This window comes from Saccopteryx leptura, chromosome 8, assembly GCF_036850995.1.
Source record: "Saccopteryx leptura isolate mSacLep1 chromosome 8, mSacLep1_pri_phased_curated, whole genome shotgun sequence".
Taxonomy (NCBI): Eukaryota; Metazoa; Chordata; class Mammalia; order Chiroptera; family Emballonuridae; genus Saccopteryx; species Saccopteryx leptura.
The window spans coordinates 60,595,708-61,749,140 of NC_089510.1; the positions used below are offsets into that span (position 1 = coordinate 60,595,708).

Sequence of the window (1,153,433 nt, forward strand, 5' to 3'; positions counted from 1 at the left end):
TTCCAACAGGCCTCTATGCTAGTTGTAATAAGTTCTCTGCTCAATGTGGTGTTAAGACATAAGAACCAGTAACTAAGTACAAGATATTAAGTGCATTGCAAAAATGCATAAGAGGCTGTAGAAATTCAAGAACAGTGGCTAGAAGGATGGACAGGTGGTGGAGGGCTTTATATGTGGGTGACATTGATACCAGACCTTAGAGAATGACTAGTAAGAGAAGGAACGGGGAGAGGTTAAAGTATATGTTGAACATCTAGGCGGTGGTGAGCTGCTTGAACTGTAATGTAATGTCCATGTGAGGAAGTATAGAAGACAAGATGGTCAACTTTCCATTGGTGCATCTGCCCTCTATACATAATATCTCCGAAGATAAGGTCTATGAACTCCCTTCATACATATCGCTGGTTTTCACGGCTCCTTGGGGTTCTTAAGAGAGTGAAGATTAATTTTGTTTGCAGAAAATTGGGAGGTTTTATTAGCTTGTTGAAGCCAGAAAACTCCAAAGGACATAAGCAATATGAATCCTCACTCTGCTACAACATTGTAAGCCAAGAAACATGAGAATTGGAAGGAGGATCTTTACTAGGGAAGATAAAAAATACTAACTCTTCATACAACCTTTGTTCTTTGTTCCCCTGCAGCTTCTCTTTGTGAGCCTTAGGCATATTGAAATTCTCAGGCTTGGTATTGAAGGATACAAGGTTTCTCTATGTCTTGGTCTGGGTACTTCCCCCTCACTATCAATAGATCAGACAAATATCCAAAGACACATAATCTTACAAATCAGTTAGTGGAGAAGTGATGTACAATCTATGAAAAAGTTGGTGTGGGTGATCATCACTGGTTAGTTCGTTTGATATTTGATGTAATGGGGGGCGGGGTTTAGTAACATTGCTTGATTCTAGAGTTAAAATTCTAGATTCCAAGTGCCTAAATCAGGGGTCCCCAAACTACGGCCCGCGGGGCCACATGCGGCCCCCTGAGGCCATTTATCCGGCCCCCGCCGCACTTCCAGAAGGGGCACCTCTTTCATTGGTGGTCAGTGAGAGGAGCATAGTTCCCATTGAAATACTGGTCAGTTTGTTGATTTAAATTTACTTGTTCTTTATTTTAAATATTGTATGTGTTCCCGTTTTGTTTTTTTACTTTAAAATAAGATATGTGCAGTGTGCATAGGGATTTGTTCCTAGTTTTTTTTTATAGTCCGGCCCTCCAACGGTCTGAGGGACAGTGAACTGGCCCCCTGTGTAAAAAGTTTGGGGACCCCTGGCCTAAATTAAAAACCCAGAACCTCTCCTCAGTTTCATTTGCAACAATATTTAGACTGTCATCAGTGCCTGGCACAGAATAAGTACTTGGTCAATAGTTGGCAGATAGAGAAGTATATAAATGAACTCATCAATCAATCAGTTGGACTATATGAAAACAAAGACATTTAGGAGTGTTTCTAGCCCTGGGTTGATTCTCTCTAGCCTTGTCTTTAAAAAATTGAGAACAATGATACTTGCAAAAGAAAGTCATAGAGATATGCTACTCTTTTTTTTTTTTTTTTTTCTGAAACAGAGCTTTCCAACCTGTATACTCTGAACAGTTTAATGCATGAACTGTAAGAACCTGATCAACTTACAGCTGATCAGGCTCTGCAGCAACTGAGACTCCCTCGCCAGTTGCCTCAGGTCAGAGGCTCTTTAGAGGGCAGCATGATGGGATAAGAATTTAAGGGTATGCCCCATGGCGCCCACAAACCAGAAGAGTGAAAGCTGGCATTCTCTGCTCAGACAGACAAACCTGAGTGTCCAAGGAGGTACTCCTCCACCTAGATTTCTATCTTAGCTGCCAACTGCAGAGAGCAGCTGACCATTTTGGGCAAAAGGAATGCAATGATGCAAGAGGTCATGTTTCAACCAACTGGAAAGCGTTACAGATGTTGCCATGGTGCAGCCAGCTAGGTTTGTGGGGGGCCAACTATGGGCTCCTGATGATACAGTTTTCAAATCTGTTTTTCATGAATATCTGATGCTTTTGTATTTTTTGAGGCCTTGTACCCTTTTTAGTATAACTAGCTTCAGTGTGACTGTTCAACAGTGCGATGACGATCTGCAAGTAAAACATTATTGCTATTTTGAAATTTTTTTTTTTTTTGTATTTTTCTGAAGCTGGAAACGGGGAGAGACAGTCAGACAGACTCCCGCATGCGCCCGACCGGGATTCACCCGGCACGCCCACCAGAGGCGGCGCTCTGCCCACCAAGGGGTGATGCTCTGCCCCTCCGGGGCATCGCTCTGCCACGACCAAAGCCACTCTAGCGCCTGGGGCAGAGGCCAAGGAGCCATCCCCAGTGCCTGGGCCATCTTTGCTCCAATGGAGCCCTGGCTGCGGGAGGCGAAGAGAGAGACAGAGAGGAAGGAGGGGGGGAGGTGGAGAAGCAAATGGACGTTTCTCCTATGTGCCCTGGCCGGGAATCGAACCTGGGTCCCCCACACGCCAGGCCGATGCTCTACCGCTGAGCCAACTGGCCAGGGCCTGAAATTTTTGATATGAAAAAAATGTTACTGCATTTAAATCCCTCCTACAAGCCACAAGAAAATTCACTATTACATTTAATAATGGAAGTTAAAGGAGAGTCTTTAAAATTAATTTCAACTGTTTTAAATATTTAGATTGCTTTAAAAAAACAGTAGCTTTAAATTTTTTATCACCTACTTTTTCAAATGGTTTCTCATCAATGAGGACTATCAAGAGTTTGAAGAGTTCATCCTTAAAACATCCTTTCAGGAATCGCGTGTCAGTCATCTAAAGCATAGAACTCAAATTAAAAGTTTTATGTTCACTAACAAAATTTCAACTTTCTCTTCAATTTTTTGAAAATATTTGATTCATACATTTTATCAAACTTAATATTTAATATATTTTTCTAATATATTAGTATATTTATCTGATGATTATCTATTAAAAGAAAATATAACAAAAAAATTTCTCCAAACCCTTTAGAGAATCTCCAAAATATTTTAGTGTGCCATACCAATATAATCATTTACTATGAGGACCAGTATGTGCATAATGACCTCGCCATGCACACATAAAGGAGGAAAACAAGCTCTAAGTCTCTGAGACTGGTTAGCACTCTTACCTTGACTTTGTTTTTGGATCCTGAAGAGCTGTTTTCAAGCCTTATAATTTCCTTCTTTACACTGGATTTATGTCAAAGGTCAGAAAGTTGCTGTATTTTCAGTGTTTTAGATATTGCTTATTAAATTATCCAGATTGCATGCGATTGGTGCCTTTTTGAATGTCTTAGTCTCTGGTGTAACCTGATATGATTTCATTTTGTATTTTTCTGAAGTGAGAAGCGGGGAGGCAGAGAGACAAACTCCCACAAGCATCTGACTGGGATCCACCCAGCAAGCCCACTAGAGGGTGATGCTCTGCCCATCTGGGCAATGGAGCCATTCTAGCACCTGAGGTGGAGACCATGGAGACGTCCTCAGTGCCCAGGCCAACTTTGCTCCAATGGAGCCTTGGCTGCAGGAGGGGAAGAAAGAGACAGAGAGAAAGGAGAGGGGGAAGGGTGGAGAAGCACATAGGTGCTTCTCCTGTGTGCCCTGGCTAAGAATTGAACCCGGGACTTCCACACGCTCTACCACTGAGCCAACTGGCCAGGGCCCTGATATAAATTTGTTTTATCATCTAGTCAGAACTGAGCAAGCTATTGGATTTACATTTTCCACTGGTTTTCTCACTGCAGCATTAGCCCAAGTTCACTGTTATTTTTCAATTATTTCAGATACCCCCCAAAATAATTTTCCTCTTGATTTCAAGCACTGACCTTGTACTCAGGCAATTTAGAACCTCACTGATGGAATAAAAACCTAGAGATGGTCTTCTAAGAACCCATTTTCTGTAATTGTTTTTTTTCTCATCAATATGCTTATTAGAGAAGTACAACATTAGTGTCAGATCCTAACCATTGACCCCAAGTATTTGGTTTAGAAGTGGGCGTACATAATGCAAGCTGGGTCAGAGTCACTCCTCTTGAAGATATTTAGTCTTAGGGCTGAGAAGAGATTTTTGTTTTTCTGCGTGCTGAAAGGTTAGCATGTGAAAATATCATTAGTGTTCACAGCCATGTTTCCCAAAGTGTGGGGAAAGATGGTCTATTATAAGAGGAGACTGAAGCTATCTTTAAAGAGAAGCAATAAGGAGAGGTGGAGGGTGTTCTGAGACTCTCAAGTCCCTGATTCCAGCTATTTGTGAAGCCAGCTATGGCTCTGTTGCTCAATTATTTTTATAAGATACTCATGTATTTTTCTGATATAGTCTCATTTTGCTTAAGTCTTCTGAGATTTTGTCACTTATACCAAATAGAATCTAACACAGTTCCTTTTTATTCTCTTGTATCTGATTACCAACAGTGTCTATGGAGCTGGACTGAAATGCCATGTTACTAAAAGTGATATTATGTAACATCTATGGTTTCTTTAGCATGGGCTAAGAATGAAGCTGAAGATTGTAAAAACTAGTGTACCAATAATTCCTTATTTTTCAATAAATTCATGATTTGGAATATGAGTTAATTTAGAAGAGTAAATATAAATACTCACACATGAGGAAAAATACAGATTTGTATGTGAATCTATGTATGACCTAATTGCCCATCTGTTTAGGGGTGAGAAAAACTAATTAGAAGTGGGAGTTTTCTTAGAAGTCATCTAATTCTAATTTTGTCACGTGGATAAACTGAGGCAAGAAGAGAAAATTGGTTTATAGACATTAGCAATGTAACTATGTTTTTGTTTTGTTTTGTTTTTTTTTACTTCTAAAGCAGTTCTCTATTGAATTCTCGGTGAAAAGGAGACTAACTTGCTATATGACCTTTTCTCTCTGGTCTGTCTGTTCTCCACTCACTGAGTGAATTATGCCAGATAATCGCTATGATTTACTCCAGCTCTAATATTCTATGACTCAATGATTTTATGGATGCGTACTAATCATTACATGATGTTTATATAATGTCAGAGGACTTTGATTTTGTTTGGAAATCTGAATTGAATTTTATTTAGAAAAGGGAAAGAAAAGACTCAGAGAGAAGAGCTAGGACAGAAGGACCCAAACCCAGACGTGATATAAATTAAGACCAAAATTTAGTTGATTTATTTGTTGGCAATTTACAAGTTGAGGCTTTTTCGGAGTCATCTTGCCACAGGTTCAGAGAATAATTCAGTGAGGGACACTTGGAGCTTTAGCCTTGAGGGTGAAATATATTATATGTTAAAAAAGCACAGCTATAAAAACGCTATTAAATTAGTCACATCTTAAAGCAAGTTATAGGGAGACTATTAACAATAATGTATTTCTGAGTAATGTAGAAATTTCTATGACATTTTAGGAAAGACAAATTCAAACACACTTGTTTTATTGATAGACTTTGGTTTGAACCTAGGTTCTAGGACTTATTATCTGTGCGTCCTTGAGCAAGTTATCCAATCTTTCTGAAACTCAGCTCTCTTTTGTGTAAAATGAAGATGTTATTTGTGCTTAATTCAAAGGGTTGTTGTGTGTATTAAGTGAGATAATAGGTAAAAAGGACTTACTGTAGGGCTTGGCATGTAGCAAGTCCAGTGGCTACGCCTAGTAGTGGGCTCTGTTGAAATATGACATTTGAACTGTAGATAACTTTGACAAAAGGGAAAATCTTCAAGCAAGGGGGACTTCAGGTTTCTGTTTGCATTTCCATGCATAAATAACCTTAACAAATCAAGCACACGAGTCTGACATTAAATGGGAAGGTTTCAATAAAGAAAACCAGTTAGAAGGTGACAGAAGACAATTGGACTTTGGGTGATGGGAATGCAGCATAATCAAATGTCAAAATAACCTAGAGATGTTTTCTCTGAACATATGTACCCTGATTTATCAATGTCACCTCATTAAAATTAATTTAAAAATAAATTAATTAATTAAAAAAACCCCATATATTTTAGATTCTTGAAAATAGTACTTAATATTTACAGAGTTTGCAGTTTACAGTATTTTCAGATATAAATAAAAGTGTGTGTGCATAATTTTGACTTTTTATTTGTCCCCTAAATAGCCGCGTTGTTATTTTAACTCTTTAGATGAAGAAGCTGATTTAGAGACTGTTAATATAGCTAGTCAGTGTTAGAACTGGCACTTTAAGTCAGATTTTCTGACTTCTTCTGGCATAGTGCTCTATTTAATGGATGCTTATTGAACATTTAGTAGAAACAAAGCACCATGATGGGCACTAAGAGAGGTACACAGGGTGGGGTAAAAGTAGGTTTAGTTATGAGTACATGAAACACAGAGTTTATTCTTTTTTTTTTTTTTTGTATTTTTCTGAAGCTTGAAACGGGAAGAGACAGTCAGACAGACTCCCGCATGTGCCCGACCGGGATCCACCCAGCACGCCCACCAGGAGCGAAGCTCTGCCCCTCCCGGGCGTCACTCTGTTGCGACCAGAGCCACTCCAGAGCCTGGGGCAGAGGCCAAGGAGCCATCCCCAGCGCCCGGGCCATCTTTGCTCCAATGGAGCCTCGGCTGCGGGAGGGGAAGAGAGAGACAGAGAGGAAGGAGAGGGGGAGGGGTGGAGAAGCAGATGGGCGCTTCTCCTGTGTGCCCTGGCCGGGAATCGAACCCGAGACTTCCGCACGCCAGGCTGACGCTCTACCACTGAGCCAACCGGCCAGGGCCCAGAGTTTATTCTTGTATTATTACTTATTAATTGTTATATTATTTACTTGTATTACAACTGTAAGCCTACTTTTGTCCATCCCTGTATTGCAATGTGTATCCGTGTTTTCTCATCCAGCACTTCTCCCACCAACTGTCCTTTATAGGGATTTCCCAGAGTTTTCTGAGAACAGCTGCTCTTCTCCAAACTCTACACAGAAGGTGAATGAGAGAACTTCCTTAACCTCAGAGTCAGTTCATGGATGAGAGAGAGAAAGAGCGAGGATATGAATGTATTTGTATTGTGCTTATTTTGAGGAGAAAGGACACCTGATGTTGCTCAATTCAAATTCTCTTCCTGAGAGTTTGACTTACAGGAGGGAAAGTTATCTGGGTCTATGGGCTAAAACATGTCTCATTTGGGAAATGATTGTAGCCACATTCTGCCACTGAGGAGAAGGGGGAAGTCTGGATGAGTGAGAAAGGAAAATGAAGTAGAAATTCAGAAGCCAGTTGAGATGTGAGCCAGAAGGAATTATAAAGAGACCCTGGCCAGGTGTCTCAGTGGATAAAGCATTGATCCCATGGGCCAGAGGTCATGGGTTATGCCAGATAATGAGGGCAAGCATGAGAAACAATCAAACAGCACACAATTAAGTGAAACAGTGAGGTGATGCTTTTTTTTCTCTCTCCTTTCCTCTCTCTCTCACTCCCTCTCTCTCTCTCTTTCATATCAATGGAAAAAAAAGTCTTTAAAAAACAATAACAAAACAAACAAATGAACAAACAAAAAAGCAAGTACTGGAGGTAACTTTCTAGTTGTCCTGTATTTTAACAAGATTTTAAAGTAATTCTGATCCACAGTAGGAATAAGAAACCTCTGGCAGAAATATTTTGCAAATGCTTTAGGGACATGGTGATGTAACTAAAGATGGTGCAGGTTAGCCCTGGCTGGTGTGCTTAGTGGATAGAACATTGGCCTGGTGTGTGGAAATCCTGGATGCCATCCCTGACCAGGGCACCCAGGAGAAGCGACCCTCTGCTTATCTTCTCCTTCCTCTGCCCGTTCTCTCTCTCTTCCCCTCTTGCAACCAGTGGCTCGATTGGTTGGAGTGTGGCCCCAGGCCCTGAGGATAGCTCGGTTGATTCAAGGATCAGCCCCAGATGAGGGTTGCCAGGTGGATCCCGGTTGGGGTACATGTGGGAGACTCTCTATCTCCCTTCCTCTCACTTAAAAAAAAAAAAAAGATGGGCAGGTCATATCAGCTATAATACACCAGCTATATTGCAGATTGAGCATGGCTGAGATGATAAATTAAACATTTCCTTCTATGGAGTTACTGTGTCATTGATGTGTTGGAATGAGGAGAAGGGAAAAGGCAGTGCAGTCAGACTTGGGGATAAAGGGTTTGGTGGAGAACACTGAGCTGAAGGTCAGCGTGGATTGTTCCATAGGAAAGGAGTAAGGAGTGCTGGGTGGGCAGAGGAAGCGGAGTCACTCCTGCCTGACTCACAGGGGCTATCACAGTATCAGGCCTGTCTGGTAAGAAGCAAAGGGAAAGCAAAAACAGAACTAAAGCTCTTGGTGGAAGACATCATTTCCATATCTTTGTGTCTCCTTCCTTGACCTGGCCTCAGCTGGGGAGGTAGTTCATTGTGTAGAGGATAGTTCCCTGATCTTTTCTTCCTCCTCTCCTGGGCTACTACCAGATGGACATCCTTGGAAGAATTACTTCCTACCCCTAAATTAACCCTGCTGTGATTTACATTTACTTTCACATCTTTCTGAAATGCAGGTTATTGGCAATTTACGGAACAACTTTAACCACAGTCATGTTGCAAGGACGCTCCTGAGTTTTCTATCTGAGAAACACAAGCAGTTCCATCGATCTTACTAACACTCTAGAGGTAAGTGTGAGAACAATAAGAATGGTCTTGGGGGTGGAGTGGGAAAGGGCTGGCATAATGATTCTCTAGAGTTGTTCCCTGGCTTTGCCAAAAAGCATTACTGGGAAATGGAAACAGGGTGTGGTTAAATGCTCAATATTTTCAGATGTCACTGCAAGAAGAAAGTTTAGAGATGACCCAGTCCATAACTTCCTGAGCCTCAGAGAAAGGAAGTGACCTGCCCAGGTTCACACATCTAGTAGGTGGCAGAGCCAAGTCACAATTTTAGATCACCAACACCGAGCTTAGTGTTCAATAAATGCTCCACAGAAAGCAAAGCCTTGTACTGTGTACCCCAAACCAAATTACTAAGAGTAAAATTTATGACTGTGGATAAGGCCTGAGAAGGCAGCCGATATGAAAGGTAGAATTGTAACAGTAATTGTATTAGCTTGCTTTGCAATGACAAAATACTACAGACCAGGTGACTTTAACAACTGAAATTTATTCCTTACAGCTCTTGAGGCTGGGAAGCCCAAGATGCAGGCACCAGTCAGTTTGCTTCCTGGGGAGGACTCTCTTCTTGGCTTGCAGGCAGACAACCACCTTCTTGCTGCATCCTCACATGGTAAGGAAGGAGATTGGAGAGAGAGAGAAAGAGAACACTTTGTATCTCTCCTTATAAAGGAGACCAATCTCATCAAATTAGGGCCCCACCCTAATATAACCTCATCTAACCTAATTATCTTTTTGTGAGCTGTATCTCCATGTACAATCACGTTGGAGGTTAGGGCTTCTGCACATGAATTTTGAAAGGGTACAGTTCAGTCCCTAACGATAATCATGTATATACTTGCCCTCCTCCTTCTATCTTTCTCCATGTCCCCTTGGTCACGCTGATGATTTAGGTGGAGGAAGGTACTTGCTCTCACTGCCAATAACAAAGATGCTGCTTTTGAAAGGAAAAGGAGGAGGCAAAAGTATTTATTAAAAATGGCACCTTATGTCTATTTTCTGTGGTGTTTCCTTATGATTTCAGGAAAAGTCCATAGGAAAAATCAACTCAGTACATGTCAACTAACATTGATGACTCCCTATGAGAGACATATGGAAATATCAATGTTAGTTGAATTGAACTGGGTAGTTCAACTACTGAGAAGTTGTACAGATTCACAGTTTCCTATCTGCAATTCCAGAATCCAGAAAGCTCTGTAATCTTATTGTTTTCTGAAAATGTGCAGCAAACTCACTTGGTGGCAAGACCTGCCCTGCCCTGATGTGAGGCTGTTTATAGTCTTTACTGTCCCACTTACTGAGACTATTCCTGTGTTTTGCTGAAGAAATATAAAAGCATTTGACTATGGGGTCCTGTTTCAGATCCTGCTAACTAAGGTATTTGTAATATATTAAGAAAGGTACTGAAATATCTTTCTAAAATCCAAATGAGTATGAATTCTTGAAACACGTATGACCCCAAAGGTTTTGGAAAGAGAAATTAAGAGTTTGCAGTAAAGTGAATCTTCTCCAAGGACTGAAATTATGGTAGGGGGAAAGCAATGTGAAGCAGAGGTGATTGTTTGCCTAAAGTGCCCACAGAATGAGCTGCAGCCATCAGAACATGCATGGGTGAGAAAGTGACTGAGTCATGCCGAACTGGCAGTTCTACATCAGCCCGACTCCAGTTACTGCAGGTGGGGTCATGAAATTCTTCATATGAAAATTTTAGGTTCAAATATGTATATGGATCTGTATTTTGTAGCATTCTGGAGGGGAGAGCCATGGATGGTGATTTGAAACAGCAAGACAAGGCAGTCATTTCAGGAGTTTGGTGACACCATCTCTTCTGGAAGACTGATCTTCAAGGAAAAGGCTATTTTATGTTATTTTCTTTTTTCTTTCTTTCTTTCTTTCTTTTTTTTGAAAGAGAGAGACAGACAAGAAGAGAGAGAGATGAGAAGCATCAACTCATAGTTGTGGCACTTTAGTTGTTCATTGATTGTTTCTCATACATGCCTTGACTCAGGGGACTCAAGCTGAGCTAGTGACCCCTTACCCCAGCCAGCGACCTTGGGTTCAAGCCAATGACCTTGGAATCATGTTGACATCCCACACTGAAGCTGGCAAGCCTGTGCTCAAGTCGGCAACCTCGGAATTTTGAACCTGGGACCTCAGTGTCCCAGGTCAACACTCTATCCGCTGTGCCACCACTAGTTAGGCTTTCTTCTTATTCATCTCATCCTGTTGGAGCTTGGCCAAATCACTTGATCTATGTTCCTCCTTTATTTTTATTTCAGTGTGGATGGTGTGAATAACTTTTCTTATCGAGTTTTGGATCAATGCATAAAATATCATTTTAAAATGACTTCAATTCTTACACAAGCCTTGTTTGGGAGGTTACTTGATCATGCAGTCTTTGGTTTTAGTAGAGAGACTTCTGGGTGTGTGGAGGGGAGTTGAGAGTCATGATGTTACTTTCAACCTTGGTATTAATTTCCAGTATAACCTTGAGCGTATCACTTCCCCTGTCTAGACTTGTTTCCTCATTTAGAAAACAAGAGACTTGGAACTAATAATCTCTGAGGTCTCTTTTATGGATCATGAGGTGAATCATGACCATTATAACAGGACCCCAGTTTTTTAGCAATTTATAGTTTATAGATAACTCACATCCATTAAGTTACTGGATACTTACAATAAACCGATTAGTATATATGGGGCAACTTGATATTATTAGTTCCTTCTAACAAGTTCAGAGAGAAGAGAGTGACTTGTCTTAGGTCATAGCAAACTAGTTTTTTTGTTTGTTTGTTTTTGTGACAGAGACAGAGAGAGACAGAAAGAGGGACAGATAGGGACAGACAGAAAAAAAGAGAGATGAGAAGCATCAATTCTTTGTTACAGCACCTTCGTTGCTCATTGATTGATTTCTCATGTGTGCCTTGACCAGAGGTCTACAGCAGACTGAGCAACCCCTGGCATAAGCCAGCGACCTTGGGCTCAAGCTGGTGAGCCTTGCTTAAACCAGATGAGACCGCGCTCAAGCTGGCGACCTGAAGGTTTCCAACCTGGGTCCTCTGTGTCCCAGTCTGAGGCTCTATTCACTGCGCCACTGCCTGGTCAGGCCAAACTAGTTCTAATAAAGAAAGGGCCAGACCCGATCTTCTGACTCCCTAAGTACCTAGCTTGTACATTTCCACTCTGCCTCACTACTTCACTCATTTCAGAGATGCCTTGCTCAACAGTTTCATGAACACGTAGGCACACTTCTTTGTTCAACAGAGAAGAACACTACTTAAAACCAGTTATATGCAGAAAAATTGCTTATACCTTGTTTGGAGTTATACCTTCTTGGCACCAGGCTCAGAGCAGGGGCTTGGGTTCTTACGAGTGATGTGAAGGTGACTGAGTGTGACAGCACCAATGACCTGCTTACCCAGAGCACACTGGAAGCAATCGGAGGTGAGGAGACTCGGTGCAGGACGAGGCGCCATGGTCAAGTGGAGACAGCTGGAGCCTTCCCAGGGAAAACACACTCGTGATCTGTGTTGCAATCTAAGCTTTCTAAAGCCCAGTGTGCATCTAGTTTGAATAGCATTTTCCCCCCTTTTGACAGTATTGTATTTGGAGAGAAAATAGCCTGGAAATGTTTTAATTTTTGTAAGTCAAGATACTGGTTTTCCTTGTTAGCTGATAAGATATTGGCAGGTGCAATTTCAGAAATGTATGAGACAGAAGAGCAAAAAGAGGAGGCCATACCTCTCTGGGCTTCAGGTTGCTGAGCAGTAGATAAGTCCGCAGGCAGGGCCCTCGGCTGCCGGCTCAGCCTTCTCTGAGACCACTTCCCTGCGTGCTCGACACCAGAAACCCAGCTTCTCTCTCTTGTCCACAGGCGACTGGACGCTGCTTTCGCTTCACTTAGCCATTCCCTCCTCGGTTTGTTCTCCTCCTGATTCTAATTCTCCCTGCTTTTAAGACCAGCACAAAATGCCATGACGCTTCCCCTGAACTCTGTGAGTGACAGTTGGCACTCCTTGCTAACCTACTGGTCACTTGTATGACATGCAGATGACACTTAAAAATTTTTACCATGTCAAAAAAATTTTTTTACCTTGTTGTATAGTTGTTTGTAACATATCCTATGCTGTAGACTGACTGGGGTCCTTGATGAAAAAACATATCACGGGGTCCTATCGCCTCCCCTGAGCTGTTCATTTGCTTAACAATGAAGGAAGAGCTTACTAAATATCTGAAGGAATGGAGGGATGAGTGAGTTCTAAGGCCCTCTATCACACCAACTCTATGATTTAAAAGTAACCTGTTGTGAAGCAATGCTCACAAAAATCTATTTATAAGTAATATATTCATAAAGTTAAAATTGAGACTTATTCAATCAAAAAGTAGTTTGGCCGAATTACTGTTTTGTTTTGTTTTTTTTTAATGAAATGCATTTAAAAGTAGGAGCCATGAAATCCAGAAAAAAATAGGGGATTTTTCCTGGGAAGAGTTAATTTTGAGATAATGTTCTATTCCTTACTAGCTGTGTGACTTAAGTCACATCACTTTCCTGAGGCCAATTTCTTCAACCTGAAGGAGTGAGATTGCTTTCTCAGGGCTGTTGGGAGGAGTTAAGTGATAACAGATGTGAAAGTGTTTTGCAAATTGCAAAGAACTCCACACTTAAAAGGGGTTACTATTATCATTACCATCATTATTATTTTAGCAGTCATTTCTCTGGAACAGAGCTGTGGTCTCTGGAACTTCTTTGAGCCTCTAAGTGTACAGACTGTATTTAGAAGTTTATATCATACCCAATATGGGGTTGAATAACAGCCAATCAATGCTAATAGCCTTGGGTCCTTATTTACAGAGTGCTCTTCCTCTGAGCTCAAGAGCTGTTAAAAAGCTGCAATTCCTCAGTCAATTTCCATTCAATCATTTATTTAGCAAATGTTTTTTGTATGCCTACTATGTGTCGGTAGGCAGTATTTTTGTCAGTGACTGGGTTGCTGATATTGTTAATGCCCTATTATGTTATAGCAACTGCAGATCCATAGAAGAAAAGGGACCTTTACAAAGCCCCATGCACAGACGGGGTGGAGGCCAGGGGTGCAGCCCAGAGCTTAGGGTGGGCAGAGGCCGGCATTGTGCCCAAAATAATGGTTTTACTGAAGCTGGGCCCCTTGGCTCTGAGTCACAAATCTTCACCTACAGTAAATTGAGCTTTTGCCTTATTTGCTCATGATGAGAAACGATGTCAGTGGCTGAAAGGCACATTGTGTGACCCAAGTTACATGGGTTAGGTTTCTGAACTCCTTTGGTCGGCTCAATTTCAGACACTTTGGAATGAAAAGTTAAATGTAGCTATTGATTGAGAGAGATCTGCGCCCCATCCCAAGTGCTGACTCCTGCAGAGGCTGCACCTGGCTGCAGACACGTTTCACAGAGTTGCAATTTCACTTTCATCCTCTGGAGAGACTCGGCTCCTTTTTTTCCAAGTGGAGGATTTCTGAGATGCTGCGATGAAAGCTCCCCTTTCTTGTGCAGGTGACTCAGAGAGCAGGGAGTCAGCAAGGATGGGGTAAGCCAGCCCAAGTTGCTACAAGAGAGTTTGAGGTATATCTTCCTTTTTCATCTTTGTAGCCTCTTAAAGAAATTTCTTACAAGAGCTCAGAGTGAGCTTCCCCAGCGTTGAAACAGCCCTAGCAGTTTTAGCCAGAACAGGAATATAACATAGGTCATTTGTACCATTTTCAGTGATACGATCATTTGACATCTCTAGGGAATATGAATGTGACTGGTCCTTCTCTCTCAAAAAGCTCACTATGGGGTGATTAAGAGCATAAATATAATTAAAAGGAGTTACTCATTCACAAATGGTTTGTGACAGAGTATCTTTACCCAAGTCATACAAAGAGTGAAAAGGATTTGGTGGAACCAGAAAAGGTTTTACATTTTGTTCTATTTCTAGAACATAATATTTGCAATAGTTTTATAAATAATTAAGAAGAATTTTGGGGAAAATGATTGTTTGATTGATATAAAGTTTCAACCATGCAAGATAAGTTCTGGAGATCTGCTATACAACATTGTACCTATAGTATAGTAACAATAATAGATTGTGTACATACCCATGAGTGAAGAGGATAGAATTCATGTTAAGTGTTCTTCACACACACGCATGCACACACGCACATACCATACAACAGGAATAAAGAAATTCAAAGAAACTTTTCCATGTAATAGTTATATTCATTACCTTGATTTGACGATGGTTTCAGGGGTGTATGCATATGTCCAAATTCATTAAATGATATACATTAAATATGTGAAATTTTTGTATATGAATTATACCTCAATGAAACCACTTTTAAAAAAAGATAGTTTGCGAACAATGTCTAAGACACAGAGAGGCAGAAGCCACTCCTGCGCACCCAGAGTGCCCACTGGACAGACTGGAGGGTACAGCAGGCAGGAGCAATGGAGAGGTTCCCCTCGACGGCCAGCTTAACTTCTGTTTACTTGGATACACAATAATGTAAAACTTTGAAAGTGCTATTTGAAAACATTTAATGATGACCCATCACAAACTAAATCCTTGGTCTATAATTACAATTTCACAATTCACCCAGTCTCTGTTATGTCATAGGTTTCTCTGAGCAACTGGAAATTCAGCCTCTTCTCAAATTATAAATTACATTAAAATTCATGATGAATGAAAGCTTGGAAAAATCTAACCACAACGTTAGCTGGTATTTGGTATAAATACCATGAATACTTTTCTTGCTTTTGGCAAAATGGCCGTAAAAATTCAATAACCATATGGGTCATTAGTTTTATTTGATAACTAATATTTTGCCTTGAATGAGACCAAAAAATAAAAAGGAAATTCCTTTATCTTCTTTTTGACTATTTTCCTTCAAATCACAAAATCATGTTTCTCTTTGGTTTAAATATGAGTAAATATATAAGTATATTTTTAGAAGTAACTTCTTCTTGTTCTTCATTTTATTGTAAAGATTACAATAGATGGATTGTAATATTCCTAGTTATTTCAGAATTGCTACATTTTTCTAGTTGTCTAGTTTACATCCAAGTAATGTATTCCCTTCTAAGTATTTGTTTCAAATTCCTTAAGAAGTTCATCAAATGAATGCATATTTATTTTAAAAATTCTTTTAAAAATACCCAGATCCCCAAACTAGTGAGCGTCAGGGACGTGTGGACGAGAGAACTGGGCTTGGCCTAGGGATGCGAGAGGAATGTATTCACAGGGACTCTGCCACTCAGCCAGCTTTGTGACCTGGGCAAGTCAAACACCTGCTGTGAGCCTCAATTTTGCTTAAGGAACACCCCCTTTCCTGCCTTCAAGTGGTATTTATTGTTGTCTGTTCTGTGTGGTGCACTATGCTACGTACTGTACATATGATTCCATGGTTCTTTCCTTCACAAAGGTCAAGAAGTCTGAAAGGAGGACCTCAGGTTAACCAGAAATTTAAGTCACAAAAGAGGAATGTTCAGGATTCTATATGAGCCCAGGGTGAGGAGCATTCGATCACATAGGATGAAAGCTCCCTGGAGGGGAAGACATCTGTGCTGAATTTTGAATGAACTAGAAAGAAAAAGAGGAGGACATGGAGTGTTCACAGGCGGGGAGAGTAGAACAGATGAATGCTCAGGTACGGGACACAGAATGACATACTGAGGAGCAATGGACAATTCATGGGTGGAGAGAAGGATAAGTGTGGGCAGAAATGCGACATGGGCTGCAAATGTAGCATTGAGAATACCTCTGCTGCCAATCATAACTAATTTTGTTTACTGTATTGGAAATGCAACTTGGCCCTGACTGGCTGGCTCGGTGGATAGAGTGTCCTTCCAGAGCACTGAGGTTGCTGGTTCAGTCCCTGGTCAGGGCATGTACAAGCAACCAATGAGCACACAAGTAAAAACGGAACAGCTAAGTGAAACAAGTTGATGCTGCTCCCTCCCTCCCCCCTCCCTTCCTCCCTCCCCCCTTCTTCCCTTCCTCCCTATTTCTCTCCCTCCCTCCCTCTTTCCCTCTTTCCCTTTCCCCTTCCTTCCTTCCTTTCCTTTTCCTCTCTCTCTCTCTCAAGTCAATGGAAAAACTAATAAAGAAATCCAAAAACCCACCAAATTAAGCATATTTGCAGAGTTTAAAGATTGACAAAATTAGCATTTCAGAGTGCCTAGGTTTTTGGCAAATAGTAACTTGTAATGCTTATCATACCATTTCTCAAATGTAAACAAGTATTAAAAAGATTTGGTGGCTTAACTGAGACCTAGTAACAAAGTCAAGTTTTACAATTAGACATTTAAATATTCACAAAGTGCTTTAATAAACTAGTTCAAATATTAACACATTCTTGAGAATAATGAAAGTTCAACTACTTGGTAGTATTTATCCTACTTAAGTTCTCCTGAGCATAGGCATTCAGGATATTTTTTATTTCTCTGCACAATTTCATAAGCATTCAAATTAAAACAACTTTTCATGTTTATTGTAGTAGTAACATATTAAAAATTAAACAAATAAATAGGAGAAAAAACTGAAAGTTAGAAATTGCCATGGGAGAGAAGTGTTGCAATTCAGTTCACCAATGATTACCAAAGCCAATCACATGTGAAGTTCACCACATTTGTTAGCTTTATTTACTTGTACCCTTGTGAACCTTAGGAATAATCATTCACAAACTTGAAGTGTTAGAAGAGTTGAATATAATATATACAAAGTGCATAGAATGTATCACAAGTGGTAAGTAAATTATACTATCACTTTTCAGGCTATGTGCCAAGTGCGCTTCTGACCATGCAGGTGGGAGAGGTGAGCCAATGGTTCATGTTGGGGAGCAGAGGGCCTGGAAGAGGTAGAGCTGGAGGCTTTCTGAAGGTTGTTCTAGAACTCATGGAGTTAAGGAAGAGCGTTTAAAACGTGGCTGGTAGGTCAAAACTTGGATCTTGCATCATGCTGATTAAGGAGGTAATTAAATGCAAGTCAGATGGAAAGCTCCAGGCGATGTAGAGAAAAAGACTCCAGGATCAGATTGCTGAGTGGATGAGGTCAGAGGATGAAGATCTAAATTTGCCTGTGGCCACGTTTTGTTTTGTGCAGTCTCAACAACACAGAAAGTCAAGGTTGTACCCTCAAAGAAGCAGCCCTGACGAGGGTAGGTCTGGAAGAAAAGTTATGTGCCAGGTGCAGTCTTTGCAGTCAAAGAGGTACATCAGAATGATCAAGGAAATATGAAAACAGTAAATGCTGAGTTCAAGGGAGAGAACATGCCAAGAGCTTTAATAGAGGGAAATAAGTTACCTTGGAAGGCTCTTCCATTCATTCAATCTCTCTGTTCCAACATTGTAAAATGTACCTGAAGTGGTCAAGGCCATTGAGGGAGAAATTACAATTGGCCCCTCAGACGTGATAATGGTGATGTTCTAGTGGGAATCCTGAATGGTAGGTCCCCATCCTTAATTCAGTGCCTCTGTTCTCCTCATCTTCTCAGCACTCCAGCAGCACCAGGCTAGTTTCTTCACCTCCAGTCCACGTGACAGTCTCTCTCCACTTTGAGTTTAATGCTAAAACTTCTGCCAGACATGCGATTCCCTTCTTCACTGGGATGGCCTTTCCACCCTTCAGGGTTCCCTGCCCCTTCTCCAGCTGGTACAAAAATGCACTCCCTCTCTGGAGCTCCTGTAGCAATAGTTTATCCAAACACTAGTCAGGGAAGATGTACTACCTAACAAATATCTGTCCCCGAGGGCTGTGCAAAGGCCAAACATTTAAATTCTGAAAGCAGCTAGTTGATTTTCTAACTCTACAGCACACTGGCTGTGTATTTTGTGTAAATAATATATCTTCTTGGAACCTCTGTCCCTTATCATTCTTATTATGGAAATTTAATTAGGTAGTGCATATAACCCAGCATAATGTTACACAAAAATTAAGATGTTTGTTAAATTCAATGTATAGAATCCATAATATAAATAAATATAAACTAGCCACATGTCTTAAAATGGGTTTTAGGGGCTACCTTCAACTCAAGAAAGAAGTTTGATTTCCTACATTGTCACACTGTCCTTTTGATAATTTCTCTGATGCCATAAGAAACATGTCATGCACCTCCCTTAGCAATTTTATGAGAGTGATAAAATGGTGACATTTAAATCTGCTTAGATACCTAATCCACAAAGAAAGATGCTTAACTTAATTTCAAAACTTACATGATTTTCTCAGTATTGATATTTCTTCTGAATTCTGATTTTCAGATTATAATTAAGATAGGTGAACTATTTCATTTTTAAAAAATTTTCTTTTATTTCTGTTGCATTTCAACTCCCCTGGTCCTCCATTCAGAGCCTAAGTGATACTTGTTACATAATCTCTACCCTTTAAAATAATTAAGAAACAATTCAAGTGGAAGAAGGCACCATTCTGCTGTTGAGTCTCCCATCTCTATCTGTGCTGCCCCCAAATGTTTGCTTTCTGTACTTATAAGACATTAGTCGTTTGGCACTATTATCTGAAGCAAATAATGCTGAATGTAATAATAGCAAATGATTTGGCACATGCATTAATGTAGAAATGAGTTTACAAATACACAATAATGTATCCTACAAGAACACATCATCTTTTTTAAATGCTTTTCTAACATACTTATATCCAGTTGAGAAAACACCACATCCATTATTAGAAAGGTAGAGTGGTTCTTTGTATTCTGGGAGGATTCTTGATAGATGATTGCTATATTTAGCCAGGGAAGCTAACATATCACTGAAGGGGGGGGACTCTCTATTCAGAGAGAAAACAAAGAATTGAGGTATTTTAAGTTCCCTGCTTAAAATGAGAAATAATATTTGGAACAAAACTCAAGGAAGTGGTCTTGACCGGTTGGATCAATGGTAGAGCATTGGCCCGGTGTGTGGATGTCCCAGGTTTGATTCCTGGTCAGGACACATAGGAAAAGCACCCATCCTCTTCTCCACTCTCACTCCTATCCCCATCAGTCTTCCCCTCCTGCAGCCATGGCTCAACTGGAGCAAGTTGACCCTAGGTATAGAGGATGGCTCCATGGTCTCTGCCTCAGGTGCTAAGAAGAGTTCAGTTACTGAGCAGTGGAGCAATGGCCCCAGATGGGCAGAGCATCACCCCCTAGTGGGCTTGCTGGGTGGATCACAATTGGGGTGCATGCAAAAGTCTATCTCTGCCTCCCCTCCTCTCACTGAGTATAAAAAGAAAGAAAACTACTCAAGGAAGTAGCTAACAAGAACAAACTAACATGTACATTCAGAACTTTATACTAAAAATCAAAACCCGTGGAATATTTTTTATGAGGGCAATGGTTAATGAGAAGTGTGTGTGTGTGTGTGTGTGTGTGTGTGTGTGTGTGTGTGTAAGTGATAGTAGGGGTGGGGGGTGAGCAGTTAGGGAAGTGGAAAATCTCAAGACTAGAGGGAGAGGAAATAAAGAGTGAAGAAAGCTTAAGTCTAAGAACACAGAAGTGGAGAACTGTTTCTCCAACTTGGAGATTCGGAGAGAAAAGAGCAAAAAGTAGTAGATCCAGTGTAGAACAAGCTCATTTTTATTTGTGTCTGGGGCATAGTGAATGAATGAGACAACTGAATTAAAGTTTTAGAAACAATCTGGACCTTTATCCACTTGTTACTCACTGATTGAGTCATTATTACTCTATGTTTATCATGTGCTGGGCACTCCATTGTGTGATAGAGAGACAGGTATATAAATAAATAATAGACATGAATGAGAAGTACTGAAAATACTATGATTCAGAGGTTTCTTGTGTGTGTGTAGGGGGGAAACTTAACTAGATATTGAAGAATAAGGAAGTTTCCTTGGCTGAGAAAGTGTGATCCCAAAGGTTTCATCCAATCCTATAGCTCTATATAGCTCCATGAAACTGAGTTTGTCCTCTTTTATTTATTATAGCCCTGAGTCATCTGACAACTTTGGTTGTGGTGTGATGTAGGGGTGAAAAAGAAAGGAACAAGTGAAAAGGTTAGGAGAGAAAGGGGCAATGAGGCAAGTGGAAAGAGACTATTTGGATGGAATTTGTTACTCTTTGGTCAGTGATTGAATGGCATTAATGGAACCTAGTAGACAACTCTTTCTTCACTTCAAGCTAGTCTCTATTTTGTACTCAACTGCTTTGTACTTTGTCAACAGGGGAATAAAAAGACTGTAAGATAATGGTTAAAAAGACTGACTTTGTATTAAAAAAAATTCCAAGTTCATATCCAAGAGTCTTATCCTCCATGGGCCTCAGGTTTCTTGAAAAACTAAAAGAGCCCTAGTGGTCCGTTGAGCTCTGACACTGGTGTCTAAAGGAATGTGACATTCTGTGTGGTAGCCAAGAGCCAGCTTCTTCTCTAATGACACAGAAACTCCTAGTGTTAAGGATGGAAGGGCCTTACAGAATGTTTTGTCCAACTCTTTCTCTTACAGAGGAAGAAACCAGGATTAAGTCTCAACCCTCTCCAATATCCATCTTGTAACAGTTATTAATTATTAGCTATTAATACCCTATGGTCTCCAGAGAGAAGGGAAAAAATGTTTGTTGAACGACTTTGGAAGAGACTGGGGAGGCTGAAAGACATGTTTGCCAGTCATAATGGATAGGCATAAATTTAAAACCAGATGAAAAGCAATAGATATTTTACATTGAGACAGACTTCAGGTGACTGAGAGAAGGTGTGAGAACCTTAGCAGCATCATGATCTCACAACGTCAGGATCTAGAAACCAGTACACAAGAGAACCCTCTGTTCAAAGTGGCAATCTGGGTTCCACCTCTAACTACAACCCTTGTCTTTGTTTCCTTAACAGCTAGTTCAATAGAGTTAACTCGGTGGGGTAAAATCATTAAAGAGGAAAGAAGACAATTTAAAGAATTCTGGAAAATACAAAAATCCATTTGTCTTTTTTTTTTTTAATTGTGGAGTGTCAGTATTATCAGCATTTGGTCATGATCCTCCAAGTCCCTGTTAATAATCCCCATGGGTTAATACACTTGTGGGACCCATTATGCTATTGTATTTTTTTGCTGTTATTTAATTTCAGTTGGCTAAAATTACTCATTAATTTCTTCCTCTCTTTTTAATATCATAGTTTTTGGCACTAGTAACACGGCTAATTGCTTAATATCTTCATTTTACTTAGCCTGGGTAGCTGCTGTCACTAGTGAAAAAGGATTTGAATATAAACATAAACCAGAAAAAATTTTAACCAAGTAAGAGCACTGAAGGTGAAAGAAATCTTTGCTCTTGCTCATCCCACCAGAGATACACTTGTGCCACATGAATCTGGCATCATGTAGAACACATTATGGAGGTTATTGCTGGCAACGCATTTATTGTAGTTACCATTGTTCAGTACTCCAACAAGGCCTTCCGGTTTTGTTTACTAAGTGAAATTTCAGGATAGAGTTCTGAAACAACAGTTTGCAGGGTAATACAAACAGGACAAGTCCTCCATCCAAGCAATGAACACAATGTACATACCATTATGGAAAAAGTTGTAAGGAAATGGAGCATGAACAGGCTTGGCTTATAATCTTGTTTGTAACTTGCCACTTGGGCAAAGTTGTTTTTTCCTGATTCTGAACCTCAACTTGATTTTCACTTGTGTTTGGAGTATAAGATTTATGAAGTTTCTTCTCATTGTGAGACTGCAATATAAACACTGTGAGTCCACAGACTACTGGTATACCCTAACACCTAGAATAAATATTTATTAAATGAATTAATGTTGACATTTTAGAACTTCTTATTCATGTGCTATTTTTACCAGAAAAAAAAAATCAAGCACCTATGCATTTGAGATTTGAGGGTGTAGAGAGTATAGTGTGAAGAAATGGCTTTATTGTGAATGTCTACATTCCTTTGAGGCAGTAATGTAATGGTGCATCTTTAGACTAAAAAACTTCATGTACATTTGGCCTACTCCGACCACAAAACTCAAGGATCGCATTGGTCTTCATAATGACCCCAACCAGATTCAAGAGGTTACTTTTGCAGGTCATTTTGCCAGGGAACTTCTTATCCTCAGAGTGAAAGGGGGCAATTAGTTGAAAAGTGTTTTTATCCCCCTAGTATTCTGTTTGGACTGATTATTCCAATCTGTGTTTACTTGGGACTTAAACATTAATGAGATTGGCACACCCCATTTTAAGTAGGCATCATGCCATTGTAACAGATGGTCCTGGAAATTGTCAGTTGATGGTTTATGTATAAATCTCTAATATTGTCAAACGGGCAGAGTCCTTAATAAGAAATGTAAAAAATGTTTGTCAGTTGGCCTCCAGATGCCTTACCTATGCATCATTACTCTGCCTCACCACTCTGCAAGTCTCTTCAGACTCTTAAAGCCTCCAGAGAAATTACTGTTAAATGCTGTAGATAGGCGATTCCTTGGCAAAATACACCAGATGATCTGCATCCTCTTTTGCCATTTCCTACCTTTTATAGACTGTTCCTTACCTCCATTGCATACCTGATACTTGAATCATACTTTATCGTTTGCTATCTTCTCCTTGGGAAGACTGTTATTTCACCCTCACATAAGGAAGAGAATAAATGCCTCACACATAGTATGTAATCAAGATAAGTTGGTTTTCTATAGCATTGTTACTCTCACATGGCTTTGCCATGTTGACTCATCATCATTTTTCCTTTGAAATTTCTGACATCTACTATATTCTCCCAACCCCCTAGATTCTTTGGGAAGGCATGGTCCACCTATTAGTCTGTCTAAGAGATACTTGAACCTAGGTTGATAATTTATGCTTTTTGACCAAGAATAAACACTGAACACATTTGTCAACTTCCTCTCAATAATCCTGCTGCCTCTTGCATGTCATTTATGATCTTGTTTATGTCCTCAGGATTGCTGATTGATGCCTCTCACTTGCCAAGTGAACTGGTTTTGTGGCCCTGGTAAAAGCTTTATTTCCTTAGACTTATTTACTCATCAGGTATAAAATTAAACCTTCTAAGTTCCACACACTGTTCTAGATGCTGGAGATACAACAGTGAATAAATGGACAGGGTCTTTGTCTTTGTAGAGTTTACATTCTGATGACAGCTTGGAACTGACATCCTCAGCAGAGACTGTAAAATGATCCACCTGTTCTATCTTACAGTGATTACTCACTTGTAGTGGTGAATTGACCTCACTGTCGTCAAGAAAAACAGTTCTAAAAGTCAACTGTTATTTTCTTTACAATATTTATCCAAGTATAACAGATGAATAGTAAGAAAATAATTGGACACAAAGAAAAGGTCAAAAATTCCTCTCAATTTATATCCAGTACTTCTGGAAGAACAGTGTGAATATATGGGGAATAAAAATCTATGTGGGCTTTTAATTGAGTTGACATATTATGGAGACTCTTTAAATTGTTAATTATAATGTAATACATTACTGTTAAAATCATTCCCACTCATTTACATTGTTTCTGTACATTCTAGTAGGAACCAAAGCTAGAGAAGCTGAGTGTGCACTCATAGCCCATCTAGTACATAGGTTAACTAGAATTAGCCTGCAGTGTCAGTGTCGGCGGGGCTACTTTGATTCAGCTGGGTAGTATAAATACTATGGCCATTTATTTTATTGTCCAAAATAGGACAGTTTTTGATGGTGAAAGGAGAAATACAAGGGGTCTAGTTCCACCTAACCCTGGCATTTTCAAAGAGCAAATGACCAGGCTGCTAGTGTATTTCCCCCTTTTTAAGTTCACCATCAAGCAGGTTCATCATAACTAGGTCAAATGATTTCTTATTGATACTTCTCAGAAAGCAGCTCTGCCCTTAAATCCTCTCCCACTTTGATGGTAGAGATGGTGGGGAACCCTGTCTTTTTTAACAAATAGGGAAGACCTTGAAGGCTTCCATCCTCTAATTTTTAAACCCACAGGCTGGCTAACTGCCCAGCTTCTTCTGTGCTCTCACTCCAACTGGGATTGTCTATATTGTACCTTACTATATCTTTTAAAATTACTTGTTTCCATCAACTTTAGTAAGCTTTATGCTTCTGTAGGGAAGAGGTCATGTTATTTATCATTTAACCTCTCTGTGCCTCTAGTTGATCATTTGTAAAACACAGATAATAATAGTACTAACCTCATAGAATTTTATAAAAATAAAATGAATTAAAACATTTGTAATCCTTATAATAATGCCTGGTACATAGTAATCTCTTAGTAGTGTTAGCTCAATATTATTATCATCATTACTTGTTATTATAGAACCTGTAGTCAATGTCATATGCACAAAAACATGTATGCTAAATATTATTAATTCACCCAACATTTATTATTTTTCCCTGTATTCAAGACAATCTATTCACTACAAATATGAATCAGGAACCCAATCTTAGTAAGGCTGGGAACAGTAATGATATATGCACATAAATAATTATAATACAAATAGAAAGTAATAGGTAATATAAGAAATGTAAAGATCTAGAAATATTGTTATTTTAAATAGAGAAATATTTCAAATTGAAAGGATCAGGAAACACTGTAAGAGTGAGATAGAATTTTAGTTTAATCTTAAGAAAAATATAGTATTTGGATATGTCTATAGAAATTTGTGTTAGAGGTGAAGATATTCCAAGGATAACTATGTAAGTAAAGGTATGGAAAAAGAAAATCTTGACTTTTTTTTTAGGCAAATGGCAAGTATTACCTAGAAGTTAAGCTTGGAGAAGACTTGAAGGGTAGTCTGGAACAAGATAATGGAAAGGTCTTGAACATTAGACCACAGATTTTGTGTTACATTTGATTTATTTTCTATTTAATAAAGCATCTGGGTTTTTTAAATTATGACTAAAAATTATGAAAATTCATGAACTAGGAGGCTCTTCCTGTTCTTGTCTACTGTAGATAATGGGGAGGTGGTTACATAAGACACCATCTTGGAGTAGATGGACCAGCTCTGCAGATTCTGAGCCTGGTTCTGCTCCGCTATCAGACTCTTATCATCTCTACCTCTCCACCTGTAAAATAATAAATATTAAGGATGTAGGTAGGTGAACTTTAAAGGTATATCCTTCTCAAAAACTTTGGAGAAGGAAAGAGGATATAATAACAGGGTACAGTGTTAGGAGCAGAAATTATTTATCCCAGTGAAATAGACTAATTGTTCTAATTTTTTTTTAAAAAGCCAGTCTTAGTAGTTGCTCTATTATAATTATTTTTAAAAGAAACAATATTTGCAAATTATAGAAAAAGAAGATAAGGAAAGATGAAAACATAAAGCCACCAATACTACAGTCCCTCAGAGATCTATACATATTCTGCTCCAATAGTTTTTGTCAGAGTCCAATGTATCACCTCCTAGCCCCCTTTTCTCTGTTACCCCCTTCCTCACCCCTTGTTTGATGGGTCTCTCTCATGTATATTTTTGGTATATTTCTCTTTCTAACCATTCATCCTCTTTTTTTTTTTTTACTCTGACCATCTGTCTCTTCATCCACCTGTCTTCATATATATGTATATTAATTATAATATTTTACAAGATTGTAAGAGTGAGAAGAAGAGTATCAAATGAACTTCATTAAGAACAAGTTTAAGAAAACAATAGACTATTGTTTTTAAAGAATAAGTCTACTCTTACCCTTAGCCTACTTCCTAAACCTATCAAAATTTTAAAAAATTCTGAGTTTTGTTATTTTTCCAAATATTGACTTGGGCATGCAATTGGAGAGCCCAAAGGTTAGCAGACCCTAGGTTTTGGCCTCTGTAATCCCACACTCTAGTGGTTTAATTCTTCAGTGCTGCATGGAGGAGGCTTTGCTGGACCACAGCAGTTCATCAACAGGAATCCTTCACTAATAAATGTCCAAGTCTGGCTGAACCACCATGATTAATATTTGTAATAAAGGCTTTTAGGCATTGGAAAATCCCAGGATGCCTTCTGAATCAACAAAAGATTGAATTATAATCAGCCTCAGGTTTCTTGTTGGGAGTACTATACTGTATTATAGTTCAACGTTTTGAAAATTGGGATTAGAAGTCTACTCTGGAGGGATCTTTGTGTAACCTGGAGTGTGTGATTAATCCACACATCTCTCTCCTGAGCCATCCCAGATAATAGTTTTCTATATTTGTTGTTATGCTTGAGAATAAGGAATATTCTCTCAGGGGCATTTGGACTATGAAAGAAAAACAGGTAGTAAACACACGTTTATTTCTTATTAAATATTTTGCAGATAAACTAAATATAGTGTGAGCTTTTAAAAATATTGTGGTATGAAAGTGGTACTTTAGGGAATTTTTCACTTTACGTTTTTCCTTAGAGCCTTATACATGAAAAACATTCTCCCTATGCCCCTTTATGAAAATGATTATATGTAAAGTTTTAAAGTATTTATATCAATAAGGTGACTCCCCACCTTTGGAGACTCTACTTCTTGGTAGAGTGTTGGAAATAAGCTAAAAAGAGAACCCCAGAATGTCCTCAGTGGCTTTGTTTGGAGAACTTTCTAAGCCTTGGAACCTGTTTATGGAAGTTTTGGGGTGGAGGCAAAGGGGGTCTCAGGGAAGCAAGAAAATTCAAGCCTGAGTATTGAAGAAGCAGGAGAATATTAGCCTTTAATAGCTATGGAACTACTCGGATCCCATCTCCTAAAAAATAAAATAAAACAAATATGGGAATGCAAGGAGAAATATAAAGCCAGTGGGGGAAGTAGGTTCTCGAGGGGGAAGTGTGCACCCGGGAAGTTACTGCAGCAGAGAGTAAAGAAACCCAAATTATGACCCTCAAGTGGGACTCGTAAATTCCCTTCTCTTCCTTTCCACCCCCTGCCTTCTGAGTAAGATTGTACCCAGCTCAGGGACCATCGTCTCCTCCAGGGCTTCTGTAATCCATCCTGGAAAATCATATGGGATCCCAATCCAATCCATTTTCTAGTTCGCAAAGGAAAATCCAGTCCGGCGCTTACTATTAGCAGCGCTTCCCTGTGACCAAATGCTACAGCTCTTCGGCGGGGATAACTGGGACCTTATTGGGGAGAGCAGCGAAGGGGGCAGGAGCGGGGGGAGCGGGAGGTAGCGAAAAGGGGAGGGGGGATGCTCTGCGCATGCGTGCCAGCGCCCATGCAAATCGTACATCCAGAGAGCAAAGTGGGATGATCTGTCACTACACCTGCAGCACCAAGATCGGAGGACAGCTCCTTCTTGCAGCTTCCAGACCCAGGTAAAACATAAGCTGAGCCGGCACTGTGTATGCATTTCAATGCCAGATGTGCTTCGCAATCTATCCCCCATAGAGGCAATTGGCTGCTGCCGCTAAGTGTCCTTTGGTGGCTGATTGCAGCTTCAAGGTTTAAGAAATCCCATTTTTCAGGAAGCCTGAGGGAAAGGAAGGAAGTACGGGCGAAATCATCAGATTGACTTCCCAGATTTGGGAACCTGAAGCGGGCCCACATCTTCCGGCCAACTTCCATTGAACTTCACAGCAGTCGAAGGGGACCGAAATGGAGAGCAAAGGTATGTAGCTGTCCCTATCGGGGGACTTCCCACTGCATGTGCGTGTGGCCAGAGCAGTCCTCAGCGAGGGGACTGCAGTGCTCGGGGAGCCAGCTTCGTATTAGGTCGATAGGAGGAGATGCTATGTCCGTTGCAGCACCGGGGAATCCTGGCAGGAGGGCCACTTCTTTTTAACTCCCACAGCTTGGAGGACAGTGTTTAATACTCCATCAGTTGCTTAGTGAAGTGTGACGAGTTGTTTGTATTTATTTATTTTTTGGGGTGGGGGAGAATCTTTAGATGATGGGGAAGGAGAGATGTGTTGGTGAAGCAATTTCTCTTCTATGGAATGGATGGGCTTAAATAAATATATATCATTTGCCTTAGGATTGCTAATGGGAATGTTTGTATTCAATATCCAATAATGCACTGCTATAAAAAATGTTTGGATTCCCCACCCTCAACCCACGAAGATGGTATTTCTGGGTGTGTATGACCACATCCTACTGCATTTTCAATATATATCAGCAGAGAAATTGGGTCTATTTGAAACAGTGTGCGTTAGAACTGACCTCTAAGAAGAACAGTGTATCGGGAGTATTGCTTGACTCCCAAGCATGATGCATTTACTAGTTGTGGACATGTATATTTTAATAGTCTCCTCCTCAGCAATTCTGTATGATGTACACATACTAACTGGGAAATGAACTGTAAAATTCAACTTCTGATGGCATATTTAATTCACATAAGCAAAATGGCTATTAAAATTGTAAGGTTGGATATTCTCTGAATTTAACTCCATCTATGCAGCTCTCTTCTTTCTCCTCCTCTTCCTCCTCCTTAAAACACCCACCTGGTTGTAAGAACCTTGAGTGATGTGGTCAGATATTCAGTGGAAATACTTAATTCTGTTCAAATGAGAAAAAATGATGTCAACTTTTATGAAACTATATTCATTACCCAGCACTCGAGAGCTATATTTGAAACAAGGTTTTATTTTTAAACTAGGAATGTCAGTCATTGTGCTAATGTGCCCAGGATCAGGGAATGGTGGTGGGTTACCTATTTCTGGGCTGATTAATAAAACTAGCATGTTGAATGATAGCAGTTGTATGTTCAAAAAAGTATTTTAAGTATTTGATTAGTAGAGTTAATTATTTGAATGTAGGTAAGCGTTTAGAGCACGAAAAGAACTGAATTGACATGGATTTAGACTAGCTGGCAATTTTTAGTTTAGACAAATTATTCTTATAATTTGCTGGTGGAAGTTTCCATGACTAACAATGATGCATGTATATGAGAAAATCCATGTCTATAAATATAATGAGGTATATGTTTATTAAGTCTATAGTTGAATCCATTTTAAAATGAGAAGCCAGTCTTAATTCATAGAGGTCTGTAATATTCCAGTTGATTAAGTATTACTGGAACATGAAATTAATAACAGATATAGAGAATATAATTTTATTAGAAAATAGTTTTTTGTAAGTGTGCTTAGATACACCTGCTATTTAGTTACTATTACCTTTATTTTGCAAGAATTCTTGGTAATATGTTGGCCTCAAATTTATATACTAATTTCTGGCCCATGATAAAGAGGATGTATCTCTTAGCAACCAATTTTTATTTCCCTATTTTGCTCATAAAATATACTACATGTCACTCAAAGTTGTAGGTGGTTTATACTATATCTCAAACTGACAGCAATAAAGTTCTAGTCTTGGGAGTTTTTAAAGGAGAAATAATCTGAGAAATATATTTGTGAAAAATCTGGCCAGAATTTCTATGCCTATCTAGATACAGTGATACAGGCATGAATAACAGCATTGACCAAAAAGCAATAAATACTTTTTCCTGAGCAAAATTGTGGTAATTTTACAAAAGTACCATAATTGCCTCATGCAAAAGACATGATGAAAATCGTCATGCGTGTTAGTTCTTGGAGTTTCTTTACAAAGCTGAATTAGTCAGGTAGTGATCACATTAAAAATGGCTAATTGTTTTACATATTGGCCTTATTTCCTAAGTTGAGGCAAATGGCACAGCTAAAAATTGTAGCTAACTTAAAGTGTTTATTATAGAAGAAAAAGAGAATATATTAAAAGGTGCCTATCTATATTCCATTCAAATTGGTGCATCTTTCATACTTTATGCTGCCATGTACAAAATTCTTTCTCCGACAGATTCAAAACTATTTCTAGGAAGACATTCCCAAATGTAAGTACACATAATTATTTCTTTCTACTGATAAATCTTTTAGGGTAGATTCAAAGAGTATAATGACATGATTCAGTTGGAGGGTTTAAAAGTTCTTCATCCCCTCCAAAAATCCAATGGCCCAGTTAATCTTGAGTCCTGTCATTGACAGTCGACAACTTTCACATTACCTCCAGCATTTGAAAATCTTCCTTAGAACATTCATTAAAGTCCCCAGCAAGTTAAACTTGTTATTTACAAGTAAGATAAATTTTCTTTTGCTTCATTGCTTATTGCTTTGCATCACTTCCTGTCATCCAGAGTAAAGAAGAGAGAAAAATAAATCAATTGACCTAGCAATCAAGTCACCATCTAATTTCAGTGATCTTTATGTATCAGAGTAACTAATATTGCTTCAAAAATTTGCTTTGGTTGGTGCACAGTCTGAACAGCCTTGACGGAATTTTACCTTGCAGTAGTAGTTCATAAATTTTGCTGCACGGTAGAATCATCTGGCATGCTTTTTGACCAGCTTCATGCCTAAGTTTCACCACATACCAATAACATCACAATGTTAAAGTAGAAGAGAGATCTGAGGAGTTTGAAAAGATCCCAGATGCAGCAATGTTAGGGAACCACTGATTTAGGCTGTTGATAATCAAAATGTGGTTTGAAAACTAGTTTTCAACTGCAGAATCTTACTCTTTACTCCAGGACTATTGAGTCAGAATCTTAACAAAATACCCATATAATTTTTATTCACATTAAAGTTTGAGAAGCATTGATTTAGAGTGAGGAAAGAGATTTGTTCTATCTATCTATCTATCTATCTATCTATCTATCTATCTATCTATCATCTATCATCATCATCATCATCCTCCCTCTTTTTTGCATCTCCTAAAAACTATATTACATCTTTCTTTGTCTAGCTATGCTATCAACATCAGGCTGGCATGTTAAAAACACCTGTAGAACTTTTAAAGCATAAAGATGCATAGGCCACATCTCTAGACATTCTGGTTCAATTGCTTCTGGAGTGAAACTTGGGCATAGGTATTTTGAAAAATCTCCCCAACTGATGTTAATGAATAGCCAAAGTTAACCACTGGTCTAGGCCCTTGCTACTCAATTTGCACTCCACAGACCACAGACCACATTAACAGGAGCATTAAAGCAGCATTAATTTCTTAGGAACTAGTTAGAGATGCAGAATCTCAGACTCCACCCTAGATTTACTGAAACAAATATTTAGTTTATTAAGATCTGCTGGTCATGTATATACACATTAAAGTTGAAAGGCACAGGTCTAGATCTTGGGAAACTGATTATATCTGAAGTGACATCACTTCGGGTACCTCAGAAGAGAAGATTTGATATAATCTCACTGTAGTCAATATGGAAACCCCTGGATATGTAATCATGGTATAGGTCTTCTTGTTGTCTTTGGATAGAATGCAAGTGAAAGAAAAAGAAATTGCCTGCCTCATGAGTAGGTCAAAAAAAGAACTCACTTTCTAAAAAAATTGTATTAAATTTATTGGGGAGACATTGGTTAATACAAGTATATAGCTTTCAAACTCACTTTTAAATACCCTCTCTGCTCGTCCTCAAGCCATTTACTTTTACCACCCAATTATCTTTAAACACTTATTTACTAGGTCCATTTTGAGCTCCTGACGATGTCCTGATATATACTGATGGTAGGGTGATATTAGACTTCTTAATCAAGGTACATCTTAACAGAGTGAATATAACTTTACCCTTTTCCCATTGTCATATGTCTCTGTTCAGCTCTCTTGAGATTCATTTGATATGGCCTTTGTTTCATAAAATCTTCCCTGACCTACCCTATATCTAAATAATATTTTATTGGAATACTTCATGTGACCTAAGTACTTGCTTGTCTTTTATATACTGCAGTTCTTACAACAGCATTGTAATTCTTGTGTTCTTTATTCAAACAAATTTTTATTGAGCACCTGCTATGTCCCCAATGTGCTTAGTTCAGAGAATATAAAAGAAAACCAAGATGCAATCTCAGATCTAGCTACCCATGTGCCTGATTCAGATAATTTACCTATAAATGGTACTCTAGGGACTCAAATTGTATATGTTGAATTGAATGGCCTTAATTAGTTTATCATGCCATGTTTGTGCACCAGAAGAATATCAATTAGGAGAGGCAAAATAAGTTTGGCTACCAGGAGAGCTATAGAAACGTCAGTTTTATTCCAGAACATAGAAGTCAGTAACCTGACCTGCTTTTTCTATACAGAACTGCATATGTGTTCTCAAGGATGATTCAACTCCGTTCTGGGTTTCACACCCCCCATTAGAGTCCAGCCAGGACCATGAGCTAGTGCATTTCATGAATAGAGCAGTCATTTCTCTGAAATAGGTATGGTTCACCCTACAGAAGAAAAAGAAAATGTCTGTGTGGTAACTCATTTAGGGAACCAGGAAGCGATGTTAAGAAAACTACTTTGTGGTTAGAAACAACAATCAAAAAACTGAGGCCATTGTGGTGGGATAAGTAAAATAAAACACATAAATAACTTAATATAATACATACAGTAGGCACCGGACATAGGAGATCCCTGTTATTAACCCAGTTTTAATGGTATTGCATCATTGGACAAATCATTTTTGCTCTCTGAGTCTCAAAATTCTTAAATATACAGGAAGTTCATTTTATTTAATTCATTTACTTAGTCGCCACATCATTTCAGGCACATTGTTAAAAGCAGGGAATAGAGATAAAAATAGTGCTTGGCTTGCCCTCCAGGAGCTTACATTCTAGGGAGACATGGACAGGTTCAGGACTTCTAACATTGTATGTCTCTTACATATGTCCAGCACTGTATAGCATTTATCTTTCAGAATGTGAGTAGGTTACCCAGCAGGCTAGAATATGAAGTCATATGGTAATTAGCGACCACCACAGAGGCACTTAACATTCCACAGCAACAGTGCCTGTCTTCTGTCCCCCCTTTGCTTTCTTTAAACAAAATTGTTGTGTGGGAGAACATTTGAGCTCAAGCTAACTATCTACTCTAAAAGCTGTTCCAGCTGCCTAGATACCTAGCTAGTAACCTATCGTCTGACTTAGGTGGCTGTTATGAGGCTTGTTAGCATGAGTAGCGAGTCCAGAGGTGGCCAGTTCCCTCCTGTCATTCTCCTCTCCCTGTTCTTTTCTGCCTTTACGCTTCTGAAGTACTAACCCTTCTAGGCATGGGATTTTGTGCCTACTAAGTGACCAGTAATAATATATGAGATTTGTTAAAATTTGGTTTTCTGATTTTTCATGTATTAACAGCCATAAAGAACATTCTTAAGACACTTTGTGTTTTTTTCCAAGGGCTTTTTATTAGGTATCTCCTTTAAAACCCAGAGATTAGACATTTTAACTTCTTTTTATAGATAACAAAACAGAGGCTCAGAAAGACTAAATGATTTAGGCAACTCAACTTTGTTTCTCTGTAAAATAACAATTATTGCACCCACGCCAAGCCCCATACCATAACATCATGAATACAAAATTAAACTCATAGCAATAAAGCATTTAGAGTTCTTTAGAATCATTATTCCATCGCTATTAGCTGTGTTTGTCTTTTCACTAGACCGTGAGTGAGATCCAGGAGGGAGAACTCGGTCCCTCGCCATCTTCGTAGTTCTAGCAGCAAGCACACTGCGTAGACACGGAACAAATCATCAGTATTGACTTCCACAGAGGCTTTCATTTACCAAAAGGGATTGTTTGGAGCTTATTGTTTATATTTTATAATAACTCCTAGAATATCTCAATTTATTTTTATGTTGCTCAGACTTATTTTATTTATTTATTTGTTTGTATTTTTCTGAAGCTGGAAACAGGGAGAGACAGTCAGACAGACTCCCGCATGCGCCCGACCGGGATCCTCCCAGCACGCACGCCCACCAGGGGGCGACGCTCTGCCCACCAAGGGGCGCAGACTTAGTTTTGACAGTCATATAACCTCTGTGGAGTTGGGGATGGAGATGTATTGGGTCAAGTATTGTACCTTGGCTGGGTTTTAAATATAAACTGTGTAAAATCTGGCCATGAACAGAGATTCTCAGTCAGGGGTGCACATCAGAATCACCTGACCATGGTACATGGGACTCAGATATTAAGAAACACCTCAAGTGGTTAGGATGTACACTCTCATTTATGAATCAATAGATAAACTACAGGGTGGTCGGGGTGGTTACTATGCAACTCTAACATGGACTTGTGTCCCTTATCAGGAACACTACAGGATTCCTACGGTCAGGGCCTCGACTTTTATTATCATCCTCCTTAGTGTTAAGAAAATGTACATGTAGGAGAAAAAAAAGAAAATGTACATGTAGAAAAAAAAGAAAAGAAAATGTACATGTAGAAGAGAGGCCTAATTTTTGTGCTACAGCCTTGGGATAGAAACTAGACATGGTGAGTGTCTGAGGCTAAGATGACACATGGTTTCCCCAGCGTCTTCATCCTCATCTCCTTATTAGCATCCTTGTGTCAGAGCCCGGTGGGACTTTTTTCCAGGATCTATGTCTATAATTCTAATTTTAGTTTGCTCTCCTCTTCAGCTACTTTTTGAAACAGCCTCTGTCTCCTTGTCCCTGGGAATGTAGGACTCCCACCCAGGCAGACCACAGTATTTTGGGACGGTGATGCAATGGATGGGGCCTTGGCAGAAGTCTCAAAGGACACCTGTTGTCTCTCTACAGAAATTGTCATTCTTTCTTTAGCACATACTCTGTCTTGCATTTTACCTGAAACAAACCCTACCGCCAGTGACTCAGAGAGGACAGATAATTGAAAGCAAGGCTTTAAACTCTGTGGAAAAAAGTGAAGGGAAGCTGCCGTTCTGTGGTTAGTTTTTTGTGTCTCCTCTTCCCTTTGTGGACTGGCCGTTAGCCTGAGAAGCAGCCCAAAGGGACTAGACTGCAGGAAAAAAATCCAGAAGCTTTCAGAGGCTACTCAGAAGATGACTAAACACATCAAACATTCCCTTCACCAGCAGACAGGAGGAAGCAGCGATGCCAGTCTGCCAAGTGTCGGTCTCCTCTGTCCCATTCAATCCTACACTTGTCATCCATGTGAAACAATTAAGTTTTTCTCAAACCCTCAAACGCGTCTCATGTAAACAGGGCCAGCAAACCTCGGCACGAGGCAAAAAGGAGATGCCTTTCAGCTCTTTACATACTGAAATTTTAGATAGGTTTCTGACTGCAGAAAATGTTGGGATGTTTTTGCCCTTGGTTTTATTCACATACTAAATTGGGCTTAGAGGCTCTACAAATAAGATAATTGCACAAGATTTATTACATGATCGTTGTAATTGTTATAATCTGGATTGTTTGAAGTTATATTATTTAAGCAGTTTTCTCCAAAGTCTCTTCTTCCACTTTAAAATATTTTCAACATTTCCAGCACAACTTAAAATTGAATTTGGTTTACTTATTCTCTTCTGGAACTTAAAGGAAAAGCATTTGCTATGTATCAAAAGAAAGGTTGCCGTGTAAATGCCACTTTATTTGCAAGCCTACAGATAATTTAAAATGAGATGATACAAGTCCTTTTTATTTATGGACTTTGCATCAACATCAGTACCAAAAAACAAAACTACTAATGCAAATATAGCAAAACCCTCAATAATACTAAGGCAAAGGAGTCAACCACAGTGATTTGGAAACAAGATGATTGATTGCTTTATGTAATAAGCAGCATTTATTGAGTACCTACGTGGTCGATTCTCTAAGGCCAAGCTTTTCAAACTGGGGTATGCATATGGTTGGGATTTTGAGATTGTCTAGTGGGGTGATTCACTGAGGCATAGAAAATGTTCTGATAAAATAAAACAAATATTAGATGATACCCTGCAAACCTGGGTTCAGGTTTTATTCTCTATTCAATAGTGGAAACTGGGGGAAAAAGTCTTTTTCTTCTTTCTCTGGAGTTCAGTGTCCTAAGCTACTTTTTAACTCTATTTGTCTATTGATTTCTACTCTCTTATTATAAAAGAACTGCTTATTTAGCTTGTTGGTATTCTTCCTTTACTTGATTCTTTTTATTCTTGACATCTGTAGAAAATAAAACAGGGTTGTCATACTTGTCACATTCATTTTTAAGGACCCCACTGTAGGTTTGAATTAAGCATTTTGATGCTGTGAGTTGTGTGACTGAAGTTGTTCTGTCTGTATCTGGTTTGAGCAATTGAACTGGGCTGAACAATGAATTTGGTTCCAAGTGAGAAAGCACTATGACTGCAGGGAAATTGCTACTTGGCTGTTTGTAGATTGCATGATTGTGACCACAATGGAAGCCCAACTATGTCTGAACTTTGTGGAAAAGATCCTGGCTTCTGGAGACTTGGATTGGAATCCTGATTCCTGCCTTAGCTCACTGTGTGAGTGAGGTGGTCATTTCCTTTCTCTATTCTTGTTTCTTCACCTGTGAAACAAGGGTAGATTAGAAGCAAGATTCTTTTCACTTCTGAGTTTGTAAGGACAGCATTTGTGATGTGTTTATATAGGAACTACAGTAGGTATGTTCTGGTTAAGGGTTTACGGTTGGCACCTTGGTCTCTCCTATTTCTTTGGCTAACTCAGGCGCATTTTTGCTCAGCAGATTGTACATTATGTTTTTCTTTCTTTCTTTTTTTTTTTTTTTTTACATTCACACGTGTCTTCTTTACAATTAAGATTAGTTTATTTATACAGCAGTCATATGTAAAGTTGATTTGGTGGATATAGTTTTCTCCTCCCTCCCAACCCTAACCAGCATGTCCCCCTAAAAAAGGAAAAGAGAAACAGAATAATGCCAACAGTTCAAGAGCTGAGAGTTTTAGTGTTTTACTGACATTATGGAAAGGACATTTGATTATCTTTCAGTTCTCAGTCATTAGCAACATACTGTTAAAAAATAATTGCTCTTGATCCCTCATTGTATCAAACAATTTAAAAACCAATAATCAAAAAAAAAAAAAAAAGCCCCATGGTCATATTTTCTGATGTTTTGATTGTCTACTGATCCTTTTAGATAGAAGAAGCTTATTTTGTTTGTTTGTGTCCAGGTGAAAGTTATCCAAAGTATAAGAGTTTATGGTTAGTAAGCTCAATTTCTTGATCATACAAATAATAATAAAATTTAGTGAGGTGAACTATTCAACAGCCATTAACATGTTTATATGCAGGAGTTGTAATAAGAAATACTTGTGATATGATAATAATTATAAAAAAACAATGATGTGGATATAGGTATTGATCACAATAATGTAAAATTTTTATGTCCCTGGACAAAGGGTAGATGGTAATATAAAAAAGGTGGCAATATTTAAATAATGGTAATTGGATAATAGTAAATTCTTTTCCTTTTCCAAATCTTTATCAATAGATTAATATAATTTTTAATAAAGCATAGTACACTAGATATTAGACTCAGTTATAAATGTTTAAACAAATCTACTTAGACTGAAACCCAGCCAATCTCTTCATGTTTCATCATTTCATGCTTTATTCCTGTGAAACAGTGAAAGTGTAGTTGAGGAGATGGCTGCGTCTCTTGAAATAATGCTTATGTATCTTTTACTATGTACCAAACACTGTGCCTTTATATATAAGTATATATGTTGACTCATATATAAATTTAAATATATATTATATGCATGTATAGACCCATTTTATCTTGTTACAATTTAGTCAGGCAGGCGCTGTTGTTATTTCTATTTCAAGGAGAGGACAACAGGCACAGAGACATTAAGTAACATGCCCAGATCACACAGCTAGTCAATGGCAGACCAGCTTCAGAGTCCATCAGCTTAACCATCAGTGAACATCTATGTTATGCTTTTTTCAAGTTTGGTAGGTCAATTAGTTACTGAAAAACTAATCTAGCTGTTAACATACACCTAACATTTAGTGTACACTTTAGTAACCTTCAGGATGTCTGATCTCTGCAGGCTCAGTCTCCCCCCAACCTTGGACCAATGAGAGCCAGGCTTGGGAAAACAGCAGCAGTTCCTGCCTGCTCTCAGGTGGGTTGAGAAAGAGCCCACTGTTCTCCTGAGCCTTAGGCTGCTTCCAAACCCAGGGCTAAAGTAAGCATGGAGTTGCAACCTCCTTTCCTCAGCTCACCTTTTGTTTTGTTTTGTTTTTAATTTTTTATTAAGTGAGAGGCAGGGAGGCAGAGAGACAGACTCCCACATGCGCCCCAACTGTGATTCACTTAGCAACCCCCATCTGGGGCTGCTGCTCTTTTGCTCAGCAACTGAGCTATTTTAGTGAATGAGGCAAGGCCTTGGAGCCATCCTCAGCATCCGGGGCCAACTTGCTCAAACCATTTGAGCCATGGCTGCAGGAGAGTGAGTGATAGAAAAAGAGAAAAGGGAGGGGGAAAGGTGGAGAATCAGATGGTCACTTCTCCTGTGTGCCCTGACTGGGAATTGGACCTGGAATTTCCACATGCCAAGCCAACTGAGCTCTACCACTGATCCAACCACCCAGGGCCTCAGCTCACCTTGAATAACTGCTTGGTCTGTCTGGGAAGCTCATTTGTGTGGTAGAAAGATTACAAAATTTGAAATCACATACACGTCTAGAAACTTGCTAATGACTTCGGTAAGATATATCTCTGTGTCTTTGAGTCTTCATTTGTACAATGGCTCTTTCAAGGTTAATGGGACAAATAAAGAGAAGATATATAAAGAACCAAATATAAAATCGGTACTCATAACAATAGCTTCTGCTTTGGTGGTTGTATCTGACCCTTAGGCTTATTCTTATGTTCCTGTGTGGGTTGGATTCTTGCCTTAAACTCCTCATTATCATGGTAGCCCCTTTGCTTTGAATTAGATGCAGTATTTGGTGTCCTTTGACCACAACATGTGACATTCCTCACGCATGACTAGATTCCTACCTGATGCTGGAAGCTGCTGCCCTGTTTACTCTCACTATCATATTCCTTCCTTCCCCTCCCAGTACCTCTCCCCACTCATTTGACACCAGCTGTGATTGGTCCACAACTAGTTCCATTCCTTCTTACTTTTCTATGAACTGCTGGCCCTTGCTGCTCTCATTAGTTTTCTCCATCTTTTCTGGTTCCAATTCACTCATTTTCCTCTGATGCAACCACCAGAATGACATGCATCTTTGGGATATTATTTCAAATGATAGTTTTTAAGACATACTGTTTGTCATGCTATAAAAATTAGAGTAGTGACATCAGTGGGTTAATCCACTGATCTTTTGTTCAGGATTTACTAATTTGTTTCTGTTGGCTCACCTAAAATGAAATCTGGCTTCCTCAGAAGAGAAAACTTGACTCCTGTGATAGGAATGTTGACACTGTTGGTTAGATCTAGGAAGCATTCTGTTGTTTATGTCAGAATAGTGATAACAACTTTCTGCCCAGTGTGCCCAGTCAGGGGTTTGCATACTTCAGTGTGCATCACAATAACCTACAGGCTCATTAGGATACATATTTCTGGGTCTCACTTCCATAGTTTCTGATTCAGTGGGTCTGGAGTGGGCCCGAAAGTTTGCATTTCCAACAAGTTCCAGGGGCTGCTGCTAGTCTAGGGGCCACATTTTAAGAACCACTGGTATAGATGCACTTGGGTATAAATGTATATTTTACTGATTATGGAGAAATGTCAGAATTAGGGGTCATGGGGTAGCATTCTCATGAGGGAACTCCACAGTTTAAAAGAATAAACAAGATTACTTCTAGAAAATCTCCCAAACACACTGGTTAATTAATTAATAACAGAGCTATCTTGGGATGTATGCATTAATCCATTTATCTGTGCCATGCATATTGCTTGTCACTGGGACTCAACATGTAAAGTGACACAGTTTCTGACCTCATGGAAACTTCATAGACTAGCTTTTGAAGATAGACACAAACAGAAGCTTAAGAAAAGCTGACAGCTGGCAATGTCTGTGAAATTTAGATTAAATTTTACATTTACTGTCTTATCTGTGTGAATTGTTCTAGGTAGGTGTTAAAGGTCAGGAAGCAATGAGTGAGACAAGGGTTATATCCTCTACTATTTTACCAGATATGGAAATATAATCTGTAGGAATACAGAAAAAGGAGTTGGCATGTGAGCTTGGTCTTACAGAAAGGATGGGACTGAAGCATTGGAAAAGTATTCAGGATGATGGAATAGTATAAGCAAGGATAAAGTGTCATTAATATATCATACATGCAGCAACTAGGAAAAGATTACGTGATTGGTCAACTCATTCATTTAGCAAAGTTTTGTTATGCTGGACACTAATCTAGGAGCTGAATATAGTAGTGACAAGACAAAGTCCCGGCCCTCATGAAGCAGTTAGGGTTGGGGATAGGATACAGTGAATGATAAATCATGAAAGAAAAATTGGGAAAAATTGTGGAGGTCTGTTACAAATTATATAATGTAGGTAATAAATTGCATTTCAAAATGTTAATTAATAAAATTGTCTTTTAGAAATTTGATTCCCAGGGTTTTTAGACTACAATCCTACTTGCAAATCTTTAATTAATCCCTAGGTTTTGAAGAAAATAGCTATTGTACAAAGCAAGGCATATCTGTAAGCACACTTCCATGGCCGGAGGATATGTTGTGGTCCAGTATTTCATTCTGTGACTGTTTCCAGCTTTTGCTGCTGACACAATTCTTCTGCTTAATGGAATAGTGAGTTTCATTTCTGTTCATTTTTGGCTCTCAATCCCCCCAAATTTTTACATTAAAACTTACAGTTTGGTATTTTAGGGTAAAGGTCCAAAGAATCTTTTTGAAAAGAGTTCAGCTCAAATATTGTTCTCTGAAGACCTATAAATTATTAAGTCTCAGAATTAAGTGATAAGGCAAAACTCTGCAAGTACTAATATAATGAATGCTGTAACTATTTATATGAAATTCCTGAAACTCTCTGATGTTTAAGTAGATGAAGACTCACGTAAGAAATATACTTGTCTTCAACTGTACCATCACCTTTTCAATGGTATGTTCTGGTATTCTGGCTCTCTTTCTTTAGAGAAGATACAAAAATTAAAAAATAGCAGTTCCTGAGCCGAATTCTGGTTTTGATGTTTGTTTGTATACTTTCTAGCTGAAGATATTGGGCAAGGTTACTAATCTCTCTAACCCTAGATTTTCTCATTTATATAATGGAGATAATAATAGTACCTTTTCATACCATTGTTTTTTTTTTCATACCATTGTTTTGAATATTAAATGAGATAATACATATGAGTGCTTATTACTGCCTAGCATATATTAAGCACTCAGTGAAATGTAACTATCAGTAAATAGCTCAAAACTGACTTATTATAACCTCTACAAAATCATAGCTATGGGCTTTTGCCAAGTCTGATAGGTTCAGGTTTACTTAACTGTTTAAATGAATCCCAATAGTTTCTGGTCTGAGCATTTATTTAGTGGTAACTCAACTTAGAGCTGTAAAATATGGTAACCCCACAAAGATATTGCTTTCAGCTCAAAGTCTTAAAACTGTTCTGGGGAGACATTGCCAAGCTGGACAGCCATAATCAATGGTTAAAATTCAGAATACCACCTTGGAGAGAGAAGGTCACAGCCTGGCTAGTGAAAGATTTATGAACACAATTCTGGAAATGAAGGTCAGCAGATGATTTTCGTCTAATCACCATAAGGAGCAGTTAGACAGAAGGCCAGGGCAGCCTTGTCTTTTCTCTGAGCAACCTCTTTTGATCTCTCCTGACCATTGAATCTGGTCTTAGTAAGGCTGTGAGGGTGTTGAGAGCACACCACAGCCCCGGTGCTTCTCAATCCTTCAGCATTGTTTCTGGAGCAGGACAGGTATAAAGACAGCTCCTCATGAGTAAAATCTGAGGTGGTTTTCTTCTTTTCTTTTTCTATTTTTTACGTTGTTTTTGTCACACAGAAAGTATATTATCAATGTTCCTTGTCCCCTCCCTCAATTTTGTTTCTCTCCAGAGATGAACACTTTCAACTCTTTTGATACTTACCTCCATATCCTACATAATATTCTTTTTTACTATCTCTCAATTTCTTACCTATTTTTCATGTCCCACCATAGGAATGAAGTTTTTATCTCTTTCTATCATCATCACATGCTCACCACATAGGCATGCTTTCCATCACACCATCTTCCCAGGGCTGTTACATTGCTCTTTTGGGTGCATCAGTAGATAGCAGTTACATTATTTTGACTAGGTAAATACTTTTCATGACTAAGCCAAGTTACACTGTGATTATTCTTTCTTTCCTCTTAAGATTTTGTTTTCTTGTGGTTGATAATAGTCTTATTTATTTATTTATTTATTTTTGTTTGCTTAGCTTTCTACATACTTTTCATTATTTAGGTCCGAGTCTCTGCCAACAGTGTGAGCCTCATGTGTCTCTTAGAAGCTGCTGACTTCCTTCCATGCACTGGTTTGATCCTGGGATCTCCCTTTCCACTATCTGGAACAATCTCTGCAGGATTCTTTGTATAAATGTCTAGTTTTACTGAATTCTCTGTATTCTTTCCTAGTTCATTTTTAATTTTTTTATTTCTTTTGTATTTTTATGAAGTGAGAAGCGAGGTGGCAGAGAGACAGACTCACACATGCGCCCCACCAGGATCCACCCAGCATGCCCACCAGAGGGTTATGCTCTGCCCATCTGGGCCATTGCTCTGTTACAACTGGAGTCATTTAGTGCCTGAGGCAGTAGCAATGGAGCCATTCTCAGCGCCCGGGCCAACTTTGCTCCCATGTAGCCCTGGTTGAGGGAAAGGAAGAGAGAGACAGAGAGAAAGAAAAGGAGGAAGGGTGGAAAAGCAGATAGGCGCTTCTCTTGTGTGCCCTGGCTGGAAATCAAACCTGGGACTTCTACACGTGGGGCCAACACTCTGCCACTGAGCCAACCGGCCAGGACTTCTCTTTGTCACCTTAGTTGTTCACTGATAGTTTTCTCATATGTGCCTTGACCGGGGGGGGGGGGGGGGGAGGAGCTACACAGACAGATTACCCCTTGCTCAAGCCAGCGACCTTGGGCTCAAGCTGGTGAGCCTTGCTCAAACCAGATGAACCCACGCTCAGCCAGCAACCTTGGGGTCTCGAACCTGGGTCCTCCACATTCCAGTCCTATGCTCTATCCACTGCGCCACTGCCTGGTCAGGCCCGGACTTTTCTTTGAAAACTTGTAAGATTTACACTGTTCCCTAGAATTTTGAAAAACGTTATAAGGATTTTTCTTGTACAGTTTTTTATTTCACCCATTATACTGGGTACATAGTTAGCTTCTTTAATGTGGAAACTCATAGTCTTTACATCTAGACAGTTTCCCTAAATTTATTTTTCTTCATGATTTTCTATTTCCTGTTTCGTCTTTTTTTTAATTGTTAGTTGGTTTCACCTTTTTGGAAATCTTGTTATTTAGATATTGATATCCTACATTTATTTGTTTGTTTGTTTGTTTGTTTATTTCTCCCTCCCTCCGCCCCTCCCCCTCCCTTTATCACCCCTCCCTCCCCCTCCCCCTCTTTCCCTTTTCCTCCTCCCTTCCCTTCTCCCTCCTACCTCCCTTCTTCCCTCTCTTCCTCCCTATCCCTCCTTCCCTTCTTTCTTTTTGTGAGAGTAGGGGGATAGAGAGACAGACTCCCACATGCACCCTGACCAGGATCCGCCCGGGAACCCCCGTCTGGGGCCAGTGCTCTGCCCATCTGGAGCAACTCCTAGCCAAGCTATTTTTAGCACCTGAAGCAGAGGCTCCACAGAGCATCCTCAGTGCCCAGGCTTGATGTGCTCAAACCAATTGAACCATGGCTGCAAAAGAGGAAGAAGAGAGAGAGAGAGAGAGAGAGAGAGAGAAGGGGGAAGGGGAGGGGTTTAGAAGCAGATAGTCACTTCTCCTGTATGCCCTGACTGAGAATCGGACTCAGGACTTTCACATGCTGGGTCAACACTCTACCGCTGAGCCAATTGGCCGAGACCCTAAATTTGTTTTTTAATGTTTCTATTTTTTATATGTTTTATTTCACATTTTTCATCACTATTACATTTTTTTCCTGTATTTTCTAGGTAATAAACTCTATCTTCTAGTTTTTCTCTTAGGTTTTGTTTTTTATTTTTGAGGTTAGATTTTTAGATTCCAAGATCCTCATTTGTTAGGTTTTTTTAAATATTTGATTTTACATTATGCTTTTTTGTTTCACTAAGGCAGTATTTTGTAATACCTTGCTGAAAATATTAATGATATATATTTTAAAAAATTTTACCTACTTCCAGAGCCTTTGTTTCCAGTAAACCTTTTTCTTTACCATACATAGTTGTAGAATTTTTATTTCATTTTTATTGAGTTTATTGGAGTGACATTGGTTCATAAAATTATATAGGTTTCAGGTGCACAACTCAATAATACATCATCTGTATATTGTATTGTGTGTTATGTTCATTATCCCAGGTCAAATCTTCCATTACCTTTTATGCCCCCTTTAGCCACTTCTACTTGTCCCCACAACCCCCCTTTCTCTCTGGTAATCACCATACCATTGCCTGTGTCTGTGAGTTGTTTTTGTTTTATTTGTTTTTTGCTTAATTTCTTCACCTTTTTCACTCAGCTTCCCATCACCCCTCCCCTCTGACAGCTGTCAGTCTGTTCTCTGTATCTATGTGTTTGTTTCTATTTTGTTTGTTAATTTATTTTGTTCACTAGATTCCATATATAAGTGAAATCATGTGGTACTTGACTTTCTCTGACTGGCTTATTTCATTTAGCATAATACTATCCAGGTTCAATTATGCAGTCGCAAAAGGTAAGATGTCCTTCTTTTTTATGGCCAAGTAGCATCCCACTGTGTAAAGGTACCACAGATTTTTTTATCCACTCATCTACTGATGGACATTTGGGCTGCTTCCAAATCTTAGCTATTATAAATAATGCTGCAATGAGTATGGGCTTGCATACATTCTTTTGAATTACTGTTTTGGGTTTCTTTGAACATATTCCAAGAAGTAGAATCACTGGGTCATAGGTAGTTTCATTTTTAATTTTTTTATATAACTCCATACTGCTTTCCACGGTGGTTGTACCAATCTGCATTCCTACCAACAATGCACGAAGGTTCTCTTTTCTCTACATCCTCGCCAACACTTGTTGTTTGTTGATTTGTTAATAAAAGTCATTCTGGGCCCTGGCCGGTTGGCTCAGCTGTAGAGCATTGGCCAGGTGTGTGGAAGTCCTGGATTTGATTTTTGGTCAGGCACACAGAAGAAGTGACCATCTGCTACTTAATCCTTCCCCCCATCTCTCTCTCTTCTCCTCCCACAGCTATGGCTCAAATGGTTTGAGCAATGTTGGTCCTGGGTACTGAGGATGGCTCCATGGCCTCACCTCAGGTGCTAAAATAGCTAAGTTGCTGAGCAGCAGAGCAATGGCCCCAGATGGGTAGAGCATCGACTGGTAGGGGGCTGGCCAGGTGGATCCCAGTCTGTCTGTCTGCCTCCCTGCCTCTCACTAAATAAATAAATAAATAAATAAATAAATGTAAAAACCATTCTGGCAGGTGTGAGGTGATAGCTCATTTTGATTTTAATTTGCATCTCTTTGATGATTAGTAATGTTGAGCATCTTTTCTAATGTGTTTTGGCTATCTGTATGTCCTCTTTGGAGAAATGTCCATTCAGGTCCATTGTCCATTTTTTTTACAGACATTTTTGTTTTTGTTTCTATGTTTCATGATAGACTTTCTGCTGATGTTTCCATATGCAATTACTTGCTCATATTTAAGAGTGAGTAGAGGGGGCTAAAAAAGTTACTGGAAGCTCTTTGCATATAGGTGGGGCTTATTGACAGTGATCTTAGTTGTAGGGAGATCTTGGTGGGCTTTTCATTGTGAAACTCCTGATATCAGTATCTTTAGGTCTTGCCTCTTATTATTTACAAGATTCTTCAAAGAAGACTCTTTCCCCTACTTGGATGGTAAAGACCTGGCTGCCAGGATTCTGTGGGTCTCAGTAATTAGTGTATAAATGTTCCCTTAATCTCCCAGTTTTCTGTGTGGATGCACTCTTCCTTCTGTATACTTCTGTTCTATCTTCTGCAGAGGGTAAATGTCCAGTCTTCTGCTGGGATTGGGGACGACAGTTGTCTACATGCTCAATGTTTAGGACAGGGTTTGAGATTATAATATCTTCTTAAAAACAAACTTTCCACCAATCTTGCATATTTTATTTCTTTACTCTTCACCCTACCTCTAGACAAAGCTGGTGCTACCGCTGTGTAAACTTTCAAGGATTCTGCAGTCTCAGTTAAGCTGTTGATTGTCTTTACCCACTGCTGACTTAGAATTCAGCTTTCTCCAGCCTGCTAAGTTCTTTATATCCTCACCAGCTAGTTTCCATTTCTAAAATATGGTTATTGTCTTCTCGCCCTTTTACTTCATCTTTTTAGATTTATCAAGCATGTACACACACACACACACACACACACACACACACACACACACATATACCTTTCTTGTATGTTTAATGGTGTTTTAAGTAGGAATAAAATTAAAAGCCTGTGTTCAATCTCCCCATTTTTACTTAGAGGTCTCTTCACTTTCAAAAGATATTAAATAATTCTACAAAAAAGATCATCTCAGTTTAGAGGGCCTGGAGATAGCATTTTATGTAATTCTCAGCAGGGCCCTGGTTGGCTGCCTCTGTTTATTCAACATACTTAGATTGTTAAACATCGGGGTCATTCAAGTAGTCTTCCCATGAAAAAGCACTTGTAAGTACTTTAGAAGTGTTATAAGATTAAGAGACTACCAAGATCATGTCTATATAGTTTTTAAAAGTTGCCTTGACATATTAACTCATTCATCTTCTGCTACCGAGCATTCATTGGACACTTACCTGAGGCATGCATTCCTGGGCATCAGCAAAACATTGAATTGAGACATTTAATTGAACCTTCTACAATAGCATGTGAGATAGACATCACTGCTCAAGATGCAATATTGTAAATGCCATAATGGAGTTATTTAGAAATGCTAGAGGTGCAAAGAAGTGGGAGTGATTAAATTTACCTTTAAACTCATGATTCAAAATTAGTCTCAGCTCTCACAATTCAAGCAATAATTTCTCAGAAAAATCCTCTTAGGAATTGCAGCATTGTGATAGAATTTTTGTGGTCAAAAGGGACTTTGGAAATAATTTTTAGATTCTTCTTCTTTTTCTTTTTTTGACAGAGAGAGACAGAGAGACAGAGACAGACAGGAAGGGAGAGAGATGAGAAGCATCAATTCTTTGTTGTGGTACCTTAGTTGTTCTTTGATTGCTTTCTCATAAGTGCCTTGACCAGGGGGCTACAGCAGACAGAGTGACCCCTTGCTCAAGCCAGCAACCTTGGATTCAAGCTGGTGAGCCTTGCTCAAACCAGATGAACTCACATTCAAGCTGGTGACCTTGAGTTTTGAACCTGGGTCCTTCACATCCCAGTCCAATGCTCTATTCACTGCATTACCATCTGGTCAGGCTCATTTTTAGCTTCTTGATTTTACCTGGAAAAATTGAGGCTAAGGGAAAACGTGACTCAACCCTACTAAAGTCAGGACTGAAACTCAGGCTTATTGATTCTTATATTATTTTTCTATTCACTAAGTCAAATTGCACCCTATCCTAAAGCCCAGTTATCATAAATAGGATAAAATTATTAAGTCATAGTTCTGAGTCTCAGAGATCTAGAAGTACCCATAATGGAAATCCCTGAGGATTTCTTTAAAAAGAGTAATTCAAATAAAGGAGCTATGCTTAAGACATAGGTGCAGGACTCTAACTCTTTCATGTAATGTCATAAAGACAGAATGACCTAGAGTTTTCATTATGTCTTTTGAAAACAGGGCCACCGGTCTTAAACTGGAAGAAAAAGGCTCTTTTTATTTGCATGAGTTAATACTTATTAAATTCAAACTCACCCAACACATTTAGGGGATAGCTTCCTGAATGAAGGTTTGGTAATGTATGCCATTTTGCAATATATTTTTGAGATTTTTCCATGTTTACATTGTCTGGAAAGCACACACAGATGTACAAACATAGAATTTAAATATTTTGAAGAGGCGGAAAATGTTGTCTTCAGTGAACACTTAAGAATGTAATGTATTCTGTTAAATTTATGGTTTTATAACAACTATTAGCAAATGGTATATTATGGGGCAGCTAAGAACTATAGAAACATATTGTTTAATAGCAAGTTCTTTATCAGTATTATAATGCTAACAATAACCACATTACTCATTAAAACAAAACACAACCTGAAAGAGATTTTTATAATATTTTCCCAAAGTACAATGTGGGACAAATTAGGTTTACAGTTGTGAGTATGCAAAACACAGAGTTTATTATTATTTATTATTTATTAATTATTATATTCCATATAAACTACTATAAGCCTATTTTTGCCCCACCCTGCACATTAAATTCTTCTATCCAGAAATAATGAGATTGTGATATCCTCAATAAAGTGGGGTGTTTTTTTTACCTCTCTGACGAGAAAAGTCTTTCCCTCCTCTGGTCCAATGAACCCCACCTTACCCACCCCACAGTGTTGATTTCTTTCTACACTGTAATAGAGTTCTTGGTCCATGACAGAGCTTCTTTCTATGCTATAGGTATCATGAAAGCAAAGGCTGTGTTCTACTACTTTGTAATCCCAGTGACTTGATACATATTAAGTATACAGTAGAACTTAGTTGAGTGAATAAAAATATAAAGGCTTGATATATAATATTATTTAGTTAGTTTTTATAACACTTCTTATCCTACTCACACAGACATAGACATACATAGCACAGACGTGTTCTGACTCACATGTAGCACACAGTCTTCTCTTATCCGTCCCTGGTTTTTGAAACATCACTCAGATCTCATCCTGAGCTCAGATGCCCTGTGAATTAGGCATCATATTAACTGTGACTTAACTTCCTGTTGCCCACGGGAGAGGATGATCGATCTTCATCCCCAGGAAATCTAGTTAGGCATAAAAACTTCCTTCTTCACTTTGTTAGAAGCAATTTCTCTGCTGTTTCTAAAATAAGAAATTATGCAGTCTCTTCTCTGTTGTTCTCATCCTTGTTCAATGGGGAGTGGCATGAGTCTTCATTATTGTCTGTGCGTGTGCCTTGTCATCAGTCTTCTGCTTCTCCTTTCTCCCGTTAGAGCCCATCAGAGCCTGGAGAGCTGTTCCCTATCAGCTCCCTTGTAGAAAGCCCTGAACACCTTCATACATTCTAATGCTTGTCTCTAGTTACATCCCTAGCCTTAGGGACCCAGGGATACAGACTGTACTTCTTGAGATCTTTTTGAATGTCAAAAAAGAGACTTCTGTATTGGTTTATATGGATGCATTTCTGGAGCAGCCACACTACCATAGGTTTTGTTCTTCAAGAACCCTTGGGATTCCCACTTTCTGGGGACTGGTGGTAGAGGTGTTTCAGCTCCTACAGCTCAAAAGTGGAGGCTGAAATAAATAAGAAAGTCCTTTCTTGTCCTTGATGTCTAAATCATTTTGCTGGACATGTATTTTGGTGGCCATCCTGTTCTTTTTTTCAGTTCATCTATTCCTTTTTATGGGTTACTCATCTTGTTAGTGTTAAAGTTGTTTTGAAATCAACCTTTACATTGATAAACACTTCACAAAGTTACTGAGGAAGGCCCCTTAGTATCTGGCTTGATTTGATGCAAATAAGGATTCTAGTGGAATAATTCTTTTCTTTACCTGATTGTACGAATTTACACACAGAGAACTAGGTTGGTAGTAAGAAAACCTGGGTCCAAATTTAGCTCTATGCCCTGGCCGGTTGGCTCAGCGGTAGAGCGTCGGCCTGGCGTGTGGGGGACCCGGGTTCGATTCCTGGCCAGGGCACATAGGAGAAGTGCCCATTTGCTTCTCCACTCCGCACCCCCTCCTTCCTCTCTGTCTCTCTCTTCCCCTCCCACAGGCTCTATTGGAGCAAAGATGGCCCGAGCGCTGGGGATGGCTCCTTGGCCGCTGCCCCAGGCGCTGGAGTGGCTCTGGTCGCTGCAGAGCAACGCCCGGGAGGGGCAGAGCGTCTCCCCCTGGTGGGCAGAGCGTCGCCCCTGGTGGGCGTGCCGGGTGGATCCCGGTCGGGCGCATGCGGGAGTCTGTCTGACTGTCTCTCCCCATTTCCAGCTTCAGAAAAATACAAAAAAAAAAAAAAATTAGCTCTATGACCTTGACGTATCACTTTACCTTTCTGGGCCTTAGTTTATTGTAAAAGGAAGTGCATGCCCTGTCTCTGGGTTTTTAGAAAGGATTTCAAGGAAAGAGTCTATGGAAAGTGACTTGTAAACCATATAGTACTGTAACAAATCGAGTTGTTTATTAATGGAGATCTGACTATTCCCAGGTGTTTTTGCTTGGTTAGTTCTAGATGCATTGAGTGGGGAGAACAGGAAAGAAGGAAACAGCACTGGGCTGGAGTCAGGTGATCTGAAATCTATCCTGGGGTTTGTTCAGCACTCAGTCACTGATTTGCTGTGACCATGGCAAAGACACTGTACTTCATGGGCTTCTGTTACATCATCAGTAATATAAGGTGGGCTAAAGAAATGATGATCTAGAGCAGGTGTCCCCAAACTACGGCCTGCATGTGGCCCCCTGAGGCCATTTATCTATCCCCCGCCGCACTTTCGGAAGGGGCACCTCTTTCATTGGTGGTCAGTGAGAGGAGCACTGTATGTGGCGGCCCTCCAACGGTCTGAGGGACAGTGAACTGGCCCCCTGTGTAAAAAGTTTGAGGACCCCTGACTAGAGATTCTCTTCCAGCTTAAAAATATTCTAGGCTTTTTGTTTTGTTTTTTTAAGTTATTTTCACCAAAATGTCTTGCTGAAGCACAAAATCAGGATTATGGACCCTGGCTGGTCGGCTCAGTGGATAGAGCGTTGGCCTGGCATGTGGACATCCCAAATTCTATCACTAGTCAGGGCACATGTGAGAAGCGACCATCTGCTTCTCTCTCCCCATCCCTCTATCCCATCTCTCTCTTCCCCTCTGTAGCCAGTGGCTCAGTTGGTCCAAATGTGGCCTTAGGTGCTGAGGATAGCTCAGCTGATTTGAGCATCGGCCCCAGACCAGTGTTGTTGGGTGGATCTTGGTCGGGGTGCATGCGGGAGTCTGTTTCTCTATCTTCCTTTCTCTCACTTAGAATTAAAAAAAAATCAGGATTCTAATCATGGTGTCTGGGAGCAGTTTCTTTGCTCCCATACACAGCCCGGGGACTCTTTAAAGACTGCAGCAAGCAGACTTCCATCTGCTATGAGAAATTACTAAAATGCAGTCTCTGTTTTGCTGTTCACACTGTATTATTCCATGAATGCTTTTAAAAATAATTAACGCTGTATCCAAAATTACTAATACTGTTCAATGCTAACATTTCAAGGAAGCATGACTCTTTTGTGGCACCAAATGCTTTTAAAAATGTATCTGCTCAAATATGTTAAGTGATTTCCACTTCTAAAATGAGGACACGCAGTGCTGAGAAGCCATTGTTTCATCTCGGCATCATTTTCAGTGGAAAGTCTTTTAGAAATGAAATACATCTTTTTATTATGATGCTACAAGACTTTGTTTCATTGCCAAATGAAATTCTAATTTTATTTTATGTCAGCCTGTTAAATATAACAAGTCTTTTTTTTTAATTTAAAGGAGTATAATTTTCTGGGTTCATGAATGTGATCTATGGTTATTTTCTATATTACTTGAATATTTTGAAAGTGTTATGTCCAGTTTGAACTCTGCAATTTGTTTGTTTATTTACTTGAAGTTTTATGTGCACAAAAACATTCCTTTTTTTAAAAGTTTTAATATATTGATTTTAGTGAGAGAGGAAGGAAATGAGAGAGAGAGAAAGAGAGAGAGAGAGAGAGGAACATCGATGTGTTCCTGTATGTGCCCTGACTGGGGATAGAACTAGCAACCTCTGGGCTTCCAGACGATGCTCTAACCAACCAGCTATCTGTCCAGGGCAGAACTCTACAGTTTAGAAGAACCTAGTAAAAACAGAGAGTGTTGACATATAAAACGAGCACTTCAATAACAGGTTAAGGAATTGAAGTTGCTTAAATTGAAAAAGATAAGAGTTCAAGAAATGTGCTAATGACCACCCTCAGGCTTCTGACATGACTTTATGAGGAGCCCTGCAGTTTCCCCTGCCATCTTGGGAGGAGAGATTTCAGTTCGGTGTTAGCAGTAATGTAGTCATGACACACAGCAGAGATTCAGTAAAGTCCCTTCATTTCTTAAGACAGGAATTGGTGACCATTGGGTTTTTAAGTTAATTTTTGTTGTGTCTGAACAAAATGATCTCTCAAGTTATCTTTAAGTTCTGTTGTTACTTTTGGAGCAAAGACATTCTAATTATTATTGTTGTTATTATTATTATCATTAATATTATTTGCAATGAGAGTGATTAGGGACAATAAAATAACTGACTCAAACAATGTGGGAATGGTCTTGCCAACTCCTCATCCTACCGAGAAGGGACTGGAAACCCAGAGAGAACGGTGGAGAGAGAACTTACATGAAAGTCTGCTGACACTTAAGTCAAGGTGTTTTCATCTTTCTGCAATACTTCTAAATACTTACTTGACTTTGTGACCTAACATGCAATGGATCTGAATGGTCATTAGGGTGATGACTGGGATGGGAGGGCAAGCTCATGATAAATTGAGAAATGCACCTTCTTCTTCCACGTATCGCAGGTGATGGCTTTGTCTGTCATATCAGTGGCTTTCTGCCAGTGTGGCTAAGGAAGAATAGATTTCTTTATTGTGGATGATAAGCAGTTAGAAATTATAGGACACGTTTGTGACGTGTCCTATTGTGCTCTTCTCTCTCCCGAGCTAGAAATCAGTGAGTAGCAGTGGGTATCTTGCACCCCACCACAACGGAACAGTTATTACTTGAAAATTTTCACATCCAGAAGTGGTGTTAATGCCTCGTTAGGTACAGCTCTGCGAGAGACATGGTCACCACTGACTCAGTCCTCTTGTACAGCTTCAAATTGTGTGGGAAACAAAAGAGCAGTGAAGTCCAGATGGGTTTCCTCATTGTGAAAACCACTAAGGCCTAACAAAATCACCTGGGTGTTATTTTGCCCAGCCCCTCAGCATACTGCTGTAAACCTGAATCTGGAAAATAAGATGTGGCTGGCGTTTTGTGGCGGGTAAGGATTAGAAACCAGAAATAAGAAGGAAAAACACATTTGAAAGTCACAAATGAGTTAGTTATAGGACTTCATTGGGAAAAAGTGACTGCGGTGTTTTAAGAATAAAGACAAAGTTATCACACATATCTTTAGACAGGATGAGGGAACACGTCTTTCTCATGGCACATAATTCTCTTTGTAGCATTAACATAAAAGAGTTTTCTAGAAGGGACAAAGGTACTACTATTTACAGAGGAAGGGAACAGTACAATGGTCACCCTGAAAGGCTTAGGAGCTGTTAACAACTCAGGTTTTCTTATTGTTGTTTTACAGTTTATCTTTGGGAAGTGGGAGTGATCACCACCTTTTGGAAGATGATTAAAAAAAATACTAAGAACCCTGTTACTATGTGTTCATCTTTGGCAAATATTTATCTCTTTCAAATCTCCAGAGAACCAAAGGCAAATTATAGAGCTGGCAGGAATATCAGAATTTATCATTCCTGCTCAGTGTGGAATCTAATCTATCTTTTGGATTAATATTTAACTTTTCATTAAATTTTTGTCTTTTCTGTTCTTGTGGTTAGTGGTGTAAGTCATTGGAGCTGAAGTCTATGTTTAGCTGTTTTTCTGGCCTTCAAGTCCTACACACACAGTTAACACTCAGTAAATATTTTTATTGTTATCGCTATGAATAAAATTACTGCTATTCTTACTTTTAGTATTACATGATGTAGGTGTTTGGAAGAGACATAAGAATCTGATGTAATTCTTCCATTTTGCAGTAGAGACTGAGGCTAGGAAAGGGATCACTATAAATTTATATAGCTACGTAGCTGTTGACCACAAACAGAACTTAGACATACTAGCATTGTTTATCTCCCAGACCAGAACACTAAATTTTTAAGTAAATAACTTTGTTAGAAATGTGGCTTTGATGAGTAGCCACATTATGAGAGTCAACATTTTAGTAACCCCATTATTAATTAATCAGGTAACGGATTAAAAGATATATTTATTTATTCGCCAGTATTTCTGCAGACCTATTGTGTTCTAAACACTACTACACAGAAAAGTGAAGAAAACCACGAAAATTTCCTGACTTCATGAAGTTTATCCTGGTTGTAGAGAGACTACCAAATGAGTAAAACATTTTATATCAGGTAGTGAAAAGTACCATGAAACAAACAATGAACAGGAAGGTGGGTAGGGAATGAAGGTAAATATTCGGAGATAATTTAGGATTAACTAGGTAGGTCACGGAAGGCCTCACGTTAGAGGTGACACGTGAGCAAGAACTGGAATAGAAAAGGGATCAAGCAATGAGAAAGCAAGGATCCACTTAGGGGAACAGCATTCCCGGTGGGAGACAGCAAATGCAAATGTTCTGAGGTGGGAGTGAGCCTGGCAGCTTTGCCCAGCAGCGAGAAGGCTCATGAAGGCAGGCAGAAGAGAGGGTTGGAGAGGAGATCTGGTGAGCCCAGGGTTCATCTCCATCCTCGTGTCCTATTTCTCCTGACTGGTGGCTTCCATCACAGTCACGTCTCAGATGTTCAAGGGGACACCCCGGGACGAGTCAATGCACTAACACATCCCTAACGTAGGGTGCCTTCTACCATAACCCGCTCCTTCAGACAACTGACATCTGAGTCTGTCAGGTTCAGACAACTGACATCTGAGTCTGTCAGGTTAACTGTGAGTGTTCTGGAATTCTAAGCTGAGGCTGAGAGTTAACCTACTGTTAATGCCCTTTTATACCAGAAATTGGGGACAGTACCAATCATTTTTTACCTTAGAAAATGTGACCATCTTTTCCAAAGTTACAGGAGCCTCACATTGCTGATGTAAGAAACAAAAATGCAGATTAGCTTGCAAAAGGTAAAATTCTCTTGGTCCTGTTTCCAAAGGCAATGTGAACAGTGGTGGGATTCAGCCGATTTGCACCGGTTCAGCAGATCCCATACCTAATTTTTTGTTGAGTTCGGCACACTGGTTGAGAAAATGGCACTTCTAATCATGGTCCTCTCTAAGGTGGGTGCCTGGCAGGTGCCCAATGTGGAAATCACAAATTTACATTCCTTACTGTTTTTTAACATTCATCTGCGCAACAGTGTATTCTAAGCACCCATAGTAATGCTCATTCCGTCCATGAGTGAAAAGTAATTGCAGGTGAGGATGCCAATCAAGAAGCAATATGAAAATACCTTAAATAACAGTTTTATTGTTTTTTGTTAGGTATTATTTAATATTTTTATTAATATTTTAAAACTCATAACAATCTAGTTTTGTGTACCTCTTTTATTGTTCTATTTAAATATTTAATTATGAAATAATAAACTACCTTTCGGTATATCACTTTTTTGTATTTAAAATGGTCATTAGGCCTGACCTGTGGTGGCGCAGTGGATAAAGCGTCGACCTGGAAATGCTGAGGTCGCCGGTTCGAAACCCTGGGCTTGCCTGGTCAAGGCACATATGGGAGTTGATGCTTCCTGCTCCTCCCTCTTCTCTCTCTCTGTTTCTCTCTTTCTCTCTCCTCTCTAAAAATGAATAAATAAATTTAAAAAAAAGTGTGTTTAAATTCTAAAAAAAAATAATAATAAATAAAATGGTCATTAGGGCCCTGGCTGGTTGGCTCAGTGGTAGAGCATCGGCCTGGAGTGCAGGAGTCCAGGGTTCAATTCCCAGCCAGGGCACACAGGAGAAGCATACATCTGCTTCTCCACCCCTCCCCCTCTCCTTCCTCTCTATCTCTCTCTTCCCCTTCTGCAGCCAAGGCTCCATTGGAGCAAAGTTGGCCCAGGTGCTGAGGATGGCTCTGTGGCCTCTGCCTCAGGTGCTAGAATGGCTCTGGTTGCAACAGAGCAATGCCCCAGATGGACAGAGCATCGCCCCCTGGTGGGCATGCCGGGTGGATCCCGGTCGGGTGCATGCGGGAGTCTGTCTGACTGCCTCCCCATTTCCAACTTCAGAAAAATACAAAAAAAAAAAAATGGTCATTAGGATAGAGAGCCAGTTGTTAAATTATTTGAACCCCACCACTGAATGCGAGTCCAGTGAATCAGTGGGTACCCCTGAAGAACTGCTGGAAATTCAGGCCCTGTTTCACTTTTAAAGGAGCTCTGTGTTTTCCCACAGGGCTCTTCAGAGATGGCCCCCACCCCCACCCCTCTAGTAACCTTTGGGGATTCATTGAGTTGCTAAATCACTACATTAGCCTGCTACCTTCTGGAAAAGCTAATTCCACTGCTTCTGTCCCAGGGAGAAGTCCACCTCTGGATGGAACCAACCACATGGAAAACAAACTGCCTGTGGGGTGAGGAGGTGGGAAACCCTCAAAAACAGGTTCAGATCTTCAGGGTAGGGTGGGATGCAAGCATCTTCAGGAAACCCCATATTGAAATAGACCCAGAGAAATCCCCTGTTTCTATTATTGCTAATCTTAATAGCTTTCCTTAATGCATTACAGTTTATAAAGCATTTCCTTATCCCTTCCCTCATTCAGTCTCCTCTGCAGTCCTATATGACCTTGTTATCAAAATGAGGTCCACAAACCAAAAGATATGTATCACCCAGGAGCTTGTTGGAAATGCCCCACCCAGACCTGCTGAGCTAAAATTTGCATATACTAAGACCTTTAGCTCCTTAAAGTTTCCAAGGCATTGCTATAAGGTCCATAGGATACTTATCTCTTCTCATTAAAGTAAAGAAATAGAGGACCTTGCTTCGGTCACCCACTTCAGTAAGTAGTGAAGTTGAGCCTTTATACCCAGGCTTTGTGCCTCCTGGCCCAGTAGTCTCTGGGCTGCAGTCACTTCTTTCCATTTTAAAGTCCCTTTGTGGCTTACTTGTAGGACATACTAGCTTTTGAAAGAAAAGCAACCATTCTTCTTTGAATCTAGACTATCACTTTCTCTTATAATCTCTACCAGCCACCCTGGCCCCTCCCTCATTTGCTTGCTGGTACTAGAAATTCACACCCTCAAAAACTGCAGCATTGCCTGTGTGGAGCCAATGAGTGTATCTGATAAGAGCTGCTGGCTGGCATCAGTCACTTGCACTGGGCTTCTTTGCAAAACCATTCCAGCTTCGCTGAAATAAAGGGGTACGGATTCAGAACAAGACAACTGAGGAAGGTAGCTGGGACATTCTGATGGGTGCAAATGGGTTTTTCCACTCCCACTCTCGCTCATGGTTATAGGATGACAGATGACATTTAGCTTAGTACGACAGGAAAACACTTGTATAAAGCTCTTGCATGTCTGCAGAGGTCTTCCCAGCCCACCACTACCCATAGCCCACTGTAGTATTGAAAATACTACTATTTGCATTTTCAGGATGTAGAGCTATGCCTTGATGTCACTTAGATGACACTCAGAAAGTGGGTGATTCATCCTTTGCTGACTAATTACCCTGACAGTAGGCAAAACTGAGTCTGCTGGGCAAACAATTCTTTGTGTATAGGAATCATGCTTTGGGTAAGGGAAAGTTTAACAGAATTTTAAAGATGTGACTTAAATCCTGAGCTAAATTTTTAAGAAACAGAAGCTCAGTAATCTCAAATTGAATCTTCATATTTTATTAGTCAGTTCGTTCAGTGAAATATGATATAAGACATCTACTATGAACCTACTAGGTGCATGAAAGTCACTATTGAAGGTGGTTCAGTAATGACTGAAACCCTCTTGAAGAGCCTTACAGACCAGTGGACTATACATACATGTGTAGGATAAACTAGAATGAGAGACCCTCCTCCCCCTCACAGAATGAAGGCTCAACCTAGGAGGTGGCATTTGAGTTCTTTCTGGACAGAAGGTAGGCTTTGAACACTTGGAGCTTGCAGAGTAGGGCAAGTCATTGGGGTAGGGAGGCAGTGTGAGCAAAGACACAAGATGAAAGTGCCATGTTTGTGTTTAGAGCAGCAAGCGAACACTGTATTGAATCTGGATTGTAACCTATTTACTCAGAAGCAAAGGAATATGTCTTTCTTTTTATTTTTTTTTCACTTCAATCAACTTAATCTGACTTTGATTCCATAAGCCTGGTGGTAAATGTATTATAGGGCCTTATCCCCTCTCCCAGTAGGGCCAAGGTCCTACCTGTGTCGTATGAGCCTCAGAGCCCTTGCCAAAGGCCACTGTTGTGCGGTGGAGTGGATGCCGTGCCTGGGGCATGAGAATATTTATTGCTACCAAGAACTATTCTGTGCCTGGGGATCAAGCACCCAGCAAGCCAGGCTGCCTGCGATCCCCAGGGATGCTGCTCCCCTCAGCAGTCTACTTTGTACATTTAGAGTCCCAAAGGAAAGTTTCCTCCACTGGGATGCTCTTACAAGACCCCATTTCATGGTCTCCTCAAGGACTCCATTCTTTCCTAAGGGTGGTGATCTTGCGATAACACCGGTTTTCCTCACTGGAAAAATGCCTGAGTCAAAGAAATACTCCCTCCATGCCCCACTTCAAATAGCAATAGCAAAGGGGATAAATCAAAGTTATCATTTTAATAAAAGTTACGCCACATTCAGAGAACCCGGGGCATAAGGTGGGTGAAGGAGATGTGGGTGTTCCCCACAGATTCATTACTGTTGTGAGAGAGAGAGAGTGGAGGGGGCACCGTCCACTGACTCCAGTGACTTCCCAACTAAGGTCATAGGGCCCACACTTTGGTCTGGACCCCAGCTTTCCAACTCCTTTCATTGTATAAGAACTTGCCTTCATTTGTGCCTATCTTCCCCTCTTCCTTGTTCAGAACAAGAGTTGACTCTCTCTTTATCCTAAGCTGGTCAACTTTCCTCCTGAATCCTGTCACCTTCTGTGTCTTGTGGGATGGATGGTGTCAGCACTTATTCCTAAATGTCTGATGTTTTCAACTTCTCTCTCTACTGACTTCTCAGTAGATCAGCATGCTGAAGCCTATCCCACTGAAACACAAAACTAACACATGGCAAGTCCTTTTCTTTATCTTCCATCTCTTTCTAGCTCCTTCCTTATCTCTCTCCGTTCTTCAAAAAATCCTTGATTATGCCACAGACTTTTGTGTCTCGGCTGAGGAGTGCCAGGAAGACAGCCTGTGCTTCGTTCTTGGAGACAGATGGGCGCTGCCATTTACTGTATATTCTCAAACACTATACTGTGAGCCTTTCTAAGTCCCAAGTTCTTAATTTCTAACATGATAACAGGGAGGCCAACCTTGAGGTACTATTGTCAGGATTCAGTAAAATGTGGGTAATTCACTAAACACAGCCTTGTTTATAACAGATATTAGAGAGATGAAGGTATTGTTATTATTAATACGTATTGCACCCTTGGCCTGAAAACGTACTCTCTTCCACTCCTATCTTTCCAGTTTACCTGGAAACTTCAGCTCATGCTTTAATACCAGCTCCCTGTGTTGGTACCCACTCCCCTCCTCTCCCCTCCCCTCCCCTCCCATTCCTTTCCTTTCCCTTCCCTTCTTTCCCTTCCTTCCCTTCCTTCCCTTCTTTCCCTTCCCTTCCCTTCTTTCCCTTCCCTTCCCTTCCCTTCCCTTCCCTCCTTCCCTTCCCTTCCTTTCCCTTTCCTTCCCTTCACTTCCCTTCTTTCCCTTCCTTCCCTTCCCTTCCCTTCCCTTCCCTTCCCTTCCCTTCCCTTCCCTTCCCTTCCTTTCCTTCCCTTCCCTTCCTTTCCCTTCCCTTCCCTTCTCTTCTTTCCCTTCCCTTCCCTTCCCTTCCCTTCCCTTCCCTTCCCTTCCCTTCCCTTCCCTTCCCTCCCTTCCCTTCTTTCTGTTCCCTTCCCTTCCTTTTCTTTCCCTTCCCTTCCCTTCCTTTCCCATCTTTTCCCTTCTCATTTTTCCCTTCTCTTCCCTTCACTTCCACCCCTTCCCTTCTCTTCCCTTCCCTTCCTTTCCCATCTTTTCCCTTCTCTTCCCTTCACTTCCACCCCTTCCCTTCTCTTCCCTTCCCTTCCTTTCCCTTCCCTTCTTTTCCCTTCTCTTTTTTCCCTTCTCTTCCCTTCCCTTCCATCTTCTTCCCTTCCTTTCCCTTCCCTTCCCTTCCTTTCCCTTTCCCTTCTATCCCCTTCCCTTCCTTTCCTTTTCCTCCCCTTCTATCCCTTTCCTCCCCTTCCTTTCCCTTTCCCTTTCCTTTTCTTCCCTTCCCTTCCCTTTCCTTCCCTTCCTTCCCCTTCCCTTCCCTTCCCCTCCCCTCCTTTTCCCTTCCCTTCCCTCCCCTTCCCTCTATATTTCCTCTACTCTTTCATGTACCCAAGAAAATGTTTAATATTTGCTGAATCTTCAGCCTTCCTCTCAACATGACTCTGGGAGGTCCTTGACCACAGCAATCGGGTGTAAATCTTCCAACTCTGGATCCTCATTCAGAACCTGATATGTGGGAATATTTAAATGCTTGTGAATTTAATTTTATTTCACAAAGTTTATAATAGTGCCTATTATGTGCCAGGTACTTTAGAAATATTAATTTGTTCATCTTTAACACGACACTATGAGGTGGGCCCTATTATCTTTATTCTGCAGAGAAACAAAATTGAGGAAGGTAGAGTTGCCGAGTAGGGGAGCTGAGGTCTGAATGCAGGCCGTAACTCTGGTCCATGTCGAGGGTCAGTACTGCCTGCCCTGGGTAAGTCACGTGCCTGTCTTTTTGAGGGATGGTCCTGAAGACTATGAAAGATGGAAGTGAATTTTGTGAATTGCAAAATGTCAAACGAATAGGAGATATGTGTTCTTTGATTCATGTTAAAAGCGCTATAAAATGTATCTCGTGACAATGACAAAAAGAGCATTATAAACATAACGCTATAAAAATTTGATGATTATCATCAAAATATTTTTTACCTTGATTTTGAATTATAGAAAGAAGACATTACCATTTGTATTTTCTTTTCCATAAAGGAAAGCATAAATAAAAAATAGTCTAACATAGGCCATCTCTGGAGTGTGATCTCCCAGTCATTTTTTTCAAGAACCAGTTCTATGTGAGAGCAGCTGTTTGGAGCAGATGAACTTCCTAAAATGGCCCTGGGGAGAAAAAAGCAAATGGACAGCTGCTCGACCTTTTTCCAAGTGAAAAAACAAGCCCTGATCTGTTGGTCTTGAGTGTCATGTGCAGAGTTAAGGAGTCTTTGATCAGTTTTTATAAGGATTCACCCATGATGATTACTCACAGCTCACTGACATTATACTACTGGGCTGGTGGGTCTGATGTGTGTTTCCATTTTAGCTCCATAATCACAGTCAGCTGTACATGGCATGGCTGGTGCCATGACAGTGGTGCCCTATGGGAGAAGCAGTAGAAAGTGTTGAAGTGTTTCTATCACTTGTGTTAGGAGTACCAGGAGGGGTTACATCAGGCAGGTTTATGAGCTCCAACTTGGACCTACTGATTTGGTCTCTATTTAAGGTGCTGCATTGAGAGCAAGTACCCCAAAGTGACTTGTAGAACAACAACAATTTGAGTGTCACTGTCTTAGCTTGGGCTCTCTTAACAAAATACCACAGACTGTGTGGGAAGTCCAAGATCAAGATGCCAGCAAGACTTGGTTCCTGTGGGGGCTTACTTCCCAGTTTCCTGGTTACAAACAGCCACTGCTTTCTGACTGTGTGATTACATGGTCCTTCCTTAGTGTGAAAGCATAGAGCAGGAGAGAGCGAGGGAGGAGAGGGAGACAGAGAGAGAGAAAGAGAAAGAGGGAGAATATCTTCTTTTTCCAAGGACACTAATCCCATTGTGAGAGCCTCATCCTTGTGACTTTATCCAAAGCAGTGGTCCCCAACCTTTTTTGGGCCACGGACCGGTTTAATGTCAGAAAATATTTTCACAGACCGGCCTTTAGGGTGGGACGGATAAATGTATCATGTGACCGTGACAAGCATCAAGAGTGAGTCTTAGACGGATGTAACAGAGGGAATCTGGTTATTTTTTTTTAACATTTTTAAAAAATAAAACATTGTTCAGACTTAAATATAAATAAAACGGAAAAATGTGAGTTATTTATTCTTTCTCTGTGGTCCGGTACCAAATGGCCCACGGACTGGTACTGGTCCACGGCCCGGGGGTTGGGGACTACTGATCTAAAGCCAGTGACCTCCCAAAGGTCCCACCTCCAAATACCATCACTTTGAGGGGTAGAACTTCATCATTTGAATTCTGAGAGGGACACAAACATTTAGGTTGTTACAACCACTGAGGTGAGACCATCTTTTACAGTGTCATGGAGGGAAGGGCTCTAGAACTTAGCTTGACTGTTCCCAAAAAGTTGCTAGATTCTTTTTTTTCTGCTGGCTGTGATCAATTAATTGATGTTTATAGCTGCACAAGAGCTTGGAGATTGAATTTGCATCATAACAAAAACGTTCTTAAATCTGTTTTGGCTCAGTTGCATCAGTGATTTCAATTCCGTTCCCTATGCCCATAGGAAGGAAAAAAAAAGAATGAATGTTCTGGATGGCCAGTGTTTGAATTGTTTGAGAATGATAAAAAATAAGCCCCACAGAACAGTGGTTAATGAGATGATATATTAGGCAGGGCTTTAGTAAACACCTGAATGACAGCAGCTGCCCCCCAGAATTCTTTTTTTAATTTTGTAACAGCTACTTAATATCACAGGACGGTGTTTGTTTGTTTGTTTGTTTGTTTGTTTGTTTTGAGCCCTGTTAGGAGCTGCCGGTGCAGATGAGTCTGTCCTTTTTGACATCTTGAAACAATTTTTCATGTCATTTAGTATACCAGCAGAACCTGATTTCAAAATGATGGCAGCCACAGATCTCTTGTAATCATATAACAACCATGCTGCTGCCAGACCACACCACCAACTGTAAGCCACAGAGCACTTGTGGCATATGTATAAGGACATATGTGAATTAGAATTATTGTCCAATGGCTTTGTTGTATGGAATACAGAAATTCAATTATGACATTAACCACATGGAGCAGGCGTCCCCAAACTACGGCCCGTGGGCCACATGCGGCCCCCTGAGGCCATTTATCTGGCCCCCCGCCGCACTTCTGGAAGGGGCACCTCTTTCATTGGTGGTCAATGAGAGGAGCACTGTATGTGGCGGCCCTCTAATGGTCTGAGGGACAGTGAACTGGCCCCCTGTGTAAAAAGTTTGGGGGCCACATGGAGTGTATTCTAACTCCACAGGTGAAGGGCACAATCCCCAATAAAACTGCTCTCACTCAGAAGCCAGCTGCCCATTTGGAGGGGGGTTTCCTATGAACCCCTCAGATTAGATAATTTGCTAGAACAACCCACAGAACTCAGTAAAGCACTATACTTAAAATTATTGTTTTATAATAAAGGCTACAAATCTGGAGTGGTCAAATGAAGAGACACATAGAGCAAGGTCTAATGCTTTCTGTCCCTCTTTGGAATCAGGGCATGCCACCCTCTTGGCACGTTGATGTGTTCCCCTACAAAGAAGCTCACCTGAGTCTCAGTGTTCAGAGTTTTTAATTGGAGTTTCATTACATTGGCAAAATTTACTGAGCCATCGGTCAACTGAATAAACTCACTCTCCAGCTTTCTTCCCCTCTTGAGCTTGGGCACAAAGCCCCAACTCTCTAATCACATAGTTGGTCTTTCTGGCACAACCAGCCCTCATCATGACTTATCTCTATAGCTTAAACTCAGTTGTGATTCAGGGATCCACCATAAATAACAAAGACATTCCTACTGTTTAAGAAATTCCAAGGGTTTAGAACCTCCATCCCAGGAACCCATGAAAAAGAGCAGACATATATTCTTTATTGTTTAACACTTCAAGTTCCAGAAAATTTTATTTCAGGTAAAATAATCTTAGTCATAGGAACCTCATACATTGTTAGAGAAGGAATGAATCTCAGAAATGATTTAGTCCAAACCTCTCCCTTAACAGATGAAGAAACTGAGGTCCAGAGGTGAAGGGCAGTCCCCAAATTCGTAACTAGTAACCAGTAGGTGTAGGACTGCAATCTTATGCCAGGACCAGATTTGAGACTAGAATGGAAAGTGTTTCAGGGAATCTATATATCCCTGTGGGCAACCATAGGGATTGGAGGCAGGAGGGGGAGACACACATATGTTTGCATGTGTACTAGCATGTGTTTGTTAAGGGTCTTGGAGTCAAGGATATTGGGCACCTACTGTTTACCTTGCGTGTACCAGGGCTGCCATTGGCTAATAGCTCTTTAGACTACTGCTGGGAGGAATTACTGAAAAAAGACTTGAGGTGTCTGTCATCATTTCTCCTGGCCAAGGGAAACCTTTGAATGAAAGGGAAGTCAGGAGCTAGGGTCTGGCTCTGTTCTGAATCTAAGTCAACTCATGAGAAGACAACCAGGAAACAGTTCTACCTCTCATCGTCTTAGCTTCTCCATTTTTACAAAAAAAGAGGAGAGAGAATAGCAGCACATTTTAGCATTACAGAATGTCTTAAGTGTTTGTTTTGAGGAAGAAATAAAAATAAATATAAAGAGAACAAATCTGATCATCATATTGTGACCCTGGGCGTGTCCTCTTTCAGGTTTAGGGATTGGCTGACTAGATGATATTTATGACCCTAGCCAGCTTTTATAGTGAGTGTGTGTCTAATTGTCTTTGCTCCCTGCATCCCTGTATAGGCACTTTCTTAAAATTAAAGGAGGATTTGTGTAATGCCTGGAAAAGAAAAAAAAAAAAAAAACCCAGCAACTAAAAAGTGCCTTCCAGCTAGCGGACATTTTTTTCTCCGTTATGAACTTTCTTGCTTTTCAAATTGCTCAGGTCAAGGAGCCTCTTTGAAGTTTGGGTGCTCTCTGCTGCTAAGCTTTGTCTTTCTTAGAGAAGGGACAAGGGAAAATGAAGACTTCAGTGGAGCCCCCCCCCCACTCTATTTTATTCAGTGAGAAGAGAGGAGGCAGAGACAGACTCCTCCAGGCGCCCCAACTGGATCCGCCAGGAAATCTACTAGGGGGTGATGCTCTGCCCATCTGGGGCCATGCTAGCAACTGAACTCTTCTTAGTGCCTGAGGTAGAGGCCATGGAGCCATCCTCAGCACCCAGGCCAACTCGCTCTAATTGAGCCTTGGCTGCAGGAGGGAGGAGAAGAGAGAAAGAGAGAGAAGCAACAGGGAGACGGGTGGAGAAGCAGATGGGCGTTTACCCTACATACACTTACCGGGAACTGAACCCGGGACATGTACAAGCCAGCCGACGCTCTACCACTGAGCCAACCATCCAGGGCCGAGCCCCTCTCTCTTGAAGATATCACATATTCCTTGTCTTCAACTGCCTTCCATATTCCTATGACTTGTACACCTCTAGTCTAGAACTTTCTCCTGAATTTCAGAACCAAACACCTCCAACTCTACTGGCTCAAACTGAGCTCTTTATTTCCTCCCCAAGCATTCTCCTTCTTCTGTTTACTCAACTTGCCAAATGGCACTACTATCTACCTAGGCACTAAAAGCAGAAACTTGGAGTCATCTTTAGCGCCCACACTTTTTCTCCCACATTCTGACTTCATGCACCCTTTTTATCATCTCTAGTTTAAATTATGATGTCCCTGTGGCTCTCCTCTCTCAGGTCAGACACTCATCACCTCTTACCTTGTCTCCAGTGAGAAAACACCTCATCGGCCTCCCTTCTTTGGACAGTGTCCCCTCTCCCCTCTACTGTTTTCAATAACACGTACATTCTATGCTCTGTATTATATTGAGCCAGCTGGCTTGCATCCAGGAAGAGTATTGAGCAAATAAAATATTTACAAGTGCATTCCTGAGCTGACTATATTATTGAACAGCAGAACAACTTGGGAACCTAGACTCCAGCACCAGACCCTTATTAAATGCCTTTATGTAAATATTACATTATTTAGCCTAGTTGAGGGGAGGCTCCCGGTCTTTCCATTTTGTGATGCTGATAGCTCATGAGCCTGGTCCTTAAAGGTCGGGTCACTTTTGTGTATTTTTATGGGTCCAGCATCAAACTACCTGCACAAAGAAGGAACTTATATTCTTGTGGACTGAATGAGTACAAGACATGTACTTGAAAGCTAGGTGACCCTCACAGAAAAATTTAGAGGATTCATTTGTTTATAAATGTAGAAGCTATGGTTAAAAAAGAGGGAGCAAATCACATTATAAACCTGAACTTGTCTGGCTGGGCTGTTCTGATGCCTCTCACGTCTGGTTGGGTTTCCTGCTGTGCAATCACTGGTCTTTTCTGTTGCTGAGTTTTCTTCTGGCTGCAGCAGACCTCACATCACAGTCTAACCTCTGTGCTTTCACCATGTTTTGACCTGAATAACCCCTGCAATGTCTTTTCTTCATTTTCCTTTCCTACCACCACCCCCTGCTCTCCCAGCTGAGTTCACTTGGGGGTGCAGCTTCTCCAGCTCCTTTTAGGTCGCATCCTGGGCCCTGCGCAGTCTCTTGTCACCCTTGCACCATCTCCTTCTGCCGCACTCATCACCCTTTCTGGTCTTGGTTTGCTCCTGACTCTTCAAATTACTCCTAACTCCCTCTAATTTTCTGTTTATGAGAAGATTTGCAGCAGTGATGCTTACTTCCGGATTTGGCTGAGAGTCCAACAAAATCCCTCCCCGGCCTTTTAAAAACTGACTTCTTAGCATTGAAGGAATGGGAATGAGACATATAGGGTAAGCTATTTTTTCCATGGACAGAAGAAGCCCACAGTGTAGAAATCCTTTGCCAACACAGAGGCCAAAAAAGTTTGTTTTTGTTATTTCCATCTTTTAAACCATGATGTTTTGTCAGCACACATGTACCTGGTGGCAAAGGGACCGGGAGAGACAGGTTGACGCCCCTCCCACTCAGAAACAATTACTCTCTCCTGCCCTGCCTTTCAGAAACGTGACTCCACGCCCAGAGCCCACCACTGCTCCTCTGGGCCTGCGATAGTGCACAGCTAGCTCGATGGAGCAGCCACACAGGCAGCTGTAATGGTTCAGAAGCTTAGGGCAATCAGATGTTTGGCCCTTGTTTCTGATTCCTGGGTGTGGTAGGGGAGAGGGGAGTGGGATCTGGGGCTTCTCTATATAAGAAAGTGAATCCAAATGTTATGGTCTGAAGATGGTGCCGACTGCTTATCTTTTGGGTCAAGTCCGAACGCTCTGCTATCTTCCCATGCCCCACCTCTCACAGCTCACGCTCCGCCTTACCCAGCTGCTCATATTGCCGCACTGACCTTCCGTGCTTCCTTGATTTCCTCCACAGCCTACTCGACCAGGGAGTTGCTTACTTAACTACTTAGTCCTGTTTTATTTGAAATACTGTTCTACAAAGTTGAGAGATCTAGCGCAGTACTTCTCAGAAGACTGAGCTGCACTTTTGCAGCATTAGTTTCATGGGGAACTTGTCCAGAGTACAAATCTCATGCCCCATCCCAGACATCCTGACTCAGAAGCTCTGGGGTGGGGCCCAGCGACCTGTGTTTAGTAAGCCCTCCAGGTGATTCTGAAGCACACTCAGATTTGAGAACCTCTGCTCTGGAATGAGTTCCAAGTCCTCCCCATTCCCCATGAGCACTGTTGAAGGTCCCATTATATTGGATGTTTGAAGGTGAACCTGGGATGGCTTTCTGGAATGCCCTGGATTCTGTGTCATGCCATAGAACTGACCCTGTTTCTATTTATTCTGTAAATGTTATGGAGAAAACTTACTAAAATAATATGGTGGGGGCCCTGGCTGGTTGGCTCAGTGGTAGAGCATCAGCCCAGTGTGTGGATGTCCTAGGTTTAATTCCCAGTCAGGGCACACAGGAGAAGAGCTCATCTAATTCTCCACCCCTCCCTCTCATGCCTCTCTCTCTTCCCCTCCTGCAGCCATGGCTCTATTGGAGCAGGTTGGCCCTGGGCACTGAAGATGGCTCCAATACCTTCACTTCAGGTGCTAAAAAAGAGCTCAGTTGCGAGTTTGGTCCCAGATGGGCAGAGTATCGCTCTCTATTGGCCTTGCCAGGGTCGATCCTAGTCAGGGCACATATGAGAGTCTGTCTCTGCCTCCCCTCCTCTCACTGAATAAAATTAAAATATATATATATATATATGGTAGGATTGGGGGGAGATTTCAGATGTGACTCAACCATGAATTTTGCCCATATTAAACAGTGGGGAAAAGAGGGAGTTTTAAGATTTGCAAAAAACTACGAGACAGAAATTGTCAAGTGATCTAAGAGGAACTGAGAACGTTGAGTGGAGGGAGAGAATGTTTGTCGTTATGGCATAGGGACACCAATGAGTTTGAGACATTCAGCAACAGTCATTAAATGCAGTTGAAGAGGATAAGGCTGAGAGAGGAGTGGTCCTCAACCTCAAGAAGTTTACCATGGAGAAAGAAAAATCAAAGAAAATCACAGCTTCCAGTGTAACAAGCAGTCTAGGGTGGTGGTTAAATGTATAAGCTCTGCCACCAGCTTGGCTCTTCATTCTTCACCTTCCATTGACCAGTTATGTGAATTTGAGCCATTTGCTGCACCATTCTCTCTCTGCTTCAGTTCCCTCATCTGCAAAGGGGAATAATAAAAGTACTTTACAGGGTTGTTGTGAAGAATAGCACACAATAATAAATAAAAGGCATTTGGAACATTTAGCCTGACACATAGTAAGGGCTAAGTATTCAATAGATACTGGTTATTATTTTTTGTCATTCAATATTGTGACAGAACTTGTATATTCCATCCAGAAATGGGTGTTCTATAGTAAAACTGTTCTTGTGATGTTTTATCCATGATAGAATAGCTATAGAAAAGGTTCAGACAGTAAACCTGCCCCACTGGGCTCACTGGAATCATGGGTATTGGTCAAGAATACATTGCCAGGCCCTGGCCGGGTAGCTCAGTTGGTTAGTGTGTCGTTCAATATGCAAGTTTGTGAGTTTGATCCGTGGTCAGGACACATACAAGATTGAATGAATGAATCCACAAATAGGTGAAACAACAAATTGATGTTTCTCTTCCTTATTTCCTTCCTTCCTTCCTTCCTTCCTTCCTTCCTTCCTTCCTTCCTTCCTTCCTTCCTTCCTTCCTTCCTTCTTTCCTTCCCTCCCTCCCTTCCTCCCTCCCTCCCTCCCTCCCTCCCTCCCTCCCTCCCTCCCTCCCTCCCTCCCTCCCTCCCTCCCTCCATCCTTTCTTTTCCTTCTCTCTCTCTCTCTCTCTTTCTCTTTCTTTCTTTCTTTCTTTCTTTCTTTCTTTCTTTCTTTCTTTCTTTCTTTCTTTCTTTCTTTCTTTCTTTCTTTCTTCTCCTCTCTTCTTTTCTCTCTCACCAAGAATCAATCAATAAATTTTTAAAATTTAAAAATAGAAGGAATATAGTGCCAGGACTTGCTTAATTTGGACGTGACGCCAGTGTTTCCTCTTTTGGTGAATGTATTCTCAACCAGTGTGTTTTAAACTTATAAGTTAGTACATATTGCCTAATTCAGTACTTCCAGTGCCAGGTAGTCCACTTAGGGTTCAATCTCTGTGTGAGATTTTTAAAAATGCCAGAAGCTCTTTTGCATCATCTGTAGACCTCTGCACAGGGCAGCTTGCACTGAAAAAGATAAAGAAGAGAGTGAGGTCATATTGCATTCCCACTGGTGCCGAGGCATTCTGCTCAGACACTGACGAAATGGCTTTTTTTGTAATTTTCAAATTTAGACTTTCCTATTCGGAGTCATTTATATCTTTTTGTTAACAAAAGAAAAAAAAGACAATATATTGAACTAGATAGTAAAACAATGGAAAAATATTATTCATAATGAAGCAATTGGAAATACAGCTCAAAGAAAAGGAAATTCTCTTTGTGTATGTCAGACACCCGAGGTCCAAGTTCTGAGTGCATCACTGTGTATCCTAGAGTTTGCCTGATACAACCTCTAGTTCCCTCCTGGCCTAGCCTTCTTCAGGGGTGAGATAAGAAATGGAGAGGCAGGATGACCTGATCTCAACCCTGAAGTTTACAAGTTATTAAAAATGCTGGGCTCAGGTGTAGTTATAGAACTAGGCTCAGGTTTACCTATAGAACTGGGCTCAGGGTTCCCTGTAGAACTAGGCTCAGGCTTACCTATAGAACTAGGCTCAGGCTTACCTATAGAACATGGCTCAGGCTTACCTATAGAACTGGGCTCAGGTTTACCTATAGACTAGGCTCAGGCTTACCTATAGAACATGGCTCAGGCTTACCTATAGAACATGGCTCAGGCTTACCTGTAGAAGTGGGCTCAGGTTTACCTATAGAACTGGGCTCAGGCTTGCCTATAGAACTGGGCTCAGTCAACTCTCACTGTGGGAACCAAGGGAGTTTTGCACTGTTTGTTTGGAGAGTTACAGTTTGAGATGTGAGGTGGCAGTGAGTCCACTGTTTGGAGTGCTGTCTTTAATGTGTGTCATGGTAACGGACTTTTCATCCTACATTAAGTCAGTCTCTGTGACATATGTCTGGGCTGGAGTCAGGATGACAGCCCATCTCTACATAATAAGCAAGTCCACACTAAAGACCTGGGGCTAATTAGGCACTGGAAACACTGTGTGTTTGTCTCAGACTTATTTTGTGAGCTTGCTAGGGCTACTCTAACAAAACACAACAAACTGAGTGGCTTAATCAACAGAAATTGACTGTCTGGCAGTTTTAGAGGCTAGAAGTCCAAGATCAAGGTGGCGGCAGGGTTGGCTCCTTCTGAGGGCAGTGAGGGAGAATCTGTTGATGGCTCTCCCCTCGCTTTCTCTTCCTGGAAGTCTTTGCTGTTCCTCAGCGGGTAGGACCCTCACTCTGTCTCTGCTTCCATCTTCACATGATGTCCTCTGCATGATGTCTGTCTTCAAAGTTCCCCTTATTATTAAAGCTTTTTTTTTTTTTTAATTCATTGATTTCAGGGAGAGAAAGAGATAGGGTAGTGGGAGGCATAGAAAGCATCAACTCCTAGTAGTTGCTTCCTGTATGTGCCTTGACCGGGCAAGCTCAGGGTTTTGAACTGGCAACCTCAGCATCCCAGGTCGATGCTTTATTCACTGTGCCACCACAGGTCAGGCCAAAGTTCCTCATTTTATGAGGATGCCAATCATATTGGATTAGGGCTCATCCTCATGACCTCATTTTAACTTGACAACCTTTGCGAAGATTTTATCTCCAAGTATGATTACACTTTAAGATACTAGAGTTTAGGATGTCAACATACAAAGTTGTGGGAAACACAGTACAACCCACACATCTGTGTATACTGAATCCACTCTAATTGAATCCCATCCACTATTACACAGAGAGAGCTATGATGGATCGTGAAACAGGAAGCTGAGAAGTGATCTGCAATGTGACATGGACACATGGACTCCGAGGCCTTGTCCCATACCTGTAAGGAGAGAGCTTGGTGTTTTTCTCTTAAATTTCTTCAACCCTGCACCTCTTTCTCTGAAGTTCTGCAGATCTCTATAGGAACTCTATGTTGGTTAATAGCATTATGCTTGCCCTTTTGGCTTGTACTAATAGGAGCTGGGCCAGGGACTGCCCCAACAAAGAATTTCAAGCACTTATTATAATGGGAGAGGGAAAAGAATACTTGTCAAAAATACTTTGGCAACCTTCTGATTTTGTGGATGTTTGATGGATTCCCAGCAGTGTCTTCATTATCGTCTAAATTCTCCATATGAACAAGCTTTGTCAAAGTATAACCATTCCAGTCTGACGTTATCTAGGGTATGTCAACCTGGATGAGCCTGACCTGAGATTTCTTCGCTTTAGGACCCTGTGGGAGTATGGACACCGCTGGATCTCACAACCAATGCAAATGATGAGCTACAATGCACAAACCTTAATTGTTTTCATTGTTCTACTTAACCATTCTTGAGTGTCTTATGAAGCACATGTGTGGAATACTGAATTTTAAAAATTTCTGTAACCTATTTTTGTATGCACGGATGACCCTTTGATTCTTTTTTTTTTTTTTTTTTTTTTTTTTTTTATAAATTTTTATTAATGTTAATGGGATGACATTAGTAATTCAGGGTACATATATTCAAAGAAAAACATGTCTAAGTTATCTTGTCATTAAATTATGTTGCATACCCCTCGCCCAGAGTCAGATTGTCCTCCGTCACCCTCTAACTAGTTTTCTCTGTGCCCCTCCCCCTCCCCCTAAATCTCTCCCTCCCTCCCTCCTGCGTCCTCCCTCCCCCCACCCCTGGTAACCACCACACTCTTGTCCATGTCTCTTAGTCTCGTTTTTATGTTCCACCAATGTATGGAATCATGTAGTTCTTGTTTTTTTCTGATTTACTTATTTCACTCCGTATAATGTTATCAAGATCCCACCATTTTGCTATAAATGATCTAATATCATCATTTCTTATGGCTGAGTAGTATTCCATAGTGTATATGTGCCACATCTTCTTTATCCAGTCTTCTATTGAAGGGCTTTTTGGTTGTTTCCATGTCTTGGCCACTGTGAACAATGCTGCTATGAACATGGGGCTACATGTGTCTTTACGTATCAATGATTCTGAGGTTTTGACCCTTTGATTCTTAATTTGTGTTTGATGTTTTTTATGTGTATATATACTTTATCAGAGCATTAATTATCAAGTGTAGTAAGCTTACTCTCTGTGTGTCTTGGCAAGGTGCTTTGTTTCTTTGAGCATCAAATTCCTCCTCTATAAAATAGGCATAAAAAATTTCATTCTGTCCCTGGCTTATAGATGGATCAGGTTAAATGGTGGATAGTGAGCAAAGGATTTTATGCATAGAGAGACTTTATGTCCTTGTTTATATACATTATTTTGGGGTAATAATTAATATAATCTCCTTATACTCGACAATTTTTGAGTTTACATAATAAATTATATAATTGCCCTGGCCAATTGGCTCAGTGGTAGAGCGTCGGCTTGTCATTTAGATGTTCCTGGGTTCAATTCCCAGTCAGGGCACTCAGCAAAAGTGCTCATCTGCTTCTTCACCCCTCCCCCCCCCTCGCTTCTCTCTCTCTCTCTCTCTCTCTCTCTCTCTACCTTTCTGCAGTCATGGTTTGATTGGAATGAGTTGGCCCTGGGCATGAGGATGGCTTCATAGCCTCTGCCTCAAGTGCTAAGAAGAGCTCGGTTGCTGAGCAATGGAGCAATGCTCCAGATGGGCAGAGCATTGCCTCCTAGTGGGCTTGCCAGGTGGTTCCAGTCGGGGTGCATGTAGGAGTCTATCTGTGCCTTCCCTCCTCTCACTGAATAAAAATAATAAATAAATAAATAATATAGTCATCTTATAAAAGGATAAATGTAAGAATTTTTGGTTTTATTATTTATGCCAGTATATAGATGATGTTAAATTCTGGGTTCTTAAAATATATTAGAGTCTTTTTCTTTGAAGACTTTGAAGGAGAGGATAACCAACTGAATATGAACTCTATACATTCATGCCCATTCATGTAATGGTGTCTTGGGCCATGGTGGACCTCAAAGTGGCCCCAGCTGTTACTTTGCTCCAGGACTACCCCAGGCTTTGCCAGTGCTCAAGCTGTTCACAGGCTTCAGGCATTCAACTGATTTCCCCCTATCACTTACGCTGGCCCTAGGCCTGGCCACAAGATAATACTGGTAATTCACCCTTGCCTGTCTGCTCCTAAAGACAAGTACTCAAGCCCTGTCCATTTTGAGGATAAAACCACTGATCACACTGGTAGACAGATGGTGATAAACAGAACAAAAACATGGGAAGGCAACAAAGCATTAAGAAAAGATAGGATGTTCTTATAAAATCCTTGGATTGTATTTCTCTACTGTCTTGATTATGACAGTAACTGCAAACCCCAGTGGGCTTCTATCCTCTGCATTTATGCCTAAGGCTGGAGCACGCTAGTTTTTCTTTTCCTTAGACTCTCTTTTCTCCTTTGGGAAAAAGTACGTCTCCCTTAAAATCTTGTGCTTCAACTAATGCTGAATAATGGGCTAAAGCCTTTCCCTGAATCAGCATTTGTGTCTCTGAGAATTTACAGACTAGAGAATACTCATTTTACATGGACTTTTATTCATGTAATTGCTTCTTTTTTATTACTATCACTCAAATTTTTATCAGTGGAAAGTGATTTAGGGATCACAAAATTTACTGGGCTGCATGCCCCTTTGCACAGTTGAAGTTCATGTATATTTAAAGATCAGTAACCATTCTTAAATTACAGAATAGGCTCATGCTACATCTCCAGACTCAAACTGTCTTCCTAACATACTGTTCACAGTCATTTATTTATCATGTTGGTCTTCACATGATATATTGAATATAAGTGTTAGCTAATGAATAATGGAATTCCAGATGAATTGGATCATTTTTAAATGCTCAGCCCCTTCCTTCTGTGATTATAGTGGGCAGATCTGGCATCAGTACTTTTAACAGTCATGCTGCTTTGATTATTTACAAAGCAACTGACCACAGTATATGGCATATAATTATATAATTCTTATGTAGTAATTATGGCATGTGATAATTTGTCACAAGAACGACAACTACCACTTGGATTGTTCTAGGGATTAAATGAGATAGGGCATGAAAAATTCTGGGCATGAATGTGAATTCTTTGGGCTACAGAGCTGAATATGGAAGTGATTACTTAGTGAGAGAGCCTGTTCATAAAACACCCAGCATTGGCATTTGAATGTATTGGAATCATGGATTGGGTGATTTGGAAAGGTCTCTGGATGTCATCTTCATAAATGTAGGAGGTCTATTGTAATTCTATATACAGTAATAGTGTTCTTTGCATTTTTCTTGCTAATACCATGGCCTCTTTGTGGTCTCCTTCTTTCTGGGGCTCTTTGAGGCAACTTGCTGGCATGAACATGTGACCTGCAGAGAATGAGTCAGAGGTGAGAGCACCTCTTTGTGCACTGAAGGCCCAGGGAGGTAAATGACCTGAAATTACTTATTTCATAGACAAAAACTAGCCCTCTAACCCTTGACTTCCTACCAAGACCTCATTCAATCATGTTCCTAGCCAGAACCTTCAACTTGAAGTGATCACTCATTCCTCCAAATCATGGCAGCTGTATGCTTGCCTCCTCTTACTGCCTTTGACACTGCTCTCTAGTATGTCCTTATTTCGATCTGTATTTTTCAGCATGCCTCGCACAGAAGCTGACTCAGGAAATGTGCACCGGAAGTGAGTTAAGCAGGGAAGATCGGGTGAGGAGACTCAGTGAATCAGGGCCAGCCCATTACTTCTTGTGGAACACTTTCGACTCTTCTCATTAGTGCCAACGGTTCTAAACTTGATCTATTTACCTCGGCTGCATATTTCTGTGACTTTGACACGTTCCTTGGCAGCAACTTGGCAGCAGAGATGCTCAGAAACATTTATAGAAATTTAAATAAATTGGTTAATAAAGGGGACAAAGAGAAGCCCACACCGTTTTCTCTTCTGCTCCATTACTTTTAAAGAAACCTGTTTGTATTATCACTTCAACAGTTTGGTAAATAGCTGTGTCTTCTTGCCGATCTGTCCTCTGGTGCTTGCAGTGGCAAAATGTGTTGGTTAGCCGTGGGCAGAAACTGTATGCCTCTCTCCAAGCTGCGTGGCAATATGTATGCAGGAACTGGGCGTAAATAGAGATGAGTGCATGGGCAGCAGCTTGCAACGACACTTTTAATGTGTTCATCAACTGGAATTATTAGGTCTGTTCATGCTAAACTTCAAAAAACATTCTGACGCCCTAGGGATTTTATTTTATTTGTTTTGGCAGCAGGAGAATACAGAGAACAGACTGTCAGAGGGGAAGGGGCTGGGGGCTGGGTGTAAAAGGCGAAGGAATTCAGCAAAGAAAATAAAAGCTTTGACATAGATAATAATGTGATGTGATGATTACAGGAGGGAAAGGGGTTGAGGAAGGTGGAACAGGGTAAAGGGGAATCATGGGGATGGAGGGAGACCAGACTTGGCGTGGTGGATGTATGGTGCCGTGGACAGATGATGCATTACGGAATGGCACACCTAAAACTTATGTAATGTTATTAACCAGTGTCACCCCCAAAATGTATTTTAAAACAGTTTTAAAAAGAAAAAAATTTAAAAAGAGAGAAATTTTATTTAAAAAAAATTCATAATTCTTAAAGCAGTGGGCCGGGCGGTGTGTGTTGGAGCCGCTGCCTCTTTTATCTTCTTCTCCCACCCGTTTCCGGGCCCTTTCACAACTGCAGGGCTCCCTGGAACACAGAAAACCTCCACATTTCCCCCGTAATGATCACATCCATGCTGTTCATTATAGAAGACTGCTAGATTGGAATTCAAGAAAGACCAGTTCGTTCCCAGCTTGGCCGTTCATTTCCTATAACTTTGAGTAAGCCAAATGCTGTCCCTGGATCTCAGCTTCTTTAGTGAACTAAAGAAATGTATCTACACGAGCTCCTTGGTATGGTGCCCGAAGGGTGCATAGTTTTACTTTCGTCTAGTTTGTAATGAAAACTGATTCATTCCTTTACGATTCACTTCAAGTCATATGATTTTAGCACTGAGGGTGGGCTTGGTTAGCTTCTGATTTTTTACATGATCTTGGAATTTTATTTCTGTTTGTCGGCCAAGATACTTTGCTGAATGCGTCCACTTCACAACTGCCTTCAGCTTCTCACCCAGCTAGAGAAGTATATATTTCTGGTCTGTGAAGGACTACCTCGTTCATCGTCAACTTTGATCTTTATAGAAAGTGTGTGAGGTAGCAGGAAGATAATTTCACATGTATTTTACAGTAGGAGAAAGAGTTAAAGTCGCCAACTGGCCCAAAGTCACGTGGCTGTTAAGAGATGATGGGTATTTTCACCTACTCATCCGGTGATTGTAGAGTATATTGGGGTAACATTTGACTGCTAGAAAAAGTAGTTAGAGAACATAAGTAATCCATGGAATTTCCATTGATGGCACCTGAACTTTCTGTCTTTAATAATTGACCTCTATGATTCCTGTATTCCTAATCCAGAAGAAACGATGAGTGAGGCCTATAATCTCTAAGAGGTCTCTTAACTTTTCAACTAGTCTCTTGACCTCCACTCTTGTCTCCTCCAATGTCTTCTACTTTACAATCAGAGAGATATTTTCTTTTTTTTTTTTCCCATTTCATTGAAGCTGGAAATGGGGAGAGACAGTCAGACAGACTCCCGCATGCGCCCGACCAGGATCCACCCGGCACGCCCACCAGGGGCGATGCTCTGCCCACCAGGGGGCGATGCTCTGCCCCTCCGGGGCGTCGCTCTGCCATGACCAGAGCCACTCCAGCGCCTGGGGCAGAGGCCAAGGAGCCATCCCCAGCGGCCAGGCCATCTTTGCTCCAATGGAGCCTCGGCTGCAGGAGGGGAAGAAAGAGACAGAGAGGAAGGAGGGGGGGGGTGGAGAAGCAAATGGGCGCTTCTCCTATGTGCCCTGGCCGGGAATCGAACCCGGGTCCCCGGCACGCCAGGCCGACGCTCTACCGGTGAGCCAACCGGCCAGGGCCCAGAGAGGTATTTTCTAAAGCACAAAATGATCACATCACTCTATTTTAATGTTTTCCTGGTAGCTCTGTAGGGTAATCTAAATTCCTATACTTGATATATAAAACCATTTATTATCTGGTCTTTGCTTACTTCAATAGAGCTCCCCCTTCCATGTTTCCATTTCCCTTTGTTCAAAACCAACTTTCACACTCACAGCACTGCAGTTTTCATGCAAGGATGGAAATGAAAGCTGATGAAAGAATTTTATGACCTAGATGATGCCCTGTCTGAGATAACCATCTACAGTCCAGCTGAGCTCAGTTCAGTTTTCTCTTTCATTTCCCTCATCCTTCCTCCACCTGGCAAACATCTACTCATCTTCAGGATTCAATCTCTGTCATCTCTGTTGAAGCCTTTTGTTTATTCCAAGGAGATTGAACTAAACTATCCTTTTTGTTCTCATTGTACTTTGCATATATCTCCATGATTGTACTAATAATGCTTTAACCATATTCACTTGGTAAACTAGACTGCAGATGCCTTGAAGGTAAGATAGTCAATAAATATTAATTTAGTGCATTACCAGTTTGTGAGTCATAGTACTGCACACAATCAATAAGCCTCTGCCCAAGAACACAGGACCATTTTACTGTGCTTACATTATTTTTAGAAAGGTTGATCTGCCTGTAGCTATATCCTGGTGTATTATCCTTTGTGTTAGATCATATACTAGGTCACTTTCCATTTTAGCAAATTATATTGAGACTCTTTGGTTTGAGTTAAACTTCAGAGAACCACAGAAAGTGGCAGCTAATGGAGGATTGAACTAGAGCCTTACCTATGCTACAGACATTTATACTTCACATAAACCTTCCTATTGCAGAAATATAAATGCAAAAATAGCTACATACGAGCAGGCTTTATAGTCAAATTAGATTTTTTAGGCCATCTACTATTATCTTACTTAAAAAAGAATAAATGAACATTTATATACAATTTCAACTTTGTTAGAAATGCAAGATTTATCTTTCAAATCTAAAAAATTACTAATATAAAAAAATAACATGCCTAACTATAAGAAAAGAGGATGAAAATGCCAGTATAAAAAAACTGCAATTTAATTCTGACCAGGATTCCTTCTACGCTATTGTTTTTAGTGCATATTAGTCAATGAATCTCTACAAACCTACCTACCTTTCATTTCCCAAAATTATCAAGGAAAACTTGATAGCAAGTGAAAATATAATCGCTATTTGATATTGAAACTCATGCTGTGGATGTGTGCATTTCTAATAGGTGTTTTGCTCTGAATTCAATCCCTACATAAACTTTGTGTATTCAGTTTGGTAATAACCTTTTCTGTTACTCTCTAGACACAGACCCAAAGTCACTTCCTTTAAATGCCTTCCTAATTAACTCACTCATCTCTAAATGCATCCATATCTCCTTAGCACCTGGGGCACTTTTGGGAATTCTAGCCATTCCTGCTAGTTTGCATTCCTGCTAGTTTGCATGCTCAATGTATTTGCTTTGTTTCTTGTTTTCATATTTATTCAATCAATTTTTCACACTCCACCAGAGTAAGATCTATCATGTCTCTGTCTATTTTCTCTTATTCTTGAACAAAATTATGTCCCCTCCCATCCCTGTTAGTCTATAAAACTAATCAAGATTTATAACATTGGCCCTGGTTGGGTAGTTCAGTTGGTTGGAATGTTATGACATATTAGGGTTGTGGGTTTGATCCCTGGGCAGGGCACATACAGGAATCATTCATATTTCTCCCTTTCTCCTTCTCTCTCTCTTTCTTCTTCTTTCTTTCCTCTCTCTCTCTAAAATCAATAAATAAAAAAACAAGTTTATAGCATATTTAAATAGTATATGTATTCGGTTAATTTTAATTTCTTGCTAGACCATGAGGTCCATGTGAGAAGAGATCATGCCTTTTTTGTTTACTACTGCTAGCCCAGTGTCAAAATAACATTTATTAAATAAATGTAATATAGAAAATTTGGAAAATTCATATGCACATAAAGAATAAAGGGAAAAATCACCTAATGGCTAGTAAGTATCAAACAACCAATGTAAACATTTTTGTTTTATATATATAATATATAATATATATAATATATATATTCAATATGATATATAATATGAATATTTACTTAAAAAAACAGGATTATATACTATACATGGTTTGACCTGCTTTGCTTTTTATGCATCAGAGCATGATCTTTTTATGTCAGTATATATTATTTACATTATCTTTAAAATTTAATTGTTTTAAAATATTAAACATCATCAGTTCTCAAACTTTTTGGACATCAGATTTACTAAGGATTCCAGTGAGCTTTTCTTTGAATTATAGCTATTGATATTTACCTTATTAGAAATTAAAACTGGCCTGACCTGTGGTGGCGCAGTGGATAAAGCGTCGACCTGGAAATGCTGAGGTCGCTGGTTCGAAACCCTGGGCTTGCCTGGTCAAGGCACATATGGGAGTTGATGCTTCCAGCTCCTCCCCCCCTTCTCTCTCTGTCTCTCCTCTCTCTCTCTCTCTCTCTCTCTCTCTCTCTCTCTCCTCTCTTAAAAAAAAATTAATTAAAAAAATGAATAAAGAAAATGGTCTTTAAAAAAAAAAAGAAATTAAAACTGAGCAATTTGCAAATAAAAATTTATTTAAAAATAAGTAATAAAAACATGATTATATGTTAATTTGAGCAACATTTAAAAAATAACAATCTTTCAAAACAAAAATATTAGTATGAATAACATTATTTTACATTGTTGCAAATCTCTTTCTATGTCTGGCTTAATAGATTACAGCTGGGTTCTCATATCTGCATCTTCATTCAGTCTGTGGCAAGTACTATGTTGGTTAAAGTATATTTAAAAAACTCAATCAACATGGATGTATAGTTGTAAAATGGAGGAATATTTCTATAGTTCTTTCATATAACTGTGTATTTCTTCCTTAATACTGTATCAGAACACAAAATGTGATGGTTTTTTGTGTTGTTAAAAAGTCAGTTGCAGTAGGGAATTTGAATTCATACCAGTGAACTCTTTATATACTTTCCACATTTTACATTGAATGAATCTTTTATCCGTGCATTATGTTTGTTTTTGTTTTGTTTTGTTTTTGTATTTTTCTGGAGTGAGAAGCAGGGAAGCAGAGAGACAGACTCCCACATGCACCCGACCGGGATCTACCTGGAAAGCCCACTAGGGGGCGATGCTCTGCCCATCTGGGCCATTGCTCTGTTGCAACTGGAGTCATTCTAGTGCCTGAAGCGGAGGGCATGGAACCACCCTCAGCACCTGGGCCAATTTGCTCCAATGGAGGCTTGGCTGCAGGAAGGGAAGAGAGAGACAGAGAGCAAGGAGAGGGGGAAGGGTAGAGAAGCAGATGGGCGCTTCTCCTGTGTGCCCTAGCCCGGAATTGAACCCAGGACTTCCATACACCAGGCCAATGCTCTACCTCTGAGCCAACCGGCCAGGGCCCATGCATTATGTTTTAACATTACTAATCAATAATTTAGAAAATAATTGGTTTACTGAATAATGCACATTTTCTAAATGTTGACACAGTTCATTATACAATGTTGTCACATGCTATGGAGCCTCTAGAAAACACATTATGACAAGAGATTGATAATAAAAAGGGTATATAATACCTTAATATTATTGAAGAAAGAGTTCTGACTGCGGAACCCCTTGAAAGATTCCAGGAACCTTTAGGATTCCCTGAAACACACTTTAAGAGTTTCTGTCAATCAGGTTCATGTCAGTGTTCAACTCTGGAGAATTCTCAGCCATTATAACATTGCTTCCCTTCTACTATTAACTTTGGGAATACCTATTAGGCATACTAGAGTGTATTTACTTGTTTTGCATTTTCTAGCATGCTAATTTGAACCTCCATTTCACCAATGCTAAATTCCACTCTAATTTAGTATACAGGTTAAGCTCATCTGCTAAAATTTTTATGCTAATAACTTTATTTTGAAGATTTTATCTTTTTTTAAATCTTCTTACTCTTGTTTCTTAATTGCCCATTATTATATCCTGAACTTCAGTTCATATGTCATGATTATTAATTATTTTTTTTATTTCTGAGGGTTTTAATTTTTTACTTTTGAAACTCATTCAAATTTATCTATGTTTCTATTTCATGGGTATAAATTACCCTGTTTTTTGGGGTCTGATTATTTTGTGTCACATTTTGAGGATTTTTTTTTTAACGTGCTTTAACATTCTTATTTGAGATTTCTTCTTTCTGGGGATTTGTCCTTAATTTGGAGGAATTTCTCTCCAGTTCCATAGGGAAGTTTGCATTTTCTTGGATCTGGGTTCTATAGAATGCATAGCTCCAAACCCGGTCTTATGAGACTAGCTCAGCTTCAGTTTCCCCTTCGGAGAGAGTACAATCCTAGGTCTTGCATCCATGTGCCACCCAGACCCAAAGCCTATTTTGCATGAGCATGTCTGCCTCTGCTCTCAGAATGGCCCTAGGAGCTTGAGAAGACCTTTTGTATCACATTATTTTCAGGTGGGCAGGACAATCCAAGCTTTTGGAGTCATTTGTTGAGCCCATCTAGATCCCTCCTGCCACGTACCAGTCACATTTGTTCTCCACTGAATGTTCCCAGTATCTATATTTGTTCTTAGTCCCATTTATTTTTTTTTGAGTTGCCTCTATATTTCTGCCATTCAGAATTTGTCCATTCTTTGTTGAGAGTATTCTGTTTTCAGTTATACATAATTTATGTTGTCATTTCTTTGTATTTATTCTATCAGTGATTTCTGAGTTTAGAATGGAAGAGGAAATTTTTGGTGTGTGTTTAAGCTGCCATTTTGTCTCATTTATCTGTAAGAATCTACCAGCATTTATTAAAACCACTTCTCAATTTTTGGATATTTACAGTGCTTCTAGTTCTTGTTATTACAAACATCACAACGATGAACATCTTTATAACTAAATACTTGCATGTATCTTATGACATCCTTAAAATACATTTTCAGAAATAAATTATTGGCGATTTTTACCTTTTTATTATATATGTCTGACCTTCTTCCAGATTTTTATTGGCTTTTTCTTGCCTCAGGATAAATCCTGAATGGCATGATGGAGTGTTAAAATGCATCAATATTTAATACCTACTGACGTCTTTAGCCTTATATTTTACCACTCACTATCTTCCATTCACCACACTTGCAATTCTCAATGCCTTATGCTCTCATTCTCCTGTGTCTTTAACTGTGTTTGCCCTTCTATCAGAGATACTGTCTCTCCATCTCCTTGCACAGTGATCTCCTACTGTAAAACATTGGGGCCCTTTTTGGTGAAGTCCCCCGTAACCTTTCCATAAAGTGTTTCTCTCTTCTACACTTTATAGTCCCTCTATTATAGCATTTATTCCCTGTGTTTGCATTCTTATCTCCACCACTAGGTTGGGAAATTCTCAAAAGTTGTTGTCTGGACCCCAACACTTAGCACAGTACATGGTACATAGAAGGTACTTGATCAATGCGTAATTGAGTACTGAATGATATATAATATGAGTAATATCATGTTGAATCACATGTTTGCTTGCTTTCCTAACCACATAGTAAACTTTTGGGTGAGAACATTTTCTATCTCCTATCATCTATCTATCTATGTATGTACGTACATATGTAAGTATGTATCTATCTGTCTGTCTGTCTGTCTATCTAATCTATCATAGTATCTTTTTATCTCCTATTTAGTAATGCAGTGGCAATCACATTCTTGGCACCCTCAATTGTTTGACTATTAGGCAAAATTATAGTAATAGGTAGGTTGAAAAATATTCATTATGGGCCCTGGCTGGTTGGCTCAGTGGTAGAGCGTTGGCCTGGCGTGCAGGATTCCCAGGTTCAATTCCTGGCCAGGGCACACAGGAGAAGCGTCCATCTGCTTCTCCACCCCTCCCCCTCTCCTTCCTCTCTGTCTCTCTCTTCCCTTCCTGCAGCCGAGGCTCCATTGGAGCAAAGTTGGCCCAGGCGCTGAGGATGGCTCTGTGGCCTCTGCCTCAGGTGCTAGAGTGGCTCTGGTTAAAACAGAGCAACGCCCCAGATGGGCAGAGCATTGCCCCCTGGTGGGCATGCCAGGTGGATCCCGGTCGGGCGCATGCGAGAGTCTGTCTGACTGCCTTCCTGTTTCCAACTTCAGAAAAATACAAACAAACAAACAAACAAAAATAATAAAAAAATATTCATTATGGAGTTCTCTAGGTCTTTACATGCTAGAACTTTGGATGTTTACACTCAATATTGACCTTGGATGAGCCTCTTTCTCTTTCTTAGTTTTGTTGGATTAAACAAAGACTTTATTAGACTTGAAGACTTCCAAGGCTGCTTTGAGCTCTATAGCTTTATTTTCTTACTTAGAATTCCAGCCCTATGTCCAAAGGTAGACTATGGCCCTTGTTCTATAAAAAATGAACTTTATGTTTCATAATAGTTCTTGTTTGTAGTGTATTTTTAGAGTGCTAAAAGAGAAGTCATAACACTTGTATTTATGTTTCAATATACATTTGGAAAAATGACTTATGCAAGTTCTGGAAGAAAGGCTCATAAGCCCTTCTTGAAATATTCTGATTGCAGATGAACACATACCTATATTTCTAGCGAATTTGGAAATGACAATAAAAACAATAGACACTTGACTGCTTTCTAAAGTAAGTTCAGAGTGAAAATAGATTCTTAAATTAAGCAAAGCTGAATAAAACTGGATAGAAAACAGATATAAAACTCAAGATAGCATCTTGAATTGATTGCAGAATAAGAAGGTATAAAATGCCAGTATCTTTTTTCTTTATTCAGGAATATATTTCCTGCATCCAGGAAATATTTTGTCTGGATTTCAGGAAAAATCTCCAGCTCTCTAATACAGAAATCATATTTATGATTATGCTTGGATCAACTGTGGACCTGATTTTGCTGGATTTTCAGGATAAATGCAGTAAAAAAATCTCACTGAAGCCTGGGTATGGTTTTGGATACTTTGTTTCACTTTCTTATGCTTTTCTTTGTTTTACAGTTTTTCTGTAGTAGGGAGGTATTACTTAGCTGTACATAAACTAATGCTACTAAAATTTTGTTAAAGCAGGCATCGCTTAGATTTGTATAGATTCTGTATTCAGAATAACAATAGATAACCAAATGGATGTGGGGATGGCTTTCTGGTGATTGTTTTTTGTTTGTTTTTTAGAGAGAGAGAGAGAGAGAGAGAGAAAGGGGAGGCAGATAGAGACAGTCGGACAGACAGGAAGGGAGAGAGATGAGAAGCATCAATTCTTCATTGCTGCACTTTAGTTGTTCATTGATTGCTTCCCCTATGTGCCTTGATGGGGGTGGGGGGCTCCAGCAGAGCTGGGGACCCCTTGCTCAGGCCAGCAACTGTGGGGTCATGTTTATGACCCACACTAAAGCCGACAACCCCATGGTCAACCTGGATGAGCCTGTGCTCAAGCCGGTGACCTCAGAGTTTCTTCAAATCAAAAGCTATGTAGTCCCAGGACAACTGTGGGGAGTTGTTTGAACCATTTGGTAAATCTGTCACTCATTTAAATAAGAAACACTTACACTCAGTGATGCTCAATTGTTACTACTTGTCTAATTTAAACTGCCAATTTTATTGGGTTAAAATAACTCTTTATTTTATTATGAGATTTTTAAAAAATCTCATGATGGATTTATTTGGTTGTCACAAAGTGAAATATTAAGGTATGTTACAGTGAGAAATACATTGGATTAACTTCAAAATTCCAGCCACTTCCTGTCCTACGTATCTTGAGGAAAGAGGCTTGGAGCACATGTTAGTATCCATGTCTATAGACCCAGGAACTGCTCTGTCATCCAGTGGTAGGAATCGGAGCAGTTCTCATGGCTACTTTGACCCTCAGTAACTTCATATCTAATGTAGGGTTATTACTACCTGCCAGTCTATCTAATAGCATTATGTGTAATGCAAGTGAGAATGTGAGGTTAATTACAAAGCACAGAACAAATGGCTATTGTTAGCATTATTGTAGCATCTATATAAACAGGAAAAAGTGAAATCCTGGAAAACAAGCTGAAGATACTTTTCTTTAGCATCCCTTCTGCCAAAAAATGTATATTGATTGCAGCTGGAAGGCAACCATTCCGAAAGGAAACATGATGTTGAATAGAAGTCAGAGCCTGTTTCATATTCTGACAGCATGAACATGTTTCTTTATGTTTCATAATAATAATTTAGCTTCTAAGTGACTTCTCTGACATGAGAGCCCATTAAATCAGGAAAGCTATAAAATGCCAAGTTTCCCTTCAGGGAGATGACCAAGAAGGGGCCAGTAGGATTGAACAATCTGTTTGCCTGAGGATACTCAGCTGCTTAAGGCTTTATAGACTTCAAAGAGGCCAGTTGCGTGGCATGTAAAAGGTCAAAAGAGTCGGCCCCCTATCAGCAGCCTTGGACCTCATTATTGAGACCCTACTATGTACTAAACTCTGTGGTAGGCTCTTTGACCAAAGGATTAGATGTGACCTTCAGAACAACTCTTTTAGAAGAGTACTACACTGCTCACAAACACTAGGGGATATTTTATCGCTTCATATTCATGTTGAAATATCCCCTAATTTCTGTGAGCAGTATATTATACCATTTAAAAAAAACAGATGCTCAGAATGGTGATGTGACATCCACAATTGTGCTCAGGTCTTCTAATTCTAAATCCAGTACTCTTTTCTTTTTATACACTCACCCCACTCCCCACCACACATGACTGTGTCAGTAACTAGGAACTTACAAAGTCCTCCCACACAAATCATCTCACTTGGTTACTACTTCTCTGTCCCCAGTCTTTCCAAGGCACGCTTGTGTGTTGTTTCTCTGAGTTCTGGAGGATGCCTGGAGAGAGCACTGCATGAGACCCCAGCTCTGGCCTCACCTCCTCCCCGGTGTTACCTCCACCCTGGCGGACAAGGGTCGCCTTTAACCTAGTTAGTCGATAGGAGGATCTGGAGTAAAACTCAGGTTTCCCAAAAACCAGGCCTTCCAAAGTTCTTTGGAGAAAAAAAACAAACAAACATACTAAATAGAGAAGTAGTTGTGCATTTATTGTAGTTGTGCATTTGTTGAGGTTATTACTTAATTAAAAGGCTTTGTTGTGAAGGCTTTATCCCATTGGGTAGTAGATAAAACTGACTCTAAAATGGGACAAGGGAAAACATTGCTAGAAAAAGATTTGCTGTAATGGTTTGGCCCTAGTCTATAAGGAAAGTGAGATTGGGGACCAAGGAGAAGAGCTGCATAAAGCTTGCGTGATTGTAGAAGTCCCAGCATTAAGCATTAAGTCTGGATAAAACTGGGACAGAGCTTAGGTTGTCTTTAAGGGAACATGGTCGCACCAAGTGCCCCCTTTGGTAGAGGACACAGGTCTGCTACCTCTAGAGAGTGAAAGCATGTTAAATGTCAGCCTGTCTCACAGACAAGGAATATGCTAGAAACTTATTCTAACTTAGGTAGTTTACAGGTAAGTCTAAGGGCAAGGCCACATGAGAGTGTTCATTCATAGGGTGGCTAATGGAGTTATTGGAGGCTATTATTTTGGATTTTGCAGTAGATTCATATTTATGAAAGTAAATTTGTGCTGTAAATAAATGGAAGAAAGAAGCTAACAAGGGGATGCCTCCACTACCCAGGCAAAAAGGTCTGTAAACAAGGCAAGGGATCACCTCTGGAGGAGGATGGTAACATGTCTTTGGAAATATTTTATTAAAAGTTAAGTCTGATTCTCTTTTGAGGTCAGTGGCTGCTACTCCAGTGAGGGTGACCTTGAGGCCACTTCCTTGTTCCTCTGGTCATTCCCTTCCCAGCGTGATTCCCTGGACATCCTGGGGAAGGAAGGCTGTGGGAGTTTGAATGAGAACTAAGGAAGCCTGCTCAGGCCAAGTCAGATGCAGCAGGAGATCAATGAAAAGGATTTGTCAGGAGACAGAGGGATGTGTTGGGGTGAGAAAACTTATTGAAGTAGCATTCTGATGTCAAGCTAGAGGTTACATTACTTGCCCATATAAATATAAGTTGTAAGTGGTAAAGTCATGATTTGAACGGGGTCTATCTGGCCTGAATGTAGAGGACCCAAGAAATTACTAGGTCTAATTCTCATTAGTTTGGGGTAGCAGGAGACTGCCCCTTCAAATGCCAGTCATTATTTTATTTGCCAGGTTGATTAAATTTTGTGTGGAATATGGTAATCTTGGACTCTGGTTGGTCTTCGGCTTAAGAACTTTTCCTTTACTTGCTTGAGTTTTATTTTTATTCTATTAAAAATAAATGTAAAGTAAAATAAGGTAAGACTTGTTTTTCAGGGATAACAATTATTTGTAACTATAATATAAATGTACAGACTTGGCTATATTTGTGATCTTTCCTTTCAGACATCTTCGTATTTTCTGATTTGAGGGGAAATCCCTACTTTTATATAAAAGACTTAATTTTTTACAGTGACAATTTTCTTCTTTTTCGTTTGCAACATGGATTTAATTTGGCTTTTACTACCATGCTATTGTCAGTCAGGTTTTTAAATAAATTTAGTGTGAATGTAAATTATTTTTCCTCTCATTATTCATCCCTTACCTTAGCAAGTCTACTAATTCATGTAATTCCCTGAAAGCTCAGAGTAAACATTCCCAGATCATTCCTTTTAATGTTAAATATTTTTAAATACAACTATGCTTTCTTCTGTACCTTCAAAGTAATTCTCTCTCATTACAATTTTGGAGCCTGGGTCCCCCTGGTGTTTTTTCTCCCTCTTTTTACTTTCTTTTGAGCATGGATCCAAGCTCAGAGTTTTTTAAAAACTAGTCTTCTATGTTCTCCCTTATTCCCCAATAATTTTTGTGTGAATGTAATAGATTCCATCTCTTAGGCATTAAGCTGGGGGCTCATTTGATGTACAAAGCCATTCACTAATTTTTAGGAGATCAATTGGTAAGTGTCTGCCTACATAAGGGAGTATCTTTCCCTTCTAATGCTGTGTATTAGGGTTCTCTGGAGAAACAGAATCAGCAGGGTATATATTGGCTTATACGATTATGGAGGCTGCAAAGTCCTATGATTGAAGCTAGTGGTGTAAACTCCCGCATGTGCCAGACCAGGATCCACTTGGCATGCCCACTAGGGGGCAATGCTCTGCCCATCTGGGCCATTACGCCATTGCAACCCGAGCTATTCTAGTGCCTGAGGGGGAGGGCATGGAGCCATCCTCAGTGACAGCACCAGCTTTGCTCCAATGGAGCTTTGGCTGCCGGAGAGGAAGAGAGAGACAGAGAGGCAGGAGAGGGGGAGGGGTGGAGAAGCAGGAGGTCACTTCTCCTGTGTGCCCTGACCAGGAATCGAACCCGGGACTTCCACATGCAGGGCTGATGCTCTACCACTGAGCCAACCGGCCAGAGTCTTTTGTGGTGATATTCAAATCTGATTTGTTCTGTCCTGTGTTCTGCTAAAAACATGTAGGAAAAGAGCTCAGCACCCTGGCTGGCCTGGTGAATCCCCGGAAGACAGGGGTCAAGCGTGACTTCTCTTTGCAGTACTTTGCAAAGGGTCTTGTATCTGGGTTTCTAGAACGTACCAAATTGCGGTTACTCTAGCAAACACAGAGGCCTGTAAACATTTCAAGGGAAAATGAAACCACCTTTTCATTCACATCTTTGACACCCCCCCACCCCCGCTCCCCTGTTGGATAACTATTTTGATATGTAGCCAATGAGTTGGGTTTTTTGTTTGTTTGTTTTTAATCATCTTAACTGCAGTGGTAATTTCACACTAACTCTTCCACTGGAAAAATAAAGTATTTTCATGGGAAAGCTAAGTTATATAAAATCATGCTTTAAGAGACAGGCAGAATTTTCATCTCTTCTTAAGCCCACCCATTATTTTCCAAATAAACCAAATGCCTTGCTTTCCAGGGTAAAGCTAATGCACTCAAAAATTTCATGTGCTAGTGAGCGTGCTCCCAACTTGGCATTGTTCTATTCTCCATGACGATCTTAGTGCCGAGGCCGAAGCTTGCTCCGCTCCTCAAAGTCAGGGCAGAATGTCCTAAAACTGCTGGTAGCAGCATTTAGGTACCCTAGGGAACATTCTGGCAAGCCAGCCGCTGATCTCGAGTTGAAGAAGACAAACGGTGAGCCACCCAAGCCACGCAGGGTTTTGAAATGCCAAGTTCTGAGAACCTGACAACTGGCAATTTTAATACCAGCTTTCAACCAAAAATGGACCTATTTTGTTGACATACAACATTGCAGAAAATCTTTTAAAAAGTGGTATTTTTAAAACAAATGACTGATAGATTACTTAGCAGTTTTGTCATTTTGTGTGTGTGTGCAATATCCAGAATCGCTGATGTGTCCGATTGTATTGTACTCTGTCCTAGTCAGACCTCGCAGCGCCTCTGCCAGCGCACCGTTTGCACCTGCAGTTGCAGCGTGCTGATGAGGATCCACCCCGTTCTCCAAAGGAGCAATGATGGCGTGAAGAAATGCCCCAAAGATCTGTGGGCCTCATTGGAGAAACATAGTTTCCTCAGCGTGAAACAGCCTTTGAAAGTTTAAACTTGCCACATTTATTAGTTTTGAGGATTTTATTAGTATTTTAATCCTTTTTCAATTTAAAAATGGGAGCTGCATGCCTGACCTGTGGTGGCGCAGTGGATAAAGCGTCGACCTGGAAATGCTGAGGTTGCCGGATCAAAACCCTGGGCTTGTCTGGTCAAGGCACATATGGGAGTTGATGCTTCCAGCTCCTCCCCCCTTCTCTCTCTCTGTCTCTCTCTCTCTCTCTCCCTCTCTCTCTCCTCTCTAAAAATGAATAAGGAAAAAGAGAAAAGAAAAGAAAAATTTTAAAAATGGGAGCTGCATGTTTAAAAATTGAAGACATTGTTTGGATACATATAGGACATGTGTTTCTATTGATAAATTTGGGTTTATCTGGTAGTAGACATACTTCATGTGGGGGGAGCATAACACAACATTCTATTAAAGTACAGCCAAACGTAGGATTTTCTAAATTATGATGAATAAAATGTCCATTATCATAGCACCTCATGAATCTGATAAACTCAGCTGACTGAGTCACAGGGAATTTAGAAGAGATAAAGAGATATGTTGAAGGGTACATGTTCTCAGACCCCCCGCCCCACTGTGGGATATTCTTTTACGATTTAATTTAGTTATAGTTCTAATAGACCTGGTGATTATTTTTTGATCCTATGGAAGACAGAGTCTCTGAAGGCAGGCTCCGTGGTTATAGTGAGAAAGGCAGTTACGACTCTGCTAGAAGAGGCAGAGGAAGAAAAATGGTGCCAGTCAGGCAGAAGGGCCCTCAAAGCAACCGGGCATCTGGTGAGGACACAGGAAACCCTGTACGTTTTATTATCCCCAGAGTACATTGCAGTCCAAGACAATGAGGATATTTGTCGTAACCATCCTGACATATTAAGAAAAGATTAAATTTTGTTCACTATATATGCCTAATAAAGAGCAGAAATGTATAGTGCATTTTAGGAAGCACTGTCTGTAGGAAATGTAATGTGTTTATGAACTTAAAAAGGGAAAACTCTCTCGATGCACTAAACACAGGTATTAGAGTAACCCAGAATAAGAGTAATTTCATGATTATACATTAGGCTTCCTGTGGTTGGTACACTCTGGGATTCTTTGTTATTTTTAAGTTCTATGACCTTGGACATTGTCTCTCTCATAGTCTCATAGTCTACAGAATTCTCTCCGTAAAAACGATTATAATCTCATCTATCTTTCAGGAAAAATGTTCTGTAGATTCAATAAAATTGCTTTGTAAAGTTTTTTTTTTCATTGTGCATGCTAAATAATGTGTATTTAATAATTGTGGCTATTTCCAGCCTTTTATAAACAAGGAAATACAATGTCTCAGTAGTGTCTGAAGTTATAGAACATATAGTGCATTTTTATGATCTTACACTGTGAGGTGTTTTCTTGTTAAATACTCTGAAAAATATTCCATGAACTAATTATGAACTACTAAATATTACATGAGCCAAAAGACAGTCAACAATGGGGAGATTCCACCATCACCTTGGAGTAGCTGTGTTTTGGGTGGGATAATCCTTTGTTGAGGGGAGGGCTGTCCTGTGGATTGTAGTATGGTTAGTTAACAGCATCTGCTGCCTCTACCCACTAGATGCCAGCAGTACGTCCCGCTCCCTCCACTTAAAACAACTAAAAATGGCTCAAGAGACTGGTGACAAAATCACTTTGGTTGAGAACTGCTGTACTAGAGAAACAAATGTGGCAGTCTCAAGCATAGAGTTTTAAAAGGGCTTACAAGTTAATGCTGTTTTAAGATTCCCCTTCTTTTGTACAGTGAGGCTTTGACAATGTGTAATTGCTATTTGTACTTACTTCAATGTGTATCTTTTTTTTTTTTTAATTTAAAATTTTTTTCAATTACAGTTTACATCCAGTATTATTTTGTATTAGTTTCAGGTGTACAGCATAGTGGTTAGAGAATTATATACTTCACAAAATGTTCTCCTGATAATTCTACTACCCACCTGGCCCCATGCACAGTTATTACAATATTATTGACTATAGTGCCTATGCTGTACTTTACCTCCCATGAGTACCTTTTCCCCCTTCAGTGTGGTGTTCTTTAGTGACAGCTAAAGGAGTGGAGAAAGGATTGTACTGGAACAGCGTGTCTCATGCAGTCTTTTGAGAATGGGGCTTCCCAGGTGAACTTCAATCACTGGTTTTCTGAATAGCTCTAAATTAACCAACATAAGTTTATTGAAGTTGGGCCTATTTTTAAGTTCTGTGCCAGATATTGCAAGGGAAATAATGTTTGTTTTTTCAGAACTACCAGGATAAGGAAACTTCTTTTCTGGCTTCGTGTTTCTGGGGGCTGATAATGCTAGCCCTTTAAATTCCAAACAACTTGCCTTTCTCTCTACCGCTATTAATCTTTTACTCTAAAGTTCTCATGCCTAAATTTGCCTCTCTACCCTCCACCCTACCTCTCTTGCATCATTATGCAGGTTCCAAACACCATCATCTTCTCTCTGGCATGACTCAGACTCCTGATGAAGTTCCATTTCTGGTTGCCTATTTAGGGAAAATTATCTCCTTCTTTTAGTATGGAACACTGGCCCATCTATTACTCAGTTGGTCTTTAATTCTAAAATGCAGTCATCACATTTTTATGACTCTTTATTTTGTCTATATATGGGAGGGATTCATCAGTTAAGACTAAATTGGTCAACTAGTAACAGAAATCTGAAACAATAGTGACTTAAACTAAACAGAATTAATTTTTTACTTAACATTGAAATCAAGAGGTAGGCTGTACAGGCTGGTCGATAGTGACAGGGTGTTATCTGTCTCTCAGTTTTCCTCCATCCTTCTGTTCTGCTATTCCTATTGGGTAGCTTCCATCCTTAAGGTCATTTCATGGTCAAAAGGCATCTATCGCAGCTCCAATTGTGATGTCTGAGCTTCAGGCAGAGAGGTGGAGAAAGAGAGAAGGGCAGAAAGAGGGCCTGCCAATAGAATACTTTATTTCCCTAAGTCTCTTAATATTTTTTAAAGAGTTTTGTTTAAATTTGAAAATCTATCTACAAAGATATATAGATAGCTAGTCTATGTAGCTGGGCACAGTGCTGCTGCCAATGATATGGAGACTGTGTTAATAAGGAGGAAGTGAGAATAGATATTGATCAGACAGCAGACATCTCTGCCACACAGAGAATTTGGAGAATTCATATCAGGGATGTTATATACACGGATGCACAAAGTAGGACTTTAATAAAAATGTTTTCTATACTATAGAGCAAATATTTTTTATTATGTGAGTTTTGAGTTTTTATTCCTAAGCTGGGTTCCTTATTTGCAAGTACAGAATTGGAAGGCTTCTTTATCATTGCCCCAGGGAACGAGGGGAAAAATAGCAACATTACTCTGTGAAGTGAAAGATGTGGTCAATCAATCTGCTTGACTACTTTTCCTCCACTGATTTGTCAGAAGTGGCTGATGAGCTGTGGGTTTTCTGCACAGCTAGAGTTTATCAGGGAGGCATCATGAGAACACTCTCTTGTCTTGTGAAAACTGAACATTTTGACAGGCGTGATGCTCTGGTCTGTCCTACTGTGGGCGGGTACGGTGTGGGAGAAGGAATGGGCTATGCTCAAGAATCCTCTATTCTGCTCCAAATCGACTATTTCCTGGCTCTTTCGCCTTTTCTGCCTCTCAGCCTTCATTTTTTATATATAAAATAGGGCTAATAACCTTTAACCTTCCTATTATTTGTTTTGTCTTTTCTCATCGGTATATTGAATACCCACCTATGGCAAGAGACGTATGGTAAGATAAAGCTACTGTAAACCTCAATTGAAATATATGTAAATTAAAAATGTTATTGTATTGCTCGTGTTAATTTTATTATGTAAGATCCAGGTCAGATTTTAGCCATTCTTGGCAACAAAAGGCAATAAATCAACTCTGTTTTTCCCCAAAATTATCTTGTAGCAATCAGTTATCTCAAAAAAAAATTTCTTCCTTCCTGTGTGATATTACAACAATGTATTACCTATTAATATTAGTTAAGGAGGACTTAGGATGCACAACCAGAAAATTTACAGCTCACTCCTAGCCCTCTTGCTCCACAAACTTCCAAAAAAAAAAAAAAAAACCCACTAGATTTTTTCATGCCTACTTCCAAGTCTAAAATTCAGAAGTGACGTAATTATCCTTTATCTCTTTATGCAATGGCAAAATCCCGAGATCCTTCATGAATTTGTTATGCAACATGCAGTATTGTAAAGTCTGGGTGGCATGATCACCTTAAGTCCAAAATGAGAAATAGGTATTAAAAGAAAGAAGTTTTATTTATTTATTCTGGTTTAATGAAAATCTGATCCATTGTCTCTTTCTTAATTAGAAATGATCTGCATGAAGATATCCTTCTGGGGCGTACAGGAACTAATTAGAATATTTTTAATAATACAGATCTATGTATGTCCCCAGAAGGCCACGGAGCTCTGGAAAAGAGAAATAATTCTTTGGTCTAGATCGTCTAAAAGGAGATGATATGTGGTTGAGGGGGAAATAGTGGCATTTAAGCCCCGCGTTGACAGGTTTTGATAGGCAGAGACAGTGAGTCTGGGTAAGCATTTGTGGAAGGAGCTCTAATGGTAGGATCCTGAGAAACTCCTGGGGGTCGTTGGGGAAAAGTGATAGCATTTTTGAGCATTCCAAAGAAATAGACCATGAACTCTTTGAAAACAAGAACTGCAACTACCACCACATGCTGCCTAATCACGGTGGTGGTGTAGGGAGAACTTGGTGATTATTTGTCAAATTGCCATCAATTCTGAGCTATATGAAAGGATTGTAGAAGAAATGGGTGTGGCTTCCCTCTCCTCTGTAATTGTCATATTTGACTTTGACCCAAGTGTTCCATAAAAGAGTATTTTTCAATTCCCATTTGTGAGCCATTTGAAATTTGGTGCTATAGAATAGCTAACGTTAAGTTCTGTGTCACAAAAGAATTTTGTCCTAGGGAGAGAGAATAGGGCCATAGAAAGCATCTACTCAAATCAATAGCAGTTCAGCAGAGAGGTGACTTTGTACCTCAGGATAAGATCCTAGTTCATTCTCAAATAGTCCATTTTACTTTTGGTCGTCAGACTTGTGTGTGTCCATATGAGCGTGCGCTCGCACGCGTGCACACACACACACACACACTCAGTCTGCAGACTTAGGGGGGTGGGTAAAGTAATATGGGGCTAGAACTGATGCCTTATGGTAAGAGGTATAGACATCCAATCGGCAGAAGAAATCTTTTCATCTGCAGAACTGTTCAAACAGAGTGCTAGACTGCACTCCCAGAGTTTTTGATTTGATAGGTTCATGACCAGGCCTTGATAATTTGCACTTCTCAAAGTTTCCAGGCAATGCCAATGCTACTTATGTGGACAACACACATTGAGAACCATTCTTTAAGTATATTCTGAAGCCAAAAGCAAGCAGGCATCCTCACAGGGAAAACTTGGAGAATTAAAGGATAGGCAGGCGGTTTTATTTGCAGCCTCAGAACTGGCCTGGCTTTCTCCAAACAAGGTTGGGGCCCACTCCATCTTCATCCTGTCCTGCTGGCCAAAAGTCCTCCCTCCCTAGGTGAGCCTGGCACTCTCACCTGTCTGAGTGTCACACATAATACTCTTCTTTCATATTTTCTGTGTCTACCTATTGAAATGCTTCTCATCCATCAAGGTCCAGCTAAACACCAGAGATTCTCATAGGCAGATGTACCCCATGGCTCCCTGCTTGTATCTGTATATGGCAGATGTAATGTCTGCCTGACCATCTAGTCAATTCTATTCATTTTAATCTCTCCTGTTAAGTGTAAGGGCTGGACGTCCGGGAGGGCTGGATTGGGTGGGGTTTGGTTTTCCCTGGCACCTAGCAGAATGTCTGGCATAGAATAGATACCTGGAAAATATTTCCTGAGTGTATAAATAAATCTTGTATTTCTTTTTCCTCTCACTTAGCAACATCCTTTGCATGAATAGTGTGACTGAAAGGGAGGGGAGCATTGATGCAGCATAAAACTGAATTTGAAATTTAGATGCTGACAATTGAAACTTAACTCTATAGTTATTAGTTGCCTGACATTTTCTGAAATTCCTTCCATTATCTGTCTAATGCAAAGAATATTAACTATGAGAGATTTCTTGAGGATCAAATAAAATACTGTATTTGAATGCTTTGGCAAATCCTATATAAACATAAATACGACGTTAGTTGCTTATAGTTTCTCTGTATAACAAAAGAATGTACATCTTCTAGAATGACCCAGCATAATGGTGGTTTGAATACATTTTAGAAAATTATAAAGCACTAGACTCAATGTTTTACTGATTTATATTATATATGCTGCCTATGGGAAACATATCTGTTTTGTTTTTTGCTTGTCTTCAAAGGTGAGGGGGAGGAAGAGAGGGTTAAATGTAGAAGGAGGTCTGTAATTTGCTGTTTACCAGTAACTATCACTCATCCTCCCTTATCACTTAGTTGAACATGAACCAATCCCAGGACTGATAGGATGGGAGAGCTGAAAGCCCTCGTGTAATGTTATCTAGGCTCCTTATCTTACATTGAAGGAACTGTAGTTCAGACAGACGTCACCTACCTGGGTTCACACAGCTGTTGGTATCCAGTTCACCCCACCTGAAAATCCCTCCCCAAAGGCTGCGATGAGTGTTTATTCGTCTACGATGCTTAGTGTACTGACACTCCTTAGCCCTGGGATTGATTCTACTGGTTCATTGATATGAGAAATTTAGATGTTTTTTGGATTGTGGACATTTGCCTGAATTTACTTTTTTTTAGCTCCTAGTAGCTGTCTTTGTCTAGGAATAGAAATGGCAGGGATAGAAGATTTCAGCTGAAAACTCTTTTTTTAGTGTTCATGTCACCAACATCTTCCTGATAACTTGAGACATTAGGAATAAGTTTAACTTAATATCCTATTCATTGTTTTAGCACTAAGTGCTGATCAATGAAACCTGTTATTTACACTTTTATTTATGTTATTCATATTTCTCTATAAAAATCAGTATATTTCCTAACCATCCTATGGTTGATGATAGGAGAGAATTTTTAAAGCCAAGATTGTCCCATTAAACATCTATTAACAATATATTAGGCATATGTTATTTTATTTTAGATTTTAAAAAAATTTACTGTTTAAACTATAATGTTTTCTCCTTTAGGTCTCAACTTCATTCAGAACCTTCATGTAGAACATTTGCATGTGCCAGGGACATTTCTAATTGCTAGTGATTCAAAGTTGAGCAATAGGTCCTGTTTGGAAGACACAGACTGATGGGAAAAATGTACTTAAACCAATATTACAGTGAAGTATAAGAAATGAAATAATGGAGTAAGTAATAGGTGGAAGGTTGGCACATGCAGTAGAGAGTGGGTAGTTGTTTGGGTGGCTCATGGAAGCACTCCAGATGGGAGCTCTTTTTCAGAATGAGTGGGAGTTCATCAGAAGCCAGGGACTAACGGTGGGGTTGGTGGTTTCAGTAGTGGAAAAAGTAAGTGGAAAGGCATGAAAACGTGGAACAGTACAGCACACTCAGGTGGCCATAGTTCTGTTGGTGGCCCTGGAATACAGAATTTGTGTAGGAAGAAAAGTAGAGGCAGGTTTCTGGAAGATATGTAATTGCCAATAAAGGGTTCCACCATCGTTCGGCAGGGAAAGAGGAGTTTTCCGTGTATGTCGTTTGGGGGACGTGTGACATGGTCAGATTTATACTAAAGAAGGTATGTTTCTCTCTTTGTTGCTTTCCCTATGACCCCCTTTGATTCCTCTTGCTTGTCGTCTATTGCAGAGTAGAAGATGGTTTCCTTCATAAGCTGTGCAAGAGAGGGAGGGCTTTGTATTTTCCAAAGTTACCAAAAACAAACCATTTGCTTCAAAACTTACGATTTCCCCTCCCCCTGAAACTGCTAGTAAGAAAAATATAAGAAACCTTAAACTGCATTTTAAAAAGAATATCATTTCATATGAAGAGCTTTCATCAGTGAAAACATTAAAATGAGATTTTAGTATAATATTAATAACACACAAAACCCAGTATATTTATGACAACCCAAAGGTAAAATAAGAAGGAGAAACGTAATTGTCAAGGTAGTCTATGAGTTAAGAATGAAAACTTAAATTAAGCAGCCAAAATCTTATGGGGAAGTTGATCAATACTGGCATCCATGGCACTTTGGGAGGGCCAACCAGCCTGCCCAGTGAGCACACATTACCACTGAGTCACGTTTATTACAGTTGCTTCTGTTGTGTGGAGTGGCTAAGATATTGGCTTTGGAGATTAGTCCTCTGCCAACAGATAAGGGGCGGGGACAGATAACATCACTTGCTGGGCCGCAGTAATGAACTTAACAGTGTCTGGGGACTATCTGTTTAATCAGATGATAGTCACTTATAGATGTATTGATCCAAGAGCAGAGATATCTGCAACTGGACTGGGTGACTCAAATGTCTTTAACTTTGACACCTGGTTGTGCTGATTTTTAGTATGATCTAGTGACTTTTCAAGATGGAAACCCCCCCTTTCTCCACACTCAACATCTAGTCTATCTCACAAAGACAATAACGAGTTGGAATAATTTCAAGAGTGAATCCATCGATCTACTTGAGAATCTATTTTGGAGATTCATCCACCCCAGCTCCAAAGAAATCCCCAGTAGCCTCCCAGCCCCATGCTATACATTTAGTCCATATTGGGGTATTACTCAATTGAAAGCTTTAATTTGGGGTAAATTATTCTACTTTTGACAAACATCATTTTTCCTATTTGTTTACCTCTGATGCTATGTCTCATTTTCCCTTATTTCTCCTAAATTTTGGAGCATAGAGCAAAGTCATGAGTAAATGACCTCTATCAGTGCAGGTATCATGTATTTGGGAGATGCTAATATAGTTGGAGAAGAAGGACAAACAACAAAAGATGGAAATTTTTGGCCAAAGGGGAAATACCCAATGATGTGACAATGTGAAATTTCAAGAAATTGAAAGAATTCTAAATATTCTTTGTTCCTGTAAGGATGGATGATTAAGACTTGACCATCTAGGGGGGAGTCACTCATCTCATGTATAAATGGATGTCTGAGAGCCCTGGTTATTTTTAATGAAATGAACAAAAGCAATGATAAAACCAACAAAATCAAATATTTTTCAAAAATACATTATTTTCTAGGTCACTAATCAGTTTTTAAGCCATTTTTGTTATACCATAAACTATTACTCACTTTCTGCCTGATACTTGTATATATCTTTTTATCCTGTGATAATAAAAATAACATTAATAATAATACTAAAAATAACGATACAATACTGGGTCATGACAGAAATGCACTAGGCTTGATGCCAGAAGATATGAGTTGGTATGAAACCAGATATGCCACTTCTGAGGAGTGTGAGTCTGCATCATGACTGTACCCTGTTCAGCTCATTTTGCCTCTCTGTGAAATAGGGCTATGTTTCCTGCACTGCTTATTCATAGAGCAGTTGTGAAGATCAAACATGTTAACAGGTATGAAAATCCTTTGAGGGCTATATTGTAAATATTTCCAATCTGCTTCTTCTTAAATAGCTTCTCTATTTAATTTGCTTGCTTGCCTATTTACTTTTTATTTATACTTTTATTTCCATCTTATTTTCTAAGAAATTTACTAATTTGATAATCTCCATCATCTATATTTCTGTATCTATTATATTTTTCTCTAAATATTCACAATAAGTGTCAAGCCATGTTACACAGGTTGATATAAATTTCAAGTAAACATTTGTTAATTATTATCAAGAGAAAATTGCAAAATTAATGAGAATACTTGTTCCTCAATACTTCCTGTACTTGACATTAGGAAAATTAAAAAATCTTGATAAGTCACTGGGTTTCTTTTTTTTTCAATTTCTATTGAATTTATTGGGGTGACATTGGTTAAAGTGTACACTTATATAAACTTCAGGTGTAGAATTCTATAACACGTCTTCTGTTATTACATTGTGCATTCAGCACCCCAAGTCAAGTTTCCTTCCGTCACCATCCATCCCCCTCTACCCTCATCCACCTCCCCCACCCCCTTTCTCTCTAACAGTGCCCACACTGTTGTCTGTGTCTATACATTTTGTATTTGCTTAATCCCTTCACTTATTTTCCCAGCCCCCCAAACCCCTCCCCTCAGTTGTTCTCTGTATCTATGAGTCTGTCTCTATTTTGTTTGTTAGTTTATTTTGTTCATTAGATTCCATACATAAGTGAAATCATATGATACTTGTATTTCTCTGGATGGCTTGTTTCACTTAGCATAATACTCTCCAGGTCCATCCATGCTGTCACAAAAGGGAGGATTAGCCCATTATTATTATTTCTTTTACCACATTTTTTTTTTACCACAGCTTTCTTACCCACTCATCTACTGTTGGCACTTGAGTTGCTTCCAATTCCTGGCTATTATACATATTAGATTGGAAGTATATTCTAATTTTAAATCTTACCTTGGCTATTTTCAAAATATTGGGTAAATTTAAATCTCTGTCCTTTTTCTTGACTGCAATAAACTAGTAGATTAGTACTGGAAGAATAAATTGTATGTAAAACACATTTTCTGTTTCACTGATAAATATGTCATGTGAGTAGAGTTCAAAGCCTCGTTAAAGCCCTACTGTATTATAATTCTGCCTCATTGTTTTAGCTATCATCCTCATCATTCAGCATAAGGGATGAGACTCCTTGATAGTACCTCTATAGGGTAGTAAGTGGTAATGTTTTAGAAGGCACATGAACTTTCTCTTTTTCACATTATTTATGTGATGGATTACTGAAACCTTTTTTCATCAAGTTTCCAGGGGGGAAAAATAGTCTTTTGGAACTAAAACTCCAAAGTCATTATTAAATGTAGACATAATTTATTCAGCCACAGATCATCAAATATAATATAAGCTTTAAAGAAGTCAATTTTGCCTGACCAGATGGTGGCAAAGTGGATAAAGCATTGGACTGGGATGCGGAGGACCCAGGTTTGAAACCCTGAGGTCGCCAGCTTGAGTGCAGGTTCATCAGTTTGAGTGTGGGGTCACTGGCTTGAATGTGGGATCATAGACATGACTCCAAGGTCGCTGGCTTGAGCAAGGTGTCACTCGTTCTACTCTAGCTCCTCCCTCCCCCCCACCCCCCCGCTCCGTCAAGGCACATTTGAGAAAGCAATCAATAAACAACTAAGGTGCCTCAATGAAGAATTGATGCTTCTCATCTCTCTCCCTTCCTGTCTGTCTGTTCCTATCTGTTCCTCTCTCTGTCTCTGTCACATACACGCAAAATAGTTAATTTTGGTAAAATCCTATAAGCAAGCTATCTAGATTGATCTACCTTTATATCTGTTTCTCATTATTGAAACTAACAGAATTTAGGGTGAAGTTCCATGAGAATGGTTTTTTTTTGGTAACATTTTTATTGATATATAATTCACATCCCATGAAGTTCACCCTTTTAAAGTATACACTTCAGTAGTTTTTAGTATATTCATAGAGTTGTGCATCCATCGCCACTATCAAATTTTTATCACTGCAGAAAAAAATTGTATATCTATTACACAATCATTCTCTATTTCCCTTTCACCCCAATCACTGGCAACCATAATCTACTTCATCTCTAAGAATTTTCCTGTTATGAGCTCTTCATATCGCTGGAATAACACACTACGTGACCTTCTGTGCTTGACTTATTTTACATATTATCTTCAAGTTCATCTATGATTTAACACTGGCGGTATTCTGTTCCTTTTTATGGCTGAATATTAGTTTTTCACTGTATGGACATACCAAATTTTGTTTCATTTATTCCATGATATCTTCAGCCTTGCCAAAGTACATAATCACTCCTCTAACTCCCAGAAGAGAAAACTTCTGATGGAGAAATTAACCATGAATGACAGCTCCTTTATTTATATTAATTGAGAGGAAGAGACTCCTTAGTACATACCATACCTTGTTGGGAATTATAAAAACTGTTCCTTTTATAGGCTTTTCTTACCCTGTACTCCTAATTATTATTATTTTTTACCTTTTAAATTTTTTTCTTTTTTTTATTTAGAAAATTTAATTTACATTATACTGAGCGAAATAAGTAAATCAGAAAAAACTAAGAACTATATGATTCCATACATAGGTGGGACATAAAAATGAGACTCAGAGACATGGTCAAGAGTGTGGGGGTCACGGGGTGGGGGGGAGGAGAGGGAGGAGGTTGGGGGAGGGGAGGGGCACAAAGAAAACCAGTTAGAAGGTGACGGAAGACAATTGGACTTTGGGTGGTGGGAATGCAGCATAATCAAATGTCAAAATAATCTAGAGATGTTTTCTCTGAACATATGTACCCTGATTTATCGATGTCACCCCATTAAAGTTAATTATTAAAAAAATAGATGAGAAAAAAAGAAAATTTAATTTAATAGGGTGACATTGATCAACAAGAGTACATAGATTTCAGGTAAACATCTCCACATCATTTAAACAGTTGATTTTATTGTATACCCATCGCCCAAAGTCAAATCATTTTCCGTCACTTTATATTTGTCCACTTTACACCCTTCCCCCAACACCCTCTCCCCCATCCTTCCCTACATCCCCCTTCCTCTGGTAACCACTGTACTTTTATCTATGTCCATGAGTCTCAGTTTTATATCCCATGTATGTGTGACATCATAGTTTTTAGCTTTTTCTGATTTACTTATTTTACTCTGTAAAATGTTCTCAAGGTCCATCCATGTTGTTGTAAATAATACTATGTCATCATTTCTTACGGCTGAGTAGTATTCCATTGTATATATAATTATATATATCACATCTTCTTTATCTAATCCTCTATTAAGGGGCACTTTGGTTGTTTCCATGTCTTGGCCACTGAATAATGCTGTGATGAACATGGGAGTGTATGTGTCTTTAGGTACCAATGTTTTCAAGTTTTGGGAATAGATACCCAGTAGAGGAAATTCTGGTTCTTATGGTAGTTCTATTCTTAATTTTTTGAAGAAACCATTATACTTTCTTTCATAATCGTACTAATTTGCATTGTCACCAGCAGTGAATGAAGGTTCCTTTTTCTCCACAGCCTCTCCAACACTTGTTATTACCTGTCTTGTTGATAATAGCCAATCTAACAGGTGTGAGGTGGTACCTCATTGTAGTTTTGGTTTGCATTTCTTAAATAGCTAGTGAAGATGAGCATCTTTTCATATATCTGTTGGTCATTTTTAGGTCCTCTAGGGAGAAGTGTCTGTTCAGGTCCTCTCCCCATTTTTTAAATTGGATTGTTTGCTTGTTTTTTGCTGAGCTTTGTGAGATCTTTATGTATATTTTGGATATTAACCCCTTATCAGAACTGTTGTTTGCAAACATCATCTCCCATTTAGTTGGCTGCCTATTTGTTTTGTTGTCAATTTCTTTTGCTGTGCAGAAGGTTTTTAGTTTGACATAGTTCCATTCATTTATTTTTGCCTTTACTTCCCTTGCCTTTGGGGTAAAATTCATAAATTGTTCTTTATGGCCAAGATCTATGAGTTTAGTACCTATGTTTTCTTCTATGTAATTTATTGTTTCAGATCTTATATTTAAGTCTTTGGTCCATTTTGAATTAATTTTTGTGCAGGAGGACAAACTGTAGTCAAGTTTCATTCTTTTACATGTGGCTTTCCAATTTTCCCAGCACCATTTATTGAAGAGGCTTTCTTTTTTCCATTGTGTGTTTTTGTTTTCTTTGTTGAAGATGATTTGTTCCATTCATTTGTGTGTATATTTTTCTGCCAATACCATGCTGTTTTGATTATCATAGCTCCGTAGTATAATTTGAAGTCAGGTATTATAATACCTCCAACTTTGTTCTTTTTACTCAGGATTGCTTTGGCTATTTGTGGTTTCTTATGGTTCAGTACAAACCTGGTGTTTTTGTTCTAGTTCTTTAAAAATGGAACATTGGAACATTGGAATTTTGATGGGAATTGCATTAAATTTGTATATTACTTTGTGTACTATTGCCATTTTAACTATGTTGGTTCTTTCTATCCATGAACATGGAATATATTTTCATTTCATTGTGTCTTTTTCAATTTTCTTTAATAATGCTTTATAGTTTTCAGTATATAGATCTTTTACATTCTTTGTTTATTTCTAGGTATTTTATTTTATTTTTTGTTGCACTGTAAAAGGGATTTTTTTTAGTTCATTTTCTGAAGTTTCATTGCTGGTATATATAAAAGCGATAGACTTCTATATATTGATTTTGTATTCTGCAATCTTACTGTATTAGTTTATTGTTTCTAATAGTCTTTCTGTGGAGTCTTGGGGTTTTCTATATATAGGATTATGTCATCTGCAAGAAGTGAAACCTTTACTTCTTTTTTTTCCAATATGAATGCCTTTTTTTAAAGTATTTTTTTAATTTTTTATTTTATTTATTCATTTTTAAAGAGGAGAGAGAGACAGAGAAGGAGAGAGAGGAGAGAGAGACAGAGAGAGAGAAGGGGGAGGAGCCGGAAGCATCAACTCCCATACATGCCTTGACCAGGCAAGCCCAGGGTTTCAAACCGGCGACCTCAGCATTTCCAGGTCGAAACTTGATCCACTGCACCACCACAGGTCAGGCCTATGAATGCCTTTTTATTTCTTTCTCTTATCTGATTGCTCTGGCTGAAAGTTCCAGCACTGTGTTGATTAGGAATGAAGAGAGTTGGTAGCCTTGTCTTGTACCTGATCTTAGAGAAAAATCCTTCATATTTTCACCATTTAGTATGCTATTAACTGATGGTTTGTTATATATGGCTTTTATTATGTCAAGGTATTTTCCTCCTATACCCATTTTGTTGAGTGTTTTAAACATAAAGGCATGTTGTGTCTTATCGAATGCCTTCTCTGCATCTATTGATAGGATCGTATGATTTTTGTTCTTTGTCTTGTTGAATGGTGTATTACTTTAATTGATTTACATATATTGAACCATCCTTGTGCACCTGGAATGAATCCCACTTGATCATGATAAAATATTTTTTCATGTATTGTACTTGATTTGTTTTGTATTTTGTTTCAAATTTTTGCATCTATATGCATTAGAGATATTGGTCTGTAGGTTTCTTTTTTGTATTGTCCTTGCCAGGTTTTGGTATGAAGGTTATGTTGGCCTCATAAAATGTTTTAGAAAGTATTGCTTCTTCTTCAATATTTTGGAAGACTTTGAGAAGCATAGGAACCAAATTTATGAATATTTGGTAGAATTCAGTAGTGTAGTCATCTGGTCCTGGACTTTTATTTTTGAGGTTTTTGATAGTTGTTTCTATTTCTTCCCTGCCTGTGGGTCTATTTAGGCTTTCCACTTCTTCATAACTTAGTCTCAGAAGATTCTATAGTTCCAGGAATTTTTCTATTTCTTCTAGATTGTTAAATTTGGCGGCATAGTTTCTTATAGTATTCTACAATGATTTTTTGTATATATATGATATCTGTAGTAATTTCTCCTCTTTCACTTCAGATTTTGTTTATATGAATCCTTTCTCTTTTTTGTTTAGAGAAGCTAGCCAGGGGTTTGTCAATTTTATTGATCTTTTCAAAAAAACAGCTTTGTTGTATTAATTTTCTATAGATTTTCCGTTCTCTATTTTATTTATTTCTTCTCTAATTTTTATTATTTCCCTTCTTCTATTTATTTTGGATTGCTTTTGTCCTTCTTTTTCTAGTTCCTTAAGATGTCATGTTAAGTTGTATACTTGGGCTCTCTCTTGTTTCTTGATATAAGCTTGTAATGATATAAACTTCCCTCTGATTATTGCTTTTGCTGCATCCCAGAAATTTTGATATGTCGTGTTATTATTTTCATTTGTCTGAATATATCTTTTGATCTTTGCTTTAATTTTTTCTTTGACCCAGTCATTTTTTTAAAGTATGTTTTTTAATTTCCACATTTTTGTGGGTTTCTTTACTTCTTTTTTGCAATTGAATTCTAATTTCAAAGTCTTATGGTCAGAGAATATGCTTGGCATATTTTCAATCTTCCTGAATTTTTTGATGTTAGTTTTGTCTCCCAACATAGGGTCTATTCTTGAGAATGTTCCATGTACACTGGAGAAAAATGTATACTCTGAAGTTCTGGAATGAAATGTCCAGTAAATGTCTATTTTGTTCGTTTAGTCTATCGTCTCATTTAAGGCCAATATTTCTTCATTGATTTTCTGTTTGGATAATAGTTCTAGAGCCAACAGTGGTATGTTGAGATCTTCAAGTGTGATTGTGTTTTTGTCTATTTCTATTTTTAGATCAGTTAGTAGGTGTCTTATATAGTTTGGTGCTCCCTGGTTTGGTGCATATATATTAAGAAGTGTTATGTCTCCTTGATACAAAAAGACAATACTTATCATTATGAAATGTCCATCTTTATCTCTGGTTGCCTTTTTTGTCTTGAAGTCAGCATTGTCAGATATGAGTATGTCTACACCTGCTTTTCTTTGGGTATTATTTGCTTGGAGAATCATTTTCCAACCTTTCACTTTGAGTCTACTTTTGTCCTTTCAGCTTAAATGTGTCTCTTGAAGGCAGCATACAGTTGGGTTTTGCTTTTTGATCCAATCTGCTATACTGTATCTCTTTATTAGTGAGTTCAATCTATTTATATTTTGGGTAATTATTGAAACAAGGATTTCCTATAGCCATTTTATATATTGCTTTCTGATAGCTTTATGTCTCATCTGGTTCTTCTCTTTTGTTTCTCTGTCAATTATTTTTCTTTGGTGGTATTCTATACTTCTTTCCCCTGTTTCTTTTTTTTTTTTTAAGCTATGTGTTTCATTAGTGGCATTTTCATTGGTGGTTACAATTAGGTTATTAAAAAAATTGTCATATTTCCAAGAGTACATTATTATATGAGTGCTTCTGCACTGCATCCTCCTTTGCTTCTCCTGATCTTAATCCTCTCCCCTTTTACATTATTGTTGTCACAGATTATCCTTCTTTTTATTGTGATCTTGTTGTAGCTTTTACTTGTAGTTCTGTCTTGTTTTGTTCTTTGTATCTGGTCGGATAATCACCTTTAGTATTTCCTGCAGTTGGGGTTTTCTGGTGACAAATTGCCTCAGCTTCTCTATGTCTGTAAAAGTTTTTATTTCTTCTTCATATTTGAAGGATAGTGTTGATGGATATTGTATTCTTGGCTGGTAATCTGTCTCTTTCAGTACTTTAAGTGTTTGGGTCCATTCTCTTCTGGCTTGTAGACTTTCTGCTGAGAAATGTGATGATAACCTAATTGGCCTTCCTTTATGTTACACTTTTCCTTTTCTTAGCTACCTTGAGAATTCTTGTTTTGTCATTGATTTGCAACAATTTCATTATGATATGCCTTGGAGTATATCTGTTTAAATTGAGGTAACTTGGTGTTCTGCTTGCTTCCTGGATTCAAGGCTCTCTTTCCACAGGCTTGGGAATTTCTCATCAATTATTTGTTTAAATAGGCTCTCCATTTTCTTTTTCCTTTCTTCTTCTTCTGATATACCTATGATTCTTATTTTGCTCTTTCTGATATAGGCAGACAATTCTTGTAGAGCTCTCTGATTTATTTAAATTTGTGATTCTCTCTCTTCTCTCTGTAGTATCTCTAGTTGCCTGTCTTTAATGTCACCGATTCTCTCCTGTATCTGGACTACTCTATTAGCTAAACATGCTGACTCATTTTTCAGTTTATATATTGAGTTCTTCATCTCTGGTTATTTTTTAAAGTCTCAATCTCTTTGGTAGAGTACTCTTTTTGTTTATTAATTTTTTTGAGCTTATTAAATTTCTTTTTGGTGTTTCTCACATCTCATTGAGTATTTTTAAAACTTTAATTTTGAATTCTCTGTCATTTAACTCCAAGATTTCCATGTGTTTGAGACTTTTTTCTGGAGATTTTTTATTATTTGTGTAAACTACATCTCTGTCTTTTGTATCCATGATATTTAATTTCTTCTTCCTTGATGGCATTTGAGAGTGATATTGTTAAGAACTCTAACGAGAGACAACTAAAAAATAAAAATTTTTAAAAAATACAGTGAAAATTAAAATTCTAAAAATAAGTAGAAAAGATAAACTACAGAAAACAAAGAACAAGAACTGAGGAAAAAGGGAAAAATGAAATCAATAACAAGCAAAACAACACAAACAATAATAGTAAAAATATGAAAATTTAAAGAGAAATGAAATTCATATGAGAAAAAGAGGAAAAAAAAGGAAAAAAGAGTAAAATAAAAAGTATCAAAAGTAAAACACAAAAAATGAGAATAGAAAAATAAAAATTACGGATAATTAAATTCAAATGTGAAAAAGGGAAAGAAGAAAAAATGAGAAGAAAAATACTTTTTTTCAGTTTTGAAAGGTTACTTTTTACTTTTTCCATTAGGTGTCACTATACTACAAGTTTTGGCTCTGTGAATTTCTTGGGCAGAACTCCATTGAGAAGTTGCTGTTCTAATGATGAGAGGCAGGGCTGTAGTCACTGTGGTGGATGCAGCATGTTGTGATTGCTTTACAGTTTCAGCTTTACAGCTTTGCAGTGTTATAACTTTAGCAATGGTGGTTTCAGCTTTCCCTTTGCTCCTCTCCATGTCTCAACAGACAGGGGCATCAGACACTGAGCACCTCAGCTTCTCAGGGGTGAGAGTGGCCCCATAGAATGTCAGCTGTGGGGAGTCTGCCACGCCACCCTTCTTACCACAAAGAGAGAGAGGCAGGATCTGGGAGGCTGGGTGGCCGGTTTTTGGTCTTCTCCAACACTACACAGAGTGTGAGACATGGCAGAGCTGACTGTGTGCTGTGGGCCAAGCATGCTTGAGTGCCACTGTGGCCAAACTCTGTGGGCCGAATGTTCACCGATTGAATGAGCATTGGAGGCTGTGGGCGGCAGAGCACCAGCTGATCACAAACCAAGTGATGCAGGCAGACCATGGGAACCAGGCCATGACCCTGTGCTTAGTTGTGCCCACCTTAGTTCAGTGCCTTCCCCTCTGTCCCTCAATCTCTCTACCTTTTCTGGCCCAAAACACAAGTTGAACAAGCCTCCCTCCCTCAGTCCAGCAAGAAAAGAGAAAATTTTGATCCTCTGGCTTTTCTCCTTTCCAGACTCAACCACAAAAGCATTTTATCTCCACCCCCTCTTTAACCTGTCCCCGCTTCAGTCCCTTCATGTGTGGATATTTCAGGTGTAGATATGAGCCCAGCTGGGATTCCTTTGCTGCACTATATAGTTGCTCAATTTGTTAAAATTTTAAGGGCAGAAACCAAGAGTATCTATCGCACCACTATTTCTTTGACGTTACTCCAATTTTTATTTTTTGAACATGTGGTATGATATACATAATATAAAATTTACATTTTTAACCTTTTTTTTCTTATAGTTCTGAAGTTGTATTCTCTACACACAGTGTTCTAGACCTGCTAAATATATACAGGGTGGGGCAAAAGGAGTTTTACAGTTGTTTTTTATGAAAAATAATACAATAATTAATAAATAATAATACAAGAATAAACTCTGTGTTTCACGTACCCACAACTCTAAACCTACTTTTGCCAAGCTGCGTATTTGTTAGGTGAATGAATGGAAAATAGACCTAGTAGGGACTATAGGAGCTTAGACTCTACTCATCATATAAGGTGAATGCCATCAAAGCTATAAGACCTGTTCCCCTCATTAAGTCTTGATGTCCTATATTCCAAGAATGATTGATTAATTAAGTAATATTGAGTCTCAAGCTACATACCTTCTGTATATGATGAGGTCTGCTTGAACTCATCTTTTCCTGGATTCATGCTTTATATTCCATTCACATCTACCTTCTTTCAGTATTTTGAATACAACTAACTCCAACCCCAGGTTTTCACATATGCTGTTCCCACTTGAAGTGGTCTTCACTTACCTCATCATTTCTCAGGTGTGAGGTCTCAGATAAATTCCCCATACATATCTTAGAAAATCTTTTCCTGACCACCCCAGCCCCCAACCCAGCATAGATTACATATTCCATGTTATTCTTTTTTTATAGTATGCTATACTTTTTATTTTTTACTGTTGTTAAAATAACTTACAATTGTTGATTTATTTGTAAGCTCTAAAAACAGCCTCCAGCAGTATGTTGGCTCCAAGAGAGCTGGACTTTTTTTAAAACTGATTTTTTTAACTGCTTATTCCGTGGCATCTAAAACAGTTTCTGGCACACAATAGGGGTTCAATAAATATTTTTTAATCAAACAATTGACTTTAAATACCTCTTGTGCCCTGATGACTCACTACTTGGTATCTCCCTCCCAGACCTATCTGACCCTTCATTCTCCTGTGAGCTGCTATCTTGACATCTCTATCTGAACATTCCTCATGTACATCCAAGTCAGCACTTCTAAAACTGGGCTCATTATCTTTCCTTTCCAGCTCTGCTTCTCTCTGCCCTATTTAATGATTTCTTATTATCAAAGCCAGAAACCTGAAAATCACCTTAGATTATTTTCATTTTAGACCTTCATATGTAATTGGTCATAAGGGCCATGTGATTCAGTCTGCTAAACATACCTTAATGTTTTATATTTCCACCAAGCACAACCTTAGTTCAAGTTTTTACTTTTTTCTGTTGTGATAATGTCCTAACTCTTTTCTCTCTCTCTCTTCCTCTCTCTCTCCCCCATTCTGGTTTTATTTAATACATAGTTCACACCACGGTGATCTTTTTAAATCTAAAATTTGAGTCTGTCACTCTGCATCAAAGCCTTTGGTGATGATCCACTTTCTGGAGGTGAGGTTCCCACTCCATTGCTTGGCCTGCAAGACCCTGTCTGCCTCTTCAACTTTGGCAGGAGCCATTTCATCACTTATTGCAATCTGCCATACTGCCTTTAGTACCCAAGATGTGCTATTTTTTTTAAAGCATTGCACCTTTTTTCACAGAGGTCCCTCTATCTACAGTGTCCTTTCTCTTGTCTGCTTTGCAAACTTCTAGTCATTCTGCCTGAATGCCTTAGATTCCTTAAAAATTTGTCTAACTATTCTCAGAAGAGTTAGAGGTCCCTCTATGCTCAACGACACTGTATATTTACTTGAATAATAGCTTGCCCCACATTGTTTTATTCCTGATGTTAGACACAAGTTCTTCAAGGGAAAAACTGCTCTCTTGAGGGTTCAGGCATTGGACAATGACAGACTGAGGTTAAAGTTCTGATTCTTATTTTCAGTCCCTGGCTTCAGTTGAGCAGTTAGCATTTTACGTGAGGAGATGTGTGTACGGTGCCTCACACAGTACTTGAGATACAGTGAACATTTACCATTAATAGTAATTATTGATTATATTATTTTTAATAGAAGTGAATATACTGTCCTAAGGTAGGACAGTGACTGATATATAACAACTTTTGTTGAATCAATGAGTAAATAAAAATTTATATTTGCTTTTGATAAATCATGAACAAATGGCAATAACATAAAATAGATGTAAACATAAAGTTGTGAGCTGTATCCAGAAAGACAATTGCCCAAATATGAATGGAAGAGATATGACTTTAACTACCATGGTTAGAGAGAGGGCTGAATGAATCGGGCTCTGTTTCACCCACTCTGCTGAAGACAAGACCTGGACATTTTAAAGAATTCATACTAGACCCCATGATACCTGAAGTATGTCCCAACTAAGCTATTTAATGATGTTATGGTTTCTGAATGGAATCTTCTAAAAATGTGTTAACAGAAGAAAAGCACCCAAATGCATATTTGGGTTTTGGCAATGAACATCACCAAGGAAGACTACTAAGAAAGGCAATATTGATGGCAGAATGGATGTGTATACAGTGCTAAAAGACCTAAGTTTTAGTTCCGGGTAAGTCACTTTACCTCTTTAAATGTCTATATTTTATGTGTAGGACTCTAAGTTTGGCATGGAAGGTCTCTTAGGTTCTTTTAAACATAAATGTTCTAAGGTTGCCTGAGTCACTCTTTCAGTAGGGAGGGTGTCAGTGATATCCCTCAGCAAGAAAACTCCTGTGCAATCAAGACCCACTTATTTTATGAAAACTAATTGATGCTGGTTATTAAAGTGTGAGAAATCAACTATTTTTCATCTTCTATTATTTCACCAAAATTAAGGAACCAGAAACCTTCTAGCATAAAGCAGTCTTTTCTACTGTTTTATTATTATGGTCTAACAACAATAAAAATGTGTAAATTATTCATAATCTTTTTGTGTGTGTGACAGAGACAGAGAGAGACAGAGAGAGGGACAGACAGACAGGAAGGGAGAGAGATGAGAAACATCAATTCTTTGTTGTGGCACTTGAGTTGTTCACTGATTGCTTTCTCATATGTGCCTTGACCAGGGAGCTACAGTAGACTGAGTGACCCCTTGCTTAATCCAGCAACCTTGGGCTCAAACTGGTGAGCCTTGTTCAAACCAGATGAGCCCACGCTCAAGCCAGTGTCCTTGAGGTTTCGAACCTGGGTCCTCTGAGTCCCAGTCTGATGCTCTATCAACTGCGCCAAAGCCTGGTCAGGCAATTATTTATAATCTTATCACTCCTATAGCACAGTGAAAGTGAGATAAATGGATGAGTTAAAACAAGTGTCATGGGAAATGGCCATCAATAAAGTACAGTAAGAACTCAGTGAACTAGAGCCTAGAAGCGTGGGCATGATGTGAATATAAAAAGAAAGAGGAAAGGACACTAATATCATTTAGAAAGAACACGGAGGGAAAAGTATAGTATGACTGTTTGGGAAGTGGGTTGAGAGAGAGTATACTTTACATGAAGCAGAGCTGACACGTGGTGAGGTTAAACATCTAGGTTGAGGCTAGATTGCAGGCCAATCAAATGTATATATATATATATATTCTTTAAGGACTCACATTGGACAAAGTCTCCTTTGGTGGCAATTTCCTCACTGATTAAGACAATTGGACTAGATAATCTTTAATAGTCCATTTAATAATAATGTTCTTTAATTCTATAATTCTCAAGGATGCCTGGATCAATGAATGATAAATATTCCTGATACCTAGAGATGGATGGATGGGTGGATCGATGGATGGATGGATATATAATCTATCTAGAGAATTCCCAATTGTTTTCAGAAGATTGAAAGAATAAAGAATTGATTTAATAATTTTAACTGTAATCAGAATATTTTTTTAAAAATGGTGATGTGAAGAAAATTCTTTTGTGCAACATCATTCCTTAGGTAACATTTATTGATTGTGAATATATTGCAAGGCAGTTTGTTACCAGTATGAAAATGTAATTGACAGCTGGTCTTACGGTAAGTCATGGCATTTAGTACTAAAAAGGAATGGAAAGGAAGAAAGTAAGAGGGCAACTCCAGACGGATTAATAAGGACATCACTTCAAGCTCCTCATCAGCTGCCTGCCAGAACTGGCATGGTGACAGGAAGAGGTGATGTCCTCCATCATTTTCTTTAAGCTATGGCTAAAAATGGGCATCATAGTAAGTGCTACACTGAGCTTAGATTATCATTTAATTGGAAATTTTTTTTCCTTGGGGCCAAATGGAACCATATGAAGTCCCTCCTCAAATAGAAAGAGGTAGTTTAGAAAGAAATGCTACCACCTGGTTATCCTCTATTAGTTTGGAAATATAAAAATCTTATTTTTTGAATGAGTAACATATATGCATGCCACAATTATAAAACAAAAATATAGTAAGTATCCCTTAACTTTCTCTTTAGTTAACCAAATTCTTCCTAGGTATCCCTTCCAAAGACAACTATGCATACATAGGAAAGAATTAGAACTTGTGTTTTTAGTGTCATGCTTATTGCTTATGGCTTTTCCAATCTCAGCCATGACTGTGTTTGTGCTTCAGATGGTGCACTGCTTTCCTGGGGTGCCTGGTTCTGGGTCAGGGCAGGAATTTTTAGCTTAGTGCTTTGTCCTCTCGGAAAGTCACTCGAATAGTCACTCAGTTTCCCCTTCAGGAAAGCAGTTCTTGCCATGGGCACCACATCTGGGTTTTGTGAGAGATTAATGAGCTGATGAATGTGAAAATGTTTTAAACAATAAAGAACTATAACTATATACATCATTTGAGAAGGGAGTAGCGATTGTTGAGAAGTTAGGGAAAACTCTCATGCATTTGATGACATCTCGGGTGAAACTATCTGATAAGCTCATGGGTGTGTAAATAAGATAAAGATAGAAATTGAATTTTGGTTATTTATAAACAAAAGACTCTATTTGCAGACATATAAATATATAACACATCTCTGAGCTTATGTCATTTAGAGGAGTCAGCAAAGCTTTTATATAAAAAATTGGAGAGTGAATATTGGAGGCCAAGTGAACCATGTGTTTCTGTTGCTACTATTTGACTCATTGTGTGAAAGTTGCCATAGACAATGAGCAAACAAATGGACAAAACTGTGTTCTAATAAAACTTTATTTATCACACTGAAATTTGAATCTCACATGATTTTCTCTTATTGCAAAGTATCATTCTCTTTATTATGTTCCAACTCTTTAAAAAAAGCAAAAACTATTTTTAACTCTCAGCCCATAGAAAAAACCTGTTTGGACTTTCACTCATAGTTCACCAACCACTAATTGAGAAAAATTTGTATCAAGAAGAGAGATCTTTCACCAACCAAAATTTTGATTTACTTACTCACATGTTTAACGTATTCTGTGCAAGACTGGCCAGACTGTGTGAAGATGGGCAGGCTGCATCATCCGCTGAGCCCCATTCTGCTTCCTTCTCTCACTTCCATTGGTGTAGAGGTTCTGGATAACGTCCCACTGTTGGGGTCCATCTTTACTTATATGTGATATCCGAAATGCACCTGTGGAAGCCCTTCTCCCAGCAAGCTTTTGGCTTCTAATATTTTTAATGTATTTATAACTAGAGCTTGATCTCTGCATCTTGATGGGTTCTGTTTTTCTTGGTTCTCAAGTTTCTCTGTATTAAATGAGCAGATTTGGACGTGCATTAATTCTTCAGTGCCCTCTGGGTATCACTTGGGGCACTGCCATGTTATCATTGCATTGCCCAGTGAATCAGAAAACATTTTAATTCAATGGAATTTTTCCTACCCAATACTCCCACGAACGTGGGCTGCAACTCATATGAAATGAGCACATCTATGAAACAAGGAACTAATCTCTACCTTGTGGGCATGTGGTGAAACTCAATTAGTTAATGCTTCTAAGGAAATTTCAAATCTGTGGATAAAATGTATTATTCAGTTGCTAAGAGCTATTATTGTTTATTATTTTCTCTAGGTACTTCCCAGCAGGTGCTTTGCTATTAGGATAATGGCAGTAATTTTGAAAGGAGTTGACATTTGAGTTTGTTTGCAGAGTGCATGAAGCTACAGGTTACATTTTAATGATACCTTCTCCTCTTTCACACAAGTCATTATGCCCAGTTACTTCCTTCTTCTCTTAGATGCTCATACAATTTATTAGTATTTAAAAGTATCATCTCTGCCAGAGTAAGACAAAATCAGTAGAAAAAGCTTTTCTAATTATATCAAATGATTTAGTAACATATCTATGTTTATAATTTCATAATGTTAACTAAGGCTGTGTCTAAAGGGAGATAAAAAGTTGTATCTAGTAATTTGCTCATAGTTGTAATTGATTTTTTTCACGGGTCCAGATTGTAGTATGGATAAGAGCCATTGGAGACAGACCCTAAGTCATTCTTCCATAATATGTAAATGAGCAGGAAAAAAATGCAATTTTTAAACATTGTGCTGTTTAATGCTCGCCTGCAAACATGTCAATGCCAGCTAGCATCTTATAGCAGCATGAATACTGAGCTAGAGGCAAGCAACTCCTTTAGAGACTAAGCTTTCCCCTTCTCAACAAGTTTCTTCTCTTTCTGGGTCTCGAGCTCCTTATCTACTTGGACTATACCATTGGTTTTCAATCTGTGCCCTTTGCAATTTAAGACTCAGAACAACAGATGCTTCAGGGTTTCTCCCAACAGTTAAGTATTTTCCAAACAAACATGGAAGACCTATAAGCCCAAAGACCTCATTTATTGCTTTTTCTTCTTATGTATGGTAAGATCCCTTTTAAATTTGCATCTGAACATTTTCATTTGCTTAGGAGAAAACTTCAAAGGCACTCTGTGATCCAAAATATCCCCTCTGGCTCTGACAGACTGTGACCCCGCAGAGCTATTAAAAACAATATTTGAAGCTTTCAATTGTAAGCTCTGGAATCAAAGACAAGTTCAATTCTTGAGGCTTATTCACTATAGAAGCTCCGTTAAATAAATAAACTATTAAATAAATAAATAAATAGCATTTGAAAGGCACACACTCTGTGAAACTGCTCCTGGAATGCTTGGCAAATTACCTGTCTTAATTTTTCTCAATATCTGTTCCTTTCTCAGTATTTGGTGTAGCCAAATTTTCACTTCCAAGCTCTCTGGACTCATTTAAAGTCATGTGGGTGTGGCTCAAGCAGGAAGATCTGGAACACGCCCGCAGGTGCCTGCTGTCCTGCGAAGGAAGGCCGGGAGCAGAGGAGAGTGGAATGCAGTCATTTGTGATACATTACTACTATTTACTCCACAAGGGAGAGGCCTTTTAAATGCTAGTTTCCATGTCTATTTGTCCATCCCCCATGGAAATCTCTTAGTTCTGACATATAGAAATAATTGCAGAAGAAGTAACTATTAAAGGCTGGGCTTTCATTTTTAAATTGCTAAACAGAATAAAATAATAGTAGGTATATATACAGTATTGTATGTATGTATGTGTATCTATACTCACATATATTTGTACATATATTTATATACGCATATACCTGTATATTTGAAAGCAAGAATATTATCTAGTTGTTGTCAGTGCATACATGTTATGCTTTGGTAAATAAAAATATAAGGGCTCAGAAACATATGCAGAATTGTGTTGATATGATAGCCCTCAATCTTGGCTCATTTAGCTTAAAAATATCTCCATCCTTAATATTTTGTGTGGCACGTGAAGCTACCTGTCTTAAAGCTGGACTTCCCAGGATGTTGTCATTATCTGTCATTTGGGAAGATGAGTTCAATGACACTGTGACAGAGGCATGACACTATCTGCTGCTCTTTGTAAGCCTACAAATTTGAGTTGTTTGTCCAACACAGAGAATCCTTCACCTGGCCTTTTCCACCATGTGCGGCCTGTGGCATGTCCTGTAGATCCAAATGGTGAAATGGAAAATCTGCCACTGAGGAGCTCCTGTTCTGTCAATGACTGATTTGTGAACTTAGGGAAAGGGCTGTTTCCTGTGCACATCTCAGTTTCCAAGTGTGGACGTTGTGCAAGAAGATATTTAAGGTCTTCCTATTATCAGGTACAGGTCAGATTTAAGTTTATTGAGTTTATTCTGTATTTATTGAATGCCCAACAATTATTGTTATGAGTATTGACCTTGTGTTATACATTGTGCTAAGAATGTTTACTTTCATTATCTCTTTAAAAATTTACCATAACTTCCTAAGGATATTATCATTCCAATTTAATACAAGAGGCTTAGGGCACAGAGGTCTCTTTCTGAAAGGCACAGCTAGCAAATAGTAGAGAAAAGATTTAGACCAAGGCCACCAGACTCCAGAGCCCACAATGCAATGCCACTGCCATTTTGCCTTCAGCTGTTGGGGGCACTATGCTACACCTGTCATGGGCCACAAAGACCAATATGACACAGTTTCTGTCTTCCAAGAGCTTACAGTTGTGTTTGTGCTGAAAGAAATGTGAGTGGAAGAATTAAGAGGAATGCTGGGCAGCCTGTGCATTGGTGGCCAAAGGAGAGGCCCACAACGTGGCTCTTCAGGGAGTCCTGAGATGACGGCAGTAAGAACTCAGCACTGCTGAGGTGTCATTACAAAACCAGCCAGAAGCATTGTCAGCACTGAGCACGATCCCCATTGCTTTTACAAAGAAATTGGAGCAAAAGAGAGAGGTTATAAAAAGAAGAACAAGGAAACAGCTATTTATCAGATATGTTCTCGGTCATCTATTGTGGGGCTGAGCTGACAACCCATGATAATCAGGTCAGAGGTGGTTTGCCAGGTAATTCTGTGCGAGCCAGTGGGTCTTGGGCTTCCTCCCACCTCCCTCGTCAGTAGCACTCTCTCATTGCTATTGCCCTTGTCCTCTCTCTGATTTTACAAACACCATGGCCACCTAGAATATATCCTACTTTCAATTTGTGTTTTCAGTTTAGGATTATACAATGGCGGAGTTTTAGAACAGGCCTCTCTGATAACATCTTGTTTTTCTCCTGGACACCTGACTCATTGAGGAAAAATCGCCTGAAGTCATCTCTGCTGAGCGTCATGGCTAAGTCACCTCATAGCAGAAGAGGGCTCACTAGGCAGAGAGCCAATAGCTATGGCTTTTCCCCCTTTTTTACATCAAGTTTGACATACCCACGTGCACCCACACATTTGCAGGAGGCCAGTCATTCCCTTATCCCTGACTCATGAAGGAGAAGAGAAACATCATCTTGGAAGAGATTTAGGAACCCATTTATTAAGGGTTGACTTGTCCAGATTTCTTTTTCTTTCTTTTTTTTAAAATTCAGTGAGAGGAGGGAAGGCAGAGACAGATTCCCACATGTGCGAGTGCCCCGACTGGGATCCACCCAGCAAGCCCACTAGGGACAATGCTTTGCCCATCTGGGGTGTTGTTTTGTTGCTCAGAAACCAAGCTCTTCTCAACACCTGAGGTGGAGGTCATAGAGCTATCCTCAGCGCCTGGGGCCAACTCACTTAAATCAAGCCATGGCTTCAGGAGGGGAAGAAAAAGAGAGAGAGAAGCAAGAGGGGGAAGGGTGGAGAAGCAGATGGGCGCTTCTTTTGTGTGCCCTGACTGGGAATCAAACCCAGGACATTCACATGCCAGGCTGACGCTCTACCACTGAGCCAACTGGCCAGAGCCAACTTGTGCAGATTTCAACATCACGAATTGATAATATTTTGTACTGGTTGTTGGACATTTTGTAGTGCTGTCCAATAGGACTTCCTGCAATGATGGAAGTGTTTTGTATCTGCACTGTCCAACATTGTAGTCACTGGCCACATGTGGCAGTTACTCCTTTGAAATGTGGGAGTCATAGTGGGTCTGAGGAAATGAATGTCAGGGTTTATTTAATTTCAATTAATTTAAATTTAAGTACCCACAAGTGAGTAGTGGCTACCCTATAAGATGGAAAAGCTGTGGATCAGAATGTCCAAATATTCAGAACTGATAATATGGGAGGATCTAGTCTACTTGTACTAATATTAACACGGTATATTCCTAGTCATACCACATATTTTATAAAGTGGTTTTCTGTGCATAATTACATGAAGGTCCTGGGTGTATCACAGATTCAGAGTTTGTAAATATTGATTGGCAGTACGAATGTGCTATTTATCCTCCACATCCCAGGCTCAGTCTCAGAATCTTCAATGCATTGGTCCAGGTAATTAGTAACAACTGGTCAAATTTATCAAGGATGAGAAACCTGTTCGCCATCTCTGAGGCAAGGATAAAATATTTAATGTTCTTTTATACAGATATCTTTGATTAAGAGTTGATGACTGGATGATCTTTAAAGTCTTATCATGAAACTATATGATTCCTTTAAAAGATAATAAGTTCTAGATCTCATCCACTCTTCTTTTTAGAAATTCAGCAGAAAAACCATCTCTGCAACAATAAGATGATGGCCCTTTGCTTCCAATAAACCCCTTCTTCCCTCATAAAAATAGAAAAGGAAGAAAAAAATGTACAGCAAAGATTTTAAAGAATTGATTTATTGGCTCAAATGATATCTAATAACTGATTGTTCTCTTGTTTTTGGCTTAGTGCATACATAACCTCAGACTAAGTCATGGCCATTATAAAATTTTATTAAGTTCAAGCACTGTTAGGTCCTGGTGTACCTAGGGGAATAAATGCTAAGTTATTAAAGATTATAAAGTGACATTGCAAAATCAACAGGGCTTTACTAGATTACTTAAGTAAAACACTAATGCATTATGATATATTTGTATATAATATATTAATTTTAGCATCACATCTGTGGGAATTTTAATAATTTTGACAATGATATTCTTAAATACAACCAAGTGTGGCCTGCAGGAAGAAGAGTAATCACTATGGAGGTACATAAAAATATTTCAAATATTCTAACCATTAAAACAGAGTTCAAGTGATTTGGACAGCTTCAAAACCATGCTCTAGTTCGGATTCTTATGACTGTAAGAATGTTTTCCAATTAGTTTGTGATTGTAGTGTTTGGGAACTGAGGGGATAAAGGCCCTGGGCCTTTACAGAAAAATGTGGACTTAGGCAGATTTTGAGCATGCAGACATATACTGGGATAAGGTTATCCCAGGAGAAGAAACAGGGGTATAAAGTTATGAAAAGGCTGAAGAGGATGGGAGCAGTTAATTAACTCATCTTGTTGAGCATCAAGGATGAACATGGCCTGACCTGTGGTGGCGCAGTTGATAAAGTGTCGACCTAGAAATGCTGAGGTCGCCGGTTCGAAACCCTGGGCTTGCCTGGTCAAGGCACATATGGGAGTTGATGCTTCCAGCTCCTCCCCCCTTCTCTCTCTCTGTCTCTCCTCTCTCTCTCTCTCTCTCTCTCTGTCTCTCCCTCTCCTCTCTAAAAATGAATAAATAAAAAATAAATAAAGAAAAAAGAAAAAAAAAGGATGAACATGAAGGGATGCTGAGAGGTGAGAGAGCTTACTGGAAGTGATGGTCAGCTACTGATCTGGACTATCACATGTGTGAAGACCATAAACTTTCTGCTGTTGACTGAAGGAGGCTGTTGGAAGCTTTGTAGACAAGTGTATAGATATTCATTCTGTACTGATCCTTGTAGTCTTGAACAGGTTGAATGAAGCAAGGGGTCCTTCACACAGTGACACAGAATGATCCTAGGGCTGCAGCAGCACATAGGCACTCATTTGACCTGAGCAGCATATTCTAATGGAAGAAGAATGGGATCTAGATACGGCTTTAGAGACCTTTGCTTGGGTCTCAGCTTCACAATTTATTAGCTGTATGACTTTTGGAAGTAATTTAATCTTTTTTTTTAGTGGATTGAATCATATCCTTGCAAACATGTCCATGTAGAATCTCAGAATGTGATCTTACTTGGAAATAGGGTCTTTGTAGATCTTATTAAATTAAGATGAGGCCATATTAACTTAGAGTGGACCTTAAATCCAATGATTGTTGTCTTTGAAAGAAAAGGAGAGGACACACAAAGGAATACACTATATGAAGGCAAAGGCAGAGATTGGAGTGATGCTTCTGCCACCAATGAACACCAGGGGTTGCCGGCCACCTAGCTAGTGGTACTTTGTTCTGACAGCCCTAGGAAACCAATACACCTCCAAACCTTAATTTCCTTCATTGTAAAGTGGAATGATGATGCTTACCCCTTGAGAATTTTGGTGAGAATTAAATAAACCGGAATCGAAATAAGAAGACATTTGTCAATTGTAAAATGGTCTACAAATATTAGCAAGCTCTAATATCAATTTTCTAGGATTGTGAAATAGGTCTAACTATTACGGAGCATACACTGTGTGTCGAGGAAAGTGTTAGGCATCTTATGCCTGTTATCTCACAGTAGAATTAGCAGTACGTATTAATTGTCTAATGCCATTTTGCCTTCTTGGCATTTGAAACTTAATGGCAACAAAATTTTATAGACATTTACTTGCTGGGGGAAAAAGTGAGTACTTTTGCCAGAATGGGAAGGTTAGTGCATTTGTAGTCTTTCTGGTGGTATTTTGCATTTAGTTAGAATCATTTCTTTTCCCCCGAAGATAGACAAATTGTTATGCTATGGTTTAATGAGTAAAATGTATACATTCAGTTAAAATAAAAGTCTACATGGACACTTGCATTTCTTGTTCTACTATTTTAATTGAATTTATTGGGGTGACATTTGTTTGCCTAACCATATGTTTCAAGTATACAACTCAACAAAACATCTGCATACTGCATCATGTGCCCATCACCCAAAGCAAAGTCTACGTGCCCATCACCCAAAGCAAAGTCTCTTTTGGTCCCCATTTCCCTTTTTGCTAATCCCCACCTACCCTTACCCCTTTCCCTCTGGCTATCCCCACAATGACTACTTACTTTTCCTAATAAAAGCACTCCTTATTTCTGCCTGATCTGGATTAGATGTGGGTAAAGGAGCTCCATATGCAAGGAAAATGTGTATGTGTACAGCTATTTAACTCCATTCATTTTCACATGCTTTGGTAAATATTGGCTCACTCATTCTCATTGCTCTCCTGCGAGGTCTATGAGTGGTGTCCTTTTGTGACACAGGGGCTGAACCAGAGCAATTCATTGAGTCAAAGGAATAGGTGTTGCTGCTGGAGCTGAACTCCTGGCCTTTTAGGACTCTGCTTACTAATGAGCTCCATCCCCAGCCCCTGCTGACATGGGAGGACCCCAGGCACCCACATAATTGCCCCTGACCATGCTTCAGATGTTAAAAAAAATTTTTTTTCTAGGCCTGCATTCCATTATTTATTTCAACATCTTTGTTGTCTCTTGAGTCTCCTAGTTTTTATTCCATTGCCTTATATCTAGAAATATACTGGTAAATATAATGCCCCCTGCCTGCAAGGTGCTATGTCTAGTAGGGGATAGAGGCAGTTAAAAGACAGTGTGGGAAGTGGCGTAAAATTTGTCCGAGTTCAATATTAGTTAGACAAGGCTACTTACTTCCAGCAAGATGTGGCAGAAATTAGTAGACTGAAATATCCTGGTCTAGACTTGTCAGCTGGTATGGTACAGGGGTTGGGAAAATTCTTCAGCTTTGGGTGCAAAACAAGGTTCAATCTGGTGAACAAAAGACATTGGCAAGATTTCCAGTTACAGTTAAGCAGTTGCCATGGGAAACCAGGAATGATACGTTGGACGAAGTAGCTTATATCCTGACAGTTGAACCAAATATATTGATGAATGCCCTGGTGTAGGCCCATCTCAAATATCTAGACAGTTGTCATTAGAGCAATAGGGCTTTGCACTGGCCTAAGGTTTTAGAAATAACTTTTCTCTATGAAACAGAAAACTTAAACACAAATTAAGGTCAGCAAAATGAAGGGGGACGTTGCAGTATTAGGCAGGTTCACAGGAAAAGATCCCTGTTATGAGAGCAAAGGCAAAAAAAAAAAAAAGTGGCTACAGCTTGAGAACTGAGGAGTGAGATAAGGAATGAGCTACTCGCAAGAAAGACTTGATATTTGTGAATTACAAAATGGGGACTGGAGACAGTTGAGAAAATGGTGACATGAGGCAAAATTTGGGGCGGGGAGGAAATAAGGATTGGCAACAAAATTGGTGGTATGAAACATAGCCCTAGCCCTGGCTGTGGGGTGGACGAAGGATCAAGTTTAGAATCAGGCTGAGACCATTTTTTACCATTAAAGAAAGGAAAATGAGGCCTGACCTGTGGTGGCGCAGTGGATAAAGCATCGACCTGGAAATGCTGAGGCCGCCGGTTCGAAACCCTGGGCTTGCCTGGTTAAGGCAATTATGGGAGTTGATGCTTCCAGCTCCTCCCCTCTGTCTCGCTCTCCTCTCTCTCTCTCTCTCTCTCTCTCTGTCTCTCTCTCCTCTCTAAAATGAATAAATAAAATAAAATAAATAAAAAATAAAAAAACAAAAAAAGGAAAGTGGATTTTTGTTGTTGTTAGAGAGCATGTATCACAAAGGGTTAAATGCACACACAAAAGATAGCAAGAGTTCTAGTTTCAGCCTTTGTTATTTATTAGATGCATGACTTTGTCTTATTGGGGAAAAATTCATTTTATCCATGATTCTCTATTTAGAAACTAAAAGTGTTGCACTACTATTGTAGTTCCCAAATGCCAGGCCATATACTTACACTGGGTTACTAGTAAGAATCTGCTGGTGGACTTGTTAAAAATGCATGCTCCTGGACCCTACCCTCTAAAATTATGCTTACAATAGTCAGTGATGGAGCCCAGACATCTGTGCTTGTAACAAGTACCTCATGTGATTCTGAAGAAGGAAACTACATAAGACTACATAAAATCAGCCACTGGGATTTCTTCAATCTTCTGCTTTTATTATTTTCTCTTTCCATCATTTGCTGTTATACCTCTTCGTATTCATGGTATGGAATGATGCTCAAAGATTCAATAAAGAAGTTTATTGGCACATTATTTCCAACTGACACTTGAAGTATCTGAGCCCAGCAATGCAGGAAAGTAGTTGTTTGTTGCCTGCTCGGCCCTAACAGCAACACCAGCCATCGCAGGTCTAACCATGGAGGCTGCTCCCATCTGACTCCAGAGCTGACTCTTGCATGCGGCAGAGTTTGGCTTTCTTTAGATCTTGGTGTCCTTTTTTTGTGTCCTGAAGCTTTTCTGAAGCCTAATTAGTAATATCTGGCTATCACTTCAAATTCTTTAGAGAAAAGTCTTCATGAATAAATATAAGATGAAGTTATGGTGAAGATAAGGTCATCTCTATTGCTATATAGGACAAAGAGAAGACTTCCTTGAAGTTCATCTTAGATGAAGTAAATCAACTTGCTATGTGCCAAGGGGTTATTTTGTGGGAAATAATATATATCCTAGGGCTCACATATTCTCTGGTTTCCCAGAGAGACAATTTGCTAATCATTAATCAACTTAATTTTCTTTTTTAGACATCTTCTAGGTTCTAAACCTTCATAATCAGCCACAGAAGTCTGCTTTTATCTCAGAGTCATATCAAATTAAAATTGAAAGGACTATGAGGAATTTTCTAGTTTATGTACAGAAAAACCATGTCCCAGAAAGGAATTGGCTCACTCAAGATCACACACAAATTAATGGCAAGACAATCTCAATCTGTAGTTCTTAGCTGTGCATTCAGTGGCCAAAAAAATATCCTTCACTCCTACCAGAATGGCCAAAATAAAAAATAGCGATAGTACTAAATGCTGGCAAGGATGTGGGCAAAACTGAATTACTTGTATATTATTGGTGGGAATCAAATATTGCACTGCTCTGTAAAAAGTTTTGTAGTCTTTTATAAAATTGAACATTAACTTACCATACAACTCTGTAACTGTACACTTGAGTTATATTGCAGAAAAATAAATACTGTGTTCACTCAAAAACCTGTACATAATTGCTCATAGCAGTTTTTCCTGTAATAGTAAACAACTGAAAACAGCTCAGATATCCTTCAACAGGTGAATGGTTTAACAAACCAGTACATCCATACAATGGAGTAGTACTCAGCAATAAAAAGGAACAAACAGTGATACATGCAACATTCTGGTTGAATCTCCAGGAAATTATACTGGTTAAAAAAATATCTAGGTCCAAAGATACATACTGTATGATTATGTTTACATCACTTTTTTTTTAAATGACATATTTTAGCCTGACCAGGCAGTGACACAGTGGATAGAGCATCAGACGGGGACATGGAGGACCCAGATTTGAAACCCTGATGTCGCCAGCTTGAGCACAGGCTCATCTGGTTTGAGCAAGGCTCACCAACTTAAGCCCAAGGTCTCTGGCTTGAGCAAGGGGTCATTTGGTCTGCGGTCAAGGCACATGTGAGAAAGCAATCAATGAACAACTAAGGAGCTGCAAGGAAGAATTGATGTTTCTCATCACTCTCCCTTCCTGTCTGTCCTTATCTGTCTTCTCTCTCTCTCTGTCTCTGTCACACATACACACAAAATGACACATTTTAGATTTGGAGAACAGATGAATGATTTCCAGGGGTTAGTGATGGTGTGGTAAGGTGGGCAGAAGGGGATGTGGTTGTGGTTACATAAAGGCAATATGAAAGATTCTTTTTTTTTTTTTTTTGTATTTTTCCGAAACTGGAAACAGAGAGGCAGTCAGACAGACTCCCGCATGCACCCGACCGGGATCCACCCGGCACGCCCACCAGGGGGCGATGCTCTACCCCTCCAGGGCGTCACTCTGTTGCGACCAGAGCCAGTCTAGCGCCTAAGGCAGAGGCCACAGAGCCATCCCCAGCGCCTGGGCCATCTTTGCTCCAATGGAGCCTTGGCTGTGGGAGGGGAAGAGAGAGACAGAGAGGGAAGAGAGGGGTAGGGGTGGAGAAGCAGATGGGCGCTTCTCCTGTGTGCCCTGGCCAGGAATCGAACCCAGGACTCCTGCACGCCAGGCCGATGCTCTACCACTGAGCCAACCGGCCAGCGCTTGAAAGATTCTTATAGTAATAAAACTATTGAGTTTCTTGATTGTGGTAGTGGGCACATGAAACTCCATGTGTGATAAAATTGTGTAGAACTAAATACACACAGTATAAGTAAAATTTGGGAGATCAGGGCATTTTTATAAATGACAACATTCTGGCTTGAGACAGTATAATAACTTTGAAAAACGTTGCCATTGGGGGAAATTGGGTAGAGAATACATTATTTCTTACAAGTACATGTGCATTTTCATTTGTCTCACACAAATTTCAACTAAATAAAAGATACTCCAACTTTAATAAGCAAATTAAAATCTGTAGGCCCTGGCCAGTGTATGGACCTCCCAGGTTCAAGTCCTGGTCAGGGCACACAGGAGAGGCAACCATCTGTTTCTCCTCCTCCCTATCCCCCTTCTCTTCCTCTTCCCCTCTCGCAGCCAGTGGCACTATTGGTTCGAGCGTGGCCCTGGGTGCTAAGGATAGCTCTGGTGGAGTACATCAGCCTCACGTGTTAAAAATAGCTCGGTACTTGAGCATTGGCCCCAAATGGGGTTGCCAGGTAGATCCTGATCAGGGTGCATGCTTCACTATCTTCCCTCCTGTCACCTAAAAATAAACAAAGAAGCAAAGAAACAAACAAACAAAAATAAACCTGTTAATACTTTTATTTTGCCAAAATGAATAAACGGGTGTTTTTTATGCTGCTTTAGTGCTGGTGAGGATAGAGTTAAACAAACATTCTCTCCTGTACTTCTGGGAATATAAGTTGCTATCCATTTAAAAATAACTACATATTAAAATCTTTTGATGATCTAGACTTATGAAACTCTTAGAAAATATTCAGAGATATGAATTAAGTTTATGCATAAAAATTTTCACTCTAGTATATAGTAAAATTTATATTATATATTAGACATTTTATGACAGCAAGGAAACTAAAAATAACATAATAAAAGTCTTTTATTTCTACATTGTCTTTTTATGTCTTTAAAATTATTTCCCCAAAATATTTATTAACTGGAGAAAATGTTTATTGCATAATTTAAGTACAAAATATAAGGTATGTTTTTTTTTAATATTACAAACTCTATATCTATATATAGCTGACTCCTATACTTAACAACTGTGTGATCTTGGGTAAATCAACAGTCCTCTCAGTGGAACTTCTATCTGTATAGTGGGGCTATAATAGTACTAACTCAACCTTTTAAAAAAATTATTAAAGGTCTTCTAAGTATACCTTAGCACATAAATTTTAGTTGATATTAAATAATAATTTTATCTGGGTAATAGTACTAATACCCATATTTACATTTTTTTGTATTTAAAAACTATTTCATAATGATTATATAATACTGTGTATTTAAAAAATAATGCTATTTTTAAATTTTTTAATTTATTTTAGAGAGAAAGAGAAAGAAAAACATCAATTTGTTGTTCCACTTATTTATGCATTCATTGGTTGATTCTTGTATGTGTCCTGACCAGGTATTGAACCCAGAACCTTGGCCTATTAGGGCAATTCTCTAATCAACTGAGCTACCCAACCAAAGCAATTGATGCTTAATTCACATCCAGAGTGCCTACAGTTAGTCTATTTCTCAGCAAGAAGGACTTTGCAAACTCCTATCCAACTGTAACTTTCCTTAAAGATTCTCTTAGAAAGTGAGAGAGCCATTGAACTGAGTATTTATTTTTATTTTAACTGTGACCAATTTTAGGGATGATAGTTGAGAAATATGGTTTGTTTTGAAGAACATAAAGTGTTGAGAGATACATGCTGTTCATTTTGGCAGTAGATTATTAAATAATTTCTTGGAAATTAATCATTGAGGCAGCCATGAAATAAATAACATATACTGATTATTTGGAGAAGGTATATATGGTAGTACAGTATATGATATATTGGTGATTAGAATTGAGAATTCCAACCATTGACTGGGTCACGTTCTGAAGAATTTCATTATTTACTTATTCTTGGTGAACTTTAACTTGTCTTTAAAATGGCAGCCACTGTAGCATTATAGTAGGACATTTTGTAAATGGCACACATGGCAGCCATGTCAGAGAACAGGTGGTCTTGGGAAACAAGACACTACACAATGTTCATAAAACTGGCATTAGTTCACTTATCTAACCTAATCTAATGTATATATTCTTATCCCTCAAGCTATTCTATTCATCAATTTATGAACCTACCTCTCTTTAACCTTTTCTCAAACTTAAGAGTCTGTGAAAAAAAAAATATGAAATTAGGCTTTTAAAGTTTAAAACCATGCAATATTTAATAAATTATTTTTCCATTTTTACTCTCATCTTTTATCACTCTCCATATTTAATGTTTATTAAGTGCTATATAATTATTTTATAATGGCAAATGACTTTTTAAAGTTTAAAGAGAAGAATTGAGCTATACAGTGTTAAAATCAGTATATTGTTTCTATTCATATGTGAAAAAATATAAACACCTAAATAAATTAAACCCTTCTTTCTCCACTTCACCTCCTTCTCTTTCTTTTCCTAACACTTGTTTTTGTTCAGCTTTTTTGTAGCATTGATTGAGATTGAGAGGATTTTCAGAATATATCCACCAAAATCTGGGTACATGGATGGCTCATGTGAATTAATATTTATATATTCATTTAAATTATCTTTCATGCTCAGATAGATGGAAACTAAACTTAATTGCCTTTCTACACATATCACCCTCGTTTTAGTAGGGTTTTTACTAGTTCTCAACTTAGTTTCACTTGAGAATTTTTTTTTTTTTTTTGGAACTAGAGAGTATTCCATATTTGTCATTGGATGTGTGCCTTATATATATTTCTATAAAAATAATCAGTGCATTTAACTATTTTTGCTGTAAACTTTTGAGAGAATATGGAAAAAAGGAACTTAAACTACTGAGTCTCATCACTGCATCCAGAACAAGTTGAAAATATAGGGTATTTTCGTATTTAATTAACCTCTGTCTTATACTGTGATAACCCAATCTTACAATTGATTATACACTAAACATGCTTTTGGAGACTTCATAAAATAATTACATTTCAAAATGCAGTTTTAGCATGTAGTCACGATTACTTCTCCCTCTCTTGAGGCCAAGGAGGGCTCAGGTCTGATGCCTCATGAGAATCCTCTAGAGCCAGTGACAGTGAGAGGCAGGTGAAGTGATCAGATTTCCCTTACATTTCTGATTTTCTTGTGCACAGGGGGAGGGGGGATCAATTTATGTTCCTTATATTTAGGAACCAGCATTCTACTCTGGGAAAACATGGGAAAGAACTTAGTGCCCTGATGGCGAACCTTTTTATAAAAACCGCCCACTTTTGCAGTGCTGGTCAACCTGGCCCCTCCCGCCCACTAGTGGGCTTTCCAGCCTTCATGGTGGGCCAACCACTGCGCCCTTTGGTTGCTCCACTGCCGCCCACCATGAAAGATGGAATGCCCACTAGTGGGAGGGAAGGACCAGGTTGACCAGCACTGCAAAAGTGGGCGGTTTTTATAAAAAGGTTCGCCATCACGGACGTAGTGGCTTCCCATGTTCACAATGAGTCAGGCTCTCTCTGCTAAATACTTACAGAAACTTAGTCCATCTGTGCTGTCACTCCCGAATCGGTATTAGTAGCACCTTACACTTGTGTTCAGTTAAAATGTATCAAAAGGTAAGTTGAGCAAACCTTTTAATGCCCTGATCAGAAGTTTAATACTGAGCTATTAACAAAAATCATATTTAGTTTTTTTAAATTTTCTTCTGTCTGCTCAGATATAGATGATAATACTCCCTCGGTCCACTCCTAATTGCTTTAGCATTGACTTCGCTTGTGCCTCATTATCAGTGTTTGCGGTCATGTCTCCCCTTCCCACTAGAATGTGAACAAGGAGAGGGCAGGGCCTCTGTTGTTTCTCTCTTTATCCCCATTGTTCTAGCAGGGGGTGTTGAACATAGCTGATACATAGTTGATATCCTTTTGACGGAATTAAATTATGAGTGACACTTAGAGAGAAGAGGTGGGAAGGGGTAAGCTAGGTATGAAATAAAAATTGGCTGTATTTCTAATACATTAAGCTTTTGCTACAAGTGTTGTAATTTAGAAAGATGTTTGGTCACCCATCAGTGTCTGTGAGAAGAGCCACTACTGGTTTGCTCACCTGTCAACATCTTAGGTTACAATGAAGGCCACCTGAAGAAAACAATAAAGCCCTGATTTTTCCAGAGACCAGTACAAGTGCGCCGCGCGCGCGCGCGCGCGCGTGTGTGTGTGTGTGTGTGTGTGTGTGTGTGTTTGGGTCCTCTCTTGATAAAAAGAGAGACAACCCTGTTTAGTTTTGGATATGGGGCATTTTAAAGTTTACTAAGTGCAGCTATACTTGTTATTACCATAGCTGAGTTTTAAAACAATATGAGAATACTGTCTCTAGTTAATGAGACCAATTAAATGACTTTCCCAGGTCCTCACAGCTAGTAAGGGACAGTAGCAAGACTGGCCCCTGATCTGTTAAAAAAGGGAAGGACAACATTTCATAATTATCTAGAGGTTCTTTCAACGCCACATGCTTCCTCTCTCAGTGGTGTTCCCACTCCCTCTTTCCCCTTATCACTGTTTCCATGACAGGGTTGCATCCCTGGGTGTCTAAGGGTAAAGTGGGGATTGAAAACTTCTGACTCAGTGATCGGACTGCTACTTCAGTGTTTTCTGATCAGAGAATTTTCTACCTAATGACTTAGCCATTGTCCCATGTCTTAAGCAATAATTCTAAAAAAAAAATGGCTCCGGTAGAGATTGAAAGAACACTCGGCTGGATCACTGGGCTCCAGCCTGAGCCTTTATGTCCGTCTGCTCTGCTCCATAGCCTTCCTGTCTCTCGCTCCGTGCATTCGAGCTAATGGAGGGCACGCTGTGCAAAATGATTACACCTACACGCCCGTTGGCAGAAGGAAGCCATGCTGTGCACCCTTACTTGTGCCCATGGCACCTGACAACAGCTAGATTTACAATTTGGCTTGCACTTGTCAAGGAATTGGAAAGGAGGCCTTTTTCTCAGTGGGCTACTCACCAACAACTGTAAAGATCTGAGTTTTCAATCCTAGGCAGCAACAACTTTCTTCGTGTATGTCTGGTAATATTTGACTTCTTTGCACTGAATAGACATTTGGGATTGAAAACATGTACCCATTTTCTTATTGCTCTAAGGAGAACTTGTGGTCACATCATTTCCACTATTAGAAGTGGGATACAGTGCCCAGCATCTTGCTTTTCCTTCCAGATTTTTTGAGGTCCTTTCTGGTTCTGAGATCTATGACTCTTAAGGCTGGAGTCAGGAGGGGTGTGTGTGTGTGTGTGTGTGTGTGTGTGTGTGTGTCTGTATTTGATTTTTTCCTGTGATCTTCTTTACTTATTCAATTTAACCTTGCTATATGCACTTTGTATCAGGCACTGTTCTCACAAGTCATCTACATTATCTCTAATCTTTAAAATGGCCCCACAGTCTGAGGCCTGTTATTTCCAAAACCCAGTGAGGAAAATGAGAGACTATTATATTCTCTAAGACAACAGCAGTAGAACTTGAATTCCATTTCTGATTTTGTCAGATTTCAAAGCCCGTACTTTTATCATATGCAACATTAGATAGCTAAACTAAACAGAAACTAAGTTTTAAAAATGGTAACAATTTTTTTATAGTATTCCTTACTTAACTCACTGTCCACTGGGGAAAACTTTCACCATTTTGAGGATACAGCTTTCTCTATAAAAGTAAATGGCTAATGCCAATGTCCTCTGCCTAGAAATGCCTGTTCTTTGAGGCCAGGCTCAAATGTCACCTATTATGTGAAATCTCTCTTGGGTACCCACCCCTCCCAGAGGATTAAATTTTCCCTCATCTGTGATGCAAGATTATATTTATTGCTCTATTTTAAGTGGTTAGCATGCTCTATTATGTTTTAATTGAATATCTGTCTGCAACCTTTATCTGACTGTAAACCAGGTATTATCTGTTCATCCCAAGCTTCAAGCAGGTGCTAGGCACCTAGTGTGGACTCAGTAATGTTTGTTAATCTGAGGTCCATTTAAAATCATTCTCAGTCAAGGAGAAGATAATCTTAGTGTGTGTGTGTGCATGTGCGTGTGTGCGTGCGTGCATGCGTGTGTGTGTGACAGTCAAGCTTTGATGTATGAAGGCAGAGCAGCATTTGTGATTGAACAGGTTTATTATTTTTCTTTTTTCCATCTGTGAATCTGATCTAAAAGTCTTAGGGGCTTTGAATGAGATTGAAGCTACGATTTTGAAGACTTCAGTTTCTGGGCCAGAGGGATAGAGAGAATAGTATTTTTGGTGCCACTTCTGGGAAAGAAAATATTCAAATCAATCATTAACATGCTACCTTTCTTATATATTACCCAACTCTTCTCATTTTATTGTATATCATACTCTTTAAGTTTATTTCTCCTCCCTCACTTCCTTCTTAGAAATAGTAATTAATTTTCAGAAATCCATCTCAATATTATCATCCCTTTCATCTAACGACATTTATATATTAAAAATTGGGTGGAATCTAAGTTCATGAGATGCACAATAAATTAAGAGACACCTATGGATTTGGAATCCAATTCTATTGGCAGTATTCTTTGCTTAATTTAGCTCATTTTAACATTTTTCTTAGCTTCTCAACATTATCTTTCTTAAAAAAAAACAAGCATAAAAACATAAACTATACGTGTTCTTTATAGCCTGGGTGATTCCATTGTAGAATAAGAAAAGGGTAGAATAAGGAAGGACTTTGTTGCCTGACCAGGTAGTGGCGCAGTGGGTAGAGCATTAACCTGAGGACCCAGGTATGAAACCGAGGCTTGAGTGCAGGGTCATCAGCTTGAGCATGGAGTTACTGGCTTGAGTGTAGGATCATCAACATGACTCCATGGTTGCTGGCTTGAACCCAAAGGTCACTGGCTTGAAGCCCAAGGTTGCTGGCTTGAGCCCAGAGTTGCTGGCTCAAGCCAGAGATCACTAGCTCAGCTAAAGCCCCCTGCCTCTCATCAAAACTCTCATGAGAAGAAATCAATGAATAACTAAAGTGCCACAACTATGAACTGATAGTTTCATCCCTCTCCCTTCCTGTCTCGGTCTCTCCCTCCCTCCTTCCTTCCCTCTCTCACTAAAAAAAGAAGAAAAAAAAAAGAAAGGACCTTGTTAGTCATCTCAACAAATCCTCTATAATTCTTATGAAAGAGTATATTTGGCTTCCTTGTGAACACTTGCACTGAAAGCAATTTATTGTTTACCAAGTTAGCACATTCCTTTGTTTGTCAGCTTTGATTCTTCTTTGCCATCCTGTGTATGCTGATGGAGTCATGTTTACATCAAGCATTCAGATTTATTGGCCTTTCCCATCTATGTGTTCCTGGACTAACTGCAGTTTTACCAGCATTTCTTGGAGTATCTGGATTGTAGGTAGAGGGTAGTTACAGAATACTAACAAAACACCATGTCAGCTTCGGACCCTACCCAATTCTTCGTCTCCCACTCTGGCATCTCCTTGTCAGTTTCTTCTCATTGCAAAATCTCTACCAAAGTCATCCCTATGGGTTGCTGGACTAACACCATCAGCACCACATGAGAATTTATTTGTAATATGGAATCTTGGGTCCCATAGCTCAGTCACACTGAACTGGACCAGCAGTTTCACAAGATCCTCAGGTGAGTTGTTTGTACATTTATGTTTGAGAAGCATTACTCTATCTAGATAGTGCTTTATGATGTGTGGCCTTATCCATTGCAACAGCACCAATGTCCCAACTGAAAGAGGTGCCGCTGAATAATTTCTAATGCAGAATGACCTAGGTGAGGTAAGTTTTGTATAGCAAGTTGGAGATGTCCCCACCCATCTCTTGAGTAAAGGTCTATATAGCCCCTCCCTATGCATCTGCCCCACTTTCTCCTCAGCCTTCCTCTCTTCTTCAGGTCCCCTCACAGAAAAATAAACTACACTCTGAATAGACACCATCATGACCTTTCCAATGATGCTTTCAAACCTCCCTCCAAGCTCCCAATGTATCTCTTGCCCCTTTCTCTCAGCCTGAAATCACAAAGCTTATTTAGAAATCAGCTGATGCCGATGGACCCTTATGGACTCACCAATTGCCAGTAATATATCTGATACAGAATATTCTGCACCAGAATATTCAACTGCACCACACCTCTTCAATTATATTGAACTGACACATACCTTCTAAAACTTCTCTATTTTCTAAGTATTTCCTCCTGGAACCATGAAAAATAAACTTTAAATCTCTTTTCTAAATAACTGTCTTTTAGGGGTTTTAAGAACATTTTTATGCCCTTGTTTCCTAAACCTTCTCATTTTTAGACTAAACTTTCCAACTTCTTTACCCTTTTCTCTTACATTTGATTTTTATTTATTTTCCCAGAATGTAGCTTAATAGAGGATATCCCCCCCCCTCCTTTTAATTTAGTGAGAGGAGGGGAGGCAGAAACAGACTCCCACATGTGCCCCAACAGGGATCCACCCAGAAAGCCCACTAGGGGGCAATGCTCTGCTCATCTGGGGCACTTGCTCTGTCGCAACCTGAGACATGTTTTTTTAGTGCCTGAAGGGGAAGCCATGGAACCATCCTCAGTGCCTGGGGCCAACTCACTCCAGTGGAGCCATGGCTGCAGGAGGGGAAGAGAAGAAAGAATGAGAGAGAAGTGAGAGGGGGAAGGGGAGAGAAACAGATGGGCACTTCTCCTGTGTGCCCTGGCCAGGAGTCAAACCTGGGACATCCACATGCTGGACCAATGCTCTACCACTGAGCCACTGGCCAGGGCAAAAATATTCTCATAATGAATGAGGGTGTAGAGTACAGCAGATGATGTCCACTAGCAGCCAAACTGAAGAACAATTCTGTTACTTTACTGCCTCTCATGGATTTAGCAGAAGAGCTACTGATATTCTCTTCTTAAACTATCATTACCCATATTACCTTTTCCCCATTTATTTATATTCTATATTTTAGTTTCTCAGAGCTCATTCTAGGAACTTTTCAAGCAGTAAAATTCTAGGAGCCTAGACTTCAAAGACTCTTTATATCCAGGGATTTTCAAGTTATTGAATACAAGAAACAGTAAACTTAGGGATTGTGATAAATCTAATGTAAGAATTGTTGTGATAGCTGAAGCTTTTATTAGTTGATGAGATACATATCTAAGTAAACACTAAACTATTTAGAATCATAGGCAAAAATTATTTATGATATTTTTTTACTTTTCAAATTGTAGCTCTTAATACTTTAGAAATAACAAAAAATAAAAGTAAAACAATAAATCATCAGTGCTTTTGAAACTTATCTGAGACTGAGATAAACTAGCACATTTTCTTTTTCTTTTTCTTTTTTTTCTTTTTTGCCAGTGATTCAAATAATCAAGTGGAACCTAAATTTACCCTTTCGGTAAAATTTGCTCCATTAGAAGAGATTACATGTGGATAACTATAGAATATAGTACCTATCAATAGAATACACTTAAGGTTATATATGTTACATTTTAAGATATAAAATTTTTTCTAAATGTAAAATTAATAACTATGTTTTTTTTGTGGCAGAGACAGAGAGAGTCAGAGAGAGAGAGAGGGACAGATAGGGACAGACAGACAGGAAGGGAGAGAGATGAGAAACATCAATTCTTCGTTGTGGTTCCTTAGTTGTCCATTGATTGATTTCTCATATGTGCCTTTGCTGGGGGGCTACAGCAGACCAAGTGACCCCTTGCTCGAGCCAGCAACCTTGGGCTCAAGCTGGTGAGCCTTGTTCAAATCCGATGAGCCCATGCTCAATCTGGTGACCTCGGCGTCTCAAACCTGGGTCCTCTGCATCCCAGTCTGACTCTCTATACACTGCGCCACTGCCTGGTCAGGCAACTGTGTATTTTAGAACATTTAAAAATTAAAATTACCTATAACTCCACTACTCTTAAATAAACATACTTTTGGTGTACTATTTTCTTCTTTATTTTTGTTATTTATTTAGAAAATACATTTAGCCCTAGAGTGATAGCTTGGTTGCTTGGAGAGTTGTCCTGAAGTGCAGAGGTTCCTGGTTCAATCCCTGACCAGGGCACATGCAGGAACAGTTTGATGTTCCTATGTGTCTGTCTGTCCATCTGCCTCCCTTCCTCTCTCACTGAAATTAATAAATAAAATTTTTTAAAAAATAAATTAAATTTAATAGGGTGACATTGATCAATAAGAGTACATAGGTTTCGGGTGAACATCTCTATAGCATTTGAACTGTTGATTGTGTTGTGTGCCCATCACTCATAGTCACATCATTTTTTGTCATCGTGTATTTGTGCCTCTTTACCATTTTCTAATCTTCTTCAACCAATGAAAAATATGAACATCTGCATAGGTATAATGATTGATTATATATGTTTGTATTCTGCTTTTACTACCTGTCAGCTATTATTACCATGTTATTAAATATTCTTTGGTTTTATTGCATAATATTCCAGGATATGAATACACCTTAATTTATTTTACCATTCCCTATTGTTGGACATTAAATTATTTTCACCTTTTTTCCCACTAGAATGATCTCTTTGTATATAAATTTTAAAAACTTTATTGATTATTTCCTCATGATGAATTCTGTGAGTTGGGATTGAAGAGTTAAAATTTATGAACATATCATGTATATCTTTTAAATGTACAGGGTGTTTAGTTTGTCAATTAATTTTTTTTTTTTTTTCTGAAGCTGGAAATAGGGAGTGACAGTCAGATAGACTCCCGCATGCGCCCGTCCAGGATCCACCCGGCACGCCCACCATGGGGCGATGCTCTGCCCACCAGGGGGCGATGCTCTGCCCATCCTGGGCGTCGCCATATTGCGACCAGAGCCACTCTAGCGCCTGAGGCAGAGGCCACAGAGCCATCCCCAGCACCCGGGCCATCTTTGCTCCAATGGAGCCTTGGCTGCGGGAGGGGAAGAGAGAGACAGAGAGGAAAGTGCGGCGGAGGGGTGGAGAAGCAAATGGGTGCTTCTCCTGTGTGCCCTGGCTGGGAATCAAACCCGGGTCCTCCGCATGCTAGGCCGACGCTCTACCGCTGAGCCAACCGGCCAGGGCCATAGTTTGTCAATTAATTAAAATGTCATTTAACACATGTCACTTGGGTAGAATAGGTAATACATTTTTATTAGGGAGTGTGGAGAATTTGTGTTACATATTTTCAGAGAAAGAAAAAGAAAATGATTTGTTATTAGTAAATGGTTTCTAGAATTTACCAGTTAACTAATCTGAAGCACTTAGAAAATATGATTTTTATTATGGAAATCTTAATTCTGTAATTATAGGAAAGATAGAACTTCCAATCTTTTGGTTTCTTAATAGAAAACACACTTACACACTTAAGTGCATAATTAGTGGTTTATTTTTACAGACTGTATTAGTAGATTGAATAGTCTCTTTTAAATTTCTTAAAGGAGGTTTATAAAATTTTTATAATGTCATAAAAGCAAAGACACAGAAAAGCTAGACTCTAAATCCCATAAAGGCAGAGTTGTCAGCTGTCCTAGCGAGTGTATATCTCAGCCCCAAGTAGAGCTCTTGACACACGAGGGTACATAGTTGATATTTGAACAGTACAGAAAATCATTTTGTTATGACAATTTGAATGAAAAATTGATCTGGTCAAGATAATTTTATTTTCATAAAAAGTTCTTAAGTGGAGAGCAATAATATTGGAGAAAAAATTCTTTATAAAAAAATAAACCAAAAAAATAAAAAATAAAAAATAACCCCCCCCAAAAGATCCAAAAGTCCAACCTGAACTTGAGGTCTCCCCAAAACAGGAAGTGCTTCTTTATCTTGAGTTTGGGGCAAATAAAATGAAAGAACATATGGAATTCACAGAAGACCTTTTTCTCTCATTTTTCAAAGGCAAGTTACCTGAAACACTGTTTGCACAGGTCTCTCTGTTCTCCCTGGTCTATTACAACCTAGAAAATCTTCAGCAACACTTTTAAAAGTGTTTCCTTCGAAAATTTAATCTAGTAGTAATGAATAAAAATTACATTAAATTTAAAATATATCTAGCCTGACCAGGTGGTGGCACAATGGATAAAGCGTCCAACTGGGATGCAGAGGACCCAGGTTTGAAACCCCATGGTCACTGGCTTGATCATGGGGTCACTTGCTCTGCTATAGCCCCCAAGTCAAGGCACATATGAGAATGCAATCAATGAACAACTAAGGAACTGCAACGAAGAATTGATGCTTCTCATCTCCCTTCCTATCTCTCTGTCCCTATCTGTCCTCTCTCTGACTTTCTCTCTGTCTCTCTCAAAAATAAATAAAATATATCTAAACCCTAACACCTATAGCAACATGAGGAAAACATATTTTGCTTCATCAACGCATTTGAGGAAATGAGCAATTTAAAGGAATAGTATAGAAAAAGACAGAAGAATTAATTTAAACTAAATGTCTGTCTTGAACTGGCTTAAATTCTTTTCCAACAACTAGGGAAGGTTTTTAGGGGTTAAATGAATGTTTGGGGACTATAGGATTCTTCCCTCTTTTCACTAGTTAAAAACATTCTGAATACCAAGGTCCTTATTCTGTTATCTCCATTTTAGTCTAGATGTGGTGATCAAAGGATCTATACAGTAGGTTTGTTCAAAGAGGAAGGTTTGTACAAAGGAATTTTAGCTTTAACCACAGTGAATATTGACCCTTAAGGAGAAATATTATAAAAAGAAGTTAAAGAAATAAGAAAAGCATAGAGGAAATTACAATTTAGAAGTAAAATAATGTGTAGTAAGAACACATAGAGGACCACATTGCACACTCTTTCTCGTCTCCCATGCCCCTGGGAGCAAGCCTGTATGTGTGGGAGAGATGAGTGATGCTGTCTTTAGGGGAAGCACTGGGAAGAGAGGAATGCTGGAATGCCAGGGGACTGCGTGCCACTGTGACTTCGATCCAATCAGAATCCCATCCATCATTCCAAGGCCGATCATTCTTGCTATTGATGAATGCATTAATTTACATTCCTTCATTTAATGACCTTATTACCATTGTCAATTTGTAAGTCATGTCTGGGATCTTATTCATAATTACTGAGAAAATGTTGGCATTTTGAAGACTGCACATGGTATTGTAACTTTACTCATCAAAGATTCCATTTGGATCTGACCAGGCCAAGACACAATGGATAGAGAGAGTATGGGCCTGGGATGGTGAGGACCCAGGTTTAAAATCCCGAGGTTGCTGGCTTGAGCATGGGCTCACCAGCTTGAGTGCAGTGTCACTGGCTTGAGTGTGAGATCATAAACATGACCCCTTAGTCACTGGCTTGAGCCCAAAAGTTGCTGGCTTGAAGCCCAAGGTTGCTGGCTTAAGCAACGGGTCACTGGCTCAGCCGTAGCCCCTGGTCAAGGCACATATGAGAACGCAATCAATGAATAACTAAAGTGCTGCAACTATGAGTTGATGCTTCTCATCTCTCTCCCTTCCTGTTTCTCTCTCTCTCTCTCTCTCTCTCTCTTGCTAAAAGAAAAAAAAAATTCATTTATGACGGTCTCTATAATATGACTTTCCATGGGAAATGTGTCTTTGAGATTTGTTTATTCAGTGTTCATCTTTCATTCTCCACTTCCCTTAATTAGAAGGTTAATTGGGGAAACTGCTCCATACCTAATATTTTTAAACATGCCATAATTCTTGACAAATATTTGTAAATCTACGGAAAATTGTGTTAAAGGTCTACAGGTCACAAAGCAGTTATTCTACAGTAATTTATTGGACTGCTTATCTGTTGCATGTATTTGGAACCCAAACATGATCATCCATCAGATCAGGAGAAATGAATTGGGTTCCATATTGTTTTGCTTTGAGTCCTCAGTGTCATGTTTTTGCAGTGAACACCTTCTCATCACTGTTCTAGAAAAGTATACTACTCACAAAAATTAGGGGATATTTCAAAATAAATATAAAGCAGTAATAAAAAGAAGTATTTGATAGTTTGTTTTTAGTTGTTTTTTTTTTTTATTTGTTGGAAGTTAGAAGCGGGGAGGCAATCAGACAGACTCTCGCATGCACCTGACTGAGATCACCTGGCATGCCCACCAGGGGTTGATGCTCTGCCCATCTGGAGCATTGCTCTGCTTAGGCAGAACCATTCTAGCACCTGAGTGGGAGACCATGGAGCTGTCCTCAGTGCCCGGACCAACTCTGCTCCAACGGAGCCTTGGCTGCGCGGGAGGGGAAGAGAGAGACAGAGAGAAAGAAGAGGGAGAAGGGTGGAGAACCAGATGGGCACTTCTCCTGTGTGCCCTGACTGGGAATTGAACCTGGGACTTGTACATGCTGGGCTGACACTCTACTGCTGAGCCAACCGGCCAGGGCCCAATAGTTTTAAAAATAAGCACATCAAAGAAGCAAACAACAAGTCAAAGGAAGTTGTTCAATTTTGCAAATGAGATGCAAAACCAACTTTGATTTCATTGGTGAAAATGCACTATACAAAAGGCTAAAAGTACTGGAGTATCTGCACGTTCCCTGATCCCCTAATTTTTGTGAGCAGTGTAAAAGAGCAAACTAATCTGTGCTGCTCCTGTGAGGAGGTTGTCTACATCCCCTCCTCTGCCATAAAAGCCATTAATATAAAAACGCTCATAAACAGAATGAGAAAGAGCCCAGGGAGATCAATAAGGCACAAATTGCACACTAAAGTCACTAATCTCTTTTCTGAGAAGTTTTTCAGCAAGAAAATTGTGCAAAGAAAGGCTTCAAGGAATAATTCACTTCAATAAGCTTTCTACTGGTCAGCAATTTTTTTTTTGCTTTGAAGTAAAAATAAAACAAAAGGAAAGAAAACAAAAAAGATCAGCAAAATCCAGTAAACAAGAGTAATACATCTTCCTAGCAAGAAAACTGAGCAGGGAGAGGTCACTGGTGTGTGTTTCCAGCATTATTTAAGTAGCTCACAGTTTGTGGCTCCTAAGTATTTTTTAAGCATTAATTCATATTGTTTTTTCTTTTAAAATCTGGGAATATTCAACTCAGTGGTTCTGCCACATTAAATCTCAAAATAAAATCTGGCCATTGAGTAGCCTGTTTTTTGAAGGAGGGCTATAAGGAAAACTGATTTCTCTTCACCAACTATCGGCTTTAAATTGTCTTTCTGTTTCCTTTTTGAAATGAATGTATGTTCACCTTAGAAAATTTAACAAATATAGAATAATCAAAAGAAGAAAATAATTAGCACTCATAATCTTATTCTATAACTATAATTTTCATGTCTTATTTTATATCATATTAAAAATAGCTTCATAGCTTCCACTCAAGTATTTTTTTTTTACCATATGGTGAGCTCTTCTCCCTATGATATTTCTAATTCTGCAAAGTATTTCATCACATAGATCCATCATAATTTATTTAATCAGTCTCCTTTATTATTTATTTGCTATTATGAATTAAGAAGCATATCATCAGTTGAAGAAGAAATCAGGCAAGCCAAGCACAGTGATGAAATTCAGATAATGTCTGTTACAGATGTTAGCAGAATAAAGTAAAACTTGAGTTATCCCTCTTCCAAATGGCTTAGAAGGCAAACAAAGGAAACCATATAGCAACTCCATAGGTTAACACGTGCGAAAGTCTGGTCCAAAAATGTGAGGACAATTCAAAGAAGACAGATAGGTAGCAGGACCCGAGGGAAGAGTGATGGGAGGCAAACTAGAACATACCTCATCTGGTTCTTGAAGGATATTTTTCAAACACGTAAACCTTAGTCTATTTCTCTGGCTGGCTTGCTTTTATGGCAAAGATCTGGCTTTGGTTGCAATTCTCCCTTGCTTAGGTAAAGGGTATCTAAATAGAGCTATGTGCCCAACCATCATAATCTCAGAGGTCCTTCATGGTCCTTTTTTAATAGGGGTTAAGCCTAAGAAGAGCTCTTCCTGGAATCTCCACCTCACCTCCCACAACTCACTGTAGGGTAGAGGAGATCGCTGGGACACTGAATCGCTGAGAAGGAAAATGGAAAATAAATAATCCTTTGCATTTATTCAAATATTGGGCTACTTTTTCCTCCACTCCCAATGATTAACTTTTTACAAATGACTGTTGTTCTTTGGAACAAAGTTGAGAAATTTGCTCTGACCAGAAGTGATTGCTCTCTTTCTAGTACTCCTCTACCTGACATCTCTTGTACTCAGAATCTGTCCCTTTCGTGCTATAACCATGGTAAATAGAATCACCTGGGAAATATGTAAAAATTTCGCCTTGCTCTTCTGAACTCTGTGCCAAGCATTGGTTTGTTTTTCAGTTTCATGGATGAAAAACATGTTGAGAACCACTTGTGCAGCTGTGTTGAGAACCACGGCTTGATGGTTCACTTTTCCTTTAAGTATTTAAGGGAATGTGTTTAGTATAGCTTCAGATCCCCTTATAGCGAATGCAGGGAACTTGTAGATAGTAGGTTCTCAATAAATATTTTGTTGAATCGATTAATTCAACCTTAATATAATAAGGTAAAAAGTATTGAAGTGATCTAATATCAAAGCTAGAGAAGTGATCTGTGATTGTTTCCTCCTCTTCTTGGATGTATAGGTTTTAAAAGGTAGAAATAATTCTGAAATGTAGCCATAAATGCCTCCTAAGGATTCTCTGATCTGATCTTTTAGAGAATTACGGAGTTTTAATTTTTTCCCCACAAGCAAAGCAGAAGTCATAATCCTTTTAAAATGTTTAGATACAATCTTGAAGGCAGCCTTGCCCCTTCCTTCCTTCCTTCCTTCCTTCCTTCCTTCCTTCCTTCCTTCCTTCCTTCCTTCCTTCCTTCCTTCCTTCCTTCCTTCCTTCCTTCTGACTGATTAAGTGCTTACTATATGATAGACCCTGTTCTAGGCTTTTAGAAGATGCTAGTGAACAAAAGTTCTGGTTGTTGTAGAAATGACAATCTAGTTGGGGAAAACAATATGTATGTAAGATGATGATAAGGGCTAGAGAGGGAAATAAAGTTGGAAAGGGTATGGGGAATTGGAGTGAGGATGTGATTTTTTAGGTGGGTGGGTCATATTTAAGTAAATAATGGAAGGAAGTGAAGGAATGTCTGGGGAGTAAATTTTCCAGCCCAGGGAAAGAGCAAGAGCAGAGGCTCACACCACACACTTGATGTATTCAGGTGTATCCAGGTAACTAAGAGTAAAGATGAAGCCCAAGGAGAAGCAGTGAGGCCAGATCTTAGAGACCCTCTTCTAGGTGAAGTATAGACACTCGCTTTTATTCTTAAAGAGACAGAATGTCACTGAGGGTATTTAAACAAGAAGTGACCTGACCTGACATTTTAACAAGACCACTCTAGTTGACAGGTTGAATAGACTGAAAGAGATAATGGGTGGAAGCTAAGAGACCAGTTAAGAAGCAATAGTAACAACCAGAAGAGATGGGGATAGTTTGACCAGAGTGTTAATGGGAGATAAAGAGTGGTCAGGTTTTATGTGAATCTCTTCTTTGATCTATGGACCAATGTATTAAGACTAGAGAGAACATACCTCCCTGGGCATCCACTGTACCAACTCTAAACTTCAGGTTTTCTTGTAGCCCTCTGTAAATTTCTAATGATTCTTTCTTTACAATTGCAGTAAATAAATAAATAAATAAAATGGAAGAAAATGTGATTCACTTTCAACAGGTCTTCAGCTTACTTTTCTTGGATGCTCTCTTTGTGAAGAAGCTGAAGAGAGATTTCTGTACCCGTAGTAGAGGGTGGACATAGATGAGCTTGAACATTCCTTTCAATACTGAGATTCGATGATCTGTGATCCTTAGTGACTGTGAACATTAACAGTGACACAAATTGTCACAATAAGATGGAAGTGTATACTAATGATAATGGGTGATAGTCAAAGTTTTTTTCAATCGGCCCAGCACAGACACTGACCAAATCAGAACAGAAGCCAGGTAAAAGCAACAAGTACAGCCACGTCTCTGACTGAACATCAGTTCTGCTTATGCTTGGGTATGAATCAAAGCATACTTTAGCGTTTTTAATCCACTTTAGAAGACGTCACTTTGCACTGAGAACAAATTGAGAATCATGTAACATATGATGCAATAACAACTACCTCATAGGTTCTTGACCTCCTAATAATTTAGGGAAAGTGTTCTTGCCGAAGCCTCAGAGTAGTATAATGAAAGAAGAAACCAAGCTTACTTATAAGATTTTAGGAAGTGTTGTTGACCTTAATGCTGCCTGCAGGAATCATGGGGCAGACATGCAGTGTTTGAAGTGAGCGTTCATCACACGGATTTAGACAGCGCTGACATAGAGTGAGATCCCTTCTCCATAACATCCCCCACCTAGTTTAGCTACTTCCCAGCATTGTAAGAACCAACAATCAGAAGCCAAGAAATATGCGGAGAGTGTAAAGGAGCAGTCCTGCAAATGCAGCCTTTTCACATACTCCCTCCTCCCGCCCCCGTTTATAATTAGTTTAGGAACATCTTTGCAGTATGAGATCTGATTAAGTACATTCAGTGCCTGGATAAGATTCCTCCATTCAGCACTTAAAGCAGATATCTGCCTCAACGTGACTACTGTCCAGAATCAACACACCAGGCCTGTGTAACAAATAGAGAGAATTTATACAATTTTAGTTTACTTGACCTACTTATACCTCAATCATTAAAAGGCGCCCAGGGGCAGAACAGAGTGATAAAAGCTCTATCCAGAAGGAATACAGAGCTGCCAAAGCAAACTAACTACAGATTCTGCCCCTTACGCTGGATGCCAGTTATAGCTCAGCAAATGCCTTTTTTAGTAGCTGCCTCTTTGAGCCAGCCTGCTAAGCCGGTTAAGTGCCAGAATATGTGGAAATGACCATGCCATAATGGACTACTTCTGCATTAAATCTTTCAGAACTGGTAAATTTAGACAACCTAAAAAGCTACGTTATGTCTTTACTGCTTAACCAAATTGGCGTAAGGTTACAGGCTTAAACTGGGACCTGGATTTTCCCAGAGGGCTGAATCATTTAATCGTCAGCAATATTGAGGTTCACAGTAAAGAAGAAATAATGGAATTACCTCCTTCTAGATTTAAAAGCATCTTCCCAGTCCTGAAGGAATATGTAGCCTTTCTATTTGCTGGGAGGTCTAAGTCATGCTCAACGTAAACTTTTATCTGAATGAAAATGTAAGAAGATTCTGTCATAGAATAGGTTCTGTGCAAAGCTAAAAGGCAGGCTCTGCATCTTGCTGATTGCTCCATATAAAGGCATTAAGCGTCAAATTTCTAACATTCCTTTCCTTCTGATAAATATTTGTTAGCATAGCTATGGAGATAAGGAGTCATGTTCTGAATCCTGCATCTACCACCAAATACCTGTGTGACTTGGGCAAATTACTTCTTGCTTGTTGTCACAGTTTCCTCATCTGTAAAATGGGGATGATACTGGCACCTCCCAGACAAGGCTGTTGTGGTGAGGCTGACTTCGGTCTCTTTGGGATGGTGACTGAGAGTAAGTGCTCAGGGAATGTGAACTACAGTGTGTCCATAAAGTCATGGTGCACTTTTGACCGGTCACAGGAAAGCAACAAAAGACAATAGAAATGTGAAATATGCACCAAGTAAAAGGAAAACTCTCCCAGTTTCATGCCTATTCAGTGCAGTTCGATGTGGGCTCATGCACAGATTTTTAGGGCTCCTTAGGTAGCTATCCCGTATAGCCTCTACAGACTCGTCACTGACTGATGGCCTACCAGAATGGGGTTTCTCCACCAAACTGCTGGTTTCCTTCAACTGCTTATCCCACCGAGTAATGTTATTCCTATGTGGTGGCGCTTCGTTATAAACGTGCCGATATTCACATTGCACTTTGGTCACGGATTCAAATTTAGCGAGCCACAGAACACACTGAACTTTCCTCTGTACCATCCACATCTTGACTGGCATGGCCGTGGGCTGCTCCGCTGTATACACGGTGTTACGTCATCATCTGCACATGCGCACATGCTGCCACATCATCCTACAGAAACTGGTGGATGCAGTTTCTTTTATTTGGTGCAGATTTCACATTTCTATCATCTTTTGTTGCTTTCCTGTGACCAGTCAAAAGTGCACCATGACTTTACGGACACACTGTATTCCTATTTGCTGGTGTTAAAATGGAGCTGGCTGACAAAATTTCTACTAACAAAAGATTTATGTCTTTTAATTGTCAAAGTTGTATTGAAATAATTGGAGAGCTTGAATAAAATTAATGAAGCATGCACTGGAGAAACAAGGATAATGATGAATTCATTTTTAAAATGGTGGATTGAAAATGAAGAAAATCTTTTACTCCAAAAAAGGAATGTGTATATTTGGGGAGCATGCTGTATGTCAGGCATGGGTGACAGCAATGACATCATGTTTAGCTTCCCCTTGCCTTGCTCTTTCCATCTGATTTTATAACGAAACTGAAGGGCTAGTGAGGAGCAGGATGAAAACTCACCTACCATCTCTAAAACCCCTCCTTTCCCACTGACTTCAAATACTGTACCACCTGCTTCTCCTTCCTCCCCTTCTCGTTCCAAGTCTTGATTTTCTTTCCGTGATGTTGAGGCAGCCTCTCCCGGTGTTCCCTCTCAGCAGAATTGCTCCTCTGACTCTGCCCCTAAGAGCCCTAACAGGGTCTTTCTGGTTACAGGTGGATTTCCCAGGAATTGCTATAAGATGTGGCAGCTTGGTATGGGTGTTTTACCCCAACCTTAGCCAAATGGCAGGCTTCTTGTATTCTGCTCACAAAAATTAGGGGATATTTCAAAATGAATATGAAGCAATAAAAAAGAAAGCATTTGATTTTTTTTCATTAAACAGGAACATCAGAGAAGCAAATGACAAGTCAAAGAAAATTGTTTGATTATGCAAATGAGATGCAAACCTAACTTTTATTTCATTGGTGAAAATGCACTGTACAAAAAGCTGGAAGTACTGCAGTAACTGCACGTCCCCTGGTCCCCTGATCTTTGTGAGCTGTGTATTTAATAGTCAATGGCTAACTAATGACTCACTCTGTGGTCCCAAAATAAAAATATCTTAAAAGTGACAAAGAAGCAATCAAAAGATGAAAGATAAAATTGTAGCCAAATATGTGTGTGTGCATGTGTGTGAACATGTGTGTGTGTTGTCTGTGAAGCTGTGTCTTTGCATTCTTATTATGTGCCAGTAATAAACCTTTGTGTTCACATGGTTTCCTCAGCCTGCCACTGTGATTGTTCTGAGACAGAGCACACTGTTTGGGGAGGAAGATTTATGTTTCTAAGACGGAGAGAAGACCCACGTTTGCTTGGGGGTGGGGGTCCTGGTCGGAAACTGTTTGGCAGCTTAGACCTGGGAGTAGGGCAGACCTGGGTTCGGATCTTTCCTTTGGGGACTATAAGACCTTGGATAATTTCTACAACTTTTTAAAATTGATTACGTTGGGGTGGCATAGTTATATAGTCTATAATTTCTTTTTTTTTTTTTTTTTTTTTTTTTTTTTTTTTTTTTCATTTTTCTGAAGCTGGAAACAGGGAGAGACAGTCAGACAGACTCCCGCATGCGCCCGACCGGGATCCACCCGGCACGCCCACCAGGGGCGATGCTCTGCCCACCAGGGGGCGATGCTCTGCCCATCCTGGGCGTCGCCATGTTGCGACCAGAGCCACTCTAGCGCCTGAGGCAGAGGCCACAGAGCCATCCCCAGCGCCCGGGCCATCTTTGCTCCAATGGAGCCTTGGCTGCGGGAGGGGAAGAGAGAGACAGAGAGGAAAGCGTGGCGGAGGGGTGGAGAAGCAAATGGGCGCTTCTCCTGTGTGCCCTGGCCAGGAATCGAACCTGGGTCCTCCGCACGCTAGGCCGATGCTCTACCGCTGAGCCAACTGGCCAGGGCCTAGTCTATAATTTCTTAAGCCTCATTTCTCCCTGTGTAAAAAGAGAATAACTGTATTTTTGGTGCAGGGCTCCCTGTGATGAGCAATAGGTAATGAGGGTCAAATACATGGCAAAACCGATTAGTTAGTGCCAGGGGAATGGCAGTTATTATACTGTGCACTGATTTTAATTTAAAAAGTCAGGTAGTCTTAAGCAGCAGTGTTTTGCCTGGTGGTATCCTAGAACTCATTAGTCAGCAGAGCCAAATATCAACAGTACAACGATTGAAATTTCTTTTGAGAGCCAAATTTTTTAAACTTAAACTGTATAGGTAGGTACATTGTTATTAACTTAATTAAGGTACTCCTGTGCTGGCCAAAGAGCCGCTCTCAAGGGGCCAAAGAGCAGCATGTGGCTCGCGAGCCGCAGTTTGCCAACCATTGTCTAGAATCTAGATCATCTCCTCAGCAAGTATCTACTGCGATTCTACCCTTTAGATACGGAGTTTAGATACACACTTACAGCAGCAATTTGTGTATCCCTTAGAGCAGACACGTCTCATCAGCATAATTCAACTCCATGTGGTGCCTTTGAGAATATGTGTAACCTTCACCATGGCCACAGACACGGCTTGAGCTGAAATTTTGAGGGAAGAGATGAGGGATGGGTTTGTATGGTTGGTTCCCTCTGGTCATTCAAGTTTTACACTAATTCCACCTCTCAGAGGGAACTTCCCTGACTGCAACATCTCAAATATCCCTCACCCTACCCACACCCTGCCAACTTCCCCCATCCCCTTAACTCCTTCCTTCCTTCCTTCCTTCCTTCCTTCCTTCCTTCCTTCCTTCCTTCCTTCCTTCCTTCCTTCCTTTCTTCCTCCCTCCCTCCCTCCCTCCCTCCCTCCCTCCCTTTCTTCCTTCCTTCCTTCCTTCCTTCCTTCCTTCCTTCCTTCCTTCCTTCCTTCCTTCCTTCCTTCCTTCCTTCCTTCTACTCTCACTCTCTCTCTCTCAGAGATTTTATTTTTAGAGCAGTTTTAACTTCACAGCAAAGTTAATCAGGAAGTACCAGATACCGCATGGACCCCCTTCCTGCATGCATAACCTCCTCCGCTATCAATATTTTGCACCAGAATGCTAAATCTTTACAATCTACAAACCTACTACATTGACACATTATAATTACCAGAGTTTCACTCTTGGTGTTATGTGTTCTGTCGGTTTGACAAATGTATAATGAATGACATGTATTCATCATTACAGTATCATACAGGTTTATGGCCCTAAAAAAAGTCCTCTATATTTTACCTATTTATTTCTACCCACCCCCAAACCCTGGCAACCCTGATCTTGTTATTGCCTTCTTAGTTGTGATTTTTTTTCCTGAATGTTATATAGTTAGATGTTTCCTTTAAAAAAATTTATCATGATATATATTTATTTATATGTTTCATTATTTATTGTTTTTCTCTCCCACTAGAATGTCAGTTACATGGAGACAGGGTTATTTTCTGACATCTTAAATGAAGGATCCTCCATGTTAGTCAATGCCTGGCTTAGAAGAGCCCTCAATAAAAAGTATCAATTTAGTAAATAAGTAAATCTTCCCCCCATTAAAATTACAGTCTCCTGCGAAGGTCAGAAACTAGTAACTGGAGGCACTTACGTAAATGACAATGGTAATCCTGGCTTTCATTTCTATGATCTCCCACCTGCCGGACACTGAGCTATGAGTTTTAAGTATATTATTAAATTTAATTTTTATAACTACCCCCTGATGTTTAACAGATAATATAGATAGTGTATAGGTAGACTGGCCATTTCACAGGTAAGAAAATGAGGTCAGAAAAGTTAACATATCCAAGGTCACAGTTCGTGAACAACAAAGTTAGGGCCCAGACTCAGTCCGTAGGATTCCAAAGCTGACTTTCTTAAACTGTTGGCATTCAGAGTTGCAGGAAACTTCACTAGTCCATTCTATTCCTTGCACTTGGAATATGGCTGGCTAATCTAAGTGCCATGACGTTCCCTCTGGTCTGCTTAACGCTTGTAGATCATCTGCTATTTGCTGTGCCATGTGCTCTAGGGCATGGCCTGGTATCCTTAGCGATGCAGAGTCTCAGCTTCTACTCCAGAGGTGTTGACACAGAATCAACATTTTAACAAAGTCCCCGGGAGATTTTTATGTGTTGGACTTGCTTGAGATGCACGACTTTTTAAGGATATCAAGGCCCAAGACTCCTGAGCCCCTGACTGAGAGATCAACCAGGGTTTCAGCTTTCAGAGAAGCTTTTACTTTAGAGAAAGGAATAGTCACCCATAGCGCTTCAGAACTTAATATATATATATTTGGAATTATTATAATTGACACCAGGAATGACATATCAGCCAGGTAGAAGAGTTCAATGTAGCTGGATATATCCAAACAAGCCTCTAGGTATAAACTATTCTCTTCAATGATGCACAGGACATGCAGTTTGTTTTCTCTTGCCATGACTCTGTGGTGGTGGTGATTCTGGAGGTAAATATCAGGCTTTTCTAAGTGTAGCTGGTCAGGTTTCTGCAGTACAGAAACACTGTAGCACAGCTGCAATGAGGTGGTCGAGTGTTGCCGACGAGGGCCATTTTACTACAAATCTCAGAAATCCTACTGCATTTCCATCAGGGAAGTTGTGGGTGGTCAGTTTTAGCACAACTGGAGGCTGCTCTGTTCTTAACAATAGGGAACAAAGTCTTATGTGTTTTGTAATATCTCTGTTACAATCAAATTCAACCTTCGTGACTCTGTACTGTTTATGAGCATATACACCAGTGGAAATGCATTTAGCTACTCTAGGTATGTCATCTATCCCAGTATTGTTTACATCAGAAGGCATCATTTACACCAGAGGTTGCCATTCTCTGAGGCTCCCCATTTCTCTGTAAGTTGTATTGGAGACTGAGGATGAATTTTGCACTTTAATCAGTGCATTTGTTTTCTGCTTTGTCATACACATAACTGGCAAGTCTAGCCAGGGCGCTGTTTGCAGAGGAAATCTTCCTGTGTCTGAAATGCAGAGTGGCCAATCTTTCAGATTTCTTTTCTCTTTCTCCCTTGCCACAGCTGCCCTTTCTGTTTGTTTCCAGGTCTATGCAAACGGTAATTATGTATATTTCCTTTCATGCTGCTTAGAATTGTATAACATTTCTGCATCCAGGATGGATGCAATTCATCTCCTTTTCTTTCCCTTTCTCCTTTGTATTCAAGCTGTTGCCTTGTTCTTTCTCTTTGAGTCCCACACCACAATGCAATCAAACGGAAATACAATATGTCGCACCTGACTTATCCAGTTAAATCACCTGCCACATGCTAATGGATGCTGACAATTTCTTATTGTAGCAGCCAATTGTGAATTTTATCTACACTGCAATAATATGACTTTTTCTGGAATATGCTCTGGTTTGATGCTTGAACAATTCAATAGAGTTGTTGGATTCAGTGGGAATGAGCAATAGATACTTACTCAACATCTTTTTTATTATTATTATTTTTAAGTGAGAGGAGGGGAGATAGAGAGACAGACTCTCCACATGCGCCTCAACCAGAATCCACCCAGCAGCCCCTGTCTGGGGCCAATGCTTGAATCAACGAGCTATTCTCAGCACCTGGGGCTGACGCTTGAACCAATCAATCCACTGGCTGTGAGATGGGAAGAGAGAGAGAAGGGAGAGAGAGAGGGTAAGAGAAGTAGATGGTGCTTTTAAAGTGTGCCCGGGTATCGAACCCAGGACATCTGCACACAGGGCTGATTTTCTATCCACTAAGCCAACCGGTCAGAGCCACATCTTTCTTGATCTTAAAATCCTAGTAGTCCCAGTGGATTCTTCTGTTCTTTCAAGCAATTAAGGTGAAGGTAGGAACTAGCCTGTATTGGGCACTCTAAGTGCTCAAGGCCCTGGACTATGTATGCTATATGTTTATGCTTGTTTTTACATGATTTTTTGCTTAATTCTTACAAGAAATTTAGATTTTAATAATGCACATAATTTATTTTATAAGCAAGGAAATTAAAAGTCATAGAGATAAATGTAAGGCAGAAACCACAGGCCGAACCAAAAACACAAGACTAACATATTTCATCAACTTTTTTAAAAAAGATTTTATTTATTCATTTTAGAGAGAGGATATAGAGAGAGATAAAGAGAGAGAGAGAAAGGGGGGAGGAGCAGAAAGCATCAACTTCCGTATGCGCCTTGACCAGGCAAGCCTGGGATTTTGAACCAGCAACCTCAGCATTCCAGGTCAACGCTTTACCCATTGTGCCCCCACAGGTTAGGCCAAGACTAACAAGTTTCAAAAGGAAATTTCATTTTAAGAGAGCCTGAGTGCAGGCAGGCTAAGACCAGCAAAGGCTGTCAGCCCTGAGGGAGGGACAGGGCAGGGGTTATACAGAATAATCAAAGGGCCTGGGGCAGAAGCAGCTGATGTTGCTGCATCTGCTGGAGCAAGACAGGTTCCTCTGTGTGTGGACTGGAGTGGCCACAGCTCCTCAGAATCTGCTTGCACCCTGTCTCACCTGGCTGTGAGGGGGGGTTGGGGTAGGGCATGAAGTAAGCCGGTCCTTCTTCCTCCTCCGGGCCCACATTGTTCTCGAGATGGCAGCTGAGTAGCCATTTTATCTATCAATAAAATGATTTTTTAAGGTTTTGGAGCTGGTCAATGACAGAGTGGAGACTGTCAGCTCTAGCATCAATCCCATTTCCACGCATTACTTTCTCTCAATGAGAAATTTTAAATTCCAGAAAAGTCAGCACAGTCCTTTTCTATCAGAAACTGCTAAATTGGGTGTATAGAGTTCCATTTTTTAAAAATCTTATTCTAAGTGGACACTGCCAAACTGTTGTGGGAAATAATTTGTTGTTGTTGTTGTTGTTGTGGGCCCAACTGTATTTTAAGAATTTTTTAGTTTTCCATAAGCCCTTGTGGCTTTATCAATCTGGTCATTATTGTTTGTCAGCAAATAATTCTGCTGAGCACGACAAAAAGTGAAGTCCTGGCCCTGGTGTTGTCATGCATTTGCTGTGTGTCCTAGGGAAAGCTGCACGACCTCTCTGCGACTCAGCTTATTTCTCTGTAACATACTGTAATATACATGCCCTATTTACCTCATGGGACTATTGTGATATTGAATGAGGTAATGACTACGAAAGGCTTTGGAAGCCACCAGAGTACATAGAAATATATCAATATAAGTCATTAGGTATCTGCCAGGCCCATACTATGAGTTGATATTACTAGGGAGGCTACTGGGACTTTCTTGCCCTCAAAGAAGGTAAAATGAAGATAAACAAAAAATAGAGTCATTCAGGTGGGCCTTGACTTTATAATAAACTTAAAACATTTCTTGCTACTTTTATCCCTTCAGTAGTATCAACAGTTGATTCTCAGGTGGAGAAAGCATCATGCAAAAAGCTCTCCATTATCTGATATATATAGATACCTTTTTTCTCTTTTTTTAGTGAGAAGTGGGGAGGCAGAGAGACAGACTCCTGCATGTGCTTTGACCAGGATCCACCCTGCAAGCCCAGTAGTGGATGATGCTCTGCCCCTCTGGGATGTTGCTCTATTGCTCAGCAACCGAGCCATTTTTTTTTAGCTCCTGAGGCAGAGGCCAGGGAGCCATTTTCAGTGCCTGAGGCCAACTTGCTGGAGCCAATCGAGCCATGGCTTCGGGAGGGGTAGAGAGGAGAGAGAGATGAGGAGGAGGAGGAGTGGAGAAGCAGGCGGTCACTTATCCTGTGTGCCCTGACAGGGAATTGAACCCCAGACATCCACATGGCAGGCTGACACTCTACTCCTGAGCCAATGGGCCAGGGCTCATTATCTGATATTTTATAACTTACATTTTAAGAGTTTTTATAATGAAACTTTACTGTGTCTTGCTTTCAACTTGCCAAATTGTTGCAGTGGAATATATCTTCTCACCCGTCAAACCCACGCTCAGGGCCCACCACTTAACATAGCAATGATTTTACAAGTGCGGCCCAATGCTCCAGCATGGGTAGACCTGCAGGGTATTATGCTGAATGAGATAAGCCAGTCCAAGAAAAGACTAGTACCATATGATTTCTCTCATGTGGAATCTAATGAACCAAATGAACTAACAAGCAAAATAGAGACAGAGTCAAATATGGAGAGCAGGCTGACAGTTGTTAGGTGGGTGGGCTTGGTGAGGGGCTAGAGGGATTGCGTAAAAAAGAGAGAAAAAACTCATGGGCATAGACCACAGTGTGGTGATTGCCTGGGACAGGGGGTGGCGTGGAGGAGGGAACAAGGTGGATAAATGGTGACAGACGAAGACTTGACTTGGAGGACTGACCACACAGTACAGTGTACAGAGATGTGTTATAGAATTGGGCACCTGAAACTTGTACAATTATGTAACATAACTGTACCAGTGTCACCCCAATAAAATCAGTTTTAAAAAATCACCTGAGAACTTGTTGGAAATGAACATTTTTGAGCCTCATCCCATGCCTACTGAGTCAGAGACTCTCGGAGTGAGATTTCTCTGTGTTTTAACAAGTCCTGCAGGAGATTCTGACGGGTGTTCAAGCATAAGAACCACTGCTGCAATAAACCTCAAAGTACAAGTCAGAAGTTACGAAAACATAGACTAATAGGCCAGGGAGATGCATGCATGTGGGAGGGGCTGGGAATCAGACTGTACGGAGGAGCAGGAGGGGACTATTGAACTCAAAAGCCCCCTGCTTAAGGGTGGCAGCCGCTGGTTATTGCCACTTGGGAATGTGAAGCAGGTCCAAATATAATTTTCCAAGAGAGAAAAACATGGCTGTCTTACCAATATATAGTGCACACTTGTCAAAGACAAATTGAAATAAGTCATTAGTAAGAAATCAAAAAGATGATAAATCTTATTCAAAGGAAATAAATTAGACACTGGCATATGTATATGGACATAGGAGAGAGAATACTGAGATAAGATTAAGTTAGCTACCAAACTGGTCATTACCTTACAGAGCAGTAAAACTATTACTTATGCAATTAGTTTTTCTATTGGACAAAAATAATTTGCAATCAATCTTCTACAAGTTAACATCTAGCTTTAAAGGGTCTTGGCCCTAATCAATAGCAAATAGTAAAGCAAACAATATCACATCCCTTGAGTCTGGAGTCAAGACAATTGTGTAAATCTTAGGGAGGATTATTAGACAATGTTCCATTATGACTGAAGGAGCATGTAGGAATCTTTTTGAGTTATTTCCAATGTTTAGATAATTTTTCTTTTACAAGTAAGAACAGCATATTTTTCTATTTTTAAAAGAAGACCAAGAATCAGGACTTACATGTGAAATTTTTCCAATAACAATTATAGACTCAATAAAACATTTCCTAGGACAGATAATGTGGATTGCCACCTTGCAACAGAGGTATAAACCATTGTTGAATTTGTGAACTCCAAAAATAGTTTATTCATCAGTAGGTGCCACTTATTCTATTCATGTTCCCTATTTTGTCCAGTTAAACTCTCTGTATTTTCTTATTAAAGCCTATTATTCAACTTTTGAAAGCAGAGCTAACAGGGCCGTTTCTCGTTCCATGTCCTTACCAGACATTCCAGGCCTCAGCTCCCCCTGCGTTCTTCAGAAGAATCAGTAGATTTGCTCTCTTGTAGCTTGCTTTCTATTTTATAACTTCAACCTAAGATACAAGCTGCTTAGCCTATCAATATGTAATGAGTTCAAGGCAAGATTTAGAATGAAAGAAGTGTCTAGGCTCAGGAAGACCAAAATGACTTAAATCCTTTTTATAACATTCTTATAGGCATGTGATTTGAGGATTTTCATGAAAAGATTTTTCTTTCACTTTTTCCCTTGCTCGTCCGGACTCTTCTGCCCATTGAGCCAGTACCTTTCAGGTCTCAGAGAGAAGACAGATGCAATCTAGAAAAAAGAAATCAATGCTTAGATTTGAGTTACAAAACAAAATTTTTAAAATGCCCAAGAGGAAACAGTCTTGAAACAGAATGTAAGCTTTCTGTGAGATTTTTTTTTCAATTTTGAAACACTGACTTTGCATAAAAAACGTCTGAGGTGGGTGAACTCCTAGTTGAGAATTCATTCATTCATCTATTTATTCACTCATCCTACAATTAGTTATTGAGCATCTAAAATGCACTAACCACAAGGTATACAGTAGTGGGCAAAACAGTGTTCGCATTGCGTTTACATTCTGATAAGTGAAGCTGGACAATAAGTACGTTGCAAATAAATAATAATTCGGTGGTGGTGTCTGTCAGGGTGGGAAAGGGGCAGAGAAAAAGAAACCAAAAGTGTCACAGAGGGGATATGGTCACTATTTTATATATGATTGTGAGGGAAGGTGGGTAGTTCTATCTGTGGTCTCAGCAGAGGGAACAGCCTGTGAGGAAGTGACTGGAACAGAATCAGAGAGAAGGGAAGGGCAAACCACATTGGGTTTGACAGGTCAATGCCAGGACTTTGGATTTGACTCGGTGAAGGGGAAACCAAGGGAGGGGTTTGCTGAGCTGCAGATGGATGGTGTAAAGTTATGTAACTTGCATTTTCAAAGGGAGCACTGTGGTTGCTGCTCTGAATATATTACAGACTCTGGGGAACCAGAGAGGAAGCGGAGAGGCCAGGGAAGAGTCAGCTGCAATGATACAAGTGAGGACTGATGGCGGCTCAGACCATCCTGGTAGTGATGGAGAGGTGAGGAATTATCAGCTTCCTGATGAATTTTAAATAATGAGTTAAAACTATAAAAAAGGGGACAAGATTGTGCCTTAAGGGCTGGAAGAAGCAATTGGAGGAGCTGTGAGTTGAACTGATCTTCCCCGAGGCTCCCAGAATTGCTCAGCACAATTTTCCCTTTGCCTCAGGCCAAGCTCTGGGGGTAAAGGGAAGATGGGACCCTTGGGTTCGTTTTAGAGCACTCTGAAGCAGAAAGGGTTTGTCCGGTGGGGCAGCCCTAAGCCCCATGGAGAAGTGCTCACTCCCACATGGTGCTAGGGTGGCCCAGAAGCGTCGGTGGGCGAGGAGTGTGAGCAGGTAGACAAGAAGATCACTTTTCAGACTCTATGATCACTGCATGGTAAGCAAGCAAAGGTTTCCCATAACCCTGAGAAGGAAATAATGGTAAGAGGAAAAAGAACCAGTGAAACAAAAGGACCTGTGGCCGGGACCTGGGAAAGGCAGTGGGTAAATATTTGTGTACCAGGGTCCATGGCGGGGTTGGAGATGCTGGTAGCAGCCGAGGAAAAAAGATTGGATTCTAACATCCAAGACCAGATAGTTCAAATGATGCCCCAGGCGATGCCAGGAAAGACAAGGGCAGTTCACAAGGTCAGAATTTCCTCTTCCAAAGGAGAGAACTTACCCTAATGGAGCTCTGTACAGTATGCAGTCTGCAACAAGGCTAAGACAACACTGATAGAACAGCTCCAGACAAAATTCCTGTCGACTCTATTAGGGTTGAGTTGAAGGAGAGGCAGCTAGAATTCCAGGGTTATTTGCCCTGACAGAGATTCCCCTACCCCTTGCTTAGTCTATTTTTATTGTCTACATAGCCTGTAGCAAAGTAGAGTGAGAAGAGTGGTCACTTGGTTGTTCTTATAAGTTTTTCTGGCTAAACCATTGTGTTTAGATAATGTGACGAAAAAGCGTTTTCTTCTGATTTTATTTGTGGTAGGAACAGTTTAGTCTCAGCTTCCTGCCTACACACACGTATCCATCCATCCTTCCTCCGGGTCTTAAATTTTCCATCTGTAAAATGAAGGGCTTGTACAGAAAATCTTTATAATTTCTTTAACTCCAAAATTATTGAACTTCCTGCAACTAAACTCTGCAGCCAGCTGTACTTGCGTGTCACTCCCCTCAGCACCTGGCACAGCGCCTTGCTCAGACTGGCTTCTGAATGACTTTCAACCTCATGCGTGCTGATGAACGAGGAGGGTGGCAGTACACCGAGCCCACTGCAGAGCCTTGCTCCAGACGAGGGGCTGCCTGGCCCTGGCTGGAAGCCCTGGGTGATGGGGATAAGGTCGAGGAGCTGGGGGTCAGGGCCAGCTTATTTTATAACCCTTTTCCCTCTGGACTACCAGCTTGCTGCTTTCTGCTTTAGTTCCTTAGAAAATACAGCAAACGCATTTGAAGTCTCCTCATCCTTTCTCTTTTCCTTCACTCTTAGCAATTCTGCGGCATTAAAACTGGAAGCTGAACATGTTCTGAAGCTACAGACCCCAGAGAGTGGCAACCTTAGTCTCCATTTTCATTTGCTTTATTTTTACTATACGTGAAAAGGCTTTAACCAGTCATTTAATGGGCTGACCAGAAGCTTCCAGTGATCAGGGTCATTCACATAGGGGGCAGATAGTACCCTTCTCAGAGTAAAGCCACTGTGTTAGTAAATTTCAATTGTTGTACTGTTGATATTTGGCTCTGTTGACTAATGAGTTTGCCGACCACTGATCCGACTGTGCCTGAGAAGGTCCCCGGGTCTGCCTGGTCTCTCTGGGTGCTGCCGTCCTCGCTGACTCTGTCTCCCCAGCTTTAGTGGATACTCAGGCTCGCACCTCATGCTCTCTACTACCAGGCAGGAAGGGGTAGAGGCAGAAAATGGAGAGAGGAGATCCCACTGGACAGAGAGTTGTAGAGACAGGCTGGTGTTTTGTCAGGACGAGACTGGGAGAGGGAGGTGGAGATGCAGAGAACTGACAGAGCGAGTGTGTGAAGGTGAAGGAGAAGAGCAGGGCCACATGGGAATAGCCAGTATCAAGCCATCGATTTATCTGGAGCCCTGGTCTATATCAAACTGGGACAATAAGCGGACAGTGCCATTTTAGAGAGGTTTAAAATCTGAGGCCAAGAAGTCTACATTTCATAAAGTCAGTAATTCAAGAAAATGTGGCAAGGACCATGTGATTATGCCAGATGTGCTGTACAGAAAGTAGTGGAACATGAGTTGTGACCCAAATCTCCATCTTGGGCCTTCACAAAAGAGGAAGCTGTTTATTTTAAAGATGGACGTGTAAATAATTTTTGACTGGCTTCTGCAGCTGGTTGTTCCCTCCCTCCAACCCACAAAGTGCACTTCACGCCAGTGTAACTTACATAGCAGGTGCTCTGTACCAGACACGCTGGGCTTGCTGATGAGATGCAAGCTTAGAAATAGGCTAATCGAATGTGATAAGAGCTACATATGGAGCAGTATTTTTCTTCTTGTTAGCTGACTTTCTGTTTCATTCTAAACGTTATGATTTGCAAGTCTCTGAGAATTTTATATCTTCTTTTCTTTCTTTTTCGTAATTTTCCGAAGTTAGAAGCCAGGAGGCAGTCACACACCCGCATGCGCCCAACTGGGATCTACCCGGCACACCCACTAGGGGGTGATGCTCTGCCCATCTGGGGCGTTGCTCTGTTGTGGCCAGAGCCATTCTAGTGCCTGAGGTGGAGGCCACAGAGCCATCCTCAGCACCTGGGCCAACTTTGCTCCAATGGGGCCTTGGCTGTGGGAGGGAACAGAGAGATAGAGATAAAGGAGAGAGGGAAGGATGAAGAAGCAGTTGGGCGCTTCTCCTGTGTGCTCTGGCCAGGAATAGAACCCAGAACTTCCACACGCCGCACCAATGCTCTACCACTGAGCCAATTGTCCAGGGCCCGAATTTTATATTTTCTAATAATTTTACACAGTCCACTTGTCAAAATGATTTGTTACCCACTCTTCTCACCATAATATTAGTTTATAATAGTAAATTCCTTCAGGTCATTATGGCTCATTTGTATATTTTAAGTACAATTGTATGGCTAGGCTTTGAAAATAAGCTAATATAACATGAAATTCTTGACCCTGGCACCAGGCTGACAAGGATTTTCAGGGACCTCTATCATATCTCTTAAAGTTTCAGAACTTGGATGTGAAAGATTCTGGCATCAGATATCATGAAGTGATCACAAATACATACAACTGCTAATAAGTAAGATGACAAGATATTTTATTCTTTTAATCATTAGAACACCCTAGATTGGCTTTCTGCATAAAGAAAAATCCCAAGAATTCCAGGATATTTGAATGTAGTGAAAAGAACCCTGAACTCAAATCAGAAAACCTCAATATAAATATTCTTTCTTACTTTCTAGCTGTGTAGAATAACTTTCTGAACGTTAATATCATTATGTATAAAGTGGAGATAATAATCCTTATATCCTAGGATACTGCATAGATGAAAAGAGTTGATATACATAAAATAATATGAAAAGTCTAAAGCACAACAGCTGTCATATTATAAAATAACTTTTATTTTGTTTGTAATAGCACCATTATTGCTATTGCAGTATTTTAATTTTTATTATGTAATACCATACGGTAGATTTCTTAATAAGTCTTTATTTTTCAAAAGTGCTGTAAAATCTAGGAAATCATACATGCCCCCCCAAATCAATAATAATCATTAATGTAAGAACTAAATTAAATACTCTGAAGGGAGAGAACAGTAAGTTTATTTTTTATCTTTTTCAGATATCTATTATAAAGGTGGTGCCCAGCATTTTAAGATTAGAAATTCTCTTTCCTCACATTCATGAGGGTATTTTGAGTTTATTTTGAGCATGAAATTATTTTTTCATCATTATATTTAGCTGGCACCCTTCAAGACTTCTCTCCTGAATGTTATAACCTTGAAACACAACCCTTTTCTACTCTTCCAAAGCTCTTCCATTACTACCACCATAGCCTCTGCCAGGGGTGTCTTTTTAGCCCTCCACAATCCAGGGACTAAGTGGGTTAACTGCTGCAACAGCTGAGGGCCTCCAGGAGCTCACTAACTTGAGCACTAAAGGTATCTCTTCTGATTGATATCTTGTGGTACTGATTGGTAACCACTTTGAATACCACTCTTACCTAAGTCTCATATAGAAGGTTGAGTGGCCCATTACATTCAAAAGGCAGTATCTTTTCATTCAGACAAGTGCTAAGTGGAGAGAATATGAGTAGCTCTTTCCCTTTGTATGCCTTGCTGGCTTTAGTCTTGAAGATTGAATGTGATACTGATACGGATTTGAGACCTAGAATTTTTAAATAGGATCTGAGCCTCCAGAATTTAGACAAGATATATGGTGTTTGTGTGTATAATATACATCTATGTTATATATGCATATATTAATATGCTCTATATATTATAGATAGTATATAAAATATTGTATGTATATTATGTATTTGTAATGTGTGTTTATGTAATATAATAATACAGGGTGGGGCAAAGTAGGTTTACAGTTGTGAGTACATAAAACACGGAATTTTTTCTTATATTCTTATTTATTACTTAATGTATTATCTTCCATATGAATAATTGTAAACCTACTTGTGCCCTACCCTGTATATCAGGGGTCCCCAAACTTTTTACACAGGGGGCCAGTTCACTGTCCCTCAGACCGTTGGAGGGCCAGACTATAAAAAAATCTATGAACAAATCCCTATGCACACTGCACATATCTTATTTTAAAGTAAAAAAACAAAACGGGAACAAATACAATATTTAAAATAAAGAACAAGTAAATTTAAATCAACAAACTGACCAGTATTTCAATGGGAACTATGGGCCTGCTTTTGGCTAATGAGATGGTCAATGTCCGGTTCCATATTTGTCACTGCTAGCCATAACAAGTGATATGAAACGCTTCCGAATCCATGACACATGCGTCCCGCATCACCGGAAGTAGTACTATACATGAGCGATGCTGCACTTTGCGTAGTAGTAACTAGGTCTGAGTCTACTCCACACTCACTGACCACCAATGAAAGAGGTGCCCTTTCTGGAGGTGTGGTGGGGGCTGGATAAATGGCCTCAGGGGGCTGCATGATGCCCGCGGGCCGTAGTTTGGGGACCCCTGCTGTATATTATACACATTAGTTTGAGGCAACCACCAGAGGTGAATGACTCCAAAAAATTTAAGAATCATTGTTTTAGGCTCTTTTTGAAATAATTCATTTTTAGCTTTATAAAAGAAAGACACAGGCAAAAATATGTACAAATGGAAAACCTACTAACAAGAAATGTAATTGTCAAGATTTTCATAGAAAGACCTTTAAAAAGATTTGAATTATTTGAAAAGAATTGAAAATAATTTTAGTTTAATCTTCAGCTGAACATACACACATTTCCATCACACACCAGTGGTTTTCTATGGAGTTACCCAGACTTGCAAGTATATTTACTAAAGTTTCACTAGTAAAGTAAGGGGATAAAATCCACTCATTGATACCTTCATCTAGAAGAAAATAAAGCTCTTCTTGTGGATGCCCTGCTCTCTATCCAGTTCAGGTGAAGTTATATTGCAACAGAGAATGTTTAGGGGCAATGAAGCTCTTCCGGTGATGTTTAACTCAATTTTTTCAAATACCACTTCTGAATGAATTAATAATAATAATGTAATGGTAACAACTAATTTTACAACTTTTATTATTTAATAAGTAATTTTACTACTTATTAGGGAATTACTATGTACCAGGTACTATACTGAGTCCTTTATTTACATTATTTTATTTAATCTTTATGACAATCAATGAGATGGATATTATTATATGTTATATATAGCTGAAAAGATTGGGGTTCAGAAAAATTAACTTTTATGAATTTACAAAGCTGGTAAATAGCAGAGTCATGAAGTCAATGTAGATAGATAAGTCTATCTGCATCAGTATTCGAAATGATCTGATAATTCTGTTGATCAATTGTAGGGATGTTACATATTAGTTATTTCTTTGTTACCTATGCTAGTCTCATTTGGCTTATTCAACCACGCTCCTCAAAAAACTAACAATCACAAGTACATATTTAGCAATGACTACCAACATCGTCATTTAATTTTTGTGTGGTTGCTTTTTACACTTGCATTTGTCAAATGTTTACCTACAGTAATCATGATCATGATAATTATTCTTTTCTTTTATGGGCCACTCTTCACTTTCCAATACTAAGCTCTTATCTTTTGCTAATTTAGGCTCACTATAATACCTACATTAAATTATTATAACACTATATGCTATCTTCATTAGCTCTTAGAGATTTTGCTAGATTTCATTTAGCCAGATATTAGTAATCAAGTGGTTTTATCAATAAAAATTATTTACCAGACATAATATTCAAATATTAAATTTATGAAAAGACAGTCCCCTTTCCCACCTCCATACAGGGCAATTGAATATTGACTCCAGCTTCCTCCTGTGATTATTACTTTTAAGGTCATTGTTAGGTGAGGGATGGTAGGTGTGTGTGTAGGGAGTTCATGAAGGGCAAGAAATGGCAGCTGAAAGTGGGCCCTGGAATCTCCAGAACTCTACTGGCCCAAGCTCTTTGGGTCAACCTGGCAAGACAGGTTCTGAATCTCTGCTGCCGTCTGGAAGTTCCAACCAGCCTCTGGGGCTACAATTCCTATGACATGTAAGGGAAACAGCAAAATTGCCACCAGGTACTGTCAAACCACAATTGAGAGTTGTATTTATATATTTATTAATTATTTTTAAATTTTATTTATTGATTTGAGAGAGAGAGAGAGAAACATCGATTTGTTCACTTTTTTTTTTCTTTTTTTTTTTAATTTTTTTTTTTAAATAATTTTATTTTTTTAATGGGGTGACATCAATAAATCAGGATACATATATTCAAAGATAACAAGTCCAGGTTATCTTGTCGTTCAATTATGTTGCATACCCACCACCCAAAGTCAGATTGTCCTCTGTCACCTTCTATCTTGTTTTCTTTGTGCCCCTCCCCACCCCCTATCCCTCTCCCATTCCCCCCTCCCCCCTGTAACCACCACACTCTTATCAATGTCTCTTAGTTTCACTATTATGTCCCACCTACGTATGGAATAATACAGTTCCTGTTTTTTTCTGATTTACTTATTTCACTTCGTATCATGTTATCAAGATCCCACCATTTTGCTGTAAATGTTCCGATGTCATCATTTCTTATGGCTGAGTAGTATTCCATAGTGTATATGTGCCACATCTTCTTTATCCAGTCATCTATTGATAGGCTTTTTGGTTGTTTCCATGTCCTGGCCACTGTGAACAATGCTGCAATAAACATGGGGCTGCATGTGTCTTTACGTATCAATGTTTCTGAGTTTTTGGGATATATACCCAGTAGAGGGATTGCTGGGTCATAAGGTAGTTCTATTTTCAGTTTTTTGAGGAACCACCATACTTTCTTCCATAATGGTTGTACTACTTTACATTCCCACCAACAGTGGATGAGAGTTCCCTTTTCTCCGCAGCCTCTCCAACATTTGCTATTACCTGACTTGCTAATAGCAGCTAATCGAACAGGTGTGAGGTGGTATCTCATTGCCGTTTTGATTTGCATTTCTCTAATAGCTAAAGAAGATGAGCATCTTTTCATATATCTGTTGGCCATTTGTATTTCTTCCTGGGAGAAGTGTCTATTCATATCCTCTTCCCATTTTTTTATTGGATTGTTTGTTTATTTGTTGTTGAGTTTTATGAGTTCTTTGTATATTTTGGATATTAGGCCCTTATCTGAGCTGTTGTTTGAAAAAATCATTTCCCATTTAGTTGGCTTTCTGTTTATTTTGTTATCAGTTTCTCTTGCTGAGCAAAAACTTCTTAGTCTGATGTAGTCCCATTCATTAATTTTTGCCTTCACTTCTCTTGCCATTGGAGTCAAATTCATAAAATGCTCTTTAAAACCCAGGTCCCTGAGTTGAGTACCTATGTCTTCTTCTATGTACTTAATTGTTTCAGGTCTTATGTTTAGATCTTTGATCCATTTTGAGTTAATTTTTGTACAGGGGGAGAGACTGTAGTCCAGTTTCATTCTTTTGCATGTGGCTTTCCAGTTTTCCCAGCACCCATTTATTGAAGAGGCTTTCTTTTCTCCATTGTGTGTTGTTGGCCCCTTTATCAAAAATTATTTGACTATATATATGTGGTTTTATTTCTGGACTTTCTATTCTGTTCCATTGGTCTGAGTGTCTATTTTTCTGCCAATACCATGCTGTTTTGATTGTCGTGGCCCTATAATAGAGTTTGAAGTCAGGTATTGAAATGCCCCCAGCTTCATTCTTTTTCTTTAGGATTGCTTTGGCTATTCGGGGTTTTTTATAGTTCCATATAAATATGATGATTTTTTGCTCTATTTCTTTAAAAAATGTCATTGGAAGTTTTATGGGAATTGCATTAAATTTGTATATTGCTTTGGGTAATATAGCCATCTTGATTATATTTATTCTTCCTAGCCAAGAACAAGGTATATTCTTCCATCTCATTATATCTTTTTCGATTTCCCTTAACAATGGTTTATAGTTTTCATTATATAAGTCCTTTACATTCTTTGTTATGTTTATTCCTAAGTATTTTATTTTTTTTGTTGCAATCGTGAAGGGGATTATTCTTTTGAGTTCCTTCTCAGTTGTTTCATTGTTGGCATATAGAAAGGCTATTGACTTCTGTATGTTAATTTTGTATCCTGCGACCTTACTGTATTGGCTTATTGTTTCTAGTAGTCTTTTTGTGGATTCTTTGGGGTTTTCGATGTATAGTATCATATCATCTGCAAAAAGTGATACCTTTACTTCTTCTTTTCCGATATGGATGCCTTTTATTTCTTTGTCTTGTCTGATTGCTCTGGCTAGAACCTCTAGTACCACATTAAATAAGAGTGGAGAGAGTGGACAACCCTGTCTTGTTCCTGATTTAAGGGGGAAAGCCTTCAGTTTAGTGCCATTTAATATGATGTTAGCTGATGGTTTATCATATATGGCCTTTATCATGTTGAGATATTTTCCTTCTATACCCATTTTGTTGAGAGTCTTAAACATAAAATTGTGTTGTATTTTATCGAAAGCCTTTTCTGCGTCTATTGATAAGATCATGTGGTTTTTGTTCTTTGTTTTGTTGATATGGTGTATTACATTAACCGTTTTACATATGTTGAACCATCCTTGAGATTCTGGGATGAATCCCACTTGATCATGATGTATTATTTTTTTAATATGTTGTTGTATTCGATTTGCTAGTATTTTCTTTAGTATTTTAGCATCTGTATTCATTAGAGATATTGGTCTGTAGTTTTCTTTTTTTGTGCCATCCTTGCCTGGTTTTGGTATGAGGGTTATGTTGGCCTCATAAAATGTGTTTGGAAGTATTGCTTCTTCTTCAATTTTTTGGAAGACTTTGAGTAGAATAGGAACCAGGTCTTCTTTGAATGTTTGATAAAATTCGCTGGTATAGCCGTCAGGGCCTGGACTTTTATTTTTGGGGAGGTTTTTAATGGTTTTTTCTATTTCTTCTCTACTGATAGGTCTGTTTAGGCTTTCTGCTTCTTCTTGACTCAGTCTAGGAAGGTTGTATTTTTCTAGGAATTTATCCATTTCTTCTAGGTTGTTGAATTTAGTGGCATAAAGTTTTTCATAGTATTCTACAATAATTCTTTGTATATCTACGGTGTCCGTGGTGATTTCTCCTCTTTCATTTTGGATTTTGTTTATATGAGTTCTTTCTCTTTTTTCCTAGGTAAGTCTTGCCAAGGGTTTGTCAATTTTGTTGATCTTTTCAAAGAACCAGCTCCTTGTTCTATTAATTTTTTCTATAGTTTTTCTGTTCTCTAATTCATTTATTTCTGCTCTGATTTTTATTATCTCCTTTCTTCGGCTGGTTTTGGGTTGTCTTTGTTCTTCTTTTTCTAGTTCCTTAAGGTGGGAAGCTAAGTGGTTCACTTGGGCTCTCTCTTGTTTGTTCATATATGCCTGAAGTGATATGAACTTCCCTCTTATCACTGCTTTTGCTGCATCCCATAGATTCTGATATGTCGTATTGTCATTTTCATTAGTCTGTATATATCTTTTGATCTCTGCACTTATTTCTTCTTTGACCCATTCATTTTTTAAAAGTATGTTGTTTAGTTTCCACATTTTTGTGGGATTTTTTTCCTCTTTTTTATAGTTGAATTCTAGTTTCAAGGCTTTATGATCAGAAAATATGCTTGGTACAACTTCAATTTTTCTGAATTTGCTGATGTTGTTTTTGTGGCCCAACATATGGTCAATTCTTGAGAATGATCCATGTACACTGGAGAAAAATGTATACTCAGTCACTTTGGGATGAAATGTCCTGTAGATGTCTATCATATCCAGGTGCTCTAGTGTTTTGTTTAAGGCCACTATGTCTTTGTTGATTCTCTGTTTGGATGACCGATCTAGAGCCGTCAGCGGTGTATTGAGGTCTCCAAGTATGATTGTGTTTTTGTCAGTTTTTGTTTTAAGATCAATAAGTAGCTGTCTTATATATTTTGGTGCTCCTTGGTTTGGTGCATATATATTAAGAATTGTTATGTCTTCTTGATTCAGTGTCCCCTTAGCCATTATGAAATGGCCATTTTTGTCTCTGAGTACTTTTCCTGCCTTGTAGTCAGCATTATCCGATATGAGTATTGCTACACCTGCTTTTTTTTGGATGTTATTTGCTTGGAGTATTGTTTTCCAGCCTTTCACTTTGAATTTGTTTTTATCCTTGTTACTTAGATGAGTTTCCTGTAGGCAGCATACAGTTGGATTTTCTTTTTTAATCCATTCTGCTACTCTGTGCCTTTTTATTGGTGAGTTTAATCCGTTTACATTTAGTGTAATTATTGATACTTGTGAGTTCCCTATTGCCATTTTATATCTTGCTTTCTGTTAGTTTTGTGTCTTGTTTGATCCTTCTCTTTTGTTTTTCTATCTTTTGTTTTTATTTGGTTGTATTCCATACATCTTTCCTCTGTTGCTATCTTTTTTATCTCATGTGCTTCTGTGGTGGTTTTTTCAATGGTGGTTACCTTTGAGCAATGAAAAGGGTCCCTACCCTGTTCATTGTAGCGAACAATTTTGTGAGTACTTTTGCACTCCATCGTCCTTTGCTACTGTTAATCTCCATCTTCTCCCCCTCTTTCTTTTTGTTGTTGTCATAGTTTAAATTTGGTTTTATTGTGTTCTTCTTGGAGCTTTTACTTGTGGCTCTGTTTTTTTTTTTTTGTTCTTTGTATCTGATTGGAGAACCCCCTTTAGTAATTCCTGGAGTGGGGGTTTTCTGATGATAAATTCCCTCATCTTTTCTGTATCTGTGAATGTTTTTATTTCTCCTTCATATTTGAAGGATAGCTTTGATGGGATAGTATTCGTGGCTGAAAGTTCCTCTCTTTCAGGACTTTAAAAATTGGGGTCCACTCTCTTCTAGCTTGTAGAGTTTCTGCTGAGAAATTTGATGATAATCTAATGGGCCTTCCTTTATATGTTGTATTCTTCTTTTCCCTGGCTGCCTTGAGAATTTTTTCTTTGCTGTTGGTTTGTGTCAATTTCATTATGATATGCCTTGGAGTAGGTTTTTTGGGGTTAAGAAAACTTGGAGTTCTGTTTGCTTCTTGAACTTGAGGCTTTAGTTCTTTCCACATGCTTGGGAAGTTCTCATCCATTATTTGTTTGAGTATGTTCTCCATTCCATTTTCTCTCTCTTCTCCTTCTGATATACCTATTATTCTTATGTTATTCTTTTTGATGGAGTCAGATAATTCTTGTAGGGCTATCTCATTTTTTTTAATTTTTGAGTCTCTTTCTTCTTCTCTCTGTTGTGCCTCAAGTTGCTTGTCTTCTATTTCACTAATCCTCTCTTCTATCTGACCTGTTCTATTAGCTAAGCTTGTTACTTCGTTTTTCAGCTCGTGAATTGAGTTTTTCATCTCTGTTTGATTTGTTTTTATAGTTTCAATTTCCTTGGACATATATTCTTTGTGTTCATTGAGTTGTTTTCTGAGCTCCCTAAATTGCCTTTCTGTGTTTTCTTGTATATCTCGGAGGATTTTTAGGAGTTCTATCTTGAATTCTCTGTCATTTAGCTCCAAGGTTTCCAATATATTAAATTTTTTCTCCATAGATTTTTCCTCATCTAGCTGTTACCTCTCTTTCTTTTGTATCCATGATATTCGATTTTCTCTTCCTTAATGGCATCTGAGGGTGGTTTTGTTGATAGTATTAATGAGATTTAATAAAGAATAAAAAGTTTAAAAAAATAATAAAAAAAATAAAAAATCGAAAAAAGTTGTTTTTTTAAAAAAAATTAATAATTAAAGAAAAATATAATAAAATAAAAATTTTTTTTAAAAAAAGGAAATTATTCCCCCCTTCCTTTTTTCCTCTCCTCTCCTCTCCCCTCTTTCTTGATAAAATCTTGTGGTGGACTGTGAATTATAACAAACAATGCCTTTGATGGAGGGCCTGAATTGGGGAAAAGTAATAAAGGGGCAAAAAAAAAAAAAAAAAAGAGCGTATGGACCCACAAAAAGCAAATAAGGAAAAAATTTGGGTCAAGAATAAAATGATTTGCTTTTAGGTGTTGGTTGTCTAAGAGTTATGATGAGAGGATTAAGAGGAAAACGGAAAAATGGGGGGACAAATTAAAAAATTACTATTGTATTTAGTGGAACAAGAACTAGATAATATGGAGAGCCAGGGATGGGAGCACTGCTAGTGAGTTAAAAAGGTGAAGTAAAAACCCCCCAAAATGCCACAAACATAAGTTTGAGTCCCAGATAAGATAATTTGTTTGTTATTGAGGTTTGAATGAGAGGAGATGTAAAGGAGAAAGGAAGAAACTAATATAGAGGGAGAAAAGAAAGAGAGAGAGAGAAAAAAAGAGGGAACCACTAAAAGAAGAAAAAAGAAAGGAGAGAGAGAGAGAGAGAGTTAAGGGTTTTGGAGTGCAACCCTCATAGAGAGAAAGGAAGAGAAGAGAAAAGATAATGGGAGATGTAACACTTATGGGTAGTGTAGTTCAAGGAGAGGAGAGAGTAAGACCGGTAGAGAGTTAATCGGCCAAATTGGAGGAGGAAAAAAAAAGTATCAAGAATGAAGATAAGAGAAACAAACGAACAAATATAATAAAATGGGATAGGTTATAAAGTCTGCAGATTATTCTTGATTTTGAGAGGTTATCTTCTTGCTTTTTCTTTTCTCTCCCTCTTCCTGGTCGGTGACTCTGTACCCCGGGTTTTCCCCTTTGGCACGCTCAGGTGGAGGTTTGCAGTTGATAAGTCTCTATGGCAATGTCATGTATTGTGCTTTAGTCTCGTTGGCAATCAAAGCTCATTAGCATTTATAGGCTCCAACAGTGAGAGAGTCTGTGTTCCTGGAGCCTTTCTCCTAGTCTTTCCTTCCTCAATTAGTAGCCTGATAATCCAGCTATGGGGTTGCTGCTGCCTCTGCCTGGTTAGTAAGAGGCTCAAAGAGCTGGCAACTCCCCACTCTATTTCCACTAAGCACAGGGCTCTGGGTAAGGCTCAGTCAGTCAGAGCTGCTAGCATAATCAGGCGGACTTTCCGGCCACTCAAAGACCTCTGGCTCTGCCACTCTGTCCGGTAACACAAGTGGGCGCCCACTTCCGGGGCACTTGGAGGAAACTCTCACTCACTGGCTGCGCGCGCAGACCAGGATATCCGGCCAGCAGTCTCACGCTCTGAGTGAAACCCCCAACCGCAGGGAAAAGTTGCAGCATTGGAATTGAGTCTCGCTCCGTCCCCTTGCGCGGCTTTTGCAAGGCGCTGGGGCGGCCCGAGATTCCGCTTTGGCCCACACAAAGGCCCCTGACTCTGCCCCTCTGTGCGATAACACGGGCGCACACTGCCGAGGCACTCGGAGGAATCTCTCATTCACTATCTGCGCGCGCAAACCCGGATATGAGGCCGGCCGCGTTTCCCTGTGCGTGAAACACCCAGCAGGACGGAAAATCTCCACCGTTGGAATTAGTTCTCACTCCCTCCCGTGCGTGGCTTTCCCAGGGTGCTGGGGCTGCCCAGAGACTCTGCCCTCGGCCCACAGAAAGGCCTCTGACCCTGCCTCTCCGTGGGGCAACACGGGCACCCACTCTCGGGGCCTAGGAAGAAATTCTCACCCACTAACTGCGCACCAACCAGGAGACCGAGTAAAATGGCCGCGCCGCTTGTCTTTCTTTGTTTGGGTTTGGCGCGAGTGTTAGCTTGTATTGCCCGGGTTGCCACAGGATCAGATTTTCCTCGGCTTGGATCTCCGTGCCACAGCCTGGTTCGGCCGTTTGTGTCGCGGCCTGGATGTATTCACCCCCTTTGCCTGCCTCAGTTTCTATATTCACAGTTACCAGAGAAAGCCGCCCTGTTTAGGTTAGTGAGGAAGGCGGAGCATTTCTTACTCCCTATTTCCTTCGGGGTTTGGTTATATATTTAGCCAATTTTTCACTCAATCATACCTTTGGGTGTATTGCGAAGCATCTGGAAGCTCCAAGTATAGGTTTTTCTGTTTCTGGTTGAAGATCTTGTTGAGTTTTGGGGGAGATTTATCGGTATCTCTTCCTACCCCGCCATTACTCTGACGTCATCTCCCTGTTCACTTTTTTTTTTAAAGATTTTATTTATTCATTATAGAGAGAGGAGAGGGGGGGGGGAGCAGAAAGCATCAACTCCCATATGTGCCTTGACCAGGCAAGCCCAGGGTTTTGAACCAGAGAAACATCGATTTGTTGTTCCACTTATTTATGCATCACTAGTTATTTCTTGTACGTGCCCAACTGGAGATGGCACCTACAACCTTGATCCCTGGGGATGATGCTCTAGCCAACTGAGCTGCCCTGTCAGGGCAAGAGCTGGATTACTGTGTACCTGGAACTGCCCCCACTCCCTCCTTCTGTCCCCCGCTGGGAAGGGGCAAATTTTGATAGAAAATGCAGAAATTTGGAGTTGGACAGCCCTGGGTAGTATTGTCCTGCTTCAAAGGTCATTGCAAACTCGGAAATTAAAGAGTGAAGCTGGTGTGAACAGCGAGGGAGCGCAGCAGCCGGCTTCTGCTAGGCACTCGCTCTGTGTTGTTTGGTCCTGACCCAGAAAGAACTGACGGCCTGCGATTTGTTCCTTAAATGTTGAATTAACTTTTGCCATTCCTACTCTCACATTATTGAAAGTGGAGTGACCTTTCTTCACTTGATGTTGAATCCAAAAAATAAACTTGCTTCCAGAATGAGAAATTGATCTGTCAGCGATTGAACCACAGCTGTCTTTCTGACCCACTGGCTTCCACGAGGCCCCGGCGAGGGCCTGGCGGGAGACGGCTGGAGAAAGGAACGGTGTTCTGCGTGGGGGATCAGAGCTGTGCTGGCAGCTGCGCAGGAATCCATCAAAAGAGGAAAAGCAGTGCTGAGTAACAGCACACGAGAGACACGGGACCTGAGGGGGTGCCTTAGCCAAGCAGAGGGAGCGGAGAAAGGAAAGAATCTTAGAAATGTAACAAAACAGTGTGGGACAGTCTGGCACGGCCCAGATGGGTAGGCAGGAGTACCAGGTTTTGTCTTCAAGTTTTGGTGACAAGGTCAAGGATGGAGGATGAATAAATATAGGAAATGTGTCTGAAATTCTAGTATGTTACTAAAAGAAGCCAAAGCCCCACGTGAGGGAAACATTAAGATGATCCCCTAGATGCAAAGCGCCTCAAGTTCTGAACCCCCGGGCTGGAGTCTATTTCCAGGCCCAGAGGTACCTCTGACTTGCCGTGAGGCCTCAGGTGGGTCTCTGGACCTCCTTGGACCTGTTTTCCACAGGGATAGCTAATGTAACAACTAGTAAAAAAAAATTTAAATAATTGTATATTCAAATGTGGAAAAAATGAATACAAATAATTATGTATGGATAGGTGCAATTTCACAGAAGTTAGAAGAAAACTACAACGCAACAGGAGAAAGGGGGTAGCTTTTTCGTACAAACCAGCTGTGATTTGAAGGGTTAGCAAAAGTGTCAGAGAAACAATAATTGCTATGGCTAATCTCCCAGTAATTTTTATCTTTTCTACTCCTTCTAAAAAAGAATATAGGAAATGTCAAAGGAGCTATAGGTGTGGGTTAAAACCGGCCCAGATCCTTTAAGTGGTTTCTTACTGAATTCAGAAACACCTCAATGATTTAACTCCGTGATTCCATGGCACATCAGTTTGATGTGCCTATGTATTTCTAAAGAGGATTATGAGCTCAGGTTTGGGGTTTTTTTTTTTTTAAGTCTGCAGAACCTTATTCTTCCAAGCAGCTCAGCAGGCATTTTGAAGCTTGTTAGATCAAATTTTCCCCAGGATTAAAATTTTCAGAGAAAAAGATAAAATGATGATTTCAGAAATAGATTTTAAGGCCTCTAAAACAAGCTAAATTTGAAATTCAAAGTTAGGAGAGAAAATTTTTGTAAAAGATGTCCAGAATGTTCTTTGACTATTTGGGAATCATTTCCTGCTCCATCTTCTCATCACCAAACATCCGGGCTGAGATTCCTCTTTGCTTCAAAGCTATTCAGGTCACCTCGGCTCCAGACCTTCAGGACTGCCCTCACCTCGAGCATGGCAGCTGTGCTGGGAGGGCAGTCTTCCTTTTGCTTCTCTTCGTTCTAGACTAGGTCTTGTAATACTTAGCAGTTGGAAGGCTTCATCCTTGTCGGGGCTCAGCTAATCTCCTCCATAGCTGGCTAAGCTATGTATTAAGCTGGGAAATAATAACCCAGGAATAGGAATGAGTGGCCATGATGCTAATACAAACCTTAACTTTAAGAAGTAAATTTTTCCCACCTGTTAAAGGCCAGTTACTCCCATTCGTGTTCATGGAATGCACTTTGGAAGGATAAAAACAAAAAAAAACAGAATAAACCCACCATAAAACTTTTTGTTATATTGTCTTAACAGATCTGCCAGAAACCAAAAAATAACTTTATAGAAATTCTAAACACAGGCCATCATTATTTCTAAAGCTTAAAGCTATTTTATTTATTCATTTCTTATTTAAATTTATTGGGGAGACAGTTGTCATAATTTGAATAACTCTGAAATAAAATGGCAAAGTTTATTGCAAAGGTGAATTATGTGAAACTCAGTTTAGCATCTGCACAGTTTTATATGCAATTGCTTAAGTGTCAAGCATCTAGAAAGACTATTTTTACTGGACCTAATATTTTATTTTTTCATATATTCTAAACAAGTGTAAATATAGCAGATATAATGTCAATGAGTAAACCATTGAATTTGTTGGAACATTTGAATACCCCAAAGAAAATAAAGTATTCATAGGTTAGGCATTTTTTGTTTGTTTTGGTGTAGTCATTTTTAAAAAATGTATTGGTTAATGTTAGAGAGAAGGGAAGGGGTGAGAGAGAGAGAGGGACAGGGACGTGATCTTTTCCTGTATGTGCCCTGACCAGGGATCGAACCAGCACAACTTTTGTGCTTGGCTCAACAGTCTTATCAACTGAGCTATCCTGTCAAGGAGAGTTTAGGCATTTTCATATCTGCTTATAATCTTTTAGTGAATTCAATATGATAATATTTTTGAGGCACATGTGCTCATCACATTGATCGATTAAAAATTCAACATGCCATTTAGATTCAGAAGATGCAGGGAAATTTTGAATTATAGTTTCCTCAGAAGATTAAGAAGCCATTTGGATTCTGAAAGATAGAACATTTTGAATTCTTCTAAATTGTTTATATGTACATTTTAATAAAGATCTTCAAAGGCAATAACGACATATCTGACATTGAATTTTATGACTTGCAAAAAAAAATAGATGTTTATTGAAGAAAATGTGTATAAACTAGAATAAAATAAGACATTTTATTTACTCTTTTCATAGATTCATTTTTGAACATGAATCATGTGTGTTAAACCACATATGTAAGTACCAGAGATTTAAGCATCGCAGTGGAGATCTTTGAGAAGCTGATTATGGTGAACTAACAATTGAAATAAAGTGTGCAAGGGTGGTTTGATTGACAGTGTACCATGGTTGGAGATAACATGAGCACCTGATAAGGTGGAGCCCACTGGGGTAGCAGGGAGATGGAAGTGGGCGCCCGAAGGATGGGAATGAATTCTTTAAGTGAAAAAGTGGGGGGAGTTGAGCACTTTGTCTTGAGGGAGCAGAGCATTTAAAGACCTTGACTACAAAGATCATGACAAAATGGAGGCATTTTAGGATGTCCATTTGATCAGAATTAACATTTTTGACATTTTTACCTATATGATTCCTTTTTTAAAAGACGTGTTGACTATATATAGTGCCAGGTGAGTACTGAAAATATCAGATGAACACTTTGTAAAGTATGTGTTTATCTAACCACTGTGCTGTGTACCTGAAACTGATACAAAATAATATGGAATGAAAACTAATTGAAAAACAATTTTTTAAAGATATGTTGAAATATATTTAAGCACACTTGCAATCATATAGTTTCTTACCCATTTTACTCAGTCATAAATTGTGTTTATGGCCCACTTTATTGAAATTCTTCTTTATCATGTTCAATTGCAGCAAAATGATCTATGTAATTAATCTCTTTTTTTGGTGTGTGTGTGTATGTGTATGTGTGACAGAGACAGAGAAAGGGACAGATAGGGACAGACAGACAGAAAGAGAGAGATGAGAAGCATCAATTCTTCATTGCGACACCTTAGTTGTTCATTGACTGCTTTCTCATATGTGCCTTAACCGGGGGACTACAGCAGACTGAGTAACCCCTTACTCAAGCCAGTGACCTTGGGTTCAAGCTGGTGAGCTTTTTTTAAACCAGATGAGCCTGCGCTCAAGCCAGCGACCTTGGGGTTTCGAACATGAGTCCTCCATGTCCCAGTCTGATGCTCTATCCACTGTGCCACTGCCTGGTCAGGCTATAATTAATCTCTTAATTAACTAGTTTCTGTCACGTTGACTATCCTGTGCCTCTGATTACTTCCTTAGTTTCAGATGTACTGTATATTTCAAATAAACAGCCTCAGTACCAATTAAACACTCACAAAAAGTAGTGTCTCTAAGGCTCTTTATTGAGAAACCTTTACGGAAAGACCAGTCGTCTTCAGCCGGCATAAACTAATTTAGTGCCACACTCTAAGACCCTAGTATGTGATATCATGGCACAGTCTTTTAGCAATTCCTGCTCCAAGGTTCAGCAGTTTCATTACATATTTCTAAAATAAAAATCCTTGATTTGGACTTCAGGGAAAGCTTGAAGTAGTTAGTTTTTATCACTGATTACATATTTAAAAATAAGGAGTTTAGCAACATTTGCAAAATGCAGAAATCTTGGGTCCACAACAAATTTCAGTAGTTTGCTCTAATATCACACATTGGCAGTCATCTCAGCAGCCAGGGATATGGGACAGTTTGGCACTTAAAATGGTTCATTTCATAGAGTGTCTTCACAAAAGAAAGTAAATAAGCAAATAAAGAAGTTGACTCCAACATTGCATGTCTCAGATTTTTAAAAGAGGAAAAGAAAAAAGCAAACACTGAATTGAAAATCGGAAGACCCAGCACTGATCTTCCTTCCTCCCCAGACTGAAAATTCCTTGAGGTCAGGGAGTAGCATCTGTCTACTCCGTGTCCCTCTACTGCCTATGACAGTGCCTAGCAAATGGCACTTAATACAATCAAATTGAATGAATGAGTTAGTTAATAGATGAAAGAAAGAAAAGAAAAAAGAGGAAAAGAAAGAAGGAATTCAGCCTGAGGCTTTTAGAAGAATCAGATGTGGTTTGCAGCTTTGTGGATGTGTTCTATTATGTTCTAAGCTTGTCAACCTGAGAAGGAATATTTCCATAGAAACATAGCGGGGGACACAACTCAACAAGTACCTCTATGCCTTTGCTCAGGGCCATATGTGTACAATTTAGTTTTTAACCTCTTAAATATATCTTGAGGGAATGAGCTTTGATAAGATACAAGAGTTGTCTGCACATTTTTTTCCTTTCTTATGTGTGGATTTTTAAGGGTTATTTTTCACAATGTTATTGCAGCCAAGTCTTATACCTTGAGAGAAGATAGAGCACCCTAATTTCTTTCTTGGAAACAGGCTTTGTACTAGGCTATAAATCAGTGTTTTCCCAAATGGTGAAAATTTTCTCAAAATGAAGACACATAGATAGAAATAACATTGAAATCGTGATCTAAAGATCATTGTCTATTATGGCAAACCTTAATGGTGCACATCAGGTACTTACTTGAAAAAGAATTAGTGAAAATCTTAAAAAGGAAAGTGAGGAAAATAAATCATAGACTTAAAGGAGTCTTGGAATAAAGATTTGGTGATAGACATTTTACAAACCAAGGCAGCGTAGGAGGTCTTCAATTTATATTTTTAAACGTGAGCAGATGGGCTGAGCGTTCTTGAAGAAGGGTATCTGTGTGTCTATATGATGAAAATGTAGTTCATGAAGGCTGTTCCTTTGCAGGTGGGAATAATATGAGTTACTTACTTTGCAATGATAAGAGCTAAAATCAAACCCCCAAAATGATTCACATATGGTGACCCAGTTCTTATTTTCTTGTTAGTTGTCTGGAGAGTTGTTCTTTCTTTACATTTGGTAATTAATTCCATTGAAACGTGTAGTATTTTCGAAAGAAATTTGAATGTCAACCATATAAACATTAGACATGTCATAGCAAAATTCTATCTAGTGTGTGACTTTATCAATCCTGGATGTCATGGGAGTTAAGGAATAGGGAGGGGAGAGTGAGGGCACACTTCTGGCTTCTAGATTTACTTTGAGAAGCAAAACTACCATAGCTGAAGAAATAAGAGCAATGGGTAAACATGTTTGTCATATATGCATAAATTTACATATTGATGTTGTTGCTTCCCCTTGAAAGAAAGTTGAGGGTTAAAAATGCAGAGTCTGGAGCCAGAAGGCTTGTGTTTGAATTTCGGCTCTTCTACTTCCTAGCTGTGTGACCTGGGGCAAATCACTTAGCCTTCTTGTGTCTCTTTTTCCTCACTAGTAGAATGGAGGGAAGGGGAAGGAGAACAGGAGCACCTCTCAGCAGGGATGTTTGGGACAATTAAATTAGTTAATACATAAAGAGTGTTAACAGCAGTGTCTGGCATAGAGTAATTGCTATAGAAACAGTGATTGCCTTTATTATCACATTATTATTCTGATATAATACAGGTAACTAGAGTCTGAATATTTTTCAGACAAATTTACCAAAATGATAGTTTTGTCGATTATCTTTTAAATATCATTCCCCCCACCACCACCCCATCACCAATAAACCCTCTCACCAGACTTTACTACCTGCCTGTACCTTTTTGTGGGGCCAGATATATACTCACATTTACTGTGATGAAAAATGACATTTTAAAAATTAAAACATTTTTAGGGCTTCAATTAAGAACTCCATATTAACATTTTAAGCTTATTGGATAAATTCATGTCTATTCCACCTATAAACTACGATTCAGTCAGGCACCTGCTGTTTGCCAGCATTGTATATGTCACTGTGAGGTTAGAACAGCAAATCAGGCCCTGGCCAGTTGGCTCAGCGGTAGAGCGTTCGATTCCCGGCCAGGGCACATAGGAGAAGCGCCCATTTGCTTCACCACCCCCCCTCCTTCCTCTCTGTTTCTCTCTTCCCCTCCCGCAGCCAAAGCTCCATTGGAGCAAAGATGGCCCGGGCGCTGGGGATGGCTCTTTGGCCTCTGCCCCAGGCGCTAGAGTGGCTCTGGTTGCGGCAGAGCGATGCCCCGGAGGGGTAGAGCATCGCCCCCTGGTGGGCAGAGCGGCGCCCCTGGTGGGCGTGCCGGGTGGATCCCGGTCGGGCGCATGCGGGAGTCTGTCTGACTGTCTCTCCCCGTTTCCAGCTTCAGAAAAATACAAAAAAATAAATAAATAAATAAAAAATAAAATAAGAACAGAGAAACAAACAGTTGTTATTAGAGACATTAAAATCCAGTGGGTTCAGACATTCACATATGTGACAGACTATTTTATAAAGTTCAGTCACTTCATTCATATCTTTGTCTTAGTCAACCTTCATTTAAGATAACTAATTTTTAAGTTTTAAATTTGTGCCATATGAAAAAATTTCCTCTTTCTTTCTTCTCTGTCCCAGCTATTTTTGAAGTTCATTCCAGCTTCCTCTCTCTGACATTGCCAAAATGCACACAGTATTCCAGGTAAATCTGTCAGGATCAGGCTTCCACTTCATTACTAATACTGTTTCTGAGAATTTTGCTGCTGGATTTGAATACAATAGTACAATGAGCCAAGTACTTAGGAAATCATGCACAATGACTTTCAGAACTATTTGTTCATTAAAAACACTAATTCTTTTCTTGTACTTAGAACTGCAATGTATAGTCATAGTTCAAAAGTAAGAAAATAAAAACTAGAATAAAGAGCCCTAGCTGGATAACTCAGTTGTTTAGAGCATTGTGCCAATACATGAAGGTTGCTGGTTTGATCCCTGGCCACGGTACATACAGAAAGATCAATGTTTGTCTCTCTTTTCCTCTCTTTTTAAAATCAATACATTTTAACAAATAAAATAGAATGAAGAAACAAAAAGCCATTTATAGTCTTAACACTGAAAAGAATATATGTTGATTTTTTTTTATATTTTGATATTTGTTCATTCTCTCTTCCCTCCTCTGTCACTTAACAGATATGACACTAAATTGTTCTTATCTGCTTTTAAATAATATTATTAAAATGTGGGCACTTACCCATGTCATTAAGTATTCTTAAAGGACCCATCTGATAGATGGGATTATTATGATTTACTTAATCCTCTTTTTATAAGCAGTGGCATTGTATTCAAATAATGTATCTACCTGGCTTCTCCTCAGCACCTTTATAAAAGATTTCTCTTTAGTTTAAGTCACACAGTACTTTCTTATTTTGTTTTTTTTTTAATCAGTCCTCCTTCTGAAACATTTGAAAGTTATGGGAAATATACAAGATTTAGGATCAGCTATTCTTATATTAGCTTTTGTGGTATTCAGCAGGTCACTTCCTCTGACTTTTGGCTTTCTTATCTTAAAATGGTGTAACAGTCTTTTATTTCTGTGTAGATGAAATGAGATAGTGAATGCAAAATTGTTCTACAAATTATGAAACCAGGGATTCTTCTTTCCATGTGCTTGCCTTTTCTAACAAAAAGCAACACTGATTTTTTCTTTTAAACAGAGAAAGGCTGCATTATGGTTTTGGGGGGGAAAAGAGCATTATTTACCTTATCTCCCAAAAGAATTAGTTAATGTTTAACCTCAACTCACTCCTTTCTCACAGTGACCTGATTTATCTGTTTAAAACTAAGGTTACTTGGATGTTGAAAGTACAATTCTCAAATGTCCATTAAGAAGAGCAAATACCAATTACCTTTCTTATCCTTACCGTAGACTATAACTTTACAGTAATAGCAATAATATTAACACAATAATTACAACCTATTAAACACCTACAAAGTGACAGTGAGTTACTTCATGTATCAGTTGAAATCCTCTCAACAATCCTACAAATTATATATTGTGGTGAAACGTCTATCATTAGGCCAAAATTACTTAGAAAAGAGATCCAGACTAAATCTTAAATGTATCTATCAGTCTTAATTAGAAAAAAACTAAGCTTAAGAGAAAAGACCAAAGCCAAACTGAATGGCTAATGGAACTAAAGAAAAAAGAAAATCAAGACTGCAGAATGGGCACCCTCTAGTGGGAGACAGAGTGCAAGAGACTTCCCATCCCTTTTCCCTTTGCATTGTGGGTATTGACTCTGTGAATGACTTTCATTCCAAACCTTACAGCACAGGGACAGTAACAATGCCATCATCATTTTTCTTAATTATTATTACTATTTTTTAGTAAGGTATAATTTTTTAGTAAGGTATTATTATTTTTTAGTAAGGTATAATTATTTAGTAAGGTATAATTGAAATTGAAGTGGTATAGAGTATGTGTACAGTTTGATAAATTTTGGTATGAAATCATCACAGAAAAATCAATGACTATAACAATGCTGTCTTGCCCTACCCCCACACCCCCCTCTTCACCTCTTTGGCTTCTCTCCATGCCTAGCCCATCGCGATCTGCTCTGTCATTATCGATTAGTTTGCTTTTTTAGAATTTTGTGTAAGTGAAATCATACAGTAATTATTCTTTGTTTTTTGACTAGTTTATTTGCTTCAGTGTAAATTTTTTGAGATTGTAAGCATATTGTATGTATCAATAACTCACTCCTTTTATCTCTTAGTAGTATTCCATTTTATGGATATACCACAGTTTGTTTAGCCACCCATCTGTTGACATTGGATATGTTATCCAATGTTGCAAAATAGTTTATCACAAACTTAGTGGTGTGAAACAAGTATTCATTATCCCATAGTTTTTGTGGGGCAGACATTTGGGAGTGGTTTAGCAGGATAGTTTTGGCTCAAGGTCTCTCATGAAATTGCTGTCAAGATGTTGGCTAGGCATAAGAAATGATGACATTGGATCATTTACAGCAAAATGGTGGGATCTTGATAACATTATACGAAGTGAAATAAGTAAATCAGAAAAAAACAGGAGCTGCATTATTCCATACGTAAGTGGGACATAAAAGTGAAACTTAGAGACATTGATAAAAGTGTGGTGGTTACAGGGGGAGGGGGGAAAGAGAGAGGGAAAGGGGGAGGGGGAGGGGCACAAAGAAAACTAGATAGAAGGTGACAGAGGACAATCTGACTTTGGGTGATGGGTATGCAACATAATTGAATGACAAGATAACCTGGACTTGTTATCTTTGAATATATGTATCCTGATTTATTGATGTTGCCCCATTAAAAAAAATAAAATTATTAAAAAAAATTTTTTTTCACCCCCCCCCCCCAAAAAAAAAAGATGTTGGCTAGGTCTGAAGTTATCTGAAGCCTTTACTAGGACTGGAGGATTCCCTTCCAAGCTGGCTTTTTTTTAAATGGGCAGTGCTGGTCAGAGAAGTTCAGAGTTTTATTTTCTTGGTTTTACCCTTTCAGCAAATATTTCTGTGGAAAGGGTCAGAATTACAGATTTTCATGAGGCATTCACCATATTCCTTTTTTATTCTCGAATCTTAAGAACTTGTTGAGATTGCCAGCCTCATTATAAATTAGGCTTTTCAGACATTAATGATTGCCACGTGGTACAGACAGGTCATTTTGTCCTCTCTGAGCCTTGGCTTCTCCATGTCAAAATAAACAATAATGTCTAGCTAATTTCTGAATTTCTTTTGAGTTTTAGGATTATGTTTTAGGAGAAGTGAGTGAAATTATGAATAGCAGAGCAATCACCAAAATACAAGAGTCCCATGTAGCTGACTTTCATGTGTGATCCCCTTCCCAAAACAGAATGAAGTAGTCACTAGCTTTATGGCTCAATGGTAACATTACATCTAAATGGACAGCTATTTCTCTCCCTCTTATGATCCTCCACTAGAGTGTGACTGGACAGGAGCCCTAAATGCAGATCACCTTAAGCTGGAGAGGCTGGGAAAGGAGAGAAATGGGTTAAACTTTTTGTTCCTAACTCAAATGAGAGAATTCAGTGACGTTTACTAAATATGTAAGTGGCAGGACATAGTCTGATGGCAATTAAACAATGCTGGTCTTTTTAAATTCAGAGCTTTTAAAATATATTCTTGCCCTGTTGTGGGTTGTTGTTGTTTTTTTTTTTTTTTTGGCATATTTTCACAAATCACTATTTTATCAAGTGTATATTATAAAAATAATAGATGCTGTATTAAAAAATCAGTGTTCTCCAGGGAAAAAGAACCAATAGAATATATATGAATAAATATGTAAAAATAAGTAAAAATAAAATACATATAAAGGGAGAGAGACTTAGATGGAATTGGCTTATGTGATTATCAAGGCTGATAAGTCTTTGGTGACAGAGACAGAGAGAGACAGATAGGGACAGACAGAAAAAAAGGGTGAGAGACGAGAAGCATCAATTCTCATTGCGGCAGCTTAGTTGCTCATTGATTGCTTTCTCATATGTTCCTTGACTTGGGGGGCTACAGCAGAGTGAGTGACACCTTGCTTAAACCAGTGACCTTGGGATCAAGCTGGTGAGTCTTGCTCAAACCAGCTGAGCCACGACCTCAGTGCTTGGAACCTGGATCCTCTGTGTCCCAGTCTGATTCTCTATTTACTACACCACCACTTGGTCAGGCTGTATTTCTTACTTTACATAAAAAAACCCAGAATTTTGAATTGTGGTAAATGGGCCACTCTGTGCTTGCACAACTCTTAATAGTCTAGTAGAGAATTTCTAAGCTAATCTAATAGGCCAGTTTGTAGCATTATGTTACTGTGTGTTTGGACCTAATGAGTAGTGCTCACTGGTGTACAATTTTAGCCAAGAATCCTTGCACTTAAACAAAGGGTTAAAATGCCATACTGGCCAACCTTGCACTCCTTTGGATTTGTTGATGATTATAAAGCTTAATGCTCTTGTAGAGTGCATTTTCCTTTGCGGTGTCCTTTTGATGAGTTTTTGTGGTCATCGTTCTCTCCAAGCTCATCATTAAACAATGCAAGGTCCGTAGAGCTTGAATGTGTGGGTGATCATGGTGCATTTTTCCTGGTGACAACACTTTCTCACATGGGCCTCAGGTAGATCACCTGGGTGCTCAGGGAATAAAATCTAAGCACTGAAGACCAAAATTATTGAGAGAACATTGTCGAATACATGATCTGGGAGAATGGAAGAATGAAAAGAGCTCATTCTCTGCAATGAAAAAAAGTCTTTTTTCAAGAAGAAAGGAACATCAAGGAAGAAAAAAATAGATCTATTTATTAATTACTTCCATCCAGGATCTGGATTATGATCCATGAGAATGTGTAATGAATGTGTTTCCTAACGCATTCTGATCATTCTCATTTACTTATTTGTCCAGTAAACAGCCCATCGTACGCTAGGCGCTGTAGACAGCTCAGAGACATGTAAAGGAGATGGCTGAGACTGGTATGGGACACCTGAACTGGTATGGGAAACAGTGCCGGGCACCACTGGGGCCAGGGGGGCGTTCCTGACAGCGGAGATAGCTTGTGGCTGGAGCTCAGTGCAGACCTCCAGGAGGCCTGGGCCCTGGGCGATGGATGGGGAGAGACTGAACAGCGGATTGCTACTGGGGCTGCTGGCGTGGAGGGTGTGATCCGGCCAGGATGAGAGAAGCAGCTCCTTGAGTTCTTTAGTGGTGAACCAACCCAGCAGCGTGCAGGAGCTAAGTAAGTTACTGCACTAGGGGAGCCCCGTCGGAGCAGGGGCAGATTCAGAGGCAGAATATGAATATGACAGATCTCTTTTAAGAGGGCCCCAAGAATCCTATGAAGTTGTCTGTCCTCTGGTAAGGTAGATACTGAAAGCTTTCGCCTTTCCCGGCTGCCCGCGCGCGGGACGGCGGGTTGTGCGGCTCTGCTCGCGTGCACGGCCGCGGGGCCCTGGCAGCGATCCCAGTGCCGCTGACTCAGTTTTGCGCTGCGCCTCGGCAGAATCCGGGAAGGTGCTATTTTGGGAAAACAAGCATATGATCAGCTCTTTTGGGGGGGGGGGCAGATTTCACAGGCCGCTATGTTTGCAGAAAGAAGGACTCTCCAGAATGCCTCCTTTTCTGCGGGAACACAGAAAACAGTTTCATGAAGTCATTGTTGCCTCTGGCAGAACGGGTTTCGCATTGGACACTGACAGCCCATTCATTGTGCTAGCGACAGGGAGAGCTTCCGAGCAGTTTGGGGGAGGATGTTTATGTGAGGTTAATAAGCGACATTGCTCTTTTTCAATGGTACAAATGTACGTGGAGGGTAATTTGGAAGGTGTGAGCAAGCTGGGGAGCACTGGAAGGTCGATGGAATCGTGGAACCCTAAATGAACAGACACACTACCCTGCTCCGCTCCCTTCCCTCTGACCGAGTCACTGGCTCGCCTGCTTTCCGCAGATGCACACCGAAAAGCCAGCTGCCAGCCTAGAAGAGTCATTCAGAAGGACTCTTACAGTAAACATATTCTTTTGGTCATAAGCCAAAACTAAAAAGAGTATTTTATAAAAAGATCAAGTGTGTCTCGATTTTGAGAATTGTGAAGTGTGGAGACCTGCATCCCTCTTATCTTACTTGATATAGACGCTATGAATGCTTTGACTGCAGTAGCTTTTAATCTTATTTCCAGTTGGTGAACCCTCTGGTGTGCTTCTGCCTCTCAGATTTAGTCAGTCATACTTGGGGAAATTTTTGGGACTCAGTCTGAATTAGACTGAGGGATCTCAGGTGACTATAGCAGAATCCCTACCTTCAGAGGTATTTTAAGTCTCTTATTTCATAGAAGTTGCTCCATCCTTCACCCTCCCCCCCCCCGGCAATATCCTCAATCATGTGATCTGTACTACACTTTTGCACACACACACACACACACACACACACACCCCAGCTACTTATGTATAAATAAAGCTTGTTTTGAGAACTTTAAGCAACATAGGCCGACTGTCTGCTGGAGCACTCTACTTGGATCTTTACAGGCAACTCAAATGCTGTAAGTTCAAATTTGAACCCCTAAGCCCCTCTCCTATGGAAAATGAAAACAAATAGACACTATGCCCTCAGGCCTATCTGGCATCCTGCCTGGGTAAGTGGTACTTCGCGCTCCTAGCTGCTCAGGCCAGGGCCCTGCTCATTCTATTCTTCCCCTCCTTCCTTTGTCATCATCCTTGATGTCCATTTATTTATTAAAACCTGTGTACTCTGATTCATCATGTACTCAGATCCTTTGTGTTCTCATAACCCTCGGTCTAAGCACTGCTTATCATTTTCTGCCTGAAAACTCTCAGGGTTCTGTTGTCCTCAATCCTCCGTCTCCTCCCTCGCCAGTCTCTTCCTTCCCCAGTCACTGCTGCCACACTCATCTTATTAATAAAATCCAAATATGATTTATATTTGCCCTATTACAACTTTCCAATAACCCTCTTTTACTTGTGTGATAAAATTCAAACTCATTTGCATGGCATACACATTTCTTAATAAAGAAAAATGTCGTATCTGGAGTCAGACAGATATGAGTCCAAATCCTGGTGCTGCCACTTAGTAGCTGTGTGACCTTGAACAACTTCTCTGTGTCTCGGTTTCCCCATCTGTGAAATGAGAGTAATAATGGTAGCTCGATACCTGTGTGGATGAAGCCTTACTTCTGTTCCCCCACCCTGCTTCTCCTCTGATCCTGGACATTACATTTCTCTCTCCCTTCAAGCTAACTCTGCCTAACTGACCTGCTGAATGAAAGAAAGGTAAGCAGACACGGAACGGGTCACTTGTGCGTGGAGGCATTCAGTAACTGGTACTGGACTCTCCGGCCCACTTTTCCCTTTGATGAATGTGAAAATACATGTTGATATGACAGTGTTGTAATAACTAAGTTGGACGGATGCTAAGCCAACACTTAAAAGACAGCTACCCTGGAGAATGACCTAAGCCCACCAGATTATATGTGAGTGAGAAACAAGCATTCATTGTAAAGCAACAGAGATTTGGGAGTTGTTGTGAGAATTACATAATGCGTGCCAGCATCTGGCATGGTGTTTGGAACAAGGGAAGTGTTCAGGTAAGGGTAGCACTGACAATGATTATCTTTCTAAACCATATTCTTTTCCTCTTTCCTTCGGCCTACTTTATTCCAAAGGCACCTACCTACTGGCAGTTTTCTGTCTTGGCATCTCCAGACATCCTGATTACTCTGTATGTACTGTTTTCTACAATCTTGCTCAGGTGATGACGTTTATTCAACCCTCAAGAACCAAATGAACGGTGTGCCCTGTGGAGGCTTTCCTCACGCCTGCGTGCACATACCCCAGAGTTGATCCTGGGCTTCTTGGCTGATGTCTAGAGAGGACCTGTCCGTCGCACTTCACACCAGATGGTGGTCCTCTGGTTAGGTGTTGGTCTCTCCTGCTGGGTTGTGGATGACCAAGAGAAGGATTCTGTCTTGCTCATCTCTACAGTCCCAGAACCTCAAACACTGTCTGCTACAAAGTAGATATTTAAGAAAATGTAAAAATAAATGAACAGCTAAAAAGGAGATAAGGCAATTCTCCTATAATCTGACAAGTGATTGGCATAGATGTAAGTGCCCTCATTATTCTCTGAAGCCTCCTCTGTTCTTCATTTCCTCTCAGATTCAGGATGTTTTTTACTTGTGACCATTGGCTGGTCTAGCTTTCTTATCTGACAGATGAGGAGACTGAGCCCAAGGAGAGCATACAAGTGCCACAGCAAGAGAGTGTCAGGCTCTGGAGCAGAAGTCAGATGTGTTGCTCTATAGCAACCAAACATGTGGGAGGGTTGAGGTGTCTATGAGATCATCCCACTAATTTTTGTAATACAGCTAGTGCTCGACTTACGACCACAATTGGTTCCGACAAACTGGTCGTAACACGATTTGGTCGTAAGTTAAGTAGGCTATATGTACAGTACTGTGAAATGATGTTATAAAAATCTTTAAGCATATTTTATCATAATTTTCTTTCATTATTGTTATATATCATAATTTTCTTTGTTCATTTTATGCCATTTGTATCATCTCTACACCATTTTGTTTCTTATTTTTACATTCATCAGGTTTAAGTAAAACACTGCATTACCAGTACAACTGGTTTAATATTTGCAAAACATACAAAATTACAAAATACAGGTGCATACAAAAATACAAAATACAGGTGTAAAAAATACCATAGGAAACATTTTCCCAATTGCAAAACATATCAAAATATATAAACATGTACGAAACATTTTATTGGCTGCTGGTGCTTGACTGCGGATCATTGATGTCATCATCTGAGGCAGCAGTTGGGGTTACCGGAGTTGGTTTTTTCATAAACATATGCAATCACATTCACTTTCTTTCCTCCTTTGTACTTGTTCATTGATTGCTTTCTCATATGTGCCTTGACCAGGGGGTTACAGCAGAGTGAATGGCCCCTTGCTCAAGCCAGTGACCTTGGGCTCAAACCAGCGACCATGGGGTCATGTCTATGATCCCATGCTCAAGCCAGCACCCCTGCGCTCAATCTGGTGAACCCATGCTCAAGTCAGATGAGCCCGCGCTCATTTTTGTGTCGAGATCGATGGCCTTTCTTTTCTTCTTGGCAGGCTGAGGCGTAGACAAAGACAATTTCCTCTTGGTAGACATCTTGGGAGAGATTTGATGAAAAATATCTAAGACACAAAACACAAATTGCCATACCGAGTCTGGGATAACAGTTGAAATGGTGCACGTGGAGATGGTAGTGCTGCCGAAAGCTGGTCCGCACTGTCCTACGCCCAGCTGGGCAACGCTTGCGCTGCCAGATGCGGCGCAGTTGTGGCTAGCGATTATGGCTGTAAAGTTGAATAGTCATAAGTTGCATAGGTTGTAAGTCAATATCTGTAATCTGTTACTGTGTGAACTTACCACAATATTATTGACTATATTCCCTTCCACTTCCCAAAGGTTTGTGAGTTCCCCATGGGCAGGTGCAAGTAAAGTCAGGAGAGCACTGTAATGGTGGGAAGGTAGCTCCAAAAAGATATGTGCAAATGCCAAGCCCTGGTACTTGAGAATGTGACTTTATTTACACAAAGGGTCTTTGCAGGTATAATTCTCAAAATGAGGTTATCTAAATTATCCAGGTAGACTCTTAATCCAATGACAACTGTGCTTATAAGAAACACACAGAGAGGAAGGCCATGTAAAGACAGACACAGAGATTGGAGGTCCGGAGCCACCAGGAGCTGAGGAGACAGAGGAAGATTCTTCCTCAGAGCCTCAGGAGGGAGCGCAGCCCTGCAGACACCTTGGCCTGGGAACTAGGCCTCTAGAACTGCTGTTCTAAGCCACCAATATTGTAGTGGTTTGTTACAGCAACCCTGGGAGACTAAGACTAGTATCATTTGCAGTGGTAGTCAACCTGGTCCCTACGGCCCACTAGTGGGCGTTCCAGCTTTCATGGTGGGCGGTAGCGGAGCAACCAAAGTATAAATAAAAAGATAGATTTAACTATAGTAAGTTTTATAAAGATTTATTCTGCCAAACTTAGCAAAAATCTGACATAAAGTACTTGGTAAGTAATTATTATTATATGCTTTAATTTGCTATAACTCTGCTTTATAAATTTTATAAAGTAAAGTTACTTCCTTACTTTATAAATCACCATTACTGTGGAACTGGTGGGCGGTTAGAAAATTTTACTACTAACAGAGATACAAAAGTGGGCAGTAGGTATAAAAGGGTTGACTACCCCTGATTTAGAGGATAAATATGTTTTCTCCCCTGGACATACTTCTTTCAGGTTTTTCTTTTTATAATTGTCTTAGAAAGATAGTTTAGTCTTTGTTATAAAAATAATAAAAGCCCTTTTTTTCTTTTATTCCTTTTTTAACCTTTTTTTCTTCTATTATGTTGAGGGATATCTTAAAGTCTTTGATCCCATAAAGTATTATCAGTTCTATCAAAAATCTTAGATATTTTTCCCTCTGAAGTTGAAGGTACAGTGTCCCATTCATGTTCTTTCCCATGGAGCACACCTTAGTAGAAACAATAACAAAGTTTTTGAGCTTTGCCTTAACTTTGAGCCTCTGAGGCGTTTGTGGTACCTGCAGTAAAACTGCTTCTCATTCTCCTCAAAAGTCAAGATCCTTGTGGATTTCACATAGGGGCGGTGAGGATTAGATGAGAGATAGTACTTGGAGTTTTGTAAACTGTGAGGTGCTATGTGGAAATGGCAGTTATATAGCTGGTATAGATTAATATGTATGAAATAAATACATAATATTTGGAATCTGAGAATATTTAATACAAGGCGCCCTCTGACTGTTGCTCAAGCTGCCTTTATGCTATACTTTGCTGCCATCTTGTGGCATTTCCGTTAATTGTTGGTGATTTTTTTTTCCTAATAAACTTTTCAGAGATTTCATTTAAATACTATATATCACTATATCTATTAACAAACTACCTATCACTATAAGATAGTATCAGAGTTAAATAGTGAGCAATTATGTAGTTTCTCTGTTTCAAGACCCTAATGATATACACTTGCTAATAAAGCACCACCCATGCCCTGAATTTGTATGCAATTGTGTTCACACATTTAAATTTGCCGGCCTCTATCAAGATGCCATCCTCTATATGCTTTCACTTATATGTGGAATCGAAAAAACAAAGAAACACAACATGGGAACAGACACCAAAGTAGTTACCAGACAGGAGGGACTGGGGGATGGGTGAAAAAGGGGAAGGAGGCCTGACCAGGTGGTGGCTCAGTGGATAGAGCATCGGATTGGGATGCAGAGGACCCAGATTCGAGACCCCAAGGTCACCAGCTTGAGCGCGGGCTCGCCATAATATTGCGGTAAGTTTACACAGTGACAGATTATTACTAAAATTAGTGGGGTGATCACATTTAAAGGTATAACATGTCAAAAATCACCATCTTGCACACCTAAAACTAATATAACCAATATAAGATTGTATAAAAACTATACTTAAATTAAAAAAAAATAACAGTGTTAAAAAAGATGCCATTCTCAAACATTACCATTTTTCCTCTTTGGGTTTAGCTTGATTTTATTTATTTATTTATTTATTACCACTCCGGGAAGTGGTAATAAATGAAATTAACCTGGTTCTCCTCAGTCTCCAATATCGAACCACTGGCTGTAGCTGGAAGCAAGCTAGGAGGAAGACAGGGTTGTGTGTGCAAAGTCATTGTGCAAGCACTGCTGAATGTGAGTAGTTTATGTCAGGAAAGTAAATCTTATACTGGTTACATTACCATGATTAGAAGAAGTTCTAGAACTTTATCAGTTTGTTTGTTTTTTTCTTCAAGTGAGGAGGGAGATAGAGAGACAGTCCCCCCCATGCTCCTTGACAGGGATCCACTTGGCAACTCCTGTCTGGGGCCAACACTCTGCCTATCTTGGGCCATGCTCACAACTGAGCTATTTTTAGCACCTGAGTCTGAGGCTTCACAGAGCCATCCTCAGTGCCAGGGTCCAATGCTCTTGAACCAATAAAGCAAGGCTGTGAGAGGAGGAGGAGGAGAGAGAGAGAGAGAAAGAGAGAGAGAGAGAGAGAGAGAGAGAGAGAGAGAAAGGGGCGGGGAGAAGGGGATGGAGAAGCAGATGGCTGCTTGTCCTGTGTGCCCTGGCCGGGAATCAAACCTGGGACTTCCACATGCCAGGTGGACACTTTACCACTGAACCAACTGACCAGGGCCTATCAGTTGTGTTTTTATTTAATGTGGCAGGTACAATCCATTTCTGGCTACCAGGGCTCCTGACTTAGGTGACTCTTTAAATCTCAGTTATATATATTTCAGGGACAGGGACCTCACAGCAGTGGAGCAAAAATTTTGCTATTTTCTTATTAAATTTTTTATTTATTAATTTTAGTGAGAGAGGAAGGGGGAGAGAGAGAAAGAGAGAGAAGGGGGAACATTATTAGTTCCTGTATGTGCCTTTACCAAGGATTGAACCAGCAACCTCTGCGCTTCAGGATGATGCTCTAACTAACCAACCAAACTATCTGGCCAGGACAAATTTTGCTATTTTCTTAAAAGAAACAAAAAGAAGTTTGTGTTCTTTAAAATGTTTGAAATAGTTTAAAGTACTTTTTTTTTTACTTCATTTTGTTAAATCCTTTACAAAATCTTTACTGACTTCTGTTTTTTCTTGAATTAACTCAGAAGTCTTTCGACGTGCATGGCAAATCCTCTATTGTGTAGCTCCCACCCACCTTTCTGCCCTGACCTCCTACGCTCTCTGACCTGATGCTCTAGCCGCATTTGCCTATTTGTTCTTTCAAACCCAAGCCCTCTCTCTCTCTCTTTCTAGCTTAGCAAAGATAATGTGCCATGTTCCTTATGGTTCATTTCCTTTTCTCTATTTTCAAATGTGATTTTACCCTACTTTTATTTTCCATCTATGGTGCTTCACATCTTCTACTGAGAATAGCCATTATTCTATTATTAATAAGAAAAAATTGTCTACACCAGTCTCCTTTTTGAGTTGAGCTCCTTTTTTATGGAGCGTAAAGCCAGGAGCTCGAGCATCACTGCTCCTTCCTCCCTTTCCCTTCTCAGGTGCAATCAGTTTCCAAGTTCTGTCAGTTACATATCCTCTGCATCTCAGTCTGTTCCCTTCCCTTCCTCTCCCCTGTGTTTGCCCTAGTTTAGGTCTGACGGGGTCTTGTCAAACAACTTGCTCTCCTCCATCTTAATACTGGACTTGGAGGCACCCTTTTGAAACATATTTTTGAGTACAGCAAACCTTGAATAAAAATCTTTCAATGGCTTTGATGTAATAAAAAGTCCAGATTTCCTAGCCTGGCCACCTATTACTGTAATTAGCTTGTATTGTGTGGGATGAGGAAGCATAGCGTACAACATCCACTTTTAAGCCTTTTACGAAAAGCAATAGGGGTTTGTGGTAAGAAAGTAACATAAAGATTTATGAAAGGCTTTTTTGGTGGAAACAAACCAAATGAATTTTTATTTTAAGTTTCAAGAATGGTAGCTGTATTTTAATGAGTTATTGCCATAGGAACATATTGTAGACAAGATATGGAAATTAGTTTTCCTTTCTGACGTTTAGGTTAATAGTGTCAGTTGTTTTTAAATATACTTTGTTGTTATTGAGTAAGAATATCAGTGCATGCGTTTGAAGGGCTATAACACTACAGCCTGTCTTTCAATCTGTCTTCTTCTAGCACAGAATGGTGACATTCTTAGAGAATAACTCTCATCAGAATTTATAATAATGCTCAGAATCTGGCTAATGCATACTTGGGTGAATCAGTTGACCCCTACCCTAGGTCTGGTAGATGAGTCATGCTAATAGCAATGTTAATACAAGTGATAGCCACACAGATGGTAAACAAGTAGGAGGAAATGAAACAAAATCCTTTGGAAAGGGATTTAGAAATGAAATGCCTGAAGTCTGTTCCAAGTTGGGTCACTATGTTATTAGTTGTTAATTATCTTGAGTGATTCATTTCCCTTCTCTGGGTCTCAGTTTTTTCCACTTGTACAACAAAGGCATTGGACTGTGTAGCCTCTAAAATTTCTATACATTCTAATATTGTTCACTGAATTTAAACATTATAAAATATATCCACTTCATTATATTCTAAATGTATACCAAAGCTTTGGGAATGAGAGCCTTTAAATTGCTTACTGTGGTCTGTTGTCCAGTTGATGAGGGCTCGAAAGCCTCGCTCTGTGCATTGGAGACCAACCTTCTCCTGCTCTCCCTCAGCGTTTTCCAATACACAACTAGAAGTCTGTGTGTTTTGGATATCATTCAAAATTATTCATGCCCAAATACTGCAATGGCCTGAAAATTTACTTTTTCAGTTTAATTTTTTGGTTCTAGTCATCTACCTCCTGAAACTACAGAGACCTCTAATAAATATTCTAGCCATTATTTGGGAAGTATTTTCAGTGAAATACAGTATTCTCTCCTAGCATATGTTGAAGAAAAAGGTGGCAGAGGCCATAGAGGAGAAAATGATGATTGGGACTGCAGTGACTGAGAGTGAACCCTGGCCAGTGCTCTAGTCAGAATGCTAGTTCAATGGATAAGTGCTGGTTCTATGAACCTAGATCAAATATTTTGAAGAGTTATAGGTTGAAGAATGTTTCCTATTGGTTTTAGATTCAATTTTGTATTCAGCAAGCTGTTTAGAACCTTATATCTTTCGATGTGGTCAATTATACTGCAATGTAAGCCATAAAATATTTGTATAAATACCAAGGTGTGTCATCCACAACATACCTTTGCAAATATTTTAGCTTACTACTAAGTGAAATCATGATTAATTAAACACACTTTCCCCTAAATGAGTTAATATAGTCAAGGAGATGAAAAGAGAGGTGTTCGCTGAACTGAGATTAATTGGGAACTCAGTTTAGTTTGATTAAGGATCTCTGTAGTGTGACTGGTCTCAGGAAGACTGATTCATGGTGACAAATGCACAAAAACAACATTAATAAGTCAGTTGCCCATGGGTGCATTTGCACTGGGCGGAGACCTTTCTTGCTTTATTGCCGTTGAAAAAAGCCAGCCTGTTTTCTACAAAGGGTTTCATGTATAGTTCATGGAAAGCCAAAATAGTAATCCCATGGTTACTTGGAACATGTGTAATTAATACAGAGAGAGTTGGGTATTTCTAAGGAATATTTGTGGAAGTTGAGCTAGAATCTGGGTAGTTGTCTTACCCTTGCCAGTATCTAAAGATCCTCGTTATCAGGTGTATAGTACACAACACCTACTCATTCATTCATTTATTTATGAATGGATATTTATTGAATATAGACTATGTGACAGATATGGTTTTGGTTTCTGAAAATATATTGATTAATGAAATACAGTTTCGGTTCTTATAAAGATAATAGTCTATGTAGAAGAAGTTAAGAATTGAACCACATAACTACTATCAAATTCTTACACTCCAGTTCTGGTATGTTCTTTACCTGTTACAATGTCCTTCTCTCCCCCTTCCCCCAAAGGTAGCAATTTCCCATGGCAATCATTTTACAACTTCTAAGATTACAACCTACAACCTATCTTACACTTTTCTTTCATTTATGAATGTACCTGGAATTCATCTTTCTGCCGATGATCTTAAAAGGTGATTGATGTGATATACACTTACAATATTAATGGTAATAACCTTAATTTATTTAGTTCCTATTTTAAGCCTTACACTGTGCTACACTTAATATATATCTCCTGGGCTCCTTACAGAGCTCTGTAATAAGGTATTTTATCTATATTTAGATAAACAAACTGAAACTCAAAGAGGTTGGGTCACACTAACTGACAAAACTAGGATTCAAATCCAAGTCAGCCAGGATCAAAATCCAGCTTCTTTGCCACTACAGTGGTCCCTCATCTATCGTGGGGTCAGGTTCCAAATCCTCTGGGATAGACAAAAATCTGCAAAGTAGCGACCTTATATTTATTTTATTATTTATATATATTTTAAGGCTTTATAAACCCTCCCCACAATTTTATAAACCTTCCCCACACTGTTATTAACCTTTCCCACACCCTTATAAACACTTCCTATGCTCTTAAACACTTTCTACACTCTTAAGCCTACGTAATTTTATGTATTTTATTTTGACTTAATATTCTTTTTATGTTTTAATTAATATGTTTTTATATTTTTTATATTGTTTTCAATTTTTTAGGCTAGAAAATGCTTACTTTACCACAAAAATAATTAAAATAATAAATATATAAAAATACCTATATACCACAAAATTCTGCTATATAGTGAAAAATCTGTGATACAAAAATTAGATATATAGAATTTAAAAATTCGCGATACAGTGAGACCACGAAAAGTGAACCGTGATAAGGCGAGGGTCAACTGTATTCTGTTCTGTTTACCATTTAATAGAGAAGGTAGGTGTTTTCCCTGGTTTCTTTGGGTAGAACCTGTTCAAGACACAGAGATCTCTACACCTTGAGCCAGTCTGATTGTACCACTTTTCTTGTCAAACTCTCTGAGATCTAACTTGTCTCAGAATTAGAGAACAATTACAATATTATGTCCATAAGTGAGCTATCTGGATGTTTTCTGGGCAATTTTATTTTCTTGTGGGAGCTCTCTAGCTGCTACAGTTTCAGTCTTTTCACTGTGTATCACCTGGTTACTCTTCTCTGTACGGGGGCCAGGAGGATCGCTATGGGACAGAATGTACAGTTTAGCAGGAAGGTAAACAATTTACAAAAGCGACACTCATACTTGTGAAGAGTTTTCTGTGGGAAAGAAAGAGCAATGGTCATGGAGGAAGACCTTTGCAGAGGTTGTTGGAGCATTATTCCAAACATTGCTGTCGAAGACCGTGTTCTTGGTGACACTTGCCGCCTTTTTTTTCTGCGCCCCCCCCCCCCCCCATGCGTGCACATTATACATACCTCTTGGAATCTGATGCCAGGGAAAATGTGTTTGTCATGATGTGTTGGCACACTTATCTCAGTATTAGAGCTTCTATATAAAGTCATAGGGACCAGAGTGCAAGTGTAAGGTTGGTACATATGTAGTAGTATTTGATTTCAGACAGGTGTAGGTGGCACAGGAATTCTGTAGAATGCTACACTGTGGACTGTGTCTTATCACAGGTGTTCCTGGTCGTTGTGCCCACTCCATTGGGTAGGAGTAGATGGTGGGATTTTCTTCCATTGTATCTCAGTTGATCTTGTGTAAGTCTCTGTAACTGCTCACTGATGATTCTCGTTTTCCTCAAGCTACCTCCTCTGACTTCCCCTCCAGCTCCCAGGAATAAGAAAAGTCAAAGTCCCAGACAGGTAGCTGAAGTGATCATACCTGAAATAGATGCCTAGCTCTTACCAGACATACTGACTCACGGACTGAACCAGACCACAGAGGTCTGGAGTTTTAATACTGGTACTGAAAACTAGCTCCAGTTTTGTGCCCTAGCCTCGATCACACAACTAGTAAATGGTTGACTTAGGATATGAGTCCACGCAGGCTGATTCCAAAACCAGTTCTTTTAAAGCCTACAACACATTGTGTCATTAATAATGCTTTAATATAATAAAAGAAATGTGAGATCCACACTGTGCTTCCATGAAAATACCTGTAAAATTCAAAATTATTGGAAAAGAAATCCCACTTGTTGGATATGTGTTCAATGGCTCTTTTTTTTTTTTTTTTTTTTTTTAAAAAAAAGCAACTTAAAATTTTTTATTTACTTATTAATTTTAGAGAGAGGAGAGAGAAGAGAAAGGGGGAAAGAGTGGGAAGCATCAAGTCATAGTTGCTTCTCATATAGGCCTTGACCAGGCAAGCCCAGGAATTCAAACAAGTGACCTCAGCATTCCAGGTCGACACCCTATCTACTGTGCCCCCACAGGCTTCAATGACTCTTCTAGAGAAATTTAACACAGATATTTTAAATTTAGAGTAAAATTCTCAGAAAAATAATATAATTTACATGCACGGATTTTCCAGACATTAAATTTTACTCCATTTATTATAAAGCCTCTTCTAAAAAACAATAAAAAAACCAAAAACATCACTTATTATTATTTTTAACTATTTTTTTAAGTCTCATTTTTTAAAAGATTCTGAACACATTTTATAACTCTAATGGATTTATTAGCATCATTATTATTAATACTAATAGTTGTGCCCCGGCCAAATAGTTTGGTTGGTTGGAGTGTCGTCTGGAAGCACAGAAGTAGCTGGTTCAATTCCCGGTCAGGGCACATACAGAAACAATTCAGTGTTCCTGTCTTTCTGTCTTTCTCTACCTGCCTGTCTTAAAAAGATTAACAATTGTATTGTACTATAAAAATATACAGTCCTTCTCAGAGACTTGTTAAAATGTCTGACACCTTGTCCCCATACCAGATGCCTTTATTACTGTGACTTTTGAGGGGCGAGGTGTCTGATATTTATTGATTTGGTTATTTGTTCACTTTTCCTCCTTAAAATTATTTCTCAGTTTTTAAAAATCTATCTCTTTTATGTCCTTTTTCCTCTTGCTTGTACAGAAGTCAGCAAACTTTTTCTGTAAACAGCCAGGCAGTAAATATCTTAGGCTTTGTGGACTGTACAGTCTCTGTCACAATCATTGAACTCTGCATTTTAGCATGAAGCAGCCCTAGATAACGCAAATGCATTGATATGGCTGTGTTCCAATAAAACTTTATTTACCAAAATAGGCAGTGAACCTGACCGGTGGTGGCACTGTGGGTAGATCATCTACCTGGGACACTGAAGTCCCAGGTTCAAAATCCTGAGGTCATCAGCTTGAGTGTGGAGTCACCAGCTTGAGCTCAAGGCTGCGGGCTTGAGCAAGGGGTCATGGCTCAACTGGAGCCCCTCAATCAAGGCACTTATGAAAAGCAATCAATGAATAACTGAAGTGGCGCAACTACAAGTTGATGCTTCTCATCAATCTCTCTCTCTCTCTCTTTCTCTCTCTCTCTCTCTCTCTTTCTCTCTCTCTCTCTCTCTCTCTCTCTCTCTCTCTCTCACACACACACACACACACACACACATACACACGTGTGCAAAAACAACAAAAACAGTGAGCGGATTTGGTAGTAGTTTACCAACCCTTGTTCTAGACTGTTGAGTGTGGTGAAATAGCTATGTAGAGTGAACATTTTTAAAAGTGCATAGAATTTTTAAAGGAGTAAACAAATGTTGTATAAAAAGTTAATGTTCTCCTATAGACAAAATATACAAAATTTTATGACAATGTTTTAGGCTACTTAGGTGTTTTTCCTTCTCATTCTCCCATGGCATCTTCTTTGGGGTTTGTTTCTATGTTGCAGATATTTGAGATTATTGGATAAGTGAATTCCAGACAACGTGCTTCATGTGAATGTGTGCATACCTGTGTTTGTGCACCTCAGGTAAAGAACTAAAGTGTTTGTACAAGACCTAAATAATATTAGTTTGATCCTCATTTCATGAATTTTGGAGAGCTCAGTGTCCCCACCCATAACACCAGGTTTTATGCATCTTTTCAGGGTGCAGTTCTATTTTTATGGTCACCTCTGGCTCTGATTTCTACTTCTGCCAAGTCAGTTCAGTGTAGAAATTGTTCAGCTATCTCTGCTCTCTAAAAAATTTCTTGGCCATTTGTTCACCTCACATACCAGCCTCCCACCATGTGTCTCAGCTTTGCACAGTCCCTTCCAGATGGCCCCAGGCTTGCCAGACTCTTCTTACTTGGCTACAAATTAAATTCATTTTTTTTCCAGCCTTACTCCCAAACACCTCTCTGATTCTTCTGTATATTTTCTAATCGATAGATTGCTTTGGGCATTCACGACACTTTTAACAATATTAATTCTTCCTATCTATGAGCAGTTATATGCATCCATTATTTGTATTTTTTTCCATTTCTTTCTTCAGTGTCTTACAATTTTCTGAATACAGGTATACTACCCCCTTGGTTAAATTTATTCCTAGGCATTTTATTTTATTTTTTTGATGTGACTGTAACTTGAAAAAAAAATTAAGTTTCTCTTTATGATAGTTCATTATTGGTAAATAAAAATGCAACTGATTTCTGAATATTTAGTTAGAACTAGATTTATATATCAATTCTAGCAGGTTTTTGGTGGGATCTTGAGAGTTCTCTAGATACAGAATCATGTCATCTGCAAATAATAAAAGTCTTCATTTTTCTTTTCAGTTTGGATACCTTATATTTCTTATCCTTGTCTTATCACTGTGCGGAATAAGAGTGGTGAAAGTGGAGATCTCTGTTTTGATCCTGATCTTAAAGGAAACACATTTAGTTTTTCCCCACTGAGTGTTATGTTAACTGTGGGTTGTTATATGTGGACTTTGTTATGTTGAGGTATGTTCCCTCTATTCCCACTCTGCTGAGAGTGTTTATCCTAAATGGGTGCTGAATTTTGTTAAATGCTTTTTCTGTATCTATTCATGTGATCATATGATTTTTATCCTTCACTTTGTTTATGTGGTGTATCACATTAACTAATTTGCAGATATTGAACTGACCTTGCATCCCAGGAATAAAGCCTACTTGATAATGGTGCATGATCTTTTATATGAATTGTTGAATTCAGTTTGCTAATATTTTGTTGAGGATTTTTGCATTTATGTTCATTAGATGTATTGACCTATCAGAGATATTAATATTATTTTCTTTGTAGTGTCTTTATCTATTTTTAGAAATAGGATAATACTGTCCTCATATAGTAAGCTTGGGAGTCTTTCCTGCTCTTGGGTTTAATGGGATTGTTTGAGAAGGATAGATGTTAGTTCTTCTTTGAATATTTGCTAAAATTCACCTGTGAAACCATCTGGTTCAGGACTATTGTTTATTGGGAGGTTTTATTGTTTTTTTTTGGAGGGGGGTTGACTACTGAATCTGTTTTATCTGTTGAAATTGATCTGTTCAGATTTTCTGTTTGTTCTTGATTTCGCCTTGGAAGATTGTCTGTTTCTAGGAATTTATCCATTTTTCCCAGCTTGTTCAATATTTTGGCATATAGTTGTTCATAATATTTTCTTATAATCCTTTGTATCTCTCTGGTGTCAGTAGTTACTTCTCTTTCATTTCTGGTTTTATTTATTTGGGTCCTATCTTTTTCTTGATTAGACTGGCTAAAGGTTTATCAATTTTATTTATTTTTTCAAAGAACCAGCTCTTGGTTTCATTGATCTTTTGTATTTTTTTAGACTCTATATCTTTTATTTTCACTCTGATCTTTATTATTTCCTTATTTCCTTCCTTCTATTCACTTTGGGCTTTGTTTTTTGTTCTTTCTCTAGTTCCTTTAGGTGTAAGGTTAGACTGTTTATTTGAAACTTTTCTAATTTTTTGAGGTAGGTCTATATTGCTGTGAATTGCCCTCTTAAAACTGGGTTGTTATGAAGATTTGACACTGAACACTTTGGTTTGTTTTGGTGATATTCTTGATTTTAATAGACTCATTTCATTCACTTTCTTTTTTCTTTTCTTTTTTTTTTTTACAAAAATACAATGACAGGGGTCACAGTTTATAAAGTCAATGTGAAAATAGGGCTCTTCCTTAAGGAGTTTCTAGTCTAGAGAGAGAGAGAAATACATGCCTACAACATGCCAACAGGTGCTTTGACTTTACACTTTGTGGAAGGGCTGACGTTTGATTTGGACTTTTTAGAGTTTATTAAACTAGAAGAGATGCAGAAGACATTTTGGGCTAAGGAAAGAAAATGAACAAAGTCTCAATAGTTCAAAAGTCTATATTCAATTAAAGCTAGTGCAGGCTCATTATCTATTACCTATAATTTCTAAATCAAAGAAACTCTGAAAACCATTTTTTTCCTTAAGTTTGGAGCAAACTTATTTGGTAGCACAACCTGTTCTGAATTGGCATGAGGCTGTCTATAATCTTTATTTATTTCACTTAGGAGAATTGTGAATTTGCAACAGAAATACTATTTTTTTTTTGTTACAGGTGCTGCCCCAACCTATAAATTGTGCTAATATTTTATTCATGTACTGTATTACTTAAAAAAGTACTCTCTTATTTTCTGAAAACCTGAATTGTAATAAACTCCTTTACCCAAGTGTTTCAGATATGGGATTGTGGACCTGAAGTAATTATGGGATTATGGGTGATGCAATAGAAGCTATAGTCAGAAAGAGAGATAAAGATTTGCTGGTTCTTGAATGCCTGATGAAAAATGCTAGAAATTCCATGTCAGGCTGTGCTATATAGTTTTAAATAAGGTAGTGAAGTATTCAACAATATTTTATCAAAATTAGTTTGTATTCCTGAGTATGGCTCCATTTTAAATTTATTTCCCCAAACAACCACCAGACGTTGGAGGAAATAGTGATGTCAGATGAAATACCTTTCAGAAGTAGATGTTTACATCCATCATTTTTTCCCTTGTGAAGATGTGTGTGAAAAATGAGGCTAGAAAAAGCAATATGAGATTGTGTTTGCCGTGTGCTAAGTGTAATATGATATAAATATGGTCAGGATTTGGGGTGCCCAGATGACTGTGCTTTGAAAATGCAAAAATTGCTTCTTGAAGGAAAAAGTCAACAAGCAAAAAAGCACAAGAAACAGTAATATATTTTACTTTGGGCTACATTACCTACAAAATAATTAGATTTTAATTAGGTTAGGAAAATTATTTGAAAGTAAAAAATGTTGTTGTTGTTGCTATGTGTGTGTGTGTGTGTGTCTGTTTCCTAACAAGTTTCTAAACTGTTAGAAACAGTAAAATTTTGGGAATTAAAAGAATAATTCTGGAGTGTACACGTCTTCTTTTTTCTTTCTTAGCATCTCTGGAAAGTTAGTCTCTCACTTTTCCTGAGTTTTTAATTAATCCTGGACTTGAGAAATAAAATGCATTTTATTTCTATTTTAAAATTTTCATTTGGGGGGCTAGAAGCAGAGGAAGTCATATGTAATAAAACTATAAATTGATATATTTTTCAAAAAGAATAACTGGTGGCTGCCTTAGGAATATTGCTAAATCTACTTCCCAGAAGTCATATTTCAATTTTTGTAAGTCTATGCAGGATATCAGAAAAATCCCACCCAATTCATAGCTTAGCCTTTTCATAAAATCTCAACACTTGACTTTAGAAGTACTGAGAATAATAATAGCATGTTTACAAACATTTCATGGCCCTCACTAAATCCAAGGATGAAGTACATATATTAGGCCATGGAAGAAGTACTTTTTGATGCTATAACCTTAAGAGTTGTAGTCTATTCAGCATTCTTACAAGTTTTGTTTTAATTCTTTATAAAAATTTAAATAAAACAGAAATAGAAATTGATGATGGTATCTGTGGGGTGTTTTAATGTTCCACCAGTACTCTACTTCATGCTTTATATACATTATCTCAGTTAATCTTTACTGTGTGGTTTATTATTGCTCTCATTTCATATAAACAGAAACTGATGCCTAGAGAGGTCAGGTGACATGCATAAAGGTATCATGGCAGGAAGTGTTAGGGAAGAAGTAAAGCCCAGGGAGTCTAAATCCAGAAGTCATACTCTGAACAAACTGTAACCTACTGCCTCCCTTTAGTCTCCTGTAACCACCAAGATATTCACTGAAAAATAGCCACTATTGTATTTTTGTATATACACCTTCTATTTTCCCCATGTGCATATATTTTTCAAACACAATTGAAATCCTAGTGCAGGCTGTTTTTTTACTTTTGTTGTTGCATATTTTCATGGGTCAATCTATTAACTAATAAAATGGCAAAGATGTGTTCTTGGTTTAATCCAGAATGGAGCGCTAATGCTGAGTGTCTAAGTGATGCCTTGGAATAAAAACGAACCAACAATAACAAGGAGCCCACTCTCGTGAATAAGTGGGCCTTGTGCTAACACCTCCTCCTAAGCATCTCTACTTCCATTTCTTGTCTTAAGGTGTCAGTGACAACATAAGGCATGTGGTAGAAAATGGAATAGGGACTGGTTTTCCAAAATTTATCTTTATATTCCTTTCCTTCACACATATGATGATCCAGAACATTCTTAACAACCTTAAAGTTTTAGAATTAGTCATTAAGATAGATATTTGCATTTATAGAGTATAAATTTTATAAACAGGAATGGTCAAGGTGATTTGTACTATGTCTTTATTTTTTTTTCTGAAGCTGGAAACGGGGAGAGACAGTCAGACAGACTCCTGCATGCGCCCAACTGGGATCCACCCGGCACGCCCACCAGGGGCGATGCTCTGCCCATCCTGGGCATCGCTATGTTGCAACCAGAGCCACTCTAGTGCCTGAGGCAGAGGCCACAGAGCCATCCCCAGTGCCCGGGCCATCTTTGCTCCAATGGAGCCTCAGCTGTGGGAGGGGAAGAGAGAGAGAGAGAGGAAGGAGAGGGGGAGGGGTGGAGAAGCAGATGGGCGCCTCTCCTGTGTGCCCTGGCCGGGAATCGAACCCGGGACTTCTGCACACCAGGCTGACACTCTACCACTGAGCCAACCGGCCAGGGCCTGTACTATGTCTTTATATATATATATATATATATATATATATATATATATATATATATATATATATTTTAAAGGTTCTCTTTTAAATATATACAGCTAGTGCTCGACTGACGACCGCGATTGGTTCTGACAGACTGGTCATAACACAATTTGATCGTAAGTTGAGTAGGCTATATGTACAGTACTGTGAAATGATGTTATAAAAATATTTAAGTCATTTTATCATAATTTTCTTTCATTATTGTTATATATCATAATTTTCTTTGTTCATTTTATGCCATTTGTATCATCTCTACACCATTTTGTTTCTTATTTTTACATTCATCAGGTTTAAGTGAAACACTGCATTACCAGTACAACTGGTTTAATATTTGCAAAATATACAAAATTACAAAATACAGGTGCATACAAAAATACAAAACACAGGTGTAAAAAATACCATAGGAAACATTTTCTCAATTGCAAAACATATCAAAATATATAAATATGTACGAAACATATTATTGGCCAGCATTGTCGTACGCCCAGCTGGGCAATGCTTGTGCTGCCAAACGCGGAGCAGTCGTGGCTAGCGATTGTGGTCATAAAGTTGAATGGTCGTAAGTTGCATAGGTCGTAAGTCAATCAATACCTGTACTAGTTCTTGTTAAGGAGATTGCAAATCTTGGGAAAGGGAGCCAAATTTATTTGTGGGGAATCTGTAAGTGCTGAACTTGGCATTAGGCATTTTCTTACCCCCCAACTCTGAGAGGCAGGTTACTAGCCTCACTTTGCAAATGAGGAAAATGAAACTCAAAGAAGTTAAGAAATTTGTCCACGAACAGGCATAGCTGGTAACTAGTAACACTGGGATTTGAACTCAGGGATGTATGTCTCTGACATTTTAATCAATTTTGTATGGATGTGAGGGCAATCTGGCTACAACATCTGTCACCCCATTGATCGCCAGGGTTGATTCGGCTGATCTGGCTGGCTAGGCGGGTGTCTCCTTCCTCCCTCACCGCTCCATGTGCGTCCCTCCCGAAGCTGCGTGCTCGGTGGAAGAGGACGACCTTCCCCGCTAGAGGAGAGGACCGTTCTTCGGTCAAGGGTATACGAGTAGCTGCGCTCCCCTGCTAGAACCTCCAAACAAACAAGTCTCGCCCTGGCCGGTTGGCTCAGCGGTAGAGCGTCGGCCTAGCGTGCGGAGGACCCGGGTTCGATTCCCGGCCAGGGCACACAGGAGAAGCGCCCATTTGCTTCTTCTCCACCCCTCCGCCGCGCTTTCCTCTCTGTCTCTCTCTTCCCCTCCCGCAGCCAGGGCTCCATTGGAGCAAAGATGGCCCGGGCGCTGGGGATGGCTCTGTGGCCTCTGCCTCAGGTGCTAGAGTGGCTCTGGTCGCAACATGGCGACGCCCAGGATGGGCAGAGCATCGCCCCCTGGTGGGCAGAGCGTCGCCCCATGGTGGGCGTGCCGGGTGGATCCCGGTCGGGCGCATGCGGGAGTCTGTCTGACTGTCTCTCCCCGTTTCCAGCTTCAGAAAAATGAGAAAAAAAAAAAAAAAAAAAAAAAAAAAAAACAAGTCTCAAGCTCAATTTTGTAGTTGTACAAAAGGTCCACGAGTTTTTTTTAATTTAGATTTAATTCCAATATCATAAAATTTGTCCTTTTAAAGATTACAGTTGAGAGTTTTATATTTGTGTGTGTGTATTCACAAGGCTGTACTACTGCCATCACTATCTAAATTACAGAATATTCTTATCAGGCCTCAAAGAAAACCCATACCCATTTGCAGTCTCTTTTTCTTTCTTTTTTTTTTTTTTGGTGAAAGGAAGGGAGATAGTGAGGCAGACTACCCTGTGCAACCTGACTGGGATCCACCCAGTAACCCCATCTGGGGCCAATGCTCAAGTACCGAGCTATTTTTTTGTGCCTGGGGCTGACATGCTCCAATGGAGCTATTCTCAGCGACCCTGGTCACGCTCAAACCAATTGAGCCACTGACTGTGGGAGGGGAAGAAGAGAGAAGGGGGAGGGGGAAGAAGCAGATGGTCATTTTTCCTTTGTGCCCTGACTGAGAATTAAACCCAGGATGTCCATATGCTGGGCTGACGCTCTATCCATTGAACCACTGGCCTGGGCCTAGCAGTCTCTTCTTACAGAGTTTTGATGAAGCAAAAATCTTCAAAACTGTTCTACTAAAAGTCTAATTTTCTTAAATTCTTTCTCCAAACAAAAATGGATCTTAGTTATTTATATAGATGTTGCAGAGAAGTTATAAAAATAACCTCAAATAACAGATGATTGATGTTGCCGAATATATTTTTAAATAGGAAAAGGATTACTACTGGAAGACTTTTCCAAAGTTATCAGCGTCAATAAAATCCCCATAACCTCCATGATCATTACCATTACTATTGAGCACTTACTCTCTGGCAGGTGCAATATTGACATATTCTACTTCTTTTCATTCTGACAACAATCCTGTTAAGTATTAATACTCACTCTGTTGTGCAGACAAGAAAAAATAGTTTGGGGAAGTTTATCACTTAAGTGTCTGAGTTCAGAAATAAACCCAGATCCAGTCTTAACCACTGAGCTTATTCAAGGGAGAAGAAATACTGTAAATCAAAAGAGAGCATAGACCTAAAATGTAAATAACATTTGAATCCAAAGGGAAAACTTACACAAGCTCAGGATACTGAAGAAGGTTATTCAGCTCTAACTCCTGGAAGCGTTATCCCAGTGGTTACATATCAACTTGATCAGATACATTCAGTGTACATCTGCTTAAAGCTATAGAAGCCAGATCTTTCAGGTCCTTACTTTAAAAAAAAAACCCTGATAATTAATCTGTCACACTAGAAATAGAAACAGTTGCAAATTTAGGAAGTGTCTGATCCCTTCAGACACTTTAGACAATATAGGAAAAAATACTTTCCTATTTTTCACTAATCACAGTTGCAAATGTTTGTATGATTATTTGGCTGAATTTTCAATAAGTACTTTGGTTCTCCTGTGACTCTATCAGACATAAAGATAATAAATTAAATGAATCAAAGATTGCTGTGTGAAAGTTCTATGCTAAGAAATAAACATAAGAGAGCCCCGAAGAGGAGCAGCCAAACTATTCAGGGAACAGTTTGGTGGAGATGACACGGGACCAGATTTTTGAAGGATGGGCACATGTATTCAATGGGATAAGAAGGAAAGAAGGATACATACACATGAAACAGTGTGCCTCAAGGATATGAGCGGTGTTAAGTTCATGGAAAGAGATGAAGGAAAATTAGGCAAACCTTCAAGGGGGAGCTTAAATTGTTGACTTTATCTTGAATGCTCTTGAAAAGTTTCTGAAGAGCAAAATCCTTCAGGGATTTGGGTTTTGGGGTGATTATTTTGAAGATAGTTGTACTGTCTTTCATTAATCATGTTACAGTAATTAGGCCTTGCCCACTTCTTGCCTGATTACTGTAACATGATTAATGAAGGCTAGAGCCATGGGACTTTAGAGGAAATCACTGTCCCCCGTTTTTGTCTTGATTTCTGTTGAAAGCTGGAGCTAAATATTGACTGTCTTATTTGATTTTTGAAATTTTATTCCACAAATCCGGAATGAAGTCATTCCACAAATAAATTTCACTTTCCTATCAGTCTTTTGGAAAAACTCCGTTCTTGTCAAATGCCACCATATTGGAGTTCACTTTGTTTTTCCTTTACCTCCCTCCTAGGCAAATAAAATCGCTCCCCTCATCTTTGCTCTCACAATAGTTTGCAAGCATCTCTATACTTATCACCATTATTTCTATAGCTATCTGTTCTTCCCCATTCCCCTTAGATATGAGGTCACTGAGAGCAGGGGTTATTTTTATGATTTACATTGTATGCCCAATAAATATGCATTGAATAGAAATTTAAAAGTTTAATTCTTTTTTTTTAAATAATTTTATTTGTTTAATGGGGCGACATCAATAAATCAGGATACATATATTCAAAGATAACAAGTCCAGGTTATCTTGTCGTTCAATTATGTTGCATACCCATCACCCAAAGTCAGATTGTCCTCTGTCACCTTTTATCTAGTTTTCTTTGTGCCCCTCCCCCTCCTCCTTTCCCTCTCCCGTAACCACCACACTCTTATCAATGTCTCTTAGTTTCACTTTTATGTCCCACCTACGTATGGAATAATGCAGTTCCTGGTTTTTTCTGATTTACTTATTTTGCTTCGTATCATGATAAAAGTTTAATTCTTAACAGACAGGTGTAGTATATACTATACAATTTAAGATTTTTATTTGGATAGAACAGATAATGTAAAAGATAAAAGGATTTGGTTGAGTAGTTATTACTGGAGTTGATGGTGGTATTTATTTATTTATTTATTTATTTATTTATTTATTTATTTATTTATTTATTTATTTATTATGCGGGAGGTGGGGAAGCAGAGAGACAGACTCCCACTAGTGCCCAGTTCGGGATCCACCTGGCAAGCCCTCTATGGGGTGATGCTCTGCCCATCTGGGGCTTGCTCTGTTGCTCAGCAAGCAAGCTATTTTAGTACCTAAGGTGAGGCCATGGAGCCATCCTCAGCACCTGGGGCCAACTTGCTTGAGCCATTGGAGCCATGGCTGAGGGAGAGGAAGAGAGAGAGAAGAAGGAGGGGGAGGGGGAGAGAATAAAATAGTCACTTCTTCTGTGTGCCCTGACTGGGAATCAAACCTGGGACTTCCACATGCCGGACCAACACTCAACCACTTAGCCAACTGGCCAGGGCCTTGTTTTCTTTAATATTCAAGACTTTTGAAATTCCACAAGGGCATGGGAAAGTCAAATACACCTTTTTTTTTTGTATTTTTTCTGAAGCTGGAAACGGGGAGAGACAGTCAGACAGATTCCCATATGCACCCGACTGGGATCCACCCGGGACGCCCTCCAGGGGCGATGCTCTGCCCACCAGGGGGCGATGCTCTGCCCCTCCGGGGCCTCGCTCTGCGGCGACCAGAGCCACTCTAGCGCCTGGGGCAGAGGCCAAGGAACCATCCCCAGCGCCCGGGCCATCTTTGCTCCAATGGAGCCTTGGCTGCGGGCGAGGAAGAGAGAGACAGAGAGGAAGGGGTGGGTGGAGAAGCAAATGGGTGCTTCTCCTATGTGCCCTGGCCGGGAATCAAACCCGGGTCCCCCGCACGCCAGGCCTACGCTCTACCGCTGAGCCAACCGGCCAGGGCAAATACACCTTATTTTAATTGCTAATATTAATTGTTTCCCTCCAATGTCACTTAAATTTAAGACGTCACTTTAAAAATTTAGTACATAATTTAAAATTAAAATAAGAGTAATATCTGAGATTATAGCACTTAGAACTTTTCTTGTTTTATTTTTTTCCATGTACCCCCTTCATTGAGGAGGATAAGTCTTATCAATATGTAGTAATAAATACTTTTTAACCAAATAAAAATGTATATATTTAAATAACTTTACATATTCTTTATTTTGAAGAATTAATATATATACATAGTATGAAGTTTAAAAGTACAAAATGAAAGACAGTCTAAAGGAAGTCTGCTCCTCACTCCTGTCTTCAGCATCCTAATCCCTCTTGCTAAGTTTATGATGTCAGTTTCTTGTGTACCTTTCAGGAAGAGTTTGTAAATTTTTTATCACACAAATTATAGTATATTTTAATATTCTTTTACATGCTTGTTAAATTTAATACATTATAAACATTATAAATTAATATAATTAATTTTTTTTTTCCAAATGAGAGGAGGGGAGATAGAGAGACAGCCTCCCACATGCGTACTGACTGGGATCCACCCGGTGACCCTAGTCTGGGGCCAATGCTCTGCCCATTTGGGGCCATACCTGCAACCAAACTATTTTTAATGTGTGAGACAGAGGCTCCATGGAGCCATACTCAGTACCCGGGGCCCAATGCAATCAAAGCAATCTAGCCATGGCTGCGGGAGGGGAAGAGGGGGGCCGGGGGGGTAAGAAGCAGATGTTTGTTTCTCCTGTGTGCCCTGACTGGGAATCAAACCTGGGACATCCACACGCTGGGCTGACACTCTACCACTGAGCCAACTGGCCAGGGCCATTACATTTCAAATAATAAATTTCAGAGCTCTTTCATATCAATTCATATGAAGTTAATAATTTTTTAAGTTGTAAAACATTGTTTTGTAACAAGAGGTGCACCAAAATTCAATTAGTTGCCTATTGATAGATTAGTATTATTAGGATCGAATAGCATACCATCAATGTATTTTTGATACCTTGTGTAGTTGTGACTAATTTATCCTGTGCAACTATATCAGTTAATATCTAGGGAAGGTATTTAGAAAAAGTGGTTTTCTCTGTTGTTGTTTTGTTTTCATTTGATGAAAACAAATGAAGATGAAGACATATCACCAACCATAATGTATTCAATGTATACTCTTTCCAAGAATGTGCGAGTTCCCATTTATTTTGCATTCTTTTCAGTACACTGGCTTATCAAACATTTTTATCCTTGAAATCTGAATAATTGAACAATAGAATAGTATTTTATAATTTTTAGTTCTTTGATTTTGAGTAAATCTTATGAGTTTTCACATACTTAAAAGTGAATTATTTCTGCATTATAGCTTATAACTTTATTGTAAATTCTTGAGGGGTTATTGTTTTTTAATTTGACGCACAGTTGAACAGAATCCCCAAATGAAAAATCCACAATAACATTCCCCATATTCTTTTACTTCAGCAATATGAAATATTAAATGTTAATTTAGTACTAATTTCATCTTAGCAATATTTAATAAATTATTACATGTTCTAGCTACTATGATAAAAAATAAGATATAGATACATAAGTTTGTAGATAAAGGAGCTCACAATCTCTTGAGAAAAGAGACATATGTGCAGGTAGAATAAAATAAACACCACGGGAGAGGAATGATAGTATATTTTGGGAGCTCAGAGGCCATTGTGATTGATTTGAGGTTGAACCAAGTGGCATCAGAGAAGATTTCCCAGAGGAAGCTGGTGGCATTTGTGGTACATTGTGTAAAAAATGTACAGGATTTTTAAGGTCAGTGAAGAGTTAGGTGATAGGAATGAGAATGCCCATTTGGAACTGTGCCTTTATTTTGACTAATAAGCAAATGTTGCTTCACTGAAATTCACAAGTATCAACTATCTTGAATAGATTTTCTTCATATTTCTCACAATAAATAACTCATACTTGGCTATGATAAGGTAAAAATATTATTCTTCTGTTTGACTCATATAACTCATATTTAAAGGTTTTTTTTTTTATAGATGACAAGCTCAGCATTTATTCAAAACAACTTGTTACAGTGTTATTAGAAGAGAATGGCAAACCTCCAACACTCACAGCAAGTTCTGAAGTATTATTTGTTTGAAGATTGAGGTCTGGCTGTGGGAAGGTTGGAAGAAAATACAGGGAAGTCTTATACATTAACTGGACCTCAGAAGGTTTTATCAGAACAGAATTGTAAAAGTAACATTATTTCTTGCCTTTTTTTCTTTAGGTCTGGTAATATAAGAAGTACTTAAGTTAAATGAGAATGATTGCTCTGTATCTCATAGCGATGTGATGGGACGTGGGCTAGGTCTAGAGGTAAATGCAGAGTCTCAATCTGGCTGCTGGTTCTTTCAGAAATGGAGTTTGTACTTTCGCGGATAATTACCAGTACCTATTACTGTAATTGTGGCTAGAAAGTAAATGGTAGCATTTATTAAGCACTGGACATTGTATACTTGAATGAGAGGTACCTTCTTCAGTTCAGCTCACATTTCTTAATCTATATAAAGTTTTTTCTGACTACAACCTGTAGTTTCTCCCTCAAAAGATAGAATGAGCCACTTTTTTTTCCTATGTACCTTCACTGAGCTCCGCAGTGCTACCTAATTTGCAAAGCCGTTTCCTTACAGTTTACTGATTGCTTTTCCTTTCCTAGCTTTCAGGGCAAGGATTTATTGATAGTTTTAGTTTCTAACTACTTGTGGCAAGTGTGAATGGATGAGTGACTGAATGGAAAGTTATCTTAAAACCTTAGCCCTTTTTCCAGTGATATTGCTCTCATTTTGAACTCCTATCTCAAACATTTTTTAATTAATCTAATTTAATTTGATTTTCGTGCTTCCCTGGTAGGAAGTTTTGGTCTTTTAAAAGTGGGTATATTTTTTTCCAATAGAAAAATGGAAAAATAACATGAACATGCAATTTCCCTGAAAAAAATATAAGCTCTCAAACACGTGAAAAGTGTTCAAACTCAGAATTAGAGACATGCAAGTTAGGATGACATTACAATTAAATTGACAAAAATAAAAATGTAGGACAATATGTTCTATTGGTGGGGCTGTGGGGAAACAAGAGCTCTCATACAAGGGATTTCTACAAGGCTCTTAGAACCATATGGATGCTTTACATACTCAAATATGTAATAAAGAAATAACTGAAGTTAATTAATCTTAATAAATAATTAAAATTAACCAGCAGGGAATATAAGTAATAATAAATGGGCATAACTTAATTACAAATAAACTACACTGAAAAGGATAAGAAAGAAAAGAACTAACCTAAGTCACTTTGAAAAATACTATTGTGTGGAGAAAAAAGAACCCTCATTCACTGTTGGTGGGAATGTAAAGTAGTACAACCATTATGGAAGAAAGTATGGTGGTTCCTCAAAAAACTGAAAATAGAACTACCTTATGACCCAGCAATCCCTCTACTGGGTATATACCCCCAAAACTCAGAAACATTGATACGTAAAGACACATGCAAGCCCCATGTTCATTGCAGCATTGTTCACAGTAGCCAGGACATGGAAACAACCAAAAAGCCCATCAATAGATGACTGGATAAAGAAGATGTGGCACATATACACTATGGAATACTACTCAGCCATAAGAAATGATGACATCGGATCATTTACAGCAAAATGGTGGGATCTTGATAACATTATACGAAGTGAAATAAGTAAATCAGAAAAAACCAAGAACTGCATTATTCCATACGTAGGTGGGACATAAAAGTGAGACTAAGAGATATTGAAAAGAGTGTGGTGGTTACGGGGGGAGGGGGGAGAGGGAAAGGGGGAGGGGGAGGGGCACAAAGAAAACTAGATAGAAGGTGACAGAGGACAATCTGACTTTGGGTGATGGGTATGCAACATAATTGAACAACAAGATAACCTGGACATGTTTTCTTTGAATATATGTATCCTGATTTATTGATGTCACCCCATTAAAAAAATAAAATTATTAAAAAAAAAGAAAAGTACTATTTTGACTAGAAACTATAAAATGCTAAAGACAAAAAAAAAAGTCACTTCTGTGGCATTCTTGCCAAAATTAATAACCATTGACTAAGCTTTAGAAAGCACCAGAGAAACTCAAATTGAAAAACATTCAACAAAATATTTTACCAATATTTATTAAAAATGTCAAGGTCCTGAAAGACAAGGAGAGACTGAGGCTCTGTCATAAATTAAAAAAAAATAAGAGGACAACGAAGTGCAATGTGCGTCCTAGGGGGATCTTGAAACAGAAAAAGGACACTTGGGGGGAAATACTGGTGAAAGTTTGCAGTTTATTTAATAGCATGATACCAACGTAAATTTTCTAGTTTTGATCATTATACACTGGTTATATAAATTGTTAACATTAGAAGTTGGATGAGGCGTATACAAGAACTCTATTATTTTGTAACTTTTCTGTAAGTCTAAATTTATTTCAAAATTAAAAGTTTGGAGAAGAAGAAATAGAATAACAAAACAAAAAAAAAAGAACAAGAAGAAGAATATAATCTTTTTAAAAAACCATGTTGTTTGCTGTTTTGAAAATAGTTAAAAGTTATTTAGACCAGATGTCATTAATAAAGCAAGCTAGCTGCTAGGGGCTGTTTTGTCACATTGCCTAATGAGATTGATTTTATTGCTGTCTTTGTGTGTTTGGGCTACTATAACAAAAAATATCATAATCTGTGTGGCTTAAACAACAAATATTTCTTTCTCCTATTTCTGGAGGCTGAGAAGTCCAAGGTCAAGGCACCAGGATCCTGTGTCTGGTTAGGACTCACCTCCTAGTTCATAGATGACCGTTTTCTTGCTGTGTCATCACATGGTGAAAGGGGAGAGGAAACTCTCTGCAGTCTCTTTCAGAAGGGCACTAATCTGTTTCATGATTGTGAAGCTCCCAAGGGCCCTATCCCATAATACCTGAAGGGAGGGGGCACAGCTGTTTAAAAATTCAATATATGACTTCATGAATTTGGATGGGGAGTTGCAGATATTCAGTCTATAACAATTGCCTATCAAAATTGGATTTGAAAGTATTTCTAAGACATGAGGTACCAGCGTGGTTTTTACCCTAGCAGTCAGTGGACCATATATATATGTATAATGTATATATGATAGACCAAAGATATTTTATTAGCTATCGTACTGTTGATCTTTTAGTTTATGTATTGGTTTGGTTTCTTTGAAAATATAAGTTTCTTTCATTTGATAGACACTTTGCCATTAGTATACTCATTAAAATTTTGGTGTGGCAAAATTTTGAATATGTTATTACCAATTCAATATAGGCTTCCAAGCAGATAAATACACTGATTAATTGCACAGCTGATGCCAAGAGTCGACAGATTCCTATGTTTAATATGAGCAGAAAATATCTTAGATAAGTCACCACTTAAAAATCTCAGAATTCCTTTAGTTATTAATTTCTACATGCTGTGAGCAAAGAACTCTTTATAAAAAGGAGAAATTTAGATACTAGGAATTTAAACAAGTTCACCAAACATTATGTACCAGATCTTCTAATCCCTCTTAGAAAGTGATTATTTTATTTTGAAACCACACTGGTGAGTCACTTGCTAGAGTTGGTCCAAGGTCAATTAAAAACAGAAAGAATCCTAACTTAAAAAACAAAACTCAATTAGAGGCAGATAAATAATTTAAAATTTAGTCATTTAATAATAAATCTTGAATTTAAAATTTAAAAATATAATTGCCAGTAAGATTTTGATTTTGGCTTATAAAATAATACATCAAGAAAGCAGGAAATGTGGAAGTTTTGCTTAAACTAAAATTTGCTACATCATTACCATCCATTGTGCTTCTAGCTACTACTATTTGTTTTGTTTTGTCTTGTTTTTGGATGTTATGGTACCGGTAAAAATGTGTTCTCCAAAGATATTTAGGAAGACTACATGTATGTACCTAATTGTGAAACTGTATGTCACCTTAGTAGTTGCTTCAAGAAGCATGTCCATTGAAGTGCTGATAAGGGTAAGAACCTTTATTTAAAAAAAAAAACACAAAAAACTAAGTTTGAGTAATAAAATTCTAGTGATCAATTCTCTTTTATATATACTTTGATCAAGTGTCTGTAATACAGAGTAAGAAACTATTTTGCATTAAAATGTTATGTGCTCTCTTTGGTTTAATCTGAACTCCAGAGTTCAATAACAACAAAAAAATCTGTCAAGGTAATCCTTGTTTTTTCACTGCTGGATAATTCAGTTTCTTTGTAATGAATGCACTTGAGTGTAAGAATCACTTCAAACAGCATTTAAACAAGCAAGCAGGCAATTTGAATGCTAATCATGACAGTTACTTTTCCTGTCCCGCTTTCTAAGAGTTTACAGTCTTGTTGAGGAGAAGGTAGGTTCACAGGTAAACCATCCAGGAGTACCTGGAACCCAGAAAGTTAGAAATAGCACCTTTTTGTGCAAAGATAATAAAAATCTTTAAAGCACTTTCATGTGTTTCATTGCATTGAATTCTTGAAAAGATCTTGCCAGGTATTCAGAGAGGTTCATAATTGTAGGGCCAGTAGCTGCCGCCACCATGGCCATGCACATGCAGGTTCCCATTGAATTCGGACAGATGGTAAAGAAACAGTAGAGCCACAAAATGGTGGGCCATAAAGTCTTGCACCGGCTGACCAGCAAACCCACAGGTAAGACCTCTTTCCTCTCTTTCAGTGGCTTTCAAAGCCCTGACACATTCTCCAATTACACAACCAGGAGAATCTTCTCCAGTTTCTTCTAGAATCAAAGGCCCCTCAGCTCTGGTTCCCCATCTGCACACCTTCTCTTTCCCTGCCAACATGGCTTCTTCTTCAGCAGTCTGTATTCTCTCTGCTCTCACTCTGCAAACATGGCTTCTTTCTCCTTCTCCTTCTTCTCTCTCTTTTCAAAACTTTCTGGCAAGAAAACCTCTCATCCTGCAAACATTAGTAAAACAATGGCCCGTCCCAAGCAGGAAGGTAATTTGCAATTTCACAGATCACATATATACCTGGTGCTGCCTAGTGCCATTTCCTAACAACAAAAGTGAGCAAACTTAAAAAATACAAATTTTACAAACTCATTTGCCCAACAGTAATAAATATGAAAACGGCTGCTCAGGCCATAGTGTGTGTTTTAAAAATCACTTATGGACCTGCTCATGCAGCTCCAGTTCCCTTTAGGGAGCCAGGGTTTTGTCCTATTTTATTTTCTGCTATGTATCAAGGACTAGTATTCATCTCAAAGTAAAGAAATAACTCTAGCATGAGGTTCCAGAGTTGGAGCACTCTACCGGAAAGCCCTCAGCCTGTTCTGCAGCACGGAGGACTATTTTTAGCTGTTTTTCTTCTGCTAATTGCCTCTCCCTCCATGGGGAATTTCTATGGTAGAATCCCCAGATGAGCCAAGTTTCACACTAATTCCCAAAGAGACTGGAAAGACGAAGGCCATGACCAAGGTTGCCCAGTGATGACAGTGTGGTGGCTTTAGCAAGATCGTCAAGGACCTTGCAGCCCACAGAGCTTGGGTGATTCCAGTGAGCAATAGTTCTAAGAATTGACTGGAAGAAAGGCCTGGACGTATCTTTTTCAGTGTTGGAAACTCCTCCAGTGACCTTGCTTGGCTAGAGCTTAATTCTGCAAGGAGTTAAGAGAATGTGGAGCCAGGGTTGGTTGAGGGCTCCAGGCGCTTCAGGTGTTCTGGCTTTCTTCTACCACCTTTGAGAGGAAAAAGGAAAAGACTTCTGAAACAATATCTTTTCAAGGCAACTTCAACCTTACACCTCAACCCTCAGGAAACATCATTGGATCAGTGAAGGTTTAGCCTAGGGAAGAGAAAAAGGAAAATGGTGATGAAAACCATTTTTACTCCCTTGCATGGAAGAGCTAATCAGGTAGTAGTGGGTGGCCTTGAGACAATGGGTGGAACGAAAATGAAGTTTTTGGCTTAGTGTCAGTGGAAACCTTCTGACAGGTTTTATGCATGGAACTGCCTTGGGAACTGGTGAGTCCTCTATACCTGAACTGTTCAAGCAGAAATGTGGACAATAGTATGGACACTGGCGTTCCTTGGACAGTGAAAGTGATTGACAGCCCTGCAGGTGGGGAGCTAAGTAATCATTGTTAACACTATTACAGCACTTATTTTTTATCATGTGTTTGTTACCCTCAAAAAGGGGTATATAGGGTAGATGGTATTAACTCTCTTTTAGAGATGGGGAAACTGAGGCACAAAGAGGTTAAATAATACGTTCAAGGTCATCTATCCCGTAGGATTGAATTTAGGTTGTTTGTCTCCAGCATCTATACTCTTAACCGCTTGCTATATTGCTGTGTCCTCTCTGGTCCCTCTTGCCCTGAGATCCCAGATAGAGTGGAGTCTAGTCCCATGGCCAGCATTCTTTGTCGGCTTTTCCTATAAGATGGTCTTCTCTGGGAATAAACAAATGAACGAATCAACAAATAAATAAAGCCAGAGAGGTTGCTGGTGAAAAAATAATGAAGACCTTTAGACCTACAGAGAAGCTCACTGGTCATCTTTGGAGCTAGGTGATAGCGTCAGAGCTGACCAGAATATTGCTCCAAAGTGAAGTACTACTGCTTTCCGACTTCCTTCCTCGTGGGCCTCTCCCTCTCTATCTCTGGTATCCCCTTCTGTCCTCCCTTTCCCCTGCACCTGCCTTCTTACTACACCTGTGCTAAGCTTTTCCAGGCGACTGGAAGGCACTGGGACGAACAATAATGAAGCTACCAAGTCTCTATTCCACACACTGTCCGCCGCCCTGATTCACAGAGGGTAAGTGACTTACCCAAGGTCACAGGGCCCCTATCAGAAAATCCTGGTGTTCAGACTTCCACATTAGGGCTCCGCCTACACCTAGGCACACCTTCGCTCTCATCGCCCACACCCCAGGGCTTTCTTTATGCCAGTCCGCTCCTCTCCATCCCTACCCCCCCCCCCTCTTCCCTGGAGTCACACCTGACGTTCTGCAGGCTCCAGGGTCAGCCTTCCTGCAGGCGTTTCCCTTCCGCCGGATTCCCACGCCTTCATCCTCCGCACGCGCGCAGCCCGCGGAAGCCCAGGGGGCATCGCCCCACGCTGAGAGCAGGAGTGACTGGGCGCCCTGAACCACGAGCCCAGAAAAGGCCAGGGCCCGTGCAGGACTGCGCCCTCGTCCCCCGCCCCCCAGGAACGGGCACCTGGAAAGGGGCACCGACCCAGGCACCCTCCCTCCCGCAGACCAGTCGCCTCTTGGGAAGTCCCAAGTGTCACGTTCAGTCCCACGGGGGTGTGGCCGTGCCCGTGGCTCCCCAGGGGGCTGCTCTAGCCGAGCTGCACTTCCTCCTCTCCTGCCTGCCGCTGCGGCCACGGTGCCTGACCGGTGTCCCGGGTGGGCGCGGACTGCTCTCCATCTGGGACGCGCGCACCATGGGCCCGGGAGCCGGATTCCCAGCGCAGGCCGCCTTCGGGTTGGACAATTAGCGGAGGTGGGCGGGGAGTCAGCGCACCCCACACACGCGCTTCTCCATGAAGGTTCTTGAGCTTTCTTTGAAGAAAGGAGTGCATATGCTGCAGTGTCTCTGTGGAAGGAGCCTGAGGACCAGCAACAGCCTGAGTGGTGAGGAAATGTTATTTTCTTAGCCCGAAAGCAACCCCCCTCCGTCCCCCTCCTCCCCCCCCCCCCCCCCGCCCCGTCCCTACAACTCTCCCTCCCTTCTTTCATTCAGAGAGGTTGGTGGGAAGGAAGTCGTTTCCTTTCTGGGGTGAGTTAATGGCCCCACCGCGGGTTCTTCTAATTTTTTCTATCCCTGAAGTCATCAGCGCTTTATAGAACGCTTTAGCTGACACCTGGCCCGAACTGGAGCCCGCGGGTCTCGTTTGGAGGGGTGCTTCAAGTGACCTGCTTTTGCGCTTCCTCCCGGCTCTCTCGTGACTTGCGAGGGCGGCGTTGCGACTTTGAGTTGCTCAGTGTTTCTTCTGCGAAGTTGCGGGTGCGTTCCACAGGAGAGGGGACTTTTAAACAGGTGGTCGACGAGGCAGGGATCTTTTATTTTTCTTGCTTTGTCTGAAAAGGAGACATCTGGCCATCACCGGGGAGTGCGTTTCGCCCTGCAGATCAAACAGTTTCTGTCCTCGGTTCGGAAAAAGGGAGTCCTAATTAGCCTGGGGCTTAATCAACCAGGTCCCCCAGGAAAGACACAGGGAGGGAAGAAAAGAAAGGCAGGCCCTTTAAATGAACAGCAATATTGAGAAAAACAATAAAAAATTTAATGAAAAATAATCAAACTAAAAACAGTAAATGTGGTGATTCTTTTCTGCGAAAGCCTTGGAAATAGTGTGCCATATCACATTTTCCATTGTCCATTTCTTATAAGGTGTAAGTTCCCTTTAAAATGATTATGTCTAGCAATTATGCAAGTGCTGATCCACTTGTGTCTGGTTTTCTTTTACAAAATGGGGATAGGGCATAGGGACAGAGGAAAAGTACATTCTATTATGTCTAAACAAGTGTCTCTTTTTAAAGCAATTTTTTAAAATTTATAAAAGTCATGGTCCATGACTTATAAATCACTCTAATGTTAAAAAAATTTAACAATATTATAATAGGTGTCATGTATAAAACTTAATATATTATTCTGGTGGATCTGATTTAGTTGGTTACTTACCTATTTCCACTCTTTTCTGGAGCTATGACTATTATACATATTTGGAAGGACTATATTTTATATAGATTTCATTTATCCTTTCTAAAATTTGCCTTTCTGGTTACTCATCACTCTAAATGCAAAATAAAAACATTTTCAAAGAACTAATTAGATAACTATATGTGAAATATGAGAATATATAATTTTGAAGTGAAATCAGCCATGAGAGCTCATGTTTTTTCCTTTATTCAACTCAGATTATTTAGACATTTTTTTTTTTTTTTTTTTGCAGCCATGTTTATAAGTGCTGGAAGATTCCAAGCCACTACATTCTAAACTACCATCCTTGATGTTAAAGTTTTATGTTTTGAAAATACTATTTCAGGAGGCCAATAGATATGCGAGTTAATATTATTTCAATTTTCCTTTTCTACATTATATGAAATGTGAATTGATTGTAACTTGAATATGTTTCCTACATGTGAAAAGTTTTAAAGTACGTATGGTGTCTAATGAAGATAGGGCACTTCCTCATGTAAAAATAGGCATCGTATTCAATTTAGACATAAAGTCAGTTTTTCAAATAGTCACAGGTCCAAACAGATTTGATAACATGTGATTAGGCAGGCTAGGATGTGCAAGATCATGAGACTTAGAAGACCTAGTTATAAAGCAGTCTCAGTAAAACACTCAAGTTTTTTGAATTTGTTATTATTGTCTGAAAAAGGTAGAAATAATGATGGCTGTAACCTGGTTCCTAAATCTTTTTTTCCCCTCTTTTTAAAAATATACTTTATTTTTCAGATCAAATTTATTGGGGTTACATTGATTAATAAAATTACATAAGTTTCAGGTATATGATTTCAGAACACATCATCTGCACACTGCGCCGTGCGTTCACCACCCTAAGTCAAGTCTCCTCCATCCCCATTTATCTTCCCTTTGCCCTGTTCTACCTTCCCCATCACTACACTGTGGCCTGTGTTTATGAGCTTTTATTTAATTTACATAATCCCTTCACCCAGCCCCCAACCCTCTTCCCCTTTGATTTATTTAATCTTAGATTTAACATGTGATCCCATGAAAACTATTGCACTTTATTTATACATGCATTTTTACTTAATGGGGTAATTGGTTATATTGGGGAACTATCCTTCTAGGGGAATTCTTTTAAAATGGTATAGTCTCAGTAGTGAAGCTAAAGTTTCCTTTACACCTTTTTCACAGACAAAGGTAATATATATATAGATCACAGATTGTTTCTGGGGACTACATTGCCTTTGTTTTAATTGTGACTTTTCATAGTATATGATCTTGGATAACTGACATGTCCCTGCTATTTCTCATTGGAAGTATAAATTACTAAGATAATAGTACATACCTCATAGGTTGTTGTAAAAATGAAATGAATTAATAACAGCTAAAGATCTATTGAGCTCTCACAGTATGTTAGACATTGTTCTAAGAACTTTGAGCTGATCATATATACATGTTGTCTATATTTTAGATATTATCGCATTCCATTTTAAAATTTCTTTCATGTGACTTGTTCCATTAGCATGACATCACAGCAAGGCTGCATGAAATGTTGTTAGGCCTAGTGTGCACATGCAAATTGAGGTAAAGACATCAGGTACAGGTCCATGGAGCAATTTATGAAAATAGAGCTGGAATGCACTATTTTAATATTTTAAACTTACCTAAAGAGACATACAGTAATAATTTTTTAAAACCCTTTCCATTGATTTAAGAGAAAGAGAGAGAGAACTGGGGGAGAGAGAGAGAAAGGAGGAAGAGAGAGAGAAGTATCAACTCATTGTTCCACTTAGTTGTTCCATCTAGTTGTGCATTCATTGGTTACTTTTCATATGTGCCCTGAGCAGGGATCAAACCAGTGACCCCGGTGCACAAGGATGATACACTATCCACTAAGCAACCCATCCAGCGCTAGACATATGATATTTTGAGCTGTGTCAGTATGGGGTAAAAAGTTTTATGGCAGCTACACCTTCCCCATTTCTGTACAGCTGAGGGAAGTGAGAACCGCTGGAGAGAAGTGACATAATTTGTTATAAGAGGCTAAGAGATTCTATTAATGGATTGCTGAATTTTTGAAATTATAAACATTTCAATGTTTATTTACTATTATTAAATAAATGGAGTTAATATACAAAGTCATTATAACTGACATTTGAACTTCTTCGAGTAATTAAAAATTCCTCCTGTCTTTTTTCTACATTTTCAAATATTAATACCTCGTCTAGTTTATTCCTTATATTAGTTTATAAATGTTTTGCACTTCAGTAGGTTGGACCTAGCATGACCTATCAGACAGAAGACAATCTTAGACAAGTTTAAGTGGATTGTTTAAGGCTATTTCTCAGTGTCTTACAATCCTTTTTTTCTCAATGATTTTTTTTTTAAGCAAGGGGAGCCTATTCATTAAAACATACGTTTCAAATTCTACACAATTCTGCTCAGAGTATATGGCACTTCTATTAACCTGATAAAATGCTAAGTTTTTAGTTCAAAGTGAGAGTAAAGCAGCTTCATTTTTCTCTAGAGATAGGACCTTTACAAAGGACATAAACTCACAGAAGAGTAGGGATTAAAACAATGGCTTAATGCCTGCTCCCATTCCTCTCAAGATCTAGTAGGTAAGAAGGCAAAAGCGTTGTATCGCAGTGTTAAGGGTATAGGTTTCTCCTCCCTCGGGTCAGAAAGACTGTTCTGATGTATAGAAGAAGAATTCCTGTCCTAACAAGCAGGCTTCTGAGAGAGCTGTGTTAGGTCTCCACTTGACAGAGGAGGGCAGTACTTTTGATAGTAGGTCCCTACAGAAGTAATTTGTGTGTGTGTGTGTACAGCAGCACAACCAGACAGGGAGAACATGGTGCTCGTCTTACTACCTTAAGTTCTTTCAGAGAATCAGCCAACAGGAATTACAAGTCATACTTCTTCTGTGCTAGTCAGTCAGTTAGGGGCTGCTAGGCCTGGTAGCTTGGAGAATTATCTAGAGATTGAACTCTACAGTCTCATTAAAGGGCCTTGGCATGGGATTGGAACAGTCCAGGTAGAAGTAACTTAACTAGATTAAAGACATATAAACTAAAACCCTGTCACACACACTCTTACAGGTTCAGGTATACAACTGGCATCTAAATTAAAATACCCCCTTACATTAGGTTGTGTCAGCTGGTTGTACATCTAAAGCAGTGGTCCCCAACCTTTTTTGGGCCACGGACCGGTTTAATGTCAGAAAATATTTTCACGGACCGGCCTTTAGGGTGGGATGAATTAATGTATCACATGACCGAGACAAGCGTCAAGAGTGAGTCTTAGACAGATGTAACAGAGGGAATCTGGTCATTTTTTTAAAAATAAAACATCGTTCAGACTTAAATATAAATAAAATGGAAATAATGTAAGTTATTTATTCTTTCTCTGCGGACCGGTACCAAATGGGCCACAGACCGGTACCAGTCTGCGGCCCAGGGGTTGGGGAAAACTGACTAAGGGATACAGGCTACTCCCAAGGAGAGTAAAGTGATCCAAGAAAGAATGTTTGATTGTCAAGTGGCTATTGCTTTCCTCGTTTCTCTGAAGGGATTCTCTAAAAAGGTAAAATTTTGCAGGTGTTTTCAGCTCCACACTACCTTTACTTCTAAGTAAGTATCCATATACTCCTTTAATCTTATTATTTTTCTTCAAAGATGTAGGTAACAGGTGCCCTCCAAAATTGAGACAAATGACAATAATGTGTTTACAAAATGAGGATATTTTAAATTCAAATTCAGTCTTTAGAAACCCAACCAAATAAAAAAAATGACAAAATCCACCTTCTGAAGCCATGTACTCAGGTGTTCACAGTGTTTTAATTTTGAAATATGGGTGACTTCAGTGTGTAACTGCCTTCAATTATTCAATCTTGTAAAGCTTGATTAAAGGATAATTGATGATTTGTTCTTGGCAATGATCTTTGTTGTGTAATCTTCTTTTAAAAGCTGTTTTTATGCCCCAAGCTCAGAATTTTTCACTACTTTAATGATGCTCCAGTGGCTACAATGATATGAATTATGTAATATACAAAGTGTCCATTACTTTCTTATAGCTGTCATTTTCAAAGGGATGTCAAAATGCTCAAGAAGTTGCACTTGTTATTAGTTCATTTGTCTCACTGTGCTTTTTTTTATTATTCATTTTAGAGAGGAGAGGGAGAGACAGAGGAGAGAGAGGAGAGACAGAGAGAGAGAAGGGGGGGAGGAGCTGGAAGCATCAACTCCCATATGTGCCTTGACCAGGCAAGCCCAGGGTTTCGAACCGGCGACCTCAGTGTCTCACAGTGCTTTTAACACGCCATTTGCTAAGTGTCTACTGTGTGCAAATGCAGTAGTTATTACTACTTTTCACCTAATATTTTGGATTATTTTCTTGGGCACATTTTAGAATGGCAGTAGTGTGGTCATCTGACTTGCATTAGTACAGGAAATGTGAGTGAAAGTGACAGACCTCACTTCTCCAGGGAAGCTTTAATAGCTCAAGCACAATTCACCCCGGCCGCTTTCCTTCTGGGGGTGCTCCAGGTCGTGGTTGCTCCATCAGCCTGTGTCCCTGCTTGTCTGTAGTAAACAGAGCCCTAGTATGTGACCCAGGATGAACATTTAGCACAAATGAGAAGTGCACACATCTTTTTGTAAGTAACTTAGATTTTTGAGATCAATCATCATCAGGCCTACCCTGATTGATACAGTTTAAAATAATAAAATTTAACGGAAAGTTATTGGACTTTGTTTAAGGTTCTTTCCAATCAAACACTCCAGTTTCTCTATGCTTTCATCTTTGACATGTAACAAATAGATGTGCTGGTTTCCTTTCATAATCTTAGAATAATTAGTTTCGTTTACCACAGTGTGAGGCTTTGTCATCACCCTTGTAATTAGTGTGTTTTCTGAGCCTAGTGAAGACGTTGTTTCTTAAATGACATTTATCTTTTCCCCAAACATCTGCTGTTTCTGTATTCCTTCAATACTGAACTTTAATTGCAAGACTCTTAAAGACTCAGTTGCCCCTGTCCACTTGCTTTGAAATGTGGAAATTATCCTTTCATGTACTCAAGCATATTCTGGAAGAGAAGAATGAGCTCCATTGCAACCATGTGACAGCTCTTATCTACCATACAACTATTGTAGTTTTGCCAGACACTTCTTGAGGAATAATTGCATGTTTGGTTCTGTGTTAGGTACTGGCGACCAGCAGGGAAATATGAAAGAAGTATAGTAGGAGGCAGGATATGATACATACCAAACGAGGAATACTTGGTAACCTCAGTTCATTTGGTTAATAACCTCTTCCCTGAGCTGATTTCCTGCTGTAAGAATCACCTCAAGTAAGGAATAATCAGTTCTGCCTAGGGTTTATGTTAATTCTCTGAGTTTAGAATTCAAAGCATTTAGAAGTTCAAAAGGTACCAGAAAGGGTCTCTAATGAAAAGAAATAGTAACTCTGGATATTTTACTGGAAGAATGTGTTTGAAATAAAATAAGATGCGGGTATAAAAAAAAACAGCTTTTTTTTTTTTTTTTTACAAAGTTAACTACCCTACAACTGAATTCAAACCTATCCAACACGGTTCATATTCAGATATCCTGCCTAGTTATTTATGTTACACCTCTCCTCTGCACTACTTCAACATAAATTCATTTATTCACGACCAGAGAGAATTCATCAGCTTAAATAGAAAGGTGATACTATTCTTTAGTATCAGAATTAAGAGGGGCCATACAGGATGTACTTACACATCTGTTCCCTCAATTTCCATGAAATATCTTAAAACAATGAAACTTTCCTTTGTACAACTTACTGCATGAAATTGCTACCTTTATGATACATCCTGTTCATTGCACAATACTATATTATATAAACGCCATGCCCAGATAGTTCTCCTAATGCCGTTAAATGTTCCAGGGCATTCGTATTTCATAGGGTGCTAATAAGAAAGACACTGTGAATCTGCCAAGACAATCTCTCTTGCTGAAATGATCTTTCTTGTTTATACGTAAGCTTCTAGTACCTTCCTACCCCCTCCACTCATTACTGTTTATAGAAATGATAGCATTGCAGTTGGTGTCACTGATTGCCCACGTAGTTGTTTCAATGAAGCCAGCTGGGATTCGATTGCATGGTCTTTAAATAAAACTTAGTAGCACAAAATCAATCTTTTTTTTTTTTTTTGAGGGGAGAGGGGTTGTTGCGAGCTGGATCATTCTTTAAGTCCACTTATTTCTTAACTTGGAGGGACTTGAGAATCAGTGAATCGTCATGTTGGTTCAGGGTCTGACCTTGGCATTAGGAACTTGTGGGTAGACAGCATAGTTAAGTCTTCATGAAGCCATTGTCAGCATGACAGTGATGCACCCCTCCCCTCTACCCCACTTTAGCACTCTGTTAGAAGCTCGTTGATGAGAGGTAATGGATGTGCCTGTGATTCCAGCTACTTGAAGGAGAAGATGAACTGAGATCAGGAATTCTAGGCAGTAATGTTCTGTCCATTCTGGTGACAGTCCTGTGTTCACAGGCACCATGGGGAGGACTCTGGTAACAAATAGAATGGAAAGTTGGTGTTGCATTTTTCTGAAACTGCCTTAGATGGAAAATGGAAGCTATCAATCACTTCTTTTGGCCTTTTGACTTCCAAACTTCACTGTGAGATAGGCAGGGTAGCATTCCTCTTTATAGTTAAGTAGGACAGGTTAGGACACTAAGGCTTACGCAGGAGAAGGTTTAAACGTCTAAATATATTTATGTCTTTTCTCCTGAAAACTTTAAATTTATGTGTATCTATATCTAAAATGTGTGTGTGTGTGTGTGTGTGTGTGTGTGTGTGTGTGTGTGTGTGGCAGTTACTTTAGGGAGAGATGGAAGACTTGTTTTTTACTTTACAAATGTCTATATTATTTGAATGTTTATGAAAATGTATTTGTTCTATAATAAAAACCTGGTGATATAGATACCCGATTATTACCATTTTCTGTTCATAGAAGAAAACTTTGAAAATGGAGAATTTCTGTAGAGTTGTAGAATAAGAAAATTACTCATAAACCATAACTCTAGTATAATCCCTTCTATTCTTTGTGAATGAAATTTTTTTTATAATAATTTTATTTTTTTAATGGGGTGACATCAATAAATCAGGATACATATATTCAAAGATAACAAGTCCAGGTTATCTTGTCGTTCAATTATGTTGCATACCCATCACCCAAAGTCAGATTGTCCTCTGTCACCTTCTATCTTGTTTTCTTTGTGCCCCTCCCCCTCGTGAATGAAATTTTTAAACAAAAGTTATGTGGAAATTATGTTTTGCTTGTTTCTTTTCCTATGAGCTTAAAAATTAGTTTAAATATGGAAATATATACTCATACTGAAATATTTGGAAAATATTTTTTTCCGGAAAGAATTACAAGAAGCTGTTCATAATGGTTAGTTTGAGAGACGTACTTGTGGGGCAGTGAGGAGGCAGACTTTCCCTTCCTAGCTCTGTGCTTTCCTGCTCTGTTTCTGTTTTCTTTACATATTGATTTGATGTATATAAATCAGTCACAATTGGATGAAAAATTTTGCACCATTGTATTTTTAAAAAGTTTTACTTGTCTGTATTAAAAATACACGTCATTTTACAAACATTTTCCAAATATTTCAATATGACTATTTCAATATTGAGAGAGAGAGAGAGAGAAAAAAAACAAACCCACACTAGACTAAGCTTCATCTGCCTCATTTTTTTCTTTATGATCTCACCAATCAGATAAGTATTTCCTCTTCTGTGGAAAGGAGTAGAAAAGGCGAGTGGAAGGGGAGAAACTCTCTTTCTATGTTGGAAAAGGCAGACACTTTGTTTTGTACCAAGAGGTAAGCGTAGAAAGTGGGAGTAAAATTTACTCTTAATTTTTTTTTTTTTTTTGTATTTTTCTGAAGCTGGAAACGGGGAGAGACAGTCAGACAGACTCCCGCATGCACCCGACCGGGATCCACCTGGCACACCCACCAGGGGCGACGCTCTGCCCACCAGGGGGCGATGCTCTGCCCCTCCGGGGCGTTGCTCTGCCAAGACCAGAGCCACTCTAGCGCCTGGGGCAGAGACCAAGGAGCCATCCCCAGCACCCTGGCCATCTTTGCTCCAATGGAGCCCTGGCTGCAGGAGGGGAAGAGAGAGACAGAGAGGAAGGAGGGGTGGGGGATGGAGAAGCAAATGGGCGCTTCTCCTATGTGCCCTGGCCAGGAATCGAACCCGGGTTCCCCCGCACGCCAGGCCGATGCTCTACTGCTGAGCCAACCGGCCAGGGCCTTAAATTTTTTTTAATTGATTGATTTTAGAGAGACAAAGACAGAAAGGGAGAAAGAGAGAGACATTCATTTGTTGTTCCACTTAGTTGTGCATTCATTGGTTGCTTCCCATGTGTGCCCTAATGGGGGACAGAATCCACAGCCTTGATATTTCAGGATGACGCTCTAACTGACTGAGCTAACTGGCCAGTGCTGAAAACTTGCTCTTCCAGCATGTAATTTTCAGGGGCATACTATTTTTAAATGTGTTGATATGCTCTTTTGTAACTTGCACTCTGTAGCAGCCATATAATATTTTTCTGGCTCTTTGTGACTGCAGTCTAGTTCCTTGGTCTTGTTATGTCTCATATGCAAAATGGGATTTAATGATAGTGCTTTAGTTTCAGAGCTGTTTTGAAGATCAAGTACTTTCCAGTCTTTAAGGTTCTCAGCCTGTGAAAGCCGGAGCATGTAGTCAGTACTTAGTGTTTTCTGCTCTTTTTTTTCATGCCTTTCATCCCTCCTGGTGCCATAAAATATTAAATGCATGCTGTTTGTGTATGATTTATCCTACCTTATTCTTTCTCTTCACTTAAGGTAAAAAATCTGCACCATACTAAATCTTAGGATATATTTAAAATTTTAAACTGTTAGGTTTATCTTCTTATTAATACTGGCCTTCATTCTGGTAAAAAGCAATAGGAGTCTATATCTAGATAATTACATTTCTGATTATTCCTGTTTATTTCCTTAAATCTGATAATCACCATATTCTCAACAGCTTTAAGAAAACTTCTTTATATTTTATTTCATTGAGGAAAAAACAAATGTAAAATGGTATTAGGGAGTATAATTGAGTTTTTGGATTTGAGCATGGTGGCATTAATTTTATTCTTAATAGTCCTAGATGCCTGTTATGGTAATATAATGTTATGGTAATTAAATACATAGAAATATGTAAAAGATATATAGAAATAAGTTAGAATATAATATTAAAAGCCATTAAGACAAGTAATAAGACTGTGTCCTCTGGGTAAGAGCTAATCTAGTGTGTAGAGACATGATAGGCAAGACTATGCCCTAGACTATGCCCTCTGTGCAGGGCCCAGTTAGTGTGTGTGAAATTATATATACATAAAAGCTGCCTGAGAGGAACTCCCCCAAAGTGACGTGATGTGATAATCCTGTAGATTAACACTTGTTAGAAGGCGTATGCTAGAAAGGGTACTTAAGTCGAGGGGACCCCAGCGGCAGTCAGTCGTCCAGACTCCAACATTGAATGTGGATGGTCTCCACACCACTCTGACCAAGCACAGCCAAGGGGACCATGCCGATGGGGCCCCCTTAAGCTGTACCCAGGCATGCCATAGGATCTGTGAGTAACAAACTGCCTGTGTGATTCTTGCAACTAACTTGTGTGTTGGTTGTGTCTTTCCGCCGATGGCAATTGGTCTTGGTACTGATAAGTAGAATACTCATAGCTGCCACAAGAGTAGTCTCGAAGAGGCCACCAGCCCTGCTGTTAAGCAGGAGTGTCCCACTGCACGGGGAAGTCAAATTGGGGACGCCTGATCAACTTAGAGTTCGGGCTCTCCTGAGACAATACTTGAGTTTCAACTCTGTTGTGTTGTTTGATTATTTAGAAGATCAGGAAAGGAGGCAACCAAAAGTCACATTATATTTTAATCTTATAGGATTGGTGTAACAAAAAAATTCTTGACCTCATCAGGATAAAAAAGTAATTTACTTCTTTTTTTTTAAGTACTGACAGCTAGACTCATTCAGTAGATTGTTGATCTTCTATTTCTTTGCAGTGTTTCCTTTACCAAATAATTTCTAGGAAACACTGAAGAGTCTCACACATTCCACAAATCAGTCCCAGTGTTTATTTGACATCACTACCAGTTTTCTTTAAGGGTTTTGCCACTTGCTCTTTCAACCTTATAGAAAACCAGACTGTGGGTCTTCAGGAAGCAGAGGTGTGCAAATGTGCAGGGAATGGAAATCTAAAGACAGGTATGAGCTATCACTGCTCCTGGAATACATAGATCGTATTCTTTCCTAGGAGAGCCTCCTGGTCATATCGTTCAATCCCTAGCCTGTTTCAGCATAATGGATATTCTCTTTCCCCCAGCAGTTGTTCCTCCCAGTTCCACAGAGACAATGGGGTTATTCCTGCTCCTATTCCAAGATTTATGGTTATGCATATTGCAGGATGATTTAACAGAAACATTCCCAACACAAGTTATGGTCTGGACACTTCTGGTCCAGAGAAAATCAATCATGGTAGTTATTGGTACATTTCTAAATGTTGGGGTTATTTTATTTCGAATAATACAGATAAGGAATGCTAAATGAACAGCCAGGGAGCACTGTGCCTTTCCACCATCTGTGTTTCAAAGTAATTTTCAAAGGGCATTATTCTGGCATGCTGTTCTTGGCATGATCTCTCCTCACAAACTCTCGGGGCAAATAAAGCAGGTCTTCTAAGAATGAACACGAATTTTCATATGGGAAAGCCTAAATGTAAGAGAAAAATTAAAAATCTCCATGAATTTGGTTCTGCTCAAAATATATCCAATTTAAATGACTAAACCAAATACTTAACACCTCACATACAAGCGTCTGCTTCAATGGTGGTTGTTGTTTATTTTTATATAGCAACAGAGAATAGGAAATTGACTTGTATTTATATGTAAGATTAGACGGTCTTGACAGTGTAGTCCCTCAGAACACAAAGGAGATTCTATAACAAAGGGAAATACTAATTTCTAGCAAAGTGGACAAAAATACTAACATCCCCTTCCTCCAAAAAGGTTAAAGAATGCTAAGAATCAGACTATTGCTTAAAGGGTTGAGTTTTTCAGGTTTGGAAAAGCAAAGACATTATGGAATGTAAGATCATTAATATATTTACTCAACTAGCATTTACTGAGACCCATCTGTGCCAAGCAATAGGACTGCATGAACTCGGTTCTAAAAGAACTTATAATTTGATAAGGGAGATAATATGTGAGCACAACCAATCCCAATTTAAGTATTAATGGTGTATATAGTGTGACATTCTTAGTCAGCATTGTCATATTCTAGAAAAGACTGCTGTGTTTGGTGAAGCAATAAATTCTCCCCAGTGTTTTCGTTTTTAGATTATCTTCTCTGGTAATTACTGTCAGCTGCAGTGATTGCATGTGCTCTGTTCAAGTTTTAGTTGAATAAATTGGTTGTGAACTTGTTTTCATCACTCAGCTGGAAATAGTTGTAGTTAACTTGAGGTTAACTAGCTATGGATAGATGATCATTATAATATTGTTTTTCAAAATGCAGTATCATGGAGTTCATGACCTCAGGTGGAAATGGGTGTTCGCCCTGGCCGGTTGGTTCAGCGGTAGAGCATCGGCCTGGCGTGCAGGGGACCGGGGTTCAATTCCCGGCCAGGGCACATAGGAGAGGCGCCCATTTGCTTCTCCACCCCCCCTCCTTCCTCTCTGTCTCTCTCTTCCCCTCCCGCAGCCAAGGCTCCATTGGAGCAAAGATGGCCCAGGCGCTGGGGATGGCTCCTTGGCCTCTGCCCCAGGCGCTAGAGTGGCTCTGGTCGCGGCAGAGCGACGCCCCGGAGGGGCAGAGCATCACCCCCTGGTGGGCAGAGTGTCGCCCCTGGTGGGCGTGCCGGGTGGATCCCGGTCGGGCACATGCGGGAGTCTGTCTGTCTCTCCCCGTTTCCAGCTTCAGAAAAATACAAAAAAAAAAAAAAAAAAAGGAAATGGGTGTTCATGGATTTGGGATTTGGAGGGCACTATAAGGAAAGGAAGAAAAAAATGTAGGTAGCTAATTTTTAAGAATAATGTACAGAAACAATCAGGTATTAATATAACAAACACTAATATATTTAAGACTCAGAATGAACAAACTAACTTTATGCCATATGCATTTCAGGCCTTTTTAAAATGAGGAAGTGCAGCCTTCCTGGTGAAATTCAAATCACTTGGAACCATCCCCACTGCATTCCAGAGGCCCTTCCTCTGCAGGGGGAACAACTCTAAAGATTTTGACAGGTGTCATGCCAGTCCATGTGTTTATATTCTTACTACTGTTTTGGGTGTTTCTAAAATTTATATAAATGGTCTTGAACTGATTTATCTTTCTACATCTTTTTTTTTCACTCAGTTTTATGTTTTTGAAATTGATCCCTGTTAGTGCAGATGTTTGAAGCTCAGACACATGTACCTGGTGTGAGGTGATCTCTGTTGGTACAGCTGTTTGAAGCTCAGACACATGTACCTGGTGGGAGGCAGGCTGCTGAGTGGCTGAGAGCATGGGCTGTGGTGCCGGTTGCCTGGGTTTAACTTCACCTTGAGACTTACCAGTATATGACCTTGGGCAAATTCCTTAACCCTTTAGGGTCTCAATTTCCTTATTTGTAAAATGGTAATAACAATAGCACCTACCTTATGGGGATTTTGGTAAGGAATAAAATGATTTAATATATATGAAGCTCTTAGAATACTGTCTGACACTAAGTGCAACATAAGTGTTTATTATCTGTATGTTCATTTTAGAATGTGTGCTGTCTCACAGTAGGAGGAGCAGCCTTGCTTGGCTAATATTCCCTGGCATTTTACACCCAAGCATCATGCTAACTAGAAAAAGCACCTCTGTGCCCGGGGCTGGATTCCTGTCAGGGGCGACTGAGCATTGAATGGGGTAGAAGGAGAAGTAACAGGAACTGGAGAAGTCAGTGAGCCAGTGCACAACAAACATTTTTTGACTGAGGCTGTTGCACAGTGGACTGGAGTCAAGGGAACTCACAGCACCTGCTGAAGAATTACCTGACTGGGGGTTTGGTTTTACTGTATCAGTGGGGTCCCCGGGACAACTGAGAATTGTTTGAAGTCCAATCTATGTCCCTCTGATTGTATGCCGCACCTTTCTTTCCCTTCTCTTGGGTGCACTTTGTCATCTCACCTTTTGAATCAAGAGGAAGTGATTCGTGGTTGAGCTGGAATCAGACTAAATGCTTAAGAGGTTTAAGAGGAAAATAAATGAAAGAGAATAGGTAAAGCTGAGATTTCCCAGTGGCTTCAGGTTTGTGTCATCCCTATTTTCCAAGCCACCTGACCTTCCTTAGCAGCTTCCTTATAGCTGAGAATCACTAGCCTTCTCAAAAAGATGGGAATGCATTTCTAAGGCAGACATTAAAGCTGAGCTAGGGCTTTGTTCTGATGAGTCTCTCTGCCTTATGGAACTTTTGAGCATGACAGAACGTCGGCGATGCTGATGAATCTTGTCATTATCACAACATAGATATTAAGGAGCAAACATGAAACCTGTGTTGTAATCTTCTAACGAGGGCGGACAAATTATCCTATTATGCATAGAGCATAAGTGATTCAGATATTGAATCATAGTATTTGGGTGCTAGTGATAATTGTAGGAATTTGGCAGATGAAGACACGGGGCCCAGGGAGCTTGAGGCAGCTGTTCAAAGCTCAATGTCTGTATGAAGTGGCAAATCTTTGAATCCAAGATTTTTAACTATTACTGTTCTTGGGATTTGGACTCTAATGACATAGGTTGGAATCTGGTTCTTTCATTGAACAAGATTTCATGAATTTAGGCCACTTCCTTAATCTCTGTGAGTCTCATAATTCTCATCTATAAAGTGGTTATAATATCCTTACCTCCATAAAAGCATTGTTTGAAGGCCAAATGTAACAATGCAAGCGCAAAGCACTAAAGTCTAAATTGCATGATACAGATATAACTTTTTTATTACTATTATTATGTTTGATGCATTTATGACACAAGACTATATCGAAGTTAAATTCATTTTATATTGTCTTGGATAGGGAGTTAGTGTCAAAATAAGTTTTAAGAAAATGAAATTTATTGCTTTATGAATTATATCTTCTAATAGCTATCACATCTTGTTGCATATAAATTTTTTCTGGTCTACACTGTTAGGATAAAAAATGCTGTTCCTATCAATAATATAGGTACTTTTCAGTCTACATTGTGAAATGGAACAACATGATAGAGGGTAGGGCATTTCATTGACTTAAACTTACTTTAAAGTCTTTCACTGATGACTAATAACTGGACTATTGCAAAGGGTGTGATAATAGAATCTAATACCCAGACAGACGTCTATTATTAAAGGTTTGGATCACTCTAATTCTCAGTCAATGGTGAGCAAATATGTACTATATTACAGTGTAATTCTTGAGATCTACAGACACTTTTGTATTGGTAGAGAACAAATTAACTAATGTTAGCTGTATTAACCATATTAATAAATAGCATCTTCTAATTAAAACAACTTAGCACAGACAGGAGAAAATAGAAAAGTCCATGTGAGCACCAGTGATCAGACCTCGTCTAGACACAACTAGATTTCTTTCTGTGCTTGTTGTTGGGGATATAACAATAAATTAACTCTTGCTCCAGGAAGTTTATAGTATGGCTTGGGAGCAAAGATATAAGGAAAAACATCTTTGAGGGTAGGTGCTAGACTAGAGGTAGGAAAAATCTATCCTGGAAGCAGAGAGGAATTAGAGAAGCTCCCTCTGCTTGGTGATATGTGTGTGTGTGTGTGTGTGTGTGTGTGTGTGTGTACTCAGGGAGGCTTATCTGGGAAAGCTTTAGGGGTAGATGTTATCCAAGATGCATGGTAAAGAATAAATAGGCCATCAGCTTGCATAGGAAAGGAGGAAGGGCATTTGTGTAAAGAGGAAAACCTGCACTAAGGCATGGGACCAAGAAAGAACATGTGTTTCAGGCTAAATTTGTTCATGTCTTTCTTCATTTCTTCACTCATTTATCAATAGCCTACTCTTTGCCTGGTACTGTTCTAACTGCTGGGGATTCTGGGTGAGCAAAACCATGTCTATTTTAAGAGCTTTCTAGTGCATAAGTAACATAATAAATAAATAAACAACTAGTCTGCATATAATAAAGTATCAGCTGGTGGTAAGTGCTGTAAAAAGAAATAAATGCATTAAGGGGATAGAGCATGAAAGGGAGAGCTCTCTGGAAAGAGCAGTCTTCTCTGAGGAACAGCTTTTCTCCTAAAGACCAAAGGAAGTGAGAGGAAAGCCTGGAAACACAGAGGGGAAACTTGCTGTAGCTGAAAGGAACAGTGAGTGCAAAGGCCCTGAGGCAGGGCAAGAGTTGGCATATTCAAGGAGGAGCAAAAAGGGCAGTGTGATAGGAGTACAGTGTAGGGAAGGAGATAGTTTGTGGTCTTGTAGGCCTCTGGCAAATATTTTGTTATTTGTTTTGAACATTATGGGAAGTCATAAAATGGTTTTGAACAGAGATGTAATAAGCCATTTACATTTTAAATGGGCCACTCTGACTGCAGAATGAAAATAGACTGTATCCGGGGGACCATTTAGAAGATTATTACAGTATTTCTGGTGAGAGGCTTAGAATAGAGGCACAATGTGTTAGGTTGTGAGACATGGTCTGATTTGGGATATTTCAAGGTAGAGCTGACAGGATTTGCTCAATCAGTTGATTGAGTGGATGAGAGGTCAAAAGTGATTAGGCCTGAGCAACTAGGTGAAGAAGGATATTTTTTGTTAAGTTAGAAAACATGGAAGGATGATAGAGTTGATTTGGAGGGACGAACTGAATTGTTGTGTTGTGCATATGTTACATTTGACATAGAATACAGTAAAGATATTGAATGGAAAGGTAAAGTTCTGGACTTTAGAGGAGGCCAGGTCTGGAGACATAAATGTATGATTCATCAGTATAAAGATGGTATTTAGAACCCTAGAACTATATTCACTTATAAGGAATTAGCGTTGATATGGAATAGAAGAGATTTCAAGAATAAGCCTTAGATACTCCTATATTGAGCCATCAGGAGCTAAATCCTATCAAAGAGACTCAGAAGGAGTAGCTTGAGAAGTGGAGGAAATTCAGGAGAGTGTGGTAACCAAAGAAAGAAGGACCTACTGGATCACATGCTGATGAGAGATCAGTAATATGCACCATGAGGTTGGATCTTTCCATTGGAAATGTGAAGGCCATTTATTACCTTGTTGAGAGCTTTCAGTGGAGAAGTGGTTGTGAAATTCTGATTAAAATGGACTTAAGATACTAGAAATTGAGGTACTGGAGACAATGAGCACAGGAAAAATCTTTCTAGGAGTTTTGCAGTCAAGTTGTGTGAGGACATGAGGGAATGTGGGATCATGGTAGTATTCTTTTTATGAAAACTGTTACAGCATATTCCTGTGCTGATGAGAAAGATTGCTTCCTATGGTTAAATTCCAGGCTTGGACCGGCTACATCATAGTCATGTAAGATTGTTGTTAAAAAACAGATTGCTCTGTCTTATAATAGACCTACTATGTGTTAGAAAAGTCTCTCACATACGTCTGTTTTCAAAAGCTCCCCAGGTGATTATAGGGCAGAGTTAGATTAAGGAACATTTTAGGCAATGATGCCTAGAGTACATTGAGTTGAGGTGGCAGATGACAAGGCTGAAATTTTTGAGATTTTATGAATGCTTAATCTCTTAGCTTTGTTTTTTTGTTTTTGTATTTCTCCTCCTAAGAATGCTGTTAGCATTGGTGAGTGAAGGCTGCTAATAGTTGTTTTTTTGTTTTTTACTTTTGGAGCCTTTGTGGTTTCTCGGGGGGGGGGGGGGTATTACCGGAAGTGTCTGGTGGTTATTATTTGTGATTAGAAATACTTTTATTAATTAAATTTTAGGCAAATAGTTATCCATTGAAAACATGATCATGTGCTTTCTTCTTTTGTAAGAATACATGAAATAGCCAAATCAGCTCAATCATGTTCAAGAAATTAGGTCAAAGAGGACCATTAAGATTTACACCTGATGTATATAGAGTTTGAGAACCAAACTAGATGCTCAGATACCTGATTATTTAGGGAGAATAATACTGCTAAGGAGGATTGGATCACGAATCCAAAGGCTTAGATTATAGTGTTGGCTTTATAATATACAGATTATGTGAATTTTGGCAAGTTTTGTGTGTTTATCTGAAAAGGAACATAGTAATCATTCCCTTAGCCTTATGAAAATCAAATGAGTGGAAAATATTTCATTAGTAATGACTTGTAAGTACAGATTTGTTGACATGAATTGTGAAAAATAACATTTTGTAAACAAAATTTCATATCAGATAACATAAATATCTTGGAAAAACGACTGTTCACACCCATCATCATTTGTGATGCAATATAAGGCTGATGATTAAAATGTATGGGTGTGAAATTATTTATACATATACACACATAAATGCATTTGACGGTATCTAACTTTGCACAGTATTATGTTTGTTAATTTCCTCACAGATTAGGATAATTTTTGTATTAGCATTGAAGAGACTCTAGAAATTATGTTAGCCTGGACCCCAGAACTCTTCTCACGGCAGTTTCAAATATGTAGATAAACCCAAGAGGGCTTCACTGATACCTTTCTGAGCACTATAGCTGTGTTTCAGTCTGAGTCTCACAGATTAAGGGAAATAATTATATATGAGAAAGGGAATGGAATGAGACAGTAGGTTGCACCATTGTATTCCATTCTGGCCGCAAGATGCTTAGCAGTGGAAAGGAGGATATTGTATCTGGTCTTGGGTGTAATGATTCATAAAGGATATTTTTATACTATAGTAATATAGGAGATGGTAACCAGGATATTAATGGGATTTGAAGTCATGACTTGTAAGGATCAAGTACAGGATGTAATGGTATTTAGGCTAGAGAAGGTTGCAGTAGAATAGATATCCTTGTGATTTTACAGAAGTAGAAGTAAGTAGGATGAACTGAGTTTGGAAGGCAACACTGGGATGAACAGAAAGTACAATGACTGCAATTGTAGAGATCACACCTGAGTGTTTTGGCTGCTAATTACTTTCCAGTTATTGTTATTGTACAAGCAGATACCATGTGACTGTAGGGATATTGCAGCAGGATGTAAACATCTGATATGAAGCCAAAATAGGACCTGTGTTGTCTTTCCTAGCTCCAGCACTGTGTCAAATCCAAGACTTTATGTGAGGAAGAGCTAGTTCATTTTTGGAGCTCTAGTGGAGGTTGGGAGGAGGACACAAGAAGACAGAGATGCAAGGAATGGTTGGTTGTGCTAAGCAGTAGGAAGGATTTTGAGTTTCGTTTAGAAGGTGCCAAAGAATACAGTATTTGGCATTTCAATTCTCAAGTCCTCAGGTAAATCCCTGGGTATATGTCATCATTCTTTCGTGATCCAGGAGGTCAGAACAGTGTCATTGATGTGTAGCTTGATCTCTTCTAAATGACAAAGAAAAATGTCAGCCTCTGAGGCTTCTTTAGATCCTCCTTCAGGTCAAATTCACTGTAAAATAATAAAGCCTTTCATACATAGCTCTGAAGAAGAAGGTAACTTGCGTGGAAGAAGCAACAATTTAATTTATGGTCCACCTAGTTAACAATAAATCTATTTCACATATTTAGCAGTCAGCTGTGCTCCTAACACAGAGTTAATGTTTTACTTTAACTCATAGATTGATGTTGCTGGGAGGAACCCTGAAGACAGTTTAGTCCTTTTACGGATGAGCAAGCTGAGGTCCAAGGAGGAAATTTGCTAAAGGCACACATACAGCCTCAGAACTGAGGCAAAGAACTTGGACTCCTGCCACCATTGTCTGAGGCGTGCTTTAGCTCTCCACCCCTCCCCTTGTCTCCTAAATTTATAATTCCCTTAGCCACCTGTTGCAATGATTACTTTTCTGTTTTTCTGGAATTAACTTAATATTAAAGTATTACTTTTAATCTTTACAATCCTGTTAAGACTTAGGATTGTTTTTTGGAACTGATTTAGAGGAAAGCATCATTAAGGGACTTTTCCTACACCTACTGATATGTGAGGAGCAGATATTAACTAATGCAGTAACCCCCAAACTCTAGACATTCATGTGCCTCCTGTAGAGTTCTGCTACATCTATGGGCTCCCTAAAGTATTTTTCATTTAAATCAATACATTAAAAATATCAATTTAGCCTTGACTAAGCAATTATATCTGTAAAAACACAAGTTTAACATTCCGATTTTTCCCTAATATTAAAATAGTAATTTTATAATACTTTAACCATAGTTTCTTAATTTATTGGGATGTCACCTAAAATTATTTTTCATACCACTTTTTGGAAAATGTTAAAGAAAATGACTCTATTTCAGCAAACACTCTGCTAATATAATGAATCACTGTCATTTCTTCCTCTCCAGCTTTCCCATTTTACTACTAACATCTCAGTAATTTGAGACAAAGAACACCAAATCTTACCCTTATGTTTGTGTGTGTGTGTGTGTGTGTGTGTGTGTGTCTGTGTGTGTCTGTGTGTTTCTCTCCCCACAGAAGTGGAGGAAGTGGGTAGGAAATAATTAAGTAATTTGTTAGGAAATGAATGAATCAGGTTATATTCATGCATTAACTAATGATAAGCATCTTCTGACTAGAAAATGTGATTAAGCAAAGCCCTGGTCAGTTGGCTTAGTGGTAGAGTGTCGGCCCGGCATGTGGATGTCCCAGGCTCAATTCCGGCCAGAGCATACAGTGGAAGTGCCCATCTGCTTCTCCACCCTACCCCCTCTCCTTTCTCTCTTTCTCCTCTTCCCCTCCTGCAGCCAAGGCTCCATTAGAGCAAAGTTGGCCCCGGGTACTGAGGATAGCTCTGTGGCCTCCACTTTAGGCACTGGAATGACTCCAGTTGCAATGGAGTAGTGCTCAGATGGGAAGAGCATCGCCCCCTATTGAGTATGCCAGATGGATCCCGGTCAGGTACATGCAGAAGTCTGCCCTTCTGTCTCCCTGCTTTTCACTTCAGAAAAATATAAATAAATAAAAGAAAAGAAAAAGTGAATAAGCATGTAAAATACCAAGTATTTTAGCCTAACCAGTGGTGATGCAGTAGATAGAGCATCTATCTGGGATACTGAAGTCCCAGGTTCGAAACTCCAAGGTCACTGGCTTGAGTGCAGGCTCACTTGCTTGAACATGGGGTCACCTACTTGAATGTGGGATTATAGACATGATTCCAAGGTCATTGGTTTGAGTCCAAGGTCACTGGCTTGAGCAAGGGGTCACTGGTTTGGCTGGAACTCCCTAGTCAAAGCACACATGGGGAAATATGGTATATTTCATTGGAAGCCATTTTGACTTAAAACTTTATTCAGAGCTGTTTCCTGACCTAATTTGTGCATTGCAGTATGAGATGACACAGATGTGATTCTTGCCTTCCGGTAGATCATAATCCTGTGGTGAAGGAGGCATTACATATAAAAAAAACCCTTAATACAGAGCAGCCTAGGATATTTGTTATGAGGTAGGTATAGGCAATCAATGAAAAACTAAAGTGACACAACTATGAGTTGAAGCTTTTCACTTCTCTCCCTTTCTATCTGTCTCTCTTTCTCTTAAAATAAATAAATAAATAAATAAAATAAGTATTTTCTTTCTGTTCAAATATTGATCCGTTGTTTACATATTTTGATTAGAGATGTAAGATAAAATAAAGGCTGCTTAAAGAGTTTTCCTTCCTGTGGTGCCACCAAAAATGTCCACATGGATATAAGTAAACTCAACACTCTAAATTCCATTTTAGGAATTTGAATCTATGGTATGGATGCTTTTCTATGATTCATGATGCTCCTATTTGGCTTTAGATGATACTTAAGACAATCTATCTCATAGACCTACATTTTTGTGCTTGAACTCAATTTACCAGTGGAGATACCTCCACCGGGTTCGGCAACAGGTTCACATTTGTGAGTTTGCAAAACACAGATTATTCTTGTATTATTTATTATTTTATTATTTTCCATATGAACAACTGTAAGCCTACTTGTGTCCCACCCTGTATTGTTTGAAGTAGAAACAAAAAGCCTTGATCCCATATGAGCCAGAATTTTAAATTCTAATAAATTATGGTTTTCTAGAATAGAGCTTTTAAACCAGGGTGCATATTTACTGATCTCCAGCCCTAAGGAACCTTGTTATTCCACTCTAGTGTGGCACAATAATTGTAAATATCTGGTTATGCCATGACATGAGAAAGGCTAGGGAGCACTACAATAAGACAATGAAGTTCAGTGCCTGTAGATTGTATAGTGCTACTCTTCAGTATTCTGTGAGGCATAGTGCTCCTATGAGGCAAACATTATTTTCCCAGATTTCAGGTGAGACAACTTCAGATCCAAGAGCTGAAGCTACCTGAATAAATTTCCACGACTTAAGTGATTGGCAAGTGAACACTTGCAAATGAAGGTGCTGCATCTTTGATCCAATCAATCTTCGACTACACTACAGCCGCCTTCCAAATTTCAAATGTTCATTTTAATAGATTATAAAAAATGTGAAAACACAAAGACAACACATGCAAACAACTGATGTCCATACCATATTTCCCCATGTATAAGACACTCCCATGTATAAGATGCACCTTAATTTGGGGGCCTGAAATTTGAAAAAAAAAAAGTACATACTATATAAAGTTATTGAATTCAAGTTTTATTCATCATAAAATTCATACAACTCCTCATCACTTCAAAACTCCCATCCATTAGTTTGACCTCATTTGTGTCTGATGACGAATCACTGTCTTCAACAATGAGCACAAAAAAAAAAAGCGGGAAATGCAAGTAAAAAAATCTACAACCATTGTATAAGATGCACCCAGTTTTTAGACCCCAAATTTTTTGAAAAAGTGTGCATCTTGTACATGGGAAAATATGGTATATTTCATTGGAAGCCATTTTGAATTAAAATTGTATTCAGAGATGTTTCCTGACCTAATTTGTGCATTGTAGTATGTGATGACACAGATGTGATTCTTGCCTTCCAGAAGATCACAGTCCTGTAGCAAAGGAGGCATTACATATTAAAAAAACCTTAATACAGAGCAGCCTAGGATATTTGTTATGAGGTAGGTATAGGCAAAAGTCTATAGAGGACTAAGAGAGAAAGCAGTTAAATTAAAATGAAGAAGAAACCAGAGAAATGATTATGGGAAAAATGCAGTTATGATCATGACTTTTTGAAATGCCTAAACTCTTTTTATTGTTTCTTTAAACTTTTTAATTTAAATGCTACATGTAAAGAAGTGTATACATAAATCATATATTTGTAGCTTGGTGTGAAATCATAAGGCAAACATGCCCATGCAACTATTATGAATATTTCTAGCTTTCTTCTAGTCATTACCTTCCCCAAGGGTGGCAGTTATTTTGCTGTGACACTATAGACTAGTTTGCCTGTTTTAAAACCTGAAATGAAATAATAAAGTGCATGTTCTTCTCTGTCATGGTGCTTCGTTCAGTGTTGTGTTTGCGAGATCTCTCCATATTGTTGTATGTAGCTATAGTTGCAGTTGGTTCATTTTGTTGCTGTAAATATACCACACATTTATTATCCATTCTACTGTTGATGGTCATTCAGGTTGTTTCCATTCTGTGGTCATTACAAATACTGGTGCCATGAACCATATTTTACTTGTATTTTGTAAATGCATGTAGGCATTTCTGTTGGGAATAAGTCCTAAGAGTGAATTTTCTGAGTCATGGAATATGCTTGTACTAACATAGCTTTTGATGAAGATAAACAAGGATGGCAAACAACTTTGATAATAGAGGAGGAACCATTCAGAAAGACCCATGATGGACCAAAGAGAGAATCTGGAGAGTGATGAGCAATTTGGTTGGCATGAATATATTGTGTTTGAGAGTGCCAGATGAATATAAATTTGGAAAGAAAGACAAGGAAAAAGGGAAATTTTTTGGAGAAACCCTGATCTGTTTTATCAGAAGATAATTATATAAATTAGGAAGGCACTTACCTGAAAGTTAGAGAAGACTTCAGTAAGTGTCTTAGTCAATAAGATAGATTTTTCTCAAATACTAGGAAGTCTGGAAGTAGGCATTTTATTGGATTTCACTCAGAGCTCAACAAAGCCATCCAGGGTCTAGGAACTGTATTTGCACTGTGGCATCCTTAGCATACTGCCGTTCATCTTCTTAGTTCCTACTGGATAGTTTCAAGATAGTTGCTGTAGCTCCAGATGTCAAGTCTCAACTCAAAGTGAGGGAATGATGCCAGCCACGCCAATTGTCTTTTCAACAGGGGAGTGAAAGTTTCTCAAACATTTCCTCCCAAGTCTTATTAGCAAAAGTGGGTGACCCCTAGAGTAAAGCGATGCTGAGAAATTGGGGGCATCACATTAAGATTGGCTTATATTAATTAAAATCCATTGGGTCTAAGCATATCATTGGTCTGAAGTACACTAGAACTCTCTTAGCAAAGAAGAAAAAGAATAGATATTAGATAGGCAATTAAATGGGCCTTCCATAGTGATAATGTCTTGGAGTAAAGAATGGGTTAGGAGAATAGGTTTTATGTAATGTGCAATTTTGCATTCACATAGGAAAATTGAAAATTTTGTGATTTAATCTCACCAAGGCCTTTTATTATTACTATTTGTTTGTGTTGTTTTTATTATTTTTTTATGGAGATGTTGAGGTGCAATATCATCAGATAATATCTTTTAGAGTGAGCTTACCCTAGCAAATTATCAGTTACAGAAAGTGACTTTTTACCAGCTTTTTTATAATAAAGTGAAACCAAAGAGCAGGCAGGCATTATGAGCTGTTGCAATTACAGGCAGACTGGTGTAAAGAGATTTCTACGTTGTATAAATTAAAGCACCCCATCATGAGGCTAACAGATCCAAAATAGTCCCAATTTGGCCTTTCATGTGACTTTATTTTTATCTCTAACCTGCAGTTGTTGCTTTCTGACAAGTTAACTTTTCATGAAACCCGTTGTGTTCGTGCACAGAAGGATATGGCATTGATTAAGATTTTTCAAAAACTTGTATGTATGTATTGCTGTACAGGGAGAAAAATCATCATAGGTGGTTCTTTCTGTTTTAAGCAAGTCTTAGAAATCAGGCCAGTCTATAAATTCAGTTTCTTCACAATTTATTTCTTACCAGCAGCAAAATCAGGTGCTTATTCATTAAAGTTCACAAAACACACACCTGTCTCTAGTAGTTGTCTGTTCATTATTTTGTTTGGTGATATGGTGGCATCATTAATTTAGCAAAAGTTAAAATGTTCTGTATTGGGTAGAATTAAAGAAGTAGAATGAAATCACAACTATGTCATCTCCAATGTGATATTGATAGAGATGGAGCTAATGGACTGACCTTCATTTCATGCCGAGTGTGATGAATGTCTTTTCCATTCAAGAAGTTTGGCTCAGGGAGAAGAAGAGGGAAGGAATGTGAGTGTGGTTGGAAGGCATGCTTCAGACTTCAGTTCAGCCATATTTGGATAATTCTGTGTTCATATGTGATTATTAGTGTTTATATTACTAATAATTTGGATAACTCTGTTTCCATATGTGATAATTAGTGATTATTCTTAATATGGAAACATTGTCAGGATTTCATAATAATGGTATCCATTGGCCTGTTTTAAGACAATTTATAGAACCAGTAGAAATGTTGCTTTTATCAGGAGGCAATTAATGGTCAAATGGATCTTATAGATCCAAAATATTAATAGGGCTAGGAAAATAACACATGAGCTAGAAACCATAGCTCACTGTTAAGTAATTGAGGTGTATTTGGGGAAGTAAGTGATATAGACTATACTTCTATTATTTTGGAGATTTTTATAAAAAAGTACAACCATGTTTTTCCACTTTGTAGCCTCATATGAAGCACAATACTGGGTTGAGTGTTCAGTAGTAGCCTGATGTTCATTTGCAAATGTATAAGAATATTTACTGAAAAGTTTACCGGGTGCTATGTTTCTAGGTACTGGAGGTAGAACAACGAACATATTAAAATGCCAGACCTAAAGCCCCTACATTCTATAGAAGCATATTTTTGCATGACTTTACCCAATTGCTGTGCTTTCTAAGCAGATGAAAGAAAAACATCATAAGCTAATCTCAACCCAAGAGGTTGCATGTAATATGTGATAGGAATTGTACATTCCTCACTCTTAAATTTACTACTAAATTATAAACTAAATAGAGCACTATAAGCAGCATATATTTTTGTCCTACAACACTTGATTGTACATACAGTACAAAATCACTCAAAGGGTCCATCAATGACTTGAACAGTAGAAGTAAACAGTGCCGAGTCCAAATGTGAATGTCTTCAGAGAAAAGCATGGTCAAACAGGTGACCTTGAACCCTAATGGCCTACAGAACTGAAGCTAAGGACCAGGCTGTGGATGAGCACGATGACAGCATACGCTGGTGTTTCACATTTAGGTGTGCTCTTGGGGTGACAGATGGACAAAGAGCCCAGAGATAGTAAATGAACAAAGGTCAGATCTAGGAAAATAGTCAGTAGTCAGCACTAGGGACAGCTCCCAAGGGTTGTGACTATTAGGTGCTGCAGTCCCTAAGAGACACCAAAATAAATGCGTCTAGATATGCTCAACAGATGAGGAAATTGGATAAAGTAGGCTAGTTCTTAGGCAGTGGAAGACTTAGAGAAGTGACAAACAGGAAATTACAGCATTTTCCAAATGGGGAAATGGCACAACTGCTACTCAGCTCAGGCCAGTTGGTTCCAGGCATGAATGCAAGCTTGGTGTTACTGACTTTTCCAGAAATTAAAAAAAAAAAAAATCCCAGGGATGCCAGAAATCCAAATACTTTAGGTAAAAATCTCATCATTTTGACAACTGAAACTGAAACAAAAAACATACTTGTAAGAACTGCCTTGGCGCCTGTTCCTTTAAAGGCAACTTTGCTCCCTAGGGGAGCCTTTGGTGGTTTTCAATGGCATATCCGGCTATCTTGCCCATTTTTGCCTAATCATTTTACATTTTTTCTTTTTCTTTTTATTAATTTGAGAGAGGAGAGAGAGAGAGAGAGAGAGAGAGAGAGAGAGAGAGAGAGAGAGAGAAAGGGAGACACAAGGGGGAGGAGCAGGAAGCATCAACTCCCATATGTGCCTTGACTGGGTAAGCCCAGGGTTTCAAACCAGCGACCTCAGCAGTCCAGGTTGACGCTTTATCCACTGCACCACCACAGGTCAGGCCTATTTTTTTTATTTTTTTTAATTTAATGATAGATTTTAGTGATACAGAGAGGAAAAAAGTGAAAGACAGAGAGAGAGAGAAAGCATTCATTTGTTGTCCTACTCAGTCGTGTGTTCACTGGTTGCTTTTCACATGTGCCCTGATGGGGATTGAATCGGCAACCTTGATGTTTTGGGACAACACTCTTATCAACTGAGCTAACTGTCCAGGGCCACCTAACATTTTAAAATATAAATTACAACGTATTTTTCCACTGCTGTACTCCTAAGTGGCTTGTTATTCCACTGAGAATAAAAAATTCCTAATATGGCTGTCAAGACCCTGAATGATGCTCCATGCCTACCCTTGCAGCCTCATTTTATCCCATTCTTCCTCATGCTCACGACACATTACTCTTATTTTAGTCCCTAGGACATACCAAATTTTTCTACACTAGAGGCTTATAATTTTTATTTGCTTTTCTGAAATAGTTTCCCTTGCTGCCCAGCCTACTCTTTGTTCAGATAGATGGCTTATTTCTCCATCTAGGAACCGTCTTAAGCAATATGTTCTTCAGGAGGCTGCCATGGATCATCTAATCTCAACTGACCCTCCAAGTGTTCAAGTGTTCCATTTATCATAGGACCCCTTGATTTCCCTTACACCATACACTGACGGCAGTTTGAATTATTTTTTAAAATATTTGTTTATATGTTAATTTTCTGTCTCACTTATTTGATTTTAAGCTCCCTGAGGCTAGGGAACATGTCTGGCTTGTTCACTGATATGGCTTCATTGTACAACACATAGTAGGCATTCAAAAATATGAGTTAGGGCCCTGGCCGGTTGGCTCAGCGGTAGAGCGTCGGCCTGGCGTGCGGGGGACCGGGGTTCGATTCCTGGCCAGGGCACATAGGAGAAGCGCCCATTTGCTTCTCCACCCCGCCCCCCTCCTTCCTCTCTGTCTCTCTCTTCCCCTCCCGCAGCCAAGGCTCCATTGGAGCAAAGATGGCCCGGGCGCTGGGGATGGCTCCTTGGCCTCTGCCCCAGGCGCTAGAGTGGCTCTGGTTGGGGCAGAGCGACGCCCCGGAGGGGCAGAGCATCGCCCCCTGGTGGGAAGAGCGTCGCCCCTGGTGGGCGTGCCGGGTGGATCCCGGTTGGGCGCATGCTGGAGTCTGTCTGACTGTCTCTCCCCATTTCCAGCTTCAGAAAAATACAAAAAATATATATAAAAAAAATATGAGTTAGTGGATCGTTGCATAAGAGGAGTTGAAAGATTCATATGTTGAATTGGTGCTGAATTCTTGGACTTAGATCTACTAGAACAGTGTTTCTCAAATTTAAGTAAAGAAGTCACTTCTATTAAAGAAAAACTGTATTAATGACCACCATGTGCAATTTAAATTATTATTATTTTTATTACATATCATAAGCATGTATATATGGATAAAATTTGCTTATAGCGCTTGTAAAATTATGAAAATATAAAATTTACAAGTTATAAAAGTAGTTCTATTCAAATTAATCATTTAATGTTATAAATGATGTTTTGAGGACAAAAAATTGCCTCAGTTTAGATGCAGTTCTATAGTTAATATTTTTGTACTTTAATTTTAATAATACTTGGGCAGAGAATATTGGTTCACATAAGTATATTAAACAGAATTAATAATTTCTTGGGTTTTTTTTTGTTGTTGTTGTTATTTGAAGGTATTTCACCTTATACCTAATCAGATCTCTTCCTGCTAGAAATCTTAAAATGTTAAATTTGATTACATGTCACTTTAAATATGTTTTTCCCACTTGAAGATAAAGTTAATAATTTTAATGTACGTTTCAGTATCATACAACGTTGTGTAAACTAGTTGCTGGAATTGGGGATGGAGAATTTTCATTGCACATTTGCTATTTATTCTTGCTGTGAATGAGTTGTTGCAGAAATGTATGCTCAGAGCTGTGATTTCTGTGCTACATCTACTAGCAAAACAAAATGTCTTGTTACTGCAGAGACACAAGTACTTTTCAGATTTCAAAAGTCATAGGATTACTCCATTTTCCTTTCTTTGAACTAGCACAAACAATGGTTTATGTGATGCATGGTGATTTAATCTCACCTTTACTTTGAGTGGAACAGATTATAATAAAAAACGGAAACATTAGTTCCAAAATTTTGTGTCAATATCATTTATAAAATGATCCAGATGCCTCAGAATATGTCTACCTGCAAATATATAGAGGAACGTACATACATATACAAGTCTTTATATATAATATATGGATATATATGCTTACATGTGTATATATGTATATATATAAATTTAAAATTTAAACTGCCATAAATACTTTCTATACCACCCTTTCCCTAATTTGAGAAATGGATTATTAGAAGGCCCAACTATCTTTCAAGTCCCAGAAGCCTAGGCATTGACAGTGGAAAGTGACACTGGACCAATCTTGAAACATTTAGGCTTAAAATAAAAACATAAATAAGAAGATGAACTTTCTCTAGTAAATGCGTTGTTGTATTTAAACAGAGCTCTGCTCTGGGGAAGAGCCAACAGTTCTTGGGACACTGTTTCAGGAGATGTCATTCACATAAATACAATACGAATAGTGTCCCCTGGAGCTGTGCAAGGTGGACCTGCCCATTCAGCAGTGAGAGAGTGCGTAAACACTCACCCATCTCTGGCGACTGTCCTCTCCTCCCATCCAGAGAAACCTCTACTTTTCCCATTCTCGCTCTCACAGTCAGCCATTCACTTTGTATCAGTTTAAATGAGAATTCCCTCTACCAGAGATATTCACACTCTAAAAATTAACTCCTCTATACAATAAATATTTCTCATTATACATTAATGAAGTTAGAACAACATGCTGCATTTTGATTTTTGTGGGGAAACGTAGGAGGTGGTCAGCATCATTTATACTTTTATCATGAGCAAACCTGAATGGAAAGTCTCTGGTGTTTCAGATTCTGTATTGATAGTTGGTTCTAGAGCCTTTTCCAGAACAGAAAAAATAGATTATTTTTAGGGTGATGGAATCATCTCCTTTTTAGGTTAAAAGAGTATCTACTGGTGGGGTGTTCTTCTGCATGGAGATCAGAATCTTTGCCTGTCAGTGGTGGTGAGAAAGAGAGTGCTTGCTCATGGACACACTCATTCTCCCCAAGTGCCCTTTGTCTTTGATTCAACAAGAACAAACTAGTTTGCCATCTCAGCTACTTAACTGGGCCACCTGAGGGTATTCATTTCCATTAGGGATACGATCAATTGTCTAATCTTCTAGGCTCAAATTCTTGGATGTACTGTTAATACTGGACTTCAGTTTTCTTTGATATTGATAAGTCATATATAATTAATACCTTTTTTCTTCAGTGTATATTGTGCTACACGTGACTTCTCAAGAATGTAATGTTCCTTACACAGGAATAAGGCCAAAGCTCTAGAGTTATTCATAGTTTGGCTTTACAACAGTTCTTATTTCTCATTTATTGTGTCCAGTACAGCCCATGTGATTGTTATTTGAGTTGCTTCTTTATTTCTGCAATATACAAAGCTAATTTTACTCTTGGTCACTGAAAAAAATATATATTGCCTACCTGAAATACCTTTTTCCTCTCCAGAGACCTTGAGCTCAAGCCAGTGACCCTTCACTCAAGCTGGTAAACCCACCCTCAAGCCAACAAGCTCATTCTTAAGCCGGCAACTTTGGGGTTTTGAACCTGGGTCATCTGTGGTGATGCTCTAGCCATTGTGCCACAGCCTGGTCATATCAGACTTTTCTTCATTACTATGATACCTGTCCTCTTCTCATTTGAATTTTTAGTTTTCCAATAAAAGTTTAGATTCTCATTTAAAAAAATAGTTTAAATAATATGTCAAGATCTTTATATATGTCATATTTTACATGCATTTTGCTTAGTACCTTTTAGGTACTAAAACATGAAGAATGTGATCTCTCCTGTGATTGAGATTCAGGATCCAAATTTGTTAACTCATAATGACCCCTGCAATGAGGTGCAGAGTTCTCACCATTCTTAGCAGTGATGAAGTTGCTATGTGATAATCGCATGGCATTATGCTCTTGCGCCTAAAAGAACCCATTAGTGGCAATGTCTAAAATTATCCTACCTTCTTCAGATGGCCCCTTTGAATCTTCATATTTGGGCAAATAAAAATACGCTCAGAATGTTTTAAGAATCAATTTCTTGGTCTCTAAGTGCAAACTCTGAGAGGACTTGAACCACACATATGGTGTAGTAAGAAGAATGCTTTTGACTAGATCTTACAGAAAACATGACTCCACACGATTTAAACACCATGAAGATTATCTGGCTCGTTTTGCTGAAAAAATCTAAAGGAAGATCAGATTTCATGGTTGGTTGGTTAAGTAGTAAAGTTTTCTCATCAAGAACTTTTTTTTTATTTAGAAAATTAACTTTAACAGGGTGAGATCGATCAATAAGAGTACGTAGATTTCAGGTAAACATTTCTATAGCATTTGAACTGTTGATTATGTTATGCACCCATCACCCAAAGTCAAATCATTTTCTGTCACCTTATATTTTTTCCTCTTTACATCCTCCCCCCAACTCCTGCCTCCTACCCACTCGCCCTTCTCCCCCCGGTAACCACTTTTATCTATGTCTGTAAGTCTCAGTTTTATATCCCACCTATGTGTGACATACAGTTCTTAGCTTTTTCTGATTTACTTATTTCACTCAGTATAATGTTCTCAAGGTCTGTCCATGTTGTTGTAAATCTCACTATGTCATCATTTCTTATGGCTGAGTAGTATTCCATTGTATATATATTCCACATCTTCTTTATCCAATCCTCTATCAAGGGACACTTTGGTTGTTTCCATGTCTTGGCTGCTGTGAATAATGCTGCAATGAACATAGGGGTGCATGTGTCTTTGTGAACCAATGTTTTTGAGTTTTGGGGGCAGATACCCAGTAGAGGGATTGTTGGGTCATATGGTAATTCTATTCTTAATTTTTTGAGGACCCACTGTACTTTCTTCCATAATGGTTGTACTAATTTGCATTCCCACCAGCAGTGAATGAGGGTTCCTTTTTCTCCACAGCCTCTCCAACACTGGTTATTACCTTTCTTGTTAATAATAGCCAAGCTAACAGGTGTGAGGTGATATCTCATTGTAGTTTTGATTAGTATTTCTCTCTCTCTCTCTCTCTTTTTTTTTTACAGAGACAGAGAGAGATTCAGAGAGAAGGATAGATAGGGACAGACAGGAACACAGAGAGATGAGAAGCATCGATCATCAGTTTTTCGTTGTGACACCTTAGTTGTTCATTGATTGCTTTCTCATGTGTGCCCTGACTGTGGGCCTTCAGCAAACCGAGTAACCCCTTGCTCGAGCCAACGACCTTGGGTCCAAGCTGGTGAGCTTTGCTCAAAGCAAATGAGCCCATGCTCAAGCTGGTGACCTCAGGGTCTCAAACCTGGGTCCTCTGCATCCCAGTCCAATGCTCTGTCCACTGTGCCACCACCTGGTCAGGCAGTATTTCTCAAATAGCTAGTGAAGATGAGCATCTTTTCATATATCTGTTAGTCATTTGTAGGTCCTCTTGGGAGAAGTGTCTGTTCAGGTCTTCTCCCCATTTGTTAATTGGACTGTTTGCTTGTTTGTTGCTGTGCTTTGTGGGTCCTTTAGATATTTTGGATATTAACCCCTTATCAGAGCCATTGTTTACAAATGTCATTTCCCATTTAGTTGGCTGCCTATTTGTTTTGTTGTCAGTTTCTTTTGCTGTGCATAAGCTTTTTATTTTGATATAGTCCCATTCATTTATTGTTGCCTTTACTTCCCTTGCCATTGGGGTCAAATTCATAAATTGTTCTCTATGGCCAAGGTCCTTGAGTTTAGTACCTATGTTTTCTTCTGTGTAATTTATAGTTTCAGGTCTTATATTTAGGTCTTTGATCCATTTTCAATTAATTTTTGTGCAGGGGGACAAACTGTAGTCAGTTCATATTTTTGTATATGGGGTTCCAATTTTCCCAACACCATTTATTGAAGAGGCTTTTTTTTTTTTCATTGTGTGTTTTTGGCTGTTTTGTCGAAGGTGATTTGTCCATATATATGTGGTTTTATTTCAAGGCTCTTGATTCTGTTCCGTTGCTCTGTATGTCTGTTTTTGTGCCAGTGAATGTGCTGAACCTCATCTCATCAAGAACTTGCTATCTCTTCTTTTACTCAGCCATCTGCAGTGTCGTGTCACCTTAGGCTGGTTCCACCTGTGGCAGGAGACAGGACGCTGCCAGTGGGGCAGTTGGGGGCCCACTGAATAAAACATTTAAAAATTTCTCTGGGTGAAGAATTGCCATTCACTAATTGGTATAGACTTAATTTATTTTAAACAAACGAGGTGGGTAGGATTACCTTCACTGATATAGATTAATTAGGATATATCCCTAGAGCTGGGAGATAGCAGTAAAACTAAAGGACTGTTGTTCAGTGGATACTGATGGATACTGGAAAGAGAAACCAGAGTCTACTATACATCAAGATAAAGCATGTTTTTAACCCATTCAAGACATTTATGCTTTTTTTCCTGATTCAAAGAGTTTTTTCAATTTTTTTTTTTTTTTACAGAGACAGAGAGAGGGTCAGAGAGAGGGATAGATTAGAGGCAGACAGACAGGAACAGAGAGAGATGAGAAGCATCAAACATCAGTTTTTCACTGTGACACCTTAGTTGTTCATTGATTGCTTTCTCATATGTGCCTTGACTGTGGGGCTACAGCAGACCGAGTAACCCCTTGCTCGAGCCAACAACCTTGGGTCCAAGCTGGTGAGCTTTTTGTTCAAACCAGATGAGCCTGTGCTCAAGCTGGCGACCTTGGGGTCTCAAACCTGGGTTCTCCGCATCCCAGTCCGACGCTCTATCTACTGCACCACCACCTGGTCAGTCTGATTCAAAGAGTTTTTGAAAAAGATTATATTAACATACCTTTATATAAAATTTATTTTGTAGTCTGCTGGTGAAGTCATTATTCAGCAAACCTGAGAGGCCTTTGAAATAAAATTCCTGTTATGTACAGAATTTTGAGCTAGACATGCAGTGAGTGAAATATTTCATCTGTCAGTATTAACAGTTACTTTATTTGGAAGGAGGTTAAATTAATCATGTGCTTTCAGAAATATAAATTAAGCATGTGAAGCATTAAACAGTGCTACTCTGTTCCCTGCTCTGTGATTATATCTAACCAGTTATAATGCAATCTCCTTTGATTTAATTTTAAGTGGATATTGGAGTAATTAATCTGTGTTAGCACAACATTTAGACAAAGCAAACACTTTGATCAATCAATAGCAATTGAAAATGTCAAAAGATAATGCAGTTAAGCTGATTTGGATTCCCTCCTAAGTTTCAAAATGTACTGAGCTATCTTTTTTAATGTAGAGTACATAAAAGGCCTGAGACAGTCCATGACTTCTGTGTCCCATATGAGTAATGATTGGGACTTTGTACAGAAACTTTTTATGTTGGTTCCGTTTAGGGAGTGCTGAAGACATGTCTTTGTGTTTCCCCACTTTAAGATACCTGCTTTCTGCATTTAGTAATCTCTCCATTCAATTAGCAACTTTATTTGTGAAATAACTTGTTCTATTGTTTCTATATTTTAAAAAAATGAGAGTCTTGGAAGTGAAGTGATTCCATTCATTCATTCGTTCTTCGTTCATTCATTTGAATAATTCTCTTTTATTTTAATGAGAAGGTGGCAAGGCTCAGACATGTTGCCTGTTCAAAAGAGAATGCATTTCCAGCACCCAGCAAGAGAGGAAATGGAAGGAGAGCAAAATTAAACTTTGGATGAGGACACCTTGATGTTTGACAGTGCTTTTCAATAGCATGCCTCTTTTAGGCTTCCGTATTTTGATCAATGTGGGAAACTAGGGGTTCATTTTGTTTTTATAATGTCTGTTTTATGGTAAGGTGGGTTGAGCAGGTTCTGAGCAGAGGAATTTGTAGTATGAATGAAGATATTAGCAGAACTTCATGACAGCACCATTGAAACGTGGCATGCTTCTTACTGGGGTGTGAGCAATGTTTCTTCTGAGCTTATTCAATCAGCACTCATACTGAGACAGTGACTGAATCCTGAGGGGCAACTAAAGAAGACTGTCACATTAGTGGAAAGTGTATACATTTTTTAGCTTTCTAAATTTTCTTTTTCTTTCAGTCAGTGTTCACTTTTTAAGTACTTCAAGTATGTTGTCCCACAATCTTGTTTTTGCAACTTTTGCCTCAATCACAAGAAAATTATTAATATACAGTAAAGATATTTATATGCGTGAAGCAAATAGTCTCTTTGAAAGTTTTATTTAGGACACAGTGATGGATGTCGGAATTTATAAAACAAAATCTGTACATGTATATACTATATATACTGCTTTACCTTTTCACAGAACGTTTAACATAGGTTTTTTTCCATTGAACCCCAAAGGGCTATTATGACTTAGGGGCACATAGTGTTAGGATGTTAATTTGGAGGAAGAGCAGGGTCTGGGTTCAAATCCTGCACCATCATTGGCTGCGAGACTATAGGTAAATTACTTGACCTAAATTAATAAGATGCATGTTTCTTGTGGGTAAAATAGAGATAGTAGTGAACTCAGCCTACATTTTTTATAAGCCAGTGGAATAAAAGTGTTACCTAATGATGCTGTTGTGCAACACCAATGATAAAAAATTGAATCAAGCAGCTAATTAAATTATTAAAGTACAGTCACTTAGCTCTTAATTAGGAAACACCACAATGGCTGTCTGTGGGGGCTTCCTATTATGTCGTGAACTTTAAAGATAATTGATCAAACATGGGAGCCTTCTATTCTGTCACAAACTTGAAAGGTAATTGATCAGATAGCATGTAAACTACTAATATCAATATTATAGCTTCAAGGGAAGTTAATTCTTAATTATTTGTGCTTGGTTGTCTAATATTAATAACGCTTAGCTAATTTTTCACACTACACCAAATTACCTCGTGTAGATTCTAAGCCAGGCTTGACTCTTTCCCTTTTCCTGTCTCTATTCTCTGTCTGAATAGATGTTGTACTTGCAGAGAATTGAAATACAATATAAATGAGTCTAATGTTTAAAAGTAAATATAATTATTTTACACAATCATTGTGAATAAAGTATCTTGTATCTGGTAATAATTTCAGCTGTTCTATCATTGTTTCTGCTCACTCTTCATGACTGTTAATACAGATACCTAAAAATTATCTGTATACTGCAATAGAATTGTCTACATTATTTGGAAGACTTTGAGCCAGATAGGTTCTGTTTGTGTTTCCAGATCCCCTCCTACTCTCCTACTTCTGCTTCCTACCTCCTTTCTACCTGGCTTTCATGTCTGAATTCTGCCAGGGGCTCATATATTCTGGCTGCAGAGTGGGTTTGCCTAGTGGGGAGACTTGTCGGGAGACGGAAGGGAGAGAGAGTGAAATCAGAATATTTATTCCTTTCCCTCCTTTCTATGACTCTGTCTCTAGCTACCACGACAGAGTGTCACTGCTTGCTTCCGAGTGGCCTTTTTGCACAATTCTTTCTCCTGCTGGGTCTGAGCTAGTACAGCTCTGCTAGGATTCTCCCTGGGTTCCTACACTCTCCCTGTAGTTTCCCTACACACTGCCCTCCTTTCTGTAATTGTCCTTCTGAAGGTAAATTCTTCTCAAATTAGGAGTGAACAAAAAAGAAAGAGAGAGAGAGAGAGAAAGAAAGAACGAAATAAAAAAGTTTCCCTACACATTGCCCTCCTTTCTGTAATTGTCCTTCTGAAAGTAAATTCTTCTCAAATTAGGAGTGAAACAGAAAGAAAGAAAAGAAAGAAAGAAAGAAAGAGAGAGAGAGAGAGAGAGAGAGAGAGAGAGAGAGAGAAAGAAAAAGAGAAAGAAAGAAAAAGAGAAAGAAAGAAAAAGAAAACAAAACCAAAAATATATTTCCTTTTGATACCCAATCTGATACCAGGCTCAATCATTCAAAAGTCTTTATTGGACACTTGTTTATATATTGACTCCAGTCATGTGACTCCTCCATTCAGGAGTCGTTCTTGGCTCTCTTGCTTTCAGAATAAAGATCATCCAAGCCCATTTACAACATAACTATAACCCACCTTTCCTCTTTCCTCTCACAAACCACCCTCCAGATGCTGTGGTATGTCTTCAGTCCTCCACCTTGGGAAGGTCACTTTACCCTTCTGTCCTCAGATCATAAACTTAAAGTTTCATTCTGGCACTTTCACACGAGGGTGGTAATTCCATGAAAAGTCACCATGGGAATTAATATTGCCCAGATAGGGAACATTAATGCAGATGACTGAGGACTTTAGACTTAATGCCATTGATTCATTCATTCATGAAATATTTACCAAGTGCTTCCTGTGTTTTGTGAAATAATGTGAGCACTTCATCTGTGGCCATGTATAGAAGTGATGAGAATCAGGCTTCAGAGACAGACAGGTGGGGTTATATCTGGATTCTACCATTTATTCCTGTAGGACCTCTGAGCTCCATTTTCTCATCTCTAAACAAGAGAATATCTTTCTCACAGGTTGCTATGAGGAATACCTGAGTTATGCCCTGAGCCTTTTAGATATAAACGGATAGAGAGAAGAAATACCGAAACTGTAGCTATCATTATTTTTATATTTTCCTACTCTCTAGAGCAGGGGTCTCAAACTCGCGGCCCACAGACTAATCCACGAAGTTCAAAATATTTTGGATAAAATTAAGTAAGCCTAGGGGCCTACTTGTATTTTTCATTTCTCTAGCATCCTAGCTAGATATTAGCTTAGTTAACAGCAGTTGTGATGCAAACTACAGTTTCTGGTCGTTTTGTGACACTGAGTAAACTGCATGTACGATTGTGCTTGTTGTACTGACTTTTTTGTTTTCAACTGCAGTGAGAAAAGTGTTGCGTAACAGTTGCCTTTTGTAGACCTAGTGCGGCCCGCCGAAAGGCTGTGATCTTGCTCTGCGGCCCACATGCTGAGTTGAGTTTGAGACCCCTGTTCTAGAGTATAGAAGCTCAGATGTGAGCCCTGAAGCCAATGTTTAAGTCATGCGCAGAAGTCCTTTGTATAGCTGAGTCACACTGCATCTGTCTCAACGTTCAGCTTCAGGTGTCACCTCACCTTGAGCTTTGGCTCTCATGGAGATGGAATACTTCTATTTCTCTGCTGTTTGGTGATAGTTTGGGAAGTTCCCAGTTTGTAACAATCAATGACTTCCCTAGGCTATTTTACGGTAGGTTTTCTGTCTGTATCTTCATCTACCTACCTACCTACCTATCTATATACTTACTTTAATAATTTTAGTCTTGCAACTAATGAACTTCTGGAAGCATGTTTTATGGCTATTCAACTAGGACAGTGATTGGCAAACTCATTAGTCAACAGAGCCAAATATCGAACAGTACAATGATTGAAATTTCTTTTGAGAGCCAAATTTTTTAAACTTAAACTATATAGGTAAGTACATTGTTATTAACTTAATTAGGGTACTCTCCTGCATGTGGTATTTTGTGGAAGAGCCACACTCAAGGGGCCAAAGAGCCGCGTGTGGCTCGTGAGCTACAGTTTGCTGACCACTGAACTAGGATAATATTTTCAACACATAGAAGCTGTGCTCTTTCTCTCCAAACTTCTCTGTCATAAGAACAGCTTCTGTGATGATTTGTAATCTTTCCATTTCTTTGTCATTAAAGAATCATAAAATGAGATAATTGGGTCTGGAATAACTGTGTCTGTACTAATGATACTGTTATCTATAACCACTTCAGGAATTTTGGTATTTTCTAGTTAGTTTAGCTTTACGACCTCCCATCAGTGAGTAAAACATCTTTGAATTTGTGTTTTCCTCCAGTTTTCTGCATTTAATTCAGTATTTCTGGGGAAGAAATCTGGAGATAAGCTGATTATTTCAGATCCTCTAAGATTTGCAACTATGGTCTTTGTATCTCCTTATGTACATCATTGGTATCTGCACAAGTTGCATCTTTTAATTTACCAGCCTTTCATGTCTTGATCTTTCAGATTACAGATGAAGGGGAAAGGGTCTTCCCTGGGTGTGGGTGGGAACTCAGTGACCACCCATCCTCAGTCCTAAAACAGACCACTGATGTAGGGCAGTGGTCCCCAAACCCTGGGCCGTGGACCGGTACCGGTCCATGGGCCATTTGGTACCGGTCCGCAGAGAAAGAATAAATAACTTACATTATTTTCACTTTATTTATATTTAAGTCTGAACGATGTTTTATTTTTAAAAAATGATCAGATTCCCTCTGTTACATCTAAGACTCACTCTTGATGCTTGTCTCGTAAGTTCAACAATTATATTTAAAAATACCACAGTTTTTGCTCTGGTTGCATAATTTTATTTTGTGCATTTATCCGTCCTACCCTAAAGGCCGGTCCGTGAAAATATTTTCTGACATTAAACCCGTCCGTGGCCCAAAAAAGGTTGGGGACCACTGAGGTAGGGTTCTCTAACAGGCCCTTGGGATCATCATGTTTTACAAGCCAAGTCCTTGGATTTGTATCCATTTAATGTGTTGCTCTATTTTAGTTTATAAAACCAAGGTTGAAGCTACTTTAATTCAAATTGTCTTCAATAGCATTCTTTTAGTTATAGATGCAGTACCTCAATTTTAATTTATTTAAGTGAAGAGGAAATTTTTAGAAAGATACCAGGATTGCTCGCAGAAAAAAAAGAACTATGTGGTTGAGGTTAGAAACTAGATTTCAGCGACGTGGCAAAGGACTCAGGAGCCCTCAGAACATTCTGTCACCCTCCCCTCCAACCCCTGACCACCCCCCATTTGGGTATGGCTGCAGACTATTGCAGCTAGGAACCCAGAAAAAGAAAAAAAGATGTTCATTTTCTTCATCCATTTCAGTGTATGAAAATATAAGAATGGGCTATCATCTTGGGTCATATTCCTGTCCATGAATTAGTTGCTGTGACTGAGAAAATGGGGTACTATGATTGGCCAAATCTGGGTGTGTGCCTTGTACTGTGTCCTAGGAGGCCAGTGTCTTGCCCCTAAAAGGGATGGATGTTGCTATTGGAAATAGAGGAAGAGATTCTGAACTGACAAAAACAACAGATGTTCCAATCCACAAAGAGAAACTAATTTTTAAACTTTTAATTGCTACATAATTAAACAAAGCCTGTTTTACCTTATTGCAGTTATAGTCATTCAAAAATATTTATCAAGTAGTTTTTATGTGCCAGATTATGAAAAGATAAATATGATATGTTCCTTACCCTTAAATTAAAAAAAAAGTTTTCAGTAATGTACCCTATGTATTAACTAGGTTTTCTTCCATGTGCTTGTTAACAAACACCCACAAACCTCTGGGCCTTATGACAGTCAATATTTAATTCATAGATGCATGCCAGCTCATGAGTCCTGGAGTCAATGTGACTCCACATATACTTTCATTCTAAAACCCATGCTGAAAGAGTGACCCCTCTCTGAGACATGATATTCTCATGGTGGAAGGCAAGAGCAGGAAAGTTTGAGCCAAACCACACTTGGTGTAGAAATCCGCTTAATTAATTACAGCAAACATCAGCTTACAATTCTTTTGGTCAATGCATGCCACATGGCCAACCTCAAAATCAATGAGATAGGAATGTGATCTTTTCCTACAGAATATAGGACAAATCATAGTGACAGTGAGTAGAGATGTATATTCCTGTTACAGAGAGGGAACAAGTGATTGAGGACAATAACACAAACTACTTTACTTTACAAAGCAATATTGTTTTCACTCTTATTCAGTGGTGTTTCAAAAATGAAATAATGTTGAATAATTAATAATTACCATTACTTTTCTTTAGAGCAGATTGAGATTAGCTAGAGTGTAATCAGTCTACCTAGTGTCACTCCCGTATTTCCTGGATTCATCCCCCATGTGGGCTGGCTTTGATGACTATGTCTTTCATTGCCATATAATAATCATCTGCTCATGATAAAAGGTTTCAAGTAATGCCAGCTAGTCTAGAAAACCTGTTGGAAGTAGACATGGAAATAAATCAGTAAAAGCATACATAGATCAGTCTCAGACATTCCTGAGGTTGTCAAACTTCTACAGTTTGGGGGGGGGGTGAGGTGTGGCTGAAAATTTCTCTTTAATGATAAGTTTCAGTTGGTTGAAAAACATACTTTGTATCGTCAGTTTCCTTTGTGTGATCAAACATTTGTTCATTTAGTGAATATAAACTAAGAGTCAGGTTTAAAAAGATGGGTAAACTCATAGACACTGCACTTGAAGAAATCACACTAAACAGAGTGGAAAGCATGTAGATTATAGACTTTTTTTTTTTCAGTACAGACAGCATTCAAGAGAAACAAAATCTCTCTGGAGCCTGGCATAAGAGGACAGGCATGGAGATAGGGAGGGACTTCCTGGACCAGGTGATACTTGAGCAGAATTAAGAGTTACAGTAAGTAAGAGTTACATAGGTAGAAACTGAATTTATGCTTAGGAATTTCCAAGTAGTGGGAATAGAAAATACAAACTTAAAATCATAGAGACATAGACATTTTTTGTTTTTATTTTTAAATACCCTTGGTAGGAATCAAAAACATATCCTAGAAGGTGGCAAGGAGACAGGACTGAGGAACTAAACAGATGAGAGCAAGAGCATCTGAGGAAATGGGATCGTTATTCTTTCTCTCCTTCTCCTCTTTCCTCCTTGGAATAACTGGATGTTCTTTAGGAGTTCTAGGTTTTGGGAGTTACTGGGGAGTTTTAAGTCTTCAGGCTTTTATTTTGGAGCAGTGGGCTTTTGAGGGCCTGGGACGCTAGGAGATGGTAGAAATCTGGGGAGAAAAAGCCAAGTAACAACATAATGGCTTCCAGGTTCCTTGTAAAAGGAAAGTGCTATCAAAGGAAATATTGTTTCATTCTTACTCTTTAAGCCTTCACAATGGTGGAGTAAGAGAGGGGTGTTGGGAGGTTCATTCCTGTACAGGCAACAACAAAAAAAATAAATCCATTTTTCTTATATTATCAGCATGTGTAAGGCAACTCTGAACTGTATCAGAGATGACATACTTCTATTAAAAAGTTTACTGCAGTTGCTTCATGTTGAGTTTTTAATTTTTTTTTCTTCTTTTCCAAGTGAGAGGAGGAGAGAAGACAGAGAGGCAGACCCTTGCATGTGCCCCAACTGGGATCCACCAGGCAACCCTGGTCTGAGACTGATGCTCTGCCCATCTTGGGCCATGCTCACATCTGAGCTATTTTTAGTGCCTGAGGTGGAGGCTCCATGGAGCCATTCTCAGTGCTCTGGGCTGATGCTCTCAAACTTAATTGAGCATCAAGGCTGTAGGAAGGGAAGAGAGAGAAAGAGAGAGAGAGAGAGAAGGGGGAGGAGAAGGGGTGGAGAAGCAGATGATCATTTCTTTTTTGTATTCCCTGACTGGTAATCCAACCTGGGTCATCCACATGCCGGGCCGACGCTCTACCACTGAAATAACTGACCAGGGCCCCTGTTGAGTTTTAAGCATGTACATGTAAGCTTCAAATTAGCACTTTTAAATATTACTTATCCTTTAAAACACTGAATTCTATATGTATACTAATTTGGAGACCTCTCAACAATACAGTCAGCACTAGATACATGTTTATTCAAGATTTACCCGTTTCATTTTAAGAGTAACTTAGTAATAGCTCAGAATAACCAGCTGGTGTTGGGCAATGGGTGCCTACAAATTCCTGGATTTAGAGAATAGATTTGAAATAATAGCAACATGGGGTTTGTAAAGGTGAACAAAAACTGGAGTTACTTCAGTTCTGTGACCGCTTGGAGGAATTTTGTGTCCAAATTTTAAAATAGTGACTTAGAATACAGAATACAGTCTACATTTTCCCCCTTTATAAGAAGCACATTAATGTAATGATTTTATTTTTTATTATTGCATTATTTTTATATTGTTACTGGCTTAATTGTACATAGGGTCAATAAAATAATTTTTCTGCCATTTGCATTTTTTCTATTACTATTAAAAATAATTTTGCAGCATATGGGGGGGGGAATTAAAAAAAGTCTACTCCGAGTGTCAAAGGTGCGAGTCCCGTCCCTGGCTCCTGCGGCTGGGAGCAGAGGCAGGACGCAGGGCCAGCTCTGACCCGGATGAAGACTGTGCATTCCGGTGAAACCTTCTGCAGCGAGCACATCTCCACAGCGCGAGCGAGCAGGGCATCTGTGGAGCATCCAGCCTCGCCAGACACTGTTCCTAGCGGCAGCAACATACAGTGAGCGTGTCGGAAAGGCTACACATTCGAGGAGGGAGAGAGTGGAAATAATCCTGTAAAATAAAATACCTTAAATTGGAACACAAAATGAAACAGCATGCGATGTAGTAAGCGGTGGAATGGAGGTAGTCGAGTTAGGCGTCGGGCAAGGCTTGGGGAGCGGCGCTCTTGGATGAGAAGCCGGTGAAGTGAACGGAGGGCGGAAGAGCAGTCCAGGCAGAGGGGCGGAGGCTGCACAGGCGCAGAGGCCTCATTTGCCCAGAGGTGGAGGAAAGGCCTCCGTGGCTGTTGTAAAATGAACACTGGGAGAGATTTCTTTCCTATTGTGGACGGAACCTGGCGTTTTGGAGTCTATAGGGCAGGAGTCCCCAAACTACAGCCCGCGGGCCGCATGCGGACCCCTGAGGCCATTTATCCGGCCCCCACTGCACTTCCGGAAGGGGCACCTCTTTCATTGGTGGTCAGTGAGAGGAGCATAGTTCCCATTGAAATACTGGTCAGTTTGTTGATTTAAATTTACTTGTTCTTTATTTTAAATATTGTATTTGTTCCCGTTTTGTTTTTTTACTTTAAAATAAAATATGTGCAGTGTGCATAGGGATTTGTTCATAGTTTTTTATAGTCCGGCCCTCCAGTGGTCTGAGGGACAGTGAACTGGCCCCCTCTGTAAAAAGTTTGGGGACCCCTGCTGTAGGGATAACAGATGAACTCTGATAATCATGCATGTCCATCATAGCTATTGAACTCCTCCATTCTAGTGATATATTTAATAGCTCTAATGTTGGATTTTCAAAGCATTTCAATGCGGCCCTGGCCGGTTGGCTCAGCGGTAGAGCGTCGGCCTGGCGTGCTGAAGTCCCGGGTTCGATTCCCGACCAGGGCACACAGGAGAGGCGCCCATCTGCTTCTCTACCCCTCCCCCTCTCCTTCCTCTCTGTCTCTCTCTTCCCCTCCCGCAGCCAAGGTTCCATTGGAGCAAAGATGGCCTGGGCGCTGGGGATAGCTCCTCGGCCTCTGCCCCAGGTGCTAGAGTGGCTCTGGTAGTGACAGAGTGAAGCCCTGGATGGGCAGAACATCGCCCCCTGGTGGGCGTTCCGGGTGGATCCCGGTCGGGCGCATGCGGGAGTCTGTCTGACTGCCTCCCCGTTTCCAGCTTCAGAAAAATACAAAAAAAAAAAAAAAAAAAAAAAAAAAAAAAGAAATGCATTGCTACAGTTCTGACATGCCATTTTGGGTTGAAATGTCCTGAATGCTGAATTTTAAAAAATCTTTCTAACCCTTTAACTTCTTAAGGCTTTGAATGACAATACATTTAATACGAGTAAAAATTTTTTTCAAATTAAATTATTTTGTTATCAGCCATTTTATAATATAACTGACTTCTTATACATTCCCTATTTTTATTATATTTTTACCTTAACTGAGGAAATCAGAATTACTCGCACTCTTCAGTTCATCACACATTTTCATCTTGGTTCAGTAAAAATGTATCTCTCATTTTATTTTATCCTAAAGTATTTTTTTCCTAATATGTGTAATTTCCACTCCCATTCCCCTTCCCATCATGATATGCAAGATACATGTCAACAATATACATATATCTTATTAACATACATAATGTTTTATACAAGTGTATGTTTTAATTTACATACATGACGTTGGTATATATCTTCTTCTGATTTTTCATTCAACACTGTGCTGGAGATCTCCCCGTGTTGTTGGCTGTCTGCATATCGAGCAGGATGGCCCACTTTCTGCATCCATTGCATTTTATGTTTCCATTCTCCCAGTAATGGGCACACAGGTTGTCATCACTCCCAACTACAAACGGCACTGCAGAGACCGTTATCACCCACGTTCCTTTCTAGACCTGGTATACTGAACAGATGAAGTTTTGAGTCATAAGATATGTAACTCCTTAAGCTCACTTAGCCTGGTTTCCATCTTCCTCTATTTTTCATAGTTTGTTAAACACACACCCACATACCTTGGTCTCATTCGAGCAGGTGATTGTGCAGGCTCTGTAATCAGTTGATTTTTGAAGTCAGATCTCTTATCTTTGGAAAAACACTGTAGCTAAAGAAGGAAGGCTAACATGTACCCTGTGATGCTAACTGGATTTAGAGGTAGCAGTAGGAACTTATAGTATTTAATATACGTGCAAATAATGCATAAAGAAATATGGGTGTGGGCCCTGGTTGGTTGGCTCAGCGGTGGAGCGTTGGCCTGGCCTGTGGAAGTCCTGGGCTTGATTCCCCGTCAGGGCACACAGGAGAAGCGCCCATCTGCTTCTCCACCCTTCCCCCTCTCCTTCCTCTCTATCTCTCTCTTTCCCTCTGCAGCCAAGGCTCTATTGGAGCAAAGTTGACCCAGGAGGTGAGAATGGCTCCATGGCCTCTGCCTCAGGTGCTTGAATGGCTCCGACCACAACAGAGCAATGCCCCAGATGGGCAGAGCATCGGCCCCTGGTGGGGATGCCGGGTGGATCCCGGTCGGGCGCATGCAGGAGCCTGTCTGACTGCCTCCCCGCTTCTAACTTCAGAAAAATACAAAAGAAAAGAAAAGAAATATGGGTGTGTAAATATGCATGTGTTAGTAAATGCACACATATTTCCAGCAGCAATGAGCACACTTAGCACAGACTCTAGTATCTAAACATTTTCTAAGAAAGGAGAAAGATACCTTGGAGAAGTGTTTTACCCTAGTGCTCAGGCAGGCTAAACATGAGATTAGCTTGCAATCTTTTGTGATTTCAAAAAATATGAAAATGCTCAAAAATGAGTGAGAGCTTGTCAAAAGAACACAAGAGTCAGTCTGAAGGGCCTTTAATGGCCAATACCGGGAAAATTTGAGCAATACAATAATGATAGTATTATATTTTAATCCATAGGGTAAAATAAATACCCACGAGTCATAGTGATATAAATAAGTAAACGGGGAGAAGGGATTGACCTTCCTTACAGGATTTAATTAACTATAGAGAGAAAGGGGAAAACAGAAAAATCCCAATTGGACAAATTCCACAGAAATTAAGACAGCAGGTAAGGCACCTGAAGGAGGCTAACATCAGTGGGTGAATGTGTAAGGCTAAACAGTGTCTTTGTATAGTTTCAAAGTATTTTCTCCAAGATATTCATTCTTTACAGTAGAGAAATCCAGAAGATATCACCTTAACCAAGTGGTTAGTATCATTACTAGTAATGAGACATATTGGCATCATTAACTCCTTGATGTGATGCACTGAGAAAGACACCTGATTTCTGTGGTTTTCTTTAAAAAAATAAAAATGCATAGCCTCAACCTAATCACGTGAAAACCACAGATAAGCCTAAATTGTGAGACAGTCTACAAAATGACTAATCGACATTTCTTGAAAGTGTCAAAGTCATGAAAGGCAAGGAAAAATTGAAGAACTGTTACAGACTGGAGAAGATTAGGAAGAAATAACAACTAAATGCAATTTGGGGCCTTAAATAGCATTATGGAATAGAAAAAGGACATTAGTGGGAAATCTGGTAAAATTTTGAATAATAGGTACAAATATTAATTGGCTGGGTTTAGCTGCATGGTGTCCCAGTGGACCCAAAAGTTCAGAAGGCTGAAGGCACAGAATTTCTGTGAACCCCTTTAAGTTTTCAGTTTAAATTCATTTCCTGAGAAAGCTTTGCTGTATGTTGAGTCCATGGTATCGGCCTGGGAGTCAAGAGAGCTTCCTTCAAGTTTTAGCTCTACCGTTACCCAGCAGTGAGGTATTGGGCATGAGATAGTTCTTTGTACACATAGTATGCCTAACTTTTAGAAAATTATTTAACCACGAAAGGCCTTATCAGCTCCTTTTTCTATGAATTTACCATCCTCTTTCTACTTCTATAAATTTACAATCATATTTACTCCTATTTTAAAGTAAAAATAGACTGTCTTCTGTGTGGATGTAGCTGTGCTTATCAACACAGCATATGGGAGGCAAATAACATGTAACTGCTTCTTGCTTAGTGAAGGTAACTGCAAGGTAACATAACCATTGTGTTTTCGCTTCCCTGAGTATAGTACTGTGGATGTCTTATCACCCACTCTTTTCACAATCTGCTAAAGTAATACTTTTCTGCCACCTGGTGGCTAACTATAGATACTGTAGGGCCAAGAAACAAAAACAAAACAAATCCAGAAATTACAGAATCACAGACCTGTAGAGGTGAAAGATCCCTCAGAATTCATTTAATTCATTTGTTAATAAGGAAATTGATGCCCAAAGAGTGAGACAGTGACCTGCCTTGTAGTACTTAGTGGCCAGTGGCTGAGAGAGGAGCAGAACCTTTGGGCGTTGCAGATGAAATTAATTAGCCAGACATTTATAACAAGGAGAAAAGATTCCAAGACTTGGAATAACTGAAAATATTCTAAAATCTATTTGGATCAGGTCTCCAAGGAGAATATAATTGCCTCTCTTTTATTTTGTTCTATGAAGATGTTACAAATAATTAGACAAGACACAATTTTAACTGGAAACAGCCCCTATATATTATTTCTACAAGCTTCCAACAGAATTGATATTTTAACCCTAAAAAGGCAGAACATAACTAAGAATATATGGCAGTTCTTTTATGCTGTATCTATTTTTTTCTTGTTTCAGTGGGGGTTAGTGCGACTTCTTTGCTGGTTAAGTGTCCACCAACCAACTACTTTTGCGGGAACTGCTGGTAGAGGAGGAAGAGATGGGTCCTTCATCTCCATTACATTCTGTGAAGTAACATTAGCTTGATCAAAGTACTGGTTTCCTCTTATCTTCCACTTCCTCATCTATAATACCTTCCTCAAAGAAATTTTGTAAAGATTACGAGAATTAAGATAAAATTGAGTATAAACTGTAAAGCACGATAAATATGTTCTTTTTTCATAATCATGGACTGAAGTGAGATGAAGCAAAGAAATCCATCAGTAATATGAATGCCCTCAGACACTGCTGTTTTTCTCCCGCTGAGGAAGGGATCGTTAGGAAACATACTATTTTGCATGTTGTATATAAGTACAAATGGCATATTGTGGTCTGGCACGAGGTCACTGCACACATACGAATTTATTACATCCTTAATTTCATCTCTGAATGTGCATGTGTGTTGTTTAAATGCCCGTTTCAAGGATACCCAAAACTACCCACACAGCTGTGATCCGCTCTGAAGACTCACAGGATTCAGGGTGTAGCTGTACTCACCACTGAAGGTTTTCGCAGGGAAAGGATGCACGATAACATCACCAGGAAAGGAGACAGGCAGCGTCTGTAGAAATCTAAGTACAGGCTTCCAGTGCTCTCTCTGTCCTGTGAAGGAGCGCACCCAGCCCGCTCCTTTCTCCAGCAGAGAAAAATGCCATGTGTCCGCCCACAGAAATTCACTGGAGACTGGGCACCCAAGGATTTTATTATGGGATTTTATTACAGCTTCACTGTTGCCATGCTGAATACTTTTTGAAAACTTTATTTTTCAGTAGATTTGCACATCTGAGAATTTTTGTGATGCCTTCTTAACCAGCTAATTTGCATTTACCTTAACAGAAAGTTCTGCAAGGCCCTGGCCGGTTGGCTCAGTGGTAGAGCGTTGGCCTGGTGTGCAGAAGTCCCGGGTTCGATTCCCGGCCAGGGCACACAGGAGAAGTGCCCATCTGCTTCTCCACCCCTCCCCCTCTCCTTCCTCTCTGTCTCTCTCTTCCCCTCCCACAGCTGAGGCTCCATTGGAGCAAAGATGGCCTGGGCACTGGGGATGGCTCCTTGGCCTCTGCCGCAGGCACTAGAGTGGCTCTGGTCGCAACAGAGTGACGCCCCGGAGGGGCAGAGCATCGCCCCCTGGTGGGCAGAGCATCGCCCCCTGGTGGGCAGAGCATCGCCCCCTGGTGGGCGTGCTGGGTGGATCCCGGTTGGGCGCATGCGGGAGTCTGACTGTCTCTCCCCGTTTCCAGCTTCAGAAAAAAAGAAAAGAAAAGAAAAGAAAGTTCTGCAATGTAAAAATTCTCCCATAACCATTAGTGAATGATGGGGCCTTCCCCCCGTCCCCCCCCCAAGATATAATTCATGTAACACTGTGTAAGTTTAAGGTGTCCTAGGTGTTGACTTGATACACTTAGGTACTGCAAACTGGTTAGCACCAATGAGTTAGCTAACGCCTCCATCACGTCACATAATTACCATTATTATTATTTTTTTGTGTGTGGTGAGAACATTTAAGATCTTCTCTTTTAGCAAAGTTCAAGTATATAATGCAGTATTATTAAGTATAATCCAGGCTGTGTATTAGAGCCCCAGAACTTGCCTTGTAACTAGAAGTTGATACTCTTTAACTGAGACTTAAATCTCTTCAAGTTTAGGTGCCAAAAGGTTATTTACATTAATATACATGCACCAAAATGTCATTATATATTGTTAACTAGCAGTTGTAATATGTGGTATTAATAATATGTGATCGCTAATGAGGAAACCCATGATTAAAAGTCACTGGATACTTTGGTCTTTTCTTACAAACTTCAGAACTATGAAAATGAGCTAGAAAAATTTTTTTCTTTTGCTTAAGCTTTATTCTTTCAGCTGTAGGGCATTTCTCTTCACTGTTAGACCCCTCAGAGACATTTTCAGCACACACTGTCTTCACTTCCACACTTGTCACTCCTTAACACATTCAAATGATCTTGAAACACCCTCTCTCCAGTCCACTGGGGAGAACTGAACTCTGAGTGTAAAGCAGAGATAGTTTCTGCCAAAACACATCAAGAATAAAACAGAAACCACAGTCTCTGCTGTGGTCAAAGTGGGTTAAAGAACTAATACTTCATCTCAGACTCTTCTCCTTCTCCCATGACCCTTTTAGGTGATTTCTTAATATGCCTAGAGCTTCTAGAAACGGTTCCACAAGCACCCATCTAGGTTAGAGCCATTCACTGTATTGGCCTGGAAGATGTCTAATGTGCATTGGAAATCAAATGCACAACTTGAGTGCAACTCCTAGGTTGTGTGGTGTGAACTTTCCTGCATGACTCAGTAAATTTGAAGAGTTCATTCCCAAAGGTAGAACAATAGCCAACCTTCTCAGTGAATGGGAACAAGGTTTACTCTTCCAGTATAGGGAATATCAATTATTCCAATAAGTTGACAGTAGCAACAACAGATCTTCTATCATCCAGAAGTGACCAGTTGGAACAGTTTGGCCTATTTTTTTCAAATCTTTTTTGGTGATATAGTTTCCCCTTCTATACCTGGGGCCGGTTTCTTCTAGTTATAGTTCTGCGTCTCGCCCTTTTCATTTAACAGGCTAGCAAGAGCATGATTTCATATCTTCACAGACTCTTCCAATACCTTATTTTTCATGTGCTGGCAAGCTTTTCATGAGCCATTATAAGAGTAGGGGTTCTATCAAGTACTTCTCATATGGTTGGACGTTTAATTGTTTGCATTTAAATATATATTATTTTCATATTGTATTTTAAATGCAATGATATATATTATTGCATTTGAATTATTTCATATGATTATTATGTGCCACTCAGTTCTCTCTCTCTCTCTCTCTCTCTCTCTCTTTTTTTTTTTTTTTTTTTTTTTTTACTTAAGGCCAGTTCTCCTATGGACACCTAGATCAAAAGTTTGGGAACTTTGTACTTAATACCCTCAGTGAACTCTTTTATTAGAGGACTTTGGTAGTGTCTTCTTGAGTAGGCAGATGCCTGGTAAGACCTCTCTCAAGAGCAATTTATATTTCCATCATTTTATTCACATTAGGAACTCTTATTAATTTTTAATATTTGAACGTATATTCTTTCTAATGTATACTTCTAGTTACTAGTGAGTTTTAAAAATGTACCTTTTAATTTCAAAATGAAACAAAAGCCATGTTTTTAATTAATTTTCTTATTATCCAATAACTTTAAGTAGAAATTGTTTATTTTAAACATTATGCACACACACTTTTAATTCAGGTCAGATGATTGGAAAGTGAATTCAGTTATAATCTCAGTAATATACTTTATAGAGATGAAAACATAATATTTAAGCAATGAGAAGCCACATAGAATAGAAATATTGGTTAGGATTTAGTAGATACTAATTTGTAATTTCTTTATAAATAAAATATAATTCCAATCACTCTTAATCTTTCTCAGGAATTTTTTGTTTTTCTCTTACTTCAAGGTATTCAGTGGAATTTGGGTATGTTCTATAGTACTGATTTTTTTTAAAAAAATATCACAATACTAATATTTGCAATTGTCACTTTAAATTTGGAAAATATATTTCATGAAAATTCTTTTTATTTTTTTATGATATGAAGTCTATATTTTGTGAAGTAGAAAGATGCATATGGTGATGCTTTTGATGTTTTCAACTCTTAAAACATATCTCTGCTGATATACTTTAAAGATATAACATATTTTATGATACTTCTTTAGAACTGTTCTCTTGTTTATATAATTGAACTTTCTGGTTAAGCTTCAACCTGGGGAAAAAATGTGTCCTCAGACTGAGTAAATATTAAGCTCCCGGGCGGCAGAGACTGTGGCTTATTGATTTTTAACCTGCCCTACTCCCTCCCCCATGTCACTTAACACCATTTCTGAAAAATACCAAGCATTTAATAGATAGATGTATTTTGGTTGTAAAGCAAAGGTTAGTAACAGCAGTGCATGATGGGAAGTACATAGGAATTAAAATGCTTGGCTTCTTGTTCCAATTTGGTTCAGGTGACTGGAAAATTCATTTCATCTCTCTGAGTCCCATAATCCTGAACCTTACCACCTCAAAGTGCTCTTATAAGGAGGAAGTTCAATAATAAATGGGAAAGACATCACCAGCGCTAAAGCACTATCTAAATGCAAGGTGCATGTATTTAGGGTAAGAAAAAATTGCACTTTTCAGATTCTCAGGAGAGAGAAAAAGAAATTCCTTCACAGTTCCATCTCCTTTTTTATCTTTTTTTTTCTTTTTCTTTCTGAAGCTGGAAACAGGGAGAGACAGTTAGACAGACTCCCGCATGTGCCCAACTGGGATCCACCCGGCACGCCCACCAGGGGTAACGCTCTGCCCACCAGGGGGCGATGCTCTGCCCCTCCGGGGCATCGCTCTGCCGCGACCAGAGCCACTCTAGCGCCTGGGGCAGAGGCCAAGGAGCCATCCCCAGTGCCCGGGCCATCTTTGCTCCAATGGAGCCTTGGCTGCGGGAGGGGAAGAGAGAGACAGAGAGGAAGGAGGGGGTGGGGGGTGGAGAAGCAAATGGGCGCTTCTCCTATGTGCCCTGGCTGAGAATCGAACCCGGGTCCCCCGCACGCCAGGCCGACGCTCTACCGCTGAGCCAACTGGCCAGGGCCTCATCTCCTTTTTAATGTTAGATTCAACATTCATTGAGCATTGATTGATTGCACCAGTCTTTGATGGGGGGAGAAAGATTACGCAGACCACGCAAGGCACAGCCTCTGAATTCCAAGAGCCCAGACTCCAGTGGAAGAGGACTTAGATCTACAGAGAGATTGGTGCTGTTGCTACATGCACAGTGCAGAGGAGAGAAGAGAGCTTCTGAGGCCCTTTCTTGCTGGTTAGAGAGCACACCCTCTACTTTGGGGTTTAGGAACAGTTGGTTTACATGACATTTGTTTGAGAGTGTCTTCCCAAAGACATATTGGGGTCATATAGTGTCCTGTTTCCCCACATTTGCAGGTCATGCTGCATACTTGTGTGTCATTATTGAGCAAAAAAGTGAAATAGTCTTTATCCAGAAAGCTTCAATTTCTTCCAATTGATAGTCATATCATGTGCTTACAAATATTCCCTGTCCCCAAACCAGCTTCCACAGGTGCTGCTTTGATGGCTTGGGGCTCTTATATTATGGCTGTTTCTTATAGGTTTACAATCCTTTCTTTCTACTTTTCTTGCTTGTTCCAAAGCAACACTCTAGAAACATATATGCAACCATGACATCATAGCCACCATGACATTGTAGCACAACGCTTTACTCACCTGTTTGTGGGATGCTGCTTATAAACCTACTGCCCTGCTTGTCATATCACAGCAGAGCACATGCACTTAGGAACAGTGTGTAGTACTTGATAATGACAAAAGATGAAGATGTTACTGGTTTATGTATTTACTGTACTATACTTTTTATTATTTTAGAGTGTACTCTTTCTTCTTACAAAAAAGGATTTTCCGTACAAGAGTATGCTGTTACATCGGCAGCAGCTTCCTACATCTCCTGTTTACTTCATCTCTTGGTTTCATCATTTTTCTCTAGTGCTTGATGTAATCTTGTGTTTTGTACAGTGACATGATATACAGGCTTGTAGCCTAGGAGCAACAGGCTATACCATATCGATAGGTGTGCAGTATGTAGGCAATACCATCGAGGTCTGTGTAAGTGCCCTCTGTGATGTTTGCACAATGACAACAAAATTGCCTAATGACGCATTTCTCTGTTGTTAACTGGCACATGACTACCCCTAAGGATCTGTCCTGAATTCATTGGGGAATCTGCAATTTCTGGTTGAAGCTTGTTGTCCCAACCAGCTTCTTGAAAACCTCATGTTCCAGGGAGGGAAATGGAAAGCCCTGTAGCAGGCTGCCGTGGTTGGAAGGAAGGAGAACATACTCTCTATCCTGAGAGTGGCCTCATTCAGCAAGGGCTGCCATGGTAACCATGGGGAACTTGTCTCTAGGGACAGGGAATCCTGACAGTGATGAAGGAATGGCAGGAGGCAAGACCCTTGTTGAACCTGGGAGAGGTAGTGTAACAGGAAGTGCAGAGAGTTTATTACAATGAAGGCTCAAACTGCCTACAGGTCTTTATTCCCAGACTGGTTTTCCCCCCAGCACTCTGCATAGTGCCAGTTACCCATCACTGCTTGTGCTTTCTCAGGAAACTGAATGCATTTCTTTGTTAGCCAACACAGATCTAAGGCAGGTATATGCCTAAGGTAAAGCCCATGTCTGGTCTGGAGCACTTTGTGCTACTGTCTCTCCAATGACATGGGTGGTTGAAAGTTGTGAAGAGCAGGGGTTAAATTCCCCTAGGAACTTGAAAAGGCCCCACTCCTTCAACAGTCTTCTGTGGTCCAGCAAGTGGTTAGATCTGACCAGTATATTGGAGTTTTAGCTTGTGATATAAGTAAATATTACCTGGAAGACCCCAAGTATAACTCAAGTCAACTCTTGTGTTCTGCAGGCCTCCTCTTGACACAGATGATCTCTCTTCTGTATCAGAGATGAAATCCTTCTCTGCCAGCCAGGTGGTCCAAGAGCCCTGCATGCTTTTCAGTGGACATTCTGAGCTACATTGTCATTTGTCTAGTGAAGGTCTGGGGCTTTGGACAAAGCTCCAACAGAGAATCCAGGCAGGTGTTTGAATTTAGGGAGAGCCCTCTCTTCCTGCCAAACTTGGAGATAAATACAAATAAATTTATAGGATCCAGTTAGCTAGTACAGTGAGTTCAAGCAAGAAAGGAGATTGGAACATGCTTTGTATTTTCTTTGCCCATCTGACCAAGATCTAATGTTTTTTCTTCTCATTAAGTCCCTACTGGCATTGAGACCTTCCTAACTCTCTCTGATGCATAAGGTAGAGTTGATTGAACCTTCTCTCTCATCTAAACTGTTCCTTGTGTTTCCATTATCACTGTATGTTCAGTGTATTTGTTTCTCCTTCTCCTACAGGACATAAAGGTGGATTTATTTAGTTTGTCTCTATAGCTTAAATATCTAACACAGGCCTCCTTACATAGAAGGTGCTAAATAAAGGTTTTCTGTATATTGAAACATGCGCGCGCGCACACACACACACACACACACACACACGGAAGATATCTTTAGGGTTAGTAAGAATTTTTATTTTTAAAAAAATGCAATTCTAGTTGTGAGCATCAACATCTTTTAATTAATCAGATTGAAGCACATACATTTTGAGTTTGAAGTACATACATTTGAATTGAAGCACATTCAAAATGAATTTATTTTTTCTTTTGGAAATCATGCATCTATTCTAAAATTGGTTCTATTATTAATCCATTTCAACATTGGAATCAATGCACATGGTGTGCCCAAGTGCAAGGCGCATGCAGAATGGTGCTTTGTTCTTTCTTTATAGAAACAAGTTTAAATTCATCTGGTTCCTATGGGAACCAAGCCACAGACTTAAAAGAGATGAAATAAGACTTACACTTTTGTGATTTTCTCTGCTGCATAGAATTTTTTTAATCACCTTTTTTTTGAAATGGCATTCACAATCAGAAGGCGTGAAACAACTTTAGTCAACCAACTTTTGTCTCCAAAGTACCATGCAATTTATTTGAAATGTAAGAGAATCAGAAAATGCCAAATTTTATGTCCTGGCCATTTAGCATTTATGGCAAGACTAAGGCTTACCTTTTAGATCTGATGAGTTTATTACTGAATTAATGAAACCAAACAGCCACTGTGTTTGAGAATTTAATTCTGAATGCCTGTGAGATGTAAGAAATTATAATACAAAAATCAATAAGATGATGTCTCTGCCTGAATGAGTTTTGGTGGGGGTTTTTTTGTCTTATAATCTAAAGGACGGTGACTAGAGTTTGCATGTGGAGGGGTCGTGTATTCCCACAGTGATATCCCTGTCACTGGCAAATGGTTTTCTGAACCCTCGAGATATTTACTAAACATCTATACAGGTCCACACTTAGAGATAAACACTGCAGGGTGTAATACTTGCTTTGCCATCCTTGCCTGCAAAGAATTCATAGACTAGTACAAAAGATTGAAATGTAAACTGACTTATAATACAACCAGACTCTAGTAAGTGCAAACATTTAGGAAGATTTAGGATTTAGGAAGATCACACAGTGAGATTACAAGGAGGGAGGGGCTTGTTCTGGATACCTGGCATTAGTAAATGCTCAGTATTTGTTCCATGAATGAATTGTTTAATAATCATTTGTAATTATAATTTTAAATATTTTTATTAATTGAAGAAATATAAAATAAAATGTAAAAATAAAAATGAGATTATTTTAGTATATACAGTGTATATACTCAGGGAATTCTTTTTTCTTTTATTTTTTTAAACTTTTTGACAGAAAGAGAGAGAAAGAGGAACAGATAGGGACAGACTGACAGGAAGAGAGAGAGATGAGAAGCATCAGTTATTCCTTGCAGCACCTTAGATGTTCACTGATTGCCTTCTCATATGTGCCTTGACCAGGGGGATACAGCAGAGCAAGTGACCCCTTGCTCAAGCCAGCGACCTTGGGCTTCAAGCCAGCGACCATGGGGTCATGTGTATAATCCCACGCTCAAGCCAGTGACCCTGCACTCAAGCTGGTGACCTCAGGGTTTCAAACCGAGGTCCCGGGTGTCCCAGTCTGAGGCTCTATCCACTGTGTCGCCGCCTGATCAGGCAGGAATTCTTTTTTCTTTAAGAATGTATATAATTAACCAATTCATTTTATTTATTTAAAAAAAATTTTTGGGTGACACTGGCTAACAACATTACACAAGTTTCAGGTGCAAAATTCTACAACATATCACTGTACGCTGTATTGTATGCCCCCCCCCCCCCCAGTTAGGTCTCCTTCCATCACCAGTTATCCTCTCCTACCCCCAATTCTTTTCCTTTAAAATGAAAATGCTTATTGTTGATGAAAATACCTAGTGGTGAGAATGGGAAGAGAGAGGAAGAGGGACAGAGAGAGAAAGATATGGAGGGAACAAGAAAGAGAGAAAGAAAGAAGTCAAGTGCTTAACTAGAAAAATATTAATAAAATGTTCAATGTTAATGCTAGGTATCTCTAGGTGCTGGAATTTAAGTGATTTTATTTATTATTAAAATGTTTTATAATAAGCATATATTACATTTATAAGAAATAATTATTTTTTGAAAATATTTGTCGAATACTTTACCCAGAACTGCCACACTGAAGCTTGATCCACTGGCTCTGCTTGGGATGCGGCTTCTGGTTAAGATTTCCCTGAGTTTCAGCAAGCCTTTGTCTCCTAATCTCACATTTGCTCAGTGGTGTAACAAGTTTGGCTTGCCAAACGTTTTATACATAGTCTTGGAAAGCAGAAATGGGTTTCTGATGCCTAGATAGATCTTTAGCATAATAGTAATAATGCATCTCTAATTTTAGAGCACAGCTAAATTTTAGTTATTCTATCCTGTATTCCTTATAAACAACGAAAATGACACAGATACTACCATGGTTTTGGTATTCCCTGAATTTTATGATATAACCCGAAGTCACTTGAAAAGTTTGGTCACACCATGTGTATTATACTTTGTCTCAGTATACCAGGAGATAGTCCCATCTGATGTATCAATCCATTTTTTTTTTCAGAGTTTAGGTGAAGTGATTCAGGCTGAACTGGTAACATACTGTGGATCTGCAGGACTGAGCAGTCACTGGCTGTGGGTGACCACGCTGCAGAGCTGTTCTGTGTTAGTCATTTGGCTTCTGTCTTGGGCATCCCATGAGTTGTGTCAAGTATCTTTTCAACTTTGTGGGCTTTTTTCGCATAAATGTTGAATTGGCTTTGGTGGACCAGTGGAACTACTGACTTTTTAGTATTACAAAGGCATGTGGTTATTCAGAGTGCGTTCTCAATTCTATTTATTCATGCAAAAGAGAAAATCCCAGAGTTCTTTATGATAGTGAAAACTGAAAATGTTCTAAATATGCAACGGTAGGGTAAAGATTGAGTAATTTAGGAGAACAAATCATTAGGATATTATTCAATTATTGATAGTTTTATAAAAACTTAGTCACAACAAAACATGTTTATTATATAATGTAAAATAAGAAAGTTGTAGCCTGATCTGTGGTGGAGCAGTGGATAAAGTGTCGACCTGGAACACTGAGGTCGCCGGTTCGAAACCCTGGGCTTCCCTGGTCAAGGCACATATGAGAAAAGCAACTACTATGAGTTGATGCTTCCCACTCCTCTCCCAACCCCTTTCTCTCTCTCTAATAAATCAATAAATAAAATTAAAAATTAAAGTTGTAAAATTTTATCCATGCCATAAATACAATAGGCTGCGTATCCTTTTTAAGTAGAGATCATGAATGCGATGAGAGGGGGCTAACTGTGTCCTTTTTCTTTCTGAACATATCATTTCTGTTTTGCCGGAGGTACACTGTGTTGATGTAGAGGTTCCCAGAAAGCAGTTTTCTTCCCAGAGGTTCAAAAGAAAAAGAAAAAAAAAGAAAATGAGGTAAAGCCCCATGTCCTTTCAATTTCCTCCTCAACAAGTGTCAGTCTTCCAGCCTTCAGCTTATCCCGAGCTGAGAACCAGAGTGATGGAGGCACTGGAACCCTTGCAGTCCCAGAGAGCTTTGCACCTTCTTCTTGTCCTCTCTAAAAAACTCAGTATTCTTTCTTCAAAATGTTCCTTTCCATTCTGCATGTGATATTTCCCTTTCCTACTCTACAGACTTTTAGTCTAGGAACACTTACCCACTCACTCCTTTTTCTAAGTGACAAGTTTCATGGCTTCACCTTGACGTCAGGAGTTCGATAAAAGTAAATTCCTTACCATTAAGAGAAAATATATTGGGTAGGGAGATTATTTAAAATATATACTCCTCCTTTTAAATTAATAGCTACTAAAATAAAAATAAATATTAGTATATGTTCCAGGGAAATCAATACTAGAAACACTATTGGGAGCTCAGCTTTCCAAGACCACAGTCACCCAGAAAGCTGTAATTTAGTTGTGAGCCTATAGTATCTCTGCTATCATTGTGTTTGCAATCCACTGTCTGGTTATATAGTAGACATTTTCTGAGTGTCACCAGACTCTTTTCTGACTGTGACATCTTCCCCTACTCAGATCTATAGTAATCAGCCATTTGGTTTCTGGTGAGAGTTCACCTCCTGATTTATAGATGGTGGTCTTCTTGGTGTTCCTCATATGATGCCAAGGATAGAGGACATCTCTGCTGTCACTTTCATAAGGGCACCGCCTTCATGGCCTGATCACTTCCCAAAGGTCTCATCTGCAAATATCAACACTCTGGGGATTCATTTTCAACATATGGACTTTGGGGGGGAACATAAATATTGTGTCTATAGCAAGTAGATAAGATAATAAAAAGAAATACATACCTATGCATAATGAAATAATAGAGCACCAAAGAAATTATTGTGAAATTTAAAAAAAAAGGATCTTAGGTACCCAAAGAGGAAGGTTTGATCAGTTCAAATGAATAATAATTAGGTAAAGAGAAAACTTCCAAACAATGGAACGTGGAAGACCAGTGGACCAATATGTCAAAGTTTTGAGGAAATCACAGCAAGGCTACTGTATGTAGCTACAAAGACTGTGTGCTGAACAGCTCCAGGGGGTGCCACTCACACAGTTTTCAGTTTGTATAGAGCTCTCTAAAATTGGCCAAGGCATAGAAAACAGGATTTTAGATCCAAGAAAACTATCATTTAAGAATGACCCTAAATCTTTTAGGAAATAGAAGAAAAAACTATTCCAACTCAATTTATGATGCCAGCATACCCTGTTACTAAAACCTGATAAAACTGGAGATCCTTGCCAAAATACACAGGCAAGGAAAAGAAGATTATTAATGCTGAAAGTATGCATCATCTAATTATTCTGCTTTGAGGCAAATGCTGTATATAAAACTCACATCACTGAGACACACAGGAATGTTTAGACAGCATTGTTTAGACAAGCAGAAGTCTGTAGGCAACCCAGGTTTCATTAACAATGGAATATATAAATAAATTTTAGTAGGTTTACACAATGGAATATTATAGAGCCATGAAAGGAATAAGATATGACTAGTACTACAGAAATGAGAAACAGATTGCTGAGTAAAAAAGCAAATTTCAGAAGATTAAATGCAATCTACTAAATATATATGAAATTGTACTAGATCTTAACACATTCTGTGTATATGGGCTACTTAGTAACCTCTTACCTTTAGTAATCTCCTAAATCCCCTACATTACTTATCTCCAGTTCCTTTGATACTCAGGGGCCTAATAATCATCACAAACATAGCCTTTTATGTGATAGTCCCCTGCTCAATAGTCATAATGACACCAAATAAATTTCAAGTGCTGTGGGCTGGTTTCAATTCTCATGGTTTGGCCATAGCCAGTCTTTCAAAAAATTTTGTTGTTGCTAAGCATAATACATATCCTGCTGTCAAAATAGTAATTCTCATAGTCCTAGCCTTTCAGCTGTTCCCCCAGAGCCTCATGTTATATGTTTAAGTCTTGTCTCTGGGCAATTACAATAGCACAGTACAAAGAGAGTTGATGGAAAGTCAAGGGAGTTGTATTTTATTTCTGATAATTCTGTATGCCTATCATTTGATCATGGAAAATTATCTAAATCCTTATCACTGAGCACTGTCAGTATGGAAACTGTGTAAATTGTGTTTGCAGTTTTGGCAATAAAGCATATCTGTAGAATATTTCCTGTCCCCAAGTAACAGTGCATCCAAAGAGACTCTGGGAGATATGTAAGCGATGACCATTCAAAGCAAACAGAATACACGTTATAGGAGAATCACATTTCCTGTGGTTAGTAGAGACAAGGGAAAGCTTCGTGATTGAGATGTCATTTGAGCCCTGGCCAGTTGGCTCAGCGGTAGAGCGTCGGCCTAGCGTGCGGAGGACCCGGGTTCGATTCCCGGCCAGGGCACACAGGAGAAGCACCCATTTGCTTCTCCACCCCTCCGCCGCGCTTTCCTCTCTGTCTCTCTCTTCCCCTCCCGCAGCCGAGGCTCCATTGGAACAAAGATGGCCCGGGCGCTGGGGATGGCTCTGTGGCCTCTGCCTCAGGCGCTAGAGAGGCTCTGGTCGCAACATGGCGACGCCCAGGATGGGCAGAGCATCGCCTCCTGGTGGGCAGAGCGTCGCCCCATGGTGGGCGTGCCGGGTGGATCCCAGTCGGGCGCATGCGGGAGTCTGTCTGACTGTCTCTCCCTGTTTCCAGCTTCAGAAAAATGGAAAAAAAAAAAAAGAGAGATGTCATTTGAAATGGGAGTAGGAGAGTAGGTTGAACATCATTGGAAATGCATTCCAGGTAGAGGAAAGCTTATGCACAAAGGTACAGAGATGAGTTGACCATATATGACTAGTTGTATCCAAGAGAAGTGCTTTGGATGAATTCTGGAGACTGAAAGAAATACAGGATCAATATACAATAGTTTAACATTAGCATGTTTACTCTATTTGAAATGAAGACCTTTGGGCATAGGAGCTAAATAATCTATCTGTTCATTATCAGAAATTGAGATGGGATGATGGCCAGCTTTGTAAATCTAGACATTAAATCCACTGAACTGTATTATATTGAGTTGTTTAGAGTCTGATTTTGGGAGCCAATTTTTATTTATGTGCCTAGTAAATGAGCCTTGACTACTGTGAAGGGTCAAGTATCTTTTCTCTTTGGTTTATTTGGGTAAGCCATGGGACAAATGCCTGAGTGCATGGTGTTTGCTCTAATTGGGTAGTCATTTCATCAAAAGTTTCGATGTTAATTTACCTGGTGTCCTTTGTTTTACTTGAGTTTTACTTGATGTGCTATGCTCAGTTTTGTCTGAGTATTGCCTGTTAAAATTGGATATAGTGTCTGTCTTCACTTTTTGTTCCTTAATAGGGTCCTTCAAACCTATCTCTTTGTCCCAATAGGATTTACTATGGTATGATTCTTTTGTCCTTGAGTGTCTAAGAGGATGAGATGGAGGGAGGTTGCTCTAAGGTGGCACAGAAATCAATCACTTTATAGAATTAAGAATTTCTTCTTGCCTTGGCTGGATAGCTTGGTTGGTTGGACCATCATCCTCATATGCAGAGGTTACTGGTTCGATCCCTGGTCAGGGAACATATAGGAACTGATTCATGTTTCTCTCTCTCCCTCTCTTTCTTCTTTCCTCCCTTCCAGTCTCTAGAATTAATAAATAAAATTTTAAAAGTAATTTCAATATTTAATATGCCCTTTGTCATGGAAAGAATATTTTGGTGTAGTGGAAAAATAATGGGATTTTGGAATTAAAAATCTGGGTTTTGGTCTTGGCTTTGTCTGGGCTTCACTTGAAGATCTTCATTTTGTATCAATTAGGGTCCAATCAGGAAACAGAAACCACACAGTAAGTTGAAAAAGTATTTTTTTGCATTTTTTATTTTTATTATATATAATTTTATGCTTTAAAAAATATTTTATTTAGATAATTAATTTTAACGGGGTGACATTGACCAATTAAAGTACATACATTCAGAGAAAACATCTCCAGGTCATTTTGACATTTGATTATGTTGTATACCCATCACTGAAAGTCAAATTGTCTTCCATCACCTTCTATTTAACCAAATAGACCCCTTCCCCCTACCCCCTTCTTCTCCTCTCTTTCACTCCAACTGGTAACCACCATACTCTTGTCCCTGTCCATGAGTCTCAAATACAGTTAGTGCTCAACTTATGACCACGATTGGTTCCGACATACTGGTCGTAACATGATTTGGTCTTATATTGAGTAGGCTATATGTACAGTACTGTGAAATGATGTTATAAAAATCTTTAAGTCATATTTAATCATAATTTTCTTTTATTATTGTTACATATTATAATTTTCTTTGTTCATTTTATGCCATTTGTATCATCTCTACACCGTTTTGTTTCTTATTTTACATTTGTCAGGTTTAAGTAAAACACTGCATTACCAGTACAACTGGTTTAATATTTGAAAAACATACAAAATTACAAAGTACAGGAATAAAAAATACCATAAGAAACATTTTCCCAATTGCAAAACATATCAAAATATATAAACATGTATGAAACATTTTATTGGCCAGCACTGTCGTACGCTCAGCTGGGCAACGCTTGCGCTGCCAGACGCAGAGCAGTCGTGGCTAGGGATAGTGGTCACAAAGTCAAATGGTCGTAAGTTGCATAGTTCGTAAGTAGATCAATAGCTGTATTGTGTCCCACCTATGTATGGAATCATACAGTTCTTGGTTTTTTTTTTTTTATTTACTTATTTCACTCAGTACAATGTTATCAAAGTCCATCCATGTTGTAAATGATTCGATGTCATCATTTCTTATGGCTGAGTAGTATTCCATAGTATATATGTACCACATCTTCTTTATCCAGTCATATATTGAAGTACATTTTGGTTGTTTCCATGTCTTGGCCACTGTGAACAATGCTGCAACGAACATGGGGCTACATGTGTCTTTACGTGCCAATGTTTTTGAGTTCTGGGGGTATATATCCAATAGAGGGATTGATGGGTCATATGGTAGTTCTATTCTTAATGAAAAAGTAAAATTTAATATAAGAATTATTAACTATACTAATGTAAATTGAAGTAATGGGGAATTGGCAAGTAAGAAGTAAAGATAGTGCTATAGAATGTAGAAATAGCGTATATAAGGACCAGCAGCTAGCCACAGGCCATGAAATAGCCGCCCCAACCCCAGGCTGAGATTCAGACCCCTTTGGAGAGTGTATGGCCATGTTATGGGATGATAGAAAAATCACTGAAGTACCTCATCATTGGGACTTGCTATAAACCTGCTTTTTGGGATGCCAGGAAAGCAACACATAGGCAAATTCTGAACCACGAGACTTCTTCAAAGCTGTTGGAGTCAGTGCTGGGGGAAGCTGCTTGCTTCTGGGCACTGCTGGCCACTAGATGCTATAAGAACTATGAGATAGAGAAGCTGGCCGCTAGGAACTGGGCATTGGATAAACTGCCCTCTGTAGAATTCTAATGCTGGAGAAAGCAGTTATAATGCAGAGCTGACCATTGGTGGTGCACAGAGAGATTTGGGGTGCCAGAAGCTTGCTCACCTGCAGAGTTATGTAAGACCTGGGGTTCACGGGAAATCCATGCCAAGATGGTCACAATCTCACTAAGGGAATGAACCTTCTGGGCATATGACTTGGGAATGGCACTTGGGCAGAGCACCGCTGGATCCCACGCAGTCAGTGGATGAGTGGATTAAAAAGCAGTGGTACACATACACAATGGAACAATACACAGCCATAAAAAAGAAGGAAATCTTACCTTTTGCGACAGCATGGATGGACCTGAAGGTTATTATGCTAAGTGAAATAAGCCAGGCAGAGAAAGACACATATCATATGATATCACGTATATGTGGACTGTAATGAACACAATAAACTGAGGAACAAAATTGAAAAAGAGGCAGCATCACAGGGAACAAATGGACAGCTGTCACAGAGAAGGGGGAAGAGAGGACAGGATCAAGGAAGGTGAAGGGATTAGCCAAAATTATATATTCATAATACATGGATACAGAGGGAGGGTGGCAATGATGGAGGGCAGGTGGGAAGGAGAGAGACTGTGCATGGGACATGGGAGGGCACGATGCAGTGTTAAGAGGATGTGATATTGAGTGGGACGTTTGGAACCTTGTCAACACAATAAGTTAAAAATAAAAATTTTAAATTAAAAAAGAATAGCCCTGGCCGGTTGGCTCAGCGGTAGAGCGTCGGCCTAGCGTGCGGAGGACCCGGGTTCGATTCCCGGCCAGGGCACATAGGAGAAGCGCCCATTTGCTTCTCCACCCCTCCGCCGCGCTTTCCTCTCTGTCTCTCTCTTCCCCTCCCGCAGCCAAGGCTCCATTGGAGCAAGGATGGCCCGGGCGCTGGGGATGGCTCTGTGGCCTCTGCCTCAGGTGCTAGAGTGGCTCTGGTCGCAACATGGCGACGCCCAGGATGGGCAGAGCATCGCCCCCTGGTGGGCAGAGCATCGCCCCATGGTGGGCGTGCCGGGTGGATCCCGGTCGGGCGCATGCGGGAGTCTGTCTGACTGTCTCTCCCTGTTTCCAGCTTCAGAAAAATGAAAAAATAAATAAATAAATAAATAAAAAAAATAAAAATAAAAAATAAATAAAATAAAAAATAAAAAAGAATAAAAAGATCTGTATAGCATACTGGAAGCAGGAAGAAAATTTCTTCTCCAGCACCCTCTACTGACAAAGCTTAATATTGCACTTGCTACCGAGGAGAGAGATGTAAAGGGTACAAGTCCATTATCACAGAGCAGATTGATAAGCATGAATTTAATCTGATACAATAAATTGATATCTTTCATGGGGGGGCAGTGTCATATCCTCAAAACATCAGGAAGATTGAATTCTCTGAATTTAGAAGCACTTTTGAACTTTCAAACAAAATATAAAAATTCACTGTTGCTACTGTTATTTGCTGTAATTAAACATGACACTGACAAAAGCTGACAGTGCCTAAGTTGGGTTGTGCTGTAGAAAATAGACCAGTCATTTTTAAGGGATATATTTCAATGTTATATTTGAGAAATGTTTCATCTGAATTTAAACTTCTTAGCTCTCTTAAGCTAAAACATTCTGCTTGTTAGTATAAAAAAATAGAATTAATTGAAATCTAATTATATGGCATGCATTAAAATTTATGTAGTCTTGGTAATATTAATATTAATATCCCCATTTTAAAAATGAGGAGCTGCGGCCCTGGCCAGTTGGCTCAGTAGATAGAGCATCGGCCCAGTGTGTGTACGTCCCGGGTTCGATTCCCTGGGGATTGCCCGTGGATCCTGGTCAGGGAGCATGTGGGAATCTGTCATCTGTCTTTCCTCCTCTCACTTAAAAAAAAAAAAAAAAAAAAAAAAAAAAGAGGAGCTGAGATAAAGTAACTTACTGAGACCAGGCATGTAGAAGGAACTGAACTAGAATTCAAATTCAGGTTTTTCTTATTATAGAACCTGTGCATCTAATGGAGAAACAAAGCATAGTATCTCCCAAGTCAAGGATAGTGCGAAAGTGCTATAAGTTGGGTAAAAGGCATATTTACTTTGGAGTTATATAGTCTGTGTGCAACTTACCGTAATGCTAAGGTGTCCCCCCCCCCCCCCCGCCCTCTTTTCCTTAGGGGAATGCTTCCTTCTGTATTTGGTCGCTCCTTCGTAACTCACAAATTGGGCTCTACAAGTAAAAAACAGTTAAGGAGAAAATGATTTAGAATCAGTTGTCTAGCTCTAACATCAGAAGATGATTTATGTACATAGTATAACTGGATGAGGTACGTTCAGGTAAAAACAATCAATCTTCCACAATGGTGGGTAGATTACTGCAACTCATTTCATTGAGATGTGTTTAGGCTAAAAAATATGACTCCATTAAAACACAGTTAATCATAAAAACGCATTTATAATAGTTCTAAGCAAGAAATAAGCCATGTGTCCATCAACAGTGGAATGGATGAATACAGTAGTGTATGTTTAGGCAGTGCAGTCCTTTAAGAAAGTGAATATGAATGAACTGCTACATTCCAACAGCGTGGTTGAATCTCACGGACATAATACAGAAAAGAAGTCAGACACAAAACACTGTGAAGGGCCCTGGCCGGTTGGCTCAGTGCTAGAGCGTTGGCCTGGCGTGTAGAAGTCCCGGGTTTGATTCCCAGCCAGGGCACACAGGAGAGGCGCCCATCTGCTTCTCCACCTCTCCACCTCTCCTTCCTCTCTGTCTCTCTCTTCCCCTTCCGCAGCCAAGGCTCCATTGGAGCAAGGATGGCCCAGGCACTGGGGATGGCTCCTTGGCCTCTGCCCCAAGTGCTGGAGTGGCTCTGGTCGCAACACAGCGACCCCCCGGAGGGGCAGAGCATTGCCCCCTGGTGGACAGAGCATCACCCCCTGGTGGGCGTGCTGGGTGGATCCCGGTCGGGCGCATGTGGGAGTCTGTCTGACTGCCTCTCCCCGTTTCCAGCTTCAGAAAATTACAAAACAAAACAAAAAAAACACCGTGAAGTTCAAATACAGGCAAAACTAATTTAGCAGGTTATAAGTCAGAATAATCGTTACCTTAGGAGGGTGTTGCCTGGAAAAGGACATATGGGAGGCTTTGGGATGCGGTTAACATTAGGTACTAGATCTGAGTAGTAGTCATATGGGAGTCAATTTCACAGAGAAGAACAGTTTAGATGTATGCACTAGACTATATAATATTACAATAAAAAGTTTTAAATGTTTAAAAACCAAAGTTTTTTAAAAATAAGAAACAAGTCAAAATGGTATAGTAATATGAATGTTAGATAAGCCATCGAGTGAAACTTACTAAAGGTTTATAAATGCTAAGAAAAAAAATGCTTAGATTAGAATGTTGATAGGAAACTAGATGGAGTCCAAGCATGAATGTGTTATATGATCACCACTGTGTAAAACAAATGTCTGGAAAATTACTAAAGAAAATCATGTAATAGTACTAGAGAAATGGGTGGTTTTTGCTCTCTGTACTTCATGGAATTTTTCAGATTTTTCTGTGATAAATGCATACATGCTCTTAATAATCAGCTGCAATAGTTATTCATAATATGAATATTTGGGGAGCCTCTTCATCTATAAGGACCCCACTCTGTTCCCATTACCTGTTCAACAAACAAAATCAACTTGTCTGAATGCTCAAGATCTCTAGAAAAAGGTTTCAACTAACTTACTAGCCTAAATTGTCCCTGTTGTTAGAAGCATTCTCTATGCCTTGACCACCTTGTAATTTATCATTTTATTTCCTGATTTAACAGGTAATTTTTAAGCATCATTTAGTTGCCAAGCACTCTAGACATACAGCTACAGATAAGAATGGCAGTGATTTCTGGTCTCTTGGTTCCCATTCCCCCTACTGAGGAAGACAAAACATAAGCAATTAATTATAAGGATTGATTGATTCGGTTGAAGACAGGAGAAATCCAGGGTACTACAAAAGTACAGTACATATAGCAGGAAGACCATGTCTGGTTAAAGGGACAGGATTATTGCTGGAAAAACACTTTTGTTTAGGCCAGCGGTTCTCAACCTGTGGTCCCGACCCTGGCGGGGGTCGAACGACCAAAACACAGGGGTCACCTAAAGCCATTGGAAAATACATATTTATTATACAATACATTTTTATCTAAATCAGCGGTTCTCAACCTGTGGGTCGCGACCCTGGCGGGGGTCGAATGACCAAAACACAGGGGTTGCCTAAAGCCATCGGAAAATACATATTTAAAACACATGGGTTGCCTAAAGCCATCAGAAAATACATATTTAAAACACAGGGGTCACCTAAAGCCATCAGAAAATACATATTTAAAACACAGGGGTCGCCTAAAGCCATCGGAAAATACATATTTAAAACACAGGGGTCGCCTAAAGCCATCGGAAATTAGGCGACCCCTGTGTTTTGGTTGTTCGACCCCCGCCGGGGTCGCGACCCACAGGTTGAGAACCGCTGGTTTAGGCAAAGACTGCAAAGTTGAGTAGAAGTTTGCCAGTTGTGAAGGGATAGGATGTGTGATGGTGGACAGTGGTGAGAACAATGGACTGTGGATCTCAGTGAGACAGGAATTGGGGGGGGGGTGGCAGAAAGAGCTAGAAGTATAGGGGCATCGTGTCAGAGCTGGATGACTGAGGTGCAGATTTCAGAGTGCAAGACCACACGTGATGTGGAAGAGGGTTGGTTGTGTAGCATCTAAGGGCTCATTACATGTGTTGGTGCTCAATAAACATTTGCTGAATTTAATACTTCCATGAGCCATCACTATTAGAAACAGACATGTTGAGCTGAATGAACTCTCTGTTTAATCTGGAACTATTGTTATGTTCCGGAAACTGACTTATTTATTCCAAAGGCAGTTTGTCTAGAGCAGCGATTTTCTGCCAGTGTGCCATAAGAATTTCAGAAACATACAAAACCTGACTTATTAATCAGGGGCACTGACCTCTTTTTCCTTATATTGTCAAATAAGAAAATCGAAAACAGCCAACACAACAATAGCCATCTGGTGTGAATGAATCAAAATTAGACATTTTTTTTGTCACATTGGCAAAACATATTTTTTGGTGTGCTGCAGAATTTTAGCAATTAGTTTACGTGTGCCACGAGATGAAAAAGGTTGAGAATTGCTGGTCTATAGAGAATGACAGTTCATGTATTGAATTTTATATACAACAACATTATTTAGAAAAAAGTTTTCACATACCATTTGTGCTATAAAGGCAAAAGTAGGCCACCCCAGTTGGCTCAGCAGTAGAGCGTCGGCCCGGTGTGTGGAAGTCCTGGGTTTGATTCCTGGTCAAGGCACACAGGAGAAGCACCCATCTGCTTCTCCACCCCTCCCCTCTCCTTCCTCTCTGTCTCTCTCTTCCCCTCCCGCAGCCAAGGCTCCATTGGAGCAAAGTTGGCCCAGGCACTGAGGACGACGGCTCCATGGCCTCCACCTCAGGTGCTAGAATGGCTCCAGCCAGAATGGAACAATGCCCCAGATGGGCAGAGCATCACCCCTTGGTGGGCCTGTCTGGTGGATCCTGGTTGGGTGCATGTGGGAGTCTGTCTGACTGCCTCCCCGCTTTGGAAAAATACAAAAATAAATAATAAATAATAAAATAAAAAGGCAAAAATATGGCTTTTAAGATGTCATTTAATGTTTATACTTTTCTTGGATGTCTAGCTATACTCTCACTTTCCTGTATGTTAACCTCCAACCTCAAATGAAATGCACAGTTCTAGTCAGATGCCTCCAATGTCTGGAATCAAGACAAATGATATCACTTAGCTGTCATAAAGAATGCCTCTTCTGACATTATAGAGCAATTTGTTTAATGACACAATTGCTAGTCTGAGGAACAGATGACTCTCCTTTGTCGCTCAGAATTCCTGGGGCACTGCAGAAAGCCAAGCAGTTGCAACATGATTGGTTTTTCTGGGTAATTCTGTGGGCTGGGTGCCTGGGTGGGGATGCGGGCAATGGCTCTCTGTTCTGCTGAAGGCAGTTGATCTGCTGCTTTTACGGTGGGTGGGAGGCTGTTTTCTAGTGTCTCTAGTCTTCTTGCCTGGCTAATTATTTGAAGCCAGAAGATTCCAAGTGCAGTTTCAAACCTTGCCCATGGACAGTATGCCCAGCAGGTTGTTGTGTGGTCCCATAATGAGATGAGTGAGGGCACTTCCTCCTCCCAGAATGTCTCGGCAAAAGGACAGATCGCTGAGGAGTTACAGTAGAAAGGTGAACCAAGGTGACTTGTACACGTCCAGTATATAAGGCTTTGATTAGGCTGAAGGATTCAGAGGAGGAGGCATCTGCTTCAAATTTCTGAAATTAATTGGGAAAGCCTCCTAGACAAGGTCCTTAGAAACTCCGCTATGAAAAACTAATAGTCCAATCTGCAGGGACAAGGGCAGTTCTCTTCCTCCATTGCTTAATTCCTGGACCCAGTGCAAAGCGTACCGGGGTCTCCAGCTGGAGTACACAGTAGACAAGAGCATGAATTTGGGTGCTAACTTCCCATGCTCATTCCTAGGTTCTAGTCCCAGGAATTCTGATCTAATTGATGTAGGATAGGGCCCAAGAAAGCACATTTTAAGAAAGCATTCCAGGTGATTTTAATGTAAATATGATCCATAAAGCATTCCTTTGACAATCACTGGTGTTAAATATGTAAGGGGAACTGCTTTTTGTAAACTAAGTGGCAGTTCCAAGGAAAGAAGAGATCTCCTTAGGGAAGGTTTAATGGAAAAGTGGTCATTAGTGCTCTACTTTAAAGCATGGGTAGAATTTATTGCTCAGATACTATGCAAATTTTAATTTGAATGCAATCTGCATAATTACTGGGTTGTTTTTTTTCTTTGACTTTCTGGCAGCTCCAAATTCTTTGTTGAAAGAACAGAAGAAAGAGGTGAAAAGATTAGCCCAAAACATATATACATAACACATAGACACAGAAGGCGGGGTGGCTATAGCCAGAGGGAAAGGGGGCGGGGTGCTGGAGGTGGGCAGAGAGGGAGGGAATGGGACAGAAAGAGACTTTGCCCGGGGTGGGGGGGGCCCACGACTGTGGGTGCAGGTGGTGTTTTATTGAGTTGTACACTGGAAACCTGTGTGCTTTTGAAAACCAGTGTCATCCCAATAACTTCATTTTAAAAAAGAAGAAAGAAAAGAAAAAAAGAAAAGAATGGAATCTAGGGACGACTGTCCTTCACCTTAAATTTTTACCAGAGGACAGATTCATTGGACAGATATTTCGGCTACTACTCAGAAAATCCCTAGATTGGAGAATTCATAAATTCAGGCTTCACTTCACCGACTGGAAGGTGTTCACGGCATTTTAAAGTACAGTTCACTTATACGTGTTTTGAGAGCTAAACTTGAAATTCAGTCTAGTTCACAGAACAAAGTACTTCCCGTTGAGTCCACGAGATGGCACTCTCCCACCATCCCTAGCCTCCCCCGCCAGACGCGCCGGCCTGTTGGTGAGTCTGACAGCAGAGAGAACCTGGGGAGACCCCGTCAGCGTTCCGGAACAGGCTCGCTTGAATTATTCTTAGAACATTAAGCATGACAATCTTCTTTGCTCTTTTCCCACTTGTTCCCGTCTTGTCTAATGCTGAAGGTCATATTATCCTGTTCCAGAAACAATGTTAGAATCAATTGGCTAAATAAAGAACACAAACACAAGCTCGCACAAAGACAAGGGGCTGAGGGGAAACAAATGAAAAAACAACAAACAAACAAACAAAAAACGCCAATAAGTGAAATGAGTTCTGAGAGTGAAAAACATAATATTCTAATAAACACAATGAATGGGAAATATTGGGAGGTGAGAGGAGGGAAGGGAAGTGTAGCAGATGGGGAATACAGGTTCAAAGAAATCGAACTCAAATCTTCCCTGCCCTTTCCCCAAGGTCAGCTCTCACGGTCGGATTGAATAGCCCTGGAGGGATCAAGGGCTTCAACAGGCTGGTTCAGGTTCAAGGGCTTGGCTCAAGAACCCAGAGCAGCCAGATGGTTGGTCATTTTCTATTTCTTTCTCACAATTAGCTCGTTAAAGTTCATGCAAATGCCTATGATCTGGTAAAACATTATTTTATAAGGGTTTCTGGAACTCCAGAACTCCACGGTTTGTGAATCGGAACCAGTGCTTCCCAGCTATTACGTCTGGGCCCTCTCACTGCCACCAGCCCACATTGCTGCTCGCCCAACTCCGTAAGCGACAGGGCCGTGCACGTTTGTCGTGGACCAGCACTTGCGTGTGCGGGGCATTTTCATCCAGAGTTACTTTGTGTGAAGCAAATGCCGTAAATATGAGAATGAAGGGCAAAGTCCTCACTACAATGCCAATTTTGCTGAGCTAGAAAATGATCTATAAAACCATTGTTGTTTTCTAAGCTTGTAAAGAAATTTTGAGATGAATTTTGAACTCAGGTGCTAAATAAAACGTCATTTGAAATATTAAGCCAAAATAAAATGATTAGCCGTACATCCTAAAGCAGAATGCTAATTTTGTCACAGCCACTTTTCAAAACCTTCAACAGCCTAAAAGATCAGGTCAGATACGAGGCTAAGTATTCGATGTTCTCCAGCAACTTTTCCAGGCCTACTTCTCACTGCTGCCCTATAATATTTCAACTTATTTCTGTTTTTATGAAATCTCATACAGTCTCATCTGTATTTTCTGAAGATTTTTAAGTAAGAGAAACGAAGACTATTTCATTGTGACTGTCACATTGTGACGTTCACTGATATCTGGATTAGGAGGTCCTGGCACAGAACAGAACTGCATAGAGCAGGGAAAACCTCACTTAAGGTTATGCCCGAGTAACTATAATGTTTACGTGTGCTACAGAGAGCGTGGATATCATCACCAATGTCTGAATTTCTGCACAATAAGTCTTTTTTTTTATTTTAATTTATTCATTTTTAGAGAGGAGAGAGAGAGAGAGGGACAGAAAGGGAGAGAGAGGAGAGAGAGAAGGGGGGAGGAGCTGGAAGCATCAACTCCCATATGTGCCTTGACCAGGCAAGCCCAGGGTTTCGAACCGGCGACCTCAGCATTTCCAGGTCAACGCTTTATCCACTGCACCACCACAGGTCAGGCTGCACAATAAGTCTTAGCTAAAATCCAGTCTTCCTAAGTAAAACTTATCTTTTCAGCTTAATGATAGACCTCATTAGTAATGGAAGGCATGTGGCATCTGTTTTTCTATCTGAAGATAAGAATGGTTTCTTTAGGTAGGACTCCTCTCCAGTACCTGGCAGCATCATTTCGGCACCATTCAGCCACACTCTAATTTTAAACAGTAGACCAGTTTTAGGTTCCTAAAGTGTATATATATTTGATGGGATTAAGGCAAGCTGGCAGTGAAGACAGTTCTTTATTGTCTCTCTCTCCTAGGGAAAAGTAGGTGGTATTGAGTTGTTTGAGCCTAGAGAATATAGTTCTGGTACAACTCTGGACCTTTGAGCTGTGAACAGGGAAATTCTCTTAAGAGTCGGAGAAAGATCTGGGATTTCTCATCAGGAAACCCAGGCCAACGCTTGGGAGGTAACTGGTAACTGCTTGTTCCTGCCCCACGAGGTCTTGGCTTTAGAATTGATGAAGACTCTCTGGTTACACTCTCATGTCTCGTAAATTAGAATGTCTTTTGCTATCTCTTGCAGAAGGGGAGAGGAAGACAGTAATACAGACCTGATCTAAGGGCTAAATCCAAGTGTGGTCATTTCCTGTTTGAAGAAGTCATTTTAGGCCCTGGCTGGTTGGCTCAGTGGTAGAGCATTGGCCCAGCGTGTGGTTGTCCAGGGTTTGATTCCCGGTCAGGGCACACAGAAGAAGCAACTATTTCTTCCCCTTCCCCCCTTTCCCTTCTCTCTCTCTTTCTCTCTCATCCCTTTCTGCAGCCATGGCTTAGTTGGAGCAAGTTGGCCCTGAGTACTGAGGATGGCTCCATGGCCTTGCCTCAAGCACTAAAATAGCTCAGTTGCTGAGCAACAGAGCAACGACCCCAGATGGACAGAGCATCGCTCCATAGAGGGCTTGCTGTGTGGATCACAGTCAGGGTGCATGCGGGAGTCCCCACTTCTCTCTTAAGAAAAAACAAAAGAAGTCCAAGTCCTTTTTTTTTTTTTTTTTTTTTTTTTTGGTAACAGAGACAGACAGAGAGGGACAGACAGGAAGGGAGAGAGATGAGAAGTTTCAATTCTTTATTGCAGCTCCTTAGTTGTTCATTGATTGCTTTCTCATATGTGCCCTGACCTGGGTGCTACAAGCAGACTAAGTGACCCCTTGCTCAAGCCAGTGACCTTGGGCTCAAGCTGATGAGACTGTGCTCAAACCAGATGAGCCCATGCTCAAGCTGGCAAGCTCAGGGTTTTGAACCTGGATCCTCCACGTCCCAGTCTGACACTCTATCCACTGCGCCACCGCCTGGTCAGGCTAAAAGAAGTCTTTTTACACTGGAATTGAACAATGCTCTCAGTTGATTGTTCCTCTCTTCCTTTCCAAAGAGATATAATTGAGTAGGGAGCCTATTGCTGGCTCCCTGGCTCTGAGGCTGTGACAATAGGGTGTAAGAAAAAAGTGCAGCAGCTCTGGGAGAGGCTTCCTAGGGGAAGTACCTGAGGCATAGAGGAGAAGAGACTGATTTAGGATGAGAAAGTGAGTTGGGGAACTCACTAAACTGAGGTTAGGATTCTAGTTCCCTGACAACCTAATTAATACTCTTCTTGTATCTTCTTACACTTCGCTTATTCATATATTCATTCATTTACACCTTTATTTATTCAACATTTACCCAAGAGAGACAGGGAAAGCTGTTATGGTGTCTGTGATACATGCTTATGTGTGAAGGTCCAGGGTCCCACTGATCTGAATCTTCAGAGATTACTAATTGGTGCAGGAAATGACACAGATGGCTCACTTTTGCATAGTTAACTAGGTAAGTGGTGATTCTGGCATTAGAATTCAAATCCCCAAATATAATGCTCTTTTTGTTATGCCATATACCATTACACCTTTAGCAATGCTCAGAACAGTGTTGGGAATTGGGAAATGTATGGGCTGCATTGTATCTGGGTTGAGGTGTTTTATCCTAGAGCATTCTCTACTCTGCCTACTACGTGGAAGCTGTCATTCCTACCATCAGGGGGCTTGCACCTAATTTGGAGAGAGATTCTATATGCATTAAAATTTAAGTAACAGAGTAAATCAAATGGCATTATCAAATTAGTATAATATTTTACAGGCTGGAGAAATTTTATCAGCCTCATAATGGATGTGCATAGGGTCTGGTGAGTTAGACTATGTGGCGGGTGAGTAAGGCATCATTTGTTTTATTTTCAATTTGTTGAGTGATTAACACGTATTAGAAGCATAAATAGAGTTGGATTTTCACATGTGGCAGATGTTTGAAATCCTCTTATCATCTGCCAAACGGATGATTTAAAGAGATACTGCCTTCTATCCTTTTGCCCTCCTTTTTAATGTAGATAGATTTTAGAAGAGAAAGTTTAAAAGATTCTTAAAAACTGGGGAAAAGAAGAGGGTCAGTGGAGAAAAATTTTGAAGTGCAACACATCAAAATTCAAACTTAAGACCTTATTTCTCTGCATCTGTTGGCAGTATTGTTATATTTGGTGAATGGCAGTCAGACTATCTTGTTATTCCAGAAACCTGGAGATCATCTTTGACTCGCTCTGTGGTTCCTACTCCACACTCCATCTGACTAATCATGAGTTGCTGCACTGCCGCCATTTGAATCTTAGTGTTTTTACCTAGGCTGTCACAGAATGCTCCCAACCAGTCCACCTGGGGCTAAATGCCTCCTTGTTGGATATTTTCCCAGATTGCAGTCACAGTGACTTTTCAACTTGCACAGTTTTTCATTTCATCCTATCTAACTCTTTAACACCTTCCAATAGATTTCCCATTGCTCTTAAAACAAAGCCAGTTTTTGCCAGTGGTCTTCAGAGACAACATTTTTCCTTTTTAAGAATTCCTCTCTTCTTCTGGCGCTCCTGGAGCTGCTTGTGTGCTCGTTCCGTGTGGACCTGGTACCTCTTTTGTGAAGGAGCAGCTGAAGAGCCTCCGGCACTTGACATGGCGGATGAAAAGCCCAAGGAAGGAGTCAAGACTGAGAACAACGATCATATTAATTTGAAGGTGGCGGAGCAGGATGGTTCTGTGGTGCAGTTTAAGATTAAGAGGCATACACCACTTAGTAAACTAATGAAAGCCTATTGTGAACGACAGGGTTTGTCAATGAGGCAGATCAGATTCCGATTTGATGGGCAGCCAATCAATGAAACAGACACACCTGCATGGTTGGAAATGGAGGATGAAAATAAAATTGATGTGTTCCAGCAGCAGACAGGAGGTGTCTACTAAAAAGGGAAGCTGCTACTTTACTTCAGAACTCTGTTTCTCCAGACCAAGAAGACATTCTCCATTAGAAAACTGCAACTTGGTTCCACCACATCCTGACTACTACCATATAGTTTTCTCTATTCTTTCATTTCCCCCTTCCCCATTCCTTTATTGTACATAAAGTAACTGATGTATGTGCACAAGCATTTTCATTTTTTTAAAAACTAAATGGCCAATGGTATGTTTTGATTGACATCAAATGGAGATAGGATGGGGAAAAATACTGGTTCTGTGAAAATACCCCCTTTCTCCATTAGTGGCATGCTCATTCAGCTCTTATCTTTATATTCCAATAAGTTATTTTGCTTTCACTGTTTAACAAAAGAAAAGAACAACATAAGAATCCTTGCATACCTTGTTTGATTGGAGAATTTTAATGTTTTTCATTTATCATTGTAAAACCAAGGACAATTTTATAACTTTTTTGTACGTAGCTGTTACATGTAGGGCAATCTGTTTTTAAGTAGGGATAAATTACTCTAAAGGAAATGAGTCCTAGATAGTTTTCCCTTCACATCAAGCGTCTTGTTGTTTAAATAAATGTCTTGTTTAAAATGAAAAAAAAAAGAAAGAATTCCTCTTATTCTTTATACTCCAACAGCAGAGTCTTCCTACATGGTGTCCCTCTACCTGAAAAAAAGTGTTCCCTTAGTCACCTCCATTCTCCCCTTGGACTTCAGCTCAACATTTACGTCTTTAGTAAAGAAACCTCTGGTTGGCTTGTCCTTATGTTATACACAACCATGTACCTGTCCTTCAAAGATGCAATTTCACATTTAACTTGTGTGATGTTTTGATTTCCATCTGTCTCTTCCATCACTAGACTCGGAGCTCCGTTGAAGCAAGAACCAGATCTGCTTTTTCCCACCATTGTGTCCTCATGCACAATACAAAACCCAGCACATAGAAGGAAGTCATTAAACATTGGTTGAGTGAATGACCCAAGAAAAATGGGAATATTTAATTTTAGAACAGGAAGTTAGTAAATGGCTTAAAAGAGATCTTCGTGGGAAGCTGCATTATACTGAAAAAAAATGAGAAGTTCTTTTCAGCTCTACTGAAAATGGGTAAGAAAGCTCTATATTGTGCAGGATGTAAAGAAATATTGGGACGGATTACCAGTGGAGGCTCTGAAATCTGTATAAAGTATATTGATAGTGGCAGAATGTATGTAAGGAGAGAATAAAGGCTGGATCAGTGGACTCCTGAAGGGACTACTGATGAAAACAAAGTTCCTATTTCAATAAAAACCTCAGGCAATTTCACATGTCTGCCTGAGTCTTAGACCTCAGTTCTGAATCTGAGTGCCTTTTCCAACTATATGCAAGAATGTGATAAAGGCAGAAAATGCCATGTTGTCTTGTCTTGGTGATTCTTGAAGATTCACTGCAAAGAACAATCACACTTGCGATTAGACTCACACACTTAGTGTTGCAGTTCAGGACAAAGTGGCCAAACTTTGTGACTCACGGGCCGAAGCTTTATTTCAGATGTAGCCCCGCGAGGTGCTTCTCTCGGGCCAGCCGCCATGCCTCTGGGACCAGAGGGCTCTATAAAGCCAGAGAGGCCTGCAGGCCCGAGGAGCTCTGCAGTGGTGCAGCACGTGCAGACTGAGGTCTCAGCACACTGCCCATGCCACTGTGATGATGGACTGCTCACACCTGGACGTGTTGCACTGGAGTTTTGACAAGATGTCTATCCTTACACGAATGTTTTCCTACTGATTAATACAGCAAACTTGTCTTGCCTATGGGCTCTCTGCTCTGGCTTTTACTCATCTGAGTCTAGAGCAGGAGATTTATTCACTAGTGATCTGACTGCACTTGCATCAGAAAACAAAAAGACTGGGAAGCCCTGGTTCTGCCTCTTGACTGATAAGAAGAGTCAAATCTACTCAGGTTTCCTGAGGATGGCTTCTGGGTTAGCTCTATGTTTTTAGGAAGGCTTACAATAAGCCCTTTGGAGCAGCTTTTACCTTCCTAAATCAATTTAACCAATGACAAGTGCAAACCTCACTGCTGAAGACATGCCAGTGAACAAGGTGTACTCATCGTCCTCGGTGATTTTAATGTCTGAAAGAGAGGTAAAACCATGAACCATTATTATAATGCTCTAGAGGAGTGAAGAAAGCACAAACGTTAAAATCATATCCAGTTAGAATAGGAGATGTTTTCATAGTACATTTGCAATTTTTCTTAATAGTAAGATCATATCAGTGGGTGAAAATGAATAAAATACTACTTTTCAGTTTGAGGTGTCTCAGGGGTAACTTGGAAGGTATGTCTAGAAGCTATTAGAAATGAGAGTCACACTTAGGATAGTTGTAGGTGTTTAAGAAAAGGATTGGCTTCATTGCTGCAGAATATATATATATATTTTTAGTCAGTTAAAGTGATGTGTGTTCCAAAGAAGAATTTCCACAGTGGACTACTACTTGGCTTTAAAAAAGAAGGAAATCTTACCCTTTGCAGCAGCATGGATGAATGTGGAGAGCATTATGCTAAGTGAAGTAAGCCAATCAGAGACAGACAAGTACCATATGATTCTACTCATGTGGAATCTAATGAACGAAATGAACTAACAAGCAAAATAGAGACAGACTTATAGAGAGCAGGCGGACAGCTGTGTGTGGAAGGTGCTGGGTGTGGGGTGGGAAGATTAAGCAAAAAAGGAAAAAAACACGGACACAGACAACAGTGTGACGATTGCCTGGGAATGGCGGCCGGAGGAGGTAGAAGAGGGTACGAGGGCGGGACTGTAAATGATGATGGAAGCAGACCTGATTTGGGATGGTGAACACACAAGACAGTGTACAGATGATGTGTTGTAGAATTGTGCATATGAAACCTGTATAATTTTGTTAACCAATGTCACCCCAATACATTCAGTAAAAAGGGAATAGAAGATTATAATTAAGAGAGTACATTTATTCAAGGAAAAAAGAAAGAAAAAAGGCAGGCCGTGGAGCGAACCATGAGGGTGGAATGGAGTAGGAGGCAGTGCCGAAGCTCAAGGAAGTCGGAGGTTTTATGTAGCAGGGTTATTCGGTGATGTTTCCAGGATGGTGGAGGCTGAAGAAAGAAGGAAATTCGGAATGAGGGTTACTAGCATATCTTCCCTCACTCTTCTCAGAAACTCCGCTGGCTTTGTTTTTGTAAACTTCTGGGTAAAAGGTAATGCTGTTACCCAACTTACTCTTTTTACAGGTAGCATGTTTCTCTCTTATCACCTTGTAGTTCATGGATGACTTTTAATAGCAACGCTGGTATTTTTATTTTCTTTTTACTGTCGCATGTTTCTGTCTTACCACCTTGTAGTTCATGAACGCCTTTCAATAACAACAGTGGTATTTTTATTTTCCTAATGACCTTGAGACTGGGACTGTCAGTGTTTTATTTTACTCTGTACAGCTCTATCAGCTTCTCCTTCTGGTCACCAGCATCCTCAGTAAGTTCCGTTTCCTCCCCCTTTCCCAGAGAGTTCCTCTTCTCCTCAGCATACTCAGCTGTGACCCTCCCTCCCAGCATCTCTTGCTCCAAGGCCCTGCTCATGAATCTAAGTTGCACACTCCAGAGATACAATTCAGATTCTATCACTCTTATCCTTAGAAATTTCCATAGCCTCCTATGTTCACAGAGACAAAGCCGGAGCTCCTTGGCACAGCACAGAGTGAGCACTCAAGGAATGCTGTCTGAGTGAATAAATTAACAAATTAATCTCTGGGTCCTTCCGCACCTGCCCAGGTTGTGGTGGGTCCCATCGTTGTGTTCTTCAGCATCCAATGCAACGTCGTGAGACACAGCACCTTGACTGTAGTCAGTGATAAAACATTATGGGCTGTATTTAGTCTTTTCTGGGAAACGGCATCCTCAGCTTTATGTAGAAGTCTGAACCTACAGAGAAAGAAATCATTAATCAGGCAAGCTACTCAGAAACAGATGTAAACTTAAAACTATCTTGTAAATGCAATGATTTGGGGAAAGTGACGTCATTATCTAATCTAGTGCAGTGGCTGGGAGAGCTCACTGGAATAACGTGGGGAGCTTCTGAACCCTGCCAGGGTCAGAGCCCCATCCCAGACTCACTAGCTCCATTCATGATCATTCCTTTCGACAGAGGTTCTCCAAGTGTGGGCCTCTCATCAGCAACATTAACATCACCTCCGAACCTGTTAGAACTATACGCTCTTGGTCCCACGTTCTGAATGAGCAATCCAGAGGTAAGGCCCAGCAATCTGTTTTAACAAAGCTTCCGGGTGGTTCTGATGTGTATGAACGTTTGAGAACCACTGCTTTTCAGCGCTAAACTCTGACTTGTTCTCCTTATACCAAGGGTCAAAGCTAGACACAAAAGCAAGTATTTCTCTATGGTACCTTTGTACAACAAAGTAGATAATTTTGGGTCCAGGAGGCTTTTTACTCCTTATCAGTTAATGCTGGGTCACCGTCTAGAGTGAGAGTGGGTTCCTGGAAGACGGGAACTATGCTGGGGTTGTGTTCTTCTCTTTCTCTTAGATCCTCAGCTCCTAGCACGTGGAACAGGTGGTCTGTCAGGGTGAGAAGGAAATTCTGAGGATTACTTGGGCTAACTGAAAGAGGTAGATGCATTAATTGTGATTTGTTGTTCTTAAATCATATTGTTTTCGAAATACTCTTTAAAATGCATATTCTCTTTTAAAATACCAGGGAATGAAAAAACTCAGTTAAGTTCAGATAAATGTTATCATCATTTGGGCTCCTGGAAATGTAATCAGGAGGCGTCGCATACGAACACATAGAAAATTACTCTGCACAGGGAAAGTGATAAGACCGGGGTAAGCGAAACCAAACAGAACAAGGAGAAGAATGCTTATTTTGATTAATGCTTGGTATACTTCAGCAGCAAAAGCAATAGCTCATTTCACTTTTCAGAGCAGCTCACCTTCAGGAAACCAGAATTTCCGGTATGGAAAGACCTAAGGAAGTCCTAGGTAAGCGTCTTTCCTTCAGAGACAGGGAAGTGAGGCTCAGAGACCCACCCACAAGCCCTGGCTGGGCAGTGCTGTTCACACCAGAGCCTGACGATCAGCACTTCATCTGTCACAACAGCCTGGTGCGCTGACTTCCTAAAGCCTGCGAGTCAGCGGGAGACCACTGGGCCCAGGGATTAGCCCAGGTAGATGCTCTAGAACAGGGGGCCAGAAAGCCAGGGCTCCTTCAAAGACTTTTGCTAATATTTCCCATCTTTTGTAAGTGACCTTCCATTTCAGAACTGAAAATCCCCCTTGTTTCCTTTCAAAATGTATTCCCCATTTAGCATTGAAAGAAATCAAGGTAGTATTTTTTTTAATCTAGTGTTGCCCTAAATGAGAAAGAGATCTGAGATAAATCCAGGATATCACCCCCACGTCATAGCCATGAATGTTTTTTTTTCCTGATGTTTTCAATTGGTGGTTTAAAGGTAAAAACATACATCATAGAACATTGGAGCAATGAGAGAACCCCTTTCCATTGAGGAAACAGACCAAAAGGTATGACTGCAGTTCTCCAAAGTGTTTAGATAGAGTAATTGTGAGAAAGAGGCATGGAGCCATTTCCTCTAATTCTTTCCTCCGTGTACTTGAAACACTTCAGTCTGCAGGACGTCACCCCTGGGAGACTCCTGAGCTCTGAAAAGCAGCTGGATGAAAGAGTTCTGCTGCCCCGCTAAATGGAGAGAGAAACCATCATGAGTTAGCTTATCAGGATACTTTTGATATCCTGATCATGGGGCTTTTAACTAGCATGCTGAGATCTGGGGGCAAAAGCTTTTAGATAGGCTTTTCAGTGACAGCTGAGTCACAATAACTGTGGGTAGCAGTGACTGCTGTTACGGTCCCTAAAATCAACTTCACAACCCGTTCCCTGTTTCTATAGGTTATAACTGTAATCAAGTAGAACAAATAAGAACACAGAAAAAATCAACTCCCCATTAAGATTGAATCATAGAACACATGCTTCTTTTCCTGTCTGCCAAATACACACACACACACACACACACACACACACACACACAGTCAGAAGCTTGCTCCTATGGCAGTACATGTAGCAGATGGTAAAGAGTGTGGATTCAGGCTGCCTGAGTTCAGTTGCACCTTCACCTATGAGACTTCAGGAAGTTATTTAATTTGTCCATGCCTTATTTTCCTCATTCAACAAAAGCCTTGATTCCTCACAGCGTTCAAGGTAAAGCTGATGTTTAGTTCCTCCACTGATCAGAGGCTAGTCAACCTTCAGCCTCCTGGGTTCCTTCTTTGCACAGACCTTTCCAAGGCCCTGAGAGGGGCCCTAGTAATGTGTTCACATGTTCAAATGTTCACACATTTTTCAATTTGCAAGAGTAAAATATTTTACTACAATTAGTTAGATGACTAGCTTTTTCCTCTTTGCCATCTCCTTTATCACTCGTTCCCTGTTGAGTATAAAGGAGTTGTCACAGGCATTTTTGGGATCTGGCTATGAGGAAGTTAAGTTGGGGATACATTTAATTTGAGCTCAGTAGATTATCATTTATGTTTACAGTTACTTCCTAGTAAATCATTGTTAAGAAGACTCCAGTTGCACATTCTGGTTCTTACGAACACAGGTTCAGCTGCCTGCTGTGACAGTAATTCAATATTCATACGACAGGTGCTGGTAAAAAGGAAAGAGGTTTGTTTAAATGCCGGCAGCCTGAGAAAATGGAATGACTTCTGTTTTCAAAATTCTAACATTTTACCAGCTCAGATGCCTTGGCCAGCTTATATAGGGGACTGAGGGGCTTTGAGAGGGGGAGAACTTCTAGGGGGAGGACCGTCGTGAAGTTTCTCTTGAGAAAAGGACTTTATTTTCATGGCTGGCTGGACTTCTGTGGTCCTCTTGGCCTTGTAACTGAGTTGAAGCTAGCGAGTAATTCATAAACTAGACTTATTCTGAAATGGTGCCTACACATTCCTGCAGTCCAGTTGTCCTTTTGACCTATCTGAGAATCAAAGCTGCAAACCTGAGCCTAGTGGGAGTGAGGGTAGGGCCTCAGGCAGAGTCATAGTGTTTTCCCGTTTGTGTCCAGGTTTTTCACTCTGATGCCATCTCTCTACGTGTGTTAGCCAAAGGCAAACAGGCTGTGCGACTGTAACGAGAACCTGGCCAGAGGTGAAAGCATTAGGTTGATTATATACCTTTCATCTGTTACAGAATACATAACTTTTATTACTAGATTAGTATGATTAAATCATAGTTACAGCAAGCTGGATTTAGTATTTACTAGGGTTAACATGAGTAGCTTTACAGAAATCCTTTTATAAGATTGTTTTATTTTAACTGTATTTTATGGCTAGTCAGACTAATATCAGTAACATAGCATATTTATTCCCTGTTACATGATGGCTCAGTATGTAACATGAGAAAACAGTGCAAGGTCAGGAATTGTGTTGTGACCTAGACTTATCCCACATGAAGGAGAAATGCACAGAAATTAGTCTGTGGAAAATTATTAAAGTTTATAGCTTATATGTAATAAAAATTAAGTTTGCCTTTAAATTAAATTTGATAATAATCCTAAATACCTATATGGCATTAAAAGTGATGAGTGGTAAAGCTGAAATGAACATTTTAAAGTCTTAATTAAAAACAAGCAAGCCAATCAAGTTAGAGACAAGATTGAGTCATCTATTTTCTCTATAAAGAATTTTGCAAAATTGTTATATGAAAAGACAATGAAAGCATATACTGACAAAAATTATAAAGAATAACTATTACAGCTGTGTCTGGGTGTTATGTTTATTTTAATCATATTTTTTTTTTTTAAAAATGTGTAATTTGGCCTGATTTTTAAAAAATTTTAATTGATATTTACTTGATAAGTAATTTTGTATTTGCTCCAAACTGTATAAGCTTCAGGCTACACAAAACTTGGCTGCATTCCTGTAATTGCTAAAATGATTTGACATCCTCAGGAAGTTTAAAAATGCTATAGACCATTCTGGCTCATTTCATTTAGGGAAGATATATTAGTTTTCTCATGTCGCATAACAAATCATCATAAGTTTAGTGGTTAAAACAACATATGCTTATTATGTTTCTGTAGGTTTAGAATCTTGCCATAGCTCAGCTGGGTCCTCTGCTCAAGATCTGATAAGGCTGCAGTCACTGTGTCTGTGGTTCGCAGCTGGAGCTTGGGTTTTATTTTAAGATCTTTCAGATTGTTGGTAGAATTTAGTTCCTTGAGGTTGTAGGACTGAGGCCCCCATTTTCTTGCTGGCTGTCCGTCATTACCACTCTCAGGTCCTCCAAGCTGCCCTCAGGACCATACCATATGGCCATCTCCACAGGTAATTTGCTGTATGGCAGCTTGCTTCTTCAAGACCAACAGGTGGTTCCCTTTTTTCTGCTAAGGAGAAATCTTATGTAACATAACCTAATCCAGGGGCCCTGGCCGGTTGGCTCAGCGGTAGAGCGTCGGCCTGGCGTGCGGGGGACCCGGGTTCGATTCCCGGCCAGGGCACATAGGAGAAGCGCCCATTTGCTTCTCCACCCCCCCCTTCCTCTCTGTTTCTCTCTTCCCCTCCCGCAGCCAAGGCTCTATTGGAGCAATGATGGCCCGGGCGCTGGGGATGGCTCCTTGGCCTCTGCCCCAGGCGCTAGAGTGGCTTTGGTCGCGGCAGAGCGACGCCCCGGAGGGGCAGAGCATCGCCCCCTGGTAGGCAGAACGTCGCCCCTGGTGGGTGTGCCGGGTGGATCCCGGTCGGGCGCATGCGGGAGTCTGTCTGTCTCTCCCCATTTCCAGCTTCAGAAAAACACACACAAAAAAACCCCCCAAAAAACAAACAAACATAACCTAACCCAGGGAGTGTCTATCCCATCACATTCACAGCCCCACTAGTGCTCAAGGGCAGTGGTCCCCAACCCCTGGGCCACGGACTGGTACCGGTCCATGGGCCATTTGGTACTGGTCCACAGAGAAAGAATAAATAACTTACATTATTTCCATTTTATTTATATTTAAGTCTGAACGATTTTTTATTTTTAAAAAATGACCAAAGTCCCTGGCCGGTTGGCTCAGTGGTAGAGCATTGGCCTGGCGTGCAGGAGTCCCGGGTTCGATTCCCCGCCAGGGCACACAGGAGAGGCGCCCATCTGCTTCTCCACCCTCAACCCCTCCTTCCTCTCTGTCTCTTTCTTCCCCTCCCGCAGCCGAGGCTCCATTGGAGCAGAGTTGCCCAAGCGCTGAGGATGGCTCTGTGGCCTCTTCCTCAGGCACTAGAATGGCTCTGGATGCAACAGAACAATGCCCCAGATGGTCAGAGCATCGCCTGGTGGGCGTGCCGGGTGGATCCCGGTCCGGCGCATGCAGGAGTCTGTCTGACTGCCTCCCCCATTTCCAATTTCAGGAAAAAAAAAAAAAAGACCAGATTCCCTCTGTTACATCCGTCTAAGACTCACTCTTGATGCTTGTCTCGTAAGTTCGACAATTATATTTAAAAATACCACAGTTTTTACGCTGGTCGCATAATTTTATTTTGTGCATTTATCTGTCCCACCCTAAAGGCTGGTCCGTGAAAATATTTTCTGACATTAAACTGGTCCGTGGCCCAAAAAAGGTTGGGGACCACTGATCAAGGGGACAGGTAGAGCCATCTTAGAATTCCATTTACCACAGAAATACAAATGCATATTTTTTGAGTACCAACCAAACAATAGCAATAATTCTGTGAGATAGGAATGATTATCTCATTTTTAATGATCACTATACTAAGACTTAAGAAATAGTTTGCCCAGACTCAAAGAGACAAAGTCTGGATTTGAATCCAGGTCTATCTAACTTGAAAGCCTGAGATGTTTGCAACATATCCATGGCCTCAGGAATTGATTGCCTGCTCAGAAAGACCTTTTATGGCCACTCTGAGCACATCAGATCATGTGGAATATATGGTTATCTTGAAGTGATTCTTCCCTCTCTTAAGGGCTAGGGCTTTATAAATATAAGGTGTATGCCTCAGTTAATTAATGTCATGTTTAAGGTACAGTTTACATGCTAAGTATCGCAGCACCACCTCCCTAAAGTTTTAAGTTATCCAACTTTCAATTTTCAATTTCATTTAGCAAATATTTCTTGTGCTTTCCATGTGAAAAGCAGTAGGGAAAATAAAACTTTAGTGGGAACATGTTGTAGGCAGTTGTTTTTATAGAAATCATTATGGCAGAGTGCATAGAACTCGGAATGCAGCCTGGAGACCTGGGCTCAAGTGCCTTCGTTCACCAATCACTTCAGCTTTATTTCTAACCTTCAGTTTCTCTTGTCTGTAAAATTTGTCTCGGAAGGACAGTTGTGATGATCAGATGAAATTTGATTTATGAGACAATATATTTTAAACTGTAAGTTATTACAACGCAGTTTCATGGGCTGTCCCATATAGGCTATTCGAGGTAGTGTGGAAGCATGAGGGAAACGTGGTTCTCCTTGACCGGAGCACTTAGGAGGCTTCTTGGATGAGGTTAAATTGAGCTGGGGTTTGTTTTTAGATCTTAAGACCATGTCTAGAAAGTTGGGCTTATGTAAAATGGAGAAAATGTTTGCCATTTAGTTTGACAATATTTATGAAATTATCTCTGGCTATTGAGACATTTCCATTGTACTGCAAACTTGTGTTTCCTATGTATCCCTGATTCATTTAATACCATAAAATTCACTAGGTGCTTTGCTGTAATTACAGTGATAATCACTTACGTGACTTTCAATTTGGGACCTGTTCCACCAACATTTCTCCCATCCAAGTACTAACCAGGCCCGACCCTGCTTAGCTTCCGAGATCAGACGAGATCGGGCGCGTTCAGGGTGGTATGGCTGTAGACCCACCAACATTTCTAAGCACAGTTTTTTATTTTTATTTTTTTTATTTATTTGTTTATTTATTTATTGTATTTTTTTGAAGCTGGAAATGGGGAGAGACAGTCAGACAGACTCCCGCATGCGCCCGACCGGGATCCACCCGGCACGCCCACCAGGGGCGACACTCTGCCCACCAGGGGGCGATGCTCTGCCCCTCCGGGGCATCGCTCTGCCGCGACCTGAGCCACTCTAGCGCCTGGGGCAGAGGCCAAGGAGCCATCCCCAGCACCCGGGCCATCTTTGCTCCAATGGAGCCTCGGCTGCGGGAGGGGAAGAGAGAGACAGAGAGGAAGGAGGGGGGTGGAGAAGCAGATGGGCGCTTCTCCTGTGTGCCCTGGCCGGGAATCGAACCCGGGTCCCCCTCATGCCAGGCCGACGCTCTACCGCTGAGCCAACCGGCCAGGGCCAGCACAGTTTTTTAAATGTCCAAACTCAAATTATCTTTCAAAGAAACAGAGTTTAAAATCATTTACTTCTCAATATCTTGCTTAGTAAACTTCCTTCCCTTTGAACAACACAGGTGATGGTAGAACTGTTATCTATGCAAGTTAGAAAATGTATTCATGTATGAACAAAGGAAAAGAAAGAACCAAACAAACATAAACCCAGAATTGGCTTTGTTTTGATTCAGCAGGTTGTTTTAGCAGGGATAGTTACAGCACACCATTAGTTTATAGAATACTATATATTTGGAATACTATATACTATTTGTTTATTTGATTTGATACTATGATTTTTAAAAGATTGCTCCACATTTCATTGTGTATATATAAACTTTTAAACTCATTAAAAAAACGATATTAAGATTGTTACCTTTTCACGTTTATTCCAAATCCCAAATTGTCTTCTAAAATGGTTGAACCCATCTTCCCTCTTACCTACCACGCATGCCTCCATACACTTAGCCAACTCTGCCGTTGCCTTTTGAAAACATGACCTGAGAAGAGCTCACTTTAAGTTGTGTTGTGTAGAACATGTCTTACTTTTATTGAAGGCCTAGATTTACTTTTATCCTTTCCTCCATTTGAATCAAGATTCTCACAGCACTTTGAACAAGACCGTATTTGTTTATTCTGCACTGCAGGACAGTTCTTTGTTAAGGTCTATTATCTTCATTAGACTCACAAATATTTGAAGGCAAAGATTATCATTCACTTAAAAAATGTCCGTTTGCACTGAGGGGAGGGGCAGGAGCAGAACAGGTATCAGTAAGTATTGAAAGTTGGTTGTAGATATAAGTCCCTTGAAGAATGGGGACTAAGAGTGGGAACCACAGGCAGGCAGACCGCATGTAAGTGGTACTAATCAGGGGAGTGCTGCTGGAAGGCTGGATGAGGGGGTAGCAGTGGGAGGAGGGAGAAGGCAACAAAGAGACCTTGTGGGGATAAACACTGAGCAAATTATGTCTGTGTGCACGTATGTGTTGTGCTTGGGAAAGGTGAAGGAGAGGTTATAGTCGGAGAGAATGCCTGATCCTCCTTTTTATTGACCCGGTGGAGGTTAATGTTGTTACCTGACAGCTGCTGGAAAAAATGAGGCTGTTTTGACACCAACATTTCTTTCTATGTTTTTAAATTTTTTTATTTATTGATTTTTTTTGTGGGGAGAGAGAGAGAGAGAGGAAGGAAGAGAGAGAAACATTGATTTGTTGTTCCACTTACTTATGCATTCATTGGTTGATTCATGTACGTTCCCTGACTGGGAATCAAACCCGCAACCTTGATGTATGAAGACGACATTTTAACCAACTGAGCTACCTGGTTAGAGCCTCACCAACACTTTTTAGTTAATAAAAAGATTAGTCTAAGTTACACTTTATAATAATCTTATATTGACATATGCACATGTAAGTAATTTATAGCCTTTATAAAGCTGAAGTTTTTAAAAGTCTTTTGAATGAGTAGAGTTGAAATTAACTAGGGCTCAGGGCTAACCTATTTAGAGGTGACAGGGATGTTCAGATTAAGAAAGGTATCTAAAACCAGAGTGCAATGAGGTGGGAGAATCCAGACTGATCCTCTGCGGAGTTGCTGAAAGAACTAAGACTGTTTTGTTAACAGAGAGAAGGAGAAACAGAAAGGATAGCATTGCTCTCTGCAAAAATCTGAAAGGCTGCCCTGTGAAAGAGGTGCTAGAATAGTTCCAAATGTACTCACATGGTGGATCTCAGGCGAGCGGAGAACTGGTTTCTTTTACCTCTTGAAGGACATTTTTATAGCCATAGCTGCCCAAAGATGGAGACGTTTTGGAAGGCTGTGCCAGTCCATCAATAGAAATTGTCAGGAAATTCTTGTCATTGCTGAGGAGGTGGACAGCTTGGCCTTCCAACCTCAGGATTCTGTGATTCTGTCAGAACTGTTTTTAGTTCAACAGGTTTTTGTTTTGAACTAATTTGTCACTTACCCTGTCATTTTTGGTTATAGGAAGTAGAATGGTGTAAATACAGCAGCATCTCATTTTTCATTTGTTCTAAATGTAACAATAGAAATACAGCGATAAAGTGGTATGAGCTTTTAAAATTCTCCTTCACGCTTTTCTTCCTTTTTTTTTTTTTTTTTGTATTTTTCTGAAGTTAGAAGTGGGGAGGCAGAGAGACAGACTCCCACATGCAACCAACTGGGATCCACCCAGCATGCCCACCAGAGGGCGATGCTCTGCCCATCTGGGGCCTTGCTCCATTGCAACCAGAGCCATTCTAGTGCCTGAGGCAGAGGCCATGGTACCATCCTCAGTGTCCGGGGCCAGCTTGCTCCAGTGGAACCTTGGCTGCAGGAGGGGAAGAGAAAGACAGAGAGAAAGGAGAAGGGTAAGGGTAGAGAAGCAGATGGGCACTTCTGTGTACCCTGACCAGGAATTGTACCTGGGACATTCACACACCAGGCAGATGCTCTACTACTGAGCCAATAAGCCAGGGCCCCACACTTTTCTTTTTAATGCAGCTTTACCATCAGGAAATCAAGCTATTTTGCTTCTCCCCTTTACCTAAGATCTAATCAGCCCCTTCTAAGCAAGTCAAGGTGATGTAAATCTTACATTGAAAGGTTTCACCTACTGCATACTGCTGACAGGTGCTACCAAAGTTTCTCTCTTCAGACCCTGGCTCCTGTGTATGTAGAGCCCTTATCTCTGAGGTTCACTGTGGGTGGTAAAGCAGTGTTTCTCTTTGTTAGAGTAATCCATGTAATTTCTCCATCAGATCACATGTGTGTTGGAGTTTATAAGATAACTCATATTATCATTTGTCCCTTCATTCTTGTGGCTTACAAGATTTCTTCAAAATGATATTTGATGTTTGAGGTAAGGGATTTGGCTCCATTGTAGCTTGGGGCTGATGAGCAACCTCAGATACCTCTTGAAGTAAAGAAACCTTCAGTGGAATTTAGAAATTGTCAATATTGTGCATAAACAATATTAAAAACACATATCTTCAGAAATTGAGATATTCAGAAAAACAATATGCCCCAATATACTGGTTAGAGTATAGAAACAGGTTTTTGATTGTGTATCAATAGGACTCTTATCTTTCCTTACCTGTACTCACTAAGATTCATCTAGCACTGTCCTCCTTAGAATGTTTTCCATTAAAAAATAGTAGTTAGTGAAATACTTTTCTTCTTTTCCCTTTTCATCTAGAGCCAAATACATTTACCTTACATACAACAGGACTAAATATATGAATAGAATACCTTCTAGTCAACTTTTAGAAATATATGTACCTGATAAAGTAACTCTGTAGAGAGTGGCAATCAATATTAAATGGTGGGGTGGGGTTGGCATTGTTTCAAGCATTCTGTTTCAAGGAAGATCCAATTTCTTTAAAAATTTTAGTTGTTGCCTGACCAGGTGGTAGCGCAGTTGCCTCCGACTGGCAACACTGAGGTTACCTGCTTGAGTGCGGGCTCACCAACTTGAGCACAAAGTCGCTGGCTTGAGCATGGGATCATAAACATGACCCAATGGTTGCTGGCTTGAGCCCAAAGGTTGCTGGCTTGAGCAGGGGTCACTCACTCTACTGTAGCTCCCCAGTCAAGGCACATATGAGAAAGCAATCAATGAACAACAAAGGAGCCACAAAGAAGAATTGATACTTCTCATCTCTTTCCCTTCCTGCCTGTCTGTTTCTATCTGTCCCTCTCTCTGTCTCTCTCTCTGTCTCTGACACACACATACACACATACACACACACACACACACACAAACAAAATTTAGTTTTGGTAGAAAACACCACAAAATTTACCATGTTCCAATTTTTAAGTGTTCAATTTAGTAGCATCAGAGTTCCATAATTTTTCAACTTGCAAAACTAAAACTTTGTATCAATTGCACAGCAACTCCCCATTTCCCCTTCACTCAGCCTCAAGAAACCATCATTCTACTCTGTTCTTATGGATTTGACTATTCTAGGCGCCTCATATGAGAGGAATTATGTAGCTGTGTGTATGTTTATATGTATATGTGTACGTGGCATAATATACTTCAGGTTCATCCATGTTGTTACATGTGACAATTTTCTTCCTTTTTAAGATTGAATAATGTTTTGTTGTATGTATACTACATTACTACATTCTGTTTATCCATTCATCAACTCATGGACATTTGGCTTGCTTTGACCTTTTTCGGGGTTTTGAACCTGGGTCCTCCGCATCCCAGTCCAACGCTCTATCTACTGCACCATCATCTGGTCAGGTACAAAGAATATTTTAAAATGTCTTTAACCTCATTTTATTTTCCTGATAGTATTTTCTGACACAACATACCAGCAATAATAATATTTCCAGAATGGCATTAACAGATATCTTCTCAAATCCATAAATATTCTTATCTATCTTAACTCATTTGTTAAGATCAATAAACAGCAAAGTGTAGACCAACTTCCAACAAAAGTAATATAGATTGTGTTTTAAACCAGCAAGCATCACACTGACCAGAATTTTACTTTAAGTTAATTTTTATTTTCATGGTATCCCTCATTGAAGTAGACCTGGTCTTTGGGGTAAAGGGCAGGCACAGGGTTCTAGAGAAGGAGTGTTGGATGTAGAAAGTGGGGAGATTTTGTAACTTCTTAAGATACAGCTACTAATACTTCCTCTTTATTGAAGAATAAAGAACACCTGAAGGAAGTGAAAGAGGAAGGAGAGGGGAAAAGAGGGGAGTTCTTAGAAGAAACAAGGCATTGTTTCTTTCGATCCATATCTCTTTCAAAGATACTGGACTATAGAGGACCAGCTCCTGCCCCCTCCCATCACAACATAATCTGTTCTTTCAGTTATCCCACACAAGCCTGTTTTTAAGAAAGTGTTTTTACGATTTAATGTGATTAGCGAGGGCTGTTAGATAGGAGTCCGGGTCCTAGCCTTCACGGAGAGCTGAGCCTCGTGCCAGCCTCTTGGTGGCGTGATGCCCGTCTCCTTCAGTAAACTCGGATATTTCTTTTTTCTTTTCTTTTTTTTTTTTTTGCTTGTAATATTTATTTATTTATTAAAACTCATTATACCTTTGATGAAATACTACATTTTGATTCCCTCATGTCTGTTACTTTAGTCAACAAACATACACTGTAAAGAGAAATGTTGCAGTGACAATGAACTACTGGGAGACTGGCTGAAATGCTCTGAGGGGCTGCGGGAAGGCAGCAGCCTCAGTGAGCAGACCTAATACAGTTATTCTCGTGGAGTGAGTCTCTTCTCCTGACTCCCCCCTTTTCGTTTGTGTAGTTCAGGCTTAAAAAGACTGTTGGCTCTTTCTGTAATACTTGTAAGTTTGGGTGAATTTCTCATGCTCCTGAGGCCCCTAAGAATGTTCTAGTGTTTCTTTTTCTTTTCTTTTTAGAACTGTAGGGCCAGTAGCCACGGCCACCATCATAGCCGCCTGGCCGTGCAGGTTAGCATTTGATTCAGACAGACGGTAATGAAACAACGGAGCCAATAACTAGTGGGCCATTTTCCTTTATTCTAGCCTCATACTGGCCAATGAGTAAAAACAAACACACAGGCACCAAAATCCATTTTTTCCATTTTTTTTTTCTAGAATCAAAGGTTCCCTCCTCTGTTTGCCTCCATTTTGGTTGTCTCCTCCCCTCCAACCACAGCGGATATTTCTTTTTTTTTTTTTTTGTATTTTTCTGAAGCTGGAAACGGGGAGAGACAGTCAGACAGACTCCCTCATGCGCCCGACCGGGATCCACCCGGCACGCCCACCAGGGGCGACGCTCTGCCCACCAGACGGTGATGCTCTGCCCCTCCGGGGCGTCGCTCTGCCGCGACCAGAGCCACTCTAGCACCTGGGGCAGAGGCCAAGGAGCCATCCCCAGCGCCCGGGCCATCTTTGCTCCAATGGAGCCTTGGCTGTGGGAGGGGAAGAGAGAGACAGAAAGGAAGGAGGGGAGGGGGTGGAGAAGCAAATGGGCGCTTCTCCTATGTGCCCTGGCCGGAAATCGAACCCGGGTCCCCCGCACACCAGGCCAACGCTCTACTGCTGAGCCAACTGGCCAGGGCCAGATATTTCTATTTAATATCAATTTGTGAAGTTTTTTTTTTTTTTATATTTCAGGCATTTGCAGGTGGGTAAGATAAACATAGTTCCCGCCTAAAAGAGACTCATGATCTAACCAATATATGTAAGTTATAAATGAAACTCTATAGAAGTGACCCAGGGGGCTTGAAGGAGGATTAATACACTGAGTAAGTGAAGCAGGGGAGGTGTCAAAGAGAAGCTGACATCTGAGTTGGGACAAACACAAGAGACTTAAGTCCTGGCAGGAGGAGGACCACGTGCAGAGTTGCGGTGCTTCAAGGCATACAGAATATTTAAGGAAACAGTCTCAGCCTCAGATCCTGCATGTAAAGTTAAGGTGCTGGAATAATTGATTCCTGAAATCTCTTATATTCTTCCTGTGAGTCTAAAATATACAGATATTGGCTAATGGTATTTTCTCTCTCTCATGTTTTACTGTCTCAAACTGATATTGTCATCGGGTTGGGAAAGTGTCAGTTTTACCCAGATTTGGAGTTCCCTCTGTCGTATCCTGAAACCCAATTGTGAGAAAAAATAAAAAAGAGAGAGAGAGAGAGAGAGAGAGAGAGAGAAAATTCACTAGTTAGAGAAAAAAAGAGAAGATTCTAAGGTTTTAGATCCTTTCTATGTTGGCAATCATCTCAAGTAGTGTTTTTTTTTCTTTTTTATTTATTCCTAATATTCTGAATATTTTGTCATTTTAAAAGGGAACTCTCACTGAATCATTTGCTTGGAGACTCAGAAATATAAATGTCAACATTGTTATCAGAGTGGTTGTTTTAAGTCAGGGGTTGGGAAACTTTTTGGCTGAGAGAGCCATGAATGCCACATATTTTAAAATGTAATTCCGTGAGAGCCATACAACGACCTGTGTACGTTATGCATTGTCCAATAAAAATTTGGTGTTGTCCCAGAGGACAGCTGTGATTGGCTCCAGACACCCGCAACCATGAACATGAGTGGTAGAAAATGAATGGATTGTAATACGTGAGAATGTTTTATATTTTTAACGTTATTATTTTTTTTTATTAAAGATTTGTCTGCGGCCCTGGCCGGTTGGCTCAGCGGTAGAGCGTCGGCCTGGCGTGCGGGGGACCCGGGTTCGATTCCCGGCTAGGGCACATAGGAGAAGCGCCCATTTGCTTCTCCACCCCCCTTTCCTCTCTGTCTCTCTCTTCCCCTCCCGCAGCCAGGGCTCCATTGGAGCAAGGATGGCCCGGGCGCTGGGGATGGCTCCTTGGCCTCTGCCCCAGGCGCTGGAGTGGCTCTGGTTGCCTCAGAGCGATGCCCCGGAGGGGCAGAGCATCGCCCCCTGGTGGGCAGAGCTTCGCCCCAGGTGGGCATGCTGGGTGGATCCAGGTCGGGCGCATGCGGGAGTCTGTCTGACTGTCTGTCCCCGTTTCCAGCTTCAGAAAAAAAACAAAACAAAACAAAACAAAAACACAAAGATTTGTCTCCGAGCCAGATGAAGCTATCAAAAGAGTCACATCTGGCTCGCGAGCCATAGTTTCCCGACCCCTGTTTTAAGTTATAGTAATTTGTTTCTATGATTTTCATACATGTGAAATTTTGTTCCTTCTTCCCTGCTCCCTTTCTTCCAACACACATTAAATTAGACCGCTTGCTTCTAAATGAGGAAATTTGATCCCCTGCCTTTTAGGAAATCAGTTTAGGTGAGGAGATAAGATGTGAATAAGGTATCTGTCAATATCACACAAGACAGGAAGCTGTCTTTGCTATGAGAACTTCAGAAAGTGCTTTCAACACTCAGAAGTGTATTTGTGTGTGTGTGTGTGTGTGTGTGTGTGTGTTGGGGGGGTGTGTTTGCATGGTAGGGGAGTCTGTTAGAAGTTCACAAGAGAAGTTGCAATTGGAAAGAACCTCCAGGGGCTTGAATAAGGAATGCATTTTCCATCTGACCCAACTTTCTACACTATTGACTCTCTTTTGTTTTTAGTTGGAAAAGCACAGTTGAGGTTCTAAGATGCTCTCTTTGGCTAGTGATCTGTGTGCTTTGGGCTTGCACTCTATATAAACAAGTATGAAATTAGTAGGGATATTTTTTCAGATGCTATTGAAGATAAGAAGAGGCTATGTCCCCCATCCCTGCTGTTCTGCAGGTGGCTGCCATAAACAGGCTTTCTCTCTGCTTCTTGGAAATTACAGGAAAGGCGGGCTCTGCTCCGTGCTGCTGTGTCTTAGATACACTGATACTGTCAGGACTGCATCAGTCAGTGCAGTTTAAGAGCTAATCAGAATCTTGTCTTGAAAAAAAATTGTTTCCTCAGTGTGGTACTTACACAGACACATACCATTAAATGAAATGACATGAGAACCACAATACTATTCATACTATTCAAATTATTTTTTCCAAATGCAGAAAATTACTACCATGTTAATTATAATCACCTTTGGATTTTGTTTTGTTTTCCATCCAGATAATATAAATTATAGATTGAATTTTCCTTTTTGATTTAAAATACTGTTTTTAGTTTTTACATTTATTGAGTCTAGACTATGTTATACAAAATCACATGTTATACAAAAATGCCACACTCACCTATTCTACAAATGTTACTGAAAAGCCCCAGGTGATCACATTCTAATAAATAGTTACCGTCTGTGCAGCGCATACTATGAGGCATGAATTATGCCAAGTAATTAATGTATTTTTTCACTTAGTCCTCAAAATAATTACTCTACTAATTAATTTTATTCTCATTTTAAGGTGACTTCCAAGCTAAAGGACAATAAACTGGTAATTAATCTAAGGTTCTATAGTTACTTAGTTAAAAAAGTAAAATTTAAACTTGATATTCTGAGTACAAGTCAAACATTTTTCTGCTCTGGAGACATTTGGTTCTTTTGAATTCTGGGGCTTCTTATGTAAGTGTCTCTCTCTAAACCATAGCTAAAGATAAAAGTAAGTGTGTGCACTGTCTCTTTGGCTTTTAATATAGTTACTGCGGTGTTGCCATCTTCCTTTTGTGTCACACGTTTTCCTGGCTACAGTTCTAAAATAATTTAAGAATAATTAGAAGCCCTGGCCGGTTGGCTCAGTGGTAGAGCGTCAGCCTGGCATGCGGAAGTCCCGGGTTCGATTCCCAGCCAGGGCACACAAGAGAGGCGCCCATCTGCTTCTCCATCCCTCCCCCTCTCCTTCCTCTCTGTCTCTCTCTTCCCCTCCCGCAGCCAAGGCTCCATTGGAGCAAAAGTTGGCCCGGGCACTGGGGATGGCTCTGTGGCCTCTGCCCCAGGCGCTAGAGTGGCTCTGGTCGCAATAGAGCGACACCCCGGATGGGCAGAGCATCGCCCCCCGGTGGGCATGCCGGGTGTATCCCGGTCGGGCGCATGCGGGAGTCTGTCTGACTGCCTCCCCATTTCCAGCTTCAGAAAATACAAAAAGAAAAAAAAAAAAGAATAATTAGAAGCGATATTCATATACATACTGGATTGCCATCCTCTAAATAGGATTATCTGGGGGTAAAATCAATAGTTTATTTGAATAGCCACACAAATGTCTAAATTTGAAGCCTAATATATTTTCAGTTGTCGTAGTCTATTTGGGTTGCCGTAACAACAATACCATAGCAGAACTGGGAATTTTACAAACTACAGAAATTTACTTCTCATCATTCTGGAGGTTGGGAAGTGCAAGTTCAAGGAGCCAGCACTTTTGCTGTCTGGTGAGAGCACACTTCCTAGTTCATAGATGGTGCGTTGTAGAAGGCATGGCAGAAGGAACGGTCTGGGATGCTGTCTGATGTGTCTTTTATAATCATCTCCCAAAGATGCCACCTCTAAATATCATCACATTGGGCATTTGGTTTCAGCATATGATTTTGATGTGGGAGGGTGCAAACATTCAGACCAGAGCATCTGTGTAGCTTCCTTCCTCATCTTTTACTTTATCCCTTTACTTGTTAATTCTTAGACGAATAAATAAGAGGGTGTATTATCTTTCCCTCAGAAGATACTGTGGGTTTCATTACCTAACAAAGTATACCAGCTACTGCTGTGCTAAGTGTGGACACCGATAGGGTCATTTCTGAGGTCCTCAACCCGACTCCCTCATTGGAATCACAGACCATCAGAGCGCTTCGGATTATGGAGGGTCCCAAGCTACCCACTTCTTTTCTAGGTGAGGGGGCTGGGGACCAGAAAAAAGGAAGAAGCGCCCAGGGTCTTAGGAGGCCAATTTAATGGTAGAAACAGGATTAAATCCACCTCTTACACTATCCATCTTGCACTATTTTCCATATATGTCCCTGGGGAAGCTTTGGATAGTGACACCTGTTTTTCTACTTATAAAAACAGACATGTGGTCACGTGAGACTTTTCAACAACATTTATGAAGTGTAATGTCTTAGAATTTGGTCTCTTAGAGCTTTGTTTCATGTGCCCTCTATGCTATTTATATCCATATAAGAAAGTTATAGTAAGACACTTCCATTCCCATATAACTTTAATGTATTAAATTTCAGTTTAATATAATCTAATTTTATGTAATAAATTGAATCTAGTTACTATTAACTCTGTTGTAATACATTTATTCCAGTTAGATGCTTTTATTAAAAGATGAAATATTATGAAACTTTATTGATTAAATTGTATCCATGTCTTTTTTTTTTTTTAACTTTCTTTTTCTTTTTTTTTGAGAGGAAGGAAGATAGTGAGACAGACTCCCACATGCACCCTGACTGGCAGCCCCTGTTTCTGGACCAGTGCTCCAACCAACTAAGCTATCTTCAGCGCCTGGGCCATGCTCAAACCAATTGAGCCACTGGCTGTGAGAGGGGAAGAGAGAGAAGGGGGGAGGGGGAGGGGGAGAGAAGCAGATGGTCACTTCTCATGTGTGCTCTGACCACAGATCTAACCCTGGATATCCGCACGCTGGGCTGATGCTCTATCCACTGAGCAAACTGGCCAGGGCCTTTAAACTTTAAATATCTCTCTGTTACTTTCAAGATGAAATACAAATTCCATAGCAATCGATCTGCTTCCCTAGGGATGTGTTACCAAACTTCCTTTGGAAACTGATTTCTGCAGTATGAAAATACATCTTATTTTCTGAACCCAGTGAGCTATCAATACTCTTCAAATACTGCTTATTCATTTATGGTTTTGTTTTTAATTAATTTAGTTTTATTAACTTTGAGCTTGGCACATAAGATATAATAATGCACAAATTATAGAGTCTTTGACCTGGAGGACTTCACAGCCTGCCTAATGTCAAACGCTTCTGTGTGTTTCTTCTCTTTTCTCTGATTAGAAGGCCTTTCTTCATTCCTTTTATGGGAGGCCACATCCTGCTTGTCCTTGATTGGGCAGTTCTCATGTTGCTTTCTTCTGAAACTTTGCAAGGTTTCTTCCAATTGAGAAGAGTGGTATTTTCTCCTGCCCAGAGCCCAGCTTGCATTGAAATGTGTTTCCTCGTGGATGTTATCTTATAAAATATCAGGCTTATCTACCAGATAGTAAGTTCTTTGCAGGTGTAAACAATGTTTTATTTTATTTCTCCCAGTTTGGCATGTAGTAAGTGCCCTTTAACTGAGGAATGGAGGGATAGATAAAATGCATGGATAGATTAAAATAGAGGTAAATATAGCTGTAGAAGCAAAGGAAAATAAATATTTGGTAGAAAATTTGGCAATAGATCATATTTCATTCCTTCAGTGTCCTTACCTTAGGAATTAAAAATTTTTTCTCTCTTTCTTTTCTCTTTTCTTTTCTTCTATTTCTCTCTCACACTCTCTCTTTCTCTTCTTTCTTTCTTTCTTTCTTTCTTTCTTTCTTTCTTTCTTTCTTTCTTTCTTTCTTTCTTTCTTTCTTTCTTTTTTATTAAGTTAGAGGCAGAGAGACAGACTCCTGCATGCACCCTCATCAGGGTCCACCTGGCAAGCCCCAACTTGGAGATGCTCTGCCCATCTGGGGCCATTGCTCAGCAACTGAGCTATTTTAGTGTCTGAGGTGAGGCCATGGGGCCATCTTCAGTGCCTGGGTCCAGCTTGCTTGAACTAATCGAGCCATGGCTGCAGGAAGGGAAGAGAAGGGGTAAGAGATGGGTGGAGAACCAGATGGTTGCTTCTCCTGTGTACCCTGACTGGAAATCAAACCTAGGACTTCCACACACCAGGCCAACATTCTACCACTGAGCCAACCAGCCAGGGCTTATATATTTCTATAATATAAAATTATATATACACAAAATTTTACATATATATACTGGAAGTGAATTGTTATAGAGAACAAACATGGCCGTTTCTGTACAGACTTTTCTCTTCTGGCATGTGATTCAAATTACATATGTTTAAGATGTAGCCAAATTCATTTCTTCACTGAATTTCCCTAAGCTGTAGTTGTTTTTAAAGATGACTTACAGGCTAATAAACACTCCAGCAGTGAGTTGCAAGTTTTGCATTTAATTTAATCTTTGAAGCCAAAGAAGCACAGGGGGTGAACTAATTAAAGAAATTATTTATGTGACTATAAAATGCTGCAGCATCTTATCCATATATTAAAGGCGGTGCCTGCCATGAAATTACCTGATGGAGAAGATCCTCAGGCGAGATTAGTGGCCTGCCTTTCTGCTCACATGTATTCCTGGCACGCTGCACCAGATGTTTTTGCAAGCAGCACTACCTGGTGAGGAAAATTCTCATTAGCATCACAAAGAATTCTGTATCTTAATGACACATCTGTAGTTACAAAGAGAATTACAACTCCTTTCTCCTATGCAGTAAACCAGTAAGAACAATCCCTATGGTTCTAAAGAATCCTGTTTAATTTGAAAATAATGTTGACCAAAGAGGATGAGGGGGAGTAGGCAGTGAAGAAAAACAAAAGAAATGCCTACCTTGTCTGCCAACTGCAGGCACTATTATTGCTTAAAGAAGATTTTATAAATGATTTTATTTTATCCAAACAGGTAATTTTAAAGAGGAGAGAAGTGAGGAAAGATCCAAAGAAAGAAAGAAAGAATTTCAAATTAAGGAGATCACAGAGAGAGTGCAAATGCCATCATTTATCAGGAATGTGACTATGGTCCACCCCCTTGGCAGCCTGAGCTTCTGTTTATACGTATGTAAATCAGGCATATGATAATAGTAATGCATAAATAACCTGTGGTGTTTGTCAGAACTGAATGAGAAGCTTGTTCTATGTATATGATTTTATTTGTTAGTCTTTTTGTAAAACAAAGCCTAAAATATAACTTTTTTTAATTTTTAATTTAATTTAAATTTTTTTTTTTTTTACAGACTCAGAGAGAGGGATAGATAGGGACAGACTGACAGGAACAGAGAAAGATGAACAGCATCAATCATCAGTTTTTTGTTGCGACACCTTAGTCCTTCACTGATTGCTTTCTCATATGTGCCTTGACCCTGGGCCTTCAGCAGACTGCGTGATCCTTGCTTGAGCCAGTGACCTTGGGTCCAAGCTGGTGAGCTTTGCTCAAACCAAATGAGCCCTCGCTCAATCTGGCGACCTCGGGATCTCAAACCTGGATCCTTCCACATCCCAGTCTGATGCTCTATCCACTGTGCCACCGCCTGGTCAGGCTAAAATATAACCTTTAATCAAAAAAAATCAAATCTCATACTTGAGAGACCACTGACTTTAGCATAAGAAAGCCCAAGCTGTATTTTGGCTTAAGCCACCAATAACTGTGTGACCTAAGGTATGCTACATCTTTTTCAGTCTTCAATTTCAGAAGCCATAAAATAAGGGAATTGGCCTGGGTGATTTCCTAGGATTCCTTCCAGTCTAGTTCTTGTGTTCAGTGGTTCCATATCTAAGTCTTTGTAATGAAAGGCTACTCCTTTCATTTTTTAAGTGATGCTAAAGAATAACAAAAACAAACAAATAAGAAAGGAAGAAAGAAAATAAAAAAAAATAAAGAAAGAAAGAAAGAAGGAAAGAAAGAAAAGAAAAGAAAAGCAAAGAGTTAAGCTGTTTGCCAAGGCTCCTTCAATAAGCAAACAGCAGTTATGCATTAAAAGGCAAAACCCCAGAACTTAGTGACTTAATGCTGTCTTAAATTGCTCTTCTAGATACATACTAATACAGTGGCTCCCTAAAGCTGAATACTCTAAAAAGAAAATCAGAGGTTGGCATTTTATCAATACCGCCAGTATAATTCTCTTTTAGTCTTACCTACATTTTACTGGCTCTAGGAGAATTGATTAGCAAAGCCATACACATTTAAATTACACAGATTATGCAACTGGGGGCTCTCTAACAAAGAAGGAAATTAGTAAAACACACATTTAGGCTTGATTCTGCTTCAGAAGCAGAATAAGTCTTGCTTGCAGTTTTCAAGGAAGAAGTGAGATGCTGTCTGCACAGGGTTCAGTTAGGATTATAAACTCATAGGGATGTCAGTATTGAGGATTACTTTTTGATGATTGCAGGACAACGATGTGATATTGGATGGTTAGTGTTCTGTCTGACAAAGACGGCCCATACCATAAATCCTGGTAAAACATTCTGAGCAAGCACAGATCTGCCAGCATCTGACCCAGAGTAAAATTTTGGGCTGAGCAATAAGGAAAGATATAGAAGGAAGAAGTCTTTGTTCAGTGGTTCAGAGGAAACTGTCCGGCCTGGAAAGAGTCAGTAGAACCGATGTGATAGTGTGGACAAGGACTTCCCTTTGGAAGTCTATACACTTAAGTCCTGACTAACTGAATATACTCCTGTTTCATTGTTTTGTTCTGTTAATAGTATAATAATCATCTCTCTTATGCTTATCTCACAGGATTATTGTGAGGATTAAATAATTTAAAAAACATCACCCTGGCCAGATTGCTCGGTTGGTCAGAGCATTATCCAGAAGCACAATGTATGTGCCCGGTTCAATTCTCTGTCAGGGCACATACAGTGATGTTCTTGTCTGTCTGTTCCTCCTTTTGTCACTCGCCGAAATCAATCAATCAATCAATCAATCAATCAATCAATAAAGAAAGAAATAAAAAGAAAAAGAAGCCCTGGCCGGTTGGCTCAGCGGTAGAGCGTCGGCCTAGCGTGCGGAGGACCCGGGTTCGATTCCCGGCCAGAGCACACAGGAGAAGCGCCCATTTGCTTCTCCACCCCTCCGCCGTGCTTTCCTCTCTGTCTCTCTCTTCCCCTCCCGCAGCCGAGGCTCCATTGGAGCAGAGATGGCCCGGGCGCTGGGGATGGCTCTGTGGCCTCTGCCTCAGGCGCTAGAGTGGCTCTGGTCGCAACATGGCGACGCCCAGGATGGGCAGAGCATCGCCCCCTGGTGGGCAGAGCATCGCCCCTGGTGGGCGTGCCGGGTGGATCCCGGTCGGGCGCATGCGGGAGTCTGTCTGACTGTCTCTCCCTGTTTCCAGCTTCAGAAAAATGGAAAAAAAATTAAATTAAAAAAAAAAAAAAAAAAAAGAAAACACTTAGATCATAAGGTGTAATGTTACTTTTTCTCAATCTAATTTCTCAGTTCATGCATATCCTCAGCTCTCTGGAAGGAGAAAGCATGGGCCAGCTCCCAACCTCTTTTAAGTTGAGAGCATTTTTTATGTTAGATTTTCTAGGCTTTATACTCTTCCCAGCTATGCCTTTTCTTTTCATGGAGGACAATAAGAAGGGTGGCAACAATCATCATTATCACCATCAGAGAACCCTCTACCACCAGCACCACATAACTGGGAGGTGACTGATCTATTAGTGAGAGGCCAGATCCAGACCTCCTGTGTTCCAATCCCGGTCACACCCTTTACTGGCTTATAACCTTTGCCAAATGGCTTAACTTTTTGTTCCTCTGTTTCCTAACTGATAGTAATAATACCTTCTTCATAAGGTTGTTGTGAGAATTAAACACCTTGATACATATAAAGTAGTTAGACCAGTTCCCAGTAAATCATTAGGACTCAAAAAATATTTGCTTGAATTATTATTGCCTTTATCTAGAGTTGTAGAGTAGTGCTTTGTGGTAAAAGACAACAGTTGTGTTTTGTTCTTCCAGGGACTGAAGGCATGTAGTCATGGGCCAGGAGGTGAAGGATAACCAGTCACTCTTTTTACTTCACTTAACTACTCTGAAATTAGGAGAAAGAGAAAAAGGAATGTCCTAGTTTGAGTTATTTAGATAACATGATGTTAGTGAGCATAATAGAACCGTAGAATATTAAAGAGGTGGGTGACCTTAACATTCGTCTCATTTATCTCAGTGTAAGAATGAGAAAATGGAGATGAAATTCCATATTGAGTAACTAGCATGGGAATGAAATTTGAGCTCAGTCTCAGAGTAGGTCTATTTGGAACATATTGCTCTATTGACTCTCCTCCCTGTAGAATTATTTCTTTCCTTGATCTAAATTATTATAAAACTACCTATTAACAGTCACCTAAGACATTGCACACCGAAAAACACCATACACTTCTGAAATCTTCATATGATGGAAACAGCATTTGTTTTATGCCATCTCTACAACTAACAGACCATCCATCACCACTCAGAGAGAGAGGGACCCAGACTGAACTAAAATTGGAAGAATTTAACAGCTTCAGAGAGTATTTCTGGGATTAGAGTCATTTGTTCTCATGACAGTCTTTGCTACAGCTACTTCTTTTTCAAGTAAGTGGTCACATTGAAAACAGTTTGTGTACTTAGATTATGTACTTTTTTACTTGTTTAGAAAACCTAAAACTAAATGTCACTCTTGGTTTCAGGACCTTTCCAAAAGTAACCTTCCATTAGAGGACTTCAAACATACAGGGTGGGGCAAAAGAAGGTTTATAATTGTGAGCATGTGAAACAGAGTTTATTTTTGTATTACTGTTTTTTAACTATTGTATTATTTTCCATACAAACAGCTGTAAGCCTACATTTGCCTCACTCTGTTTAGATCATCCGTTATTCTTTTAAAATTTTCTCATTTGGTAAATGAGTAAAGCTGATGCACAGAGAGGTTAAACGACCTCTCCATGGACATGCAACCTTCTTCTCAGAAATGTCTCATAGTGAGCCATTTCTCTCTCCAGTTTTGAAGATTATACTGTCTATACAGTAAGTTAAAAATTGTCAAGCAGGAAACAGGATGGCTGCCTTTCAGAATTCCTAGCTTCACAAATGTGACAAGTGTTAATTGTCCATCTAATACCTCTTTATCTTCCTCATTGTGCTTTGGAACATTTTGTTGAGAAGTCATTTTGTAAGAATTTTTCGCAGTTTATCATGTTTTTTTCAAATTGGTTTTTGAGTTTTCCAAATTTGTGATTATTTTTCTTTCTAAAAAACAAAGTCAATGTTAAAAACTGTGAATGTGTACATAGATTTAAATATTTCCTTTGTTCCACCATAAATTGAGTCTTCAGAGTTCTCTGTGATTCCTGAGAAAAGCTATGGTAGATGTGCAGGCAGCTGCAGCCTCAGCCGATGGGAGCATTTGCTTTTCACACTCCATTATGAGCCACATTTCACCAACAGAAGTCCTTCTATTTGGGGCACCATCCTAGAGCTCATAGTTCTTTGCCCTCCTAACCATTTTCCTCTGGTTCTCTGCTCGCCTTTAAGCTCATTAGCTTTGGTTACTTTCAAGTCTCTTACCTCAATATGGGACCTTTCCTCCACAGGAATCGGGAAGGTCAAAGACCATCCTCCACAGAATCCACTGTGGTTTTGATTAAACCCTAGGGACTTGCCTGAGGAGCTTTCCTTACTTACATTTTAATAGGTTCATATGTTTTCTTTTCCTCACTCTAGAATGCCACAGCTCAGAGAAATATTATCACTTAGCGTTTCAACTGTTCATACAGAAGTAAACCCTTTAATCAGCTGTGTCAGCCTTTGCAACACACGTTGACACCATACAAAAGAAGTGTTAGCCCTGCACTTTCCCCGCAGGGATAGCTAAGTACGCTTTCCTTGCCAGTCTCCTTGGATCTTCCTCCATTCTGCTTTTGTTTTGTTCAACCAGCAATCAGTTTCATCATTTATTCATCCTTACCTTTTTACTTCCTTAAAAAAATAAAGTTTTGCTAAGTATTGCTTTGGATGCAGTGTATGGTGATTTGATTCTTTCTCCACCCTAGCAGTGCTGACTGTAACCGTTTTATAGAATAGCCTGCTCAGCTCTGGGGGGCCTCCTCCCTTCCCATTGCTTCTGATCTTGACTTGAATATCAGTGATAAGGGGCAACTCACTTCCCCATTGTGTGAAGCAGTTTCTTTCACGGTTGGTCTGCACTTCCTTATATATCACTGCTTAACCGGATCCAGGTTTGCATCTAGACAACAGGATACCTCATTTTTTAGCAATAAGGAATGGTCAGACACTTGAAGATAGACATCACTTTCCTCAGTTTCTCTTTTCCTGCCTCTGCTTATTAAACTAGGTCTTCAAATGAGGCTGTGGTCCCTGGGGAACAGTAGCATGATGCTGCTGACTTAGATTCTGGATGGCTTTAACTCATGGGCTATCTTAGCCTTTTTAACAGTTCAGTAATATAAATGATTTCCTTATAAATTTATATTGTGGATCACTAAAAAGTACTCATGCAAAGAGCTTTGGATTTGGAGTCACCTAAACTGGATTTCAGTTCTTGACTCACACCATGCTTCAGACAACTAATTAACCTTTCTGACCTTTAATTTTTTTTTTCTCATTGTCCCTGTGAATAACAATGTTGGCTTCTGGAGGTGTTATGTATAGAGCCCAGTACTGTGCCTGGTGCTTTGGAGGTGCCTAATCAATCTCAGGTGCCTTCTCTTTCCTACTCTATTCCTTCTCGCAACCTCTTCTCCATTGCTGTTGTCTTAGCATATCCGACCAACCAGAGACAATTTTCTAACTTATTCTTTTAAAGCCTTTAGTTGATTAAATGAGAATACATTATCTAGTATGAGCTGAAGACCTCATGATGTCCCCTTTAGCTGACACTTCAAGTTTAAATACTAATATCCTGTCCAAAACATTATCAAAATATAATTCCTTCTTGCTCTGAATACTCTTTAAAGAACTATTCTTATAAGTAATCTTATCCCTTTCTGGATATCTGAGCAGTGAAATATGTATTCATATCTATTTATCAATCAATTATCTATCTATCTATCTATCTATCTATCTATCTATCTATCTATCTATTATCCATCCACTATCCATCCATCCATCCATCCTGGTTTAGATTTCATAGACACACAGCCATCTACACCAATGTCCCCTTGACTTCCTGTTGTGTATGCTGGATAACTGTATAAAATTAGGTATGGTGGGATGTTTTATGTTAAAATGTTAAGCAAATGACAAAACTTTACGAAGTGCTTTTATTCACTACCCTGGAATTATTAACTATTTTCTTGTTTGCCTCCCCAGTATTCTGAAGGAAAGCTTGCCAAATAGTTTTTATTTGTTTTGTGGTATTCTGCTTAGCCTAACAAGGAGAATTTAGAGATTTCTAGATGAAAGACACTATATTTCATCCATCCATCCACCCATTTACTCATCTACCATTCATTTATTTATTAATTTGATCATACTTTTTCTTGTTTCAAAGGCCAATGCTATCTTTTCAATACATTATTCTAATCAACCTATGTCGCCTATAGTATTCAGTTTACAGGCAAATACACTTAGGCTCTGAAAGACTCAATAACTTTATACAAGGAAAAAATTATTTTACTCTAGATTGCACATGCATTCTACTTTACATAGCATTTTTAGAGAATTCTAGAAACCCAGGAGTAGAAATGGCCTTATTGGTCACCTTATTCAAATTCCCATTTTACTCCCCTGACAGTTTTCACTAACCACTTTGTATATTTTTCAGTTAGTTGCAGTAAAATTTTACTCCCTATCAACTACCTGTGATCACAGAATTGGCAGGGTCATTCTCTAATTATATTCACGGTACCCAGATCTCTGTGCATACAGAGGACAAAAATATAAATTTACTACAATTTTAGTGTTACGATTTGAGTGCCCGTCATGTGCTGGGTGCTCTAAGGGAATGCTATTTCCACAAAATCTATTCCCTGAAATTTTAGAGTCTAAAATTAGAAATGAGAGCAACTAGGAATGGTCCATGAAGAAACTAGCTCAAAAAGATGGGTGGCAACAAGAATGTTAAATTATCAAATCATTTAAGGTCATTTTGACCATATTCAGATACAATAAAAATCGATTACTCATTCTGATGTCTTTTCCTTATTTTTGTATTCATTTTTTTTTTGTGTGTGTGTGTGTGTGAATGTGTATATGTATGAGAGACAGAAAGAGAGAGAAAGAAGGATCAAACCTGAAACTATAGGCCTAAATATGAATGATGGGCACTGCTCAGAGTATAAATCTAGGTACCATGTACCCTCTTAGGCTATCAGATTTTAATGGCTGGATTAAATTAAGGCAGATAGTTTTAGAGGTGTTAATAAAACAAAATGATCTAATTAGAAATGTGGAGGCTATCCACGAGAACTGAGTTTGCTTCTTTGATATTAGAATAAATGTTTTCATTTTAAAATATTTTAAAAGGGTGGATGGATGAATAAATTCATTCAAGTACTTATTGAACATCTGCTATATACTAAATGCTATTTTAGGTGGTGGAGTTGGAAAAGTAAACAAAATAGACAATCTTCCTGCTCTTTTGGGTTTTACATTCTAATGGGAATCTTCTAACCATATGTCTCTTCTACAAAAAAGGCTTTTCGCTGGATCCGTGATAGTGGAAATCATAAAAGGGCTAAGTCAGTTGAGGCAAGTTTTCTAACATCCTCAAACTATCTGGGAAGGAGCATTACCAAGTAGCAACCATGTGGTTCAATCCAAACCAGTGCACATCTTTTAGGAATGGGAATGGAGGAAATGCAATTTTATCCTATCTTAAACTTCTCTAATTCATTTTTTATTTAGCTTCCCTATAGTTTTCAGAATGACTGAACTAAGAAGGAAAATGTTTAGAGGTCTCCCTCTCAGAACCAAAGGATCCCCTTTCACGTGCAAGACCTGGTCCCTACCGCCCACTAGTGGGCGTTCCAGCTTTCATGACGGGCCAATCATGGCGCTGTTTGGTTGCACCGGTAGGGACCAGGTTGACCAGCACTGCAAAAGTGGGCGGTTTTTATAAAAAGTTTGACGACCCCTGAATGGGAAACCCTGTAGGAAAGCACTGGAGGGTAGTGAATGAGAGGGTAATGTTTCCATTTTTTTCTCTATGCCATCTCAGTTAGGATATGAAAGACACTGAGGTCAGAAAGCCTGGATTAAACTCATTGGTCTTCACTCATCCGTTTTGTGACCTTGGGAAATTGCATCCCATTTTGAAGTCTTGGTTTTTCTGTAAAACCAAGACTTTATTATCTCAACTTTACTCACCAAGTTGTTGAGAATCTCAGTGAGATAATATATGAGAAGATGGTTACTAAACAGTCAATACTGTATAAATACAAATGTAATTCCATTCTTATTTTATAATTTAATTACATGATTATAATTGTTCATGATACCATTTTTCATTGACGTACAGTGGGGGGGGGGGGGCAAAAAAGTACTTTTCTTTCTACCTGCTAAGTTCTTCCAGCTAGCAAAAACAGATTAACAGGAGAAAATAAAATTTTAATACATGTGCACAGAGAAGTCACATAAGCATGAAAATTCCAAAAACAGGCAAAATTGGGTATGTCTGTTATTTGGGGAAAATGAGAAAAGAAGGAGAACAAGTTCTCAAATTTCAAAAGTGAAAATGAGTAATTTAGGTGTAGCTGAGAGTAGGAAAACCAATTACTGCTAGGCAATCCAGAAACAGTGGGTCATGGGCGACCAAACTAACAGAGCCCTGCTTGGAGCCTTCCCATCGACCATACTGAACTCCATTTAGGCTAAGGGGAATATGCTAAAATTTTCTTCCTGGAGCAGCTCTTGGGCAGAAAGGGGGAAGAAAAGGGGAAAATGTTCTTTCTGAGTCTTCCGTTAGCTTAAAATCAATATCCTTAAAGATAGTTTTAGGGTAGCAAAACATTGGTTTCTTTCAAATGTAACATAGAGGATAAAAGGAAAGCTCTGGAAGTAAATTACACAGATTATATTTGAACTCCACCAATTCTTAACTGGGTGACCTTGATAAAGCAATTTAACCTCTCTGTGCCCCAGTTTCTTCATTTATAAAATGAGGATAATGTCAGAACTTACCTCATAAGGCTTGTTGTAAAGATTCTATGTGTTTCTAACTGCAGTGCACTTAGAACTGTGCAGGGAGCTTAGCCTTGGCTATATTAGTTATATCTTTTATTTCTTAGCAAAGAAAACATTCTCTGAGACATTGATAATTTCTCTACTTGGGCAAAAAGGATACCACTCTTAATGTGTGTTATAAAGAAGAGTTAAGTCATTTGTCTTTTAGTTTGAGAGATGACAAAACCAGAGACATATGTAACATGTAGTAATTCAATCGTTGAACTGTCGAATAAGCACCATAAATAAATTTGTTGTAGAAATGAATTAAAAAATTATTAGAAAGTAATTGTGCTGTAGCTGACCTATTTTATTTTATTTTTTTCTTTTTTTTTTTTTTTTCATTTTTTTTCTGAAGCTGGAAACAGGGAGAGACAGTCAGACAGACTCCCGCATGCGCCCTACCAGGATCCACCCGGCACGCCCACCAGGGGCAATGCTCTGCCCACCAGGGGGCGATGCTCTGCCCATCCTGGGCGTCGCCATATTGGGACCAGAGCCACTCTAGCGCCTGAGGCAGAGGCCACAGAGCCATCCCCAGCGCCCGGGCCATCTTTGCTCCAATGGAGCCTTGGCTGCGGGAGGGGAAGAGAGAGACAGAGAGGAAAGCGCGGCGGAGGGGTGGAGAAGCAAATGGGCGCTTCTCCTGTGTGCCCTGGCCGGGAATCAAACCCGGGTCCTCCGCACGCTAGGCCGACGCTCTACCGCTGAGCCAACTGGCCAGGGCTGTAGCTGACCTATTTTAACTGACAATCTGGTAGAGAAAAGAAAATGTAAGGATAGTTTCTGTATGGGATAAAATTCATGGAGAAAAGGTCTGCCCATCAGGCTTTGCTGTGTGAGAGCCTAGTGAACTCATATTTACCAAGCTTTGAATCAGGGTCTGGTCTCAAAGAAATAAGGGATGATGTATGGGAAGAGTTACACTTCTCTGTGTTCTCAACAGACAAGCACATTGACAGTATTCTACTAATGAAAATCCTGTTTGCCATTACAATGTCAAGGTTAATCCTTCATTTCAGGTTGATTTCTAGCCTTCTTTCCATGCATTATGTCCAGGAGTAAATGATAACGTGTATGAATCACAAGGTGTGTTTTACATTATTATCCCTCCTCTATGAGCCTGTAGCAGCCTATTTAGATAGGTATAGCTAGTTTCATTTTCATTGATCTGTTTTGCAGATGGGCTTTGGAGAGATTGAATTACTTGTCCAGTAGCATACAGCTAGTGGGTGATTAAGACGGGAAACAAACAAGATCATGATGGTATGAACTATAACCTTGCTGAGGGCAGGAGGATGTGTAGGTGTAGAGAGTTACCCTTGGTAACCAGAACAGAACCTTGGGTGCAATCTGTGCTCAGTTCAGAGTTTCAAATGAATGACCACAATGGTCCTAATAGTTTGATTTGGGAATTGGAAGACGTGGCCTATGACAAGGGATAGACTATTAAATGTTCCATGGCTTGTCATTTTAAAATAAGGAGATGATGAAGACTGTCATGTTTTATCTGTTTGACTGAAGGTCAGGAATATAAATATAACTATATAATTACCTTTTCAGTATTTATCTGGCAACTTTATCCAAAGTAACTAAAACCAGTTCCACCCTTGATATCTCCAGAATTGTAAAGGAAAATTCTCAAGTTGTGCAAAGATAGCCTAAAAATCAAGGTATTGTTATCCCTGAAACACTGCTTATTAAAATAATCCTTATTGTTTTACCTAAATCATCAGTAGGCTGATTGATTCTCATCCCTGACCCCCAAAATGCAAAGATATTGAAAGTGTCCTAGTAACCACGGAGGAAGACTTATGAGAATTAGTATTAGTGGCCCAGGGAAAAAAGTTATGAATTTCTGGATATCAAAAAAAATTAAGTATTGTTTATAATCTCAATGACCCTATACATACGTCCTATATAATTTCTCAAATTTCCCTATGCTTGCCTCTTTTCTCATTGGGGAAATGGAGTAAATGATGCTAATGAAGACTTGAGGGGCTAAATGGCTAAAAAGCACACTGACAAGACCTGTAGGAACACAAAAGAACAAGTGAAGTCTTTGTTGTCTAATCACCATATTCCTTTAATAAAGATCTAAAAACAGGAATGATATCGCTTTCAGAAAGCTGGCATTTGTTATTTTGTTCCTTAAATGCCTAACTTGAGGCTGTCATTTCAAGTCAGAGAGGAGAACTTCAAACAGCCACTGTTACCTGCTTTTTCATCTTCCCCCTCTTCTATCTTATGACTGCTACATTTGTTACCTTCTGCATAAAAACAGCCTTCTTTCTCATACACTCACAGCAAAACACCTACACACTCAAATATTAGAGAACACAATCCTTTTTTCAGGCTTTTTTTTTTTTTTTTTTTTTGAGTAGAGGGGAGTGGGAGACTGCAATTTTGGAGAAAATGTGTTGGATTTTGAAGTCTGAGTTTATTTCTCTCTTCTATTATTTACGCCTTTGACACCTGAAGAACTTGTTAAAAAACTCAAATTCCTGGGTTCTACTCATAGAGATTTTTCCTTCACGTTCTGAGAAAACATCAGGAATCTGGATTTTAAAAAGCAACTCAGAAGAATGGTATGCATTAATTTTTCTCAAGGCCTCACTGGACACCCACCTCCTGCCCATTTCTCTAAATTCCTTACCGTAGCTGAGTTTTTCTTTTTGGTGTTGAACTAAAAAAAAAGGCAGGGAGCCCCCAAAGTCAGTTAGTATTGTCTGTGCCTGCCTTCGTCAAGAAAGAGACACGAATTCTGGTAGCCAAGGAAAGAAAGTAATTTTATTTGTGGAACGTGGATATCTGTCTAACTGGTGTAGTGTTGCCTTGACTTTAAGTGATGATTCCTTTGCCCTATCTAGATGCACTTTTGAAAATGAATTCACCTGTTTTGTTCTGTATTGTTAAGTCCTGAGTTCTTTATTCTAATGCAGCCACACTGAACTGCTGCAGGGGATGTGTGTTCCCCAAGGACAATTGGAATTCCCCCCTCTCGCGCACCTTGCTATTTGATCATCCTCTGGCTGTCTGCCCCACAAACCCTGTCTGCCTGTGTTATGACCAGTGGTAGCATGAAAGGTTCAGGCCCCCAGACACAGTAGGGTTCTTTGACATAGTGCCTGGTCTAAACAACCTTACAAACCGCAATCCTCATTGCCTAAGTGAATTTCTGCTAGGTTCACAGGTTTGTGGCCACATCTAGATTGTTTCTGGAGCCTCTCTGGGTCCCACATCCATTTTCAGTAGTTCCAGTGTCTGCATTTTCCTTGCCTTCTACTACGGTGTTTCCCACATACACTTGTTTCTGCATGGAAATCATCCACTTAAACCTTGGGTACTATCCTGACACTTAGCCAGATGTCTGTGAAGGGTAGGCATTAGGGATATTTAAAGACAAGTTTTAGAAAGTGTAAAGATCACTGATAGCCACTTCTAGACCTTGGCATGAATGGAAGGTGATTACTCCTTTTTTGCATTTCCAAAGCCTTTCTTGCTGCATTTTAATCTGGGTGACATTATCTTCTCTGCTGAGCCTCCCTAGCATACAGCAGTCATCACAGCACTCCTGGAGACCTGATTGCACTCCGGAGCCAGAGTGGACTGTCCTTGCCCACAGTCACCCTGTCACCTTCCCTCCATTCTTCCCTGTGCAAGGTGCTCACTTACTCCCTCCTTGTAGGGATCGAGCCTGTTGTGCAGCTTTCCAGATAGAACCAAGAAATCTGAGTTTAAAGGAAGTGGATACACTTTTCCTGTTCCAGAATGAGCTAAACCTGGGGGCCAACCTGAGCGTCCAAGAGGCTGGTAATTTCTTCAGAGTCCACTGCCTTCCTTCCTAGAGGATTCTACCTGCTCCAGATTATTGGAGAGAAGGTGGATTGCCTTCTCTAAGCCTCGCGCCACTCCAAACCGCTTCTGGGCACACTCAGGATCCTTCAACCAGCTTATGGTACTGTTTTCTCCTGGGGGAGGGACTGGACAGAGCAGACCCGAGCTGCAGTTCTCTTGCTCTGCCTGAGAATTTCTCATCCAAACCTCAATCACGTAGGATTGCGTAGAGAAAAGAAAAGGGGAGAGACAGAAGACAGAGAAGGGGGAGCGGGGTGACTGGAAAGAGGAGAAAGGAGTCTGGGAGCAGTGCGCAAGGGAGGGGAGGAGGACTTAAGCACCGGGCTCTTCCTGCGCTCTGGGAGCCGGCCCCTACCTGGCCCCACCTGGGCGCTCCGGAGCTCTACGGAGGAGGGCCCAGAGTGCCGGAGGTACTCCCACCGCCACCCGCTCTTGGTCCCACCACCGCCTCGGCAGCGGCGTCGGCGCCTGGAGTTTCCTACGGAGCTAGCGCTCCAGCCCAGTGAACAGATCCGGCTTGGTGACAGCACACAGGAGCTGGTTCAGTTCTACGCGCCCAGACCCTCAGCCCATGAATGGGAATCCACCCTGAGAGTCCCCTCCGGGGCCTGGGTTGGCTAAGGAGGGCATCCGGATAGCCCGCGGCTCTGAGCGGCCACCCGCGCAAGTTGGGCGAGTTGGCAGCAGCCCGCACCTGCCTCCTGGCCGGTGGGGCCCCAGAGTCTGCGTCCGGCTCCAAGGACCCAGGTTGGACGCTAGCCACCTCCCCGCAGTCGCCCCAGGCGGTCCCAGGGCCTCTCCTGCGCCCCTGGCGCCAGACCATGGTGGGCAGCTCCGGCCTGGATCTGCAACCACCTCTAGCCGACGTCGCCCGCAGCCAGCCCCCGCCCCACCCGAGCGGACACGCGGGTGTTCGCAGCGCGCTGGTTACTTCCTTCCTCAGCTGGGATGGGCCGTGCAGGACTGAATGATCGGCCTCGCGTCCTCCGGGTAATCCCCATCTGATTCGCCTGTGATCTACCGACTGGCGGGCAGCGCGGACCCGGGGGGCCGGTCAGCGCGGAGATGACCTGATCCTGGGCACGCCAGGGCGCCCCCTGCTTCCTTTGCTCCCTCTCTGCCGCTCGGAGACGGCTCTGTGCTGCAGCTCCGGCGGACCCTGGCGGGGAGCTCCAGTGAAAGCCGTGTGGGCGCCGAGCTGGAGCGGACACCTTCGGCATCGTTGCCTTTTGAGGGGGCTTATTTAAACTACTGAGTCATTCCAGATTTAGGATTCCCTAAATAATCACCAACTGTGCCCGTCTCGTGCCAGAAAGCAAGAGGAAAGAGAAAGAGCACCTGCTCTCGGCGCCCCGGATCCCCTGCGCCTGCCTTCCGGGGGTTTCTCCCTAAGGGGTGCTTAGCCCTCGAGGATCTCCCTCCCTCCTCCTCCCGAGTCCCCCTTCCCTCCCTCCTCCTCTGCCTCCTGCTCTCGCTGGTGCTGCTGGCCGGGGAGTTGCGCTCACCGCAGCTGTAAACAGCTGTCGCCACCCCGCGCCCCGACCCCGGCTCTGCAGCCGCTCCCACTTGGCGCCTCTGAGCCGAGAACAGCGGCGGCGCGCTGCGCTCCTTAGACCTCACCTAGCCCGGAAGGACCTCCTAATCTCGGGACCGCGGGCCGCAGGGAGTTAAATTGCTGCCTTCCTCTCCTGTCTCCTGCGGTTGGTGACATGTTCTCTAAAGGAACGTTTTATTCACTTTTTAGTGTTTTCTGCGGGGGGCATCCTACCCGCCTCGGTCCAGACTCTGCTGTGCAAACGGGTTCTATATGATGGATGTGTAGATAGATACTTTGGACACCTTACAACGCTTGCGCCTCTCTAAAGGGGTACGGCTTGTTGTTTTGGACATTCTTCTTTCCCTTCCACTTGGTACTCCGAAGGCAGTGTGACCAAACTGCCCACTGCCCCTTGGACACCTATCGCCTTGGGGTGCAAATTTGGGGTAAGAGTCTAGTTGACAAGAAGGTTTGGGAGCGACCTGCCCCCGCCGACAGCGGTTGGGGAAGTTTACATCTGGATTTTCACACATTTTGTCGCCGCCGCCTAGACTCTGATTTACCTTGTGGGTGCCGGATTTTCGGAACTGCAACCTTTTCAAATATTAGCACTGCCTCCCGCGCCTGCCCTGTCCCTCCCGGCCGCCGAGGTCCTGCCCTCGCCCCGGCGGAGAGCGATCCCGAGGGCGCGGTGGAGCCCGGGCCTGTGGCCCTCGCCGAGCAGCTATGGCTGCGGCTATAGCCAGCTCCTTGATCCGGCAGAAGCGACAGGCAAGAGAGTCCAACAGCGACCGGGTGTCGGCCTCCAAGCGCCGCTCCAGCCCCAGCAAAGACGGACGCTCCCTGTGTGAGAGGCACGTCCTCGGGGTATTCAGCAAGGTGCGCTTCTGCAGCGGCCGCAAGAGGCCAGTGAGACGGAGACCAGGTTAGTAGAAGCCCCGGGGGCAGGGCGCGCCCCAGAAGCTGACTTCCTCCTCCCCTTCCGCAAAACACCTGGGAGCACCCACTGAAAGGAACCAAGGTCTCCCCTTCCATTCGGGCCCCGTCTTTCTTAATTTTCAGACATCTCCCTTTCAGTCACCCTCTGTTATTTATCAGCTTCCTGTCTCATATTCAGGAAAACACTTTATACTTTGATGTAACTACCCTTTGACTAGGACAAGAGTTATGTGCATAGATTCTTCTACTCCCATATAGCTTGTAGAGTCCTTGAGGGCATTGACCACTTCATTCATTCTCTCTTCCATTCATGCAACCATCGGTCTGTCCATCCATCCATCCATCCATCCATCCATCCATCCATCCATCCATCCATCCAGTGCTTGTATTACCTACTGAGGACCTAAATTCAAATAAAACCTTTCTCCCTATATCTTTTTACAATATTTAGCATAGTTCTTGACGCATGATACACTTACTAGACACCAAACTTAAATCTATTCTCTTTCTCTAACTCTTCCTCCAGCAACACATGGTATTACATTGTGCAGATCTTCCTATCAATTTCTCAGGGACCCATTTTCTCACATGCCCTTTCACTTCCTTTTACATAGAACTCCTTTTTCTATGCTCTACCTCCAACTGCTCTCCTGGTTTCCAAGGGCTCTGTTCATTCACTTTTCTGTCCTGTTACTCCCACCCATCCTTTGACACTCACGGGTACTTTTGGGACAGTAAGGGAAAAACATAGCATCTGCAGTTTGGCTTCAGGGAGGATAAAGAAAACTTTAGACTTATTAGAGATTTTCTTGGCATGGCCTTTCTGAAGATGATTCTCTTATTTGGCCCTTGATTCAAATGGCTGGTCTAGAATGTGTGTCTGTTTACAAAGGGAAATTGGAGCTCTTGAGTTTCAGAGTGATTATTCCCAGCTCAAGCCAGGCCAGTGTCCCAGTTTGAGAGAATGACAGCGGAATTGTGCTTCCACCAGACATTATCGATCCTCTCGGTGTGACCAGCAGACTCATCTGCAATCTACAGATATTTTGTCTTGACTGTGGATGACTGAAAGGAAATACTCTCTAGAAAGAAAGCTGACATTCTGCAATTAGTTGACTAGTTTAGGCTGGCATCCTTACAACTCTGTGATGTTCTCCTGTTTTCCAGGAATGAGGCATATGGGCTAGGGTCATTGGGGTGAGGAAAACACACTTGGAAAGTTTGGAGAATTGGGGCTCAGAATGAGTTTAGAAATTTGGGATTAAGTCTTGTGAAGAAGCTATCTCATCTCATCTTTCCACTGGGTTTTCATGACATCATTTCCTTCCTTCATAGTGGGCTCATTCTTTTATACTGTGATATTAATAAAATAGTAAATTTCAGGAGTAAACAAAAATCATTAAGATCCCAGGGCAAGAGCTACTGAAGTCTCTGCTATTTTGCATCCAATTAATATAACCTGTTTATTCATAAGGTAAAGATTTATGCAAAAACTAGAGTTATCTCTGCACTGTAAATAATTTACAGTAGTGTAAAATAAAATCCCTGGTATTGTGCAGTGATCATTTGGGGGCCATCTTCCCTTAGGGTTTATGTAGTCTACAAGGAAATTCAAGCCTCTGAATTCAATGTGACTCTTATATCTCAGTCTCTGAAGAATGTTCTTGTATTCTAGTGAAGATAATTATATGGTATTTGTGAATAGATTCTACTCAACCTCCTCAGTTCAAAACAAAGAAATAAAATAAGTGGATTATATTTTTAAATGTAAAAGTTAAAAGTCACCTGTACTTTGCTGAAGTTGATTTGCAGATACGCTGTTTGCATGGCTGAATTTTGCATAGGGAAATTGCTTCCTGTGGCCCTTTCCTTAGCCTCTCATTAGAAAATAAAGAATTTGAGAGAATTGCTGAGTTTATTGTTCTCTTCAATATTCATTTAACCCGCTCCTCTTTTTCATCTCCTTAGTGTACATCTTGGCAGAGAGAATTCTGACTGGTGACTTGCTTTAGTTGAAGTGTCACAGTAATAATCTGGCAGAAAATTGACAATACCTGTTAAGACAGGCCCAATGCAAGGGCAACATGCCAGTGTCTGTACACCAGGGACTTCAGTTTGCTAAAGCTTAGCTTAGAAGAATGGGAGTGTCGGGTATAGAAAAGCTTTTTGGAAAGATAATAGTTTGCTATTATCATAACTAACAAAGCCAAATAATCTGTTGATTTGCTGTCAGCAACTGTGATTCACATAGCATGGGATGAGCCTATTTATAGGAAGGTAACAACTTCCACATCTCCATTTCAAAGAGGATTCTTTAACTGGATTGGGAGAAAGTTGCTAAGCACCAAAAAGAAAAACTACTATTTGAGGGAATCTGTTTTATAAGCACTTTGATGTTTTGTTCATTTAGTATTTGAGTTATTCTTGATTGAACTCACTAACCCTTCTAAGCCACATCCTCTGAACTCTACACTGAGTCACAAGTGGTAAAGTGGGCACATTCCTTTGCCCAGACTTTCCAGGGAGTGAGGCAGAGGCAGTGAAAGTAAGCCAAGTATTGAGTGGGAAAGGCCACGGTTGTATTTCTGATTTCCAGTCTGACACATTTAGTATCTCTCAATTGCCTGTCTTAGCTCACCACGTTTTGATATGTATAATATTGAAACTTTATAAACGCAATGGGAATACTGATATTACACAGTGAAGGTCTCAGATTTCAAAATGATGATATTGCAGAATGAAAATATGAGAACTGGCAGGGTTGCCCTCTCATTATCCAGTTACAGGGCCATGGTTTAGATCAGATACTTTATGAATGCTATCCTCAGAGCACAATGTGATGACTTATCCTGGGATTGTGCAGCAAAACTCTTGGTTAGGTGAGAAATCCTAGAATCAGAGTTGGTGGTTTGGTACAAGGTTACACAGCTATATTTTGGCAAATTTGGAATTAGAACTAGATCAAATGGGTTTTTCTTGCCTGTGCTCTTTGCAACACAACACAGAAAAAAAGTAATATGAAGAACTAGGTGTTCTCCCTCAAAGGATATAAATAATTTTGTGTATTTTTATGTTTTTACCATTAGGGATTCTTGTTATAATTATTTTGTAATTAGAATAGGACTAGGGAAGCATAAAGGGGGTAGCTGGTAGAAGGAGGCATAGGCTAACGTCAGGCAATTGGATTCTGAAATGATTATCCTATAGCTAACATGCATTATTGAAGTAAATCTAATATTGGAGACATACATAAACATGGCAGAGAACTAGTTATCCCCTGAGACATTGGGTGGGCTACAGCTCTTTGGAAATGAAGTGTTGGAGACCTTAAACTGGCAAGTTGGCTGAGATTCTTGAACCATAAAAAAGAACATTTTTATGTTCTTTATGCATAGAACATTTCTCTTTATGCACTTTCTAACAAAGAAAGAAGCGTTCTTATGATCATTATTTGAGTCATTATTTATATGAAATACCTGTATGAGCCAGACCTGCTCAGAATATTTGCTTACATGTTGATACCCCTTAATTTGCTATATATCTAGGCCGTTAGTACATCCTTGTGAATTACACGGCTTATTCATTTATGACGTTTGTTTTACTTTTGAATAGAAACACCTGTGTAAGTGATTGACTTCCAAAGTATTTATGTTTTGACTTAGAAGTTACTACAGGTGATGGATAGCATTCACAATGAGAAGGGAAAGGTGTTTACAGACTCTCTGAATGTTGGAGTGGCCATGAACCTTGGAGGTCATCCAATATCACTCTTCCAGTTTTCAAATGAGTGACTCTGGAAAGTTCAGAGGAACCAGATAAACCTAAACCTATGTATTTGAAATGATTTTGTGTTTTTATTATTTTCCTATGAAATTTAATGTCTCCCCTCAAACCAGGACATTAAAAAAATCAGCAATGAGGGAAAATGCCTTGCTTAAGGAAATTAGATATTTTTCAGAATTGAAGTATTTGTTTTTTGTGTGCCCCCCCCCCTTTTTCAAAACGATGTAGTAAGTTTACACTGAGTGGATACAATAAAACAAAGAAGTGATGATAATTTTTACTAAATTTTATTGTTTTTATTGTCTATTTTTCTGAACTGTCTCTACTAACCAAAGTTATGGTTATTCAAAATATTTCAATATTCTTCCAACTAGTTTTGGTAGATGTATAGTTAGTATTTAATAGCACACTCATTCAACTTTTCACTATCACACACATCACAGAAAATTGAAACTTCAATAAGAGAGCTGTTGAAAAGGGGGAAATGATGCTTACTCACATGGTCTATGGAATATAAATCAGATTTGTATAAATTGAAATAATTTTCATTACACCTCAAGTATAGATTAATATGACAAGAGATATTTTGCATGAATGAAACACACCTTTATTATATATTTTAAAAGTATGACTCATGTCTGAACTATAAAATCAGCCTAATTAAATGATATTTGGGTTGATGTCTGTTAAAAAAAAAAAAAAAGCCATCTTAGGGTTTAAACTGATATTTTGTATGTGTGGTTTTTTTAATCCTTTCTTTTTTACAGCAGTGCATTTTTATCAACAAATTTTGATTGTAAGAACATTGTAAAATAGCAGGTACTGTGATCTCTTAATTTCTTTCATCCCACAGAGATCTCATCAAGCCATAATTTAGGATTAAGACTTTAAAGTTTAAATGAAGTTAATATTCTTGAACAAAATTAGAAAAATAATTTGCAGGAAATGAGGCAATCTTTGTATCTGAGAAAGCAAGAATATTTTGAAACATCTTTAGAAAGTAAAGCTTTGTGTCACAAAATTATGTTTTCAAGAATACTGGGCTTGCTAGGATCATGCCACATTGCTTTTGTTCTAGGTGAGAGCATATTTATGCATGGAAATTGCATACTTTGTTGATGTGGTTTGAAAAATTTAATAATTATTTTTTCTTCCTTTGGGTGCTTCATCATAATGTATATTTGTATTGACTTTTCTTCTAGAATCATTATATATTTTACGAAGACTGTCAAAGACAGCCTCATTAAACATAGGGGCCCTCGCAATATACTACATTTTTGGATTATATTTCTACCCATTGTACTGTAGAGCTTTACTTGTTGTCCAAAGGAAGACCTAAGGACTCTAATTCTGAAACCACCTTCTAAGCATCTCTGAAAAGGAGGAGCCTCAGATGCAAAATATCTATAAATTAATAATATATATAATAATAACTTCAATATAACAACTAACTAGTATAGGACTTCAGGATCTACAATTTCTTCACAACTTTTGCCTCTTTTTTATTTTTTATGTTTTTGTTTGTTTTAGAATTATATTGATATTTTACTCATTTATTTTCTTTTTAAAATTTATGATGATGATATTGGTTAATAACACTGCAGATCATCTATCTTTATCTTTCATCCCCTTTAGCTAAGAAGGCTGAATCTGAGTAACTCAATGTGATTCAGAGCTGGAAAATCGTTGTTGGGGTGAATCCAGTTGAAAGTTCAAGGAACTGTGGAGCGTGATGACACGTTTGCTGTGCTGTTGTCTGATCTAGAGCCTCCAGGGAGGGTCTCTAATGAGGTGGAGGGGGAAGGGGAAAGACTGATGGAGGTCTTCAGGCCAGAACTGAAGAAGCAGTCCCGAAGCTATGTTATTACGTGCAGGTCCCAGGCTGGGATAGCCCTCTGCATGCCAGGAGCCTGGCAGATATCAAGGCTGCCACTTGGGGCACCTAAGCACTCGCTGGGAGACTTGGGTCCAGAGGGGTAGACTTTCCTGACTGGAAACATAAACAACTGCTTCAGATGTTTTTCAGTTATAAAGAGGTTAATACAAAGTCAGGAGAACCCTGTAGCATTTAGCCTTCCTTCCTTCCTTCCTTCCTTCCTTCCTTCCTTCCTTCCTTCCTTCCTTCCTTCCTTCCTTCCTTCCTTCCTTCCTTCCTTCCTTCCTTCCTTCCTTCCTTCCTTCCTTCCTTCCTTCCTTCCTTCCTTCCTTCCTTCCTTCCTTCCTTCCTTCCTTCCTTCCTTCCTTCCTCTTTCTTTCTCTCTCTCTCTCTCTCTCTCTCTCTCTCTCTCTCTCTCTCTTTCTCTCCCTCCCTCCCTCCCTCCCTCCCTCCCTTTTTAGGTAACTGTTTAACAGTATAGTTGAGCAATTACGTACACAGATTTTGGTGTATACTTAATTTTGGAAATAGAATTTGTAAGAACATTAGGCAAGTTTCTTAATATCTTTGAGCCTCAATTTGCTGGTTTCTAAACTGAAGATATTATCTCGAGATTTTATTCAGGAAATGTCCGTCTGAATAAAAGTTTGTCTAGCATACAATGCCAACAGGGGGATGGGGTAGTCCTTAGTTTTGGTCCAAAAAGCACCTCGTTAACATAATGAAGACATCCTACTACTCTCATCACGTAGGAAATTCCAAGGGTTTTTAAGAGCTCTGTGCCAGAAACAAAAATGAAGACCAAATATATGTATTTTATAAATCACACGAGGAAGTTATTTAAGCTGAGTTCTGAAGGATGAGGCAGGCAAAGAGGATGGAAGAATGTTCAAGAAAGAAAAAAACAATCTGCACAAAGATCAAGTGAGGAGTTTAGTGCTTTTTAAAAATTGTTTTCTATTGATTTCAGAGAGTGAGAGAAAAAGAGTGAGGAAGGAGGTGGGGAGAGAGAGAGTGTGAGAGAAGCATCAACTAGTTCCACTTAGTTGTGCACTCATTGGTTGCTTCTTGTATGTGCCCTGACCAGGAATCAAACCTGCAACCTTGGTGTGCTAGGATGACATGCTATCCACTGAGCCACCTGGCCAGGGTGGGAGTTAAGTGCTTCTGAAGAAGCTGAAGTATAGTTTGACTAAAAAGAGCAAAGGCTACAGTGATGTTGGAAAGATTGTCAAGGGCAAAGTTGTGTGACATTAGGGGTTTTGTATTTTAATCCAGGATCCAAAGAGTTAGAAGTAGGGGGTGATATAATATGACTTGCATTTTTAAATGGATGCAATGGCTTTGGAGAGAAGAATGAATTGCAAGGGAGCCAGAGTAGAAGCAAAGGAATCTTAAGGCTTCGAGGGCATCAGTCTGGGCTGGCAGTTAGATCTCAAAGTGTGGTACAGAGGCCCTCAGAGCAATTTGCAAATCTTTCAGTGTGACAAGGTCAAAACTATTTTCATAATAGCATTCAATAATAATACTAATTATTTGCCTTTTTCATTCATAAGTGTTCATTGGACTTTTCCAGAAACTCTATGATATATCCCATAATCATCTGAAATTCTTTCCCATTTCAACCATGTATCAGGTTATTTTTTCATACTTTAACCAAAACAACATATAGGAAGAGATTAAATGCAGAAGTAGACTAGAGAATTCAGCTGGTTTCTTTTTTTAAAATTTTATTTAGAAAATTAAATTTAAAAGGGTGACATTGATCAATAAGAGTGTATAGGTTTCAGGCAAACATTTCTACAGCATGTGAGCTGTTGATTATGTTGTATACCCATCACCCAACGTCAAACCATTTTCCATACTGTGTATTTGTCCCTCTTTATTCCTTTCTACCCTTTCCCCAGCATCCCCCTCCCCCTGGAAACCACTTCACTTTTAGCTGATTTCTATTAAGTCAGACATTAAAAAGATTTGCAAACATATAGGCTACTTACTCATATTTTTTGTTTGTTTTGGACAATAAAACATTTTGTTTCATTAAAACATGCTATTTATGTGAATATTTAATGGGCTTATAGTTTTTAATTGATATATAATGGACATAATATATTAGTTTCAGGTATACAGTAAAGGAATTTGATATTTGTATATATTGCAAAAAGGATTATAATAAGTCTAGTTAATAACCATCACCACAGAGTTACAGATATTTTCTTGTGAAGAGAACTTTTAAGATCTATCTTAGCAATTTTGAAATATGTACAGTATACAGTATTAACAATAGCCACCATACTGTACATTATTATTTTTAATAAATATTTAAAAAAACATTGTAATTTCTAAACACAGTAAACAATGGGAGATATAAAACACATAAACAAAAGCTCTTTGGAGAGTACTCTATGGTTTTTAGGCGTATAAAGGATCCTGAGACCATAGAGGTTGAGCACCACTGATTTAGACTACAGATGATGTTGACATGAAACATTTTGGCAGTGGCCACGGATATGGAAAGAATCGGGGGAATTGGAATGAGTAGAACCTGTAATAGGTAGATATAAATCAAGAGAGGTAGGTGCCTGGCTAATTCCTGGCTGAGCAGTTCAGTAGTGAGTGGTGACTTTGCCAAGATGGAAGGGAGCTTGGGGAGAAGCAGGGTTGATCTGGGTCAGATAATATAATTCCCAAACTACGAAGCACTGTAAAATGCTATGGTAAAAAAATGAGTAATGATATTATTTATTGTTTAATAGTTTTACAATATGATGAGGATCCTGAATACCCTTCCGTATAAGGCCATCAGCTTTATTCTTGAAATCTCAAGGAAACATTCTAGAACAGGGGTCTCCAAACTACAGCCCGCACTTCTGGAAGGGGCACCTCTTTCATTGGTGGTCAGTGAGAGGAGCACATTGACCATCTCATTAGTCAAAAGCAGGCCCATAGTTCCCATTGAAATACTGGTCAGTTTGTTGATTTAAATTTACTTGTTCTTTATTTTAAATACTGTATTTGTTCCTGTTTTGTTTTTTTACTTTAAAATAAGATATGTGCAGTGTGCATAGGGATTTGTTCATAGTTTTTTTATAGTCTGGCCCTCCAACAGTCTGAGGGACAGTGAACTGGCCCCCTGTGTAAAAAGTTTGGGGACTTCTGTTCTAGAGTGCTCACCCTCCTCCATTGAGCCAGGGCTCTTGCCTTACAAGGGCAATCCAGTGAGAATTGTTTTTCTCATTTTTCCAAAGCTGGAAACGGGGAGGCAGTCAGACAGACTCCCGCATGCGCCTGACCAGGATCCACCCGGCACGTCCACCAGGGGGTGATGTCCTGCCCCTCCGGGGCCTCTCTCTGTTGCGTCCAGAGCCATTCTAGCGCCTGTGGCAGAGGCCACAGAGCCATCCCCAGCACCCAGGCCATCCTTGCTCCAATGGAGCCTCGCTGTGGGAGGGGAAGAGAGAGACAGAGAGGAAGGAGAGGGGGAGGGGTGGAGAAGCAGATGGGCGCTTCTCCTGTGTGCCCTGGCTGGGAATTGAACCTGGGACTTCCGCACACCAGGCTGACGCTCTACCACTGAGCCAACTGGCCAGGGCCAATCCAGTGAGAATTTTTAGGAAGAGAAAAATATTAAGGAAAGTAGAAAACCTTAATAGTTTTTCTAATCTTTTAAAATTGAAACAAAATATTTGGTATCTACTAAGCTTTTAACGACATTTGACCTGTTTCAGTCCTGACTATATCCTGAATATGATTTTCCTATGTGTGTCACCTAGATGATTTCTTCTTGAGTTTGGACCTGGTTCATTGGTCTTTGTATAATTAAGTCAATTTGAAAAGACAAACATTAAATAAAGTCCTTATTTGTCTGCCTATGGTTAGTCATTTGATCAATTTGTGGTATTTATACATCCCCTGGCTCCCTGCTTTAAACCATACTTTTGTAATGCCTCTTAATTGGAATTTAAGAATACACTGTCGTTTCTTAATGACTTTTTAGGTATGTAAGGTCTAAGACCAAATTTGGTTTCTTAGGGGAAAAAAATGACACGGGACAAAATGGACCTGTGTTTGAATCATGAAATGCTTTAATTTAGAGATTATATAGGAGAACAGTATCCCGCCCAGCTGCAAAATGATATCACCTGTTAGTTTCCAAAATGTGCTAATACCACATACCCAGGACATTCAATTTAGTGTGTCTACTTGGGAGCTCCAACATCAGTGATCAGGTTTGTTTGATTTTTAATCCCCTAGGTAATTCTCATCCGCAGCCAGGGCTGAGAAACACTGACTATTTCAGTCCCATCATTTCCTACCTTGTGGCCCTTAAACAAAAAATAATGATTCCAAGGAACATATTCAAGATGCCTAGAAACTGTGTAAACCAATTTTAATTATAATGGTGATTCCTTCCTTTTGCTTATTGTTGAATCTCTTAAGTGTTTACTGATGTCCAAAACCTGAACCACATTATGTGATATGCCTACGCACCTCATCTCCCTGATTAGCAGGCTGGTTCCGAAGGACAGGACCCATGCATGCCCTGTTCCTCACTCGATTCTCTGCGCTTAGCATCCTGCTTGCATCCCTGCAGTTCCTCCGTCACTATTGAATAAATGAGGAAATGACAAGCCAACTCGCTGAATCTTAGTTTTATAGCTAGCCTTGAAGATGAATCTCAAGTTAGTGTCTCCAGTTTTCACATTAGGATGCTGAAATCTAGTACGCGTGCAAAGTCTCAAGAGCCTCTCAAGATTACAAGATTAGTTCAAAGTAGATTCTGGGTTTGAACTCAGGCTTGTTTTTCCTAGTTTCTCTCTCTTTTATTTTTTTTACACTCTGCCCTCACTGGAAATGGACCTCAGTTTCTTTCTATGAAAAATAGATAAACTGTATTAAGGGTATCCAAGGGACTTTTTAGCATGAAAAGTCATTAAATACCCCCTTTTTCCAGAAACACTTATGACTAGGGACATGAGACACTCATCTGCTTCCTGCTTCGTACTTACACAGGAAGCATAACAATTTTTCCGAGTTTGCTATTTAGGATGTTCCTAACTGCATTCCATGGTTTAATTACACGGTTTAAAGCAATGTGCTCTGAAACATATTTTGTCTAAAATATCAGTCTTTGTTTCTTTTTACCTCAGGTTAGGCTTATTCTTTTTCTTCAAGTAATCATAATTAAGTCCAGCATACTTTAGTGTTTTAGACATTTTTTTTTTCCTAAGGTAAAAAAAGGGATTGAAATGAAGTGTGTGTAAGAGATTCAGGAGAGGAAAAACAGTGAGATTGTTCAATTTATTATAAAAATAAATAAAAATGTGTACAAGACATGTTTTTATTGCTAGTGGTGATTTAATGTTGTATTTTAATTTGAGGAATTCAAAAGATGACACATTCTACCCTCAGTGCCCTAGAATTAGCTACTACTTCTCAAATAATTAAGAACCAGGGAAAACATTTAAGTAAGTACTAAAAGCAGGGATCCTTATTCATATTGCTGTGTTAGAATAAGTGTCAGATTCTGTTTTTAAACAAATATTTCTAGCTGAGTTGTCCATATAATATCCATCTCATTTGTGATGTTATATTGGGGAGAAGACTTTAAGAAAGGAGAGCCAACTGAAATCCCCTAAAGAGGCTAGAACAGGAAGAGGTTGATGTCTGAGTAATTAATACAAAATGATGGAAAATAATAAAAAGCTCCAATTCCAATGAAACTGAAGTTTCTCACCATGGAGCCAGTTAAAGCTGTGGTGTTGTTTGTTTAATTTTTTAAAGGAGGACTGCTGTGGAGTTTTGCAACCAGAGTGTAGCCATGAGGTGATGGGTGAGTAGCATATGAAGTGATGGTCCAGAAGCTCAGGATTCTAGGAAAGGAAACCATGTTGATAGAAACCCAGGCTTCCTCTGTAGTCCTCTTGTGGGACATTACACTGAGATATTGGAGAAGATGTACTTCCCTTTCAGAACAGTAGAGGGCGTTTCTGTTTGCCTCTTTGCTGCACTTGTCTTTCCCCAACAGGTCTTGTGGCCAGACTATGGTCCTTTACAGCTTTTGCTAAGTAAAGTAGTTGTCAGCATCTTGGCTGGGCTGCCTCCACATTCTGCAGCAATGGTATCTTGAGAGGTCTGTGTATTCCTCTCTGCCCACCTACAGGCCACAAGGAAAGCAGAACCAAAAGGGAGATTCGGTTTACAAGAATGCTTTTCTAGTGTTTATACAAAATTCTCTTCTTTGAGGTGATCGTGAGCTGCCTTTCTGGCTTACTGCACAGCTTCTTGAGTTAGCATACCATTCATTATGGTTCTGTTTATGAAACCACTGTCTTGGTTGGGCACCTGAAAATGGGGCTCCTTGGCTTTGTTATTTTCACCTTAACCACAGTCATGTCCACTGTCTTTCTCATGCTAAGCAACCACATTCAGTGTAAAGCTTGTTTCCATGGAGCTGGTGGGTGAGGCCGGTGAGGCTGGAGAGTCTAGAGAGCAATAGGCTTCTTAATAGCAATGCTCTTAATCCATTATTTGAATACAGACTGAAATTTTGATTTAGATTCTTGTTAGAATTGGCACTGAGACTTTGCCTCATGCCATTACATATCTGCACTTGAGGATGAGTATCTGTGACACCAGCCTTAGAAAGTCCACTGAGTAGGGTTTATGACAATGTGCTGGTGGGTTTGTGTAGGAATATGAAGACATGCAGAGTTAGGGTGAACAATCAGAAACTGAGGTACCCAAGGGTGAAAACCCTGAGCGATCGAGAGTCCAGAGGCCTCACTGACCTGTACTGAAAACAGTGCGTGCTGGAAACAGCAAAACAGCAAGATAAGATTTAGCAACGATTTAGCAACACAGAACATGTTTAGGCTCTCAGAACAGAGATTAGGAGTCAGCATGTTCCTTGTCCTTTACTTCACCCCCTGAAAACTGCTTCCTTGAGTTATTTGTACTGGCTAATAAATATCTGAGTAAGGCTGGGGACGAGGCCTCAGTTCTTGTCTGTGGATTGAGGCTGTTGCCTCCCCGTGGCCCCTTGGAGTGTTTCATCTGGTCTCCGAGTAGTCATTGTTGTCGCGACAAGTGCCCGTGTGAGGAACAGCAGGTGTGCTATTCCAAGTAGTCATTGTCACCGTGACAGGTTTGAATTGGAAAACTCAGGGAACTGAGACTTCAAAGCGGTAAGGTAGGTTATTCAGCTGTGAAAGGTCAGGGCAAACACTGAAACTCACAAAAGCCAGCACCTTACTGCTCTGCCACAGCTGTCTCCTGAGGGACACTGCGAGATGATGGTAGCAAGAGCTATTCACCCATTCCTGGTCTTGATCAATTTAAATGTGGGTTATTCCTTTTAATTACCCATAGTAACCTCTTTCTGTGCCTAGTTCAACCATGGCTCGTGGTCCCAAGAGGCCTCCGAAGCATGTAGCAGCTCCAAAGCATTAGATGCTTGATAAACCGACTGGTGTGTTTGCTCCTTGGCCATCTAGCAGTCCCCACAGTCTGAGAGAATGTCTCTCTCTCATCATTTTCCCAAGAAACAGACTTAAGTATGCTCCAACAGAAGATGAAGTAAAGAAGACCTGAAGCTTATTAAGATTGATAGCAAGGTCTGAAACAATATAACGTGCCCTGCTGGTTTTATGGATGTCATCAGCAGAAATTGTACACTTGAAACCTGTATAATTTTGTTAGCCTGTGTCACCCCAACAAATTCAATAAAAAAGGGAAGAAAGAGACTGTCGAGAACTTCCCTGTCTGATTGTGACACCATGGATCGCATTGCTGTTCATTGTATGACCCCTGAGGAGGTCAGTACAAGCTGTGCAAAGTGAGGAAGGTCTGTGTGGGATCAGAAGGAATCCCTCGTCTGGTAACCCACGATGCTTGCACCATCCACTATCCGGATCCCCTCATCAAGGTGAAAGACACCATTCACATTCACTTGCAGACTGGCAGAATTACTGATTTCACCAAGTTTGACACTGGTAACCTATGTATGGTGACCGGAGGTCCTTACCTGGGAAGAATTGGCATGACCACCAACAGAGAGACTGGTTCCTTTGATGTAGTGCGTGTGAAAGATGCCAATGGCTACAGTGTGGCCACCCTGCTTTCCAACATTTTTCGTTATTGATCAAGACAACAAACTGTGGGCTTCCCTTCTCCATAGAAAGGGTATCCACCTTATCATTGCTAAAGAGCGTGACAGGAGACTGGTGGTCGAACAGAGCTGTGGGTGAAATGAGCTCTAGGTGTCATGATTGGAAGGGTCTTTGCATTTAATTAAAGATAATACAGCGTGAATGAATGAATGAATGAATGAATAAATAAATATATAAAGTCAAGTTCTATTGCCCCTGATACCTATTAAATATTTGTCATGTGCTTGAGAACAGGATACAGCAATAATGAGGAAGTCCCTGCTTTCTTTCCTGTGGGGCAGTATATATAGTAATTAAGATTTGTTAACTCTGGCTAGGATTTGTATTATTGCATTCCAAGTTGTAGTTCTGCTATGTTCTTTTGGACAGCTTCTCTTTTAATGTCTATTTCAAGATAAATAATAATTCTTTAATTAAAAAATGTTAGCTACAAGTTGTCTTTTAAAAATGTATGTGTGGATTTAAGGCCTGGCTGGGAGCAGGCTATTTTATTTTATACATATACGTAATCCACATGAATAAGATGCACAATGAAAACTTTTTCCTCCATACCCCGCCCCCCTCCAACACACACAGCACTCTAGCCACCCCCGACCCTGTTAACCTTTATAGGACATTCACTGCATTTATCCATTTCACTTCCTCCCATTTATAGTTGTTTCCCCCAGGGATGCCATTAACCTCTCCACCTCTTTTACTTACCCAGACACAGCCCCTCTTTTAAAAAACATGCTGTAGGCCCTGGCCAGTTGGCTCAGCGGTAGAGCGTCGGCCTGGTGTGCGGGGGGACCCAGGTTCGATTCCCAGCCAGGGCACATAGGAGAAGCGCCCATTTGCTTTTCCACCCCCCCCTCCCCTCCTTCCTCTCTGTCTCTCTCTTCCCCTCCCGCAGCCAAGGCTCCATTGGAGCAAAGATGGCCCGGGCGCTGGGGATGGCTCCTTGGCCTCTGCCTCAGGCGCTAGAGTGGCTCTGGTCCCAGCAGAGCATCGCCCCCTGGTGGGCAGAGCGTGGCCCCTGGTGGGCGTGCCGGGTAGATCCCGGTCGGGCGCATGCAGGAGTCTGTCTGACTGTCTCTCCCCGTTTCCAGCTTCAGAAAAGAGAAAAAAAACAAAAACAAACAAACAAAAAAAACATGCTGTAGTCCCGCCTGTGCGTTATCTGAAGGCCAGCTCAACTCCCAGCTCTTCTGCTACATCTTCCCAGCAACTCCCAAGTAGAATCAACCTCTGCTTGCCCCAGGCCTCATTTGGCCTTGTAACTATAATGTCTGCAATTCCATCTGTCTTGTCTTGTAGTTACTGTATAAGTACGTGTTTTTGCCTTTGGAGTGTGAGTTCCTGTGGGAAGAGGACCCTATCATTTTGATGCTCTCTGCATAGTAGGTGGTCAGAAATAACTCATCAAAATGAAATGAATTCTGTTGGTGACTGATGTGCTCATGACATCAGTACTAGTCAGGCTCCAAGGGAATTTCTGCACAACTGTGAACATGCTGAGCAAGAAAAGGAATTTGTATATTAGGCTAATATTAATTTACTTTCATTTGATATTAAAGTGCAGAAATATCAATACATTTTTATTTGAAATATAGCTACTCAATAAATATTTAGAATCTCATATTCCCTTCCTCTCCAACCTAACTTCCAGTTGCCAGCCCTGTGTCACTCAGTACATCCTTTTTTCTTTCTCAGCAGAGTAACTACTCATAAAGGGGACAGTTTCTATGGGAATACTAAAAGAGGGATCATCTTTTTATTAATTCAAGTCTTTGCCCCAGAAAGCAAGAGGAAGTGAGTGCTGTAGCCAATGTAGTAAAGGGCCCATTTCTATTTTGACTGGCTTTGGTTTCTTAACATTGGGTTAATGAGAGAGAATCTTTGCCATTGATTTCAGATCCAGTCATGACTGGCCCTTACATTTACAGTTGAAGCCAACAAGTCATTTTAGTGTTAAATACCCTTGAGGGAACATATTCACTCTGGTTGCACTTTCCTAGGTAAAGATCTAAGTGATGGGGGAATACAGTATTGATTGGGTCTAATGAAAAAGCTTTTTTCTGTCAACTCTTTATTACCTCATTGGCTTTTCTTCTTTCCTCTTCTCTTAGTCGTGAAGTTATTGATAGCAGCATTAAGTAAGTCTTCAGTGTATACTACAATCTTCTGTATTTATTCTTTTGCTGGCTTTGAAACCCACCCGTTTTCTTAAGAAGATATGAATAAACAAGGTGTTTGATTCAGTCTCGGGTAACATAGTGTTATAGAAATAACTTGAAAGCAGTCTTTTTGACCTTGGGGAAGTCCCTTTTCTGCTCTTCAGTATAATTTTCTCATTTTCAGAATAAAGGGCTTATATAAGATGGTTTCTGAGATTCCTTTCAGCTTTATCATTCTTGATGTATGTTTCTGGTGTTAAAACTTATAAAGGAAAAGTGGTTGGATTCCAAGACATCGGTATGTCAGATATAAGAAAATAGCTTAATAATATTTTGGATATGAAATTCTAGGATATTCGATATCTGTATTAAATGGAATAACAAAAAAATCCTGAAATATATTTTGTTAACTTCTCCTATATTCTTTACTTTTTCTTAAATCCATTAATTTAATTGAATACAAATTGACTGTTTTAAAATTTTTCTTGTATTTATTTTTAACACTTCATTGTGTATTCAAGTTAGACTATTACATAAGTTTGAACATCAGCACTGACATAATTTAATAAGATGGTGGTGGAACCCTATATTGTTCTATTTATTTACTAGTGCAGCCTCAAGAGAACAAGACAGAATAGACAGCAAAAGTAATCATGTGATATTGAGTGAAAATTAAAGAATTATATCTAAATAAGCTAATATGAAATGTATTTCACACAAATTTAAAACTAAACAGTGGAGATATGGTAAAGTATAGGGTTTTTTATCTGTGCAATATGGTTACAGTATACATAGGGAAATTAATTAAATTAATACATAGGGAAATTTTATCTATGAAGCATTAACCATGTTATTTTCCTAAAAATAAGCTTGGTCCACTCCCTGAATTTGAAGTCTAACACAAAGTAACTTTTAGGAGTTATAGCACCTCAAAAGGATGTATAGCATCTAAAATCGCATGGTATTTGGCGGGTGTGCTGGTGGTCCTGATTATCTGCCTCTGGACAAGCTCTAATTTGTCAGTTTCACTGTAGAGGGGCTTTCTTGGAATCAAACATAATAATCCGGGTTTGAGCTGATAAATCCAGAGTAAAACACCGTTGGTCTAGTGTAGAGTTTCTGTGAGGGTGTTAGCAGGCCACTTTATCCCTCTGCACAGTAATATTTGCTTAACGGTTCTTGCAACAGCTGTTTATATGTGTTTTGAGAAAAGAACTTTATACTTTCACAGTAGGAATTTTCTTATTTTTTTAATGTTAACTACACTCTTAGGATTTTTTCTGAGAGGTTTCTGCCTGCATTCTAAATTAAGTCTCCAGTTGGTCTAGATCAGTAGTTTTCAACCTTTTTATGCTTGGGGACCAATGAAAATAGAATTATTAAGGGGACCACTAAGGCCGAAATCACCCTGAGGCTACGTGAGTTTGACTAAGATCATTGAGTCTTTAATCTTCATACAACATCAGCGTGGTTAACTCGTTCGCGAACTGGCACAGACTTTCTGGCAGACCGGCGGTTGAAAAATCTCTGGTCTAGACTCATCTAAATTGATTGAGGCCCTTTCACAGGTAGATTTCACAGAATGCAAACTATATGCTCAAAGGTTTTCTATGCTTCATTTTAAGAGTTTTGAGTACAAGTTTGTTCACAATGTCACCATTAGAGTCTGTGCACTAATATAAGAAGAGCTGTACATTTACTAGTCCCGGGACAGTGGTTCCTCTTGTCCTCTTTGTGCTCATGCAAGCCCAATTCATCAGATTCAGTCATGCACCTCACGATTTGATCTCTGCAAAGTTTTATTTCTTCGTTTATTCATCAGACACTAACTGAGGACTTTCTGGGAACTATAAAGGATAAAAATATGAATCAGGTATAGTCACTAACATCGTATGAACTAATGTTCTTAGTTTCATATTATCTTTTTCCTGTGCCACCTGTCACTGCCAAGATTTAGGGGCTTGTTGTGACAACCTGGTATGTTTAACTCTTCCACCTGGTGTCTCAACCTCTTTTCTAGAACCCCTGATCATTCTCTGTACAGAGATTTTTTAAAAACATGCATAGTATCATGTTAGTTCCCAGAAAAAAACTTTGTAGTTTTCTACTTGCATACAAAAGCACCTTTTAATGGCTTAAAAATGGCTCTAATTTCCTAACACCTTGTTCTCTCCATCCCTTTATCCTGCTCTCTTACTTGGGGCATTTATCCACAGCCCCCACACCGAGTGCCTTATTAGAGCCAGGCTGGGGACCACGAGAAGGATTACATTAGGAGTAAATGTAGGTGGTAAGCACATGAACAAGTGGATTGCGATGGGAAACTGGGTGGTTGCATGTCCCAGCATGTTTGTTATTTGGTTCTTTTCACTTTATGAAGTCAATTACAGGTTAAGCACTAAGAAAGCTTAGTCTCCTTTTTAAAGTCTAGGATTAGGAAGGAGGAAGTTCTCATGCTGAAGGAATAATATTAAAAGATAGGTAAGCAGTTCCCAACCTTCTCCTGGAAGAATTCCTCCATCCGGATGGTCCCAGACCTCAGAGGAAAAGTGTGGAATATATATTCTTAAATTAAGTTTTTTCCTATTTATTAGACATTCAATTATGTTTCAGTATAAGATTATTCTTTTTTTTGTTGGTTATCTTTGTTTCCTTCTAATTTGAGTTTTTAATAATAAGTAGGTATCACAGATATCAATATCTGGAAATAATTGACAACAGTTTGACACTGCTCTATATTTCCTAAGATATGAGTAAAAGTTTCTGCTCATTTTATTTTTCATCTTTTTTGTGTTTCATTTTAAAAAACTTGAATTTTTTTTATATTTTTCCAAAATTGAGTACTTATTTATGTAGTATTTCACAGTCTGACAATATATAGCAAGTTGCTTTCAAAAATGTGAAATGTCTGAAAAATATAGTAAATAAATTTTTGATATCTTTAAAACAGTAATGTATTAATTTTTTAATCTTTACTTTTCTTCTGTAGTCCCTTCATCTCCAAATCTTATTCCATTTATCATATTATTGAAATTACATGTTTGAAATTCATCTCTCTCCCTTAATAGATTGATTTCTTTTTAGTGAGTGATTTTTAATTTTAGGCCTTTCAAAATCTAGTATAATATCTAACATATCATTATATTTCACTAGAAAATAATTAAGATATGTCTATTTCTATAACTTCACATATTTTCTGTAAAATACACTATATATTCTGATACCCTCTAATATAACAATTCACTTTTTGTAGTTGAAATTCTATTACACTGATTTGGATTGTTTTTCCCTTTGCTTTTCATAAATACTTATGTTTTTGGCACTTTCAGTTACAGAAAATGAGTCATGCAATTTCTGTTTTGTTATTCTACTTATTGAAAATAACTCTACTGATTTATTGAAAAAATGAAGTAAGACATAAAATCAAATCTACTATAAAAGATTACTTAAGCAGAACTTGGCTTTCTGAATTAGTTTATTAATAAGCCATTTTCCTTCCCTTAAGTTAAAAAAAAAAAAAAAGAGAGAGAGAGACATTCTTGGATGTCTCATCATCTAACAATGTGACTAAACATACTTTCAGTTTATTTGAATCTTAAATTGCTAAGCTTCTGAGTGACTCCTAACTGGTATTACACTTGTCACATCTAGTCTGTGAAATCACAAAAAGGCCAACTTTGAGGTATTATTGGAATTCTTCCTCTGATACATCATCATAAAATATTAACCAGCTCCTCCATAGAGCTCTTCCACAGGCAGGCCTGCCAGGGCACGTTCTCATTCACTGGTAATAATGGTTCTGATTACGATCCTTGGATTTTTGCTGTGCAGTCATCCCACGTCTGAGACAGGAACACTGTGCATAGTTTCCTTTCTCCTTACTCAAACACAGTGTAGATTCCTGATAGCAATTGCTCTTTTTCATATTCATATTATTGTTATGCATTATTGTTACAGAAGTCTGTGATGCCATATGATGAGCTACTATGTCCTCCTGCAGTATTTAGAGATACGAGAGCTAACTCTCAACCTTATGGAAGACCATGAAGTATATAAAGGTTCTCGCCCTGTGTATGAACCATCAAAAGCGCTCAGTACCATTTAGTTTCTTTTTTGCCTCCCAGGTTTTGATTCTAATTCCAATGCTCTTTTCATTAAGCAAGGATCTATCTTAGTAGCCGCTTTATTGGGTAGATCAGGAATAGTTTTGTTTCTGCATTTATTCAGTTGGTCATTTTCAATTTGTGTTCTTTACATACTTCATTGTTTCTATGCCTTGTGGTGTGTTTTGAAGAGAAAAGGAAAAATTGTAAATGATATAAATCACTCTCATGATGATTATACCAAAGCATTTTTTTTTTTAAACTTTCACATGCACTCTTATTTTTCTGGATTTCACTATATGATAGTACTTTACCATCAAGCCATCAATTTTATCTATTTTTATTTCTTAAATAAATTTTAAGTGAGAAAAGTAATTTTTGATAAGATTTGAATGTTGTGCCTGACTTGTGTGGCACAGTGGGATAAAGTGTCAACCTGGAACACTGAGGTTGCCGGTTCGAAACCCTGGGCTTGTCTGGTCAAGGGAGTTGATGCTTCCTGCTCCTTCTTTTTCCCCTTCTCTCTCTCTCTCTCTCTAAAATGAATAAATAAAATCCTTAAAAATAAGTTTTAAATATTGTTTTGGAGGATGAGATGTACAAGCATTGCATCCCTGAGTCATAAATTAGTCAGAACTTATGAGAGATGAAATTTGTGTAGGGAAAAATCAAATAATGAAATAGGACACAAATAGTAATTGCTCTAAATCATATTTAAGATATGTTCCTGAGATACACTGCAGTTAGAATATTGTGTGTATGTGCAATGCACGTGCATACTTACTAACAGACATAAAGATTTGTGAGTAAATAAATTATCAAAAAATTTACAGACCCATGAAAAACACATATCACAATAAGCACTTACGTCAGATTGGAACCAGAGAATCAGCTCTGGAGAGAAGGTAACCGGATTCATGTTCAGACAGTATTACTATGTATGTGTCATTTCTTCTTCATTTTTGAGCCCATATTGAAAGCTTACCATGTACTAGCAATTGGACTAAGTAACAGCTAGTTACTTCATCTTCCTGAGCCTCAGTTATCTTACTGTTAAAATAACCTAATAAGTATACTAATGATACTTCTAATGCTTAGACAGAGGCCTGTGACCTGGACTGTGCTCGGAGCTTCCTCCAGGCCAGTCTTTCTCCGGGGAGTGAGGAGGTCCAGGGCTAAGGGGTCATGTGCTTCTGGATCCTATGCTTCCTTATTCTCTATTACATTTGGAGTATCTGTAACCCTGGAATTTGCTACCCAACATCTCTGAGACCCTTGTCAGGGGCTGTGTGGCCCTTTTCCTGGGGCCTGTACTTCCCAGGGCATATTGCACTACAGGAGGTAAACTTCTGGACCTGAAGGATCACTAAGGCTGTTTGCAGGAGGTAAGGGCGGCACTTGGACATGCAGGCTTCTGTCCACATGAATCTCCATCACGTGCCTGTCAATTGTTGGTTGACTGGAGCCTGGGTGGGAAGGTGAGGTGTAAGTTAGGAGCTGGGGTACAAGTTTTCTTGGTACTGCCATTATTGGAAAAATATTCTGAGAAATTTAAGTTTGACCTTGGGTTTCTGAGTCATTAAGAAGATATAATTTTCAAGTAGCATGTTTTATAAAAGTTAGTTACCTTGACTTATAAATTTAAATATTAGACATATGGCATTTGGGTCTCTTGCCCTGAGCCCTAAAAGTATTAGGAATGGGTCTGAGTGGTCTCTACCTTAAAAGTCTGTTTCAAGGAACAAGTAGGATACATATAAATCCCTAATATTATAATATATCTAAAATTTATATTAGAAAACATTGTTCAAAATTAGGATATGTTATAACAATATCATAATATAAAAACAAATGGTAACAGAAGGAGCCCAGTGGTTATGAGGTATTTGATCATTTACACACAAGATTAGTACAAAATGCCCAGGACATTATAGGAACTCACTGCCACAGCCACAGTGAAGCTCATTAAACACGACGATCTTGTTCATATCTGTGTCTTTGTACATGTTCCCCCCCCCCAAAAAAAAAGCATTTCTTATATCTTCTTCCTGGAATCAACCGAAATTCTGCTACCTGTTGCTACTCAATACAGATAAGGGAGGACATTATAAAACAAAGACTGTAAGCGACTTACCCAAAATGACAGTGTGAGGAATAGGGTCAAGTTCTTCTGACACTTAAAGCAGCTCTTCTAACCTGACTTAGGAATACACAGCTCACTGACCTTCCAGCCTATCTGTGCAGATGGTGCTTTGAATGGCACCCCCGGAACTTGGCAGTGGGAAATGTGTAGTGACTCAGTGCTAAAGGCATTACTCAGACTCTGTGTGTGTGTGTCTGTCTGTGTTTGTGTGTATGTCTCCCCAGAATTCTCACATATGTTCTAGAAATTTGAGTGAGAAATACCTGCTATAAAGAGGAGCCACCATATTTGGGAGCTTCTCCACATTTTTGTATCTGAATAAGCACATAGATGTCTGGTTTATCTTTTGCTTCTGTTACAATGAAGTTATTTTTCTTCTAGCTGAGACCAAACTCCTGTGTTCTAAATTTCATTCCTCCACTTTCATAAAAAAAGGTTACTTTATCTTAACTCTTCTCTCTTGGATTCTCATTGTTTTCAATTTAACAGGTTCAAATCTTTCTTTACAATTTTTAAATGGTTTTTAAATGTTTAAATTACAGTTTATATACAATATTACATTAATTTCAGGTATATAAGATAGTGTTTAGACATTTATATCACTTACAAAAAGATCACCCCAATAACTGTCGTACCCACATGATACCATGCTAGTTATTACAATGTTACTGACTTTAATGCCTATGCTGGACTTTGCATTTTGGGACTGTTGTGTTTTTTAAACTGTCAAATTTGTGCATCCTCATGCCTTCCTTTTTTTCACCCGTTCTAGAGACAAGGAATTTACCAGATGCAGAATTAAAAACAGCTTTAAATCTTTCTAAAACAATCATACACCTTATCATAATCTTTAGACCTTTGTCAGTGTTTACTTTTCTTTTTGTTCATGTTCAAACTTAAACTCTCCTGTATTTACTGTCAATGTTTCTGAGGCATCACTCATAGCGTGCATCTTTCTAATCTGGCTTTTACCCTCAACACTAACAAAACTGCTCTTGCCATGGTTACTAATGGCCTTGTTTACTAAGTCTAGTGGATGTTGTCCAACCCTCATTTTCATGATTTTTTGGTAGCACTGAATACTGTTGGTCTAGCCCTCCTTTTGAAATATTGTGTATCCTCATCTTTCTGTATTTTTCTTAGTCTTATTAATTAGCTTATCCTTTTTCATTTCATTGTTGGAGATTCTCAAGGCTCAATCCTGGGACCTAAACTCTCACAATGTACTCTTTCTTAAGAGTCAACTACTGCCACATTTAATATCGTCAGTAAATACTACTATCTGAGCTTTAAATCTGTATATCTAACTTCCATTTTCTGCCTCAAACTAAAAATACCCCAGACTTAAATTGAGGATTTATCTACTTCCAGATCTAATCTTCTCTTAATGGTCCTCTTATCAAATAATGGCACTGATATCTCTCTTGTTGAAACCAGAAACCTTGGACTCATCCTTGACTTGTTAAGTGAGATCTGACCAGGGAAGCTCTGTGGGTTCAAAGATGGATGAAAATGGCCACTTTTAAGATTGCCTTTTGGTTTACTTTCATACCAGCATATGACCAGGGCAAAGGGTAGGCTCAAGAGCAAGGGTGCAGGTTGACAGGTACAGCTCCCTATTTCCTCCCTAACATTTCACAGAGGCATTCTGAGCTCAGTGGTCAGTGTAGCTCACAAAGAGAGAGGAATCTTCGTTAGGTCGAAAAATATAAACTCTGGGTGTTGCCTTTCATGTTACACTGCGAAGTTTATGTTATTTGGGTGGAAAGATACGTCTGTTAAATTTTACTTTCTTTTCTTAAGAGAAATTGCTGGCTGTGCCATGATTCCATACTTGCACTTTCTGTTTTTACTGCCCTCCTATGCATCTTCTTCTCTGCCCACATGCAAAAAATAAATCAAGGCAATTTACATCCTAAACTACATTCTCTAGAATAGTCTAACCCAAGTCTGCCATCTCTAGATTAATCTACTGTTGTTACTGTTATTATTTTCTAACTCATCTCCCTGCCTATTTTTCTATCACTCTTTTTCTTGAAGTCTCTACTAAGCTCTTAAAATATGAGTTTGATTGCATCATCTTTATTCTTAAAACTTTTCAATGGATTTCCATCTCTTTGCAAAAGTTGAAAGTTTAAAATGTAGTCATTTTTTCTATGTGGTAGCTTTTAAAATTCAAATTTTATAAATATATATAGGATCAATACAGTTGAAAAGCAGTTTATATAAATTATATAATTATGAATTATAATTATCACTTGATTATAATTTATTGGGGTTAATTATTTACTCTAAGTAATAACAGAGGAGGTAAAAATTATTCTATTGCTTAGGCAAACCAGCAATTTTCTTTCAGTGACTTTTTTCTTTTTTTTAAAATAGCAATGCATTTTGTTAAAGCTATAGGCAATCGAGAAGAAGAGAATACTAATAATTAGTGAGGAAAAAACATTGTTATTCTCCGACAAAGGTACATAAAATCAAAGGCTAGATCTGTACAGTGCTGTTTCTGTTTTACAGCTATGTGTGAATTTTTGCTCCATTGGCATGGATAGGAAGGGGTGGTCAGTCTGGGTCAGGCGTCCTCAAACTATGGCCCGCGGGCCGCATGTGGCCCCCTGAGGCCATTTATCCGGCCCCTCGCCGCACTCCTGGAAGGGGCGCCTCTTTCATTGGTGGTCAGTGAGAGGAGCACTGTATGTGGCGGCCCTCCAATGGTCTGAGAGACAGTGAACTGGCCCCCTGTGTAAAAAGTTTGGGGACCTCTGGTGGGTGATGATGGATCACGGTATTGGTGGTTAGCTGATGTGAAAGTGCAAAAAAGGGGGAACCCTAAACCTCTCTTTCTATTGTCTTCTACGCCTTCTGCTTTTTCAGTCCAGAGTTTCTCAGGTGAGTCTTGCTTTCTGACTACTTCCAAGATGGTCTAACCACTGAATGGTCTGCACTCACCTTGGGCCATGTTCTTAGTCTCTAAACTCCAGCCACACTTTCACTTGTTTAAATTCACCAATACTTTTTTTCTGTCCTCGAACCTTTTCTTTTATACTGTTGCCTTGTGTGGACTGTTATTACTTCTCCTTTCCACACTTTCTCTCACCTTCCTGTTTTGTTAGACTAGTCCTTTTTTGTTCTTTTAGACTTATCTTCAATGTTACATCCTAATGGAACTCATTGTTGACTCCCGTTCTACTGCATTCTGGCTGCTGTAGCAGAAATACCACAAACTGGTTGGCTTATAAATAACACACATTCATTTCTAAGAGGCGAGGAAATATGAGATCGTGGGGCCCATTGATTCGGAGTCTGGTGAGAGATTACTCCCTCATAGACAGCTGTCTTCTATCTGTCCCCTCGCATGGTTGAATGGGGAGCAGGATTTCTCTGGGACCTCTTTTAGGAGGACACTAATTCCATTCATGATGGCAGAGTCTAATCACCTACTAAATGCTCTATCTCCTAATACCATCATCTTGGAGGTTAGAATTATAATGTATAAATTTTGGGAGGACACAAACATTCCACCCACAGTAACTTTTTTTTTTTTTTGTATTTTTCTGAAGCTGGAAACGGGGAGAGAGTCAGACAGACTCCCGCATGCGCCCGACCGGGATCCACCTGGCACGCCCACCAGGGGGCGACGCTCTGCCCACCAGGGGGCAATGCTCTGCCCCTCCGGGGCGTCGCTCTGCCGCGACCAGAGCCACTCTAGCGCCTGGGGCAGAGGCCAAGGAGCCATCACCAGCGTCCGGGCCATCTTTGCTCCAATGGAGCCTTGGCTGCGGGAGGGGAAGAGAGAGACAGAGAGGAAGGGGGGGGGGTGGAGAAGCAAATGGGCGCTTCTCCTATGTGCCCTGGCCGGGAACCGAACCCGGGTCCCCCGCACGCCAGGCCGACGCTCTACTGCTGAGCCAACCGGCCAGGGCCCCACAGTAACTTTTTTGAGACTAAGTAAGGTCCATCTCCCATTTTCCTAACAGCCAGGATTCCTTCAGAGCACTTTTCTTATTTGTAATTAATTAATTAATTAATTATAGAATTATTTAATTAATGTCTCATTTTTCCCATTACAACGTCCACTTCACCAGGGCACTGAGCAGCACTGTCTTGTTCACACTTGTACTGCTCGTCACAGTGCCAAGGCCAGAGCGTTCGTGGGAGCAATGGCCAGTGTGAGGATGGAGGGGAAGGAAGCAGGCAGGTGGTTGACTTGGATATAACTTTTGTCTTGCATCTATCTTCCTTTGATATGTATTTCTCAGAACATACGTAATCTTTGGTTATCTCTACCATTTTATTCCAAGAATTCACATTATGGGTCACTGAGATAATTACTGCTTAATGTAGCAGGCACTTAATTGCTGTTTGGAGACATAGTCTATCAGTGTATGCCACCCTCTAGAGCTGTGCTGTCTGACATGATGGTCACTAGCTAGTGTAGCTTCTGACCACTTGAAGTGACTAGTTCATGTTGAGATGTGTTGTAATTATAAAATGCACAGTGAATTTTGAGAGCTTAGCATAAGAAGCTAAAGTAGATCATTAATAATTTTTATGTTGATTATGTATTTTGTATGTATTACTGTATTTCCCCATGTATAAGACGCACCATTTCCCAAAAAAATTGGGATCTAAAAACTGGGTGCGTCTTATACAGTGGTTGTGATATTTCAAATGCCATAGATGGAACTGAGGACGAGGCAATATATGAAGATTTTGTTTTGTCATCAGACACAGATGAGGACAAGCTAATGGATGGGAGTTTTAACATTGATGAGGAGTTGTATGGATTTTATGATGAATAAAACTTGAGTTCAATAATTTTATGTAATACATTTGTTTTCAAATTCTGGGGCCAAAATTAAGGTGCATCTTATACATGGGTAGGTTAAATAAATATGTTACTAAAAGAATTCCAGCCATTTATTTTTCTTTCTTAAATGTGACTGCTAGAAAAGTTAAAATTACTTATATGGCTTGCATTGTATTGTCTTGAATAGCCTTGGCCTAAGTATAGAATACAGCATTAAAATTACCAATAGGACTTGCATTATGTTGTCTTTGAATAGCATTGGCCTAAGTATAGAACATGGCATTCTTTCCCTTGCTACTAGACCCTGAGGGAGTAGAAAGCCATTTTGGTGAAATGAGGTAACTGCCTTCAACAACGCTTTGCTAAGGAGTCTAAGAACATCTACTGTACTCCTTAGTACATACTTAGGGGCTCATTCCTCCAGGTTATTTTTATTCCTTCACTATGACAAATAGAATTACTGGAAATGAACAGCATTTTTTAAATAGGTAATATCGTTATTACCTTCTCACAGTGTTTTTTATAATTTAGATTCTTTATTTTCTCTTGTGAATTTCTACTCTGATAGCCACCACCTCTATTTCTTAAGCAAGTTTCTGGAATGTGGTTTGGTGTATTTTTACTTAAGCAGATGAAAGTTACTATAAAGTTTCAGGCTTTAAAATAGCCTGAGAGATTTCCCGATGGGAAAGTGGACGTTGAGGTCAGCCATAAATTATCCTGCAACCAACGTTAAGTTCCAGTACTCTGAATTCCAAGAAGATGCCAGTTCATTAAGCAAACAGATGAAATATGCTTTGCCTAAAGGTTTATCCGCAGCCCAGTCACTTGTAATTCTTAATAATGAGACACGAAAGGGAAGCTTGGGCACCTGGAACTGAAACTACACATTGCCCACTTAATTATCAGTGAATATTAATTATTGCTTAAAGTTGGAACTGATGTAGTATTCTTGCAGATTTCTGGCACAGCTTTTAATTTAGATCTTGTTATTAATTTCTGGCTATTTTCCCCCAAACATTAAGCTATAAAAGACTTATGTAATATACCACTGTGGCATTTGAATATGTTTAAATATGGGTAGTTCATGATACCCAATAGTTAAAACAGAATAAAATAAGTCAAAAGCTTTATAATTACCACTATTATTGTTTTAAAATTATAGGATAAAATATTTTAAAATGATCTTGACAGTCCAACTCCTTTAATCTGACAAAAGCAAACCAAGGAAAGAAGTGTATTACCCAGTTGGCAGAGCAAGGGCTAGGACTTCAACCTTCTCACTTCTTGTCCAGGGTTCTCTCTACCAACTTCTGCTGAGAGGGTATTGGTGCCAAAATGTAGCCAGTAAAACAGTGATGGGCAATCTTTTGAGCTTGGTGTGTCAAAATTCGCCAAAAAACCAAGCATAACTCAGGTGGTGTGTCACTTCGAGAAAAAAACCATAATTTTGCAATATTTATACTTTAAATAACAAAAATGTATAGTTGTAATATATAACTGTATTTAATAAACCAAAAACTAATTATTTAACTTACCTGCTTAGTGACTTCTTTGTTCATCTGTCAGTCAGTTTCTTTTGTTGGTCTTGATATTATTTAACTTGTATGGGGTGCTGTGAACTACGATAAGTGAGGGGGAGGGGGAATTCTTTAACTAACTTGCCTATTAGTGACTTTTTTGTTGCTGAATTTCATTGGCTAAATCTTCAGTTGAAGGTTGGTATTTTGTACACTTCAAGCCCAAGGAAGTGCTACTAACTTCATCTGTCAATCTGTTTCTTTTATTGGTTTTGATATTATTTAATGCTGAGAATAAGGTCTCACAAAAGACATAGAGGGAAAAATTGTGAGTAAAGCCATTGCTATATTTTTCAGGGTGCTAAAAGTGTCTGGTAATCAGTTCCAGGTACTCCAGATTTCCTGTTCGTAGTGGCACTCCTCTTGATTCTCCAAGCGGCACCTTTCCAGATTCTCAAGCTTTGACCTCAAGTCGACAAACACCTGAGCCCAGATGCTGTCTTGAAATTCTGCAAGTTGCATCTTATGTAAATTAATATGGCTGCTGCTATTTCTAATGGCGGGAAACAGCACCCATAGCACAGGCCCTCACCTCTCCCAGCCTCCCCCTCACTTATCTCAGTAATGATGGTCAATTAGAAATCCACGACACCCCAGAACAGTAGATTGGATGATGGTTGCTGTGGTTATGTGGTTGCTGGTAATGGCGATCACAGGGCCCCCAGAGATGCGTCCCCCGTGGCATTCCGCTGCTCCCTGCTCCGCCGGCCGGAAGTGAGGTCAAAGATCCCCTAACGGCCTAACCAGAAATACCGGAACTAGACGCTTTGTGCCAGAGTTCTGTTGTTTTGGCCTACAGACCTCCGTCACAGAGTGTCTACACTACAACAAATGTTTTGTCCTCGGGTACTGCACCTGGCTGTGCAGGAGCAGAGGATGAAACATCCTTCTCAGCATGCGACCCCATACTTCTCTGGTATGTGGCTGCATGCGGATGCATATCATCAAAAATGGCTACATGTGTCAGGGCTGACATACGTGTCATAGGTTCACCATCACGGCAGTAGAAAGTCAAATTGTTAAACTAGAAAAATAAAGCAGTATCCTTAGGTATGTGAAATTTAAGAAAAATTCATAATTATTTATATATGCACATATGTGTGTGTATGAGTGTGATGTGTGTGTGTTGTGTGTATAATGGCATATTCTGGGAAGTTGGCACTTTGTAAATATTATTACTTTAATGTTTCCAAAAGAACTAAAGCTTTCTTGGTGTCTTTTATATCTTAATAGTTCTTTCTTTTATTATTATAGATATCAGAGTACAAAGGGACATTTTGACAGTTTACCTAGGTTATCTCCAGAATGTAGATTATAATTTTTCTTTATTGATACTTTAAAAAAATATTTATACATACACATATTTATTACATATATAGAATTGTAGGCATGAATATTTAAGCTAGATAAGTATTTTTGATTTGAGTTGGGGAAAAGAGAAAAAAAACAAGAAAGAACAAATAAATGTTATTTTTTAAATATCAGAATATAAACTATGTCAGTCAGAGAATATCCTTAGAGTGCTAAATGCACAAAATGAATTCCTGCACTATTGCTTTTAGAAATCTTGAATTTGTGTTTAATAAAATTATATTTATTAATAATCTGGAATTTACCTTTTTAGTTTTCAACTGAAAAGTAGTTATGCCCATATCTTTGCATTTTTAGAAAAGTTTTATTAACAAGTAGGAGAAAGGGTTCTGGTCAAATTTTTATGAATGTGTAATATCAGAAAAGTCATTTTTCTTGTACTGGGGCTTTATTCCTTCATTTGTAAAGTACAGAAAGGGTGTAAGTATAGCTTTCCAGGTTGGGGATTTGTTGTCTTCTGGGGAAAATGGTAACTGTTTTCAGGTATTATTTTCCTTAAAAACAGTTGAATAGATTATTTTTAAAAATATTTTTCCTTTAAGATATGAAGCTTCAGAACTAATGAGCTCACTAATGTACTCCAGTCTTCCTGCACAGTGCATGGCCATGGTAGGCTCTCAATTACTGACACTCTGTAGGGATCACACAAGTGTGCTCATTCATACCTAAGTCCTTCTAGGTGTTTCTGTTTTTGTCCTATTTTATTGCATAGTTCTAACCACAGTGATGGTTTTGAATATTACACACTTTCCTTTCTATTAGTTGAATCGATTGGGCTGACATTGGTTCACAAAAGCATTCAGGTTTCAGGTGTACAACATAATAAAACAAACACAGAATGCACACACCACATTGTGCACCCTCTGCTCCAAACAATGTCTCTTTCCATATGTGGTACCATTGGGTAAATACGGGACCTTCCTTATTGGTTTACAAAGTGGAGGCTGAATCTAGAAGGAGGAGGGGTTGAACATACAAGGGTGAGCAAAGCAGATGGTAAACAGGTTGGTTTATCTAATATGTAATGATTTACAAAGATCCTATGACAAGTCTTTCATGGGTTTAGGACTACCAGATAGTGACATGAGTAGGGGGATTTCAGAGATTTACTGTGCTTGTATTATTTCGTAGGAACTTAGATGTAACAGTCACACTTGAACTTTGCTAAATTATAAATTTATGTTTAGTATTTAAGAGTAACCACTAAAATAATAGATATAGAACTGTAACTTCCAAATTAAGATCAGGGGGAAAATTGAAGAGATAATAAAGAAACTGAAATAAATCCATTTGAAAAAACATGAGGATTAGTAAAGAGGCAAAGAAATGCAATATATATATAAAAAACTGAAACTAAGGTGACAGAAGTAAAAATAATGAAATCAGAAATTACAATGAATGCATAATGATTATGGTATGTTGGGAGACTTTCAGATCAAGTGAAAATTCAAAATCCAAATATATATTATCAATATAATGTTGAGTGAGATAATCAGAATCCTGAAATGATATGTGCAGCCTGATACATTTTATGTAAAAATGTACAGTACATAAAATAGCACCATGTATTTTTCTGGATACATACAGATGGAGTAAAGGAACAAAAATATGAACAAGAAAGATATATACCAAGTTTGGAAATATGTTTGCTTCCGGTTAGGAAAATAGTGGAATGGAGTTATGGAGACGACTCTAATGTTTTAATTATACAAATAGATATGAAGCAATTATGAAAAATATTAGCATTTGTTAAATGTGGATGGCGAGTTCATGGATATTTGAGACAGAAAAATGGTAACCTGCATTGTGGGTTCTGGAGACAGACTTTCTGGGCTCAAATACTCAAAGCCCTTCTACTTATGAAATGTGGAACTTTGGGCAGTTACCTCATTTTTCCTCCAATCTCATCATCTGTAAAATGAGAAAAAATAATAATCTCATAAAACTGTTGTAAAGATTGCAGTGTACTGTATTTACACATATAATGTGCAGGCACATATTGTAAGCTGTTATCTGTATTTTTCACGTGATTTAAATATTTCTTGCTAAAAAATGAATGCAAATAAATGAAAAAGACTAGTATGTAAAATTATAATAAATCTGCAATTTGTAATGAAGATACTCTTCACCAAAACTTAAATTAAAAATAATGATGAAAATTCTTCTTGGCACATAAAGATTTTTTACAGCCTTAATATCAAAGTTAAAAGAGAAAATCTCATGAACATTCTATCTAATTTGTTTTCCTATTTATGACAATGCAATGACCATTTAGATGACAAGTCATTCTATCTAATTTGTTTTCCTATTTATGACAATGCAATGACCATTTAGATGACAAGTTTTGTGTGAATATATAGTCATCCCTTGCCATATCACAGTTCCCTTTTTGTGATCTCACTGTATTACGGATTTTTAAAATGTATATATCTAATTTTGTATTACAGATTTTTGCTATATCATGGGATTTTGTGGTATATAGGTATTTTTATATATTTATTATTTTAATTAGTTTTGCAGTAAAATAAGCATAATAAGTATGAGAAAGGTTAGTAACAGTGTGGGAAAGGTTTATAAGAATGTGGGGAGGTTTATAAAGCCTTAAAATATTTATAAATAATCAAAATAAATATAAGGTCGCTACTACATGGATTGTCACCTATCATGGGGGGTTCTGGAACCTAACCCCTGTGATGGATGAGGGACCACTGTACTTTCAAAGAGAGTTACATTTATTCTCTCTCTCTTTCTGTTTTCCTGGTGAGAGGAGGGGAGATAGGCAGACTCCCACATTCGCTTGGACCAGGATCCACCCAGCAACCCAATCTAAGGCCAATGCTCAAGTACTGAGCTATTTTTAGTGCCTGAGGCTGATGCTTGAACAAACCAAGCCATCCTCAGCATCCAGGGCCATGCTTGAACCAATTGAGCCACTGTCTGTGGGAGGGGAAGAAGGAGAGAAGGGCAAAAGGGAGCGGGAGAGATGCAGATGGTTGCTTCTCCTGTGTGCCTTGATCAGGAATCGAACTTGGGATGTCTATATGCTGAGCTGACACTCTATCCACTAAACCTCCAGCCAGGGCCCACATTTATTCTCTTAGATTCTAAAATTAAACCAGTTTTTATAGAACAAAGTGCAAGACCATGAAACATCAAATACTAAACAATAATTTTTCTATTTTTGTTTCTGTAATATATCAATAACAATGCACATTTTAATATTTAGGTGTTTTTCCAAAAATATGAAAATTAAAAAAATTATTTGTTGACAAATCATGTCTTTTTGTACTAGGATGTGTCACATTTGAATGGCAAGCTGTTGATGACTTTTTAAAAAGGTGTTAAAGTCAAGCTGGCTTTGTCTGAAAACTTTTGAAGAATTATTAACTATGAATAGATCAATTATTGTTGCATTGAACCTGTAATTGTACTTTTGTCCAGGAGATGAGTAGGCTTTTTTTTTTTGTACATAGGTCTCAAAGTTAGAGGATTGGCCACCCCTGAGAGTATTGCCTCTTGTCTGAAACCACTGGTTCATATCTTTCCCATGGAATTTTTCATCTGTGTATCTGTAATAGCCCTCATCATTAGTCACAGTGACAGTCTCTTGTACTTCCGTTTCAGTTGCTTTCAGGTTGTCCCTGAGAGCCTCCCCAAATCAGTTGGGGGTAGAGCATACAATCCATAATTACACCACAAGTGTACCATCCACATTTGATAACTATTTCTACTTCTTTTTTGTGTATTGTAATGTTAGATAATAAGTTAATTGCATTACTATAGTTTATATAGGTTATATTTTTAAATAGAGTTTAAGTTTTTTTATTTTTATATAGTGATGAGAGATGTAATCTATTAAAATACTTTCTCCATTTTCAATTTTAACTTAATTGAAAACAGCTTGTAAGAATCTGTTTTTACTTATGAGTCCTTTAGGTTTTTAGAATCCCAGATTTGCAGCCACTGAATTGTTCCTATACTTGTACTGTCATTTTACAGATGAATGCTAAAGCTCAGAGAGAAGAAGCCAATTCACTGAACCAAGATGTGTTTACTTCCCACGTTGTGTTTATGGGCACTCTGCTAAGTACTGAATATATTGTGATAGATAAAGCCAGAATGGCTTCCCCTTCATGAGTGCTACAATCTAGAGGAGGAAGCAGACATTAAACAAATAAAGAAAAAATAGATATCAGATTTCAACTTGGGATAAGTATTATGAAGGGGGAAAGCAGTGTATTGACAGAGTATACAGATATGAATATAAAGGCAGATTTAGATTGAGGGGCTAAGCAAGACCTCTATGAAGTTATATTGGAGCTGAGACTTGAATTTATCTTAGGGAGAAATCAATCCAGGCAGAGGGCAATGCATGTGGAAAAATCCTTAGGTCTGAATAGAAAGAAGGCATGTGTGCCTTGAGCTTAGTGAGCCAGGGAGAGTAAATTCAGATGATGATGGGTAGACAGGAGCCAGATGGTGCAAAGCTCTCCAGGCCATGCTAAGGATTTGATGTTTTATTGTAAATGAAAATGGAAAGCTATTAAAGGGTTTAGGCAGGAGAGTGACATGATCCAATTTATTTTGTAAAATATCTTCACTATAGTGTGGTTTAGATGGAGGAATCTAGCCAGGAGTTGTTGGTGGCCTGGACAGAGCTGGTGGCAATGATGATGGAGAGGAACAAACAGTTGGGATCAGATCCCAGATGTCAGGGTCCCGCTGGGCCATGCTTCCCACTGTACCGCACTGCCTGGACTGAACTTGCCACTTAGTTGAGGCTGATTGATGTGCTTTTGGAGCTATACATTGTTCTTTTACAATAACTATTATTACCTCTTCAATTCACTTTGGTTGATGCTGCAAAAAAAAATGATAAACTAAGATCACATTTTACAATAATAGCATTTTACCTGCAGATAATTTAGGTTTGTGTTATATGAGGGGATTCCCCAGGCTTGCCCACCTGCCTGACCAGATCTCCTTTGAGATACAGGACACTTTTAGGACAGGTCCCACACTGTGCAGTTCCTTTGATTTTGGGGAACTGTCATGCCTGTACTCTCCCAAATACTCTGTCCTGTATATTTATTTCTGGTGCCAAAAGAGATGTCTGTGAATAAAAAGGCCTAAGATTAACTGAGAAGATTTTTCTATGCCAAGTGAGGATGCTTTTATTGCAGAAGAATTTTTGTATGCATGAAAGTGTCTCAATTTTTACCCCTTTTTGTTTCAGAAGGCCAAAGCCATGTCATCCACTCCAGTTTAATATTTCCTAGTCCCTTTCATTCCAGGTCTCTTGCTTCATAGGGTTTCTACCATTTTTGTAGGTCAATCACAGTTCAGGAGGAAGATAGTCTGCACTTAACCAGAGTTCCCTTTAGAAGCCTAATGATTGATTTGGATTTAGAGACAAAGAGGTCCCACGTTGTTTTGGAATGGAAGGGAGACTACATATCCCGTCGTGTACTAAGTACTGCCAGCACCATCTGTCCTCAGGGTGACATCTCCTCTTTATCCCTATTGCCACCCGAAGCCCTTATGACATGTGAAAACTTCTTTTTTAAAAATTTTTATTATTTATTCATTTTAGAGAGGAGAGGGAGAGTCAGAAAGAGAGAGAGAGAGAGAGAGGAGAGACAGAGAGAGAGAAGGGGGAGAGGAGCTGGAAGCATCAACTCCCATATGTGCCTTGACCAGGCAAGCCCAGGGTTTTGAACCGGCGACCTCAGCATTTCCAGGTCGACGCTTTATCCACTGCGCCACCACAGGTCAGGCCTGAAAACTGCTTAAGTGGCTTCCGTGACCACAGTACCACATACTCTAATTCACCATCTCTATTGTTCCCTAGTTTGGCTTCCTAAAATACAGTGGTACCTTGAGATACGAACATACCAACATACAATTTTTTTAAGATATGAGCTGCGACTTGGTCCATATTTTTGTTCGAGATCTGAGCGAAATTCTGAGGTACGAGTCGTGATTCGGGAAGCTGCCACTAGTTGGCGCGTTGGCGCACGGGTCCAGTATCGGCAGTTTGATATACGAGTTGAGTGACTTACGAGCGCGGTTACAGAACGAATTAAATTCATATTGCAAGGTACCACTGTACTGCCTTCATGATGTAATCCCAGACTGAAAACACTTCAGCGGGGAAACATCATCGCCTATGCAGTAGTACCTACAGCCTTTCTTAAATGAATGGGTGAGGCAAGATGGTCTGAGGAAAGAACTACTTTAATTTTTGTTTGTTTAATAATGGTCTTATTTAAACATTTAAACTTTAATTTATAATATATACTCTCTATTGAGTAGTACATAAATGCAATTTATAAATAATCAGTATACATATATGGAGTCCATAGATTTAAATTTTTTTACAGATTGGAATGTATGATTAAGAGGATTTAAGGGCCTTCAGTAAATAGTATTTCATTTAAAGGATAAAGTGAAACTTATTAGATTCACTTAAAAAGCAACTTAAGTACTTAAATGTTCTGCTGTCCCCTCCGGCCACTGGGTGCACCCGTTTTTCCCCACACCCATCTGCCTGTTTGGTCCCACTGGCTGCTGCTTCTGCTGATGCTGCTCAAAGCAAAATCCCCCTCCTGTTTACTCAAGGTGAAGTCTAAAATACTGCTTTGTCAGCAAAACCTTTCTTAACTGTATCTTGTCCCAGAACCCCCCTTCCCAGGTAAAATTAGCATCCCCGCTCCGCGGTTCCAGGGCATTCTGCTTGTTCCTCTATGACAGTGCTTCTCAGTCCCCCTCAGTAATGACCAGATGTGTCTGTGTCGGCCCGAGGAGGCTGTGGGCGCCTTCGAGGCAGGAACCGCTTCTTACTCATCTTTGTAGCTAGCTCCTAGTGCATGTCGGAAGTCAATAAATGGTGTTTGAGTTATTTTAAATTTTCATGAGCATCTTATAGAGAAAAAAAACTGGGAGGAGGGGGCTAATGGTAGGAGGAATGAAATTGGCTCAGTACAAAAGCCCTGTCCTTATCAGCATTGCACATCCCAGCTCAATTTCTCTGCCCTGCGTCTCCTGTCTTCCCTGCTCAGACTGCTTCACTGAGGAGGATAGTCTGGAAAAGTGTGTCCTTTCCTTCCACTTAGCGTGGAGGCAGCGTGAAGGTTAAGGATTGCCCATCTCAAGGTCACTTGATTCCGTTGAAGTGTGAGGCAATCGGGGCTTTGAAAACTGCAGTTTATGGAGGATGCCGCCGTGCTTGTCAGACTTCAGTGTGGAGCATCTGAGACCGAAAATGGGGAAGAAATGCGTTGAAGGCCAGAGGCATTATATTAAAAGGCTGTAACAGCATTCTTACAAATGAGGAGCTCTTCTGAAAGTCACAGGTGACAATGAAAAATACTAGATATAAGTTCTCTCCTTTCTTTCAACATACAACACTCCTCACCCACCCTGCGCCTGGCACTGTGTTAGTGCTAGGAGGGAGTGATGAATAATTCAGGGTTGAGGAATTACTCAGGCTCCTGCCGTTGAGGAGCTCAGGGTTCAGCAGCAGGGGCAGCTGCAGAAGCAAGCAGCCATGCTGTGGGGAGTCCTCTCCTAACCTGTGCACAGGGAGCTCTGCAGAGGGCGTGATTAATTTCCCCTCAGGGTGTTAGGGAAAGCCCGCTGAAGAAAGCTGAGCAGTGATGACCAGATTGAAGAGCTGTGGGCAAAGGAAGAAGTGGGGGACTGTGAGTTTCAGGGGAAGGGAACTGTTTCAACGAGGCTCTGGAGGGAGTATTGGCAGGCTTTCATTGTAAAGGGCCTTCAGTAAATAGTATTTCAGGCTTTTCGGGCTGTAGGGCCTTCGTTGCAATACTACTCTGCTGTTGTAGTGTGGAAGTAGCCAGGGCATGAATGAATGGGCCTGGCTGTGTTCCAACAAAACTTGAACGAAATTGATAATGGTAGGGCTCGAATTTGCCAACTTCTGGTCTGGAGGACGAGCTTCTAAACCTATAGTTCCTAATCTTTTCAAGTATTAAGATTACTCTGGGCCCTGGCAGGTTGGCTCAGTGGTAGAGCGTCGGCCTGGCGTGCAGAAGTCCCAGGTTCGATTCCTGGCCAGGGCACACAGGAGAAGCGCCCATCTGCTTCTCCACCCCTCCCCCTCTCCTTCCTCTCTGTCTCTCTCTTCCCCTCCCGCAGCTGAGGCTCCATTGGAGCAAAGATGGCCCGGGCGCTGGGGATGGCTCCTTGGCCTCTGCCCAAGGCGCTAGAGTGGCTCTGGTCGCGGCAGAGCGACACCCCAGAGGGGCAGAGCATCGCCCCCTGGTGGGCAGAGCGTTGCCCCTGGTGGGCGTGCCGGGTGGATCCCGGTCGGGCACATGCGGGAGTCTGTCTGTCTCTCCCGTTTCCAGCTCGGAAAAATACAAAAAAAAAAAAAAAAAAAAAAAAAGATTACTCTGCACATGCTGTTCCCTGCACCTGGCATGCTTTCTGAGCTATCCGCCCCCTTCTCCTCCGGGTTGGTTCCCTCTCTTCATTCAGCTCTCTGTGATGTCATCTAACTACTGTGCCCACAGCGGCACATGCACCCACTGTGTATTCCATCTTTTTTTTTTTTACATTGCTTTATTTTTCATCAAAGCACTTATGCTAACACTGTATTATATAGTAATTGTTTATCTATTTATTTCCTATCTTTCCTGCTAGCATGGGAGCCTCTTGTCTTACTCTCTGTGATATTCAGGGGTGGGCTGAAGCTGATTATGCTGGCCTCTTCCCAGCTCCTGCTCTGCATTCAATGAGGTCAAGTAGTAGTATTAAATCTGCCATGGTGGCTGTATTTACACCATGGAACTGAGTCCCATGGAACTCAGGTTTGGGGCATTGTTTCTTTTCCTCTTTTTCCTGCTTTCTTATTCTTCTTATTCCTCCCCCTCTTCCTCCTCCTCCCCCTCCCCCTCCTCCCCCTCCTCCTCCTCCTCCTCCTCCTCCTCCTCCTCCTTACTGGTTATCCCCTGGGCCCACAGGAATAAATATGCTCAGAGAGGTAGATGCAACTCTGTAAGACTTCCATGGCTCGTCACAGGGAGGTAACTGCTGATGGTCTCTGTCAACTTTATTAGATGGATGAAGAGACTGAGGACTCAGCACATAATTCTCTTTTCTCCACAAAACAGATTCTTCTAGACCAGGGGTCCCCAAACTATGGCCCGCGGGCCGCATGCGGCCCCCTGAGGCCATTTATCCGGCCCCCGCCGCACTTCCGGAAGGGGCACCTCTTTCATTGGTGGTCAGTGAGAGGAGCATAGTTCCCATTGAAATACTGGTCAGTTTGTTGATTTAAATTTACTTGTTATTTATTTTAAATATTGTATTTGTTCCCGTTTTGTTTTTTTACTTTAAAATAAGATATGTGCATTGTGCACAGGGATTTGTTCATAGTTTTTTTTATAGTCCGGCCCTCCAACGGTCTGAGGGACAGTGAACTGGCCCCCTGTGTAAAAAGTTTGGGGACCCCTGTTCTAGACCATGGTGACCAGTCTCTTGCCTTTTGTGTCTGTTCCTCCAGGGGCTTCTCTGGGTATGCCCACTGCTGTCTGCTGGGTGAATGATGGGGCCTCGGGCCTGTGGCTCTTTTACTAAACAACGTGTGTGTTTTTGATGAATTCCTCCATCTCAGCATGGTTATAATTTGTCAAAGTGTTCAGTGTGCCCAGAAAAGTTCTATGCTCTTTCAAATGTCTTACTGTATCCCATTTCTTCTGATTTGTCTAGGGCTCTGAGTTATGGTATGTGAATGTGTTCTAGTCTATATCTTTTAGCCAGAAATGTATCTGTTGATGAAAATTTCTAACCCTGATAGTCTTATTTCGAGATCCGCAGCAATTGACAGGGGCCCCAGAAGCACTTGACCAAGAGTAACATTTATCAGCTTCTGCAATCTCAGTTTCTTTAAGTGGGCAACATTAAACCTTCATACTGAGAGCCCATTTGTAAACCCACAGAGACTGATTTAAAAACTCCATCAAATTGCTCTGCAATTCATGTTTAATAGTTCCAAAGAACTTAGCATTTTCAGGATGCCTGGTTAACATCTTTTCAATTCTCTGTCTTAAACACAAACTAAAATACAGAAAAGCAAACTTGTGTTTAGTGGGCCATCTGTTTTATGCTAGAGCTTTCCAGAACCTCAGGGTTGGAGAGTACCCTACGTTGTCATGCAGAATGCCTTAGCCTTTGGAGACATCCGTGTCCTTCACAGCTACTCTGACCTGTAGTTTTTCTGCTGGTTGCTGTTTGCTCTTGTCAAATGGTAGGGAACCCATTCTTTCCTTAGACAGTCTGTTCTGTCTTTGAATATAATTTATTGAAAGTTCTTTTTCATCTGCCTTCCTGTAACTCTCACCTTTTGGCCCTAGTTTTATCCCTATGGGGCCACTTGGGACAAATTGGCTTCTCTTACTTCTGCATGCTTTCAAGGAGGTAGGGACAACTCTGATGTCCCCTGCATCTTCCCTTCCCTAGGCTGCAAACACCTGTTCATTCAGCCATTCTCCACACGATAGTCCTTAGTATCCTCTTTATTTGGCTCCCTTTCTTCTGGACATGTTCCAGTCTTGCCAGTGTCCTTCTTAAAGTGACTGAGAGTGCTGGAGAGTGGGTAGGAACATAGACTTTTTAGCTAAATCTTTCTCTTCGTTTTCTAGTTCTCTAACCTTGGGGTGTAGCTTTTCTGAATCTCAATATTCTCGTTTGAAAGATGAAAAAAGGTACTTTGCACATTCATTCATTGTGCGTAGTAACTAAAACTAATAAAATCATCTGGGGAATGTACAAAGTAGATATACAGAGTAGATGGGTTCAAAATATGGCTGTTGTTTTCATAATAAGTACTATTGATTCTCTAGCTATGACTTTTATCACAAAGTTTAGATCACTGTTATATTTTTTATTTTAGATTGGCATTTACATGGGAGCATTTTCTCTAAGTTTGGGTGCAATATTATATGTATTTTGCACAGTTTCCTATACTCCTTTTTCTTTTTCACCCCCACACTCCAATAATTCAGGTACAACTAGGTGCTCTTCCTTCTTATTTTCCTCTTTTCTATACCCTATTTCCTGCTAACACCAAGTTTGCACAAGATATCGCTTATATGTTGACACCCACTTTGAGCTTCAATTTTCTGTTTTTAAGTCTTTGATGTTGGCCCTGGCTGGTTTGCTGAGTGATAGAGCATCAAACCAGCATGTGAAAGTCCCGGGTTTGATTCCCAGTCAGGCACACAGGAAAAGTGACCATCTATTTCTTATCCCCTTCTCTCCCTTTCTATCTCTCTTCTCTTTTTCTCCCACAACCTGGCTCAATTGATTTGAGCATTGGCCCCCGGCACTGAGGACGGCTCTGAGGAGCCTTACCTCAGGTTCTAAAAATAGCTCAGCTGCAAGCATCGGCCTCAGGTGGGAGTTGCCGGGTGGATCCCAGTTGGGGCGCATGTGGGAATCTGTCTATCTCCCTTTTTTTCACTTAAAAGAAAGTCCTTGAAGTTGATGATAAAAGGTATTTTGATGAAGGAAGATGTTGTATTCCAAGATATTCCCCAAATTTAAATTTTATTTTATTTTCTGCAATCTAGTATTCATCTTGAAATATGTGATCAGGGTCCCACGTTCTGGGTTTACATTATGCAACCTTGTAACTGCCCTGTAGCAGGACACTTTAAGCCAGCAGAAATGTCTGCATAGCAGCTATTTGGACGGAGCTTTTCTAAGTGGCTTTGAATTCAAACATTTTGTTGAAATTGTCCTCTGGAAGGCAAGCAGTGCTGAACATGAGTTTTTATCCTTTAAAAAAAATTTTAAATTATAGTTTACATTCGTATTACTTTATATTAATTCCAGGTATACAGCATAGTGGTTAGACAATTACTTAATTTACGAAGTGGTCCCCCAATTATTGTAGAACCCACCTGGCACCGTTCATAGTTATTACAATATTATTGTCTATATTTTCTATGCTGTACTTTACATCCTTATGACTACTTTGTAACTACCAATATGTACTTCTTAATCCCTTTACCTGTTTCATCTAACCGCATAACACTGCTTACACCTGATAATCATCAGTTTGTTTTCTGTATCTATGAGTCGGACTGTTTTGTTTGTTTAGTTTGTTCTTTAGATGCCCATATGAGTGAAATCATATGGTATTTGTTTTTCTTTTTCTGACTTAATTTTTTTTTTAATGAGAGAGAGGGAGAAAGAGGGACAGACAGGAAGGGAGAGAGATAAGAAGCATCAGTTCTTCGTTGTGGCACCTTAGTTGTTCGTTGACCAGGATGGGAGGGTCCAGCTGAGCCAGTGATCCCTTGCTCAAGCCAGCAACCTTGGGAGTAAGCCAGCCACCTCTGAGCTCAAGCCAGTGACGTTTGGGCTCAAGCCTGCAACCATTGGGTCATGTCTGTGACCCCATGCTTAAGCCAGCAACCCCGCGCTCAAGCCGGATGAACCCGTGCCCAAGCTGGTGGCCTCGGGATTTTGAACCTGGGTACTCAGCGTCCCAAGCCATCACTCTATCCATTGTGCCATTTTCTGGTCAGGCACTTTTTCTAACTTATTTCACTTGGCACAATACCCTCTAGGTCCATCCATGCTGTCACAAATGGTAAGACTTCATTCATTTTTATGGCCAGGTAATATTTCATTGTATATATGTACCACTTCTTTATTCACTTGTCTATTGATGGACACTTGGGTTGCTTTTATATTGTGGCTATTGTAAACTACAGTGAACATAGGGGTGCATATATCTTTTTGAATTAGAGTTTTGGATTTTTTTTAGATATATACCCAGAAGTGGAATTTCTGGGTCATAAGGTAGTTCTTTTTTAAATATTTTGAGGAACCTCTATATTGTTTTTTACAATGGTTGCAGTAATTTGCAATTCTTCCAACAAGGGGTTCTCTTTCTTTACATCCTTGCTGAAACTTGTTTGTGTATTTATTCATAATAGTTATTCTGATAAGTAAAAAGTGATATATCATTGTACTTTTAATTTGCATTTCTCTGATGATTAGTGATGTTGAAAATCTTTCTTTTCATATGTCTTTCATATGATCACATCTGTATGTCCTCTTTGAAGAGGTGTCTATTCAGGGCCTCTGCAAATTTTTAAAATTAGATTGTTTGATTTTTGATATTGAGTTGTATAAGCTTTTTCTACATTTTAGATAGTATTAATCCCTTATCAGATATATGATTGGCAACTATATTCTCTCATTCAGTAGGTTGTCTTTCTTATTTGTTGATGATTTTCTTTGCTGTGAAGAGCTTTTTAGTTTGATGTAGTCTCATTTATTTTCTTTATTTTTGTTTCTTTTGCTCAAGAAGCTATATAAGGAAAAATATTAGTGAAAGAAATATTAGTTTACTGCCTCTGTTCTCTTCTAGGATTTTTAAAGTCTAACATTTAAGTTTTTAATCTATTTTGAGTTTATTCTTGTATATGGTAGAAGGAGGTGTTCTAGTTTCATTTTTTTGCATGTATCTGTCAAGTTTTTCTAATGCATTTATGGAATAGACTGTCTATTGTTTTTTCTTGCCTCTTTTTTTTTTTTTACAGAGACAGAGAGAGAGTCAGAGAGAGGGATAGACAGGGACAGACAGACAGGAATGGAGAGATGAGAAGCAATAATCATTAGTTTTTTGTTGCACATTGCGACACCTTAGTCGTTCATTGATTGCTTTCTCATATATTCCTTGACTGTGGGCCTTCAGCAGACCGAGTAACCCCTGCTTGAGCCAGCGACCTTGGGTCCAAACTGGTGAGCTTTTGCTCAAACCGGATGAGCCCGCGCTCAAGCTGGTGACCTCGGGGTCTTGAACCTGGGTCCTCAGCATCCCAGTCCGATGCTCTATCCACTGCGCCACCACCTGGTCAGGCTTTTCTTGCCTCTTTTGTTAAATTAATTGACCATAGAAGTGTGGGTTTATTTATGGGCTGTTCTGTCATTTGATCTCTATGTCTATTTTTTATGCCAGTACCATGCTGTTTTGATTACTATAGCCTTGTTGTATAGTTTGGTATCAGGTTATGCAATCCCTTTAACTTTGTTTTTTCTTAAGATTCCTTTGGCAAGTCAGAGTCTTTTGTGATTCCATATAAATTTTGAATTATTTGTTCTAGTTTTGTGAATAATGCCATTGGTGTTTTGATAGGGATTATACTGAATGTGTAGACTGCTATGAGTAGCGTGGACATTTTAACAATGTTAATTCTTTATTTCCACAGATATGGTATGTGATTCATTTTTGTCTTTTTTTTTTCTTCAGTGTTTTATAATTGTCTGAGTATAGTTCTTTTACATCCTAGTTAAATTTATTCTTAGAGTTATTTTCATTTATAATTATAAATGAGATTGTTTCCCTAATTTCTCTTTCTAATGACTCATTTTCGGTGTATAAAATTACAATCGATTTATGGATATTAATTATGAATCCCTACTTTTCTGAATTCATATATCAGTTCCAGTCATTATTCGGTAGGAACATTAAGATTCTCTGTACATAGTATCATGTCACTTGCAAATAATGACAGTTTTACTTCTTTCTTTCTAATTTGGGTATCTTTTATTTTCTTGTCTGACTGCTATGGCTAGGACTTCTAGTAATATGAGTTCTTATCCTTAGTCTCATGCATAATCTTGGAGAATAATATTTCTGACTTGTTTTTGTGGCTATAGTTATTTTTAATAAACTTTTAAATTTTAAATTGGTTTTATATTTACAGGAAAGCTAAAATAGTACACAGAATTCCCCTATATCATACCCCAATTTTCTTTTTCATATTAACATCTTACATTAGTTTAGTATATTTGTGAAAATTAATATGTATCGATATATTATGATTAACTAAAGTCTATATATACTTTATTCAGATTTCCTTAAATTTTACCTAATTTTTTTTTCTAGTTCTGGAATCCCATCCAGAATATCACATTACCTTTAATTGTCATGTCTCCTTAGTCTGTTCTTGGCTGTGACAATTTCTCAGATTTTCCTTTGTTGATAACCAATAGGGTACTGGTCATCTAATTTTTAGGAAGTCCTTCAGTTGAAATTTGATTAATATTAGGGCCCTGGCCGGTTGGCTCAGCGGTAGAGCGTCGGCCTAGCGTGTGGAGGACCCGGGTTCGATTCCCGGCCAGGGCACATAGGAGAAGCGCCCATTTGCTTCTCCACCCCTCCGCGGCGCTTTCCTCTCTGTCTCTCTCTTCCCCTCCCGCAGCCAAGGCTCCATTGGAGCAAAGATGGCCCGGGCGCTGGGCATGGCTCTGTGGCCTCTGCCTCGGGCGCTGGGCATGGCTCTGTGGCCTCTGCCTCAGGCGCTAGAGTGCCTCAGGCGCTAGAGTGGTCGCAACATGGCGACGCCCAGGATGGGCAGAGCATAGCCCCCTGGTGGGCAGAGCGTCGCCCCTGGTGGGCGTGCCGGGTGGATCCCGGTCGGGCGCATGCGGGAGTCTGTCTGACTGTCTCTCCCTGTTTCCAGCTTCAGAAAAATGAAAAAAAAAAAAAAAATTAGTCCAAGGTTTTGAGTTCTTGAGAGGAAAGTCACAGAGATAAAGTGCTGTTCTCATCATATCACTTATAGTCATGTGACTAAAATAATGTTTTATTTGTCAGATTTCTCCACTGTAAAGTTACTCCGCACGCTTCCACCCCCATTTCATATTGTATTCTTATAAAGGAAGTCACCATGTACAATCATTTGAAGTTTATTTCTTATTTACCTAACCATTTGAGATGGGTATTTCTGATGGCTATCTTTTCTCACCATTTCTTTAAGAGCTCAAAATTCTCCTATTTTGCTGATGTCTCTTAGGGTTTTGTCATCTAAATCCACCAGTGTTAAAAAACGAAAATTTAGAGGAGAATGTTTGCTTATAAAATCCATGGCCTGAAAATGGCACACAGAACTTTCACTTACATTCCATATGACACTTATTCTTCTGCCAAACCTAACTGCAAGGAAGGCTAGGACATATGGTCTAGCTGGGTGCCTAGGAAAAAGAGGAAATTAATTTGGGAAAAAAGCTAACAGTATTTGCTATACCACTTCAGAGTACAAATCACCCCACCCCATCTAATAATATAACCATCAATTAATAAAAAAGAAAAAAATAAGGGAACAACAATCTTTGAATCAAAGAGAATCATATAAATTGAAACAAATAGCCTAATAAAAATTTTATTCCACTGACCTTGTTTTTTCTTATTTCACAGTTGACCGGTGAGCATTTATTGAGAACAGTCACTTACCGGCATGCCAGCATCTGAGAACCTCTGCCATATATTGTTTCTCTTCCAGACTACATCATTCTGAGTCCACCATGCTGTTTTTTGCCCTCCCTCCATTGTTTTTATGTCTAGGATGTCCTTTCTCTGTTTCTTTTCCTTTTCCCCCATGAAAATTCTGCTCTTCAAGTGACAGATGAGGTGTCTTCACCCAATCTCGAGACAGAATTATTTCCGTGCTCCCTGGTGCTGTTAGGTCACTCTGCTTCTATCCATCTTTTTACAGCTATCTCACACTAGTATTATGTATAAGTGTTTCATGCATTACAAGGGGTGCTCCCTGAGGATAGCCAGGTTTCATTAATATACAGTATTAGATCCCTATGCACAGTCTGACAAATAAAAAGCATGTGTGTTGAATGCCTCCAGGATACTAAATGCGCCAAAATGTGGTCTCATTTTGACCCCCTTTCTTTAAAATACAGCAAAACATGTCATGCCAATTTTAAAAGTGATTCTCACTTACGATCACCACGCCTTCGTAGAAAAGGTGATCTTGCGGAGAGTGTAGGAAGATTGGTAGGGTTTGGCAGATGTTAATAAGGGTACAGAGTTGTCAGGCAGGCGATACTGTTTTCTATGACACATCTTAGGTTCAGGACGTTTGTTTAATGGATGGTCAAGTCTCCTTTGAAACATCTGTAGTGCAAGACATTCACTTTCATAGATCATCAAGTAATTAAAACTCAAACTTGTTCTGTCACTGTTCTTGGACAGTGGGGGATGGTATAAAAGCTTAATACTCATTATCTTGAACAAGAATAACTAACTGAATTTCCAGGGCCCCATTGGTGCAGGTGGGGTGTGCATAGCTGCACCATAGCAAAAGAAGTGTTTAATTATAGCTACAGAAGAGGATCATGAAGAAACAAACACTCATTTGCAGGCATTAATGACTGAGCTTCCATGCATCTCATCACCAAGCAAAACATGAGTTCTAAAAGTCACCTTACGTTGCTGATTAGAAAGAAAATGTGAATTAGACCGTTGTCCCTTTCCTTCTACTGTTTTCTAGCCTCTACTGTTAGCTTTCTGTTAACTTTAGTGACTTTACAAACTCAATTAGTATTTCCTTAAAACAGAAATCAGAAGACATAGAGTCTATTCACACAATACTTTGTTTACCTCACACTGTTACCTCAATTTTCATGATTAAAAAATTAGACCTTAATTAGGATATATAATCCTATGGGGTTTTTCAGTTCATACAACCAGTATCACATATATTTATTCATTTGAAAATTTCAACAATCATAGTTGGCGTAGGAGTTATTGTTTTCCCTTATATAGGTATGAAAACTAAGGCTTAGATGTTAAATGACTTACTCAAGATGACTTGGCAATGGTAGTTCAAAGCTGGGTCTTTTGGACTGCACATTGAAAGCTAAATGTGCCACAATAGGACCCGCCTGTCAGTCACTTAGCCTCACGGCAGAGGCACACATGTTCTTTTTGTTTCCCTTGATTATAAGCATCATTCTCACTTATGATCTCCGAGTCTACATGGAGGAAGTGATCTTGATTGAGCTGAGGCTGGAAAGGTTGGTAAGGTTTGATGGATGGCAATACTGGTACAGGATCTATATATTTTTGCAGTGAGGTTAGCTAGCTTCTGGCTCTTCCAACCTCTCCCAAGTATGTCAGATTGGGTGGGGGCCCTTGAAAGCAACACATTGAAGATACATTTATTCCTTGATTTCTGCCACCGTTCATGACAGAGGATTCTAACGTATTCAAAGTTACAGAAACACGTAGAAGGTACCTAAAATTAATTTAGTTTAAATTTTAGATATTATTGATGAGGAAATTAAGGCTCACAAATTAAATAAATGTAATTTTACTTGAAAATATAATTATAATTATTAATGAGAATGCCATATTTTCAGTTTAGTTCTTTTTTTTTTTTTAAATAAACTTCTACCCTCATTCCCAGTTTTTTTGGGCATCTTTTCTACTTAGGATTGCCTTGAAAAAACATGCTTATATAGACATTTCCCCATATCCCCAAATATGTGTGATCAAGTCATATGTGCAAAAGGCTAGCCATAGACAAATGTGATAGAGAACAGGTCCATTCCCAAAGAGTTAAATTCATTGAATCCTTAGCTAGAATCCTTATTTAGATCTACTAAACATGAATAGATATGTCCAATTTAACACACAGTGCCTAGCATATTGCATGACAAAAAAGCTCTTCAGAGTTAATATTGGTTGGAAAAAAAATGAATGAAGTAATGAAATTGTCAGTTGAAATTCAATGATTGTCCTTTTGAGGGTAACATGCTACTTCAGCAATCATATGATTTCTATCTTTGCCTCAATTTTTATCACGAGAAGCAGAATTTTTGTTCTTATTTTTATGAAATAATTAGGGCTATAAATGCACTAGAATAGTCTAATTTTTCCTCAACACTGAAGTGAAGACAAAGATGGTGGTGATGATATAGAAAATGGCTTGTTGTTGGAAGCAAGCATCACAATGAGAAATCTTTTAAAATTTCTTTCAGCTGATGCACAAAAATCTAAATGTGGTATACAAAGTTCATTTTGATGCTCATAGTAAGTAGGAAGTTTTTAAAAGCCGAGGACTACTTCTAATTTGAAATAATTAGAGAAATATGCACACATTTATTTTTGGGGGGAACTGGAATAATTATGTTGTAGAGCTTGGGCTCCTCTCCGAGGAGGTATTTACTAAAGGTGAAATCTGTTTCCACATACTTTCCCGTGACATCTCACGGCCATCGGTTTTGCTCTTTCCCATGGTTCTCATCCAAGCCATTCTTTCTGGCTGAATCTGACAAGAATTTCAAAACCCAGGCGTTTCTGATGGATAGTTGACATTCCACAGAGATCGAAGTCTTATAGGGGCTGATTATTACTGCTGGAAGCTGAAGAATTACAGTGGCAGTTTGGTCTAAACTGTGATTCTGGAATGGGAACATAAACTTGCTGTCAGACACTAGATGCACTAGAGAGAGAAGTAATTCACTTTTTAGTATGCCTCTGTAGTTTGCTAATCATAATTAGCTTTTAGTTATTTACATTTGGTTTATTGCTGCCTAGTATTATAGCTCTGCCTCTTGAAGGAAAATAAAAGTGAAGCTATCTTACTGGAATGCCCCTTTTCCAAGTACTTATTTTAATATTTAAGCCATTGGCATTTTTGCATTTACTTAGAGAATGTTGGTGACAATTTGCAAGTGTGCATTTTTATAAACAAAGCACAAATTTGAATAATCATTTCTTTTTGTTTTGTAGAACCCCAGCTGAAAGGAATTGTGACAAGGTTATTCAGCCAGCAGGGATATTTCCTGCAGATGCACCCAGATGGTACCATTGATGGGACCAAGGACGAAAACAGCGACTACAGTAAGGAACGTTAGATACTTGCAATTCAATTATAATAAAATGTATGCCCAGTGTATTATAGACATAAAGCATGGCCAGGCTTCCTTTTGAACTATTTAATTGTAAGTAAACTAGTGTTTTTCCCTTTATATTTATTGCTATGATTTCCTATAGCAAAGAGTCAATAAGGGAGAAATAGTATGTACTAAATGAGAAGTTAGGAGGCTTGAAGGACTTCCCACTGGTTACAGGACAAGAATACCTTTCCATCCCAGTCTTCATAGTCAGGATGATTATAAGGCAGACTTTATAGATCAACATGGTATTTTAAATTCTAGAACTAAACAGTAAATATATTAAAATAATTCTTAGAAAATCATTTCTGTCAAACCAAAATTACCTCCTGAGGTAACATTGAATATATATTTGTATATTACATATTATTTTATTTGGATTAAGGAAAAATTATTGGTTTTAAAAGAAAAATATATTAAAATAGTGTGATGGTGTTTTATAGTACATGTGATAATAAGATGCTAATTAAAGATTGGTAGACATAAATTTTGTTTATAATTTTTTACATAAAATTCCAAATATTAAAATATTATTATCCTTGGAAATAGTTTTTAACTGATTTATAGTACCAACAAGTTTAATAACTCAACAAAGTCATCAACCTGTAATAGAGTATATTTGCATTCTTGAAAAATTTTGAATATAAACCTCAGTACCAAGAATGATTGCTCTCATATCTTTCATTTTCTGCATAATGATATGGATATATTGAGGAAAACTTGTGTTGTTCTAAAATTATGTGGGTGCCACTCAAAATAATTTTATTAAGGTATACTTTTTTACTTTGATGAGATTTAATTATTTTTTATTGGAATACCCATAAGAAAGATTTGCAATAAAGTTTTTATTTCTTGCACATAATTTAAACACAAATGATATATAGATGTTATTGCTGAAATCTTGGAACACAAAACTTAAAACAATTTACAAATTATTACAGTTTGAACAAAAAGAAATTCTAAATTTTTAGAAAACTTTTCAAATAAGGTTGCATTGTAAACAAAACAAAATTTTCATATAAGATTGCATTGTAAGTAAAACAAAAACAAATTATGAAGTTCCTTTAAAAATTCCTGTTTGTATGGTTTTCATTACATAATGTGACACACCTGGGGTTTATAATTAATAGAGACAAAAAATGAAAGAGCTTTAGTTTGGTATGGAATGGGGGAACTTTATAATCTCAAATCTACTGGAACACAATTTATGGACCAAACACCAGGAGGAGGTCTCACATTTCACAGGGTATAAATTTTTAATTGGCTTTATTAGGGTGACATTGGTTAATAACATTACATATGTTTCAGGTGCGCCATTCCATAACACATCATCTGTACACTGCACTGCTCACTCACCACCTCAAGTCAAGTCTTCCATCCCTATATATCCCTCCTTTACCCTCCTCTACCTCCTCTACCCCCTTTTCCCTCCTGTAATCACCATCCCGTTGTCTGAGTCTATTAGCTTGTTTTTCTTTGCTTAATCCCCTACTCTGTTTTCTAAAGTTTGTCTGTATTTACTTCTAGATCTTTACTCATCAAATATACATCAAATTAAATAGTCTTCTGATGGATATTATTTTGTGGTCAGCCTGCCAATCTACTAAAAAGTAGTAGACTGAGTAATCCTAAGAAGCCTGATATTTTATGGTGAATTATCTTTTCAATTAAAAATAAAGATCTGAGGAAAGACCATTCCTAAAGGGTGAAAATGGTCTAGTTCACCCCTTCTAAATTATTCTTTGTTCGCTTAATATTACACATTACAAAATATGAATTACAGTAAGGAAAAGATCTTATTATAAAAAATTTCATTCCAGTCTTCTGCAAAGTAGTTGATTAGCTTATTGTGGTTTGCATTGTTGGTGTGTGTTTGTGGGAAAGCATTTTTTGAATGATTCACGTTTTCAACCGAGTGCAGAAGAATGAGGATGGTTTTCTCTCCATGTAGCATTTCCCTCTGTTGCATCTGCACATGAATGTGGATTCAGTAAAGTGACAAATGTAGACAGAATGAATCAGGGAGATTGCAAAACTCTGTCATCCATACTATCTCTGATGTAGTCCTTGATCTCAGTTTATTTTTCTATAAAATGAGGTGGCCAGAGATGATGATGTTAATATCCTCTATCAGCACCATCCACCCCCTATTGAAGAAAAAAGATTGAAAAATTAAAATTGATGACTATATATTCAATCCCCAAGTATGCCAGTTAGCTGTACTAAATTGCAATAAGATGCAACTATAACCCATACAGCTGTCCTGTAGATGTATCATGGAGTAGTGATAGAAGATCAGGGTGAATGTCTGGGGCCAACTCAGACAAATTCTTTGTTCACTGAAAAATAATTTAAACTGTTTTCTCTGCTGACAGTGGGTCAACGGCTAGTGTGAAACCATGTCCACATATGCATACATATATTATACTGTTACAAAGTACTGCACCCCAGATTCTGAAAGGCACTGTACATCATTTCATCGAATTCACGTAGAGACACCCAGTCCAGATGAATTTTGAAGAGTTTTATTAGAGGAGGAAATTTTAATATGCCGGACGCATATGGCTGACACAGGGCATCTGCAAGCCCAAATCATGCAGTCCCGAAAATAGTTCAGGGGCTGCCTATATATCCTTGATCACACACGGGCAGGGGACAGCATGACATCATGTTATGAGCTGGCAACATTTGTTTAGAGCAGGGGTCCTCAAACTACGGGCCGGGCCGCATGCGGCCCCCTGAGGCCATTTATCTGGCCCCCACCACACTTCCGGAAGGGGCACCTCTTTCATTGGTGGTCAGTGAGAGGAGCATAGTTCCCATTGAAATACTGGTCAGTTTGTTGATTTAAATTTACTTGTTCTTTATTTTAAATATTGTATTTGTTCCCGTTTTGTTTTTTTACTTTAAAATAAGATATGTGCAGTGTGCATAGGGATTTGTTCGTAGTTTTTTTTATAGTCCGGCCCTCCAATGGTCTGAGGGACAGTGAACTGGCCCCCTGTGTAAAAAGTTTGGGGACCCCTGGTTTAGAGGATACACAGAAACATAAAGACTTTCAAGGTAAAACAATCGAAGATGTTTACAAATATTTCAGGGTTCCTCTTCCCTCACTAGTCTAGAGGTATTTTACTCTCAAGATTCCAGGAAGGAGGAGGAACTACAATCAATGCAAGGTGGTGTGTAAATTCTGTCTCTTATTGAAAGAGAAGAAGTTTTTAGGTTAACCTTTATTTTAGATTTAAAACTGAATGACCCATTGTTCTTGCAAGCCAGAAATTTCTACATTCTTCTCCCTCCCCTCCCTAAAGGAGGGACAGGACAGGAAAGCCTGACCTTTCCTCCCAGAATATCAATATCAATTTTCAGCTTTTTGGTACCTTACAACAATACACAAATACTTTTAAACTTATTTAGTAAAATACATATTGTTGGGCAGATAAAATATATTATGCTCACTTTGTTAAAGATGGCGCTGCCCACGTGGAGGCCATCGCCCAGGTGATATTAATGTGTGTTGGGGGAGGGCTGTGGGCAGGCAGGATCCTTGTAGCCTGGGGCTTGGTTTTGGGATTAAGCCTTTCCCACCCCTTCTGATGTGGGGTGGTACAATCCTATCATGCCTCAGAAAGTGACTTTGTATTAGAGACTTCCCTATTTTGTATATTGGATTAAAGGTTTGGATTTCTACACTATAAAATAGGGGCAGAGCGGGAGCTTGCTCTCTTGGTTCCTGAGATTATCATTAGAGGAGAGAGCAGAGCAGAGAGCAGAAGGAGGCCACGTGGAGTAGGCCAGGAGAAGCAGCCAAGATGGCGGAGTGTTGAGTGAGAAGCCAGTTTGTGCAGTTTGTGCAGGGAGAAGGAAGGGAGAAGGAAAGAGATGGGGAACAGAGGTGAATAAAGTCTGGTGAGCTAGAAACCTTTGATTCTAGGAAACTCGGATAAGTCAGTGGCTTTGTGAGCACTGAATGTGAGTGGGTTTTGGAGCCCAGTGTGTGTTTTTGCTTGCCCGCCGGGTGCAAGCTAGAATTAAAGATGCTGGCCCACCAGTTTTTGGCTCCTTTGTTTCTTTACCGACTGTCCGAATCCAATGCGAACCTGTATGGGCCAGGCTGCTGTGATGGCAGCCCTGGCTTCTGGCTTTACACATATTTATGCATAATGACATACATAACACACACATACACATCGAGGGTGATAACACTTTTAAAAACTCTAAATTTACAAACTTAAAATATTGTATTTTTTATTAAGATAAACTACTGCACACACTTTTGACATTTTGGTATTAAAAGTAGTTTAAGCCTGACCTGTGGTGGCACAGTGGATAAAGCGTCGACCTGGAAATGCTGAGGTCGCCGGTTCAAAAAACCCTGGGCTTGCCTGGTCAAGGCACATATGGGAGTTGATGCTTCCAGCTCCTCCCCCCTTCTCTCTCTCCTCTCTTTCTCTGTCTCTCTCTCTCCTCTCTAAAAATGAATAAATAAAAAAAAAGTACATCACTTAAAAAAAAAGTAGTTTTTAGATGTACAAAATAGTAAGACTAGGATAAGATCATCTGAGTACCCAAACATTGGCTTAAAATTTTGTTTAAAATGTCAGTACATTTGAAACCTCTGTTAGTTGTCTCTGGTGGGGTCCTGCTTTCCTTCAGTACCAGACAAAACAACTATCCTGCATTTGGCATTTTTTATTTCCGTGCTGTTGTAAAATACATTTTTCACATATATATACTTAAATTATTCATAATATTGTTTTGCACATTTTTAAGTGCTTTGTGAGTGAGAGCATTACATAAATTTTATGTACTTTTCCTTCTCAATATTATGGTTATGAGACGCATATATAGTTATATATATATTTGTGTTATATTATTTATTTTTATTTTTGTATAAATATACTCAATATGTTTATCTATTCTCTTTTTTTGTAGGTAATCATCATTTCTATCTTAGGACAATTATAAGCCATGCTTCCAAGTTATTTCTTATAGACATTGAAGCAACCTTCCCTGACCATCTTTTATAAAGTCACACATCTTACCTTGGCCCTCTTTATTCTGATACCCTACTTTATTTTTCTGTTTCTAGCTCTAATGACTACCTGGTATATATGTTGTTGCTTATTTGTTTATTATTGATCTTCCCCCAGTAGAATGTAAGTTCCATTAATGAAGAGATTTTGTTTGGATATTTGATATATCTATAGAACCTAGAATAACCTCTAAAATATAGTAAGTACTCAATAAAAATGGAACAAGTGAATGAATGTTTCCTAGTGCAGTTGTATAAAAGTTTATCTAGGCCATTGGCTAAATACTCTTCCTACCCAAATATTTCTTTTAACCTTTTCTTTTGAAATAAGTTTAGTCTTCAGAAAACTTATAAAGTAATACAGGGAATTCCTGTGTACTCTTCACCCTGCTCCCCTAATAGTACCAATTTATGTAACAATAGTACAGTGATTAAAACCGGGAATTTAATACTGGTATAATGCTGTTAAATGAGTTTTAAACTTTGTTCAGATTTCACCATTTTCTGACTAATTTTCAATGAAAAAAATTTATTTAGACATTTTCTGAGTAGAGATTTAAAACATCAGAGAAGGATTTAAATTCCACTCAACTTTTTAATGAAAATTATAAGCCTCTGAGATGTTAAAATGCCTTCTCTTTCTCTATTTTGTGTGGGCAAGCTTAAAAGCATTTAATTGTTTGAAAAAAAAATTCTTGTTACTATGAGCATCTGTCAGAATTGTGCTATTTGGTTCACTAGACATCATTAGGTCCAAACAACCTTACTATGGTATTTTGCATAGAATAGATAAAGACACCTGTTCTTTTGTTCTTGAAGGAAAGACTAATTACATGTAATTGAGTACAAAAAACAAATGGTTTTTGGTAGCAGCAACAGATAAGAATCTCTGCAAATGTAATGATAGCAAAAGATGCAAAACTGTGTTGGAACGCTGGCACAAAAAATACAATTGCAGTTTGGAGAGTATTTAATAGGAATATTTTACATAAAATTAGGAAGCTAATTATTCTGCTCCACTAGTTACTAGAGGAGAAGATGCATTTGAAGAGGTCAAACATGCTGGGGTGAAAACAATTAAGATATTATAACCAAGTGCATTGTTCTCTTTTCCTCTGAATAAAAAGTAGAAAGAGCCATTTGATGTGGAATGAGCTGCCTGATAAATTAGCCCAACAGTGATACTGAAGATATTCAGGCAGATGCTGCCCTGGCACATAGAGTTGACAGTTTAAAAATCAGCTCTGTGTTATGTGAGCTGCAAATATTTTTACTCTTTTGGTTGCTATTTCTACATTTTGCCATGCTTTATTTTATTTTTTATTTAAAATATGGTTTTTTTTTTTGTTTTTTGTTTTTTTTTTAAGAGAGGAGAGGGAGAGACAGAGAGAGAGAGAGGAGAGTCAGAGAGAGAAGGGGGGAGGAGCTGGAAGCATCAACTCCCATATGTGCCTTGACCAGGCAAGCCTAGGGTTTCGAACCAGCGACCTCAGCATTTCCAGGTCGACGCTTTATCCACTGCGCCACCACAGGTCAGGCTAAAATATGCTTTTATACCCTCAGTTTTTGTTTTTTTTTTTGAAAGGCTTTACTCATTTCACGATCATTTTCAAACTTTTTCCATGTTTTGTTTTAGTAAAGGGTTTGAACAAGAAAACCTGTTTGGTGTGGGAGGAGAAATAGATGGTGGTGGTTAGGCTTGTCTCAGAACTCAGTGACTTTTAAGGTCTCCTGCAGTTATTTTGAATAGGTAAGATAAGTACATGGTATATGGTTGTAAAGGCACAAAAGGATACACAGTTGAGACAGAGCAAAACAGTCGCTGAGGGCCAGAAACTGGCGTTCCACTCCCAGTAGTCCTAGGTGTGCTTCTGTTGAGCAGAAACAATTGCACAGAACACCCAGTCTGACAAGCCACTGTGATCTGGATGCATCAGGACAGAAACAAGACCACTCTGTAATCACATCTGAACATAGACAAAAATAAGCTCGTTGTCCAAACTACAAAAAAAGTCAACTATTTCTTTATTTGGCTTATATGAATGCCTTCTTCTTCTTCACCAAACACAGATTGCTCTGTTCTTCTTGCCTGGTAGATAACGATAATTAAGATACTCAATCACGAAGTTACACCCACTTCCTTAGGGCGTCCAATCAGAGTAAACCTACAGTTTTAGAGCCTCCCTAAAAGTGACAGAACACTGACCAAGTCCTATGAATCCTTTTTTACAACTCCTGACTAAGGCATCCCAGTTCTGCCATATTGTGTATTTTTTCCTCTTTGCTTTGAGTCATTAATCCTAACCTTGTTTAACTGCGGGTGTGTTTATCTGGCTGGAAGGCACCGACACAGTCAAAATCAATTATCTGTCCCCCTCCTCTCTTTTATCCATTACTTTTATCCTTTCACATAAAGTCTATATATTTATCAACATATACAATACTATTTATCTATATTTATATAGTATATATCTTGTTTAACATCTTTTTCTTAACTTAAAATGTTTTATTTATAAGATTTTTTCATTTAAGTACATATTTAAATGGGACAATTTTTTAAACATAATTTCCTATTGAAAAACATTTTAGTTCTTTCTAATGTTTTGCTAATGCGAACAATGCTATAAAACAGTCGTCCCCAACCCCTGGGCCTCGGACCGGTATGGGTCCATGGGTTATTTGGTACCCGGTCTGCAGAGAAAGAATAAATAACTTACATATTTCCGTTTTATTTATATTTAAGTCTGAATGATGTTTTATTTTTAAAAAATGACCAGATTCCCTCTCTTACATCCATCTAAGACTCACTCTTGACGCTTGTCTCGGTCACATGATACATTTATTGTCCCACCCTAAAGGCTGGTCTGTGAAAATATTTTCTGACATTAAACTGGTCCGTGGCCCAAAAAAGGTTGGGGACCACTGCTCTAAAAGATATGTTTGTATATAAGTCATTTTGCAAGTATGCAAGTGTATTTATAGGATGGAGTCATAGAAGTGAAATTGCTGAGTCAAGGGTATGTGCTTTTATAATTTTGAAACCTATTTGTTCTTTGTCATACAGATATACACTGAGAGTATCTGTTCTTTTATCTCCTAGTTAACAAAATATGTTAGCAAACTTTTGATTCTTTGTTGCCTAAAAACATACACTTTAGTTTTTCTTATCATGAGTTAGGTTGAGCACTTCTACATCTATTTTAAGAGCCATCTCTTACACTTCATTTTTTTAAAAATAAATGTCTACTTATATCTGTTTGTATAAAATATCTGTTTTTCATTTGCAGGAAATCTGTTATAAAAATTAGCTCTATGTTATATGAGTTGCAAATATTTTTACCTTTTGTTGTTTAGCTCTAAATATTATTGCCATGCTTTATTTATTTTAGTTTTAAATTAAAATATACTTTTATGCCCTCAGCTTTTTTTTCCTATTTAGAAAGGTTTTACTCATTCTGAGATCATTTAAAATTTTTTCCTTGTTTTGTTTTAGCATTGTTTCATCTTTATAGTCAATATATAACTAATTTGGAATTTATTTCTTGAGCTCTTTTGATTCCAGATCTCTAATATATTGAGTTCCTAACTACTGATTACATATACAAATACAGTTTTTTAAAAAATTTTATGACTATATTAAATTATCCACGAGTTCAGCATAAAGAGAAGCATTTCCAAATGGTCTGTATTTGAGTTTCAAAAATCCAATTAGACACGTAAAAATTTAGTCATCCAGTTATTTTACTTATAATACCAAACATGATATTTCGATACCACCAGTCACAATGATATAAATATAGCCAAAACCAATAGACACTCTGTATTTGCTGAACTATGAAAAGAAATGAAATCTAAATAGTTACTTTGAAAAAATTATCAAGGATATAAGGCATGCTGCAAAGCATTATAAAGATGTTTTCTTCCCCTAACATAGGGCCTTTCTGGAGAAGGGCTTCATCTCCTTTACCTAGTTAAATATATAGTACATATACATTATAGGGCTCATAGGAGAGCAAGGACTATGCCATATACAGTATAAGGATATATGCCATATACAGTATAAGGATATTATTTTCTTCTATCATGTGCACTTTAAGAATGATTTTACACGTGTAAGTAGGATGAAAAGAAAAAGAAATGCACGTGTTAGTGTTATCCTCCTGATTTTCTTTAAGCATGCTTATTCACATCATCTTGAACAACACTCTGGTAGATGAAATGTTGTTACTCTTATAGAGGCATATCTTTTCAAGAGAAAAATTAATATTCAGCTTTAGCTTATGAATGCAGTTACTTCATTTGATTTTTTTTTTATTTAATGAAAAATGTTGCCTTTGGATTTTGTTAACTAGAAGTAATGAACATTAGTTAGAGTTTTGTTTTTGTTGATTGTGTTTTAAGTTTCAAGACTGTTCCTCCAGATAATATTTGTGGGAAGCTTAAACAAGAACAAAATCTTTTCTTGAATAATTGACTTATTCACATAAAATCAAAAGAGAATTACTGCTCTTACTTAAACATTGGCCTCTTAACTTCCTATTGGCCTTTTATTTCTTTTTGATTCTAATACTCCTGCCCTCATGTGATTCTCTGGTCAGTAAAACAAAACATGAGAAATTTGAAATTATCCCCCTTCCTACTTGCTCAATGACTATATATGGGCATGTTTATAGGCAGTCTACATAGTGGTTCAGAATCTTGTGGGAATTATTTAACCAAGTATATTCTTAGAAAGAGCTGAGGACTGAGCTCTTTCCTTTGGTCTATCTTTAGCCCTGTTAGCTTACTACTGCTTGTCTTGGTCAAGTTACATAAACTTTCTTAGATTCATATAATCTCTGCTTTTACAAAACGAGAGGACGGAGAAACACTAAGATTTTGAGAGCCTTTTATTTGTTCTTCTATAGAAGCGACTATATGCTCAGAAAAACTGATAGAACCATTTCTATAAATACCATTTGTTATGAAAGATTTGTTACTGTAAGGAAATCTCTGTTTACAGATAAATCTTTTTAGATTTTTAAAAATTGGTATTAGAGAGAGGATAGAGAAGGTGGAGGGAGGAATGGGAAGCATCAACTCATAGTAGTTGTTTCTCATATGTGTTTTGACTGGGCAAGCCCAGGGTTTTGAACTGGTAACCTCAGCATTCCATGTCAACACTCCATTCACTGCGCTACCACAGGTCAGGGTGTTTACAAATTTTTATGTGGTATTTTTAAAGAGTTGTATAAATATCTAGAGAGTCACACACATAAATGGTAGAGCCACAATGTGAATCCAAGCTATGTGATTTGAAATTATGTGCCTTTGATTTAGTTATTTAATCTCTTCACATCTTAAATCCCTTATTTGTTAAGGAGGAGTAATCACAGTACTGAGATCATATGCCTGTTAGGTAGAATAAATGGGTCGATTCATGAAAAGTGCTTAAAATGTTGTTGTTTTCAGTTGTTCATCTCATCATAGGGGTGGAAGTCCTTGTTTACAAGGAGATTATAAGCAGTCGCCATTTTAACAGAAGTAAAATTCTTAGTGGTGGTAGCTATTGCTGCATGAAAAGACTAAAGGTTCTTAAGTTGGGGGGTATTAAAGAGTACTCTAAGTCAGTGTCTTTGAAAAGTTTTTCTGATTTCTTTAACTGGAAGTTCTACTTTGTCCTTTGCATACATGGTACAGTTTAAAGATATTTATGCAGTTTTATTTGTATATATTTATTATGTATGTGACTTATTTACATCCTTAGGGTTATAAGTTCTTTAAGGCATTGACTATGCCTGATTTATCTCTGAGTTGGCATGTAATAAAGCCTTACTATTTGATATGGATAGGTTAATTCATAGTAGCAATACTATAATCAGACCATCATTTATACTGAAAGGCAAAGTGGAATATAAGCTCCACATGGGCCAGGAGCTTTGTGGGCATTTTGCACTGATTTATATATATCTACAGCACCAGGAATAGCGCCTGGACATATTAGGTATTTGGTATCTACCGAAGAAATGAATGAAACTGAATTCGAAGAACAACCCCATCAAAAAATAAATATGAATCTGCTGAACAACACCCAGTTTCAATGAATAATTAAAATTGGAACACAATTGCATTTTGTTTTGAGAATGACAGTCAATTTTAGAGAATTTAAATGCTTGATAAGGAAGTCATTCTCCATTATGAAAACAGGAAGAAAATTGAGTATAATAGTCTGGAAAAGTGAACTCTGGCAATAATAGAAGAAGAATATGCTCTTGCACAGGATTAAATATATCTTTAAAGTGTTATATGACTATATATTCATGCTGATAATTTCAGAGACATCATTTTCTAAAAGTATGTGAATGGTACATTTATCCAGAAGAGAAGGATACATTGTGTTACTTATTTATTTATCATTTAAGCTTTTGCTGCAAGAAAAAGAAAATATACACACATGTACTTTATGAGTAAAAAAAAAAAAATAGTGGAGGAGGGAGGTTCTTGAGTAGTAGTAAAGAGTATTAGGTTGCAATGAGTTAGAGATAATTGAAAATCCCCATGAAATTACCTGATTCTGAGGCTGGGAGATATGTGTTGATTTGCTCACGGTAAAGAAAATTCAATCTTTTATATCCCTATCCTATGTTCCTTCCTCAAGTTATTGCTTGAGAGGTTATACATAGTTTCCTATATTCTTAATGTAGATAATAATAAATGGAAGTGGGATATGTTATATGTGGCTGGTTCACTTAGGCATTCAGTCTGTTGCCACCACCTAATTAAGGGATAGATCATAACTTTATTCTCATAAGGACTGGTGTTTTTCAGGATGTATCATGAAGTATAAAGAAAAAAACTCTATATTTTTAATGAGAGATTTGTAAAATGAAATGATCAGCTATGTGCCAAGCAAGATTTCTTGACCTATGAATTTGAAGCATGTTAGATAATGATAGCTAATCTTTACTGAGTACTTTCTAAGGGACTGGTACAGATATGAAAACTGGAAATTTTACTAATTTAAATATTAAAACTATATATATGGCCTAGTAATCATTGCTCCTTTTTATTTGAGGAAACCGAGGCATGGGAAGTTTAAATAACTATCCCATGGTCACACAGATATTACATGATAGGCCCCAAATTTGAACTCAGTGATGGTATTTGTTCCAGAGCTAATGCCTTTACCCATTCTACAACTGAATCTGCAGTTTCTCTTTTCTGGTTAATATTTCCCAGTGTACAATCAACATTCTCTAAACATTCCAATAAACATTATACTACTGTATTCTTCTTATAACACTTCCAAAAAATACTCAGAAGGAACTGAGGTTTACTAATAAACTATTATGATGGTTTAGTTTTGAGAAGCTAAATATTAAACTTGAGAGGATTTTTCTTGAATGTTGTTATATATAAACTGTAAAACATTTTTTTTGGAAATTGTAAATCATTAAACAATAATTTTAAAGATCCTAACTAAATGGTTTCCTGTTTAATCTGTCTGACTCGGGAAGTTTGAGGTATGTCACATGTACGTTTGTGTGTGTGTATTTTCAGTGGTCTAGATAGAGTGGTACAGAACAGGTGGGCATCCTGCCAAGATGTCATGATGTTGGACTTAGAACATCTGCTTTCCCTGGAACTGAGACAGAATGTGAAGCAAACCCATGTCAAAATATGTCTGTGCAGCATTACTGAGCCCACTCCCTAGTATTATAATTACTTTCTAAAAAATATCTTAAATAAAGCTTCTCTTTGCTTCTTCTTAGTTAGGAATTGGCAGAAGACATCACTTTTATTGTTCCTTTAGTGTGTACCAGGGGTCAGTTCTGGTAGTTGGGAAGACAGCCTGGTGTGTGAATAGCCCACCAGGTTTTAGTGACAGACTGTTATGTATATTAGTATGCATTTCTCAACATACCAGTTGTATAAACTTGGGAAATTTGCTTATCACTTTGAAGCCATAGTTTATCATCTGCAAATTGGGAATTATGTGTCAAGAGTAAAGTATATAATATCACATTTACCCTCTGGGAAGGAAATGCTTTGGAAAGTCTAAGGGGAGAAATCTTTGCTGGCCGAAATATGATCAAGAGTCATTTCAGGGGAAATGTAGGACTTGAGCAGAGCTTTGAAGAATTGTATAACAAGCCTTTTTGGCAACTTATCTTCAGTTTCAGCACTCATTTAGGCTCTAGACCCAGCCTTTGTATCTTTGGGGGAATTAGATGAAAGTCTAATTTAGACAGAATTAAGCCCCACTGCACTTGGAATTTCCCTCTGAGGGAGTTAGAATGAATACAGTTAGAAGTGGTCTGTTCTCAGTCCGTTGATACTGTTGATAGAATGTCCTCCGAGGTGCAAAGGCAGTCCACCTCCAGCCTGTGTTCACGTTCTCAAGAACAGTGGCTCCAAGGTTTTTGCACATTAGAATCACTTGGGTGAGTTTGAAAACCTGCTCAAGTCTTATTCCAGATCAATAAAAGCAGAATCTCTGCGGATGGAATCCAGACATCGGTCTCCTTTTAAGATAACACAGACGATTCCAAAGTGCATTCAGGTGTAAGAATGGTGATTTCTTTTAGAATGTTGCATCCCATATTTTAGCGTGCACCAGATCATGTGGAGAGCTTGTTAAACTACTGATTCGGGGGCTCACCATATTTCCTCATGTGTAAGATGCTCCCATGTATAAGACACATCTTAATTTGGGGACCCAAAATTTGAAAAAAGTATATTACATAAAATTATTGAACTCAAGCTTTATTCATTATAAAATTCACACAACTCCTCATCACTGTCAAAACTCCCATCCATTACCTTGTCCTCATCTGTGTCTGATGACAAATCATTGTCTTTATATATTGCCTTGTCCTCAGTTCTAGCTATGACATTTGAAATGTCACAACCACTGTATACGACGCACCCAGTTTTTAGACCCCAAATTTTTCAAAAAGGGGTGCATCTTATACATGGGAATATATGGTATCCCCAGAGTTTCTGATTTAGTAGGTCTGAGTGGGGACTGGAGAGTTTATAGTTCTATCGAGGTCACAAGACCATGCTCTGAGAAACACTGATCTAGAGCAGTGCTTCTGAAACCTTAAGTGCATGGCAATCACCTGGAGATCTTGTTAAAATTCAAATTTGGATTCAGTAGGTCTTACATGTGGCCTCAGTGTCTGTCTTTCCCATAAGCTGCAGGACAGCTATATGCTGCCCACACCAGACTTTGGTCTCCTAACTCGTTAGGTTTGGTAAGGACCAGCATCTGGGAACTTGCTAGAACTATCCCAGAACTACTGAATATGAAATTGTGGGTTTCTTTTTAATATCAATGGTGCCCATCTGAGAATTTTAAAAAAATATTGATACCTGTGTTCAGTCCTGAAAATTTTTATTAAATTGGTATGGGTGTGACAGGGCATCATAAGTTTTTTAAAAGAGCAACAACAAAACCAGAAACCTCCCTAGAATGTTGCAATATGCAACAAAAGACTTTGAGACAGATTTATGCAATATTTGTTCAAGTACAGTGCAAATTGCTGTTCTTTTATGAAATGTTTTGTGATATTTTATTGTAAAAGGAGGCCCTCTAGCTGGAGATGACAAGAAATAGTCCAGGTGCCCCTCTTTTGTCCATGGCAGACATTAGCATTGTGGCCTAGTCTCCAATGTCTTCTTTTTTAATTTTTTTATTTATTCATTTTAGAGAGGAGAGAGAGTGAGAGAGGGAGAGGGAGGGAGGGAGAGAGAGAGAGAGAGAGAGAGAGAGAGAGAGAGAGAAAGAGTTGAGGAGCAGGAAGCATCAAATCCCATATGTGCCTTGACTAGGCAAGCCCAGGGTTTCAAACCCGCAACCTCAGCGTTCTAGATTGATGCTTTATCCACTGTGTCACCACAGCTCAGGCTCCAATGTCTTCTTAAGGTGAGGTTTCAGACAGCTATAATAAAATGAGTTTCACTTTTGACTGCCTATACATATTTCATCTTCATTAACAACAACAACACATTGAAGGCCGACTCGGTTTTAGTTACTGGGTTACAAGGATGACCCCAATACAATTCTTGCCACTATTACTCCCAGAGCAGTAGAGGAAGTTGACCATTTATATAAAACAAAACACAATACAGAAAAGTCACAAGATTTCAGAGATGAGAGAGATCTCCAAAAGCTACGGTGCTCAGTGAAAGTAGATTTTAAATGCAATCTTGATGAATATAGGAACAAAGCATGGATTAGGAGAACTGCATTGTGGGTAAGGAGGCACAGAATCACATAAAGATCTGGCAATGTTGGGGGGAAATGAGCTGATGGGTTTGGATAAAGCAAAGCAATGATGTGGAAGTGTCACAGGACTACATTAGAGTGTCTTAACCCTGCATGTTAGGAAAAGAGGAGCCAGCGAAAGTTATTGAGTAATCACAATCGAGTGATAGGTGAAATGTGATGCTTTAGAAAATAAAGAATCTGTAACTAGGGATGTATAACTAGAGATAGACAAAGGAAAGATGTTCAATTAGAGAATAGTAATGACAAAAATCATCATATTATTTCTAGAATTCTATTTCCTCCTCCATCTCTTAAAAAGTCTTACCACATTCATTTCCGTAGAAATATTTTGGAATGAGGCTGATATACAGGGTGGGGCAAGAGTAGGTTTTCAGTTGTTCATATGGAAAATAATAGAATGATTAATGAATAATAATACAAGAATAAACTCTGTGTTTCACGCACTTAAAACTATAGACTTACTTTAGCCCCACCAGGTATATATATCATGAGCAGTAAATATAACCTTTGAGTGTCAACATCGAAGTAACTTGAGTAGAATTTCGGTATTTTCTTTGTGGTTATTTCACTGACTCTTCATTATTTAAATGTAATTGCTCATCAGTATTATCTGCATAAATTTTCAATTTTTTTTTTGTTTTGGTATTTAATGATGACAAAGTGCTAAGTTTTGGCTGAGCATACCAGACTCATCTAAGCAAGTTTGCTTGTGTTTACCTGTGTGTAATTTTAATTAAGAAGAACTAAATATTTTATACTTTCTGGGTGGGACATTTTTGCTTGGCTAAGACAATCTTTGTAAAGCTTCCAAATGTATTTTAGTTTTATTTTTTCCTCATTTTCTTCACAACTGCTTAGACTGCGGTTATGAGAATTTTCTCTTATATCTTAAGAGCTACAATTTTTATAACTTTGCAGCCATCAGAACCCAGGTTCACATCCTAGCTCTTCCTTGGTGGACTTAACGACCCTGGGAAAACCACATCTTTGAGCTTCCGTGCCCTCATCTCTAAAGATGGAGTCAGAGTACGTGTGTGGAGTTATTTTTTTTTTTAAATTTAGACTTTCACCACCGTGATGGCAGGTACCATGTCTTTCTTTTTTATACCACTGCATCACAAATGTCCAGCACAATGTCTGGAATGTATATGCTAAATTAATGAGTAAACCAGGGGTCCCCAAACTTTTTACACAGGGGGCCAGTTCACTGTCCCTCAGACTGTTGGAGGGCCGGACTATAAAAAAATCTATGAACAAATCCCTATGCACACTGCACATATCTTATTTTAAAGTAAAAAAACAAAACGGGAACAAATACAATATTTAAAATAAAGAACAAGTAAATTTAAATCAACAAACTGACCAGTATTTCAATGGGAACTATGCTCCTCTCACTGACCACCAATGAAAGAGGTGCCCCTTCCGGAAGTGTGGTGGGGGCCGGATAAATGGCCTCAGGGGGCCACAGTTTGGGGACCCCTGGAGTAAACCTAACAGGCCACAGTGTCCCATATTGGCAACGTAACATTTGATGAAATATTTGTGGACAATACAAATCTAAGCTTAACAATATGCAGATTTCTTAAAGGCAGTTTTTGCTCGTTGATTTTATGCACAACACCTGTGCTATTCACTGAGCTCTTCAAATGGACAGTGAGACAAGTCTTCTGTGCAAGACAAATTGGTGGCAGAGGATGAGTGATGACAGGCATTTGCTTTCATTATCGATAGTGATATGCTTCATTTTTCATCTTCAGGAAAAAAGAAGAATCACTTTGAATTGACTTGTTAATTATTCAACTTTCTGAACTTCTCTGAAGTAACACAGTAAAGGTTATATGATAATAATCAGGATTAAAAACCAATGGTAGGATTTCTACTAGTGCTAAGAGAAACATTTCTACTTGCTCTTGTCAAAGAAATGAGGTCGTCAGGTTACTCATTTTCCCTATGTAGAGAATCCACCATGTTGGCTCTGAGCCAATGCTTAGAAGAAAGCATATAAGTCTCTAAGCCCCAAACCATTAATCAGTTTCATAAATCAGTAACTTCAGTGTGGAAAATAAATAAGACAGTTGAAATACTTTGACCAATCGCTTATAAAATAGGTCATCATATTGAAAATACTGAATCAATATTGCCAAAAGTATGTTGATTTTTACATTCTTTTTATGCTTTATTTAAATTCTTAGTTGATTTTGCTTTCTACATCTTAAATATATAAGATGAAATACATTTCTGCTTCTTTCATGATATATTAAGAAATTTAAGTTAAAACATGAGATAATGATGACCCAGATCCCCTCCTGTGAAATCCTCATTACAAATGCTCAAGATTTGAAAGTTTAACACCACCACCAACAACCACCAGCACTAATATAATACTTTCTGTTTTATTTTTATTGTTTAGCAAGTGTTTTTAAAAATTTATTCTAATTTATCTTATTAATGTCTGTGAATCATTCAGAGTAGAAATGAAGAGTCAATGAGGTTACATTACTTCGAGTCATAAAGGTCACAAAGCTGTTGAATGTTAGAAGTAGGGATCATGACCAATAGCTCTGTCCTCTGGACTGAAGTTCAGTCCTCATGCCAGCCTTGTTTCCTTGACTCAATAGTAAAGAAATGGGGACAATCACATCTTTCCCTAATTTCTGTAAGAAGTGCTGTTTTAAAGAATTAAATTTAATGACCATATTATTTAGGCTTCTACTATACAGTATAGTCTGGATGAAAAAAATATTTTGTATTCTTGAAGTATTCTTAGTTTGAGGGGAGACTTAGCCAAACTCATAAATATGAAAGGGTAATGTGATAAGTACTGTGTATAGAATGCTATGGAATTAGGATGAAAGAACAATTAATTTGCCTGACTGTACTATAAAATTGTTTTTATATGAAAAGTTGTTCAGAGATTGTAAATACAAAATAATGAAGAAGAAATGTATTGACTTGTGTCCATCAAATTGTTAATTAAAATATTTTATTGTTTCCTGGATATTATAATCTTTGTGACAGCTTTCAGCTTTTTAAAATTTAATATTTTTGTACGATACCTTGTATAACCACTTTCATATTGGAGGATTAAAGAGCTCAGGCTATCACCCAGTTTGTTGACTGTTTCTTAAGATCATTTTCCTATTGAAAACAGAGTGGAAGAAAAATTGACCTTAGTAAGTGATAAGTAAATGCCAGTAATAAATATTAATTTCATGAATAATGGGAAATCAGTTGAGTGACCTAAAAATATTATAAATAGTATAATTACAAATGTTTTTGCAAGAGACTCTAGAATTAAAGGGGAAAATAACATGAGATGAACCTTAGGACATATTATATTCATGCACTATTAAAGTATCTTTATGGAGAACATTTTGAAGTGTGGAAAATGATACTGACTTTTTGAGACAATCTTATATTGAGATTTCATAGATTATGACCCCAAATAGCCCAATTCTCTTTCAGTATCTTCCACTATAAATTTACTTGAGTTTTAAGTGGGTCATAAAATGCATTTTTCATTGCCTATTCAGCAAATTCAACCCAGGTTTTTAAAATACAACTGCATCCTTTTATAGCTGTTCATTATTATAAGCAATAATAAGTCTGCCCTTAGAAGTTTCACAGGGAAATACTGAATTTACCTGTTGGAAAAAGCTTTTACTGGTTGTAATGAGGTTTTTGTTATCCTTCCCTTCCTTATTTTCTTCCTCCCTTCCTCTTCTCTTTTTTTTTTCACCTTTATTGTTTGTTACATTAAGTGCTTTCTGATGTGCTTTGGATTGTCATGTTATTGTCACTTGAATAACTTGTGTGGATAATAGGCAGAAATTAAATTGAATAAGAACATATCACTTTTACAAAGTACTTTTTTTGGTTCAATATAATTTTACAAGATGTCTGATGTTTTAATTGTAACAGGCTCTCCAAACTATTCCCTTTATTTCATTCACACACACACACACACACACACACACACACACACACACACACACACACACACCAGTTCCTGCATCCTGTGCTTATGCCCTCTCAAACTTGGTATCACAGAGGATTGCTGGCTTTCCCTGTCGATCCCACATTTGAATATGTTCTTTTTGTGGTAAATGTTACCTCCAATTTTTTCTTTAATCCTTAATGATGAAAATGTGACCTAGGCAAGTTATAAATATGCAAACTGAAAAAGAAACCACAGCTGGTTTATTATTTATTTGGCAAATACTGAGTAGCAGTTTCTATGACCAGGATGCTATGCCACGCAACAAAGATAATAGTATAAGATTCCAGTGCCTTCAACTTGCCCTCAGGGTGGGTAGTATATCTATTTTCCTAGCCATGTGGCATATAGCAAGTGCTCAATAAATATTTGTGGGAAGAATAAATGAATTTTGAATCAGGGACATTATTAAGATATTTACAGAGTGCTATGTGAAAGGTCAGCTAACTAAGGCCATGGAATTTCGCCTCAAAGTTTTTTGTTTGTTTGTTTGATTGTTTTTTCCAAAGTTAGAAGCAGGGAGGCGGTCAGACAGACTCCCGCATGTGCCTGACTGGGATCCACCTGGCATGCCCACCAGGGGGTGATGCTCTGCCCATCTGGGGCATTGCTCCATTGCTGCTGGAGTCACTCTAGTGCAGGGGTCCCCAAACTTTTTACACAGGGGGCCAGTTCACTGTCCCTCAGACTGTTGGAGGGCCGGACTATAAAAAAAACAAAAAACAAATCCTTATGCACACTGCACATATCTTATTTTAAAGTAAAAAAACAAAACGGGAACAAACACAATATTTAAAATAAAGAACAAGTAAATTTAAATCAACAAAGTGACCAGTATTTCAGTGGGAACTATGCTCCTCTCACTGACCACCAATGAAAGAGGTGCCCCTTCTGGAAGTGCGGCGGGGACCGGATAAACGGCCTCAGGGGGCCGCATGCGGCCCGCAGGCCGTAGTTTGGGGACCCCTGCTCTAGTGCCTCAGGCAGAAGCCATGCAGCCATCCTCAACACCTGGGCCAACTGTGCTCCAATGGAGCCTTGGCTGCGGGAGGGGAAGAGAGAGAGAGAGAAAGGAGAGGGGGGAAGGGTGGAGAAGTAGATGGAGGATTCTCCTGTGTGCCTGGTCAGGAATCGAACCTGGGACTTACACACGCCAGGCCGATGCTTTACCGCTGAACCAACCGGCCAGGGCCTCGTCTCAGAGTTTATGATGATACTCTTCATTCCTGTTTTAAGCTCTTTTACAATACATATATGCCAGGAGTGGAATTTCTAGATCACATATGGAGGCGGCTCTATATTTAATTTTTCTGTGGAACCTCTATACTCTATACTCTTTTCCACAGTGGCTATCGACAGGCCACAAGGGCTCTAGGTTCTCTACATCCTGAATCCATTTCATTTTCTGTCTTTTTTATTCATTGATAGTACTTTTCCTAACAGGTATAAGATGATATCTCATTTTGGTTAAGATTTGTATTTCTCTGATGATTTGTGATGTTGAACACTTTTCTTGTATCTATTAGCCATTTGTATATCATCTTTGGATAACTGTCTATTCATGTCTTTTGCTTATTTTAATTGCTGTTTTGTTTTGTTTTGTTTGTTTTTTTTGCTATTGAGTTATAAAAATTCCTTATATATTTGGATTATTCCTTATCATATATACAGTTTACCAATATTGTCTCCCATCCTACCAGTTGCCTTTTCGTTCTGTTGATTGCTTCCACTGCTGTGCAGGACCTGTTTAATTTGATATAGTCCCACTTGTCTACTGTTTGTTTTCATGCCTGTGCTTCTGGTGTCATATCCAAGAAATCACTGCTAAGATCAATATCAGGAAGCTTTTATCCTTTGTTTTCTTCTAGGACTTTTATAGTTTCAGGTTTTATGTTTATACCTTTAATCCATTTAGAGTTTTGTTTGTTTGTTTATAATACAAGGTAAGGGTCCAATTTCATTCTTTGGAATGTAGATATCTCGTTTTCCCAACACTGTTTGTTGAAGAAACTATCCCTTCCCTTCATTATCCTTTTCCATACTCTTTTTTCCATGTGGTTTAATGATTGAGTTTAGTTTACGGATCCTAAAAACGCCAACTTCATTATTTCAATTTTCAAAATATAAGTGTCCAATTTACATAAATATTAAGAATGAGATATTCTTTTTGGAAAGAACAAGATTGAGAAGATTTTCAAATGTCAGACTAGATGGTTAGACTCTGTTTGACTTACAGTTGTGGTCTTTATTCAGCAGATGTTTACTGGGTTGCTGAATATATATAAATAAAATATATAGTACCCTGCTGTTCTCTCTTTCAATCTTTCTTTGACTCTGTGGTGTGTGTGTGTGTGTGCGCACATGCGAGTATCTCTGTGTGTGCTTCTGTCTCTGTTATTCTCTTTTCCTCTTATACCTTCTCTCTCTCCTTCTTTCCATATTATACAAATGTGTCTTAGATGTGCTCCTGGTTTTTTTGGAGATCTTAAAAATCTAGTTATAAAATCTGGTTGTTGTTAGGAGTCAAAACATATATTTTTAAGGAAGAAAATTATAAATTGTAAATACCAGTGGCTGGCAAACTCATTAGTCAACAGAGCCAGATATCAACAGTACAACAATTGAAATTTCTTTTGAGAGCCAAATTTTTTAAACTTAAACTATATAGGTAGGTACATTTCTTATCGAGGTAGCACCCGCACGTGGTATTTTGTGGAAGAGCCACAGTCAAGGGTCCAAAGAGTGGCATGTGGCTCGTGAGCCACGGTTTGCCAACCACTGACCTAGACCAAGGTATTAGGTAGCTGAGAAGTGAGGGAAAAGCACTAGGCATTTGGTTTGTCATTTCAAGCATGGCAGAGTGTCAACATAACGATATGGGGAAGTGACATTCTAAGCATAAAGAATGAAATAAGCAAAAGCATGGAGTTAAAAGGTAGGAGGAAAAAGATCAAATTACTAGAAACAGTAAATAAATATATTAGAGTAAATAGAGCCACGTGGTAGAAATCTAAACATAACCTTGAATGTCAGGCTGAGGTATTTTAAGTTTTTAATTTTATTTTTATCTTAAAAACACTTTTATTGCAATAAGAAAACCTAAATTCCTAGAAATAATGTACCTTTCATTATAACCAATAACATTATTGAATGTAACATATGTACTTATAACTGGAATAGAAACTGCAGAGGCGTACCTTCAAGAGTCTTGCACTTTAGGTATGAGACAGGTGCATAGACAAATTACGATCATATCATGTTCCAAATGCCAGTAGAGAGATACTCCTATGAAATAAATAATTATGGAAAAGGAAACGACTATCTCTGTAGGGTTTAAATAAGACTCATGATGTATTTAAATAAGGTAGGTCTTAAAGGATGAAAATAGTTGACCACATTCAGAAATGAGAAAGTAGGGTTTTTCAAGAGAGTACAAAAGAAAAAAGTCAGCCTAGTTAAGGATCAAGGGGGAAGTTAGCAAATAGAAAAATTTCTATGTAGCTGGTTTTGGTATTATGAAATGGGTGATGGATGATAGACTGGAAATGTGGGTTGGAACCAGGTTGTTAAGGGCTTTGAGGGCCAGAGTCAAGAATTTGAATCGATCTTGTAGACAATGAGGAATCAATCACTAGAGGTTGGAAGAAGGAAAATGATATGAGTAGATGGAAATTATTTGAGTGTTGTGGCTTGGTTGCTATGACTTAGGACAGTGGCTTTGAGGATGAATAGAATGAGTGGAGACTTAGGAGGAATTCTCACTGAGTATCAAAAGGCTCCTTTGAGCCAGAGAACCAGTGTGCTATGCTGAGGATAAATAAGAGATAAGGTTAAATCATTTTCTACTTCTCAAGATTTTAGGAGACAGATGCAGACACTCCCAAAGAGAGCAGTTTGCAGCTTTTAGCACTAATATGTCTAATTCCAAATTGGTTACTGATTTTGTTTTTATGGATTTGTTAAATCTCCCAAAGCATGCCATCTAAAGCCATTATCACCTTATGGTTCATATAAAATTTTCACTCAAGCTTTTGGTCTTTGGTCCTGCCTCATTTTAGTAGTTTTCTTACACTGCTCAGAGAGGTAAAGCTTTATAGTTGCTTTTTTATTTCTGTTGCAGCTAAAGAAACCAGTGTTCTGGCATTTTTTTTCCCTGGGAAATCTTTATCTTAGAAAGACATTGTGCACAGTTTTGGATTTTATTACTTTTCTCATAAGAATTGTCATTGAACTTGATGTTATTCAGTAGATGCATTTACTTACAATGTATAAGTATCTTACATTAGTTTGTATTTTCCGCGTTCACTCTGCTTCCTTTAGCAGTCTCTATTGGTTAGGGTTAGGATCGGCTTTGTGTTGCACAGACTAAAATATCAAGGACTTATTTTCCCACATAAATGCCATACCTAGGTAACTGAATGCATACTGGTGCCACTGCTCCATAAAGTCCTTGGGGACCCAACTCTTTCTAGCCTGCCTTCCACCATACCCTCAGGAGTATCTCCTGTTTTCAAGGTTTGGGATGATCCACCCACCACACCCCAGTTCAAATAGCAGTAAGGCAAAGAGTTGAGCATAGGGCAAAGGACACTTGCAAGCTGTCTTTATGGAAGGAGTCTTCACTCATACAAAGACCCTTTGCCAACATCTTATTGGCCAGTACTGAGTCCATAGCCACAGCTAGCTGCAGGGTATGTAGAGAAATAGCAAAAACATCTATGATTTTTCTAAGGAAGTAAGAACAGATAAAAGGAGAAATTAAACTTGAAAGGAAAGGAGAAAATATATTTTGGGCAGAAAACCACATTAGGCAGCCAGAAAAGCTTTTGTTCAGATGCTGTTTTACCCGGGTTATCTCGCAATCTATTAGCCCTTCTAAAAATTAGGATAATCATTCTGTCCTACACTCTTCTTAGTGTTTGTGCTTGCAGGTCAAATACAATAATGGATTTATCCACACTTTGAAAATTAAGTGTTATACCAATATGAGTAATATTTTTTAAAGTATTGAGTAACTTTCTGAATATAAACTCAAATATCACTGAAGTATGTGAGTTTTTACATCAGACCTTATGTAAAACTTATTTGACAGGCAGAAAATTATATACTAATGACAACTCACACAGAAAGACTACACCTCTTTATGAAACACTTTCAAGAACATGATTATGCATTTGATTCCTCTATCAATTTTTTGCAATAAAGATTATTATGCCCATTTTACAGACAGGAAAACTAAAGCAGAGAATGAATGGCTCAAAGCCTTGCAGCATTTGAGTGAAGGATTTAGAAACTTTGTTGTAAGTCTCACATATTTTTGTAATCTTGCTGATTTTGTATGTCAACTTCCTGTTGCCCATATAGAAAAATCTAGATTGCCAAGATAAGAATGCCAGAGTCTCAGTTATTTATCCCTACCTTATCTACATGGTGTTCTTTTCCATGTCTCCCCAATATGAAATAAATTCGCCTGTATGCTAGTCCCTTCCTGTCTGCACTTACTATTATCCTGCTGAACTACCTAACTTATTGCCCCACTAAATGTCCTTTTGTCCCTGGCTCACTTAATTGCTGCCCTTTCTTTAAGTGTTAACTCAGGTCCTATCTTTTTCTGTAAGAAATTTCCTGAGTACTTCATTCCACACAGACCTTCCATTTTCCTGAACTTTGTAACATAGAGAGTATTTATAGAAGGCATATATTACATTTAATTATAGAAATAAATTATACACTGGATAAGATGATTCCATATGTCTTAGCTTTCTTTCCCCAAGTAGGCTTTAAGGTCTTGTGCATCTTAAGTTATTTCAGTAGTACAAGGAGAGTGGCGAGAACATAGAAGTTCTGGCATATGTCACAACGATCATAACTTATTAGTATTTCTGACTACAAATACGTTCCACTATTGAAAAAATTTTGATTTACATTATTTGTTTAAAAAATCTTATATGGTTTGAATATGTGTTCATTTTGCAGAGCAGAGATCTTGGACTCTCAGGTCCAGGTGGGACCATTAGAAACTTTGTAATGTAACTCCTTTATTGCAGATGAATTTACGTGGTTGACCCGAAACCACATAGTGATGGTGCAGAGACAGGAAGGGTGAGTTCTCCTCACCCTTAGACATTCATTGTCTGTCTCCCTTTCTCCCTGTCAATTGTAGTTTATAACTTTTAATTCTCAAAAGAGTTATCTTAATAAACAAGATGATTATACAAAAGGTCACAGATCCTTCCTCTCTTTCTTTCCCCTTTAGCCCTCTTCAATCTAATTCCCGTTGGCCTGCGTGTGGTGGCCATCCAAGGGGTGAAGGCCAGCCTCTATGTGGCCATGAATGGTGAAGGCTATCTCTACAGCTCAGTGAGTACCTCATTGTGTGTGTGTGTGTGTGTGTGTGTGTGCGCGCGCGCGCACGCAACTGGCCTTGGAGTAACCATTATTATCAGAAAAAAATTGACATTTGATATCATTTTATATTTTATGACCCAGTATGTTGGGTTATTATGAAGATTTTATAATAGAATGTTAAAGATCTTGTCCTGTTGAGAAAGAAATAGATGGTTACTTTCTATACAATACATATTCTCTTCATCTAGCTTCTACTTCCGGAGGATAATCTATTTTTTGAATTTGACTTTTTTGTTTAATGCAGGAGGTAAGTAATTTTTCTTTACTCCTGTTACCTCTTATTTAAGCACAGAAAATGGTTTAGGAAGCTAGATTCTTCATTTTGTCTGGGAGTCTTCTCTGTCTTACTATGGAAGAAGTACTTTCAAAATAGAGTATGCTTTTGTTGTATTTAATACTATCTGCGTAATGTCTGATGCATCAAATTCCTGGGGTAACTGGTGACTTTGAAGGCAATGTGACTTTGTAGGCAATGTGACTTTGTGGAAACAATTTCTACTCAAAATAATACTTAAAGGTAAATATATTTTTGATCAAAACAATGTGTGTGTAGGGCTTTCATTCTTGGTGTGTTGTAATTATAACAATTCTTAGTGTCCAGTTATTGTGAATCTGTATTTTAAATGTAATAATAAAATAAGAAAAAAGATAACAGGTTATTATTTTGAATAATTCCAGTTTCTTAAACTTTTTAAAAAGGTTTGCATATACTACAAACTAAAACATGGAGATGATCTTAAGATAGTGTTGCTTTAAGGAATTAATCCATTATCAGGTAACAGCTAAAGGTAGGATATATTACATTTATATTTATTATTATTTATTTTTATTTAAAATGTCCTAATTTAGGCCCTGGCCAGTTGGCTCAGCGGTAGAGCGTTGGCCTGGCGTGCGGGGGACCGGGGTTCGATTCCCGGCCAGGGCACATAGGAGAAGCGCCCATTTGCTTCTCCACCCCCACCCCCTCCTTCCTCTCTGTCTCTCTCTTCCCCTCCCGCAGCCAAGGCTCCATTGGAGCAAAGATGGCCCAGGCGCTTGGAATGGCTCCTTGGCCTCTGCCCCAGGCACTAGAGTGGCTCTGGTCGTGGCAGAGCAACCCCCCGGAGGGGCAGAGCATCGCCCCCTGGTGGGCAGAGCATCGCCCCTGGTGGGCGTGCCGGGTGGATCCCGGTCGGGCGCATGCGGGAGTCTGTCTGACTGTCTCTCCCCGTTTCCAGCTTCAGAAAAAAAAAAAAAAAAAAAAAAAAAAAAAGATAAAATGTCCTAATTTAGGTTGTAATTCCATAAAAACTGTAAAGTTTATTTCTTTGGACCAGAGATTATTTGCAAAGGTCAGGGAGGAAAAAAACATAGAAAGTCTGTCAGTGGTACTATGGGCAGGAGGCAGTTGTATAGGAACCTCTGTGTGAGAGAGAAGAGAGAGAGAGAGAGACAGAGATAGAGATAGAGAGAGAGAGAGAGAGAGAGAGAGAGAGAGAAAGAGAGAAGGAGGTGGGAGTGGAGAGGGGTCACCTGTTGGATGCAATCCTAACGTTTCTGGGAGGAGCCTACATTCAGTATGAGAGGACTGAACTCTATCTGCAGCATTTTCAGAGATGTTTGGCTTGAGCCCATAGGAGGAGGTTTAAAGAAATTCTTCCCAAGAGAATCTTACTGTAGGTATTTTTTTTTCCATTAAAGAGCTAATATCTTATTAAAGCTAATAGTCAGCTGTTGTTGAGTTACCTGTTTGGGGTACCTATATTTTCAGTTTTCCCCTTCACAAATGAAATCTGCCTCATACCAAGAATAGCAATTCTTTTCCCCGCTCATGGTCCTGCAGGGCTACTGGGAACAATTTTTCTCTAATTATAAGCATGGCATCATTGACATAGATCACCAGGGCTCCTACTATCAAAATCACCATCTTTCTGGATAGGACAAATAGAAATAAATGCTGGCATTTAATTTTAAACAGGGGTATAAGTCTGAAGTTTTTGTTATAGGACTAGAGGGGGCCAATGTGGGGGAGGTAGACCTGAAAGAGAATTGGGTATCAGTTCTTCATCACACTTCACACTGCTGTGCTCTATGGTTTGCCTTAGCAGGAGAGTACTAATGCAGCCAGGTGCCTAGTGGTGAGTTAAAAACAGGCTGGTAACATAGTCTTTCCTGGGTGTTTTCATACATATTAAGGTTTGAAGTTATTTTAAAAGCAATAACTTCCTCTTTGTGTAACAGAGGAATTGAGCATACCAGAAAGGGCCATAAGTAGAGTGTATGGTCGGGAAGGGACGGGAGAGAAAGTATGGTAGATTTGCCACCCAAGATGTCCTAAAGAAATAAACTTAGCATTCAAGAGAAATTTCTAAATGGTGTCATTTCTCTAGTGTCATTTACCTAATTTGTATTCATATTTGAACTAGGAATTAATTACCTTCTTCTGATTCCCCCACCCCATACCTGTCCGAGAGAGAAGGAGAGAGTGGGAAAGACAGAGTAACTGTTGGCAGCACAGGGCTAAAGTTTAAAGATCCGTTCTGAAAAATCTATACTTTAGTAGGTGAGTTTAATCCAGATGTATTTAATGAGATTGTTGATGAATCTAGTTTTGTTTTTATCGTTGTAGTTTATGTGCTTCTATATTTTTCTTTATTTCCTTGCATTATTGAAACTTTTTTACTTTTATTTTTCTGTTTCTTTGTAAAGGTAGGTTATATTTCTATCCTTTTAGTAATTTACCCTTCTTTTTAACATACACACATAAGTATATAGTTTGCTAAATATTTTTAGTGTTTTTGTCTGTCTTCCAAACAGCTGGCAGAACTCAGGCTGTTTTCTAGCTTAGTGGCCACCCCTACCCTTTGTGGCAATTTGATTAGTTACACTTAAAAATGAAATCATATTCTATAGCTAATAGTTAAATTTACTGATCTTTAAAAGAATTTCTATGCATATAGTTTTTGTTCTTTTTGTGTTTGTATCCAGCCTGTCTCCTCTGAGTTTCCTTTTCTTTCTTTCTTTCTTTTTTTTTTTAGTGAGAGGAGGGGAGATAGATAGACTCCCACATGTTCCCTGGTCAGAATCCACCTGGCAACCCCCATCTGAGGCTGATGCTCTGCCCATCCGGGGCTGTGCTTGCAACTGACCTTTGCTTAGCGCCTGAGGCAGAAGCTCCACAGAGCCATCCTCAGTGCCTTGGGCCAATGCTCTTGAATCAATCGAGCCATAGATGCGAGAGGAGAAGAGAGAGAGAAGAAAAGAGAGAGAGAAGAGGGAGGGAGAGAGGTGGAGAAGCAGATGATTACTTCTCCTGTGTGCCCTGATGGGGAATTGAACCCAGGATATCTACACACTGGGCTATCCTCTATGACTGAGTCAACCCATCAGGGCTTATTTTTATTCTAAATAAAATCTTTGTCTTATATGTGAGGGTCTGTAGATGGTGAATTCACTTCATCCTGGTATCCAGGAAAATGCCTTCCTTTCACTTTTACTCTTCAGTTGTAGTTCAGATAGTTTTACAGTTAGGACTAGACCATTGTTTTTATATGATATTACTTCTGGCATCTATTATTGACTGTGACAAGTTCACTGCCAGTTGAATATTCTTTCCTTTTTAGGTAACCTATATGGAGAACTTAAAGGATATATTTCTCTTTATATTTCATGTTCTACAAGTTCACTATAATGTCTGGTTGTGACTCGATCTTAATTTATCTTGTCAGGAATTTATAATTCCCTTTTAATTCAAAGAATAATAGTTCTTTTTTCTTTTTTTTTAGTGAGTGAGTGTGAGAGAGAAACAGGAAAGGAGAGAGATGAAAAACATCAACTCGCCCTGGCCGGTTGGCTCAGCGGTAGAGCGTCGGCCTAGTGTGCGGAGGACCCGGGTTCGATTCCCGGCCAGGGCACACAGGAGAAGCGCCCATTTGCTTCTCCACCCCTCCGCCGCGCTTTCCCTCTCTGTCTCTCTCTTCCCCTCCCGCAGCCAAGGCTCCATTGGAGCAAAGATGGCCCGGGCGCTGGGGATGGCTCTGTGGCCTCTGCCCCAGGCGCTAGAGTGGCTCTGGTCGCAACATGGCGACGCCCAGGATGGGCAGAGCATCGCCCCCTGGTGGGCAGAGCATCGCCCCTGGTGGGCGTGCCGGGTGGATCCCGGTCGGGCGCATGCGGGAGTCTGTCTGACTGTCTCTCCCTGTTTCTAGCTTCGGAAAAATGAAAAAGAGAAGAAAAAAAAACAAAACAAAAAAAACATCAACTCATGGTTGTGGCACCTTAGTTGTTCATTGATTGCTTTCTCATATGTGCCTTGACAGGGGTGGGGAGACTCCAGCTGAGCTAGTGGTTCTTTGCTCAAGCCAGTGACCTTGGGCTCAAGGCAGTGACATGCGATCATGTTGATGATCCTAAGCTCAAGGTGGAGACCCCACACTCAAGCTGGTGAGCCCATGCTCAAGCCAGCAACCTCAGGGTTTGGAAACTGGGACCCCAGCATCTCAGGTTGACACTCTACTTGCTGGGCGACCACTGGTCAGACCAAGAAATCATAGTTTTTAAATTTTGGAAAATGTAAACTCTTCTAAAGATATTTATTTATTGATTTTTAAAGAGAGGAGAGAGAGAGAGAGAGAAAGGCAGGGGGAAAGAGCAGGAAGCAACTCATAGTTGCTTCTCATATGTGCCTTGATGCGGCAAGCCCAAGATTTTGAGCTGGCAACTTCAGCATTCCAGGTCCACTGTGACACCACAGATCAGGCTGAAAATGTAAACTCTTAAACCATATATGTTTTATTTCTCTGTCATGTTTCACAGTCTCTTGTGCTGACAATTCTTAAATGACTTACATTAGTAACTTTCAAGTTAATCTACTCTAAAATTTATGGCATCTAATTTGTAATATCACTATACTGTATTTTTCATGCTTGAATGTCTTATGGTTTCCATTTAATATTTACCTGTTCCTGATTTATTTCCTTCTGTTTTTACTGTCTAGCTCTTTACAAAATGCATTAACTCATTTATCTCTCCGAGCATTAATTTAATACTTTGTCAGACTTTTCCATAAGGTTAGTTTCCTTTGTAATGAATTCATGTTTCAATTGTTGATTTTGCTGGCTGCCATTTTTAGAAGTAGATTTAGATTATATTAGAATTTAGAATGAGTTCTTTATATGTTTGGAATTTTGATCCGCAGGTACATTTCTCTCCCTCCTTCCCTCTCTGAGGTCTCCTTTTTTCTCTGAGGTCTGCTCTTACTTCCTAGCAATTTTTCAGTTGCTTCTGTACAGCTTCCAGTAGCCTGAGTTTAGAGTAAGGTTGTCAGAGTTATTTCAAGGCTCCCATTCTAGGGTAACACTGGGGTTAGGGAAGTAGTCCTGGGCTAGGGTGTGGCTTGGTCTAGTTCCTCTCATTGTGAGAACCGGTGTCTATCATTGCTTCATGCCTAAAGTAGTAACAACATTTTTTTATTCCAGCCTTTTAAGAGTTGGAGCAGGATAACCACCCCAGTCCTGGCTCTGGCCCTTTAGGCTGCACAGAAAGCTTTAATTGGGATTGACCTGTACATCAGGGGTCCCCAAACTACGGCCTGCGGGCTACATGCGACCCCCTGAGGCCATTTATGCGGCCCCCGTCGCGCTTCTGGAAGAGGCACCTCTTTCATTGGTGGTCAGTGAGAGGAGCACATTGACCATCTCATTAGCCAAAAGCAGGCCCATAGTTCCCATTGAAATACTAGTCAGTTTGTTGATTTAAATTTACTTGTTCTTTATTTTAAATATTGTATTTGTTCTTTTGTTTTTTTACTTTAAAATAAGATATGTGCAGTGTGCATAGGGATTTGTTCATAGTTTTTTTTATAGTCCGGCCCTCCAATGGTCTGAGGGACAGTGAACTGGCTCCCTGCGTAAAAAGTTTGGGGACCCCTGCTGTACATGGTGCAATTCTGGGTCACAGGGCATCCTTCAGGATGTGAAGCCCAATATGCCTACAACCGTGACTTGCTCAGTGTTTGTGTTTCCACCTTGGCTATGTGATTTAGGCCTTATATTTTTATGTTTTATTCATCATTGCTATCTTTGTGGAATAGAGTGGTTGCATTATAGTTTGAACACATGCCTTACTTCCTCTCTTTAATTTTTTATTGTGATAAAAATCACATAATGGCCTTGGCCAGTTGGCTAAGTGGGTAAAGCATCAGCCTGGTGTATGAACATCCTGGGTTTGATTCCTAGTCAGGGTACACAGTAAAAGTGACCATCTACTTCTCTCCCCTCTTCTCTCCCCCTTCTCTACCTCTTCCTTTCCGGTAGCCAGTGGCTTCATTGGTTCAATTGGTTCCAATGTCACCCTGGGCACTGAGGATAGCTGGCTGATTGAGCATCAGCCTTGGACACTAAAAATAGCTCCATTGATTGAGCATTGGCCCCAGACAGGGATTGTAGATTGTTGGGTAGGTCCCAGTCGGGACACATGTGAAGTCTGTCTCACTATTTCTCCTCCTCTCACTTTAAAAAATAAAAAGGACATAGCATAAAATGTACCATCTTAATCATTTTTACGTATCCGTTACAGTTAACCATATGCACAGTTATGCAATAGATCTCTAGAACTCTTTCATCCTGTAAAAGTGAAACTCTCTACCCATTAAATAGCAACTCCTTTTCTTGCTCCCCTCAGTCTCTGGAAAACACCATACTTCTTTCTGTTTCTGATTCGACTGGTTTAGATATCTCAAATAAGTGGAATTATGCAGTATTTTTTTTGTGTGACGAGTTTATTTCACTTAGCATATACTGTCTTTAGGGTTTATCTGACTGTAGAACATGACAGAATTTCCTTCTTGTTAAAGGTGGAATATATTCCATTGTATTCATATACCACATTTTCTTTATTCATTCATTTGTTGATGGACATTTACATCATTTTGATACCTTAGCTATTGTGAATAATGCTGAAGTAAGGATAGTTGTGCAACTATCTCTTTGAGATCTTGTCTTCAGTTCTTTTGGATATACAATGAAAAGACAAATTGCTAGATCATATGGTAGTTCTGTATTTAATTTGCTGAGGAACTTTCATACTGTTTTCTATAGCAGCTGCATTATTTTGCATTCCCATCAGCAGTGTACAAGTGCTGCAATTTCTCTATATCCTTATCAACACTTGTCATACATATACATATATTTAATTTTAATAGTGGTTATCCTGACAGCGTGAAGTTATATCACATTGTGGTTGTGATTGCCCTAGAATTAGTGATGTTGAGCATTTTTTCTTATACATACTGGCTATCCATATGTCTTCTTTGGAGTAATGGCTTTTCAAGTCCTTTGCTCATGTTTTGTTTTTTAAAAATTTTTTTGCTATTGAATTGTGGGAGTTTTTTTGTATATTCTGAATGTTAACTCCTTAGCTGATACATGATTTACAAATATTTTCTATCCTCTAGGTTGCCTTTTCACTGTGTTGTTTCCTTTGCTATGCAGAAGTTTCTGAGTTTGACGAAGTCCCCCTTGTCTGTTTCTGCTTTTGTTGCCTGTGCGTTTGGTGTCATAGTCAGAAATCATTGCCAAATCCAATGTCAAGAAGCTTCTCTTCTAGGAGTTTGACAGTTTCAGGGCTTACATTTAGGCTTTTAACTCATTTGATTTAATTTTTATAAATATCATAAGGTAAGGACCTAACTTTATTTACTTTTGCATATAGATTTCTAGCTTTCTCAGCACCATTTGTTGAAGGGACTATTCTTTTTCGATTGTGTAGTGTTGACACCCCTTTTGAATGTCATTTGTCCATATCCATGCACGTTCATTTCTGAGTTCCCTACCCTGGTTCCTTCATCTGTGTGTCCGATTTTATGCTATAACCACACTTGTTTAATTACTGTAAGTTTGTAATATATGAAATAAAGAAGTACGAGGCCACCAGCTTTAATTTTTATCAGGATTATTTTGGTTCTTCAGGTACCTTGGAAATTTCATGTGAATTTTAGGATTTTTTTCCCTGAAAAAATGCCATTGGGATTTTTATAGGAATTACATTTAATCTATAGGTTGTTTAGGATAGCACAGATTTTAACAATATTGTCTTTCAGTCTATGAACACAGGATGTCTTTCCATTTACCCCTTCCTTTCTTCCTTCCTTTTTTCCTTCCTTCCTTCCTGTTTTATTTATTTATTTTTATTTTTATTTATTTTGAGAGAGAGAGAGAGAGAGAGAGAAAGAGAAGAAGGAGGAGAGGAGAGAGTGTCAAGAAAGAGATAAGAAGCATCAACTCATAGTTGCTTCACTTTAGTTGTTCATTGATTGCTTCCCATATGTGCCTTGACTTGGAGGCTCAAACTGAGCCACTGACCCTTGCTTAAGCCAGTGACCTTGGTCTCAAGCCAGTGACCTTGGGCTCCAAGTCAGCAACCTTGGGCTTGAGCCAACAAACTTGGGATTATGTCAGTGATCTCACACTCAAGCTGATTACTCCATGTTCAAACTGGAAACTTCAGGGTTTTGAACCAGGGACCTCAGCATTCTGAGTTGACACTCTTATCTACTGTGTCACCATTGGTCAGGTAGTTTATTTCTTTAATTCCTTTCATCAATGTTTTATAGTTTTTCAGTTATGTCTTTGCCTCCTTAAGTTTATACTCATTGTGCCTTTTCTTTTGAAAGTAAAAATCAATTTTACTTTTTAAATTTATTTTATTATTATTATTATTATTTTGTTTTGTTTTTTTTGTATTTTTCTGAAGCTGGAAACGGGGAGAGACAGTCAGACAGACTCCTGCATGCACCCGACCGGGATCCACCCGGCACACCCACCAGGGGGCAATGCTCTGCCCACCAGGGGGTGATGCTCTGCCCCTCCGGGGTGTCGCTCTGTTGCGACCAGAGCCACTCTAGTGCCTGGGGCAGAGGCCAAGGAACCATCCCCAGCGCCCAGGCCATCTTTGCTCCAATGGAGCCTAGCTGCGGGAGGGGAAGAGAGAGACAGAGAGGAAGGAGAGGGGGAGGGGTGGAGAAGCAGATGGGCGCTTCTCCTGTGTGCCCTGGCTGGGAATCGAACCCGGGACTTCTGCATGCCAGGCTGACACTCTACCACTGAGCCAAACGGCCAGGGCTTATTATTATTATTGATTCAGAGGCTGAGAGGCAGAGACAGACTCCAACATGCACCCCGACTGGGATCCACCCGGCAAGCCCCCTACCAGGCAATGCTTTGCCCATCTGGGGCCATTCCTTGGCATCTGAATTATTTTAGCACCTGAGGTAAGGCCATGGAGCCATACTCAGCACCTGGGGCCAACTTGCTTAAACCATTGGAGCTATGGTTGCAGGAGGGGAAGAGAAAGAGAGAGAGAAGGGAAGAAGGAGTGGTGGAGAAGCAGATGCTGGTTTCTCCTATGTGCCCTGACCAGGAATTGAACCTGGGACTTCCACGTGCCAGGCCGATGCTCTACTGCTGAGCCAACTGGCCAATTCCAAAATTATTTTTAATGGATATTAAAAATATCCATTAAAATAGCATAGGATAATAATTTTTTAAGTAGAGTAAGTAAAATTCTAGAGGGCATCACTTTCCTAATCAAGAGAAGCTCACTAATGTTAGAAACTTCTTTTCCTGAAACACCTTCAATAGTTTAGGAAATATGGCTGCATGTCACAATCTGTTCAGACAGATTTTTCTACAAATTTTACATTATTCAGACTGTGCTTTATTTTATTTTTTACTATTTAACCAGTTTTAACTGTCCTGAAACTTGATTTTTTTTTTTGTAGCTTACAAGTTTTGAAAATTTTTCTAAAAAATCACAGTGCTTAAAAGTTCTTGACTTGAAATGGAGGAGACATCTTTGCATCATATACAGAGAGTAGAGCAGGAATGAATCTCCTCTATCTACCATCCTATATAAATTTACTATGAGACTGGTATTTACCAAAAGATTGTTATCTTTTTATATTAAAGTACTATACTTTGAACTGAACCTTGTATACTTAAAACAATTGTAGATAAACATTGTTTAATATAAAATTATAAAGCCAAATTATTTTCAAAATGGTTAAAGATTGGTATTAAAATATTTTAGATACTTATTGTATGGTATCATATATGTATATAGATACAGTATAAAGTATATAGATAATGCTACTACAATCACATTGCTGTTGCTATTATATCTGCTGGTATTTGTTCTTTACCTCCGTAATTAACCTTCCTTTTGGCTCAGCTTAAATGGTAACTAATACATCGCCTTTCTCCATTACTCATGTCAGTAAGAATTAGATAATACTTCTGCTTTAATATCTCAGCAGTTGACTTCTGTTTTCTGGTGGGCTGGAATTATAACATATTCACTTTTGCTACCTGGGTGACACATTTCTGCCAATCACAGAGCTAACTACATTCTCTGGTAAAGGAAGGTTATCATTATAGACTTGTTGAATTTTAAATAATTGCCAATTCCAAGAATAAATGGAGAAAATTTCATAAATAGTTGGATAATTATTTATAATTACACTGGTGTTCTTATAAACCACAACATAAATATTGATTTGACCACAAAGTTAATCTCAATAAACTTAAAATTCATTCAACATGTTTATTGCAACTCTGCCACAACCAAGTATTTTACTATACAGGGTGGGGCAAAAGTAGGTTTGCAGTTGTTTCTATGGAAAATATACAATTAAGAAATAACAATACAAGAATAAACTCTGTTTTGCCTGCTTACACCTGTAAACCTACTTTTGCCTGACCCTGTATATTGGGCATATAAAGGATAAGTTAGATAAACAAGATTCTTACCTTCCTGAAGTTTTTACTTACCGTCAGAATTACCTGTTACAAAAAGTTTGGGTCAACTACAAAGTTAAAGAGCATGGTCCCCAAGACTATTCTCACTTTTGACACCAGCTGCTAGTTTGAGGGGGGATCCCAAAATTAGTCCCTGGTTAAGTAATTTGCTAAAAGTACTTTAAAAAATTACTCACTGCAAGGTATGACTATTATTATAGTCACAGCTGTGATCTGTTATAGAGAAACAATGCAAATTCAAATCAGCCTTGGGAAGAAGCTCAGAGGGAAGAGTTGAGGAGAAGTAGCAAATGAAGAGTTTCTGTTTCTGTCTTCCCATAGAGTCAGACTCTGTTACGCCTCTGATATCAGTGTGAAAGCAGACGTAGAGTGTTGCTAATCAGGAATCTCACTTGAGCCTTGGTTTTAAGAGGTTCTGTTGAGGCTCCATTATGTGGAGATGATTGATGATTGGCCGTGTGGTTTATTTCAGGCTCCAGGTGAACTGACATTTTATGATATGAAGTTCTCACCCTAAATCAAAATGTTGCTCTCTGTCTAGCCCAAGGGTTTCAGGCAAACAAATATTACTTCCCAGAAGTCAAGTGAAGATAAATTCCTTACATGTATATACATCTGTCCAATTCCAATGAGTGCTATCTTTTATAAATATACTGTCTTACTCTGCCTCGAGTCCCACCCACCCTACTCTCCATGTGATGGTACTACAATGTGATGGTACTAAGAGGTGAAGACTTTGGACAGTAATTAGGTTTAGATGAGGTCATGAAGTAAAGCCCCTTAATGGGATTAGTATCCTTATAAGAAGAGGAAGAAAGACTAGAGCAGGGTTCTCAAACTCGCGGCCCGCGGGCTGCATGTGGCCCGCCAAACAATTTTGTGCGGCCTGCAGACTAATCCACGAAGTTCAAAATATTTTGGATAAAATTAAGTAAGCCTAGGGGCCTACTTGTATTTTTCATTTCTCTAGCATCCTAGCTAGATATTAGCTTAGTTAACAGCAGTTGTGATGTGAACTACAGTTTCTGGTCGTTTTGTGACACTGAGTAAACTGCATGTACGATTGTGCTTGTTGTACTGATTTTTTTTTGTTTTCAACTGCAGTGAGAAAAGTGTTGCGTAACAGTTGCCTTTTGTAGACCTAGTGCGGCCCGCCGAATGGCTGTGATCTTGCTCTGCGGCCCACATGCTAAGTTGAGTTTGAGACCCCTGGACTAGAGCAAGCAAGAAGAGGTTCTGTGAGCACATAGTGAGGTGGCAGTCCACTGCAAGCAAGGAAAAGTCCTCACCAAGAACCAAATCTGACAGCACCTTGAGTTTGGACTTTACAACCTCCAGAACTGTTAGAAATAAGTGCCTGTTGTTTAATCTGCCTGGTCTATGGCATTTTGTCCTAGCAGCCTGAGGTGACTAAAACAACTCTCTTCTGCCTACCATCTATTTTCTTACTTTGGCTTAGAAAAAGTAAATGATGAAAAAAAAGAAGGATATGAGAGTAATATCTGGTATGTTGTCATTTGGGTAATAAAAACATAACAGCCTGACCAGGCAGTGGCACAGTGGATACAGCATCAGACTGTAACACAGAGGTCCCAGGTTTGATACCCTGAGATCGTGGGCTTGAGCGTGGGCTCACCAGCTTGAATGTGGGGTTACTGGCTTGAGTGTGGGATCATAGACATGACCCCATGGTTGCTGGCTTGAGCCCAAAGGTCGCTGGCTTGAAGCCCAAGGTCACTGGCTAGAGCCTAGGTCGCTGACTTCGGCAAGGGGTCACTCGCTCCACTGTAGCCTGCCCCCCAGCCTGGTCAAGGCAAATATGAGAAAGCAATCAATGAACAACTAAGATGCTGCAATGAAGAATTGATGCTTCTCATCTCTCTCCTTCCTATCTGTCTGTCCCTATCTGTTCCTATCTCTGCCTTTCTCTGTCTCTGTCACACCAAAAAACAAAAACTTAACAATAATTTGGACAACTTGGAAGCCTGATATTTGAATCTAGGAAATAGTACTTAACAGAATATAATTTGAATAGCTTAAAACATGTCTAGGACTTGTGACTAGGTTAAAACTATTTGGTCTCTCTAATGAATAGTTTGACATACTTAGCACACATATCACTGGTATTTTAGTGACCATAATGATTAAAATGTTTTGGAATGGTTTATTTTACTATGATCATTACTTACTTACTTTATAAATTTAAAACAATTATATTGAAAATGTCTTAGCCTTGTATCAATTATCACTAAACTCTGAAATAGATTGCTTAAACTAATAAAATTTTTATTTCAACAGAGGCATAAACTAAGTCAAATAACATGAACATGAATTTTTACTGTTTAACAGTCTTAACCCATTCTAATTAGACTTGAAATCAGTGACAGTGACATTTTTAAGTCAATCTATGTTCTAATGAATAAGTAATATTATAATTTTCATAAGGGTAGCTACAACAATGATGGTCATCACAGCAGTATTAATGATTGTGCTGGTACAAATATAATAGTTTGTTTAGAGTTACTGTTTCTAAGTGGTTTTAGATTTGCATTTAATTTTCACAGAAACTCTGTGAGGAAGGACAGAAATGAACTACTAAGCATTGATGAAAACCGAAGGCTTAGATAGGTTGTTGATTTAAATAAACTCATCAGACCAAAAACTTAATCTAGGTATTAACTTCAAAAACTGAGCTTTTAATAATACTATGCTGCCCTTGGCCTTATATGTAAAGAAACATTTCAGTTGTACAATGTGTCTCATTTTCCCCTAAACTTTTATATGGTCTCACTTAAATAGGCCTTGTAATAACTCTGTATTATTATTATTACTGAGTGACGGAATTTACACCTGGGAACAGAGAGGTTTAGTGACTAAAATGAGTTCATTCTGTATCAGTGAGGTAAGAAAAAAGGCAGTAAAAAGAAACTTAAGAGTGCAACATTCATTTCTTTAATCAGCATTGCTTATCTATTTGCTGTTGTAGTTAAGGATGTGCCAGTCTATACTGTTAACAATGCAAGGTCCAAAGCATGAGTTTTGAAACCAGTGCCACCTATCTCTTTGTTTGTGATGGCTTTCATTAAAGCAGCAGTAACAACAAAAATGAGAGGCTACTTGATTGATTCATATCCTTTTGATCATTTAGAATTCTATACCTAAATCCGGTGCTTCAGTAAGACTAGAAAATGTGACAATTGCAAGAGGAAACTGACTTTATATTGAAAAACTGAGTCAACATGGACATAGATAAGAGTGTAGTGGTTACCAGGGGGAAGGAGATGTAGGGCAGGAGGTGGGGTGTTGGGGGAAAGGTATAAAGAAGGACATATATAAGGTGATGGAAAATGATTTGTCTTTAGGTGATGGATATACGACATAATTGACTGAAATCTATGTACACTTATTGATCAATGTCACCCTGTTAAAATTAATTTTTTAAATAAAAAGAAAAGAAAAACTGAGTCAAGAATTATTGAGAAGCCTGACCTGTGGTGGCGCAGTGGATAAAGCATCGACCTGGAATGTTGAAGTCGCCAGTTCGAAACCCTGGGCTTGCCTGGTCAAGGCACATACGGGAGTTCCTGCTCTCCCCCCCTTATCTCTCTCTCTCTCTCTCTCTCTCTCTCTTTCTCTCCCTCTTTCTATCTTCTCTCTAAAAAGTAAATAAAGTCCTAAAGCAAACAAACAAACAAACAAAAAAGAATTATTGAGAAAGTGGAAGGAGTTTCCAAGGAAGAAAAGAGAAGGTCAATATTGAGAACATTAAGAAAATATATTTTATACTCATGAGGTGGACAACAGGACAAAATGTTTCTTATTTTATTCCTCTAATATTTTTTGCTTCCCCACTAACATAGATGTCCAAAATTTCCCATCACAGAGGACCCAATAAGTTTTTTCTGTTTCTGCAACCAATAATAATTTTTATATTTTGTACTTTGATAAGATATTTTATCTGTATATTTCCTTTCTTCCTTTTGTTAGATTTCTTTGTTTTTTATGCCCTAACTATCCTGTCGGATGTAAGCTGCTTGAAGTTAGAGATCACGTCTAATTTAGAGTATTATCTTCCATAGCACTAAAAACTGTAATTTCTGTGTGAAGGTATCTGTTAAAATCTTGTTGAATCTGTTGATAAATTTATTTAATGCAGTTTGATCCTGGTAATATCTCATTGTCCATCTGGTCTTAATGATTTTTATAATAATCTTCTTGATTGTGACACTACACACTTTCTATCTAGCTCATTTAATTGTTCAATTTTGACTAAGTTATGCCTGTCCTATTAAAATGTGGAAAATTTGGTAGAGAAATCATATCATTCATAATTCTCTGCATTGAAGCTGATATTGTGTTGAAGTGTGAAGATATTGATACTGCCATATTTTCCTTTTGAATTAAATAGAATTTTTTTATCTTTTTTTTTTGTATTTTTCTGAAGCTGGAAATGGGGAGAGACAGTCAGACAGACTCATTCATGCGCCCGACCGGGATCCACCCAGCACGCCCACCAGGGGCGATGCTCTGCCCACCAGGGGGCGATGCTCTGCCCCTCCGGGGCGTCACTCTGTTGTGATCAGAGCCACCCTAGCGCCTGGGGCAGAGGCCAAGGAGCCATCCCCAGCACCCAGGCCATCTTTGCTCCAATGGAGCCTTGGCTGCGGGAGGGGAAGAGAGAGACAGAGAGGAAGGAGAGGGGGAGGGGTGGAGAAGCAGATGGGCGCTTCTCCTGTGTGCCCTGGCCGGGAATCGAACCCAGGACTTCTGCACGCCAGGCCGACGCTCTACCACTGAGCCAACCGGCCAGGGCCTAAATAGAATTTTAAAAAAACTAATTAATTAATTTTTTAAAATTAATTTTAATGGGGTAACATTGATAAATCAGGGTACATATGTTCAGAGAAAACATCTCTACGTTATTTTGACATTTGATTATGCTGCATTCCCATCACTCAAAGTCCAATTGACTTCCGTCACCATCTAACTGGTTTTCTTTGTGCCCCTCTCTGCCCCAACCCTCTCCCTCTCCTTCCCCCCCCACCTCATAACCCCCACACTCTTGTCCATGTCTCTGAGTCTCATTTTTATGTCCCATCTATGTATGGAATCATATAGTTCTTAGTTTTTTCTGATTTACTTATTTCGCTCAGTATAATATTATCAATGTCCATCCATGTTGTTGTAAATGATCTGATGTCATCATTTCTTATGGCTGAGTAGTATTCCATAGTATATATGTACCAAAGCTTTTTAATTCACTTGTCCACTGACGGACACTTGGGCTGTTTCTAGATCTTCGCTATTGTGAACAATGCTGCCATAAACATGAGGGTGCATTTCTTCTTTTGAAACAGTGCTATGGTGTTCTTGGGGTATATTCCTAAAAGTGGGATAGCTGGGTCAAAAGGTAGTTTGATTTTTAATTTTTTGAGGAATCTCCATACTGTTTTCCACAGAGGCTGCACCAGTCTGCATTCCCACCAGCAGTACAGGAGGGTTCCTTTTTCTCCACATCCTCGTCAGCACTTATTCTGTGTTGTTTTGTTGATGAGCGCCATTCTGACTGGTGTGAGGTGATATCTCATTGTGGTTTTAATTTGCATTTCTCTAATGATTAGTGATATTGAACAGTCAAAAAACTACTGGACCTGATAAATGAATTCAGCAAGGTGGCAGGATATAAAATTAATACTCAGAAATCAGAGGCATTTTTATACACTAACAATGAACTGTCAGAAAGAGAAATTAAGGAAGCAATCCCCTTCACCTTTGCAACCAAAAAAATAAAGTACCTAGGAATAAATTTAACCAGGGAAATTAAAGACTTATACTCAGATAATTATAAAACATTGATAAAAGAAACAAGGGAAGATACAAACAAGTGGAAGCATATACTGTGCTCATGGTCAGGAAGAATAAACATCATTAAAATAACTATATTACCCAAAGCATTTTATAAATTCAATGCAATACCGATTAAAATACCAATGACTTCAAAGATATAGAACACATATTCCAAAAATTTATATGGAACCAAAAGAGAACACGAATAGCCTCAGCAATCTTGAAAAAGAAGAATAAAGTGGGAGGTATCACACTTCTGGATATCAAGTTATACTACAAGGCCATTGTACTCAAAACAGCTTGGTACTGGCATAAGAACAGGCATATAGATCAGTGGAACAGAATAGAGAACCCAGAAATAAACACACACCTTTATGAACAACTGATATTTGACAAAGGAGGTTAAGAGCATACAATAGAGTAAAGACAGCTTCTTCAACAAATGGTGTTGGGAAAATTGGACAGCTACCTGCAAAAAAATAAAACTAGACCACCAACTTATACCATTCACAAAAATAAACTCAAAATGGATAAAAGACTTAAATGTAAGCTGTAAAACCATAAGCATCTTAGAAGAAAACATAGGCAGTAAGCTCTCTGACATCTCACGCAGCAATATATTTGCCGATTTATCTCCACGGGCAAGTGCAATAAAAGACAGGATAAACAAATGGGACTATATCAAACTAAAAAGCTTTTGCACAGCTAAAGACAATAAGAACAGAATAAAAAGACAAACTACACAATGGGAGAACATATTTGACAGTACGTCTGATAAGGGGTTGATAACCAAAATTTATAAAGAACTTGTAAAACTCAATACCAAAAAGACAAACAATCCAATCAAAAAATGGGCAAAAGAAATGAATAGACACTTCTCCAAAGAGGACATACAGATGGCCAATAGGCATGTGAAATAATTAAATAATTTTTTAAGTGAGAGGAGGAAAGAGAGTAAGACAGAGTCCCACATGCACACCAACCAGGATCCACCCATCAACCCCTGTCTGGAGCTGATGCTTGAATCAGCCTGGCTATCCTCAGTTCCCTGAGCTGGTACTGGAATCAATCAAGCCACTGGCTGTGGGATGGGAAGAGGGAGGGAAGGGGGAGAGGGAGGAGAAGAGAAGTAGATGTTCGCTTCTCATGTGTGACGTGTCTAGGAGTTGAATCTGGGAAGTCTGCATGCTGGGCCGACACTGTATTCACTGAGCCACTGGCCAAGGCTAAATAGGCTTTTGAAAGGGAGGTGGGACGGGAAGCAAAGGTTTTCCAGGGCATTTTCCTGCGAAGCCACCTGGACATTAAAGTTCATCTCTCAGCAAAATATTTCCACTCCATGTTGTAAAGAAATAGCAGATTTTTAAAACCTGTCTAGAATAGGGGTACAAAATAGTTACTTTGAGTTTGAGTTTCCTCATCAGCTGACTTGCTCATTGAGTATTCTGAAATCTGAAGCACATGCAGAACTATTTTTGGGAGCAGTGGACTCTTTAAAAAATCCCTAACATTGAAGGGACAGCAAGAGCAAGAGAGAATACCTTAGCCACTAATGCCAGATTAGTCATAGAATTTGGAAATTAATGGCACCCAAATAAAGAGAAGTCAATGTCTAAACCAGAACTATTGTTCGGCAATTAAATTGTTAACTATTTAGTTTAGGTGATTAACATTTTTTTCTTTCATATACTTGTGGTTTCCTTATAACATTTCTTTTTCATTTTAGGTTAATTTTTGGCCATAGCACTGAGAAAATAATTACTTATTTTGTCTATTTCATTTACCCTCATATATATTAATTAACTGAACTGGGATAGTCTTTTCAACTAAGAATAAAGAAAACATGGAATTCTGCCAGTCCAAGAATCTGGCATTTGTTCTTTGCAAACATGTGACATGATTTTTTTTGTTGGAATTATGTTGCCTTTCTTTAGAAAGACTCAACAGGACATTAGTTATACTTTCAGTAAGGATTGGATAATAGTAAGCATTCATTTTAATCTTATAATGATGTTTTCGGCTGTAAGTGGTGTTGGTTTTATTCCAAGAGTTTATAACTCTGAAAAATGTTAACACTTTAGCTCCAGGGCTAGTCTTAATTGTAAAAATGACCATGATGTATTTCTAATCACATTTTTCATTGAAAAATAAAAGTAGGATTAAAATTCTAAGAGCAATTCTAATGAGGACCTTCAGTTAAATTATTTGAAAATGACACTAAATTTTTTATATTTTTTTCTTTCTACCTTACGATTAAGCAATTACTCCAATATGTATTCATATAGCCAAAATGTCTAGATTGTGTTTCTTTAGTCATTCACAAATTAGGCAGTATTAAACAGTGTTTAAGAATGTGAACTTTAGAAATGAATCATAGCTCTATAATGTACTTTTTAAGTGCCATTATAGAAGCTTCTTAACCTTGTAGGCACAGTTTTCCTATATATAAAATGGGGATAATGTATATGCCTGCTATATATGATTATAGTGAGGATTAAATGAAATGATGCATGTGGCACTGTGCCTAATACCTAGTCAATTCTTGGAGTTTCTCTAAGTAGCAGCAGCAGCAGCAGCAGCAGCAGCAGTAGTAATAGCTACATTAAGGTACATAGATGCTCATTGTATCCCCAGTTGATGTTTTACCATTAATCCGTGAAGTTCATGTAGCTCTAAGTATATTCTTAGTTTCAGTGGTGATTTTCCTAATCCAATATCTTTAGGCACCCTGCCCCTGCAAGGTTGGTCACAGAGTATTTGAGTATTTCTCTTTTAATTAGAGCTAATTAGCTTCAGGCCCAAAACTTGATTTTAACTGTTGAAAGAGAATTGCATTTTTAAAAGACTGAATTTAGGCCCAGGCCAGTTGGCTCAGTGGTAGAGCATTAGTCCAGCATGTGGAAGTCCTGGGTTTAATTCCGACCAGGGCACATAGGAGACGCACCCATCTGCTTCTTCACCCCTCCCTCTCTCCTTTCTCTCTCTCTCTCCCTTCCCCTCCCACAGTCAAGGCTCCATTGGAGCAAAGTTGGCCCGGGCGCTGAGGATGGCTCTGTGGCCTCCGCCTCAGGTGCTAGAATGGCTCTGGTTGCAACAGAGCAACACCCCAGATGGACAGAACATCACCCCCTAGTGGGTGTGCCAGGTGGATCAGGGTGGGCACGTGCGGGAGTCTGTCTCTCTGCCTCCCTGCTTCTCATTTCAGAAAAATACAAAAAACAACAACAAGAAACAATTTAGAGCTGAGAGGATAAAAGGATGACAGCCACTTTAAAAGTACAAGGAGAAATCTGGTGTTAGGATGATTCCAACATTCAGAGGACAGGTCAAGGTGATAGGATGGAGAGACCAGGTCCTCTTCACCTCCTGTGAAGCCATACATGAAGACATACCTGAAGCCAGCCTTTCCTCTGAGGTTTCCATTTTCATGAGCCGATAATTGCACTCCTTGTGTGACCTATTTTTTAAAAACCTTATAAATTAGTTAAGTAATGAATTAATTTTCAGAGTAGTCAGATTTTCCAAGAAAGGTAAAGTTTCATTCACTCCATGTTCTCCACGTCATCCCTGCTGAAGGGTATCCAGTGGTCTTTCTCAGAAGGGTTCTGACTTTCCTCTAGCTTTCTGGTCTGGCCTGATTCCCCAGACAGGTTCCTTATTCTTATTAGTTCTGCCTTCCCTTACCAATTCCGAAAACCAATGGAAAGGATTAGTAATGACCATATATCCACTTTTTTTTTTTAAGTTTGTAGTAACAAAAAACTCATTAAAAGATGGGGGTCAGTTTTTCTTCAGTACCTCCCACCCTTACACAAACATAAGCCGTTTTTTCAACTTTTGGGGACTTCTTTCTTAACAATATTTCCTTATATAACTGAGTTGGAGGGAAATGCCCTACATAAAATATGTTTGCAGGCCACGACTTTCATAGACTTCAGGGAGGGGAAAAAAGAAAATTATGTGTGCTGAATGCAAAGGGACGATCAGAAGGTTTTCAGCTGAGATTTGAATGGACAGTGGATTCGGTGAACATAGGCAGGTCAGTCTTATGACCAAGTCTGCAGGGAAATTTGCTCTTTGACCGGACAGCATTGTGAGAAAGAGCATCATTAAAAAACAAAATGATGAAAACAAACAAGCAAACAAAAAAACCAAACAATGAAGCACTGTGATAGGTGGCCAATGAGAACACCAAAGGATAGGAACAGATCACAAAGTGCTACATTTTGAAAACACTAAGCCTGTGGCCTACTGTATTTATGATGTACCTGAAATACCTACTGTATTTATTTCTGTACCATGAAATTTTAAAATCTAATAGTTAAAGTGGGAAAATGGATTAGGCATATAGAAATGCATAAAATAAAAGTGACATACATTTCAGCCATCTGCAACTGGAAAGAACTTTATTTTGAGGCCACCGAGAATATCAGCCTCCCATTAGGTAAATGTATCCCGGTTCATGCAGCAGAGTTCCTGTTCACACCTGATGTCTTAGTGTGGTTAACAAGAGTACCTATTTGTTTGTAAGAGGAAACTTGGATTAAGATTTGGGCCATAACAATGCAGTCACTTTACACATGACCCAATGTGTGTGGATTATGTAATATGACTCTGTAGGTCGCCAAGGTGTCAATATATGCACAAAATCTCACAGACTAATTTGAAAATTTTCTCACACAATTTCCCAAGACCAACTGTTCAAGGCAATTCTTAAGTTCACTGTACTGTATCAACCAGGAATTGCACTTGGTGATAGGAAAAGAGACACCCTCAAAAGTGGTTAAAAGTGATCAGAAAGTTATGTTTTCTCACATAACTGGAAATTTGGAGATAAACAGTTAGTGGTGTTGGCTCATCGATGGGCTCAACAGGCCCATGACAGCAAAGGTATTTATATTTATTTGGCTTTTTCCTAATGGTACAAGATGTCTCCTATAAATATATCAGCTAACGTGAACATTCCAGGCAGTACAAAGGGGCACAGGGAAATAGTGCCTTTATCAGGAAAATACATTTTTTTCAGAAGTTCAAGTGAGGTCTACTTAGGAATAGAACTGTGTCACATGATTACTTCTGGGTCAAAGGAGTACAGACAAATGTCTGTTTTTTTTAGTTTTGTTTTTAATTTTAAGCTATTTATGATACATTGCTGTATCCATGAAAACCAAAGTTCTATTAATAAGAAGGGGAAAACGAGTATTGGGTAGGTGCCTGACAACTGCCAGGCCTCTCCAGATTGAAAATTTAAATGGACATAGTTAAGACTTTATGGTGGGGTGGGGTGGAGAGAGAATGAGCTCACAAGTGAGTAGACTGTAGCTATCCGTGTGTAGTCTTATTCGATTGCATAAAATCTTTTGAGTCACTATAAATATTAGGTGGAAATTTATGAACTTCTACTCAGAAGACACTGGGAGGCATAAAGATTACCTGTTATTTTATTCAGATCCAAATAGATTAGAACTCACCTGAGATTTTTTTTTTTTGTATTTTTCTGAAGCTGGAAATGGAGAGAGACAGTCAGACAGACTCCCGCATGCGCCCGACCGGGATCCACCCGGCACGCCCACCAGGGGCGACGCTCTGCCCACCAGGGGGCGATGATCTGCCCCTCCGGGGCGTCGCTCTGTCACGACCAGAGCCACTCTAGCGCCTGGGACAGAGGCCAAGGAGCCATCCCCAGTGCCCGGGCCATTTTGCTCCAATGGAGCCTTGGCTGTGGGAGGGGAAGAGAGAGACAGAGAGGAGGAGGGGGGGTGGAGAAGCAAATGGGCGCTTCTCCTATATGCCCTGGCTGGGAATCGAACCCGGGTCCCCCGCACGCCAGGCCGACGCTCTACCGCTGAGCCAACCGGCCAGGGCCTCACCTGAGATTTGAAACAGGGGCTTTCTGTTTGTTGAGTTTTATTGGCAGATTGATGAATACTTCCTCTGAAATTTCTATCAGTAGCAAAGGTGAGGATGAATAAGCAGTACTATTTCAACCTCCATTCTTCTGTTTCACTGGATTTGTAAAGGTCTTTCTGTAGGGAACCATCAGAAACAGTGAGGGAACTGAAAGGCACCGTGGAAAAGGACATCGCATTGACCTTGTACGGTGTGTTTGCCTGTGGTTTCAAGGGAACTGCCTGAAAATCCAGGGATCAGCTGCTTTCCATGCTTTCATTTATTCAAAGATTTACTCCCTATTTATACAGAATTGGTAAGGTGGTGCACATTTTCTTAGGCACTGGAAATAAATTCTAAAACACTTCCACTATAGTGGGTGAGCAAGCATGTAAACAAAAATACGAAAATGTATCAGGATAAGTGCTATGAAAGAGATAAATATATTTCTGTAACAGAATAATAGAGAAAACAAATTTAGATGACATTGCCACAAAGCTTTCTTTAAGCAAATGATATTCAAGCAAAAACCCAAAGGATAAAAAGTTAACGAATAAGACATCAAACCAGGAGAAGAGTGATACCAGCACAGGAAAAACTACGGGCAAAACATTCCTAGGAACAAAATGTTTACAAAATTCCTTGATTTTCACTCCGTTTGTCATACTTTTTGCTGCTGAAGAACCATGTCTCATATTCATTCATTTTCATTTGCTGATCTATTTGATTTAAATTATTTTCACTTAACATGCGAAGAGTAGTATTTTAGGTGCTCTAATCATGAGAGAGAGGAAGGGCAGTGTGCTTTCATACCATAATGAAAGATTAAAAGTGTTAAGGGTCATAAAAGCAACAAGTGGGACATCTTCTTTATCCAGTCATCTATTGACGGGCTTTTTGGTTGTTTCCATGTCCTGGCCACTGAGAACAATGCTGCAGTGAACATGGGGCTGCATGTGTCTTTACGTATCAATGTTTCTGAGTTTTGGGGGTATATACCCAGTAGAGGGATTGCTGGGTCATAAGGTAGTTCTATTTTCAGTTTTTTGAGGAACCACCATACTTTCTTCCATAATGGTTGTACTACTTTATATTCCCACCAACAGTGGATGAGGGTTCCTTTTTCTCCACAACCTCTCCAACATTTGCTATTACCTGTCTTGTTAATAATAGCTAATCTAACAGGTGTGAGGTGGTATCTCATTGCAGTTTTGATTTGCATTTCTCTAATAACTAAAGAAGATGAGCATCATTTCATATATCTGTGGGCCATTTGTATTTCTTCCTGAGAGAAGTGTCTGTTCATATCCTCTTCCCATTTTTTTATTGGATTGTTTGTTGTTGAGTTTTATGAGTTCTTTGTATATTTTGGATATTAGGCCATTATCTGAGTAGGTGTTTAAAAATAACATTTCCCAATTAGTTGGCTGTCTGTTTATCTTGTTATCAGTTTCTCTTGCTGAGCAAAACTTCTTAGTCTGATGTAGTCCCATTCATTAATTTTTGCCTTCACTTCTCTTGCCTTTGGAGTCAAATTCATAAAATGCTCTTTAAAGCCCAGGTCCATGAGTTTAGTACCTATGTCTTCTTCTATGTACTTTATTGTTTCAGGTCTTATGTTTAGATCTTTGATCCATTTTGAGTTAATTTTAGTACAGGGGGACAAACTGTAGTCCAGTTTCATTCTTTTGCATGTGGCTTTCCAGTTTTCCCAGCACCATTTGTTGAAGAGGCTTTCTTTTCTCCATTGTGTGTTGTTGGCCCCTTTATCAAAAATTATTTGACGGCCCTGGCCGGTTGGTTCAGTGGTAGAGCGTCGGCCTGGCGTGCAAGGGGTCCCGGGTTCGATTCTCGGCTAGGGCACACAGGAGAAGCGCCCATCTGCTTCTCCACCCCTCCCCCTCTCCTTCCTCTCTGTCTCTCTCTTCCCCTCCCGCAGCCAAGGCTCCATTGGAGCAAAGATGGCCCGGGTGCTGGGGATGGCTCCTTGGCCTCTGCCCCAGGTGCTACAGTGGCTCTGGTCGCAACAGAGCGACGCCCCGGAGGGGCAGAGCATCGCCCCCTGGTGGGCAGAGCGTCGCCCCTGGTGGGCGTGCGGGGTGGATCCCGGTCGGGCGCATGCGGGAGTCTGTCTGACTGTCTCTCCCCGTTTCCAGCTTCGGAAAAAAAAATTATTTGACTATATATATGTGGTTTTATTTCTGGGCTTTCTATTCTGTTCCATTGGTCTGAGTGTCTATTTTTCTGCCAATATCATGCTGTTTTGATTGTCGTGGCCCTATAATATAGTATGAAGTCAGGTGTTGTAATGCCCCCAGCTTCATTCTTTTTCTTTAGGATTGCTTTGGCTATTTGGAGTTTTTTATAGTTCCATATAAATCTGATGACTTTTTGCTCCATTTCTTTAAAAAATGTCATTGGAATTTTAATGGGAATTGCATTAAATTTGTATATTGCTTTGGGTAATATGGCCATCTTGATTATATTTATTCTACCTAACCAAGAACAAGGAATATTCTTCCATCTCATAATATCTTTTTCGATTTCCCTTAACAATGGTTTATAGTTTTCATTGTATAAGTCCTTTACATTCTTTGTTACGTTTATTCCTAGGTATTTTATTTTATTTTTTTGTAATCATGAAGGGGATTATTCTGAGTTCGTTCTCAAATGTTTCATTGTTGTCATATAGAAAGGCTATTGACTTCTGTATGTTAATTTTGTATCCTGCGACCTTACTGTATTGGCTTATTGTTTCTAGTAGTCTTTTTGTGGATTCTTTGGGGTTTTCGATGTATAGGATCATATCATCTGCAAAAAGTGATACTTTTACTTCTTCTTTTCCGATATGGATGCCTTTTATTTCTTTGTCTTGTCTGATTGCTGTGGCTAGAACCTCTAGTACCACATTAAATAAGAGTGGAGAGAGTGGACAACCCTGTCTTGTTCCTGATTTAAGGGGGAAAGCCTTCAGCTTTGTGCCATTTAATATGATATTAGCTGATGGTTTATCATATATGGCCCTTATCATGTTGAGATATTTTCCTTCTATACCCATTTTGTTGAGAGTCTTAAACATAAAATTGTGTTGTATTTTATCGAAAGCCTTTTCTGCATCTATTGATAAGATCATGTGGTTCTTGTTCTTTGTTTTGTTGATATGGTGTATTATGTTAACCGTTTTACGTATGTTGAACCATCCTTGAGATTCGGGGATGAATCCCACTTGATCATGATGTATTATTTTTTTAATATGTTGTTGTATTAGATTTGCTAGTATTTTGTTTAGTATTTTAGCATCTGTATTCATTAGAGATATTGGTCTGTAGTTTTCTTTTTTTGTGCCATCCTTGCCTGGTTTTGGTATGAGGGTTATGTTGGCCTCATAAAATGTGTTTGGAAGTATTGCTTCTTCAGTTTTTTGGAAGACTTTGAGTAGAATAGGAACCAAGTCTTCTTTGAATGTTTGATAAAATATGCTGGTATAGCCGTCTGGGCCTGGATTTTATTTTTGGGGAGGTTTTTAATGGTTTTTTCTATTTCTTGTCTACTAATAGGTCTGTTTAGGATTTCTGCTTCTTCTTGACTCAGTCTAGGAAGGTTGTATTGTTCTAGGAATTTATCCATTTCTTCTAGGTTGTTGAATTTAGTGGCATAAAGTTTTTCGTAGTATTCTACAATAATTCTTTGTATATCTACGTTGTCCGTGGTGATTTCTCCTCTTTCATTTTGGATTTTGTTTATATGAGTTCTTTCTCCTTTTTCCTTTGTAAGTCTTGCCAAGGGTTTGTCAATTTTGTTGATCTTTTCAAAGAACCAGCTCCTTGTTCTATTAATATTTTCTATAGTTTTTCTGTTCTCTATTTCATTTATTTCTGCTCTGATTTTTATTATCTCTTTTCTTCGGCTGGTTTTGGGTTGTATTTATTCTTCTTTTTCTAGTTCCTTAAGGTGTGAAGTTAAGTGGTTCACTTGGGCTCTCTCTTGTATGTTCATATATGCCTGAAGTGATATGAACTTCCCTCTTATCACTGCTTTTCCTGCATCCCATAGATGCTGATATGTCATTTTGTCATTTTCATTTGTCTGTATATATCTTTTGATCTCTGCACTTATTTCTTCCTTGACCCATTCATTTTTTAAAAGCATGTTGTTTAGTTTCCACATTTTTGTGGGATTTTTTTCCCTCTTTTTTGCAGTTGAATTCTAGTTTCAGGGCTTTATGATCAGAAAATATGCTTGGTACAACTTCGATTTTTCTGAATTTGCTGATGTTGTTTTTGTGGCCCAACATATGATCAATTCTTGAGAATGATCCATGTACATTGGAGAAAAATGTATACTCAATCACTTTGGGATGAAATGTCCTGTAGATGTCTATCATATCCAGGTGCTCTAGTGTTTTGTTTAAGGCCACTATATCTTTGTTGATTCTCTGTTTGGATGACCGATCTAGAGCCGTCAGTGGTGTATTGAGGTCTCCAAGTATGATTGTATTTTTGTCAGTTTTTGTTTTAAGGTCAATAAATAGCTGTCTTATATATTTTGGTGCTCCTTGGTTTGGTGCATATATATTAAGAACTGTTTTATCTTCTTGATTCAGTGTCCCCTTAGCCCTTATGAAATGGCCATTTTTGTTTCTGAGTACTTTTGTCGTCTTGTAGTCAGCATTATCAGATATGAGTATTGCTATGCCTGCTTTTTTTTGGATGTTATTTGCTTGGAGTATTGTTTTTCCAGCCTTTCACTTTGAATTTGTTTTTATCCTTGTTACTTAGATGAGTTTCCTGTAGGCAGCATACAGTTGGATTTTCTTTTTTGATCCATTCTGCTACTCTGTGCCTTTTTATTGGTGAGTTTAATCCGTTTACATTTAGTGTAATTATTGACACTTGTGAGTTCCCTATTGCCATTTTATAGATTGCTTTCTGTTAGTTTTGTGTCTTGTTTGATCCTTCTCTTTCGTTTTTCTATCTTTTGTTTTTATTTGGTTTTGTTCCATACATCTTTCCTCCGTTGCTATCTTTTTTATCTCATATGCTTCTGTGGTGGTTTTTTCAATGGTGGTTACCATTAAGTAATGAAAAGGGTTCCTACCCTGTTCATTGTAGTGCACTATTTTGTGAGTACTTTTGCACTCCATCGTCCTTTGCTACTGTTAATCTCCATCCTCTCCCCCCCCTTTTTTTTTGTTGTCACAGTTTAAATTTGGTTTTATTGTATTCTTCTTGGAGCTTTTACTTGTGGCTTTGTTTCTTGTTTTTTTTTGTTTTTGTTCTTTGTATCTGACTGGAGAACCCCCTTTATTATTTCCTGGAATGGGGGTTTTCTGGTGATAAATTCCCTCATTTTTTCTGTATCTGTGAATGTTTATATTTCTCCTTCATATTTGAAGGATAGCTTTGATGGGTATAGTATTCATGGCTGAAAGTTCCTCTTTCAGGACTTTAAATATTGGGGTCCACTCTCTTCTAGCTTGTAGAGTTTCTGTTGAGAAATCTGACGATAATCTAATGGGCCTTCCTTTATATGTTGTATTCTTCTTTTCCCTGATTGCCTTGAGAATTTTTTTTTGCAGTTGGTTTGTGCCAATTTCATTATGATGTGCCTTGAAGTAGGTTTGTTGGGGTTAAGAAAACTTGGAGTTCTGTTTGCTTCTAGAATTGGAGGCTTTAGTTCTTTCCACAGGCTTGGCAAGTTCTCATCTATTATTTGTTTGAGTATATTCTCCATTCCATTTTCTCTCTCTTCTCCCTCTGATATACCTATTATTCTTATGTTATTCTTTTTGATGGAGTCAGATAATTCCTGTAGGGCTATCTAATTTTTTTTTTAATTTTTGAGTCTCTTTCTTCTTCTCTCTGTTGTGCCTCAAGTTGCTTGTCTTCTATTTCACTAATCCTCTCTTCTATCTGGCCTGTTCTATTAGCTAAGCTTGTTACCTCGTTTTTCAGCTTGTGAATTGAGTTTTCCATCTCTGTTTGATTTGTTTTTATAGTTTCAATTTCCTTGGAGATATACTCTTTGTGTTCATTGAGTTGTTTTCTGAGCTCCCTAAATTGCCTTTCTGTGTTTTCTTGTATATCTCTGAGTATTTTTAGGATTTCTATTTTAAATTCTGTGTCGTTTAACTCCAAGGTTTCCAATATCTTAAATTTTTTCTCCATAGATTTTTCCTCATCTATCTGTGTTACCTTTCTTTCTTTTGTATCCATGATATTCGATTTTCTCTTCTTTAATGGCATCTGAGGGTGGTTTTGTTGATAGTATTAATGAGATTTAATAAAGAATAAAAAGTTAAAAAAATAAAAATAAAAAATCAAAGTTTTTTTTTTTTAAATTAGTCATTAAATAAAGAAAAATAAAATAAAATAAAAATTTGAAAAAAAAGAGAATTATTTCTTCCCCTCCTTTTTTCCTCTCCTCTCCTCTACCCTTTTTCTTGAGAAAATCTTGTGGTGAACTATGAGTTATATTGTACTAAATGGAACAATCAATACCTGTAATGGAGGGCCTGAATTGGGGAGAAGTAATAAAGGGGTAAAGAAAAAAGAAAGAAAAAAAGGGGGGCAGTATGGACCCACAAAAAGCAAATAAGGAAAAAATTTGGGTCAAGAATAAAACGGTTTGCTTTTAGGTGTTGGCTGACTAAGAGTTATGATGAGAGGAATAAGAGGGAAACAGGAAAATGGGGGGACAAATTAAAAAATTACTATTTTATTTAATGGAACAAGAAGTAGATAAAATGGAGAGCCAAGGATAGGAGCACTGCTAGTGAGTTAAAAAGGTGAAGTAAAAACCCCCCAAAATGCCACAAACATAAGTTTGATTCCCAGATATGATAATTTGTTTGTTATTGAGGTTTGAATGAGAGGAAATGTAAAGGAGAAAGGAAGAAACTAATATAGAGGGAGAAAAGAGCGAGCGAGCGAGAGAAAAGACGGAACCACTAAAAGAAGAAAAAAGAAAAAGGAGGAGAGAGAGAGAGAGAGTTAAGGGTTTTGGAGTGCAACCCTCATAGAGAGAAAGGAATAGGAAAGAAAAGATAATGGGAGATGTAACACTTATGGGTAATGTAGTTCAAAGAGAGGAGTGAGTAAGACTGGCAGAGAATTTAATGACCAAATTGGAAGAGGAAAAAAAAAATTTAAGAATGAAGATAAGAGACACAGACGAACAAATATAATAAAATGGGATAGGTTATAAAGTCTGCGGATCATTCTTGATTTTGAGAGGTTATCATCTTGCTTTTTCTTTTCTGTCCCTCTTCCTGGTCGGTGACTTTGTACCCCGGGTTCTGCCCCTGTGGCATGCTCTGGTAGAGGTTTGCAGTTGATAATTCTCTATGGCGATGTCATGTATTGTGCTTTAGTCTCCTTGGCAGTCGAAGCTCATTAGCATTTATAGGCTCCGACAGTGAGAGGGTCCGTGTTCCTGGAGCCTCTCTCCTAGTCTTTCCTCCCACAATTAGAAGCCTGATAATCCATATATGGGGTTGCTGCTGCCTCTGCCTGGATAGTAAGAGGCTCAAAGAGTTGGCAACTCCCCACTCTATTTCCACTCAGCACAGGGCTCTGGGTAAGGCTCTGTCAGTCAGAGCTGCTAGCATAATCAGGCGGGGCTTCCGCCCACTCAAAGACCTGTAACTCTGCCCCTCTGTGGGATAACACGGGTGCCCACTCCTGAGGTATTTGGAGGAATCTCTTGCCCACTCTCCGTGTGCACCGACCTGGATATCAGGCCAGCCACCTCTCACTCTGAGAAAGCCTTCCGCCCGCACGGAAAAGTTCCAGCGTTGGAATTGGCTCTAGCTCCCTCCCCGTACGCGGCCTTTTCAGGGCGCTGGGGCAATTCAGAGATTCCACTTTCAGACCACACAAAGGCCTCTGACTCTTCCTCTCTGTGGGTTAACACGGGCGGTGCCCACCCCTGAGGTGTTCGGAGGAATCTCTCGCCCACTATCTGCGCGCGCCGACCAGGAGATGGGGAAAATGGCTGCCCCACTTGTCTTTCTTTGTCTGGGTTTGGTGCGCGTGTTAGCTTGTATTGCCCGGGTTGCCACAATCACAGTTTTTCCTCGGCTTGGATCTTTGTGCCACAGCCTGGTTCAGCCGTTTGTACCGCGGCCTGGATCTATTCACTCCCTTTGCCCGCCTTAGTTTCTATACTGTAAGTTCCTAGTGGAAGCAGTCTTATTTAGGTTAGTGAGGAAGGCAGAGCATTTCTTACTCCCTATTTCCCCCGGGGTTTGATTATATATTTAGCCAATTTTTCGCTCGACCATACCTTCGGGTGTGTTGCGAAACATCTGAAGGCTCCAAGGATAGGTTTTTCTGTTTCTGGTTGAAGATCTTGTTGAATTTTTGGGGAGATTTATCGGTATTGCTTCCTACCGCGCCATTACTCTGACGTCATCCAATGTTTTGTTTTTTTTTTATTAGTAATATTCCTAAGAGATTTCCAAGAACTTTCTTAGTTATTTCAATAAAAAGACTTCGTTGGCATTATCTTAAGACCTTGAAGTCTGATTAATAGCATGTTGCCAGTTGGCCATCTGTGTATCCTTTTTTGAGAAGTGTCTATTCAGATCCTTTGCCCATTCTTTAAGTTGGATTGTTTGTTCTTTTGGCATTGAGGTTTATAAGTTCTTTATACCTTTTGGATATTAACCCCTTATCAGATATATCATGGTGGATGTGTTCTTCCACTCAGGGGGTTGTCTTTTCATTTATCAATTGATTCCTTTGCTGTGCAAAAATGATATAGTTTCATTTCATCCCATTTGTTTATTTTTTCTTTTATTTTCTTTGCATGAAGAGATATATCAGAAAAAATATTGATACAAGAAATATCCAAGATTTTGCTGTCTGTGTTTTCTTTTAGGATTTGTATGGTTTCAAGTCTAACATTTATGTCTTTGGGGTTTATTCTTGTGTATACTGTAAGAAGGTAGTCTAGTTTAACTTTTTTTTTTTTGCATGTATCTGTCCAATATTTCCAACACCATTTATTGAATAGACTACTTTTCCCCATTGTATGTTCCAACCAATGTCACCCCTATATATTTAATTAAAAAATAGCATGTTGCTAAAAATATTTTAAAAGGTCTATACTACCTGTAAAGAAGTAACACAGAATGGATCATGGACTTAAGCATAAGAGTTAAAATTATAAAACCCTTATAAGAAAGCATAGGGATGAATTTTAATGATGTCAGGTTAATTAGTGGTTTTATAGATATTACACCAAAAGCACAAGCAACAAATGAAAAATAGATGTTTGCTTTCATAATAATTGAAAATTTTTGTGCTTCAAGGGACATAATCAAGAAAGTGAAAGACAACCAGAGGAGGGGAGAAAAGTGTGCAAGTCGTGTGTCTAGTAAAGAACATGTATTTAAAATACACAAAGATCTCTCAGAGCTAAAAATAAAAAGATAACCCAACTAAAAGTGTGCAAAATCTCAGGACACTTAAAAAAATATTTCCAAAGTAGATATACAGATATTTAAAAGCCACATGATAAAATGCTCAATACCTTTAGCCATAATGGAATTGCAAACTGAACCAAAAGAAGATACCACCTCACACCCACTAGGATGGCTATATTAACAAGACAGATAATAACAAGGGTAAGTGAGGGTATGGAGAAACTGTATCCCTCATGCACTGTATGAGACTGTATGAGACTCACATACTCTATGAGACTGTGTGGGACTGTGAAAGAATGTAATCATTCTGTAAAACATCCTGACATTTCTTCAGAAATTTAAACATAGGGTTACCATAGAACCCGGCAGTCTTACAATTAAGGTATGTATCCAAGAGAAATGAAAATATATCCACACAAAAAACATTTTGTATGCTAATGTTCATATTAACATTGTTCATAATAGATAAAAAGTAGCATATTCCTTCATACAATGGAATATTTGGCAATAAATAGGAGTGAAGTGCTGATGATGCATGATATAACATGGCTAACCTATGAAAACATTGTTAAAGAAGGGGTCCAAAAGACAACATATTGTGTAGCTCCATTTATATGACATGTCCTAAATGAACAACTCTATAGAGAGAGAAATTTGATTAATGGTTACATAATGCTGAATGTGAATGGCTAAAAGGTGTGGGGTTGCTCTTTGAAGTCATGAAATGTTTGATGTTGATTATTATGATGGCTGCACAACCCTGTAGATATACTGAAAGCCATTGAACTGTGCACTTTGAATGGTGTATGAACAATATGGTATGTGAATTTTATCTCTATAATGCTATTATTAAAAATGCTGATTCTATTTAGAATATCAATTTAATCATAACTAAATGGAGATTAAAAAGTAAATAAAATCATTTTCCCTAATGGATTCATGACACATTAATTGAAATACATTCTTTGTTTGTTTAAAGTAGCACAAAGGGGTGAATTTTCTCACCATTGGCGAGGTGAGACAAAATGTTTACACTCTGGCATGGGAGCAAAGAGTGGAAAAGGTGTGAAGATAGAGTAGAATTGTGTTTTCATTGTGAACTTGTCCTACACATGTGAACACCATTAATTTTGACCTCAGAATATCAGCCATGAGGGAAGAGTTTGAAAAGAAGATCAATCTTTGCTAGGACTGGTGGTATTTTAATTTACTCACTAAGCTTGGACTTTTAAATGATTATTGTCAGGGCTTTAAAAATTTACAGATTGGTAATGAGGTGCTACATTGGGATAGGTACAAGCTTAAATCAGAACACATTTTTGCTTCTTTATTTCAATTTATAAATTGTGATGTTCACTTAAATATTTATACCTTAAAATTGCATCATGGGGCTATTTAATGAAAAAAAGCTATAGAAATGTATGTATCAATCTAGCAATGTGCATTTTATAGTGCCTCGCAGCAAGAGCATAGTACTTCTTCATATACATTTGGGATCTTCAAATTATGGTGCAGTTTTAAATATGACTATTTTAAATGGGCTTTCATGGAATTTGAAGCCCATAGAAATATTTTTTAAAAGGTACAAAAAGATACAACTTCTCTAATTAAACATTTATTTCTATTTTACCCATAAGAGACAGCATTACTTGAAGATCATCTCTAAGAATGGAACAGCGTGCAGTTGACAGGCTACATGTATCTTTTGTTCTCAGTTTAGCTTCTCTCACCTTCACCCTTAGACATAACAAAAACATCTCACATCGTAATGAAGCCTATTTTGTGGAGTGTGGCAATTAATCCAGCTTTTATCTCACAGCTTTATCACAATTACTTTACTATCACTCTTTTGTATTTATTACAGCATTCATTATTTCTGCTTTCAAGGCCAGCAGCTGGGTCAATCAATATTACTTTCACTCAGTGAATTGAATGAGGTTTCATTCTTAAAAGATTTTAGCATTTTAAATATTCTATATCCAGTAAATCTTGTAGAGTTTAATTCAGTCCATTTAAAAAAGGAAAATGGGGGGAAAGGGAATTATTTAAAACAAATACCAGGATGCATAGAGTTTTAAAAGAGTTGAAAACTTTCAATATAATTTAGCCTAAAATAACATTTGGTGACTGACTTGCTAGCTATTCAGTCTCCGCTTGAACAGTTCATGTTCCATGTGGGCACACCACCACCCAGAACTTTTCATGCGGTGGTTGAGCAGACCGGTGGAGTGTGAAGTGTTTGCAATCAGTTATACTGGTTATAGTTTCCTTCTTGCTGCTGGTTGACCTAATATCTCTGAGTTACAAATCAAATGTATTATATTCACTTTATAAGTTTGTTAGAGAAATATTAAAAGATAAAATAATAGCTAATACACTCAGCTCAATAATGAGCACCCAGTAAATGTATTTTCTTTCTACCCCTGTAACAGTCAAAGCACTTGGCAAGACACAAGATTTATCGCATGTATATTTTGCATGTGAAAAATTTTATTATTTATCTGTTTTGATTACAGTGGAACTATAGCAATGCTTTCACTTATGATTATCCTTTCTCATAACTTCATTACCTCTGTTCTGTGCTCTCTTCTTTTCTCCAGATCTTCCTTCTTGCACACTCTGAGTGTGTGATGTTGCCTATGCTATTTTGTATTTTACTACCTTACAGGCAAGCCAGCTACTAAATGCCTCCGAATCTTTGGTGAATTCTAATAACCTATTCTTTAAAATCCATTTTTTTTTTTTTTGGCCTTTCAGAGCGCTTTAAAAGATTTAACCTCAATATAACTCTCTAATTTCAGGTTCTCTTTCATTTCCCTTTAGGACATACTTTCCTTTCATTTTCTTTTTGTCTTTTCTTTTTGAGCCATTTTCTCTATCTGGCTTTTCATGCACTCAGTCTTAATGCCCTTCTCTGTCACCTGTACTTAGCAACATCCCGTTTTTCCGTAAGACTCAGTATACCTTCACAGTGAAATCTTCCTTATTGAGACTAAAGAAATCAATTTCCCCTTTCTCTGTCCTTCTGTAGCACTTTGCTTCTCTCTCTCACAGCGCTTTTTTCTGCCTTAGGTTCAGTTTGTAGCTTTCTCTTTACATTTAAATGATCATGAAGACAATGCCTGTATCTGTCCTCAAAACCTCATCTACCATTTTCCCAGAAACTCTCCCATCCCATTGTCTACACAACAATACCTCCACGGAAGTGATGGAGTTCTCTATTGCCGCAGTTATTTCCCCTTCTACTGCTTTTTCAAACACATGGAAAAGGTGTGTGGCCTGACTGGAGCCACTCTTAAAACCACATCAGATTGAATGTTTAGGATTCCTAATCTTTTTTTTTTTTTTTTTTTTTTCATTTTTCCGAAGCTGGAAACGGGGAGGCAGTCAGACTCCCGCATGCGCCCCACCGGGATCCACCCGGCATGCCCACCAGGGGGCGATGTTCTGCCCCTCTGGGGTGTTGCTCTGTTGCATCCAGAGCCACTTTAGCGCCTGAGGCAGAGGCCACAGAGCCATCCCCAGCGCCCGGGCCATCTTTGCTCCAATGGATCCCTGGCTGCGGGAGGGGAAGAGAGAGAGACAGAGAGGAAGGAGAGGGGGAGGGGTGGAGAAGCAGATGGGCGCTTCTCCTGTGTGCCCTGGCTGGGAATCGAACCTGGGACTCCTGCACGCTAGGCCGACACTCTACCACTGAGCCAACCGGCCAGGATTCCTAATCTTAATGAGATGCACAGAAGCTATAGTTTCTGTTTTGTTTTTGCCCCTTGTGGTAAAAATGGTAAGAACAAGCTCTCTTGCCATTGTCAGTTACATTGGGTTCTTTATTTTATTCTTATCTTTTTCCTGTTGCATATTATATTTGCTAATCTGTTTGCTATATTTATGGTTTAAACCTTTGGTTTAAAACGATGTGATTCTCAGAAATAGAATTATTTCCTGCATAATAAATTAAGAGTGATTCTTCAGTTTACAGAAAGCAAGCTTTAGTTTTAGGAATGAAATACAATATTTACATTGTAGTTTATGGATAACAAAGCATGTTTGCATCCATTATTTTATTTAATTTTCACCCATGGGAAGTAGGTGAGGAATATTGTGCTTACTTTATGGGTGGGAAAGTGATAGCTATAGGAGCTTAAGAGATTTACCTGGTGTCACAAGGAGGGGCCAGACCTTGAATAAATTTTCCCACATACATTTTAAGACACTTTCTGTTGTATAATGCTGAAATATTTAAAATTTACGTAATTTGATTTTTTATTTTTTTTATTTTTTATTTATTTTATTTTATTTTTTGTATTTTTCTGAAGCTGGAAACGGGGAGAGACAGACAGACTCCTGCATGCACCCAACCGGGATCCACCCGGCACGCCCACCAGGGGGCGACGCTCTGCCCACCAGGGAGCGATGCTCTGCCCCTCCGGGGCGTCACTCTGCCGCAACCAGAGCCACTGTAGCGCCTGGGGCAGAGGCCAAGGAGCCATCCCCAACGCCCGGGCCATCTTTGCTCCAATGGAGCCTCGCTGTGGGAGGGGAAGAGAGAGACAGAGAGGAAGGAGGGGGTGGGGGTGGAGAAGCAAATGGGCGCTTCTCCTAAGTGCCCTGGCCGGGAATTGAACCTGGGTCCCCCACATGCCAGGCCGACGCTCTACCGCTGAGCCAACCGGCCAGGGCCCGTAATTTGATTTTTTAAAATGAGTCACAGTACCTTCAGTTACCCCGTAGTCCTCCATCAAGTAAAATGGATGGCTGCTGTCGGGTTAATATTTTAATGGGCATTATTTTGTTTGAGCTTTTCTTTAATATTTTAAAGTTGTTTGTTTTGCCCTTAGATTAGATATTGTCACTTACTCTCAAAGTGGGTTGAATATCGTGGCAGTGTTGAGTGCTTGGGCATATGTGAGGTAATATGTGATTGGGACAGTTGCACATTGAATGTTTTACTCAGAGTTTACTTGTATGTCTTTTAATGCCTTTTGTTTTTTAATTTTAAAAAGTTTTCAAATACAGTTTACCTTCAATATTATTTTACATTAGTTTCGGTTGTACAACACAGTGGTTAGACAATCATATACTTTACAAAGTGTTCCTGCTAATATTTCTAGTAGTCACCTGGCAGCATACATAGTTATTACAGTATTATTGACTGTATTCCCTATGTTGTACTTTACATCCCTGTGAGGATTTTGTACCTGCCGATCGGAACTTCTCAGTCCCTCCACCTTTCTCACCCAGTCGTCCAGCCCCCTCCCCTCTGGCAGCCATCTGTCTATTCTCTGTATCTATGAGTCTGTTTCTGTTTTGTTTGTTTATTTATATTGTTCTTTTATATTCCACATATAAGTTAAGTCACATGATATTTGTCTTTCTGAATTATTTGACTGAATTATTTCACTTAACATGACACCCTCTAGGTCTATCCATGCTGTCACAAATGGTAAGAAGTTTTAAATTAACTTTATATGGTATAATGCTTCCTTTCCTTATTTATTGGATTTAGAGAAAGAGGAAGGGAGAGAGAGAAAGCAACACAGATTTGTTGTTCCACTTATTTATGTATTCATTGGTTGATTCTGGTATGTGCCCTTACTGGGAACTGTACCCACAACCTTGTATATTGGGATGACACTGAACTACCTGACCAGGGCAAAAATGGTAAAATTTAATGCTGGATTTTTTTTTTGTACTTTTCTGAAGTTGGAAACGGGGAGGCAGTCAGACAGACTCCCGCATGCGCCCAACTGGGATCCACCCGGCACGCCCACCAGGGGTGACGCTCTGCCCACCAGGGGGCGATGCTCTGCCCATCTGGGGCACCGCTCTGTTGCAACCAGGGCCATTCTAGCGCCTGAGGCAGAGGCCATGGAGCCATCCTCAGTGCCTGGGCCAACTTTGCTCCAATGGAGCCTTGGCTGCGGGAGGGGAAGAGAGAGACAGAGAGGAAGGAGAGGGGGAGGGGTGGAGAAGCTGATGGGCGCTTCTCCTGTGTGCCCTGGCCGGGAATCGAACCTGGGACTCCTGCACAGCAGGCCGACACTCTACCACTGAGCCAACCAGCCAGAGCCTTAATGCTTAATTTTTGAAGTGGATATTGTTGGAATATGGTTTTTATTCTTGAAAATTTTAATGGTATCTGCTAATAGCAATTTGGCATCATTATTATTATCATCATATGAAATAGAGGTATGGAGTATAGAGCAGTAATTATTATAATAATGATATCTTTGTTAAAACTTCTTAATTGTATTTGTTGGTCCTCATTCTCACATCTAAATTTATAAACAGGTTCTTTTTGGTGTCATTCTTTTTTTTTTCTTTTTTTTCTTAACCGAGAAGTGGAGAGGCAGAGAGACAGACTCCCACATACACCCCAACTGGGATCCACCTGGCAAGCCTCCTATGGGGCTGATTCTCTGCCCACATTATCCTATTGCTCGGCAACTGAGCTATTTCAGCACCTGAGGAGAGGCCATGGAGCCATCCTCAGTCCCTAGGGCCAACTTGCTCCAATCGAGCCATAGCTGCAGAAGGGGAAGAAAGAGAGAAGAGAGAAGGGAGAGGGGAGTTGTGGAGAAGCAGATGGTCACTTCTGTGTGCCCTGACTGGGAATCAAACCTGGAATATCCACATGCTGGGCCAATGCTCTACCACTGAGCCAATCGTCCGGGGCAGGTGGTATCATTAATTTGACCAGTGTTCAAACCAGCAACCTCTGTTTCAGGATAATGCTCTAACCAACTGAGCTATCTGGCCAGGGCAGTGTCTTATTCTTTACAAAATAAAGAGGCACAGGTGAAGTCCCTGCTATCCAAGATACATTATGTAAGAATGGAAAATGAAGTTGCACAGGCCTAAGTCTCAGATGAAAAATGCAGAGGGAAGTAATTGGCCACATTCCAAACTCTTTTGAGAGACTGATCCAGTCATCCAAAATGGAAAATGAAGTTTCAAAAATGCATTCCCCAAAAAAGCATGATTCATCTTGTGTGGCAGTAAATATAACTCTTTGAGCACTGTTATTTATTTCACTACTTCACTGGAGTTCAAGTGTCCTTATCTCTGCAAATCAGCCTCTTAAAAACTCTTAAAGCCCAGCTCAAATGCTTAATCTCACAATCACCTGTTCCTTGTTGCTGCTTTAGTTCTCCATGTAGGATTGAGAGATCATCTGAATCTAGTCTTTTGTCTTCCACCCAGCACTGTGCCCATTGTGGCTTTATTTTTATGGATTTTTAGTTAATAAAAAGTGATCATAAAGGTTTACTAGACCAAATCAGTGGCTACTTTACTAAAATTCATCACAAAACGAATGCAATCTCTGCTGAAACATCTCTAAGATTGATTAAGGACTTTGTTACCTGAATTTTACATGAGATAATTGCTAGGATTATCTTCTTTATTGTGCCTTTTTTGTACTTCTGCAATCTGCAATTAGAGATTATGTGTTAATTGCTTAGCAGAGCTTGGCACATGGTGTTTTATCTAAAACTGATAAGCGTTGTAAGGATCAAATTAGTTTTTTGATTTCTATGTTTATTGTATCTCTAAGTCACTTCCCACATTCACATCTATCTAGTTATTTTCCATCATATAGAATGATACCTGACTCCTAATAAAGGCTTTGAAAGTGCAAAAATTATTATTTCTTTTTTATATGACACATTTTCAAGTACTTGTTGAAAAGATTTGAATACTATAGAAACTGACCATGGTTTCCATGGGAATGTAAGCCAGTTCTAGTTCTTTCACAAGGAAGTTCATAAATATTTAGTAAATAAATGAGCAAATAAACTATAGAATTATTAGTTTTTTTTAAATTGAAGGAAACAGATAACTCATTTCATTAGACTCCTCCATTTTTTCAGATTAGAAAACAGAAATATAGAGGCTGGATTTTTTTATTCCTTCATCATTTAGAACTCACTCTTTTTTTTAAATGTATATCTCTCCTTAAAGGTGATATTATAATTCATGCAAGGAATTTTTTATTACTTTTTTCCCTGGTTAGCCCTTACTGAATGCTAGTTGACTCTCTTGGATCACCAAGAAGTCATTCATGGTTAGTATGTACTGGTCAACATGTAGAAGAAATGAAAGAAATTGCTTTAATTTAAAACATTGATTTTAATTTTCCCTCTGAAGGTAGATTCTGGTGAATTCAACTGGCTTACCTGATTTTCTGATATATAATAAAACTACAGAAATGTATTTTTTATTGACTTTATCTTTGCCCCAAAATAGTCTTGTTCTTTATTATGTTTCAATGGGTGGCTTGAACTAGATCCATAATAAGCTGAGTCCATGCCACGAATACCCATAATATATAAGGGAACTGAGATAATGTTCCTGGCAGAGTCCTCATTATATGTGCTTTTACTTCCATTTCATAGTGGTTTCTGTAAGTCCAACAGGAACTTCATGCTGTTATAAAAGGTTGTTCCTCTCTAATATGCACTCCTTAGGCCTTTCTTAAATGTATATTTTCTCCTCTACCAATTCCTTCCCCCCTTGTTGGCCCCAGCCTTTTCTTTAAATAGAGTTCTCCCCTATCTTTGCCTCCCCTCACCTTACATTCCAAACAAATCCTACTCTGCATTTTCTCTTGCTCCGCTTATCATCAAAACCTTTGGATCGCTTCAACCTATAGCTAATTCTTTGGTTGTAAATCTAGTAAAAGCCCTTTTCTAAAATGTCTTGTTCTCCACTTACACAGAGGATATTTCCTTGGCCAGATTTTTGGTGGTCAGCGTAATACCTCTCAGAAAAATGATGCCCTTTCTCCATCATTTGAGAATGAGAACCTCTAACTCCTCTCAGCTGGGTGTTCAGGCATCTTTTTGTATATAGACCTGATGGAGGTGGTGGGAATCAGATTAGGGCTTTTGTAGTAGTTGAATATTTTACAAGAATTTCCAACTTATTTTTTCCTCCTAACATATGATAAATAATATGTAAACAAAAAGATGCATCCGGAAAATGTTTCTGGTTGCATTTTTGTGTGCATTTAAAAAAATTTATGTTCAAGAAACTTATGTTTGTAATGTCATTGGATCCACATAAAATCCCAGGGAGGCTGCTCATGCCAGTGTGATTATTCACTATATTTGAAATACAGTGAATGACTCAGAGGAGATAGGAGTCACTAATAGCAGTCAGTGTCTGATCTAAGATGTACATATTTTATACCTAAGCTTCCTTTCTCTCCTTTATTTGAAAAAAGAAATGTTTCATTGCTTGCCGTAGTTTAGGATTTCTATTTTAGAAGTTTTTGAATTACTTACTTTATTTATTTCACTTGAGGCTAGGTTATTAGCTGTGGTGTGTATCTGGAAGGGTAAGTAATGTGCTTTGAAGGTGCCCAGCTGGGCATAAAGTCTGGCTCAGGGAGACAGAGAAAGGGCAACTCAACCTGTACTTCTGGGAACGAAAGTGAAAAATAAGGAATCATAGCTTTGCGTACATTTTTTTTTAGCTTTTTAAGTTTACACGAGAATTAGTAGGGTTCCATTTTTCTCTGGTAACCTGTAGTTACCTAGCATCCTAAGCATCCAGAGATGGCTTACACGAGTGGCAGTAGGAAACAGTGTTAGACCCTGTGTGAAAGTGATCTGAGGATTTTTTTTTTTAATTTTATTTTTTTATTTTTTTATTTATTCATTTTAGAGAGGAGAGGGAGAGACAGAGAGAGACAGAGAGAGAAGGGGGGGAGGAACTGGAAGCATCAACTCCCATTTGTGCCTTGACCAGGCAAGCCCAGGGTTTTGAACCGGCGACCTCAGCATTTCCAGGTCGACGCTTTATCCACTGCGCCACCACAGGTCAGGCAGGATTTTATTTAAAGTATTTAAGTGTTTTTGATATCTCTGCCCGGGTGTCTTTATTATTTATGTTTTCTTTCTTCCATTTCCGTTCTTTCTTCCTCCTCTCCTTCCATCCTTTTCTTCCCTTCTTCTTACCTCTCTGTTTATATCTCTTGTCTTTCCTCTATCCTTTCTTACTTTTAGTATTTCTTTATTTAATAGGTAATTACTGAGCATGTGCTAAGTACAAAGTGAGCTGGGAGCTTGGGAATCTGTAATACATGGAAGGCTATAAAGCTTATGTTTTCAACGGAGCTTCTAGGCCACCAGGGTGGAGGATTATACAAAAGTCAAGACATCCAGACTGGAGTATGCCAAAGCGCTAAGTATGAAATAAACAGTATCTCGGGTTTTCAAAGTGGAATACTGGGGTTACAGAATGGAGATGCTATTTTAAACCATAGGCCTGGAAATGTAGTTTCTATTGATAAGTCCTACTGACTTGAGTCCAGCAAAATACTGACCATTGTAGCCTGTTCTTAACTGTATGAGATTACATTATTATCACATATAAACTATGGCATTTTAATATTAAGACTTACCATATAATGGGTGTTGAGTGTGACATGAGAAACTGACTACTGTAGGTCCCTTAATTAAAATCTTCTGTCCCCTCCTTTTGCTGCAGGAGAGCATATTGGTGGTAAGATAAGAAGCAGACGCTCTGTTTAGAAAGACTTATGAGGCCCTAGCCGGTTGGCTCAGTGGTAGAGCGTCGGCCTGGCGTGCGGAAGTCCTGGGTTCGATTCCCGGCCAGGACACACAGGAGAAGCGCCCATCTGCTTCTCCACCCCTCCCCCTCTCCTTCCTCTCTGTCTCTCTCTTCCCCTCCCGCAGCCAGGGCTCCATTGGAGCAAAGATGGCCCGGGCGCTGGGGATGGCTCCGTAGCCTCTGCCTCAGGCGCTAGAGTGGCTCTGGTCGCAACAGAGCGACGCCCCAGATGGGCAGAGCATCACCCCCTGGTGGGCGTGCCGGGTGGATCCCGGTCGGGTGAATGCGGGAGTCTGAGTGCCTCCCCGTTTCCAGCTTCAGAAAAATACAAAAAAAAAAAAAAAAAGAAAGAAAGACTTATGAGGAGCTATGTGCTTGGCAGGCCTGCTTAATCAAACTTTACAGGAACTAGCCCAGTTCTGTATTTATGTGTGGAAAAGAAGGGTAGTAATTTCAAAGAATAATGAAAAGGTTACATGGGGAGGGGACAAATGAAAGCAAAGTGAAACATTATGTCCAATAGGGAATGTGGAAAGCTTGAGTATAAACCTCACACATGCAGAGATTTGTCAAAACTGTAGAGGGTTAAGAGATGACTGTGCAAGATCCCTTGGACATGTGTGTTTAAAGTTCTATAGCTCATTGCTTTGGGGCCATTTAGTAAGAATTATAGCTCTATCCCATTTAACAACCCCTCAGGTTCTCACAGTAGTAAGTGATGGAATGAAATGGTCATAATAGTTATGTTTGTTAACAGTTTTTTAATGATTACTACGTGTTTGGACTGTATAAATTTATTCACTAAATCTTTATAGTAACTTCCAAAATTATGTCCTAGCATAGTCTTCCTTGGACAAATGAAAAAATAAAGATGAAGTGACTCATCCAAGATTACCCATATGGGAAATGAAGCTGTTAACTATATTAAATACTTATTATACAATGCCAATTAAAATTTATTCATGTAGTGCTTGGTAATTTCAAAGGCTTTGAAATCCACCATTATTTATGATTCACATAGCATCTCTGGGAGGCATGTTAGGTCAGATATTTATCCCTTTTTTAAGAGATGAAATAATGAAGTCCCAGGAGAACTATCATGTGTAAGAACACATGAATTGAAAGTGATAAAGGTAATATTTACTTCAGATCTATTTACTCCAAAAGCTAAGTTTAGTCCACTGTACTCTGATGTCTATGCATAATTTAAACCCCTTTAGATGGTTCTAATTTTAGTCAACTTTCCAATCAAATTGACTAAAATCTAATAGTTTCTGATGCTTGAGAATGTCAACTTCACTCTCTCAGCAGTTATCCTATGCATTGTACAGTCTTCACTGGAGTTGCCAGATAAATGAGATGTCACTGCATTCAACAGCAAGAATCAATGCTGCTGGCTTTCCATTGGCTTCATCTGTTGCTAGGAGGAGTTGCCATCTCTCAGCAGTGGCCAGACAGGCAGGCATTTCTAAGTGGAGCTGAGCCCAGGTTGACAGGAGCTAGAAAAAGGATGTGTCCTAACCTGGCAAGGACATCCTTCAAGTCGATGTTTTTGTCAACTATGCTGACAGAGTCCCCGATTTTGATGCATTTCATTGCTTTTCATGAAGCCTATTTTTGCTCTTTTTCCTTCTTTTTGTTTAAATTTGTTTAGTTGCTGACAGACCATATTCAGGCACCTTACAAAAGAATAAGTAAATTCCAATTAACATCTGAAATGCAGAAAAATTTGGTTCCAGCTCTAGGAGGAGAGCAATATATTGTTTGATTAAAAGAAGTAGGAGCTATTTCTTCTAAATAAGGGTACACATAATTTTCCTGGCAATTGCAAAAGGGAGTTTAAAATGTTCCCATTAGAATTTGGATGAAAGAGTAAGAATTGTTTGATTTGGATAGCTTCCCATGTTTAAAATCCTGTTTATCTGCAACGTGACTGAAATAGATGCTGGGGAAAGAAAGGCATTATGTTCATTCTTCTGCTGCTTGCCTATACATATCATGGTCTGTCTGCCCGGAATGTCTTCACTCTGCTTAGTTAAATCTTTTACACTTCTTAAGATCAGACTTAAATGCAAGACTTGTGGCAAAAACTTTTCACATGCACCTACCTCTATCACTGCCATTTAATCATTCCTTTTTTGCTGTCCTCAAAATGCTTCATTTATATTCGTGTTTCAGGACTTGGAATAGTAAACTCTCCTGAGAGTCACTGTGTCCTGCATGGCCATTTCCATTACTAAGCTGAGGACTGCCTAATGATTCGAAGACCATATTTTATACATTTTTCTATTTTCTGCAGCTAGTACTGTCCCTGGATTTAGTTGATATTCCTCTTTAAACCCTCAACACCAGCCCCAAGTGTATAGTGTATTAGCAAGTGAATATTATGATGACTCATTCTCCTCAATCTTCACATAGCTCAATTCAGATTCAAGGGTTTCAAAAGCCAGACTTAAAAGGAAAAAAAAGTCACAATTATATCTTTAATCTCTGAATTATATTAACTGCTTCCAAGCATACCAACAGTTGGAGGCATCGAAATAGTCTTTAGTGAGAGGGACTGGAAAATGGAGCACAGTCTGTTGAACCTGGAAGAGATGTCAGAGTCAGTGGGCCCACATGCTCTTTGACAGAAGTGGAGAAGAAGGTCTAGGACATGTGACCTGCCCAAGGCCACTGTCCAGAGGGTTGACGGCTGAGCTGTGCTTCAGCCTCTGGGGAGCTTTCTGTGCGACTGTTTTTCTCACACAGTCCTTCTGTTCTGTAATGCAAGCGTTGTGCTTGACTGACTTTTGGATTCTCCACAGCCCTTTCCAAGTGGTCCATTTTGGATTCTCAGTCAACACTGAAATGAAATAGGGTTTCTCTTGTCCAGTCTCCAATACCGGATCAGGAAGCACAATTTTGCTTCTTCATCCTTGTTTCTTTCCCTGCTTCCTTTCTTAGCTGCCTTCGACTCCTTTACACTTTTTCTTTTCTTGAGATGGAGCATCTATTTAACATTTTCATTAGATTGAAAGTATAATTCAAAAGAATAAGAGGTACTGGCCTCTTTCTCTTTCAATCTGCTCTTTGCCCTCCACTCTGCCCCCCCCACTCCTGCTCAGCTCACAGGTCACAGCTTAGTTTCCTTCATTACCAGGTTATGTAATACCCTCCTGCTTTAATGCCCTCCTACTTTAGTACTCTTTTTATTCACAGTGCTTATTATAATTCTTTTTTTTTTTTTTTTGTATTTTTCTGAAGCTGGAAACAGGAGAGACAGTCAGACAGACTCTCGCATGCGTCCACTGGGATCCACCCGGCACGCCCACCAGGGGCGACGCTCTGCCCACCAGGGGCGACGCTCTGCCCACCAGGAGGTGATGCTCTGCCCCTCCGGGGCCTCTCTCTGTTGCGACCAGAGCCACTCCAGCGCCTGGGGCAGAGGCCAAGGAGCCATCCCCAGCGCCCGGGCCATCTTTGCTCCAATGGAGCCTTGGCTGCGGGAGGGGAAGAGAGAGACAGAGAGGAAGGAGAGGGGGAGGGGTGGAGAAGCAGATGGGCGCTTCTCCTGTGTGCCCTGGCCGGGAATCGAACCCGGGACTTCTACACACCAGGCTGACGCTCTACCACTGAACCAACCGGCCAGGGCCTTATTATAATTCTTAATGATTAGTATTTTGTCTGCGTAGTCACTTAATGTTTGTTCCTCCAACTACACTAAAATTCCACCAGACATCACTTGCAGTCTTTTACACCATTAGATACCCATCATAAGCACATGGTCCCTGATACATAATAGGTACTCAATAAAATTTTATTTAATGAATGAATGAATGAAGCACTAATTTTTAGCTCTTGTCTCTCTTTGCCTGTTGAGTTTTAGGGGGACTCTGTTTCTTTAAAACCCTACCTGCAAGATAAGAAGAACACTTATTGTACTTCCCTGAGGCTTGGCTTACCCTAGAAGGATTCTACTCCCTGCCCAGGGATTGCCAGTTCTAAACGGCCCCCTTCCTGATATCACAGACACCTTTTTATTGCCTTAGTTTGTTCACAGTAAAAATTTAGAACCCCATTTCTTTGTATTTTCAACATCTCACCTTAATTTATTTAGGGACAGTGACTTCTCTAATCGTTTTGGCCTAATGCATTTGGCAGGCTCTCATGTTGAGTAACTGTGGACAATGTTTAGGGATTCTTAATCTTTTTATGCTGCGGTGAACTATTTTGATAGTCTTGTGAAGCCTATGAATTCCCTTTTCAAAATAATGTTTTTAATGCATAAAATAAATAACATCAAAGATTAATAAGGAGACTGATTACACTGAAATGTACTTCTCTACAACTCTCACTTCTCATGACTGCCCCTAGAGAAGACCTGGCTGGACTAACACTGACTGCCAGCCTGCTCCCAGGCTCTAGCCCCGGGCACAGTTAGAAGGTGGGTAGACTGGTTGTCCAAGCTTGTGATGTTGTGCTAACCTATCTGGGCCTCTGTGTTTAAGCTAAAAATTGAGGTAATCTGTCAGGTAACCTTCCAAAAAACTTTTTTGTTGAACTTTAAATTTACCTGTACTAGAGATACGTTTCAGCAGATATCCAATTTGGGTCTAATGTAGGTTATCCCTGCAGTGATTGTGGATCATTATCATTACATAAGTGCCACTGGTGACAAATGCTGGGAGGTGAGTGGCCACGTGACAAAGGATTTAGGACGCTCAATCTGCAGGGGCTAATAGCAGTGGTTCCGGTGCCTTTTCGAGCCAGCCCTGAGGTCGTAGAAAGGACTGCCTGTGCTCCCCTAGGCTTTGCTGGAGTTTCCACTGGCTTTTGTGAGAGATGAACACCAGCCATAGAGAATATAGGCCCCAGTAAGACAATGAATGAGTGCATGGAAGAAAAGTAAGGAGCATAAACATCAGAGAAGTTGTGACCCCAATACTGAAATTAAAACCTCCCAGTAAGGAAATGTCCAATGGAATTCAGGTATATGTAGACAGTGGAAAGAAGCTTAATCTCGGAGCTGAAAGAGTCAAGTTCAAGTGCTAATTCAGTGTTTTGTGCTTTTGCCTATTGCACAAAGGGCACTATTTAAAATTTCATGGGCCATTCTCACTGTCTGAAGTCACTCAGTTCCCCTCATATTGTAAATTTAGCAGGGAATGTTTGATTAGTAAGCACTTATTGAGTACTTGCCATGTGTCAGCACAGTTAAAGCATAGTTAGGAACTGGGCGATGTCCTGCAGAATGCCCAGTCAGAATTAAACCCTCAGTGTATGTTTGACAATTCCGGTAGCCCCTTTGCTGTGTTCCTGTATATGTAAGTATGGTGTCCTTCACCTATTCTTTCGGCTTGATATTCAGAAGTAGATTAAATTCCTCCATTTTTTATTCAGTATGCATTAGAAGGGAAACAATCTTAGGAATATTTAGAATACATGAACGAATAAGCTGTATCCTCAAGCACTATACAAGCACACATTTACATAGAACCAATCTGTATGATAATCACAAACCATTCTATTCCATATGCCTCAGCACATGAGTCCAGTTTAAATATACAAGGTGTAGTAAAAAATGATACTATTTGGGCTACAAATTTTCTCAGATTGGTGGGAGCAGAAAAGCTGTTCCTACAGTTGCCCTTTCCTTAGTCTTCAATGAACATCCCTGATTTCTTCTGCCTATCGGAACCGTTCTCATCCAAATTGCAAGTAAAAACCTACCTCTTCTGTGAAGCATTGTTCTGAATGTCACCAAATACCGACATTTGTTCCTTCTTTTATGTTCACCTCCCTCTAGTGTATCCCTTAATCACCTTCATTGTCCATTTACCTCTTTCTCTGGTTAATTATACATTCCATGAGATCAGGCGACGGATATTTTTTTTTTCTTTCTTTTTGCTAAATCATCTACTTCAGTACCTTGCAAATAGCAGTATGCAATAATGGTTGAGCAATGAATGAGTGAACAAATGAGTAAATGCAGCTGAAAGAATATTACTTCTTTATTCAATAAAAATTTTGGAATGACTCCTAGGCAACCATGTACTGTGCAGCTTTCTACCTTGGCTCTATGTACCACAGTGAACTTGTATTTGTTGCCACAGCACTTACGGTCTAAGTCAGTAATTTTCAACTGATGTGCCACAGAATTGTTAAAACATGTAATACCTGACCTTTTAGTCAGGAGCATTGAACTCTTTTTCCTTAGATTAAAAAAATGACAACAGCCAATACAACAATAGCCGTCCAGTGTGAATCAAATCAAAATTATGCCTATTTTTTTGTTAGATTGGCAAAAAAATATGCTTAGTAATTAGCTTATGTGTGTCATGATATGAAAAAGATTGAAAATTGGTGGGCTAAGTTATAATAACACTTATGAATGTCCTCTCAGTGTTAAAAAATATGTATCCAGTAATGTAGGGATTCTATCACTTTTGAGAATGAATGGAAAAATCTGTGGCTTTTCAAAAGGTAACACTCAAAATATAGAAATTTAACTTTTGAGATTTTCTGTGGGCATTAAGAAAACAACATGATTCTGCTATCAGTGTCTCAAAAATATTAGACATATGAATTGTATCAAAATAGCACTGCCTTGCCCTGGCCGGTTGGCTCAGCGGTAGAGCGTCAGCCTGGCGTGCAGGGGACCCGGGTTCATTTCCCGGCCAGGACACATGGGAGAAGCGCCCATTTGCTTCTCCACCCCCCCCTTCCTCTCTGTCTCTCTCTTCCCCTCCTGCAGCCCGGGCTCCATTGGAGCGGAGATGGCCCGGGCGCTGGGGATGGCTCCTTGGCCTCTGCCCCAGGCGCTGGAGTGGCTCTGGTCGTGGCAGAGCGACACCCCGGAGGGGCAGAGCATCGCCCCCTGGTGAGCAGAGCGTAGCCCCTGGTGGGCGTGCCAGGTGGATCCCGGTCGGGCGCATGCGGGAGTCTGTCTGACTGTCTCTCCCCGTTTCCAGCTTCAGAAAAATACAAAAAAAAAAAAAAAAAAAAAAAAAAAAAAAAAGCACTGCGCCTGACCAGGCGGTAGCACAGTGGATAGAGCATCGGACTGGGACGCAGAGAACCAGGTTCAAAATCCTGAGGTCACCAGCTTGAATATGGGTTCATCTGGTTTGAGCAAAGCTCACCAGCTTGAGCCCAAGGTCACTGGCTTGAGCAAGGGGTTACTCGGTCTGCTGTAGCACATATGAGAAAGCAATTAATAAACAACTAAAGTGCTGCAACAAAAAATTGATGCTTCTCATCTCTTTCCCATCCTGTCTCTCTGTCCCTATCTATCCCTCTCTCTGACTCTCACTCTTTGTCAAAAACAAGAAAAAAAACCACAAAAAACTGCCAATTTGGGGCACGCCAGAGGTGCCATTACAGTCTCAAAACAACTCCTGTATGGCCTTGTCCAAACCATTTCTTGCTTGAAATCCTCTATTTTATAAACTACTTATTATTCCTCCACAAATGAGTATTCTGAGGACTAATTACTGTGAAGCACTTTGCAAATGAAAGACCTATGTAATTTCTAAGTGATATTTCGAAATATGCCAGGGAATACTGACAAAAGCCCCCATTTGCTGAAGCCTGCATTGAAGTATTAAGCTCCCGCTGTAGAACAGTACCTCTGGGGAGTTTCATACATTCTTTTCTTTAGATATGTGAATTGGCAATTAAAAATAAGTGTATTGTAGTAGTCCTTGTGGTGCCAGTCAAGAAATCTGCATTGAACAACATGGTATTTGGTCTTTGAGTTTCAATTACCAAAGAGTACACTTTGTCCTCTTCAGAGTATTGCATCTGAACCAGTGTAGCAATCCAACATCTTGCTTTTTTCCTTTAATTTTATTATTATTATTTTTTGGTGTAGGATATTTTTAGAAAAAGTGAAATGAAACATTACTTAATGTGGATGGACAGTCACTCAGATATCCAGAATTATGCTTTTTTCCTTCAAAAATTTTCGCTTTATAGGGTATTTTCAGAAAAGTGAATGAAATATTCCTGTTTGTGGATTATTACTCAAATTGCAGAATTTTAGCCAGATAGGTTCCTTTGTCCTTTCTATTTTCTTTTGAAGCTGGAATATTTGGACATGCATTGAGTTTAATACTGTAATTGTGCTTCATAGCATGTGCGGGTAGAAGGGGTAGTGAATGAATAGCCTTGCTATGCTCAACAGAAGCCTAGATAATTAAACTTACACAAAGCAGTTTGAACGAAGTTCTCTCATTTTGGGCCATTCTGTTGATTATCTTGATTTTATTCTGTTTGTAAACCTGTATGTAAGCCTGTGTTCTCTGGTTTGTGCTAAAAGCTGTCCAACAATAATGATATCAGTGCAAATGAGATAAGAGGATTAGACTGTACCACTCCAAATTTCCATCATGGGTTTTTGTTTTTCTTTCCCTGAAATGTAAGCTTTGGACTTTAAAGATTTATTTTCTTTTGTTTTCATATTTGAATGCATCAAATTTGCATCATGTTTTTAAAGAGATTATAGAAGCTTTATACAAAATTATAGGATACTTGTGTGTACTAGATTTGAATTGCATAATAATGTTTTTTATAAAGAACTATTATAAAGAAAGTAGCTATGAAACTAAAGATATAAATATTAATGTCCTATGTTTTGAAGTTTTGTTTTCTTATTAAATCATGATGATTTTTGAAGATTTGGTTTCAAAGTACAGTAGATAAAATATTTGTAATGCAGTGTTTTTATAAACCAGACTTGTATTGGGATGTCTGTCAAATATGGGAATGTTTGTGATAAAAGTAGTCTCTGTACAAAGTCTTGATTTTGACAAATATCTTAGGGAAGAAATAATTTGATTTTATATTAAATTGACTATTAGAAAAGACCAAATCTAGATTTACCTTTAAAAACATTCCATGACCCTGACCAGGCGGTGGCACAGTGGACAGAGTGTTGGACTGGGACACGGAGGACCCTGGTTTGAAACCCCAAGGTCACTGGCTGGAGCGCAGACTCATCTGGCTTGAGTGTAGGCTCACCAGCTTGAGCAGGGAATTGCTGGCTTGAGTGTGGGATCATAGACATAACCCCATGGTCACTGGCTTGAAGCTCAAGGTCACTGGCTTAAGCCCTAGGTTGCTGACTTGAGCAAGCAGTCACTCACTCTGCTGTAGTCCCCTGGTCAAGGCACATATGAGATAATGAACAGCGAAGGTGCCGCAATGAAGAATTGATGCTTCTGATCTCTCTCCCTTCCTGTCTGTCTGTCCCTCTTTCTGTCTCTGTCACACACACACAAAAATAATAATACCATCAAATAACTATTTTTGGTTAGTATATTTTGCTCTAGTTTCTTTTCAAAACATTTCATTAGTGTCTAATCAATAGTGTTGCTGCTATGATTATATTCAGCTGCTCTTAATTGGAGAGAAAATTAGGGAAGAAATGTAGACCTTAATCTGATCCATCAGATTTTTGGTCTTTGATTTTTTTTTTTTTAGTATAACACCTTTTTATTTATTTATTTAATTTGTTTTGGGTTTTACCTCTCTTGACAACTTCTATAGAAAAAATGGCATCTAAATCCTATAGAGTCATAGGACAGTGATTCTAGTTGGGTAAAGACTAGGGAGATGCTTACCATTTAGTTGGTGCCAATGGTTATTTCAAACTGATGTCCTAGTCTGATTTCTAGTTCTATTTCTGCTGCTGATCCAAGCCTTTTCCTGAAGGCTCTGAGCAAGGTTCTCTTGGATAGGTTTGCCTTTGTAAGCCCAAGAGAAGGAGTGAGAGCTGGCAAGTGGCAAGGGAGCAAGGCAGGGTCCATGCCTCCTTTCTTTGGATCATTTTGAGGTTCAAAGCTCTATCATTTTGTGTCACTAGAAACACTATACTTATATCTTCAGAGACTGCTAATCTTTGTAGGATATTAAATCTCTTAGATTCCACTGGTATTATTTGAAGATAGAGCCCCATGGCCAAAATTTTCAGGGGCTGTGTCCCAAGAAACCAAGCTGTTTGATGACAATCTTATTCTTTCTGCCCAAAGAAACCCTCTAAGTGGTAAACAGTGTGTATTTATGGAGTGATACTCTATTTTATCTGGCAGTAGTTACCCAATCTGATTAAGGTTCACTTGCCCTTTTCCATTGAAAGTATTACTGTTGCTTATTTTATTGTTTTATTTTATATTTTAACAGTGTTTACCTATCCATTCATTACTCTCTCCCAACTAAAATATGTTGGAAAACAAGGAATAAAGGAAGGGAGGAAGGAAGGGAAGGAAGAAAGGAAAAGAGTGGGGAGGGAGGGAGGGAAAGGGAAGAGAGAGAGAGAGAGAGAGAGAGAGAGAGAGAGAGAGAGAGAGAAAGGAAGAAAGAAAGAAAGAAAGAAAAGAAAAAGATACCACTCTAAACATTCAAAAGAGAAATCATTTCTTTTTATGAAATTTCTTAAACTTATAAGTGAACAAATTCCTCTGCTTTCTTATGATCTGATATTTGTAGTTTAACCAATCTAAGTTGTCTTATTTCTTTGTCTAAGAAGAAAGGAAGCTAAACATGTACAAAGGAGAAAGGTTAGAGTGGCACTGGTCACAAAAAGTGAGAGCTAGGAAAAGCACCCCTGAATGAAAAAAAAAATAGAAAAGGTCAGGGGGTGTTAAATATATATTAGAAAAACTAATACAGAAAAAAAGGAGAGTTTGAGAGGTGCAAAAATCTCTAGGTCTTTACTGAATCATAAATAGCAATTTAGTATTTTATACTCCTGAGAAACCCAGTTTACTAATGTTTTACTCAACTAAGTTGTTTTCTTCAAGATCTCACAGAATTTGGCACTTCTTTTTGATACAGAATATCTCAATCTGGTGGCACATCAAATCAGTAGAATTTCTCCTGAATCAAATTGAAATAGAAGATGTGGGCATACAGTGATGGAAAGATATGTTAGGTTTTATTTTAGAAAACCCTTTTGAACTTGCGTTAGAATTTAGCAATAGAGAGAGGACTAGCAAGCCCTACACACTTATACATCATTTTCTCTTCCCTTCAAAAATTGTAACAAGTAAATTTTATATCATTTTCTTTCATTTCCCAAGAGAAAGTGTTTTTCAGTTTCCACAGCCTGCCATTATTTTTCCTTTAGAAGACATCACGTGGATTTAGAATTATATTAACCACAGAAAACTTTGATTGACTTAAATAAAACCTCTCTCCCCTACTTGTATTTCTCCTTTGAAAGGCATCTAAATAAAATTCTGAACTCTTAATCAAAATCACCTCTGTAGAAGTCGGTTATTTCACTGACTGTACACACATATATACATGTGTATGTTTTTATACAGATGGGAGAGCCAGTTAGAGAGAGAGAGAGAGAGAGAGAGATTAAAATTACAAACCAGAAAATAGTAGAGACTTTTAAAATATTTCCCCCCCCCCCAGGCTCCTTACTCCAGGTGCCTACCACAGGCTGGGTTCTTAACCTGACAATACAGAAGGAGGAGGCAGAGTAAAAACACCCCACAAACACCTCAGTGCAGGCATGTTGCCCGGTTTGTATTGTGAAGGGGGGGGGGCATGGAAAGAAAACAAGAGAGAAAAAAAATTTCTCCCATATTTACTTCACTACTTTAGATATTAAGCCAATTGTATACTTATTTGAATAAATGAATATTTTTTTCTATAATATTTACTTGTTATTTATTTCCTTTACAAAAAATTGGAAAAGAAAGATGACTCAGTGGAACATATTGTTTTGGTCTGTGACTGTATAATGCCAGACGAGTCTGTGAACATTGAAAATAAATATTGGTTCGTGTTCTTGATACTGTGCCCAACACAGAGCTACCACACATTGGGAAAGAAAACTACAGTTTGGCAATAGCTAGTTCAGTCAATATGTAAACCAAGTAATCTCTTATTAAGTCACTGGTATCGTGCTGAATGATGTGACAGTGAATGATTTTAAATTTAGCATGGGTATAACTAAAATTTGGTTTCAACTTTAGCCATTTTTATATTTTGGTGGGATGTACCTGCACATATTTTGAGATTTGACTGTGAAATCATGTTCCATTGCCTTCCTATTTCCATTTCAATGGTATTTTGAATTGGGTTAGACACATGGTTCTAATGCTCATTTATTACAAATATTGTTAACTATGGCACATTGCTTTTATGAGGAGTTTGGGAAAACACTTTTTTCCTTTTCCTTTAAGATTTTATTAGTTTATTGCCAAAGGTTATATAATATTAATATTTTGTCTTAAAACTTGGAAAGAGTATATCTTTGTGGCTAGTTTACATCTGTAATATTTATTTTCCCTTACTCATTTCCAAAGGTTTCTCATATATAAGGTCTACTGGAAAGTTCTGTCCATTTTTGGAATAAAACAAAATACAAATTTTTCTTACCATCAATAAACTTTATTAAATAATATAATTGCTATTATTATTAATGATTTCTTGCCAACGTGAGGGCAATTTATATATCCTATTTTTGAAAAATGTTTTTATCTTTTGATGCGAAAAATTGAACCAGTGCTTGTTTGATACCTTCTTCATTTTTGAATTTTTTGCCCTTCAAAAAATTTTGTAAGGACAAAAACAAGTGACACTCGGTGTTATTTCCTCACCAAACACTTTTAATAAATTTCTACTGCTTCTGTAGCATTTCTTCCTTGTTGAAATTCATAAAAATTACAGTGGCGTAAATGAACTTAATCAGTAGCCATGGGTACACTATCGCTTCACACATAAGACTAACGTGAATCAACTTTGTTTTAGTTAATTTGCTACGTCAGTATGTATACATTAAGTGATAAAAATAGAGAGGCACACATGCGCCAAATAAACATGTGCTTACGTGTCGAAACTTGTTGTGATATAAACGGACAGAACTTTCCGGTAGACCTTATATATACCTTTTGATCTGTATTAGTAATCCAACACTTCCAAGAGTATTCATTTGAAGGAAAAGTCTATTAGTGAGGAAATATCCTGGGACACGCCTCTGACTATAGTGCTAATTAAAAGAAAAAGTAACACCCACAAGATTCCTAAACTCTTATGTTGACAAAATAATTTAAAAATAAAGAGCATTTCATATGTCCAGATACTTTCAGATATTTTTAATATCTAAAAAGCTCTCCTAGATAGTGGTCTGAAATCACCAGATGACCATAGAAGAAGACATTTATTCATATAAAAATAATGTGCAGTCCATGAACTGGTCAGATGATAATTTAATGCTTTTTAATGAGCAAGGGCTAATGACAGTGTGTATGTAGATAGGCTGATAGATACACAAAAATATATATAAATACATTTATACAGGTATTTACAAGTAAATGTAAATAACTATAGATTATTAAAAAGGATATAATCTATATAAAACTGGTAGGGAACACTTTTTTATATATAAAGCATCTCTTTAATAAAATATAACATAGGAACCTGTCTATTCTGTGTAGCATGTGGATATTTCCAGCTTCTTACACAAAGAAATAAGAGTGGTGATGTCATAATGGGGTGAAGATTCGAAGTTCCTGACCCTGCTGCTTACTAGCAGTGCAGTTTGGGTGATCAATTCTCCTCTGAGTCTCTGCCACATATATTCTCTAAAATAGCAATTTTAATCTTCACTGTGCCCCCTACTGGGATATTGTGAGGATCAAATGAAGTAATGACCCTGAAAGGACCCCAGAGAACCTAAAGTGCAACTCATTGATAGATGGTGATATTGTTTGAATGCTTTAGTGCTCAATAAGTTATAGCATGTGTTAAAGATAAAAATAGACATGTCCATATAATTTTTTCAGGCTACTCAGAACAGAGGTCAGAATAGACCACAAAATACCTATTTCTGCCCTCTTCTTACACATTATCCAGAGATACTCTGTTATGAGATTTATAACTCTTGTAAATGACCCTGTAATTAATGTAGTATGGAGCCCACTGTATTACACTGACAGATTAATTCTACTTTTTCCCCTAGTGAAGAGTGAACTAATATGTATATGTTGAGCATCTAATATGTGTCCACTGTATTATTTACACTAATTAATATTAATATTAATTAGAGCCTGACCAGGCAGTGGCGCAGTGGAGGATAGTGCATCGTACTGGGACTTGGAGGACCCAGGTTTGAGACCGGGAGGTCGCCAGCTTGAGCGTGGGCTCAGCAGCTTGAGTGCATGGTCGCTGGCTTCAGCATAGACTCAAAGACATGACCTCATGGTCGCTGACTTTAGCCCAAACATTCTGGCTTGAAGTCCAAGGTCACTGGCTTGAGCAAGGGGTCACTCACTCTGCTGTAGCCCCCCAGTCAAGGCACATAGCAGTCAATGAACAACTAGGGTGCCACAACAAAGAATTGATGCCTCTCATCTCTCTCCCTTCTTGTCTGTATGTCCCTATCTGTCCCTCTCTCTGACTCTTTCCCTGTCTCGGTCTAAACAAACAAACAAAAAATATGTATCTTAATATATATATATATTACAAACTTAGAAATTAGATTTTATTATGCCAATTTTCTAGAATGTAAACAGAAGTTTTAAAGTGGTAACTTACACCATAAGAGGTGGAGTTGACAATCCCACTTTAGCCTCTGTTCTTTCCTCTGCAGGCTGGGTCAGGTTTCTGCTGTACCCAGCAAGATCCCAATTCACTTCTCATACGTGTCAGATTTAAGTGGTCTTTGTATTTGCTTGTTTGAATTCCCTGAGTTGTTTTTCTTTCCATGTTTCAATGGCAGCGATTACTTCTTTCTCCTCCTCTTCTTTTTCTCCTCCTCCTCCTCCTCCTCCCCCTCCTCCTCCTCCTCCTCCTCCTCCTCCTTCTTTCTTCTTCTTCTTCTCTTACTGATTTGAGAGAGGAGAGATGTTGTTCCAGGTCCTCTTCTTGTTATTCTTACCTTTTTTTGGCACAAAAACTAAGAGGTGCTATCCCATCCTACCTCTACTAACCATCTTTCACATTGCTATTTTTGTTTTGTTTTTCTTTTTTTAATTGACTTTTAGAGAGAGAAGGAGAGAGAGAAAGAAACATTGATTTATTGTTCCACCTACTCATGCTTGATTCTTGTATGTGTCCAATTCAAGGATCAAACCCACAACCTCAGCATATCAGGATGACACTCGAACCAACTGAGGTGACTGGCCAGGGCCTCCTTTGTTTTCTTTATAGCACTTGTCACTGTCTAAAATCATTTATATTTTTATCTGAGTATTAGTTGACACTTCTAGTAGAATATAAGCTTGCTCCTGCAACCCAGCTTATAGAGTGGGCTTGGAACAATAGATGTAAAAACAAGCAAATTTGAATGAATAACTGATTTTTAGCTGTCTCTTTTTTTTTTTTTTTCATTTTTCTGAAGCTGGAAACGGGGAGAGACAGTCAGACAGACTCCCGCATGCGCCTGACCGGGATCCACCTGGCACGCCCACCATGGGGCGACGCTCTGCCCACCAGGGGGCGATGCTCTGCCCATCCTGGGCGTCGCCATATTGCGACCAGAGCCACTCTAGCGCCTGGGGCAGAGGCCACAGAGCCATCCCCAGCGCCCGGGCCATCTTTGCTCCAATGGAGCCTTGGCTGCGGGAGGGGAAGAGAGAGACAGAGTGGAAAGTGCGGCGGAGGGGTGGAGAAGCAAATGGGCACTTCTCCTGTGTGCCCTGGCTGGGAATCGAACCCGGGTCCTCTGCACGCTAGGCCGACACTCTACCGCTGAGCCAACCGGCCAGGGCCTTTAGCTGTCTCTTAAAATCTATTTTCTAAGTTGAGGTTAATCAAATAATTTTAAATGTAACTTTCAGTTTCCTGGGTGATTATCAATATTTTTCCTGCATCCTACATAATTTCTTGCAAGGATTTTGTGGTGCCAATAGGCTTGCGTACTGGTGAATAATTTGAATTTATGCTAGGACAGCAGGAACAGTGTGGTGGTTATTAACCATGCTATAAAGCAAAGCATGCAAGACATGATACACATGAAAACTCACGACGAAGTTCTGAAGACATTTAAAAAACAAGGAGAGTGCTTAGATTTTCATTATGTAGTTTGTAGCCAATCTTTAAAATACAGTTCAAAATATGAAAGTAAATCTATGAAAATGTTTCATGTGCCTTGGAAACAAACAAGCTACTTTGGGATAGAAAATGTGGGATAGAGATAGTAACTGGAGATTTTTGTCTACATTGCTATTGAAAACTAAAAACTTAGCTCAACTGGCTTGAATTATCTATCATAGCCAGAATTCTAATTATAAATACATTCTAGTCGATGATTCAAGAAATAGGATGGCCATGGATGAACTTTCAGGCTTTTAGTTAGAAATGCAGAATCATCAATTAAGATATAAATCATTTGGTTTTGAATATATATTCAATCTAGATTTCATCTATAACAAAAGATTCTATAATTTATTGAACATTAAAAAATTTAATCTTAGCATAAATATCATTTGTAAAGAAAGTTTCAGCCCTGACCAGCTGGCTAATGGATAGAGCATCAGCCTGGCATATGGACGTCCTGGGTTTGAATCCCAGTCAGGGCACACAGGAGAAGTAACCATCTGCTTCTCTCCCTTCCTGCAGCCAGTGGCTTGGTTGGTCTGAGTGCTGAGGTGCCTCAGGTGCTAAGGATAGCTCAGTTGATTCAAGCATCGGCCCCAGATGGGGATTTTCAGGTGGATCCGGGTTGGGGCACATGTGAGAGCCTCACTATCTCCCCTCTTCTTACTTAAAAGGAGGAAAAAAGTTTTATGTATCCCTTGGGAGAAAAGATTCTCTGTTTCGTGTTTCTCTTAAATGACATTCAGATGGTTTATGTAATTGTGCTGCAGCTTTGGTATTTCTTGATAACTAGGTACAATCTGCTTTATTGCCATATGTTGCTCTGGATCCTCACTGTGAAATATTTTTCTTCTGTTACCTATTTTGTGAATGATAAATCATTGTCACACAGAGTAGTATTGCAATTCACAGTTTTATTTTTCAGTACCTACCTTTTGCTTGAAAACTTGTCATGTCTTTCTAAAGTTATTCCTTTAATAAACACACCAAATTCTGAAACAGTTTAAGCAAAAATTTTTATCTAAAGCTCTTCTTTAACTTATTTCTACAGATAATATGTTCTTACACAGTGACTGACAATTTTGCATTGTCTTAGTAACTGAAGTCATCAAGGAAAGCTAGCCCACCCAAAAACTCTTTTTGGCTCAGGCCGAGTTAAGGAAGTATCTTTTATCTGTGTTCCTATAGGGTGTTTATATCTATGTATAGCATTTATTACTTTGTTTTGAAAGCAATATAATATGTTTCAAACATATAATATGTTTCAATATAATATGTGGTCCAGCTGCTATGTCAACCTGTATAAACTCAGGTTCTAGCATAGTTCTTGGCACATAGTAAGTATTAAATAAACAGTTGTTGAAATGTAGATGAATGCTTTACATTTTTCTTTTTTATTTCTTTAAGTGAGAAGTGAGGAGGCATAGAGACTGATTTCCACATGTACCCTGACTGGGATCCACCCAGCAAGCCCTCTACTGGGCAATGCTCTGCCCATCTGGTGCTGTTGCACCATTGCTCAGCAACTGAGCTTTTTCAATGCCTGAGGTGAGACCATGGAGCCATCATCAGTGCCCGGGGCCAACTTGCTTCAACTGAGCCATGGATGCAGGAGGGCAAGAGAGAAAGATAGATAGATAGAGAGAGAGAGAGAGAGAGAGAGAGAGAGCAGAGAGGGGGGAGGGGAGGAGAAGCAGATGGTCGCTTCTCCTGTGTGCCCTGACCAGGAATTGAACCTAGAATGTCCATACACTGGGCCAACACTCTTACTACTAAGCCAACCTGCCATGGCCTACCCTTTTCAATTACGTTTTCAGAGGCATCTAGGGTTTTGCATTTATGTGCTCCTTCACTCAGTGTCCCCATTCTATTCTGGCTTTAGTGGTTTTATGGCTCTGGTAGCTTTTTCTCTGTGAGCTGTTCTGACTTGTGTTAGTTTTCAGAGCCCTTATTTTGTGATTGCTGCCTCTAATCTCCTTTGATGCAACAGACCAGATAACTAAACACATTAAAACAATAAGCTAAATTTTACGGACTGTTAAGTTCTGAACGACTTTGAACAAAGCTATATACTTAGCATTGTCTTAAGCATCATGGAGGTACAAAGAAAATATAAGACAGAGTTCCTCCCTCCATGTATTTGACAAGGCAATATATAAAACGAAAACTCAATGAGGTAATATACATTCAGCACTGAATTGTGTAGTGCAGATGAGAGTAAAGGGAGTAAGGCTAAGGGAAATAGGAAATAAAAGAAGGTTTAAATTTTTATGGCAGGCTATATGATTCAGTCTAAACCCTGAAAGTTAAGCAAAGAGTAACAGATTGGGTGCTTAGCAGTATTTGGAGGAAAAAGTCTAATATAGCAAATATTAGTGTTTTTTTTTTAATTTAGATTTTATTTTACATTTTTAGGAGTCTTTAACTGTTTCTGGGTCACTGAAAGAATTATATCTATATTTATGTTTGACCATTAATTTTCTATTTAGTGTTATTTTTTTATGTAGTTGCCTCATCATTTAGAATGGGATAGAATGTAAATTCTAAAAAAAATATTTTGAAACTTTAGGATGGATGATAATATTTTACCCAGCAGCATTGACTAAGTGGTCAGAAGGTTTAGGCCTCTGTCATAAGCAGCGATGCTTCTAGACGTGACAGGTGTGTGTTATGTATGGCTCAGCAACAAATAGATTAGAGTTCCTCATAAATAGCCAAAACCCTACTCTGCTCTCATGGAATTATTGTATTATGTGATTATTATCTGATAAAATGAAGACAGTTCGATGAAACGTCAATCTCAGTAGCATACTCAAAACAACAGTAAAATTATCTTAAGCGTTTTTAAAATGCCAACTATAAGTTCTTACAATTGATAACATGATTTTTATTGGCTTTATGAAAATATTCATCTCATCTTCTCATATATGCCTTTTTGAAACTGTTTAAAAATTCTTTGATGGAAACCCCTGTATTCTTCATTAGCAGGCATACCTAACACAACCAAAAGTCTGATCATGATTTCTGAAAGTAATCAATTCAGACAGACTAGATACTTTGAATAACTACAAGGAGAAGAACAGGTTTCTAGGTGTTTTAATTCTCCATAACTCAGCAACACCACAGTGCTCAATGGGTGGCTGGCAGGAAAGTCTCTCAACCAGAGTCTACTGTCAATGCACCTTTAACTCGGAGGGTTTTATGATTTTCAAGAACCTTAGGACTGCTAGCATATTGGACAGAAAAAAAATTCTAATAATCCATCATAAAATTCAGTTTTCTCTGAGGGTGCCCATCAAACATCTGATGGAAAATCCCACCAGGTATCTGATTAAATACTATTTGGAGCACTGAGATTAATCGTTCTCCTCAGCTTCAAGCTCGTATTGTAACCAAAGCATCCTTATTTCCAGATTTGGTTAAATTATCACTTCCTTTTGGTAATATTCATTGTATTTATTGTATTTGGTAATATTCATTTATTAGCAGAATTAATGGCTTCTGTGCTTATAGCAGTAAATAGGGTATTTTTTTCTTTAATTGGAGTATCCATCTCTACTAAGCTGTGATTTCCTCAGGGACACACACCAGATTGTGCTCATTATTATATCTGCAGCACATGGTAGACACTCAGATATTTGTTGTCATAGCGAATGAGCACACTTTGTTATTGGCTTGCTTGATTGTCTCTGGTTATTTCTAATAAAACAATATAGCTTGAGATAGCATAGAATCTTAAATATTCACACAACAAGATTTACTTGCAGGGTGGCAGTATTTCATTTGCTTCATGCAAGAAGTTTTAATTACTAAGGGCACCCATGAAAATAATTATGTTGGTCTGAACCAAAAGGTGGTTCACAGTATGAACATCAAAAGTTGAAGTATAATTAGGTTCTGGTACATTTCTGTTTAATTAGAGTGAGGTAGGAAATGAAGCAAAAGATTCAGAATTTAAAAGAATCTCAGGTTATAATAAGAAAATAGCAGTAACAAACTATATTCACATGATGGATTCTTAGAGACATGCATATTTATTTATTTATGACATTTAAGAAGCAGGAGTGAATTACCTCTAGCAATATTTCATTTACTCATTTTACTTATTCCTTATAAATTGATATTCTTCATAACTCATTGATCTAGAAAATAAGTTCTTGATATAAAAAGACTTCTTTGGGATTATAGTGAAAAGAGCACTAGATTTGGAGTCAGGAAGCGTGAATGTTAGTACTGACTTGACTCATTTATATTTATGTGGTTATGGCCAAGTTCTTCTATTTCTCTGAGGTTCAGATACTTCATCTGTAAAATGGAGATAATTACAATATCATAGGAATGCATTGCTTACCTACCACTAAGGGCCATGGGAACTAAGTGGGGTGACATAGTATACTTCATGTCACAGTGTATAATTCAGGCTTGAACACCTTCTTCATTTGCTAGGGCAGAGTGAAGTCCACATAGTAAATAGTATACAGGAACAACTTTCTATGTGTCTAGACTGTAATGCATCTTTTTATATAGGTTACTTTCCCCATTCACTCATTGGTGGAGCTTAACTGAGGTAGCTCCCAGCCAGTCCATTCAGCTTTCTAAGTCCCACTAACATCTGTAACTTCAGTGTCACCACCAATCTGGCAGGAGCTCAGAACTCTCTGCTTAACACCGGGGCAAGGAGTCAAAGGTCCAGTTTCCCAATGGTTTTTTAAGTGGCTTTAGGGACTCATTTTAAGACTTCAAACCCAATGATTCTCTGACTCTTTGAAAACCAATATATTACAATAGAGTCTGTACAGAGTTCAATGTTTTCTGAGTTATTGGGAACTTGAAATGTGTAGTTTTCTTTTTGCTCCCTAACTGTGTTGATCTGCCTTGAGAGTCATGATAAACATTGCTCTCTCCCTGTGACACAGGGGATAAAAGACCATTCTGCCATGTGAACTGCTTCTTGAAAATGCAAATAAATTAATATCCTTTGTTTTTTTATTTTTTATTTATTTTTTTATTTTATTTATTTATTTTTTTTTGTATTTTTCTGAAGCTGGAAATGGGGAGAGACAGTGAGACAGACTCCCGCATGCGCCCGACCGGGATCCACCCGGCACGCCCACCAGGGGGCGATGCTCTGCCCACCAGGGGGCGATGCTCTGCCCCTCCGGGGCGTCGCTCTGCCGTGACCAGAGCCACTCTAGCGCCTGGGGCAGAGGCCAAGGAGCCATCCCCAGCGCCCGGGCCATCTTTGCTCCAATGGAGCCTCGGCTGCGGGAGGGGAAGAGAGAGACAGAGAGGAAGGAGGTCCTTTGTTTATCTTCTTTTTACCTGCTTCCCCCTTCTGTTCTCATCCCCCGTAGCTAGCTAGAGACGCATATCACTGGGAAGCCAAATTGCAAAGTTATTAGAATTTTTTACACCTAAGTTGGAAATTTCTGGAGATTATTTGAAGGGCATGGTAGGGGACAGCTGTAATTGGAGCATATTTTAGCAAAGATCTCAAAGTGTTTGAATAACCAGATGACCATTGAACAATATTAATTGATCATTAATGATAGGCAAGGTGTCATGTGATCACCAAGATAGTATCAGCAGTAACAAGCAAGCTTCTTCTTGCCATCAAGAACTTTGTAGTTTAGAAAGGATGTTGAAATTTGGAGTTTTGATTACTGACATTTATTTTTCCGGTTTTAACCAGTAGAAAAGAGAGATGAGTGCTAATGAAGACCAGATAGTCATTTTATTATTGGTGACCAAGTTGGAAAAGCTTCAGTGCAGAATTCAGTGTTGACCTGAGACTACTGGGTGTCTAAATGTAAACTTTATAACTAGACACAACGTACTAGGAGCACTGTGCAGGAAAGTATCCCACGTGCTCTCACGCTTTCAACTACATGGAAGTTCTCTTGCAGAGCAGGGATGAAGGAAAGAGTGGCAGGCCTCTACCTGAGACTCAGATAAGAGATTCTGGACCCCCAGAAGTGATGATGACATGGGGATAGGAAGGGAAGCAGGGACCTTAGTCTCCATGGCAGTCAGTGAAGTGGACAGACTTGTGCCTTTTCCTCCCACCTTTGAACTGAAGTAGCATTATCTACTTTTAATATGGCCCAATGAACATGATATATTGACCAATAAAGATTACCCACTTCTCATATGGAATAAAGAGGTACACATAGTAAATGGAAGTTTATTTCTCTGTGTGGTAAAGGAGAGCAGGGGTAAAAGGTTATTCTAAGAGAAAATGTTATTCTCTCCTAACAATGAGTGATAAAATATGTACACAAATAACTACTCTAAAGCTTCCTAAACAGTTAAATATTATAGCTACTTAATTATATGTGTGCATGGAAATTATGTTATATCCTTCTAGAACAAAGTTAGATATAAATCATCAATTGAATACTTGTACTTATGTTTTTTTAAAGATTTTATTTATTGATTGTAGAGAGAGGGGAGAGAAAGAGAGATGGAGGAGGGAGGAGCAAGAAGCATCAACTCGTAGTAGTTGCTTCTCAGAATCTGTGCCTTGACAGGGCAAGCCTGGGGATTTGAACTAGTGACCTCAGCATTCCAGGTCAACGATTTATCCACTGTACTACCACAGGTCAGGCTGTACTTATTTTTACTGAGAGTTCAGTTGTCTCTCTGATGTCAAAGAAATACAAAATATACTAATGTTTTGTTTGTGAAAAGAACTTGAATCACACAGTTCTATTCAGAGAGAATCACAATTGAAAGAGAATATTCCATACTTTTATCAATATTACAAATAAAATAAAAGCTCTTATGTACTAAGGCCCCATATGTGCTAAGCCTGTACTGGAGTTTTTACGTGGTTGCATTTATCCAAGATATTTAGATAACATTTATTTATTTATTTATTTATTTATTTATTTATTTATTTATTTATTTATTTAAGTGAGAGGAGGGAAGATAGACAGACTCCCACTTGCATCCCCACTGGGATCTACCTGCCAACCCTCGTCTTGGGCTGATGCTCCATTCAGCTGTGCTATTCTCAGCACCTGAGGACCATACTCGAACCAATGAAGTTATCCTCAGCCCTGGCCAATGTTAGAACCAATCAAACCACTGGCTTTGGGATGGGAAGAGAGCATGGAGAAGCAGATGGTCTCTTCTCACAGGAGCCCTGACTAGGAATCAAACCTGTGACATCAATATGCCAGGTCGATGCTCTATCCACTGAGCAAACTGGCCATGGCCTAGATAACATTTAAAGGTATGTTTATGTCATTCCCCTTAAGAAAAAATTCTCTCATATATATGTTGTGCCTTTAAATTATTTTCAAAGTCCAATATGAATAATCTCTGGGAAGTCCTCCACAGTTTTCCCTCACCTGTATTATTTCTTCATTGTCAGAAATCCTATACTGCTCCCTGCAAAACATAATTAGCACTTATTCAGTGGTACAGGGCATTCCTTTTATCTGTTTATGTATATATCTTCTGCTTCAGTTACCTCATGGGCAGAGTCAAGCTCTCTATCTCTGTACTTTCCTCCCACAATCCCATTCATTGCGTACCTTACATATAGTAAGTCCTCCATAAACATGAACTGTTGGTTACTAGATTCTGTGAATTAGAAATTAGAAGGATCCTTACAATTTGAATTATTTCTTTAAATGTCATTAACTCATGTAAATCACCTAATTATAAGATAGGCAAATAGATTTCATTCTCACATATAGCAAAATAACAATTCTGACAATAATGTAACATTTTAGACCTTTTTTTCTGGATGTTGAATGATGAGAAAATTCTATGTGACCTAATCCTGAAGAAACATCAGTTTCTTATTTTGGCGATTTTGCTCTCTAGCACCTCCATTTTCTGAGGTATGCAGAATAATTATAAAGAGAGAGAATTGGCTGAGAATATGATTGAAAGGTCAGTTGCTTAGAAATGAGGAACCATTCTCTATTTCCACATTGGCTTCTAACTCATAATGGAATTTTGGGAAGTTTCCTTCATTTTTATTTAACTAATTCTTGTGAAATTCTTATTGTATATCAGTCACTGTTTTAGACTCAAGATGTAGTGTAACATTATACAGATCTTTTTGCTTTCAGGGGATATAGATTCCGGTTACCTTTTTTTAACTCCCCACTTGATAAAATCAAGGACTGAACCTGAAAATAATCTCAAAATCTCTTCATGTTTAGTATACTAGACTATGATTATGAAATATAATGCTGTGGCAGTTCAAGGTCTAGATTACAGGCCAACATGCTTTGCCAAGAGACTGGTAGTGTAGTGACTAAGTATAGCTTGGTAACTACAGGGGCAAGTGTCTTCTTGTCACCACCAGTAAGGAAGGCAGTCATAGGCAGAGACTTCTGCTTCATGTCTTTGTCAAGTTTTAGTGCATGGCTCTCAATCTGGGTTTATGTTTTTTTAATGTGCTAAAATAGAAAATTATTCTAATAGAGGAACTACTAAAAATTGCAAAGTGAGCGATGCTAATCTACATCTGGAGAAGCAGAATTTGGGATCACGTGCAATTTTTTTAAAATTAGGCATTTAATAAATATTGAGCAGCAATAATTAATCTCCAAAATTTTATTAATATCTATTACTAATTTGCATTACTCTCTAAAATCATTTTACTAAATTTCTGTGGCCTTTACACAAGAAATAAGTCTGAATCTCATTGTAAACTCAAAAACTATTGTCTCGGCCCTGGCTACTTGGCTCAGCGGTAGAGCATCGGCTCGGCGTGTGGAAATCCCGGGTTTGATTCCTGGTCAGGGCACATAGGAGAAGCACCCATCTGCTTCTCCACCCTTCTACTTCTCCTTCCTCTCTGTCTCTCTCTCTTCTCCTCCTGCAGCCAAGGCTCCACTGGAGCAAAGTTGGCCCAGGTGCTGAGGATGGCTCCACTCCATGGCCTCTGCCTCAGGCGCTAGAATGGCTATAGCTGCAACCGAACAACTGCCCAGATGGGCAGAGCATCGCCCCCTGGTGAGCATGCCGGGTGGGTCCCAGTCAGGCACATGCGGGAGTCTGTCTGCCTGCCTCCCCGCTTCTAACTTCGGGGAAAAAAAAACACAAAAAACAAAACTATTGTCTCAAATCTGGTCTAATTCATGCAAAATAAATTATCAGGTAAAATGAAGGCAGATCTGAGAGAACGATGCTGGTATCAATAAACAAGTAAATCATTAATTCATGTTTAATTCTAAGTATACCATAAGTTAAAGTCACTGCCCACATATAAGCATGATTATATATATTGTACATCCTATGTACCTAGGGGTATGAAAACACATGATTATGGAGTGATTTTTTTTTACTTTTTTAAAATTTTTTCTGAAGCTGGAAACGGGGAGAGACAGTCAGACAGGCTCCTGCATGTGCCCGACCGGGATCCACCCAGCACGCCCACCAGGGGCGATGCTCTGCCCCTCCGGGGCGTCGCTCTGCCGCGACCAGAGCCACTCCAGCACCTGGGGCAGAGGCCAAGGAGCCATCCCCAGCGCCCGGGCCATCTTTGCTCCAATGGAGCCTTGGCTGCGGGAGGGGAAGAGACAGACAGAGAGGAAGGAGAGGGGGAGGGGTGGAGAAGCAAATGGGTGCTTCTCCTATGTGCTCTGGCCGGGAATCGAACCCGGATCCCCCTGCACGCCAGGCCGACACTCTACCGCTGAGCCAACCGGCCAGGGCCTGGAGTGATTTTTTTTTTAATTAAAGATGTTGGGGTGGAAATAACACATGAACTGGGTAATGTGAAATGTTGTGGCTCTTATTGTTCTGTGAAAAACAGATAGGGCATACTATAAAGAAGGAATAGCACATATCAAAGGGAAAAAAAAGAAACAGTAGTATGGAATAACCAGTTAAAAGAGAACTGCTGACTTTTGGTTTCTGGTCCTGCATGTTAAGAACTAAGAAATCATCACTCCCATCCTCACAAGAAAAATAGCTGAACCAACTGAAAATCAACTACTCTTCTTAGATGCATCAGAGACTTGAGGTCACAGGGCAAACTGCCAGCTGAACGCTGGGGAAGGAAAACTCGGAGAGTCAGAGCTTCGATCTAGTAGGAACACTTAAAGGGTAATTGACTGATAGCTGGAGACTGAGCATGGATTAACTCAGAGATAAAAAACACTCCTGGGGACCCAGCATTCATTGGGGGCACACTCTCATGAGTTTCAGTTCCAGGAGCCCCACCAAGTGATCAAAATGAAGATAAGAAAAAATGTCTTCTTGCACGTGGTGGTGGATGGGGGAAAAAGTAACTGTTCTGAAATATACTGAGGGCATTTGTTCTCATTGACAAAGGCCTACCTTTCAGGTAAACTATTTTACCAGAGCCTAACCAACATGGGCTTTACCAGACCCAAACCAGTTTGGGCTTTACTGGAGCCTATCAGGGAAGGAGAAATGACCAACTCCATCCCCTCCTTACCCTTCTTATCTCACAGAGGTGTAGGGAGAGAAGTTGAGAAGCACTTGTTAAGGTCAAAGCCCAGGGGCACAAACCCATTTAATATTGAGGCCCAATCATAGGAATATAGAATGTTTCCCTTACCAGCTCATACCTTACCACCACATTACAGAGCTCCTGTGTAATAACAGAATTACAGGGGTCAAGAACCACAAAACTCACACCTGTATAAGAAGCAGCCTCTAGGAAAAACCAGACAACTCTAGATGCAGTTCATTCATTGATTTATTTTTTAAAAATATGTGTTGACCACCTACTATGTTCCAGATATTTATCTAGATATTAGGGATAACTGAGAATAAATAGAACTTACACTCCAGTGAATTAATTTGACAATTGTTCAGAAATATTTAGCAGTGGTAAGTTTTAGAATAAATGTTTAAAAAAAAACTCGATAACAATTTAAAATACACATTTTATTCCTTTATCACTTATTGAAAGAACTGTATGTAACTAATCTTCTAAAAGTGAATGAAGAAGAGTGAGTCTGTAGCAAATGAGGAAGTAGAAGTTTGCTCTTTAATGTCTTTCAGATGAGTTTAGGTTAGTTCTTGTTTCTAATGTATACTGTTATTAGAAACTTATGGGAACAGCTCATATGAAATCTCCAAGTAAACAGGCATTTTTATATCAGCATCTGCTGTGTAGTCAGGAGGCCATTGCAGAAAGTATGTGAACCAGAAACATTGAAGTCTTTCTACCCCGAGATTGCATAAGGACTGTAGGAACTAGATTTGGAAGGGCTGCAGCCATATATTTGTTATGTTCTAGGTGAGCTGTGGGTATATTACACCCAAAGGATTATTCATAATCCCTCTACTCTAGTTTTGTGAGATCTCTGAAACCCGTTTTCTCCAGGCGCTGCTAATTGCCCGGTCTGAGGTCACACTGTTACCATTAGCAGGCATGTACTCATTCCACGCATGCTGTATTTGAGCAAGGGAATCTCAGAAGGGTTGAAAAACGACAACTTATTGCAGTGCCACAATATATCCATACCACTTGTAGTGGGTTGAATTATGTCCCCCCAAATTCATGTCTGCTTGGAACCTCAGAATGTGGCTTCTCTTGAAAATAGGCTCTTTGTTGAGTAAATTAATTAAGAATCTCAAGATGCTGTTGTACTTGATTTAGTGTGAGCCCTAAATCTAACGACCGGTGTCCTTTAAAGAAAAAGCAAGGGCCTGACCTGTGGTGGCGCAGTGGATAAAGCATCGACCTGGAAATGCTGAGGTCGCCGGTTCGAAACCCTGGGCTTGCTTGGTCAAGGCACATATGGGAGTTGATGCTTCCAGCTCCTCCCCCCCTTCTCTCTCTCTGTCTCTCCTCTCTCTCTCTCTCTGTCTGTCTCTCTCTCTCCTCTCTAAAATGAATAAAAAAAATTTAAAGAAAAAGCAAGGATGCAGAGACACACAGGTAATTAGGCCACATGAAGGCAGAGGCAGAGATTGGAGTGTATATTCAAGAGCCAAGGAAATCGAGGACATTGTCAATTACCCAAATTTGGAAAAGGCAAGAAGGAATTCTTCTCTTACGCCTTCATAAGGAGCATGGCCATTCTGATATATTGATTTTGAACTTTCTAGCCTCCTGGACTGTCAGAGAACAAATTTCTGTTGTTTTAAGTCACCCAGTTTGTGGTGATTTGTTATGGCAGCCCTAAGAAACAAATATATCCAACGCAGACTGATTGTGGGAGACTGGAGAAAATACAAGGAAAACACCCAAGCAAATTCTGAGGCCTCATCATTTAGCCTGGTGGGTAAAAAGTCAAAAACCAAACCTCTCTCATAGGCAGGATCTTCCCAAATGCTTTCTGTAATGAAACGGAATCCAATAAATAAATAAAACTTCACAAAAGGCATACATTTATATACTTTTAAGATAGGCTTTGAATGAAATTCATCTGCTATATTAAATCTAAGCCGAAAACATTTTGACTAATAATTAGAATATTTCAACATGTATATCATGATTATTTTTATCCCTTTGTTGTCAGTTTTTTTAATGCACTTATTAATAGTCTGGGTCAGATTCTATCTCTCCTACTCACCTACCTAATTAACTTTGAGCTAGTTACTCTTTCTGCCTCAGTTTCCTTATTGGTCTAATGGAGGTAAAAATAGTTTCTAGTTCTAGGATTGTCGTGAGGATTAAATAAATCAATGAACACAAAGCATTTAGAGCAGTCCTTGGCATATAGGAAGTTTCTAAAACATGTTAGATATTATAGATGTCTGCTCAGCCACTTAAGCTTTGTTTGGAAAAGGCAGTAGCATCATAACTATTGACTTTAAAGTAAGAAAAGACTTATAGGAAATGAAACTCTGAACAACACTGTTATCTAATCATGGATAGTATCATTAAACTATTGAATTATCTCTTAATCTTGTAAAAAGACCAAATCCCATGTTTCAAATTTTAAACACTGCATTCTCATTGGATTTTTTTACTTAATGCTAAGCTCTGACAAGAAAATAAATGTTATCTGCTCCATTAACTAAAATTTGTTCACACACAAAAAAACACCCTCATTACATTTGCAAAGTAGGATTCACAAAACAAGCTGCCAAACAGCTGTGGAGTTCTAAAAATAATAATAATGAATCTAAGCATAATGTATCACACTGTCTTTAAAAATTACATTTAAACTTCTTCGAAATTTGAGATTGTTTTTACTTTTAGCCAGTCGACGTGTTATAAAAAATGTGTTTGATTGCCTGTTATGTTAAGTGGCATTTTTCAAAGGAGGATCTCTGAGGTAAGTGTAAATTTTAAGTGTCTCATCAGCCACATCAGTACGAGGCTGAGCTAAACTGCATAATTTAATGTGCATTCCCTGCCCACCACATATATTTTTTCAGAGCGGGAAATGAAATCCAAAGCTAGAAATGACCCTGGGAGACTCAGTCCATTTCCCGAGTTTAACAGATGTGGAAACTCAAGCCCCAAGAAGGGAGGTTATTGAGCACGAACCACACAGCAAAGTAGTGCAGACCTTCTGTGCTCACTTCCTGCCCCTTTGTCCTGTTTTGCTCTCCATGGTACAGCCGAGTGCTTCCTAAATGACATAGGGAAAGCCCACTCAGGACCGTGCGTTCAGATTTGGACATTGCTACTTCTTCTCTAGGTCACATGCCTAGTACTTAGGACTGTGATCTCTGGAGCTGGATTGGTCAGGTTTTATTACCAGCAGATCATTTGCTGGCTGTGGACTTCAGTGTCTCTGGATCTCAGTTTTCTCATCTATAAAATGGGCAATATAATGGTGACTATCTCATAGTGTAGCTAAGAGAATTAAAGGAGGTAAATATAGAAAATGCTTAGAAGACCATGTCATTCAATTAAAGTGAGCTATTAATAGATTTACAGGATCTCTCTCACATCAATTTCCTCAGCTATAAAATGCAGGCATGTTTACCTCACAGAAATACTGCTAGGATCAAATCAGATTGTCTATGGGAATGTGTGTGGCATATATGTGGAAATATATGTGAACTTATACATTAAAGTAAACATGATTTATAAGATGAAATCAACATAAAACTTAATGTTTTAACTGTCCTTTAAAAAGTTGTACATTGGGGTGAGTTTTTGCCATCATTTTTCTTAAAGTTGTATAACACTGATTCATTTAATAAATTTAAATTGTCCGGTCCATTATAATATGCATACTCCTTTATTCAAAGTTTATTCATTTCCCATTCTGACTCTTGAGTCAGCCACGAAATACTGCTGAGTCAGGCAATACTGCAAGGAGGCCACCCAACTTCACATTCACCTCTGCTGCCCACATTTTAGTTGCTAGCATGGCTACCTAGAGAATGGAAGGGAGGAAGAGGGTTCTTACTTGATTGTTGCTACCATAAGAAGATATTTGGCGATGACTCTTCCACTCCTGAGGTATATGATGCATGCTTTAGAGACTTTTCTGACAGCTGCAATTCTGTTAGGTCAATGATGGTTTGCAACCTTTAAACCACCACACCCCATTAGCCCCTGTTTTTTTTTAGTTTTCACTTTATATAGACTTTCCATGCTGAAGACCCATTACCTCTCATCCTGTCTTTTTGGATTGCAATTAAAATGACTCTAGGTGGTTTCTATCTACCTCATTGCTCACACCTGATCTGGGAGAAGCACTCAGCCACCTTTGCTTTGACCAACTTTGAGAATGCAGGGCAGTCAAAATATAGCCACTCAGTCAGCTCCTCATCCCTGCTCTAACTTTTTCAGGCTTTGACATTGATCTACTATGCTCCCTACAATGGTGGGAAGAAGATCAGGTCTTCAAATGGTCCTACTGAAGACTTTTTTTAGGTTTGACATGAAGAAATCATCAAGCCTTACCCCACCTTTTCTATATATATATATTCCTTATGGAATTTAGAGCAGCATAACCAATGTTTACATTACCTATTTTTAAATGTCCATATTTTGGCATCATCCTTTGGAATTCTTATCCCAGTGCCTTAATCAATCTGCAGTTTTAAAAACCCTTGTTATGTACACGGTACCTATTCAATCATATCTGTTAACAAATCGATAGTTTTCAGTTTTCCAGAACTATTTCATTAAGGTACATGTCTGAACTACAGTTCCTAGATAAGCTGAAGTGTTTATCACCACCTCAGACAGCTAAAGGAGAAATGTGTGAAAGATGGGTTGGAGGACAACTGGGACAGCCAGATCCCCTTACAAGGGCCAGGCATTGAGCTCCACTACTCTGAACACATGCAAGGAGGGAAGAATGTTTAAATACTTATGGAAACGGTAGTGAGTGCTGAAGCAAAGTCATAGCTCTGTGAGCAACATTCTTAGTTACTCAATTATACTTAGATAAAGGTTTCCCTCTTTTGAACAAAATAAATATAGATTTCAGGTGCTCTCATCATTCACACACACACACACACACACACACACACACAATAACTATGTGAGGAGATGCTGTGTTAATTAGCTTGACTATAGTGATCATTTCACTATGTATACATATGTCAAGTCATCCTGTTGCATATTTTAAATGTATACAATTTTTATTTGAAAAAAAGAAGCTTCAGATGAAGACCCCAAAGGGGATTAGCCATGTAGCTTCCCCCACTGTATTTCAAACATCATTCGAATTTGTTCACTTTTCGAAAACAGTCTTCATCTTCTGTTGGTTTTGCAGTCACAGTTATGCGTATAAATGAAGATATCTACAGAGTGCTTCCTCACAGAGCCAAAGAAAAATAATAGGTGGTTTATGATGACCCTTCAAATTCAGCTTTCCCTACCACCTTATGACTCTTCCCTCTGGCTCAGGCTTATCTGTCACATCGGAATAAAGTTGAGGCAACGCTTTTAGATAGAAACAATCTATTCTCCAACAGGAATTGCAGTAAACCATTTTATTGATAGTTCTAGAGTATTAAAATGAGAATTACTTTCCCATAAGGCACTTTGGCTTTCTGTAAGTTAATGAGAAAACATAAATTTAAAAACAAATCAAAACAAAAATGTTAGTGAATCCACACCCCAAGACTGTCAGACTATGTTCAGAATATTCTGATTTTCTCTGGATAACAGTTTGAAAAGACTTGTTCATTTTACTCAACAATGGATTTATTTCTAAAATTTATCTGCATTGTTGTGTAAACCTGGGTTAGATCCATTTTCCCCAGACATTTCCTCTGTGAGGTGTGCTGTTGTCAGAGAGGCTCTCAGTGCTGATGTATAAAACTGTAGTCCTTAGAGTGACTATGCCATGTTTGTTGAATCAGTTTCTTATAAGTAGGCATTTGGGTGGATTAAAGATTTTTGCTTTTGAACACTGCATATATGAGCCTCTTTTAATACCAAGCTTTAATGATTCTTGATGAATTGCTGACTTTTAACATTTATATTCTAGAAAAGTAACTGTTGTTATATCTCTCATTAGTAGGTGCTAGGTTTGTATAGGGTGGTTTGTTGTAAACAAGACGCTCTTGGTAATATAATTTTTATTAGTCTGAAATTCCAAGGAAATAGCCATGCCAACCCATCTCAGTAGGGTGACAATAAAGAGAACTCTTTAAGATGTTGGGGTATGGAATTTTCTGGAAAATATGATCAATTCAATCTCATTATCTATAATTTTAGTGATTTCCCAGAGAACAAGAAATAAATTTTACATTCCTTGGCCTGACATTCATATCTTTGCATTATTTTGTCCCCAAAGTTCATTCTTGGATATTTTTTCTCTAAACTTTACTTAATTTAATATCTGACCATCAAGCAAATGCTCTATTATTTTTCTATTGTATTTCCCTATATTGTTTCTATTAATCTTTCAAGATCCCACTCAGAAAACACCACCTTTAGAAGCCTTTTCTAGTTCCTACAAGTAGCTATAATTCAACTTTCTCCCTCTCTCTCTCTCTCTCTCTTTCTCTCTCTCTCTCTCTCTCTCACACACACACACACACACACACACACACACACACATGCTTGAATCCTTATGAAAACTTTGGTGCCAAGTACTAGACAAAGGAAATAGTAGATACTAATCATCTTTAATCTAAAACAGTAACACCCAGCTTCATCATTCATATAATTCAAGAAATACGTTTTCACTTTTTAAGGATATACTTTCCCACTAAGAACAAACAAGGGGATGTGCACAAGGCCATTCAGACATCTTTTAAAAAAACCATCTCAACTGTGTTCTTAGTACAGATGGCATTATTAGGAAAAAGAATGTGAAGACTTTCATGGTGACTAATACAGGGGGAACAGAGTTGATTTGAAAATGGTCTGTGCTACAATTTCATTTCTTTAGAGCCTCCCATATGTACATAATTGGAAATCAGTCATGCCAGTTTGAGCAAATTCTTATTTCTATGTATTCACATATTATTGGCCTTGACTTCAGAAGAGCAGGCAGTTAGATACCAGCTGTAAGTGGAAATCAATTCTTGGTTATTCCTTTTTATTCTCATTCTCTTTCTCTCCTTCTCGCCTACCCCTCATCAGAGCCAAGTGCTTAGATGCCCCCCATCTTAGCTACCACCAATTTTTTTTGTGTGTGATTTGCCACCAATGTAATCACTTTCCAGTTTTTATTACTAAGCAGTTCTCTCAACTGTGTTAATAGACTTTGAAAAATTGTAAAGTATATAAACAGTTGGCAAATATGAAGTATTTTAGTATTTTATGTGTTTTGTTATGTCATTTATTTTTGGTATGGTACTATGTGCATTTTATATGCATACACACTTGTCACTGAATTCTTCATTTGTGTAATAGTTTGGTAAGTGTACTTACTGAATTAATATGTTATTTTATAGAGGTGGTTATGTTGGGGAACTTTTACCCTGTTCTAGCTAGTTAATATTTGGGGGAAGGTTTATCTTATTTCAGTATCTCTCTTCTATAGGAATTAATCATTATTAACTCTATTTTCCCCTATTTACCTTCAAAAATAGAGTACAGGGAATGTTTATAAGACATCACACGGGGTAATTAGAATGTGTTAACCTTGAGGCATCTATTTTAGGTTTTATGTTTGTAAGGATCTTTCTCAGCTTCAGTATAATTATGTGGCTAATGGTGATCAATCATTATGATACTGATGGCAGGCATTTTTCATTGTTTCCAGTTCTACATTTTTTAATCGCTTACTTGACATCCTGAATACTCAAATCCTTGAATCAATCCACCGAGCAAGAAGGTCACAGGCAGCAAGTAGATAAACCAATCTCCCAGTTTGCCATCTCAAGGATGTACTCAGAGACTGAATCCTTTCATCAATTCTTTTTGCTGCCATTTTTTAAAGAAACAGTTTTATAGAAGTCAAAATGAGTTTTTCAACCTCTTGGCACCCTCATTGTCAGAAACACATTCATTCATTTACTGAGTTCCAGTCATGTCCTAAGGTTTGGGGAAGAAGACTCACCTCCTGGAGAATGGTTTGCTGTCCAGTCACAGACATGGACCACAAACAACTGATAATGTGAGAAGAAGCTCTTGACCTGGGGAGCTCAGAGCTGAGCACAACATGGGCTGTTGGTGGGGTTTGACTCTGAATAGTGCCCGACATGCCAGACTCTCTGAGAAACTCCACATTTCTCTGTGTTGAAAACCTGCCTTCAGCCAAAGGGAAGCCTGGTCATTTGTGTGTTTTCTTTTTTTTTTTTTTTTTTTCTGAAGCTGGAAACAGGGAGAGAAAGTCAGGCAGACTCTCGCATGCGCCCGACCGGGATCCACCCGGCACGCCCACCAGGGGCGATGCTCTGCCCACCAGGGGGCGATGCTCTGCCCATCCTGGGCGTCGCCATGTTGTGACCAGAGCCACTCTAGCGCCTGAGGCAGAGGCCACAGAGCCATCCCCAGCGCCCGGGCCATCTTTGCTCCAATGGAGCCTTGGCTGCGGGAGGGGAAGAGAGAGACAGAGAGGAAGGAGAGGGGGAGGGGTGGAGAAGCAGATGGGCACTTCTCCTGTGTGCCCTGGCCGGGAATCAAACCCGGGTCCTCCGCACGCTAGGCCGATGCTCTACCGCTGAGCCAACCGGCCAGGGCCTGTGTTTTCTTTTTCTTTAATCCAGTTGTAGTTTGTAAAGTTTTGTTCTTCTGCCTTGCATCATAATATGTTGTACATATTTTCCCTTTTTCATGGGAAGCCCTTTTGTATCAGCAATGGCAGTGTCTCTCAACCTTGACCATGTCTGTAAATTTAGACTGCCTAGTGCAAGTGTTTGACTGGATTCCCCCATGAACTCATTTATGTAACAATGGAGTGGTACAGGCACTTTGTTAGAAGAGGAGATTGATATTTTCATGAAGGGAGAAAATCTCCCCACAGAGAATTCCTCTTTGCCTTGCACAAGAGTGATAAAGCTAACTTGTTCTTCAATCTGTGGGAGGTTTGGCCCTGTAAAATTTGCCCACTCTTTTCCTGCCCTGATCCAATTTAGAGAAACTGGTTTCGAAATTTATTCATCGCTGCTTTCTGCTCATCTTGGACGGTACTAAAAAGAGATGACAATTGAGATAGATGGTATTTTTGTCCTAAAATAAACTGAACAGGAGTTTGTCTGTAAAACAGGGTATGAAAGTAATGGCTTATGAAATTAAGCAAATCATAAGTCAAAGGATCTAAGACTAGGAAAATCCCTTCCAGTTTTATCTGTGGATGTTTTAACAGTGTGTGTGTGTGGTCGGTTGGGCTCTTCCTGGACACTGCCGGGGACGGAGTGCTCTGTCTCTTTCAGTGTGTACATTCTCTGGCACACAGGGAAAAATCAAGCAACTTGGATCTGTGTGATTAACAAGCCATAAATAATTTAGCCTCATCTATATGTAATTTCTTTCTTTTTTTTTTTTTTTTTTTGTATTTTTCTGGGAGGCAGAGAGACACACTCCCACATGCACCTGACAGGGATCCACCCCGTAAGCCCACCAGGGGGCGATGCTCTGCCCATCTGGGGTGTTGCTCTGTTGCAACCAGAGCCATTCTAGCACCTGAGGTGAGGCCATGGATCCATCCCCAGCGCCCAGGCCAACTTTGCTCCAATAGAACCTTGGCTGCAGGTGGGGAAGAGAGTGACAGAGAGAAAGGAGAGGGGGAAGCATGGAGAAGTAGTCTCCTGTGTGCCCTGGCTGGGAATCGAACCTGGGGCTTCCACAGGCTGGGCAAACACTCTATCACTGAGCTAACCAGCCTGGGCCTATGTGTAATTTCTCACTTATTGTACTCACATGAAAAAAAAATCATTAAAACCAGTAGCAAGCATATCATATATCCACATAGCTCCCTTTTCCATTGTTGAGTACTTATATCCAGTTAGTGGTTTGCTGCTTTCTGATAATTAGGTTCAAGTTTCTATGTCAGTAATCATGCAACAATATTTCATCAATTACATTTTGACAGAACAATTTCCCAGAATCAGATTATGCATGTATAGAACCTCTTCCCCACTGCCTTTCTATCTGCAAGGGTGCAGGGTAGGCTTGAAAGGAAATGAGCCCTCTGTGTGCTTAGCTGCCTCAAAAAAGCAATAACGGTTATTGAAAATTCCTGGAGCAAATTGTGTTTATATGAAATGGTTCCTTTTTTTTTGTTTTCATTTTGGATTTGTCCCTGAGTGCTTATTTCATTTTCAAATGGCTCCAAGAAACTTGGATCATTAATTCTTTTTATGCATGACTCTGAATTGTCCAGGATTTGCCACCCTTTTTATTAGTCATTCCTTATAACATCATCGGGAGAAAAGTTAATATTCTTCCCTTTCCTGTCTACCTGGAAAACACTCGACCTGGAAAAGAGGAATGAGTTATTTCAGGTCAGATTCCAGGCCAGAACTGTTCCCAGAAGAATGATTTTTAAAAGCTATATTAAAGGGTCTGAGTAAACTAAGTACGTAGTCAGTTCATAGCCTGGGAAACTGATTCCTTGCCGTAGTTCTTATTGTAGTCCCTCAAACTGACGTCCTCAGCTGCTGTGCCTCTTCCTTGGGACATACATACCCTGTCTTCCAGACACCCATATTAAATTGCTTTTGAGTTTGTTTCTAAAACATTCAAAATCTGATACGTAAGATAAGACTGATCTAATTTGGGGATGTGTGTTGAGAAAGACTTGCCAAAAGTAGCAATATTTGAGTAAATATCTGAAGGAAAACTTAGGAGTCAAGAACATCAAAGTTGAAAGGAACCATTAGCAGCGGGTAGGGAAGACGGAAGAGATGATGGGGTTCAAGTCAGGGAGGTAGATGGGGAATGGTAAGTTAAGTTTTCTGGGGTGAATTTCAAATATAGGTGGGAGATCCTGATGGAAATTTAAATTCAGGACCTCAGACCCCAATCAGGCATTTTCAGTTATGCTAGTGTCACTTGCAGCCAATGGACTGAGAATCAGTCATGATGTAGCTGGACAGTAAAGTAATTTTGTAGTATTCCACAATGCAGCTATTGTTATAGGCTCAAGAAGAGTTTGATGAGTGAGTGAAACAGAAAACAGGGTAAGCCAATGGGAAAAGAATTTGAAGCTCTATATTCATATAAAGCCAGATCTTTTGGATGTCAGCAAATATATCGACACAAAGAAAACCCTGTAGTTTCAGACATGAGGTTCATTCTTCCTTTGTATTCCAGAATGATGCATGGATCTTTTACTTACAAAATGCCCATCATGTATTGTGCCCAAAGTTAATGACTTTTAGATGACACTTGGAGAGAGATTTGGCAATGTCTACTTGATTGGTCATAGTCCAATTTTCTGAAGAACCATCTTCATGGCATTGAATGAGGAAGCCTGCCAATAATCCAGCTGAGAAAGTCAGCATGGCAAGGAAAATCTATTCATCACTTCAATTTGAATTGAATTTAAAGTGTGTTTAGTGGAATTCTACCATCCTGCCAATGCCATTTGTATCTCCCTATTATTCTTCCCATTGAATTAGTGGGTATATCGTCTGCTTTTTAATTTTCATTTTAGCCTTATCCTGTCTATACTTTGGAAGAATATACAGGTAATATAAATATAGGGACGTATTTTCCATTTTAATTTATGTTTGCTGAAAATATGAAGGATATATAAACTGTAAGATTCATTGATTCTCAGGAGCTTCTGGATTTGGCTTATCTGGAATTAGTTCATTGGCTCCCGTAATGTACTCGTTTTATCTCCCTCGCAGTATCTTTGATGAGTCCTGCTATGGTTCAGTACTTTAGTTTGAAGCTATTTTATTTTAGCTCTTTTTGTCAAATGAGAGAAAGAAGGAAAAGGGGGCGTACTTATGAAATGTGCATTTAATTGGATAGCATGAGCAGAGATTTTCAAGAAAAGTTCAGTTCTCTGCTCACAAATTGATTTAACAGTTGCCAACTAAGGTGCAGGAAAATTAAGTGCCGTATCACATGCAGCCTGAGGTTTCTGGGAGGGAAGAAAAACTGCTTTCACTTTCCAGTGAGCTGTGGGAAATTGTTGAAGATCATCAGGAAAACTTTATTTCTGCAAAAAAGAGCCCTGTGGTAATCAGAGCAGAAGGATTTTATGTTGTGAAAGGTTTCTACTGAACGAACCACTGGGTCTTGACTCCACTGATCCTGGGAGGTGGGAGGATAGGGAGCATAGAATTAGAATTGCAATCGCACAGAAGTTGTCCTTTAGTGATGCTGCAGTGTCACAAATATTTTGTGTGCTGTCCAGATGAATGAAGCACCCAGCCTTTAACCTGAGTAAATGTTATTTCTCTTTATCACATAGAACTCAGCAACAGTGTTCAAACTTTTTGACGCATCCATTTTTTCAACTCAGAAATTTATTTTAATAAAAGACTTAAGCAAATTGTTATTTTTCTTCCCCCCTTTTTTCTCTACTTCTCCCCTCTCTCTAAAGACAATAAATAAAAATTAAAAAAATAATTAAAAAATTAAACTATATATACCTGGAGATACTTTTTGCAGTATTAACTATAATGCTGAAAGATGGAAACAATTGATATCCCAATAGTAAAGTATTTATTAAGTAACTTCAGACATATAGAGATAAAGAAATATTTTGTAGCCATTAAAAGCTTCTAGGTAGACTCTGTAACTGTGGAAAATTGGTTCCCATCTAGTTTTATAAAGCAGAAATGAATCACTAGTCATGAAAAGTACAGCTAACAGTTATTAGGCCATTTTCAATATGTCGAGCACTCTTTAAGCACTTTCCATTCATTCATTTTCACAGCAATTCTATGAGGTGGTTACTCTGTTGTCCCTGTTTCACACAAGAAACTGAGCAAGGTTGCAGAAGTAGGAACCGCTGGGTCTGGAATTCAACCCAGAGAATCTGTCTCTATAAAGGTCACATGTCATCATTACTCTAATAAGATCAGTGAACAAGTGGGTGTATTTTCATTGATCATACCTGGTCACACTCTGAGTGCATGTAAAAAGCTGGAAGAGAATAGACAAATAAAATTAGTACTGTGGAAATTTGGAAGATACACATATTAAAATTTTCCTTTAATTTCTAACATATACTTATTATTACTATTTAAAAGTAGAACTTAGTAATGTGTAACCTTTGAGTACAAAGTACAAATTTTTTTAAGGTAAGCCATTAATAAATTGACAAAAGAAAGTTCTCCATCCCATATAGCTACTTGTTTGATTTGAAACCCACTACCAGAGCACTGGTATTAGGTAAAAGCCACCAGAGAGGCCCCATACTGGAAGAAGGAAGCTTTTTGGAAAGTCAGAAGCAGCAGGATTTGCTGATATGTAGGTCAAAGAATTGTCACCTGGCGAATGTGTTCATAATCTTCTAGCTCATATTGCAGAAGTGGAAAAGATAAAAGATATAACTGGCATAGAAAAAATTCAGCTAAACATTAGGGAAAACTTCTGAGCTTTAATAGTGTTGTGTTGGGTTGTGTAGTCACGTTTTAAAATAGAAGCTTTACTTGTTAAACCTATAGCTACCTCTTTGGAGGAGCAAAACTGCTCATGTAGAGAAGGAAAGAATACTGTATATAAAGATAAGGACAGCAGAAGGTGAAGCACCATGCAGAATGCAGAAAATATGATTGAGAAGGCGAAATGTATGATTTATGTTAAACTTTTTAAAGATGCATTGTGGGAATATTGTGATTTTGGATATAAAATTAGCTGTAATGTTTTTTTAATGCATTTGAATAGCATAAAATTTTATTTTCTATATTTTATAATTAACCAGAGTCTTATAAACCTTTTTTAACTTGGAGTTCATGAATGGGTTTAGATAGATGCCGCTGTCCTCTGAAATTTTACAGCAACTTTACATATGTGCATTTGAGCATTTTCAAAAGGGAAACATCTACAATTTTCCTTAAATATTCTAAAATGTCTGCAATGCCAAATTTATTATACTAGCATCTTCACTAATATGTTACAACAAAAGAAAAGGCTGTATGGGAATTAGATAGGTAGATAGATGTATGTATGGTTGTATGGATGATGAGTGGGTAGATGGATGGATGGATAGATAACTAGATATATCATAAGAAGTTGAATACTTTTGTTGACTCCTAATGTTGTAAATATTCTGAATACATTGTTAGAAACTCTCTGTTGCAATGAAAGTAGATGACACAAACCTTTAAAAGCCTTTATGACCATGAAAAATATAATGCATAGGAAATTCACACTGAATCTATATAGCTTTAATTTGCACTTTGTGTTTGGCATAAAAATGGATCCAGAGTTTGGGATGATGTCCCGGGGTTCTTCCTGTGGATACCATGCTGCTAGCCAAGTCAGTTTAGCTACCTGAGCATATTAATCAACAGTGTCACCTATGATGCCCTCGCAGATGAAGTTACTTCCCAAGGACTAAGGCTCAGTTAAACCTCCTTCACTTACTTTGATGACCTCTGTTCTTTGCATTATTGGGAAATCTGCTGTCATTGTTTAGAAAGCTATCTTTCATATTTCAGATAATAAAAATCTACAAGTACCAAAAATTTAAATAAGCATAAGACCTAAGACCTCATCTGATCTATCAAGGCAGTAATCTCTCTCTCTGGTTTTTTGTTTGTTTTTTGTTTTTGAGAGAGAGATAGGAACATCGAGCTGCTTCTGTATGTGCCATGACCAGGGAATTGAACTGGCAACCTCCTCACTCCAGGACGATGTTTCAAACAACTGAGCTATCTGGCAGGGCTTATGAGAGGAAGGGAAGGGGGGAGGAAAGCATTCATTTGTTTGTTCCACTCAGTCATTAGTTGCTTCATGTGTGTGCCCTGACTGGGGATCAAACCTGCAACCTTGTCATTTTGAGATGACACTCTTAACCGATTGAGCTAACTGGCCAGGGCCAAGGCAGTAGTCTCTTAAAGCAAATAACCAATGAGCCAAGATTTAGTCCTGATTTATAAGTTAGGTTTTATTACTTTTTACTTTAATAACAGCTTTATTGAGATGTAATTCACATTCATTGCTTTTTTTGTTTCTTTTCCCTTTTGCTAGTTGTAAAAAAGTACGTGTGTAGTATTTAAAGATAGAGCAAATCGACTTTTCAAAAGAATATGGTTAATAGAAACACTTCGGTTTGTAATATAAGATGAAGTAAGATTATATGTAGCAGAGAAAGAAATGGAATATATTCAAAGTTTCAAATGAACATATTAATTTCATTGGTTACCTTTTTTCTCCCCTAAATGCCTCTACTGACTCAAACAATTACTATTGCCCTGACATTTTATTGTTTAGCCAATAAGGCCTAGAGTAGAGTATATGTCTTTGTGGTAGCAACATTATATACTTTACAGAGTCTACTATTTCATATTAGTTGGTAACAGCCTTTCCCTGAGGTTCCTGTGACACTTCCAGCTTATATGTTGGCTATTAGTTGGGAGGGCAATAAACCTGTTTAAGTACTCCCACATAGTTGGCCGTCCACTAGTGCATTCATTCAGTTTTTATTTATTCAGCAAACAGTAATCAGCTGTCTTCTATGTATATCTATACTTGATATTATGGTGGTTACAAAATTAATAAGAAATTATTCCTGACCAGGCAGTAGCGTGGTGGATAGGACATTCACCTGGGATGCTGAGGACTCAAGTTCGAAACCCGGAGGTCACTGGTTTGAGCATGGGCTTATTGGCTTGAGCTTGGGGTCACCGGCTTGAACATGGGATCATAATCTTGACCCCATGGTCACTGGTTTGAGCCCAAAGGTCACTGGCTTGAGCAAAGGGTCACTGGCTCGCCTGGAACCTCTGGTCAGGGCACATATGAGAAAGCAATCAATGAATGACTAAGGTGCCACAACTATGAGTTGATGCTTCTCATCTTTCTCCCTTCCTGTCTCTATGTCTGTTTCTTTCTCAGTATCACAAAAAAAAAAAAAAAAAAAAAAAAAAAAAAAAAAAAAAAAGAAGAAGAAAATAATTCCTGCTTTTAAGGAGGTGTTTTTAAAAACCAAAGTATAAGGTAGATTATGGATCATCCTATAATAGGATGCTATGGGAACACAAAGGGAGCAATGTGAGTATGATATCTTAGAAGGTGGCATGCAAAATAACATTTCATCATGACTTTGAGGACAGACAGGCTTTTGGAAGGGGAAAGGGTGCAAGGACTTCCAACTTGAGGAAAATGTTGATTTATTGAGTGCTTTTATGTGCAAGAAAGCCACTGTGCTAAATGAACCTTTTTCTTTGAGCACAGTATTTTCTCATCCCCACAACACAGAGAAAGAAATGGAGCCTATAGAGCAGGAGTCCCCAAACTACAGCCCGTAGGCCGCATGCAGCCCCCTGAGGCCATTTATCTGGCCCCTGCCGCACTTCCAGAAAGGGCACCTCTTTCATTGGTGGTCAGTGAGAGGAGCACATTGACCATCTCATTAGCCAAAAGCAGGCCCACAGTTCCCATTGAAATACTGGTCAGTTTGTTGATTTAAATTTACTTGTTCTTTATTTTAAATATTGTATTTGTTCCCGTTTTGTTTTTTTACTTTAAAATAAGATATGTGCAGTGTGCATAGGGATTTGTTCATAGTTTTTTTTTATAGTCCGGCCCTCCAACGGTCTGAGGAACAGTGAACTGGCCCCGTGTAAAACGTTTGGGGACCCCTGCTCTAGAGGTTCCCTTTACTTTTCATGAAAAGGAAGTGCGAGCAGCAAAGCCACTGCATTACTTGCAAAGCTGAATGGCCATATTTCTTTGGTTCATTTTTGTGTCTAGCACAGTGGTTGGCAAACTTTTTCTGAAAAGGCTAGATAATAAATATCTTAATCTTCTCACATTTACACAATCTATGTCACAATTACTCACCTCTGCTGTTGTAAATCAAAAGCAAACCATAGACCATACGTAAATGAATGGCCATGGCTGTGTTCCAATAAAACTACTCATGGATACTGAAAAAGGAAATTTACATAATTTTCTCATGTCATGAAATATGATGCTTCTTCTGACTTTGTTCAACAATTTAGAAATGCTCACCCTGCTTTTTGTTCACAGCTCTGCCGAATCAGCTGGTGAGTTGGGTTTGTCCTGTGGGACCTAGTTGGCTAACCCCTGATGGCACAAAACAGGTGCTACAATAAATATCGTGAAAAATAATTAATGGAAGAAACATCCTACTCTTTGTCCAAAACCACTGCATTACATAACTCATGGGTCCTCCATCTGACTCCAAGTCTATGTTAATGGCCCTGCCTGCAGTTGAGGACTCCGCAGCTTGAGAAGCCAGTGGCCCTGCACTCCAGCACTGAGATAGATCATTTTGGACACTTTGTACAGAAGCATCTGCTAAAAAACTAACAGGTCAAGAAGTCAGCTGATTTATGAGGCTTTGATTCTGCTGTTGAACTAAGACATATTTCCAGGCCTGCTCTTGAAATGAGCAGATAGTCATCAGACCTTAAGTCCTCTTGTTTGTCTATCTTTAAAGACCAAGAGCTTTTTGTGTTATCTCTTTTAAGAACCATTGAGTTATCTTCAATATATCCTTTTGATTTAAAAACTATTTAAAAACTTTTTAAAAAGGCCTGATGGTTGACTTATTTATTAAGTACTCATCATACAATGCTGATGATATCCTTAAAAAAGCATTGGTGAAATCCAACATATTGCAATATTTAAATATACCTAGCAAGATCCAGCGCTCTTATAGAGACAGATACAGGGCCCTTGGCATCAGAAAGTGGGTACCAGGGTGTTCTAAGGTTCATTAGATGCTTTGCTGTAAGTTCCTAGTGGTTAGGCTTGTGGAATTACATCTTTGGAATTACATTTTTTTTTAATTATAATTTTATTTTTTTAATGGGGCGACATCAATAAATCAGGTTACATATATTCAAAGATCAACAAGTCCAGGTTATCTTGTCTTTCAATTATGTTGCATACACATCACCCAAAGTCAGATTGTCCTCTGTCACCTTCTATCTAGTTTTCTTTGTGCCCCTCCCCCTCCCCCTTTCCCTCTCCCTTTCCCCCCTCCCCCCGTAACCACCACACTCTTATCAATGTCTCTTAGTTTCACTTTTATGTCCCACCTACGTATGGAATAATGCAGTTCCTGGTTTTTTCTGATTTACTTATTTCACTTCGTATAATGTTATCAAGATCCCACCATTTTGCTGTAAATGTTCCGATGTCATCATTTCTTATGGCTGAGTAGTATTCCATAGTGTATATGTGCCACATCTTCTTTATCCAGTCGTCTATTGACAGGCTTTTTGGTTGTTTCCATGTCCTGGCCACTGTGAACAATGCTGCAATGAACATGGGGCTGCATGTGTCTTTACGTATCAATGTTTCTGAGTTTTTGGGGTATATACCCAGTAGAGGGATTGCTGGGTCATAAGGTAGTTCTATTTTCAGTTTTTTGAGGAACCACCATACTTTCTTCCATAATGGTTGTACTACTTTACATTCCCACCAACAGTGTATGAGGGTTCCTTTTTCTCCACAACCTCTCCAACATTTGCTATTACCTGTCTTGTTAATAATAGCTAATCTAAGAGGTGTGAGGTGGTATCTCATTGCAGTTTTGATTTGCATTTCTCTAATAACTAAAGAAGATGAGCATCTTTTCATATATCTGTTGGCCATTTGTATTTCTTCCTGGGAAAAGTGTCTGTTCATGTCCTCTTTCCATTTTTTTATTGGATTGTTTGTTTGTTTGTTGTTGAGTTTTATGAGTTCTTTGTATATTTTGGATATTAGGCCCTTATCTGAGCTGTTGTTTGAAAATATCATTTCCCATTTAGTTGGCTTTCTGTTTATTTTGTTATCAGTTTCTCTTGCTGAGCAAAAACTTCTTAGTCTGATGTAGTCCCATTCATTAATTTTTGCCTTCACTTCTCTTGCCATTGGAGTCAAATTCATAAAATGCTCTTTAAAACCCAGGTCCATGAGTTTAGTACCTATGTCTTCTTCTATGTACTTTATTGTTTCAGGTCTTATGTTTAGATCTTTGATCCATTTTGAGTTAATTTTAGTACAGGGGGAGAAACTGTAGTCCAGTTTCATTCTTTTGCATGTGGCTTTCCAGTTTTCCCAGCACCATTTATTGAAGGAATTACATTTTAAAAGTAGCATCTTGTATATGTGGTCTGCGAAATTGCAAATTGCATTCCTGCTTGGGAGGGGCCATTGTTTTGCTAATGTTTGCTAGAGGAGGGGTCTTTGTGGGCCCAGGTAATTTTGCAGGGAGAGCAGAGAGAATGCAGAGTGCTAAAAAAGATGTCGGAGAGTTTTACAGAGAGAGAGAGAAGGTGTGCAGATGGGGAACCGGAGCGGAGGGACTTTGGGAGCTCCACTGAGACTGGTGGGGCCTTTGATTCTAGGAGGAACCAGAGGAGATTCTCCTGGTTGTGGAATCAGAAAATGTGTCAGGGCTTTGGGAACCCTGAATGAAAGGGAAGTGTTTTTCCTGCCTGTTTGCTCCTAGGCTGGTGGGAGACTTGAATAAAGTCTCGGCCCACCAGTTTTTGGCTCCACTGTTTCTTTACCATCTGCCGGAATTCAATGTGAATGTGCATGGCCTCGTCAGCGGCAGCCCCTGGCCCTACACCCCTATTATAGTAGAGCTTTTTATACAGGTCTGACTCACTTCAAAGAGTTCTAAGAGTTAAATAACTATGATGATTTCACTTAATAGAGAATAAAGAGGGGTCTTGGCAAGTTACCTGTCCTCTCTCTTTATTACTTTTTCCCTCTGAAAAGTGAAGTAATGGCAGCCACTTCTTTGGGTTGCTGCAGGATTAAATGAGATAATGAATCTTTTAATTATTTTATTGCCCTCTTTTAAAATTTCTGTGGTTTTTTTAACATTAAAAATAGATTTCAATTATTGCCTGATATGTTTACTTTTTTTTTTAGTCCATTCCAAGTGTTTCTTCTTAGGCCCTTTGGATGCCACATTGAACTTCATTCTGCCAACACTTGTCAAAAAGTATGATGTGCCCAGCCACTTGTACTCAGGCTTTTAAGAAAAGGCTTTCTTCTTAAAAGCTATTTTGTTGATGGGGCGAATTAACAAAATATCACTTATTATCATTTTATTTACTGTCTGCTAGAATGCTTATTCATTGTCCAGAATTCTGATTATGCTACATAGTTATAATGGTTTATGAAAACATATTTGAGTATCTTATGCCAAATTTTTAGCAAAAGCCTAACTTAAAGTAAGATATTGTTTACATGATGAGAGCATTGATTCATTTGATTTTCCCCAAGGGAAAACGGTGTTTCAGTCTTTAAAGATGAAATATAACACAATGTTAGTGGCTCTTTATCCTCAGTAAGGAGAGTTTGCTATAATTCTACAAAACTTTGCTCTCAAGTTCATTTCCACTGTGTAAACTGATGCTTGTCACTTAAGATAATTTTGTACCAAAAAAGAATAGGAATAGGATGATTTGTTAGATGGTATCACAGTGTTGAGGACCACTTTAGGCTAACATGTTTCTCCATTTGACCCTAAAATCAATAGACTGTTGAGAAAGGTTTTGTTATAGTTTTTATACATTACAAATTTATTTCCTCTGATTTGAATTTTAAAACTCAATTTTTTGCATTTCAGTTCAGAGAATTACATGGCAAAGCGAACATCGCATATTGCTTTTTTTGTTTAAATCAGTGCTTCTCAACTTGGCTTTACCTGAGAACCACATGGAGAGTTAAAAGGAAAAAGAAAGCTCATCTCTGGACTCATCTGCATATTTAATTGGCTTGGCAGGTGGACCAAAGAGCTTTCTCCACCCCTACCCTCTTTTTCTTATTTTAAAAATAACAACATGTAGTTTGGTTAAAAACCAGTGGTATCAATGAGCACGTCTCATATTTGAATGTGAATGTAAGGCACCTGGGGATTTTGTTAAACTGCAGACCCTGATTCTTCTGTAGGTCTAGGGAGGGACATTGATGAGCTCAATGTTGCTGATATAAGCATCACCTTTTTAATAAGGAAGGTTAAATTAAGACACAGCTCTGCTAGGAAAATTTTTTAAATCTATAAATGCCTTGACTAAACTCTTCATAACGTAATTAACTTTTGCTTAATTACTCAAAATGATCTCATATTCTACATCTTAAAAAATGACCATTCTTATGGTCACATTGCTTCAGTCAACCCTTTATTTCTTAAACACCTATTAGATACTGACTATTTTTCCAGGCATGCAGGGAATTTACAGAGGAGAAACATACAAATCCTATAAGGAGTAAAGAGCTAATGCTAATGACCACAATTTAAAGAGCAAAGCATCATAAGAGAAGTAAACATTTTTAATTTGGGGTTAATTTTGAGATGTTACACATTTTTTTGTTAGATACAGTTCAGGGCAGGGACTGCCACCCTCGTGGCCATGCAGGTTCTCATTGGATTCGGGCAGATGGTAAAGAAACAAGGGAGCCAAAAAATGGTGGGCCATTCCTTTATTAAAGTCTCACATCAGCAGACGAGCAAACACACAGACAAGACTGTTTCCTCCCAAAGCCCTGATACATTCTCCGGTTCCACAACCAGGAGAATCTTCTCTGGTTTCTCCTAGAATCAAAGGCCCCACCAGTCTCAGAGGAGCTCACAAAGCCCCTCAGCTCTGGTTCTCCATCTGCACACCTTCTCTTTCCCTGCCAACATGGCTTTCTGTCTCCTGTTTCTGCTCTCTTTTTTCAAAACTTCCTTGCATGAAAACCTCTCCTCCAGCAAACTTTACCAAAACAATGGCCCCTTCCATGTAGGAATGAAATTTGCAATCAACTGTCCTGTTTTGAGGGCAAGCACACACAAGTCTGCCCAGTGCCATTTTTTAACAATAAAAGTGAACAAACTTAAAAAATAAGTTTTACAAACTCATTTGTCTAACTGATAGTTTTTAGATTTTGGAAATTCTTGACATCTAAAGTCTTCCCCCCCCCCCCTTTCCTCTTTTCTCTGAAGGATGTATTTATGTGTTGAGGAGGAGAACTGTTTCTTTGATATTTTCATCTATAGTATTTTATTGAAGAGTGTATCTAAAGTACCTAGAACAGTGCTTGACTAAAAAAATTGAAAAATGTGGGTGGAATGAATTAATATCTTCCACCTAATATTTAGGAACAGTGACTTCTGAAACAGGCAGTGTGAGAGGAACCAATAGTAAAGGTAAAGACACCTGACATATTCTGTCATACCTAGAAAACAGAGGAATGGAATGTGTTTGCAGAGCAACTGCTTTAGATCAGGCATTTCAAAACCATACTAGGGAATAGAATTCTCTGCCTGTTTTATGTATCTGGTAATCAAGTTTCTGAAATTCACTGGAAACTATGGCTAAGAAAGAAGATGTAAGGTATTTTCCCCGCCAAGGAGGAAGGAAGGGGCCGGAGCCACAAAGTGTGGAACAGCAAAGGCTTTATTGAGTACGGCGCATCCCGCCCAACAATGTTCCCTGGTCCCGGGGACAGAGGCCAGGGAAGTCGTATGGGGTGATCTGTGTGTGGGTTATTTAAAGGGTCTCGTCTAGGGTGGTCGAGTTGATATGACATGGCGAAATCTCACTGGCTGACAGACGGTCACTCTTTTCCCAAGGACTCCTGGGAAGTTTCTTTTGGCGTGCATGAGTGTGGGCGGTTCTAGCCAAGTTCTGGGGTCTGGTGTCTCACGTGACCTTTCCGCATTGCTGACCGCCTTATATTTCGATCTTTTGTGTTAATTAGGGGTGCTTATTCACCTGGCTACTTCCTGCTGATTCGGGGCATCGTGGGGAGGGGAGATTGGACAGTGGTGGCCTTGAGCGGTGTCAGGAGGAACATCTCTCTGTGAGTTGAGAAACTTTGTGGATGCGGTTCTGTAAGAATTTAAAAAAGAGGAGCAAATATGAGTTATATGCTGATAATTAGAAGAAGATTTAGGATAGGGGCAGCCCAGGTTAGAATGGGTGGCTGCCATTAGGAATTAAGTGGGTTGTAGGAGAAGAGATTCTTGCTTAATTTTTCTTGCAGACAGTTGAGGAGATTGAAGCTTCTTTTATCAGGCCAGTCTTACTGAACAGCATTGCTCCCTGCGTCAGCTCACTCTGGTGGCAGGTTCCTGGTGGGAGGGACAGGAGCGACAGGAGGGTCTGTAGGGCCCAACCTTTTGGTGAGCCGGAGATGAGTAGGGCCCAGCAAACCTGAGGCAAAACTGTATGCCAGGAGTGGCGTACGAAGGGGAAAAACTGCATGTCAGGAGTGGTGTGCAAAGAGGAAAAGAAGGGGTCCCATCCACTCCCATAACCGAGACCTGTGAGGGAATTAGAGGTCCGGTATGATGGCAAAACAGAGAAGGTTGTTCCCGTGTCCACAGGAAATGAGATGGACTTACCTGTTCCTGCAGCCTTACCCTGGGTTCAGCATGGATGAGGATGATGGGGGTCTCTGAGTCCAGGCCGTGTCAGTTGTCTGAGGCCTAGGAGTTCGAGTGGTGGGCCTGCCTGGCTGGCTTGTCCTCCACGTAGAGGTGCTGAAGAAAAGCCTGTTGCCCAAAGGGGCAATCACTCCACCATTGACCGGGCTGCTTGCAGTCAGGGCAGGGCTCAGTGGACAGCTGTGGGCAGGGGGCCTGTCGGGACCAGTGACCCTGCTTGCCACATTTAAAGCAAGCTGCTGGTGGGATTCCTCTTTGCAGCCCGGACTCGGGTCAGGCACTTCCTGTGCCTTGCCCTTGTTGCTCTGCCGGCCTCAGGGCTGCTACAAAAGTCTGGGTTTGGAGCGTTATCTTTTGCTGCGTGTGGGCCTGGCAAACAGCCTTGGCCTGTTTCTACTAGTTGGGACCATTAAAAACTTTAAATGCCATGTTCACAGGAATCAGATAAGGGTTTGGGGGTTGAGAATAAAAGGAAGGGGGCTCCTGGGGAGCCTGGTACTCAGATCTGTCCAGAAATGCTGGAGCCAGAGGCAGGACAGGGCCAGAATTTACTGCAAGAAAATTGAGGTTGGGCCTTGGGGTCCTGCAAACCGGTGTAAGGGCCAATAGCAGGCTGAGAATGGCCTGATGGAGGAGGGGCTTAAGAACAGCGGAGAAGGGAGAGGTGCCTGGCCAGCAGGGGAGGAGAAAGAGAAAATGGTATTTACAGGTGAATGAGAAACAGAATTCTGTGAAGGGAGGGGAGGGGGCTCTTGGAGGGAAGAGCCCTGAGCGAAGAGGTCTGCAGAGGGATCAGAGAGGGGTCCCAAGAGAGGGCACCCCCCGGGGTTAGGCAGGAGGGGGAGAGAGTTGGGAGTCGGATGAAGGAGGAAAGATTAGGAATGGAGGGTTTAGGTGAGGTTTCTCTGTCCAAAAAAGGCCTGTGCCGTGTAGCAGGCAGCACAGAGATTAGGACGGGTACGTGAATAACTAGAAGCCCTGAATGTAAGGAATCTCCAACCAGTTCCCAGTTCTTTTGGGGATAGTTAAATTGGTGAGGGTGTTAAAACTGAAAGTCCATTCAGGAGGCTACCTGGTTCGATTATCCAGTGGGTTCTGTGGCCTGGCCACAGCGAAGAACAGTTTCTTCTTCTTTAGGGAGGGAGAGATTTCAGATAAGGCAACTCCAGGAGTGTTTTTGGATTAGGTTTAGATTCCTGTGCCTCTATGGCCATCCTCAGTTCTCAGAGTGGTCAGAGTTGAGCATTGGTGTCCTGCAACTCAAGCTCTAGCCACTGGATGGGTAAGTAATGTGGATGTGCTTGGGTCATCTCCACGGGCACACATGCACTCGAAATGGAACGGAAAAGAGGTTCCTTACGCAGCTGCAGTTTCAGACAGGGAGTCTTGGTGGAAAGAACTGAGGGGAGGCTGGAGGCAGGGGACTTACCAAAGTGAGTGGAAGTGAGTGGAAGGTCGGAGGTCCTGGTTCTTTCTCGGAGGGGAAGGGGAGAGGAACAGTCCTTGCAGACTTCTGACTCCTCCCGGGTTTCGGCACCAAATGTAAAGTATTTTTCCTGCTGAGGAAGAAAGAAGGGGCATAGCCACGAAGTGTGGATAAGTAAAAGTTTTATTGAGTTCAGCGCATCCTGCCCGGTAATGTTCCCTGGTCCTAGGGACAGAGGCCAGGGAAGTTGCATGAGGTGATCTGCGTGGGGGGTATTTAAAGGGTCTTGTCTAAGGTGGTTGATGTAAGGTATTTTTCCCCGCTGAAGAAGAAGGAAGGGTCTGGAGCCATGAAGTGTGGAATAATAAAAGGCTTTATTGAGTACAGAGAGCATACCGCCTGACGAGGTTCCCTAGTCCCGGGGACAGAGGCCAGGGAAGTCACATGGAGTGACCCGCATGAGAGATATTTAAAGGGTCCCATCTAGGGTGGTTAAGCTAATATGACGTGGTGAAATCTCACTGGCTGGCAGACGGTCACTTTTTTCCATAGGACTCCTGGAAAGTTTCTTTTGGTGCCATGAATGTGGGCGGTTCTAGCCAAGTTCCCAGGTCTGGTGTCTCATGCGACCTGTCCCCATTGCTGACCACCTTACAGAAGACAATTTGTTTAAGCAGTTCCAGGCTGTGTGTTTGAATACAGTCCTCTTTTGGAAACTTTGAACCTACAGATGAATAAAAGATTATGGGATTTTTATGAAGAATTTACAAATTTTACTTGGTCTTTGATGAACATGTCTTTAAATATAGATCTTATCTTCCAATTTATTACTTTACTATTTTAATAACCAGATATTTCTGTATCAGCTTCTTAAATAACCAAAGGCAGGTAACAGTATTCTCTCATGTACTTTTAAAATTTTGTGAAAATAATAAATTATACAAGATTTTGACTACAACATGAGAAAATAAATTTAATTTCTCTTATGTCATTTTATACTGTATAATTATATGCTGTAATTGTATAATACTATCTCAGTGTCTCCTGTCAGCTATTAAAAAAACTGTTGTGAAACTTCTTAAGTTGTGTAACTTTTAATGCTTAAGACATATTCAGTTGAAGGCATTGTATTAATCACTTCTTTTTGTCCTCAAAAGACAGTGTTTGAATATCTTTCAAAAAATTAACAAAGTGATCAGCAGCTCAGTTGCCAAGGGAATGAAAAGCAAAGTTTATGCCTCCCACTGCCAGCTTACTTTAGAAAACAAATGTCAGAGGCAGCTCCCGGGGATGTGTAATGGTTTCATTTACATGTATGGAGTCAGCACAAAATTAATAGCAGTCTAGCACCCAGGTTTGTTAGCTAATTGCTGGGTTTTAATGTAAAGCAAAGGAGTGTGAATTTTAACAACAATATTTAGGAACATCTTTGGAAACCTGTTCTTTCCATTCCTCTTGGCATACCGTGGGTCTCAAGCTATTTTCTGAGTACATTTTCTGATCCTTTACGTATTCAGGTGGCAGCCTTTGTTATCTTTGGCATTTGATCCACTTCCTAATAAAATTCACTTGTCACCTCTCCGGAAACCAGGCCAGAAGGCAGAATTTCCCTGGGCCACTACTACTGTTTCCTTCTTTACCCACACACTTTCCTATAAGGGACAAACAATGCAGATAATCCCACAGGGTGCTGGAGAAGCAGCTTAATGAGTTTTCTGTAGTCTCACTGTACATAACGTTACTGTGGGGAGGGACAAGTCATTTTACTACTTTAAAACCTAATCTGTTTGTAAGCAGGGTGTTAATACATGTTTTATGATGGAAACAAAACAGATTTTTTTTTCTGTCACTGCCCCCTTACACCGTATTTAGTGGAAAACAACGTTTTTCATCCCTAGATGTCTCCTGTAAGCTCGGGCAGGTCCATGGCATCTCTACAGCCCTACAAGACACTCAAGTCACAAACACAGTGTCAATTCAATAATTAGGGTAGAGTCCAAGGTATTAATCCAAACCTCTGAACTTGGTTTATTAACAGTGAAATCCTTCCTTCATACGTTCTCTTACTGTCTAGCTGCTAGATTGACTCCAGTAGGGCTGACAATTGTGTGGACAGAGGGAGCAACGTGTAAAAATTGCAGAGGTCTTGTTTATCTCTGTGGTTTCATAACCCTAGGCCTTGGCACATGTTTAAAGTTGAGTTCTTTAGGTAGACCAAGCCAGTACAAAAGCTATCTTTTTATTTCCTGAGTGCTTTTTGTCCTGGATTTTTTAAAAATTTATTTAGATTTTATTTATTCAATTTTAGAGGGGGTGGGGAGCAGGAAGCATCAACTCCCCTATGTGCCTTGACCGGGCAAGCCCAGGGTTTCGAACCGGCGACCTCAGCGTTCCAGGTTGATCCTCTATCCACTGCGCCACTGCAGGTCAGGCTGTCCTGGAATTTTTAAGGATTCCTTACCATATGCTCTTACCTGAAGCTCCCTTAGTTGGTATTTCTGTTGCAGATTGTCCCTTTGAAGCATCTTCCTCAGCTCCTGCATGCTCTGTGGTGCATACCTGGTCTCAGGGATGAGAAACCTGTGCCCCTGCACCCCAGTTTAGCTTATTCAAGCTGACTTCCCCCCCCCCTCTTGCCCCTCCATCTGGCACAACTTAGATCTTAGTCAATTTTTTTTTCTCAGATGTGACTTAGAGTGGCAGCACCCCCAACCTTGTTGCCTAGTGGTGTGGGAAAGAGGACTTAGGGCACAGCAACAGCTTTCTCTGGGGAAACCTGATGGATCATTTCCTCCAAAGTCCTATTTCTGACCTTTGGGACTCTCTTTATATCTTTTTTTTTTTTAAGTGAGAGGAGGGAAATAGTTAGACTCCTGAATGCACCCTGACTGGGATCCACCCAGCAACCCCCTTCTAGGGGCTGATGCTTGAATCAACTGAGCTATCCTCAGTGCCCAGGGCCACGTTCAAACCAATCGAGCTACTGCCTACAGGAGGAGAAGGGGGAGAGGAAGGGGAAGAGAAGCAGATGGTTGCCTCTCATGTGTGCCCTGACTCGAGATTAAACTTTGGATGTATGAACACCAGGCTGATGCTCTGTCCACTGAGTCAACCAGCCAGAACCTCTGTTTATATCTTTACAGTAGCTAAACAGCCCAGAGTAAGGGAACATGTTCCTTTTTTCATCTATGTTAATTCTGCATGTGATAATTTGTACAATACTTGGAATGCATTCTGAGAGCCACTATACCAATTCCTCAATTAAATCAGAGATAAGAAGACTCTCAATTAAATGATTTGCATATTTATAAAATTTGAGGCTGGAGAGAATCCCATTCAATGTGGTTTCTTAGCCAATGCTTAGGCACCATTAATGAAATACAATAAGGATTTTGAGGGAGATCAAAGATGTGTAGAGTGTAGCAGTTGTCTTCATGGGCACCCATCCTAAATGGCAAAGCCAGCTCTGTGGAATAGCTCAATATAGATGAATATGCTTATGATATAATTGATCAAACTATACTGATATGACATCTTGTAGTTTGACAATCCAGATGACTTGACAAAGGAAAAGGCTAGTTTGCAAGCATGGGGATATTTTGACACTATGATTTTGGTTTGAGAATTAAAATTACAGATTGTTATCCCAGAGCTGCTTCAAGAAATGGAAGATTGTAGAGAGGAAGGAAAAACTAACAGTCAATTAATGTGGAATAGACTACTGGTTGTATAATAAACTTATTATGCTAAATCTACATATTTTACCTCAATTTCTGTCTGCAAAAAGCGTTCAGTTTAATGCAGTTAAGCATTAAAGACATATTTAAGAGCCCATTACATAAAATTTCTCCAAGATGGGCTAGAGATAAAGAATTCTGATATTAGGTCCTGGCCGGTTGGCTCAGTGGTAGAGCATCGGCCTGGCGTGCAGGAGTCCTGGGTTCGATTCCCGGACAGGGCACACAGGAGAAGCGCCCATCTGCTTCTCCACCCCTCCCCCTCTCCTTCCTTTCTGTCTCTCTCTTCCCCTCCTGCAGCCAAGGCTCCATTGGAGCAAAGTTTGCCCGGGCGCTGGGGATGGCTCTGTGGCCTCTGTCTCAGGCGCTAGAATGGCTCTGATTGCGGCAGAGCGGCACTCCAGATGGGCAGAGCATTGCCCCTGGTGGGCATGCCAGTGGATCCCGGTCGGGTGCATGCTGGAGTCTGTCTGACTGCCTCCCAGTTTCCAACCTCAGAAGAATGCAGAAAAAAAAATTAAAAAAAAAAAAAAAGAATTCTGATATTAGACTTAAAGTCCTAGGTTTGAATTCCTGGCTTGATTATGAAATCCAACATCTGGCTTTTCATTTTTATTGCTATATCCCATGTTTAGTTAAATGTTTTCTTTAATCATTACAGTTAAACTATTTCCATTACTTTGTGACAAAGAAAGGTTCATATTATTCACATTATCTTATATGAAAGAAGGAATGTTGGTCAAATAAGTTTTTAAAATATGATCTCTATGTTTGCTCACTTTTATTGTTAAAAATGGCCACTGCCCAGGTATGTGATCTGTGATATTGCTAATTACCTACCTGCTTGGGAAGGGCCATTGTTATGCTAATGTTGCTGGAGGAAGGATCTTTGTGAGACCAGGTGGTTTTTTAGAAGGAAGAACAAGGAGGAAGAAAGAAACCAAGATGGAAGGGAAGGAAAGAGAAGCCAGTTTTGCAGAGTGAGAAGCCATGTTGGCAGATGGGGAACCAGAGGTGACTAAGACTGTTGGGGGCCTTTGATTCTAGGAAAACCGGGATGTGTCAGTGGCTTTGGGAGCCCTGAATGGAAAGGAAAGTGTTTTCCCGCTGTGTGTTTCTCGCCGGCCAGGTGCAAGGCTAAAATAAAGGTATGGCCCACCATTTTTTGGCTCCATTGTTTCTTTACCGTCTGACCGAATCTAATGGGAACCTGCATGTGTATGGCAGCTATGGTCATGACTACTGGCCTCACAAGGAATATTTGATTTTTTTTTCCATTTGAGGAAGTCTTTTTAAACTACTCTCAAGTTACAGGTTTCCTTAGAGAAGAAAGTATAAATCATCCCCCTAGTCCCCATTCCAGGTACAAACATTTCCTTGAAATCTCTTTTATCTCGCTCATCCATAGACTGTGTGTATTCATACATGGCACATCAGGAACTCACTGCATTTTACCCGTACATTTAGAACTTCCTTGTTCCGTTATAATGCTTTTGGGGTTTTGAATAACATGTTCACCTCAAGTAAGTTCCTTTTTTTCCTTTATTTTACAGATATATTGGTGACTACATTTTATATATATAATAGAAAGTTGCTTGAAACCCATTCAAACCGTAGCTGTGACATCTATTTTTACTGCAGTTCTTTCTTATCACTCAAAAATATAAATAAATAATTACAATGCAGGTGTTAGCTTATTATACAACATTCTTATTATAAAGATTTCCCCTTTTTATTCTCTTGGCCAAACCCTCTTTGATGCTACACCAATATCCTCCCCTTCTGATTCTGTTTTGCAGCCGTGTTAATTAAATTCAACTCCACGACCTTGACAAAGGGATTGAACAGAGGAATTACCCTTGGATAGATTGAATTGACACAAGAAAAGCCGCTCTGATTGGTTCTTAAGTGCAGAAAAGTAATTTGCTTTGAACCTTGAGGGGATGATGTTATATCCTCTATTAGAATATATTCAGCTGAATAATTGCAGTTATATAAGTGATATTGATGGTAGTGCAGATGAAGTGGATAAATAAATATACATGCACATACACACACATACACATACACACCACATGTGATCAAATTGGTTGATCAGTGACTCATACAGTTAATGAATTGCTAAACATTAATGACAGCATATGATATTCAATTAATTTAGAAATACAAGTTTTTTTTAAAGTTTTTTTGTTTGCTGCTTTCTTTGTGTATAGAACGAGGATTTCTTTCATATAACATTGCTAGAGGAACTCTAGCTGTCAATTTTTGCTATTCTGTTCTTGAGACACAAACATTTTATATTTTCTTTAAAGGTATACAACTAAAATGCTTCACAAAAATTTAAATTCTCATATGGATTACAACAAAAAATTAAAGCAACAAACTAAGAATTAGAGAAAAAGACTAAGGCAGTCAATATTTATGTTTTCTAGAATTTATTTTTAAATGAATCAACTCCAGAACACTTATGATTTTTAATGCATTTTTATTATAGACAAACTGTTGATTAAATTAATGATACTAATTGCCATCATTTTCTTCTTTATCATATTTATGAATGTGCATTGTATTTTTTTCCCATGTAAAATTTTCCTTGTTCCAAAGAAAGTGCCTTTCCACACAGGTAATTTGTAATGTTATGTTCACTTTGGTGTAATGTACTGTTCACTGAAGTACAAAAATGGAAGCTCTGGTGGTTCTGAATCACAGGGTAGGTTAAGCATTAGAATTCAGGAATTCAATTCTTAAACATTTGTTCCAGTACTAGTCCTCTCAGAAGTCAAGCCCAAGGTTTAAAATAGAACGTTTATTACTATTGTTTAGAATGAGCTCATCCTATCTGTGTCAAGTGCAACTTTGTGTTCTTGTTATGAAATGTAAAGAAAGCTGATATTTGCTATGACCACTGAGACACTATTCTGAGGAAGACTGCTGGCAAGGTAGTATTTTCTTGCTAAATAATGAAAAAATGCTCAACCAACAATATCAGCACCAAAAATTCCTTCATAATATAAATCAACTATAAGTAATTCTCCCGCACCAGATGTGGAAGCCAAAATAGCTCTGATGCAGAGGAGAACGCCGTTCACTGAGAAAGAAAATTTTAAAAGTCAAAATTCTAGGATAATGTTGAATAAGGATTTAAGGAAAATTTACTCAAAACTCCTAGAATGCACATGATGACAAGAAATATGTGTGCAACTGATATAGGGATTAGGACATTCTCTGTTTCTCTAATATTGATATAGAGGTCATGTAGGTGATGACCAAGCTACATTTTGATTGCTATTGAATAAGAAATTGAGTCTAAATAGTACAATTGTAAAACCGAGACATAAATTGAAAATCCTGGTTCCACAACTAAATGCCAGTAATGTGTCTTTTAATACCAATATGACTCCCCCAAGAGAAGATAAGGATAGTCTTTATTGAATCCAGTTAACTCTGGGAAAACTAGAAAAGGCATGTACAATAATAGTACTGATTTAATATTTTGAAGAATAACTGAGTTACATTATATTACTATTGCAAGGTAGCTTATACTATATTGTTCATAAAAGTTAGAGGATATTTTAAAATGAATATGAAGTTCTACAAAAAGAAACATTTGATTTTTTTTTATTAAACAAGAACATCAGAAAAGCAAACGACAAATCAAAGGAAGTTGTTTCATTATGCAAATTAGACGCAAATCTAAGTTTTAGTTCATTGGTGAAAATGCACTATACAAAAGGCTGAAAGTACTGGAGTATCGGCACGTTCCCTGATCCCCTAAGTGAGCAGTGTAGTTTAACATGGACCAAGTACCAATAGGTTCTCACATTTTACTCGATCATAGCATTAACTGCAGTTTATGAGCTTATGGAAAACAACTATGAAATGTGAGGTTTTCTGAGAGGTAGTAATACTTGAAATCCACATTTGAAAATTAAGAGTTGGTGAAAACTAATATTAACTCCATATCATCATAACCAGGTCATAACCCAACTAACCAGATCAAATATAATGAAATAGAAGTCCAGAAGTTCAAGGCAGTATCTCAGTTTAAATTGCCTGAGTTCTGGAATGCTCACTATCCATATATACTATGATCTGTTGATCTGTGCACCTCTCTGTAAGTAAACATAACACATCAAACCATAAAAGAAATTATTCTCAAGTGAGAGTTTTAGATCTTACTTTACTATTTTTATGATGTTACACAGGAATTTATTTCATTTTCATCCAATTAAAATGGTTCAGTGATGGAGCGTATTGAAAGGGAAAAAATTAAGCAGTTGTAAAAACGTATTTTTTATTAAATGCAATAAATATGCCATGCTAAATGACATGCAAATAAGAATAAATTTTAAAGGAGAGAAACACAAATATGTATGTATATTCTAGTTTATTTGTAAAATGCATATAAATATATTTATCAACAAATTTATAAGTAAATACAAAAATACCCACATCTTAATAAGTCTATCAGCTGTGTGTGTGTGTGTGTGTGTGTGAGTGAGTGAATATATGAGAAAATGCAACATTGAATTTGAATAGAGGGTACAAGTCAATAAGAATAAATTATTGCAAAAATGTTAAAGGATTTCTCCTCCTTACATAAAAAAAAACCAATGTATAGTTGGTCAGATTATGAAAAGTTTCATTTATTTTACTATTATAAATGTTATAAATTTATAAATCAAAGCTGGAAATCAGGAGAATGACTCAGTTGCTTGGGAAGTAAGATTTGCCTCATTGTAGCTAGTCAGATGCAATTATGTAAGAAGACAAGAATAAGACCAAGACCAACTCGCTAGGTACACTGTTCTCTGGCCTAAACCTGAATATTTATGACAATGAATTCATCATCTGGAATAGCACAACCAGACAAGCTATAACTGAAGTGACATGTAGTTTCCCTTTCCACCAGAACTCATGTCAGAAAGCTCTATAAATCTCATTTAATAGGCTATTGTACCTCCTTGTGAAATACCAGCCGGAGTCCTGCCAGGTGGCTGTACTCATTAGATGCTGTATAACCCTGGAAAGGACATTAATGGCCACTGGAGAGGTTCCATAGGCTTAAGACAAACCTCTATAGGAAAATGTATGTATTTAGCTATCGATAGATTAAGTGTAACAGATTTCTTTCTGTTATGGTAAAAACTGGCTGAGAGTCAGACATGAGAAATATATAAATTTAATCCTTGGCAAATACAATTGTTAATGATTGCATTTAAACAACTAAATCAGGTTTACCTCTGATGATTTGTTAGAGGTTGTAATAAGAAATAGAAATAATAATAGATCAAGTTGTGCCTATATTTGATATGTAAAAAGAATCTGACTTGATTCTAAATTTTATCACAATCAATGTGAATTTGATCCATTGTAAAAATTCTTGCTATGGTATGCATATTAACATTATTCCTATAGTGCATTAATAATTCAAACTTTCCTAGGTGCCTTAACTATTTTCCCCATTATAAATCAACCTGCTCAAAGTGCACTTAATATAGAAAAGAACAAAAATGCCTTCTTTCCTCAGATCCTAATTTTATTATGTACACTTCACTTGCTAAAAAAAAAAAAAAAAACTTGAGAAATTTCAGTTATAATACTAATAATTTTAATTTTTCTATTAATTTAATTATAATGGTGATCATTTATTGATGTCTTACATTCAGTATGCCTAGCAGTTTGATAAATGTTCTGTCTGTGGTATTTTTTTTAAACCTTACCATTGCTTGTTATGGGAAGGATGTGCTATTACCTTCCATTTTGCAGATAAAGAAATCATAGTTTTGGCAGATAAATTATTTTTTCCAAGATCTCACAGATGGTAAAAGGTGGAATTACAATTCATACCCTGATCCGTGTGCTTTCAGAACTCAAGCACTTCACTTCAGTGCCTCTCATCTAAGCTAACCTATGGCGTGATATAAATTTGCAGAAGAACTTTAGCAAAACCTGTAGAGCCCTGACCAGACAGTTCAATTGGTTAGAGCATCATCTGGAAGTGCAGAGGTTGCTGGTTTGATTCCTGACCAGGGGACACATAAAAACACAGTGATGCTCCTGTCTCTTCTTCTTTCTCCCTCCCTCTCTAAAATCAATAGATTAAAAAAAATGTTTTTTAATTGTACAATGTTACTAAATAGACTAGATAATTTGTAAGAATTTTATATGTGTTCAGTATAAATCAAATCATAAAGTATTTATTTGTCATAAGCTCTTTTGATTGAATTGTTAAACTTTTCATAGTACAAACTGTTAGAAAGGTTTAATTATTTTAAAGTAAATATTTAATATCTTCCTACTTGGTTTTTTAAAGTTTACATATTAGCTCAAGACTCAGCATTTCCCTATTTGTAGAATCAGATACTTTGCATTTAAAGGTAAATTGCAGGTTATTACTAGTCCAGTATCACAACTAATTCAGTTGTTCAATGTACGTTTCCTAAATAAGCTCTGTGATTATCTTAAGTGAAGCATTTATCAGATATCTTATACTATATGCCACTATGCTGAAAACAGCTATAACATATGCATGAAATTGAATACCTACTATTTCTCGAAACAAAAATGCATCATAATATTAAGATGGTATTATTACACGTAGCAGTTTTAAACAGTTATAAATCAATAACAAACATGCTAATAATAATATATAAATTATCCCTTTTTTTCATTTATTTATTGATTTCAGAGGAGGAGGAGAGAGAGAGAAAGGGTGGGGAGCAGAGGGAAGCATGAGCTCATAGCTCCTTCCCACATGTGCCTTGGCTGGGCAAGCCCAGGGTTTCAAACTGGCAACCTCAGCAATCCAGGTGAATGCTTTTATCCACTGTGCTACCACAGGCTAGGCTATTTATTCCCTTTCTCAAGTGAATAATTTTCATAGATGAAGTCATTTCGGGGGGAAATTTTTCTGCATTTTTATGCTGGGAGTCTTGGAAAAACTTTAAACACTCCCTGGATTAATGTGAGAGAGCAGAGCTTAATACATAATCAAATAACACCATCTTCCCTGCCATACCCCAGGTTTAGCCACACCAAACCTTTTTTCCCTAATCTTTTATTTTTTTTATAAATTCCTTTATTGACTTTAATTTGTTCTTCTGCACATATCTTACAGAATATCAATAGAACAGCCTAATTTCCTCAAAGTCTTGGTTTCTCACCATTGGCTAAAAAAAAAAAAAATTAATTCCTTTTCCCATTCCATCTTTCTGTCTTTCTTCTTTTCTCCCTCTTTCTTCCTTCCCTCCCTGTCTGCTGTCAGTTTTATTAAATTTATGTAATATATATTGTTAATACTAGGATTCATGATTTGCCAGTATTATTATATTTTCTTTTTCTTTTTTCCTTTTTTGCAGTAAGATTAGTTTCATGTCTAGGAGCAAAGTCCAGGATGGATAAAATGGTCAATCTGCTCTCATAAATACTGTTTTTTGGAGGTAAGAGTAGATGACAGAGCACTTTTGTAAAGGATACAATTGAGAGTAGATTTCCAGTCGCTGGAGCTGTGGGAAATCAGACCATATTTCTTCATCTCAAGTCAGGGTATATTTCTCTTCAGTGCAAACGTAGGGAGATCCGATGATTTTTTTTGATATACTTTATATGCCATTGGTCAGAAATGATCTAAGGGTATCGACCAATTTATAACTGTATTTTCAAGGTAATGCATTTTATACTACCAAAATATTTACTAAACAACTAACTTGTCAATAGGATTCAGTTCCTATTTATTTGTTGCTTTCTTTCATATTAAGACCAAATCAGTTCCCTGAAGGAATAATGAGAGCAACATTAGAAAAGCAATAACATGAAAAGCACACTTGATATAATGCTTTTTTTTATCATTAGTCTTTCTTGAATTCTTTTTTTTCCAGTTTCATTGAAATATGTGTCTCATGTGAATTACGGTGTCATTTGCAAAGTAGTTTTGCCGATAATCCATTCACAATTTTTTTTTACCATGGTTAACATTGATCAAAATAAAGATGGTTATTATATGACTTGAGGAAAGTGATTATTTCTGAAATAGTTGGCAGTAAAAAGCACCTTGACCAAGCCATTGATTCTAGTTAGAAGCAACGAACATAGGTACACACATTTTTATTTCGTCACTCTAGGCACTCTAGGGGTTGGAAATACTTTCTCTTTTCTTAAGCAGCTGGATGTTTTTATCATTTTATTGATAAAGAATGTCTTTCTTGGTGCCTTTTAAAATATCTCTGGTTTGCTTTCTTTTGGTCATACAGACATTCCCATTATAAAATAATTTCATTATTTGAAAGATAGATATCTTTGTATTGTTTCTTCTGTATATTAAACTTTGTATTTTAAAGTATCACTTCATAGGAGTAATATGTTGCTGTTAAATTATCTTTATTTTTTTTATTTAGAAAACAAATATAAATATGAGAGGTTGTTTCTTGCGGTTGTGTACAAACCAGATAATTGTATTTAATCAAATCTACCAGGGAGAGATAAGTCCAAGATGAACTTACTGACCTTACTGAATGTAGCAGTAAGTATTTTTTTTCTTTTAAAACTCATGAAGGCATTAATCCAAAACATTTTTAGTAATTACCTAATGTGTGCTTGCTTTGTGCCAAATATAGAGTCTACAAACCTGAATCACAGCTACACTAGTCTCTACCTTTTTATCTCTCAGTCTATACTAAAAAGGATCACAAATAATTAAACTTCTAATTATTATCTTGTTTACCAGTGTATCACTAGTCCTTATATGAATGCTTCGGACAGACCAGGGCCTAAATAATTATTATTGATTTATTTTTGAGATAGAATTTGCAGACAAAGTGTTTAAGTCTTAGGAGTAAAACTCCTATGTAACCACCACACAGGTATGTGGAACCTTTTTATTTATTACTCTTAGAATACCTTCCATATAAATAACTTTGTTTTATGTAACTCTGGTTAACTCATTTTATTGCTATGTTGTATTTCTTTGTATGACTGTACCACAACTTGTTTACCCATTCTTCTGGTGATAGACATTTGGGTTATTTACATTTTAGGACAATTATGAAAAAGCTGCCAGTCACATTCTAGTCATTGTTTTTAGTGGACATGTATATTCAATGTCTGTGGAATTTTCAGAGGAATAGAATTCCTAGATCATGTAATAGGTATTCGGTTAGCTTTTGTAGATAGCGTCAAGTGTATTTCCAAAGCTGTGGAATCAGTTCATATTATGTATGTATTACAGTGAAATTTAGGAATGTAAAAGTACAACAGATATAATAAGGTCAACACATTGCATAGCTAAGGCAAAGAAGCACAACTTTCTGTAAAGCAGAATCAGGGTGGGTTCTTGTCAATGATAGCATAGTCAAGGGACATTCACTTCTCTTAGAAAAATGTAAATAGGTGAGAATGGATTTCAAATGCTCACACCACACAGAAAACCATGTCAGGAAAAGATACGTTAATTAGCTTGACGGTAGTAATTATTTCATTATGTGTATGTATGTCAAATCCTCATGTTGTACACCTTGTATATATATAAGGTTTTTCTCCTAGGAGAATTTTGTGCTAAGTTGTATGCTTTGGATGGGCCTGGAATATTTGATCAGCAGCAAATGTATGCTGTAGTACTACAAAAGAGTTTCCCAGGAGAAGGGCAAAATATGTTTATTTTGTTCAATAGCTTTCAATTATTGACTCATATTTATCCTAAGATGTATAACTCTCCCTTTATCCAAAGCCTGCTATCAGAAGTAATGACATATTTTCTCCCAGAAAAAATAACATCTCCTGCTTTGATTCTGGATAACAGTTTCTGGCACTAGTAATTAAGTATGGTCCACCTGATTTCTACATGTATGAGAATTTTGCTTTCTTTTCAGAAGGATTAGTGGTGTTTTGCTGTTATAAATTTAATCTTCTATGATTGATTTTAAATAAGCATGCTTCTAAGTGGTACCCTTACTTTGTAGTTCACCATATATAAAAAACCATCAAAACAGACTTATTTGTCCCATATTATATTGAACTATTTGCATCAGGAAAAAGGCATCCATTTTACTTGTGTTTGGATTCTCCAGAAAAAAATATTATAGCTATAGCCCCTATTATTTTTATATATTTTCTAAAAAGCAGGTTTCTAAATATAATTATCATTGAGTGTGTTTGCAGGAAATGAAAATTATTTGCATTAATTAGATCTATAAGGTATAATCAGAACTTTAAGGCAGATACTGACTTTATAATTTAATTTCTATAATCCATTGGTATTATTTACTTAATGAGACCACTTACGCTTGTCATTATACATTATTTTCTCCAGAGATATATAATATTAAGTGGGTATTTTCTGGTGATTTAGTATAACAGTAGCTGTTTTCTTGTTCTGACTGCAAATAATATCAAACCCATCGAAATCATGATTCTTATTTTTTCTGAGTGCTTGCTGAATAAACTAATGTTTAATGCAAGAAATACATCTCACAGTCAAAAGCATGTTTCTTGAAATATTTTGTTTTTGAATGAATGTGGCATATTCAGGGCCAGAGAACCAAATTTAAAAAGTTATCAGAATAAACAGAAATAGAAAAGCACATTTCACATCCCCTAAGATGCTAGGTTATGTGTCAGACTGAATATAAAGCCAGATTTAATATAATTGTTATTTGAATCCTCAGTGTTTCAGGTTATCCACATGAGTGCTCACTTTAAATACTAAGAAGAATGGAGAATTGAGTGTATATTTGAATCAATAATAGTGTTTTGAAAATGCATTTTAAAATATCAGAACAATGTATAAATATCAGAACATGACTAAAATGTATAAAACATTGTCTAAAACACTACAGAGATGTTTAAAACGTCCTTATGTTCTGGCTAAACTTCAGCCTCTCTCATTGCTTGGATCTTTTTTCATATTAGAGCAAAGATGATAGTGTCATTCAATTTTTTTTGATGCAAATAGTTTGAAAGGAGCCCCCAAATTGCCTTTGGTCAGTATCATATAAAATGAAACAGAAAATGAGTTATAATGATTGCCTGTTTGTTTCAAGAGCATTGAGAAGGTCACCTCACACACCTCTCTCCTTTTTTTTTTTTTTTTTTGTAGTCATGGTGCTGCCAGAAGAAGAGAGGATTTTTGTTTCTTTTCATTGCCAAGATTCTATCTGAACAGTCTTAATTTATCAAAAAAAAAATCAGAGTGAATAATGTCTTTTCAAGCATCACACAGAATAATGTTTTCTAGCAGGGAAAGCTAAGGTTTTCACAAAGTCATTCATAAGAACCAGAGTCTGTGTGTTGAGAGAAAAAAAAATCTCCTCTATTCCTAAGGCCGTTTTAGTGCATATCGAAAGGTAATATTGCAGACTACCCACTGTTCAGGAAGTGTGGAGAAATCCTTTTAGTGCATCACTATCTTTTAAATATTCTGGGAGGGCTGAATCTGGAAATTGCACTGCAAATTTAACTCACAGCAGTTGTTCGATCAAGCTTAATGTTTTACTTATATATGTGTATTGAGTACCTGTTACTTGCAGAGTTGTATACAATATAATTACAGGAGTCCTTGGGTTACCACAGTCTCCAAAAATGATGTTTCGAGTTTACGATGCTCACTCCCATAAAATCTTAAATATATTGAGATGTGAGTGTTTTGGCTTACACCATTAGCGTCGTACTTATGGATGACACAAGCGTAGTAGTTTGGTTGCACACAGCAGAAAAATACACAGTAACACGGCATATGATTAAGGGAGTTGGCATCACCCAGAACGTTTATCTGCGCCATTTTGGATTGTTAAAAGTGTAAGTGTACGGCCTGGCCCTGGCCAGTTGGCTCAGTGGTAGAGCATCTGCCGAGGATGTGGAAGTCCCAGGTTCAATTCCCAGTCAGGGCACCCAGGAGAAGCAACCGTCTGCTTCTCCACCCCTCCCCATATCCTCTCTCTCTCTCTCTCTCTCTCTCTCTCTCTCTCTCTCTTCCCCTTCTGCAGCCATGGCTCAAATGGTTTTTGCAAAGTTGACCCGGGCACCAAGGATGTTTCCATGGAACTAACATAGCTCAGTAGCCATACAATGGAGCAGTGACCTAGATAGGCCTGTAGGGGGCTTGCCGGGTGGATCCTGGTTCAGGTGCATGTGGGAGTCTGTTTCTGCCTCCCAGCTCTCACTGACTAAAAAAAGAAAAAAAAAATGTAACTGTTTCATTTGTGTTAGGCTAGGGTGTGTTTTATCTTACACCAAAATTTGGGTTACATCACTGTCATAGGAATGAAACTGCGTCTATAACAGTATTTTATTTTTCAACTAGTACTTACTGAACAATCTGCTTTATGAAAGACACTCCGCTAAGGGCCCTGAGGGTTATCTCATACTCTCTCTCAAAGAGTTTATGATTATAACTAAAATAGTACAATGAGTTGTACTTAAATATACTTTATAATAAAAATGTGCCACCATATTTATTATATGATAAGAATAGTTCCATGTTAGTCATGGTTGATTTATCATGACTTGTACATTTGCTAACAAAGTCTCACATTGAGGACAAAACAGCTGCTAAAATTAAAGTCCTGAATACTCTTAGCTAACCAATGAATAATCACTAACTCTAGTGGGAAAGTGGTAATAGTAAATATGCTTTACCAACTGAGTAAGATTTAACAATAGACTAATATAATTATGTATATATTAGGCAACAATACAGTGTCCTCTAAAATGTAACTTCTGAAGGATTTATAATTACTATTAATTTAGAAGACAAAGAAAATGAAAGAGAAACTTTGGATCATAAAGTATATAACTATATGAAATACTCAGGATAGCTTAAAGCTACAAATCAGAGGATGTGATAAATATAATCACTGTACTTGTACAGCATGGTTATTGATACTTTCTATATGCAGATAACTTTAAGATGTCAGGATTGATTAAATCAGTTGCATAGAGCATATGAAAATTCCATATCAGACCATATCTATATGGTTTAAATCAGCTTTAAAGAATATATTTGAGAATTATCAAGGTTGTCCTTCATGATAATGTTTCAAATTCAATGTATATATTAAACATTTCCAGGTTTTGTAATGGCTGTTGAACATTTCCCATTATGATTTCTATTCAACCCCTTTTGAACCTGTATATCATACCTAATGGTTGGATAAAACTTGTCATCTGGGAAGTAGATACTGAGAGTTTGATTCCATGTTTTCCAGGTAGTAGTATGCAACAGAAAAGAAAATTGCTGAATCATTTTCCCTAAGAACTGTCATGACTGATTATAGAATATGAAAGGAGAGAGTTTTGAAGGGCCACATAGTTCAGTTTATTAAACAGTATGTGGATTCTACTCATTTCTTTACATGTTAATCCATCATCTCCATTATGTGCTCTACCCATATGGAAGGAACTCTATACATTTTCCATTTCAACATCCCTCATTGGTTAGGTCTTATTTAGGGCCCATATCCACTTCACTCATTTGGTCTTAATCTCTCCCCTAAGCCACACAGAAGTTATTGGCTGTCTCTCCTTTTAAGTCCTTTCCAGATTTAACGTCTTCAGTTTTCCATAAATTCCTCATTAAATGTGATAGAATCAGTAAACATATAAAAAATTAATTAAATTCTTGGCTCTCGATTGTCATGCTCCTGCCACCAATCTTGATCTCTAGGTGTAGATTTCAGAAAGCTGTCCACAAAATATGCACCATCATACAAACACACTTGCTTATTCTTCTTTAACAGACAGAAAGGCGGATGACCTTTAAATAGTATTGTGTGCATGGCTGGAAGGAGGGGGGCAGCATGAGTTGAGCCAAACCTGATTGCATGCATGGGTAACCTCAAAAGACAATGACCTTTAAGCTAATAGACTCTGAATGAATGTTTTTATAGCCAGGTGGAAAGACAAAATTACTTAGAAATTTAATGCTTTGCAATGAAGAAACGACCCTTCAGTACTGAATGAAGTCTTTTGGGCTGTCACATTAGTAGATATGCTTGTTGAGTTCTTGGGATTGCACTGGAAATGTGCCCACAAGAGTGGGCGAGGAGCTCTTGTCCACCTCTTAGCACCTCTTCCATCACCACGCTTCTATCTTCAACATGAGGTTTTGTTTCTTGAAAATTGCTTTAGGTTTTATCACTTTAACATTTATATCAACTAGCACCAAGCCCGATGTGGAAAAGCCTGTCATCATATCTGAAAAATGAGTTCTTAAAATCTTCAGTCAAGGCAAGTATATCTCCATTTACAAAATAGTCAGACTTTCAGAACTCCGTGGGCAGCACCGCAGGATTCAGTATAGTTTGTATTTACAGTGCTAATGCTGGGCCAGTCCCTGAAGATCCTGTATATGAAAGGATTTTCTTCTTTTGCATATTTGCGTCATGTAATTATAATTGTATTTGCTCTACTTATGTTAAAGATTAAGTCCTTCTCCTGTACTGTTTTTTTTTTTGTAGTCATTGATGCCACTATAGTTACAGTAATTCTTTTGTCTTCTTTTTACCATTTTTTGTAAACTCATACTAGTAATTATTCTAAGATAAATGATGATAATGATATGTTAATTTGTGAGTCTAGAGGAGCATATTTTGTGAAGAACCATTTTAAAACTAAAGCTCTAATTTCTGGTAGATGTTTTGAATCTATGCTTACGTGCTAAAGGTATTAAATAACATAACAGTTTTAAGTGAGATGAGATTCTACAGAACTAAGAGTTCTAGACACTTGCATTCAAATTTTCCCGAAGTACCTAATGTTTTGACTTTGCTGACTATTAACATAATCACAATACTTTCCTAAACAAATTTATTGGAAGTTTCTGAGCAAAGCAGTTATGATGCAAAAATCTCTGTGAAGTCAAAACTTAATCCTACTAATCATATTTTTTTTAATTTTTTACTTATTTTTTATATTTTACAGAGACAGAGAGTGAGTCAGAGAGAGGGATAGACAGGGACAGACAGACAGGAACGGAGAGAGATGAGAAGCATCAATTAGTTTTTCATTGCGCATTGCAATACCTCAGTTGTTCATTAATTGCTTTCCCATATGTGCCTTGACCATGAGGCTACAGCAGACCGAGTAACCCCTTGCTGGAGCCAGCGACCTTGGGCTCAAATGGTGGAATTTTGCTCAAACCAGATGAGCCCGCGCTCAAGCTGGCGACCTCGGGGGTCTCGAACCTGGGTCCTCTGCATCCCAGTCCGACACTCTATCCACTGTGCCACCGCCTGGTCAGGCTAATCATATTTTTTTATTAAGTTTTTTTAACACAAAGCAAGGGCTTGGTTTTCACTCAACTTTAGGAGACCTGGCAGAAGAATGACATCCTCTGGTTTTTAAAGCTCTCTGTGAATCTCCAGGAATTATTGCCATGATGGTGAACCTTTTTATAAAAACCGCCCACTTTTGCAGTGCTGGTCAACCTGGTCCCTCCCACCCTCTAGTGGGCGTTCCAGCTTTCATGGTGGGCCAGTCCTGGTGCCGTTTGGTTGCTCCACTACCGCCCACCATGAGCGGTTTTTATAAAAATGTTCGCCATCACGGAATTATTGCATTCCTTTCCTATCCTCCCACTGCACTTATAGTTCATGACTACTATTCTAACACAGTTTAAATTGCACTAAATTCTACCTTTTCCTTGTCCCCTTTTATGATTTCCATGTGAATACTTTAGAAGCAGGGATCATGTCTTTGCCTCCTTCTATTTCCAATGCCTTCCATTCTACCTGGCATATAACTGATACCCAATAAATGTTTGCTGAGTAAAAAGTAAGCTGTGTTCAAGCAAATTCCTAATTACTGCCATTTAAATATTTCTGAAGTTCACACTTAAAAGAAAGGGCCACTGAAGTTACAATAGGAGTCTCTAATTCGAATTTTCAAAAGAAGCCAACTACTTGTACATAAGGAATATAGCCAGTAATATTTTAATAACTATGTATGCTGTCAAATGGGTACTAGACTTGTCAGGTCTATTGGTTCATAAGATATATAAATGTCAAATCACTATGTTGTATACCTGAAATGAATATAATATTGTGTATCAACTGTAATTGAATTTTTAAGAAAAGAATCTTTACAAGGGTAAAATGATGTTTTGTTTTGGAGATAGAATCTTGTCTATGTGGAAAAAATTTTCAGCGAAAACTCAGACTTTTGGTTTACGAATCAATAGGGTAAAACTCTACTCATATCTCAGTTTATAGTATTGATCTGTCAAGATAATTTTTAAATTTAAAAAATATGAATCATATAGGCTTGGAGTCCAAATTTCCTTCTTTTTTTAATAATTTTTTAAGTCTTTAGTTATTTATTTCAGAGAAGAGAGAGAGAGAGAAGGGAGGAGAAGAGCAGGAAGCATCAACTTCCATATGTGCCTTGACCAAGCAAGCCCCGGGTTTCAAACAGCGACTGCAGCATTCCAGGTTGATGCTTTATCCACTGTGCCACCACAGGCCAGGTAGAGTCCAAATTTCAAAGTCAGCATTTGTTTTGGCTTCATTTGATCTTATTGTGCATTGAATTTTATTTTTTATGTTTATTAAGCTAAACTTTTGTTGACTACGTTTAAGTGATTTCTTTCCTTTTAAAGAGTTAATACATCCACAACTCAAAACCATAGGACATTAAACAGTATTTACTGAAAAATCTTAATTCCATCTATCTCTAGCCACTCTTTCCTATTGGCTACTGTAGGACCAGTAGTCTCCACCGTCATGGCCATATTCATGCAGGTTCCGATTGGATTCGGACAGATGGTAAAGAAACAGTGGAGCCAAAAAATGGTGGACCATTCCTTTATTCAAGTCTCGTACTGGCCAATGAGCAAACACACAGAGAAAACAATTCCCTCTTCAGTCATAGCTTACAAAGCTACTGACACATTATACGGTTCTACAACCTGGAGAATCTCCTCCGGTTTCTCCTAGATTCAAAGGCCTCACCAGTCCCAAAGCCCCTCACCTCTGGTTTCCCATCTGCACTCACTCTGTCAACGTGGCTTCTTTCTCTGCAAAGCTGGCTTCTCTCTCTTTTCCTGCCATCTTGGCTTTGCTCTCAGCACTCCTTCTTCTTTCTTTTAAAATTTTTCTGACATGAAAACCTCTCCACCAGCAAACATTAGCATAACAATGGCCCTTCCCAAGCAGGAAGGTAATTTGCAGTTTCACAGATCACATACCTGGTGCTGCCCAGTGCTAATTTTAACAATAAAAGTGAAAGCAACCTCAAAAATCATATTTTACAAACTCATTTGCTCAACAGCTACCAATGCTGTAATTTTCTAATTCATAGACTAGAGGTTTTATTTTATTTTAATTTTTTAATTTTTTTATTAAATGAAGTGGGGAGGTGAGGAAGCAGAGAGAGACTCCTGCATGCACCCCAACTGGGATCCACCCAGCAAGCTCCCTACAGGGCAATGCTCTGTACATCTGGGGCCATTGCTTGGCAACTGAGTTATTTCTGGGCCTGAGGCAAAGCCATGGAGCCATTCTCAGCACCTGGGGCCAACTTGCTCCAACTGAGTGTGACTGCAGGTAGGGGAGAGAGAGATATATAAAGAGAAGGGATAGTGGGGAGGGGTGGAGAAGCAGATGATCACTTCTCCTGTGTGCCCTGACCAGAATTGAACCTGGGACTTCACATGCCGGGCCGACCCTCTACTGCTGAGCCAACCAGCCAGGGCCGAGGTTTTATTATTCATGTCTGTATAATCCATTGTTTTAGAAAGGTATCAACTCTTCACACTATCACTCCACTTTGCTCTTTACACTTAATTATAATCTTTGGAAAGTATTCTATGTCAGTGCACAGTAATTTTTTGTACTTATTAGGCCACATGGTATTGCATAAAGATTTGCCATATATGAATCATATATCTATTAGTTCCATATAGGAGAAACTTTGCTTCTTTTTCACTATTTAAAAAAATAATAGCATCATTAAATGTGCCTATGCAGCCTGACTGAGTGGTGGTGCAGTGGATAGGGCATCGGACTGGGATGCGGAGGACCCAGGTTCAAGACTCCGAGGTTGCCAGCTGAGCGCGGGCTCATCTGGTTTAAGCAAAGCTCACCAACTTGGACCCAAGGTCACTGGCTTGAGCAAGGGGTTACTCAGTCTGCTGAAGGCCCACAGTCAAAGCACATATGAGAAAGCAATCAATGAATAACTAAAAAAAAAAAAGAAAAGTGTCTATGCACATTGAAAAGTATATCTATAGAATAAATTCCTAGAAATGGAATGAGAAGCTGAACATTTTTGTAAATTTGCCAGATATTGCCAAGTTGACCTTCTCAGAAAAAGTACAGACTTACATTCCCTAAAGCAATATAGAAAGTGCCAGGTTATCCACAACTTTACTACCACAGTGAGCTATGTAACTTTTAGAATTTGATGGGTAACAAAATGTTATTCATTGTAGTGTTAATTTTTACTTCACTTAGGATATATGGTTTTTAGTATATTATATGAGAATGACTAAGCACTGCTTTATTTTAATTTTTTATATTTACTTATTAATTTTAGAGAGAGAAAGGAGAGAGGGAGAGAGAGAGAAAGACAGAGAAGCATTGATTTATTGTTCCATTTATTTATGTATTCATTGGTTGATTCTTGTATGTGCCCTGACTGTGGATGGACCCTACAACCTTGGTGTACTGGGGGACACTCTAACCAGCTGAGCTACTTGGCCAGGGCAAGAGCTGCTGTATTTAAATGTAGTTGAGTTTTTCTGTTTTGTTTTGTTTTGTTCTTTTTGCTCACATTTCTTTTCCCGTGTTTTTATTTAAATCTTGGCCTTTTAATTACTGGTTTAAAGTAACTTTATGTATTTGAAAAAATAGTCCTTGGAAATGCTTTCCTTTTCATAAAAATTTGACTTACTTTTTGGTGCTTTTTGTTATACAGAGTTTTTGCATTTTCATGAATATCAAGTATTTGACAGACTCAACAACAAAAATGTCAACAGTTCATTAACTCTTCTTTTGTAGCTTTTGAGGTTTTTGAAAAAGCACACTGAAAATGCCTTCGTTTTTGCAATGTCACTTAAATTCATTTAAAATAGCTAAAGTAAACATGGTTTTATATTTAAATTTTATATATTTGGACTTCATCTTGAGATAATTTTTCCATAGAGCTACCCTAATATATCAAGACAGTTTCTTAAATAATTCATTTTCTGCATTAATATTAAATGCCACCTTAAATATACACATATTCTTTACCTATTTAGATTGCTGTATTTTAGACTATGTCATTATCTTGTCTAACCAAGTCCTAACACTACACTGTTAAGTACGTGTAGTTTTTCATTATTTTTAATATCAGTAAGTCTGCCTTCTTCACCTTCCATTTTCTTTTTCATGATTATCTTAGCTATTCTTTGATTTATTTTTTATATGAATTATAGAATGAGCCTATTCAATTATTTCAAATATTCTATTGGTACTTTCTTTCCAGACTGACTATTGTTTCTAATGTCCAGGTAATTGTTGACATCTTTATGAGGTTGAATCTGCATTGCTTAAGCCGATAGCATTCATTCATTTCCCTTGGAAGCATTTTGATATTTATAGATTCTAAAAATATACTATCAGATATTTTGTGTTATCTCTTTAGTATCAATAATAATGGTGGGAAGGTATTTGTATGTTAGAGGGTAATTATTTCAGTATTAAATTTACAGAGCCAACTTACTGAATTCTTTCACTGTTTTTACTAGTTACCTAGTAAAATTCACTTTAAATTTTATTTAGGTGAACAATTAAATCAGTTGCAAAGTAATATCTAAATAATAATATCATTTTTATTTTCTTAATCTTTTTCCTACACATTTCCCCCACCTTTTATTCAAGTATATGGACAAATATCCAGAAGACTGGAACAGTGTTTAAATAGTAGGGGTCAGTTTTGGTTTTCAGTTTTTCTTCAGATTGTTATATTTTGCCAGATTTCTTTATTTCTTCTTTGGTAATCCATGTGTTGGATTTTCTATTTTTGTTAATTTTGTTTTGCTGTACTATTATCAATTTTTTCTGAGTTTCATATTTGCAGAGTTTATTAAAATGATCTCTTTTGATTGTTATATTTTCCTCAGCTGATCATTTAATCTTTATTATTTCTTACACTGCGCATCTGTGCTTTTTTTTCCTTTATTTTTCATTGGTGTAGTTCAGTGGTTTCAATTGGGGCAGTTTTGACTCCACGGGGACGATTAGCCATGTCCACAAACGATTTTGGTTGTTACGGTAGGTAAAAGGGAGTGGCTGCTGTTACCTACTAGGTGAGGCCAGAAATGCTGGTGAACATAGCGCACAGGACAACACCCACAGCAATGAATGGTCTCCCTGAGTGCAAAGGTTGGAAAACCCTGGCAACTACAAATATATTCATTTATTTATATTATTTTATTTTTGAAAGAATCTGCTTTTGTATTTTTGCTAATCCTACTTTCTTTTTTTATTTATTAATTTCAATTTTAGTTCTTCTATACCAGGGGTCGGGAACTTTTTTGGCTGAGAGAGCCATGAATGCCACATATTTTAAAATGTAATTCGTGAGAGCCATACAATGACCTGTGTACGTTATGCATTATCCAATAAAAATTTGGTGTTGTCCCGGAGGACAGCTGTGATTGGCTCCAGCCACCCGCTGGAGCGGGTGAACATGAGCGTTAGGAAATGAATAGATTGTAATACATGAGAATGTTTTATATTTTTAACATTTTTTTTATTAAAGATCTGTCTGCGAGCCAGATGCAGCCATCAAAAGAGCCACATCTGGCTTGTGAGCCATTGGTTCCCAACACCTGTTCTTACAATACATTCTTCCACTTCCCTTAGAGTTCTGAAACCATTTAACCAATTTCTAAATGTTGCTATATAACTTATTTATTTTTCTTCCTTGTTTTCTTATATAAATATTTAGTGCAATGATTTATTCCTTTCAGCAGTCTCTCAGCTCTATTCTCTGTGCTGTTATGCAGTATCTTTTTTTTATATTGGTTTTTAAATACCACGTAATTTTGGTAGCAATGTCTTTTTTGACTACAGATATATGTTAGGATATTTTAAAATATCAAATTATGTTTTCTGGTTTTGTAATAAACTTTTAAGTCAATCGCTATGATCTGAGAATTTTTCTTAGCCTTTCTCCTATTTTGATTTTATATATGTTTAGTATATAACCATAAATAAGTCAGTTTTGTTTTGTTTTTTTGTATTTTTCTGAAGCTGGAAATGGAGAGAGACAGTCAGACAGACTCCCGCATGCGCCCGACCGGGATCCACCGGGATCCACCCGGCACGCCCACCAGGGGCAACGCTCTGCTCACCAGGGGGCATCGCTCTGCTGAGACCAGAGCCACTCCAGTGCCTGGGGCAGAGGCCAAGGAGCCATCCCCAGCGCCCGGGCCATCTTTTTCCAATGGAGCCTTGGCTGTGGGAGGGGAAGAGAGAGACAGAGAGGAAGGAGGGGGGGTGGAGAAGCAAATGGGTGCTTCTCCTGTGTACCCTGGCCGGGAATCGAACCCGGGTCCCCCGCACGCCAGGCCTACACTCTACCACTGAGCAAACTGGCCAGGGCAGTAAGTCAGTTTTTATGAATGGTGGATGTCCACTAGTAAAGGAAACCCATTTTTAGTTTTTTTTTTTTTGGCTTGCCTTATTTTTTAGGTGCTTAAATTTATGAATGTTGCTGCTGTTATTTGATGCCAATCTGGTTATAGCCCCTCATCTACTTATTTTTTATTAATTTTATCACTTTAAATGAGAGTTTATTATCTTTTTTAAAAATACTTTTTTTTTGTCTTGAATTCAACCTTTAAATAGATATATCTTAATAAAAGATGTATTTTGTGGAATGAGTAATATAAAATGAGAAATTTTATGTAATGTTAAAAAGTAGAGATAGGAGCTTTGAGAAATTGGAGGGATATTTTTTTTTCAGACAGTGTATAATTTTTTCTAGGATTTGAAATGAGCCTTGAGGAATTAAGACATTGGAGACCGGGAGGGAACGGAATTCAGGTGGATGGAGATGAGAAATTGTGTGATACAATCACTGTGCACTGGGTCTCCTATTTTACTAGATTCTGAGGATCTTGAAATTAGCAAGTGCTTCTGATATGTGTCCTTTTATTCCTTGCAACTTCTAGAACAATCTTTTCATAAAACAGGAGGTTATATAAGTTAATATTTATTGTTTTACATTATCGTCCTTTTATAGCAGGTAACTATACATATTTAAATTGAATCTTAGAGTAAGTAATGATTTTGTCATTTAAAACATCTTAATTCAGTGAAATGTTAGTATTCCTAAGTAGATGTAGAATATCAGGGAGTATCAAACATCATAGCTTTATTCTAACATTGATTTAACTTACCTTTTTATTTATTTTTTAATTTTTAGAGAGGCAGAGAGAGACAGGTGGGGGAAAGAGCAGCATTCATTTCTTGTTCCATGCAGTTGTACATCAGTTGCCTCCCATATGTGCCTCAACTGAGGATCGAACCTGCAACTTGGTCTTTTCAGGATGATGTTCTTCATCCAGGGCCACAGTGATCTTTTCTGAATGATTGTTATTTTTACTGTTGGATGAGAAAAATCCAAAAAGCTCTCTAATATGTGGTAATTAAATATAGGATTCGTCTCTCATTGGGCTTCTATTAAATAACAAACATATGGAAAAATCAAGCATGAATACACCTGTTTTTATATATTTCCTCCAAGCCTTCCGCACATTAATGGATTCCCATAGAGATAGGGATTTAACTTGCATGAAAATGCAAGTATTGAAAAATTCATAAGACAAGTTTCCTTGTTGATTTCTGTTATACTAGCAATGCCAGATGTTGAGCTGCCATGAAAAGACTATTATTTCTGAAATCTCCACCCCTGCACACTTCCTGTCAAATACAACTCACTTACTTTTCATTTTATCCATCCCCACTACCCTCAGGTACTTACTGGGGCTTTCCGACCTTAACCTTGCTTGCAACTTGAGATACACAGTCAGCAGGATCAACAGTCTGTCACACACTTGCAGAGCTCTTGCTTGAATAAGCTTCAGAGAAATTAATGATTTTGCCCCAAATTTGCATTAAAAGAGCAGCCTTAGTTGCAGTAATTTCTCCCATCATCAATCTCTTTCTTAAAATTTAGTATATGAGTTCTGGGATTTTTTCCTTAGTTCATGAGTTGGAAAAATAAATCTGTGGAAATCAGAAGTTCTGAAGTAATCAGAGCAGACAAAATAAACTCATTTGCATGTTTATTTCTTTTTTTACAATTAATCTTGACTAGTGCTATAATGCATGAGTGCTATTATTTGTATTCAGGTCAAATAGAGAGTGGAGAGGAGCTAGCATTTTATTCATCCCACAGATATTTATTGGGTTCCATTGATGTTTTGAGTCATGCCCATTTCTAGATGCTATGTGTGGACTTTATGTCATTTCACAAATACAAAGACTGGGAAATTTTTGCACTGAGCAGGCTCATTATTTGAGATAGGAACTTTGATGTGTATGACTCTAAAATCTCTGTCCTTTCCCAGGTATTTGGCAACTTTACTAATTGAGTACTATGAGTGGAGAATTTACTTCCCATCAGATTTGGGAGAATTAGGTAAGCATAGGTTTTCCTCGGCATGAATACCAGCCATCCCAGTACTGTCCAAAGATTGCCATTGATAATGTTCTTCAGAATGATTAGATGTGGGATGGCCAGAGGATTTCACTGAATTAGAATACACTTTGAAACTGTAAGGAGCCTTTGAAGCTGGTTGTAGGATGTTAGAAAGAACAATACACCTGTAACAGAAAGATCTTGGATCTGTTCCCAGCTCTGCTTTCCTCTAGAGACAACTCACTTCATTCCCTGAGCCTCACATTTACAGTTCAGTCGAGGGCAGGGTTGTTATGCAAGTCAAATAAAATAATTGAAGTATAGCATTAATTTTTAAAAATTATTTATTTTTATTTTTAATTATAGTTGACATTCAATATTATTTTTATGAGTTTCAGGTGTACAGCATAGTGGTAAAGACATTTATATAATTCAGAACGTGATCCCCTGATCAGTCTACTACCCACCTGGCATCATACATAGTTATTACAATGTTATTGACTATATTTCTTTTTTTTTGTCTTATTTTTTATTTAACATTATATAATAAACATTCCCAATAATTTCACTTAGCTTTATCATTCATCATTTACAAATAACCTGCATATTGTTCTAACACATTGAAATTAAGTAATTTACTTAACAATACTCTCTTCTTACACATATATTTTATTTTCAACATTTTATTTCCATAGTTAATATTTCTAGGACATTTTCTTATATGTAAATTTATTATTTTTTGGCTCTTCCGTTATTATTTTTATTATTTGCAATTTATTCTGTTGTAATGCAAAGAAAACTATCATCTCTCCTGAGACCTGATAAATAAGTAGCACATTATATTCTGCTCATTTTAGTATGGTTTGAGTGCTTATACTATTTAATTGTTAATTCCATATGGAGATTATGTTACTTTTCAGAGAAAGAGGTACATCAAATTTGTTCTTTTTCATATTGCTCAGCTCCATATTTAAAATAATTATTTTCTACTTGTTTTTAAAAGTATTATTATAATAGTGTTCTTATATATGGTTGGACCAGTTTCTGATCTCTCTCCTCTGATCCTGAATGGCATATCCATTTAGACAGTAGTGACATGGAATTTTAATTACTGTTTCTTCTAACATTCCATTATCTAAGATACTCCTTCCCTTTTCCCTTACATACTGATGATGTTTCTTCAGCATATTGCTTGATATTTTCATTTGTTTATTTTTCAAAATAAATTTCATAATCATCTAGCTAATTTGACTATATTTCTTGTGCTGAATTTACATCCCTGTGACTGTTTTGTAACTGCCAATCTGTACTTGTTAATCTCTTCACCATTTTCACACAGCCCCCCCAGACCCCCAAACCTTCTGGCAGCCATCAGTTCTCTATATCTATCAGTCTGCTTGTCTGTTAATTTATTTTGTTCAATTCCATTTAATTAAAGTTGTTTATTTGTTTCTAATTTATCTATCTTATCCTCAGGTAACAAAACTGAGCCCTGGAGAAAGAAAATGACTCTTTTTTTTTTTTGTATTTTTCTGAAGCTGGAAACGGGGAGAGACAGTCAGACAGACTCCCGCATGCGCCCGACGGGGATCCACCCGGCACGCCCACCAGGGGCAACGCTCTTCCCACCAGGGGGCGATGCTCTGCCCCTCCAGGGCGTCGCTTTGCTGCAACCAGAGCCACTCTAGCACTTGGGGCAGAGGCCAAGGAGCCATCCCCAGCGCCCTGGCTATCTTTGCTCCAATGGAGCCTTGGCTGCGGGAGGGGAAGAGAGAGACAGAGAGGAAGGGGGGGGGTGGAGAAGCAAATGGGCGCTTCTCCTATGTGCCTTGGCCTGGAATCGAACCCGGGTCCCCCGCACGCCAGGCTGACGCTCTACCGCTGAGCCAACCGGCCAGGGCCAGAAAATGACTCATTTTAAGAGATGCAGATCATTAGGGAAACAACCAGGGCTAACAGATTAGTAAATAAACTCATTCTCAATCCATTGCCTTCATCATAGTAGGAAGGAGTAGCCATACATCTTTAAGTCTGTGTTTCAAAGAAAATGTCCTTGTGAATGGGAAGTCAAAGGGGGAAATGATGTTATTTGTTTTACTAACTGAATTCTCAAAATATTATGGAGCAAGTTGTCAGAATTGAGTTCAGATGAGTATTTGTTGAGAATGAATTCTGTTTGAGACATTGAGCAATGAAGATAAATCTTGAAGTCCTTTGAAGGAATTAGCTCTGCATATCATAAGCAGAAGGCAGTACTGACTTTGACTGTGGTCTGCTGGCTGGCCAGTCATTCATATTGACTGAGCTGATTAGCTTCATCTTGCTGTATGGTTGTTTTCTAGTTTTACAGACACCTTCCTTCACTACAACAGCCCTAACTTAAATACATAAAAACACAGATTTAAAGTATTTATTCTGAGTTTTGTGTAGTGACAGTATCATAGCTAATAACATTTATCCGAGGTGCGATTTTTGCTGAAGTATTTATTTTGAGTTCCATGGAATACTTTGTAACTCGTGTTCTTATCTCATTGCTAAACTCTGTGACTCTTGACTTTTAAATATTGCCTTAGTAAAAAAGGACCTGTTACCTGTCCAAACAGCCATTACCAGAGTTTCCATGCATTTCAAGGTTTGTTCAGCATGGCTAAAAGCTTCATCAATAATGTATCAATAGCGTTTAAAATAGAGGGAAGAATTCAGAATTCCATCAGAGATAATTGCCAAGGCCGGAGAGAACAGTGTAGGTTTTCTTTTCATAGATAAAAATTAATCAAGAATACTATTTCAGGTGAAATTTCACACTTAATCAAATTTGGTAATGTCTAGAGACTATAAATCTAAACTGTTTAAGTGCTTAAAGATTAGAAATGTAAATGAATTTCTTAAGTAGTTTATTCTTAGTTTAAAGTGTTCAATTTTATTACAGCTTTCATTTCTTGTTCTGAAGATTCTTAGATCTTATCCACTATCTTTATTTTTTACTTCCGTTTCCACAAACTGAGAGGTCATCTTTCCTGATATACTGAATTAATCTGATTAGTCATTCCTGTGTTTCAGGGCTTCCCGCTGTCCTTTAAAAATGACAGGTTGAGGCTTTTACTCTTATGACAGTAACAAATAAAAAGACAAACATGAAAGAATGCTTTTTATTTTTTCCACCTGAGGTTCCAGGTTTCTCTTCCGTAGTATCTCATCAAAATTAACTGTGGGTGTTTAGGAATATTCAATAACAACCTTGGTTGTTGTTGTTCTGGAATCCTTATCACCAGTGCATTAGAATTGAGTTTCTGACTCTTAGCTCTGCATCAAAAGCATTTTTTTCTTTCAATTCAAATGCTACTTTATAAGTTTAATTAATGCATGTCCAAAAGAAACATTTCTCTTCAAAGACTTCAAAATTGCTGCATATGTGTTGAATGTAATGGGACAAAGAAAAGCATTTTTTTTCTTTAATTCTTGCCAAATTATGATATTATTATCATATCTCAAGGTGTGTTTTATTTATCTTTTGGTTAGGCAATGAACTAAGTATTTAAAGGCAATTCAATGATATGAAGTCTAAAATACGCCACAGTGATGCAGAAAACAAATTTAAATAAAATCAACATACTCATAATTTGTAGAAGAATGCCTAATTAGACAATGAAAGAGTAACATCAAAGATGTATCTGTGTAGTAAATAAGTGGCCATACAGCCTGACCTGTGGTGGCGCAGTGGATAAAGCGTTGACCTGGAAATGCTGAGGTTGCCGGTTCGAAACCCTGGGCTTGCCTGGTCAAGGCACATATGGGAGTTGATGCTTCCAGCTCCTCCCCCCTTCTCTCTCTCTGTCTCTCTCTCCTCTCTCTCCCTCTCTGTCTCTCTCTCCTCTCTATAAATAAATAAATAAAATTAAAAAATTAAAAAAAAAAATAAGTGGCCATACGTTCACCAAAGTCTCACATTACATCATCAAGTAATCCACACACTCCCAAGTTTGGACAATAAGATTATTAAACTGTATATTCTGATTCCGTAGGTCTGAATGGGGCCTGGATTCCTCAACACAGCTCATTTCCTAAGGGTGTTGATGCTGCCGCACCGTGGACACAGTTTATGTAGCAAGGCATTAGAAATAAGCTCCATCGTGTCCACGGCACTTGCAAGTTTACAATATTCATTCCACAAAATATATTATCTGTTTTTTAAATCAGTTCTGTAGAACATGTAAAAGTAGATGTATTTATTTTATGGATGAGCACACTAAAGAGAATGAGACTTTTTCAAGCATTTCTAGTGTGTGAGCTTCTAATTCGTAAATATAGGGCAAGGTCTCAGTTCTTCACATTCCACAAACAGATGCTTTTAATTTCGTAATTGTCCCAAAACTGTGTGAGAATAACATACATTAGTTTCTTTATATTCCTTAACCCAAGGGTCAGGAACCAATGGCTCGTGAGCCAGATGTGGCTCTTTTGATGGCTGCATCTGGCTTGCAGATAAATCTTTAATAATAATAAAAAAATAACGTTAAAAATATAAAACATTCTTATGTATTACAATCCATTCATTTCCTACCGCTCATGTTCATGGTTGGGGGTGGCTGGAGCCAATCACAACTGTCCTCTGGGACAACACCAAATTTTTATTGGATAATGCATAATGTACACGGGTTGTTGTATGGCTCTCACGGAATTACATTTTAAAATATGTGGCGTTCATGGCTCTCTCATCCAAAAAGGTTCCCGACCCCTGTCTTAACCATTCAAATTATTTATCATGGTCATGTTGTATTTTTCATAGGAATTTATATTTACCTCATTTTATGCTGTTAAAAGTTTATTTTCTTAATCTGCAGAGTCTATAAGTAGATTTTTACCCTGCTGGTGAGTGATATATGTTGATGTTATTCCTAATCACTAATTTTTTATTTCCTATAAACAAAGACATTTTAAAGTAATAGGTACCCTTGTAGAAATATTTTAAATCATTCAATTGTATTATTTATTGTGATTTTGACCTCTAACCTGGTAACATTACTCTAAAACCAATTTAGAGTTTCTCAAAAATCAAAATCTAAAACCAGGAATGTAAAGAGTCATGTGATAGGCAGTTATGAAGCAATAGAAAGACATTGGAGCCAAAATTTCTGTGTCCTACAAATTACAGCTCTTCCACGTCCTGAGTAAATGAGGACAGTTATAAAACAAATGTGAGCCTGACCAGGAGGTGGTACAGTGGATGGAGCATTGGACTGGGATGTGGAGAACCCAGGTTCAAGACCCCGAGGTCGCCAGCTTGAGCATGGGCTCATCTGGTTTGAGCAAGGCTCACCAGCTTGGACCCAAGGTTGCTCAAGCAAGGGGTTACTCGGTCTGCTGAAGGCCTACAGTCAAGGCACATAGGAGGGGGCAATCAATGAACAACTAAGGTGTCACAACAAAAAACTGATGATTGATGCTTCTTATCTCTCTCTGTTTCTGTCTGTCTGTCCCTCTCTCTGACTCTCTCTGTCTCTGTAAAAAAACAACAACAAAAATAAAACAAACAAAAAAACAAATGTGAGGGATTTTTCTACCCACAACTGGAGGAAGATGTCATTTTTCTTTTCTTTTCTCACCAACCCTTATTTTATATAGTGAATAAACACTATGCCAATATGATTTGGTAAAGTAAAAATATATTTTAGAATTCAAATCTCAATTCCCCTGCATCCAGTTAATTCTGTGCATTTACCCCCCCCCAAGGCTTAGTTCTTATAATTCCATTTATTTAGATCCATAAATTTTATTGTGTTTTAACTGTGCACCAGATGCTAGAATAGTTATGTTTGATATACTGATGTCCTTACTCAAAGAGCTCACAGTTGAATCATAAACTCTATATAGCCTAAAATTATTTAATCCATTCTAAAATGAGGATGACTTTATATGTGTAACTCACTAAATTATTTTGAGAATTGAATAGGTTAACCTCAGAAATGTGATTGAGCTGTGACACTGGAAACCTGCAGGCTCTCCTCACGTCAGGTTTACCTCCCTTTATCTCAGACATAGTATTAGAAAGTTGTACTAAATAATACTTCAATCCTGTAACCAAAGCTTTAGCATAAATTGGTGAAGCAAGTGATATTCTTTGTATCAATTTTGATGGTTATAGTGCCCTAAGCAAACATGGATTGCATATTCCCTTAGAATAGGACATTAAATTCTTAGTAAAATGTACTTCCTAAAATAGTGCCAATTTTTCGGTTTTTATTTTGCAAATTATAAGAATGTATGGGTTATTGTTTTGTTTGTTCTGAGGCAAAAAAATAAAAAAGGCCTAGTGGGGATCATGATTTTGATAAAATTTTCATTATTTATTTAATTTTATTTTTTAATTTAGTGAGAGAAGGGGAGGCAGAGAGAGACTCCTTCCTGCATGCACCATGACAGGGATCCACCTTGCAAGTCCACTAGGGGCCGATGCTCTGCTCATCTGGGGCATTGCTATGTTGCTACCGGAACCATTTTTTAGCACTTGAGGTAGAGGCCATGGAGCCAACATCAGCACCTGGGCCAACTCGGTCCATCAAGCCATGGCTTCAGGAGGTGAGGAGAGAAAGAGAGAGAGAGAGAGAGAGAGATGCGAGAGGAATGGTGAAGCAGATGGGCATTTATCTTGTGTGCCCTGACCGGGAATTGAACCCAGGACATCCACAAACACACACAGGGCTGATGCTCTACCACTGCGCCAACAGGCCAGGGCCAAGTTTCCATTATTTTTAAGGCTCTCATGTGTACTGTACAAGGGTGAGGAGCCTTGACAGGTTGACTTGAAGCCTTGCTGAGTATATGGGACACAGTTGTGGAGAGAGCGGACTTAGTTACATTTAACCTATTTTAATGTTTAAATACTGTTAATTATAATTCTGGAATGGAGTTGGCGTAACTAAGTGCGCAAGTTTAGCGGAATGATGATGTCAGGACTCAGAGTTGATTTTTACCCTACTGGTAAGTGATATATGTTGATGTTATTTCTTATCACTTGTTTTTTATTTCCTACAATCAAAAGACTTTTATACAGTAATAGGTCCCCTTGTAGAGAATGTAGAAAAGTAGGAAAAAGGGATATTAAAGTTTGTTCATTTAAAACAATATTTCCTTTCCAGCTATTTGCAATTAGCCTTCCTCCTTCTGAATTCTATTTTTTTCTTCTCCTGGAGGTGCCTCGTTTTAAGCACAAATAGAAAATAATGACTATGTATCATGGACTTCAATAAGAAATAATTGAACTGTATTTGTCAGTTCAATTTAATGAGGAGCTGGGGATGAGTCTCTGTTCATAGAAGTTGATTTTTCAGTCTCTTCTTCCTTCAGTTTCATAGGCTTATTACTTATCTCCTTTTCACTTACTGTGGGGTGATAGGTTTATAACAAAAACTAAATGAAATTTTAGCTTTACCAGGTAGAAGGCAACATTTTATCCCCAGTTTTAAGCATAGCTTCCAACATTCCAATAATCAGACAAAGGGGAGTACAAGCAATCAGTATATACATATTTTAGCCATTAACTCTACTGAGTAGTCTACTCTGCAGGCAGAGAAGGTTCAACTGACATCCTCATAAGACAGAGGAAAGGATATCACATAAGCTAAGAACAGAGGCACAGGATATGGGATTAAAGTTCTAAATTTGAATAAGTACAAGATTTGGCTTCCTGGGCTTTAATTCCCTTTCCGAAATTGCAGCTAAAATAGGTATTTTACTGATTGCAGCATGAGGAAACAAGATAACTGTAAGTCTTGGTGCGATTTGTCTATCCATTCCTTTACTGCGTATGTATGTCTGCTCATTACTTTGTGCATGCAGTATGCATAGGCTTGCATGTATTTATGGCCACAGTAATGGCATTTTACATATTTCTACAGAAGACTGAATCTTGCTTTATTCCTGTTTTAAGGATTTCAGCATGCTCATGCTTTAAACGGAGATTTCCACATATAAAATTAAAGCACACTATGTTTTTGAAAAAAAATTTGCTCAGCTTTCAAATATGGAATAGTTACAATGCATGATACATGTGGAAATTGTGCATAGAGAAAAGATACAGGCAATATGTTTTTAATCAGGAGAAAATGCGTACTATGACTTGCAAGAGCAATGGATAACTTAGGCTGGGGGATAGGACACAGGAAGAGGGCCTAGAGGAGAGTGAGTCTCATACGCCAAGTTAAGAAGTTAAGAGTTTCCATTGCAGTGAGAAGCCATTAGAGCCCCCTTTTATTGCATGACAAAAAATGCATCCCTTTAAAGTGTACAATGCATTGAATTTTAGTATATTCACAAGGTTGTGCAAATATTAATGCTATCTCATTCAAGAGCATTTTTATCTCTCTACTCCCTCCCCAAAACTCCATGCTCATTAACTACTTCCCATTCTCTCTTTCTCCGGCGCCTGGTAAACGCTAATTTACTTTCTGTCTTTATGACTTGTCTATTGTGGACATTTCATAAATGAATCATATCATGTGTTATCTTTTGTGTCTGGCTTATTTCAGTTTGCATAATGTTTTTAAGGTTCATCCATGTTGTAGCACATGTTGGGATTTTATTCCTTTTCACGACTGAGTGTTATTCCATTGTGTGGATGTGCTGAACTATTTATCCATTAATCAGTTGGTGGACATTTTGTCAGTTTCTTCTTTCTGCCTATTATGAAAAATGCAGTTAGGAACATCTGTGCACAAGTGTTTGCATGAACATATGTTTTCACTTTTCTTAGGTATAGATCTAGGAGTAAAACTACTAAGTGATGTGGTAACGTCCTTTTAATTTTAAGAGTTGCCAACTTAGTTTATAAAGCACCTACACCATTTTACATCCCCATTAGAAATATATGAAGGTCTTAATTTTTTCCCATATGTTTTAGAAGACGAGCACATCAAGATTTTGAGGTAGCAGGGTCATTTAAAGAAGCAACAACAATTGTAGTGTTTAAATTAAATTGAGTTTGGAACATACTGACCTGCTGACAAGATATCCTGTTTGTTCGTTGTTGTTTCTTTTTTTTATTTATTTATTTATTTATTTTTTTTCATTTTTCTGAAGCTGGAAACAGGGAGAGACAGTCAGACAGACTCCCGCATGCGCCTGACCGGGATCCACCCGGCACGCCCCCCATGGGGCGATGCTCTGCCCACCAGGGGGCGATGCTCTGCCCATCCTGGGGGTCGCCATGTTGCGACCAGAGCCACTCTAGCGCCTGAGGCAGAGGCCACAGAGCCATCCCCAGCGCCCGGGCCATCTTTGCTCCAATGGAGCCTTGGCTGCGGGAGGGGAAGAGAGAGACAGAGAGGAAAGCGCGGCGGAGGGGTGGAGAGGCAAATGGGCGCTTCTCCTGTGTGCCCTGGCCGGGAATCGAACCCGGGTCCTCCGCACGCTAGGCTGACGCTCTACTGCTGAGCCAACCGGCCAGGGCCCGTTGTTGTTTCTTTTAATGTGAAATTTTGGCTTTGAGATTGTTGCGTGGCTTGATTTTCTCTAACATGTATTTATGCCATTGTGATCTGTGGTAATGGGTGAGTAGGTACTAGTAAGAAATGACAAGTTCTGGGAAACCTTCCAGATGTATAAATTTAGAATTCTGCATCTGGGTTTGAGAAAGTGTATTTTAACAAGTATTTGAACTAACTTGTTTAAATATTAGAGTTTAAAACCCTCAGCTCTAACCTACTAGCATAAGAAGGGGTCACTGCGGAACCTCACCAACAATACTACTCCTTACTACTAACCCCTTAGTACTCTGCGGATTGTGTACAGGTGAGAACTGACATTCAGGTTCAAGTTTGACCAGCATCATGCCTGACACCTCACACTTTTTCTCTCATTTCATTGTAACACATTTTTTGAGCTAAGACTATTGTTATATTTATTATAAAAATGAGGAATTTAGCCTTGAAGGGTTATGCACATAGAACTAAGAGATGGCAGAATTGAGATCTGAACCCTAAAATTAGTATTTCACTTTACCAAACCATATGAGAATAATTTTTGTTTACTGTACATAACAAGGAGTGCTGAGAAAGAAAATGATTTTCTTCCAGCTATGAATAGGGATACTTTACATATTTTTTGACTGACTAGAGTAGAAATATAGTTTTAAAAGAAATGAAATTCTACCTCATCATCATCACCATCACCACCATTATCATCCTGAGGAACTTGCAAGCTCCTTTTTGCTGAGCTGTGTGTGCACTGCATCTTGCAGATACAGAAATACTACATAAGTTTGCCTGCTAATAATAATGAACGTGGAAATTGGATTTCAGAAAACACTGCAATTCTCAGGGTATTTTACAAAGTACTAACCCTGAGGCAGTCTATCTGTGGTAGATTTAGGATTGGCCAGTAGCCAAGGTGACCTTGATTTTGCTGCTAACCAAGTCACTGTGGGATTACAGAATCTAACAGCCTATTGTGTATGCACTTTTATTTCTCCCTTTTATGGGTTATGGTGAAGTGTCTCCCTGCAATGTATTATTACCTTAGGCACAGAGATTTTTTAAATGTTTTATTTGTCACCTTGGTTATAGTGCATAATGTAATAATATCTTTATATTATTTTAGTAGTAAATATTGTAAGTAATTGATATAGGGTGCTACCTCTTATATGATTTTAATTAGATTTTACATTTTTAGCTCCTCCAGGATATTGATTATCCTATTTATATTCCTCAATACATTTTGCATGTAATAGATGATTAATTAAAGCAACCATATTGTTTATCATCCAAACCTTGATACTTTTCAAGTGTAATGGAGCACCATTAAGATTTTTTGCCAGGTCTACAGGCAAGATCTAGGATTGTACCAGGCATGCTTTATGTTTGATGATCATTCATTAACAAATGCTAACAAGGCATAAAAATTATCACGTCATCTGAGGAACCATGATTATCAGATCTCATGAACTGCAGCATAGCTAATAATAGAAATCATTTCACTTGATTCATTATTATATTCTTTAATGTTTTATTTTAAGGGCAAATCAGTGGTAGAAATACAAGGAAAATAAAGAATAATGTGGGAAAAAACAGAACAGTATCTATGTAATAATATGTACTTGTTAACTATTTCTTTTACCGTTCCCAAAATAGAGTTTTAAAAATGGCATTCTGCTTCAGTAAAAGGGCTTTGTGTTCTTTTAAGTGTAGTCACTGTAAGTTTCCTAGGTAACCTGTAACATTCAGTGTTCAGGCGCATTTGATAAGTAAATGTGTTGAACATACATAGCTATAAGAAACTGAAATGTAAATTATCTTTAGATGATTTCAAGGTTCCTTTAACATGAGTATATTTGATCTGAAAATATTAATGATGTCAGATTCACTCTACTACCTAAATACCTCTAATCTAGGAGAAAGTATGATCAGAAGTAAAGTAAAGCATATACAGGGAGGAGGTAAAGATGGTTTATTCAACTGGAAAAGAAGGAAAGAAAATGTCCAAGGAATAAGATTCCTGTGTAAATACACAGCTTCTTTATCCATTCATCCATCGATGGAATCCTCTGTTTTTTTTCATGTCTTAGCTATTGTAAATAATGCTGCTTTGAACATTAGGGTGCAGACATCCTTTCAAGTTAGTGTTTTTTATTTCATTTAGATATATTCCTGGAAGTAAGATCACTGCATCACATGGTAGTTGTATTTTTAATTTTCTGAGAATCCTCCATACAGTTCTTTCGTAGTGTCTATACCAGTTTACAATTCCACCAGCAATGCACAAGGTTCCCCTTTTCCCACATCCTCACCAGCATTTGTTATCCCGTGTCCTTTTTTTTTAATCTCTTGTCTTTTTTATGATGGCCATTCTAACAGATGTGAAGTGATATCTTATTGTGATTTTAACTTGCATTTTTCTAATAACTAGTGATGTTGAGCAGTTTTCATGTACCTGTTGACCTTTTTCATAACTTCTTTGGCTAAATGTCTATTCAGGTCCTTTCCCCATTTTTGAAGTAACTTATTTTTGTTCTTGCTATTGAATTGTATGAGTTATTTGGATATTAACCCCTTATGACATACGTGGTTTGTAAGTATTTTTTCACATTCCAATGATTGTCTTTTCACTTTGCTGATGGTTTGTTTTGCTGTGCAGATGCTATTTGGTTTGATATAGTCCTCCCTGTTTATTTTTTATTTTGTTGCTTGTACCTTATCCAAAAAACAGCCATAAAAAAGAGGAAACGCTACCATTTATAATGACCTGGGTGGACTTTAAAGGCAATGTACTATGTGAAATAAGTTGAACAGAGAAATACAAATACTGTATTATCTTACTTATATGTGGAATTTTTAAAAAAATCATAGAAAAAGAACAGATTTGTGGTTAGCAGAGTGCAGGATTGGGGAGGGAGAATTGGGGGAAGGTAATTAAACTTCTAGTTATAAGATAAATAAGATTAACTATGGATATAATGTACAAAATGATGACTATATCTAATACTATTGTATGATATACAAAAAAAAGTTAACGGACTTAATCCTGAGTGTTCTCATCATAGGACTCTTTTTTTTTTTAAGTGAAAGGAGGAGCAATAGTAAGACAGACTCCTGCATGCACCCCGACTGGGATCCACCCAACAGCCCCCATGTGGGGCGGATGCTCGAATCAACTGAGCTATCCTCAGTGCCTGAGGCTGATGCTCAGACCAACTGAGCTATCCTCAGTGCCTGGGCCAATGAGCGAACCAATTAAGCCAGCAGCTGTGGGAGGGGAAGAGAGAGAGAAAAGGGAGAGGGAAGGGGAGAGAAGTAGATGATTGCTTCTCATGTGTGCCCTGACCAGGGATGGAACCTGGAACATTTGCACGCTGGGCACTCTATCCACTGAGCAAACCAACCAGGGCTTTCTGTGCTTTTTATTGTATCTGTGTGATAAGAAGATTATTAGCTGAACCAATTGTGGTTATCATTTCACAATATATGTAAATCAAGCCATTATGCTATCTGCTTTAAACTTATACAATGATGTATGTCAAATGCTTTTCAATAAAACTGGAAAAACTGTCTGGAAGAGATTCTCAGCTGCATCATAATGGAGATTTTAAGTTTTAAGTTATCCTTAATTTTTCTGAATTCTAATGCCTAGGTTTTTTTTGCAGGGAAGGCAATGGAAGTGTGCTGAGTCTCAGCCCTTATTTATAAAGAGCCAAAATGAGCAGTCAGTTTGGTGAAAACAGTAGGCAAGTTGGTTGATTTGAATAGATTTTCCTTTTTTCAACTTGTTGTATTAGGATGAATTGATATGGACCAGCTAATGTAATCATAAAATACATTTGGATTTTTGCTTGTGTCATAATTCATAAAAGTATCATGTGTCCATATAGCCTTTTTTACCTTTGACTGTAGAACAAAGACCAGCATATTTTTACAATTCAATTGAAAAGTCAATTCTACCTCCCAGGGAACATCACACCAGAGCAGGTAATATCTGATGTGCAAGAACAAATACTGATTATATTTTCCTGTTGGGTTTCTAGGTGGTAACAATTTAGTATTGAAAAAACAAATTTGGAATCCAGGAATAATTATTTCCACAAAGTTTATAAAATTGTTGAGAATAGTTACAAAGGTATCTGAAGTAGAAGCTGATTCACCTCTGGACATTCTTATGAATTCCCAAAGAACCTTAATTGCATCTTTCCAGTGAAATCGGTTACCATATATATTTTGTCTAAATGGCTTTTGCTGGGTATAAGAAAACAAGAGACCCAGCTTTCATTGTTTTTCCTTCCTCACCCAGTTATTACTAACTTATTATCTTCACATTCATGTCTTAGTTAGTAAAGCCCTGCTGAGTCTTCTAGTCCCACCTTCCACTCCCTCTCTCATTTACTTCTGTTCTCTCCAGCTGTATCATGGTGCCTGAACATGCATCACACTCAGCATGTTTCTTTCTCCTATATTTTCTTCTTCTTACTACCCTTTTTTGGTCAAAAGTGAATTTGTATTATTAGGCATCTCATGTGTCCATCTTTCTCTTTTACCAAAAGATTTTTTTTTTTCTCTCTCTCTCTCTGTGTTTTACTTCTTGAAATCCACATTTCATTTATCCTTTATGGTATTTAAGTCACAACTGTTGTTTTTCAATTATTATATCTTACTGCAAGTATCATTAGAAATAACAATGGAATCTCAAATATCTTTCTATTTTTTTCTACATTTTATATTTTATACATCAGTGAATGTTTATTGACCTGAACTGCATTTCACTTTTAAATTTCTAAGACTTGGACTGTATTTCTTTTTATATATTATCCATGCACATTGTTCCTCCATCTTGAAGTTCTCCTGAATCACTTCATCTAAAACTTAGTTATTTGGAAGACTGTTTGTGATGTTGTAAAGGCCCAGACTATTGGTTCCTGTGCTATTGGTAACTCTCACCCTCCAACACCACTGGTGTTTGTAGATGTGTCATAGTCTGAAGATACTCAGTGCCTTGTTCGCCTATCTTAATGTACACAGACACACTAGAATCTCTCATTTGAGTAAGCCTATGACTCATGAAATAAGCCATTTTACACTCTAACTACTATTAGGTAAGCATAACATTTAAATCTGTTTATCATTTTTCCATTGATTGACTTCTGGAATACAGAAAATGTTTAGGAAATAAAAAAACACTGATCATGAATTAATGGGGGGAGGGTTAGTGTTGGGAGCTGTCAAAGGAAACATCCCCCTACCTAAGTAAGGAGAGAATGTGAAGAATTGTATGTTCTTGATAGATTATAGTTAGTATTAATGGTAGGCAAACTGCCAGGTTTAGTTAAGACACAGTTTTATCCCATTACAAGTACTTTGTCCTGCAAACCAACCTCTTACAGAATAACAGAAGTATATTAATTTACTTCTTTGTCTTTCACATTTGGGGTAAAGTCTTTTAAAGTACTTGTGTTTGACACATGCAGAGGACTTCATTGTGTTTCATTTCAGTGATAAAGAAAATGATAATAGAGTTACCACTTTGAAAATGGAAAGTTTTCCAGATTCGCCTTTTCAGTAAATGATTTGAAAATTAAATATCAAATTCCAGTTGTATTTTTAATCTTTTAAAAGACATTTTTGAAAATGTATTTCTGTCCATAGATTTTTAGGACATTGTTTGTTCAGTGAACAAATATTTACCAATCATCTAGAGCTTAGCACAGCTCTGTGCTCATAGGAGGCAATTATCAGTTTTGTTAACTGAATGAGTGAATGATAGTTTCTGATAGACTATGAAGATGCTGTGTGTGTTTCCCAGTATGTCTTTGATGTATTAGAGTTGGGATAAAAAACATAAAGTAGAATAGAGTAGATAAAAACTACTTTAGATTTGATGGATCAGAAAAGGCTTCAAAGGGAAATGATATTTGAGACAATTATAATGTGAGAAGAATTTGGGGTAGGTAAAACACAAAATTTGTCAATCCAACTAGAAAAAAGCATAAGCTAAAACAAAGTTAAAACATGGAATAAGAAAATTTAAGGCATAATAAATCATTTAGAATACAAGGTTAGAAGGAAAATGGAATTATGGGAAAGAAGAGCAAGAAGGTTAGGTAGAAAGGTTACGAAGGGTCTTTGATACTGAGTAGAGTAGACTAAACTTGTTTAGTGGTAGATCCCGGAAGAATTCTGAACTAAGGGAGTTTAATGTCCTGGCTTGCGTTTTAGGAAGATTAAACCATCAGTAATATTTTTGATGGATTGAAGTGAGTAGGTACTATAGGCAGGGAAGCTAGTTAGGAAACCATTTTCATGGTTAAGATAAGAGTCTGGACTGGAACTAGATAAATTGTAATGTGTTTAGTAATGAAACTGCAAAGTAAGAGTGATTGTAAGACTGAGAAGGTAGCATTGGCACCCAAAAGGAAAAGGATGCCTGAACCTTGGTTGATGTCCTTTAGTCATAATCAGAAACAAGAAATTTAAGCTTATTTATCATAAATAGAAACAGAACTATTAAGTTTGGAAAAATGAGAATAAATTCAATTAGAGAGTCTTCAAATGCAAACTAATATATGAAAACAGGCTATAATCACCAGTAGAGATGTGTGGGTCTATGTTATAATTCAGTGGTTCTAACATGGAATTGGTACCAGAATTATGTAGAGGGCTTGTTAAAACACAGATTTCTGAAACCTGGGACCAGAGTTTCTTGTGAAAAGATTATGTAGTTTTAGGTGTGGCCTTATAATTTGCATTTCAAACATATTCCAAGATAATATTGATGTTGCTAGTCAACAACTTGGAGGAACTGTACTACTAGTCTACCCCAGCTAAGTGTACCTTGAGCCACCTGAGAATTATCTGAGGAGCCTTACAAACAACCAATACCTGGACTCATGCCACATCTATGAAACAATTCAGGGTGGCTTTTCTCAGATGATTCCCAATGAGCAACCAGACTGAAACTCACCAGACAGGTCTTCTGATACTTAAGAAGTTTTAAAATTGGATTTTATATAAATTTATAAAAATGTAGCATTCTATCATCCACATAGAACAAAGGTGTGTGCTTCCAAGTTTGCCAACCCAGCTACATGACTAAGTGTGACATGTAGCTCAGACACACGATAGAGAACTGAAATGTAAGGCCAGGACCTGGAAGATAAATTTGGATGTGGCCATACCTTTGGGTATGTTTATGTGGCTTTATGAATGTGGAACAAATCCAGCAACCAGATGAAAATCAGAATGTTTTATTCTGACCAAATAAAAAGATTAATTTCCAAAGATCTTACTGTTTTTCTGCCTTTACCTGTTCTTTTTCTAAAAGCACTTTATTGTATATTAGCCAGATTAACTGACCAAAAAGATGCCATTATCTCCTTTTTATATCTCCACACATGTCACAAGATCAACTCAAATTTAGTGTTTCCATTTATCTGTGTAAATTTCTCTATTTAGGTCCATTAATACAATTTGGTTTTCTGAGAGAGAATATTGACCAGAAATCAATACTATGTCACAAATCATAGATTACTATTGAAAGTAATCAGAATTTGATCCTTATAGAATAAGATTGGAGAAAGAACTAGACACATTGTAATGTGTTTACTAAACTATATAGAGCAAATCCTTTTAGAAAAATACCATCAAATTTGACTGTGCTTCTTTTTCTTAATAAAATACTATGTCTTAATTATATGTTATTTATAAAAAGCACTTTTTAAATGATAGTGAAAAGATTTAATAGTTATTAAGACATGCCTACAGATGTTGTACAGTTCCATATATTTTGTTTAATTTCTCTCTCTTTTTTTAATAAGAGCATTTACCCATAGTAACAGAATCAAACTCCTCTGCCCACTCCTCCCTCTAAACTAGGCTCTTTTATTTTGGCTTGCTATTGATGATTGGCTGATACCAAGTGAAAAGAGTGACAATTAAAACTGAAGTTGAGAAAAGTTTGGAAAAAAATAATGCTTGAATTTAGAAATAATGACAATAACAGTGACAAAAAAAATAGCAGGCACTCATGTAAACCTCACTGTGTTAAGCACTGTCTATGTACATTAGACGTATTAACTCACTTATCAAAACAAACCGATGGCCTGACCTGTGGTGACACAGTGGATAAAGCGTCGATCTGGAACACTGAGGTCGCCGGTTTGAAACCCTGACGTCCCTGGTCAAGGCACATATGGGAGTTGATGCTTCCTGCTCCTTCCCCTTCTCTCTCTCTCTTTCTTTATCCTCTCTAAAATGAATAAATATAATCTTTGAAAAAACAAACAAACGAAAAAAACAAACTGATGAAGGATAAGAAAATGAGGCCGAGAGTGGTGACTTCTTTAGTATCAAGAAGCCATTAAGTGGTAGTAAGGTGGGGATTTGAACCAAAGTTTATCAGATTCAAAGCAAATGTTCTTAATCATTGTCCTACTGTATTCTTACTATAGAGCAAGAACGACTCAGTAAACATGTTTTCCTTGACAGATAGATTATAAAATATAATGAACACAATGAAAACATCAAATTAGCTGCTTCAATCTATTCATCTTGTCATACTCTTTAATATTCAATTACTAAAACATTTATCGCTTAGTGAAGTCAATGAAAAAAATTAGTGTGAAATGAAGTGATGGGTTGGAAACAGACGTTGATATCCAGCTCTGCTGTAGACTCCCTGTAGCAGGTCAGACAAATAATCTACTTCTCTGCGCCTCCATTTTCTCGTCTCAAAATGATGATCTCTAAGATTCTTTTTTTAAAATTATTTATTGATTTTAGAGAGAGAGAAAAGGAGAGAAAGCGAGACAGAAACATCAAACTGGTCTTTCATATGCCCCGAGCTGGCTAGAACCTGAAACCCCTATGCATCAGGACTGTGTTTTCCAATCAAACAAGCTATCTGGCTGGGGTTTTTAAATTCTCAAATCTTATTAATTAAACTTTCTTTCTAAGAGAAAGTGAAAACGGGATCATTATCTGTGGATTGTTTTCTACTCCGACTGCTATTGTAAAGTAGAAAACTTGTTGATAATTTTTTTTAATATGAAAGTTGTCATAAGACAATTTTCTAATTCGATGGCATTTTATAGGTATGGTTTATTATAGAGTATGAAGACATTTATTTTAAGAGGAAGTTTTTGTATAAGTAAATTATACTATATATATTACATTTTATAGAATAATGTATAAATTCATTTACTTTCCATGCAAGAGGGATCCTGTTTTGCATTTCAGAATAAGAGCTGGGAAAACAATTCCCCTGTTATTGTTAAAGACGATGAACCTTAAAACGGACACTCAGGGTTGACAAGAAATAACCTCCATACCTGGGTGTATAGATAACAAACGGCTTGATGTGACACTGTCTAATTTATAAGATGTTCAGGTCAACAGTAATTCAGGAATAGTTCTTTGTGCTTGGAAAGAAAAGAAATATTTGGAGGAATGTAAATAGAAAGAAATTTTATGTAGGAAAAAAACAGCATTATTCTGTCACAGAATGTAACACTGCCCTGCATTGTCTTTATAACAATATCCTGGAAATAGATTTCGAGAGGAAAGTAAATTTTCCTAAACTTATTGTGGACTCTGAGCTCCTTGGAGAGTCTATTCCTAGGGTCTAGCATGATGCCTTTTACATAGTTGAAAGTCAGATGTTTGCACAGTTACTGAATTGTGACTATATTGAGTATCTTATGACTGATATTAAGAAAGTGGGATGCATACAGAGGAGGCCAGCAGAATGGGAAGAAAGAGTATTAAATTAAGTCCTGTGAGGAAATGTTGAAAAGTCTGGGAGTGTTTGATGATGTTTTCAGGGAAACTAGAAAGCTATTGTGTATAGCCAAAGAATTTTAATATATCAAAGAGTTGTATTTGTTTCATATGACTTTAAGGGATAGAGCGAGAAAAATTTGGCAGAATCTCCCATGTAGGAGAAAAAGATTTTGTAGGAAACAAGGGAGAGCAGTCTAAGCTGTCTAAAGATGGCCATGGACTATTTGGGGACGCCATGAAAGCCTCTTACTTGTAAACCTGCTAAGAGAGAGTAGATACAAGTCAACAAGAGTGGTGTGTAGGGTTTCACCATTAAGTAGTCTTAGTTTTATTGGTAGGCTTCTTTTTTGTTTGTTGTTTGGCATTTTAGGCCCATATAATTTTGTGTCAGGCACTCAAGTTTAGGGCCCAATGGTATGAGTAATGAATAAGAGTAAAATCTTAATTTAAACTTAACTATCTGATGAAATGTTACCATGTGAAGGCCATTAAATATAATGCTAAGAGTTAGCATCTTGCAGTAGTGGGGTAAGAGTGAGAAAGGCCTCTTAAATTGCTGGATGATGAGTGTTAATCATTCATTTCCTATCCATTCACTGCTGTCTCAGAAAAAGGCTCTGCATTGGAGATTAGTGGGCTGTGACCTTAGGTGAGGTGACTCTTTTCAAAGGATGTTTGGAGAACTGAGAACATGAGGATTTTCCTCCAGGACCACTCCCAGCAGCTGAGGAATAAGTTCTCCATTCCTTAGGAGGGATCTGGGTTGTAGATGACAGGGTCCAAAGCAGTTATTTTTATATAACTAAAATCAAATTGGAAAATATTTTTCTTTACAAAATGCAAGATCCTAAAGTCATTTCTTTCCAACCATTCTTCCAAGGTCACATCTACACATGCTTTTTAATGTTACCTCATTGTTAATATTTAAGCTAACAGCTATCTGACCCAGCTTCAGGCTAGATAATCTAATGATGCTTATGATTTGACATTTTTAACAAGTTTTAATAGGTCAATTATCAACTCCTTTTCTCTATGTTGGTTTTCACTCTTGTGTATGTTTCTTAATCATAGCAACTGTTTGGAACACAGGAAAATGTAACTGAACTGGAAGCCAGTCTGTAATTATGGTTTTCTTTTCTGTTATTACAAACATACATCGTGTATGATGCTGGCTTTGTGCAGTCACTTCCCTTCTTTCTAGAACTTCCTTTAGCAAAAATATTTGATAGCATCATCACCTCTCCCAAATAGAGCATTTTCAAATAAAAGAAAGAAAAAACACACCAAGATTTATAGAAGAAAATTTATTGTGCTTGCTCAAATATTCAGTATTACATTTACTTATCAATTTTAGCTTTGATTCTGGGTTCTCTCACTTATTAAATATGAAACATTGGTTAAATGTTTGGCTTTTTTTAGCCTGACCAGGCAGTGGCACGGTGGATAGAGCATCGGACTGGGATGCAGAGGACCCAGGTTTGAAACCCCAAGGTCGCTGGCTTGAGTGTGAACTCATTTGGTTTGAGCATAGCACATCAGCTTGAACCCAAGGTTGCTGGCCTGAGCAAGGAGTCACTTGGTCTACTTTAGTCCCCTGGTCAAGGAACATATGAGAAAGCAATCAATGAACAATTAAGGTGCCCCAACTATGAGTTGATGCTTCTCATCTCTCTCCCTTCCTGTCTGTCTGTCCTTATCTGTCCCTCTCCCTGTCTCTCTCTCTGTCTCTGCCATCATGTTTTGCTTTTTCTGGACCTTAATTTCCTCATCAGTAAAGTGAATATAACATTGATTTTACATGGTTATTGTGAAAAATAAATGAAAGTGAATTAGTAAGTACCTGTGAAACATAACACATGATTGTGTAGATGCTTGATAAATGTTACAGCCTGTCTCCAATGATGAAAAAGTGCAGTCTGTGGCCTGAGAAAGAGCCTAATCAAGAGTTTGAAAGCCCTGGCCAGTTTACTCAGTGGATAGTGTTGGACTGGTGTATGAAAGTCCCAGGTTCAATTCCTAATCAGGGCACACATGAGAAACAACCTTCTGCTTCTCTTTCCCTCCCCCTCCCCCTTCTCTCCTTATTCCCCTCCTGTAGCCAGTGGCTCAATTGGTTTGAGCATTGGCTCTAGGTGCTGAGGATAGCTCGGTTGGTCCAAGCATCAGCCTCAGGTGCTAAAAATTGCTCAGTTGATTCCAGCATCAGCCCCAGATGGTGTTTGCTTGGTAGATCCCAATCAGGGCACTTGCAGAGGTCTGTCTGACTATCTACCCTCCTCTCATTTAAGAGTTTACTAGTCTAAGAACATGCATCATAATACTTGTAGATTACACTGACACATAGGTAGAAAAGTAACTATTTAAGGAAATACTCCATCCCTTTTCTTTAATTTGGATTTGTCTTAATCTGGCACCCCAGGAATACCCCCAATCCTGAGTTCTGTTCCATGAGCAAGCAGAGCTCTCTATAGTCACACATCGCCACAACCTCCACAGTAATCAGTGGAATTAGAAGCGCTATTGGAATAACTAGACCAAGAACATCCAATCTTTGGAGAGGCTCCCCGGTCACTTGAAATAGGAGACAGTTTAGTTGCATCACAAGGCCTGTGAGTAGCCTGAGCTGTGTTCTATCTAGTCTATTTGGGGGCACAGAGAGACAGAGTTCTTGTCATATTTAATAAATCAATTCTTTGGTGTATACAGTTCTGTACTAAGAGGTACCATAAGTGTCCTAAATGGAGCCTTTAAAATTTAGTGAAATGAGAAGTAGCCTGGACCAGTGGCCTGGTCTTGTCCCTTCCAAGCTGGGTGATCTTGGGTATATCAACTTAGCTTATTGAATACTCACCATTATGAAAGTAGCATAATAATAGTTACCTTAAAAATAGCTTTTCAAATGAAATGAGATAAACGTTTTATACATAAGAAAATAAAATGATGAGCATTTGTGAAATACAAGAGCATAATAATAATTATCAGAAGATATCCTTACTGGAGGCAGAGTGTCAAATACATATAATGTGCTCCCTTTTCAAAGGGTGATTTCCCTACTGATTTATGCAGAGCTCCCCACTGACCACAAATGCAGTCTCCAAAAGGAGTGTGAGGTCTAGCTCTGGCTGGCTCTGGCGCTGGTGCTGGCTGTGGCTCACGGGGAAAGCTGTGTCCTGAAGGAAGAAGGGCAGTGGCAGCACGCTGCATTTCCTTGCTTAGAAAAGTAAGAATATTCTGTGTGTTGAACCATCTTCTACAGAACTTTTGACTAAGACTAAACTTTTTATTAAGACTGACACATCATATTCTGACAAGCAATGCTGGAGGAAGAACATGGGACAAAGCCCACTGGTATCATAACTTTCCTGGGACTGGCTCAGAGCACACAGCTCTGACTAGAGCACTTGCCATGGCAGACAAGTCATCTGTGTCTATATCTTTTTTTATATGACACAACATTGATACAAACCACCTTACCACCACTGGCAAAGCTCAAGGATCAGCTATCGATTATTAACAGAAATTGTCAACTTATCTTTTTGCTTTTGCTTTCCTTCTTTCTTTTGGCCTTAAAATTCATTTTTTGGTGAATTTTTTATGCTGAAGAAAATATGAAAGGAGAGATTATCAGTTTCCAGGATACCACAAAAGGAGGCACATTTTTTATGGTTTTTAAATGACAAATCTTGAAATTGGCCTGACCAGGCGGTGGCGCAGTGGATAGAGCGTCAGACTGGGATGCAGAGGACCCAGGTTCGAGACCCCGAGGTCGCCAGCTTGAGCACGGGCTCATCTGGTTTGAGCAAAACCCCACGAGCTTGAAACCAAGGTTGCTGGCTCCAACAAGGGGCTACTCGGTCTGCTGGAGGCCCGCGGTCAAGGCACATATGAGAAAGCAATCAATGAACAACTAAGGTGTTGCAACGCACAATGAAAAACTAATGATTGATGCTTCTCATCTCTCTCCATTTCTGTCTGTCCTTGTCTATCCCTCTCTCTGACTCACTCTCTGTCTCTGTAAAAAAACCCAAAAAACAAAAATTAAAAAAAACAAACTTAAAACTGCTTTGAGTCCACACAGGATAAAAGTTAGGTATTAAATATGACCTTTGATCTCAGCGGTCTTGAGCCGAAACCTTCACTGTGCACAAATTGTACTGTAAATTATTGGCCTGGCTCACTGCATTTCTAAGCAGCAAGGGGAAATGGGTGGGCAGTCAACAGCAAAAGCTATTTCTTACCACCTGCAGTCTCCAAAATAACAAAAGTTATTTGAATTTAACCGTTTTTCTCCCCACACCATTTTTACATCACACATTGAAATATCATTTTTCCTGAAAGCGACTGGCTGAGCTAATTCAGACCCTGACATTTTATGGCAAAATCCCATTTCTGTTCTAGTCCGTAGTTTCCACATCTGTAAGACGACAGTGTCAGTCTACATGACGAGTGTATTTGTTTCTGACTCTAACCTTATGCCTGTGTAAGCTCCTTGTTTTCACTGTCTGTGAGAGAATAACTGTTCATCATGGCTACAGCCCAGCAGCTTGCAACCAAATAAGTGATGCAAAGAGCATCAATATGTCTGAGATCTCAGTATTTAAAGGTAGGTCCTGCTGTGCAAGTCTGTATAAATGACAGCCTTGCAACATAAAGAGGATGCATTGACAAAGTAAGTTTGGCAAAACAGAAGTTAAATTGCAAATACGTGTTGCCCACATTGCACAATGGGCTATTTGGGGGAACGCTGTGGGCTGTTTAATGTTCCTGTGTATAATGCGCGAGTCTTCACTTTGAGGCAGCTAGTTATATAGGGTTGATTCTGTTCTTTGGAAGGAAAAGAGGATTTTATGTTCTGAATTTTTAAAAAATATTTAAAAATTACCATGCTGCAGATCCTATACTTTCTTTAGAATTGTTTAAAATTAGCTGTAGTGGCATCACTAACTTAGCTGTCATTGATTTCATGTGTTCAGAACTGATTTTTTGTCCCAAATACACTTAATCTACTGTTTTTTCTTTCTCTGCTAATGGTAACTCTACATTTCCAGTTGGTTAAAAAACAAACAAAACACAATTAGATTCTTGTATTCATCTTTAGCTACTCCCTTTTTTTATATCCCACATATAAGCTGTTAGGATTCTTGTAGCTCTACTTTTCTCAAACAGAAGCATCATCTGATGACATCTTACTTTGTACATAGTTTACATATTAATCCAAGACATCAGCACTTTTTCCTTGGAGTACTGTAATAAGAGCCTACGAGCTGGTCCTCCGGCTTCTGCCATTGGAGCCTAGTCCAAACAGCAGACAGCATCCTTCCAGACTCTGAGTCATTATACCGTATCCTTGCTTTAAAGTCTGCAGTGTCTTCCCTTTTTGTTAAAAAGTAAACATCATCACAAAGGCGGCATAATAATACTTCCCTTAAAAATGCCTTTTCAGCCCTGGCCGGTTGGCTCAGAGGTAGAGCGTCGGCCTGGCGTGCGGGGGACCCGGGTTCCATTCCCGGCCAGGGCACATAGGAGAAGCGCCCATTTGCTTCTCCACCCCCCCCTTCCTCTCTGTCTCTCTCTTCCCCTCCCGCAGCCAAGGCTCCATTGGAGCAAAGATGGCCCGGGCGCTGGGGATGGCTCCTTGGCCTCTGCTCCAGGCGCTAGAGTGGCTCTGGTCGCGGCAGAGCGACGCCCCAGAGGGGCAGAGCATTGCCCCCTGGTGGGCAGAGCGTCGCCCCTGGTGGGTGTGCTGGGTGAATCCCGGTCGGGCGCATGCGGGAGTCTGACTGTCTCTCCCCATTTCCAGCTTCAGAAAAATACAAAAAAAAAATGCCTTTTCAAATGAAATGAGAAATATTTACACACAAGAGAATAAAATGACATGAACATTTGTGAGCCTTATGCTATCTGCTCCCTCACAACGTTTCTGCCTCATCTCTGTCGCTCTCCTCTTTGCTTACTTCTCTCCACCTGCCTTGGCCTCCTAGCTAAACTTTGATTTTATCTGCCTGATGAATCTATGAAAATTGTAACACCCCCTCCAATATATCCCAGTACCTTATTCTCATTTATATTTTTGTTAGCACTTATTTCCTACAATATAACACATATTACATTTATTATCTCTTTTCCTCGTTCTACAAGAATATAAACTCCATGAGGACAGAGATTTTTCTTTTTCTTCTTTGCTGTATATCCCAATATGTAGAACAGTGCTTTATTCTAGAATAATGACTAGTAAGTAATTGTTTAACTCTATGACAGATACCAGGTTCAAGTAGAAGTACTGCAGTTGTCACTTACGTTCAACCTCATAACATCCTAGGTGGCTCTGCAAATGCCTATTTTTTCCATCTCTTATCTGTGACTCTCGTGTTGACTTTTTAAAATTTTTATTAACATGATATATATAAGATAATTTCCTTCTTAGAGCTCTCTCTAAAGCCACTTGTATTACCAGGTTTATCCATTCTGTTACATGGAGAACTTCTCCCAGCTCTGAGTGAGCTCCAACAATTGTATCTAGTGGACCTTTCCCTAGCCTTGGGTAATTTCCTTTTACATATGTGCAGGTCACCACCCATCTGTATACTTAGGGGGCTATGCAGAAATTTAGAGCTTTTTTCTTCCTCTCTGGTAGTTTACCCTGTATGTAACTACCTTGGCTTCTTGAACTCCAATTTCTGATTCCTAAACTCATTGAGTTTGTGAGCTTGTTTACTTTTCCCTCCTGTGCTGCTGCCTAGAAACTTCATCCTGAAGCAAGGGTAATTCTCACTGTGTTTGTTTCCTTTCTCTCAAGAATGACAGGTGCTTACTGCGTTTTCTCCAATATCTGAAAATGATTGTCTGGTTTTTGGTTGTTTAAGGTGGGAAGAACAGTCTAGTCACTGTTACTCCCACAGGGCGAAAACAGAAGCCCAGTGGAAAACTACTAAAACCAAATCTCTCTCTCTCTCTCTCTCTCTCTCTCTCTCTCTCTCTCTCTCTCGTCTGTAAATAAATAAGCATATAAACAAACCAGGTAATTAATGGAACAAAGCAATGCAACTAATTTTCACATGTATAACCTGCAAGTTATCAGCAGAAAAGCAATAAATTGTAAGTCAAAGAGTTTGATTTCTAACACCATCAGTTGCATTGTTTGACCTTGGGCAGGTCACTCTGTGTTTCATCATCTGTTTACGTAGAGAATAGAAATCCTGAGCTTTATCACAAGTTACATCAAGGATTCAATGTGGCCATGGATAGAAAAATTCCTATCTCTAAAATCCAGTACTCATATGAGGGGATATTCTTATTCTCATCATAATTATCTGTCAAACCAGAAAATTCAGAATGATAGAACATTTTTCCTTAATTCATTTTATGTGTATTTATCCTAAGTTATGTAATATGATTATGTTCTGTTTTGATATAATGTGTGTCAGTTAGGATTAATTTTTACTTAATATAACAAAAAATTATAATATAGTGGTTTAAACAAGATAAACTTTTATTTCTATTACATAAAGAAGATACGAAGGTATGCAGTCGTAGCTGGCATAGAATTTTCAGAGGACATTGGAGACGCAGGGTTCTCGATTGCTGCTTTCCCATCCTCAGTGACAGCTGTCATCACCTCTTCATCCGAGATGGCTCTGGCAATTGGAGCCATTCCAGCTGCATTCCATGATGGCAGCAAGAGGAAGCAGAGGAGCAAAATACTTTCCTCCAAGACAAATCAGCTCATTTTAATCAGCTTTTCTGAGAGTCTTATAACATGCTTTTGTTTACATCCTGTTAGTCCTAATTTATTTTTATTTATCTTATTTATTAATTATGATGATTATTATTATTGTGGCAGAGACAGAGAGAGTCAGAGAAAGAGACAGATAGGGACAGACCGACAGGAAGGGAGAGAGATGAGAAACCTCAATTCTTCGTTGTGGCTCCTTAGTTGTTCATTAATTGATTTCTCGTATGTGCCTTGACCTGGGGGCTACAGCAGACAGAGTGACCCCTTGCTTGAGCCAGTGACCTTGGGCTCAAGCTGGTGAGCCTTGTTCAAACCAGATGAGCCCACGCTCAAGCTGGCAACCTCTGGTTCTCGAACCCAAATCTTCTGCGTCCCAGTCCAAAGCTCTATCCATTGTGCCACCGCCTGGTCAGGCTTAATTATTTTATATATAGAAAATTAAATTTAATGGGTGACATTGTTCATAAGAGTGTATGTAAGTTTCAGGTAAACATCTCTGTAGCATTTGAACTGTTGATTGTGTTGTGTACCCATCTCCCAAAGTCAAATCCCTCTAGTCACTGCATGCTTGTCCCTTTGCTCCCCTCCCCTGTCCCTCTCCCACAACCCCTTTCCCCTGGTAACCACTTCACTTTCATCTATGTCCATGTGTGAAATCATATAGTCCTTTTTCTGATTTACTTATTTTACTCAGTATAATGTTCTCCCTTTAGACAGATGGCTACATAGAGCTACAAGGAAAGCTGGTAAAGGGTGTCTTTTATTTATTTTCAATAATGTACCTACTTAAAAATATGTATTTTGTTAACAGAGAAGAAAATAAGAATGAATTTTGAAAGGTAACTTTCAGTTTCTGCCACATAACTTTTTTTTAGCAACGAGGAAGTCTCTGAACTCATTCCGTGTCATGTTCTTCATAAAGCATAATGCATACTTGTACTTTATGTATACATAGTGAGGCACTCATAGACAAATAGCCAAGTTAGGATAGTCCAAAGACTGTTCTGGAGACATTTCTCAAAGTGCTTTCCCGATAATGTTTTGACATGTGGTGGCTAAAATCTTTGCGACGCTTCTTACAAAACATCATGACACACATTGTACCCATCTTAGGAAATAGCTGTTTCTATAAATTACATCTAAACATTTTTATAAATCAAATTCTTTTTCCCACTGATAAACAATAACTTTAAAACTTTTATTCTCATTCCATGATGATTTTTAATAAGATCTCTTAAAACTATATCTTTAAGTTTTCCTTGGCTTTCTCCACCTCTGTTTTAATATCTAATGAGCTGAAAGGGGATGCCTAAATTGACTAAGGAATTTGCTATTTAAAGGAGCTCTGGGATCCTGAAACAAATTCTTTTGTAAAGCAAAGGACAGTTTTTCAGGGGAAGTAATTGCCCTGTAATTTATCTGGCCTGCAGTGGGATTTTCCCGTGGTTAGTTTATGAATGTGGTTTGCACAGTCCCGCGGGCACCTCAACTTCTGAAATGGTGGCTCAGAGCCCAGTTAGAAGACTGTGGCTCATCTCAACACCAGTTTCTCTCCACTCTAATTCATCAGCCACTCTGATGCCAGGGAAATAGTTCCTCAAAAACAAATCCACTCATTTCACTGCCCAGCCATAAACCTCTGCTGGGTCCCCACTGCCTGCTGGGAAAATGCCAAGCCCTTTAGCAGAGTGTTGATGGCCCTTAACATTTTGGCCACAGCTGCTCTTCCAGCAACATCTCCTGCCATTCTCCTCTCCCTGCCATATGCTCCAGCCACACTTCACTTCTCCCCACTCTCCAAAGCACTGACCATTTCATTTTTCTGTTTGCTTTCAGCTCTGCCTGGATTGCCCTGTGCCTCACAAATTTTCTACCTGAAGAATTTCTCTTTCCGCAAGCCTCAACTCGAATATCTCTATTTTAGCTCCCCAAAGACAGTCAATCATCTGTCCCTCTATTTCCATGACAATCTGTTCATGTCTGGGAATACTAGTTACATTTTATTCTAATTATCATTATATGTCTGTCTTCATGACCAAACTCTTAAGTTTAGGAGCCATGACATAATAAGCTTTCTGTGGTGGGAGTGGGTAACATTTGGATGTGCACTAAATCCCAGATACTACACACTTTACAGATAATATTAAAGTCTCTCAATGCAATTACAAAGTATTGTTTACACTTCAATGATGAATAAACAGATGTTGGAAAATGCTAAGGAGCTCTCTCATGGCCATACTGCCAATAAAGCCTATTGCCTGGATTTAAACTCATGTCTAATGCCAAAACCCAGATATTTTTTTTCTTACTATAACTTGCTCCACATATAAATTGGTACAGTCACCATGGAAAACAGTATGGAAGTTCCTTAAAAAATTTAAAATGAAACTGCCTGATGACCCAGTGATTCCACTTCTAGTTATATATCTGGAGAAACGCAAGGCATTAATTCAAAAAACTATATGCACCCCTGTGTTCACTGCAGTGTTATTTGTAATAGCCAAGCTCTATGGAAGCCACTCATTATAGACAAGTGTTGTGGAACATAAGACAATGAAATATTACTCAGACATAAAACGAATGAAATCTTACCATTTGTAACAGCATGGATAGATCTAGAGGGTATTATGCTAAGTGGGATGAGTCTGTCCATAAAGGGCAAATACCATATGAGTTCATTTATAAAGAGAATCTAATGTAAACGCACAAACCAAATACAGACTCATAGCTACAGAGAACAGACTGATGGCTGCGGAGGGGAGTGGAGTTAAGAGACTGGGTGAGGAAAGGTGAAGGGATTAAGAAGCACAGATTGGTAGTTACAAATAGTCACGGGGATGTAAAGTGCAGCATAGGGAATATACTCGATATTATTGTGATAACTATATGTGGTGCCAGCTGGGTGCTAGAAATATCAGGGGGAACACTTTGTAAAGTATATGATTGTCTAACCACTATTCTGTATACCTGAAATTAATACAAAATAATATTGCATGTAAACTGTAATTTAAAAATTTTTTAATTGAAAAAGCACACTCCATCCTTAAAACTCAGCACCATGATAGAGATCTAACACATAAAAGATATATGAAATTGAGTTTAGGCTGAGGTCTCCAAAGACTATATTCACCTTCACATGTCAGATTTCCCACCGTTACGGTTAGTATAAAGGAGGCTCCGGAGGGCCTTTCCAGAGGGACTTTCTAGGAGTGTGTAGAGTGCTAGATGTGACTACTCTTTCAGTTAAATATTAATCTGTGATTTTATCTCCCCCCCACAGTCAACAGCAATGAGGCAGGTTTTTCAAAATGAAGAAATAAAATTACAAGTGGTCTCCATATCATTCACCCTACTGTATTGAAAAGATTGTTTTTGAAAAGTATATAGTAAGGATTATTGATGTTATAATATAATAAAGATTTGTTATAATGGTTAGCAACATTACTTACTAAGGTAGATCAAATTTAGATCAATATTAAGTGCTGTTAAAAATGGACTGAAAAACATAATAAAAGAAGTGTGTCCATAACTTACTTTGAGTAATCTCAACTGATGAATATAAACATGAAATGTAATTATATGTTTTGTTTTGCTTTATTCTTTCTCTCACTACTTTTAACTTTACTTTGTCAAATCTCCCTCCTGCTTCTTAATGAACTGCTGGGTAGATTCTATGATTCTCCAACCCCTTGGTACACTTTAGCATAAAAGTCTTAACTCGTGTGTGATTTCAGCCTATTGCTCTTCTGTTTTGGAGACTAACTTTAGTGAGTAGAGGAAAAGAGAGTTCTTTGCAGTAATTTTTCTGATTACCTATTCTTGGCATTTGGGTTTTCAGGGAAGGGGTAAACGATAGGGAAGGCAGAGATCTCCTTATGACAATATGCATGAAGATAGTGGAGTGGTGTCCATGGCATTGTTCTGGGTTGGCTTACTTCTGATGTAGTGGTCTCCATAAAAACAGTATGTGTGGTTTCCTTGGAGTAATGTTTAATTTCTTGAGACACCCTCTCAGAGGTCCAACTATATTTCCAGTCAACCCCATCAATTTTATATAATCATAACGACTTCTCTGGGTGGAGCACCCCATTTTTATTCCATATTTTGCCCACAACCAATTAGGCCTTCAGCGTGTAGACCCTGAGGAGATCCAGGAATCTTGTTCTGTGCCCTCCAAGGGATGCAGAGACTGGGATGAAGTGGCAGTCACTTCTGTATTCTTTCCATACACATCACACTACTACACAGCTTCCTCCATGGTCTACTCTAGCTGTCAACATGATTTCTAAATCTTCTACATCAGAAGTAAATACTATTTTCTATATTCTCAGGGGCCCCAAAAGTCAGATGATGTGTCACATTCCTCTAAGAATTATTGAATAACTTCCTATTTTATCTACACTATCAGGATAGGAAGAATTATTTGCTCAGTTTTGCAAGCATCCAGTCAGAGAATAAGATTTGAATCTCTCCTTGGCAGGAGTTCAAGATTTATGAGTGATAGTTACTCATTGAACCTCCTTCCTTTGCTCCTTGGAGCAGAGATAGTCTCCTTGTCCTAACCCACAAGAAGGGAAGGCGATTGACTGTCTTCTTCTATCTCTGGTCTTTCTCTTATATTAATATGGGAGGAAAGGCTGATATGGTGGTTGGTGATGAATTGTAGTTATTCTTCATCTCTTTGAATGTGCTTTACAGGGTGTTTGGCTCTTATTCTAGGAAGTTTATTTAAAATGTGGTGCTTAATACTGAGTATTTTACTCTTGCATTTAGCTACAATTCTGGCACCATACAGAGAATTCACTCAGAAACCTGTTATATTTAGGTATTCTAAATTAGATTAAATTCATTATTTTTCTAATGACCAAAAGAGAATTTAGAATAATCCTGCCTCTGCCCACTTTTAGGGTGCATATTAAGAGCAAGGAGCAGCCTGAGCATAGGAGAGTAAGAAGCCAACAGTAGTAATCACTAACCAAGAGAAATACTGGGGATAATGAAGCAAAATTGCATTTACTTTTGAGGAGCAATAGGAAGTCCCAGTGAAATTTTGAGTAATGATGGGTCCCTGATATTACGGGGTCTAGGTAAAAGACAATGGCAAGACTTCACAGGTTTTTAAAAGGCAGTGTATTTATCTGATTAAGGCATGAAACTTCCTCATTCTAGCTCCAGGAGTATGTGATTAACCTCTCTTGCTTTAAAGCTGAGCTGCCTGATACGGTAAACACTAGATGTATACTGGTATTTAAATTTAAATATGAAATAAGTAATATTAAATGAAATTAAAGGCCCTGGCTGGTTGGTTTAGTGTTAGAGCATCGGCCTGGTATGTGAAAGTTCCAGTTCGATTCCCTGTCAGGACACACAGGAGAAGCAACCATCTGCTTCTTCACCCCTCCTCTCTCTCTCTCTCTCTCTCTCTTTCTCTCTCTCTTTCTCTTCTCCCTTCCCGCAGCCATGGCTCGAATGTCAAACAGTTTGGCCCCAAGTGATGAAGATGGTTTCATGGCCTGCCTCAGGTGCTGAAATAGCTCAGTTGTAGAGCATCGGAGCAGCACCACCAGGTGGGCAGAGCATTGCCCTGTATGGGGCTTGCCAGGTAGATCCCTGTTGGGGTATATCTATGAGTCTGTCTCTTTACCTCCCTGCCTCTCAATAAAAAATAAAAAGAAATAAAAACATTAATTTCTCAGTCATAATAAACATATCTCAAGTGCTCAGTGGTCACAAGGAGCTTATGGCCGCTGTATTGGACAGTGCAGAAACAGACCATTTTTATCATTACAGGAAGTTCTATTGGAGAGCATTATAGGTTGAGATTCCTACTTATTAGGTGATGAGGAAAATGGAATTTTCCTTCTCCCTCTGTGTTCAGATCTGCTAGTGTGAGGCTAAAAGACAAGCAGTGGTTGACAGGGCCTAGATGAATACCTTTTCAAGATTTTATTTTCAACTTAGATTTTGGATGGCCTTTGTCTGATACCTGAACTCATTGAAAAGTAAAAATTCCCTTTTATCAATGGTTGATAATTTGGATCAAATAGTTATCAATAATCAATTTGTCAAACTTTATTTACTCTTTGATTAATTGTTCAAATCATTTGAGTGACATGACTAATTATTTTTGGCCACATACAGTCCAGGCCGTGATTTACTGTAAGTACAATCAGTTATTCAGGGACTCCTCAGAAATGCCTGAGGTTAAGACCATAGTTAAAAATATAAACTGACTCATTTATTAGAAATGCTCAAGCAAGTCAAATGCAACATGTACCCATGTCTTTAGATACAGACACATGATACTTACAGAAAAGTTTAAATTGGTCTTCTAACTCTTGATTTCGTTGACACTTTATAAATCTGTGTACAAAGAATGAAAGTGAAGTTGTATCTCATTAATCATTTTTGCATAATTCTAATTACTTTTCACTAGATAAGATCTTGTTTAGAAAGACCATTACCCTAGGTCAAAGTAAAAAGCAGGTTATGGGACAAATGCACATAAAGTTACAACTTAGTAGGAAAGAAAATTCCCAATAGGTCCTACTTGCCATGGAAAAATGTATAATGACATGCATCATTCATCACTATAGTACCATATGTAGTATTTTCACTACCCTAAAAATCCTGTGTGCTCTACCTGTTCATTCCTTCCCCCTCCCAACTCCTGGAAACCACTGATTGCTACCATTTCTATAGTTATTCCTTTTCCAAAATGTCATATATTTGTCATCATGTAGTATTTATCCTTTTAAGATTGGCTTCTTTCACTTTGAAATATGTACATAAGTTTTCTCCATGTCTTTTTATGGCTTAATAGCTTATTTATTTTTAGCACTGAAAAAATTCTATTTTGATACTTATGAATGAAGTTGCTATAAACATCTGTGTGCAGGTTTTTGTGTGGACATCTTTTCACCTCTTTTGGGTACCTGCCAAGGAGAGTGATGACTGAACTGCATGGTAAGAGAATGTTTTGTTCTTAAGAAATCACCAAACTACGGCCTTGGCCAGTTGGCTCAATGGTAGAGTGTCGACCTGGCATGCAGGAGTCCCAGGTTCTATTCCCGGCCAGGGCACACAGGAGAAGCGCCCATCTGCTTCTCCACTCCTCCCCCTCTCCTTCCTCTCTGTCTCTCTCTTCCCCTCCCGCAGCCAAGGCTCCATTGGAGCAAAGTTGGCCCAGGCACTGAGGATGGCTCTATGGCCTCTGCCTCAGGTGCTAGAGTGGCTCTGGTTGCAACAAAGCAACGCCCCAGATGGGCAGAGCATCACCCCTTGGTGGGCATGCCAGGTGGATCCCGGTCGGTCGCATTTGGGAGTCTGTCTGACTGCCTCCCCGTTTCCAACTTCAGAAAAATACTAAAAAGAAATCACCAAACTATATCTTTCAAAGTAGTTGTACCATATTTCATTCCACCATAAATGTATGCGAATTCCTGTAGCTCCATATCCTTGTCAACATTTGATGTAGTCATTGTTCCAGATTTGGGCCATTCCATTAGGTGTGCAATGGTATCTCCTTGTATCAATTTTGAGTTAATTCTGGTAAGGAGTGTAAGTTCTGTGTTTAGATTCAACATTTTCTTGTGGACATCCAGTTCTTCCAGCACCATTTGTTGAAGAGACTTATTTTTACTCCATAATATTGCTTTTGTTCTTTTTCCAAAGGTCAGTTGACTGTGTTTATGTGGGTCTATTTCTCAGCTCTGTATACTATTTCACTAATCTAGCCATCTATACCATGCTGCCTTGACTTCTATAGCTTCATAATAAGCCTTGAGTTGGATAATCACTTATTAGTCCTCTAACTTTGTTTTTCTTCAGTATTGTTGGCCATTCTGCGTCTTTTGCCTCTTCATAAAAACATTAGAAGCAGTTTGTCTGTATCCACAAAATATTTTGCTTGAATTTTTATTGAGATTGCATTGAATATATAGATCAAGTTGGTAAGAATTAACATTGTGATAATACTGAGTTTTCCTCTCAGTGAACATGTAATACTTATTTATTTAGTTAGTCTTTGATTTCATTCATTAGGATTTGTAGTATTCTTCATATTGATCTCATCTATATTTTATTAGATCATACTTAAGTATTTTATTTTGTTGCTAATGTAAATGGCGTTGCTTTTTTTAAGATTTTATTTATTGATTTTAGAGAAAGGAGAGAAAGGGAGAGAGAAGAGGGTAGGAGCAGCAAGGTTAGTAGTTACTTCTCATATGTGCCTAAACCAGGCAAGCCTAAGGTTTCAAACTGGTGACCTCAACATTCCAGGTCAACGTTTTATTCATTGTGGCACCACAGGTCAGACTGGTGTTGTGTTTTGAGCTGAAAATTCCATTTTTTTCATTGCTGGTAATAGAAAAGTGATAGACTTTTGGGTATTAACCTTGTACCTTGCAACCTTTTTATAATCTCTTATTAGTTCCATGAGTTTGGGGGGGGGTGTTGTTTTTTTGTCTGTTTTTTGGATTTTCTACATAGACAATCATGTCATTTGATGATGAGGCCAGTTTTATTTCTTTCTTCCTAGTTTCTATATTTTTTATTTCTTTGTCTTATCTTACTGCATTAGCTTCCAGTAAGATGTTGAAAAGAAGTGGTAAAAGAGGTCATACTTGCTCTGTACCTGATATTACTGGATAAGCTTTGAGTTTATTACCAGTAAATATGATGTTAACTGTTATGCAAACACAGAAATTTTAACATTTAAAATTTTTGGACAGTTATGTGTAGCTTCAAATACTTGGATATCGTCTATCATGTAGACAGAGCATCTATGACTTTCCAAAACCAGACATTAAAAATCTATTTGCCTTCTCTCTAGCACTTTTATTATAGCTCCAGAGCCATTCTCTGTTCTTGGGCACTATTGTGTCTTCTTAATATTTTGCTATATTCTACATTTTGCATCCTCCCTATGTATGATCTGAACTATTTGTTACGTATTTTACTTTTCTTTGAAGAACCCAGCTCAAAAGCCACTTCCACTTGAAATATTCTTATGTATCTCCAAATACTAATAAATTCAACTCCCTTAAGTTGCTGTGTGTTTGTGATTTTATTATTATCTACAGTTTCTTAGACAATATTTTATTTATTTTAGGGGATGCAGAGATAATTCAAACATTCTTTATGGTTTATGGTATTTCTAGAAATGTATTCTATATGCTTAAAGTTGTGGGTCTTTTTTATTTTTTGTTTTGTTTTGTTTTTTCTTTGCTGGTTAAAATAAATCCCATTTTTTAGAATTTGATCTCTAAGGGTATAAAATAGAGGAGAGTTGAATGTTCAATCTGGTTTTCATACTATTAGTTATATAAGGACTTAAAGAGATTCATGTTTTATTACATTAAGGTATAGACATTGCAGACTTTAAAAATGTATATGAATTTGTTAAATATAAAACCTCTAATGAGAATGGGTCTTGAGAAGTTATGTATTTAAATTCCTTCTTATTTTACTACTATGAATTTAAAAACCGAAGTGCTGACTACAAAGAAACCTCAGCAATAAAGCTATTTATACACAGGAAGTACCTTTAATACATTTCCTTATATTATCTGAATGAGATAATTGCAAAAATTTGGCAGAGTAAAGGATCCAAAACCAAACGAATTATTGATATTAAAGGCATGTCCATATGTAAGAGGTCATCAGGAATAAAGCTTTTAAAAGAATACATTTTAAATAACTGTTTATTCTTAGTAAATAGAAGAGAAGAATATATTGTTTTCAGAGGTTATTCTACATCTGAAAATCAGTGTGCATGAATAGGAGAGTGTTGTTAACAATGTCATTAATTACTCTCTTGCTTGTTTTTCTGTTGTGGAGGATATTCATTTATTTGCTCTATGTGACTGACAAGTAGTAATAACTCAACTAAGCTAATGAGACATCAGTTAAATAAGTGTAATTTTAAGTTAATAAAAGTGTAAACATGATTTTAATGAGTTTTATGTTAATAGAGTTTCCCTATTTATGGGCCAATGTTGGTGGTATAGTTAGAGGATGAATATAAGATTGGGTTCCAGGTCCAGCTCTGTGGTTTACCAGTTCTGCAACCGGAAGTGAGCTATATCAGTTCTCCAAGCCTTAGTCTTCAATGCTTATCCCATGGAGTTGGTGAGACTTAAGTGAAATAAGAGACATTGACATTGTATTTTTTAAACAAGATGAGTGGTATTTAAATGCATGAAAATAAAATTTATAAATCTATGAAGTGTTTATAACTTGATGACATTTTTAACTTTGTTTTTGCCCCCTTTCACCATATCTCCATTTCCATTTCAAGTTTTGTGTTCCATTTCTATTTGCCCATTCATATAAGGGATATTTATTGGCCATCTGTTATAGTCAAACCCTATGCTAAACTCTGCTTAGCTCCTTGAATCCTATGCACTCTTCTTTCATTCCCCAAGTATTTAACTAGCTTACTTGATAAACAAATATATACCAATGGCCTACTCCAGATAACCTCTCACAATTAACAGAGTATGGGGCTTTCTAGTGCAGTGGCACATTTTTGAAAAATGTGTATGTCTTTATTAGCTTTTTAACCTGGTTGTTAAAAATATTTTTCACTATCATTAAAATACTTGGGCAGCCTATCCATTTATACCTGGTTCTTCTAGTTCTAGTAAAAATTTATTACTGACCTTTAGTCAATAATATAGGTTGTAGCAAAAGTAGGTTTACTCTTGTTCATAAGGAAAATAACACAATATTAATCATTACAGGTAGAGTTAGTTACTCCTCATCAAATACTCATTGACACTATAATCTACATCTGTGAGGCTTTGATAATTGCTGGCATATGAACTGGCTACTGGAATTAGTGAACACATAAGGGAAAAAAGTGTTTGGGGATTTATTTGGCCTCCTGTGTAGAAGTTTTTTCTTATTTCACGTCAAACATGTATATCTCTTCAGTCTGGTACTTGCTGCATTAAACTGGAGAAGAACAAGCAGTATATGGCAAGTGTGTTCATTCCTGCTTGATTAGCATTTTTATTTTCATTATGACTTTAATGTCATTATGTTCTAAAACATGAGTAATTCCCATTGCTTGCTTGATTGATCTTTTTAGCATTGCTGTTTCTTAGAGTCAAAAACAAGCCTTTCATGTCTAGGAAATTGACTTATAATTCCTCAGCCACTACCATATATAGTTGGCCTTTGACATATGAATCATTCTGGTCATCAACCAAGAAAATACCCATTATTCTATCTGTATTGTGATGATTTTATTCTTGAGCCCAAGAGTACATGATTTAATTACTTTTAGAGAAGGAGATAAAGGGAGCAGTTAGATCCCACAAACAACTATACTGTAGTGTCTTTTTTCTCTTCACTTTTCAGACTGACAGGATACTATTTGTTTGCATTTTTTAGTAGAAAGCTACTTGGCATTTTCAGATAGTGCTACTTTTTTTTATCCTAAAGTCCCCCATTCTTCCCATCAATAAAAAAAGGAAAAATCTCAAGTATGAAAGGCATCTGATCTGATCTATGTGTTTTATGAAATGTTAGCCCTGGATGAAATGTTAAGGTGGATGACTAGAGAACAAGTGGGCAGGAGCACAGCTGGGTGCAATCATCACTCTGTGTTCCTCTCCAGCCTTGTGAACATTTCTGTTTTAGGTTCATAGGCTCCTATACTTAAAACAGATCTTACAGACTATCTTATTATTTTTCTTTTCCTGCCCCATTTTACAGGTAAAGTGAGTGAGGCCAAGAAACATGATGTAACAGCTCAACATTCACAATTTTAATAAGCATTGTGACTGACTACAGCTGTTTTCCATTTGTTCCCATATATTGCACATAATTTCCTTGATATTGTGCTGAGACAAGCTTAACTAGCCAACTACTTAAGCTGATTCAAATTTATCTAAAAACCATTATGTACAAATTTTTTCAGAATGGAAAGATTAGATAAGTTGGAAATAGTCTGTTAATAAAATGTTGCAACATACAATATCTCTTTGAGAGCTGACATTGGCATGTTGATTTATATTTACCTCTTTATTGTAAGTAATTAGGGTTTCCCAAAAACATCACAGTTATTTACATGTTTGGTAATTCGAGTGAAGATACTGGTTTTACAAGCTTCAGGAATTTGGGGAATATCAAACTTAAAGACCTGATTTTTTAAAAACTTTTATTGTATTCTGATATCTCAATTGCAATTTAGTTTTTCTTTCTAGTATCCTTAGCACTCCATATTTTTTTTGGGGGGGGGTATCATTTTTAAAATGAGAAGCAGGGATGTGGAGAGACAGATTCCTGCATGCTCCTGACTGGGATCCGTCTGGTAAGCTCACTAGGTAGGGTTTGATGCTCTGGCCATCTGGGGCATTGTTCCATTGTAACCAGAGCCATTCTAGTGCTTGAGGTAGAGGTTATGGAGCCATCCTCAGTGCCCGGGCCAACTTTGCTCCAATGGAGTCTTGGCTGTGGGAGAGGAAGAGAGAGATAGAAAGAAAGGAGGGGAGAAGGATGGAGAAGCAGATGGGTGCTAATCCAGTGTGTCCTGGCTGGGAATTGAACCTTTACTTACACATGCCGGGCCAACACTCTATCACTGAGTCAACTGGCTGAGGGCTAGCACTCCATTTTATATTCATAGATTCTTAATACCTAGAACAGCCATTAAATAAGTCACAAGAGGTACCTCTCAATAATTACAAATGTAATGAGCATTATTATTGATTTTAGCTATTTTTCCTATTTTCCCAGTGATTTTCACCTTTACTCTAATGTACTGTTTCATATTTTACTTGGGTTATCAGTTAGGAAAAATATTAACTCAATAAACTAATGAAAACTATATAATAAAATATATATATTGTCTGTTTTAAAGGCTATTAATTTCTTAAGGCCCAACAGTAAACATTTCACTTCTAATTAGGTGCTTTAAAATATTCAGTCTTAAAAAATTGATCATTGTTTTCTAATTTTATTTATGTGATTAATTTGCTTCTCATATCTTCTTACCATAATGCAAAGTTTTCAGTTTTTTGTCTTTGGAATTGATGTATTTTTTGGATTAGACTTGTCTTCCTTCTATTCAGAATTTTAACAAAGCTATAAAGTTAAGAAATCTGTTTATAGCAAATATGGAGACATTATAAAAACTAAAATGGAAAAAAAAAACCTCAATGCCTTTGTAGGGACATTCAGAACCCCCTGAGGGAAATTGTAAAGAACATAATCTTCTTCCTCCTATAAGCACCTTTACCCTGCTATCCTGACTGGTCAGCTTGGGTACTTGGGGGGTCCACTGGACAGTAAAGAAACCTCTAGCTTTTCATTCACTGTTAACAAAGGCAAGCACTAAGAAGATTCCTAAGATTTCCATGGCACTTACCTCAAAGTATTTTATAGAAGCTTGGCAAGAAAAGAAATATAACAGACACATTGATCTTCATATAATATATTTATAATTAAATTTTTTTGTTTTGCCTAAGTGTTTTTAATAAGTTTATTTAGAAAATTAAATTTAATGGGGTAACATTGATCAATAAGAGTACATAGGTTTCAGGTAAACATTCCTATAGCATTTGAACTGTTGATTCTGTTGTGCGCCCATCACTCAAAATTAAATCATTTCATATAATTCAGACTTAGTTTCATCCCCAGTTTAAAAACTTCAACTGAATATTAAACATTTGTAAATATCAGTAAGGGAAAACACATGATGCATATTTAAAATTGATTCCCTGGTCCTGCAGTTAATAGTAACTGTCCATATTATTTTATGTAGGTAATGAGAAGAATACAGAATTAAAAACAAAAACGAGGCTGACAGCTGTCAGAGGGGATTAGGTCTGTGGTTGGGGCTAGGTGGAAAAGATGTTGGGATTTTGGAAAAATAGAAAGAGCTTATATATAGATAACAGTGTGGGAATTGTAGGAGGGCAAGTGTAGTGGGGGAAGGTAGGTGTAGGTAGGGAGTGTTATAGAGGAAGATTTGTCCTGGGGTGGTGAACACACAATGCAATATACATATGATATACAGTGGTACCTTGAGATACGAACAGATCAACATACGGATTTTTAAGATACGAGCTGCGACTCGGTCCATATTTTTGTTTGAGATCCGAGTGAAATTCTGAGATACAAGTCATGATTCGGGAAGCTGCCACTAGTTGGTGTGTTGGTGCACGGGTCCAGTATTGGCAGTTTGATATATGAGTTGACTGACTTACGAGCTCGGTTACAGAACGAAGTAAATTCGTATCTCAAGGTACCACTGTATTATAGAATTGTGCACCTGAAACACATTATTTTATTAACCAATATCATCCCAATAAATTCAAATAAAGTTTTTAAAATTTTTCTAAATGACACTAAAAATAATAGTTTTCTTTCATATTAGGACTTTTCAAAAAGATTTGGTATAGATATGTGCACATGTACTTTCAAAGTAAACTGTGCTTGGCCAATTCACAGCAACCAATAAGATCAGTAATTTATTATTATTAAGATAAATAGTTTCGGCCCTGGCCAGTTGGCTCGGTGGTAGAGCATCAGCCTGACGTGCAGAAGTCCCGGGTTCGATTCCCGGCCAGGGCACACAGGAGAGGCACCCGTCTGCCTCTCCATCCCTCCCCCTCTCCTTCCTCTCTGTCTCTCTCTTCCCCTCCCGCAGCAAGGCTCCATTGGATCAAAAATGGCCTGGGCGCTGGGGATGGCTCCTTGGCCTCTGCCCCAGGCACTAGAGTGGCTCTGGTCGCGGCAGAGCATCGCCCCCTGGTGGGCAGAGCGTCGCCCCCTGGTGGGCGTGCTGGGTGGATCCCGGTCGGGAGCATGAGGGAGTCTGACTGTCTCTCCCCGTTTCCAGCTTCAGAAAAATACACAAAAAAAAAATAATAATAATAAAAGATAGTTTCAAAGAAAATATTTTTAAAAAATTACCTTTCTTTGTATTGCTAATTATTGTACACCTCATCAAACAGAAACAGAAATGCCAAGGATCATAGATCTGATCTCTAATCAAAGACACTCAGTAGACACTGATTCTTTTTCTCTAAGGCTCAGTCCACTGTCATGTTAAGTTATTATTTTCTATAACTAGTGCTTACTTTACATATTGTGAAACTAGACACTTGTCTTTGCAAATATGGCTTCTAAAAATTATCTACAATTTTACTCTGCATCCTAGTTTGAGTTAAAGAGTGCTTAAGGCTGTCTGTCAAATTGTCACAGAAACTAAATAGATTCAAAATGGGGAAAGACTGTTATAAAATGCTGTCAAGTTTACTTTGATGGCTCACATTTAGAGTGTTATTTTTGAAGGCAAGTAAGAAATATGAAGCCTAGGATGTTTTAGTTATTAATTTGACATTCTTAAGGGTCAAATTGCTAGCCACCATTACGTATGGATGAGGGTTTTTTTTGTCTCCTGTATAATTTAAAAATTCTCTTGAACCTTCAAATACTCTTACATAATAAGCTCTAAATACTGGCTATAAAAGAATGATGGCATTTCATCTCTCTATTGTTTGTAGTGATCTCTCACTTTCAGGGTTCTGCATCTTGTTCTGTTCTGACACTTCCATTTAAAATCTGTGTCCAAGGCATTATAAAATGTGGTATTCATCCAGGCCTTTAAAAAATACCTCAAACTGTTTTTTAGGTATAATCCTTGAAATAGCCTTTTGATGTCTTTTAAAATCAATTGACTTTGATTTTTCTCTTTGATCATTTAAATGATACCTGCTTTAGTTGAAATAAAACCTATATAAAAATTTTAAATTAAATGTAAAAGAAGAATTTGTTTTGTTTTTGCTTCAAAAATGAGCATTCCAGATGCCTTTTTAAAATAGATGGGTAAATGGTGGACCCTGCTGGCCATATATGGGACTGCCAACATCCACCTCAGTTCTGGCTCCAGGTAGAGAGTACACCTGATTAGGATGTTTCTCTCCATTCAATTCTAGTTTCATGAGGGCAGAATCAGTCATCATTACTCTTTTATCTCAACCCTTAGCACAGTTTCTGATCTGAAGTAGGAATCTATAAATCCTTGGTATATGACTTTATTAAATAACCTTAAAATCTAATATTGATTACACTGTGAATATTTAAATTTCTTATTGGTGAGAAATCTAAAAAATATATTTTATAAAATTGACCAAGTACCTCACTAAAAAGCATACATAAAATATTTTTTAGAGTATCTCATGATAGTTTAATGTGAATTCAGTGGGGACTTGATGAGATTTCAGGTATTTTGAACTGTTAAGAGAGGTGCATGTTGCCCTGAATGGTTGGCTCAGTGGTAGAGCATCGACCCAGTGTGTGTAAGTCCTGGGTTTGATTCCTGTCCAGGACACACAGGAGAAGTGCCTATCTGCTTCTCTACCCCTCCCACTCTCCTTCCTCTCTATCTCTCTCTTCTCCTCCCACAGCCAAGGCTCCATTGGAGCAAAGTTGGCCTGGGAGCTGAGGAAGGCTCCATGGCCTCTGCCTCAGGCCCCAGAATGGCTGCAGTTGAAGCAGAGCAATGCCCCAGATGGGCAGAGCATCGCCCCCTGGTGGCATGCTGAGTGGTGGATCCTGGTCAGGTACATGCAGGAGTCTGTCTCTCTGCCTCCCGCTTCTCACTTCAGAAAAATACAAAAAAAAATAAAAATAAAGAAAGAAAGAAAGGTGCACGTCTATGATTATCTTCCCAGGGAAAAATGACACACCCTCCAGATACAACTCTATGGTATTCATGCATGGAAAGAAAAAAAATCCAATTATCTAGTGTTTTATTTTTAGAGTGCCAAAGATATAACTATATGAAAATAAACCCACATGAAAATATTCTGATGTTTAGATCTGTGAAGGAAAGTTTAATTCAAAATGATATAAATGGTTAACTCATGGTATTCTCAGTATCAGCTAGCCTCTAGGCCATGGTTTCATTTTACAATTAGAGAAATGAGTATGTTCAGGTTTCCGTAACTCCCACGTTGCCTGATTCATTAATTAAGGTACCACCTGGTCCCTCTCAGCATGTAAGTCCTTGCACTAGACGAGAAGGTACTAATCTTTGGGGCAGTATGTTAGAAAGGCCTAGTGCACTTTTATTAAGCATGTGCTTTGGCAATTTGGGCTAACCACAAGATAACCATAATAAACTAATCTCTTTTTATCCATTTTATGAACTTCTGACCTACTTGAATGGATTTATGTTTTATATAAATCAACTTCTTGAAGTAATAATATAAAGTAATTATAAAAAGTATGCCTCCATTTCAAAATTCTCAATTTAATTTTGAACAATTATGTCAGGAAAAGTACACATCCAATACTATGTGAACTATGAGGAGTTTGAATTCTGTTTGGGCTGGAAAGGTTCTACTTTTCTTTTTACAACATACTACGTATACCTGCTGGTCACATGTGTTCCGTTTGGTAGAAAAAAAAAACTCGAGAAAGACAATGGCTATTTCCTCACAGCCTAACTGGGGCACCCAAGAGTGATCCCACAGCAATCACTTTGCATGAGGGCTAATAGTACTCCTGGGAGTCAGCGTGATGGTTCATTTACAAATTATAATATTTGGAATCAATAAAACCTAAAAGGATGGAGAAATAAAGCCACTTCCAATATTGTAAAGTGTTTCAATATGGAATAGGACTTATCCTAAAATAGGTGGATTCATGCTATTATATTAGACTTAATTGTGTAAAAAATGACAGATGATGTGGGATGAGACCATGAGGTATACAAAGCCTTGAAATGTTACCCAATCTTAACCAGGGTAACTCTTATCAGCAGTCATTAAGTGAACATACATGTTTGATAAAAGAGTTTTAAAAATATCTAGTACTAAGACTATTGAGAAATTAAACTGAATATGGGAACCTACTTAAAAGAAAACAACAACTTGACTCATTGTTGAGGAGTGGGTCCTATGTTGCATTAAAAAGAACATGAGTGGCCCCGGCCGGTTGGCTCAGTGGTAGAGCTTCGGCCTGGTGTGCGGGAGTCCCGGGCTTGATTCCCAGCCAGGGCACACAGGAGAAGTGCCCATCTGCTTCTCCATCTCTCCCCCTCTCCTTCCTCTCTGTCTCTCTCTTCCCCTCCTGCAGCCAAGGCTCCATTGGAGCAAAGTTTGCCCAGGCACTGAGGATGGCTCCATGACCTCTGCCTCAGGCGCTAGAATGGCCCTGGTTGCAACAGAGCAAGCCCCAGATGGGCAGAGCATCGCCCCTTGGTGGGCATGCCGGGTGGATCCCGGTTGGGTGCATGCGGGAGTCTGTCTGACTGCCTCCCCATTTCCAACTTCAGAAAAATCCAAAAAAAAAAAAAAAAAAAAAAAAAAAAAAGAACATGAGCGCCCTTACAGAGTGCACCACGCAGCCCAGTGTCAGTTTCCAGATAGTGGTAGAGGAACAGTGGCAGCAGAGGAGCCAAAGTACAAAAGTTGAAGTCCTTCATTTCTCCCCTCAGATTAGATTACATCTAAAACAGACATTCTCTTCTTGGAGCCATATTTTAATAAGAACATTGGCAACTGTGAAAAGACCTAGTGCAAGGCAAACATGACCCTGAGGTACGTCAAACACATCATGTGGAATGGATGAAATATTGGGAATATTAGAAATAGCTGTGACACTTATGAAATCTTTTCTGGTATCTGAAAAACATGAGCCAAATATGATTAATCTGGGAATCCAATGACCAAGACTAAATTTCTGATTTATCTTGGATAAATCATATTCTGCTTAATGTAATCCTACCTCCCAATGGTACTATTATGACAAACAACTCTAGTGTAACTCCACTCATTGTGTAGGAGGTAAAAGTATTCTACATATTGCTATTTGAAAACTCACTGTCATTGATTCCATATTTTATTGGCAGCTTTATGATACAAAATGCTTCCTGTTTAAAATGACACCTCAATGCTGTATTTTTACAATGATACATTATATATACATGGATTTGTTATGTGGATAAAAAAGTAACTACAAGCGTTCATAAATACATTTTGAATCTACACTTAGTACAGAATTACAGATGCATCTTTTGTTTTGAAAATTAATCTTGAGGAAAGAATTTCTCTACCCAGGGCTTTATTTATTTGTAAAATCAAGCAGTCTCCTCTTTAAAGTTTAAAAAGTTGTGACTTCATGATTTCATTTAAAAATTTCATAACATATGTGTGGACGATTGAAATTATTGCTAATAACATTAAAACTTTAAAGTGACAATATCCTTCTTGTTGCCTGTCTTATTTTTTTAAAATACATATTTTAATTTTGTTCTGAGAACTGTGTGTATGTGTGTGTATATAAGAGACAATGAGAGTGAGAAACTAAGAAGAGAATTTCCCTTTTGACTAAAAAGCCCATAATCAGTGATTCCATTCTGATTAGCTTGTAAGAAAATCCCAAACCCAGTTATCATGTATATATGTTAGGGACTAAGACTTTGAGCTCTAATCAGGATAGGCCTACTTTAGCATATGTAGTTTTTGTAATAAGTGAGATTTAAACATGATTTCACCAGTTTGTCCTGAAAATTAATGCTAACACATGAGAGATTACCAGTATTGTGTGGGCAGTGTGCTTAAATGCTCCGTTTTATCCCATGCCCATGAAACAAATAGAATAAAGAGATCAGAAAATATTTTCATATAATTTTCTTATTTTCTGGGGGACCTTTCTCCTATCCAGTTTGCTATGTTTCTCTGTTCATTTCTCCATATGGTGTCAGGGTAGTCACCTATTCTAGAAGTGGTGAGGAGGAAGGAGAACCTCCCGAAAGAAGTGTTGGGCAGTCACTACAATAGTCTTGTCTACTTTCACAATGTCTGTTATTGTTTTCTCTTGGTTTCACGCTAATGAAAACTTAAAAGGATGAACAGAAATAGTAAATATTTTCTGAAGAGGTCATCATTCTTCAGAATGATGGTCATAAATGAGAATCTGTTGTACATATATGGTACTTTATAATTTACAAGACCTTTCTACTAACATTGTCATGTTTGTATTCTGATGCTTTTCATGGGTGAGATATTGACCTACTGGGATTTAAGAAGAGTATTTCAAAAAGAGAGTTGGGATAAGAATTTTGAAGAATCCAACCATCAGTATAAAGTTGTGAAATGCACATTATAGGTCTGCTAAATAATTATAGTTTTTACACATATTTTCAATGAAGTAACCATTTATCTTTTAAATAATTTTTGATACATATGGGAATTTTTGGAACATAAAACTTCACGTCAGCTTCAACTTATATAATGTGTTTTTGTTTGCATGTTACTGCAAAATGTATGATTTGTATAACAATTGTAAAATATTGACCTCTGTGTTTGATCCTAGGGAAGAGATATGGATAAAAAGTAACATGTATGCAAAATAACTTAAACACTCTATTTTTTCTCAGGACTACTTAAAACAAACAAACAAAAAAAAACCCAAAACATTTTCTTAACTGTCATAAAGCACATACTCTACCCTAGGGGTTCCTATACTTTTCTTCAACCTGCCCTCAACAATAAAATATAGAAAACTGCTCCTTGACCTCCTATGCTTCACATAGACTTTCCCCCCTCCTTCCTTTGAGCTGAGTTTCAAATGCAGAAGAATTTACTAATGCATCCTGACCAAGGGAAAGAGGAATGGCCAAGACTGCATAGCCAAAGCAGAAAGAATCCTAGAGGGTACTAGCTTGCCAGGTCTGCCATAACAAAATACCGTCTAACACACTAGTGTAACAAAATACTACTAACTGGGTTCTTCAAACAATGAACATTTATTTTCTTACAGTGTGGGATGCTGGAAGTCCAAAATCAAGGTGCCAGCAAGGTTGGTTTCCTCTGAGACTTCTTGGCTTGGCTTGCAGGTGTTCGCCTGCTTGCTGCCTGTTCATGTGGTTGTTTCTCTGGGCGTGGGTGCCCCTGGTGTCTGTCTGTGTCTACTAATCCCTTTTTACAAGGACATTGTGCAGATCAGATTAGGGCCCTACCCTAATGGGCTCATTTTAAATTAATTATCCCTTTACAGGCCATCTATCCAGATATAGTCACATTCTGAGGTACTGTTTCTGACAGAAAAATTGAAAGAAATGGAAAGAATCAGGGAACTCATAACCTCCCTTTCTCAGTCACACCACCAAAACCAATTTGAACCAAGGCACCACTGCTCCACCTAGTGGTAGCATTCTCTAATTGGAGGTTAAGTACCACCTCTGGGAAACTACTTAAATTTGGAAGGTACTCCTGTGGAATGTTTCAGTGTTTAATCCCACAGTAACCTTTAGAAAGGCCAGAACAGTCTTTTCCTAAATGCATTAGGTTCCATGGAGCATGAACATGGATGTCCATGCCTAGAATTCATGCCACTTGTCCATTTTTCAGTCAGGCTATCTCATTAGTGACTCTTCGGACTCTAGATTTCATTCAGAGAATCACATAATTATTGGATTATTAGATTATTAAAATATTATAAATTGATTATTGAATTAATAAAATATTTTTTCTTCCTTTCTCTTTCCCTTCCTTCCTTCATTCTCTGCCTACTAAGTTCCAATGTATTAATCAAGGGTCAAATACAGTTTTCCCAGGGGGATCTTCTTGACCCTGATCCTTACTCAACAAGGAAATTTTATTACTCAATCTTATGTCTCAAAATAAACTCTCACTACAAAGACAGCCTATTAATTTATATATAATTAACTGATTAGAAGATATACAAAATTTAAATGTTAAGCTGAAAGAGTACATGGGTTATATAATTATTTCACTGAGTATCTGGGAATTAAATACCAAATATACTATTTTGTTAACCTCACATTAACCTTCCCTTTCTCTACCTACCTTGACTTGTCCATCTATAACTGATTTTCATATAAAATATACATTGAACTTGAAAATACAGACAAATATATATGTATAGTTTTATTGACCTGTTTATGAGAATTATTTTAAAAAGTTGTGCTATATACATTTTTGCCTTAGCTCAAAGACTGTATGTATCAGAAACTAAAACTTGTCGAGTCTAGCATGATAATCTCCTTCACATATTGTTTGGCTCTCCCCACACATTCGTTTTAAATACAGCCTTTCAAACATTGAAGGCTAGACATTTGCATGTTGAGTCCATTAGGGAAAATGGTCTGATTCTATTCAGACTGAGTGCAGGCTACACCGGGGAGGTGCTGACACTCTGCCACTCGGCTTCAAGTGAAGAGAACAGCAACAGTGCTGAGGTCTGTCCCTTGTATAAAATGGTTTAGAAAAATTCCAGGTTTCTTTCCACTTTCATCTGTAATAATCCAGACTTCTGCTAAGGAGAAAAGACACTTAAAACACTAAGCTTCAAAGAGCAAAGGTTCTCTTTGAGCATGTTGAACACACATCAGGGGAAACCAAAGTCAAATATAAATGCTTATCCACAATTGACCCCCAAACTTTGTTTTATTCTGACCCCTAAAAATAGTCTGATCCATGTTAATTCATTTTCTAATCTTTTTTCTCTCATTTAATTGCTGACATTTTAAAATATTTTATTGTGCTTTTATTTGCCTTTCTCTGACTATCAATGAATATGAATATCCTATTTATCTTTTTTCCATTCATTCTCCCACCCCCACCGCTTTGGCAATCTGAATCCACATGCCTCAAACTTTGAAACTATAGTTGTAGGCAGATTAAAAGAATTTGAAATTAACAGAAAAAGGAGATGTGAATCATCCTAGACAATGGCTTTTTAATTATTTTTTAAGTTGTCAACTCAATTTTTTCCTTTTCTATTTTTAAATAGGGGCAGAAAAAATCAAAACAGAAAATGAATTACAAATTACTTCCCTTTCTGATAAGGGAGCATTCCACAACATAGAATTTAAAGAGAAATTGAATTGGTGTTTTTTTTTGTAGTCTGTGATCTAAAAATAAAATTCTTTATTCATATGACATTTCTGAAAATGATTTCAATAGAATGAATTTTTATATAAAAAGGAAGTACAGCCTTCCTATTAGTAGGTTAATGTGTGCAGAAATTATTGTGTGCACTTCACTAAGTATTAAACAACATTTTGTGTAAGACTTTATGAAAGGTTGTGGGGGTATCTAGACAAGGGCTGAAAAGAACTGTGACATTTCGCAGTACCTCAGAAGAGTGGGTTTACTCTTAAATGATTCACATGTGTTTCTGAAAGTAGTAACATCAAAAAGAATCATTAGCATTCTACTTACATACTTCCGGGGGGACCCAGAATAGCATTTGTTTGCTTTGCTTAATAAATGTTAATGGCTTCTATCAAGTTAAAATGTATTTGAATTTCTGTGTAATTAGTTGTCAGTTCAAGAAAGGAATAGTATCTCTTAGAGACACTTTCCATGAATTCTTGATCTTTTGTATGTTCACTGTGACAGGTAAACAAAGTGACAATAGCTGTTACATTAATTGAAGCACACTGGCCAAAGTAATTTGATTAATGGAAAATATGCATAATTTTAAGTAAAAGCCTATTTTGCCTGGTTCTTCTTATCTCTGAAAAGGCATCAATCACAGCCAGAGCTCTGAGGCATACTGAGGGAGGAGCCCTGGTCTGAAGACTGTATTCTGATCCTGTTCTGCTGTTATCCAGCGGCGTGATGTGTTGATTATGAGATTTCATCTCCCTGGAGACCTTAATTTCTTCATCTTTAAATGAAGACTCAGGCTAAATACTTACTCTGAATTTCAAGGCTTCCATGTTCATCCTAAGGACAGAGCTTATGGACTTCCTTTGTTTTTAGTACTTTTTATAAAACGAAACAAGTATGCTTGTGATCTCTTGCTCTGAATGATAACGTATTCAAAACATGATAGAGATCAGCTGTATTCAATAACCAGTAGAGGCATGCTTAAAGTAAATTAGGCCCCTCTCTCTTCACCTATTTTTAGTGGAGAAGGTGTTCATCATCACTGCAAAAAGATTTGCAGCAAAGATTTCTTTATAAAACACAACCCTAGCTTTTTAGTTCTATCAGGACTGTGTCTAGCGGATTACTCTTCAGGCTGTTGAAATCAAGCTGTTATGTACACACAAGCTTGATTGAGACTGAGCAGAATACACCTGTGAGAGGTGGTGTCACAGCTCTGCTAGGGATATAATGTCAGGTCTCAGTCTACTCACACCTGCTGGGTACCTGCAGGATATTAGTCTTAGTTCACTTTGATTTTTTAAAAAATCCTTCCTTTCCTCTAGATTAATAAAAGGATTTGCGGTGTCTGCTCTACCTCACAACATCACAGCACTCCTGCAACTCCTGTGCTCTCTGGGCACCCAGCCTGCATTTCTCATTCATTGACCATCACAGGCACTCCTCCCGAATAAGTGTTTCAGTTACTGAGCATTGTAATCACTGCCAGGAAGATGTTTAAATGAAATTATAATTTGAACCCAATGAGCAAACAACAAGAGAAAATTTTGGGTTTGCTTCTCCTCCGAGACAGAGGGGATAGTTATATAGCATGCCTACAGTGACACATTTCCCCCAGTAAAAGCCCTTAACTGCAGATTCACAAGTGAACGTCATCATCTTCTGGAAAGCTCACAACACTTAATGTTTATGCCTGCTTTGATCAATTTCAAATTTCAGGTCCCCTGGATTTGGGGATTCATCCAAATCATGGAAAAACTGAAAAATGAAACAGGTAGAATTCAAATAAGGATGAGGATTTTATATATATTAAAGTGTTTTATATATATTAAAGTAAACTAGACCCTTCTCTCTTTATCCATTTTTACTGGAGAAGATTTGCAGCAACGATTTCTTTATAAAACACAACCCTAGCTTTTTAGTTCTATCAGGACTTTATTAGTTCTAACTTCTCCCCTAATGAAGGACATTTGATTGTTTTCAATATTTAGATGTTACATTTTTCCACAAATATAATCTTGAACATACTTGATTTTACTTACGTGCTACTATACCTGCAGGTCAAAGTCCCTGAAGTATGTCCACGGGTTTGTGCTCTGTAATATGAGAATTTAAATCTGTTTCCTAATACCACTCCTTTGGCTACATTGCCCAAATTTTGATGTTTTGTGTATTGTCATTGTTCAGTTAGAACTATTTATTTATAATACCCCCTATGATTTCTTCCTTGCCCCATGGGTTTTATATACATACATCCATTGTTAACTAGTCTAAATAGTCAAGGATTTTAAAGATATTTAATATTTGTTCATTTCTACTTTAATTTTGTTGTCAGTGAACATACCATGTAAAAAATCCAGTCTTTTGACATTTTAGATGGGTCTGAATTTGTCAGTGAATGTTATGTATACATTTAAAAAAACTCACTCTGCTGTTATTTGGTATGGTGCCCCACAATATTAATTAGGTCAAATTGTTTGATAATACTTAAATTTTCTATATTTTTAGTAAGTTTTGCTAATGTGTTCTAACAATTGTTGAGAGAAGAGTATTAAAATCTCTATTATCATTGTGGATTTATTTTTGTCTCCTTTTAGTTATGTCACTTTTTGCTTCCTGTATTGTGAAGCAATGTTACAAGGCACATAACATATGTAAGATAATTATGTCTAAGTCCTGATGCACTGACTCTTAAACTTTATGAAATGTTTCTTTTTTTTTTTTATATAATTTTATTTTTTTAATGGGGTGACATCAATAAATCAGGATACATATATTCAAAGATAACAAGTCCAGGTTATCTTGTCGTTCAATTATGTTGCATACCCACCACCCAAAGTCAGATTGTCCTCTGTCACCTTCTATCTTGTTTTCTTTGTGCCCCTCCCCACCCCTATCCCTCTCCCATTCCCCCCTCCCCCCCGTAACCACCACACTCTTATAAATGTCTCTTAGTTTCACTATTATGTCCCACCTACGTATGGAATAATACAGTTCCTGTTTTTTTCTGATTTACTTATTTCGCTTCGTATCATGTTATCAAGATCCCACCATTTTGCTGTAGATGTTCCGATGTCATCATTTCTTATGGCTGAGTAGTATTCCATAGTGTATATGTTCCACATCTTCTTTATCCAGTCATCTATTGATGGGCTTTTTGGTTGTTTCCATGTCCTGGCCACTGTGAACAATGCTGCAATAAACATGGGGCTGCATGTGTCTTTACGTATCAATGTTTCTGAGTTTTGGGGATATATACCCAGTAGAGGGATTGCTGGGTCATAAGGTAGTTCTATTTTCAGTTTTTTGAGGAACCACCATACTTTCTTCCATAATGGTTGTACTACTTTACATTCCCACCAACAGTGTATGAGGGTTCCTTTTTCTCCACAGCCTCTCCAACATTTGCTGTTACCTGACTTGCTAATAACAGCTAATCGAACAGGTGTGAGGTGGTATCTCATTGCCGTTTTGATTTGCATTTCTCTAATAGCTAAAGAAGATGAGCATCTTTTCATATATCTGTTGGCCATTTGTATTTCTTCCTGGGAGAAGTGTCTATTCATATCCTCTTCCCATTTTTTTATTGGATTGTTTGTTTGTTTGTTGTTGAGTTTTATGAGTTCTTTGTATATTTTGGATATTAGGCCCTTATCTGAGCTGTCGTTTGAAAAAATCATTTCCCATTTAGTTGGCTTTCTGTTTATTTTGTTATCAGTTTCTCTTGCTGAGCAAAAACTTCTTAGTCTGATGTAGTCCCATTCATTAATTTTTGCCTTCACTTCTCTTGCCATTGGAGTCAAATTCATAAAATGCTCTTTAAAACCCAGGTCCCTGAGTTGAGTACCTATGTCTTCTTCTATGTACTTAATTGTTTCAGGTCTTATGTTTAGATCTTTGATCCATTTTGAGTTAATTTTTGTACAGGGGGAGAGACTGTAGTCCAGTTTCATTCTTTTGCATGTGGCTTTCCAGTTTTCCCAGCACCATTTATTGAAGAGGCTTTCTTTTCTCCATTGTGTGTTGCTGGCCCCTTTATCAAAAATTATTTGACTATATATATGTGGTTTTATTTCTGGACTTTCTATTCTGTTCCATTGGTCTGAGTGTCTATTTTTCTGCCAATACCATGCTGTTTTGATTGTCGTGGCCCTATAATAGAGTTTGAAGTCAGGTATTGAAATGCCCCCAGCTTCATTCTTTTTCTTTAGGATTGCTTTGGCTATTCGGGGTTTTTTATAGTTCCATATAAATCTGATGATTTTTTGCTCTATTTCTTTAAAAAATGTCATTGGAAGTTTGATGGGAATTGCATTAAATTTGTATATTGCTTTGGGTAATATAGCCATCTTGATTATATTTATTCTTCCTAGCCAAGAACAAGGTATATTCTTCCATCTCATTATATCTTTTTCGATTTCCCTTAACAATGGTTTATAGTTTTCATTATATAAGTCCTTTACATTCTTTGTTATGTTTATTCCTAAGTATTTTATTTTTTTTTGTTGCAATCGTGAAGGGGATTATTCTTTTGAGTTCCTTCTCAGTTGTTTCATTGTTGGCATATAGAAAGGCTATTGACTTCTGTATGTTAATTTTGTATCCTGCGACCTTACTGTATTGGCTTATTGTTTCTAGTAGTCTTTTTGTGGATTCTTTGGGGTTTTCGATGTATAGTATCATATCATCTGCAAAAAGTGATACCTTTACTTCTTCTTTTCCGATATGGATGCCTTTTATTTCTTTGTCTTGTCTGATTGCTCTGGCTAGAACTTCTAGTACCACATTAAATAAGAGTGGAGAGAGTGGACAACCCTGTCTTGTTCCTGATTTAAGGGGAAAAGCCTTCAGTTTAGTGCCATTTAATATGATGTTAGCTGATGGTTTATCATATATGGCCTTTATCATGTTGAGATATTTTCCTTCTATACCCATTTTGTTGAGAGTCTTAAACATAAAATTGTGTTGTATTTTATCGAAAGCCTTTTCTGCGTCTATTGATAAGATCATGTGGTTTTTGTTCTTTGTTTTGTTGATATGGTGTATTACATTAACCGTTTTACATATGTTGAACCATCCTTGAGATTCTGGGATGAATCCCACTTGATCATGATGTATTATTTTTTTAATATGTTGTTGTATTCGATTTGCTAGTATTTTGTTTAGTATTTTAGCATCTGTATTCATTAGAGATATTGGTCTGTAGTTTTCTTTTTTTGTGCCATCCTTGCCTGGTTTTGGTATGAGGGTTATGTTGGCTTCGTAAAATGTGTTTGGAAGTATTGCTTCTTCTTCAATTTTTTTGAAGACTTTGAGTAGAATAGGAACCAAGTCTTCTTTGAATGTTTGATAAAATTCGCTGGTATAGCCGTCAGGACCTGGACTTTTATTTTTGGGGAGGTTTTTAATGGTTTTTTCTATTTCTTCTCTACTGATAGGTCTGTTTAGGCTTTCTGCTTCTTCTTGACTCAGTCTAGGAAGGTTGTATTTTTCTAGGAATTTATCCATTTCTTCTAGGTTGTTGAATTTAGTGGCATAAAGTTTTTCATAGTATTCTACAATAATTCTTTGTATATCTACGGTGTCCGTGGTGATTTCTCCTCTTTCATTTTGGATTTTGTTTCTATGAGTTCTTTCTCTTTTTTCCTTGGTAAGTCTTGCCAAGGGTTTGTCAATTTTGTTGATCTTTTCAAAGAACCAGCTCCTTGTTCTATTAATTTTTTCTATAGTTTTTCTGTTCTCTAATTCATTTATTTCTGCTCTGATTTTTATTATCTCCTTTCTTCGGCTGGTTTTGGGCTTTTTCTAGTTCCTTAAGGTGGGAAGTTAAGTGGTTCACTTGGGCTCTCTCTTGTTTGTTCATATATGCCTGAAGTGATATGAACTTCCCTCTTATCACTGCTTTTGCTGCATCCCATAGATTCTGATATGTCGTATTGTCATTTTCATTAGTCTGTATATATCTTTTGATCTCTGCACTTATTTCTTCTTTGACCCATTCATTTTTTAAAAGTATGTTGTTTAGTTTCCACATTTTTGTGGGATTTTTTTCCTCTTTTTTGCAGTTGAATTCTAGTTTCAAGGCTTTATGATCAGAAAATATGCTTGGTAGAACTTCAATTTTTCTGAATTTTCTGATGTTGTTTTTGTGGCCCAACATATGGTCAATTCTTGAGAATGATCCATGTACACTGGAGAAAAATATATACTCAGTCACTTTGGGATGAAATGTCCTGTAGATGTCTATCATATCCAGGTGCTCTAGTGTTTTGTTTAAGGCCACTATGTCTTTGTTGATTCTCTGTTTGGATGACCGATCTAGAGCCGTCAGCGGTGTATTGAGGTCTCCAAGTATGATTGTATTTTTGTCAGTTTTTGTTTTAAGATCAATAAGTAGCTGTCTTATATATTTTGGTGCTCCTTGGTTTGGTGCATATATATTAAGAATTGTTATGTCTTCTTGATTCAGTGTCCCCTTAGCCATTATGAAATGGCCATTTTTGTCTCTGAGTACTTTTCCTGTCTTGTAGTCAGCATTATCCGATATGAGTATTGCTACACCTGCTTTTTTTTGGATGTTATTTGCTTGGAGTATTGTTTTCCAGCCTTTCACTTTGAATTTGTTTTTATCCTTGTTACTTAGATGAGTTTCCTGTAGGCAGCATACAGTTGGATTTTCTTTTTTAATCCATTCTGCTACTCTGTGCCTTTTTATTGGTGAGTTTAATCTGTTTACATTTAGTGTAATTATTGATACTTGTGAGTTCCCTATTGCCATTTTATATCTTGCTTTCTGTTAGTTTTGTGTCTTGTTTGATCCTTCTCTTTTGTTTTTCTATCTTTTGTTTTTATTTGGTTGTATTCCATACATCTTTCCACTGTTGCTATCTTTTTTATCTCATGTGCTTCTGTGGTGGTTTTTTCAATGGTGGTTACCTTTGAATAATGAAAAGGGTCCCTACCCTGTTCATTGTAGCAATCTATTTTGTGAGTACTTTGCACTCCATCGTCCTTTGCTACTGTTAATCTCCATCTTCTCCCCCTCTTTCTTTTTGTTGTTGTCACAGTTTAAATTTGGTTTTATTGTGTTCTTCTTGGAGCTTTTACTTGTGGCTCTGTTTTTTTTTGTTCTTTGTATCTGATTGGAGAACCCCCTTTAGTAATTCTTGGAGTGGGGGTTTTCTGATGATAAATTCCCTCATCTTTGCTGTATCTGTGAATGTTTTTATTTCTCCTTCATATTTGAAGGATAGCTTTGATGGGTATAGTATTCGTGGCTGAAAGTTCCTCTCTTTCAGGACTTTAAATATTGGGGTCCACTCTCTTCTAGCTTGTAGAGTTTCTGCTGAGAAATCTGATGATAATCTAATGGGCCTTCCTTTATATGTTGTATTCTTCTTTTCCCTGGCTGCCTTGAGAATTTTTTCTTTGCTGTTGGTTTGTGTCAATTTCATTATGATATGCCTTGGAGTAGGTTTGTTGGGGTTAAGAAAACTTGGAGTTCTGTTTGCTTCTTGAACTTGAGGCTTTAGTTCTTTCCACAGGCTTGGGAAGTTCTCATCTATTATTTGTTTGAGTATGTTCTCCATTCCATTTTCTCTCTCTTCTCCCTCTGATATACCTATTATTCTTATGTTATTCTTTTTGATGGAGTCAGATAATTCTTGTAGGGCTATCTCATTTTTTTTAATTTTTGAGTCTCTTTCTTCTTCTCTCTGTTATGCCTCAAGTTGCTTGTCTTCTATTTCACTAATCCTCTCTTCTATCTGACCTGTTCTATTAGCTAAGCTTGTTACTTCGTTTTTCAGCTCGTGAATTGAGTTTTTCATCTCTGTTTGATTTGTTTTTATAGTTTCAATTTCCTTGGACATATATTCTTTGTGTTCATTGAGTTGTTTTCTGAGCTCCCTAAATTGCCTTTCTGTGTTTTCTTGTATATCTCGGAGGATTTTTAGGATTTCTATCTTGAATTCTCTGTAATTTAGCTCCAAGGTTTCCAATATATTAAATTTTTTCTCCATAGATTTTTCCTCATCTAGCTGTGTTACCTCTCTTTCTTTTGTATCCATGATATTCGATTTTCTCTTCCTTAATGGCATCTGAGGGTGGTTTTGTTGATAGTATTAATGAGATTTAATAAAGAATAAAAAGTTTAAAAAATAATAAAAAAAATCGAAAAGAGTTGTTTTTTAAAAAAAAAATTAATAATGAAATAAAGAAAAATAAAATAAAATAAAAATTAAAAAAAAAAAAAAAAAAAAGGAAATTATTCCCCCCCTCCTTTTTTCCTCTCCTCTCCTCTCCCCTCTTTCTTGATAAAATCTTGTGGTGGACTGTGAATTATAACAAACAATGCCTGTGATGGAGGGCCTGAATTGGGGAAAGTAATAAAGGGACAAAAAAAAAAAAAAAAAAAAAAGAAAAGAAAAAAAAAAGAGCGTATGGACCCACAAAAAGCAAATAAGGAAAAAATTTGGGTCAAGAATAAAATGATTTGATTTTAGGTGTTGGTTGTCTAAGAGTTATGATGAGAGGATTAAGAGGAAAATGGAAAAATGGGGGGACAAATTAAAAAATTACTATTGTATTTAGTGGAACAAGAACTAGATAATATGGAGAGCCAGGGATGGGAGCACTGCTAGTGAGTTAAAAAGGTGAAGTAAAAACCCCCCAAAATGCCACAAACATGAGTTTGAGTCCCAGATAAGATAATTTGTTTGTTATTGAGGTTTGAATGAGAGGAGATGTAAAGGAGAAAGGAAGAAACTAATATAGAGGGAGAAAAGAGAGAGAGAGAAAAAAAAAGAGGGAACCACTAAAAGAAGAAAAAAGAAAGGAGAGAGAGAGAGAGAGAGAGAGTTAAGGGTTTTGGAGTGCAACCCTCATAGAGAGAAAGAAAGAGAAGAGAAAAGATAATGGGAGATGTAACACTTATGGGTAGTGTAGTTCAAGGAGAGGAGAGAGTAAGACCGGTAGAGAGTTAATCGGCCAAATTGGAGGAGGGAAAAAAAAGTATCAAGAATGAAGATAAGAGAAACAAACGAACAAATATAATAAAATGGGATAGGTTATAAAGTCTGCAGATTATTCTTGATTTTGAGAGGTTATCTTCTTGCTTTTTCTTTTCTCTCCCTCTTCCTGGTCGGTGACTCTGTACCCCGGGTTTTGCCCCTTTGCCACGCTCAGGTGGAGGTTTGCAGTTGATAAGTCTCTATGGCAATGTCATGTATTGTGCTTTAGTCTCGTTGGCAGTCGAGGCTATTAGCATTTATAGGCTCCGACAGTGAGAGAGTCCGTGTTCCTGGAGCCTTTCTCCTAGTCTTTCCTTCCTCAATTAGTAGCCTGATAATCCAGCTATGGGGTTGCTGCTGCCTCTGCCTGGATAGTAAGAGGCTCAAAGAGCTGGCAACTCCCCACTCTATTTCCACTCAGCACAGGGCTCTGGGTAAGGCTCAGTCAGTCAGAGCTGCTAGCATAATCAGGCGGGCTTTCCGGCCATTCAAAGACCTCTGGCTCTGCCACTCTGTCCGGTAACACAAGCGGGCGCCCACTTCCGGGGTGCTTGGAGGAAACTCTCACTCACTGGCTGCGCGCGCAGACCAGGATATCCGGCCAGCAGTCTCACGCTCTGAGTGAAACCCCCAACCGCAGGGAAAAGTTGCAGCGTTGGAATTGAGTCTCGCTCCGTCCCCGTGCGCGGCTTTTGCAAGGCGCTGGGGCGGCCCGAGATTCCGCTTTGGCCCACACAAAGGCCCCTGACTCTGCCCCTCTGTGCGATAACACGGGCGCGCACTGCCGAGGCACTCGGAGGAATCGCTCACTCCTTATCTGCGCGCGCAAACCAGGATATGAGGCCGGCCGCGTTTCCCTCTGAGTGAAACACCCTCCAGTACGGAAAATCTCCACCATTGGAATTAGTTCTCACTCCCTCCCGTGCGTGGCTTTCCCAGGGCGCTGGGGCTGCCCAGAGACTCTGCCCTCGGCCCACAGAAAGGCCTCTGACCCTGCCTCTCCGTGGGGCAACACGGGCACCCACTTCCGGGGCTTAGGAAGAAATCTCTCGCCCACTAACTGCGCACCAACCAGGAGACCGGGTAAAATGTCCGCGCCGCTTGTCTTTCTTTGTTTGGGTTTGGCGCGAGTGTTAGCTTGTATTGCCCGGGTTGCCACAGGATCAGATTTTCCTTGGCTTGGATCTCCGTGCCACAGCCTGGTTCGGCCGTTTGTGTCACGGCCTGGATGTATTCACCCCCTTTGCCCGCCTCAGTTTCTATATTCACAGTTACCAGAGAAAGCTGCCCTGTTTAGGTTAGTGAGGAAGGCGGAGCATTTCTTACTCCCTATTTCCTTCGGGGTTTGGTTATATATTTAGCCAATTTTTCACTCAATCATACCTTTGGGTGTATTGCGAAGCATCTGGCAGCTCCAAGTATAGGTTTTTCTGTTTCTGGTTGAAGATCTTGTTGAGTTTTGGGGGAGATTTATCGGTATCGCTTCCTACCCCGCCATTACTCTCGAAATGTTTCTTTTTACCTCTGATACTACTCCTTTTCTTGAAGTGTCACTTGTCTGTCTGTTATTAATATAGCTATATCCACTTTCTTATGCTTACTGGAAGTGTCGATTTGTCTGTCTTTTATTAATATAGCCATATCTACTTTCTTATGCTTACTATTGACTTTGGTATAAGTTTTCCATACTTTTACTTTTAACCTTATGAGATGTAAGTGTATTATTTATAAACAGAATATTATTGTGTTTTGTAATTTTGTTCAGTCTGACAGTTTCTGCCTTTCAATTGGAGTGTTTATTCTATTTACATTGAATGTGATGATATGGTGGGATTTAATTTACCACCTTGCCATTTGTTTTATATTTAGCTTATCTGATTTTTATTTTTTCATTTCTCCTTTTATTTATTTTAATGCTAATTTTATTTAATTTATTGCTTATTATGTTCCTTTTTAAACCTGATATTGATTTCTTAGCTCTACCCCTTTGTATTATATTTATAGTTTTTGCTCTAAGTGTACAACAGGGAGTCTTACTCTGTGATGGTGGACTTAGAATTAATAATATTAACACACTTCACATAAACTATAAAAACATTAAAAAATATATTTCAAGGGGGCAGCAAGATGGCGATGGAGTAGGCGGACGTACCAACTTCCACCTCCCAGAACCAAAGTGGATTACAACTTAATTTTAAGAACCATCATCTGGAAAAACTAACTTTGGACTAAACTAAGAGGACTCTAACCAAGGAACACTGAAGAAGCCACACCGAGACTGGTAGGAAAAGCGGAAGCGCAAAAAGGGATGCCTGGCTTCCAGGAGTGAACGGCAGCCCAGAGGAACTCGTGTGGTGGGAAGTGAGTTTAGCAGAGAGGGGAAGTTCCTGGGCCCCACGAACTAAGCCCCAGCCTATAGCCCCAGAGCCTAGAAAAGGCATATGGACAGTATTTAGATGCGAAACAAGTCAGGATACTGTTTGTGAGTAAGAGACAGATCCCTCAGGCCCTGGATTCTTCTTAAAGGGACCACACAGAAAATCTCTTACAACCACTAACTCGGGACTCTGGGGGATGGGGAGAGATGAGAGGAGCGGAGTAGCAAGAGGAACAAGTAATCTAGGAAGCACAGGGAGAAACACTTTGAGGGACAGCCACCCTAATTCCTGGGCTGAGTCACTCCCCAAATCTAAAGTGAGTATTTCCCCTAGAACCAGCAATACCAGCAAAGGGAAGCAGGACACCAGCCAAACAATCTCTCCTGCAGCACTCAGAATAGAATCGCTTAGAAGTAGGGAGCCATCAGGAATACAGTAGTGAGTGCTAAGGTCTGATCTCATTGCTCTCACCCACACAGCTGAGGGCTCGCCAGAAGGCAGGTGATGGTGGGAGGTGGAAGCATGGTCCTGTTGTCAGGAGCAGAAGCCAGGCCAGCAACAGCTGAGGCACAGTGAGAGCTCAGTCCCACCCTGCGGGGGCGGAAGAAGCACACAAAAGTGATCCAACCCGGCTGCAGGCTGGGTGAGCAAGAGCAGTGCCACCTGCTGTCCCACCCGGCAGGGGCAAGGCAAAGCCTGAGAACCACAGAGATCCACAGTGGAGCATGGGTGTGCAGCCCCACCCCCAGAGCCAGGGCTTGCAGCCTGGTGCACTAGCGCAGCCCCGCCTGCTGGGGTGGGTCGAATGCTGGGGAACAAGAGGAGACCTGCGGCTGAGCATAGCTGCGCAACCCAGCTCAACCCATGGGGGTGGGGCAGAGGCCAACGCTGGCCAGGGCTTGTAGCCCTGGCACGTGAACACACCCCCGCCCTTGGAGGAGAGGTGGAGACTGCAACAACTGCCACAGCAGGCTGGTGCCGGCAAGCCCATACCCAAATGCCCGAGGCAGCAACAGAAGGGGTGGTGGGCCTGCAGACAGACACACCTAGGGCACACAAAGGTCACACCCATTGGACTCCTATGGCAACACCGTTATTATACACAGACAAAATTTGAAGGCAGAGAAATGCAACCTAAATGAATCAAGAGAAATCCCCAGAAAAGGACTTGAATGAGTCAGATATAACCAAATTACCAGATGCAGAGTTTAAAATAATGATTGTTAGGTTGCTCAAAGATCTTAGAACAACAATAGTTGTACATAACGAGCACCTAAATAAAGAGATGGCGAATATAAAAAAGGACATTGAAACAATAAAAAAGAATCAGTCAGAAATGACAAATACAATATCAGAAATGAAGACCATAATGGAAGAAATTAAAAGCAGGATTGATGTAGCTGAGGATCGAATCAGCAAGTAAGAGAACAAGATAAACGAAGGCAAGGAAGCAGAGCAACAAAAAGAAAAGAGACTCAAAAAGTCTGAGGAAACTCTAAGAGAGCTCTTTGACAACATGAAGAGAAATAAAATCCGCATCATAGGGGTTCTGGAAGAAGTAAAAGAACAAGGGGTAGAGATCTTGTTTGAAGAGATCATAGCTGAACACTTCCCTAAATTGATGCCAGAAAAACTTACACAGGCTCAAGAAGCACAGAGAATTCCATTATAGAGAAACCCAAAGGAATGTACACCAAGACACATTATAATTAAAATACCAAAGCTAAGAGATAAAGAATACTAAAAGCTGTAAGAGAAAAGCAGTCTATTACCTACAGAGGAGCCCCCATAAGGATGACATCTGACTTCTCAACAGAAACAGTTGAGACCAGAAGGGAATGGCAAGAAATATTCAAAACAATGCAGAACAGGAGCCTATAACTAAGACTTTTTTATCCAGCAAGGCTATCATTTAAAAGTGAAGGAGAGATAAAAAGCTTCCTAGACAAAAAAAAAAACCCTCAAAGAATTCATTACAACCAAGCCAATGCTGCAAGAAATGTTAAAAGGGCCTGTTGTAAACAGAACAAAGGGGGAAAATAATATAGTAAAAGAGGAATGTAGCTTTAAAGAACAAAATAGTAATAAACAACTACATAGCAATAATAACCTTAAATGTAAATAGATTAAATGATTCAATTAAAAGACATGGGGTAGCTGCGTGGATAAGAAAACGGGACCCATACATATGCTGTCTACAAGAGACACACCTCAAAACAAAAGATGCACGTAGACTGAAAGTAAAAGGTTGGAAAAAAATATTTCATGAAAATGGAAATGAAAAAAAATCTGGGGTAGCAATACTTATATCTGACAAATAGACTTTAAAACAAAGGCTATTGTAAGAGATAAAGAAGGTCACAACATAATGATAAAGGGAGCAATCCAACAGAAGATATAACAATTATAAATATCTATGCACCTAATAAAGGAGCACCTAAATATATAAAGCAGACTTTGATGCATGTAAAGGGTGAGATCAACAGCAATACTATAATAGTAAGGAATTTCAATACCCCACTAACATTACTAGATAGAGCCTCAAAAAAAAAATTAAAAAGAAACAGCAGCCTTAAAGGGCACCCTACACCAACTGGATTTAATAGATATCCTCAGAACCTTTCACCCTAAAGCAGCAGAATATACATTCTTTTCAAATGCTCATGGTACATTCTCTAGGATACACCACATGATAGGGCACAAAAGGGGTCTCAACAAATTTAAGAAGATTGAAATCATACTAAGCATCTTCTCTGATCACATCAGAAAAACTGAAAAATACTCAAACACTTGGAAACTAAATAGCATGTCATTAAATAACAAATGGGTAAACAATGAGATCAAAGAAGAAATAAAAAAAATCCTAGAAATGAATGATAATGAGCATACAACAACTCAAAATTTATGGGGCACAGCGAAAGCAGTACTGAGAGGGAAGTTTATAGCATTACAGGCATACTTTAAGAAGCTAGAGAAAGCTCAAATAAACAACCCTGCATCTAAAAGAACTAGAAACAGAACAGCAAGTAAAGCCCAGAGATAGTATAATAGAAGGAAGGAAATAATTAAGATTAGAGTGGAAATAAATGACATAGAGGCTATAAAAATTATAGAGAATCAATGAAACCAAGAACTGGTTCTTTGAAAATGTAAACAAGATCGATGAACCTTTAACCAGACTCACCAAGAAAAAAAGAGAGAGGACTCTAATAAATAAAATTAGAAATGAGAGTGGAGAAATAACAACTGACATACAGAAATACAAAGTATTGTAATAAAATACTATGAAGAACTGTATGCCAAAAAATTAGACAACCTAGGTGAATGGACAAATTCTTTGAAATATATAATCTTTCAAAAGCAATCTGGAAGAATCAGAAAACCTAAACAGATCGATTACAACAAATGAGATCGAAACAGTTATCAAAAAACTTCCAAGAAACAAAAGCCCTGGGCCAGATGTCTTTATAAGTTAATTCTACCAAATACTCAAAGAAGAACTAACTCCTATCCTTCTGAAGCTATTTCAGAAAATTCAAGAAGAAGGAATACTTTCAAGTTCCTTTTATGAGGTGAGCATAATTCTGATTCCATAACCAGTCAAAGACAACACAAATAAAGAATATTATAGGCCAATATCCGTGATGAATTTAGATGCTAAAATCCTCAACAAAATATTAGCAAACTGGATCCAGCAGTATATGAAAAAATCATACTTCATAATCAAATAGGATTTATTCTGGGGAGGCAAGGTTGGTACAATATTCACAAATCAATCAATGTGATTCATCACATAAACAAAAGGAAGGAGAAAAACCACATGATAATTTCAATACATGCAGAAAAAGCATTTGCTAAAATCCAGCACCCATTATGATCAAAACTCTCAGCAAAATGTGAATACAGGGAACATACCTCAATATGATAAAGGCCATTTATGACAAACACACAGCGAACATCATACTCAATGGGCAAAAATTAAAAGCAAACTCCTTAAGATCAGGAACAAGGCAGGGGTGCCCCCTTTCACCACTCTTATTCAAAATAGTTCTGGAAGTCCTAGCCACAGCAATCAGACAACAAGAAGAAATAAAAGGCATCCAAATTGGAAAAGAAGAAGTAAAACTATCATTATTTGCAGATAAGATGATATTGTATACAGAAAACCCTAAAATCTCAGTCAAAATACTACTGGACCTGATAAATGAATTCAGCAAAGTGGCAGTATATAAAATTAATACTCAGAAATCAGAGGCATTTTTATACACCAACAATGAACTCTCAGAAAGGGAAATTAAGGAAACAATTTTCTTCACTATTGCAACAACAAAAAATAAAGAACCTAGAAGTAAATTTAACCAAGGAGAATAAAGACTTGTACTTGGAAAATTATAAAACATTGATAAAAGAAATCAAGGAAGATACAAACAAGTGGAAGCATATACTGTGTTCATGGATAGGAAGAATAAACATTATTAAAAAGTCTACAGTACCCAATGCAATTTATAAGTTTAATGCAGTTTCTATTAAAATACCAATGACATACTTCAAAGATATAGGACACATATTCCAAAAATTTATATGGAACCAAAAGAGAACACAAAAAGCCTCAACAATCTTGAAAAAGAAGATTAAAGTGGGAGGTATCACAGTTCCTGGTATCAAGTTATACTACAAGGCCATTGTACTCAAAACAGCTTGGTACTGGCATAAAAACAGGCATACAGATCAGTGGAACAGAACAGAGAACCCGGAAATAAACCCACACCTTAATGGACAACTGTTATTTGACAAAGGAGGTAAGAGCATATAATGGAGTAAATACAGTTTCTTTAACAAATGGTGTTGGAAAAACTGGACAGCTACCTGCAAAAAAATGAAACTAGACCACCAACTTACACCATTCACAAAAATAAACTCAAATTGATAAAAGACTTAAATGTAAGCCATGAAACCATAAGCATCTTAGAAGAAAACATAGGCAGTAAGCTCTCCAACATCTCTCGCAGTAATATATTTGCTGATTTATCTCCACGGGCAAGTGCAATAAAAGACAGGATAAACAGATGGGACTATATCAAACTAAAAATATTTTGCTCAGCTAAAGACAATAAGAACAGAATAAAAAGACAAACTACACAATGGGAGAAGAGAACATATTCAACAATATGTCTGATAAGGGGCTAATAACCAAAATTTATAAAGAACTTGTAAAACTCAACACCAGGAAGACAAACAATGCAATCAAAAAATGGGCAAGAGAAATGAATAGACAAGTTTCCAAAGAGGACATAGAGATGGCCAATAGACAGATGAAAAAATGTTCAACATCACTAATCATTAGAGAAATGCAAATTAAAACCACAATGAGATATCACTTCACACCTGTCAGAATGGTGCTCATCAACAAAACAACACAGAATAAGTGCTGGCAAGGATGTGGAGAAAAGGGAACCCTCCTGCACTGCTGGTGGGAATGCAGACTGGTGCAGCCACTCTGGAAAACAGTATAGAGATTCCTCAAAAATTAAAAATAAAACTGCCTTTTGTCCCAGCCATCCCACTTTTAGGAATACATCCCAATGACACCATATCACTGATTCAAAAGGAGAAATGCACCCTCATGTTTCTGGCAGCATTGTTCACAATAGTGAATGAGGATCTGGAAACAGCCCAAGTGTCTGTCAGTAGACGAGTAGATTAAAAAGCAGTGATACATATATACAATGGAATACTATGGGACCATGAAAAAGAAGGAAATCCTACCTTTTGTGACAACGTGGATGAACATGAAACTATTATGTTAAGTGAAATAAGCCAGGCAGAGAAAGAAAAATATCATATGACCTCACTCATTTGAGGAATCCAATGAACAATGTGAACCGAGGAACAGAATTGAGACAGAGGAGGAATCAAAGGGACCCGAGGAAGGGAGAACAGAGGGAAGGGGGATGATAGGATGGGATAAACCTGAAGGGAAGGGGGAAGGGCACCATAGGGAGGAGGGCAAGGGAGATGTTGAGGGGAATATGGGGGAGGGGCGATGCATTCGGGGTGACATTAGAATCTATGTAAACACAATAAATTAAAATCAATAAAATATATTTTATTTCAATATAATATATATATTTCTTTTTTTTTTAATTTTTTTTATTCATTTTAGAGAGGAGAGAGAGAGGGAGAGGGAGAGAGAGAGAGAGAGAGAGAGAGAGAGAGGAGGAGCTGGAAGCATCAACTCCTATATGTGCCTTGACCAGGCAAGCCCAGGGTTTCGAACCGGCGACCTCAGCATTTCCAGGTCGACGCTTTATCCACTGCGCCACCACAGGTCAAGGCATATATTTCAATTATATCTCTGTTCTTTCTGAAATTCCTACATATATTTTTGCATTATAGCTTTCACTTCAATATTATTATTTATGCTTTAAAATTAAAAGAAGAAAAAGTATGTACTTTTATATACATGAACATATTTATGATTTCAGTGCTGTTTATCCCTTCCTGTATAACCTCGTTCCATCTGGTATAATTTCCCTTCAACCTGAATAACATCTTTTTTAGCATTTATGATGATGTGAGTCTGCTAGTAATGAATTCTCTCATTTTGTTTGTCTGAAAATATTTTTACTTTACCTTACCAATTTTAAAGGCTATGTGCACTGGATATAAAATTATGGGTTCAATTTATGTTTTATTTTAGCACTTTAATCACTTCACTTCATTGTCTTCTAGCTTCCAATGCTTACAGATTTGATGAATCTTTTTCCCTTCTCTGATTCACATTTATTTATTTTTCTTTATCTTTAGTTTTCAGAAATTTGGTTACAGTGTGCCTGAGTGTAGTTTTGGTATATTTATCCAGCTAGGAATTTGCTGAGCTTCTTTAATCTGGATCCATAGGAATTTTTATTTGTACTATATTTGATGAATTTAAACAGATTTATTCATTGTTTCACCTTTATTCTATTTCTTGTCTTCCACATATGTTAGACTGCTTAATACTGTGGAGGTGTCTGTTTCTTTGTATGTTTTGGAAATCTTTATTTATCTGTGTGTTTTAGCCTGGGTAATTTCATTAATCTGTCTGCAGGTTTGTCCGTGCCTTTATTTCCAGTCTCCATTTGTCAATAAATACATCAAGTATCTTTTGTTCAAATAGTATCCTTTTCAATCCTAAGATTTTCATTCAGTTCTTTTTTTTTATTGTTTCCATTTTTGCTGCTGCTGGTTTCTATTTTTTTACTAATCATGTCCTTCTCTTTCTTTAAGTCCTGTGGTATATTTATAGGAACTGTTCATCTAAACCTGAGTTATCTTGTGATCTTTTCTATTGACTACTTACACTGCCTCACTTATACCCGTGTTTGTAATTTTTATCTTATGTTAGATATTTGTATGCTATGGTGCAGTGTGATCATCTTCTGACAAAGTGTGTTGTGTGTTTCCCTTGGCTTTTAGATAAATAATTAGTAGATCCTCTTGATCTTATCAGGGTGTGTGTGTGTGTTTGTGTGTGTGTGTGTGTGTGTGTATGTGTGTATAACACAGGGCTGGCTGTTTAGGCCTATTTTGTGTCTGTCTTTAGTCCTGGGGGTGGTGGTGGGGATCTTACTTAGCTGTGATCATTAATTGGAACCTGTTTTCTGAAGTTTTCAATGAATGCCAATGTGCTTATGAAAGTCTCTCATTTCTGGCTTGTCTAGAAGTTCAGCATACCCCAGCCCTGCACAACCTCTGGCATCTTCATTCAGCTCTCGATCCTGCAGTAGCTGTACTATACTTTATAGGCTTTGAGAATCTTGTGCTGAGCATGTGCAGTCTATTGACAAGCCCAGAGTCCTTAGGGAATTCCCATTGAGTCTTCCCTTCATTCCACCAGCTTCCTTTTCTCTGGAACTTTAATATACAAATTCAAGGTCCTTTATAGTCCTAATCCCCAATTTCTGCCTCTTCAGTTTAAGAAGAACAAAAATGCTGTCCTTCAGCTTCATCCTTCCATATGAGGGTTGAAAAGAGTCCCTTGCAGAAAGCCAGGCTTAATGGGTGCTTACCTCATATATCTTCTTTCTGAAGTTTATAACCCTGCAATTCCAGTTGGCAAGTGACAAGAAACTATTGCCTTATGTATTTGTACACATTTTACCATTGTTTACAACAGGAGTTATGCACGATACCAATTTTTTTGTACTTCAAAGATGTTGACACATGGAGTTTTAAAAATAGGGAAATTTCATCTTAAAACAACACATTTCCAGGCTTAGTTGATAATTTCTGGGGCTCTTTAGAATATTCAAAATGACTTTCCAAAAGCATTGCAATGTTTAAATTGAAATATGGGAATTTGCTTGTCCCCAGAAAGGGAGGCAGAGACTGAGGCACCAGAGGCACACGTGCCCTTTCATGAATGTGTATGAGGCCTTGATTTTCAAACTCAATCAGTGGGGCATTTGGTGAAATACTGTGTACATGCTCACCTTGTAAAAACCAATGATGTTTTCAATGGAGAATTGTACCATTCCCCCAAATAACTGCTCTGTCTGCAGAACATTCAGAATCTTGGAAATAATTTTGACAATGACAGAGAATTGTAATAAGATATATCCCTTCACCCACTGGCCTCCTAATTCCCACTCCCACCCTACCTTTATATTTGCAAGCTTCTGGCTAGTGGTTAAATCAAATAGCTATGTGCTATTGTACCTTATTAGGTGTTAAGGACCTGAAAAATCACATCACATCTCAGATTCATGTCAAAAATATGTGTGTGTTAGTACCATTGAGTTTGCGACAGCTCCTAGCAACCCTATGAATGAGTAATGTCCATAATATTCGGTCTTCAACAAGCCCTGCTCAGCTTCTGTATACGTATGCTGACACCTTCTCTTATGGCGCCAATCCATCTCCTATTTGGTCTTCCTCTTTTCCTGCTGCCTTCTACTTTCTGAGCATTAGCTTTCCCAAAGAACCCTGACTTTCATAGTGTGTCCAAAGTAAGACAGCATTAGTTCTGGCATTTTTGGCCTCCAGCAATGTTTCAGGCTTAATTTGCTCTCAGACCCACTTGATTATCTTTTTGGAGTCCAGGGAATCTGTAGAGCTCTTCTCCAACAGCATATTTCAAATGAATCTCTTTTTTCTCTTATAAGCCTTTTTCACTGTCTGACTTTTACATTTGTACATTGAAATATTAAGGTGTGGAAGGCCTTAGCTTTGGTCTTTAATGACGCATCTTTGCTCTTGGTGATTTTTCTCAGTTCTTTCATTGCTGCCCTTCAGGGTCTCAGCCTTCTCTTGATTTTTTTTTTTTTTGCTGTAGCCTTCACTGGAATTGATGACAGAACCAAGGTAAGCAAAGTATTTAATTATTCCAGTGTCTTCAATGTCTGTGTTAAAGCTATGTCAAAAACATCCTCTTTCAGGAAAAGAGAAAGGGTCAGATTTATTTGTGTGCTCTATGTATAGATGGCCAAATTAACCTTAAGCAAAGTAGCTTTGATTAGCCTTTAATAGGAAAGAGAAATTCTGGATACACTATTTGGATTCTACAACTGAAGTTACTTTTCTCAACCTACTTTTCTTATATCAGTTAATCATTTGAAAATTTTAACTAGAAGGGAATAAAATGAGTAATAAGCCAGACTATGTTAATCACACCTTTGTTGTCTTGTTTAATAATCACAGCCCTATAGTGATGATAGTCTTAGTTTACAGATGACACTAAATTTTAGAGAAATTCAATATTCTGTTCAAGTTTTAAAATCAAGGATTTGAGCGTCGGCCTAGCGTGCGGAGGACCCGGGTTCGATTCCCGGCCAGGGCACACAGGAGAAGCGCCCATTTGCTTCTCCACCCCTCCGCCGCGCTTTCCTCTCTGTCTCTCTCTTCCCCTCCCGCAGCCAAGGCTCCATTGGAGCAAAGATGGCCCGGGCGCTGGGGATGGCTCTGTGGCCTCTGCCTCAGGCGCTAGAGTGGCTCTGGTCGCAACATGGCGACGCCCAGGATGGGCAGAGCATCGCCCCCTGGTGGGCAGAGCGTCGCCCCCTGGTGGGCGTGCCGGGTGGATCCCGGTGGGGCGCATGCGGGAGTCTGACTGTCTCTCCCTGTTTCCAGCTTCAGAAAAAAAAAAAAATGAAAAAAAAAAAATAAAATCAAGGATTTGAATCTATGTGTCTTGTCTTTATAATTATGTTTCTTATATACCACAGTTTTTACTATTTTATGATGACATAAATTTACCTTGTTGTTTTGTAAGATACTGCAAAGAATATGATAACAAAGAACATTTATTTTTAGACAAATTAGTTCAGTAGTTTCTCAGTAAAAATTATCTAAAAAAGTATACAAATAAAGATTTATATATCTGCAGAGTATTTCTGAAGTTATAAAATTAGGCTTGTTCTAGTCAAAGCAACACAGTTTTTTTGGTTTTCATTTTTTGCTTTTGTTTTTTGCTTCATTTGAGATAATTTAGCATTTTCTTTGATTCATGTCAGGATGGGAAACGATAGTTCTCTTGTGTGATTTAATATCATTATATCTGACAATACACTTGACAAAGCAATGGCTAATATACCTGGGATTTTCAAGTTCTGACCATCTAAAAGCCATTAATGAAATGAGCAAACCAGAACCTTCACAGCCAAGTAGTCAGAGGTTACATAATCAAATGGAGCATATGTCTCTGGAGTTGTTGGATGTAAACTGTGTTTAAGAATCATCAAGCTTTCTATTCTTTTTTTCCTTATATACTACCCAATAAACAAGGTGGCACAGTAAACAGAAAAGATGCTTTTATACATTGAAAAGAATTAAGATTTTGCATTCTTTTCCTGAAAATAGCAAAATGGGAGAATCTTCTGTATCTAGCGTATGTTTAAAAAATCAGTAATTTTTACTTATCACAGCGAGAACCACTAGTTATAATTACTTCCATAATAGCAAAGTTTATTTTCTCTGATTATATCTTGTTTATGTTATGTATTTTTTGTTTTCTTAATAATATATTGTCCCCAAATTTTGGTACATGAGCACTACTTTTGAAATAACAGTATTCTTTTAATGGCTCTTTAATTTCAAAAATTATTTATTTTATATGAATAATGTAAGTATAAAAGACGTAAGTCAAAAGGGATATTTGTTATTGTGCAATTCAACAAGTGCTTTTATATTTAGGGGAATAGGGAACCTAATGAGAAAAATGATTTTCTTAGTTTGAACACAAATTAGACAGATGCAAAAATAAAAATCCAGGTCTTATGGTGCCTTTTAACCCACTTATTTTATTGAAATAGATATTTATTTTAAGTCCAAGAACTGATGAGAATACAAATGAATATAACAATCATAGTGCTTACCATCAAGAAGCTTAAATCGATTCATATGTAATATAGTGGCAGATAGTGTTATGAAGAAAAAAGGGTTAGAAAGTGACTGGAAGAAGTACTAAATTATTAAGGGTAGTCAGGGAAGGTCTCTGAGAGTCACATTTGAGCAGTGACCTTAATGAAAGGAGAGGTCAAGCTGTGTTCATGTTATGGAAGAGGTTTTGAAGAACAAAGGTTATCAGTCGTGAAGGATTTGAAATGGGTTATGCTTGTTGTTTTTGAGAAACAGCAAGGAGACCAGTCCTGTGGTACAATGAGTGTCCATTTATTCATTTCACATTTATTCCATGGATTATTACACCCAGAGCAGTAGGGAGGAATTGGGGATCTGCAATGAATAAGATAAAGATAAATCATATATATGGGACAGTTTAATTATATCAACTCTACAGAATTAGACAAATCATATATTTCTACATGAGTTAGAAAACATACATTTTGCACGTAAAGCTAGGAGGAGCAAAAGTGGTTGTGAGTGAATCACATGACATTCTTCTGTGTCATGCTAAAATGTAGAAATATTTTTTAAGTTATGATCTCAAAGTAGTTTCTGTGAAGGAAATGTCGATTAATTATATGGGTGTTTATAGTTATTAAAGAGCTTGCATGTGTTGTATAATCTTTAAATCCCCACGAGTCTGCAGTAAATGTGTCTTCAGTTTATAGTAGGGAAAATCAAGGTTCAAAGAGGTTTACTGATTTGTCAAAGATTAGTTTGACAATTTGGAAAATGTACCTGAAATTTAAGGAAAAAATATTTTCCAGAAACAATTTATTGTGTATTTCTCCACATGTTATTGGAAATTCTCTTTTTCTGTTGTGTTCTTTTTATATCTTGATGTTATATTTTAATTAAAGTGGTGAGTTTTAACTTAAACAATTTTACAAGCACTATTTGTAAATAAAACATGTAAGTATATGCATTATATGCCTACAATAAGAAAGTGAGAATTGGCCCTGGCCAGTTGGCTTAGTGATAGAGCACTGGCCTGGCGTGCAGGAGTCCTGGGTTCGATTCCTGGCCAGGGCACACAGGAGAAGCGCCCATCTGCTTCTCTATCCCTCCCCCTCTTCTTCCACTCTGTTTCTCTCTTCCCGTCCCGCAGCCAGGGCTCCATTGGAGCAAAGTTGGCCCGGGCGCTAGGGGTGGCTCTATGGCCTCTGCCTCAGGCACTAGAATGGCTCTGGTTGCAACAGAGCAACACTGCAGATGGGCAGAGCATCGTCCCCTGGTGGGCATGCCAAGGGGATCCCGATCGGTTGCATGCGGGAGTCTGTCTGATTGCCTCCCTGTTTCCAACTTCAGAAAAAAAAAAAAAACAACAAGAAGAAAATGAGAAGTAGAAACTGACACTAATATAATATTGAATGTCAACTGTAATAGAAATAAATTAAAAAATGAGAAGTATAAAGAATTGGAGAGATAATGGAAAATATATTTTTCTTTTAATAAGTGCTCTGAAATTGTTATATTTTCATCTTAAAATCTGTCTATAACCTATAAGTGAATGGATGTTATTGATATAAAATTGCCACGCATCCTATGTTAGCCCATCATATGGGAAAAACTTGCTTTTAAGAAAAGAACGATTTGAGGAAATAATATTTATTATTTTACTTAATCTTCACCATACTTTTTACCCTTCTATGGATTTTTATTTGACAAATAACATATATAAAAAGTGTGCAAATCCTAATAGAGCTCAATGAATTTTCACAAACAAAATACACTCATACAACAAGTTCTTAGGTCAAGAAATAGATCATTATCAGTAACCCAGAGTCCTCTCCCCAAGCTTCATCTCAATAACTACCCTCCCTGATGAAGATATATTATTGCTTATAGTTGTAGTTTGTTCTTTTCACTGTTTGGTAGTATTTTATTGTCTGAATATTACACATCCATTTCACTATTGATGGCCATTTGGGCTGTTTCCAGTTGGAGCTATTATAAATAGGGCTGCTATGACCATTCTTGTACATGTCTTTGGGAGACAGATAGATGGATGGATGGATGGATGGATGGATGGATGGATAGATAGATAGATAGATAGATACATAGATAGATAGATAGATACAGTCTGTCCACTGTTTCCATGGGTTTCACATTCATAAATTCAACCAACCTTGTATCAAAAATATTTGAAAAAAATGTTATGTTGTGTTGATGTGTACTGTGGATTTAGGCCTACCATAGTTTCATCTGAACTGAACATGTGCAGACTTTCTTTTGGGGGGGTATTATTTCCTAAGCAATACAGAATAACAACTATTTACATAAAACTTACATTGCATTAGGTATTATAGTTAATCTAGAGGTGATATAAAGTATACAGGAAGATTTACATAGGTTATATGCAAATACTATGCTATTTTTTGTAAAGGATTTGGATATTTGCAGATTTTGATGATTTGTGGGGATCCTAGAACCAACACCATGCCGATACCAAGGGATGAATATAAATGGGTATATTACATTTGAACATAAATCCAGGAGTAGAATTATTAGATCAATATAATCTACTTATATTTATAAATATTGCCCAACATTTTCCCAAAGTAGTTTATCAATTTATTCTCCCTTCATTTAAGTATGGGAGGTCCATTTGCTCCACATTCTTGTCAACATTTAGCATAAATCTACCTTCTCATTTTAGCTATGCTTAACTCATAATGGGGTGTTTTTCTAGCTTTATTGAGGTATAGTTAACAATTGAAAGTTATATATATATATTTAAGGTGTACAACTTGATGATTTGATATATATGAATATACTGTGAAATATTCATTATAATCAAGCTAATTAATATATCCATTATTTTACATAGCTACCATTTCCTTATTTTTTGGTTTGTTTATAACACTAATTCATAATCCAGCAATTTCAGTTGGGGATATATCCAAAGGAAGTGAAGCAAAATCATGATATGGAGGAAATATCATTACTCCCATGTTTATGTTAGTATTATTCTCAACAGCCAAAGTATTTATTAAAGTTATTATAAAATTTCATCATAAGTCAATAAACAAGATACAGGCAGAAAATATGAGCTTGAGAGGCAGTGATTGTGAAGCAATAAATGCGAGTCTGGCATCGACTCTAATTTTTGTGTGTATGTATGTAACTTTGAATTAATCATATAACCTTTGGTTGTCTCACTTGTCAGAGTGGAGTTGAACTGAAGGATTTTTCAGGTCCCTTCTTTCTTAAAAAATCTTTATTGAATTTATTGGGGTGACATTGGTTAATAATATTATATAAGTTTCAGATGTACAATTCTATACTGTACCATCTGCATATTGTAGTGTGTGTTCACCAGGTTTCTTCTTGAACTCATTTTGTTTGTTTACAATCTCATTTTGTTTCATTGAAGATCAAACAATGTAATATAATATTTTTTTCTACTACTTATTCCTAAGTATTTTTATCTGAGAATTTGATTACTAAGTAAAAACAAAACAAGTGTTTCCAAAAATTAAAGGGGGAGTTACTTATATTCAGCAAAGAGGTAGTAAACAGGTGATTTTGTGGTTCAAGCAGCCTCGGCTGTGCAATAGATTTCTGTACATCTAGCATAGACGCTTCAGAAACATCTGGCGAGACTGTGTGTGCTGTTTTGTTTGGCTTTGAGTTCCAGTATAAATGCTAAGGGCCACTGAAATGTTCAATGGCCAGTTTCTTAAATTTACAAAACATGCTGTGATCAGCATTTGGACCTGGGCACAGTCTTGATATTAGCCCAATGTGTGACTCTAGCCTAAGCAGTTCTCTTCTGTAGGGTGAAGGCTGTTCAGAAAGAGAATCTTTTTTCTTAATTTTGCATGATGAATCTTTATAACCAGGGGCTAAAATAAATTATGTACAATTCCCTCTCACTTGTTCTTATCAGCAGACCTATATTTCAGGTTCATTGTATTTAAGCATTTGCTGATTCATTTTAAAACCCTTTCTCTCTTTTGTATTACTTTTCTCCCTGCAGGATGTTTTCACTCCAGAATGCAAGTTTAAGGAATCTGTGTTTGAAAACTACTATGTGATCTATTCTTCCACCCTGTACCGTCAGCAAGAATCAGGCCGAGCATGGTTCCTGGGACTCAATAAAGAAGGGCAAATCATGAAGGGGAACAGAGTGAAGAAAACCAAGCCTTCATCACATTTTGTACCAAAACCTATTGAAGGTATGAAACAAACTTCTCTTCTTTCTACTCTGGTCAGTGTGTTCCTGCCAATTCTCCTTATCGCTTCACTTCACTCCCTAGAGTTTCCTTAGAATATGATGCACCAGGACAAAAATTCAGAAAACACAGTAGTACAACTTCATATTAACAAAATTATATTACAAACACTCAGTACTTAGAAAAAGTGTTTGAATATGGAAAGCTAGAAAATTCCTAAAAGTAGAAAAGCAGTAGAAGTCACCGTTTGGAATATAACTTCCTTCTTTTAATGCCTCAGGCTACTCCCATGAAAAACCAGGAATACTATTTTAGTGCTTTAAACTTTTCAAACGCCTTTTAGAAACAGGTTTATACCCTAATCTCTACATTTTTATGAGCATATCTGACAATATAATATAATATATATTTTTTGTAATTTTTGAGTAAAGAAAATAGCATGTACTAGTGTGATCAGTGAGAATTTCTTTATAGTATTAAGTTTTATCCTCAATTGCACTTAAAACTTCCCCTCATGCCTGACCAGGCAGTGGCTCAGTGGATAGAGCATCAGACTGGGATGCCTAGGACCCAGGTTTAAAGCCTCGAGGTTGCTGGCTGGAGCGCAAGCTCATCCAGCTTCGGCGTGGGCGCACTAGTTTGAGCGTAGGGTCACTGGCTTCAATGTGGGATCATAGACATAGTCCCATGGTCGCTGGCTTGAGCCCAAAGGTCTCTGACTTGAAGCCCAAGGTCACTGGCCCATGGTCGCTGGCTTGAGCAAGGGATCACTTGCTCTGCTGTACCCCCCAGGTCAAGGCCCATATGAGAAAGTAATTAATGAACAACTAAGGTGCTGCAACAAAGAATTGATGCTTCTCATCTCTCCCTATCTGTCCCTCTCTTTTTCTCTATTTCTGTCACCAAAAAACAAATAAACAAACAAACAAACAAAAAAACAAACAAAAACTTCCCCTCCTTTTATCATTTAATATAATTATATTTAATTGGTATTTAATATATGACATTTCAAGTTGAGCAGTGAATTAAATTTTATGCTGCAGAAACCCACTTTTGCAATTTCTTTCTCAAATAGGATGAGATTATATCTTTGGAGTGACCACATATACTGAATTCAGACAGGTTTTTTTTTTTTTTTTTTAATGTAGGCTCAGAAAATAGCAGGGGTCTGGACATGTACCAAAATAACATTCTTTTCCTTTAAAGGTCACATTTATACTTTCTTAAAACATTAGTTCAGGCTCCTTGTCTGGGGAAATGAGAGAATTGAGGATATGCATTGCAATGCATTATATATTTTATTTACATATGATTATTGAATATTTGGTTTTGTCGAAAATGTCAGAGAGACATATGGCCCATGACAAAAGTCTTTGGTATTTGGTCCTTTTGAAACACCCATGGAGACATTTGGTCCACACTGACCCTTCTACCTCACCCCATATGCTATTACCAGCTAGGCTACTGAAAAGAAGAGAGTTATTACTGGCATTGCAGCCACAACACAGTTGTTGTACCAATAAAGTATGATAGTATTTTTAATATATTAATGTTGTAAACCAAAAGTCTAAATAAACGTTATGGGCTATCTTAGAGGTTGGGAACCTATGGCTTGCAAGCCAGATGTGGCTCTTTTGATGGCTGCATCTGGCTCGCAGACAAATCTTTAATAAAAATAATAATAACGTTAAAAATATAAAACATTCTCATGAATTACAATCCATTCATTTCCTACCGCTCATGTTCTTGGTTGCGGGTGGCTGGAGCCAATCACAGCTGTTCTCTGGGACACCACCAAATTTTTATTGGATAATACATAACGTACACGGGTCGTTGTATGTCTGTCACGGAATTACATTTTAAAATATGTGGCGTTCATGGCTCTCTCAGCCAAAAAGTTTCCCGACCCCTGGGCTATCTGAACCCAGAGTCTGGATATTTTGTACAGAACCAAATATCATTTCCTGCAAGGAAATGATATATACATGCACACACACACAAACATATACATTATACTATGATATTGTATAGTATTGCTTTCCCCTAAATATCTATAAGACATGGTCTGGTCAACCAGTATAGGGACTCCATACCTGTTGCAGAATACATATGACGGAGACTGTCAGCAAACTTTTGTTAAATCAATACTATGTTTAAGGCATGGGGAAATGTGACTTTCAAAGCTTCTAGTCTCTCTCAAGCCTCCCTGCACACCCTATGCTTTAACCACCCAATACTGAACTTTTTTATCTGCACTATCATTTCACTAATTTGGGCTCTATGTAGTTTCCTTTGCCCTTATTTCCCAACAATTTCCATGTTTGTATGTGCCCTAAAATGCCCATTAGTTCTCATAAAAAATTAATTTAAGAATCAGTACTTCTGTGAGGGCCTCCATGACTTTCTTCAAATAGAATTAAGCATTCTGTCACCTTAACTTTGTATACATTTATCTCCCTGAGAAATTAATAAATTGTATTAAATTTACTTAATTTCTACACTGTCTCATCTTATCCATGGTTTGTGAATGAACAGAACATGTTTTATTTTTCCTTGTTTCCTGAAATCTCCTTTTCTCTTATGAAATACCTGGCGTATCACAGAGATATTCAATTATCAGTTGTCAAATAAGTAAGTGAACACATGAATGAACAAACAAATGAATAGATATCTATAAAGACAAAGAAGAACTACCTATTCCAGAGAACTTCATAGTATTCTTGGAGATATGAAATGTTTACTAATAGCAATAGTATAACGTAAAAGAGATATATTGCGCCTGACCAGGCGGTGGCGCAGTGGATAGAGCGTGGGACTGGGATGTGGATGACCTGGTTCGAGACCCTGAGGTCTCCAGCTTGAGCGTGGGCTCATCTGGTTTTAGCAAGGCTCACCAGCTTGGACCCAAGGTCGCTGGCTAGAGCAAGGGGTTACTCAGTCTGCTGAAGGCCCGCGGTCAAGGCACATACGAGAAAGCAATCAATGAACAACTAAGGTGTCACAACGAAAAACTAATGATTGATGCTTCTCATCTCTCTCTGTTCCTGTCTGTCTGTCCCTATCTATCCCTCTCTCTGTAAAAGAAAAAAAAAAAGATATATTGCATGTTGCAGGAAATTCAGTTGGCATTTAGAGAAAGAGCTATCACTTCCACCCAAAGAAAACTATCATGGAAAAGACTATATTAAGGTACCTTCAGTTCTAGGCCTGGTTCTGACCATTTGAGATAAGAGGTGGAGATTAGTCAGGACAAAAACACAAAAACTCTAGGAACCTCGTGAGTAAAGACAGGAATGTTCCTGCTTGTAGGGTTAGGCAAAGGATGCCTAAGAAATTACTCTGTCCAGGTAGCTCAATTGATTAGAGCGTCATGCTGTTATACTAAGTTTGTGGGTTTGATTCCCAGTCATACAAGAATCAACCAATGAATATCTAAATAAGTGGCATAACAAATTGATGTTCCTCTCTCTCTCACTCTCTCAGTCTCTCACTTCTTTTCTCTAAAATCAGTGTATAACAAAATTTTTAAAAAGAAATAGTATTTTTTCATGGACAAATATATTGATTCTAAAAATGATGTTTTTGGACAGATTTTGCTTTTAACTTTGAATCTTTGTGCATGTAAATTGACATTTTCTAGATCTTTGCTATTGTGAACAATGCTGCCAGAAACATGGGGGTGCATTTTTTTTTCAGTCGATGATATGGTGTCCTTGGGATATATTCCTATAAGTGGGATGTCTGGGTCAAAGGGCAGTTCCATTTCTAATTTTTTAAGGAATCTCCATACTGTTTTCCACAGTGGCTGCACCAGTCTGCATTCCCACCAGCGGTGCAGGAAGGTTCCCCTTTCTTCACATCCTTGCCAGCACCTATTGTGTGTTGTTTTGTTAATTAGCACCATTCTGACTTGTGTGAGGTGGTATCTCATTGTGGTTTTAATTTGCATTTCTCTAATGATTAGTGATGTTGAACATTTTTTCATCTGTCTATTGGCCATTTGTATGTCCTCTTTGGAGAAGTGTCTATTCATTTCTTTTTCCCATTTTTTGATTGCATTGTTTGTCTTCCTGGTGTTGAGTTTTACAAGTTCTTTATAAATTTAGGTTATAGACGAGTGGATTAAAAAGCTGTGGTACATATATACAATGGAATACTATGGGGCTATGAAAAAGAAGGAAATATTACCTTTTGCAACAATATGGAGTGACCTGGAAACTATTATGTTGAGTGAAATAAGACAGGAAGAGAAAGAAAAATATCATATGACCTCACTCATTTGAGGAATCCAAGGAATAATGAGAACTGAGGAATGGAGTTGAGACAGAGGAAGGATCAAAGGGACCAGAGGAAAAGAGGACAGAGGGAAAGGTGATGATAGAATGGGATAAAACTGAAGGGAAGGGGGGGTGCTGTTGGGAGGGGGGAAAGGGAGATGTTGAGGGGAATGTGGGGAGGGCAGATGCATTTTGGGTGACCCTAGAATCTATGTAAACACAATTAGTTACATAAAAAATAAATATAAAAAATGAAATATAATGGAAATTAAAAAAATAAATTGATATTTTCTTTTTTGGTTGTTTTGCAAGGATTCATTCCTTTTTTTTAAAAGACTTTATTTATTCAATTTTTTTCCAGAGAGGAGAGAGAGAGGGGGAAATAGAGAGAGGGGGGAGGAGTAGGAAGCATCAACTCCCATATGTGCCTTGACCAGGCAAGCCCAGGGTTTCGAACCAGCGACCTAGTGTTCCAGGTCAACCCTTTATCCCACTGCACCACCACAGATCAGGCTATTCATTCCTTTTATGATGAATATATTTCATACAGACCCTTGCCCCAAAAAGAAATACCTATAACCTGCTGTCGTAATCAGCTGTGCTTTGGCTATCAGGTTTCCTCCTGAGTCCGTATATTTGGGAAAGAAATGCCTGTTCCTCGTTCCAGAACTGCTTTCATTTTACATTGATTGATACATGTTAATACAAATGTAGAAAGAGGAGACTAGACATTTCTGTTTCTGTATGTTGAATTAGATTTGCTGCATATAACACAAAACTCATGTGAAGAGCAGTTTAGTCATAAAAAGAATTATTCTTTCACAAACCAAATCTAGATGTTATCTGTTCAGGGTGAGTTCTGTGTCCTCCCCATTGTTTGGGACCCAGGCTGTGTCTAGATTTTATTTCCTCTCACCCTGATGTATTGTACAACCATGCATCAACACCACCACAAACAGTGGCCCTGGATCTGCCTTGATCCCCAGGACTCAACTACATCATCATTCCAGTCAGAGGGCAGAGAGAGGAAGGGATGAAGGAAATGGAGGCAAAGGACTTTACCCATGTTCTTTTCAGGATGGTCCCGATTAGCTGCCATATGATACCTCCATCACACTGACCACAGGCCAGTCAGGTGACCACACATAGGTGCAGGCAAGACTAAGAGTATGGTCTTCTTTCTGGATGGCTCCCTAACAAGTAAATGTGACAGAATGGGATTAGAACAACTAGGAGGCTCTGCTTCAGCCTGCCATTGTCCTAACTTTAGCATAATTTTCCAATATTTTTCATTAACAACATTTGGTTGACTTTTTTTTACTGATGCTTTTGGATGATTTACTTTTTTTCTGGGAAAAAAAGAAGACCTAGTTAAAATTAGTCTACTACTTGGACTTACTTCCAAGGCTCTTTGTCTCTATAGGAATGAATCTCAGGTGTGAAGTATATAGAATAAGATGAGAAGAGCTTCCAAAAATGAGAATAGGAAGTTAATTGGTTGCTGATCAAAGACTTTTTAATTCCCTAGAAATGTCTTTACCTTTTGTCTTAAAGAGCAAGGTTCTCTCCTGTGAACAATAAATATTAGATAACAGTTTTAGAAATGCTTGCTTTATATAGTCACTGTGCTGTGCACATCTCAATTACTGCCCCTCTTACTTTCCATTCTATTTCCACCAAGTAGACTCTAGTCCTATTCCTATTTTACAAATGTGAAAAATGAAGGACAAAAACATTAAGTAATTTTTCCCAAATCAAGCAGCTTGTGTCAGAACCAGAATTCAAACATTCTTTTTAAATCTTAATATACTTTCTTCTTTGAAATAAAAAGCCTTTTAGATTCATGGAAACCTTCATGCTCTTATATTGTAACTTTCCTAATACACTTGAAATTGGTCTATACTTTAATATAATTATTATAATACAAAATGTATTAATAATTATGAAATAATTTTGCATAGTTATATTTTATATCATTAAATGACTAGTTACCATCATTATCAGAGATATGTACACTTGAGGTTTTGTTAGACATTATTCTTAGGAGAATTTTTTTCTCCCAACTAGGAGCCCAAACTACTCTTGCTACCACTATTATTACTGTTATTACTATTCTTACAACTTCTATATGCAGAATATCAATATATCATTTGCTAGGCAGGTTAAATACATTATCTGGTTAAATCTCACAACAGCCCTGTTATTTATCCTGTTAATTAACCTAACCAAGATCACAAGGCTAGAAAAATACAAACTGGGATTGCAGTCTAGGAAGCCTAGTGCCAATTGCTATGTACCTAAGCCCTGCACTGTACTATCCTTCAGTCTGAAGCAAGTCTATGCATATGCAAATGTTCAGAAAAGTTACTGAGAGCAAAGCAGAAATGTTATACCATGAGACAACTTGAATAGCTAGCTATTTCTAAACCATGCAAAATTGAAACAGTGTACATGTATATGATGCTATAAATTTATATTGGTACATGATCTGATAGGATAGTTATTAGAATGCCATGGTAAAACTAGGCAAGAAAGAATTCAGAATGCAGCACTATCTGATGAATTTTAACAGACTTCGTTTCCTACTCTGTAAAAGAAGAATTGGGACCAGATGATTCCTAAAGTTTGGCAATGACATTCTGTGATAGCCTTTATAAGCGCTTGCTTTATTGTAAAACCACATTCCTTCATGGAATCCAGCATAGGATTTATATATAAAGAGATTCTAAACACATTTCCTTTATTGAATTATTGAATAAACAAACTAAAGTTTCATAAGCTATTTTCATAATAAGTGATTTGTGACTTTTATTGGAGGGGGGTAGAAAGACATTCTACCTATAATACTTAGAGTTTTTGATAATCTCTTTTCCATGTGCCAAATATAAAGCATGTGACTAGAAGACACTTTTAGAAAAGAAATAGAAAATGATGGCTTTATAAGAAATTAGACATACTGCTATTTAAACAGAAAAGTCAATTATTTTTAGCTTTTGAAGGAATTTTTTTAAACTGTAAGGCCGCTGCTAATACTGATACAGAGTCCGTTGCTGTAGATAGTAAACGTTTTTCTTTGCGAAGGGAATGGATCCCATATGGAGGAAAGCCAGAGTAGGTTTGTTTTGTGTGCTTGTTTCTTTATTTCAAATACCTCTGCCTTTTTTTGGGTACCATTGCTGGCGATATAATTTTGAATGTCAGGATTTCCAAAATTAAGTGCTGCCAATCTCCAATCTGAGAATTTGTCAGTCCTGCGGTGATTACCTGATAATACAGTCATTATCCACTAACCCCTTTTCTGCACAGCTTCCCCCCTCTTGTGTTTTGAACATAGGAGGAGTTAATGAGGGGTTGTAAGGGCATCTATTCAGGCAGCTAGATGGACTCAATATTTAAACCCATTAGCATGTGTACTGCACATAAACCTCCACTTACATGGGTCCCCTCCCCTGGAATTTAAGACAGCAGTACAGCCTTCACAGTTCCCAGATTTGCCCTTTCAGAGCATTGTTCACACCATAGATAAGTCACTCCCCATATTTAAATTGTCTTGGCAGTGACCTCCCCCTTTAGCTTCAGATAAAGCAGCCAACTATATTTTGACAAAGAACAAGAAACAATCTCCTTCTTGTCCCCTCCTTCCTACTTCAGGAAGCTCATGACTTAGCTCCTGCGTATGGTTTGGTATTCAGAATCCAGTTTCTTCCCTGCAGAAAGATTTAAGCTTCAAGAACTTAATCCTCGAGAGAAAAAATAATATATTTCCAAAATGAAATTATTGTGCATCAATTGAGAGCCATTGCTACAGAGGTTATTAAATGTGGAATAAAGGAGCATTTACCACTTTGTACCAATTTATTTTCTAGTAAGGAGTCAGGACTAACATACACAAACACACATGCACATGTAAGACAACTGATTTAAATTCTAGTAACATAATATAGATTAGTACTTCCCAACCTTTTGTATCAGAGACATCTGGAGAATTCATAGATGCTATAGATTCTCAGAACAAATCCCTAAAGTATTCTGATTTATTTATGACCTAGGAATCAACAAGTTTAAGAAACCATTCAAATGATTCTAATGGCAGTCAGGTTTGAGAAAACTAAATTTGTTGTTTATAGGCTTGTTTTGATCAAATCTGAACATAGTCAAATATTTAAATTTATTTACATTATTTTGAGCAATATATTGGATTTAGCCTAATCTACTGTTGTATAAATTGACACTCTGACACCATGGAATTAAATGTATTAAACATGTTACATGTTTACATTTTCTGCTCTGTAAAGATGGATGCCTTTTAATGCTGGGTTAAATTACCATATGAAGTTAGTGGAGGTAATGCCAATTACTTTACTTGATTACTGAGAAAGAGTAACCTAATAAAAATGAATTAATCATGGATAAATAAATGTCTAATTCTTCTGATAAAAGTTTTTACCAATGATTTTCTAAGTCATTTTGAGAAAATAATTTATCTTCTTTAACCTCGGTAATCTCTGAAGATAAAATCAATAATAAATTCCATCTGTTTGATAGGAATAATATGAAGATTGAACATTATAAGAAAGTTGTATTTTTAAGAACTATTAGATCAATGAAAAGTGCCTTTTCTATTTTCCCTTGGAAATTGGACCGATGTACTGAAGAAATGCTGTGATGGGTGAGATTGAATAAAAGATGAGAAACAATGAAAATTGAATTTGGAGGTAAAAGAATAATCCTATCAAAATCTGTATAGTAAGACACTAAAGAACAGAACAATTCAGTCCTGAGGTAAAGCTCCAGTTGGAAGGACACCAATGGCAAATATATTTTAATATTTTTATTTCAATTAATTGGAAAGATAGCTAATTGGTTTGTTTTCCAAAATCCTTTTTTGGACCCAAACATAATAAATGACAAAAACAGAAAGAGCAGAACCCTGATGCCCTTGTTGTTCTAATTATAAAAAAGATAATAGCTACAATTCCCTCTCCTCCATCTTTTGAGTTGGGGATCTCTGCCACCCTGTGACATCTTCTTCCCCCAAATCATTGTAACTCCTTCAAAGCAGCTATTTCCTTCCTTTGAGTCTAATTATTTTAAAACCCTCTTACCTCTCCCTGACACCTCCTTCCATATTATTTTCTCTTACACACAAATATTGCTTCTGATCTCTTTCTAAATAAAGACGTTTTTTTCTCTTCACAATGTATCTTAATTCTTTATAATAAATATTTACAGCATACGGGGTAGATTACTTAGGCAATATATTGCTTCTGAACCAGCACTTAAAATTCTCTTGTGGTTCCAAAGAGATTCCATGTGACATTAATTAATGTGTGAAATTGCTTCATGTTAATTGCCCACACCCTTCCATGATCTGCTATTAAGACAGTTAAATATCTTTAATGGTACATTAACTAACAGAGCAATCTAACCTTTCCACTTCTAAAAAATTACAACGAGCCAAAGAAAATTTCATTAAATTGGTGGTAATAAAAGATTAGTCATATTTTATTCTTCTTTGATGAAAACTGATATCAGATAAGGGTTCTTTATAGACTGTCATTTATAAGCTTTATTAGAAACTAAGATATATCACCTCACTTGGAAAACAGAATTTGTCAGCAGCAACATTGCCCTCCACACAACATTCCTAACTCTCTATTACAGAGCAATATTGACACTCAACAACTTAAGTCTAGTTCTCTCTATAACTACCAGAACTCTCAAATTTTAAGTACTTGCAAGAAGCCAGCAGTAATATAAGAGTAATAATTAGTAGCATTGATATTACTTTATATTCTGTTTGCATGGCTCATTGTTATTTTCAGCCTGCTTCTGTAACTAGAGTATCATTTAATAGTCACTAACATTTTGCCAGTATGCATGTTAAGATTACAATTCCAGCCTGACCAGGTAGTGGCACAGTGAATAGAGCTTTGGCCTGGGACACTGAGGATCCAGGATTGAAACCCCAAGGTCGTCGGCTTGAGTGCAGGCTCACCAGCTTGAGTGTGGGGTTGCCAGCTTGAGCATGGGATCATAGATATGACCCCATGGTTGCTGGTTTGAGCCCAAGGTCAGTGGCTTGAGCAAGGGGTCACTGGTTCAGCTGGAGCCCCCCGGTCAAGGCACATATGAGAAGGCAATCAATGAACAATTAAGGTGCCATAACAAAGAATTGATCCTTCTCATTTCTTTCTCTTCCTGTTTCTCTCTCTCTCTCTCAAAAAAAAAAAAAAAAAGATAAATAAACAATTACTATTCCAATTTTAAATATGAGGAAACTGAGTTTAACAGAAGTTAAATAAGTCACCTGGGTCCATACAGCTAGAAACACAAAACTATGACCACAGCTGTTATCTTCATCCAAAACTGCCTACTATCCAGTATGGTGCTGGATGAGGATCGGACATTGTGTTGTAACGTAAGGTCAAGAGTGACTTGACATGAGTGATTTCAGTGAAGGTAGTGGAGAGTAAGTCCAACTGAAGTAGATTCAAGATATTACAGGAGGTAAATAAAATATGAAAGTGATATTAAATGATACTTTTGAGGAGTTCTGTTCTGTAAGGGAAGTAGAAGAATAGGTCACAAGCTAAAGAGAAATATGATGGTTACATAAAGGGGTTTGTTTGTCTGTTTAATGCCAGGAAAGGATATTTATAGAGTGATGGGAACAGTTGTGGAGAAATAAAATATTGGTATTCTCTGAGTCACTGAGTACAGGGGATGGGATCAACTGCACAAATGGCAAGTGGAGGGCTGGGTTTAAATAGGAACAGGCAGCACCCATGCATGGCAGCAAGCAGGAAGCCAGGACATGTGTGTACAGATGTGCACACCTTAGGAATTTTTGTGGTGGAAATATGAAAGCTTTTTCTTGTCTTTTCTAAGTGTAATATAAAGTATGGTAATTTATTGATTAAAAAAAAGAAATGGAAGGAATTGAGAGGAAGGAAAGAGAAAGAGAGGAAGGATTGGGAGAGAAAGGAAAGAAAAGAAAAAAGAAAAGAAACAAAGAAAGAAGGCAAACCTATTACCTGATTCTAAACCAGAGAGTTTGAGGTGGTGTTGTAAGTTTGAGGAGGAAAGAGAAGGCGAGGAATGATCACTCTGGAAGAACGGAGAGAGGATTGGCTAGAGAAATGTAGTAGGATTCGAGGAAGTGCTGAGAGAAATGTAGTAGGATTCGAGGAAGTGCTAAGCACCCATGCCCATGAGATTTGGGGTCAAGATTCTTTTATTTGAGATGAGTCAGCAAAGTTTCATGTTTTTCCCCAGGCACTTGAACTGGTTGACTATGAGCTTAGAGCAGAAACCCTGGAGTTAAACACACATGAATTTGAATGTTGATTTCTATCAGCAGAGTACTATGACCAAACTACTCTTTCTGTTCTTCAGGTTCCTTATTTGCAAAAGTGACCAATAATGTATTTTCCTTTTAGGGTCATATAGAAGAAAAAATGATAGCTGGAAAGCCTGTCTTGGAAAGACTCATACCTAATCTTACAAAGAGAGGATGGATTTTATTTTTATTTATTTATTTATTTATTTATTTTCATTTCTGAAGCTGGAAATGGGGAGAGACAGTCAGACAGACTCCCGCATGCACCCGACCGGGATCCACCCGGCACGCCCACCAGGGGCGATGCTCTGCCCATCCTGGGCGTCGCCATATTGCGACCAGAGCCACTCTAGCACCTGAGGCAGAGGCCAAGGAGCCATCCCCAGCGCCCGGGCCATCTTTGCTCCAATGGAGCCTTGGCTGCGGGAGGGGAAGAGAGAGACAGAGAGGAAAGCGCGGCGGAGGGGTGGAGAAGCAAATGGGCGCTTCTCCTGTGTGCCCTGGCCGGGAATTGAACCCGGGTCCTCCGCACGCTAGGCCGATGCTCTACCTGGATTTTATTTTTAACAAGACTTCAAAGCCTGGTTTTATATATATATATATATATATATATATATATATATATATATATGTAAATTCTATATTCTTTTTACTGTTGCAAATACAGTTATCAGAATTAAGCAGACATTCCTTGCCGTTACAATATTCAGATTCTGTGTTTGCAATTTTTAACATTCAACAATCACTTTTATTTCAGTTATTAAAAATGTCTCTTGCAAAACTTAATCTAAAATAATGCCTTTCTTAAAAGTATGAAAAAAAATGAAACCTCAGGAGTTGCCTGATTTATAAATAACAGCAAATGAGGAAGAATACTCTCTCATCATATCTATCTCATTTTACTCCATTAACTGAGATAAATCCTTTGGTTTCCATGTACTATGGATCAAGAAAAGTCAAAACACAAATAAGAGGAAATATTCAGAAGAGGAAAAGGATGGGGAGGAGGACAGATGGGGAAGATGAGGAAGAAATTGAAACATATATTAGAATAGAGAAAAATATATAGGAAAATTTTTTGAAAAAGAGGTACTAAAAATACAGAAATGCTTCCCTTTTCAGAACATTATTTCCTTTTACCACTTATCTAAAACTAGTATGATAACACATGTGTTAGATGAACAGTAGTAATTATCTCAAAAATATCCTGTGGGGTAAAAAAAGAGAAACTATTTTCCCCCCTACATTAAAGAGGAAAGAGGATGAGAAACATGATCAAGGACAGGGCAGATGAGTGGTAGCATAGTTGATCATTCTGGTATTGCATCATCAGGACACTGAATATTCTTCAAATTTGTTGGAGAAGAGTATAAAGTGAAGTCAGAGGGAAACACAGTCAGAAAGCAGTATACTAAGTACTAGTAGCATTAAGCCGTGCCTACTGAGGATCTGTTTCACAGAATAGCCACAAAGTTCTGAATGAGACAGGATTAGATATGACATTGCAAGTTGCCTAAATCAGATTTGTTTACAATTGTTAAGTGGTCAGTGGCACTGAATCTGAATTTCTGTTTAACAGGATTGGGGAGCAGGAAGGACAAGAAAGATAAGGAGTTGGGTTGGGTTTTTTTTTTACATTTTTTTATTATTAATTTTAATGCAGTGACATTGATAAATCAGGGTACATATGTTCAGAGAAAACATCTCCAGATTATTTTGACATTTGATTATGTTGCATACCCCTCACCCAAAGTCAAATTGTCTTCCGTCACCTTCTATCTGGTTTTCTTTGTGCCCCTCCCCTCCCCCACTCCCTCTCTTTCCTTCCTCGCCCCCTCCCCCTTCCCCCCAACCCCATTACCATCACATTCTTGTCCATGTCTGAGTCTCATTTTTATGTCTCGTCTATGTATGGATTCATATAGTTCTTAGTTTTTTCTGATTTACTTATTTCACTCCATATGTTATCAAGGTCCATCCATGTTATTGTAAATGATCCGATGTCATCTATACCCTAAGAACACTATAGAACTGTTGCAAAAGGAGAAATGCACCCCCATGTTTATGGCAGCATTGTTCACAATAGCGAAGATCTGGAAACAGCCCAAGTGTCCGTCAGTAGACAAGTGCATATATACTATGGAATACTACTCAGCCATAAGAAATGATGACATTGGGTTGTTTGTTTTTGTTGTTGTTTTTTCACTCTATTTCTGATCTGCAAAATATTCCTCATCGAATGAAACTAGAATATCAAACTTTACTCTTATATCTGTAGCGGGCCAGAATAAATAAAACCGAGATAATGAGAAGAACATATTCAAGAACTAACAGATTTTTAAAAAATTCCAGAGAGTCTTAATGCAAAATAAATCTATTTCTTATTAAATAATAGTTTATTATAAGAGAAAATGATAGAAAAGCCCCCTTCTTAAATATCGCTGTAGTATGAACCACTGTACATCAAGAGACTGGGATTCTTTAATTACTAATAAGGTCCTAATTATTGGGAGGAGAAAAACTTAATTTTTCATGGGATAGGAATGACTTGAGAAGCATAATTTCAGAGTGATAGAATTTATATAACTACTAAAGAACAGAATCTAAACAGTTTCCTAGACATGCTTCTTAAAGGCTCCCCCTAGTTACTTAGTAGTATGTGATTGGAAATTAACCAGAATTTAAGATTCTAACTAGTAACAGTATAAAATTATGATTATTGTTTACTGTACAACAAAGTATGTTGTTTTCATTTGCAGGATTAGTAAATCTTGATTTATCATTTGTTGTTTAATTTTCTTAAAAGCTAAATTAAACTCCCCACAAAACAAAAGGATAATCCTTTTCAACATGTTAATTAGCTTGACCAAGTGAACCCCACCTTTCAACTGTAGTCAAAATAATGGTACTTCAAGTATATTAATATTATCTCTAGTAGATAAGTGGCAGTTCTGATATGGAACAGTGCCTCAGCTAGGTTTGTTCCTAACACCTTAGATTGTGTTCACATGGCAACAGAACAACTCATGAAAATTTCAAATGCCGCCCGCCTTTTCTTATGGAATCCATGCAGTAAGATTCAGTTTGATTCTTCTTCACTAATCTGACAAGCTGTGTTCATGTCACATACGCAATTAGACATTTTTTTAGATAAAGAGATTGAATAAATAGATTTTCCCTGTGTACTCATACTTGATGGACATATTATTGACTCTGAGCTCACTATCAAATTGAGGCTCATGTATATCATAATCATGATTTAAATGGTCTAGCCAAGAATCAGGAGGTCTGACAGAAATCAGCCCTGCCAGTCTGATCCCTCACCGTGTCTCTGTTTTATCCTATTCTTCAACCAGTCATTGGACATTGTTTATCTTATACAACCATCACTTTATCTTTTCCTTCTTCTTTATTAGATTATCAGTCTCTCTAAATCCTCTGCATCTTTCAAGGCTAAATTAACATCAGATAGCTTTTTTGAAGTACGCCTTTCCATTTGCCTCACTGCCATGACTATTTCTACCCTGTTCTGGGTGTCTACCTATGCTCTCTCTTAGCTTTGAGTTTTTTGAGGGCAGGGATACAGAATCAGATAGATTGTCTATACAGAGAAAATATTCACCTGTTCATAGACTAAATGAACAAATGAATGCTTGAACAAATTCATCTTTAGCTATTAGTTAGCAAAGAGTATAGAAATTTGAGAAGAGAAAAAATGAAAAGTCAGTAACAGAATTCAAGTAATGCAAGTTAAGCTTAGTTAAAAGGGTCAGTAAATGTTTTGTAACTCAGTTCATCTTATCAAAGAGATCCAAGATACTGTTAACCAAAATAAATGTTTAGGTTGTAACAAAAAATAAAAAACACTTATTTGAGCAAGGAATTGCAATCTGGGAGGCACAGATTCAGGTAGTGATTTAAACTGTGCTCGAGAACAAAAAAGGCACAGTTCAGGCCCTGCGGGTTGGCTCAGTGGTAGAGCATTGGCCCAGCGTGTGGAAATCCCCGGTTTAATTCCTGCCAGGGCACACAGGAGAAGCGCTTATCTGCTTCTCCACCCTTTCCCCTCTCCTTCCTCTCTGTCTCTCTCTTCCCCTCCCACAGTCAAGGCTCCATTGGAGCAAAGTTGGCCTGGGCACTGAGGACAACTCCATGCCCTCCGCCTCAGTTGCTAGAATGGCTCCGATGGAAACAGAGCAATGCCCCAGCTGGACAGAGCATCGCCCCCTAGTGGGCATGCCAGGTGGATCCCAGTTTGGTACATGCGGGAGTCTGTCTGACTGCCTCCCTGATTCTCACTTCGGAAAAATGCAAAAAAAAAAAAAAAAAAAAAAGGCATGGTTCATAAAATCAAAAAACACAACTGCAGCTGTCATTTAGGTCCTGGATGCAAAGTGAAGAATATGTCTAGGTTAACAGGAATTGGTTAGATTCGATATTCAAATGAAGGATGCAGAACTTCAAAGTCTGTTCCTATTTAGGCCCTTGATGTAAATGAATGATGCTGGCTGGTAGGATTCAAAGTGAAGAATGTAGATGGTCTGGTTGTCATGGTAAGGAGTAAGTAAAATCCATGCTGTGGTTTCATGATTAGCCCAAATATGTTCAAGTGTTCATGAGTGGAACCTGCATAAGGCAAATTTCTTTATAGCCTCCTGGTTTCATTTTAGTTCTCTTGACACAAATGACTATCTTCACACTTTCCATTCACAACACTTTGCTTCTCCTAAGTTTGCATATGGAAGTCAGGTCCAATCAGGTCAGAAAGTTTTTTCAACTGACCTGTCTATCATATGGTTATTTATAGCTTTAGTTCTAATCAAGACACTTCTCTTTCAGGGAACAGCAAGTTTTTCTAAGACAACACTCTCTAACAGAAATAAATATGAGCTATATATGCAATTTAAAATTTTCTAGTAATCACATTAAAACCCCCCAGAAAGTGAAATAAACTTTAATAATGTATTCAACCCAGTATATCAAAAATATTATCATTTCAAGATTTAATTAGTAAAAACATTATTACTAAGGTATTTTATTCTTGTGTGGTCTTTGAAGTGTAGTGTTTGTTTTACGTTCAGAGCATATCTGAATTAGGACTGGCCACATTTTAAGTGTTCAGTGACCACATATGGCTAAATGGATACTGCACTAGGCAGTGTACCCTTAGGATGTTCCCATCAGATTCTGCTATCCTCTCCCTCGCCCTAAGCCCCCTTCAATTATATCTCAACTCTCCATTTTGCAGTACAGTCTTAAGACTAATATTTTTGACTATTGGAGAATTGTTGGCTTTTCTTGTGCAAATCGGACTTCCCTGGCTTTAATAGTCACTTTGTTGTTTATAGCTTATACTCAGAGTATTTCTTATGTGTGTAATTTTTAAAAAACAATTATGTGTAATTATTATGTTGTATAAAATGCACACAACATAAAATGTACCATTTTAAGTATATATTTCAGTGCCATTAAGTACATTTTCATTGTTGTTACAGACATTAATATCATCCATCACGAAAATATTTAATATTTCCCAACTGAAACTCTGTGTCCATTAAATATTAATCCCCGTTCTCCCTTCCCCCAGCCCCTAGCCACCATCATTCTGCTTCCTGTCTCTACGAATTTAAGTACTCCAGATGTCTCACTAAATAGAATCATAAATATTTTTCCTTTTGTGTCTAGCTTAATTATTTCACTTACTGTAATGTCCTCAAGGTTTATCTATGCTTGTGCCAGAATTTCTTTCCTTTTTAAGGCTGAACAGTATTTTACTGTATGTTTATTTCACATTTCTTTATTCATTCATTCGGTGATGAATGCTTGGGTTGCTTCCACCTTTTGGCTCCTGTAAATAATGCTGCTATGAACATGGGTATGCAAATACCTGTTCATGTCTTCTACTTTCATTTCTTTTGGGTGTATATACAGAAGTGGAATTTCTGGATTATTTGATAATCATCATATTACTTTCCACAATGGCTGAGCATTTTATCAGCAAAATACAAGTGTTCCAGTTTCTCCAACTATTTGTCAACACTTGTTATTTTCTTTTGTTTGCTTTTTTTTTTTAAATTAGCCATTCTGCATTTGTTTTTATTAGCATTTTTGGATGGTATTAGCAATAGTAGAGGTAAGGCCAACTTGAATATTGATTAATATATGGCTATAGAAATTTAAAAACATTGTCTAATATAAGACAATCATTTGTACATTTGTTTGATGAATGGCTTTTCTGTTTTAAGAACTTTTGGTTAGGTGTTTGAAACCCTACATTCACATTCTGTCTCTGCCACTACTCACCATCTGACTTTAGGGAAGATGGCCTAATTTCTTTTATACTTAAAAAATGGGAATAAAAATGTATTATTGGCTTACTATAATAGTAAACTGAGTTAATCAAATTAAAATTGCTTTAAAAACCCTTAAACAATAGATTTACTTAAGAGATTTTCATTGTGGTTATTGTATATAGCACTTTGATTTTGGTTTGCATTTGGGATTTCTAATGTGCATGATAGAACACGTATGCCTTCAGTTTTCTTCTTCTATTTTGTTTCATCATTTTATTGGGTACCACTCAGAATAGCATAGTGATACAGTGTTATTAAACTACCCAAGGAAGTTATATGACTGAACAGAAGTGTTTTGTCCTTTTTTTTTCTTTCTATCTGAATTAAGCTCTTTTAATTACATTTTAAGTATAAAATTTAAGATTTATACCCGTTGACTTGTCAGAATCTTAAACTAGACAGTATTACTGACTTCCCAGAGCCTATAAATAACATTGAAAATTAAATCCAGAAAATTTAAATTTTTTGGTTTGATGAAGAATTTTTAAAAATTTGCATGCAATTCTTTAAACATTCAATTAGAAATTCAAATACCTATTTGATTTTGAGGACAGAGGTTTCCATGAACTGAACTAAGATCTATAAACTAGTTTTCTTTTAATTCCAGAAATTTATTATTCTATTTAATGTAAATATCAGCAAATTAGTGATTCAATTGTCTTAGAAGAACAGCAATTTGTACAATTTTCTGTGACTCTAGTGAGTTTTGTTCTTTTTAGAAACATTGAAATTTTTTAGATACCAATTTGGAAACTTTTCTGGGGATTTGATACCAGTGTGGCCAGTAGGGTTAATTTATTGGAAATATTATCTGCAACAATAATTATAATGGTAACATTTTTGTTGTCACAACTGAAATATTTTATGTGTAAAAGTTAAAAGCAAATGATTTTGGCAGAATCTATGTCATAAGAAAACTGCAAAAGAAACTGCAACATTACAAAAGTTATTTAAAAATATGTTATTTAATGGAAATTAGAAAGTGACATTTTTCATTTACGTCCAACTTGGATTTTAGAAATTTGCAGGTCAGAATCTATTGTATATTAACAAAAAAGAAAGTATTGTTATTTTTGTTCTTTGAGACTCTGATGTAGCAATCTGTAATCAGGCCTGGAGAGCTAAGTGTGTTTTCATTGCTAATTAGAAGAGAGAGTACTGAAAAACTACTTTATTACATATAAATACTTTCCAACTAAATCACTTCTTCCAAGTTCCCCTGTGCACTAGCCAGTTATAAATCAATAGCTATATTTATCACATATAAACATATGCTATATATTGGAGATTTTGACACTGTTTATAACAGAAAGGCAGGTAAGAAATATTAAACTTCATGAACTTCAAGATTCCAATAGAGCCTTCCATAAGGATCTTCTGATTGTATTTTTGTTTATTTGTCCAAAAAAAAAAAGGCAAAAAATTAAATTACCACTGGCATCATCTTCAAATTTCAGGATCAATTCTTTCTCAGTTAGTTTTCTCTGTAGACTTGGCTACTTAGATTAAGCCAAAGGCAGTTAGTTCTTCAGGGATATAGGAAGGATCACTCAGTGCAATACTTGAAATATTTTTAAATCTCTTTTAAAAATATATATGTATGATCATGTGATTTTTCTCCTTTATTTTGTTACTATAGTGTATTACACTGATCAGTTTGCATATGTTGACCCATTCTTGTGTCCCTGGAATTAACCACACTTGATCATGTTGTATTATCTTTTTAATGTGTTATATTCTATTTGATAGTATTTTGTTTAAAAGTTTTGCATGCATAGTCATCAGATATTTGGACTGTATCTTCTTTTATTGTGTTGTCCTTGCTGGGTTTTGGTATCAGTGTAATGTTTGTCTCAGTAGTTACAAAAAAAGCATTTGACAAGGTACACCATTCATTTATGATTAAAACACTCAATAAAATGGGTATATAAAGAAAGTGTTTCAACATCATAAAGGCCATATATGACAAACCCTTAGCTAATATCAGACTCAGTGGTAAAAAACTCAACGTCTAAGATCAGGAACAAGACAAAGATGTTCACTTTCACCACTGTTATTCAGCAGAGTCCTGGAAGTTCTAGCCAGAGCAGTCAGAAAGGAGAAAGAAATAAAAAGCATCCAAATTGAGAATGAAAAAGTAAAATTGTCACTTTTTGCAGAGACCTGATATTTTACATAGAAAACCTTAAAGACTCCACCAAAAAGAAATACTATTAAAAACAATAAAAAAATAAAATAAAGTTGCAGGGTACAAAATCAATGTACAAAAATTTATTGCATTGTTATATACTAACTAAAATTTTTAAAAGACTTTAAATTTTCATTTGTAAGCATAACAAAAATAATAACATAACTATGAAGAAACTTAACAAAATGTAAAGGGCCTATACACTGAAACTATAAGACAGTACTGGAGGAAATTGAAGAAGACCCAAAGAAATGGAAAGATATTCTGTGTTCATGGATTAGAAGAATAAACATACAATATTTAAAATGGTCACATTACCTAAATCAACATATAGATTTACTGGAAACCTCATCACAATCTTAATGACAGTTTTCAAAGAATAGAACAAAAATATATCAAATTTGTACGGAACCACAAAAGATAGCCAAAGCAATCCTGAGGGAGGGAAAAGCTGGAGTGATCAGTCTCTGACTTTAAATTATACTATAAAGCTATAATTAAAATAGTATGGTATTGGCAAAACAGACATACAGGCCAATGGAACAGAATTGAGACCTCAGATTTAAACTAACATTTGTTGAGAAATTAATTTTTTTTATTCTTTAGTATTTAGAAAATTAAATTTAACAGGGTGATATTGATCAATAAGAGTACATAGGTTTCAGGTAAATATTTCTATGGCATTTGAACTGGTGATTATATTGTATACCAATCACACAAAGTCAAATCATTTTCCATCACAATATATTTGTCCCTCTCTACTCCCTTCCCCCAACTCTTTTCTCAGATCCCTCTGCCCCCAGTAACCAATTCACTTTTATTTATGCTCGTGAGTCTCAGTTTTATTTCCCACCTCTGTGTGAAATCATACAGTTTTTAGCTTTTTCTGATTTACTTAATTCACTCAGTGTAATTTTCTCAAGGCCCATCCATGTTGTTGTAAATGTCAACATGTCTTCATTTCTTATGATTAAGTAGTATTCCATTGTATATATGTACCACATCTTCTTTATCAAATTCTCTATTGGAGGAAACTTGGGTCGTTTCCATGTGTTGGCCACTGTGAATAATACTGCAATGAACATGGCAGTGCATGTGTCTTTATGTGCCAATGTTTTCAAGTTTTGGGGATAGATATCCAGTAGTGACATTGCTGGGTTATATGGCAATCCAATTCTTAGTTTTTTGAGGAACCACCATACTTTCTTCCATAATGGCATTCCCACCAGCAGTGAATGAGGGTTCCTTTTTCGACACAACATCTCCAATACTTGTTATTACCTATTTTATTGATAATAGCCGATCTAACAGGTGTGAGGTTGTTTCTCATAATTTTGATTTGCATTTCTCTAATAACTAGTGAGCCTAAGCATCTTTTCATATATCTGTTGGCCATTTGTATGTCTTTTTTTTTGTAGAAAAATTTTATAAGAGATTATTTGAGTCAAACAAAAGACACACCTGGAAGCATGATATCAACATACAGAAAATACTCCCAAGAATAAAAAATTTTAAATTTCCTTATACATTTGAAGTTAAAGAGGGAACATAAGGAAGAGTACATGAAGGAGAGAAAAAGAAATACAGGGAAATTTTTTTTACTGAATTACAGGATAGCTAACAATATTATGAGCCCCCTTAAGGGTGGTTCACACTTCCAAGGGCTCTGAAAAAGAGAAGCACACTGGTGCTTCAAAGGTGTTAACCTGGATGCACAAGAAAAATGGAAAGGGCTTGACTAGGACAAAGATAAAATTTTCTCTAGGACAAATGTGTAGCTACCCACCATGACCTGCCCAATTAGGTATTAGTTTTATTTATTTTTTCTTAATTTTTATTTATTCTAATTATTGTGTTTACATAGATTCAAATGTCCCCCAAATATATCTTTCCCCCACCCCCATGTTCACCTCAACAATCCCCTGCTCCCTCCCCCCAATACCTTCCCCCTTTCCCTCCAGGATGTCTGCTCTCCATAATGCTGCATTATGTATATATAACTTCACTAATCTCTTTCCCTTCTCTGATCCCATCCTCTCATCCCCTTTCCCTCTGACCGCTTTCCCTCTCGTCCCATTGATCCCATTTCTGCATCTATTCCATTACTCAGTTCACATTGTTTATTAGATTCCTCAAATGAGTGAGGTCAAATGGTATTTTTCTTTCTCTACCTGGCTTATTTCACTTAGCATAATAGTCTCCAGGTCCATCCATATTGTCACAAAAGGTAAGATTTCCTCTTTTTGTTCATAGCCATGTAGTATTCCATTGTGAATATGTACCACTGCTTTTTAATCCACTGGTCCACTGACGTACACTTGGGCTGTGTCCAGATCTTGGATATTGTAAACAATGCCGCCATAAACATGGGAATGCATTTCTTCTTTTGAATCAGTGATTTGGTATTCTTAGGATATATTACTAAAAGTGGGATGGCTGGTTCAAAAGGCCATTCCACTTTTAAATTTTGAGGAATCTTCATACTGTTTTTCACAGTGGCTGCACCACTCTGCATTCCCACCAGCAGTACAGGAGGGTTCCCTTTTCTCCATATCCTCACCAGCACTTATTATGTGTTGTTTTGTTAATGAACACCATTCTGACTGGTGTGAGGTGGTATCTCCTTGTGGTTTTAATTTGCATTTCTCTAATGATTAGTGATGTTGAACATTTTTTCATATGCTTATTTTCCATCTGTATGTCCTCTTTGGAGAAGTGTCTATTCATTTCTCTTGCCCATTTTTTGATTGGATTGTTTACCTTCTTGGTATTGAGTTTTAGAAGTTTTTTATAAATTTTGGTTATTAATCCCTTATCAGATGTATTGTCGAATATGTTCTCCCACTGTGTGGTTTGTCTTTTTCTTTTGTTCATATTGTCTTTAGCTGTGCAAAAGCTTTTTAGTTTGATATGGTCCCATTTGTTCATCCTGCCCTTTATTTCCCTTGCCTGTGGAGATAAATCAGCAAATATATTGCTGCGAGAGATGTCAGAGAGCTTACTGCCTATTTTTTCTTCCAAGATGCTTATAGTTTCAGGACTTACATTTAAGTCTTTTATTCATTTTGAGTTTATTTTTGTGAATGGTGTAAATTGATGGTGTAGTTTTATTTTTTTGCAAGTACCTGTCCAATTTTCCCAACACCATTTCTTAAGGAAGCTGTCTTTACTCCATTGTACACTCTTACGTCCTTTGTTAAATATCAATTGTCCATAAAAGTGTGGGTTCACTTCTGGGTTCTCTGTTCTGTTTCATTGATCTGTATGCCTGTTCTATGGCAGTACCAAGCTGTTTTAAGTACAATGGCCTTGTAGTATAACTTGATATCAGGAAGTGTGATACCACGCACTCCACTTTATTCTTCTTTTTCAAGATTGCTGAGGCTATTCATGTTCTTTTTTGGTTCTATATAAATTTTGGAATATTTGTTCTATATCTTTGAAGTATGACATTGGTATTTTAATAGGAACTGCATTGAATTTTAGATTGCTTTAGGTAATATACACATTTTAATAATGTTTATTCTTCCTATCCATGAACATGGTATATGTTTCCACTTGTTTGTATCTTCCTTGATTTTTTTTTATCAGTGTTTTATAATTTTCCTAGTACAAATCTTTAACCTCCTTGGTTAAATTTACTCCTAAATATGTATATTTGTTTTTTTCCATAGTGAAGGTGATTGTTTCCTTAATTTCTCTTTCAGACAGTTCATTGTTGATGTATAAAAATGCCACTAATTTCTGAGTATTGATTTTACATCCTGCCACATTGCTAAATTCATTTATCAGGTCTAGTAGTTTTTTGACTGAGACTAGGGTTTTCTATGTATATTATCATGTCATCAGCCAATAATGACAGTTTTACTTGTTCTTTGCCAATTTGGATGCCTTTTATTTCTTCTTCTTGTCTTATTGCTGTGGCTAAGACTTCCAGAACTATGTTGAGTAAGAGTGATGAAAGGGGGCGTCCCTGCCTTGTTCCTGATCTTAAGGGGATTGCTTTTAATTTTTACCCATTGAGTATGATGTTCGCTGTGGGTTTGTCATGGATGGCCTTCATCATGTTGAGGTATGTTCCCCGTATTCTCACTTTGCTGAGAGTTTTGATCATAAATGGGTGCTGGATTTTATCAAATGCTTTTTCTGTGTCTGTTGATGTTATCATGTGATTTTTTTCTTCCTTTTGTTTATGTGATGAATCACAATGATTGATTTGCAAATATTGTATCACCCTTGCCTCACCAAAATAAATTCCACTTGATCATGATGTATGATTTTTTTTTCATGTGTTGCTGGATCTAGTTTGGTAATATTTTTATAAGAATTTTGGCATCTAAGTTTATCAAGAATATTGGCCTATAGTTTATAGTTCTCTTTCTTTGTAGTGTGTTTGCCTGGTTTTGGATGAGCAATAATCTCGCCTCATAAAAGGAGCTTGGAAGTGTTCCCTCTCTTGAATTTTTTGAAATAACTTAAGAAGGATAAGAGTTAGTTCTTCTTTGAATATTTGGTAAAATTTTTTTGTGAAGCCATCTGGCCCCGGACTTTTGTTTGTTGGGAGTTTTTTGATAACTGTTTCAATCTCAATTATTGTAATCAGTCTGTTTAGGTTTTCTGATTCTTTCTGATTGGTTTTTGAAAGATTATGTGTTTGAAGAAATTTGTCCATTTACCTAGGTTGTGTAACAGTTGGCATACAGTTCTTCATAGTATTATCTTACAATCCTTTGTATTTCTACTGTGTCAGTTGTTAGTTCTCCACTCTCATTTATAATTTTATTTATTTGAGTCCTCTCTCTTTTTTTTTGTGGTGAGACTGGTTAAAGGTTCATCAATTTTGTTTACCTTTTCAAAGAACCAGCTCTTGGTTTCATTGATCTTCTGTATTATTTATTTATTTTTTTAGCATCTATGCCATTTATTTCTGGACTGATCTTTATTATTTATTTCCTTCTTCTACTTCCTCTAGGTTTTACTTGCTGTTCTTTTTCTAGTTCTTTTAGATGTAGGCTTAAGGTGTTTATTTGAGCTTTTTCTTTCTTTTTAAGGTATGCCTGTAAGGCTATGAATTTCCCTCTCAGGACTGCTTTTGCTGTGTCCCATAAAATTTGAGTTTTTGTGTTTATTTTCACTTGTTTCAAGGAAATTTTGATATCTTTTCTGATCTCATTGTTAACCCATTCATTATTTATTAACATGCTATTTAGTCTCAAAGTATTTGAATGTTTTTTAAATTTTTCTATTGTAGTTGATTTCTAGTTTCATGTCATTGTGATCAGAGAAGATGCTTGATATTATTTCAATCTTCTTAAATTTATTAAGACTCATTTTGTGTCTAAACATGTGGTCTATCCTAGAGAATGTACCATGAGTACTTGAAATAATGTATATACTGCATTAGAGTGAAAGGTTCTGAAGATGTCTATTAAATCCAGTTGATGTAGTGTGTCCTTTAAGGCTGCTGTTTCTTTGTTAATTTTCTTTCTTGAGGATCTATGCAGTGATGTTAGTGGGGTATTGAAATTCCCTACTGTTATAGTATTGCTGTTGATCTCACCCTTTATGTTCATCAAAGTCTGCTTTATATATTTAGGTGCTCCTATATTAGATGCATAGATATTTATAATGGTTATCTCTTCTGTTGGATTGCTCCCTTTATCATTGTGTAGTGACTTTCTTTATCCCTTACTATAGTCTTTGTTTTAAAGTCTATTTTGTCAGATATTAGTATTGCTACCCCAGGTTTTTTTTTCATTTGCATTTGCACAAAATATTTTTCCCCATCCTTTTACTTTCAGTTTATGTGTATTTTTTTGTTTTGAGGTAGGTCTCCTGTAGACAGCATACACAGGTCCTGTTATCTTATATATTCAACTACCCTGTGTCTTTTGATTGGAGCAGTTAAGCCATTTACATTTAAGGTTATTATTGATATATAGTTGTTTATTGCCATTTTTGTTTAAATCCACATTTCTCTTTTACTAGACATTTTTTCTTCTTTTTTTCTGTCTATAGTAGGCCCCTTACCATTTCTTGTAGCATTTATTGGTTTGGTTGTGATGAATTCCTTGAGTTTTTCTTTCTTTCTTTTTTTTTTTTTTTGGTCTGGGAAGCTTTTTATTTCTCCTTCAATTTTAAATGATAGCATTGCTGGATAAAGAAACCTGGGTTGTAGGATTTTGTTCTGCATTACTTTGAATATATCTTGCCATTCCATTCTGGCCTGAAGTATTTCTGTTGAAAAGTCAGATGTCATCCTTATGGGAGCTCTTTTGTATGTTATTGACTGTTTTTCTCTTGCAGTTTTTAGTATTTTATTTTTTATATCTTAGCTTTGGTATTTTGATTGTGATGTGTCTTGGTATAGGTCCATTTGGGTTTTTTTTATTTAATGAGGTCCCTCTGCTTTTTGAACTTGTATAACTCTTTCCTGCATCAATTTAGGGAAATTTTCAGCTATAATTTCTTCTATCAGGTTCTCTATCCTTTATTCTTTCTCTTCTCCTTTGGGAATCCCTATTATGCAGATTTTGTTTCTCTTCATGTTGTCACAGAGTTCTCTTAGAGTTTCCTCAGATTTTTTGATCCTCTTACTTTTTGCTGTTCTGTTATCGTGCTTTTGCTTATCTTGTCCTCTAAGTCAATGATTTGATCCTCTGCTTCAACCAGCCTGCTTTTCATTCTTTCTAATGTAGTCTTCATTTCTGATATAGTGTTTGTTATTTCTGTTTGGTTCTTTTTTATTATTTCAGTTTCCTGTTTGATGCTTACAATTTCTTATTTAGGTGCTGATTAAGTCCATCCATTGTAGCTTTGAGATCCTTAAGCATCCTAACAATCATTATTTTAAACTCTGCATCTGGTAATTTGATTACTTCTATTTCATTCAGATCTTCTTCTGGAGATTTTCCTTGTTGATTCACATGGCTTATGTTCCTCTGTCTTCCCATTGTTTCTGTTTGTGGTTTGTAGGCTTGTTCGAATTGTGGTCTTCTTAACAAGTAGAGCCTCTCTTCAGTTTTCTATAGCTTAACTGGGTCAGGTGTTAGGAACCCCTCCTTACGATTTCACACTAACAAGGGTTGTTAGGTCCTGAACTGATGCTCTTTGTATCTAGCCACTGGATGTGCCCTCCCTGAACCTTCTTGGCCAGAGCCTGGCGCAGACCAGTGGGGATCTCTGCCTGTGACTGGCCTTTTCTATCTTTTGGAACAAGGGGTGATCCAGATCCTGTGGCTGCCTCTGCTGAGCCCAGGTGCCATTGTTAATAACAACTTAGGCTGGCGTTTATTTACTTTTGGCCTGGAGGATGTTCATTTAAATGTTCAGGTTCCCCTGAGATCCAATTTTCTTCCATCTTTTATTGGTGGCTACTTATTTGGCTCAGTACTATAAATCAGGGGTAATGTAAGGTATTGGATGTGGTTTGCCCCTTAGCCTCAGGTGTCGTTCTATCCAACCTTCTTTTTTATTTTTTTTATTTTATATTTTTCTTTCTTTTCAGCCCTCAGAAGGGTGTGGCCACGAGTCCAATGGGTGTGCCCTTTGTGTTCCCAAGGTGCCATCTGTCTGCAGGCCCGCCACCACCACTGCTGCCACCTTGGGCATTCAGGCACAGGCATGGCTGGCACCAACCCGCTGCTGCGGTTGCTGCAGTTTCTGCCTTGCCTCCGCAGGTGGGACTGTGCAAGTGTGCCTGGTCTGCAAGCCCGAGCTGGCTCCCAGCCTCTGCCCTGCCCCCATGAGCCGGCCCGCTTTTGAGTGCCCAGGCCTGAAACCTGGGCCGGTTCCCAGGCTCTGTCCTGCCCCCATGGGCAGGACTGTTTTTGTATGTCCAGGCTGCATGCCTTGCCTTGTCCCCCATGGCCTCTGCCCACTCCCATGGGCCGGACTGAACTCTTGCTCTGGGTTGTAAGCCTTGGCTGGTTCCTGGTCTCCACACACATCACCCCACAGGGCTTCATTCACATGTCCGAGCTGCAAGTCTTTGCTGCCCCAGCCTCTGCCCAGCCTCTGCAGGTCAGACTGCGTTCATGTGTCCAGGTTGTAAGCCTTGGCTGTCCTAGCCTCTGCCTACCCCGTGGCCCAGGCTACAAGCCGGGGCTGGCTTCCACCCCCCCCCCAGCGGGCGAGACTGTGTTCATGCACTTGGACCACAGCCGTGGCCAGCTCCTGCCTTCTGCTCTGCAGACAGGACCTCGCTCCCACATCCTGCTGCCACCCACCCTCCTGTGAGCACTCAGCAGTGTGGGGGTGGCGTTGTAGCTTAGACCTCAGTATCCAATACTGTATCCCTGACTGGCTCCCTGCTTCTAAGCGACTCTGCTCTATGTGCCGTGGGAGAGCTTCCATTTGGCTGATGACCTGCTTCCTTTTGCTGTATTGCTGGTTCCAGGAAAAATATTCACTTTAGATTTGGGGAGTGACTCATACCAGGGGTTAGAGTGGCTGTCCCTTAAAGTGTTTCTCCCTGTGCCTCTTAGATTACACTGTCTTCCTGCTTGTCTGGTCCTCTCAGCTCTCTCTTTCCCCCAGAGCCCTGGGTGAGTGGTTGTGAAAGAGGTTTTTTGTGCGGTTCCTTTAAGACAAGTTCTGGGTCTGAGAAATTTGTCTCTTTCTCGCAAATAGTATCCTGGCTTGTTTTGCAGCTAAATACTGTTTGTATGCCTCTTCTAGGCTCTGGGTCTGCAGGCTGGGGCTTTGGTCCTGGGGCCCAGGACCCTCCCCTCTCCAGTAAAACCCCACCACCATGTGAGTCCCTCCGGGCCGCGGCTTGCTCCCGGGAGCTAAGCAACCCTCTCCACGTTTCTGCTTTTCCTACCAGTCTCAGTGTGGCCTCTTCAGTGATCTTTGGTTATAGATTTCTCTTGGTTTAGGCCAAAGTTGGTTTTTCCAGATGAAGGTTCTCAAAATTAAGATGTAATATTCTTTGGTTTTGGGAGATGGAAGTTGTAACGTCCGCCTACTCCATTGCTATCTTGCCATCCCCTTTTTTACTTTTTACTGCCTTCTCTCCTGTTATAATTTCTTATGTAGAATACTCTGAAAATGAACAATAAACATTTTAATTTAGCACAACTGTGTCATATTTTTTTCAGGCAGGTAAGATTATAAGCATGTATACAAGGAATTTTTTTACCCAAACTAAATTGCAGACTAAAGACTAAAAAAGTAAATATCTTTTTCTATCCTTTAAATGTTATACCCTTAATGTCTCCTCTAACTCTAGATAAAACTCTTGTTATATAGGTTAGTGGACACCACAGCCTGAAGCCTTATCTATGAGAGAGCAGAAACCACTCGTATGTCTGCAGTTCTGGAATACTTCAGAGGTTGTACTGATAGAACTGGAAGAGGACCATGTGTAACTATTAATATATTATCAAGTCAAAACTTGTTTTTACCGTGGGGAGGAGAGCTTGTGATGAGAATTCGGAAGATTATAATATCAAGCACTGGCTGGGTAGCTCAGTTGGTTGAGCATTGTCCCAGTACACCAAGATTGCAGGGCACATACAAGAATCAACAAATGAATGTATAAATATGTCGAACAACAAACTGATGTTTTTCTCTCTCTCTCCTGACCTCTCTTTCTAGAATTAATAAACATAATTTATTAAAAATATTATAAAATTTCCTTTGAGATGTTTATTGAGACCAAAATAATGTCTACAATTATAATAACTAAATATTGCCATTTTCCTTTCTAGTGTGTATGTACAGAGAGCCATCATTACATGAAATTGGAGAAAAACAAGGGCGTTCAAGGAAGAGTTCTGGAACACCAACCATGAATGGAGGCAAAGTTGTGAATCAAGATTCAACATAGCCGAGAACTCTTCCCTTCATCCCTCTCTCATCCCTTCCCTTTCTTCCCTCCCCTTTATCCATTTCCTTCCAATAAATCTACCCAAGGAGAGAAAAATAAAATGACAATGCAGGACCTAGTGGCTCCCAAAATCTTCCTTTGTGTAGGACAGGAAAATTGAATCACAGCATTTCTGTTGCAATGTGGTAGGAAATGTACATGCACAAATATTAACATGTGTATAAGCAAGAGGACAATGAATTAAGACTCCACAAACATTAAACTGTGCAGTTATTAATAGAGGGCTAATTGTAACAAAGACATAACTGTAATAAAAATGAAATAAAGTTATTACCTTAAATAAAAGGGTTCTGGAGAATTGAACTTACAAATTGATGTAATAACCTAAATAGCTTAAACTCTGGGTAATGCTATGCCGAGGGCTTTGTTTTGATTTTGTAGTTCCTTCGGGCTTCTGAAATTGAGGCATACATATATCCTGTTTTCAGGATTTTTTTAAAACCATGATATTGAACATTTATTTATAGATTTTTCTAATGCCTCTAAAATATAAAACAGAATCATTTAACATCAAGAAAAATTCAAACATTTATTTTTCAAGTTATTTATGATTGTTTTAAGCAAAGGATAGTCTTATGTTGAATCTAATGGTATTAGCAGATCTATTCATTCATAAAATAAGTTTCAGGTTATCTTAAGAGAATGTCATATTTTTATCAAAGGTATTAATCTAGGATCTCATTTTTTAGTAATCTAGATAATTTTTTTTCTAAGGCTGAATTAACTTTTGGAAATTCTTTGTTATTACCATGCCTTTATGTGTTCTTACTATTTGGTCTGATTTTTAACTTTGTGGACACCTTTGAGAGTATAGGTGCATGTCTAGTTGTCTAAGCGAATTTTTTACCATCCTTTGCAGCAGAATAGAAGGAAGAGGGTTTTTACATAAGAAAATTCTTCCTAGAAAAATTGGTCAAAGCAAATTGTATCTGCCTTTGTAACTTACCAGAATTTTATGTATACAGCATTTTCCAAATTCTGCCATGATTTTGGGAGGCATGGCTGTGAAATTTCTAACTTACTATCTTATGAAGCAGGTGGCTTGTTTGTTGTTATATATGCTTGTTATAAGTGACTGTAAGTGTATCTCCTAGAACACAGAAGCGTACTTTAATAGACCAAAATTTTCAGGGGTATAGAAAAACAATATGGAATTACAGCTATGGTTTCAACAGAGTTGTGTAAGCAGCTTAAAGTAGTAAAAAAAAAAAATTCAAAATACTCAGTGTAAGACTAGGCAAATATAGCTAGGAATACTGAAGTATTAAAAAAAAATATTAGGCAAGAAATGAACATTATAGAATTGCCACGGAAAAAATAGATCTACTTAGTCCTACAAATCAGGAGTGGTGTAGAGACATCCAAATTGAAACAAAACAAAACAGAATGTTAAAAAATGTATGCAGATTTATGGATATTATCAATGAGAAGACTTAGCATGTTACTTCTCCTTTAACTCTACTGTCCAGCATGTATTGTCTCAAATATGACTCCCTAAAATATATACATTTTGCAGCAGCTCTAGGTCCTCACTTCAATGACCTTGCCATTGGTTGCTGTATTTGTTCAAGGTCACTGTAGTTTCTCTCACTCTACACAATCATTAATCTCCAATAGTGGTACATGTACTTCACCAAGTATTCTATTTATGTTATTAGGTGGTTAGGAGATAACGAAATGGAAGAATTTGCTTAATCAATTGCAAAGAAGGAAAGTTATGCATTTATGCAAGGATTTTGAACACAAATTTGAAAGAACTATCTGTTTAACCAAAATATTGGGAAAGTAACAAATAAAGACATTTAAATTTCAAAAAAAAAAAAAAAAAGGAATATTTCTCTCTAGGAAAAGAATGCCCTTATAAAAAAATTGGTTGTATTTCTCCTTGTCACTCTTGATTCAACTTGATTATAAACACACTGGTCACTTTCAGGACCAAACAAATCCAAAGCACAAAGCCTTCTTTTCTTTGAAGAAATAAAAAGAGGCTTCCACAAAATAGATCACAGGCTCATTTAGCATGAAATGACTTGAACTTTTGTGGGATGGATGCTTGCACACATGCATACACTAATCACAAACTCATCTGGTAACACAATTGACAGGTTCAAAAAGTGTTATCAATTCCACTGATGACTTCATGACAAAATGTACTGAATCCAGTTAAATATTATAAACATATAATAGAGATACGAATCTCTGACCCAGTTCTTCCCTATCTTCTCAGTGACTGTCACCTAGAGTCACATTTGTCTCCTTCCTGACAGCAGTTGAGAAGCAGAGTTCTCACTACCCAATCTGTATATATTTTTTCTCTATATAATTTAAGCAAATGTTCACCACAATGAAATGTTTTGGATATTAGCTTTGTCTTAGTTAAAATTAATTTCAGAGAATAAGTTGGAAACCTTCTATTACTTCTGCACATTAACCTGACATAAATTGAGCACAAGTGAACATTTGTTTAACTGCTGCTTATACATAAGCTCATGAAACCCGTAATAGAAAATATCAGTATTCACTGTCTAGGTTTTCAAAAAATTAGCAAATGCAAACATAATTATCTGGTTTCCTCAAAAATTATAAGCCAGTTTGAATAGTTCATTTCTCAGGTTTATTTCAAGTAAAAGAATTCTTTACTTTGATATTCTTTATTACAATTTCTGGGTCTCAATTCATCCATCACTTATTCTTCCATAAGTGCAGAAAGCATTTTCTAAAATTCATTGGGGGTATCGCAGGAGAAATACGACTTCTAGCAAAGCTCTGTAATTGGCTATATATATATATATATATATATATATATATATATATATATATATATACGTTAAGACATGTTTATTAAGAGACCTTCTTGTAACATAAAAACACAGGGCTTGAGAATGAGGACAAAACTTTTGAGACTCATAAAGTACTTTTCTGGCCGATATACATAACTTGATTTTTAAGTTAGAAGTTTGAGGGCTAGAAACAAAATGGTGCTGAAGTTCCATTAGGTCAGAGACTTTGTGCCGCAGGGACCTTGAGGACAGCAAGTGAACCTCTTCTTGGTCATAGTAATAGTTTGGGTTTTGAATTTTACATATGAATTTTAAAGCACATTTTTAACCATAATATACTGGCCTCAATAAAGAGACATCAATTTGATGCATCAGATGCTTTATGAACCTCCTGTAATCCAGATGGCTTTTTAAAATAATTCTTTTACTTAAGAAAATGACAAAGCTATAGCTAGGTATTATATATAGATTGGTGGTCCTGTGGTGCCACTAGCAAGAGATGAGAGTATTAAAACAAAATTAACGGATCAAGAATGGCTTAATGTGTACTGAAAACTTGGAAGGTTCTAATTTAGGATGACTGATTTCTTGGAGAAGAAGCATGACAACAACAACAGTAATTTTTTTTAAACACAGACCCAGAAATAGAAAAATTTACTGTTCCACTTTCCTGGGTTAGTCTACATGGCCTTGCTCTGAGAAGGGTTTTCATGAAGTTGCTTCATTTTCATCTGCACAGGGTGAAACACAGTCAAACATAAAAATGCCCCACTTATTTTAATATCATAACTGTCTGAGGTTATTTCTCTGTCATAAATTGTAAATAGCATTTTTTTAAAAAATCAGAATCACATTTAAAACAGTGGATTGTTCTACAAATATATATGTGTACATATACATATGCTTCTGAAATAAGGATATATTATATAGAGTTTTTATTTGATATGTGGTACTTAGTCATAGGTAATCAAAATAAAGAGATTTGAATGTAAAAATTTATATATAAATATATTTCTAATGGTAGTATAAATTGCCACTTTATAATAAAAGATGAAACAGGTGGGAACAATAATCAAAGCACATTCTCCTTCAGAACTTCAGCGATTCTGAGTCCCCTCTTTGGTCCAGAGGCAACTATTTTTTTATTTCTAAAAAGTTATCTTAAAAACAAATTCCTGAAAGTGATGCCATGACAACTCATAGCAAATTGAAAATTTATGGTTGAGGGCAGGCAAAAGATGCTACCTGCTGATCTATATTTTTCAGAATTTTTTCTGAAATCCAAATTAAATATTTAAATTCTAAATTAAAGTGAAAATTGGTGATGTGCAGAGATGTCATATTGAGTTTCAGTAACAAACAGAAGCAAAAATATATTTAACACTATGATAATAGCATAAAGTAATGTCATAAAATTGCATTAAAGATTTTATTAGGGAAAAGAATAAGTTGATGCTTCTTTATCTTTGCTCCAAGCACAACCTGAAAAGACAGTGTTGTTCATTTCACTTCAACTTGTTCAAAACTCCAAAATATATTCCCATGAATAGAATTGGTATTAGCTCCATTATAAGGTTAAATGTTACAATCTTAAGAAATTATTGGTACTGAAATGTTTAATAAACATGTACAAGAAACTGAACAAATTCATGTTTTGTTTTTGCATTAAAGCACAGATTATTCAAATCATTGCTTTTTGAGATCAGATTTGTAAAATGTTTATACATCACAACCTTCCTGAAGTAAAAAAGCAATTAAAATCTTGAAATGCTCATGCATGTATACAAAATATTTGCACTTTTTCATTTAGAAAATTAAATATAATGTGTTTTTTTTACATTGAATTTCTTTGGGAAGTGTCTCTTCTATTTAAAAAAAAATGTGTTTATTCTATAATGTGTCACTGAAAAAGTTCTGTGCCTTACAAAAAATATCAAAAATGGATTTATAGATGGAGAATAAGTAAAAAAAATTTTGAACATTGCCGTCAAAAGTAAAAATTACTTTCTAAATATGAAGCTTCTGTGGTAAACTTAACATTACACTTTTTTAGAATTAAGAACTAGAGCACATTCATTTATTCATACTTGACTATATAGAGATTCAATTGAGTTTAGGGATTTTAGGGATCAAAAACTAAATTACAGTCTCAAAAAACTGAAGAAAGACAGAAATGTAAGTAAATAATATAATACTCAAAAGTAAATGTTACAATAGGCATGTTACTAAGATTTTATATACAACTGATAATGCAACAATGAAAGATGAGATTTTACTGTGTAATAAAAGGCAACAAAGGGGCCCCTCAAGTAGAGGAAATAGGTTGAAGAAAAGTTATAAAGACAGAAAAAACACAACTTGCTTAGGAAATACATATGTATAAAACAAAGAAAGGATATTCAGAGGAGGAGGTGAGGAAAAAATCTGAGTTGAGATTAATAAGGAGAAGTTATTCAAGGAGATATCAATGCAATTTGTTTTGTTTGAGCCTCTGTATCTGTTAGGGTGCTTCTGGTTGTGAGGTAACAGAATCCGTACACCAAATGGCCTTTGCCTGGAGGTTCACAGCATCATCTCTGAGAATTAATTTGTCCATAGCTGAAAATGAATTTTCAGCTCTGCTACCTCCAGGTATAACAATTTCTCTCTTGAAGCCAGGAATTCTTTTACAAGTTGTAGATACCACATATTTATATCATTTATTTTATTTTATGATCTGCTAGTAAACATCTCAAATCTCCCGATTTGGGCCATCTGTCCGTAATTAAATGAATGACTGTGGCCATCAATTTGTGAGATGTTGACTAGTTTAAGTCAATCGGGACCTTTTCCTAGACTTGCAGGTGAGATGTACATTTCCAAAGGTACAGGTCTGCATAGATGAGCAGTGAATATTTTAATGAAATTCAGAGTGTTTTATTAAGAAGAAATGGAAATGAATGCTGAGTAGCCAAAACAACAAAAAGCAAATCTCCATATCTGCTAATGAATATAATTTCTATCACAGCTCATTGGATAGTCTAAAAACTGGCAGAGAAATTCAAATGTTGATGAATTAAAGCCGTTAGGGGATACTAACAAAGGCACTGAAAATTCAATTCCCCTAACATTATTAAATGCCTGCTATGTCAAAGACACTGTGTAGGTCACTGAGGAAGCTATGAACAGCTGCAATTTAAACAAAAGTGGTTCATGTGACAATAATAATATATTTGGTATTTCCAATGCATTTAGATGACCATCACAGAGAGGACAAGAAAATGAATTTTGGCTATTCTAAATCAGAAGTTCCTATTTTATCTACTTTTTTTTTTAGAACCATAAAAACACTGCTCAGATTAGGTAATTACAAAATGTTTCTTAAAATTTCACCCAAGCAGTCATTCCAGGTTTAAACTCAAGGCTATTTGGGACCTCAAAAACCTGGGAGAGCAAAACAAGCCATTATTGAATCTTCTCTACAAATTATAGCATATGTTTGAACACTTTGAATGGTGTTCAATATATTAATCTCCCAAAGGAGCCTTTTCCATTTGAGGGGAGTATCAGTTTTATAATGTTTTTACTTATATGAAGAAACTTGTTCTGTAGCTTCTAACCATTGTTTCTAATTTCATTCCTAGGCTACACAATGTCACTTTAATCTTTCATCTATAAGAAAGTCTTGCAGCTATTTGATGATCACTGTTATTCTTCCTCACTCTACTCTTCAAATATTCTTTACTCGTGAAATATTTTGAAATATAATATTTTCAGTTATAATAACTTGGAGTGAACAATACAACATGATGTTTTTTTTTAAAATTTTTATTGAATTTCTTGGGGTGACATTGGCCAACAAAATCATATAGGTTTCAGGTACACAACTCTACAATATACACACTCACAAAAGTTCTCAAACTGGTGACATTTCTGAGGCTTTGAGGAACTGAACATGCTTTTTGCTTGTCTTTGTATAGGAATGACAGCTGGGTGGGCACCCAACCCTTAGGTGACATTCTTTTATAAAATTCTTTGTTTTTTTTGCAGAAAAGATTAAGTAATATCTATTCTCTCAGTTAAAGCTTTCACAATTATTTTTCTTAGGGACTTAAATGTTATCAGCATTGTCGTGTTATTTTTCTATCCCTTCTATACATACCCCTATACAGTCATATGCTGCTTAAGGATGGGGCTACCTTTTGAGAAATGTGGCATCAGGCAATTTTGTCCTTGTGTGAACATCATAGAGTGCACTTACACAAACTTTGATGGTATAGTCCACCATTGCTTTTATGTGCTACATTTTTATAGGACTGACAGCACAGTAGATGACATCACCACAAACAAACAACAACAACAAAAACCGCTGAGTAATTATAGCCTATACCTTGACAGTTGGCATTTCTTTTTGTAATGCAAGTTCCTGACTTAGCTTTGATTGCAGACATCTACTTCAGGGGGCTTTTTGAAACAGATCATTGCCAGCCACAGGACAAAATAAAGGGCCAGGTCAACTGCCCCTACTGAAGCACCTATGTTTTGGAGACATTAATTTCAATAACTGATCATTTGGGTTACTACATATAGTTTATTTTCTCTTCCAACACTTTAAATTCCCATTCTTCTGTTTATATTCACCAATAAAGAGTTAGTTCCTGAATTTTGGGCCCCTAAACTAAACCCCAGTAAAAGCAGAACTCAGGCCTGTTTTGGTTCCAGATGGCTCACTGGGCTCTCACTCTCCCTGTTGTGTACCCTCTGTCATGCCTTGCATGCTCTGGGCCTATGATAAACTTTTTACTTCAAAATTTTCTAATCGTTATTACTAAAGGCATCTTGCAACTGTAATAAGAACCATGAGTCAGGTTCATTTCTAACATTGGTTTAGAAAGGGGAGGTGTCTGTGGGAGGCTCTCTGGGGCTCAGGTTGAGTGCCCCAGGTATTTTTAGCAGATGCCAATACTATCCAAAGACTGAGACCTGTATAGAACAGTAAAGCATTACACTAAGACCTTAGGAAGGCTACACTGTCACTGGGCCATAGGGCTTTTTTTCCCCACTCCCTTATAATCTGATAGACTACTATCCTTCATATATGTGGTTTGTCATTGACTTAAACGTTGTTATGTAGCACATGACCTTATTAGCCTTGCCTCTTCATTACTATTTGTTATCTTAAAAAATATGACCTTGACTCAGACAAGCACACAAAGACATACACAAAGTGAACACACGCAAAGAAGGGCTTTGATTTATGAATCACACACCAGCCTATCTATGCTTTGGCTTGTTCTGGTCAATGGTCAATCCCACTTATCCCATGCTTCATCTTTTTAGTCCTTTAGTGCATCTTCCAGTTGTCACACCACTTGTTTGCCAGATTTAGCTCTTAACTAATTTACCTTTTTTTTTTGGCCTAACTTTTTTTTTTTTGTATTTTTCTGAAGTTGGAAATTGGGAGGCAGTCAGACAGACTCCCGCATGCACCCTACCGGGATCCACCTTGCATGCCCACCAGGAGGCGAAGCTCTGCCCATCTGGGGTGTTGCTCTGTTGCAATCAGAGCCATTCTAGCGCCTGAGGCAAAGGCCATGGAGCCATCCTCAGTGCCCGGGCCAACTTTGCTCCAATGGAGCCCTGGCTGCGGGAGGGGAAGAGAGAAACAGAGAGGAAGGAGAGGGGGAGGGGTGGAGAAGCAGATGGGTGCTTCTCCTGTGTGCCCTGGCCAGGAATTGAACCTGGGACTCCTGCATGCCAGGCCGACACTCTACCATTAAGCCAACCGACCAGAGCTGGCCTAACTTTTTGAGTAGTTATTTTCCTTGGGAAGATAACCCTGGAATGAAATAGCACAGATTCTGTTGGCTCGGCATGATTATAGGAGATGGTTATAGGAGAATCAGATGGTTATAGAAGAATGACCATCTTAATACCTCTATTTGATGGTATCACTGAGGTACAGTCCTACCTACATTATTATCAGATAGACTATGCTGGCACTGGTAGGCACACATACAAACTAAGTGTGGAATTATGGACAAGGGTGACACTGAATTGTCTGACTGACCCACCCCTCATCTTAAATACTATAATTACTTCTGACTTGTCTAAAAACAAATGACTATGACCTATTAATATACAGCCAACATCCCTGTCTGTGGACTTATGTGTGCCATCCACTTTTCTGATGATGATATGTAGTTATCTGGTGTTGCAGAGACAGTGACTTCTTGGAGACTACGTGGCATGCACCAAGGGACCTAAGGAAGACTGCCTCATGATCTCCTATTCAGGTTTCATGAGACAGCCCTGACCCCAGTCCTTACAGGTATTTATTGTTACACACAAAATAGAATCAGGGACAAGAATGAGGATGCCAAGAATCAGAGAAGAGAATGAGAAAGTCAGAAAGGGGAACTTCTTTAGAGCAGATTAAAGAGCAATCAGAGTAGCTCAAATGTCCCCACCTATTGACTAATCAAAATTACTAATTCTATCCCTTTTGTGCTGCTTTCAGCACAGTACTGCATTCCGTACTTTTGTCAGTAAGGCCACTGTGGCCGTTGCCTCAGGGTACTGAACTCTGTGCTTGTTCTATGTTCTTATTCAGGGCCTCTACAATCTGGATTTCAGGTCTCAAAGCAGGAATTGGTGGGTAGGCTCTCCTCCTCTTCCTATATCCCCAACCCATTGCCTCTACAGCTAAACTTAGGTTCTGGGTGAGTGCATATACTTGTCTTCAAGGTGAAAATGTCCCATAATTAAGTCATCAATCAGAATGCATAAGGTGATTTAATTTTCAGGTCTTTTTTATTTATTTAAGGAAACAAAAGAATTTATTCATTTTATACTGTAGGATCTATTTAGTGGTTCTCAATCCTGATTGCATGTAAGAATCACCTAGGCTCAGCTCCTTCCCCTCCCCCATTTCAAATCTTGATATAACTGGTTCAGAGTGAAGACAGGTGATTCTCATCTGCAGCCCCTGAGGACCACTCTACCAAATGAACTCCAACAAAAGCCTTGTTAACCTTTGGTAAGTGACTATTCAGGCTGGGTGAATCTGAATTTTCAGACAACTGAAATGTTGTCAATATCCATGAAGGTTATGAATAGAAGACTCCCTTTCTGAGAAAGCTGAAGACAGATTAATAGCAGGCGATGTTGGATGTCAAGCCAGTGTGGTATCCCTGACATTCTCTGGCATCTTGCCCGATCTAGAGGTGGTGTAATGGTATATTTAGAGATTTCATGAGAAGGAGCTTGATCTTATATTAAACTCTTGTCTACATATTTGAAGTCAATTCAAGGATAATTACTTCTGAGTGCAGAGGGATGTTTATTTAAACAGCCCCATTAAATGGGTGCTTACTTTATGCACAAGATATTTGGATCTAGATGCAGTCAATAAAGTGTGGCTACTGTCTTGAAACAGTAGTTCTCAAAGTCATCAAGGGCATCTGTGAACTATCTGGACCTTTGAGGAAATTGGCTTTATTTTTTGTCTCTGCTGTCACGGTTCACAATGCCACTTTGTTTATAGTGAACGTGCTAAGAAAGGCTTCTTTGTTACTTGGAAGGAAGTTCACTTTTCCCAGACAGCACATTCCTGGCTGTGAGCTGTTTCTTGGTGCCGTGGTCTGTCTGATTTATTCTCTTGGAATAGAACCTCAATTCCTAGGAAAGAATAAAGTTGCAATAGTTTTTTCCACACTTTCACCCAGAGCACCTGTCCCCTGTGAACAAAATCGTCACCCCTGATATTCTCTTCTCTGCCCAGTATTATGTTCTAGAAATCAGGTAAGAGGCAACATAGGACCTTCCCTCTGTAATATGTACGTAGACTGATCCTGCCAATCAAGACTAGAATACTCTGGGTCTACTTCAGAAAGCTAAGTAATCAATGGTCTTTGTTTGTGTATTTTACCATTTAAGCCCATCTACCCCATTTTTTTCCAGTCCTTGTCCTTATAATTTCTATCAGAAACACAGCTTGTCAAGGCCCTTTGTCACCTTGCCTTTCTCCAACGATGAAACAGAGAGTTAGAAAGTTGCTTCCGGTTGTCCTGAGTTCCTGTGCTCAGAACCTGCTGAATGCAAAGAGTGCATCAAAAGGATATGTATACCTGGGAACCAGCTCGCTTTCTCTGCCTCTGTCACAGTGCTAGCCAACTCTCAGGAAGAGCCTTTATTTTCTAATAGGGGAGACTGGAAATTGGGTCACACGTAGCCTGATCATTATAGGGCTTGATGACATTTTGTCTGTCTTTGTTTCTTTTTTTTTGGTTTCTTTCCTGGTTATTCGTTTTTCGATGGATCTCTTAGTAACACACTCCCTTGGCTCAGGTTTAGAACTCTGTGAGGCAGCTGTGTTAGGCTTGCTTGCGGGTTACCAGCCACAAACATCTGCCTGATTAGTACATGAGTGCATGGCAGTGCCACGTGTGTAGGCCTATACAAGGCTATGGGTGCTTGCGCTCAGGGGGATGGCAGATGCACAGATTGCCTGTCCGTCACTGTGAGGGGCCATTTTGCTGTTTGTTTGCCTGAAAGGCAGTTTCCCCTGTGTGCTTGTTTGTGGTTGTGAGACTTGATTAAACGGAATGGCCTGACACTTTCTGGCTCCGCAGTTTCTGTACCATCTGCCCGAATCCAATGTGAACCTGTCTGGCCTCAGCCACCAGCATTACAAACTCCCATCTGTAACTGGATAAAATGACCCACCGGTTCTGCTGCCTGTTGTGACTTGTAAAGCCAATATTTGTGATACAGGCATGGGTGTAAAGAGGTTTATTCAAGTGTCAGTCACCTAAGAAGATGGAGGGAATCTTGTCTGGAAAACTCATTTTAACAACTCGGATGCGTGGCCCAATGACATGAGGAATCAAGAAAATTTGGGAGGTGGAGAATTCCTAGGTGGAGGGCAAACATGCAGTTTCTCTTCAGGGAGGGTTATTATCTTCATGGTTGGCTGGACTTTGGTGGTCCTCTTGGCCTTATCGGAGAATTGAAATGGTAAGCTTCAGTGTGGTGGGAGGGCAGGGGCGGGGCCTGAGGGTTCATTCTTCTGGCTCAGATGTTAATCCTTCACGTGTGTCAGCTGGAGGTCTGTGATTCATCACCGGGATTAGCCTTCCATGTTCTGGGAGGGAAACAGGCTGTTGAAGTGTAATGAAAACTCAGCCATAGGTGAGAGCATGGGATTGATTATATTCTTTTAATTTGTTATAGAATTCATAACTTTGATTACTAAATTGGTAACATTAAATTATAGTTACATTTAGAATGACAAGCTGGGTTTTATGTTGACTACGATAACATGGGTCACTTTATATAAATTATTTTATAGGCTTACTTTATTAGTATATTTCTATTTTAATTCTATTCTATGGCTACTCAGACTAATATCAGTAATATAGCATGTTCATTCTCTGTTACACCTTTTACAATTCCAGTGAACTCTTAAATCATTCCTGATAAGATACAGCCTAGTTGTTCCATTCTCTTATTATTATTATTTTTTAATCTCAACAATACTCTAAAGTGCTATAATAGATGATGACATTTAGGAGTTTAGAAAAATTTACATATAAATCTAGTTGCCATAGGAGTTTGAGCAAGCATTGTATATTTCATGATTAATATGTAAACATCAGGGAAGTAATTTTTTTAACCTTTTTGAATCTCTCATGAAAGAATTTTTCTGACTTCTGCAGTCCGTGTGGCTCTGACATGATTATGTGCATAGAGTGTTACTAGTTCTATGGTAGGACCAACCACCCCCTTTTTTTGGTCTTGCTCATCCTTCCATTGTTTGGCTGGGAATGGGGACACACTTCAGAAGTGTACTGCAGAGGAGGATAACTAAAACCCTAGCCCTCCAGCTGAAATGAAATAGAGGAATGCCAAGGAACCAAAAAGTATGAAGGTCACTGACAGGAAGGAACTCAGGAAATATACCCCAAATAACTGTTTGTAAGCTTTGCACTTATTTCCAAGCTGTGCACATGTGGATCTGATACTATTTAGCATGCAAAACAGAAACAAAAACCTTTAAAAACCTCTAAAACTTTATTTCATTTTTGTAAAATGAACATAGTTTGGAAAGCAGAGATTAATATGATTGTCTGATTTTCCTCATCATTCTGAAAATCCACATCTTTTAATTGGTGTTTTGATCACTTGCAATTAATGTAATTATTGATATGTTTGGATATTTTCTTCCTTCTGTTTGTTCAATCTGTTGTGCATGTTCTTGTCCCTCGCCTGCCCCTCTTTTTAAACTTTTTTTGGATAACTTGGTGGTTTCTGTAAGGATTACAATATACATATTTACATTTTTACAGTCTATGTAGAGTTTAATATTCTACCACTTTGGATGAAATATAGAAAACTTACCACCATATAGGTCCCTTTCAACTCTCCCTTTTCATTATTGTTATCTACATACATTGAAAACCTTACTAGATGTTGAAATTTCTGCTTTCAAGTTGCAAACCTGTTTTAAAAAATTTAAGAACAGAATAGTCAATTTTATTTACCAGATGTTTGACATTTTTGTTGTTTCTTTATTCTTAAAGATCCAAGTTTCCTTTTGATATTATTTCCCTTTGATCTAAAGAACTTCCTTTAGCAATTTCTTTAGAACACATCTGCTGGTAATAAATACCCTTAATTTTCTCTCACCTGAAAGGTTTTCTATTTCATTGGATGAAGAATTTTGGTTGACAGATTTTCTTTCAGTACTTTAAAACTGTTGTGTCACTTCTTTCTGGCCTCTATAGTTGCTCTATCGGTAATGAGCAATTTTTTTTTTCTGGGAGTTTACAGGATATTTTTCCCCTTTAATTTTCAGTAATTTGATTATGATATGTATGGACACACATTTGTTTATCGTGTTTGACATGCACTGAGCTTTTAACATCCTTAGGTCTAGTTCTTTTGCCAAATTCGGGACATTTTTAGATATCTCTTTAAATGGTTTTTCAGCACTAAAAACTTTTCCTCTTCTCTTTCTGAGACTCCAATGACATAAATGTTAGATTTTAGGGGATTATTCTCTACAAATTTCTAAGGCTCTTTTCATTTTTAAAATCTCTTTTGTTCTCTGTATTGTTCAGATTTAATAATTTTATTAATTTATCTTTAAGTTCATTAATTCTTTCCTCTTACTATGAGCTGTTCAAAGGAGGATTTTGTTTTATAATTTTGCTTATTGTGTTTGTAGCTCTAAAATTTCATTTGGTTCTTTTTTATATATTCTATTTATTTACACTCTTTCTATTTTTCCTTTGGTTTGAAAAGTCAGATAATTCCAACATCTCTGATATCTCATCATTGATATTTACTGATTTTCTTTTTCAGTGCAAATTAAGATTTTCCTCGTAGCTCATATACCAGAAAAATATTTAATTGTATGTTGAGCATTTTAAATATTATATTATGAGATCCTGTGTCTTTTTTAAATCATAGGCAAATGTTGACATTTTTGTTCTTGTAAGCAATCATCTGGGTGATGTTCAGACCTTTAAGTTTCAACCAGCTTCTTGTTTCAGTGGTTCCAATGCCAGCTTTCAAATGCATTCCCAGAGCTATTTGACTCTGTCCAATGTACATGCCAGATAGTGACCAGACCCAGACGTGGGCAATGGTGTAGCTGTTCTGGTTTTTTATTTTTGTTTTTGTATTTTTCCGAAGTGAGACTCAGAAGAAAGGCAAACAGACAGACTTCTGCATGCGCCGGACTGAGATCCAACAGGCATGCCCACCAAGGGACGATGCTCTGCCGCTCTGGGGCGTTGCTCCACTGCAATCAGAGCCATTCTAGCACCTGAGGCAAAGGCCATGGAGCCATCTTTAGTGCCCTGGCCAACTTTGCTCCAGTAGAGCCTTGGCTGTGGGAGGGGAAGAGAGAGAGAGGAAGGAGAAGTGGAAGGGTGGAGAAGCAGATGGGTGCTTCTCCTGTGTGCCCTGGCTGGGAATTGAACCCGGGACTTCCACACTCCGGGCCGATACTCTACCACTGAGCCAACTGGCCAGGGCCTAGCTGTTCTGTTTTTAAAGGTTTTTGTTTTTGTTTGCATGCTAAATAGTATCAGATCCACATGTGCACAGCTTGGAAATAAGTGCAAAGCTTACAAACAGTTATTTGGGGTATATTTCCTGAGTTCCTTCCTGTCAGTGACCTTCATACTTTTTGGTTCCTTGGCATTCCTCTATTTCATTTCAGCTGGAGGGCTAGGGTTTTAGTTATCCTCCTCTGCAGTACACTTCTGAAGTGTGTCCCCATTCCCAGCCAAACAATGGAAGGATGAGCAAGACCAAAAAAAGGGGGTGGTTGGTCCTACCATTTAGAACTAGTAACACTCTGTGCACATAATCATGTCAGAGCCACACGGACTGCAGAAGTCAGAAAAATTCTTTCATGAAAGACTAAAAAAGGTTAAAAAAATTACTTTCCTGATGTTTACATAGTATGAAATATAAAATGCTTAAAAAATACATACACACTGCATCATTCTTTTTTTTTTTAATAATTTTATTTTTTTAATGGGGCGACATCAATAAATCAGGATACATATATTCAAAGATAACATGTCCAGGTTATCTTGTCGTTCAATTATGTTGCATACCCATCACCCAAAATCAGATTGTCCTCTGTCACCTTCTATCTAGTTTTCTTTGTGCCCCTCCCCCTGCCCCTTTCCCTCTCTCTCTCCCCCCTCCCCCCGGAACCACCACACTCTTATCAATGTCTCTTAGTCTCACTTTTATGTCCCACCTATGTATGGAATAATGCAGTTCCTGTTTTTTTCTGATTTACTTATTTCACTTCGTATAATGTTATCAAGATCCCACCATTTTGCTGTAATTGATCCAATGTCATCATTTCTTATGGCTGAGTAGTATTCCATAGTGTATATGTGCCACATCTTCTTTATCCAGTCATCTATTGACGGGCTTTTTGGTTGTTTACATGTCCTGGCCACTGTGAACAATGCTGCAATAAACATGGGGCTGCATGTGTCTTTACGTATCAGTGTTTCTGAGTTTTGGGGGTATATACCCAGTAGAGGGATTGCTGGGTCATAAGATAGTTCTATTTTCACTTTTTTGAGGAACCACTATACTTTCTTTCATAATGGTTGTACTACTTTACATTCCCACCAACAGTGGATGAGGGTTCCTTTTTCTCCACAGCCTCTCCAACATTTGCTATTACCTGTCTTGTTAATAATAGCTAATCTAACAGGTATGAGGTGATATCTCATTGCAGTTTTGATTTGCATTTCTCTAATAACTAAAGAAGATGACCATCTTTTCATATATCTGTTGGCCATTTGTATTTCTTCCTGGGAGAAGTGTCTGTTCATGTCCTCTTCCCATTTTTTTATTGGATTGTTTGTTTGTTTGTTGTTGAGTTTTATGAGTTCTTTGTATATTTTGGATATTAGGCCCTTATCTGAGCTGTTGTTTGAAAATATCATTTCCCATTTAGTTGGCTGTCTGTTTATTTTGCTATCAGTATCTCTTGCTGAGAAAAAACTTCTTAGTCTGATGTAGTCCCATTCATTAATTTTTGCCTTCACTTCTCTTGCCTTTGGAGTCAAATTCATAAAATGCTCTTTAAAACCCAGGTCCATGAGTTTAGTACCTATGTCTTCTTCTATGTACTTTATTGTTTCAGGTCTTATGTTTAGATCTTTGATCCATTTTGAGTTAATTTTAGTACAGGGGGACAAACTGTAGTCCAGTTTCTTCTGCATGTGGCTTTCCAGTTTTCCCAGCACCATTTGTTGAAGAGGCTTTCTTTTCTCCATTGTGTGTTGTTGGCCCCTTTATCAAAAATTATTTGACTATATATATGTGGTTTTATTTCTGGGTTTTCTATTCTGTTCCATTGGTCTGAGTGTCTATTTTTCTGCCAATACCATGCTGTCTTGATTGTCGTGGCCCTATAATATAGTTTGAAGTCAGGTATTGTAATGCCCCCAGCTTCATTCTTTTTCTTTAGGATTGCTTTGGCTATTCAGGGTTTTTTATAGTTCCATATAAATCTGATGATTTTTTTGCTCCATTTCTTTAAAAAATTTGGAATTTTGATTGGAATTGCATTAAATTTGTATATTGCTTTGGGTAATATGGCCATCTTGATTATATTTATTCTTCCTAACCAAGAACAAGGAATATTCTTCCATCTCATTATATCTTTTTCGATTTCCCTTAACAATGGTTTATAGTTTTCATTATATAAGTCCTTTACATTCTTTGTTATGTTTATTCCTAGGTATTTTTTTTTTTTTTTGTTGCAATCGTGAAGGGGATTATTCTTTTGAGTTCGTTCTCAAATGTTTCATTGTTGGCATATAGAAAGGTTATTGACATCTGTATGTTAATTTTGTATCCTGCGACCTTACTGTATTGGCTTATTGTTTCTATTAGTCTTTTTGTGGATTCTTTGGGGTTTTCGATGTATAGGATCATATCATCTGCAAAAAGTGATACCTTTACTTCTCCTTTTCCAATATGGATGCCTTTTATTTCTTTGTCTTGTCTGATTGTTGTGGCTAGAACCTCTAGTACCACATTAAATAAAAGTGGAGAGAGTGGACAACCCTGTCTTGTTCCTGATTTAAGGGGGAAAGCCTTCAGTTTTGTACCATTTAATATGATGTTCGCTGGTTTATCATATATGGCCTTTATCATGTTGAGATATTTTCCTTCTATACCCATTTTATTGAAAGTCTTAAACATAAAATTGTGTTGTATTTTATCGAAATCCTTTTCTGCATCTATTGATAAGATCATGTGGTTTTTGTTCTTTGTTTTGTTGATATGGTATATTACATTAACCGTTTTATGTATGTTGAACCATCCTTGAGATTCTGGGATGAATCCCACTTGATCATGATGTATTATTTTTTTAATATGTTGTTGTATTCGATTTGCTACTATTTGTTTAGTATTTTAGCATCTGTATTCATTAGAGATATTGGTCTGTAGTTTTCTTTTTTTGTGCCATCCTTGCCTGGTTTTGGTATGAAGATTATGTTGGCCTCATAAAATGTGTTTGGTAGTATTTCTTCTTCTTCAATTTTTTGGAAGACTTTCAGTAGAATAGGAACCAAGTCTTCTTTGAATGTTTGATAAAATTCGCTGGTATAGCCTTCAGGGCCTGGACTTTTATTTTTGGGGCGGTTTTTAATGGTTTTTTCTATTTCTTCTCTACTAATAGGTCTGTTTAGGCTTTCTGCTTCTTCTTGACTCAGTCTAGGAAGGTTGTATTGTTCTAGGAATTTATCCATTTCTTCTAGGTTGTTGAATTTAGTGGCATAAAGTTTTTGATAGTATTCTACAATAATTCTTTGTATATCTATGATGTCCGTGGTGATTTCTCCTCTTTCATTTTGGATTATGTTTATATTACTTCTTTCTCTTTTTTCCTTGGTAAGTCTTGCCAAGGGTTTGTCAATTTTGATGATCTTTTCAAAGAACCAGCTCCTTGTTCTATTAATTGTTTCTATAGTTTTTCTGTTCTCTATTTCATTTATTTCTGCTCTGATTTTTATTATCTCCTTTCTTCGGCTGGTTTTGGGTTGTCTTTGTTCTTCTTTTTCTAGTTCCTTATGGTATGAAGTTAAGTGGTTCACTTGGGCTCTCTCTTGTTTGTTCATATATGCCTGAAGTGATATGAACTACCCTCTTATCACTTCTTTTGCTGCATCCCATAGATTCTAATATCTTGTATTGTCATTTTCATTTGTTGTATATATCTTTTGATCTCTGCACTTATTTCTTCTTTGACCCATTCATTTTTTAAAAGTATGTTGTTTAGTTTCCACATTTTTGTGGGGTTTTTTTCCACTTTTTTTTTGCAGTTGAATTCTAGTTTTAAGGCTTTATGATCAGAAAATATGCTTGGTACAACTTCGATTTTTCTGAATTTGCTGATGTTGTTTTTGTGGCCCAACATATGGTCAATTCTTGAGAATGATCCATGTACACTGGAGAAAAATGTATACTCGGTCACTTTGGGATGAAATGTCCTGTAGATGTCTATCATATCCAGGTGCTCTAGTGTTTTGTTTAAGGCCAGTATATCTTTGTTGATTCTTTGTTTGGATGACCGATCTAGAGCCGTCAGTGGTGTATTGAGGTCTCCAAGTATGATTGTGTTTTTGTCAGTTTTTGTTTTAAGGTCAATAAGTAGCTGTCTTATATATTTTGATGCTCCTTGGTTTGGTGCATATATATTAAGAATTGTTATGTCTTCTTGATTCAGTGTCCCCTTAGCCATTATGAAATGGCCATTTTTGTCTCTGAGTCCTTTTGCTGTCTTGTGGTCAGCATTATCAGATATGAGTATTGCTATGCCTGCTTTTTTTTTTGGATGTTATTTGCTTGGAGTATTGTTTTCCAGCCTTTCACTTTGAATTTGTTTTTATCCTTGTTACTTAGATGAGTTTCTTGTAGGCAGCATACAGTTGGATTTTCTTTTTTAATCCATTCTGCTACTCTGTGCCTTTTTATTGGTGAGTTTAATTCATTTACATTTAGTGTAATTATTGATATTTGTGAGTTCCCTATTGCCATTTTATAGATTGTTTTCTGTTAGTTTTGTGTCTTGTTTGATCCTTCTCTTTCGTTTTTCTATCTTTTGTTTTTATTTGGTTGTATTCCATACATTTTTCCTCTGTTGCTAACTTTTTTAAATCGTGTGCTTCTGTGGTGGTTTTTTCAATGGTGGTTACCTTTAAGTAATGAAAAGGGTTCCTACCCTGTTCATTGTAGTGCACTATTTTGTGAGTACTTTTGCACTCTATCGTCCTTTGCTACTATTAATCTCCATCCTCTCCCCCTGTTTCTTTTTGTTGTCACAGTTTAAATTTGGTTTTATTGTGTTCTTCTTGGAGCTTTTACTTGTGGCTTTGTTTTCTTTTGTTCTTTGTATCTGATTGGAGAACCCCCTTTAGTAATTCCTGGAGTGGGGGTTTTCTGATGATAAATTCCCTCATCTTTTTTGTATCTGTGAATGTTTTTATTTCTCCTTCATATTTGAAGGATAGCTTTGATGGGTATAGTATTTGTGGCTGAAAGTTCCTTTCTTTCAGGACTTTAAATATTGGGGTCCACTCTCTTCTATCTTGTAGAGTTTCTGTTGAGAAATCAGATGATAGTGTAATGGGCCTTCCTTTATATGTTGTATTCTTCTTTTCTTTGCTGTTGGTTTGTGCCAATTTCATTATGATGTGCCTTGGAGTAGGTTTGTTGGGGTTAAGAAAACTCGGAGTTCTGTTTGCTTCTAGAATTTGAGGATTTAGTTCTTTCCACAGGCTTGGGAAGTTCTCATCTATTATTTGTTTAAGTATGTTCTCCATTTCATTTTCTCTCTCTTCTCCCTCTGATATACCTATTATTCTTATGTTATTCTTTTTGATGGAGTCAGATAATTCCTGTAGGGCTATCTCATTTTTTTTTAAATTTTGAGTCTCTTTCTTCTCTCTGTTGTGCCTCAAGTTGCTTGTCTTCTATTTCACTAATCCTACCTTCTATCTGGCCTGTTCTTTTAGATAAGCTTGTTACCTCATTTTTCAGCTTGTGAATTGAGTTTTTCATCTCTTTTTGATTTGTTTTTATAGTTTCAATTTCCTTGGAAGTATATTCTTTGTGTTCATTGAGTTGTTTTCTGAGCTCCCTAAATTGCCTTTCTGTGTTTTCTTGTATATCTCTGAGTATTTTTAAGATTTCTACTTTAAATTCTCTGTTGTTTAACTCCAAGGTTTCCAATATATTAAATTTTTTCTCCATAGATTTTTCCTCATCTATCTGTGTTACCTCTGTTTCTTTTTTTCTTTTTTTGTATTTTTCTGAAGCTGGAAACGGGAGAGACAGTCAGACAGACTCCCGCATGCGTCCAACCGGGATCCACCCGGCACGCCCACCAGGGGCAATGCTCTGCCCACCAGGGGGTGATGTTCTGTCCCTCCGGGGCATTGATCTGCCACGACCAGAGCCACTCTAGCACCTGGGGCAGAGGCCAAGGAGCCATCCCCAGTGCCCGGGCCATCTTTGCTCCAATGGAGCCTTGGCTGCGGGAGGGGAAGAGAGAGACAGAGAGGAAGGGGGGGTGGAGAAGCAAATGGGCACTTCTCCTATGTGCCCTGGCCGGGAATCGAACCTGGGTCCCCTGCACGCCAGGCCGACGCTCTACCGCTGAGCCAACCGGCCAGGGACACCTCTGTTTCTTTTGTATCCATGATATTCAATTTTCTCTCCCTTAATGGCATCTGAGGGTGGTGTTGTTGATAGTATTAATGAGATTTAATAAAGAATAAAAAGTTAAAAAAATCAAAAATCAAAAAGAGGACTTTTTAAAAAAAATTAATAATTAAATAAAGAAAAATAAAATAAAATAAAAATTTAAAAAAAGGAAATTATTCTCCCCCTCCTTTTTTCCTCTCCTCTCCTCTCCCCTCTTTCTTGAGAAAATCTTGTGGTGAACTGTGAATTATATTGTACTAAATAGAACAAACAATGCCTGTAATGGAGGGCCTGAATTGGGGAGAAGTAATAAAGGGGCAAAAAAAAAAAAGAAAAGAAAAAAAGGGGGTATGGACCCACAAAAAGCAAATAAGGAAAAAATTTGGGTCAAGAATAAAATGATTTGATTTTAGGTGTTGGTTGACTAAGAGTTATGATGAGAGGAATAAGAGGGAAACAGGAAAATGGGGGGACAAATTAAAAAATTGCTATTGTATTTAGTGGAACAAGAACTAGATAAAATGGAGAGCCAGGGATGAGAGCACTGCTCGTGAGTTAAAAACGTGAAGTAAAAATCCCCCAAAATGCCACAAACATAAGTTTGAGTCCCAGATAAGATAATTTGTTCATTATTGAGGTTTGAATGAGAGGAGACGTAAAGGAGAAAGGAAGAAACTAATGTAAAGGGAGAAGAGAGAGAGAGAAAGAAAAAAAAGAGGGAACCACCAAAAGAAAAAAGAAAAAAGAGGAGAGAGAGAGATAGAGAGAGAGTTAAGAGTTTTGGAGTGCAACCCTCCTAGTGAGAAAGGAAGAAGAAAGAAAAGATAATGGGAGATGTAACACTTATGGGTAGTGTAGTTCAAGGAGAGGAGAGAGTAAGACCGGCAGAGAATTAATCGGCCAAATTGGAGGAGGAAAAAAAAAATCAAGAATGAAGATAAGAGAAACAAGTGAACAAATATAATAAAATGGGATATGTTATAAAGTCTGTGGATTATTCTTGATTTTGAGAGGTTATCTTCTTGCTTTTTCTTTTCTCTCCCTCTTCCTGGTTGGTGACTCTGTACTCCGGGTTCTGCCCCTTTGGCATGCTTAGGTAGAGGTTTGCAGTTTATAAGTCTCTATGGCGATGTCAAGTATTGTGCTTCAGTCTCTTTGGTAGTCGAGGCTCATTAGCATTTATAGGCTCTGACAGTGAGAGAGTCCGTGTTCCTGGAGCCTCTGTCCTAGTCTTTCCTTCCTCAATTAGTAGCCTGATAATCCAGCTATGGGGTTGCTGCTGCCTCTGCCTGTATAGTAGGCTCAAAGAGCTGGCAACTCCCCACTCTATTCCCACTCAGCACAGGGCTCTGGGTAAGGCTCAGTCAGTCAGAGCTGCTAGCATAATCAGGCGAGGCTTCCGCCCACTCAAAGACCTCTGGCTCTGCCACTCTGTCCGGTAACACGGGTGGGTGCCCACTCTTGGGTCGCTTGGAGTAAACTCTCGCTCACTATCTGTGTGCAGACCATTATATCAGGCCGGCAGTCTCACACTCTGAGTGAAACCCCCGCCCGCACGGAAAAGTTCCAGCATTGGAATTGGCTCTTGCTCCCTCCCCGTGCGCGGCTTTTTCAGGGCACTGGGGTGGCCCGAGTTTCTGCTTTTGGCCCACACAAAGGCCCCTGACTCTGCCCCTCTGTGGGATAACATGGGCGCCCACTCCTGAGGTGCTTGGAGGAATCTCTTGCCCACTCTCCGTGCATGCCGACCAGGATATCAGGCCGGCCGCCTCACACTCTGAGTGAGACCCCCGCCCGCACAGAAAAGTTCCAGCATTGGAATTGGCTCTCACTCCCTCCCTGTGTGCGGCTTTTTCAGGGTGCTGGGGTGGCCCAGAGATTCCGCTTTTGACCCACACAAAGGCCTCTGACTCTGCCTCTCTGTGGGATAACACGGGCGCCCACTCCCGGGGCTTTCGAAGGAATCTCTCAACCACTATCTGCGCACGCCGACCAGGAGATCAGGGAAAATGGCTGCCCCACTTGTCTTTCTTTGTCTGGGTTTGGTGCAAGTGTTAGCTTGTATTGACTGGGTTGCCATAGGCACAGTTTTTCCTCGGCTTGGATCTCTGTGCCACAGCCTGGTTCTGCCGTTTGTGCCATGGCCTGGATCTATTCACCCCCTTTGCCCGCCTTAGTTTCTATATTCTCAGTTCCCAGTGAAAGCCACCCTGTTTAGGTTAGTGAGGAAGGCAGAGCATTTCTTACTCCCTATTTCCTTCGGGGGTTTGATTATATATTTAGCCACTTTTTCGCTCGACCATACCTTCGGGTGTATTGCGAAACATCTGGAGGCTCCAAGGATAGATTTTTCTGTTTCTGGTTGAAGATCTTGTTGAGTTTTGGGGGAGATTTATTGGTATCGCTTCCTACCACGCCATTACTCTGACGTCATCCCCACTGCATCATTCTTTACAGATCCTCCAAAGGGAATATCAATTTATTTTTAATGAAAGGCTAGTTCTTGTATTTATCTCATGTGAGACAATTTCTTTTAAAGTAGCAAATGGTTTTCTGAATTATAAGTGATCATCTGATTTTTAAAGAAAAATATAGACAGTATAGGTAAATAATTTGCTTCCTCTATGAACATGTTACATTTGCATCTTTAAATATAATTTGATTCTTCAACTTTTTACTTTTTACACTATTTTCTTTCTTTGCATACCAATCTCTCCTTGCAAACTGTGAGATCCTTGAAGGTCAGAAATGGAATTTGTTCAGATAAGTTGGCACAAAACATAATTCCATAAATAGTCTTTTAAATTGTTTCAAGTATAGAAGAGATCTATCATAAAGTTTCTCTTTTTAAAAATTTTAAGTGAGAAGAGAGGAAATAGTGAGATAGACTCCCATGTGCCCCGACCAGAATCGATCCAGCAATGCCCATCTGGGGCTGTTGCCCGTATCAACCAAACTATCTTTAGTGCATGAGGCCATTGCTTGGACCAACCAAGCCACTGGATGTGAGAGGGAAAGAGAAAGAGAAAGGGTGAGAGGGAGGGGAATAGAAGCAGATGGTCTCTTTCCTTATGTGTCCTGACCAGGGATCAAACCCAGCACATCTATACACAGGGCTGATGTTCTATCCACTGAGCTACTAGCCAGGGCCATAAAATTTTAAAAAGAGTAATTTTTTTTCTTAATATGCCTACATCAATAAAAGGAAAATTGTGGCAAGACTTTTGAAAAAACACTTGTGAAAAATTCATTTTATGCAGAACAATCCTTGTCATTTAACTACAGTCTATGGTAGGGGTCCCCAAACTTTTTACACAGGGAGCCAGTTCACTGTCCCTCAGACCATTGGAGGGCCGGAATATAAAAAAAACTATGAACAAATCCCCACGCACACTGCACATATTTTAAAGTAAAAAAACAAAATGGGAACAAATACAGTATTTAAAATAAAGAACAAGTAAATTTAAATCAACAAACTGACCAGTATTTCAATGGGAACTATGCTTCTCTCACTGACCACCAATGAAAGCAGCACCCCTTCTGGAAGTGCAGCGGGGGCGGATAAATGGCCTCAGGGGGCCGCATGTGGCCCGTGGGCTGTAGTTTGGGCATCCCTGGTCTATGGCATTCACTGTACTACTGCTATTTTTTTCTCTTCTTTATTCAAAGTTATATTACTTGTGGAAAAATTTAAGCCAAAGGGTGTGTGGGAGTCTTCCTTGCACATATCTTGTTGATATATAACAGGATATGTGCATATATTTTAACTCCCACATAATCTTCTAAACTGCTCTCCTGAAGTCTGCAGAGCATATAATCTAGTTATACGCTTTCACCCTGGAATTCTGATTGAAATAATTTCAGGGCTAAATGTAACCTTCTGTAGTGTTCAGATTTAAAAGCAAAAAAAATTCCTCCTTTTGGTCAACAAAATATTTCCTGCAGGTGAATCTTCACATTCTGTGCTTACCCAGGAGCAAATATTTAGAACAGCATTGTCTAATGGATACAAAATGAGAGCTGCAATATAGATTTTAAATATTCTATTAGCTACATTAAAGAGAGAAGAAAGAAACAAATAAAATTAATTTTTGCATTGCAATACATATAATCCAATATATTTTAAACATTGTAATCTCAACATATAATCCACATTAACAGCTATTAATAAAATATTTTAAGCCTAACCTGTGGTGGCACAATGAATAAAGCATCGACCTGGAATGCTGAGGTCGCCTAGTCAAGGCACATAGGGGAGTTGATGTTTCTTGTTCCTCTGCCCTCCTCTCTCTCTCTCTCTCTCTCTGTCTCTGTCTCTCTCTCTCTCTCTCATCTTTCTCTAAAAATGAATAAATAAAATCTAAAAAAATAAAATACTTTACTTTTTTGTACTATGGCTTCTAAATCTGGTGTTTATTTCATACTTACCATACATCTCAATTTTGATTAGTCACATTACAAGTACTCAGTATTCACATATAGCTACTGGTTAACGTAGCATAAACATAGATTTTGAAAATAAAACAGAAGAAAAAGGCTTGAAAAGATCGTCGAACTTCTCACCTTGCCTCTTAGCTAATATTTGAATATTTCCATTCTACCCATAGAAATTTTCTCTAATCCAAAATGCTTCCCATGTTCTGCACTTTCCTGCATGGTTTGGCAGCACCTTCCTGAGTCTCTGAGCCACAAGCCTCTCTCTCTCTTTCTGTTCTATAGCACCTCTTTCCAACAGTGGATCCCAGCATGTGGGGAGTGTTTCTCGCAGTCTGTTGCACTCACTCTTTCCTGTTAGAATATGCTTTAGTCTTCCCATTTTTTACCTAATAATTTGTATTTTCTCCTTACTTTTCTGGCTAGCCAATCCTCTGAGGTCTCAAATTAAATTCATCTAAGAAAAGAGTTCCCGGAATCTCTAAGAGCTCTCTGAGAGCAATGACTTTTTTCTCTATAGCAAATTACTGTGATCTTCACAGCACTGACGACGGAGGTTCCCCTTCTACATCAGGTGATATGTTCATAAACTAAGTACATAGTGGTTGCTCAATTAGAATTGCTTGAACAAAGTGGCTTGCTAAAGTTCAGTAAGGGGTAGGTCCTGGAGTCTTGACCAGCTGAGATCACAAAGTTCAAACATTTTTTTTTAAAATGCAGTTAAATTGGGACTTAGCCATTACAGTGTGAACAGCAGAGTTACAAATATCCATATATTCTGAAATTTTTCATCACAGTAAATTTCCCATTTCTAAAGACAGTATGAAAATGAATTGCTGATAATATAGTAGACTGGTGCAGGTACTCCAGAATGCAATGTGTCTCCAACTAGAATATATCTATGATCTAGTCAAGCCATAACTAGGTGTAAATCTCAAATTCTAATATAGATTCATAAGAAGAAAGATATGAGGATGCCCACTGTAGTGTTATTTGTGTTGGCAAAAAATTATAGACAATGTGTCTTTCACTGGGGGTGCGGGGATGAGTAAAATATGGTGGACATACACCAGCATGTACTACACAGTAGTTAGAAGCAATAGATTAGATGTATATAAAGGGTTAACAGTGGGGCTTAAAAATAGCACTCATGAAAAAGCAAGAGACAGAAAAAGATGTTTATACAATATGCCATTCATATATAATAATTTAATAATATATATGTATAGAAAATACAGAAATATATTTTAAAAGAAAAGAGAAGTATATAAGTCAAAATATAAATATTATAGATAAGCCCTGGCCGGTTGGCTCAGCGGTAGAGCGTCGGCCTAGCGTGCGGAGGACCCGGGTTCGATTCCCGGCCAGGGCACATAGGAGAAGCGCCCATTTGCTTCTCCACCCCTCCGCCGCGCTTTCCTCTCTGTCTCTCTCTTCCCCTCCCGCAGCCAGGGCTCCATTGGAGCAAAGATGGCCCGGGCGCTGGGCATGGCTCTGTGGCCTCTGCCTCAGGCGCTGGAGTGGCTCTGGTCGCAATATGGCGACGCCCAGGATGGGCAGAGCATCGCCCCCTGGGGGGCAGAGCACCGCCCCTGGTGGGCATGCCGGGTGGATCCCGGTCGGGCGCATGCGGGAGTCTGTCTGACTGTCACTCCCTGTTTCCAGCTTCAGAAAAATGAAAAAGAAAAAAATAAAAAATAAAAAAAAATAAATAAATATTATAGATAGTGGGAAGGTGTAATAGTATTAAGAAATAGGAAAAATAAAATAATATGAATGCATTGAACAGTTAATTAGTTTTACCCTCAGAAACTAAAATCCAAAAATTAGAATATAATAAAAAGGAAGTAACAAATATTTTAAAATATGAGTACATATTTAAAATGTTTACATTGTCTACCTTATACTCTTTTTGAGATGTACATTTAAAAATATTTTTCCCTCCTTTCTCTTCTTTTCTCTCCCTTTTCCTCCCCTCCCTCTCTTTCCTTTTCTTCCCTTTCATTCTTTCCTTTGTCTTCCTTTCCCCAGTCTCTCCCTTACTCTCCTCAGCACTGTGTCTATCATTTTTTTTCTTCTCTTGTTTACTCCTTAGCCAACTTGAAGTGGTCATTTTAGAGATAAATAGCTTTTTGAGATATTCAAAAGCTCTGTGTCATCCTGCCAATGATCCAGAACCATCTTGTTCAGAAACCAGCTTGTTAAGTAGACACAGCAATCATGTTGTTTACATAAATAACATGGCCTGACTCTCCCCTAATAAAAGCAATGTTTTACCTCCCCCAACTATACTGCCTTCTTAACCTCTACTACTGTGTTATCAATTTATTTTTTTCAAGTGTTTATTTAATCCAACTTTGTTTGATGCGCTGGGAAAAATCATTCAATGAACAAAACAAAATTGTCACTATCCTAGATAATAGGTACAGAAAGATTGATATAATATAGTTCCCTAATTCTGGAAGATCCCATCCTAGTGGCGAACTTATGGCAAGTATTTTCATCATAAAAGAAGATTTATAGACTTGGTTATTTACATGACAGTCTGATACAGTTGTTTTAACATGAGTCATTTTATTCCAAAATATTTAATTTTTTATATACTGAGGTTTAATTCATATTTTGGTATCAAATAGCAAGAAGTTAAGAACAAACGAAGAAGCCCACAGATTCATAAAAAGAGGGCCATTTATATACCAAGTTTTCAAGATAAAAGAAATAAATTAAGATAGGACCCAAGTTTTATTAAGAAAATGTCTAGTAGAGGTTATAAACATATCTAAAAATAACAAAAATATAAGACAAAGATGAAAATAGTAACTTGGCTGTGGCACAAATTATCTGATGTGTAGATCCAAAGCAGCCTGGCATTTTGTTTCGCTCAGTGGATTAGGGACTGTTTTGTGGAGAAATGGCATTTAAATCAGAATGGCAGAATTGGAAGAAGACACTGGGAACAACATGCACAGTTGCCCAGAGGCCAGAACGTATATGACACGTACGAAAAGGCGTAGGAGACTTGATTGTGACCAAGAGAAAATATATAAAGGACAGAATTGAGGCTGGAGAAATAAGCTATAGACAAAGCCTTGCAAGGGCATTAATAACAGAGCAGGCAGCATGGATTTCTGATAGATTTGAAACAGATGATGATAGGTTTAGTAACAGTAACAGGGATATAAGAATGTTTCATCACTTACAGCTGATTGACTCACTTCACCATAGTGTTTGGTAAAAACAAGGCATGTAGCAATTGTGACTGTCATTATATTATACAGCATTTTCATACTGACCAAAGCCTCCCCTAGAAAATATTCTTTACTTGAGGTTTGTTGCCAAGCTCTTGGTTCCTTTTTCATAGGAAGAAAGAATGATTAATGTCCTTCTTTTGTGCCAAGCTACCTGAAACTTCCTTTTCATTACACCCCCACCTGTGTTCACTATTCTTAAGTTTTTGATTATTTTCTTAAATAAATTGTTCATTTCCTGTTTTTATATTCAGCCCTCTAAGGAGCATCTTGGAGAATATTTTAGTTTATCTAAGTTAAGATATTTGAAAGCAAAAATGTCTCAGTATGTGGTATTAATCCAAATGATTTGACATTGACACTTGCTGCACTTAGATAAGTTTTATCTAGCAATTATTACTATTGTAGGGGCCATTTGTTCCCAGTTTTCATGGTGAAAATTCAGCAATCTGTTCCGTGGTGAAGAATGGTCATTGGTTATAGATAAATTAAACTGTTAGGTAAGATTAGTTCAACTATGACAAATTGGAAAAGTCAACATTTATGATTCAAATACATCAGAGTGGACAAAAGTCAAAATTTTTGTGAGTTATGGAAGGGAGAAGTGAAATGGAAGTCACCCCTCTTTAAAGGTTACCTGGCTTAGATGTATTCAGAGATAGCTCAAGAGATAATGGTGTGTGTCAGTGTGTCCTCACTTACCCATGCTCCATGTTCAGCCCTTTCTGGCTGCTGGCCCTGTTGACCAACTCCAACCCTCAGCTCACCACAAGTTTAAGAGGCAACAGCCTCCAAAGACTTTCTTATCAGCTCCCTGTCATGGTAACATGCTAATGGATAGACATGCCTGGTTCCCACACTGCCATGCAAACCTTCACATGTCCATCATTGCCAGTGTTTCAAGACAGCAGCTGAGCAATTTACTACAGTCTTTTGGCACTTCCATTCTAAATCTTAATTTCTAGCTTCTCCCATAGTTGTGCAACATCACCTCTTATAATAAATAATAAGGCTCTTACTCATAATATACCTGGTGTTCCTACTTTTGGGGTTGAACCCTGACTAATATAGTAGTTAAAGATAATTTCATTCTTGCTTTTAGTAAAGAAAAGATAATAGTTTTCCTCTGAGCACATTTTTTAACTAATGGAGTCAGATATCCTTTATAATTTTGGCTTAGAAGAAACTTACTCAGTTTCAGGAAATCCTACTTTATCTTTGCAGAGCAGGGGGAAAAAGAATAATACATACATAGCCTATAAAATGCTTTAAATATTTTCTTCACTAACTTTGAAAAACAAGGTAGACACTAAAATGTATCAAATGCTTAGAAATAGTCTTTAGTCATCAAAACAAATTTCCAGTTTATATCCAAATATGTTTATTGAAGGGGATATGTATATATAATATGTGTATAATTTAAATAGATATCTACCTAAAGAGAATACTTTAAAAACTGACTTTAAAATCATTGAAAAAGTTAATTTCCTCTAGTAAATTGCATAAATGTTTATTTAGACAAATGGAAGACCTGATGGGATGTCTCTATGAAGAGAGAATCTCATCCATGTATCAGATTGGGTATAAAATTTGGATATAAAACTGGATATAAACCTTGATATAAAATTTGCTCTTAATCAGAATTATGATTTATGAGTTAAGAAAATAGGTTAAAATGTGAAAATTCACAAGAAAAAAGAAGACAAGAAGGAAACTTGGAATTGTATTTCACTTTCATTCATATCGTGTTAGTGGAAGATGGGATTAATAATTATAATAATAATACCACCACCACCAGTAATAATAATACCTAGCATATGGGTAAAATGATCCACATGGGGAGAAAACGATATACAAATGTTCATTGTGGTTATGACGATTTCCACTTTACTTTTTCCTCTTTTTCTACCTCACCCTCATAGAGGTTACTTGTTGACATGAACAAATCTGATAAAAATAATCCATAAAACTATGCCAGTGGGATTTGCTTTGCTCCTATGCAATAAATGCATATTATAAACATGTCTTTCAGAGACTGTGATTCATCATTGCTAAGTCTGAAATGACATTTAACAATAGAGATCTTGAGGGAGCTGGTTCTTTCAGTGGCTTAATCAATTCAATTCAGCAAATAGTAACTAAACACCTACACTGTTCTTTCACATTCATTCACTCACTGGGAAGCATGAGCCAGGTTCTCTGCTTAGAACAGAGAGATATACCCAGCACCAACCCTCTTTCAATGGTGTTATCAGCACTGCAAGTATGATTACCATACCAAAAATTATTTTAATACATGACAGAATATATTTAAAGTGCTACGATAAAGATATAAGCTAGATGTTAGAAAAGCAGGTGAACCTGACCAGGCAGTGGCACAGTGGATAAAGCATCGGACTGGAACATGGAGGACCCAGGTTCAGAGGCAGATTGAGGTTGTTGAAGCCCCATGTACAGAAGAAAATATTGGGCCCTTTAAAAAAAGAGAGAGAGACAGGGAAAATAAAAATACATGTTAACAATATTTTTAAATACATAAAAGATATTATGTACTATTAATGTTAAAATTGCACATACGAAACTAAACTTGGTGTCATTAGATAAAAGTGTAAAGTTTGGGTTTTGCAGGGCCCTTCAGAGGTTGGGGCCCAGGGCATGTGCCCAGTGCACCTACCATTAAATCCGCCTCTGCTCAGGTTTGAAACTTGAGCCCCCTTGAGCCGGCTCATCTGGTTTGAGCATGGGCTCACCAATGTAAGCATGGGGTCACTGGCTTGAGTGTGGTATCATAGACATGACCCCATGGTTGCTGGCTTGAGCCCAAAGGTTACTGGCTTGAGCAAGGGGTCACTCACTCTATGGTAGCACCCCCCCCCCAGTCAAGGCACATATGAGAAATCAATGAACAACTAAGGTGTTGCAACAAAAAATCAATGCTTCTCATCTCTCTCCCTTCTTGTCTGTCTGTCCATATCTGTCCCTCTCTCTGACTCTATCTCTGTAAAAAAAAAAAAAGAAAGAAAGAAAGGTAATAATTAAATGCAGGAAACCAGAATTTTAGACAGAAGAAATGTCCTTTCATACAAGGTCATGAAAATGCAAGGTATATTCAAGGTTATTTAAAGGGTTATTAGGTTTTGTGAGATAGTGACTATTCTAGAGATATTTTTTTGTTGTTGTTGTTTGTTTTTGTTGAGAGGAGGGTAGATAGGCAGACTCCTACATGCTCCTCAACTGAGATCCACACGGCAACCCTATTTTGGGTCGATGCTCAAGTACTGAACTATTTTTAGCACCTGAGGCTGATCTGCCAGACCAATCAAGCTATCCTCAGCACCTGGGACCATACTCAAACCAATCAAGCCACTGGCTGCAGGAGGGGAAGAAGGAGAGAAGGGAGAGAGGGAGGGGGAAGAAGCAGATGGTCATTTCTCTTGTATTCTCTGACTAGGAATTGAACCCAGGACGTTCATACTCTGGGCCAATGCTCTAGGCACTGAGCCACTGACCAGGGCTAGGAGTATCTTTTACAATGTTTTCCAAACTTCAGTGATTTAATGACATTCACATTTTTTCCTATTCAAACATTTTGCCAAATATACCAACTACTATTATTTACTTTTTATTTAATTCTACACTAATATTTTCTAGTTAAAATTGTTCTAAACATTTGAATTTGATACAGTATTGACATTTTTCTTAATAAACATTAAGTGTATTTAAATGATAAATATTAAAAATGTCTATTATCTAAAATAATCTTGAGTATCAATAGTAGTGTACTTCTGTACACTGAGAAACCCACAGTGGGAGATGATGCAGGAATTGGAGGGTAGCATAATATAAAGGACTTTGGATTCCATAGTATGGACTGGATTTCTTGCTTAGATACTAAAGGGTAAAAAAATTTGCAGTGATCACATGGAGAATTTAATTCTAGAAACATTAGTTTAAGAAGTAAAAAACAACAGTAATAATAACAAAACACTCAGAGAGTTTAGATAAAACCAAGACTGAAATTTATGTCAGCTTTATGTTTCCCCCTTGATCTAATTAATCAATCAATTAATTTTATTTTTAAATTACAATTTACATTTAATATTATTATGTGTTGGTTTCAACACCTAATATATAGCATAGTGGTTAGACAATCATATACTTTACAAAGTGTTTCCCTGATAGTTCAAGTACCCCTGACACCTTATTGTTGACTATATTCCCTATGCTGTACTTTACATCCCTATGACTACTTTGCAATTATCAATTTGAACCTTGTAATCCTTTCACCCCACCCCCACCCCTCCACCCCCCGGGCAAACTTACTTCCTTCTGGAAATCATCAATCTGTTCTCTGTATCTATGAGTTCTAGCTTCATTTGAAAGAGCGAACTCAAATGCTTCTTTTCCTAAAACTTGGCCATAACTTCTCTGGGAGCTTAATGAATTGTATGTGATACTTCCTCATTAAGCATTCTAAGTATATTTACTTATGTTGTTCAGCATCTATTTCTTTACAAATATCTCCTGCGTTTCTGTGAATTTCTTAAAGATTTGCCTTCTTTGTATCAGACTCCAGAGCCCCAAAGTGTGCGAAAACTACAGAGGACTGACATTTTGTAAACTGAAAGAAATAGGATAGAGAGATTAGATAAAAGCTGTGTAATAGGCCCTGGCCGGTTGGCTCAGTGGGAGAGCGTTGGCCTGGCGTGTAGAAGTCCCGGGTTCGATTCCCGGCCAGGGCACACAGGAGAAGCACCCCCTCCCTCCTCTCTGTCTCTCTCTTCCCCTCCTGCAGCCAAGGCTCCATTGGAGCAAAGATGGCCCTGGCGCTGGGGATGGCTCCTTGGCCTCTGCCCCAGGCGCTAGAGTGGCTCTGGTCACAACAGAGTGACGCCCCGGAGGGGCAGAGCGTCGCCCCTGGTGGGCATGCCGGGTGGATCCCAGTCGGGTGCATGCGGGAGTCTGTCTGACTGTCTCTCCCTGTTTCCAGCTTCAGAAAAATACAAAAAAAAAAAAAAAAAAAAAAAAAGCTGTGTAATAATTCAAAATTAAGTAATAGGTTCTTATGATTAACTAACTGGAGATACAATAAAGACAATGATGGTTCTGAAATCTAATCTTGTTGAAGATTATAACAGGTGGAAAAATATTTCAGGTACAAAACTATCCATCTGGAATAGTCTTTGAGCCTAAAACATTATGCTGTTTTGCTCCTCCAAGATAAAGTTAAAATATCGTTACAGGTTTGTGAGATCAGTTACATGCACAGAACTAATGCACCTGGTGCCTGATTGGATGATTTTATATATAGTTGCCTACTGAAATACAGCTGCATGGTAATGAAAGAACCAATAAACTTCTCTAATTTTGGCTCTGTCACTAGTCAGTGTCCATAAACTGAGCACTCTATCTCAGCAAATTTTAATAAAAGGAGAAGTCAAATAATCACTTCCTTGCCTTTGCATGTTCCAATAAAGTAATAATAGTGAAAATAATTTTGGAATGCTCTCTTGTACCTACCACATTCCATCACATAGAGAAGAATCAAAGTGTAATCTTTAGAAAAACATAAACCAAATTACATTACTTTCCTGATAAAAAGTTTTAATATTTTTCTCTCATTTAAATTAAAATCCAAACAGCTGGTCAGAGAAATGGGGCCACGAGGAGCACTCCTGATACTTCTCCTCAAAATTTCAACAAGTTCTACAACCAGAGACAAAAAAATATATCCCTGGAGCGTCTGGAAGTCCCACACACTGAACAAGAAGGTAGGATTGAGCAAAAAGTTGGCTAAATATATAATCAACCCTGAAGGAAATAAGACTGAGAATGGAATACTCTGTCTTCCTCACTAACCTGAGCAAGGGCTGCTTTCACTTGAAACTGAGAGAGAGTGGGGGGTGGGGGCATGGAGGGAGCCTGGCTGGGCACAGACGTTCAAGCTGAGAAAAGAGTGTGCCCACGGGCGATTCAGCCCATGCGAGCTAATGCCAGCTCGGGACCCCGGTAAAGGGGGGCGAGTGGCGGCCGCCATTATCCCCAATATCCTGGTCGGGGAGCGCAGTGTCCGAGAGGTTCCTCCTAGTACCCCAAGCGTGGGTGCCTGTGTTCCCAGATGGAGGGGCAGGGTTAGAGACTTCTGTGTGGGCTGCAACCACAGTCTCGGTGTGGTCCCTGCTCCCCGAACAGCAGCATGCGGGGAGTGTGGGAAAGCGAACTTCCCTTTGCCTGGACTTCTCTGGGCGGGCAGGGCGCCTCACCCAGCCATTCAGGCTAACATCCCAGGGAAGAAAAAATACGGAAGTGTTAGGGGGAGGGGCATGCAGGCAGCTTGCAGACTGTCTCTGGAGCAGATCTGCTGATCCAATTGCTGAAATTTGCTTAACCCACAGTCTGCTCACCACCCAACTGGCTTACGCAGTTCTAGTTGACAAAGTCTCTCTCTGATCAGCAATTTAAGACAAGAGCTATGGTATTTTTTAGTGCCTCTTGCTCTGCATGCAGGGGCGGGGGCAACTTCCTGTCAGCCGATACAGGGTAAAAACACATTCCTATGGAACAAACCTCAGAAAATATTACAGAAGTTAGACAGGCTAGGCTGTAGGTCTTTTTAACAAGGAAGCCTGCAGAAAGCATTCCCACAGAACGCTAAGGCAAATTTAACTAGATATAGCTGGGGAACTGAACAGAAGTCAACATGATTGGCAGAGCTTTCATACTCAGGGCTGTGCACTAAAAAGAGGGACTTGGCAGGTTTTAAGACCTCCTGTTCTGCAGGCAGTGACTAGGGCATCTTCTTGCCAGAAAATACAGGTTACAAAGTGCAAAAAGCCTGGGGAGAGTGGTCCCACAGAGTGCTGAGATGTACTAGACATGCCTGGAGGCTCATAGAAAGACACCTTGAGAGCAATTGGCTCCCAGCCCTGCCTGATGATGCTGGCGGCTCTGGCTGACAGAGCCTTACCCAGAGCCTTGTGCTGAGTGGGGATAGAGTTGGGATCTGCCACCTCTTTGAGCCTCATAATCTCCAGGCAGTGGCAGCGACAACTTCATAGCTGGATTTTCAGGCTGCTAATTCAGGAAGGGGAGACTAGGAGAGAGGCTCCGGGAAAACAGACTCTCCCATTGTTGGAGCCTGCAAATGCTAACAAGCCCCAACTACCAACGAGACTGAGGCCTAGTATATGACATTGCCATAGAGACACATCAACTGCAAATCTCTACCTAAGCATGCCACAGGGGCAGAGCCTGGGATACAGAGCCACCAACCAGGAAGAGGGAGAGGAACGAAAAGGGAAGAAGAGAACCTCTCAAAATCAAGAAAAACCCACAGACTTTATAATGTTTTCCACTTTTTTCTTGTTTCTTTCATCTTCTTATCTTTATTTTTTTTCCTTCTTCCACCTTGGTCCTTTTATTCTCTGCTCATCTTATTCTTTTCTCTTCATCTTGAAATACGTTACCCATAAGTGTTACATTTCTCATTATTTTTCTTTTATTTTTTTTCCTCTCTATGAAGGTTACACTCCAAAACCCCTAACTCTCTCTTATCTTTTTTATTTTTTCCCTTTTTTCTTTTTTCTCCCTCTCTCTTAGTTTCTTCTTTTCTCCTTTACTTTTCCTCTCATTTGATCCTCACTCACAAACAAATTATTTTATTTTGGATTCAAATTTTTTCTTTGTGGCATTTTGTGTGCTTTTTACTTTGCTTTTTAACTCATTAGCATTCCACCCCAACCCTGGCTTTCTATTCTATGTAGTTTTTGTTCCACTTAATACAATAGTATTTTTTTCTTTTTCTTGTTCTCCTCTTACCCCTTTCACTATATTTCTCAGCCGATCATCATTTATAAGCAAATTATTCTATTCTAGATCAAAATTTTTTCCTTTTTTGCATTTTGTGGGTTTCTACCTCCTTTCTGCCCCTTTATCACTTCTCCCCTACTCAGGCCCTTCGTTATAGGTAGTTTTTGTTCCATTTAGCACAATATAATTCTCAGTTTTTCATGGTATTTTCTCAAAGAAAGAAAGAAAAAAGGAAAAAAGAAATAATAATAATTAAAAAAATTATTTTTGTTGTCTTTTTTTTTACTTTTTATTCTTTATTAATTCTCATTAGTGGTATTAACAAAACCACTATGAGATGCCATTAAAGAAAAGGAAATAGAATATCATGGATACAAAAGACAGAGATGTAGCATAGATAGATGAGGAAAAATCTATAGAAAAAATTTTTAATAGATTGAAAACCTTGGTGTTAAATGACAGAGAATTTAAAATAGAAATCCTAAAAACACTCAGAGATATACAAGAAAACACAGAAAGGCAATTTAGGGAGTTCAAGAAACAACTCAACGAACACAAAGAATATATTACCAAGAAAATTGAAACTAGGAAAACAATTCAAACAGAGATGAAAAACTTAATTTATGAACTGAAAAACGAGGTAACAAAATTAGCTAATAGAACAGGCCCGATAGAAGAGAGGATTAGTGACAGAGAAGACAGGCAACTTGAGGCAAAACAGAGAGAAGAAGAGAGAGACTCAAGAATTAAAAACAAAAACAAAAACGAGAAAGCCCTACAGGAACTGTCTGACTCCATCAAAAAGAGTAACATAAGAATAATAGGTATGTCAGAAGGAGAAGAGAGAGAAAATGGAATGGAGAACATATTCAAACAAATAATAGATGAAAACTTCCCAAGCCAGTGGAAAGAACTAAAGCCTCGAATTCAAGAAGCAAACAGAACATTGAGTTATCTTAACCCCAACAAACCTACTCCAAGGCACATCATAATAAAATTGGCACAAACCAATGACAAAGAAAAAATTCTGAAGGCAGCCAAGGAAAAGAAGAATACAACATATATAGAAAGGCCTATTAGATTCTCATCGGATTTCTCAGCAGAAACTCTACAAGCTAGAAGACAGTGGACCCAATATTTAAAGTTCTGAAAGAGAGGAACGTCCAGCCAAGAATACTATATCCATCAAAGCTATCCGTCAAATATGAAGAAATAAAAACATTCACAGATACAGAAAAGATGAGGGAATTTATCATCAGAAAATCCTCACTTCAGGAAATATTAAAGGAGGTTTTCCACCCAGATACAAAGAACAAAACAAAACAAAAGCACAAGTAAAAACTCCACCAAGAACACAATAAAACCAAATTTAAACTGTGACAACAAAAACAGAAATAGGGGAGAGGATGAAGATTAACAGTAGCAAAGGATGATGGAGTGCAGAAGCACTCATAAGATAGTGTACTACATGAACATGGTAGGTACCCTTTTAATTACGTAATGATAACCACCCCTGAAAAAACCATCACAGATGCACATTACTTAAAAAAGGTAGTAACAGAAGAAAGAAGTATGGATTACAACCAAACAAAAACAAATGATAGAAAAACAAAAGAGAAGAATCAAACAAGATACAAAACTAACAGAAAGCAATCTATAAAATGGCAATAGGAAACCCTCAAGTGTCAATAATTACACTAAATGTAAATGGATTAAACTCACCAATAAAAAGACACAGAGTAGCAGAATGGATTAAAAAAGAAAATCCATCTGTATGCTGTCTACAAGAAACACATCTAAGCAACAAGGATAAAAACAAATTCAAAGTGAAAGGCTGGAAAACAATACTCCAAGCAAATAACATCCAAAATAAAGCAGGGGTAGCAATACTCATATCTAACAGTGCTGACAACAAGACAGCAAAAGTAATCAGAGACAAAAATGGTTATTTCATAATGATTAAGGGGACATTGAATCAAGAAGACCTAGCATTTGTTAATATATATGCACCAAACCAAGACGCAACAAAATATATAAGACAGCTACTAATTGACCTAAAAACAAAAACTGACAAAAATACAATCATACTTGAAGACCTCAATATGCCGCTGACAGCTCTAGATCGTTCATCCAAACAGAAAAATCAATAAAGAAATATTGGCCTTAAACGAAATACTAGAGCAATCAGATATGATAGACATCTACAGGACATTTCATCCCAAAGTGACAGAGTACACATTTTTCTCTAGTGTACATGGAACATTCTCAAGAATTGACCATATGTTGGGCCACAAAAATAACATCAGCAAATTTAGAAAAATTGAAATTGTACCAAGTATATTTTCTGACCATAAAGCCTTGAAACTAGAATACAACTGCAAAAAAAGATTTAAAAACCCCCACAAAAATGTGGAAACTCAACAACATACTTTTAAAAAATGAATGGGTAAAGAAGAAATAAGTGCAGAGTTCAAAAGATATATACAGACAAATGAAAATGACAATACAACAAATCAGAATCTCTGGGATGCAGCAAAAGCAGTAATAAGAGGGAAGTTCATATCACTTCAGGCCTATATGAACAAAGAGGAGAGAGCCCAAGTAAACCACTTAACTTCACATCTTAAGAACTAGAAAAAGAAGGCCCTGGTTGGTTGGCTCAAGTGGTAGAGTGTCAGCCTGGTGTGCAGGAGTCCCGGGTTTGATTCCCGGCCAGGGCACACAGGAGAAGCGCCCATCTGCTTCTCCACCCCTCCCCCTCTTCTTCCTCTCTGTCTCTCTCTTCCCCTCCTGCAGCAAGGGCTCTACTGGAGCAAGGTTGGCCCGGGCGCTGAGGATGGCTCTGTGGCCTCTGCCTCAGGCACTAGAATGGCTCTGGTTGCAACAGAGCGATGCCCCAGATGGGCAGAGCATCTCCCCCTGGTGGGCGTACTGGGTGGATCCCGGTCAGGCGCATGCGGGAGTCTGTCTGACTGCCTCCCTGTTTCTAACTTCAAAAAATACAAAAAAAAAAAAGAACTAGAAAAAGAAGAACAAAGACAACCCAAAACCAACCAAAGAAAGGAAATATTAAAAATCAGAGCAGAAATAAATGAAATAGAGAACAGAAAAACTATAGAAAAAATTAATAAAACAAGGAGTTGGTTCTTTGAAAGATCAACAAAATTGACAAACCCTTGGCAAGACTCACCAAGGAAAAAAGAGAAAGGACTCATATAAACAAAATCCAAAATGAAAGAGGAGAAATCACCACAGATATAAAAAATATACAAAGAATTATTATAGAATACTATGAAAAACTTTATGCCACTAAATTTAACAATCTAGATGATATGGATAAATTCTTAGAACAATATAACCTTCCTAGACTGAGTCATGAAGAAGCAGAAAGCCTAAACAGACCAATAAGCAGGGAGGAAATAGAAAAAAAACTATTAAAAACCTCCCCCAAAATAAAAGCCCAGGCCCAGATGGATATAGTAGTGAATTCTATCAAACATTCAAAGAAGACTTGGTTCCTATTCTACTGAAAGTCTTCCAAAAAATTGAAGAAGGAGCAATACTTCCAAACACATTTTATGAGGCAAACATAACCCTCATACCAAAACCAGGCAAGGATGGCACAAAAAAATAAAACTACAGACCAATATCTCTAATGAATACAGATGCTAAAATACTAAACAAAATACTAGCAAATTGAATACAACAACATATTAAAAAAATAATACATCATGATCAAGTGGGTTTCATCCCAGAATCTCAAGGATGGTTCAACATACGTAAAACGGTTAACGGAATACACCATATCAACAAAACAAAGAACAAAAACCACATGATCTTATCAATAGATGCAGAAAAGGCATTCAATAAAATACAACACAATTTTATGTTTAAAGCACTCAACAAAATGGGTATAGAAGGAAAATATCTCAACATGATAAAGGCCATTTATGATAAAACATCATATTAAATGGCATAAAACTGAGGACTTTCCGCCTTAAATCAGGAACAAGACAGGGTTGTCCACTCTCTCAACTCTTATTAAATGTGGTGCTAGAAGTTCTAGACTGAGCAATCAGACAAGATAAAGAAGTAAAAGGCATCCATATCAGAAAAGAAGAAGTAAAGGTTTCACTTTTTGCAGATGATATGATCCTATACATTAAAAACCCCAAAGACTCCACAAAAGGATTACTAGAAACAATAAACCAATACAGTAAGGTCGCAGGATACAAAACTAATATACAAAAGTCCATAGCCTTTCTATATGCCAACAACAAAACATTAGAAAAAAAATTCAAAAAAATAATTTCCTTTATGGTTGCAACAAAAAAAATAAAATATCTAGCAATAAACATAACAAAAAATGTAAAATACCTATATAATGAAAACTACAAAGCATTGTTAAGGGAAATCAAAAAAGATACAATGAAATGGAAAAATATTCCTTGTTCTTGGATAGGAAGAATAAATATAATCAAAATGACCATATTACCCAAAGCAATATACAAATTTAATGCAATTCCAATCAAAATTCCAATGACATTTTTTAAAGAAATGGAACAAAAAAATCATCAGGTTTATATGGAAGTATAAAAAACCTCGAATAGCCAAAGCAATCCTAAGGAAAAAGAACAAAGCTGGGGGCATTACAATACCTGACTTTAAACTATCTTATAGAGCCACAACACTCAAAACAGCATGGTATTGGCAGAAAAATAGACACTCAGACCAATGGAACAGAACAGAAAGTCCAGAAATAAAACTACATATATATGGTCAAATAATTTTCGATAATGGGGCCAACAACACACAATGGAGCAAAGAAAGCCTCTTCAACAAATGGTGCTGGGAAAACTGGAAAGCCACATGCAAAAGAATGAAACTCGACTATAGCTTGTCCCCTTGTACTAAAATTAATTCAAAATGGATCAAAGACCTAAATATAAGACCTGAAACAATAAAGTACATAGAAGAAAACATAGGTACTAAACTCATGGACCTTGGTTTTAAAGAGAATTTTATGAATTTGACTCCAAAACAAGAGAAGCGAAGGCAAAGATAAATGAATGGGACCACATCAGACTAAAAAGTTTTTGCACAGCAAGAGAAACTGACAACAAAATAAACAGACAGCCAACTGAACGTGAGATGATATTTTCAAACAACAGCTCAATAAGGGCCTAATTTCCAAAATATACAAAGAACTCATAAAACTCAACAACAAACAAACAAACAATCCAATAAAAAAATGGGAAGAGGACATGAACAGACACTTCTCCCAGGAAGAAATACAAATGGCCAATAGATATATGAAAAGATGTTCATCTTCACTAGCTATTAGAGAAATGCAAATCAAAACTACAATGAGATACCACCTCACACCTGTCAGATTAGCTATTATCAACAAGACAGGTAATAGCAAGTGTTGGAGAGGCTGTGTAGAAAAAGGAACCCTCATACACTGTTGGTGGGAATGTAAAGTAGTACAACCGTAATGGAAGAAAGTATGGTTGTTCCTCAAAAAACTAAAAGTAGAACTACCATATGACCCAGCAATCCCTCTACTGGGTATATACCCCCAAAACTCAAAAACATTAGTATATAAAGACACAGGCTGCGCCATGTTCATTGCAGCATTGTTCACAGTGGCCAAGACATGTAAACAACCAAAAAGCCCTTCAACAGATGACTGGAAAAAGAAGATGTGGTACATATGGAACACTACTCAGCCATAAGAAATGATGACATTGGATCATTTGCAACAAAATGGATGGATCTTGATAACATTATATGGACTGAAATAAGTAAATCAGAAAAAACTAAGAACTGCATGATTTCATACATAGGTGGGACATAAAAATGAGAGTAAGAGACATAGACAAGAGTGTGGTGGTTACGGGGTGGGGGAGAGGGAGGAGAGGGGGAGGGGAGGGTCACAAAGAAAATCCAGAGGACAATTTGACTTTGGGTGATGGGTATGCAACATAACTGAATGACAAGATAACCTGAAGATGTTTTCTTTGAACATATGTACCTTGATTTATTAATGTCACCCCATTAAAATTAATAAAAATTAAAAAAATATCCAAACAGCTTACTAGACTATAGGCAGAGCCCTTGCACATACTGTGGCCATATGTTTACCATTGTATTGCTAGTAACTAGTACAGTACTTACCACAATCTATATGCTAATAAGTATTTCATGATTATGTAAATGCATGATGGAATGAATAAGTAAATGAATGAGCTGACTGTGACCTCCTGGCTAATTAGTTGGTGGAGTCAAAACTGAAAATTAGGTCTCTAGATTCTAAGATCCATTATTTCCATTGTGCCAAAATTGTTCTTATTCAAGAAATATTCTTCTTTGACCACCATGGGACCTATGGGAAAGGCATTAATTTTTGAGGTGTTTGCCTAAAGTTAACTCTATTGTGTCTGGCTAAAGCTCAAGTTACAATACACATTTTGCCATTCACTGAAGCTTGTAATCATAACTTTTGACCTTGTGTGTTCACCAACTGATGTATATAGTATACAGAAGCCATTCACTTATTTTTATTTCATAATGTAACAATGTATATTTATCTGTTTCTTATTTTACATTTTATAAGATACTTCCATTTAAAATTTATTTTGACAAAATGTGATGCCATTCCAGCATTTAATAAATTATAGAAAGCCAGGCGGAAGGGTGAATAGATTCATCACATTAAAGGTTCAATAATTCTAATTTTGAGCAATAAATATCAATTAATCTTTTAGATGTTTTCAAAATTTTTGCCCTCAAAGAAAACATTTTGAAAGGGTTTCTGGAAATTCATTCAAGTGCAAAAGGAAGGTAAAGAAGCTATGGTAAACATTAATTTTAATATATTGTTTTGAAATGCACTGTTCTTGCCATAGGAATAACCAATAACCCAGAAATACTACCATCAGGAATTCTTGCAAAATTGTAGTATAGCTTTGTGTTAGTCTGAAATATGCAGGAAAAGAATTGTTTGACATTGAAAAAAATGGCATTCCCTTCTCCAGATGAATTTCTGCCATACATTTTTCCAAACTCATGTATGACTTTTATTTCAATCCATAATTGAAAGCAAAGGAAGATATTAATAAATCTCCTAATAGGGTTCATTGCAAATGCATTATATTATACTCTAGCTACTTTTCCAATGTTTCTATTTTTCTCCAATGACTGCTTAGACCATGGGAAAGATTTCCCACTTTCATAAGAATCTTATTGCTACCCTTATTATATTTGTACAAATGATTGGAATGTATTTTAGTAACCTTTTTATTTCATTATGTTTTATACCTATTTTAATACATTCACTAAGCTTTTTTTCTCCTTTTGTCCTATTTTTAGAAGAATAACTTGTTAAAAATAATTAAAAAAAAAGAAAAGAAAAAAGCCTGACCTGTGGTGGCACAGTGGATCAAGTGTTGACCTGGAACACTGAGGTCGCCAGTTCTAAACCCTGGGCTTGCCTGGTCAAGGTACATATGAGAGTTGATGCTTCCTGCTCCTCCTTCCCCTTCTCTCTCTCACTCTATCTCTCTCCCTGTCTCTCTTTTCTAAAAAAGAATAAATAAATAAAAATAATTTAAAAAAAGAAGAGTAACATGCCTCCACTTTAGAGTTTTTCTCCCTCTATTTTTATTCTAGTTTTCAGTTATTTGTATTTTTCCTGATTTCTTAGCCTAGTGAAATGTTCACATTTCTAATAGTCTTAAACTAACAAATGTACAACATACCCTCATCACTTGTAGATATTCACACTTTCACAGCATCTCTTCATTTTCACTGCTAAACAACTTGGACGGGTGTTGAAGACTTCTCCAAAACCTCAGCTCACACTCAGGCTTTCACAGCTTGTCTCCTCCTGATTTCTGTACTTGTTGCTATAGATTCCTAGAGTGGATTTTGGAAGTCAGGTGATACAATTAGTTTCAGTCTGTCTATCTTTCTCCAAAACACTCTTGACTAACTGGAGATTATTACTAAACTTGCCCTTATGAAACACTCTAACCTATGGTTAAATTAATCAAGGTTTTTTTTGTTTTTCCAATTTTCTTCTCTTCATTCCTTGTCATGTTTGCCAAGGACTGTTCTGTACTCTTCAGTTTTTAAATGGTCCATTTTTTTTTGGTATCCATGACCTTTCCTTGTCTTTTTTATTCTCCTACATATAAAATATATATATTTTTTTCTTCTAAGCTCAGTCTTCTTACCCCACCTGCACATGGAAATATGGATATTCACCAAGAATATGTCTCTAGCAATAACTTTCCATTCAACTTCATGGATGTTTTACATAAAATTTTTGAAAGTGCTGAGTTCAAAACAGTAGCCATTAGCCACATGTAGCTGCTGAGCATTTGAAATGTGCCTGATCTAAACTGCGATGAGACACAGTGAAAAATCTAATGTAAAATAACTAATAATTGTTTTTGGATTGATTAAATGTTGAAATAATAATATTTGCATACACTGGCTTATATAAACTATGTTATGAAAATTAATTTTACCTACTTATTTATACTTTTTTAAATGTGTCTACTAAAATATTTAAAACTAATATAGTATCACCATCTACAAATAAACTTCATTAAACATGTTTCTCACCTCAAAAAATTATAATGCTTTCTTATTGCTTAATGAGTAAAGTTTAAGCCCTTTGATTATTGTTCAAAACTACCAACCTTTCCAATTTTATCTTTTCTCAAGATAGCTGCATTTCCATCCATTTGCTTTGAGTCATCTCTAGTCTTCATAGGTTTTCAAGTACTGTCACATCTGTCTGTCTTTTAATCTCTATTTATTGAAATTAACCTAGTATTAAGTTCTATTTTCCATGTTATTTTTCCCATAAATTTGGTCACAAATACTCTCTCTTAAGTCTGAATTTAGACAATACTTTCTCTCTTATGACACTTCTTACTTTTTAACTTGTTTTGAATTTTTCCATCCATTATTTATTTTATATTTATAAACTTTAATAACAAGAACTACAGATAAATCATGTTTATACCCATCACCAAGTGACTGTCATGGTAGGTGCTCAAAATTATTTATTGGATAAATAAATGTGCAAAGGAATTAATAAGTGATGATATAAAAATATTTTCTACAATCCAGGATTTCTTTAGCAAAATTCTTTCCAACAGCATTAATGGCCTTAGTTTTAGTTATTGCCTTGTTTTTCTTTTTTTCCCAACTTAATATGCAAATCGTGGACTTCAGCAAAACAAGTATTTCATTTGCTGATGAAAAAACTTAAGTCAACGAAAAATGGGCATATTGAGAATCAATGGAAGCTGCTACATCTATATCGTTTCAATACCATCTGTCTCCCAAGTTATTAGATGAATCCAGATCACATCCCAGTTTTGCTGGTCTGCAATCATAAAGCCCTCAATAGAAATTTCAGACAGATTGAACATATTTCAATTAAATTATTTGGTCATAAGAGCATTATCTTGGTGGATAACCCTCCAGGGATTATTAACAAAAACAGCTTAATTTGCTTATTAAGTAAAATTTACAGAAGCCAGGAGCTTTAGTTTGATAACTTTTAGGCATCATGAGAGATAGGTTTAGCATATAATAAATGTGGTGAACACTTACTAGTCCAGAAGGGTTGGTGAATGGTTATGCAAGTTAGATGACTACTCAAGCTAACTGCAAAATAACATCTGTAATAAACACAAGTATGTTTTTAAAATTACTGGGACACAATAAATATATACCTTGCACTAACAATGGAAAGTAAGCCTCTGGATGGCACCTTGTCAAGAAATCCTACCTGAGAATAAGAATTCCCAGATTCTGCCTAAAATTATAAAATGTAATTCAATTTTTTATTTATTCAGCAAGGCCATAATCACAAATATCATTATTTCATAATCCCAAAAAAGAAGTCTTTATTTGCACATATTGGTAGCTATACAAAATAAGATTTGGTGTTTAATTCTCATGTAGTAATTACACCTGTGTTCACATACATTAAGATTTAAAACTATCTGGAGTTATTGATAAATACATAGGTTTGTGTGTGCTTGTTAAGATTACACATGTAATACTATGTGATGTCACGAGAAACAAAAATCACTTTGAGTTGGAAATAATGTTATATCATGTACTTCTAAATACTTCATTTAACAAATAGGCAAAACAAACCAAACAAAAAAATAAAAGGCCAGAAAATCCTCCATACAGATAGTTATTCAAAATCAGATACCTGGATAATCGGCCAAACTGGTTTCACAGCCCATGTAATCAGTTTCCCAGTTGGCTGCTTAGGTGACTTTTACAAGTAACTTGTAAACTCTTGTTTCTAAAGCAGTAAAAAAACCCACAAGATAACCTCTAAAGGTAAAATAGTGATTTGGGAAACTAAAGAAAAATGCAGAGAAATACAGTCCAGAATTTCCTGACTCCAACAATTTACACTCAATTTAACAGGAAATCAACTATGATTTCCAGAAAAATCTTTTCATCACTGTAGATAAATAGAGTCATCATTAAGAACAGATATCTTTTTTAACTTAGAGCTTTCTTCTATTGCGTTATCAAGGTAATATAATATACTTTATGTCATTGTGAGAATCAAAGTCAAATTCAAGTCAATATGTATTCTAATATCCTATTTAAATCATTATTCTATATAGTTTTGGAAGTATATATATATATATAATATCTAATACTGCATTAATATAATATTTTGTAATATTCCTTAACTAGGCTGAATTCTGACCCCAAAGAAGAAGTTTTGAAGTGTTGAAATACTAACTTGTACTATCTGTAAATGTGTCCTGATTTGGAAATAGGGTCTTTGCAGATATAATCAAATTAAGTTAAGGTTATTAGGATGGGCTCTAATTCAGTATGATGGCTGCTATTATAAGATAATGCCATGTGAAGACATAAACACAAATGAAGGACATCAGGTTATCACACAGGTAGATTGGAGTGATATATCTACAAGCCAAATAATGTCAAGAATATAAGGCTACCACTAGAGGGTAGGAAAAAGCAAGTAAGGGTTTCACCCAGACCTCAGAGGGAGTGTGGACTTGCTGTCACCTGATTTCAGACTTCTAGCCACCAGAACTATGGGAGAATCAATTCCTGTTTGAAGCTGCCCAGACTGTGGTAAATGCTTACGGCAATACTAGGAGTTTAATATATCCCTGCTCATGACTATCAAATTGAAAATCATTCAGGGCCTGCTTTGATTTGAGCTTAGGTTCCTAATGGCTGTAATAGGCCATTCTAGAAAAAGAAACAGGAAGGAGGAAGATTGCAGGGAAGGAATGAAAGGCTGACATGGACAGAGTGTGGAGTCTGGTTGGTTTTGTGCTTTCTTCCCAGTGGGAGCCATGGAAAGTGAGAAGCACCACTGTCAACAATCGGTACAGCTTCTTCAAAGAATGAACATTGAAACCAAAAACAAATGGGCTACTGACCTTGAATTATTTTATCCATCTCCCCAGTCCCTGGAAGAGAGGTAGGATGTATCCATGTTTCATTACCTCTATTCCAAAAAAAAAAAAAAAAGAATCATACAATTCAGGTTATTTAAAGCAGTAAAAATATTATTTTCCCCACCTCATTAGATTTTTAAGAACATTGGAGAGTAGATGAGAGAAACAGGCAACCTGATAATTATACAATCACATGAATCTCTGGATTATAAAAGATGTAGGTACATCCTGACAACAGCAAATGTAGGTCATAAAGCCCTGTGTACCAGAAGCTTACCTCCTACTCTTTCTTTTTGGTAACTCAGAGCTAATTGGAGATTAGTCATTGAGTTTCTCAAGGAGAAAATCGGTCAGATCAAGACAAAACCATAGGTTTCTGTATTACCAAAGCTTTAATGATTCAAATTCCACTTTTAGAGTTGTTTTCTGGGAAATAGTGTAATGTTATTATCAGATCCTTTTTGAATAATAAGGAAAACTCACACATATTGTGTTTTCCATGTGACAACAGCTAAGTGTTTTATGGGAATTAAATTCTAACAACTGGCCTTGGCCGATTGGCTGAGCAGTAAAGTGTCGGCCAGGTGTGGAAGACCCAGGTTTGCTTCCTGATCAGGGCACACAGGAGAAGTGACCATTTGATTCTCCATCCCTCCCCCTTATCTCTTTCTCTCTCTTCCTCTCCTACTGACATGGTTCAAATGGTTTAAACAAGTTTGCCCTGGGCACTGATGAGGTCTCCATGGCCTCGCCTCAGGCACTAAAATAGCTTGGTTGCCTAGCAATGTAGCAGCAACCCCAGATGGGCAGAACATCTGTCCAGTAGGGGCTTGCCAAGTGGATCCCAGTCAGGGCACATGCAGGAGTCTATCTCTATTCCTCCATAATTCTCACGTAAATAAAAAAAAAAATTAACAACCATCCTCTAAGGCTTTTGCAGATGATGAAGCCAGTTGAGATGATGAAATAACTAGATTCAAACACCTTTGTGGTCAAACCATGTTTCCCTAGCAATCTTGTTCCAAAGCTTGTGTATTGAGCCACCATTCTGTCTCTGACAGCTGGATGTTGTGTACGCAAAGTGCCAAAATCCCCAATGTAGTTACTTTCTCTGACATCTATTTTTTTCAAGCCAAATATCCATCTTCACTTATATAGAAGTTCATCTGCGAGAATCACACATTAATTGGGACTGTTTCTGTCTCCATTTCCTTATTTTTTTATTAAGTGAAAGGTAAGGAATCAGAGAGACTAACTCTCACATGTACTCCGACCAAGATCCACCTGGCAAGCTCACTAGGGGGCAATGCTCTCCCATCTAGGGCTGTTGCTCCATTGCTTGGAAACCAAGCCATTATAGGCCTGAAGCTAGGCCATGGTGCCATCCTCAGAGCCTGGGGTCAACTTGCTAAAATGAGCCATGGCTGTGGGAGGGGGAGAGAGAGCGAGAGCAAGAGCGAGAAGGGGGAGAGGTGGAGAGGCAAATGGTTCCTTCTCCTATGTGCCTGACCGACATTTCCTCTTAACTGTGATCTTTTTTCTTCGCAAACTGTTGGTGACATGTGAGACCTCCTCCCTACTTGAGTCATAAAATCCACACAGGTGTAGCTCTTACAATCTTGACATGGCATCATGTTTTACTGCAAAGTAAACTCCTTTATATCATGTTGGGCAGGATTATATCAGGTTCACTGCCAGTGCTCCCAAAAAGCCAGGAAGAATGCTTTGCTTTTAACATATGAACTCTTATGTTATGTAAGCTAAAAAAGAGAAAAATAAGTATCAGTCATTAATGAACCCAGATTACAGCATGTAGAATATTTCTGATTTGGAAAGAAAATCTCTCTTCATCTTTATGCCATATGAATCCCATCATCAGTAAGAAGGACTTATATTATGTCCAAATAATGTCACACAGATGTATGTAGATCAAACTGTAAATTAATATATAAACAAATATGAGATGGTATTACCAATGCTTTGACACAATAGGCTGCTCTTTACTTAGGATTTGTGCATATTTTATTGTATTTTCCAACTTCATTCTTTATTCTAAGCCAAATGTTAAAACAGATTTCACAGGGTAACATTTCTTCCTACTTTATTTACTTTCCTGTTAGGACTCAAATGTGACTATAGTAATAAATTCAACATCTTCTAGGTAATAGATTTTTTTATTGCCCCAAAGAACTGATCATTTGAAAGTTTATGTATATCTCTAGATACTTTTTTCTCTATTTCATTTTTTGAAATAAAATACATAATCTCTTGAACTGCAGGAGGTGGTGGAATAAGGGGAATAAATTGTCCCAGCAAAAGAAAAGGTTGTTTAGCACAGCTGGTATGCCTGAGTGTCAGTAATCATCTAGGATATCACTGAACTGAGACTTCCACCACAGATCAAAATATTAGTTCCTTTAAGCCATGACAGAAAACATCAACATCTGTTGGTTCATTCATTGATTAAATTAAGGGTATCTATCCATCTGGTTAAAAAGTACAATTATTTTTCAAAATTTTTAATTTTATGTTTAGAAAAGAGGAATTTACAAATGAAATGAGGCAATCACTCCATTTTTCCCCAACCCTCTGAACAGCTTTGAAATGATTCCTTCTCCATTTTCTTCTTTTCAAAAGCTTTTGTGCTCTCACATCCTAAGCAGAAGAGAAACGCAGAAGAAGAAGTCAGCAAAGGGTTCTACTAAGTGTGATTCCCACGGAATCACTAACTCCAGGGACATTTGGTTTTCTTATACAAAGTAACAGAGAAAAGGAGATTTGTCCTAAAGGTCTTCTGAATAATGATTAAGCCTTCTCTCATCTCGTTCCATGTATACTAGATATTGTATTCAGCTGGAGAAACTAAATCACATTTTCTTCTTACTTTGCAAGAATTTATTGTAAAATGTATGTCCTCTTGAGCCCCCAGAAACCCCCATATTGGAAAGGTACCTGGAGATCTTCAGTTTCTTAGCCCATGAAGACTTTAATTGAGATGTAGAAACAAGAATTTCTTGCTAGAAGTTCACAGAAGAGGCACTTGATTTGGTCTGGGAGAGTGACGGAGGGTGGCAGATTAGAAGCAGCTTTCTCTGTGTCAGTACTTTGGTAACGTCATTTGAGGAACTGAAGCAAAGCACTAAGTATTTTTTGCTAATTATCATAGGTAAAGGCCTAAATCTACTCAAGATTTGCCATACCAGGAGGCCCTGCTGCTGTGGAAAACAATCTGTTGGAGGTGTTTGAAGGAATGCTATAAAGTGGAGAGTAATTTTTATATTATGTCAAATGAGCTTTTATTGTTGAACAATCACATGCTTGCTAACACTCAACTTTCTGAACATGTCAATAAGTCACATTGAAATAAAAATTTCTGTCTTTTAAAGGTTGACATGGTCAACTTAATACATCCTGGCCATTAACTTTGTATGAGGCAGCCCGGCCTTTTTGTTCTGTGGATAGAGCATCAGCCTGGCGTGCTAAAGCATCAGTCCTGGGTTCAATTTCTGGTCAGGGCACATAAGGGAAGCAACCATCTGCTCTCTTCCCTTCTTTTTCCTCCTTTCCTCTCTCTTCCTCTCCCACAGCCAGTGGCTCTATTGGATCGAGTGTTGGCCCCAGGTGCTAAAGATAACTGGTTGATTCAAGTATTGGCCCCAGATGGGGTTGTGGGGTGGATCCCGGTCAGGGTACATGTGGAAATTTGTCTCATTATCTCTCCTCCTCTCACTTAAAACAACAACAACAAAACCCCCCCAAAAAACTCTGTATGAGACCTTCTGCTAAGCAATTTGGAGAAATAAAGTGCTAACAAAAACAATAGTCATCCTCTCAAGAAGCTATTATCTGTTTGAATTGTCATCCTCTTTGCCAAGGAACACTATGTCCTAGGAGTGTTAAGAAGACTCCATGTTGTGACTTCCAGATTTAAATGTAATTTGTCTCGATATTTTTTAAGATTTTCACTATGATCTTTGACAAAATTGGAATTACCAGTTATTATAACTAGATACCAAAAAGCATGACTGAAACATGCTTTAAACAATTCTTTATTTATAATTATATTTCTTTATATTAATTTTTCACATTTACCTCATAGTGATACCAAGAAACCTTAAAGTAGCTTCTAATGGAAAAGACTATGCAAAGTAAGTTCAAAAATCATAAGGAAAATTATTTCTGTTTGAGAAATAGGCAACCTAGATTGGGTATATACAGTTACCCTCAAGTAATCAGAATACTTCATTAGACTAAATATTCAGTTATTGGGATATGCCTGAAGGCGCTTAATGTTTTTGTGTACCTGTATATGTGTATATATCTGCATTTTCCCTGAATAGTTCATTTTGGGTAATTTCCTCAGCATGGATTCTGTTCAGATTGCCAAAATAAAGATTTTGGTTTAAATTTTATATTATTATAGTATCTAAAGTTTTAGCATTCAAGCCAGACAGTCACTTCACTAAATTAAAGTTGCTGATCATGTAGCCAACTTTTCTGTCTATCTGCTAGTCCTCTTCCTAAGCTGGAGGTTATCTCGTAATTATTCACACAGTTCTGATGCCGTACAGACAGCATGATAAAGACGAACACATGCTTCAGCAGTCCCACAGCCATTTTAAGATTACTAATTCTCAGGAAAATTATGTTTTAACTTTGAGAATTCAGTGGAAAGGGGAGAAGGTGATAGAAGTATGCAATAACATTTTAAAAAACATCTTGTATTTTTCATTGTTCAAGTAATAGTGAAGAAGGTATTGTATAAGGAAGAAATATAGTGCTTAAACATTTTTAAATGAAAACATACATAATTAAGTCTTGGGCTCTACATATAATTGAATATGTAATGGCTATTTTAACTTAAAAATCTCCATGAAGCTACAAAATGGTGTATACAATGAAATCTAATAAAACATATTAATATATTACATTAATAATTATACTAACATTAATATAACAAAATATGCATGATGCCATTAGTAATCATAGATATTAAACTTGGTCTAATATTATTATGATAAGAATACAATGTGGTCTACTTGTCTATTCAGCATGGTATTTACTCTTAGAGATTTCAATATGAATTTTTATCCATCAGGAAGTCTTGATAAATCAGTGACTGTTATTAAATATCTGAATTTTCTTCCAGAACATGACATTGGTGAAATATTTCTTAGAGAAAAAGTGTTAGTGAGATTCAGGTCAAAGAACTCTAGACTTAGACATTAGTACTGTGGGTTCAAGTTGTAGATCCTTTAGTAAATAACTGCAATGTTAGCCAAGATTTAATTTCTCAGAATATTAGGCTAATTTTCTTGAACATAGGGATATTAATATTGTCTTACACTGCTACAATAATGCACTAGATAACGGCCCTGGCCGGTTGGCTCAGTGGTAGAGCGTCGGCCTGGCGTGCAGAAGTCCCGGGTTCGATTCCCGGCCAGGGCACACAGGAGAAGCGCCCATCTGCTTCTCCACCCCTTCCCCTCTCTTTCCTCTCTGTCTCTCTCTTCCCCTCCCGCAGCGAGGCTCCATTGGAGCAAAGATGGCCTGGGCGCTGGGGATGACTCCTTGGCCTCTGCCCCAGGTGCTAGAGTGGCTCTGGTCGCAGCAGAGCGATGCCCCAGAGGGGCAGAGCATCGCCCCCTGGTGGGCAGAGCGTCGCCCCCTGGTGGGCGTGCCGGGTGGATCCCGGTCGGGTGCATGCGGAAGTCTGTCTGACTGTCTCTCCCTGTTTCCAGCTTCAGAAAAATACAAAAAAAAAAAAAATAATACACTAGATAAAAATCACTTTGCACACTGAAATGCAATGCACATTATTATAACACATAAGTAATTTGTGTGTATAAGTTGATAAAAATAAATTGCACCAAATACCTATACTTGTTAAACTGGCAAGAAAGACTTTATTCAAGACTATTGCAATAGGGGTTGGGGTTGGGATTATTGTAACAGGAGAGAGAGAGACTGAACTCAATTCTGTTGGATCAACAGGCAGGAAGATTTTTAAATACTAGGGTGTACTAATGAAAGCATATTGGAGGATTTAAAACTGGAAGACTGGACCATCTCTCAGTTTTAAGTCTAATGTGATTAGACCATCTGTGTTTGCTAATTGGCACTCATTGAAGTTAGGCTCCTGTCTTCCCCACAGAGATTGAGACTGAGGCCTTATTCTCTTGGACACTATATTTAAAAGTGAAGAGGATGAGAGAAGATTTACAGCTCAAAGAGGTGTAGAAAGAGTTTGCAATGGCAATTTTTCTAAAGTAAATGTCTAAGAAAATGGAGGTTGGGGGGAAGAAAACTGTCTAAAATTTACTTAAGCTGAGGGGAATTTTAAGGACACTTTGCTCAATGTGCTGTTGAGATTGCACAATTCCACGGGCAAAAACAAACAGCTACATCAGCAGTCACAGATCTACATTTTGTTTGTTGTTTCTGTTCACTACGGATGGACATTTAGTCATCATCACTGTTATATTCCTCAAATTATTTTTTGTGTTGGAGTTGTAAATGAATAATCAATAAGATTTATTGATGTTTGTGTCCAGATAAATTTATTTGGTGATAAATATATACAAGATTTATACTTTGATTCAGGGTAATAAAGTAAGAGAAGTACACAGTGTTGACAAATCCTGCAGTCATTGCTGCCAGAAATATAGTACATTATCTATGCAGAGCCACATGCCTGTAGACAGCTCAATTTGTCCTGGATCCTTGTTCTGTGGTTCTGTGGGTAGGGAAAGTACCTGACCTTTTTGATTCTTTCCTTCAATGGCCTTGCATTCTGATTACATGGTCAAATTCAAAAATGGTGAATAGGAATTGTATAATATGACAAGATTGTTCTCCAAACATGTTAAAATGTTGAATCGTGACAGTATTTTCTGATACAACTTGTGACCTGAGAGCTCATCGATTTAGTGAAATGAGATTCAGACTTTAAATGCCAATAATTCATAAAAATTAGAAAATGAAAAATAGCAATATTAACAATTGTTTATTTAATAACTTAGAGTTTATGGAGTACTACTACACTCATGAATTTGTTTCTTACAACAACCTTGTAAGTTTGGTAAAATTTGACCTCACTTTACAGACGATAAAATATGCTCAAAGTATTTGACATGTGAATATATTTTCACAGAGGGTAAGGGTTAGAGCTGGATCTGAACTCATTTTTTTCCCCTGCCAGGTAAGAGAGACAACATAGAGAACTGTTCAGAATACAGATTCAGAAGCACACTTACCTGAACTCAAATTCCTGACTGATGAAATGGCTTTATGTAAATTAATTCAAAGGCTACAGATTCTGTCTTCATTTGTAAAATATATTTTGTGAGAATTTAATACGAAAACATATGGAAAAATCTCATGAATGTCTCACATGTAATAGTTTGGTATATATGCTTTTCTACTTTCTACCATATTCTCTTCTTTCTTCATCTGGTTGTGAACCCATCGTTCTTTCTATCACACCATGCATTTTTGCTGAAAAGTGAGCTAAGAAATTTGAAATTGTTAACTTAAAATTTAAAATCAGTGTTCTTTAGGTATAATTTTTTTTTAATTTTTATTTTTTGTACTTTTCTGAAGTTGGAAACAGGGAGGCAGTCAGACAGACTCCCACATGCGCCCGACCGGGATCCACCCAGCATGCCCACCAGGGGGCAATGCTCTGCCCAGCTGGGGCTTCGCTCTGCTGCAACCAGAGCCATTCCAGTGCCTGAGGCAAAGGCCACAGAGCCATCCTCAGCGCTCGGGCCAACCCTGCTCCAATGGAGCCTTGGCTGTGGGAGGGGAAGCGAGAAACAGAGAGGAAGGAGAGGGGGAGAGGTGGAGAAACAAATGGGTGCTTCTCCTGTGTGCCCTGGCCAGGAATTGAACCTGGGACTTCTGCACGCCAGGCCGACGCTCTACCACTGAGCCAACCGGCCAGGGCTATAGGTATAATTTTTGTACAGTAAAGTTTGCTCATTTTAAGTGCATGTTAGAATGAGATTTGATGGATGAACACAGCAGTATAACCATAACCACAATCAAGAAAGACAAATACCATATGATTTCGCTTATATGTAGAATCTAAAGAACAAAATAAACAAGCAAACAAAATTGAAACAGATTCATAGATACAGACTGATGTTTTCCATGTGGGCAGGAGATATGGGGTGACTGGGTGAAAATGGTGAAGGGATTAAGAGAATTGGTAGTTACAAAATAGTCATGGGATGTAAACTATAACATAGGAATATAGTCAATAATATTGCAGTCACTATGTATGGTGTAAGGTAGGTATTGGAAGTATTTGGAAGAACATTTTATAAAGTGTATGATTGTCTAACTACTGTGCTACACATCTGAAACCAATATAAATAATATTAAGTGTAAACTGTAATTAAAATAATTTTTCTTTTTTAAATATTTTATTTAGAAAACTAAATTTAACAGGGTGACATTGATCAATATTTTTCAATGCTGAAAAAATATTCAATCAACATATTTATACCATGCCTATAAGTTCCCCTGTGCGCCCTTTCAGGCAATCTCCATCCCTGCCTTCAGCAACTGGTAACCTTATAGGTTTCCAGAATGTCACAAAAATGGTGTAGCCTTTAAAATTCTTTTGTTTGTTTAATTTATTGATTTTAGGGAGAGAGGAAGGCAGAGAGAGAAAGAGAGACATCGATTTGTTGTTCCACTTAATATATCAGGACAATCTTCTAACTCACTGAGCTACTGGGTCAAGGCAGTATGAAGCCTTTTGACTCTGACTTCTTTTACTTAGCAATGCTTTTGAGATTTATTCATGTTCTTGCATGCTTCCATAGTTGGTTCCTTTTTATTACTGAGTCCATACTCACCTTTATTTTTGTATTTATATCATCTTTATTTTTATCCATTTTTTTGTTGATAGACACTTGATTACTTTTCAGGTTATGGCTATTGTGAATATAGCTTTATAAATATTTAAATATAAGTCTTCATGTGGATGTGTGATTTTATTTTTTTTAGATTAAATATCTACAGATGAAATTTCTGGGTGTATAGTAAGCGTATAATTATTTTTATAAGAAACTTCTAGACTGGCTTTTTTTTTTCCAAACTGGAAATCTGGTTTTTCATAATGGCTGTAATAGTTTGCATTCCTTCCAGCAGTGTATTAGAATTTCAACTACTCTACAACTTTGTAAACATTTGCTATTGTCAGTTACTTTTTTTTTAGACATTCTGGTGGATGCAATCACATTACTGTTTTGATTTGCATTTCCCTACTGCCTAATAATATTGAGCATATTTTTATGAATCTCTTGGCCATTTGTATACATTTGCCTTACTATGCATATGAGTTCTTTTATTCTGTTCTATTGATCTGTAAGTTTACTTTTTCTCCAATTAGCTTTGACTTGTTAATCTATAGCTTTTTAAATGAGTTTTATAATTAAGTGATGTAAGTCTCCTATATTTTTTACTTTACCTACCCAAGAACCTTACTTTTCCTAATAAATGTAAGAATCATCTTGTCAATTTTCAAAAGAAAAAATCTTACTCATATTACAATTGGTTTTAAATTAAAATTTGTTACCAGTATATAGAAATATAATTGAATTTTATTGGTCTTGTATATTTTGATTTTAATAAACTTATTTATGTACTAATTTACTTTATATCCTTATAATATTTAACAAAAGAAATCATGACATTTTTCGACAAAGAAGATTTTTATTTCCAATATGTTTGTTTTTTAGTTCTTTTTTTTTTTACAGAGACAGAGAGAGAGACAGATAGGGACAGAGAGACAGAAAGGGAGAGAAATGAGAAGCATCAATACTTCATTGCGACTCTTTAGTTGTTCATTGATTGCTTTTTCACATGTGGCTTGACCAGGGGGCTACAGCAGACCAAGTGACCTTGGGCTTCAAGCCAGCAACCATGGGGTCATGTCTATGATCTCACGCTCAAGCCAGTGACCCTGCGCTCAAGTTGGTGAGCCTGTGCTCAGGCTGGCGACCTTGGGGTTTTGAACCTGGGTCCTTTGCATCCCAGTCCGACACTCTATCCACTGTGCCACGGCCTGGTCAGGTGCTTCCTCATTCTTTTCCTTGAGTTATTATGAATACTTGAGTGAAAGTGGTGAGTGCTGACCTTAGGTAACACTCATTCAATTTTTCACCACTATCATGTACTAGCTATGTATTTTTTAGAAGCTCTTTAACAGGTTGAGATAGTTTTATTGTTTCTTTGCTTGGAATTTTTTATCAAGAAGTAGTGTTGAATTTTGTCAGATTTCTTTATGAATTTATTGAAATCATCATCATCTCCTTTTCTATAGGTTTTTGGAAGAAGAGTGTCAAAATTCAAAATTTAATTTTAATTTATCCATTTCTTCTTTAAATTCAATTTTTCTTTATAAATTTTAAAGCTGTTAATTGCATACATATTAAAAGTTTTTTATGCCTTCTTGATGAATTGACTCCTTCATCATTATGAAATGACCTCTTTTCAATATATTTGAAATCTCTCACACAGTTTCAGCAAACATTAAACAAGCCTAACACCCAGATTAACACAAATTCTAACACCAAAACCTATTAATTTATTACTCAACACTACATGTCTAGCTTTATGCAAAATATACCAAATCATGCCAAAAGGTAAGAAAAACCTGAAAGGATAGAGCAATCATTAAAATCAGATTACTATATGACAGAGATATTGGAAGTATCGGAAAAGAAATGTAATATCACTGAGTAAAATGTTAATTGCTCTAATAGAAATAGTAGACAACATATAGGAGAGGTGTGTAATGTAAACAGAAAGTTTATTTTTTTCCAAAATTTTTTTATTATTTATTCATTTACTCATTTTAGAGAGGTGCAAGAGAGAGAGATAGAGAAAGAGAGTGAGTGAGAAAAAAGGTGAGGGGAGAAGCAAGAAGCATCAACTCCCATATGCGCCTTGACCAGGCAAACCCAAGGTTTTGAACCAGCGACCTCAGTGTTCTAGGTTGACGCTTGATCCACTGCACCACCACCAGTCAGGCAGAAAGTTTCTTTCTAAAGAAAGAATCAAAAAGAAATGCTAGATATCAAAAACACTGTAACATAAATGAATTCATATGCTCTTCAGTAGACTTGCAATAGATGAAAAAGTATTAATAAGCTTGAAGATACATCATTAAAAACTTCCCAAAGTGAAATGCAAAGAGAAATAAGAATGAAAAACAACAACAAAAATATCAGAACATTTAAGAATTATGGGACAATTTCAAAAAGTGTAATATATGTACAATTTAAATAACAGAAGAAAATGAAAGAGAGAATGGAGCAGAAATATTTTTGATATATTAATGGCTGAAAAATTTCCAAAATAAATGAAAGACACTAAACCACTGTTCTAAGAAGCTCAGAGGTCAGTAAGCAAAATAAATACAAAAAGAACACATCTAGGCAAATATATTCAAATTGAAGAAAACAAAACAAAACCTCTTATAAGAAACCACTGGGCATGTGTGTTGAATTGGAGGTTGGAAATCTCCTATCCTACAGAGAAACAGAGAAAATAATTACTATGGAATTCTCATTAGCATTGAATGATGAGTGAACAGGCATGAAAAGACATGGGTGAATCATGATACATATAGCTAAATGTAAGAAGGCAGTCTAAAAAAGGTACAAATTGTATGATTATGATTATATTTAATTCTGAAAAAAGCAAAAGTGTAGACATGATTGGTAATTGTCAGGTCTTTGGAAGAAAGTTGGGAGGATTGACTAGGTGAAGCACAGAGTACTTGTAGGGGAGTAACTGTTTTGAATGATACTGACACTATACATTTGTCCAAACTCACAAATATTGAACCTTGATATATGCAAATGTAAGACATTATTTAGGAGATAAGAGAACAAGATATAATGCATTATGTGATAAAAACAATCTACCTGTACTAAAAATGTGTGAATCAACCTCGTTGAAAAGTGTTGGAGGCAAGGAGGAGTGCTGACATAAGTAACTTTGGAAATTAATGGGGTCTATAAGAGTAAAGGTAGCCTGACCAGGCAGTAGTGTAGTGGACAGAGCATCGGACTGGGATGCGGAGGACCCAGGTTCGAAACTCCAAGGTCATTGGCTTGAGCACAGGCTCACCAGCTTGAGTGTGGGCTCACCAGCTTGTGCACAGGGGCACTTGCTTGAGTGTGGGATCATAGACTTGACCCCATGGTCACTGGCTTGAGCCCAAAGGTCACTGGCTTGAAGCCCAAGGTTGCTGGCTTGAGCAAAGGGTCACTGGCTTTGCTGTAGCCCCTTAGTCAAGACACATATGAGAAAACAGTCAATGAAAACACTTTCAATGGTCAATTCTGAAACATTTGGAGAAACAAAATGAAGTTGTATTAGATTATAACTCAAAGTATAAAATTAATATGATTCCATACTAATATGAGTAAATAATTGAATAAAAACAAATAAGGGGGTATAATAGACAAATCAGCTATGCAGAAGAACTAAATAATTTATGTAGAAACTCCACCCATGAGGGAATGGAATCGAACTCTTCATACCATGAATGTGGCCTGCACATAGTGACTTCTTCCTAAAGAGTACATTATGGTGGAGGGAAGAGTAACATGAAAGTGGAGAAAGGTGACAAGCTCTACCTCATGCAGGTAATCAAGTGGATTACCTGATTATAGTGATCAACTTGTGGGTACAATGGACCTTTGATATAATGTGATGTAAACGGTACTTTACCTTAGTGGGCTTACTTTCAAATTCCATTAATCTTAGTCTAATCATGAGATAAACATTCTACAAAACTCCTCATCATTGTACACATCAAAACTGTGAGGTCATCAAAAGCAAGGGAAGACTGAGAAGCCTCAGCCAAGGGGAGCCTCAGGAGACCTGACAACTAATTATAACTTTGTATAACACATGGAATCTTGAAACAGAAAATGGATGTTAGGGTAAAAACTAGGGAAATCAGAATAGAGTATGGATTTTAATACTGATAATGTATTAATAGCTGCTAAATAATTCTAACTAATATACCATACTACTGTAAAATAATAATAGGGGAATCTGGTGTATGGGTCCTGGGAACTCTTTGTGCCATATTCACAATTTTCCTGTAAGTCTAAAGCTATTCTAAGATAAATAGTTTATATATAATTAATATAATATAATATAATATATGTATTATATGTGATATATATATATATATATATATATATATATATGGAGTCTTCAGGTTATGATAGTCTCAACATGATATTTCGAGTTTATGATGCTTACTCCCATAAAAACTTAAAAAAATTGAGACATGACTTTCGGGTTAGCATCATACTTACTGACTACATGGGCGAACTAGTTTGGTTGCGTGCAGCAGAAGAACACGCAGTAACGTGGCATATGAGTGAGGGAGTTGCCCATTGCAGTGTGCAAGCCAACCACAGGAATAAAGGAAAGAAATGTTTTTTGCACTCATTTTTTTAAATCATTTATTCTGTTACTATACAGTGTACAGTACAGTATATTTATATCCTTTTCTTTTTTCTGTGGCTTAGTTGTGCTTTTATGTTCTAGATCAGGGGTAGTCAACCTTTTTATACCTACCACCAACTTTTGTATCTCTGTTGTAATAAAATTTTCTAACCGCCCACCAGTTCCACAGTAATGGTGATTTATAAAGTAGGGAAGTAACTTTACTTTATAAAATTTATAAAGCAGAGTTACAGCAAGTTAAAGCATATAATAATAATTACTTACCAAGTACTTTATGTCGAATTTTCACTAAGTTTAGCAGAATAAATCTTTATAAAACAACTTACTATAGTTAAATCTATCTTTTTATTTATACTTTGGTTGCTCCGCTACCGCCCATCATGAAAGCTGGAACACCCACTAGTGGATGGTAAGGACCAGGTTGACTACCACTGTTCTAGATTATGATTTTACAGCTGTGTTAGGATAGGTAAGTGACAGGCTACAGTGTGTTTCGACTAACACCAAAAACCAGGTTATGTCACTGTCGTAGAAATGGAACTGTGTTGTAACCTGAGCCCCCCCCATAGATAAAACAACTATTGCAAAACATCATTCATTCCAGCATCTAACTAGAAATTGAAGAGTCACTCTCTCCTTTTCTATCTTCTTTAATGACATATCCATTGTTAAGCTCTAACTCTTTTTCAGTTTCTTTTTGTTTTTTTCTCTCCATTTGTCATGTTTGCTCTATCATCAACTGATCAGGTCTTTCTGGGACATTTCAAGAGCCTCCTAACTAGCACCATTTTTACCTGTCTCAAATTTAAAAATAAATGAATTAAGGGATTAGAAAAGAACTGAAACATAAAATATATTAACACTTTTATTTTTGTTTTTTTACATTAAGGTTTTTGAGTTAGTACATTTGGTGAGCCTGAGATCATTTGGAAAAAGGTGTGTGTGTGTGGGGAGGGCTGTGATGATTATGAAGAAAAATTAATTAAAGTGCTTACTTCCTGCTTTGGTTTTGTTGCTTGGTTTAGCTGCTTATATCTTCCTCATGTTTTCCTCGAAATATTATTTCTCAAAGTTCTTTACCAAAACATAATTTATATGAATGTCTTACAATGTCCTAGGAGAACTTGCTCTATAGTTAGAGTCATTAGGTGATTGGCTTTACCTATTTACGGTTTTTGTGCTCTAGTCACTGACAAATGCATAATGTAGAATATCCATGTGTATATTTGGCAGCTTTGAATTTCCAGGAATTATTATTAAAGTTATTTAAGCTGTCTTTGTTTCCTTGAGCTAGAATAAATTATTGATGAAGTAGCAAGTAACAGAATGATTTATTTGACAGATATCTTTTAATGACTGCCCAACAATAATGTAGTTATCTATGATTGCTTTCTGTGGGTTTTGACATGAAAGAAATACATATTGATTGCAAATTCTCAAAGCAAGCCTTTTGTAAACTGCATGATTTGATATTTAAATTTGACCGCTAACCTGTTTTCACCTTTGTATTAGGGTTCTACAGTTACAGTATAAGCCTAAGACAAAATATTGTTTACCCCATAAAAATTCATATTCATTAATCTTCATCAGGACCACACTTAATGCTTAAAGTGAAGTCAAGCTGAACTGACTGTGTTAGTTGCTTTTATCCACAAAACCACACCTTTCTCCAGGTAAAATGTTTATTGATCCTTCTATGGTCAAAAGATTTTGCTTTACAATGTGAAGTTTGGTGTTTTTAGTCGGTCAAACAGTTTGACAAGGGAGCTTGACAGAGTAGCAAGAAAATGTTTGATTTCAAGTTTCAGACATTTTTGTATTAGGAAGTGAGTTAAAATGGCATCTACCAGAATCTGAACTAGCTAACTTCAAAACTCGATGGCTGAAAAAGCACTCTTTGATTTCCCTTATCTCTCTGTAAGGCCTGCTTATCAAAAAAGATTAGGATTGCAGAGTTCATGCTACCAGCAGGACTGTGGTCCTTGAAGCTTTCATTAATGAGCCAGCAGAGCTCTTTTCTCACTGTGGTGAAACAGTTAATAAAGTGCTTTCTCCAGTATTCCTCAGGCTACTTGACACTTGCAAACATTCACTTTGGATGCAAAACCAAAAATTGGAGCTGTAAAGAACAAACATGTTTAAAGACAAAATACTGAAATAAATTCCAAGGAGAAAGAAGTAAAAAATTAAGATGGCCGTAAATAATATAATGGATATGAAAGTACTGAGTGGAAGAATTTGTATCTGGGTAGAAATAATACATTGTTTTGGCAATCAAAAAATAAAAGAAAAAATAGAAACAACTTATAAATACAAATAGAAGCATGGAGCTTTATTAACCAAATGTTCAGAGAAAAATTAGTGTGAAAGAAGAAACAGAGTACAAGCAATATGAGCAGGAATGAAAAGTGGAACCAAAAAGACCATTGCTAGCTGTTGTTAGCACTCTCAAAAGGAAGGGAGCCTGCAGAGCCAGAAAGGCAAGGGGAACTGGCTGTGATTCTGTCTCCCAGCTTCCAGATATCAGCCTTGGGAGCCCTTCTGCTGCCCCAACTGCCACGTTATCCTAGTGCGGGAGTCCATGACTAGCTGGACCAGGTTTAGAAGTCAGTCACACTATGCATTTGTCTTGACCTTCATGCTAACCAGTGTGTTGATAGAAGTGGTTTTCAAGTATTTCTGTGCAGGAAATATTTGGTGGAGGAAGGATGGGGGAGATGGGAGATGGGAGCTGGACAGGGGGAAAGAAGAGAGGTCAGCTCAGCACTGGGCCTATTATAGGTGCAGACTGGGGCAGGATAACTTTGCCAGGCAATCAATTGTACCTTCTCTTCCTTTTTTGTTTTTTTAAGCAGTTTATGGTGTCAACTGATGTTGTTGGCACCACTTCAATGCCAACAAGGTTCCCCAACTTGGGGTGTGGTTTAGAAGGAATCTTTATTCAGTACAAACAGTGATACAACAGGCTGTTAAATCAGGGAGGCTAGCAAGACTAGCCCTAGGGCTAGGCCCCTCTCCTTTAGATAGCTCTGCTCCTCAATGTTCTTTCTTCACAGACAGCTATGTTCTTTGACACTCTGGGCTTTGTGCTATGCTGCTCGCTCCACAATCGTTTCCATGTTTCATTCAGCTTAGCCAGGGAGACTGTGTACATTCTTCTGTGGAAAAAGAAAATGGGCTCTCAGAACCATAGGAGCTGGCTTATAAGGATATAAGTCTCTGCCCTTGGTCTCTGATTGGTCTATCATCATGCAAACAAGGACTCTGAATTATCACAGTTTGACTGGTTCAAAGGCACTATTCTGATTGGTCAGAATAGAGCCACTCTGATTGGTTAGAACTGAGCATCTCCAATTGAATAAAGAAAGCCTCAGTCCTATTGGTTGAAATAGGACTCCAGGATCTCCTTTATAAGGGCTGACTCAGATAGCAGCTGAGAAACCAGGCAGGCAGTTCAGTGCAGCGGGTAGTTCAGAGCAGACTTCTTCCTGAAGTAGGTTTTGTGTGAGAAGTCCTGCTCAGAAATGGCTCCTAGGCTTCTGCTTTTTTATTTTTATTTATTTTTTTGGAATTCTTTTATCCACCAGGAGCACTTCTTAGTAGGTGTCTTTTTGCTCCAGCATTCACAATGGTAAACATAATGGTTTTACGTTATTATTACAATTTGCAGCAACCAACAAACCTTTTTCTAAATTCAAGGGTTTAATTAACATGCCTGAAAAATGCACTAAACTCCTACACCTTTCAGACAGCTCCCACCAACTAAACAGAAAAATAAGAAAAAAGGAATATGTAGGAAGGAATGTAGGTCAGAGGTTGAAATGGCCTTTTCTTTTCTCTTACTTGGACTTTTCCGGAGGAAGGAAGGGTACAGCTATTGAGTCATGATTCAGTGGGGGCTGTCATTAGTGGTAGACCAAATAGCCAGGAGCCACAGTTTGCCACTAGCTTCTAGCTGCTTGTTCCAGCTGCCAGGGAGTGGAGAGGGTGGTGGCAAGGGCTGACTCACTGGAGCAGAGCCAAGGGGAGTGACAGGCTGATAGACACCTGTCTGCTGTGAAGAGTCACGCTACAGCTGGACCCATCAACAGCTCCACGGAGTGCCTGCAGTGTGACAAGGGTAGCATTGGCCAGGTCCGGTTTTCAGAAAGTTAAATGCAGTTTTCCAGGTGACAGAGACAGTGGAGCCTCTGAAAGAATTACATATCCTGTCAAGGGTTCTGATCACTTAATTTTATCTTGGGGCTTTCTGAACAGCCAATCATTAAGCATGCCAGCTGAAAATTAAAATAACAATAGCCAGAAATGATGAAATAATAGTTGCTCTCAGCACAATATGGAGTGATGCGAATAATGCATTGCCAAACCACAGGACTTTGCCATTAAAAAGTAACGTGAATTTTACTTTTCTTAAATTTTCCAGATTAAGAAAAACAAACGGTCTGACCTGAGTTTTGGCTCAGTAGATAAAGCATTGACCTGGAATTCTGAGGTCGCTGGTTCAAAACCCAGGGCTTGCCCAGTCAAGGCACATGTGGGAGTTGATGCTTCCTGCTCCTCCCCCCTTCTCTCTATAAAAATGAATAATTAAAATTAAAAAGAAAGAGAAAAAACAAACACTTGTCTCTTGTCCCACCACAGCCCTGTAAAGTTGGCAGTGCAAGAATTATTAGCCCTTTTATGCAGATTAAGGACCTGGGATCAAGGGAAACTGTCCCACTGAGATTGTTTTCTGACCACCAGTTCATTCATGGTTCTTTCTTCCTTACCACTCAATTCTGAAGATCCTGTTCGAAATAAAGTTAGGTATAGAAGAGAATTATTTTACAGCTGTCACTTTTTCTCAAGAACTATCAACAAGACATGGGCTGAAGTTAGCTGAGGTATTAATGTGGCTCAAGTTACCATTTTCCCTGTCTTCTCTACTGATACAAGTCTCAGTTTGGGCCCAAGATCCCTCATTTTCCAAGGTGATCACTGAATTTCTATATTATTTTAGACTTTAGAAAATAAAAAGTTTAGGAAGTTTTTCTTATCTCCCTTCCTCATATTTCTGCAAAGGCATACCAGCAGCTTCTTTGGTAGGGAGCCGCCAGAACAGGGATAGGAGTAGTCATGTTTGGACCCCACTTTACTGAAGTTTGTGTAGCCCTATGTTGATCTGTTTAGCAGGTGGTGCTTCTGGGTGAATTTTGTTTGCGGTATTCCCATTCCAAACATAAAAGGTTTGGAAAGGCATGGACCAGATGCTTCCTAATTTCCTTCTGCCTTTGCTATCCTGTGATGACACGTTTCCCATCCATACCTTAGGTTTAGGTTTGTAGTGTGCTAACTCTCAGGACACAAAGGTCCTGCGCTGTACTCTGATAAGTACAACATAGTCAAGAATAAACCATCTTAACTCTTATAGGGGGAGATGCCCCAGTATGTGGCAGCTATAGAGCATTTCAGTTTGATTCCCCATTTCCCTCCCATTGGCAAAGTGTGTGCCTGATGAAGTAGGGAATGAGGAGCTGCCTTGGGCCTGTGCTCTCTCCCCTCTAAGATCCATCTATAAACAGAGACTAACAATTCCTACAATATCATTGTAAATAGTAAATGGAATAAAATAGTTCATGTGCTTAGCATACTCTCTAGCACATTTTGGTGCTCAAAGATTGTTCACTCTCTCCTCACTCATTCCTCTGACTTAATTCATCCTAAAATCTTTATCAGCATGTAAATTACCCTAGTCTATTTCTTTATAGATAACACACTATTTTTATCAGCGAGGAATATTCATGCCTAAAGATGTAGTCAGGTGTACAAACTCATCTAGCTATAGGTACTGGGCAAGTAATGGAAAATAAAATGTCCCTAGTGCAAGGTGATATGCAGTGATGTAGACTGTGCCCAACAATTTGTTTTATTTGACTGAATTTTGCCATTGAGTCCAGTGGGTTCAGAGAGGCTGGACATCTGCATTCTCATTAGAATTGCCCATTTTTTAAATGTTGGTTCATTTTTTTTAAACCAAAACACTTCACTGCTGTGACCTTGGCAAACCTACAAAGTTTATTATACTGAATTGGGACTTGGGAGGGCAGGTGAGAAGATTCTGAATGCACCTTTTATCTTTCTAATTTACACTTCTATGCAATTGTATTTGAGGTCCTTGGATAACTGAATCAATATAAGAACCAAGGACTAACCCTGAACTTTTCTTTGTATCCATATCCACTTGTCCTCCATTCTCCAAGCTATAGCTAAATTAAATGGAGATGTCTCAAAGCCTAGACTCAAGGGTCAAGTAGAAAGGAATAGAAAGAAATCATGGTATTGACTTTGAATGGGAATTTTCTAATAGCTTATGCTGTCTAAAAGTGAAGCAAATTGCACAAAGACATTCATTTTGACAGAGTGTTGAAATAGTTCCTGGTTGTGCACATAAATTTGGATTTTGGTATTTCTGAACTGAGACAAAGGTTAGGATTATTTCACTTCTTCCTTCCAAGTCTCCGTGTGCTGTCCAGCAACATACCCTTGCTATCCCGACGACCTACAAAAGTAATGGCTTTGGAGTTGAGGCCTTCAAACATGAAGTGTGTAGGAATCATTTAAAAGGCAAATTTTTCTTTGTGGCTTTCAAATTTATTTCTCCTGATTATAAAATCAGCAATTATAAACCTGTTTTGAAAGAATCAAAACATATAGATGAACAGAGAACTACTTTGTATGCAATTATACAGACACATATTAATTTGTCACATTCTCTTTTGACAGTAATGTCAGTGAGCCTGATGAAACAAACATAAGTGGGTTTATAAAAACGTATTTTGTAAATAAGAAATTTCTGGCAAGAGTAAGTAAATTATTATTTATTATGCTCATTAATTTTTGACCTTTTCTATTATAATTCTCATTTTCTCTCTTTTTTAAAAAATTTTTATTTATTTTTTATTTATTCATTTTAGAGAGGAGAGGGAGAGACAGAGAGAGAGAGGAGAGACAGAGAGAGAGAAGGGGGGAGGAGCTGGAAGCATCAACTCCCATATGTGCCTTGACCAGGCAAACCCAGGGTTTCGAACTGGCGACCTCAGCATTTCCAGGTCAACGCTTTATCCACTGTGCCACCACAGGTCAGGCTCTCATTTTCTCTCTTATAGCTTTAGAGCATTGCTGTTAACCTTGACTGGCATCAGAATCAATGGGGAGCTTTAGAAAAAATACTGTTGCCCAGACTTATGACCCAGGTCAGATACAGTAGGATCTGGGGAAATAATGGGCATCTAGTTTTATTTTTGTTTGTTTTTTTTAATTTAGAAGAGTTGCATAAAATAGCACAGGGTTCCTATTACCCTTTACCCAGCTGTCTTTCCTATTAACATCTTACATAATCACAGTCCAGTTATCAAAACTAAGAAATTAACATTGGTTCAATACTACTTAAAATACAGACATTATTTGAATGTCACCAGTTTTCCCACTAATGAGCCTTCATTCATTCCATAATCGAATCCAGGATTCCACATCACATTATCGCTTCGTTTTACATTAGTCTTCTCGAACAGTGACATTTGCCAGCCTATCCTTGTTTTTCATGACCCTAACACATTTGAATCATTTTGGTTATGTATTTTGGAGAATACAAATCTTCAATTTGAGGTTATCTGATATTTTGTCAAGATTAGATTGAGTGAGCAAAAGTACCACAGAGATAATATGTCTTCTTAGTGTATCAATATCTTTTATTACTGGTCATATGAACTTTACTAACTCGATTAATCTTGTGTCTGCTAGCTTTGTGCACAGTAAGTTGCAATTTATTCTGTTGAGATTATACAAGTACTGTATCTCTCCTTAAACTTTAACCTACTAATTTTAATATCCCATAAGTCTTGCCTGCATCAATTGTACTGTGAATTTTCATTGATGATATTTTATTTCTCTCTTTCATTTTGTATTTATGAATAAGGATTCTTCTGTGAAGAGGAGATACAATATTCTTCTCTTCTACATTTAGCTAACCACTTGTTTATATCAACATGGAATCATGGGTATTAATTTTACTCTTTATGTTATAATTTAATTCAGTAGGTATGTCTTGTGTTGCTCAAATTAGTCCAGTTTGTGCTGTTTTTTCAGTTTGGCTCTGGCATACTTTATAACATGCAACCACTTTCATAGTGGTTTTCCCAAAAGTTTCTATATATATTTAATTAATCAGTCTGTATTTACATAATCTTAAACTGCATGCTTTATTAATCCATATTTTCATTGCCTACCTCTCTCATCCTTTGTGCTATTGTTTTTATGACTTTTACTTTTGCATAGGCTATGAACACAAAGTAAGTTGCTATCATTTCTATTTTCAACAGTTATATTTCAAAGTAACTAAAAAGAAAAAAAAATTATATTAATTTTATTTAACTTTTAGTTCTTTTTGTCTCTTTGTATAGATCCAAGTTTCTGTCTGGTATCATATTCTTCCTGCCTATAAATTCATTTTTTAGCCCTGGCCGGTTTGCTCAATGGTAGAGCGTTGGCCTGGTGTGCGGAAGTCCTGGGTTTGATTCCCGGCTGGGGCACACAGGAGAAGTGCCCATCTGCTTCTCCACCCCTCCCCCTCTCCTTCCTCTCTGTCTCTCTCTTCCCTTCCCGCAGCCAAGGCTCCATTGGAGCAAAGTTGGCCCGGGCGCTGAGGATTGCTCCATGGCCTCTGCCTCAGGCGCTGGAGTGGCTCTGGTCACAACAGAGCGACGCCCGGGATGGGCAGAGCATCGCCCCCTGGTGGGTGTGCTGGGTGGATCCTGGTTGGGCGCATGCAGGAGTCTGTCTGACTGCCTCCCAGTTTCCAGCTTTGGAAAAATACAAAAAAAAAAAATTAAAAAAATTAAATTCATTTTTTATATATTGTAGATTATGTCTACTAGCCAAAAATTCCCAGGGTGCCTGTTTTTTTAAAGAAATTATTCATTTTCCTTCTTGTAAAATAATTTTGTTTGGTACGGAATTCTAGTTTGACAGATTTTTTTTTTATAGCAATTTAAAAATATCACTCCATTGTTTTCCTCATAATTTCTGAAAAGAGATGTCTGCTATCATTCTAATCCTTGTTTCTCTTTTTGTACTGTGTCTTTTGAGGGGGGTGACTGCCTTCCAGATTTTTCTGTTTTTTATTTTTGGCCATTCTAACATAATATGCTAGGGGTGTGTGTCTCTCTGAGTGTGTGGGTGTTCCTATTCCTTGCTGTGTCTCACATAAGTTCTGTCTAGTGCAAGTTACCTTTTACTTGCTATGTGGAAGTTTGGGGGAAAGGTCAAGGGTATTTTCTGTACCCGAGACTCAGATGTATGCCTTTTCCCCTTCTCAGTGTTCCTGTCCCTCTCCCTGCATAGTTTTGAGCTCAGCATGCCTATAATTCTCATTACAGTCATACATGTTAGTTACAATAGTTGTGGGTAATTTCTTCTGTGTAGAAATCCCCATTCTATTTAGTATTGTTAAGACATGGGGCTCTGCAATTATATTTGTAAAGTACCAGACATAGTGTAGCTATTTAACAAATGATTGTACTTTTCCTTTTGTTTCCACCTGAAGTTTTGGGAGTTTAGGCTATATTTTCAGGAGGGAATGGGAATTTGGGCAAGGAACTGATTTTCTTCTATGCTAATATTGTATTCAGCCTAGGCAGACCCGAAGTCCCTTTGCTTTGTAACTCTATAAATACATATTTATACAATCAGCAATTGGCAAGGTCATTCTAACCTTCCTTGAGACAAATTGTCCTGTTAGAAAGCCCACTGAGCCCTAGCTGTTTGGTTAATGTGGTTTTTGCGGTTTGTGGGAATCTTGCCACATTTGTAAGATTATTCATGTTCCCTTTGCATTCTGGTACACAGCTAATATAATTCACATACATATTTCATAAACAATTACTCCAATGAGTGAGATAAGGTTTGCTTTTCCAAGTAAATGGCTTTTTAAAAGTAGAGTGAAAAGTAATAACATTTCAATTCAATGTCAATTTCTATATTCTACAGAATTTTATGAAGATACAGACTATTAACAAATGGTATAAGTATATACTTGAGGATTTTCCTTTCTGTTATTTGCCTATTAATCAAGTTGATTTCCCCAGTCTGATAACATTGAAGCTGAATAGAAATGAATGTAATCGCTTAATTAGAAAACAATGGCTTCCCATGTAGTTAATTTTTATCATTTTCAAAATAAATTTATTTCATTTCTTATGTGAACAGTGCATACTTTCAATCAAGACCTAAAGTTAGAATTGAAAGGCAAGAAAAAATACAGAAAGATGAATAGAAGATGAATCATACCATTCTTGTATTAATTTTAAGAATATTTTGTACAAGAAATTGTTCTTTTGAAAATAAATGTCTACTTTAAAACATCAAAGCACATTATGTGGTGATGTAAGCCCTGTGATTAGAGCACTCAGATGATGCAAATTCCTCCAGCACAGAGAATATACTCTTTGCCCTTTGGCATGGCTGCTTTATGGTCTTTCTAGAACAAGATCCATTTCTTTATGTCAAATTTTTACGTGATGCCTCTGCTCTTTTTTTACTTTGTTCTGAGGAGATTGTTTCTCTCATCTTTCAAAGAGATAAGCTTTTTTTTTTTTTTCATATGTGTGTGCTTTGATTTGTGCAAGAATTCTTGAACACATCAATCCATTAACTGTTCCTTCTCCTGTATAATCATTCTTTTTATCTCTATTGTTTGCTGTCCCCTGGCCTCCAGTATTCACACATCTTCCATATAACTCCCAGCATCCCCTAAACACCCTTCCTTGCCACACCTTCCCAAACAATATATTGCCTTTTGTGTATTTTACATATTTATATCAAATTAAATATAACTGACTACATCTATCTCCTCACTACCTATTCACTTTTTTAAAGCTTGAATTGTATAAGTTAAGCATGAACTTAGTTCACAGAGTCACTAACTCTAACAGACTTGTTAAAACAAATAGTAATTCTAGACCTTTTTTTCTCATTTTTTCTTTTCCAGAGATAGTCACTTTCAATTAACTCTTTTTTATATATACAATACTTTCATATATCTGAATCTTTTAATATCTCTAAGTACCATGGTTTATCACTAGTTTTATTTCTTTCAGATTTGAACATTAACTATTGACTTCCACTATGAAAAACAAGAATTTATCTTTCTCCTAACCTAACTACACATCTCCAAAGATATAAGCAAATTTTCATCTCATCACTCTCCTAGTGGAGATTTATTGCAGTTTGGTTTGATCTATATACAATCTTGGAAATTTTTCTCAGATGATTAAACCATTTTTAGTTCTACTTTCTCCATCATTAAGACTAACTTTTTAAGATATCTTCAACCTTATCTTACAAAGATTCTATTGAGTTTAACATTTGTTTTCTGAATGGTTCTTTTTCATAGTGTCCTCGAGTTGTTTAATAAATATAAATGTAGCCTGCCCTGTGGTGGCGCAGTGGATAAAACGTCGACCTGGAAATGCTGAGGTTGCCGGTTCGAAACCCTGGGCTTGCCTGGTCAAGGCACATATGGGAGTTGATGCTTCCAGCTCCTCCCCACCTTCTCTCTCTGTCTCTCCTCTCTCTCTCCCTCTCTGTCTCTCTCTCTTCCTTTCTCTCTCCTCTCTAAAATGAATTAAAAAAAATAAAAAAATTAAATATAAATGTAAAGTCTTATTTCTTTGAGAATATCTATGATACGTAAACATTTTTTCTTCTTTCTTCATGGTTTTGGCTTCCTCCAAGTTGTTTTATTCAACTTATTGTTTTGGACTCCCTCTTCCATGTTAGAGGCTTTTCTTGGGTACTTAGCCATTCTCATTGCATCTTCATATTCAATGAGATGTGTTGTGAACTGAAAGCTTGACAACTGTATATAGGATGTATATAGGTCTCAATTGACTGGTGGTTTCACCATAACATGATTGGTTCAATTGCTCATTTGTTAAGGAACCCCTAATGCTTTTCTTCTGCTGGTAATTAAATTCCAAGAGAGGGCTCTTCCCTTCTGTATTCTGGACAGTAAGTCTAACATGATTTACAGTAGATCTACAAAGTTACCTGTGTCTAGAGTGTTGGAGAAGAAGGCTGGGAGATCAATGTTTTATGTGCATCAATTTATTTGATCCTCCCTGTTTGCATAAGCTATATCAGCTGTCAACTCTCTTCGCAGTGCCTCAGTTTAGACATCCTCAGTGGTCAACTTGGTTAAGCTGGGATATGCATGTCTTAGAACAACTTCCCCTGTATTGTTCCAGGTTAGATTTGGCCAAAAGAAAAACTTAGATTTAAAAGAAAGAAGTAAAGCATTACTCAATACAGACTGAAGCTCTTTTCATGTCAAATAGGTCAGACATTGAAAGCTGGCAGGTTCCCACTTGTCCTCATTTTCCTGAGCTCCATATCCAGTTCACACGAGTGTGTGCTATGCTGACCACAGGGGTCCATGGCCAGAGGCTTTGCAGAAGTGTCACAGGGGTAGTAGCTACCTGGAAGTTTCCCATAAATTATTCCATGAACTTCCTCTTTGCTGTTTCACTTCACTTTTAGACATACTTGGCTTCTCTGATTCACTGGGTGATCATTTCTCTGATTCTCCAGCTCTTTCTTGTGTAAAGTCTAATACCTATAGCACATATCTAATCACATGACACAGTCACTCTGCTCCCCTGTTTCAACCTTGACTAATAGACTTCAGCTTTATCCACTTCAGTAGATAAAACTGCCATCTTCTGCTCAGAGGGGTGCTAACATAGAGATCCTTATAAGCTGTTTTAGAAAGAGTTGGATTCCTAGACAGAATTCATGTGACTGGAGAGGGAATTACTCCTACCCCCCTAAACACACACATTATACTTCAATACGACCACCCCCAGAGTGATCCAATGCTGTCAGTGCCTCAAGATGATTCCTGGCTTTTCTCAATGTGGTTTTAGGATTTGGCTTTCTCGATGCACTCATTTATTTGTCTCTCTTCAATCTGCTTTCCTGCACTTACAATTTTCTTATTGATGTCTCTGCTTCTAGTATTCCAATCTTTGTAGATTTATGCCTTAAGAATCACTGGTTATTTCAGTGGGACTTAGGTTTTGGTTGGGTTTCAGGAGAGAGTGAACCAGATACATGTGCTTAATCCACCAGCTCTGCTGACACCTCCATTTGCTTTTTAAATGTTGTAATCTGGCTCTTGGCTCTCAACTGTACTATTGCTCCTTCCTTATAAATAACCTAGTTGTCAAGTCAAAACTGCTTTCCAGTCCTTGCTGCCCTTATTTTTTCAACAGTATTTGACATTACTGACCCTCCTACTCAAGTATTTCCTCCCTCCCTCGCATTCTGCTCTACTGTCTTTGCAACCACCAACGTTTATGAAACATCAATTTTATGCCAGATTTTTAGTTACAAATTAACCTTTCTCTTTGGAGGATTCAGAAGGCTGAAACCAAAAGGTTGAAGAGTAGAAAAACACTTTAAATTATATTGTGCTTCATTGATAACATGTGAAGAAATTCCTCCCATTCCTGAGGAAATGACAGGTTGTAAATTACCTCATGCTACCAGGGTCTAAAGCAGACAGCAACTCTGTCTGCATGAATGCTTCCTTCTAACGGGTCCGTTATTTCAGGGTTTCTAATTCTCTGCAGAACATCTGGTTAATAGCATGTGGGTTTTGGTTCTGCTAGGCTAAACAATGCATAGAAAAATTGAGTGAGGACAAAGAGAAAAGTCCTTTTCCAATACACAAGCGACAAGTGTTCAGTCTAAGGGAGGAGATGGCCTTCCATTTTGTCACAAATTCTGAACTGGAGGACAAACAGAGCAACTGTCACTGAGGGAGTAACCACGACCCTGCGTGAAACTTATAAAGAGAGAGGAAACATTTTTTTGGCAAATAAAAAACTGATTTTTTTTACTACATTTTACCTTTCAATAGGGGAAATAGAGTATTTTTTTCAGATTCACTTTAATAAAAAAAAGTTATGGAAGCAAAGGCTATTTCTCAGAAGAGATTAACAAATTTAAGAAATATTGGTGAATTAAAAGACAGAAAGACCATTTATATGAGAAAATTCAAGGAGCACCAAGCATTTTATTTTATTTTTAGTGATTTATTTACTAAATATTTGAATTTTTAAATGAACTTTATTGGGGTGACATCCGTTAACAAAATTATATAGGCTTCAGGTATACAGTTCCATGGTCCAGTGTTTGTGTAAGGTACTGTGAGCAGGCACTTTAATAAGCATCAGTGCAGCAAGCAATTCAGAGCCCTCCGTGTGGTGATGGAACCACAGTGGATATGGCTCATCACGATAAATATTTATTCCCTTGATTCTCTCTGCCCTAATTTAGACCATCTCCACATAAAACATTTCACCTTTACAGAATTAATAAAACAAATAAATAAGTGAAATAATGTCTTTTATAGTTTGGAAAAACACTGCTTGCTAAGAGAAAGTAGGACAATTCTCCATGTCTCTCCTAGATAATCTAAAACTGGAGTTGGGTAGGGTTAATTCTCATGATTCACCCACTCTCTATTTGCCAATTTGCTTACTCACTCAGATTTATTTGTAAGCCCAGATTAATACTCATGAGTCGTATGTGGTCATTCTTAGATGTGTGCAGACCAGCAAAAATTTTGAGTCACATAGTGTCCACATTCCCAGCTGAGGTAGAACAAGGTGATATTCTGCCTTCTTTTTTGCCTGTCATGCAATAAACCATTATCCTTTCCTTGGTCTATTTAGTGCCATGTCTTCTGCATTTTGTGATTTTTATTGGGGATTTCACTGTTTAAAATAGTCCTCCAAGTTAGTGCTGATGTGCCGTCTAGTGTTCCTGAGTGCAAGAAGGCTGTGTGTGCTTTAAGAAGAACCCAAGTGTATTAGATAAGCTTCACTGAGGATACGCTTCATGCAGGCATGGGTGATAGCTCAACATTACTGAACAATGATAGATATTAAATAAGGTGCACTAAAGCAGAAACATGTATAAAATGAGGCTATGTACGGATTCGTTGACAAAAATGTGACTGGGCTCATAGGAAACCCAGTCAGTGCTAATGCAGTGTTTGCTGAAACTATATAAAACATAACTACTGTGAATAATGAGAACTGACTGTACGTACCAAAAGAGGGAGACGTTAGGAAACTAATTTTAAACCTATAATATGTGTATTACAACAAGTACTTTTTTTCTGTAGTACATGTTTACGTTTTGTTCTAAAACTTCCAAGTTCCCTCTGTGGGTTAATTTATTATTCATTTTCACCTCCCCACCAGCCTCCCAATAAATGAAAATGCCTTTGGAATGTTTTCTCTTCTCATTATTATTCTATTCTCCAAATTTTAGAGTATTTCTCCTCTTTGAACTATGAAACATTTTATTTAATATTTCAAGAAGCTAGACTATTATGGAAGACATTTGAAAACTGTAGCAAGGGGAAATATCAGAGAATGCTTCTCAAAAAGAGTGATAGTTCAATTTAGGGGTGATTAAGAATTAAATAAGGGAAAAATGAAAGAAGGGAGGTTCGTAGTAAAAGAATGACATTGCAGTAAGATAGGCACGTTTGGGATGAAGGTGGCTGACATGACTCCAGTCCAAGTGCATGAGAGGAGACAGCACAGTTTAGGTGGGGATGTAGACAGAACTCACCATATGGAGGGGCTTGACATTGAGTCAAGGAATTTCTTCTTCATAAAAAGCACATAGAGACATTATACCTTCTTATTTACTTATTTGCTCATATGTTTATTTTTATTTTTATTTATTTGTTTGTTTGTTTGTTTATTTATTTATTTATTTATTTTGTATTTTTCCGAAGCTGGAAACGGGGAGAGACAGTCAGACAGACTCTCGCGTTCGCCCGTCTAGGATCCACCTGGCACGCCCACCAGGGGCGATGCTCTGCCCACCAGGGGGCGATGCTCTGCCCCTCCGGGGCGTCACTCTGCGGCAACCAGAGCCACTCCAGCGCCTGGGGCAGAGGCCAAGGAGCCATCCCCAGTGCCCGGGCCATCTTTGCTCCAATGGAGCCTTGGCTGCGGGAGGGGAAGAGAGAGACAGAGAGGAAGGAGGGGGGGGCGGAGAAGCAAATGGGCGCTTCTCCTATGTGCCCTGGCTGGGAATCGAACCCGGGTCCCCTGCACGCCAGGCCGACGCTCTACCGCTGAGCCAACCGGCCAGGGCCATGTTTATTTTTTTTAGAATGGTCTCTCTAGTTATGTTAAGAGATTATTTTTATATTTTAGCCAAAATGGTAAAGGTCTTTACCAGAGCAATAGCAATGTGAAAGAGGAAGAGAGTATGCATTGTAAAGACATATAGGCCTTAAAATTTAAAATGCTAATAACTTCACTGCATAGTAAAATTAACTTGCAAGGAGAAATCTAGAATGGCTTCCTCAAAATGATTTGTTTATTTTAGTCTTTCATTTTGAATATTTTTGTTAAAAATTATGACAATCACACATATTAATTTAGGCCTACACAGGGTCAGGATCATCGATATTACTGTCTTCTACCACTCCATGTTGTCCCACTTGAAGGTTTTCAGGGGAAATAATGTGCATGGCATTAAACCATGTACAATAACAATGACCTTTGGAATACCTCCTGAAGGTTCTGCTTGAGAATGTCACTCTTGTTAGATAGACATTAGAAATATGTCCATGGTGGTTTGCTTGGTTTGCTTATTTATTTATCTATTTTTTAAATTTATTTTTAGCAAGCAAGAGAGAGAGACAGACCGACAGACAGGAAGGGAGAGAGATGAGAAGCGTCCACTCGTAGTTGCGGCACATTAGTTTGATTGCTTTCTCATATGTGCTTTGACCAAGGAGGGGAGCTCCATCTGACCCCTTGCTCAAGCTGGATGGGCCCTTGCTCAAGCCTCAGGGTTTAGAACCTGGCTCCTCAGCGTCCCAGGTCAACGCTTTATTCACTGTGCCACCACTTCATCAGGACATTATAGATTTGCCTATTACCAGATAATGCACCATGAACATTCCTCTTCATTTATGAAAACCTTTCAGTGTTAGGGTCCACGTTTTCAAACTTTTTAAAGAGCTTGTTGAGATCTACAAAAGCTTCTGCTAATACCTTCACTGTAAATCTCCTTGGGGTTTCTTCTTTTTCTTCTTTGGTAGTTTCTCTTGCCTCCTCTTCAGCTATACTATTACTTTTCCGTTTTATCACCTCCTTACCAGTAAAACTTCAAGAACCACCCATAGGAGCTCCTCAGTATCATCCTTACCCACACCCAGGTTAAATGTTTTGCCATCACAGCTCCAGCCTTGTTGATTTTTGCAACCTCTTCATCCTTCAAAAATCTTTTGAAATCCGTGGACAAACCTCTTGAGGTTCTTCTTCCGACGCAATTCATGTACTCATTGATTAACACACCTCAACTTCTAGCAGTCTTGATGCATTTGTAGATGTTGTGATCCTTCCAGAATTTCATCAGTGTCTTTTTAGTATCTTTTTCAGTTGCATCAATTGCCTAGACAAAAGTATTCCTCAGGTAGACCTTAAACGCTGCTGTAACTCTTTGATATATTGGTTGGATCAAAGAGGTGGTATTTGGAGGGAGAACACCATTTTAATATTGAGATGAAGATTACCAATAGAAGGAGGATACTGGAGAACATTACCAGTAATAAGCAAAATCTAGAAAGGTATGTTATTCTCCAAAGTTTCCTCACTTCACTGACATAACAATTCAGGAAGGCATTTTGGAAGAGAATATGGGTCATTCATGACTTCTTATTGCTCTTGTAGTACACCGGCAGTGTGTGCTTATTGATATGTTTTAAGTCCTGAGGTTCTCACTGTGCCAGATCACAAAGGGTTTCAATTTGTAGCTTACAACATGGCCCCCAGCAAGACTTGTATCTTGTTTTTAAAAGCCTTGAAACCTGGAATTGACTTGGCCTCTTTATGGCTGAAAGTCTTATCAGGCATCTGTTTCCAAAATAGGGAGGTTTCTATCCAAATTGAATATTTTCTCTGGAAAGTAATTTTCTTTCATAATGGGCTTATCTACTTTTAAAAATTCTTCAGCTGCCTTCATATCAGCCATTACACACTTCACATTATGCATTATAATAACTCTTGAATCATTTAAACCACCCAGAGCTAGAAATACATTCAATATGGTAGTTGGGTCTAGCCTTTTGTTTCAACATTGCAAACAAGTTTTTGCTTTGTCTGTGATCCTCATGGTGTTGAGAAGGATAAAAGGATGTGCTTCTGGGTCTGGTCTTTAATCCAAGTCATTAGAAATTTCTTCATGTGTGATATAGGTCCCTCTTGAATACTAGTCTCCTTGCTTTCAATGAAGCAAATCCTTGAACAACTTTCATCACTTTTTTCTTGTTCTTCAAGATCGTAGCTGTGGTGAAATAGCACATGCATGACTGGCAAGCAGCAGCCATCACTGATTTTCCACATTCATATTCCTTAATCACTGTTAATTTTGTTTCCAGCTCCAGCACTCAGTGTGACCTCTTCCTGGCAACATCAGTGCTGGATTTTGTAAATTTAGAGGCCATGTTAACAAAATAACATGAGACTAAATGATGCTTAAGAGAGAAAGATACAGTCAAAGAATGATTACAACATCATGAGGTGATAGGAATTTTTTAGCTCCATTTAATCTTTTGGGATCTCATATATGTGGTCAACTGTTAACTGAAATGTTATGCAGCTGATGACTTATTTTTTCACTTATCACTTTATCCTCTAGCAAATGCCTCTTTCTTTCTCATCTTTTCATGCCTCTTTTCCAGCAATCTTTCCCCCCAAGGCTGACTTCTGCCTTTATTTCCAGGAATGTATGTTTTATGCATCTTTTTCAAGGGTGGCAATAACTTCACATGAGAGCTAACCATTTTTGGGCATATCTTTCGAGATCTCTAATTGTTAAGCATTTCCTGAAGTGGGAATGGTACTTGGAAGTGGGATACTGTTATGAAAGTATGATTATATGTGACATAGACAAGGTGGTGGATAAAAAGATTTACAAATATTGTGAGTTAGAGACTGTAAAAGTTTATGCTGTGGCCAAATGCTTGGTAAAACTGTTGTTGCTATAACTTTGAAGGTAGACCATGTACTACTGAAATATTAGCTCTGAAGAAGTGAGCTGACAAAATTCAGAATGTTTGTTTGTTGGCTGCTGCTTATGATTTTAGCAAGTGATTATTAGGAGTAACTGGACATGAAGAAGTATTGGCCAGGTTTCATTTGAAGATAGACATCAGAACACAGATTTGGAGTGGCTAGAAAGTTAAAGTGGTATAAAGTCTAGAACTTTGGAATTGTTTAAAATTAAAAAATCTAAGCCCTAACCAGTTGACTCAGTGGTAGAGCATTGGCTGGATTTTAGGCTGGGTGCAGTAAATTCATGATCCTTATGGAGGCAAAATAGTTAACTAAGGTAATGCCCCTAGTCTAAGTTTTTCTAGGCTTTCTTTTAGAAACATATACTCTATTTTTTAGCTAGGCTCTATCATCCAACAACAGACTATGTTTCTTAGACTCTCTTACTGGTAACGCTACAGTGAGTCCCTGAGTTTCAAATATCCAACTTATGTCAATTTGTACTTAGGGATAGAGTTCTGTAAAGCCTATTGATAATCAACTACAGGTGGACATCAGTAAAGTGATATAGAGTTACTCAACTCCCATGACAAAGGACTAACCAACGGAGACTAATGGAACTAGAACAGCAGATGATAGCATTTACAGAAGAAAACAAGGACCTAGAAACTCCAGAACTAAAAACGCTTTCTCCAGAAAGATAGCTAATGCTACTTGTCACATTGAAGCAGGAATAGCAAAGTTATGGGAGCAATATCCTGGTACAGAGAGGTTCACTAAAGTTTACCATACAGTTGCTGCAGGCTTGAGATGCTACAGGGCCATTTATGATGAGAAAAGGAAAAATTGTGTACAAACCTCCCATGATGCCTCTTTCAAGAGACTGACTCCAGCATCAGAATCAAACCCTGACTCCACACCGATCCCATTCTCTCCAACAAGTTCATCATCTTCTGCATCATCCAAGAGTTTTAAGGTTGTATTTGAAATGTTTAAGTATTTATATGCACAGAATAGTAAAAATAAATATTATGTTAAGTCAAGCATCTGTCTAAGTTGCATTTAATATGTAAATGTACTGATTCCAATTTACACACAAATTCAACTTAAAAACAAACCTATAGTACCTATCCTGTTCATAATCCTGGGACTGACTATAATCAAATTTTGACCAATGATTCATGAGAGAAAATGATGTATGTAAATTTCAGGTATCTCCTTAAAAATTCACTTGCTGGACTTTTCTCCCTTCTTATTTGCTATGAAATAACAATTGTAACTACTGTGAGAATGTTATATTTAAAATGACAGAACTTCCCTGCTCTCCCAGAAATGTTGAACTGTGACACAGATCACTCTGGACACTAGCTTTAGTACAGACTGGAGCCCTGGCCCGTGGCACAGTATATAGAGCTTCCTCCTGGAGTGCTGAGGTTGCTGGTTTGATCCTGGGATTGCCAGTTTGATCCCGAGGACGTGAGCTCCACTGGCCCTGAGCTCCAATAAGGGCTTAATCCCAAGGGTGCTGGCTTGACCCCAAGGTCACTGTTTGAGACCTAGTCAGGGCATGTATGAGAAGCAATCAATGGGTGCTCAACTAGGTGAAACAAGTTGATGCTTCTCTCTCTCTCTCTCTCTCTCTCTCTCTCTCAATAATAATAATAATCATAATAATAATAACACACACATATTTTAAAAAGGACATACTTACCAGGCAGGGGAGATATCACCATCACAAAGGTAGTTTTCTCAGAGTGAGGCTAATCCATTGTACTCCGGATGTGCTTCCTCCTGTGATTTCCCCCTAACGTGAGAAACTTGACTGTATAATTTGTGCTAGTGGAAGACTGCATTTGTGCTCCCCTCTAAAATAATAGAAAAAGAGAGAGAAATAAAGGAAAAAGAACAGACTGTATTATCAACTAATAAAGAAATTAAATCAGTGGTTCAAAAATCTTTCCAGCAAGAAAGAACTAACTGGAGATTGGCAGGGATAAAAACAAGCAGTTAAGAGGCTATTGCAGGAATTGAGCAGGAGATTAAAATAGTGGTTTGGACAAATATTGTAGTAGTGGAGATGGTGAGAAGTAGTAGAATTTTAGAGCCAACAGACATATTGGATATGAATTTTGACGGAGGTGGTGTTGATGATATTTTTTAAGATTTTGGCATAAGCAACTGGAAGGGTAGAATTTCCATCATCTGAGTTTTAGAAAACCACAGATAGATAGATATGATTTGGAAGGTAAAATCATGAGGTCCTGTTTGATAATGGAAAGTTGGAAATGCCTGTTAGATATTTAAATTGACATTTTGAAAAGACAATTGACAATATGCATCTGAAGCTAAGTGAGCAATCAGGACTGAAGATAAACATTTAAGAGCTGTTAGCAATTATTTTAAATTCATTTTCCTAAATATTTATTATAAATTTTTTAAATATATTGAATACAAAAAATTGTACAAGTTAATTCATCCCTAGTGATTCAACATCAATTTACTAAATAAAATGGCAATCTGCTGTAAGTCACAATATTAATGATTCATGTCTGTCTCCTCTGCATTTATTCCAAATGCATTTAAAGGACAATATTATTTATCAAAACTATATTCATTTTTTCTCATTTATCCAAAATATATATGATTTTTATTACTATTTCTTTCTCCAAAATAGAATATAGTCAAAATTCAAACACTGCTCTTGGTTATTATGTCTTTTACTTAAAAGGTTATTTCACATTTTTGTCATGACATTGACTCTCCTATGTAACCAGGCCAATTTGCTTAAAGAGTACCCAGTGTTTCATATATTTCTATTGTTTTTTATTATGTCATTAATATATTTTTATGTTGCTTGCATTTACTGTAAAGTGAAAATTAAATCTGTCTTAATTCTGTTTGGGTTAAAGACACATTACAAGATAACTTAATTGATGAAATTGTGTACTTTGTAGTATGTCATAATTAGAAAGAACATAATTTCAGTTCTTTTCACTACTAGTAATGTACATTTAACCACTCCTTGAGGGGAGAGGGTGATAAACATTTATTTACATTGTAAAGATACACACACAAAAAGATACAGATGCACACACATTTTTAAAGCCTTTGTGTCTATATGTTTTTGTAGAGAAGGAAGGATGATCTTTTTTGTTGTTGTTGTATGATTATCCTTTCTCCAAAAATTTTTTTCTTAATGGTTGTAGCAATTAATGATCCTTGCCTGAAATAGTTATTACTGTGAACTGCAAAATTGTAATTTCAACTCTTAGTATTTTATGTAATATATATTTGCTAGCATTATTCTATAAAGAGCTTTTTGTGGTCACCAAAAAAGAAAAGACTAATTTCTTTAAATAAAGATAAGGCAAACACTTTTACTTTAATTAAAGTTTTAGTGAAATAGTCTATTCCAATGATGGCAAGTTTCTTTTCTCATTCTACTTTAAAGTATCTCTATTCATTCTTAGATTTGTATTTACTCTATATTATGCTTAGAGTTAGTAATAGTTTTGTATTCAACTGTGGGTGGAGCGCAGAGCACATTCCTAGCAGCTGTGGCTGATGCAATGCTGTGAGAATACTCCATCTCCCAGAAGCCTCCTGGGCATACCCAGGAAGGAAGCTTGCCCACTATAAGGAAGTGACTCAGCGCCAACCATGCAGCTCCCTGATCTTTTCAGGCGTTGGCTTTAAGGAACACGCTGTATCACCCTATAGGCTGAACCTATCTATATAAGCTCGTTTACTTCCTGAATAAAGTGGATCTGCATCACTGAACCTGGTCCCCGGAGTCGAGTCTCTGGTCTTCGTTGTCCTCAACCCGGCAGGACTTGTCCACGTTCAGCGTTTTCAAAATTTGCCTAAAAGGAGCCCTTTCTAAACAGGCTTCTGTATCCCTTTGACACATTCCAATTAATTTTAGGCACTTCCTTTCTCTCTGGCAAATAAGATGTCCTAACATCACGTTCCTGAATGTTGCCTGAGAAGACACCAACCATTTCTTCAGATATCCCATGGAAAACGGTATTTAAAAACCAATATCTGCCTCTAAGTATGCTCATTGCTACTGATCTATTTACTTCTAGGTTTTCCCAGTGGAAAAATTAAATAAAAAATAAGTTTTAAATTGATATTTCTGATACAATATTTCAGGACTTAACTGTTGTTGAGTTTTCATAAAGCTACTTACAACCTACAATGTTCTTGTATAATAGTGACTTTGCCAGGTGACATATATCCCAAGATAGAGCTATCTAAATCTTCCCATACCAAATTTGTCATTATTTCCGTATCTTAGAGAAGTTTGATGAATGGAAGAAAGAGAAGGAGAGTCTCAAACAGATTGAAATATATTGAGGAATTTTTGGCTCAATGGCATTTTTTTCAGACTATGTTTCTGCAGGAAAAATGGGATAGGAGCAGAGAGTGAAACAGGAACAAAAATCTTTTCCTCTTTCGGCTGTGTAGTTTTAGAAATTAGCACAATAAACTATATGAGTAAATATGCATTATTAAAAATATCCTTTAAAAACTTTTCAATATTCTATATTCATTGCAATGTGATTTTCTTCATTTTAATTTCTAACAAAATCTCTCTAAGTCCACAGGATACTTAAAAATTTCTGTATCTAATAGACCCTTTTTAATCCTGACCTTACTTGATACCTTTGTGACATATTACTAGATTCAACTCTATAAGAAGTTATGTTTTTTTGGAGTTTCTATGACACAACTCTTTTGCTCTTATCTTCTTTCTATCTTTTTGGCTGCCTTTTCTTAATTTCCTTTAAGTAGCCCTCTTACTTTGCCATTCTTTAAATCCACGATGCTCAAATTCATCCATTGGTGCTCTTTTTCAATATTTGCATTTCCTTTATTTAATCAATACACTTTAATTTGTTACTATTCACTAGATATAAGACAGTTATAATTTATTATTTGCTTACCTAATGAAAATAAACTGATAAAAAACTGTATTAGCACATCAAAAGTTGTCTTTTTGTTCATGGACTAATGTTTTTCTATAGCTGATTACTGGTGATTAGATAGAAGCAAGGCAAAATACTTGGGGCTTTTAATAAAAAAGAAAGTAAATTACAAGACCAAGTTTCAATAATTTCAATTAGGATTTAGACACTTTAAATATGACTCAATCATCTCTGCTGGACTTATTCTGTGCAGAGATATTTGGATTCTAATTTGATTTTACAAATGAAAATAGAACTTGAAAGATGATTCTTAAGTTATCCTTCAAAAATAATTGTCCTTTAAATGCATTTGAAATAAATGCAGAGGAGACAGACGTAGCACTTTGAATGGATCTTTGTACACTGCATGAATAATGATAATTGTGGTGTCATACTTAAACAGATGAGATAAATTTAATCGACAAATGGGCTGCCAGGGAAATGACTTTCAAACCCACTTCTCATTTATTCAAGGTTATAACTATGATTTGTTTGCAATCATAATTTCTTTGTTCACCTTTGCTACCATTTGTTTTACTCTTTATAATTCCACTCCAAAATTACATAGTTATCAACATTATTACCAAAATATGATGGGTTATTTTTTTGGGGTGGTAGTGTATATATACTCTACATAATTAAATGAAAAACAAAATTTATGAAGCAGTAAGAATAACTTAGCCTGATTTTTAAAGTAATTATGAAATGTATCTTAAGAAATATTCCAATTGGTGGAGATTTAAAACTTTAAATTCTAAGGGACTTGTTAAAATTCATAGCTGTTAATATTTCTACTATTCAGTTAACAGATTTAGTTTATTGATTTTCATTAGTGTCCAATTTATTCTTTTGCCACATATGTGACAGCAAGCATTATTAAAATCAATGCAAAGCATTTGCCAGATCAACAAAACTATTCTTCATTATTTCAGATAAATAATTCTAATCCAATGGAGGTTTATATAACTTGAAAAAGAGAAAAATAATGCCATTATCAAAGAAGCAAAATAAAAAATGAGACTGAATAGACATGCTTTAAAACAGAATTTTTAAGAACTTTAGACTTCAAAATTGATACTGAGAAGAATATCACAGAAAAACTATGAGGTTACCTTGGTAATTTTAATACTTATATGTGAAAAACTTTTATATGTAACCCTGAGCTAGCACATATTTGTATATTATACGTGAGTTCATTTGTTTAACAATATTTCTTAAGTATCAGCAATATTTAAGTTCTATTTTGCCTCTATGATTATAGAATTTCTCACTATGAGAAGATATCTAAATTATAAAGCTATTGTGGAAATGTCTATAAAAGCATTGCCTAATATGATATATGGTATGATATAATATAATATAATATAATATAATATAATATAATATAATAATATAATATATTGTAGTCACACAGTGTGACTATTTAGAATATTTAAAATATTCTATGCCTGAACAGGCGGTGGCACAGAGGATAGAGCCTTAGACTGGGACACGGAGAACCTGTGTTCAAAACCCCGAGGTCACCTGCTTGAGTGCCAGCTCATCCAGCTTGAGCATGGGCTCACCAGCTTGGGCACAGGGTCACGGACTTGAGTGTGGGATCATAGGTATGACCCCATGATCGCTGGCTTGAGCCCAAGGTCACTGGCTTGAGCAAGGGGTCACTTGCTCTGCTGTAGCCCCCCCACCCCGGACAAGGCACATATGAGAAAGCAGTCAATGAACAACTAAGGTGCCACAACAAAGAATTGATGTTTCTCATCTCTCTCCCTTCTTGTCTCTGTCCCTATCTGTCCCCCTCTCTGTCTCTCTTTGTCTCTGTCACAAAAAAATAGCCACACTAAAAAAGTAAAAATACTGATAATACCCATTTTAACAACATACTTTATTTAACTCTATTCAAAAGATTACCATTTCAAAATATAATCAATGTAAAATTATTGATGAGATATTTTACATTATTTTCATATAAAGTTTTCTAAATTCACTATGAATTTTATATGTTCATCCATTCTCAATCAGGGCTTGTCACATATCAAATGCTCAATAGCTACACAGTGCTAGTGACTACTGTATTGAACAGCAAAGCTCCATGTAGTTGAATTGTATAAATTGTGGAGTTGCATGCCTTTATCAATATTATCCAGTAAAAAAATCTTTGTAATAGTTTTACGTTTATACCTTCATTCAGTTTCTGATAGGTACCTGAATGAGTTTCCAATGGCTGCTGTAACAAATTTCTGTAAATTTAGTGGCTTAAACAGTACACACTTTTCCTAAGTTATTGAAGTCAGAAGTTTAAGTTGGGTCAATGGCAGTCTGTTCTTTCTGGACCCTTTCTGAGAATCAGATCCCTGCCTTTTTCAGATTCTGGAGTCTTCATTCTTTGGTTGATAGCATCCCTCTCACTATTACTACAGTGGTCACATTTTCTCTGACTTTTACCCATATGCCTCTCTGTTATTAAGACCTTTGTGATTACATTGGACCCATCTAGATAATCCACAATAACCTCTAAATACACAAAATCCTTAGCTCAATCTCATCTAAAAATTCTTCTTTGCCATGGAAGGTAACATATTCACAGGTTTGGGGGATGAAGAAATAAATATATTTATGGGAGGCAGTACACCAAGCACAGTACACAATCTTATTCAAGGCAAGATTAAGTCTAGAATATTCTCTAGTAACTATTCACAGTATTAGTCCTAGTTCTAAAATCTTTTGAGTTAAATAATGACACTGATATGAGTGTAGTCCTTAGCCATAGATATGTCTAAAATAATAATAAAACCTTCTTTCACTTAATATATAAAATAATCCATTATAAACCTTCATTAATAAGCAATGCGCAAATGTGTCAATTCTTTTTTTTTTTAATGTGTCAATTCTTAAATTCTACTCACCCTGTGTAATTCTGCTTATGAGAAGCTGTTAGTGTGCATGGTTTCATGCTTTGTCTACCTCTGGTGTCTCCATTGCTACTGTTTCTCTTGCTTCTTCACTGTTCTCTTCACTGGGCCTCATTTGATTATCAAAATATGTTCTGCTTCTTCCTTGCACAGAGCCTTATACTATTCTTCTAACTGCCTGAATTAGCCATGAGACAAATTCTTTTATTTTTTGATTAATTTTAATGGGGTGACATTGATAAATCAGGGTACATATGTTCAGAGAAAACATCTCTAGGTTATTTTAACATTTGATTATGCTGCATTCCATCACCCAAAGTCCAATTGTCTTCCGTCACCTTCTAACTGGTTTTCTTTGTGCCCCTCGCCTCCCCCAACCCCCACCCTCTCCTCCCCTCCACCCTGTAACCTCCACAGTCTTGTCCATGTCTCTGAGTCTCATTTTTATGTCCCGCCTATGTATGGAATCATATAGTTCTTAGTATTTTCTGATTTACTTATTTTGCTCAGTATAATGTTATCAAGGTCCATCCATGTGTAAATGATCCGATGTCATCATTTCTTATGGCTGAGTAGTATTCCATAGTCTATATGTACCAAAGCTTTTTAATCCACTCGTCCACTGATGGACACTTGGGCTGTTTCCAGATCTTCGCTATTGTGAACAATGCTGCCATAAACATGGGGGTGCATTTCTTCTTTTCAAACAGTGCTATGGTGTTCTTGAGGTATATTCCTAACAGTGGTATAGGTGGGTCAAAAGGCAGTTCGATTTTTAATTTCTTGAGGAATCTTGGTTAGTCTGGTTAAAGGTTCATCGATCTTGTTTACCTTTTCAAAGAACCAGCTCCTGGTTTCATTGATCTTCTGTATTGTTTCTTTAGCCTCTATGTCATTTATTTTTGCTCTGATCTTTATTATTTCCTTCCTTCTACTAACTCTGGGCTTTACTTGCTGTTTTTTTTCTAATTCTTTTAGATGTAGGGCCAAGTTGTTTATTTGAGCTTTTTCTAGCATCTTGAGGTATGCCTGTAATGCTATGAACTTCCCTTTCAGGACTGCTTTTGCTGTGTCCCATAAATTTTGAGTTGATGTATGCTCATTATCGTTCGTTTCTAGGAATTTTAAAATTCTTCTTTGATCTCATTGTTTACCCATTCATTATTTAATAACATGCTATTTAGTTTCCAAGCATTTGAGTATTTTTCAGTTTTCTGTTGTGGTTGATTTCTAGTTTCATGCCATTGTGATCAGAGAAAGTGCTCTATATGATTTCAATCTTCTTAAATTTTTTGAGACAGCTTTTGTGCCCTAACATGTGGTCTATTCTAGAGAATGTACCATGAACACTTGAAAAGAATGTATATTCTGCTGTTTTAGGGTGAAAAGTTCTGAAGATATCTATTAAATCAAATTGATCTAGTATGTCCTTTAAGTCTGCTGTTTCTTTGTTAATTTTCTTTCTTGAGGATTTATCTAGTGATGTTAGTGGGGTATTGAAATCTCCTACTATTATAGTATTGCTATTGATCTCACCCTTTAAATTCATCAAAGTCTGCTTTATATATTTAGGTGCTCCTATATTAGGTATATAGATATTTATAATGGTTATATTTTCCTGTTGGATTGCTCCCTTTATCATTATGTAGTGACCTTCTTTATCTCTAACTATAGTCTTTGTTTTAAAGTCCATTTTGTCTGATATAAGTATTGCTACCCCAGCTTTTTTTTCATTTCCATTTGCATGAAATATTTTTTCCATCCTTTTATCTTCAGCCTATGTGCATCTTTTGTTTTAAGGTGTGTCTCTTATAGACAGCATATGTATGGGTCCTGTTTTCTTATCCATGCAGCTACCCGATGTCTTTTGATCGGATCATTTAATCCATTTTCATTTAAGGTTATTATTGATATGTCATTGTTTATTGCCATTTTATTCTTTAAAACTGTATTCCTCTTTTGCTATATTCTTTTTCTCCTTTGATCTGTTTAGAACAGGTCCCTTAGCATTTTTTGCAGCATTGGTTTGGTTGTATTGAATTCCTTGAGTGTTTTTTTGTCTGGAAAGCTTTTTATTTCTCCTTCAATTTTAAATGATAGCCTTGCTGGATAAAGTAGTCTTGGTTGTAGGCTCTTGTTCTGCATTACTTTAAATATTTCTTGCCATTCCCTTCTGGACTCAAGTGTTTCTGTTGAGAAGTTGGAAGTCATCCTTATGGGGGCTTCTTTGTAGGTGAAAGTCTTTTTTCTCTAGCAGCTTTTAATATTTGCTCTTTATCACTTACCTTTGGTATTTTAATTATAATGTGCCTTGGTGTTGATTTCTTTGGGTTTCTCTTTAATGGAGTTCTCTTTGCTTCTTAAACATGTGAGATGTTTTCCTGCTTTAATTGAGGGAAGTTTTCAGCTATGATATGCTTGAACAAAGTCTCTATCCCTTGTTCTTTCTCTTCTTCTTCATGAAACCTTATGATGCAGATGTTATTTCTCTTCATGTTGTCACAGAGCTCTCTTAGAGTTTCCTCAGACTTTTTGAGTCTCTTCTTTTTTCTGCTCTGCTTCTATGCCTTTAGTTATCTCTTCCTCTAACTCGCTGATTCGGTTCTCAGCTTCATCCATCCTGCTTTTAATTCCTTCTATTGTGTTCTTTATTTTTGATATTGTATTTGTCATTTTGGACTGATTCTTTTTTATTATTTCAATGTCCTTTTTTATCTTTGCTATCTTTTATTTAGGTGTTTGTAATGACCATCTATTGTTGTTCTAATATCATTGAGCATCCTAACAATTGTTATTTTAAACTCTGCATCTGGTAACTTGGTTATATCTGATTCATTCAGGTCCTTTTCTGGAGATTTCTCTTGATTCATTTGTGTTGCATTTCTCTGCCTTCTCATTTTCTCTGTGTAAAGGAAGGTTCTGGCCCCTGAAGTCCATTGGGTGTGGCCTCTGTTCCCTAGGTATGGTCTGTCTGCAGGCCCATCACCCCCTCTGCTGTTGCTGCCTAGGGCGTTGCTGGTGCCTGTCCACTGGAGCTGTTGCTGTGGTTTCTGCTTCTCCTTCATGGGAGGGAGTGGCTGTGATCACAAGCTCAGGTGTACAAGCTTTGGTGGCTTGGCCTTTGCCCCACCCCCATGGGTGGCATTATGCTTGGCCCTGAGGGCAGTTGCGAGCACCTTTGTTCAGTGGCGGGTCTCTGCCTATTTCCAGGCTTTTGCCCTGCCCTTGCAAGAGGAGCCTGTTCGTGGGACACCTGAAAACCTTGGCTCCACAGGCCAGGTGGGACTGTGTGCCCATGCTCAGTAGTGGGACTCTGCCTGTTCTGGGTTTTTTGCTCCACTCCTGTGGGAGGAGCCGGCTCCCAAGTCAGGCCACAAACCTCGGTTCCGTGGGTGGGGCAAGGCTGTGCTCCTTCACCCTTGCTCAAGGGCTGGTCTCCACCCCTTCTGAGGTTCCCGCCCTTCTCCCGCAGGCTGGATTGCAGGCTGCCCACAGCTGGGCTTGACTGCTTTTGCATGCCCCCTCCTCCCCAGCCGAACAAGACTGAGCTCACATCTGGACCCAGTGGTGGCCAACCAGCTTCTGCCCTTACTGACAGAACTGCGCTTCTGCATCCCACTGATGCCCACCCTCCGGCGAGCCCTCAGCCGTGTGGGTGGGGCGCTGCATTTCTGACCCTAACACTCACTACTTTAGGCCTGAAAGCTCCCTCCTTCTAAGCGACTCTACTCTGAGTGCCGCGGGAGAGCTTGTTTGGCTGCTCTCCTGCTTCCCTTTGCTGGTATTGCTGTTTCCAGGAGAAATATTCACTTCAGATTTTGGGAGTGACTCATCCCAGGGGTTAGGGTGGCTGTCTCCCAAAATGTTTCTCCCTGTGCCTCCTAGATTACACTCTCTTCCTGCTACTCCGGTATCTCCTTTCTCCCCATCCCCCGGAGCCCCAGGTGAGTGGTTGTGATAGAGGTGTTCTGCACGTTCCCTTTAAGAAGAATCCTGGGTCTGAAAAATCAGTCTCTTTCTCACAAACAGTATCCTGACTTGTTTCCAGCTAAATACTGTCCATACACCTCTTCTAGGCTCTGTGGCTGCAGGCTGGGGCTTTGTTCCTGGGACTCAGGACCCTCCCCTCTCTTCTAAACTCACTTTCCACCACGGGAGTCTCTCCTGGCTGCCGTTTTCTCCGGGGAGTTGGGCAGCCCTCTCCATGTTTCCGCTTTTTCTACCAGTCTTGGTGTGGCTTCTTCAGTCTTTCTTGGTTGAAGAGTTCTTTTAGTTTAGTCCAAAGTTGGTTTTTCCAGATGATAGTTCTTAAAATTAGTTTGTAATCCACTTTGGTTCTGGGAGGTGTATGTTGGTATGTCCACCTACTCCAGCGCCAACTTGTCTTGACCTGCTTACAAAATCTTAAAAGATATTTTCTTCAGTCCAAGAAACTGGGCTTCAGTCCAAACCCAAGCCTAGTTAGAGACAGGTAACTATTCCCTAAGTTACTAGTCTACAAAATGGCCAGTGGTCAGGCGGGTATAAATCCAGACATTATGTATGAATTCTAATTCTTCATTTTGCATGGGGCCCAGGGCATCCTCCACTTTCCAGCATAGCCCACAGAGCACAAGTCCCTGTGCCGTCACACCCAAGGCCTCTCTCCAGCAGTGCCTCCTCAGCTCATTACTTTACTGCTTTGGTATTTACATGTCCCTGCTTTTCCTATTATCTAGGATTTCTCTTTATCACAAACTCAGCTATGTATCCAAAAGGATGCTTGCTATATATATTTTTTAGCATATATCTAGATCATTCATAGAATGCTCCTGATTTTACTTTCACATTCCTAGAACCAGAAGTACTCTATATTTAAGTATTTTTATTTATTTTATGAAGTTTAATTCTGAACACCATGCTGTCATCTACATTCTAGCAGAAGAAAAAAAGTGAATCATCTATATTCTGGAGAATAAAAATGAATCTGTAGATGAAAAAACAAAAACATGAAAAAAAAAAGAATAATAAAATTATGTCCATGGGAAGGTTTTGTATTTCTTTCTTGAGTATATCTGTGTCACTGTCATGCATTTTGTATTTCAGCTGTAGAGCCATTCAGCAAGCAGCTACCACTCTTACACTGGTAGACTTCCAGGCTCAGAAAGTAAAGAGGACAAAAGAAATACTGTTTTAACTGAGGTAGGATGGAAAATAAACTCATACCAGTTTGTAAAATTCAGTACATATAGAGGAACCCAGGATATACTGGGAGACAGGCATGCTTGGGACACCTGTATCCCCATCCAAAAAAGAATTCATGGTATGTTGTATGTATGTTGCATCCTCGAATTTCCCCAACATTTTCAGTACTCTTTATTTGCAGTAGATATATTTATTAACAATGTGTTATATAGGACTAAGCCCCTTACAAACTTTTGTACCAATTTTACGGATTTATTTTGGGGATTCACTGGAATATAATATAATATTTATAAATTATGTTTTAATGCACAGAGGATGACACATCAGTTAAACAAATTTAATTTTAGATGAACATCAGAAAAAGAAATATGTAATTTAGCTGCTTATCTACATATGTATTTTAATTTAAAAATCAGATTATATGGCCCGACTTTTGTTAGTTCTCCTTCCCTCCCTACTTTTACACACTCTCTCTCTCCATTACGAGATGATGGTAGCCTGGCTGGGATGATAAGTGGGATGAGAATGGGGGGTACCTTTGGAGATGCAGGAAATAGAGTTGGTGTGAATATCAGAAATCTAGGACATAATAAGGTCGAGACACCAGTTCACCAAGTGAAGATGCAGAGTGTTGAAAAGTGAAGTTCAGGGGTGAGGTCTGAGCTGGGATGTTCATGGGGAGTGTTCACCCTGAAGACAGTGCTGAAAGCTTTGGGACTGGGAGAGAGCACCAAGAAAGTGAGCATAGGTAGAAAAGGGAAGAGAAGTCTGATGCCTGAGCCTGGGGGTTTCAGGCCAAATATTGTTGACTTAAAAAGTTTCCCTCAGTTCCTCTCCTTCCCCTCCTCTTCTCCATGCACCTCTTTCCCCTCACCCTTTACCTCCTCTCTCCCTCTTCCTCCCAACCTTTCTTTCAGCTCAGTATCTCCTAGTATCTTAATCTCTTGAGAAGTAGAGTGGTTGAATTGACCAGTGAGCGTGAAACTCCAGAGGAGGTAAAACTGCAAATATGAGGGGGCTACTTAACCATCTTTGATAATGTCTTCCTTATTTTTGAAGTGTAACTTACACACTAAAAAAGAATTTAAAATTCTAGCATTATATGTTTTAAGAATTGTACCTATTTTTATGCTGGTAAATATTGTGTATACATTTTTAAAATATTCTGATAAATTTCTCAGTAGTTATTATTCTACTACTCTTATTGCAAAATTTCTGCTATGCCAATAGGTTGGGCAGCATATTGCAAAGCTTAGCATGTAAAAATAACATAAATGACATGTTCATAAACTGTTCCAGAAGCACACTAAGTCTGTGACTTCTTAGTGTTGAAGATTCACCTCTTGTACTAGGGCATATATTCAACTGCCCTGAGGGTTCTGGGCTTGCCCAGTTTGCCTCTGACTCAGGAAAGTTCATTACTAATTGCCAGACCATTGAAACACACAATCCAAGTCCCCATTCTCTGTGCTCTCTCCTGTCTTCAAAAAAGCCTTTTTCTTTTGATCCTTGTAACCTGTTGTTTCCACAACAGTGTGGATAATATTTAGTCAGCTCCTCAGATCAACAAGCTGCTTTAAAAATTATTTGCAGAATAGGAGATAAGAAATTCAGATGAGCAGAATTAGCAAAAAAGAGCTTCTCAAGTAAAGAGACATTTAATTTTAAAGTCTGCTTCTAGGTACAGATGACAGCTTCCTCCCATTGTTGAGTAAATTGAGAAAACAAACAAATGTGAGTATTTTCATAAGAAAAAAGTAAAAGTTGTATTTTTTCTTCCAGTATAAAATGTCTATAAAAATCGTTAAGATTTTACTTACTACTTCGTGCACCTTGCTTTCCTTCCACATTTGAATTGAAATTAGAGCTGAGTGTGCATGTCAGCTCTGCATTTAAATAGCTGCATGACTTTGAGTTTGTCATTTCACCTTTTGTGCTCTTAGATTCCTAATCAGTGAAAAAGAAGGATTAAGTAAAATGATTTCAAAGGTTCCCCTCCAGCTCTAAAATGATTTAATGTGGTGGCATAAACCACGTTTGTTAGTGTAGGGCCCTAGCAAAATAAAATCTTAATTTAAAAATATGTTTTCAAACCAGTTAAAGAGAGGCAGTTTATTTTATAGACTAAATTAGTGACTTTAAAACATTAATGTCCATTTGAATCACCCGGGGATTTTATGAAAGTGAATATAACTATTCAACAAGTCTAGGGTAGGGCCTAAGATTTCTTTCCCATTTCTAACAAGGTCCCAGGAGGCATGGATGCTGCCAATCTAAGCACCACTCTGATTAGTAAGAATTTAAATTTAATTCTGGGGATTTCAACTGCTGGAGACACACTCACACATGTACTCTCTCTTAAACATATAGGCACAATCATGATAACTGTTAACCGAATGTTTTATTTTAAAGATTAAGGTGACTGTTTTCCCCCAGCTAACATCAAATCAAAACAAGTAAATACAGAATATTTTCAGTTACTCCTCTGAATATTTTATTTGCATTCAGAATTAAATAGATTTCATTGTAATGACTTTATAAAAATTATATATTGATTTAGAGAGAGAGGAATGGAGAGAGAGACAGACAGAAACATTAATCTATTTCTGTAGGTGCCCAGACTAGGGATGGAACTGGCAACCTTAGCCTATCAGGACTACGCTCTAACCAACTGAACATTTTTATGTAAGTTAGTGAGTTTTTAAAAAGTGATTGACTGTTTTGTCTCCTGTCAATAGAGGGAAAATATGGTACACTGTCTCAATTTGCTTCTTTGCCCTTCCCATGAAAGAACGCTGAGGTGCCAAGTTCACTCTCGACAAAGTCGTCAGAACGATGCAGCTGGGAACAAGCACTGTATGAGAAAGCCCAGTGTAGGTACTATGGGAATGACTTTCAATTTTCATCAAACTTATTCCTTCACCTCATTCTAACTTATGTCAGGTCCTAGGCTTATGAGTCTCATATTCACTTGGACAGCTGGTCCCACCTCCAAACCAAAGAACTGAAAGATGTTTTATTAGCCACTTATCCTCCTCCTCAAGAAAGAAAACACAACACACATATTAACTTTCCTTAGAAATAATCAAAACGCAAGGCAACATGTTGCTGAATCAATTATTACAGTATTGTTTCTGGGAAGAGTTCATATGTTTTGATTTAATAATTATGCTCTAGTTTCAAAGATAAAATCTTTTCTGAACACTAACAACTAACATTACCAAAACTTTCTTGTAATTATTCCAATGATTCTCATTATGTATGTAAGTACTTTCTAGATTCCATTTTTAAAAAATAGATTATTGTTAGTAGGGATCTGCTGACACTGAGTTTACAAGTCAGATTGTCTTTCTAATGTAGTACTAAAGGTTTATGCAAATTCCAGTTCTAGAATTATTTTATTGTTTTCATGGTGGCACAAATCCCAGAGGCTCTGATAGAGCTAGGGAGGAGATCTGGGCTCTTCTACTTGATAGAACATGTGAAGCAAAAGAATCATCCAGGAACTCCTCTGAATTGTAGTTCTCAGTTATTTCCTTTCATCTCAAGCACCTCAACTTTGGCATTCTGATTTATTAGGGTCTAAGTAGAATCTCCAAAATTCCATATTTAATAAGCATTCTATGTGATTCTGATGCAACTCTGCATGAAACCATACTTTGATAATGATTTCACTGCTCTAAAATATTTTTGTTCTTGAATCATGTAATATAAAAACCAACATCTGAAAATGCATCTGTTTAAAGTAGCAGAGACTCTGATATTCATAGTCAATCTTTAAATGTAAATTTAGTGCAAGTCTGTGTTTAGACAATAGCTGGACACATATCTATTTTTCTCTAAAAAGGTGAAAATGAAGCCTATATTGACCCTTATCTGTCTGATTGGTGGCAAAGGACTGAAGGACAGGTATACAAAATATGATACAAGTTATCACCTAAATCCAAAACAGAGTTTCAACCCAATTTACTCTAGATACTCCAGATGTTGCCTAGACACACACCACACACACACACACACACACACACACACACACACACACACATACACATCTCTTTCTCTCTCTCTCTAACACGCACACACACACAGTCATAAAAAATGGATCTATATTGAAGAGTATCCCTTCTGCTCTGAACATGAAAAGTAATTTTTTTGATCACTCGATCCTGTTCAAGGATTCTCTCTTACTATCTAGAAGTGATGTAACTTTCATTTTAGCATTTGTTACTGCTTAAATATTTCTGGAGGCTTTGTTATTATTTTTTAATTTAATAATTGCAAAACACAAAAACATGTCAATTGGTGCATGTACATTCTGCCTACTTAAAATTCCTTTTTTTAAAAAAATCATGTGCTTCTGTGGTGGTTTTTTCAACGGTGGTTACCTTTAAGTAATGAAAAGGGTTCCTACCCTGTTCATTGTAGTGCACTATTTTGTGAGTACTTTTGCACTCCATCGTCATTTGCTACTGTTCATCTCCATCCTCTCCCCCCCCTTTCTTTTTGTTGTTGTCACAGTTTAAATTTGGTTTTATTGTGTTCTTCTTGGAGCTTTTACTTGTGGCTTTATTTTTTTTTTGTTCTTGGCATCTGATTGGAGAACCCCCTTTAGTAATTCCTGGAGTGGGGGTTTTCTGATAAAAAATTTCCTCATCTTTTCTATATCTGTGAATGTTTTTATTTCTCCTTCATATTTGAAGGATAGCTTTGATGGGTATAGTATTCATGGCTGAAAGTTTCTCTTTCAGGACTTTAAATATTGGGGTCCACTCTCTTCTAGCTTGTAGAGTTTCTGTTCAGAAATCGGATGATAGTGTAATGGGCCTTCCTTTATATGTTGTATTCTTCTTTTCCCTGGCTGCCTTGAGAATTTTTTCTTTGCCGTTGGTTTGTGCCAATTTCATTATGATGTGCCTTGGAGTAGGTTTGTTGGGGTTAAGAAAACTCGGAGTTCTGTTTGCTTCTTGAATTTGAGGCTTTAGTTCTTTCCACAGGCTTGGGAAGTTCTCATCTATTATTTGTTTAAGTATGTTCTCCATTCCATTTTCTCTCTCTTCTCCCTCTGATATACCTATTGTTCTTATGTTATTCTTTTTGATGGAGTCAGATAATTTCTGTAGGGCTATCTCATTTTTTTTAAAATTTTTGAGTCTCTTTCTACTTCTCTCTGTTGTGCCTCAAGTTGCTTATCTTCTATTTCACTAATCCTACCTTCTATCTGGCCTGTTCTATTAGCTAAGCTTGTTACTTCGTTTTTCAGCTCGTGAATTGAGTTTTTCATCTCTGTTTGATTTTTTATAGTTTCAATTTCCTTGGAAATATATTCTTTGTGTTCATTGAGTTGTTTTCTGAGCTCCCTAAATTGCCTCTCTGTGTTTTCTTGTATATCTCTGAGTATTTTTAGGATTTCTATTTTAAATTCTCTGTCATTTAACTCCAAGGTTTCCAATATATTAAATTTTTCTCCATAGATTTTTCCTCATCTAGCTGTGTTACCTCTGTTTCTTTTGTATCCATGATATTCGATTTTCTCTTCCTTAATGGTATCTGAGGGTGGTTTTGTTGATAGTATTAATGAGATTTAATAAAGAATAAAAAGTTAAAAAATAAAAATCAAAAATCAAAAAGAGTTTTTTTAAAAAAGTAATTAAATAAAGAAAAATAAAATAAAATAAAAATTTAAAAAAAGGAAACTATTCCCCCCCTCCTTTTTTTTCTCTCCTCTTCTCTCCCCTCTTTCTTGAGAAAATCTTATGGTGAACTGTGAATTATATTGTACTAAATAGAACAAACAATGCCTATAATGGAGGGTTTGAATTGGGGAGAAGTAATAAAGGGGCAAAAAAAAGGGGGGGACCCACAAAAAGCAAATAAGGAAAAAGTTTGGGTCAAGAATAAAACGATTTACTTTTAGGTGTTGGTTGACTAAGAGTTATGATGAGAGGAATAAGAGGGAAACAGGAAAATGGGGGGACAAATTAAAAAATTGCTATTGTATTTAGTGAAACAAGAACTAGATAAAATGGAGAGCCAGGTATGAGAGCACTGCTCGTGAGTTAAAAAGGTAAAGTAAAAACCCCCCAAAATGCCACAAACATAAGTTTGAGTACCAGATAAGATAATTTATTCGTTATTGAGGTTTGAATGAGAGGAGACGTAAAGGAGAAAGGAAGAAACTAATATAGAGGGAGAAAAGAAAGAGAGAGAGAGAAAAAAAGAGGGAACCACTAAAAGAAGAAAAAAGAAAAAAGAGGAGAGAGAGAGAGACAGAGTTAAGGGTTTTGGAATGCAACCCTCATAGAGAGAAAGGAAGAGGAAAGAAAAGATAATGGGAGATGTAACACTTATGGGTAGTGTAGTTCAAGGAGAGGAGAGAGTAAGACCGGCAGAGAATTAAATGACCAAATTGGAGGAGGAAAAAAAAATCAAGAATGAAGATAAGAGAAGCAACGAACAAATATAATAAAATGGGATAGGTTATAAAGTCTGCAGATTATTCTTGATTTTGAGAGGTTATCTTCTTGCTTTTTCTTTTCTCTCCCTCTTCCTGGTCGGTGACTCTGTACCCTGGGTTCTGCCCCTTTGGCACGCTCAGGTAGAGGTTTGCAGTTGATAAGTCTCTATGGCAATGTCATGTATTGTGCTTTAGTCTCGTTGGCAGTCGAAGCTCATTAGCATTTATAGGCTCCGACAGTGAGAGAGTCCGTGTTCCTGGAGCCTTTCTCCTAGTCTTTCCTTCCTCAATTAGTAGCCTGATAATCCAGCTATGGGGTTGCTGCTGCCTCTGCCTGGATAGTAAGAGGCTCAAAGAGCTGGCAACTCCCCACTCTATTCCCACTCAGCACAGGGCTCTGGGTAAGGCTCAGTCAATCAGAGCTGCTAGCATAATCAGGTGGGGCTTCCGCCCACTCAAAGGCCTCAGGCTCTGCCACTCTGTCCGGTAACACGGGCGGGCGCCCATTCCCAGGGCGCTTGGAGGAAACTCTCGCTCACTATCTGCGTGCGCAGACCAGGATATTAGGCCGGCAGTCTCACACTCTGAGTGAAACCCCCACCCGCATGGAAAAGTTCCAGCGTTGAAATTGGCTCTCGCTCCCTCCTTGTGCACGGTTTTTCAGGGTGCTGGGGCAGCCTGGAGATTCTGCTTTTGGCCCACACAAAGGCCCCTGACTCTGCCCCTCTGTGGGATAACACGGGCACCCACTGCCGAGGCACTCAGAGGAATCTCTCGCTCACTATCTGCGCGTGCAGACCAGGATATAAGGCCGGCAGTCTCACCCTCTGAGTGAAACCCCTGCCTGCACAGAAAAGTTGCAGTGTTGGAATTGGCTCTCACTCCCTCCCTGTGCGCGGCTTTTTCAGGGTGCTGGGGTGGCCCAAGATTCCGCTTTTGGCCCACACAAAGGCCTCTGACTCTGCCCCTCTGTGGGATAACACGGGCGCCCACTCCTGAGGTGCTGGGAGGAATCTCTTGCCCACTCTCCGTGCACGCCAACCAGGATATCAGGCCAGCTGCCTCACCCTCTGAGTGAAACCCCCGCCCGCCCGGAAAAGTTCCAGCCTTGGAATTGGCTCTCACTCCCTCCTGTGCACGGCTTTTTCAGGGCGCTGGGGCAGCCTGGAGATTCTGCTTTTGGCCCACACAAAGGCCCCTGACTCTACCTCTCTGTGGGGTAACACGAGTGCCCACTGCTGAGGCACTCGGAGGAATCTCTCACCCACTATCTGCGTGTGCTGACCAGGAGATCAGGGAAAATGGCTGCCCCACTTGTCTTTCTTTGTCTGGGTTTGGTGCGAGTGTTAGCTTGTATTGACTGGGTTGCCACAGGCACAGTTTTTCCTCGGCTTGGATCTCCATGCCACAGCCTGGTTTGGCCGTTTGTGCCGCGGCCTGGATCTATTCACCCCCTTTGCCCGCCTTAGTTTCTATACTCTCAGTTCCCAGTGAAAGCCACCCTGTTTATGTTAGTGAGGAAGGTGGAGCATTTCTTACTCCCTATTTCCTTTGGGGTTTGATTATATATTTAGCCAATTATTTGCTCGACCATACCTTCGGGTGTATTGCGAAACATCTGGAGGGTCCAAGGATAGGTTTTTCTGTTTCTGGTTGAAGATCTTATTGAGTTTTGGGAGAGATTTATTGGTATCACTTCCTACCGCGCCATTACTCTGATGTCATCTCCTCTAAAATTCCTGGGATGCATGAAATGATCTGAGAAGAGTATATATTTTCCAGTGATAGAACACTCAAGGATCAACATGTTCTATCAATAAAATTTCAAAGCTATTTGATAAAATGTAATGATGTAGAAAGCAAACCAGGCAATAATCAAATTGAGTTCTTAGAGTTAATTATAAAAATTTGTGTATTAGACATGCATTCGAATAGTCACTTATAGGGAAATTTTTAAATAATTATTTAAAAGTTATTAAAAGTTGTCCTTGTCTAGAGATTCCAGTATGAGTTAAAGTTGTGAACAGAAGCACTAGAAAAGCATAAATTGAATTTTAGAGTTGAATGGGGCCATTGAGAGCACCAGTTGAACGTGAACTCAGTGACTAACAGCAAGTTACCAGTATAACTCCTTTTTAGATCTATTATTTCTTTCCAATTTGAATATGAATGGGATTATTCAATTCAGTGGTTTCCAGACTTCCTTATAGAACCTTTTGGAACAAGAGGTAGTTTTTTTTTTTGTTTTTTTTGTTTTTTTTTGTATTTTTCTGAAGCTGGAAACGGGGAGAGACAGTCAGACAGACTCCCGCATGCGCCCGACTGGGATCCACCCGGCACGCCCACCAGGGGTGACGCTCTGCCCACCAGGGAGCGATGCTCTGCCCCTCCGGGGCATCACTCTGCTGCGACCAGAGCCAGTCTAGCATCTGGGGCAGAGGCCAAGGAGCCATCCCCAGCGCCCGGGCCATCTTTGCTCCAAGGGAGCCTTGGCTGCGGGAGGGGAAGAGAGAGACAGAGAGGAAGGAGAGGGGGTGGAGAAGCAAATGGGCACTTCTCCTATGTGCCCTGGCCGGGAATCGAACCCGGGTCCCCTGCACGCCAGGTCGACGCTCTACCGCTGAGCCAACCGGCCAGGGCCTAAGAGGTAGTTTTAATATTTGAAACATACCTATCCAAAAATAAAGCAAAACTTCATGTTACACACACACACACACACACACACACACACACACACACACACACACAATATCTACTCAGAAAAACAATGTATGGGAATATTAAAATGACATGTTTTTGTCATAATTAAAATTGAAGTTAATTAGTGGGACTATATTGAGTAACTTACACAGAACCAAACTTTGTTGATGACTTTATGAGAATTGATGGACTAGGACGGTAGGCCAGTTACTTTTCCTAGTGTTGCATATCACAGAACTCAAATGGAAAAAACAACAAAAATAGTGTATTTTGTGTGTATGTGTGAAAAGCTGGGAATAACTATTTTAGTTACAAGCCCTATATTTTTATTTGTTTGTTTATTTATTGTTACTTCTGTAACTATAAAAAATATTTTACTTAGTCAATACCTCAGTTATAATAATAGTTTTCTAGTAAATATTTACAAATTTTTACATTGACCATGAAGTAGATGATGACAAAATACAGACTTTTGGAAAGGACCCATAATTATCCTGAGAATTAGATCACATGAAAATATTTTTATTTATTGTATTAGAAATAAAAGAAAGCCCTTTATTTTAGACATTTGGAAATTGATGTCTACTGATGAGTGATATTAGTTAATGAAAGACCCAGGACCAGCACTAAGACTCTTGAAGTTCAGTCAAGGGATTTTCTGCTGCAGTGTTCAGTTGGTAGCTCTTGCTGTTGCATACTAAATACATTGTGTAACTATATTTATTTCAATATGCCTTTTTAAAATGCACCTAAAGGTTGCTAAAAGTGCTTAGAAAAAATGGTATGAAATGCATAGGTATCACAAAGACTAAACTCATGATAATAATTCTTCTGATTGGGAAGGAGAATAACACAGGTATGGAGAACAACAGGGTTGTGAGTGGTCTTTAACTATATTAGTAATATTTAGTTAGCAAATAGGATTCCTATGACCTTTAAAAAATTAACCTAAGCAATTTATAAATAGATTTTTCAAAAGATGTGTTCTGTAAATTAGTATGCATTTTGATCGGCACAGTTCATGGGGCAGCCTTCTTCTGATTGCTTTTGGACCTTCCTGCCCTCCCTTTTAAAATATATTTATATACATCACAAAGAAAAAGTTTTCTAGAATAACTGTTTGTGCAACATGTTATGTTTCTTTGGTTATAAAAATAAATTTTGTTAAGTTTTCTCTTATATTTTCATTGAGAATTTATCATTATTATAAATACAATTTTCATCAATAGAATCTAAATTATTCTCCCTTTCAAAAGCATCACTCACTCCAGAATATTAGAGAATAGATAGACTTTCTTGGTAAAGAAGAGACAGGTGGGGGGAAAATAGCTGTTTTAAGAATAATGATGAGATTATATACTAATGTACTAAATGGAGGAGTTGCTATTAAATATTGAAGAAAAAGAGTGGAAAATAAAAAAATAAATTTACTTAATATTCTAAATCCAAGTAATGATAAAATATAAATTATTCCTTACATTCCTATTTTAGAGAAAAAATTCATCCAACATATATTAAAAAAAAAAGCTGTTGTAACATATTGTTTTACTTTACTGGGAAACAAAAAATATTGCATCAGGCCCTGGCCGGTTGGCTCAGCGGTAGAGCATCGGCCTGGCGTGTGGGGGACCCGGGTTCGATTCCCGGCCAGGGCACACAGGTGAAGCACCCATTTGCTTCTCCATCCCCCACCCCCTCCTTCCTCTCTGTCTTCCCCTCCCGCAGCCAAGGCTCCATTGGAGCAAAGATGGCCTGGGCGCTGGGGATGGCTCCTTGGCCTCTGCCCCAGGCGCTAGAGTGGTTCTGGTCGCGGCAGAGAGATGCCCCAGAGGGGCAAAGCATCGCCCCCTGGTGGGCAGAGCGTCACCCCTGGTGGGCGTGCCGGGTAGATCCCGGTCGGGCGCATGCGGGAGTCTGTCTGACTGTCTCTCCCTGTTTCCAGCTTCAGAAAAATCCAAAAAAAAAAAAAATTGCATCAAATCAAAGGGGGTGATCTATCTATCCTCTTGATCATCAGGTGTAATGCTACCAACTTACATTTGTGCTGAAATTATTTTCTGGCTATTTTAAGAATACTAAGTAAATATTTTTTATTAAAAAATATTTCTTCAGTTATGCTAAATACATTAGAAACAATGTAAAAGAGTCTCTCACTCTTTATAAACTACCAAGCCTTAAAAGTATCTTAGAAGGTTATTAAATTTAACATTCACTCCACTTCTCTAACAGCCATTCGTTTTCTGCTTGAACCCACCTGGGAATGAGAAAACCCACTATGTTCTGAGGCAGCTAATTCTGTTATCAGGCAGTAATGTTCTTCCAAATACTGAGCTAAGTACTCATTGTCATTTGTACTTGGAAGTGAAATTATGAATCTTGAGAAAGTACAAAATCGATTTACTTCATTCTCATGAAGACTGTCCTCTTGTAAAATAAGGAAAACATTATTAGCTTCTGATATTCACTCAATTAAGTTTTGGCTGAAGTCATCTGCTCTCCTCTTGAAGATGATAAAGTATCTATCTATGTTTGTAAGTAACATTTATAACTTGAGAAGTAAACTTATGCCCAAACATAAGAATTTAAAAAAGTTTTGCCTTCCTTTGAGAAATAAAGGGTAAATAAATAAACCAACATAGAATGTGAGGATCTAATCCTTCCTGTTGCCCTTTGCTTCTGTTTGGAGAGAACTTTAGATCTTCTTACACTTCCCTCCTCTAAACAGACAATATGTGAGTTCTCTGTCCATATATAGCCCTAAACCAGATCTGGTGACTGAAAGCCTGGCCTAATGGCACTCAAGTTTATACAAACACCACTAACAACAACAACAACAACAACAAAACCTGAAAATGCTTCCAAACTATGATTTTGTTGAAAATTCAATCCTGGCATTTTCTAGGATGTAAAAAATGTAACAAGTTTTTTAAACTTTCGATTATAGAGGTAGTTGTACTCTTTTCACCCACTGGTAGTGTCTTATATTAAATGATTATACCAGATAATGAGCCCAAAACCAGAAAATGAGCACTGATAGAATTTAATTTATTCAGATAACACCAGCTTTACATGTACTCATTTGTGTGTTTGTGTATATTACCATATCAACACAGAGAACAGTTCTATTACAAGGACCTGCCATGCTACTCTTTTATAGTTACAGCCAACTCCTCTCTCCCCCATTACTAAGTGCCTTAACTGTGGCCACTACTAATCTGTAGTACTAATTTTGTCAATGCCAGAATGCTGTGCAAATGGACTAACTTAGCTTTTTGTTGTTATTGTTCAGCATATAGATTGGCTTTTTTAATTCAGTATAAAGATATACCCAAGCTGTTACGTGTAATAATAGGTTTTTCTTTTTTTATTGCTGAGTAGTATTTCATAGTACTGTATAGATATACTACAGTTTGTTTAAATATCCATTGTAAGATATCTGTTTTTTTATTATTTTTTGACTTTTATGAATGCAAATCTGTTACACATATTTTGTATGGTCTCTGTGTGTGTGTGTTAGTGTGTAAACATAAATTTTATTTTCTTTATGACCAAGGGTTTAATTTTTTAGTTTAATTGTTGAATTCCTTTCGAAGGAATCCAAACCAGGATAGTTGGTACCAGGTGTAGTACAAGAAAGTGGACACTAAGATGAAATTTGGGAGTTGCATCATCTATCTTTTTTTTTTTTTTTTGACAGAGACAGAAAAAGAGTCAGAGAGATAGACAGATAGGGACAGACAGACAGGAAGGGAGAGAGATGAGAAACATCAATTCTTTGTTGCAGCTCTTTATTTGTTCAGTGGTTGCTTTCTCATATGTGCCTTGACTGGGGGGGCTACAGCAGAGCCATGACCCCTTGCTCAAGCCAGTGACATTGGGTTCAAGCCAGCCACCTTGGGCTTCAAGCCAACGACCTTCAGGCTCAAGCCAACAACCATGGGGTCATGTCTATGATCCCATGCTCAAGCCAAAGAACCTCCTCTCAAGCTGGTAAGCCTCTGCTCAAACCAGCTGAGCCCACATTCAAGCCAGTGACCTCGGGGTTTTAAACCTGGGTCCCCGCATCCCAGTCTGATGCCACCACTGTGCCACCACCTGGTCAGGTGCATCATCTATCTTGTGGCAGGTGTAGGACTGATAGATTTGGCGTGCTACAGCAATGTAACTATTCAAAGAGAACTGGGAAAGTATACTCTGTATGAATGAGAATGCTCTCTGGTGCAACTTGTCAGGTACTTGAGAGCTATCGAGAAAGTCGTCAGTAAAGGACTATGGAACTGAATAGCTATTGCTAGGTGCTCTTGATGCATTAAGGAATGATAATAAAAGGCTAAGTGTGATTAATTATTAATTTAAGGTAAAGCTGAAAATCAGAGGGTGTCCTTGGCAGCTCATAACCTTGTTTATTTAAAATACAGGAGCAGATTTTGACAAGAATGGTTAGGCTTGGTGAAATACATGGACTCCAAATGATGGTACATAAAGCCTATAAAGGTTCAGAATTTCTGCTGATTTGAAAAGTTATTAAGTGTTTAAAGTTTTAAGGTAGCTGTTGGCAAACCTTTTCTGCAAAAGGTCAGATAGTAAATATTTTAAGCCTTTCAGGATAGTCTTTATCATGACTACTCAACTTTGCCATTGTAGCATGAAAATAGCCATAGATAATTCATAGATGAATTGTCATGACTATGTAAAATTGAATCGTTGCTCACAAAAATACCGGCAGCAGGCTGTATTTGGCCTGTGGCCTATAGTTTGTCAATCTTTGGCTTTGAGGGCTTAATGGGATGTCCCATTAATAAGTAAAGGGCAAATTAACGTATCTTTCAACTTCTACCATCAGGAAAAAAAGCACAATTTTTTAATAGGCCTCTGGGCTCTGGAGATAGCACACTCATACTTGGGAATACTGCTCTGGCCAATTTACCTGGTGACAATGGAAGGCTGTTAATTTTAAGTGGGATTCAAACTATAGCAGGTACAGGCTATGGTATAAGCTCCACTAGTAGCATGAGAGATGTTTATAGTAAAAAATAAAAAAGAAGGAAAGAAAAGAAGAGGAAAGGAAAGAAAGAAAAGAAAAGAAAAGGTGTCATTTGGACTTTAGAGTAAACTCTGATAGGAAAATCAAAGCTAACACAGTAGTGGAGCTGAGGTTTGAATCTAGGTATGATGGGTTGTGAGAACAGACTTAATTTTCTTTATATAATTTAGAGCATCCAGAATGGGCTTACATAACACAGAAACCAAATAACTTGATACTCAGTGATGCCAGTAGTTATGTGGTCTGATCAAGCAGGAAGTACTTATTAAAAACTGAACGTGCTCTGTGCCTGACACATGTTGCCAATAAATAACTTTTTTGTTGAATACATTTAAACAAACGCTGTCAGATTATTTTTATGCACAGTAAAATTTGAAGTACACAACTTCAGTTTTAAAAGGCTTTCAAGTTATAGGAAGAAACTCCATTAAGAGTCATGGTTAACTTCAGGTATTTTAATCGTAGTAAGCACTTTCTTTTTCCAGGGTTCCTGACAGTTGTATAGAGATCTTAAAACACACTCTTTGCCAGAAGGGAATCTCTAAATTTTTTTTTCTGCCATGTTATAGTCCGGTTTTCAAAAGAAAAATCTTATGCTTTGATACCAAGTAAGATCAGATATTTAAGAAAATGTTTACTCATAAATGGAAAGTATTAAATACCCCCTGATGAGAAGCAAGGTTGAGCAGCCAAGTGACTTGTCAACTTACTCAAGACTGAGACCTGGAGAGATGACACAAGATCCAGTGGTGCGCAGTGTCATGTTTCTGTTCCTGCTGGGATAGCAGAAGCATCTTAGCTAGCATCAATGTGAAATTTTTCTCACAGAGTCAGGAGAGGCATCTGAAGGGAGAAAGATGTAGACTGATAATGCAAATATAACAGAATAGTTCTTACTAAGCCAGACATGCCTGTGGGTAGCATGTGACAATCTAATTTTCATCCAGAGTTTATGTAACACCTGGGCTCTAATCTTTGCACTTGGGGTCCTCAGTAGAAGATGATGAAGCAGAATATCTGTTGAGAATTATTGTGCACAAGGCATGGAGCTAAGTATTTTATACAATCTATTTCACTAGGTTCCTAAGAATCCTATAACGTTAGTCATTTTATACTTATTTTACAGATGAAAATTTGAGGCTTAGAGAGGATATGAAACTTATGATCCCAAGTTTGTCTTATTCCCAAACTCTTAAACATAACTATCACTTTTTATGTGATGGATAAGGAATATAACAGTTTTCTCCTTTTCTGGCCAGTAGATGGGTTCAGTTTACTCTATCCAGCTCTTGGCCACTAACAAGATTTCACTGCCTGGATTTTCTTTTGCTTTTGGAATTGGCACAAAATTAAGAAACTTGCTTCTGTATCTTCAGAGGGAATGCAGTCAATGAAGATACTGAAAACTTTATAGAAATGATTGATTAGTCCTGACTTCCAGTGATCTGTATAGTTGTCAATCCAATGTGGACCAAAGGGGCCACTAGTGATTGGACCCCAGAGTTTCCATACAAAGTGATTTTCTAAGCTTTTTAATTTTTAACTGTGGAAAGAAAGTTATTTGGATGAAAGAATAAAGTATAGAAGGCTCAGAAAAATAAAAACCACAGGGAGGTTGGAACTGGCTCTATCTGCTGAGCTGTAGTGAAGCCCGTAGAGGACAAATGGAGAGTCCAATCTAGAACCAGAGAGTGTCCGAGTGGTGTTCCGTGTGCACAGTCTCTGCAGCAGGTCTGGGCAACAGTGCGAGTCCCTGCAGGTAGAAGTGGTATTATTCCATGGTGAGGTTCAAATAATTTAACAATTGCTCTTTTCCTTAATGACTGTTTTAAGTATAAAAAACCATATACTATTTGAATTAAATAGTAAGTGATTTTAATTCCAAAAAACAAGGAGCCCTGACAGTGGGTAGCATGGCACCAGAAAATAGGTAAAGGCTCAGGATCAATTCTCTAGTGGTATAAAAATTTAAAAAGAGGCTCTTTAAAACAATAACTATAGCTAAGACATCTGAATAGTTTAAAGATTTAGATAAATACATATTTACTCAAGCCATACTTTATTACAGTAATAGGAATGAGTGAACATACACATATTTAATATGTCTTCACACCAGCGAGAGGAGGTACAAGGTGCTCCAACCCCATACCTCTAATGGGATTTCTGAGACTTCTCTCTCCATAAATTTCAATTAGATCAAGTTGATTGACAGAGTTATTCGGTTCGACTATATCTTTGCTTATTTTCTGATTAATAGATCTATCAGACTGAGAGAAATGTGTTAAAGTCTCCAACTATAAGAATGGATGTGTCTACTTTTTCTTGCATTTTTATCAGTTTTGTCTCAAATATTTTGATGCCCATTGTTAGGTGCATATATGTTAAGGGTGCTTATGTCTTGTTTATAACTGACACCTTTATCATTATGCAATGCTCCTTTATGTCCCTAATAACTTCTATTGATCAAGTGAGATTTCTTTTAAGTAAATACAGCTTTTCCAACTTTCTTCTGAATGGCATTAGCACAGTACATTTTTATCCCTTTACTTTTTACCTACTTGTGTTTTCATATTTAAGGTTGATTTTTCATAGACAACCTATAGTTGGGTCTTGTTTATTTTATTTGATCTGATAATCTTTGTCTTTTAATTGATATATACAAAAATTCACATTTAAAAGTATTATTCCATGGTGAGGTTCAAATAATTTAACAACTGCTCTTTTCCTTAATGGCTGTTTTAAGTATAAAAAACCATATACTAAAAGGTAGTTTATTATTTCATGCATTTAATACTTTAAAAAGAACAATAAAAGAAGTACACAAAACTAGATTATAAGAATGTTTAAAAATGTTAATGAAAAAAATATTAAATAATACCTGACAAAAAACAATAAAACTGTTATTTAAAATATTTTCGTATTGCTTCTTGATTGGTGTCCTTACTTGCGATTTTTTTCACCTATGGACAAAATGAGCATTACCACAGGCTCTTAGAATATGCTGTTGCACAGATGAACCTTAAAAATGAGTAAAAATGTAAATTTGTGATTTCCACATTGGGCGACTGCTCAGGTGCCCACATTAGAGAGAACACTGATTACTAGTGCCATTTTAACAATTGGCTCATCAAACTCAACAAAAAATTATGTATTGGTTCTGCCAAATGGGTGTGAACTTGCTGAATCCCACCACTGGTACTATTGACATAGTTAAATTAATAATAACCGTTGTAGTGTAGGCCTTAGGTATGGAGAATACTTTGTATATTTCAAAATGGTTACATTTTCATACCGGTACAATAAGAAGCAATATATATGCTTCTTTAATTCTTGTGGTTTTTAATGTGTGAAAAGTATAAGGGTCCCACTAATATTGTGATCCCCAAGAGTTTCTTACACTTAGGTTAGTCGACACTCACCCCCCAGCAATTTATCAAAATTATCATTTAAGTGTCCCTACCAGTTTATGTCTCCAGTGAATTTTTCTCCAGGTAAACAGATTCTGGCTGTGTCTCTCTGGATGTGCCTGTCTTCAAATTTTGAAGTGATGCCTCTGACCTCAGTTCTCAGACATGTCCAAGAAAAGTAATTGATTTTTAGTTTGTCTAGCTTTTACTTGCTATAATGAATAAGAGACACAACTTCCAAACTCTTTGCACATCAGAGCTAAAACCAGGAGTCCAGACTTTTCTTTTTGCTATTGTTGAAATCAAACCCTGATTTCATACCCTGGCTGCATTGATAGCTAATGATATATGGTGTTATGTACATAAGACACAGAGACCTAATTTCCAAGTGCAGATCTATGCACTATCAGTGTGACCTGTGAATAAGTCATATAACAATTTTTTATCTATAAATTTACTCATCTTTGCCTAGATTAGTTGTTGACTTAGATAAATATTATACAAAGACCAACTCAATTTAGTTAAAAAAAAAAAGCTTTAGAAATGTATAAAATAACATTATCTATTTCCTGTAGAAGTTGAAGTTCTGTGATAACTTTAACCTTCAGATATTTGAAAAAGTCATTCTTAGTTTTTTATATATCAAAGGATACTAAGCTCTGGTGTCCTAGCCATACAATAAAGAGATTATGATATGAGTGACATTTTTAAATTGATGCCTATATGAGACATTCATCTGCACATCTTCCAATTCTTGAGAATACTGCACAGGATGAAAATATTACCTAGGATTAAATTAGTTTCCTAAAACACCAAGGCTGTGAGTTTGATCCCTGTTGTGACCCATGAAGGAAGCGACCAATGAGTGCACAACTAAGTAGAACAACAAATGAATGCTCTTTCTCCCTGTCTCCCCTTTCCTCTCTCTGTCTCTTTAAAAAAAATCAACCAATAAAAATGTAATTATAACATAAAAGATTCCTGCTGGGGTCCAGCCCCGGGGGGGAATCCAGGGGTCCCATAGGAGGAGACGCGTCGGCGAAATCGAGTGAGAGAGCCGAATTCTTTTCTTTCTCTTTATTCTCTTGTTAGCATTTACTGCCAGGCATCTCTCCCAATGGCTGGTCTAACATTACTTTTTATGCACACACACTAAGTTACAATCACATGGTATTTTGAATACATCATTGTTTTAGTTTCACTATGGTTACATATTTTTAGATAACAGTTAATTCATATCTATAAGCTACAAGTCAGGTGGTAAGTCATTCAAAGTACAGTTATACAATAGTAATAATTATATTGGTACAAACTTCTAAAAGATTAGTATTAATTAATAACTCTATTTTACTCTTGTTGTGAGTCAAGGGCACAGAAAGAGATAGTAGACGAAATCATCAAGGACCAGCAGAGGACCCCCGCTTGCTCAGGCAAATAGCCTTGAGTTCATGTAGTGTCCTAATTCTTTTCTCACAAGACTACAAAAGGCTTGCTATTAAGAAACTGACATAGTATAAAGAGTAATTTTTACTTAAAGATACATAGAGTGCACCTGCAAGATAGCTAGTAGCAACATAATATCAGAAGGCATTAGTTGCTATTGCTGCTATGAATCCCACCACATACCTCTCCTATTCTTGGAAAATACAAAAATCTCATGAGAATGTTTTACTGAGAAAAGCCCAGCAACTGCCTTTAGTGATAAAACAAGTCTTTTAACAAAACATTCTTTACTAGCCAGCTGCACTCCTATCCAAGGCCATGCAACAGGCCACTCCACTACACTTTACCTAAGATTCTAATGTCTAGTTAAACTTTATTTATTTACTATATCCATATACTAGCTAAGTTCTAACTATATTCTTTCTAACATGATTAATAAGAAATTCTCCTACAAACTTAACCCTTTACGAGGGATATCATAGCCAGCCTCTTATGTTTATGAGCCCAGATCAAGGGGCTTACAGGCTTTTCTGTGGAACTTACACCTTCTGTCTCATTTCCAAAGAAATTACTACAAATCTACAGGGAAAGTACGGTACTATTATCCCTGTGCCACAAATAATAGCACACACCCAGAAAAAGGGGGGATATAAGGCCAGATTAATTCAAAAGATTAAAGGGGGAAGTGTCGTTGTGCCTTTCCTTGTGGTGACTTTGTCAACCCGCAGCTGTTGGTCTTACTGCGGTGACTCTATCTTCTTTTGCTGTGACTTTGTCAGCCAGCAGTTGTGGATCTTCTTCTGCTGTGACCTAGTTAGCCAGCATTAGTGGATCGGCTCCCGACAGATTCCTAAAGTCTTTATATTAATTAATATTAATAATTAATATAATCTGTATAGTAAGAAGGTTTTCTGTAGGTATTATATGTCATGTCAAGGTAATTATTGTAATTTTAACCATAGAATATTTTTAATTACTTAATGTTAATTCATTTTCTTCTAATTCATCAGCATCAGCACTGATTGTAAATGCTCTGGAGAAACTTGGATGATATTGAAAACTCTTGGAAGAATATTTATAAATTATACTAAACATACATATTCTTATCTTTATAACTAAAATGTACACAACTCACATTGAATTTAAACAATGTTATTGAGGAAAATGATTTGTCAGCTACTAACAATGTAAAAAATAAGATTTGAGTTTTTTCATTCTTTATTTTATTTGAAGAGAGAGGAGGGGAGAAAGAGAGACAGATTCCCACATGCACTCCAGCTGAGATCCACCCTGTGACATCCATCTAGGGCCAATGTTCTGTCCATTTGGGGCCACTGGCAACTGAGCTATTTTTAGTGCCTGAGGCAGAAGCATGACAGAGTCATCCTCAACGTCCAAGCAGACATGCTCAAATCAAATGAGCCATGGCTGTAAGAAGGGAGTAAACAGAGAGAGAGAGAGAGAGAGAGAGAGAGAGAGAGAGAGAGAGAAGGGGGAGGTGTGGAGAAGCAGATGGTTGCTTCTCCTGTGTGCCCTGACCAGGAATCAAACCCAGGACTTCTACATGCTGGGCCAACAATCTACCACTGAGCCAACTGGTCAGGGCAAGATATGATTTCTAATGTGAAGGAGAGAAGATCTAATATAGGAGAACGTATAAATTAATTCTATATTTTTTAATGTGTTCTAGTCCAAATGTTTATAAAAAGACTGTATTTGGAGATAATTTTGTTAAGGAAGAATGAAGGGAGGTCAGGGAAGCCTCACAAGGGAGAAGATGTGTCTTAAGGAACAATGTTAGTTTTCCTTATTGAAAAATAAATGATTAGCACTTCAGATACTATCAATACTTCTTGTATTGGTATGCTTAAATTTTAATAATTAAAATAAGACTAGAGCAATGAAAGTAAGCCTGGAAATACAGTCAGGCACCAAATAATAAAGAGCTTTGTGTGTTTTAAGGATAAAACTTTATCACACCAAAACATTATCAGATGTTTGTAACGAGTTGAGGAAGATGGTAAATATAATTTAATATATTATTTCTTTGACTACTTTTCTTTATGAAATTTATTTATTCTTCTAGCCCTAATGGACTGTTGCTTTATTTAATTTTTAACATGTTCATTTCTTAAACAAAGAAATATGTTGACAATATGAAAAAAGTTTCTATGCTTTGAGGAGTTTTTGACCAGGAAGAACTACAAAAGAGGTTCTGGACTGTCCTTCCTCTAAGAAATTTGAGACTAAGAATCCTCTGTCAGAAATGCTTTAAGAAAAACTAACTTAGAGACAGGTTAATGAACACTGTTAGTGAATGACCTTACCAGGTCCTCCAACCAAACATTTCAGTGATTCTGTGATTTTTAGTGTTGCAGACAAGCTTTGCAAGTTCATGATAAAATTTGCAAAGCAGCTTATGGTTTGTAAGGATTAGTGGGGCTCTGTGAGCCCAAAGATTAGCCTGTATGTCCTAATGTGCCTGCCCTCACAAACAGAAATGACATTGCTCCTTCAGCTCCTTTAGACTATGCAGTGTCAATTATTTTTCGAGTCTTGGCAATGCTAAACTCTTTATTAATCAGCCAGACCTATTGTGTTCAAGGTCATACATCACATTGCTAGCTGGAAAATATAGAAAAAGGTGAAGTAATTGACCCTGTAAGAATGATTAGGAATAATTTCATAAAGGTATGAATCTCTGAATGGGAAACTGCCTTCAGGTTACTTAAATAAATTTCCATTTGAATTCAGGAATCACATCAGGGTCTCATCTGACCTTTCCTTTAGAAAGATGAGCTGGCATGGGCAGTCTTCACAGGGAATTCCTTAGAACAATCTTTATGTTTACTTAAATATATAGCAGTGTTATTTCAGGTCACCCTTCTGAACCAAGAGCTTTGATACTCCAAAGGAAGAAAACATCAAACAAAGGGAAGAAATTCTAAGAAGAAATATAGCTATATAAAAAAACAGTGATGCATATTTAATGACTAACTTTCAAGTACACTAATATCAAGGAATGTTCTATGTTTAGCAGAATTACAGGTATTCAAAGAATAAAATTAATTCCAGAATTACTCATTTTTGTCCATGGATGCTTTTGTGGGCTTTAGTCTGGAAAGGCCTTGATCTTAAGTTTAGGTTTTTCATCACCTTCAAACATGAGAGAGGGAAAGCAGCCCTGCCAGACACACCTTTAGGAGCTGAGCATGGCTGTGAAACAAAAATTTAATCCAGGCATACTCTGGAGCCCCAAACTCCTTCTTTACATTTTATTGCTAAAGTATATCATGAAACTATGAGTCAGGAAAGCAACCATTTGTGGAATACTCTTGAGTTACTGTGAGAGGCTCTTGTTTCCCAAGGAAGCCTTCTTTCATCATGATTAATTATAATAAAAATGTACTTGGTGGTAGCAGTCTCTCCCCATCCCGGTTAAAAATGGCCCATGAACTTCCCACAAGAGTTTGTAATGATGTATGAACATGCTGATAGAGATGCCTTATTTATCCATTGTTTCCTCTGATCATTTTCTTCTTCTACCTAAAGAAACTACAGGGGTCTGGAACCATGGACCATTTATATTTCCTTTGATATCAGCCAAATAAAAATTATATAAATTCTGATTGGATACTAGTACAATATACATTTTTATTTCTAAGTCCTGAATGATTGCAAGTCATACTCCTAGGTTTATGTAGTAATAAAATTACACATTGTAGAGTAACGTCAGCACGGGCGACCTTGGCAAAGATCCAAGAGGGCGTGTGCGACCCCCGAGGCAGTCGCTGAGATCTGAGCCCACAGAGGCAGTTTCAGAAGCAGTCCAAACAGGCATGCAGGCACGTGCGAGCCCAACCAGGGCGACGGTGGTTGCAAAGGTGGGCTGGAGCCAGTAGCTCCTGAACCCAAAAGCCTCAGGTAGCAACAGCAGCAGTGGCCTGGTAGAGAGACCACAGAACAGGAGCTAAAATGTATAGATAGAAAAACACCTGAAGCAAAGAAGTAGGTCACATCTAATAGTGTACTTAATCATTGAATTACAGTACTGAGCCCAACAAGTAGCCAGCAATAAAAGACAACAGAAAGTGGATTTTAGGGGAGCTTGAACTTTTAAAGTAACTTCTCCCAGGCCAAGAGTAGAAAAAAGCAAGCCTTGGAGTGCAGCTGATATTTAAATGGCACCTGGGCCCAGCAGAGGTAGCCACAAGATCTGGATAAACTGTAGCTCTCCAAAAGTGGATAAGAACCAGCCACAGGCAGTGACTCCCACTGACCTGCCCCAGGCCCCAACCAGAGAAGCCTAGTGCAACACAGATAAAATGGGAAGACAGAGAAGTGCAATCCAAATGACTCAACAAGAGAAACCCTCAGACAAAGAGCTGAGTGCGATGGATATAAGCAAACTACCGGAGGCAGAGTTTAGAATAATGGTTATAAGAGTGCTGAAAGATCTTAGAACAACAATGGATGGTCACAGTGAGCCCATAAATAAAGAAATAACAAGAATTACAAAGGACATTGAAATAATAAGGAAGAACCAGTCAGAAATGACAAATACAATATCTGAAATGAAGACTAACTAGAAGCAATTAATAGTGGACTGGATGAAGCAGAGGATTGAATCAGTGATTTAGAAGACAAGATAAATGAAAACACAGAAGCAGAGCAGCAAAAAGAAAAGAGAATGAAAAAATCTGAGGAAACTCTAAGAGAGCTCTGTGACAATCTAAAGAGAAACAACATCCACATCATAGGAGTTCCTGAAGAAGAAGAGAAAGAACAAGGGTTAGAAACCTTGTTCAATCAAATCATAGCCAAAAACTTCCCTAAATTGACACAGGACAAAGTCACACAAGTTCAAGAAGCACAGAGAACTCTACTAAGAGAAACACAAATAAATCTACACTAAGACACACCATAATTAAAATAGCAAAGCTAAGAGACAAAGAGAAAATATTAAAAGCTGCTAGAGAAAAAAAAGCTATCACGTACAAAGGAGCCCTCATAAGGGTGACATCTGACTTCTCTACGGAAACAATTGAAGATAGAAGGGAATGGCAAGAAATATTCAAAGTAATGCAAAACAAGAACCTACAACTGAGACTACTTTATCCAGCAAGGCTATTGTTTAAAATCGAAGGAGAAATAAAAAGCTTCCCAGACAAAAAAACACTCAAGGAATTTTTTTTTTTTTCATTTTTCTGAAGCTGGAAACAGGGAGAGACAGTCAGACAGACTCCTGCATGCGCCCGACCGGGATCCACCCGGCACGCCCACCATGGGGCGGCGCTCTGCCCACCAGGGGGCGATGCTCTGCCCATCCTGGGCATCGCCATATTGTGACCAGAGCCACTCTAGCGCCTGGGGCAGAGGCCAAGGAGCCATCCCCAGCGCCCGGGCCATCTTTGCTCCAATGGAGCCTTGGCTGCGGGAGGGGAAGAGAGAGACAGAGAGGAAAGCGTGGCGGAGGGGTGGAGAAGCAAATGGGCGCTTCTCCTGTGTGCCCTGGCCGGGAATCGAACCCGGGTCCTCCGCACGCTAGGCCGACGCTCTACCGCTGAGCCAACCGGCCAGGGCAGGAATTTTTTACTACCAAACCAAGGCTACAAGAAATGTTAAGGAGCCTGTTGTAAACAGAACAAAAGGGGGAAAAAATACAGCAAAAGAGGAATATAGCTTTAAAGAACAAAATGGAAATGAACAACTACATATCAATAATAACCTTAAATATAAATGGTTAAATGATACAATCAAAAGACATAGAGTAGCTGCATGGATAGGAAATCAGGACCCTTACATTTGGTGTCTAAGAGAGACACACCTCAAAACAAAAGATACACATAGACAAAAGGTAAAAGGATGAAAAAAAATGTCATGCAAATGGAAATGAAAAAAAAAAAGCTGGGGTAGCAATACTTATATCAGACGAAATGGACTTTAAAACAAAGGCTATAGTAAGAGATAAAGAAAGTCACTACATAATGATAAAGGGAGCAATCCAACAGGAAAATATAACCATAATAAATATCCACATACCTAATATGGGAGCACCTAAATATATAAAGCAGACTTTGATGGATATAAAGGGTGAGATCAACAGCAATACTATAATAGTAGGAGATTTCAATACCCCACTAACATCACTAGATAGATCCTCAAGAAAGAAAATTAACAACAACAACAAAAAAAAACAGCAGACTTAAAGGACATACTTGATAAACTCGATTTAATAGACATGTTTAGAACATTTTACCCTAAAGCAGCAGAATATACATTCTTTTCAAGTGCTCATGGTACATTCTCTAGGATAGACCACATGATAGGACACAAAAGCAATGTCAACAAATTTCAGAAGATTGAAATCATATCAAGCATTTTCTCTGATCACAATGGCATGAAACTAGAAACCAACCACAATAGAAAAACTGAAAAATACTCAAACACATGGAAATTAAATAGCATATTCTTAAATAATGAATGGGTAAACAATAAAATCAAAGAAGAAATTAAAAAATTCCTAGAAACGAATGATAGTAAATATACAACAACTCAAAATCTATGGGACACAGCAAAAGCAGTCCTGAGAGGGAAGTTTATAGCACTACAGGCATTCCTTAAAAAAGTTTGAAAAAAGCTCAAATAAACAACCTAACCCTTCATCTAAAAGAACTAGAAAAAGAACAGCAAGTAAAGCCCAGAGGAAGTAGAAGGAAGGAAATAATAAAGATCAGAGCAGAAATAAATGATATAGAGGCTAAAGAAACAATACAGAGGATCAATGAAACCAAGAGCTGGTTCTTTGAAAGGTTAAACAAGATCAATGAACCTTTAATGAGACTTACCAAGAAAAAAAGAGAGAGGACTCAAATAAATAAAATTAGAAATGAGAGTGGAGAAATAACAACTGACATGACAGAAATACAAAATATTATAAGAAAATACTATGAAGAATTGTATGCCAAAAAATTAAACAACCTAGGTGAAATGGACAAATTCCTTGAAACATATAATCTTCCAAAAATCAATCTGGAACAATCAGAAAACCTAAACAGACTGATTACAACAAATAAGATTGAAACAGTTATCAAAAAGCTCCCAAAAAACAAAAGCCCTGGGCCTGATGGCTTCACTGGTGAGTTCTACCAAATATTCAAAGAAGAACTAACTCCTATCCTTCTCAAGCTATTTCAAAAAATTCAAGAGGAAGGAACACTTCCAAGTTCCTTTTATGAGGCGAGCATAATTCTTATTCCAAAACCAGACAAAGACAACAGAAAGAAAGAAAATTATAGGCCAATATTCCTGATGAATTTAGACACAAAATCCTCAATCCTTTGTTAATCCAGAATATTAACAAAGTGGATCCAGCAATACATGAAGAAAATCATACATCATGATCAAGTGGGATTTATTCTGGAAAGGCAAGTATTTACAAAAGTACAATATTTGTAAATCAATCAATGAGATCCAGCATATAAACAAAAGGAAGGAGAAAAAACACATGATAATTTTAATAGGTGCAGAAAAAGCATTTGATAAAACCCAGCACCCATTTATGATCAAAACTCTTAGCAAAGTGAGAATACAGGGAACATACCTCAATATGATAAAGGCCATCATGACAAACCCACAGCCAACATCATAATTAATGTACAGAAACTGAATGCAATCCCCCTATAGTCAGGAACAAAGTAGGGGTGCCCTCTTTCACCACTGTTATTCAATATAGTATTGGAAGTCCTAGCCACAGCAATCAGACAAGAAGAAGAAATAAAAGGCATCTAAAATGGAAAAGAAGTAAAACTATCATTATTTGCAGATGATATGATACTGTATATAGAAAACCCTAATGTCTCAGTCAAAAAACTACTGGATTTGATAAATGAATTTAGCAAGGTGGCAGTATATAAAATTAATACACAGAAATCAGAGGCATTTTTATACACGAACAATGAAATGTCAGAAAGAGAAATTAAGGAAACAATTCCCGTCTCTCTTGCAACAACAACAAAAAAAATACCTAGGAGTAAATTTAACCAAAGAGGTTAAAGACTTGTACTCAGAAAATTATAAAACATTTATAAAGGAAATCAAGGAAGACACAAACAAGTGGAAGTATATACCATGTTCATGAATAGGAAGAATAAACATCATTAAAATGTCTATATTACCCAAAGCAATTTATAAGTTCAATGCAATACCAATTAAAATACCAATAACATACTTCAAAGATATAGAACACAAATTCCAAAAATTTATATGGAACAAAAAACAAACATAAATAGGCTCAGCAATCTTGAAAAAAGAAGAATAAAGTGGAAGGTATCACACTTCCTGATATCAAGTTACACTACAAGGCCATTGTACTCAAAACAGCTTGATACTGGCATAAGGACAGGCATATAGATCAATGGAACAGAACAGAGAACCCAGAAATAAACCCATACCTTTATGGACAACTGATCTTTGACAAAGGAAGTAAGAGCATACATTGGAGTAAAAACAGTTTCTTTAACAAATGGTGTTGGTAAAACTGGACAGCTACCTGCAAAAAAAATGAAACTTGACCACCAACTTACACCATTCACAAAAATAAACTCAAAATGGATAAAAGACTTAAATGTAAGTCATGAAATCATAAGCATCTTAGAAGAAAACATAGGCAGTAAGCTCACTGACATCTATCACAGCAATATATTTGCTGATTTATCTCCACAGGCAAGTGAAATAAAAGACAGGATAAACAAATGGGACTATATCAAACTAAAATACTTTTGCACAGCTAAAGGTAATATGAACAGAATAAAAAGACAAACCATACGAGAACATATTCAACAATACATCTGATATGAGTTTAATAACCAAAATTTATAAAGAACTTGTAAAACTCAATACCAGAAAGACAAATAATCTGATCAAAAATAGGCACAGGAAAAGAATAGACAGTTCTCCAAAGAGGACATACAGATGGCCAATAGACAGATGAAAAAATGCTCAACATCACTAATCATTAGAGAAATGAAAATTAAAACCACAATGAGATATCACCTCACACCAGTCAGAATGGCGCTCATTAACAAACAACACAAGGTGCTGGTGAGGATGTGGAGAAAGGGGAATGGGAACCCTTCTGCACTGCTGGTGGGAATTCAGACTGGTGCAGCTACTGTGGCAAACAGTATAGAGATTCCTCAAAAAATTAAAAATGGAACTGCCCTTTGACCCAGCCTCCCACTTATAGGAATATATCCCAAGAACACCATATCACCGACTGAAAAAAAGAAATGCACCCCCATGTTATGGCAGCATTGTTCACAATAGTGAAGATCTGGAAACAGCCCAAGTGTCTGTCAGTGTATGAGTGGATTAAAAAGCAGTGGTACATATATACAATGGAATACTATGGGGCCATGAAAAAGAAGGAAATAGGCCCTGGCCAGTTGGCTCAGTGGTAGAGCGTTGGCCTGGCATGCAGAAGTCCTGGGTTCGATTCCCGGCCAGGGCACACAGGAGAAGTGCCCATCTGCTTCTCCACCCCTCCCCCTCTCCTTCCTCTCTGTCTCTCTCTTCCCCTCCCGCAGCCAAGGCTCCATTGGAGCAAAGATGGCCCGGGCGCTGGGGATGGCTCCTTGGCCTCTGCCCCAGGCACTAGAGTGGCTCTGGTCGCAACAGAGTGATGCCCCAGAGGGGCAGAGCATCGCCCCCTGGTGGGCGTGCCGGGTGGATCCCGGTCGGGCACATGCGGGAGTCTGTCTGTCTCTCCCCGTTTCCAGCTTCAGAAAAATAAAAAATAAAAAAAAAAGAAAAAGAAAAAGAAGGAAATATTATATTTTGCAACAATATGAATGGACCTGGAAACTATTATGTTGAGTGAAATAAGGCAGACAAAGAAAGAAAAATATCATATGACCTCACTCATTTGAGGAATCCAAGGAACAATGTGAACTGAGGAACGGAATTAAACCTGAAGGGAAGGGGGGAGGGAGCTGTTGTGAGGAGGGCAAGGGAGATATTAAGGGGAATACAGGTGAGGGAGGATGCTTTGGGGGGAGACACTAGAATCTATGTAAACACAATAAATAGAGAAATAAATGAAAAAAAATCTCACACCACAAAGCCACACATTATTGAAGGAACAATGCAGGAGTAGGGCTTCAAGGATGAACCAACAAGAAATTGTCCATTTCAATTCAGCTTCACCCACCCAAAAGTACAACTGACCCAGGAAAAGACAATAAGATCCAAAACTGAACCACATTATCCACCTGAGATTAAGAAAATAAAACAAATTTAAAATCTCCCCCCAAATATTGCACATTGTAAAGATTCTTGAAAGTTTATAACACCCTCCATCTTCCAGCCATTGTCATCCTTACTGGATCTCATACTTAGCCCATTCATAAACAGATGTGTGAAAAGATTTCATATTCTAGACTGTGAAGAATCTTGTCATTCTTATAAATATGATGATTGATAATATACACATACTTTTATATTTGCAACAATCCATGTTTTAAAAGATTTGTCTAGTTTATTTTTCTTTTTTAAATATCAGGACAATAGTTCTCTTTTATACTTCTAATTTGTTTTTACTTAGTTTCCATTTAGTTGGTTGAAATGCCTGATTTTCCCTGTATTCTACCACTAAAAGACCAAGATATCATCAGAAAAACTATCATGGAAAAGAAAGTTTAAGTAGTGTGTTTATTGCAGAAGTAACTTCGGTAACATAATTATGGTATTTGTGAGCCTTTCTGTGCTATATATTGATATATGGTTTTTTTAGCACGGATAAGAAAAGTCTTTCTGTACTCTTCATAATTAATAAATGTCAGTCAAGACAAAATATCATAAATAGGCTAATCTGATAGAGACTCTGGTCCTTAGCAAGAAATTTCATATTTGGGGATAGAATTTAGATGCGCTTCTAGATTCTAGATCCTTTTTTTTTTTCCTGCTGCCTCATCTTAGATAGAAAGTCTGAGTACTAGAAGAATCCTCATATCTTATCAGTGGAGCTTGAACTGAAGGGTTTAAAAAAATAAGAAAAATGAGAATTGGAGAACTATGGAATTTGACTGTGAATATTTTTAGATACTTAAAAACATTATCTCAAACAATTCATATCTACTTTTGAAGTGAAAAATTTGCATCAACAATTTGAGACAGTTTTATGGTGGAATTTGCCTCATAAGGTTACTTTTATATCTCTAAATAACCTTGTCTCAGATGCTATCTGGGTATAAATTATTTTAACTTCTACAGAACAAACTTCTGCCTGCAGAGGCATGTTTAGGGGATCTGTATGGAAGGATATGTCCAGGTAGTTGTAGAGAAAGGATGTTCTGTTGCAAGAAACTGATCCATCAATTTCCAGACAGATTCATACTTTGTGAATCAACAATTGAGAACTCAGGATCTCTTGGCTAGGAACAAGAGCAATTTTCATTGATAGCCATCTATTATGTCTACCATGGAGCAGTATAGTTCAGTGTTCATTGCTTTCATTCTTCATGTATTTCTAGACTTGAAGGAAGATTTTATTTAAATTGGGTTAAATTGGCCCTAGCTGGTTGGCTCAGTAGTAGAGTGTTGGCCTGGTGTGTGGAAGTCCTGGGTTTAACTCCCAGCCAGGACACAAAGAAGTGCTCATCTGCTTCTCCACCCTTCTCCCTCTCCTTTCTCTCTCTCTCTTCCCCTCCCACGGCCAAGGCTCCATTGGAACAAAGTTGGTCCGGGAGCTGAGGATGGTTCCATGGTCTCTGCCTCAGGCACTAGAATGGCTCTGGTTGCAATGGAGCAATGCCCCAGATGGGCAGAGCATTGCCCTCTAGTGGGCTTGCCAAGTGGATCCTGGTTGGGCGAATGTGGGAGTCTGTCTCTCTGCCTCTCCGCTTCTCATTTCAGAAAAAAAAATTGTGTTGAGTTACAAGAATTTTTAACAGTAATTGTAACTAGCATTTTTTATCAGCATTGCTGTTATAAGCTGTCATATTACCAGACTGTTATTGATATTCTAATGTTTAATTTGTATAGTACCCATATGACTTTCTTGACAAGATCAGTTATCTATTGCTTATCACTGGTAGTTCATCAGCTGAATTATTTGGCTTTAAGAAACAGAAACCTGCCATAGTTAACTTAGAATAAAAAATAATATATTAGTAATATAGTGGGAAATCTTAAGAAATAAAATGAAAAATTGAATAATTAATACTCATAAAGAAAACTAAAATGGTGTAGTCCTTTGAAATAGTCGATTGACCCAGTTTGTCAGGCAACCTTCTCCCCATTGTGGAGTGGGTGCATCTGTTGACCTTGCTTCAAGATCACATGCAATTTGGTAGAAGTAGTTCCCTAAATGAAAATTAGGATGCTTTTATCAAAAGAAAGAGGGAATGATGCTGGTAATAACAGGCAATAAATGCCATTACATAAACCTGCAACTGTAATTCTTAACAAACTTTGCGAGGAAGGTTTGGCATTCACCTCATTAGCAGAATATTCATTCACTCACTCATTCAATCATTTGAGAAGCATGGTAATGCTTACTTTTGCTGGGTCCTGTACTAGTTGCTAAACTGTAAAAAAGAGAAATGTAGTTACATTATCATAGAATACATGAATCACTTACAAAGATAGAGTTTCTCTTTATTAAATACTGTCACTGACTAGCACCAAATAAGTCTTTATTGGTAAAATAATAAAAAAAAAAACACTTTAGATCAGGAGTTGGGAAACTTTTTGGCTGAGAGAGCCATGAATACCACATATTTTAAAATGTAATTCTGTGAGAGACATACAATATGTTTAACACTAAATACAAGTAAATGTGTGCATTTTATGTAAGATCAACACTTTAAAGTACAGTAACTCTCTGAATTCTTTTTAATAACGTTGTTATGCTGTTGCTAACCAATGATGAATAAAGTACTTCTTACCACTAATGTGACTTTAGGTGCTGCATTGTTTTGCTGATGGCTTTGTAGTCTGGTTGATACGTGGTGAGGTTAAGCTTCGTGCAGGCGTTGAGACTTCTATCCATTAAACGTGATCGTAGGTTGGTCTTAATGTTCTTTAGATGTGAGAAAGACTGCTCACTTGCATACATAGAGTCAAACATTGTCAGTACAGCAATACTCACACACTACAGTGTGTAGTATGTGATGAGAAACATGTTCCAAGTTTTGACAATCACCTGGTCCGCAGGATGAAGTTTTTTCATTTCTCCCCACTTGTGTTTGCTCGCCAACTCTGCTTGCTGTTGTGAAAGTCTTTACAAATCTTTATTCAGTGACTTGAACTTATTCACCCACATGTCTGAGGCCTTCAGGTCATCAGCTTGCAGCTCAAAATCTCTGACGGAGACACTGAGGATGTAACTCAGGTCGGCGCTGTCCACTGCACACTCGTGTGGATGGGTGATGAACTTAAAAAGACAAGTGCACTCACAAAATTCTCCAAAGTGCACTTTCAATGACTGCAGGAGATTAGATGTGAAGCCCGCTAGCTGCTGGAGATCAAGATGTTGAGCAGGGTCACGTGCTGTACATGCATCTTTAAACTCTCCCAGTTTCTCAAAGTGTAGTAAACAACCTGTTTCAATGTCAGTGATGAAGAGTTCCAGCTTGTTTTCAAATGCAAACACTGCTTGTTGAAGGGATAAGACTGTATTTCCAACACCTTGCATTTTCACATTGAGCTGGTTAAGATGTTCAGTCATTTCCACAAGATAGTAGAACTTTAGGAGACACTCAGTATTAGCTAACTCAGGATGCTCGACATTTTTCATTTCAAGGAAAGACCGGATTTCGCTCAGACAAGCTGCGAAATGGCTGAATGAGCACCTTCCCTCTTGACAACCAACGTACATTGCTGTGCAGAAGCAGACCAGGATAATTATTCCCAACTTCATCCAGCAGTGTTTTAAACTGGCAATCATTTAATGCTCAGGCAACAATAAAGTTGACCACCCAAATGACCAGCGACATCACCTCATCATGCTGCTTGCCACACATCTGAGAACAAAGTGCCTCCTGATGTAGGATGCAGTGAAAACTTAGGATGGGTCTCTTTTCATGTTCATGAAGAAGTGCTACAAATCCTCTGTTTTTCCCCACCATACACGGAGCACCATCAGTACACACCAAAATAAGTTTATCCATCAGTAGATATTTTTCTGTAGCGAACTCAGTGAAAGACTTGAATAAATCCTCCCCTCTTGTTGTCTCTTTCATAAACAAAACAGCAAGACTTTCCTCAGGTAGTGTGTCACTGACAGCATACCTTGCAATCATGCTGAACTGGGATAAATGGCTTACATCTGTTGACTCATCCAAAGTGAGAGAAAATAATGGTGCTGCATTTATGTCCTTTATTTGTGTTGCCTCAATTTGATTTGCCATCATGATGGTACGATCGTGAACAGTTCTTGCCAACAGAGGCATGTCTTTTTTTTGATTGAGTATCTTGTTTTTATCCAAAAAGTCATCAAAAAGTTTATTGGCAACATCAAGCATGAATGTTTTGGCATACTCCACATCTGTGAATGGCTTTCCGTTTCTCACAATTGCTAAAGCACCAGCAAAGCTAGTCGAATTCCAGTCACCTTGTTGGGTCCAAACACGGAGTTGCTGCTGACTAGCTTGCACTCTGCACAGTAGCTCTTGACATGCTTTCTTCCTGCTGTCCCCCGCTGGATATTTCAATGCAAATGTAGTATGGCATGTGTTAAAGTGCAGCTTTATATTTGACCGTTTCATCAATGCAATTTTATCATTGCATATTAGATACACTGCAGAACCTGCTTGCTCCACAAAGGTGAATTCCTCTGTTTATTCCTGCTGAAAAGTACGATACTCCTCATCTTTTTTTCTTTTAGCCATCTTCATCAAAAGGGTTTCTGCAATTAGCTAGCTGACTTCTTGATTAAAAGGAGGGAAGCTTAATTCCTGACCTCACAATGACCCGTGTATGTTATGCATTATCCAATAAAAATTTGGTGTTGTCCTGGAGAACAGCTGTGATTGGCTCCAGCCACCCACAACCATGAACATGAGCGGTAGGAAATGAATGGATTGTAATACATGAGAATGTTTTATATTTTTAATGTTATTATTTTTTTTTATTAAAGATTTGTCTGTGAGACAGATGCAGCCATCAGAAGAGCCACATCTGGCTTGCAAGCCATAGGTTCCTGACCCCTGCTTTAGATAGCACCTTTATTGTCAGTTAATTCAAATTGGTAGGTGCTAAGTTATCACTAGAGTTTTAAAGGATAAGATAATAATTTAAATAAAAATGTCTTGAAGGAAAATTAATCTGGTACTGGTCTGATGAACTTGAATTAGGTAAGAGTGGCAGAGAGGAGACTTGAAGGCCAATTAATTACCAGAAACTTGTCAACTATTTTTTCTAACAGAGTCCAGAAAAAAATATCAAAATAGAAATAATGAAATATTAACATTTATTTATTAACAGCCTAAGTGATTTGTATATACAAATTTACTCTTTCCCACATTTTTTTCTTTATAACTGGACACGGGAGGTACAGATAAGCTAATTGAGCCAGAGAAAGATTTGCCTTATATTGCATATGTAGAAAGTAGAGGTTAACTCTAACTATTGGTAAGAGGACAGGATGAAAAGGTTACATTATGAAGAAAGCAGAGCTATTAGTCAATAAACTTCACATTATTGACTGGAATGTACTATGGGAAATAGTCTTGTACTTGCCCCTTTATAGTACAAATATTATCATCCATTTTACCAATCAATTTTTAAATGTATTTATGCAAACTAGCATTATTTTAAATAATGGATCAAAACCACCTATGATGCAGAATCAGATAAATCAGCTTACATCTTTTGTCATGGCTACTGACTCACTCTCTAGAGAGAGGTGTACCTATAAAGTTTGATTATTATATCTAACATGCCTTTTTCAAATTAAAAATAAATTTAATGTATAAAGAATGAGATTTGCCTGACCAGGCGGTGGCGCAGTGGATAAAGCGTTGGACTGGGACACGGAAGGACCCAGGTTCAAGACCCTGAGGTCGCCACCTTGAGCTCAGGCTCATCTGGTTTGAGCAAAAGCTCACCAGCTTGGACCCAAGGTTGCTGGCTCAGGCAAGGGGTTACTTGGTCTGCTGAAGGCCCGCAGTCAAGGCACATATGAGAAAGCAATCGATGAACAACTAAGGTGTCGCAACGTGCAACGAAAAACTAATGATTGATGCTCCTCATCTCTCCTTTCTTGTCTGTCTGTCCCTGTCTCTGACTCTCTCTCTCTCTGTAAAAAAAAAAAAAAAAAAAAAAAGGATGAGATTCTCTCTGCTGATCCATTTTTGCTGTAAAAATACCTCATTTTAAAAACTTTGATCTCGATCTCTTTTCCTTATTCAGAGGTTTCTTTTAAAGTTTATTTGTTAGCTTTCCTATTTCCATTTCCCATTCCTGTGCAAGTCACATGCATTTTTAAATGTGGCAGGCAAGGATCTATTAAGCCCCATTTCCACCTTTGTAAAAACCAAACCCTGTGTTTCTCTGAATAAAGTGGATCTTTTCTTTTTGAAATCGATTGCCTACTGTGACATATAGAGAAGAAAAGTAGAATGGGTGTATGGAACATATTTATAAGATGGTGTTTTTATATATTCATAAATAAATATCGTAAATGTAACACCTCCTTATAAGCTTGCAGTGCTGCAATGGTAAGGAAATCCTCTAGTGGCCCCATCTTCTTAGTTTCCCTTCAATGACAGTGATAGAAAAATAAATCACAAACAACAAACAAAATCTAAACAATAGCTTTACAACCTTGATTGACTATCATGGATCTCTTTCAAAAATATAAATACTGTTTGGTTACTTGAACAATCTTTTGCTCCATAGAGATAAATAAAATATTCAATTCATTTTGTCATATCATTACAAAGTGAAAAAAAATCCTGAAATAAGATGTTTCTCTTTTTTAGTATTTGTCAATCAATAAGTTTGAAATATTATCTTATGAAGAATTTTACTTATGGAGGCCATATGCAATAGAAAAACAATACCTTTGAGTAAAGATGAGAAAATATTTTATAGAGAAAGGTTTTTAAAGGACTAAAAGAATGGCTCAGTATAAAAATAGGTGCAGATAAAGCATCAGTGAATGAAATAACCTCACCTGTTGTTTACTTGATGTATGATACAAGGTTCAATGATTGTACCTTCAGAATTCTACCACACTTGGCTTTGAATGTATTTGTAAACACATGTTACTGTTTCATTGAATTTGCACACTGAAATTCCATAAAACTTTTCCAAGCCCTAGAAATCTAATATTAGTGAGGACTAAACAGATTTCTGTAAATTTATAGTGTATAAGGTCAAGAATCTCAAACCATTATACTGGCAGAAACTGAGTCTTTTTAAGTACTTTTCTCCTGTCTAATGAGAGGAAATGAATGGAACTACAATTTAACATTGTAAACTGTGTAAACTAACAAGTCAAAAGTAGAGGATAAATAATCTATACTGAGGCCAGGAAAAGACCTAGGTACTCCAACTCATGCATTTTCCTTCAATTGATACTTCCTATATTTTTTATTTTCAGGCTACTCTCTTGGGTAAAAACACATTTTTAAGTTTGTAAATATAGTATTATATGTTATAGAGAAAAATTTTGATCCTTTCCTACATTTTTATTTCATTCCTTGATAATTTAGACAAACTAAAGTGTATTAAGAAAAAGATTATTATAGTAAAGGGCCAGTCAATTGTCTTGTAGAGAGAACAGACAAAGGAACAGACAGTGTTTAATTTGTAGAAGAAATGAGTGTGTTGTAAGTTAAATGTATAGGTTGGCTTTGGAAACATGGGGAATGCATATGTGCAGTAGTTTCACAAGATATAATTAGTTGGGTTATGTACAGGTTAAAAGGTAATCATTTCAGTTGAATATAAAGAAAATATCTAAATGCCTTATGTTGTTTTTATGCCTCCCACTCATTTATTAATTATTTTTTGACTAATATATATTTGGTACTGGTTATGAAAATTAATAAAACTTGGTCTGTACTCTCATGAAATTTATACTCCATCCAGAGCAAAGGCACACTATTGCATGTGTAGTGTAGTGTGATTCCTGCTATAATAGATATGTGTATCAAGTTATCCTTTAGCCCTCTGTGGGCAAAAAAAAAAAAAAAAAAAAAAAAAAGGCTTAAACTTCCTGTATTTCCGCATGTATAAGATACATTCTTTTTTGAAAAATTTGGGGTCTAAAATCTGGGTGTGTCTTATACAGTGGTTGTAGATTCTTTTTACTTGCATTTTCTGCTTTTTCACGCTTGTTGCCTTGGCGCTCATTGTTTCACACTTGTTACCGGCATGTTACGGTAGTTATGTTTTGCCACGTTCTGCCCAGTAATGGCTCAGAAAAAATTTTCATACAGTGTTGAATTCCAGTTAAAAGTGATCCAGTTTGCAAAAGTGAATTGAACTCGTTCTAATGAATGTAAGTTTGGTCCTCCTCCAACTGAGAAATCAATCTAAGACTGGCTACAGGAAGAAGAAACCCTACCGAAAATGCCATGGCAGAAGAAGGCCATGAAAGGCAAGTCAGAAAAAGGGTCTGATTTAGAGAGGAACTTGAAGATATGGATTGAATTCCAAACAGCAATTGGAATTCCTGTATTCACAAAGATGGTTCAGCATGAGGCAAGAAGAATTACTGATGAAAAAGAAGTTACTGATTTCAAAGGAGGACACAATTAGTACTTAAGGTTCATGAAACAGAATGGACTAAGCATGTGTATATGCACCAGACTTGCCCCAAAGATGCCACAAAGCTATGAGCAAAAGGTCCTTGAAGTTCATCATTTTGTCATTCAATGTTAGAAGACACATTAGGTTGAGTTGGGACAGATTGCAAATATGGACAAAGTCCCCTTCAATGTGATGTCCCAAGTAACAGAACTGTTGATAAGAAGGGGGTAAAAACTGTAACTGTGAAGACAAGTGGACATGAAAAGATGTGGGTGGAGCACAGAGTGCATTCCTAGCAGCTGTGGCTGATGCAATGCTGTGAGAATACTCCAGCTCCCAGAAGCCTCCTGGGCATACCCAGGAAGGAAGCTCACCCGCTATAAGGAAGTGACAGCGTCAACCACGCAGCTCCCTGATCTTTTCAGCCATTGGCTATGAAGGACACACTGTAACATCCTATTGGCTGAACCCATGTATATAAGCTAGCTTACTTCCTGGATAAAGTGGATCTGCATCACTGAACCTGGTCCCTGGAGTCGGGTCTTTGCGTCTCCGTTGTGCTCACCCCTGGCAGGACTTGTCCACAAATGGCACTCAAAGTGGGGCAGGGTCCTAACTGGCATTCAAGGGATGGGTGAGTGACCCTCTGCAATGGGAAATCTTCTCCCCAACTTTTGAGCCCCACAGGCTCGAACCCTGCACGTTCTATTGCAGAGTAGGCAAGTTGAAGTTTGTGAAAAGGATTTCTGTACCTACTGGGAAATTCTCTCTGGTCTCAATTCCTGGATTGAGGACATGCCCTTCTGGGACCTGGATACTTGGGCCAGAGCTCTACGATGCATTCGTTTGGCCCAGGTACATGAGGGACGGGCCTTCCCTCTTGGCCTCACTCCTGCCTTATTGGCAATACACGCCTGCTGGGCTGGTGCTCCTCCTGGGGACCCTCCACCGGTGCCAAAAATATTATAGGCTACCTCTCTCTCTGAGGAGCCCCTACCTCCCTATTCACCCCCTACCACTGAGGAGGAAAGTAGTTTAGCCTCTGAGTTTGACAAAATTGCGGCTGAGCGCGCAGAAACGAAACCAACCGAATTGCTAACTGCACCATCAGCTCTGCCGCCAGAAAAAGCAGAAGTCGCTACTTCCGCATTCCCTGCCAGGGCTCAGTGCCCCACCCCAGCCGCTCAGATGCCATTTTCTACTCCAGCTTTAACTCCAACACGTGTTCCTGCTGCAGACCCATGGGCCAGCCTATATGCCCCCATGTGTCTTTTTTCTTTTTGCCTGTCTGTCTTGTCTATTTTTCTGTATCTCTCGCTCTCTCTCTCCCCCACCCCTCTCTCTGAAATGACGCTGGAAGGACCCAGCCACAGCACAGTGGCAGGGATCACACCCTCTTCTAACACAAGGGAGAGGTTATACTTGGGTTTTTCACCCAATTTGGATCCCAGGAACCCCTCAACCTGCTTGACAGGGTTTCCTGGGCACCCACTAAATGGTTCAATCTTCACCCATCCAAAGCCACAGACTCGGCCTTCTCCACACTGACTAAGCCTGAGGGGAAGAGGTCCTCAGTGCTCCAGAAGAAGACCTCCCAGCCTGCGTGCATGCCCCATCACCTGGGGGGATGTGGAGGCTTTGGCGGGGCGGGTCCAGAGAATTGCCCCTGATGGCCCCAGGCCCTGGTGCTCTGTTCTTGCTTATGTGTGCTATAGTGACCACTGACTCCCAGATGCTGGTGGTGGCAGCTCAGGGCTCGAGCCCGACAGTGCAAGCTGGTGTTTTCAGTTCATCTTTGGAGGATGAGGAGAATTGGGCTGGAGTTATGATTCGCAGACTCTAGAAGGTAAATGACGGCAGCTGCGGCGGAAGAATGAATGGAAACCAGGCTTGCATTGCCAAGTGGCCACTGGAACGGCAGGGGGTGCCTGCTAAGCCACTGGTGAGTTTGCTAACATTTTGGGTCATAGCCCCTATGGATACCATCATGCTCTCCAGAGCAGAGATGGAAATGCTGACTGCCATTGCCACGTGCTCCTCCTTGGGACAATGTGAGGCCTGCCAGGATGGCAGGAATCAGGGGGGTGGCTGATGCCCCAAGTGCGTGGACTGATTTTCTGGACTATCACTGAAGTGGGCACTGGCTCCTTTGTTGGATGGACTTAGGAATTTGGACAATGTGAAATACCCTGATGGAGGTGGGGAGCGGCTTTGCTGGAGGCCCTTCCCCTGCCCCAGAAAGCTTTTCCCATGGCTAGAAAGAAGGCCGAGGACAATTTGTGCTTTTGGGAAAGTGCTCAGTGACTGGTGAAGTGTACCTCTGTAATTGTTGAAATTGTATGATTTGTCATGTTATTGTAATTTGTGTGATGTGCCTTGCAACCATATGCAGTACGCAGCCTGGGGCAAGCTATCCATTCTGTGTTTGGACGCTGGGACCTTTATGGGTAGGGGGCGTGCATGGACTTATGTTCATTTTTTACAATAAAAACAGAACAGTGTTTAATGGCACCTAGAAGGTCTCTGTAACACAATGGGAGGGAAATGACATCCCGACCCCTAGGAGGAATCCCTGTTTAATACCCCATCCTATTTCCTAACTAGTCAAACATTTCAGAAGCTTGCCTCATTGTTTGTTTGTTTTTTTGTTTGTTTGTATTTTTCTGAAGCTGGAAATGGGGAGACAGTCAGACAGACTCCCGCATGCGCCTGACCGGGATCCACCCGGCACACCCACCAGGGGGCGACGCTCTGCCCATCTGGGGCATCACTCTGTCGTGACCAGAGCCACTCTAGCACCTGGGGCAGAGGCCAAGGAGCCATCCCCAGCCCCCGGGCCATCTTTTGCTCCAATGGAGCCTTGGCTGCAGGAGGGGAAGAGAGAGACAGAGAGGAAGGAGAGGGGGAGGGGTGGAGAAGCAGATGGACGCTTCTCCTGTGTGCCCTGGCCGGGAATCGAACCTGGGACTTCCGCACACCAGGCCGATGCTCTACCACTGAGCCAACCGGCCAGGGCAGCTTGCCTCATTGTTTAATCCAGCTAATCTATTAGCATATAGTATAATAAGTATTATAGTTGTTTTAGTTCTACTAGGGTTCGGTTGCATAATGTGTAGCATTCAGAAGCTACAGGAAGAGCAAGGTATCATTCATCAAGTCCAATTGGCCTTAATTTAAAAAAAGGGGGAGATGTGGGTGGAGCACAGAGTGCATTCCTAGCAGCTGCGGCTGATGCAATGCTGTGAGAATACTCCAGCTCCCAGAAGCCTCCTGGGCATACCAAGGAAGGAAGCTCACCTGCTATAAGGAAGTGACGTAGTGCCAACCACGCAGCTCCCTGATCTTTTCAGCCATTGGCTATGAAGGATACACTGTAATCCTATTGGCTTAACTCATGTATATAAGCTAGTTTACTTCCTGGATAAAGTGGATCTGCATCACTGAACCTGGTCCCTGGAGTCGGGTCTTTGTGTCTCCATCGTCCTCAGCCCTGGCAGGACTTGTCCACAGAAAAGAGCCATTATACAGTTGTTCTAGCTTGTGCCAATGGAACCAAGCTGCCTCTATGCTGATTTTCAAATGCAAAACAATACCAAAAGAAGACATTCATCAAGGAGTGATTGTCCACGTTCATGACAAGAATTTGATGGATCAGGATGGGATGAAAATCTGGTTTGAGAAAGTTTGGAGGAACCAGTTGGGCTCTTACACAAACCTGCCCTATTGGTGCTTGATCAATTCAGAGTACACATACCAAAAAGCACAAGGAAGATTGCTGCAGAGCAAAAAACAAAACTTGCTGTCATTCCTGGAAGCTTGACTTCCTAGCTCCAAACACTTGATGTCAGCATTAACAAACCCTTCAAAGCTGACATGAGGGTGAATGGAACCAATGGATGAAGTCTTCTGAGGACAATTTGATACCACCAGGAAGAGTGAAGAAACCAACAATAGGAGAAGTTTGTACCTGGGTGAAAAGATTCTGGGATAATATCAAGATTGAGATCATTGTCAAGTCATTTAAGAAGTATGGCATTTCAAATGTCATAGCTGGAACTGAGGACAAGGCAATATATGAAGACAGTGATTCATCATCAGACACAGATGAGAACAAGCTAATGGATGGGAATTTTGACAGTGATGAGGAGTTGTATGAATTTTATGATGAATAAAACTTAAGTTTAGTAACTTTATGTAATACATTTTTTTTCAAATTTCAATCCCCCAAATTAAGGTGCATCTTATACATGGGGAAATATAGTATCTAATCTGTCCCCCCTCAGAGCTTTATATAATATTAATGGATGCCCAATATTTAAATGAAGTAATTGGAATCATGCATCAAAGAGAATAGACTATCTTGAAGTACATATGAACTCCATCTCAGGGAGTGTTCAAGACAAGACCCCATTTAAGGTACAGTTAAAGGTGCAGTTTCAATATTGGGGGAAGAAATGTAAAATAGTTGAAAAACTATTAATAACTCTCACGCCTTTACATTTTCTGTCGGTCTGTGTCTAAAGTAGGAAAGTAAAAGTCCTTTCTTCACTCTCTTACTGTCTGAACCTTAAAAAATATAGCTCTCTATAGAGACCTCAGGAGATAATCTACTCGTAAGAGATCTGCATATACCATCAAAACCAAGGTAACAATTTGAATGTCAAGTAAGTAATATAAAAATAATTGAATATTGATTAAGTCCAGTTATCATGTCTTCTTAATATCAAAAACATTTTCTCCAAATAATGTAATGCCTGTATAAAAATAGAATTGGCAACAAAAGCAGCCAAGTACTCCCTTAACATTGATTATATCTGTGAAAGCCACTGTGTGAAATATGTTCTTCTTAAAATTCAGAATCCTAAACAAGGGAGGTTAGAATAATGAGGCCATTAAAATGACTTATGCTGACAGTGATCAATTAAGATATATTATAGCAATATAGACCTTCAGGCAACCTGCTTCATTGGCAACTCACTTGTAGGACATAGCTCTTCATCTTAAATAAATGTTTTGTCTGTGTTTATGGATATCATTTTGTAGGTTTAGATTATATACCCAAATTCTGTAGCAAGGAAGAGAAGAAGTGTGTGGGGGTGGGGTGGGGTCGGGGAGAATCTATTCCCAGAAGGCAACTGCTCCTTGTAGGAAAATTTAATTTATTTATAATTTATTTGTACTCAAAATGTAGTATTATGATGAATGCTTACAAAAAAGGAGCATTTAGTCCAAAATGTAGAGGCTTAAGGAGTGATAATAATTTTAAGAGTTTTAAGTAAAGTAGTCCTAGAAGGAAAATAATTTGAAGAGAAATGTTTTATAAGACTTTTTCCATTTACATAGCATATTAACAGAAAATGTAATCTTTCTTAATCCTCAAAATGATCCTGTGAGGTTTGAATAAGGTATTTTTATGGATTAGAAAATAAGACTCAGAGAAGTGATGCAATCTGTCTAAAGACACATGGTTAGAAATTATCATACTGGAGCTAAAGTCCAAAATTTCTAGCTCCAAATGGCTTGTTCTTCATCCCCCGTTCATTGATGGAAACTTCATCTTGGAAATATGCACATATAAAGTTGGTAAATTATGGGTAGAGAAATGACTCTATATAATAATGTCTACTGCATTCAGAGGACCACGTGAGAAACTTTAAATACATTTTGTTTATTATAGACAAAGTTTCCTCTTCTGAGGACCTTGTGAGCTTAGAGGAGAAAGTGGGAAAATAATAATGGCCTATGTGCTAAAGGAGGTTTTCCGATTATAAAAGTACATGGAAGAAAGAAGTTATACATAATCCAGCTATTCAGAAATGATCACTTGACATTGTGGCTGTTTTTCTCAGTTTTTTAGTCTATGCATAGTTGAGATCATGTCATAGTTACATAGTATATCTTTATTTACTAGCACAATATTGTCATAATTATTTTTCCACAACTAGAATTCTTTGTTAAGTATCATTCTATTACATGCACTATAATGCATATAATAGATAAATATAATTTCATTTTACACTTAAAATTTTTTTCATTGATTTAAGAAATAAAGGGGAAGGGAGAGAAAGAGAGAGAGAGAAGCATCAACACGTTGTTCTACTTAGTTATTCCATTTTATTGTTCCCTCGTTGGTTACTTCTCATATGTGCACTGACCAAGGATTACACTTGTAACCAGGAGCACTGGGACAGTGCTTTATCTACTGAACCACTTGGCCATGGTCACCTCAACACGTTTTTAATGTTATATATTTAGGTTGTACTCAGTTTGTTACTCTTAGATAACATAATGGTGAAATTGTTCCTTCAGAAGTAGAATATCATTCTCTATATTGTGTTGTTATGCTGTATAAGTGTATTCTGATTTATATAACATAATAAGTAGTTTATATTATGTTATATAACATATACATAATTTTCATAAATAGAAATGACTAAAGCTAATAGAAATTATAAAGCAAGATATCTAGACAGATTGATGAAAGAAAGGAGGAAAGAAAGGAGGAAATAGAGAAATAAAAAGAAAGACTGATAAATAATGGTAGTTTAAGCAAGAAGGCAGAAAGAAGGCATTCTAAAACTGTGTACAGAAACCAGAGGGAATATATTTTCTTGGAGGATGAAGAGCATTCTATGTAAAGTAAGGGAAAAAACTGTTTCTCTAGCCAGGTTGCTCAGTTGGTTAGAGTGTGGTTGCCATATGCTAACGTTGTGAGTTTGATCCCCTGTCAGGGCACATACAAGAGTCAACCAAGAAATGCATAAGTAAGTGGAACAACAAGTTGAAGTTTCTCTCTTTCTTTCTCTCTAAAACCAATTTAAAGAGTAAAAACTGTTAACAAAGGGCACATTTTTTGGAATATATTTAACGTTTAAAAATGCTAGTAAGAGATGGTTGAAGTCATCTAAAATATTTTATTAGTGAGAAAAATTTAGGAAACTTGATGTATTAGGATCCAGAAAAAAGATAGAAATCGCATTTAGTTAAGGTGACCAATCATCCTCCTTCAGGGAGGACAGTCCTTTTTTTGTAAATTCCATCCTCCCTTGAAAAGTGTCCTCCTACGTGTCCTCCTTTTGATATTGGAAGACTAATTTGTAAATGTCCATATTCGATCAATGCAGAGTTGATCCATTGCGTGTGATGTGATGTATTTGTATCTAAATGAGTACTTTTTTCTTACAGTTATTATTAAAAAGTAATAGGCATGTAAGCATAATTATAATATAAATATTACAAATTTTTTATTATGCATTTATCATATTATAGTGAATTATTGTTGCAATGACTAAAATGTTTCTTTTATTTATGATGTTGTTTTCTTCAATTTATTTTTGTCCTTCCTTTTCATGGTAAAAAAGTTGATCACCTTAATTTAATACAAATAACTTTAATTAGGTATAATGCCAACTATTAAAAGAGTAAAAGAAGAATTCCAATGTGTAAGAGGTAGCTGCTGGAACCTGCTGCCATCCCTACAGTTGAGAGGACAAAGGAAAGAAGAAGGAGGGATCCTATAAGCCTGATGCTCAGCCTTCTGAGCAGAAAGCTCCCCTGCTCTCCTGCTGGTGTCTGTGAGCTCAGAGGAAAGGCCTAATGGGCTGTGGCCCAGACATCTGAGAAGAGGATGCTGCTTCTACCACTATGACAAGCTTTATTCAGGTGTTACTCACCGGGACCATAAGCTGACAGAGATACCTCAGGAAAAGAAGGAGCAAATTCTGTCTTCCTCTTCCAATCTTGCAGCCTCCCTCTTAGTGCCCTCTGTTGGTGATGATGTATGTTTGTCAAGGAGAAGACACCAAGCAGAAGTCTGCATGCAGTCTTAGGCCCAGTATCCCAGAAAATGGGGTTTGGAGCTGAAAGTTTTCTTAATAACTGATACAGCTCATATGTTCTGACATAGTCTGAATACATGAATCGTTGCAGGCAATGCATCTATTTAGGATAAATCACTTGGAGCCAACACCCCTTCCTTTATTCTTAGATGGTGGATATAATTTCCAATGAGTTCTGACAGAATTCCAATTACCATCTTCTTATGTTTTAAAGAAAGAGAATTAAACTGAAAATCAGAATACATGGGTCAAAGATCCTTCTCTACCTCCACGTTATCTATTATGACCCTGAGTAAACTGTTTACATCGTTTAGGCTCAGTTTACTTTCTAAGTAAATGAAACGATGTTTGTTTTTTTAATCATAAAGTTTTTTGTGAGGACCAAAAAATAAAATAATATCACAAAAGCACTTTGTATGTCATCAAATCATTGGTTTCCTTTCTAAATCCAGATAGTTTGTAAGAATAATGCGGTGAATTTTTGCAACTCCTCTTAAATCTATTTTCTTTTTATTCTTATTACAACCACCTTAGTTTATGTATATATTAGATACACTTTTCCCATGAACTTTAATATCTGACTTCAATTTCTTTTCTCTCCAATGTGGTTTGCAAACACTGATGGATTTTACAGATTAATCTTGTATAGTATTGCTTAAAATGTATCATTCTCCTGCCTCCCTATTGTTCAATCTGCCCTGCCCACATTGTAGCCATACACTAATTAAGCATCATCTTATTACATTTTCATACATCTTCATCACCATCTATCTCTGCTAAAATCTTTCACCATAACATATTTTTGTATAATTGAAAATGGGTATAACTTACTTTGAGTTTCTATGACATAATTGTTTATTCTGTGTGAGCACACTGTGCGTGCAGACTTGTATGGTAATCTCTTGATTCTGTAGCATATTAGTCATTTATCTATATATAACATTATTCCTATGAGATTTTAAGCCCTTTGAGAGTGGAGGTGGTTTGGTATCAGTGCCTCATACGGTGCCTTGCAGGTTATAAGCACACACACAATAAATACTTGTTGCAAATGCATTTGCAGAAGATTTGGCAGAACTTTATGTTCAAGGAAACAAAGAAACCAAAGATGACTCATCATTGTGATCCTAGGAATGATGAGAATGTTTATGTAATTAATATAGAAATTTGGAGTGAATGATGGATTGGAGGAAGTGTATGAACTCCATTCATCAATGTGCTCGGATTTGGTTGTTAAGAGAATGCTTACTTGAATTGTTTAATTCAATTAGGAGACTTGAGAAATTTGGCAAGAGGAGAATAAGCAATGTTACAATGCAGATTTGTAAATTACAGGTTGAAATTGAAAACGAATAAGTGGATGAGAAAGGAAGAATAGAAAGGCCTAGAGTAGTGTTAGTTACCTAATAAAACTTATTAAACACATACCAAGTTCAGGGATAACTGAGGAATACAATAGATAAGATCCCCAGCTGTTGTGAAGCTTACAGATATACTGCTGCAAATTGGTAGAGGCAAAATATGGCATAGAAATGGTCAAGTGGTAAATATAATTAAACCCAGTAGTTGGGTCTATTCATATAAACTCATATTCATATTCTTTATTCAACACATATTTGTTGAGTGTCATTCATAAACTAGTCATAGGGGATATAGCAACAAGCAAATTAGAGAGCTTAAGTCTAGAAGAGGAAACATAATGAAACAAATAATCAAAATAAATTTGAGAAGTGTTATGTTTGGGGAATACTTGCCATGGAGATTTAATGGTATGCCAAGTTTAAAAATGTAAAACACAGTAGGGAGGCAGTGCAGTGTGTCTGAAAGGAGAAAGGCTAGAGAGAATCAGGGAGGAACACATAATGAGGAACTCTGTAAATTATTTTATAAAGCTAGAACTTTAAGCATGCTGTTAAGCCATGTGTAGTTGTAATCAACTTATGGAATAAATTGAACTCAAGCAAGGTGTAAATATTATGCCTTTATTTTCTCCTATGACTGCCTATAACTAAAATAATGTCTAATTTCTTTCTTTTTTCTCTGAAAACATTATGGTCACATATCACAGCTTTTCTGTACCTTGTCCCATCCTCAATTTTTTTAAGTATATTTTTCTGAAGTGAGAAGTGGGGAGGCAGAGAGACAAACTCCCACATGCACCTGACTGGGATCCATCTGGCATGCCCACTAGGGGGTGTTGCTCTGCCCATCTGATCCATTGCTCTGTTGCAACCAGAGCCATTCTAGCACCTGAGGCAGAGGCCATGGAGCCGTCCTCAGCACCTGCACCAACATTGCTCCAGTGGAGCCTTGGCTGCGGGAGAGGAAGAGAGAGAGACAGAGAGAAAGGAGACGGGGAAGGGTGGAGAAGCAGATGGGTGCTTCTCCTGTGTGCCCTGGCTGGGAATTGAACCTAGAACTTCCACATGCCAGGGTGACACTCTACCACTGAGTAAACCGGCCAGGGCCCACTCCCCAATTTTTAAAATTACTTTACTGGGGTTTATTTCAATTTAAACCTATGAACAGATTTAAAGTGTGCAACTTATATTTTACCATATATATATACACCTATGAAACTATCATCATAGTCAAAGCAATGAACACATCCATCATTCCCTTTGTAATTCTCCCATCTTCCCCTTCTCTGTCCTGCCTTCAAACCCACCAATCACTGCCTGCTTTCTGTCACTATCCAGAATTATATATAAATAAAATTATACAGTGTGTGTTCTTTTGGTTGTGTTATTTCACTCTGTATAATTATTTTAGATTCCTTTATTTTATAGTATGTATCAATAATTTAATCTTTTTTATTGCTGAACAATATCCATTGTTTATTCATTCATTTGGGTGGAGGAACAGTATATATATAATATACTGAACATGAACAATAAGGGTCACAAAAAATGGTTACAGGAAAGACTGAGTCATTTACTCAGGGCGGGATAAGATGTCCTGCTAAAGTCGAGGGGATGTTCTTATCACCTAACTGCCAGCCTAATAAATCATTCCAGAATGTGGTGACCTTTCTTTGTTCCTTGAGGCTATGCACTAAGAGCCTATGTGTAATAGAATAGCCTTCAGCCAAAATTTTCCCATAAAATGAGTAGGGTCTCAGAATGTCCTGGAAACACTAGAGAACTCTTTCTCATTGATGTCTGCAGCTGATGTGACTTTGGAGCCCAAGCTAAGGCTTCCTGGTCTGGTTATGTGTTCCTCCATGGTTTGATGAGATTTGTACATACTCATAATTTTCTTTTTCTTAATCTATAATTTTAACTAGCTATTACTCTAGAACCCAGGCTAATGTTTCTCTGTCTAGTGATGTTGAGTAGATAGATCTATTACTCTGAGCCCAGACTGATGTTTCTCTGTCTAGTAATGTTGAGTAGATAGATGTGGGTGGAGTGAAGAGCACATTCCTAGCAGCTGTGGCTGATGCAATGCTGTGAGAATACTTCAGCTTCCAGAAGCCTCCTGGGCATACCCAGGAGGGAAGCTCGCCCACTATAAGAAAGTGACTTAGCACCAACCACGCAGCTCCCTGATCTTTTCAACCATTGGCTATGAAGGACACACTGTAACTTCCTATTGGCTGAACCCATGTATATAACCTAGTTTACTTCCTGAATAAAGTGGATCTGCGTCACTGAACCTGGTCCCTGGAGTCGGGTCTTTGTGTCTTTGTCATGCTCACCCCTGGCAGGACTTGTCCACAACTAGCACACAACGTTGGGCAGGGACCTAACAGGCCTCCAAGGGATGGGAACTTTCTCCCCCACTCTTGAGCCCTGCGGGCTCAAGCCCTGCACACCCTATTGCAGAGTAGGCAAGTTGAAGTTTGTGAAAAGGATCCCTATACTTACTGGGAGATTCTCTCAGGTCTCAATCCCTGGATTGAGGACGTGCTGCTCTGGGACCCGGATACTTGGGCCTGAGCTCTTCGACACATTCCATTCATTTGGCCGAGGTACATGAGGGATGGGCCTTCCTTCTCGGCCTCACTCCTGCCTATTGGTAATATATGCCTGCTTGACCGGTACTCCTGCTGGGGACCCTCCGCTGGTCCCAAACATCCTACAGGCTACTCCTCTTTCAGAGGAGCTCCTACATGTCTATTCACCCCCCTCCACTGAGGAGGAAAGAAGTTTAGCCTCTGAGTTTGACAAAATTGCAGCTGAGCATGCAGAAATGAAACCAACCGAATTGCTAACTGCACCATCAGCTCTGCCGCCAGAAAAAACAGATGTCGCTACTTCTGTATTCCCTGCCAGGGCTCAGTGCCCCGCCCCAGCCTCTCAGACACCATTTTTCCCAACACATGTTCCTGCTGCAGACCCATGGGCCAGCCTATATGCTCCCATGTGTCTTTTTTCTTTCTGTCTGTCTTGTCTATTTTTCTGTATCTCTCGCTCTCTCTCTCCCCCGCCCCTCTTTTTGAAATGACACTGGAAGAACACAGCCACAGCACAGTGGCAGGGATCACACCCTCTTCTAATGGAAGGCAGAGGTTATGCTTGTGTTTTTCAGCCAATTTGGATCCCAGGAACCCCCCAACCTGCTTGACAGGGTTTCTTGGGCACACACTAAGTGGTTCAGTCTTCACCTGTCAAAAGCCTCAGCACTGGCCTCCTCCCCACCAACTATGCCTGAGAGGAGGATGTCCTCAGCGCTCCAGAAGACCTCGCGGCTGGCATGCATGCCCTACCACCTGGGGGGATGTGGAGGCTTTGGCGCGGTGGGCCCAGAGAATTACCCCTGATGGGCCCCCAGGCCCTGGTGCTCTGTTCTTGCTTGTCTGTGCTATAGTAACCACTGACTCCCAGATGCAGGCAGCAGCAGCCCGAAGCTCGAGCCCAGCAGCGCAAGCTGGTGTTTTCAGTTCATCTTTGGAGGATGAGGAGAATTGGGCCAGAGTTGCGATTTGCAGATTCCAGAAGGTAAACGGAGGCAGCTGCGGTGGGAGGATGAATGGAAACCAGGCTTGCATTGCTGAGTGGCCGCTGGAATGGCAGGGAGTGCCTGCTAAGCTGCTGACATTTTGGGACATAGGGGTGGGTGCCATCATGCTCTCCAGAGCAGTGATGGAAATGCTGACTTCATTGCCATATGCTCCTCTTTAGGACAGTGTAAGACCTGCCAGGATGGCAGGAATGAGGGGGGTGGCTGACACCTCAAGTGCATGGACTGTTTTCCTGGACTACAACCCGAGTGAGCATTGGATCCTTTGTTGGATGGACTTAGGATTTTGGACAATGTGAAATAACCTGATGGGAGTGGGGGCAGCTTTGCTGGAGGCCATACCCTGCCCTGGGAAGCTTTTCCTATGGCTAGAATGAAGGCCGAGGACAATTTGTGCTTTTGGGAAAGTGCTCAGTGACTGGTGAAGTGTACCTCTGTAATTGTTGAAATTGTATGATTTGTCATGTTGTTGTAATTTGTGTAATGTGCCTTGCAACCATATGCAGTATGCAGCCCATGGCAAGCCATCTGTTTCGTGTTTGGACGCTGGGACCTTTGTGGGAAGGGGGCATTCATGAACCTATCCATTTTTTACAACCAAAATAGAACAGTGTTTAATGGCACCTAGAAGGTCTCTGTAACACAATGGGAGGGAAATGACATCCTGACCCCTAGGAAGAATCCCCTGTCTTAGACCCCCATTCTATTTCCTAACTAGTCAAACATTACAGAAGCTTGTCTCATCATTTAATCCAGCTAATCTATTATCATATAGTATAATAGGTATTATAGTTGTTTTAGTTCTACTAGGGTTTTGTTGCATAATGCATAGCATTCAGAAGTTACAAGAAGAGCAAGCTGTCATTCATCAAGTCCAATTGGCCTTAATTAAAAGAGAAGGGGGACTGTGGGTGGAGCACAGAGTGCATTCCTAGCAGCTGTGGCTGATGCAATGCTGTGAGAATACTCCAGCTCTCAGAAACCTCCTGGGCATACCCAAAAAGGAAGCTCACCCGCTATAAGGAAGTGACAGCACCAACCACGCAGCTCCCTGATCTTTTCAGCCATTGGCTATGAAGGATACGCTGTAACATCTTATTCGCTGAACCCATGTATATAAGCTAACTTACTTCCTGTGTCACTGAACCTGGTCCCTGGAGTTGGGTCTTTGTTTATCTGTTGTCCTCACCCCCAGCAGGACTTGTCCACAGATAGATCTATTGCTCTGAGCCCAGGATGATGTTTCTCCATCTGGAGATGTTGTGTAGCTTATTGTTGCATTGATTCTTTTTCCTTATTCTACTTTAGGTTACATAAGTTAAAACCTCTTTTGATTATGCTTTGATTATTTTTTATTGTTATCAATCATAATAAATTTTCCCTAAAATCCATTCATAACTGCAACTCTGTACCGTGTGTCCTGCAAAACACAATTTGCTTCTTTCAGACTCTTTTCCTTAGTTTTGGGCCATTTCCTCACATGTGTGTTATCAGTACTCAGAAGAAGACTTTGAGAGGGTTCTCCACCAATGTGCAGACTCTTTTTTTTTTCAGCTGTTTCTTCTAAAGTCCTCTGCCTTAAGAAATCTAGATACTTTTCATCTTGGGACCCTAGATCTGTCTCTTAATTTAGGGGTACTATGGAGTATCTACCTATGTGAGATAGATACTCTCTCTAGACCAGTGGTCCTCAACCCCTGGGCCACGGACCAGTACCAGTCCATGGGCCATTTGGTACCAGTCCGCAGAGAAAGAATAAATAACTTACATTATTTCCATTTAATTTATATTTAAGTCTGAATGATGTTTTATTTTTTAAAAAATGACCAGATTCCCTCTGTTACATCTGTCTAAGACTCACTCTTGACTCTTGTCTTGGTCACGTGATATATTTATCCATCCCACCCTAAAGGCTGGTCCATGAAAATATTTTCTGACATTAAACCAGTCCGTGGCCCAAAAAAGGTTGGGACCACTGCTCTAGACTAAACTGGAAATAATTGTACAGCACATCTTATTTGTTTTCTCCTCAGTCAAGAATGACTATCTTGTGCTATCTGAAAACTATTATTTCATTTATTTTTTCTATTTTTTATTGTTTAAGTTGGAAGTGTAAATTATGGTCAGTTTCACCATCTTGGTTAAAAGTGGATATTTCCTTTTAGTTGTAAAAGTCTCATTTTTTAACTTCAACTTACTTTAAGATATTAAAATCCAGTTCCATTCTATGTCTATGCCTCTTTCTTCTTTCTAGTTGAGGTGTAGTTATGGCACAGTAACCTGCAGTGGGACAGAAGTCACATTCTGTTCTTTTATTCTTCCCCTGGATTTTTTTAATACTTTCAACCCCTTAAATTATTGACTGTTTTTCTGAACTGGATTCTGGGGATAGGAACTAGAGGAAAGGGGAAAACTTTATATGATTCATACAGCACAGTTTGAAATCTTAGTTTCTGGTGTTCACAGGATTTGCACAAATTCTCCTGTGGATTGTACTTTTGGGTTATTTAAAGGCCCCACCAAAACTATCAGATGAGGTTTCACATATCTGATAAATGTACTTCTGATAGGACGTTTACAACTGCTTCCTCCTCTAGGTGCTACTTAGATGTTTCACCATATTCACACCCTGAGGTCCATTTACCCCACCAAGCTTCCCAATAAAGTGTGTTTCCTTTAAAATAGCTCCTTTCTATGACATCCATTTGACCAATGGGAGGTCATCATTCTTACCACATCTAACAGTGAAACTACGGATTTGCTATCCTATATCTCTTTTTCTTTGCCTTGGACTCAAGAACTGTCTGAGGAGCCCCCAACCTTCAGAATTACCAAATGAAAAGCAAATACTAATTTCAAATTATGTATACTCCCTCCCATCCTTAAGGCAAGCTCTCTACCAATGTCTTCATCTTTCCTCAGCCTGATGTTGCACTTATAGGTCTCTACAGTTTAGTGAACCTTCAAGAGCAAAATAAAATTCCAGTTTCTCATTTTGTCAACTCAGTCTCCTAAGTGTTTTCTTCCCTTCACATCTGCCGTACTTGGCTAAAAGAGGCTGATGTTCCCTCATCCTTACTCTTCCCTTAGGAATAATAAGAGGAATAAATGAAGAACATGTTATTTATCTTCCAATGGCTCAGGCTCCTACTCAAACCATTAAGTCTCATGTTTATTTCATCACCTTTGCTGTGTGTGTGTTTTTGTTGTTTGTTTTGTTTTGTTTTTAAGCAAATCCAGCATTAATGTATCCAGAACGTTTTTGGGATATAATTTATTTATTTTTTCCTAGAAAATACAAGACAAGGAACATTCTCATCCAATATCTTGTTGCTATAGGGTCAAATTTTTTTTTGAATAATCACTACAGCTGTAATGTGGAAATAGAATAGAAGAAGGGCTAGGCTAATGATACATTTAAAATACTAGATTCATAATATCAGGTATCAAGCTAAAGTTCCTGCTAAACTATATGGAGAATGTCCTAACTTTGGATTTATCAAAAGCCTCAGAAACTCTGCAAGTAGGATCTAAAATCTTAGGGGACCAACAGATAAGGGTGTGGAGGCTACAAGTGTGAGAGATGATTATAGCTAGAGGTTTTCTTTAATTGAGTCTGAACCTAGAAAAGTTATTCTATTTGTCTTAACTTTCTTGTAAGCAGTAACCCATGTTTCCTGGCCTCACATGTATCCAATTTAATGCTCAACTCTTGGGAGACAGTGTGGACATTATCTGAAAGAGGACTGCCAGCCTAACAAGAAGGAGTTCCTAAATCCAAACGATTCATATCTTGATGAAGCCAAAGGATCTTAACTTCTCTTCTTTTTTATTTATATATGTATGTACAGTTGTACCTCGGCTTTTGTCAATCATCTGTCTGAAAACAACTGGCGAAATCTGAAACCAGTGAAAACTGAGGCAATTATTTCCCTGTGAATCCATGTAAATCCAGTTAACTCATTCTAGACACCCCAAAATACATACAAAAACACATTTTTTTTGTAATTTTCCGAAGTTGGAAACGGGGAGGCAGTCAGACAGACTCCCGCATGTGCACAACCAGGATCCATGCGGCATACCCACCAGGGGGTGATGCTCTGCCCATCTTGGGGAGTCGCTCTGCCGCAATCAGAGCCATTCTAGCACCTAAGGTGGAGGCCACAGAGCCATCCTCAGCGCCCGTGCAAACTTTGCTCCAATGGAGCCTTGGCTGTGGGAGGGGAAGAGAGAGACAGAGAGGAAGGAGAGGGGGAGGGGTGCAGAAGCAGATGGGCGCTTCTCCTGTGTGCCCTGGCTGGGAATCGAACCCGGGACTCCTGCACGCCAGGCCGACACTCTACCACTGAGCCAATCGGCCAGGGCCCCCAAAACACATTTTATAGAGAATAAATGTAGTGATTAATACTAAAAACAATAAGAAATTAATATGAAATGAATATAAAAAACTAATGTAAAGAATAAATGAACATATAACATGGCATTATTAGCAAGGGAAACACTTAACAGGGACAATGAGATTTAAGGACATGTGATTTATCTTATGTGCATTACATACATTTTGAAACTGAAAAATGCAATATAAACACATTACACCGAATACTGTATACGCAGTAATCACTTACATGTAACTGTAGTATTAGCACTTGCAATCAATTTAAAAAGCACAAAAACACTGGAAAACAATGGAATTGTTTGGCTAGATGCACTTGGTGATGCTCACACAACAAGAAACATCGCCACACTGAACAGGAGAATGTGTGGGTCACCCTTTGTTTTCACAAAATTAGCAGTGAGGTCCCGTGGGCACTCAGCAAAATCCAAGGCAACCAACGAAAACCGAGATAAAATTTTCAAGGAAACAATTGACAAAAACCGAAACTGACGATAACCAAAGTCAATGAAAACCGAGGCATTGCTGTATTTATGTATTTTTAAGAGTCTATTTAAGGGGAGGGGGAGGGAGAGAGAGAAAGAGACAGAGAGAGAGAAGGAGAAGGGGGAGGGAGAAGCAGGAAGTATCAACTCTTATATGTGCCTTAATCAGGCAAGCCCAAGGTTTTGAACTGGTGTCTTTAGTATCCCAGGTCAACACTTTATCCACTGCACCACCACAGGTCAGGAATTAAATTTTTTTCTTAATAAATATTTTTCACACCTCAGGGGAGCAGACAGTCTGGACCCATCTTGAGCTATTGTTGTGGTATGGTGTTGGTATGTTTATCCCTGTTGCTAAGTGTTATGTTTCCAGAGATTAATTTTTAAAAAAGAGAAACACATTAGGGTAAATCATATTTCTGTTCAAAAGGTATTTCCTCAGAAATATATTTATATCACAAGAGCAGCTGTCACTTCTTATCTCTTTATCCTGCTTTATTTTTCCTCATATTATCTAACATTATTTTCTGTATCTATTTATTGTTCTTTTACCCTATTTGAACATAAGTTTTATGAGGGTAGAGACTAATCTTTTTTGCTATTACTTTGTCTCCAATGCCTAGAATAAACCCTGACAAATAGTAGGTGTTCAACAAGTACTTGTTGAATTACTATGTTGAATGAAAGACTGAATTTTTATTTGCCAAAACATCATTTTCATTATTTTCTTATAAATATTTGATGCTGAGAGTTTTTCTTCACAGGTTTATCTAGACCTTTTATACAAGGGCCTAGGACTTGGCATGCCCTTACAGTTGGACATGGGGTCCAACTGTTTGAGAAAGAGACAGTTTATCATAAAGACCAGACAGAGGGAAACAAATTAAGGTCCAGTTATCTGAGTCAGTGCACATGAACGAAGAAGGGGCTCTTTTACTAGGATGGGGACTAATGAATCAAAAATCAAGTTAGCTTGAGTGTGAGTCTCATATGTACTAATCCAAAACTCCTGACATTGCTTTTAACTAAAGCCTGGATTGTTAATCCAATTTAACAACTGATTCTGAAGTAGAGGGTACACTGGAACCACATGAGGGGAAAGTCAAAAGAACTCTGGAAGCAAAAAAGACACCTTGGGCTCCTATGTAGCTGTGACAATCAGAATCTAAACAACCAGTCAGTTACAAAGACATTCAAATTGATGGTTACCTGAAAAGTTACAAGACTTGCTTGATGGAAATGAACATAAACTTAAGTCAGAGTTATCAGTTGGTAAACACTTGTCAACATAATACAATGAATGATCATGTATATGACCAAGGGTTGTGTAAAGATTTGTTTATAGATTTCTCAGCGATCATTTCTTTTTGGCACTTTCCGTTTACCATCCAATGAGCAGCATGTACTTTTCATCAGCAAAACCGTTGAATCTAAAGTTTGTTAAAACAGTTATGAGCATCCTATGCTTCCTTAATTAAAGTCTGACTCTACAACTCAGTAAATCCTTAAGAGAGGAGTAATAAGGTAAAGTTTCAAATTACTCATGTTTGAATACAAATATCAAATATGCTAGGGCACATAGCCAAATATTTCATGTGGTGTCATTAATGAAATGGAATTAATCTGGAGCATGTGGTCAGGGTTATCTTTAACGTCAGAGAATACTAGAAGGGGGTGCTATCCTTACTGGTGATGGTGGGTTTATATGCCCGTGGCTGCTGACTCATTTACTGTTACAAGCAGGATGAATTATTTTTTTTTTAAGTCTAGACAAAAATGATCTTTAAGATGCTTTTTAATGTTAAGTGTTTTGTACCTTCAAATTGTGTTCTTTGGTGTCCCATGTGTCGTCCGAGCACCAGCAAAGTCCAGCATGAGAAGTGAGAAGAAAATTCTGGTCAGGTAGGTACTTCAACCAAAGTAAATCTACTTTCACCTCTGTTAATTTTGGAGTTTGTATATTTTCATTTGAAGAAAGTGTTTTGTATTTACAAAGTATTTGGGAGACAAAGAGGATATCATAGGCTGAGGTACGTGTTAATGAATCTCTAAGAAAATGACTGGTTTTTGTCAATTATTGATTTAACTTTCAACATGATGTTTGTTGCTCCAATGGTTGATACCACATTTAAATGTAGTTAGTTCTATCACCTCTATTACTTGATTTATATTTAACTATGGTTTATTGTATCACTCAATTACCAATGCATGAGACCAGGGCAGAAATTCATGTTCTGAGAAAAAGCATATTAATAAATAACTTTTATGAAAACAGCAATTTTCTGAGGAAAGAAATATTGATGTATCTGAGCATGTTACTTAAGTGGTATAATTAATATATATCTGGAATTAGCTATGCATGATAGACACTGATGTCTGTCAGCAAAGTGTAACCAGTCACTCCTAGGAATACATTAAATATGTCTTAAAAACATATTATGGAGACTAAATAATTTGGTGGGAAAGCTTGCTTCTTCATACTGACACAATGCATTTAACTACAATAATGAGAATGCAAGGAAAATGGCATTTAAAGAGGAGAGTTAATGGGGTAAAGGAAATTTAGACCCTAAAACAATCAAAACCAGAACCCAAATAAGGTAATGCTTTTGAATACGTTATATTTTAGCAACTATTTGATATAACACCTTTTAACACAGAGCCATTTGACTTTGCATTAATTTTTAATCTTAGGTTCTGTGCCTTTGAGAGAGTACGGATTATAATGTGACATTCATAATTGGAGAATTAGAAGGTGATGACTATCCTGATGGAAACCTTGATTCTAAGAGGGACATTGAGAAGTCACTGAGTTAGATTCCAAGAGACTGGAGTTTGGGGCCATTACCAAATATTACTGACATTGATAATTAACATTTTACTCTCTAGGTCTCAGTGTTTCTATAATTTGGGGAAATTGAACTAGTGATTTCTAAAGCTCTTCCTAGCTATGTCATTATATGAATTAAAACAAAATGGAGAGTTTGGATGCAGAGCACATGTGATATTCCAAAGAATTTATTTATAATGGAACCTAGCTGAGACAGAACTTAGACTTTATAGCAATCTGTGTGCAGGGGAAAAACAAGTTAAAAGCTAGATAGATAAATAGAGTTATTGTCAAAGTTTATTAATAAAAAGACTCTCTGAAAAAAACATATCTAAGATTCATAATAAAATAGACCCTACCTTTCTCAAATGATTTTTGCTTGAGAAGAGAGTGGTCTTTTGCTCCTCATTGTTATTATTATTATTATTAATACTCTAAAAACTGGGATTTAAGTTCCACCAAATTTGAAAATTTGGAAATTCCACTGCTTGAAAATATCTCCAGATGGCTCTGGCCAGTTGGCTCAGCAATAGAGCCTTGGTCCAGCACGTGCAAGTCCGGGTTCAATTCTGGTCAGGACACCCAAGAGGAGTGACTATCTGCTTCTCCCTTTCCCCCATCTCTCCCTCTCTCTTATCCTTCTTCAGCCATGGCTCTAATGGTTCCAACCTAGTTGGCCCTGGCTGCTGAGGATGGCTCCATGACCTTGCCTTTGGGCTAAAGTAGCTCATTGCTGAGCAATGGAGCAGCAACCCCAGATGAACAGAACATTGCCTGGTAGGGGGCTTGTTGGGTGGATCCCAGTTAGGGTGCATGTGGGAGTCTGTCTTTCTGCCTCCCCACCTCTCACTTAATAAAAAAAGAAAAAAAATATCTGCTTCTCTAAATCACCACAATGTATATGATATACTGCTCACAAAAATTAAGGGATATTTTATCGCTTCATATTCATTTGGAAATACCCGTAATTTTGGTGAACAGTGTAGTTAACCCTTTGAGACACGAATCATTCAGAGTTTTTCATTGCAAACAACAGAAGTCACTCCATTAGTTTTAGCATGGAGACATTTATTTTTAAGCTTTTTTTTTTTTTTTTTGTATTTTTCTGAAGTTGGAAACGAGGAGGCAGTCAGACAGACTCCCACATGCACCCAACTGGGATCCACCTGGCATGCCCACCAAGGGGCAATGTTCTGCCCATCTGGGGCATCGCTCTGTTGCTACCAGAGCCATTCTAGCGCCTGAAGCAGAGGCCATAGAGCCATCCTCAGCGCCGGGGCAACTTTGCTCCAATGGAGCCTTGGCTGCGGGAAGGGAAGAGAGAGACGGAGAGGAGGAAGAGGGGGAAGGGTGGAGAAGCAGATGGGCGCTTCTCCTGTGCACCCTGGCCGGGGATCGAACCCGGGACTCCTGCATGCCAGGCTGACGCTCTACCACTGAGCCAATCGGCCAGGGCCATTTTTAAGCTTCTTATAGTAGCACAAGTAAACTTGTATGAGCCTAGGGCCAGGCTGAAATGCTACATATGTAGGAGTGATGTGCTAAGGAAATACACAGCCAAGAGGAATACCAAGGAGCTGTTGCAGCAATACACCATTTCTACACTTGGGATTTATAGCTAATCATGCTTTGAACACTAGGAAAGCCACTTTAGAAAAAAAATAAGTGCCTCTACCTCCTCATTTTTCAGTAAATCATGTATGAGTATCCTTGAAGGCTGAATTGTTTAAATGTAAGGTGCACAATCTTCCAGTTTCTCAAACTCTTCACCCAGCTGCCAGTTAGATGAAGACAGTGAAACTTTGAAGTCACTAAATGGAAGAATCTCAAGATGAAAACAGCTCGGATATTTGAGTCTCTGGTTGGAGGAATGTCACAAAAAAAGATACCTAATTTACAAAGGACCTTGGTATCTGGCCATACAAGATTAGATTGTTATTGTGTTGATTCATTGATTTTACCCATAATTAATGTATGGGTTATCATTAAAAGAGCTAATACAAGTCACTATAATTAATACATGGGGAGAAAAATGACAATTTATGAATATATATGTAACACATGAATAGTTTAATAAGTTTCTAGTCATCTTTTCTGTAACTAATCATAATATTGTTCTTAGTATTCATAAATGGCTCCCTTCCTACAGTATCATTCTTGTGCTTCTGCTCTGAGTCAGCACCTTGTCTTTACCTGGTAGGGTACTTCACTTAGGAAGGTTTCCTAAACTTTATTTTGAAGGTCTGAACCCATGGTTCCTGATTGTTTGGGGTTGCTATTATCTTTATCCATGATCACAGAAGAAATAAGGAGTTCTTCTAGAGTGGATCATTTAAACTACAATCAAGAAGGAACAAAATAAGTGAATACCACTTTAATTTCAGCACTTTCTTTTTTGGGGGGTGACAGAGAGAAACAGAGAGAGGGAGAGATAGGGACAGACAGACAGGAAGAAAGAGAGATGAGAAGCATCAATTCTTTGTTGTAGCACCTTAGTTGTTCATAGATTGCTTTCTCATATGTGCCTTGACTAGGGGCCTACAGCAGAGTAAATGACCCCTTGCTCAAGCCAGTGACCTTGGGCTCAAACTGGTGAGCCTTGCTCAAACTAGATGAACCCAAGTTCAAGCCGGCGACCTTGGGGTTCTGAACCTGGGTCCTCTGAGTCCCAGTTTGATGCTCTATCTACTGTGCCACTGCCTGGTCAGGCAACACTTTACTTTCTATAACTATATATTCTGGTCATGAGGGACATACTCAGAATGCACAGTAGTCACTAGTTCAGTGAGTGGACCTCATTATGAGAGAAAGCACCTTGACTTTGCATGGTAATATCCAGCTGGTGCTGTTTGTGTCTTCAGTAGGCAATTCCAGATCCTACCATGCCAGATGCTTCTGTCTGATTGACTAGATGGTAAGATAGCCTTTACCATGAATATAGGCCTGTTGTACTGCTTTTGATGTGTGATCAATGCAGTTTTATAGGTCTCCTCATAATAGTGAATTGATCAAGTATACAGTGTTGCTGTCAGAGTATAGAGAATAGGAAGAGAAAAAGCAAACCTAATACTATTATCTATTCTAGTGAGGACAAATTGCTGACCTTTTCATGATGGAAGTAGTTCAATATATTCAACTTCATAGCAGGTCATTTGTTATTCCCCATACTCTTTTCCCCATTGTGGTTTTAACATTTTTCTCTGATTCTGGCAGATTGGTCAGTCAATATTGTCATCATGACATGAAGGTCATGTTGAACTGGTATTTAAATTATTTTCCTGATTTCATACTCATTTTGTTCAAAAGCCCTCTAAGCAAATACTAATTCTCATGCAAAGAGGTTGTTTTTTTTTGAGCATACACATGAGATACAAATATTCTGATGTTTGGTCATATCTCTTTCTCAAATTCTTTGTCAATAATCTTACAATCTCATTTCTTCCATGTGCCTCCCCATTGGTTCAAACCATGAGCCATGGCAAATGAATCAGTAGATATGTACCTTTGACCATGTCATTGAATATACCACAGTTTGTTTAACCATTCAATCTGTGTGTTTAGATTTTTGTGTGAACCTATGTTCTCATTTCTCTGGGGTAAATGCCCAATTATGCAATTGTTGGATCATTTACAAGTTGTAAGTTGTTATAGTTTCTGTTTGTTTGTTGTAAAGAAACTGTCAAACTATTTTCTAAAGTGGCTGTACCATTTTATATTCCCACCAGCAATGAATGAGTAATCCAGTTTTCCCACATGCTTAACAACATTTATAATGTCACTATTTATTATTTAAGTCATTCTGATAAGTGTGTAGTAGCATGTTAAACATTTTTATGTACTTATTGGATATCCTTTCATGTATTTATTAGCCTTTTTGATGACATGTTGAATTTTGATAATATATATTCTATAACCTAGTCTTTATCTGTTATGTGGCTAAATATTTTTTTCCATTCTATAGATTGTCTTTTTACCCTCTTCACAAGTCTTTCATAAAGAAAGTGTTTGCTTTTATTTTTAATGTATTTTAGAGGTCTGATTTATAAACTTCTCCTTTTATGAATTATGGTTTTGGTTTTAAGTCTTAAAAACTGTTACTAGCTTTATATCCTGAAACTTTCTCCTATTCCTTATTCTTTTATGACTTGACTGAATTCAATTTTGTTTTTTGTCAAATTTCCAGAAAAAAATTACACTTTGTATTCATTTGACAGATGGAAATGGGCATGAGATGAGTGGAAAAAATGATTTGTTTGCAGGGGTCTCAAACTCGCAGCCCGCGGGCCTCATTAGACTGGCCCGCAGACTAATCCATGAAGTATGATTAGTCTGCGGGCCGCACAAAATTGGTGGGCGGGCCGCATGCGGCCCGTGGGCCACGAGTTTGAGACCCCTGGTTTAGCGTATTAGTAAGATCATAGCCTTTGGTGTCAGACCCAAGATTAAATCATAGTTTGGCCACATATTGGCTGTGTATCATTGGTGACTTTACTCATTGTTATATCAATTTTTTGATTTCTAAAATAGAGATAGTATCTATGTCAGGGGTTTGAATTATAGATTAAATAACAATCTTTAGTAGATAACCTGGCATTTGGTATATACTCAATAAATAGAAAAAAACAAGCTCATGATGTTACTATTATTAATCAAAATCATTTATCAAATAATGTGTCAGTATGTATTGATGTAAGGGAATTTGGTTATGTTGACGTTCAAGACAATGAAAAAGCCTAAGCTTAAGATTATCTTGTTCTCAGTGAACATTGTTCTGGGTAGCAATAGGAAACAGAAATTATCAAAGAGAGCATAACAAGAGGAAAGTCTGTTGGGAGGTGTGTTAGATATTTTCAGTGCTCTATAATGTATTGCTTTCTCTCTGTGTTGGGCAAACAAAAAACTGTAATTTGTAGTTCTCTTGCTTTGGTGGGGTCATGTGACTATATCTGACTAATGGGTGATAACCAGATGTATGTAAGTAGGCTGGGTATCTGAGTCCTTTGGGAAGAGAGCTGCCCTTAAAAAACTTGACTTTTAGAGGACTCTGAATTAGTGTAAAACAAACTTTTCTGTGCTAAGTCAGTAAGATTTCAGTTTGTTTGTCATTGCATCTTGGGCTAGATAAATCTTACTAATATAAAATATTTTCCAATAATGTTTACAACTTATATTGTCAAACCCTTTTACTCAAAATGTCTAGGAGGGTATGTCTCAATATTTTTACATTTTAATTCTAGACTTTGTGTTAGTTCACTCAAAAAGTGTGTTTAAAAATATGTAGAAAATTAAAAATAATATTGTAACAGACAATACTATATATTAACAATATGTGTTAAAATTATTTTATTCATGCTATAATAAAATCTATTACAAATACTATAAATTATCTTTTAATGTGATGCCTTATCCTGATGGATTTTAATTATTTCACAAATCTGAGAACATATTTTATTTACTATTTGTAGACTTTTTATCTTATTTTTTGATTTGGTTAGTAAAAATTGAGAATTCATTCTGTCAAATATTTATGAAAATATTGGTAGGATTTCTATGTTATTATATTTGCTGGGTTTTGTTAAGATATTTTCAGGATTTTCTTTTTAATATTAATCTAGAACTCACAATTTTAAGAATATTGTTTGTAGAAACACATCACATTTTTTCCTTATATATAAAAAACCAGAATCTGTCATCATAATTGAAGAAATTATTTTCTAATCTAATCTTATTTTTTATATCTAAGAAATGTCAATATTTTTCTTAAAATGGTACAGATTACTCTGTAATAAAAGAACCACCATATTGGTACTAAATTTTGATATTGAAAAAATATGCTAAGATTATTTTCTTTTGCTTCATTCTATCAAATAATTGATTTTGTTTGAAAAATTAACAGTTTGTCTTTAAAACTAAAATTGTTTCACAGTGATTTTGCCCATTAATATTAATACTGCTGTGTGAATTATATATACTTATCAAATATGCTGATCTAGATTGCAAATGCAAATCTTAAGGTATATGCAAAGAATCGTTTTTTAAAACATATTTCTTGGGGGACAGCAAGATGGCGATGGATTAGGTGGATATGCCAAGTTCCACCTCCTAGAACCAAAGTGGATTACAACTAAATTTTAAGAACAATCATCTGGAAAAACCAACTTTGGACTAAATTAAGAGGACTCTTTAACCAAGGATCACTGAAGAAGCCACACTGAGACTGGTAGGAAATGTGGAAATGTGGAGAGGGCTGCCTAGCTCCTGGGAGTGAACGGCAGCCCGGACAGACTCGTGTGGCTGGAGGAGAGTTTAGTGAAGAAGGGAGGGTCCTAGGTCCCAGGAACAAAGCCCCAACCTGCAGCCCCAGAGCCTAGAAGAGGTGTACAAAAAAGTATTTAGTAAAAAAAAAAAGTATTTAGCTGTGAAACAAGCCAGGATACTGTTTATGAGAAAGAGACAGATTTCTCAGACCCAGGATTCATCTTAAAGGGTCCACACAGAAAATACCTTTCACATCCACTCACCTGGTGCTCCAGGGGAGAGGGAGAGCTAAGAGGACCAGAGTAGCAGGAGGAGAGAGTAATCTAGGAGGCACAGAGAGAAACACTTTGAGGGACAGCCACCCTAACCCCTGGGCTGAGTCACTACCCAAATCTAAAGTGAATATTTTTCCTGGAACAAGCAATACCAGCAAAGGGAATCAGGTCACCCGCCAAACAGAAGCTCTACTTCTGCAGTCAGAGCAAAGAATCACTTAGAAGCAGGGAGCAATCAGGGATACAGTATTGAGTGCTAAGGTCTGAGCTGCATCACCAGCCCACACTGCTGTGTCCTCGCCGGAGGGCGGGCAGCTGTAGGAGGTGGATGTACGGTACTGTCTGTGGGGGCAGAAGCTGGGGGTTGGCCGCAGCTGAAGAAGGGGCGCATAAAAGTGGTCTGACATGTGGCTGTGAGCCTGGCATGTAAGAGTGGTTCTGCCTGCAATCCTGCCCACAGGGGTGAGGTGAAAGCCTGGGAACCAGCTGATACTTGTGGCTGGATGCAGGAGCATAGCCCCACCTGTGAAGCCGAGCCTTGTGGTTCCCAGCTCATGAGTGCAATCCTGTCCAGAAGGGCAGGGCGAAGGCCGAGGGCTGATCAAGGCTTGCAACCTGGATGCAGAAGCGCAGTCCAGCCTGCAAAGGTGGGGTGGAGGCAGAGGTTAAAATAATAATTGTTGGAGTGCTCAAAGACCTTAGAGCAACAATGGATGGACATAACAAGCATGTAAATAAAGAGATAGCAAGTGTAAAAAAGGACATTGAAATAATAAAAAGACTCAGTCAGAAAAAAAATACAATATCAGAAATGAAGACCACACTAGAAGGAATTAAAATCAGGATGGATGAAGCTGAACATCGAATTAGTAAGTTAGAGGAAAAGATAAATGAAATTATGGAAGCAGAGCAGCAAAAAGAAAAGAGACTCAAAAAGTCTGAGGAAACTCTAAGAGAGTTCATGACAACATGAAGAGAAATAACATCCACATCATAGGGGTTCTTGAAAGAGAAGAGAAAGAACAAGGGATAGAGAATCTGATTGAAGAAATCATAGCTGAAAACTTCCCTAAATTGATGAAGGAAACAGTCACACAAGTTCAAGAAGTGCAGAGAGTTCCATTAAGGATGAACTCAAAGAAGCCAACAACAAGACATATCATAATTATAATACAAAAATTAAGAGATAAAGAAAGAATAATAAAAGTTGTAAAAGAAAAGCAGGTAATTACCTACAGAGGAGCCCCCATTGATGACATCTGACTTCTCAACAGAAACATTAGAGTCCAGAAGAGAATGGCAAGAAATATTCAAAGTAATGCAATACAAGAGCCTGTAACCAAGACTTCTCTATCCAGCCAGACTATAATTTAAAATTGAAGGAGAAATAAAAAGCTTTCCAGACCAAAAAAAAAAAAATCTTAAGGAATTTATTACAACCAAAACAATGCTACAAGAAATGTTAAGGGGCCTGCTGTAAACATAACAAAGTAGGGGGAGGAAGAATCTAGTAAAAGAGGAATGTAGATTTAAAGAATAAAATGGCAATAAACAACTACATATCAATAATAACTTTAAATGTAAGTGGGTTAAATGCTCCAATCAAAAAGCATAAGGTAGCTGTGTGGATAAGAAAACAGGACCCGTACATATGCTGTCTACAAGAGACACACCTCAAAACAAAAGATACACATAGACTGAAAGTAAAGGGATGGAAAAAAATATTTCATGCAAGTGGAAATGAAAAAGAAAGCTAGGGTAGCAATACTTATATCAGACAAAATAGACTTTAAAATAAAGGTTATAGTAAGGGATAAAGAAGGTCACTACATAGTGATAAAGGGAGCAATCAAACAGAAAATTATAACCATTATAAATATCTATGCCCCTAATATAGGAGCACCTAAATATAGAAAGCAGATTTTGATGGGCATAAAGGGCTAGATAAACAGGAATACTATAATAGTAGAGGATTTTAATATCCCACTAACATCACTGCATAGATCCTCAAGAAAGAAAATTAACAAAGAAACAGTTGACTTAAAGGACACACCAGATCAACTGGATTTAATAGATATCTTTAGAACCTTTCATGCTAAAGCAGCAGCATATACATTCTTTTCAAATGCTCATGGTACATTTTCTAAGATAGACCACATGCTAGAACAGAAAACGAGTCTCAACAAATTTAAGAAGATTAAAATTATATCAAATGTCTTCTTGAATCACAATGACATGAAACTAGAAATCAGTCACAATAGAAAAACTGAAAAACACTTGTAAACTACATGGCATGTTATTAATTAACAAATGGGTTAACAATGAGATCAAGGAAGAAATAAAAAATTTCATTGAAACAATTGAAAACAAACATACAACAACTCAAAATTTATGGGACACAGCAAAAGCAGTCCTGAGAGGGAAGTTCATAGCACTACAGGCACACCTTAAGAAGCTAGAAAAAGCTCAAATAAACAATTTAACCCTGCATCTAAAAGAACTAGAAAGAGAAGAGCAAGTGAAACCCAGAGGTAGTAGAAGGGAGGAAATAATAAATATCAGAGCAAAAATAAATGACATAGAGGCTAAAAAAACAAAACAGAGGATCAATGAAACAAGAGCTAGTTCTTTGAAAATGTAAACAAGATAGATGAACCTTTAACCACACTCACCAAAAAAAAAAAAAAAAAGAAATAAAAAAGAAAGAAAAGAAAGAGGACTCAAATAAAAAAAATTAGAAATGAAAGAGGAGAAGTAAAAACACACAGCAGAAATACAAAAGATTGTAAGAAAATACTATAAAGAACTGTGTGCCATAAAATTAGACAACCTAGGTGAAATGGACAAATTTCTAGAAATATATAATCTTTCAAAAATCAATATAGAAGAATCAGAAAACATAAACAGACTGATTTCATCAAATGAGATTGAAACAGTTACCAAAAAACTCCCAACAAACAAAAGCCCTGGGCCAGAAGGTTTCACAGATGAATTTTACCAAATATTCAAAGAAGAACTAACTCCTATTCTTCTCAAGCTATTTCAAAAAGTTCAATAGGAGAGAAGACTTCCAAACTCCTTTTATAAGGCAAGCATAATACTGATTTCAAAACCAGGCAAAGACACTACAAAGAAATACAACTATAACCAATATCCCTGAGGAACTTACATGCTAAAATTCTCAACAAAATATTAACAAACCAGATCCAGCAATACATGAAAAAAAATCATGATCAGGTGGGATTTATTTTGGGAGACAAGGCTGGTACAATATCTGCAAATCAATCAATGTGATTCAACACATAAACAAAAGGATAACAATCACATGATAATATAAATGGATGCAGAAAAAGCATTTGATAAAATCCAGCACCCATTCATGATCAAAACTCTCAGCAAAGTGGGAATACAAGGAACATACCAACATAATAAAGGCCGTTTATGACAAACCCACAAGCAACATCATACTCAATGGGCAAAAATTAAAAGCAGTCTTCTTAAGATCAGGAACAAGGCAGGGGTGCCCCCTTTCACCGCTCTTATCCAATATGTATAGTTCTGGAAGTTCTAGCCACAGCAATCAGACAAGAAGAGATAAAAGGCATCCAAATTGAAAAATAAGAAGTAAAACTATCATTATTTGCTGATGATATGATACTGTACATAGAAAACCCTAAAGTCTCAGTCAAAAAACTATTGGACCTGATAAATGAGTTCAGCAAGGTGGCAGAATATAACTTCAATATTCAGAAATCAGTGTCATTTTTATACACGAACAATGAACTGTCTGAAAGAGAAATTAAGAAAACAATCCCCTTCACTATTGCAACAACAAAAAATAAAGTACTTAGAAGTAAATTTAACCAAGGAGGTTAAAGACTTGTATTCAGAAAATTATAAAAAATTGATAAAGAAAATCAAGGAAGATACAAACAAGTAGAAGCATATAGAATGTTCATGGATAGGAAGAATAAACATCATAAAATGTCTATATTACCCAAAGCAATATATAAATTCAGTGCAGTTCCTATTAAAATACCAATTACATACTTCAAAGATGTAGAACACATATTCCAAAAATTTACATGGACCCAGAAAAGAACATATATAGCCTCAGCAATCCTGAAAAAGAAGAATAAAGTGGGAGGTATCACACTTCCTGATATCAAGTTGTACTCAAAACAGCTTGGTACTGGCATAAGAACAGACATATAGATCAATGAAAAAGAACAGAGAACCCAGAAATAAACTCACACCTATATCGACAATTGATATTTGACAAAGGAGGTAAGAGCATTCACTGGAGTAAAGACAGTCTCTTTAACAAATGGTGTTGGGAAAATTGGACAGGTACTTGCAAAAAAATGAAACTGGATCACCAACTTATACCATTCACAAAAATAAACTCAAAATGGATAAAAAACTTAAATGTAAATCGTGAAATAATAAATATTTTGGAAGAAACACAGGCAGTAAACTCTCCGATATCTCTCGTAGCAATATTTTCGCTGATTTATCTTCATGGGCAAGAGAGATAAAGTACAGGATGAACCAATGGACTATATGAAACTAAAAAACTCACTCTTGCACAGCAAAAGACACCATTAACAAAATAAAACGATAACCCACACAATGGGAGAATACATTCACCAATACATCTGATAAGGGGTTAATAACCAAAATTTATAAAGAACTTGTAAAACAACACCAGTAAGGTAAACAATCCAATAAAAAAAATGGTAAAAAGAAATGAATAGACACTTCTCCAAAGAGGACATACAGATGGCCAATAGACATATGAAAAAATGTTCTACATCACTAATCATTAGAGAAGTGCAAATTAAAACCACAATGAGATACCACCTCACACCTGTTAGAATGACGCTTATTAAGAAAACAATACATAGTAAGTGCTGGAGAGGGTGCGGAGAAAAGGGAATCCTCCTGCATTACTGGGGGAATGCAGACTTGTGCAGCCATTGTGAAAAACAGTATGAAGATTCCTCAAAAAATTAAAAATGGAACTGCCCTTTGACCTAGCTATCCCACTTTTAGAAATATATCCTATGAATACCAAATCACTGATTCAAAAGAAGAAATGCACCCCTATGTTTATTGCAATATTGTTTACAATAGCCAACATCTGGAAACAGCCCAAGTGTCCGTCAGTGGACGACTGAATTAAAAAGCAGTGTTACCTATACACAGTGCAATACTACGCGGCTGTGATGAAGAAGGAAATCTTACCTTTCGCGACAACATGGATGAACTTGGAAACTATCATGCTAAGTGAAATAAGCCAGACAGAGAAAGAAGACTATCTTATGACCTCACTCACTTGAGGAATCCAATGAACAATGTGGACTGAGCAATGGAACAGAGGCAGAGGCGGGATCAAAGGGAACAGAAGGAAAGCAGTCAGAGGGAAAGTAGAAGAGATGATGGGATCAGAGAAGGGAAAGAGATTAATGTAATTATATATACATAACACAGCATTATAGAGAACAGGACAGCAAATCTTGGAGGGAAGGAAGGAAGGCATTGAGGGGAGGGGGTATGGGGGGCCAAGGGGAATAAGGGGGTGGGGGAGATACATTTGGTGGGACACTTTAATCTATGTAAACACAATTTAAAATCATAAATTAAAGAAAAAGGAAAAATATATATATACTTATATTTCTTAAATACTAACATTGATTTAAAGTCTGCATAGAACACTTTTAACTTTCTTGAGAACTACCCTTGTTCTGTGTGTAAAAATCAATCTTTATAATACTCAATAATTTAGGAGTTATTCAGACAGCTAAGTTTTAATAGTGATAATCGATTTATTATTTATACTATTTTCAGCGTGATCAAACACAATTTTTAATTCAGTGATGTCCTTGCAAACCTCTTTATTTAAAAAAAAAAAAAGCCTAAGCCTAATGTTTGTTTCTGCTTGAGATTATACTAAGACTCTTACCTTTAGGCTTCTCTTTGTTACAGGAAGGAGTGGGGGTACAAACACAGTCAGCTGACAATGGAACAGAGTCAGCTGCACGGTAACAGCTGTCCTGAAAGCAGGCTGACTTCCTGCCCACTGCAGAAAGGAGAGTACTTGCCATCCTGGAAAGTGACCCTGGGGCTTAGCAATTTAAAAGCTTGGGGTTGGGTAAAAGTACCACAACAACTGAAGCCCTTCCAGATCTGTTTCTAAATATTTATTTCATTTGCTATGGGTCATTTTGTCTGCCATTTCATTATATACATTATATTCACCATTTCCCACATACAACCTTTTACTGTGAATATCCTGGCTTATACCATCAGCCTGAAGCTCCATTACTGGACCATCTTCCTTTTCCAGGTGCTCAAGTTCTAATTTTTGTTGACCTTGGGCCTTTACCTAACAAGTAGATAGTCTATACACTGAAACAGCCTTTTACAATTTTAGAAGCTTTTCACATCTACTATCTTATTTGGTTCTTATAAGAACATTTTTAGGATTTTAAGTTATAATCAAATTAATATATAATATTTTTCAGATGAGGAAAATGAAAAACAGAGATATGTTTTGACCTACTACAGATCACACAAATATTTGGTGAAGAATTTGAATATAAGTAATTTGTCATAGTTTTTTTTCCTCAGTACGATATATGACCCCATAATATCTTTCTATAAATTAAAAATTGTAACAGCTCTTGTAAATATAATGTAGTTATCATTGACTCTTTCTTGCTTTCACTTATTTATTTTTCTGATAGGCTTCCTTGAAGGATGAAATGGCCCAAAGCTATTGTCAGTGAATTAGATTTCAAAAAGGTATTGGTGGCAATACACACACACACATACATGCATATATACATACATACATACATACCAAGACTGCATTGAAAGCTTTGGCTTTGTGATTCGGTTTGCCACACAGTAACCCATTTATAAGAAAACAATCTTCATTAAGTTTCAACATGATGGCCAAAGACTGGTTTTTAAAACATCAATTAGTTGTTTTCATATTGTGAAACAGTGTATTTATCCAGAAATGTTAAAATCGACTGTATTCCAAATGGGCTGGGACTTGTAGGGTTTGAATTGACTTCACAAGAAACTTTGATTTTTTCCAAAGTGACACATGAGCCTTTGAAGAAGCTTCTTCGCTCTGCTCAGTCATCTGATTACCCTGTAGAGTTACTGGCTTTGTGGTAAGTATTTTGATCCCTAGATGAGTGCCTTTGGGAAATGCCAAACCAGTGGAAATTATAAAGCTTAAAAGTTCCTGCTGTTCCCCTGCTACTACTGCGTGTCTTATTGAAGTTTCTATATCCTTATGTACAACAAAGAAGTTGAAGTAAATTAGAAAGCTGTAGCTGGTGTGGGAGCAGGGAAAATAGAAAGAGATTACATTTTGTCAATCCTTTTATTCTGTATCTGTAGTTTCTAGGCTTTTGGACAAGTAGAGTGATATGAAAGAAGGTTCCTGCTGTCTTTCTGAAAGACAAAGCTGTAGTTCCTGGTGCTCAGGGATAAGCCCTGGGTTGAGTACATCACCGTTAAATCCTGGTGATGCCTTAGTTTTCTGATGGTGGAGAAAAATGAAACTGTACATTTTAGGGTGTACAGTGAGACAAGAGAAAAATCATTCAAATTACTTGAGAATTGTGACCACAGAGAGGTTTGAGAAGGAAACTGAAATTCTCAAGACTTTTATTAGATTATATCCACTCTTGTTGCTATACACATTTTGGAGATTGTTGAGCTGTTCTTCACTGTGTTGTTGAGAGATTTTTGAACCAGGATTCAGAGAATTGTTTTCATTATGACTTCAACATTCTTTACCTCAGTAATGTTGGCCAAATTAAAAAAAAAATCAACAGTAGAACTGAAGCAAAGTTCTGCCAGATCTAAATAGATCTAGGTCTTCCTAATAATTTAAATGAATTATTTATATTCTAATGATTATTTTTTAATCTAAACTGTTTGTTATTATAAGTATTGCAGTAACTAGCATATTTTCAAGTTAATCTCTCATATTTAGAATTATTTTGTTTAACGAAATTTCCCAGACAGTAATTCCTGGGAAAAAAAAAAAAAACATATTTAAAGGTTTTGAAGATACTGGCAAATAGCTTTCCAAAAAAAATTACATGACTAAATATTGTAACTGCCAATGCATAAATCTATCAATTTTTACATACCAATATCCGAACTGAATAATATACTTTTAATAAAACTGATAATTTTATGACTTTTGGCAACTTTTATAAATTTGTTTTAAAATGACATTGCTTAATATGTTTGAGTAATGACTCTCACTTTTTTTGCTATCTAGTCATATTTATGATTTTCTTAGGTTTTCATATTTGATTTTTACAGCAAACCCTCATGAGACTGTTATTGTGTTAATAGCCTTGAACTTAGATTAGGCCAATAGAGCATATTCATTGTCTGTATGTTCATCTCGTAATAACCTATTTTCCCCTTAAACTAATGTTATAAAAGTAGAAATTGAGTAGTACAGGTGACTCTTTTTATCCCATTGTGTTAGCACTGAAGCATGTTGATTTGCTAGTGCTGTTATTTTTCTCCTTAACCTGTGGAAATCTTTGAATGTGTGATAGACTCTTCTTTTATTTCTGAGTCCTTGGCTTACCTCTTCTAAAGCTGGAAACCACATAAACTTAAATGTAAGCACTTTTCCTGATTTTTTTTTCTTTTGTTCCCATTATTTGTGGTTCCTTATTTCTGATGTAATCCCCAAGTCTTGAGTTACTGTTAGAGGACACACGTTTTCAACTCTGAAATATTAAACATTTTCAGAGAATAGCCCTTTCTTGAAATCCTCAGGATAAGTTTCTTTTTCCTTGAGCTGAAAAATATTTCAGAATGAGGATGAACCAAAATATTTGCTATTTTCTGGGAGATCATCTGCTTCATCTGATTCATGTGATACATTGTTAAAGAAATTGCTTTTCAACCAAATATCTCTAAGCCAAGTAAATTTTGTCTTTTGGTGTTTTCATCTTTAGTTTCTAAAATCTTTATAGGCATTTGAATAAGTTGGTGTGTAAGGTAAACACCTATGCTTAATCATAAGTACTCCAAAATTTCTTTTTAATCGAAGGAGAGGCAGTAAGGCAGAGAGACAGATTCTTGCATGCTCCCTGACCAGGATCCAACTGGCAACTCCTGTCTTGGGCTGATTCTCTGACCATCTGGGACCACTACTCTATTGCTCAGCAACTAAGCTATTTTTAGCACCTTAGGCATGGCCATGGAGCCATCTCAGACCCTGGGCCAACTTGCTCATTCAACTCATGGCTGCAGGAGAGCACGAGAGAGAAAGAGAGAGAGAGAGAGAGAGAGAGAGAGAGAGAAAGAGAGAAAGAGAGAGAGAAGGAGTGGGGGAGGGCTGGTTAAGCAGATGATTGATTCTCCTGTGTATCCTGACCAGGAATTGAACCCAAGACTTCCACATGCTAGGCTGACAATTTACCGCTTAGCCAATCAGCCAGGGCCAAGTCCTCCAATTTTTAGTCTTAAAGATGTGAATACTATTTTAGACAAAAGTCAATAACAGACATGACTAAAAATGTATGAGTATATGAATTTTTTTTCCTTAAGTAACAAGTGAGGAAGCAAAATGACAGATACCTGCATGCACCTCAACTAAGAACAGCTCAGCAACCCCCCTACCAGTTGATGCTCTGACCATCTAAGGCTGCACTGCTCCCACTGCAACTGAGCTATTTTAGCACCTGAAGTAGAGGCCATGGAGCCATCCTCAGCGCCTGGGACCAACTCTCTCTAGTCAAGCCATGGCTGCAGAAGGGGAAGAGAGAGATAGAGAGAAGGGAAGGTGGAGGTGTGGAGAGGTTTTATTTCATTTTCTGAGGTTTTATTGTTGGTGTATAGGAAAACGAGACTTTTATATATTGATTTTGTATTCTATAACTTTACTGTATTAGTTTATTGTTTCTAATAGATTTTTGGTGGAGTCTTTAGGGTTTTCTATATACAGGATCATGTCATCTGCAAAAAGTGATACCTTGACTTCTTCTTTCCCAATATGGATGACTTTTATTTCTTTCTCTTGCCTGATTGCTCTGGCTAGGACTTCTAGAACTATATTGAAAAGAGTAGAAAGAGTGGGCATCCTTCTTTTGTTCCTGTTTTTTAAAGCTTTTTTTAAAAAAAGCTTTCTGTTTTTTACCATTGAATATGATTTATTTTGTATGGTCTTTATTATATTGAAATACTTTTCTTCTATATTTATTTTATTAGGTATCTAATTATAAAAAGATGTTGTATCTTATCAAATGTCTTTTCTTGATCTATTTATAGTATTTTATGATTGATATCTTTTGTTTTGTTAACACAGTGTATTACATTGAATGATTTGTGTATGTTGAACCATCCTTGTGCTCCTAGAATAAACTCACTTGAGGTAAATTATGAATAAAATTTCCCGTAATATTTTTCTGTGTCTATTAGCAAATATATATGCTTTCTTCTCTTCGAAATGTACTTCTAAAAAACTGCTGGGTCATGAGGTTGATATAATATATATATATATATATATATATATATATATATATATATATATATATATAATATGCCTTAGTTGTTATTGTAAGACAGTTTTTTAATACATTCATATCAATATACACTTCTACCAGCAATGTATGAGAGTCTTAGTTGCTCTAGATCTTCACTAACACTACTGTTGTGTGTAAAAAAAATTATTCTATTGAGCATGTATTGGTATCTCAATGTGACTTAAATTTGCATTTCCCTAGTGAATAACAATGTTAAGTAGTTTTTGATATACTTATTGAATACTTGAATAACTTCTTTTGTGATATAACTATTCAGATCTTTTGTCCATTTTATAAACTAGAGTGTTGCTTTATACTTAACAGTTTGGAGAAGCTATTTATATGTAATTGAAATAAGTACTTTTCAGATATTCATATTGTAAATGTCTCCCAGTGTATGATTTGCCTTGTTGCTCTCCTCACAATGCCATTGATGAAAATAAATACTATTTTTAGCTTTAATAATCAGTGTTTGTGTACATATACAAATCTATGGAGTATGTGCTATGCCTATGTGCTTAATTTCTCTTTCTTATTGTTATTGTTCATGTTTCTATTCTTTAGAGAAAAAAATCAAATGCCTGTCTTGTTTGAAATAATATCCTAAAAAAAGAAATAATATCTTTTCAATATTTCATACCTCTATTAGAGATTTAACAATTTAATTTTTATGTTCATATTTGATCATTTTAAAAGTTACATTTTGCAGAAAGTGAAGGTCATACAGGAGAAGTTACTTCCTCAAAAAAGCACACCAGCCTGACCTGTGGTGGCACAATGGATAAAGTGTCAACTTGGAAATGCTGAGGTCGCTGGTTCGAAACCCTGGGCTTGCCTGGTCAAGGCACATACGGGAGTTGATGCTTCCAGCTCCTCCCCCTTCTCTCTCTCTGTTTCTCTCTCTCCCTCTCTCTCTCTCCTCTCTAAAAAAAATGAATAAATAAAATAAAAATAAAAAAGGTTTTTTTTTTTTTAAAAAAAAAAAAGCACACCAATTGTTTTGGTGCAGATTTTAAATCAAGATTTTTTGTTTCTGCTGATATTTCTAAGTGCTTCCCATTAACAACACCTCAAAAAAATAAATTAAGCACATCCACTAAAAGATTTTTCTTTTTTCTCACAGCCTGATGCAATTTACTTCCTTAAAGTGTAGGCTGTTCAATTTTTTGGACAGTTTTAATTATTTTTCCATAAGTGATCTAGTATTTCCAAAAGCTTCCACAAATCTGAGGCATTTTATCCCGGCAGGCCAGAACTGTAGAGTAGACCACTTAGGGTAACTTTGCTTTTATGAAAATTGACCATTCATCCCCCCAAAACACCCTTATTTTTCCTTTGATCTCAAGTTTCTTGTTTAATCTACTGAGATGCAAAGAAAGAAAAATAAAAAAGGTCAAGTCATCACATAAAAATCATTGTACAGAGGAGGAAAACAGAATCTTGTGACTGTAGTCTTAAATAAACACTTGATTTTAGAAAAAAGTAACTTAGGAAATAAAATTTCAAATAAGCTGACATGCTATTTTAAATGATGCTCTGAAGCCTTTTACATTTCATATTAACATGTATAAGCAATGTATAAATATTAACAATGGTTATAAATATTTCTCAAAATGAATTTTCACAACCAAAGCTACACTATTTTGAATGACTAGGAAATCACAGATCTTTCTCCTACAATTAATAGAGGCACTTCACATGTCATTTTACACCCTGAGTTAATAGTCACTAGAGATTGACAGCTCAAATAAACTTGCCTTGCAAAGAATGCATATAAATGCCTTGGAAATAACCAATATGATCATACCCCAGGGATGTTATTTACTTTGCAGCTCCTTAGAAGTCACACATACCATATCCATCATAAGGTTTTAATGGGGGTAGAAGTGAACTGTAATAGAATTACCATTTCTGGTCACCTGTTCTTGAATTATTGATGTAATCTTTCACTGTTGTCCCCCTTAAGAATTTGTTATCTAATCAATTGTTGAATCCTGTTGACTTGAGAGCAGTAGTGAAAAAGTCCAGAACGGAGATGTATCCCTTGTTCGCATTTCCTAGGCTGTTATATTCTTGAGCAATTACAAAAGCTCCATCCAGTTTCCCTTTTCTTTTAGCTCTTCTTAATCTATTTTTAGCCAACTGGTTAATTTTTTAACAATACTGATGGAATGCTGTGCTGTTATTTTTTCCCCAAGTTTCTAATTGTTTCTATTTTATTTCAATAATTTAATAATCTTGGTGCTCTAGACAGATACTCAGGTTTTCCTATCATCTGGCCCTTTTGTTTTATCAACTCACCCCCCAACATTCCTTTAATACAGGGGTCCCCAAACTTTTTACACAGGGGGCCAGTTCACTGTCCCTCAGACCATTGGAGGGCCGGACTATAAAAAAAACTATGAACAAATCCCTATGCACACTGCACATATCTTATTTTAAAGTAAAAAAACAAAACGGGAACAAATACAATATTTAAAATAAAGAACAAGTAAATTTAAATCGACAAACTGACCAGTATTTCAATGGGAACTATGCTCCTCTCACTGACCACCAATGAAAGAGGTGCCCCTTCCGGAAGTGCGGCGGGGGCTGGATAAATGGCCTTAGGGGGCCGCATGCGGCCCGCGGGCCGTAGTTAGGGGACCCCTGCTTTAATATATATATTTTAATGTTTTATTTTTATTTTTTATTTTATTTTTTGTATTTTTCTGAAGCTGGAAATGGGGAGGCAGTCAGACAGACTCCCGCATGTGCCTGACCGGGATCCACCCGGCATGCCCACCAGGGGGCGATGCTCTACCCATCAGGGGCGTCGCTCTGTCATGACCAGAGCCACTCCAGTACCTGGGGCAGAGGCCAAGGAGCCATCCCCAGCGCCCGGGCCATCTTTGCTCCAATGGAGCCTCGGCTGCGGGAGGGGAAGAGAGAGACAGAGAGGAAGGAGAGGGGGAGGGGTGGAAAGGCAGATGGGTGCTTCTCCTATGTGTCCTGGCCGGGAATCGAACCCAGGACTTCAGCACTCCAGGCCAATGCTCTACCACTGAGCCAGCTGGCCAGGGCCTTAATGTTTTATTAATTTTAATTTATTGTGTTAACATAGATTCAAGTGTCCCACTCAATATAACTCCCTCACCCCCAACTTTTTGTCCCCTATTATCCTCCCTTTTGGTCTCCTCCCCCTAACTCCCTCCCCCCTTCCGTTTGGGATTTTCCTTTTATATTTTTTATATTCAATTCTTCTAAGTCTCTAAGATTTTTATGCTAGATGCCATTGTTTAGTGAAGCCTTCTATCACAAGGCTTTTAACCTACCCACCTCAAAAACAACCTTGAAAGGGATGTTTAAATACTAAAAAAATTTAAAAAAATTTAATTTTAACTTTTTTTCTTTCTTTGTTTTTAATAAACACACACACAACCTACTGACTATCAAGCACTAAGGTAGATTATTTCAGCTCTGGAGAATAAATAATGATAGAATAAAACAAACTATGCTTATATGTTCACTTCTCTCTGGTGGGATGAACCGACCTTTAACTTCTTTTTAAGATGTTCTCTTTAAGCTATGGTGTTTTCTTCTGGCCATTTGAGTAACTGTCATGATTCTATTAAATCCTTGTGTGGTACAAGGAAGTACTTTCTAACAAGTAAGACAATGTCAAGGAGCATAAATCCCATAAATGATTCTGATTTTAATGAGATTCAAGCTGTCTTCTCGTGAGGAATTTTAAAAGGTGACTCATCACCAGAAACTAGATTCGATGAGACCTCATTTATTCAAAAGCTTTGAGAATGTGGCATTTCACATAACTCAATTTCTCAGATAGTTCAAATTACACTCTAAATCTTTCTCTTTAAAAAAAGTTTTTGAAAATGGATAACTGCCATTGTTTTCTATAGCACAGAATATTAGTCCATTATTTTTTTCTGATTGATTTTGGGGATATCAATATAATTATCCGTTATGCTGTTATAGATCAAGATAGTCTATTTTTGGTGGCTTTAATATCTTCTTTATTGTTGGGTGGGCAGCTGATATTTCTTAATTTTGCTTCTTACTGCGGATATTTGTCTTTCATTTCAGTCTCGTTTCCTGCCTTTATCTTTTGTGAACAGAAAAATAGGTGGTCAAACAAACCAAAAGTTGTAGTTTACAAAGAAGGACAAAATACTTGTATATGACAGTATACAATTTACATAAAAAATTAATAGATGTTATTTTGTTTAACCCTCATAGCAAATCTAAGTGGTAAGTATTACTTACACTTTAAAAATAATTGAACGGCAGGTTCAATTTATTTTTTTAAAATTTATTTTTATTAAATTTTTAAATTTATTAACCTAACATGGACTCAAGTGTCCCACTCAATATAACACCTTCACCCCCCAACAATGTGCACCCCATTATACCCCTTCTGTCTCCCTCCCCCTGACTCCCTTTCCCCTCCCCTCTGGGATTTGCTGTCCTGTTATCTGTATCTCTGTGTTATGTATATATAAATTCACTAATCCCTTCACCTTCTCTGATCCCGACTCCTCATCCCCCTTCCCTCTGACAGCTGTCCCTCTGCTCCCTGTGACCCTGCCCCTGCCTCTATTCCATTCCTCAGTTCAACATGTTTATTAGATTCCACATATAAGTGAGATCATATGATATTTTTCTTTCTCTGACTGGATTATTTCACTTAGTATAAAAATTTCCAGGTTCATTCATGCCATGGCAAAAGGTAAGATTAGTACATTATATTTTTTAAGTCCATATTGTCAGTAAGGTTTAACTATAGAACTTGAACCCAAACCTTTTGGTTCCATGTATGATACGTTTTTGCTTTGCAGTATAGTTCCCAGTAATTTGACAAGGCTCTGAGTAAGAGCTCAATGAGTAGTAGGCAAGACTTTGTAAAAATATTTCCTAGTTCTCAATAGCCTTATCTTTTTTTTTTTTTTTTTTTTTTGCTTGGGTTCAAAGATGTTTAGAAGAAGGGTTAAAGTCTTTAGAAGTATGGTCACTGACTAATGAGTGGTTATTTTGCTGTTTCTATCCAGCAAATATCACAATTTAGCTCTATTGTTAATCCAAATTCGGAAGGACCCGAAATATGGAAGACAGGAGCAAGGTCCGTTGTTTACACATTAAAGCTTTATTGTCTAGCTTGGCCAAACGGCGGGAAGAGTGCGCTGGCCCTTTGTTCTACTTAGTTTTTATAGTTTTGTAAGTGGGAAGTACAGAAGCAAAAATTGCAATTAGGAGCCCCTTACCGCTATTGGTTATAGTCATATGTCCTTTAACATGATAGGACCACGTTCAATTTGCAAACCATACATCATTTTGGAGAAAACAAAATTTATAAGTTAACACAATGGTAGAAAGATATCTCTTTACATATTAAAAGGCCTTCCTATATTTTCTAGTGTTCATCCGCCATCTCTCTGTCCAGAGTCAGACATATTAACCACATGCATTTACATAAGAGAGGTAGTTTCCGTGGGGACAAATGCCCGCAAATGGCTCATGTTATAAGAAAAGGTTTATTTTGGCTTTTCCCTTCCTGCACCTGGCTAGCCATTCACTCCTTTCCCCACAGGTGTGGTGCAATGTCAGGGAATCTATGCTTTCCTTCCCTTTTCATTTACAATACAATGGCAAGAGCCATCCTGGTTATGCCAATCACACAGTACAGAGACTATTCTCACAATTTCTCTGCACACCTTAACCCAAATTAATAAAATGTTCTCCAAGCCTCCTAAAATATTAATATTAATTCTGTAGCCTTTTGGTACTTTACAACATCTGCAGGTGAAATGGCTCAGTGGCTCCTCACATGAACTATAAAATGAAACTTTGGACAGCTTGCCTATTAAACATAGTCAATTTCTAGAAGGTGTGGAATGTGGGTGCTTTACAAATTTGAGAGTTCACCAGTGTTATCTTCATGAGGACTCAATGAAATTACTGAAAATGAGAATTTCCAGTAGCAGAGTTCATCAATGAGCTCAAACTGAGTTGATTTGTAGCAGACTCTCGGTTTTAAGGACTGAAAATGGAGAGTAGAGCAGGTTTCCACCTTTTCTACTTTTATTTGACCTTGTAGCAGAGCAAAAGAGGGAAAGAAGAAGGGAAACACAAAAGTTAATACAAGATTTGCCTACCCAGTCAAAATGAATTTAATGCCTTATAAGGAATAAGATTAGCTTTGAAGCAAAAGATTATAACTTTGTAGAATATTTTATAAATTTCTGAGTTTAAGGAGTATTATTTCCCATGACTCCTCATCTGAATGAGGACATGTTCTACTCTTAGATGGGGCCAGACATTATTGTGGCACTGACAATACTAAGGTATTCTCCTAGGCTTTTTTTCATGGAGGTTTCTTCTAAGGTAGAGGTAATATGGAAATAGGCAATATAAAGCAAGAGAATAAAAACATGAGGGTCATTTCATGATGACTTTAGCTGACTTTCCTTTGTGACACTCATTTAGGACTTGCTGGAAGATCAAGGACGGAAATTTATTTAAGGAACTAAAAGGTCACACATGGGTAGATGGTGTGTGGAAAATGAGGAGAACAACAGTCAGGACAGGAAGGGGGATGTATATGTAAAAGAACAGGAATCTTGTTTATTGATGAGTATGGAACTTCATTAATATGTATAGTCTGAAGTGGCCTGACAGTATTGTTCAACCCTTATCATGTAGATTTCTCCAGGCACTGATGGGTCAGCAGAATGCTGTGGGACTTTTCTGCTGTATTAGAATAAAGAGAACTTTTGACTGTTTGAGTTTTAACAAATGAGTTTAGTATCTGAGATCTCTTATTTCAGGAAGATTCCAGATAAAATGAAAGGAGACTACTCATTTGCTTAATACCTGTATCTATTTGTCTATTTCCCTTGTTAGAAGACTGATCTCTACGCTGGATCAAATAAAAGAAATAATATGAAAAATTTTTTTTTTTGCTCAAGACAGGTATAATAGTCAGCTATTTTTAAAATAAATTTAAGATCCTAATTGTATAATTGTCAAACAATGTACCAGGGAAGTATAAAGAATCAGGTGGGTGTTTGAAAACGAGGCTTATCCAGAATGGTTGTAGCAAAATGCACTAACAGAAAGCTGTTCCTTAGAGGTCCTAGATGCTCAAGTAGAGAAGGGCCCTGTTCATGAGGTCTGAGTTCCTTTCAGAATTGGGAAAACTAAACAGGGGGAAGTTAATTTCACACATATGGATTCTAAACAGTAGAATCAAGCTCTTCTGACTCTGCTTAATCACTTTTCTCCTTCTTTGTCACATTCTTATTCTTACTGGAAAATCCAAGCATAATGTTGAAATGGAAAATATACAAATTTCTAAAACCAAAGCTAATCCTATTTTTGCAACAGTGGGGTAACTCATCACTATAAGGATAATTTAATTTGGTAGGTCTAGTATTGCCATCCATCTCTTTGATGTTTCTAATTTTGGCATAGATAGCAAGTAATCTATATCTGTCTTTCAAGAGTGTATCTCCTACATAATTGCTAAGCCAAATAGAATAAATCATCACCACATTAAATATAGGGAACCGGAGACAGAGATATCAGTTTATCTTATGAACTTTATAATACAAAGTAAGAAATAGCACATTAGGTTTGTAGATGTTTTTAAACATTTTATGAAGAAAAAAAACAAAGGGGAAAATCAGTTCACTAGAGAAGAGCTATTCACTGATTAGAAGGCATTTGACACTAAAAGCCAGAAGAATGTAGTTGGTACAGGATATTCCTTTTCTCAAGTAATATATTTCTTTGCTGCTTTAATAACATGGAGGTTATTGTATTTCCCAAGGAGTGTTTTATGCAAAAGAAGTTGCTGAATATGAATGCTTTTAATAGGCTATAGTTCATGAAACAATAACTTACCTGAGTATATCAACAAAAGGAAAATAAAACAGTATAGTATTACCTTCTGGTTGAAATGGCTATCAGAGAACGTAGTTTATTATTTTGAAAAAGAAAAATAAATTTATAGTTTGAAGTGCCAAAAAAATAAGCTTGTACCTGAATATTTTGTTTTTAATTAACTGATACCATGTTTTTTATTTTAGGTAAAGCTCTAGAATAAAGCTTAATAATGCATATGTATAAAAGACTGTCTCACATGTACCAAAAAAAAAAAAAAAGAAATTTGCATAGAGGATTGATTTTTGACAACTGTATTAAACATATTCATCAGTTGAAATTCTACTGATCAAACGTATATGGTGCATCCATTATGCGACATGCATGGTCATGGAAATGATTGAAAATCCAAACATGGTGGTGACTGTCCCTGAAAGTCTGTCATCAACAGGGAAAACACATGAAACTGTAACAAAAGGTTGACAATGATCTGTTGAAACAGATGCACAAATAAAGCCATCTATCAAAATACAGAGAAAGGTTAAGCTCAGCTTGGGTAATTTGGAAAGGCTTTAAAGAGAGCTACAGTTTGAAAAGCTGACTCTGAGGCAAGAGGTAAACAGAGTTCATTCCAGAAAGTAAGGTAAATTGTGTCCAGAAACAGGAAAGTTCATAGTAAACTGGAATCTGGAGAAAGTAATTGGATAAGGCTGCAGAACAAACAGCAATAAAGAAATGTAGAATGAAGGGAGGCTCCAATATTGTGCTTCATTTTCTGTACTGTCAACCCAATAAATTAATTATGTAGCAGTTATAGGGAGATCACACATGGGAAAGCTCCAGGGACAACTCATGGAAGGGGTCTGAACCTGCAGATTAGACGTGGAAGCACTGAATATCCCTGCACTTCAGTCTTTTTAGCTAATTAGTAGCAGAAACTCCTTTTATGCCACTGGTGTCCTCATTGCTATTCCTGTGTCTTCCTGTAGGCAGCAGTTACCTAAACTCAGTCTATTCTAGTTTCTGGTTATGTTTAATGTATCTCCATTCTTTATATTACCAGGTAGTTCATTCCTTAATGTCTTCTGTTCACATGCCTCCAAGTCATCTCTCACTGAAATAATCTTCATTCCCTGCTTGGCTTAGGCAGCTACACTCCATCCTGCAAGATTCATCTCAAAGGATACTCTTTTGTGAGAAACTTTTTGATAGTACATAGAATAATTTTTTCAGTCCACTCAATGCTTTTAGAAGATTCTGCATCACACACCTCTATAGCATGTGTATTTGTGGTAGCTTGAAGAAGCTATGTCTGAGTTCAATCCTTAAGGTCAAATGGCTCAATGAAACACTAATAAAATATAAGCTTGTACCTGAATATTTTGTCTTGAAGTAACTGATAACATGTTTTCTATTTTAAATAAAATTCGACAGGAGGCCCTGGCTGGTTAGCTCAGTGGTAGAGCATTGCCCGGTGTGTGGAAGTCTCTGGTTTGATTCCCGGCCAGGGCACACAGGAGAAGCACCCATCTGCTTCTCCCCCATTCCACCCTCTCCTTTCTCTCTCTCTTCCCCTCCTGCAGCCAAGGCTCCATTGGTGCAAAAAGTTGGTCCAGGTGCTGAGGATGGTTCCATGGCCTCTGCCACAGGCACTAGAATGCCTCTGGTTGCAGTGGAGCAATGAATGCCCCAGATGGGCCAAGTATTGCCCCTTGGTGGGCATACTGGTGGATCCCAGTCAGGCGCATGCAGGAGTCTGTCTGTCTGCCTCCTCCCGCTTCTCACTTCAGAAAAATACAAAAAAAAAATTCTAGAGGAAAGCTTAACATATACTGTAAAAGGCTATCTACCATGTACAAAAATCAATTTATTATAGAGTCCATTTAGAAGAACATGTTAACATTATTACACTGCTTTACATAAATCATAGAACATGACTGCTTTATCAACACTTGGAGAGACCCAGGGGAACAAGGCATTTCACATTTCTCTGTTGCTGAGACCTAACCTGGTTTAGCTTGGCAACATATTGGCTAAATAAATGATTGAAAAAGGGAGTTGTAGGATTTATTCTTATTTGGTTTCATACAATATCTTAAGAATATTTTCTCATTACAAAGAGTCTATTGAACTGAAAACTGATATTTAAAAAAGTTCTGAAGATATAATCCAAGATGATTGTGTCATTAGATAAAACACAGAGAATATTTTTTTAAATCTCTTACATCTCTTTACAGGCAACCACATACAATAATATATATGTGAAAGCATTCCAATTTAATTATCTCAATGAATGGTGTTGTTCATTTACATTGTGGCATTAATCACTTCTTATCACAAGATTATACCCCTTATACATATACATATATATATACAGACTTAAAGTAAGATGATATTCTACCTACCTTCTTGGGAAATAAAGCAGAGAAGAAAACATCTTTTGCTATCAAAGTGTAGTGAGTCAGGAATTATGTATTATATGAATGTGTGAGATAAGAATAAGTTTCTATGACATGCTTAATACATTTACTTTCCTTTTACAAGTTGCTTATCCCTTCAAAAATGGCTTAAAAACAAAGCAAGGTGTTTAAGTTCTATGTGTTGTATTGACACTACTCTTTGTCTTATACATTGGAAAATTATATTAACATCCAATAACTTTTGTGTGTGAAAGGTGACAGATCATAAGATTTAGAAAAGAAAGGTGGACATAGTGGAACAAAAGGCCCACGATTTACTAGAATGTCATGACCTTTGGTACACAATTAAAAGTTCCCAGGATATGAGATATGAATATGACTGACTCATGAGTTAATGACAGAACACAGCTGGAGCTTTAGATCATAGACCAATACGTTATTGGACACATGACTTCCCAGCTACTTTTTCCAGCCACTTTTTTTTTCCAGCTGGAATATGTTTCTAAAGCCAATCATCTATTCTCTCTGTGCCTACTTTGTGAAATACAATTTTAGGAGAGAGAGCTTGTTCTTCACACACACTTCTTGGGCTTTTCCTTTTTCTGCCTATCCCATTTAATAACATCTTAGCCTATGTAGGAAGTTGAATCAAGGTTCTCTTAGAGAACATATTTTATATTACCTACTATATAATGCAGAATGGGAATGAAATTTGTCTCTACTTCCTAGGAGGTAACCTTGAAATCCTTCAAATTTTTCAGAGTATCTTTCTGATTCATGATGAACCTTTCAGGCCACATCTGACAGTTTATCTTTACAAGGTGACTCACAGTGAGCCCTAGTTAGTTTACGCAATGAAGACATCTCAAAATGAAAGTTGGGCCATGCCAGAAAGGAAAATCATGTGATTAGAAAGTTGGGGCTTTGAGTGAACTGAAATCCATGTGATATCAGTCTACCCCCTTGGGAGAGAAAGGGGAGCTGCATATTGAGTTCAACTGTGTAGTCAATGATTGAATCAATCATACTTATATGGCAAGATTCCAATAAAGACTTTGGGTAGGCAATCCCTGGTTATTATTACTCTGAATATCGTCACATATCAAAGTTCTGGGGAGGTAATGTGACTTGGAGACAAAGGAAGCTTTGCATTTAAAACCATTCTAGACTTTGTATCTTTCTCTTTGACTCATTCTGATTTGCATCCTTTTTGCTATAATAAAACTGTACTCCTAAGTTTAGTGCTTTTTTGAATTCTGTGAGTCTTTTAAGCTTATAATTAAACCTGAGGGGGTAGTGGTAGCCTCTAAATTTGAAGCCAGCTGGTTGGAAGTTAGAGCAATCCAAACTTGTGGCTGGTGTTTAAAATGAGGGCACCCTTATAGAGGACTATGCCTTTAACCTTTAAAGTTTGGCCCAATTCTAGGTAGTTGGTGTCAGAAGGCATTGTGACTACTTTATTTTTATAGGGTAAATTTGAGCTAAGAGGGCTTAGTAATGTTCCCAGTGTCGTATTGTGTTAACAAATAACCTGGGATGAGAGTCAGGTCTCATTTCCTTCTCTTGGTGTTATTTGTTATACTGTGCTAGATATCAACTCAGATTTTCATCTTCATCTTCAAAGTAGAACTGTGATAAAAAATCAGAGCAAGCAGAGGAATGGGCTGCTGGTATGGGCAAAATCCTTTGTTATTATGCCCTCTGATAGCAGCTGGTAATTATATTGATGGAAGGTTTAGAAAGTGCTGGGTACTTTGTTAAACACTTTCCAGTCATGATCTTTACAACCTTTTAAATATCTCCATTTAACAGATAAAGAAACCCAGGATCATGGACTCTAAGTAGCTTGCCTCAAAAAGTGAAGATAATAAATCACAAAAACTAGAATTTGGAAGAGGCAATACGAAGCCTTAAGAAAACAGATTCTGAAGGTAGCTAACCTTGGTTTCTATACCAGTTTGATTTAAATTGTGAGATGTTTTACAAATTACATTTTGATTCTTCCTATAGAAAAACATCAGATTTGAAATTAAAAAGATTTCTTTAAAAATGAGTAGTACATGAATACAATGCAATATCTGCCTCCCATATTTTTAATAGATTTAAGAAATAAAAATTATGAAATACAATTAACATATGACTTTTGCCTTGTCTGTTATAAAAAACTTTATAAGAAGTATTAAAGAAATAACACCCCATTCAGAATGAAAACTTGGACTAAAAGTTATGTGGCCTTAGCCTGATGCAGTGGATAGAGCGTTGGACTGGGATGTGGAAGACCCAGGTTCGAGACCCCGAGGTTGCCAGCTTGAGCGCAGGCTCATCTGGTTTGAGCGAAGCTCACCAGCTTGGACCCAAGGTCACTGGCTTAAGCTAGGGGTTACTCAGTCTCCTGTAGCCCCACGGTCAAGGCACATATGAGAAAGTAATCAATAAACAACTAAGGTGTCACAATGAAAAACTAATGATTGATGCTTCACATCTCTCTCCATTCCTGTCTGTCTGTCCCTCTCTCTGACTCTCTCTCTGTCTCTGTAAAAAAAAAAAAAAAAAAAAAAAAAGTTATGTGGCCTTAAGCAAACTCCTTATCCATTTGATGAGTCTGACATTTCCTCTATTAAATGGAGATCCTAAGTGGTACCTGTGTCATTGTAGAGCCCATAGTCACCGCCCCTGTCGTGGCCAAGCAGGTGCAGGTTCACATTAGATTCAGATAGATGGTAGAGAAACAACGGAGCCAAGAACTGGTGGGCCATTACCTTTATTATAGCCTTGCTCTGGCGGGCAAGTAAATACACACACTGGAAAAACACTTCCCTTTCCATTCAGGGCTCCCAAAGCCACTGACTTTCTCCCGGTTTTCCTGGAATCAAAGGCCCCACCAGCTCAGTCCCCTCTGTTCCCATCTCCTTCTCTCTGTACAAACTGGCTTCTTCCTCAGCACCCCGCCATCTTGGCTGCTTCCTCTGCAACAATGTGGTCTCTTAGCTCCTCCTTCTTCCTTATTTTTAAAATATTTTGCCGTGACAACTCCTCCTCCAGCAAACATTAGCATAACCAAACCCCTTCCCAAGCATGAAGGTAATTAGCAGTATCAAGTGGCATCATCATCATGTGAGCAGCAGCCATTTTTAACAAAGTGAGTATAAAAATCACATTTTACAAACTTATTTGCCAAACAGTCATGGAGTTGCTGTGAGGTACAATGCTTTTGCACAGTGCCTTCCACATAGCAAACATGACAATAATTAGAGTTTGCTTTGTCAGTAATTATAATGATAATAACAGTCAACAAGTCAGCTGTTATTGCATAGTAGAACACATACTTTTTTTATCCTTATATGGAAGAAAAAGAATATTGAAGATGAAATCAAGTAACAAAGGATTTAACATGATACTGAAACAGCTGCCATCAAAGCTATAGGTACATTGGATACATTAATTCACTGAGTCAGCTGAGTGTCAGCTCAGATTAAGTACAACTCCATGAAATCCTTAAAGTCAAATGGCTCATAGAACGTGAACAGCATCAAATTAATTCAAATAAATCACACAAAATCCATCTATAGACATGGGAGATTTGCAAATCATTCTGTGAACTGCATGAACATGTGTTATGAATTTGTGAGTTTGGTGAAATGAATACTTTTAGGTTGAAGCAAAATGCAAATTTATAATTTGAAGCAGTAAACATATGTGAAAATAATATCAAGCTACCAAAAGGGGCACATGCAACAGAAGTTGCAGGAGAAAGACAGGAGCCAGGATCCTTTATCACTGAGGCCAGATTCCTGCTGCACTTCTACTTTGCTCCATTCCTTCTGGCATCTACACTGTCATGATTAAGTAGGATAAATGTTTCACACTGGGCTTCAGAGTGGTAAATAGAAAAACAAGACTGAATTACCAGGAAGAGCAAAGAGTCACTCTAAATTACTTTGTGTCTCAAGGACACAAGCCTCTGTGCAAAGGTGAAAGTAGATAGAAGAAAAACAGACGACTCCCACAGCAAACACAAGGTGTGAAATTTAACTGTGCTCAGTTATTAGAACTAAGAGAAGACTTGATCATTGTTTTACACTTGCCTGATGCCGCTCTTCTTTTGAGGACATGTGTGAGCGCTAAATCCTCATTTATTTACAAAAGCTGCAAACCTATTAGCAGCATAATGTAGGGATTAAACTTTTTTTTTTTAAATAAGAAGGCATCTCATTAATGAGAAGATTTATTAGACAACTAGGTGTTTTAATGAATCAGTTTGTGGTTAACTCAAGGAAAATAATAAAGTTGTTTAAAATGGGGTTACATTTGAGGTCAGACTTTTAAAAAAATACAAAATTATCTGGATAATGGGATCTGTTAATCACTGGATGTGTGTGTGTGTGTGTGTGTGTGTGTGTGTGTGTGTGTGTTTATAGGTCTGTATGGCATAGAGTCAAAGTTGTCAGCCTGAGAAGCACATTATTAACCTTGAATTTAGTGTAGCAGAACTTGTGTAATAAAACATACCTGTGTTAAAAAGTAAAATTCAATCAAGTAAATTTGAAGATTTAATTGGCTTTATTAAGTGATCAAGCATCTGGCAGCATCCCATCCAGCAAGTAAAAAGGCATTCAGAGAGGTGACAAAAAATGGAAGGTAGTTATAAGACAAGTAAAGAAAGACGCTAATAAAGAAAAGAAAGAATTATTTTGGGGCCAGGAGAATTTTCCTTTGGGGGAAAAGAAAGTGAAGAATTTTTATCATACAGATTGTCTCTTGTTTCTATGGGTGATAGAGAGGGCCTACCTGACAAATTCCCTTACTGGTGTTTGACCAGAAAATTACAAGCTGGTTGACTCAGATTACATTTCTGGGAGAGGCTGAAACTGCAGTTAGGTTAACTGTTAAATTTCGGTTTGGCATCATGGGCTTTTTGCATTAGTGAGGCCATTTTAAGGCTTGCAAGTTTTTCTTTAATACCTGTAAAGAACAGCATGGCTACTCCTGGTATAAGATGCCAGCTCTAAGCATCCTTTCACAACAAGACAGAAAAATTGAAAATTAAAATTGATTTAAAAAAATCTAATGATATAATTATGAGGCAGATGCTAATTAAAATTAATAATATACTACCCAAATTTCAGCTTATGGTTTTGTTTTGGGTTTTTTTGACAGAGACAGAGAGAGAGAGAGTCAGAGAGAGGGATAGATAGGGACAGACAGACAGGAATGGAGAGAGATGAGAAGCATTAATTTTTTGTTGTGGCATTTTAGTTGTTCATTTATTGCTTTGTCATATGTACCTTGACTGTGGGGCTACAGCAGACTGAGTAACCCCTTGCTCAAGCCAGTGACCCGGGATCCAAGCTGCTGAGCTTTGCTCAAACCAGATGACCCACGCTCAAGCTGTTGACCTCGAGGTCTCAAACCTGAGGCCTCTGAATCCCAGTCCAATGCTCTATCCACTGTGCCACTGCCTGGTCAGGCTAACTTATGGTTTATGTTGCTTTTTATTCCCCCTTAAAATGCATCATTCTCCAAAATGTTAATTGATTCATATTTATTTACCTAAATATAACCCAGAATACAACTGGGCAGTTTGTGTGAAAATAAATTAATGCCATTTAAATTGGAGCAAGCAAAGGCTATTTATTGAGAGCTTGCTAGAGGGGGTCGCCACCATCATTTGTGTTCAGCAGAGATGCAAAGGCAGGCAGAAGTGTGGGAAGCTTCATAGCAAAGAAAGGGAAGGCTGCAGCTATGCCCTCATTGGGATGTTGTTGCTCTAGAAAAGCCAGAGCAGGGCTAACTAGAAGCAGGGCACTTTATGTGAATTATGTATTTGTCTTTCTTCAGTTCATCCTAAATCAGAAATGGGAGCAAATATAAAGGACAGTTATTCATCAAGTCCTGGCCATTTGGGACTGGGGTTATTGTTCAACTTCTTGGGCAGATTGCCACATAGAGTAGTAAGCCTTCCTGGAGTGATTACTATACAGAGGACATGGTTTTTTTGGGCTGATGGTTGCAGGTTGTGGGTCAGTCTTATTTTATATATAGACTAGCCATAACAGTCTTGTATATTCAGCCTCTCACAAGTATTGAAATCTGGCAAGGACACATGGCAATTGGAAGGGACAGCTCTCACCAAAAAAGTACCAAAGACAGCAACAGAAATGGGCAGGCTATGAGTAGCAATGCTTGCTGGCAGCTGTGCTTTGCATGTGTCACCTGGATTTAGACTCATGAAGAACCAGCGGGAAGGAGGAGAGAGCTGCTCCCTGAGGAGCTCAGCGAGGGCACTGGGGAGAGGCAGCTTGGGGAGCGGCGCTGCATGCTGCTCCTCTGCTGAGGGTCTGAGGGGTTACACCACCTCTGAAGTGGACTGAGGGACACCAGGACTGGTCTTTTTATGAAGATAAATAAGGAAAAAAAAAACACTTTAAAAAATCACCATGTACCTTAATGGAAAATTCTAAGTAATAAAAGAGCAAGCACACACCCAGGACACTCAAAAATAAACAACAACAACAAAACAAACAAAATCATAGCTTCTGAAAAGCTGCTACTGTAGATTCTAAAAGGAAATTTCAAGAATTTGTTTTCAGATCTTCTTTAAAATCAAACAGAGGATGACCTCAAGACCCTTTTCTTTTTCTTTTCTTTCTTTCTTTTTCTTTTTTTTTTTTTTTTTTTTTTGATTTTTCTGAAGTTGGAAACAGGGAGGCAGTCAGACAGACTCCCATATGTGCCTTACCGGGATCCATCCAGCATGCCCACCAGGGGGCGATGCTCTGCCCATCTGGGGCGTTGCTCTGTTGCAACCAGAGCCAGTCTAGCGCCTGAGGCAGAGGCCATAGAGCCACCCTCAGTGCCCGGGCCAACTTTGCTCCAATAGAGCCCTGGCTGCGGGAGGGGCAGAGAGAGACAGAGAGGAAGGAGAGGGGGAGGGGTGGAGAAGCAGATGGGTGCTTCTCCTGTGTGCCCTGGCTGGGAATCGAACCCGGGACTCCTGCACGCCAGGTCGATGCTCTACCACTGAGCCAACCGGCCAGGGCCTCAAGACCCTTTTCTGCTGCAGCTCGGGAACTGTGAAAGGGTTCAAGTTCTTCCAGAAGGACCACAAGGTGGCGCTGATCCAGATGGGTTCAGAGGAGGAAGCCGTCGAGCACTCACTGACCTGCACAACCACGACCGTGGCAAGAAGCACCACCTGCAGGAATTCTTCTCCAAGTCCACTGCCCACGCTCCAGCACCAAAGACCAGCCTCCCCCTCAGTCTCTGCGGTAAGTTCCATCATTTCAGAAAACAGCCACTTTAAAAGCAGCTGAAGTGACCTTAAAAATCAGAAGTTTTGCCTGACTAGGCGGTGATGCACTGGATAAAGCCTCCGACTGGGACACGGAGGACCCAGGTTCTACACCCCGAGGTCACTGCCTTGAGTGCGGGCTCACCTGGTTTGAGCAAGGGGTCATTCAGTCTGCTGTGGCCTCCTGGTCAAGGCACATATGAGAAAACAGTCAATGAACAGCTAAGGTGCCTCAAAGAAGAGTTGATGAATCTCTCTCCCTTCTTGTCTGTTTGTTCCTATCTGTCCCTCTCTCTGTCTCTGTCACACACACACACACACAAGATCAGAGGTTTTATTTTATTCTATTTCATTTTGAGATAAATTATTTTACCTTTTTAAAAAAAATAAAACTAACTCACCTTATTGAGATGGGGTGCCAGCCTCAAGCTCTTGATGATGTGTACAGTATGCCTGTTCTTCCCCATCCTTTGCCTGTACCTTCTGCAGCCTGCTGGTGGGCATTCCCTCCCCCCACCCATGCCCTGCTTTCTTGTGCCTAAAAACCCATTGCTCTGGCAGGGCCTGCTGCGGTAGCAAATTTGTAGGGGTTTCCAACACTGAGGGTACAGTCTCCTGCAGGGCATGTGCCTGGCATGGCAGAGGCTGCCCTCTGTAGGGTCTGCCAGCATCCCAACCCTCACTCCCTTTAACCACGTATGTGCTTCTCCCCAGGTCCGGTGAGGGGCCCCTCCCGGACTGAGACCTGCAGGGTGCGTTCCTGGCCTTCTTCAGCTTGGAGCTTTGTTTCATCGTAAATCTGTTTTGTGCGTTCATGCAGACAACCATGCCCAGCAAAATTTCCAGTTGACCAAATATTCTAATCTTCATTTATGTGTAAAAGAAATAGTTTTAAGTAACCTTTTATACAGCAAGATAATAAAAATTGTACGAGTGCAATTTAAATGTCCTCCTTTTATGACCTTGTATACTGTACTTTTTATTTTCTTCTTCATAATTAAATGGCAGGGCAGCATCCAGTTTTCAGGGCAGATGCTGTGGGAGCGACTGAGGAGCCCATGTTCTTCCTAGAGAGACCCAGGCCTGAGACCTCCAGATGCATTATGGGGCTCCTTGGATTACCACACAGTTCTGTTCTATGGCAGTGATGTGACCCGAATTTTGGTGTAAGTCAAAACACACCCTAGCCTAAGTCACTTACCTATCCTAACACAGTTGTGGAATCATCATCTAGAACATGAAAATACAACTTAGCCACAGAAAAATGGAAAAGACATAAATATACTGTATTATATACTGTACTATATTAACGGAAAAAATGACAAAAATGAGTTTAAAAAATTACTTATCTTTATTGGCCTGCACACTGGAAGGGGCATTGCAAGGTGGGAGAGAGTGACCTGTTGGGAGGAGGAAGCTGGAGAGGCAGGAGAACCTGCAGAAGGTGCTGGAGACACTGGGTCAGGTGAGTCAGAATTGCCTGAGGAACATGCAGGAGACACTGGAGACGATTCTACCTGTGCTACAGGTGTTTCATCTCGAGAAGCAGCTGATGTAGAGGGTACAGGATCTGTTACAGGCCTCTCTACCTTCTTAAAGAATTGTTCCTGGCTAGTATGTGAGGCTGATGACTTCTTCTCTTCTAAACTTTGCCGATAGCATTGCAAAGCATTCATAACAGCTCTGTAGACCTTACTGAATCTGTCATCGCTGGGGTCCTCAGCCTGAAATTTTGCCAGCCCATCCTCTACCATAGAAAAACCCAAGGAATAATGAGAACTGAGGAACGGAATTGAGACAGAGGAGGGATCAAAGGGACCAGAGAAAAAGAGGACAGAGGAAAAGGGGATGATAGGATGGGATAAAGCTGAAGGGAAGATGGGAGGGCGCTGTAGGGAGGGTGGCAAGGGAGATGTTGAGGGGAATAGGGGGGAGGGGGGATGCGTTCAGGGTGACCCTAGAATCTATGTAAACACAATTAATTAAATAAAAAAAAAACTTCTGCCAAACCCTTGGTAGTAAATCTCGGGTTCTGGGGTTTCTCTCTCTTCCTCTTCAACCAGCTGCTTCTCCAGCTGAATGAGGTCCTCAGCAGACAGTTCCTCTCCCTGTGATGCCAGTAGCTCTCTGACATCCATTGTGATGCCTTTCCTCCTCTTTGAAGCACTACGATCTGAAGACTCTGTCTTGCGTTTAGGAGACAAGATAAGGGCCAAAAAGTCACCAAACAAAGCAGCACAATCACCACACTTGCACTTTTAACAGTCCAAAATGGCTAAGTAAGTGTACTGGGGGGCGACAACTCCTTCACTTATATACTGTGTTACTGTGCATTCTTCTGCCACATGCAACCAAACTAGTTCGCCCATGTAGTCCGTCAGTACGACACTAAGGGCATAAACTGAAATACTGACGTCTTAATTTTTTAAGTTTTTATGGGAGTGGGCATTGTAAACTCAAAATATCATATGTCAAGACTGTTGTTACCCAAAGACCCCCTGAATACCTAATCTGTCCTCTGTCTGGGAGGTCAAGGGCTCTTCAAATTTCAGGGTTTCTTTTTTTCCTACAAAGTTGGACAAAAGTTTTTTTTTATTATTATTATTTATTTATTTTGTCTGCTTCTAACACTGGGACCCCTTAAAGTGGGACAGTAATCCTTAAGTCTTAACTGTCTCCTTTACCTTATAAAGTTCTTGCACTCATGGGTCCAAGAGACTTTCTTGTGCACAGACCTTATGCTGGCCAGGCCTTCTTCTTGGGGCATGGATCCCTGAGAGTTTATGTGACAGTGGGGACAAGGGTGTAAATATTTAGAGTTTTTATACCTCTTGTGAGACAGGAGGGGCAGTAAAGATACTTTTTTATGCTGATGCAGATGTATATTTTGATACCAGCAGTTACAGGAGTTTCGCATATTTCACTGCCCACCCAATGGCTTGTGATGTTGAAGTGATTGTATAACAACGCTGCCTTTTCCGCAGGTTTTCTGTTCATTTTGTAGAAAGCAGTTTGGCCAGTCTGGACTTCGAATATACTTTCTGTATCTGGCACTTGTTTCCCTCAAAGCAAAAAAAACACCAAGTAGACAAGATTTCTGTGAAAATGAGACCAGAAAGCGATAAGGCAGATGAAAATAGAGATAGAAGAGTGAGGAAGGATGGAAAGGAAAACAAAAATAAAACATCAGAATGTGAATCTTTATTAAAAATATCAAATTGATAATATAGTTCACAAACTTGAAATTCTCTCAGAATGAGGGAGAAAATAGCAAATTACTATAAAAGAATAAAAATATGATTGATATCGGTAGTAAATAAGCCAATAGCCTGCATATAATTGATAGTTCTCGGGGAGAGAAATAAACAAGAAGAATGCTATCAAATTATAATAATAATATGAAATAATCACAGCTAACCCTGGCCAGAGAGCTCAGTTCATTCGAGTATCATCCGGAAGTGCAGAAGTTGCTGGTTCGATCCCCAGTCAAGGCACATACAGGAACGAATCGATGTTCCTGTCTCTCTCTCTCTCATTCTCCCTCTCTCTTTCACTTTCTCACTCTCTTTATCTCTTCCTCTCTCTCTAAAAAAATCAATCAATAAAAATGTTTTAAAGAAATAAATATAGCTAACATTTATTAAGTGACTAATATTCTTCAAGTTATATGTTCTGTATTTTATTTGGATTTTTAAATTTAATAAACATAGTGGATCTATGAATAGTTTTGCAAAATTTGTGTACCATTGATTAAAGAAAAATAACATACAAATATTCTTAGCTTAATTTTCTTCTTCTCTCTCTGTCTCTTTCTGTCTCTCTGTTTCTCCTGCACTCCCTCTCTCCATCAGCAAATAATTCTAACTTGGTTTATCCCACCACCAACAAAACATGGACTCCTATGTTTCTCTAAGCAACAGCTATTTTCAGTTGTGGTGTGCTTGGCCTGTTGGCTATATTTTTTTAATTTATTTTTTATTAATTTTAATGCAGTGACACTGATAAATCAGGGTACATATGTTCAGAGAGAAAAACTCCAGATTATTTTGACATTTGATTATGTTGCATACCCCTCACCCAAAGTCAATTTGTCTTCTGTTACCTTCTATCTGGTTTTCTTTGTGCCCCTCCCCCCACCCCCTCTCTCTTTCTTCGCCCCCTCCCCCATCTCCCCTCCCCGTTACCATCACATTCTTGTCCATGTCTCTGAGACTCATTTTTATGTCCTGTCTATGTATGGATTCATATAGTTCTTAGTTTTTTCTGATTTACTTATTTCACTCCATATAATGTTATCAAGTTCTATCCATGTTGTTGTAAATGATCCGATGTCATCATTTCTTATGGCTGAGTAGTATTCCATAGTATATATGTATCAAAGCTTTTTAATCCACTTGTCCACTGATGGACACTTGGGCTGTTTCCAGATCTTTGCTATTGTGAACAATGCTGCCATAAACATGGGGGTGTATTTCTCCTTTTGGAACAGTTCTATGGTGTTCTTAGGCTATATTCCTAAAAGTGGGATAGCTGGGTCAAAAGGCAGTTTGATTTTTAATTTTTTGAGGAATCTTCATACTGTTTTCCACACCCCTCCTGCACTGAATAAATAGGGCTCAATGTTTCTTTTGTAAAAGAGAATTTTTTTTTAAAAAGCAATTGCAGTAAGATAGGTTATCAAAGATGTCATCAAGGATGTCACCAAGGACCCAAGTTCACTTTATTTTCCTGCTCTGAAATTCTTAGTATAAGGGTTGATACACTTTTTTTTCTGTAAAAGTCCAGAGAATAAATATATTAGGCTTTGTAGCCACAAGGATTCCCTGTTGGCTATATTTGACCAAACTTTCTTCTCAAGACTCTGCTTCCTTGGAATTTCTGAAGCCCCTCATCTCTGCTGTTGACATGCTGTTGACTCTTTGTAAGGCCCTCTCTTATTTGAGGGCAGGATTGGTGTCTTCTTTTGCTTAGGCCTCCCATCAGAAAGCCTTTTCTATTTTCAGTCCCATCTCGCCCTCTGGCAATTTATTTGGTCTTTGCTGTTTATATGCCAATCACTTTCAAGGTTACCAAATCTTTCCTTGGAGATATAGACTCTATTTTCCTGGCTATCAATATGTAACTCACAGAAAACGGCTCTTTTTAGATTCTTATCATTTTTTCTATAATAAGCCTCATCCCCTTTATTTTTATCTGACATGGGAAATGGCATTCCAAGATTTGGTGCAATTGCTCAGGCCGAACATCTTAGAAACATCTTTGTCAACCCTATTTCTCTAACACTGACCTCTAAACTACCATGAAACTCTCTCATCACTATGTCCAAATAGCCTAATTACAACCACGTTTCTACTCCTCTATTGCTACTGCTCATATTTAGTCATCTGGATTACTGCATTCATCTATGAACCCTTCTACCCATTTCTATTTTTTTAATGAACATTTTAAATTTTACTTATTGATTGATTGACTTTTAGAGAGAGAAAGAGAGAAAGAAATCAATTTGCTTTTGACCTGTTTATACATTCATTGGTTGATTCTTGAATGTGCCCTGACCAGGGATCAAACCTTCAAGTTTGGTATATCAGAACGGTGTTTGAACCAACTGAGCTACCCAGCCAATGTCTACCCATTTCTACACTTACAGAATTCTTCATCACCCAACCTTCCCATCCTCCAGCTATCTGCCATTCAGCACCCAGAAGAATTCTTTTTAAGAATGCTTTACATGTGAGATTATGTTCAACTGGGACCTCAGGGAATTAGGTTGGCAGCTATCAGGGCTGGAATATTATGCCTCACGGAAGTCAGTTTCAAGTACTTGGTTCATCAGAATTATCCAAGGACTTTCACAACTCAGATTCCTAGGCTGAGATCTCAATGTCTTCTGATACTATAGATCTGGGGTGGGTGCAGGGATGTACATTTCTAACGAGTTCCTAGTAATACTGATGATGTTGGTTCAGGGACATTTTGAGAATTACTGCTTAAGAAGACAACAGTGGTGGGGGAAAGCTTGGAGCTATTGGGAAGAGATAGAAACTAGAAAAAAAGCAAGGTACCCACCAAAGACAAAGCTCTCCTAGACATACCCACTCACTCCTGTCTGGTGTGTGTGTGGGATGGGGTTGTGTGCAGGAATGGGGTCTACTGAAAAGAAAGTAGAAACTCTAATCCAAGCTGCACTCTAAACTAGTTGTGTGACTTTAAACAAGTCTTTACACCTCTTTGAACCTCACACTGCTGGTGTGTAGGAACCTAAAAATTATATCTCAACTCACATAAATTGTTATCAGAACTAAATAATCTTTCTCAGTGAAAAATACTGGCACAAATTAAACTCTCAAAAAATATGTACTTTACTTTGATTTTATAAATTCCCTAAATCTTGTACTTTCCCATATTTACACTCTTCATTATTATTTATAATATGAGCTTATATCTTCAGCCAGACTCTAAAATAAAAGTGTTCTAGTGTGTTTGTCCAAGTATCCATTTTATCTCTTTCAACCATGTCACTATTCTGATAATTTCCTTTGTCTTTACTTATAACTTCTCCAGCATGATGATGTATATCCAAGATTTTGCTAAAAAAATTATATTGCAATGCATATACATGGTGTTCTGACTGGGAGGGAGGGAGTCTGTATTCCTGGCTCTAGAGCTGACTCTGCCAAGCAAAGAGCTGCATGAGCTTAGATATTAGATAAATCCTTTTACCTGCGTCTGTTCTCCTATCTGAAAATTTGAATAATGCCTAGTATTCAAAGTGTCCAGAATGCTTGTAATGAGATAGCAGTGAAGAATGTTTTCTTCTGTGAGTAATAAACCCTGCTAATCTACCTTGAATAAATAGGGCTCAATGTTTCTTTTGTAAAAGAAAAATTTTTTTAAAAAGCAATTGCAGTAAGATAGGTTATCAAAGATGTCATCAAGGATGTCACCAAGGACCCAAGTTCACTTTATTTTCCTACTCTGAAATTCTTAGTATAAGGGTTGATACACTTTTTTTCTGTAAAAGTCCAGAGAATAAATATATTAGGCTTTGTAGCCACAAGGATTTTGTTACTATGACTTAATTTTTCTTTGTAGTGTAAAAGTAGCCTTATAATATGAATGTAGACTTAGAGCGTAGTGTAGTGTAGTATAAATTAATTGTGACTGTGTTCCAATAAAGCTTTATTTACAACAATAGGCAATGGGCCAGATTCAACTGATAGACGCTAGTTTACTGATCGGTCTCACCTCAGTATGGCTACTGCACCTCTAGAAAGCACATTAGCATTCTCCTTTAAAAGAAAGTGTATGTTAAAAAGGGTGGAATGCAGAAGGGGCCTGCCCAATGGTCAGATTCAAATAATTTGACAACTGATCTCTGCCTTAATGACCGTTTTAAGTATAAAAAAACAATATACCAAAAAGTAGTTTATTCTTTTATGCATTGAATACTTAAGTAAGAACAATAAAAGTACACAAAACTAGATTGTAAAAAAGAGTTTTAAAATATTAATAAAACTATTAAATAATACCTGACAAAAAACAATAAAATGTTAATTAAGATGTTCCAATATTGCTTCTTGATTGGCATTCTCAATTGCAATTTTTTTCACCTATGGATGGAATTAACATTACTAGTGGTACTTAGAATACGCTGTCGCTCAGATGAGCATTTAGAAAGAATAAAGAATGTAAATATGTGATTTCTACATTGGGTGGCTGCCCAGGTGCCCACCTCAGAGAGAACCCTGATTACAAATGCCATTCTAACAATTGGTTAGTCAAACTAAAGAAAAAAATTAGGCATTGGTTCTGCCAAACTGGTGAGAACCAGTTGAATCCCACCACTGGGCCTACCCACCAAGTCTGTTTCTCTCCTGCAAGGCCTGACCCAGCGACTTTCTGTTATAGTGGTCAGAACTGCATCTGTGGTGGCCCTCATAGCTGTTCACTAGCATTCAGGTTCATCTCCTTCCAAGCACCTTCTTCACATTCCTGCTCAGAAATAAAGTGTGGCCAGTCACATCTTATTTCTGAGCCATACCTCAGTATACAGGTTGTTTCATCTTTCCCCATCTGTCAGTGTCTGCAGAAACATTCCAAATCACAACTGTATATGTCCTGGTCTCAGAAAGGACACATGGTCCCATGGAACACAGTTCACAATGACTTCCTTATATATAAAACTTGAGTTGAAAGACATATTTTTTGTTCTTCTACCACTTATACTTGGCAGTTTTTGTTATTTCCATCACCCAGACCCTATTCAGAGGCACAGGATCACCCAGACACCGAGGAAGGTCAGCATGGTTTTTCAGTCACCGTGATAAGCAGTGGTTCTCAACTTGTGATACCTGGACCAGCAGAAGCATTGCTTAATATCTTATCAGAAAGGAAAATTCTCATCTTCATCCCAGAGTGACTGAATCAGGAATTTGTGACTTGACAAGTTTTTCAAATGATTTTACTGCATGCTTTACTATCTCAGTAGTAAAAGAAAGAAAGAGAGAAAGGGATTGTAAATGGCTTTGGTTCCATACACAGTATGTGCAAAATAATGAAAAAAATGATACATTATTATGTCATTTGCTACTATATTATATTACTGTACCCAAGCAAAAATATAGATGTGAGTAGATGCTAGATATGTTGTATAACCTTCTTCAAATACTATCATTGCAAAGTTCCACTTTTCTTAAATGAACATTTCATTTACAATTACGGGTATATATTTCAGAAAACATATCTTGCTAATATAAGCACAAAATATGCAGAAGACATCAGATGTACAGTTTAAATATAATTCAATTTTATTTTTATATCTGATGTACAAAAAGCTAGTTCTGCAGTGCTGGTGTTCATATTACTGAATACCTTAAGAAAGCTTCCAGTTGAATCTAGTGATCTTTAGTCCAAAAGGAAATATTTTTGAAGTATCTCAAATCTTGAGCCAAAAATAAACTGAATGGAAGATTGAATCCACTTTCATTCTGTTTTACTTTTTAATTCTGTGAAAAGGACAAAAAAAATCATGGTTTGAAAGTTAAACATATATGACAGTCTTATCCTTAAAGTTATCTTAATGAGCATGGGAAGAAAAGGGGAATAGCAATAAATTGTGAATGGCCATCACTGCTTGAATATTCTTTTCCTTTCTGATCAATTATGACTGCCTTCCAGACTGCCTCCTCTTCACGTCACCTTCACTTTCCCCTTCCGAACAATAGAGCAGCTCTACATATTGCACAAAGCATTGTATTAAAAGCACATAGCAAAATCATGTTGCCATATGAGGTTATTTCATGCACTTATTCATTTATCCAACAGATATATAAAGTGATATTATGTGAAAACACTTTGAGAAACAACTGTAAGCAAATACACGTTTCATAAGGTAAGTATAACCTCTCAAAGAGCTTATGTTGTGATATTGAAAGGAAGCAAAACAACTAATGACTTCAGGACAATTTAATACTTGTTATAAGAAAGACATGAATATGGTATTTCTAAGTGTCTCAATTTCTTCCCTTGACATTTCCAGGTCTCCTGTCAACATCTCAGGCATGATCTTTGCCATGTGTTAAATAAATTAGCATAATAGCCCCTTACTGCTCTCTGAGTTACTAGTGTATGTGACCTCCAGTATATCCTCCACTTGACTGATGGACAATTGTAAGAAAAAGCAAATCTGAACATTTATTCCCTTGCCTACAAATTCTTTAATAGTTTCCCATTGTCAAGAAATACATTCCAAGCTCCTTAGCTTGGCATACTCTCTCCTGCTCTGGCTTCTATCTAGCTCAGCAATAGTATCTTTTTTCACTTCTCTAGAAACTTGTTTAGCTCCAGCTTTATTAAACTAGCTGAGGTTTTTAAAAACTGGGAGATTATTTCCACTTCTGAGCCTTCAATTATATGCCTCACTTCTATGTGGTTAGTACATTGCACATGATTTCAGCTTAAATATTACCTCTTTAGGAAAGTCTTCTTGACAACTCCACGGCTCCTACTTACCCCTAGTTCCTCTTTATCACACAACCCTGTTATTACCTTCTTTGTTACCTTATGTAATGTTCATTTCTCCCATTAGAATATTGCTCCTAGGGGCCAGGAATCTGTTTATCTTGGAAGCTGTTCAATCCCTGGAAGTAGTACTGTTTCTGTTACATAATGGCTGTTTCATGAAGACGGTTGAATGAAAGATATGTCCCATACAGCAAACAGATTCAAGGGCTCATTCTACTTCTGAATGACTTATCTACACTAGGGAGAGGGAAAACTCGGCACATTTGACCTTGATCCTAGACCCAATTCTCCAGCAAAACAATTCTGTCTTAGTAGAATGTGATGATAGTTTAAATTGGGACAAAGAATCCTTCCAAATTTCAAAACATGTCCCTCCATTATATAATGTTGGACCTATACTTATGCGCACAGTTGTTATTTTTCTTGAAGTAAGGTTCTTAATTTCTTGATTCCCTTCTTCCCTCAGGTTAAACAGCAAACTCTCCCACATATCTTCAAACTAATATTGTGACTTTACTAATATTGTGACAAAATAATAAGAACAATAAAATAAAACCCTGGCTTGTTCAATGGTTCTTAATTTATTTCAATAATGTTTGGCATGTGATTCATGTACTTATTAAGCCATCCAATATTGGGAGCGCTGCGAGGAAATAGAGTCTCTTTTTCTCTGAAGATGCTCAGCATAGAGTAGGGGATATAAACTTGATTTTAAAAACATATTTGACAATAGTTATGGCATTGAAAGGACTCCAGGTAAGACTGGAGGAGGGATACCTGAGTTCTATAAGTCACTGTGACATTTGGCTAGTAACTTCACCCTTCTGGACCTTAATGTCTTATTGTTAATAAAGGATAGGAATTATATAATCCCTAAATTGGCTTTTCAATAATACAAGTTCCTGTGAATTTAGGAAATTAAAATGTAAACAATAAAATGTTTGCCTCTCAATTGGCAAATATTAAATAAATAATTCGCAGGTTGACAGATTTCTAAACTGTGAGCAGATATGTAAATTAGTACAATCTATTCATAAGGCTCAAACATGTGAGTTGAGCATTGTAATTCTAATTTACAAGGATTTTTATTATAACTAGTTCATTGTCCAATTTAAACATTGATTCTATGTTTGGGAAGTGTTAGACCCTGTCCTAGGTGATGCACAGGTATAACCTGATTCAATTCTTGACCACAAATGTGTGAAGTAGACACATTAGTATAACCACATTATAGATGGATGAGATTATAGTTAAATAGATAGCTTCATGTCTGGATAAAAGGTAAGTGTCAGGATATTAACTGAAGCAGTTTAACTCCATAACCCAAGCACTGAAGCACTGTATTAAGCTCTATTTTACCATTGTATAAAGAAGAATAGCATGGCCTGACCTGTGGTGGCGCAGTGGATAAAGCATTGACCTGGAATGCTGAGGTCGCTGGTTCCAAACCTTGGACTTGCCAATTCAAGGCACATATTGGAGTTGATGCTTTCTGCTCCTCCCCCCTTCTCTCTCTCTCTCTCTCTCTCTCTCTCTCTCTCTCTCTCTCTGAAAATGAATAAATAAAATCTAAAAAATAAAAATAAAAAAAGAAGTATAGCATGAAGCAAAATATAGAGTATGAATCCATGGTAAAATTCAGGTGGAAAATTTTCAGAAATAATAGGTGAGAATTAATGTTGAAGGGATGACAGTAGAAATGGAAAGGAAGGAGATCACATATCCTGAGATATATCTGGAGAATGAATGAATTGAATGTGGAGAGAAACAAAATAAATTAAAGGGGTTAGTTAACAATGATATTAATAATTTTAATAATGACACAACTATTATTTATTAAGAGCCTACTAAGTCTCAAACAATGTTAGTCATTTAATAAACAATTTTACAAATAAACAGTTTTTGATTAGCAGACATAATTAGGTTGGATTCAATTTTAAACACATGGGGTTTGAAGTGCCCAAGAAACATTTTTACTACTGAGATATCTACAGGGACTGCAGATGGGAGTGAATGATGCAGAATGAATCAGAGGGGAACCTACATGAGACTCCTCATCCTCAAGAGAAGCAAGAGTTTCAGAAAGCACAAGGTTTCAATGGTCTCTCCCACTACCCCCTAACTCAACTTCAATTTTTTTTTTAAGTTACAAAAGAACTCACAGTATACCTAAAAGAAGTCACCTCTTTATTTTATGTATGTGTGTATGTATGTATTTTTCTGAAGTTAGAAGTGGGGAGGCAGAGAAACAGACTGCAGCATGTGCCCGACTGGGATCCACTTAGTAGGCCCACCACAGGGCGATGCTCTGCCCATCTGCCTGCATCGCTGGTTGCTCTGCCCAATGGCTGCAACCAGAGCCATTCTAGTGCCTGAGGTGGAGGCCATGGAGCCATCCTCAATGCCTGGGCCAACTTTGCTCCAATGGAGCATTGTCTGTGGGAAGTGAAGAGAGAGATAGAGAGAAAGGAAGGGGGGAAGGAGGGGAGAAGCAGACGGTCACTTCTCCTGTGTGCCCTGGCTAGGAATCGAACCCATGACTTCCACACGCCAGGCTGACACTCTACCACTGCGCCAACCTGCCAGGGCTTTATTTTTATTTTATTTTATTTTATTTTATTATTTGTATTTTTCTGAAGTGAGAAGCAGGGAGGCAGAGAGACAGACTCCCGCATGTGCCCTACTGGGATCCACCTGACAAGTTTCCTAGGGGGCGATGCTCTGCCCATCTGGGGCGTTGCTCCATTGCAATTAGAGCCATTCTAATGCAGAGGCCATGGAGCCATCCTCAGTGCCCAGACCAACTTTGCCCCAATGGAGCCTTGGCTGCAGGAGAGGAAGAGAGAGATAGAAAGAAAGTAGAGGGGAAAGGGTGGAGAAGCAGATAAGCACTTCTTCTGTGTGCCCTGGCCTGGAATTGAACCCAGGACTTCCACAAGCCAGACCAACACTCTACCACTGAGCCAACCAGCCAGGGCTTTACCTCTTTATTTTTTTTATAATTGATTTTTCTCATGAACCTTCACTGACTAGGTTTGACTAAACATACAAACAGGAAAACTATTTTAAAACATTCCTACTACTTAAACAGTGTATTTGGGGGGAGGCCTACATTATAATATTTTTAAAAATATAAAAAAAGCAGAAAACATCTTATTAGGGCTTTGAAACACTCATTCCTTTTTGAATATATATTTGATTTTTCAAACATTTCCCCACTCATGCATATGTGCACACATTTTTTTTCAGTGAATATTTAGGTGCATGAGAAGACATGCCATGTCCTTAAAGGAAAAAAAAAATAGAGACCCTCAAACCTACATAGAATCTGCTAGATTCTCTTAACTAAGGGTATATTCTCCGTAAGTGTGCTTACCATTTTGTCTGCTGGCATTACAGTTTACGGCTATAATGGTACAACTGCTCATCTATTCTCGTTCTTCTTAGACAGATGTTGGTGCCACTACTTATCCAATTTTGTCTCATCTGAGCTCCTGTAATTGCACCATAGCTTCTGCATGTCTGCCACATGCCTCATGTTGCCTGGCTTAACTGTGCATGCCAATATATTGCCATGAGGTTGCCTTACTCTGTGTTACTATGGTTTACTCCATGGAAGGACTAGTGCTATTACATCAGCTATAATCTGTGCACCAGACCTCTAAGAGAACTCAGGACCCTTGGGTCTTTTCTACACAGAGAAAATAAGTATGGCTTGGGAAATAGAATGACCACTGTTTTGGTTTGACTGGAACTAAAGTTTTTCCAAGAAGTGGGAATTTCAGTGCTAAAACTAAAATAGTTCTATATAAACTAAGATAGACGATTCATCTATAGAGAAAGCCTCTCTCCAACAGTGCCATGTTGTAGTGGACGCGTGACTGTGGTTGCTCTAGGCTGGCCTGAGATTGACATGCGCAGTGGTCTCCTTTCAGAGACCCCTCTGCTTTCAGGAACCCCCTCAGTGTTTCTAGCACAGCTCTCTCCTCTGGCACTTTGGCTTAGAGAAGGGTGGTGTAAAGCCAGTAGCCAGGGCCACCATCACAGCAGCTCAGCCCATGCATGTTCGCATTGGATTCAGACAGTCGGTAAAGAAACAATGGAGCCAAAAACTGGTGGGCCATCATCTTTAATCCTAGCTTGCACCCGACGGGCAAGTAAAAACACACACTGGGCTCCAAAACACACTCACATTCAGTGCTCACAAAGCTACTGACTTATCCGAGTTTCCTAGAATCAAAGGTTTCTAGCTCACCAGACTTTATTCCCCTCTGTTCCCCATCTCCTTTCTTCTCCCTGCACAAACTCTGCACAAACTGGCTTCTCACTCAACACTCCACCATCTTGGCTGCTTCTCCTGGCCTCCTCCACGTGGACTCTCTCTGCTCTTCTTTCTGCTCTCTCCTCTAATGATAATCTTAGGAACCAAGAGAGCAAGCTCCCATTCTGCCCCCACTTTATAGTGTAGAAATCAAAACCTTTAATCCAATATACAAAATAGGGAAGTCTCTAATACAAAGTCACTTATCTGGGACATGATGGGATTGTACCACCCCACATCAAAAAGGGTGGGAAAGGCTTAATCCCAAAACCAAGCCCCAGGCTACAAGGATCCTGCCTGCCCACAGCCCACAGAGACACACATTAATATCACCTGGGCAACGGCCTCCACATGGGCAGCACCATCTTTAACAAAGTGAGCATAATATATTTTATCTGCCCAACAGGTGGACTTCCCATATGCTTTACTTTGCTGGCAAAATGGACTCCTTTCTTCTCCAACAATCTCTTAGGTAGAAGGTTTAAAGTGTGTTTGTTTGTGTGTTTATTTTCTCTCTCTCTTTTTGTATACTTAAGATTTTTCTTAGATCACTGATGAAATAGGCTGGGTATTTCCTCCTTCCAGGTCACAGCCTTTCTGACTCTCACCTCCCAGCTAAACCTGAGCAGAGATTAGGGAACCTGAGATAAAGGTAGCCTTCTTGATAAGGAGATCTGGTGTGAGAAGTGTTTCAAAATCATTTTATCACAAATAGCCATTCTTCTGCATAGAAACTAATATATCTCAGATGCTTTAAAATATAATGTTGAATGTATCAAGGTTTTGAAAATCATGTTATATTAAATGAGAAAAGGCTCCTGAAAAGATGACGTAGAAAAGTTCTTCTCTTGCTACTTTTATTACATGAGTTGGTTTGTGATGGATTAATTAAATTTTAAACATCTAGAGAATATTCTGTACTTCTAAAATAGCTGTGAATATTTGTTGTTCTCAGTTAGACTTATATCAGCACCAGGCCTGACATCCATTTATATGATCGGTGCCATGTGGCCAATAAAATTTCTTAATATTCTTTAAACCATATGGCATCTCTCTTTTTTAAATTACCTCCAGTGCTGTAACTACTGGGGGTATAGGTAACATAGCACATCTACACAGGAATATAATAATTTATAATGCATAGAAGTGGAACATAAATTCTGTTTTGTGAGTTTTTGTTCAACATTGTTACCTGCTCTAACCTACCGTTGATTTTATCCCTATTGGATTGAAAGCTTCTGGAAGACAATGTGACCCCTGGAGGAGAAAGCACATGGAATGATGGAAAGATTTTTTTCAACGTTTTCTCTATAGTATATGAGACAAAGAGGTAGGGCTTAGAGTAGGACTGCAAAATCTAAGCAAGGTGCTGAACAACTTGATAACTAACCAAGATCAATATTTTAATGCAATATTTTTTAAAAATCAAAATTAATGCAAAAATTCATGACATAACAAATATTTACACTTAAGGAGGGATGGGACAGGCATTATGAAGCTTTTCTTCTGTCTCAGGCTGTCATACAGCTCCGTATGGCACTATGTAGTGTTGTTTAAGGAAGGACTTGCTGCCCAGCTGCAGGGTGTCAGCTGTCAGCTCCTGCAGTCTCTGCCTAAACTTCAGATCCATGTCTTCTTACCTGAGGTCTTATCCTTCCTGGGCTCTCTACACGCATAAATGAGTGAAGTGGAGGTAGAAAGATCCAGCCATTTTGGCTCAAGCACAGAAAATACTAAGGCACCATTTTCTTCAGAACTCCTGCTGGACTGGAGGCTTTAACTCCTGTGCATCTCAGACTGTCTTCTTCCTCTGTGCATTCCTGTTTCTTTCACCTTCCTTCACAGGAGTTGATCCTCAAAACACCTTGCACCTCAACCTCTAACTTAGCATCTGTTCCAGAGACCCCAGCCTGTGATGGTGATGTAGTCTTAAAGCCTGCCTCATTTAGGCACCATGGTTTTGATTAAAATTGAGTTTGCTTGTTCTAGTTTCTTTTCTTAAAAATTTAAAGAGGTTGTTATATATACAGCTGCCAGTAGAATGGCAAAGGACAATAGACAAGTTTCAAGCAAATGACTGCATACATCTGTAGTCAGAACAAATAAAATAAATAATACTCAAGTAATACTCTGCCATAACTACAGTGTCCTTTCATTTTTGAAGATCAGTCCCACCTTGGGGTATATAATTAAAGCCCTGTGCTTAGATTTGTTACATTACTAATTCTCATGGTTATGGGTCACACTTTTTTTATTTTTGTTTATATTTTTCTTTTGCTCCCTCAATTCATCACAAGATTCTGTACCAGACTAGTTATACACTATATGATTCACTATTTTTTTTTTTTTATGTTTTTCATCTTTTGGAAGCTGGAAACGGGGAGGCAGTCAGACAGACTCCCGCATGCACCCGACCGGGATCCACCTGGCATGCCCACCAGGGGGCGATGTTCTGCTCCTCTGGGGCGTCACTCTGTTGCATCCAGAGCCATTCTAGCATCTGAGGCAGAGGCCACAGAGCCAACCTCAGCACCTGGGCCATCTTTGCTCCAATGGAGCCTTGGCTGCGGGAGGGGAAGAGCGAGACAGAGAGGAAGGAGAGGGGGAGGGGTGGAGAAGCAGATGGGCGCTTCTCCTGTGTGCCCTCGCCCGGAATCGAACCTGGGACTCCTGCATGCCAGGCCAACACTCTACCGCTGAGCCAACTGGCCAGGGCCTGATTCACTATTTTGACAAGTCAGAATTTATTCAAAATTTTTTAATAAAAAAGTTTTGTTGTTTTTTTTGTTACAAACACAGGACTTCATTAGCTGCATTCCTATTAGTCTGATTATTTCTTCTTCTTTGTAACTGTTGCATGAAGCTATCTATGCAAAATGCTGAAAATTTAGGAGATATTTTTTCCTCCAAATGAAAATATGTTTAGCAGGCCAAGAAACTTCAGCATCTCTCTTTTTTGAATGACCAAAAAAAGGGTTCCACAGGCTTCTGACAAAATTTAAAAGTTTGTGGTTTGTTTTTTTTTCTGATCTTAAGGCAGGAAAAAATGTGGTTTGGTCTGAGTCACTAGCAAGTTTTTCTCCATGAGATAAAATCTTCTTTACATATGATATTATTTCCTCTCTCCCTCCTTTCTTTCTTCTTCAACTTCAGAACCCTGCCTTACCTAAGATTCTGCCCCTCCCAAGTTGGCCATATTTGGGAAATGCTGAATTTTACCTTCTACATTTCAGCCTCAATGGAATTTCATCATTAGTTATTTTGTGCTCACCATATACAAATTTTATTTGTGTCTAAGTAGACCAGAATACCAAAATCACTGGCCTGAAATTTAATATATTTTGGTTCCAATTTTCATTCTACTGCAAACTCGGTGCTTGTTGTTGACTAATTACTTCTCTTTCTGGTTTTCAACTCTTTCTTTCCATACATGAAGACATTTGCTGAAATATTGTTGAAACTTTCTTTATCAAAATCACAAAGCTGAATAACACTATCCATTGTACTAGTACCATTGTACTACCTACTATCCTAGAATGGCACATTATAAGCCATGCTTTAAAGAATTGCATATGCAATTTTACAGATTTAGTGAGACTATGGATATATTGTGAGGGTTATTGAGTAAGCTATGGATATGATTACTAAGGTTATTATTTAGTAGCCAGATGGCCTTGAACATATCACACAACCTCTCAGATTCTTAGTTTATTCATCTGTGAATGAAGATAAAGGGGATAATAATAACTCACTTGCATGGGCTTTGTGAATATTTGGAGACCCCATCCCCAAAAAAGTAATTCATGGCTTATGGTAGTTACTGTATAATTGTTAGCTATCATTATCACTGAAAAATTTATATTTGTCAGTCCATTTTCTTAAGTTAACATTTCTGCTTAATTATATTTAGTTTCTGACTTCATGCATAGGTATTAATTTGTACAACTCTGTAATTTATAAAGCGCTTTGAGCTGTCAAAGAAAAAATTATGAAAGTAAGGGCATTATTATTTATTGCACTGATGTGTGAAAGCTCAGTTGTCCCAGATACATTCATCTTTAAGAAAATATAAACTTCAAAATCTACATGAAACCTATAAATGAACATTTAAACACTGACAATTTATAATTTTTCACTGTTCTGTTAAAAATAAATTAATAACAAAAAGTTAATGTAAGAGAATTTATGATATGATTATAAAATGCTAGAATTCAATCTTAAATTGTGTTAATCTCTTGAAAATTAAATATAGAAATTTAAAAAATATTTATTTATAAAATTAAATTTAACAGGGTGACATTGATCAATAAGAATATATTTGTATCAGGTAAATATTTTTATAGCATTTGAACTGTTGATTATGTTTTATACCCATCACTCAAAGTAAATCATTTTCTGTTACCTTATATTTGTCCCTTTTTACATCCTTCCCCCCACCACCTCCTCTTTTCCCCCTCCGCTACATCCTACCCCCATCCCCTGGTAATCACTTCATTTTTATCTATGTCCATAAGTCTCAGTTTTACATCCCACCTATGTGTGAAATCATGTAGCTCTTAACTTTTTCTGATTTACTTATTCACTCAGTATAACATTCTCAGGGTCCATTCATGTTGTTGTAAACGGCACTATGCTATCATTTCTTATGATTGTTTAATATTCCATTGTATATATGTACCACTTTTCCTTATCCAATCCTCTATCGAGGGACACTTTAGTTGTTTCCATGTCTTGACCACTGTGAACAATGCTGCAATAAACATGGGGGTACACGTGTCCTCATGTACCAATGTTTTCAAGTTTTAAGGGTAGACAACCAGTTGAGGGATTGCTGGGTCATAGGACAGTTCTATTCTTAATTCTTTGAGCAATAACCATAATTTCTTCTATAATGGTTGTACTAGTTTACATTCTCACCAGCAGTGAATGAGGGTTCCTTTTTCTCCACAGCCTCTCTAACACTTGTTAGTACCTGTCTTGTTGATAATAGCTATTCTAACAGGTGTGAGGTGGTATCTCATAGTTTTGATTTGCACTTCTCGGATAGCTAATGAAGATGAGCATCTTTTCATATATCTTTTGGCCATTTTTATATATCTTTTGGTGGTATCTCATAGTTTTGATTTGCACTTCTCAAATAGCTAATACAGATGAACATCATTTCATATATCTTCTGTCCTCTTGGCAGAAGTGTTTGTTTAGATCCCCTCCCCATTTTTTTTTTTTTTTTTTTTTACAGAGACAGAGAAAGTCAGAGAGAGGGATAGATAGGGACACACAGACAGGAACGGAGGGAGATGAAAACTGATCAATCATCAGTTTTTCACTGCGACACCTTAGTTGTTAATTGATTGCTTTCTCATATGTGCCTTGACCGTGGGCCTTCAGCAGACCGAGTAACCCCTTGCTCAAGCCAGCGACCTTGGGTCCACGCTGGTGAGCTTTTGCTCAAACAAGATGAGCCCACGCTCAAACTGGCGACCTCGGGGTCTCAAACCTGGGTCTTTCCACATCCCAGTCTGATGCTCTATCCACTGCGCCACCACCTGATCAGGCTCCTCTCCCCATTTTTTAATTGGATTGTTTGCTTGTTTGTTGCTAAGCTTTGTGAGTTCTTTGTATATTTTGGACATTAACCTCTTATCAGATATGTTCTTTGCAAATATCATCTCCCATTTAGTTGGCTGTCTATTTTTTTTAGGGGTGTGTGTGACAGAGACAGAGAAAGACAAAAAGAGGGACAGATAGGGACAGACATACAGGAAGGGAGAGAGATGAGAAGCATCAGTTCTTTGTTGTGGTACCTTAGTTATTCATTGATTGTTTTCTCATATGCACTTTGACTGAGGGGCTACAGAAAACTGAGTGACCCCTTGCTCAAGCCAGCAACTTTGGGCTCAAGTTGATGAGCCTTGCTCAAACTAGATAAGCCCATACTCAAGCTGGTGACCTAGGGGATTTGAATCTGGGTTCTATGTGTCTCAATCTGATGCTCTCTCCACTGCACCACCACCTGGTCAGGCAGCAATCTATTTGTTTTGTTGTCGGTTTCTTTTGCTGTGCAGAAGCTTTTTAGTTTGATATAGTCCCCTTCATTTATTTTTGCCTTTACTTCCCTTCCCTTTGGGGTCAAATTCATAAATTGTTCTTTACAGCCAAGGTCCATGTGTTTAGTACCTTTGTTTTCTTCTATGTAATTTATAGTCAGATCTTATATTTAGGTCTTTGATCTATTTTTAATTAATTTTTGTATAGGGGGACAAACTATAGTCAAGTTTCATTCTTTTGCATGTGGCTTTTCAATTTTTCAGCACCATTTATTGAAGAGGCTTTCTTTTCTCCATTGAATGTTTTTAGCTCCTTTGTCAGAGATGATTTGTTCATTTATATATGTTTTCTTTCTGGGCTCTCAATTCTGTTCCATTGGTCTGTATGTCTGATTTTCTGCTAATACCATGTTGTTTTAATTATTGTAACTCTATAGTATAATTTGAAGTCAGGTAGTGTGATACATATGGCTTCATTCTTTTTCCTCAGGATTGCTTTGGCTATTCAAGGTATTTTATGGTTCCATCCAAACCTGATAATTTTTTGTTTTATTTATTTTTAAAATGTCATTGGGATTTTAATGGGGATTACACTAAATTTGTATATTGCTTTGGGTAATATGAACATTTTAACTATGTTGAGTCTTCCAATCCATGAACATAGAACATTTTTCCATTTTTTGTGTCTTTTTAAATTTCTTTCAATAATGTTTTATAGTTTTCAGTATATAGGTCCTTCATACCCTCTGTTAAGTTTATTCCTAGGTATTTCATTTTTTGTTAAAATTGTAAAAAAATTGTGGTTTTCTTTTTTTTGCTTATATTCCAAAGTTTCATCATTAACATATAGGAAATCAATAGACTTTTGTATATTGATTTTGTATCCTGCAGCTTTGCTATATTGGTTTATTGTTTCTAATAGTTTTTTTAGTGTGTGTGTGTGTGTGTGTGTGTGTGTGTGTGTGCAGTCTGTGGGGTTTTCTATATACAGGATCATGTCATCTGCAAAAAGTGATACCTTTACTTCTTCATTCATGATATGGATGTCTTTTATTTCTTTCTCTTGTCTAATTGCTCTGGCTAAAACTTCCAGAGCTATGTTAAATATGAGTAGAGAGATAGGGCAGCCTTGTTTTGTTCCTGATTTTAGAGAAAAAGCCTTCAATTTTTTACCATTTATTATGATACTAGCAGATAATTTATCATATTTGGCCTTTATTATGTTGAGGTACTTTCCTTTTATTCCAATTTTATTGAGTGTTTTAAACATAAAGTGATGTATTTTATCAAATACCTTTTCTGCATCTATTGATAGGATCATATGATTTTTGTTTTATGTTTTGGTTGATGAGGTGCATTACATTAATTGATTTCTGTATGTTGAACTATCCTTGTGCTCCTGGAATGAATCTCAGTTGATTGTGATGTATTACTTTTTAATGTTTTGTTGTATTTGATTTGCTAGTATTTTGTTAAGGATTTTTGCATCTGTATTCATTAGAGATATTAGTCTGTAGTTTTCTTTTTTTGCGTTGTCCTTGCCAGGTTTTAGTAAGAGGGTTATATGTGCCTCACAAAATGTGTTAGAGGGTATTGCTTCTTTTATTTTTTAGAAGACTGAGAAGGACAGGTACCAAATCTTTGAATGTTTGGTAGAATTCAGTAGTGTAGCCATCTGGTCCTGGACTTTCGTTTTTTGGAAGATTTTTGGTGGTTGTTTCTTTTTCCTCCCTGCTTATAAGTCTATTTATGTTTTCCATTTTTTATGACTCAGTCTAGGAAGATGGTATATTTCTAGAAATTTATCCATTTCTTCTAGGTTGTTGAATTTGGTGGCTGTGACAAATTCATTTTTTAGAAGTATGTTGTTTAATTTTCACATTTTTGTGCATATCTTTACTTCTTTTTTTGCAGTTGAATTCTAATTTCAAAGCCTAATTGTCAGAAATATGCTCGGTATTATTTCAATCTTCTTGGATTTGTTGATGTTAGTTTTGTGGTCCAAAATATGCTCTATCCTTGAGAATGTTGCATGCACAATGGAGAAAAAGTATAATCTGATGTTCGGGGATGAAATGTCCTATAAATGTCTTATGTTCATTTGGTCTACTGTGTTTTTTAACGTCAATATTTCTTTATTGGTTTTCTGTTTTGATGAATAATCTAAAGCCATCAATGGTATGTTGAAATCTCCAAGTATTATTATGCTTTATCTATTTTGATTTTTAGATCAGTTAGTAGATATACATTTTGGTGCTCCCTAGTTAGGTGCATATATATTAAGAATTTTTATATCTTCTTGATACAATGTCTGCTTTATCATTATGAAATGTCCATCTTTGTCTCTAGTTACCTTTGTTGTGTGGAAGTCTTCATTGTCAGATATGAATATGGCTATGCCTACTTTACTTTTTTTCTGAAGCTGGAAACAGGGAGAGACAGTCAGACAGACTCCCGCATGAGCTCGACCGGGATCCACCCGGCACGCCCACCAGGGGGCGATGCTCTGCCCCTCCGGGGCATCGCTCTGCCGCGACCAGAGCCACTCTAGCACCTGGGGCAGAGGCCAAGGAGCCATCCCCAGTGCCCGGGCCATCCTTGCTCCAATGGAGCCCCGGCTGCGGGAGGGGAAGAGAGAGACAGAGAGGAAGGAGGGGGGGTGGAGAAGCAAATGGGCGCCTCTCCTATGTGCCCTGGCCAGGAATCGAACCCGGGTCCCCCGCACGCCAAGCCGACACTCTACCGCTGAGCCAACCGGCCAGGGCTATGCCTACTTTTCTTTAGATACTTTTTGCTTAGAGAATAATTTTCCACCTGTTGAACCTGCAAGGACAAAAGTAGTCCTTGCAGTTTAGATGTGTTGCTTGAAGACTGCATATGGATGGGTTTTGTTTTTTGATCCAATCTGCTACTTTGTGTCTCTTTATTGGTTAGTTGAATTTATTTAAATTTAGGGTAATTATTGACACTTGTGGATTTCCTATAGCTATTTTATGTTTTGTTTTCTGGTAGCTCTGTTTCTTGTTTGGTTATTCTCTTTTGTGTTTCTGACAGTTGTTTATGTTTGGTGGTATTTATTACTTCTTTCCCCTGTTTCTTTTTCTTTTTAAGTTGTGTATTTTGGTAGTGACTCTTTCATGGGTTGTTACCATTAGGTTATTAAGAAAAAAAATTCATATGTATAAAAGGTCTTTGCTTTATGAGTGCTTCTGCACTCCACCTTACTTTGCTATTGCTGATCTTTATCCTCTCCCCTTTTATGTTATTGTTGTCACAGATTATCCTTGTTTTTATTGTGACCTCATTGGAGCTTTTACTTGTGGTTTTGATTTATTTTGTTCTTTGTGTCTGGTGAAATAACCCCCTTGTGTATTTCCTGCAGTGGAAGTTTTCTGGTGATAAATTCCCTCAGCTTCTTTATGCCTGTAAAACTTTTTATTTTTATTTCATTTATAAAGGATAACATTGATGAATATAGTATTCTTAGCTGGTAATTCCTCCTGAATTCCTTTCAGTACTTTGAAATTTTGGGTTCACTCTCTTCTGGTGTGTAGAGTTTCAGCTGAGAAGTTTGATGATAATCTAATGGGCTTTCCTTTATATATTATGTTCTTCTTTTCCTTAGCTGCCTTGAGGATTCTTTCTTTGTTGTTGATTTATGACAATTTTATTACAATGTGCCTTGGAATAGGTCTGTTTGGTTGAGGTAACCTGGCATTCTGTTTTCTTTTTGGAATTGAGGTGCCAACACTTTCCATAAGCTTAAGAAATTCTCATCATTTATTTTTTTGAATAAGCTCTCCATTCCCTTTTTCTTCTCTTCTTCAGATATACCCATTATTTTTATATTGCTCTTTTTGATGGAGTCAGACAATTTTTGTAGTGTTCTCTCAGTTTTTTTAATTCATGAGTGTCTCTCCTATTCTCTTTGTAGCATCTTTATTTGCCTCCCTTCAATGTCACTGATTCCTTCCTCTACCTAACTTGTTCTATTAGCTAAACTTGCTACTTCAGTTTTCAATTCATATATTGAGTTCTTCATCAGTTTTTAAAGTTTTAATCTCCTTGGTGAGGTGTTCATTTTGTTTTCTGAACTCATTAAGTTGCATATTGGTGTCTTCTCTCATCTTATTGACTATTTTTAGAACTTCAATTTTGAATTCTCTATCATTTAATTCCAAGATTTCCATGTGATTAAGATTTTTTTTTCTGGAAACTTTTTATTTTCTTTCTGAATTACATCTCTGTCTTGTGTAGCTATGTTATTTGATTTCTTCTTTTTTGATAGCATTTGAGAATGGTGTTGTTAAGAACCCTAACAAAAACAGAACTAAAAACCTGAAAAATGAAAATAAATACAATAAAAAATATAAAAAATTATGACATGTAAAAAAAAGAGCCACAGGAAAAAGTTTGAAAACAAAAACAACAACAAGTAAAACACCCACAAAAGATAGGAATAAACAATATAAAAATTAAAGAAAATAAAATTCAAAGGAGAAAAAGAACAGAAAGAATAATAAGAAAAAAAATACAGAATAAAGAAAATATAAGAAAACAAACATAAATTCTGGTTTTGAGAGGTTTATTCTAGTAGATGTCTCTGTATTACAAATTTTAGCTCTGTGAAGTTCCTGGACTGTTTTCCACTGAGATGTTGCTGTCACAATAATGTAGGAGGGGCTTCAGTCACATTGGTGGGTAAGGCATGTTGGGAAGGCTTATTGTTTTGGCTTTCTGACTCTAATATGATCTCAGGCTTCCAGGCACTCCTCCTCATGTCTCAACAGACCAAGTGATCAGATGCAGCACACATTTGGTTTTCAAGGGAGAGAATGGCTCTGGAGAGCTAGCTGTGGGGTTTGTCTCTGCTGTTCTCTATACCATAAGGTGAAGAAGGCAGGATCTGGGAGGTTGGGGGCTACACTTTAGTTTCTCTGTCTCTGCCAAGTGTGAGCTGCAGGCAGACAATGGGAACACTGGCCGTGACCCCACACTCTGGTAACTTTGGTTTATTTCTCCATCTTCCCCTCTATCTTACTGCTCCTCTCAGCAGAAGGAGATGCTGTCTGGGGAAGGGGGCTAAGTGAAAGAGTGAATAAACTGAGCAAAAAAAAAACAACTCATAGACACAGGCAACAATATGGTGATTATTGGGGAGAAAATGGGGTGGGGGCAGGTAGAGAAGGGTAAAAGGAGAATAAATGATGAAGGAAGGAGACTAGACTTTGGGTGGTGAATGTAATACAATACAATATACAAAAGATATATTATTAAATTGTACACTTGAAACCTATATAATTTTACTAAACAATGTCAACCAAATAAATTTAATAAAATTATTTTTAAAATTCTTATTTGTATCATATACATTTTATATTGCATTCTTATCTTTAAAGTTTTACAAGCTACAAATACAAATAAATATTATTAATCCAAATGGCTAAGAGGTATAAATAATACCAGTGAGATAAAGATCCTGTACCCAATTTTTAATTTAAATATAATTTAAATGTTTTTATTAATTTAAGATGGCAATTATTCTGAATTGTTTGTTCATTGTACCCTTGTATTGCATCACTTTTATTTTGTCATAATTTTATCATATTTTTGTGGTGAAGATGTATATTACTACACATTGATGATTAAATGTTTAATAAATTGTATGTCTTAATATTTTGTAATATATATTTGTTTTTTTCACTTTTTAATAAATTTATATCATTCATTTCTGCACATAAACCTTTGCTTCTATTTTTAAATCCTTGGTTTATAATTCTAGAAACAAAATTAAGATATTAACATATATGTATTTTTTTATGCTTGCTGATACAGTGTGCTTAAATCACTTTTTAGAAAAGTTTGTGTTTCCTGATCAGGCAGTGACACAGTGGATAGAGCATTGAACCGGGACGCAGAGGACCCAGGTTCAAAATGCTGAGGTCACATGTTTGAGTGCGGACTCATCCGGCTTGAGCACAGGATCACTGGCTTGAGCGTGGGATTATAGACATGACCAGATGGTCACTAACTTGAAGCCCTAGGTTGCTGGATTGAGCCCAAGGTCACTGACTTGAGCAAGGGGTCACTCTCTCTGCTGTAGACCCCCAGTCAAGGCACAGCTGGGAAAACAGTCAATGAACAGCTAAGGTGCACAAGGAAGATTTGATGCCTCTCATCTTTCTCCCTCCCTGTCTGTCTGTCTCTCTCTCTGTCTCTGTAACACACAAAAAGAAAAATTTGTGTTGATATTCAGCATAGTGCTGTGATTAACTAGGTGTAATGTTTAATCAGCTCACATAAGTTAAAGCCTCAATTTACCTTTGGCTAACTGCACTTGGACAATTTCATGCTTGGTCTGTGCCTATTTACTTATTTAATTATTTTTGTACAATGATGCTAATAAGTACCTACTTCATTGGGATCTTATGAATATTTATTGGAGTAATAGAATTTGTATAAATATGCTGTATTCAAATACAATAACTACTTGATAAACACCAGTAACAATTTGTATGTACTATACTAATAGTATACCTCTGTGAATATTAATTTATGTTTTATAAAATGTTTGCTAATATTCTAAGTGAAATTATACTCTCAATTTTTATTACTTTGGTAATTATTTATTTTTATATATGTATTATTAGTATTATTTTCACACCAGAAATCTATGCTTATTTCATTGATATAATGGGATATTTTTAATCTTATAAACTAATTAACTCCTTAATTATCAAGAAACTTAACTGGTTTATGCAATACATTTTGCAATTGTTTCTCCCATTTTATAATTTCTCATTTTGGTTTTTTGTTATATGACATAGATTTAAAATTTTTTCAATGTAATAAAATATTGAATCTTTTTCTTGACTTCTCTCACTGTTTTAACTTATAGAATGTAATTCCTCATCTTGGAGAAAATCAGTCTAGTTTTTTTTTTTTTTTCAATTGAGCAATTTTATTTTCAAAAACAGATATACCAGGAATCTATTGTGGTCTAAGTTAGCATGTCATTTATATCCCATATTAGTTCCAGAGTCTTAAAAGAAATTCTAGGGTTTTGCAGTAAAGAAAATGCTTGATGGAAATGATCAGGATGTCTTTTTCAATAACTAGAGCTCTCATTTATTTCCCTTATTGCTATTTATGCCAGACTTAAGGATGCCAGGCTTACTTTGTTAAGTGCAATATTGGCTACTGAATTTCAAAATGACAGACATTCTTAATTACATGAAGAATATACCCTTCTATTTTCAATACATGTAGCATTTTGAATAGAAATAGTTGTAAATGTTATTGAATTTCTATATGACACTGTTAGCTATATCTTTCTGGAGGAGATGTCTGAAGTATGTGCTACATTGAGTTTTTGAGGATAATACAAAATAAACATTTCAGGTATTTGCTAATTCTATGTTATTAGCTAAGGTTTTGAAACTAATGTCCTGGGTTTTGGCTTACATCATGTTCTTTCACAAGCTAGGCTAAATTATTACTATTAATTTTTCTGTACAATAATATATATTAGGGAAATGATGATGATGATAATGACAATTATGATAATGAGTATAATTAAACTGACTGAATGTTTACTATATGTTTTTCTTCCATACTTGGTTTACATTTCTGTAGCTATTCTCTTTCTTTTATTTCTTTTGATAAGATCAAGGGCAGAGTTTTATCAAATTCTCTGGTCACATAATCTGGAAATCTTTACAAATCTAGTTTGCTATTTAAAAGGCGAAAGATTTATGCGATCTGAAGAGAAACGAGAGCATTAGTTTGCTATTTAATTACAAAGTAAGACTGGAGTTGTTGAGTCTTGCTTCTAAGATTATTTGAGCAAATATAAAAATTTTGTGATTATATTGCAAAGTCATTTAAGACAATATCCTTCCAGTACAATGTTCAAAAATAAGGGATGATTAAAGATAAACTCTTCTTGCCTGTCCAGGTGGTGGCACAGTGGATAGAGCATCGAACTGAGATGTGGAGGACCCAGGTTCAAAGCCCTGAGGTCGCTGGCTTGAGCGCAGGCTCACCAGCTTGAGCATGGAGTTGCTGGCTTGAGCATGGGATCATAGACATGACCCCATGGTTGCTGGCTTGAACTCAAAGGTCACTGGCTTGAAGCACAAGGTCGCTGGCTTGAGCCCAAGATCACTGGCTTAAGCAAGGGGCCACTCACTCTGCTGTAGCTCCGTGGTCAAGGTACATATGAGAAAGTAATCAGTGAACAGCTAAGGAGACTAAGGAGCTGCAAGAAAGAATCGATGCTTCTCATCTCTCTCCCTTCCTGTATTTTTGTCCTTCTCTCTCTCTGTCTCTGTCACAAAAAAGAGTTTAACTTTTCCTCCCTAGAGTAACAGTAGTGCTTCTGATATTAGGTGAGTCTTAAGACACCTCAATAGCATTATAATTTTTACTTGCAAATTAAAATAAGAATTGACTAATTGATTTGTGGTCATAGAAATGTTAACACATCTCAGATGATTGAAATTAGGGGACCTGAAAATGGCACTAATGGAAATATTTACAGATATGAATAAATGGATATGTTTAATCCTTCCCCTAGGTATAAAAGAATTTAAAAGTTAATGTGTCTCATTTTCTTTGTTGAGTGAAGAAGGATGGAAGCAGCAATTTAAAAACTGAAACAAAGCATTTTCTTCCTCCAGGCAAAATGAAGTATCAGGAAGCTGACTTACCAACTACCAGAAACAATATAAAAACCAGATAAATATATAAAATGACATTTTTCACAACACTGAGCATTAGGTAGCTAGGGACAGAAAATTCTGAGAGAGTATATGAGTTCTCCCAGCTTACACAGTGAGGAAGTTTCTAGGATGTGGCACCAAAGATTTGAAGGAAGAAGCAAGGCAGAGTTTGTAGAATATCTGAGTTGAGGACTGTTCAGAGTAGAATAACAGAAAGGAGAAATCCACACAGAGACAGAGCGTTGAGATCTGTAGAATATCCCCTTCAAGAATTAAGTTCCTAATGATCAGTCCATGTGAATGAGACACAGTGCCTGAGGCCAGACAGGACCAAGATAGTGACTGTTTTCATCAGCCAGATTGGAAAAACCCATAATTGAGACAAGCATTGAGCTGAGTACTTAGAAAAGTCTTGCTCAGTAATGGAAATAATTAGCCTAATACTGCTCAGGATCCAACTAACAATTTATAAAAGGAAAGGTCAAATTGTTCCCAAGGATCTTAACTGCATCTCAGAACAAAGATCAAGAGATTATAAGAATCCAAAACTGCCTAACATACAGCAATGTAAACTTTGCAGTGTCTTAAATCAATTAATAATGATCACGCATACAAAAAAGCAGAAACATATAATCCATTATAATGAGAGAGATCAGTAAATAAAAACTGGCCTAGACCTGCCATAGATATTAGAATTATCAATAAAAGAATATCAAACAGACACTCTACCAAAGAGTATATACAGATGATAAATAAACACATGAAAAGATGTTTAATATTATTAGTCATCAGGGACATATCAACGAAAACCATAATGAAATACTTCTTCACAGCAAATAGAATGACAAAAATTAAAATTGCTGACCATATGAGATGTTAGTGAGGATGTGTTAGAACCTTTATTCTCATCTATTGCTGGCAGAAACAGTAAATATATGTAAAAATAGTACAATTACATAGGAAAATAGTTCGGCAATTTCTTAAAAATCTAAACATACATTTAACATATGATTCAAGCATTCCATTTCTTATTGATAGACAATAATACTAAGTAGAGCTTTATATTAGTAAAGCTGTTATGGCCATTTGTACATGTCTTTGTATGGTCATTGATCTATTTCTAGAAAAAACTGTAAATTTCACAAGGGCAGATGGTTTGTCTGTTTTGTTCACTATTTCAATGTGGTGCCTAACCCTATGTCTGGCCACAGTAGGAGTTCAAATTGTGGTTAACTAAAATAATGCGATTTACTGTGGATATATTTTATTATGTGATACCATATGCATTACAAGCCATCACCAATGATGTATTCCCTCACGCATTTTTAGTTTGAATATACTAAAAAATTTTGAACTTTTATTTTATGGGAAATCTAGGTGACAGAGGAACAAGATAAGTGAATAAGCAATCAAATATTATAGAGGCAATTGGTCCAAAAGTGGAACTGAAGCAAAATCTTCATCCTGCCTGGAAAAGCTTTATCTTTTGGGTTTGAAGTGAAATCATCTGGGAGCCATTACATGACATTGAAGGGATTTATTTATATATAAGGATTCAGTTCAAATCATGATGCCCGTTAAAAAACAGGTGAAATAACTAAGTTTTCTCTTTTATTCTTTTGCTCTGTCTCCTTGCTATCTCCACTTACATCTATATTTCACATTTTTCTATCTCTTTCTCTTTCCTTGCTCCTTCTTACAGATATAGCAATAGCTTTCACAGTTGAGTATAACATTCATTTATTTAAGGTAATATATATATTTTTTGTGAGGTTTATTTGTGTGTGTGTGTGTGTGTGTGTGTTTCTGAAGTGATAAGCTGGGGAGAGGAAGAGAGACAGACTCCCGCATAGGCCCAACCGGGATCCACCTGGCATGCCCAGAAGGGGATGATGCTCAGCCCCTTTAGGGTGTTGCTCTGCTGCAATCAGAGCCATTCTAGCACCTGAGGCAGAGGCCATGGAGCCATCCTCAGTGCCTGGGCCAACTTTGCTCCAATGGAGCCTTGGTTGCAGGAGGCAAAGAGAGAGATAGAGTGAAAGAAGAGTGGGAGGGGTGGAGAAGCAGATGGGTGCTACTCCTGTGTGCCTGGTCGGGATTCAAACCCAGGACTTCCACACTCTGGGCCAATGCTCTACTGCTGAACTAACTGGCCAAGGGTAAGTAATATTTTTTAATAATAAAATTTATTTTTTCTGGTTTTTTTTTGACAGAGAGTCAGAGAGAGGGGCAGACAGGCAGGAAGGGAGAGAGAGAAGCATCAGTTTTTCATTGAGGCACCTTAGTTGTTCATTGATTGATTTCTCATATGTGCCTTGACCAGAGGGGGGAGGGCTACAGCAGAGCAAGTGACCCCTTGCTCAATTCAGTGACCTTGGGCTTCAAGCCAGTGACCTTTGGGCTCAAGTCAGTTACCATGGGGTTATGTCTATGATCCCAGGCTCAAGCTAGCAACCCTGCAACTCAAGCCGGATGAGCCAGTGCTCAGGCTGACGACCTTGGGGTTTTGAACCTGATCCTCTGCACCCCAGTCCAATGCTCTATCTACTCTGCCACCACCTGGTCAGGCTTCTTCTTCATTATCACATTGTATTCTTCTGGAAAACCTGGATCCCTGAAGTGCTAGTATTTTTTAAATCACTCTTTTTAGTTTTTAGAGAAAAGATTCTTGGATATTCCTATAGCTACCAACTTCTACAGCCAGGATGGAGTCTTGATATTTGGATTCTAAAATCATTTTACTTCAAAAATATGTGCAAATATTTGTTTTTTTTTAAATTTTACATGAAGGATTCTACAAAAATTTTGATTATTTCTGTGTATTAGCAGGAGTATATACTTTTGCATGTTTCTTAAGTGATTCAATTCATTTAGGTTGAAAAAATACTTATAGAATATGTTCATAATCACCTTAACAAGCTAACCAAGAGGGGGAGAAACCTCTTATATGTATATTATATATGTGTCCATACTTAGAAAAATTCTGGTTTTAAATATATGAATTGCTAATAGTGGTTACTTCTGAGGGGTGTGTGTATGTGAGACAGGAGCTCAACTTTCATTTTATATAGCTTAGTGTTTAAATTTTTGATTATCTTCTATTTTTGTAGTTACAAACAATAAAAGAACATATGCATTAAAAAACTTACCATGTTCCTGAATAAACAGACAGACACATTTGAAGGGCATTCCTCTTCCTTCCACACGCTGCCTGCATCATCTCGAGGGCCTCCTTCTGTCTCTCTGAGTTGTAGAGGTCTATTCTAGAAGTGCAGACTTGTTGCAATTCTTGAAATGTCCTTACTCTCTTTCCATATTAACTTGTTAAAAATGTTTCTTTGCTCTTGAAATCTGTGTACCCACTCTAACTTCTACCCATGCCTGGAACAGCCCCAATGTCCTGTACACTGCTAATCATCTTGTAAAGCTTAGAAGTAACTCAGTACAGAGCTTGCTGTAAGTCAGATAAGTATTTCAAGTTCTATTCCAAAATTGTGTTGTACAGAGTTTTATTATGGTGGTTATCTTATTTTCTAACCTTTTTTTTTTTTTTTTTTTTTTTTTTGCTTTTGCCTCTACTGATAAGGTATATGCAGCTTGATCTGAGAAAACTGAAAAAAGAAAGGATGAAAAAATTAGTTACATTTAATGGCCAAATTGTAGGTACTAGGAGTTTTAAAGTGAGTGTTTTAATCAATCACAACAATATGAGATTGTTACAGTTCCCAAATCCCATTCCAAGTCTCAAAGTGGGGTCCCTAATACAAATAGTAGTTAAGAGAATCAGAGTTTGAGACCATAACTGATTTCAGAGCCTATGAATTCTTATCACATAGGCTACCTGCCTTTATTTTGCATTGTAAACCTTTTAGCCCCATGGTCTTATAAAGTAGTTGGCTCGAGGTTTTCAATACACCTTTAACAGATAAATAAATAAATGAACACTAAACTTCATAGTATTATGTTTTCATATGAAGGCAAGACAGATTTCTGTTCATCAGAGTTTCACAGTCTACAACACTAGTAATCACAACACAAAACATTCCACATAGCATAAAAGAAGTAAAAATAAAGCTTGTGTAATGTAAGATGAAAAAAATACATAATAAAATTTGTAAGGAATGGAGAAGCACCTAAAATGGTATAAAAAAAATGGCACATGAATAATCACTTGATAATTAGGTGGGATTTCACCATATAAGAATGAAGAGATTGCGAGATAAGGGAGATTAAACAATAAGCAATTCTAATTAAGAAAGGCACAAGGACACTTAAGTAAAGAAATGTTTACAAAATTGTGAAAAGTCTGTCTGCAAGAAAGCAGTAACTTTAAAATCAGGTCAGGGAGATGGAGCCTTGCTCTACTGGCAAATGGAAGAATTTGAAAAGTCATTTGTATCTGAGGAAATATGAGCAGAGGCTATGTTTTAAAATGATTAGCCTAGCAGGAGGGCATTGTGTGGGCTGAAGAGGAGGAGAGTATGAAGACAAAGAAGTGAGAAGTTATTTAGGAGTGGTTTCAGTCATTGACATGAGAAGCAATTGAAGCTGAAACTAGAGTTTGGGTAGTAAAAATACAGACAGGGAGGAAATCCAGATTAATTAGAAAGACTGTGAAAAATTTTACATTAATATATTCATTTCAAATTTTTATTAAATCTTGGTATTAACTAGCAGTTGTTATATAAACTATAGTTTCTAATTCAAACTACAAGAATTTGGGTATTGGGGTAAAAGCATAAATATTTCTCATCTAATCATACCAAAATTTGAACTCATTTTCTGAAATTGTCTTTCTCAAAAGTATAGGTTTTCTACTATCTAACAAAAAATCTTAATATAAGGACAAAGACAAAGAAATCAAGATGTATGTGTATCAGTAAATGAGATGTTAAGTAATTTTTAATTAACTGTAAAAATGATTACAGTCATTACTTTCTACATTACGTGGTATTTACATCCAATGTGCACCTTTCAGACAGTCAGACTTGTTATAAATTTGGTGGGAAATCATGGCAGATAACAACTGAGCAGAAACAGATGGGCTGGAAGCTTTCCAAAGGCCTTGCATAAAATATTTTGTTATAAAAATGTGGAGAGATTTTACCCAGAACACTAATTTAAAATTTACTACTTTGATGATGCCTAAAAAAGGCAGGTTTTAGAATTGAAATTTCTTTGCATTATCTCCTGTTTTTCATACTTACCAGATTTAAAATGAAAATGATTCTGTTTGGAGATCAGAATACAGTGCTAATGTATTAATTTTAGCGTGTACACTTTGTTCCAAGGACAGAATAAGGAAGAGGAGTATATGAGACTATTCTTTCAGTGCTAAAACAGCAAAAGACATATGCATTTCATCCTATTTTCAGCTATTAAATTCATTAGACACATATACTAACAAGGCACTGTAGATATTAGAGAGAAAGAGTAGTATGATTTATACTCTTCCTGAGAAATTTGACTTAGTTTTGAGAATGTTGCCCTATGTCCAGTACTCAGTTTTGGTAATGTGATAGGAATTCAGTGAAAGCTTTATGGGCACTGTTTTCTATGAACTGGCCAGAGAGATGAATCTTTTCTTGCATTAGCTTGGATGAATTATCAGCATTGTATAGCATCCCAGAAATGCAGATTTCAGGAAAATTTAGCTTCAGTGAATAATAGTTGCTGTATCTGAAAAATATTTACAGTGAACCTTATCAGATGAAAAGTTAGTTAAATCACTGGATATTAAAGACCCATTGGATGGCCTCACAACTGAAATTATATTGGTTCTTGTAGCCACTGATCTCAGTTGGGTCATCTCTGTGAGATAGAAAAGAAAAGCATAGATGCCTAGAAAAGTAATAAATGAGAAGGAGAAATGAAAGGAAAGGGAATTCTCAAAGGTAAAGAAGGAAAATTCAACTGAAGATGAAGCACAGAAAGAACAGAGGCTGATCCATACTTTCTGCTTATTTTATCCTATAAACATGTCTATTATAATGCTTCCATTCTCTCTTCTACACCTTGCTAACAACACGGAGACTGTTTATTTATTTAAGTATGCATTTATGTCTGTATGTACATATGTATGTCTGTTTATATGTATGTATGTATGTATGTGTTTAACAGATATTTAAATGAAGCATATTATGTGTCTGGTACTGTTGAAAGCACTGTACAATTTCTAAACAATTTCATTTCCATAACAACCAAAGAGGTAGCTGATATCATTATTCTCTTTTTGTAGTTAAGGAAACTGAAGCACAATTCTTTAAGAAACTTGCCCACATCACATTCACTCAAGTCAGGTATTTTTAAAAGGATGCCTTCAAATTTAAATAGAAGGCTCCATTGAAACAACTGAAGCATAATTACTTATTTTAGCAGGTGGAAATTTTCAAACCACTCTAACCTGTTATTTTCTTTGATTTTCACAATACACTTTGAGATAAATAGATGAGGAATTATTATCCCTATTTGAAAGATGGGGAAACTGAAGCTCGGAAAATTCACAGGGTTTCTCAGAGTCATGCAGCTAATGATGGATCTGTCGTTCAAACTCAAGCTGAAGTTGTCATTCAAAACTTTTAAATTTATTTTTATTCCACATCTAACCTTCTTTTCAGTATACTTGCAATAACATGTGAAGTTTATTGCTGACCATTACCTACCTATTAACATTCCCCTATCTCCCTTTGCTTTGTGATACAGACCCACCCCACATAATGTTACCCTCTCACATGGAGAAAACAATTAACACTGATTCTTCAGGCTCTCTCAGGTTGTCTGTTACCAACCCAAAAGCAGGTTATTTTTGACATTTTCATGTCTCACATACAGTATTTCCCTAAAGAATCTGCCTTGTGCAAGTCAGATCTAAGTCCTCTCCTTTTGCATGACAGGCCTAACCTTCACCTGACACCAGACATTTATGAGCTTCTCTTCTCAAATACATTCTCATGGGAGGTTCCTGAGCTCCATACCAACCATTTGTACTTAATTTTTTGATTGATACTAAAATAGTCTTTGTCCTACTTTTGATGCAGAAAATCTTGAACACTTTGAATAAAAAGTAATATGGAATAGTGGCCCTGGCCGGTTGGCTCAGCGGTAGACCATTGGCCCGGTGTGTAGAAGTCCTAGGTTTGATTCCCAGCCAGGGCATATGAGAGAAGCACCCATCTGCTTCTCCACCATTCCCCTTCTCCTTTTTCTCTATCTCTCTCTTCCCCTCCCACAGCCAAGGATCCATTGAAGCAAAGTTGACCCAGGGGCTGAGGATGGCTCCATGGTTTTGCCTCAGGAGTTAGAATGGCTGCCGTTGCAACAGAGCAATGCCCCAGATGGGCAGAGCATCTCTCCCTGGTGGGTATGCCAGGTGGATACCAGTCACTGGTTGGGCCCATGCGGGAGTCGGTCTCTCTGCCTCCCACTTCTCAATTCAAAAAAATATATACTGAATAGTATTCTTCATCAAAAGATGGGATGGGGGGAGGCAAAACCTATTATGATTACCTTCTTACTTTTTAAAGAGTCAGACTTCAAAGGTCTTTTTAAAAAATGAGAACTATAATGCTAAGTATAGAACAGAAATAAAATTCCTCAATTTATAAGGGTAACATAGAGATATCCTTTTTTCTGGTCCAATTTTCCTAGGCATTACTCTCCACCTACAATCTGAAAATGTGTGTTGTCTTTACAAATTGCATTTGTATTTTTTTTAGTTCTGTGGGTTTTCCATGCTGCTTCAAAGCATTCTATATTCTATTTCCCATTTTAAGTGTTTGAAATCCCATTTAAGGCACCCTTAAAAGCAAACCATTATCTATGACCTCTCAAAAAATTTGAAGAACCTTTTTTGTGGTCATTATCACTTTCAGACATGTGTCACAATTATTACACATTCTTTCTCTACTGGATGCTGAACTCTTCAAGGATAAGATTTATCTATGTTCCCAGAATTTGTACAAGGCTACATCTAATCTATTGATTCTCAGTGGAGAGTACAGTTAGACACTTAACTGACTCAGGATTTTAATTATTCTGGATTAAAAGAAATTTTTTTTAAAAAAAGAAGAAGAAAGGAAAGAAAACCAACACACATTAAAAAACAAACTTACATTCTGAATTTTCATTCATAGTATTATTTCATGAATATTGGCATCATTAGTCCATTGTCTAAAGACCAACTGACTATAGACTTTAAGACCAATTTTATTGTGGTTGGTTTTTTGGACCCAGAAAATAAAACATTTACCTAAAAAGTGACAGAACACATAATTAATTTAAATCTAGTCAAAGTTTATTCTAAGTGCGGTTAACTGACTTTTTTTTTCCTTTTTACAAAATTTAGAGTAAATTTACTAGCAACTTCAGTTGTCTAGATATAAGCCAAGCTGATTCATCCTCTCATTGCTATAAACCATTAAGGATTGCTAGTATTCATGGTGGATTCAAAATCTCTAAAACAAGTTAAAGAAGCTTTGAAGCTTATCTTGAGAATTCATATTAGTGCAATCATTGGGGGCTGGACATTATGGTATTTTCCTCTCAAGTTCATAAATAGGTTGTCATTGGGGAGGGAAAAAATGCAATGAAGTTGGATATTGATTTTTGCTGAACTGCATGGAGCATCCTTCTAAACATTGCATTAGAACAAGGTCTTCAAAAGTCAAACTCTTCTCACAACTTCTGAAAGTCAGTGCACTCAAACTGATCATTTCTACAGATATTCTCTACTGTAAGAGTCTTCTCACATAGGACATGTATACAGTGGAATTTTTCATCATATTGTACTTGGTTAGAAAGTAAAAATTTTAACTTGGCAAAAAACTTTTTAGGGCATATTCTTAAATGTATATTAAGTATTCTCTCTGGATGACTTGTATATTTTAGCTTTTATATAATACTTTACAAACACAAATCAGTATCTAATTTTTATTCATTATTCCTAAAACACTGCATGATATCCATTTCCCTGTTTTTCAAAGTAAATTCATCATTTATCTTAGGGACACAAATAACTGGCATTAAAATGTTAAGTCTCTAACCTCCAGTCTGATTACTTATACTGTCTACCATTTGCATTTTCATATTCAGTAAATTTTCATTTTCTCTGCAATAATAAATTTGACTCAGCTATCATACCTTTCTTGATTTTGAACAGAATAGTTTGTGTGTATAAATATGCATATATTTGGGAAGGAACACATAAGTCTAAGCATACACTGTGCCCACAGATGGAAAGTTGGAAATATTTGAATGAGTTCTGTTCAAATGTCAGAGAAAATACAGAACCAATTTTATAAGTGTACCATTTTTTCTGATTGAAATGAATGTCAAATTCTTTTTGCATTTTTGTTAATTACAACAAATTTCTTAAAAGGTACTTGTGAAATATTCAATTTTTTTGAAATTTACCCTAATATAAAAAATATATCATCAGTAAAGATATATATAATCAAGAAAGTTATATATCATAAATAATGAAACTGTATCCTTAAAAAACTTAAAATATAAAATTCAAATAAATAAAATATGTACATGCTATGCACTAAGCACTCAGTTGATGAGAACAGAGACAAAAGAAAAAATCCCTTTACGTTTGAGGCACTTAATGACATTTATGGAAAATTAAAACATGCATCCTTCTGTATATTAATTTTGTATCCTGCGACCTTACTATATTGGTTTATTGTTTCAAATAGCCTTTCTGTAGAGTCTTTGGGGTTTTCTATATACAGGATCATATAATCTGCAGAAAGTGAAACCTTTACTTCTTTCCCAATATGAATTCCTTTTATTGCTTTCTCTTGTCTGATTGCTCTGGCTAGAACTTCCAGCACTATGTTGAATAGGAGTGGAGAGACTTGGCAGCTTTGTTTTGATCCTGATTTTAGAGGAAAAGTTTTCAGTTTTTTGCCATTTAGTATGATGTTAGCTGATGGTTTGTCATAAATGGCCTTTATTATGTTGAGATATTTTCCTTCTATACCCATTTTGTTGAGAGTTCTAAATATAAAATGGTGTTGTATTTTATTGAATGCCTTTTCTGCATCTATTGATAAGATCATATGGTTTTTGTTTTTTGCTTTGTTGATATGCTGTGTTATGTTAATTGTTTTATGTATGTTGAATCATCTTTGAGTTTCTGGGATGAATCCCACTTGATTATTCTGAATTATTTTTTTAATGTGTTGTTCTATTCGATTTGCTAGTATTTTGTTTAAGATTTTTGCATCTGTATTCATTGGAGATATAGGTCTGTAGTTTTCTTTTTTTGTGTTGTCCTTGCCAGGTTTTGGTATGAGGGTTATGTTGACCTCATAAAATGTGTTTGGAAGTATTGTTTCTTCTTCAATTTTTTGGAAGACTTTGAGAAGGACAGGAACCAAATCTTCGTTGAATGTTTGGTAGAATTTACTAGTATAGCCGTCTGGCCCCAAACTTTTACTTTTAGGGGAGGTTTTAGATAGTTGTTTCTGTTTCCTCCTTGCTAATTGGTCTGTTTAGACTTTCTACTTCTTCATGATTCAGTCTAGGAAGATTGTATATTTCTAGAATTTTATCCATTTCTTCTAGATTGTTAAATTTGGTGGCATATACTTTTTCATAGTATTCTACAATAAGCCTTTTTATATCTATGATATCTGTAGTAATTTATCCTCTTTAATTTTGGGTTTTGTTTATATGAGTCCTTTCTCTTTCTTCCTTAGTGAGTCTTGCCAGGGCTTTGTCAATTTTGTTGATCTTTCCAAAGAATCAGCTCCTTGTTGTATTGGTTTTTTTCTATAGATTTTATGTTCTCTATTTCATTTATTTCTGCTCTAATTTTTATTACGTCCTTTCCTCTGCTGGTTTTAGGATTCCTTTGTTCTTCTTTTTCTAGTTCCTTAAGATGTGATTATTATGTTGTTTACTTAGCCTCTTTCTAGTTTGTTCATATAAGCTTGTAATGATATAAACTTCCCTTTTATTATTGCTTTCACTGCATCCCACAGATTCTGATATGTAATGTTGTCATTTTCATTTGTATATTTCTTTTGATTTCTGCTTTTATTTCTTTTTTGACAGTAATTTTTTATAAGTATGCTGTTTATTTCCACATTTTTGTGGGTTTGTTGACTTCTTTTTTGATGTTTAATTCTAGTTTCAAAGCTTTATGGTCAGAGAATATGCTTGGTATAATTTTAATCTTTATAAATTTGTTGATGTTAGTTTTGTGGTCCAACATATGGTCAATTCTAGAAAATGTTGCATGTACACTGGAGAAAAATGTATACTCTGACATTTTGGGATCAAATGTCCTATAGATGTCTATTATATCCAATTATTCTAGTGTTTTTCTTAAGGCCGATATTTTTTTTATCGATTTTCTTTTTGGATAAATGATCTAGAACCATCACTGGCATATTGAGGTCTCCTAGTATGATTGTATTTTTGTTGGTCTTTATTTTTAGATCAGTTTATAGATGTCTTATATAATTTGGTGCTCCTTGATTGATGCATATATATTAAGAAGTGTTATGTCTTCTTGATTCAATGTCCCCTTTATCATTATGAAATGACCATCTTTGTGTCCATTACTTTCTTATATGCCAAGAATAAAATTTCAGAAAATAAATTAAAAAAATAATCTTTTTTAGGGTTGCAACAACAACAACAAAAATGCCTAGAAATAGCCTGACCTGTGGTGGTGCATTGGATAAAGCGTCGACCCGGAACACTGAAGTCGCCAGTTCAAAACCCTGGGCTTGCCGGGTCAAGGCACATATGGGAGTTGATGCTTCCTGCTCCTCCCTCCCCCTTCTCTCACTCTCTTTCTCTCTCTCTCTCTTCTCTAAAAATTAATAAAGAAAAATTTTTTTTAAAATGCCTAGGAATAAACATAACAAAGAATGTGAAGGACCTATATAATGAAAACTACAAAGCATTATTAAAAAAAATCAAAAAAGACAATGAAATGAAAAAAATAATCCTTGTTCTTGGATAGGAAGAATAAATATAGTTAAAATGCCCATATTACCCAAAGCAATATACAAATTTAATGCAATTCCTATCAATATTCCAATGTCATTTTTTAAAGAAATGGAACAAAAATTCATCAGGTTTATATGAAATCATAAAAAAAACCCAAATAGCTAAAGTAATCCTAAGGGGGGGGGGGAAACTGGAAGCATTACAATACCTAACTTCAGATTATACTACAGAGGCATGATAATCAATACAGTATGGTAATTTCAGAAAAATAGACACACAGATCAATGGAACAAAATAGAGAGCCCTAAAATAAAAACACCTATATATGATCAAATCATCTTTGATAAAGGCGCCAAAGACACACAATGGAGAAAAGAAAACTTCAATAAATGGTGCTGGGAAAACTGGAAAGCCACATGCAAAAGAATGAAACTCGACTACAGTTTTTCTCCTTGTACAGAAATTAATTCAAAATGAATCAAAGACCTAAATATAAGATCTGAAACAATAAATTACATAGAAAAAAAAAACATAGGTACTAAACTCATGGACCTTGGTTATAGACAACATTTTTATGAATTTGACTCATAAAACAAGGGAAGTAAAAGCAAAGATAAATGAATGGGACTACATCAAAATAAGAAGCTTCTGCACAGCAAAAGAAACTGATAATAAAACAAAAAGACAGCCAACTAAATGAGAGATGACATTTTTAAACAACAGCTCAAACGAGGGCCTAATATTCAAAGTATACAAAGAACTCACAAAACTCAACAACAAACAAGTAAACAACCCAATAAAAAAATGGGAAGAGGACATAAACAGACACTTCTCTCAGGAAGAAATACAAATGGCTAATAGATATATGAAAAGATGCTCATCTTCACTAACTAATAGAAAAATGCAAGTCAAAACTACAATGATATACCACTTCAAACCTGTTAGATTAGCTATTATCATCAAGACAGGTAATAACAAGTATTGGATAGGCTGTGGAGAAAAAGGAACCCTCATTCACTGTTGGTGAGATTGTAAAGTAGTACAACTATTATTAAAGAAAGTATGGTTGTTCCTCAAAAATTTAAAAATAGAACTACCATATGACCCAGAAATCCTTCTACTGGGTATATACCCCTCAAACTTGAAAACATTGGTACGTAAAGACACATGCCACCCCATGTTCATCGCAGCATTGTTCACAGTGGCCAAGACATGGAAACAACCAAAATGTCCTTCGTTAGAGGATTGGCTAAAGAAGATGTGGTACATATATACTATGGAATACTCAGCCATAAGAAATGATGACATAGTATCATTGACGACAACATGGATGGATTTTGATAATGTTATACTGAGTGAAATAAGTAAATCAGAAAAAAATTAAAAACTATATGATTCCATACGTAGGTGAGACACAAAATTGAAATTCATGAACATAGATAAGAGTCCAGTGGTCACCAGGCGTAGGGGACGGGAGGAAAGGGAGGGGATGGGGAAAGGGCAGGGACATAAAGAGATATAAATAAAAGGTGATGGAGGATGATTTGACTTTGGGTGGATGGGTATACAACATAATTGAATGTCAAAATGATGTGAAGAAGGTTTCTCTAAATCTATATACTCTAGTTTACCAATGTCACCTTGTTAAAATTGTCTAAATAAAATAAAATGCTGAAAAACAAAAACAAAAACATGCATCCAAAAAACATAAACATGAAAAAGTAAAAGCATTATGGTAGTAAATTGAAAGTTCCCTTTTTAATTCTTAGAGTCCAGGTTTCTATAACTTTGAAAGGGAGAAATTCATTGTAGAGTTTTTTTTTTTTTAGATTTTATTTATTCATTTTTATTAGAGAGATAGAGAAAGAGAACAGGGGGAGGAGCTGGAAGCATCAACTCCCATATGTGCCTTGACCAGGCAAGCCCAGGGTTTTGAACCAGCGACCTCAGCGTTCCAGGTCGTCGCTTTATCCACTGTGCCACCACAGATCAGGCATGTAGAGTTTATGATTAGTTATAGAATTGCAGACTTTTTACATGTTAAAAGTGCTTTAAGTTAGTATAGGAATTATTAGATAAAATTAAGTAATGATATAAAGCTAGAGGTAGACAGAGTACTCAATAAACTTTTAAATTCAGTAATTTTGCTGAAAAATATAAATTTAATCTTTTAGGACAGTAGTGTTCAACTTTTTATACTTGGGGACCGGTAAAAATAGGAGAATTATTTCAGGGACTGCTAAGGTAAAAATCACCCAAAGCATAAGCAAACTCAGCTAAGATCATTGGGTCTATAATCTTATATAACATTAGGGTGGTTAACTCTTTTGTGGGCTGGTGGTTGAAAACACTGCTTTAGGAAGTCAGCCTGTGATGGGGAGCTCCCAGGTACACTACTACATAAAGCTGGGAATCCAAAAGCTTCATTGATCAGGTGCCATTTTTCTCCAATCTGGTCCTAACAGAATGCAAACAGTATTACCTTGGCACCTTATTAAGCATTGGGGAAAAAACAGAACCAACATATTTATCTCTCGGATGTTGCATATACCAGTATATTCAGTAAGGCTGAAATGCAACTCCAATTTACATGGCCTGGATGGGGGAAAAAAATCAATCTGTTTAAGGTGAGCTACTTGAAGAAGAAAACCTAATTCATCTATCTAACTTTCCAAGTAGTATCATAAATATATTCAAGCAATATAAGCAGCTTAGAGCAAAATATAACTAAATACACAGGGAAACTTTATACCACAAATAAAACCAGAATAATTAGATTCAAAAATGCTTCTCATAATTAGGCCCAGATAATAACATAACTGTGTTTACTAAATTTACAAATATAAAAACAATGGAAAGTTTATTAAAATTATTTAAAAATCACCAAACCATTAAATTTCCAAAAATTAAAAAAAAAAAAACTTCAAGAGCATCAAATAAAATTCAATGGAATGAATTAAATTAGACAAAGCTAAGGAAAGAAAGACTGAATCGGTTTAGCATGAAGAACAATTAAATGAAAGATGCGAGAGATTAAGAGTAAGATGTCTCAAAATATTTTATTGGAATTTCAGAAGGAAAAAGAGATTCAAACAGAGCCAAAAAGAGTGGCCAAGAATTTTCCTGAACTGTTGAAAAATCTAATACATATGTCAAGAATCCTAGTCAGTTTCATGACATATAAAATAATATCCACTCTTAGATATATGATCTGAGATGTAAGAAGAAATAAAGGTCAAACAAATAATACACATGTGGGTGAAACTCACATTGTGCATTGATCACACAAAATAATGTGGTTTTAAGTGATAAAATCTACAGAATGAAAATGCACAATAGTAGGTCAGGAGTGAGGGTAAATGTAATAAAAATGTCCTCATATTGTTGTAAAAAATTAAATTTGTAATGAGTAATTATATAGGCTATAATTTAAGTTACTTTAGAATAATCATCATGTCTGATTTGTAAGGCATTATCATTGCCTGAAGTTTATTGTTTTATTTTTGTGAAAATAGTAAATGAAGGTGGAGGTGGTGTCTATAGTTCATCCTCTTGAGTTAAACGTGTCTGCGTGAATAATAATGACCTAGTTTTAAATTTGTCATTTCTGTCTTTGAGAAATTTAGATAAGAATAAGACAATATACAGGTAGAGTAAAAATAAATTTATAGTTTTTCATATGTAAAATAATATAATTAATAAATAATAGTACAAGAGTAAACTGTTTTGCGTACTCACAACCTACTTTTGTCCCACCTTGACCATACAAACTGTAGGGAACCTGACAAGCCATGTTTATAATATTGGGCTTGATTTTATATATACTGAGCAACACAAAGTTTTCATCACGTGGTACTAACATGGACAAAGTTATATTTCAGAAAATCTGGGATATATTAGTTAAAACATTCGGCGTATAAGAAGATACACACCGTCAAAACAAGACATTTCTCTATCAGCTGAGAATGCATGAGATCAACTTGAATGGAAGAGAGACAGTACATGTTCCTGGTAAGCCTGTTCATTTTGCCTCAAACAGAGAACAGCCTCGAAGAAGGACCTACCTCTCTGGTCATTTTTTGAGTAAATATGATAGGTTCAAAGATGAATACATTTTAGGGGGTGGAGGTTTAGATACATTAATATAAATAATTGACACTCATTTTTGTTCATGCTGATTTAGCAAGTGAAAACTAAGTAAAAAATTATACTCTCGGGATGATTTTGGGGACAAGGAGTATTATCGCACCAGTGATTCCCTGTCATTCAACTGAAAAAGGACAGAAGGAGAGGGGTTCTAGCTTTCAAGGTACCAACAACAAATGAAAGCAGTAGTGTCAAAGAATTAGCATCTCATGTCTGTGCTGTCTTCGTATTTGCTCTCATGTTCAGAATTGTTATTCCGATTTTCCCCAGGATAAAGCCAAGGCTTGTACATTGCCTCAAACAAGTATTCTCAATCAAGAATTTAATTAAAGCTACCTATTTCTCTCAATGGAATGACCCTTAGAAATATAATGAATGAAATATATTTCTGCTTTGTATATTATTGCATATATTAACTTAAGATAATGCAAAATTTAGGATCAAGGACAATTTTTTTGTATACTATAAAAAATAAGCTGTACTCTTTATTGAGAAATATTTTTCGGGACATCTCTATAATTTTCTCATTAAATTGTACCTACTACTGTTGTATCGAAACAGCGAGAAACAGACATCTTGCCACACAATTAAGTAACCAAATTAAGGAGTCTTTATTTAAAGCCTGCAACCGCATGAGGACTATAGTTACCGAAATCATGCGGCCCCAAACACAGTTTGCAGCTAACTTTTAAAGACCTATTACATACTGATTGGGGAATGGGGAGGAGGAGAAGCAAGCAGTAAAACAAAGCAGTGAAACAAGCTCTCTTACAATGTTTATCTATAAGATTAATTCAGGGAGAAACATTCTGGGAACATGTGCAACCTTGCGGAACTATCCAAGGCCACACAGCCTGGGAAACCAACTTCAAGGCCAGGGGCAGGGAGTCTTTTTATAAAAAGTTCTTCTAAAAGTCTCTTTGTTTTAGAGAAAGTAAGTTCTTCCAAAAATTGCTCATGCTAATAGCCTTTCTTTTCTATATTTTATTCCATACTGGTTTTAATTAAATTTTAATCAAATCACTGATTCATTTTAATTGCTATCTTCTTGTATAGGTATATATTGACTTCTGATTACCATTAATTTGATTGAATTTATCCTTTCTCGAGCAAACCTTGTTATAAAATTGATTAAACATGGTCCTAATATTAGTATAAAATTAAAATAGGAGGACGATTGGAGCAAACAAATAGGTAGTTAGCCATGGTGACCAAATAAACGTTCTCTGGAACCAATTCTCTGATTGTTCAAATTCTTTTCTCCTTTTTTTTTCTCACTGTAGATAGACTTTCCTTAATTATTTTAGCATTATTAGCATAGAAACAACAAATTTCTCCTGATGCTGCACATAAGCCACCTTGTTGAAGGAAAAGTAAATCCAAGCCATTTCTATTTCGTAAAACTATTTCCTCTACACAAATAAACTTGAGGCATAACATATACTAGAATATACAATAGAGGCTTATTTTGTTCCCTAAACCTGTTTTTTTTTTCCTTTGTACAAACCCCCTACAACCTGCACAAACCTTCTTTAACTTACATAAACCCTCAACTTTCTTACCTATTTAGAAATAACTAGCTTTTATAACAACTTACTTTCTCCCTTTTTTCTTTTAAAAGTATCTCTATACCCTATACCTTTTATTATTAAAACTATACAATTCCTTTTTAATTAATCAGAACTCTTAATTTTTAAAGATCTCAACCTTCAGTGACAACTAAGCTAGCAACAAGTAATTCTTCTTTAAAATATGCTTTCTTTTGGAGGTGTCCTCTTTTCTAAGTAGCCTATTGGACACATGACTAATATTTACAGGTTATTCTATAGAGGTAGCTATGAACATGTCTATACTTTTTATTTACCTGGTAGCTTCTCTCCTAGTGAAGGGACCTACACCCTTTCCTGTATGACTCGTAGCAGCACATGTATTAAACCTTAAGATGACTTGTTCTGTCTTTTCTTAGACCTTAGTTTCCCTCCCTTTCCAAATTATAAAGAGTCCTATGGCAAGGTTCATCAAGCTTCTGTTATACATAGACCAGCCAGTTTACGGTTTGTGGCTGGAGCAAGGCATTTCGCCCTTCTCAGGTTCAATTTACAGAGGTTGGTGGGATCTGTATAGTTCACAAGGGAGTCTCCAAGGGAGTCTCCAAGGGAGCATTGGGAGAAGGGGTGTTACCCTGTCTAATACAATTTTATGCAGGGTTAACTCTTCCAGGTAGGGGATGCATTGTGTTTTCAAAATAGCAAAGGGAAAGAGATTGACTCAGTTTTTACTCGTTTCTAAAGTGAATTTAGTCAGGACTTCTTTCAGAGTTTGGTTCATTCTTTCAACCTGTTCCAAACTCTGAGGCCTATAAGCATAATGTAATTTCTAATTAATACTGAGTGCCTTTCCTACTAGATGTGAGATCTTGGACACAAAGGTAGGCCCATTATCAGACCTAATATTAATGGCAAGCCAAATCTGGGAATAATTTCATACAGCAATTTCTTAACAACTGTTACTGTGACCTCATTTCTAGTAGGGAAAGCTTTTACCTATCCTGAAAAGGTGTCAATAAACACTAGCAGGTACTTATATCTCTGTGCTGGTGGCTTTAGTTCAATAAAATCTATTTCCTAATGTCCTCCCAGGAAAGCTCTTCTTTTTCTATTTCTTTTTACAACTTCTCTACTTTGCTTAGTATTCACTTGAGTACAGACTAAACACTTGGACACTGTGCTTTCTATAATAGATTCTAAACTTGGCAAATAGTAATTTTTCTTAAATAATTCTATTAGCTTAGTTTGGCCCAGAGGAGTTGTTTGATATAGCTGGCTAACAATTTCTCTGCCTAGGGCTTCCGGTAAGAAAAGTCTTTTTTCTGGCAACTCTAACCACCTTCCTTTATTTCTACATATTCCTTTTCTTTTGGCAAATTCCTTGTCTAGTTGATTATAAATGGTGTCTCTGGCAACAAGGGTTCCAGTAAAGTCACTAAAATTTCCACAGGCCATACTGGTTTTAGGGCTACTTCTTTGGCTGCTTGATCAGCTGCCTGATTTCCTTTTGCCTCTATTGAGTCCCCTTTCTGGTGTCCTGGGCAATGAATAAGAGCTACAGTCTCTGGTAACCAATTGGCTTCCAGCAAGGCTAAAATTTCTTCTTTGTTTTTAATGTCCTTACCAGCAGACATTAAAAATCCTCTCTTCTTTAGAATATACCTTCTTCTTGGTTAGGAAGAATAAATATAATCAAGATGGCTATATTACCCAAAGCAATATACAAATTTAATGCAATTCACATCAAACTTCCAATGACATTTTTTAAAGAAATAGAGCAAAAAATCATCAGATTTATATGAAACTATAAAAAAACCCGAATAGCCAAAGCAATTCTAAAGAAAAAGAATGAAGCTGGGGGCATTACAATACCTGACTTCAAACTCTATTATAGGGCCACGACAATCAAAACAGCATGGTATTGGCAGAAAAATAGACACTCAGACCAATGGAACAGAATAGAAAGTCCAGAAATAAAACCACATATATATAGTCAAATAATTTTTGATAAAGGGGCCAACAACACACAATGGAGAAAAGAAAGCCTCTTCAATAAATGGTGCTGGGAAAACTGGAAAGCCACATGCAGAAGAATGAAACTGGACTACAGTTTGTCCACCTGTACTAAAATTAACTCAAAATGGATCAAAGATCTAAACATAAGACCTGAAACAATTAAGTACATAGAAGAAGACATAGGTACTCAACTCAAGGACCTGGGTTTTAAAGAGCATTTTATGAATTTGACTCCAATGGCAAGAGAAGTGAAGGCAAAAATTAATGAATGGGACTACATCAGACTAAGAAGTTTTTGCTCAGCACGAGAAACTGATAACAAAATAAACAGAAAGCCAACTAAATGGGAAATGATTTTTTCAAACGACAGCTCAGATAAGGGCCTAATATCCAAAATATACAAAGAACTCATAAAACTCAACAACAAACAAACAAACAATCCAATAAAAAAATGGGAAGAGGATATGAACAGACGCTTCTCCCAGGAAGAAATACAAATGGCCAACAGATATATGAAAAGATGCTCATCTTCTTTAGCTATTAGAGAAATGCAAATCAAAACTGCAATGAGATACCACCTCACACTTGTTCGATTAGCTATTATCAGCAAGACAGGTAATAGCAAATGTTGGAGAGGCTGTGGAGAAAAAGGAACCCTCATACACTGTTGGTGGGAATGTAAAGTAGTACAACCATTATGGAAGAAAGTATGGTGGTTCCTCAAAAAACTGAAAATAGAATTACCTTATGACCCAGCAAGCCTTCTACTGGGTATATACCCCAAAAACTCAGAAACATTGATACGTAAAGACACATGCAGCCCCATGTTTATTGCAGCATTGTTCACAGTGGCCAGGACATGGAAACAACCAAAAAGCCCGTCAATAGATGACTGGATAAAGAAGATGTGGCACATATACACTATGGAATACTACTCAGCCATAAGAAATGATGACATCGGAACATTTACAGCAAAATGGTGGGATCTTGATAACGTGATACGAAGCGAAATAAGTAAATCAGAACAAACCAGGAACTGCATTATTCCATACGTAGGGGGGGACATAAAAGTGAAACTAAGAGACATTGGTAAGAGTGTGGTGGTTACGGGGGGGAGGGGGGAATGGGAGAGGGAAAGGGGGAGGGGGAGGGGCACAAAGAAAACAAGATAGAAGGTGACAGAGGACAATCTGACTTTGGGTGATGGGTATGCAACATAATTGAATGACAAGATAACCTGGACTTGTTATCTTTGAATATATGTATCCTGATTTATTGATGTCACCCCATTAAAAAAATAAAATTATTATAAAAAAATCCTCTCTTCTTTTAGATTGCTGCATGAACATGGGCAATAGCAAAAGCATACCTATTGTCAGTGTAAATATTAACCCTTTTTCCTTTGGCTTACCTTAACGCCTGGGTGAGAGCGATAAGTTCTGCCCGCTGAGCTGAGGTCCTGTGGGGCAAGGCTTGGCCTATATGGTTTTATGCAGAATCACTCAGCTGCTCCAACATGTCAAACCCCATCTAGGACAAAACTTATGCCATCTGTGAATAGCTGCTCTTCCGCATTAGGTAGGGGTACATCTGTAAGGTCTGGTCTTGCAGTTTGAACAGAGTCTAGCACTTCAGAGCAGTCATGCAAAGGGATGCTTGTGTCCTTGTCAGGCATCAGGCTTGCTGGGTTGATAGCCTGTGCATGGAGAAACTTAATGCAAGGCTGGTCTATGCACAGAGCCTGATACTGTGTAATTCTAGCATTAGACATCTACCTTTCTGGAGTTCCTCTAAGCAAAGTCTCTATTGTATGTGGGGCTGTCAGAAATAATTCTTGCCCTATAGTTAATTTATCTGCCTCTCTTACTAGTATGGCAGTGGCTTCTATGGCTCTGAGATAGTTTGGCCATCTAGATGCAACAGGGTCTAGCTGCTTGGAGAGGTAAGCGAAAGGCCTGTGCTACAGCCTTAGCATCTGGATCAAAACCCCTTCCGCGATTCCTTTGCTTTCATTAAGAAAGAGCTGGAAAGACTTTTTAATGTCTGGCAAAGTTAGGGCAGGGGCCTCAGTGAGGGCCTTTTTGAGGGTTTCAAAAGCTTCTTGTTCCTTATCTATCCAAACTAATTCTTGGATTCCTGCTGTACAGGAGTATAAAGGCTTGGCTATCTCTGCAAATCTAGGGATCTATAACCTGCAGTACCCAACTGCTCCGAGAAATTCTCAGACTTCTCTCTTTCTAAAGGGGGTTGAGATCCAAAGCATTGCCTCTATATGACTAGAGGAGAGAGTACGCCTGCCTGCTTCAATGTGGTAGCCTAGATAGGACACCTTGGAGGTGCAGAGTTGTGCCTTTTTGGCTGAGACTTGGTACCCCAGAGTCTACAGTGTTTGTAAAAGACCCTCAGTGGCTGTCCGGCAGCTTACCTCTGTTTCTGCAGCTAGAAGCAAATCACCTATGTACTGTAGCAGCATGCATTCTGGATGTTTCTGGTGGAAGGTGAGCAGGTCTTGATTTAGTGCTTCATCAAAGAGGGCCAGTGAATTCTTGAAGCCCTGTGCTAATCTGGTCCAGGTTATTTGTCCTGAAATGCCAGCCTCTGGGTCATTCTGTTCGAAGGCAAAGATGGGCTAACTTATAGGGGCCAAGGGAATACTGAAGAAAGCATCTTTTAAATCTAAGACTGTGTAAAATTTCAAGTCTAGTGACAACAGGCTTAAAAGTGTGTAAGGGTTAGGCACAGTTGGGTGTATTGTCTCAACCCGCTTATTTACTTCCCATAAGTCCTGGACTGGGTGATAGTCTTTGGTTCCTGGCTTCTGAACAGGCATTAAAGGGGTATTCCATTGGGATTGACAAGGAACAAGAATACCAGCTTCTAACATCTCTTAATATGGGGAGGGGAGTTTATTCACTTTTTTGCTTCCCTTGACATAGGGTATTTTTTCACGTGTATGTGAATAGCACTTGCAGTAAGCTGAACAACCACTAGGGCTTGATGCTTTGCAAGCCCTGGTGGGTTGGTTTCCACCCAAACTGAAGGGAATCTATGCTGTAAAATCTGTTAAATAGTCATTTGAAACTTCTTTTTCTTCCTTGGTATCTAAGTTTAATAAATATTCCTCTGACAAAGGGCAAGTAACCATAAGCTGCACCTGGCTATCAGCCTCAATGTGGAATTCTGCAGTTATGACTAAAAGAGATGGTAGCCTTTAGTTTTCTTAACAAATCTCTTCCAAGTAAAGTATAAGGACAGTCTGGAATGACCAGAAAGAAATGGGTGATAGTATTTTTTTCTAAATTGACAGTCCACCATGAAGTCTGTGGACAAAGAATTGAATTTCCAGTAGCACCTTGCATGGGTACTTGCTCTCCTGAGAGTGGTCCTAGGGAGCAATGAGAACAGACTGAGAAGCTCCAGTGTCACTGAGGAAGTCTACTGGGTAGCTCCCTACCTGTAAAGGTACCTGGGGCATCTAGGGGCCAACAGGTATGGAGCCCTGGCCCCATCAGTCCTCCTATAGATTGAGGACTCTTAGGGTCAGCTGTGACTTTTATTTTTGGACAGTTTTTCCTCCAATGTCCTTCTTTACAATAAGCATACTGGTTTCTGCTTATATCAGGTTTTCCTCCTTTTTGGTTCTTTTTCTTTTTATTGTGGTGTTCTAAAGCAGCTACAACTACCTTAGTCATCTTAGTCTGTTTCTCCTCGAGGGTGTCTTTTATTGTAAACTTTCTGAGCTACTTCTAACCACTGAGAATTTACTATCCCCGGGAAGCCTTCTAATATTTGTAGCTTCCTCCTAATATCTGGAGCTGATTGATACACAAAAGTCAAGTTAACTGCCCTAACATTTTCTGGTGCTTCAGGGTCTAGAAGTGTATAGACCCTATAAACTTCTTGCAGTCTCTCTAAGAAAGCCGCAGGACTCTCCTGAGGACCCTGAATAACTTCTGACATTTTAGACAAATTCATAGGTTTTTTAACAGCTCCCCTAATCCTGGCTAACAGAAACTGGTGAAAAGTGTTCAAAGCTTCCCATTCTGCTGTGGTGTTGGGGTCCTATTTTGGCCGGACAATCGGGACCACCTTCTCAAGGACACCTTGGAGGTGCATCTCTTGCACTTCTCAAGGTGGTCTCGATTGTCCAAGTTAGAGCTGTTTCTTCCTAGTATAACAGCTTTTCTTGCTTCTGACTTGATTTTTTCTCTCTCCTCAATAGTGAATAAGGTGACTAAAAGCTGCTGGCAATCATCCCAAGTGGGGCAATGTGTGTACAGCACAGATTCTAACAGTCCTGTTCGAACCTAAGACTTCTCTGAGAAAGGGAGATTCTGAGCCTTCTAGTTATACACATTAATAGAGGGAAAAAGGACATAAACAAGAGAAGGCACTTACCTTTCCCTTCCTTCTGCTGGTGGGGCTTCTCTTAAGGGTAAAAGGGACTCTGCTTCCTTTTTCTTTTCTTTCCTCCTAGTCTGTTATGGTATTGGCTCCAGACTTTCTGAAGCGGGTGGAGCCGATGGAGGAGGAAGATATGGAGGAGGCAATTCTAAAATTTCCCAAACAGTTTGTAAAACAGAGATCTTCTTTTCTGATTATGGGGCTGTTGCTAGCAAAACATGATGACCATCTCTGACTGCACAACCTTTCGGCCAGGGAATAGGATTCTTTCCTAGGGCTCTCCACTGATCTATATATGGGAACTGGTCTGAGTGACCCTGGGGCTTAGCTACTACATTCTATATATCTCTGACATCTCTAGGATCTAATGAGCCCTGTGTTGGCCACTCTACCCCAAGAGAGGGATACTCTAATTCACAAAGAGTTTGAATTCTCCCCTTGTTTAATTTTACACTATAATTATCAGAAAATCTAATTTTGAAATTCTTAAGCATGTATTCAAGAGGAGTTTGACTCTTACTTTGCTCTTCCCCTATTGTTATAAACAATATGAGTACAAATGAGCTTCCCAAGATCACAAAAGGGATCAAGAACCGAAGTTTGTGCCAGTTTTCTAAAATGTCCCTCTTTGGGTCACACCCTGGAGAACCAAAGGACAGAGGGCTTTTAAACAAAGTTTGATGAACAAGGGAAGGGGGTGCCCATGAGGAGCCACATACTGGAAACTCATGTGCAGGCACGAAAGCTCCTCATTTACACATTATTCACTCAGGGATTTTCAGTGTAGAGACAGAATTACAAAGCAAAAGCAAAGAACGAGATCTTGACAGGAGCACAATCAGAGAGGAACCCTTGAAAATAAATGTCTTCTATCCAGTAAAGAATGCAGAAGGGAGATCCCAAAGAGGGACCAAACCAGGAGATGTCCTCTAGGATAGCTTGTAAAAATAAATGAAAGTGACAAAACAAGCAGGGGAGAAACATATGAGAGAGCAAATCTAAATGTGTCCCAGGACTCTTCTGCCAACAGACTTCAGATTACTCTCTGCCAACGTTTTGGCCTTTGAGAACCTATTGTGTGGTTCAATCGCATCTGATTCTCAATCACAATATTTCAGACTGGCTAGCCACAGACAGATTACAGATTGTGCAAATTGCAAATTTGCTTTACTCACCTCCGTAGGCTTTCCTGATGACTCCACATGGGTGGATGGGCATACCTATTGTCTGCGGCTTACTGTCAGCCAGGCAGAAAAGGCCAGCAGGGCCCTGAAATGTCTCAGGTGGCGCCTTTTTTGTTGGGTTTCCATTATCAGCAGTCAGGCTGAGGAGGCCAGTAGACCCTGTGTGTGGCAGGGAATCTTGCTGGGGCCTCCAAAATGTTGCATTGAAACAGCGAGAAACAGATGTCTTGCCACACAATTAAGTAAACAAATTAAGGAGTCTTTATTTAAAGCCGGCAACCAAATGGGGACTATAGTTACCCAAATAATGTGGCCCCGAACAGAGTTTGGGGCTAGCTTTTAAAGAGAAAATTACATACTGATTGGGGATTGGGGAGAAGGAGAAGCAAGCAGTAAAACAAAGCAGTGAAATAAGCTCTCCTACAATGTTTATTTACAAGATTAATTCATGGAGAAACATTCTGGGAACATCTGCAACCTTGTGGAACTATCCAAGGCCACAATCTGGGATACCAACCTCAAGGTAGGGAGTCATTTTAGAAAAAGTAAGTTCTTCTAAAAGTCTCTTTGTTTTAGAGAAAGTAAGTTCTGCCAACAATTATTCATGCTAAAAACCTTTCTTTTCTTTATTTTACTACTTCTTTTTTAAAGTGCTTTATACAGTTATAAATAAAATCTATAAATTTAAACTTTTAGTTTATGAGAAATTAAAACTCTTAGTTTACAAGAAATATGGTGTTTATATTTTATCTGTTTCTATGTTTAAAAAAATCATTAGTTAGAAATATTTTATTCTAGTCATTGCAGTATCAGTGTTCCATATTTGTGGAAATAACAATAAATATCTAGATGAGAATACACTAGACTTAAATTTAAGGAAATTAGGTTTTAATTCTAACAGGGTAGTTAACAAACCATTTTTAACCCTTTTTTCTCATCCATAAAGGAGACTCATAATATAAAATCAATGTACATGATGTTATACCATTTTTCACATTTATATTAAATGTTTACTAAGTATACTTATTTCATTGTGAGTGTAGTTCCACTCAATGAGAACTATGCCATAGTTGCTGCTGGACATCCTGTTCTTCCATAGCTAAAAAGATGTATGCTTTCAGATTAAATTTGTTGGTTGTCTTTGAAAAGGAAACCCTGAGTTTTCTATTAAGAAAATAGGCATAACATTTGGGGTACTGGTTAGCTGTGCTTTTCAAGCTTAAATAATTTTCTGGAAAAGATCCAGATGAAGTTTACTCTTCCAGAAAAGAAAATCTGGCCAAGGCATTTTAGCAGGTGTCTGTCCAACCAGCCCCATTGCCCTAGGAGGCATCTCTGTATGACTCTTTCTCTTCAGTAATTTTCCAATAATGAACACTATGGTACTAACTCTCTAGCAGATAGATGGACATTTTGCATTTGCTAATTTGAGTTTTTATTGTTATTTAAGTCTATGTTTTAGAAATAATTATTTCCTTGAGAAAGTTACATACAATTTTTGTTATACCATATTTTAAATCATTTTGTTATGCCCTGTCTTGCATTTATTTAATACATATAGAGCAAGGCAATGTGCTTTTTGTGAAGATGAATAAGACATTGTTTTTGTACTTGAAGAGTTTACAGCCTAGTGAAAAACACTAAAAGTTATCTGTAATGCTGTGTGCAAGGAATAACAATATGCTCTGGGAACAATTACAGAGAAATGACTAACTCTGACTGGAGGATATAAGTAAGGCATCAAACAAGGGGTGGCATTTTTGCTTGATTTTGAAGAGTGGGTAGGAGTTTAACAAGAGAAAAAAAAAGAGAAGGGAAGAAATATTTAGACAGAAGAAACATAATGCTTAGAAATACCTGTCTATGTAAACAAAAACAAAAATGTATATTGGTAAAACAGTTAAAAAGATTTGTTTTTTTAGAGAAAAAGTGAAATAATACTGAGAGTATCTGTGTGAAGAATATATTGAAGAAGAGAGAGGCTATAGATCAAAAGAACAGATCGGAAATAAAAGCATGTCAGATGCAATGAGAGTTTGAAGTAGGTTTTAAATTTTTTCTTAATTATAATTGACAAGATTTTATAATGGTCTTAAAATGATTCTGATATAAACAATAAGTTATTTAAGGACTGAGATGTTATTTTATTTAAACTGGCTCTAATATTGGTATGGGGATTAGTTTGGGATAATTCTCCCTTTATTCACATTCTCCAAAAGATATACTTTTTAAACACTTAAAAGAGTGAAGTAGGATTATATATCTGAATCCTGTATAATTTTGTTAATCAGTGTCATTCCAATAAATTTAATTTAAGAAGACATTATGTTGATTTATAAAGGTAAAGTCTGATAAAAACATAATAGGGGAAGCAATATAAAAGTGAGTTTTTCTGTTTAGTATGTGGTGAAACATGAGTGGTTGGACCGTATTAGCAAACACATGAGAACTGTTGGTGCCATGTTATGAGCCTTTTCATCACTCTCCCCCCACCACTTAGCAGGATTATATTTTTATTATAACCTTCTGCCCTTAATTCCTCCCACTGATGTCAGAATCTCAGTAAATATTCTGACTGATTAGTGCATAATAAATGCCTGTTAAATAAATAAATGAGTTTAAAGTGTGAAAGACATATATGATCTGAAGTGAAACCAGAGTATATTAAAAGTAAATGATTTTTTACATTAGCACATGATGACAAAAGTCCAATTAACTACATAGGATACTATGCAGGGATCTAAAAAAGCAGTTAAATTACTAGGGATTAAATCACAGCAGGTGAAGGCAAAAGTACTTTTGCCATTTATATGCAACACAGCACTGATTATTACAGTAACTTGAGGGTTGATTACATAGTCTACATGGGAAAGCTAAGAGGGTTCTATGAGTTATCATTCTGGAATAGAGAATGTATGTGCTCTTTTTGCAGTGTGGCTGGGAGAGGGGCAAAGAGATACAGTCTGGGGCTGAAATGTAGGCAAAAGCCAGACCATGTAGCACTCTTTAGACCACATTAAGGTTTGTCCTTTATTCTGAACATAATAGAAAGGTATTGAATTCTTTTAAGAATATGGGTAAGATGATAACTTTGTGTTTCAAAATTAATGCTGTTTACAGTGAGGCAAACTTGATAGATGAAGACCAGAGTGCATGACAGAAAAATTAGTAGAAGTTTTCTTTGTGAACACTTGGATAGCTTACTTAGGCTACCTAGAATAGTGACCTTGGAAACAGAAAATAAAGAATGGGCTTAAGAGACTTATAAAGTAGAATAGACAGGAGTTGACAAAGAATTGGAAATAAGGTACAATGGTAGAGGAAAAAGATATGTAAAGATATACAGCTTGCATGAATAAATTAATGGTAGGTTTGTCCATTCAGGTGGAAAAGAATAGGACATGACCAAATAGATGTAGAATGGAGGCAACAATATTTTTTGGTTTTATATTTATCCAAGTAGAGATGCCAAATATATGAAGAGGTCTAGGATGGAGATACCAATGTGAAGGTCATTTGCGCATATAAAGAAGCCAAACAAAATTCCCTAGGCAAAATGATTAGTATGAGAAGAAAAATAATCTATAAGTAAGCCTTGAAGAACTCCAAATATTAAATGGAGGGGTTGAACACAGAAACAAAAAGTCAAGGACTAACTTGGGTGCTGAGTTATGAAATCCAAGGAAAACAAAAGTTTATGCAATGGAGTGGTAAATTGTACCAAATGCTGACAAATTTCACATAACAAATACAGACTGAAAACTGTCTATTTTGTTTGGTGACTTGGAGCTCCTTGGTGCCTTTAGGCATTGCTGGTTTATTTGTTTTGTTTTGTTTTTGTATTTTTGTGTTTTTCCAAAGTTAGAAGTGGGGAGGTAGTCAGATTGCCGTATATGCCTGATCAGGATCTACCCAGCGTGCCCACCAGGGGGCAATGCTCTGCCCATCTGGGGCATTGCTCTGTTGTAACTAGAGCCATTCTAGTGCCTGAGGTGGAGGCCATGGAGCCATCCTCAGTGCCCGAGCCAACTTTGCTCCAATGGAGCCGTGACTAGAGGGGTAAGTGGGGGGGGGGAGGAAGACAGAGAGGAAGGAGAGGGAGAAGAGTAGAGAAGCAGATAAGCACATCTCCTGTGTGCCCTGACTGGGAATTGAACCCGGGACTTCCACATGCCAGGCTGATGCTCTACTGTTGAACCAACAGGCCAAGGCCAGGGAGAACTGTTTTAAGAGAGTAATGGAAGTCAGGCTGTAATGTTTTAAACAGTAAGTAGTAGGAGATGAGAAAATGACCAGTGTAATATGACCAGGTCTCTAAAAAGAATTACCATATGGCCCAGCAATCCCTCTGCTGGGTATCTACCCAATAAATTTGAAAAAATTGGTACAAAAAGACACAAGCACACCATGTTCATTAGATCATTATCCATAGTGGCCAAGACATAGAAACAACCAAAGTGTCCCTTGAAGAAGATTGGATCAAAAAGATGTGGTACATATATATTCTGCTCACAAAAATTAGAGGATATTTTATTGCTTTATATTCATTTTGAAACATCCCCTAATTTTTGTGAGCAGTATATAATGGAATATTACTCAGCCATAAGAAATGATGATATATTGCCATTTATGACCACATGGATGGAACTTGAGAACATTATACTTTGTAAAATAAGTAAATCAGGAAACACTAAGAACTATATAATCTTAGTCATAGGAGGGATATGAAACTAATACTAATGGATATAGACAAAAGTGAAGTGATTACCAAGGGGCAAGGGGTAGAGGGGAGGAGAATAAAGGGGACAAATACACGGTGATGGAAAATGACTTGGCTTTCGGTGATGGGCAAACAATGCAGTCAACAGTTCAAATGCTATAGAAATGTTTACCTGAAATCTTTGTACTCTTATTGATTAATGGTACCTTATTAAATTAGTTTATAAATTAAAAAATAGCATTGAAGAGGAAAAGAAGGAATAAGAAGGAGAGTGATGATTTGCATTCAAGGGAAGATCCTTTTGTTTTTGTTTCTTGGAATTTATTTTTTCTCTTATTAGGAGAGATCTGACCATGTTTCAATACCTGTGAAGGTAGTCCTATTGAGAGGGTAAAGAGGCAATGGAGTAAATTTTTGAAAAAGCACAAGGAGGTGATTTTCTTCATCAATGAGATGTAAAGAGAAAATATGACAGCTGGCATGGACACAGGAAGCACATTCCATGAGTATATCCACAGCTTGATGAAACACATATAGTATTTTAAAGGAAAATAGAGTACAAATAAAGTACATAGATTTTAGTCACTCACTGCTGGCAATAACATTGGTTGTAAGATGAACTCAATTTCAAATAATTCCATAGATTGTGGGAAGTTTTTAGTACATCACCTCTTTGTCTTTCACTCAAGTAAAATGCATTGGAATACAGTAGAATAAAATTATTAAAGAGATAATTTGAACCTTTAAAATTATTTTTAAAAACCCTGACCAGGCAGTGGCACAGTGGATACAGCATTGGACTGGGACATGGAGGGCCCAGGTTCAAAACCCCAAGGTTGCCAGCTTGAGCACAGGCTTATCTGGTTTGAGCAAGGCTCACCAGCTTGAACCCAAGGTCACTGGCTTGAGCAAGGGGTCACTTGGTTAGCCCCCAGTCAAGGCACATATGAGAAAGAAATCAATGAGAAACTAAGGTGCCATAACAAAGAATTGATGCTTCTCATCTTTCTCCCTTCCTTTCTGTCTGTACCTATCTGATGCCCCTCTCTCTGTTTCTATCTCTGTCACATACACACAAAAAAATATTTTTAAAAGATGTACTTTCTCCTTAGTAATGAATTACTTGTAATGCATTTCAAAACTAATGAAGATAAGAATGATATCAAAACAATGAATGTATTGGAGTTAGATGAAACTAACTCCAATATGCAAGTATATTTTACACCAAATAGTCTTTTTGAAGGATAACTTTTGTTGTAGAATAAGAAGATAGTAAGACTAGAGAAAAAAGATATATAGCAAACTTACCTTTAAAAACCCTCTTTTTGACAAATTGCCAGTTATAAAAGCATTAAAGGGGATATAAAGTAAAGCATAGGGAATGTGGTTAGTAATAATTTAACAAATATGCATGATATCAGGTGGGTACTAGACTGACCAGAGTGATAGCTTTCTATGTCTAATCACTATGTTGTATACTTGAAACTAGTATAATATTGTATGTCAACTCTAATTTAAAAAATTAAAAATGTTCTTTATGCATAAAAAAAATTGTATCATTCAGACTTATAAGACTTATTAATTTAGGTTGTCTATAGTTCCTGGTTAGAAATATTCTGCTTGGGTGGTTTTTCATACCTCTTTTTTTGAGCAGATATTAACATTTCAATCTACTGGCATTATATAATTGTGTGAATTCATCTGTGAGAGATTTAGAAGACTTTCTAAAAAGTACCAAGGAAGAGGGGAATTCCATATAAGGAAGCATAGTTTGATTGGATTCAGAAACTCATTATCTCAACTGGAAACATAAACAGTTTGTGTTTCAGTTGAAAGGAACTTCTGTAATCACAAGATCTTCCACCCTGAACCAATAATATTTTGAAAAAGGCTAAGTGTGACCAAAGCAAACTGAGGGCTGAATCTACCTTTATATTTTTATTTTTACATTATTAAAACAACTCATTTCAGTCATGGAGAGAAGCTAGATTTCTTTTTAACTTCAAGGGAGAATTTCTATTTATTCATTTATTTAAATTTAGAAATTAAGTTTAATGTGGTGACATTGGTCCATAGGATCACACAGGTGTCAAGTTTTCACCTCCATGGCACTTGATCAATACATTGTGTTCTGTGCCCATCACCCAGAGTCCAACCACCTTCAATCACTGTATATTTGGTTCCCACCACCCCCTACCAAACCTCCAACACCTTTCTCTCTGGTAACCAACATACTTTTATCTATGTCTATGAGTCTCAATTTTATATCCATATGAGTGAAATCATATACTGCTTAATTTTTTCTGACTAACTTAGATTTTACAGACAGAGTTAAGAGTAACACTTGGTAATTATTGATTTACAAAAAAGCAGGATTATGGATCTAGGTGTTCCATGTTTGAAAGAGATATAAAGACTAATTATATTAGACAATATAAATAGAAATAGTTGGCTGTTTCCTAAAAGTGTTTAGAGGTATAATATGTGCTTCTCACTGAGTAGTTGACATTTGTTAGGAGTCTTGGATATAAAAGTTGGAAGGTATCTGAAAATGTGTTTCCAAAACAAAATTACACTGGGAGACCTACAAAGAATGAGGTGAACTTACATAACCAATTAGAGTTACAAACATTCCCACAGGACAAGGGAAAAATACTGTCATTAGTTTGAGAAATTTAAGGATTCTAGACAGATACTAGATTTTAGATTCAATTGTCTTGCAAGTCCACCTTATAGAAGCTTATATGAAAAGTTTTACAAATTCTACATACACCATGGTAGCATAATAAGACAGAATTACATTTTTCAGACACACTATTGGGTTGTGCCAGACATACTTTTGCAAACCCACATTTGGTTAAGTGATTGTATATAAGGGTGTCAAACCCTAGAAAAAAATGGACCAAACATAATAGATAAAAATGTCAAATGAAATTGTCAGTTTATAGTTGAAACATTGATTAAATGGCTGAATAGCTAACAGTGCATACTCAAGAAGACTTTGAAATAGAAATAACTTAGCTTTGAATTTATTTATACAATTATTCTAACTTATGAATTAAAAATTTAAACTTATCAAACATGGCTGAGTCTAGCTTTTTTAACAAGAAGACAACTACTTTGACTATTTTCCAGTGGTACTTGTGGGTTCTATACATATTATCTTGGACTCTCTTACTAGATATTCCTTGGGAGAATTGTCAAAGCTTCACTTCACTGTTCAAGGAGGCCATGAGAATATCTATATTTGCATATATAGGATATTCCAAACTTATGTTTTCCACACAAATATATCTCATCATTATTGATTTGTATTTTCAGAGTCTGGATGCGCTTTTTATCATAAATAAATGTTAATAAATTGACTGATTTATGTCAAAAAAAGTTACAGAAATTGCAGATTTTATGAATGTTTATGCAACTTTATTTATAATTGCCAAAACTTGAAGGCATTCAATATGTCCCTCAGGAGGGGAATACGCAAATAAACTGTAATACATCCAGATAATTATTCAGCACTCAAGAGCTATCGAGTCATGAAAAGGCATGGAGCAAGCTTTAACGCATGCTACTAAATAAAAAAAGAGAATCTAAAAAGTCTACATACTGTATGACACCAACTATATGGCATTCCAGAGAAGGCAAGATGAAAACAGTAAAAAGATTATTGGTTGCCAAGAGTTGACAGGTTGGTGGGAGGTTGAATAGGTAAAGCAGTAAAATACTCTGTAGGATCTTGCAAGTAAAATACATCTTAATGATGTATGGATACATGTCATTATATATTTGTTCACACACATAGAATGCACAATATCAAGAGTGAACCATAATGTGAACTATGGACTTTGGGTGATTATGATGTGTCAGTGTAGGTTCATTGACTGTAACAAGTGTATCACTCTGGGGAGAATGCTGATAGCCAGGGCGGCTGTGCATGTGTGGGAGTAGGGCACAGATGGGCACTATACTTTGTGCTCAATTTTTTTGTGGACTTAAAATTGCTCTAAAAAATAAATTCCATTTCAAAGGGAAACAAATCACAAGCCTATATGACTCATGTGGCTCTAATAGGTTGTAGAAAAAGGAGATAACAAGAAGGATGGAGATGCCCGACCTGTGGTGGTGCAGTGGATAAAACATTGCCCTGAATGCTGATGTTGCAGGTTTGAAACCCTGGGCTTGCCTGGTGAAGGCCCATATCATCCAGAGTTGATGCTTCCCACTCTCCCACCCCTTTCTCTCTCTCTCTCCCCTCTCTCCTATCTCTAGAAAATCAATGAATGATATCCTTAAAAAAAAAAAAAAAGGCTGGGAAAAGTGTTTACTGTTTCTCAGTGAGAAGCATTGAAAAACTATAAGTGTTTCTTGTTTTTTTTTCTTTTTGTTATAGTAATACTATAAAATTCTGAAACATTATGTTTAGTTGTTCAATGAAATTTCAACTACAGAATTAGCAAAAAGTAAAGAAGCTGTAGATAAAAAGAGCAGAGCTAAAGAGGTACACTAAATTAATCAAAATTTTAACACTAGTTCTGATTCATTATGGTGAATTGAGTACGCATACTTTCTTTTTGCCTTAAAATAAAAGAAAAATAATTAAGAAAAGTGAGAAAAAACTAAACAAAAGATTTTAGTATCTATTGTAGCAGACTAAGATGGAAGAATGTTGGCTGATAAGTAAAAGAGAAACTCTAAAGATGAACTGAAAATTGAAAGAATTAGTCTGATCCATTGAATATTAGTGAAGCTCTGGACTCAGAGAAGACAAATGAGCCAGATAATAGTGGCAACACATGGTAATAAAAACAGGTGGTTTAATTGAAAGTATTTAAAAAGTAAGCTATTTTCCTTCTCTCTTCATAACCTCTTAGAACAACACCCTACAGCTAGCTTAGGGAAACTGATGAATGAGTTAAAGACAACTCAGACAGTACAAATCAGAAGAATCTTATGAAATTTGGTGGTAAGGACTTAGAAGTACAGTGGTACCTTGAGATATGAACAGACCAACATACAAATTTTTTAAGATATGAGCTGTGACTTGGTCTGTATTTTTGTTTGAGATCCGAGTGAAATTCTGAGATACAAGTCGTAATTCAGGAATCTGCCGCTAGTTGGCACGTTGGTGCACGGATCCAGTATCAACAGTTTTGATATACAAATTGACTGACTTATGAGCTCGGTTACAGAACAAATTAAATTTGTATCTCAAGGTACCACTGTATAGGAATTGAGACCTTGAATCCAAAGAGGGTAATTCTAAAACAAATCTTGACTTTTTACATTGTCATAAAATGTAAATAATGTGATTTGGTTGCCAAATTTTAGTAATAATTTATAATCAAATGTTGAGAATAGAATATAAATATTAACCACTCTTAATATGTAAACATAAATGGAGACAGATCTTGGAAATTGCCACTGAAGATGACTACTAAATGGAGGGCTATTTGGGTGTCTATGGGTTGGGAGAATGATGGGAGTCTATGGACGATTGAATGATAAGGTAAGGTTTAGGTATGTTATTTAAATGTTGAGGTGAAAAGAAATTTAGGCTAGTGACACAATTACTGGGTTTGAAGTGATAGGGTGGTAGTATAAACAAGGTAAAATTCATAACCTAAGTACAAATTAAGAGACAAGGTCTAAATTAAAGAATCTGTAGTTATTATAAAAATCCTTTAATTGAATTTACATTTTCTTTTATAACTTTATTATTTTGACAATACTTTTTGCTTTTAAATTCTGAGTTGCAATAGAGAATATTTTATAAGGCACTCTGAGATCTTCAAACTTGAACTGTAGGCCCTGGCCGGTTGGCTCAGCGCTAGAGCGTCGGCCTGGTGTGCGGGGGACCAGGGTTCAATTCCCAGCCAGGGCACATAGGAGAAGCGCCCATTTGCTTCTCCACCCCCCCTCCTTCCTTTCTGTCTCTCTCTTCCCCTCCCGCAGCCAAGGCTCCATTGGAGCAAAGATGGCCCGGGCTCTGGGGATGGCTCCTTGGCCTCTGCCCCAGGCGCTAGAGTGGCTCTGGTCGCAACAGAGCGACGCCCCGGAGGGGCAGAGCGTCGCCCGTGGTGGGTGTGCCGGGTGGATCCTGGTCGGGCGCATGCGGGAGTCTGTCTGACTGTCTCTCCCCATTTCCAGCTTCAGAAAAATAAAAAAACAAACAAACAAAAAAAATTTGAACTGTAACTTGATTACATAGCTAGGCAATGATATTATATATCACATTACTTTTACTACAGAATACATTTCTAATTTCTTAATATAAGATCCAGCCTGACCAGGCAGTAGTGCAGTGGATAGAGCCTTGAACTGGGAAGCAGAGGACGCAGGCTCAAAACCCTGAGGTCGCCAGCTTGAGCGTGGCCTCATCTGGATTGAGTACAGCTCACTAGCTTGAGCCCAAGGTCACTGGCTTGAGCAAGGGGTCACTCAGTCTGCTTTAGCCCCTGGTCAAGCCACGTATGAGAAAGCAATCAATAAATAACTAAGGCACCACAACAAATAATTGATGCTTCTCATCTCTCTCCCTTTCTGTCTGTCCCTATCTGCCCCTCTCTCTGTCTCACTCTTGTCTCTGTCACACACACACACACACACACACACATCCAATGCACACTTTCTATAAAGAAGCTCCAACCAGTTTTATTTTTTTTACTAACCATACTTGTATATGCAGACTTTTGAAAAGACTGTGCTCGTTCCAATCTTACCTCTGCTGCATACATTTTGTATGATCTTGGATAAGTTCTATAACCTCTTGGGATGAGCCTAATTATATATTTAGTCTTTAGTCCATTCTTTTTCAAAATAGGAATTCTTGTCATTATAAAAAATATCATTTGCGGGATGACGTCAGAGTAATGGCGGGGTAGGAAGCGATACCGATAAATCTCCCCCAAAACTCAACAAGATCTTCAACCAGAAACAGAAAAACCTATACTTGGAGCTTCCAGATGCTTCGCAATACACCCAAAGGTATGATTGAGTGAAAAATTGGCTAAATATATAACCAAACCCCGAAGGAAATAGGGAGTAAGAAATGCTCCGCCTTCCTCACTAACCTAAACAGGGCGGCTTTCTCTGGTAACTGTGAATATAGAAACTGAGGCGGGCAAAGGGGGTGAATACAAACGGCCGAACCAGGCTGTGGCACGGAGATCCAAGCCGAGGAAAATCTGATCCTGTGGCAACCCGGGCAATACAAGCTAACACTCGCGCCAAACCCAAACAAAGAAAGACAAGCGGCGCGGCCATTTTACCCGGTCTCCTGGTTGGTGCGCAGTTAGTGGGCGAGAGATTTCTTCCTAGGCCCCGGGAGTCAGTGCCCGTGTTGCCCCACGGAGAGGCAGGGTCAGAGGCCTTTCTGTGGGCCGAGGGCAGAGTCTCTGGGCAGCCCCAGCGCCCTGGGAAAGCCACGCACGGGAGGGAGTGAGAACTAATTCCAATGGTGGAGATTTTCCTTGCCGAGGGTGTTTCACTCAGAGGGAAAGCGGCCGGCCTCATATCCTGGTTTGCGCGCGCAGATAAGGAGTGAGCGATTCCTCCGAGTGCCTAGGCAGTGCGCGCCCGTGTCATCGCACAGAGGAGCAGAGTCAGGGGCCTTTGTGTGGGCCAAAGCGGAATCTCGGGCCGCCCCAGCGCCTTGCAAAAGCCGCGCACGGGGACGGAGCGAGACTCAATTCCAACGCTGCAACTTTTTCCTGCGGTCGGGGGTTTCACTCAGAGCGTGAGACTGCTGGCCGGATATCCTGGTCTGCGCGCACAGCCAGTGAGTGAGAGTTTTCTCCAAGCGCCCGGAAGTGGGCACCCGCTTGTGTTACCAGACAGAGTGGCAGAGCCAGAGGTCTGTGAGTGGGTGGAAAGCCCGCCTGATTATGCTAGCAGCTCTGACTGACTGAGCCTTACCCAGAGCCCTGTGCTGAGTGGAAATAGAGTGGGGAGTTGCCAGCTCTTTGAGCCTCTTACTATCCAGGCAGAGGCAGCAGCAACCCCATAGCTGGATTATCAGGCTACTAATTGAGGAAGGAAAGACTAGGAGAAAGGCTCCAGGAACACGGACTCTCTCACTGTCGGAGCCTATAAATGCTAATAGCCTCGACTGCCAACGAGACTAAAGCACAATACATGACATTGCCATAGAGACTTATCAACTGCAAACCTCCACCTGAGCGTTGCAAAGGGGCAAAACCCGGGGTACAGAGTCACCGGCCAGGAAGAGGGAGAGAAAAGAAAAAGCAAGAAGATAACCTCTCAAAATCAAGAATAATCTGCAGACTTTATAACCTATCCCATTTTATTATACTTGTTCGTTTGTTTCTCTTATCTTCATTCTTGATACTTTTTTTTTCCTCCTCCAATTTGGCCGATTAACTCTCTACCGGTCTTACTCTCTCCTCTCCTTGAACTACACTACCCATAAGTGTTACATCTCCCATTATCTTTTCTCTTCTCTTCCTTTCTCTATATGAGGGTTGCACTCCAAAACCCTTAACTCTCTCTCTCTCTCTCCTTTCTTTTTTCTTCTTTTAGTGGTTCCCTCTTTTTTTTTCTCTCTCTCTCTCTCTTTCTTTTCTCCCTCTATATTAGTTTCTTCCTTTTTCCTTTACATCTCCTCTCATTCAAACCTCAATAACAAACAAATTATCTTATCTGGGACTCAAACTTATGTTTGTGGCATTTTGGGGGGTTTTTACTTCACCTTTTTAACTCACTAGCAGTGCTCCCATCCCTGGCTCTCCATATTATCTAGTTCTTGTTCCACTAAATACAATAGTAATTTTTTAATTTGTCCCCCCATTTTTCCATTTTCCTCTTAATCCTCTCATCATAACTCTTAGACAACCAACACCTAAAAGCAAATCATTTTATTCTTGACCCAAATTTTTTCCTTATTTGCTTTTTGTGGGTCCATACGCTCTTTTTTTTCTTTTATCTTTTTTTTTTTTTTTTTGCCCCTTTATTACTTTTCCCCAATTCAGGCCCTCCATCACAGGCATTGTTTGTTATAATTCACAGTCCACCACAAGATTTTATCAAGAAAGAGGGGAGAGGAGAGGAGAGGAAAAAAGGAGGGGGGGAATAATTTCCTTTTTTTTTTTTTTAAATTTTTATTTTATTTTATTTTTCTTTATTTCATTATTAATTTTTTTTAAAAAAAAACAACTCTTTTCGATTTTTTTTTTATTTTTTTAAACTTTTTATTCTTTATTAAATCTCATTAATACTATCAACAAAACCACCCTCAGATGCCATTAAGGAAGAGAAAATCGAATATCATGGATACAAAAGAAAGAGAGGTAACACAGCTAGATGAGGAAAAATCTATGGAGAAAAAATTTAATATATTGGAAACCTTGGAGCTAAATGACAGAGAATTCAAGATAGAAATCCTAAAAATCCTCCGAGATATACAAGAAAACACAGAAAGGCAATTTAGGGAGCTCAGAAAACAACTCAATGAACACAAAGAATATATGTCCAAGGAAATTGAAACTATAAAAACAAATCAAACAGAGATGAAAAACTCAATTCACGAGCTGAAAAACGAAGTAACAAGCTTAGCTAATAGAACAGGTCAGATAGAAGAGAGGATTAGTGAAATAGAAGACAAGCAACTTAAGGCTCAACAGAGAGAAGAAGAAAGAGACTCAAAAATTAAAAAAAATGAGATAGCCCTACAAGAATTATCTGACTCCATCAAAAAGAATAACATAAGAATAATAGGTATATCAGAGGGAGAAGAGAGAGAAAATGGAATGGAGAACATACTCAAACAAATAATAGATGAGAACTTCCCAAGCCTGTGGAAAGAACTAAAGCCTCAAGTTCAAGAAACAAACAGAACTCCAAGTTTTCTTAACCCCAAAAAACCTACTCCAAGGCATATCATAATGAAATTGACACAAACCAACAGCAAAGAAAAAATTCTCAAGGCAGCCAGGGAAAAGAAGAATACAACATATAAAGGAAGGCCCATTAGATTATCATCAGATTTCTCAGCAGAAACTCTACAAGCTAGAAGAGAGTGGACCCCAATATTTAAAGTCCTGAAAGAGAGGAACTTTCAGCCACGGATACTATACCCATCAAAGCTATCCTTCAAATATGAAGGAGAAATAAAAACATTCACAGATACAGAAAAGATGAGGGAATTTATCATCAGAAAACCCCCACTCCAGGAATTACTAAAGGGGGTTCTCCAATCAGATACAAAGAACAAAAAAAAACAGAGCCACAAGTAAAAGCTCCAAGAAGAACACAATAAAACCAAATTTAAACTGTGACAACAACAAAAAGAAAGAGGGGGAGAAGATGGAGATTAACAGTAGCAAAGGACGATGGAGTGCAAAAGTACTCACAAAATAGTTCGCTACAATGAACAGGGTAGGGACCCTTTTCATTATTCAAAGGTAACCACCATTGAAAAAACCACCACAGAAGCACATGAGATAAAAAAGATAGCAACAGTGGAAAGATGTATGGAATACAACAAAATAAAAACAAAAGATAGAAAAACAAAAGAGAAGGATCAAACAAGACACAAAACTAACAGAAAGCAAGATATAAAATGGCAATAGGGAACTCACAAGTATCAATAATTACACTAAATGTAAACAGATTAAACTCACCAATAAAAAGGCACAAAGTAGCAGAATGGATTAAAAAAGAAAATCCAACTGTATGCTGCCTACAGGAAACTCATCTAAGTAACAAGGATAAAAACAAATTCAAAGTGAAAGGCTGGAAAACAATACTCCAAGCAAATAACATCCAAAAAAAGCAGGTGTAGCAATACTCATATCGGATAATGCTGACTACAAGACAGGAAAAGTACTCAGAGACAAAAATGGCCATTTCATAATGGCTAAGGGGACACTGAATCAAGAAGACATAACAATTCTTAATATATATGCACCAAACCAAGGAGCACCAAAATATATAAGACAGCTACTTATTGATCTTAAAACAAAAACTGACAAAAATACAATCATACTTGGAGACCTCAATACACCGCTGACGGCTCTAGATCGGTCATCCAAACAGAGAATCAACAAAGACATAGTGGCCTTAAACAAAACACTAGAGCACCTGGATATGATAGACATCTACAGGACATTTCATCCCAAAGTGACTGAGTATACATTTTTCTCCAGTGTACATGGATCATTCTCAAGAATTGACCATATGTTGGGCCACAAAAACAACATCAGCAAATTCAGAAAAATTGAAGTTGTACCAAGCATATTTTCTGATCATAAAGCCTTGAAACTAGAATTCAACTGCAAAAAAGAGGAAAAAAATCCCCAAAAAATGTGGAAACTAAATAACATACTTTTAAAAAATGAATGGGTCAAAGAAGAAATAAGTGCAGAGATCAAAAGATATATACAGACTAATGAAAATGACAATACGACATATCAGAATCTATGGGATGCAGCAAAAGCAGTGATAAGAGGGAAGTTCATATCACTTCAGGCATATATGAACAAACAAGAGAGAGCCCAAGTGAACCACTTAACTTCACACCTTAAGGAACTAGAAAAAGAAGAACAAAGACAACCCAAAACCAGCCGAAGAAAGGAGATAATAAAAATCAGAGCAGAAATAAATGAATTAGAGAACAGAAAAACTATAGAAAAAATTAATAGAACAAGGAGCTGGTTCTTTGAAAAGATCAACAAAATTGACAAACCCTTGGCAAGACTTACCAAGGAAAAAAGAGAAAGAACTCATATGAACAAAATCCAAAATGAAAGAGGAGAAATCACCACGGACACCTTAGATATACAAAGAATTATTGTAGAATACTATGAAAAACTTTATGCTACTAAATTCAACAACCTAGAAGAAATGGATAAATTCCTAGAAAAATACAACCTTCCTAGACTGACTCAAGAAGAAGCAGAAAGCCTAAACAGACCTATCAGTAGAGAAGAAATAGAAAAAACCATTAAAAACCTCCCCAAAAATAAAAGTCCAGGCCCTGACGGCTATACCAGCGAATTTTATCAAACATTCAAAGAAGACTTGGTTCCTATTCTACTCAAAGTCTTCCAAAAAATTGAAGAAGAAGCAATACTTCCAAACACATTTTACGAAGCCAACATAACCCTCATACCAAAACCAGGCAAGGATGGCACAAAAAAAGAAAACTACAGACCAATATCTCTAATGAATACAGATGCTAAAATACTAAACAAAATACTAGCAAATCGAATACAACAACATATTAAAAAAATAATACATCATGATCAAGTGGGATTCATCCCAGAATCTCAAGGGTGGTTCAACATACGTAAAACGGTTAATGTAATACACCATATCAACAAAACAAAGAACAAAAACCACATGATCTTATCAATAGACGCAGAAAAGGCTTTCGATAAAATACAACACAATTTTATGTTTAAGACTCTCAACAAAATGGGTATAGAAGGAAAATATCTCAACATGATAAAGGCCATATATGATAAACCATCAGCTAACATCATATTAAATGGCACTAAACTGAAGGCTTTCTCCCTTAAATCAGGAACAAGACAGGGTTGTCCACTCTCTCCACTCTTATTTAATGTGGTACTAGAGGTTCTAGCCAGAGCAATCAGACAAGACAAAGAAATAAAAGGCATCCATATCGGAAAAGAAGAAGTAAAGGTATCACTTTTTGCAGATGATATGATACTATACATCGAAAACCCCAAAGAATCCACAAAAAGACTACTAGAAACAATAAGCCAATACAGTAAGGTCGCAGGATACAAAATTAACATACAGAAGTCAATAGCCTTTCTATATGCCAACAATGAAACAACTGAGAAGGAACTCAAAAGAATAATCCCCTTCACGATTGCAACAAAAAAAATAAAATACTTAGGAATAAACATAACAAAGAATGTAAAGGACTTATATAATGAAAACTATAAACCATTGTTAAGGGAAATCGAAAAAGATATAATGAGATGGAAGAATATACCTTGTTCTTGGCTAGGAAGAATAAATATAATCAAGATGGCTATATTACCCAAAGCAATATACAAATTTAATGCAATTCCCATCAAACTTCCAATGACATTTTTTAAAGAAATAGAGCAAAAAATCATCAGATTTATATGGAACTATAAAAAACCCCGAATAGCCAAAGCAATCCTAAAGAAAAAGAATGAAGCTGGGGGCATTTCAATACCTGACTTCAAACTCTATTATAGGGCCACGACAATCAAAACAGCATGGTATTGGCAGAAAAATAGACACTCAGACCAATGGAACAGAATAGAAAGTCCAGAAATAAAACCACATATATATAGTCAAATAATTTTTGATAAAGGGGCCAACAACACACAATGGAGAAAAGAAAGCCTCTTCAATAAATGGTGCTGGGAAAACTGGAAAGCCACATGCAAAAGAATGAAACTGGACTACAGTCTCTCCCCCTGTACAAAAATTAACTCAAAATGGATCAAAGATCTAAACATAAGACCTGAAACAATTAAATACATAGAAGAAGACATAGGTACTCAACTCAGGGACCTGGGTTTTAAAGAGCATTTTATGAATTTGACTCCAATGGCAAGAGAAGTGAAGGCAAAAATTAATGAATGGGACTACATCAGACTAAGAAGTTTTTGCTCAGCAAGAGAAACTGATAAAAAAATAAACAGAAAGCCAACTAAATGGGAAATGATTTTTTCAAACGACAGCTCAGATAAGGGCCTAATATCCAAAATATACAAAGAACTCATAAAACTAAACAACAAACAAACAAACAATCCAATAAAAAAATGGGAAGAGGATATGAATAGACACTTCTCCCAGGAAGAAATACAAATGGCCAACAGATATATGAAAAGATGCTCATCTTCTTTAGCTATTAGAGAAATGCAAATCAAAACGGCAATGAGATAGCACCTCACACCTGTTCGATTAGCTGTTATTAGCAAGTCAGGTAACAGCAAATGTTGGAGAGGCTGTGGAGAAAAAGGAACCCTCATACACTGTTGGTGGGAATGTAAAGTAGTACAACCATTATGGAAGAAAGTATGGTGGTTCCTCAAAAAACTGAAAATAGAACTACCTTATGACCCAGCAATCCCTCTACTGGGTATATATCCCCAAAACTCAGAAACATTGATACGTAAAGACACATGCAGCCCCATGTTTATTGCAGCATTGTTCACAGTGGCCAGGACATGGAAACAACCAAAAAGCCCATCAATAGATGACTGGATAAAGAAGATGTGGCACATATACACTATGGAATAATACTCAGCCATAAGAAATGATGACATCGGAACATTTACAGCAAAATGGTGGGATCTTGATAACATGATACGAAGCGAAATAAGTAAATCAGAAAAAAACAGGAACTGTATTATTCCATACGTAGGTGGGACATAATAGTGAAACTAAGAGACATTTATACGAGTGTGGTGGTTACGGGGGGGAGGGGGGAATGGGAGAGGGATAGGGGGTGGGGAGGGGCACAAAGAAAACAAGATAGAACGTGACAGAGGACAATCTGACTTTGGGTGGTGGGTATGCAACATAATTGAACGACAAGATAACCTGGACTTGTTATCTTTGAATATATGTATCCTGATTTATTGATGTCACCCCATTAAAAAAATAAAATTATATATAAAAAAAAATATCATTTGCTAAATGCTTAGCATTTTATTTTGCTTATAGAAAGTACTGAGTAAATATTAGATACTATGAATATCATTGGAGTATCCCATTTACAAAATTTTCATAATTAGCACATACTATATTCAGATTGTTTTGCTCACATAATTATTATACATTCTTTTTTGCAGTGTTCTGTTGGTATCATCATTTACTTAACAATTCATTTTTATCTGTTTAAACGTCTCTCATTTAGAAATATAGGTTACACTTTTTTTTTAGAGTAGAAACCATGTAATATTTAATTTTATATCTTGTAACTCATTACTCTTATGCCTGATATATGAAAATGGTATCAGAACAAAGACTCTTAAAAAAATAATAGAAAAAATTTAAAAATTATGTGGAAATCTTAATTTAAATCTCAAAATATTAACTTTAGGAATATACATGCATTTACAATTTCCAGGAGTTTAAGATTTACTAACTTCTTTAATCGTAAGGAAAGTGGTATCATTATTCCCATTTAACAAAATATCTACAAGAGACAAGGATCTTATTTATAGATCAAATATAAGATTAATGAATAATGAACGGTAATAATAAAATTCCTCCAAAGTTATTGTTTCTGATAGTGTGCTGTGTTCTATAACTGCTGAAAGCAGCTAAACTAGGATAGAAACACATCGTAATTCTTACAATAGTGTATATCAACAAATCTCTGTTCTTCTACTAAAAAAGAGATAAAGAAAAACATTGCTTCATATGCTCTTGATGCCAAAATTTAAAAAGATAAAAGAAAAAGCACCAGTTTTTTTGTTTGTTTTGTTTTTGCAATTCAGAATGACATAGAGCATAGAATGCTGAGATGTTTAAAAGCTGCTAAGGTTAGAGGATTAGGTATAGAATTTAGGAAAATTGCAAAACATTAATGAAACCAAATCATTTCAAGATGTTTGGGTAGCTTTTTTTAGCCACAAAATAGAAATTTTATCATTGTTTAATGTCTAGAAGTTATTTTAATCAGAGGCATATATGTTATAACATGGAAAGCAGCAACACCAGAAGAAAACTGAGCTCTGCCTCCACATCTCTGTCTATTCTTGTCTGCCCTTGGCTCAATCTCAAGTCCTATGCCTCAGTTTCCTCATCAGCAGCATGATGCTCTCAATAATACTTTCCACTCTAACATGCTGTAACTTTTTTAAAAACCACTTTAAAATAAAATGAGCAACTCAAGAGCAAAAAACAAGGAAGACAGGATATGACTAATCACTTTGAAGCAGAGTATTTTTACCCAATGTAGTATTTTTTTCTGTAATTTCAAGATGACTTGTTACTTTTCACAAGCACTAAAACATGTCAAATGGATAAAATAGGAAATTGATATGTTGTGATACTGTAGCCATAAAAATCAAGATTTTTTTTGAGCTGAAAGAAAGGCTTCACACTTTCACAAGGATTTCCTCTTGAAATGACCTTATTAAAAATTGCATGTACACCTGCACCCTAAATTCCAGTGCATTCTCCCATTACACTAAACAGCTGTATTTTTAAAGTTGAAACTCCCTTTGGGTGATCGAACGATTATAAATGTGTGAGACTCGGAGGCCGCCAGAAGGAATGCTGTCACAGGGAGAGGAAGAGTGATGGCAGTAATAGCAGTCCAGATTCAACCCTCTGATAATCGGGGATCTCGGTGGAACAGCTCTCAAAATGACTGCACTGAAAATGCTTTTACAGGGCAGAACCAGGGAAGTCAGTGGAAGTTTCAAACTCTAGCAAAAGATGACATTTTAAATTTATCTGATATTAAGAGATGCAGGTATATATAAAACCATGTACATTTTATTGGAAATCCATTTCTATATGTAATAATATTATGAAACTTCTAAACTGTATAGTATTTTATCAGATTTTTATTTTGAGATTTTATAAAAATATCTTATCACAGCAGCCTCTAGTAACATGAAGAGTGAGAAAAAGCCAAGGAACATCTCTGTTAAAAAAAAAAAGAGAGAGAGAGAGAGAGAGAGAGAGAGAGAGAGATTTTTAGGCCTTGTGGATGCACCATATGTCACTGCTGAATCTGCAGCTTTCAAAATGTTACGGCCAAGGTATAAATAAATACAGCCTATTCATTCCAGCAATAGGAATTTTTATTTATAGTAAAGTATTTTGTGTGGATCCTCAAGCTACAGATTTGATCCCCAGTTACAAGCATTTGTTATTGACTGCAAAGTCATCTGCCAAATATCAAACAAGATCCTGTAAAATTTTAGTTGGTACGTTTTGGGGAAGTAAATACTGCCAAATATCAAACAAGATCCTGTAAAATTTTAGTTGGTACGTTTTGGGGAAGTAAATAAATGTTCTGCAGCCTGCTGCAACTTTTGGAATGGTTTTGTTTTTTCAGAGCATTGCCACTATAGAACTGAAACATATGTGGAAATTCTAATGAAGGTGCCTCACTGTCCTCCCTCTTATTTGTTACTTCTGTTTCTCATACTGCCTCAGGAGAGCTCCCAGCTGAAGGAAGAGGAACAGAACCGCTAGCAGCTTGGCTTCAAGGCAACAGACAAAACACTTGCTTTCACTATCTCCTCTGACATTTGATAGGATTCGGAAGTTAGAGAAGGGTGTGGAAGAGTGGAAAGTTGAGTCTATCAAGAATTTTTGGATCACATGCACAAATAACAAAGGAACAGTGACTCTTGTTAAGGCATTTTCACAGTAAGATTAAGACGAGTAAAGCTATTTATTACCCTTAATTATATGCATAAGCATCTGGTGGATAGAACCTACTCATAAGTTAAGGTGCCTTTAAATTATACAAATTAAATGGTTTAGGATCTGTTTTGAATACTTTATGAAATCGTTAAAAAATATCTGTGGAAGGTAACACTGCCATTTCCTCTGTGCTGGTAACTATAACTATTTTTAAAACCTATATTGGGGAATACATGGAAAGCTATTCAAGTAAGTAAAATAAAGCACACTAGATTATACATGTGGAGAGAGTTATTTGGGGAGTATAGTGGCAAGATTTATAAACCATATAAAGCATTGATTAAATTAGACCTGGGCCTGATAATTGAGTGACATTCATCTTTTGCTATCTGGGGTCTCACATAATCTGCTCATTATACTATCACATTATATACCTGAAAAAAAGGCAAAATTTTCTTTCACCATAACATTGCAGGCTTCTACAAAAAGTGTAAATTAAAGAAGATTTGTCTATACTAACGGGGTTCTCTATTATGGGAAGTGTTTTCTTTTATGGCTCCTTTATCTCTAAGGCCAATTTACTTGTATTATTATATACATATAAACTCTTCTTGTCTGAATTAAGTACATAAACACTTATAGTAATATGCATCCATATACAAATTTTAAGTTCACTTGAAATCAGGTACTATGTTGACATCTTATGAATTCTTAGCAGTTTATTTTTTTTAATATTTACTGAGGTTTTCTAGTTTTTTTATTTAGAAAGTTAAATTTAGCAAGGTGACATTGATCACTACATTTAAACATTTCTATGGCATTTGAATTATTGATTATGTTGTATACCCCTCATCCCAAGTCAAAACATTTTCTGTCACCTTATATATATTTGTCCCTCCTTACACCCTTTCACCGCATCTTGTACCCATTCGCCTCCCATCATTCCTCCTACCCCTGGTAACCACTTCACTTTTATCTATGTCCATGAGACTCAGTTTCATATCCCACCTATGGGTGAAATCATACAGTTAGCTTTTTCTGATTTACTTATTTCACTCAGTATAATGTTCTCAATGTCCATCCATGTTGTCGTAAATAGCATTATGTCATCATTTCTTATGGCTGAGAAGTATTCCATTGTATATATGTACCACATCTTCTTTTCCAATCCTCTATTGAGGGACACTTTGGTTGTTTCTATGTTTTGGCCACTGTGAATAACGCTGCGCTGAACATGGGACTGCATGTGTCCTCATGTACCAATGTATTTATGTTTTTTGGGTAGACAGCCAGTAGAGGGATTGCTGGGTCACAGGGTACTTCTATTCTTAATTTTTAAGCAATCGCCATACTTTCTTCTATAATGGTTGTACTAGTTTACATTCTCACCAACAGTGAATGAGGGTTCCTTTTTATTCACAGCCTCTCTACCACTTGTTATTACCTGTCTTGTTGATAATTGCTAGTCTAACAGGTGTGAGATGGTATCTCATTATAGTTTTGATTTGCACTTCTCGAATAGCTAGTGAAGATGAGCATCTTTTCATATATCTTTTGGCCATTTGTATGTCCTCTTGGGAGAAGTGTCCGCTCAGGTCCTCTCCCCATTTTTAAATATGATTGTTTGCTTGTTTGTTGCTAAGCTTTCTGAGTTCTTTGTATATTTAACCCCTTATCAAAGTTGTTCTTTTCAAATATCATCTCCTATTTAGTTGGCTATCTGTTTGTTTTGTTATCAGTTTCTTTTGCTGTGCAGAAGCTTCTTAGTTGGACGTAGTCCCATTCATTTATCTTTGCCTTTATTTCCCTTGCCTTTAGAGTCAAATTCATAAAATGTTTTCTACAGCCAAGGTCCATGAGTTCAGTACCTATGTTTTCTTCTGTGTAATTTATAGTTTCATATCTTATATTTAGGTTTTTGGTTTATTTTGTATGAATTTTTGTGCATGGGGACAAACTGTAGTCAAGTTTCATTCTTTTACATGTGGCTTTCCAGTTTTCCCAGCACCATTTATTAAAGAAGATTTTTTTCTCCATTGTGTATTTTTGGCTCCTTTATTAAAGATGATTTTTTTATTTATATATAGTTTTATTTCTGGGCTCTCAATTCTGTCTCATTGGTCTGTCTGTTTTTCTGCCAATACCATGCAGTTTTGATTATTGTGGCTTTGTAGTATAATTTGAAGTCAGGTAGCATGATTCCTCCAGCTTCATTTTTTCCCCTCAGGATTGCTTTGGCTATTCAGGGTTTTTTATGGTTCCATACAAAGCTGGTAATTTTTTGTTCTATTTCTTTAAAAAAAATGACACTGGGATTTTAATGGGGATTGTGCTAAATTTGTATATTGCTTTGGGTAATGTAGCCATTTTAACTATGTTGATTCTTTCAATCCATAAACATGGAATCTTTTTTCATTTCATCGTGTCTTTTTCAGTTTCTTTCAATGTTGTTTTGTTGTTTTCAGTATTTAGGTTCTTCACATTCTTTGTTAGGTTTATTCTTAGGTATTTTATTATTTTTTGGTTGCAATTGTTAAAGGAATTGTTTTTCTAGTACATTTTCCAAAGTTTCATTGTTGGCATGTAGAAAAGCAATAAACTTTTGTATGTTGATTTTGTATCCTGAGATTTTACTGTATTGGTTTATTGTTTTTAATAGACTTTTGGTGGAGTCTTTGTGGTTTTCTATTATATATACAGGATTATGTCATCTGCAAAAAATGATACCTTTACTTCTTCTTTCCCAATATGGATGCCTTTTATTTCTTTCTCTTGCCTGATCACTCTGGCTAAAACTTCCATAATATGTTGAATAAGAGTGGAGAGAGTGGAAAACCTTGTCTGGTTCCTGATTTTAGAGGAAAAGCCTTCATTTTTTTACTACTTAGTATCATGCTACGTCGTATAATATTAGCTGATGGTTTGTCATATATGGCCTTTATTATGTTGAGGTACTTTCCTTCTATTCCAAATTTATTGAGTGTTTTAAACATAAAGGGATGTTATATCTTATCGAATACCTTTTCTGCATCTATTGATACAGTCATGTGATTTTTGTTCTTTGTTTTGTTGATGTGGTGTATTACATTAATTGATTTCCATATGTTGAACCATCCTTATACTCCTGAAATGAATCCCACTTGACATGATGTATTATTTTTTTAATGTGTTGTTTTATTCAATAAATGTTAATATCTTGTTGAGGATTTTTGCATCTATATTCATTAGGAATATTAACTTGTAGTTTTCTTTTTTTGTGTTGTCCTTGCCAGGTTTTGGTATGAGGGGTTATATTGTCCTCATAAAATGTGTTAGGAAATATTGCTTCTTTTATTTTATGGAAGACTTTAAGAAGGATAGGTAACAGATCTTTGAATATTTGGTATAATTTAGGGTCCAGCCCTGGCCAGTTGGCTTAGTGGTAGAGCGTCGGCCTGGCATGCGGAAGTCCTGGGTTTGATTCCCGGCCAGGGCACACAGGAGAGGCACCCATCTGCTTGTCCACCCCTCCCTCTCTCCTTCCTCTCTGTCTCTCTCTTCCCCTTCTGCAGCTGAGGCTCCATTGGAGCAGTTTCCCCGGGTGCTGAGGATGGCTCCATGGCCTCTGCCTCAGGCGCTAGAATGGCTCTGGTTGCGACAGAGTGACCCCCCAGATGGGCAGAGCATTGCCCCCTGGTGGGCGTGCCAGGTGGATCCCGGTTGGGTGCATGCGGGAGTCTGTCTGATTGCCTCCGCATTTCCAGCTTCAGAAAAATACAAAAAATTGAAAATTAATTTAGGGTCCAAGCTAGTGAGCTTTTGCCCAAACCAGATGAGCTCACACTCAAGCTGGCGACCTTGGGGTCTCGAACTTGGGTCCTCCGCATCCCAGTCCAATGCTCTATCACTGCACCACCACCTGGTCAGGCAAATGTTTGGTATAATTTAATAGTGTAGCCATCTGGGCCTATAGTTTTTGATAGTTGTTTTTATTTCCTCCCTGCTTATAGGTCTATTGAGGTTTTTCATTTCTTTGTGACATGCAGTCTAGAAAGATTTTATAATTCTAGGTATTTATCCATTTCCTCCAGGTTATTGAATTGGATGGCATATAATATTTCATAATATTCTATTATGATCATTTGTTTATCTATAATGTCTATTGTAATTTCTTCTCTTTCATTTCATATTTTGTTTATATGAGTCCTTCCTCTTTTTTCCATAGTGAGTCTAGTGAGTGGTTTGTCAATTTTACTGATCTTTTCAAAGAAACAGCTGTTGTATTAATTTTTTCCATAGTATTTTATTCTTTATTACATTTAGTTTTGCTTTAATTTTTACTATTTTCTTTCTTCTTCTGATTTTGGGTTGCCTTTGTTCTTCTTTTTTCCAGTTTCCTAAGATGTGGTGTTAAGTTGTTTACTTAGGAACTCTCTTGTTTCTTTTTCTTTTTTTTTTTCTTGTGGGAGAGACAGAGAAAGTCAGAGAGAGGGACAGATAGAGACAGACAAGGGAGAGAGATGAGAAACATCAATTTATTAGTTGTTCATTAATTGATTCTCATATGTGCCTTGACCGGGGGACTACAGCAGACCGAGTGACCCCTTGCTCGAGCCAACGACCTTGGGCTCAAGCTGGTGAGCCTTGCTCAAACCAGGTGAGCTTGCACTCAAGCTGGCAACCTCGGGGTCTCGAACCTGGGTCCTCCACACTCCAGTCCGATGCTCTATTCACTGCACCACCACCTGATCAGGCTCTCTTGTTTCTTGATATAAGCTTGCAATAATAAAAACTTCCCTCTTATTACTGCTTTCACTGCATCTTAAAAATTTTGATGTGTTGTGTTGTCATTTTCACTTGCTTGTATATATCTTTAGATCTCTGCTGTTATTTCTTCTTTGACCCAATCATTTTTTAAAAGTATATTGTTTAATTTTCACATTTTTGTGGGTTTCTTTACTTCCTTTTTACAGTTGAATTCTAATTTCAAAGGCTTATGGTCAGGAAATATGCTTGGTATAATTTCAATCTTCCTGATCTTGTTGATGTTAGTTTTGTGCCCCAACATATGGTCTATCCTTGAGAATGTTCCATGCACATTGAAGAAGAATGTATAATCTGACATTTTGGGATGAAATGTCCTGTAAACGTCTATATGTTCATTTGGTCCAGTGTTTCAGCTAATATTTCTTTATTGATTTTCTTTTTGGATGATCTATCTAAAGCTATCAGTAGTGTGTCAAAGTCTCCAAGTATGATTTTTTTGTCTGTTTCTAGATTTAGATCAGTTACTGTCTTCTATATTTTTGTGCTCCCTGACTTAGTGCATATATATTAAGAATTGTTATGTCTTCTTGATACAATGTCCCTTTTATCATTATGAAATGCCCATCTTTGTCTCTGGTTATTTTGTTGTCTTGAAGTCAGTGTTGTCAGATATGAGTGTGGGTACATCTGCTTTCTTTTGGATATTATTTGCTTGGAATTCTTAGAAATTAATTACTGTAATATTAATACTTTAAATGTCAATGATGGACAAGTAATGAGAAATTAAAAATTTTCTCTATAAAATTTTGACCAGGTGTTTATAAAAAGAAGATATTGTTGCCTGACTAGGTGGTGGTGGTACAGTGAATAGAGCTTTGGACTGGGACTCAGGACCCAGGTTTAAAATCCTGAGGTTTGTGGCTTGAGCATGGGCTCATCTGGCTTGAGCATGGGCTCACCAGCTTGAGCACAGGATCACTGGGTTAAACATGGGTTCATAGACATGATCAAATGGTCACTGGCTTGAGCCCAAAGGTCACTGGTTTGAAGCCCAAGGTTGCTGGCTTAAGCCCAAGATCACTGTCTTGAGCAAGGGGTCACTTGCTCTGCTGTAGCCCCCCAGTCAAGGCATATATGAGAAAGCAATCAATAAACAACTAAGGGGCTACAAGGAAGAATTGAGGCTTCTCATCTCTGTACCTTCTTGTCTATCTGTCTCTATCTGTCACTCTCTCTGTTTCTCTTTGTCTCTGTCACACAAAAAAGATATTGTTAACATGATTAATTTTATTTTTAACTTCTCTTTACAAGATTAATCTTAAAATGTCAAACCAAATAATTTTATGTAAGGGATTCTATAAATAGCATTTGTTTAGATATGACCTTCAGAATAATTTGAAAAAATAGTACTTTTCTGAGTCTTGTCCTTCAAGCCTCTCATATATTAAAACATTTATAAAGCATCTGCTATGTGTGAATAATATCCATATCTAATAAGTGCTTTGACACACTTACCACAGTTAACCAGCAATCCTAAGACTACCTCATGGAGAGGATGAAGGTTAAATCCCATTAATCTCAATATGTACTAGAGATTTGCCCTAATTTACATAACTGCTGGTCCTTGGAAAGGAAGATAACAAGCTTGGAATAAAATGGCTATTTCACATATTAATTTAGAAGAGTAATGCTTATAAAGGTAAATATTAGCAAAGCAAAAGAAATCACTGGACAGATGAATCAAGCATTTTTAAACAACATAAAGGAACTGTTTTCTTCACTCATTCTCTAATTTTATTTCCTGTGTTATTTTGCATTTCTTGCAGCATTTAGAGACAAGAACCTGGGGAGGCAGGGGATATTGCTTGCTTCTAAAAGTCTGGCTTGTATCAGATATTTGATTTCTCATAAGTATTTTTCTCTCAAGGAATATATGGAAATTGTATAGAAATCATCCCTTAACAAATTTCAGGGTATAGTGCTGATATTCTTTTTTTTAATTTATTTACTAGGGTGACATTGGTTAATAAAATTATGTAGGTTTCAGGTGTACAATTATATAATACATCATTTGTACATCACACTGTGTTCACCACCCAAAGTCAAGTCTCCTTCCATCAACACTTATTTCCCTTTACCCTCTTTCACCTACCTCAACTCCCTTTCCCTCTTGTAACCAACATACTGCTGTCTATGTCTATAAGTGCTTTAATTTGTTTAATTCCTTAACCTTTTCCACCCAGCCCCGAACCCCCTTCCCCTCTGACAATTTGTCAATCTATTCCCAAAGACAAGTACCATATGGTTTCTCTTTTACATGGAATCTAATGAACAAAATAAACTAACAAACACAATAGAAACAGGCTCATAAATATAGTGGTGATATTCTAACTATCTTTAGTTGTTTAGAGTAAAAAGATATTTTTATCAAGTTGATGATTAGAGTAGATAATTAGCAAGATGTATTTACCATTTTCCCAATATCCGATATAAAATTATTCTTACTAATACTGTGCCTTGGTGTGGCCAGGGGATTCCTGCAAATAAAGTGTATGACACATAGTAGGAATTTAATAGATATATGTTAAATGGAATATTACAAGAAATGAATTAGTCTCATCAATCTGTGAAATAGCCATTTTATTCCAAGCTTGTTATCCTTCTTTCCAATGACCTGCATTTATGTAAATTAGGGCAAATCTTTAGTACATATTGAGATTCACAGGTTTTAATCTTCATCCTTTCCATGGGGTTGCCTCATGATTATTATTTAACTGCTCTGAGTGTGTCTATATTATCAAATGTCTGTACTATACCCATTTTTTTGAACCATTTAGTTTTTGATAACGTTTACTTCATAGATTAACATTATGTTCAGTCTTCTTTAACAATGCATCGTTATTCAGTTATTAATGAACTTAAATTAATTTATTTATTCAACATGTAATTATAAGTATCTTCTTTGTATAAAATAATCTTAAAATGAACAAACTATATTGCATGTACCTGAGTTTAGAGATCAATTTAGGAAACTAAAATGAGATTGATCACCTTAAATATATAAACAGGGAGGAGAAACAAACTGATTTTTATCTGTTAATCAGAGACATTTTCATACACTATAATTACTATTTATAGAATAATAGTGGAGAATGGGGATTTCTTCTATAAAAAACAAGCATATATAAAATAGCAAAAAGGCATGAAATAACAAGTGTATTTAGGGAATTGCATGTATCTTTGTAGGTTAGAGTATAAAATGATAGTTGGAGTATAAGGTACTAGAAAGAACGATTGAGTATAAATTGGGTAACAGATAATAAAGGTGTAAATGAGAACTATGATATTCAAAGAAAATTGTCTAAAAGATCTTTTCTTTTCTACACATTTTAAATTTTAATTTAATTATGTGATAAAACACTGTATGTTTACATATTTGGATCACATTGGTTTCTTACCTTCAGCTCATATTTCTTGTAGAAGCCTACACTGAGATATTTTGACTATATTCTTCAGCCTTATAGAGATCTTGTGTGGGGTGAAGTGGAGGAGAGTATGGGGGGGATAAATGGTGATGGATGAAAACTTGACTTGGGGGAATGAACACACAATATGGTGTACAGAAATGTATTGTAGAATTGGCCACATAAAACCTGTATAGCTATGTTAACCAGGGTTATCCCAATAAGCTTATCTAAAAAAAATCTTATATAAATCAGTTTTTGTGTTTGTTGTATATTTGTAATTGAGAATTTTAACTCTCAAAACTCAATTCTATAACATACCAAATAAAATATATTTTAGTATTTAGTTATATCAATTCTTTATTTTTCCTAAAGCAATGATAAATTACCTCTTTTGAAGAAAAATCTGTCCAGTGTGCCATATTCCATTTTTGCACAGAACACTGAGTATTCAAATAATATTTTGTAAATTAAGATATTGATTTCTTCTATTAGTATTGGCTTTATTTGTTATTTTTTCATATGTCTATTGCTTATGTTTTCAGATAAAACATTTTCCAAATTATTTATGTCAACAAGTACAGTATAAAAAATTAACATCTTAGCCTAGAGTAATATGCGTTTAATATTACTATAACTGATCTCTCAATTAAAAATGTTTATTTTCTATAATTCTTCAAACTAAAATGCTCTACATAACATTAACATGTTATTTAAATATTTGTATAATATAGTAAATGCACAGTTGAATATTTTTAATATCTGTGCCCATTTAAATAAAGTTTTGTTTCAATAAGGTTTAGCTAGAATATTCTGAATATGTTTTCAAGTTATTTTCTGTTCTTTTTAATCTCTTTTTAGAAAATTAAATTTATATTTATGATAATACCCATTTACTCTAAGAAACAAATAGCAATAACCTGGCTTCCCTTTAGCAATTATAGAAGAATGGGAGTCTTATCTATGATGCAATGGATTAATTAATGAATGTTTCCTTTTCTTTGTCCCTTTTTCCCCTTGCATCCTTTGAGTGGCAAGAGGAAATTTTAATAGAGCTATAATTTAGTAAGGAGACTACACAGTATTTATATATAAATTAAGAATATAAATACTTATATATGGAAAAATAAATAAAATACAGGTTCTGCAGAGCAGCACAGAGACTAGCAGCAGGTATAAAATATACTGATAAAAATAAAATTCACTATAAGGGTGTTAGTAGAACGTAGTGTTAATAATTTGGTCTCTAGTGACAGATGGTCTAGGCTTGGATCCCACTTCTGCCAATTTCAGGTTGAGTTTCATTGGGCAAGATATTTGACCTTTCTCCTCCTCAATTTTCTTATTGTAAATAAACAGAATATAAGTACTTTCTTTTTAAGGATTAATGCAAGTATTAAATGAGAATATCTGCTTAAAGTGCTTAGCACTTTACTATTTTATTGTTATGAGAGACATAATAAGAGTGATTTAAAATGCCATGAGAAGAGGACTACAATTATAATTAAATGTTGAGATATTCAAGAAGCAGCAGTTGAACTGGGCCACAGGATATTTAATTTCTGACAGGTGCTGACTGTCATTCTAGGCAGTATGTTCAAAGCTTGGAGGCAGGAGAACTGGCAATCAAAACTGCATTTACTGAGAGTGTGGAGTTCATGTGAGGAAATACCAAAAAAACAGAGCTGACGATGTAAAGACCAGAGTGTTTAAACCCTAATCTGGCAATCTATCAAAGAGTACTTAATAATGACTACGTCTTATGTATTGGGTTATTTTGTCTACATTTTTTAAGCAGGTTGCTAGATGATTTTCAGTCACATAAATTTTAAATTTTGCAATATTAAGGAGACTTAAAATCCTACCAAATCTTCTGGGTTTTATACAGAAAGACTTAGAAATTATTATGTTCATATCCAGGCACACAAACATTTCAAAGCAAATCCTCTAGTCACACACACACACACACTTCAAAGCGAACATTTAGTTGCATTGGTTAGCAAATATTGCAAATAAAAATGACATTATGAAGACAATAGGCTGCATAACCACTTTTTGTGAAGGGTAGGATTATTCTGTTCAACACTCAGAATAATAATTGAGTGAGTAGGTCATGACAAGCTTAGGCTTTAGTTTGTGTAAACTATCTTATTGTTGATTTGCTCTTTTCTGTCTACACAGTCTATAAATAGGAGTAAACATGAGTGATAACATAATGTGGCCAACGTTCCTCTGTGTTATTAAAGTCTACAAAGTAAGAGAGACAGTCAAGTAAAGGAGCTGTCTTCTAACAATTGGTTCTGTCAGCTATAGTCTCTGTAGGGGATAAGAACACTCTGATCTGTGTGTATCTGCCTAGGATATCAAGTTTTTAATGGTTTACGACTAAACAATTCACTTTAGTAAACTTCTATGGAGCATCTGTTCTAAACCAATTGCCATGCAAGGCTCTGATGTAGAAAGGAAGACAAAATGACAAAAGCTATGATCTGGGTCCTCCATGAATTTCAGACATTTCATACAAGACAGACAATGCTAAATGCTAAGAATAGTGTATGCTAGTGGCCATGGCCATGCAGGTTCACATTGGATTCAGGCAGATGGTAAAGGAACTATAGAGCCGGAAAATGGTGAACCATTCCATTTATTAGTCTCGCAATGGCAGACAAGCAAGCAGGCAGGGAAAACCACATACACTTCTCTCAGGGCTAATGAGCAAACAAGAAGGGAGGGAGCCTTATCTGGAAAACAATAGCAAAAATGGACCTTCCCAATGGCAGCAGGCAATCTGCAATCTACAATCTGCTGGCCTGAGGGCAACCACCTGCAGCCTTACGTAGACTATACACATGTGGTGCTGCCCTCTGCTCATGTACCAATCAGGCAAAGTATAAGCGAGCAAGCCTAACACACTTGTTTGCCCAACAAATAGGCACCAGTGGATTCAGGAGGCAGGTTTATTCCCCAGTGGCAAGGCAGAGATGGGTCATGAAGTGACAGAGGGGGAGAAATATAAGTTGGAATTTAGAAGATGATTAAGAATTTGATAGCTAAAAATCTTTCCTGCCCAGGGAATATTGGTGAGATGATTTAATTTGAAAAATCTTCCGAGTAGAAAGAGAATAAAAATGACCTAAATCTGGAGAAGTCCAGGTGTATTTAGAAAGAAGAACTAATGTAGTCCTTTTGATTAAAAGTTTATTTTATAACTTTCATTTAAATCTCACAATAACATGCAAAGTAAAGATCTCCATCATTCTGAAAATGTAAAATGGCATGCCCCAGATGAGACAGCAATAAAATTGGACACAAGCATACTCATCTTCTAAATCTATGCTCTTACTAGTACTATAAGCTGCCAGGATGGGATAAAGGGAGAGAGAGGTGTCAGAAATAGCTGGAATGCAGAGGAAGTTACCCAGCACCAATGTGAGAGCCACTATAGTGGAGGAAATAAATGGAGAGGACTGGTCTTAGAGAGGAATGAGGATTCAAGAAGCTGATGGCTGGGGCTGCATTCTTGCCATACCTTTTGTACTTGTGTAATTTTGGTCAAGTGATTTAAACTCCTTTACCTCATCTTGTCTTCTATAAAGTTGAGGTAATAATCTTAATAATTATCTCAAAGAACAAGTGTGAGAATAAATAATAATTATACAGTGCTCAGCACAGTATCTATAACTTTCTTAGAGATGAATAAATATCAGCCATCATTACCCATGTTAAAATTGTATTATAATTATTATTACAACTCATTTATGTAAGGTGAATAAATAAAAGAGCTTATACTAGATTTGTTACCGCCTTAGAAAACTCAAATGTGGAAGAGTCTCAGGTGAGATATCCTAGGGCCATCTCTAACTCCAGTGGCCTGATGCCTATTTAGGAGAAAGCTTACGTGCCATTAACAACTCAACTAATCAGAAGAGCTTTCTCATTAATCACATAGCATGATTACTATACTTAATTAAACCATATATTTGATTCTTCCTTTCAATGCAGTTCTTTTAAGAGTGTGGTTGTGGCTAATTTTGGAAATATATTTTGCTTTATCCCACCCCTACCTAGCTGAAAACTCTCTAGTGGTATTGGCCAGGCTGAATTCATCTGTGTATGCATTTTCATTATTAATTCATAGTAGATCCTTAATAAACATTTGCATAAGGAGTGCCTGTTTAGGTAATTTAAAAAATTATAAAGTTTTAGAAAATCTCTTAGTGATCTCTTCATGTTTTTTACTGATATGTATTATTGTCTGTAAATAATTATAGATTTCTTTGTAAACAATAAAATAAATTCCCTGAGCTCTTGCTGGAGCAGTTTTTATGCTTAAGGATGAAGCACTCTTAAAGAGCATCTCATTTCAACCTCTAAAAATAACGTATGATTTACCAGTACACAGACTATTTAGATGGATGCTCTCTTTTTTCTTTTGTCTTTTCTTACTAGGTTTTTTTTTTGTTGTTGTTATTTTCTTATTGATTTGTAGTAATACCCTTGATATGAGGTATTTATTAATTACATGTATTATAAATATCTTATTCCAATCTCTGGCTTGCCTTTTTATTTTCTCAATTATTTCTGTGTGAGTGGAAGCTTTAAATTTTATCCCAGTTAAATTAATTCATTTTTCTCTTAATGATTTATAATTTTTATATTTAAGAAACTTTCCCTACCTTAATTTCAAGAAGAAATTTTGTTTCTTTTTAAATTTTTTCACTATATATTACATTTACATCAGTAGTACATCAATTGATCTGAAATTGATTTCTTGTGTATGATGTAAAGTAGGAGTGAATATTAATTTAATAATTTTTGGCTATTTAGTTAAATCAGAATAATTTCATGAAAATACCATCATTTCTCTACTGACACCTCTCATTAATCAGGTACCTAGATGAGTCTCTTCTTGTATTTTCCACTCAGTTTTATCTATCTGTCTTATTATACTAGCTTTCAACTATGTTTTAATATATAGTAGTGTAAATCTTCAAGCTTCATTCTTCTTCAAAATTGCTTTTGCTCCTTAGTGCTCTTTCCGTTTCTCTATAAATTCTAGAATCAGCTTATAAATTTCTAAAGAAAAAAAATTATCCTGGGGTTTTGTTTGAAATTGCATTCAGTCTGGTATCTCATCAACGAAAACATAGTTAAGAGATCAGTTTGGCAAGAATTGACATTTTTTTTTTATGCTTAGTGTTGCAATCCAGGAATACAGTATATCCATCTGTTTACTTAAATCATCTTTCATTTTTCCAAAAATATTTTGGAGATTTTCTTGTATAGGTCTTATGTTTGTCAAAGTTACTCCTAGGTATTTGATATATTTGATGTTATTTAAATGATTTCATTTAATTTTTTTTATATTTTCATTTCACTGATATACAGAAATATATTTAATTTTGTAAACAGAACATAAATAAATTTAACATGTTTATTTTTTACAGTTATTTTTAAGTGAATTTATTGGGGTGACATTGTTTAATAAAATTGTATAGTTTTCAGGTGTAGAATTCTATAATGCATCATGTGTATATTGTTTTGTGTATTCATAACCCCAATTCAAGTGTCTGTCCATCACCATTTATCCTTGCTTTAACCCCTTCCACGTCCCTGACCCCCTTTTTGTCTGGTAATCACTATACTGTGGTCGGTGTTTATGAGGGTTTTTTTTTGTTAATTATTTGGACTTTTTGCTACTCTCATCACCATTTTCACCCAGATCTGAAACTTCCTTCCCCTCTGACAATCATCAGGATGTTCTCTGTATCTATGAGTCTGTTTTTATTTTGTTTGTCAGGTTATTTTGTTCATTAGATCCTACATATGTGTAAAATTATATTGTACTTATCTTCTCTGGCTTATTTTACTTACCATACTCCTCAAGTCCATCCAACAATTTTTTTTTAAAATTTCAATAGATTGCCATTAAATTTCAACATATGTAATTGTATTGTAGCAAATGATGACAGTTTTATTCCTTTCTTTTCAATCTATATGCATCTATGTTTTTTATTTGCATTATTACACTGACAGATTTTATTGCAAAGTTTAATAAAAATAGTTTAAGCTATTAATTTTATTTTATTCTTTACCTGGGAGGAAATTTTTAAATATTTCAATATTAAATGTTTGTCAGATATTTTACAGGTAATTATTTTTTCAGAATAGAAATTTTCTTATTTCCAGTTGCTAAAAGATTTTACTTTAAATGGTTATTGACTATTAAGTGTTAATTTTCAAAATAATCACATTTTCCTCCTTTTATTTTATTTAATTTTGTGAATTACATTAAACTTTTTAGAAGTTTAATCTATCCTTACTTTCTTTATATAATTCCCATGATGAATTATTCTTAGTCTACATATTTAAATTTTTATAATATTGTATGTTTAATTTTTATCTGTGTTTCTGAGAGTTATCAGCCTACATTACTTATTTAATTGAATTTATTGGGGTGACATTGGTTCAAAAAATCATACAGGTTTTAAGTGTACAACTCAACGAAACATCATCTGTACATTGCATCATGTGCCCACTGCCTCAAGTAAAGTCTCCCTCACTCTCATTTTCTTTTTCTTTGCCCACCTCCACTTATGCCCCCCATCCCACTTTTTGTCTGGCTATCACAACTCTGCTGTCTCTGTGCATATATTATGTTATTTACTTATTTCTGTCAACCTTCTCTCATGCAGCCCCCAAAATCGCTTCCCTTCTGACAGCTGTCAGTCTGTTCACTATCTATGAATCTATTTCTATTTTGATTGTTAGTTTAGTTTGCTCATTAGATTTCACATATAAGTGAAATCATATTATACTTGTCTCTCTCTGACCAGCTTCTTTCATTTAGCAAAAAAATCTCCGGGGTCATCCATGCTTGTTCCAAAAGGTAAGATCTTTTTTACGGCCATGTAGTATTCCATTGTGTATATGTACTACAGCTTTTTTATCTGCTCATTTAGTGATGGGCACTTGGGCTCATTCTAGATCTTGGCTACTGTAAATGATGGTGTAATGAACATAGTGGTGCATATATTCATTTGAATTAGTAGTTTGGGTTTCTTTGGATATAGTTCCAGAAGTTGAATCTCTGGGACAAAAGGCAGTTCCATTTTTAATATTTTTAGGTGACTCCATACTTTTCCACAGTGGCTGTACTAGTCTGCATTCCCACCAGTCTTCACAAAGGTTCCCTTTTTCCCTTTTCTGCACATCTAGTGTCCACCCGAATACCTCCCCACATCGTGTTCCGCACCACATCCCCCTTGCCCTCCTCCCTGCAATGTCCTCCACCCAGTTTTGCTTTTCTGCTTTCATCCCTTCCTATCATCCCCTTTCCCTCTGTCCACTTTTCCTCTGGACCCTTTGGTCCCGCCTCTGTCTCTGTTCTGTTCCTCAGTTCATTGGATTCCTCAAATGAGTGAGGTCATATGGTATTTTTCTTTCTCTGACTGGCTTATTTTACTTAACATAATAGTTTCCACGTCCATCCATGGTATCGCAAAAAAAAAAAAAAAAAAAAAAAAGATTTCCTTTTTTTCATGGCCACATAGTTTTCCATTGTGTATATGTACTATAGCTTTTTAATCCACTTGTCCACTGACAGACACTTGGGCTGTTTCCATATCTTGGCTATTGTGAACAACACTGCCATAAACATGGGGGTACATTTCTCCTTTTGAATCATTGATGTGGTGTTCTTGGGATATATTCCTAAAAGAGGGATAGCTGGGTCAAAAGGCAGTTCCATTTTTAAGTTTTTGAGGAATCTCCATAATGTTTTCCACAGTGGCTGCACCAGTCTGCATTCCCACCAGCAATGCAGAAAGGTTCCCATTTCTCCACATCCTTGCCAGCACTTATTAAGTGTTCTTTTGATAATGAGCGCAATTCTGACTGGTGTAAAGTGATATCTCATTGTGGTTTTAATTTGCATTTCTCTAATGATTAGTGATGTTGAGCATTTTTTCATATGCCTATTGACCATCTGTATGTCCTCTTTGGAGAAGTGTCTATTCATTTCTTTTGCTCATTTTTTGATTGGATTATTTATCTTACTGTTATTGAGTTTTACAAGTTCTTTATAAATTTTGGTTATTAACCCCTTATTAGACGTATTGTCAAATATGTTCTCCGATTGTGTGGTTTGCCTTTTTATTTTGTTCAAATTGTCTTTAGCTGTGCAAAAGCTTTTTAGTTTGATATAGTCTTATTTGTTTATCTTGCCCTTTATTTCCCATGCTTGTGGAGATAAATCAGCAAATATATTGCTGCAAGAGATGTCGGAGAGCTTATTGCCTATGTTGTCTTCTAAGATGCTTATGGTTTCACGGCTTACATTTAAGTCTTTTATCCAATTTGAGTTTATTTTTGTAAATGGTATAATTCAGGGGTCCCCAAACTTTTTACACAGGGGACCAGTTCACTGTCCCTCAGACCGTTGGAGGGCCAGACTATAAAAAAAACTATGAACAAATCCCTATGCATACTGCACATATCTTATTTTAAAGTAAAAACCAAAAAAAAAAACAAAACAAGAACAACAAAAAAAAAACAGGGACAAATACAATATTTAAAATAAAGAACAAGTAAATTTAAATCAACAAACTGACCGGTATTTCAATGGGAACTATGGACCTGCTTTTGGCTAATGAGATGGTCAATGTGCTCCTCTCACTGACCACCAATGAAAGAGGTGCCCCTTCTGGAAGTGCGGCAGGGGCCGGATAAATGGCCTCAGGGGGCCGCATGTGGCCCGCGGGCCTGGCCGTAGTTTGGGGACCCCTGGTGTAATTGGTGATCTAGTTTCATTTTTTTTGCAAGTAGCTGTCCAATTTCCACAACACCATTTAAAGAGACTGTCTTTACTCAATTGTATGCTATTACCACCTTTGTCAAATATCAATTGTCCATACAGGTGTAGGTTTATTTCTGTTTTCTCTGTTCTGTTTCATTGATCTATATGCCTGTTCTTATGCCAGTACCAAGCTGTGAGTACAATGGCCTCGTAGTATAACTTGATATCAGGAAGTGTGATACCACCAACTTTATTCTTCTTTTTCAAGATTGCTGAGACTATTCGTGTTCTTTTTTGGTTCCATTGAATTTTTCAAATATTTGTTCTATATATTTGAAGTAAATAATGTCATTGGTATTTTAATAGGAACTACATTGAATTTATAAATTGCTTTGGGTAATATGGACATTTTAATGATGTTTATTCTTCCTAACCATGAACATGGTATATGCTTCCACTTGTTTGTATCTTCCTTGATTTCTTTTATCAATGCTTTGTAATTTTCTAAGTTCAAGTCTTTAACCTCTGGTTAAATTTATTCCTAGGTACTTTATTATTTTTTTGTTGCAATAGTGAAAGGGATTGTTTTCTTAATTTCTCTTTCAGACAGATCATTGTTGGTGTATAAAAATACTTCTGATTTTTGAGTACTAATTTTATATCCTGCCATCTTGCTGAATTCATTTATCAGGTCCAGTAGTATTTTGACTAAGACTTGCGGGTTTTTTATGTACATTATCATGTCATCAGCAAATAATAATAGTTTTACTTCTTCTTTTCCAATTTGAATGCCTTTTATCTCTTCTTCTTGTCTGATTGCTGTGGTTAGGACTTCCAGAACTATGTTGAATAAGAGTCGTGAAAGGGAGCACCCCTGCATTGTTCCTGATCTTAAGAGGATTTCTTTTAATGTTAGACAATTGAGTATTATGTTGGCTGTGGGTTTGTCATAGTTGGCTTTTTATCATGTTTAGGTATGTTCCCAGTATTCCCACTTTGCTGAAAGTTTTGATCACAAATGGGTGCTGGATTTTATCAAATGCTTTTTCTGCATCTATTGATATTATATCATGTGGTTTTTCTCTTTCCTTTTGTTTATGTAATGAATCACATTGATTGATTTGTGAATATTGTATGAGCCTTGCCTCCCCAGAATAAATCCCACTTGATCATGATGTATGATTTTTTTCATGTAGTGCTAGATTCGGTTTGCTAATATTTTGTTGAGAATTTTAGCATCTAAATTCATCAGGGATATGGCCTATAGTTTTCTTTCTTTGTGTTGTCTTTGCCTGTTTTTGGAATCAGAATTATGCTTGCCTCATAAAAGGAGCTTGGAAGTATTCCTCCTCTTGAATATTTTGTATTAGCTTGAGGAGATAGGAGTTAGTCCTTCTTTGAATTTTTGGTAGAATTCACCTATGAAGCCATCTGGTCCAAGGCTTTTGTTTTTTGGGAGGTTTTTGATAACTGTTTCGATCTCATTTGTTGTAATAAGTCTGTTTTAGGTTTTCTGATTCATCCAGATTGATTTTGAAAGATTATATGTTTCAAATAATTTGTCTCTAATACCTAGGTTGTCTAATTTTTTGGCATACAGTTCTTCATAGTATTTTCTTACAATCCTTTGTATTTCTGCTGTGTCAGTTGATACTTCTCCACTCTTATTTCTAATTTTATTTATTTGAGTCCTCTCTGTTTTTTTCTTAGTGAGTCTGGCTGAGGGTTCATCAATCTTGTTCACCTTTTCAAAGAACCAGCTCTTTGTTTCACTTATACTCTGTATTGTTTCTTTAGTCTCTGTGTCATTTATTTCCCCTCTGATCTTTATTATTTTCTTTCTTTTACTTCCTCTGGGCTTTACTTGCTGTTCTTTTTCTAATTCTTTTACTTGCAGGTTTAAGCTGTTTGTTTGAGCTTTTTCTAGCTTCTTAACGTAAGCCTGGAATACTATGTACTTCTTTCTCAGGATTGCTTTTGCTGTGTCCGATAGATTTTAAGTTATTGTATGCTCATTTTCACTTGTTTCAAGGAAATTTTTGATTTCTCCTTGATCTCATTGTTAACCCATTCATTATTTAATAACATGCTGTTTAGTTTCCAAGTGTTTGAGTGTTTTTCAGTTTTTCTATTGTAGTTGATTTCTAGTTTCATGTTTCATGCCATTGTGGTCAGAAAAGATGTTTGACATTATTTCAATCTTCTTAAATTTGTTGCGACCCCTTTTATGCCCTAATATGTGGTCTATCCTAGAAAATGTACCATGAGCACATGAAAACAAGGTATATTCTGCTGCTTTAAGGTGAAAGGTTCTAAGGATATCTATTAAATCCAGTTAATCTAGTGTGTCCTTTAAGTCAACTCTTTCTTTGTTAATTTTCTTTCTTGAAGATATATCCAGTGATGTTAGTAGGGTATGAAATCCTCTACTATTATAGTATTGCTGTTGATCTCACCCTTTATGTCCATCAATGTCTGCTTTATATATTTAGGTGCTCCTATATTAGGTGTATAAATATTTATAATAGTTATCTCTTCCTGCTGGATTGCTCTCTTTATCATTATGTAGTGACTTTTTTTATCCCTTACTATAGTCTTTGTTTTAAAGTCTATTTTGTCAGATATAAGTATTGTTAAACCAGCTTTTCTTTTTCATTTCCATTTGCATGAAATATTTTTTTTTCATTTTTTTACTTTCAGTTTATGTGTATCTTTTGTTTTGAGGTGTGTCTCTTGTAGACAGCATATATGGGTCCTGTTTTCTTATCCATCCAGCTACTTTATGTCTTTTGATGGAAACATTTAATCCATTTACATTTAAGGTTATTATTGATATTTAGTTGTTTATTGCCTCTTTTTTTTCTTTAAATCTACATTTGTCGTTTACTAGATTTTTTTCCCCTGCTTTGTTCTGTCTACAGTAGGCCCCTTAACATTTCTTGCAGCATTGGCTTGATTGTGTTGAATTCAATGTTTGGTTTTTTGTTTGTTTGTTTGGGAACCTTTTTATTTCTTCTTCAGTCTTAAATCATAGCCTTGCTGGATAAAGAATTCTTGGTTGTAGATTCCTGTTTTGCATTATTCTGAATATTTCTTGCTATTCCCTTCTGGCCTCAAATGTTTCTGTTGAAAAATCAGATGTCATCCTTATGGGGGTTCCTTTGTAGGTAATTGACTGTTTTTCTCTTGCAGCTTTTAGTATTCTTTCTTTATCTCTTAGCTTTGGTATTTTGATTATGATGTATCTTGTTGTTGGTCTATTTGGGTTGTTTTTTAATGAGGTTCTCTCTGCTACTTGAACCTGTGTGACTGTTTCCTGCATAAATTTAGGGAAATTTTCAGCTATAATTTCTTCAATCAGGTTCTCTATTCCTTGTTCTTTCTCTTCTCCTTCAGGTACCCCTATTATGTGGATATTGTTTCTATTCATGTTGTCACAGAAATCTCTTAGAGTTTCCTCAGATTTTTATCCCTTTTTCTTTATGCTGTTCTGCTTCTGTGCTTTTACTTATCTTGTCATCTAAGTCACTGATTTGATCCTCTGCTTCATCCAGCCTGCTTTTAATTCCTTCTAGTGTAATCCTCATTTCTGATATTGTGTTTGTCATTTCTGTCTGGTTCTTTTTTATGTTTTCTATGTCTTTTTTGATGCTTGTTATCTCTTTATTTAGGTGTTCATTATGTTCATTTATTCTTGCTCTAAGATCTTTGAGCATCCTAACTATCAGTATTTTAAGCTCTGCATCTGGTAATTTGGTTATTTCCATCTCACTCAGTTCTTTTCCTGGGGATTTTCTTGTTGATTCATTTGGATTGCATTTCTTTGTCTTCCCATTTTGTCTGTGTATACACTCTTCCTTTGAGTGTGTTGTTTGTGTAGCTAGCTGAGTCTAGGGTTGATATTGTCTGTCTCCTATTTTTAGTTGTGTTGTTTCTATGTCTTGTTGAGTTGGCATCAGTTGTTGCTTGCAATCTGCTGTGGGCTACTTATCTGCTATCACTATTGTTTTTGCTATTTGTGTCATTGTTTTCTATGTCTTAGCTGGGTCAGGTGTGAGGAGCCCTTCTTTAAGCTACCACTTTAACAAGGGTTGTTAGGTCCTGAACTGATGCTCTCCGTATCTGGCTGCTGAATGTGCCTGCCCTAGATCTCACTGGCCAGAGCCAGGCACAGATCAATGAAGGTCACTGCCTATGACTGGCTCTTATCAAGCCTTTTGGAGCTATAGGTGATTCAGATCTTGTGGCTGCTTTTGCAGGGCCCAGGTGCTGTTGTAAAAATCAGCAGCACTCTTAGGCTAGCTTTTATCTACTCTTGCCCTGGGGTAAGTTCCTTTAAAAGTTCAAGTTCCCCTGATATTCACTTTCTGCTGTCTCTTATTGCTGGCTACTTGTTGGGCTCAGTACTATAATTCAGTGATTAGGTATAGTATTGGATGTGGCTTGCCCCTTAGCCTCAGATGTCTTTCTATCCAGACTTTTAATTTAATTTATTTTATTTTGTTTTTTTCTTCTTTTTCAGCACTCAGAAAGGTGTGGTCAAAGGGGTCCAGTGGGTGTGGCCTCTGTGCTCCAGATGTGTGGTCTGTCGCTGACCCACCGCTGCAGCTGTTGCCACCTCTGGTGCTGCCAGTTCCAGCCAGCCTTCACAGCTTCCACTGTCACTGATAGGCCAGCATGCACCTTCTCAGACGGCCCCTGAAGTCACCCTGACTCCAGTTTCTGACAATGGTGGGCTCACATTGTGACCAGATTGCCTGCGAGCTTTCACGTCAGCAGGCGGGCCCATGCACACCCATTTGGGCTGCTTCTGCTGTCGTCCGGGGCCTCAGCCACCACCGTAGGCAGACCCAGGCCTTAGGGGGGATTGCACATGAGCTTGGACCTCCGCAGCAGCTTCCACGGCCTCTGCCTCCTCAGGCAGGCCAGTGCGCAGCTGCTTGGACCGCCTCTGCTGTCGTCTGGGCCCCCTCCGCCTCCAAGGGTGGGCTCGAGCCACCCGCAGGGTTGTGCATGAGCATCAGATCTCCACAGCAGCTGCCGCTGCTCCTGCCTCTGCTCCCGCCTCTGTGGGCAGGCCCACACATGCCTGCTCAGACTGCCTTTGCAGTCTCCTGGGCTCAGCTGCCGGCTGGCTCTGACCTTCCCAGCAGCTGCCGTGGCTTCCGCCTTTGCAGGTGGACAGTGTGCGCTCACTCGGACCGCTCTGGCTCTCACAGCCGTGGCCCACCCTCCTACCCCGGGCACTCAGCAGCATGGGCATGCGGTATAGCTCAGACCTCAGCACTCACTACCTGTGTCCCTAATGTGCTGCCTGCCTCTAAGCAGCTCTTTGTTCTGATTGGAGCAGGAGAGCCTCAGGTGGGCAGGGTAATTTCTTCCCTTTGCTGGTGTTGCTGCTCTGAGGAAAATTGTCCACTTTAGATTTGGCGAATGATTCAGCCCAGTGGTTACAATGTCCATCCCTTAAAGTTTCTCCCCTGTGCCTCTGAGACCACACTCTCTCCTGGCAACTTCAGTCCTCCCAGCGCTCCCCGCTCCCAGAGCCCTGGGAAGGTGGCTGTGAGCGAAGCTCTCCGTGTGGTCCCTTTAATATGGAGCCTGGGTCTGAGAGTTCTTTCTCTTCTCAAACAGTTTCTAGCTCCTTTCTCAGCCAAATATAGTCTGTTTGCTCCTTCTAGGCTCCAGGGTTCTAGCCTGGGATTCCAGTTCTGGGGCTGAGGACCCACAACCCACAACTCGCCAGGCACTCCTCCCCACTGCAAGAGTCCCTCCTGGCTGTTGCTCTCTCCTGGGAGTGGGGCAGCCCTTTCTGCGTCTCCGCCTTTCCTACCAGTCTCAGTGTGGGTTCTTTGGTGGTCCTTGGCTATAGAATCCTCTTAGTTTAGTCCAAAATTGGTCTTTCAAGATGACTGTTCTCAAAATTAAGTTGTTACCCACCTTTGGTTCTGGGATGTGGGAGTTGGAACGTCCGCCTATTCCGTGGCCATCTTGTCTCCCACCAGATAGATTTTTAAAGTATATTTTATTTATAATTAATGCTACATGCTTAAAAGAATAAATATTAAAAACCTATCCATGGTTTTATATCAGAGTACTAGTTCAAAACATTCAATACACAATGACTTACTAGCTTTTCACTTCTAGTTGTTAAAGGATTAAGTTTCAACAATAAAAATGGGTTGATCAAGTATGTCTCATCACTTAAATGTTCCTCTTTTAGTAGTTTTATTAGTACTTTTGAGGCATGTGGAAATATTATCTTAGATAAATGGTAGAAATGTTTCTAGAAACCATCCATCTCCTGTCTTTTTATTAGTTGGCATATGTTTAATTCAATACATTTAATTATGTATTTATTTACAAGGTAAAATATGTTTGTGCAAAATATCAAAAAGTAAAAAGAAAGAGAAATTAATTTTTACAGTTCAATCTCACTGCTTTGCCCTAAGATATTCACTTTTAAGGATTATTACATATTTTTTAGATATTTATATGATTTATCTATCTATTCTATCTATTTCATCAATCTATTGCAGACACTGTTCTTTTAAAATTATCTTGTTAATTTTAAAATTTGATATACATAGATCTAGCTCATAATTTAGAATTTCCACATGGAGATCATGATGTTGATGTGTTGCAACTTATGAACTATAGTTTATTTATACATTTCCTTAAAAGGGTACATTTTTCTCTGTCACCTTCTATCTTGTTTTCTTTGTGCCCCTCCCCCTCCCCCTTTCCCTCTCCCATTCCCCCCTCCCCCCCGTGACCACCACACTCTTATCAATGTATCTTAGTTTCACTTTTATGTCCCACCTACGTATGGAATAATGCAATTCCTGGTTTTTTCTGATTTACTTATTTTGCTTCGTATCATGTTATCAATTTGCTGTAAATGTTCCGATGTCATCATTTCTTATGGCTGAGTAGTATTCCATAGTGTATATGTGACACATCTTCTTTATCCAGTCATCTATTGATGGGCTTTTTGGTTGTTTCCATATATCTGACTTTGGGTGATGGGTATGCAACATAATTGAACGACAAGATAACCTGGACTTGTTATCTTTGAATATATGTATCCTGATTTATTGATGTCACCCCATTAAAAAAATAAAATTATTATTAAAAAAAGGGTACATTTTTCTGGTTCCAATTTTTTACTATTATAGGTATTATTAAAATTACAGTGATATGACTATATTTGTGTGCATTGTGATTATTTGTGCAGAAGATATGTCTGTAGTGAATTTTTCAAAATTTCAAGCAATTTGAATGTTAACAGAGACTCAATTTTGAGTTTTAGGGGTCTGGTATTTTCTTCAAATACAAGACCAGCATTAGCTGATCTCTTTGCATTTTTTGTCATTGTTGTTGAATAATTAAAACAAGATTCAAAATAACTGATACATGTCTTGTCATGGTCTTTTACTTTGTGTCCTATGCTACAGGTTTCTGTCTTTTACCAACAAGCCTGATGTTATGTCCAGCTTTGCATCTGTTAACTCCTTTCAGTTTGATCTCTGCCTGTGAAATAATACCAAGTTCTTGAGGTTATTTTCACCTCATAGATCTAGGTTCTAACAATACCTCTCTCATTTTTTTCAAGTATTTATATTAATTAGAACTATTTTGTTTGCAAATAACTAGAGTACATATTTGCTATGAAAACTAAATGGCCCTGCTACTGGAATGTTAGCATTATACAAAGAGTCACACACTAGTTACGTGACCAAAGCAAACTGAACATGTGGGATGTATACTTCCCCAGGAGGAACATAGAGAAGTTTGTGCATCTCCTGTCAGGCTGACTCCTAATGAGAAAGAAGGTTGAAACTGAATCAAACATGCTGGTCTATTTTTCTCCCCTTTGCTGTAAGTCACTCTACTTTCCCTGAGTAAAAGAGAGAGAAAGGCCAGAAATTAGGCTAAGTTATCTCTAAGTGGAAAGAGATTTGTGTTTTCTCTGAGTCAACTAGTAGACAATATATCTTTCAGAGTTATTTACATGTGTGGCAGTTTGTAATAACTGTCAGCTGGGTTGTATGTCCCCCAGGGTCTACGTTGGGTTTCTTTACCTAGTGACCCAGGTATTAAAGCAGAAAGAGGGAGAGGGAAAGAGAAAGAGAGGTCTAGCCCCAGTGTGAAAGTGCTTTTTAAGCCTCTGATTATATCACATTTGCAAATTCCCATGGACAAGTCACATACTTAGGTGCAGTTGATATTAAAGGGAACAATATAAGGATGTATCTATCTACCATAGTGGAGATGCCTCAATTATAAATATAAACTACGCCCATTATCTATTTCCCAGGGAGACTTTAAAGTAACAAAAATTTAAATAACTTTGACTTGGTTATTACAAGTTCAGAGAAATCAAAGTCCAAAATAATTAAAGACAAAGTCAAATATCCTTGCTTTTGTGAATAAAATTTGAGAACAATAAACTACTTCTAAATTTTTGTTCCATCCAAGTTCACTCAGAATTATCTTTCTCTGATGCCTAGTTAAAATTAGGTCTTTTTAAATTACTAAAAATTGGCAGTATTCCACTGTCTTTTTAATTACACAGACTCTCATAAATTAATCTTGTCTCTGCATCTTATTTTAAAGGAGTCCAAAAATTAAGGACACAAATAAAATTTTATCAGTATCAGCCCAAACCCATAGAATTTCAGAAACAAATCAATATCTAGCCCGTAGAGTGAAATTTCAAAGCACAGTGTTCCCAAAAGCTTAGAGCGCAGTGTTGCTCAAGTCCTTGCTATCTGTGCCAGCTATTAGAGCAGAGCCCCAGTAGGAATTGTGAAAAGAGTAATTGGCTAATCAAATCTTGGTTTCAACCTCACCAATCTTGGCCAATTCTACCAGGCATCTTTGACCTGTGAGAGAAATCTCCCATCAACAGTTTCATGTTGGCATTACGTCTGCATTTCACCTGGGAGGAAATCCACATGTGTGCCTTTCCCTCTTCTCTGAAAGTGATTGAGTAGCTACGGATTTCAAATTTTGAGCACTCTGGTCCTGCAATGAGTGGGGCTTATAGGGTAATGTAGACTCTACTCTCTTGTGATTACACATTTCACCTTATACCAGTCTGGCTGATGTCACTGCCTCTACTATCCAAACTGAATAAGAAGTGATATTCCCACAAATGGATTAATTTATTTAAAAAAATGTGCTGAACGGGTGCTACACACTGGTCTCCAAAATCTAAATCCAAGATTGCTTAGATATAACATATATAACTAAAAATGCCAGAACCAACAGGAAAAAATACTGGAAGGGGGTATAATTATCATGTGTAAATGACTATTCCATCTACTGATTTCTTCCTTAGCTCTTGGCCATTAATGCAAATAAAAACAACACAGAGAAATATAATTTGGGGCTGTTGATTAAGTACTTTTTACTGATGCTTGTACCTAGTTAACATACTGGTGCTCTGAAGTGGCACAGAAAAAGAGTACATGGGTCCCCTTACAAAGGCTTAATGCATAATGCACACATGAGGTCGTTCTATAATCATTAAGCCCTGTTCAGTTGGTTTACAAAGGCCGGTCGCATTTTCTATATTTCTTTCTTTCCTTTTTTTTTTTTTTTTTTAAGTTGGAGGCGGGAGGCAGAGACAGACTAATGTTCTGGCCATCTGGGGCATTGTTTCATTGCTCAGCAACCAAGCTATTTTAACACCTGAAATGAGACCATGGAGCCATCTTCAACACCAGGAGCCAGCTTGCTCAAACCATTTGCCATGGCTGCAGGAGGGGAAAAAAGAAGGGAGAAGGGGAGGGGTGGAGAAGCAGATGGTCACTTCTTTTTCTTATTGCTTCATATTCATTTTGAAATATCCCCTAATTTTTGTGAGCACTATTTCTCTAACTGAATTTGTTGGATACCTTTTTCTGCAGTAAACTATAATACTCAGATCTCTGGGTTGGTTGAAGCTTAGCTGGCTCAGATCTGCCTCCCATTGTGGCAGGTAACCTGGCTCTGCTTATCCACTGTCAGGAGGTCAGCAGAGTTGCTCTGTTCTATGTGTCCAAGTTGACCAACAAGTTAAGCGGACATGTTCTTCTCACAACAAGGGCAGAAGTAGAAGAGATCAAGCCAAACCAAATATGTCTCCTAAGGCTTAGGCTCATAAATTGCATGCCTTTACTTCTACCCATATTCTCTTGGGTAAAGCAAGTCATGTATCTACGGCAATAGTCCAGGGACAGAGAAATGCTTACTGTCCACAGTGAGGCTGGGACATAAGTGTGGATGCAGGGAAGAATAAGAAATAGGGCTAATAATTTATTCTGAGAAAATAAAAAAGTCACTTTCTCAATAGCACATAGGCCATAGGTACTAGAGTATTATTTTTTTTTCTAAATGGTTTATTTAAAATGCATGTCTATGGACATGCCTCATGGAGACATGCCACTTAAAAGAGCAAAGGCTCAGGTAGTACATAGCATTACATAGTATGGTTTTTGCTTTATCTGTTTAAATATTCTGTCCTCAGATGTCAGTGTTCAAGTCCTCACTCTGTCACTACTTTTACTTCTGTAATTTAGGAAAATGGTTCTCAAACTTTAATGTACATTGGAGTTGTCTGGTGGGCTTGTGCAGACACAGACTTCTAGGCTTCCATTCTGGTGTATTATTCAGTAAGGTTAGGGTGGCTTTTATGCTGTTGGTCCCGGTAGCACCTTGAAAAACACTGACTTCAGAATTAAAAAAAGTGGATCATAAATAGCTACAGTAGCTGGTGTCTGTTTTAGGAGGCCTCAGGAATCCTTTCTTACTATTTTCATTATTTAAAATTTTAAAGATAAATAGTTTTCCTCCTTCTCTACTACTGTACTTGCTCTATCTTCTATTCACAGATATCAGTAAATCTGAGGGGATTTTGTACTATACTGACTGTTGGTGATTTACAATCAGAGGATTTACAATGCAAACCTGTGTGAATATCAAACAAGCCTGTTTGTCTCATCAGCTAACTGAGCAAATTTAAGACAGTCTGCCTCCATATTAATTAAAAAGCTCTCAGTATTTAAATCCATCAATCTAAATGTGATTCAATTCAGCAAACAAGTATTGAGTTCCCATTCTAAGATTCTTAGCTAAAAGTTTTTGCAAAAACAGGAAAGATTAAGAAAAGAACTCTACTAATATATATGTATATATTAGTGAATTTCCTAAAGTGGCTGATGTTGACTACCAAAGACTACCGAAGATCCTATGCTCCATAAGAATTATTCATTTCTTGTGGTGCATTTGGGGAATGGCAGAAGATGAGCTAGTGAGCATGATCATTTTTAAAAGGCGGTAAGCAAATTCAGATTGAAGAGTATGGAAATGGCTGTGATAGCAATCAGTTCACATCTTGTTATTAATGTTGCTTAGAGTAACAATGACAACAACAACAACATAGCCAAGTTTATTTAAGAGCCCAATTCCCGGCTGAATTAACAGTATCTTTGAAAAAGAATATTTTCCATTATGATGTTTTAATCTTCTTTGCATAACATAACCAAATCTAATATTCAGGGACTGTAAGAGTAGCAAATTATCCATTGTACAAATGGATGAATTAGGTCATTAAAAAATGTTCTCAAGGTCACAAACCAATTCAGTAAGAGAGATGGGACTAAAATAATTGATTTGTGCCTTTCTATCATTCCTAGACACGTGAAGAGCAAAATTTGTCCTCTTTCTCCTTTAGTGAAAAAGAAAGATTTAAAATACTAATGCCAAAAATTCATTAATCATACTAATTAAAACAGAAGCAACATTAGAAAAGGTCCGCTTTTGTTGTTGCTGTGTTGTAGCATTTTTAGCAAAAAGTTACAATGTGTTATATGGATGAAATATAAATGATGTTTATTTGCTGGGTACAGAGGTGAGGGGAATGAGCAAGTTGTGGTGAGAAGGCTTTTGAAATGCCCTTGTGCATCAAATTTGGTGAAAACATTTTAAGGGAAAGGATGAGCAAAGCCTCAGGAGCAAAATTTCAGCAGGTTCAGAAGAAACAAACAAACACATTCACATGGCTTATGTATAAAGGAGAAATAGGAGATAGGCTTTAAAATGACATAGCCTAGATCTTGACAAACATACAGAAGCGTTTGGATTTTATGAAGTCCATCCCTTGAGTTTCTCCATATCTCTGAATGCAATGCTGTGCTTAGAAATTGAGCTCCATAAATCTCATGTAAACATTCAGTCAGCTCAGCTGTTCTTTCTTTAAATTTTCACTTCATATTCAGTAGCATCCAGTCATTTGATATGAGCTTTGTGAAATGCACTAAGTTAGATAATGAGAATTTAGAGATATGTAGGAGATGGTTCTGATGTTCAAGGAACTTGCTGGTGAGTGAGATGGACAGCTGTGTAGCAAATAGCTGAAATGCAATTTAACAGAAGCTAAACTGCAGATTTGTAAAGGCTGCTGAGAATTTATTTTTCCCCTGGGAGGCTTCCCAGAGAAACGCACATGTAATTTAGTGCTTGAAAAGAAAGGGGCTTTCCAGTTGGCTGAATGGGAAGAAGAACATTCCAATACAGTGTTTATAATGGGCATGCACTGAGGTTGAGGGAAATGAGAATACTGTATACAAATATGATGATCATAAGTATTTAAATACTCTTAGAAAAAGAGTGTTTGGAATGCTAGGTCTACTCTTATCCACGCTCTCACTCTTCTTAAGGCCCCTGAAAGAAAGAAATACAGAAAGGAAGCAAAGGCCAGTAACTACATAATTTCTTACTAACTAGGCCTTTGCCCACACACCCCAGTATTCTATAAGCACTCCTTTATCATGAGCCATTTCTTGACTGAGCCTGTAAGCTGAGACAGTTTTCTTCTCAACAAGTTCAAACCAAAATGTGAAAATTTACCACTTCAATGAGACATAAAAAAAGAAAGAGGAATAAAGGAGCAAAGGAAAGAAGGAAGAAAGGAAAGAAGGAAAGAAGGAAAGAAGGAAGGAAGGAAGGAAGGAAGGAAGGAAGGAAGAAAAGGAGGGAGGGAGGGAGGGAGGGAGGGAGGGAGGGAGGGAGGAGGGGAGGAAGGGAAGAAAGAAAGAAAGAAAGAAAAAGAAAGAAAGAAAGAAAGAGAGAGAGAGAGAGAGGAAGGAAGGAAGGAAGGAAGGAAGGAAGGAAGGAAGGAAGGAAGGAAGGAAGGAAGGAAGGAAAGGAGGGAGGGAGGGAGGGAGGAAGGAAGGAGAAGGAAAGAAGAAAGAAAGAAAGAAAGAAAGAAAGAAAGAAAGAAAGAAAGAAAGAAAGAAAGAAAGAAAGAAAGAAAGAAAGAGAGAGAAAGGGAGGGAGGAAGGAAGGAAAAGTTTATTTCACTGGAGGAATTGAAGCAAAGAACTATAGGGGAGACCCTGTGCCCACAGATTAGAACTCAAATGGCCAACACAGTTGGCCCCTGAGTTTTGCAGGCAGGGGGATTTGCATCAAGCCTGCCTGGGTACAAAGGAGGCAGAGAAACCCACCAGAAAGACAGAAACCTGGATTGCTAGGAGCCCTGGGCTCTTACTGTAGCTCCATAAAAGGTAGGAACTGAGAAACAGTACCACTGGTGATCTCTGGATTAGATCTGTTCTGAATTTCTCTGCAGTGATCAGATTTGTATTCCAGAAGAAAAACTCAGATACTGATATGGAAGTTAAATCGTTATAAAAAGTATAGGTAAGTAATAGGTATTTCTGTAAGAAAATTTTCAAGTTTTTCATAATGTTAAGTCTGGACACTTTTGTCAACAGGTGGTGTGCACTGCTTACCAGGACAAAGTACTATAGCTGGCTGTCTTTGGGTATTATTAGCCTCATGCAACCCCATGAGGGTATTTGAAAAATCCTGCATAAATTGTTATGGGGCCATTGGGCAACAGCTAATTTAGTGCATTACAAAAATTAAATTGCTGCAAAATTCAGCAACATTTACTGGAAATAAGACCTTGTGGAGAATCTTAAATATATATTTTTTGGCTTTTCTTTTTTCCCTCTAACTTTATTGAAGTATAATTGCCAAATAAAATTGTAAGATATTTAAAGTGTAGAACATGATGATTGGATATACAATACATATATTATGAAAGGATTCCCACATCGATTTAATGAACACATCAATCACCTCACACATTTATCTTTTCTGTGTATGAGAACATTTTGGTTCTATTCTCTTAGCAAATTTCAATTGTACAGTACATTGTTATCAATTATAGTCATCATGTTATACATTAGATTCTCAGACCTTATTCAATTAATGACTGAAAGTTTGTACCTGTGACCGACCTCTCCCTATTTCTCCACCTCCCAGGCCCTGGCAAACACTCATCTGTTTCTATGAGTTCAATTTTTTTTAAAGATTCCACAGGGAAACCCTGGCAGGTTGGCTCAGTGGTAAAATGTTGGCGCTGCATGTGAATGTCCCTGTTTGATTTCCAGTCAGGGCACACAAGAGAAGTGACCATTTGCTTCTCTACCCTTCCCCACCCCCCTTCTCTTTCTCTCTCTCTTCTCCTCCTGCACTATGAATTGGTTTGAGAGAGTCCGCCTCTGGCCCCACCCCACACCCTGCCCCTGTGCTGAGGATGGCTCCCCTGAGCCTCTGTGAGGATGGCTCCCCTGAGCCTCTGCCTCAAGCGCTAAAAATAGCTGGGTTGTTGAGCCTTCAAAGGCCAGGGCCCAGATGGGCAGAGCATTGCCCAGAGAGGGCTGGCCGGATGGATTTCTGGTTGGGCATGTGGGAGTCTGTCTCTCTGTCTCCCCTCCTCTCACTTAAAAAAGAGATTCCACAGAGAAGCGATACCATGCAGTATTTTTCTTTCTCTCTTACTTCACTTAGCCTGTTGCTCATTATCCTTAGCATAGTGCCCTTCAGGTTTATCCATGTTATTGCAAAATGGTGGGTTTTCTTTTTACTTAAGATGAAATAGTATTTTATTATAAATATAAATACAAACAGATACAGATACATATTCATATACATACCTCACATTTTTTAAAAAATCCACTTACCCATCCATAATCACTTAGGTTGTTTATATAACTTGGCTATTGGGAATAACGCTGCAATGAACATACAAATACAAATATCTTCTTGAGATAATGGTTTCATTTCCTTTGGATATGTACCTAGAAGTGCAATAGCTGAATTATGTGGTAGTTCTGTTTTTGATTTTTTTGTGAAACTTCCACAGTGTTTTCTATAGTGGCCATACCAAATTTCATTTCCAACAACAGTGCACAAGGGTTCCCTTTTCTCTACATTCTCCTCAACACTTATCTCTTATCTCTTTGGAAATGGACATCCTAACAGGTGATATTTCATTATGGTTTTGATTAGCATTTCCCTGAGTATTAGTGATGTTGAACACCTTTTTTTTGTACTTGCTATTTACTGTATGTCTTTTTTTGGAAAAAGGTTTATTTGGTTATTCTGCCTCTTTCTTTAATTTTCTTCCTTTTTTTCTTTTGCTACTGGGTTGTGAGTTTCTTGTATATTTTGGATATTAATATTTAGCACGTAGTTTGCAAAAGAATCTTCACCCATTTCATGGGTTGCTTAGGTTCCATAAGTTGTCTTTTTATTTTCTTGGATAGTTTTCTTCACTCTGCAGAAGTTTGATGTAGCACCCTTGTTTATTTTTGTTTTTTGTTTCCTCTCTTATTGGTGACAAAGCCAAGACCTATGTCAGGAAGCTTACCTCCTACATTTTGTTGTTGTTGTCTTTTTTTCTAGGAGTTTTGCAGTCTCAGGTTTGATGTTCAAATCCTTTTTTTTTTTTAACAGAGACAGAGAGAGAGAGGGATAGACAGGGACAGACAGACAGGAACAGAGAGAGATGAGAAGCATCAATCATTAGTTTTTCGTTGTGACATCTTAGTTGTTCATTGATTGCTTTCTCATATGTGCCTTGACCATGGGGCTACAGCAGACTGAGTAACCCCTTGCTCAAGCCAGCAACCTTGGGTCCAAGCTGGTGAGCTTTGCTCAAACCAGATGAGCCCGTGCTCAAGCTGGCGACCTTGGGGTCTTGGACCTGGGTCCTCTGCATCCCAGTCCAACGCTCTATCCACTGCGCCACTGCCCGGTCAGGTGATGTTCAAGTCTTTAATCCATTTTAAGTAGATTTTTCTTTCTGGTACAAGATTGTAATGCACTTTTATTCTTCTGCTTATGGATGTATAGTGTTTTGAACACCATCTAGAAAAGAGATTGTCCTTTCCCCATTGTATATTCTTGGCTCCTTTGTCATAAATTAATTGACCATAGATGTGTGGGTCTATTTCTAGGCTATTTCATTTCATTGATCTATGTGTCTGTTTTTATGCCAATACATACTGTTTTGGTTACTATAGCTTTTCTATTTATTTATTTTTTTGATCCACTTTATTTTTTTATTATCTTTTTTTCCTTAATTGAATTTATTGGAATGACATTAGTTAACATAATTATACAGGTTTCAGGTGCCCAAATGGCTTTCTAATGTAGTTTATAATTAGGAAGTGTGATGCCTTCAGATTTGTTTTTTGTTTATTTCTCAAGATTGCTTTGCCTATTTGGGGCCTTTTGTGTTTTTACACAAATTTTAGGATTTTTTTTTCTATTTCTGTAAAAAATACCATTGGGATTTTGATAGGGATTAATTGATTTTCAGGTTTACTTAGGTAGTATGAGTATTTAAGAATATAATCCTTCCAAACCGTGAGCACAGAATATGTATCTTTCCACATATTTGTTTCTCTTTTAATTTCTTTCATCAATATTTTATAGTTTTTACTGTACAGGTCTTTTATCTCTGTAAATTTATGTTTAAGTATTTTATTTTTTTATTCACTTGTAAATCGTAGATAAGAGTGTTGTCTTAATTTCTCTTTCTGATAATTTGTTAATGTATAGAAGTGCAACTGATTTTTGTATCCTTCAATTATACTAAATGTATTTATTAATACATTTGGTGGATATATTAGGAGTTTCTATACATAATTTACTGTCATTTACAGACACAATTTTACTTCTTACTTTTTGATTTGAATTTCTATTTTTTCTTCTGCCTAATTTCACTGTTTAGGACTTCCAATATTATGTGGAATGAAAGTAGGTATATTTGTCTTCATGATCTTAAAGAAAAAGCTGTTGGCCTTTTATCTTTCAGTATGTTAGCTATAGGCTTGTCATATATGGCTTTTATTATGTTGAGGTACATTCTCTCTATACTCAGTTTTCTTTTTCTTTTTCTTTTTTTAAGTGAGAAAAGGGAAAATAGTGAGACAGGCTCCCACATGCACCCCAACCAGAATCCACTGGGCAACTCCAGTCTGGGGTTGATAATCAGAACAACCAAGCTATTTTTAGCATCTGAGACTGACACTGGGACCAACAAGCTATCTTCATCCACCGGCAGATAGTGGCTTCTCTTGTGTGCCCTAACCGGGAATCAAACTCGGAATGTCCATACACTGGGCCAATGCTTGATCCACTGAGCCACTGGCCAGGGCCTCTCTATACTCAGTTTATTGAGAGGTTTTTAAAAATCATAAATGAATGTTGAACTTTGTCAAATATTACTTTTTCTGCATCTATTGAGATGATCGTATGGTTTTACCCTTCAGTTTGTTAGTGTGGTGTGTCATCTTGATTGATTTGTGAATATTGAACCATTCTTGTATATCTGGCTTAAAATCTACTTAATTATGGTGCATGATCCTTTCACTATATTGTTAAATTTGGTTGGATGATATTTGCTGAAGATTTTTGTATCTAAGTCCATCATGTTATTGGCCTGCAATTTTCTTTTCTTTTCTTTTTTTTTTTTTTTACAGAGACAGAGAGAGAGTCAGAGATAGGTATAGACAGGGACAGACAGACAGGAACGGAGAGATGAGAAGCATCAATAATTAGTTTTTTGTTGCGCATTGCAACACCTTAATTGTTCATTGATTGCTTTCTCATACGTGTCTTGACCGTGGGCCTTTCAAGTAACCCCTTGTTGGAGCCAGCGACCTTGGACTCAAGCTGGTGAGCTTTTGCTCAAACCAGATGAGCCCTTGTTCAAGCTGGCAACCTCAGGGTCTTGAACCTGGGTCTTCCACATTCCTGTCCGTCGCTCTATCCACTGCGCCACCACCCGGTCAGGCCAATTTTCTTTTTTAAATTAATTTTTTTTCCATTTTAAAAGAGATTAGAGAGGAGGATTAATATACTGTACCACTTTTTTTTATTATTATTATTCAGTAAGAGGAGGGGAAGCAGAGACAGACTCCATACCCCCTCCCACACACACACACACACACACAATTGGGATCCATCCAGCAAGCTCACTAGGGGCCGATTCTCTGCCCATCTGGGTGAGATGTTGCTCTATTGCTCAGCAACCCGGCTGGAGGTGTAGGCCATGGAGCTCTCCTTCAGGGCCCTGGGCCAACTCGCTCCAATCAAGCCCTGGCTGCAGGAGGGGAAGAGAGAGAAAGAGAGAGAGAGAGAAGTGACCAGAGGAGGGCTGGAGAAGCTTCTCTTATGTGCCCTGACTGGGAGTCAAACCCTGGACATCCACATGCTAGGCCAATGCTCTACCACTGAGCTACCAGCCAGGACCAATACACTGTTCCACTTAGTTGTTCCATTCAGTTGTGTATCCATTGATTAATTGCTTTTCATAGGTACCCAGACTGGGGATTGAAACCGATCCAGAAGAATGCTTTAACCTCTGAGCCACCTGGCCAAGGATGTGTTTACTTTACTTGGAGTGCTTTGTCTGGTTTTAATATCAATGTAATCTTAGCCTAATAAGATTAGTTTGGAAATGTCCCCTCCTCTTCTATACTTTGGAAAAGCTTGAGAAGGAGCCATACTATTTGTTCTTTGCATTTTTGGTAGAATTCACCAATGAGTCCATCTGCTTCTGTATTTCTCTTTGGTGGGAGGTTTTGATCACTGACTTAATCTCCTTACTAATAATTAGTCTGTTCAGATATTCTGTTTTTTCATGATTAAGTCTTGCCTGCTTGTTTTTAAAAAATATTTAAAGTATTTATTTAAACTAATTTTAGAAACATAGAAAATGTTTTTAATACAATAAAGTGAAAAAGAATTGAGTTGCAAATCATGTATGTGCTAAGGTAGAAACTGTTAACATCTGAAATATGAGGAGATACTGTTATTTTGGAGTAATCTTATGATTAATTTCTTACATTCTATCTTTCAGTTTTTAGATGAGTGTCCATTATGGAAGACTTTTTTAAAAGTTATTTTTTTCTCTGCAGAACCAATTTAGATATTAAGAATGAGTGGTTCACTCAACTGTCCCCATTCCTGCCGTTGTGATGTAGGTATTTTGTTATTCTATGTGTAGGAGTTGCTCAGCTAGTTTCTTGATTTATTTTTTAAAGTGAATTGCTCCATGTGTAGCTATAAATTTAGTGTTCCTTGACAAGAAATAAATTTAAAAGACTCCTATGTCGCCATTTGGTTGACTCCATTGACAGCCTTAAAAAAATTAGTTAATCATGATGTGATTTGTTCTTGTTACTTAGGTGAATGTGTTCAGTTTGAGTAAATTTGAAAATTAGAATAAGGTTTTACTTCTTAGTTGACTTCAGTGAAAACCTAAATATACTACAGATGCTCTTCAACTTACAGTGAGGTTATGTCCCTACCCATTGTTATTTAAAAATATTATAAGGCAAAAACATTTAAAATATCTAAGCTACTGAATATCATAACTTAGCGTAGCCTACCTTACAAGTGCTCAAACACTTACATTAGTGTGCAATTGGTAGGCACAATTATTTTACTGCTGATGAAAGAATTATGAGAGAGTATTGTACCACATATTGTTAGCTCAGGAAAAGATCAAAATTCAAAATTCAAAGTATGATTTGTACTGAATGAATATTATTTTCACATCATCATAAAGTTGAAATATTGTAAGTTAAACCATCCTAAGTCAGGGATCCTCTGTATTTGTTTGCCAAAAATCCAAAATATAATAAACATTTAATAGAAAACATTGAGTCTATTCCTAGGGCCAATTTTATTTTAGTTAATTGGGAGTTCCTACCAACCTGAAGAAGAATTGCAAATTTATTTCCTATTCAAAGAAACATTGATAAGACTGCTAAATTATAAGGTTTGCTTACCTTTTTGTTTAGCAGTGAGACTAAGAAAGTGGGTTAGAAATGTTGTTTACATGAGGAACTTATTCAAATATTTTCATTATAAATATATCATATAGACTGGTTTCAGTTCTATTTCCAAATATTTGGGATGTTTGTAAAATCACCATATCTATTTTTAATGACTTTGGTTCTATTGAGATTTTATTCTAATATATAATATTCATTCTATATAGGTTTATTATTCAGTGTTTTCTAGCATTCACAAAGTTGTGCAGTCACCACTAACAAATTTCAGAACATTTTCATCACCTCTCTAAAAAAAGTTTTACCACTTGTAGTCACTACTCAATCACCTCTACTCTACATCCCCAGTAACTTCTAATCTACTCTCTGTTTCTATAGATTTGCCTATTCTGAATGTCTTATATAAATAGTACACTTAGTGGCCCACAATATCTCGCTTCTTTTATTTAGTATTCTGTTTTTAAGGTTCTTCCATGTTGTAGCATGTAGCAGTACTTCATTCTATTTTGTGGCTGAATAATGTTTTATTGTTTAGATAATAGAGCCAGTTTAGTTTATTAATTTATTAAAAAACTGAAAACTGAAATTTTATAAGTTTCCATTTTTGAGCCATTATAAATAATGCTGCTGTAAGCATTTGTATACCAGATATTGTGTGGACATTAGTTTTCAATTCTCTTGTGTATATACTTAGGAGTGAAATTGATGGGCCATATTATAACTCTGTTTAACTTTTTAAAATTTCAAACTATTTTTCATAGTGACTGCATCATTTTTCAATTCTATCAGCAATGTTTGATGATTGCAATTTCTCTACATTTTTATCAACACTTTTTATTATCCATATTTTCAATTATAATCATCCTAATGAGTATGAAATGGCACTCATTGTAGTTTTCCCCCAATGGGTAATGATCTTGAGGATCTTTTTACATACTTATTGGCCATTTGTTTATCTTCTTAGGAAAATGTTTGAATCATTTGCTCATTTTATAATTAGGTTATCCATCATTTTGTGTTGAGTTATTTATATATTGTGCATATTAGACCCTCACTAGAGACATGATATAAAAGCATTTTTTCCCCTCTAGTTTCTTTTTTAATGACCAGATTTACTATGATGTTTACTTCTAAATTTAATGGTGCCTCTTAGCTTCCAATATTTCTTGGTAAAATTAATCACTTTCTATTAGACTTTAAAATATTCATGACAATATTATCATTGTTAACAATGTCACTCACCATAGTTATTATAAGTTTTTTCATTGTTAAGACATGAGATTTAAGTGTAGTCAGTAGAAAGAATTGGCACTGACTAATTGAGAAATTGACACCTTAGCCACATTATTAGCATTTTTTGCTCAGAATATTATTTTTGTATAAAATTAATTATAAGATCATCTTAGGAGAATTTCAATAATCAATTCAATAATTAGAGTCAATAAAACAATTGTTTAAAAATTATTCTAAATAAATGTGAAGAAATTTTAACAAGTATTCAGACATCCATATCAATTATTAAATAATCTTTTCTTGAAAAATTTTTAAAGGATTATTAATTGGTTTTACTATACCCCTATCCTCCTCTTAAAATAAAACTTTTGATGTATTATAATGTACACTGGGTGGTTTAAAAAGCAATGCTACACAGATATATATTGTCAAGTCCTGAGGTGAAACCCCCCCACACAAAATAACCAAAGTAATATATTGTAATAACTTCTGCTTATCTTTATACCTTCCAAAAATTAGTTAAAAATATTAATCTTAAGTATATTATTTAATTGAACATCTGGAGATAAGAAGTGGACTTGAAAGTCTATGTTTTAATTATGAATTTTGGACTTCATATAACTCTTAATGGTTCTACTGACAAACTTTCATCTTCTGGTACTGAGTATGAGCATATAAACCTGGCTTCTATTAGAGGATAGTCCAATCAGTGCACAAATTAGAATAACTCATAATAGCATGAGAAAAGGAAGAATGGAGAATACTTTAAGAACTGTTTGTGTTGATTTGTTTTAAAATGTTTCTGTGATTAATCTATGTTACATAGTGCTACCTCCTGTTTTAAAATGTTGGACACTGCTTTAGTAGGAAAAAATTTTCAGTGTTAAATCACCTAATTGGTCCTCCTTAATGTGTAGGAAGAGCAAAAAGATTCCTATTGAAATGTTTTATTTTAATATGTAGTAAGTTATTCAAATATGTTTGATGTTTGATATGATTATCTTATATTCCATCAAATCTCATTCCTTTTTACAAAACCCATTGCTTTGATCCTGAATAAATAAAATTTCAAGTTTTCCTCCTCTCCTGATTGAGTTAGGACAGCACATCTTTGAAGTCTGCATAAGTAAAAGGCAGGCTGTTACCAAGTGAAAATATTCCTCTGTTAGCACAATGATATATAAGTATTTTGTAAAAGCTAATTAAAGGAAGAAGATAAACTAGAAAGATACTTCAGTAATCATGTCATTGAATTAATACAGAATAGAAATGAAGCTTATATGTTAGGTACGACAATTTATTTCTATATGTTTAAAATCTATTATTTCTTTATACATTTTCTTTTTTCCATTGTCCCCATCTAGCACACAGTTTTAATTGATTTCAGGTGTGTATGTGTTTACATATATTTTGGTTTGCTTCAGTAGCAGTGATAGCCACAGTTGAATTCCTGAGTCTGGAAGTGTAATAAATTTTCACACTTATTTCTCTTGAAACACCAAGATTCAGCAACTTAAAACCAAAAGGTCCTCCTCACCTTACTGTAGTGTAGAAATTTAGAAAATAAATCTCAATGCCATCAGTGTGCTAAATTAAATGGAGATTTTTATAAGTTTTGTGACCTTGCAGAGGTAAGTTATCTCTCTGGTACTTTGTTATTGCATCTACAAAATTATAAAGTATAAAGGAGTCCAAACAAGATAGCTAACTAGTCTTTTATCTTTTCAGTAGCATAGCTAGAATAGTTTCACTTGTTTTAAAAAAGATATTGGTTAATAAAATTATAAAGGTTTCATATGTACAATTCTTTAATACATCACCTGTATATTGCACTGTGTTTACCACCCAAAGTCAAATCGCCCTTCCTCACCATATATCCCTCCTCTACCCTTCTCCTTCTCGCCCCACCCCTTTTCCTCCTGCAATCCCTATATGGGTGTGTTTATAATTATTTCTTTGCTTAATCCCTTTACCTTTTCACCCAGATATTCTTTTCTTAATCTAAATCCATCAACAAATGATTATTTTTACACTTAGTGTTGATAAGATGAGCAAGAAAGTCTGTCTTTAATAATCATTTTTAGGCAAAAATAAATGAATGGGAATATATCAAACTAAAAAGCTTCTGCACAGCAAAAGAAACCAACAAAACAAAAAAGCAATCAACCAAATGGAAGATAATGTTCATAAAATATAGCTCTGATAATGGGTTAATATACAAAATATATAAAGAACTCACAAAGTTCAACAATAAACAAACAAACAATCCAACAAAAAATGGGGAGAAGGCCCTGGCCGGTTGGCTCAGTGGTAGAGTGTCGGCCTGGCGTGCAGAGGTCCCGGGTTCGATTCCTGGCCAGGGCACACAGGAGAAGCGCCCATTTGCTTCTCCACCCCTCCCCCTCTCCTTCCTCTCTGTCTCTCTCTTCCCCTCCCGCAGCCGAGGCTCCATTGGAGCAAAGATGGCCCAGGCACTGGGGATGGCTCCTTGGCCTCTGCCCCAGGCACTAGAGTGGCTCTGGTCACGACAGAGCGACGCCCCGGCGGGGCAGAGCATCGCCCCCTGGTGGGCATGCCGGGTGGATCCCGGTCGGGCGCATGCGGGAGTCTGTCTGTCTCTCCCCGTTTCAAGCTTCAGAAAAATACCAAAAAAAAAAAAAAAATGGGGAGAAGGTGTGAACAGGCACTACTCAAATGAAGACATATAGATACATGAAAAGATGCTTATCTTCAATAGCTATTCGAGAGATGCATATCAAAACTACAATGAGATACCACATCACACCTGTTAGATTTGTTATTATCAACATGACAGGTAATAACAAGTGTTGGACAGGCTGTGGAGAAAAAGGAAGCTTCTTTTACTGCTGCTGGGATAGTAAACTGATACAGCCATTATAGAAGACAGTATGATGGTTCCTCAAAAAATTAATAATAAAATTACCCTATAATCCAGCAATCACTTTACTGGGTATCTACCCAAAAAACTCCAAAACATTGGTACAAAAAGACACATGCACCCTAGTAAATTGCAGAATTTTTTATGATGGCTAAGACATGGAAACAACCAGAGTGTCCCTTGATAAAGGATTGGATAAAGAAGATATGGTACACATATACAATGGACTACTACTCAGCCATAAGAAATTATGATATATTGCCATTTATGGCAACATGGATGAACCTTGAGAACATTTTACTAAGTGAAACAAGTAAATCAGAAAAGGCTGAGAAATAAATGATTTCACACATAGGTGGAATATAAAGCTAAAAGTCATACACATAGATAAAACTGAAGTGTTTACCAGGGAGAGAGGAGCAAGGGTAGAGGTGTAAGGGGGGACAAATATACAGTGACATAAAAGAAGGTGATTTTGGGTGATGGGCACACAGTGTAATCAATAGTTCAAATGCCATGGAGATGTTCACCTGAAATCTATATACTCTTATTGATCAATGTCACTCCATTAAATTAAATTCTAAATGAAAAAAAAGGTGTTTTTTAGGCTGGCATGAAGCCAAGGTAATTTTGAAAATCACCAAGATAAGGTCATAGCAAGTTGGAATATTGTTGAAACTCAAGTCATTTTCTTTGAATGACAGATTTTTTTTTCTGTTAAGTGAGAGGAGGGGAGATAGGAAAACTGACTCCCACTATACCCTAACCAAAATCCACCCAGCATTCCCCATCTAGGGCCAATGCTTGAATCAACCAAGCTATCCTCAGAGCCTGAGGCTGATGCTTGGACCAACCGAGCTGTCCTCAGCACCCGGGGCGTATGTTTGAAGCAAATAAGCCACTGGCTGCGAGAGAAGGAGAGAGAGAGCTAAGGGGGAGAATGACTGGGAGAGAAGCAGATGGTCACTTTTCATGTGTGCCCAGACCAGGGATCAAACCTGGGCATCTACATACCAAGCCAATGCTCTATCCACTGAGCCAACTGGCCAGGGCCAGAATAATGGATTTTAAAGTACACAAGAAGGAACTAATATAATATATGCTGGTGAACTTTAAATTTTGAATTACTTTAGAGGAAAAATCCTAAATTTTATAGCAATAATTAGATTACAATTTAGATTACAAATGTGTCACAAACTTATGTTCATTTAAATCAATTTAAAAAGTACCTAAAATGCAAAGTTTTCTTTTCATGGCTCCAAAAAGTCTGATTGAATGTTTTGCATGGCTAGATCTTTCTTTCTTAGCTTCTTTAACTACACTTACCACATTTATAGAGAAAGTAAATTTTGCCATTTTATTCTATGAAAAACATAGTGAGGATCTTCATTTCAATGCTGAAAAAGCTAAAACACATTAGAAAAATACCCAAATTCTTCCAATAACAAGAATTAGAAAAATTAAGAATGAGATAATACTTTGACTTTTAAAGTTATTAAAATGATCTCTACAAGAATAAATAGGAATGCATTCTCTCCATTGCTAAAATATTGAATGTAAAATATAAGAAAAACGTCTTACCTTTGTGATCTCATAACTTTATACATTTTGTTCACTTTTGTTTTTTACATGCCTAGAAACCTTCCAAAGGAAAAATTAACTACAAATGACATTCTCCAAAGTCCTATAAATTCTAGTGCAAGTTAACTTTACATAATCATGATAAATAATTTTAGTAAGTTAAAAATAAAATGATTTCATTAACCTGATAAAGGGAATCTCATATAGCATACATCATATTAATGATGAAAGCTTTTCCCATAAGATAAGAATGCCGTCTATAAACACTATCTTTTAACATTTTATTTGAGATCTTAGTGACTATAACTAGGAAAGGAAATAAAAGGCATAAGCCCAATAAAGGAGAAAAAGATTATTTGTATATAACATTTTGTATGTAAGAAATCTAAAAATTCTACAAAGTATGAGAATTGATAAATGAATGTAACAATATTGCTGGACACAAAGTCAGTAAAGGTCAATTGTGTTGAAACCCAGTGGCAACATTAAGTTTTTTTTTAATGAATACTATTTATAATAGCATAAAAAATGTTTAGAAATACATATACAAAAGAATATGCAAAATTAGAGCAGAAAACTACAAAATATTATAGGCAAAATGAAAGAAAACCTAAAGAAATGTAATGAAATATTATTTTTATGTATTGGAAGACACAATGTGTAAAAATGTCAATTTCCTACAAATTTATATATAGATTAAAAATGCAATGTCAGTCAGAAACTCAAAACTCCAAATTAGTTTTAGTGGGGGGGGGGGGTTCAGCATTGGTTACAAATTTATATGGAAGAAGAAACTGCAAAAATTACAACACAATTTAAAAAATAGACAAATTTGGGAAATTTGTATTACTGAATATTAATTATATTACAAAATTATAATAATAGTATTTTATTGATACAAGGATAAATAAATAGACAAAAAACTAGAGACTCCAGACCATACATAGATGGTCAACTAATTTGTGACAAAGGCAGCACTACAATGTGGAGGGAAAGTGTGACTCTTCTCAGTAAATAGTACTGGGACAATTGCACCCTTTGTGCCATACACTAATATTAAACTAAGATAGATAATTTGCAGATATAAATATAATATTAAAATAAAAAAATTAGATGAAAATACAGGTGAATTTATTGGTGAGTTGAAATAGGCTTTTATAAAGAGTATATATAAAAGTTGGTAGACAAAAAATAACTGAATTAGAAAATTAATATTAAGACCATATGTTCATTAAAATGCACATTTAAGAGAATAAGAAGGAAAGACATCAAGTTGGAGAAATATTTGCACTACATATATGTCAAATATCTTTAGTCTAAAATATATTAAACAAAACAATGACAAAATGACAAACAATAAGAAAATGAGCAGACTTGAATGGCATTTTAAGATAGTTAAATGGAAAGATGTTCAATATTTAGTTATAAAAGAAATGCAAATTCAAGCCAAAATGCAATAAATAGTTCTATGTAAGTGTCAAAATGAATTCATTTTAAAGAAAAATAAAGCAAAATTTCAGTCAAGTTACAAAAACCTGAAAATCTTATACATGGCTGGTTAGGAGTCTAAATTTCTACAAACACTTTGGAAAACTGTTTGATACAATACAATCCAAGAATTCCATGCTTAGGTATGTTTCCAACAGAAGTGCATATTTGTGTTTATTTTTAAAATGTACACGAATACTTACAGCAGTAGTCTTTATTGAAATGCCCATCAACATTATTGTGTATTCATTCAATAAAATAGATATTATGTGCCTTGGCCGATTGGCTCATTGGATAGAGCATCGGCCTGGCGTGCAGACCTTATGGGTTCGATCCCCAGTTAAGGCACACATGAGAAGCAATCATCTGCTTCTCTTCCCCTCCCTCTCTTCCTTCTCTTTCTCTTCTCCTTCACAGCCAGCGGTTCCATCAGTTCAAGTACTGACCCCCGGGTGCTGAAGATAGCACAGCTGTTTTGAACATTGACCCCAGATGAGAGTTAGCAAGTCGATCCTGGTTGGGGTGCATGTGGGAGTATGTCTCACTATCTCCCTTCCTCTCACTTAAAAAAAAAAAAAAGGAATACTATAAAGCCATAAAAATGACATATCTCAATTTGATATAACATAAATGGTTCTCATAAACAAAATGTAGTGCAAAAGAAAGCAGTATAAGAGAGTGTGTCATTTAATTTAAAGAAAATTAAAGTAAACAAAACTTATCTGTGTTGGAAGCCAAGATAATTGGCAATCTTGTGCACTGTTGTCACTAGAAGGGGAAATGAAGGGAGCTTCTCAGGTGCTTATAATGAGAGAGAGAAAGAGTCAGAGAGAGGGACAGATAGGGACAGACAGACAGGAACTGAGAGAGATGAAAAGCATCAATTCTTCGTTGCTGCTCCTTAGTTGTTCAATGATTGCTTTCTCATATGTACTTTGACCTGGGGCTACAGCAGAACGAGTGACCCCTTGCTTATGTTAGAGACTTTGAGCTCAAGCCAGTGACCTTTGGGCTCAAGCCAGCAACCATGGGGTCATGTCTATGATTCCACGCTTAAGCCAGTGACCCACCACTAAAGCTGGTGAGCCTGAGCTCAAATCAGCGACCTCCGGATATCAAACCTGGGTCCTCCGCGTCCCACTCCGATGCTTTATCCACTGTGCCAGAACCTGGTCAAGCAATATCTTGACCCATTTAATTTTAATTTTTGAGTTATTTATTTAAGACAGATTATAATTAGTGTATTTCTAGACAGAAGATGTAAAATACTTCCCAGTTTTTATGGCAACATTGCCAGAATATTCCCCATAAAGAAGGCAAAGCTTCTATCTAATTTATACATTAAAAAGATTATATCCTTGTAACCTTTGATTTTATCAGTTTTTTCTATAATTAAAAAACATCCATTATTATTTTTAAATTTTTGTTTTATTTTACTTTAAATATCAGCTTTATTTTACTGTGGCAGAATTATCAGTAGTATGCCTGGAATTTAGCTTCATGTTCACATTTCAGTCTGCAGAAACATCCCTGCCTTTGTCTTCAGACAGAAGGTGTACGCTGTGTCACAGTTACCAGATAGACATTAACTGAGAAAGCAATCTAATACAGATTCTGTGCTGGGTAATTATTGGTCCTACCTGCTGAGTCAGAGTTCATTAGAGAAAACATTAGGGGGCTGCATATTACTCACTGATTCCATGTGCAATATGTATGAATTTTAATGGGATTTACACGCACACATCAGGCGAGTTTCAAAAGGAAAATTTAAAAATAACCATTTTCTAAATGCAGTGAAACACTGCAGGTTTTCCAGTTATACAGAACTCTTCGGGACCAGACTCATTTAGCCTTTGACTTCATTTAGCATGGGATACCCACAGGAAACCTTTATGGAATTTTAAGTGCATTTGCTATCGTGTATTATTACTTACACAAAGAGTTACGCTTAAATACTCAAATTTTGAAGCCATAGTACTTTTTTCAGTTTTCATCATCAGGGGTTGACTTTATGTGGTTGCTTGGATGGGGGAAAATTAGGTTTTATAATTGAAGTAAGTCTCAAATTTGCCTGAGACTTTTAAACAGAAGGTTTTGTTTAACAACCTTTAATTGAAAGTTTTACATAAAGTAAAGAAAAAACCACAACCTTCTTTTTCTACTTGTATTTCTGTGCAGATCTCTTGAATTGCTAAAGGAAATGACCCATAAAAATGGGTCTCTGATGCCATTAGGCTTGTTAATGGCATATTGTCTTTCTAGTTTTCAATGTGATAGTTGTCTGACAAAATTATATTACCGAGTCTCTCTTCTTTTTCTCCAGTGGGTAACTTCAGCAAAGAAAAGAGCAGTGGTCTTCTAGCATTTACACAAAATGGGTTTAACCAGACTTTTAATGGAAGTCAATTTTTCACATTAAAAAAAAAGCAAACCCAGCCCTGGCCGGTTGGCTCAGTGGTAGAGCATCGGCCCGTTGTGTGGAAGTCCCAGGTTTGATTCCCAGCCAGGGCACACAGGAGAAGGGCCCATCTTCTTCTCCACCCTCCCTTCTCCTTCCTCTCTATCTCTCTGTTCTCCTTCTGCAGCCAAGGCTCCATTGGAGCAAAGTTGGCCAGGTGCTGAGGATGGCTCCATGGCCTCTGCCTCAGGTACTAGAATTGCTCCGGTTACAACAGAGCAGTGCCCCATATGGGCAGGGCATCACTCCCTAGTGGGCATGCCGGGTGGATCTTAGTAGGGCACATGTGGGAGTCTGTCTCTCTGCCTACTCGCTTCTCACTTCAGAAAAAACAAAACAAAAAAACCCAATAGTATTGTATGTTTACATTTTTGGTAGCAATTCATAAATACACTTTGTAAGCATGCCAGTATTAAAAGTACATCTATATTAGGCAATCTCTACAGACTAATAGATCAGTGGTTTTCAGGTGCATCAGTTTTACCTAAAGCAGTGTTTCTCAAACTTTTTGAAGCTGGGGCACATTTAAAATTCTACAAATAATTGTAGGCACACTATATACAAATTTCTCAGAAATAAGTTATAATAGTTAAGTCAAATATTAAAGAACAAATATAAAGTCTAAGCATGCTTTTATGGGAATAAAACAAAATATATATGACAAAATTAAATTTATTATGACATTAAAAAATATTTTTATGTTATATTTTTTTGGTTATGCTTTTTAGAATTTGTAAAAAAAGAGGGATTAAAAAATAAAAAAACAACAAAAACGTTATCTATCTATAGATACATTCTTAGTAAGATTTAGTAAATTTGGCAGGTCCCAGCACAAATGTGTTAATTTTTTTCATTCTTGTGTTTATGAAAATCATGAGCTTAATGTGTCCTAGCAATTTCTTCAGTGTTTGGGCATATATTTAAAAGGCAAACTCTCATTTCCTCATCAATACATTGAAGAATTCCTCTCTTTTTACTTTTAATTGTGTTAAGTGCAGAAAACCCCCACCATACATATCATCTTAACTTTACACCAAACAAAGGATAGAAGAAACTTGCCTCCAGTCTTTCTGGGGAACATGGAGGGTAGTGTAAACAATCCAACACCACAGCTTAAAAGCCTTTTGCAACCTAATCAGGCAAGTGAAGTAGGGGGTTGGGCAGACTGTCAGCTTACAGCCAATTCCCTATACCTCTGTCCCCCAAAAATCTAAACTCCAAAAACCCTGTTGGCTTTTTTGTCCCCAAGAGGCACATATTTCTCTGGAATACCATAGGGCATACCTAGAAATCTTCTAGAGTGCACCAGTGGGCCCTTGTGCACGCTTTGAGAACCACTGAGCTAGAGGTTTTATTAGGACATAGACTGTTTGTATGAAATCACTTATCTAACCTTGAGCCCTCTATGACTTGGATTGGGGAACTTTAGTTAAAAGTCCTGAGTGAACATCTCTTGGATGCAAACACCAAGAAACTGTATGAGTGACCTTTGTGCAGACACAAAGGAATGCATGTGAACAGGCTTTAGAAAATTAACCTAGAGGTTCTAGATTGCCCCTTCCTTTGTGCTTGTTAATTGGTAAAGGAAAAAGAATGTACTGATCCAAATTAGTCCTTTCTCTATGTCAGGAAAATGGCCATTAGTCATTCTTTCCCTTTATCACTTGGCCTCCCTCTCTTGTAATCCCGTCATATCTGTTCTGCTTCTGATCAATAAAAGCTAAGGGAGAAGGAAATTCAGGAGGTCTTCTTTGCCTCCTTTGGCAAACCTCCCCGTCTTTCTCTTGACATAAGTTTGTGTCCTGGGTAGGTTTTCCATGCAACACTGGTAGTTCTCAGAAGGCTAGAGTACTGCAATTGCTGAACTTAACCCTAAAGTCTCTGATTCATATGTCTTACCTGGGACTGCATTTCTCCCATGTTTCCAGGTGACAGTAACATCACTGGTCTGGAGAGCTCACTTTGAGAACCACTGACATAAAAAAGCAGTTCCATATACAACTCTACAGCCTCTCTTACATTCTAGAAACTCTATTAAAAAGCATTTTAAAAAAAATGATTGACTGAGTTTAGAGAGAAAGGAACAGAAAGAGAGAGACAGAAACATAGATCTGTTCCCTTATGTGCCCTGACTGGAGAGCAAACCTGCAACTTTTGTATTAGGATGAAGCCCTAACCAACTGAGCTATCCAGCCAGACAGAAAGACAAATTTTTCAGTGTAAGATTATTTTAAGAGTAGTCTTATATTTATTCTATTTACAAAATGAATGCTTTAATAAGTATGTTATTGTATTGGTAACAAATTTTGGCACACCCTGAGTGTACTTGACCATGGTGGTTGAGACAGGTTTGTCTAAAGGCTCTCCAGCAGAACAGTTGCTAGTTGCTATTTCTTGACAGTCCCTTCTGCTATCTTTTTCTAAAGGCTCAGTCTTTTCTAGCTCCATCATTCACTTCAGTTACTCTCTGACTTTTGCCCTTTAATCCACATATTCTCTATAAGGAGAATTTTGAAGTTCTTCTATACTGCATAGTCCAGGATCTTCTCTGCAGTTTCTCTACTGGGTCTTGCTGAATTGAGTGCCAGGCAGTTATGATATAATATGCATCAGTAACCTATATCTTCTGGTGCTTCCTGGCTATAGCTTAAATTTATGCTTATCCTGGAAATCAGAGAGGAGCTCATCATAGGAGAGAGGATCCATCCTCCTTTCACAGAGATACAGACACTTGATTTAAAATATGAAGTCAAGTATGCTCATAGTTCCCAAAGCAGGTATTCAATTTAAGCTCTAATCATGAATCCGGATTTGGAATATCTTTATTATATGTGGCTTAAGTGTCTGTTTGTCACCGATAGCTTATTGGTTGCTTGCATAATTGTACTAGCCAATGGGGTGAAGTTGCCATGGCTGAACGCAAATTGAGCGGGTCAGGGGGACAGTGAACATTTGTTTGCATTGGCAATCATCTGTTTTTGAAACAATTTAAGGCTGAACGCAAATTCAGCGTATCAGGGGGAAGGTGAACATTTGTTTGCACTGGCAATCATCTGTTTTACATAAAAACTACGTCTTAACGTAATTTCTTTTAAGAATGCCTCCTAGAGGAGATGACGTCAGAGTAATGGCGCGGTAGGAAGCGATACCAATAAATCTCCCCCAAAACTCAACAAGATCTTCAACCAGAAACAGAAAAACCTACCTTGGAGCCTCCAGATGTTTCGCAATACACCTGAAGGTATATGGTCGAGCGAAAAATTGGCTAAATATATAATCAAACCCCAAAGGAAATAGGGAGTAAGAAATGCTCCGCCTTCCTCACTAACCTAAACAGGGCAGCTTTCACTGGGAACTGAGAATATAGAAACTAAGGCGGGCAAAGGGGGTGAATAGATCCAGGCCGCAGCAAAAACGGCTGAACCAGGCTGTGGCATGGAGATCCAAGCCAAGGAAAAACTGTTCCTGTGGCAACCCGGGCAATACAAGCTAACACTCGCGCCAAACCCAGACAAAGAAAGACAAGTGGGGCAGCCATTTTCCCCGATCCCCTGGTCGGCGCGCGCAGATAGTGGGCGAGAGATTTCTTCCAAAGCCCCGGGAGTGGGCACCCGTATTGTCCTACAGAAAGGCAGAGTCAGAGGCATTTGTGTGGGCCGAAGGCGGAATCTCCAGACTGCCCCAGCACCTTGGGAAAGCCGCGCATGGGGAGGGAGCTAGAACTAATTCCAATGCTGGAACTTTTCCGTGCAGGTGGGGATTTCACTCAGAGGGTGAGACTTCCGACCTGATATCCTGGTCTGCACATGCAGATAGTGAGCGAGAGATTCCTCTGAGTGCCTCGACAGTGTTCGCCCATGTTATCCCACAGAGGAGCAGAGTCAGGGGCCTTTGTGTGGGCCAAAAGCAGAATCTCGGGCTGCCCCACCGCCCTGAAAAAGCCATGCACAGGGATGAAGCGAAAGCCAATTACAACACTGGAACTTTTCCGTGCGGGTGGGGGTTTCACTCAGATTGTGAGACTGCCGGCCTGATATCCTGGTCTGCGTGCGCAGATAGTGAGCGAGAGTTTCCTCCAAGCGCCACGAGAGTGGGCGCCCGCCCATGTTACTGGACAGAGTGGCAAAGCCAGAGGTCTTTGAGTGAGCAGAAGCCCCACCTGATTATGCTAGCAGCTCTGACTGACTGAGCCTTACCCAGAGCCCTGTGCTGAGTGGGAATACAGTGGGGAGTTGCCAGCTCTTTGAGCCTCTTACTACCCAGGCAGAGGCAGCAGCAACCCCATAGCTGGATTATCAGGCTACTAATTGAGGAAGGAAAGACTAGGAGAGAGGCTCCAGGAACACGGACTCTCTCACTGTCAGAGCCTATAAATACTAATGAGCCTCAACTGCCAACGACACTAAAGCACAATACATGACATCGCCATAGAGACTTATCAACTGCAAACCTCTACCTGAGCATGCCAAAGGGGCAGAACCCGGGGTACAGAGTCACCGACCAGGAAGAGGGAGAGAAAAGAAAAAGCAAGAAGATGACCTCTCAAAATCAAGAATAATACGCAGACTTTATAACCTATCCCATTTTATTATATTTGTTTGTTTGTTTGTTTCTCTTATCTTCATTCTTGATATTCTTTTTTTCCTCCTCCAACTTGGTCATTTAACTCTCTGCCGGTCTTACTGTCTCCTCTCCTTGAACTACACTACCCATAAGTGTTACATCTCCCATTATCTTTTCTTTCCTCTTCCTTTCTCTCTATGAGGGTTGCACTCCAAAATTCTTAACTCTCTCTCTCTCTCTCTCTCTCCTTTTTTCTTTTTTCTTCTTTTAGTGGTTCCCTCTTTTTTTTCACTTTCTCTCTCTTCCTTTTCTCCCTCTATATTAGTTTCTTCCTTTCTCCTTTAGGTTTCCTCTCATTCAAACCTCAATAAAAACAATATCTTATCTGGGATTCAAACTTATGTTTGTGGCATTTTGGGGGGTTTTTACTTCACCTTTTTAACACACTAGCAGTGCTCCCATCCCTGGCTCTCCATTTTATCTAGTTCTTGTTCCACTAAATACAATAGTAATTTTTTAATTTGTCCCCCCATTTTCCTGTTTCCCTCTTATTCCTCTCATCATAACTCTTAGTCAACCAACACCTAAAGGCAAATCATTTTATTCTTGACCCAAATTTTTTCCTTATTTGCTTTTTGTGGGTCCATACCCCCCTTTTTTTACCCCTTTATTACTTCTCCCCAATTCAGGCCCTCCATTACAGGCATTGTTTGTTCTATTTAGTACAATATAATTCACAGTTCACCACAAGATTTGCTCAAGAAAGAGGGGAGAGGAGAGGAGAGGAAAAAAGGAGGGGGGGAATAATTTCCTTTTTTAAAATTTTTATTTTATTTTATTTTTCTTTATTTCATTATTAATTTTTTTTAAAAAAACAACACTTTTCAATTTTTTATTTTTTTTAACTTTTTATTCTTTATTAAATCTCATTAATACTATCAACAAAACCACCCTCAGATGCCATTAAGGAAGAGAAAATTGAATATCATGGATACAATAGAAAGAGTGGTAACACAGCTAGATGAGGAAAAATCTATGGAGAAAAAAATTAATATATTGGAAATCTTGGAGCTAAATGACAGAGAATTTAAGATAGAAATTCTAAAAACATTTTGAGATATACAAGAAAACACAGAAAGGCAATTTAGGGAGCTCAGAAAACTCAACGAACACAAAGAATATATTTCCAAGGAAATTGAAACTATAAAAACAAATCAAACAGAGATGAAAAACTCAATTCACAAGCTGAAAAACAAGGTAACAAGCTTAGCTAACAGAACAGGCCAGTTAGAAGACAGGATTAGTGAAATAGAAGACAAGCAACTTGAGGCACAACAGAAAGAAGAAGAAAGAGACTCAAAAATTTTTAAAAAGGAGATAGCCCTACAAGAATTATCTGACTCCATCAGAAAGAATAACATAAGAATAATAGGTATATCAGAGGGAGAAGAGAGAGAAAATGGAATGGAGAACAAACTCAAACAAATAATAGATGAGAACTTCCCAAGCCTGTGGAAAGAACTAAAGCCTGAAATTCAAGAAGCAAACAGAACTCCGAGTTTTCTTAACCACAACAAACCTACTCCAAGGCACATCATAATGAAATTGGCACAAACCAATGGCAAAGAAAAAATTCTCAAGGCAGCCAGGGAAAAGAAGAATACAACATATAAAGGAAGGCTCATTAGATTATCATCAGATTTCTCAGCAGAAACTCTACAAGCTAGAAGAGAGTGGACCCCAATATTTAAAGTCCTGAAAGAGAGGAAATTTCAGCCACGAATACTATACCCATCAAAGCTATCCTTCAAATATGAAGGAGAGATAAAAACATTCACAGATACAGAAAAGATGAGGGAATTATTCATCAGAAAACCCCAACTCCAGGAATTACTAAAGGGGGTTCTCCAATTAGATACAAAGAACAACAACAACAAAAAAAACACAAAGCCACAAGTAAAAGCTCCAAGAAGAACACAATAAAACCAAATTTAAACTGTGACAACAACAAAAAGAAAGAGGGGGGGAGAGGATGGAGATTAACAGTAGCAAAGGACAATGGAGTGCAAAAGTACTCACAAAATAGTGCACTACAATGAACAGGGTAGGAACCCTTTTCATTACTTAAAGGGAACCACCATTGAAAAAACCACCACAGAAGCACATGAAATAAAAAAGACAGCAACAGAGGAAAAATGTATGAAATAAAACCAAATAAAAACAAAAGATAGAAAAACGAAAGAGAAGGATCAAACAAGACAAAAAAATAACAGAAAGCAATATATAAAATGGCAATAGGGAACTCACAAGTGTCAATAATTACACTAAATGTAAACAGATTAAACTCACCAATAAAAAGGCAAAGAGTAGCAGAATGGATTAAAAAAGAAAATCCAACTGTATGCTGCCTACAGGAAACTCATCTAAGTAACAAGGATAAAAACAAATTCAAGTGAAAGGCTGGAAAACAATACTCCAAGCAAATAACATCCAAAAAAAAGCAGGCGTAGTAGTACTCATATCGGATAATGCTGACTACAAGACAGCAAAAGTACTCAGAGACAAAAATGGCCATTTCATAATTGCTAAGGGGACACTGAATCAAGAAGACATAAAGATTCTTAATATATATGCTCCAAACCAAGGAGCACCAAAATATATAAGACAGCTACTTATTGACCTTAAAACAAAAACTGACAAAAATACAATCATACTTGGAGACCTCAATACACCGCTGACGGCTCTAGATCGGTCATCCAAACAGAGAATCAACAAAGACATAGTGGCCTTAAACAAAACACTAGAGCACCTGGATATGATAGACATCTACAGGACATTTCATCGCAAAGTGACTGAGTATACTTTTTTCTCCAATGTACATGGATCATTCTCAAGAATTGACCATATGTTGGGCCACAAAAACAACATCAGCAAATTCAGAAAAATCGAAGTTGTACCAAGCATATTTTCTGATCATAAAGCCTTGAAACTAGAATTCAACTGCAAAAAAGAGGAAAAAAATCCTACAAAAATGTGGAAACTAAACAACATACTTTTAAAAAATGAATGGGTCAAAGAAGAAATAAGTGCAGAGATCAAAAGATATCTACAGACAAATGAAAATGACAGTACATCATATCAGAATCTATGGGATGCAGCAAAAGCAGTGATAAGAGGGAAGTTCATATCACTTCAGGCATATATGAACAAACAAGAGAGAGCCCAAGTGAACTTAACTTCACACCTTATGGAACTAGAAAAAGAAGAACAAAGACAACCCAAAACCAGCCAAAGAAAGGAGATAATAAAAATTAGAGCAGAAATAAATGAAATAGAGAACAGAAAAACTATAGAAAAAATGAATAGAACAAGGAGCTGGTTCTTTGAAAAGATCAACAAAATTGACAAACCCTTGGCAAGACTTACCAAGGAAAAAAGAGAAAGAACTCATATAAACAAAATCCAAAATGAAAGAAGAGAAATCACCACGGACAGCATAGATATACAAAGAATTATTGTACAATACTATGAAAAACTTTATGCCACTTAATTCAACAACCTAGAAGAAATGGATAAATTCCTAGAAAAATACAACTGTCCTAGACTGAGACAAGAAGCAGAAAGCCTAAACAGACCTATTAGTAGAGAAGAAATAGAAAAAAACATTAAAAACCTCCCCAAAAATAAAAGTCCAGGCCCTGATGGCTATACCAGCAAATTTTATCAAACATTCAAAGACTTGGTTCCTATTCTACTGAAAGTCTTCCAAAAAATTGAAGAAGAAGCAATACTTCCAAACACATTTTATGAGGCCAACATAACCCTCATACCAAAACCAGGCAAGGATGGCACAAAAAAAGAAAACTACAGACCAATATTTCTAATGAATACAGATGCTAAAATACTAAACAAAATACTAGCAAATCGAATACAACAACATATTAAAAAAATAATACATCATGATCAAGTGGGATTCATCTCAGAATCTCAAGGATGGTTCAACATATGTAAAATGGTTAATGCAATACACCATATCAACAAAACAAAGAACAAAAACCACATGATCTTATCAATAGACACAGAAAAGGCTTTCGATAAAATACAACACAATTTTATGTTTAAGACTCTCAACAAAATGGGTATAGAAGGAAAATATCTCAACATGATAAAGGCCATATATGATAAACCATCAGCTAACATCATATTAAATGGCACAAAACTGAAGGCTTTCCCCCTTAAATCAGGAACAAGACAGGGTTGTCCACTCTCTCCACTCTTATTTAATGTGGTACTAGAGGTTCTAGCCAGAGCAATCAGACAAGACAAAGAAATAAAAGGCATCCATATCGGAAAAGAAGAAGTAAAGGTATCACTTTTTGCAGATGATATGATCCTATACATCAAAAACCGAAAGAATCCACAAAACAACTACTAGAATAAATAAGCCAATACAGTAAGGTCGTAGGATACAAAATTAACATACAGAAGTCCATAGCCTTTCTATATGCCAAAAATAAAACAATTGAGAACGAACTCAAAAGAATAATCCCCTTCACAATTGCTACAAAAAAAAATAAAATACTCATGAATAAACATAACAAAGAATGTAAAGGACTTATATAATGAAAACTATAAACCATTGTTAAGGGAAATCGAAAAAGATATAATGAGATGGAAGAATATACCTTGTTCTTGGTTACGAAGAATAAATATAATCAAGACGGCCATATTACCCAAAGCAATATACAAATTTAATGCAATTCCCATCAAAATTCCAATGACATTTTTTGAAGAAATAGAGCAAAAAATCATCAGATTTATATGGAACTATAAAAAAACCCGAATAGCCAAAGCAATCTTAAAGAAAAAGAACGAAGCTGGGGGCATTACAATACCTGACTTCAAACTATATTATAGGGCTATGACAATCAAAACAGCATGGTATTGGCAGAAAAATAGACACTCAGACCAATGGAACAGAATAGAAAACCCAGAAATAAAACCACATATATATAGTCAAATAATTTTTGATAAGGGGGCCAACAACACATAATGGAGAAAAGAAAGCCTCTTCAATAAATGGTGCTGGGAAAACTGGAAAGCCACATGCAAAAGAATGAAACTGGACTACAGTCTGTCCCCCTGTACTAAAATTAACTCAACATGGATCAAAGATCTAAACATAAGACGTGATATAATTAAGTACATAGAAGAAGACATAGGTACTAAACTCATGGATCTGGGTTTTAAAGAGCATTTTATGAATTTGACTCCAAAGGCAAGAAAAGTGAAGGCAAAAATTAATTAATGGGACTACATCAGACTAAGTTTTTGCTCAGCAAGAGAAACTGATAACAAAATAAACAGAAAGCCAACTAAATGGGAAATGATATTTTCAAACAACAGCTCAGATAAGGGCCTAATATCCATCCACGAAGAACTCATAAAACTCAACAACAAACAAACAAACAATCCAATAAAAAAATGGGAAGAGGACATGAACAGACACTTCTCCCAGGAAGAAATACAAATGGCCAACAGATATATGAAAAGATGCTCATCTTCTTTAGTTATTAGAGAAATGCAAATCAAAACTGCAATGAGATACCACCTCACACCTGTTAGATTAGCTATTATTAACAAGACAGGTAATAGCAAATGTTGGAGAGGCTGTGGAGAAAAAGGAACCCTCATACACTTTTGGTGGGAATGTAAAGTAGTACAACCATTATGGAAGAAAGTATGGTAGTTCCTCAAAAAACTGAAAATAGAACTACCTTATGACCCAGCAATCCCTCTACTAGGTATATACCCCCAAAACTCAGAAACATTGATATGTAAAGACACATGCAGCCCCATGTTCATTGCAGCATTGTTTACAGTGGCCAGGACATGGAAACAACCAAAAAGCCCATCAATAGACGACTGGATAAAGAAGATGTGGCACATATACACTATGGAATACTACTCAGCCATAAGAAATGATGACATCGGATCATTTACAGCAAAATGGTGGGATCTTAATAACATTATACGAAGTGAAATAAGTAAATCAGAAAAAAACCAGGAACGTCATTATTCCATACGTAGGTGGGACATAAAAGTGAAACTAAGAGACATTGATAAGAGTGTGGTGGTTACGGGGGGAGGGGGGAGAGGGAGAGGTAAAGGTCGAGGGGGAGGGGCACAAAGAAAACTAGATAGAAGGTGACAGAGGACAATCTGATTTTGGGTGATGGGTATGCAACATAAGTGAATGACAAGATAACCTGGACTTGTTATCTTTGAATATATGTATCCTGATTTATTGATGTCGCCCCATTAAAAAAATAAAATTATTAAAAAAAAAAAGAAAGAATGCCTCCTAGGAAATACAGCACTGAAGAGGGGAGAAAAGGAGCGAAAGCTGCACAAAAACGGCTTTCTTGACAAAAAGAAAACACTGAGCAGCGAAAGACAAGGCTTGCTTCAGTCGCAGAGCAAATGCGTCTTTCTCAGCAAAATGAGACTGATGAGTATAGAGAAACAAGGCTTGACTCAGTTGCAAGACAAAAAAGCCTGTCTCGACAAAATGAGTCCCTTGAACAAAGGCAGGAGAGAAATGCAAAAAAAACGACAGAGTAATGCTGACCGAAACGCAAAAATGATTAAAACAGTTTTCTTTGACATGTGAATTAACATTTTATTGTTTAAATCACCTTTATTTATTGAGCTAGCGGTGGCACTTAAGAAATGTACCGCCAGTGGTTTCCTTCATTGCACTCTACTTTAAGCAATTAAGCAAGTAGAAGGGGGAAACCCCGTGGGGCACTAAGCAAAGGGGCGTCCTCGGCGCCTGCCCTGGGTAATTCAGTTTGAATTAGCAGACACCTTTGCACAAATCATTTTAATTACAATTTATGATATCTAGAGCAGCGGTCATTTCGTATGACCGCCGGGCTTTCTAGTAACATATATTCATACTAAAGGGTGATTGCATACCCAGCTATTTGCTGTATTAAATGAGAGATAAAGCATACCGTCCCAATGCTATTCTGTTTTCCTTGAAAACTTGTTTGAATTTTTGTACATAGAGTTAATTTCAAAGAACACTAAACACATTTGGACTCACAGAGGGCTGTCTCTAGTTTTAATCTTTTCAATTCATTATGCATTATTTGCTTTAAATTTATGAAGTTTTATCTACATTTTATAGAGTTTATCTTTAATTCATTTCAAGAAAGCTTTCTATAATAATGTACTGCTGCTTCAGCTTGGAACAGTTTTATCTCTCCCACTTCCTCTCACTTCTTCTCTGTCCATGGAAATTCTCATATTTTGAAGTACAACCCAGGTTCCTACTTCCCTTATTCTTTCCGTCTTCATATACCTGGTCCTCCTAATGAGTGCTTCTATATCACTTGGCTTTGTATTGTGTCACTTTTTTTTTCCCTATCAGTAAGGTACTAGTAAGGCCTAGTAAGATACTTAGCATATTGAAGTGATAAATACTTTCTATTATTAAAAATCAACAAATGATGAAGTGGTTACTCAATACTGACAATGGTCCAGCCCCTATGGAAGAACTGGCATTATAGAGAAAATGAAAACATGGTCCTTCTCCCAGGGCAACTCAGAGACATGCAAACCAAAAGTCTAAGGGAAGGCACAACATGCAAACCAAAAGTATAAAGCAATATAACAATTATATGATAGAAGCACCAAGAGTACTCTGATAACATTATAAAATATATAACTCTAATTCTTGCAAATTAGAGGAGACATAGCATAAGAAGTGACATATGAACTAAGTATTAAAATTTTAAAAATCACTAAACAGAAAGGAAAGAAAAAATCCAGAGTTAATGGCATGCATGAATCACGAAGTTACAAGTAACATGGGAAGTTAGGGAAACAGCAAGTTTCATTTGCTGGAGAGTGTCATGTAAAGTATGAGGAGGCATGAGTAAGACATGAATTTATGCCTTCAGCATCAGTCAAATACTTTTTCCACTTATCTTACCTTTCTAAATGTGCAGTCTCTCTAATGGATGTGCAAATGAGAAGAATTAATGAGTGGTAGACAATACCCCTTGCCTAATATATGTCATCTCTAAAAACAGAAAGAAATCATGCAACCTAGTTAAGATTGAAGGCAATAGTTACATTTTCTAGAACAATAATCAATGAACAACTAAGATGCCACAGTGAGAAATTGATGCTTCTCATCTCTCTGCCTTTCAGCCTTTCTGTCCCTGTCTGTCCCTCTCTCTCTCTCAATCTCTCTCGCAAATAAATAAATAAATAAATAAATAAATAAATCAGGTGCCATTACTTATATATAAAGATTTCTGGTACCAAGAATTTACCAACTAGACACAATCTTATTCAACATGACCAATAAAATGCAACTCAATTATATTACCGATATATTTATGGTTCAAGACAAGGAATTCACACCAGCTATTGTTGTGTTGGGTGTTGTAATTTTTTATTTGACAATCTACAAGAAAAGAGGTCAGTGACCCTGACTAAACAGTTAAGTATTACATGTTCTAAAAATTCTTATGGAAAATTCCAGTGGAAAAATCACTGATCTAAAAGTATGGCATCATTTCTCATTTGCATCTATAAAATAGGCACTTACAGAAAGACTAACAATTTACATGATACTAGGCAGGTTACTATAGAATGTACAAAGATTTTCAATCAATGTAATAAAAGCAAATGCAGACACAAATCATAATAAACATGCTCTCTTATACAGAGAATAAGCATAGCATGGGGGTATAGGGCAGAGAAAGATGACTCACAAAAAGAGCAATATGGGAGCTCAAGAGACAGGCAGCAACTTCAGTGACATGAAATGAGGGAAGGGAAGCTTAGAAAAATTGGGACAAAAATTGCCAGTGGGTTGTAAATGTGTAATAAGTTCAATATTCCAGAAGACCCATCTTGATTTGGGAGTTGATGCCTTGCCTTTCAGAGCTGTATGCACTAGTGAAAACAGTAATATTTGTCACTGACTCATTCTACAGCATCCAAGACTGATGAAGTGCAGAGCACCTGGTGGAAGGTTTAAAGTCAATATGACTTTGTTTGTGAAATCCTTAAACCAAAACTAAAAGAGAAATTAAATAAGTGGTTTATTTAAAAAGAGAGGGAGAGAATCATTAGCTGGTACTTTTTTAGAGCAGCATGTAAACTATTCTCTGCTGGTACCAATGAGACATAAATTATGTGGATTTATCATAATAATAATAAATTAGAACAGTATTTCAACGGAGCAGGAACTTCTTCCATAACTGCCTGCATTGGCATCATCAGTGTTCCAGAAGGGCTACTGGGTAAGCCTTGTTTAAGAGGTTATTTATTTATGGTCAAGCTTTCTTAGATCTGGAAGCACCACGGCAATATGCCGACAGGTCAGATCAACATAACACATGGAGTAAGCTGACCTTTGCTTTTCCTTGGAGTGAGAAATATTTATGAGGTGAAATTTTCTCTTCAAGTGCAAAGCCTCGAGGAGAACCATTACTCAGATCCTGTCACTCAATACAACGAACAAAGATGTGGAATTTCAAGTCATATCTGATAGCAAGTTGTAGTCCTGTCACTTACATGCTGTTTGATTTTGACCAAGGCACTCAAACTCTCTAAGGTTCCCTTTCTCCCTTTAAATACAGGGATAACCAATGTCTGCATTCTTCACAAGTTTGCTGTGAGGATCATGGGAAAATATGTGTAGTATATAATGTATACAATTGTTCAATTCATATTAACTTTTATAGCTGAAACTTCAGGAAAGTAAAGTATACTATAGGTAGGTTGGAGCAATGTAGAGTCGGTCTTCTTCTTCTTTTCTTACTGCATGTTAAGATTATCTGCCTGGGCCCTGGCCAGTTGGCTCAGCAGTAGAGCGTTGGCCCTGTTAGGATGTACAAGAGAAGTGACCATCTGCTTCTCCAACCCTTCCCCCCTCCCCATATTTCTATCTTCCCCTTCTGAAGCCATGGTTCCAATGTTCCAAGCAAAGTTGGTCCCAGGTGCTGAGGAAGGCTCCATGGCCTCCATTTTAAGCACTAAAATAGACTGGTTGCTGAGCAATGGAGCTATGGCCCAACTGGGCAAAACATCACCTAGTAGGGGTTTGTAGGATGGATCCTGTTTGAGGCTCATGTGGGAATCTGTCTCTGACTTCCTGCCTCTCACTTAATAAAAATAATAAATTAAAAAAAAAGATCTGCCTGGAGAGCTTTCTCATGAGATTTTACTTGCTTTTATTCAAGTTTTCTCCCTTCCTTCCTTTCTCCCTCCCTCCCTCCGTCCCTCCCTCCCTCCATCCCTCCCTCCCTCCCTCCCTTCCTCCCTCCCTTCTTTCCTTCCTTTTTTTCTTCCTCTTCTCTTAAGATTTCTTCTTAAAAAACACCATTCAAAGTGACAGTTTCTAACTCTTAAGACTTTTGCCATTTGTTAAAACTGCAAGGCTTCTCACATTACCCCATCCGGCATTTGGTATAAAAGACATACTCCTGTGATGTGCTAATTGTCTCCAGAATAAAACCTCACAATTGTAATTACTTATTTTTACACAGTTTCTTCCTGTAATGGATAGTATTTTTCTGAATAAATAATAATATGGGGTGTTTGTATCAGAACAATAGCCCATAATTTCCAAAAACCTACATCTTAGAAGTTAGGAGTTTCTCTTCTTTAAAGTGTGTCATCTCTCCTGTCACCCCATTACTATACTCTCTGTAGAAAACAATGCAAAAATGCACCAAGAAACATTAAGGAAATCTGCTTCTCAAGTAAAAATCAATTAAGTTTTGGGACCATTTTTTTATTATACCTAGAAAACCACAATGCAATCTGAATATTAATAAATTATACAAATAATAATACAGAGGTAATTGGGATTGTGAATATAACATGTCTGACTGTGAGATTTTTTTTAAATCTAGTAATCACAAATAATATTTAAATGCTACGAGTCTTTGAGTAATACTTAAATGTATATTCAATTATGATCATTTTATTTACATCATAAAATGATAAGATTCTGGATTGAGCATAGTAAGACTTAAGCAATATTTGAATAGAAAAGAAGAAGATCTGATAAATGATTTTACAGGGGCAGTTAGAAACTCACAATCAGTGATAACTCAACAGGGCCAAGATAAGGCAAAAAAAAAAAAAAAGCACTTAAACACACACACAATAAAATGCAATATGATAAAACAAGTGGTGTTGGAGATATAGACACATATTTGGAGGTTAAAAATTATGAATTGAACCTGTGACAGTGAGAATGGTGAGCATTGAAAATATTAAAGAGAAATTGAATTGAGGAAGTAAAATTAACAAAAATGAGTAAATGTTTTGATATAGATGTTAAAAGAGTAAATAAATGTTAAAGAGTAAATAGTAAATAATAATTTCCAGGTATAGAGTGAGTACTAAGTGGTTCCAGTAATTCATATCAGAATTATGCTGAAAATGGGTTTTTAAAAAAGAACAAAGAATATACTGATAATTAGACATTCTGAAATCAGTATGTTTTGGAGTGTTGAGGAAGAAATATTCAGTAGGCAAGTAAGATATATGTGTGTAGAGCTCGGCAGAATGTCAGGGCTAAATTTACATATTTGGAAATTGTACATTGATACTCATTAAAACTACAAAGTGGAATAGAAGTGAGAACAGCATAGAAAATGGAAAATTCTCTGAAGAATACTAAAAGTAGGCAGGAGAAAAAAATTAAAGGGACAAGTTTAAAAAACTGGAACAGAAGCGATGTTTTTGAACTCAATGAAGGAATAAATTTAAGGATAGAAAAATTGAACACTAGTGTTCATAAATGCGAATGTAGAGAAGGATTATAGAGCATTTGTTGGACTTAGTACCTAGGATGGCTTTGTTGACATATTACAATAAAAGTCATTTGTTTCAGTGGAGGAGTTTTGGTAAAGATACCAGTGGGCTTTGTGGAAAGTTAGAGGAAAAGAAATATTCGAAGTATAAGATGTAGGTATGGTTGGTGAGAGAAAGAGAAAAGATGATGATTGTTATATAGGAAGAAGAATGCAGGTTTATAAAAGTTAGTTTTTTGTTGTTGTTGTTTGTTTTTGGTTCAGGAAGGAAAAACATATTGATTGTAGTCAAAGGAAAACAAACCAATGGAGAAAAGGCTTGGAGGCAAAGGGGAGAAAGGAATAGCAAGTGAAATAAGAATCCTGCAACATCAAATCCCCCTTAACACGAAGAAAGACACTGCTTCTTTGGAGAATGGAGTGATGGGGATAAAGTTGGGTCGAGTATTCAGGGAAGGTGTATGGAAAACCAAGGCAGTCCCGTTATATCAATTTATGTTCAGACATATTTACATGTGGGAAAAGCTTTTCCTTATGTGTGTCATGCATGCAAAAAAAAATTGGGTTTGGGAGAACAATATGTGCAAACTATGGTCGATCATATTAGATAACATGGACTTATTATATCTGTTAATGCTATCTATAAACTCTATCTAAGCTACCTTTCTGCCCCTGTGTCTACGATTCTAGGCCTGAATTAAGCAATCCACAAAGTTATAACTTATCTTCTACTTTTCTTTCTAAGTCGGCATGGATTCCTTTTCTTAACAAATGAAATACAGGGGCTAAAAAATTCAATAGTTTCTGATTTAGAAGACCTTTCTAGCACATTAAAATAATATTGGCAGACAACTTTCTAGAGATAAATCTTAACATTTTCAAGAGGAGTAGAGAGGCATTTGTTTTCATATGAAGAAGAATGGCCCTTCAGAGAGGTCTATTGATTTCATAGAGATTTCAAAAAGAGCAATGGCTCACTAAAAATGACTGTGGGGGTGAGAAACGATACTGTTGTAACTCCTTAGTAAACATAAGAAATTAGATCCAGGCAATGGGCCAAATCAACCTGATTCTTGCATTCCTGAGAAACAGCCTATGCTATATAGTCAGGGCTGAGATTGCACCTTGGTCATTTCTAAAGCTCCAGAAACCAGCACAATGTTTGGCATAGCATTAGAAAAAGAAAAGTGTGGAAAAACAGATAGAAGAAAAGAAATAATCATCAAGTTAAAATATATAAAATAAGTAATGATAAAAAAAATCCATAAAGGAATTGACTAAACAGCAAGAAAAAGAGTAAGAATCCCTGCCTCGATAGATGTAAAGTGTCCAGATGTGAAGATTACTGCTGGCCAAATCACTTCTGGAAATTTTATACAAATCTGAATGTCAAAATATAAGAGTTACTGAAAAATTGTGAGCAGAGGAAGACCTTCTGGAAGACTAAGGAGTCTAGAGACCATGCCACGGAGGTAACAATGGGAGTTAAAACAATCATAGTTCTGTAAACAGGGAGGGGGGGGGGTTAAAAGGAAAAAGAGAAGCAAATACTGTTAGGACAACAATGTAGAAAACTTAAACTTTTTCTTGTGATTTCAGAGGGATAGAACAGTACAGTTTAATTTTTCTTTTCTTTATTTCTTTTTTGAGACAGATGGGAGAGAGAGAGGGATAGGAACATCAAGTTGCTCCTGCATGTGCCACAACCAAGGAATTGGGCGGGCAACCTCCATACTCCGGGAAGACTACAGAGCTATCTGGCCAGGGCTGGACAGAACACTTTTGTTTATTTTTTCTTTGGGGAGACTGGCATTCTTGGGTCTGAAGGGGTGTTGAGTCAATTATACCATTCATTTTACAGTAAGTTTTCATCACTGTTCTTTAAAATAATTAATCTATTACTTATTCTATTTATCCCCCCAAAATGACTCTTTTCTTACTCTATAGGTTATTCTGTCATATATATATGGTATTATACATAACTCTGTTCTTAACATTATTAAGCTTTATGTTCCTTATAATATTTCTTATGCTGTGTAAATATCTGTTTATTATTATTATTATTGCTTAGAAATTAAATTTAATGGGGTAACATTGGTCAATAAGAATACATAAGTTTTGCCTGACCAGGTGGTGGCGCAGTGGATAGAGTGTCAGACTAGGATGTGGAGGACCCAGGTTCAAGACCCTGAGGTCGCCAGCTTGAGCGTGGGCTCATCGGGTTTGAGCAAGGCTCACCAGCTTGGACGCAAGGTGGCTGGCTTGAGCAAGGGGTTACTTGGTCTGCTGTAGCCCCACAGTCAAGGCACATATGAGAAAGCAATCAATGAACAACTAAGGTGTCGCAACAAAAAACTAATAATTGATGCTTCTCATCTCTCTCTGTTCCTGTCCGTCTGTCCCTATGTCCCTATCTATCCTTCTCTCTCTCTCTGTTTCTGTAAAAAAAAAGAAAAAAGAAGAATACATAAGTTTTCAGGTAAATATATCTATATCATTTGAATTGTTGATTGCATTGTATGCCCATCACCCAAAGTCAAACCATCTTCTATCACAGTATACATATTTGTCCCTCTTTACTTCCCTCTCCCCAGCCCTCTCTTCTGGTAATCACTTCACTTTTGTCTGTGTCCATGAGTCTGATTTTTATATCTCACCAATGTGGGAAATCATACAGTTCTTAGCTTTTCTAACTTACTTATTTCACTCAGTATAATGTTCTTAAGCTCCATCCGTGTTGTCGTAAATGCCACTATGTCATCATTTCTTATAGCTAAGTAGTATTCCATACTACATATAGACCACATCTTCTTTATCCAATCCTCTGTTGAAGGACACTGGTTGTCTCCATGTCTTGACCACTTTGAATAATGCTGCGATGAACATGAGGGTGCGTATGTCTTTATATACCAGTATTTTTGAGGTTTGGGAGTAGATACCCAGTAGAAGGATTGCTGAGTCATATAGTAGTTCTAGTCTTAGTGTTTTGAGGAACCACCATACTTTCTTCTATAATGGTTGTACTAATTTGTATGTCCACCAGCAGTGAATGAGGGTTCCTTTTTATCCACAGCCTCTCCAACACTTATTATTGCAGTATATAAGGTACTATGTTGCAGTAATATAAGGTTATAGTAATTAAATATATAGAAATATAGAAAAATATGAACGATATGAGTAATTAAGATATAATATTAAAATCAATTCAAGAAATTAAATAAAGTTATACTATCTGGATAGGAATTAGTGTAGTGTGTGCAGATGTGATAAACAAACTCTGACTTTCGGACAGGGCCCAGTTAGTGTGTGTGTGAAGTATACATAGATAAGAAGTGCTTAATGTCATTACTCTGTAAATTAACATAAACAAGAAGCTTCCCTAGGAACACCTTCAATGAGGCTTGATGTAACATTTCAGTAGATTAACATAAAAAGGTCTCTCTCCAAGGAACTCCCAAAAAGGTGGTTTGAGGTGATAATCCTGTAAATTGACACCTGTTAGAAGATGGATTAAGATGATAATTTTGTATATTGACACCTGTTCGAAGGCTTTGGCCTGAAAAGGTGCTAAAGCTAAGGAGCCCCCCTGCTGCAGTAGTCACTCAGACTCCAATGTTGATGTGGACTGTCACCACACCACTCTGACCAAAGACAGCCGAAAGGAGCACGCTGACAGGGTCCCCTTAAATTGTACCCAGGCACACCAAAAGGATTTGTGAGTAATAAACTGCCCGTGTGATTCTTGCAACTAACTTGTGTGTGAGTCGTGTCTCTCCTTCGGTGACAGTTGGTCTCGGCACTGATAAGAAGAATCCTCATAGGTGCCTCAAGAGTGGTCTCGAAGAAGTTGCCAGCCCTGCTGATAAGCAAGAGTTTTTCACTGTTTGGGGAAGTTGAATCAGGGACGCCTGAACAACATAGAGCTCAGGCTCTACTGGGACAACCTATCTTGCTGATAATAGCCAATTTAACAGGTGTGATATGGTATTTCATTGTAGTTTTAATTTGCATTCCTTGAGTAGCTAGTGAAGATAAGCATCTTTTTATATATCTTTTGGCCATTTATATGTCCTCTTGGAAGAAGTGTCTGTTCAGGTCCTCTCCTCATTTTTTTAATTAGACTGTTTGTTGCTGAGATTTGTGAGTTCTTTATATATTTTGGATATTAACCCCTGATCAGAGCTGTTGTTTGTGAATATCATCTCTGATTTGGTTGGTTATTTGTTTTGTTGTTGGTTTCTTTTGCTGTGAAAAACTTTTTAGTTTTGGCCCTGGCCGGTTGGCTCAGCGGTACAGCGTCAGCCTGGTGTGCGGGGGACCCGGGTTCGATTCCCGGCCAGGGCACATAGGAGTAGCGCCCATTTGCTTCTCCACCCCCATCCTTCCTCTCTGTCCCTCTCTTCCCCTCCCGCAGCCAAGGCTCCATTGGAGCAAAGTTGGTCTGGGCGCTGGGGATGGCTCCTTGGCCTCTGCTTCAGGCGCTAGAGTGGCTCTGGTCACAGCAGAGCGACACCCCGGAGGGGCAGAGCATCGCCCCCTGGTGGGCAGAGCGTCGCCCCTGGTGGGTGTGCAGGGTGGATCCCGGTCGGGCGCATGCGGGAGTCTGACTGTCTCTCCCCATTTCCAGCTTCAGAAAAATACAAAAAAACAAAACAAAAAAAAAAACCCAAAACAAAACAAAACAAAAAACCAACTTTTTAGTTTGATAGAGTCCCATTTGTTTGTTTTCGTCTACTTCTCTTACATTTGGGGTCAAATTCATAAAATGTTCTCTATGGCCAAGGTCCCTAAATTTAACCTATGTTTTCTTTTATTGTTCCAGTTTTTAGATTTTTGTCTTTTATCCATTTTAAATTAATTTTTTTGTATGGAGACAAACTGAAGCCATGTTTCAGTCTTTTGAATGTGGCTTTCCAATTTTCCCAGCGCCATTTATTGAAGAAGCTTTCTTTTCTTTATTGTGTGTTTTTGGTTCATTTGTTAAAGATTATTTACCCATATATATGTGGTTTGATTCCTGGCTCTCGATTCTGTTCCATTGGTTTATTTATCTGTTTTTCTGCCAGTACCATGCTGTTTTGATTATTGTCTCTCTATACTATAACAAATTCTTAAACAGCCCATGGGACAAAAAGAAAAGTAAAGTCAATTAACAAAATATCTTGAGATAAATAAAATGGAAACACAATATAATAAAACTTAAAAGAGGAAATTTAGTGATGAATGCCTCATTGAAAAAAATCTCAAATAATCAAACCTAACTGTATACTTCAAGGAACCAGAAAAACCAGAACAAACTAAACTTATAGACATAGACAACAGTGTAAGGATCACGTGTAAGGAAGGAAAGGTGTTGTAGCAGGTGGAAGCAGGTAGAGGGGAGAGAGATGGTGATAGAAGGAGACTTCATTTGGGGTTGTTAACACACAATGCAATATACGAATAATGTATTGTAGAGTTGTGTATTCGAAACCTGTATAATTTTATTAACCAACGTCAACTCAATAAATTCAATAAAAAATACATAAAAAACTAAGCTTAAAGATAGCAGAAGGAACTTAAAGATTAGAGTTGAAATAACTAAAATAGAGTTGAGAAAAACAATTTAAAAAATCAACAAAACTAATAGTTATTCTTTTAAGACAAACAAAATGGACAAACCTTTTGCCATACTAAAACAGAAAATATTAGAGAAAATTTAAATAAATAAACTTATAAATGAATGAGAAAACAATACAACTGATTTTATAGAAATTACTAGAATATGAGACTTACTATGACCAATTATACATCAACAAACTGGACAACATAGAAAACATGGATACCGTTTTAGAAACTGTACAACCTACTATGACTGAATCATGAAAAAATAAAAATTCTGAACAGACCAACATCAAAAACTTTCCAATCAAGAAAAGCCCAAAACATGTCTGACCAGGCAGTGACGCAGTGGACAGAGCATTGGACTGAGATGCAGAGGACCCAGGTTCGAGACCCCAAGGTCGTCAGCTTGAGTGTAGGCTCATCTGGTTTGAGCAAAATGCTCACGAGCTTGGACGCAAGGTCGCTGGCTTGAGCAAGGGGTTAATCGATCTGCTGTAGCCCCACAATCAAGGCACATATGAGAAAACAATCAATGAACAACTAAAGTGCCACAGCAAAAAACTGATGATTGATGCTTCTGATCTCTCTCCGTTCCTGTCTGTCTCTATCTATCCCTCTCTCTGTTTCTGTAAAAAAAAAAAAAAAAAAAAAGAAAAGAAAAACCCAAAACCAAGTGGCTTCACTAGTAAATTCTACCATATATTTAAAGAAAAATTCATGCTAACTCTTCTTAACTCTCCCCCCAAAATGAAGAGGTGGAAACACTCCCAAATTTATTTTATGAGGCCAGCATCATCCTAGTACCAAAACAGATAAGAACAATACAAGAAATGAAAACTACAGGTCAATATCCCTGATGAGTAGAGATGCAGAAATTCTCAGCAAAATACTAGCAAACTGAATTCAACAACATGTGAAAAGGTTCATCACCATGATCAGGTAGGATTTATTCCAGGGTGACATTGGTTCAACATCTGCAAATCAGTAAGATAAACTACATTAACAAAAATAGGGATAAATATTAAATGATCATCTCAATAGATGTAGAAAAGGCATTTGGCAAAATTTAACATATTTTTATGATAAAAAAACTCTCAAAAAAGTAAAGTATAAAAGGAACATGCTTTAACATATATATGTTTCAAAACATATATAAACAATATATGAAAAACCAACAGCTAACATTATTCTTAACAATGAAAGATTGAAAGCTTTCCATCTAAGATCTAGTATAAGACATGGATGGGCACCCACTCTCAGCACTTCTATTCAGTAAACTCTACCTAAAGCAAGTAGGAAAGAAAAAAAGTCAAAGTCATCCATACAGAAAAGTAAAAGATTGTCTCTGTTTACTGATGACATGATCTTTGTACATAGAAAATTCTAAGACTTCACCAAAAATTGTTAAAAGTAAAAAACAAATTCAGTAATGTTTTAGGATACAAAGTCAATGTATAAAAAAATCTGTTGCATTTCTACAACTTAACAATGAACTACCTGAAAAATAAAATTTTTAAAAATCCCATTTACTATACCATCAAAAACAATAAAATACTTACAAATTTAGCCAAAGAAGTAAAAGATCTATACACCAAAAAGGTATAAGACTTTGATGATAGAAATTGACAAAGACACAAATAAATGAAAAGATATCCTATGTTTATGAATCAGAAGAATTAGTATTATTAAAATGTTTATACTATCCAAAGCCATTTATAGATCCAAGGCAATACTTATCAAAATTCCACTGTTGGTTTTTTTTGCAGAAATACCTGTTCTGAAATTTCTATGACACTACAAAAGACCCTGAATAACCAAAGCAATCTTGAATAAGAACAAAGCATCACACTTTCTGATTTCAAACTGTATTACAAAGAACTAAAAGCCCCCAAATAAATTTATCTATTATCTATCAATCTATCTATCTATCTATCTATCTATCTATCATCATTCATCTATAATCTACCTACCTACCTACCTACTTGTCTTAAACTAATATTTGACAAGGCAGGCAACAATACTCAGTGGAGAAAGAATGGTCTATTCAATAGCTGGTATTGGGAAAATTAGATATTCACCAGTAAAAGAGTGAATGAACTGGGACCCCTAGTTTATATCACTCACAAAAATTAACTTGAAATGCATTGGGGACTTAAAATCATATCTAAAATCATAAAATTTCTAAAATAAAACATAGGGAAAGTGTTCTTTGACAATAGTTTTGACAATAATTTTTGTATATATATGACACCAAAAGCACAAGCAACAAAAACAAAAATCAACAAATAAAACTACCTCTACCCAAATATCTTTTGTTCACTAAGAGTCAATAAAATAAAATGGCAACCTACAGAATAGAAAAAAATATTTGCAAAACCATATATCTGAAAAGGCATTAATATACAAAACATGTAAGGATCATATACAACTCAATAGCAAAAACACAAATAACCCAATAGGAAAATGGATGAAAGATTTCAATAGGCATTTCTCTAAAGAAGACATACAAATGGCTAAGGTACCTTCAAATGTGTTCAATATCATGAATCAACAGGAAAATGTAACTCAAAACCACAGCGAGATATCACTTCACACTTGTTAGAATGGCTATTATCAAAAATACAAGAGATAACAAATGTTGGTGAGGATGTAGAGAAGAGAACCCTGATACATGGTCATTGGCAATGGAAATGAATTCTGCCACTATGAAAAACAGTGCACAGCTTCCTCAAAAAATTAAAATTAGAACTATTATATGTCCTAACAATTCCAGTTCTAAATGAAGTCAAAGTCAAAGGAAATGAAACCATTATCTCAAAGAGGTATCTGTAGTTATATGACCTTTGCATCATTATTGACAATAGCCAAGATATGGAAACAACTTAATTGTTCATTGACAGAAAAATAAAGCAAACACAGTATTTAAATACAATGGAATGTTATTTGGCCATTAAAAAGAAGGAAATCCTGCCATTTCTTACAACATGAATAAACCTTGAGGGCTTTATACTAAGTAAAATAAAATCAGACAGATAGAAACAAATACTGTATGATCTCACATAATATATGGAATCTAGAAACATAAACCTCATGGAAATAGAGAGTAGAATGGTACTTACCAGGGCTGAGGATTAGGGCATTGCAAGACATTTTTTGAAGGTATAAACTTAGTTCTAAGGTGAATAAGTTCTCAGAATCTAGATAAAGTAGAGCGTGGTGACTGTAGTTAACAATATTGCAGTGTATGCTTGAAAGTTACTATGTGCGTGCAGGGGTTTCCAAACTTTTTACACAGGGGGCCAGTTCACTGTCCCTCAGACCATTGGAGGGCTGCCAAATACAGTGGTCCTCTCACTGACCACCAATGAAAGAGGTGCCCCTTCCAGAAGTGCAGTAGGGGCTGGATAAATGGCCTCAGGGGGCCGCATTGCGGCCCACGGGCTGTAGTTTGAGGACGCCTGAAGAGTTTTAATGTTCTTACCATAAAACCACAGAGAAATATGGCAGTTTTGTGACATGAAGGATAACCTTATTATGGCAAATATTTCACAATATACATATGTATCAAATACTTATATTGTACACCTTAAACTTACACAATGTTAGTGTGTCAATTACATATCAATAAAGCAAGGGGGAAAGAATAAGAGTAGTTAGCTATAGCTGCAATATCTTATTAAGAAGAGAAATTTGAAGCAAATTAAAAAATGTTAATTATTAAATCAAGGAAAAAACCTATACTCATGTTTCTTGTTATTTTCTATACTTTTTATATGTTTAAATACTTCAAAATAAACAATACTTTTTACAAACAAAACAGATTAAAAATCATTCAGAATTTATTGATAAATGTTTTTAGAAATTGAAAATAATTGAAATGCAACTGTAAGTGCTTAATAGGCCCAGCAATATAATTGAATTCAGCAGCTTGACTCACTTTTAAATGAGACTTTTTGTTCAGATATCAAGAAAGTTAAGGCAGAGCCCAGGTTCATGATGTTTAGGATTTCAGCCAGTGGCAGGATTCAAAAAATTTAATAACTGGTTCTCTGCCCTAATGACCATTTTAGTATAAAAAAAGATATTTCAAAAGGTAGTTTATTATTTCATGCATTTAATACTTAAATGGGAACAATAAAAGAGGTACATAAAACTAGATTACGTTATAAGAAAGAGTTTTAAAATATTAATAAAAAATATAACACTTGACAAAAAACAATAAAACTTTTATTTAAAGTATTTCCATATTGTGTAACACAAAGCTGAAACAAATGACAGCTTGTCACCCCCTGGTTGTTTGGCACTTTTTCTGTTTACGTTATATGTTTGTTTACAGAAATAATAAGTGTGAAGGAATTAAAATGTAGTATTCCATCAAAGGTATAATGAGTTTTATGAAATGAATAAATATTACAAGCATAGTGCCATCAATTATTATTATTTTTTTTTTTTTGCGCATAGATGGAATGAACATTACTATGGGTGCTTAGAATACGCTGTAGCGCAGATGAACATTAGAAAAAAGTAAGGAATGTAAGTTCGTGATTTTCACATTCCCAGGTGTGGATGGCCCAGGTGCCCATCTTAGAGAGAACCCTGATTACAAAGGCCATTTTAAAAACCAGTTCATCGAACTCAACAAAATAATAGGTATCAGTTCTGTGGAACCGCTGCAAACCGGCTGAATCCTACCACTAATTTCAGCCATACCAAGTTATTTTTTGAGGCATGTAAGAATATTAGGAATATTAACTAGAAATTAAAACAAGAACAAAAAACAAAACAAAACAAAAACCTCAGTTAATAGAAACTCTTCTTCAGAAATATGCAGAAAAATCTATAAGATTCCCAGGAGGCATCCTGAGTTTCATATTACAAAGCAATTACACACATATAATTGAATGCTACAGAACCAGATGAGCTCTCCAAAATGATGAAGAAAAAAAAATCTAAATGTCTGCCAGTTCTAAAAACCTACAGGCTGGAAACACTGGAAAGTGATTTTGCCCCTTATCATTCCACAGATCCCTAGTAACCTCATTCACTGTCAGTTACCCAAGTCCTCCAGGATCTAAATTCTTAAAATTATTTCTATTTCAAAATTATCACATATAAATCAATCAATGTAATACACCACACTAACAAAAAAAAGGCTAAAAATCATACAATCTTATTAATAGATGCAGAAAAACATTTGATAAGATATAACATTCATTTATGATTAAAAGACTCAATAAAATGGGTATAGAAGTATCTCAACATAAAGGTCATATATGACAAACCGTCACTTAATATCACACTCAATGGTGAAAAATTGAAAGCTTTTCCTCTAAGATCAGGAACAAGACAACGATGCCCATTCTCACTACTCCTTATATACTGAAAGTCCTAGTTAAGGCAATCAAGAAAGATAAAAAATAAAATAAAAGGTATCAAAATTGGGAATGAAGAAGAAAAAGTGTCACTTTTTATAGACGACATGATTCTTTATATAGAAAACCCTAAAAACTCTACCAACAAAACTATTAAATACAATATACAAATTACAGGGTACATAATCAATGTACAAAATTCCACTTCATTGCCTATATCCTAACAAGAAAATTTTAGAAAAAGAAATGATAAAAACAATTACTTTTGCAATTGCCAGGAAAAAGAACAAAATAATTAAGAATAAACTTAACAAAGGATGTAAGGACTTAAACACTGACAACTACACAGCATTATTAAAAGAAATTGAAAAAGACACAATGAAGTAGAAAGATATTACATGTTCATGAATTGGAATAATTAACATAGTTAAAATGTCCATATTCGCTAAAGCAATATATAGATTTAATGCAATCCCCATCAAAATTCTAATGGCATTTTTTAAAGAAATAAAGCAAAAAATTGTCAGATTTTTATAGAACCAATTGAGACCTCAAATAGCCAAAATATTCGTGAGAAAAAAAGAATGAAGTTGAAGATACAATATTATTTGACTTTAAATTATACTACAAAGCAATGATAATCAAAGCAACATAATATTGGAAGAAAACAGACATGCAGACCAATGGAACATAATTAAGAGCCCAAAAATAAAAACACATGTATATGGGAAAATGATTTTTAACAAAACAGCCAAAAACATGTAATAGAAAAAAGAAAACCTATGTTGAGAAAATTAGAAAGCCACATGCAAAAGACTGAAAATAGACTACTCTTAGTCCCAAAAGAGAAACAACCCAGAATTGAATCAATAAATTACATAGAAGAAAATATAGATATTAAACTTATGGACATTGATCTTAGATAAGATTTTATGAATTTGACCCCAAGGTAAGGGAACTAAAGGCAACAATAAACGAACGGGACCATATATATATATAAAGCTTCTGCACAGCAAAAGAAACCAACAAAACAAAGAGGCAACCAACCAAATGGAAGAAGATATTTGAAAACAACAGTTCCAACAGGGGTTATTATTCAAAATATATAAAGAACTCATAAAGCTCAACAACAAACACATAAAATACACAAACTCTCTTTATACATTTCCAAATACATTTAGCTTTCAAGAAAAGTCTGTTATGGGATATATGGTGATAATTTTTAATCAACTTTTATGAACCTGAGATCTAGAAGAAAATATGTGAAACAATCTAATACAGATAGATAAACCTCAACAACACTTCATATTGCTCTTCATAATTTACAAAATGTATCAGCATCCAATTTAAGCCTCATATGAATTCCCTAGCTCAAGCTACATACATATAGTCATAGCAATTTTATAAATAAAGGCCATAAGGTATAAGCAAGGCCAGCTTCATGGTGCAATGCACAAGCCCTGAGTTTAGAAGGGTCCTGATTTAGGTTTAACAATCTGGTGTTCCCATGTTAAAATTGTGAATAATTTTTGAACATGGAATTCTACATTTTAATTTTGCACTGTGCCTGTAAATTATGTAGAAATCCTTGGATTTGATATGTGAGATTTTTGCAAGGATACACAAAACATTCACACACACACAGACACACAAAAAAAATCAAGGTATTTATTTGCATTTCAATGTGATTTTCATAACACAGGGCTGCCTGGAATCAAAGCATGGATCCACATCTTCTGAGCTAGCTTTTTAAAGTTACATAGCTCATGAAGGATCATCAACTGTAGCCTTTCAACACTATACCTAGCATAATGTAAGAGCAATGACAGACTCAACCTTTATTTTCCTCCTCATTTAAAACAATATCCTCTCTAACTTTTGCCAAATGTTTCCACCATGGAACAAACCACTGGCCAGGAAAACCAATCCCAGGGCATACTCATTCATATGGAAGATGGCTTTGTGCTATTAAACTGATGGAATTTCTGAGCGTGACTGCTTTGCTCTGAAATAACAGGGCCATTACCAAAAAAGCAGAGAGCACATGAAAGAGTGACCAGGTTGCTTAGCTATATAAATAAAAATCATAAAGGCCATTAAGAGCTAACATCCTGATACTGTGCCCCTCTAAATGCTATTGGAGGCTAATTGAAAATGTTTATGACGGAGAGACAGAAAGAAAATGTTAGTTTGCTGCTAGTTCTTTAAAATATCTATTTCCACAAACAAGATGTCTTGATCTTCCAGACATGTATCATTTTACTACAGCTAGAGAAACTCTTTTCAGGCAATGTATATTAAGATATGTTTGAGAAAATCAACAATATATGGGCCATGAATTCAAGGTTTAGACTATGCACATTTTAGCTATCAATATATATTCATGCTTTTAGAATGTAGGCATAAATTAACCAAATAGGGCAAAATTAAAGTCACAAAGTGTTTTTCAATTTTTCACTTTCTTCTAGAGCTTCATCAGGAACTCCTGTCGGTTTCTTTTTTACACATACAACGGCAATGACTTTTATTACATTTTTCTGTTGAAAAAAAGATGTCTTGAGGGAAAAAGAACTATTTTAATTAAGTAGTATATATAAAAGTGTATTCTAATAATTAAATTTACATATAAATACTGTTAAAGGTAAGGCTTGTCTCTTTTGTCTAATGCAGCAGTAGTCAACCAGGTCCCTACTGCCCACTGTGGGCATTCCAGCTTTCATGGTGGGCAGTAGCGGAACAACCAAAATATAAATAAAAAGATAGATTTAACTACAATAAGTTGTTTTATAAAGACTTATTCTGCCAAACTTAGTGAAAATCCGACATAAAGTACTTGGTAAGTAATTATTATTATATGCTTTAACTTGCTGTAACTCTGCTTTATAAAATAAAGTTACTTCTCTACTTTATAAATCACCATTACTGTGCTACCACCAGTGGGCGGTTAGAAAATTTTACTACTAACAGAGATACAAAAGTGGGTGGTAGTTATAAAAAGGTTGACTACTCCTGGTCTAATGCATCCAGACCCTGCAGACCAGTGCTTGCACAGAGTTTATTCAGTAAATATCTCCTGAATGAGTGAATAAGGTTTAAATTGAGAGTATGGGGGTCCTAGAAGTTATATTATGACAATATTTATGATCAACGCAAAAATATGACCAAAATTTATGACCAACACAAAAATAATTATTCAGAATTGTAAGATTTGGGTTTGGAGATTTGGAAAGCAAAATTCTGATTAGTTCCAAATGTACATAAAATAGAATGAGTTTTCAATTATACCAGACCTGCTTGTTCTAATTAAATAAATAAATAAATTACATAATGTTCTCTTTTTGTTATCTTGACTCAAGCTTAACCACATCACAAGTTCCCTGGCCAAATACCGCCACTGGCTTTGCCGACTGTGGGTTCTGCCTGCCTTCTCACAGTTCCAACACCGCTGGGCTGCACAGCTTGCAGGAGTTTTGTCCCGCCCTCCTGGTTAGACGGGGCTGGAAGAAACTGCACGGTGTGGAAGGACTCAGCTCCGTGCGTGGTTCGGGAAAACCGGGCTCCAGGACTGGCAAAACTCTCTTGGAGGATCTAAATCACGCAGATCCGTGCTCCACTCTGTTCCCTGTTCAGACTGTACCCCCCACACACTTGGGGGATACTATTTGGGCTCTGCTGATATGAACTCTGCCTGCCAAGATCCATGTGCTGGTTATTTCAAACCCCTTTTCCTTCCTCCCTCACAGTCAATCCCTGTGGTTGGTTCCTGCAGATACCTCCTATGGTGTGAAATCTGGAATCTCACCAAGTGACCCTAATGTTGGGGAGGATTGGTTGTTTCCCCTGGTTCCTCCTTTCCCAATGGAGGAACCAGATGCTCAGGGCAGGCCTGTCTGCTTGGTACTGCATTCCTAGGGGAGGGGCAATGCGGTCCACAAGTAGACACAATATTTACCTTTCTAATGCAGTCCTTTCTGATCTGGTGTTACAGGACAGAGTGCTGTAACACCCAGAGTGCCTCATCCCCATGGGTTAGATTTCCCCAGGGCTGTCTTATTCTTGGATAATTGTTAGTTGTTCTTCTTGTGAGGGACAGCTAAGCAGAAGTTATGTTGCCACAAGTTTTAAGTAGTGAAGGACTCAATTAGTGAAAAATCTTTAAAAGTTTAATTATTCTAAGACTGAACAAAAAAGTTATACATTTGTGATATTTAATTTTAAAGACAATCTTGCTAAAATGGATTAGAGGGATAGTTTTATTTTTCTATAAAGATTTTAAAAATCAGCTTAAAAGTTCATATTTGAAATTTTTTTTGATTCAAATTGAATGGACAATATATTCACAGCTATTTAATGTTTCTATTTCATAAATATTTAATGCTTATAAGAAATCAGAAAGAAATTACTCTTACCTTTCTTTTATTGATGATGAACCAGAGAAAGAAAATGACTTTTTGTTTGTTTGTTTGTTTGTTTTTGTTTTTGTTTTTTTGTGACAGAGACAGAGAGAGAGAGACAGAGGGAGGGACAGACAGGAAGGAAGAGAGATGAGAAGCATTAATTCTTCGTTGCAGCACCTTAGTTGTTCATTGTTTGCTTTCTCATATGTGCCTTGACCAGGGGGCTACAGCAGACTGACTGACCCCTTGCCCAAGCCAGTGACCTTGGGTTCAAGCTGGTGACATTGAGTTTCAAGCCAGCAACCTTTGGGCTTGAGCTGGTGACCTCAGAGTTTCGAACCTGGGCCCTCCACATTCTAGTTTGATGCTCCATCCATCATTTCACCTCCTGGTCAGGCATTCTACTGTTGATGTATATTTGTGTTTAGCTAATTTGGTGCTTTTGTGAATATTATTGCTCTTTGTGCCTATAGTTTTTGGTGAACATAAGAACTAATTTCTCTTCAACTTGATGTGTTCAGGGATATACATATTTTTAATTTTAGTATATACTTCTAAACAGCTTTCTTGAGTATTTGAAAAACTAAAACTTAAACCAGCAATCTAACACACTCCTTTTTGTGCTAGCATTTCATGTATTTTCTATCTTTTATCTCAGAGCTATCCTCATGGCACACATTGTTTTTTTAGTTGTTTTTTTTTTTTCTGAAGACTTCAGTTTACCTATTTAAATATCCTCTTTTTTAAAGTGCCTGTTCAAAAATTTTGACCCATTTGTTGTGTTTTTTCTGTTTTTATTTGTTTGTTTATTCTTTCTTCGCTGATCATTTGGAATTATTCATACATTTTTTTTTCTTCTTACAAAGACAGAGAGAGAGTCAGAGAGAGGTATAGATAGGGACAGACAGACAGGAATGGAGAGAGATGAGAAGCATCAATCATTAGTTTTTTGTTGCAACACCTTAGTTGTTCATTAATTGCTTTCTCATATGTGCCTTGACCATGGGACTACAGCAGACTAATTCCTTGCTCAAGCCAGCCAGCTTGGGTCTAAGCTGGTGAGCTTTGCTCAAACCCGATGAGCCTGTGCTCAAGCTGGCGACCTTGGGGTCTCTAACCTGGGTCCTCCGCATCCCAGTCCGATGCTCTATCCACTGCACCACCGCCTGGTCAGGCTATTCGCTCATTCTTAAAATGAGTCTTTTGTTAAATATATGTATTAAAATATATATTCCTTCAGTCTTTGTCTTTCCTTTTACTCTCTTAATGAAAATTTAATGAAAATCAACTTACTAATATTTTTCTACATATTTAGTTCATTTTGTGTCTTACTTAGAAAATTTTTGCCCATCCCAAGATTACAAAGATACTCTTCTTTTCTTTTAGTCTAATTTGGCGATCCAAGATTTGGTTTCCTGTGCACATTTGCAAATAATTGTTTTCTGTAGCTGTTGGATGAAATAGATCAAATCAGTTTATTGTATTTGTCAAGTATTTCTATATCTTCACTGAATTTTGTCTGCTAAATTTGTAATTTATGCAGATTTGTGTTAAATTCTCCCACTATTCTGATATGTAAAAAAAATCTCTAGGGTTGTTGATTTGTCCATCTCCCCTTTTAGTCCTGTCAAAATGTGCTTTATGTATTTTGAAGGTATTATTCAGTGCATATAAGTTTGAATTTATTGTATCCTTTTTTTGTATTGATGTTCTATCTTTATGAAATATCATTTTTATTTTATACTATTTATTTATTTAATTATTTTATTTTAAATATAGTTGTATCAACTTTTTTTTTTTAGTTGTTAAACTTATTTTTACTTTTTACTCACAACTTTTTTCTGTTCTTATATTTAAAGTGTGTTGCTTGGAAACAGCAAGAGAAAAAAAGAAATACTTATAGGTTGGGAAAGAAAAAATAGAGAAATACAAAGTAATTAATATCAGAATGAATGAGTGAATATGATTACTGATCTGAAAGCTACTGAAAGGAACAAATAAAAATAACATATACAACTTTATGCTAATAAATTCTAAAACATGAAGTTAATCAATTCCTTGAAAGTCACAAAATATCAATATTCACACAAGAAGAAATCTGTATTATCTTATATTTATTAAATAAATTGAACATAATTTGAAATATTCTATAAAACACCAAGCCAAAATGGTTTCACTGGCAAATTACACCAAATATTTAACGAAGAAATATTATGATTCTAAACAAGATTCTTATTTAGTAAGCCAAAGCTTACAAATGTAATTTCTCCCTCAATATGAAATGTGTTAAAAAGAGGTTACTGTTGGATAGTAGTTGAAGGGTAGTGGTGCCTATTTTGAAAAAGCATTATTGAAAATGAGGATGTATGAATTATTAAAGGAGCAGTGAAGAGCTTATTTGAAACCAGAATATATAGAGTCATTAATATTTATGACTGGACATTTTTTCAGTTCACAATCTTGTGATTTTCTGCACAGTTAGGTTTGAGTTCATTTTTAAATAATTTTTTAAATAATTTTTATGGAAATTATTGGGGTGACATTTGGTAATAAAATTATACAAGTTTCAAGTATACAATTCTATAATATATCATCTATATATTGTATTTTGTGTTCACCACCCAAAGTTCAGTCTCCTTCCATCACCATTTATCCCCCTTCACCCTCTTCTACCTCCCCCCACTCCCCTTTCCCTCTGGTAATCACTATCCTGCTGTCTGTGTCTATGATTGCTTTTTTTCTTTTTGCTTAACCTTTCACCTTTTTCACGCAACTACCCCAACCCCCACCCTCTGACAGCTGTCAGCCTGTTCTCTGTCTCTATGAGACTGTGTTAGAGAGGATCTGCATAAAAGGGAACCCTCGTGCATTGTTGATGGGATGCAGATTGGTGTAGTCACTGTGGGAAGCAGAATGGAATTACCTCAAAAAATTAAAACTAAAACTTAAAACACAACAATTCCACTTTGGGGAACATATCCAAAGAAACCTGAAACAGTAATCTAAAAGAATATATGCACCCCTATATTCATTGCAACATTATTTACAAAGCCAAGATTTGGGAGCAACCCAAATCAACAGATAAGTGGATAAAAAGAGTCATGGTACACTTGCACAATGGAATACTACTAAGCTATAAAAAAGAAGAAAATCTTACTTTTTGCAACAGCATGGATGAAATTGTGGAATATTATGCTAAGTGAGATAAAGCAGTCAAGAGAAAGACAAATACTATATGATTTCACTTGTATGTGGAAACTAATGAACAAAAAAACAGTATTTTTAAGATGAATTAGAGTAGTGGGAAAATAACTATTTCAGACACTAAAGTTAGAGTACTTAATCTAGGATTGTAGCAAAAAAAGTGAAATAAAAAGGCATAAGCAATAAGAAATTAATTAACATACCTAATGTTAAGGTGAGATATATAAGATAGAATGATTCAAAATTTTATGACTTAACTGAGAGTATATATCTGAATTGGGAGTTATTTTGGGGGAAATATAATTAAATTGGTTTTAAATTCGACCTAAGTGCATGTGAGATAACTACAAAAAGCTATTTAAAAATATAATGAAGGCAGAATGGAGTTGAGACATGGCACAGTCAGAATATTTCAAAAAGTACAAAATGAAACTAAGCTAAATTAAATTTAAAACCTCCATAGAATTGATTTTTTCATATAAAAGGCTGAAGCTAAATCCTTTCTTAACTGATGTTAGAATTGATGTGAATAAAATTGATTTTTAACAGATCCTTGGGTCAGCTTATCACAGAAGTAAACAAGGTAAATCTCTAGACAAAATAAAAATACATAGGAACTGTATTTGTCAAGATACTGTTCTGTTCTCACTACCATTTATAGGAAACTTAGGTGAATAACTGATCAAAAAACAAAAATCTAGTCCATTCTTGAGAGAGGAGATCTAGCACAGCATGGATATACGACACCATAAGAAAATAGGAAGGAAAGAGAACATGAAGGCTTGTGAGGAAATTAAACAGAAACCAAATAAAACAAATTAATTGCAGAAGGTAAATTTTAAAATTGTAAGCAATATTCTATTATGAATCTAAGTAAAATTAAGTAAATAAATAAATCTTAATGAAACAATTACCACAACTGAAACAAGCAAAAACAGAAAATCTGGGTAGTCCTCTAATTTATTACTTATTTAAAATCATTCCCCAACAGAAAACTTCAAACTCACATGAATTACCCAATGAATTCTTTTAAATATTTAAGAAAGCAATAATATATAAATAATAAAAAAATCACTTTTAGAAAGCAGAAAGACTGAACACACTTTCCATTTCATTTTATGAGGTCAGCATAACCTTGATGTTTTAAAACCTGACATGGACTTTGCTGAAAAACAAAACAGAACTCAGTTGAACATAAATAGATATAAATCACTAGCAAAACTGACATAAAATAGTATTCATAAGTGTACATAAAAAGTATACATGACTGCCAAATTATATTTATTCCAAAGAATGCTAATCATCAATATAAATCATCGCATTTCCTTCTGAAGGGAAAAAATCATATGACCACTTAATAGATAAAGAAAAAGTATGTGATAAGATTTAAAACCATCATGATAAAAGAAACCTGAGTTTTAGTCAACTAGAGATGTATGAATCTTCCTTTAATACAGGCCTTCTTGAAAAATAAAATTGTAGCAAATATCCCATTGAATGATGCAATATTAAAAGCCTTACACATGACTGAGAGAAAGCAGGGATACCTGCCTGCACTGCTCCTATGCAACATTACCTGCAGGTCCTATCCAGTGCTAGTATAAATTATATAAAATAGAAATATAATATAAGATATATAAAATCATAAGTACATGAAAGGAAGCTATGTAATTACTATTTTTCACAGATAATGTAAGTTAATACATAGAAAGTCCAAAATAACCTATGGACTAGCCATTAATATTAATTAATTTAATTTTGCTAGGTACAAGGTCAATGTGAACAAATTAATTTCATATTTATATATCATAAAAACATTATTTGAAAGTTATTTTTCCAATGACATCATATATAATTATACTTCTGATCAATGTAATAAAAGTGAAACATAACCACAACTATAAAGAATTATTGAGGCCCTGGCTGATTGGCTCAGTGGTAGAGCGTCAGCCTGGTGTGCAGGAGTCCCGGGTTCGATTCCCGGCCAGGGCACACAGGAGAAGTGCCCATCTGCTTCTCCACCCCTCTCCCTCTCCTTCCTCCCTGTCTCTCTCTTCCCCTTCCGAAGCCAAGGCTCCATTGGAGCAGAGTTGGCCCAGGCGCTGAGGATGGCTCCATGGCCTCTACCTCAGGTGCTAGAATGGCTCTGGTTGCAACAGAGCAATGGCCCAGATGGCAGAGCATCGCCCCCTGGTGGGCATGCTGGGTGGATTCTGGTCGGGCGCATGCGGGAGTCTGTCTGACTGCCTCCCTGTTTCCAACTTCAGAAAAATACAAGAAAAAAAAAAAAGAATTATTGAGATAAATTAAAGAAATTTTAAATGGTGTAGCTATAAATCATGTTAATGGAGCCCTGGATGGGAGCTTGGTTGGTTAAAGCATCTTCCTGATTCTCCAAGGTTGCAAGTTCAATCCCCAGTCAGGGCACATACAAGAATCAACCAATGAATACCTAAATAAGTGGAACAATAATTAGTGTTTCTCTATCTTCCATTCTCTCTAAACTCAATCAATATATAAAATTAAACCATGTTAATGAAATTGAAGATTCTAATGTGTTCAACTTTCCTAGGTAATCAATAAATTTTTAATCAAAATCTTAGCACCCATTTTTAGTTGGGAGGTAAGAGCATTAAAGCTTATTATAAAATCTATATGGAAATGTAAAAATCTAAAATGTATAAAACAATGTTAATTAAAAAATAATAAAGAAGAGCCTCACCAGAAAGTGGCATAATGGATAGAGCATCAGATGGGGATGCAAAGGACCAAGTTTGAAATCATGAGGTCACAAGCTTGAGCATGGGCTCATATGGCTTAAACACGGGCTCACCAGCTTGAACACGGGGTGGCTTGAGCATAGGATCAAAACATGACTCCATGGTCGCTGAATTGAGCCCAAGGTCACACTGGCTTAAGCATGGTGTCACTTGCTCTGCTAGAACCCCTAGTCAAGGCACATATGAGAATGCAATCAATGAACAACTAAGGTGCTGCAATGAAGAATTGATGCTTTTCACCTTTCTCCCTTCCTGACTGTCTGTCCAGATGTGTCCCTCTCTCTTCTCTTTCTGTCTCTGTCACACGAAAAATAAAAATAATAAAATAAAATAAAAAAGCTATCAAGATTTACAAAATGACAGTAATAAAAACAGTGTGGCTTCAGTGAAAAGATCATAAAATAAATCAATGGATCAAGTCAATGTGTAAAAGCTAACCCATATATGTATAGACCTTTGATTTATGACCAGATCCTACAGAAGATTAGGAGAAAGATAAACTTTTCAGTAAATAGTTATTATTTAATTGGATAGCTGTAGGAAAAACAATTATGATTCCTATTTTACACCATATTAAAAAAATCAATTTCAGGTGGTTTTTAGTTTTACATGTGGGACATAAAACACTAAAACTTCTGGAAGATAAAATGGGTGAAAATGTTCATGATCTTGGGGTAGAAAAATAGTATTTAAATAAAAATATAAAAAGAACTCTTGATAAAGGTAACTATTAATGTATTGGACTGCACAAAATGTAAGAGCATCTGTTAATCAAAAGAAATGACTTGTAACTAAGTCACAGTATGGTATCTGTAATACATAATATATAAAAAATAATTAGAATCAAAACCTATCTTGATAAGTGATAGCTTAAAAACTCAGACAATTCAATAAAAAAATGGGAAGTGTCTAAAACTGTCACTTCACAAAAGAAAACATCTAAACAGCAAATAAGTACATGGGGAAACATCCAACTTGATTCAGGAAATGCACGTTAAAAACGAGAGTGAGATATCACTACACACATGCCAGAGAGCTAAAATGAAGAGATTGACAAAACCAATTATTAGTAAGAATATGAAGAAGCTGAAAATTATATACACTTTTAATAGAAAGGCAAATCACAACTACTTTGGAAACTCTAGGATAGTATTTATGAAAGATGATATATACATACTTTCTTTTAAAAACTAGGCTTCATGATGGATCAGTGACCTCTGCCTCATGGTATTTATTCTACATAGTTCCTTCCTGCAATGAATAGAGCTGATCTCTGTGACTAACAAAATATTGTGGAAATAGTAGTCAGTGTATGAATTTTCATTCTTACATAGTATTCTAATACTAAATAACAATTTATTTGCTCCCATTACAGACTATAACAAACAGTGCTGTTATAAATAACAATTCTCATGCCCCTTTGTGCACATACAGCACAAATTATTTGAGTAGTAGTCATAAAGACATTGTGTTTTCTGCTGTTTTTTCTTAAATCACTCACTCTTGGTCAAGCCAGTTGCCTTATCACCAACTTTAAACAATCCCAAGAAGGATCCCATATGGTGAGGAACTGAGGCCTCCACCCACTAGCCACATGGGTGAGCCATCTTGGAAGCAGATCCTCCAACCCCAGTCAAGTCTTCAGATAACTGCAGCCAAGGCCAATGTCTAGACCACAGCCTCATGAAGGACCCTAGTCCAGGAATAGACAGTCAAACTGTTTTTGAATTCCTAATTAACTGAAATTGTGTGACATAATAAAATGGTTATTTTTGTTTTATTCCACTAAATTTGGGATAATTCACCCTCTAAGCAGTCTCACTTGTGGGTAAAGGCCTCCAAAAATTTGTGCATGTATGTGCCAAAGAGGCATAAAAATCATTGTTTATAACAGCACTGTTTGTTATAGTCTGTAATGGGAGCAAATAAATTGTTATTCAATATTAGAATATTATACAGATATTGATCCACTTATGACCTATACAACTTACAACCATTCAACTTTACCACTACAATCATTTAGCCATGACTGCTCCATGTCTGGCAGTGCAAGCATTGTCCAGCTGGATATACAACAGTGCGAACCAGCTTCCAGCAGCACTACCATCTCCACATGCACCATTTCAACTGTTATCCCAGACTCAGTACAGCAATTTGTGTTTTGTGTCTTGGATATTTTTCATCAAACCCCTCCCAAGATGTCTACCAAGAAGACATTGTCTTTGTCTATGCCTCAGCCTGCCAAGAAGGAAAGAAAGGCCATCGATCTCAACACAAAAATGAGCGCGGGCTCATCCAACTCGAACATGGGTTCACCAGCTTGAGTGCAGGGGCGCTGGCTTGAGCATGGGATCATAGACATGACCTCATGGTCGCTGGTTTGAGCCCAAGGTCACTGGCTTGAGCAAGGGGCCACACTCATTCTGCTATAACCCCCTGGTCAAGGCACATATGGGAAGGCAATCAATGAACAAGTACGAAGAAGGAAAGAAAGTGAATGTGATCGCACATGTTTATGAAAAAACCAGGTCCGGTAACCCCAACTGCTGCCTCAGATGATGACATCAACAATCCGCAGCCAAGCACCAGCGGCCAATAAAATGTTTCGTATATGTTTATATATTTTGATATGTTTTGCAATTGGGAAAATGTTTCCTATGGTATTTTTTACATCTGTATTTTGTATTTTTGTATGCACTTGTATTTTTAAATTTTGTATGTTTTGCAAATATTAAACCAGTTGTACTGGTAATGCAGTGTTTTATACTTAAACCTGACAAATGTAAAAATAAGAAACAAAATAGTGTAGAGATGATGCAAATGGCATAAAATGAACAATGAAAATTATGATATATAACAATGATGAAAGAAAATTATGATAAAATATGACTTAAAGATTTTTATAACATTTCACAGTACTGTACATATAGCCTACTCAACTTACGACCAAATCATGTTACAAACAGTCTTTTGGAACAAATTGTGGTCGTAAGTCGAGCACTAGCTATATAAGAATGAAAAAAATGAACTTCTGCTATAAGCAACAACACAGATTAATCTCACAGACATTGTATTGAATAAAGAAAGACAGATAAATAAGAGTACAAATTGTAATATCCATTTGCATACTTTTCAGTAGCAGGCAAAAAACCTATGAAGAAGGAATCTGTTCCTCTTTGAGAGGAAAGTTACCGGAGGAAACACGAGATAACTACCGGGTTATGAGCAAATGCTGTTGTATAGTCTGGCTGCTCACAGGCATGTTAATCTCATTAACACTCATCTAATAATTTAGGTATTTTTATGCATTAATGTTATTCTCCAATAAATGTTTTTGTACAAATTTGTCTATGGAATTTAGTTTTTCATCTTTCATACCACTTAATAAAAAGTACTATAATATGTATTGAATAGATAAGTTAAAGAATAAGATATTTTATATCTTATAATAAACAAATAACACTTATTATTCAGTTTTTAAAAATATAGTTTTTGTTTTTTAACAGTTTGTCTTTTTAATTGAATTTATTAGGGTGACATTGGTTAACAAAATTATACAGGTTTCCAGTGCACAATTCCACAACACATCATCTGTACACTGTATTCTGAGTTCACCACTTAAGTCATATCTCCTTCCATTTGTCCCTCTTCTACCATACTCCATGTCCCCTTAGCAATCACCATACTGGTGTCTGTGTCCATGAGTGTTTTTCTTTCTCTTTTTATTTTTGCTCAGTCTCTCCATCCCAACACCTAATGGATACTCAGCCACAATCTTTGGTGGCAGGCCTAAAGGAAGAAGGACTTGCCTACTCAGTAATCTGGCTCAGACCTCCCTTGTGTCTGGATGCTGATAAGAGACAATTGGATTAGGGTACAGACAATTTTGAGGGATTATGACACCACTCCCAACCACAAACGGAAGAAATGATCTTGCCAATGCCTTTGCCCAAAGCCCTTTGACGAATCCATATTACCCTTGTCCCATTCTTCCCTCAGGGTTGACAACCTTTGCTGGTCTCAGCCTGCTTGCACTCAGACGTTTCTTGAAATAAATTTTTATTTTGGAACACACTAGCCTTGTGTTTTTGGTTCATCCCGGGGTTTCTGCCTTTCATCACCTACCCTTCCAAATCCCCCATCCCGGACACTTTCAGCCTGCCCCCATCTAAGAGTCTGCTTCTATTTTTCTTGTTAGTTAATTAAAAAATATTTTCAGGCCCTGGCCGGTTGGCTCAGTGGTAGAGCGTTGGCCTAGCGTGCGGAAGTCCCGGGTTTGATTCCCAGCCAGAGCACACAGGAGAAGCGCCCATCTGCTTCTCCACCCCTCCCCCTCTCCTTCCTCTCTGTCTCTCTCTTCCCCTCCCGCAGCCAAGGCTCCATTGGAGCAAAGATGGCCCAGGCGCTGGGGATGGTTCCATGGCCTCTGCCTCAGGCGCTAGAATGGCTCTGGTTGCAACAGAGTGAGGCCCCGGATGGGCAGAGCATCGCCCCCTGGTGGGTGTGCCGGGTGGATCCTGGTCGGGCACATGCGGGAGTCTGTCTGACTGCCTCCCCGTTTCCAGCTTCAGGAAAATGCAAAAAAAATATATATTTTCAAAGTAACATTATTTAACTCTTTACAAACAAAATAATAAACCGAATGTACATGTATATATACAACATATACATATATGTGTAGATATATCTATATATGTAATTTTAAATGTTAATTAAAAAAATCACTTAAGGTTTAACAAACAAAAAAGTTAGCAATTTTGGTTTATAGTAAGAATTTTCTTACTCTAATACTTTAAAAATTATATAGGTTATTTTAAAATTGGATAAAATAAGCCTATTTGCAGCTGAAAGATTAAAAATTTAGAATATCTGATTTTGAAAGGTACTAACAGCTTCTTGGGGACAATTCAATAATTGAAACTCAAATTAAAGTGGAATTTTCTATAGATTTTATGCAACTGTTTGGCTCATGCCTTAAAATGAAAGCAATTTACAAATATTACTGTATTCTTAGATGTGATTCCATCTGTCTTAGCCTCCACCTAACACTAAATGGCATCTAAGTCTGCCACATATTACTTTAACCAGGAAAATCAATGTCCTTCTTTCCTTAAGTTATCCTCTGATAATCAAACAATAAACAAACTTTAGATTAGAATAACACTCTGAACCTCAGGGAATACCTTTTCTCTCACATTCTTTATCTCAGCCTTTCCTTGTGAAAGAGAAACAATAGTCTTGTAAACTTAAAATTAATGTGCTCACATTATTCCACATATGAACAACATCTCTATGATAATGAAAATTCAAACATATGAAGATTGCATCAGTGTCATAAATCAGCTAAATTTTAATTATGTTTACCCTAATGCTAAAGTTAATTCTCTTAAGAGAGTACTCCATTTGCCTGTATTCAATAAACATTATGGCAGACTTATACAGCACTTATAAATTGTCATGCACAATTATCACTTAAATACATATACAATGAATCATCACTTATACAAACATTATGTGGCCACCATCTACAACCATGTGGGATGACTGCAGTTACTGAAGGAGATGTCTGCCTAAAGGTCCACTTGGACAGTTTGTAAACAGGACTAGTCACATTGACACCAAATGTACATTACAGGTAATTCACTAAAAAATAGAGTGGTGAAACTCACTGATTAACCATTATATGGTAATATAAAAGTGTTTATAACTATCTATTATAAATCATACACTGCAGAGTATGAGAATTGAAAATGTAATAAAGTATCAGTCTGGTAGAACTAAGCAAAATAGAGAAAACAAACACATACAGGAGGCATAAAATGAACAGCATGTGGTTAAGTGCAACAGAATTCTTGCAAACACAAAGGAATGAGTAAGACATTGTGCTTGAAGGATAAAAGGAAGCTGAACAAAAGAGGGTGTGTAGGAGTTTTTCAGTGGGCAGGAGGGAGATATTTTTGGAGCAGTCAAAAACAATTGGAAGGTGGATGCTTGAAACATGATAGCATAATGAGGCATCTGCTAGCAGTACTTCAGGGCAGTACTGTTTGAAGGTCAGCTGTGACAGAGAAAGGGATAAGAGCGTTAGGCAAGGTTTATGCCATCAAAGACTTTATATACTTCATACTATATATTTCATAAGAAATGATGAGTCATTGATGGCTTTAAGGAATGCTTAAATCATATTTTTTAAAGGTACTCTGTTAGCTTGCTTTTCTACCAAAGCAAAGGCCTTGTAATGGATTTCCCCCCCAAAGATGATCTTGTAGATCCAGAGTGGCATTTCTTGAAGACCGAGGTAGGAAATAAGAAATAAAGAACATAAAGATTTAGTACTGAGGTCACCATTGTGGGCAATATGAGTTTGTTTCTACCTAGACATTTTGAGAAATGTACAAGTGTTTCCCAGAATTATCTGCCCGAATGGCAGGTAAGCAATAGAAACATGTGTTCACTGGCTCCTGAGTGTCCACAATGGGCCAGGGGTTGCCTCTGGGAATTTTAAATCTCTCCCACTTCTGAGGACCATTTGTCCTCCCATAGTGAACTCCCAGGGACAATCATGGGGCAAAAAGTAGACACACTTGTGGAATACTGTCAGCACAGAACTTCTTTCCAGGGATGAGAAGAGAGACATCAAAGGCATCTAATACAGATCTTGGAGTACAGGTTATTGATGGCTGAATTGCAGCAAGCATAGTTCTTTAGCACTATGTGAGAGAAGAATGGTAGGTGCTAAGAAGGAGAGCAGCCTTTCTGACAATGTTTATTGGTAACATGCTAATTAGCAAGCTTGACTTTTTTTTTCCAGAAAACTTAACCAAATTTTGCTTTTGGCTGGCTATTTGTATAGGCCAGAGTACTGTACATTGCAGATCCCAAAAAATAGTATTATTGTCCTTGACTAAAGTTTTAAATATTTATTTTTTATTAAATTTATTGGGTGACATTGACTAGAACTTTTTTTTTTTTTGTATTTTTTCTGAAGTGAGAAGCAGGGAGGTAGACAGACAGACTCCCATATGCACCCAACCAGGATCCACCCAACATGCCCACTAAGGGACAATGCTCTGCCCATCTGGGGCATTGCTCCTCTGCAACCAGAGCCATTCTAGTGTGTAAAGGCAGTAGGCAGGGCCACCATCAGAGCAGCCCAGCCAGTGCAGGTTCGCATTGGATTCGGACAGTCGGTAAAGAAACAATGGAGCCAAAAACTGATAGGCCATTTTCTTTAATTCTAGCTTGCACCCGGCGGGCAAGTAAAAATACACACTGGGCTCCAAAACCCACTCACATTCAGTGCTCACAAAGCCACTGACTTATCTGAGTTTCCTAGAATCAAAGGTTTCTAGCTCACTAGCCTTATTCTCCTCAGTTCCCCATCTCCTTCCTTATCCCAGATACAAACTCTGCACAAACTGGCATCTCACTCAGCACTCTGCCATCTTGGCTGCTTCTCCTGGCCACATGGCCTCTTTCTGCTCTCTCTGCTCTGCTCCCTCTGCTCTCTCATGCTAATCATCCCAGGAACCAAGAGGGCAAACTCTCATTTTGCCCCCATTTTATAGTGTGGATTCCAAACCTTTAATCCAATATACAAAATAGGGAAGTCTCTAATACAAAGACACTTCTCTGAGGCATGATTGGATTGTACCACCTCACATCAAAACGGGTGGGAAAGGCTTAATCCCAAAACCAAGCACCAGGCTACAAGGATTCTACCTGACCACAGAGACACACATTAATATCACCTGGTGATGGCCTCCTCGTGGGCAGCACCGTCTTTAACAAAGTGAGCATAATATATTTTATCTGCCCAACATAGTGCCTGAGGCAGAGGCCATGCAGCCATCCTCAGTGCCTGGGGAAACTTTGCTCCAATGGAGCCTTGGCTGTGGGAGGGGAAGAGAGAGATAGAGAGGAAGGAGAGGGGGAAGTGTAGAGAAGCAGATAGGTGCCTCTCCTATGTGCCCCAGCCGGGAATTGAACCTGGGACTTCACACGCTGGGTCGATGCTCTACCATTGAGCCAACCAACCAGGGCCTGACTAGTACATTTTTATGATATATGGTCTGTATATTCAGTATGTGCCCACATCCAAATTTAAATCACCTTCCATCACCATATATTTGACCTCCTTTGCACTTTACTACACCAAACCCCTTCCCACTGGTAACAAACATAGTGTTGTCTGTGTTTCTGAGTTTTGTTTGTTTTTCTTATTTATTTATTTGTTGCTTTCAAGTTTTATATCCTACATATGAGTGAGACCATATGATTCTTAACTTTTTCTGTCTGACTTATTTCACTTAGCATTATATTCTCAAGATCTATTCATGTTGTCACAAATGGCAGTATTTCCTCTTTTCTTATGACTGTCTCAATACCAAACAAATAAACAAACCAATTAAAATAATGATCAGAGAATTTGAACAGATATTTCTCCCAAGAAGACATATAAATTGCCAACAGATATATAAAAAGATGCTCAACTTCATTAATTATTAGGGAAATGCAAATCAAATCATCTCACACCTATTAAAATGGCTATTACCAAGACAAGTCATAATAAGTGTTGGAGAGGTTGTAGAAAAAGGAACCCTCATTTATTGCTGATAGAATGTAAACCAGTACAACTACTATGAAAAATAGTATGGAGAGTCTTCAAAAAATTAAGAACAAAGTTACCATATGACCCAACAACTCCTTTTTTGGATATCTATCTGAAATTTTTGAAAACATTTATTTGCAAAGGTATATGCACACCCATGTTCATTGCTGCATTATTCACTGAGGCCAAGACATGGAAACAACCAAAGTGTCCTTTGATGGAGGGTTGGATAAAGATGTGGTACATATGTATAATGAACTACTACTCAGTATTCAATACTTTTTAATGAAAAGAATTCAAGCACAGAGGTTGGCTAGAAACTAGTAGAACTTTAACATTGTTGTGAATCAGAAGCTTTTACTTAATTTACATGTAACTCAGGACATAATTTTATATGTGCTGAAATTTTAGTAGCTTTAGAATGTCAATGTTTAGTGCTTTTATTTATTTGTTATTAGTGCTGTCAAAAGCAACAGTGATGAAATGTTTATATCAGCATTATTTATTTTTATGGCTCATTTATTTTATGAAAATCAAGATAGACAATCTTTCAGAACATGACAGAAAGACATTTTAACATAGAAGAACATGTTAGTCTTTTGATGGTAGATTTTTATTTTTGAGATAGAGGTTTGTTAAGAATCTTTATTGCACAGATTTTAAAAATGAAATACAGTCAAGGTAATCTGGAAGTCTCAAAAACAAATGCTTTCATAAAGACAGGAACTCAAGTCTCTAATATTATAAACAATGGATATTAGTAGTGCTCAATTCTTCTTCCCTGAAAGTAAATCATCAGAATATAAAAAAAACTTGGCAAAGTGATGAATTGATATTTCAACACTCAATGCATTGTTCCAGTACCCTCTAACTTCTTATTCCCTCTCTATTCATTTCTTAATTTAGAGTCAGTGTTTTATGCACCATATTTATAGAACTTTATGAAAATAATCGATTGTTTTGCTGCCATAATTAGACGTAAATTCTCCTATTTAGACAACAGATCTTGTTAAATAAGTCTCACCATATCCTACACTGGATCAAAAATCATAAATGGCTCTCTAACATCTACAATTTAAAGATTTCTTTAGTAAAACAAATCTCCACAACACAGCTTTCTTGAGTTATTTTCCACTGTTAGAGTTATTTTACACTGTGTGCTTACTGTTCCTTATAGTTTCCATGATCACTACTTTCATGCCTAGCAACTACTATCAGTACAAACTTAATTGTCCTTGGTTAGGTCTTAATATTGCTTGTCCTTGAGACAGCAAGACAAGACTCATTCTACCTTTCTCCATCCCCCTCAACACATTAACATCATGTTTAGGACTGAAAATGATGTCTATTTCCTCTAATACTTTTTATTCCTTTCTGACATATACATGTATTCTGACATATCTTTTTTTTATATATGACAAAAAATGCAAATAGCTCTATCAGTTGTGGGCTGTGTCTGATTATTTCTGCATTCCAAACTTCAGCCTTTGCTATATCACCTATAAATAAGTTTGGTAAATACTCATTGAAGAAATAGATGGATAAAGGAGTTCACTATAACTCAGAATATATTTCAACTTTGAAAAAAATCACTACTGACATTGGCTGGACACATGCCAGTTCTTGTTCATTAAAATGACCAAAATTCCCTACATTGATTGACTTTATACTACCACATTTCCTCATGTATAATGCTCCCATGTATAAAAAGCACTTTAATTTTAGGGTCTGATATTTGGAAAAAATTTATTACATAAAGTTATTGAACTCAAGTTTTTTTCATCATAAAATGTATACAACTCTTCATCACTCTCAAAACTCCCATCTATTAGTTTGTCTTCAACTGTGTCTGATGATGTATCTTTAACAATGAGCACAAAGACAAGCACAAAAAAGTGGGAAATGCAAGTAAAAAAAATCTACACCAACTTATAAGATACATCCAGTCTTTAGACGCAAATTTTTTGAAAAAAATGTGTCTTATACATGAAGAAATATGTTATATGCCCAGTACTATAAAAACACTAAGAATTTAAAAGAAATAAATCAGACAAGGTCTTGTCCTCAATTTGCTCACAGTTGAGTAGAATAAACAGTTATGTGCAGAAGACATATGATCACCCTATAAAGACCAAGTTGATGTGGAATTAATAGGAGAGATTGTAATTGCTATCATAGTTTAGAACTGGATATCACTTCTAACTGGGCCTGTAGATAGACTGTGCTTTTCAAAGTAAGCGCAAATAATACATTCAATAAATAATCAATCTTCTCACCCAACTATGCATAATAATGTTTTTTACAGAGAATTTAATTTTTGGCTGGTGAAGGATTAACTCAGACAGCTATAACTAAACTCTTTTTTTAAATGAAGAATGAAAGCTTAAGATGTTTTCTTGATTTTTACAAAGCCCATATTCACATGAGCGATTAGATACAGATTTTAGGTCTATTGACTCCTACTACTAGTAATGTCTGTTGCAACATTTCAGCCATAAGAATTTTTGATATATTTTTAAGTGGTCTGTATCTTTTTCAATTGATGTTTAATCTATATGAAATCTATCAATAATTTTTATAAAGTAAATAATAAATTATCTGTTCACATTGTTTGAAGTAAGCAAATGGGTTTAATAATTTATCTTCTAAAATGTGAAAACATTTGGAAAGAGAATTACACTCACTGTACACAGAGCTGATCTAGAACTCTTAGGTGAATATCTGCCTACAAGTCCAGGATTCTTTCCACTACATCACAGTTGAGAAAGTTTCATCAGCATATACATAGACAGTTCTTGTGTAATTCTCAGAATAATAGGACTCTATTTCAATTTGTTGAAATAGTGCCTGATTAATTACGAAAATTGTCGGCATTTGAGAAAAGATGAAATGGCACAGTCACACTTACTAATCCTAACAGAAATATTTTTCGATAATTCTTCGCTGGTTCTTGTTAATTATCATGTTATTATTCATCATAATGTTAATAATAATAATACACCCTGAATTATTTGTGGAAAATATTATGTTTATGTCTACAAATAACATTTCTTTTCTTGGATTGTTACAAAGATTATATCTCCAGGGTATGTGTTGTTAACAATAGTCTTTGTTTACTGGTTCTAGATCTTAGTTGAAAGTTTACATTCCAAAAATATGAAAAACAGATTGAATGATCTTTAAGATATATTTTTGCCCTAATTTCCTTAATTTACATTATTTTTTTACTCTCTTCTCCTTACCCGCTCTCACTCCATTAACAATCTTACCTTTGCCCAACAGTTTTTTACATCTTTTTAATGAGATTTAGAGCGGTGAAGAAAAAATATTCAATGACATTTGTTAAAGATAGTAAGGCATTCTTTATTCAGAACCATCATGACAGGTAAAGGGACCACTGCAATGGGATTTTACAGGGTGGGATGGGAGGGGGGGATTGGGCTCAACACCTAATATAGCATGGGCAAAAGGAGAATACCAAGAAGAAAGTTGGAGTCAGTGGTTAGAAAATGACTAAGAGGAAACATCAGGGGATAGGGGAATCTGTCTAACTCAACTTGTCAGGATTCTTTGCTAAAGACCTGCAGGATGATCAGATAGTACTGGGGGCATGTTGGAGGATGAGAAATCTAATCAGGTATCAGGAGTGATCAGATATCGAGAGTGACCAGATATTGTGGAGAGAGGGGGTAACTGGTTCTAGTTAAATTGACCTAGCAAGGTTTTAACTAAATCTGGATTTTACAAGTGTACAGACTGGCCTCAAATAAGGTTCAGGAACCTGATTAAACCTTGGTTAAGCAACAAATCTTTGTCCAGAAGAAATGATCTTTCCTCTTGTTAAATACCAATTTTTGTTTTATACTATGTTTCATTTTCTCTTGCCACTTAAATATCCAAGTTTCACCACTTTTTTTTCATTTGAGTCTTCAATAATTTCAAACTTTCTAGTTTTCAATTCAGCAAACAAACACGGTCATAGTTTGCCACTCTAAAAAAACATTCCTTCAAGAAAACTCTTTCATGTTATCTAGTGCTGCTAGATGGCTCTAGATTATGTGAGCTTTGACACATTATACTTTATGGGGCCTCTTTATGAAAACAACATAAAATTATTGATACAAGATTAGGTACAAGTAAATATTTATTATGAAAAACAGAAATTTCCACAAATGAAGGTGGACTAGAATATTCAGGCCCTTTTTTCTGAGATTTCTTTGAGAATTTTTGAGAGTTGTTTATATGAAAATGCTTCTATTGAAATTGGGCAGAAAACATTCCAGACCTCTCAACAGTGCACTGTACTCAGGAGACCCATGCAAATGGTATGTTCTGAAGCTTAAGCTTATTATCTTCACGGAAAATCAGCTTCTCCTTTCTTTTCAGAGCCTGAACCCAATACTCTGTTTCCATTTTCTCCTTTCCTACTCTCTCTTCCACTCACTGCAAAATGCCCTCTACTTCTGCTGCTCCATTATAATTTTAACTCAAAGTCATCTTCAATTTCTTTCTTGCCAAATCAAGTTGTTACTTTTCAGGATTAGTTTTCCAGCATTTATATTTGCACTTGGGCATTTCTTCTTTCTTAACTGCCAACACTTTCTTCTAGTTAGCCATTGGGTTCTTAGATATCTTTTTCTTATCTTCCTAAACTGACACTTTTTATATTTTATTCTTGTAAAGCTTAAGTGTAATTTACCTTAGAGTCTCTCATAGCCTTATTTTAATTTTATATGGTATATACTTATTTTTCTATCATCTTATTTACTCAAATATCTTTCCTTCTGCCAAATCTCTATGACCAACCTATAATTCTTTCCTAAATTCCAGATGCTTATTTTCACACGCTTGTTGAAGTCCCTGAGGTGATGACATACTTGATTTTTAAAGGACCACCATGGAGGCTAATATGTTAGAAATAATGAGTGAGTAAAAGAAAGGTGGGAGCTAAATTAGGAGAGTTAGTATAGTATTTATCCATGGAGTACTTGTAGCAGAGCAGTTAACCCTTTGCTTTCAAACTTTTATTATTTATATGACTACAACTCTAAACTGAACTCCTTGAAAGAAGAAACCATACTCTCCTTCCATCTGCTTTCCCAGTACCTTTTTACTTACACAAATTTTATTGAATGAATGAGTACATGAATGTATGAATGACTAGAAGGAGTTCGATGAGACCTGATCAAAGTGATTTGATATGAAAATTAATGACTCCTGGTAAACTATCTGTAACATTCATCCTATAAGAACACAGTAGAGGATTTCTATGAAATTTCAGATGGAACTACATATTGTTTTGTTTTGTTTTGTTTTTACAGAGTCAGAGAGAGAGAGAGAGTCAGAGAGAGGGATAGATAAGGACAGATAGAAAGAAACAGAGAGAGATGAAAAGCATCAATCATCAGTTTTTGTTGTGACACCTTAGTTGTTCATTGATTACTTTCTCATCTGTGCCTTGACCGCGGGCCTTCAGCAGACCAAGTAACCCTTTGCTCGAGCCAGCGACCTTGGGTCCAAGCTTGTGAACCTTGCTCAAACCAGATGAGCCCATGCTCAAGCTGCTGACCTTGGGGTCTCGAATCTGGGTCCTCGCATCCCAGTCCAATGCTCTATCCACGGCGCCAATGCCTGGTCAGGCTACATATTGTTTTTTATTTGAAATAAGACAATGACAAAGTGAGATATTGACATTTGGAAAGTATTCTTTCTATTTGCTTTCTGCACTTCATTTAACATGGAATTGCTTTGTAAAATGATATTAGAAATATGTTAACTTTCTAAAAGTGCCTGTGCTATGGATTTAGTAAACTGTACATTTCAGCAATAAATTTCCTTTTTCATCTAAAGTACTAAATGAAAACTTATATTCAATAGTCATTTATATTTGATCACTTAAGTTGTTAGGAAGAAATACATGTTGCTCTGTATATGTTCTACATTTTTAATAGAGAAATAAAGACACTAAAGCTCCATAATAATTCATAGAATAGATAAACATTTCTAAAATGATTCTGGTCTTATTAAGCTATCACTTATACTCCAATTGCTTTCAGTACAACTATAAATCAATTGAGCATCAATTATTTCCAACTTATTTTATAAGTGGATTCTGGCAAAACAAAATAAAATAAAATGTGATTTACCATCAATATAGTATCTACATTTGCTAAACATCTCCTGAAAACAAGAGGTAAAATAATATAGTAAAAGTAAAAACAAGCAAACAAACAAAAAACAAATGAACACCATTTTTAACAATCTAGGAGTCAGAATATCCCAAAAAATCTTACACTAAACCTAAGTATGGCCAAACTATAAAGATCAGCAGGACTTGTACACCAGCAGGAGCTCCGTGGTGGGAGCAACTGAATGAGGAAACAAGCTTTCTTACTCAGTGTCTGGATGGTTTGTCTCAGTACTCTGGTACAAGCCAAAAATGAATGGTTGCTCCCAAGAAGCAGAGCTGCAAGTAATGCACCCAGTTATTTACTTTGTGTAGAAGAAAAAGCCGTTTGAAGTGAGAATATGCATAGGCTTGTGTAAAATAGCTAATGGCATGGCCATCTTTTGGAGAGCTTTCTAGAAAAGAACTGAGTGATCAGTGACAAGGAAGTTAAGGATATAGGTATGTGAATAAACTCATGACAGTGAGCATAAAGATTAAAATTTTCACACACTACCTCTTAACAGCCACCATAAAAGAATCACTGAATAATAAAATGGGTAAAATGCCTGCTTGGTTGATTATTGTCCAACCTCTGTCATTAGCCACCCCAGAACTGGCATTATTGATGGTGAAATGAATGGAGTGGCCACAGTGGCCGAGACAGAAGCTACACATGGATTCAACAGCATAGACTCCTATTTAAAAGGTACATCTAGCTACATCTGCCTCTGATAATCAACTATCAGCAGTGATACTGATATTGAACTCAATATGATACAATTCCTTCAGGCAGTCAGTTGTCATTGGAAATAAATCCTCTCCATTTAAGGGGCCTTCAATGTCCATGAAATTTATAAGGATTCAATAATCTGGGGCAGGTTGAGATATTTTTTCCAAAGTATAAGACAAATTCCTAAATCTGGCAACAAAAAAAGAAGTACAACACCTTTCTTTGGAACTTGGAATCATAATAAATCTCATTTGGGCATGCAAATTATACTCTGATAATATGGCTACTAAAAATAAAGCTGCCTGTTTTGAATAAGTTTCAGAACAGGAGAAAAATCTGCAATAGATCCAGGCTGCCATGCAAAATACTCCATGTGACCATGCAAATCTGCAGGTTCTTGAATTGTTTGTGGAAGATATGGGTGAGATATGTTATTTTATAAGCATTTATAGGTGAATTTTAATAATGACCTCAGGGCTCTGAAGAAAAGCTCTACAATCATCTACAAATTATTCTTCTTTTGGAAAAAGCAGCTTTGGGCTTACTCTAGGGTTTACTAGAGAGAAAATTCTTCACCATAGGCCAATAAGCCAAATGTTACTATGTGATCCAGGATGTTCACTGTGAATTGGATATTTTCTGACCTACCAAGTCAGTTGAGTGTGCAAAATTACATTCTATCATCAAATGGAAGAGGTGTGTGTGAGAGAGTCTTGAGAAAATTCTAAAAGCATAAATAAGATTTATGAATAAATGGCAGAGATGCCAAGGGTCCATGCTTATGCTTCAAGACCCTCCCTTTTAACTTGCATCTAGATTTTAAGGGAAATTCCCTATGACATATAACAGCATATCTAGCACTACAGTCCCACCAGAATATACCTAAAGAACAGTCCTAATGGAAAATTCTCCAAATATGCATAACTATTTTAAGTAAATAGACAATTTTTAAAGCAGGTTAGGTTTATAGAAAATTGAGGAGATAATGAAGAGAATTCCTATATACGTATTCTCCCCCTACCCTCTCAATTTACCCTATAATGAACATCTTGCATTTGTATGGTACATTTGTTGCAATCGATGAACCAATATTGATACATTATTTTTAACTAAAGTCCACACTTTACCTTAAGATTCACTCTTGGTGGGATATAGTTCTAGGGTTTGACAAATGCATAATGTCATGTGTCCATCATTACAGTATTGTGTAGAGCAGTTTAACTGCCCTGAAAATCCCCTGAGCTCCACCTATTCACCTCATCACATTGAATCCTTGAATATCACTGATATTTTACTGTCTCTATGGCTTTGCCTTTTCCAGAATGTCATACAGTTAGAACTGTACAGTATTATGTAGCCTTTTCAGATGGGCCTCTTTTACTAAGCAATATGTGTCAAGAGCTGAGCTGGAGAAAGCTGACCTGCCAGCTCTGAAAGTGGTCAGTGAAGGCCATGAGCCAAAATGAAAGTGTCACCACCCTCTTCAGCACTGACTGCAATGAATAAGCAAGAGGCTAACTAAAAAAAAAGCACCACTTCCCTCAATGGTTTGTTTTTCCCTATGGAATGGTGTCAGAGGAGGGTCAGCTATATCAATACAGATGGGAGAATCTACCAAGGGAGCTCTGAACAAAAGACTTCTGCTGTTTTATTATAGCCCTCCTGTGGAAGAGAGGAGAAGTAAAGTCTAAGAAAGGAACTGTACTGAATATGGAATCCGAGTATAGAAAAAGTCTCACGACAGAGGCATCTGAGAAGGTCCTCTGATGAGGGCTCCCTATAAGTAGATCTACAAATTGAGGAATCTAAGGAAGGAATGTAGACGTGCCCAAGAGTTTGGCTAGCTGGGGTGGAGTGGGGGTGCTGCTGAGTACTTGATGGTAACTCTCAGCCCGTGTATTAATTCTGGTGCAAAGAAGGCTGCTTTCTCTCATGCTTACAGTCAAGACTGCAATACCGGATTTTGTCCAGGAGATGAGCTCCTCAATATGCATTTAAAGTCATGCCATGTTTTTCCTTGACTTGATAGCTTTTATTTTTTATTTTTTAAATCATTGAAGCCTTTTATACAATAGTATGAATATACCAGTTTGTTTATACATTCACCATTTGAAGAACATCTTATCTTGGTTCCTTCCAGTTTGGGGAAATTATGAATAAAATTGTTATAAACATTTATGTGCAGGTTTTTGTGTGGACATAAGATGTCAACTCATTTGAGAAATACCCAGGTGAGCACTTGCTGGATCATCTGTTGAAAATATGTTCTGCTTGGAAAAAACTGCCCAATGGTGTTTCAAAGTCAAGAAAATATATGGCATTAATTATATTTTGTTTTTTTAAGTAATTTTTAAATTTTCCATTTTTAAATAATCCATTATTTGTTTATATGGTTTAAAACAAAATGACAGAGTAAAAGTAAAAGTAAAAGCAAAATGAGTATGTCCAGGAAATATGAATTCACAATAGACAGGTATTAATATAAAAATAGATAATTTAAAGGGAAAAAACAACCATAAAGACATAACATTTTATTTTATGACAAAGAGACATATTAAAAATAACCACACTAAGCTTTAGTAATGCCAATAACATAGTATCAGAATAAAAAAATATACCAGAGAAAACTTTTATGAAAATAGTCATATTTGGTTCCATGAAAAACTTAGAAATAGTAACATGAAAAAATTTTTAAAGTAAAATGAGAATTTAGGAAACATTTTCAAATTAAAATTGAGTAGAACTTGACATTAGATAAATTTAAATAATTCAAACATTTTTTTGAATGCTTGAATATTCAAAAGTTTTACATAAATTTTGGCTCAAGGTGGAATTTCAATAAACTGTAAATTAATATTTAAAAGTAAAGACAGATAAAAGTTAATTGAACAAAAATGAGTTCATAACTTAAATGCTTTTATTATTTGTAAATAAAAAATAAATTGAGAGTGATGTCAGAGAAATGGTGCCATGAGGGGTGTTCCTGATACCTCTCCCTGAAACTTCAACAAATTCAACAACTAGAGACAGAAAAGCAATCCCTGGAGCATCTGAAATACACACACATTAAATAAAGATACAATTGGGCGAAAAGGTACTGAATATCTAATCCACTCTGAAGAAAATAAGATGGAGAACAGAGAATTCCACTTCCCTCACTGACCTGAGGAAGGGCTGCTTTCAGTATAATCAGATTTCTCAGCAGAAACTCTACAAGCTAGAAGACAGTGGACCCCAATATTTAAAGTTCTGAAAGAGAGGAACTTCCAGCCAAGAATACTATACCCATCAAAGCTATCCTTCAAATATGAAGGAGAAATAAAAAACATTCACAGATATAAAAAAAAATGAGGGAATTTATCACCAGAAAACCCCCACATCAGGAAATACTAAAAGGGGTTTTCTGACCAGATACAAAGAACAAAACAATACAAAACTACAACTAAAAGCTCCATCAAGATCATAATAAAAACAAGTTTAATCTATGACAGCAAAAACAAAAAAGGGTAGAGAACAAAGATTAACAGTAGCAAAGGAGAATGGAATGCAGAAGTGCTCATAAGATAATGTACTACAATGAACATGATATGTATCCTTTCCATTACTTAATGATAACCAACCTTGAAAAAACCTCCACAGAAACACATGGCTTGAAAAAAGCAGTAACAGAGGAAAGAAGTATGGATTACAACCAAACAAAAACAAATGATAGAAAAACAAAAGAGAAGAATCAAACAAAATACAAAACTATCAGAAAGCAATATATAAAATGGCAATAGGAAACCCTCAAGTGTCAATAATTACACTAGATGTAAATGGATTGAACTCACCAATAAAAAGACACAGAGTAGCAGAATGGATTAAAAAAGAAAATCCAACAGTATATTGCCAACAAGAAACACATATAAGCTAAAAGAATAAAAACAAATTCAAAGTGAAGGGTTAAAAAACAATACTCCAAGCAAATAACATCCCAAAAAAGCAGGTGTAGCAATTCTCATATCTAACAGTGCTGATTACAAGACAGCAAAAGTAATCAGAGACAAAAATGGTCATTTCATAATGATAAAGGGGACATTGAATCAAGAAGACATATACTTCTTAATATATATGCACCAAAACAAAGAGCACCAAAATATATTGTATAAGACAGCTACTGACTGACCTAAAAAGAAAAACTGACAAAAATACAATCATACATGGAGAACTCAATACACCGCTGATGGCTCTAGATCATTCATCTAAACAGAAAATCAATAAAGAAATAATGGCCTTGAATGAAAACTAGAACAATTGGATATGACAAACATCTACAGGACATTTCATTCCAAATTCCAGAGTATACATTTTTTTCTAGTGTACATGGAACATTTTTAAGAATTTACCATATATTGGGCCACAAAAATAACATCAAAAAATTCAGAAAAATTGAAATTATACCAAGCATATTCTCTGATCATAAAGCCTTGACTAGAATTCAACTGCAAAAAAGAGGTAAACAAACCCACAAAAATGTGGAAACTAAACAACATACTTTTAAAAAATGGGTTAAATAAGAAAAAAAGCAGAGATCAAAAGTTACATACAGATAAACTAAAATAACAATACGACATATCAGAATCTCTGGGATGCAACAAAAGCAGTAATAAGAGTGAAGTTCATATCACTACAGACCTGTATGAACAAATAAGAGAGAGCCCAAGTAAACCACTTAAATTCACATCTTAAAGAACTAGAAAAAGAAGAACAAAGGCAACCCAAAAGCAGCAGAAGAAAGGAAATAATAAAAATCAGGGCAGAAATAAATAAAATAGAGAACAAAAAACTATAGAAAAAATTAATAAAACAAGGAGCTGGTTCTTTGAAAAGATCAACAAAATTGACAAAGCCTTAACAAGATTCACCAAGGAAAAAAGAGAAAGGACTCATATAAACAAAATTTAAAATGAAAGAGGAGAAATCACCACAGATATCATACGTATACAAAGGTTTATTGTAGACTACTATGAAATACTATATGCCACCAAATTTAACAATCTAGAAGAAATAAATAAGTTTCTAGAACTATACAATCTTTCTAGACTGAGTCATGAAGAAGCAGAAAGCCTAAACAGACCCATAAGCAGGGAGGAAATAGAAACAACTATCAAAAACCTCCCCAAAAATAAAAGTCTAGGGCCATACCACTATACTAGTGAATTCTATCAAACATTCAAAGAAGACTTGGATCCTATTGTACTCAAAGTCTTCCAAAAAATTGAAGAAGAAGCAATACTGCCAAACACATTTTATAAGACTAACATAACCCTTATACCAAAACCTGTCAAGGACAACACAAAAAAAGAAAACTACAGACCAATATCTCTAATGAATACAGATGCTAAAATACTAAACAAAATGCCAGCAAATCAAATACAACAACAAATTTAAAAAAATTCATCATGATCAAGTGGGATTTATCCCAGAATCACAAAGAGGGTGCAACATACGTAAAACAGTTAACGTAATATACCATATCAACAAAACAAAGAACAAAAACCACATGATCTTATCAATAGATGCAGAAAAGGCAATCGATAAAATACAACATAATTTTATGTTTAAAACATTCAACAAAATGAGTATGGAAGGAAAATATCTCCACATAATAAAGGCCATTTATGATAAACCATCAGCTTACATCATATTAAATGGCATAAAACTGAGGACTTTTCCCCTTAAATCAGGAACAAGACAAGGTTGTCCACTCTCTCTGCTTTTATTCAACGTACTGCTGGAAGTTCTAGCCAGAGCAATCAGACAAGAAAAAAAAATAAAAGGCATTCATATTGGGAAAGAAGAAGTAAAGGTTTTACTTTTTGCAGATGATATGATCCTATCCATTGAAAACCCCAAAGACTCCACAAAATGACTTCTAGAAACAATAAACCAATACAGTATGATCGCAGGATATGAAATTAATATACAAAAGTTCATTGTCTTTCTATATGCCAACAAGGAAACATCAGAAAACAAACTCAAAAAAATAATCCCCTTCATGGTTGCAACAAAAAAATAAAATATCTAGGAATAAACATAACAAAGAATATAAAGAACCTATATAATGAAAACTACAAAGCATTTTTATGGGAAATTGAAAAAGATACAATGAAATGGAAAATATTTCTTGTTCTTGGATAGGAAGAATAAATATAGTCAAAATGACTATATTACCCAAAGTGATATACAAATTTAATGCAATTCCCATCAAAATTCCAATGTCATTTTTTAAAGAAATGGAACAAAAAATCATCAGGTTTATATGGAACTATAAAAAACCCTGAATAGCCAAAGCAATGCTAAGAAAAAAAACGAACCTTGGGGCATTACAATACCTGACTTCAAATTATGTAACAGAGCCACAATAATCAAAACAGCATGGTATTGGCAGAAAAATAGACACGTAGACCAATGGAACAGAATAGAAATCCCAGAAACAAAACCACATATATATGATCAAATAATTTTTGATAAAGGGACCAACAACACACGACAGAGAAAAGAAAGTCTCTTCAACAAATGGTGCTGGGAAAACTGGAAAGACACATGCAAAAAATGAAACTGACTACAGTTTATCCCCTTGTACTAAAATTAATTCAATATGGATCAAAGACTTAAATATAAGACCTGAAACAATAAATTACATAGAAGAAAACATAGGTACTAAACTCATGGACCTAGGTTATAAAGAGCACAAATTTGTAATTTGACCCCAAAGGCAAGGGAAGTGAAGGCAAAGATAAATGAATGGGACCACATCAGAATAAGAAGCTTTTGCACAGCAAGAGAGAAACTGACAACAAAACAAAGAGACAGCCAACTAAATGGGAGATGATGTTTTCAAACAACAGCTCAGAGAAGGGCCTAATATCCAAAATATACAAAGAACTCATAAAACTCAACAACAAACAAAAAAACAATCCAATAAAAAAATGGAAGAGGACATGAACAGACACTTCTCCCTGGAAGAAATACAAATGGCCAACAGATATATGAAAAGATGCTCATCTTCATTAGCTATTAGAGAAATGCAAATCAAAACTAAAATGAGATACCATCTCACATCTGTTAGATTAGCTATTATCAACAAGACTGTCAATAACAAGTATTGGAGAAGCTGTTGAGAAAAAGAAACCCTCATCCACTATTGGTGGGAATACAAAGTAATACAACTATTATGGAAGAAAGTATGGTGGTTCCTCAAAAACTTAAAAATAAAACTACCATATGAGCCAGCAATCCATCTACTGGGTGTATACCCCCCAAACTCAAAAACACTGGTACATAAAGACACATGCAGCCCCATGTTTATCACAGCACTGTTCACAGTGGTCAAGACATGGATACAACCAAAAAGCTCTTCAATAGATGACTGGGTAAAGAATATGTGGTACATATATACTATAGAATACTACTCAGCCATAAGAAATGATGACATCGGGTCATTTACAACAACATGAATGGACCTTGATAACATTATACTGAATGAAATAAGTAAATTAGAAAAAACTAAGAACTATATGATTCCATACATAGGTGGAAAATAAAAATCAGACTCAGAGATATGGACAAGAGTGTGGTGGTTACGAGGGGGAAGGAAGAAAAGGAGAGATGGGGGGAGAGGAGGAGCACAAAGAAAACCAGATAGAAGGTGATGGAAGATAATTTGACTTTGGGTGATGGGTATGCAATATAATCAAGTGTCAGAATAACCTGGAGATGTCTTCTCTAAACCTATGTACCCTGATTGATCAATGTCATCCCATTAAAATTAATACCAAAAAAAACAATTCAAAAATAAAAAAAAATAAATTAGCGAAGCTGAATAAATCAAATGCTAGAGAACAAACAAAGTAAACTAAATAAACAAGCTGAAAAACAGCATTAAAATATTTAGGTCTTGTTTTTTAAAAGTAATATTAGAAAATATTGAAAAAACTATAAAAAAAGGTAGAAATAACCTTTTCAAGAAAAAAAAGCTCTAGACATATATTTAACTTGAGGAAAGTTTATACACTACAAAAACAATTTAATCTTAATAGTTTTTAAAAAGGTTTTCAAAAATGTAAATTTTTAAAGAAAGGAAAAATAGTTAAGTTGCTTTAAAATAATTTAAAATGGCAACTAAAACTTTACCAATGAATATGTAAAGGATACTGCCAATTAATAAAATATTTAAGTTAAGATCATGAAAATAATGTGACCCTCATGTGATATTATTACATTTGAGGAATAATCTTCAGAATGTAAAATGCTTATGAAGACATCGTAACATTAAAAATGCCTGTGAAATTGAATCAAGTAAAGTTGAATAAAAGATTTAAAAACCATATACTTCCTCTAAATGTAACATTTAAAAATTTTAATGGATTAAACACTTAAATATGGGACTCAAAACCATAAAAATTGTAGAAGAAAATATAAGCGGTAAAGTCTTGGACACTTTCTGTGACAATATTATTCTGATATATTTCCTCAGGCAAGGGAAACAACAAAAACTAAACATACAGGGCTACATCAAACCAAAAAGTGTTTTCACAGCAAAGGAACTCATTAAAAAATGAAAAGACAAATAAAATAAGAGAACATGTATGCTGATACATCAAATAAGGGGTTAATATTCCTAAAGAAGTTATAAAACTCAACACCAAAAAAACAAACAATTCAATTTAAAAAATGATAGAAAGATCTAAATAGACATTTTTCCAAAGAAGACATACAGATGGCCAATGGGCATACGATAAAATGCTGAATGTCAAAAGTCGTCACAAAAACACAAATTAAAATGAGATATCAACACAATGAGATATCACCTCACACTTGTTAGAGTAGCTATCACTAATAAATCAACAAGTAACAAGGGTTGGCAAAGGTGTAGAGAAAAGGGAGCCCTCATGCACTGTTGGTGAGAAACCAGACTGGTGCAGCCACTGTGGAAAACAGTAAGGAGATCTCAAAAAATTAAAAATGAAACTGCATTTTGACCCAGTGATTCTGCTTCTGGAAATTTATCTGAAAAAAACCCCCCACAACAAAACACTAATTCAAAAGACTATATACACACCTTTGTTCATTGCAGTGTTATTTACAATAGCCAAGATTTGGAAACAGCCCAAGTGTCCACAAATGGATGAGTGAAAAAAAACCCAACTGTGGTACTTTTATGCCTAGAAATACTATTTGGCTGTAAAAAAAAGAAAAAAGTCTTACCCTTTGATACAACATGGATGGACCTGGTTAGCATTATGCTAAATTTAATAACCCAGTCAGAGAAAGACACTATCGTATGATTTTACTCATATGTGGATTCTAATGAACAAAATGGAGTAACATGCTAAATAGAGATAAACTTATAAATAGAGAGCAGGCTGACAGGTAGCTTTGGAAGGTGGCAGGGGTAGAGGGATTGAGCAAAAAGGAGAAAAAATTCAACAATGAGGTGATTGCTAGGGGAAGTGAGGGTGGAGGGTAGTGGTGGTTGGAGGAGGTGGAGGAGGATGAATGATGATAGAGGCTTGACTTGGGGACACTGAATACACAATATAATGTACAGATGGTGGGTTGTACAATTGTGAACCTGAAAAATGTGTAATTTTGTTAACCAGTGTCACCCCAATAAATTCAATAAAAGGGAAAAATAGTGCACACAGCCAACACTTTATCTGAGAAAAGATAATAATGCAATGAATAAATAGCCTCACCAGGTGGTGGTGCAGCAGATAGAGTGTTGGACTAGGATGCAGAAGACCCAGGTTTGAAACCCTGAGGTCACTGGCTTGAGTGAGGGCTCATCTGGTTTGAGCACGGCTCACCAGCTTACACCCAAGGTCACTGGCTTGAGCAAGGGGTCACTCAGTCTGCTGTAGCCCCCCTCCCGTCAAGACACAAATGAGAAGGCAGTCAATGAACAACTAAAGTGCCGCAACAAAGAATTGATGCTTCTCATCTCTTTTCCTTCCTGTCTGTCTGTCCTTATCTATCCCTCTCTCTGTCTCTCTCTGCCTCTGTCACAAAAACAACAACAATAATAATAATGCAATGAATAATATATTTTTAAAATTTTGTGAAGTTGTGTCAGATATAAAATCACACTCAAATTATTTCTTTTGGTGCTGGTTATCAGAATTGTGTGGTCTTTCAGGGGAAAATTCTCATTTTAAAGAAAGATATATTCAGTGTATTCATAGGTTATTGAGAAAAGTATATAAAACAAAACAACAGTCTGTATAATATACATAGAAAGGAGCAAAAATGTTATCTGTAAAAGAAGAAAAGAATTTGGCTTGCTTGACTTTTTGTATGAAGCATGCAACAGTAATACTTTGATTCTAATAAGGATAATTGCACTAATACATGAGGATTTGTGATAATGTTGCAGAAATTTTACAAACTGAACTGCAGTGTAATGACTTCTGTTAATATGGTTTCTAATAACTATTCAGCATGAATTGACCCTGCATATTTTGCTGCAATAATGTATCAATAACTCAAAAAGCTAAAAAAGAGATAAAAAACAGCCAACACACACAACAAAATACCCTTATTTCTATTAAATCTATTATAAATTCTAAAGACTGAAAATGATGCCAAATGTTACAGCAATTGTGATTGCATGATTTGTGGATATTTTTTCTTATATTAAGCTGCTTCTAGTTCTATGTGAGAGACATTATTCTAAGTCCAATGCATACAGCATTAAAAGAAAAAAAATAGCAAGAACAAAGAAAAGAAAAAGCCTCGACTTCTTGGAACTTTTATTCTTGTGAGGGATGAGAGCAAGAATATGTCTGTGTATATGTATGTTTTTCTTGAAATACTTACTAAGTGTTATGACTACAAAAAATAAAGTTGGGATAAAGAGGTGCAAGTCCTATCACAAATGAAATTTCTCTCAGGATTTGAAGAACTGGATAATGGGATTGAGCCATATGTATATCTGTGAAGGTTGATTAGTCTGAGAGAATATCAGGTTCAAGGCCCCAAGGTGGGACAAGTTCTGAAGTTTCTGGGAAAGGTAAGAAGGCTGAGTGGATCGAGTGATCAGAAGAGTTATAGAAGATGAATTTGAGACCACACAGGCCCTAAAGAATTATGTAAAAGACTTGATTTTACTCTGCCTGTGATGGAAAGCCATTGGATGGTTTTGAGCAGGGGATGATGTGATATGATTTATGTTTTAAAATTTAATTTGGCTGATGGATAAAGACCTGTAGCAAATGAGACAGGAAGTGAGGGGGAAAAAAGAAGACCAATTGAGAGGAGATAGCCCAAGAAAAAGTTCATACCAGATAAGGTTGTCTTTAATTGACTATGTATCACTCTAATAACTTAAACATATAATTCATCAATTAAAAATTGAGAAAATTATTTGTATTATATATGACTAAAGTTACCACATTAATCTCATAAAACCTCACATAAATTAACTAGAATACTAAAACCACAGTAGTTAAATTATTATGGTAATTAATACAAAAGAGATTATATTAACTAAACAAATCTGAAAATATGCATAATCAGTAGTGATCACAAAAATGCAAATAGACATAATGTAACACCTGATAACATTGCATTTATATATTTCAAAACACCAATATAAAAATTTCTTAAGGTACAGTGAAAGAATATTTACATATATATTGCTATCTTAATGTGTTATTATTAGTCCTAAATATGTTTATATCCCTTGAACTAGAAATTATACATCTCAAAAAATATTCTATGGAAATAATATTTAAAATGACTTTATAAACAAGATTTTCTCAGAAGTATTCACAAAAATATAAAACAGAGGAAGAAACAAAATCTAATTTAAACAATAGAGAATAGTTAAATAAACCTGGGTGGGAAATTAGGAATCCATTTTAAAAATTACTGCTTCATGTGAAAAAACAACTCATAGAATTTTTAAATGAGAAAGGAAGGCTACAATATTTATATATAATGTAATAAAAATGTGTTTAAAAGTGTTACAGGTATAGAAACATACTAAAAGAACATATAATGAAGTATCAACACTGATGGTATTTAACTCTGATAAATACCTATATTTTTCTTTGTTTTTCTTAATGTTTACATTACCATAATAAGAATATATTAATTAAGTATAGATTTTTATATTGTGCTAAATTCATTGTGTTATTTAGTAGCAATCACTAAGTTGTGCTCAGTAGCAGACAAAGAGCACTATTAAATTGGAGTTGTAAGAAGTCAGTCCGGCACATAGAGGGGGTGGATCTCAAGAAGAAATTGTCTTAGTGGGCCGCTGAGTCAGAGATCTGAGACCAATGCTGCCAAAATTTAAGGGCAAACACAGGGAAGGAAATCTCTACAAATTGCAAACATCTAAATATGCATAAAATACCCTTTAAATCCTTGAATAACTCCTGAAGCACACACATGTGAGTCAAGTTTCCAAGAAAAGCACCACAGAGAAGCCTGAAATCTCCAAGAGATCTCAGCAACGTGTAGTTCTACGAAAATAGGATTGTAAATTCACGTCTTGTCAAGTCAGAGGGGCTTGGTAAGCCTCTGAAATTTTTCAGTGAAACCACAGAGGAGTCATACTTCAATAGTAAGGACCATATCCCAGGATTAAAAGCATCTGACCCAGGACAAAGGACAAAAACAAAGTAGACTCACTCCAATGATGTCTAAGGCCAATCTTTCACAAGAAAAAGGTGATATTAGTAACTAAATTGCCTATGAGAATAAAACTTATAAAACTAAAACTCTTTACTAGACAAAATTCAGAGTTATTACACTGTTTCACTCACAATGTTCAGTAACAAAATATTACTATTCATGTGAAGAGGAAGAAAAATCCTGAGAAATGTAATCAAATAACTTTCTAAACTACCACATGCTGTACTCTATTTTTGAAAAATCATAAGATGTAAAACATACTGAAAACTAGAGGAATAAAAATCTGTTCAACTGTGTTTAACCCAATATTTCCCAAACTTATTTCACAATGAAAAAATAATACATCATGAATAAAAGTTCTCAACATTTTGCAAACAAAACTTTCACCCATTAATAATATATAATAATCATTCTGGTTGGTTAACTTGTTTCAATAAAAACTGTAAGCTTGTAGTGTCTCTCCAAAACCATTTGAAAATGCTGTGTCAGGATAGCAGTCTACTGTGTCTTTGAGGTTTCCTATTCTAAGCTCACTGTACTGGATCATTTCTATCAGTAAGTTCCAAGATTTTCTATATAGTCTCTGTTGCAGTTATCAACTTCTGAGCCAAGTTTTTGTGCTTATATTATTGAAATTTATTCAAGCCTTCCAAAATATTAAACACCGTACAGTATACTAAAATAGTACACAATGTTAATCACATCTAAAATAAAAAGTTTAGTTTTTGAATGTGGGTTCTTCTGGGAACTCTTGATTTCTTTATTTTGTAGCTTCATGCCTAAATTCTTTATCACTACCCCCTACCCTAGACCTTGGAGAACATTATATTTTTCAGAAATTGTATTTTTTTTATGTTTGCTGTTGTTTAGAAAGCTTTTGTGACCATACATATGGTATTTATAATGATTAATTCTTCTGGGCACATAAATCTAACTATTAATAGTAAACAAGGACAAATAAGTAATCAGACTTAGATATTACTATGATAGGAAAAATCTGACAGTTTTTAAAGATAGTAAATGCACTTTGACTACTCATTTAAGAAACGAGGAAGGAGACTTGATTGGAAGTGAAGAATATACAATGCAGTGTATAGATTATGTTGTGAAATTGTGCACCTGAAACTTATATAATTTTGTTAATCAGTGTCACTCCAATGAACTCAATAATAATGTGAAAAAATAAATTTATTATGAATTTAGCAAATTCCAGTGATCAAATAACTTTCTATCTAATTTCAGAGGAAATATTTTTTCCATGCAATTTTGATTATATGCAGTGATGTAATTTATCTAGATTTTTCAGATCAGAATCATGTCTTCTTTCATCTGCATACAGGGGGAAAATAAAGAACATCTCTAACTTGGAGAAAATATCCTAAACTACTCTACTCCCAGCCACATTTGATATTAGCATTTCCCAGCTAGCCTACTTGGACCTAAAAGTAGAAAGCCTACAAATCATCATGATCCACACACTTACACAGGACCTAATCAGTCTTTATTCAAGAAGGAAATTCTTTGATATAGAGTTATTATTTTGTAGAAGAAGCCATTCATATCATGCAGATATATTATCATGACTTATAGTAAACAAATAGTGTGAAAAGAGGGCTCAATCAATAGGATGAATAATATGTTTCTTATATTTTAGAAAAGATTTGATAGGCAATTTTATTAATTGAAAATAAAAATAGATTGCTATAGAAAGACAACAATCAATTCTAAAAATGATCATATCTAAAAGTGGTGCAACCAGGGTTGTATTCCCCTGATGTCATATGATATGAAATACAGTACCAGCTCTGAAGTACACTTGCCAAGAATATTGGACCTGGACATAATCCCCCTTTACTTCTAAGAATTTGTAATTCACCAGAAACACAACACACAGAAAAATAATTTAAATTATGCTATAAGGAGGCAATTAGACAAATCTTGCATATGGGCTAGACAACTAATGATGTGATCAATAGTAGAGAAAAGGGCAACAAATTAAAAGAGACTTTATTTGAAATTTTATTCAAATCAACCACACATAAAACATTATTTTGAGGACAACTGGGAAAATTGGAAATGGATTCAGTATGCAAACATGTTAATATATAATTTTTTAATTTTAAGGTGACCAATAGTCCTCCTTTAGGAAGAACAGTTCTTCTTTTGTAAGTTTCATCCTTTGAAAAGTGTCCTCCTACACGTCCTCCTCTTTGATATTGGAAGACTAATCTATAAATGTTTGTATTTGATAGATGCAGAGTTGATCCATTGTATGTGATGTGACATATTTGTATTTGACATGACAATTCATCAAGGATCAGTACAGTGCCGCAAGATGCGATTATGAGAGGCATGCACTCTGCACAGAAGACTCTGAGAGAGCACGCGATATACCAAGCGCGCAAATGGCTTTATGTACTTCTTACTGGAACACGACAGGGCACATATGACATTGTAGACTCACAAATATTTCTTTCTCAGTGAATATTCAATCATAGACAGGTAAGCACAATTCACATTTTATTAATTCATTATCTATTTAATAATTTCCAAATAAGTATAATTTTATTTACAAGTATTTTTCTGAAATTCAAGGTTTAAAGTGAAAATTTAACCTCAAACCATATCTATTAATAATGCATTTTGATTAAATAGTTGCATTAAACAAACATTTTTTAATTAGAAAATGATAAATACACACAAATATCACTTCAAATTAGTGGGTTTTTTTGATATTTAGTTTTGTTAATTTAGCTTCTGGAAAATTCACCTACCGTGATATAATGGTTTCAGTTTCTAATCTTCTTGCATCATTTGTGTAGCTCTATATTTTATTTTTAATTTTAAATTTTATTTAAGGAATGAAAAAATAAAAAAAGAGAAAATGTCATTTCAACAATAAATTGAAAAAGGAATTTCTATTCCTCATATCAAATAAAGATATGATTGTTTTCTGCAATATTTGCAGCAGAGAATTTTGTATTGCAGTTGGGGGCAGAGCAGTGATAACAAAACACTTGATCACCAACAAACATAAGCAATCATTAGATGCATCAGCTTCCAGTTGTGAAGTAATGCCTCCTTTCACCACTCTTATTCAACATAGTCCTGGAAGTCCTAGCCACAGCAATCAGACAAAAAGAAGAAATAAAAGGCATCCAAATTGGAAAAGAAAAAGTAAAACTATCATTATTTGCAGATGATATGATATTGTATATAAAAAATTCTAAAGTCTCAGTCAGAAAACTATTGGACCTGATAAATGAATTCAGCAAGGTGGCAGGATATAAAATTAAGACTCAGAAATCAGAGGCATTTTTATACACCAACAATGAACTGTCAGAAAGAGAAATTAAGGAAACAATCCCCTTCACTATTGCAACCAAAAAAATAAAGTACCTAGGAGTAAATTCAACCAAGGAGATTAAAGACTTGTACTCAGAAAATTATAAAACATTGTAAAAAATTTAAGAAAGATACAAACAAGTGGAAGCATATACCATGCTCATGGTTAGGAAGAATAAACATCATTAAAATGTCTATATTACCCAAAGCAATCTATAAATTCAATGCAATACCAATTAAAATATTAATGACATACTTCAAAGATATAGAACACATATTCCAAAAATTTATATGGAACCAAAAAAGAACATGAATAGCCTCAGCAATCTTGAAAAGGAAGAATAAAGTTGGAGATCACACTTCCCGATATCAAGTTATACTACAAGGCCATTGTACTCAAAACAGCCTGATACTGGCATAAGAACAGGCATATAGATCAATGGAACAGAACAGAGAACCCAGAAATAAACCCACACCTTTATGGACAACTGATATTTGACAAAGGAGGGTAAGAGCATACAATGGAAGTAAAGACAGCCTCTTTAACAAATGGTGTTGGGAAAATTGGACATCTACCTGCCAAAAACTGAAACTAGACCAACAACTTACACCATTCACAAAAATAAACTCAAAATGGATAAAAGACTTAAATGTAAGCCATGAAATCATAAGCGTCTTAGAAGAAAACATAGGCAGTAAGCTCTCTGACATCTCTCACAGCCATATATTTGCTGATTTATCTCCACGGGCAAGTGAAATAAAAGAATAAACAAATGGGACTATATCAAACTAAAAAGCTTTTGCACAGTTAAAGACAATAAGAACAGAATAAAAAGACAAACTACACAATGGGAGAACATATTCGACAGTACGTCTGAGAAGGGTTTAATAATCAAAATTTATAAAGAACTTGTAAAACTCAACACCAGGAAGACAAACAATGCAATAAAAAAAAAATGGGTGAAAGAGATGAATAGACACTTCTCCAAAGAGGACATACAGATGGCCAATAGGCATATGAAAAAATGCTCAACATCAGTAATCATCTCTTTTGAAACTTCAAATTATTTTGAAGATGAAAAACAGTTGGCTGCAATGGAGGGGACATTTGCATTTCATACCATAATTCACAAAGTTTTTGTAGTATGGATTGTACAACTAAATTATTGAAAAAGTTTCACAATGCAAAATTTTCATGTGCCAGGACAAAATGCAAGGCTATTTTGAAATCAGTATTTAAAAATTACTGTACAAAATACTTACAGAGGACTTGAAAACTACAGCAGTTGTAACAATTTTATCTGATGCATCAAATCATAATGAAATTAAATTGTATCCAATATTAGTAAGATATTTTAATGTTACCAAGGGCATTCAAGTAAAAAATTTAAATTTAGAATCCATTGAGGGCAAAACTTCTGAAATTTTGTCAAACCATCAATACAGAGTAATAAATGAAAAAAAATTGAAATCCAACATTGTTGCATTAATGGCTGATAATACAAATACAAATTTTGGTGGGCAAAGATGCAAAGGGGTGAATAATGTGTATGTACAATTACAAGAGTTACTCCAAAAGAGAATACTAGGAATAGGTTGTAATGCACATATTTTGTCAAATGCAATCAACACAGTGTCATGTGCCATGCCAATTGATGTAGAAGTAATAATAACTATATATTTTTTTGCATTTTAGTCATTTTACCATTCATATTACCACTTTAAAACAATTTTGTAAAGAAACAAATGTTGAATACAAAAAACTTTTAGGATATGCAAAAGTTAGATGGCTTGCTCTAATACCTGCTATAAAGCATGTTCTACAATTATTTGAGCCTCTGTGTTTATATTTTTTAAGTTTAGGCAAATGTCCTAAAAACCTGGAATCATTTTTCAATAATAAAATTTCTGAGATATTAATGTATTCTATACATAATAAAGCATCTATTTTTTACAAAATGATTCAAAAGATTAAAAGTGAATACATTTCAGCTACAGAAGATAGTCTTATTTTGAATGACTTTATCCTTCAATATAAATCTCGTTTTGAAGAAAATTTTTTTCTTTAATTATAAAAAGAAAATTGTCAGACTTAAAGGAATCATATCTAGGCATAACAAAAAAGTTTATCAAAGAAGTGCAGAATTTTTATCAGACATGTTTTTAATATATCTAAGAATGGTCTGAAACAAACATCATGGGAAATAACAATTCTTGATGGTGTTTTTTGACTTCATCACAAGTATATTGGACAGATATTGAATCTTGTCTTGAATTTTTATCTAAAGAAATGCCAGACATCCAAACAGATGATAATTGTCTCTGAAAAAATTAGAACACTGAATGTATATTTAAATTTTGAAAAATTAATACAATGGTAAAATAAACACATCAAAATTGATAAAAGATGGGTGGAAATATTCAGCCATTTCAAAAATGAACATATTCCATGTGCAAATTTATTTATTCTTGTTCAATTTACATTGTGCTGCCCAGGAATTAATGCAGCAGTTGAAAGAGTTTTTTTAATTGCTAATGATTTTTGGATAAGTGTGAAATCAAGATTGAATGTTGATATTCAAGCTGCAGCACTTGCCATAAAATTCAATATGAAGGATATTTCTTGTTTAGATATTTCCAATATATTGTTACAAGATGATACATTGACAAAAAATATTCATTCAATGGGAAAGTACTCACTTAGATAATATTATCTAAATGAGTACTTTTTTCTTATAATTATTATTAAAAATTAATAGGCATGTAAGCACAATTACAATATAAAATATTAAAAACATTTTTATTAGGTATTTATATTATAGTATATTATTGTTGCAATGAATAAAATGTTTCTTTTATTTACAATATTTTTTCTTCAATTTATTTTCGTCCTCCTTTTCATTGTAAAAAGGTTGGTCACCTTATCTGCTTAATTACCTAAAAGATCTGAAACTTTAAAGTTATTTCTTTAAAAATTTTTTTTTTATTATTTATTGATTTTAGAGAGAGACAAAGAGGGAGGGAGAAAGGAGAGAGACAAGAATACAGATTTATTCCTGAATATGCCTTGACCAGGGATCAAACCCATAACCTCCGCACCCTGCTCCAACCATCCAAGATATATGGCCAGGGCTTCCTTGACTTTAAATTGTTCTTGTAATGTACCATCTTGGTTTCTGAATGTAGCTCTATTGTGTAGCAAAGAAAAACAATCATAGAGAGAAATGTGTAGAGAAAGTTAAGAATAAATCTCTCCTTAATTCCAAAGTTTTTATACCACACCACACAAATAGTGTTATTTAAGATCAAATTATTTATAAAAAAGAAAGTACTGCAAGCAATTTTTAAGGGTAAAGATTAATTAACATGTGCCCTGTTAATAACATCTAAAAATATCCCAAACATTTTTTATCTGTTAGCACTTAAACATATGTTTGTATATGCAAAATTTTCTTGAATTCTACAAATAATTAAATGATGTTTTCTTTGAAAAGAGTCTAGAATATGATATAGACTACAATTAAGATAATTGGCTAAAAAATAATAATATCAAACAGCAAATTACTTTGGTATTGACCAATGTTTTGAAGTTTGTAGGTTTTATCTTCTTGACATCAATAAGCATTCTTAAAATGTTTATAAGTAAAAGATAAAGAGTAGCGATAGAAATTGTTTGAGATTTAATATTAATATCAAGTATCAACAATTTACATAGTGACTAAAATTCATATATAAGCAATGCCAATAACTAGAGCCTTTCAAAGAGTTATGTGACATTAATGTAACTATATTGCTTAAATTCTAAACTTCTGTTTATTGAAAAATAATATATTGGGGTACCATCTATAATAGCAAAGCAATGGATTATGTGACAATCATCACAACAATTTATTCTTCAAGCAGCTCTTCAATATCTGCTATTGTCAGGCAAGGTGCTAAACAAAGGAGAGAGAGAGAGAGAGAGAGAGAGAGAGAGAGAGAGAGATTTAGAATAGATAGTGACTGGATAAGGTGCTGAGAGATAGAAAACAGGAAAGACTAAGATAATACCCATATTTCCAGCTTGAAAAGCTGGGTGGATGATGATGCCATTCACTGAAATACTGATTTTTAGAGAGAACATGGATTTGGGAGGAGAGAAAGATGATTCAGATGTGATCACAGTTTAAAGAAACTGATCTTTATGCAGACCAATAGACAAGAGAAAGAATTTTGGAGAGAAGAACATAAATATTAACTCAGCCAATAAATGTAAGTGTTCAGTGCAATTAAAATAAAAGTATATAATAATGGAAAAAATAATGAAAATTTGTAACATTTTATAAATTATTTTATATTGTGAAAATCATGTCATATTTTATAAAAAATAAATATATGTATGTATATTCTTAAAGTTAATCATTAACCAAAGGAGTAACAAGGATGATCAATGTTAACAGTATATTCTTTTTTGGGGAGTAGCTTCCTGTTTCTGCAGTGGACATACTTAAAAGTCAAAGGAATAGGCATAGCTGTGTAGTGTTATTTGAGAAGGTCCTGAAAAGACAGTGCTCTTCTGGAGATACCCTACACCCTGAATTTTAGCCTTAAAGATATATTCCCTTGGGGCAAACATTATTTAATTAAAGTAAACTCTTGTAAACTGCACACACAGGGAGGAGGATGGAGGAAAGAAGGAGGCTTACAAATTGTCTTCCATCTTCCTTTTCCCTTCCTTCCTTCCTCCCTCCCTCCCTCCCTCCCTCCCTCCCTCCCTCCCTCCCTCCCTCCCTCCCTCCCTTCCTTCCTTCCTTCCTTCCTTCCTTCCTTCCTTCCTTCCTTCCTTCCTTCCTTCCTCCCTTCCTTCCTGCCTTCCTTCTTCTTCTTTCTCTTTCTTTCTTTCTTTCTTTCTTTCTTTCTTTCTTTCTTTCTTTCTTTCTTTCTTTCTTTCTTTCTTTTCTTTCTTTCTTTCTTTCTTTCTTTCTTTCTTTCTTTCTTTCTTTCTTTCTTTCTTTCTTTCTTTCTCTCTTTCTTTCTTTTCTTTCTTTTCTCTTTCTTTTCCTTCCTTCCTTCCTTCCTTCCTTCCTTCCTTCCTTCCTTCCTTCCTTCCTTCCTTCCTTCCTTCCTTCTTTCTTTCCTTCCTTCCTTCCTTCCTTTTTTCCTTCCTTTTTTTCTTTCTCTTTTCATTTTTTTTGGAAATGTCAACTTTCATTTTTCACATTATAAAATATCAATAAAAGATTGGCCCTAACTTCCCAAAAAGTAGCTTAGTGATTAAAAGAGAACTAGACTTCTAGTCTTGTGTTAATATTAGTGGTTCTATTCTAACTTCCTAAGAAAGATATAATGTCTTCCTACCATTTTTCAGGCTTCAATTGGAAGAAACTGTTGATTCAGACCTTGTATTGAAGTTTTAGTACAAAATTTTCAAGCTCAGACTGCTTCACATTTTGTGTAAATTGTACTCAGAAGCCTGTATCGAGTCTTATTTGTGGAAATATGTTAGTTTCTTCTTGTACCTACATGGAAATTTATGAGAAAGCTTTGGAAAAGCTGAATTAAATTTTAGTAGGCAGGAATCATTTTTAACTAGAGATATTGAATTGATTTTTATGCAAAGAATTTCACTTGTATTGTTCAGATTGTCCATAGTCTTATGATTTTTTTGTCTGCTATTGACAGAGGTCTTAAAATCTCCCATTGCTAGTTGTATGTCTATTTGAACTTTTATTTATGTCCATTTTAGGGAGCTATTTTTAAAGTATATAATATTTAAAAATTGTTATATCTTCCTCTATGGATTTAATTTTCTGTCATTTTGAAACATCCTTATATATCTCTGGTAATGCTTGTTAAAGGCTACATTAATTAACTATAGTATATATAGCCACACCAGATCCCTTGAAGTTAGTATTCTTAGGGTATTCTTTTCAATTTTAATTTCTATCTTTTTGTTTTCTTTTATAGTAAAGGTACACTGGATAGTTTTAAAATTAATATAAGCATGCTTGCCTTTTCATTCAGATATTCATCTATTAGCATTTAATGCAAATACTGATCAATTTTAGTTTATATCCAACATCTGTATCTAACATCTTACTATTTTTTTCCTGACATGTTCCTCAATGTGTTTTCTCTGTTTTTTGCATCTATGAGAACAATCAAATATTATTCCCTTTTGGCTTGATTAGATTTCTAGTTACCTATCCTTTCAGTATACTTTTAGCAATTATCCAATAACAATATCATCATTACAATAACATCCTTGACTTAACAAGGTCTGATGCAATTCAGATTAGTTTGGAAAACATTTTGCAAATAATGCTAGAACCATTTTGCAAACAATGCTGGGACTTTAGCACTTTTCAGTTCTGTTTACCAACTCTTATCTTTTGTGTTATTGTAATCATATTTTAATTTTACATTTTTTTAAGTGAGAGGAGGTGAGATAGAGAGGCAGACTCCCACATGTGCCCTGACCAGGATCCACCCAGTAACACCCTGTCTGGGGCCAACACTTAGATCAACTGAGTTAACCTCAGTGCCCAGGGCTGGTGCTTGAACCAATCAAGCCACTGACTGCGAGAGGGGAAGAGAAAGAGAAGAGGGAGAAAAAAGGGAGGGGAAGAGAAGCAGATGGTCACTTCTCATGTGTGCCTGACAGGGATTTAACTTGGGAAGTCTGCATTCACTGAGCCAGTCAGTCAGGGCCCTAATTTTACATATATTTTAGATCACACAATATACTTTAAATAATTGTCCTGGTTTTTTGAGGTTTTTTTGAACTGTCAATGTTTAGTTTTGCCCTTTTTTTCTGCATTTCTCTTGTTCTTTATTACTTTCTACAGTTCTGTAATTTTTCTATTGTCTGAAATACTCTTTATATTATTTACATTAATATGAATTTGCTTGCACTTATTTATTTAAAAATGTCTTTAATTCCCCCCCCCCTTTTTTCTGAGGTTGGAAACAGGGAGGCAGTCAGACAGACTCCCGCATGCGCCCGACCGGGATACACCCGGCATGCCCACCAGGGGGCAATGCTCTGCCCATCTGGGGCATTGCTCTGTCACAACCAGGGCCATTCTAGCACCTGAGGCAGAGGCCATGGAGCCATCCTCAGCACCCAGGCCAACTTTTGCTCCAATGGAGCCTTGGTTGCGAGAGGGGAAGAGAGAGACAGAGAGGAAGGAGAGGGGGAGGGGTGGAGAAGCAGATGGGTGCTTCTCCTGTGTGCCCTGGCTGGGAATCGACCTGGGACTCCTTCATGCCAGGCTGACGCTCTACCACTGAGCCAACCGGCCGGGACTTGCCCCCTTTTTTTAAAGAATCTATTGCTTGGTGTAAAATTCTGGGTTAGCAGTTACTCTTTCAGCAATTTTTAAAAATGCCACTTTGTTGTTTTCTGCCTTTTATTACTTCTTTAGAAAAGTGAACCATTAGTCTATTATAATCTTATTAAAGTATTTAATTCTACCTGTTTTTAAGATTTTCTCTTTATATTAGTCATTAATGGTTTTACTATGATATACCTAGGTACTTTTATTCTTACTATGAATTTATTATAGCTCTTGATTCTTTTAATTTCTTTACTAATTTTGAAAAATTCTGTTATTATTTATTCAAATATTTCATCTACAACATTCTCTCTCTCTCTTCCTTCCTGATCTGGGATTTATAATTATATAAATTTTTATATTTATTTCATGCCCTGTATATCTTATATTTTACTGTGTTTTTTTTTCATTCTTCTATGTATGTTGACTTTTTAAAATAATTTTACCTTCTAAGTAATTGTCCACTAGAAATATAATTTAAGTCATATATATTATTTTAAATTCTCTACAAGCTACATTTTAAAATTAAGGAAACCATTTAAATTCATTTTAATAATACGTATTATTTAACTGAAAATAGTTCTATTATAATATTTTATTAATGTTACAATATTAATTAGCTATTTTATATTATTTTTATACCAAGTCTTTAAAATCTAATGTATACTTTTAAATAACAGCACATGTCAATTTGGAGCAGCCACTTTCCAAGTGCCTGTGTCTAGTGTCTACCATTTTGGACAGCACTGATCTAGATTAGTAATCTTCTCACTAAGAATGTCTTTACTGTTGAATTACTATCAAATATATTTTTAAGTCAGTAATTTTAATTTAATTTTCTAAGAACTTTCAGTTTTCTGGTAAAATATTTTATCTTACTATCTACTTACTTGACCATATTAATCACAACTATTCTAAAATAATTATCTGACAACTTTTACAGATCACCTGTAGATCTGATTCTATTGCTCATTTTTATCACTTTTGGTTTTTTCCCCTTGGTTGTCCTGGTGACATTTTACTAAATCCCAAATATGAAAAATTACACAGGCTTTCTCCGTAATACAATTATCTTATCCTTCGGCAGCTTGTTAGAACAGGAGTTTCTCTCCTCAATTCTATCATATATTGGTTTGAAGTATTAGTTCCAGTTTATAAGATTCTGAAGACTGGGTTAAATCTTCACTTTTAATGTGTAATCTTACAGAAATTGTGATAGTACATGTGGAGAGTTTTTACCATGACCCCCAACTTTGGCAGGCCTAGAGCTCCAGGACTTGTCTCCTTGACCCTTTAATCCCTGAATGTCTCTGAAACTCTCCAATCTGTTCACAAAATTGTTGCTGATGTCATTTTTCTAGTTTTTCTTGGAATAAGTGTTGGTAAACTACAAACTACTTTCTCGTAGTTAGAAGTAAATATTCTCAATTTTCATGTTACTTTTTATTGATTCATATATTGGAAGTCAATAAAATTCCAATATTACTGGAAATCTTGTGAATCCCAAGAGGATATACTTTTTTTAAGCAAGAGAGAGAGACAAACACAGAGATGAGAAAAGTATCAACTCTTAGTTACAGCACTTTAGTTGTTGATTGATTGCTTCTCATTTATGCCTTGACTCTGAGGGGCTCCAGTAAAGCCAGTGACTCTTCGCTCAAACCAGTGACCTTTGTGCCTAAGCCAGTGACTATGGGGTCATGTCTATGATCCCATGCTTAAGCCAGTGACCCTGAATTCAAGCCAGTTAGCTCATGCTCAAGCCAGATGATCACATGCTTAAGCTGGCAATTTCAGGATTTTGATCTGGTCCTCAGTGTCCCAGGTTGACATTCTTGCCACTGTACCACCACATGGTCAGGCAGAAGATAAACTTTTTGATATGTTAATTAATTCTTTCTTATAATTTTTAATATTTTTTATGTTCAGGAAATAGTTCTATATAATGGAGCTATCAAATTATAAAAAAAGAAATATTTCCATATTCATAGAAGCAAAGAAAATAAAGTTTTATTATGGTAGAAAAGTAAATTTCAGTTGTAGTCAGAGATAAGTGAGCACCCACTGATGGCTTCTATATTATGTGTAAAGTAAAAAGTGAGAACATTGTCTGAGAGTAGTTGAGTTATGAGATTGTATTAGTTTTCTCTTGCTCTCCAGCAAAGTACCAGAGGTTTAACAGCTTAAAGCAACACACATTTATTATTTCAAATTTTAGGGGGGTAAGAAGTCAGGGTATAGCTTAACTGTACCCTCTACTCAAGATCTTACAAGGCTGAAATCAAGGTGTTTGTCAGACTGTTCTCATGTAGAGTTTTTCCTGAAGAAGAGTTGCTTCTGAGCTTATTCAAGTGGTAAGCCAAATTCATTACATCTGTGGAACTAATGGATATGTTCTTCTTCAAGGCGATCAGGAGAATCTCTCTGATCTCTAAACTCTTTTAATAGACTCACCTGATTAGCTCAGGCTTATCCAGGATAATATCCCCTTTGACTAACTTAAAGTCACAAATTAGAAACTTTAATTACATCTGGAAAAGCCTTTAATCATGACTGTACCCTATTGGTTAGAAGCAAGTTACAGGTTCTACCTATGTCTCAAAGGGATAGCTTAGTTCATCCTAGTATTCTGGCTAGTAAAAGTGCTAGAGGAGTTTTAAGACAAGAGTAAAGATTTTGATCAGTCACTCTAAAGAATGTTAAGGAGAGTTAACTATTCAGTATTTTGGGGCATTGTTATAGTCTTATCTAAGAAAGAAAACTACACATTTATAATGGCATTATTTTTTTTTTAACGAGAGGAGGGGAGGTAGAGATACAGACTCATGTATGCACCTCGACCAGGATCCACCTGACAACCCTCATCTGGGGCTGATGCTCAAATCAACTGAGCTATTCTCAGTGCCCAGGGCTGACACTTGAACCATTGGAGCCACTGGCTGCAAGATGGGAAGAGAGAGAGAGAAAGAGGAGAGAGAAGGAAAGAGAAGCAGATGATCACTTCTCGTGTTTGCCCTGGCTGGGGATCAAACTTGTGACATCAGCACACCAGCCTGACACTCTATCCACTGAACCACTGGCCAGGGACTAAAAAAAAATTTTTTAAATGGTGCAAATTCTCTCAAGAGATGGGGCTTATGTCTGGACAAGTTTATGACTCACTTGTAATCAATAGAATTTGGCAGATGATACTGTATGACTTAGAAGGCTAGGCCAGGATAGATGATATAGAGACTGTTTTATTGGCTAAGGCAATCAGTTTTGGAGGCTCAATAAATTTTGAGAGAAGTCCAAATATTTAGAGGCTTCCAATCTATGACAAAGCCCAAACTATAGGGCGAGATTGTTTTTAGTTGCTCTGGGCAACAACCCCAGCTGAGGTTATAGTCACTCACCAAAGTTAATCACTAGACATATCAGTGAAAGTCTCTTCATAGGATTTCAGTGCCTAGCAGTAAAATAACCCCTCAGCTGCTAAGTCTTTCTTGCTGAAGCCCTAGTTATTAAGGAACAGAAGTCATTCCTGCTGTGCCTTATCTGAGTGCCTGATCCACAGATTTATAAGCATAATGAAAGAGTGGTATTAGGATACTGAACTGTTATAATTTATTATGCAGCAATAATAACTCTAATGAACATCAATTTGAAGATGGTGTAATTTGCTCCACAAAATCTAGGAGTCTTTATCTAATCAGTACTGAAGTACCCAAAGTGGAGACTTAGCACATATTTTGAGAAAAATCATGGAAGTAGTTATGAACAAAAACAGAATTTTTCTAGATGCTTTACATTTATTTAATGATTTATAATTATGTATTTTTGCAATTGCATATGGCAGACTGTGAGGGGAAGCATACATACATTAACTTCAATGCCTGTAAAGGTCTTAATACAATTTAGAAAACAGCAGGTAAGAAGATGGATCTGGAGTGTGTTACAGATAAAAGCAAAGGGTGAACACAGAGTTGAAGATTTTGGCAAATGAATGGGTGATTGGATCAGCACTGGCATCATGGATTTGGTCAAATATGGCAATGACTAGGTGGTGGTAATAAGGGAAGAATACTTGAAGGTCACATGCCTCAAAAGAACAACGTTTTAAAATGAATAAAATAGCAATGTCTTAGAAATACCACTGTGCTTGTAGAAAAGTGCTGACACCACTTCCTTGCTCTGGTTGGTGTGGGGCATGAGAGAAATGAGAACCATCTGTGTAACACAGATGCACTGGAAATAGTATTCTTAGAAGAGAGTGTATTTTCAGTTAAGGGCAAGTAACAGAGTTGGTAACCAAAAACATAGACCCAGAAGATACAGTGATAATGTTTGGAAGATTAAGAGAGTAGTGAGAGCTTCAGTCAAAGGAAAAGAAGCTTGAATATTATGGTGATGAGAATATAGCACAAAAGGAAAAACAGTTATAGTACCATTGGCTTAATTAACTAGACAGTTGCCAAATTTCTGGTTGGTGGGTAAGGTTCAGGACTTGCAGGAAGTCAATCAGAGCCTGAATTACTTGTGCTGCCAGAAATACTAGAATAGACATGGTAAAACCATAAGATCAATGTGGTGCCAAAGCTGCAACCACATGTTGAAAGAGCAGTTGCATTTGTTGAACGGTGAGATGTTGAGTTCTTGGATAAATCTTCATTGCTAATTATCTTTTAGCAATATAAGATGGATATTTTTGCCTTAAAAGCTTTGTTCTGGCCTGACTGTGCGGTGGTGCAGTGGGTAGAGCATCAGACCGGAATGTGGAAAACTCAGGTTCAAGACTCCGAGGTCGCCAGCTTGAGCGAGGGCTCATCTGGTTTGAGCAAAAAGCTCACCAGCTTGATCCCAAGCTCGCTGGCTCGAGCAAGGGGTTACTCGGTTTGCTGAAGGCCCATAGTCAAGGCACGTATGAGAAAGCAATCAATGAACAACTAAGGTGTTGCAACGTGCAACGAAAAACTAATGATTGATGCTTCTCATCTCTTCGTTCCTGTCTGTCTGTCCCTGTCTATATCCCTCTCTCTGACTCTCTCTGTAAAAAAAAAAAAAAAAGCTTTGTTCTGAATCCTGCTTTCTATTATTAGTATCATTATCTTCGCATGTATTGCTTGCTTTAAAAAAATGCCCAATTTTTACATCCATATTCATAAAACTTGCCTTTTTTCATGGCCCATGTAAACTCCAAATAATTTTAATCCAATTAGAAAGGTTTTTCCTTTATTTCAGGATAAATTTCATTTTCATTTACCTTTTGAAATAGATATTTAGCTTTTCTTTATGCCATCGTCGTCTCTTCCTCTATTTGTTTACAAATTCCTGCAATATTTTTTAAATTTTTTTGGAAACTATATATCCTTTTTATATCTACTAAAATATTGATTAAATTTCTCTAAAATTAAATATTATCTAAACAATATTTTTTATAAAATGAGTTAATACACAAGGAAACACTGGGAACAATGATTAATAAATAGTTAGCATTGCATATACTTTTGCTAGATAACAGAAAATTTAAACAAAACCAAGTATAAATTTTTTCTTTCAGCTTTTCTTTATTTTGGCAATTAGTTGGTCCTGGCCAGTGGCCAGAGTTTAAATATCCCAGGTTCGATTCCCACTCAGTTCACACAGGAGAAGTGACCATCTGCTTCTCTCCTCCCCTCCCCTTTCTCTCTCTCTCTCCGCCTCCCACAGCTAGTGGCTCGATGGGTTCGAGCATGGTTCTGGGCACTGAGGACAGCTCCCTCGAAGCAGGGCAGCTACAGTTGTTATAATAACTCAGTACTTGAGCATCAGCCCCTGACAGGGCTGCCAGCTGGATTCCTGTTGGGAGCACACCAAGGGTCTATCTCACAATTTCCCCTCCTCTCACTCAAAAAAAAAAAAAAAAGACAAACCAACAAACAAAAAAGCAATTAGTAAACTAGTGTACATTTCTTCTTTTTCCTCATTTGTTTTTAAATATTAGTTAAAACAAAGTGAAGTTTTAATTTTATTATAAATTTTCCTCTGTATTCTGAATTTCACGTGTATGCTCATTATAATCAGAGTTTATGCCATAGCATCCTGGGCTTGTACATTTATGTGATCAGTTGCTTGGAGTATATTTTCAAGTTTATGGTTGTTTTGTTTTGTTTTTAATAAAAATAAAGGTATGCAGGTGACTTACTTTATGAGCCAATAAAATTTTTTTTTTATTTTTTATTTTTTACAGAGACAGAAAGAGAGTCAGAGAGAGGGATAGATAGGGACAGACGGACAGGAACAGAGAGAGATGAGAAGCATCAATCATCAGTTTTTTGTTGCAACACCTTAGTTGTTCATTGATTGCTTTCTCATATGTGCCTTGATTGTGGGCCTTCAGCAGACCGAGTAACCCCTTGTTCGAGCGAGTGACCTTGGGTCCAAGGCGAGCTTGGGGTCTCGAACCTGGGTCCTCCACATCCCAGTCTGATGCTCTATCCACTGCACCACTGCCTGTTCAGGCATGAGCCAATATATTTTTGAGAGTCTTTCTTTATACAGAAAGAATTACTTGGTTGTATATAAAAGTCTTAGAGAACAATAAGTTCCCTCAAAATTGGATATATTTTCTTCAAGTATTTAATAGTGATGAAAATCAGAGTATACACTTATATTTCATGTTTTATACTTTCTAAAATGCAAATGTAGCTAAAAATTTTTTTGCCTGATGCTATCTTGGTGTTAATTAACTTCTTTCCCATTGTTTAACTTGGAAGATTTTATGTTTTTGTTTTTTTTTAATTTGCATTGTCAGGTATGTCAAAGAAATATTCTACCATTGTTGCTTCTGGACCACTTATTCCAGTACTTCCTTCAAAAATGCCCAAATCTGTGTGCTAGCATTTCAATCTAAAATTTCCATAATTATAATTTTCTTTTTCATAATTTTAATATTCTTTTTTCTTTCTACAGTATTTTAGAATAATATCCCAAATTTGTACTTCATGTTACTGATACAGATGCACTCAGAATAAGTTCTGATTTTTACCAGGTCCAATGCTGCTTTATTTCTGCTATGACATTTCAGTTTTTTTGAAATCCTTCCCTGTCTTATCCATTTCCTTTCTATATAACATTTAATTGCCCTTTTATTTCAAGCCACTCCTTTTTTATGTCTCCCCTCTTAATCCATGGAGTTTCCTATCCTAATGTATTATTCTGAGAAGATCCAATAATTTTCTAAAAATTTCTTCTGTCATAAATTAAACTATTTTAAGATAAATTATGTATCTCTAAATATCCTTACTCTGTTCCATAGAAATATTTCGTTGGCCCTTCCAAAACAATCTATATATCCCTAGATAACATGGTATTTGTTAACAGACAGTGTAGTGGATTATTTTTATTTCATTCTCTGTCTGTTGATGTGGTTGTTAAATGCCATTTACAGATCTGAAGTGCAGAACAGAATAAAATGTGTACCTCCAAGTTTCCATTAGTCTTCCACCCAGGGTATGTGCTTGCTCTTTGGCTGTATAACTATCTTCTTTTCTTCACAACAAGACTGTCTAGTGCTCTTGAACAGCTATAATTCTTAGTGGTCAATGCTACCAGACTTTTCACATGTCTACCTCTGCCTACAGTGCTTGTTCAATACCAATAAATAGTCCACCAATATATAATTGACTCTGTGTTTACTTGTTACAAATATTTAATGTGCCAAGTGTTCTGTTTGATGCTGACTTAAAATGGTGGTCAAAATAGACATAGAGTGCAACATGTCCTTAGTCTTATGGAACTTATTGTTAAATAAAGAAACAAATTATCACACATACAAAAACAATTAATAACAAGCTATAATGAATGCCATTTAATCATTAATCAACAAATATTCATAGAGTGCCTTCTTCTAGTCAGCCACTATTCCAAATTCTCTTTATTGATAAGTAAATAAAGACAAGTTTCCTGCTACTATTAAGTATCTTTTATTCTAATTGGCTAACTCATTGTCAAGAGAAAACATACATGGAGGTATGAAGAATCAGTGATTGTTAACCTACTGAATCTCTTTTTTAAAAATTTTTTTATTGATTTGAGAAAGAGAAAGAGAAACAAAGGAGAGAAAAAGAGAGAAAGAGCGAGAAGCATCAACTCTTTGTTCCACTTAATTATTCCATTTAGTTGTGCATTCATTGGTTGTTTCTTGTATGCACCCTGACCAAGGATCAAACCCATGACCATGGCATGTAAAGATGACACTCAATCCATTGAGCAACCCAATCTAGGCCAACCCACTGAATCTTTAAAAATGACTGGGTGAGAGGAAAAATATGCTAACAACAAGAAAAAGCAAATGCAAAGGTCCAGAGGCAGGTTTGGAGGGGAAAATATGTAGCAATTTTTTAATCCCTATAAAAGCATCCTTTAATTATTTTCTCCCTGATTAATTTTCTATAAATTGGGTTTTTTTCAACATTATGAAAGACATTTCTTTACAAATTTTTTTCAGAAAAAAGTTTAGTAAAATCTATTAGGTGCTTTTAGCCAGTTGACATTTAATACCAGGAATACTAAGCCCCATTGTAATAGCAATTTCAGTTTCTTCACACTGTTTCTTATCTCATGTCATTCTCTATTTATTTCTGCCTCTCAGCCAGCTGCCATTCATCTTGGCCTGTTGTCTCTGATTGTTGTTTTATCTCATCTTCGAATTTGTTTCATACATCTTCAGTTGTATTGAATTATATTGAGAACAAAAACCAGAGGCTGTGTTAAATTGATTTGATTCCTAATACAAATCTACAAATAAATGTTCTTTTTCTATTTCTCTGTAGTATTATATGCATCTCATTCTTTTAGATTGCAGAGGTTTTTCATGGATCCCATATCAGGTCCACCAGCTTAATCTCTAACCACTTAGAAAAACAAACAATTCAACTGGTGTTGAATTATTCAGAACCAGGAAATCAGATACCTTTGGAAGGTGAGTTTCAGTCTAGCCCTTAATTCCATACCATGAGCTAGAGTCAAAGAAGGTGAAAATTGTATGTCTTGCCAGAGAACTGGATTAAAGTATTTCACAGTGGTTAGGTTTTGACACACACACACACACACACACACACACACACACACACATATATTTATGTGTATATTGGGATATATTTGCATACACATGCATATTGGAAATAGATTATATTTATTCCTATTTGTCAAGTACAATAACTCTAGGCCCTAGAATGAGGTATTTAAAATTTCACCTCATTTGACATCACATGTACTAAGTCACATCAAATCATTTTTACCAAAAACAACAAAAAATAATATATAAATGCACATAATAAAATCTATGTGCATAAAGATAGTATTCATAGTAGAACAAGTTTGAGTCTTCTCAATCTATTAAACCTAGAAGGACCATCTCTAAGTCATTCCTATCCAATTATTCTAATCCATGTTTAAAAAGTGAACACTATGATGAGGATTCTTATTTCCCATGTACACTGATTACCAAATCTTGAATGCCAAAACAGAATCTTCTAGTCACTGGAAAGTTAATTTTACTACATATATTTAGTTTCTCTCAATTTCAAATATCAATAATTTTGACTAATGTAAATTGATCTTAAAAATTGATAATATTTGAAAGGGCCTAACTGTTGGCATTTGCAAAATTAAAGCTAAAACTCTGGGCCATGAATTATGACCTTAGAGAAGAATTGCCCTTAAGAGGGAAGGCAGCCTTTCTGTATATATCATCCCGTTAGTTATAACACCTCGAAGCACAGCCAGCTAAGACACCAGATGGAATATGCAGTGCCTGATTCAGTGGCAATCTTTTAACTCCCTGAAGCTTAAAAATGCCATTTTTCAGAATTAATTGATAATACTTCCAAGAAATCATCTAAAAAATTCCTTCTTAAAAAATAATGAATAGATTTGAAGTCTATGTGCATATTTTAAATCATTCTCAGTTAATAACTAGAGTACTACCACTCAGTAATTTCAATGAATAAAGAGATCTTAAACTTAAAATAATAGAACTTCTCACCATAGAATTTTAGGAATGGTGAAGTAATATAGATGACTAAAAATATTTCTTGAATCAATTTTGGGAGCAGTTCTCAGACCATGTAAGAGTCTCCTCTCCAGTAAAATCCAGGGAGAAGATGGATTGATAATTCTCATCCATAAGTAGCTGACAATGGAGTAGGTAAGTTTTAAAACGATCATATAAAATTTTTTTTTAGTAAATTAAAGTCTGAGGGTCCTATTTTTAGATATATGATATTAATTTATAGGGGATAAAACAAGCCATGCTTTCAATCACAAAGACTAATATTACGAGTGCCTGATTGAAGTGAGGCTGGTTGGTCTTTCTCATTATGATACAGTTCTTGGCTTATCAATCAGGTTCCCATGAGTTCTTAAGTATAATCTTTACAGAACACTGTAAATTCTCATTTTACATTTTTTCAATTTCTTATTTCATTCTATATCTCTTATGTCAATGGCATTCTACTTTATAATGTAATAAAACTGCTATAGAAATATTAAGTCGCTAATTACATGTATCTACCTTACTACTTACAAAACAATTTGAATTAAAATTTATTAAATTTCAATTTTTAGGTCTATAAGAATATGAAAATTTTATTGATACACTAATGATTGATTTAGTTGGGGTGATTATAAGTATCTTCTTATGAACAAACAAAATATTTATTTATATGCAGTATGTTTCTTCCTTTGAAAATTTACAAAAATAAAATTTAAATTTATAAAAATATTTACACCAATATGCTGATTAATAGGTCTCAATTAAAAACTGTATTGTATTTTTTATTTTGATGACTAAAATAGTAAGACTGAAAAAAATACAATGTAGTATCTTTATTTTACAGTTTGCAGATAAAAGGGAAAATATAACTTAATGTAGTTTTTATTTTATTTAGCTAGCACATACTAGAGTAAATGAATTACAATGACATTCTAAATCACAAACATGGTAGTGGAAGGCTAAGAGATGAGGAGATTTTATCAGAGAAAACAATTCCTCTTCATCACAGTTGTCAACCTAGGTGATCTTTTGAATTCTATTTAGCAATTCCCTTCTGAAACACCAGCACTCCAAATCACTTCAGTGGTACTTTTCACCAAACTGATTTCCTTGATGAGATTCTCCTGCAGTGTGAAGGCATCTTGCTGCTACACTACCTGGGGCAGCTATTTCTTTGTCATACTTCAAAGCTGCAGTGAAGAGGGCTTGCTTGGATGGCTGCCCAGGAAACCAAATAGGAATTATGCTTGTTTTCCTCAGAATCACATCCTGCTTTGCCCTACAGTGGGGCAGGGTGAGGGTAGGGACACATAAAGTCTAAATTTCTAATTATTTACACAATGAGATGGAAGATTTTCTTCTTCGGCACATCAATTGTAAGATGTAAAAATAAAATACCTTTTATATTAGATTTCATAGGCAATGTTTACTGGGTTAGTGTTCAGTTTCTTTAAACTTAATGAATCATCAATATGGCCAACAGTTTGACCACTGTTTATCTGCTACTAAAGACAATAGGATATTAATACTAATTCCTTCTCAATTTAATGGTTTGTTCATTTTACTTGGTACTGTTGTCTTGTGCAGACTTTCTTAGCACAAGCAATTTTCAAAAACCAAAATATTTAGCATTACACCAATAGAATAAATATAGTGTAACACCTTAACAGAGCATATAGATGTATACAGTTAGGACAGAATGCCTATGGTTAAAAGACAAAACAGAATAATGAATTACACACTGAAATATAACAATTATACATTACTGATATACACTGCCCTTTTCCCTAACAAATGTGCTGCAATCATCACTGGTAGTTGAGAATGCATATTCCAGGAAACTATGGTATAGTTGAAGGCATTTATATACCCCTTAACACCTAGATCTGGTCTGCTCAGTCCTAGGAGATCCAGTATTATGGTTTATTACTTTCTCTGGCAGAGGAAAATATGGGCACTTTTACAAAATACATCATCAAATGAGCTTTTCCAAACTTGAAAACATAACCAGAGGAAGCAAAATAGAACTGGGTCAATTTATTGTTGTTGTTATTTACAATGTGTAAGAAAGAGAAGAGAAGTCTCTTTGTGGGTCACCAGTGGACGAGGTACACCAATGATGAGCTTTTGATAGAACAAAGAAATATTTTATTTCTCTTCCTGTAAAAAATTCAAATAGAAAATTCTTATGGCTATAAAGGTCCACAGCACTCTGTTGGTTCCATTCCTCTGGCCTAGAAGATTTCCTTTAGAAAAGAGAGTAGCATCCACCTGCCTGACAGGGAATTTGGCTGCATTCCCTTACTGTGCTCTACCTTGTTAAGAATCTGTTAAAATTCTGCCAACAATTAAAATATGTGAGAAGTGACCCAGATCTCTTGGCAGCAGAGTTACCAGAAATCTTCTGATGAATGTCACTCATTTAAAGGATCAGTGGCCACTAGCGTTTGGTAATTCTTCTCAGTTAAACTTGAACTGGAATCAAGGTCAATTTATCTAATACTATGTCATTTAAATCTTGCTGCTTTGTTCAGAAAAGTCCCCAGAGTTGGGAACAGAAAACTAGCACACTTTGATTCTGAAGGCCTTAGTTTCGAACGTAAATCCTGGGCCTTGGCTAGGTGTCTCGACAAAGCTCACAAGGTTAGATCCTTAGTCGGGGTATATATCCTGTTCACAAAAAAGTAGAGCATATTTCAAAATGAATATGAAGTGATAAAAAAAAGAAGTATTTGATTTTTTTTATTAAACAAGATCAGAAAAGTAAACAAGTCAAATAAAGTTGTTAGGTTATGCAAAAGAGATGAAAATGCACTTTTATTTCATTGGTGAAAATGCACTATAAAAAAGGCTGAAGGTTCTGCAGTAACTGCACCTTCCCTGATCCCTTAAGTTTTGTGAGCTGTATGAGAAGCAATTAATGAGTACACAACTAAGTGGAACAATGAGTTGATGGCTTTCTCTCTCTCTCTCTCTCCTCCCCACTGAAATCAATGGAAAAAATTAAAGAAGAAACTTAAATCCTGGGAGACTCCAAGAAAGGGGTGATAAAATATGCTGAAATGAGCAAGGGAAAGTCCAGCCAAAAGCCTCAGTTTCTCTATTAATTTATGGCAAATTATTCTGTATTAGTTGCCTCATGGGTATAATGGGAATGATATTCCCTGCTTTATCTGCCTCACAAGATTATTGAAAGGATCAAATAAAATAATTATATGAAAGACTCTTATATACTTAGGAAACATTTTCTAAATATGATGAGCTGTTGTACAAAAGCCTACAAACTACTAGTGGCTGTTTTATTAGTAGATGGTTTTCTCTGTCAGGTTGTAAATCATTTCCTATTAAAAAAAAACCACTAAAAAAACAGTGCAATTGTAAACCAAACTTGATTTATCATCTTCTTTTCTAATTCATGATGCCCAAAGGCAATCGTAAAATGCCAACACCCTGTTTATCTGAATTCATGCTCTTTTCATCTTGCTGTTCTATGGTGACTACTAAAATTAATATACTTAATGTGTCAGTTAATTTTTTATCCAAAGCTTATTTTCTTTGAAAATATTTTAAAAAGGAAATGTCCTTTTCAAGTGTAAGCCTAAGGAGATATTTAATTGTACAACCATTATAAAGTGTCAGCCATAGGTAGAGCCAGATCATTAGCAGTAGGAACACAAAGAAGGTCTGGGAAGAGGGGGAGGAGTGACTACATTGCCTCCCTTTTGAGGATCCATTGCAGAAAGAGAGTTGTATATGTTCCCCTAGCTATTTTTCAAGAAAAGATCTTGATGTTCTTGGTATATCATGAGATAAAATTTATTGTCTATCAAATAATATATCTGTATTTTAAGTAGCCTTTGTTTCTTTGGAAGATTTCTAAGCATCTCTTCCTTCGCTGAAATACAAACTATGATATTCTGAGATTAGATGTCTGAAAAAAAAATGCAGACATTCTAAAGAAACAGGAGACATCAGAAGAAAGGAGCTTTATGAACAACATCAGAGCTGACTCTTTTCCTGACACACCACCAGCTTGCTACATGACCTTGGGAGGTACCCATTCAATTCTAAACATTAGTTGACTCATTTGTATAATATGCAGCTTGAAATTAATGATTTTAAGTTAAGTGAGTTCTAAAGTAAGTTAAAGTTCTAAGCTTTACTTCTCACCTTTTATGATTCCAAAATATTTGAGATAACTGTGCAAAACACATTAATTATACTGAACAAATTATGTATAAAAGTGCAGAAGAAAGATCCCCCCCCCTTTTTAGACAACTATACATGTGGTTTCAGTTGTTCATTTTTTCACCTGTCACTACATAAGCATGAAGATAAATAGTTGCGTTATTTTTTTGTGCCAGAACTAATGCCTCTTAATTGTTTTAGAGGGATATTTCAGAAAAGCCCCATATTTCCTGTAAGGTCGGTGGATAATGGGGGATGGTCACTTGGGGAACTCAGACCCGCGAACTTTGGCTAGGACTGCCCACAACCAAGCGCGCCAAAAGAAGCTTCGCAGGAACCCTTTGGAAAAAAGCAACCGTCTGCCAGCCAGCGAGATTTCACCACGTCATATTAGCTCAACTTCCCTAGAGGGACCCCTTTAAATATCTCCCACGTGGTTTAATCCTTGCAACTTCCCTGGCCTCCATCTTTCTTTCTTCGGGGCCAGGGAACATTGCCGGGCGGGATGCGCTCTGTACTCAATAAAGCCATTTATTATTCCACACTTTGTGGCTCCGAGCCCTCTTCCTTCCTTCTCGGTGGGAAAAATACCTTACATTTCCCACACTGCATTTTTTTTTGAATTTTTCTGAAGTTGGAAACGGGGAGGCAGTCAGACAGATTCCCACATGTGCCTGACCGGGATCCACCTGGCATGCCCACCAGGGAGCAATGCTCTGCCCATATGGGGTGTTGCTTTGTTGCAACCAGAGCCATTCTAGCACCTGAGGCAGAGGCCATAGCCATCTTCAGTGCCCAGGCCAACTTTGCTCCAATGGAGCCTTGGCTGTGGGAGGGGAAGAGAGAGACAGAGAGGAAGAAGAGGGGGAGGGGTGGAGAAGCAGATGGGCGCTTCTCCTGTGTGCCCTGTCCGGGAATCGAACCCGGGACTCCTGCACGCCAGGCTGACGCTCTACCACTGAACCAACTGGCCAGAGCCTGCATTTTTTTTAATATAAGGTTGCTGAATTAACACAGAGCTCAACGCCATGTAGTAAAATAGATTATTTTTAAAATACTGAATGTTTTTACTCAGGCAAATATGTAATCATATTCACCATATAATTTTAGCTTAACTGTATACAATGTTCAAATTACAATTGAAAGACTTGTGTCCTTCAAACAGGAGAACAGTTTCACCCACAGAACGTGGATACAGGTTTACTAAGTACATTCAACAAAATATCGCCTTATTTTTAATGAATATCCTGTAACATGGAAAGAAAGGAAACAATGCCATAGTGAAACGGAATGAAGATCCAAGCCAGGCAGAGCAGATTGACATTCAGATTATCTATTTCCTGCAATTCTAAACATAGTTCTACTTGTCACTGACTCCCAGCAGAAAATAGGGGCCAGAAACATGTGGATAACTATGAGAACACCACCGGCATACTGAAGTTACTCCTAACTAAGACTGTGCTGGGAAAAGCACGGGACTGAAAAACAAGTGGCCTCGTTTCCAGCCCGATTTCATTTACATAATGAACATCATGGGAAATCACCCACTTCTTTAAAACTCTCTTCTCTCATCTGTTCAGAGAAATATTGATTCTTCACAGCTCACCAACAGAATGTAGGGTTTGGCAAGCATTTTCCCATCTCACTACATAAATAACACCACCTTGTCCACTTACCAGATTCTCCGAGCGCCTGTCATCTGGCCCCTTCATCCCCTGGTCGGTCACCTCACCTGACTGCATTGCTCACGGTGCTACCGCCACAGTGACTTTATTTCTGTTTTTCTCTCGAACATTCCAAGCTCACTTATTTCAGAGCTCTGTATTTATTGTTTCTTTTGTTTAAGACATTTTTCCCTAGTTGAAAACATGGCTGCCATCTCCTGATTATTTTTGCTTTACTTCAAATGTCTCCTGTTAGAGAGGCACTTTTTATTTACAGTATTTTAGCAATTTCTTCATGTTCTAAAGTTCCATGCAATTTTATTTTTAAAATCTATGTACAAGAAACAGGGGATGGAGTGGGGGGGTGGGGAGGGTGCGAGGAAGGAGAGAGGAGAAGGGGAGGGGCACAAAGAGAGCCAGATGGAAGGTGACAGAGGACAATTTGACTTTGAATGAGGTGTATGTTATAATCAAATGTCAAAATAATCTGGAAATGTTTTCTCGGAACATATGTACCCTGATTTATCAATGTCACTGCATTAAAATTAATAAAAATAAGATCTAAAAAAATCTAGTGTCTTTTTACACTCAAAAAGTATAAGTTTCAACTATATATGGGTGAAAAGAGTCAGAAATACAAATTTCCAGTTAAAAATAAATAATTCATGAGTATATAATGTACAACATGGTGGCTATAGTTAAAAGTATTGTATTTCATATTTGAAAGTTGCTAAGAGAGTTGATCTTAAAAGTTCTCATCACAAGAAAAAAATTTTGTTAACTATTTATGTAAATGGATGTTAACTAGACTTATAGTGGTGATCTTTTGTTATATATACACATTACATTGGCCCTAGCCAGTTGGTTCACTGGTAGAGTGTCAGCCTACCCAGGTTCGATTCCTGGTCAGGGCCACAGGAGAAATGACCATCTGCTTCTCCACCCCTCTCCTTTTGTCTCCCTCTCTCTCTTTCCCTGCCTCAGCCATGGCTTAGTTGGTTAAAAATATAAGTTCTCTGAGAGCAAAACTCGTCTTTTTCACTGTTATATCCTGTTGCCAAAGAATAGTGCCCAACAGAGAGTAGAAAATTAACATATATATTTTCTAATTTATTAAAATTGTTTTTATTTTTAATTACAGTTGATATTCAATATTATACTAGTTTCAGGTATATAGCATGGTGGTTAGACATTTATATAACTTACAAAGTAGTCCCTTCAATATGTCTAGTACCCAATTTATATCATACATAGTGATTACAACATTATTGACTGTATTCCCTGTTGACTATGTTTCTGTAACTGTCAATTTGTACTTCTTAAACCCTTTACCTTTTTTAACCTAATCTCTTAACCCCTTTCAAATCTGGCAACCAGCAGTTTGTTATCTGCATCTAGGAGTTTCTTTCTGCTTTGTTTGTTCATTTAGATCTTAAATACTAATTTGAAAAGATATATGCATCTCTATGTTAGTAGCATTATTTATAATATGCAAAATATGAAAGCAACCTAAGTATCCATTGATAGATGATTGGCGAAAGAGGTGGTACATAAGTATAATGGAATATTACTCAGCCATAAACAAAGCATGAAATTTTACCATTTGCAACAACATAGATGGACCTAGGGGGTATTATGTTAAGTGAAATAAATCAGACAGAGAAAGACAAGTGCCATATGATTTCACTTTTATGTGAAATCTAAAAATCAACACACATGTTTGATTCACTAAAAGAGCTGAGTAACCTCTAAGATTTCTTTTGGCTCTGCATTTTATAAGTTTTTGATATTTATAGCCAAAGGAAAAATCATGTAAGCGGAAATATCTTTTCTACACCCATGCACTAAGTGAACTCTGTAATGTGGCGTTCAGCTCTGAGATTCTATAATTGTGACAATACTAAGATTTCTTTCAATTGTCATACACTTATCTATTTTATTATTGTTTTTTTTCATAAAAGTATTGTTGCAGTGTAGAGGGTAGGGAGACCAAAAAGAAGTGAGATCATAAGAAGATAAAATGAGGATTTCTGATCAAAGAAAGGGGTAAAGGAACAGAAAACAGAGTTAAAGATTATGTCAAGAGAGGAGCCACTGGAGACAGCATTTAAGATTCTGTTTTATAGCATGTTTAAAATAAGTTGATACTAATTTATTGAGTCTCTCATTGCTATAACTTGGAAGAACAGAAGCATTTTCTGATGGCTGGTGGATTTCAGGAGGTAGAATATGAAATAAAAACAGTCTGGAGGAAGGAAGGCAAAGGGAGAATTGAGCTAACACCACATCCTACCTTTTTCCTAATTAGATCACAAAGCGTATACTCCTGGGAAAAATGCACAAAGCCTAACCTCTGGAGCTAATGCATCCTAAAACTTTATGTAACATAGAGGAAGCTGAATCATCGCTGTTCATATGCAAACTTAGTTAGTGTTTGTGTCTTTTCTTCCATCAACATTATTATATCATTGCGTTAAGTAAACTTATTTAGAAATTTTGAAAAAGGGGACTGTGCCAACTGACAGCTTCCCAGGGGGCAGCTTCCTGGGGGAAATGATCAAGTAAGACAGGTGTTAGTAAGTTACCTTGTTAAAGAAATCTGAAAGAAAATGAAAGTCACAAGGCTGCAGGCATACACACAGACAGATCATCAAACACCAATCATAGAGGGCTTTCCTGACAGAGGAACAAAAATAACAGTTTGCTGAGAAGAGAAAAGAAATATGGGTCATATTTTATCCTTTAGGTTTAAGATTCAGAGCGTTCATGTTCCCACTGTCAAAAGCTGGAGTGTTTTGTATAGAAATATCTCTGTTATCCAGAAGCTTACATTTTTTATAAGCCATTGGAGGTCCCAAAACAATTATAATACCGAATGTGTGTGTGTTTCTTTAATAAGAACTAGCAGTTACTGAGAGCCTAGTGTATATGGCAGTTCTTTAATAATACACATACTAACCTATTTAATTCTAAAAATAGCCCTTACATGTGGGAATACTATAGGGTGAGGCAAAAGTATGCTTATAGTTGTTGAGTATGCAAAACAGTTTATTCTTGAATTATTTGTTAATTATTACATTATTTTCCATATAAACAACTGTAAACCAACTTTTTCCACACCCTACATTTTCTCCACATTGTGGATGAAGACAGAAAAGCTCTAAAACAGTGAATTATCTACCCAAGTTTACACAACTCTCCGAGAACAGTGTCTTCACTCTTAACAACTGTGCCAGATTTTCTAACTTACTTTTACATATATAAATATACAATAATATTTTCCCATAACCTTTACGACATCCCAATGAGTGAATCAAAGTTTTATTTCCATTTTTCAGCTGAGAAAATAAATATGTATTGGGGGGACCAATAACTCCCCCAGGTAGTTACTGGCAGAGTCAGATATCAAAAGTTCTAATAAAGTATTTTAAATCTCTCTTAGCTACAACATTGACCTATAATATCTAGAAATCTGTTTTTTCTATTAAGAAAATCAGCAAGGTCAATGTCATGGGGTTTAGTGAGGGGAAAGCTAATATAATGTGATTGTAACCTCCTAGAGAATTGCTGAATGATGCAGTCTGCAGTGCTTTTCCCGGCTGGCATGCATTCTAGAAATAAATAAATCAGAATGGCATTCTGTGTTTGTTTGTGGAAGGGAAAGGGAGAGAGGCAGCGACCCATTATGCATTGTTTCCCAGAGTAGGACGCAGATCAGCCAGCAGTCCCAGAACCAGATTTGAAATATTCATGAGGATGTCGGTTGCTTCCCAGAATAGGATGCACTCCAGAGAAATGTATCCCACCCTTCTGGTCACACAGTGTACTGTCACTGCGCGTCACCAAGACTACAACACTCTCCAAAGGGGAAACCCTGGGCCCCCTTAACAGAGTCTTTGGTAGTTTCTGCTCAGAAATAGCAGCAAAGTCTGATGGAATCAGAACAGGAATTTCCTTGGCACTGAGCTGGGGAGATGATGGAATTACTGTTTCACATTGGGCTTGTTGCCTATGATTCTCATTATTTGCTCTTCTTGTAAGTGTAAGTCCAAAGCAGCTCTCAAAACAGCTTTGGCAGTAAAGCCAATGTTCATGACAGTTTCTCAAACATTGCTGTAGATATTGTTTTTTGTGATTACTGTGATTTTGGTATTTTTCCAAAAAGAAATTGCTTTTTAAAAGAATGCATTCAGGCCCTGGCTGGTTGGCTCAGCAGTAGAGAGTCCAGCGTGTGGGAGTCCTAGGTTCGATTTCTGTCCAGAGCACACAGGAGAAGCACCCATCTGCTTTTCCACCCTTCCCCCTTTCCTTTCTCTCTATCTCTCTCTTCTATTCCTGCAGCCAAGTTTCCATTGGAGCAAAGTTGATCAGATGCTGAGGACAGCTCAGTGGCCTCTGGGTCAGGTGCTAGAATGGCTCTGGCTGCAAAGGAGCAACACCCCAGATGAGAAGAGCATTGCCCCCTGGCGGGCATGCCAGGTGGATCCCAGTCAGGCGCATGCAGGAGTCTGTCTGACTGCCTCCCCGCTTCTAACTTCAGAAAAATATGAAAAAAAAAAAAAAGAATGCATTCAGGTCCAAATGACAATATTTATAACTCCATTAAAATTTTATATATGGGTTTTATAGGTATTTTACATGGGTACTTTATAGGATCTCAGATAATTCCAATTCGCTCAAGTAAGATAGATTATTCTTAAAGAAACATATTCTAAGAGCATGTAAATAGGGAAGGTCAGAAAATAATCCTATAATATACTAACTACTCAAAGGCAGACTTGGTATCTTAAATGTGTTTTTTAATTTATTGATTTTAATACAAAATAATATATATATATATAGTATATGTAATATATATTTAAATATGGACAACAGAGCGAAAGAGGAAGAGAGAGACAAAGGGAGAGGGAGGGGCAGAGGAAAGTAGAAGGAGAGGAAGAGAGAGTAAAGGAAGAAGAAGAGAAGGTAGAGAGGAGAAACATGTCTTTCCACTAAATAATACCACTATAAGTATGCATAGTACACCCTGATATTTTCTTTTCCATTCTATCTTATCTTAAACTGTTTGACTCAGTTTTTCAAAAAATTGCTCATGATTCCTTAAACTGATTACCACTCATTCTCAGTCTGCAATTTGAAAGTGCTAAAAAAATTATCTCAACTAAATTAACAAAAATGTTGAATCATATTAAAGATATGTACATATTTCTGTATGTGGTATATATTCTTGGAAAAGAAATACATACCAAAGTTGGCTACCACCCTAAGTATATCTGTACAACCCGAGAGAATCGATGTTTTATTTCTATACTTTTTCTATACTTTTTCCAAGATATAGACATCAGGGCATAAAACCAAGTACCAGTTATTGGAAGCAATAGAAGTTAAAATAAGCCCAAAAGAACTTCAGATGTTGTTTTTTATTTCCAGATACAGACTATAGTATAAGTATAAGCCATATGATTAAAGACATGAAAAAAAAGTTGAAAGTATAAACAGATAAAAAATATTTGAAAAAAATCATTAGAATTTCTAGAAGTTAAATGTGTGTAATAAATGTAATTTATAATTGTACTGCATAGAGTAAGTAGAATATGATACAGCAGAAGAAAGAATTAGCAAACTAATAGATAGAGCCAAACAAAGGATATAGAATACAGCCAGAGACTTAAAAAATATGATGGAAAGTATAAGATATTAAGAGCCATGAATGCTAAAGTGTAGAATCTAATATATATAATCAGAATTTCATTTCAGAAGATAAATGAGGAAATTGGGAAGAGGCAACATTTGCTGAATTAATGGCTGCTAATTTCCCATTGATGTAAAGTAGTAGTCCACAGATTCAAGAGCTCTTAAAAGGATATATAAAATAAAATATATCTCTACACATAGCAGAGTTAAATTTAAGGACACATGTAATGATAAATAGGTGGTTATTTAGAAAAAAATATGATTATATGAAATAATAATTATACTATTTAATTTTGAGGAAAGGGAAGCTGGAACCAAAATTCTGAAGCACAGAAAAATGTAACTGAGAAGAGAATAATTCCACTTCAAGTCTCCTTGGGCATTTAATACATTTAGAGGAGATGGCTTTAGATTTTGTTAGGTTTCGTAGGTACATGCAAAGGTAATGAAGTAATCTCTAAAGTGATATTCAACTTCTAAAACTAGGCAAGAATTCAAACATTTCATGGAAGACAAGGAAGAAGGTAGAAAAAGACAATTAAAAAGTAAGACATATGAGATTATGGCATGGCACTTTGGTATAAATTAATCAAAATATATGAGAATCATATGTGAACAGGTTTGTATTGGATTAAATATTGCTGTGAATTGTTTATTACTCTTCAATTGAAAGGTGGTGTTCATTTCCCCTTTCACTAAAGCTGGTCTGGCTCTGAGGCTGCTTAGACAATAGAATGCAGCAGAAGAGACCACGTGAAAGTTCCAAGTTTAGCCTTTAAGGGAGTTGTCAGCTTTCACATCCTCCTCCTTCGAACACAAAATTGGAATGCTCCTGTGCAGAGCCCAGTTGCTGGTGTGAACCACCAAAGCAGCATGGAAAAGCCTAGTGCAGACTCTGGTTGAGTCCCCAATAAGTCCTACCTGATAACCATGTAACTGAGCCTTCTTGGGTGTTCTAGCCTAGTAGACTTTCCATGCGATTTTGCATCTATTGATGTGAAATAAACCACCCTAAATTTCAATGCCTTAAAACAACAACTTTTTGCCATCTTATTATGGTTTTACTGGGCTCAGCAGGGCAGTTTGATAAAGAGTCACAGCCTTCATGCTAAATGTATCTCAGATTACTCTTCTTGCACATAACCCTACTCTGGTAGGGTACACTTACAGGAACAGGTCTTTCCTGACTTGTATGGGAAAAAAAAGCAGTAGTTAGCTTCTTTATAGAACCGTTCTTAGACAGTAATTTGTTTGAATCAATCAATTCATTTAGTAGGTTGGTAGTTAAGGAGCACATTTTTTTTTTTTTTAATTTTATTTTTTTAATGGGGTGACATCAATAAATCAGGATACATATTTCAAAGATAACAAGTCCAGGTTATCTTGTCGTTCAATTATGTTGCATACCCATCACCCAAAGTCAGATTGTCCTCTGTCACCTTCTATCTTGTTTTCTTTGTGCCCCTCCCCCTCCCCCTTTCCCTCTCCCATTCCCCCCTCCCCCCCGTAACCACCACACTCTTACCAATGTCTCTTAGTTTCACTTTTATGTCCCACCTACGTATGGAATAATGCAGTTCCTGGTTTTTTCTGATTTACTTATTTCGCTTCGTATCATGTTATCAAGATCCCACCATTTTGCTGTAAATGTTCCGATGTCATCATTTCTTATGGCTGAGTAGTATTCCATAGTGTATATGTGCTACATCTTCTTTATCCAGTCATCTATTGACGGGCTTTTTGGTTGTTTCCATGTCCTGGCCACTGTGAACAATGCTGCAATAAACATGGGGCTCAGCAAGAGAAACTGATAACAAAATAAACAGAAAGCCAACTAAATGGGAAATGATATTTTCAAACAACAGCTCAGATAAGGGCCTAATATCCAAAATATACAAAGAACTCATAAAACTCAACAACAAACAAACAAACAATCCAATAAAAAAATGGGAAGAGGATATGAACAGACACTTCTCCCAGGAAGAAATACAAATGGCCAACAGATATATGAAAAGATGCTCATCTTCTTTAGCTATTAGAGAAATGCAAATCAAAACGGCAATGAGATACCACCTCACACCTGTTCGATTAGCTATTATTAGCAAGACAGGTAATAACAAATGTTGGAGAGGCTGTGGAGAAAAAGGAACCCTCATACACTGTTGGTGGGAATGTAAAGTAGTACAACCATTATGGAAGAAAGTATGGTGGTTCCTCAAAAAACTGCAAATAGAACTACCTTATGACCCAGCAATCCCTCTACTGGGTATATACCCCCAAAACTCAGAAACATTGATACGTAAAGACCACACTCTTATCAATGTCTCTTACTTTCACTTTTATGTCCCACCTACATATGGAATAATGCAGTTCCTAGCTTTTTCTGATTTACTTATTTCACTTCATATCATGTTATCAAGATCCCACCATTTTGCTGTAAATGTTCCAATGTCATCATTTCTTATGGCTGAGTAGTATTCCATAGTGTATATGTGCTACATCTTCTTTATCCAGTCATCTATTGACGGGCTTTTTGGTTGTTTCCATGTCCTGGCCACTGTGAACAATGCTGCAGTAAACATGGGGCTGCATGTGTCTTTATGTATCAATGTTTCTGAGTATTTGGGGTATATACCCAGTAGAGGGATTGCTGGGTCATAAGGTAGTTCTATTTTCAGTTTTTTGAGGAACCACCATACTTTCTTCCATAATGGTTGTACTACTTTACATTCCCACCAACAGTGTATGAGGGTTCCTTTTTCTCCACAGCCTCTCCAACATTTGCTATTACCTGTCTTGCTAATAATAGCTAATCGAACAGGTGTGAGGTGGTATCAAGGAGCACATTTTTATATCTGATCCACACTCCATTCTCTATTAATTTTTATCAGTTATGTAAAGATGGGTTGGGCCCTGTCTTAGTCATTTCTGCCTACTCCCTAACAAGTTGGCTTATCTACAACAGGAATTTCTCAGATTCCTGGAGGCTGGGAAATCCAAGATCAAGGCACCATTGGTGTCTAATAAGAGTCTGCTTCCTGGTCATAAACATGATCTTCTAGCTCTATATTCACATGGAAGAAAGAGCAAACTTGCTCTGTGGAGTCTCTTTTACTAAAGACACTAATCCTATTCATAATGGCTCCACCCTCATGTTCTTCCAAATGCCCCACCTCCAAATATGATCACATTGATCATTTGAATTTGAACAAATAAATTGGCAGGGTATACAAACATTCAGGCCATAACAATCCTCTTATGTTTGTTTCAAGTTATATGTTATTATCATCCTCAAATGCCAGCAAGCTTTTTAAATAGAAATTTTAACAGGCTTTCTGTTAGCATGTCTGTTACTCTATATTAGACTTTAAGCACCTTGAATGGAGCAAACATAATTGTCACTATTGAATACTTAGTACCTAACCAAGTAAGCAAGCATAGTAGGCACACTTTAATTGTTGATTGAAGTAGAGGGTAATTTCTTAATGACAAAAGTAAAGGAGAAGAAGAAGACGAAGACGAAGACGAAGAAGAAGAAGAAGGAGAAGGAGAAGGAGAAGGAGAAGAAGAAGAATGATGTAGGGATTTCAGAGGCAAGCCTCTCATTTTCTTCTTTTGTTGTCATTTTTTTTTTGTATTTTAATGAGTTCTCTATAAGAAGCTGCTGAATTAAGCAGTACACTATGAAAAAAAGGGAAAAGGCAGAAACAATAGATAGATCTAGTTCTTTCCATGACTCTAGATAAAATGTAAGAGAATAAAGAGGCTTTGCAAATTACGCATTTTAGTTTTTAAAAGAAATGAAGACTATCTTTGCATAGTTCTACGGCATGATCTCTAGGATATATTGAGAGTGAATAAATAAAGGTGGAGAAAATTTGTATCATCTGCTACTGCTTATATATGAATTGGGAAATATAAATATATGTAAGCATATATTTATATTAACAAAACATGTAATAAAAACTTGGCAAGTAAACATGTAATAATAATCTCCAATTAACTAACTAACTTATAGAAGTTAAATTTCTTTGCCTGCAACCTTTGGATGTTTGAATTCCTTCCCCCTTTAAGTGTATACCTCCCTTAAAAAGACACTTTGAAAAAGCCCTCATTTCTCATCACATTATTATTTACAAAAAATGTGTGATCTCCATGAAGAGTGCAGGTGTTTGTATATGAGATCTGACACTTGAGTTGTTAAAGGTTACAGTCAGCTCCTTGATAATGAGAAATAAACCAGTCCTAGAGTAAAAAAATATGCAAATACAAGAGCTACAAGTTTGGGGGAAAAAATAACATGGCTTGTTCTAATAGTGAATGAAATACAGGGAATGGGAACTCTCAGACTCATATTTTCAGCTTCTCCCTGCATCTGCGGGAGCTCCTCCTGGGGTTCCTGCCTCCTGGTCCTCATGCCCCCTGTTCTCTCCATCGTCCCTCAGAGGAAACTTGCTCTTTTACTTGCTTAAGGTGGAAATATTTTTTACAGTTTGTAAAGTGTGATATTTCCCCAAAATGATTATCTCCGATACTAAAAAGGTAAAAGAACATCCATCCCTATGCTATCTTCCCCCCTGCCAACCCAGAACTTTCCAAGACATACAGAAATAGTACCATGTAATAGTACTTTTCCCGAGCCAGATATTTAGTTCATTGGTCCCATGATATCTATGCCTGAGTATTGCTATTCAGGAATGATCCTTTATAAAATGGGAATATGGATTCAGAAATCTAGTAAACAATTTCTAGTTTAATGAAAAAATAAATCAACTGAGTACTGATAGCCTACATTTGTTATTAATAACATTTAATTGAGGACAAGTCAATACTTTTAAAATTCAGTTAAATCTCTGAAATGAGGTAGAGAGTGGAGAAGTTGGATTAAATATTTGCTCAATCTGGTGATCACACCTACTTTCTTGAATAATTTATTTTTAGTCCTCTCATTTAAATTTTCATTCAAATAATATGGACTGAATATCTTCTGAGCTATTTTCTGCTCTAACATTTTTTGTAAGTCACTTTTTACAATAATTACCTTGTTAATAAAAACACATTAAAGTGTGATTTGCCCTATATGATTTTAAACTATATTTGAAAATCAAATAATTCAGGTGTTATATTACTTCAAGAAAGTTGTAACAGTAAATTATAATACAGGAAGTGAGCTCAGTAACTTTTGAATTCAGAAACCCTCTTATATGACAGTAGTAACATCCATGTCACTGGTCCTTTGCACAGATGATTCTCTTTGTCTGAAACATTTCCCACTTTTTCCACCTGTTCCTTGTTGTGGTTGGAATGAAATAGAATGCAACACAAGTTTTTCACTTCATCTAAGGGCCCTGTAATAACCAGCCTCTATCCAACTCTCTAGCCTCATTTCAAACTACTCTTTGTGCTCCTTTGTTCCACCTGCATGAGCACTCTTCACACTCCTGTAGATCAAGTTCTTCATCATCTCTACTTTCCCACACATATTATTCTTCTGAGTTTATTTTTTTTTCCTCCATTCTTCACTTATTTAACTTCTATACATTCTTTAGGTCACATCTCCCATATCACTGCCTCAGGGGAAATCTCCTTAAATTCATCCTTATATTGGACCAGAAACACAGTTTTATGTTTTCAAAGTACCCTGTATTTTTAATTCATAGTTTTTATTACATTTCAAATAATGTGTATTCAAGTGATTTTTAAAAATTAATATTTATCATCTATGAGACCTTAAAATTTATGGAGTCTTGGGCCTGACCTGTGGTGGATAAAGCATTGACCTGGAATGCTGAAACACTGAGGTTGCCAGTTCAAAACCCTGGGCTTGCCTGGTCAAGGCACATATGGGAGTTGATTTTTCCTGCTCCTGTTCCCTTTCTCTCTCTCTGTCTCTCTTTCTGTTTACTCTCTAAAATTAATGAAGTCTTAAGAAAAAGTAAAAAAAAAACCACATTTATACGGCCCGAAAAAATTATGGAATCTCTCTTCCACTCCTGCAGCCATTTGATTTGAGTTCATCAGTCCCAGGCACTAAGAAAAGCTTTGTGGAACCTTTGCCTCAGGTGCTAAAAATAGTTGGGTTACCAGCATGGCCCCAGATGGGCAAAGCATCCAGACTCGTGTTGACAGGTGGATCCTGGTTGGAGCACATGCGGGAGTCGGTCTCTCTATCTCCCTTCCTCTCACTTAAAAAAATAAAAAGAAAGAAAAAAAGAAAAAGTATATGTTTTCAATTTCACATAATAACATTTTCATATCAATCTAAGTTTGGTTTTTTTTTTACAGAGAGAGAGAGAGAGAGAGAGACAGATAGATAGGGACAGATAGACAGGAATGGAGAGAGATGAGAAGCATCAATCATCAGTTTTTCATTGTGAAACCTTAGTTGTTCATTGATTGTTTTCTCATATGTGCCTTGACCGTGGGCCTTCAGCAGACCGAGTAACGCCTTGCTCAAGCCAGCGACCTTGGGTCCAAGCTGGTGAGCTTTTTTTTTTTTTTTTTTTGCTCAAACCAGATGAGCCCGTGCTCAAGCTGGTGACCTTGGGGTCTAGAACCTGGGTCCTCTGCATCCCAGTCAGATGCTCTATCCACTGCACCACCACCTGGTCAGGCCAATCTAAGTCTTATAAATTATTTTGACACTTCTTATCTTTTTGGTTCTTTAAAAAATCCTCTAAGGTTGCAGGACAGATTATATATTCTTATTTGGAAGATAAAGAAGTTGAAGCCCAAAGAGATTGACTTGCAAAAGGTTGTTCATACATGGGATCCTGTTCTTACATGTAATCCAATATGATATGTATCCTGAATTGTACTACACATTATAAATATGCACACATATATTTCAAGTAGCACAAATTCCATTCCCTAAAAAAAATGAGTTTCATAAAAAAAAAAAAAAAAAAACTTTCTTCCTAGTGAAAAAAAAAATGGTGAAATGGTGGTTTGTGGTGGGAGCACTTTCTTTTTGTAGCTTTTACAAAACCAAACATTTATTTCTCTTTTCACTGAGAGGTTAAGCTTTGCTCTGTGGCTATGCTCAGTCTTTGAATATGCTTCACCTCTGCCAGTTCATCAACGTTCTTTTTTTTTTTTTTTTACAGAGACAGAGAGTCAGAGAGAGGGATAGACAGGGACAGACAGGAACAGAGAGAGATGAAAAGCATCAATCATCAGTTTTTTGTTGCGACACCTTAGTTGTTCATTGATTGCTTTCTCATATGTGCTTTGACTATAGGTCTTCAGCAGACCAAGTAACCCCTTGCTCAAGCCAGTGACCTTGGGTCCAAGCTGGTGAGCTTTGCTCAAACCAGATGAGCCTGCGCTCAAACTGTTGACCTCAGAGTCTTGAACCTGTGTCCTCTGCATCCCAGTCTGACGCTCTATCCACTGCGCCATTGCCTGGTCAGGCTCATCAACATTCTTATTCTGGTATTCAGGCTGAGGATGTGTCTCCCATGTGGGAAGGTACACCTTCATGTCATAAGACTAGAGAGCAAAAGGGCACGCAGGAGCTCTGGATGCCTCTAGGAGTCTCCCATTAGCTGTAGATTACATTTTATTTGCTCATAAACCATTGGTAAGAGTATATTACATGACTGAACCCATGTCAATGTTTTAGGGATGTAAACTCTTCCAAAAAGAGGCATTGGAAATTAAGACAGCAATTAGCGAGCAAGTATAATCCTCTTACAGAGAAGAAAAAGTTAATGACTGTCAAAAATAAGGTGATGTATCAAATATTTCTCTCTTGATTACATATATTTATTTTGCTCCTTTCTGCATGCAAACTATTCTATTTATTTCTCCTATGGAAGATACCCTTAAATTTCATCCTATCATGTTCTCTGCCTTGAAGTCTGAGATCTTACAATGGTCTTTACATAGATCCATATATATCTCTTCCTGGCCTGGAGACCTGTGAGTTTAAAAGATAAGTTTTCTGTTCCCCAATACACTGACACACATCCCATTTTGAAAAGAAAAAAAGGGAAAGTATACAGAAATCACTGGACTACAGAAATTCTTAAATTCTATTGGGCAAATATAAAAATTTTCAGCTTGAAGTTTGGTAATATGCCTTAATTGGACCCTGGTTCTACTTCCTATAACTGACTCCACAGCTCATTATTCTCCATGGGTCTTTATTCTTCCCTCTGAAAGGTCCTTTCTTTTCCATTATCCTCTTTATTCAAAGCTGAAGAAAGCAATGATGACCATGCCTTTCATGAAAATGGAACAGTTTCCTTTCTACTTTATGCCTGTAGGTATTTGAAAACCATTGTTTCATAACACAAACAGTCAAAATTACTTTTAATTCAGATTTGAATTTAGTCAACTGTGCACTATTATTCACACCTACAATACTTTTCAAATGCTATACTGAAAACTTCTTTGAGATAACCATTTCAATCCTCTCTTCTTCAGCCATTATGTCCAAATTACACCACCAAATACAGTGGTGTCCATATTAATCTTTAGTGATATCTTAAAGGGAATTATAGTTATGTTATTGATTTGGTTTATGCCTTGATATTGTGTCTGATTCTTTAAATAATTTCTCCATTTGAGTAATAGTTGCAAATCTGAGCCCTGCAAGATTGAGAATTTTTGGATTTTTTCTTTTTTTTTACATCCCTGCTTACAATTGAGCCAATTCTTTTCTACACACATATTGTAGTACTTATATTACTTGCTTTTGTAGTTAATAAGCAAAGACTGTAGTAAAATTTTCTATCATGAAACCTACTCCCTTAAATGCACAAATTATTGCATACATTTGGTATGTGCCATGTTCTCAATACCTTCAGTGTACCTAATGTTTCCCATTGCTGATGTCTGTTTCAATTTTGGTCACTATCCAGTTAAAATTCTATCACTGGCCTGCTACATTTCTAATGACATAGCTTGGGGTATTTTCTTAGGGTAAGCACCCATTTCTGTTACCATTTTTTTGTGTAACAATCAGCTTTGCTGTGTAACAAACAATATCCAAACATAGGTGGTTTACAAATATCAACTTTCTTACTCATATTGAATGTATTGAGTTTACTTACTGCTATGGTTTTGCTTGTCTCTTCCCCCTATGAAGTATCATTCCAGGAAAAAGATCATAGGAGTAGCCTTTGTCTAGATTGAAGAACATGACCTCCTTGGTAAATGAGCAGTTTTCTCAGACTACTTTAAGTCTGGAGATATTTTGAAAACTAATAACTGTTTCATCTCACAAACTGTCATATTATATTCATTCTTACAGCAGATAAAAAGAGCAAGAGGTATCATAACACTTTTAAGCAGAAATGAATGTCAGAGCATGCAGGTTATTGTGTTGAATTTGTTTTTTTATTTGTTTGTTTGAGACAATTTTCTTTTGTTATAACAGAAGCCCTTGTGCTATTATTCTGGGTACTTCACCACAAGGAGGATCAGGAGTAGTGACTGTGAGATTTATATTACTGGTATTCATCAAATTTTAGATTTGCTAAATCTAGCAGACTTTCAGATGTTATTAAGAAATTCTATTAGAAAAATGGTAACACCAAAGGAAAAAGAGATATACACCTTTCAAAGGTTTATACCAAGAATTAGTATCTAAACAAGGGGCAAAATTTGGTCATCTCACTTTCAGCGTCAAGTTTTGTCCACTACTTTATGCTTATTCCTTTTAAAAAATAATTAATTTATTTAGTATAACCAGTGTTATTATTGCTGTTTATACTCTTATCAGTATATATAATAAGGGATTCCATCTTAATCTCTTTTTCTTCAGTCTCATATTCAGATATACTACCTGTTAGCTTAAACTAAATTATGCAGCATGTCTATATCAGTTCATTTAGGCTGTTACATTATAGAAATAAATGACCCCAAATTCTTAGGCTTAGTGACAAAGATTAATTTCTCACTCATGTTTATATGCGTTTCAGGGTGGTCAGAGCTCTGCCCTCTGTTCTCTTTCTTCTATTACTAAGAATGAAAAGAAGATGTTATCTGGGATATAACTGTTCCATGGCAGTAAAAAAGATGAAAAGGTTATGCAATAGCTTTTTTATTTCTGAAAAGTTATCCAAATAACATCCTCCCATCTATCAGTGGCTAAGGCTGATGGGATTGATGCCATTTATCCCATAAGTAATGTTTCAGAGTAGAATAAGAGGGAGAGCAAAGAAATATTTTGACAATGGTATAATTTATAAGCACACACAATATCTCAGAGAAAAATAATTTGTCCACCTTCATCATTTTATTGTAATAATAGATTTTAAAGTATGTTTGATTAGAAAAGGGCTGAAAATAGTGCTCTTGTTGATCTTATCATGAAATGTATACAAGGATTTTGCAGTCAGTATGGAAAAGTAAATTCTTAATAAACCAATCTTCCCACAAATAAAAGCTATTGACTCTCAAAAAACAATGACCCAAGGGCATTGGAGATGGGAGCTGAGCAAGCATCATTTGAAGGAAAAATAAAACTTGGAACATGTAACCAGCAGGGAGTAAGTATATTCTTTTATAGCTGCTCTATGCAAAAATAATCACAGCTCTGATAGAAAAAAAAAAAAAGACTCACCCTCATTTTGGCAGCAAAGTAAGGAGAGAGAAACCAGGTCTTTTGAAAGGAAAAATCCAGAGAACAAGCATTCCTAAAACCTGAGTCATTTACATTTGAAGTACACATGCATCGGCAAGCTGAATGCAATTAAGAGTTAAGTTTAAAGAACTAAACTACAATCTGAACCACTGACACTATAGGTGTGTTGTTGTAAGGCCAGTGGCTGCCACTGTGGCCATGCAGGTTCACATTGGGCAGACGGTAAAGAAACCGTGCAGCTGGAAAATGGAGGATTTATTAAAGTCTTGTAAGGATGGACGAACAAAGAGGCAGGGAAGACAGCTTCCCTTTCTCCTCACAGGCCCCACTAGCCTCAGCATTCCCCAGCCAAGCAGACCTGACAGAAATTTCAGGGCTCCCAAGCCCCTCAGCACTCTCTCTCTCTGTGTCTCTCTCTCTGTCTCTCCTCTCCAGCAAAACAGGTTTTGGGGGGGAGCCTTCTCCAGCAAACAATAGCAAACAATTGCCTCTCCCAAGCAGGAAGGCAATTCTCAATTTGCAATCTGCCACCCTGAGTGCAATTACCCGCAGTCTTCCATAGACTATACACACAGGGCGCTGCCCCATGCCAATGCAAAATACAAGTGAGCAAACCTAAACACACTTGTTTAACACTTGAAACACATTGGTTTGCCCTACATGTGTCATCTTTAACTCGAGTCCAAGTAAATATTTTTGCTAAAGAAAAGCATCAATACCATTTAAAGCACTATAACAAAATTTAGAACCGACACAATATAATATTTGTAATGGTCCAAACCCAATCCAAAATCACTTCTTCTTCAAAGCACCAGAAACAATGGCACACATTGCAAGGAATAAGAAAATCAACAAATGTCAAAATTAAGATAAACAGATGCTGAAATTATTAGACAAGAACTTTATAAATTTAGTTATTATAACTATGCTCAGTGAGATCAAGACACACCTGCAATAAATGCAAGATAGAAAGCTTTAGCATACAAATAAAGTATATAAAGGAACACATTAGAAATATTTGAATTGAAAATATAAGATCTGAAATATACATTTCTGGATAGAATTAAGTAGCAAACTGGAGATGACAAGGAATCTAAGTGAACCCGAATACAGATCAATAGAAGTCATGCAATTTGAAGAAGAAAGAAGAAAGACTTTAAAAAAATATTAATGGGGCCTTAGAGACCTGAAGGTAATTTCAAAAGGTCAAATACATAGGAAATTAGTCTCAGAAGGAAAAGAGCATGTTTGAGGCAGCTAATTTCTGGAGAAATAGTGAACTAAAACTTCCCAAATCTGGTTTTAGAAAACCATACATTCATAGATTCCAAAAGATCAGTAAGCCCCAAACAATATAAATTTGAAAAAAATCATACTTAGGCACATCATCATAGTCAAATGCTGAAACCCAAAGATAAAAAAAATCTTAAATCTTAAAAGTGACCAGAAAATAAGAACACTACCTACTATGGAATGATAATTCATGTGATGGTAGATATGATATCAAAAACCGTTTAGGACAGGCAATAGTAGAACACACACACACACATTTTTTCTGAAGTAAGAAGCAGGGAGGCCAACAGACAGACTCTCACATGCACCCAACTGGGATCCACTGAGAAAGCCCACTAAGGGGTGATGCTCTGCTCATCTGGGGCATTGCTCTGTTGCAACTGAAGCCACTGTAGTGCCTGAGGCAGAGGCCGTGGAGCCATCCTCAGCACCTGGGCCAACTTTGCTCCAATGGAGCCCTGGCTACAGGAGGGGAAGAGAGAGACAGAGAGGAAGGAGAGGGGGAAGGGTGGAGAAGCAGATGGGCTCTTCTCCTGTGTGCCCTGGCTGAAATTGAACCAGAGACTTACACATGCTGGGCCAACGCTCTATCACTGAGCCAACTGGCGAGGGCCAGAACACATAGTTAAAGTCTAAAAAGAAAAGAAAAACTAATAGTTAACCTAGAATTCTATATCAAAAATAAATAAATAAATAAATACAGTTTAAAAAAAAGATATTTTTGGATAAATTAGTTGCAGCCAAACCAGTGACACCTTGATCAAGCCAGTGACCTTTGGGTTGAAACTATTGACAATGGGTCACATCTGTGATCCTATGCTGAAGCCAGCAAACTTGCATTCAATCTGGTTGGCCTGTGTTCAAGTTGGCTACCTCATGATTTCAAACCTGGGTCTTCAGCATCCCTGGTTGATGCTTTATGCACTGTGCCACCACCTAGTCACTTGCAAATAACATTCTTTAGGCTCAAAGAGAATTTATATTAGACAGAAATACAAATCTTTGATAATGAATAAAGTTTAAATGAATGAAGATAAAAAATATAAATATATGCTTAAATGTAAAAATAACATCTCAATTTCTTTACTATTGAAAATTATTATAGAAAATTACAAAATTGACTGTTTTACATACATAAAGCAAACACATGGAAAATAAAATTTTTAAAAATTCAATTAGCATTCACCTCCAAATCATAAAAGACTTAAATAAAAATTTAAGAGACAGGCCCTGGCCGGTTGGCTCATTGGTAGAGCGTCGGCCTGGCGTGCAGAAGTCCCGGGTTCGATTCCCGGACAGGGCACACAGGAGAAGCGCCCATCTGCTTCTCCACCCCTCCCCCTCTCCTTCCTCTCTGTCTCTCTCTTCCCCTTCCGCAGCCGAGGCTCCATTGGAGCAAAGATGGCCTGGGCGCTGAGGATGGCTCCTTGACCTCTGCCCCGGGTGCTAGAGTGGCTCTGGTCGCAACAGAGTGACACTCCGGAGGGGCAGAGCATCGCCCCCTGGTGGGCAGAGTGTCGCCCCTGGTGGGCGTGCCGGGTGGATCCCGGTCGGGCACATGCGGGAGTCTGACTGTCTCTCCCCGTTTCCAGCTTCAGAAAAATACAAAAAAAAAAATATTTAAGAGACAAAAGACCCTCACAATGTAAACTTTACGCTTACATTGTAAGATCTTTACAATGTAAGCTACAAAGAATGAGAGAAATTAACCAAAACCCAAATAAATGAAGTAATATTACACATTTATGGATTAGGAAAATCAATATTATTAGAATGTAAAATATCTCAAAAATAATCTAAAAATTCTATGAAATCTCAATAGAAAGTTTAGAGATGATTACTTAATAAATTATATCATGTCTGGTACACCTGAAACTAACATAATAATGTATGTCAACTGTAATTGAAAAATTTTAAAATAATTTAAAATAAAATTACAAAAAATCTAGAGAGCGCTTTTGCAGAAATTGACAAGTTGACTCTAAAATGTGTGTAGAAATGCAAGTAACTTAGATTAGTAAAAACAATGTTAAAAAAATCAGGTATTCTTATACTATTTGACTGAAAATCCCAAAAACACTGTAATAATCAAAACAATGTAGTGTTGGTCGAAGGACAAATATATAGATCGATGGCACAGGATAGAGTACCCAGACATAGACACAAACATACAGTGAACTGATTTTTAACAAAGGTGCCAAGGTTATTCAAATAAAAGAAAAAAAACGTCCAAAAAGTAGCACTGAAACAAGTTGATATCAGTTTTAAAAATAGGTAATAAAATAAATCCAACCCTAAATCACACAAAATTAACCTAAGTAGACAATGGGTTTAAATGTAAATGCTAAAACCATAAAACATATATATATATATATATATTTTTTTTTTTTCATTTTTCTGAAGCTGGAAACAGGGAGAGACAGTCAGACAGACTCCCGCATGCGCCCGACCGGGATCCACCCGGCACGCCCACCAGGGGCGACGCTCTGCCCACCAGGGGGCGATGCTCTGCCCATCCTGGGCGTCGCCATGTTGCGACCAGAGCCACTCTAGCGCCTGGGGCAGAGGCCACAGAGCCATCCCCAGCGCCCGGGCCATCTTTGCTCCAATGGAGCCTCGGCTGCGGGAGGGGAAGAGAGAGACAGAGAGGGAAAGCGCGGCGGAGGGGTGGAGAAGCAAATGGGCGCTTCTCCTGTGTGCCCTGGCCGGGAATCGAACCTGGGTCCTCCGCACGCTAGGCCGACGCTCTACCGCTGAGCCAACCGGCCAGGGCAAAACATATATTTTAAGACAAAACAAACATAACCTTGGAGACTTCAGAGTTAGCAACAGATCTTATATAGAACATTTAAGGAAGAATCATAGTAGAAAATTTCATAAATGGGGCTTTATAAATGTTTGCTTTTTAAAATATACTAGTAAAAATACAAAAGCAATACACACAAAGAAATAAATATGTATGTATATATAAATATATGTATTTTATATGTACATATATAGAATATATTTTATATACATATATATCAAAGACCTTTTATCTTTAAAATATAAACAACTTATAAATCAATATTTAAAAGAAAACAAGCTTTATCTCAATGTTCAAAATATTTGAATGAACAATTTACAAAAGATATAAATAGAAAAAAATACATAGAAAGATACTCAACATCATTAATTATTAGAAAAATGCAAACTAAAATATAATGAGGTACTACTAAAAATGAGCTACCACTATAAAATTAGTGAAAATTTAAAAGGCTGGCAATATCAATTGTTGGCTAGAATTTGAAGCATCTTAGAGTTTCATAACTGCTGGTAGAAATGTGAAATGATACAAGTGTAAAAAACAGTCAGTTTTTTATAATGTTAATAATATACTGGCAATATGACTCCATTATTTATTTCCCAGATATTTACATAAGGAAATAAATAATACCAAATGTGTACACAAAGATGTATACATAAGTGCTAGTAATATCTTCTTGTGCAATATCCCAAATGCGAATGACCCAAGTGTTCATCAGATAAACCAGTAAAGTAAAAGACAAATGTTATCCTCTCAATAGACTACTACTCAACAGTAGGAAGAAATAAACTACTGATATGTACAATATAATTGAATCTCAAAATTAGTTTGCTGAGAGAAATATACTAGACATAAAAGATGTTGGTATGATATCATTCTCTTTATAAAAATGTAAATTAATTTCTGATGACAACAATCACTCTAAGTGGTTGCTTGTTCCTGGGGGTGGAGGGAAGGATTGAATGTAAAGGTACAGGAAGGATCTTTTAGAAATGATGAACATGTTGTATAATTTGATTGTGATGGTGATTGTATGGGTGTTCACAGCTGTCAATACTCACTGATTATACATTTTAAATGAATGCAGATTTTGTATGGACTTTTTCTCAAAAAACTTAATATGAAAAAAACATATATACCATTGATTTTTGCTTTGTTATTATAGCATAAAATCTAAGAACAATAATTTCTTTTTTCTGATGTTAGCTTGAGTTATCGCAGACCAACCATTCTTCTGAGAAAAGCTAGAAAACATGGAAATAATATTTGAAAGGATTTACCTAAAGGTATCCCCAATATTTTCTAAAGCCATCAGATCTGAGAGCCCAAAATATCAGAGAGAAGAACAGCCCAGAGATGTAGGCATAATATTCAGCAAATGGTAATACAATTTTATTTTATGGCTGAGTAATGTTTCATTGCATATATGTACCATGGCACTTTTATACACTCATCTATTAATAGGCACTTGGGTTGCTTCCATATTTTGATTATTGTAGATTTTGCCACAACGAACATAGGGATGCATATGTCATTTTGAATTAGTGTTTTGGATTTCTTTGGATACATACCAAGAAATAGAATCGTTGGATCATAAGTTCCATTTTAAAGTTTTTGCTGACCTTCTATAATATTTTCAATAGTGGTTGCACCATTCTGCATTCCAACCAAGATTACATGTGCATTCCCTTTTTATATCCTCACCAACACTTTTTTGTTGATTTATTGAACTGAGGAATGGAATAGAGGCAAATGTGAGGTCACAGGGACCAGAGGGACAGCCATCAGAGGGAATGGGGGTGAAGGGATGGGATCAGAGAAGGTAAAAAGATTAATGAAACTATATATACATAACACAGATATAGATAACAGGACAGCAAATCCTAGAGGGAAGAAGGGTAGGAGTTAGGGGGTGAGGGGCAAAGAGGGTATAAAAAGGGACACAGGGATGGGAGATGAAGAGTTATATTGAGTGGTACACTTGAATCCATGTAAATTCAAATTTAATAAAAATTTAAGAAAAAACAGTAAGAGACACATAGATACAGAGACCAGGCTGATGGTTGTCAGGGGAGAGTGGGAAAGGTGGACTGGCTGAAAAAGGTGACGTGTACAAATTGATATTTACAAAATACTCACATGGATGTAAAGGACAGCATGCCATGGCAAAAGGCAAGATTTCCCTTTTCATGGCTGCATAACATTCTATTGTGTATATGAACCACTGTTTTTTTATCCACTCGTCCACTGACAGACACTAGGGCTATTTCCAGATCCTGGCTATTATAAGCAATGCTGCAATAAACATGGGAATGCATATCTTCTTTTGAATCAAGGATTTGGTATTCTTAGGATATATTTTTAAAAGTGGGATAGGGGGGTCAAAAGGCAATTCCACTTTTAATTTTTTGCGGAAATGCCATACTGTCTTCCACAGTGGCTGCACAAGTCTGCATTTCCACCAGCAGTGCAGGAGGATTCCCTTTTCTCCACACCCTTGCCAGTACTTATTGTGTGTTGTTAATGAGAGCCATTATGACAGGTTTGAGGTACTATCTCACTGTGGTTTTAATTTGCACTTTTCTGATGACTAGTGATGTTGAACATTTTTTTTATATGCCTATTGGCCATCTGTATGTCATCTTTGGAGAAGTGTCTATTCAGTTCTTTTGCCCATTTTTTAGTTGGATTGTTTACCTTCCTGGTGTTGAGTTTTAGAAGTTCTTTATAAATTCTGTTTATTAACCCCTTATCAGATGTATTCGTGACTATTTTCTCCCAATGTGTGCACTTTTAATTTTGTTCATGGTGTCTTTTGTTGTGCAAAAGCTTTTTAGTTTGATATAGTCTTATTTGTTTATTTTGCCCTTTATTTCACTTTTCCATAGATATAAATTGGCAAAAATATTGCTATGAGAGATATTGGATAGTTTACTGTCTATGTTTTCTTCCAACATGTTTATAGTTTCATAACTTCCATTTAAGTCTTTTATCCATTTTGAATTTTTGTGAATGGTGTAAGTTAGTGGTCTAGTTTCATTTTTTTTGCATGTACCTGTTCAATTTTCCCAACACCATTTATTAAAGAGACTGTCTTAACTTCACTGTACACTCTTATCTCCTTTGACAAATATCAATTGACCATAAATGCGTGGGTTTATTTCTGGGTTCTTTGTTCAGTTCCATTGATCCTTATGCCTGTTCTTATGCCAGTACCAAGCTGTTTTGATTACTATGGCCTTGTAGTATAACTTGATATCAGGAAGAGTGATATCTCCCACTTTATTCTTCATTTTCAAGATTGCTGAGGCTATTCGTGTTCTTTTTTGAGTCCATGCAAATTTTTGAAATATTTGTTCTATATCTTTGAAGTATGCCATTGGTATTTTAGTAAGAATTGCATTGAATACATAGATTGCTTTGGGTAACATAGACATTTTAATGAGGTTTATTCTTCCTATCCATGAACACGGTTTATGCTTCCATTTGTTTGTATCTTCCTTGATTTATTTTTTCAAGATTTTATAATTTTCTGAGTACATGTCTTTTACCTCCTTGGTTAAATTTTTTCCTAGGTACTTTTTGTTGCTCTTGTTGCAATAGTAGAGGGGATTGTTTTCTTAATTTCTATTTCAGATTGTTATTGGTGTATAAAAATGCCACTCATTTCTGAATATTAATTTTATATCCTGCCACCTTGCTGAATACATTTATCATGTCTAGTAGTTTTTTTGTCTGAGACTTTAGGGTTTTCTATGTGCAGTACCATGTCATCAACAAATAATGAGAGTTTTACTTCTTCTTTTCCAATTTGGATGCTTTTTATTTCTTCTTCTTGTCTCATTGCTGTGGCTAGGACATCTAGAACCAGGTTGAATAAGAGTGGTGAAAGGGGGCATCCCTGCCTTGTTTCTGATCTCAAGGGAATAACTTTTAAATTTTTTTCATTGAGTATGATGTTGGCTGTCTGTTTGTCATAAATGACCTTTATTATATTGAGGTATATTTTCTGTATTCCCACTTTGCTGAGAATTTTGACCATAAATTAGTACTGAATTTTATGAAATGCTCTTTCTACATCTATTGATATAATCATGTGAGTTTTATCCTTCCTTTTGTTTATGTGATGAATCACATTGATTGATTTGTGAATATTGTACCAGCCTTGCCTCCCCAGTATAAATCCCACTTGATTATGATGTATGACTTTTTAATGTATTGCTGGATCTGGTTTGCTAATATTTTGTTGAAAATTTTAGCATCTAAGTTCATCAGGGATATTGACCTATAGTTTTCTTTCTTTGTAACGTCTTTACCTGGGTTTGAAATAAGGATGCTTGCCTCATAAAAGGAGGTTGGGAGTCTTCCCTACTCTTGAATTTTTTGAAATAGCTTGAGAAGATAGGTTTTAGTTCTTCTTTGAGTATTTGGTAAAATTCGCCTGTGAAGTCATCTGGTCCAGGACTTTTGTTTGTTGGGAGTTTTTTGATAACTGCTTCTATTTCATTTGTTGTAATCGGACTGTTTAAGTTTTCTGATTCTTCCAGATTGAGTCTTGGAAGATTGTATGTTTCTAGAAATTTATCCATTTCTTCTAGGTTCTAATTTTTTGGCATATAGATCTTCATAGCATTTTCTTACAATTCTTTGTATTTCTGTGGAGTCAGTTGTCAATTCTTTTTTATTTCTAATTTTATTTATTTGAGTCCTCTCTCTTTTACTCTTGATGAGTCTGGTGGTTTGTCAATCTTGTTTACTTTTTCAAAGAACCAGCTGTTGGTTTCATTGATGTTTTGTTTTGTTTTTTCTTTTTAGCCACATTTAATTTCACTCTGATCTTTATCATTTCCTTCCTTCTACTTCCTCTGGGCTTTATTTGTTTTTTGTTGTTGTTGTTTCTAGCTTTTTTTAGGAGCAGTGTTAAGTTATTAATTTGAGCTTTTTCTTGCTTCTTAATGTATGCCTGTAATGCTATGAACTTCCCTCTCAGGACTGCTTTTGCTGTGTCCCATTTATTTTGAGTTGTTGTATGTTCAGTTTCATTTATTTCAATAAAATTTTTTATTTCTTCCTTGATCTTGTTGTTAACCCATTTGTTATTTAATAATGTGTTTAATATTGAAGTGTTTGAATGTTTTTTAGTTTTTCTATTGTAGTTGATTTTCAGTTTCATGCCATTGTAATCAGAAAAGATGCGCAATATGATTTCAATCTTCTTAAACTTATTGAGACTCATTTTTTGTCATAACTTGTGGTCGATCCTAGAGAATGTACCATGAGCACTTGAAAAGAATGTATATTCTGCTGCTTTGGGGTGAAAGTTTCTGAAGATATCTATTAAATCCAGTTGATTTAGTGTGTGATTTAAGGCTGTTGTTTGTTTTTTAATTTTCTATCTGGAGAATCTATCCATTGATGATAGTGGGATTTAAAATTCCCAACTATTATAATATTGCTGTTGATCTTGCCCTTTAAGTCCATCAAAATTTGCTTTATATATTTAGGTGCTCCTATATTAGGCACATAAATATTTACAATGGTTATATCTTCCTATTGGATTGCTCCCTTTATCATTATGTAGTGACCTTCTTTATCCTTTACTATAGCCTTTGTTTTAAAATCTATTTTGCAGATATAAATATTGCTACCCCAGCTTTTTTTTCATTTGCATTTGCCTGAAATACTTTTTTCATCCCTTCACTTTCAAGCTATGTGCATCTTTTGTTCTGATGTGGGTCTTGTAGATAACATATGTACGGGTCCCGTTTTCTTATCCATGCAGCTACCCTCTGTCTTTTTATTGAAACATTTAATCCATTTACATTTAAGGTTATTACTGACATGTACTTATTTATTGCCATTTTATTCTTTAAATCTACAATCCTCTTCTAGATTTTTTTTTTCCCTTTGCTCTTTTTTACAGCTAGCCCCTTAACATTTCTTGCAGTATTGATTTGGTTGTAATGAATTTCTTGAGGGTTTTGTTTAGGGGAAAAGCTTTTTATTTCTCCTTCAATTTTAAATGATAGCCTTGCTGGTTAATGTAGTCTTGATTGTAGGTTCTTGTTTTGCATCACTTTGAATATTTCTTGCCAATCCCTACTGGTCTCAAGTGTTTCTGTTGAGAAGTCGTATGTCCTTCTTCAGCTTTTAGTATTCTTTCTTTGTCTCTTGACTTTGGCACTGTAATTATGATATGTCTTGGTATAGACCTCCTTGGGTTCCTCTTTAATGGGACTCTCTGTGCTTCTGAAACTTGTGTGACTTTTTCCTTCATCAATTTAGGGAAGTTTTCAGCTATGATTTCTTCAAACAGGTTCTTTATCCCTTGTTTGTTCTCTTCTCCTTCAGGAACCCCTATGATGCAGATGTTGTTTCTCTTCACGTTGTCACAGAGCTTTCTTAGAGTTCCCTCAGTCTTTTAGAGCCTCCTTTCTTTTTGCTCTCTGCTTCCATGCTTTCATTTATCTTGTCCTCTAAATCAGTGGTCCCCAACTCCCGGGCCACAGATGGTACTGGTCTGTGGGACATTTGGTACCAGTCCACAGAGAAATAATAAATAACTTACATTATTTCTGTTTTATTTACATTAAGTCTGAACGATGTTTTATTTTTAAAAAATGACCAGATTCTCTCTGTTACATTCCTCTAAGACTCACTCTTGATGCTCGTCTCGGTCATGTGATACATTTATCCATCTCACCGTAAAGGCCGGTCTGTGAAAATATTTTCTGACATTAAACCAGTCCATGGCCCAAAAAAGGTTGGGGACCACTGCTCTAAATTGCTGATTCAATCCTCTGCCTCATCCACCCTGTTACTGATTCCTTCCAGTGCAGTCTTCATTTCTGCTATTGTATTTGTCATTTCTGACTGGTTCTTTTTTATTATTTCAATGTCCTTTTTGATGCTTTTTATCTCTTTATTTATATGCTCATTATATTCATCCATTGTTGCTCTAAGATCCTTGAACATCCTAAAAATCATTATTTTAAACTCTGCATCTGGTAGTTTGGTTACTTCCATCTCATTTAGTTCTTTTTCTTGGGATTTCTCTTGTTGATTCATTTGAATCACATTTCTCTGTCTGCCCATTTTGTTGGTGCAATAGGTAGTGCTGTCTGACTTTGAAATTTTTGTGGTGTCTTTATGAAGAAAATGAGCTTAGTGGTACTGACATCCAGGCCACCTGTTTTTTGTGTGTGTTTTTTTTTGTTGTTGTTGTTCTAAGAATGCTTCTTGATGGTATTATTTTCCCTCTTATTGTATGTGAGTATTAAATGCAGTTGGTCCTTTCATATGTATGGTTATCCCTTAAGGCTGGCTGGCTTGAAAGTTCAACCTTGATTATATGTATTACACACTGTGCAATGTCTGTCCTATTGGGTGTATTTATTCTTCACAGTGTCTGGTGCCTGCTAGACTCCACCTTTGGGCATGCTTCTTGTGTAGGTAGCTGAGTCTAAGGTTGATGCAGTCTGCCACCCACTATCAGTTCTGTTTGCTCTAGATCTTCTTTGGTTGGCATCAGCTGTTGTTGTTACCTGCTGTGGGTTACCTGTCTGCAGTTACTGCACTTTTTGCTGTTTGTGTCTGTGTTTCCTGTGCCTGGGTAGTGTGGGAGGGGCCAACCTTTATATAAGGATCAACTTCCTCTTCCTTAGAGATTACAGAAGCTCTGTAAAAGTCCCAAGCTACGTCAGATTTGTCTCCATGTTTCAGCTTCTCCTCCTCTTGTAGCTGTCTGGTTTTTCCCACAGAGACTTCTGTAGTAAGACTGTAGTGTAGGTTCAGACTGGCCTCACCCAACCAACCCATCTACAGGTTGCATGCTTGGTGGGTTAGGCAGCTGATGTTGAGATTACGATGTTATCGGGACCCCCTACACCAGGGGTCCCTTGGTCAGGAGCTCAGTACAGGATATGTGGCCCCTACTCCAGAGCCTTTAGCCACTGCTGGATACTCAAATTTTATTTCTCCCCAATAAGGTGAGCAGCAGGTTCAGACTGAGTGTGGCTGACAGTCCCCTCTGCAGAAGTTCTTTCAGCTGGTGAGACCCTAGTCTCAAATAGGAAGACTGAGAGAGTCTGCCCTGCCCTCCCTAAAGGTGGCTACGCCCCTTGTCCAGATTCAACAATAGACTCACAGGGACCCACATTTTAAATGTTCATGATCCAAGCCTCTCTCCCTTTGTCCTGTGGAATCTAGCCCTGCAGGGAAGAATATCCAGATCCCAGGCCAGTTGACTATGAAGCTTCACCCTATGCAATGCACATGAGCCACTGTGCTGGTGCTGATCACAGAGAGTGGTACTCGCCTCAGCTGAGCCAGGTGTGAGAAAACCTTCCTTAGGATACCACTCTAGCAAGGGTTGTTAGATCCTGAACTTATGTATTCCACAGCTGGCCCCCAGATGTGCCAGCTCTGAACCTCCCTGGCAGGAACCCAGTGCAGATCAGTGAAAGACACTGCCCATGACTGGCCCTCAGCAATCTTCTTGGAACTACAAGTAATCTAAAGTTTGTGGCTGCCTCTGCTGGGCCCAAGTGCACATGGAAGTACCAGCAACACACCTAAGCTGGCTTTTATCCACTTGGGCCTGTCAGTAAGTTTGCTTAAAAGGCCAAGTTTCCCTGATTCCCACCTCCTGCAGCCTCTGTCTGCTGGCTACTTGTTGGGCTCGGCCACTGAGAAAAACCTCTGCTAGAGTCTAGAGCCCGTGGCAATTCAGGAAATAGGAAGGGTGGTGGGTGTGGCTCTGCCCCTCAGCCTCAGGTCAGTCTGTCCAGACTTTTTTCACAGACCTCAGTAGGGTTTGGCTCCAGGAGTCTGGTGGGTGTCACCTCTGAGACCCAGAGGTATGGTCTGCCCGCACTCCAGACAGTTTCTACTGAGTCCCCCATGAGGTGGAACTACTAGTCCTAGAGTCAGGAGTGTGTGGGGGGAGAATGATCTGGTCTCAATACCAGAAAACTGAGCTACTGATGTGCCCCCTGCTTCCTGGTTTCTCAGAATGACCTGTTGCAATTTGGGGGTAGGAGAGACTCCCAAGGGCGGACTGATGCTGTGCAAAGGGGATGCTCTGCCCAAAAAGATGGCAGCTGCAGTAGTGGAGAATGACTCAGCACAGGGGTTCTGGTGGTCATCCCCCAAAGTGTCTCTCTGGGCCTCCAACTTTACACTTTCCTCATGCAACTCCAGTCTTCTCAGCTCTCTCTCCACCGGAGCCCTGGGTAAGTGACTATAAATGAGATTTTCTGTGCTTTCCCTTTAAGATAGAGTCTGCCTTTCCAAAAGCTTAGTCTCTTTCTTGCAGACAGAAACCCTGCTCTTTTCACCACCAAATGCTGTCTGGGCTCCTCTTCTAGGCTCTGGGTCTCTAAACTGGGGCTCCGGGCCTGGGGCTGAGCACCCACACCTCTCAGAGTGACCCTCCCCCACTGTGAATCCCTCTGGACCCTTAGCCAACACTCACTCATGGGAGTAGGGCAGCCCTTTCTGTGTCTCCACCCTTCCTACCAGTCTTAGTGTGGCTTCGTCTGTGATCCTTGGGTATAGACTCCTCTTCCTTTAGTCCAAAGTTGATTTTTCAAGATGATTATTCTTAAATTAAGTTGTAATCCAATTTGGTCCTGGGAGGTGGCAATTGGAACATCTGCCTACTCTGTTGCCACCTTGAAATTAAATATTTTTTAAAGAAATAAAAATGTGTCATGAAAATATGGTAGTCTTATCAGATTAAAAAAAATAAGAGCCCTGGCCGGTTGGCTCAGTGGTAGAGCGTCGGCCTAGCGTGCGGAGGACCCGGGTTCGATTCCCGGCCAGGGCACATAGGAGAAGCGCCCATTTGCTTCTCCACCCCTCCGCCGCGCTTTCCTCTCTGTCTCTCTCTTCCCCTCCCGCAGCCAAGGCTCCATTGGAGCAAAGATGGCCCGGGCGCTGGGGATGGCTCTGTGGCCTATGCCTCAGGCGCTAGAGTGGCTCTGGTCGCAACATGGTGACGCCCAGGATGGGCAGAGCATCGCCCCCTGGTGGGCAGAGCGTCGCCCCTGGTGGGCATGCCGGGTGGATCCCGGTCGGGCGCATGCGGGAGTCTGTCTGACTGTCTCTCCCTGTTTCCAAACTTCAGAAAAATGAAAAAAGAAAAAAAAAAAAAAAGAAAAAAAAAAAATAAGAAATACAGCTTCTCAAGGCTAATGGCACAGCATGAGAACATATAAATATATTCATGGGAATATTCATTGCTATATTGTTGTAAGAAATAATTACAACTTTCATATCTATCAATAAGGAAATAATTAAATTATGGTATAAATATTTGAAAATAAAAAAAACTTGTTGACTTGCAAACTACATCTAAGCATCTTGGAAGTCATGCAGAGTTTCTGACAATCCAATGGGATTCACTGGGGGAAAGAAATGGATCTCAGGAACCACCAGTAAATATCCAATTTCCGTGTACATTGAGGACTAAAACAAGAGTATGAAAAAAGAAGTAATTGCGCCGGCTGGTTGTCTCAGAGCAGCAGCCCAGTGTGTGGTTGTCCTGGGTTTGATCCCTGGTCAGGGCACACAGGAGAGGCAACCATCTACTTCTCTCCCCCTCCCCCTCTCACTTCTCTCTCTCTCTCTTCTCCTCCTGCAGCTGTGGCTCCATTGGTGTGAGCTGACCACAGGTTCTGAAGATGGCTTCATGGCCTCTGCTTCAGGCACTAAGAGCTCAGTTGCTGAGCAATAGAACAATGCCCTAGATAGGCAGAGCATCTCCTCTTAGTGGGCTTCCTGGGTGGATTCTGGTTAGGTGCATGCAACAGTCTTCCTTTGCCTCCCTTCCTCTCACTGAATTTAAAAAAGAAAAAGAAGAAACAGTAATGATTCTATTTGGAAGGAAGAACCACATAAAATAGTCATCAAAATATTGAAGATGAGTTTTATCTTTTCCATTGAAGCAATAGGGATGTTATTTTCTAAGCAGAAGGCATAATTAACAACTAGTTAATTGTTTTCATATGTTTTCTAGGAGAGCTTCCTTCTGTCAGCACACAGCAGAAGGAACAGACACCAGAAAGGTTCAGGGAGGTATGAAGGAGGTTCTAGCCTTTTCTCAGAAAGGTAATTATTGTCATTGCTTGCTCAGTTTCTATCCCCTAGTTAATCTACATTCAGATACAGAGTAATTCTTAGGGACTGTCATCACTAAGTAGTAAATGTCAGGAAGGAATTTAAATACCAAGAGAATGAGCTCCCCTCTTTAATTTATATTTTTTCCTTTTTAAAAAAATTTTATTGCCTCTATATCCTCAATGTCATTCTTCAAAATGACTTAATTTTTAAGTAAATATTGAGCAGGAACAAAGTGAGTTGCTGGCTTTTATCAACCTCGATGCTGACCCTGGTGTCAAATCATGACATTTTGTTCTTGTTCTGCTAATGTACAACTTTGATAAATTATTTCACCTCTTTAAGCTTCAGATTCGGACAAGGCCATTAGACTATTATATTATACCATAAATGGCATACCTAAAATGACAGAAGAGATAATAAAATATCTATCAATTTATTTTGTATGTATCATGCTGACCACAATAAGAATCAGTAACACATTCTGTCTACTCTGTGAGAAGTTTTGTGCTAAGCCTGCTATCATTGATGAATTACCCGGTAACACAAGCTACATCGTGATCATTTCTGTGAATCTTTAAAGATTGCTGAAGGTTTTCTGTATTAAACATTAGGATCATGTCCAAAGGGAACTGCTTCTTATTACTTTTCTTTGAAAGTTTTTCTCCTTAAACTGTCTCATTAACTTAGCCATTTCCTCCCCTGGATATAAAAGCAGCTGAGGCAAAGGGACACATTTATGGTATGGTGATAAGTTTGATAGAATCAATTTTTAATTTTTAAAATGCCTAATTTGGAAGTCAAGAGAGCCACGCAATTAAAACAAATTATAGCTAGTAATGATTCTCTCTAGTGAAAAAAAATCTCTTCTGGTCTGCCAGTATCATTCATCTCTTACTAAACTAATTCCAGTTCCCTTCAAATTTACTTTTCATCTATAGATTGTTCTGCTCTTAATATTCTCCTTTAATGTGAAAGCTGAATCCTTTGGAAAGGATCTAGTGTGTGATATGGATCATGAGCCATAGATTATGGTTTATTTTAGTTCTTAGTTTTCCTCATTTAGAGACATTTTATTTTTTTATCAGGAATTTTTTTTATTGATTTTAATTTATTGTGTTTACATAGATTCTAGTGTTGCCCCAAATGCATCCCCCATCTCCCGTATTGAGGGGAATAGAGACATTTTATTAAAAATAATGCCGATAGTGACCAACACATGCAAACACACATATCTGTACACTCATGTCTGTCAATCACAAATACATTCTGTAGCATGTGGTGAGAGACTGTGATTGTCATTATTTTCAATGTTTCAATTCTTATGTTTTAACCCAGTACATAATTTCCTTTCTAGTGTCCTCCCATAAGACATTAACTGAAAATCCCCAATCAAAAACAGTGGAAAGAGAGTAATTTCTTTTATTAATTCCTTTGGGGGAAAAAATGTCAGTCCAATTAGAAATATGAAGCCACCTAGCTGACTGATCTTAGCCCCTTAAGGAAGATTTTCTTCCCTAAAAAGAAAAGCCTTCTGCTTAATTGTCTTGGCCCCTTCATCCTGACTTAAATGCATATGTGGATACCCTAACTTCTCAAAATTAGTCAAGTCTAGATACTTGATATCATCACAGGTAATCCAACCTGGAACAAACTACTTGAAAATATATTGTGATATGTGGTTATTAGATAGTTTCTTTGCTTAAGGTATACTTTTTAAGGTATTTTGACATCTGCAATTAGAATGCATACTAGATATACCATATTTCCGCATGTATAAGATGCATTTTAGTATTGGAACTCGAAATTTGGAAAAAAATGTATTAATTAAAGGTATTAAACTCAAGTTTTATTCATCATAAAATTCATACAACTCCTCATCCCCGTGGAAAAGCGGGAATGCAAGTAAAAAAAAATGCAACGACTGTATAAAACGGACCTAGCTTTTAGACCCCAAATTTTTTGAAAAGGGGTGCATCTTATACACGGGGAAATATGATATTCTAGAAAAAGCATTACTCACCTATTAATTAAGTTGATGCACATAAAGCAGGGGTCAGGAAACTTTTTGGCTGAGAGAGCCATGAATGCCACATATTTTAAAATGTAATTCCGTGAGAGCCATACAATGACCTGTGTACATTACGCATTATCCAATAAATCTTTGGTGTTGTCCCAGAGGACAGCTGTGATTGGTTCCCACCACCCGCAACCATGAACATGAGCGGTAGGAAATGAATGGATTTTAATACATGAGAATGTTTTGTATTTTTAACGTTGTTATTTTTTTATTAAAGATTTGTCTGCGACCCAGATGCAGCCATCAAAAGAGCCACATCTGGCTGACGAGCCATAGGTTCCTGACCCCTGACATAAAGTATTTAGACTTATGCTTAGCATTTAACAAGAGTTATATGAGTTGTTTTGTTTTGTTTTTGATCCAGAGTCGGGGGAGCTGCAGGAGAGTATAGGGAAGATAAATGGTGATGGACAAAGACTTGACTTGAGGGAAGAACACACAATACCATGTACAGAGATCTGTTGTAGAATTGGGCACCTGAAACCTGTATAATTATGCCACCCTCATAAAATTCAATTAAAAAAAAAGAATTACATGCATTTATGCTTGTTTTTATTACCTGAGCTCAAAAAGCTTATATATCCATATGAATACTTAACCTCTTCATTTGACTGGTTAAACTTGAAACTTAATATAAGCAAGCCCAAATTCCTGTTTTACATCTAAACTCACTTTTCCCTAAGTCTCCCCCACCATTAGCATTGTTGTTCCTGTCAAAACTGAGACTTTTTTAAATGTTTTTTTCCTCTCGATCCTTTCATTCAACAATTTAAATAGTTAGTGGCATAACTCTAAAAATGCATCCAAATCTGATTATTTGTTATCATTTCAACTGATGTCACCTAGTTCAGGTCACTAGTGTATCTATCCTGACCCCTGTAACTTTGTTCCTGCTTTCATTTTTATGTTACTAAATTGCATGCTCTATGGAAAAAATAAAGGGATCTATTAAAAACATGAATCAGTTCATATTGCTTCCCTAATTAGACTAAGAATTCACTTTTCTTAGAATATAATTTTTGCCGTGTTCTCAGTGACTACATGATCAGACAACGTCAATGTCTTCAACTTTCTCTCCTTTTACCTTTTCTCTAATTAATTTGATTTAAGTAACACTGGATTTATTGGTATTCCATGAAGACAGTAATTCTTCCTTGACTCTAAGCTTTTCTACCTACTGTCTCCTCACTCAGTAGCACTCTGTGCTCACATCTTAACATAATTTGCTGTCTCACTTTAGTTCAGGATCTACTCAACTATCATCGCAACAGATATTGTCCCTTAATAATCCTATTTAAAATAGCATAGTAGAAACAGAAAAGAGTAGATTTGAATTACCACAAAATCTTAAGATTTGATTATTGAGGAAAATCACTAAAGATTTTTGCATCTCACTTTTCTCATCAGTCAAATAGGGAAATCTAGCTCTGGCTGGTTAGCTCAGGGGTAGAACATTGGCCTGGCATGCAGGAGTCCCGGGTTCAATTCCCGGCCAGGGCACACAGAAGAAGCACCTATCTGTTTCTCCTCTTCTTCCTCTCTATCTCTCTCTTCCCCTCCCGCAGCCAAGGCTCCATTGGAGCAAAGTTTGCCCGGGCGCTGAGGATAGCTCTGTGGCCTCTGCCTCAGGCGCTAGAATGGCTCTGATTGCAGCAGAGCAATGCCCCAGATGGGGAGAGCATTGCCCCCTGGCGGGCATGCCAGGTGGATCCTGGTCGGGCGCATGCGGGAGTCTGTCTGACTGCCTGACTGCCTCCCGTTTCCAACTTCAGAAAAATACAAAAAAAAAAAAAAAAAAGGAAATCTAATGCATGATCATAAGGAATGGAAAAATTCTAGACATACCTACGTAATAGTGGCTTACTAATTGTACAACACAGTAAAGGTGTAAGGTTCTATTTCATGAGTGATTGAAAATAATTGGAAGCAATATTTGCCTGACAGTGGTGGCGTGGCACAACCACCTATATACTTAAGTTGGTATGATGCTTTGAATTTTATAATTTTACAAATGGTTAATTCAATGATCCTCAAAATGATTCTATTATAATCACATATATATATATTAGATAACTATGAAATAAGTTGCATTCATAACCTACAAGTATTAGATTTTATATTTGTTCTAACATTTTTAAAACTATAAATTTAGTAGTTTTTGAATAATACAATACTATAGAAGATCTAAATGACAAAGAGGAAGAAGATAAAAATCTAAATATTTTATATAATTAAGATCATGTTGATATATTACCCAGCAATTTTTAATGTGTTGATGCAAATATTGAACTATTTCTGCTTACATGAAGAAAAACACATTTTTTTATTACTATAGTTATAAAAGCAAACAAATTGCAAAATGGTTTAGAGAGAGTAAATAGTACTCTTCAAGCTCCTGAGTTTGTCACCACAAATGAGAGGCTTCCATAGACCATAAAATTGACTTTCTCCATTGCCAATTGCCCAGCTCCATGACAAGACAACCTGCACATATTTGTTAATTGGATGAAGCAAGCTTGCTATGTTTTTCTTTCTTCCTCACTAGCAACACAAGCTGTGTGAAGTTTTCCAAAGGGAAAACCCTCCTTGACAAGATTTACTCCTGACAAGCTGTCAAAGTGGTGTACAGCCAGTGTTCCAAGGAGTGAATATAAATGAATACTGCCACCCTAAACACAATATGCAATCAGGCGACTCCTTGAGGCATAGAGATTAAAAAAATAGATATATTAGTATTCTAGACATAAGAAATATCATGAGGCTACTTATTCTACAAATGTCCAGCAATCATCCTGCTTTTAGTCAAATGTTTTATAACATTTTATAATGATAATGGACTCAAAGTATAGTTCATTATTATTAGAGACATAAACACATCACACAAAATTTTCAATTTGCAAATGTTTGTCTTTGTTCATTGTTTACATTTCTATTGATTCTTACTGTGTGCAAAGTTCTATATTGGATACTAAGGAGGGCACAGAGAACAGTGTTGCTTTTCTGCCCTATGGTAGTTATGGCCTAGTAAGAGTGATGAAACATTTTTGTAGATGGTCATAGGATAAATACAAAAGTAATAATTTCTATAAATGCAGAAGAATGTATCAAGTTTAAAAAGATTGGAAGAATGACTCATCATAAATATTAAGTTTTAGAGCTGGAAGGTAATGAGAAATTAATTAATCTATTCTTTTTATTTTGATATGAAGAAAACAGAGCCCTGGGTTGAAAAGTAATTTCTCCCAGTTCAGAGAGCTAATTAGTAACAGACACAGGAGAAAAATAAGCTCTCTGAGTTCCCTGTTTTCTGACACTTATAGCAATGGATGTCGGCAATGGTTAAGAAAAACAGCCGTGGTGTTGAGGAGAATTGAACACCTGGATATATTTAATCTCAAGTGTCCTACTAGTTGCCACATTCATTATGTTGGTCAGCATTTCTTGCTGTATCCAACTCTGACTATTCCTATTCAAGGAACTAGATTAGGGCTTTAAAAAAAGTAAAAGAAAACAACACAATTCTAGTTTTCAACAATTCATAAAACATCTAACTCTTAAATTATATTGTAGCTAAGGATTCTAACTCTCCATCTACAATCATTAATACCACTGTATTGAAGCACTGCCACTGTGACATATAAATCTTGATTTCCTGACCAGTCTTCATTCCAGTACCCAAGTTCATTCTTTCAGTTACATCTAGCGATTCCATTTGTACCTAAATAAATATTTAAAGCTGATTTTATTACCTCCTTTGCCTTGACATGTTTCTCCTATTCTATTCCCTCTCTCAGTATAATTAGAAATGCAAGATACTAAAATAACTTGTAAACTATTTCTTTATTAATAATTCATTTTCTATCCTTATGTCTGTCTCTCTGAAAGCTTCTCTGGCTTTTTTTTCCTCCAAGCTCTACCACTTCCTGAATTTGACAAGTTTCTTAGAGTCCCTTGAGGCTAGCATCGTCAATTGTAAAATGGGGACAGTAATTTTGCTTACCTTAATAAGATTGTTACGGTGGGACAATGGGGTTATTGGATGACTTTTTATCTTTTATTACTTTTATCTTAATTTCTACAGGTTCTATATAGGGCATGTACTCACTATAATATTCACAAAAAGATTCAAAGAATTAAAGCAAACGATATGAAGAGCATTTTCTCATGTCATTTTTTGAACATTTTTATGAAAAATAATATAAAACCATTGCTTTAAATTCAAACAGTAATCACTGGTTATAAAATAAAAAGTAAGCCCCTCCATCTGTGGCAGAAAAATTGCCTTTAGCAAAATTCCTTTCTTTCTCCTGGGCATAGCTGAGTAACTACATTCTCATCCTCATGGGCAGTCAGGGATGCCCACGTGACAGTTTCCCAGCCAGCCCGTGAAGGTGTAATCTGTTACTTTCAGTCCTTCTCATGAAAACCTCCCACATGTCTTTCTCCTTGATCTTTGTCCTTCTTCCAGTGAAATTTCAGTTTCCAAGAAAACTTCAAAAGCTATAGGAAAAATAGACTACAAGCTCAGTGCCTCTGAGTTCCTGCATGGCTGTATAAAGTAAGAGACACCCAACTCCACCATTATTGTCCGAGTTTCCATGGACTGGGTGAGCAAAAAATTGACTTCCATTACATTTGAGCCATTATTCAATTTGGAGTCTATGTACTATAATAGTAAGTTAATTTTAAATACATTTGGCTTTCCAGTTTGTTCCATGTAAGCAAACCCCCAGTCAACAATGATTTTAAAGGGTAAAAGTTTATTTCTTGGTCCTGAAGACTTCTTGCCAGTCCTGTGATCCTCGGGCAGCGGTCATATGTGAGTCAGCCATCCAGGTTGCTTTTATCTTGAGGCTTCACCTTTTCAACAGACCTTCTGCATGAACACAGAGAGAGATGGGAGAGTTTTTAAAAGGCTTTTCATTTTTGTCTGTGCAGAAGTCACTCCCAGTCACAATTTATTTACCAGAACTATGTTCATGGCACTAGGTAATTGCAAGAAGTTTGGAAAGTGGCCCTGGCTGGTTGGCTCAGTGGTAGAGCGTCGGCCTGGCGTGCGGAAGTCCCGGTTCGATTCCCGGCCAGGGCACACAGGAGAAGCGCCCGTCTGCTTCTCCACCTCTCCCCTCTCCTTCTTCTCTGTCTCTCTCTTCCCCTCTCGCAGCCGAGGCTCCATTGGAGCAAAGATGGCCCGGGCGCTGGGGATGGCTCCTTGGCCTCTGCCCCAGGCGCTAGAGTGGCTCTGGTCGCGGCAGAGGACACCCCGGAGAGGCAGAGCATCACCCCCTGGTGGGTGTGCCGGGTGGATCCCGGTCGGGCGCATGCAGGAGTCTGTCTGACTGTCTCTCCCCGTTTCTAGCTTTGGAAAAATACAAAAAAAAAAAAAAGGAAAAAAAAGTTTGGAAAGTATAGTCTGCTGTATGTTCAAGAGGGTAAGGAGGACAGGACATAAGTGAATATCATTTATATCAACCATATGACTGTTACCTATTTAATATGTGTCTTACCAGAAAGATCCTATATACATGCAAGCATAGTCATAAAATAGTAGATAAATAAGGGTTTACTAAAGACAGTGTTGATCTCTTGCTCTTTTAAAAATATATTTTGTAGCTTAAGATATATATCATTTCTTTTTAATTGCTTCATTTATTTAATATGCACCATATTAGTAGACATTTAACTTATTTCTTCCTATTTTCTACTGCAAACAATATTGTGCTGAACATTCTTTGAGTACATACAAAATATCTATGGTAAAAATTCTTAGAAATAAAATTGCTAAGTTGTATTTGCATTTTAATTTTGATATTTTTATAATTATATATGTATATAATTTTCTTCCATAGAGTTTGCATCAATTTATATAGGACAGTGGTTTCCTTTCAACCTTGTGAACGTGATGTATTAGCAAACTTGTGTGAGGAGAGTATAACATGTAATCTGCATATTAGCCCATTATATATTTATATTTAATAAAACCAACTTAACTAAACAATCATTTTGTTTCCAATAATCAGAATTATTAAAAATAATGCACATAAATGTGCATGTACATTTTTATTATTTATTAGAACTCACTTTTAGAAGTAGATTACTGAATCCAAGACTGTAAACTTGTAAACTATTTTAAGGCTCATAACATATCAGATTGCCTTACAAAAAGGTTTTCTGGGGGGGCGTTGGGTTTTTTTGTGTGGCAGAGAGAGTCAGAGAGAGGGACAGACAGACAGGAAGGGAGAGAAATGGGAAACATCAATTTTTTGTTGAGGTTCTTTAGTTGTTCATTGATTGATTTCTCATATGTGCCTTGACCGGGGGTCTACAGCAGACCGAGTGACCCCTTGCTCAAGCCAGCAACCTTGGGCTCAAGCTGGTGAGCCTTGCTCAAACCCGATGAGCCTGCGCTCAAGCTGGCGACCTTGGGGTCTCGAACCTGGGTTTTCCATGTCCCAACCTGACGCTCTATCCACTGTGCCACCGCCTGGTCAGGCTCAAAAACTTTTATTACCAATTTACACTTCTACCAGAGTTATATGAGGGCCCATCTTACTGCATCTTTATTAATATTAGATTTGCCATGTTTTAATCTTTAAATATTTATAAATTATGTAAGGTTAGTATTGAGAATTAAAAATTCACCTCTAAGATATTAGCATGATGGATTTCATTACCAAAAATACTCTAGGGCAGTGGTTTTCAACCAGTGTGCCACAAGAATTTTTAAAACAATACCTGACTATTTAGTCAGGAGCACTGACCTCTTTTCTTTTAGATTGTGAAATTAAAAAATGACAACAGCCAATACAACAATAGCTGTCTGTGGGAATAAATCAAAATTATAACCTTTTTTTTTTTGTCAGATTGGCGAAAATTATATTTTCTGGTGTGCCGCAGAATTTTAGCAACTAGTTTGTGTGGCATGAATTGATAAATTTGCAAATAGCTGTTCTAAGAAATGTATATTCTTCTTAACCTTGCATCTTTTTTAGAATTTGGCATTCCTTTGGTGGTGTGGGGGATTGCACTTCCTTAGTTACATGTGGTTTCTATGAAATTGTTAATCATGTCATCTTATTGCTGGAGTCCCCTATCTCCCACTGTGGCCAAGTGCCCCAAGCTGTGCCAACTCAAGATCTTCTTTAATATTGATAGAACTGGGAATAAAGTAGTTCTCACTTCCTTTAGGAATTGCTTAAATGAGAGGAAATTATGCTGGAGCTGCCAGGGGCCATATATTATTTTAAAAATGAAGAACAAGTTTTTTTGCAGAATTAAGTATAGAAGAGGAAAGGGAGTGAGAGAAAACGAATATTTTAGCAGTGCTGAATGCATAAATCTTGCCCTAGTTCCTTTGTTTTTCTCTAGCTCTTTCTTTTCACTTATAAACTACCCTTTTCTTCCCATCTAGTGGGCTTTTTCTGTATAAAGTGATTCGAGGTGAGTTCCTGCCACCTGCACCTGAAATAGTCCTAATTAGTTTGCACACTAAAGCAGTCCTCTTTCCTTCTTCTCTGCTATTTTGCATTCTGATAACCAGAATGTTTTTCAGCATACGCAATTCAAATATCACTCATTTTCTTAAAGAAAGCAGTAATAGCTATGCCCCCAAATAATCAAACAAAATTTTTTTTTCCAGATCTAGGTATAATTTAATATTATTTATTTAATTGTAAAGTAGTATTAAAAGTTGACAATTCCTTTTTGAAATAAATAATTTAAAATTTGATAAGCCAACACCTCATAACCTCTGATACTGCTGGGTACATGTTTCAGAAAATTATTACTTGGTGTCTTTTGAGAGAAAAATAAGATTCTGCAGGCTCTGTAAGCATTAGACTAAGAGGCAGAGGCTTGCATCTGGACATGGACATCTAATCAACATTTAGCCTTCACTAATACAAAGTAGCTGGTTACATAAAGTACTCATTTGAATGACACAGAGTTCCTCCTGGTTCTCCTATTGTAATTAATAGCAATTTTGTAGTAAATTTAATTTCAAAGTAGCAAGTCTACTGCTAATCCAATCCAATCCAATTTATGTTGCAAAAACAAGACATTGCTTTATTACTCAGTTCACATATACATAAACTAGAGATTTTAGAAATCTGCTTTAATCTACTTCATTTAAGTCACAATGCAGTGTTTTTGAATAACCTAATATATAAAGCAGTATATATATTTCAAAAATTTTAAATCATTAGTAGGAAAATTATAATACTGGTGCGTTGACTGTTCTGTAATCAGACCGCATCTATGCAGAAAATTCCCTAGCTATATTTAAAATAAGTAATTGCCCTTTTAGATTTCTTATAAGAAATCTGGTTTTAAATATATTTTATTTAAATCTCACCACTTTTGAGATTTCAGTTAAATAGATATAAACAATATTTTAGAAAGAAATTAAATCATGTTCCTTTGGGAGTATAACGGGTTTTCCTTGAAGGAAAACAGAATAGCCCTAGCCATTTGTCTCAGCAGTAGAGTGTTGGCCCAGCATGTGGAGGTCCTGGGTTGGATTCCTGGTCAGGGCACACAGGAGAAGCAACCATGTGCCTCTCCACCCTTCCCCTTCTCCTTCTCTTTCTCTCTCTCTTTTTCCAACAGCCATAGTTCAGTTGGAACAAGTTGGATCCAGGTGTTGAGGTTGGCTCCATGGCCTCAACTCAATGCTGAAATACCTTGGTTGCTGAGCAACAAAACAGTGTCCCCAAATGGACAGAGCATTGCCCTGTAGGGGGCTTGCCATGTGGATCCCAGTTGGGAGCATGTAGGAGTCTGACTCTCCGGCATGTGTCATTTTGGCCTGTTGATTATTTTGACCTGAAGGAAATCAAGACCCAGCACCTCAAGAAAAGCTTTCATCTCTCCGTAAACTACTTAAAAGAATTTAGATACAGAGCCTGACTCAAAGAGAGAGAGAGCTATTACCAGAGATAATTTGTGTCTGAATGGCATATCTGTATGGCAGGGCAAATATCTAATTATGAAACATCTGCTCTTTCTACTATCCCATGTGTACCTGCTTGGGTTTGAAGCTCCAGGCCCTCATTCCATTTCTTAGTTTAGGGTGGCATATAAGCTTTAACTGTCCAACTTGCATTGAGGTTGCATATTTTTCTGGGGCTTCAAACAAGCAAAATTCAAAATTTGTTTTTCTCTTATTAGCTTTTTTGTGTGTGTGTCTGTGACAGACAAGGACAGACAGATAAGAAGCACCAACTCCTAGTTGCGGCATCTTAGTTGTTCATTAATTGTTTCCTCATATGTGCCCTGACTAGGGAGCTCCAGCCAAGCCAATGATCCTTTGCTCAAGCCAGCAACTTTGGTTTTCAAGCCAGTGACCTCTGAGACCAGATGAGGCAACTGGAACTTCTAGAACAATATAATCTTCCTAGACTGAGTCATAAAGAAATAGAAAGCCTAAATAGACCAATAAAAACTATTATAAACCTCCCCAAAAATAAAAGTCCAGAGCCAGACAGCTATACTAGTGAATTCTATCAAACATTCAAAGAAAACTTGGTTCCTATTCTACTCAAAGTCTTCCAAAAAATTGAAGAAGAAGCAATAATTCCAAACACATTTTATGAGGCCAACATAACCCTCATACCAAAACCTGGCAAGGACGGCACAAAAAAAAGAAAACTACAGACCAATATCTCTAATGAATACAGATGCTAAAATACTAAATAAAATACTAGCAAATCAAATACAACAACATATTTAAAAAATTATACATCATGATCAAGTGGGATTCATCCCAGAATCACAAGGATGCTTCAACATACATAAAACAATTAACATAATACACCATATCAACGAAACAAAGAAGAAAAACCACATGATCTTATCAATAGATGCAGAAAAGGCATTCAATAAAATACAACACAATTTTATGTTTAAAACACTCAACAAAATGGGTATAAAAGGAAAATATTTCAACATAATAAAGGCCATTTATGATAAACCATCGGCTAACAGCATATTAAATGGCATAAAACTGAGGACTTTTCCCCTTAACTCAGAAATAGGACAGGGTTGTCCACTCTCTCCACTCTTATTTAACGTGGTGCTGGAAGTTCTAGCCAGAGCAATCAGACAAGAGAAAGAAATAAAAGGCTTTCATATTGGAAAAGAAGTAAAGGTTTCACTTTTTGCAGATGATATGATCCTGTATATCGAAAACTCCAAAGACTCCACAAAAAGACTACTAGAAACAATAAACCAATACAGTAAGGTTGCAGGATACAAAATTAATATACAAAAGTCCATAGCCTTTCTATATGCCAACAATAAAACATCAGAAAACAAACTAAAAAAAAATCCCCTTCATGGTTACAACAAAAAAATAAATAAAATACCTAGGAATAAACATAACAAAGAATGTAAAGGACCTATATAATGAAAACTACAAAGCATTGTTATGGGAAATCAAAAAAGATACAATGAAATGGAAAAATATTCCTTGTTCTTGGATAGGAAGAATAAATATAGTCAAAATGACCATATTACCCAAAGCAACATACAAATTTAATGCAGTTCCCATCAAAATTCCAATGACATTTTTTAAAGAAATGGAACAAAAAATCTTCAGATTTATATGGAACTATAAAAAACCCCTAATAGCCAAAGCAATCCTACGGAAAAAGAATGAAGCTGGGTGCATTACAATACCTGACTTCAAACTATATTATAGAGCCACGACAATCAAAACAGCATGGTATTGGCAGAAAAATAGACACTCAGACCAATGGACAGACTTGAAAGCCCAGAAATAGAACCACATATATATGGTCAAATAATTTTTGATAAAGGGGCCAACAACACACAATGGAGAAAAAGAAAGCCTCTTCAACAAATGGTGCTGGGAAAACTGGAAAGCCACATACGAAAGAATGAAACTCGACTACAGTTTGTCCCCTTGTACTAAAATTAATTCAAAATGAATCAAAGACCTAAATATAAGACCTGAAACAATAAAGTACATAGAAGAAAACATGAGTACTAAACTCATGGACCTGGGTTATAAAGAGCATTTTATGAATTTGACTCCAAAGGCAAGAGAAGTGAAGGCAAAGATAAATGAATGGGACCACATCAGACTAATAAGCTTTTGCACAGGAAGAGAAACTGATAACAAAACAAACAGCCAACTAAGTGGGAGATGATATTTTCAAACAACAGCTCAGATAAGGGCCTAATATCAAAAATATACAAAGAACTCATAAAACTCAACAACAAACAAACAAACAATCAATAAAAATGGGAAGAGGACAAGCCAGTGACCATGGGGTCATGTCTATGATCCCACACTCAAACCAGAGACCCCACATTCAAGCTGTTGAGCTCATGATCAAGCCAGCAATCTCGGGGTTTCAAACCTGGGTCCTCAGCGTCCCAGGCCGGTGCTCTATCCACTGTGCCACTGCCTGATCAGTCTCTTATTAACAGTCTTAAAGCAATTTAATTGAATTATTAGACCAGCCACAGAAACTAGAAGTGTTGAATGACAGTCTTTCCCCTCAACAACTTTGTTATAAAAATTTTAAAGTTAGCATACTAAATATATTCTTTATTTTTTATCTAATTAAGTACCCAATAAATGAATGATATCACAACAGAAACTATATTTTGCAGAGTGACAAGAACGGTTCCATTGTCTACTGGTTTGCAGTCACATTAATACAATTCTATTAGCAAAATATCTACTGAGTATGTCTGGCATGCAAGACTATGTGTCAGATATTACAAACAGTAAAAGGATGGAACAGAGGGCATTTTATTCTCCAGTTAATGCACTGTCTAGCAAAATGGAAAAATTAATACAGACAAAATGATTAATTCAGTTGTTACATATTTATTGAGCATCTGTTGTCTTCTATTGCCATTCTAAAATGTTGTGAGTTTAATAGTAAATGATATAGACAAGATATCAGCAGACAGGGAGCATACATATAATGAAGGAAACATAAAATAAGTAACTTTAAAAAAGAGCGAGCCACTGGGAGCTTACTTGACTCCGAGTGGTTAGAGAAGATGTCTTTGCAGTGGCGGAATCTTAGCTAAGACTTGAATGAGAAGAAAGAGTCAAACAGAAAGAACTGGAGAGCATATCCATTCCAGGATAAGTGAATAAGTAGCACAAGGACTTAAGGCCTTTATTATATAACATATATCATATAATATGTAGTAAAAGACTGTACAGAGGTGCCCTAGGGCAAAGGGCTGTGGAATTTAGAGGTGGAGGGAGAATATAGAGTGGTACCTTGAGATACGAATTTAATTCGTTCTGTAAACGAGCTCATAAGTCAGTCAACTGATATATCAAACTGCTAATACTGGACCCATGTGCCAATGTGCCAACTAGCGGCAGCTTCCCGAATCACGACTCATATCTCAGAATTTTGCTCAGATCTTGAACAAAAGTATGGACTGAGTCGCAGCTCATGTCTTAAAAAAAATTTGTATATTGGTCTGTTTGTATCTCAAGGTATCACTGTATGTGGAAATGGAAATAGGGGATCTATAACATAATACAAATGAAGCTCAAGTTTGAATAGTTTTGCATCAAATGGACATATGTGTCAAGGTCAAGGCACATGACTCAAGTTCAATGGATCTGCTGTATAACATACTGCCAAACAATATGGTGTTATGTACTTAAAAATTAAGAGAGTAGATCTCATGTTAAGTATTCTTACCATAAAAATAAAAGGCATGAAACAAATCTTTGGAGGTGATTATTATGTTCATCACCTTGATTGTGGTGATGATATTATGGGTATATGCAGATGTCCAAATTCATTAAAATGTATACATTAAATATGTGCAGTTTTTGCTCATTAAATATACCTTACTAAAGCGGGAAAAGAAAAATCAGAAACTAATAATTTCAATCTAATAATCACAAGCTTACACTTCTTTATGTAGTAAGGTATAAATAACATCTGCCAAAACAATATGAGTTATCTCAAAAGGTCTTGGTGAACTTTTCCAAAAATATCATAAAAAAACACATGATTGCCTTTTCCATGATCTCAGATCAAGTAATTCTCCCTAATATCTAAGGTAAAATAATTTCAAGAAAAAAAACTAATTTTAATTTTTAAACTTGGAATTATATATTATCTTCCCCTTATCCTATGAGATTAACCTTTTAATATTCATTTAGAAAATCCTTCTGGCTCTCAGAATTTTCTAGGGGGTAGCTGTAATTATCTGAGAACTGTGTATTAAAGCATTTGTATACTTAAAAGCAAGAGACTTGAAAGCTCACCTAGTTCAAAACTCTCACTGAGCATACAAAGAAGAGGTCTGAATTGGTAGACAGCATCCAAGACCAGAAAAATAAGTGGAGAGATAAGCACGACTTGAGCCCTGTTCTTATGAATCCCAATCCAATGTGTTTGTATTTTTTAATCTTCATTCCTTAGTTTTTATAAATCAGTCTGACCTTCACAGTCTCTCTAAGAAACAGAGATACATTCTCATTACCTGAAACTGAAATATTTAAGAGGACCCAGGCACTAATACCACAGTAAAATATAAAGTATATTATATGTAGTTTATTAAAACAAAAAGTTCAGTATTAAAATATATGAATTATTTAAATATGTGCAATTAGAGATGCTTCAGGTTATTTTATTAAATAATGCTATCCTCATTCACTTGAATTCAGATATGCTTTCTAAAGGGGTCAGAAAAAGGCACAATTTGTAAGATTTAGTGCCGCATAGGTAATAATATAAAATATCACAGCCTCTTACAGTTGACTCAGCACTTTCGAAGTTTAGCCTTAATTTTGTCTAAAACCACGTGTTAGAAATGTGCAAATGCAACTTTTGAATATGTCATGAAAAAACATCTAAATATCGGAGTTGAAGAAGAGGGTATAAGACCCTTTTATTTTACCTTTCTTTGAGTAGGTAAAGGATAAGTAAGAAAAATACATGTTTTTAATAAATTTTAAAATATAATCACATGAAATTACAGCAGTTAAGTGTTCTCAAAGTAATAATTGATTAGCTTCTGTTAAAATAAATCTGTTTCTCTTTAAAAGCTGTTCACATTGTGAAACCTGTATAGAACTACCTAATTTTCATGTCATTGGATATAAAATGGACCTGTAAAATACTACTAAAATAGAGCACAAATGGCAATGCAGTATATACCTATATATTTCATTAATTCAGCTCATAAAATTTCCTTACAAACTACAGTTTGTATGTGAATCATCTCATTCATCATGTAACAATTAATTACTTTTGGGTAGTATGCCTAATCTCAATGATAGCAGTAACATCAGCAATTAATTTAATGAGAACGGTGTTGCTGGGTGAAGGAGAGGAAAGCGAGAGCAAGGAACACTTGACCAGATCCTAAGAATGCATAGAATTTCCTTTGGATGCTGGCTAATTAATTTTTAAATGTTGCCCTAAATTTCTCCATTTATTCCACTAATTTGATTTTCTGCTTCTCTTTCCTTCCTACATTAGATTCATTTTTGCTGTGAGCGCCATCATGGCAGTTTTCAAAACCTGCCAAGTCGAGATACTTTGCCGTGAGCTGGGCAGTGGGCATTGGCTAAAAATGAAAAGATGAAAAGCGACAAACTGAAATGTAATACACAAGATAAGGAAAAGGCAGAATAATAATCCAACCAGGGACTGTCTGAATTATGAAGAGACTGAAACTTTCTGACATTCGATTGGCACAACTGTAAAATTTGAACATTCAACTCATCCTTTAACCTAAATATTGTTTTGCTCTTGTGACTATAAGCTTTTAGAATTGCAATGTTTGCTCTAGCCAGTGGCATGGTGGATAAAGGACCTTCCCAGAGCCCCGAGGGCATTGGCTGGATCCTGAAGTTGCTGGTTTGAGACCCATCAAGGCATATACAAGAAGCAACAAGTGAATGCACAACTTAGTGGAACAACGAGTTGATGCTTCTTTCTCTTTCAATTTCTCTTCTCTTTCCTCTCTCTCAAAAGAAAAAAAATAAAATAGAATTGCACTATTAGGTAAATTTAGCGATTCTAGTATCTATGGGCTCCAAAGTGGTCCATGAAGTTGAATTGGATGAAAAATCTCCATAAATATATTTCTACAGACTGTCTCCTTAGAAGTTTTTGGAAAAATAATTTAAGACTTACTCCTGGCCTGACCTGTGGTGGCGCAGTGGATAAAGTGTCGACCTGGAACACTGAGGTTGCCGGTAGGTTCAAAACCCTGCACTTGCCTGGTCAAGGCACATATGGGAGTTGATGCTTCCTGCTCCTCCCCCCTTCTCTCTCTCTCTCTCTCTCTCTCTCTCTCTCTCTCTCTCTCTTTCTCTCTCTCTCCTCTCTCTCTCTTTCACTCTCTCTCCTCTCTAAAACGAATAAATTAATTAATTAATTTAAAAAAAGAATTACTCCTAATCTTTTAATGATTTGATCACATAAAGAAAATAAGTAAAGCCTGATCACATGGTGGTGCAGTAGATAGAGCATCAAATTGGGACAAAGAGGACCCAGGTTGGAAACCTCGAGGTCACAGGCTTGAGTGCGGGCTCATCCCGCATGAGCGCAAACTCACCTGGCTTGAGCCCAGGGTCGCTGACTTGAGTAAGGGGTCACTCGTTCTACTGTGCCCCCCCCCATCATGGCACATATGAGAAAGCAATCAATAAACAACTAAGGTGCCACAATAAAGAATTGATGCTTTTCATCTCTCTCCCTTCTTGTCTGTCTGTCCCTCTCTCTGTCTCTGTCTTAGTCACACAAAAAATAAAGAAAAAAAAAGAAGTCCTACAATTCACATGTTTAGAAACAGCAACTGAGAAATTTCATCTTCTGAATCACAGGTGTAGACGTAAAAGGGGCCACATGCTGAACTTGGCAGGCTCAGGGGAGGCCTGCATGGTGGCCTTGAAGACTCAGACCTAAAGTAACCACACAGGATGATCTGCAATTAAAACTTTCTAACTAAAAGCAGTTCTTGGTGCCTGACCAGGTGGTGGCACAGTGGATAGAGTGTCGGATTGGGATGCAGAGGACCCAGGTTTGAAACCCCGAGGTTGCCAGCTTGAACATGGGTTCATGCAGTTTGGACAAGGCTCACCAGCTTGAGCCCAAGGTTGCTGGCTTGAGCAAGGGGTCACTTGGTCTGCTGTAGCCCCCAGGTCAGGGCACATATGAGAAGTAATCAATGAACAACTAAGGAGCTGCAATGAAGAATTGATGCTTCTCATTTTTCTTCCTTCCTGTCTGTCTGTCCCTATGTATCCCTCTCTCTGACTCTCTCTCTGTCTCTGTCAAAAAAAAAAAAAAAAAAAAGAAGTTCATGTGGGTAGTCCATCTCACCATGTATATAAAATATCTCACCATGTATATAAAGACTCAAACCAATCAAAGTTTGAGTCTAGACATTTTTACTTTAAAAAAAAATTAATTTATTGTGTTGACACAGTTTCAAGTGTCCCACTCAATATAACACCCTCTGCACCTGCACCCTGCAAAGTCTCATACCCCATGCAAAGTCTCTTTCCACCTCCCTTCTTCTACTTTGCCCCCTTCCCCCTGCCTCCATCTCCCCTTTTCCCTCTGGCTATTGCTACCCTGTTATCTGTATATAGGCGTTGTGTATATTGTCAACTAAAACAACTACCTCCCTAGGACATAACCACAAGCCATGAACTTTTAGTTAGAAAGTTTTAATTTCAAATCATACTGTGTGGTTACTTTAGGTCCCTGAGTCTGTAAGGCCATCATGCAGGCCCTACCTGAGCTTGTCAGATTCAGAAGATGGCCCCCATTTCATCCACAATATATAATTTTGGCTAATTTCTTTACCTTCCTTAATCCCATCCTCTCTTCTTTTGACATCTGTCTATCTGTTCCCTGTGACCCTGTCTCTGTTTCTGTTTTGTTCCTTAGTGTATTGTGTTTATTAGATTCCACATATAGTGAGATTATATATTCTTCTTTCTCTGCCTATTTTATTTCACTTTTTTATCTAATCCCAGAGATTTCTTTGCTTTGTTTTCTTCCACCTCCCTAATCTATCACCAACGGATTTTATGTAATCCTTTATGTCTTCTCCTTTGATTCTGATGGTAAAACCAACATTTTCCAGGGCATTTTCTCAATCTATTGAGATTTTGCTTCCTGGCAATTGTCAACAGTTTGGCTTAAATAAACTCATAAAAATTCTTACAGGTTTGGACATTTCTTAGGTTGACACAGGCAAATGTTCTTTACATGATGACATCAGATGGCATCTAGCCATCTTTCAACTAAAAGACTTTGTTGGCAATATTCAGACTCCTTAACATCAATTTAGTTTATTTCAGTATCATTGCCCAAGATCCTTGGCAGATTTTGGATTAAAAAAAAAAAACCCTCTTATTACAAACCTAGGTTGGTTTCTGTTAGCACAGTTTCCTCACTGGAGCTTAGAATAATAATGTTCTAAAATAATGCCCATAGATGGTGAATAACTTCTTAAGCTTTCATTGGTAACAATGCTCTTTAATTTCCCTATTCACAATCTCTGCCCAATTATCCTTGTATCTCACCCAGCAAAACCAAATATCTATAGTTAAGGTACACTATGAGTGGTCTTACTTTTCTGAGTTCAGTATCAGTGAGGTCCTCTCCAGCATGGAAGCCTCAGAAAATACTTAACATATTTTCAAGGAAATGTGTTACAGGGGGAGTGATACAACCTCAATTTTTATCTTTTTAAGAGAAAGAATTCAATCAAGAAACAAAACTAACAAGTAAAATAAGAATTTATTGGATACACAGGAAGAAAGTTAGAAAAAAAGGGGACCTTGGAGACAGGTTCATGGGTTTAGCCTGGGGTGAGCTGCTGCTGCCAATGCCCCCCCCCCTGGTTGCAAGTCTCATGGGGTCCCTTAGAGCTTAGAAGGAACAGAGGGGCAAAGAAAGCACACTTAGGGGGAAGAAGAGAAGGAGGAGGGGGAAGGGGAAAGCACAGGGATACTCTCAGGAAGGAGAGCAGGCTGGGACCTCTGTCCTAAGAGATTTTAGGGTCGGGAATTTTAGAGGAGGTCCCAGAGGAGGAGGGTTTTAATAGAATATTCATCAACTTTCCAGGTGTACTCTTATTTTTTAGGGTCATGTTCTTCATTGATTGGTCGATGCCAAGGAAGGGGGTCATTAGTCCTGTAGCTGGTCCTGAGGTCAGCTGTGGCTTCTCTTTGCCTGGCTGTGCTGCTTTTCTGAACCTCCAGCTGAAACCCAACTGGGGCCTCAATTTTATCTCTAGGGGTTAATGCTTAACAGCTATTCTCCAGCTTTCTTGTTTGTTCCTCCTCTAAGGGAGGGTCTAAAGCCACATGTCTAGTGATATGCCAGGAGAGGGAAGGTGAGGGCAGGGTCCGAAGTCCATGACCAGTGATATGAAATCAGAGGGTCTAAACCACATGACCAGCTAAGGGAGGAAAGGTCACCCTGGGTCGGGGGTGGGATGGGGGTAAGATCCTTGTTTTCCCAGTTCTGTCCATTGCTAGACACCTGGGGCTTTTTGCCCTAGTAGCCTTCTGTGCCTGGCAGATAGTCCTTGCTCTGCTCATGTCTGTCTAACTGCCTACCACAAATTCAGCATCTTAAATAAATATTTCTTCATCCTCCTAAGCTCAAGCCTCCTAAGTTGATTATATCCACTTATAAATTCTCCTTTGTGATTTAAAAGTATCTACTATTTTGAATTATCAATGTTAATTATTTTTGCTTTAGAAGTACTAAAAGGAAGAAGAAACAAAGAGAAAGAAATTAAAGAAGCTTAATTGTTTTTTTGTTTTGTTTTGTTTTGTTTTGTTTTTTTGCATTTTTCTGAAGCTGGAAACGGGGAGACAGTCAGACAGACTCCTGCATGCACTCGACCGGGATCCACCCGGCACGCCCACCATGGGGCGATGCTCTGCCCACCAGGGGGCGATGCTCTGCCCATCCTAGGCGTCGCCATGTTGCGACCAGAGCCACTCTAGCGCCTGGGGCAGAGGCCACAGAGCCATCCCCAGCGCCCGGGCCATTTTTGCTCCAATGGAGCCTTGGCTGTGGGAGGGGAAGAGCGAGACAGAGAGGAAGGTGTGGCGGAGGAGTGGAGAAGCAAATGGGTGCTTCTCCTGTGTGCCCTGGTTGGGAATCGAACCCGGGTCCTCTGCACGCTAGGCCAACGCTCTACCGCTGAGCCAACTGGCCAGGGCTTAATTTTATTTTTAAAGAAAGTAATGCTGGGAGGTTACAACTAATACTTCTTTCAAAAGTAATATTCCTCTTTAAGAGTAGAAAACATTAGTGAATACACACCTGTCGCCAAAATAAAATAAAACTTTCAAAATATTTATGATGCATTTCCAATTGTTTGTTTTTAAACACAAGAAACTGTGTGCCCGGCTCTCTCAGCCTAATCTGTGGTGTCTCACACAATGTCCTTGCTGAGTTCAACAGATCTGACACTCAGCCTACTGAGCTGATGTAATGTAACATCTCACCTCACTTCAATTTGTCTGAATTCCTCTAATCATAATTGCCATATATCCTGATGCTTTTATTTATAACTAAGAAAACATTCTGGATGCTGTCTTCAGCTTTCATCCAAAATGCTAAGATGACACATTTTAATTCAACAACTGATCTCTCTGTAGCTTAACTATTTCAAGTACATTTCGATATTTATTTTACATATTTTTAAGTTGCTAATAGTTTTCTATCCAACAATAATAGGTAGTATTTTTTTTTCTGTCAATCAAATTGCCTTTCACTCCACTAGAAAATGTTATTCCTTCTCACACAAAGAAAGCAAGGAAGTTCAAAGTTAGAACAGGCAGAGTAGCACTTTGATCACATCCTCTTAACACTGGAGATATAGTACCTCAAAAGGGAGAGGGAAAGGGGGAGGGGGAGGGGCACAAAGAAAACTAGATAGAAGGTGACAGAGGACAATCTGACTTTGGGTGATGGGTATGCAACATAAGTGAACGACAAGATAACCTGGACTTGTTATCTTTGAATATATGTATCCTGATTTATTGATGTCGCCCCATTAAAAAAATAAAATTATTTAAAAAAAAAAGATACTTCAGATAAAATCTTGGGGAAAAGTCCTCCTACCACTATTCTGTTTAGGGTACAATTTTTTCTTAACTGTGACCTAATCTTTTAGATAGATATAGGACCTTGATTCTATCTGTGTTCCAGTTCTTGTTATTGGGAGAAAGATGATTCATAAATCTCTCCCAGAACTTGGCAGCTAAAACTGTTAGAACTAGAAATTGTGTGATGTAATTGCAAGATTACATGCTCAACCAATGATTCTTTATGTGACCTTAGGTAAATTACCTTTGTTTCTGTAATGCCGGTGTCAGAGGCTGGGCATGTCCACATTGGATTTGGGCAGACAGTAGAGAAACTGTGGAGCCAGAAAGCGTTGGGCCATTACAATTTAATAGATTATCGCAATGGTACACAAGCAAACAGGCAGGGGAAAACCTCTTCTCACAGCAGCAAGTGAACAAACAAAATGATCCCTCACAGTGTCAAGCAGGCAATCCAAAATCCACCATCTGCAATCTTCCCAGAACACAAGCACTCATAGCCTTACACAAACTATACACACGTGGCACTACCATGTGCTCACACACTAATTGGACAAAGTGCTTGCAGCTGGTAAACCAGCAAGCAAGCCGAACACAGTTGTTTCCCCAGCAGTTATCCTCACCCATTTCTTTACTTGCGAAGTGAATGGATATTAAGTTTTGTCTTCTGCTCTTGAGGAATAACATGAGAAAAACAGTGTGCTACAGTATTGTAAATAATTGCTTATAGGAGAATGTAATAGAGAAAGTAGTAAGAACAAGTAGAGCCTAAATGTTCTTCAAAAGAGTTGATAAAAATGTGGTTAATTGTATATGTTTCAGCTGAGTGTAACGTATATGATTATTATCTTTGAAATGAGACAGACCTGTGTCATCTTTGATTGACAAGTCTGCATTATGGTGAGTATCTCCAATCATAGCTTACAAAAGTTTTCATCAAGCATACATTATTATTTCCACTTCACCGATTATCATGTTCCAGAAAAATAAACCAGACTATTAGATCAGCAAAGGAGGGATGCACAAGGCCTAATGAGTTTTATAAAAATTTTATCTATGCATCTGCAAAACAGATGGGCTGATACTCTAGTGGCACCAGCGGAGAGCTGCTGGGAAGGGGTGTCTGATACAGGGACTACTGCAGGCATCTGCTGACAGGGGGTAGGTGCACCTGGACATGCTCAGATTTGCTTGGTCACAGGCTGTCTCCCTTTTCACAACCCTTGGGACCCTCCCAAAGGCCCTGTCTCAAGAACTATTCCCAGATCCTTCTGGGGTGAGGGGAGTTCCTTAAGGGGAGGAGGAGGTTGGGTGATGGAGCTGCTTAATGAAGGAGTTGCCCCAGTGGGAAGTTGGGTGAGGGGAGTTTGAATCTAAAGAGGCCCTGGACCCAAACCTAACACAGACCTAGACACATCCTAAGAAATTTCGAGAAAAATTAAGTAGCTTTCTTAAATTTAATATTCAGATCTCATTCATCTCACATAATGTTTAGTAAAAAAATAAAATTATGTATGGTTATTTTCTGCACTATCATGTGTAGCATTGGTTGTATCAATTATCAAGACAAGATGCTAGGCCAGAAATATTTCTGAATTATTTTTAATCACTTTGAAAATAAAATTGAGTAGAACACATAATGGCCATTGTCCTTGTGAAGAAACTTGATAATGGTTTTTTCCATCTTAAAAAAAAAAACAAAAACCATTAACCTGAGTCATATTCTGTATGGATAAAACAAATGATCCCTTCAACATCAGATATTACATGCCATCATATATATGTCTTACTCTACTAAATGTTACAGTTTCTGTTGACTATCCTTATATAGTACTATACATAGATTCAGTCCTACAGTGAAAAAACTAAAATAATCAGAAAAATATAGGACATCTATTTTTAATGACATGGCAGACTAAACATTAACTGGAAGTTCCCACAACAGCAAAATTGAAGGTGATAAATAAAATGCAGAAAGAAAAATCCTATCAAATAGGATAAGATTCTGTGGTACTGGACCATGCAATTATCCGGGGCCACTGCCAAACCCATAAAGCCTGCAGATATTGAAATTATCAGACAAGAATATGATGATGATATATTCAATATATTTTAAAAAAAAGATGCTTTGGAAAGTATGGCCAAATGGATTTGAAAAAATATAATTTGCCTGACCTGTGGTGGCGCAGTGGATAAAGTGTCAACCTGGAAACGCTGAGGTTGCCGGTTCAAAACCCTGGGCTTGCCTGGTCAAGGCACATATGGGAGTTGATGCTTTCTGCTCCTCCCCCCTTCTCTCTCACTCTCTCTCCCCTCTCTATAATGAATAAATAAAATCTTTATAAAAAAATAAAAATATATATAATTTAAACTCTAGGCTTGAATGTCATTATTAAATTTAGAAACTTAATGGACAAAAGAACATATAGTGCAGAAAGATCTGGAGATTTGTCTTACATTAGCATTTTGTAAAATAAAAATGAAACTAGACAGCAGAGAATAGGATAATAATATAAAAAAATAAAAAGAGTTTATAAAATCTATTAGGTAGGGATAGAGGATGCCGCATAACTTACTTAGAGTTCCTGCAGGAAATAACAGAAAGAATGGAGAAAAATCAACAGTTTAAGAAACATGGCTGAGAGTTGTGAGTACTGGTGAAAAGCACCACCACTCACATCTAGTAACACAGTCAATCCTCCAAGAAATAAACATTTAAAAAATCCGGATTGGGAATAGTTAGAAAAATACCAAAGACAAAATTAAATATAGTCAATGAGAAAATATAGACTAACTCTAAGACTAGGTCTGTAATTAAATACTGGCAACACTAAAATTCAAGACTGTGTGATTGTAGCTTCATAGTGATGACTTCAAAAATAAATTGTAATTCTGGAAATCTATGTCTGATGAAATTAACTTTGAGAAATAAAGGTAAAATTATTTTTAGACACAAAACTAAAAATATTCCACTAATAGACTCTAAAGAAATTCCTAGAGCATATTCTTTTACTAAAAGAATAATAATAATTAATTCCAAAGTAAGGTCTAAGATGTAATGAGAAATTATGAGCAAAGAAAATGATATATGTCAGTAAAATTAAAAACAAAAATTAAATATATTAAACAAAAATAATAGTATCTAATATACATAATCAAATAAAATAGAAATAAATCCTAGCCAACAGTGGAGAAATAGTAGTTAGTAGGGAATTTTATTTAATCAGTTTTTCTATTCATGAGTTGTTTGAAAAGCAATTAGCTGTAAGATTTATTATAATGTTTATGATAAATATTAGATATAGATTTGATATGAATTCTAAACCAGTAGGTGGAAAGATTATGACTAGAAAAAAGAACAGAAAAAAGAAAAGAGAAAAAGATATTGTGAAATGGCTCAATAGAAAGTACAAACAAATCATAATAGATGTACAGATAAAATATAAATTTTCTGGCTATAATTTTTATAAATTTATGAACAACAAAGCATTGGAAGCCTAAGAAGAGTAAAAGTACATCAGGTAAATTCAAACAAAATAAGTGTATCGGGCATGTCTATAGTAATATTAGCTAAAATATACTTTAGAGAAATTCCAGTAAAGAGTTATTAGCTATTAAGAAAAGATCCATCACAGCATTGTTCACAATGGCAAGACATGGGAACAACCAAAAAGCCCTTCAATATAGGATTGGATAAAGAAGATGTGGTACATATGTACAATGAAATACTACTCAGCCATAAGAAATAATGACATAGTGTCATTTACGACAACATGGATAGACCTTGATAACATTATACTGAGTGAAATAAGTAAATCAGAAAAAACTAAGAACTGTATGATTCCATAATAGGTGAGACACAAAATAGAGACTCATGGACATAGATAAGAGTGCTGTGGCTACCAGGGGGAGGGGAAGGGAGGAGAGGAATGGGGCTGGGTGAGAGGGGAGGAACATAAAGAAAAACAAATAAAGGTGACAGAGGACGATTTGACTTTGGGTGATGGGTATACAACATAATCAAATGTCAAAATGATCTGGAGATGTTTTCTCTAAATCTATGTACTCTAGTTGACCAGTGTCACCCCATTAAAATTAATTGTCTAAATAAAATTTTAAAAAAGAAAAGAGTCAATTATCCCAAACAATTATAAATTTAAATGCATCTAACATCAAAGTTTCACAATATATAAAGGGAAAAAGGACAATCACAGAAAGAAAATAAAATATTCACCTTCACAATCAGAGATTTTTAACATATCTCTCTCAGATATTGATAAAGGAAACAAGACTTGAAAATGTCCATAGATTTATTTTCCTGTCTTTTTCCCCCCACTCCCTCCAGAGATACAATATAATGATGTTAATGAAAAAAAGAAAATGGACCCACAACAGTGAAAATAGTGGGGAGATTACCTGTAGTGAATGAGTTAATTTGACAAACTCTACAAGACAGATATGTGAAAGAAATAATAGAATAGCAGGAAAAACAGACTAGAATAATAAGAAAGAATGGAGTGGGGAAAGAAGATAATTTTCCAGGCAGGAAACCAAAGATACCCATGTGTGAAAGTCTAACAGTATAGAGAAATTCCAGAAGAAAACTGGAAGTTAATTTAAACTACCTGAACAATCTGGCTTGGGGTTTAAAAAACAGCTTCCATCAGATTTTGTAACTATAAGTTCTCTCCATTATTTATCTAGGAAAGAATTAACATAACAAAGAATATGCAGAAAAAGCATACAATAAACAACATAATGATTTTTTTAGTGACATTTCATAAAATAAAGAACAAGACACATACTGTTCAAGATACTATAAATCATACAACCTATTATTCACTCTTTTTTCTAGCAAAATATGTTGAGGTATAAAATTACATTTTCTGAACTCTCTTGCAGCTAGTAATGTGAATGCAAAATAGAATCTGCCAATTAGGTGTACTCTTATAAAGTTTATAAGATATAAATGATCATCTTTCTGCCTTTTTTTTTTTTTGGCTCTTCTGAAAGAAATATTGTCATAAAAAAGTAAAAGTATTCTGCAGCAGCATTCCAGAGTGTGAAGAGACAGTTACAGAAGTGAAATCAGTGGCACTCATACCAGTGGAAGTTTCTTACTCCAGAAATTGTATCGCTCTATCTTGGTGAAGGACACCCCATGCTTCTCTTCGCTGAGTGTATATAAAAAGTATTACCAGTGCCCCTGAAGCCAGTGATCAGTTGTGGTTTTAGAAATAGTACTCCTAGGTAGAGGTAATTTTGTGTTGTCCTGAATCTCATTTCTGAAGGTTTAGCCTGCAATGCAGTCCTTGAGCCTTTCCAGACATTTTGTGAACTGCCATTTCCTTTAATCAAATTCCTTTCTTCTTCTTCTTCAAGTACAGGGAGTTATTTCTGTACATTAGATCTTCAAAATTTAATAATCTTAGACAGAAAGTTTAGCCCCTTTGGCCAACCTCTTCCCATTCCCCCAGCCCCACAGCTTCTAAGAACCACTGTTCTACTCTCTGTTTCTATAAGTTTAATTTATTTTTTAGATTCTACATAAAAGTAAGATCATATGGTGTTTTTCTCTGTCTGGATTATTTCACTTAGCACTATGTCTTCTAAGTTCATTCATGTTTTTATATTGTTTCTGAAAACTGCATGTGAATACACAATTAAATCCAAAACTGTTATATTTAACTTACAAAAAAAAAATTGAGAGCTAAAGAGACAAGTGCTTATATAGAAAAGAAGGAAAGTGTATATAAAAATGGGGGAAAATCAGTGATCCAAGTTTCAAGTTTCAAAAGCTGAAAATAGAACACTAAAATAAAGTCAAAGTAAGTCAAAGAATAGAAATAATAAAGAAAGAGTAGAAATGAATAAGGCCAAAACCCAGACAAATAATAAGATATTATCCAATCCTGAATCTTTAGACAGATAACCCAAAATTAACAATCCCCTAAATAGACTAATCAAAAGGAGAAAGAGAAAAAAATCACCAATATCATGAATGAGGAGAGATTTTTATTACTGATTCTACAAATGTTCCAAAGATGATAAAATAATATGAACACTATTTTTGCCAAAAAAATTTATTTCAATAAAATAAAAAGTGTTCTTAAAAAATAAAACTCACCAAATATGACAGAATAACAATGAAAAAAATCTACATTCTTAAATCACATTATCAAGAATATTCACACACAAAAAATACTATGCCTAAATGGTTTCAATTGTTATTAAAGATTCAAGAAGTAAATAACAGCAATATTATACAGACTTTTTCATACTATGGAGGAAGAAGGCACTACCAAAATTATTTTACAAAGTTAGCATTAACCTAAGAGTAAAACATGACAAACATATTGCAAACAATGAATAATTATAATTCAACATACCTCATAAATATAGACATGAAAATCTTTAGCAAAATATTATATTAAACCCAACAATATATCAATTATAATACACACAATTAAGTTTTATCTCAGAAATGCAAGAATGATTGACTTAATAATCAGATATCAATCCATTTAATTCACTATATTGACAAAATATTTTAATCTTTTTAAATATTTTTTTAAATTTATTTATTCATTTTAGAGAGAGACAAAAGGAGAGAGAGAGAAGGGAGAGGAGCAGGAAGCATCAACTCCCACATATGCCTTGACAAGGCAAGCCCAGGGTTTTGAACTGGTGACTTCAGGGTTCCAGATCAATGCTTTGTCCACTGCACCACCACAGATCAGGCAATAAAGATTTTTAAAAGTGACTCTTGCCTGACCTGTGGTGGCGCAGTGGATAAAGCGTCGACCTGGAAATGCTGAGGTCGCCGGTTCGAAACCCTGGGCTTGCCTGGTCAAGGCACATATGGGAGTTGATGCTTCTAGCTCCTCCCCACCTTCTCTCTCTGTCTCTCTCTCCTCTCTCTCTCCCTCTCTGTCTCCCTTTCTCTCTCCTCTCTAAAATGAATAAATAAAATTAAAAAAAAAAAGAAAAAAAAAGTGACTCTTTTAATATATGCATTTGATAAAATTCAACACCCATGCATGATAAAACTTAGAATAGGAATGGTAGGCATATCTTCCAAAATGGACCACTTACATAGATCAGGAATAAAGCAAGAACTCTCACTTTCTCTATTTCTCTTCAATTTTGTATTAAAGATTCTATCAATTGGCATATGAAAAGTAAAAGCAATAAAATATATAGAGTATAGAAATAAAAAGTAAAACTATCCCTTTTGGAAAATGCTATTTTTGCTTATATATAAAAACAATAAATTGACAAAAACAACTGTTAAAACTAATGAGTAAATTTAACAAGGTTATAGAAGAAGGGGCTAATATAAAAATAATTTACATTTGCATATATTAACAGCAAAAATGTAAAATAAACCTTTTTAAAAATCTATTTATAATAAAAAATTAAGCAAGGAAAGCCAAAATTTTCACACTAAAAATTGTAAAATATTGTAGAAAGAAATTAAAGATCTAAATAAAAGGAATGGTATGTTTTGTTAATGAATTAGAAGACTCAATAGTGTTAAAATGTCATTTCTCCGCAAAATGGTCTACACATTCAATACAGTTCCAATCAAAATCCTGTAGGGTTTTTTGGTAGAACTTGAAAAGCTGATTCTAAAATTTGTGTGTAAAACAAAAGACTTTGAATTACACTGCTAAGCACTTTCTTACAGGAAACAATGTTAGAACTCCTACCAAACTTGCAAGACTTAAAGCAACAGAAATGAAGACACTTGGTTGTGGCAAAGGTTAGGCAATAAAGCAATGGAATGAAGTCAAGAGTTCAGAAATAGGCCCTGGCCGGTTGGCTCAGTGGTAGAGCGTCGGCCTGGCGTGCAGAAGTCCTGGGTTCGATTCCCGGCCAGGGCACACAGGAGAAGTGCCCATCTGCTTCTCCACCCCTCCCCCTCTCTTTCCTCTCTGTCTCTCTTTTCCCCTTCCACAGCCAAGGCTCCATTGGAGCAAAGATGGCCCGGGTGCTGGGGATGGCTCCTTGGCCTCTGCCCCAGGCGCTAGAGTGGCTCTGGTCGAGGCAGAGCAATGCCCCAGAGGGGAAGAGCATCGCCCCCTGGTGGGCAGAGCATCGCCCCCTGGTGGGCGTGTGGGGTGGATCCCGGTCAGGCGCATGCAGGAGTCTGTCTTACTGTCTCTCCCCATTTCTAGCTTCGGAAAAATACAAAAAAAAAAAAAAAAGAGTTCAGTAACAGAGCTACAAAAAACACAGTTAATTGGTTTTTTACAAAGATGCCAAGATAATTTAATAATAAAAAATTATTTTCAATAAATATTGATTGCTGAAGCAATTATATTTCCATGTGGATTTTGAAAAATAAGAGATTCTTGTGGCCCTGGCCGATTGGCTCAGTGGTAGAGCGTCGGCCTGGCGTGCGGAAGTCCCGGGTTTGATTCCCAGCCAGGGCACACAGGAGAAGCGCCCATCTGCTTCTCCACCCCTCCCCCTCTTCTTCCTCTCTGTCTCTCTCTTCCCCTCCTGCAGCCAAGGTTCCATTGGAGCAAAGATGGCCCGGGTGCTGGGGATGGCTCCATGGCCTCTGCCTCAGGCGCTAGAATGGCTCTGGTTGCAACAGAGTGACGCCCTGATGGGCAGAACATCGCCCCCTGGTGGGCGTGCCAGGTGGATCCCGGTCGGGCGCATGTGGGAGTCTGACTGCCTCCCTGTTTCCAGCTTCAGAAAAATACAAAAAAAAAAAAAAGTTAAAAAAAAAAGGAAAAATAAGAGATTCTTTATCTAATACCATTAGCTAGAAATCATGCATAGATTTACATGTAAAACCTAAAATTTCTAGAGAATTTAAGCAAAAGTTTTCTAGAGCACAAGAAATATGAACCAATAAAAAAAACCCCAATAATAATTAAATTTAATCAAAACTTAAAACATTTGCTCTTTGAAATCACTGTTTATAAAACTAGAAGGCAACCCACAGACTGATAGACAATATCCATTACACATGTCAGAGAAAAGATATGTATCCAGAAATATAAAGAAATGTCATAACTCAAAAATAAAAATGCAAATATAAACAATAAAAATGAGCAAAAGATTTAAAAAATACATCAGCGAAGAAAATATATAAATGGTCAATAAACACTTGAAAAAGATTTTCAACATCATCAGTCATCAGTGAAAAGTAAATTAAAATCACAATGAAATGACACCATGCACCTTTTTAAAATGACTATGATTAAATAATGATCGAAAAACCCAAGTGCTGGTGAATGTAGAGCAACTAGACTTCCCACACACTGCTTGTGAGAATTACAGCCAATCATAGAAAGTGTGATCATTGTAGAAGGAGAAAAAGTTTTAAGATGTCAGGATTTTATCACAGAGAAAACAGGTTTAAAAAGGAATATTATATCCAAGTTGAAATACAACCTCTTTTGTTAAGCTTGATTTGTGGCCAATCTCTTCCACAAAGCTAGACAAAGCATTCCTTCATTCTATTTTTAAAATATCTACTATGTATTATTATCACCTTGCTAAGCAATGAAGTAGAAAGCAGGAGCCGAGACACATATTCCTGCTGTCTGGGGACTAAGAATATGTGTGTTTTCAAATACTTTGTTATTATTCCTGTTACAACAGAATTATAATAGTTTACATTTAGCATAGATATGCCTGCATTCTTTACTAGCTTGCTAGTTGACTAAGGATATATGTTAACTTGTCTTTTTGTCTCTTTTGTTTGTTTTTTTATTTCACAGCTCACTGCTTGACAAAGACACTGCTCACAAAAATTAGGGGATATTTCAAAATGAATATGAAGCAATTAAAAAAAGAAGTATTTAATTTTTTTTATTGAACAAGAACATCAGAAAAGCAAATGACAAGTCAAAGAAAGTAGTTCAATATGCAAATGAATGCAAAACCAACTTTTATTTCATTGGTGAAAATGCCCTGTACAAAAAGGCTGAAAGTACTGGAGTATCTGCATGTTCTCTGATCTCATTTTTGTGAGCAGTAGTAGGTACTACTTCGACCCTGGCTGGTTGGCTCAGCGGTAGAGCGTCGGCCTGGTGTGCGGGGGACCCGGGTTCGATTCCCGGCCAGGGCACGTAGGAGAAGCGCCCATTTGCTTCTCCACTCCCCCCCTCCTTCCTCTCTGTCTCTCTCTTCCCCTTCCGCAGCCAAGGCTCCATTGGAGCAAAGATGGCCCGGGCGCTGGGGATGGCTCCTTGGCCTCTGCCCCAGGCGCTAGAGTGGCTCTGGTCATGGTAGAGCGACACCCCGGAGGGGCAGAGCATTGCCCCCTGGTGGGCAGAGCATTGCCCCTGGTGGGCGTGCCGGGTGGATCCCGGTCGGGCGCATGCGGGAGTTTGTCTGACTGTCTCTCCCGTTTCCAGCTTCAGAAAAATACAAAAAAAAAAAAAAAGTAGTAGGTACTACTTGGATAGAAAGAAAGTGAAGGAGGGAGAGAAGAATAGCCCATTTCATTAGTCTTTTATGTATTTGAATATTTCTCAGGATCTGAGAAAAACAGTATTGTTGTAAGAGTATGAAGCCAGCTCCTGCAGCTCCGGCAGGGGTGCTTGTAGTTCAGGGCATGTGGTAATTCAACACCACGGACGTAAACATGTGATTTGGCCCCACATACTGGCCAGATGAAGGCAGTGGTAAACCATTGCTGCATTTTCTTTTCTTATTCTTTTTCTTAAATTTTCATTTTACCTTGAAAACCCTATGATGAGATAGTCCAAAATGATATATGAGATAGTGCTGAAAGGTGAGACTGTCAGGCCGAAAAGCACTCAGGCAGTTACTGGGGAAGACAGAGAACAAGTATGAATAGCATTGTTACTAATGATGTAACTAGGCCAAAGCTGGAAGGAAGTCTCTCAGCTGACTTGCACCAAAGCAGAAAAAGAAAAAGAGAGTACGATGTGTCACAATACATCCAATCAGAACATGAAGTATAAGACACATCAACCAAAGTAAACTGGAAATGTAAAGTAAGAAATGGAATGTCCAAACATTGCAGTGTTCCGTGTTACTGAGTTAAAATGGACAGGAATGGGACATTTCCAGTCAGGCAATTTCAAAGTATTCTATTGTGGAAATGCCAAACTCAGAAGAAAAGAAGTGGCTTTAACATTGAGGCAAGATATAGCCTACAATCAGGGACTATAATGCAAGGTTAGACTGAATAATACTGAGTAATATTAATCAGATTTCTAGGAAAAACTATTAACATAACAATCGTTCAATTCTGTGCTCCAACTACAGAGGCTGAAAAAGATAAAATTGAAAGCTTTTATGCAAGTATCCAGGAAGATATTGATCACACACTGAAATAAGATATAATTGTAAGTGACTAGATAATTATAGGTGACTAGAATGCAAAAATAGGAAATCAAGCTGAATCAAATATTGTTAGAAAATTTGGATTAGGGGTCAGAAATGAAGCAGGAAATTGACTCATGAATTTCTGCAAAGCAAACAACTTGTCTGCTGCAAACACATGCTTCAAACCACCGAACAGACGACCATACACATGGACGCCACCAGATGGTCAACACAGAAATCAAATAGACTATGTAATTGGAAGCAGGATGTGGAGAGCTGTATTCCCTCTGCCAAAGCAAGGCCAAGAGCAGATTGTAATATTGACCATGAAATCCTAATATTAAACACTTGAGTAAAGCTGAAGAAGAGACTAAAAGAACTGTAATGCCAAAATATAACTCAAATAACATTCTTGATAAATTTAAAGTCCACAGAAAAAAACAGATCTGTACTGGTAAAACTTAACTGACTAAGGACCAAAAGAACTGCAGACTGAAATCAGAAATATTATTAGGGGAAAATGTGAAAAAATAAAGTCAGAGTCAAAAAGAAAGAGAAATTGAGATGGATAACAGAAGAAATGTTAAAAGTTGTTAGAGATTGACAAGAGGCAAAAGCATAAGGTAACAAAATCAAGGTTAGAATCTTGAAGGCAGTTGTTTCAACAACTACCACGTGGAGATAAAGAGGACTATTCTGCAGTCAATATCAGGAGATAGAAGAGAACAAAAATAAAAAATTAAAAAGGAAAAACAAGAGCTCTCTACCAGAAGATTTAAGAAATAAAAGGGAAATTCAAGCCTAGATAAGACTAGTGAATGACCAACAAAGAAACACATAAGCTGACCAGGGAAAAATAAAGGAAGATGTACATAGTACAGTATACTGAAAATCTACATGACAGAAATAAAAAGGATTGCAGATTCCTTTGAAGAAGATTTCTATGATTAAGAACCTGTGATTCTAGAGAGCAAATGAAAGCTGCCCATCAAGTACTGGGATGATATAAGTTACTAGGAGTATATGAGATACCAATGGAATTATTTCATGCTACAAGGACTGAATCTGTCAAAATCCTAACAAAAACATGACAAAAAATATGGAAAACAAAACAATAGCCTAGAGATTGGGAGCATACAATATACACCCCAATCTTCAGGAAAGGAAATGCCCAGGGATGCATTAACTATAGCACCGCTGCTCTAATTTCCCACACAAGAAGGGTGATGCTCAAGATGAGGCAACAAAAACGTCCACCTTTTATAAACCAAGACATGCCAGATATTCAAGCTGAATTTAGAAAAGGAATGAGGCACTCAAGATCTAATCGTGAATATTCACTGGATACAAACTGCTCCAAAGAATTTCAGAAAAAATTTAACCTGTGTTTTATAGACTACTATAAAGCCTTTCACTGTGTTGATCATGAAAAGTGATGTGTAACTCTGAAAGAAAATGGGCGTGTGTTGGAAGTTGATTGTCCTGCCGTGTTACCTGTATTGTGGATGAGAAGCCACTGACAGGACACAGATATGGCAAGGCAGAATGGTTTCCCATAGACAAAGGTTCAGACCGGGTGCATTTTATTTCCCAGTTGTTTAATCTGTTTGACTAAACTCAATCACCTTTAGGGAGAATGTAGCAATGATCTGAAACAACTTCTGATGAAAGTGAAAGAAATGAGTGCGAAAGCAGGACAGTATTTAAACAATGAGACAAACATCATGACTACAAAAGAAATACAGTACTTAACTTTAACACAGACAATGAAAACAATGAGATTGTTAAGGATTTTACTTACACTGCTTCCATCATCAGTTCAAATGGAGATCAAAGCCAAGAAATCAAGAGAAGGCTGACTCAGAAGGGCAGCAATGAAAGAACTGGGAAAGATCACTAAGAGCAAAGATGTATCATTAGAGATCAAGACTAAGATTATCTACACCCTCGTATTCCCATCTACTATATGCAGATGTGAAAACTGGACAGTGAAGAAGGTTGATAGGGGGGAGAAATGATTCATTTGAAATATGGTGTTGGAGGAGAGTTCTATGGATACCATGGACCACCAGAAAGATGAACAAGTTTTTCCTAGAGCAAATTAAGCCTGAAACATTGCAGGAAGCAAAAAATGACAAAACTGAAGCTGTCCTAAATTGGACACATTATGAGAAATAGGGTTTTGTTTTGTTTTTGTTTTTGTTTGTTTTCTTGGAAAAAAATAATTTGGGGGAAAATAGACAGCAGCAGGAAAAGAGGAAGATGAAATAGGAGATAGAAGGACTCCATGAAAGAGGCCATAACCATGAGTCTACAGGAGATAAGCAAGGCTGTTGAGAACAGAACATTTTGAGCAACACTCATTTCATAGGGTCACCAGCAGTCAGAGCTGACTCAACAGCACATAACACTCATACATGAAGGCAGCCAGTTTAAAGAGAAATAAATCTGCCTCTCAAAAAGCTAACACAGGGCACTGAGTTCATTCTGAAGTAATTATTCAGTTAGCTTGACATTTGTACAGGAGTCTGGTTACCAAGCTGAAAGCCAGCTTAGACAATATTAGCAGCTATTTCATACGGGTTTTCACAAATGCTCATTTGTGCCAGTATGTGTGAAATTCCTGCTGAGAATCTGGTTTGGGGCCAGCCATGTGCAACATCCCAGCTGGGCCACCATCTTTCTAAGCCAATTTTCCAGCCAAATATTTAAGTGATCACCCCTAATTGCTCTAGATCAAACAAACTGCCTTATTCTACTCTCAGCCTCCAAAACCACAGCTAGTATGTTGGTTCACAACCTCAGGAGTTTCCTGGGTGAAACTCAAATCTAGCCCTTCTGCAAAAGAAGAGACCAAAAAGGGTCTCTGGCTACTTTAAATTGGTAGGTGGCAAGTTAAATAAGCAAGGAAATTTACAGATGGGGCTTGTCTTGGTTAAGCATCATCAAATTTATATAGAAGCCTTAATAGAGTTCAGTCACATAGAGTCCAGATGGTCCCAACTACTCATTGCTCTCTCAAGGTTGTGTCTTTAAAGTGGATCCTGCTGCAGAAACAGTGGACAGAACTTCGAAGGACAAGGGAGGGGTGAGGAGCTTCTAATTGCCTGGATCAATGAGCAGTCACATCCTCTTGACAACCTCCCCCAACAGAGTAATGTAGACTGCCTGAGATTTCATACAATGCTGTACAACAAACCAAATGTCTAAGTCCACCTTATAAACCTCTCTTAATGTTGCACAAAAGATCCTCTTTTCTCGATGCACAGCAGGTATGAAGGGAGAGAGAATCTAGCTCTGCAGCACATTCCTGACACTGCTATTTCACAGTGTTCTAGAATTGCCACAAAACCAGAGTCCCAACTGAACCAGAAAGGGCTAAGCTATCACTGCTTCAAAAATCAAGAAGTAAAGAGATAATACTACTAATAATAGCAAAATAACAATAACAGTTTTTACTTTCTAGTGCCCTAACCATATATATAAATTCAAAATAAACTCATGAGATAAAAATATTACACTTATTATCCAAATGAAGAAAATGAAGCTAAGAGAGCAGAGAAGCATTTAAGTGATCGAAGTGTAGTAATTGGGAGTTAGAAGTAGCTTTAGCAATCTAGTTGAACCCCACTTTGAAGATGAAAGAAGAGGTTTGAAGGAAATATTAAATATTACTGTATTACAGAAATAATTAAAACACTAGCATTGCTACAGAAACATTATTTGTAAGAGGGGTAGGCTAAATTAGTTCCATAGGAGAGGTAAGAATGACTCATACTCATTTATTTTTCCTAAAACCTTTACAGTGGCTGTTTCCTCTCCTTATAAATATCATTTCTTAGAACCTTGGTTCAACTCCTAATCTCATTCATGTCCCTTCTTAGTAAATGTCACTTTCTAAGTTTGCCGTCCCTGTTCATCCACTCCAAAATAACACCCTCTGTCACTTTCTATCTCTTTACTTCATTTTATTTTCTTTATAATGATTATCACATCCTAAAAGCATAGTTTGTATTTGTCTACCTCTTTATTTTCTATCTCCCCTCTAGAGTTTAAGTGTCACGATGGCAGGGAATTTGTCTTATAGCTATATGTTGAATTAATGGCTAGATGTGCTTTCTAAGCAGCTCAGAAAGGTCACTGTTTATAACAGTACTTAATAGTATCTCTCTATGTCAGGGGTCAGGAACCTCAGGCTCACGAGCTAGATGTGGCTCTTTTGATGGCTGCATCTGGCTCACAGACAAATCTTTAATAAAAATAATAACAACAAAAATATAAAACATTCTCATGTGTTACAATCTATTCATTTCCTACGCTCATGTTCATGGTTGTGGGTGGCTGGAGCCAATCGCAGCTGTCCTCCGGGACAATACCAAATTTTTATTGGATAATGCATAATGTACACAGGTCATTGTGAGGTCAGAAAGTAAACTTCCCTCCTTTTAATCAAGTAGTGAGCTAGCTAATTACAGAAATCCTTTTGACGAAGAAGATGGCTAAAAGAAAAAAAAGATGAGGAGTATCATACTTTTCAGCAGGAATGAACAGAGGAATTCGCCTTTGTGGAGAGATCAGGTTCTGCAGTGTGTCTAATATGCAATAATAAAATTGCATTGATGAAACAGTCAAATATAAAGCAGCACTTCGACACATGCTGTACTACATTTGCATTGAAATATCCAGCGGAGGACAGCAGGAAGAAAGCATGTCAAGAGCTACTGTGCAGAGTGCAAGCTAGTCAGCAGCAACTCTGTGTTTGGACCCAACAAGGTGACTGGAATTCAGCTAGCTTTGCTGGTGCTTTAGCAATTGTGAGAAACGAAAAGCCATTCACAGATGGGGAGTATGCCAAAACATTCATGCTTGATGTTGCCAGTGAACTTTTTGATGATTTTTTGGATAAAGACAAGATAATCAAAAAAATAAAAAACATGCCTCTGTCGGCAAGAACTATGCATGATCGTACCATCATGATGGCAAATCAAATTGAGGCAACACAAGTGAAAGACATAAATGCAGCACCATTCTTTTCTCTTGCTTTGGGTGAGTCAATGGACATAAGCCTATTATCCCAATTCAGCATGATTGCAAGGTATGCTGTCAATGACACACTACGTGAGGAAAGTCTTGCTGTTTTGCCTATGAAAGAGACAACAAGAGGGGAGGATTTATTCAAGTCTTTCACTGAGTTGACTAAAAAAAAAAATCTATGGATGGATAAATTTATTTAGGTGTGTACTGATGATGGTGCTCCGTGCATGGTGGGGAAAAACAGGATTTGTAGCGCTTCTTCGTGAAAATGAAAAAAGACCCATCCTAAGTTTTCACTGCATCCTACATCAGGAGGCGTTTTGTGCTCAGATGTGTGGTGAGCAGCTAGGTAAGGTGATATTGCTGGTCATTGAGGTGGTCAACTTTATTGTTGCCCAAGCTTTAAATGATTGCCAGTTTAAAACACTGCTGGATGAAGTTGGGAATAATTATCCTGGTCTGCTTGTGCACAGCAATGTGCATTGGTTGTCAAGAGGGAAGGTGCTCAGCCATTTTGTGGCTTGTCTGAGCAAAATCCGGACTTTTCTTGAAATGAAAAACATCAAACATCCTGAGTTAGCTAACACTGAGTGGCTCCTGAAGTTCTACTATCTCGTGGACACGAATGAACATCTGAACCAGCTCAATGTGAAAATGCAAGGTGTTGGAAATACAGTCTTATCCCTTCAACAAGCAGTGTTTGCATTTGAAAACAAGCTGGAACTCTTCATCGCCAACATTGAAACAGGTCATTTACCATACTTTGAAAAACTGGGAGAGTTTAAAGATGCATGCACAGCAAGTGACCCTGCTCAACGTCTTGATCTCCAGCAGCTAGCGGGCTTCACATCTAATCTGCAGTCATTCAAAGTGCGCTTTGGAGAATTTTGCGAGTGCACTCATCTTTTTAAGTTCATCACCCATCCACACAAGTGTGCAGTGGACAGCATCGACCTGAGTTATATCCTCCGTGTCTCCGTCAGAGATTTTTTTTTCTTTTTCTTTCTTTTTCCGTCAGAGATTTTGAGCTACAAGCTGCTGACCTGAAGGCCTCAGACATGTGGATGAATAAGTTCAAGTCACTGAATAAAGATTTGGAAAGACTTGCATGACAGCAAGCAGAGTTGGCAAGCAAACACAAGTGGGGAGAAATGAAAAAACTTCAACACGTGGACCAGCTGATTGTCAAAACTTGGAATGTGCTTCCCATCACATACCACACACTGCATCGTGTCAGTATTGCTGTACTGACAATGTTTGGCTCTACTTATGCATGTGAGCAGTCTTTCTCACATCTAAAGAACATTAAGACCAACCTACGATCACGTTTAATGGATGAAAGTCTCAACGTGTGCATGAAGCTTAACCTCACCACATATCAACCAGACTACAAAGCCGTCAGCAAAACCATGCAGCACCAGAAGTTGCATTAATGGTAAGAAGTACTTTATTTATCATTGGTTAGCAACAGCATAACAATGTTATTAAAAAGAATTCAGAGACTTACTGTACTTTAAAAGTGTTGGTCTTACATAAAATGCACACATTTACTTGTATTTAGTGTTAAACATATTGTATGACTCTCACAGAATTACATTTTAAAATATGTGTCATTCATGGCTCTCTCAGCCAAAATGGTTCCCAATACCTGCCCTATATGTTTATGGAAACACATAGACACAAACACAGAGAAGCCACACACACAGCAGCCACTTTAACACACATGCACACTGGCACACATATAATTTTTGTCTCTATCAAATTCAGCAAACAATATCAAGATATCCAATAGGTTTTGTTCATTTGGGTACACTATGATATGGAAGAGAAATTGGTTTAAGACATGACCTTCAGAAAACACAATGCCTGGTTATAATGAAGGAGGGGGAAATGTCCTCTGATACAGGGGTGAACATCAGTCACTGTTTGACTGTGTGGTGTCTGGTGACATAGAAATATAAACTATTATGTGGGTAACAACATATTGCCTTATTGCATCTTGAAAGGAGAACTGGGCCCTAGCCGGTATGCTCAGTGGTATAGCATTGGCCTGGCGTGCAGGAGTCCCCGGTTCAATTTCCATCCAGGGCACACAGGAGAAGTGCCCATCTGCTTCTCCACCCCTTCCCCTCTCCTTCCTCTCTGTCTCTCTCTTCTCCTCCCGCAGCCAAGGCTCCACTGGAGCAAAGTTGGTCTGGGCGCTGAGGATGGCTCTGTGGCCTCTGCCTCAGGTGCTAGAATGGCTCTGATTGCGGCAGAGCAATGCCCCAAGATGGGTAGAGTATCGCCCCCTGGTGGGCATGCTGGGTGGATCCTGGTCGGGCGTATGTGGGAGTCTATCTGACTGCCTCCCCGTTTCCAACTTCGGAAAAATACAAAAAGAAAGGAGAACTGGAAAAAGTTCCACAAGAGCTTCTATAAGAGGTAAATGAGCAACATTTCTGCCAGTAGAGATGATGGAGAAAGGCATTCCAGATAGAGGCAACAATGCAAGAAATGGCATGTGCAGTTCCTAAAGGACTGAGTATGTGGAAGCAAGTTCACTGAATGAATATGTTGGTGCCAACTGTTGGCAGTATTTTAATGTCATTATAGATATTTTATTTTCTTGTAATGGGCAGCCATTAGTGATTTTGCCTAGGAAAGAAACATTAAACAGCAATTTTAAAGTCTTAATTTAATATAAGGCATCATTCTAAGAAATTTGACATATGGAATCTTGTTTAATTTCCTCAGTGAGTCTGAGAATAAGATTTTGGCATTGAGAAAACAGATTCTCAGAGAAGATAAATAACTTGAAATGGGTAAAACAGTTTGTAAATGCAATGAGTAGTTTTCCAAGTCTCCAAGTGTTAGGGTCAGAGTTTGTTCCACTTCACATGCCCTGATTAAATCCCCAGTTTAAAACATTATTGTGGAAAGATGTTTTATGAAGGACCATCGTAGGAAAAAAACCTAGTTATGAAATTTATTTAGGAATTTTGGGGGGAAAATAAGAGAGAAAAAGAAATAATAAGAGCTGAACTAGAACAGGGGACTGGAAATAAAAGGACAGATGGGCTAGATAGTGTGAGGTTATTACACAGACCACTGGACAACTGGGTATTTTACCTCTGGGCAGTTCAATCTTGAAAAAGAAAATAAAAGTAAATTGCATTTCATTATTATTTATTTATTTGGTCAAGTAGCTTAAGGGAAGAAAAATGAAATTAGCAGAATGTAAAAGGAAGTGCTAAAAAGGACTTTTAAAAGAAATGGGTACTATAATTTCTTTCTTTCTCTACCCTTCTTTAAAAAAACACTAAAGCTTTCAACATTTGTAGGTTTCTAAATCCACCCACTTACACCTGTGCAGAAACATCTGTTTTCTTGTAAAATGAAAACTGCAAAAAATATCAAAGCTAGCTAATAATCACAGAGAGAAGAAGAAAACTTTTTGGTTAGTTTATTTAATTTTATTATTATTTTTTTTAACCTAACAAATGTAATTTTTAGAATTATTTTCAAAAACACCACTCTACATTACTGGTATTTTCTTATTTCTTAATATAGTTAGCGCATCCATTATTTTCACATAGCTTTACAGATATGTGGATATTCGAGGTATTTTATGTCATTGTTCTAATTTATTAAGATTTGGAAATAGATAGATATAAATAGAAATGAATTATATTATCTCAGAATATAGTAAAAAGCTGCCTAATCTTTTATTTTAGGTCTAGAGACCCTAGCAGCTCTAGATAAATTGTAATCTGGCCAAAAAAAAAAAAAAAAGACTCAGCATGAATATCTAACCAAGAAATTACTAAAGAAGACAGCCACACAAAAGCCAGGAAAGAGACCATTCCAGACAAAGGTAATAATAAAGGTAAAGATTCTAAGATCAGAGTGACTCTGCAATTTTCCATAGACAGTAAAATCCAGTGTAAATGAAGTCTAGAAGCAGGGAGGGGAAGGTAGAAAAATCTGCGGGAATAAGTTCATGCTTGCCTTTTTCTACTTAATAGAAATTTATTAGATTGTTTTATTCATGTGAGTAACAGATTCAATTCATGCTTTTGGAAAGTTTATTCTAGTGACTGTGGATAATGAACATAGGAGGGCAGGGGTAGAAGCAAGGAGATCAATGAAAAGGCTCAGATAAGAAATGATTGAAGTTTTGGACTGGAGTGATGGTATTGGCAAGAGTTATATATGGGTACACAATAGAGGACTAAGTATATCTGGTAATAAATTAACATCAAATTTATGTCTACAAATTCATATTTATTTGGTCTCTGTTTTACAGAATATCCTTGATTTGAAGGAATTAAAATAGAACCAATGATGTTTTGAATAATGATAAACTTAATGAAGTATTAAAAATATAGTTAAATACCAGAATTCTCTATTCAATACACAATGATTTTTAGTACCAACGTATTCCTTGGATATTATTAATAAGTCATTTTATCCATAAGAGAACATTGATAATATAACCCTCACACCAAACACAATTGCTCACTTATGCAATTTATTCCTTATAAAATTACTGTCTTATGTCATGTATCTGCTTTTAAACTCATTGAATTGCTGTTATTTTAGCAGAGATTTTATTTAAGGAATATGTCATATGTATTAATTTCTACAAAATTAGGTCATTATATGCACAGAAGTATTTAAGAATTCATTTATTTCTCCTGTGTATGAGATTTAGAGTATAGGTTTCTCAGTGCATGAGTAAAAAAATATATAGGCATTTGACAGTAAACATGGCTAATGTTTTTAAATGAGAGCCTATTCTCAATCTAGAGAAATGCCTGTTTGGTTGGAATTATGTGAACAGTTTACATTTTCTCCTAGAATATGTTCAAACTCCAATAGTGCTTGTGTAATGAGAGTCTACATTAAGCTCTAATAATGGTTTGCTGCATGGTCATCACAATGATAATGTGTGTAATTTATCACATCTGCCATTGAAGGAGCTCTAAGAATTTCACAAACAACCCCTCATTAATCTATTCATTTAGCTCCCTTCCTCTTGAAAGTTTCTAAAGCTATTTAAGAAATCATGTAGCAACTGTGGGTAAGAGGAAGGTTTTGAGACATTCAGTGAAGTGAAATAGAGTGAGATACAGTGTCAAAGAAGATACATTCCAAGTGAAACTGTCTAGAGAACTGTCACTATGACATATGTGATTGATTCCTGTTTTGTAAAAAAGAGAAACACCCTAAATTATTTAGATCAAGTTCCTCATTTTAGAATCAAGCTTTCTTTTCTAGTTCCTTACTTGTCTCTTCCTAGAGATTTGAAGCATGCTATCAAGACACCTGTCACTCTAAAACAGATCCTTGCTGTTCCAGTGCTGTATAATGATATAGTTACAGACTCTTTTCCATGTAACTGAGTTAATGTTATGTTTAAGCATATATACTTGATATACTGAAATATTATTTATATTGTATAACTATTATGCATAAAACATATTCTGAGTATATTAGGTAAGGTATCTATGTTCTTGGTTGATATAAAAATGTTAGGCTATCTAGAATGTTAACAGACAATAAGAAATTGTTCTTTAATCTTATGAAACTTTATGTATCTATTTATATCATTAGATTATTTACTCTTGGCACTTATAGAACACTTTGATTTGATAGATGTCAAATAACTTCCCCAAGACTCTACATTTTAATCAAATACTTTTTCAAGGATGATAAACACCCTGAAAAAAAATATTCTCAGGAGTTTGGAGGGGGAGGGGTGGAAAGGTAGGGCATGGACCACTTATAGGGCAGTGAAAATACTGTTTGGTACCATGATAGATATATGTCATTATACATGTCACTGTACTAGTTTGAACCCACAGACTGAACAACACCAAGAATGAACCATGATGTAAATTATGAACTTTGTGTGATTATGATGGGTCGATGTAGATTAATTAATTGTAACAAATGTACCACTTTGGTGAAGGATTTTGATAGTGGAGGATATTATGTATGTACAGGCAGGGCATATATGGGGACCCTCTGTATTTTCTTTTCAATTTTTCTGTGAACCTTAAACTTCTCTGAAAAATAAAGTCTTACATGGCTGGGTCTTCAGGCCTAGTAGACCGGCACCAGAGCTTCAATGCCAAGACAGATCCTCAGGGAAGGTGCTGATTACAGTCAAGGAGCATCTAGTGCTTATAGAGAAGGTCCTCAGCTTACAACAGTCTCGACATATGACATCTCAAGTTTACAATGCTTACGCCCATAAAAACTAAAAAATTGAGACGTCAGGGTTTTGGCTTATGCTCTTAGCATCATACTTATGAATTATGTGGGCAAACTAGTTTGGTTGCCTGTGGTGGAAGAATACAAAGTAATACAATGTCTGAGTGAGGGAGTTGGCATCCCCCAGTACACTTACCTATGTCATTTTGAACTGTTAATAGTGCAAGGGTTCCATCTGTGTTAGGCTAGGGTATGTTTCAACTTTTACACCAAAATTCAGGTTATGTTACTGTGGTAGAAACAGAACTACGTTGTAACTGAAGATTCCCTGTAAATTTAGGCAGCCAAGACAAGGCCTTTGCTTTCGCTGATTGGTTCTGCACTATGGACAAGGTTGGAGTGGAGCCCACTGAATTAGTAACGGAGGACCAATGTTTATACTTAAAATCTGACAATGTAGTAGGAGGTACTTGTGCTAAAGAACTACTACAAAACTCCCATGGAGTTATGAAAGAGCACTTTGTGCCCCGCCCCCCAATATCTCTTTGCCAAAGTTGGATGAACAAGAGCCCTCTCACATGGTTGAGTAGTGATTATGGGAAGAGAGGAAGAGATACACTGTGAACACGTGGAATCATAATAGTATTTTGTTGTTATATTCCCACTTACTTCAGTCACCTGAAAAGAACTGATGTCTAATATACTATTTAATAACTAACCCCTCTGAAGACAGAATTGGGAAAGATCTAGCCAAAACAAGGCAATGAGCCCTGGCCGGTTGGCTCAGTGGTAGAGTGTCGGCCTGGCATGCAGGAGTCCCAGGTTCAATTCCCAGCCAGGGCACACAGGAGAAGTGCCCATCTGCTTCTCCACCCCTCTCCCTCTCCTTCCTCTCTGTCTCTCTCTTCCCCTCCTGCAGCTAAGGCTCCATTGGGGCAAAGTTGGCCCAGGCGCTGAGGATGGCTCTATGGCCTCTGCCTCAGGCGTTAAAATGGCTCTGGTTGCAGCAGAGCAATGCCCCAGATAGGCAGAGCATCGCCCCCTGGTGGGCATGCCAGGTGGATCCCGGTTGGGCGCATGTGGGAGTCTGTCTGACTGCCTCCCCATTTCCAACTTCAGAAAAATACAAAACAAAACAAAAAACAAGGCAATGAGTTCCTGATATTAATGGAAGGCCAAGGTATTGTTAGTTTCCAAGGACATGGATCAAGTATTACTCACAGCCTCTTCAGGATTAGAAATGTTATCACCCCTTACCTCCTGACAAAAAATGCACATCAGTAAAATTTTCTATTTATGTAACCGTTAGACATAGCATCCAATTATTATGTGACAACCTGAGTTGTCCTTTTTAATTGCTATTACCTTCACCTGAGCAGCCTTTTATCTTTACGATCACACTGATTTTGTTCCTGGGTACCCACTTCATTCTGAGGAGAGGGCTAACTTTCTGTTATATCCGGGGAAATCCTAACCTAGAACCATCCACCATCTGAGTGACTACAGTATATGCAAAAGGGATACCAGCCACACATGTAGTTTTAAAAATGAAGTCAATTAAAAACATCTTAAAATATAATCTGAGAATAAAAATAAATTAATATTTACCTTGACTTAAGAAAACAAAGTTACAAAATAGACATAGTTACGGTTTCTATTTCCAAAGAATAATTCCTATAACATAAAGATATTTCACTTTATAAAAACATTCAATATAGAGTCTGTACAGACATCACTTTAGATATCCTTGTTTAAACTGCATAATTTGTGTTGAAATATCATTTAATAATCATACAGCGAGAAAGTGTTCATAATGGAAAAATATTTAGGTTCTTCTTTGAAAGTAATATATTTAGATGAAGTTGAGAAGCTGCAAAGCTTTGTGAGGAAGCAGATGCAGCCACTTAATTATGTAAACGTCAAATCAAGCATTCTTCTAAGGGTGAAGTGGGTTAGGCAGAATAAATGTCCTCTTAATTAGAAAAAGATAGTCCTATTTGGCAGTAACACATGTAGATACAGCTATTTCGTCAAACTCGGAGGCTAAACTACTTTCCTCCTCAGTGGAGGGGGGCAAATAGGAAGGTAGGGGCTCCTCTGAAAAAGGAGTAGCCTGTAGGACCTTAGGGACCAGCAGTGGGTCCCCAGCAGGAGCACCAGTCAGCAGGCGTGTATTGCCAGTAAGGCAGGAGTGAGGCTGAGAGGGAAGGTTTGTCACCCATGTACTTCAGCCTAACGGATGCTCCGGAAAGCTCAGGCCCAAGTATCGGGGTCCCAAAGAGGCACGTCCTGAAGCCAAGGGTTGAAACCAGAGAGGACCTCCCAGTAAGTACAAAGGTCCTTTTCACAAACTTTAATTCGCCTACTCTGCAATAGGGCATGCAGGGCTTGAGCCTCTGGGGCTCGAGAGTAGGGGAAAAAATTTCCCATTGCGGAGGGTCACTCACCCATCCCTTGGATGCTGGTTAGGTCCCTGCCCAACGTTGTGCGCTAGTTGTGGACAAGTCCTGCCGGGGGTGGGGATGACTGAGATGCAGAGAGCCGACTCCCGGGACCACGTTCAGTGATGCAGATCCATTTTATTCAGGAAGTAAACTAGCTTATATACATAGGTTCAGCCAATAGGATGTTACAGCGTGTCCTTCACAGCCAATGGCTGAAAAGATCAGGGAGCCATGGTTGACGCTAAGTCACTTCCTTATAGCGGATGAACTTCCTTCCTGGGTATGCCCAGGAGGCTTCTGGGAGCTGTAGTATTCTCACAGCACTGTATCAGCCACAGCTGCCAGGAATGTGCTCTGTGCTCCACCCACACTCATTAATAGTGCATTCTAACCTGAACACACCTCAGCTCAGGGACTTCCCATGTCCTTCTAGACTCCTATCTTATGATGTCCCTGTTCATGCCAATTTGCTGGATTCCCCTCAGTCCCAACATGCAAATATGAGAATAAATGCCTCGTGAATAAGTTCATTGCTTTTTTCCTGCTGCATGTCTAAGATTCAACTTCCACTGCTGATGTAGGGACAGTTCTGGACACTAAGCAGTGAGTTACACTTAGGGGCTCACCTTCCTTTCTTGCCTCTCTCCCCTTGTCCCTCACTTGTCTTCTCCAGGATTGCATTCCTGAATAAACTTATAGTATATGACAGTAATTCTAAAACTTCTTGAAGTCGGGGTGCATTTAAAATCCTACAAATAATTGTAGGCACACTATACACAAATTTCTGAGAAATAATAATTTACATTATAATAATTAAGTCAAATATTAAAGAAAAAAATATAAAATCCAAGTGTGTTTTTACGGTAATTAAATGAAATAAATACAACAAAATTAAATTTATTCTGACATTAAAAACCATTTCTATGTTACACTTTTTGAGTTACGTTTTTTAGAATTCGTAAAAAGAGGGGTTAAAAATTAAAAAACAACAAAAAAGTTCTCTCTCTCTCTCTCTCTCTCTCTCTCTATATATATATATATATATATATATATATATATACATTCTTAGTAAGTTTTAGTAAATTCGGCAGGTCCCAGCATGAATGTGTTAATTTTTCTCATGTTTGTGTTTATGAGAAACATGAGCCTAATGTGTCCTAGCAATTTCTTCAATGTTTGGGTATATATTTGAAAGACAAACTCTCATTTCCTCATTAATACATTGAAGAATTTCTCTCTTTTTACTCTTGTGTTGAGGATTAAAAAAAAAATCCTAATTCATATAAATAGGATGTTGAAAATTATAGTATAATGTTCAAAGGTTTTTTAGATATTGCCACATATTCTTCTTTTATAGAAATCCAAAAGGCTTCAAGAGACAATTTATTATGTTTAATCATCAATCCAAAACCCCCACCATACATATCATCTTAACTTTACACCAAACAAAGGATAGAGAAACTTGCCTCCAGTGTTTCCGGGGAACATGGGGGATAGTATAAACAATCCAGCACCATAGCTTAACAGCCTTTTGCAACCTAATCAGGCTAGTGAGGTGGGGGGTTGGGCAGACTGTCAGCTTACTGCCAATTCCCCACACCTCTGTCCCCCAAAAATCTATTCTCCAAAAACCCTGTTGGTTTTTTGGTCCCCAACAGGCACATATTTCTCTGGAACACCATTGGGCACACCTGAAAATCTTCTAGGGTGCACACTTTGAGAACCACTGGTATATGAGCATGGCACCTTAGACTCTGCTTCTTGAGAAACCCAGAGTAAGACAGAGGAACTCTCCTCTATGATAGCCAGTGTTACTGTAAAGCTATGGTTGTTAAGACAATACATTGGGGCTGACAAATAGACCCAAAGGGCCAGGCAAGAGTGACTCAAAACAAAGTCACTCATACAAATATACTTAATAAAAGAGATAAGAACATTATAAATTAATGGGAAAAGATATACTATTGAATAAATTATGAGGGTAAATGAGAGATAAATAGTGACAGAAGAGATTAGACTTTGGGTGGTGAATACACAATACAATATGCAGAAGATGCATTATGGAATTGTATACCTGAAACCTATATAATTTTATTAGCCAATATCACCCCAATAAATTCAATTAAAAAAAGATTTGGAACTGAGATTTATATCCAATTCAAAATATGTTAAAGCTATGAGAACTATAACAGAACGGTATTTCTAAGAAATAGGTAAATAGTATAAAAGATGGAAGTTCAGAAACAAAAACATTTGACAAATGGTGAAGTCACTGTCCTGGAGTCATTAACATTGAAAATTGGGAATCCAGGTTTTAAAGAGTGTATAATTTTTAATTTCTACATATTTTATCATCCACTCATGATTCTTTAATTAAAGCATCTTAATTTCTTTCTCTGTTCAGCTGTTAATGCTGAGATCCATATTCAGTTTTATAAGCTACACCCTATTGAGGTTTTTTTGTTGTTGTTGTTCGTGAATTTTTTCTGTTTATCATGGAAACGTAAGAGTAGACTATTAATACATTTCAGTTTAGTTATGTAATGTCAGGAATTTTTCAAAAAATTGAAAAGAGACTGAAAAGTTTTCTTTGTGAAAAATAAAAACAGAAATTAAGAAGTATAAAAACTTAAGGAAAAAGACAAGTGTTCTTGATTACATTAAATTGCATATATAAATATATAAAACTAGAAATACATTAAAATACATAGAAAAAAATACATATATTTATTTATATTTCATAGATATCTATTTATAATAGATATTAATATTATAACCAGATATAACATATCAAAAAAAATATCAGAGATCAGGAAAATATACCCATTTTAGTAAAAGACAATAAAAATTTATGAGAGGTTGTTGTTTTTGTAAATTTTATAAACAACTAAGATTTTCACACAATATTTTTAATCTAAGATAATAAATAGTTTCCTGTTTAATGAGTATGAGGTTGTATTTGAAGTGATGAAAATGTTTTGGCACTATACAGAGATAGCTGTAGTACACATTGTGAATGTGCTAAATACCACTGAATACTTCACTTTAAAATGGTTAATTTTATGTTACATACAATTTTGCTCAATAAAATATTCAAAGATATTAGATGAAGACAACCTGAATAAATTTGCTAATTTGATCTCTGAGACTATTATTCCCTGAATTAAATTTTACAATAAAAACAGAAAATTTTGATTATTACTCTCTATATAAGATATCATTTTAATGTACTAAATAGAAAATAAAAATTGATTCTAATATCCTGAAAAGATCAAGGACAAAAAATATTAAAACATTAGCCCTGGCCAGTTGGCTCAGTGGTAGAGCGTCGGCCTGGCGTGCAGAAGTCCCAGGTTCGATTCCCGGCCAGAGCACATAGGAGAAGTGCCCATCTGCTTCTCCATCCCTCCCCCTTTCCTTCCTCTCTGTTTCTCGCTTCCCCTCCCGCAGCCAGGGCTCCATTGGAGCAGAGTTGGCCTGGGCGCTGAGGATGACTCTGTGGCCTCTGCCTCAGGCACTGGAATGGCTCTGGTTGCAGCAGAGTGAAGCCCCAGGTGGGCAGAGCATTGCCCCCTGGTGGGCATGCTGGGTGGATCCCGGTCGGGCGCATACGGGAGTCTGTCTGACTGCCTCCCTGTTTCCAACTTCAGAAAAGTACAAAAAATAAAAATTAAAAAAAAAATTAAAACATACTGTCTTTTGCCAGATGTTTGACACACTAGAGTATTGTATTTTTTTTTTCCTGAAATGAGAAGTGGGGAGGCAGAGAAGACAGACTCCCATATGTGCTTGACTGGGATCCACCCGGCATGACCACTAGGGGGCGATGCTCTGCGCATCTGGGGTGTTGCTCCGTTGCAATCAGAGCCATTCCAGCGCTTGAGGCAGAGGCCATGGAGCCATCCTCAGTGTCCAGGCCAACTTTGCTCCAATGGAGCCTTGACTGAGGGAGGGGAAGAGAGAGACAGAAAGAGAGGAGAGGGAGAAGGGTGGAGAAACAGGTGGGCACTTCTCCTGTGTGCCCTGGCCAGGAATCGAACCTGGGACATCCACATGCCAAGTCGATGCTTAACCACTGAGCCAACTGGCTAGGGCTAGAGTATTGTTTGAAAAAACATTATGCACACTGGAGAAAATGTTTGTTTTTCACTGAGACAAGGTTAGATGACTCTCAAAGAGACTTATTAATTCCCTGGCATCTGCATGTTCAGGGTACAAAAGTTCCCCTTTCCTCTTCTTTTACTTCCACCCCTTTCCTTTTATCACCAATTTATCCTTATCCCTAAACCAAGGTTAACTGCACAGATAATCTTACTATCTCAAATCTCCCTTTTCTAGCCTATCCTCTGACACAGAGGCAAATTAGATAAGATTATTCAGAATGAGTATTCTTTAGAGGGTTGGACTAGCAGGCTCACCACACAGTAGTTAGAGCAGGTGCATGATGCCTGACTCCCAGGCTTCCAATCACAGGTGGTGAAAGACATATATGTTCCCCACGTCAATAAGGTGACATTGGAGATGTGACTTAAATTCTGCATACTTCATTTGCTTTACATGTGTAATAAGCTGATGGTAATTGCACTTACCTCCATGGTTATTGTAATACTGTAAAAAAAAAAAGAGTTAATCTACAGCACCTAGAACAGTTTTGTCACATAATAAAGGCACAACCAATTTTACCTATTGTTATGAACATCATCATTAGTACAGACTTAAACAAATTTATTGCCTTTTAGGACACCAAATTTTGCTTGTATGAAATCTAATACTTTTGAACACACACATGCACACACAAGTTGAATAATTGTTTGTAAGTTCTGTAAGGCAGCTTGCTGTCTTTGTTTCTGGTGCTGGAGCCTAAGGTGGGAAAGGGGAGCAAAGCAACAGTGATACATTTGTTACATAGGGAAGGTTGGTGCGTTGGCACAGTGCACTGGGGCAGTAGTTGGCTCGGCTGCTTGTAGTCGGCTCACCTTATAAGTATGAGGCACTAGTGGAGCAATTGTTACTGCCATTCTCATTAGAGTCTCATTTAGTTTTTCTGATTTCTGTCTCAGGTGCTGTCTGCCAACAAAGGACTCCAGCATTTCCTGCAGGACAAATATGTCATTCAAGTTAGAGGTTGAAGGTGATGAGAGATCAAGATGGACCACAGCCCACTGTGGGGTCAGTTGCTGCTCATGGGTTTGTAATCACCCTTATCACCAGGCAGATTATTAGGAAGATACCAAAAATTCACCTAAATGACAGTTCAAATAAATTAACCACCATCTTCCAGCTGCCTGTTGATTCACTAGGTCTTCCAAATCTTATGTGAAATCTGCTTTGTGGCCCTGCTAACTGTGAACTGTTCAGTGAAGGGAATTCTCGTATAGTTCCAGTTTAGCTAAAGGGAAAGAATACAAATCCATCAAAGTCCACCCTTCATCCAGTCGGAATCTATTTACATCTCGTTTAGCCTCTAAAGTTAATTTTTAAATAAAAACAATTGCACACTATTCTTCCACCTAACATAGTGCAGCATCCCCTCACAAAACCTAAAACATGCCAACCTCTCCCTCAGAAAAGTTATACATGTCCTGAATTTGGGGGTGATGTTTGCTCTTCTTCTAGCTGAGTCACATTCTCCTTTTGATATTCTTAGAAGTCAAAGTTCTGCATTCCAACTTAGTTTTTCAGCTCAGTAAATTCATGACATTTAACAATTTATTTAACAATGGTAAGACTGTTTTCCCACCCTGTGACTGGGACAAGTAAATCCAGACTCTCTTTTTGTCTTTTTTTTATTGATGTAAATGAAATAATGGCTGTTGAAATAGTCCCTAACTTATAAAGAGTAATGTATACATCAATCATAGAAATAGTATCTGTTTTCACTTTTGTGAACAACAAAAGAGATGATGTCATCAGAACCACAGAGAATATAATTACTGTAAAGCCTTGGCTCTAGTCTATATGGCATTTCCCCAACATTTCAACAAGCTGCCCCCTTTACTTGGGAGGCATTTTCTTTCCATGTGGCCAGCAGCAGGAAATGAAATCCATTATAGCACCATGTAGGTGGTTAATTTGTTTGAACTGTCATTCAGCTGAATTTCTGGTATCTTCCTAATGATCTCCCTGGTGCAATGCAGTGCAACTCTTGCATATTTTCTGTCACCTAAGCAGCTGTTCTAAAAGATGCTATATGCTTTCATTTTATGGATGAAAATCCTTCTGTACTCTAACAAAAAACACAGTATATGCAAAAATCACACATGACAACATAGGAGGTAAGCTCTTTGACATTGATCTTGGCAATGATATTGGATTTGACATCAAAGAAAGGCAGCAAATGCAAACATAAACAAGACTACCTCAAAATAAAAAGCTTCTGCACAGCAAAGTAAATTAAGACAATGAAAATGCAACCTACAAAAAGGGAGAAAATATTTACAAATAATGTATCTGTTAAGCGGTTAATATCCAAAATGCATAAAAACACACACAATTCAATAGCAAAAAATTCAACAATCTGATGAAAAAATTGGCAGAAGAACTGAATAGACAAGTTTCTAAAGAAAACATAGAAATGGGCAATAAGTACATAAAATATGCTCAACATCACTAGTCATCAGAGAAATGTAAATAAAGACCACAGTGAAATAACACCTCGTACCTGTTAAAATGGCTATCATTAAAAAGACAAAAGATGAACTTTTGTGAGAATGTGGAGAAAAGGCAATAATTGTGCACCATTAGTGGGGATAAAAATAGGTACAGTTGGTGTGGAATTGTTGTGGACCATTAATGGCAGGAAGCCATTATAGATTCAAGGCTTAGCAAAAGGCTAAGTTCTCCCCCCTCCATCTCCATATTTGACTTTGATGCTGAGTATTTGCACCCACTCCACTTGCTTCCTTGGGTTGCAGGAAGCAATATACATGCCCTTCCTCTGACTCTTTGTTCATTTCAGATGTTTGTAAATTTCACTAATTATCCTGTGTAAATTTCACTAATGTATCCTGTTTTTGCCTTGAGAGAGTTCCTGTCTTAGCCTTTCATGTGCAACTTTGTATCAGGGTCCTTGATTTGCATAGGTCTATATAATAAAGCAAACTGGGGCTATGAGGCACTCAGATACTGCCAGGCAGTTTGAGGAGTCCTCCCGGTCCCATCGGTTTTGTTTTGACAAAGTGTGTTTCCTTAATTCCGCACCGTTATTAGGAGCTGCGCTGGTCCGCGGCATGGAATAAAGTATGGAAGTTAATCAAAATATTAAAAATAGAACTGCCATATGACCCAATGATTCCCATTCTGAGCATATATCCAGAGCAAATGAAAACAGAATGTCAAAGAGTTATCTGCACTTCCATGTTCATTGTAGCATTATTTACAACAGCCAAGGTATGGAAACGACTTAAGTGTCTGTCAATGTATAAATAATATTTATACATATATTTATAATTAAATAATATATATATATAGTGTGTATGTGTATGTGTGTGTATTGCATTTCCCCATGCATAAGATGCTCCTATGTATAAGACGCACCTTAGTTTAGGGGCACAAAATTTGAAAAGAAAATGTATTACTTAAAGTTATTGAACTCAAGTTTTAATCATCATAAAATTCATACAACTCTTCATCACTGTCAAAACTCCCATCCATTAGCTTGTCCTCATCTGTGTCTGATGACAAATCACTGTCTTCATATATTGCCTCGTTCTCAGTTCCATCTATGGCATTTGAAATGCCACAACCACTGTATAAGACGCACCCAGTTTTTAGACCCCAAATTTTTTGAAAAAGGGTGTGTCTTATACATGGGAAAATATACGCACATATATAAGATATATATATATATATATTATATTTATATGTATAGCTTCATGGAATAATATTATTATTATTCAATATATATGTATATCTTCATGGAATAATAATATTCATCCATAAATAAAAAGAAATACTGCCTTCTGAGACACCATGAATGGACCTTGAGGGTAGTATTCTAAGTGAATACAATAAGCCAGAAAGAGAAAGACAAATACTACATTGTGTTGCTGATATGTGGAATTTACAAAAAAAAAAAAAAGTTCATCTCATAGAAACAGAGACTAGAAAAATGGGTTGCCAGGGGCTGGAGGGTGGAGGAAAACGGGGAGATGCTGATAAAAGGTATACCTAGTCAGCGATAAGATGAATAAGGTCTGAGGATTTATGTATACTATAATAACTAAAGCTGATAATACAGGATTGTATAATTAAAATTTGTTAAAAGAATAGAACTGAAATGTTCTCACCAAAAATTAAGAAAAAGATAGATATATGAAGTGATGAATGTGCTAATTAACTAGATGGGGGAAATTCTTTTGCAAATTTGAAGCACACACACACACCTACATACACACCATATAGGGCACTGGACCAAGAATTATGGAAGTTTGGAAGGTTGGTGACTGTTGAAATGGGAAGAAGCAAAGAAGGGTACATAATTTTTCTCTCTATAAAAGACTCAGAGTCTAGTAAGAAAAAAATGTATAATAGAACAAATTAAATAGAGAGAGAAATTGTGATTTGAGTGAAAAGATGGGGGTTTAGTTGAAGGGCAGTTAGGATAAATGTCATAACAAAGAAAGATACACTTGAACTACACCAAGAACGTTCAGAATTTCATTAAATAGACGTGAGATTCTGTCTCTTTTTCTCCTCCCTTCCTCTCTCACTGAAATCAATAAATAAAAATTTTAAGAAGAAAAAAAAGTGGGATATGTGTATGTTAGAAATATGACATAGGGCAAAAGGGAGAGAAAATATTATGTCTGAAAAATATTTGTCATGTGTATGGTGAGTATGAACTAAAATAACTTAAGAACATGGTTTGTGTATGTCACAAATAGAGAACTTATAAATGCCCACCTACTCAGTTAGACTTAGCCAATGAGAAAAAGTGAGTAATGTGAACAGGATTAGTAATACAGTCAGAGTGGTGCTTGGAGGATTGCTCTGCTAGCCATATAGTGGGGACTAAAGTCTGGGAAACCACTTGGCTTGTATTATGCCTGTATATGCGGGAAGGCTAACTGAGGGTTATGGGTCCAAAATGGACTGGAGCTGCAGGCAACAAAGAATAAAATTAAAGACACTGGATTGGACCAGTTTTTCATCCATTTTAAATCTTTACCTGTTCCTTTCTGAAGTGAGATATACTTTCTTGACAAAGTGAAAAAAAAAAGTGAGGTGCCTATGCAGCAGCACTTTTTAAAATTTTATTGCTAAAACAAACAATAAAGACAACAATAAAAGAATTAGCATTACATCAACCCCCCATGAGACTTATTCCCATCATTTCTGAAAGATTTGCATGCGGAAGATCACTTTGAGATATAGAAAGAATGTGTGAATTCAGATCCACGCTGGGAATGCCTTTAGGTTATCCACAGGTGAGCTGGACCGTCCTCTCACCTCGATGGCCAACCATAAAAATGATGGCATATTTGAAAGTTGAATGATTCACATCTCTTTCCCAAAACATAATTGAACCATCATCCAACAGTGTGTTCACTGAGGTGTGTCATCACCCATGTTTTCCTTTTGGACCCCAAATTCATGTAGCATAAAAACTGGCAAGAAGTCAACCTCCCATCTTTCCTTCATCATTTGCATTTCTCATTTTATCTTTATACTTATTTCCCAAACATCCCATGCTGTTTTTAATCATGAGTGCTTCCACAATTTTGCACATTCCCTATGCTTTTCTCTTTGCCTAGAATACTGTAACCCCAACTCGATCTGTCCAAACAATTATTATTCTTCCCCAGGAACTCAGAATAAATAGCATTTATTCTAGGACACCTCTGATTCAGTCAAAATTTCTTGAGAAATATTTAGAAATTCATTCACTCCCTTATCTGTGAAAGCTGAACCATGTGAATACTTCATGTAATACTTAATCACACATTGAATTATAATAATCAATTCATATATATCACTTAGCAAGTATATACTATTCCATAGCCTGCATTTGATGCCATAACCTATCTCTAGCAATGTTTTATAGCTCTACCCTTGTTTATCCTTCATTTATCTTCCTCACTGCTTCTAATTCATATTGTTTTAACAGTATGTAATATTTCATATACTATTTTAAATATTTGGGGTGGTGAGATGACGTATACATAAATTAATAAATGTGTGAATAAACAAAGAAACAATCTTATTGTTTTGTGCAGTCCTTGAGGCAGCCACTGTCATTTGGTGACTGCTGAGGTCTCTGAAGGTAGCGGACTAGACAGTATATGGCAAGTGTTCAATCAACTTTGGGTCAAAACCAAACTGTAATTTTTCTTTCAGAGCATTGGTATTCCTATTTACTGATACATGTATTGAATGAAAATCTACATGCATTTAAATGTGAATAAAATATTATTCTGGTTATGTAGATAAGCAAGCATATTTTTCAAGTGTTCTCAGTGACACAAATAGGCCAGCTTCAGTATACTGTACTGTACATCCTTATGCTAGAGAAAAAGCATAAATAACAAGGGGGATTTTAGGCTAATGTAACCTGACAACCTCCTGCCTTAAAATCACTTCCCTGCATACTGCTGATCTCATGACTCCATTTCATTGTTAAAAAAATGAAAAATTAAAATTATTAAATGGTACATAGTTATTTAAAACACTGATGTAGATAAAGGGTGTTGCTTTAACATTAACAGTTGGCTTAACAAGGTTGTACTGTTTGTTTTTTACTACTGGTTACTTATGCAGATACATCTGATGGACTGAAGATTGTATACCTGAAGATTAGAACTACAAGAAAGGTGATAGATTGAGTATCCATCACGATGGAATAATCAAATCATGCATAGTTTTTATTTTTCTATTGATTAGAGAAAAAGAGAGAAAGGAGAGGAAGGGAAAAAGAGAGATAGAGAAGCAGCAATTTGTTGTTTGACCTAGTTGTTCTATTTAGTTGTGCACTCATTGGTTGTTTCTCATATGTTCTCTGATCAGGAATCAAACCTGTGTACTTTGAGCACTGGGATGACACTCTGTCTACCGAGCCACCCAATGGGCCATGCAAAGTTTTTTAAAACATTTTTTCTGAGGGGCCCATTGTGTGTTTGTGTGTGTGTGTGTGCGCACGCGCGCACGTGTGTGTGTGTGTGTGTGTGTGTGTGTGTGTGTGTGTTTAAGTGAGAAGAGAAGCAGAGACAGACTCTCACAAGTACCTGGACCAGGATCCACCTGACAAGCCCTCTATGGGTCGATGCTCTGCCTATCTGGGGTGTTGCTCCACTGCTCAGCAACAGAGCTTTTCTTAGCCCTTGAGGCAGAGGCCACAGAGCCATCTTCAGCACCCAGGGCCAATTCACTGCAATCAAACTATGGCTGCAGAGGGGAAGTAGAGAGAGAGAGAAAGAGGGAGAGAGAGAGAGAGAGAGAGAGAGAGAAGTGAGAGGGGGAGGGGTGGAGAAGCAGATTGTTGCTTTCTTCTCCTGTGTGCCCTGACAGGGAATGGAAACAGGGACATCCACATGCCAACTGATGCTCTACCACTGAACCAGCTGGCCAGGGCCGACCCATATTATATTTATTAGTTAATTAAACAAATAATTATCCAGAACCTGCTGTCTTCCTGGCCCTGTCTTAGCCTCTGAGGCTAAAATAGTGAACAAAGGTGAAATTCCTACCTTCAGTTAACTAATATTCTAAGTAGATAATCAAAAAATACATATGCAATGAATTGTTGGGTAATAATAATAGGACAAAAATCAAATTAATACAAGAAAAGCAAGTGATTTGTTGTTGCTTCAGTTATATTGGCCAAAAACAAATCTCTCTGAAAGGTAACACAAGAACAGAGGAGCATCTTGGGAAAGAGCTTTTCTGGCAAAAGGAACAGTGCAAACCAATGCTTTTATATTGTTTTACTAAAGATTCCCTAAAAACGACCTCAGCTCATTTCCATGGTAAAAACTGGAGAACGAGTTCATCATACACACAGCCTCCGTAAGTGATCAGAATTTAGATCAAGGAAGAACCTCTTTTTACTAGGTTTTTTTGTTTGTTTCTTTCTTTTGTGTTGTTGCTATTCTAAAAGTCTCCAAAGAGACATTTGTTGAGACCAGTTATATTCTATTGTTAATAAGAGCTTTGAAAAACATGAACTTGCTTTTGACATCTTGTTCACTTATTGTTAGTTGTTGTCATCTTAAACAATACAAAAACTTAAAGTAAATGTGTAGATAGAATGAAACAATAAAGCATAAAATAATCAAATGCAGTATGATGAGTTTTAGCTCAGAACACTGATTATTTGAAAGTCCTGAATGAGCAAGTATTGTTTTAAAGGAGAGGTGAAACCTCTCCAGTTAGAGGTATATCAGAATCAAGCCCCTGGCCTGCCTCCAAACTCCAGCAAGCCTCATTTGTAATTATTGATTTTTAAAGAAGTCAATGCTAAATAGATTTCATTATCTAAGATGATAATTTTGAAGTGAAAATAATAAAGGGATGGAAAAAGATTGAAAAATATCCAGAAGTGAAACTTTAAAAAGCTGTCACAGTATTAGAACTGACTGAAAACAAAATCATTTTGGAGATTGATGACATGGCATTACAGGCTTGAAATATTGTCTTGTGACTTTAAATTAACATTTTGATTAACCTCTTAGGCTGGTGATATATTAAAGTCTGTTTACCTCAGTTATTCTGTCCGCTAAGTAACTTTAGATACTGCAAGAAAAACTTTAAAATTAAATGAATTTCTATCTGCATTGTAAGATATACTACTTAACCTTTTATGTTTTTAACAGAAATGCTTAGTTATTCTAAAAGTGGATTGAGGTGCCATTACATTGGCCATAAAATATTTCTTCCCATAATGTCCCTGCTGCCTTTTCTTTCATCATCAGCATATATTTCAGCCCCATGCCTAAAATCATTTCCATGGAGACACACACACTCCTAGATCATTTGTGAAATTGAAATACTATATCTAGGTCAAATTCATTGATAAGAAAAATATGTAACAACTTGAAATATCTTTTCATTGATCTTTCCCGGTCCAAGATGCAGATGTAAATAATGAGGGAGGCAGGGAGGGCAAGCTGTTAGAGGCAGAGGGGAGAACCTTGCTGAAGATCTCCTGAATAGAGAGGTGGCGGCAGGAGGGGCCTGGCCCCGGCAGGTGCAGCCTGGCTGCAGGGGAGGAAAAACAGCCGCGGAGTGGGCCGCGAGGGGCAACAAGAGCAGCTGTGAATTTCCACAGCGTGCGGTGTCTCCCTGTGTCACCAGCTTCATGATGGTCATGGCATCGCATTACCTTGAGAAATAGATTTCAATATTCGCTTTAAGAGAAAGCGAACAAGCCTTCCCTACCTTTACTGTAGTTACACTGGCGGTTCCTCTGGAAGAGGATCAAGGTGTGGATCTTAATATAGAGCTATCAAATGTTCCGAGAGCAAGAAAATCCATTTCCTAACTAGTCCAGGGAACAAATGCTGTAAGCCTGAATGAAGGCAAAGGGGAAGAAAAAATATGACTGGAAAATCCAGGGTACCTGCAGATCAAAGCTTAAGAACAAGATCAGAAATCCAAGGTTCTACTGGGAACAGTAAGGTCGCATGCAGCACGGGGATGGGTCAGGTGAACTGGAGAGCTCATCAGAAACTTCTGGGATAGGTCAGTTCACAGAGAGGGCAGATAAAGCCAGAAAACTTAAGTTTTGTGTAAACACTTTAAATTTTTAGTTAATTAATTAATTAATTTTACATTTAATACAAGTATAATTTTTATTGCTTTTGAACATTTATTTCCAGCTTTATGGGCGTATACTTAATATATAAGAATTGTACTTTTTTAAAATATATACTTGGATGAATTTGGACATATATTACAACTGTGATATCTTCCCCAGAGGAGAGTGGGGGATGGATGAAAAGGGGAAGGGAACTACTATGGTCAGTGATATTGTCATTAGTTTATGTGGTGACAGATGCTTACTAGAATTAGTGGGGTGATCACATTGTAAGGTATAACAATGTCAAATCACTATATTGTACACCTGTATCTAGTATAACCAATAAAATATTGTATACCAATTATATTAATTTTTTTAAAAAGCACTTAGAAAAAATTTCAGTATTTATTTGAGTGACAGTTAAAATAATTTTCAATTATACATGGGTGCACTAGATTAAATCAATTCAGAATGTTTGTCTTGAAGAGCTTCTGTTTCTATATGTGGGCAGATTTTTGCATATATATAATTATACCCTTATTTATGTGTGAATATAACATTAATAATAACAATAATATTATATAATAATAGAACTAAATTTGTGTGTGTGTGTGTGTGTGTGTGTGTGTTAGGAGCATTAGGATGCTTGGGATGGAGTCCAAGTGATTGATGTTCTTAACATTATGGAAACATTAGGCGATTTATTTCATGTGTTTAATCCTCAAAGTACTCTTCAATGAAAGGCACAATAACCCCTATCATTCCTTCACAGGATTACTATAATACAGATCAAATCACATTGCAGGTGAGAATGTTTTGTCAAAAGCCATAATGTTTTAAGTAAGCCTCAACATTTGATAAAGGCACTTTTGCATTTTTCAGACATCTTCTTCTTGAAACAAAGTAGAAAACCTAAGACCAGTGATAGTTGACATAACTTAGTCACAAACCACAGCAAGCAGAACATTGCAACCCTACCAATGTGTCAGTATGGAAGTCAGCTGGCTGTATTTGCCAACAGTATCTCTCAGTACCATTCACTTACTGAAATTCATAAACTAGCAGGAGAATTCACTGATAGGGGCTTAGAACATTTTTGTCCTTTGTGATTCAGAAAGAATATCCTGTAAATCAGTCACCCTTTATGTGGAATACTTAAACATAAAATACAGTCTGTAGTGACACAATATTACACAATTATTCTAGTTGAGTAACCTCTTTTCAAAAGCACAATAAAGAGAAACTGAGCATGAGTTTATATAATAGTCATTATTCAACAGTGTTAGCATGGTCAGCAAACTCCAGAATATAGTCATAGCAACAAAGAGAAAGCTCTGCTAGTCCTGGGCATTATGGGAATTTTTCCCATGATTCCTTACAACTCATGGTTTAGACACCATAATAATACTTAGAATTTTATTCAAGGTTATATATAACTAATTCTTAGTAATGATAGAAGATCAGACCTCAATATGAATTAAGTCTATATTTGCAAATTTATCCCTTCACGTTAGTAAAGACTAAGATGAAATTACCAGTTGGGAGAAGATTAACAAAATTGTATATTTAATCCCAGTAAGACTGTTTTTAAACTTACCTGTGGCCTCAGATAATTTAAATCGCAATTCTTTAATTAGTGTCTAATCTATAAAATTAGTGGGTTGGATTAGATGATCTCTACAGTTCCATAAAGTTCTAATTTTTTATTGTTTATACGGGCTTACTAGATGCTTCACTTTGGAGTTCAAGAACAAAAAGTTGGTATCATGTATGTATCACCATCAAGAACTTAGTGAGCAGTGAATAAATATTTATTTCTATTATTCCACTCTGGCTTATTGTTCTTTTTCTCTCAGGCATTCTGAAATGAACCCTGCTTTAAGTACTTTTATATCATTTCTCTTAGGTAAGAAATTAAATGTTAAAAGCAAATTTACTCAGTCACTTTTCTGAAGTGGTAAAATAGTGTACATATTTTTGTTTGTGTTTCATTTAGCCTTGGGTATATTTTGCATAATAATTTCATTAATAACAATAATCTTCAAACCTTTAATGCATGTATGAAAGTGTATCTCTGTAGAACAACTTAAAAAATTTTCAGATGCCAAAGACCTTTACAAAGCATCAAGTCATGTCCTTGTTTTTATAGAAATAACAATACTCAAGACTGCAGAGTCAGGTAATAACTTATGACATACAGATAGGCAACAGGACTGATGTAATTTCTGCTTTAATGTGGAATGTATTCACAAGCAATGTCTCCCAGGAAAACATGGTCTGAAAATAACAAATGCCTTTCCTATTTCCATAGGTGGGAGAATTGACAGATTGTCAAACAATCTCCATAGTACGCTGTTATTCTAAAGAACTAAAATTTATTTTACTACCTTGTGAAATACCTTTCAAAATACTATAAAATTGTTTAAAATTCTACCTTACATGCATAGTTAAGATAGCTTATCAACCACAATTATTAACTATGTGCATGTTACATGTTTAGAATAGTTTGTTACAGAGGAGAGATCAAAAGGACCAGAGGAAAAGAGGACAGAGGGAAAGGGGATGATAGGATGGGATAAACCTGAAGGGAAGGGGGTGGGCACTATGGGGAGGGGAGCAAGGGAGAGGTTGAGGGGAACACGGGGGAGAGGGAATGCATTCAGGGAAACATTAGAATCTATGTAGACACAATAAATTAAAATCAATTAATAAATAAAATAGTTTGCTGAAGGGAGGGATGTGAAATATAAGACAAGTCCTGTGCCTGTCATGTGCCTGAGAAGACAAAGTAATATACATGTATATGTGCATGCACACACACACACACACACACACACACACACACACACCATTAGATAAACTACAAAGGCTGAACTAGCATAAAACTAACAATCCATGAAGAGGTTAGAACATAAAAATATCAGTGAAAGATCACTATTAAGGAACCCTCCTTTGAGACAGGTGGGACTTGACATAAAGCATAAAAGATAGCTAGAATTTGGATAGGTAGAAAAGACAGTGGAAGGATACTCTCAGGTAATAAAAGGAAAATATACTCCGACCATTTGGAGCCCAGCCTGGGCAATTTGCTTGGAAGAGAAGAACTGGCAAAAAAAATTGGTTCTACCTTCAATCAGAGTGTAATAAATGCAGTGAACAAGGAGGATGTATCCAAGGGCCATTCATGTGGGGTAAAGATTTTCATCCAATAAATAATATGGAGTTGGAAGTATGGGAACAACCCATTAAAGATAAAACATGGCAAAGCCATGAAGGATGGACTAACTCTGAAAAACAAGCAAAAGGCTAGGAGACCAGTTGGAAGGCCCTTCCCAAAATCTCAGTACAAAGTGAATATGGTCCACAATGAGACTAGAAAAAATGGACAAAACATAGCATTTTATGAAAAACTGACTGCTCGCATTTAATTGCATTACTGCTTCTAAGCGTAAAAAGTAGAAAGAACCTTGGGAGACTGAAGAAACAGCAGCAGTACAGAGAGAAATAAAGTCGGTAGGAAGAGGAGTCAATTTAGGATAGATGTTGGAACAAAAAAAATCAGTTAGGGGTGTTGAGTTTGAATCTCAATGTGGCAAATATAGAAATATAAAATGCAGAAGAGAATTTGAATATGATGAATATATTTGAAAACTATCAACTTGAAAACACAAAAGTAGACATGTTTTATGTAAAAATAAGTATGGTATGGTTTGTAATATTTTTAAGGTTACAGAAATTTGGAGAATGTAATGAAAAGTATAAATCTTTTCCCCAGGTAAAAGAAATACTCATAATAAAATAAACACAATCTTGCATACAATTTCAAGATGTACTCAGACTCCATCAATCTTATTTAAATCTTAGGATAGCAAAGTTTACTTTAGATAACCAAGAGCATGAGAATATAACAGTTGGAAAAAAATCTATTATTTGTTTAGCATGTATTATATGCTAAGTATTATTTTAATATTTTCATATATCATTTCCATACAGTAATTATTTAATCTCCATAATAATGAATGATATAAAAATTATTTTCTTCTTTTTTACAGAAAATTGCCAAAATGCAAGAATAAAATAAGTGAACTGAAGATTCTTGCATCTGAGCCTCCATGCATCTCTCTTTATCCTTGTTAAAGAGAAGTTATTCTGACACTTGTTAAAATAGTAAAAAAACATTTTATTTGAAACTATTGCAATAGGAGAGAGTGCTTGAACTCAATTTCAAATACAACAAAAATATCTGGGGATTTATAGCCAATGAGCAGAATGAAGGAGCCAGTGGATGAAAATTTATTATGGAATTTGATTAGATATTAAAGGTAGGGTTCTTGCTAAACTGCATTATTGATAAAGGCAGGCCGTAGTGATCAAATACCAAGAATGGGGTTATTCTCAATGAACTAGCTTAGCAGATTCTTTGATAAACCTGGGTTTAGCAGGCCAAGAGCAGGACCCAGGAATACGGCTTTGTCAAAAAGAGAGGCCTCAAAAGAGCACGACTAAAGATGGGGCACGGTGGAAGTGTCTCTGGAAACCTTTCCATGTTGCATTTGTATATTCATTCAGAAATGTTTGCTGATCTCTAATTCATGATCTCTAATTCAAGACAGTAAAGTCAATTAGACAGGGATGTCCCTATCCTAGTGAAACTTGGGTAATTGTTACTCCTCCTTTATGTCCCAGTTCAGAGATACACTCCCCCTATGAAGACTTCTTTGACTCCATCTCACTGGACCTCCACTCCCCACAACAGACTTTCCACCCCAAGCTACAACCCTCTCCATTTTACTGTCTGTGTATTCCATTAGATTGTCAGCCTTATGAAGAAATTGGCTATGTAAACCTAGTTCACTCATTCCCAGTAACTAGCACTAACACTGGCCAAGGAGTAACTAGGAATATAGTTGACAAAGTTTGTAAAATATAGCCAATGGAAGCCAGAAACAGACAAGTAACACCAAATGCCAAACAAGATAGATGCCAAATATATGCTGTTTTCCAGATATAAGGACTATAGAAAAAATGAAATGACTGAGGATTTGAAAATATACTGTCAAAAATAGAAGTCCCAACATCTTTTGAGTTACTGAAGTCTGAAGTTCTCAGAGGGCCAAATGGCAAAGGAGCTGAGATTTCAGATACAGTTCATTGGAACACATAACATGGGCTTGATCCTGAAGCAAATGACTCTTGGCTGTGGAAGCAGCTATAATACTTTCAGCTAATACAGTTTCACTGAGCTTGGTTTAATTCATGGTTTACTAAATTTCTTCCTCTGGACATAACTTCTTTTTAGTAAAATGTGGATCAGGGATATGGGGAATGTTAGGAGTGAAATACATAAATACATGGTGCAATTGATATAAGCAATAATTCTAAGAGTCTATGCTCCCACGGCCAACATGTGTATTTTTAAGTCAAAAGGTTATTAAAGGAATTAATTAGAATAAAGGTGATGTAGAGGTTGAGGTGGGGCCTAATTAATAGCATATCATTTCTATCACACAGCCAGTATCGAGCACAACTCTCATATCCTATTTTCTAACTGAAAATAAAATGATAAAAGAGCTCTGATTCAGGGAAGAGGGCTTATTTGTTCAGTGAGATGTACATGGACTCTAAAGACCAACTGCCCGGGGTTAAGTCTTAATTCTGTCACCTAATAGCAATGTGACCATAAGCAAATACTCAAACTCCTTATACTTTAATTTCCTCATAAGATAAATGGGTATAATCATACTTTCTTCATGTGGTTCTTATGAATGTCACACAACCAGTACCTGTGAGGGGTAAGAGCATTACCTGGCACATAATACAAGCTCTCAAAATGCTTGACTTATAATTATAGAAAAAGAAAGCCAAAATGGGTTGAATAACAAGTGTCGAACAGTATAATAAGTATTTTATGTAAATTATATCATTTGATTTCAGCAATAAAACAATTGTAGATCAGAGGTCAATATTCAAGTCTTTTTGCATATTTCTTTTTTTTCTTTTTGCATATTTCTATATCTAGGTATCTCAGTGGTTCTTGTCATCTGAGTACACATGGGGCTGTATTGGGTGCCACTTGATTCGGAGGATTGGTTGAGTCTTACAATTAGCAATATGAAGTTAAGTGTTAAATTAAAAACAAAAAAGAAATTAAGAAGACTCTTTTAAATGTTATTTTATTTATATTGATTGTAGAGAGAGAAGAAGGGAGAGAGAGAGGGAAAAAAAATCAATTGTTGTTCCACATATATATGCATACATTGGTTGATTCTCGGTTGTCCTCTGGCCAGGAATCAAACCTGCAATCTTGGTGCATTGGGATGATGCTTTAACCCAGTGGTCCCCAACCTTTTTTAGGCCACGGACCGGTTTAATGTCAGAAAATATTTTCACAGACCAGCCTTTAGGGTGGGATAGATAAATGTATCACATGACCGAGACAAGCATCAAGAGTGAGTCTTAGACAGATGTAACAGAAGGAATCTGGTCATTTTTAAAAAATAAAACATCATTCAGACTTTAATATAAATAAAATAGAAATAATGTAAGTTATTTATTCTTTCTCTGCAGACCAGTACCAAATGGCCCATGGACCTGTACTGCTCCAAGGCCTGGGGGTTGGGAACCACTGCTTTGTTTTGTTTTGGGTTTTTTTGTATTTTTCTGAAGTTGGAAACGGGGAGGCAGTCAGACAGACTCCCGCATGCGCCTGACTGGGATCCACCCGGCATGCCCATCAGGGGCGATGCTCTGCCCATCTGGGGCATTGCTCTGTTGCAACCAGAGCCATTCTAGTGCCTGAGGCAGAGGCCATGGAGCCATTCTCAGTGCCCGGGCCAACCTTGCTCCAATGGAGCCTTGGCTGTGGGAGGGGAAGAGAGAGACAGAGAGGAAGGAGAGGGAGAGGGGTGGAGAAGCAGATGGGCACCTCTCCTGTGTGCCCTGGCCAGGAATCGAACCTGGGACTCCTGCACACCAGGCCTACGCTCTATCACTGAGTCAACTGGCCAGGGCCGGGACCACTGCTTTAACCCACTGAGCTCACCAGCTAGACCAGAGGACTCTTTATAATGAATCACTATAGCTTTTTTCATGTTTTTTTTGTGTTTCTATAAATTCAATATAATAAATGATTTTTCTATATATGACTAACTTAGTTGAAATGACTACTCAGAACATTTCTTTCCTTAATAGCACCGAGGGTCTAGAACGATATTGAAAGATAAATACTTCTGTTTACTAAATCTGAGTTCAGATGGCTTTCCTATTTAATTTACATCTAAGTTCATAAATAACTTAAGATTTATGTTTAACCTATCTGTTCAGCATAAATAATACAATTTTGCTCTTGTTAATTCATGTCTGAATAATAATTTCAACTTTTTATTATTAGTGATACAGTGATAACCTATAGTCCTAAAAATAACAGTATTTTGGTCTGCGTGAAAAGTAAAGTTGAAATAGGACAGAATTTCTTTTTAACTTTTCTCCTGCCTCTGACTTCCTCCCACATGATCATTTCAACACTGAGAACTGTTTGTCATAAACAAATGTTTAGAGTTTTAAATGCCAATATTGAGCACATGCATGCTCGAGAGCAATGATTACAGAAAAAAAAGAATTAGACAACATAAATGTTATTTATCATCACTCTTGGGGTTCTAGATATAATGTGCCTTAAATTATTGACACTCATTTCACACATTTCAGTTTACAGCACAACGGTCACGTGTATTGTGTTCTTCTAACGATCATATAAGTAGGAGTCAATTTTCTTCTAGGTGACAAACCATGAAACTGAAGTGCACATAAATGAGTCAGTAATAGAGGCAGGCCCGATCCTCCCATGCATTACTGTCCCTGTCCCTCTCTGCTCAATCCTGTCCTGCTAATCCAAACACTATTTTTTTTTAAGTTAGAGGATTGGAGGTAGAGAAACAGACTTCCACATGTACCCCACCCTGGATCTACCTGGCAACCCCTATCTGGGGCCAATGCTCTACCAATCAGGAGCCATGCTCCCAACTGAGCTATTTTGAGCACCCTAGTGGAGTTGTCCTCAGCACTGGAGACCCGACGTGCTCAATCAAGTCATGGCTACAGGAGGAAAAGAAAGAGAAGGAAGAGAGCGAGAAGTGGAGAAGCAGATGGTTGCCTCTCCTGTGTGCCCTGACCAGGAATCAAACCTGGGAGTTCCACACATCAGTCTCTCTACCACTGAGCCAACTGGCCAGAGCCAAACACCACCTCTTTTCACAGTGCAGAATCACATTCTACAGTGATTTCATGTATATTACCTGGGTTTTCAGTGAGACTCTGGTCATGTGTTAACAATACAGACATGTAAGAGACCACTAAACTCAGCCTACAAGCTCTCATGAAAATAGTGCTTCAGCCCTTCATTGGTCTATTTATTCCTCAATACCTTTTATTTCATAAAAGAATAACTTTTGTTTCTTCACCTTCAAACTAAAAGCCCTAGCCAACTGGTCTTCCTTGCATTAATGAGCTATATACAGATCATTAATTTTTTATATATTTGACAATGCAATATCATGTGTACCTTGTGCTATAAACAGCTGTAGAGATAGAAATTCGTAAATCCTTCCAGGTCAGTGATTCTCAACTTCACTGTACATTAGAATCACCTGGGGAGCTTTTGAAAAACACCGATGTCCAGGTCCCACCCCCAGAGAATCAGATTTAATTGGTCTGGCATGCTGCCTGGATACTAGAATTTTTTTTTAATTTAATATACTGGGGTGACATTGGTTCACAAAACCGTACAGGTTTCAAGTGCACAGCTCAACAAAACATTACCTGCAAACTGCATCGTGCTGGGCACTAAAATTTTTGAAACCTCCCTGAGTGATTCTAATGTGCAGCCAGGGTTGAGAAACAATAACTTAAGCCATAACCTAGAGCAATGTTCCTCAATATTGGCCATACATCAGAATTCCCTGGAGCACTTTTAAAAATATTATTGCTAAGACTCCATCCCAGTCCCCATGAAATCAGAAGCTCTGTAAATAGGGTCCAGGAATTGGTAGTTTTTAAAGCTTCACAGATGATTTTGCCATGAGGCCAAGTTTAGGGATTACTGCTCCAAAACCCTTACAACTCAACATGGGTCCACAGATTAGTAAAAACAATCAAACAAATTTTTAAAAAGCAACACAAACACATACCAGCACCTGAAAACTTGCTAGAATTGGAGAGTTTCAGGCTCTAAAGACATACTAAAACAAAATCAGCCTTTGAATTACATCCCCAGGCAATTAGCATGCATATTAAAGTGTGAGAAGTTCTGTTCTGGATTGCTTTTCTGAAGACCTGAGGGCAATGTTAGCTTTGCCCAATTCTCCATTTCTTTTCATTTGACACTGTTCTCAAGTACCATGTGAACATGAACTGCTGACTAGGGTCATTGGGATAAATTGCTTACCATGCATGACTAATTGCCACACAGAAAAAAAAGAGTTACTTATACCTTATTAGCATTAAAAAAATATCTACTAAACTAATTCCTGAGCCTAAAATTCTGGACCCTTTATGATATAAACTGATTTAACCATTTTCTTTCCAACTTTTTACCATCTATACCCACCCTACACTCTATCCAAATATAGAATGTTCCCAAGCATGATGCAAGCTTCCCTTCCTCCTACCCATATACCCAACTGTATCTGACATGCTTCTCTTCCGAGTTCCAGTGCATGTTTTGAAGCTCAGTTAATGCCATTGCTCCACAAAGATTTTTCTGATTTCACCCCATCCACAACTAGTAATCTCTCCTAGCACTGAATATTCATAGCATCTTAGCAGTAACTCTCTGTGTCTCATTATACATTCTTCATGTCAGTTTTTCAGATGTGTTTTATATCCTCTATTAGGTGATAAGTTATGTTAGAAAAGGAACCATGCATCATTCACTAGTATACAATTCATACTCCCTTTCTCAGAACAACATATATAGTAGGTATTTCTGTAATCTTACTTCTTACAAGTTTTTATACTTAACCAGTTCAAGCCAGTCTTCTTAGTAGAGTGTCATGTGCTCTTTCCCCCCTGGTCTTAAAAACTTTCACTTTTCTCTGCTCATCAACTCTGCCCTGAATACATCAGTGTTTCACAATCTGTGGTATTTGCAGATGTGAATTATGAGTAACTACGAAAGAAAACTGATGGGACAATTTGGAAACTTTTTTCACTCAAGCACCTTTTCTAAAGAAACTTTTTTCACAGGCATTGTTTTCTCTGCATGATATACTTTGGGGAATTGTTAAATAGTAATGAGTGACAAATCATCCAATATACATTTTGAACTATTGAGGTTTCCAAGGCATTCAATATCATCAGCATTTCTTCCTTTCCAAAAAGAACATGGAAGCCCTGACCAAAAGAGACAGTATCACAATAGCATGATTCTCAGAATGAATGGGTGTAAATTTGGGATCAAACATCATCTTAGGAAGAATACAAGCGAATAACATTAAAATACTGAGTTGTTTTTGCTAGCGAACCTCCTGTGTTGCAGGTGAATTAACTAAGAACGTTAGCAAACCATTGTTATGTCTTAGAAATCAGGAAATGCTATTACCATAAGTTCAAACTATCCTAGGAAGAAAATTTGCCCTAGTGATCATCTTGGATTTAATATGGTCTATCCGGTTTTCTTAAAAAATATTAAATAAAAGGGGTGAGGGTATATGTAGAAAAATACTTTGGTCACTTTCCAAGGTCTCAGAAGCTTCTGTGATTTTGAGAAACAAGAAAAAAATAGCCACAGAACCACATAACAAGAGGTATTAATGAGTAACTTAGAATTCATTAAAAATCATGTCAAAGTTGACTGGTTATTTAGAAAAATATTTCTGATCAAGGCCCAGTCTGTTACTTCTATCACTTAGAGGGTCGTCGGGAAACATCAAGGTGTCATGTTCAATCTTGAGTCTGGGCACATACGGGGAGCAAACAATGAATATACAACTAAGGCACAACTAAGTGGAACAACAAATGAATAGTTCCCTCGCTCTTTCTTATTTTTCTCTTTCTCTCCCTATGTCTCTCTAAAAGCAATCAAGAAAAATGAAATAAATAAAGAATATTTCTCATCAGTTGTTGTAAAAGTACTTTCATAAATATATTGGAATATTCCACATCATTTTATCAATGTTTAAAATCCAAAAGTATAAGACAGGGATATAGACACTATTTTGTTATTACTTCCCAGAACTGACAGTTCCTTGTCAAAACTAATGATAAAGCACCCCTCTGTTTCCTATTAGATGACTCTAGAAAGAAGGGGTAAATAGAATGGAGAGGATAAGTAGCTTAGTCTCTTCATAAATAATGGCTGAGCAAAAGAGGCCAGACATATTTCTTTTCTTTCTGATGTCTATATTTATCTCTCTTGACTCCATATTCCAGTTAATCCTGATGACTATATCTTTTATTCCTGCTTCCTACAAAAGAATAAAAAAATATTTCTGAAGTTTTTAACTGATGATTTAGAAAACAGAAGAACTAAAATTGTAAGATTCTTGGTATAGAAATGTCTGACACTGACTTTTTGTCTTTTCAAATGTTTTTAAAATAAGGCCCCCTACCTCTGTATCATTGGTTAAAGTGACATTGAAAATTATATATCTCTCACAACTTTACCCAGTCATTAGCTTTTATTTTTTGTTTTAATTACTCATAAATATCTCAATCAATTGAATTGTCAGAGGATTTAACAATATTTATACTATCATTTAGACCAGTGCTTTCTAAACTTTTCATATACATAGAAATTACCCAGGTGCTTTTAAAAACATTGATTCCTGGGTCCCACCTTCAGAAATACATATATAGGCCCTGGCCAGATGGCTCAGTGGTAGAGCGTAGACCCAGTGCATGGATTTCCTAGGTTCAATTCCTGGTCAGGGCACATAGAAGAAGTGCCCATCTGCTTCCCCATCACTTCCCCTCCCTCTTCTCTCTCTCACACATTCTCTCTCTTTCCCTCCCACAGCCATGGCTCAATTGGTTCAAGGGAGCTGGTGCCAGGCAGAGGTTGGCTCCCTGGCCTCTCTCTCAGATGTTAAAAATAGCTCAGTTGCTGAGCAGTAGAACAACTTCCAGATGGGCAGAACATTGCCCCCGGGGGGACACTTAATAATAAGAAATAATAATAAAAAGTAAAAATAAAGAAATGCTTATGTAATTAGTCTTGCGTGTGACTTGGGGATCAGTATTTTTTAAATCTTTCTATGTGGTTCTAAGGTGCACACAAGGTTGAAAAATAACAATTTAGGCCATGGATTTCAGTATCTGTTTCAACTTCTGTGTACTAATGACATGAGTCCTAATCTCTACTTCATTTTGTTTATATTTTTATTGGATACTCTCCAAATTCAGGAAATTTTTTGAACAGATGACCTACTTAATAGTGCATGAGTAAATAGTAATGAGTAAATGTCCCATGAATGTCCTTTCCAAGAAGAGGAGAAAACATCAATGTATAGTTAACACCACCTCAGATTCTACCCTCATTACCACTTATAGCCATCTGAAATGCTGACCATTTGTTCCCAACCACTGTGAATACAGTCCTGATAGCCATTGTTTTTCTCCATCAATTTGAGACACTACTAATTGTCCTACAATATATTAAGAATGATTTCCATTATTTTCTTTGCCTTTTTGTATTTCCATGAAAGTTGTAATAATAAATGATTTAAAAAAAAAACTTTGATCAATACTGGCATGAACTTGTGGGTCAAATTGTAAAAGCTGTTTAGAAATCTATTTAATAAACACCAATATGTAAAAATGTAAGTCAATGCCAAAATTGATTAGCTCAATGAAGCTTCATGAAGCCTCCCCTTCTGGACCCTGTGTTCTTTCCAGTGAAATACTGCCTATATTATATGCCACAAGGACAATACTCAAGGCAAATGGCCTCCTAAAAAATAGTCCAATCTGCTGGGGAAAAAAACTCTTACTTGTTGAAAAACTGCTCAGAAAGTTAGAAATGCCGTTACTTGGAGATAGGTTTAATCCAACAATAGAACCATAATTAGGAACTCCAGTCTTCACTAGTGCCTATATATTCTTCACTCTCATGCTTAATGATTCCCTATTTCACACTGTAAGAGATGCTTTTTGTGAACTGTCTTAAGCCGGTCTGCCATGCCCAAGTGCAGGGTCCTTTGTTGGATAATAGTAGTTGCTGAAAGTTTGAGTTTGATAAGCTGTCCCCAATAACCCTTATAAAGAGAGCATATCTCTGAAAAGAATTTCTTAAAAAGCATATACATATTTTTTATTTTATTTTATTTTATTTTTTTAAGTGAGAGGAAGGAAGATAGACAAGCTCCTGCATGTGCCCTGACCGAGATCCACCCAGCAACCCCAATCTGGGACGGATGCTCGAATCAACTTAGCTATCCTCAATGCCCAGGGCTGATGCTTGGACCAATCAAGCCACTGAATGGGGGAGAAGAATAAGAAGAGAAGGGAGAAGGGAGGGAAGAAGCAGATGGTCACCTCTCCTGTGTGCCCTGACAAGAAATCAAACCAGGCATATTCATACACCAGGCCGATGCTTTATCCACTGAGCCAACTGGCTAGGGCCCTAAACAGTGATATTAACTAAACATTTATGATCAAGTTAGTGCAAGATAAATTATACAATCTATTCTAGTCTTAAGAAAGCCCAGCTTGATTGTTATTTCAGAATCAAAATACTACCTTGCAAGAAAAGTTCACCAGAGGTAGTCATATTAAGAATCCAGAGGCAGAATTCTGGTCGATCCCTTATAGTTGTTACCTTTATAGTTTTTACAGGACTAGCATCAGTAAGAGTTTACAGCTAGATACAAGATAATTGGGAGTTTGTTGATGAAGGGTACAGGCCTTACTGGATTGTTGACACTGTTCATAAAAGTGTTTGGAGTATCTCATAAATATTTCTGACAAACCATATTTTTTACAAAGCTTTAATTTTACTGGTAAAGGACCGTTTGTAGTATTCATCCACTTATTGTATTACTAGGACACCAAGTTCACCCATTTCTGGCAACAGAATGAAGACTAACAAAGTTTTGATTATATCTCTAAAAATACAGACATCATAAATTCCTCTGGGGTGCAGGCTTACTTATGTTCCAAAAGTGTGTTCCTGAGTAGAATGTCAGAGACACCAGGAAATTATTAACACAACAATTATATTTATTTGTATATACATACATATATAAGTAATGTGTTTTGCATATACATTATATATGCATAATGTGTTATATATATAATGTTATTTACATAGATAATATTTTCTACAGTGAAGTATTTAACATAACATAGTCATTCCATTTCTGCTCCCATTCTGGAATATGTTTCATTCTTATTTTGTAATTGTTTTTTGCACATCTACTGAATTAAAAGCTACTTGAGAACAGAAATCCATTATTTGTTCCTATTCTTTCAACATTTAACATGATACTACTCAAACAAATATGCTTAATATGTTTTTTAAATAATAAACTATCTCTTTGAGGTTCTAATTATCACTCTATCTATGTTTAACATTTTTGCTTTCAACCTCTTTGAAATTCATCTTCTTTAATATTATGACTGAATATTTTTATCTTAAAAACAAAGGAAAATCTAGGCAGAATTGGTCATGAAGTACATGTTGGCCATTAGACTTCAGAAATTAAATTATCACTTAAAAAAAAAGACTTCAAGTGCCCTCACATGACTCAGCAACCCAGTACAGACACATTTTTTCAATCTAATACCATACAGTTGTCATCACTAACAAACAGCCCCACAGTAATCGCAAATTCCAGCCACTTATTTTGTGAGCAAGAAGATAAATTGGAAAGATGCAATCATCATTACTCATCTACCTTGCCGGGGTTTCCATCTTATTTGCTCCAGTTTCCTCCTCACAGGCATGTGGAAAGATAAATGTGAAATGGTTTGCCAGATTCATTTTGAGAAATCACTGATTGAGAGATTAAACCTGACATTTATTTTTGCTTCTAGAAAGGCGGAATCTTGAGACACCTAATCATTAAAGTATTTCAAGAGTGAATAACTCTTAAAAGCCCTGGACAATTTGTGAAGCTAATTGTACCTCCTACAGTTTTACCCAAATCTGAACTGGATAGATTTCTCTCCCAGCAGACAGACTGTTCCTCGGAAACAATAAAGGAAGACAGAGCATAGATCATTCAATTTCTCTGCATGGTCATCAGAGTTCTCCATGGGCCGGGGTTACCAGGCAAGAGATGAGGGTCTGGCTTTCTGATGCTGCAGCTTCTGCAGTCTCTAGTTCTCTCACTGTTAAAGCAATTTTTTCAGGGTTGGATTTCAAAGTTAACCTCTCAGGGAATGTGCATTGCTTAAGTTGTCTCTGAAGAGAAACGCACAATAGTAAGAGACATCATGTTCTGGCTCAATTCTTGTATTGTTCCACCTTAAAATTGGGGTTACCAGATCTGTCCTTGAAAGAAGGATGAGCAAAATCCTTCATTGTGACTAACGGGCAACTTAAAGACTAAAGAAACTAACAAAATAATGTAACGTGTTCAGCCTGTGAGATTCTGAATTCTTCTGGCATATTGAATCATTTCTCTGCACTAAATAGAAAGACTTCAGCTCAATTCTGCAGAGGGAACAAAGCATATGACTGGACATAAGTGTCTGGTCTGGTGAATTATCTCAGGCTGATTTACCTTCCTGGACAATTTATTGACTTCTCAGTACTATAAATTGAGGAATATTGTGTAAGAGACTATACGAGACAAAATGATACACTAAACAGTTCCTTTGGATAGAGAGAATAAACATAAAGAAAAGTGGATTGATTTAAGCATTTTAATGGTATTTGGAAAACACAAAAATTTTAAAAAGTTTGGGATTCACCCAACTGTAACTATATAGGAAGCATCCTCAAGTATGAGGATAAGAATTACAAAAGGAAATAAATGTTACTGGATAATCAAAATAATTGTTGCCTGACCAGGCGGTGGCGCAGTGGATAGAGTGTTGGCCTGGGATGCAGAGGACCCAGGTTCGAGGCCCTAAGGTCGCCAGCTTGAGTGAGGGCTCGTCTGGTTTGAGCAAGACTCACTGGCTTGAGCCCAAGGTTGCTGGCTTGAGCAAGGGATCACTTGATCTGCTGTAGCCCCCCAGTCAAGGCACATATGAGAAAGCAATCAATGAACAACTAAGGAGCTGCAATGAAGAATTGATGCTTCTCATCTCTCTACCTTCCTGTCTGTCTGTCCCTTTCTGTCCTTCTCTCTGTCTCTGTCACACACAAAAAAAATTGTTAGAAAGCTCTAGAAAGAAAATAGAGAGAAATGAGAAACTAAAGATCCTCACTTGGGTCAAATAAAGTTAACTTCTGAAATAAGAAGCCATGAAAGCGGATTCAGCTGCTGCAGCACATGTTCCTCATTTTTGATCAGTTGTGAAGTTATTGCAAATCATTTAGGAGCCATAATAGTTCAAGTATGAGTGGTTTTTAATGATATGTCTTTTTTCTATAATACATTGGAACAGATATAAAACTTTTCTTTAAAAACTTGCATCACATTTTCTTGTTACCTTGTGTGGGAGAGAATGACTTCCTGGGAGTTACCCAGCCTCATCTAGCACATGAACCACAACAATACACGGAAAGTAAACAAGCCAATGAACCATCAGAAAATATGGAGAATGCCTCCATGATCACTACTGTCTGAGACAGACAGATGAGATGTGGTACAAGGTAATTAACAAGCGCTCTAACTATATAATATATTTATGTATATAATTCAAGGGTGTTTTCCTACACAAATCTTGTTAGTATTATCTCTTAGCTGAATTTGTAGCACAGAAAAAGATTAGTCTTAAGGAGGTAACACTCAAGAAGCTGAAATTTAGTAAAAGAGATGAGAAACGTATTTGCTAGCTAAAGTTTATTAATCATTCATTTACTCTTGTTCAAGTGTGTGCAAAACAGCATACGTATATTTTTTCCTGTAATTGTCATGGAAACATCTGAGTCTGATATGATTATTTCTGTTTATTAATGAGAAATGTGTGGATTTGAGAATTTAAGAAAGCTTACTTGATAAATACTTATTAGACAATTGAGATTCCATAAAAGAAATCTATAATCAAAGGCAATGATGTTCTCCATATTGCCTGATATAATCATAATGGAAACTAGAATAAGAAAAGTACCATAAGATGGTAGATTACACCACATTTTAGTTGTATTTGGTTCTATTTACTCTATTTAGTTCTAGAATTTCCAGTGGTACTGTTTTATAGCTTCTATTTCTCCCTTGAGACATCCTATCCTTTCATTTATTATGAGTACGTTTTCCTGTATCTCATTAAGCATTGTTTATTAACTGACTTAGTACCTATCTGCTTATTTTAACATTCGAACCCTGTCAGGGTTGGCTTCCCTTGATTGTCAGTTCTCTCGACAGACTGGATTGCATTTATTCTTCCAAAGAGTGATAATATTTTGTTAAGTAGGCAATTATTTGGTTGCACATACATCACAAATGTTGTTTCCTAGGCAGCAACTGAAGTCTCAGTCCAGCTTTTGCTTGTTTGTCTGGTGTTGCCCTTCTTCAGTGAGGTGTCCTGGAGTCTTCCCACACGTGCATGGTTTAGGAGTCAATTAGAGATTTGAGCACAGTTTATACACAGATTTGGGGTCCCCCTCTTTGGTGCTATCCTTTATGAGATTCTACCCTTATTATGCAGAACTGTTACTTACCCTGAACTCTGTTCTCTGGTTCTTCATATCAGAAATTCTACAAATTATTAGTTTTCTTCTGTATTTGTGGCACTACATATCACCTGCTCTTAAGCTAAAATAGCTAGAAATTACCCTGAGCATTCTCTTCTCCCAAGTTTCTTTTCTCCTCGTGTTTATTCTACAGATCCTCTAAGTAGCTACTTTTTTTTTGTAATTTTTCCCCCAGGATTTATAGTTGTTATCCATAGGGGAGTAAGTCTGTTATGAGCTCACTTGGCCATCACAAAAGCAAAACGTTGCTCGATAAATCTCCTTAAAACGAAAAGCAGGTGCAAATTAGAATGCCCAGAAAGTGTAATAACTGAACCAATCACATGACTATCCTTAGATTTATGCCCAATTTAAATATGAGAAGGCTTATTATGAACAAAGAACAAGTTTCTGGAGGGTAGCTTCAGGACTGTTCAGGGAGCAGCTACCCATAGCTTGACCACAGCCTGACACACATTCTGACACATAGCCTGACCATGCTAATGGTTCTTCTAGAACAACTCCAGTACAGAGCTCATTCGCACACATTTAGACTTTTGCAATGGCTTTCTAAATAATTTCTTCTCTTACAGCTTTTCTCTTCTTTCAGTCTAGTTTGAACATTAGTTTTGCGCTAATTAGTAATGACCTGCTAAAAAAAAAATCTAATGGCCCATGTGAGCTAAGAGAAGTAATTTATACATTAAAGCAATGGATTTGTCCTACCTAGTTTAAATCCAAGCTTTATGCTTAGTTATGTAAATTTGGATAAGTTTTTTTAATCTCTGTGCATCTCAGTTTCTTAGCAGTAAAGTGGGGTTAACAGAGTCCTACCTCATAGGATTGTTTTACCCTCTGAGGGTTAGATTAAATGAGGGAACATTTAGGGTAAACAGTTCCTGGCAATAATGTCCCAGTGATGTTAGCTATTATTAATACTATCTGTGTCTTGGTTCCATTCTCTGGAAAATGAAGGGCATAGTTCTATTTGAAAGATTAATGGTTCACAGGCAACAAATATTTAAAAAACACACCCATAAATCTCTGTTCAAATATGAAGGTAAAAGAACCCAGCTTCAGCTACATAAAAAACTATTTGGGCCTGACCTGTGGTGGCGCAGTGGATAAAGTGTTGACCTGGAAATGCTGAGGTCGCTGGTTCGAAACCCTGGGCTTGCCTGGTCAAGGCACATAGGGAGTTGATGCTTCCAGCTCCTCCCCCCTTCTCTCTCTCTCTGTCTCTCTCTCCTCTCTCTCCCTCTCTGTCTCTCTCCTCTCTAAAAATGAATAAATAAATAAAAAATTTAAAAAACAAAACAAACAAACAAAAAAACTATTTGCCATTTCATGTTCTGCACATTATGCAGCTTATACCTTTCCACATCAAGATGACTTTCATGTGTGTGAAATGACCCTGTCTTCCATTTCTATATGTTGAAATTCTATCCTTTAAATCTAAGTAAACAAAATGTCAATTTACCTTAAAAATCATATCTAATCTCACCTAATTAGCTCTCCTTCTCTAACCTTCCAAAGAGGCAGTTA

The 1,153,433-nt window shown here is 37.7% G+C and overlaps 1 protein-coding gene, 3 non-coding genes and 2 pseudogenes across 6 annotated transcripts; 5 read left to right on the top strand and 1 right to left on the bottom strand.

Moving 5' to 3' along the window:
* Window positions 1-27,674: 27,674 nt before the first annotated feature.
* FGF12 (fibroblast growth factor 12) lies at window positions 27,675-641,776 on the top strand. 3 transcript variants are annotated; one of them, XM_066347563.1, is made up of 6 exons: window positions 27,675-27,806; window positions 27,957-28,099; window positions 385,246-385,356; window positions 410,974-411,077; window positions 608,913-609,111; window positions 638,982-641,776. In XM_066347563.1, the coding sequence occupies exons 2-6, from the start codon at window positions 28,087-28,089 to the stop codon at window positions 639,098-639,100; spliced, it is 546 nt and encodes a 181-aa protein (XP_066203660.1). In that variant the 5' UTR covers window positions 27,675-27,806; window positions 27,957-28,086; the 3' UTR covers window positions 639,101-641,776. The 3 variants fall into 3 exon arrangements, with proteins under 3 accessions (XP_066203660.1, XP_066203659.1, XP_066203658.1); XM_066347562.1 differs by lacking the exons at window positions 27,675-27,806; window positions 27,957-28,099 and adding an exon at window positions 218,548-218,850; XM_066347561.1 differs by lacking the exons at window positions 27,675-27,806; window positions 27,957-28,099 and adding an exon at window positions 334,726-335,659.
* On the top strand, window positions 295,337-296,272 carry LOC136379699 (small ubiquitin-related modifier 2 pseudogene; annotated as a pseudogene).
* On the top strand, window positions 348,731-349,581 carry LOC136379758 (small ribosomal subunit protein eS4, X isoform-like; annotated as a pseudogene).
* TRNAS-GCU (transfer RNA serine (anticodon GCU)) lies at window positions 449,076-449,151 on the bottom strand. The gene has a single exon. It is a non-coding gene; the product is annotated as a tRNA-Ser (tRNA).
* LOC136380255 (small nucleolar RNA SNORA51) lies at window positions 465,071-465,204 on the top strand. The gene has a single exon (XR_010746926.1). It is a non-coding gene; the product is annotated as a small nucleolar RNA SNORA51 (small nucleolar RNA).
* A 79,735-nt stretch (window positions 641,777-721,511) lies between the features above and the next one.
* Window positions 721,512-721,676, top strand: LOC136380162 (U1 spliceosomal RNA). Its single transcript, XR_010746856.1, has one exon. It is a non-coding gene; the product is annotated as a U1 spliceosomal RNA (small nuclear RNA).
* Window positions 721,677-1,153,433: the final 431,757 nt, after the last annotated feature.

Bases quoted from the DNA above. Each gene is read 5' to 3' on its own strand.
- FGF12 (XM_066347561.1), top strand. From the start codon at position 335,461: ATGGCTGCGGCTATAGCCAGCTCCTTGATCCGGCAGAAGCGACAGGCA. The intron at 335,660-385,245 runs GTTAGTAGAAGC...TTTGTTTTGTAG, and splicing joins GCCAGTGAGACGGAGACCAG to AACCCCAGCTGAAAGGAATT. The intron at 411,078-608,912 runs GTGAGTACCTCA...TTCTCCCTGCAG, and splicing joins AAGGCTATCTCTACAGCTCA to GATGTTTTCACTCCAGAATG.